Source organism: Ambystoma mexicanum, chromosome 1q (genome assembly GCF_040938575.1).
Source record: "Ambystoma mexicanum isolate Mex_15411 chromosome 1q, UKY_AmexF1_1, whole genome shotgun sequence".
NCBI classification, from domain to species: domain Eukaryota; kingdom Metazoa; phylum Chordata; class Amphibia; order Caudata; family Ambystomatidae; genus Ambystoma; species Ambystoma mexicanum.
Genome location: NC_090922.1, coordinates 548,908,285 through 550,029,467, shown reverse-complemented (window position 1 = coordinate 550,029,467; position 1,121,183 = coordinate 548,908,285). Strand labels below are relative to the sequence as shown.

Sequence of the window (1,121,183 nt, the reverse complement as noted above, 5' to 3'; positions counted from 1 at the left end):
TCAGATTGGGCAGGGTCAAGGAGGTTGTTGGCTTCAGTGAAATGGCCGAGCTGCTTGTATGCTGTGCTGGCCATGCGTTTGGCCAAGAAGCGGGTGTTGGAAATGGGTCAGTAGTCCTGGGGAAGAAGTGGGTCGAGCATAGGTTATTTGAGGAGGGGTTTGATATAGTAGGTTTTAAAGGCTTTCAGAAAGATTCCTGATGTCAGAAGTGGTTAAGGATTCAGCGTGCAATACTGGCTGTATAGGTTGAGTCTAGGATGTTTTTGAGGAGGGTGGATGGGCAATGGTCTTTAGGGGAACTTGATGGGTGGCTTTGTTCTAGGATCGAGAGGAACCCCACGTGTGAGATCGAAGAGAAAGAGGCAAAGGTTTGCATCAGGAGCGAGTTTGGACGGGGAATGGCCAGTGGGCGGGGAATGGGCAAGGGCTTTATTTCTATTTTAGAGATGATGGCAGAATGTCTGTTGATAGCGATGTTGTGGAAATGTTATGATAAGGCATCACATACACAGGGATTGGGAGTAGGGTGGAGGGGGTAGAACAACCTGGAGAATTGAATTCAGAGATGATTCTATGCAGTTCCCTGCTTGGGTTGCAAGGGTTCAAGATTCTGGGGATCTGTAAATGAGTAGGAAGCTGTGGGAAGTGGAGAGAGAGAGGTGGAGTTTTACAAGAAGGGATTCATAATCTGTGATGCTGGCTAAAGTTTCCTTGATAAGCACAGGGAATTGGTGGTTGTGTAAGATTGATAGTCTCCCACCTCTTCTTGATCTATTCCAAACAGTTAGGTTGTAGCGGGGGCGGGGGGAAGGACTCATGTGCAATGGGTTCGTAGTCGTCCCCAGGTCTCTGTGATGAAAAGGATGTCTGGGTTTTCATCTGAGATAAGGTCAAAGATGTTACATTTGTTTTTAGAGACTGGCCTGGAATTGAGGAGAATGCAAGAGATTTGATGGGGTTTGGTTGGATGTGCTGGACAGGTCAATGTGGGGATTGTTGAAGGAGATGGAGTGGAGGAGGGAATGGTGGCAGTGGGTTGAGGGAAGAGGGTGGTCTATGGAGGGCATGTGGAGGGCATGCTGGGTGGAGGGGACATGGGGAGAGGTGAGGTGGGGAATAGTGCTAAGACTGGGTTGGGTGCCTGAGGGGAGGTTTGGGTGCTATAGCGAGGGGGCAAGGATTGGGATCTGGTTGGAGCATGGGTGATGCTAAGTGCAGCCTGAGGTGGCTGAGTTCTTGGTCTTTTCTTGTCTTTTGGGTGGCCCATGTGGTGTGAGTGAGAGTGGGGGGACTCTAGAGGTTGGGGTTTGGCCAGGGCTGCCCTTGCTGCACTAAGAGAAGTGAAGTGGGAGGACCATGTTGTTCGGGAGAGGTGAGACATGCAGGTGCAGATGGGATAGTGAGGGGGTTGGAGTAGGAAGGTTGGCTCAACTGGGTAGATGGGACTTGCGGGATGCTGAGGGGTCAATTTATTCAACTCTCGCTCTCCAACGTGCCGCTCTGGCTTGTGCAGAGGTAGATCTATGTGGAGGTTGGAGCAGGTGGGAAAAGCGGGGGTTGGGCAAAAGTGGAGGTGAGGCATATACCTTGGAGTTTTGGAAGGAGAGAGAGGGGATGCAAGATGAGGTGGAATGGTTGGGAGGTTCGGCTGTGCATTGGAGAGGGTTGGGATTGGGTGTGGTGGGTACCGTTAGGCAAACTGGCGCGCCAGCATGCAGCTCTGATTTGGGCAGTGCGTGGCATGGCCTCTATCTTGTGGGTAGAATGCACCCTTAATTGGGAGATCACACACATGTGTGTAGAGAAGGAGCCAAGTACCCACTCCTTAATCATCTCACCCACAGCACCTATATGTTGGATACCAGAGTGTGAGACACGTGCGGTACCAGTGAAGATACCGATACCTAGAAGAATCTGGGAAGCATGATTCCCATTGAGAAACCATACCTGCACACAAGGCAATACAATGGCCATTTGAATGAAATCCCTGAAGAAGCAGAGCAAATGAATGACAAAGAAGAATGGTGACATCATACAGAGCTGATGTACATAGAAGAGATGCAGAGACTAGAGAATGCAGGCAATTCTATAAGGCATCAAGAAAGTATCGAAGATAAGTGACATGTTGGGATCAAGATAAAGAGGCTTATGCTAACAAGATAGGTGAAGATATCAAGCTGTTTTACACATGTACAACATGCAAAGAAACGCAAGCAGACAAAGTATTCATGAGGCTAGGTTTATACTGGATAGAGTGTGGCATGCGCCAACATATACATATATATTGGAGTCAGTAAAGAATGGATGCTTCCACTACATACAATAGCAGAGCTAAGCAAAAGAAGGAAGGCCACTTTTTCTATTATGTCGCAGTAAGAAAACAAGTGAATTACAGGCGAATCTCAGAAAGGCGAGGTTGGATGAGCCAAGAAGCCAAGGCCATATCAGACTGGGGTGAGCAGACATTGGATACAAATCGTGAGAAAGAATGAAGCTCCTTTTCAAAAGGCATGGACAAAAACAAGAAGACGTCAGAGGTCTATTAAAGAATAGTATTTTAATACACTAGGAGCTCGATTTCGTGGTCTTCAGTCACGTTGGGAGAATAAGTTGGACAAGCATGATGGTCACATCTACACATGAGGGCAAAGCGTGCCTTCACTCCCCTGAATTCTGCAGAGCAAGGAACACTCCCAAGGACAAGTTCAAAGTCCTAATTGACAGCAGACCACTAAGGTGATGATGGATGGATATGTCAATTGGTGGGAAGCTATGGTTAAGAACAAGCTCATCAGCACCTGGTTGCCTGCCTGCATGCTGCTATACGTAGGTGGGAAGGTACTGATGGAGGTTAGAAACTAACCAATAATAGAGGACCACATGATTAAGGGTCCTATAGTTGTGTAACCAATTAGACGTCATATATTTAGTGACATTCATAGTGACGTATTTTGGGGAAGGGCTTAGTTGCCCCACCGGATGTTAATAAACCTATTACATTATTCCACTGCCCTAGAGGAGTATGGATCATATACCTAGATGATCCTCCTAGACCCAATCACACTCAACATTAGGTTTTTGTAGTTTGCCACGTAGGATGACGTTAGTAGCATGTAGGTTAACGTCACCTGTGATGATTTTTCGTTGTAAGAACAAGCTTTTTTTCCAAATGCATTGAGATCATGATGAGGGACGTCTGTTGATGTCTGTTGTACTCCCTGTTTTAGATTATTGATATTAAAACAGTTATCTTTTGCCAACTACCTTGAGTTGTTTCTATTATTGATGTTTGAGTAATTTCTGAATCCACCATCCATCTCTAGGGTATTGCTATACCATCTTAAAGGGCTGGGAGAACCCCCAGTTCATATGGATGGTGAAGATGGGGTCGTGTGGGTGTAGGGGGAGGGACTGGGTAGTAAATGCAGAAATAACTAGATTTGAGTTACCTGGATAGAAGGAGAAACACCTAAAATGGGCGCACAACAGTAAATGAAAAAGATCTGGAATTGAGATACCTGGATAGAGGGAGAAATGCCTAAAATGGGGACACAACAGTAAATACAGGAACTCCAAGATTTGAGATACCTGGATACAGGGACAGACACCTAAATGGGAGCACAGCAGTAAATGCTGAGACATCTAGATTTGTGAAACCAGGACAGAGGGAGAAACGCCTAAAATGGGGGAAAAACAGTTAAAGAGACGGTACTTAAAGTTTGGTGTAAGCAGTGATAGGATTGCTACTTACTAGCTGGCAAGCCTTCGTATGCTATGCTATGTATGTGACAGGAGTGGTAGCGTTTTCCAGAATACAGTATTTGCTGTACTCCCCAAACAGACCACACTTACAATGTTAGTTGCTGCTGGTTGAAGGTGGCCACTTCACATGTGAACACGGGTAAACACAACTGGAGCTGCTTCTTTGGGAGCTGCCCTTTGCCTTGAGGCCCTTAGTCAACGGGCTGCCTGGGCAGGGGCTGCCCTGAGAGATGTGCTTGAAAAACGGATACAAGGCCCAATCACGAGTTTTGGGAGGTGGGAGCAGGGCAGGAAAACACCAAACGGGGAAGCGGGAACAACACCAAACAGGGAAGCAGCCTCAAGGAGGCAGACAGGACTTTGCTCGCACACACATCATGCAGCACACTATTAAACAAGACAGAAAATTACAGTAACATTGGGTCATAGACCCACAAACTGTACATAGGCAAGCTGTGAAGCCAAAGACCCTCATGCCTGGTCTCGAGGGGAAGGGACCATCACAGATGGAAATACCAGGCTATAAGCCCCAATCAGGAGCTGCGGGAGGCGGGAGGAGGACAGGAATAACACCAAACAGGGAAGCGGCCTCATAGAGGCAGAGGGGGCTTTGCTCGCACACACAACGTGCAGCACACTTTTAAACAAGACAAAACATTACAGTAAAATTGGGTGGCAGACCCACAAATAGTACTTAGGCAAACTGGAAAGCCAAAGATGCTCAGCCCTGGTCTCGAGGGGAAGGGATCCTCACAGATGGAAATACCAGGATACAAGGCCCAATCAGGAGCTGAGGGAGGTGGGCGGGAATAACAATAAACAGGGAAGTGGCCTGGGGGAGGCATAGGAGGCCTTGCTCCCACACACATGCAGCACACTTTTAAACAAGACAAAACATTACAGTACAATTTGGTCGCAGCCCCACAAACAGTACCTAGGTTAAAATTGAACTATAGAAGCATTTTATGGAAAAGGACAATGATTCTAGCTTAATTTTCATGATCACAAATGCAAGTATTAATTGTTATGAGCTTAAAATGTTTCAGCTGTGTTTTTTTATTGCATATGAAATCTTTTCATAAACCCGGCACACAGAATTGAGGACTGGTATTTTTGCCAAATGAACAGACCGCAAAATTTGGTCACCAGAGACCTGTGACATTTGGTCAGCTCTCTTCTGTCTAGAACCTCTTCCGCTCAAATGGTTTAGATGAAAAGAAACATGAGGCAATAGGCTAAACAACCTCACCAGTGAGCGAGAAGGCAAACCTTTTCATGGATGGAAGCACAGTACTATGCAGTGACATAAGACGATTTGTCCAGGATCACTTTATCATCTGCTGGCAAAGCCGGGATGTGAACGTTAACACTTTGGTTCCAGTGAATTGGACAACCTAGTCACCTCTCTCTACTAATGCTTTTTGCTCCTCATTGGGAGTGGATAACCCTCATTTAGAGGAAGAAATTCTACACACTAAGAATTCATTTTAAACAACAGTGAACTGGGAGCTAAAAATTGTGTTTGGAAACCATTGTTGATTTCTTTGAAACATATTTCTCCTCTTGGTCGGATACTAAAATTATGTTTTTGAATGATGCTGTACATAACCCACAAAGAAGGGAGTTTGCTCCCGAAACGTGTTGGGTTTGGCGTAACCTTGAAAAACTGAAATTAAAAGAATATGATCTTCATTCAACTAAGGCTTATGAATTGTGAATTAATGTGTCATGCATAATTCTGAAACTAAACAGAACATTAATTTGATAGATTTGTATTTCTGGAATCTTGCCTAATTTTTCATTTGTTTGGAGACCAACTTTACTATTTGTCTATTTCTTGTCCACGTGTCAGGACAGGTGCTACACCCCTGCACCCTGATATCTTTATGTATGAACCAAAAATATGATCCAAAAGAATCTAACTTGGAGTGCACTGTAAATTTGTGTTGATTGCAAAACTAATGCTATGTCACTTTTTATAGGTAATGCTAACTAGAGCAGTTACGTTGCCGTGTAGCACACAGTAAGTATAAGTTTTACTATCACAAAAGTATTTATACTTGAAAGTTCATCAACCTCAAAAATAGGAAAGGCTGACCCAGCCCTGCTGGAATTGATTACTGTAATGTGGCATATGACTACAAATCTTTGTAACGAGTGCTTAACAAACTGAGCTATCTTCTGAGCAATCATGGCACTAAAATGTATGAATATGCATTTCAACTTTCGGTATAGCGCCTGATCTATATAGTCCCCACCGAAGGGTGAAAATAGAAGAGGAGTTATGCTATTGTGAATAGACAAACTGTGCGTACTACAGTGAACCCAAAAAGCACTATACGATGAAATTATCTGAGCAAAATGTACTTGTCAGTAACAGCCTGGCAGCAGCTTTGGAGCCTCTGCAGCACATCAAAAACATCCTGGTATGTGTTATTTCAGGTTTGTAAAATCAATGGGCCCTCTCTGCTTTGAATCAGACAGCCATGTGCCCCTTTTGCCCTCCCATATAGACGTATCTGCACTGCAAGAGTCTAACTCCAGGTATCTTGCCACCGTGGTTTATTTTTCCCAAAAGAGTACTGGTGAATATTATTAGAGCTCTGAAAATTAATAAAGCTCCTGGTTCGAATTTACTGCTCTCTGATATGTTTAAGATTAATCCCGAGTTTGGGCTCCAGCATTATGTAATATTTTTAATTCAATTTTATTTGGGGGAATATTTCCTGAAACCTGCGGAAGGCTATTATAATTCCAATTTTTAAAATTGCTAGATCTCTTCTTAAAAAATGTTTAGTGAAGCTCTTTCTTGGTTGAACTTATAAAATAGGATAACAGTTCAAAACATTCATATCGAGTGAATTAGGCTTCTGCAAAGGTTAAGGAACTCATCACCAGGGTGTGAACTAATAAGAAATCACTGCAAAATCATTGTTTTTTTAAACAGCAAGCACTATATGTGACATTCATCAACATATTATCCATCCTATTCAATCTCAATCAGAACAATTTATCCTCAGTCCGATATCCTGATTAAGGTAGATTGGCAACATTATTTTCCATCACATGTGGGTGTGTCCGGGTTACATCAAGGCATCACTGGTGTTTAATGTATCAATTAATTTTCTGCATGCTGCCCTTTCTGCAACTGGTGCAGACACCGTACATTTTGGTAATTACAAACGCCCTGTCCTAGCTTATGCTGATGGTGCGTTAAAGCTTCTACTAGAGTCTGATACAAACTATAGGACAGAGGGAGGCCTATCCATTAGTGCTAGTTATTCTGAAATTCTGATTTTCTCAACTACTTTTTCTTTTATTAATTGCTATATTTTTACCAAGGCTAAAAGGACACCATTAGTCAAATAATTTGACTATCTAGGAATGAGGTTCTTCATATCCATGAGGAAAATCAAGAATATTATTAAAGAAGCTTGTTGAAAGACACAAGCAATTGCAGTATTTTTATTTTTGTCGTAGTGGCTAAGTTCTGCATATCAGTTGGATGCTAAAGGTCTACGAAGCAGAAGGCCTAACTGGGTCAATGCATGTCTCTGGAGTCTGGGGCTTTAACAATAACACAGATATGTTAAAACATGTTCAATATTGTTTCATAAAAAGGCAACTGGCTTTGCCCATTTCAACATCAAATTTTGCTAGTCATAGTGAACTCAGTTTTGCATACAGGTCTGATCAATTTCTGACTGCACTGATTGCTTTTCCTAGAGGTTCTAGCTAATTCCAAGGCTTTCCTTTCTCAACTTCTCATCATAGACCTTTGGCGTAGTGACCGGGATTCATCTGTAGTCTGGATTAGACACGTCAAATCTGAACTATCAAAAATTCTGGCTACCGTTGATTCCCTTTTGAACGCATACACCATATGATAAACTGATCATCAAAAAACATAAGCACAATGTATTGCATTCATATTGCATGGCGAGAGCTGAAGTTGAACTGTCTAAATCCATGAATAAAATACATAATGCAATTATGCACTGTTCGAGGATCCACCCTTATCTGCTTTAGACCCCTCATGCTAATCAATATGCTTTACTTACCAAACACAGCTTTAATTGCCTGCTTTATACATGGTCACTTCCAAATGGAAAGAAGAAAAGACTGGGCCAAGCTTCTGCCCTTTCTGTCCTCAGGTACCCGATTTATTGTTGCATTTTCTTTTCATTTGTCCTCTTTACTTGACTGCATGTAAACAATTCTTGTTACCTCTACTGCTGAGGTTGGGCATCCGACATTGGTGGTAAGCTCTTTGGTTCTTACTGAATGCTTTTAATGATGTCACAGCATTGTCCTCAATGCACTTTCTCTGGAGAGAGCTCGCTCAGAGAACAAAAAGGTGTAAGTCTCCTGTTTCATTATACAAATCCTTGTATTCATTTGATCATTGAAAGTTTATCTTCATTGTGTTTTATATCGCGGTTGCCTTTATCTATTTTTCATTTATGTACCTGAGCTTTCATGGGGGGTGTTAGGAAATGTCTTCCTTTAATCAACTTTTCCTCCATATTCTAAATCCCCCCAAAAACATTTTGTTTTCGTTTTTACACCTTGTCCTGAATTTTTACAGGGAAGGGAAGCCTTTAGCTTCACTCCACTGATCATTAGCTAATTTGAAATGGGGAAACTGACCAGTCCTTCAGACTGTCAGAACCTTTGTCTTTTGACTTTGTTATCTGGGTATCTTTTTCATATTGTACATAGCACCTTACAGTGAAGTGCAATGGGGTAATTTTGTATCACCCTATACCTACACTCAAAGGATTTGTGGTTTCTTTTAAATGTGCCTAAAGACAAAGTTGCAGCAGCAGTTGTAGCTAGTGTCCCTACATAGCCGTGCCACACAGTTTCCCACTTGTTTCTTGGCCAGTGTATTCTTTGGCGTTCTTCCTACCTTGCCAGCTCAAGAAATTCCTTTTTGGATCATGCATTTGCCCAGGAAAGCAGTGCTGTGTGCAAGCTAGTGCAGGCCATCTTTGCTGGAAGCCAGTAGGTGGGTTGGGGCTGGCTGGTTCCAATCCACATTCTGGTTTCGGTGTGTCGTAATCATGAGTTTTCCCTACAGTGGTCCCTGATTGAACGACTGATAGTGCATGGATGTGAGGCAGACCTTTCTATTTTGGGGCTCATTTTCTGTGCTCACCTGAATTTAGGAAAAAAATTAGGAGTCCTGCAGCCATTCAAGTAGATCTAAAGAGTTGCCAAGTATCCTGTGTAGCTGTGCAGACAACAGAGGATCTGAGGACGATCCCTAAAGAGACCTGGTGATCAGTTCTTTCTGCTGTCCTGGTAGAGCCCTGTCTGGCTACTGATCTCAAAATAATCTTGCTGGTGCTTTGACCCTTTGGACCGTTGGGACCAACCAGTCTCAACGTCTTCTCACGTTCCTGTGGCCTGGACTCTTCAGAAGTGTCCCAGGACCACCCAGTGGACTGACCAATTCCATTTTGGGCTACCACAAACAGGAGTGTCGCTGTTCCACATTTCCGCCCAGAACTTCAGCATCCCAACATCAAGGGGTCTGGAACTCGAAGGCTTTCTTTGACACAGATCTCTGAGATGCCTGCTCTCATCATGTATTGGTGACTGTCACTGCAACTGGCCTTCCCCCATCTGGTTTAATGTCTTGAAGAATTCAACATCATGGCCTGCTGCTTTTTTCTACTGGAAAGGGGGGCAATCAGTGACCGAAACTATGCTTGCACCCGCAGCTCATGGGCATCTTCGATCGGAACCAATGGCAGGGAACCGACCTCCAATGACCCCCTTTGACCTGCCAAGCCTGGTTAAAAATTGGAGAACAGGTGGTGAGTAGTAATAATACTTACTGGTGCCCCTTTCTCCTACATTCAAAAGGTTGTGAAGAGCTTTGATTTGTTTTAAAGTACTTTGTTTTTCCAACACTTGTTGCAAAAGCCCTCCAAAAGATAGAAAAGTACTTTGCTCACTAGTATACACCTTTAAAAGTCTTCTGGACTGCTCTTCACATCTACTGGAACATTTCCCTAACTTTGTCCCAACTTAAAAAGGTACTTGTGAACTTTGGGCACCAGGCCCTATTCAACTTAGGGTTGGACTAAACAAGGTAGGGTTTCTATTCCAGTGGACTGTTGGTACAATTGTTAACTACTTCCCTTCCCTTTCAGGTACTGGGGGGGTTGAACTGTATACTCTTCATTAACTAAGACTGACTGTATATGTGTTTTATATTTAGTAGAACTGTGTGATAACATTACCTGCTCCATTCATTTTGCTGGTGGGATTTTGGGTCTATAATTAATATAGTATTTGTGTACCTACTGTCCATGTTTAAACATTGGGCCTCATTATAAGGGTTGTATACAAATTGATTGTTTTACAACTGCTCGAATGACAATTGACCTTTTGACCGAATTGTGAAGGTCAATTGTACCATACATGTGGGGGGAAACCCCCCACAACCCCCCACCCAACGCCAAACCCCCAAAACACATATATATATATATATATATATATATATATATATTTACATATATATATATATTCGGTCAATTGTGAAAAGGTCAATTGTGACCCTTTAAATTCGGTCAATTGTTCATTCGAACAATTGTAAACAACCAATTTGGGTAATACCATTATAAGTTTTCTGGTCCGGGAACTACGGTACTGGTAAGCATGCCGGTACCGTAGTTCGGGGACCGGCAAACTATGAGATGTGCACGCGGGTGCCATTCTGCCCACCAAGTTGGACCTGGCGGGCAGAAAGGCACCTGTGAGCAGAGCATGTCGGATGCACGGGCACCATTATAAACCATTATAAATTTGTTCTAAATTACAGTGAACATTTTGAAACCATGAAGGGGGTGTGACCATCATTGATTGAAGATTGGTTTTCTCAATACGCCTAAACCATTTTGGTGGTTATGTTTGTTTCTCTCTACCGACCCTTTCAGTGGCGTAAGTATAGAAAGGGAGAACAAGAGGGAGTAGACACAGGGACCAGGGGACTGATAGGTTGTAAAGAGAAGAGGAGAAGGGAGTTTGAGAGTACAGTGTGAGGCAGTTAGTGCGGTAGTGGGAGGAAATAGACTTGATGGGTTTATAGACAAGCAGCAGCAATTTACAGAGAGAGCGATTTTGCATGGAGAGACTTTCAGCGTGGTGAAGGTAAATCAAGGTGTAGGAGGATCTGGGTAGGTCATAAAGGGTGTGTGTCAAAGTTAAGGTATTTAGTAAGCATGTTTTGTGACAGTATGGGAAGAGACCAGTTGTGAGAGAGAGGTTCAATAGGTTAAATAAGGCAGATGGGAGGGTGGTGGTCACAGGTGCAGGTTCCTCAACACTTTGTGGTGAAAAGGGGTTAATTGGGGCACAGGATGGGTTGGCAGAGTGAAGGATGGGTAGACATTCAGCAGTGGAAGTGAGGGAGAGCTGGGAAAGAGAGAGGGGAGAGGATTTTACAACCCTACGATAAACACATACACCTCTTCTGCAGGCAGAAATGTGGTTGCCGGCTGCTCGTGTGAATATTGATGGATGTCAGATTACTGGTGAGTTCAGCACATCATGGCTGGCTCTCATACACTTCACTGTTGACATATTTGCATAAATACTCAACTAAAGTGGACAGATTACTCTGGGATTACTTCGGTGCTCCTGCGGCAGAGATACTATAATGCTTTATATATTTCTTTCCACCAGCCTCTCAGCGCTGTGCTTCTTCTTGCTTTTAGGTGCTTTCATACTCGCATCAATATCATCACCCATTGATGAGAGTGAGACTTCTTTTATACACAGGCCCTACCAAGGCCGATGTGAAAAGACATTGGGCCTCATTACGAGGTTGGAGGAAGCCTTGACGGTAAAACCAGCAAGTCTACCTCCAAACTTGCAACCAGGTCCGGCACCCGCAAATGGGAAATTACCAGGGTATTCCGGCTCTGCTTGACCCGGTAATTGCCTTTCCGCAGGTCCCGGAACCGGTACATCCCCATTCATGGGAATGGGGACGTCGGATGCACAGGCACTGTTTACAACGGTGCCGGTGCATCCGACTTGCTGTGCTCATGGGTGCTGCTCTGCCTGCCAGGGCAGACCTGGTGGGCTGACAGGCACCTGCGAGTACAGCTCGTAGTATGGCGGTATGGTAGCAACAGTGCCGGTAGTGCTACCGGCACCGTTGTCACCTTACCGCCATACTTATAATGAGGCCCATTGTCTGTTCTCCGGGCTCGCGCTTTGGTTTGAGTTGATCGATCCACCCCAAAATCCTTTGTCAAAGTAATGCAATGATGCGCAACGCTATCTGATTACATAAAGCACTTTTCTTTAAAATCCATGTTAACGAAGAACGTATACATGTCTTTTGCACATACACCTAATATTATTTAATCGGTGTACCCTTTATCAAGCTAACAGAAAATGTGATTCCGTCTGCCGGCCCCCACTGGTTGGGACGGCACCCCCTCAAGGACGCCTTCTGCTTCTCGTTTCACAGATTTCACAGGGCTGGAAAACTGCCTACTCATTGCTTTCTCAAAAATATTGGCTCACAGGAAAGAGTGGAGGTTCAACCATACACCACAAATATGCCACAGCTGAGAATACAGCACGCAAGGGGAATTCTAAGAGGCAGGGTAGCACGCCCTCATCTCCTAGGACTGTGAAACACATATTTTGCACCTGGACCATGACTTAGGCCAGGCTTATGCTGCTTGAGTCACAAAGAATGCAGCAACCAGGTGTTGTCTTGCTAATATAGCAAATTGACCAAAAGAATTTGGAGTGATGCAAACATTGAGCAATGGGTTTTTGCACTGGGTTTGCTGCGTTTGTGGTAGGGTTTCAGGGCCGGATGATTTATAAAAGAGCAGTGAAATTGTCCTCTAGGCCCCCCTTTCCCCTATAGGGAGACCAGGCCTATGGTTTTAGGGCAACTATAGGGCATATGGTGCCCACCTGCTGCTGGCGTCTAAGGCAACTGCCTGGAATTGCTTTTTTGTAGCATTGGTTCTAGTAGAATGAACTACAGAGCAAACCAACCTATGAAAGTCTTGGAGGCTGTGGGATATGTAGCCACATGATGCACTGAGCTATCTACTTCACCAGTATATAACAACATTTAATGTTCTGTCCCATAAGGGCTCACTGTGGTACAAAGATGTGCTGACACTGAGAAGGGATGACAAACACCAGCTCTCTCACTGTTGGTGGAGTGTTAGGGTGTGCATTAGGGGTAACAGGATGGGTCACAGTACACACACAATGTAAGTGTAGCCGATCTTTGCATGGCTGTGAGTAGGAGGAGCCTGACGGTACCATCTCTTCATATGGGAAGGGTGCTGATGGGTTCTGGTAGCACAGAAGTGTTAAACATTTAGGGAGACTATGGGCATCATTCCATGTCTGGTAAAATAGTGCTGGTATTACCGGACCGGCTGACTGCTGGTTTGCCGGTGGGGCACTTGGGTTACCTGCAGCTAATTGAAGGTTAGCCAAGCACTCTACGGCCAGAAAAAGCTATCATTACTACCACAGGCATTGGCGGTGGAGGTAATGACGGCAAATCCCCTCATGGCGTCCTATGGGACTCTATGAATAGGGATGAACACTGTCCCGCCAGCGCATTGCAGCCGGACCAAGTGCCGGAAAAGGTAAGTAACAAATGCCGGTATCCTGGCAGCTCTACTGCCAGGACACCAGCAGGGTCAGAATGAGGCTGTATGTTCTGTTCATCTCTTGGAATTGTTTGGAGAGAAGAGAAACCCCCTTAGGTAGATGGGCACATATTGTGGCTGGTTGCAGCACATCACAGATGCTGTGGTGTCACCTTTGTATAACAAGTGACTTTGTTTTTAAACACACACTGATCTGCCTTTTCTCCCTTGGGCTCTCCTTTAGCAGAATGCAAAGAAATAGACACCCATCTTTAGATATCAGCCTGGTTTGAATCTTAGCTGGGACATCACTGAGCACACCTGCTGCGTTTATTTTTAAAGTTAAATACTCCAATATCATTCTGAACTCCGACTTCCTAAAGTTGGATCATGGCCCTCTCTGCTCCTGGCCTTGGTGCAATGTGCAGAAAAAGGTTTGACACTGTATTACTCCGAATCTCCAATAATCCAGATGTTGACTAATGGAAATCATGTTGAGCAATGTTACAGCTCATGATCTTCCGTCAGGGCACAACTGGTACAAAAAATAGATCTGGCTGCCAAAAGAAAACAAAAATGCACCACATTCCTCAATTCAGCTTTTCACATTAAACTGTTTGAGTAGTACCTGGAGAAGCATTATTGGGACAATAATGACAAATGGTGTGTTTTAAAGCACATCACGGATCAACTGCACAGTCACTAAATCATCAAACTGGCCCACTGTGCCCTGTTCGGCAAACTCTTCGGACAGCCGAGCCAGGCCTCTGAAGCGCCGCAAATGCCCTCCTATGGTCTACCACATCTGGAGGCAGAAGGGGCTAAGCCCACAGACACAGGCGCTGGATTTGCATGGCGAGACAAGCAGAGGCGATTTGGATTTAATTTTCTTCCTCCTAAACTCTTTGTACTGGAAGATACAGTTTCTCCTATTGCGGCCCAGGTCTCCCTCATCAGTGACCCCAGATGTCCCCATGCTGGGTGTTAGGGAGAATTCTCATTCTATGGCTAATTTCCCTTACCTAGTGAGTCCCTCAGCAGCTTTGCTGGTTTTCTGGAGTTTATTGTTTCCACCTGGTAAGAGTGTGAACTTTTCCCCCTCTCTTACCTGTGTTTTGCCATGTGTATTTCAACTGTTTTTGTGATTGTGAACTCTGGAGTACACCACTTCAGTAGCCCCACTCTTTGTGTGTTACACAGCACCCTCAGTGCAGTAACACAGGGTTGTATCTTAGACTTTCCACCGACTCCATTTTCTGGGGCTGACTACTGTCCCCCAGAAAAGGGTAAAGTTGCCATTAACTTTACATAGTCACTTTTACCAAGGATCCAGTACACCCCATCTTATATGGATTATTGGAGAGGGTTCATTCTTAGCCTTTTTTATCTGTGCCTCTTAGAGCATTGTTTCGCTCCCTTAACATTAAGACTTGGCTGGTGGCAGTGTTATCTACCCTAATTTTCCTACCGCGATTATATTACATAACGTGGTAACGTTTTAGGCTATTTTAGTAGCCTCGAACTTTAAACCCGCTTGCCCAAATACTTTTTATTTCGGCTGTGGTTGGGTTTAATTGCCATATCTTTTTGTTAACATCCTTCTTGGGTCTTTCTTTGCGTGACAAACCAGGTTTGCCTCCTTTGTTCACGGACCTTTGGCAGGCTTCTGACCAGAAGCCCTCCTTTGGCGTCTGGGTTTCTAGATGGGCTGAATGTGAGGGAGGGGTGTAGTCACCCCCTGCACAGGGTCTCCTTGGAGACCCAAGTCGCACTTTGTGTTGATTGGCTGAGGTGGTTGTCCGGGCTGGACAACCCCCCTGCTGAGTGATTGACAGCCAGGCTGTGTGAATGGGGGATTGTGGCATAAAAGGCAGGACTCTTGGGCTAGAAGGCAGAGGCGCCACTGGAACTGCAAAGAACCGAAGAGAAGCGGAGAAGAAGATGGCTGATGCAACCCCGAGTCCCGGTGAAGCCCTGCTGTAGGCTTTAACTATCAACCCTTCAACGACAAGAGAAGATCCAGTCCGGAGTCTTTTTCCTTGAGCCTGGTGGGATCAACCAGCTCACTATTTCTTCAGTCAGAGAATCCTCTCCTGGGTCGAAATCACTGCTATGCTGTAGTGGTCCGGATAGCCATCAGAAGAGCCCTCTCCTGATTTAAAGGAGTGCACCTTTAATTCACTGTGAGTCTGCAGGAACTACCAGGAACAACTGCCGTGGCACCAGCTTTTCTCCAACGGAGTAAGGTACTGTGCACATTTGGTCATTCTCTCCGTCTGACCATCCGGAATCGGGGTGATCCCTTTTCCTCCTCGAACATTTGTTCCTTCTTCCTTCCCTCTTATAACTTTTTCTTCCATCTGACAATATCTAAGTACTCTTGGCATCTCGAATCTCGAACTGTTCAACATGTGATCCTCGGCAACTGAGCATCTGCTCCATTGACACTAGCGCAGGCCTATTGACTTTAATCTGTATCTTTGAATGAGTCTTCCGATCACCTTGCCTTGAAAAAAGTATTGCCTGTGATTTTATCCACGTTTCCCTTGTTTGAAATTCTAAAGTACAAAGAGTGTTTCAACTTTGTGAGCATTTCTATTTGCGGGTACACGTTAGTATCACAACACCGGTCTGTCAAATCCTAATGTACTTAGCTTAAATTTGCTGGAACAAGTGGAATTGGTTGTGTGTAGTGTATTTTATGTGTGGTTTTGAATTTATAGAAGTGAAGTGTTTTGTGAACAGATGGTTTAAAATAAATGTACTATTTTTTACCTGAAACCTTGAGTCAGTGGTTGCTTGAGTCACAGTAATTGTGGTCCTTTGTGTAATCTGTACTACTGCTCATTTACTCTTGAGATACGTCTGGCTGCTCCGCTACTGCTACTGCTTTAACAGTGTAGTACAGGCTTGTACCAAAGGTGAACTTGTATTGCCACTTGTAGTCTTAATTGTGTGTAGTGGTCCCTAAGGGCACTGCACAGGATTCTGCCTAACACTGGTTAATGCAAGCTATGTGAGAAACGAGTGCAATGGACAGGATGGGCTACGAACTGTAGGTTCATCTATGCTGGTCTAAGTCAAATAATGAAATTCAAGAAATAATAATGATATGTCCCAGAGAATGCGACTGGGTTTGTGACATGAGCCCGAAAGGTCCAATACAATATGACAATATGAGACCCCTTGCTCACTGTTCTTAGAGAGGCAACAGTTTCACCTCACTGATGATGCCCAACAAGGCTGAAACACATGTCTGGGGTTGCTGTTGGTACTCTTGTTCAGAGGAGAATTGCCTAGCATTTCGGCGCTGGGCTGCCCCTGGGCAGGACAAAGGCTGATATGCGGGGAAATTTCTTCTCTGTGAAAGGGACAGTGAGCTAAAGACTTGGTAGAGTCTCTCCCAGGGGTTATTCACCCAAGAACAGGTCATTGGGCTGTGTTCGTGCTGGTAGAGAGATGCCCAGACCCCCCTTTTTTTTGTCGAAATACATATCAGCTGTTAGTTGTTGTTATATTGAGGTCTTGGGCAGAGATTTAATGCCTGTACTTTTCTTTAGGATTTTGATATTGTTCGATGGATTTTGTATTACACATACTACTTAGACTACCAAATGTTTTCTCCACGCACATTGCTGTCTAGGGTTACTCGCCTTATGTGTGAAACGATTCATGTGATGTGCTCAGATTACTCGTTTCTGGGCCTGCCGTGACAGCCCCCATACTTTGCTGTTTGGGTTGGGTAGCGGAGTTGCTCAGTTTATGCCTGTGTTCACTAACAAAGCGCTCTGCTCAGCCAAATGGAAAGATCAGGGTGTAAGTTGATATGCTACGTCTGCAATTTGGCACTGGTTCTTGACAATCCGCAAGTGCAAACACGCAGAGCCAAGTTTGCAGTTTAATATTGACCACCTTATTACAAGGAAAAAAACAACAAAAACAAGAATGGTTCAGTTGTCTTTTCCAGTTCCCACATGCTGACTCCATGTTTGGCGCTTCAGATGGAAGCATATTTGCTATTCGCAGATTCAGCATATATATCGTGGTCGAATTTCATGACTAAAAATGCTTGAATTTGAAGATCTCCTTTGTCCCTTGTCGGGTCCAAGTTGTTTGGCCACTTTTGGATTTTAGGATCACTTTGCATTCAGTCCTGTACGCAAAGATAAAACAAGGGTGTAGTTACAGGAATTAACTAAAAGCCAACTTTTCCAAAACGTCACTTGAGGGCTTTTGTATATGAAAAACAAGCATTGGCAATGCAAACAGTTTGGTAGTGGTATTAACTGGCGATTGATGGTGCAACATGGTGTGAATACCTGAGCATCTAATAGCAGTGCCTGACAAATGCCTAATACTTATACACAAACCACAACTGTTGGCTTTTCCAATGCCTGTTTTATCAGGACTTCAGTGAAGGACGCGCTGTTTATAGACTGGCTGACGGCAGACTTGGTTAAGACATTTTTATTAGATCAGTAGTGCATTTACTGCTTGCAACATGTTTACTGCTCCAATTATGTCATTAACTCTCAGAAGATTGCCTTAATAAAACACTATTAAGCTCTTTGGATGCAAAGTTTTATGGTAAGTCTTTATTAAAGCAAGTTCAAAAAGTTCCTGTGAGGAGGTGTTTTGGGCGGGAAGGGGCAGGAACTGGGTGGGAGTGGTAATAGGGATTAGCATGGCCATGCAAAGTCAATGGGTGGACAAATAACTGAACAACACCTACAAGTGTGTCTCGCTTCTCAAATGCCATTTCTCCCTATATGTACTCTAATACAATCGTTTTGACTTATAAGTGTTGCAAGCGCCACCACCTAATATCCCAAAATAAAAATGTGAATGGAAGGGGTTTAAGATGTGAAAAATAGGCACATTCCCAGGGTTTTTGGAAGTTTCTCTTCATCCGTTTCTTTACATGTTCATTGCTGTGCATCAGAAGAGATAACATCTAATGCCAATAAAGGGAATGTATGTCCTTTGGTCAAGGACTCTACCAGTTACAGGGCTGGCATTGCCTTGCACTATGGTTTCACATTCCAAAATATTAGTCCCTGTATTTATTTCGTTTGGACTAATCTTCCCTGATTATTTCCACATATCCTCGATGAGGAGACCTTGTGAAAGTAAGACCACATGGCTCCAGTGCATTGGTAGTTGGAGGATCCTGGTTATTGAAACATCTGGTCAAATCCTAGCACATCTCTGCTAATTATGGCGTAATGTAGCTCGTTGTAACCATTGGGTGACAGCTTGATGCTGATTTCCGCCAGGAAAGGAGACTTGATAGGATATGTCTTGAAGCACCCTGGAATAGGCTGGTATCTCCAGCAGTGTTTAGCGAGTGGTCCTGAATGTGAGTGGGGGAACATCAGGGGGAGTGGAAGACACAGGGAGCAGCAAGCATTGGGCGAAAAGTAGAGACTGTGCTACTCTAAATTCTCAATGATCAATTCTAGTTCAATTCGATGTATTCTGCCACCCTTGTGTTACCATGCAGTTGAACCCAGTGGCCTCTTTTACTCGAGGTAACATGTCTAACTATGGATAGGACAGAGAATAACCTCTCGGACTAAATAACAAAACCGACTCAGGAAGTTGGTAAATAACTCTGTTTTAATGTGAATTGTCTAAAACGGGGAGTACAACGAACATCAACGGAAGTTTATTGAATTTATATAGCGCTTTAAGCCAAAGCGCTTTTCAATATAACAACAGGTAAAAAGTGAGAGAAAGCATATACATGATGCCATACTGCACGGCAAATTAAGAAAACCTGCGTGGGATGGTGATTGGGTCTAAGGGGATGTCTAAGTATACTTTCTATATGGGATAGCATTGTGATTGGACCTCGTGGAAGTGAGGGAGAGCTGGGAAATAGAGAGGGGAGAGGATTTAACAGTCCTAAAATAAACACAGACACCTCTTCTGCAGGCAGAACTGTGGTCGCAGTCGCTCGTGTGAATGTTGATGGATGTCAGATTACTGGTGAGTTCAGTACATCATGTCTGTCTCTGATACACTTCACTGTTGACATATTTGCATGAATAATAAACTAAATGGGACAGATTACTCTGGGATTACTTCGGTGCTCCTGCGGCAGAGATACTATAATGCTTTATATATTTCTTTCCACCAGCCTCTCAGCGCTGTGCTTCTTCTGGCTTTTAGGTGCTTTCATACTCGCATCAATATCATCACCCATTGATGAGAGTGAGACTTGTTTTATGCACAGGCCCTACCAAGGCCGATGTGAAAAGACATTGGGCCTCATTACGAGGTGGAGGAAGCCTTGACGGTAAAACCAGCAAGTCTACCTCCAAACTCGCAACCAGGTCCGGCACCCGCAAATGGGAAATTACCGAGGTATTCCGGCTCTGCTTGACCCGGTAATTGCCTTTCCGCGGGTCCCGGAACCAGTACATCCCCATTCATGGGAATGGGGACGTCGGATGCACAGGCACTGTTTACAACGGTGCCGGTGCATCCGACTTGCTGTGCTCATGGGTGCTGCTCTGCCTGCCAGGGCAGACCTGGTGGGCTGACAGGCACCTGCGAGTACAGCTCGTAGTATGGCGATATGGTAGCAACAGTGCCGGTAGTGCTACCGGCACCGTTGTCACCTTACCGCCATACTTATAATGAGGCCCATTGTCTGTTCTCCGGGGTCGCGCTTTGGTTTGAGTTGATCGATCCACCCCAAAATCCGTTGTCAAAGTAATGCAATGATGCGCAACGCTATCTGATTACATAGAGCACTTTTCTTTAAAATCCATGTTAACGAAGAACGTATACATGTCTTTTGCACATACACCTAATATTATTTAATCGGTGTACCCTTTATCAAGCTAACAGAAAATGTGTTTCCGTCTGCCGGCCCCCACTGGTTGGGACGGCACCCCCTCAAGGACGCCTTCTGCTTCTCGTTTCACAGATTTCACAGGGCTGGAAAACTGCCTACTCATTGCTTTCTCAAAAATATTGGCTCACAGGAAAGAGTGGAGGTTCAACCATACACCACAAATATGTCACAGCTTAGAATACAGCACGCAAGGGGAATTCTAAAAGGCAGGGTTGCACGCCCTCATCTCCTAGGACTGTGAAACACATATTTTGCACCTGGACCATGGCTTAGGCCAGGTTTATGCTGCTTGAGCCAGCTTTAATTCTCAGCATCAATATCGTCACCCTTTGATGAGAGTGAGACTTCATTTATACACAGGCCCTACCAAAGGCCATGTGACAAGACATCCTCTGATCTCCTGGCTCCCGCTTTGGCTTGAGTTGATCGATCCACCCCAAATTCCTTTGTCAAAGTAATGTAATCAAGCGCAACACTAACTGATTACAAAAAGAACTTTCCTTCAAAATCCATGTCAACCAAGAACGTATATACTTGTGTACATACACCTAATATTTTCTTAATCGGCGCACCCAAGCTAAGAGAAAAGCTGTCTTGGTCTGCCACCCTTCCCCCGGTTGGGACGCCCTCCCTCAAGGAAGCCCCATGAGGTGGGTGACAGCAATCTCATTTCTGCTTCTCGTTTCACACATTCTGCCTACTCATTACTTTCTAAAAAAAATGTTGACTAACAGGAAAGAGTTGAGGTTCAACCATACACCACAAATATGCCACAACAAGAAGACAGCACGAAAGGGGAATTTTAAATTCTAAGAAGCAGCGTTGCACGCATTCACTTCGTAGGGCTGTGAAACACATATTTTGCACCTGGACCATGACTTAGGCCAGGTTTATGCTGCTTGAGCCACAAAGAATGCAACGACCAATTGTTGTCTTGCTAATATGGCAAATTGACCCAAAGAATTTGGAGTGATGCAAAAAATTAGCAATTTATTTTTGCACTAGGTTTGCTGCGTTTGGGGTAGAGTTTTGTGGGCCGGATGATTTATAAAAGAGCAGTCAAAGTGCCCTCTGGGACCCCCTGCTCCCTATAGTGAGAGCAGGTCTTCAGTTTTTAGGCCAACTATAGCGCATATGGTGCCCACCTGCTGCTGGCGTCGTAGGCAACTAAGCCTGGATTTGCTTTTTTGTAGCATTGGTTCTAGTAGAATGAACTACTGAGCAGACCAACCTATGAAAGGCTACGAGGCTGCGGGATATGTAGCCACATGATGCACTGAGCTATCTAGTTCACCAGTATATAACAACATTAAGGGGCCGATTCATAGAATTCAGCGCACAAGTGGCGCACGCAGCTTGCGCACAGTGTGCGCGTGTGGCAGTCTGCGCCAGCCGCGTGCGCCAAAATCCATTTCAGCGCACAGCGTATTCATGGATTACAACATCCATAACCAGCCGTGGCGCAGAGACCCTGCAGCAGCACCAGTTACTCCCCCAACCCCGCCCCCTGCGCCATGAACAGCGCACAAATCCAGTACATGGTGCAGAGGCCAGTGGACCAGCATGCAGCCCCCCAAACACGAGAACGCGTGTTTGGGGGGCTGCACGCCCCAGAATACACATACCCCGCTCGCGCCAGGACAATAGCATGTAAAACTCCACGTGCACCCCTCGGAATACACGTACCCGCACTCGCGCTAGGCCAATCGCGTGTAAAACTCCACGCGCACCCCTCGGAATACACGTACCCTGCTCGCGCTAGGCCAATCGCGTGTAAAACTCCAAGTGCACCCCTCGGAATACACGTACCCGCTCGCGCTAGGCCAATCGCGTGTAAAACTCCATGCGCACCCCTCGGAATACACGTACCCCGCTCGCGCTAGGCCAATCGCGTGTAAAACTCAATGCGCACCCCTCGGAATACACGTACCCGCTCGCGCTAGGCCAATTGTGTGTAAAACTCCATGCGCACCCCTTGGAATACACATACCCCGCTCGTGCCAGGTAATATGCGTGCAAAAAGTCCCCCTTGTGGAGTGGGCTGCCTGTGGGCCATGGGGGAGTGGATGGGCTGCTTGTGGGGCATGGGGAGGGTGGATGGGCTGCCTGTGGGCCATGGGGAGGGTGGATGGGCTGCCTGTGGGTCATGGGGAGGGTGGATGGGCTGCCTGCGTGTATTACTGGGGTTTGCGGGGAGTTTCACATGCGATTGTCCCTGTGCGAGTGGGGTGTGTGTATAACTTGGGTACACGGAAAGTTTCACTAGCTATTTCGCTGTCAGAGCGGGGTACATGTATCCATTGGGGTGCGCAGGGAGTCTCACACGTGAATTAGCAGTGTGGGTCCTCCCAGGTGTGCCCTCTACCCCCTCAATGGCCCCTGCAGGCAGCCCACACCACAGGGGACTACCCTGCACCCCTGGTCATGTCCCGCAGGCAGCCCATCCACCATAGCCATGCCCCCCAGCCAGGCCACGTGTCACCTTGCACTAGTGATCACCAACTCAAATCCCCCTGCACCCCCAACCCCCAGCAGTGAGGGGCACCTGCCAGCAGGCCCCCACTCATGTCCCACTCATGTCCCCCTGCACCTCCACCCCCCAGCAGTAAGGGGCACCTGCCAGAAGGCCCCCACTTATGTCCCCTTGCACCCCCACCCCCCAGCAGTGACGGGCACCTGCCAGCAGGCCCCAACACATGTCCCCCCCAACACGTCATCATGATCCACAATCATGGCCCTATGGCCCCCCAAATTCCACGACACCCCACCCCTGCCCAAATAACCAACCGAGTATTACATCCACCCCACATTGAAATGGCCATTACATGATACAACCCAAATGGCAAGTATGTACATCAACTCATGTCCGTCACAAACACACAATGGGTGCCAGTGAATGTGAAAACCCACATGGTGACATGCCTGAAACCAATGAAAGAATACCACACATTGAAGTAAGAATCAAAAATGTATTGAACTCCAAATGAAGTGAATCAAATCAAAACATACAGTAACGCAAATAAGAAAAATAATGCAGCATGTCCAAAAATGAAAAAAAATGAATACAGAATCCAAATGAATCCAAATGAAAATGTGTGCAAAGTCTACGTCCAACAAAGCAAATCCAAAGGGAAAGAAATAAGAAAAATCCATTGCTCCATGGTGAAAAAAATTGAAGGAAAAAAATGATGACTAATCCACTGTTCAACTATGTACAAATACGAAATCCAGGGTCCATGAGCCCAACTATAGAAATAAAACCTACAAAAAACCCTACCTAATTAAGAACTACATACAAAAAGGTGGGGCATTGTCCAAGTGCCCCAAAAAACATGAAAACAGAAATGAAACTTAACACTAAAGAACTATATACAATGGCAGCGGGAAAGTCCTGCGGCTCACTCTGTGATGTTGCAGGCCAGGGCATCATCGAACTCCATGTTGATGTCCTGGAGGCGGGACTCTGTCCTGGCCCCGAGGTCTCGCAGGGATAATGCCATGTCCACCTCCAACTCCCTGTGAGTTACCACGAGGCACTGAGGCTGCCTCAACGCCCGACGCATGGAGAACTCCGCCCTGACCATGGTGAGCCGCGCCTCTTCCACCCGCTGCTGCTCCGCATCTATACGCTGGGCCAACCGCAGCGACACGGAAGACACACCCATTCCAGGGTTCTCCTGCCCTCTGGCTGATGCCTGCCCCTCTGATGTTGATGGCCCCGAGCCCTCATTGCTCCCACCTAGAGCCTGCTGCTGCTGCTGCTCTCCATGTGCCCTGTCCGATGATGCCTGCACATCCTCCATCTGCTGGTCTCCAGTTGTTGGGGTCTCCACCCCTGCTGGACCGCCGACTCCCGACTGTGGCAGGGATGGGATCTCGACCAAGCTGGCTGTGTTGGTCGGGCCAGGTCCACAGGGGGCCCTGGTGGAATCTGGGCTGGAAGACGGCAGGGGGAACAACTGGCGCTTGTTCTCCACAGAGGAGGAGAGGTCCGCCAGAGTGCGCGACACATGTATGAAACCACCGACCATGGCCCCTCCCAACAGTGTCACATTGCCACGCAGCTCTTCGTGATGGCGTGCGTGCTCCACCCAGGAAGCACGTCATCACGAATGCCACGCGTACACAACTCGACACCAATCAGGATGGAGCCCATACGGTCAGGGGTCCCCTCGTCCGAAGGTAGTGGAGAGGCAGATGACGTGGCACTCTCCCCTACCTGCGGACGGGCCTGGGATGGGGCATCCCTGCTGGTGCATGGTGGTGCAGTCACAGGGTCAAGGACAGCGACATGCACAGGCCCCTCCGCGGTGACCTGTGCTTCCTCCTGACCCTGGCCCTGGACTGCACCACTTGCACCAGTGGAACTAATCCCACCAGGGCCCATGTGTGGCTCAGTAGCGGGCTCCTCCTCCTCTGTGGAGACCACCAACCTGGATGTTTCCGCACCATCTTCCGCCATTGCAAGCCCCTGTGGGGGCTCACCCGGCCCTTCCGCCACAGCCGTAGTGGCAGACGCGGCACCAGCCCCCTCACTCCCGGTTGATGGCAAGTCCTGGGAGGGTGGCTGTGCCTTGCGTTGCAGCCCGGTGGAGGCGTCCCCGCCGCTTGGCTCCACAGCGTCGTCTCCGCCCTCTTCTTCACTTGACGCTGCATAGAGGGAGACATTTAACACAAGCATGAGGGTACAGTACAATATTCCCCTAGACAGGAAGCAATAACACATGAGTGGCACTGTCAAACGCCACTTCTATCCTGTCCCTCCACAACACATGGGTGAATGCACGAAACACACATGCAGAAACAGGCACGGCGCCTGCAATCACATCAGCATCCATGTACAAGGGCCTCTTTTAACCAAAATGTTGCCTTCAAACTCACATGCATCATGGCTCCCACTGATCCCATGCACACACATCACCGGAGGGTCATGCATCATGGCTTGTACACCACAGACACAGTGGATAGACACAGTGGATACAACGGTGACGGCACTGCATGAGTGTATCTATACATCATCACGGACATGTGTCATGCATCCATGTCATTTCAAAGTCACAAACACACTTCTCAGACACACACACATGTGCACCATACATGTACATGACAGCAGCACCCATCCCTCAGACCCCCTCCATGTCCAAGAACAGAGACTGGCATGCTCTCATGTGTGCATTCCGCATACAGCTCCCCATGTTGCATTGGAACACATGCACCATCCATGTGGTTCACACATTACTGGTCTCACATGCATGACCATGATGTCCCTGCACACACACATACGTACATGGTCTATGTCATACATACAGGCAAGTATTAGACTACCAGCACACTGCAATATGCCCTATCTCACGCAGCCATGCTTGGCCACTTACAGCTCAACTCTGGACGGGTCTGCCTCTGAAGGATCTGGGCGTGGAGCGCTGGGCATACGCATTCCAGGACCCTCATCTGGATGTTACTAATGCTGCCCCGGCCCTCCTCCGCAAGGTGCTGGGCCTTGTAGAATGTCCTGGACCTCAAGTCCTCCCAGCACTTCTTGACGTGCTTGATGTCACGGGTTGCCACCTCCTCCGCGTTGATGGCAACCACTATGTCCTCCCAGATCCTCTCCCGTCCTTCCTTGTTGGTGCGTGATGTTCCGTAGAGGGCATCATAATGCCCCAGGACATGCCGCACCAGGACACCAACTTCCTCCTCACTGAAGCTGGTGGCCCTCTGCCTCTCTCGCTGGGGGTTGCCAGTGGTCTCAGATGGTGTTTGCCCCGACATGGCAACCCCTGAGGCAGGCGTGGGCGGGCAACTGGGTCCTGGGGCTGGGCTGTGGAGCGATGGTATCCCAGTCGGGAGTCTTCTGTTCCAGCAGGGGTGGACACAGCAACTGGACCCCTGCAGATGGCTGACGTGCAGCCACCAAATAGCAGGGCACGTGGGCAGCAGGCAGGCAGGCAGCAGCAGATAGCAGGTGGGAGCGTGCTCGGGGTTCTTGGGGGTAGGAAAATTGCCTTTTGGGCAGGAGCGTGGTCTTCCGTGTGTTTTCGCATGGCCAGCTTGATACGGAGTGATTTGGCACGTGAAAATGCAGCACGTCAGCGTGTAATTCGAGGAAAGGCCCTTAGCGCATAAGCGCGTCTGTGACGTTCCGCGTGCGGGTGTACCCCTGGCACGGGTTGAGGGTCCCACGTGGGTTTCCATCGCTCCGCATTATTCTTGTACACGCAAGGCAGGCGGTGAGTCGCACACGCTATTTTTCCCACTGCGGGTGTCCCTGTTTGTCGCGTACCCCTTTTCTTCTGGCCATACTAGCCTGCGTGTTGATCGCGTACGTATTTTTGGGGTACCTGGCTGCCACAGCATACTGTGTGTGTTTTTTTACATGCACGTGGGCTACAGGGGTTGCTTATCTGTTTTTTTTTATTTTTATGGGATGCCTATGGGGTGCGTGACACGTCACTTCTCCTAGGGGGCCACAGAATGGGACATTCATGTAGCCGTATGTACGTGTTTGTTGTTTGCGCACACTTTTTTATGCGCAGTGACGCTACCGCCTGCCTTCGTGTGGCAGATGTGTTAGGCCTGTGCGTGTATTTTGCCGTGCGCGGGTTTCCCGTTTTCTACTCCATGAATACGTGTTGTTCATGTGCGCGTGGGCGTTCCGTGTATTTCCCTGCAGTACATCCCAGTTACGCCTTCTTTTTCACGCGTTCTTCCCCATTCCGGGTGTTCCGCCCCGTGTTCCGCCCACTTTTTGGTGTGTGCGCTGAGGTTGTGCACATTCGCTGTGTGCGTCGAGCACAGCGTTCAGGATGTTGCTATGTTTTCCTTGCGTGTGCGCCATGCACTGGTTTGGCACACATCCCAAGGAAAACACGCGCAGGGACTTCCCTGAATCACACGGGTGCGCGTGCGCCTGTTTTTTCACGCTTGCGCCAGCTTGCGCCGGCTTGCGCATTTATTTTCAGCGCACAATTATTCCATGAATCGGCCCCTGAATGTTCTGTCCCATAGGGGCTCATTGTGGTACATAGATGTGCTGACACTGAGAAGGGACGACACACACCAGCTCTCTCCCTGTTTTTGGAGTGTTAGTGTGTGCATTAGGGGTAACAGGAGGGGTCACAGTATACACGCAATGCGAGTGTAGCCCACCTTTGCATGGCTGTAAGTAGGGGCAGCCTGGCGGTACATCTCTTCATATGGGAAGGGTGCTGATGGATACTGGTAGCATGGAAGTGTTAAACTTGTAGGGAGACCATGTGCATCATTCCATGTCAACTGGTCTGGTAAAATAGTGCGGGTATTACCGGACCAGCCGACTGCGGGTCTGCCGGTGGGGCACATGGGTTACCTGCAGATAGCTGAAGGTAAACCAAGCGCTCTACTGGCAAAAAAAGCCATAATTACGGCCAAGGGCATTGGTGGTGGCGGTAATGACGGCAAATTTCTCATGGCGTCCTATGGGACTCCATGAATGGGGATGAACACCATCTCGCCAGTGCATTGCTGTTAGGGAGAATTCTCTGGTTAGGCTGAATTTCCTAACTTAGTGAGTCCCCCAGCAGCTTTGCTGGATTTCTGGAGTTTGTTTTTTCCATCCTGCCAAGAGTGAGACTCTTTTTTTCCCACTCTTGGACATGTATGTGTGTAATTCCTTTGAAATGTGAATGTGTTCGATGGGCTATGAGGTCTTTTACTCCATAGGGTCTCATATGTTTTTCTATGTGTGTTACCCCGCACCCTACGGGCCGTAACACTGGGGCGTCCTAGCGGACCCCCACCATAGACTCCATACCCGGGGACTGACTACTGTCTCCCCGGACATGTAAAGTCACCATTGGCTTTACTAGAGCTAAATTTACTAACAGAACTAGTACAAACCATCTTATTGTGGACATACTAGTAGGGTAAATTCGATTACTCCTAGATCTGTTACTCGAGGGGGCACTGTCCCGTCCCCCCTCGTCGAGTTTTGGCTGGTGGCAGTGGAAACTACTTGTTATGTTCGACCCCGAACGTAACCCTATGGGATTCTTCCCATTGTTGGAGATTGACCCTTTTTCTCGTTAATCTCTAACGTACCACCGGTCTCCTTATCTTAAATAAGTTTACCGGATGGTATTTTCTGCCAGAACTCGGTTTTTAAAATGGCGTCTGTGTTCGTCTCTGTGACTCCTAAACAAAAGGTTGAGCCCTTTGTTCCACTTTTGGCGGGCCTCTGGACAGAGACCCTCCAAAGTGGTGCCATTCTGTCTGGGTTACCACAGGGGAGTGGGAGGGGGTTTAGGCACCCTGGGCCGGGTTGCCTTGCCAACTCCGGTCGCACTCTGGAGTGATTGGCCCAAGTGGTGAGCCTTCCCGCTCACCACTTAGCATGTGTTGATTGACAGCTAGGCTGAATGAATGGGGGTTTTCTGCATAAAAGCAGGGCTTTTGGAACTGGATCTTCAGAAGTCGCCACAGGACCTAAGAATCCGACGAGGGTAACGCTGAGCCGAACTGCACGACGACACCTCCGGTGGAGCCCTGCGGAACCGACTCACCACTTCCCGACGACAGAGGAGATCTCCCTGCCGGAGAGTCTCTTCCCCTGGCTGGTGGGAACAACCAGCCCCCTTTGCTTTTTATTTGCCTCAGGACGCAGTGGTCGAATTGCCCGTGCAGAGCACCTCGGCAACCGGATAGCCACTACCCCTGTACTGTGACCAAAAGGTGGTGCCTTGTGACGGAGCACTCCGCGGCTGGTCTCTTCCCTGGTGGTGCACCGGACTTCACTTTTCTTCGACGACGAGATCATCTCTACTCTTGGCAAAGACCCGACGTGCATCCACCACCAGGAACAACTGCCCCCGCCGGAGCTGCCCTCCACAACAAGGTACCGTGTCCTCCTGGCTTCCCTTTCAATCGGTTTGAGTGAGGTGTCTTAATCCTCTCCGTTCCGTTGGGTCGCCTTCAAGCTTTTCTCATTTATTGTTCTGAACTGGTTCAATCTGCCGATAACAATTTGCTACAAAGACTTGAATGCATCTCCACTAGAGACTTTTTGGGACATCGCGACTTGCCTCTCTCCTAGTGGGCCTGGCCTCTGAACTTGATGATCTATTGTGATTCTTGCCTTCCTGCCTTGCATTTTATCCGCGAAGGATTGAACTCTGCTGATTTCATAACCCGCTGATTTTTCTCTCCCGTCCTAACTAATATTAGAGTGTCATCTAGATTGAGGTATACACCTCTGTCTGAAAATAAGTGGTGCCGGTAGAACCTAGTGTTGTCGAAGTATTGTTAGGGGGATTGATCGTTTTCTTCTTTGTAGAGTAACTGTGTTTTATTTGTTTGCCGTGATATTGCCATAGTGTTTTTTATAGATGTTTTGTTATAAATAAATACCTCAATATCTTTACACTAAGCCTCGTTGCGTGTTTGCTTGTCTTGCTGTGAAGAATTGCCCTATTTTGTATACTCCACATACTGCTCAACTTTTCTTGAGAGAAGTCTGACTGCTCAGCCACAGCTACCAAGTGAATCTGTGTGGTACAGACTGCTACCAAGTGGGTTCACAGCCAAACGCCTGCAGACCTAAATCTTTTGCAGTGATCCCAGAGGGAACTGCACAGGTTTCCGCCTAACAATTGCATCCAGACCGAATGCCGGAAAAGGTAAGTAACAAATGCCAGTATCCTGGAGGCTCTACTGCCAGGACACCGGCAGGGTCAGAATGAGGCCGTATGTTCTGTTCATCTTTTGGAATTGTTTGTAGAGAAGAGAAAACCCATTAGGCAGATGGGCATATATTTTGGCTGGTTGCAGCACAGATGCCGTGTGTCACCTTTGTATAAAAAGTGACTTTGTTTTTAAACACACACTGATCTCCCTGGAGCTCTCCTTTAGCAGATTGCAAAGAAATAGACACCAACCTATTAATGTCAGGCTGGTTGGAATCTGAGCTGGTACAGCACTGAGCAATCCTGCTGCATTTTTAAGTTAAATACTCCAATATCTTTAAAGAAATAGTGTCATTTCATTCTGAACTTCCTAAAGTCGGACGTCTGAGTGGCTGACATTTACAAGACCACAGAAACCATGTCGATACATTTCCTACCACAAGCCAGAGTGAGTCTTTATTATAAAAAGGCACCTCATTTTATCTTGGGGAGGAGGGGCTCCAGAAGCAAACAAGGTGAGTTGTTTGTGTGAACATATTCCTTACCTTCCCACAATCGGTGCGAGTTGTTTGCAGGGTTGGCTCATGGCCCTCTCTGCTCCTGGCCTTGATGCAATGTGCAGAAAGAGGTTTAACACTGTATTACTCCAAATCTCCAATAATCCAGATGTTGAATAACTGGAAATAATATTGAGCAATGGTACAGCGCACGAGCTTCCAACAGGGCACAACTGGTCCAAAAAATAGATCTGGCCGCCAAAAGAAAAAAAGAAATGCACTACATTCCCTAATTCGACTTTTCACAATAAACTGTTTGAGTAGTACCTGGAGAAGCATTACTGGGCCAATAATGACAAATTATGTGTTTTAAAGCACATCACGGATCAACTGTCTGCACAGTCACTTAGTCATCAAACAGACCCACTGTTCCCTGGTCAGAAAACTCTTCGGACAGCCGAGCCAGGCCTCTGAAGCACCGCAAATGCCCTCCTATGGCCTGCCACATTTGGAGGCAGAAGGGGCTAAGCCCACAGACAGAGGCGCTGGATTTGCAGGGAGAGGCAAGCAGAGGCAATTTGGATGTACTTTTCTCCAACCTAACTCTTTGTTCTGGCAGATACAGGTGCCGATTCATGGAACAAATGTGCGGCGAAAATCTCAGCGCAAGCTTGAAAAAACAAGCGCACGCGTGCGATTCAAGGAAGGGCCTGCGTGTGTTTTCCCCAGTATGTGCGCCAAATCCGTGCGTGGCGCACACGGGCGCACACGTCATTGCAACATCCCGAACGCAGTGCACGACGTGCACAGGGAAAGCGCACAACGTCGGCGCACACACCAAAAAGGGGGCGGGACACGGGGCACAACACGCGGAATGCGGAACAACACGTGAAAAAGAAGGCGTAACTGGGGAAGTACTGCAGGGAAATACACAGAACGCCCACACGCACACGAACAACACGTATTCATGGAATCGAATACGGGAAACTCGTGCATGCCAAAAGACGCGCATAGGCGTCAACACGTCCGCCACACGAAGGCAGACGGAAGCATCGCCGCGCACAGTATAAAAGTGCGCGCAAACAACAAACACGTATATCCAGCTACGATGAATGCCCCATTTGTCGCAGCACCGATCGTGAGACACCGCAGGAGGAGGAGAATAGCCAGGGCCAGCATTTCTTTCCCCAAACTAGCCTTTTTGGGATGCCTGACAACCAGGTCTATGGCAGGTATGCGTCTCCACCCCGTATCATCCTAGACCTGGTCAGGGAGTGGGAAGATGACCTCACATCACCCACCCTGTGCTCCCAAGCATTGAGCCCCTTGGAGAAGATGCTCAATGTCCTGCATTTTTTGGCCACTGGGTCATTTCAGCAGACAACTGCCATAGTGGGAGTGGTCTCACTGGCCACGCAGTCACGCTGCCTACACCAGGTGTTGGCAATCATCACTGCACGCCCCTCAGTCCGCAAGCACATATACATGCCCAGAACCCGCAGAAAGGCAAGCCGTGGTCCAGGACTTTTACAGGGTGGCACACTTCCCCAAAGTGCTTGGTGCCATAGATTTCACCCATGTGGCCCTATGTCCACCTAGGGCCACTGAGCACATCTATCGAAACCGCAAGCACTGGCATTCCATCAACGTGCAGGTCGTATACGATGCAAAGGGAATCATCACCTCTGTCTATGCAAACTACCCTGGCTCTACCCACGACAGTTTCATATACAGAATGTCCGCCCTGAGCCGGGCCCTGGAAGCTGGGCAGCATGGCGACACATGGCTCCTAGGTGAGTACAAATGCCTGTGCACATGCATGCATGTCACACACAGCCAAATGCACTAACCCCAATAATCACAACCATTATCACCTCCCCAGGGGACAATGCCTATCCTCTGAGCAACCACATGATGACGCCAATCCGGAACCCCACCACACCACCCCAGGTAAGATACAACGCTGCCCATGTTGCAACCAGGGGCATAGGGGAGCGCACATTCGGAGTGCTCAAGTCACGCTTTCGCTCCCTTGACCGCTCTGGCGTCAGCTACTATATGCACCCCCAGTAGTGTGCAGGATCATTGTGGCAGCATTTGTCCTGCACAATGTTGCAACACAGCAGGACGTACCGGTGGACATGGTGGTGCCCCCACATCCCCAACCACAGGCACAGGTGCTGCCCATGGGAGGGGAAAGGGCACGTGGCGAGGCAGCCCGGACCCAGCTTGTGGCCACATTTTTCACCTAAACTCCCACCCCTGCGGAGTGCACACAGACCTGGCACATACCAGGTGACAATCGATGATGACAAAGAGACAGTCAACTGTCACAACCTTACCACCCTGAGAATGTTGCCACGGAAGTGCTACATTGTGTGAATCCCTAACTACTTAACCATAACCAATCCTGTGTGACCAAAAGGAACACATGCAAGGTGTGTATCACACACCCCCGCAAAACAGGCTATCACAAGCCCTGGTATGTCACCCAAACCCTCCCAACCCACATCACCCTTGTCTGCCACACCATGACATGGCATGCAATAGCAAAAGGCCAACACATGAGCAATAAGATACGAAGTGACATGTCATAAATGAAAACTGGCATGAGACAATGATGCCTGACATGGAATCAGATGAAATGACTGACCAACAACCTCCCACACATACAAAGTCAGACACAAATGCTTTCCACCAGTCGTAGCATGAACACAACACTGAATGCCTGTTCACATGCACATTGGGCATGGCAAAATCCCTACTCCTGAACCCGTGTGCTGTGTGTGTCTCCTACAACACACTGCTCATCACACAGCACATTGAGCAGCCATTGTGTTGCAGATACACCTTCAGCATCACATGAAAATGACAAATCTAATCAATAACCAAATGACGCATGTACAGGGTACCCAAATGGTAATAGATCATGTGCTGCAGGGACATAGCGGGCCGGAGAATGCAATCTGTGTGCACCTGTGGCCATGGAAGGGTGGTTGTACGTGTGGTGGATCATTGTGCAACTCTGTGTGTCATTAGGGACATGCACTCAATATATGCATGTGAAATAAAGTGACCCTCAGTGTCCTGTACATATCACATGTGAACATTGCCCATGTGAACACCCCAGCATGTCAAACCACACCAATCCCCTGACACCTGAAAAGTAAAGACAACACAGGAACAGGCATTGCCCAGATCAACACACCATGTACATAGTACCGCACAATTACAATGTCAGAGTGCCCAAAACACTGTAGCCCAAGCCAACTGTCCAACAACAAAAGGCCCTCCCTCATTTACACATCAGTGTGACCTTCTGAACAACTGTGTCTGTGGTATGTAGCCTTCTTCCTTCAAGCCTACCTGGCTACAGGATCACCCTACCCCTTGGTCTCCATGTTCCAGCTTGCGTGTAAATAGGGTCCAGCCCCCTCAGAGGTCACCTTGACTGGTAAAAATACCAAATCGCAGAGAACTCCAGGCAGCCAAACCCACAAACCAGGGAAAAAGCCTTTTGGCACCAAAAAAAACAGGAAGAGCCTCCAGTAGATGACTTGAAGTAGCAGGAAATGTCAAAGCACATGTACAAGCACAATGATAGAACAACCAAGGTAGCACAGTTGAACAATGGTCCTACAGGATGGGTACCATTTACGGTACATAACATAGATGAGGATGCAACAACTGATGGGTAGTGTCACAGCTCCGGTGTCCAGGCACAGGAGTGGCACGAACCAACCACCCCCTCCGTGGTCTGGGCACCTGCAAGGTCAAACTTACACAGGCCTCTGAGACCCCGGCAGGGGAAGGAGGGTCATGGATATGTTGTTTGAACAGGCATTGGTATGCAGGATAACCGGAAAGAGGGGCAGGAGAGGGGAGTCGGATTGGTAAAGGAAAGTAGTCAAAATACATTAAACTACTATTCACAATAACACATGTTCATCATGCACATTGTACCAAATGAGTCAAATGCAAGCCAAAGAGAGACTTATCTCTGGGGTGAGTGCTGGTCTCCTGCCTGTGCACTCTCAGGTCTGGTAACAGGAGCAGTTCAATGCTGCAAAGAGAGCGTGAGTTACTAATCTGAATGTGTGTTAACAACACACACACACAACAACATCCATGACCAAAGTAAGTGACTCCTCCACCAATAAACACTCCTGTCTGCTGCTTTGTACCCATACATTAGCTTGGCCACCTCATGGTTCATACACTGTCCATGCAGTAAGGCAGGTGCATGTGGGCGCGCGGGAAATGGAAGACCAATGCGTCAAGAATCACACATGATACAATGGTCCCTGGGTGAGCTGCTACACGCGTATAGCGAGGTGCAACTTCAGTACAAGTTGTGTTCTGGCAGCCGCGGATTTCAATAGATAGTGCAGGTGGCAATTTGCACATGCAAATGATATGCACTGCACACGGGTCTGTGCCTCGCAGGGTGTCCCTGTGCGCTGTATCAATTTCTGGCTAGGAACGCTACTGCCCTAATAACTCTGCTTCAATGGAGCAGGGGGTACTCAAGGATATGTTCGATGGCCCCTGCGTGTGCCCCTGACAACTTGTAAAGCCACTTTGCATTTGGCCCTCAATGCATATCAGCTGTACTGTGCACTTCTCAAACAATGCCTGGCAAAGCTCCCCAGAACTGGTGCTACTTAGCATGCATGTGCAAGTGGCCTTGTGGAAGGTTGGCTGCGGTGTGGGCCCTTGTGCTGCTCACCTTGCCTGGAGCTCCTGGAAACACATCTACTTCTGTCGGACGTCTGAGCACAAGCCCTGTGCTCCTGCTTGCGCACACATGCACATGTCTGCACCACCGAACATGGCCAGTCATCAGGATTACTCGTCCCTGTGTCTGCTGGCAAAGGTAGTGTGGAGGCTCATTTTCCTGCAGAAAGGGCATAAAAGATATTAATAAGGCTTGAAAGTTCCCTGTGTGTGTCTTCATGCTGGTTGTCACTGGGCCAGGTTACAGACCTACATCCAAACTCCTCCCACCATCAGTGTGACTTTGACAGGCCAAGGGTGCAGGCTACTGTCTACAGCATGAAGGGCATGAAGCACATATACAGGCAAGAAAATAACATACATCACAATCCACATCAATTAATGGAGACATCAATTACGTACTCACCCAAATTGATTACAGACATGGGGTGGATAAAACGCTACAACTCCCCACTAGGGGTGTTAACACAAGTGTTACAGTAGCAGACAGGCCACAGTTATGACGAAAGTCCAAAGCCCTTTTGTAAATGTTTGTTACACCGAGCCATTCTAGCAAGCCCATAGATAAGGGAAAGTCCAAAGCCCTTTTGTAAATGTTTGTTACACCGAGCCATCCTAGCAAGCCCATGGATAAGGGAAGCAGGAGTGGCCTATGTGAGTCAGGACCCCAAGCTGCAAACACATACACGAGACAAGCTTGAAGGGCCCAGCTGGAACAGACAGTCGATGCTTTCAAAAGCCACAAAGCACCACACCATCACATGAATGCACAATAGACAAACAATATTAAACTATATTGACTAATTAAACTAACAATGAACAACCTACATAACCTAATTAAAATAACTATCAAATAGTCAATATTAGCTAACTAAAATCAAAAATCAACAATGGCCACATACGACCCAGGGGGTGAGGCACCCAGGAGGGGGGAGGTACAGGGTGCACCTCAACACCCACATGCGATGATGTTGAGACAAAAAAAATCCTCCATGGGCTCAATGCCTGCACAGCCCGACCTGTGTGGGAGATATCTAGTCGTCCGAGTCAGCCTCTTCCTGAAAAGGTTGACGTGGCACAGAAGTCCGGCCCTGCCTAGGCGCAGCTTGCCCCTCGTTGGCAGGAAGTCTGCCGGACGGGTGAGCCTGGTTCTGTGCAGCGAATACACGTAGGTCAGCATGCAGAACCTCCCGTGATACACGTGCTTCCTCTTGCAAGGTAACATGTGTAACACGGAGTTCTTCCTGTGTGGCCTGACTGGACAAATGATGCACCTCCCGGCAAGCATGTAGCTCAGCCGAGATGGTATGCTTAAGCTGCTCAAACCTCTCCTCTGACCGCACCCTCTGGGACATCAAGAGGACACCCAGAGTCGATCTGAGAGACTCATACTCAGCCCTCAGGGCCTCCATGTGTGCCTCTGTGTGAGCATCAATTGCTTGACGCAAGGACAACATTTCAGCCTGGTGTGCCCTGTCTGAGGACGCCATGCCCAGCCTGAGAGAGTGGGCCGTCGACTGTGCCACCCGCCGCTGGAGAAGCACCTGCCTAGCAGAGGGGAGCACGGATTGGGCCACACGCTCCATGCTCACAGCGATGTTTTCCATTGCTGCCCCCTGGCGTTCTGAATTGGCAGTCATGTCTTGCTCCCACTCAGTATACCTCGGTGGCGTGCGGCCACCGTGTTGCTGGGCTTGACACCTGCGGGTCCCAAGGACCAGCCGTCCTTGTCGGGTCGGCACCGCCCTCAGCTGCAGGACTACATTCCCCCGTCGACGAGATGTCCCAGGCACATCAGTGACTGGTGTGGAGGGTGACCCTGTGTCCCGATCCACCACAGGCGGAGGTCCCACCACAGTCTGGCCACTCAGTGCAGGTGTTGCGGACAGAGGAGCGTCCACATCAGAATCACTCACCCCTGACAAATGGACCTGATGCACATCCAACTCGACATGGACGTCAGAAGTGTCATCTGGGCTGGACTCATTGCCAGCCATGGACAAGATGGTCTGTAACACATGTGGGTTCTCGTGGTCTACCACCCCAAGACCCCACTTGTGCCGGGTTGCTGTTGTGATAACAACCCTGTGCCTGGCATGACAACGCCATCCTCTGGCTCCATTGCATCATCATCTGAAAGTGGAGAAAAATAACATCAGTACACATGTCAGAAGCACATAACACACACACCCATAGACATCACACAGACAGCCAACACATCAAGCAGACATGTCAGATACAACTGAGAACCTGCCATGCATGCAAGGTCACTTTGACATGGCATCAGTGAGTAGGCATGTAGAACGGTGTAACACGGCTCAGAAGTGGGTTGATGCAGTGCAGTACATGTGTACGTTACCCACTATCTACATGAACAAGTGCATCATGATGTGCATCAATATATGTGAAGGCAGTGGCAAGGGCATGTTCAGGCATCATGTGCAATGTGCATGCAATGGGTTGCATGGCTACAAGCAAACCACCCCTCCCCCTAAGTGGAAATGCAGGGATGGCTTGCATGGTATCAAAAGGATGACCAGAGACCTGTGTATTGGGCAACAGTGTTGACTAGCATCAAATGCATCATCTGAGTCAACTGACAACACAGCAGATGATGATGGGACAGTAAGCAGGACACATGATGAACCCTCAGTAAAACACCCATGTGTGCAGAAGACACTACACCAGTTGCAAGAGTCAGTGGGCCTGAAACAGGGTGCGGCCTGTGCCCCACACAGACTGTCACACCCTAAACATGTGTGGGACGCAGGACTGAGCCAGAGTGGGCATGGGAAGGCTGATGAAATGCCATGAAATGTAGGTCACCCTGGAAACGTACTACAATGATCATCCAGTCAAGGACACATAGGAGCATGCATGGAATGCACATGGAGCATGAATGGGCATTCATGTCACTGCGGAGTATCTGCCATCTGCACAGTCCAAGTGAGACAGCCTGCATGAAGGACAGAGGATGTACCCCACTGCATGTGTCTGGCCGGTTGGCTGGTGGAAGTTTGCATGTACACAGGAGGCTTGAACAGGGCATTGCATCATGGCAAAATGATGCACACCAGTGCAATGGTGAAATTGGGGTGCAGGGGGGGTGGAGGGGCAAGGGAGCATGCCTACGTGGAGTACCCACATGCAGGCAGAGGACACATGTAGGTCAGTCATGCAATGACATAGTCCCAGTGCTGAGAGGAAGGACACCCCAGGCTACATGCAGAAGGGCCAGTGAGCTGGAACATGGACCGGAGGGGCATGCGGGTGACTAGCATGTGAGTAGGGTGCAAATGTGGTGATGAGGACAGTCCCCCTCTGCTCTACATGTCCACCATCCTGCACAGCAGGCATGCATCAGTGAAGCATTGCATGATTTGCACACGAGAACCATGTACACATGACATATAGTGCCAGTCATGCACAACACATCACACAAGTAAAACACATATAGACTCGACAAACACGCAACAACACTCACTGGACTGGACATCAAAGACCTGCATCTCTCCCACTCCTTCGAGCAATTCTGGTGGTATGAACTCATGTGGAGTGAGATCTTCCTCCTTAGGTGCCGGCCCACTGCCAGTCACCAGAGTCATGTTGTAATTTGAGGCACGCTTCACCTTAGCGCTGCGTTTGAGGTCATTCCAACGCTTTTTGCACTCTTGTGCCGTGCGCACCTCATGGCCGAATGCACTCACATGTTCTGCAACTTGCTTCCAGTGGGTATCACGATGGGCAGTCGTAGTTTGACAATTCGGCCCCACTAGCATGTCACGGTTGTGGTCCCGCACGTAGTCCACGAGGAAGTCCAGTTCCTGCTTGCAGAAAGGCTTCTTCCTCGACGTGCCACAGGCCGTAGCTCTGTCTGGGGTCCCAGCCTGTACTGCAGGTGCAACCTTCCTCCTCTTGGATGCTGGTCCGGACCCTGCCTGGCAAATGCCGCCCTGATCAGTATGGGCAGTGGCGCTGGTGGAATGAGCCGAGGGAGTGGCAGGTGGAACATGGAGTGAGGCCCTGACTTGCATCAGTGGCTACTGGGTGCCCTGGAATGGACCCTGTGCAGCAACATCCGCTGTGCCAGGGTCATTGATCGGGACTGTCCTGGTTGGTAGACTCACAACTGGGGTGTTGTCGGCTGCATCTGCCCCTGCACTTGCCAACACCCGGATGGTCGGGGCAGCAGATGACATTGCTGGCCCAGGGACACGTGCCTCGGTCAGGACAGCCCTGCGTCCACCTACGGTGTGCCTCCTGACCACCCGGGATTCTGCCATGGACTCTTCAAGTGCCAATGCAGCCTGCGCTGGCAGACCCTGAGCCTGGGTGGTGGTGTCCACAGCTGCACCTGCAGCTACCACTACCCCTGGGCCCGTGGCAGTCGATGAAACGGACTGCCGGGTCACATGGGCGCCAGTGTCAGATGCAAGGACGGCATCTCCTGGAGCCGCAGGGGGTGGTGGCATGACTGCACCAACACATGGCACAACATTTTGCCGAGCTGCTGCACCCCTGCCTCTTCCCCCTCTGCAGCCACCCTGAACACCCTGGTGTCCCCCTACTCCCTGGTCACCCGGCCACATTCCTGAACACGCCCGCCATGTGGAGTATGCCCTGTTGAGGTGCCCCTCACCTTTCGTGGCCTCCCAGCCAAGGCACAGATGGAGTAGTGCCGGCACAGACGGAGTAGTGCCAATGGGAGGTGTACATGAAAATTGTCCTGGGCAATTGAGGTGAAGGGGGTGGGATACAAGATGTTAACAGCACCCCTGAACCTGCAAGGCTATATGTGACACCTGTGATAAAGGGACGGGTCGCACAACGCTCAGGCATCCCAAAACTGCAGTAAAACTGTGCACGCAGCCCCCGGTAGCCCACGTGTGTGGAATTAACCTCCGGCAGTATGTGGTGGCACCAAGGGACACGAAAAACACGTACGCGTGGTACACGCAGGCTACTATGACCTCGAAAATGGGCACGCGATACACAGGGGCACCCGCAGTGGGAAAAATAGCGTGCGCGACTCACCGTCAGACTAGCGTGATAGTGAAAAACACGTGTAGCCAATACCCCCGCCAAAAGAAGAGATAAGTCCTTGATCCGCTGTGAAGTTGTGATGGCGCGCGAAACAACATGAAGTAGCAACACACATGTCGGTCTCCACGAAAGGCACGTACAGCGAACTGCTGACCCCGCTCACCTTTAACGCGTGCTGAGGGAAACGCCTGTGAGCATCACGTCACCTACGCGCCTAGGCCCTTTCCTCAGATTACCCGCATTAACAGGTGGATGTGCTGTTTTTTCACGTGCTGAATCACTATGCACCCGTCACGAGGGAAACGCCAGTGTGCGTAACATGACAGACAAGCTTACGCGCTAAGGGCCTTTCCTCGATTTACACGCTGACTTGCAGTTTTTTTCACGTGCCAAATCACTCCGTATCAAGCTGGCCACGCGACAACACACGGAAGACCACGCTCATGCCCAGAAGGCCATTTTCCTGCCCCCCAGAGCCCCGAGCACGCTCCCACCTGCCATCTGCTGCTGCCTGCCTGTCTGCTGCCCACGTGCCCTGCTATTTGGTGTCTGCACATCAGCCATCTGCAGGGGTCCAGTTGCTGTGTGTTAGGCAGAAACCTGTGCAGTTCCCTTGGGGAACACTGCAAAAGATTTAAGACTACAGGTATAGCAGTAAACCCACTTGGTAGCAGTCTGCACCACCCAGATTTACCTGGTAGCTGTGGCTGAGCAGTCAGACTTCCCTCAAGAAGAGTTAGGCAGTATGCAAAGTATACACAATATGTACTCAGACACAATAGCACAAGCAAACACTGACCAGAGCTTGGTTTCAAAAGTATATAGTTATTTATTTTTAAGAACACATAAGTTGAAAACACTCTAGCAAAGTATAGTAAAAACACTTCAAACACAGTTATAATGAAAGCAGTTTCAACCCTTACTCCTATCTAGCCAACTCTAAGTTATCACCACATAATTAAAACAGAGGTGCGTGCTTAACGTTAGATGACACTCTAGTAGGTTCAAGGAAGGGATAAAAAAGAAACAGAAATGGGTTAAACACACCACTCTAAGGTCCAGAACACTTGCAATAGGCTCAAAGAAGCACAAAGTCACAGGTGAGCAAAAGTCACTAGGCAGGGCCCACTCTTAGAGTAGCCGGAGCGAAAAATGTGCCCAAGATCACACTGTTATTAGGGATTCAAAGTCTTGCAAAGAGTTAGAAAGAGTTTAGAGTGGTTTAGAAAGTTTAGCCAGGGTGTCCCAGGCACTCCCAGGGTCGAAAGCCGGGGGCTAAATCTACCCCGTACAGTCGGTAGCAAGGGAAGCCAGGCGGAACACGGTACCTTAAGCGGAAAGGATCCTCCAGCGGTGGCAGTTGTTCCAGGCAGTGGCAGCAAGGCTCGACGTCGGTCAGGGGAGAAGAAGTTCTCGCTGAAGAGCAGAAGAAGAAGGTCGTTGCACTGCCCGGGAAGAAACCAGCCGCGGAGTCCTCCGGTTAAAGGGTTGTACCGACTTTCGTGGTTGGGGTAAAAGTGGTGGGGTTCCGGTTGCCGGGGTGCTTGGCACTGGCAAGGCGGCCACGAGATACCTCGAGAAGCGAAAAGAAGGCGAAAACTGGTTGTCCCCACCAGTCAAGGGAAGGAGCCACTCCGTTAAGAGTTCTCCTCGGTCGTCGGGAAAAGTGGTGAGACGGTTCAGCAGGGCTCCACCGGGTGGTGTCGTCGAAGCAGGTCGGCTCAGCTCTTCCCTCGTCGGATTCTTGGTCCTGTGGCGACTTCTGAAGTCCCAGTCCCCAAAGCCCTGCTTTTATGCAGCAAACCCCCATTCACCCAGCCTAGCTGTCACTCAAACATGCTAAGTGGTGAGCCGGCCGGCTCACCACTTGGGCCAATCAGGACGGAGTGCGACTTGAGTTACCAAGGTAACTCAGCCCAGGGTGCCTAAATCCCCCTCCACCCCTCCTAAGTACCCCAGACAGAGTGGCACCACTTTGGAGGGCTTCTGTGGAGAAGCCCGCCAAAAGTGGAACAAAGGGCTCCACTTTGGGTCAGAGTTACAGAGGCGAACGCCAACGCCATTTTAGAATCAAGTTTTGGCAAAAAGTCCCAACCGGAGTTATAATAATAAATATATAAACCGGCGGTATGTTTAAGGCTACCGTAAATAAATAATTAAATGTGTTAGCCTAAAACAATGGCAAATCCCATAGGAAAATATTCGCGGTCGAATATAAAACGTAGTTTCCACTGCCACCAGCCAAAACTCGATCAGGGGGGACGGAGACGTGCCCCCTCGACTAACAGACCCTGGGGCAATCGAATTGCCCCAGCCAGTACGTCCACAATATGATGGTTTGTACTGGTTCTGTTCAGGATTCAAGACTAGCAAAGTCTTTGGTGACTTTACATGCCCTGGGAGACAGTAGTCAGTCCCAGGGTATGGAGTCTATGTTGGGGAGTCCCTAGGACACCCCTGGGTCACGGCACAGAGGGTGCTGTGTAACCCACATCACAAAAATACATGAGGCCCTATGGAGTAAAAGACCCCATAGCCCATTCAACACAAGGTTTAACCAAGAAAACACACTTCAACATGTCCAAGAGTGAGGGTAAAAGAGTCTCACTCTTGGCAGGAGAAAAAAAGAAACCCCAGAAATCCAGCAAAGCTGCTGGGGGACTCACTAGGTAGGGAAATTCAGCCTAAACAGAGAATTCTCCCTAACACTGTGTCCACCCCTGCTGGAACAGAAGACTCCCGAATGGTATACCATCGCTACACAGCCCAGCCCCAGGACCCAGTTGCCCACCCACACCTGCCTCGGGGGTCGCCATGTCGGGGCAAACACCATCAGAGACCACTGGGGACCCCCAGCCAGAGAGGCAGAGGGCTACCAGCTTCAGCGATAAGGAAGTTGGTATCCTGGTGGAGCAAGATCTGGGGCATTATGATGCCCTGTTCACACCATTGCGCGCCGACAAGGAAGGATGGGAGAGGATCTGGGAGGACGCAGTGGTTGCCATCAATGCGGAGGGGAAGCAACCCGTGACCTCAAACACGTCCGGAAGCGCTGGGAGGACTTCAGGTCCAGGACCCTCAGCAAGGCCCGGCGCCTCTTGAAGGCAGAGGATGCAGAGGGGTGCCGGGTCAGCCTGACCAACATCCAGATGAGGGTCCTGGAACACATAAACCCAGCGCTCCACGTCCAGATCCTTCAGAGGCAGACCTGTCTGGAGTTGAGCGGTAAGTGGCCATGCATTGCTGTGTGAAACAGGGCATGTTGCAGTGTGCTGGTAGTCAGCTACTTGCCTTTATGTGTGACATAGGCCATGTATGGATGTGGGTGTGCAGGGACATCATGGTGCTGCATGTGAGACCAGTCATGTGTGAACCACATGGATGGTGCATGTGTTACAATGCAACATGGGGAGCAGCATGCAGAATGCACACATGAATGCATGCCTGTCTCTGTTCTTGGACATGGATGGGGTGTGAGAGATGGGTGCTGCTGTCAGGGACATGTATGGTGTACATGTCTGTGTGTCTGAGTAGCGTGTGTGTGACTTTGAAACACCATGGATGCATGACACATGTCCGTGACGATGTGTTGATTCACTGATGTAGTCTAGTCATCCTTGTATCCACTGTGTCTGTGGTGTACGAGGCCAGATGCATGAGACTCCGTTGATGTGTGTGCATGGGATCAGTATGACCCTTGATGCATGTGAGTTTGAAGACAACATTTATGTCAATAGAAGCCCTTATACATGGATGCTAATGTTGATTGCATGCGCCATGCCTGTTTCTGCATGTGTGTTGCCTGCATTGACCCATGTGTTGTGGAGGGACAGGATGAAAGTGACGTTTAACAGTGGCACTCATGTGCTATTGCTTCCTGTCTAGGGGACTATTTTACAGTACCCTGATGCTTGTATTCTATGTCTCCCTCTACACAGCGTCGAGTGAAGAAGAGGGCGGAGACGGCACTGTGGAGCAAAGTGGCGGGGATGCCTCCACCGGCCGGCGACGCAAGGCCCAGCCACCCTCCCAGGAATTACCATCATCCGGGAACGAGGTGACTGGTGCCACGTCTGCCACTACAGCTGCAGCGGAAGGGCCGGGTGAGCCCCCACAGGGGCTTGCGATGGCAGAAGACGGTGCAGAGCCAACCAGGTTGGTGGTCTACAAAGAGGAGGAGGAGGCCGCTACTGAGCCACACATGGGGCCTGGTGGGGGTGGTACCACTGGTGCAAGTGGTGCAGTCCAGGGGCAGGGGCAGGAGGGAGCACAGGTCGCTGCGGTTGGGCCTGTGCATGTTACTGTCCTTGACCCTGTGACTGCACCACCATGCTCCAGCAGGGATGCCCCGTCCCAGGCCCATCCGCAGGTAGGGGGGAGGCCCACGTCATCTGGCTCTCCACTATCTGCGAACGAGGAGACCCATGACTGTATAGGGTCCGTCCTGATTGGTGTCGCGTTGCGCACGCGTGATATTCGTGATGACGTGCGCGCTTCCTGGGGGGACCATGCACGCCATCACGAAGAGCTGCGTGGCAACGTGGCACAGTTGGGAGGGGCCCTGGTCGGAGGGTTCCTACATGTGTCGAGCACTCTGGCGGCCCTCTCCTCCTCTGTGGAGACTATGCACCAGTCATTCTCCCTGCCGTCTTCCGGCCCATATTCCACCAGCGCCCCCTGTGGACCTGGCCGGACCAACTCAGCCATCTTGCTGGAGATCACATCCCTGCCACAGTCGGGAGTCAGAGGTCCAGCAGGGGTGGACACCCCACCAACTGGAGACCAGCAGATGGAGGATGTGCCGGCATCATCAGGCAGGGCACATGGACAGCGGCAGCAGGCTCAAGGTGGGAGCAATGATGGCTCAGGGCCATCAACATCAGAGGGGCAGGCATCTACCGGAGGGCAGGAGGACCTGTCATGATGCCTAGCCCCGGGCATCAGGACCAAGCGCATCAGCTCCGGGAGCAGTCATCCAGATACTTATTAAAACCTCCCCAGCCCCGGCTGGGGGCTGTTTGGGTTCAGTCCTGGCACCTTAGGCGCCAGGCTCATCATAGAAATCAGTCCTGGCGCCATAGGCCCCAGGCTCATAGACTTTACTTACCTATTGCAGACCATGCTGCTAGTGAGTCCAAGCCAACGTGAGGCTTGGATGGGACTATTTTGTTACAGGAACTATTTTTTACTCAGGTGTGGTTCTTGGGAACTTCTTACCTTGAACTACTTTGGAGGCTATTTAAACCACGCCCGATCAGCAGCACACGCTTCGCGTTATTCTGCATCCAGCAGTGTAACGTTCACCGTGCCTGCAATCTGCATCCAGTCTTCTGCCACCCCCGCCTCGAATCTGGAGCTCCTAAAACAAAGAGGAAAGAAAAGGACAAGGTTAGAAAACGAGCTATTTTCGAATTCCTCACCTGATTCCGGATCCATCTCGCCTCTGGACCGGGAAAGAACATAATTTCTGTACGCGTTGCATCTCCAGCTGCATCGCCGCGCCATACTCACCAGTCCTCGCAGCATCTTTCGATTCGGCGCTGCTTCCATCATTTCTTCGCCGAACTCCGGCACCTGAGGGACAAAAGAAAACAACAAGGTGAGCCGGGAAAACCAACAAATATAACTCTCATCACCATAGACTTACCTGATTTACCATGGAGGCATTATTCTATAACTCTCCACATCTTCATGTGCCACACCTGCAAAGGGAGGGAAAACAACATGTTAAACAAGTGCAACATTTATCGGACAGCGTTGGGTAATACAGACTCTTACCTGAGCGCCACCAGCTGCCACAAGGGTATCTTCTCACGATCTCAGCTGCAAGACAAGGAAGGGGGACAAGAGTGAAATATCGGACATATTGAACTCTATGAACTTGATACTTACTGGACCTTGCCAGGAACCTCACCTCAGAGTCAATACTCTCGGGAACTCTCCCACGCCTTCAAACCAGTGAAGTAACTGGCATCAACGCGCCCCTGCTATCCATGCAGGATGGAGAGCTCATCATTTAAAAACATAAGGTGGGGTTCCTTAAAGGGGATATCGGAGGTGACAAGAAGGGAGAACGAGAACAGAGGGAGGGGGCCATCACTAAAAGCATCAAGCAGACGAGATTAGGCGGGCCAGTCCAGACAGTCATCTCGGCACTACGCATCACGCTGGTGGAGACCGCAGCTGTCCGGGTCTGATTGACGCCCCTTAGGAACCAGGTGAGCGTAATAGAATGCAAAGCCTATCTACAAATCCCCACCCGGGCGTTATGAAAACCTCAGAAACTCACCAACTAACCCTATTATTAGGGGAATTTAGGGAAGAAGTGCACTCCGCGCGCCAAGAAACTAATGCCCTCAGGAGAGAACTGATTGTGTCAAAGGAGCGCACTGATGATCTTGCTAGACAATTGCTGCAAAACCAAGCTGGGCAAACACCAATACCTGGACTCAGGGAAATCCAACTCCTGTTTCATCAAGCAATTCTGTGCAAGTGGTTCTACCAGGGAGCATTACTTTAGCTCCACCCGAACGTTTTGCTGGGGACCCAAAAAGGTTCGCCGTGTTTATGACCCAATGCCGCTTGCACTTTTTATGCAGTCTTGGAGCTTTTCCGAACGACCAAGCCAAAGTAGCCTTTGTACTATCATAGCTTAGTGGCAGCGCACGGATTGGTCAATTCCACTAGTTAACCAGGATGCCCTCTTCTTTGGGATTTTCAAGGTTTTCAATTGAGCATGGAAAGACTATTTGCCAGACATTCACAGGGACAGGCCCTGGATAACAAACTTTTATCCTTACGACAAGGTAACCAGGATCTACTAACCTATATCGCTACTTTCAATAGGTTGGTGGGGGAAACCGGATGGCCAGAGGTAAAACAAATTACATTATTTCATCGGGGACTTCGGGTTGAACTCAAAGATGTTTTGACCCAAGTTGTGAACCCACCTCAGGATTGTGCAGAATATATAGACTTAGTGGTCCAGTTAGACCACTGACTTCAGAATATAAAGGCTGATCGAGTGAAGTTTGAGAATCGGGTATTGGTCAAACCCAATGTTACCCTCAAAGGAACAGATGCATCAGAACCGATGCAGATCGGGGGGGTCAAGGAACCATTAACTCAAAAGGAAAGAGAAAAAAGACGGCAGATGCAATTGTGTCTGTACTGTGGGGCCTCAGGACATTTTCTACGGGATTGCCCTATAAAACCGTCCAAAAAAGTAGTCGGAGTTGCTGATAAAAATCAAACAGAACCTGATTCGGGAAACGACCACACTCGACAAGCGTAGAGGGCCGCCTGCCGAGCTTGAAGAAGGATACTCAGACCTCGCACTTCATCATACCAATCACCATAGTCGATGGAACTGAAATTGCCTCTAGGCCTGTATCTCATTCCACCACATAGATGACACTATTGGGTCAGGATGGGCATCGAGAGACTATTGTGTTTGATTTAATCAAAGCCCCGCAGTTCCAAATAATACTGGGGATACCGTGGTTGGAAACACATAATCCTTGTATTAATTGGCGATAGAAGAGAATAACCTTCCCGGATTGTGCACATACTTGTTACCCGAAAAAACCCTTCAACAAAGGCCTGGCCGCAGTCAAAACTCCAGTCATGCAGTTTCCTCAGGAATATCAAGAATTCCAGGATGTTTTCCAAAAAGAACAGGCAAACACCTTACCACCCCACAGATCATACCATTGTCATATCGATCTGATACTCGGTGCACAACCTCCGTGTAGTAGGATCTACGCCCTTACAGAACCCGAAAACCTTAATCTATGACAATACTTGGACCAATACTTTGCTAATGGCTTCATTCGCCAATCCAAGTCCCCTGCATCTTCAGCTTTGTTCTCCGTGCCTAAAAAGGAAGGTGACCTCAGAACATGCATAGACTACCGCGCATTAAATCAGATCACGGTTAAGAACCGATACCCATTGCCTCTGATGCCTGAATTACTAGACCAAGTAAAGGACGCTTGCATCTACACTAAATTAGATCTCCGAGGGGCATATCATCTGGTACGTGTAAAGAAAGGCGACGAATGGAAGACTGCTTTTCACACTAAGTACGGGTTATTCGAATACCAGGTGATGCCCTTCGGGTTGTGCAATGCACCAGCAGCCTTCCAGTATTTTATGAACGATGTCCTTTGTGAACTCATTGATGTCTGTGTTGTCGTATACATAGACGATATTCTAGTGTACTCCTCCTCAGAATCAGACCATGTGAAGCACGTTTGTGCAGTCCTTGGGAAACTACGCCAGCACAAGTTATATGCAAAATTGGAAAAATGTGTTTTTCATGCTACGGAAGTTGAATTCCTTGGATTTATCCTGACTCCAAGAGGAGTCCGAATGGACTCTCGAAAGGTGGACGCAATTCTCAAGTGGCCATCACCCAGTTCAGTTAAAGGGGTACAAAGCATGCTCAGATTTGCTAATTTCTACCGCAGATTCATTCCGGATTTCTCACATGTTGTACACCCTATCACAGCACTTTTGCGAAAAAACAAACGCTTCTTGTGGACCGAAGAAGCTGAAAAGGCCGTCCAAGAGCTGAAATCGAAATTCACGTCTGCACCGGTCTTAAAGCATCCACGCCCTGAACTTCCATACATAGTGGAAACTGATGCATCGAGTTTAGCCATGGGAGCTGTCCTGTCCCAGAAGGATCCTGAAACCGGTCAACTTCACCCAGTAGCATTTTGGTCCAGAAAGTTCTCAGCAACCGAGTTAAACTATGCGGTTATCGATAAAGAGTTATTAGCCATCGAATCCGCCTTCAAGGCTTGGCGGCATTATCTTCTCGGTGCCAGGCATTCTATTACTGTAATCACCGATCACCGGAACTTGCAATATTTAAAAACAGCCAAGGCCCAATCGTCACGCCAACTTCGATGGGCATTGTTCTTTGCCGAGTTCGATTTCGTGATCACTTATCGACCAGGCTGTAAAAATGGCAAGGCAGATGCCTTATCCCGAATAGGTATGGGAGAAGCATATGCGAACCGAGAACCAGTGCCTATAATTTCAGAACAAGGAATTCTAGGCATAACTATTCTACAGACACTAGAGGATATTCAGGTAAAGATCCAACAACTCTTCGATCCAACAGCCTTGCAGGACTGGGTAAAGAAAGGCCCGGACTACTCAGTCATCAATGACCTACCATATTATCAAGGGCGACTATTTCTACCACACAAGGAACTACAAGAACTAGTCATCTCCAATTATCATGACACCCTGATGGTAGGGCACCCAGGTATCACAAAAACTGAAGCTAAAATTAAGAGACAATTCTGGTGGCCCACCTGGCGAAAAGACGTAAAGTCATTTGTAATGTCTTGGGGCATTTGCGCCCAAACCAAAAGTCAGAAGAAAAAACCTGCGGGCCTTTTACAACCTTTGGATATTCCACCTTCACCTTGGCACATCTTATCTTTAGACTTTATTACAGATTTACCTCCATGTAATGGATTTAACACCATTCTAGTTATTGTGGATCTTTTTTCCAAGATGTCCCACTTTATTCCTTTAAAGGGATTACCTTCTGCTGCAATTCTGGCCAAGGAGTTCCTCGAAAACATTGTTCGAATACAAGGATTTCCTTCCGTATAAGTCTCGGACCGTGGTAGTCAATTCATTTCACATTTTTGGAAGAAGTGTTGTCAATTGGCGCAAATCGACGTAAGGTTATCAACCAGTCACCATCCCCAGACCAATGGTCAGATGGAGAGGACCAACCAGACCCTTGAACAGTACCTATGTTGCATGCTACACCAGACCGAATGTAATTGGTAAGATATTTTATGGATTTCCGAGTATGCATACAATAACTCTGTACATTCAGGAACCGGACAAAGCCCCTTTTTTACCATATATGTACATCACCCTCGAACCTCAGAACTAGATTCGCCTCAGCATTTAGAAATGCCCACAGTTAGTCATTTGCACTCAACTATTACACAAGCCTTTAAGGGGGCAACAGAACATTTGAAACAAGCAAAAGAGAAATATAAGAAAAATGCTGATCAACATAGAAGTGAAACTCCACAATACCAGATTGGGGATCAAGTTTGGCTGGCTACAAAAAACATACCTCTGAAGGGAACTCGGACTTTTAACCCTAGATATTTGGGACCTTACACCATTAAGGCCATTATCAACCCGGTGGCCGTCAAATTGGAATTACCCTCTAATATGCGCATTCATCCTGTCTTTCATGTTTCACTTTTAAAACCAGTTCAACCAGGAACAAGATTAACCAAACCATCCAACCCCATCTTGATAGATGGAGAACCTGAATTCGAGGTAAAAAATATCCTGGACTCCAAGATGGTTAAATCAAAACTTTTTTACTTAATCGATTGGAAGGGCTACGGACCACAAGAAAGGTCATGAGAGCCTAGTGACCCATCGGGAAGAGATTCGATCGGGACTTCCCAGACAAACCCGGGCCAAGGGGAAGAACAACTTTAGGAGGAGCCTTGGGGGGGAGTACTGTCATGATGCCTATCCCCGGGCATCAGGACCAAGCCCATCAGCTCTGGGAGCAGGCATCCAGATACTTATTAAAACCCCCACAGCCCCGGCTTCTTGGGAACTTCTTACCTGGAACTACTTTGGAGGCTATTTAAACCACGCCCGATCAGCAGCACACGCTTCGCGTTATTCTGCATCCAGCAGCGTAACGCTCACCGTGCCTGCAGTCTGCATCCAGTCTTCTGCCATGCCCGCCTCGAATCTGGAGCTCCTAAAACAAAGAGGAAACAAAAGGACAAGGTTAGAAAACAAACTATTTTCGAATTCCTGACCTGATTCCGGATCCATCTCGCCTCCGGACCTGGAAAGAACATAATTTCTGTACACGTCGCATCTCCAGCTGCAGCGCCGCGCCATACTCACCAGTACTCTCTGCATCTTTCGATTCAGTGCTGCCTCCATCATTTCTTCGCCGAACTCCGGCACCTGAGGGACAAAAGAAAACAACAAGGTGAGCCGGGAAAACCAACTAATATAACTCTCATCACCATAGACTTACCTGATTTACCACCGGAGGCATTATTCTATAACTCTCCACATCTTCATGTGCCGCACCTGCCAAGAGAGGGAAAACAACACGTTAAACATGTGCAACATTTATCTGACAGCGTCGGGTAATACAGACTCTTACCTGAGTGCCACCAGCTGCCACGAGGGTATCTTCTCACGATCTCAGCTGCAAGACAAGGAAGGGGGACAAGAGTGAAACATCGGACATATTGAACTCTATGAACTTGATACTTACTGGACCTTGCCAGGAACCTCAGAGTCAATACTCTACGGAACTCTCCCACGCCTTCAAACCAGTGAAGTAACTGGCATCAACGCGCCCCTGCTATCCATGCAGGATGGAGAGCTCATAATTTAAAAACATAAGGTGAGGTTTCTTAAAGGGGATATCGGAGGTGACAAGAAGGGAGAACGAGAACAGAGGGAGGGGGCCATCACTAAAATCCACGGGTGGCTAAATCCCTTTCTCCACTTGCAGGAAAATACTTCTATGGATCAAGCAGACGAGATTAGGCGGGCCAGTCCAGACAGTCATCTCGGCACTACGCATCACGCTGGTGGAGACCGCAGCTGTCCGGGTCCGATCGACGCCCCTGTGGGAACCAGGTGAGCGTAACAGGACCCTGGAATGGGAGTGTCTTCCGTGTGGCAGCAGTTGGGCCAGCGGATAGATGGCGAGCGGCGGCAGGCGGAAGGGGCACGGATCACTATGGTCAGGGTCGAGTTCTCCATGCGCAGGGTGTTGAGGCGGGCTGAGTTCCTCGAAGCAACTCGCAAGGAGTTGAACAGGCCATGACTGCATCCCTGCGAGACCTCTGGGCCAGGGGAGACGCCTGCATCCGGGACATCGACATGGAGTTCGATGATGCCCTGGCCCGGGACATCACAGAGTGGGCCGTAGGACTTGCTCGCCTCCATTGTATAGAGTTAATTAGTGTTAGGTTTCATGGATCAATGGTTTTGTCTTATTTTTTCACTTTGGATTTGTTTTGACGGACAGACACTTTGGACCCATGTGCTTTTGGATTGATTTGGATTCTGCTTTCACACATTTTTATTTTATATTTTGGACATGCAGCTTTTTCTTAATTATTTCCATTATTGTGTGTTTCATTTCATTCCTTGCTTTAGTCTTTAATACATTTTTATTTCATACTTTAATGTGTGGTATTCTCTCTTTGGTTTCATGCATGTCACGATGTGTGTTTTTTCAATCACATGCACCCATTGTGTGTGTGTGACGGAAATGTGTTGATGTGCATGCTTGCCATTTGGGATGTATCATGTGATGGGGATTTCAATGTGGGGTGGATGTAATACTTGGTTGTGTGTTTGCACTGGGGTGGCGTGGGGTGTGATTTGGGTGGCCATAAGGCCCATGATTGTGGATCGTGATGACGTGTTGGGGGGGACATGAGTCGGGGCCTGCTGGCAGGTGTCTGTCACTGCTGGGTGGATGAGTGGGCGGGGGGACATGAGTCGGGGCCTGCTGGCAGGTGCCTGTCACTGCTGGGTGGGCGAGTGGGTGGGGGGACATGAGTCGGGGCCTGCTGGCAGGTGCCTGTCACTGCTGGGTGGGTGAGTGGGTGGGGGGACATGAGTCGGGGCCTGCTGGCAGGTGCCTGTCACTGCTGGGTGGGTGAGTGGGTGGGGGAACATGAGTCGGGGCCTGCTGGCAGGTGCCTGTCACTGCTGGGTGGGTGAGTGGGTGGGAGGACATGAGTCGGGGCCTGGTGGCAGGTGCCTGTCACTGCTGGGTGGGTGGGGGTGCAGGGACATGAGTCGGGGCCTGCTGGCAAGTGCCTGTCACTGCTGGGTGGGTGGGGGTGCATGGAAATGAGTCAGGCCTGCTGGCAGGTGCCTGTCACTGCTGGGTGGGTGGAGGTGCAGGGACATGAGTCGGGGCCTGCTGGCAGGTGCCTATCACTGCTGGGTGGGTGGGGGTGCAGGGTGTCATGATGCCTACCCCCAGGGTCCCAGACCAAGTCAGGCAACCCCGGAAGCAGGCATCAAGTTACCCCAAGCAAGCCCAACAACCCGCGCTAGGGGCTATTTGGGTGCAGTCTTGGCGCCTATGGCGCCAGGCTCATATGGAGAGTCAGTCCTGGCGTCATAGGTGCCAGGCTCATAGATTAAAACTTACCTGATGCAGACCATGCTGCAAACTTACCTGATGCAGACCATGCTGCTGAGCTCCAAGCCAAACGAGGCTTGGAAGGGACTATTTTACCTAGGGACTATTCTTTTACTTGATTGGGGCTTGGGAGGAATACTTACCTGGGACTACTTTGGAGGCTATTTAAACCATGCCCAAAGAGCAGCACACGCTTCGCGTTATTCTGTATCCAGCAGCGTAACGCTCACCGTGCCTGCAAGTCTGCATCCAGTCTTCTGCCACGCCTGCCTCGAGTTTGGAGCTCCTTGAAAAAGGGAGAAAGAAGGAGAAAAGGTTAGAACAAGAGCAATACCTTTGATCCTTACCCGAATTCCCGATCCATCGTGCCTTCGAGCTGGAAGAAAGAAGTTATTTTATGCGCGCTGTCTCGCCTGCTGCAGCGCCGCACTGAACTCACCGGCCTTCGCCGCATCTTCACATTTCACCGCATCCTCCTGCATGTTCCCGCCGCACTCCGGCACCTAAGGAGAAGACAAGAACAGCAAGGTGAGCCAAGGGAATACATAGAGGAATACCCCCTATAGACTTACCTGATTTTACCACCGGGGTATTATTCTGCTTCACGGGTCGGTGCAGCTTCCACTGCATCCTAGCTGAACCCTGGCCCCTAAGGGGAAACAAAAGGACAGCAAGGTGAAACAAGGGACTAACAAGGGGAACCCTCCTCACCACAAAAGACTTACCTGATTTTACCGGCGGAGGCATTATTTCCCGAGACTTCATACTTTCTCCCAGCGCCTGAATAAGGGAAAAAGCAACAGGTTACATATGGACATTATTTTTTCGAACTGTGTTGGATAATACAAATCCTTACCAGAACATTACCGGTTGCCACGAGGAACTCTTCAGTAGGGTCAAGCTGCAACCTGCAAGGAATCGGACAAGAGCGAAAGTCAGGCATTTGAACTCTTATGAACTACATACTTACGGCGTCTTGCCGGGAATATCGGAGTCAATATTGTCCTGGAACTCACCAATTCCTTTGAGTCAGTGAAGTAACTGGTTATCTACGCACCCCTTGCGCTCAATGCTGGATGGAGAGCTCATCTTTTCAAATCATCAGGTCAGACTATAAGAGGGGACATCCACGGTGATCAGTGGGGAGAACAGCGGGGTGGGGGGATTTACGCTCAACTCCACGGGTGGTTAATTCCCTTTCTCCATTTGCAGAAGAATATTCCTACGGGCCAAGCAAACGAAACTAGGTGGGCCAGTCCAGTCCGTCATCTCGGCCCGACGCGTCACATTGGTGGACATGTGTCAGTGCTCACTTGTGCATGGTAACATGTGGGCTGGCTGGGGTTCATGGCCAGGGTGGATGGGCTGCCTGCCGGCATGGCCAGGGGTGCAGGGTAGTCCCCTGTATTGTGGGCTGCATGCAGGGCCTGGGGAGAGGGCACACCTGGGAGGACACACACTGCCAATTAGCATTGGGGCACCCCAGGAATACACGTGCCCCTCCTGCGGCAGCTAAAACGCATTTAAAACTCCCCGCGCACCCCTCAGAATACATGTACCCCGCTCGGCCAAGGCCTATCGCGTGTAAAACGTCCTGCGCACCCCCGAAATACACGTACCCCGCTCGCACAAGGACTATCGCATGTAAAACGTCCCGCACACCCCTAGAATACACGTACCCCTCCCGCGGCAACGAAAACACGTGTAAAACTCCCTGCGCACCCCTCAGAATACACGTACCCTGCTCGGCTAAGGCCTATCACGTGTTAAACGTCTCGCGCATCCCCAGAATACATGTACCCCTCCCGCGGCAGCGACAACGCGTGTGAACTCCCTGCGCACCCCTCAGAATACACGTACCCCGCTCGCACAAGGCCTATCACGTGTGATACTTCACGCGCACCCCTGAAATACACGTATCCCGCTCGAACAAGGCCTATCGTGTGTGATACTTCATGCACACTCCCGAAATACACGTACCCGCTCGCACAAGGCCTATTGCGTGTAAAACGTCCCACGCACCCCTCGGAATACACGTACCCGTCCCGCGGCAGAGAAAAAGCATGTAAAACTCCCCGCACACCCCTCAGAATACACGTACTCTGCTCGCACAAGGCCTATCGCGTGTGATACTTCACACGCACCCCTGAAATACACGTACCCCGCTCGCACAAAGCCTATCGCGTGTGATACTTCATGCGCACCCCCAAAATACACATACCCCACTCGGCCAAGGCCTATCCCGTGTGATACTTCACGTGCACCCCTGAAATACACGTACCCCGCTTGCACAAGGCCTATCGCATGTAAAACGTCCCGCGCAACCCTCGGAATGCACGTAACCCACTCGGCCAAGGCCTATCGCGTGTAAAACTCCCTGCGCACCCCTCTGAATACACGTACCTCGCTCGGCCAAGGCCTATTGCGTGTAAAACGTCCCGCGCACCCCCAGAATACACATACCCCGCTTACACAAGGCCTATCGCGTGTGATATTTCACGTGCACCCCCCAAATACACGCAGGCACCCCATCCACCCTGGGGATGCCCCACAGGCAGCCCACGCCACATGGCGGGTGCTTTTACTACCCTATTTACCTGGCGCGAGTGGGGTACATGTATTCAGAGGGGTGCGCGGGGAGTTTTACACGCGTTTTCACTGGTGCGGGAAGGGTACATGTATTCTGGGGCGTGCGCAGGAAGTTTTACATGCATTTTCATGGTTGGGGGGCTGTATGCTGGTCCACTGGCCTTTGCGCAATGTACTGGATTTGTGCGCTGGTCATGACGTACGGGGCGGGGTTGAGGGCGTAACTGGCGCTTCTGCAGGGTCGCTGCACCACTCTGCACCACGGCTGCTTATGGATGTTGAAATACGCTGTGCGCTGAAATGGGTTTTGGCGCACGCGGCTGGCGCAGACTGCCACACGCGCACACTGTGCGCCAGCCGCGTGCGCCGCTTGTGCACCAAATTCTATGAATTACCCCGACAGTTTCTCCTAATGCAGCCCAAGTCTCCCTCTTCAGTGACCCCAGATGTCCCCATTCTGGGTAATGCAAGCTATGTGAGAAACGAGTGCAATGGACAGGACGGGCTACGAACTGTAGGTTCGTCTGCGCTGGTCTAAGTCAAATAATGAAATTCAAGAAATAATAATGATATGTCCTGCAGGGTGCCTCTGGGTATGTGACATGAGCCCGAAAGGTCCAATAGAATATGACATAGATATGGTATCTTACATAGGGTTTCGCGAAAAACAGAAAAATGCCGAAAAACCAGCGATTAATTAAACTTCGGTATATACCTTACGATACTTGCTACAGTTCAGTTGCTTAGATTACAAATGGCAACCATTGCATTCTTCTATTTCTGACCATTTTTGGTTGAACAAGAATCCAATTCTGCGCAAGCTCTAAATACTTGGTTTTGCACGCTTCATATTGTTGCACTCTTATGTCCTAAAAGCTGCAACGTCACAGCTGCAGCTCCATTTTCTTGGCTTCCATAGTGTTAGGGAGAATTCTCTGTTTAGGCTGAATTTCCCTACCTAGTGAGTCCCCCAGCAGCTTTGCTGGATTTCTGGGGTTTCTTTTTTTCTCCTGCCAAGAGTGAGACTCTTTTACCCTCACTCTTGGACATGTTGAAGTGTGTTTTCTTGGTTAAACCTTGTGTTGAATGGGCTATGGGGTCTTTTACTCCATAGGGCCTCATGTATTTTTGTGATGTGGGTTACACAGCACCCTCTGTGCCGTGACCCAGGGGTGTCCTAGGGACTCCCCAACATAGACTCCATACCCTGGGACTGACTACTGTCTCCCAGGGCATGTAAAGTCACCAAAGACTTTGCTAGTCTTGAATCCTGAACAGAACCAGTACAAACCATCATATTGTGGACGTACTGGCTGGGGCAATTCGATTGCCCCAGGGTCTGTTAGTCGAGGGGGCACGTCTCCGTCCCCCCTGGTCGAGTTTTGGCTGGTGGCAGTGGAAACTACGTTTTATATTCGACCGCGAATATTTTCCTATGGGATTTCCCATTGTTTTAGGCTAACACATTTAATTATTTATTTACGGTAGCCTTAAACATACCGCCGGTTTATATATTTATTATTATAACTCCGGTTGGGACTTTTTGCCAAAACTTGATTCTAAAATGGCGTTGGCGTTCGCCTCTGTAACTCTGACCCAAAGTGGAGCCCTTTGTTCCACTTTTGGCGGGCTTCTCCACAGAAGCCCTCCAAAGTGGTGCCACTCTGTCTGGGGTACTTAGGAGGGGTGGAGGGGGATTTAGGCACCCTGGACTGAGTTACCTTGGTAACTCAAGTCGCACTCCGTCCTGATTGGCCCAAGTGGTGAGCCGGCCGGCTCACCACTTAGCATGTTTGAGTGACAGCTAGGCTGGGTGAATGGGGGTTTGCTGCATAAAAGCAGGGCTTTGGGGACTGGAACTTCAGAAGTCGCCACAGGACCAAGAATCCGACGAGGGAAGAGCTGAGCCGACCTGCTTCGACGACACCACCCGGTGGAGCCCTGCTGAACCGTCTCACCACTTTTCCCGACGACCGAGGAGAACTCTTAACGGAGTGGCTCCTTCCCTTGACTGGTGGGGACAACCAGTTTTCACCTTCTTTTTGCTTCTCGAGGTATCCCGTGGCCGCCTTGCCCGTGCCAAGCACCCCGGCAACCGGAATACCACATTTTTACCCCTAACCGCGAAAGTCGGTACAACCCTTTAACCGGAGGACTCCGCGGTTGGTTTCTTCCCGGGCAGTGCAACGACCTTCTTCTTCTGCTCTTCAGCGAGAACTTCTTCTCCCCTGACCGACGTCGAGCCTTGCTGCCACTGCCTGGAACAACTGCCACCGCTGGAGGACCCTTTCCGCTTAAGGTACCGTGTTCCGCCTGGCTTCCCTTGCCACCGACTGTACGGGGTAGATTTAGCCCCCGGCTTTCGAACCTGGGAGTGCCTGGGACAACCTGGCTAAACTTTCTGAGCCACTCTAAACTCTTTCTAACTCTTTGCAAGACTTTGAATCCCTAATAACAGTGTGATCTTGGGCACATTTTTCGCTCCGGCTACTCTAAGAGTGGGCCCTGCCTAGTGACTTTTGCTCACCTGTGACTTTGTACTTCTTTGAGTCTATTGCAAGTGTTCTGGACCTTAGAGTGGTGTGTTTAACCTAATACTGCTCCTTCTCCCTTCTTCTTACCTACTAGAGTGTCATCTAACGTTAAGCGCTCACCTCTGTTTGAATTCTGTGGTGTTAACCTAGAGTTGTCTAGATAGGAATAAGGATTGGGACTGCTTTCCATATAACTGTGTTTAGAGTGCTTTACTATATTTTTGCTAGAGTGTTTTCAACTTATAAGTTCTTGAAAATAAATAACTATATACTTTTGAAACCAAGCTCTGGTCAGTGTTTGCTTGTGCTATTGTGTCTGAGTACATATTGTGTATACTTTGCATACTGCCTAACTCTTCTTGAGGGAAGTCTGACTGCTCAGCCACAGCTACCAGGTAAATCTGGGTGGTGCAGACTGCTACCAAGTGGGTTTACTGCTATACCTGTGGTCTTAAATCTTTTGCAGTGCTCCCCAAGGGAACTGCACAGGTTTCTGCCTAACACATAGTCATGGGAGAGACGCTATTGGATTTGCTCGATTAATGGGCGTTTAGTCCCACTGTTGACTGTGTATCCAAGCTCAACCAATAGGAATTTTGCATTTTATTTAGTCACAGCCTTGAAAAATACCTGAAGCAAGGTCCAAACACGTATCAGCTGATAGTTGTTGTAATATTGAGGTCTCAGACAGAGAGTTATTGCATGGACTTTTCTTTTGGATGTTGATTTTATTCGATGTATTTTGTATTACACATACTGCTTAGACTTTCAAATATTTTCTACACGCACATTGCTGTCTAGGGTTACTCGTCGTATGTGAGAAATGATTCATGTGAAAGTTCTGAGATAACTTGTTTCTGGGCCTGCCATGACAGCCCCCATGCTTCGTTGTTTGGGTTGGGTAGCGGAGTTGCTCAGTTTATGCCTGTGTTCAGTAACTAAGCGCTCTGCTCAGCCAAATGGGAAGATCAGGGTGTAGGTTGATATGCTAGGTCTGCATTCTGGCACTAGTTCTTGACAACCTGCAAGTGAAAACATGCAAAGCCAAGTTTGCGGTTTAATATTGACCACCTGATTACAGGGAAAAAAAACAACAAAAACAAAAATGGTTCAGTTGTCTTTTCCAGTTCCCATATGCTGACTCCATGTTTGGCGCTTCAGATGGAAGTGTATTTGCTATACGCAGATTCAGCATATATATCGTGGTGGAATTTCATGACTTAAAATGCTTGAATTTGAAGATCTCCTTTGTCCCTTTTCGGGTCCAAGTTGTTCGGCCACTGTTGGATTTTAAGATCACTTTGCATTCAGTCCTGTACGCAAAGAAAAAACAAGGGTGTAGTTACACGGATTGAAAAACTTATGAACTAAAAGCCAACTTTTCCAAAACGTCACTTGAGGGCTTTTGTATATGAAAAACAAGCATTGGCAATGCAAACAGTTTGGTAGTGGTATTAACTGACGATTGATGGTGCAAAATCGTGTGATTACCTGAGCATCTAATAGCAGTGCCTGACAAATGCCTAATACTTATACACAAACCACAACTGTTGGCTTTGCCAATGCTTGTTTTATCAGGACTTCAGTGAAGGGCGCGCATACTGTTTATAGATATACTGACGGCAGACTTTGTTAAGACATTTTTATTAGATCAGTAGTGCATTTACTGCTTGCAACATGTTTACTGCTCCAATTATGTCATTAACTCCCAGAAGATTGCCTTAACAAAGCACTGTTAGGCACTTTAAATGCAAAGTTTGATGGTAAGTCTTTATTAAAGAAAGTTCAAAAAGTTCCTGTGAGGAGGTGTTTTGGGTGGAAAGTAGCAGGAAATGGGTGGGAGTGGTAATAGGGATTAACATGGCCATGGGAAGCCAATGGGTGGACAAATAACTAAACAACACCTACAAGAGTGTATCGCTTCTCATATGCCATTTTCCCTATATGTACTCTAATGCAATAGTTTTGACTTATTGGTTGTGCAAGAGCCACCACCTAATATCCCAAAATAAAAATGAGAATGCCGGGGGGGTTTTAGATGGTAAAAGTAGGCACATTCCCAGGGTTTTTGGAAGTTTCTCTTCATCCGTTTCTTTACATGTTCATTACTGTGCATCAGAAGAGATAACATCTAATGCCAATAAAGGGAATGCATCTCCTTTGGTCATGGACTCTACCAGTTACAGGGCTGGCATTACCTTGCACTATGGTTTCACATTCCAAAATATTAGTCCCTGTATTTATTGGACTAATCTGCCCTGATTATTTCCCCATATCCTCGGTGAGGAGACCTTGTGAAAGTAAGACCACATGGCTTCAGTGCATTGGTAGTTGGAGGATCCAGGTTATTGAAACATCTGGTCAAATCCTAGCACATCTCTGCTAATTATGGCGTAATGTTGCTCGGTGTAACCACTGGGTGACATTTTGATGTTGTTTTCCGTCGGGCAAGGAGGTACTTGTGAGGATATATCTTGAGGCACCCTGGAGTAGGCTGGTATCTCCAGCAGTGTGCAGCGAGTGGTCCTGAATGTGAGTGGGGGACCATGAGGAGGAGTGGAAGACACAGGGAGCAACAAGCAGTGGTAGCCAAGTAGAGTGCTACACTAAATTCTCAATGATCAATTCTAGTTCAATGCAGTGGATTCTGCCACGCTTGTGTTACCATGGAGTGGTTCAATTTATCGACTGATGTGAACAAACAAACACATAGTGGTAGGGAAAAGGGTTAAACAGAAGTGGTACAATCAAACTCTGAATGAAGAGAGTCTTGTCAAGACTAGAACCTTCTCTACACAATCTTTTTCCCCAAAAGTCAATCAAGTACTAAACAGGGAAGAAGAGGCTGATCCAGATTAATGCCTGTCTGAACCAATTGAAGGAACTCCTTCAGGGCAACAAGGGTTTGAAGGTCAGTAGTCATGTCCTTGTAATGGCAAATAATTAGGACAACTTGGAAGAGTAGTTGATTAGACACTTGTACATGATTTTGAGATCTTGCCGTGCGTTGGGCCTTTCTGTAAGACATTCCAGGTGATTTGTGACTTGTGGGAATTGTGTAATGGCATTGTTACACCCCTGTAACTAACACCAGTATTTCAATGCTATCAGAATATGTGCATGTTCATATGTGTTGATATGTGCTCATATGTTCGTGTGTATATAATCATATTTGTATAAATGGCCTCACGTTTAATATCAGTAAAACAAAATCCATGATCTTTACCAGAAGCACCAGGAAGAAGCACAAAGGGCCCAGGTTGGTGCTGGATGAAGGAGAAATCGAACAGGTTGACTTTTACGATTATCTGGGGGTCAGAGTTATGGCATCTTGTGGTTGGTCCATGCAGCTTGAAAAAGCCAGGATAACACTGGCAAGGTATGGTGGAGCCCTCACAAGATTCACAGCAGAGCACAGCAACTGGGCGGTGCATGCCTCACTGGAGGCATACAAAGCCCAGGCAAGGCAAGCCGCAATTCATGGGGTGGATGTTAGGGAGAATGTTCAATTCTGTGCTAATTCCGTTCAACCTCAGACCCCCAGCTCTTTTGCTGGATTTATGACTAAATAATTTTAACCCTGGAGTGAGAGAGACCTTTTTCTCACCCTCTCATGTGTTTCTTTACCTGCTTTGGATTTGTTTTTGGAGTCTGACAAATTCCATTGGCTTCTGTTTTTTGCATGGTGACACACAGCACCTTCAGTGCAGTGTCACTGAGAAATCCTTTAGATTTCTCTTAAGGTTTAAAATACCTTTTCTTGGGTGAACTACAGTTACCAAGAACAATAAAGTGAAATTGACTTTATTTAACTTTTCTCTTTGTAGGTTCCGCACACACCATCTTATGTTGAGTTCTGGGGGGTTACTTAGTAGCCCCTTATCCTACTTTCTCATGTAACATTTGTTTTGTTACCCTCACTACAATAAATGGTGGTGGTAGTGGTTTACTCTTTCCTACCATTGTGCTTTTCTACCACAGGCTGAACCCTCAGCTGCAGCACAGCACCCATGGGTGGCCATTTTGTCAAAATGGCCACTGTCTTCCTTTTTAGCCATTTTCTGTTTGTTAAGTGTTTCTTGTGTTTTACTCTGTGCGTTGAGATAGGTTTGATATCAATGTTTGTCTTGCCTTTGGTGGGCTTCAGCCCTGAAGCCCGCCCCTGGCTCCAGTGTGTCTGGAACTACAAGATGTGAGTGAGGGTCCCAAACTCCCCTGTCCTTTGTCTCTAGGAATGACTGAATGCAACTAGTCCTGATTGGATGGCTTTCCTTTTAGGAAAGCCACCCTGCTGTGTGATTACAGCCTAAGCTGTGCATGAATGGGAGAAACCAGCTTAAAAGGCGAGGGTTTTGGGACTACAGGCAGAGTCGACCACTGGGAGAAACACCCGATGAAGAAATCATGAATGAAGCTTGCTGCAACCTCCTGGACCTTTGATTTGCCCAGCGAGCCCTGCTGCTGTGCTGATCTCCTCTTTCACCTCGACAGAGAAGCTCCGGATGGAATTACTTCTCCCCTTGGGTTAGTGGGACCAACTAACCCTGAGCGAAACTCCACTGGACCACCATCCTTGACTTGCTGTGCTTCTCCGTTGCTGCGAGAGCCCAATGCCAGGGGTCGAGTGGCCGTAGTTGAGTGCAACGTCTGTCGCAGAACGAACCCGGATTGAAGATCCAGGAGCCTCCTAAAGACCCTCAAGAAGCAGGACCTACAGATCCAGAGTCCCCTTACCAGAGTGCAAGACCGAGGGAGTGAAGGAAGTCCAACCGGTGTACGAGATCTGCATCAGTGCTGTTTGCTAAGCACTGAAACTGTGAAGTGGCGCTGAAACGAAAAGAGCCGTACCTGCCGACGACCTCCTGAGTACTGCCGGAGGAGCACGCCAGACGTCCTCCCTCTTGTCCCCACGACTGAGACTCAGAAACCAGGGTCTGCACTGTTTTATCCAAGAAGTGTATCAGATCCATAGACTGTGTCCAAATGACTTTGGATGTCCTGGCTCCTCAAAGGCACTCTTCTAAAATACATTGACTTTTATACTGTTTGTCCCTCATAGGCGGTAGCTTGTACTGCTGGGAAAGGCTTATCTAGACTTCATTGGAGGATTCAGCTGTCCTCACAATTGCTGAGAAATTGTTCTAACCTTTTTACTTCCCATGATAGGCCCTGAAGACCCTCGTACATGGAAACAAGGCACAATCACCACACACAAACTGATACGCCAGACACGAGGTTCAATTCCCAAAATCTAGGGTTTATTACAAAGCAAATAGTCTCAATCGGCCGACTGGATCTCACGTCTCGCAATGTGTGTCACCCAGACCTTGTGAGATGCAAGAGAGCGTGCCTTCTACAACAGTGACATATATACAAAAGGACCATCATACAATCAGTTTGTGACACATCAAAACCGCCCATATTGTATCTTCCTGAGCAAGGGTTCGGTGATTGACAATTATGACGAATATGACACCTTCTAAGCTGTTTCTTTGTTAATCTATATTACTGGATTTAGCAACAGTTGCAATTTGCAAAGGCACAGACAGGATTCTTTGTTACAGAGAACATAATGCTCTTGTCCAGTGAGCAAACTGTGTTCGTAGGAGAGACACATTCCAAAGCATGCTATCTTCTAGTTTCTATTCGTGAGCTAGAGATCAGCTTGATCTAAGAGGGCCCAGAAAGGAGGCCGTGAGGAGAGTATAATTCATGCCTTTAACGGCCTATTTCTACAGTTTCTGCAGTTTCAGCGAGACCAGCTGGCACCTTGCTTGGTGATTAAATGCCTCTCTGCTCACCTTCAAGGACTCGTGAGGGAGGAAAACAATGTATTTCTGTCTGGGCTGGTCTCTCAACATGTAACTTGTGGCCTCGCTCTGTGCAGGAGCACAACAAAATTAAATTCATTTTTGTAAAGCATTTGAACAGAAAAGCAAGAGAAAGCAAAATGGCGGATTCTCTGGGCACAAAATGGACGCTCTATGGTTATGCTGGTTATGCTGACGATTCTGTAACTGGCAATGCTGTGCATAAGTTGTGATTGGTTTTCGGCCAACATAATATACCATCTATGCTATGGTAGCGTATTTTCTAGACTAACACCCAAACCCTTTCCTTTCTGCAACTCAGAGTCTAAAAAAAAATATTTTAGTGTGATATGTAAATGCAAATTATATCCTTGTGATTGAAGTCACCTAGGGTGTAGGAGTAGTGTATGAAGCATATCCAAAGATTATCCACTGGCTTTATTTCACCTTGAAAAGTAATGCTTAAGTGTATTTGAATTGTTACAACAAATTGCCTTTTTAAAAGAATGCTTATTTAAACTAACATTAAATAAATAAATAAATATTTATAACCGAAACCATGATTTATAACCGAAAAACTTGACCGAAACCTCAGCCGGTCTAGTTAGCAGTGGGTAAAGTTTGATGTGCTCTTCGTCCCCTGTTTTCATTGGTTCCCTCCATCTGCTTTTCCTCCCCCCACTACTGGGCCCGGTGCCATCTTGGACAGCGCTTTCTTGTCTGCGCTACTCACAGGGGGCGTTTCCTCGAACATCCTCCAAAGAGCTAACACTTCCTGTCTATTTTGCAGTTGCTTTCTCCGGTATTTATCCAACAAATGCGTTGTCACAAGATCTAATATTCTTTTATCAAATGATCCTCCTTCTGGCCACACTTGGGACGCTCCCTCCCCTTTTATCTCAGTGAGACACTGGTTGTGGTACCTTTGGATTTTTTCGCTATACAGGGGAGGTGCTGGCAAATATGGGCTAAGGGTGTATCTCCCCCCATAATTCCTTGCTTTACTCTCGTGTGCGTTTGTATGTGTGTCCGTGCGTGTGTCAATTGGATCAAGAAACCCTTCTGTTCACTTCACAATAGGCAATTTATAGCATCACAGTTTAAAGAATCTTGCACTTGCACCTTTTTGACTCCAGCATATTTCAGAACCATAATTTGAACAAATTCAACACAAACAATTTTACATATAGTCGTAGACGTACTTACAGGTTGGACTTAAACGACAAGTAACATAAAACACAGATCTGCTACCCTTCTTGTTACACCCCCCTCCCTTCTTTTCGTCACACTATCATATTCACTATCCGCAACCACTCTCCCCGTTCCTCTTCCCTGAGCCCCTTTTGGGCCTACCTCTAAAAGAGTTATGCACACAAGAAAAAGAATTTGCTAATATCTCCTGAGTCTTTTCATTACACAAGACTCCTACATTTGTTTATTTTATCTCCACTTATTTCCTGCACTGGTCGAGACAATGCTATGTAGCCTTCCACCCCCTTTCGGAGCTAGGTTCCCGTACTCTTCCCGTATTGCGTTACCTCTATATTCTCAACCTAATGGCCATATAAAGAAAAGAGAAGAAAAAAGCCCTATATCTTATCTGATTCCCCCACTATTTCCTCACCGTTAATCTTATACTCATGGCTTCCTTTTCAAACCCCCATGCTTTAAGGTGCTCGCAACCAATACTCACGTGTCCGGGGTGATCCGAGAGCCTCCGTTCACGGAATATCCACAATCGGGGCCACACCCCAAACAAGCGTGACCCGCCCTGGCGAGCAGTCGGGTATTTGCAATGGCCGGGAGCCTTGGAACCTCTCTGATGCATACGCTCACTCGTCAGCCACAGGTGGCGATGGTTTTGCTGGGGGTGTCCCAGATCTCGCCACACGACACAGGGGTGTCTCTCGGTGCACCCTCAATCACGTCCCAGTGGTCACCAAGTGAAGGTGGTCACTCCCCACATATAGTTAGAAACTCAGAATAAAGGACACATCCCAGTAGGGAATGAGACCAGGAGACTGGTTGTGAGAGACAAAAAGGTTTCATCTAAAATTCAGCATCCAGAGAACTCTGCTGCCTTGAGAGTGCTCTGGCAAACAATACAAAGCAATACATTTTTAAAGGGTTACAGCATTATATATGACGTTTTCCATACGGTCTACAAGTTACATTTGGATTGGTGAGGGAATGGGTCCAAGTATAGTACTATAGGGACAGGCTCCATGAGATTGGCTTGCAGCTTGGCGGGTTGGTAGGCATCACGTGGTTCAGCTGGGCCAGTCCATGCGAGGTGAAGGTCAGGTCAGTTCCGGGAGAGGCGGCTGGTACTGTTTTACTAATCTACATGCTATCACAGGACATGGAGTAAATAATAACCCATAAACTATACCTTTGGTATTAAGAGAGGCCTATAAATTGGACACACTTATTTACATTATCCCGCCTCAGATCATTGGAGAAGTGAAGGGTGTGGAGGTCTTGCCCTCCAGGTGACTTGCTGGGGGGTGAGATTAACAGTTGTTGGGTCTGGCACTTCAGAGCGAGAGGGGATGGATTGATATTGTAAGAGGATTCAATTCAACACAACAGCTAAGTCAACGCCTAGTCTAGAATACTGAATGAAAACCCTTATTGATATATCTTTACGTCCAGTTCATGCGTTCTGGATGACTACCCCTATATAACACCCCTCTCTTGGAATCCCCCTGACCCCACTGAGCCAAGAAGTAGTTCTGTTTTGCAAGATAAAAGGTTTATTTGAGAATTTAAACAATATATATATATATATATATATATATATATATATATATATATATATATATATATATATATATATCACACTTTATGATAAATTATTAATTGGATATCACACTTAATCTGAGCAGTAATCAATAATGGATAGTCTGGCACTAGCACACTTGTGAATAGGAACAGAAGAATAAGGTGGTAGAGAATGCTTTATATAAGTTCAGATGGATGTAATGTTGAATGACATGCAATACAGAAAATACTCAATATGATTTCAACAAAACAATGTAATCACTTTTCTCTGGCAATCCACTCCCCCCCTTTATGCAATGCAAGGAAATGGAAGGAAAGCACACAGTTCTCAGAAATGCAATCAAATGTAATTCAGTTCACCCCAGCAGCTTAGACTACAGAAGTTTGAAACACAGGCCCAAAATGCTTTTATATGTGCTGGCAATGAAGTGAAAAATATGCTAAAATGCTTTTAATTCCCTCTAGAGGTTCAGGGTGAGTGGTATCTAGTTAATATTAGTCCAGGCTCACTCTAACAATGATTCAGGGATGGTTATTAAGAGGCAAACGAATTTAGCAGTTCAGGCAAAACAGCTATCTTTTTACAAGTAAAGAAATCGTGCCAAACCGCAAATTTCGGCAAAATTTGCGGGTGCGAGAATCGTGATTACGGAGAAAGTATGAGGAGTAGCAAGTCGGTTCTAGGCTTGCTGGAGAGGTAAGATCTAAGCTTTCAGAGGAAAGTGAAACCAAGTTCCTAGCTCAAACGGTTCCAGAGATACGGACGATTAAATAAAGGTAGTTTTTCGGATTTTAAACTTTTAAAGTTTAAAACGACAGGTTACAGCTTGCAGCTAAAAATGACAGGTGACAGCTTTGCAAATGACAGGTGACAACTTCTAGAAGGCAGTTCTGGTTAGATTAAAATAGATTGAATTATATTATTTTAACTAAGAGATTGGTTCTGCACCGTTCTGCTAGGTACTCACAATATATTTAGAAATAGGCCTCGCCACGGATCTGGTCAGGTTTTCGGACTGTACTCCGGTCTGGTCTCGGCACTTCACAGTGATCTGGGTCAGCTCTCTGGTTCTGCTAACAGCGGTCTGGGTCAGCTCTGCTCTGCCTCTGGTTCTGAATATTGATAGATTTGAAGTCTGGATCTCTGGATGTGGTATGGTCCGGCAGCATGCTCCGCAGCAAATGGAATTGAAGGTCCCTATCTGTCCTGACTGTCTGCTTTTATGTGTTTTGAAAATGGGTGGAGAGGCTAAGCTTTCTAGGCCCAACCCCTTCAGAGTTCTGATAGGTTGGAGAATTCTTTGCGTTCTCACTGGAGAGCAGGATTGTGTGTCAGAATGATGTCATTTAATGGCTTTCAGAAAGGACACTCCCCTGTCAAATTGCACACAATCTATATTTGATCAAAAAGGCATATTTGCACAGGTACACATTTGTTTAAAATTACATGCACCCATCACATATCACAGGAGGTATACCCTGTCCAAATCTGCTCTTCCTGGGGGCTTGCATTCAGAAATGGCAACATTTGCACTTTTTAACTGGTTTCGCAATATCGGACATTACCCCAAATTTGTACACATGTACACGGCCTGTCCATACATACTCCAGTAAATTAACATGTCTCTAGCTTAAACACAGAGTCTGTAGTATACATAAATAGCAGGGTTTTGCCCCAGAACATCACACAAATTGGAGTGTGGGCTTGAATTGAAGGTACATTTTTTAAATTAAGGCTCTCAAAGTTATACATTTCTGTCATTTGATTACAAAGAGTTATCAGTGTTTCTGTAAAATATATATTTTGCTTTCAATTCAGTTCTCAGAGTGTTGGAGTCCGCCTCCAAGACTTGGGTGGGTCAGTCACATGTGTCTTCTGGCAGGCAGGCCTTTGTTGACAGGAAACAGTCAAAATCAACATATCCTATTCAATTGCAAGAGCCTATTGTGTGGTCTCCAGGAGGCTCCCAGCCAGTCTGCCTTCTATCAATCAAGAGGTCATGTGAGATTCTAACTCCTGGTGTGAATCTCTGGAGGTGAGAGGGTTTCCCAGGCTTCAGGCCTCTGGGAACAGCAGGTGGCTAATTTTTAATTAAAATGCAGCCTTTGAAGTCAGCTGAGTCAAATCCCTTTGTCAGCAACTGCACTCAGTTCCCCTGTCAGAGTTTAGACCGCTAGCGCCGCCTTGAGGATTTTGTTGGTACTGCATGCAATTTTGGGATCTTTCTTGGATTAATGCATTCTAAACAGGAATGGTTCTTACTTGGTAGTAAATCCTTGCTTAACATTGTTTTGATGGGGCTCCTTACAGTAAAATGGTTATGTGGAACCCCACAAAAGGGTTGAATCTTTAAAGTGGTCCGGTGAGCCACGATTTCAGCAACTTTTTGACATCAGTAACAGTGGATTTTGTTAACAAAGATCTTTCTTTACACTGGTGGGTGGCAAGTGAGGTAACCATTTTGGTGTGCGCACAAACTGCATGGTTCTCCTGGATTCTGGCGCACTTGTGGGCTTTTTGGCCATCTTGGATTTTCTAAGCCCACAGCACCAAACGTTGCAGCATGGTAGCTCAAACGTGGGTCAGGACACCCAACAATATGTGTTGGTTTAGGACAGAATATATAACGACAGGAGATTAGTTTTATTGTGCTCACTCTAGGGTGGTCAGCAAAGAAGGGTCACACTTCTACTACATCAAAAGAAGACTGGAGGGGCAAAGGGTTGAAGAGGCAGTAACTTTCCGACAGTGGGGTTGAGATGTGCAGGAGCAGGTTTGTGGAGACGGATGGGCCACAAGTCATGATTCAGGCCGGTCACACGCAGGGCAATGACCTCAGAGGAAGGATGAAAAGAATACACTGTTTGCAACTATTTACGCCAGAGCATCCATGAGAAATGGGCTGGGGTGGCACAAGCGCGGGAGGAAAAAGGTGGGGGCTGTGAGTGCTCGCTGTGCACAGCGCTGCTGAGGGGAGAGGCTTCACAGTTACCAGAATGCGGCCTAGTCCAAAGATGGAGTTGGGGTGCACAAAATGGAGTCCAAATGTATGAGAGGAATCGGGTTCTTTGTATCGCACCAATGTCTGAGTACTCTGCGACCAAGTATTTAAATTTCCTTTCAGAGAGGTTGTCACATTTGTAGGAGGGTTAGAGGTGAACATCCCACCTCTGAACAAAACTGAACAAACAATTGCACCCTCCTGGTGATTAATGCACCTCACTCAAAGTTTGGAAATGCTGAAAACTGTTTTTTATTGACACAAAACAGTTCAGCAAACACTGATTGCCCTATACTGATGACATGTGTTTCGGTAAAAACGACTTGCCTTTTTCTAATCAGGGCTGTTCACACACATCATGATCAATGTTTCATGGATCAAAAACACATATTAGTCAACATATATGTCCAATGCAAAGTTATTAAAGACAGAGAGATGAGGGACAGGGCATGGGGAGGGATTTGTGAGGAGTGAGAAAATGAAAAAGAGAGAAAACACTCAATGAGCAAAAAAGAAGAGCCAAACAAACCATTGGACGTTTAAAGCAAAATTAACTAGTTTATCAAACTCGACAGGTGTACACGTTCCAAGAAAAGTACAATAAATACACTAAACCTCTGTCTAAAGCCAGTACATCGAACATGTCATCCAGATCCTCAGATGGGGAAGTAAGTCCTATTGCGACCACTGATTCGGATGGAGCAACCATGTCTAGAGAAAAATACGGTTTCATCAACCAAATTCACAGATATATACGAAATAGAGATGTTCCTACCAAGCAAGTCCGTTTTCGGCTTCCCACCAACTCACTGAGTGGACAAACTTTAACAGGAGAAGAGGAAGGAGGGGGCAGGGGAGACGCAAGAAATCCCAATGACCCAGATCAATTCAGGAGACAAACACAGTGCAACACAAGAGGCCGCGAGGAACTGTCAATGACCAATCTGGTATTGAACATTTCAAACAGGCCCCTATCATCGAAGGAAATGGCAGTACTCAATAAGGGATTATCGTTTGCACCAACGTTTGGATTTAATAACATTGACCTACAGATTGATCTGTTTAAATATATTCGGAAACTGAAATTAAACATTTTTTTACAATCCAGGTGCAAAAACTTTTCGAACCCCAACCGAGCGGACACCTCAGTCATCTGAGCATAGATGAGAATGAGAACATACATTTACTTAGAACGTTGGATGAACCAGAATCTTATGAGATGATGCACACACAACATGAGCTGAGTGTGGTTCCGAGAGCAATGACGGATGTAGAACTCAAATCCTAATCCAAGTTCATACCCCAACTGGCACTCGATAATGTAATTGATGTATTCTATAAAGCAGTCACAAATTACATAGATTGACTAATAGACAAAGGCAAAGTTAGAAAAATAATTGTTTACAATTTAAGCAAGGAAGAAAAAATGGCACTGGCTAACCTGAGGCAAGACCAAAATATTGTAATTAAAGACGCTGACAAAGGTGGGAACATCGTAATAATGAGTCGCCAAGATTATCTGAAAATGGCACATCAACACATCACAACGCCTGATTGCTATGAGATATTACCTGCTAATCCAAGACAAAACATAGTGTCTGAACTAGAAAAGATGATCATCAACTGGCACAGACAAGGCTTGATAACGGACGAAGAAAGGAAGTATCTATTCATCAAACATCCAAGTATACCAACCATCTATTTCTTGCCGAAGGTTCACAAGCAGTTTCACCTAATTCCAGAAGGCATACCTATTGTTAGTGGAAATGAATGGGCAACGGAAAACATTGCAGAGTACATCGACAGCTTACTGAGACCAGAAGTACCTAAACTTAAAGCGTACCTCAAAGATACAACGCATACAATCAAAACTTTACAGAACATCATTTGGAAACCTGAACATGTCCTTGTGACTTTAGATGTGCGTGCGTTATACACGTCCATCAGACACGAACTAGCAATACAGATGATTGATTATGTGTTCAAGGATATCAGTGCTTCTCATTATCATCAAATACACATGCTCAAGGAAATGTTGCAAGCTGCATTGGACTTCAATATTTTCATGTTTGATGACAAATTTTAGCACCAATGGCAAGGGGTGGCAATGGGCACTAAGTATGCCCCTGCCCTTGCAAATCTTTTCATGGGGATGCTGGAACATCAATGGGTTTATACTGACACTCAATATATTGAGCATGTAATCTTATGTGCTCGGTATATTGACGATGTGATCGTAATTTGGAGTGGCGAGATAGATGAATTTGAACAATTTAGATGTCAGCTGAATGAGAACAATGCAGGGATTGAATTTACTTCGAACACGAGTACGTCAGCAATTGACGTTTTTTCTGATTTGAATATCTATGTTAAGGACAACAAGTTGTACACTAAGACCTTTCGAAAACCCACAGAGGTCAATTCAACATTGTTTGCAACAAGCTGTCACCAACAAAGAGTCAAGGATAATATTCCAGCTGGAGAATTCATTCGTGCCCGCAGACTCTGTCAAGAACAATCATACTTTCGGGCAGAGTGTAAGATACTCTCTTCCAGATTCAAGGAAAGGGGTTACCATACAAAGTCCATTAAGAAAGCTTGGAGACAAAGCATACAATCTGTTGCAAACCGAAACATTGATGGACAAAGAAACTAAGACTGGTCGCCAGCATCAAGACGTTTGCTTCATAACAACATACTGTGAAAATCACTCTCAGGTCAGGAAAATTCTTAAACGTAACTGCCATTTACTCCAACTCGATCCACATATAATGCAATTTGTCCAGCATGGGCAGCAGATTATTTTCAGCAAAGCACCAACACTGAGAAATCAACTCATTCCATCACTACTCCCTAAACAAACAATTAGCAAATATAGAACATGGTAGAGTAAGGACATTTTTGGGTTCAGAAAATGTGGCTCTTGTTCCATGTGTCAGTATGCACATGACAAAACTACTACATTTCAGGATAAGTACGGAAATCAAGTCAAGATACAGCAAAACATGATTTGAAAAACGGAGTGTGTGGTCTATGCCATAATCTGTGCATGCAATTTGATCTGCATTGGGAGTACGATCCGAGAACTCTGAGTTCGGATTCGTGAACACCTGGCAGGGATTGACAGCCAAAATGTAATGTTACCCTTAGCCAATCACTGGCAGCACAAGCATCAATTAGACCAGAAAAAAGACATCAGATTTGTTGGACTAAAGAGTGTCAGCCTTGGCAGACGGGCAGCAATCTCGAAGTTATGCTACGACAGGAGGAAGCATGCCTAATATGCCATTTCAAAACGCTAAAACTGGGGCTGAACACAGACAGTGAAATTTACTGTTTTTTGTAATATAAATAGTGTGTTGTATTTAACTTGTCATTCTGTGTTAAACAATAATCATTGAAACGTGTATTCAGGTGTGAGGCTTCCAAACAAGACTTTCAGAACAATTATAAGTAGCCACTGCAATCATCTGCTTAATGGGTTCTATTTACCCCCTAGTCGGGGTTAATAAATCACCACAGGTGGAGCAGAACATTAACATGAGCCCCAATATGTTCAGCAGCATCTGGAACATTGCAAAAGATATGCAAGATTGCTATAAGCAGTATGCAACTAACAGTTGCTGTCATGCAATACATGTTGCATGCATATTTTGATTTTGAGTATTAAATTAGGCACCGGAGTGAACCACGTAGTTGCAAGGTACTAGGCTGTTTAAATACAGCACAAGAATGAGACACTGTATGTACACTCTTTGGAGGTGTGTTTTATGTTAAAATGTATTACACTTTGCAACCACAAGTACAAGTGGCAGTTGTAGTGGGAAACCACAACAGAACTGCACATTTAAAAAAAATCACAAGTGTATCTTGTCGTTCCATTGAGGCTATGTACGCTTCGTCCATAGCATTCAATGCCCTGTTTCCCAAAACATGGCGACCAACAAGAGGGAGCGTAACTGATGAGGGACTAGTTGGTTACCTAGGTAACCAATCGCAACACAAGAAAACCAGGAAGCCGCGATCACTGGCGTTCCGCATTCCATAGCTGACGCGCTAGCAGGATCCAGACAGTAGGGTTTATGGATATGAACAAGAATACGCACAATATGTGGTGATCAGTTTAACTTCATTATTTGACCAACACGCGTTAAGCAGTGACCGCGTAACTCAGCAAGGTTAATTAGCACATGTCCCGTGTCTTCGCTCTTTGATTAGACTAACAACGGAACATGCATCTCCGTTGTGTTGTATAATGATGTCGAGATTTAATGATGTAGAGATTACATGTGAACGGACGCCAGGGTGTATACTAAGATATGCTTGGTAATTACTACCACGCAAATACCCGTGAGACAGTCCATTTGTATTGAATTGTGCATTTGGCAAGTAGGTAGATAACAACAAGGGCTTACGGCGGTTTCAAAACATATGTTAGTCACGCATTTCTGCTGACTATAGCCAAGTGTATATGGTGAATGATGTACATATATATACATTTTTTTACAGAAGGGATTGAACCCAGATAACTGATACGTAACCGACTTAGTAGAACTACAAATCGTTACTGAACAAGGTCAACAATTGTCTAATATGACAATGCATTGAATACAGAAGTCAAAGGTAATGAGTTTTTCTCGTTTTGAAGAATCGGTGCTTAAATTAGAAAGCTACATGTGCAATAGTAGATCACCAACCCTGATATTGAATGACACACATGTGATAGAACAGTTTATAGTTTGTGGAACAAAGCTTCAGTTTAACAACTGTTTTTAACAGCTAAAAACCTTCATTCTGAGTGCACTAGCAGACGCTGTATGGTACAGTTTAATTTGGTTGTGTTTCACTGTGTTTTATTGGTGACAAAATACCATGGCGTCAGTCCTTGGTTTGCCATGTATTCAGGGTTTGTTTTAAATCTCCCGGCTAGTTAATTTGTACAAGTTCTCGAATTTTGCTTTAAGCGTCTCATGGTTTGTTTGGCTCTTGTTTTTTGCTTATTGAGTGTTTTCTCTCTTTTTCATTTTCTCACTCCTCACAAATCCTTCCCCAGGGCCGGTCCCTCATCTCTCTGTCGTTCATAACTATGCATTGGACATATATGTTGACTAATATGCGTTTTTGATCCATGAAACATTGATCATGATGTGTGTGAACAGCCCTGATTTGAAAACACAAGGACTTTTTGCCGAAACACGTGTCGTTAGTATAAGGCAATCAGTGTTTTCTGAACTGTTTTGTGTCAATAAACAACAGTTTTCAGCATTTCCAAACTTTGAGTGTGGTGCATTAATCACCAGGAGGGTGCAATTGTTTGTGGAGTCCAAATATGTTATGGTATGTTATCTTATGTTATGTTATGTTATGTTATCTTATGTTATGTTACTTAGCATTTGTATAGCGCCTTATGTACCATTGGTATGACCTCAAAGTGCTGGTAGGTTGAACGCCCTCAGGAACCGCAGTTCAAGTCAGTAGAGAGAGAGAGAGTGTAGTATGGTGCGTGGGCGCACCGGATATGTGTGCAGCTGGTGTGGTTGTTGCATGATAGCCGCTTCTTAGCAGTAGGTATGGTGCTGAGGAAATCAGTTGGATGTGTTCAGTCTGGAGGGTGGACACAAAGACTGAGTTCTGGCTGCGTTTGGTCTGAGGAGACACCTAAACTAGCTGGTATGTGCTCAGCTAGCAGTGTTTTATTAGGAGGATGAGGTGTTCATGGGGTCATGCTAGTATGAGAACAGCTAGGCCGAATGTGTCATAGCATAGCTGTGTTCTAGTTGAATGATGGTGTATATGAGAGAATAAGCTTAGTAGTATGATATGGTGGTTATCGGTAAAGCACCTGTGACCAAGCACGAGAGCAGGACTGGGGGCGTACATAGTGGCATACGTATATCAAGCGACAGGATGGATAGGGTAAACATGTGACACAAAGTGAAACTACTCACTCAGAATGAACCAGCCCCTAAAGCTGCATCCAAACTGGTTCCCCTGCCACATCCGTCCTCATGGTAGTCCACAAAGCAAGCGGAAAATGGCTGCTGGAGCCAAAGCACAAACACACCTGACTTTTCCAACCAATTGCAAGAGGGGAGGGTGGGACTGGGAAAGGCCAGATACAAACAAAGGACTATAACCCACAGACTGCACCCTCTTGAGGCAGGCCAGCACAGAAAAACAGGGTCAAAGGCCACAAAAACACTAGACAAACCCACCAGATTAGCACACAGTGCTCACCAAAACCAATTTAAAAAACACTCACACCACTCCAATAGAGAACATAAAGCAGGCCAAAAATGGATTACAATCATTGTAAAACTACTCACTCAGCAACCGCCCCTCAGCCCCGAAAGCTGCTTCCAAACTGGTTCCCCTGCCACATCCTTCCTCATGGCAGTCCACCAAGCAAGTGGAAAATGGCTGCTGGAGTCAAAGCACAAACACACCTGACTATTCCAACCAATTGCAAGAGGGGAGGGTGGGACTGGGAAAAGGCCAGACACAAACAAAGGACTAAAACCCACGGACTGCACCCTCTAGATGCAGGCCAGCATAGAAAAACAGTCACAAGGCCACAAAAATACTAGACAAACCCACCAGATTAGCAAAGTGCTCACCAAAAACGATTGAAAAAACACTCACACCTCTCCAATAGAGTACGTAAAGCAGGCCAAAAACAGATTAAGATCACTGTGAAACTACTCACTGAGCATCAACCAGCTCCTAAAGCTGCGTTCAATCTCGTTCTCCTGCCACATCCTTCCTCATGGCAGTCACCAAAGCAAGTGGAAAATGGCTGCTGGAGCCAAAGCACAAACACACCTGACTTTTCCAAACAATTGCAAGAGGGGAGGATGGGACTCAGAAAAGGCCAGACACAAACAAAGGACTACAACCCACGGAATGCACCCTCTGGATGCAGGCCAGCACAGAAAAACAGGGTCAAAAGGCCGGAAAACACTGTACAAACCCACCAGATTAGCGCACAGTGCTCACCAAAAACAATTGAAAAAACACTCATACCACTCTAATGGAGTACTTAAAGCAGGCCAAAAACGGATTACAATCATTGTAAAACTACTCATTCAGCATCAACCAGTGCCTAAAGCTGCTTCCAAACTCGTTCTCCTGCCACATTCTTCCTCATGGCAGTTCACAAAGCAAGTGGAAATTTGCTGCTGGAGCCAAAGCACAAACACACCTGACTATTCCAACCAATTGCAAGAGGGGAGGGTGGGACTGGGAAAAGGCCAAACACAAAGAAAGAACTACAACCCACAGACTGCACCCTCTGGATGCAGGCCAGCTCAGTAAAACTGGGTCAAAGGCCACAAAAACACTAGACAAACCCACCAAATTAGCACACAGTGCTCACCAAAAACGATTGAAAAAACACTCACACCACTCCAATAGAGTATATAAAGCAGGCAAAAAACGGATTACAATCCTTGTGAAACTACTCACTCAGCAGCAACCAGCCCCTAAAGCTGCTTCCAAACCGGTTCCCCTGCCACATCCTTCCTCATGGCAGTCCACAAAGCAAGTGGAAAATGGCTGCTGGAGCCAAAGCACAAACACACCTGACTTTTCCAACCAATTGCAAGAGGGGAGGGTGCGACTTGGAAAAGGCCAGACACAAACAAAGCACTACAACCCACGGACTGCACCCTCTGGATGCAGGCCAGCACAGAAAAACAGGGTCAAAGGCCGCAAAAACACTATACAAACCCACCAGATTAGCACACAGTGCTCACCAAAAACGATTGAAAAAACACTCACACCACTCCAATAGAGTACATAAAGCAGGCCAAAAACGGATTACCATCATTGTGAAACTACTCACTCAGCATCAACCAGCCCCTAACGCTGCTTCCAAATTGGTTCAAGGACTCGTCCACTGAGGCCACAGAAGGGCAAGGAAGGCGTCCCTCTACTTATTGCAAGAGCAGGTGGTCCCTTTCGTGTCGAATGTACGGGGGGCAAACCGACCCCCTTCTTCCTTACACCTGGCTGCTCAGTCACACTACCAACTTCTCTAGTACAGACCTATAGCAAAAAGTGGGTTACCTAATACCAGGCAGATAAGTGTTGAGTAGTCTCACATGGTGCGACTGCACCAATACTTAACTCACAGTGGAGTTGTGGGGGCAGATGCAGATCTACAAGTTGGTGAGGTCTTAAAACAAGTATTTGAAGAACATATTGGGATTCGCCCCCTGTATGCCAAATTTACCACTGTTGCTGGAGACAGGCATGCAGGGGATCTAATCAATTTGCCAACTACGCTCGGTGATCTATTGGGTTTGGTTGTGGACAAATGAGATACATTTAAAGAGATGCGCTGTTGGATGTTTTATTTCAGCAGGGGTTTGGGGGTTCCTTCCTTGAAGTGGGTATCCCATGTTAAGAAATACTTGAGGGAACTGGACCTTGAAGATTTCTGGTGCAACCTGAGTGTCATTTCAACCATCATAGTGATTGTTTTTTAACCCCTCTGCAATGCTATTTAGGGGAGTTTGCGGGTGCTCCCTTTGAAATTATCCCAAAATGCTCCATTGCTGTCCCTGGCTGTGGGAGACAAAGCCTTCTCAGTTATTGTTCAGACTGCACGCAAGTTTTTACAAACTGTAATACCAATGTAATGTATGGAGCAAATGCAAAAAGGTGCTGGCACACCATGATCAAGCATGTGCTGCTTCTACATGTAATTTGAAAAATATGCAAGTTCTATGTGCAATTCTCTTTCAGCCTGTACCCTGCGAAGTGCTTTCACCTTCTGCTTTTTGGACCGGGTAGAAACTAGTTCCGAATGCCAGAAGGAACAAGCCGGGCCATTGCTTCCAAGTGCACTGCATAGCGAGGCAGTTTATAGTGTTTCCATCGGAAAAAAACCATCGACATACCAAACCATCTAATACAAAGCATCGAAAGCCAATGCATCAACAGCCCATAGAGAAAAAAAAAACAACCATTCAGTCAAAACTAAAGCATCGACAATAAACACATCATTATGTACCAAAAAAAACATTTCAATATGTAGGCAACTTGAATGTTATGGGGGGGCCCCACATCCCGCCACCTAAACCCCTCACCTTACCCACAAGCACCTCACATTCCCGACACCCTCTAAAGGATGTAAACCGCACCAGAAAGAGTTAACACAAGATGATAAACACAGGGGCAAAGGACCTTAAATTTATGGGCAAAAGCAGCTGACGGTTTGAAACAAACTGATAGTCTGTCAGATGAGCGGAAAGTGAATAGGAGCAACGAAAATATTACTAAACTGTTAGGAAAAGACCACATTACAAAAAAAAAGGTAATCTTTATTAATCGTGTCAGGGAGGGAGTATCACAAACAGATCTATAGAGAATAAAAGAATGGTGTTAAAATAACATATTTTGATTCAAATGACAGAAATAAAATGTCTGTGACATCACAGATGGTGAAAAAACAATTAGTATACAAAGGATATACGTACAACCGAGAAAGGGAAAGAAAAGACAAAAATATTGGAAATGTAGCGAATAATATGTAAAAAAATGTGTAGGAAGAGCAATAACACATGGGGATAACGTCACTAACGGAGAACATAATCACATGCCGGACAGTACTATCATAATGATTAAGAAAACTCTAATGAAAATTAGAAATAGAGCTGAAGACAACCCTGCCGAACCGAGTGGTTCAATAATTAGTAGAACGTGTGGGAAAATACCAATACATGTGGGGGTGCAAATGCCAGAAACTAAACTCATCCAAAGAAGATTAAACAGAATAAAACAAAAAAAAAGAAAACCTGCCCCTCGCACCGAATTCATATGATAAAATAGAGATACCTGAAGGATTTCAAAAAACGGAGAAAGGAGAACAATTTCAATGGAAGACATTGTATGCAAAAAAAGAAAAAAATGTAATATATGCTACAAATGAAAACATTACGCATCTAAGAAATTCAGCAATGTGGCATGGAGACGCCACGTTCAAAGTATGTCCACGACCATTCGCACAGTTTTACAGTATACATGGTATGGTACATCAGACGCTAATACCGCTAATATACATTTTGATGCCTGGTAAGACAGAGGATATTTTCAAATCGTTATCCATCCAACCAAAAAAAAACCAGAAATCATGGTGATGGACTATGAAATGTCTCAAATAAAGGCATTTGCCGAAATGTACCCAACCACTGCAGAACAAGGCTGGTTTTTCCATTTTTGGTCAGGCAATATGGAGGAAAATCCATAAACTTGGCATACAAACAAAGTACATTGAAGACACAGATTATCAACACAATGTTAAACAACTTTTTGCACTGGCCTTCATCAAACTGGAAAATGTAGAGCAGTATTATGAACAGTTAATCGATACAGATTATTATAAAAACAAATTTTACAGAATTGCTTGATTACATAGAAAGTAATTGGATTGGTGAACTCGCAAGAAGTGGGACATGCAGACGTCCCAGGTACACCAAAACTATGTGTAACTGTTACCAAGCAGTAAAAGAACAACCTGCATGCACAAACAATTTGATGGAAGGTTGGCACAATAAAATCAACAAAAGCTTTAACACCTCAAATCCCAACCTGTGGCACTTCTTAAAACAATTAAAAATCGAACAGTCAAGCCAAGAGGTGACACGTGCACAAACATTGTCCATGGAACATACACAACTCAGAAAAAAAATACAGGGAATACAAGGAATGACTACAAACATGTGTACATCAATGTGAGACCATGGATGCATTAAGCTACCTTCCAAGTATAGCATACAACTTAAAGTGTTTAATATTAAAAATATACCGACCGATTCGCCAATGTATCCTACGAACTACGATGCAAAACCATCCAATTTATCCAAGAACGATATCCAACAAATTCCAAAACAAAATCCATTAAAAATTAAACAATCCAATGCAAAAAAAAATTCCAAGGAAAAAAAAGACCCGAAAAAAAGATAAAAGAACAATTCAAAAAAATTTCAAATCTGTAAAACTGTAATCCAATTAGTGAAAAAATAAGAATCCAAAGGAAAAAAAAAATAACAATTTTGCAAAATATCCAGGAAAAACACGAACAGCCCGACAAACCAACCGCCGCATCCAGCAGGACCTTAAAAATGGAGTCCACGTATGCATTACATACACATACGTATGACGTAATTGTCAATTTGAATGCTAAAATAAAGAAATCTTGAATCCAAGTTCGCCATCAAGTGGTGAAAAAACATAACATAAAAATGTAAAAAAAATGTGATTATTTTAGGACTATATTTATATTAAGTTAAATTTAGAACATTTACAAAAATTACAGTGAAAACAATAAAATCTAAACATTAGTAGAAGTTACAGTAAAAAAACACTAACAGCCTCAGTTACTTAATTTTCATTTTGAGTCAAAGATACATTTCGATGGTTCCATCGAATTACATACAACGAAATGGCCACTCTATGTAATGGTATTTCGTTGCATATAATTCGATAGTTTGGTGTTAGATGGTTTGGTGTTCGATGGATTGACCAGCTACCGAGCGAAGCAGCAACAGGATACGCTAATTGTAGCAACTGTGCCCAGGCCCACACCATGCAGAATTACTTTCATCTCGCCCCAGTTGTTAAGTCATCATCTCTGTGTGTGCTGGAAGTGAACTTGTAGCACATACTTCAAATGTAAAAAGAGAAACGAAAGCCAGGACTGGTGAAAGGTAACTCTAAGGGCATGGGGCGGTCTGGCAAGCAAGCAAAACGATTTATAAGCATGTGTTTTGATGTGTTGTTTAAATTCTGAAGTATGCAAGCACAGTGAGCTCAGATGTTACCTTTATCTAATTTAATATTACAAATTTAATTGACATTGTAAAGATAAAAGGTTGTGTTGTTTTTATGTGCACTGATTTCTCTCTGCAACAGGTGATTATGCACACACACTCCTCACTATCAGTCCCCTGCAGGCAGGGTAGAGAGATGGGCTACCCATGAATGTGTGAAATGCTAGGATGTATTGTCTGTTCTAAGAGCCCTGGGTGTATCATTGCCATTACATGAACAATGCGTCCGAGCACGAGCAAGCAGTGTGGAAATGGCTGACATGCACTCATAAAGAGACATTGAGAGGGAAGGCAAAACATTAGAGGCTAGAAATGTACAGCTGAGTCGCATGAGTGCAACAGGCCTCCTCTTCTAGCCTACCCCATGGCAGAAGAAGGGAAGCAGCCAGGCCAGCCTAGGAGGTGATGCAGGCAGGTCATCACATTCTTTTTTTTTCTTCATTTAAAAGGTTTTTATTTAAATCAAATCATACAAGTCGTACAAGGAACATACCATGTTTTATGACCACTCTGAACATAGTGGAATAATGATATAAACTTGGCTGTTAACATATAGGGGGCCTTGCATGAATAGATACTCATTAATGATTAAAATCTCAGTTTTAGATGGAAAAGGGGGGGTATGCATACATTTAAGAACAGGAACATTCCTAGAACAGAATATACACGTGAGGAAGGATGTGTTTTAGGAGGGGGGACATTGGGGAGGATTGTGTAAGATGTATTTGATACATAACAGTTAAACCGAAGATGTACATGCTAAACATGTAATAAAAGGTTTCCATTTCAGTTCATGTTTTCGTAGTAAAGACAGAGAAGAAGCATTACACCTCTCTAGTCTATGAGTGTTACCGATTGATTTCCACCACATCTTGTAATGAGTTTTATCTAGATTTTCCCAGATGGATGAAACACATCTAATTGCAAGCATAATAAACAAGTCAAACAAAAAGTTCTCATATCTGTCAGTTATATCTTGTACAATAATACTTCTGGCGAAAAGTATTGCTTTTGAGGGTTTCCAAATGTTGAGCCAAAAGGGTGTGACAAATCTACATTCAAGGATCATATGCTTGAAAGACCCAGAAGGTTGAGAGCAGCTCCAACTATTGTCATTTGGCATAAGACCACACATTTAAAAGTATTGACAGAGTAATACAAATTCTGTGATGAAAAAAGAATGTGGTTTGTAGCAGATTTGCCGATGCAGTGATTTTAGAAATGTTGTTCTATAATTTAAGCCATTCCAGTTGACTATCCATAAGTGCACAGCTCTGCTGCCAAGCTAAGTAGCAATCATGCATTGTATGGAGAGGAGAGTTTTGCATAAGAGTTTTGTAATATGAGGAAGCACACATGTTCAGTTTGTAGAGAGAGTGAAGCCTGTCAGCATTTGGACCAATGTTTTTACAGATGAGGGACCCATAGTTTTCCACAATAGCATCAATAATATACAGGAATTGTTGTAAACCATAAGAAGATGGCATTGAATTTATCAACAGGTACATTCAATTTGACTGGGGTACCTTGAACAAATAGCTGAACAAGATATTTGATACCCAGAGAGAGGCATGACCTCCAGAAGACTGACTTCTTATTGATCTTAATAAAATGGTTAAACCAAATATACAATGCGATATGATGAAGGGATTTAGGAATTAGGGGGAACAAATACATTCTAAGGTAGCGGGCACATTAAATGGTGCTAGTGCATTTAATACATCTCTTTTTAGCTTTGATGAGATAGCAATCAGCAAGACTTAGGGGGGATACCATCACTCTCTCTAGAGATGATCAATGGTACATTATTAGAAGACTCATGGGTGAACCATAACTGAACTTGCTTTAACACGAAGGCCATCTGATAATTGTTAAAGTCAGGAAACCCTACCCCTGCAGCAGCCCATGGTTCTTTGAGTTTTTGAAGAGATAGTCTATTTGTCTTCTTCCCCCAAAGAAATTTGGCTAGTCAAGTATCAATGGACTTAAAGAAAGAGGAGGGAAGAGGGATTGGTAACATAAAAAGGAGATAAAGAATAATTGGAGAAATCATCATTTTAATGGATTCTAGTCTGCCCCACCATGACAAGTAAAGGGGACCGGGAATTTGTGAGTTCATTTATTAATAGAGAGGTAGTGTTAAGTTTGATGATTTCTTTGGCAGAGGAGGAAATGTGTATCCCAAGATATTTAATGCCATTTGGACACCGTTTCACATCTGAGGTTAGTATTTGGTGTTTGGTACAATACTGTTACGCTCACCTGGCATCCACGGGGACGCCACTCAGCCGGGTTGGTTGCTGGTATCTTATTCCCAGTTTTTTCCCAGATGTGGTCTGCGGGGAATGTTCCGCCTGAAAATACAGGAGGGCTGTGTTCAAGACTGTCCGACTGAGGTAAATATCCTGCCACCACCCCGTGTGACTTCAGCCCCTCTGGGCCCTCTCCTCACCTTGCTGTGGAATTAGGCGTGCTCTCCGTCCTGCCTTCTTGACAGGGGCGCGTTGTCATTTGTGGGCGTGTGCGGCCAAGTTACTTCACTGGCGTGGGCCCGTTTGGTGTCTCTCGGGTAGGTCTTATTGCAGCTTTTTTGTATAGCGTTGTCATTCTTGCATGCCTTTCTTTGTTTTATAATGTCTTTTTTCTCCCTTAGGTGTGCGGAGCTTCAGCTTGGCAAACTGGCTGAGTTGGGCCTCGTCGGTAAATGATGCTGCATGATGTGCGCTACGATGTGGTAAGTAAGCGCTATGCACAGAGCTGCATTGTATTGCCTTTGCTACCCTGTTTTCTTCCTTCCGTGCAGGTCGCAGTGTTTCCCCAGCGTGTGTGGAATTCCAGAGCGATGCTGGCCGGGAGGCGACCAGCCAGGTAACCTTCTTGTGCAGTTCGTGGTTTTGCAATGTCTAATATGCCTTCTTTAATATTGTCCTTTCCCTTCCTCTTTCAGGTCTTTCAGTCCGGAAGGCATGCAGATCCAGAGGAAGCTGTTCACTGGAGCTGCGAGTGGATAATAAGATGGAGATTGCATGTAAGATGCTGCTGCCGATGTTCCTTTTGTCTCTTTGCAAGTTTGCTTCTCCGAGGCTCGTGGATATCACGGTACACGGTGAGCATCACGTTGCAGACTGCAAAGTAACGTGAAGCGTGCTTTCTTGTTCAGGTGTGGTTTAAATAGCCTCAACAAAGTAGTCCAGGTAAAGTAGTCCCTAGGCCACCACACCCAAAACACTATACCGCATATCTTGGTTCCAGGAGCCAAGCTATGTGAGTGCCTTAATGTTGGCTGAAGGCCCCAAATGAAAAAAGTAGTCCCCTGCACACATGTTCTTCAAGCTGTATGAGCCTGGTGCCATAGGCGTCAGGACTGGCCCCAAGAGAGCCTTGGCAGTGGATGCCAGTCCTTCAAGGCCTTAATGGAGACCCGAGCCCTGATCCCACCTGGCAAGTGGGCTTGCCAGTGGGGGTCTGGGGTGAGGGTCGTGACAAATGCACATTAAGAGGTAGAATTTCGGACTTGTCTGTGTTCAGTTTATATCCCGACGCTACCCAGAATTGTGAAATAATGTCTAATATAAGTGGCAAGGAAATATCAGAATTTTTAAGTAGCAATAACACAACATCAGCATAAGCCGCCATTTTAATTTGTAAATCACCACACTGTACACCTTTTATATTACTGTTTTGTCTTATTCTTTCCAAGAAGGGTTCTAGAGCCAAGATAAACAAGAGAGGGGAAAGAGGACACCCTTGGCGTGTGCCTCTAAATAAGGGGGAATACAGGGATAAATGTCCATTAATGAAAATGGATGTATTCAGATTTGAATACAGAACTTTAATCATTGCTAAGAACGGAGACTCAAGACCATGCCATTCAAGGGCTTCGAACATGTAGTTCCATTCAACCCGATCAAACGCTTTCTCTGCGTCAAGGTTAACTACAGCGTGTGGATATTTGGAGCCATGAATAGAATCTAAAATGTCCAGAACCAATGTTATGTTGGAAGAAGATAGTCTAGCTTTCATATAGCCTATTTGATCTTGTTTTACTAGCTTAGGCAGTACTGATAGAAGTCTGTTGGCTAGGATTTTTGCAAAACTTTTATAATCCGTGTTGATAAGGGAGATGGGTCTATAACTCTGAGGAAGTTCAGAACCTTTGCCGGGTTTGGGAAAAACTATGAGCATGGCTTCCAGAAATTATCCCTGTGCCTCGCAGTCTCAGATTAATTGAGTAAAGAGTTCATTAAGTTTAGGTATTAGAATGTCCTTAAAGTGGCATAAAAATCGGTGGAGAAGCCATCAGGTAAAGGAGCTTTACCTTTTATGAGGTCCTCGATGGCTTTGTGAATTTCACTAATGGATATGAGGGCATTAAGTGACTGACGGTTAACCAATGGATAAGTAGAGTGAGTAGTATCATGAAGACATTTCTGAATATGTTCATTGTTAGAAGAGGTTTTGGAGGTATATAACGTCTGATAAAAATTAGATATGACTTTGATAATATCTTTATCAGAAAACCTTCTATTGCCTATGCAATCTTTAATGACTGCAATTGTGGCTTTTCCTTTTTTAAGTTTCAGGTATGAAGCCAGGGGCTTACTCGATCTATTAGAAAGTTGATATATGTTTGCTTTGTATTTTAAAACGTTATCACAAGAGTATCGTGTTACAATTTTATTATATTGAATTCTGAGTCTAATAATGGAATTTAAGATTATTTCAGAATTAGTGCGTGAGTATTGAGATTCTAGTGTTTTAAGTTGTTTCAGAATGCTTTCAGACTCCTGTTTGAGTAACTTTTTTTTGTGCCATAAAGGAGATAATGGGCCTCATTACACGGATGGCGTTAGGGATTTACCGGTACCGGTAAAATACCGGTACCGGTAAATCCCTACCGCCTTACTACGAGGTCCCTTAGCGGGTTGGGGGATTTAACGCCTGCTTTTTGCAGGCATTAAAATCCAACCCGCTAAGGGACCTCGGAGCTAATTACGGCACCGCAAAATTGCGGTGCCGTAATTAGCGCCTTATCCATTCCCATAGAGCCCTATGGGGCAGAAATGGGAATGGGGATGGGGAAGGGCAATGGCGGAAGGGGGATTTACTGCCCCTCCAACCTTGGAATGGGGCGGTAAATCCCCTTTCCGCCAAGGCGGTGCCGGTATTTTACCGGCATGAGCCATGGCACTAATAGCGCCATGGCTCACCGCCTTCCGTGTAATGAGGCCCAATGTGTCCCCTAAGGACCACTTTATAGCAGTCCCAGTTGTTAGTAATGGAAGTATCTTGTCTTATGTTTTCTGAAAAGTGATTATCATGTTGTTGGGTTATGAAGGGAGTGAATGATTCATCTTTGAGGAGGCGGAGTTAAATCTCCATCTATTGGATTTTCTACTATTTTGCAAAGAAGATCATTGAATATGAACAGGTGCATTATCTGATAGCGCTATGCAGTCAATTTTGGCATCCAAGAGGGAACTCGTTAGGGGTTTAGATATAAATATATAGTCTAATCTAGATTGAGTTTGGTGAGGACTGGAAAATAATGTGAATTCAGAGTTGTAAGGGTGAGTATTACGCCAGGTGTCTATAAGGCCTAACTCTGAAATACATTTGGTGAATTACATATGGGACTTGGTATTTTTAAAGTGTACACTGGATTTCTATCTAAGAATGGATCCATAATCCTATTGCAGTCACCACAGATGATAAGATTATTAGGATTAGAGAGAAAAATGTGCTTTTTAAGTTTCACCCAAAAGGAAGGGTCTGCCGATGTAGGTCCATAGATATTAAGAACAGTGTATTCAATGGAGTTAACTAAGAGTTTCACCATTACCCATCTGCCTATGTCATTGGATTGATTAGCCAACACTTCACAATTGAAATTCTCGTTAATTAGAGTAATAACACCATTATTCTTTCCATTAGCAGCACTCTAGAAGACCTGGCCTACCCAATGGTGTTTGAGTTTAGCCGCCCCTGCATTAGAAAAATGGGATTCCTGGATGCAGGCTATGGAAGGTTTGGTTCTATAAAGATAAGATAGTATTTTCTGCCTTTAATAGGGTTATGTAACCCTTTAACGTTCCACAATGTTACATTGAATGTAATAAGTTACAGTAAAATAGTAAAGATGTAACAGAGCTTAAAAATACATGAGGAATGGTTACTACAAGAGAGGCTATGGGAGTTATATTGAGACAGTAATTAGATAACCTTTTTGAAAAAGAGGTTAACTGCATTAGCAAAATTGACAAGGTCAAAGAAGGTAGGATACGTAAGGGAAGTGGGAGGACAAACAATAACAACATGGATAATATAAATCTAGAGAAAAAAACATCAAAATAAATTATGGCTAACAGGAAATGGCCACACCAATCCATGTTGAGCAAAAAGAAAAGGATGGGTGTAGGAGAGTCTCTGAGGAGACAGCCATCCTCGCACACCACTCCGGAGAGAAAACATTATGGCATATATCAGTCATATTTGAATGAAGCATAGGTAGTGAAGATCAAGTAGGTGGTCTCGAAGTATCCATATCGTCTCTCCTCTGACTTTGGATGAAGTGTCTTAGGTCCATTGGATTTTTAAAAGTAGAGGTGTGACCATTGAGAGTTGCTTTAAGAATAGCCAGGTGTATGATGCCATGTCTTACATTGAGCTGCTTTAGAGCAGGTCTAAATGCAAGTAATTGCTTTCTTCTGGCCACGGCAGCATTAGATACATCCTGGGTAATAAAAATCCTTTTACCATTCCATGCAAGTTGCTTTATTTCTTTGGCTTTCCCCAATATAAGAAGCACATGTGGATAGTCCAGTAATGCAAATATGATGGTTCTATATGAGTTATTGAGAACATTGTTGGAAGGCTGCATTGAGGTCTGTGGTGCCTAATGTCAACCAATGTAAACATTGTATTGAGATCTTTATCAACCTACACATATACATCCAGCAACCCTTTTGTGACAAAATGGATTGAATATGTATGCATGATTTTAAAGAAAACTGATATTAGCATTGAATTATTGGTGTCAAATCCTGATAAAGCAAAGAGGAAACTTTATAATCTAGACTGGATTAATACATGTGATACTTGTGCCCTATACAAAGAGGGTAACTCTAGTAGATTTCCTCCCCGAAAAATGGGTATATTATCACCTTATTTACTCAGATCACCAACACCACAATACAGACAGGCGATAATGAGATTACGCTTCAACTTGTGGCCAGTGAGAGATATTTTGGTGAGACAACATCCATTAGAACCACAGGATAATATATGCCGATTTTGTAAGGATGATAAAATACCTGAGACCTTGGGGCATCTAATAACTCAGTGTCTGGCACTGTTTCATCTGAGACAAATTCATTATGACAAACACTGCAAATTTCTGGGCAAAATTCAATATAGCGCCTGTTGGGCAATAATACTAAATAATGAAAATCTAGTGTTACAAATTGCAACAGTGAATTTTCTGAATAGTCTGCAATTGGTGGTTCCCTCTAAAGCAACATTGCCTGACAGATTATGAGTTCTAAGCGGGATAAAAAGGTAATTGTGACCACTAATGCCGAACAAGAGAATGTTTTGCTCAAGGGGAAATATTATTGATGAGCTGCAACGCAATGTGTAACATGAAATGTTAAATGTATGACATGTGCAGCATGAACTGAAACACAATATAATGTGCAATGGGAAAGGTTAATATATGAAATGTATGAAATGCTTGTAAGGAAATGTATGAGAGGTTTTTATGAAGCGGTGATCAGATGTGAAATTGTGTTTTATTGTTATGTACATTAGTGTTGTATAACTTGGTTTTATTTTTTGTTGTATAACAATATGTATAGATAAAAAAAATATTGAAAGGTTGATTCATTTCAACTAAAACAATAAAAAATAAAAAAAGGATAAATACATTACAATATTTTTTTTTTTACAGAGATGTTAAGAGAAACATTATCTAAGTCTTGAAAAGGGGGTATTGGCTCATATTTCTAATCTAATTTAATCTAATCTAATCGATTAGGCAGACGTAATTAGATCGTGACGTCATCACGCCAAAGCGTGATGATGTCACAGTATAAACAACGGCCATTACTAGAACCAGCACCAACACCGCGGGTGCAGTGCTGGTTCCCTGAGGATACAACTCGATACAACAGAGGTAAGATGAGAAAGGAAGGGCCATTAGGCCCACAGCCTTAGCTTAGTTTATAAGATAAGGGACCACTTGTTACATTTATATTTTCTTATCTACATTAGGGAATCAACTACCTTAATCCATCCAGGAGGGATTATACTGCACCATATATCAGCGGCTGCTGACAACACCCACATGGATGTGGGTAAGTCACATTATTGATAGCATTCTAAGTATTTACCCATAATTAAGATCCCGGGAGTTCAAGGGATTTCTAAATGAATGTACATGTCTTTTAGAGGCAGCTCCAGAGTGCTGAAAGCCAAGCAGTGAACTAAGTACCAAACTATTCAACCAGACATTTGGTGAAAACCATTAACTTGAGGAGTCAAGTGAAGCCACTACAGACTCCATGGTAACTCCACCCTAGAGATGCTCTTGGTTGCAATAAGGCAATGTACAGGCAGAACTAAAACACTCTCTTTTTTGTAAAAATAGATTCTTGCACATATCCTTTTAAAAGTTAGCTTATTTTTATTGTTTTTTAGATTGCTTACCTATTGAGAAAATGTATACATCTGGTGGCTACACATAAAAATTTGTATTAAATGGATACCCTTAGAGGAGAAAAATTGGACATCCAGATGACTATTACTGAAATAGAGGTTATGATAACATGACACATAAATATCCGTTCAGAGAATTATATCTGATTGTAATATTATGCATTATAGGTGAATGAGGTGAAAAAGTGGGTGAACAACTCTAGAAGAAAGGGATAAGTCTAAGCCCCGAAACGCGTCGAGCAAATATAATACGTTTTTGACATTTTCCAGACCAACATATGATCTTTACATTTCAGTACATATTAGAGGAATTTGTGATTAATTTATTGTTTACCCATGATGACAATTGTAACTAAGTGAAGAGTGATACAATGCACTGTGGTTTTTCTCTAGAGTACAACTAATAACACTGTTTTCAAACTACATTAATTCTAGTATGATTCCAATACAGATGTTGATGATTTGATGTACCAAAGTGATGTTAAAAATATGTGAGTTATAGCAAAAATTGAATTGAATACACATTTTCTACAAAAAACTGGTTTCCTAAAAATGTATTTCAACAATTATTGCAAATGTAACAAATGTTAATTGTATTTACAATTGAAAGGGTGTGCAGGGGACGGGAGAGTTCCACGAGTGTGTGGACATCTGTTGGTTTTGCATAGATTAATACAACCTAGTGTCAAGGTTGTTTTTCTCCCCGGCACCCTAATAATTATCTTTCAAACGTCACAAACAGCTTAATTATTAGGTGTGCAACACGGGTATTTGCATTCTGGTTACAGTATAGAACTGTGAGAAAAAAGTAGCCAAAAAATTGTCAGCCACAAGTTCTTGAAGGCGTGTTACTGCTGCATTATTCAAATAACAATTGAACCTTTATGTGAAAAATTTATATTTCACAAATTGCGTAGCAAAGAGTTAAAAGTACCCGTGTTTTAAACAAAAATAGAGGCTGCAGGACATCATCCGAGAGCTGGGCCGGTGTTGTGATAAAGTGTGCTTCCCGATCATTAGTCCAGCTGACAGGAACGTTGGCGTTGCTGTCACAGGGCTTAGCAGCTTTTAGTCCCAGCCCACTAACAAAATGCAGGACCTCAGGCAGGGCTGCAGCGGTCTATACAGGATTTACCACGGAACACCAGGGAGATTAGTCAGGTAAGAGGAGCATTTTACGCTTAAGTAGCATACACCAAAAAGCTAATACAGATGAAATATTATGTGACCGGAGCAGGAGTGCACGGATTAGGCGGCCATCACCAATGGTGCTAAGCCACGCCCCCGGTCATCACATTATTAATGCCTTTCTGACACCCATTGTTGTCATGTATTTGTTATAGCAAAGAGAAATTAATACTGAATGTGAACCTTACCTAATTTCAGTGCAGATTGCACGTGAAATAAGTATGGGGCACGCCAATCATGAAAGTCTGTCCAAAGATAGCAACAACATGTGACAAATAATCATGCCTTGAAATGACATACAATGCATGCATCCCACTTCAGGTGTATGCTAGTAGGGCTGGACGATATGTACCAAAAGTCATATCTCGATATTTTTGTGCTGAACAGCGATATAGGATAAATATCCCTATATTGTCATGTGGGTTAAATGCTCAGGTGTAAGCCAACTACATGTGAGATGCCAACAGTACTAACACTGAACCATAAATGCAAAACACAACTCTAACATTAATTGTCAGTTAACCTCATCCTAAAATTGCAATTGATCATCATCTCAACAATAATGGCAACAAAAACATGCAAGTAGGATACACATCCCTGCATGCACTGAATAGGCATTAAGTGACATTTTGTCATATTGATTTGTCATCTTAATTTAATGGGTGACAGATATCTATCTGTATATATATTTGTGAAAGTGTGTTTGTATGTTCGAGGTTGGCTCCAGCCCCATGGCAATTGGTGGGCTGGGATTTTGGCCCAAGGTCGGCATATCAGTCTGGGGTGTACTGGCGATAGTGAAATTAGTCCAACCCCACCCATTCGCCCTGCCCAGGGAGGCAATTTCGAGAGATTGACGATTTAGCAATTGTTGACTCCAGCCCCACAACAGTTGGTAGCTGAAAATTTGGCCCACGGTCGGCATACCAGTCTGGAGTGTACTGGTGATAATTAAATCTGAACAAACCCCACCCATTCACCCTGCACAGGGCGGGTTCTGGCCCTGTGCTATCAGTATAGGCTGTTTCAGGTGACTGACGATTTTGCAACTTTCATAAAAATAGGAAGTTAGAACACAAGGTCAGCTTTACAGTCTGGGGTGTATTGGCAATAGTGAAATTTGACAAACCCCACCCATTCACTCTGCACAGGTGTGGAGTAGGGACCGGCTCTGTGCTATCAGTATCATTGATTCTGTGAGATTGGCGTTTTTGTGATTTTTGAAAAATAGGAAGTTAGGACACAATATAACATACACAAGGCTATAGCAGACCCCCACGTGCATGTCAGTACATACCCGAGCAATGCTGGGTGCTGTGGCTAGTATATATATATACATATATATATATATCTGAATGTTAACAATACTGTCTAATCCTATATCGTTGCTGAAAATAAATCGATATATCTCCAAAACTCGATATATCGCCCAGCCCTATATGCTGGGCATAAAAAATAGTTCTTCCAGTCAGAACTGTAGGGGAGGCATGGTAACAGAAGTATGACACTGACACAATGGGTACAATTTTTAAAACTTTATTGAAATGGTTGGGGTTGGAGAAACTCCTAATCTGCCCTACAACTAAGATCGGATTAGTCTCGACCATAAAATAATAAATTATGCAGTCCTAGTGGAGTCTGTCAAATCAAAATGGTCTATGGTAACAAAACCTAATGCCTGCTCTATCTCTTGTACAAAAAAGTGTAAAACAGAGAAATGTATGCAAAAGGAAAAACCAGTGTTCAAATGAATAAATGTGGTTGAACCAGTTCTCCTCCCCACGTTAGACCTCACAGAGTAAGGATGTCCCTTTCAGCAGGAGGACACACTCTGGCTCAGCTTCTAACATAATAAAATAGTTCAACACATGGATCGAGGCCCATCTGACCTTCCACGTTTAAGTCTCTTTTCTTTAACTTCAAAAAAACAATGTTTCATCAAAACAGTTTACACAGGTCCCCCTCTCTCGGACTCAAACCTTGTACCACACAGTTCTCATAGGTCCCCCTCTGCCGGGCTCAGACCTCTCAAAAATGAAGTTTAACATAAACAAGCAAGGGGGCTCACTTCCCCAAGCTTATCTCACTTCGGGTATCGCTATGTTGGGCTAGATCTCCTTCAGACGTCGAAGACTTTCGAATGTGCATGGTTTTCTTCAAAGACCACAACAGGACCACTTCAACTAAATGTGCACAGTTCAACATTCACTTTCCCCCTTCTCTGGGAGTTAACTTCTTTATTTCACTTTTGCTGTTCCTATGCTTTATCTCTTTAAACAATTAACTTTTCACAGAGACTTTCGAGTGGGCTATTTCCTTTACCAGACCACTCCGTTACTTAGTATCGCTGTCTTTGCAACTGCCTTTTACTTCAAAGTTCATTCAGAGGTCAGCCTTTCCTCGCGTTTCATTCACACATGCTAGGACTCCACTTGCAAAATAATGTTGCTGCTGCAAAACTTCTAACACACACCGGTCTTTCAGATCGCTTTCCCAACTCACCGGCTGTGTGCGTCTCTTCTTGGTTTTTATGATTCACAGTTCATGAGTCAAGGTTATTACCACAGGCTTGACCTCGCCTCCCCAACTCTGCCATTCACCCGGGAGGGATGATGGCATCCTTGGAACACAATGCAATCTTCACTTGTGGGATCTGTCCTTCTCCATGTCTTTCACTGCCTGTCAGAGGCAACGACCTCCAGTAAGGAACTCTTGGGGTTTATGAACCGCTGCTCCCATCCCTTGGTCTGTCGTTCTGCTCCAGAAGGTTTGCCTTCATCCCGTAAGCCCTGCTCATACTTGTGTTCTGCCTTGCTCAGAGTGTGTCTTTGGATGCTGCCTTTTATTTATGTGAGGAGAGCTAATTGGTATCAAGTATATGCATTTAGCATAAAGTGCCTGACTTTGCTGGACCCAATTAGCTGGACAGGTCCATTACGATATGTGTAAGTGGATGTTGTTACTCTCAGTCACCCTCTTCCTTGGCCCAGTGTTTGTGTAAAAAGGGGAGGGAGGAGTTGGGGCCTCAGAGCATTCTAAAACATAGGATGGGTTGGATAAACAAAATATTTAGGAATACCACGTCTCACCATCAACGGACTCACCCCGACTTCCCGAAGAGCCCTCACCCAGATGATCCTCCCGCACTGGTCCACCCCCAGGGTCTGGATACAAATGTGATGGCCGTGCCCTGGCCACATGAGAGATCCACGGGGACTAGCAGGTGAGACACCCTCTGGTTTCTCACAGAACCCAGACAGGAAAATGCAAAAAATTACATTGCAAACCTGCAAAACAATTGCTAAACCTTCTCCCTTACTCTTCTGGCTATCTGCATGTGAAAACAATGAGAGCGTCCAATGGTAACCATGATGGACGCTGTCCGTTAAGCAGTCCTTCAGCACTAGCTCCAGCACATGGAGATTGTGCCCTTCATCCCATACTCATTAATGGCATGTTTACACTTTGAAAGTATGGAAATGAATACTCTGCGTTTTCAGATATGTATGCACAAGTGCCACATCCATGCTGAAAAGAGATTGTTGACTTCCCTCTCTGGATCAAACGGTCTGTTCCTGCTAAAGTTATAAGTCAGCAAAGACTCAAAACTATCCTAGACAAGTTCTCACAATGATGTGTTTATATGAAAGTGGAGATGCAAAATGGATAAAACACAAGGAAAAGAGAAGCGTGGTGAAAAACAAAAAAGTCTTATTTTTTTCTCTGTACGTCCCAAACCAAATAGTGATATTTCTATTCAGGATAAACCACAGTGTGAAAGCGAAAAGGCTGCAGATTATGCATCTGAGGCCATGGAAGACTCCACTGTTGAGAATACATCTGTTCTCCCACTTCATCCAGCTCCCACTTAACCTGTGGCTGAGCAGCATCCTCTGCACCTGGAGAAAAAAAAAATTTGAACCAGTATAGGAAACACCACCATTATATGTTCTTCCACAGCTCCCACCCTATGGGATCCTATTAAAAGCTAATTGTGATTCTATTGGATTCAAAAAGGTCTGACAACCTATCAAGATCTCGACAGCAATTTTTTCAAAGTCATCCCGTGTTTATCAGCTTGGTGACAAAAAACAAAAAGGTGTGTAACACAAGCGGTTTTTAAGCAACAGATGCAGAATGGTGAATTTGTAAACTGTAAATGGTTGTTATACTCACCATCACAATGTTCAGTTTACTCTTTTGTCTGCCGTTAGATTTTTAGTACCGATTCTTCATTCCATGCAACTGGTTTTAATGACTGGAAGCATGCGTCTGACCACATTTCTGAACATGAAGTTAGTCCTGAGCATCAAAAGTGCATTGTAATATATTTCAACCATCAAAAGGAAAGTGGCCATATTTACTCAGAGTTAGCTGAACAGTTAAACCATGAATAAAACTACTGGCAGGATGTTTTAAAGAGTTGTAGCAGTTGTAAAGTTCATGCCATCTAGGGGTCTAACATTCCAAGGCGATAATCAGATTATAGGATCACAACACAATGGAAATTATTTAGGGATTTTGGAGCTGGTCGGCCAATTTGATCCTGTCCTTGATGATCGCATCGAGAAATCTGGACATTCTGGAAAGGGAAATCCCACCTTTCTATCATTCTGATGAGCAAAAGGGCTTTCTCTGCAATTGTTTCAGAAGTGAGAGAAGCAAAATATATTCACTTAGCGTGGATTGTGTAGGGATGGGCCCCTAATCAGCTTAACCTATAACAGGCCCACAACTTAAGAAGCAAGTGCATTCTTTGTACGTAAAGCAAGTTTATTGTCTAATCACCCGGGAAGGGGCTAGATGACGCTGTAGATTCCAACTAACCGGAGTATCTCCGAACCACATACGGTGGCACATTATATACATTTTTGCAAACTCTAAAACACTACCATTTATTTTTTTACAATCCACCCACATGTGTAATTGGACAAGAACTATAGAAAAGAAACCCAATCTTTCTCCAATTGTCCCATTCCCATTAGTTGCAGTTATCGTACCTACAATCTTGAGATCTTGTTCATGGCACACCCCTGTTTAGGATTCATCCATTGGTTGCCTTTGGCCCTTAAGCCAATAGCTGGAACCGGGAGGCGGGAGCCGGCCACACCACCTAAGGCCCACAACGAAGGCCCTGTCTACCCCTGTCCACCACAGTACGCCAGATCGTCCCCGTGAGTGTCTGTGTGCCCCATGACCCCCCGTGAGTGTCTGTGTGCCCCCATGCTCCCCCTTGAATGTCTGTGTGCCCCCAAGCCCCCATGAGTGTCTGTGTGCCCCCATGCCCCCCCTTGAATGTGTGTGTGCCCCATGCCCCTGTGAGTGTCTGTGTGCCCCCATGCCCCCCCCTTGAAAGTCTATGTGCCCCCATGCCCCCCATGAGTGTCTGTGTGCCCCCATGCCCCCTTGAATGTCTGTGTGCCCCCATTCCCACGTGAGTATCTGTGTGCCCCCATGCCCCCCATGAGTGTCTGTGTGCCCTCTTCCCCCCTTGAATGTTTGTGTGCCCCCATACCCCCCCATGAGTGTCTGTGTGCCCCCATGCCCCCCCCTTGACTGTCTGTGTGCCCCCATACCCCCCGTGAGTGTCTGTGTGCCCCATGCCCCCCTTGAATGTCTGTGTGACCCATGCCCCCCGTGAGTGTCTGTGTGCCCCCATTCCCCCGTGATTGTCTGTGTGTCCCCATGCCCCCATGAGTGTCTTTGTGCCCCCATGCCCCCCATGAGTGTCTGTGTGCCCCCTTGCCCCCTTGAAAGTCTGTGTGCCCCCATGCCCCCCCGTGAGTGTCTGTGTGCCCCCATGCCCCCAGTGAGTGTCTTTGTGCCCCCATTCCCCCCCCTTGAATGTCTGTGTGCCCCCATGCCCCCTGTGAGTGTCTGTGTGCTCCCATGCCCACCTTGAATGTATGTGTGCCCCCATGCCCCCGTGAGTGTCTGTGTTCCCCCATGCCCCCCGTGAGTGTCTGTGTGCCCCCAATCCCCCGTGAGTGTCTGTGTGCCCCCATGCACCCCCGTGAGTGTCTGTGTGCCCCCATGCCCCCCATGATTGTCTGTGTGCCCCAATGCCCCCCGTGAATGTCTGTGTGCACCCATCTGCCTGCTCCCCCCCTTCTTCTTGGCTCTGTGTTCCCCCTCGCTCCCCTTACCTGACTTCTGCCCCCTTCCCCCTCCATAAATCCCACCTCTCTACCATCTTCCTATTCCCCTTCCCTTTCTTTCTCCCTTCTCTCAGCCTTTCTTCCCTTAGCACTTACTCCTATCATCTGTTCCCTTGACTTTTGATAGCAGCTTGTCTGTCCCCCCCTCCCTCCCTCCGTGTTCTTCTCCCTCCTCCCCCTGCCTGCTTCTTAAATTTGTCACTGACAAATTTGCACAGTAGCGTGTCTTGTTCTTCCCCTTCTCCCCACTAATATTCCCCTATCCCCTACCCCCCTCCTCTTGTTTACATCCTGCACTACATCAATTGTCGTCAGACATAGTAATGTTACTGCTTGCTTTGTTCTCCTTCTTTTCCTCTCCCTCTTGCCTTACTTGTCCTATGCACTTGCACTATCAGAAATGTTGACAGGCCTATTACGATAGTTATTTTCACATTCTGTATTGTTTGAAGGACCTTAACTGAATGTAACTGTATTTTCCTATGTTCCCTCCCTCCTTGAAGCACTTTGAAACACATTGTGTATAGGTGCTATATAAATAAACAATCAATCAAACAATCCTTGGCTGGTCATGACATCTTCAATGGTGTTATATCAATAACGGTAAACTCCCATGTTTTTGTTCTCGGGGGGCCAGTATCTCAAAAAGGGAGACGTATTAAGAAGATAAATTAGGAAAATAAGAACTGGCTACCCCTCTCTCGGTGCTACCAAAACCGGCTAAAGGAATTTACAGCATATTAATAAGCAAAGTAAGTCATTTTTCAGTTCATACACATAATGCGAATTGCACGAAAGACCAGAGTACCAGAAACAGGAACCATCTTATGTGAGAGCTAAAATATATTCACAAACTGTCATGTATGATATTAATTTATTCACAATCAAAAACAATCACCAATGATAAAAACAGATAAACATAGTGTGATACGCATATGTTACAATCTATATTGCACATTTTTGAGATTCTTCTCACTTGTATAAAATAAAACAAGTACAATTAATTTAATATGGGGTTCAACAGGTTAGTTGTGGCCACTCTCTTATTCAAAGTGGTTTTTCAGATATTAGACTATCTATTTAGGTTAGCCTATCATCATGTGTCGACATGTTTCGGCCATCTACATATATGGGACACTATCCCTAGTGTCCCTATACACAATCGAATCAAGGCCTTCTTCAGGACAGACAAATATCTTTTTAGAAGATCAAACTTCTTTCCCAAATCCCCGTTGCCAAACAAGTACAATCTAAAAGACAAACAAAAAAACAATTAACGCATGTTAAAACAAGATGGTTCGTTCTTAAAATACCAATAACTCTGATCCTTATTTCCACATTTTTTATATATAGCGGATCCCTAAATTTCATACATTCGTTTTTCCTCAACTTGCTTAAGCAATTTTTTCAATTGTAATTCATATCCATGCTGTAAATTGCAAAAGCCTTTACTTACGTCTTGGTAGCACTAGAGCTTTTTTGCAAGAGTCCCTCTTAGTGAAGACAGATTCTTGTTTCCGGTGTTAACACTAACACCACTGAGCCTGACCAATTCACGGCTTAAAAGAGCTCTGCAATAAAAGAGCCCAAACATATATTCAATACATGCTGTTCAAACTCATTGTAAAGTCAATTGCATGATAGTTCCCTTCGTATTATTTCACACTCGAAGAGAATTTATTATTTCGTTCAAAAACATCCCCCCTTTTTTTTAATTTGGGACCTCTGTGTCTAAGTCTTAAGGGCATTATGGTATCTTGCAACATTACTCTGGCTATAGTAGTGCAATCTATTCTGTGTCAAAACCAAAGTATATCACTTTCATTAATATGTTTGCAGTTGGAAAAACAAACACTGCACTTACGTAAACAAGTTGGTCTCATATCCACGGCTTTAATGTATTGTGGCGAGGCTAGTAGATCCCCGTTATCGGCCAAGCGCTTATCACTTCCGCCAAACACCACGTGATTATTGCGTCCCAATGTATTTAACACGATGGTACATCAAATCTACAAAAACAAAAACAAAAACAAAATGGAGCGGTCAAACGACATCCAATTAAAAACGTTGTTCCACGGCAGCAGCGTCTGCACCAAACCAGAGCATTTCGAGGGCAGAAACAACACCATTGTGTGTGTTCAAGGACCCGCTACCTAACATTTAGCTTAGCTGCAGCCCTCCAAGATTGTTTTTTATAGGGGAACGACAGCAAATGCACACAAGCCGTCACCTAGTAGAGATCCGGCATGGCCTGATGCTTACCTCGTATCCTCGTAATGTTCTCCTTCCACGGCCGGTGCGTTCGCGAGACCACAATGGGAATCGGATTGCGCCGGTACGTGGTTGAGATTTAAATACACGCATTTTCTTGTCACGTGGTGACTGCAGCTACTCCTTTTAAAGGGGTAGTGCGGCTACTGTGGAGCACACGGCAAATGTTTGCAATGCCTCTTTACCAAATTACCTTCAAAAGGGCAATTTGTGTTTGCAGTGTCAATTTATTAAATTACACTAGAGGGCAAATACAAAAACCTCAGCCAAGGCAAAGCCCTGTTGTGCATTACCCGAAACACAAGTTACACTACAAGGCCAAAACAAATGGTATTAAGGGGGGCATGGGGTGCAGAAGGCGCAGAAATTACCTAAGAGTGATAATAGAATTCCACTCCACTGCCAAATTTAGGCCTGAGCTAGCCGTGTTCAGAGAATATATCCATTTTTGCTCGCTCAAGCTTAATAAATCATCTCTATTGCTTCCTCTTATACTTGCTTGAATCGTTTGTAAAACAAACCACAGCATCTCAGTGTATTTGTGCATCTCTGCCTCATAGTGAGCAACTAAAGGCTTATTGGGGACTTTATTCTTAAGACATGACTTGTGTTCAGAGATGCGTTGTCTAATGCATCTGTTCGTCTTCCCAATATAAATTAGGTTGCAGGGACATTTAATGCCATAGATCACCCAAGACGACCCGCAGTTGGTAAAGGTGCGAAACTCCCAGTTTTTTCCATTTAGCTCAATTTCTTTTAAATTGTTGGTTGAGGCACAGGCGACACATTTCCTGCATTTAAAATGTCCCACTACCGGTGGCAAATGCCACAATGTGGTCTGAGTGGGCAGATAGAAAAATAGTCCCCAATAAGCCTTTAGTTGCTCACTATGAGGCAGATAAGCACAAATACACTGAGATGCTGTGGTTTGTTTTACAAATGATTCCAGCAAGTATAAGAGGAGGCAAAAGAGATGATTTATTAAGCTTGAGCGAGCAAAAATTGATATATTCTCTGAACACGGCTAGCTCGGGCCTAAATTTGGCAGTGGAGTGGAATTCTATTATCACTCTAAGGTAATTTCTGCGCCTTCTGCACCCCATGCCCCCCTTAATACCATTTGTTTTGGCCTGGTAGTGTAATTTGTGTTTCGGGTAATGCACAACAGGGCTTTGCCTTGGCTGAGGTTTTTGTATTTGCCCTCTAGTGTAATTTAATAAATTGACACCGCAAACACAAATTGCCCTTTTGAAGGTAATTTGGTAAAGAGGCCTTGCAAACATTTGCCGTGTGCTCCACAGTAGCCGCACTACCCCTTTAAAAGGAGTAGTTGCAGTCACCACGTGACAAGTAAATGCGTGTATTTAAATCTCAACCACGTACCGGCGTAATCGGATTCCCATTGTAGTCTCGCAAACGCACTGGCCGTGGAAGGAGAACATTACGAGGATACGAGGTAAGCATCAGGCCATGCCGAATCTCTACTAGGTGACGGCTTGTGTGCATTCGCTGTCGTTCCCCTATAAAAAACAATCTCGGAGGGCCGCGGCTAAGCTAAATGTTAGGTAGCGGGTCCTTGAACACACACAATGGTGTTGTTTCCGCCCTCGAAATGCTCTGGTTTGGTGCAGACGCTGCTGCCGTGGAACAACGTTTTTAATTGGATGTCGTTGGACCGCTCCATTTTGTTTTTGTTTTTGTAGATTTGATGTACCATCGTGTTAAATACATTGGGAAGCGATAATCACGTGGTGTTTGGCGGAAGTGATAAGCGCTTCGCCGATAACGCGGATCTACTAGCCTCGCCACAATATATTAAAGCCGTGGATATGAGACCAGCTTGTTTACGTAAGTGCAGTGTTTGTTTTTCCAACTGCAACCATATTAATGAAAGTGATACACTTTGGTTTTGACACAGATCCACAGAATAGATTGCACTACCATAGCCAGAGTAATGATGCAAGATACCGTAATGCCCTTAAGACTTAGACACAGAGGTCCCAAATTAAAAAAAAAGGGGGGGTGTTTTTGAACGAAATATTAAATTCACTTCGAGTGTGAAATAATACGAAGGGAACTATCATGCAATTGACTTTACAATGAGTTTGAACAGCATGTATTGAATATATGTTTGTGCTCTTTCATTGCAGAGATCTTTAAAGCCGTGAATTGGTCAGGCTTAGTGGTGTTAGTGTTAACACCGGAAACAAGAATCTGTCTTCACTAAGAGGAACTCTTGCAAAAAAGCTCTAGTGCTACCAAGACGTAAGTAAAGGCTTTTGCAACTTACAGCATGGATATGAATTACAATTGAAAAAATTGCTTTAGCAAGTTGAGGAAAAACAAATGTATGAAATTTAGACATCCACTATATATAAAAAAAGTGGAAATAAGGATCCAGAGTTATTGGTATTTTAAGAACGGAACCATCTTGTTTTAACATGCGTTAATTGTTTTTTTGTTTGTCATTTAGATTCTACTTGTTTGGCAACGGGGATTTGGGAAAGAAGTTTGATCTTCTAAAAAGAAATGTGTCTGTCCTGAAGAAGGCCTTGATTCGATTGTGTATAGGGACAATAGGGATAGTGTCCCATATATGTAGATGGCCGAAACATGTCGACACATGACGATAGACTAACCTAAATAGATAGTCTAATATCTGAAAAACCACTTTAAATAAGAGAGTGGCCACGACTAACCTGTTGAACCCCATATTAAATGAATTGTACTTGTTTTATTTCATACAAGTGAGAAGAATCTCAAAAATGTGCAATATAGATTGTAACATATGCGTATCACACTATGTTTATCTGTTTTTATCATTGGTGATTGTTTTTGATTGTGAATAAATGTATATTATATATGACAGTTTGTGAATATATTTTAGCTCTCACATAAGACGGTTCCTGTTTCTGGTACTCTGGTGTTTCGTGCAATTCGCATTATGGGCCTCATTCCGAGTATGGCGGTAAGGGATAGCGGCCACCGCTAACGAGAGCGGTGGCGGTAATCCCTTACCGCCATACTCCGAGTTCCCTTAGCGCCATGGTGCTTTTAACACCTGCTTTTAGCAGGCGTTAAATACCATGGCGCTAAGGGACCTTGATGTTAATTACGCCACCGTAATTTACGGTGGCGTAATTGACGCCTTCCCCACTCCCATTATGCCCTATGGGGCAAGAATGGGAATGGGGAAGGGTAAATGGGGATTGGGGAATTACCGCCCCGCCAACCTTGGAATGGGGCGGTAATTCCGCCAACCACCAAGGCGCTGCCGGTCCGGGTACGGCGTCAACCAAGGCGTTAATAGCGCCATTGGTTAGCGCCGTACTCGGAATGAGGCCCTATGTGTATGAACTGAAAAGTGACTTACTTTGCTTATTAATATGCTGTAAGTTTGTTTAGCCGGTTTTGGTAGCACCGAGAGAGGGGTAGCCAGTTCTTATTTTCCTATAGTATCATCTTCAAATGGTTACATATTCGTATACAAACATAATTCATTATAATTCACAGCTGGTCTGAGAACTCAGAAACCTAAATGTAATTGCACATGGTTTGTACAAATACTTCAAACAATATGAGAACGAATAAAATAAACAGGCTCCCTTTTTACTGTTGATAACTGCCACACCCACCCCAATTTACTGGCATCATTGGAATGTCCTAATTGATACGACTACAAATTCAACACTCATGGCCTCTGGCCAAATCCTGAGAAAACAATCGAAACACAGGAAGTATCAGGTCACTCTTGCCTCGAGCGTCACTCCCCGCACATTTATTGTTGTTCAAAAACAAATGGTCTGATCCTGTCAAATGGGTAGTTTTCCTCCTTGGAGCTCCCAAGATCCCCCTCCTCCTCACCTGAGCTGATGTCTTTCTCTGGAGTCTTCTTCTTCTTTTTCCAAAAGCTTTCCTTTTTTTATGAAGATATGGCCTGCAACGTGCGGAAGCCATCTTGACTGCATAGTCGAGTAGCAGTCATCTGACCCCTCTCTGGACGGCTTGGAAAAAGGGCAAAAAGCCAGAAGGCACAAAAAACCCCTAAGCAGAATGAGTAGATCTGTGAAGTCTGCTTTGCTGTAGTTCCTTAATTTTCAATGCACAAGACAAAGCAGGTACACCACTCGGCCTCCTGCCGGTCCAGTCTGGTGGAAGGTGGGTTCTGGTGGGAGGTAAGCAAGACCAAGGACTCTGGGTTGTAGAAGACTGAACACAGTCTCCTAATGACCACAAGAAGTAAGCGGTAAGTTAAGCGCCAGAGAGAGAGACAACGCTCCTATGGGAAGCGAAGACTGGAACAGAAGTTGAACAACAGCAGATGCCGGAGAGAGAAGAGACTGGCACACAAGTGAAAGCACAGAGCTGGATGACAGAGGGAACCGGGATAAACAGAGAGACAGAGTGCCAAAGAGAGAACTGGTCAGACACGAGAAGAGGGCACTGAGACCAGGGGGCAAAACAAAGAGAGCCGCTGGAGAGAAAGACAGGAGAGGCAAAAGCAAGCAGAAAGAAGCCGCGGTTAGACGCGACCGGGGGAGAAGGAGAGAGAGAAAGAAACGTGCAGTGTGCACGAAGAAGGAAAAAGTACTCACTACCGTCAGTACCTGAAAAGGACTACCACTGTATAGTGTTGCAACGCGCCAACCACCGGGAGGAAAGGAAATAAGTACCTCCCGGTAGCGGACATGCTGTGAACCATTAGACCGATAACAGAAGTGGAACAGAAACGTAACAGCACAATCGAGGGCTGTGGGCACGCCAGCAGTCCCACAGGTGCCTTCCCACCCGGCGCATGACAGCTCCATCTGTAAGCTCCCATGCACTTAAAAGAGATTACATCTGCTTTTGCGATACTGTCAAGCCATAAAAACCATGTGCCGGCCTGTTGGCTCACCATCTGCTCAGTTAATCATTACTTCTCCTTTGGCCTACAATCCTGCAAAACTAGTTGTCCCCAGATGCTCAGAATTCACCTTGCAAACTCCCGGCTGCAAAGTTGAATACATTTATAAAGAGAGCACACTACATGTAGATTTGTAAATTCCCTGTGTATTTCTATCTGTGTGCGCATACGTTTCATATATATTGTCTCTTCTTTACAGTGCATTTTTTATGACAACTCCCCTTCCTCACATGTGCATTATGAAAACTCCTTGTCACCCACCTTCTAGGCACTTCATAGCATAACATATCTGGATTGTGTTTATATTTCATTGGTGATTTAGGCATTTATCTTTCTCAGTGCCTGCAGATCTAATTTCTATCAATTTGAACACAAATTTAACCTTAAAGTAACCTCCCATTCACATTGAACTATACTGGATACATATAAAATTGCAACATTGCTCAGATTTTGCTGCACCCCCAGTCACAAATATGGAACACGCAACATGAACCCTTTTTACATCATTGGGACCTTTCCTGACTGCCCCAAGGTTCCCCCCTTTAGTCAATACTTTGATTCCTGTTCTTTAAAACCATCTTCTCAGTGTAAAAAAAAACCTACCATCATCTCTCACATTGGTCCCAATATGGGCATACTCCTCCACTGGACAAACCCAACTCATCCCCCAACCACCTCTGCAATCTACCTGCTGCTCCACACATTGATCACAACTTGGTGGAGGGTACAAGATAGCTTCAGTCTGAGTACCTATGTGAAATGTAATGTAGTGGTTTAGCTTTTGACAGGGTCACAGTCATCATTACAGCTGCTTTCTGTACCTGAGCAGAACAACATCGTAAGAGCATTTGAAAAGAGCAAAAAATTATTAGAAGAAAGACAAAAATAGGCACCAGAATTCCCATGGCTAGGCTCACCCAAGACAGTCCAACAATGGGTCATTTATGAATTCTGCCTCATTCTCCATGATTACTCTGAGCTTGTACAAGGCGTCATCAGTCTGAGTCTGGGACACATTTTCCGTATCATTGAGCAAGCATAAACGTACAGAAAGTGCTCTCTATCTTCTGGCAGACCGCTCCCTCCATAGCTGTTAGGAGGTTGAGAATATACCTAATATGTAAGGTAATAAGCCTCAGGGCCTACAGTTCTTCCTTGATAGCATTAACATCTGATTAAGACAAATTAACAAATAGCAAAGGTTCATACCGGGTCACCTGGAGCCACTTGGCATTTGCTGCGGCTTTGGGGCCAGGTGCCAGGAGGGACAAGAAAAAAGTCTCAGTACGACTAAACAGCCGATACTGTTCAGGGATGTCCATTTAAGCTTTTGATTAAGCCGGCGAGAGATATTTGGATAGATTGGTCCATCGCAGTAGTCCGTGAGTAGACAGAGTCATTGATATGTCCATGAGTGATGATAGGGAGACGGAAGGGGCAAAGGTGACAAAGGGGGCCCAGATGTGGCTTTCAGCATTGGGCAGGCGAGAATGAAGTGTTCTTCAGAAATGAGAAGGAGAGACACATGTAATATGGTGGAACTGCACACACCTCGCCAGGCTGGAGGCAACTCCCTGTAGGCGTCGGTCCGCAAGTCCAAAACATTTCCAAAAGTGCAGCTGTACCTCCAACCAGGTAGCCAATGCAATTCCCATTTGTGCCAACAGGCACTTTGCCATTGCCATTAAAACACAGAGAAAAATGGGTTAGTGTCTGTATCTTATCAGGTTTTTCTAACTCCTTGAACGATATCAAAAGTTGTAAATAGTTCTCCCACATATTTTCACATTCTTGGTTTACACGTGCCACCCCTTCTTCTGGGAATGCCCTCATACTTCCATCTCTGCAACTATTAATCCCTTGTTCCCATAGGTTATTGATGATGATAGCTCCTTTTAAACTTAATTGGAGTCTTTGCGTGCATTGAACTTTCTTCTGCTCTTTACAATCTGTAGCTGAACATTCTTTGTCAACTGGTCAGATGGATGCTGTGATTGATTGCCCTTGAAACTGCCCTCAACCTTGCACAAAGCCAGATGCGCCAGAGTGTGTATGCTAACTCTATCCCGCATGGGATAGACACTCTAGGGACACAAGAAGGATGGAGGATTATAGAGCATATGTAGCAAAATCCTACTGACTTCTCTGTCCTAACTGTCCTCATGTGGCTATACCATACATTGGGCCTCATTCCAAGTCGGGCGGTCTGGTAAACAAGTATCAGTATTTGTGGATACCGGCAATTCACCAGACTGCTCGACTATGGGTTTGCTGGTGGGACACCTGGGTTACCTCCAGAAAAGATGGAGGCAAGCCAGGTACCCTACCTGCAAAAAAGCCATCAGTACTGCCATCAGCATTTCCAGTGGAGGTAATGACGGCAAATCCCCCCATGGAGTCTTATGGGACTCCATGAATGGGGATTTACAGAATTCCGCTGACATTTGCAATCCGGCGGCAATGCAGCCAGACCGAGTGCTGATAAAGGTAGGCACCAAATGCTGGTATCCTGGTAACTCTACCGCCAGGATACCGACAAACTCAGAATGAGTCCCATTATCTGTTGCAAAACCATGTGCATCTATTATTGGGTGAACATTTTCATTGTCCTCATTGTTCAGGAAATCAGCATCAATGTTTCTTTTTGATCTTGATAATATGTCCTTAGATTCTTTGAAACTTGATGAATTTAAACCATTCACATACATACTCGTTGGCATCTTTGAACATGATGACAAAATAAACAAAAAAGACATATGAACAATCATCCTAGTATACATTATAAATTGAAAAAAAGATTTCTTCCTCTCGAAAAAATCTAAATTCCTAAATTCCTGTATTTTTATCAACACCCCACTTTTCCACTGGAGTGAACTACAAATCAGTAGGGCATACTTAACTTTGATCCTGTACCTTCTCCTGTGCCGGTGGAGGAGTACCGGAATACTTTCATACATTGCTTATGTGGACCAGCTCCTGTTACCCCGACCCTTCACAGCAGTCAGAGTCATGTATATCACACAGTGTGGCCCATGGAAACGTTGCTCTTTCCAGCATCATGTGAATTTTCAAACATTATTATAAATTCAGTTGCCGGGGAACAATGATGGCTTGTGCTGATTGTCGTTTTACTTGCCACTTTCTCCTGTAGACTGTTGGTGAGAAGACACAACCTGTGAACATATAATTCTGACACTTTTGGTTAAAGTGGTAAGGTACTCCCCAAACTCCTCACCCAACACCCCTGCAGTCTCATGTGCATCTGATGCAGTGCATGAAGGTGAGAGCTGTGTGTAATAGCACACTGTCGTGGTGTTGAGAGGGCTGAGGTGATGCTCTTTCCCTGACTGATTCCTTAAATAACACCAAATGAGGACAGTGCAGCCATGATTTCCTTAATTCATTACACACCTTAGCCAAAAAGATCTTAAGAACTCATGGTAGCCGTTCCAGCATGAGGGCAGTACACTGAATGCAACTTGTGCTTGATTCCCAAGAGTGAAGTGATTTCTGAGAACAAGGCAATCAAAATGTGGGTTTCATTGTCAGAATTCAAGACCCCACAAATTCCCCATTGTGGAAATACCTCACTCACGAGAAATGTTGCTACAGACTTTGCTTCAGGGTGCACACAGGAACCAACCTCAAGCCACTGGGAGAATGGACAAACTATGACTATAAGGTACCAGTAGTTATTACATTTCACAAGCATATAAAAAAAGTCTATATGGAGTTTCATAAATGCCCCAGAGGTCCTCAGCAAAACCTAGAAACACCATGAGGTCTGGTTGGAGGTACAGCTGCACTTTTGGACATTTTTTGGACTTGCCGACCGAAACACTGACCTCATGGTGTTTCTAGGATTGAATTCCCTACAAACTATACAGTTTCCTACAAATCTACTCAGCTGTTCCAGGCCGTTTGATATAAACCATTCCTCCTGAAGCGCTGCTTCAATTTGTCATTGAGTAGTGTGCACAGGGGAATGTAGTTGCTTTAGAGCCACAAGAAGCAGTTCTACAGACATTACTACCTTCCCCATCAGCTTCTGTCTCCACAGCAAATCCGTGGGTGTGAGGATACACCCTCTCTTTTCGCAAAGCTCCTGTTCCTCTTTAGGTTCCTACCAATTATCGCCCCATCACCACCGTACCCTTTCTGCTCAAGATCCTCGACAAAGTGGCTTATCTCCAGATCCCAACATTTCTGGAAGAGCATAAACTTCTGGGAGCTCATCAATCAGGTTTCCGGCCCCACCACGGAACAAAGACGGCCCTTATTGACCTGAAAGCACATGTAGATGAGCTGAGAGACAAAGGGAAAACAGCCCTCCTTTTACTATTAGACCTCTCAGCTGCATTGACCTGGTAGACCACAAGGTCCTTTGCAGACACCTAGACACAGCTGCCAACTTTTCTAAAGAGGCTATAATCTGGATTGAGTCCTTCTTGAGCGACAGAACCATGAGGGTCTTCTCGCCCACAGCAGCAGCAGACCCTATCCCCATCACATGCGGTGTTCCTCAAGGATCTTGCGTCTCCCCGACCATGTACAACATATTCACCAAGCCCCTCTTTAATGATCTGGATTCTCTTGGTATCACCTACACTAACTATGCAGATGATACTCAGATTCTCCTCCCACTTTCCAGGGATTACGAAGAGTATTTGGCCTTGGTGAACATGGTGTATCTCATCATCCAGGCATGGATGGCTATTCATGGTCTATGCCTGAATGATGAAAAAATGGAACTCATCATACTGGGCACACATGCTAACATAAAAAAACTAGGACCGAATTACACATCATTCATCATCGATGGTAATGTTATTAGGGTGGCCAAAGAGGGGAAAACACTCGGGTTCTACCTTGACTCCACATTATCCTTTACTAAAGAAGTTAACACCTTGGCCTCAGCCACAGCATACAAATGTAAGCTGATTAGAACGGGCAAACCCTTTATATCAGATGATAACTGCATTACCCTAGCCAGAGCCTTGATTTTATCTAGGCTCGACTACTGTAATGCACTATATATTGGCGCCAACAAAGCTATCACCCAAAAAATCCACATTCTTCAAATCAATGCCCTTAGAGCGGCAGTAGGTGTGTCTAAAAGGTCTCACATCTCTGCCATAAGGCACCAAAACAATTGGCTTTCCACTCTCAACAAAATCAACTTAAAAACAGCCTCCTTGACTCATGAAGCATTGAACAATGCTGCCCCCTGTTACCTTGTATCAGAGTCCAAAGATGAATCTCCACTAGACCCACAAGACTTACCAATGCCAACTGCATTAACATTCCTAGATTTAGACTCACCAAGATCGGGGGCAACAGCTTCCAGGTCAAAGCGGCCCAACTTTGGAACTCCCTACCACACCATCTCAGGGCAGATCAATCCTACCCTAGCTTCAGACTTAGTTATATCAACTCGCTCAAAGCAAATGATAACTAATTAAGAACATACCCATGTGTATATTTGCCATTTCTGCCTATTTTTGTATGGCACACCTATTTACCCAGTTATGCCTATTCTATGCACTACTATGTAATTATATTTTCTGTGTATAACTTTGTAACCTGTTAACTAAGCTTTGCATTGTCTGTACTGCTTGTGCCCTGATACCCCTGGGTCCGGTGCAGATCATATAAATGAATAAACTAAATTAAACTAAACTAGGTGCTTTTCCTTGCATTCCTACTATTTGAAGCACCAGGACTGCAGTATGTGGAACTGGCAACTGTAAATGCTAGGACAGTTTCCATTTTCTGGCAATCTGTAAATGGCAAATATGTGGCTTCGTTCATCAGCCTGTCTGCAGAATTGTTTCCAAGTGCTTTTGAGTTAGTATGGTTAGAGTGTGCAGTGCATTTTACAATGCCTACCTCCTTGGAAAGGGTTAACGCTTCAATTAGTCTGGATAGCAGAGTAGCATGCTGGAAAGGGGTCCCGTCAGAAACCTCTTCTCTGACACCTTGATAACCCTGAATGCACATTGGAGGTTACATTCAGATAGTCAGAATAAACAGTGACCGCCTTCTCCATACTAATTTCTAAAACCTCTACAAGTGCCACTAGATGTGCCGCTTGCACCCGGTAATGCAAAGGCAACCATTTCTTGAGTCCGACCTGGTATTTCCCATCCACAAGGCCCACAACAGCTGCCACCGTATGCCTCTCACCAGTGTCCTGATTGATTATCGAGCACCCATCAACAAAAAGTACCTCACCTCCCTCAAAAGCATCCCCTTTAACACTCCTCCTCTCTTCCTCTTCTCCCTCATATGTTGCACCATTGTAGACAAAGTCATCAGTTTTCACTAGCTCTGCTACAAATGTCATAGGGTTGACTAGGTGATACTGCACGGGATCTATTGATGCATTAGATAAAATAACCTCATACCATGAAACTCCTTGGGTCGTTAACGTCGACTTGGATTTTTCCAAGATCGCAAAGACCGCATGATCCACATACAATGTCACCAGCAACCCAAAGTAATGGTTGAAGATTTTTAAATTGCAAAAGCTGCTGCCGATAAAGCGTACTCACAAGGGAACTGTCCCTGCATCAGTGGGTCTATGAGTCCGCTATAGTATGCTAAAGGTTTACGGTCTAGCAATGTTTGCTGCGTCAAGAGTGCTACAATCACCTGCCCGTTCGAGTGAGAAAACAAATACAATTATTTCTTGTAATTCGATTTCGCCAAGACCGGAGCATTGCTGATCGCCACCTTGAGTTCCCAAAAGAAAGTTACAATTTCTTCAGACCATTTTATCGGACCCTTCAACTTTTGCACTTCCTCAAGTCCCTGCAATAGGCGCCTCATGTAACTAGAGTAGTCAAAGATCCAATATCTACAATAGTTACAGAATCCCAAAAACTGCTGCATTTCTATCACTGTGACTGGCTGAAGCATATTCTGAGCTGCCGTGGCTCTCTCTGGCATTACCTTCCTACCTCCGGGCGATATCACTTGCCCCAAATATACTACCCCACTACTGCAATTTTTCTTTGTCCACTTTGTACACCTTCTCCTTAAGCAGGGTGAGGAGCGTTATTGAATCTCCTCGAAACTGCTCTTCTGAAATGCTACAGACTAGTAAATTGTGCACATACTGGATTACTGTATTGGACACGTAAATTCCCCACATTTATTTGAACCACCCTCTTGAAAACACTCGGAGATTCTCAGTACCCCTCGGGCAAACTTGGGTGCTCGAATCTCTGACCATGATACGTAAATGCCATGAGGTATTGAGAATCGGATTGTAAGGGCACTGAGAAAAATGACATTATTTTTAAATCAATCACTGTGAAGTGGGTCGACCCAGTAGGGATATTACAGAGAGTAGTAGCAGGATTCAGTATCACCAGAAATGTTGCTTCAACAATATTATTGAGGGTGCACAAATCCTGGACCGTACTCTAACTGGACCCCTTCACTTTCTTCACAGGGTAGATGGCCGTGTTACATAGGGACACAGAAGGTTGCATTATGTCTTGGTTTAACAATGCCATAATGGTATCATGCATTTCCTTGTCTGCTGCTCTTTAGATGGGATACTGGTTAACCTTTGGTATTATCATGCCAGGTTTACATTTTATTCGCTCTGCTACAACACTCTTTAGTGGTCCCACATCATGTTGATTGCTGGTCCATAAATGGTCCGACACCTTTTCCAAATCCTCCGTCCAATGTGGTGATGGATTTCTAATGATGAGCATGGTCTGTGGTACCTCCCTTTGCTCTATTGCTATCTGAAAAGGTCCCCAATCTCAAAAACCATCTCTCCTGTGTCTTTGGTGTCTTTGTACAACTGCTTGTTGGACACGTCTCTTAGTGATAAGGTTAGATCGATGCACAAAACTGTGTGCCACTCTCCGCCTTCCTCAGCGGTGCCTGAGAGAACCACCCTGTTCTTCTTGATAACTACTGCCTCCAGGGGAATTGTAAAATAAATGCCTGGTGTTACCTCCTGCGGCACAACAGGCCAAAACAATCGGTACCTGCCATGTCTGATCTTTAATTCCCGGGACACATCTCAACAAAACCATTACTCCATAAAGAAACACAGCTGAGTGTACCCCCCTTATCGTGCTGTCACTACAGTGTGCATGCAAACGTGCTGCTTCTCGTAACAGAAACAAACAAGCATGCCATACCTTCCTCTTTGAAAGCAATCGACATATAGAACTTGCTTAGGAGATCTCTGCCCGAGAGATTTGTTCAGATATCTGTACAAAACAACAAAGGAGCAGATCAATTTTGTGTACCTACCTTAATAGGTAGATCTTCAGTTTAAGGAACCAACAGGGTAGCCCCAGATAATCCCTGTGAGTCTATCGTTGTATCTGACAAGGGGAATTCACCGTCCTCGATGCAAGATTTTGCAGCCCCTGAATCGACCATGAATGAAAATGTTTGGTCAGCTACCTGCACTCCTATCCGGGGTTCCTCTTCCAGATCGGTGGTAATGGACAGGTTTGGACACATCAGAGATCCCTGTGGACTGTCCTACTCTTGGTACATATTAGCACCTGAGAGCAAAAAAGGCTTGCCTCCTGAAATACTTGCTGCGATATAATGAGGTACAGTTCCTTGGGGTAAAGGATTTTTCTCCCATGTCAGTACCGGTGCCTGTGCTGGCATGGTCAGTTGAATCACATAGGTCTGTGCAGCCCCAGTCACTGTGTTCTGTTCAAACCGTACCTGCTGCAATTGCACAGAGCCTATGGCATATGGCATCATCACGGATTGCATTTGCTCAGCTCCCAAGTTAAAATACTGTGACCTGTCTCGACAATATCATGACACGTGTCCAATCCTAATCCACAACCAACACTGAATCCCATACAAACCTCCATAGTTATTTCCCATTGGCCTGGTAAACCGGTGCACCATTCCTCCGAACCCACCAAATGACCAACGTTCTCATGAAAATCCTCCCCTATACCTCGGAAACCCTCACATTTGCCTTGGACCGGGAGCATGCCCGTCCATCCAACCGTGTGTCACACCTGATTCACCATGTCCCTGTTGTCCCATTTGTTCCTGCTCTCCTTCCATGGAGGTGGTAATCACTGCCCCTTCCAAGCAGATTTTAACAAGATTTTTCTGAACTAGCTTGGCCTCTGCCTTCTGTTCCTGTTCTATGCTCTCATTTTCCTTTTCTTGCCTCCTTTTACAAAATGCACAATATGTGCCTGAATTTCCAGTCAACTCTTAGCCTCCATCCCTACCACTTTATCTAGATCGTTCTGGACTTCCTTTAGCATGTGGTAAAAAAGCGCACGATTCTTATCCCACGCTTCCTCCGTTTTTGCCCTCCATATCTCATGAATTAAATGGATGTGTGCGGAAGGATCATCATCCACCTTCATCGTTTTTGCTAGAATAGAATTTATATCCGGCATATCAGAATAGATAACCAACAGGGCCCCCCATACCAGCGCCCTGCAATTATTAAAAGCTGCTACATCGTGAGCATTTGTATCCAACTGAACTCCCGGATAGCCTGCTCTCCTCCAAAGCTCGTCTAAACCGTTCCCCCATTAGGGCCATGATTAAGCTTTTCATATCCCCTGTGGTCAACATGGCACTGGCAGTGTGTTTTTCTAATGCATAAATGCACTTCCACACCCCTGCAGTGAGCAAAGGGACCGTCTTCATCAAATTATTCCAGTCCCTGTGTGACCATGGAAAAGAACCCTGATGGAGCAACAGAAAACTAGTTACACCCGCTTTTACTGGGGCTTCCCCATCTCTCCCCTGCTACTTACAACAGCCATGCAAGTACCACGGCACGTCCTATGATTCCATGGTAGTCTCTCTGTCGCTGCTACTGGAGTGGGAGGTGGGGCTGCTACACCTGGCTCTCCCTTCTTGACATACGATTCCCATTCCCCTTTGTCTCCTGCTCCTATTATCCTCTCCTCTGACACTTCTACAGGCACAGAAGCATACTCAGCACTATCGTAGGGTGCCGGCTCCCGTTCTCCCTGCTCAGCAATACTACTGTTCTCTTGTTCCACATTGACCACTTTGATAATTGATTTATCCAACCTAACAAGAAATTGTCCATGCCTCCAGCTTCCTTCCTCTACATACTTTGCCTGTCTATTCACTTCTTCCCACTCTTAATATCTCTGCCGCCGTAAAAGCACTACCTCTTCCTACACTAGCCACAGCTCTTCTTCCAATCTTTTCCCGTCCTGTGTCTCTTTTGCCATTCGAAGCCTATCATCTATCCTCACGGTAAAAGGCATAGGGCCTCATTACACAGAATGCGGTAAGGGTTTACCGGTACCAGTAAGGGCACCGGTACCGGTAAACCCTTACCGCCTTACTACGAGGTCCCTTTGCGGGACCTGACCTTAACGGCTGGTTTTAACAGCCGTTAAGGAACGGGCCCGCAAAGGGACCTTGGTGCTAATTACGGTACCGCAATTTGCGGTACCGTAATTGCCTCCTTCCCCATTCCCATTGAGCCCTATGGGGGTAAAAATGGGAATGGGGAAGTGCCTTGGTGAATGGGGAATTACCGCCCCCGCTCACCTTGGAGTAGGGCGGTAATTCCGCCATGGTTACCGCATACCGTGTAATGAGGCTCATAGTCTCCTCTTTTGCACTCATTCTCAACCCTTCATTTACTCTTATGACTGCCACCCTCACTCTCTCTCATTCCTCCACCCTTAATCTCTCTGCTAACCTAGCAGTCAGGGTAGTTATTCCCCTTCTTCTCTCTGTTCTCAACCTTTCATCAGCCCTAACCACTGAAGGAGTTATCGTCCCATTTTCCTCAATATCCCATTTTCTAGGAATCATAGCTGATGGAGGCATTAACTGTGTCTGTCTCGCAACCACTGATGTGGCCGCCGGAGAAAATTGAGGTTTGAACTCAGGGTCTGTATACCCTTCTGCGTGCAATAAAGGATAGCACCCATATGGGGGCGGTGCAAAAGGAATTCCTGCACCCTCCTTTTTTGGCCCTTCCTTTGAGATTTTAACATTATGGGTCTTTTTAAATCCAAAAACAACCCTCTTGTTTCCCTATTTCCCCACTTGCTTTACCACCCAAAAGTGCACTTTCATGAACCTGAAGTGCTCCGAAGTATTGCGCCTTCAATTCATCCTGCACATTTGTACCACGGTACCATGCCGCTGGGGAACAGACATGCCTTTAACCAATATGGCACCCATAAACATCTCTTTTTCACTTTGCACAGAATACTGGTTCCTAACTGGCTCTCCAAATGTAGGGATGGGCTCCTAATGACCTTAACCCAAAGCGGGCCCACCACTTAAGAAGCGAATGCACGTTTTGTACGTAAAGCAAGTTTATTGTACAATTGTCCGGGGAAGGGCTAGATGATGCTGTAGAGTTAAACTACCCCAAAACTCTCTGAACCACATAAGGTTATGCATTCTATGCATTTTTGCAACAGTTAAAACACTCCCATATATTTTGTTACAATCCACCCCCACACGTGATTCAACATGACCTATACAAAAACCAATCTTTCTCCAATTCTCCCATTCCCATTGGTTGCAGTTGTCTTAACTACCATCTTCAGATCATAATCATAGCCCACCCCTTTTTAAGATGTGTCCATGGCAGGTTATGACATCATAACATTGTTACACATTCATATACAAACATAATTCATTACAAGTCACAACTGGTCTGAGACATATATAAACCCTAAATGGAATTGCACATGGTTTGCACGAATACTTCAAACAACATGAGGAAGAGCAGAATAAAGAGGTTCCCTTTGACCTGTCAATAACCATCTCACCCACCCTGGCTTACTGGCATCATTTGAACGTTCTAATTCATATAACTACCAATTAAACACTCATGGCCCCATGGCACATCCTGAGAAAACAATCAAAAAACAGGGATATAAATATTGTTTCTTCTTTACAGTGGGTTCTTCATGACAAGTCCCCTTCCTCGCATGCGCATTATGAAAACTCCTCAACGCCCAGTTTGCAGGCACTTCCTAGCACACCATATCAGGAGCGTGTTTATATTTCTTTTGGTGATTTTGGCATTTCTTTTTCTAGGTGCGTGCAGATATGTATCAATTTGAACACAAAGTAACACTTGAGGTAACACATCCCATTTACATTTATCTACACTGGAGACATACAAAATTGCAACATTGCTCATATTTTGCCACACCCGCAATCACAAACATGGCACGTGCAACATCAACCACTCTTCATCATTGGGAACTTTCCTGACCACCCAAACACCCCCTTTAGTCAATACATTAACTAATTCCTCTTCTCTAAAACCATCTTCACAGTGAAAAAAAAACTACCATCATCTCTCACATTGGTCCCAATATGGGCATACTCCTCCACTGGACAAACCCAATTGTCCCACAAACCCCTCGGCAATCTACCTGCTGTTCCACACAATCATCACAACTTGTTGGAGGGCACAAGATAGCTTCAGTCTGAGTACCTATGTGATATGTAATGGTAGTGGTTCTAGCTTTAGACATGGTCAGATTCACCATGGCAGCTGCTTTCGGTACCTGGGCAGAACAACATCGTAAGAGCATTTGACAAGAGCAAAACATTATTAGAAAAAAGACAAAAATAGGCACCATAATTCTCACGGCTAGCCTCATCCAAGATAGTACCCAAGAAAAACTACACTGGATACATATAAAATTGCAACATCGCTCCAATTTTCCAGAACCCCAGTCACAAATATGTTGCTCGCAACATGAGCCTCTCTTCATCAATCGGACCTTTCCGAACCACCATAACAACTCCACTCCAAATGTGTGTCACTTTGATCAGTTGACTTTTACGGTGCTATATGTAAAGGACGATGCACCAATGGAAAGGTTTCTGGAGTTTATCCCAAGTCATGGCCATGGAGCAGAGTACCTTGCAGATGTTGTCTTCCAGTTCTTGCAAATGACAGGTATTCCCATATCACATTGTCATGGCCAGTAATATGATAATGTATACAATATGGCAGGACAGCACTCTGGCTTGCAAGTGTAAGGAAGGAGAGTCGTTTTGCCCCCCGCACCCCGTACATTCAACTTGAAGGAAATCATCTGATCTTGCAATAGTGGGGGGACGCCTTCCTTGCCCTTCCCTGGTTCCAGTGGAAAGATCCCTGGCACCAATGGAAGAAGGGCTACTGTAAAATACATTTGGACTCCATCTTGAGCACCCCAGACTCCATTTTGGACTAGGCCGCATTCAGGTTACTGTGAAGCCTCCTCTCCCCTCAGCAGCGCCGCGCACAGTGAACACTGACAGCCCCCACCTCCTCCTCTCGTGTTCACACAGCCCAAGCTCATTTCTCATGGATGTTCTGGCACAAATTGTTGCAAACAAAAGTGTATCATTTTATCCTTCCTCTGAGATCATTGCCCTGTGTGTGACCGGAGTGAATCCTGCCCTGTGGCCCATTCGTCTCCACAAATCTGCTCTTGCTTCTCTCACCCCCAGCTCTGGAAGTTACTGCCTGCAGACCCATTTGCCCCTCCATTCTCCCTTTGATGTAACAGAAGTGTGAACCTTCCCCACTGACCACTCCTCAGTGCCCCCCATATTACTGGCTTCATGTCATCATATATTACACTAAAAACCAACACATATCAATCTGCCCACCTGAGCTCTGTGGCGCCTTGTTCAATAAATCCCATATAAAACCCTCTGATAACGCACCTGGGAGGCAAGAGCCACACCCCCACTACCTCTACAAAGGCCTAAAGTAGAAATGTGTTTATATGTGTTTTCAGTTTATAGGTAACCTCACATTCTCGATGTTGTTTTATGTCCTGCATTGCTCATCATGTGTCAGAAAATATTATGTAGTTTAGTTAGACAGAGTGACCCCTCTCGTGGAGCTGACCTGACCTTCACTCTGCCCAGATGAATCCGGCCGACTCAAGCAACAGTTCTGAAACAGCCTATCCTGTGGAGCCAGCCCTTACATAGATATAATGTATTTGTATTCTCGACCAATCCTGATGTAATCCTGTGTCCCTATAGGGAAATGTCAATAGTGACGTTTCTAGACCATATAATATACAATTTTTGTAATGTTTGCCAGAGCGCTCTCGAGGCAGAAGAGTTCTCTGTATGCTGAATTCTATAAACCTTTATTTCACTTACAACCAATCTCTTGGTCTCGTTCCCTACTGAGATTGTGTCCTTTATTATGAGTTTATAATTGCATTGTTGGGGATTGAGCGCCTTCACAGGCAAAGACAAAAGAGATCAACAAACTTGCTGTTTATGTTCCCTGTGCACAGCATTCCTTGAATCTTGTTGGTGTCAAGGTTGCTGAGTTCAGCATGCAGGGAGTTTCTAATTTTGACTTTGTTCAACATTTGTATACATATTTTTCTGCTTCTACTCATCGCTGGAATGTGCTGACTTCTTTTGTAGGCCCAGCTCACTTGACTGTCAAGCGCATGTCTTACACTAGTTAGTCAGCTCATTCAGATGCAGTCAATGCTCTGTGTGATGTCTATGAAAGAATTTAAGCAGCTCTTATTTCACTTAGCATTGATAACACACAAACAAAAGACACCACACGCGATGCAGTATGTCTTCTTGAAAAAATAGACAAGCTTTAAACCATTATTCTGACCATTGTTTGAAATGACCTCCTGTTACGTTTAAATGAAAAAATCAAAACTGTACAGAAAGAAGATGTCAATCTTTCTGTTGCAGTTAACAACATCCAACAGTCATTGAAGTTGCATGCACAACACATAAGAGAGACATTTGATGAATATGAAGTCAAGGCAGTGGCAAAAGCTCAAAAGGCAGATTACAGCGACCGTGGTAAACGTGTGAAACAGTGAGCCTCTCGACTAGCTAGATTTGAAGGAGTTGCTAATCACACTGTCCTTCAATGATGACAGAAGTTTCACATGGAAATATACTTGCCAATCTTCATGAATCTAAGGGACATGGATGGAAAAGAAATCAGTGAACATTGTATAAAGCTGGCTTCTTACTGCCACCAAGATAATGAAAAATCTGACCTAATTTCTGAATGTCAATAATTTGAGCATTATGCATTTGAGAAGAAAGAAACCATGAAAATTTAATTTCTTTACAATAAAGTAAAAATTGATACACTTGAGATTGCTTTTCCAAATCTCGAAATTGCATTACGAATATTCCTATATGTGATGGTGACAAATTGTAGTGAGGAGAATTAATTTTCTAAATTGAAGTTGCTACAAAAGTGATCTATGAATTCCTGGACTCTGTGAAGCAGTGAGTCTAGAATGATTCAAGAGATACAATTTTCGGACATAATAAAGGAAATATAAAGTTTAATCTTGGCAGTGTTGCAGGCATATTTGCACTGGCCAGTAGAAAGCATATGCCCATTGGGTGCTTTTCATCTAATTCTTTACTTGAATGTGTTTGCTGTCTGGGCATGAACTGGAATGCCAAGTGAATGTTGATGTTTGTTACATGCTTATTTCCCAGTGCTTTGAAACTTTTGGACACATTGATACAGAAATTAAATATTCAGGTTATACAGTTAGGTTATCATTTTGTTAAATACATACTTACTTAAAAAATCATTTCCCTATATTTTCTTTCAAAATTAATATATTATGGAAAAAAATAAAGTTAACATTTCTTTAATATAGCATGCTCTTGGGGAAACGGGTCACAGAGATGTGTAATGTTTATAATGCATTAACAGCTAGATAATCCACTTAAGAAAAGGCTGAAGACCTACCTCTTCAACCTCCCTCCTGACTGACTCTACGGCTTTGTTAAAAACTTCTGACTGATTTGTTCTCTGATGTATTCCTCCACTTGTCCCCCATATTTGTCCTGTCTGCCTCTATGTGCGCTCTAAGGTTTTTGGGCATGTAGCCCGTTATAAAAATGTAAATAAATAATAAATAAAGACTAGATGATTATCTTTTGCATTTGACTTGAAGTATGGACTCCCTTCCTTTTCCAGATAGGGAGGGGGGCATGTGTTTCAGGGGGGACATGGGTTTTGAGGGGGTGGGAGGATGTGACATAGGTTTCGTGGGGGCAAGGCTGTCCTGTACACTGGGCCTTAAAAACTGTTAAGGTGGACATGCTCTGGAGGTCTCAGCCTGGCCAGAAGGGTGAGCAGACAGCTCTTCCCTCATATGTGTTTGCAGTATGTCAGTAGCCTCCTACTTCCGATTCTCCAGTTCGCCGGTGACACGACGGTGACTGGCGAATGCGCCCTTCGCGCATGATGTGCATGTCCCTGTTGTGCTGCTTCAGTGCGGTAGCTAATTGATAGAGCCCCAGGTACTGGAGATTGGGGGAGGTTCCTCTGGCTCGCTCAGCCTTGATTTTACTTGTTAGCTGTTCACCGTAGTTCACACAGGTTCTCCTTTCCAAAAACTCACACTGGCTTCACAGTGTGGCACCGGTTCAGAGGGGTAGCTGATTGATATAGCCCCCGGTGCAGGAGATGGTCGGAGGTTCCCCTGACTTGCTGAGCCTTGATTTTACTGGTTAGCTGGTCACCGTAGTTCACACAGGTTCTCCTTTTCAAAATCTCGCACTGGCTTCACAGTGCATGACTCTTAATACATTCCAACTCAATCCTTCCAAAATCGAGTTAATCCTTTTTGGTAAAAAATCTGCAAAGTAAATCACATTGGCTGCCATCCTCTACTAGCGTAGTTAAGTTTGCAAAGTCCTTCTCACACAAGGTGAAAACCTGGGATGCATCTGGCAATCTAACCTGGTGTGTGACTCTCAGGTTGGGTAAATAGTTAAATCTATCGACTTCAGCACGGGCTTCTTTGTCCGGTCCTTTCTGTCATCCCGCTGCTGACCAACCTATAGTGGTTGTTACCTTGATTAATTCCAAATTAGAATATGGAAATTTCATGTTGACAAGTATTTCAGAAAAGCAGCTTTCATTTCTATGAGTCACACAGAATGTGGATGTGAGACTAAATGATCAAGTATAGAAATTCTCTCTGATTTCACAATTCTGTAGGTGTCTTCAGTGGCTACCTACTGGTAAAGCAGAGAATCACACATACAATTGTTCACCTAATTTTTAAGTGTAATAACAGACTAGCCCTAGTATACCTAGCGGCAAAGATTCAAATTCATCATCTGGCACAATCCTTTTGATCTGCAAATTAACGCTTCCTATTGTACCCGCATCCCATCACACTCACAGATATGACAGGTTGTTCTCGGTTTTGGGCCACACCTTTGAAACCCATTAACTACTTATCTGAGAACTATTGACTCCCTATTACTTTTCTACAAAACTCGTAAAGCAACTTGGTTTTACGCTAGCATGACATTTTTATGCTGGCATCAAACCAATGATTTCCTATGCAATATGTCTGCTTTGCAAACATGACAGGCAGTGTTTATTCTATTTAAACTGCGGAGTGCAAAGCAGAGGCTTACAGAGACTTCTGCTGTCTCTTTACACTCATCTTTTGCACTCTGCAGTGCAAATGATGAAAATTGCCGAGAGGGGTCCTGTTTACACATAAGCAATACCCTCTGGGCAATCTACACATCGGAACAAAATTAGCGCCTATGTGTTTAACTGGGGAGACATTCTCACCTTCCTAGGTTAGAATACAGCAATTTAAAGGTAAAGAGTGGGCAGGTCAATCTGAAAACAGATGGAGCTACACAAATGCCCTGCACTGTGCCTTTGTCAAAGATAAAATGATGTAGTCTGGGGGTGGGTGGAAGGTGTTAAAAAGAGAACTATAATTCCAAAGGGAAAGTTAGTGTATTATTACAAAGGCTTTAATTTGCTGTTAATAAATTATAAGATCCAATACTTTATACAATCTTAGTTGATTGTTAGCTATTCCACTCCTCCTAGTACATGAGCAGTTTTTAAAGTTTGTATATAAAAAAGAAATAATCACAAGACACTAATAGGGCCTCATCAGGAATTGGGCGGTATCCTGGCGGTGAATCTGACGGAATACCACTGAGCGCAATTAAAAGCTACTGCCACTTGTTCCTGCGGTATTACTGCCGGATTACAAGTGGCGGTGGTGGCCCCATTTTTTGGAGTCCATTGGAATCAATGGGGCATTTTCAGTGCAATTACTGCAGGGGTAATTCTGCCGCAGTAATTGCGCCAGCAATGGGCGGGAAGTCGGCAGATTTACATCCAGCTCAGAGCTGGATGTGAATTCTCCAACTTTATGTCCTACTCATAGTTGGGCAGTGCGGTAATGCGGCGGTAACGCTATTACTGCTGCATTTTTACTGCGCTGCCCAACTAGTGATGAGGCCCACCCTATCCTTAAACCTAAATCAGCTAACTACAAAAATGAAGAACTGAAAAAAAATAAAAATAGTCCTTTAAAAAAATATAAGTCCTTAAAAAAATATAAAAGAGTGCACTGTAAACTATATATAAAACACCTTACTTATGCAACATCCTGGGCAGAAAAGTTTCAATGTACTTTTGTGATGCAGTTCTTTCTCTCCCTCTGCTGTAATATTTCTCTGGCAGCCAGGACATGAGCAGCAGCATGTGGGGGGCCCCAAAGTCTTTATTGGCTGGGCTGCCTCATGTAGCCCAGAAATCATGAAGCAGCATGGTGGGAGTCCCTTTAATTATTATGGCTGGGCTAAGTAAAGCAGGAGCAGCCCAGGATTAATTGCAGCTTTGACCGCACTAGAAACTTCCTCAGACCTGGGCCGCATCTGCCAGCAGTGGCCCAGGGAGTGCAAGTATTTTCAGCCACCTTGACAGTGGACGAGCCATTCTCACAGGGAGTGAGTGTGTTTGACAGAGGCTGCCTGGGTGGGGAGCAGGTGACTGGATGCGTTCCCCACTTGGGGTGCGCCATTGAGCTGACCATGCTGTTGAGAGGAGTGCCACACGTTCAGTCCCGGTCCACTGTGGTGAAACATGATCACTGCGCTAAACTCAGCATCAGCTCAACCCTCCTTTGTGAGGGTCAGGCTCACTTCAGTTTAACAGTGCTCTGGAATGTTTACAAAGAAAGAGAAAGAAAAGAACAATCAAACAGGACTCCGCTCCCCAAGAATGGGTTGGGCAGGGAAGAAAAGAATCCAAGGAGGATTTGACAACCAACAGTTAAAATAGACAGTTGAGTTAAGTTGAGAGAACAGAGAAAGGAAAGAAAAAGATTTACCTGGGGGGTCTCTGACTTGAGCGCCTCTTCTGGGGCCACATCTATCAATGGCACCAGGCAGCTTGTGTGGGAGCCTCCCCAAAGAGTGATACACGGGGTCGAGCTGCTGATGCAATGGGCTGCTCAACTGTCCCAGGACCATGGCAACTGTCGGCCCTTCCGGGTGTCAGACCAGACCGGCCCAGTAGTATCCAGGTTCCAGGCAGTATGGCAGGTGCTACATGTGCCAACAAAGAACAGCACAGCCCAGGGCATGTGTTGGGAGTAGCCCAGGCCAGTCTACCCAACCATGCCACTGATGGCCCCCCTCGTGGCCAGCGAGGTGGGCACTTAATAAAAGTCTTCCTGGGAATGAGTATGCTAGGCATAGAGAGGAGAAAAGAGGAGAAGCCTGCTCCACCCAGAAGGGTGGAGCGGTGAAGAAAAAGGCTTGGGATGGCCTTTCCGCCCAACCCAGGTACAGAGGAGGAGAGGGGAAGTCCCAGGCTGCTCCACTGGGCAGCCCGGGTAATGGAAAGCCCAGGAAAAGAGAGTGGCCTGGCCATGTGCCTAATGCTGCATTTCTAAGGGGTCAGGCTAGGAGTAAAAGAAGGCCATGGTGCACAGTGGTGATCCGCAGAAGCAACCCCTATTATCTATTGGGTTGCTGCCACACCTCAAAATGACAGCCGGTGCAGCAGTGATCATGGTGGCATCCCCAGGACACCAGGGACACCGCCTGAATGAAAGATGGCAGCATAGGCCACACTAACAAGACCACCCCAATGATTTAAAGTATGCTGTGGGTGTGGCGGTGTACCCACCCTAATGACTGCACAAGTGAACGTGGGTGGCCCCATGTGGTAGACGGGGGCCACCCTGAAAAAAGAAGAGGGTCTAGGCCACAGTTGGCAGCAGGGGGACAGGTCCTATTGAGCCATGCACCCAGCCATGCCAACAACAAAGCAGCCAGCCAGACGACCACCAAGAACAGACCCATTAAGGTACTGTGAAGGGGTGACTGACTGCAGCAGTCACCCATTGTGACACTGTGTTTTATGTATCATATATGTTATATGTCAATGTGTATATGTTTGTATAGTTATATTTATATATTTGTTAATTAAACCTTAAGTAGGTTAAATGTTAAGTAGGGAGTACAGTTTTTTAATGGGAATGTTATGTACATTTAAAGGTTAAGTAGGGGTAGAACATTTCATATAAGTAATGATTTTAAAAAGCAAAAATGGCGGAATTGGGGAGTTAACCTTGCGTGAGGTAGTGGGATAGTTTGGTGGCCTGCCTGAGGCTGCCCAGTGAGATGGGGCCAACCACAGGGGCCATCCTCTGGCCTCATACTTCATATGGGTGGTACGGTATAGGTAAGGGTACTGTTGCATCAGACTCATCCTAAGGGTCCTGACACCCCAATGAATGGTGAGTTGAAGTAGCAGGTCTCCATTTAGATGGAGCTTACACTAGGGGAATTCTAGGGAATTGGAATGGGAAACGTATGAAAGGTTAAGTGGTTTTTATAAATAATTCACTCCTGTGTTTGTGTCCATTAGTGAGCTAAGAACTCAGGGTGTGGCCCATCTCCTGTTAATAGGGATTTTATTTTGGCACGTGCAGCGTCCCTCCCTTCCCAGCAGGCCTCGTGGGTGGGGATGGTGGTTTCCCTGGGAACTGTCTCTTCTCTGAGGAAGGGAAGAGTGCACCCTTGCATGAACCCCTGTATGCAGGCAATGAGATGCTGGGAAAACCATTAACAGGCAGGGCACCATACGGCCTGTAAGAAACAAAGCACCGAGAATGAATGGAGTATAACGAGAGAAAATATAAGATTAGGCGACAGAGTTTGTCTAATTAAAGCTAAGAAAGTGCCAGGAAACAGATACCTAATACAATTCAAAATTGTCCAATGGACATTGAGGTAAAAAAAAAATAAGGAACACATGTGCATAATACATCCATGTGGCGCCCAAACATCTTAACCAACTTCAAGATGTAGAGTGTTCCTCCTCCACCTTTGTTCTTACCAGCGCCGATGAACTACTTGTTTCCTGGAAGAAATGGAGGAAAGGTTTGAATGTTACGTCCAAACAGCCCACCGATATAAATTTGTCGAGAGAGGAAGAAATCACTGCTCATTCATTGTTTAGGAACGATTGGGCAAGAACAATTTAAAATCTGCCACCACTAAGCAAAGTGGAAGTGGGAGGACTCAAAGAATATGATAAGTTTATAAAGATGTTAGATAAACATTATGAGAAGAAGATCAGCATAATATTAGAACAATATAATTTTGAGAAGTGTCCAAACCAAAGGGGGATCTTTTGAGCAGTACATAATGGCCCAAAGAGGACTGGCAGCAACATGGGAATTCGGCCCAAATCTAGAAGAATGCCTCTGAAGCCAATTCATGCTAAAGTGCAGGGAAGGCAAAGTGAGAGATGCACTGTGAGCCAAGAGCATAGAAGAAGTTCTATGTGTGGCTTACACACAAATCAGCATGTGAAAGAATTAGGTTGTAAAGTACAGGCTCGGACTCAGACACAGGATCTCCACATATTGTCAGAAGTGAATTTTGTTCAAAACAGGGACCCAAAAGCCCCTGAGAGTAAAAGATTGCATTCCAGAAGGAGAGGAAGTAATACTCACTACTAAAAATGTTAAAGGGAAGAGAGAAAGAAACGTTACCATTGTGATAGCATATACCACCTTTACACAAGTGACCTGTGTCTGGCTATTAAAGTATTGTATAGGAAATGTAACAGAAAAGGACATCTTGCATAGTGCTGTCATGTTGTGCTTATGACTAACTGTATAGAAAAAAATGTGTGTGGAATTAGATGAGTCCGTTTTTGTAATTGAGGATAAGGATGCTGACACAGGGAAACCAAAGGCACAAATAGGTATCACAGGCAAAACAACAGACATGACAATTTATTCTAGCACAAAGAACACACATTTACCAAATTATAATAATGCATTTAGTCAAAAAGAACACCTTAATAAGATTGATATAAAGCTGTGTAGTCATGTTTTCATGTGAAGAGGGAGGTCACCTGGAGCAAGGCCCGGCAATGCGCAATATAATCTTAAAGGAACAAGATGTTTTTAGGCTTGAGCTAGGTTGCTTGCAAAGGCTTCCATCTCCACATAAGGCTAAAACCAGGGTCAATCCATGTGGTGCAAAAAGTAAGAAATCTATCCGTAATCTGAGGGATGATGTTTAAGCAGAATTACATGGAATGGAAAACAATGAGTGACTGAAAGAATGGCAATCATAGTACGCAAAAGCAATGGGAAACTGAGACTTTGCATAGATCTTAGAGCACACATTAAGTGCATAATTCCAAAACGACACCACCTACCTAATTTTATGGAACTGTTAAAGTACATTAGGCAAGATGGTTTTCAAGATTGGATCTCAAATTGGCCTACCACCAGATTCTGCTATACCCAGACTCCTGGAACACATGAAGGGATACTCCCAAGCGTAAGGGTGCATTTCAGGCTGGTGTTGGCCCCGTCCATCTTTTTTTAAGACTAATGTATCAGTTGTTTCAGAATGAAGAAGGAATTGCATGCTTTTAGAATGATGTACTCATCTATGTGGAAGATTGAGAAGAACACTAAATAAGATTACAACAAGCACTAACAATACCGTGAAAAGCAGGAATGGCACTAAGCAAGGAAGGTGCACACTTTATAAAAATGCAGATTCAGTATCTGGGATATGCAATTTCTAAAAAACAGGAATTATCTGGTATGTCCCATACAAAATGAGATATCACCGAAACACAAATAACAATCAATATTGTTTTTAGGCATGGAGGGTTATTATGCTAAATGTATGCCAATCTTTGCAGATTCCACGTAAAACATGAGGAAGTTACAGAGGAAGGAGACCATCTTTGAGTGGGTTAAGGACTGCACATCCTAATTTGAAACAGTCAAATAAGCATTAAAGGAAGCCCAGTCATTAAAGAACTACCAGCCCAAAAGAAAACGTTTTATAATGATGGATGCCAGTGACAAAGGACTTCGGTTTCTTCGGATGTAAGTTGAAAAGAGCAGAGAGCATACAATTTGCATTGCATCAAGCGTACTAACAGCAGCAGAGGATATCTATTTTACAATAGAAAAGGAACTGTTGGTCGTCAAGTGTTCTGCAGAAAAATCCAGACCTTTTGTTTGGGGAACAAGGTTGGAAATTAGATTTGCCCATTAACCTCTCAAGGACATTTTGATGGTTAAAGGTTTGGACAATTAATCATTTTGCATATGGTAGGATGCCAGCATGCAAGGCTACTTGTGGAATGCATTATAAGTAACTTGAATAAATGACAAAACAGTGAAATGCCCTTTCAGGCTCACTGACACCAAGGAGGAGGAAGTGGAAAATGAGGACTACATCCTCACTGTAGAGCAACGAATAGTGACAAAGGAGGAATGGGAAATCACCATGAACATCAAAGTCAAAGACGCTTTCAGTAAATGACAAGGTTAGTGGTGGCCTGCGTGTGATGTTCAAGAGAAGAGAGTGGTCAGTGAATGTATGATATTCAAGAGTAGTGAAAAAACATGCAAATCACACACCACACCCATGGCTTTAATTACCATAACCAGTATCCCATGGGGGTGGAACTATCAGAAATGCCTCACACAGTGGTATTGCATGGTACTGTTTGATTTGCTTCCTATATGGATAGAAGTAGCATTTATTCACAACATGTGTACAAAGGATGTGATAACATTTCTAGATGACATTCTCAAAAGGGAAGGCCATCCTAATATTTTACTCACGTAAACTGGGGTCCAATTAGTGCATTGGGAGATGCAAACCTTCCTCAGCAACAATGGCATTGAACTCTGCACCAGTGCAGTTTATCATCATGAGACCAACGGCGTGGTTGAAAGATACAACTGTGTCATAAAGAACAGTAAACATGGGGCACTCAGTTCAGGGGGAAATTCAAAGTTGGACGTTGTCAGTTACTGCCACAGTAGTAGCCCATAGGATCACTCCCCGTTCAGCAACACGTGTCTCCTGATGTGTGTTTCTAAGAGTCAGAAAACCTAACACAAAGATGTGTCATTCATGTTTAGGGAGGGCCGATCAGTCAAAGTTAATCCTAGGATGACATAAGGGCAAGTATTATGAAAAGGGAATTGAGCAACAAAATATATTATGATAAGCAAATATCTGATGTCATGAAAGAATTAAAGTAGGGCACTGAGTATGGGGCTATAAGAACATCAGATGGAATACTCTTCAACATGAGCCGAGCACGTAAGAAGAACAAGTGTAACACAGTTGACATGACTGAACAGCAAAACACTATGGGAACAACAAGAGAATGACAACAGTGCAAGACAGAGGAATTAGACCAAAGATATGAAATGTTGTCATACAAAGACAGAGACATGACTTTGAAACCAACCATATTGTGCAGTGTAGGAAACCCAACAGAAAAAACAAAACCCCAAATAATAAGAAGAGTGTGTGTAGCCTTCCAGATAGGCTCCATCTACCACAACACGCTACATCACAACAACTGACCTCACATCTCCCATTTTCGTCCCACACATGCAAGACCATGGGGCATGTTCTACTATTACTGAGAGATGGGAGAAGTGTGCCATCATTGTGTCGTAGAGAATAGAATGAAGTGAAGTTGTAGATTGTGGAGTGGTTGCTGGTTGACCGGAGGACAGATAGTGGGGGATAATATATACACTTAAGTGATCTGTAATAGTGAGACAATAAAAGAAAATCAATTAACTTTGGTGGAGGCCACCAGGGAGCGCACAGGCAATGACAGCCTGAGTGCGGAGCTCCGGTGAAGAGGGACCATTCAGGGACTTGAGCACTCCCCATGAGCATCGGAGTGAGAGGACCAGGAAAGGAACATCCCGGGCAGTCAGGGCAAAAATCCTGACGTCCCAACACCCCTGCAAGCCATCGAATGAACTGCTGTTAGCCAGAGCGTTAAAACGTCACTGGAGAGGCACAGAGAGAAAGACGGTGAGCGGGGCAAGCTGACCCGTGGGACAACACAGCTGCTCCGGGGGCTTGCCGGCCATGATCCCAGCGGGGGAGCCTCCCACACATCCAGTCCCCACCGCAGAGTGCAGGGGGAGGGCCCTCTGCCAAGGAAGAAGAGCGGAGGTCAGGGGAAACCCGCCCAATCACAGAAGAGCAGCAGAGGAGCTCCAGCACCGCACCAGACCAGGGAGCGTGTGACCCCTGATCGGGTCTCAGCCCGAGCCGAGGGCTGAGACTTCACACCAGGTGGGAACGGGAGCAGGCGTCTGGGGGCCGGATAGCAGAGCAGGAACCAGGAGGCCCGAACGGGGAGGTGTCCAGACGCCCACCCCCACGGCAATGGTGCACTCGCCCCACAAAAGTTGACAGGGGCCAGGACTCAAGAGAACCACGAAGTACTAGGAGAAGAGGACCAGCACCGTCCATGTGGGACCACCTTAAGGGCCCCTGGGGGGGACAAAGTGCAGAGTGAAGAAGGCCCCAGGAGGAGAGGGAGAAGAAATCCCTGCCAGGCAACTACGGGCCACCCAGGGCTGGGGAAGCCCCTGGCAATTTAAGAGGAACGGTGCCTGGGGGCCTGCTCCACGGGGGGGAGCAGGGTGGGAGAACATACATGGTGGGCCCATCCTCCAGTGGACAATCAAGCACCCCCAGTACAACGGGGCCACATCGGGGCTCCCACGGATCACGGGGCCTGGTTGGGCGGCACACTTACAAACGTGTGGCCCAATAAGAAGAGGGCGCAGTTCTGGGGAGCACCCGCCTCGAAGAGTCAGCTCTGGATCGGAATCCCCCCAAATCAACCGGACACACCGGGGCATAGAACATCAACCTTGTTGACTAGTAAGGCGGTGGCTCCTGGGAACACAACCGGGTGGGTGCCCGCCGAGGATCAATACGTCAGAAAACAACTTGGACTGGAAACAACCGCAGCGGAAGAGGAGATACCCCTCAGAAGGGTGGCGGGTATCAGTGGACGCGAGAGAGACTAATTGGGCTCCTTCTAGTCTGAAGCTGGGAGCAATTGGAGGGAGACCCCACAGCCAACAGCCCCACGCAGAGGTGAATACAGGTGGGCCAACTGGCCAGCGGTGGGAGAGCGAGGCACCGAGCAGCAGCCCGAGGAAAAGGGATCCCACTGACCTGAGTGCAGACCTTGGAAAACTAACTTGGGAACCCAGGGTTCGTTCTGGGAGATCGGTCTTCAGAAAGCACTCCTGACTGAGGTGTGGGCCCCTGGACCCGATACTGGAGCGTGTGCCCACCTCGAAGTGTACGGCCATACAGCTGGGCACAGTGACATGGACCGTGGGACAAAATACACAGACCCAGATTCCGCACAAAGTGATAGCAAGCCCCGTGCACCACCCGCGCAACACTTACATGCCCGCCCCCCAGGGAACCACCCCTCAACAGCTGTATGAGCTGGAGGGCCACCCTCCAGGAATTCAGATTCCGAGAGGTGAAGAAGATTGAGGGAGACCAGAAACCGCACAATAAGATGGAGCAGCGCAAGAAACCGGGAAAAGATGCCACGACCATGGAAAAAGGCTTTGCAGCAGTACTACAAGAAATAAGGGATATGCAGTTGGACATTAGCCAAAAATTCGACAAAATTGCCCAACGAGTGGATAGAGTGGAGGACAGGCTGCAACAACTGGAATCCAACCAGACGCCGACAGCAATTATGGAAACCCAAATTGACTCTAGATTGGTGGCACTTGAGAGGAAGGACGAGGAAAGAGCCTTAAAGATGGATGATTTCGAGAACAGGGAGAGGAGGAACAACCTCTGTTTTTTTGATACAGAAATTAAATATTCAGGTTATACAGTTAGGTTATCATTTTGTTAAAGACATACTTACTTAAAAAATCATTTCCCTATATTTTCTTTCAAAATTAATATATTATGGAAAAAAATAAAGTTAACATTTCTTTAATATAGCATGCTCTTGGGGAAACGGGTCACAGAGATGTGTAATGTTTATAATGCATTAACAGCTAGATAATCCACTTAAGAAAAGGCTGAAGACCTACCTCTTCAACCTCCCTCCTGACTGACTCTACGGCTTTGTTAAAAACGTCTGACTGATTGGTTCTCTGATGTATTCCTCCACTTGTCCCCCATATTTGTCCTGTCTGCCTCTATGTGCCCTCTAAGGTTTTTGGGCATGTAGCCCGTTTTAAAAATGTAAATAAATAATAAATAAAGACTAGATGATTATCTTTTGCATTTGACTTGAAGTATGGACTCCCTTCCTTTTGCAGATAGGGAGGGGGGCATGAGTTTCAGGGGGGACATGGGTTTTGAGGGGGTGGGAGGATGTGACATAGGTTTCGGGGGGGCAAGACTGTCCTGTACACTGGGCCTTAAAAACTGTTAAGGTGGACCTGCTCTGGAGGTCTCAGCCTGGCCAGAAGGGTGAGCAGACAGCTCTTCCCTCATATGTGTTTGCAGTATGTCAGTAGCCTCCTACTTCCCATTCTCCAGTTCGCCGGTGACACGACGGTGACTGGCGAATGCGCCCTTCGCGCATGATGTGCATGTCCCTGTTGTGCTGCTTCAGTGCGGTAGCTAATTGATAGAGCCCCAGGTACTGGAGATTGGGGGAGGTTCCTCTGGCTCGCTCAGCCTTGATTTTACTTGTTAGCTGTTCACCATAGTTCACACAGGTTCTCCTTTCCAAAAACTCACACTGGCTTCACAGTGTGGCACCGGTTCAGAGGGGTAGCTGATTGATATAGCCCCCGGTGCAGGAGATGGTCGGAGGTTCCCCTGACTTGCTGAGCCTTGATTTTACTGGTTAGCTGGTCACCGTAGTTCACACAGGTTCTCCTTTTCAAAATCTCGCACTGGCTTCACAGTGCATGACTCTTAATACATTCCAACTCAATCCTTCCAAAATCGAGTTAATCCTTTTTGGTAAAAAATCTGCAAAGTAAATCATATTGGCTGCCATCCTCTACTAGCGTAGTTAAGTTTGCAAAGTCCTTCTCACACAAGGTGAAAACCTGGGATGCATCTGGCAATCTAACCTGGTGTGTGACTCTCAGGTTGGGTAAATAGTTAAATCTATCGACTTCAGCACGGGCTTCTTTGTCCGGTCCTTTCTGTCATCCCGCTGCTGACCAACCTATAGTGGTTGTTACCTTGATTAATTCCAAATTAGAATATGGAAATTTCATGTTGACAGGTATTTCAGAAAAGCAGCTTTCATTTCTATGAGTCACACAGAATGTGGATGTGAGACTAAATGATCAAGTATGGAAATTCTCTCTGATTTCACAATTCTGTAGGTGTCTTCAGTGGCTACCTACTGGTAAAGCAGAGAATCACACATACAATTGTTCACCTAATTTTTAAGTGTAATAACAGACTAGCCCTAGTATACCTAGCGGCAAAGATTCAAATTCATCATCTGGCACAATCCTTTTGATCTGCAAATTAAGGCTTCCTATTGTACCCGCATCCCATCACACTCACAGATATGACAGGTTGTTCTCGGTTTTGGGCCACACCTTTGAAACCCATTAACTACATTAACTACTTATCTGAGAACTATTGACTCCCTATTACTTTTCTACAAAACTCGTAAAGGAACTTGGTTTTACGCTAGCATGACATTTTTATGCTGGCATCAAACCAATGATTTCCTATGCAATATGTCTGCTTTGCAAACATGACAGGCAGTGTTTATTCTATTTAAACTGCGGAGTGCAAAGCAGAGGCTTACAGAGACTTCTGCTGTCTCTTTACACTCATCTTTTGCACTCTGCAGTGCAAATGATGAAAATTGCCGAGAGGGGTCCTGTTTACACATAAGCAATACCCTCTGGGCAATCTACACATCGGAACAAAATTAGCTCCTATGTGTTTAACTGGGGAGACATTCTCACCTTCCTAGGTTAGAATACAGCAATTTAAAGGTAAAGAGTGGGCAGGTCAATCTGAAAACAGATGGAGCTACACAAATGCCCTGCACTGTGCCTTTGTCAAAGATAAAATGATGTAGTCTGGGGGTGGGGGGAAGGTGTTAAAAAGAGAACTATAATTCCAAAGGGAAAGTTAGTGTATTATTACAAAGGCTTTAATTTGCTGTTAATAAATTATAAGATCCAATACTTCATACAATCTTAGTTGATTGTTAGCTATTCCACTCCTCCTAGTACACGAGCAGTTTTTAAAGTTTGTATATAAAAAATAAATAATCACAAGACACTAATAGGGCCTCATCAGGAGTTGGGCGGTATCCTGGCGGTGAATCTGACGGAATACCACTGAGCGCAATTAAAAGCTACTGCCACTTGTTCCTGCGTTATTACTGCCGGATTACAAGTGGCGGTGGTGGTTTAAGTCCCCATTTTTTTGGAGTCCATTGGACTCAATGGGGCATTTTCAGTGCAATTACTGCAGGGGTAATTCTGCCACAGTAATTGCGCCAGCAATGGGCGGGAAGTCGGCAGATTTACATCCAGCTCAGAGCTGGATGTGAATTCTCCAACTTTATGTCCTACTCATAGTTGGGCAGTGCGGTAATGCGGCGGTAACGCTATAACTGCTGCATTTTTACTGCGCTGCCCAACTAGTGATGAGGCCCACACTATCCTTAAACCTAAATCAGCTAACTACAAAAATGAAGAACTGAAAAAAACTAAAAATAGTCCTTTAAAAAAATATAAGTCCTTAAAAAAATATAAAAGAGTGCACTGTAAACTATATATAAAACACCTTACTTATGCAACATCCTGGGCAGAAAAGTTTCAATGTACTTTTGTGACGCAGTTCTTTCTCTCCCTCTGCTGTAATATTTCTCTGGCAGCCAGGACATGAGCAGCAGCATGTGGGGGGCCCCAAAGTCTTTCTTGGCTGGGCTGCCTTATGTAGCCCAGAAATCATGAAGCAGCATGGTGGGCGTCCCTTTAATTATTATGGCTGGGCTAAGTAAAGCAGGAGCAGCCCAGGATTAATTGCAGCTTTGACCGCACTAGAAACTTCCTCAGACCTGGGCCGCATCTGCCAGCAGTGGCCCAGGGAGTGCAAGTATTTTCAGTCACCTTGACAGTGGACGAGCCATTCTCACAGGGAGTGAGTGTGTTTGACAGAGGCTGCCTGGGTGGGGAGCAGGTGACTGGATGCGTTCCCCACTTGGGGTGCGCCATTGAGCTGACCATGCTGTTGAGAGGAGTGCCACACGTTCAGTCCCGGTCCACTGTGGTGAAACATGATCACTGCGCTAAGCTCAGCATCAGCTCAACCCTCTTTTGTGAGGGTCAGGCTCACTTCAGTTTAACAGTGCTCTGGAATGTTTACAAAGAAAGAGAAAGAAAAGAACAATCAAACAGGACTCCGCTCCCCAAGAATGGGTTGGGCAGGGAAGAAAAGAATCCAAGGAGGATTTGACAACCAACAGTTAAAATAGACAGTTGAGTTAAGTTGAGAGAACAGAGAAAGGAAAGAAAAAGATTTACCTGGGGGGTCTCTGACTTGAGCGCCTCTTCTGGGGCCACATCTATCAATGGCACCAGGCAGCTTGTGTGGGAGCCTCCCCAGAGAGTGATACACGGGGTCGAGCTGCTGATGCAATGGGCTGCTCAACTGTCCCAGGACCATGGCAACTGTCGGCCCTTCCGGGTGTCAGACCAGACCGGCCCAGTAGTATCCAGGTCCCAGGCAGTATGGCAGGTGCTACATGTGCCAACAAAGAACAGCACAGCCCAGGGCATGTGTTGGGAGTAGCCCAGGCCAGTCTACCCAACCATGCCACTGATGGCCCCCCTCGTGGCCAGCGAGGTGGGCACTTAATAAAAGTATTCCTGGGAATGAGTATGCTAGGCATAGAGAGGAGAAAAGAGGAGAAGCCTGCTCCACCCAGAAGGGTGGAGCGGTGAAGAAAAAGGCTTGGGATGGCCTTTCCGCCCAACCCAGGTACAGAGGAGGAGAGGGGAAGTCCCAGGCTGCTCCACTGGGCAGCCCGGGTAATGGAAAGCCCAGGAAAAGAGAGTGGCCTGGCCATGTGCCTAATGCTGCATTTCTAAGGGGTCAGGCTAGGAGTAAAAGAAGGCCATGGTGCACAGTGGTGATCCGCAGAAGCAACCCCTATTATCTATTGGGTTGCTGCCACACCTCAAAATGACAGCCGGTGCAGCAGTGATCATGGTGGCATCCCCAGGACACCAGGGACACCGCCTGAATGAAAGATGGCAGCATAGGCCACACTAACAAGACCACCCCAATGATTTAAAGTATGCTGTGGGTGTGGCGGTGTACCCACCCTAATGACTGCACAAGTGAACGTGGGTGGCCCCATGTGGTAGACGGGGGCCACCCTGAAAAAAGAAGAGGGTCTAGGCCACAGTTGGCAGCAGGGGGACAGGTCCTATTGAGCCATGCACCCAGCCATGCCAACAACAAAGCAGCCAGCCAGACGACCACCAAGAACAGACCCATTAACGTACTGTGAACGGGTGACTGACTGCAGCAGTCACCCATTGTGACACTGTGTTTTATGTATCATATATGTTATATGTCAATGTGTATATGTTTGTATAGTTATATTTATATATTTGTTAATTAAACCTTAAGTAGGTTAAATGTTAAGTAGGGAGTACAGTTTTTTAATGGGAATGTTATGTACATTTAAAGGTTAAGTAGGGGTAGAACATTTCATATAAGTAATGATTTTAAAAAGCAAAAATGGCGGAATTGGGGAGTTAACCTTGTGTGAGGTAGTGGGATAGTTTGGTGGCCTGCCTGAGGCTGCCCAGTGAGATGGGGCCAACCACAGGGGCCATCCTCTGGCCTCATACTTCATATGGGTGGTACGGTATAGGTAAGGGTACTGTTGCATCAGACTCATCCTAAGGGTCCTGACACCCCAATGAATGGTGAGTTGAAGTAGCAGGTCTCCATTTAGATGGAGCTTACACTAGGGGAATTCTAGGGAATTGGAATGGGAAAAGTATGAAAGGTTAAGTGGTTTTTATAAATAATTCACTCTTGTGTTTGTGTCCATTAGTGAGCTAAGAACTCAGGGTGTGGCCCATCTCCTGTTAATAGGGATTTTATTTTGGCACGTGCAGCGTCCCTCCCTTCCCAGCAGGCCTCGTGGGTGGGGATGGTGGTTTCCCTGGGAACTGTCTCTTCTCTGAGGAAGGGAAGAGTGCACCCTTGCATGAACCCCTGTATGCAGGCAATGAGATGCTGGGAAAACCATTAACAGGCAGGGCACCATACGGCCTGTAAGAAACAAAGCACCGAGAATGAATGGAGTATAACGAGAGAAAATATAAGATTAGGCGACAGAGTTTGTCTAATTAAAGCTAAGAAAGTGCCAGGAAACAGATACCTAATACAATTCAAAATTGTCCAATGGACATTGAGGTAAAAAAAAAATAAGGAACACATGTGCATAATACATCCATGTGGCGCCCAAACATCTTAACCAACTTCAAGATGTAGAGTGTTCCTCCTCCACCTTTGTTCTTACCAGCGCCGATGAACTACTTGTTTCCTGGAAGAAATGGAGGAAAGGTTTGAATGTTACGTCCAAACAGCCCACCGATATAAATTTGTCGAGAGAGGAAGAAATCACTGCTCATTCATTGTTTAGGAACGATTGGGCAAGAACAATTTAAAATCTGCCACCACTAAGCAAAGTGGAAGTGGGAGGACTCAAAGAATATGATAAGTTTATAAAGATGTTAGATAAACATTATGAGAAGAAGATCAGCATAATATTAGAACAATATAATTTTGAGAAGTGTCCAAACCAAAGGGGGATCTTTTGAGCAGTACATAATGGCCCAAAGAGGACTGGCAGCAACATGGGAATTCGGCCCAAATCTAGAAGAATGCCTCTGAAGCCAATTCATGCTAAGGTGCAGGCAAGGCAAAGTGAGAGATGCACTGTGAGCCAAGAGCATAGAAGAAGTTCTATGTGTGGCTTACACACAAATCAGCATGTGAAAGAATTAGGTTGTAAAGTACAGGCTCAGACTCAGACACAGGATCTCCACATATTGTCAGAAGTGAATTTTGTTCAAAACAGGGACCCAAAAGCCCCTGAGAGTAAAAGATTGCATTCCAGAAGGAGAGGAAGTAATACTCACTACTAAAAATGTTAAAGGGAAGAGAGAAAGAAACGTTACCATTGTGATAGCATATACCACCTTTACACCAGTGACCTGTGTCTGGCTATTAAAGTATTGTATAGGAAATGTAACAGAAAAGGACATCTTGCATAGTGCTGTCATGTTGTGCTTATGACTAACTGTATAGAAAAAAATATGTGTGGAATTAGATTAGTCCGTTTTTGTAATTGAGGATAAGGATGCTGACACAGGGAAACCAAAGGCACAAATAGGTATCACAGGCAAAACAACAGACATGACAATTTATTCTAGCACAAAGAACACACATTTATCAAATTATAATAATGCATTTAGTCAAAAAGAACACCTTAATAAGATTGATATAAAGCTTTGGCATACAGCGGCAAACCCACTGAACGTGTAGGATGGTGTAAGGCAAAACTCAAATTAAGGACCACATAGCCAAAGGAAAGGCTTACGCTGCACACAAAAGGAGTGTACCCCTTTTAAGCTGGTCTCACCAGAAGAGATTGGGAATTCTCCTACATCCAAATGCTGTGTAGTCATGTTTTCATGTGAAGAGGGAGGTCACCTGGAGCAAGGCCCGGCAATGCGCAATATAATCTTAAAGGAACAAGATGTTTTTAGGCTTGAGCTAGGTTGCTTGCAAAGGCTTCCATCTCCACATAAGGCTAAAACCAGGGTCAATCCATGTGGTGCAAAAAAGTAAGAAATCTATCCGTAATCTGAGGGATGATGTTTAAGCAGAATTACATGGAATGGAAAACAATGAGTGACTGAAAGAATGGCAATCATAGTACGCAAAAGCAATGGGAAACTGAGACTTTGCATAGATCTTAGAGCACACATTAAGTGCATAATTCCAAAACGACACCACCTACCTAATTTTATGGAACTGTTAAAGTACATTAGGCAAGTTGGTTTTCAAGATTGGATCTCAAATTGGCCTACCACCAGATTCTGCTATACCCAGACTCCTGGAACCCATGAAGGGATACTCCCAAGCGTAAGGGTGCATTTCAGGCTGGTGTTGGCCCCGTCCATCTTTTTTTAAGACTAATGTATCAGTTGTTTCAGAATGAAGAAGGAATTGCATGCTTTTAGAATGATGTACTCATCTATGTGGAAGATTGAGAAGAACACTAAATAAGATTACAACAAGCACTAACAATATCGTGAAAAGCAGGAATGGCACTAAGCAAGGAAGGTGCACACTTTAGAAAAATGGAGATTCAGTATCTGGGATATGCAATTTCTAAAAAAACAGGAATTATCTGGTATGTCCCATACAAAATGAGATATCACCGAAACACAAATAACAATCAATATTGTTTTTAGGCATGGAGGGTTATTATGCTAAATGTATGCCAATCTTCGCAGATTCCACGTAAAACATGAGGAAGTTACAGAGGAAGGAGACCATCTTTGAGTGGGTTAAGGACTGCACATCCTAATTTGAAACAGTCAAATAAGCATTAAAGGAAGCCCAGTCATTAAAGAACTACCAGCCCAAAAGAAAACGTTTTATAATGATGGATGCCAGTGACAAAGGACTTGGGTTTTTTCGGATGTAAGTTGAAAAGAGCAGAGAGCATACAATTTGCATTGCATCAAGCGTACTAACAGCAGCAGAGGATATCTATTTTACAATAGAAAAGGAACTGTTGGTCGTCAAGTGCTCTGCAGAAAAATCCAGACCTTTTGTTTGGGGAACAAGGTTGGAAATTAGATTTGCCCATTAACCTCTCAAGGACATTTTGATGGTTAAAGGTTTGGACAATCAATCATTTTGCATATGGTAGGATGCCAGCATGCAAGGCTACTTGTGGGATGCATTATAAGTAACAGGAATAAATGACAAAACAGTGAAATGCCCTTTCAGGCTCACTGACACCAAGGAGGAGCAAGTGGAAAATGAGGACTACATCCTCACTGTAGAGCAACGAATAGTGACAAAGGAGGAATGGGAAATCACCATGAACATCAAAGTCAAAGACACTTTCAGTAAATGACAAGGTTAGTGGTGGCCTGCGTGTGATGTTCAAGAGAAGAGAGTGGTCAGTGAATGTATGATATTCAAGAGTAGTGAAAAAACATGCAAATCACACACCACACCCATGGCTTTAATTACCATAACCAGTATCCCATGGGGGTGGAACTATCAGAAATGCCTCACACAGTGGTATTGCATGGTACTGTTTGATTTGCTTCCTATATGGATAGAAGTAGCATTTATTCACAACATTTGTACAAAGGATGTGATAACATTTCTAGATGACATTCTCAAAAGGGAAGGCCAGCCTAATATTTTACTCACGTAAACTGGGGTCCAATTAGTGCATTGGGAGATGCAAACCTTCCTCAGCAACAATGGCATTGAACTCTGCACCAGTGCAGTTTATCATCATGAGACCAACAGCATGGTTGAAAGATACAACTGTGTCATAAAGAACAGTAAACATGGGGCACTCAGTTCAGGGGGAAATTCAAAGTTGGACGTTGTCAGTTACTGCCACAGTAGTAGCCCATAGGATCACTCCCCGTTCAGCAACACGTGTCTCCTGATGTGTGTTTCTAAGAGTCAGAAAACCTAACACAAAGATGTGCCATTCATGTTTAGGGAGGGCCAATCAGTCAAAGCTAATCCTAGGATGACATAAGGGCAAGTATTATAAAAAGGGAATTGAGCAACAAAATATATTATGATAAGCAAATATCTGATGTCATGAAAGAATTAAAGTAGGGCACTGTGTATGGGGCTATAAGAACATCAGATGGAATACTCTTCAACATGAGCCGAGTACGTAAGAAGAACAAGTGTAACACAGTTGACATGACTGAACAGCAAAACACTATGGGAACAACAAGAGAATGACAACAGTGCAAGACAGAGGAATTAGACCAAAGATATGAAATGTTGTCATACAAAGACAAAAACATGACTTTGAAACCAACCATATTGTGCAGTGTAGGAAACCCAACAGAAAAAACAAAACCCCAAATACTAAGAAGAGTGTGTGTAGCCTTCCAGATAGGCTCCATCTAACACAACACGCTACATCACAACAACTGACCTCACATCTCCCATTTTCGTCCCACACATGCAAGACCATGGGACATGTTCTACTATTACTGAGAGATGGGAGAAGTGTGCCATCATTGTGTCGTAGAGAATAGAATGAAGTGAAGTTGTAGATTGTGGAGTGGTTGCTGGGTGACCGGAGGACAGATAGTGGGGGATAATATATATACTTAAGTGATCTGTAATAGTGAGACAATAAAAGAAAATCAATTAACTTTGGTGGAGGCCACCAGGGAGCGCACAGGCAATGACAGCCTGAGTGCGGAGCTCCGGTGAAGAGGGACCATTCAGGGACTTGAGCACTCCCCATGAGCATCAGAGTGAGAGGACCAGGAAAGGAACATCCCGGGCAGTCAGGGCAAAAATCCTGACGTCCCAACACCCATGCAAGCCATCGAATGAACTGCTGTTAGCCAGAGCGTTAAAGCGTCACTGGAGAGGCACAGAGAGAAAGACGGTGAGCGGGGAAAGCTGACCCGTGGGACAACACAGCCGCTCCGGGGGCTTGCCGGCCATGATCCCAGCGGGGGAGCCTCCCACGCATCCAGTCCCCACCGCAGGGTGCAGGGGGAGGGCCCTCTGCCAAGGAAGAAGAGCGGAGGTCAGGGGAAACCCGCCCAATCACAGAAGAGAAGCAGAGGAGCTCCAGCACCGCACCAGACCAGGGAGCGTGTGACCCCTGATCGGGTCTCAGCCCGAGCCGAGGGCTGAGACTTCACACCAGGTGGGAACGGGAGCAGGCGTCTGGGGGCCGGATAGCAGAGCAGGAACCAGGAGGCCCGAACGGGGAGGTGTCCAGACGCCGTGGGGGCAATGGTGCACTCGGCCCACAAAAGGTGACAGGGGGCAGGACTCAAGAGAACCACGAAGTACTAGGAGAAGAGGACCAGCACCGTCCATGTGGGACCACCTTAAGGGCCCCTGGGGGGGACAAAGTGCAGAGTGAAGAAGGCCCCAGGAGGAGAGGGAGAAGAAATCCCTGCCAGGCAACTACGGGCCACCCAGGGCTGGGGAAGCCCCTGGCAATTTAAGGGGAACGGTGCCTGGGGGCCTGCTCCACGGGGGGGAGCAGGGTGGGAGAACATACATGGTGGGCCCATCCTCCAGTGGACAATCAAGCACCCCCACTACAAAGGGGCCACATCGGGGCTCCCACGGATCACGGGGCCTGGTTGGGCGGCACACTTACAAACGTGTGGCCCAATAAGAAGAGGGCGCAGTTCTGGGGAGCACCCCCCTCGAAGAGTCAGCTCTGGATCGGAATCCCCCCAAATCAACCGGACACACCGGGGCATAGAACATCAACCTTGTTAACTAGTAAGGTGGTGGCTCCTGGGAACACAACCGGGTGGGTGCCTGCCGAGGATCAATACGTCAGAAAACAACTTGGACTGGAAACAACCGCAGCGGAAGAGGAGATACCCCTCAGAAGGGTGGCGGGTATCAGTGGACGCGAGAGAGACTAATTGGGCTCCTTCTAGACTGAAGCTGGGAGCAATTGGAGGGAGACCCCACAGCCAACAGCCCCACGCAGAGGTGAATACAGGTGGGCCAACTGGCCAGCGGTGGGAGGACGAGGCACCGAGCAGCAGCCCGAGGAAAAGGGATCCCACTGACCTGAGTGCAGACCTTGGAAAACTAACTTGGGAACCCAGGGTTCGTTCTGGGAGATCGGTCTTCAGAAAGCACTCCTGACTGAGGTGTGGGCCCCTGGACCCGATACTGGAGCGTGTGCCCACCTCGAAGTGTACGGCCATACAGCTGGGCACAGTGACATGGACCGTGGGACAAAATACACAGACCCAGATTCCGCACAAAGTGATAGCAAGCCCCGTGCACCACCCGCGCAACACTTACATGCCCGCCCCCCAGGGAACCACCCCACAACAGCTGTATGAGCTGGAGGGCCACCCTCCAGGAATTCAGATTCCGAGAGGTGAAGAAGATTGAGGGAGACCAGAAACCGCACAATAAGATGGAGCAGCGCGAGAAACCGGGAAAAGATGCCACGACCATGGAAAAAGGCTTTGCAGCAGTACTACAAGAAATAAGGGATATGCAGTTGGACATTAGCCAGAAATTCGACAAAATTGCCCAACGAGTGGATAGAGTGGAGGACAGGCTGCAACAACTGGAATCCAACCAGACGCCGACAGCAATTATGGAAACCAAATTGACTCTAGATTGGTGGCACTTGAGAGGAAAGACGAGGAAAGAGCCTTAAAGATGGATGATTTCGAGAACAGGGAGAGGAGGAACAACCTCTGTTTTTTTGATACAGAAATTAAATATTCAGGTTATACAGTTAGGTTATCATTTTGTTAAATACATACTTACTTAAAAAATCATTTCCCTATATTTTCATTCAAAATTAATATATTATGGAAAAAAATAAAGTTAACATTTCTTTAATATAGCATGCTCTTGGGGAAACGAGTCACAGAGATGTGTAATGTTTATAATGCATTAACAGCTAGATAATCCACTTAAGAAAAGGCTGAAGACCTACCTCTTCAACCTCCCTCCTGACTGACTCTACGGCTTTGTTAAAAACTTCTGACTGATTGGTTCTCTGATGTATTCCTCCACTTGTCCCCCATATTTGTCCTGTCTCCCTCTATGTGCGCTCTAAGGTTTTTGGGCATGTAGCCCGTTATAAAAATGTAAATAAATAATAAATAAAGACTAGATGATTATCTTTTGCATTTGACTTGAAGTATGGACTCCCTTCCTTTTGCAGATAGGGAGGGGGGCATGTGTTTCAGGGGGGACATGGGTTTTGAGGGGGTGGGAGGATGTGACATAGGTTTCGGGGGGCAAGGCTGTCCTGTACACTGGGCCTTAAAAACTGTTAAGGTGGACCTGCTCTGGAGGTCTCAGCCTGGCCAGAAGGGTGAGCAGACAGCTCTTCCCTCATATGTGTTTGCAGTATGTCAGTAGCCTCCTACTTCCCATTCTCCAGTTCGCCGGTGACACGACGGTGACTGGCGAATGCGCCCTTCGCGCATGATGTGCATGTCCCTGTTGTGCTGCTTCAGTGCGGTAGCTAATTGATAGAGCCCCAGGTACTGGAGATTGGGGGAGGTTCCTCTGGCTCGCTCAGCCTTGATTTTACTTGTTAGCTGTTCACTGTAGTTCACACAGGTTCTCCTTTCCAAAAATTCACACTGGCTTCACAGTGTGGCACCGGTTCAGAGGGGTAGCTGATTGATATAGCCCCCGGTGCAGGAGATGGTCGGAGGTTCCCCTGACTTGCTGAGCCTTGATTTTACTGGTTAGCTGGTCACCGTAGTTCACACAGGTTCTCCTTTTCAAAATCTCGCACTGGCTTCACAGTGCATGACTCTTAATACATTCCAACTCAATCCTTCCAAAATCGAGTTAATCCTTTTTGGTAAAAAATCTGCAAAGTAAATCATATTGGCTGCCATCCTCTACTAGCGTAGTTAAGTTTGCAAAGTCCTTCTCACACAAGGTGAAAACCTGGGATGCATCTGGCAATCTAACCTGGTGTGTGACTCTCAGGTTGGGTAAATAGTTAAATCTATCGACTTCAGCACGGGCTTCTTTGTCCGGTCCTTTCTGTCATCCCGCTGCTGACCAACCTATAGTGGTCGTTACCTTGATAAATTCCAAATTAGAATATGGAAATTTCATGTTGACAGGTATTTCAGAAAAGCAGCTTTCATTTCTATGAGTCACACAGAATGTGGATGTGAGACTAAATGATCAAGTATGGAAATTCTCTCTGATTTCACAATTCTGTAGGTGTCTTCAATGGCTACCTACTGGTAAAGCAGAGAATCACACATACAATTGTTCACCTAATTTTTAAGTGTAATAACAGACTAGCCCTAGTATACCTAGCGGCAAAGATTCAAATTCATCATCTGGCACAATCCTTTTGATCTGCAAATTAACGCTTCCTATTGTACCCGCATCCCATCACACTCATAGATATGACAGGTTGTTCTCGGTTTTGGGCCACACCTTTGAAACCCATTAACTACTTATCTGAGAACTATTGACTCCCTATTACTTTTCTACAAAACTCGTAAAGGAACTTGGTTTTACGCTAGCATGACATTTTTATGCTGGCATCAAACCAATGATTTCCTATGCAATATGTCTGCTTTGCAAACATGACAGGCAGTGTTTATTCTATTTAAACTGCGGAGTGCAAAGCAGAGGCTTACAGAGACTTCTGCTGTCTCTTTACACTCATCTTTTGCACTCTGCAGTGCAAATGATGAAAATTGCTGAGAGGGGTCCTGTTTACACATAAGCAATACCCTCTGGGCAATCTACACATCGGAACAAAATAAGCGCCTATGTGTTTAACTGGGGAGACATTCTCACCTTCCTAGGTTAGAATACAGCAATTTAAAGGTAAAGAGTGGGCAGGTCAATCTGAAAACAGATGGAGCTACACAAATGCCCTGCACTGTGCCTTTGTCAAAGATAAAATGATGTAGTCTGGGGGTGGGGGGAAGGTGTTAAAAAGAGAACTATAATTCCAAAGGGAAAGTTAGTGTATTATTACAAAGGCTTTAATTTGCTGTTAATAAATTATAAGATCCAATACTTTATACAATCTTAGTTGATTGTTAGCTATTCCACTCCTCCTAGTACACAAGCAGTTTTTAAAGTTTGTATATAAAAAATAAATAATCACAAGACACTAATAGGGCCTCATCAGGAGTTGGGCGGTATCCTGGCGGTGAATCTGACGGAATACCACTGAGCGCAATTAAAAGCTACTGCCACTTGTTCCTGCGTTATTACTGCCGGATTACAAGTGGCAGTGGTGGTTTAAGTCCCCATTTTTTTGGAGTCCATTGGACTCAATGGGGCATTTTCAGTGCAATTACTGCAGGGGTAATTCTGCCACAGTAATTGCGCCAGCAATGGGCGGGAAGTCGGCAGATTTACATCCAGCTCAGAGCTGGATGTGAATTCTCCAACTTTATGTCCTACTCATAGTTGGGCAGTGCGGTAATGCGGCGGTAACGCTATTACTGCTGCATTTTTACTGCGCTGCCCAACTAGTGATGAGGCCCACACTATCCTTAAACCTAAATCAGCTAACTACAAAAATAAAGAACTGAAAAAAACTAAAAATAGTCCCTTAAAAAAATATAAAAGAGTGCACTGTAAACTATATATAAAACACCTTACTTATGCAACATCCTGGGCAGAAAAGTTTCAATGTACTTTTGTGACGCAGTTCTTTCTCTCCCTCTGCTGTAATATTTCTCTGGCAGCCAGGACATGAGCAGCAGCATGTGGGGGGCCCCAAAGTCTTTATTGGCTGGGCTGCCTTATGTAGCCCAGAAATCATGAAGCAGCATGGTGGGCGTCCCTTTAATTATTATGGCTGGGCTAAGTAAAGCAGGAGCAGCCCAGGATTAATTGCAGCTTTGACCGCACTAGAAACTTCCTCAGACCTGGGCCGCATCTGCCAGCAGTGGCCCAGGGAGTGCAAGTATTTTCAGTCACCTTGACAGTGGACGAGCCATTCTCACAGGGAGTGAGTGTGTTTGACAGAGGCTGCCTGGGTGGGGAGCAGGTGACTGGATGCGTTCCCCACTTGGGGTGCGCCATTGAGCTGACCATGCTGTTGAGAGGAGTGCCACACGTTCAGTCCCGGTCCACTGTGGTGAAACATGATCACTGCGCTAAACTCAGCATCAGCTCAACCTTTCTTTGTGAGGGTCAGGCTCACTTCAGTTTAACAGTGCTCTGGAATGTTTACAAAGAAAGAGAAAGAAAAGAACAATCAAACAGGACTCCGCTCCCCAAGAATGGGTTGGGCAGGGAAGAAAAGAATCCAAGGAGGATTTGACAACCAACAGTTAAAATAGACAGTTGAGTTAAGTTGAGAGAACAGAGAAAGGAAAGAAAAAGATTTACCTGGGGGGTCTCTGACTTGAGCGCCTCTTCTGGGGCCAAATCTATCAATGGCACCAGGCAGCTTGTGTGGGAGCCTCCCCAGGGAGTGATACACGGGGTCGAGCTGCTGATGCAATGGGCTGCTCAACTGTCCCAGGACCATGGCAACTGTCGGCCCTTCCGGGTGTCAGACCAGACCGGCCCAGTAGTATCCAGGTCCCAGGCAGTATGGCAGGTGCTACATGTGCCAACAAAGAACAGCACAGCCCAGGGCATGTGTTGGGAGTAGCCCAGGCCAGTCTACCCAACCATGCCACTGATGGCCCCCCTCGTGGCCAGCGAGGTGGGCACTTAATAAAAGTCTTCCTGGGAATGAGTATGCTAGGCATAGAGAGGAGAAAAGAGGAGAAGCCTGCTCCACCCAGAAGGGTGGAGCGGTGAAGAAAAAGGCTTGGGATGGCCTTTCCGCCCAACCCAGGTACAGAGGAGGAGAGGGGAAGTCCCAGGCTGCTCCACTGGGCAGCCCGGGTAAAGGAAAGCCCAGGAAAAGAGAGTGGCCTGGCCATGTGCCTAATGCTGCATTTCTAAGGGGTCAGGCTAGGAGTAAAAGAAGGCCATGGTGCACAGTGGTGATCCGCAGAAGCAACCCCTATTATCTATTGGGTTGCTGCCACACCTCAAAATGACAGCCGGTGCAGCAGTGATCATGGTGGCATCCCCAGGACACCAGGGACACCGCCTGAATGAAAGATGGCAGCATGGGCCACACTAACAAGACCACCCCAATGATTTAAAGTATGCTGTGGGTGTGGCGGTGTACCCACCCTAATGACTGCACAAGTGAACGTGGGTGGCCCCATGTGGTAGACGGGGGCCACCCTGAAAAAAGAAGAGGGTCTAGGCCACAGTTGGCAGCAGGGGGACAGGTCTTATTGAGCCATGCACCCAGCCATGCCAACAACAAAGCAGCCAGCCAGACGACCACCAAGAACAGACCCATTAAGGTACTGTGAAGGGGTGACTGACTGCAGCAGTCACCCATTGTGACACTGTGTTTTATGTATCATATATGTTATATGTCAATGTGTATATGTTTGTATGGTTATATGTACATATTTGTTAATTAAACCTTAAGTAGGTTAAATGTTAAGTAGGGAGTACAGTTTTTTAATGGGAATGTTATGTACATTTAAAGGTTAAGTGGGGTAGAACATTTCATATAAGTAATGATTTTAAAAAGCAAAAATGGCGGAATTGGGGAGTTAACCTTGCGTGAGGTAGTGGGATAGTTTGGTGGCCTGCCTGAGGCTGCCCAGTGAGATGGGGCCAACCACAGGGGCCATCCTCTGGCCTCATACTTCATATGGGTGGTACGGTATAGGTAAGGATACTGTTGCATCAGACTCATCCTAAGGGTCCTGACACCCCAATGAATGGTGAGTTGAAGTAGCAGGTCTCCATTTAGATGGAGCTTACACTAGGGGAATTCTAGGGAATTGGAATGGGAAAAGTATGAAAGGTTAAGTGGTTTTTATAAATAATTCACTCCTGTGTTTGTGTCCATTAGTGAGCTAAGAACTCAGGGTGTGGCCCATCTCCTGTTAATAGGGATTTTATTTTGGCACGTGCAGCGTCCCTCCCTTCCCAGCAGGCCTCGTGGCAGGGGATGGTGGTTTCCCTGGGAACTGTCTCTTCTCTGAGGAAGGGAAGAGTGCACCCTTGCATGAACCCCTGTATGCAGGCAATGAGATGCTGGGAAAACCATTAACAGGCAGGGCACCATACGACCTGTAAGAAACAAAGCACCGAGAATGAATGGAGTGTAACGAGAGAAAATATAAGATTAGGCGACAGAGTTTGTCTAATTAAAGCTAAGAAAGTGCCAGGAAACAGATATCTTATACAATTCAAAATTGTCCAATGGACATTGAGGTAAAAAAAATAAGGAACACATGTACATAATACATCCATGTGGCGCCCAAACATCTTAACCAACTTCAAGATGTAGAGTGTTCCTCCTCCACCTTTGTTCTTACCAGCGCCGATAAACTACTTGTTTCCTGGAAGAAATGGAGGAAAGGTTTGAATGTTACATACAAACAGCCCACCGATATAAATTTGTCGAGAGAGGAAGAAATCACTGCTCATTCATTATTTAGGAACGATTGGGCAAGAACAATTTAAAATCGCCACCACTAAGCAAAGTGGAAGTGGGAGGACTCAAAGAATATGATAAGTTTATAAAGATGTTAGATAAACATTATGAGAAGAAGATCAGCATAATATTAGAACAATATAATTTTGAGAAGTGTCCAAACCAAAGGGGGATCTTTTGAGCAGTACATAAAGGCACAAAGAGGACTGGCAGCAACATGGGAATTCGGCTCAAATCTAGAAGAATGCCTCTGAAGCCAATTCATGCTAAAGTGCAGGCAAGGCAAAGTGAGATATGCACTGTGAGCCAAGAGCATAGAAGAAGTTCTATGTGTGGCTTACACACAAATCAGCATGTGAAAGAATTAGGTTGTAAAGTACAGGCTCAGACTCAGACACAGGATCTCCACATATTGTCAGAAGTGAATTTTGTTCAAAACAGGGACCCAAAAGCCCCTGAGAGTAAAAGATTGCATTCCAGAAGGAGAGGAAGTAATACTCACTACTAAAAATGTTAAAGGGAAGAGAGAAAGAAACGTTACCATTGTGATAGCATATACCACCTTTACACCAGTGACCTGTGTCTGGCTATTAAAGTATTGTATAGGAAATGTAACAGAAAAGGACATCTTGCAAAGTGCTGTCATGTTGTGCTTATGACTAACTGTATAGAAAAAAATATGTGTGGAATTAGATTAGTCCGTTTTTGTAATTGAGGATAAGGATGCTGACACAGGGAAACCAAAGGCACAAATAGGTATCACAGGCAAAACAACAGACATGACAATTTATTCTAGCACAAAGAACACACATTTACCAAATTATAATAATGATTTAGTCAAAAAGAACACCTTAATAAGATTGATATAAAGCTGTGGCATACAGCGGCAAACCCACTGAACGTGTAGGATGGTGTAAGGCAAAACTCAAATTAAGGACCACATAGCCAAAGGAAAGGCTTACGCTGCACACAAAAGGAGTGTACCCCTTTTAAGCTGGTCTCACCAGAAGAGATTGGGAATTCTCCTACATCCAAATGCTGTGTAGTCATGGTTTCATGTGAAGAGGGAGGTCACCTGGAGCAAGGCCCGGCAATGCGCAATATAATCTTAAAGGAACAAGATGTTTTTAGGCTTGAGCTAGGTTGCTTGCAAAGGCTTCCATCTCCACATAAGGATAAAACCAGGGTCAATCCATGTGGTGCAAAAAGTAAGAAATCTATCCGTAATCTGAGGGATGATGTTTAAGCAGAATTACATGGAATGGAAAACAATGAGTGACTGAAAGAATGGCAATCATAGTACGCAAAAGCAATGGGAAACTGAGACTTTGCATAGATCTTAGAGCACACATTAAGTGCATAATTCCAAAACGACACCACCTACCTAATTTTATGGAACTGTTAAAGTACATTAGGCAATTTGGTTTTCAAGTTTGGATCTCAAATTGGCCTACCACCAGATTATACTATACCCAGACTCCTGGAACCCATGAAGGGATACTCCCAAGCGTAAGGGTGCATTTCAGGCTGGTGTTGGCCCCGTCCATCTTTTTTTAAGACTAATGTATCAGTTGTTTCAGAATGAAGAAGGAATTGCATGCTTTTAGAATGATGTACTCATCTACGTGGAAGATTGAGAAGAACACTAAATAAGATTACAACAAGCACTAACAATATCGTGAAAAGCAGGAATGGCACTAAGCAAGGAAGGTGCACACTTTAGAAAAATGGAGATTCAGTATCTGGGATATGCAATTTCTAAAAAAACAGGAATTATCTGGTATGTCCCATACAAAATGAGATATCACCGAAACACAAATAACAATCAATATTGTTTTTAGGCATGGAGGGTTATTATGCTAAATGTATGCCAATCTTCGCAGATTCCACGTAAAACATGAGGAAGTTACAGAGGAAGGAGACCATCTTTGAGTGGGTTAAGGACTGCACATCCTAATTTGAAACAGTCAAATAAGCATTAAAGGAAGCCCAGTCATTAAAGAACTACCAGCCCAAAAGAAAACGTTTTATAATGATGGATGCCAGTGACAAAGGACTTGGGTTTCTTCGGATGTAAGTTGAAAAGAGCAGAGAGCATACAATTTGCATTGCATCAAGCGTACTAACAGCAGCAGAGGATATCTATTTTACAATAGAAAAGGAACTGTTGGTCGTCAAGTGCTCTGCAGAAAAATCCAGACCTTTTGTTTGGGGAACAAGGTTGGAAATTAGATTTGCCCATTAACCTCTCAAGGACATTTTGATGGTTAAAGGTTTGAACAATCAATCATTTTGCATATGGTAGGATGCCAGCATGCAAGGCTACTTGTGGGATGCATTATAAGTAACAGGAATAAATGACAAAACAGTGAAATGCCCTTTCAGGCTCACTGACACCAAGGAGGAGGAAGTGGAAAATGAGGACTACATCCTCACTGTAGAGCAACGAATAGTGACAAAGGAGGAATGGGAAATCACCATGAACATCAAAGTCAAAGACACTTTCAGTAAATGACAAGGTTAGTGGTGGCCTGCGTGTGATGTTCAAGAGAAGAGAGTGGTCAGTGAATGTATGATATTCAAGAGTAGTGAAAAAACATGCAAATCACACACCACACCCATGGCTTTAATTACCATAACCAGTATCCCATGGGGGTGGAACTATCAGAAATGCCTCACACAGTTGTATTGCATGGTACTGTTTGATTTGCTTCCTATATGGATAGAAGTAGCATTTATTCACAACATTTGTACAAAGGATGTGATAACATTTCTAGATGACATTCTCAAAAGGGAAGGCCAGCCTAATATTTTACTCACGTAAACTGGGGTCCAATTAGTGCATTGGGAGATGCAAACCATCCTCAGCAACAATGGAATTGAACTCTGCACCAGTGCAGTTTATCATCATGAGACCAACGGCATGGTTGAAAGATACAACTGTGTCATAAAGAACAGTACACATGGGGCACTCAGTTCAGGGGGAAATTCAAAGTTGGACGTTGTCAGTTACTGCCACAGTAGTAGCCCATAGGATCACTCCCCGTTCAGCAACACGTGTCTCCTGATGTGTGTTTCTAAGAGTCAGAAAACCTAACACAAAGATGTGTCATTCATGTTTAGGGAGGGCCAATCAGTCAAAGCTAATCCTAGGATGACATAAGGGCAAGTATTATGAAAAGGGAATTGAGCAACAAAATATATTATGATAAGCAAATATCTGATGTCATGAAATAATTAAAGTAGGGCACTGAGTATGGGGCTATAAGAACATCAGATGGAATACTCTTCAACATGAGCCGAGCACGTAAGAAGAACAAGTGTAACACAGTTGACATGACTGAACAGCAAAACACTATGGGAACAACAAGAGAATGACAACAGTGCAAGACAGAGGAATTAGACCAAAGATATGAAATGCTGTCATACAAAGACAAAGACATGACTTTGAAACCAACCATATTGTGCAGTGTAGGAAACCCAACTTAAAAAACAAAACCCCAAATACTAAGAAGAGTGTGTGTAGCCTTCCAGATAGGCTCCATCTACCACAACACGCTACATCACAACAACTGACCTCACATCTCCCATTTTCGTCCCACACATGCAAGACCATGGGACATGTTCTACTATTACTGAGAGATGGGAGAAGTGTGCCATCATTGTGTCGTAGAGAATAGAATGAAGTGAAGTTGTAGATTGTGGAGTGGTTGCTGGTTGACCGGAGGACAGATAGTGGGGGATAATATATATACTTAAGTGATCTGTAATAGTGAGACAATAAAAGAAAATCAATTAACTTTGGTGGAGGCCACCAGGGAGCGCACAGGCAATGACAGCCTGAGTGCGGAGCTCCGGTGAAGAGGGACCATTCAGGGACTTGAGCACTCCCCATGAGCATCGGAGTAAGAGGACCAGGAAAGGAACATCCCGGGCAGTCAGGGCAAAAATCCTGACGTCCCAACACCCCTGCAAGCCATCGAATGAACTGCTGTTAGCCAGAGCGTTAAAGCGTCACTGGAGAGGCACAGAGAGAAAGACGGTGAGCGGGGCAAGCTGACCCGTGGGACAACACAGCCGCTCCGGGGGCTTGCCGGCCATGATCCCAGTGGGGGAGCCTCCCACGCATCCAGTCCCCACCGCAGGGTGCAGGGGGAGGGCCCTCTGCCAAGGAAGAAGAGCGGAGGTCAGGGGAAATTCGCCCAATCACAGAAGAGCAGCAGAGGAGCTCCAGCACCGCACCAGACCAGGGGGCGTGTGACCCCTGATCGGGTCTCAGCCCGAGCCGAGGGCTGAGACTTCACACCAGGTGGGAACGGGAGCAGGCATCTGCGGGCCGGATAGCAGAGCAGGAACCAGGAGGCCCGAACGGGAAGGTGTCCAGACGCCCACCCCCACGGCAATGGTGCACTCGGCCCACAAAAGGTGACAGGGGGCAGGACTCAAGAGAACCACGAAGTACTAGGAGAAGAGGACCAGCACCGTCCATGTGGGACCACCTTAAGGGCCCCTGGGGGGGACAAAGTGCAGAGTGAAGAAGGCCCCAGGAGGAGAGGGAGAAGAAATCCCTGCCAGGCAACTACGGGCCACCCAGGGCTGGGGAAGCCCCTGGCAATTTAAGAGGAACGTGCCTGGGGGCCTGCTCCACGGGGGGGAGCAGGGTGGGAGAACATACATGGTGGGCCCATCCTCCGGTGGACAATCAAGCACCCCCAGTACAACGGGGCCACATCGGGGCTCCCACGGATCACGGGGCCTGGTTGGGCGGCACACTTACAAACGTGTGGCCCAATAAGAAGAGGGCGCAGTTCTGGGGAGCACCCCCCTCGAAGAGTCAGCTCTGGATCGGAATCCCCCCAAATCAACTGGACACACCGGGGCATAGAACATCAACCTTGTTGACTAGTAAGGTGGTGGCTCCTGGGAACACAACCGGGTGGGTGCCCGCCGAGGATCAATACGTCAGAAAACAACTTGGACTGGAAACAACCGCAGTGGAAGAGGAGATACCCCTCAGAAGGGTGGCGGGTATCAGTGGACGCGAGAGAGATTAAGTAAGGTGGTGGCTCCTGGGAACACAACCGGGTGGGTGCCCTCCGAGGATCAATACGTCAGAAAACAACTTGGACTGGAAACAACCGCTGTGGAAGAGGAGATACCCCTCAGAAGGGTGGCTGGTATCAGTGGACGCGAGAGAGACTAATTGGGCTCCTTCTAGACTGAAGCTGGGAGCAATTGGAGGGAGACCCCACAGCCAACAGCCCCACGCAGAGGTGAATACAGGTGGGCCAACTGGCCAGCGGTGGGAGAGCGAGGCACCGAGCAGCAGCCCGAGGAAAAGGGATCCCACTGACCTGAGTGCAGACCTTGGAAAACTAACTTGGGAACCCAGGGTTATTTCTGGGAAATCGGTCTTCAGAAAGCACTCCTGACTGAGGTGTGGGCCCCTGGACCCTATACTGGAGCGTGTGCCCACCTCAAAGTGTACGGCCATGCAGCTGGGCACAGTGACATGGACCGTGGGACAAAATACACAGACCCAGATTCCGCACAAAGTGATAGCAAGCCCCGTGCACCACCCGCGCAACACTTACATGCCCGCCCCCCAGGGAACCACCCCACAACAGCTGTATGAGCTGGAGGGCCACCCTCCAGGAATTCAGATTCCGAGAGGTGAAGAAGATTGAGGGAGACCAGAACCCGCACAATAAGATGGAGCAGCGCGAGAAACCGGGAAAAGATGCCACGACCATGGAAAAAGGCTTTGCAGCAGTACTACAAGAAATAAGGGATATGCAGTTGGACATTAGCCAAAAATTCGACAAAATTGCCCAACGAGTGGATAGAGTGGAGGACAGGCTGCAACAACTGGAATCCAACCAGATGCCGACAGCAATTATGGAAACCCAAATTGACTCTAGATTGGTGGCACTTGAGAGGAAGGACGAGGAAAGAGCCTTAAAGATGGATGATTTCGAGAACGGGGAGAGGAGGAAAAACCTCTGTTTTTTTGGCATCCCAGAAATGGACAGCAAGACAGAAAGAGACACATGCCGTGTGTTCAGGGAGGTGGTCCACCTCCTGTTTGTGATTGAAGCGACAATGGAGCCCACCATAGATAGAGCACATAGAGCAGGTGGCAGGGCTGGGGGTACACGCTCTATCCTGGTGCGCTTTCACTATTCTGCAGAAAAAACAAAAGTTTTGGAGGAGGCCAGGAAAGCCAACAGCATATCCTAAAATAACACTTGCATAGTCATTTTCAGGATCTTTCTGCCTTTATGTTGGCAAGACGGAGAATCTGCCGCCCCGTAACGCAAACATTAAGTGGCAGGGTATAGGTGGGAACATCCCTTCTCCCTGTCCTTTGAGTATGAGAGGCAGAAAGTGTGTGATCACGGAGGACAACATCAGACGGGCGATCCCGGAATATGTGGAATCTGGCGAGGAGCAGAGACGGCCCACCGGGGAGGTAGCAGGAATGTAAAATGGCAAAGGGAATGGGAATGGGACAGACAGGAGAAAAGTCTCAGGCTCCCAAAAAATGTAAGAAGCTGAATACCACACCCCAGCCCGATGATGGGAGTTTGAAGGGGGCAGAAGGATGACAGGGGTCCCTGCATGGTCCAGGGAGGCAGACCAGAGTATCTAGGCCGTATGACCATGTGACCCCCTAATGAATAGCAAGTACGAAGGGGAAACAGACACAGGGGGGAAATGTCAAGAGAACAATGACAAGGGAGGGGGGAAATTGGGTGGGGGCTCAAAGTTAGAAGCTATTCCAAGGGGAGGCCACGCTGAGTCAGGCTAGATGGTGGTCCAGCCAAGTGCCACAAATGGGTGTATCACTTGGCCGGGCGCTGGGGGAAGGGGGATGCAGAGTGAATTGATGAGAAAAAGGGTTGACAGTGGGAGTCAGGCTCCACCCAGGGTTTTGGTGGGAGGGTTGGTCAAGGGGGTAGGAAGATTGAGTTTATAGTTGGTTGACGTATCGGGCAATCAGTGGTTTTCTATGGTGAAATGACGACAATGGGGTATAGGACAGGGACGGGCTCTGAGGAAGCTGAACAACGGCAACATTGAACATGAAAATGGCTGATCACCTACACAGGCTGGAGTTAGGCTCCCTGAATGTCAGGGGTCTGAGTACCCCCACCAAAAGATCCCTAGTGTGTAGGGAATTCCAAAGGGCGAAGTTAGACCTGCTCTTCCTGCAAGAAACACATGGGCAAGGGGTAAGGAACTGAACATGAGAGGGGGAGGAATAGGAGAGATTGTGTACGCATCTTACAAAACCAAAAAGAGGGGGCGGCAATCCTGCTGGCGAGGGGTGTGGGTTTTAACACAGAGGCTACGTTGAAAGACCCAGAGGGTCGATACTTGTTTCTCAGGGGTACACTCCAAGATTTCCCATTGACTGTCGCGGTGGTGTATAGGCCCAACGAAGGCCAAGCCCACTTTTGGGAGGGTTTGAGTGACAAGCTCCAATTCTTCGCTCAAGGCAACCTAATAGTGGGGGGGGATTTCAACATGGTCCTGAATCCCGCAAACGATAGAAAGAGATTGGCACCCGAGTCCACCCAGGGGCCGACGACCCCATTTCACAAAGCTTTCGCTAGGTTAACCAGGAGTTGGGCCTGGTAGACTCGCTCTCTAACACAAAAACAGGCGACCCACCATACACATACTATTCGAAGATTCATGAGTCCTTCTCTAGGATCGATTATATTCTGCTAGACATCTCCCTTCTCCCATACACAACTGACCACAGGGTAGACCCAGTGCCTTGGTCTGATCATGATCTGGTGCGGATCACCTTAATAGATGGGAGAGGACGTTGGATGTGCAATGATGCCCTATTAACAGATGAGGTACGGCGAAAATGGTACTTGATAACATTATGGAATATTTCACCCTAAATGATAAGGTGGAGGTCAGCCCACACAAGCTGTGGGATGCATTCAAGGCGACCATACGGGAGATCCTAATTAAAATAGCAGCGCAAAAAAAAAAAGGAGAGGGAAGCTCAGGAAAAAACCCTCCGAGAAAAAATGGCGGAAATTCAACCGGGCCACGCCCCGGATAAAACATTACCCCTGACCAGGTAGCAGTCCTATAACAATATAGATCCCAATTGAAGGAACTCCTGCTAAACAAAATGGAGAGGAGCCTCCAATTACTGAAACAAAAATATTACAAAAAGGGGCACAGGGCAGATAAAATATTGGCGTGGAAACTGAGGGAGGCCCAGAAAAGCAAGATGGTGAAAGCCATGAAAACCAAGGCGGGGACACTGGGCTTTGACACAGCCAGCATAGTGGATGCCTTTCAGCGGTACTACAAAAAGCTATATGTGTCTGAATTTTGGGGTGCCGACTCCCAGATTGAGGACTTCATGGGAGATGGTGGATAACTTAGAGACCCTTATATCAGAAGAGGAGATAGTGCGGGCAATCAAGGGGATGAAGGGGAGTACCTCACCAGGGGAAGATGGGTGCTCAGTGAGATTTTCTAAGATATTTCGCTCCACACTAAATTATAGTGGTCATACCTAAGGAAGGAAAGGACCCCGAATGCTCCTCCTATAGACCTATATCGTTACTTAACACAGACGTTAAAGGTACTCTGCAAAAGGATGGAGGGGATCATGCCATCGTTGGTTCACGGGTATCAGGTGGGGTTCATAGGGGGACGTCAGGGTGCAGACAACATCTGGAAGACGATAGATCTGATCCACTATGCACAAGTGTCAGACCTTGATGCAAGCTTACTTTCAAAGCATTCGGAGAAAGCTTTCGACAGGGTCGAATGGCTATACAAGACACTACTCCTCCGGAAGATGGGGTTTGGGGAACAAATGAGAAAGTGAATTGCAGCTTTCTACAGGGCCCCCACAGCAAAAGTTCAGGTGAACGGAGAGCTCTCTGCCTCGTTCACCCTCTTCCAGGGTACAAAACAGGGGTGCCCTCTCTCCCCCCTAATCTATGCCCTCACAATGGAACCCTTGCCATAGCTGTGAGATCTCATCTGGGTATTAGGGGAATTCAAAGGGGAGAGGTGAAATTCAAGCTTTCATTGTTTGCAGATGATATCTTGGCATATTTGGTGGAGCCCCGTCAGACGCTCCCATCTCTACTCTCCTTAATAGAGGCCTTCGGACAATTCTCAGGGCTGAAAATTAATAAATCAAAATTTATGTTGCTCCCTATCCGCGCTCAGGACCCGGTGCTGGACCCGATGCTGGACCCCCTAAACAAGTTTCTAGGGATTAGTGTTGAGAAAGTCTCCATCTGCTATCTGGCCATCCATCTCACTAGGGATCTCTCGAAGCTGGTTCCAGCCAACTATGACCCTACAATGGTCGAGGTCAAGACAGATATGAGGCTGTGGGGTAACACGATTCTGTCGTGGTATGGATGCATGACAGCGGTAAAGATGAACGTCTTACCGAGACTATTCTATCTTTTCACAGCCCTCCCCACAAGAGTCCCGGACCAGACCTTTAGGGAACTCCAGAAGGCAGTCCAAGTATTCATTTGGCAGGGTAAGACCCTGAGGACTAGGAGAACTAGGGAGGAAGGGGGCTTCGTCTGCCCGACTTCCGCCTCTATTATTGTGCAGCCCAGTTTAGGGTGCTCTTAAAACACATGAAAGATGGCAAGGGTACATACTGGACTTACCTAGAGGACATGGACACACACCCTCTTAAGGTGCGAGATCTCCTGTGGGCTCCACGAATGACCATTCTGAGTAGGTTACTGAATCACCCAACTCTAGGGGTACTATGGTCTATTTGGCGGGAGGGTACGCAAACCAACCACCTGATGACGTGGCCCTCCCATTTGGCCTTGCTGTTGGGCTCCATATTCAGGCTGGGAAATAGGGGGTTCAGGGATGCGCAGTCCTGGTCGGATAATGGGCTGGAAAGGGTGGGCCAACTGTTCAGGGAGCGGGAATTCCTGTCATACGAGGAAGTGGAAGAGGCCCTGGGACGTTCCCCATCTTCGAATGCCTCAGGCTGAAGGGCATTCTGTGTGAGCAGACATGGGGTCAAAAGCTCAGGAGAACTCTAACCCCTTTTGAGAAAGTGTTATACTCAACTGACTCCAGTAGGGGAATGGTGTCCAAACGGGATAAGATATTGAATACCAACAACCTCACAGAGAGGAGAGGGTTTCGTAGCTATTGGAATGAGCTGGCTGGGTAGGTTCTCACAGAGGAGGCATGGAATAAGGTCTTCAAAACAGCTTTCCATGGGAATCTGTTAACAGCGGATATGGAGCACAACCTAAAAATCCTGCATGGGTGGAACAGAAACCCACTAAAATTGTCAAAGATTTTTGCGGGGGGTTCGCCGAAATATCTGAGGGGATGTGGCCAGGTGGGATCAAGGGGGCACGTGTGGTGGCACTGTCAGCTGATTCAAAGATACTGGGAGGGCCTGAGGGGATGGATCAAAGTGGTCACCGGGGATTTACTCCCACAAGATCCATTGACAATTCTGCTAGGCCTTCCTCTAAGGGACTGTGACATATACAGATACCCCGGAATGTGAGAAACGATGCTGTGGACAGGGAGGTTAGCCCTGGCACAGAAATGGAAGAGCCCAGTGGCCCCATCCAAAGGAGACAGGCAGAATAAGTTGAAGAACATGTTCCTTATGGACAAATTGACTTCAATGGTCAATGACGACCCAGCCACCTTTTGAGCCAACTGGGACGGGGTGAGACAATCATGGGGATGGGAAGTACACTGAGGCACTGACAACTTGATGGGCCCGAGGAGGGGGGGCGCTGACGCGAGGAAGGAGGGAAGAGTCGGAGGGGGGAGCACGGGAGGGGGGAGCCATTATCTGGCACAAAGTGATCAAACTACAGGACGCTACGAGAATCAATACCTGGCAAGTAGTCAAGTAACGGCAGAGGAGTTATCCTAGAAAGTAGTGGTTTCACAGCATTTAATCTACTGTCAAGGTTCAATCTTCTAAAGTGCTAGAAAACCTCTGTTAGTGGGGACTGGGTTGGGGAGGGGTGAGGGGGGAGTGTGGGGGAGGGGAGGAAAAGTTGATTGTTAATTGAAAATCCATGAGGTGTAACAGTACTGTTCCAGAGATTATTGTTAAAGTTTTGCAAAAATGCTAATAAAGTAAAAAAAAAAGTTAAAATTAACTTCAGTGTTGGATCTGTACTTCAAAAATATGTTTGCTTCCCATTTTCTTCCTTTAGATTTTCCTTTTTGGAACCAGTTTTCTTCCTGGTTCATGTGTGTATTCATAGTTTGAATTCTTCAAATTGTCATTGCATTTTTCCATTATGATGCAGTGCCCCCTTAACCTCCATGTGTTAGGCTGAACTCTATACGCTTGAAACATCTATCTTGAAATGTGTTCCTCAACTTGAAATGGCCCAGAGAAAAGATATGCTTGCCTTACACAATAATTGACCTGAACGACCGATGCAGTCAGACAAAGAAAAGGTAATCTGTGTTATCAAAGACAACAATAGGTATAAGTAGAAGCAAGTTACAAATCAAGAGGTCAGTTTAGGAGCAGTAGAAGCAAAGTGGGTGTCACTGTCACACATTTCTCAAACACCATAAAAATATTTGGAAGTGTACAGATATATAACAGGATGTGTTCAAAAGAGATGGACAGGTAGTGTTGGGTCCTGTTGGGTCCTGTGAAAGGAAATTGAGGATTTCTCACCCCAGAAATGCTAAAGTAAACTTTTGTGGGGTATTTAGGAGATACACATAAGCAAAAAGGTACTGCTTGGAACCTGCACCTGTGCGCTTCAAAAGGGGTTGCAGGCAAAATAAAGAGGTTATTTATGGGCTCTTCTGTATTTAACAAATAATTCATACAAAATACAAAGCGGCCAGTCAGGTGAACAAGTGCTTTTAGATTTGTTTTCACAATAACATTAGTAAAACTTCTGTCCATGTCAAACAAGTGAATACAAGAAGAGTTGTTTTCAATTTACTGAGATGCATGGAAGGTGATCAGACTTGTGGTAGAGCCAGTCACTATATATGGCTTTCAGTTTCCATGATAGGTTAATGGGCAGAGGGCACTGGCTCGAAATCCTTTGAACAAACTGAAGCTCGGCATTACCACAGATTGTGGAGCAAACTGATCTCCATTATATTTCAAAATTCTCACCACTGGCACGAATATTAGCAACGAATTAATTCACATATCCCACAATTTTCTAACAAGTTACACAAAGGTACCTTGGGCAGGAGAGCAGCACTCAATTGACAGGCCAGAAGAAACTGCTGAATACCCTTTGAAAAAATAGTGCTGAGCCGCCAGTATTAACCCCCAATGTGGTCCAAATAATTCAAGGAAAGGAGTGCTCACTACACAGAGATTAGAGGAAGTAGGACACTGCAGATCCAAGAGTGTATTTGAAAGAAACAGTGAGAAGATTGATCATTAAATGAACTGCCTTTAAACGGCTCCATGACTAAGCAGCAGCAACAGGAGAGCAGCAACTCTGGGGTTAGAACACTAATGATGTCACTGTTGTAAGGTTCAGAGGTCACGAATACATTGAAGCATGCACAGAGAAGACCTCAACTACACCAGTGGAAACGAGCATTGATGAGAACGCACTTAAGTAAACAGACAGTATTTTATTCTGCTGTAATGAGGGCCTAATTATGATGAGTAAAGGTATTAGGTGTATATCCATGTATAGTTGTTGTATTCTCCCCCTCCCAGTCAGGATGCACATGCTATGGACCAAACATTTTGGATGCCACAATGGCATGGGAGAAATTCTCAACTGTGGCACGTCCCTGTTTTAAATGGATGGTCACCAAGGGTCTGCAGCACTGAAGATCAGGACCTTGATAGGGGAGGTTTACAGCTGAATCAAGAGGCAGAGGGGGGATCAGGACAAATGAACTGAAGAGAACAAGGGGTGTGGGTGCAAGGGGAAAGGCGAGTCTTTAAAAAGCATGAAACACACTAACCATTTAACTGAATTGAAGTGGATATCAAATTGAATACCAACTTGAAACTCCCTTTAACCCATCCTATGAAATGCTGATCCTCACTGAACCCTAACAATTCTCTAACCTAGACGATGCTCAGAGTCTTTTTTTCTAATACATGATTGTGTCTTCAAATTCTCACAAATTCTCACAATTCTCAGCCATTTCTAAACGCTCCTATTCTGAATGTTGCCTTTTTTCTTTCCCATTCTTACTTCAATCCTAGCCCACCACTATTTCAACTCCCTGTCAACCTTGTGCTCTCCGCCTGCAAACCCATCGTATTGTTACCCTCCACACCAAACCTTCCTGACCATTATACAATTCGTCCTCAGCTCTACTCTAACCTCTTTCCCTACCTTTCCTTCCCACCCTTCTAGCCCCCAATCCAATGCTCTTTTCCTCTAAATCCTTGCCCTCTCTAGAAAACTGCCTGTCCCTTTGCCTTTCCATATTTTGTATTGTATTTGTATTTATTAGGCTTATATAGCGCTTTATACCAAAGCGCTGCACATTAACAACAACAGGATACATTTAATATAACAATAACAGTAACAAAAGAAGCATATTACAATTTTGAATCAGTCAACAAAACAGTATGTAGAGCAATTTGAGAGAGGGAAGGGGGAGAGAAGTGGAGCAGAGCTAGGAGGGAGAGGGGGGAGGGTAGCAGGAGGAGGAGGCAAGGAAGGGGTGAGGGCGAGGATCGGGTGGGGGAAAAAGAGGGGAGAGGCTTAAGAGGCTTATATTCACCTCCTTCCTTCTTTTTTTAAAATGTATTTGGCGTTATCTGGTTTTACAACATAGAAAACCTTTTGCCCTCTCATCAATTTAAAACATTCAATTTCAGCAGTTTTTTGCATGCCCTTTTCCTCCTAACCATTACTTTCATTAAATATAATGTTCATTGGTAATGACTTTACTCAAGGGACTCCAGTCTCCTCCACTTTCTCCAATCTGCAAATCAACGTTCAGTGTTTCGTATTTGTCCAAAGGTGATCATCAGCAATGTAATCAGTGCTAGAGTGATGGGGATATTTTCTCTTGTGATTAAGACCCTCCACCAATCACCCGCAGTCTTTGCCCCATATTTAGTAATCACACCTCCCAGGAGTTTAGATCTCGCATCTTTAACAGCAGTACAGAACAATGTTAAATGTTTTAATGTTTCTTTCGACCCGTTTAATAGGCAACATCTATACGACACGTCCCTTCCCCTCCCTCTTCTTGGTCTCAGCACTTCTCTGGTTGGAAGCAGATTCATGCAGAATCGCATAAATTGTCCTGTGAAGTACCAATTCGGAAACACTTGCAGGTATTTTGGGAGTGTGTTTAGATTCCTTACTTTCTGTTTGTATTTACCATACAATTTGTATGAGTGTCTTTCTTCCTGTGTTGCTATCCATATCTTCGTATATAGTTTCCTTTTGTTATTATAGTCATTCTCGACCAAGGTGCTGTCTGATTCACCCAAGTCAGTTATGATTGCTTGGCAGATAGACCGCCACTCCATTAGTGTTCTTTCATTATTTCTTTCCATAGCTTTCTTTAGTACTACAAATCCTCCTCTTGGCTTTTCTTCAATGCATTTTCGGTACAATGAGAGAGATTTCCAGATCACCATAGCATTCATTGATGTCAAACCAAGTTCCATCCTGACTGCTTGGATTGGTGTACTCTTTGGCAGCCGGAGAACCCTTTTCCAGAAGTTTCCTTCCAGTTTTGGCCAATTCTCCGCTGGAAATGAGAAAGATGTTTCTGCACTGTATGTTTAGTATTTAGTATTTAGTATTTATTTTATTTCTAAAGCGCACCAGGCCCAGGGGCAACCGGGCGCATCACTTAGATACAACATGATGAAAGCAGAACATGGCATTATTTACAATGTTTACAGATGAGTTACATAGTTTACAATCAGAAAACTAACAATAAGAAAACAAGCATAATGTATATACAAAAGTACGTCATAAGTACAAGTTAGGCAGTGAGCCAGTGTTAGATGTCCTGGGAGGACAGCCAGACTTTGGTAAGGTGTTTGAATCTCAGAAAGGAGGGTTCTGCTCTCAGCCCATTAGGGAGTGAGTTCCATAATTTAGCTGGGGAAGCTGGTTCCACCTGATCTTTGGAGATTGAATCGTGGGATGATGAGGCAGTTGGCTTGGGCCAATCTGCGAGGTCTAGTGGAGCTATGGAGGGCAAATCTGTTCGCCAGATAACAAGGAGCTTGGTTGTGTAGGCATTTATGGGTAAGAGCCAGAGACTTCAAGGAAATTCGGTGAGGGATTGAGAGCCAGTGAAGGTTACGTCTAGTGTCAGCTATGTGTTGGCGCCTGGGAATGTTGAGGGCTGCTATGATCGCATTGTTTTGGACAATTTGTAACTTGTTTAAGTTACAGCGATTAGTGCCTAGGTAGAGGGCATTGCAGTAATTGACCTTAGAGAGTACGAGGGTCCTAGCCAAGGTCACACAATTAGCTGTAGAGAGGAACGGGCGACAGGCAGTAATAAGCTTACAAGTATAAGCCGCTGCTGATGAAACCGAGTTGGTTTGTCTAGTCAGGGATAAGGTCGAGTCAATGCAAATCCCTAGGGTTTTTGTGTCCTTAGCAGTAGGAATAGTATTCCCATCAATGGTGAAGGATTTAAAAGCAGGGTCAAGTTTAGTGAGTTTTTGTGGTGAACCAAGAATGAGGAGCTCTGTCTTTTCATCATTTAGGCAGAGTCCGTGTTGGGCCATCCATGCTTGGATGACCTGGTAGATGGCATTGATGGCGAGGGAGTCAGTAGTGTAGTCACCTGTGATAGGGATTAGTATCTGAGTGTCGTCAGTGTAATTGGTATACGTGACACCCAGATGGTCCAAAATATCAAAAAGGGGTTTAGTAAACACGTTATACAACGTGGACAAGACACAGGACCCTTGAGGCACGCCACAAGAGACAGGAGCAGGTGGGGCGGCTGCTAGTGGAGAGAACGCGCGCATTGATCTATTATCTAGGAAGGAACTGATCCAGGTTGAAGCTTTGTCTGAGAAGTGTGCAGCTGATTTGAGGTGCTGACAGAGAATTTTGTGATTGACAAGATGAAAGGCCGCCGAGAGGTCCAGGAGAAGTAACAGCGCAAGTTTGCCTTTGTCTTTTAGATCTTCGATCTGCATTTTTAAATCGATAAGGGCAGTTTCAGTGCCAGGCGTGGCCGAAAACCCGATTGCCTAAGTACCAGGAGTTTGTTTGATTCAAGGTATTCTTGAATTTGTAAATACGCAGCTCGGTCGATGATTTTTAGTAGAAATGGGAAAGTAGTGATTGGCCTGTAGTTTGTAGGTATGCTGGGATCCAAGGTAGGTTTTTTCAGGAGAGGGATGACCCACACATCCTTTAGGTTGTCAGGTACAATCCCAGAGCTAAAGGAGGAGTTGATGAGCGTAGTGATGAATGGTGCTAGGTCGTGAGCTGCTTCCTTAATAATGGGCGCAGGACAAAGGTCACCATGACAGTTGGAAGGTTTAAGGCTAGCAATGATCTTTTCCACTTCAGAAATGGAGAGTGGAGAGAAGCTAAAAGGAGTCAGAGAATCTGGGATGGAGTGGTTTATGGTAGGTATAAGGTTCGGTTGAGGGTTGGATTGAAGGCTAGTTTGTTTGTTGTTGATTTTAATTTGGAGAGTGGCAATCTTGCCTAGAAGAGCCTCTTGGATTTTGGAGCACCAGGTGCTATCTTTGGTGCAGGTGTCAGGTGCAGTAACAGGAGTTTCAAGTTCTTTTAGGATTTTGAACAATTCTTTGGTGTTGGATTTAGCTTGTTCGATACGTTTATTGTATGTGTCTTTTTTTGCCTGGAGTATGGCTTCCTTGTAATTGAGGGTAGCCAAGAGTAGACAGAAGTGGAATAACCTTCATACGATAAAAAGATACTAAGGGAATCAATGAGAACCCACAGAATCGTTTGAACAGTAGGCTCACCTGAACGGCCAGGTTTTTAGCTTTGTTTCTCAAAACCGCCACTCTTGGTGCATCACTTCTACTAGCTTTCAGGCATACATCTAGGTAAGTGAAGGAGCTTACCTCTGGAATTTTTTCACCTCGTAGGTTCCATGCATGGGTTTTCTTATGGCGTCCCCCTTTGACCTCTCCAAATGACATAATCCTCGATTTCCTCTGATTAATTTGAAGGTCATTTATATCTACATGTTTTTGCAGTGCCTCCAGTTGCTGCTGTAAACCTGTGTTTGATCCACCAACACAATGTCATCAGCGTATAACAGTCTTCCAGTCGGGATTCCTGTTACACTCACTTGGTTCCCACAGGGGTGTCGAGCGGAACTGGACAGCCATGGTCTCCACCAACGTGATGCGTAGTGCAGAGATGACTGACTGGACTGGCCCACCTAGCTTCGTCTGCTTGACCCGTAGAAGTAGTCTCCTAAAGGCGGAGAAAGGGAATTAGCCACCCATGGATTTGAGTAATAGCACCTCACTGCATCCCCATTTATCACCTCTGATATTCCCGTTCACAAAGCTCACCTTATAGTTTTGAATGATGAGCTCTCCATCCTGCGAGGAACGCAGGGGCGCGTTGATGGCTAGTTACTTCACTGGCTTGAGGATATTGGAAGAGTTCTAGACAAATCTTGGCTCCAAACCCGAAGGGCCGTAAGTATATAGTTCTTAAGAGTTCAAAAATGTCTGAATAATCACTCTAGTCCAATTCCTTTGTTTATCTTGCAGCTTAGATCCAAAAGAAGATCGTCTTGTGGCATCTGAAAGCGTTCAGGTAAGAGTCTGTGTTATCCAACACTGTCCGGAAAATGATGCCAAGGTTTAGCTCGCTGCTTTCTCTTTTCTTACAGGTGCGGCGTAAGAAGATTTGGCGTGCTGGTGAATAATACCTCCGGCGGTAAAATCAGGTAAATATATGGTGGCAAAGAGATTGTCCTTGTTTGTTCCCTCGGCTCACCTTGTTGTTTTCTTGTCCCCCTTAGGAGGTGGAATGCGGAACCATAATGATGGAGACAGCGCCGGATCGTAGAAATGCTGCGAGGAACAGTGAGTATGGCGCGGCGCTGCTGCTGGCGATGCGACACGTTTAAAATAAAGTCTGTTTCTGGTTCGAAGGTGCGATGAATCCGGAATCAGGTAAGAAATCCAATAATATTCTTGGCCTAACCTTTCTTCTTCTTTCCCTTCTTTCTAGGCGCTCTGGACTCGAGGCGGGCGTGGCAGGAGGCTGGATGCTGACTCCAGGCATGGTGAGCGTTACGCTGCAGGATACAGAATAACGCGAAGCGTGTGCTGCTCTTCGGACGTGGTTTAAATAGCTTCCCAAGTAGTCCCAGGTAAGTATTCCTCCACAACCACACCGAGTAACAAAATAGTCCCTAAGGTAAAGAAGTCCCATCCAGGCCTCTCATGGGCTTGGATCCCATGCAGCATGGTCTGCATCAGGTAAGTTTTAACATATGAGCCTGGCGCCTATGGCGCCAGGACTGATGCCCCATATGAGCCTGGCGCCACAGGCGCCAGGACTGTACCCAGATAGCTCCTAACAGGGGTTGCTGGGCTTTCTCTAGGTGACATGATGCCTGCTTCTGGGGTTGATGGACTTGGTCTGGATGCCCGGGGTTGTGGCATCATAACATTCCTGCAAGTTTTGGCAGGAAACATCTGATGTTTGCAAAGGCTTCTTTTAGGTCTGAGGTTGAATAATTCTGGTGCCAATGGACACCCTTGTTTTAGGCCTTTGTTAGTTGATATTGGGTTTGATAAGAGGCCTGATCTATCTAGCCTCACTCTTATAGTGGTGCTTGAATATAGGTCCTTGATTGTTTCCAAAATGGCATTAGGACGTTCCCAATCCTCTAGCTTGCTCCATAATTTAGGCCATTTCCTGGTGTCAAAGGCCTGAGTTAGGTCAATGAACACCATAAAAATCTTCTGCTCCTTCTTCCTCTCTGCCCAACCCTTTAAAATCTTAATTATGAAGATGTTCAAGGGAGTCCCAACTCCCTTCACAAACCCCGACAGCCATTCGTCCCTATGGCCAGTAATGATACTCAAGTTCGCAAGGGCCCTTAGGGTCAGTGATGCAAACACCTTATCAGCCACATCTAGCAGTGCAATCGTTTGGAAGTTGTCGGGATACGTGCTTTTTAAAAATGGGGATTATCACTGCTGTTTTCCATGTCGTCGGCACCCTTTGTGATCTGACGATGTATTCAAACACATTAATAGGAATATGGCCCATTGCTTCGGATCCTGCTTCATCATCTCATTATGTATCCCATCTGGACCAGGAGCTTTTGAATTACTGGACTTTACGATGATCTCCTCGATAAATGTTAAATCAATACCCAAAGAGCCCCATGTAGTGGTCATCGGTACTGTCCATAGTGTCTCCTATTTTTGTGGACTGTCCATCTCATTTATTGTTGACCATATTTCTGCTGAGTTATTTGGGCTGATCCTTCGCAGCATTTCTTTGGCATCCCATTGTAATAGGCTCTTCTTGTGCAAGCGCATCCAGTTGCAATGTTGTTGCTTCAGTTGGTGGATTAATGAGTTAGCCTCCCTTGTAGAGATCTTGTTGAGCATGCAAATACAGGAGTTAAGAATTTTCTTTTTCCTGGCAAGCTCTGGATAGTGAACGTGACGATGACACATAATCGTTTTATTTCTCCCCCTGACATTCTTGATCTCAAAGTCTTGGAAGAGGATGGAGTAGTCAATTACTTGCTCTCTGTCTTGGTCTTTCAATTGGGATATTGACATTTTTAATTTCTTCGTGAGGCCAATGATTTATCAGGCCCGATCCTCAGCCTATTTCTGCCAGTGGTTACTCCTATCGCCTCCCAATATCTATTGTCTTGTGGGTAATTTAATGGAGCACATGTCAGTCTTAACAGATTATGATTGCTTGCTGACATTTCTTCCACTACCATAGATCGCACAACCATAATAATGTTACGGAACATGCATATGTAATCAAGGATTTGACCACCCTTTTCTCGTTATGTTTCCTGGGATATCTCCCTGGGTGTTGTCATTTAAAATGTCTATGTTTCTGGAGAGCAGGATGTTCCTCCAAGATTGGCCTCTTGTTTCTGCTCAAGACATTTCTGGTAAATCGTCTTCAGTAGGCAATCTATTTTTTATCAAAAACAAATGCAATTTAGGTCTCTAGGTATGGAAAACCATAGGTCTTGTCATTTTTTCCTTTGCTGGTCGATCAATTCTACGATCTGTTCTGGCAGGTCAGGGTTACCGGGTTCCAATACATGTTCATAATAATTAATATAATTTGAGTGCTTTTTCCCCCTTTTGGTATCTTTACAGTCAGCAGCTGTATATAAGGATTTGGGTAAAGCACTTGTAGGGATGTAAATTGCATTTGATTTTTTTTATGGCAACCAAGAGTCCTGACATTGGTGTTCCTCTTAGTCCTTTCACGGCCGGGTTCTGATAGACGCTGTAACGCTCTAAAATAGGAGTCTCCCTGAGCCACGTCTCTTGTAGACATAACACATAGAAGGACTCAATCTGCAACTCTCCTTTAGCAACAGGTGGGTAAATCCCCTGTATTCCAACTGCCAAATGTGAAGTCCTTTGGTCTGGCATTTCTTGTCGTTATGTTTTGTTGATTTTCTCCACAAGTAATTCCACCAACCACTTCCAGTTTTCCTCATTGCCATCCCTTTTTGCTGTTGGATTTGCAACCTCCGGTGTTATGTTCTTCAAGGTCTTCCTGGTTGCTTTCATTCTTGAAGGTCTATTCACATTTCGAATCTCCTCTTCATCTTCTTACACTTGTGATCCCAGGGCTCTTGCTTTTTCTGGTCGACATCTTACCTGGTTTTCTGACCCCAATATTTGGGGTTCTTGTTCAGTTAGATTGAAGCCCATTGGTCTCAAACGATGAGCCTCTTCCATTATTAATTGCTAAATCAGGGCTGAAGAGGTGTACAGGATCACCCTGTCCATCCTATCTTCCTCGCAAAATTCAATGATAACCAGATCATCTGATGTTAAGAGTCTTAAGTTAGGGAAATGATGGAGGAGCCGGCCCACATTGGCCCTATTCAGGATTAGAACATCATTGCGATATAGGATCCTTTCCAATACCAGGCCATTGCTGTGAAGTGGAAGGTTTCTTTGCGTAACCTTTAGTTGATCATTTCTGTTCTAGTGGTTGGTTGGCAATACCTCCCTTGTCACCTTCTCCAACACTCTTCTTCTATCCTCCCTTATCTTGAGGGGGAAGGTACTCTCCCTGGCACCCAATCCCCCTGTGCACTAGCCAAACCATATAAACATCCTCCACTTGTTTGTGTCCCTTCACCCTTACCCCATATTCCACTCCTCTATTCCATCTGCCCTCATCTCTATCCTTACCCCTCTACGCTTGCCATCAATCCACCTGCCTTACTCTTGCCTTCTCCCCTTTCCACATTATCCTTCATCTTCATGCTGTTGCTCCTCCTTCCTGTAAGTCACTCTTTCACCCGCATCTAAGCTCCCCCGCCTGACTTGCCAAATACACCTTCTCCTCCCCTTTCCTGTCTTTCCTCATCCTTGCCATCCCTTTTCCTCCCACTCAACACTCTCCACTCACATTCCCATTTTTCTGCCCATACCACCTCCTTTGTATCTCTTCCACCACCCTTTCCTAATCATCCTTACCTCCTCTCCCTTTCTCCTACCATCTCGTTCCCCACTTCCATCTCCCCTTATCTCATCCACTCCCACATCTCTGCCCATCACCTTCTTCCCTCTTCCCCCTGCCTGTTTCCTCCTTATTTTGCTCCTTGCCTCCCACACCCTTTCTTTCCTCTCCCCTAAATCCTCATCGTACCTTAGCCCCTTTCCTCCTCTACTTCCCCCCTTTCGAATCCCTTCTGCCTTATTGATCCCTCACCTCTCCATTCCTCCTCTCTTCTCCCACCTCGAACCACCTCTCTATCCTCCTCTGTGCTCTCCTGCCCCCAACCCTGTACCTGCTTTCCTCCCTTTTCTCCTCTTAGCTTTGTTTCACTCAATGTCCTCCTCTCCTTTCCCCCTCCTATCCCCCTCCTCTGTGTCCACTCTTCCCCTGACACCATCTTCCCCATGATCGTATCCCTCCCTCCCCTCTCCGCTTTACTCTTATGTTTGTGCCCCCTTTCCTTCCTTGTGCAACTCTCCCTTTTCCTCTCCCAACTGCCTTTTTACTTCACTCTGCATGCTTCTTCCTCTCCTTCTCATTTCCCACTATCCCTCTCCCCTCTTCTTTCAAATGCCCCTCCTTTTCATTTTCCTTAGACATTCTTCCACTCTTCTCCGCTACTGCCCCCCGGACCTTTCCAATTTCCCCTTTTCCACCCCCTATTTCCAGGTAGTAGAGGAGTGAAGGAAGAGGACAGTGATGCTGGAAAGGGGAAACAAAGGATAGTAGAGGGGAACAAGAGAGGGACATGTGAAAGGGCATCAGGGAAAAATGTGGGGGTGAAGAAAGGGGGAGACGAGAGGAAAGTGTTGAGGTGACTAGACAAAGGGGAGGTAGGTGGTTGCTGAAGGATGAGAGAGGCTTGAGGAGGTCAGGGAAGAGGGCAACACATGTTGAAAAGAGGGACAAACCCTTCAACTCGTTCCTCACATTGATGCCTTCATTGCTCCTCTCGCGTACACTTGCATGTTCTCCTGTTCTTCTCTCATTACCTTCCGCTCACTTTCCCTTCCCATCTTCGCATTAGCCCTCTCTCTCTCTTTCCACCCTTTACCTCACCTACCAAGCAGACATGTAGTGCAGAGTCAATTGGAGCAGAGCAACTGCGCATCTGCTCACCTGCCTTACCCATAATCACAGACCATCCCAACCTACCATTGACAAATGTACCAGCGTGTCCCCTTATCATGGAAAAGTTTGCACATCATCCAATTAACATTTAATTTAATTTGTACACCTTTCTTTGATATTGATCTTTATTAACACGAAGGTAGAACAATTGCTATCCAACCCCTTGCTTGGACCTATCATGCTCCCCAACTTCCAGTGCAACCAGTGCAATTCCCTGCTCCCAGTTGAAGCAGATCTCCCAACTCTATGTTGTTCCTTATAATTTCACTGGACTCAGCAGGGATTCGCTCCTATATTTCAACCATAGTATGTACTATCCCACGCACTTACTGTATCCAACTCCATACTGCACTTAGACACGGACCCACTGTTTCTCCGGTACCCTCCCTGGGGGTTTTCTTCCCTGCAGTCCTCATACTTCTCTCACCCTCTCCAGCAGGATAATAGATAAGTTCAGAGTGTGGGCACCCTCAGAGTCTTCACCCTAGCAATGACAGTACATGTGTACATTACAGTGTATAGGTTATCTCTACATGTGTTGACAGTTTCCTAAGGTGGCTGCATGCTTCTAGACATTTCTCCTGTCAGGTCCCAGCAGATTATTCCTGCAGCAGCTGATGCAGCCCACATACCCTGCTGTTTGTCCTGCAGATGTTTTCATCTCAACCACAGAACCCACACTCCAGGGGGGAAATGGGAGCTGGAGAAAATAACAAACGACCAGCTTCCAAAGTGTATGTTCTCACCTGCCTCTCACTTGACCTCTTTGGAATGTCTAAAATAAATAACATTAACATGTTATCTACACTGAAAACATCTACTCTCCCTCGCCTCCCTTAAGCAACTGGTTTATACCTGGTGACCTCTGCTGAATGCTCAGAGCTGATTGGTATCTTGAATTTATGGCAGCTCTCTATCCTACTGTTCTCACTCTGGTATCACATCAAAATACTGCAGCCCATCACTGAGAAGCCCTAAATACGGAATTTTGAGAGCCCCATTTTACTGTATATATGTGTGGGGGGATGGGTTAAGTTAATAAAAAGGGTGGAGGGGTATCCGGGGAGGAGGGCAGCATGGGGTCCGTCCCCCCATACAGATGCAGTAAAATGGGGTAAAAAACACAACACATTTGGTATTTAAGGCTTCGAAATTTTATTTTTAGAAATGTTCACAAATATCCCTCTTTCTTGCTCCGGAACTCAATTTGTATTGTACTTTAAGGTTCTTAGTGTCTGCTTAAAGAGTTTTTTTAAGAGTTCAAATTCACTGTGATGTGATGATCTGTAGATTGAACTGTCCAACAATACTACATTTATTCCGGAAAATGTGAAACCTGAATTCTAAACTAGAAGTAACATAGTTGAACTCTTTGTACATCACCAGTCCTTTATTCATACTCACACGTCTGGCCCTACTCTGTGAGATACGGTGCCAAGGTATAATTCCTCCTTTAAAGATGGCAACGCAAACATTTGCCATGTGCAAGCCGTGCCTTCCTCTAATATTACTTGCCAGGCTCGTGACACTGCAACTTGCTCTCCCTCAGAGCTTAGTTAACCGCGCTTAGGTAAGTGAAAAACAGAGACATAGGTTTACCACAAAGCCCTTTAAAAGAGTAATTAAATAAAAATTAATCCCCCCCCCCCAAACGAACAAGTGCCTTGAATTCCTATCCACGTGCTAAACAGGAACGTCATTTAGGGGTAGCCAGGGGGCATGCTTGCAACCCCTGAGGTCTCCCTTGCTAACCCTGTGATCCTTGCTACCCCTAAAAAACAAATTGAACCTCCCGGGCTGTAGCCAATGCCATGGCCTTCTTTGTTTCTGGAGTGGCAGGCTTTCTTGATCAGGCTTCTTTAAAAAAACAGGGGGTTCCACAAGTGTAACACTTCGAGTAGTCACCCTAAATAAGAAACATAGGAATACAAATAATTTGTCTTTAATGGTTTATTTCAGGCCCACTTCAGGGGGTGAGTCACTGATTAGTCTGTTCTTAAACACCTAAAATTCCCAATGCAGACAAAACTCTCCAAAAAGCATTTAGAATAGAATAAGCATCCATTTCAGACTATGTATTTTGCAAGTTGCAGTTATAGCATTTTCTTTCTGTCGATACATATGGTGATCCATTCTTGTATGACATGTATACCACATTACAGTGATATGGTAACCATATTTTTCATAGTGTACTTGGAAACAATGCTATGTGATGCCACTTCCTGTTTTGTTAATGGGTAAATGGTTTTGTTCCATTGCTTCCCGTGATGTCACTTCGGGATGGGGTCAAGTAACTTCACTTGCTGTGAAGTCATCAGAGGTCAAGGGTCATATGATGTCACTTCCACTACCCCTGGCATTTTGGTGAAATAACGTCCCTGGTGCTAACCTTAACAAACTCTTGCGTCGTGCCGAGCCACGCTTACACTGACGTTGCCAAAATCAGAATCAATACTAATAAAATAATTTACAGCTTGCTTGCAGTTCAAACATTTCAGGGCAAGTCTTTGCTACTTTGATCAGTTTCATATGGTCAAATATCATACACTCAAGATCATTTTCTAATGAGACTCTGATGGTACTTATCTTCAGTTCTTGTTATCCTTTCAAGTATTATACGACCTCCTTACAGCTCTCCACTTAACTTCATCTTGTAATAAGTATGTTTCTTCTATAAAACTCAGATTCATCTTTAGCTCTCAAAAACGGTGACCTGCTCACTCTAATTCTAAGGATGAAAGGCAGTTGAGAATTTTGTGTTGAATTCCAAGCTACCTCACAGATGCTTCCTTTACAGCAATCAGCTCTGATTCCTCCCCCCCCCCCCCCGAAGACTTTTCCTTTGTGCAACCTCTGAAAGTACCTAATCCTAATGTTACTGCATTACACTGTGAAGTTCAGGATACAATTGACCTAATTCGCGCTCACAAATCTGGCCTATCACAAGTGGGTCTGGGGGTTGCTGTAAACAAAGAAGATGAGGATCCATCAATCCCTAGCACAGATAAGACCAGGAAGCTCAGTCAGACCACAATACCTAATCTTCCTACTGGCAATAAGGTACATCTGAACGACATCCAGAACACATTGAAATGGCTGGCTGACTCACTCCCTATGGTTCTTCAGAAGCAATGAACTTGTTCTCTTCTGCCATGGAATACCCGAGGTTTTACTCATCTTCTTACCTCCCATGGCTCTCTTCCGCTCATCGATACTCAAGATTTCTTTTTACTTCAGGAGACCTGGCTTATTTCACCACTTCTTATGGACGGCTATATCATATACCACTGTCCAGCCATGAAAGGACCCAGGGGGCGCCCCTATGGTGGACTATTGATTCGAGTGAAGAATACCATCCTCAGTTCAAGGATAAGCAATACCTATGAGGACTATATCTGTGCAATCGAAGCAGTAGTAGGGAAGGATGCTACATCGATAAAAGTTCTTATAATCAATGTCTATAACCCCCCTGGTGCTAAGCATCGTGAACTGATCCAAGAAGCAATTCATGACTTAATCAGCAAATGGAGAAGGGCCACTGGCTCTAACTTCATTATCTTTGCTAGTGACTTGAACTGCCATATCGTTGGGGAGGGAGGAACAGCTAACAATAATCGCCTATACCAATGCAGCAGAATGGAGACAGTAATAGAAGACATCGAGGGCGAATGCTGGCGATTATTCTTCAAATGCTGGGACTTGGAAATCATGAATGGCCGAACCCAGAGTGACAGAGCAGGAAAGAGTACCTGGCATCAGGGACTGTACCAGAATACAATCGATTATATTTATACCAGCGCTGAAGTGGTGTCTATGGTTATTGATATGGCTGTTACTCAGAGCCCAAGGAGTGATCACAATCCACTCATCTTGACCATCGAGGCTTCTCTCCCCACCCTTGAGAATATTTATACTGGAGATTTAACGGAAAATTATCCTGCTAATCGGATTAGCTGGACTGATAATAATATTCTTAAGGCTCGTAGAGTAACTGGCCAGTGGAAACTAGGTATGGAATCAAAACTAGGTTCCATGCCAGCCGAGGAAATTGAAAATTGGATAGTCTGTTTTTCGGGCAAGCACGCTATGTGCAGACGACCTTTGGCGCTGATGGATAAGTCCTCTGACCCCCCATTTGATAAGATAATTCGCAATGCAAAACGAAATCTTAGGGGAGACATACAGAAACTCAGATCTACTAATCACTCTCTGAATGTAATTGCCCTAAACATTAGGAAATGAAAAAACAAATATCACACTTGGTTAAAATCTCATTAAAAAATCTTAAATTGGGCAATTGGTGTAAAACAGTGAGTGTACTTTGCTCCAGGAATTCCCAATATCTGGGCTATCCTAGATGGAGCAAAGAGTAAAGGGAGAACCCCAATGCTGAACCCAATAGGTGCTCAGGAATGTTTTTCTTTCCTTGAAAATCGCAACAATTGTGATGTTAGATTTGAAGAGACACCTGGCCATATCTTGCTTATATCCTCCCCCTTTACACCTAGTATCAATGACCTACTAAGTAATATCAAGAACCTAAAAGCGTCCCGAGCAACGGGCCCTAACGGGCTCTCCAATGCAGTCATAAAGAGTAATCCTTTATTCTGGGCGAACCTAATAAAGATACTGTTTGAAAAAGTGATAGCAGATGGTAGAATTCCGACCACATGGCAAAGGGCCATTCTGATACCAGTTTTTAAAAAGGGTAACAGACTTGACCCCACCAATTACCGACTCCTTTTAATGCTTGACAGCACTGGAAAATTGTTCGCCTCTTTCCTACTAACAATTCTGCAAGCATGGGTGGAAGAAACAGGGATTTTCAACCACTTTCAGAGTGGCTTTAGGCCAGGCTAATCAACGGCACATAACTTGTTGGTTATGGATTAATTTAGGAATCAAGCACTGCTCCCCAATAATCCACCTCTTTACGCTCTCTATGTCGACTTTAGGGCAGCTTTCGACACAGTTAAAAGAGCCTTACTGTGGCACAAACTTAAAACTTGGTCCTGCCCTCCTTCTCTTATCTACTATCTAGAGTTACTTCACACAAACACCTCGGTACAGCTACGTCTTGATAATGCGGGCAATCTAACATCTCCAGCTATACAGCGAAGGGGTGTTAAACAGGGTTGCGTTACTGCACCCCTGCTTTACAACCTCTTCGTCTCAGATATACCCGAACATTTTCGGGGTACATGGAATTGTCCCCCCAAAGTTGGTAATACTCGGTGTACGATCCTCGCGTACGCCGATGACGTTGTGATATTCGATCATACATTCAGCGGACTTCAGAGGTCAGCTGTAAGGCGAATGAACTGACCATCAATCAAAATAAAACCAAAGTACTCTTATTTACAGTAGGTAAAGTAGCACGCCCCTCTATGTGTGTAGGTATTCTTGAAATTAATTACACACACTCCTACACATATCTAGGAGTAGAGTTTGACAGTAGGGGGAATTTATATACTCTGCATCCAGGCAAGAAAGGTAAAAGCAGCTCAGCTTACAGCTCTGATATGCAGATTTACCCAGGAGCAGAGTGGTTATTCTATTTGGGGTGCAAGACAACTTTATCTGCAGTGCTTTATACCCATGGTCATCTATGGCCTTGAATCATTGATTAACTTGAATTTAGACTGGCTTCAGATCCTGGAGGGGAAATTTTTGCGACGTATACTAGGTCTTCCCCAATGTATCCCTATGGCAATATTGAGATTAGAACTGGGGCTCCTTTCCCTTAAATCCATAGTATTATGCAAGAGAGCCAAGTTATACATCAAGTTTAAGAACAATCCTACTAACCCTCTACTGAAATGTGTAAAAGATGCCATGAGAGCCAGTAAAGAGTCTAAACTGGAGAAAGATATGTTGACGCTCAGAGAGGTAAGCGGTTGATCCCCATGCTGGGGCCAAGATAATCAAAAGATGTTTTATCATCTCCAGAAGTCTATTTCGCTTTGGGACTGGCAGGAGAACTACAGGCACTTGGCTACTTTAAGAAGCTATAGTTTTGTGACTAATGTCCTCTATACTTTCAAGAAAAGCCAACTGTACCTCAACCTCTGTCCCTCCCCTGCGCTGAGACGTTTCATTCTGTTGATGCGCATTAATTGTTTACCCACTTTATCAAACAGACCTTGGGACGAAGTGCCTCGAAACTTCAGAATATGTGGTATTGTAACTAATCCCGAAACCGCAAGACGCGTGTTAACACAGTGCCCATTAATGACCCATTATTATTCCAAATATTTTTTAATGTATGTGCACAAAATGGACCATTTGGGATCTAATGAGTTCTGGCACTATTGCATTAACACACTTAACTCTAGGCTTCATATTACACTGTTTAACATCTGGTCTATTGCAGTAAAACAAATGAGCAGCTGTGACCAGTAGGAGATATCCTATCTCTTCCTGAACCTACTGATCTCTCTTAGGCGTGGTTGGTTAATCTGGCATAATTTTTCCCTCTTGCGTACCTTCTGTTTGGGTGATCTGTTGATTAATGTGTCTTCTTCTTTATTTATCAATGCATTCATGATGTACTTTGTAGCTTTACAAGAAAGCTTGTTGAATTGATTACTTGACATCTGACCAATGTATGTATTGACTATCAAGTAAGTAGTGTAACTAATATCTGAGTTTATGTGTTAAATGTGTAAAGTTTTAATTTTTTCAAACTGTATCACATTACAATAAATAAATAAATAAATAAATTAACCAATTTTGCACAATAAAAAAAAATTGACATAGTGGTAAGGAGGACGAGACAGGTAGGGGGCAAATGGGGAGGGGTGGGTGAAAAAGGGCTTGGAGAGGGGTCGGAGAGAGGAGATGGGAAGGGTAGAAGGGAATGGGCAGCTCGACTGGCAGATGTTGAAGGAGAAAGAGAAGATGAGAAGGGAAAGACAAGTAGGGCTAGAGAGGGGTGGGGGGGCTGGAAGGCATGTGGGTCCTAAGGTGGTGAGATAGATAGGGGGAGAGGGCCGTGGCTAAAGGGATGAAAGAGAGGTATGCATGAGAGGGTAGATGGGAAAGAGGCAGAAAAAGAAAAATGCGGGGGTGGAAGGGGAAAGGTGAGATAACTTTGGAAAGTGGAAAAATAAGACTGGGGCATGGCATGAGAAGGGGTTGAGATTTGCTCAAGATCAGGGTATGGGTGAGAGATGTTAGGGGGGGCAGGTGAAGTGGAAAGAGGTGAAGGGGCGAAGAGTTGGAGGCATGGTGAGGGGACAAGTGAGGCGCAGAAGCAGGAATGGGAGAGTAGATCTGGCTTGTGGAAGAGGGTGGTAGCTGAGATCACAGGGAAGGGGAGGTATGGGGACAGAGACCAGCGGAGGAGAATGAATGAACAGTGGAGATGTGGCGAGATGAAGACATGGTACAGGTAAGACTGGGTAGTTGGAAGGTAGAGGGACACATGGATTGCAATCAACAAAAGGAGCATAGGATGCAGGAGGGAAGATGTGTTGAGGAGAGGAGGGGAACAAGGAGCAGTACACTATATGTGGCATGGGCTGGCTGTGAAGAGAATGGGATTGGTTGAGGCAAGAGGGAAATAACGGAGAGGGCAAGGGAAGAAGGGAGAGGTCAAGGGAAGAGGTAGGGGCAAGCCAGGTAGGAGGAAGAGGAGTAGGAGAGGGGGTTAGAGGGGAGAGGGTGATTGGTTGAGTTGGGGACCGCCCGGGTGATAAGAGAGAGCAAGGATGAAAGAGGAGAGGGTAATGGGGTGGGGGCTCGACTGGAGAAGGGGATATGGGAAGAGAGGAAAGAGTGAGGAGGATGGTGGTGAGGGGAAGAGTGGATGAAATAAAGTGATCTTCTGAGGCAGCAGGTAAATCCTTAAGCTTCTTTATTCATTTGCAAAGGTAATCAGGTTTAACCAGGACATCAGGACATTTACATCTGGAGCAACAATCTTCCGGGGAGCCCACTAGCTCCCACCACCCAGGCCTTAACTGCCTGGAGTGGAAGTCTCACACAAATACCAACATTCCATGCACTCACAGAACATTCACTCATGACATCACACCATGCATACACAGGAAGGGAGACAAGATATAACACCCACCCTTCCATCAACATACCACAGAGGAACACCAACACATGGAAAGGGCAAGGCACAACAGACAACGGGAGGACAAAACACAACACACCTTCACATCAGTACAACTCCAAACACAATGGCCCTCATTACGACCCTGGCGGAGTTCGTGGTGCAGAATGCACCAACGAGCACGGCGGAAAGCTGCCGATACCGCCATGGGGGTTGGCGGATTTACCGCCCCATGCCGACCTTGGCGGGGCGGTAAATCCCCAATCCCCATTTACCCTTCCCCATTCCCATTTTTGCCCCATAGGGTATAATGGGAGTGGGGAAGGCGTTAATTACGCCACCGTAGAATACGGTGGCGTAGACCCACTCCGCCAGGGTCGTAATGAGGGCCAATGTGTGTAACTGTTCTCATTGGCGTAACAACTCTAAAAAACTGAAAAAAAACAGCTAACTCCAAAAAGACACCACAAACTCCTAAACTCCGAAACTGATCAGTGAAATCTTCAACTCCCAGAAGATGTCATAAGTTTACGCTGAGGTGGGCGTCCCCATCCGAGTCAGCAGCAGCTACAAAACTGCGATGCAGGAAGCATCCTCCCTACATTACTCCCAATTCCTCATGTTTACTGTGAAAATAACATCTTGACACTGCACTCACAAATGTGATGGAGATATACTCCTTAAAAAGTAATCCACACATTTCTCATACTGACATACTCCTTTAAACATTATGGGAGAAAAATAGGACTCTGACACAAATAAGTAATTTTAACATAAAAAACAAACAGTGTCCTATGCTAATGGACACCCCTGTCCCCTGCACACCTATAGTACTGTCTGCAAGGACAGTCAAGACTCAAAACTGGTATACACCGGAATTGTTGGTATGTGTTTTCTCTAAACTAGTCATCAAAGCAAAATGTCCAAGAAGTCAACATTTTTATAAATCTAAAGAATAAAACAATTCAAGCATGACATTGGCTCTATGCATTTCGGGAGATTCCTTTCTTCTGGAGCAGAATATATTTTTTTCATGTATCTTCAGCGAGATTCCAATAATATCTAAAGGGTAAATTAAGTCAAAGTAATCATTCTTCTAATTTCCAATATTCAACTATTATTAAAATTATGACAGAACATTTATCTACTCTCTTATGAAGTCAATACATTATTCACCTGGCTAGTTTATGCCATGTGCCTGCTTCAAGTACATTTTCACAAACGGCAAAACAGTCTTTTTTCTACAGCAGAATGATAAGAGATCATGAGTATTGCACTATTTTTGTTGACTGTATTGGATATATACAGCTCAATGGTAGAGCTTACCTACCCCTTTATCTTCCTGAAATGACTGTTCTAAAAATGTGTAGGTTCCACTCTTAATATGGAATTCAATCATCACCTTAAAGGGATAAGTATAGCTATGTTCAATTTAGAATCAAGGAATATGGTCATTTCAGAATCAGACAGCTTATTTTTGTCAGAGAAACTCACCTGGATGTTGGAAAATATTAGCTGTCCCACTCTCAAAGGTATATGACCCCGTTGTCCAACTTCATGAGTATAAATCCGCTGGATTCACAGGTCCCAATGTCACCCATGTCTAAATGTCAATTTTATGTTCTGGAGGGCTGGGTTTAAAAATAAATAGGTGTGTTTATTTGTTGTGAAGAGAACTTACCCACTGGGCTGGAACAGATGATCTTCTATACCTCTAACATCTCCACGAGACAAAACACGTGATGACATCATCACGTGACCACGTCAATATGATTAAAGATATGAGTGCGAAAGCGGAGGGAGTAATAAGGGATGTGAAGGAGGAGAGAAGGAGGGAGGGAGAGAAGGGGATGGGGAGTGGTAAAGTGGAGAGCATCTAGTTAAAGAGGAAACAGAGTCCAGAGAGAGGGAGGGGTGGGTAAGGTAGAGCAAGGTGTCAAGAGGGTAGGAAGAGAGTTTGGAAAGTGGGTGGAGTAGAATGGGGAGTTTAAACATTAAAGGGGCTTTAATGGGGCTAGAAGGAAGTGAGGGGATGGGGCAAAGAGGGGGCTAGAAGAAGCAATAGATACAAGACAGAGGGCTGAAAGGGTAGAGGGGACAGGGGGAGCCTTAAATAAGATAGAGGAAAGGCAAAAGGGCAATTAAAGCGGGGTATAATGGAGCATGAGGGAAACAAGGGGAAGAGGAGGGAGAGGTGAGGTTGTGAATGACAGGAGAGTCGGAAGAGGGAGTAGAGTCTTGGTAAGGAAGTGTAGAAGGAGGAGAGATAGGAAGCAGGGACTGTGGAAAGGTACACAGGAGAAGGGGATGAGAAGTGGAGATGGAAAATGGTAAATATGAGGGTAGTGACATGAGGAGAGGGTGAGAGGGGAACATAGGTAGAGGGAGAGGTGCCGGTACATATGAGAGAGAGGGTAGAATGTGAGTAGAGTAATTGGGTTATAGACTTGAGGTGATGGGAAGAGAGGGAGAGAGAGAAAGTGCAAGGGAGAATAGGGAGTGGTTGAGAAGAGGATAGGCAGGAATAGGAGAGAAAGTGGTAAGAGAGTACATTAAGGAGTAGAGTGGACTTGGAGGAGTAGATGGTGAGGGCTCTGAGTGTGCAGGTTAAGTGGGTTAAGTCAGTGGAAGAGGTGTGCAGGTGAATAGAGGTGGTGTGTGAGGGAGAGTAGTGACAGATTGGCAGGGGTGGGGATGGGTAGAGCGGAACTTGAAAGACAGAAGTGTTAGGGCAGTCTAGTGGCTAGGGGAGGAGGTAGTGATGGGGTGGGTGTGCTGGCAAGTGAGGTGATTTGACAGAGGTGCCCATGGTATTAGGAGTGAACTGTGCCCTCGTGTGAGAAATATATATTTAGAAGGAATGGGGAAGGAATACCAGATTTGGCAATGCAAAAGGGTAATGGAGAGAAGGTTGATGGGTGGAGGGAAGTTGGTCTGGGTTGCATGAGATAGGGTGTGCATAGGAGGAGAGCAGCGGAATTGTGTTGTGTGACATAGGTACTGGGCGAAGACAGAGCAGGAGACTGCTGGATTCAAAGGAGACTGGTACGAATAGAATAGAATGGAGATTGGTATAGGGAAATGGTTTGAAAGGAAAGGAACATTGTATTGGGTGAAAGGGTGGGAATATTTGGCAGTTGAAGGGGTTTAGAAGAGCTGTGGAGTATTAGCATAGCAAAGAATAATGAGGACATATAGCTACACGGCATATAGCATACATGTGAGGATAGCTCAGGGGCAACGCACTCGCCTTGGAAGCAAGACACGGAGCAACGCAGGTTTGATCCCTGGTTCCAAGCTTAGAAACCTCTGGGTATTAAGCATGTTTTAAATAACCAATTACAAATTACATATTGCAGTGGAGGGTGAGTGTAGGAGGGGGTTGGTGGGCAGATTGGACTGTTTATTGGGGTTGAAAAAATGATTAGAACAGATTGGTTTATCGTGAGGAATGACTGAAGGAGTAGCTAAGAAGGCCTAGGGTTGGTGAGGGGAATGGAAAAAGGCAGGTATAATTAGGAATGGCAGAGGTTAAGAATTGTTGACTTATCACCATTTGAAGACTGAAAGTGGAAACAGAAAGACAATTATGAGAATGATTTAGATTTGAGGATTGTGTGGGTGGTGTGAGGACAGGGATTTCAGGGTATGTGTAAAAGGGAGTTTCAAGTTCAGGTTTCATTTTGGTATTTGCTTTGGTATTCAATCAAATTAGTTTCATTTGGTTTACTTGCTTCATGCCCTCTTAGCCCTTGCAGCCACATCCCATGCCCTTTTCAGTTATCTCTGCTTCTTGCTCCATCTGTGATCCTCCCTGAGCAAAGGTCCTGGTCTCCAATGCTGCAGGACCCTGATGACCAGCCTTTTATAGCCGTGTCTTGTCACAATGGGGAATTGAACACATGTCAACATGACAACGCAAAGGTGCGGGTGATACCATCTGCCTCTTAACTGAAAGGGGCTGGAAGGGAACACTAGAAGAGTATCTAACATTTATAAATGTAATTGACAAAAACTGCAATAATTGAACCTGGAAGGAAGTTTATCAGCTTAATTAGATTCTGCTTCATCAATGTTCCTTTCCCTCTACTTAAGGGCAAGCCTTCCCTGTGTGCATAGACATTTATTCAAGTCTTTTGAGTCTTGTGACATCATACAGCTGCAACAGTGACATCATCAGTGTTCTCCCCCAGAGTTCCTTCTTGTCTGATGCTGCTGAATAGTCATGGAGCCATTTGAATACTTTTTAATGAATATGTTCTCTTCCTAGACGTTATTAAAACACATTTGTGTATGTTCAGTGTCTTTACTCCTCTACTCACATTGGCTACCACTTTCAGCTATGCCAAATGTTTAGTAACATTATGCTACAAACTATTCCTTAAGCCCTTGTTCAGGTCTTGGCCTGGTTGCACAATAACTTTAGGAAAGGTAAAGTTATAACACACTCATAGCTAGCTTTTGCAATTAGGACCTTGCTGAAGACCTATGGCCCAATTCATAGAATCCAGCGTAGAAGTAGCGCAAGCGCTGTGTGCCGAGGAGAGTGTGCCACACGTGCACCAGCTGTGGCGCAAACCAGCAATTGCGCGGAACGCGTATTCATGGATTTCCCGAGGCACCAGTAGCGGTGGCACAATGAACATCAATCAGTGCCAGTAACACCCCCAAAACGCCCCTGTGCGCAGGAAAAAGCCAGTGAACTGCCTAAAATGGCGCAAGTCCCCGCACCATTCGTGGGCCAGCACACAGCCCCCCATCATAATTGTGTGAAAAATCTGCGTGCACCCCGGTTGCAGCAGCCAAATCGCATGGAAAGGGCTGCGTGTACCCCTTCTGCACCCCAGTGTAAATGCGTACCCCGGTCGCAGCAGCCAAATCACATGGAAAAGGCCATGCGTACCCCATCCGCAACCCAGCGTAAACACGTACCCCGGTCGCACCAGCCAAATCGCATGGAAAGGCCCGCGCGTACCCCTTCTGCACCCCAGTGTAAACGCGTACCCCGCTCGCAGCAGCGAAATCACGTGGAAAGGCCCACGCGTACCCCATCCGCACCCCAGCGTAAACGCGTACCCCAGTCACACCAGCCAAATCGCGTGGAAAGGCCAGCACGTACCCCTACCGGACCCCAGTGTAAACGCGTACCCCAGTCACACCATCCAAATCATGTGGAAAGGCCAGCGCGTACCCCTACCGCACCCCAGCGTAATCGCATCCACCGGTCGCACCATCCAAATCACGTGGAAAGGTACGCGTGTACCCCTTCTGCACCCCAGCGTAAACACGTACCCCGCTTGCAGCAGCCAAATCACGTGGAAAGGCCCACGCGTACCCCATCCGCGCCCCAGCGTAAATGCATACCCCAGTCACACCAGCCAAATCGCGTGTAAAGGCCAGCGCGTACCCCTACCCGACCCCAGTGTAAACGCGTACCCCAGTCACACCAGCCAAATCACATGGAAAGGCCAGTGCGTACCCCTACCGCACCCCAGCGTAATCGCATACACCGGTCACACCATCCAAATCGCGTGGAAAGGCCCGCACATGCAGCCTTCAGCCGTGAACACACCACACAGGTATCCCACACCACATCACCCGTGACCATACCCCACAGGCAGCCCACACCACATGGGATCCCCCCATCCCCCCTGACCATACCCTGAAGGCAACTCACACCACATGGGCCCCCATCACCCGTGACCATACCCCGCAGGCAGCCCACACCACATGGGCCCCCCCATCACCCGTGACCATACCCCACAGGCAGCCCACACCACATGGGCCTAAAACACCCGGGGATCATACCCCGCAGGCTGCCCACACCACATGGGCCCTCCATCACCTGTGACCATACCCCGCAGGCAGCCCACACCACATGGGAGCCCCCATCACCCGTGACCATACCCTGCAGGCAGCTCACACCACTTGGGCCCCCCATCACCCGTGACCATACCCCACAGGCAGCCCACACACATGGGCCCCCCATCAACCGTGACCATACCCCGCAGGCAGCCCACACCACATGGGCCCCATCACCCGTGACCATATCCCGCAGGCAGCCCACACCGCATGGGTCCCCCCAACACCCGTGACCATACCCCGCAGGCAGCCCACACTGATGGTCCACCCATCACCCGTGACATACGCCGCAGTCAGCTTTTAGGCAGAATCATATGCAGGATTCCTTGCAGATCTTCTCTATCATTGAAGTTTCGGGCGATTCAGAACTGCAGCAGGGCTTCACCGGGATGTCCAGTAGTTGCAGCAGTTGTCTTCCTTCAGCTTCTCTTTGGTTCTCTCGATCCAGTGGCGACTCTGCCTTCCAAGTCCCAGAGACCTGCTTTTAAGCTGTTTTCCCCCATTCACACAGCCTGCCTGTCAATCACACAGCAGGGTGGCTGTCCTGGCAGGACAGCCACCTAGCCAATCAAACTAGAGTGTGACTTGGGTCTCCAAGGAGACCCTGTGCAGGGGGCCTCAAACCCCTCCCTCACATCCTGTCCACCCAGACACCCAGGCGCCTAAGGAGGGCTTATGTGCAGAAGCCCGCCAAAGGACGGCGAACAAAGGAACCAAACCTGGTTTGGCGCGCAGAGTAAAACACGAGAAAGACCTTTACAAAAAGAAATGGCGAATGAACCCAACCGGAACCAAATGAAAATAAAAGGGGTCCAGCGGGTTAGAGTTTGAGGCTACCACCATAGCCTCTAACGTTACCGAGGCTATTTTCATAGTTTGCGGTAGAATAAAAATGGTAGATACCACTGCCACCAGCCAAATCTTAGAGAAAGGGGAACATAAAAATGTCCCATGAGAATCAGACAAAAGGGGATAACTATTAACCATTCCAGTACTCTATTGGAAGATAAGTTGTACTGGGTCTGAAAATTTAAAAAGACTAGTAAAGTAAATGGCAACTTTACATGTTCTGGGAGACAGTAGTCAGTCCCAGAAAAAATTAGTTTAAAGTGGGAAGTCTGAAAAGACAACCATGTGTCACTGCACTGAAGGTGCTGTGTGACACACAGTAAAAAGATGATGCCTATGGAGTGGGTGAGACTCCATAGCCCATGAGCAAAAAGGTACAACACACAGCAAAAACACATGTAAGAGTGGGAAAAAAAGGCTCACACTCATACCAGGTCAAAAGATTAAACCCTAGAAATCCAGCAAAGCTGCTGAGGGACTCAACAGGTAAGGGAAATTAGCCATTCTGGAGAATTCTCCCTAACAGCGGCCCACACCACATGGGCCCCCCCCCCCAACACCTGTGACCATACCCCGCAGGCAGCCCACACCACATGGGACCCCCCCATCACCCGTGACCTTCCCCCGCAGGCAGCTCACACCACATGGGTCCCCCCAACACCCGTGACCATACCCCGCAGGCAGCTCACACCACATGGGCCCCCCATCAAATGTGACCGTAACCCCGCAGGCAGCCCACACCACATGGGTCCCACCATCACCCATGACCATACCACGCAGGCAGCCCACACCACATGAGACCCCCCATCACCGTGACCATACCCCGCAGGCAGCCCACACAACATGGGCCCCCCCAACACCCATGACCATACCCAGCAGGCAGCCCACACCACATGGGCCCCCCATCACCCGTGACCGTACCCCACAGGCAGCCCACACCACATGGGCCCTCCCATCAACCGTGGCCATACCCTGCAGGCATCCCACACCACATGGCCCCATCACCTGTGACCATACCGTGCAGGCAGCCCACACCACATGGCACCCCCCATCACCTGTGACCATTCCCCGCAGGCAGGCCCTGACTCATGTCCCCCGACCCCACCATTGACGGCAACCTGCAGGCAGGCCCTGACTCATGTCCCCCCACCAGTAAGCGCAACCTGCAGGCAGGCTCTGCCTCATATCCCCCCACCCCACCAGTGACGGCAACCTACAGGCAGGCCTAGCCTCATGTCCCCCCACCACCACCAGTGACAGCAACCTGCAGGCAGGCCGTGACTCATGTTCCCCCGCCCCACCAGAGACAGCAACCTGCAGGCAGCCCCGTCTCAAGGGACACCCCCACCACAAAACACATTGGACCAACATACAATCATGCAGCACATGTTCAACAAAAAGCCACCACACGCTGCACACCCCCAGTGCACCTCAACACCCATCCATTGTTCATGCTCCCCAGTACATGCCCCATGGCATGGGAATCCTAAAATCACACATGCATGCATGTGTGCACACCCATGAACAACATTGGTCAACAGCAGGGACATGCAACAGAGTCAAGGAAGAGTGAAACATGCACTAAACCATTGAGACCAAACACCACTTTCATTTTAACGGATAGAAATATATTAAAAAACATGCATGGAAGTCACACTCATTAAGAAAAGCAATACAACCTGCATGAATCAAATCAAAAAACAAAAGCAAGTGAAAACGGAAATAAACGGAATGCAAAAAATGTAAAACTCCAAAAAGTTGTTAATGTCCATTAATGTATGTCCAAAATAAAACACAAATTAGAACAAAACCATTCCTCCATGGTGCAAAATAAATCTTTCCAAGAAAAAGTCAACTATATACAAACATCTAGGGTCCATGGTCCCAAAACATGTATGAACTTCCAAAAAAAAACATCAAAAAAGAACTATATACAAGATGTGGAGCAAAGTCCTGGAACTCCAAAAAAAAGGGAAACACAAATGAAACCTACTCTTAAAGAACTATGTACAATGGCAGCGGGCTAGGTCTTTGACTCACCATTTCCCCCCCAAGGTCTCGGCCAGGGCATCATCAGACTCCACGTTGATTTCCAATAGGCGGGCTTGTGCTCTCCCCTTGAGGGCTTGCAGGGACTCCAATGTGCTCCTCTCAAACTCCCTGCAAGACTCCTCGAGTAACTAGGCCCGCCTCTCTGCCCGATGCAGGGAATTCTCCGCCCTGGCCATGGTGAGTCGTGTCCTCTGTGCCCGCTGCTGCTCTGCTCCGATCTGCTGGCCAAATCGCTCCAACACGGAAGACATCCTTGTTGAAAGGTCCACGTGTGCCTCCTGCCCGATGGCCGATACCTGCCTCTCCTCCATTGGAAGCCCTGAGTCCTGTCACCTCATATGACGAGTCTGCTGCTGCTGAATAGCCCAGTGCCTGCGCCTCCGGGACATCCTCCAGGATGATGACAACCCTGTGGCTGTCGTGCATGTGCCCTGCTGCTTGGTGCCTGCTCTTCCACCATTGCCACATTTCCTGTCACAGGATGGATCTCTGTGGTGACCACCTCTGCTGATCCTTTTTCGACTCCTGATCCTGGTAGGGATGTCGTCTCCACTAGACTGGCCACCGGGGTTGGGACAGGTACACAGGGGGCCCTGGTGGTATGTGGGCCAGAAGATGGCAGGATGGATGACTGGCGCACAGAGGAGGCAGACGAGGAAGGGGTCACATAAGTGGACAGCCCATGCACCCATTGCGATACCAGGAAATGTGCTAACCAGTTCCCGAGCGGCAGATCTCCTCGTGATGATGTGCAAGCCCCTGATTGGAAGCCTGCACATCATCACGGATGGAGTCTGCCCGCCTCGTGATACCAGCTAGCACAGGTTCCACCCTGTACCGACTGGCGACATCCGCAGGCATTGGTGTTTCCATCTGGGTGGAAACATCCGCCACCTGCGGATAGGTCCGACCTCAGGCATGTCCGCAGGTGCATACTAGTGCAGTCGCAGTACCAGTGACAGGATTAGGCACAGATCCCTCCACACTGACCTGCACTGCCTCCGGCCCCTGACCCTGGACTACACCAGTCACACCTATGTCATCACCCCCGCCGGGCCGCATGGGCTGTGCTGATGTGGCCTCCACCTTCTCTCCCTCCCCCCCAATCTGGATGCCTCCCCACTTTCTTCTGCAGTGTCTTACCCCTGTGTGGGCTCACCTTTCCCTCCCACTGCTGAAGAGTCCTCCACCACCTTCACCCTCTTGGAGGTACCCTCAGCAGCTACGGCTGTTGACTTGGATGTGGCACCAGTCTCCTCGCTCCCGGAAGATGACAGTGCCAGGGAGGCAGACTGGGCCTTGCGTATACACCTGGTGGAGGCATTCCTGCTGCCGTACTCCACAGCGCCTTCTCTGCCCTCTCCTCTCATCATCGCTGTGGATAGGGAAACATAGAACACATACATCAGGGTACTGAACATACGTTTGTTTGTCACAATGCAAATGTACATCAGTGGCACTGTTAAAGGTCACACCCATCATCACCGTCCACTACACACAGAAAATGCCATTCACACACTTGTACAATCATGTCTGTCATTCACAACAGACATTCACATCCTTGGACAAGGCACTGCCTGCTAATCAGATTTGAGCATTCGGCTCACACGCATCATGGGAAATGCACATCTCATTCACACACATCACCTGACACTCATGAGGCAGGCCATGGAGCTATCACGTCAGAGTGCACTCACGGTCAAATTGGAAGTGTGAAGCAATCACACAATCAATAGCTCAAGTAACATACATCACGGAGTGTTGTTCAGTCACACACTCACTACTCAGACATATGCACATGTACACCATGCATGTCCATGATGACGGCCAAAGCTCCCATGTGTCACACCTCTGGCATGCCAGAGTCCAGACTCAGGGATGCAAACATGTGCACATCGTAACATGCTGGAGCGCATCATGCATTTCAACACAGACACCATTGATGTTGCACACACTTGAATGGACTCACATGCAGCAGTGCCTGGGACATGCACACAGACATCTGTACAGGAGGCATGCCAGACATAAGGCCAAGGTGCACACTCCAGCCACACATCAACATGCACATGCACTATGGTGGACAAGAACACATGGACACTTACCAGTCGACTCTAGATGGAGCACCAACTCCAAGACCTGGGCATACAGCGCTTGGTAGAAGCGCTCCAGGACCTGCATCTCATTGGTGGTCAACCGGTCCCAGCGCCCCCCTTCGGTCATCACCAACTCTGTGGAGGCACCGGGCTTTGTTGTGGGTCCTGGACTTGAAGTCTTCCCAGCGCTTGTCGACATGTGTGTAGTCGCAGGGTGCCACACCCTCTGCGTAGATGGCACCCACGATGTCCGCCCAGTTCTTCTTCCGTCCTTCATTGCCGACTTACGATGGTCCGGGGAAGAGGGCATCATAATGCCCCAGGACTTGCTCCACCAGGATGCCAACTTCCCTGGGTGAGAAACTGACAACCCTCTGCCTCTCTGTCGGGGGTTGCCACTTGCCTCAGATGGTGCTGTGTCAGACATGGCAACCCCCGAAGCAGATGTGGGTGGGCAAGGTGGTCCTGGGGCTGGGCTGTGGAGCGGTGGTATGGCAGTCGGGAGACTTCAGGATCAGCAGAGGTGGTCACAACGACAGGATCACTTGCAATAGCTGATAAGCAGGCACAAAAATGCAGGGCACGTGGGCAGCAGGCACACAGAGTGGGCATGCAGCAGCAGATGGCTCGTAGGAGGCAGCTTGGGCACTCAGAGGCAGGTCAATTGGCTGGTGGGCAGGAGTGTGGGTCTCCCATGCTACTCGCGTGGCCAGCCGGAAACAGAGTGACTCCGCACGTGCGGAAACAGCGCATTAGCGTGGAACCAGAGGAAAGGCCCTAAGCGCGTAAGTTACATGACACACGCTGTACGTTGGGCGTTGCCGTTCAGTATCGGGATAAAAGTGAGCGTAGGACAACAGTACGATGTACGTGCATTTCGTGGAGATGGACGCATGGACTTTGGAGTTTTTTGGGGTCACACGCAATCTGTTCACTACTGTGACAGTGCGTACTTCTTGTTTTGGCAGGGGAGTTGTCTAATGCGTGTCTAATTTTCTTAATTCTTTTCTACGAGGCAGACGGTGAGTCGCGCACACATTTTTCATACTGTGTTTGCCCCTGTGTGTCGCGTTCCCCATTTTCAAGGTCATAGTACCCTACGTGTTCGTCACATACACATTCTTTGTGTTACTGGGTGCCACAGCGTACTACGTGACGTTTTTACCTCACACGTGGGCTACCAAGGAGTCACGTACACGTTAATTTTTGTTTTTGGAGTGGATGTGCATTACGCGACCCGTTATTTTTTCACCAGGGGTTACATAGAGCCTTGCTGGAGCACAGTGGTACATATTACATCAAGTACCCTGCCCCCTCACTCCAATTGCCGAGGACAATTGATAGCTGCACCTCCCATTGCGCTAATCCATCAGTGCCATGACTGGGTGGGCAACAAGAGGGAAGGGAGGCAAAGGTGGGCGACCTGGCAGAGTTGGCCGAGGTGGCCACGTTGGCCAAGGTGGCCAATGTGGGTGAGGTCACGGAGGTGTCCAAGTTGTCCGAGGTGTCCAGGCCCGTGCAGGGAGAGCTATGCCCCCCACCCAACAGGGTCAGGGAGATGCAGCTGATGCTGGCATCCCCAGCACCCGTGGTGCCGGACCAGCATTGTCATCTGCTATCCGGAGCAGCCAGGATGGAAACTGCAGGGGCCGCTGTGGCTACCACCCCGCAGGCTCAGGGTCACACCGTCAGGACTGTAGTGGTCTCAGCCAGGCCCAGAGTGACTCTTTGGCTGATTTCCGGGTGCAAGGCCATGCTCCACAGTGTTGGCTCCTGTTCCCCGGACAGCTGTTCAAGGGAGGGATACAGTCCTGCAGCCACAGACTGCGCCAGCACATCAAGAGCTAGGTTTCCTTGGGCCCAGCAGGCATGGGGCCCGCCAATGCGGTGGCCGTGTGCCAACAGGCATTTATTTGTGGGATCAATCCATGTATTCAGTTGCACAGCAACAGGGGGCTTCATATGAAATGTTGGCTCAGGGCATGGATATGGTGGCCAATTCCAATCTCCCCCCAGAAAGACAGATTGAGCTTCAGCAGCAGGCAGTGTGGTCCACATGCCGCTCACACATGCTCCAGATGCAGGCCAGCAACAAGTGCCGATGGGCAGAACTGTAGTCTCTGCGCAAAGCCATGGCTGTAGAGGGTTGGGCCCACAGGGCTGCCCTGAAGGAAGAGGCTAGGTCACTGCGACTTACACTGACTGCACTCGAGGCAGCACGCAGTAGACGCTCAGAAGAGCAGATGCGCCAGTTGACACACACCATATCTGTGTTTTTATTCTTTTCTGAACATCAACACTTGTGGGTGTTGAGGTGCACCCTGTCCGTCCACCCTCCTGGGTGAACCCCCCAGCCCCGGGTCTACCATGGGCATTTTTCATTTTTCTTTTATCATTTTTTGTCTATTGTGTATTTATGTGACAGTGTGGTGCTTTGTGTGGCATCCGAGGGCATCCACTGTAGGTTCCAGCTGGGCCCACATGGGCTTGTCTCGTGTTGGTACACTCCTTGTTTGTGCCTTAGGGTCCAGACACATATGTGACTCCTGCTTCCCCTTTCCAGGGGCTTGCAAGGAGTGCAGCGTGTGAAAGTAACTTACACAGAGGCATTGAGGTTCTGTTCTATATCTGTTCTATATGTGGGCAGTCTCAAGTCCAACCTGTGTATATACCCCTAGTGGGATTCATGATTGTTTGTCCAGTGCATAGTTCCCATCCCTTTTTGTTTTGACATTGGGATTCATCATGTTTTCATGTTACATATGGATGTCTTCGCTTGCCTGTCTCCATTTTTGTTAGCCTTCCTGCTGTATGTGCTTCCCTGCCCCCTTTAGTTGGCAGGGACACACTACAAATAGAAGGGTGCAATGGGGTTGTTAGGGTACATTGAGGTACTTCTGGTGTTCTGATTGGTGACTATCACACAGATTCACTGTTGAGTCTGGTGTTTCTGTGATGTTATACTGCCCAATTCATGTTCCTGTTTACATGATTGTTTTGATGTGTGTGAGTGAGTTATTTCAGTACTAGTTCTGTTTTTCGTTGGACGCTTTCTGACAGTACTGTTGTGTGTTGGCCATTAATGTGTCACTTTTGACATTGCTTAGCATGGCATGTTGTGGCAACCGGGTGACATGGATTTTGGGAGGGTTTAGGTGACATACCGGCATTTGGATGGGTATTTTTTCATGGGGTTGGGTGCATACTGCATCTTCCATGTGTGCCTTTTGTGAACACAAGATTGGGTTAGTTTAAGTTCTAAGGGATGCACACAATGTAGCACTTCCAAGGACAGATTCTCAGGGTGGTAAGGTTGGGACAGATGATTGTCCCTTTGTCATCATCAATTGTCATTTGTAATGTGCCAGGGCTGTGTGCACTCTGCAGAGGTTGGATTTTAGGTGAAGAATTGTGCCACAAGCTGGGTACGGGCAGCCACGCCACATGCCCTTTCCCCTCCCATGCGCAGTGGCCGTGCATGTGGTTGGGGATGTGGGAGCACCACCATGTCCACCGGTACGCCCCGCCATGTTGCAACGTTTTGCAGGACACACGCTGCCACAATGATCCTGCACACTACTGGTGGTGCATAGAGGAGCACTCCACCAGAGTGGTCAAGGGAGCGGAAGCGTGACTTTAGCACTCCGAATGTAGTACGCTCCACTATGCCCCTAGTTGCAATATGTGCTGCGTTGTATCTTACCTGGGATGATGTGGTGGGGTTCCGTATTGGCGTCATCATGTAGGTGCTCAGTGGGTAGGCACTGTCCCCTGTGGAGGTGAGATGGTTTGTCAGTGGTGTGGTTTTGTCTGTGTGAGGCATGCATGCATTTTCAGGGCCATTTGTACTCACCAGTGAGCCATGTGTTGCCATGCCTCCCAGCTTCCAGGGCCCGGTGTAGGGGGGCCATTCTGAATATTAAACTATCATGGGTGGACCCTGTATAGTTAGCATATACAGAGGTGATGATTCCCTTGGCATCACATACAACTTTCACATTGATGGAAGGCCAGTGCTTGCGATTCTGATAGATGTGCTCCGTGGCCCTAGGTGGACATAGGGCCACATGTGTGCAATCAATGGCACCAATCACTTTAGGGAAGTGTGCCACCCCGTAAAAGTCCTGGTCCACGACCTGCCTTTCTGCGGGTGTTCTGGGCATGTATATGTGCCTGCGGACTCAGGGCCGTGCAGTCATGATTGCCAACACCTGGTGTAGGCAGCGTGACTGTGTGGCCTGTGAAACGCCCCCGACTATGGCAGTTGTCTGCTGAAATGACCCAGTGGCCAGAAAATGCAGTACATTGAGCCCCTTTTCCAAGGGGCTCAGTGCTTGGGAACACAGGGTGGGTGATGTGAGGTCATCTTCGCACTCCCTGACCAGGTCTAGGATGATATGAGGTGGGAACCTATACTTGCCATAGACCTGGTCATCAGGCATCCCAAAAAGGCTGGTCCTAGGTAGAAAAATGCATGCCCTGGCTATCCTCCTCCTCCTGCAGTGTCCATCGATCACTGCTGCGATAATTGGCACATTCATCGTAGCTGTATACGCGTGTTTGTGTTTTGATTGTATATTTATGCATTGTACTTGTGTGCGGTGACGCTTACGCCAGCTTTCGCTTGGCGGACGTGTTTCCGGATTAGCGTGTCTTTTCCCGCGCACCAGTGGGCACTGTTTGATTCCATGAATACGCGTTGTTAGCGTGCGTATGGCCGATGCAAGTATTTTACTTTGGTTCTTCCCACGCAACGCCCACATTTACACTGGTTGTTCCCCATTCCACATGTTCCGCTCCCTTTTTAGGTGACTGTGCAAGACAGTAAGACGGTACGCCCCTTCGCTGGGAGTCTCGGGCAAGGCATTCATTGTGTTGCAGTGACTTGTTCGACCTGTGCGGATTCCTCGCAAGTGTCCGGTAAGCCCCGAGCATTGTGTTCCATGAATCAGCAAATGAGCGCTTGTGCGCATTTTTGCATGCAATTCATTCTTATTACGCTCAATTTATTCCATGAATCGGGCAGTCTGGTTACAAGCGGGTTCAACATCACAAGCCTGTGTTTTATCCTCCAAAACCCCAAATGTGGATATGCTTTATCATAGGTGAAATCTTAGCAATTTGATTTCGCTGAACCCAACTGGAGAGGTACCCTGCACATGTGGGGGCACTGTAAACTACATGTGGCCTCACCATGACCTGAGAAATGGCAAACGATCCTTATCAGGACAAACCTAAGATCCTTTGGATCTCAATTTGTGACTCTCTGATTCCTACATCTTTGCACTTCCAAAATCCTTTTGTGATGAATAAGGGAACTGTGTGACAGTGACATCCATATTGCTTCGACTGCTTCTGAGTGAACCCCTTGATTTTCAGCCAGACCACTGTTTGTCTTGGATAGCACAGATTGCTTCAAAAACGACTATTTTCACTGTGTGTATTTCTCGGGCAGGTATAAATGAAGGTTACCAACTATGCTTCCTCATTCCAAAACTTTTAGGCTGGGAGTAAACCACGAGTTCAGGTGAGCTGTAGGTTTCTCTTTGCTGACTTTAAGTGGATTAATGGAGTCAATAGCAGGGTTGATGGTCTTATTGTACAAATCCACCAGGTCCGTTGGGTTAGACGGTAGGTTCACAGAGTTGGTGATAGATTGTATCAGGGGTAAAAGGTTGGGGACTGTTATGTTTTTTCTATTTCTTGTTAGGGCAGGTGGGGCCATAGGTCTAGCCAAGATAGTTTGAGGACTGTCTTGAATGGTGAATGAGATCAAGTGATGATCTGTCCACACACACTGTTCAATATTTGTTATGCAGGATATGTAATTGATGTCTGCGATCCAATGCAGAGTGCAACCTTTTGTGTGTGTAGGTCCATTGTTGCTGAGAGTGAGGCCTGCTTCTGTGATAGTATTAGCTAGGATGGTGGCATTGGTGTCACTGGAATCATTTAAGCCTAGGTTAAAGTCTACAAGTATGATAGTTTGATAGTTTGGGAGCCAGGTTTGGTTTGGGGTTGGTGTTAAGGAGGGTCGTTATGTCTTCTTCAAAGGTCCCTAGCGAGCCTGGGGAACGGTATACCAGGTTCATCGAGATGGTGCGAGAGGCAGATAGTCGTAGTTTGACTGAAAGTAGTTCAGCGGAGAGCAGAGGGGTAGATTCAGTTGCTCTCATGTCAAGGTTGGATTTGCATATGAATGCTATGCCTCCTCTTATTGAAGTTTCTCTGTCTCTTCTGATAATGGTGAAGTTTTTCCGGGACAGCTAGGGAGAGGCCAGGGCCAGATGCTTTGTGGAGCTGATTGGTTGTGATGATGTCACCGATTTCTGTGTCATGGGCTACAAGAGATCTGGCGTTGATGAGTGCTCTGCTAATTTCTTTGGATTCCGTAGACCTATTATTAGTTGGATTTTTGTGGAGGGGTGATAGATGGTAAGGTTCCTGAATTAGTTTGGATTTGTGGTTGATAGTGCATGGCATTGGCTGTAGTTGGGTGTTTTCTATTGAGTAGGAGGAGGGGTTGATAAGTCTGGAGTCTAGTCTGTGGTTTCTCCAGTTTGTAGAGCAAGGTTGGTTGGGCTTAGGCTTACTTGTGAAGTGTTGGATCCATTGAGCAGGCGACAATGGCTCTGGCATGTGTTGGGTGTCTTTGCTGATTAAGAGTGTTTGCTGCGGTGTAGGAGTGATAGGTGGCAGGAAGTAGGTTGGCCTAATCTGGTTAGATGGTGGTAAAGGGTTTTGCATAGACAAGAGCCTAGAGGTCATGCTGGCCATAGAGGTGAGAGCCACCGGGGCAGATGATGGCGAAGCGGAGGAGGCAGCTTGGGTGTTAGGAGAGTGAAGGTGTTAGTGATGTAGCTAAGCACTGAGAAGGTAATAATCTTAGTTAGGGCTAGATTCATGACTGATGTGGCAACAGTCATGCCATAAATGCCGTAAGTAGGATCAGCACAAATGCAGTAGGCAAATTAAGCCATTTATTTGGTCGGCGCACCGCCCAACAGCAGGAGTCTTGGCAAAAGAAGTTTATCACCTACATTCTTTCGATGAGGAGACATGGATTCAGAAAAGGACCTTAAGGCGAGAAGTTAGATGGCTGAAGATCTCTATTACAAATCTACTTGAACTTCATATAGAACAGAAAAAGCTCATCAGAAACTATAAGCAATGGTCACGAGCAAGAAATATCCATCAACACCAACAAGACAATGAACAGATGCTGGAGGCTCTTTGTGAAAACAGCACCCGCAATTTCTGGTCGATGATAAATAACAAAGGAAAGAAATTAGCCAGCAACATCACCCAATGTAATCTGGTTCCAGAAAAGAGATGGATAGACTATCTGACAACGAACTTTAAAAACACGTCAGCTACCCTGGGAAATCAACAGGAGGTCGTCAAGTGGGAACTTAACTTTGATGTAACATTAATAGAAGATCTTATTATGAGCGCCTCATCATCAAAGGCAGCAGGCCCAAATGGGTTAACTTATCAGGATTTGAAGACCAACGCAAATTACCTGGGCGATAATTCTTGATACCCTTTATAGGGAAATACTAGAGTCAAAATGCTTTCCTCCCTCTTGGAAACAAGCAGTCATAATACCATTCTACAAAGGGGGGGATAGATCTCAGCCCGAAAATTACAGGCCAATTGCCCTCTTGGACATAGAAAGCAAGATATTCATCCGGATACTCTTGATAGAGCTAGAGGATTGGGCCAAATCAAATAATATTGTCTCCAAATTTCAAATGGGTTTCAGGCGAGGAATGTCTACAACACTAAATGGCATCACCCTGAGTCTCTTAGCAGAACACTTGAAAAAATATGGAGATGGTCCGCTTTTTGGAGTGTGGGTAGATCTCTCCAAAGGATTTGACCTAGTAAATAGGGAGAATCTGTGGGCAAAACTGAGAAGGTGGGGTCTTCCAAACAAGCTCCTGGCAATATTAATCGAGCTTCACAAAAACACCTCGCTCATGGTATGACTAGATGAGGCTGGTCATCTCTCCAATACAATCAGCGTGGAGCAAGGAGTGCGGCAGGGGTGCATGGGAGCCCCCTTATTCTTTAACCTATACCTGTCAGATCTGGGAGACTTTCTTCAAACGTGGACTATGGCAAGTCCCAAACTTAATTCCGTCAAGGTTCATTGGCTCTCCTATGCAGACGACACCGTCCTGATCGACAGGACAGCAATAGGATTGCAGCACTTACTGAATGGATTAAGTGAATACACCAAACTTAATGGTCTACAAGTAAACCCAAAGAAGTCTAAAATGTTGGTGCTGAAACATCCAAAAAAGCAAATTAACTTTGGTAAATGGTTTTTTGAAGGAGAGGCAATTATGAGGGTAGATGAACTAGTCTACTTGGGTTACACGATGTTTGCCTCTCCATCAGTCAGGAAAGTGGAATTTGAAATAAGATCTAAAGTTGATAAAACAATACCTCAGATGAAAAAGATCTTCTTTGAGCTTTGCAAATTCTCAATTAAACCATTAACAAAGTTTTATAACGCCAAAGTAATCCCTGTGATATTGTATGGGTTGGAGGCCCAACCAAAGCTTTGGGACATAGACTGGCAAAAAATGGAGGGCCAGATTTGTAAGAGCTCTCTGGGTTTGCTTATCTGTCTTCCTATTCAGGTCTTAAGGTTTGAAGCCTGAAATCATTGCAGCAACAGGTAGCTTGGAGATTGTTATCTCTCTACAGGCTAATAATAATTCCACAAAAAGACTCTCTCTACGAAGACTTCAAACACCATCTCCGAATGGACAGCTCCAAGATTCTCCAACAGTTGGATATAAAAGTAAAAAGAAATCTGGAAGGAGCCGATTCATTGGTAGCAACCCTGAAAGGGAATCCCATGAAAGCAAAGAAAGAACTGGAAACAATGGACTGGATCAAAACAGGGTTGGAAATGAGGCTCGTTAAACCAAAGAATAGCTTTTCAGTAGTGGAAAAAAATTGGAACATCTGTCTAAATATCTGCTAAAACATCCCAGCAGTGAATCAAGATATGTATTTCTCAGGGCCCGCCTAAATTTTATTCATACAGGCGAGATCCTAAGCATTAGAGGGCAAAGTCAAAATATAGTACCGTTTTGTAAAATATGTGTAACTCAAAATAAGCAAAACCTGCATCATTTTCTCCTAGAATGTGAAGGAACTTGGGAGACCAGAGTTCTGTACTTTGGGAAATGTGTTCATAAAATGGAGTGCTTGCAATCAGAGAACTTTTGGAATCGTTTGATTTCGGGGCATAACACCGCCCTGGCGATTGCAGTGGGTCAGGTCCTTTTAAAACTTGGCTTGACCCAAAAAAAGCGTTTGGCAGATTGGGACTAATGTTCCTCTAGAAAGTGTGGCTTAACACAGCAGTAGTAATTAACAACGTAGAATGTGGTGCAGGTTTTTGGAGAAGAAATGGTTTTTCATTTTCTTCTTTTTTCCTCCTCTTTCCTTTTTATCTTTTTTCACTTTTTAAAGGCTTTCTTCTAATTTTAGGGAATTGTTTAAAAAAGACAACTGTATATTTAGTGTTGTAAATTGGCATTAAGTTGGTTTTAATATTTTGTAAAGATCTATTTGATCAAGAAAAAAAAAAAGTAGGCAAATTCAGCTGTAACTAAGATTCAGCTAAAAGCCAAGGCCAGGATTGCACAGTGGCGGTATCAGCACAGATGCAACAGGATAGGTTAACTGAAATGCAATAGATAGGAACTGCACAGATGCAACAGGCAAATTCAATTGTAATGCAGTCGGTAGGAGCTACGCAGATGCAACTTGTGTGCTAGTTCTCAGTCAATATGAAAAGCAGTAGGCGGGATCAGTGATCTGGCATTAGGTTAATAAGTCAGGCATAGTCAATGAGCGTATGTTATCCATGGTTGTGAATGCAGCAGCTTTTCAGTTGGGAGGCACAATGTGCATCAGTGGTTGTATGTTGTTTAGACTCAGAGGCAGGTAAGGGGGCTCTTAATCATACCGCAACAAAGTCAGTGAAATCTGCGAACGTGGGGAGCTGCGCCGCAGTGTGGGCCAGTGCGCAAGCAATGTACTATATGCGGTCATGAATGTTATAATTGTTAGCTATGGGAGAGCATGGTGGCATTGTATAATAATAGGATGATCGTAGCAGGATGACACAAGAAGAGCTTACCAAGACAGTGTGGATGGCCGTGGCGTACCGCGGTGAACAGAGGCAAACAGAGTGCTTTTATCCTCAGCCTTAATCCGCAGGCCGGCTTCCGCCTGTCGGTAGCGGGGATTGGGTAATGAGGCTCCCGGTTGCCTAGCAACAGGATGACGCCTCATTCTGTTGCAGCTTCAATCCAGCCATTTTGTGGTCAGGCACCGGTGCGCGCGTAGATGCTGAACAAAGACAAACGATCAGGCTGATATTGTGAGGGCACTGGGGAAGCAGCAAATCATGCTGCAGGCGCGGGCTCGGGCAAAAGGGCCCTCTCACCCTCCAGATGGGATCGGATGAGTCCTTCGGGCCAAGTAGGTTCATCAGGCAGGTGGAGGAAGGCAGGCTGCTTCAGCGAGCTGCTGTTGCAGCTGGGAGAAAGGGGGCTCCAGCCGTCTTCGTCGTCTGGGGTACCTAAAATAAAAAATAGCCTTTGAAGACCGAGGGAGGGTTATGTTGGTCTTCAATAGGGAAATTGGGATATCATGTCTAACCTGCGGGCACCTCACTCCCAATCCCAAGGACCCACCACCCAGGGGATATTCTCTTGCTTCTCCACCCCAGGATCAGGATCCAAGAGCGATGACCTTTCTCAGGCCAACTGAGTAGAGGATAAAGGGGGATTAGGAGTGAGAATACCCTCAAGTTTCTCACAGTGACCCATTTTCAAATGTATTCATCATAATGTGACAATTTTATGAAAGGGTTCAATCAGTAAATAGTTGCAACTAAGAAAAGGAAGAAAAAGGAAATTAAGTTTTGTAAAGGAAAAACACGAAAAGGAAGATAACAGGAAGTAAATATTATTTACCTGAATATTATTAAAGATTGGCATAAGCACAAATCACAGGACATGACTGAGGAATGAGTTTCCAAATGAACGGCACGGAAAACGTGAAACATGATGTTTTTAAACATCTGCAGGAAACAGAAAGATGAGGTGCACATTAATTTCCTGTAACCATGGCTGTCCAGTCCAAGTATGCATTGTCAATTCTTTTGTCATTAACATGGAGTGGTCCAGAGTCTGTCTGGCCATAGGCAATTACCTTTGAAGGAATGCACATTAGTTTGAAGTCAAATCTAAAGTAAAGAGAAAGTCAGTTGAAAGTAGATGGCAAAGGGTGGTGGAATCGAATTTCTTGATTCAAGCCACCTAACAAGCTGCTGAGTTGAACATAGATTTAATAGTTGATGGGGTTGAGTCAGGAAGGCCGTAAAGAAAAGTGTGAGTGCCCACCTGTCTGGTGAGAAAAATGGGGATTGGGCCTACTGGCTGTATCCAAACTGGAATCTAAGTTGCTATTTCATTTCCCAGCGTCCACCACACCACCAGCCACTAAACCATTTTATACATATGTCTCTGCCACACTGTCCAACATTTAGGAACAGGTAAGGGGAGATGTTGTACCTAGAAGAGGGCGAGAGGGAGATTTGTTTTTCCTGTTGAATTGCTTTGGTGGAAAGGGCATCTTGCAGCACAAAGTTGTATTATTTTCAGCACATTGTTATTTTTATTGAGGTTGCGAAGAAGTGTTTTGCTGCAGGAGAGCAAATAAAATGTAGTGGATTTAACAGCATGGAAAAAGATCAATGATTTTACAGTAATCAATCGTAATGATAGTGGCCATCGCCATCTTAGGCTACCCTTATCCACATACACCACCATGGGCCTTTGGTACAGTTCTACACAATGAACTTCATTCAGGCTGTCTGTTAAAGGCTGATGCAGAGTTTTGGTGCCGGCATTCTCAAAATGAAATTTGAAAACATTTTTAATACCATTGTTATCCCCCGTTCGTGGCTCACTTCTCTAATCATTCCCATTTATAAAAAGGTAACCCAGCGGCACCGAACAATTACCACCCCATCGCTTTGATGGATGCCTCATATAAAGTCTTCACCATTTTAATATTGTATGAGATTGAAGAATATATTAGAAAAAATTATCTATTATCCCAGAATCAAACTGGATTTCGTCAACACATGGGTACAGCACTAAATGCTACAATAAAGTCTCATGTGTTGCACGCAGTCAAGAACACAGCAGGGGGCACAGTGTATATGGCGTTGCTGGACCTAAATTCTGATTTTGATTGTGTGATTCGAAATCTTCTTTGGTCAAAAATGTACAAATGGGGATTCTCTGTCACGTTGATTCAAATTCTTGCACTGTTACATACAGACACCTGTTATAGAGTACGTCTTAACAATCAAGGGGTTCTCACAGATGACATTTTGACATATACGGGTGTGAAGCAGCGGTGCTGCCTGGCGGCAACCCTTTTCCACTTATATCTTTCCAACATTGAAACTATTTGAGAGCAAATCATTACCTTTCCAATTAGAATAGGACATCTGCTAGTCAATTGGCTCGTGTTCGCTGTTGATATTCTGTTATTCGATAGAACTCCTTACGGATTACAGAATAAGCTTCAGGCGTTTGCTAAATATGCTGTGGAATGGAACTTGCGTGCTAACGTCGAGAAATCTAAAATCTTGGTTTTTACTGGCAAAAAGAAATTATGTATGTATCATTGGTCATTAAATGGTGTAGCCTTAGAAAGGCGAACGGAACTTAGGTATTAAGGATATGATCTGTCTGATGTCTCTTTGCAAGTTAATTGGCAGAGATCATTAAATCAGAAATTAAGACCCCTGATGTCGCAGCTCAAAATCAAATTAAAAAAATACTGTACATTTTCTCTCCTACTGGCTATCGAATTTTATCTACTAATAATGTAAGCCATTCTCCTATATGGCTTGGATTTCTGTTTACATGACGTAAGCGTATGTTTAGACTTGATGCAAGCTCGGATATGGAAACGATTAGGTCTATCTAGTTTATCGGCCAGATTTCACTGGAGACAGTTAAACGCATATGCGAAAATAGTCAATCCGCCTAACAACTACTTATATCAAGAGTTTGCGACCATATTAATTAAATCCAGCCCTAATTTGGTTATGTTGTTTCAAGCTCGAATGGAAAGCATTCTATGCTTGACTAACATCACTAAGGAAGATCTTTGGACTCGCCCTGCGTATGCTAAGAAAAAAATCTATGAATTAGATTGGGTGTTAACGAGTGAGGAGATTGGAAAATATAATCTGTATAAAGAATTTGCATACTAGTCACATACAAGATCACCGAGACTGCGATATATTGAATGCTTTCCTTGTGAAAAGATTTGCAACATTTATATGAGGTTTAGAATGAATCAAATGCACATGATGGAACGTATCAAATATTGGTTCACTATTCTTAATGAAAGCTGCAGATTCTGTATGCACCAGCACCAGCCGGAAACCATCAAGCATTTAGTTGTATATTGCCCATATTATAAAAATCTAAGAATGATCTATATGGGAGTAAAGAATGTAAGAGATACGGTTGTGGCAAGGGAAGCCTGTGGGTTAAATGTATGGTGAGTCCGAACATCACATTCACGCAATCTCTGGGCAATTTCTTATTAAAAATGGAAAATGAATTGAGGAATCGTATGACAGGCTCATCTGCCTGATTAGCTGTCTAATTAGTTGCCTAAGAGCTGCAACCTCGTGGAGGTGGTCTTGGCGATGTTTTATTCTCTTCTATAGGCTAAAATGTATTGTTTCCATGTGGTTATTATCAAAATTCTTGATTGATTGCCACATAAAGTAGGGATTATTCTTGATACTGGAGGGTGAATTTGAAAAAGATTTTTGTGTCTCTACTATGCAATAGGTGTGGCCAATGGTCAAACGAAAAGGCAAGCTCTAGGCTAATCCCTAGCTAATAGAAAGCAGGGAATGCTGTACCAAAGTATTACCCAATTTATTGTACCAATTCTTAATGTCAAATTGTGTTGCTATGAGCTGAAACTATATGCTGCATCTTGTATGCATGAGTAGATACATAATTATCATTACAGGCCAATGTATTTAAATTCTTCTTTTGAAGAGATACTGCGCATTGTGTGAAGTGACTATGTCTTTGGGTGATTACATATTGTTAGGCCCTTTTCTGCCTTCTACCAAATGTAAGTCTATATAATTATGTTAATGCAAACAATATGCATTGTTTTAGCAAATGATCTCGTATGGCAGAGATAAGGGGTGAAGCTGTGCTTTCTAAAATTGGTTTATACTCAGAGATCGCTGAATTTGTTTAATTGTATATTTAGATTATTTTTATTGTGTTATTTTGTACATATATATGTATTAATATTTGTAACATTTTATTATTAATGAAGTGGTGTGAAAGGTTTTTGTAAAACTAAATCGCACCTAAAAAAAAAAAAATGAAGTCAGCATGATTCAAGATTGGAAAATGGGGTGTGAAATATCTCCTTTCTAGAGACTTATGTGTCTGGAAGTATCTGGACATATGCATTGGTAAGCCAAGAACTTCCTGGAAAACTTGGCAGAAAGCTGTAGCATGGAGACTAATGCCTATTATTAAAGGGAATACTTTGCTAGACTTTCAATTCCTTATGTTTAAGTGCAAACTGAAGACAAAAGAACTCCAACATTAGAGGGGCAAGAGCTGAATCAGGAAGGCTGTGAAGAAAAGCTCAAGTGCCCTACTCCCCCTTGAGACAAATTTGGATTGAGCTAGTTGGCTCTGCCCAAACTGCGAGTTGTGATCTGATGTCCATTTTGCCAGTAAATGCAATGTTTTCACTGTATGTTTTCACTGTATAGTGTTAAAGTGCGCAACATTTTCTTTCTACGTAAATTCCTGGATGTACATGAGCCATGGACCGAGCTGACCGCATCAATCTTTTAGAGATAATGCAGTGTACAGCATCCATCATTAGCCAAGTGGTGAGGAAAGAAAGATGATTGGTTGGCGCACACAAAAGAATTCATGATGCATTATTGTGTAAGTGTTGAAGAAAATGGGTGGATCACATCTCACAAACCCGTTTCCTATAACCCCGGTCGTCTATGCCTTACCTAAAATTCATAAGGATGCAACAAAACAACATTTTAGACCAATTGTACCTTGCACAGAAAGTGATTGTGATCCTCTTTCCATCTTTATAGACAAAGTCTTACAACCACTCGTACAGACACGTACCTGAGAGATAATAACTATCTTTTGCATTGCCTATAAGATCTGAAATCATTACAAACCTCTCACATAGTGTTCACCTTTGATGTGGGCAGTCTTTACACATCAATACCACACCAGGAAGGCCTTGAAGCAATTGAAAGGCTCATTCTCAGAGATGATAACATAAGGGCTAATAGACAATGCATCATCGGGTTACTATCCATTATTCTCCACAATAGTTATTTCAGATACAACAAGTACTATGCACAAATCTCAGGCACCTCAATGGGCTCGGCAATGGCTCATGCATATGCCATTAGTTTTATGTACTATTTTGAAAAAAGATTCATACTAGAAAACCATGAATGGGCACAATATGTAATGGTCTGGAAGGGATGTATAGATGAGATCTCTGGAATATGGGCAGGCACTAGAACTCACCCCCACATCAAATTTACAATGGAATTCGGGGACCCATACCTACATTTCTTAGATGTTCAATTAAAAATCTCTGAGAATGGCATAGACACTGAGATATACCATAAGCCTACAGATGTCAACAATGTTTGACACTATGCCAGAGCCCATCAAAGACAGATGATACAAAACCTTCCATGCAGCCAATGTTTATGTATAAAGAGAATATTCACCAACACAGACTTCATACAGAAGGAATACACAGAACATGAATGGAGATTTAAATAGAAAGGATATCTCTCTGAGATTAGAAAAGTGTCTATAGAAAAGGCAAATACCATCAACAGAAAAACACTACTTCATCCCACAACAAAAGAGAAAGAGATCCCACTTCTGTATATATCTGAATTCTCGAGACAGAGCATCCATCTATGTAGTATAATATGCAAGATTTGGAAACACCTGCATCATGACCCTTTCCTAAAGAATCTGCTCAAAGACCACCTATGAAGGCCTACAAAATACAAAGGCCCTCATTACGACCCTGGCGGAGTACCATGGCGCAAATTGCACCATGGTACATGGCGCTAAGCTGCCAATTCCGCCAGGGTGGTTGGCGGATTTACCGCCCCATTCCGACCTTGGCGGGGCGGTAAATCCCCAATCCCCATTTACCCTTCCCCATTCCCATTTTTGCCCCATAGGGTATAATGGGAGTGGGGAAGGCGTTAATTACGCCACCGTAGAATACGGTGGCGTAATTAACAACGAGTCCCGTAGCGCCATGGATTTTACCGCCTGCTAAAAGCAGGCGTAAAAGTCCTCCATGGCGCTACGGGAACTCGTAGTACGGCGGAGAGGTACGCCAGGCATTACGCCGGCGTAATACCCTCTCCGCCAGGGTCGTAATGAGGCACAAAGAAACTTTAAGGATAGATTAGCCAGAACAGATAAAGATGGTAGGGACACACAGAAAACCGTCTCGACAAGAAAGAAAGGGACTGTCCCATGCCTCAATTGCAGTAATTGCAACAACTCCATCAAGGGCAGCAACATTCTACATCCACATGCAGGGCAAAAATGGCACCAAAGATTATGCTACATGCAACAGTACACAAGTCTTTTATGCCATTAAATGCCCATTTGGCTTGTTATATGTGGGCCAAACAAACAGATCTGCATGAGAAAGATGGACAGAACACAAATCCTACATCCGTATTCAGAACCCCAAATCACCAGTGTGCAGAGACTTCAAGGAACACAGACACGATCTAGCCCAGATCAGGTTTGTGATCCTTGAGGTGGTACATGCATCGGGCAGATAAAACCAAAAAACCTCAAAGTGCACCAGATTCATTTCCTAGACACGCTCTACCCGAAAGTAATGAACGAGGAATTCAATCTTCACTGTTTTCCATAAGCAATGAAATAATCCCTTAAACAGAGAATGTGCACGCCATTTTGATACTTTGTAATCCATTGGTAATCCATGTTATAAAATGTGAAACTTTACACTTCACTTAGCATCTGAAAAACATCACACCAATTAGGTAATTAGATAATGAAAAGGACGATATATTCCTTATTCATTATATTGTGATGCTTACAACATAATGTACACTGTGCTAGGGACCACATATATGGAGAAATGTTGAATGCACTAACGTATCCAATGGAAATGGACAATTAAAGTACTGTGACTGTGAGTTCATGATGCACAGGAAGCATACACATTGATTATAGTTTGTGTATATACACCAATGGTGAATGCATTCAAGTACAAGTGATTGCGACTATTAGAAGGTAAACAACTGAATATTGAAGGTCTTTCCATTACTGAATATGTAATGTACAGAAAAACGTGTGTTCTACACAGAAGGAATAATGTTGTAATTAAGCCATATGTCCTCTCTGGTTTTGTAAATACCGAGATTGTGTGGTTACCCATAGTCAATTTTTAAACATTGTTAAATAGACATTCCAGTCAATGCCCATTACTATTAGATATCTCTCTAGTACTGTATTTCAATGTGATGTCCATTTGGTTTCATTTACGTTTTTTTTTTACCTTCAAATATTGTTTCCCCTTAAATAATTGCTAAATAGGTACATCAGATCTTGTTTATCACTACTGTCATTCTACATTATGTTTATTCTTACCCCACATACTGTCGGGCTAATTTTACACTCTCTTTTCTATTCTGGCTCCGACTACATTTCCCACACTCCCTCATGGACTATAGATTAGGCCACCATCGTAATAATTGTTAGGAAATATTTCTCTTTACTGTACCTTTCCTTCCATCTTTATGGAACCCCCAAACCTTTGCTTCTATTTTTGATACTGACCTGCTCTTTTTGCATTGCAGTGAAGCCTTATGCTTCACTGCACTGGCTTTTGCTCAGATTTTATGGGGAAACTGACATGTCCTTCAGGCTGTCAGGACTGGGAAACATTGCTTCCCTTAGTCGAGTCACTGTGTCACTACTTTTGGTTATTTTTGTATCACTTGTGGTAACTTTTATCATTGTATAAAGCAGCTTACATTGCAGTACAATGGTGTACATTTTTTGTTATGCCCTAGACTAACACTCAAAGGATTTTTGGTTACTCTAGGTGTGCTAAAAGGGTAAGCTGGTGGCAGCAGTGCCTTTTTCCCACTTTTTTGGACTTTTTGTTTTAGCCTTACCGCGTTTACTGCACTTGGCTACTAACTGTGGCTAGTGTCCAAACATAGCCGTGCCACATGGTTTTTCACTTGTCCACTTGTCCTGTGGCCATCTTGTTCTTTAGCCTTCTTCCTGGCCTTTGAGGCCAGGAAAATACTTATAAGGACTTCCAGTGCCCGGGAAAGCAGAAGCTTTCGGCGGGCTACAGGAGGGCTGTGTGTGTTTGCTGGCAGGATGTGGGCTGGGACTGTCTGGTCCCAATCTACAAACTGGTTTTGGTATGTCTGAGTGGCATGCATGAGTGTTTTTCGCCATTGGTCCTGATTGAACCACTGGAAGGGTATGTGTGTGGGCTACTTAAGTCATTGGATAGTGAAGGCAGCTGCTCTTACCTAGCTTTTAGGATAAGAAGGGGACCCCTGAACCAACACTTCAGAGATCCTGGAGAAACCTGAAGGAGCCAAGACTACTATCCAGCTGTGAGATCTGCAAAGAAACCAAAGACCCATCGGAAGGAGGCCTGGCTACTGATTTCTGCTGCTGTTCTGGAGGAGCCATGTCTTGCTGAGGATCTTTAGAAGTCCTGCGATGGAGCTGCAACCTTGGGAGGGGAGGGAACATCCATTCCTGATGTCTGCTAGGTACCCTGCAAAGGAGAACCTTCCAAAGTGTCCCAGGCAGGTCCTGTGGCTGCCTGTTAGAGACAATTCTCCAGAACAGCTAATTTCCCTTACCTGTTGAGTCCCTCAGCAGCTTTGCAGGATTTCTAGGATTTATTTTTTTCACCTGGTTAGAGTGTGAGCTTTTTTTCCCTACTCTTACATGTGCTTTGCTGTGTTTTGTACATTATTTTTAATGCTCATAGACTATGGAGTCTCACCCACCCCATAGGCAACATCTTTTTACTGTGTGTCACCCAGAACCTTCAGTGCAGTGACACAGGGTTGTCTTTTCCGACTTCCCACTTTAAACTCCATTTTCTGGTACTGACTACTGTCTCCCAGAACATGTAAAGTTACCATTGACTTTATTAGTCTTTTAAATTTACAGACCCAGTACACCTTATCTTCCAATAGAGTACTGGAGGGGTTAATAGTTATCCCCTTTTGTCTGACTCTCATGGAACATTAGTATGTTCCCCTTTCTATAAGATTTGGCTGGTGGCAGTGGTATCTAAACTTTTTATTTTACAGCAGACTATGAAAATAGCCTTTGGTACTATTGAGGCTTTGGTGATAGCCTCGAACTCAAACCCGGTAACCCACTTTTATTTTAACTTGGTTCCGGTCGAGTTTGTTCGCCATATCTTTTATAAAGGTCTTTCTAGTGTTTTACTCTGCGCGCCAAACCAGGTTTGGTTCCTTTGTTTGCCGTCCTTAGGTGGGCTTCTGCACAGAAGCCCTCCTTAGGCACTTGAGTGTCGGTGTGGTCAGGATTTGAGGGAGGGGTTGAGGCCTCCTGCACAGGGTCTCCTTGGAGACCCAAGTCGCACTCTAGTTTGATTGGCTAGGTGGCTGCCCTGCCAGGACTGCCACCTTGCTGTGTCATTGACAGCCAGGCTGTGTGAATGGGGGATTTGGTGCATAAAAAGCCAGTCTCTGGGACTGGAAGGCAGAGTCGCCACTGGAACGAGAGAACCAACGAGAAGCTGAAGGAAGACAACTGTTGCAACTACTGGACACCCGGTGAAGAGCCCTGCTGCAGGTCCGAATTGCCTGAAACTTCGATGACAGAGGAGATCTGCAAGGAATCTTCTTCCCTTTAGCTTGGTGGGAACAACCAGCTCGCCAAAATCCAGACACAAGTCCTCATCCTGGTCGAATTCACTGTGCCTCGCTGTAGTAGATCGGATAGCCAGGAGGAAAAGAACCAGTTTGGGTTTTAAGGAGCACACCTTTTATTCGTCGTTTTGCTCCACTGCTGGCTTCTTCCCTGGGCGGTGCAGGACCCTCCAGCCATCCTCCGTCTTGTCCCCACGACAGGATCTTCAGGAACTGTGAGCCTGCAGGAACTGCCAGAAACAACTGCCTCAGCTACAGCATTCTTCTTCTTTAAAGGTACCGTGCAAATCCGGTCGTTCGTTCCCACCAACCGCCGTGAAAGTGTGGGAAATATTTTGCCTCTCCGAAGGATTGTCCTTCTCTTCTCCTTTGAATAACTTTTCCTCTGACCAACTTCGATTTGAACTCTTGGCAAAGACTTTACCGCAAACTACTTTGAACTGTGTGATCCTCTGCAAAGACTCTGAACCATTAAGATTGGCCCAGGCCTATTGACTTGAATCCTAGTTGTAGTAGCCTTTTCTAGATTGCCCTGCCTATAACTTGTTGGTGTAATTGATTTTTGCTAACTTTGTCTTTTATCCCTTTTAAATTGCTGGAGTGCTATTTTGCACACACTTAATTTTGAGCTTAACTTGTCCAGAATTGATTGGGTGTTATTGGAGTATATTAAGATTGTGATGTTCTGCTGATTTATGATAGTGACTGTTTTATAACTGATGGTGTAAATAAATGTATATTCTTTTACTCAGAAACCTTGAATCAGTGTTTGTTTGAACCATAGTGATTGCTGTCCTTTGTGTAATCTCTTGTACTGCTCACTTTACTCTTGAGATAATTCTGGCTGCTCAGCCATCGCTACCACTTTACTGTGTAGTACAGGCTTGTATCAAAGGTGAAATTGTACTGACACTTGTAGTCTTAATTGTGCGTGGTGGTCCCAAAGGGTACTGCATATGATTCTGCCTAACACTGGTGTACAGCGGTGAGGATAAAGTATAGTGATTACACTTAGAGTGCTGCTATTACCTTGGCTCAACTAACCACAAGGCTAAACACCACTAAAAGCACATTTTAATTATGTCTGATATGGAAAGCTACAGTCAGGAGACCCTCCGTACTTACACTGTTGATCATTTGAAAAATCTGTCTAGAGATAAGAATCGCTCTGTAAAAGGCAAAAAGTCAGAATTAATTGAAAAGTTGAAGGAGAAACAAAGTCTTGGGAGTGGGTCTGAAATGCCTCCATCTCAAGCAAATGTGGAAAGTGATGAGGAAGATAATGTTTCCAATATTATAGATGAGTTAGATGAGGCAGATGAGTCTCACAATGTAGGCCCCATTGCTCCTCTACCTGCTAAGAACCCTCAACCTTTGTCCACTGGGACCCCAGCAGGTCCTACACTCAGTCCTGAATTCATTGCTCTAGAAAAGATGAGGCTTGAATTGGAATTCAAACGTATTAATGCTCAATCTGAACAAAAGTATCAAGAACCTAAGCTCAGAGAAATGGAATTGAATCATGCACTAGAAATGAAAAAATGGTCTATTGAAAGTGCTTCTCTTCCAGAATCTTCTCGGTCTTCCAGTCCTAAGAGACCCTGTATGCCTAAATAAATTGTGAGTATGTATGAGGCTAAGCTTGATATTTTGGATTGGTTGGCAATGTTTGAATATAATCATGGGATTCAAGATATTACAGGGAATCAGTTGCTTCCTTTGCTCTTCTCTAGGCTACCCACTGTTGCATCCGATGTTGTGATGGAGTTGGGGGAGGTGGATATGATGGATTATGAGTGTGTGAAGCTAGCTTTAATTGCTAGATTTGGGAAGACCCCTTCCCAGTACCAGTACCTTAGGAGGTTTAGGAACCACAAAAAGCATGATGGTACCCCTTGGGCTACCTGGTTGTGTGAATGTTTGAAGAACGTAGAGGGTTGGATTAAGGGTTACAGAGTTCACACTTAGGAAGGTATGAGAAATCTTGTTATGTTCGAGTCAATATATGATGCCTGCTCTCCTGAGCTCAGACAGCACTTGGCTGATTCTAAGGAGAAAGATCCAAAGAAGTTAGCTAATGCTGCTGACTTGTGGGTTGCCAACAGGGCTACTCACAAGGATTCTGGGGCAACTCAGAAGAAGGATGAGGGAAGGAAGCCAAAGAAAGATAACCAGGAGAATTCTAATACCTCCAATCCAAAAGAGGGCCACAAACATAACAAGGGTAAGCCCCAAGGAAAACCGAATCAAGCTAGTGTACCTCATGGTGCCAAACCAGAGGTGGGTCAGAACAAGCCCCCATTCATAAAACATTTGGTAAATGTTATGTTTGTGGGTCAACTGACCATGTGAAAGGAGATCCCAGATGCAAGGGTAAACCCTCAGGGGTCCACACTGTCTCCTTAGCATTCTCCCCAGAGGAAGAAGTACCTATGGCAAGTGGAAACTTTCACCGACTGCCTGATGAACCCATGAGAGTCTCAGCTAGTGTTTCTTTAGTGTCCCTGGGTTTGTGGGAACAGCAGAATTTAGATGTCTATAATTCCATCCCAGATAATACTAAAGAGTATTATAAAGATAGTGTCCTTGTAAATGGCCAGGAAACTCCTGCCATAAGAGACACTGGACCCAGCATAACTGTGGTTTACAAATCATTTTTCAAGGTAGAAGATGTTGCTAAGGCACCCAAACACCGAACCAAGTTAGCTGGAGGCCCTGTGCAGGAGAGTCCTGTTGGGTGATGACCTGAAAACTCTTGGAGTTGTGTCTAGTACCCCCAGTCCTCCCAGTAAAAGGAAACAGGAGCTCACTAGGCCTGCCAGGGAGAGGACCTTGAGAGGCTCACAAGGGGACTTGATAGAGGAAACTATCACCTCCAGTCCACAGGACTTACTAACTGCTATTTCGAAAAAGAAAGAGGCAAAGGGGAAACCTAAGACCTCCAAGTAGAAAGCAGATAGCACCCCTGTGCTACCAACTAGGACATCCCCAAGATTGTCCAAAGTCACACCTGTGACTCCTCCACCAGCTTAGGCTGAGTATGAGGTACAACCCTGTGTGGTTGATCCAGTTACTGAAGAATCAGATCTGGAAGAGGACCTTACTCTAGTTGGAGATCTGGATCCTGCTGACCATCCTGAGCTGCAGTCTTTACTGGAAGAAGGTGGACCCAACAGGGCAGACTTCAGCAGAGGACAAAGAGAGTGTCCTACTCTTGAAAGTCTTCGCCTACAGGATGCTTCTCAGCTCGATGGGCAAGAGCCTGGGAAGCACAGGTTGCATTGGGAAGATGGCCTCTTCTACAGTGAACCAACTGAGTCTATCCCTGGGGAGTGCAAAAGACTTGTAGTGCCCCTAGAAAACAGACTCCGGTTCCTGCAGTTGGCCCATGCGATACCTTTGGCTGGTCACTTGAGTTTCAAAAAGACCAAGGAAAGGCTCTCTTTATACTTCTACTGGCCTAAAATGGGTTCAGAAGTTGCCAATTTCTGTAGGAGCTGTCACACTTGCCAAAACTCAGGCAAGAGTGGAGCCAAGAATGTGGCACCATTAGTGCCTCTCCCAGTGGTGGGAGTTCCTTTTGAGAGGGTGGGAATCGACATTGTTGGTCCCCTTGACCCTCCCTAATCTTCAGGAAACAGGTGTATCCCGGTTGTAGTAGACCATGCTACTAGATATCCTGAGGCGATACCTATGAGAACTGTTACAGCTCAGGCTGTGGCTAAGGCTCTACTTGGTATTTTTACCAGAGTAGGGTTTCCTAAGGAAGTGATATCCGACAGCGGGTCCAATTTTATGTCCCACTACATGCAAGCCATGTGGAAAAACTGCGGTGTCACTTACAAGTTCTCCACAGCCTACCTTCCACAAACCAATGGACTGGTTGAAAGGTTTAATCATACTATTAACAGCATGATAGGTGCTTTAGAAGAACCCCTTAAAAGAAAGTGGAACCTTCTACTGCCATGCCTTCTCTTTGCTCATAGAGAAGTCCCTCCAGAGGGAGTTGGATATAGTCCCTTTGAACTTCTTTATGGCCATCCAGTCAGAGGTCCTTTGGCCCTGATTAAGGAGGGGTTGGAGAGTGCTCTTTCCCCCAAGCTAGTCAGCGTGACTGACTATGTGATAGGTCTCCGAAGGAGAATGTCACACATGATGGCAGAAGCTAGTGATAACTTGAAAGCAGGTCAGGCTTTGGTCAAACATTGGCATGACCAGAAGGCCAACATGGTTGAGTTCGCTCAATACCAGCTTGTGCTAGTTATGGTGCCAACAAGGCGAGGGCCTTGCAGGACAAGTCGATAGGACCCTTCAAGGTTGCGGGAAAATTTGGAGAGGTGAACTATCTGGTGAACTTAGGCAATCCTAAGGAGGCTCCCAGAGTCTTTCATACCAACCACTTAAAGGCCTATGTCTCGAGACCAGAAGTGGGAGCTTTGCTTCTAGCTTCAGCTCAAGAGGAGGAGGAGAGTGAACCGCTACCTGACCTACTCAGAGGACAGCCTTTAGATGAGAAAATAGAAGGAGTCAATGTCTCTTCTAATCTGACATCTGAACAACAGGAGGAGTGCAAGTTACTGTTAAATCAGTTTGCCTCCCTGTTTTCACTATAACCAGGCTTGACCCCTTGGGGCCAGCATGAAATTCTAACTGGTGACTGTTTACCTGTGAAAAGCAGAGGTTACAGAATGTCAGACCATGTAAGGACCCACATAAAGGAGGAGGTCAACAAGATGCTTGATCTCGGGGTTATAGAGCCATCTACAAGTCCATGGTCTAGTCCAATTGTTCTAGTACCAAAGGCAGGATCCAAGGAGTTGAGATTCTGTCTGGACTGTAGAGCTCTAAATGCAGTCACAAAGACTGATGCCCATCCTTTACCCAGGACAGATGAACTGGTGGATAGACTTGGTGCAGCCAAGTACCTCAGTACATTTGATCTTACTTCAGGCTATTGGCAAATAGCCCTTACAGACCATGCAAAGGACAAAACTGCTTTTTAAACCCCAACAGGCCTCTACCAGTTTAAGAGTATGCCTTTTAGATTAAAGAATGCACCTACTACATTCCAAAGGATGGGTAATCAAGTTGTGAATGGGATGGAGGACTTCTGCATGGCATACGTGGATGACATTGCAGTGTTCAGCCCAACGTGGAAAGAACATGTTAACCACTTAGGATATGCATTGCAGGCTCTTGAGCAGGCACATCTGACCATAAAGGCAAGCAAATGTCAAACTGGTCAGAGCAAGGTGGTCTACTTTGGTCATGAGGCAGGAGGAGGTGAAATAAGGCCATTGCCTAGCAAAGTACAAGCTGTACAAAACTGGGCCACCCCTACTACTCAAACCAAGGTGAGAGCCTTCCTAGGTCTCACTGGGTACTACAGGAACTTCATAGAGAACTATGGGACCATAGCTTCTCCCTTGAATGTGGTCTCTTCTCCAAAATTCCCTAAACAGGTCAGATGAAATGAGGAGTGCACTCAAGCCTTTGAAAACCTGAAGAAAGCCCTTTGTCAAGCTTCAGTCCTAAGAGCTCCTGATTATCACCAACCCTTCATTGTGCAGATAGATGCCTCCAATACCGGTATAGGTGCAGTCCTTAGTCAACTGGATGAGAAAGGTAGGGAGCACCCCATTTGCTTCATCAGCAGGAAGCTGAAGGAACCAGAAACAAGGTGGGTAACCATTGAGCGTGAGTGCTTTGCTATTGTGTGGTCTCTGAAGAAGTTTTGACCATACTTGTATGGATCTACTTTCGTGAATCAGACAGACCACCAACCCTTGAGATGGTTAATGCAAATGAAAGGGGAAAACCCAAAACTACTAAGATGGTCAATCTGCCTGAAAGGGTTTGATTTCACCATTGAGCACAGGTCAGGATGTCACCACCAAAATGCTGATGTCTCTCTAGGATGTTTGACCGACTAGTGTGAAGAGATTAATCCAGCAGTGGATTAAATCCTCCTGTTCCTTAGTCTGGGGGGGGGGCAAGTGTTAGGGAGAATTATCCAGAATGGCTAATTTCCCTTACCTGTTGAGTCCCTCAGCAGCTTTGCTGGATTTCTAGGATTTATTTTTTTCACCTGGTAAGAGTGTGAGCCTTTTTTCCCACTCTTACATGTGTTTTGCTGTGTGTTGTACATTCTTTTTAATGCTCATAGACTATGGAGTCTCACCCACCCCATAGGCATCATCTTTTTACTGTGTGTCACCCAGCACCTTCAGTGCAGTGTCACAGGGTTGTCTTTTCCGACTTCCCACTTTAAACTCCATTTTCTGGGCTGACTTCTGTCTCCCAACTTTGACAGGGCTTGCTTGTGCAAGACTTTTGAAAGTTGGTGCTTCTTCTGATAGCTAGTTTAACATTTACTCTGACAATTAGAACCCTTTGCTGGACCCCAGAGAGCCTACCTCAATTTTTTCCTCCCTCAAAGATTCGGTGGAACTTTACCTGAACTATTCCACAAAAGGCCCCAGACAACTTAGGGCTGGACATTTTTAGTTAGGGATCATTCTCAGTGGACCTTGAGTGCATCAATGTAACCTTGCCTTTCCTTTGCAGGAGTTTGTGAAGTATATTATGCCCTTGGATAAGTGAATATATATATATGCATATATTTTTCTAGTGTTGTGTGATAACTCTACTTGCCAGTAGTCATTTTTCTATAGTGTGTTTTGGCCAATAAATAACAATTATATTTGTATACATCCTGTCTAAGTGTAATTTGGGATTCCCATTGAGTGACCTCATGGTAGACCTTTTACAAGCTCACCACATCTGAAGAATGTAGCCTAGACTGCCTGTCACTGCTACCTGAACTGGTTTGGCTACAGCTCCCCAGAGTTGTCCCTGTCACAATATAGGTTGGCCTTCTAAACATATGTCCACCAGGCCAGATTATACAAAATCAGTCCTAACTAATTGGTTTACAGAGGTGGGATGACCCTCTCCACATAACATCTGGGTGTTTTGTGAAAAGGATCTATATAGGGTACCACAGTGTCGAGCACTTGTGGCGTGTCAAGATAATACTTAAACAGAACACTATAATTTTTGATTGCCTGTAGTAACAGTCACCTACTGTAATGGATAACATGGAAGCAATCACTTTCACCACTTTAAGTTTCTCTAACATGGATACTTTGAAAAAGTTATGTGTTAGCAGGGGCTTGACAGTCTCTGGCACTAAAGCAGAGTTCATTGTAAAACTTCTTGATTTTGAAAAGAATAAGGTTGTGCCTATCCTAGCAAATGTTCCTGATAGTGGAACTGGGGCTGGATCCAGCACCAGTAATGGAATTGCTGCCACAGCAGTGGCTAATGTTGAGGATGAGGAGGAAGAAGGTGCATCCTCTGGAGTTCTGTCTGTAACCAGCTCATAGGCTAGGGCATTTTATGATTTCAAAAAGGAAACACCAGGTTTAAGGAAAAAGAGCTTGAGTTGAAAGACAGAAAGACAGGGCTCACCAGCTGGAGCTTGCCAAGATTCAGGCTTCACAGGGTTCTTCCAGAGGATCTGGAGAGGGTTCTGGGTTCTCTTCACATCCTAGATTTCCAAAAGATCTTCTAAGTGTGTAGGAAGATAAGAATGAAGTACTGTTTACTGGCACGGCACCGTATGGCGGGTGGACATTCAACGTTCTGAAGATTCTGCATTGCTGAGCCTGCTCGGTGTAAGCACACGTCTGTCTGGAGGACGTCTTTTGCAGTGACACCGCTGTTTGCCTGGCTCGTCAAAAAGAAAGAAGGACTAGTTTCCTGCGATCCCTCCCCTTTGGTGTTCACGCCCCCCTCTGACACTTTATTTTCCCAGAAGTCTGCGCACCCGCACGCGCACCGTGTAAGTACTTGAAGTACTGTTTACTGGCACGGCACCGTATGGTGGGTGGACATTCAACGTTCTGAAGATTCTGCATTGCTGAGCCCGCTCGGTGTAAGCACACGTCCGTCTGGAGGACGTCTTTTGCAGTGACACCGCTGGTTGCCTGGCTCATCGAAAAGAAAGAACGTGACTGTCTCGGCATGTTGTGCCCGTAGTGTACGTTGTGCACGCTAGTAAATTGGACTTTGATTTCATTCTTTTTTCCAATTCCTGAAAATTAGCTTTTTCTTTTTTCAAGGACTAGTTTCCTGCAATCCCTCCCCTTTGGTGTTCACGCCCCCCTCTGACACTTTATTTCCCCAGAAGTCTGCGCACCTGCGCGCGCACCGTGTAAGTACTTGAAGTACTGTTTACTGTTCACGGTGCGCGGCATGGGGCGCAGGGACTTAGGTGCTTAAGAACTTCCTGAGTAAAATACTTTGGGGTGAATTTACTGCATTTACATAAGTGTGAAGGAGATTGCCGATATTTCTATAAAAGTAAGTAAGAAGAAGTCACGTTCACTAAGTGGGCGGAAGTTTGGAAATCTGTAATTATTTACACCCCCTGCTGCTCATTTTAGACATGATTATAAAAAGCCTCTCCTCTTTTGTCTTACTAACTATTCTTAATGGAGTCTATCCTTAGAAATGGTAAAAAGCGGAAGGACTGTTCCTCTAGAACACAGCCCACCCTTGAATCCCCAAAAAACCTAAATAAAAAAAAAAGAATAGCCCTTCTCTCTCGCTCAATGGGAAACCCTCTTTTCTGTCTATGTCACCTCATTCTGAGGAAACTATTCCCACCATTGAGAAGATTCTTGCACCTGAAAGTCAAGAAATTAATCCAGGTACAAAAGAAATATGTTCTCTAAAAAAAGGAATGAGGACATTACAAATGACCCATTTGCGGCAGATGTTAATCCAAATAGGGAACAAAAAATAACTGCAGAAATACATGAAAACAAATTCTTTCCCATAGCAGACATATCCATGCTTGCTCCGGTAATCATGGCAGATCTTGATAAAAGAGTACGCTTATTTCTTGGTCCTTCAACTCCGGCTTCCACATATGGGATCTGTAGAGAACATGTACATTTTTATAAACCCATCTCTAAGGTGTCAACGAGTCCCCGATTGGATCATGAACAAAAGAGCACCACTTTGCACAAAAGTTACAATTTCCTTCCACTATTTCGCCTACTGCGAAATATTCCCATGATTTAAAACCACAGAAACCAACTTCTGTCCAAATGAATCTGAACACGTCTGTCCCAGTATTTAATTTTTCGAATCTTCCAGAATTACCTCTTTCACAAGAAAATCTTGAAGAAGAACTACTTGATCACAACATCAAAGATCTACCGATATTTACAAGAATTCTAAACCTCTTAGATCATAGTCATGAATCTTCCCATCTCCTGTTGCAGGAGATAAAAAAGGATTTAACCACAAATAACTCACAATTGGCAAAAATTGAAGGTTACATGTTGGCGCAGGAAGCATGTCACAAATACCATCTGGATTGCCATGTAAGAGCACCAACAATTGTAAAAAATGACCTTCTAAATACCAGTGCGCAGGTTGAAAAAAAACATGTGGGTTCACAAACAATGAAGGATCCTCTTTTATTAAAGGGAATCCCAGTGACGTTTGGACAAATAATCAAGCGCAACGACGAACCAATGTTGGACAATAAGAACATTCCATCATGTGAAAAAATTGATTATCTGGAGGTGGCAAAAATACAACATGACAGACTACAGGTTGAAAAAATACTCGTACAGATGAACTCAAAAGACAAAATATTGGAGATGCTCGCGGCAGTAGAAGTAGCCAGTCCCATCACGAGCACGATAGAGGTTACTCCGGACAGTCCATCGACTCTGATCAACCTCATTGGAAAAGACAAATGTAATGAATTACAAAAAGATGCCCCGAATCTAAAAGAGTATTTTTACTTCACATCAAGAAGGGCAAAAAAGAACCATCTGAAAGCCTTAAAAAGAAGGCATAAAAATAAAGGAGGCCCCGCGCGCATGGAGAAAAAAACGATAGAACCTTCTTCCGAAACCACTAATGGTACTAAAGCGCAAATAAGCACTGGTAAAGGGTCCCTAAGTGTGGTCCCCCCTGAAGAAAACCTGAATTTGAGTGAGCTGAATGAGGAAAGCAGAAAAGCCTTGCAGCTTAACTCTGTTGTTGATCAGGAAAATACTATGAAACATCTGGTAAATTTGAAAAAAGATTCTAACTTGACGACTCCTAGTGTCGATTGGGTTGATACAGGAGCAACATTTTTAACACAAGTAGATCTGACAATAAACTTTCCCTTCATGACTCAGCCACATTTAACCTCGTTTTTCACAGACATCACAGTGAGAAAAAACTGATGGTCTTATGAGAAATGAAAAGACTAAAGTAAAAGAAGGAATAGTGGGGTTGATGTCAGTGCCACAGGGGACAGAGGAGAAACGTTCAAATTCTGAACCCTTGAAAGAAACAGTTAAAAAGACTGCCCCTCTGTTGGAATCATGCACCAAACGCGATGGTGCCATTACGGACCTTCACCCTAAGCAAGAACAGTCTGCTGAACGTAATGGGAGCTCAACTGAACCCCCTCCAACCTTGCCATTGTCTCTGGCTACAGCCTCTGAGGAGGTCATTGGATTGGCAGCGAAGTTACAAATTTCAAATAATAATCAAGAAGAGCATGAACAACGAAAATCGTCACCTAAATCTCTTGCGAACTTGACAGAACCGAAGAAAGAGGACATTAAGGATGTAAATAATCTAGAGACACCCTCTGGAGATGCCTCCAACAAACCTCCTCTTCATTTTCAGTCTATTCCTAATAAAATGAAAAATATTATTGGATGGAAGAGCGATGTTAAGATCAACGTAGCTGTGCGCATTAATCGCTCGTAACCTAATAAACGCGCTCTTCAAGATTCCGTCACTCAGAAGTCTTGTGACAAATGATATCGAGTGGATCAGACTTCCTAATGAGAATAACAACCGTATGCTGTCCAAAATGCTATCCCCTATAATTGCAAAATTGATTTGGGAACATCAGAGTGATCTAGCGATCTTGGGGCTAGAAATGGTTGGTTTTCCACAAATTAAAGAAGCAATTCCATCCACCTCCTGTGAAACCTGTTATTAATACTAACGAAAATGAAAATTCAACTTGTCACAGTGATTCCAACAAAAACATGATGGAACAACTTTCAGCGCTCACGAATGCACTGAATGGTCTCAAATGGCTCGAACCTCTGATCAAAACAGTCGCCAATACAACTTTACCTCACGCACCATCATAAATTCACAACCTTAGGTTTGCTTTGTGGAATTGCTGTGGCTTCCTGAACCTGTCAAAGTGGAGAGAAAGGACAAATGTAGAGTCCCTCCCCAACATTTTATTGGTACAGGAGACTATGGCCGTAAAGAGGGTAGAACTTGATGGTTTTGCTTCCTATTTACACCCCGCGACCAAAGGGCTAGAAGGTAGACCAACTGGTGGATTGGCTATTTTGATTGATACCAAGCTAAATTTTACAATTAACAATGTATATGAATCTGATCTTTTCATACTGGTGGATATTACATTTGTTGTAGTATTGAACGGAAACTTATTTATAATTTCATTGTATTGGAATCCTTGTCAATATCCTATTGAAAGAGCTTGCACAATTTTAAACAATGCTCTCAATGAAGCTTTCGTTAAGTCACCGTTTGCTGAAGTCCTTAGTGGAGGGGATTTTAATGCATCATCTGGATTAACAATAATGGAGCGGTTCAGAGCTCGTTATATTTTCAGTCATCTATTCAAAAGGGGAATGTATGGAGCAATTTTCTTAAATGTTGGGATATTCACTTAGCAGTACCTGCAGGTAACCATATGAATTTTACCTGGAAATGCGGGAGCGCAAACTCATGGATCGATCACGTTTGCATCTAAATGCTTATCAGGTAGGCTCTCAGTTGTCAGTACCATTGAGACCTTCTTGGGGGATCCTGTAATGATTGCAATATCGATATTACAATACTTAAAACTTTGCCCTCCTGAATTTCACCTAGCGCTAATTCAATGTGATAGACCCAGCAGTTCAATCAACTGTGCTCCAGCTACATGTAGAAAATGTACAGCTCTAGTAAAAAGAGATTTCTGGAAGTGCAATGGGAGAAAGTACTTTGACAATGATGTAATTTTAAAATGGAACTTACAGATGATTGCCTCCCATCTCCTAAATATATCCCAGATGTGTGGTGTTCACAATATAGTTAAATATGAGGCAGTCCAATTTTCCAATGAGGTAGCCTCTCTTAAAAGGAAGAAAAATGCTGAACTGCTTGAGGCGCGGAAGTCCACGTTGAGTTATATCAATTCTGGGTATATAACAATGAAAAAGAAAATCATAGCTACTAACAAATGTGCTTTAAGGCAGATCCGTGTCTTAAATAAAATAAAGCAAAATCAAAAAATAGTTAATTTACTATGTAATCATAAAACAAAACACATCTGGAAAACTATAAGATCAATAGATAAAGAAGAAGCACGTGAATTCAACTCAGGAATTGATAGCTCAACTTGGACTTCTTTCTTTCTTTCTTTCTTTCTTTCTTTCTTTCTTTCTTTCTTTCTTTCTTTCTTTCTTTCTTTCTTTCTTTCTTTCTTTCTTTCTTTCTAAATGTGCTCTTCCTGACGAATTTAGATCTTATGAACAACCCCCCGAGTGTCAACTAATTCCGAATTGTTGTCCTTGGGGACAGACCGACATACTCCATGCAATTCAGAAATTGAATGGATCCAAATGTGCAGGACCAGATGGCCTTCCGCCTTGTTTGATCAAAAATGATCCGCTTTTTTGGGCCTCTATGTTTGACACCATGTTTCAAGAAATCTTTCGATCAAAATTGATTCCAATTTCCTGGCTCACGTCAATTATCATTCCACTCCACAAAAAGGGGTCTATCTGAGATCCTAACAACTACAGACCTGTTGCTATTGTTGACGTGGCAGCAAACATTTTTGCCTCTCTTATTCTGCTAGAGCTAGAAATGTTCTCCAGTAATAACAACTGTCTTTGTCCGGCACAAGTAGGGTTTCGTAAAGGGATGGGGACCCCTCTCAATGCTTGCATTCTTGCACACATCATCTCGTACGCTACTTGTCCTGCCAATAGTCCCATCTTTGTTGCATCCCTTGACTTAAAGACAGCCTTCAACTGTGTGATAAGAGGTAAACTTTGGGAAAAATTGCGTAAAGCTAATTTTCCTCAATACCTGATTACATTAATAGAAATGCTTCACTTTAAAACTAATTTTAAGGTAAGATTTAATCGGGCAGGCTCACTTACAGAGGCTATTCCAAGTTGGACGGGGGTCAAACAGGGCTGCAATCTTGCCGCCATCCTTTTCAACCTATACTTGGCCGACATTGAAGAGATATGGAACACTGACAAATCCTTTGCAGTTCATATAGGATCTTTCTCCTTGTCCTGGTTAGCTTACGGGGATGATATCCTGCTGTTCGATCGTACACAATCAGGACTTCAAATGAAGCTAGAAAGTTTTTTACAATACTGCAACATTAATAACTTAACTGTAAATCCTCAAAAATCTAACATCATCGGATTTTGAAACAAGAAAAAAGTACGGCACTTTTCTTGGAAAATCGGTGCCACTAATACTGCAATTTCTATCAACTTACCTTGTTTAGGACTTATCCTGACAAATAACACATCATATAAAAGAATGAAAGAACTGCTAATGGTAAAATTGCTCCCTCTAAAGTGCTAAATGAAAATCTTGTTGCATAAAATCTGTAAATTTTCGATAATCCCTCTACTAGAATTCTATTTGAAAAAAGTTGAGGCAATCATGTTGTATGGAGTGGAATTATTCCTATATGATTTGGGGCCCCTATTAGATCAATTTCAAGGTCTCATCTGGAAATATACTTTGGGACTACCAGCATCTATGCCAAATGCTATTCTTAGGCATGAATTAGGCCTTAACTCTCTATCTACTAGATACAACTGGCGGTTACTTTTGAATTTTGCCAAAATGATGGTTCCGCCCAAAACATTTTTGTATATTGGGTTAAGTAAGATGTTAGTTAGTAACAACCCTCCATCTATGGTTCAATATAAAGAACGTATGTTATCGTTGTTGGAAAAAATTGACATGTCTGTTGAAGATCTAGATTTGTTTCAAGCAAAGATCAAGAAAAAATTGTTTGCATGGAATTGGGAATTGGGCGGACAGTTGTTTGCTTCTCTGGAGGGGAATCCACCAATTAGAAGCAGGCCTTTCTCCATAGACCTAACCATGATGGTTTTCTATTCTGTTGGCCCATACTTCTCTCTCTCCTGGGTCTCCCCTCTACCTGTATGCTAGGCAGTCGACGAGGCCCATAAGATCAATGTTTTCTGGGGGTCCTTCTTCCAAACTTGGAATAGGGACTCTTCCAACTCCCTCAACAGATATTAAAAGCAAGCCCCTGAACACTCACACCAGAGAAAATACAACCCGCTGGGCAAAAAATGCCCAAGTCGATCTTGTAAGGATAACAGTTTTTAATCTCATGCGCAGATGAGAGAAACAGTATAGAACTCTGCTGCCATGAACGTTCTGTCAAAAAGAGGTACAAGCAGAAACATTAAGGCAAAAACATTGTCATAATGATGCAATACATGTAGTACACATGCGCGGCTGATTGGATGGACCTTATGTAGGTGCTGCCTTTATCCAAATGGGATGGCAGTTTACTGGTCCCAGCCCAGTCCGTCCGTCTTCCATCATCTGGGCACTGCAGAGCTCATCTGCTTCTCACATCGAAGGTCAGAAAACAAATTAACTATACTCATACTATACAGCTTGTTTATCACTCATACCATGTACTTGACAGGCTTCAAAAAAGATGCAGAGGAGGTTCCAGGGCACTCTAACCTTCACCAGCACATTTCACTCACTCCCTCCATACTATCCGACTCCCAGATTTTCACCCTCGTTTGAACGATAATTTATCAGTCCAGCACCTTGCAACACAAATCACATGATTGTCGTTGCAATTATTCTTCCTGTCAATCCTCTCTGAACATTTCAGGACTTGTTACTTTGGGGTTGATGGTCAAAGGGCACCTGGTGTCATGGAATTCTGGGATCTTAGGGTTTAGTCAGTTCTATGGGCTATGACCCATGGTCACACAGTAATGGGGCTGGTCGTGCTTTGGCCAATGTGAGATAACCTGCCCACCAGGTGCCGGCCTCTAGTCGCTGCCTTGTTGGGCACATTCCTCCTGGGTGAGACACACATCGTTGCAACACTTTCAAGAACAATGGACAAACAGTATGGCGGGTGGGGGCGCAAACTGTCCTCATGGGAGCTCGGGCATGAGTGGAGATTTCAGTTGCCTCGTAGATTTGGGCCCAGTGCAAGCAATTCCGCTTTTACTGTGCTTACCGTGCAAGCCTTCGCTCCTAGCTAAGGATATTAGTATCTATGAAAAATATGTCACATCATATGAATATGCTATAATTGATGATGTTAGCACAGGGTCCTTCTGGATGGGAAAGCGCCCCTTTCACTGACACCCCTCGCCCCCTGTTTCACTACAGTGCCTCAAATGCATTTCACCTTACTTTAAAGTGCCGGGGGTGTGTGTCTGTCCCCTTCCCAACATTCCCCCCTTTCATTATTTCTACTGTAACAAATTCTGGAATTGCTCTGCGCTCCCAATCTCAAGTTTCCACATCCACACATGGCTTGTTCCTTTTTACCGGAACCCCTGCCCTACACACTGATCGCAAACTCTCCCCCCTATGTGCATACTCCTCAGGTGAACAAGTCATGTAAATGTATCTCCCCTCCCCCGTAAGGTCCACCCAAACCTCTGTGTAGTTTTCAGGATCAGGAATTTGGGAATTAACAGTGTGCTATAAAGGATCAATTTCATCTCCATACGGAGTGGGACACATTTCATACTTTGGGCCACACTGTGGGACATCGGTCTGTTGCACTTCAATGTTTTCTGTTTGCTAGGTGCTTTTAAACCCCCTATTGATACCATCGTTCTTGCGCTATCAGGTGCCACAGTGGCACAGTATCAAAGAACCAGGTGATACGTGCAGAAAAAGCCCAGGATGAATACAATGATGGCCATTAACATCTTCACGATTGCTCCTAGCCACGATGGGGCCAAGTTGAAAGTCATGCTTAGCCAATCATGTCCTGGTATTTTATCCTCCTTCTCCATGCAAATACCTAGGCCATGGACAGCTGCAATGAAGTGGGATAGTGATGTATTTTCTGTGTCTTCTGGAGGTACGAACGTGCAACAGGAATCGCCAAATCTTTGCAAAACCCACCCTCCATTGCTGTCAACATATCGAGCACATATCTATTTTGCATTGTCATACGTCTTAGTGCTCATAACTCAACCTTGCTCATGTTGAACCCATTCTCTGTATCATTTGCAGGCTGGACCAGTTCCCACTGCACTATCTGCAGCCATTTGTCATCGACCGCCACCTGTGCCCCTGGCAAGAGTAGGGAAGCGAAAAAGGACTCTGCTGAGCGAAACAGCTGATATTCTTCTGGTATTCAGCAAGCAAAGTGGAAGATTCTTTTGAAATGTAGTTCGACCATTTTATTCTCTGTGGTTGCTGGAATTGTCCTTTTCCTAGCCGATGTGAGGCTCATGCGTGGGCACCAGGCTCTTATCTTCAGGTTGTATTGTGGGATACTCTTTGGCCCCTCTGCAAGCAACACTCCCTCCTTCAGGTGCTCTTCTGAGGTTACCAATAGCGCTAGTTGCAATGTGGCCAGCCGACAACAGGCCCTGCATGATGCTGGGGGGTACAAGTAAGCTTGACCACCACAGATCCAGTATTAATCTAAGAATGCAGCCGTTCCTTTCTTAATGTCTGCGATCAAGAGAGCCTTATTACAATGTTTGTTTGTGCCAACAGAGACTGTATCCTTGCTGCAGAAACAGAGCTTGTATTTTTCTTCTTTGTGTACTTGCACCAGTTTTTCCATCATTGCAATACTTGTCAGCTTTGTTATATGCTCTGTCCAAATTTGTGCACAGAAGTTGGCCATTCGTGCTATTCTGTCCTTGCTGTATGTTACCAGTCCTTCTGCCAAGCAAAGTAGTGTGCTGTCCTGCCAGTTATTATTGACATATTTCTGTCCCTTCAATATCACATAAGGTAACTCGACACACTTGATATTTCTTTGGTCGTCAGGAAATTTTTCAAAAGATGGGCCCACCATTTGCAATACCACACTGTGTGCTTGGAACGTTCCTTTCATTCTGCATAGCGCAAGTTGAACCAGGCATTGTGGCTCTATGATTGGGACTGCTTGTGGTACTAACACCTTGGGAGCCCCTGACGTGTGCGGAATGAGTGAACACACATCACAGCTCTCATTTACAGCATTTTTCCCCACACCGCTCATATCAGAATACCAGGAATTAGAGAATTCAGGGTGATGAATATGCCCAATCACATCAAAATCCAACCCTTGATATGTATCATACTTTCGTCGTACATCTCTTTTCATTCTTCCACATACATTTTCAAGGGTGGTCGCTTAAGTAATACTGTCAAAAATACCATTATACCCTGCCAAAATGGTAGACACTCCCTTAATTGTTGTAAACAGCTTGTTCTCTGCTTCCTTCACAAACGGAACTTGCATGGTGGAGTCATTGAACCTGTTACCATTGTTATTATTCGTAATCATATTAATACTAATATATGTAAATCCACTCACATTTATATGTATCATTTCATTTGGATAATATACAATCCTATTTCCCCCACTCGCCCCCTTTTAAGGTCCTCCCCTATAAGTCCCTCCCCCAATAGTACTAACAATATCACACACAATCCTCCAGCAAGAGCTAACCCAACAAAAAAGATATTTTTCCATAGTATTTCATTTGTGTCTCTGCGCCTCGGGTCCCTACTTAACAACCTTTGTACATGAGTTGCGTCCATCTTCTTTTCACTTGTAATGCAAGCACGGACGCACAAGACATCAAAAAAGGGAGGGACATGCAAGACGTAAACTACAGAAGGCAGAAAAAGACACAAGAGGAAACACCGGGGAAGAAGGAGAGAGAGAGAGAGAGAAAGAGAGGAAGAGAGAAAGAGAGAGAGAGAGAGAGAGAGAGAGAGAGAGAGAGAGAGAAGAGAGAGAGAGAGAGAGAGAGAGAGAGAGAGAGAGAGAGAGAGAGAGAGAGTTCCTAGAAGAGAAAAAGTATGGAGCTAGCAGCTGAACTTTGGCCTGCCACTTGAGCGTGCCACCACACCAGTAATCCTTCGGGTAGGCCGGTAAGGTGCATGGGGTAGAGGTACTGTCACACCTGTTTTTAAGACAAATGACTCTGCAACTGGACTTTCTGGAGGTGCCCTACGAACGTCAAAGAGGTGGACCCAGTAACAAAGCTCCTTCACTTTAACCGTGAGGGGAGTGCAAAATACCACCAAATATGGTCCCTGGAACCGGGGATTGTTCCTGTGTATACCTTCCTGTGTATAATCTGGGATGGCCAGTACGACTGCCGAGCTGATGACTTCTTTCAAATCATCAAATTGTCTAATCATTTTTGCCGTCCACAAACCCTTGTGGTCCTTTGTCTTCTGCACTTCCATTGGGGCCTGCAAACGTGGTCTGGTGTATGCCGCTTAGTCGAGGAAAAAGGCTGTGCAGTAATTGCACAGGCTCAGGAACTTCTACATCTCCTTAACTGAGGCGGGTCTGGGGGTGGCACGCACCGATGCTGCCTTGTCAGGTAATATCCGCTTCAAATTCACTGATATAAACTGCCCTAATTAAATTACTTCCTGCTGGCAATATGGCAATTTGGCCATGTCAACCTTCCACCATTTACAAGCTAGTAATTTTAGCAATGTGACTGAGTCTTCAGCAATGCTGTTCGTTGTCACTACACACTAGCAGGTCGTCTACGTACTGGATAATCATGCTGTGTACCTGAATATTCCCTAAATTAGCATGTAGTATTCTGTTAAATATACTCAGGCTCCCACAGTAGCCTTGAGGTAATCTAGTATGCTCGAACCTCATATGAGCTTGCATTATTGCCGAAAGGTACCTCGACTCTGGATGAAGTGGAATTGAGAAAAATGCATTTTTCAAATCTACCACAGTGCAATATGTAGCCTCCTTAGGGATGCTGCATAGAATTGTTGCAGGATTGGGAACCACTGGAACCTCTTTCTGTACCACATCATTTGGGGGGCGCAAGTCATGGATCATTCTCCAATAGTCTCCTGTTGATTATTTTAACCAGCTATTTCGCTGAATTACACAGGGACATAGAAGGCACAATAATCCTTTGGTCCAGGAAAGCCTGTATTGTCTTTCAGATGCCTGCCTTTGCCTCACTTGACTGTGGATATTGTCTTACCTGGTGCAGCACTGCACCTGCTTTTAGGGTTATATGCACAAGTGTTACATCCTTCAACAACCCTACATCGTGTGGATTCATAGTCCACAACTGCGGGGGGCACGTGCCGTAAATCTTCTTCGAAAAATGAAGATGACATTACTACTGTCATTAAGGGACACTGCACTCTACGTTACTCTGCCATTATGTCACAGGGATGCACATTTCTAGAATTATTTCCCCCTCTTTGTTTTTATTCTCAAACAATTCATAATCCTTCACCTCCGTTAGCTGCACTGTTGGGTCTACACAGAGCACTGTGTGCCACCCATACCTGTCCCTATCCACCCCTGATAGGACAATTCTTCTGTCTGACACTACCAACCCCTGCAGGTCCAGCAATAGTATAATTCCTGCCTCACAGCACACATCACAGGCATAGAAAATACTACTCCATAATCTGTCAAGGATATAGTCAAGTTTAACTTACTGAGCAGGTCCCTACACAGTAGAATGACAGGGGAACTCTTGGAATATAGTAAGGGCACCCATACTACCTTCCTCCCCACCTTTACATCCAACTCCTTTGTGTATGGAACCTTGGAAATAGCCCCAAAGAACCCCTGCATGTCAAGATATCTGAATAGTGGAAAGTTGCCTTCCATTATACACAATTTAGTTGCACCAGAATCCACCACAAATATGAATTGCTTGTTTCCTATCTCCACCCCCACCAATGGTTCCTCTTCATGGTGGCTAGTCGTCGATAGGACCGGACATGCCAGTGCTCTCTGAGGGCTCTCCTTATTAGGATACGTTCACGTTCCAGGGAACAGGAAGGAGCTACCTCCTACTACTGCTGCTCCCCCAAAGGGAGCAGTAGCTCCACCTGGTGCCGTGATTACCGGGTCAACACCACCCTGCTGTTACTGCAGCGGATGTCGCGCTTGTGTGTCCAGCCCTTGCGGCTGCTGATTAAAAGTTTGGTATTGCCTGAGGATACTTCTGGTTCTGGTATCCTTGGCCCTGTTGCTGGTATCCTAATCCTTGTCCTCCTTCCGCACAAAGCACCGCAATAGTGGGACTCACATCTTGCTGGGTATTCTCTGTTCACTCCACCAGTACTGGCGTTGGCACAGGCACCTGAACTGGCACTTTTGCCAATTTATTTTTCTACCAACTTTGCTTCATCCCCCTGACACCTTTGCGCCAATACCCTCTCCCACTCCTTAATCCTCTCGCAATGATGCACTATTATGCTCTGTATCTCCGACCACCCCTTTGCCTCAATACCCACAATCTTATCCAATGCCTTCTGCACTTTCTTCGACAAACCCCTCTTTATGATAAAATAGAAGAATGGTATTGATTTATCCCACAGCCCTCCCATCTCCGCTCTCCACTTTTCCTGCATTTTAAGAATGAACCCAGCTGGGTCCACATCACCACCCATGGTATATTGCATCAGAGACTGCAGATTGGGAGTATCCAGAAAGTCCCTACATTATGTGTCCCATACCAATGCTCTAACTGCATTGAATGATGCCCCATCATGCGCATCGTCCCCCAAGGTTATACCCGGTATCCAGCCTTAACCCACACATCTCCAGCTTGATCCCCAACTACGGCACCCATTAAGCTGTTCAGATACCCTATTGCCAGGGGCAACCCTGCCGTTTGTTTTTCGAATTTGTATATCCACTTGCTGGCCCCTGCTGTAAGATGTGGGAGGGCCTTAAGCAAATTATTCCTATCCATTTTGGGCCAAGGCACGTACTGTGTCCTCCCTTCCCCCCTATGTATAAGGGGCATTTGCATCTTCGCTCTACTTCCCATACCCTTCTTCAGAATACCTCTACTTTTCACCAATCGCTTCCGGCCAGCTCTGTTCCTTAACCTGCCTCCCACCTATATACCTTCTGCTTGGGGGGTATTTTCAGCTTCCACTTCACCCTTCCCTTCGTCTTCACTCGGGTCCTCTGTGAACGTGCCAGCATCCCATCCCTCCCATTTTCCCACAGCACCGTAGTCTCCTCTCCAAGACAATCCACCCACCCGGGCGGTTTTTCTTGTCAACCCCTACACGTTTTTTACCTTCAACGTCCATTTTAAGCAATATTTTCCCTTACTTCCACTCTTCTGCCCCCATTCTTAGTGCACTTACTTCCCTTACTGTTTCTGGGGATGTATGTAACCTCTGTAGTTCCGTTAGCATACCTGTCAACCTATCATGAAACTCCCTAGACTTGTACTCCGTCGATGCTGGTGCATCAGGCGGGTGGCAGGCGGGTGGGTATATGGAGGTGGGGGAGCGGTAGCCTGTTAATTTGCTGACACTGTGGGGGACCTTACTGGCGCAGGAGGGATCCCTACTGTAGCAGGTACATAGCTCTGTACCTTTCTGATGGATATGGTGTCAAGGAATTCTTGCCAGTAGTCATTGTTCTATAGTGTGTTTTAGACAATAAATGATCATTCTATTTTTATACATCCTGTCTAAGTGTAATTTGTGATTCCCTTTTTGTGACCTCATTGTGGACACTTTACAAGCTCACCATCTCTGAAGAACTTAGCCTAGACTGCATGTCAGTGCTACCTGAAGTGGTTTGGTACAGCTCTGCAGAGTTGTCCCTGTCACAATATATCCACCAGGCCAGAGTATAGAAAATCAGTCGTAACAATAATACTTCTACTTTTACCTTTTTTTCGAAGAGCTCCATTGTTATAGCACCAATTTCAGATTTTTACACTATAGCGGCACAAGTACATTTGCATTTATTTTTGTATTATATAACAAACAATTCTGCGCTACTCTGTGCGTTAATAAAACTAATCCAATATGGTCTCCACGGCTCTCCTTAGAAACGCACATTGTGCGGTGTCAATCATTGATTTAGATTACTGTCACCATGGTGATAATACATGAACACAAAGCAGGAGCAAGCTTTGCTGCCTTGCTGCGATGACCCGCACGGTTTTACACTGTCCGTTTGAAAGCGAGTAAGTTCAAATCCCTTTCCACGCTCATACCATTACTCAGATCTCTATACATGTGTCATGTTAGAAGCATACTCCTTTACCCGTGTCTCTTTTATATTCTTTTACCCTAATGTTGTTAGCAGCTCATTGAAATCACTGTCGTGGTCTGGGTATCTTCTGCCTCTACAGAGGTATTGTACACTGCTGAACATTTTTTCGCGAGTATATACATAATTTATTATCATATAGTACATAAATGTATGTTACACATTTACCATCATGTTTTAGATATACAACTACAAGAGACCAAACTCAAAAGGAATAGTACTTGTTACAATTTCAGGTATGTCATGAGACAGATCTATACTGTTTCTCCAACACTCACGTTGGACCTGGGATTAGCATAATACATTGTTATGCGCGTTTTGCACCCCACAAGGATAGACTATGAGAGACAAATCAATTTTGTCAATTTGGTATTTACACTCATCTCTTTTCTGGTTGGGTTGCAATCCCTTACTTCTTTTGAGTAGATAGTGAATTCCACTCTGGATGTTTATGTGTAAAATGTTGACTACCAACAGGTGTTGGTGGGTAGAGTGGAGAGTATGTATTGGCTGATACGCATGAATCCTCTTGGGTAGATAATTATGTATTATTATTACTATGGTATTTGTTGAATACGGACCTAAGGTGGTGCAAGACCATGCAAACATTTAAAAAACAAAATATTTAAAAAAACACAGAATCACTTTGTGAGTCGGTTTACCTATACTTTTATTTTTCACTTTATGTTTCTGTAAAATAAACAAAAGTTCTTCTGTGGCAATAATTATTTAACATTGTAATATCTACATATTTTAGGGTGGCAGTCACCGTCCTGATAGGAAATGCAAAAACTGTATTGCTAATAACTTTTGACTTTCAGAACGTATTTGGCTGATTTTTTCCGAACAAAAAGATTGTCACAGGCTGCCCAGGTCTGCAAATTGTGGGAAAGATTTGATAAGAAATGCAAAACGATATTAAGAAAGAAAAAAACACTGTTTTCAGCCTACTCTCATAACGAAAATTGTCTAGCCGAAGCACAAAAACTGCTGGATGGAATTGGACCAAATGAGAAACAACTCAATTTCCGGGACATGATTGGGGTAAATACATCCAAGAGTTTTAAGAATATTCAATGAGGAAAGGGGTGCACTGTGCTCCCCAAAAAAATAGCTATATCTCCCATGGTGCTTTGCAGCCGAGAAGCGTTTCAGAAATGAAAAAGCAACCATTTGTTCCCACAATTCTATTGCTAATAACTTTTGACTTGTTGAATGGATTAGGATGACATTTTAAAAACACAATGTTTGAAATTCAGTGAAAAACCTTGGGTAAGAGAGAGTTAAGGTGATCAGATATAATGCAACAAAAAAAACCTGAAATTCAGCAATCACATTTCGAGCAAGTCCATCTTAACTATGCGCCCCTGTTGTGCAGCGTATGACCACAATGATGACATCACTGATACCATCACTGATAACATCACTAATTACAGCATACATGACATCACTGATGGTGTCATTAATTACATCATGCATGACCTCACTGATGTCTGTAGTTTGATTAGTTACATTTTGAAATATGACAAAAATGTTTTTTAACATGACATATGTAAATATTTCACAGGGGTTGGAGATTCTTACAGAGTCGGCGCTGTACACAAGATTCATATATTACAGAAGACTTCAATTGCGTTTGTCATATTTTAATTCCAAAAAGTCGCGACAACTTCAATCTTGCATCGTGCCATCGCGCCATGTGCAGACACATGTTTCAACCATTAGGGGGTCTTTATCAAGGCGGGTGGATAGGTGGCACTGTTAGGCAGAATCATATGCAGTACCCTTTGGGAACACCACACACAATTAAGACTAGAAGCCTGGGCCAAAGTCAATGGACCAGAGTCTATGCAGAGGAACACACAGTTCAGAGTATTTCGCGGTTAAGTCTTTGCCAAGAGTTCAGAACGAAGTTGGTCGGATGAAAAGTTACTTTAAATAATAGAGAATGACAAGCCCTCGGATTGGCAAAAGCTTTCAAGCACTTTTACCGCAGTCCGACGGAACGAGCGACTGGATTTGAACAGTACCTTAAATGGAGAAGAAGGCTGTAGCTGAGGCGGACGTTCCTGGCAGGTCCTGCAGGCTAACGGTTCATGAAGCGACTGTCGGACTGACACGAAGTAGGAAGACTGCAGGGTCCTGCACTGCCCAGGGAAGAAACCAGCAGCAGAGCAAAGCAACTAATAAAAAGTGCGCTCCTTAAAACCCAAGCAGGGTCCAACCCTCCTGGCTATCCGGTTCACTGTAGCTGTGCACAGCAAATTCGACCAGAGGAAGGAGGCCTGGCTTGTAGATTGGTGAACTGGTTGGTCCCACCAGCTCAGGGGGAGAAGATTCCCTGCAGATCTTCCCTGTCGTCGAAGTTTGAAGATTCAGACCCACAACAGGGCTTCACCAGGAGGTTCAGTCGTGGTAGAGGTCCTCTTCTGTCAGCTTCTCTTCGGATCTGTCGATCCAGTGGTGACTCTGCCTCCTCAGGCCCAGAGACCTGCTTTTTAGGCAGTTTTCCCCCATTCACACAGCCTGGCTGTCAATCACACAGCAGGGTGGCTGTCCTGGCGGGACATTTACCTCAGCCAATCATACCAGAGTGCGACATGGGTCTCCAAGGAGACCCTGTGCAGGGAGTCTCAAACCACTCCCTCACATCCTGTCCCACTCAGAAATTCAGGCGCCTAAGGAGGGATTCTGTGCAGAAGTCTGCCAAAGGACGGTGAACAAAGGAACCAAACCTGGTTTGGCGCGCAGAATAAAATAAATGTGGTCCAGCGGGTTTAAGTTCGAGGCTACTAAGATAGCCTAAAACAATATCAAGGCTATTTAAAATAACCACGGTAGAAAAAATAGGGAAGTTACCACTGCCACCAGCCAAATCTTAAGAAAAGGGAACAAAATAATGTTCCATGAGAAACATACAAAAAGGGATAATTATTAAAAAATGTGGATTTAAATAGACTAATAAAGTCAATGACAACTTTACATGTACTGGTGAGACAGTAGTCAGTCCCAGAAAATGGAGTCTGAGTTGGGAAGTCTAAAAAAGACAACCCTGTGTCACTGCACTAAAGGTGCTGTGTAACACACAGTAAAAAGATGATGCCTGTGGAGTAGGTGAAACTCAACAGTCTATGAACACAAAAATGTTAAACACGCACAGCAAAACACATGTAGAAGTGGGAAAAACAGCTCACACTCTTACCAGGTGAAAAAAATAAATCCTAGAAATCCAGCAAAGCTGCTGAGGGACTCAATAGGTAAGGGAAATTAGCCATTCTGGAGAATTCTCCCTAACAGGCACGAACACTGGTATGAGGACGCCTGAATACTTTGCAAATTAGGGCACTGTATAGTGCATCTGTAAGCAGCGGTTGCTGCAAATAGCTTCTGCTTCTCTGACCGGTCAGTGAATGTAAATATTTCATAGTTACACAGTACAACGTATTCTGCCCTTGTTTCTTCAAATGTAATGTGTGGTATGCAATTATGTAGTATAAGAAACTGATTTTGTTTGCAGATTAACCAAACTTCGAATTCTTAGGTTACATATGATCACAATGTACACGGGCACGCATCTTCTTTTGTATGTGATTATTTTTTCATAACACTTGTCATTTAGAAATTAATGTGTTCATGTAATGTTCATTACAGTAAGGAGAATTGTGCAATTAAATGTGAGTATTGACTATTTTCATAACTTTATTAAACATGTTTCTACTTCTAGCTATTCTTGTTTCTTTTTTTACTACTACATATGCTTATTATATTATGTTTGAAATACCTGAAATAGATTAATTAGAATCAGGTACTTTCCCTGCAATGAAGTATTGTATTTGTTTACTAATAATGTTACACATATTTATTTTAAAGTTTATAAGTTAAGTTCTACAAATGAACACTCCACATGTAATCATATCGTACTTCTGTATCAGTGTATTGCTCCATCTCATGTTGTTATAATTGTTAAGTATAATAAAATAAAATGTGTATCGAAAGCGGTGAACAATAAATATAATTTAATCAGTAATGCCACAATTGATGTAATTATTGATCTCATTGTTGATGTCATGTATGATGTAATTTGTGATGTCAACAGTGATGTCATCATTATGGTCATACACTGCACAACATGAGGCTCATAGTTAAGGTGGACTTGCTCGAAATGCGATTGCTGAATTTCAGAGGTTTTGTTGTGTTAAATCTGATCACCTTAACTCATTCTTAACTAAACGTTTATTCACTGAATTTCAAAAGTATTGTTGCTATGTATTTTTCATGCAAAATCTTATCACCGTAATTCTCTACTAACTAAAGTTTTTTTTTTCTGTATATATATTAATGGAAAAACTTTAGTTAAGGTGCAGTTAAGTTTGGCAGATTTAACGCTACAAAACCCTTGAAATTCAGCGGATATGGGAATTCATGGTTGATGTACATCATAGCAACCTCGTCTGTGTTGGTGGCCCTGAATCATGCTGTTCCCATATTCATCTTTTTTCCAGGCTTGCAACATTATGTGTTACTACTGACTTCTGCAATTGTATTCACTCTCCCCTCTTGCTTCTCCACTCTTTTTGACTGCTTACTCTCTGTTCTCTCCTCCTCTCCCTTTCTCCCTTTTCCTATCTCCTCCCCTCCTCCTCTTACTTTATTCTATGCACTTACTCTATCAGAATTGCCCCTGGACCCAGTATGATAGCAACCTCGCCTGCCTCCTACCCCCTCCTCTTACTTGTCCCCCCCCTTCAGCACTATCTGAAATGTCGTCAAGCCTAGTACGATAGTCACTTGTTTTGTTCCTCTCCTCCCTTTCTGCACCCCTCTCCCTCACCTCTTGTTTTCTCCAGCTATACCACAAATGTCATCAGGCCTAGTATGGTAGTCGCCTGCATGTTTCCACTTCCTTCCCACTCTCCCTCTCCCTTCCTTATCTATGTCTTAGCTCTTGCAATATCTGAAATGTCGTCAGGCTGAGTACGATAGTTAATTTCACATCCTTACTGTTTATGGCCTGTAAGAATATCATTGTATTTTCGCTTGTTCCCTCCCTTGCCTTGAAGCTCTTTGAAACACATTGAGTATAGACGCTATATAAATAAACTATCATATCATATAATATCATAATGACAAGTCCCCTATAATGCATTTTGTATGTCATTGTGAATCTTATAATATGTATGTGCTAAACTGGTTTGCATGGGGAATGCGGCAAGTTAAGTTGGTCATGACTTCCCACATCCGCTGAATATCAGGGGTCTTGGTTGCATTAAATCTGCACCTTAACTAATGTTTTTTTTCAGTGAATTTCAAGGGTTTTGTTACACCTTAGTTTTCTTTTTTTTACAGGCCACTAGCCATGGCCTTCAGCCGTGTCCACTGTACATGTTACTCCAATATGTTTCTTTTTGAACCCACTAGGTAGCACAGTCTTTGGCCGTGCCCAGAGAATATTTTGAAACACTACCGGGTCACAAGCCATAGCCTTCCGCCATGGTCTTTAGCAGTGTCCACTTTCCATAGTGCACCATTCGATTCCTTAAAGTAACCCAGTAAACATATTCTTCAGCCACACCCATAACCCCACCTCACTGTAGCTGTTAAATTTGTTAGTATTATTTCAATTTTTCTAACTTTTTAAAAACTTGTTTCCATACCTGTGGTTATATTGTACTAAAAAGATCTGCGGTTATCTGCAGGTGCCTGTAAATAACTGCAGTTATCACAGTCCTACCTCAGGAGGAAGAAAGTTTCGATTGCATTATTACAGGAGACCCATCTCACGGAGGACGCTATGTCCAAGTTAGCAGACCGATGTGAAGGGACTATGAGAGGGTCTCCATACTCCAAATATGCGAGAGGTGTACTAATATGGGTGAACCCGAATGTGCCTTTCCAGCTACAAGGATGGGATTCCGACAAGGAAGGAAGATACGTATCAATGTGGGGCACCATAGAACAGACCCCGATCTGCCTCACTAACACATACTTTCCACAGCATGGAATCCCGTCATACCTAAGTGCGTTGAGTGCTAAACTGGCACACCACCGAGGCCGAACCTTTGTATGGGGGGGAGACCTCAACTGCGTCATTGACACAAGCATGGACAGATCACGCCCTCCGCCACAACCAAGCAATCCCGCATCTACCACTTTGAAGGAAATACTCGACCAACTTAATCTGGTAGACATCTGGAGAGTACAACACCCAGCAGCCAGAATCTACTCACACTACTCAGCCCCACACAGCGTCCACACAAGAATTGATTACTTGTTTGTCGATAAGGAACAGACACCACTGGCCACATCCACTGAATACTTGGCGAGATCTATCTCCGACCATTCCCCGCTGGTCATGCAATGGCAACTAAGGGGACCCAAACCCCCGATCCCCATGTGGAGGATGCCCACCACAGCATTAGAAGACCCAGAGTTCAGAGAGGACCTCGCCGAGAGGTTAGAGGAATATGTCAAAATCAATAAGGGATCGGTGGCTACCTGGAGCACATTGTGGGAAGCCATGAAGGTGGTTACCAGGGGAGAAATCATATCAAGAGCAGGTGGAACCCGCAGACAACTACAGTCGACTCTTGAGGCTCAAGAATTAGAGATCACACGCCTAGAGTCCACCCCTGACATCTCCCCAGAGATCGAGAAGAACCTGAAAACAGCCCGTAAAAAATGTCAGGAATCATGGGACAGATTGGAGAAATTTGACTTTGCAACATACACCGCCAGATCCCACAGAGAGTCGGACAAACCGGGTAGATTGCTTGCTTGGCTCTGCAAGCGAGAACACCCCAAACACCTACCAACGGAGATAAGGGACGAAGAAGGAGTATCACACAAGACGCAAATGGAGATCAATGAAGCTTTCGCCAAATTCTACTCTAAATTGTATGCCCACGAATCCCAGTTGCCCACCGCAGATTTAATCGAAACACTGGAGGAGATAGGCCTCCCCCAAATCTCCAGAGAGCAGAGACAGGAGCTAGACTTGGAGATTACTCCTGAAGATGTGAAAGTGGCCATCAGGTCGCTCGCTAATGGCAAGGCCCCCGGCAGTGATGGTCTCCCGCCTGAGTTCTACAAAACGTACGAATCCATTCTCACCCCCATCCTGCACGAAGTTTATCAGGAAGCCTACACAAATGGTATCCTGCCCAACACCATGAAAGAGACTATAATCATCCCAATGCTTAAGCCGCACAAGTCACCCACCGATTGCGATTCTTATCGACCTTTGGCCATGCTAAATTACGACAGTAAGATTCTCACCTCTATACTGGCCAACAGACTCGCCAGAGTGGTAGGATCCATAATCCATGAAGACCAAAACGGATTCGTCCCAGGACGCAACACCACAGCCAACCTAAGGAGGCTACAACACATCATGGCCGAAACCCACGACCGAGAGGAAGACCTGGCGATACTGTCACTCGACGCCATCAAGGCCTTCGACTCCATCTACTGGGAGTGGCTTGTGGAGGTTTTAAGGAGCTTCGGTTTTGGTGGGGGCTTCATTAGATGGATCCAGGTACTTTATAATTCACCAATGGCCAGGGTTAAAACAGGCAGAATTGTCTCGGAATCCTGGGCAATACAAAGGGGCATGAGACAGGGGTGCCCACTCTCGCCCATGCTGTATATACTGGGTCTGGAGCCGGTAGCCATATATTTCCGTCAACAGTTTTTTGATGCTGGCATTAAGGTGGGCAATGCCTACAATATAATCTCATTATATGCGGACGATGTACTTCTATACTTGAGGAACCCCGAGGCCAATGCACCAACAGTACTAGGGGTACTCGACAATTATGCAAAATACTCAGGAATACAATTCAGCAGACACAAATCATCTGCATTCCCCCTAGCCAGACTAAGGGGCATTGCAGAAAACGACCTTCCGCCTACTGGAATAAAGTGGCAACTCGACAAGTTCCGGTACTTAGGAATCAATTTGGGCCGCACTCCGCAACTCACGCACGATTACAACACTGTAGTTGCAGTAACCAACCTTCGGCGATCAATCAGATTTTGGTCCAAACTACCACTGTCAATGGTGGGCAGAGCGGCGATTGCTAAGATGATAATTCTTCCCCGATTCCTGTACTTCTTTGTCAACATTTGCCACTACGTTCGCCCGCCCTTCTTCAAGACACTAGAGGCCATCATTAAGGACTTTTTGTGGGGTCCACGCAGGCACAAGCTGACACTGGCCACGCTGTCTCTCCCACATAAAGAAGGTGGAATAAAACTCCCAGACCTCCAGCTCTACTATTTGGCTGCCCAGCTCAGTCACATCACGAAGTGGCTGTCAGACGAACCATCGGCCGAATTGGGACTACTGAGGCAGTCTCCCACAAACTTAATCCCCAAAGAAACTCTATGGTTCCCTCCTCGGCTACCCTCCGAAACCCCGCTGGTTGTTAGGCTTGGCAGGCAAATATAGGCCAGGACCTGCCACATAAGGCAAGTGAAACATCCGTACTCTCCAGATAACCCCATAATGGTGGATGTGTGCAAAACGGAGGCGGAACTCCCCACTCCAAGGAGATGGGAGGAAGCAGGCATATACACATGGGGAGACTTGTTCACAGATGGGGAATTCAGGGACTTCGAGTCGCTACAAGACATTGAAGGACTATCCAAGGGCCAGTTCCTCTGGTACCATAGGATCAAACAGATCGCCAAGAAGCAGTGGAACAGCTGGCGAGAAGAACCCACCCCAGACCCGCTGCTACAGGAATTGCACGACCTTTCGGATGGATGGAGACCAGTTTCCAGACTTTACAACAAGCTTATCGACAAACCTAATCCCAAAGGACAGGCACTGAAGGCGAGATGGGAAGCAGATCTTGAATCCCCACTTACCGACAAGGAATGGGAAAGAGCATTGATATACCCCAAGAAAGTGTCTCGGATTTCCAGATTCGGACAAATACAGCTGAATGTCCTCTACCGGACATATATGACTCCCCACAGGGTTGCTTCATTCAACACAAAGGTATCCCCGGCATGCCCATGGTGCGGGAACGACAAGGCAGACATGATCCACATGTTCTGGACCTGCACTAAAGTGATGTTACTCTGGTCCAAAGCCAAACAATCCTGCATAGAAGCTGGAATGGAAAGGTACGACTGGACACCCGGAGAATGCCTACTAGGTATATACCCTAGACCAAGCAAACTCAAACACGTGGTGAAACTGATGGACATCTCATGCATATTGGTCAAAAGAACTATAGCGATGGCCTGGAAGACTCCGGCAGGCCCCAGACATGCACGGTGGTTGAACGAAATGGCGAGATGGACGACTGCTGAAACCAGGGCCTGGCAAGACGGAATCACAACCAGCGGAGATGTCACAAGCGGCACTCTGGACTCCTGAAAGGCCCTTCTGAGCGACATGCGCTTCAATGCAGACTACAAGCCTCCCTGAAGAACTATAGCGTCCTACAGAAACTGATTCCTCACACCGATACAGAGAAGGAGTTAATCGAAACTGTCCCCCCTCACTTCCTGAAACACTACAACTTTATTTTTATTTGCCACCGCATACCCCATATGCAATGCCACATGTAGACTGCCGTTGTTTTTGTTGTTCTTATGTTATTTTTTCTTTTTTTTTCTTTTTTTTTTTTCTTTTTTCTTATTATTACAGTTGCAAGTTTGTACTGTTTCGTTATTATTTTGAAAAACTAATAAAATACTTAAAAAAAAAAAATAATAACTGCAGTTATACGAAAAAACGCACACACAAAAATTGCTTCTCTGTCCTCCCAGACACTCAGCAGGTGCTCCCCGACCCCCTCAAGTCCTCTTTACCTTTCAAGCCCTCTCCCATTCCCCCCAAAATGTGCAGTTTTGTGTGACACACTTTCTTTCAAATTCGAGTTTACGTTTATAACTAATAAAATGCAAACGCAATGCCCTGAACGTAAAGGGAAATACAAACTGAGAGAATACCAAAAACGTGAGGGTTTCTGTCATTATAATGATGATACTGATGCCATGGTGCTTTAATGTTTCTGCCATTTTGAATTAGGCATCGGGTCTGCGCATCCAAGAGAACTTCTAAAGTTGTCTAGTATGTGGTTGGTTGCAGGCAGTGCAAATATCAGTAATATCAGTTATTGTTTCACTGAGCCTTTCCCAGGGAAGTTGAGCAAAAAGAGTAATAACAATTAACATCCTTAGCATTAGTCACATGGAAATACAATAGTTGCAAAAGATATGTTCTGGTGTGAGCTAGCCCTCAAGTTGAGGCACTGCCAAAATACTGAATTAGGACTGATGTGTATGTGGCCGTATGGTTCAGTAGCACAAATAATACATGAAATTACTTCTCAAAGAGTGGGGCTTCTGTTACATGTTTTCATAAGAATCTCTCTTTCCCAAGCAAGATGAACGTCCTTCACATTAACAGCTTCTGTCCTTGGCCGAGCTGAGTAATGGGGACAGCAACCTTTATCACTGTAGTAGTTGCAAAGATATGTTTGGCTGTGAGGAAGCTGCAAGATCTGGGAACGGTCAAGGGTGCCATAAAAGTCTTGTGTCATGGGAAAGGATGTCAGCGTGTCTATTATTGCTGCAACACATTACTGATTTCACTGTTGCTAATTGCCCAATTAGGTAATCTGCAGGGGGATGGATTTGGGATGTCACATGTAATGTACTAAACAATAGACTAGGGTAATGTATGTTAATCTTTAGGTTTGTAAATGGAGGGAGCCACTAGGAGAATAGGGATTTGCATTAACTTAATTTCTGGAATATTGTAACTTTGTGGTTTGTGTCTATAATAACTGCAGCCCGATGTGGGCAGGTCAAGAGTAATAGTGAAAGTCCTTTGCCTTTTGGTGAGTTCGGACTGATCAATCTCCCGACATTTAATTGCATGCATTAAAGAGCTGTCTTTCTGTAATATGTGCACCTCATTATTGTTTCCTGGATTTATTTGGAGTCAAACATAACAGCGGTTATCCCGTCAAATAACCGTGGCTTTAGGAAAATGTTTGCGCTCTGAATTTAGCCCCCATTCCCCCTCCAAAGCCCCAATTTCACATGGTATCCTCTTACCCTCCCCACCTCTAGCCTGATGCCTTTGCATCTTTGGGAGGGGGTTGGGGGGGCGGGGGGGGTGACGTGACTGATTTTCTATTTGCTAAATTTCAGCCAAATCTGTCATTCGAGTGAAAAGTTATTAGCAATAAATGTTTTGGTTTTCCTTTGTATCTCGATACTCAATAGTGCAGCAACTGCCGCACTATAATATATGTGTGTGTGTGTGTGAGTGTGTGTCTAGCACTTGAACCTCTAAAGCTTGTAATGGCATCAAAGAAACTAACCAAAGTCAGAAAATACATGTATTAATTAATTTAAAAAAACAGTCATCAATAACTCCTAATTAGTCATTACAGTGCTAAATATTACATATATATATCTTCACAATTGAATATATTTCTAGATGACAATGCACACAAAAACAGACACTATATCCTGGGAATTTAAAGAAATACATTAGGAAAACAAACAAATATATGGCTCCTTCAAACATGTGCAAGTACCCAGATATATTTTACAACACATTTCTCTATTGCACCACGGTGTTCAAAGTGCACCATTTCATATTGTAGTCGAAACACATACAACTTGACAATCACATATTTTTACCAAACAAACCTGGTCAAGTCAGTCTCATAAAAACACTCATAAAACACTTAAAGATACATAAGACAGGCAGCAAAATATGCCTACTTCCAATTTCCCAACACTCTAGATTTCCAACACACCTACTAGCACACATAAATATTAGTAGGATTGGTAATTGTGTTGCCTAAATACTTCCACTGAATAAAGTTTTTAGATGCATACTAATTTTGGTGACTGGCCACCGGCATCGTCTACATCAGTGTTGATTGATGTTGGCAAAGTTCTGAAACTAGGCAGAAACACAATACCAGTGTTCTATTACTACAAAAACTCATGAATAATTGATCAAAGTAACACTTTTATCTGAATGGTCGAGGGGTCAAAAATTCATAGAGGATGTCAGAGCACAAGTGCTTCCAGATGCAAGCTACAATATTAATGAACATGCATTCATATCTAGCAGTATGTAAGTTCCTGTGATATTTTTGGCTATCCTTTACTAAATTTAACTTTGTGGCTTTTCATCTAATGTGAAGGTCTACAAAATGGGTAGACAACCAATGACTTATGCCGACCTACAACTGAAACAAAATTCAGATCTCAGTCTGAGGATCCATGAACAAGTACGGCCTAAACACATGTGAGGTTAAAACATCTTACTGTCCATTAGTATTTATCTTGCTCCATTTTCTCTCTAGAAAGAAGTATCCTCTGGGGCTAAAACAGCATTACAACTGTGAATTTGAGGGAGCTTTTTAAGATGCTGTGATGAAGGAGGCTTCATCACCTTTATGCAGCGCAGTCAGATGACTAACATGGTTACGTTACCTGGTGACCGAAACGTGATGGAACAACTAGACCGTAACTACTAACTTCTAAGATGCTATACCATTGGATAAATCCTTGGTGGTCAGATGACCAATGTGATCTCATTTCAAACACCTAACAGTCTTCCAACAGATGCCTTGTAGTACATTGTTGAAGTACAAAGCTCAACACTTATTGATGTACACGAAATTACCTTGTCAGACACATGTTATCACACGACAGACCAATATATATGACAAACAGTGAATTACAATGTGTTAATACCTGAGAGATGTAAGACACAACAATACAGTGCTTTTAAACACAGTTACTAATTATGGATCATTATTTATTTAACCTTAGGTGCACCGGTCGTTGAGTCTTACCTATATAACACTTATTAAATGGGCACAAAATAATATAAATAATGTTTTGTGATTTACAGTTAGTGCGACCCTTAAGGTGCCATACTTTATTTGAATAAGTGAATTTAGTTATCTTCATTGTGAATTGGCAGACAGAACGATTCCCACATGAATAACGGCCTGTTATTGGTTTTAAGTCTAATTGGCTTTGTATGCCATCATTTTGTGTATCCATAAAGCATATACATAAGATTGTCTTAAAGATGGACAATGTTTTTTGTAGATCAGGTTCATGTACCTGTAAAATGTGCCAATTCCATAAAATCAGAACAATATGGTTCTAAACCATATTGCTATATGGACGGAAAGAAGTAATGCAAACAAATCTCTAGAATTCGGAATGTTGCTATTCTTGTAGAAGACATTCTCACTCATGCCATGGGGCTACTGCCATAAATTGGCAGAGCCAGCCTGCATCATTACAGACATTATGAGCAAAGCAAACATGAGTATGTGCTTCTATGGGAATACAGGCATATATTGGTCCAGCCATCATGGACATGGGCGGGCAGAGCCAGCTTAAACATGTTTTTATAATGATATATGTTGTGGGCAAAGGCATCATGAAAATGCATTGGGAAATGTGCCTGTGCATTGCTGGTGAATTTCATTTATTGGGTTTTTAGATTATAGTTACCCTACAAAATCAATTGCAATCTATCTTTTTTCACAGAAAGTGTCCTGTATAATGCACCATTTTAACCCATTATTCAAAAATATTTCTTGGGGTACCCACCCCTGACCCCCACAACCGTATTTCATTTGTTTCATTTCATTCCTTGCTATGCTCGGTCACTCTGGCATATCTATGGGAAATGTGTACACTCCTCCAATTAAATAATTCACCAGCTGCCACTGGGTGAGTAGCTGGTGGGTAAATGGATATCGATGTGTGTTTGACAGGCAAACCCTACTTGATGAATGTTATTACATGGTGGAGGGTTTGGGGTGGGTGGGTATATAGCACAGTGGGGCAGGCAGACTGCAGCATTTCTTTCTATAGAATTGTATTTTTTACTCACATAAGGGCAAAGTGCTACTTAATTTGCGTTCTTACGTGAGGAGGATGGGGACACTTGTGCAGTTAGAAAGTAAATGTTTTCTTACGCTGACATTGCATGTTTTACTGGTGGTAAGGGCAACATTAACATGATGAGTGTTCTTACATGGTGGGTCAAGTGTGAAGGCATTTCTGCAGCCAAACGAGGAATTGGATGCTTACTGTAGCATGTCATGTTCAACTGGCATTGAGGGCAAAGTGAACACAAGGAGTATTCTTACATGGTGATGCAGGGGTGGGGCAATTATTTGTGCAGCCGCAATAACAAGTTTTCTTCCTTTAGCAATACATTTCTTTCGGGCATAAAGGGCAAAACCAACAAGAGAATGTTTGTACATGGCTATACCGGCATGTGCAGGCAGAGCCAGCATGAACATGTTTTCGTATGGTATCATCACTTTGCATACTATTACTGATTATGCACAGAGTTGGCTGGTACATTTGGGTGTCAGGACTCTTGTTTGTTTGCTAGGTGAAAGATGTACACATTCTAACCTCGTTCACCTAGTGCAGTGCACAGCGTGCCCCTGCAGCAGCATGATCATCATGCACATTGGGCATGCATGGTGGGCCAGGCCAGCACGGATTGTAGCATTGCCCATGCTTTGTTGCCGAGCTTGGAGGGGGGACTTCAGCATTGCTCTCAGAAGGGCTCCCACATGTTGTGCTACACCACTGACTACAAATGAATAGTGTGCAGTGGGTATTTAAGGCAATACGGATCGTAATAGGTGAATGCTACAGAAAATGGATTTAACTCCCCTACCTGATATGCACAACCTAGATTAGTTTGCCAGTAGCAGCCAAGATTATTATCCTCTTGCACAAATCAGGTTGGGATATTAAACAGGGGAAGCAGGCATGTCAGCCTGGAAGGATTAATAAGTGCATGTTTAGCACCAAATAAGATAGTTTCTGTTTTCAATGGGTTCAGTTGTACTCTGTTAAGGGTCATCCAGTGTTTGACTCAAATGATATAATCCAGGATATTCTGTAAGGAATCTTATGAGTTGTTTACATGTTGTGTTGTCAACATATGAGTGATATTGAAGGCCATAATTGGAAAAAGGAGACCTCAAAAGCTGAATATAAATATTAAAAAGCACGAGGACAGTGATGACCCTTAGTGTACTTGGCAGGAAACAGGAAGGTGGTCAGAAAGACAGCCACCAATTTTGACTTGTTGGGTGTGGGCCTTAAAAGCAAGCAATGCCAGCCTGTGCCTGCTGGGATACACCTGCAATTGTAGGCAACCTGAGAAGTAAGATGTTATGATCTACGATGAACAAGGCTGCAGAGTTCGAACATAATAAGTAGAATGCAGGCTCCCTTATCAGCATATTTTGAGATGCCATCCCATAGAACACCTCTGTGGTTGTCTCCGCCCCTCGAAATGAACGGAAGCCAGATGGAAAGAGCATTAACCTTGATTTACTTCAACATAGTCTTGCAATTGAGTTGTGACCACCTTCTCTAAGATTTCTGCAGGCCAGGGCAATCCAGCTATTGGCTTAAAGCAGGGGTGTGTCTGTAAGGTAAGTGTGCTGGTATAGTAATATGTATAGTTAGTGGGCTTTAAGGGGTGCATTAAAATCGAGTGTGAAAACATTGGGGAACAATCATAAACAACCTTAGTCGGTTCTAAAACACAATTAGGCCAATAGAGCGTTAAGGCAGGATTTAATTTTATTTGTATGCACAAAGAAATTAGTTGGTGAAACATTTTATGTTACACAAGGAGGGTTACAATTGTATTAAGATTGTTAAATAGATCGCTCAATTTTGTTATGGCATTAATAATTTGTCAGATATTGCCATACAGATTGATTCTTTTATAACTATTTAACTGTGTTTTATCAGCAGGAAATGGTGTTTGCCTGTTTTCCCCATGTTCATGTATTGTAATTTAAAGTGTTTAAAGTGAGCCATAGGATATAGCTGGCATCATAATAGACCACATGTTATAGCCCATATTTATGGTTTCACTTTATGTACTTTGCAGCCAACAGTCCGCTCAGTCAGGAATGTTATGCTATGGTTTCCCCAGTGAGATAAATGGACTGTGCTTACTAAGTTTCTGCTCTGAGTCATAAATGACAGAGTGGTTGCTGAGATCCTTGCCTGTGTGGAGCTGTTTGCACTTGAAAGCAGGGCCCATCTTTGAGGCCCATCTTTGAGGCCTTCATATTTAGGCACTTACTACATGCAAACACCTGTTACTTACCAGTAGTAGTCTTTTTCTCGGGCGGCTTTGCACTAGTGCCGCATTGGAAGAGGAACTTGGAGCCTTGCCTGGAGCTCATGAGAGAATCATTGCTGACCTAGAGCCCAGCAGAAAGTGACTTGAGCGCCATTACTTTCTTTACTTCGGTCACTTGCCTGTGATTCACTACCAGAGAATCAGAGCTGAACATCATTACCAAGCATTAAATGCTGCATACAACAATCTGCTTTGTTCTCCAAGTTAGCTGCTAGGCCTTATTGTTTCATTGTTTGAGAGCACTGGTTCATTTTAAGCCATCTCTAACTGTATAGTACCGTTTTCCGTTATTTTATTCTTTAAGGAAGTCTTTTTCATAAGTGTAGTTGTACTAAGGAATTATTTACAACTGAAAGCACAGTACAGTTCGAAAACAGCAGTACTGTTACTAAGTTGAGGAAAAGCCCATCAGGGGGTGTCGGTGCTTCTTAACAGTGTGTTGCAAGTTAGGTTAAACAGAGTAAGAACAGGTTTTCCAGTCACAAGATTGAAATTAGCAGTTTACTGGAAATTATTGTTTAAGCCATACTAAAAAGAGTGAATCAAACACTTAGCTCATAAAACCCATTTATAATGCCCTCAAGGTAATCCAGTATTAAGCACATACTACCTTGTATATTTCCTCTGATATATTTAGAGTGTCCTTGATTAGAGATTGCCTTAAACAGTTCTCTCCCTTCCCTCTTCCTGTCCCCCGAACCCATGAAGCTATTATTGATCTCGTGATGAAGGAGGGGTCCTGTATTTCCTTGGGTAAGATGCACTGCATCATGCCAGAGAGTTCATCTGTATTTCTGTATGTACAGTCATTAATGCCATAGCCTTACAGTGCCATGCATCCAGTGATGTGTAGCTGAGCCTGAACTGCCCATCCTTCATAGTTTCCTGTGATGCCCTTTTACTCCACTGTTTGAGGAGGGGCTTCAACCTTATTTTAGGTGGGGAGACAGTTGTAGACCAGTAAGCAGAATGCAAGAGTTGAGGTGCACTCCCTCAGGAAGCCTTTCTGTATCAGGTCGCTACCATGGATTCAAGGAGGTCTGCCAGGCAGGTGCCCACACTGTGGACTACTGTGAAGATCAAGTAGTGCAAAATGAGCCCGAAACAACCCACCAGCCATACCGCCATGCATATAAGCAAGGAGACAGAGCGGAGAGGTGCCAACCCATAGTGGGCCTGCAGCCTGGTTGGGTTAGCCATTTCCCTGTGTATAGCGGTGGGCTGGCACCTGGGAACAGAGTGCCACAACAGGCACAACCAAAGAGTCTTAATGCACTGTGGTGCCTTGTAGAGTGGAACGCGGATCAGATCATCTTTTGGGTACTGCTTCAATTTAAACTGAAATCAGGAGTAAGGTATTTGTCTGCTCACACAATCTTTTTGTAAGGCACACTTTTTTTCACATACTGCAGCTGTTCTTGTTTTTGCTGTGACCTGGCCCTGTATCTGTTACTTTCCAAGGTCAGTGACTTAGACTCTAAAACTTCGCAATGTTGGGGGACAATGACTGAGAAACCAACACGTCTAATGCAAGTCTCCAACACCCAAGGGCCTCTTTACAGAAACATTCCACCGTGTTTGTGTGATTTTACATATTTTCTATTGGACAAATAATGACATAGTGCAAATAAGAATTATTTCAATGTATTGTTTAACCAGGGAACGTTTTTTCGCCCTGCTAAATGTGCAAAATTATTTTGCAGTGGTGCAAAGTTTCTGTAATGAGGCCCTTGCTTCAGGGCCAGTGCAATGATATTTGCCACCCTATGGGAACCGTCATGATGGTGCCCCTGAGCCTCCACTATTAACTCCATGGGCCTCATTCCGAGTCTGGCGGTAAGGGTTAACGGCCACCGGTAACGAGACCGGTGCCGTTAAACCCTTACCGCCCTATTCCGAGTTCCCATTGCGGGTTGGAACTTAACACCTGCTTTTTGCAGGCGTTAAAAAACCAACCCGCAAAGGGACCTTGGAGCTAATTACGGCACCGTAATTTACGGTGCCGTAATTAGCACCTTCCCCATTCCCATTGAGCCCTATGGGGCAAAAATGGGAATGGGGAAGGGCCCATGGTGAATGGGGAAGTCGGAATGATAACGGCGTCAACCAAGGCGCTAATAGCGCCTTGGTTAACGCCAGGGTCGGAATGAGGCCCCATGTGTCCTGACTACATCATCCACTCTGCTGAAATGTGTCTTCAATTCTTCACATGAACGTCATGCCCACCTCGCTGACAAGCTGACATTTCACCATCATGTTTTAAACCGTCAGTCAAAATTAACAACAATGACTAGGCCAGGTAGGATTAGAAATACAAAATTACAGACAGGATTAGAAACATCTAGGCTGTTAAATGTAATTCGAAATATTAACAATCAGGCACCGCCACCCCACACACGTTCCTACTGCATGCGTACACACGCACAAACACACACTCACACACCCAACACACACACACACACACACACACACACACACACACACACACACACACACACACACACACACACACGTGCACGTTTATTGAGCCAATGTGGGACATTTTATTGGTATTCAGTAGGTACCTGGCATCTTTCATGCTTCTTTCCACCAACACTGCTGTCCCTCCAACAGCACCATGTGATTTGGAAGTAGCACTACTTCTGACATTGCATGCAGTTTTGTTGCCCTTCCTCCGCACACATGCATTCCGCCTCTCAAATGCGAGTGGAAAGTCAATGGAAAAAGGTAGATGCTGTTGGTGCTGTTGAGAGGCAGATGAATACATCATACATAGCTTCTGCCTCTCCCCCGTTCAATATTGCACAGGAGGGAAAGATTGCTAAGAAGACTGTACCACCCTTCTCCCAGGCCGGTACAGCAGGAGATGGACACAGTCTAAAACTGAAGATGGAACAAGTAACCAAACTAACATTGTAATAATAGATTGGCAGAGTCCTGGATACCTTGCGCTTTTTGTTGTTAAAGATGGATATCTACACAATAGTTTGGATATAAACCCAAGTGGTTTTATTGTGGTAATGAAGATATAAAGGGCCTAATTCACAGAAGCATTGTATAATGGCAAACCTCCACTGGAAAACATTCTGGGAATTAGCCCCATAGTCTTGAATAGTCAGCCGACACGTGTTTCAAACTCTAGTGTCCTTTTCAAAGCTGTCATTATAGATACATGTCAAATAGTGGTTGTTGTGACAGGTGGATATTTGCTATATATTTGTGCACATGTAGGTGGGGGTGACCCCGTTTATCATAACACATTAGAATAATTAGAGTATGTCAATCATATATTGTTTGCCACATATTACAATATAGAAATTATCATATATTCATCCATGTTTGTAAGGTTCAAAAGAAAAATAAATCAGATATTGTCAAGGGGGAGAAGGAGAGAAGAGAAGAGAAGAATGTGGTGGTTAGTTGGTAATGTTGCACGTTCATACCTTCTCAAAATGACAAGAAAGGGACCTTGACAGAGGCCATAATGGCTCTGACGAACCTGCACAACAAGATGGAAAAAGAGACAGAAGACATTGCAGATTACAGTTGGTTTGCATCTATCTTCTCATGGGTTCCACAGTGCATGGCGAACATCTTCAAGTTTCTTGGAGCAGAGCGATGGGGAGAGACATGGTTGAGGGCACAGCAGAGCCTGCATGTTGGGAAGCCTTGCTACAAACCCTGTTCAATGAAGGGGGTATACGAGAAACAGAGTAATTCCCCCATCAAAGTGACTCACAGAGAAAGAAACCGCTATGCAGCACCTAGGTTTCTGGTAGGCACCAGACAGACCAAGAATGGGGTGGGGTTGAGGAAGGGGGAGGGATTAGGTAAGGGAACGTTTACAGTTATAGTTAAATAAATGTTTGCTTGGATACAGCATTGATGATACACGACAGGTACATATGATGTTATGTAATTTGAAATGCTAATATATACACAATTAAAAAATAAAAATGTTTCTTGGAGCAGTACTAGTGATGTTTGGATTCTGTGTGATCAGGATAATAATTACAAAGTGCAAGACCACAAAAAGAAGGCAGTAGGAATGAAGATTATGATCGATGTCGAATCAGGGTTGAGACCCAAGGAGAAAATATATTGAAGCTAGTATAGTAGCACCTGACAAAGTTCCTGTATCCACAAAATCACAAGAAGTACATAGGACGATCGGTCTATCGTAATCTGAATGGACAGTGCAGTTACATGACCTGGAGTGTGGATGAACATGTGAAATCAGCCGGTTCTCTGAAGGGAGTGATGAAAATCTGGACCCCGAAGAAACAGTTCTTCAAGGGGAGATACCATAATGTGGAGAAGTTGTGGTTGATGAATCAACCAAAGGGGGGAGTGTAGAGGAGCAGCCAAATGCCTCTGAAGGAGGTCCTGCCCCCTCACACCTATATGCTGGAAGCCTGAAATTGTGCCATGCTTGACACCAGCGGTTTTGACCAATCCGCAGCGAATATTCGAGAGAAGGTATCAACTAAGAAACCCCTTTCACACGTATTCCCGATGAGATAACAAGCTCATGGAGGAAGTCTCTGAAGAAATATGAAAGAACAAGAAAAGGAGCTAGTGACATCACAAGAAATGAGTGTGACACACGGAAAAGACTGGCTGAAGAGGAGAATGTATGGACCTTATAGAAACTGATGATGAAATTAAGAATCAAGTAAACTTTCATATTTGAAAAGAAGATTGCACGTGTGAAGAGCACTGCAGAAAATGCAAGTCGTTCAATAACTGTACAGATGCAGTAATGCAAGTAGACTAAGTGATCATAGAAGCTGGTTATACGTAGTGAATAGACTGAAGGCGGAGCCACCATTATATAGAATCTGGACATCGATGTCACTATATTAGTAAGTTAAAAGTCATGGAGAGAAGGGCCGAAAGCTGTGTTGCAGCAAAGAATTAGCTGGAATCGTGGAAGAAGCGAGAAGGGGTGTCTGGCCTGGTGTCAAGTCTGGAGCAGCCAAGACTGGTTATCTATTCTTGAAGGCAGTGAATTTGAGATGCTGAATCAGCCCTTGTTAAGGTGCAAAGAAAGAACACCATGAGTGCCAATTTTTAATCATTTAAGACAATTAAATGCTGCGAGATGGGCTGAATTGTGGTCTCCTGTCACATGAGCCAAGGATGGAAATTGAGTGTGGCATGCAGTTCTAGAACTATAATAGCGCATGCTCACACTCCCTCATATTCTCAGAGGCAAGGATACTTTTGTAAGGCCAAGTTCAAAGACAATCTTCATGGCAGAAGGCATGGGTGATGAGAGAGATGGGCTAATTGGGTGGGGAGGTACAGTCAAGTCCACCTCCTGACACCTGGGGTATGATCTTAAGTGCTGCCAGTGAGCCGAATGTTCCAGATTGTCACGAGCATGCCAACCAATTGTGGAGGGCCATATAACAAAGGGCCCTATAATTTGAGAGCCAATAATATATCGGGTATCTAATAATTGTTGAAAATTATTACTTGCACTATGGGTGGGCATGATTTGTCCACCTGACAGTAGATGTCCAATCACAACCCAACCCCCTATAGAAAGTGTACCTAGATGTTCCCCTTGAACGTAGGTTTTTCTTATTTCACCTAGTATGATGTCACGTATGACACAATTTTACTATACATGTGTGATTTTTTATGAAATGCTTTGAGAATGCTTGTGCAGTATCCGTTGATGCCTGTTGTAACTCTTTGTTTTAGACAATTGATATTAAAACAGACATACTTTGCCATCTTCCTGAGTTGGTTCTATTATTTTGGGCAAGAGTTACTCTGCTTTCCATCAACTGCATGTTACGCTACACAAAGGACCTTATGTTCACTACAGTTACCAGGCAGTGGCCTGGACACACTCATTTCTGCAACATAGAACCATTAGGTTGTGTAGTGGTGCAGCAGAGGCCAGCCCAGTTCCATTGCATTACGGGGTTCCACAGGGTGCGTGATTGTCACCATTCCTGTACAACATCTTTACATCCCCTCTATTCAAGGTGTTAGAGGCGAGAAAGATCTGCTTCTCTAACTACGCTGATGAAACCCAGTGACTTATTCTGCTGACCAGGAATTATCTCGAATATGACAACTTTGTTAATGAGGTACACAATCTCCTCAAGGAATGGATACAGGATAACGGGCTGGCACTGAATCAAAAGAAAACAGAACTGATGGTCATCGGCACCAGCCCTAGACTGGAAAATCTTAGCAAGATTTCAAAAAAATTCAAATTGCGGACTGCATAATTCCAGCAAAGTATAAGATTAAGATGTTGGGGGTCATCTTGGATGAAAACCTTGGTATGGAGGTGAAGGTGGGCAGCCTGGTGTCCTCATCGGCCTACTATATTAGACTCCTTGCTCATATCCTTCCATATCTATCGCAGAGAAGTTGTGAGATGGTAGCTAGAACTATCATAGGATTGAAAATAGATTATTGCGTTAGCTTATTGATTGGGATTGGGAAAGGAGAGATGGTCAGACTGCAAGATATTCAGAATAGTGCTATTGAGGCTGTAGTTCAGCTTAAGAAGTTTGGGCATGGGTCTGAAGTCAGAAGGAGCCTTCATTGGATCCATATAGAGGCTAGAATTGAGTTATTATTGCTGACAATCACCTACAAATGTCTGGAAGGTTTGTATCCTGACTATCTGGTGGAAAGGCTTACTAAGAAAAGAGAAGAAACTGAGAACTAGCAACGTCAACTTACATGAGGTGCCTAGAGCCAAACTGGCCCTTGTGAAGAAAAGTGCTTTTTGGGATGCTGCCCTGTAAAGACAGAATGCAATGCCTATGTACCTGAAGAATGTGACTCTGAAGATTTTCATAAGACATTGAAAACCATACTTTTTAAATAGAGTCTGTCTGGGCAGATTAAATGGATTGTGGACTGTTGTGGGTGTTGTCTGTTTTGTAACCTGTCGGGTAGTCCCTCCCCTCAGGCGTGTATGCCTCCACAGCTATTGGTTTGCACATTTGTAAATAATTAAAGTAAAGTAAAAAATAAACAGTGGGTTGGGCCAGAGGAATTGATAGTGAGGGAAAGAGTGTTGCAGAGGTTGCGAAAGGGAACAGTGGCCACAACGGGGGAATCGAGATAGATGTTAAAGTCCCCAAAGAAGTTAAGTTTGGGGAAGGAGGGAAGCAGAGAGGAGGACAGGTCGGCAAATTCTGAGAGGAAGAGGGATGTGGGTTGGGTGGGCCTGTAGATGGCAGCGAGAGTAAGAGAGAAGGTAGGCGAGACAGAAAGCCTCTAGACTAGGCTTTTAAAGGATGAGTAGGTTTGAGTGGGGATGATGGGGGCAGGAACCCACTCAGGGAAGATCAGAGCCATTCGACCACTATGCCAGGAGGGCCTGAGATTGGACAGGATCATGTAACCCTCAGGGATAAGAGTGTCAAAAGCAGTGACAGAGCTGGCCTTGAACCAGGTCTCAGTGAGAGCAAGGACATGAAGGTCAAGGTCTTCAAGGAGGTGGCAGATGTTAGAGGAGTGTATGATCACAGAGCAAGAATTGTGCTGGTTGCCCCCTTTAAAATATTTGTGAAGGAGGGCACAGGCGTGGGGTGCCACCACTGGTGGGAGGGCATAGGTTTGATGAGGTATGGAGGGGTAGCAGGAGAGGGGGGAAAGTTGAAAAGAGATGGAAGATACCTGTCAAGGAGGAGGAGGTTGGGCTGAGAGCCCTGTGACATTTTCGCGCCTTGAAACACTTGTGTATAGGCGCGTTACAAATACCATATCATATCATATCATATCATATCATATATCATATCATATCATTGTGATAGACACGAATGGTGTATTTGGAAGATGTGAAGTGAGCCAAGAGCACTTACCATCTGGTGCCACCAGCAATGGGTGAGGAGCAGAAAGGGGAGAGGACAGAGACCATATGGGGAGTCATAAGTGAGAGGAAGGAACAGCAACGGAAATGTCAGTGATAGTCTGCAATGATCAGACCAGGGTTGGAACTAAGGAGTGCCTTTTTAAGTTTCTTTCTTCCAGACTTCATGAGAAAGGGAGGATAGTTGATGGAGAAGCAGTTAGAAAAGTTAGGGGAGATGGAGAGCACCATGGGAGCAGAGACAGGTGGGGGGGATCGCCCTGGAAATGCACAGAATTACAGATCAATATGAAATTGGAAAGCACACCTAAATTCTGTCCAAGGAATGAGTGTGGCCCAAAGTCATCCATATTGCTCACCAGGACAGAATGAAGTCAAGTGGTCATAGTTTGCTGGTGACCAAGTCTATGTGAATCATTGGGGAGCGTTTCAGAGTAGCTGCAGGGAGGGGAGCTCCTTCCAGCTCCAGACAGGGGCCTTTGGGTGGGAATTCATGCTGGGGGCCAGCTCTCTCATTGGCCGGCTCCTGGTAAGCCTGCATTCGCCCAGTGACAACCAAACAGAGCCTTGTTAGTATGGCTCCATGGCAACCCCCAAAGGCACCACTGTGCCGAGGATGAGGGTAGCCATTATCAACAGGAGAAAAGGTAATATTGAATTTGCAGCGCCCACATGTTGCATTTGGAGAAATAAGCAGTTAGGAGCGGATACACAGCATGTTGTAGTCCAGCCGATATTCTGCTGCTGCTTCACGATGCAAAAAGTCCACAACATCTCCCAGCTTAATCTTCACACTGAATCTATTGGTTACCTCCATGACCATAAGTCTGGCATCAGAGCCGCCAGAAGCATGGAAACTGTCCTCTGAACATCCGTGAAGACCTGCTCTCCAACCTCGATTCTAATACCCCCTGTGTCCTTATCTTACTGTGAAACCTGATAGTATGGAGAAGCCTGGTTTGTTGTCATTATGGAATCATTACCCATTATTACGGAATCATTACCCATTGTTAGAGAATCATTACCCATTTAGGGATCCAGTTATCCATCATAAATACTGATTAGTAGTGACATGAAGTGGTGACATCATTAGACTATCCACATTATTCTGCCACATATATGTATGAATTCACAATTTGCTTATAGAATGAGGCCTGTTATATGTGAAGTGCCATTTAGAGACACATGGTAGAGACATGTAGACACATGTAGAGATATGTTGTTATGTATTATGTATGCATGTAGAGAGACACGTATGAGTGTGCACTTCGAATATGCATTGAGGCATTATAGATAGCGCTTGGGTTTGCGAGAGAGAGTGTTAGGCACTACATTTGAGAATAGAGAAAACATGAAGCTATTCCATTGAGAAACACAGAAGCGCAGCGGAGTGCGAAGATGTTATGAGTTACAGTGTACAAAGTATGCGTAAACAGTTGCTTGGCAGACAGATAACGTGACCCATGTCCGAGTGGGGAAGACATTGAGGCCTTATCAGGCCCTGGGTTGTGCTTCACAGACAGAGAGAAGGTGGGGGCAGGCAGCACCATGGAGAGGGAGAGCTTTTGCAGGCAGAGACATGCAGAAGGATAGAGGGATTTGAATGGAGAAATATGAGGAGATGGTAGGATGGTACCGCAGACAGAAGAAGGCCATGGTATAGATATGTAGAAAATGTCATGATGACCAGAACACGCAGTGATTGAAAAGTACAAGACATGCATCACAGACATTTAGGCACTGCTCACATTTAGAAATGCTGACAGACAGAAAGAGAGGCATTTTAGCTTAGAGAGACGAGTGTAACCATATAGATTTATGTACGTCATTGAATAGTATAACCAGAGGCGTTTTGGGTGGAGCTGCTCTCTGAGAGATTGAGAGATTGAGAGACGTTTGGATGACTCTGAGAGAGAGGAAGCATGGGGGAAGCATTCTGATGAGAGCTGATGCAGATCGATCTGCCAGGGAGACAGTTTGCAGGAAGACCAGACCATTGAGAGGCCTGTCCCTGACTGACTGGCTGGTTGCAGAGTTAGCGGGATAGGAGAGACAGAGCAACATAGAGAGAAAGAGGGGAGTATTGCTGAATAAGACACGTGCATGGGGAATTAGGGAACACTAACACAGAGCTTTGGCTGACATGATAGATGGGGTAATCAGACAGGTTTTGTCTTAGAGAGAGAGTGTGAAGTATGGTGTGGATTGGAGAAGTATGGTGTGGATTGGAGAGGAATGGTGTGGAATGGAGTTGCTATTAGATTGCTTGCATTCGAAGCCTCTAACGCTTACAGTTATTGCATTGCTAGTAGATTTGCACCAAAAGCATAAAAGGTGCACATTCGAGATTTGCATTATAGTAGTGTTTGCATTATGCTTTGCTATGTATGAATAACAGTGTTTCTATTGTTGAAGCGATTCATGTGTTTTCTTTGTGTCTTATGTTAATGTGTCCATAGGAGTAAGATAGGAGTAATCTAGGAGTAACACAGTGCACAAAGGCCCTGAGATACAAGAGCAGATGGGGCATAGTGATCCACACCCCCCTAGGAGATTTGTCTAAGGTTTGACATGGTCGCCCATGCGGGGCTAGACCAGAGGTAGATTTGTTATAGTTTCTCACATTACTTGATCTTTCTTCTGTCTTTGACATAGTCAAACATGCCATCCTGCTCAATTGTCTCCATTATAACCTGGGTATCACCGATCAGGCCTTGTCCTGGCTAACCTCTTTCCTCTCTGATCGATACTCCCAGGTCCAACTTTGGTCCTTCCTCTCCTCTATCCCTCTCTCTGCCTGTGGTGTTCCCCAGGGGTCCAATCTCTCTCCCTGGCTGTTCAACCAATACCTGGCACTTCTTGGCCACCGCATTGTCGCTCTCTGCCCCAACTTCCAGTGCTATGCGGATGACACTCAGCTCATTTTCAGGCTCCCCTCTGCCACCTGCTATGCGGATGACACTCAGCTCATTTTCAGGCTCCCCTCTGCCACCTCTTCTCCATCTCTCATTTCTGACTGTCTGTCTGCTATCCAGGAGTGGTGTTCTGCCAATGATCTCTGCCTTAATGCTAGTAAGACTGAGATTTTCCTAATCGGCACATCTACTCCCTCCTATCCTGTCACTCTCTGGCCGGCCTCTCTTGGCCCTCTTCCTGCTCCCACCTGTGAGGCTAAAAACCTCGGGCCATCAATCGACTCCACACCCTCCTTCTCTCCTCACATCTCCGACGTCTTTAAGAAGTCACACTACCAACTGCACCCCCTCAGAGGCATTCCTTTCCTCTCCTTCCCCCAGAAGTTCACTGTATCCAGAGCTCTATTTCTCTCTAGGCTGAACTTCTGCAACAGCCTCTTTCTAAATCTGCCTGTTTCTTCTCTCTGCCCTCTGCAACTCATCCAAAACAGGACTGCAAGACTTGTCCTTGGCCTCAAGCCCAGGGACTGTATCTTTCCAGGACTGAAATCACTTCACTGGCTCCCAGTGGCTGCAAGGATTAAGGTCAAAACCCTCTGCATTGTCCACAAGCCCTTAAGGGGCTGGAGCCTCAATACCTTCAACTCCCTCTTCGTAAATATCTTCCTTCTCAAGACCTTCGCTCCTCTGCCTCCAACTCCCTCAGGCCCAATCCCTTCTCCAAGCAACGAGTTGGTGGTAGATCTCTTTCCTCGGCTGGGGCCTCCCTCTGGAACAGCCTCCCTGCCTCTCTGAAACTTGAGGAGAACCATCTCTTAATCCTGAAGCACCTCCAGACTTTCCTCTTTGCTTCTGCTTTCTCTCTTCCTCTCCCCTGCTGAACTCCTGGTTGAAATTGAAACTGCACTGGTTACCTGGGTACCCTCTGATCTCCGACCCAGATCCCCTCCCTGCCAGTTGCATTCCTTCACTGGTTTCCCCCTGGCAACTTTTGCACTCAGTGTCTGTTTCTGTATACCTACAGTCCCTTACCAGCACTTGACACTATGGGCCTGATTCACAGAAGCGTTTTTATAAAAGGTGCAATCCCATAGGAAAACACTCTGTGAATTGGGCCCTTGATGTCTGCACTTACCCTTGCACTTGCCACCAGCTGGCCTCCCTTTTTATTTATTTGTATTTATTTGTTTTATTTGTTCTAATGTGTGATCCCATGTACTGCACTGCCCCCTCCCTTTTCCCCTTGCACTTGTCCCCTCCTCCCTCCCCTGCACTAGCGCAATCTCAATGTCACCTGGCCTAGTAAGATCGCTGTCTGTCTTCCCTTTGTTCCCCCTCCCTTGCCTCATCGTGCCTTGAAACACTTGTGTATAGGCGTGTTATAAATGTCATATCATATCATATCAAACACACCACTGTTCTTTTTCTCAATTCCTCCTTTCCCTTCTCTGTTCCGACCAAGACGTATAACTTCCCTTCTCTCTTTAACAGAATACAGAAAAAGTTTTGGCATGGTTCATGAAGGGTTAACTATGAAAAACTCTTCCTTACCATTCACGTGAACCTGGAGATTACTATCTTATTCACTAAGAAGCTACAATGGGAAGTTATTATGGGAAATTACACTGACTTAATTCGGACGCACCAAAGCTAAGCCAGGAGTAAGTCTGAGTTTATCATAGTAACTTCTTTGTGAAATGGATAGCACTCTCCAGGTATTGATCAAGGATAAGAGAGGTACTCCATTGTGAATAGGTATTTTTTTCTACAGTTAATGATCTCATGTATTCGACACCTTGTAAAATGGATTTTAATTTTCATTGTAGCCTGAATGACTGTCAAATAATCTGCTGACCATGGCATACTCTTAATTAAGTCATCACATGTAACTTATTGGGAGAGTGGATGAAGGTACGTCCAGCAGTAGACCCCAGTCTTCACTTCTGTTTAACGTTACCTAACATTGTTATTGTTGCTCTTCCAACTTTGTGAAGTACTACTCAAATGAAAAGATGTCTGTGTAAACTGTAGAATATTTTATTAGCCGTATTCAACCCCTTTGGAGACTTCGCAAATTGAAAAGCTGAAAAATCAACATTCACGATTTCAGTATTATTGGGCTTACATATGCACATTACAATAAGGTTACTATTTAGAAAGCATTAATGTAAAGCCTTCAGTTTTGTAACCAACCATTATGCATCAGCTAAAATATATATATCTAGTCCCTACCTTATTATATGGGCTGACAGTAATTTCTCAAACACATTCTTGTTGGCTGTATAACATTGATGGTAAAATCTTACGATTTTGTATTAACCTTCCCACTTCCACACCAGTGGAGCTTTGAGATTTGATTATGGTCGTACTTCATTAGTTGCAATGTGGTCAATACAGCGCACCCTGCACTGCATAAAGACATTCTCAGGCGTCATTAACACAAATGAGCTGCAGACTTTACTAGGTGGAAAAATTGCAATTTGCATGGTAGTAATATGTTTATCTGTGAATTGCAAGTTTGCTATAAATTACTAAACAATATTCGAAATCACCCCTGACGAGGCATTGGTAACTCCAAATATTGATGTTATACTGAAGAATCAATCTAAGACCTGGGATAAGTTCTGTAACATTGATAAACTCGCCAAAAGCGGATATGCAGAGAGTACTCAAGACAAAGGTTTGCCCTTGACTAACCTTGTTTGTATTTGACTAAATTCTGCCAAATTCTTTTGAAGGGTTTTATTTTGCAGTTGCATTTAAATCTAAGCCGACATATTCTTACTTCTTGCTCTGTTTAAAAATCACATTACATTAAGGGCTATGGGAATTATGTTGCTAATCTTGGCCACATTGTCTTAGACAAATTTTGGAATATGCTGTATGGTGCCGAATCGGTGGTTATTACCTCTTCCACCTATTATATTTGGAAAGAATTTTTAAAATTAATCTGATTCACGAGAAAGAATGTGGAAAAAATATGAATGTTTTCTTTTAATCAATCGATTGAACATGTATTTTAACATATTCTAATATGAATTTATCTTAATGTTATATATTATATGTTTATATTGTTTGTCCATTGTAATTTAAATGAGTTTAAGGCTTGATTAATAGCCAAATACACAATAAAGAAAAACGTTTAAAAAAAAGAAAAACTATAACTGAAACAAAGAGGTCCATTACCTCCCTCAAGGAAAACATTATCTAGCAATATTATACCAAAAACAGTGCAAAGGAAGTAAAGTACAGCCAAGTTACAGAGTGTCCATTCTTTCACAATAGTTTCGGGCCTACAGTGATATCTTTAAAATAAATGATACAAATATGTTTACAGATGGAATGATCTGATTGTCAATCTAGTATGAATGCATCTAAAGATAGAAACATTAAGCAGATGTTTATTCGTGTTATAAGGAACACATCTATAATAGTCAACACTTTGAACTAAAGCACTGTCCTAGAGTATGAACGTTAAGAAAATGTAGACAACTGTTAAATATAAGATGCACAAATAAATTTTCATTGACAGACACGAGACAAAAACGCAGACATTAAAGTCTATAAAGCAGAAGTGCATTTAATGTAACATGTTGATATTGTGCAGACAACTCCAAGCAGGCAGAACATATGCAATTAAATCTCAGATGCTCATCACATCCACACAAGCCAACACTTCAGTTTACAAGCATGGTAGTTGTATTAATTGGGTATGACATTCTGAAAACATTTGCTGCTAATATTAGTGGTAAAATTATCAATTATTTGTCCCTTTATTGTACTTCGATCTTCTTATACACTTCATATATCCTAATAAAACCGTTTTAATGCACCAGTTTTAATACATATTTAAGCCTAAATGAATTTACAATAAACAAATGTAGCCAAGGTCGAATTCTATTACATTTTATTTATGTTCTATAGTACAGGTACATATGAAGAACAAGACATGTTCTGTGGTATTGGCAATGATTAAAAAGTGGGGATGGCTTTGCATCATCATAAACTAGCAATAGAGTACATATTTCATGGTATCACTCTATGGTACATGGTGTGCAGTATTGAGAAGTTCATCAAATGTCCACCTGCAAAGTACACACAACCTCCTAATATCGTTGTTATTTATGGATAGGTTTAAATTGCTAAGGTCCCATTTGAATGTTATTTTCAGGCAAATAAAATTAGTCATATCAGCATTTACTCTGAAGTCAATGGGGTCCCAAAAGTACAGATATGTAATTATAACTCTAGTTTTAGACGTTCGGGTATTCCAGGTTTCAATTATTGTTTTTTATTATCTGTTTCAGGTGCAACCATTTGCCTGAATTGGTGCGATGCAGATAGATCAGCCATCATCACATAACCACAAGCGCTCAATTGATCGAGTGGTAGCGACTTTCATTTGTATTTATTGTATCAATACCAAAAAAACGAGGCGTTAGTTAAAAACTCAAAATCTACTGAAAAATGACTTGATGCTTTAATAATTTGAAATGAGTGCAAAGACCCTGATTATAAACACCTTGCAAAACACTTCAAAAATAGAATTGCAGAAGAAATAAAGCAAAAGTGGCATCTGTCCTGTTATACACACAAAGGCAAACTTGATGTTCTACGGACTAGTGACAAAAAGCTAATTGAACATGAAATGCTGGTGAGAGCTCAGTGAACAAAAATGACCTTCCTTGTACAAGATCCCAAAGAACCATTTCACAATTACAAAATATCGCCTGTTTTTTCTGCAATAGACCAGAAGCAAGGGGGCATTCATTATACACTGTTTGAACTGAAGTTGCAGGTTAGAAGGTGCATGATGCTGTTCAGCTGAGTGAAAATAGCCAATGGAACTGAAGGTGAGTGGGTGCATCAATAGAAAAAAAAATGTCATGCATATGACAAAGTACATCTTAAAGTATGGTATGGCACAAGTGAATAAAAAGCCTTACGAAGTGCAGAAAAAACCTTCTCAAACACAACTTCACAACTGAATATGAAATTCAGGTAGACTTCATTGCTATTTATCACAGGTCCACTTGGAATGTAAGGGTTTCAGAATGGCAGATGCTGATGGACACAACAAGGAAATCTGTTACTCAAATGATGTTGTAGAGGAAGATATATTGAGAAAGTCCCTAAAAATATTTTTGAAAATATTTTTTTTCTAATGAAAGTTTATGCAAATGTTAGCAAATCAAAATGTGCATAATATTAGACATAATCAAAAGTCAAGCCATTCTTTATCAGAATTAATTTCCAACAGGTGAGACAACTTCCATTACCCAGGCACATCACAACCCATTATATGGAGCTTACCAATTAGGGTATATTCAGTTTGTCAAAAGGAAGAGTATTGTCATGTTGACATCATACATAAATGCATCTTAGTGCCTCCAACCTCCTGGGCCCCCTAAGGCCCACGCAGTGCTTGCAGCATATTCCAAGACAGGCAACTGGATGGCAAACAAATATCATGTTTCATGCATACATGTGATATTTTCTGCAATACAAGCATCTCCCAAACTTTTGTTAAGCACATACATTTTGTGGGAGGATTAGCTTTCATCCATAGTCTGGTGTGATGAGCCTGCAATATTCGTCCTTTTTCCCCAAGGGCAGCCACCACTTTTGAGGCTAGCGAGGTGAGCCTGCTCCGCAAGACCCTTCCTAGGTGTCTTGACAAGTGGGACCTCACTTTGGATTCTCCAGGTAGTGACATTTCTTCAAACTTTTTGGCTTCAGGTAATGGTGGATCCTATTTTAACTCTACAGTCAAAGAGAAATGACATACCCCTTTTGTTTGTGATAATGTACATAAAGCCACAAGGAACATGGAATCAGTGTGAAAAAGTCCTATGCAGACACAAGCCTCCCACAGGAGGATGTCCAGGAGGGGCAGAGCCATGCTAGACCATGGAGCAAGAAGTAAAATGGAGAGTGAGCGAGTCGCTAGAAAGATTCAGGAAGGCTAGCGTTCTGACCAGCAAATAAGCCAATGTTGAGAACACCACAGAGACGGTAAAATGACCGTCTTGCCTGGTGGTGCGACCACACACAAGTCTTTTCAGCTTGTGTCCATTAACTGATGCCGAGACACAACTGCAATGGAGGATTGGATCCCACCCTCTGCGTGAGAAGTGTATTACCTGCTGAACCAGGCAGCAGAAGGGGAGAGAACTCCCCCAAAGAGGTAACGCATTGAGAGGCTCAAACTGGGATATTCGAGGCTGGAAAAACCCCAAAGGTTACGGGAGCCAGATAAACCTGAGTGGGTGGGCACCCTACAAACGGCAAGCTAAAGTTAGATGGTCAGAGGGCTTTGGAGAGCCCTGAGAAACCGAGAGACAGTAAAACCCAAAGCTGGGTAAGCCACCATGGTTTTGGGAGCCAGGAAACCCTGAACGGGTAGAAGCCCCACTGAGGCCTTGCTAAAGCAATCCTTTCAGATCAGAGGGCCAGAGGACTTTGGGGAGCTTAGGAAATACAAATCATAACAAGCAGCAGTGGAGAGAGAGAGAACCTGGAGGGTCCCAGCCCATAAGCATAAACAAAGAACATTGTCAAGAGCAAATACAAAATGCTGGAATTGTAGTAAGAAACAATTTTGTTGCTTGAATGAAGGAATCATATGAAATTAGGATTTGGCATACAGAACCTTCAGAGAGGTTGAGGACTGTATTGTGAGACTTTGACAAACTATTAAAACTTCCTGAGAAAGAAATTCATGGGATTGGGCCAGGCACAAGCCAAGGACAGAGGCTCTTGATCTGGTCTAATCTTTTTTGTTATATATATCCTGAGTCATAGAGACAGTTTGCTAAATAAGATTTGAACTAAGGACTATTTATTTTGGAGATTTTGATGTGCACCCTTACTTTTAGTTTGATAGGCAGGGAATTCCACTCATAGCAGTAGGGAAAGATAGGCATTTTATTATTATTTAAATAAACACCCTTGAACTTGTCACAACTAAGTCCGACTAGCACTTGTGGTCCACCACACTGGGTACACACCATCAGTAGGGACTTCATTGTATTGTCAGGATAGCTTACCTTTGCCTCTGAAGATGTTCTAGGAAATAGAGGCTAAAGTGCAGAAGAGGAATCTACAGTGAGATAGCCCTTGATATGACATGATATGATAGTTTATGATGGTTTATTTATAACGCTCTTAATATCCAAAGGGTTTCTAGGCCCAGACCCGGGGATCAAACCTGTGTTGCTCCGTGTCATCTGGCTTCCAAGGTGAGCATGTTGCCGCTGAGCTATCCTCCCAAGACTTCTTGAAGGCAAGGCAGAAATTAATCTTTGTTCATTTCTGAGGAAAGATGTCTAGGTAAGAGTGACACAGCCAAACCCTCTTCTAGAAACTTTCAGATCTGGTCTTCAGAATGAGTCTTTATTCAAGGGTTAGTCCACAGAATAAACAATTCAGAAGAGAATATTGTTACACAAATCTGTTGCACAGAGTTCCAACAGTTCATATAAAAAAAAGAGTAGCCTACAATACAACTCGATCTGAAGAAACAAAGCCTAGAGTTCAATCCGTAGTCATAAGAGAAAAATGAAATTAACATTTAGGGTAACAATGAGGCGATAGTTTGGGAGCAAACACAGGAGAAGCAGGCATTAGAAGAAATGTATCACTAGGCAGGAGAGACAGAAAACATGATCAGTGAAAACGTCAGTGGAAATACAAAAAAAGGGGTGAAGCAAACAGAAGCCGGAAAAGACTTCTGAATAGTATTCAAGTTTGCCGAGGGTCAGGAGTCCATTAGGGAGAAGTGCAGCTTCTACTTTGAGGCTTTTAACGTCACTCACGTGGTTCACATCACTGCAAAGACAGCTGGGAGGTGTAGTCTGCACAGCACGCATTGGATTAGCACTCCACTCCCCACCTTCCTGCATTTCCATGATATCAAGGGTGTCTTACACCATTAGGTGTGAGACGCAAGAGGGATTTCCTGACACTTGTCTGTAATTGGCTTGTTATGGGAGATCTTTAGTTCTTCTGAAATTGTTGGGATCTCAATCTCCCCAAAATACTGCCTTTGAGCCGATGTATCAAGTTAGTGAGTGGTGTACAGAGCAGAGTAAACGTTTGCAAATGTGGCTATTTTCTCCCCCTCAGTTTCCACAATGTGCCACCCTGTGTCTTAATCGCTGAGAGAAATAATTGTTTTTTTCATCTGTAACTATCCAGCCAGAAGAAGCTGAAACCTAACTCCCTTTCAAATAAAATGCTGCTTAGACTGCAATAAAATACTTTCATTTTGTTAGTGACAAAGTCATTAATTTGGACCCTTGTATCTTACAGTCTTCTCATAATTGCCAGGGATTGGTTGGCTTTATGCTGGGATTTCCAACAGTGAGAAACCACACAAGAAGTCTGTATGGGTAACACTTTATGAAATATACCTTGAGTTGGATATGACCTGTAAATTACGCTAACGCTAGGTGTATACATTATCAAATTACCTAGTGGTGGCCAGCCTAATCTACATATGCATTAGATTATTTATGAAACAAAAATATATTCAGTATTTTAATATTAATAAAGTGCAAGCAGAAATACATAGATATTTGCACAATACAGACATAACAAATTGTTTCCACATCAAAGAAGTCTAAATTCTCCTCATAGACTCGTGGGCAATATTAGGATGACATACAAACATAAAATGTATGCAAATACATGAATTCGATACATAATATACATACAAACACACAGATGCTTACATGCAACATCCTCACTTTGAGCAGTATTCTGGACCTATAATTCTACTGTCTCATTTCTTACAGTGTGATGTATTATCAAGCACGTACACACATTGGCACATTAAGCTAAAATGCTGCCCAGTTCTCCCTCCTATGGGACTATGGTGAATATGAAATGGCAAGTGCTGGACCTGGTACAGAAGTACCAGAGGTTTCTAAAGTGCTAAATGCTGATGAAAAAGTGCTGAGTACCTACTAACTAAACCAACTGTGACATTAATTACTGCACTCTGGCCGGACAAAATCTTGGTACTGGGTGCTGACTAGTTTCAATGAAAGTATCATCTTCTTCAGGGCTAGTCTTCCTCTGAACCGTAATATAAGATCCCGAACTATAAAAGCCAGCAGGAAGAAACAAGTCTTTACTGCAGTCTCGCCATGGTAGATGGGATGAACCAACATCTTCTAGGGAGAGAATACTCAGGGCTGTAAGGAAGAATCTGGTATAGAAAGTCTGGTTCTAATTGCTAAGCACTTCACTGTTAGTTATTTAGTGAATTAAAACACTGCAACACTATGAGACATGCCTCCTATGCATAAACATATTTCACAAGAACTGTGATACAGCTTGATAGCTTTCATGAAATACATGACGCAACTTATAACTGTTGATTAGTCTGTGTTGATTCCAATGGGCAATACGGTCCTTGGCTGTAGAAGGTGCTCTCATGTCCATGTTAAGCGTACCTCAACAACATGGCAGTTATTTAATTAAGGGTATATATTCACTGCTACTACTATACTCAAGTATGGGCTCTACCGCTTACTTACCTCTTTTGCCTGCTCTCCTAGTGCATAGTGCGCTAAAGCTGAATGCGATTGGTCTCGCCGGCAGCATTTTCTCAACTCAAACACATTCCTTACCGGTCCGCTTGTACATCATACTTGGTAGTCTGCGCACTAGAGAGTAAAACTCTGGAACTGCTGAACGGCGTATTCTGTGGCCATATTGCAGTTCCTCAAATCGTTCATCTAAATATCATGCCATAAATAAATGCTGTAGGTTGGAATATCTCAGACATTATAATCCTTGTGTTGTAAACCAATATGTTCCTACTGCATACCAGTCTAGCAGTGCAGAGTGACATGCCACAAGAATGTACCACACAACGGTACATGTTGGTGTGAGATCATTCCACCACTTCACAACCTGTTCAGCAGTGCTCATAACCACACCTAAGGCGTTGATCTGGTTTATGACCCACTGTCAATGCACCATCCATTGTGCGGGTGTATGGGTGCTCCCCGCATACTGGCACATCTCACTATAGTGATCGGTCAGGTAGTCAATGAGGATCTGGAGCTCTTCATCAGTGAAGAGCTTCTTCTTCTGCGCGTCAGTGTCCTGTGCCGTGTCTTGGGGTGGAGGCTTGTCCTGCAGTGCATGGCATCACTTCTTGGCCAGAGCGGAATGAGGAGGTGGTGCAGTCCCTGTGTGGCCAGGACCACGTTAGCATCCAGGTGCCGGGCCACCTGTGGACTGGGGACTGCCATGTTCTCCTGGCACCGGGGCAGATGGCTCCACACCATGTCCCCGACCCCCTGGGGCAGATGTATCCACACCACATCCTGACCCCATGGGGCTAGGGTAGGTTTGTCCTCACCACATCCCGACCCCAACCCTGTCTGCCCCCTTTCCCTCTTGCAGCCTTTCCACTCAAGTCACAGGTGTAAGGAAGAATGGAAGAAACACCAAGTTATTGACCTCGGCAACATGAGTAAGGGAACAGTCTACGTGGTGTGGGACATAGATGTGTGATCCAGCAATGCTCCAATGTACCATTAAAACAAAATAATTATGGCATGCAAAATGCAGAGGCCCCCAGGGACTCACAAATTGCATACTCAATACCCAGAAAGCTTCCAAAAAGTATAAAAATAGGTACACGATAGGCAGAGACACACAGAGAGTCAAATAATGCGCATGCAATACCCAGAAAGCTTCCGTAAATTAAAAAATGTGGTACGCGATACGCATAGGCACCCAAAGACTCAAGAAATGCATATGCAACACACTGTATGCCTCAAAAAGTATAAAACATGTGCATTTGCGCAGAGGAAAACCCCTGTTACCTGAAGGGAACGGATAGCGTAGCACCCCCAAATACATTTGCAAAACTCATCCGTGTTGTAACCTTCATGCGCACAACCAATGATGCATGTTGTGCGCATTATATCACTCTGTCATTGCCGTGATCCGCATAGGCATGCTGCATGGGTGCGCAGGACATCACTTACACATTAAGAGCCTATACTCTACTATCGGCTGTTGCGGATGCAAGACGAACACCACTGTTCCGCCTGCCTGTTTTTGCCTCCTTCGGCCCTGCTTTGCCTCACTCACTCCTTTACTGCTGCTGCCTGCTCGAGAGTGAGTGCCTGCCTGTAACCAGCATTGTCTTAGTGTGCCAGCTGTCCCACCTTTGATGGGACTCCTGTGTTGGGCCTACAACCACCTCTCCTGCACTTGCTGGGACTTCCACATCTGCAACATTACTAAAGCTCCACAGCACCTACCCTGGACCTAGGAAAGCCGTACCTGCATTGGGGGTGCAATGTCTGCCCGATCAATGTAATCTGAGGAGTGGAGCACCCCCACATTGTGGCAGGGGGCTGCCAACTTCACCTCCACCAAAGTTGGCATCCTGGTGGATCAGTTTCTGGGTGCCTATGATGCCCTCTTCAACTCAGCTATGCAGCTGGGCACTGACGCAAGGCAGAGAATCTGGGATGATATCACAGCTGCATCAATGCGGAGGGGGTGGCAGTCCGCACCAAGATCATGGTTCAGAAACATTGAGACGACCTCAAGACCCATAGCCATACCAAGGTGGTGGTAGCACTGAACAGGGAACCCACCATGGAGGCTTGATGGCTACCACCGGTTCTCCCAGGTAGAACTACAGGTACTTGAGATGTTCTATCTGGACTTCCACTCCCAGATCATGGCCTGAAGAAGTTATCTGAATGCTGCTGGTGAGTACACATGTGGGCCAACGCTCTACAGCATATGTGTGCCATGCATGTTTGCAGATCCAAAATCATGTTTTCATCTTGTGTGTGGTGTGAGATGCAGCAGATTGCTGCCTCATGCCAATGTTGGGCATTCATGGCATCACACATTGTATACTGGCATTAGCATGAGCATTGGCAAATTGCGCATACATGTCTTGTTCTATCTGGGCATGTGAAATGTGTGAACAAGGAGCAAGTGATGGTACATGACAGATGCGGACATGCTATGTTTTGTACATGTGAGTGACGTACATGATGTACAAATCCATGTGTGGCACACCTGACAATGCATCCATGCAGACATATCTGCTGAGAGTGGCGCATGTGCATTGATGCCTGCGCATACATGTGAAGTTGATGCATTGACGTCTCCAGCACAGGGATGTAAGCTCTCATCCCACTACATTTGTATCACAAGTGAATGTGTGAACATGCAATATATGTATGCTTGGCCAATTGACGTGCAATTTGTTCCGAGATATGTGTGGTGATACATGTTGCTTGCTTGCAGGCCATGCTGCACATGTGCACATTGGTGACTGTGTTTGTTTGGGCAGGTGCCCTGGAGCTTTCCCTGTGACCAAGGCTGCATGTCATTAATGTGTTGGTTGGTCATTTATATGATGGCGTTGCCTGTTTTAGGTGATGTGTTGTATAATGTGCTTTGTTCACATGTGCATGGGTCATAACTGTGATTGAGCCTTCACACTACACTCATGCATCATTTGCAATGCAGTTTGCCAAGGAACATACGTGTGTGTGTGTGTGCATTGTGTGTGTGTGTAAGTTAATGCTTTAACCATGATGCATGATTTGTCATGTCTATTTTGTGTATGCCATCCATTGATGATGATTACTGATGTCAATGATTTTCATCTCAAAATTTGCAGCAGTTGCAGCAGCTCGTGAAGAGGGCAAAAGCATTGCTGTGGAGCAGAAGTGCAGGGACAAATCCACCCGACCAAAGCACATACCCCGGCCATCCAGACTTGAGTCAGCATCATCCGAGTGTGAGTTGACTGGGGGAGCACAAGTTCCACTGGGGCGGAGCAGCTGGGGGTAGATCCAGGAGGTTGTTGTGGTGAGGGACTCCTCACTGGCTGTGGGCCAGGGTGCAGAAATGGAGGGCTACCCCGGGAGGAAGGCTCTCTGGAGGCACCCAGGTAGATGGAGGTTGTGGTAGATGAGGAGACAGATGAAGTCCAGTGCACGAGGTTGGGTGGAGCCATCCAGGAGTGTGTTCATGCTGCACCCCTGGGCCAGGGACTCAAGGATGTGCAGTGCACCATGGAAGGAGCTTCCCAAACTCCTGTCCCTGCTCCATCTGATGCAGCAATGACCACCATAGTGGATGCCTCCACCCAGTCCAGTCCCCCACCGAGATCACCCCTGAGATGTCGCACACCTTGCTGGTTGGGATTTCAATGTGGACGACCTTGATTTGCGATCTACTGAGAGAGATTTGTGCAGTGCTCTCACATCATCATGAATCACTATGCTTCTACCTGGGCCATCTGGCACATGAGCAGCTCTTGGGTGGTCTCTGTGCGCTGGCACATTCAGCTGTCCCCCCATCAACTGCCTCCTCTGTGCCCCAGTCGTCCTCTGGGAGGCCTTCCTTGAAAGTTTCCATCACGGCCCCCTCTATTCCAATCCTACCCACACCGTCCAGTCGGTTGGTCAGCACATCCCTGCCTCAGGTGGAAGTCCCGGCAAGTACAGTAGAGGTGGTTGCTGTGCCTGCCCAGGCACCTACACAGGAACAGGGTTCAGTGGGGCAGCTGGCACATTAAGACAGTACTGGTACTGTACACCCCTGTCTTGCAAAATCCTGATGGCAGGGGTGCATGAGCAGAGTAGGCTTGGCCAGGGAGTAGCTGTATAGGAGTGGACAGAGGCAATTGTTGCAGGGTCCTACAACAGAGCAATGTTCCGACACCTGGTGGAAGAGCGCTTCCGCTTTAGGCAATTGGTGTGTGTCCGGATGAACTTAAGGATGCAGCTGATGGCAGAGAGGCAGCGGGCCACAATGGCACAGCATGCTAGATCCAGGGAAGAGATGGTAGAGGGAAGGACACTGAGACGGCTTGTCATACTGGAGGAGGCTTGCAGGGATTCGGGGGAGGAGGAAAGGAGGATGAGGGAGAGTCTGTAAGCCATCCAGGATGGAATGGTGGCCTGCCTCCAAGTGGAGGACGAAGAATGTGACTCTGCCTGGAGGACGTCATGAAAGACTATTGAGCCTGCTGCCTATGTAAATAGTTCATTAAGTACTTTTTGATTTTGGGAATTTAGTTCATTTTTCCCCTTGGACATTTCCCCCTTTCCACTTAGTAGTTTTTCATAGTGTATATATATATTTTTTTTAAACTTTAGTTTTTATTTGCATTTTCATATAACAAACAACAAAAAGAACTGGTCAACCCACTCCCCCCCTCCCTTAATAACCCCCCCGAACCCCTCCCACCTCCCCCTCCCCATGTCCATTCCAGTGACTTATTCATGGGAGACTCCCTGTGTTGGCTCCGTCTCCTGAGCCTCGAGGGCGATGCGATTCGTGACCATGTCTTCAGCTGACTTGATGCTTCCGTTCCCCAGGTCGTGGGGACCCAGTTCGTGGTGTCCTGTCTTGCGGGGCAAAGCCCGTTCCCCTATGGATGGGCACCTTCCCTTAAGTTCAATGAAAGTCCCACCCCCAGGATTGCTGCACCCCGTACCAGTCTGTGAGGAATGAGCCAGTGTCATTGTTCACCATGGCAGTTAGTTTGTCCATCAGAAACATGTTTTTTACTTTTTTCAGCCAGTCTTCCTTGGATGGGGCCTCCGGACTCTTCCATTTCTGGCCCAGGGCAACTCTGCCCGCTCTCAGCATGGTTTCCCACATCCTTGGATATCGGTGAAGCTCCATTTCCTCCGGGGGGAGGCCCAGCAGCATCGTTAAGGGGTCTAGCGGAAGGCTGTCCTCTGTTACTTCCGCTATCCAGTCCCTCACCGACTCCCAGTAGGTCTGTGCTTTCGGGCTGAACCACCACATGTGGCTTCTAGATCCCATCTGCCCACAACCTCTCGGGCACCTTGGTGACACCCCTGAGAACATTTTGGACAGTTTTACCGGGTCTCTGTGCCACCCCTGTAATATCTTAAAGTTGTGCTCCATGTCCGAGGTGAATAGGTTCCCGTGAAATGCTATCTTGAATATTTTGGCCCAGGCGTCCTCAGAGATTTCCTCGCCTGCCAGGTCGTTCCAGAACAAGCGGAAGCTCCTTCTTCCTTGTAAGTTGTAGGTATTTAATATTTTATACATACTAGACACCGCCCCCTTCCTGGACGTCGCTGAATCAAGGAGCTTCTCAAAGGGAGTCAACTGCCTCCTCAGTTTTGGGCCCCATGATTGATCGCAGAGGATGCCCTTTAGGCGGAGGTATTCGAAGATGGAAAGTGATTCTTGTCCGAGAGCATCTTTCAGGTCCTCATGAGACAGGAATTCGCCTTCTCTGAACATCTGTCCAGCCCACTCCAGTCCCCTATCTGACCAGATCTGAGAGTGCCTGAACCCCTGCCCTCCCAGGTTGATAGGGTGGCCCCAGAGAGAGGACATCGGAGACGGCCATGTGGTAAGGTGAGCGGTGTAGGGGCCCTCTTTCTAGATGTCCCAGAGGACTCCCAGGGTCTGATGGGATCTTAGGTGTTTCGGGATCGTCTTACGTGGTGCCCATAGGAGGTCTCGGACCTTTAGAGAGTGGGCGTCCATGTCCTCTAGATAAGACCAATACGTTCCCAGCCCCTCTTTCATGTGCTCCAGGAGGACACGCAGTTGGGCCGCGCAGAAGTAAAGGTGGAAGTCCAGTAGCCCGAATCCCCCCACCTCCCTTGGCAGTGTCAGCGTGGCCCTTCCAGTTCTCGGGGTTTTCCCCTGCCATACAAAGTCTCGTACCCCATTCTGTAGATCTCTGAAGCTCTGTGCTGGGACTTTAGTCGGGAGTGCAGTGAAGAGGTACAGGAGCCATGGGAGTACGTTCATTTTAACTGCAGTCATTCGGCCGTACCAAGAAAGGATCATCTTCCCCCATCTCCTCAAGTCTGAAGTGATCACCGCAATCATTGGGTCGTAATTAGCTGCTCCAAAGTTCGTTAGGTCCCTGGTGAGAAGTACCCCCAGATACCTTATGGCGACCTTCCCCACCTTAATCCCGTGAAACCTGTCCAGAGGGTCTAGAACTGGGTCTATTGTTCTCATTGGTAGCATGACAGATTTCCCAGTGTTTATTTTTAGGCCAGAAAAGCGTCCAAATGCCGAAACCAGGGCCAGGAAGGGGGGGAGCGAGGAGCCCGGGTCCACCAGGTAGGCCAGGACATCGTCCGCAAACAGGGAGAGCTTGAATTCAACTTCACCCCTTTTAATACCCTTGATATCCGGGTGAGCTCTAACCACTATTGCCAACGCCTCCATCGTGAGGACGTATATCAGGGGAGAGAGTGGGCATCCCTGCCTCGTCCCGCGGGAGAGGGGGAATGATTCGGACAATATCCCATTCACCTGTACCCTTGCCGTTGGGGCTCTATAGAGGGCAGCTATCCAAAGCATGATGTGAGTTCCAAAGCCCATCCTGCGGAGGAGGAGTTCCATGTAGCGCCACTCCACCCTGTCGAAGGCCTTCTCCGAGTCCAAGGAAAGGACACATGTGTCCAATTCCGACGACTGAGTGAAGTGGAGCAGGTCTATTGTTTTGCGGATGTTATCTGACCCCTGCCTTCCTCTGATAAAGCCCACCTGGTCTCCGTGGACTAACTTCTGCATTATACCCTCCAGCCGCCTCCCCACCACCTTGGCCAAGATCTTAACGTCAATGTTTAATAGTGATATGGGGCGATAGGAAGAACAATCCGCTGGGTCCCTTCCCTCTTTGGGCAAGACCGCTATCACGGCACCCATCATGGATTCTGGGAGGATGTCCCCCTCTAGCACCGCATTGAAGACCCTCGCTAGGTATGGGGCCAGCGAGGAGCGAAATCTCTTGTAAAAGAGAACAGAGAAGCCGTCCTCCCCCGGGGGTAGTTCCCACCTTCATCCCGCTAATCACCTTGTCCACCTCATCCTCGGTTATCGGGCCCTCCAACCCCTCTGTCATCTCCCTGGAGAGGGATGGAATCTGTATGGAGTTCAGAAAGTTTTCTATCTGGGTGTCGTCCCCATCGTATTCGGAAGAGTAGAGGGTTCTGTAGTATTGTCGGAAAGCCTCTCCTATGTGGGGAGAGTCGCAGCCAAGGAGTCCCCGGGCGTCCCTCACCTCCTTCACCCTCCTGCTTCTCTGTACCTCCCTCAACTTCCAGGCTAGGATCCTATCCGCCTTGTCCCCTTTCTCATAATATTTTTGTTTTACCATTTGAAGGCTCCTCTCCGTTTTGTGTAGGAGGAGATCTTTTAGCTGGAGCCTATAGTCCTCCAGTGCGGCCACCCGGTCACGCTCTAGGGGTTGTGTCAGGGATCCACCCGGTTGGAGACAGGCTATTTGTTCTCGCAGGGCTTTCTCCTGGGCCTCTCTCTCCCTCTTCTTCAGAGCGCCTATTTTTATCAGGACCCCTCGTAGGGTTACCTTGAAGGCGTCCCAGAGCGTATACGTGGCCACCTCCCCGTTATCATTAAGATCAAAGAACTCTGTTATGGAGTCCAAGACCTCCTGAGCAATGACCTCATCTTTTAACAGGGCATCGTTGCATTTCCAACACCCTCTGCTTTCCCTATTCCAGCCCATTGCAATGGTGACTCGGGCCATGTCGTGGTCTGACCAGGGGACTGGGTCTATCCTGTAGCCTGCTATGTACGGACGAAGAATTTCATCCGTTAAGATGTAGTCTATCCTGGAAAACGAATTATGTATGGCTGAGTAATAAGTAAAGGAGGGGATCTCTGTTCTGGGGGTCAGGATTGTATCTATCAGGCCCAGGTCCTCATTCACTCTCCGAAAGCTCTGAGCCATGGCCTCTTCTGTGGGCCTGGGGTTGAGGGGGCCCATCCGCTTCCTATCTATGGAGGGGTCCAGGACCATGTTGAAGTCACCCCCCACCACCAGCGGGCCCTGCGTGAATAGTCTGAGCGTTTCCCTGGTTTCCTCCCAGAATTGGGCCTGGCTCTCATTCGGGCCATACACCATGGCCAGGGTAAGGGGGGACCCCTGTAGGGAGCCCCGTATCAGCAGGTAACGGCCATCGGGATCTTTCAGGATCGCCTCCTTCTCGAACCCTACGTTCCTTCCTATCAGTATGGCCACCCCCCTTTTCTTAGTCCTGTGGGATGCATGGAAGACCTCCTCGATTCCTCCCCCCCCACAGCCTGGGCTCCTTCCCCCTTGCCCAGTGTGTTTCTTGCACAAATAGTAGGTCTAGTTTCGCCCGCTTGAACTCTCTGCAAATCAGAGATCTTTTTGTGGGGGTGTTTAGCCCCCGCGCATTTAGGGTACCCACTCCCAGGGCCGGGCGGCTGTCAGCCATAATCAGTGTTTCCTGCCCTGCTGGTCAACAACTTCGCATCGATTCTCCCTTCTCGCTCCCCTTGTTTCACCGGTTGGACGCTATTGAAATGTTCCCCCAACTGCCCCCCAAACCCTTTCCCTAACAAACGAACCCCAACTAGATTGTGAACCCCCACCCCATGCCCCGGCGTCCAGCCAGATAGTTCCACCATTTCTGGTATTTTGGCCGGACCACTAGCCTGCCCCTCTTGGCCAGGTGATCATTGCAAAACCCCCTTCTTATGAGCCCCCCCCCTATTTCGTCCCCGTAACTGCCCCCATTTTACTTGCTGTTCAGCGGGATTCTGGCACCATTCTTGCCTTTCGGTGTTCCCCGGATTACCGCCCTGTAGGTAATTAGCTAACTTCGGTCATCCCGGAAGACCACTCTTTCGCACCAGTGCTGGCTGGGACCCCTTGGTGGTCATCCCTCTGAGTCATTCCGCTCTGCCTCTTTCGCGGGAGAGGGTGTGCTCATTTTCCTAAAATTCCGTGCCCCAGATTTCTTTCTTCTTTCGCTCGACGGGCCCGGGCCACTTGCTCTGCCCGTTGCCGGCCCTGATGGCCCCCTTCGGGGGGGTGGGTCCGCCACGTAGTCCTGGATGGCTCCCTTGATGTCTTCCTCCGTGATCAACGTCGTCCGTTGGCCCTGGTTTTCGAAGGTTAGGGAGAAGGGGAAGCCCCATCTATATCGTACTCCCTTCTCTTTCAGCAGCTGTGTGAGGGGGCGGCACATCCTGCGTTTGGATAACGTGTATGCGGAGAGGTCTTGAAAGATGGAGACCTGTGAGTTGTTGTACGTAATCTCTTGGGCTCTCCTGGCTGCTTCCAGTACCCGTGTCTTCTCCAAATAGTAGTGGAACCGGACCAGAATTGATCGTGGACCCCCTGCTTGTCCACCCGCTCTGTATACCCGATCAAACGTGAGTTCGGCAGTCATCTCCTCTTAAAAGAGGAGGGCGATTATGTTCCGCACCATTCGGGTGAGCTCTCGCTCCGTTTCCCCCTCCGCCTCCGGGACCCCAAAAAACCTGAGGTTGTTTCTTCGTTCCCTATTCTCAAAATCGTCCATTTGTCTCGACCTCTCTTCCTCCTTCTTCTCCAGGGCTGATAACCTCATATTAGTCTCTATCTCTAGGGTCGCTGGCGAGGATTGATTGGATTCGACCTGTAGGAGTCTGTCCTCAACTTTATCGACCCGTTGGTCCATCTTTTCGAACTTCTGGGCAATGTCGGAGCGCATGTCTCTAATTTCTTGCAAGATGGACGCAAAGCCCCTTTCCAGTGCCTCCGTTGAGGGGGCAGCGGCCCCTGAATGGGCCATCTCTCTGACTTGGGCCGGATCTTTTTCGTAGGGGCCTGGGTCTCGGTAGCAATATTTCTGCAAGTTCCTCTGCCAGTCCATTCGGTCCCCCCCTGGGATCTCCATTGGGTATGCTTTGAATGTGGGGGGCTCCTGATTTACTTTGTGGGTCACCTCGCGGGTCCACCTGTGCCCCACTGGCAGAAGGGCGGGCACACGCCCCGCCAGCCTCAGGCGGGTGCCTCACACCCGGTATTCTCGGGGCCTTCCGCGCCCTTCAAGTCCTCCTTGAAGGGGGGAGGAGTGCTTGGTTGCTGCGTTGGTGGTGGGCCGCGGACCCGGCCAGCATGATGCTTGCGCCCGAAGCCCTCTCCGGTGGTGGGGTTGGGGATCCAGGGGGCTAGGCCGCCTCTCTCTCCTCTCACGGGTCTCCGCTGCACCTGGCACCTGGGGGACCACTTCTGGCCGGGCACACGCCCCGCCAGCCCCCGGCAGGGGCCTCGCACCCAGTGTCCTCTGGGCCTTCCACGCCCTTTGTGACATCCTTGATGCGGGAGGGGCGCTCGGCTGCCGCGCCGGTCACCGCGTGGTGGCGGGCCACGGATGCGACCCGCGCTTGTTAGTTGTGGGGGCACCTCCCCACTGCCTGAGGCCCACTATGGGGGTGGGGGGGGTCGGAAGAGCTGCCGCCCACCTCGCGGGCAACCCATTATCCCCCACGGGGTGCCCCCGGGTCCGCTCCGGATCGCCGCTCTCTTCTCTCCAGTGGCCTATCTGGGCCGGCGCTCCCATCTCTGGGTCGGGCGCGTCTCTCACGCGGTCTGTGCCGTCTTTGCCTGGGGGGCACAGGCAGACCGTCTCCCAGGGCGAGTTCCCCAGGTCCCCGCTCTATGTGTCAGCGCCGTGGGGGATGGGTGTCCGCCGCGGTGTAGGAGGACGGACCCTCCCGTCCCGACCTCCTGTGTCGGCAGGCTGTGGCTCTGTCTTTCGGCTTCGCGCCGCCCGGGCCCTCTGCGGCGCTCCCGCTGCCGGGTCCGCGGCCCCGGATCTCTGCTCTCCGGGGGTCCTCCGACCCCACCGTTTCGCTCCGTGGGGGCACCAGGGGTTCACCCTGCTCTTCGGCCCACACTCTCGCCGCGGGGGGTTTCTGGGGGGGGGGGGGCTCAGTCCCGGTTAAGACCTGGCCGTTGACGGAGTACGGGAATCATGCAGCAAGTGCCTGTGCGCCCCCTGGTGGCCGCGTGTATATATTTTTAATAACATTTCTCTTCATTCATCACACAGTTGTTGTCTCTTTGTTCATGTGCTGCATCTGGTTTACTTTGATTTTGGTATTCATGTATTATGGGACTGTCACGTGGGTTGGAGACCTACCTGTGGATGTGTGTCAAACGCTCATCACAATGCATGGCCACCAACCAACACACATCAGCTGTTAACCAGTGGATGCTCTCATGTCATGCAGCACATCTACCACTATAATGCTCCATCATCACATGTGAGTTTGTTTATATGTGGCTGTACACATCATCCATCTGCTTCGCTCACACACTCTCAGACTTCCTTTGCATCACCCCAAAACATGTCTGTTTCACTTGTTTTAGTTGCAGGGGCTTTGAATGATATGCTTTCCTGCCTGAGTCCCTTCATTCATTGATTGTTGTTTATTACTTTGCATTCACAATACATGTGACTCTCTCCTATCAGTGAAGTCTCAGACTAGTGTCCCCCAGGTCATTCACCTATGGCACTTTGAGGCAATTGCAATGGCACATGGGCACAATGATATGTAACATTGCTTCACTGTGTCACATGTACATGGTGCTTTCACTGTGCAGCTGCTGCTAGATTCTGCTGCCCTGTTGCTGTGCCACTGGTGGTGATGTACCAGGAAGTCCTGTGATGAGCTACACACATGCACTCTACATCAGCGCTCCCAGTTGTTGAGTATATGGGGGTGTATGTGGCCAGTGTGTTTCATGTGGGTGGCAGGCCAGTGGAGTTGAGGTAAGTTGTTGGTCAACATTAGACTGGTTAGGGGATTATGTGTCAGGGTCAAGCTGGGTTGGTGTTGGAGGTGAGGGGGGCTGGTTGGTGGTGTCAGGACTTGAGGGGGCTGCCTGGGGTGGTGTCAGAGGTTAGGCGGGTGGTGGGTGGTCTCAGGACTTGAGGGGGCTGTCTGGGGGAGTGGCAGAGGTGAGGGGGCTGCTGGGTGGTGTCGGGGACTTAAGTGGGCTGCCTAAGATAGTGTCAGAGGTGTGCAGGGCTTGTGGGTGGTGTCAGGACATGAGGGGGCTGCCTGGAGGTGGAGTCAGATGTGAACGGGGCATCAGGACTTGAGGGGGCTGATTGGGTAGAGGCAGAGGTCAGGGGGGCTAGTGGTGGTGTCAGGACCTGAGGGGGCTGCCTGTGGTAGTGGCAGAAGTGAGTGGGGCTTTTGGATGGTGTCTGGACCCGAGGGGCTGCTTTGTGGTTGGGCTATGTGTCAGCAGTTTGTTAGTGTTTTGAGTAGGGGGGACGGTTTGCAGAGGTGCAGCCGTTGATTAGTGGGACCTTGCGCAGAGCAGCTGTGGTGCAGCCGTTACCTTCCTGTAACCTTGCACAGAGTAGCTGGGATGCAGCCGTTACTTAAGTGGGACCTTGCACAGAGTAGCTCGGGTGAATCCATTACTTATGTGGGACATAGCACAGAGTAGCTGGGGTGTAGCCATTACTTATGTGGGACCTCACGCAGAGGAGCTAGGGTGAAGCCATTACTTACGTGTGACCTTGCACAGAGTAGCTGAGGCGCATCCATTATTTACGTGGGACCTCGTGCAGTATAGCTGGGGTGCAGCCGTTACTTAAGTGGGATCTCACGCAAAGTAGCTGGGGTGCAGCCGTTACTTACGTGGGACCTCGATCCGAGTAGCTGGGGTGCAGCCATTACCTTCGTGGAACCTGATGATGAGTAGCTGGAGTGCAGTCGTTACTTACTTGTGACCTCACACAGAGTAGCTCAGATGCATCCGTTACTTACGTGGGACCTTGCGCAGAGTACCTGTGGTGCAGCCGTTATGTGGGATGCTGAGCAAAGTAGCTGGGGTGCAGCTGTTACTTACGTGGGACCTCACACAGAATAGCTGGGGTGCTGGATGTTGTATTCACAAAAACACAGGGGCACTGAATTTCAAGTGAACGGGGTAATGCCCTTACTTGACAGTTTAACACAACACGAGGGCAGAACACATCTGTGTATAGTTTTTCCTCTACAGCACAGAGGTTTTCTCAGTCTCCAAGTGGCCTAGAGAGACAAAGTTGTTGGAATAGGCAGAAAGGATAGAGCGATTTTCTTGCTAATACTGCCTAATCCATGCCTAATACTAGATTGCGCTGGTGTGCCACTTATCTAATAGGGATAGTATAAGGAAACTTTGCCCTTAGTGCTGTGCAGATTTGATCTCAACATGTAGGCTTTGCAGGGATAATGCACACAATTCCATGAATCAGGCCCTTTACCTTTCATTGTAAAATGCATTATTGATACTATTAGGGCTTCTCCTGCCTTACTGTTACTGCCCTATCACTGCTTCTCAGCATAGCATTTCTTTCAGCTTACCATGCTCTGCAGGCCTCATTGGGTTGTGGGTCTTCTTTTGGGGCCCTCATTAGGCCTGGGCACCAGGGCAATCTGCCTGCTCAGAGGGAGTCTTTCAAGGGCTCCCCCGAGCTGGTGTGGTGGATGAAGGCACAGCAGGCACCCTATTGTAATCAAATTTGCCCACTTTCCTGTTGGCATTGGGTCCGCCAGCAGGGGAGCAGGTGCTTTTTATTACAATAGAGCGGTGATGCTAACCCAGCTTGAGGCAGCCTTATTGAAGTGATTAACTCCCCACTCCACCACGGGATCGGTGAGTTAATTACAATACAGTGCCACTGCTGGTTTGGCAGCGGCAGTGTATTTAGCAGAGCAACGAGGCGAGGAAATAGCAACAAAGTCAAAATATAGTTTAATTTTGACAGATACAAAAAAAGATCAGAGTGGTCTTTCTAAATCGAACTGTCTTGCCCCTGCTGCACACAAGTGCACGCAGGATCTGACAGGCACGCCAGGATCCGGAAGCACCATCGGGGGAGAATCGGTAAGTGCATGTGTGTGTTTGTGTGTGTGTTTTTGGTTGAGGGAAATTCTTGGGTGGGGAGGGAGGTGGTGGGGGCTGAGGAAGGGGGGTTTGCAGGGTGAAACCCCCGATTTCAAGCACATCCCACCCGAGAGGTTGAGGGTGGGGGAAAGCTATGTGATGTTTTCGCTTGTTGCAGGCCGCCAGAAATCGGCTGAATACAATCCACATAGAACATAGAAAATATGAAACAGAACCAGGAAACAAAATGTGCACATTTTGTTTGCTCGCCCCAGGCGCTGCCAGAGGTAGGGCTGGCCCTGGGAACAACCCTGGTTGCTCCCCCTACTATGTTTCACATGGATTCTTCTCTTGGCTCCCTTGTGGCCCACTCGTCGTCGGTTTGTAGTGACCTATGCTAGAGAATCTGCAGGTAGGTTTGTGTGTAAGTCCTTTTTTTCTTACAACTGCACGTAGGATAATAGCACATATAGGACCCACCGATGCCCACCACCGAGGTAGCTCTGCCCAACCATCACTGGTGGAACACCAGGGTTAGGGATATTCTGCATACACTCATTGACCTCCCACACTCTGACATCACACACACAGACATCCACACATACATACAGATATAGGAGACGCCAAATACTGCAGTATGCAATGCACTGAAGATGAAGAAAACAAGCATTCTCCTGTTCTACTCCATGCTCTGTGAAAACCTTCTCTTTAAGGAACACTTCACCAACAAATGAGGATCACAGACTGACTAGACAATCCCACTGCCATTATGTCCCACTCACTTTAATTGTGCAGAATTCAGTTGCTTTCTCACTAGGTTCACACTCTCTAAGTCCCTTACATACACATGTGCATACATACATACATACCTACCTACGTACATACATTGAAGAGAAAACAGATTAATGTTCTCTCACAGCAGTCAAAAGATGCCACTATAGTGCAAAAAGACAACCCCTGAGTTGAGACAGTCTAGGATTAGCACCTTCACTCAAAGACTGGAACAATGGAAACTGAATCCGTGGTTTGGGTTGCAAGTCAAAGTGAGGCAAGAGACATGAGGGAATGCAGACAGAACAGAGGGAAGAGTTCTCACATGTTGGAACTAACACATTAATCTAATAATTTAAGGAAACAAACTGGATTTATGATTGAAGCAAATGTTATAATTAACACTAGACATTGTAGCTGAAGAAATCAAAATGACTTAAAAGACAACAATAATAAAATGGTGCTGCTACAATACCAGAATGCAGCAGCAGAGCAGATAGGGACAGTAGGAACAGCATTACACGAGGAGCCCACAAGGAAACATGCCCCAGGCTGGACTGCTGCATTTTGACAGAAACAGAAAAGTACAAAAGCAAAACAGCAAGATAGCAGAGCACTAGATACAGTGATACAGAATTAGCAAGGCAGAACAATGAGCTCTAGGGCAAATTATCATAAAGGCAGTTCCTATCAGGTACACATGTGAAAGTAGAGATGCTGGTACAGATAATCATGGATCCAACTCCTAAACACAGTTTTTCCACAGTCTGAGAAAGCAAACTCTTCATGGAAAATAATGTGAAATTCTGGATATGCTAAAAAGGGAGAGGACTATTGACTGGAATTGATTCGGAACATCATTAAGCATTGTTTTGAGATAAATGCCGAGGTAATAACACATATGAGATGGCAAAAGAGCAGGAAAACAGATCAAACAAGGCCATTGAAAGCTCTCTGCTCTTGCTGATAGTACGACAGAGTCCTGACACCAAGCATACCCTTATACAAAGAATATGATAACTCTGATATATTAATTAATGGCAATGCTTATAATGATGTAGTGGACCAAAATATTAATTTGGGAGAGATTTGCAAAATGTGTGCTTGCAATATTTAAATACCTTACGCATAACTTGAGACAGCATTTGAACACTTAACAATATCAATACAAGAATAGAATTAGTTCAAGAGTTAAGTGTTTTAATTATGTCAATGTATATTGCGAATGGTTACAAGTGCATGAAATATGAGGCAAAAATATACTGTCATATAAGAGAATACAGAATATTTTTGACCTAATTCATGAAGGGGTTATTAAGAAAAACTCTGCCTTATCTTTCACGTAAATCTGGAGAGTACTATCTGATTCACTAAGAAGCTACTACAGGAGGTTACTATGAGAAATTACCCTGACTTACTTCGGACGTAATAAAAAGCTAAGCCAGAAGTAAGTCAGAGTTTATCATACAAACTTCTTTGTGAAATGGATAGCACTCTCCGGGTATTGATGAAGGGGCAGAGAGTTACTTCATTGTTAATAGGCATTTATTCTGTAGTAAATGACTCCATGTATTGACAGACTAGAACAATTATTTTAATTTTCATATGTAGCCTGAATGACTGCCAAATCATCTTACGACCATGGCATGCACTTAATCAAATCATCAAATGCAACTTTTCGGGTGAGTGGATGAAGATACGTTCAGGAGTAGACCCGAGTCTTCACTTCTGTTTAAAGTTATCTAAGATTGTTACTGTTGCTCTTCCAACTTTGTGAAGTTCTATTCAAAGGAAAAGATGCTTTTGTAAAATGTAAACAATTTTAGTGTTCTAACACAACCCTTTTGGAGACTTCCCAAATCTAAAAGCTGAAAAATCAACATGTGTCATTATGTCAACATTAATGGGTTTAAAAATGTACATTACAAAATGTTTACGCATTAACAAAGCATAATGTAAAACCTTCAGTTTTATTACCGAGCATTATTACTGCTTCTGCTAAAAATATATATGATGACATGATATGATTAACATGCTTAATACCGAGAGGTTTCTAAGTGCGGACCCGGGGATCTAACCTGTGCTGCTCTGTGTCGTCTTGCTTCCGAAGCGAGCACGTTGCCCATAAGCTCTCCTCCCGAGACAACAATAGGTCAATTTGCTCCCTCAAGGAAAACTTTATCTATCAATAATATACCAAAAACAGTGCAAAGGAAGTGAAGAACAGCCTAGTTACAGTTCGTCAATTCTTTCATGATTCAGTTGAATAAAACAAAATCAGAATGATCTATTGAAAACATGATTTGTTGCATCTGAAGCATTCCCAGGAGGAGACATTCCAGCTATGAGCTCTTTCTATAGTCAGCCACATTCCAAGTGTCCGATGATCCAATTATTCATGGCTCTGAATTCTCTCTGCATGCAGCTACATTTCTCTCAAGCATAGTTTCAGGGCCTGCAGTGATATTTTTTAAAACAAATTATAAAAATATGTTTACGAATGGAATGATCTGATCCTCAATCTAGTATGAATGCATCTAAAGATAGAAACATTTATGAAATGTCATTTTTTTTAATAAGGAATACATCTATAATAGTCAACATTTTGAATTAAAAGATATTACTAACACATGTAAAACACTGTTCTAGAATATGAACTTGAAGAAAATGTAGCACACTTTGAAATGCTGAGGTTTACCTAAGCTTGCAAGAACAGTTGCTCACTGACAGACACGAGACAAAAAACACAGACATTACTTAAAATAAACTCAAATAATGTAATCTAACTTGTTGATATGGTGCAGACAGCTCCAAGTAGGGAGAACGCATGCATTCAAATCTCAGATGCTCATCACAATCTACTAAAGCCAGCACTTGAGTTTTCAAGACACTCAAGGTAGGTTTATTCATTGGCTATGACATTCTGAAAACATTTGCTGCTAACATTAGTTGTAAAATGAGCCATTCAAACCATATCTCATGAGCCATATCTCACTCTTAATATATCCTGATAAAACCACTGCAATGTATCAGTTGTAATGAATGTTTCAGCCTGAGTGCATCCAGAATTCCAATCAAATAAATGTTCGAATCCTGTGACATATGATTTCTACTCTATAGTACAGGTCATATGTAGAACAATACATGCTCGATGTCACTGACAATGAGTAACAAAGTTGGGCTGGCTTTGTGTCATCATAAAACAGCAATTGATTAATTATTTCATGGTATCACTCTATGGTACATGACATGTATGATTGAGAAATTCATCAAGATGGCCATCAACAAAGTGCATAAAACCTCTTAAAATCACTGTCATTTATGGGCAGGTTTATATTTCTAAGGTCCCATTTGAAAGATACTTTCAGACAAACAAATTAGTCATAATATGAAGTCAATGGGGTCTCAAAAAGATTTTGTACAGATATGTAATTACAACTCTCGTGTTAGATGTTCAGTTATTCATTTTTTTCAGAACACAACAAAATTTGAATTGCAGAAGAAATAAACCAAAGTAGCATTTGTCCTGTTACATGAACACAAATAAACCTGATACTCTACAGACTAGACACAAACAGCAACTTTAACATGAAGGTGCTGGTGAGAGCTCAATGCGCAGAAATGAGCTTCCCTGTATAAGTCCCAAAGGACCAGTTCACAATTACAAAATAAAGGCTGCTTTTTTTGCAATACACCTGAAGTGAGTAGACATCCATTAAACAGTGCTTGCAATGACGTTGCAGGATATACGATGTTTGATGCTGTGCAGTTGAGTGAAAATAGCCAATGGAACTGAAGTTGAGTGGGTGCATCAATCAAAAAGGATTTCATGCATATGACATAGTACATCTTAAATAATGGTATGCCAAAAATGAACAAAATGCATTGCGAAGTGCTGAAAAAATCTCCTCAAACACAACTGAATCTGAAATTCAGGTAGACTTCATTGCTATTTATTTATCAGAGATCCAATTGGAATGTAAGGTTGTCAGAATGGCATATGCTAATCAACACTACAAGGAAATCTGTGACTTAAAAGATGTTGAAGAGGAAGATATATCGTGAAAGTCCCTAAAAGAAATTATTGAAAAATATTATTTTTTTTCCAGTGAACATTTATTAAAATTTTAGAAAATCCAAATAGCACATCAGACATAATCAAAGGTCAGGTCATTCTTCATCAGAATTAACTTCCAACAAATAAGCCAACATTTACCAGACAAGCCCCAGCCCATTGTGTAAAGCTTAAACATTAATGTATATTTAGTTTATCAAAAGGAAGAGTATTGTCACGTTAACATCATTCATAAAGCCATTTTAGTGCCTTCAAACTCCTGGGGCTCCTTAGACCCATAGAGTGCTTGCAGCATATTCCAAGACAGGCAACCAGATGGCAAAACATGTGAATGTTTCATACATGTGCTATTTTCTGCAATACAAGCATTTCCCATTCCTTTGTTAACCACATCAATTTTGTGGGACGGTCAGCGTTCTTCCATAGTCTGGTGTGATGAATCTGGAATATTTGTCCCTTCTCCTCAGGAGGGGAGCCACCCCCTTTAGGCTTGAGAGCTGAGCCCGCTCAGCAAGATCTTCCTTCCAAGAACTCCCTTTCCAGTAACAAACTCTCTGTCCAGACTGTTGTTGCTTCTCTTTTGTATTCTCCTGGTAGTGGCAATTCTTCAAACACTTTGGCTTCAGGTAATGCCGGATCCCACCTGAACTTCACAATCAAATAGAAATGACCCCCCCCCCTTTGTTTGTGATGACGTACATAAAACCATGAGGAAAGTTGAATCATTTTGAAAAATCGTATGCAGAGGCGAGCCTCTGATGGGAGGACATCCTGAAGGGGCAGATCCATGCTATATCACATAGTCACCGGTAACATGTAGAGCGAGCAAGTTGATAGCAAGATGCCAGAATGCTGGCTTTCTGACCGACAAAGAAGCCAAGGACAGAGATGTTAAAGAAAATGTCCTTCCTGATAGTGCAACCACACAGAGGCTGTGGTGTTCCTGGGGCTTGTTTACTGATGTTAAGACTGGACCACAGTGGAGATACCAGATCCCCGACCTCTGCATGAGAAGTGCATTACCTGTCAATCTGGCCAGCAAAAGGGGAGCAAACGCTCCCAAAGAGATAACGCCAGTGAGAGAGGCAAACTGGGATATTTGAGGCTGGGAAAGCCACAAGTGTTACAGGAGCCAGATAAACCCGATCAGGCGGAGACCCTCCCAAAGCAAGGCTAAAGTAGACTGGTCGGACGGCCAGAGGGCTTTGGAGAGTCTTAAGAAAATGAGAGACAGTAACACTCAAGGCTGGGAAATCCACATGGGTTATGGGAGCCAAGAAAACCTGAACGGGCAGACACTGCAGCGAGGCCCGGCTAAAACAAGCCTGTCAGAGGGCCAGAGGACTTTGGGGAGCACAGGAAATACAAACAAAACAAGCAGAACTGGACAGAGAGAGAACCTAGAAGGTTCCAGTCAATAAGCATAAACCAAGAACATTGGCAAGAACAAATCACAAATGGTGGGATTGTACTGAGAAAAGCGTTTTTTTCCCTGAAAGAATGAAGCATATGGAATTAAGATTTGGCATACAGAAACTGCAGTTGAGGACTGTATTGTGAGACATTGACACACTTTCAACACTTTCTGAGAAAGGAATTCATGTGATTGGGCCAGGCACAAGCCAAGACAGAGGCTATTTCTTTTTTTTTTTAATGTTTTGTATTTGTTTCATAGTTATACACAGTAAAACAAAGCAAAAACCTTAATATTTAAAGCAAATTCCACCATTCCCCCACAATTATTTTCAATATCAAGAAGAATTAAAAACAAAGAGAGCAAAACGAAGGAAAAAAAGAAGAAGAAAAGGAGAGGAAAAAAGAAAAAAAAAGGAAATTCACCATCCTATCCAAATCAGGCTACCTGCGGAGCCTCCTAATAAGCAAAGGGTCCAAACCTTAACCACTCAATCAGCAGACAGGACATATTCCAACATTTTCATAGCCGCAATTACCAATAGAGTCTGGTCACCAATTTGCACCCATTTCCACCAATCCTCTAGGCTAAGAGTTTGCCCCATAGATTTAAATTCATCTAGAAAAAAACTACTGGTTTGTGTTAAGGCCGTACATACCATTACTAAGTGCATTGGGCTATTTCTTTGGCATGCTTATTTTCGTTACATTATTCCTGACTGGTAAAGCCGGTTAGCTAAATAGGATTTGAACCAGGGGCTATTTCTTTTGGACTTTTGACAAGCACCATTACTTTTAATTTGTTACTCAGGGAATTACCATCATAGCAGTAGGGCAAGATAGGCGTTTTTATTATTAGCAGAGTCCCAGCTGAGTCCTTTACGTGGCCCGAGTGCATTCAGTTACCACGAGGGGTTAATTCATTTCGAAGGAAAGGAGAAGGCGGGGCTGCATCTACAAGAGAGCCTACGAGGAGCGGAGCGCAGCAGAGTCCCAGCTGAGTCCTTTACGTGGCCCGAGTGCATTCAGTTACCACGAGGGGTTAATTCATTTCGAAGGAAAGGAGAAGGCGGGGCTGCATCTACAAGAGAGCCTACGAGGAGCGGAGCGCAGCAGAGTCCCAGCTGAGTCCTTTACGTCCTTCGCGGCAAGAGCGTCGGAGCGTTAGGACCTCGGACTACGTCTTCGAGGCGATAAACCCCCTGTTCCCAAGGCCCCCGTGTGTGTGCCCGGCTGCCGCGGGTGCTTAAGAGTGCGTGGAGCCTCGTGAAGGTCGTCTACGACGGTCCCCTTCAGCTGCGGACATTTCAGACGTAAGGTACTTCCGGCTTCAGAGTGTACCTGTGGGCTTAAGCCACCCCCTTGGCGTGCAGCTGGAGGGTGGGGGGGGGGAGAGACGGACTAAGGCAGCTCCCCTAGCTGTCGGGCGTTCCCCCGCCCTTCTGATTCAGCGGCCTTCCAACGGTGCTGGTTCTTTCTGCTTTCGGGAGGTGGGAGCACACGCCTGGTTGTGCCTTTCGTGCGGCCTTTTGGTTTTTTTTTTTTTCTGGGGAGCCACTGATCCTCAAGTCTATAGACTTCTTGTGGGCTGTATCTCTGCCTGTCTTTTTTAGCAAAGGCCCATGGGACAAAGAACTTTGGACATTGGGCTCCGGACTTCAGGTTGTAAAACCTGATTCTGATTATTTAATTCGCTTTTAAACTGTCTTTATGCATCAGCTTAAGTGTTAATTCATATTTCGGCTACCTGTTGCCGCGACTGTTTTTTATGTACCTTCACACGCTTCTCTTTCCCCTACTTTTTTTTTTTTTTTTTTTTTTATTTTTATTTCTTTTTGTTTGTACTCCGTCTGCATCTCAGGAGATTGTGTGGGGGCTGCGAGTTTTTCTCTCCCCCCCCTCTCCTGTTCCTGCTGTTTAACCCCCTTACAGAGCCTGAATCTGTTAGGGTGAGTGGTGGTTTTTCTTTTTTTTTTCACCCCCCATTCACCCAAAGTTTGTGCGGGTTTGGTGGAATTCATTACCCCAATATGGGGAAGCGCAAAGCAGGAGAAGGGGGGGCCATAGGAAATGGTGCAAAAAAAACTAAACAAAATGCAGCTATAACTAAAGCGAACAAACCCCCGAAACCTGTCAGACCCCTAACGAACAGAGTTGTTAACCCTTCCCAAAGATCGCTGGACTCATATATGGACGTTATGGCCAGCAAAATTGTGAACTGTATGCATGCAGCGGAGTGTGTCCCCAGAGTGGCAAGCCCACAGCGCAATGGGAGCGGTTTATTAGGTTCAGAGGAGATGAGAGAAGAAGTTGTAGCCGCGAGTGTAAGTTCTGGGTCGACTGGGGTCATAACTCAAGTGGTGGTAGATGGGGCAGGGATACCCCCACTGTTGTTACAACCCCAGTGTTTGAGGGAGGAGGCCCTCGGATCCATTGGTAAAGAGCCTGAGTTTCTGGACTCTGGGTCTCTGGACAGCTCTAGAGCCAGTGAAGGAGATAAAGGTTGGTTAGAGGCCCTTCTGGATGAAAAACTCAAACCTTTACAATTAGTATTGAACTCCCTGAAGGGACTTAAAGAGGGGGTATTAAACACACTGGCCATAATGGATGATACCATCAGAACTGTTTCCCTTAAGTTAGGCACCCTGGCTATTGCTGTGGAGGAGCTGAGAAAAGTGGATAGGACCTGCCAATGTACATCATTCGCCCCTCCAGCTGCTGTTACCACCTCTAAGGGTGGAAAGGGTTTAGACCCACAGGGGAGGGTTTCTGACGTTATTGTCATAGGGGATGTGGAAGTAGCCACTGAGGTAAAGAGTGGGGCAAGGGAGCCTGATTTAGGAAGTGCAAAGGGCAAACCTGATGCTAGACCAAAGCCCCATAGTTTGGGGTTAGGGCAGGAGAGTTTAACCATTTTGAATCTCCCCCCAGAAGCAACCCCTCTTGTGGGGGTTATCACAGGATTGCCTGGTCTCCCATCCGGAAACTTTGAATCAACTTTTTCTTTGATTAATAAAGCATCCCACTGGATCAACACCAACCTGATGGGGCCAAAGATTGACCCCAATCTCATTCGTATGGCTAGGCGTGTGGGCTGGGTGGGGAACAGGCCAAAGAATCTGAATGGGGACTGCGTGGTAATTACTTTATCTGATCCCCAGATTATGGATTATCTTTTGAATTCTAATCTGGCCCGTGGCCTTAAGCCCAATGGTAACCAATTGCATAGTAAATTGCTCCCTTTGGATTATTTTTATGCATGCGTAGGGGGGCAATTGGTGCATAACCAACCCACTAGAAGCCTGAGTCGAGGTGGGTCTGTTGGGATCGATAATATTCCGGGTGGGCAGCCCCCAATTAATAATCTGGAGGGCAGCTGGAGCACCGTCCAGGCGAACAAGGGACGGTGTAATGCCCCGGGTAGGAAACTTTTAGCTCCCCTGCCCCTGGAAAACCAATTCGAGGTTCTAACGTCCTGTGAGGATATAGATTGACAATTGGAGGACGCAGTGGGAATTGTAATAGTGCAACCCTTGGCTGTATCCCAGGAGGTGTGCGTTGAGGAAAGACCACTTCTCCGCATATTGTCTTGGAATATAGCAGGCTCATCTGGCAAACTGAAGTCGGTTCCGGTGATGGAGCTTCTGCAAGCTAACTCAGTAGTCCTACTCCAGGAAACATGGGCAATAGAAACCCCGCATCTAGATGGCTTTGTTTCCTTTGATATCCCAGCTAATAAGAAACCGAGAGGAAGACAATACGGGGGTTTATGTATTTTGATAAAGACATCTTTGGAATGCAAGATTAAGCAACTACAGACAGGGCTGGATTTCCTTCAGGTGATATTTCTAACTACCGGCAAGGGAGATGTCGTATGTATCATCAACTTCTACAATAGCCCCCATCTCTCCGACCTGGACAGGCTTACTAAAGTTAAAAAGTTCATGGAAGATCTACTGTCCAGGGGCGGGAATAATAGAATCTACTATATTTGGGGGGGTGATTTCAACATCAAAATGGGTGAGGGGTTAGATTTGGATATCCTTGATCCTTTGGAGGATCAGATTGAGAATATCCCGCCTAGATGCATGCGAGATGGGAGAGTTTGTCCTAAAGGCTTACAGCTAAGTTTATGGCTGCTGGAGTGGGGCTTTCGTATAGTGAATGGCCGACTGGCCCCAGATATACCGGGTGCAGTGACCTTTAATAGCCACCATGGTAGTTCTACAATTGACTATTTTTGTATCTCAATGAACCTTTGGGAATTAGCTGAAAGCTTTGAAGTATTGGCTGATCCACATAGTGACCACCTACCCATCTGCCTGAAGTTGAAAGGATTGATGGGGGAGGCGGTTTCGCAGGAAATAGCCCCTATTCATCCTACGGGTATACCCATTGGTTCTAGAAGAATTAAATGGGGGAAAATTCAAAGGGGGGAACTTCATTATAAAGCTGTCTCCGATAATGTATCCCTTGTGTTGGATATATTGGATGATCGTTCACCCCCGGGGGCCATCATAAAGTCATTTGTGGAATTGATGGCTGCCTTCACAAACAAATTTTCATTAACAACCAAACCAAAGGGCAAGGATACTAATAGAGGCTGGTTGGACGAAGCTTGTAAAGGGGCTAAAAAAACTCTGTTATTAGCCCTCAAGGATCCGTCCAGCAGTAGAACTGTCATTGCCCAAGTCAGGAAGATCTATAAACTAGAACTAAAGAGGAGGAAAAAGGAGCTGGATAGGGCAGCTTGGGAAGGTTTTTTGGACGTTGCTCGAAGGGGGGACCAGAAGGCCTTTTGGGCCTATGTAAAAAGTGGTCCAGAGGGATGCGGCTCTAAGGTAGGTAGTGGTACTTACGTGGAAGAAGGGGCTTGGTTATCCCATTTTGGGAATTTATTCGGGCTAGAGTGTACACAGGATGTTTTAGATCATGCAGACGCCTGCTTGAAATTTGAGGTGGAGGAGACGATAAAGGCTATAAAGCTTCAAGCTCATAACCGAGCCCCGGGGCCAGATATGATCCCCTCAGACCTGTTTCAGGACCCTATCGCGTTGTGGGCACCGCTCTTAACAGTGGTTTTTAATGCCTGCTTAAAGCTAGGGGAGTATCCCCCGTCCTGGAAAAAGGCCATAATCTTTCCAATTTTCAAAAAAGGTGACCTCTCCAGTCCAAGTGCATATAGGCCTATCTCTTTGCTGGATTCTTCCTTCAAAATCTTTGGGAGAATTTTGTTAGCCCGAATTGAAAATTGGATGGGGGCAAAATCGATCTTGTCAGACATCCAATTTGGATTCCGTCCGGGCGTTGGCACTATTGAACAGAGCCTCAACCTCTATATCTTGGTGGCTAACTCGGTATTTAGTCGGGGTGAGCCAGTTTATCTGGCTTTTATGGACCTAAGCACTGCCTTTGACAAAGTGGACAGAGCTAAGCTATGGGCTGTGCTTGGGTCCCTGGGTTGTCCCGGGGAGATTTTGCAGGTTCTGGTTGACCTTCACACGGATAACATGGCTTGTGTACGTAGTGGGCCGGGCGGGCACTGCACAGCTTGTTTCCAGGTGGGATGCGGCGTAAGACAGGGGTGTGTGCTTGCTCCCATTTGTTTTTGTCTCTATATCAATGGCCTCTCGCGGGACCTTAACGATGTAAGGGCAGACTATTTGGTTTTGGGGGGTAGGGGCTTTCCGGTTCTGGCTTATGCGGACGATACAGTCCTAATAGCCAGAACACCAAGGGCCCTACAGGTCCTGATTGACGCTTATGCATCCTTCATGAATAATTTGGGCCTAAAAATTAACTCCAAAAAGTCAGCGGTTATGGCTTGTGTTGGTAGGAAACGCCCTGCACCTATGAAACCAATGCTATGCGTTGGGGAAATTATCCCCAGAGTCAAGGTGTTTGACTATTTGGGGATTAGTTTCTCTGAAACCCTAAATGGAAGGGCTCATGTGGCAAAGCAATCGGCAAAGATGAGCCAACAGATAGGCGGGCTCTTTAGATTTGCGTCAAGAAGCAGAGCTCAGCCTCTTGACGTGATTCTGAAAATTTATGGTGCACAAACTTCGGCAATTACTCTGTATGGTGCAGCCATTTGGGGTTTCCAGAACGCGGCTGTAATCCAGAGTAAAGAAAATAAATTTTTTAAAAACCTGCTGGGGTTACCGACCAGCGCCCCCGGATTAGCTGTTCACAGAGAATTAGGGGCAGAGCTCTGGGAGGATCAATGGGCTATGGCACCATTACATTTCTGGATTCGGCTGTGGGCAAATGAACACGCAACGCTGTGCCATTTCATCTTACGTACAGTGTTGTGCACATCAGGCTGGAAAAAAATCCCATGGTTAGCCTATGTGTCAGCAAAATTGGGGGAAGTCAACCTTAGTGCCTTGTTCCCGCCCGAATCTCTAATTACTAAGCCAGAGGGGGCAGCTTATAAGGTTAAACTGAGCGAAATTGTAGTTAGGAGGAAAACTCTTCTGGGATATACCCAGAAATCTGACTCTTTTCACTCTAGTATTAGTAATCTCCTTGGAATTCAACCTTATTTGACTAGGAGTACTTTTAAATCAGAAAGGTGGTTGATCACGAGGGCCCGCTTTGACTGCCTCCGGCTACAGGGAAATACATGCAACTGGAAAAGTTTTCCTAGTGATGCCGGCTGTCCAGTCTGTGGTTACAAGCGCGAGGACCTTTCGCACCTATTGTTTTTTTGTATAGGATATGCGGGTATACGCAGAGTGACCTTGGTCCCCGCGCTTAAGAAAACGGAGATCCGTTTACATAAGGCAGCACTCGAGTTTCTTCTGAGGGCTGAGTCAGTTTTTACATCCTGGGCCCTGTTGTCTTTCTTAAAAAGAGCGATGCATTTTAGAAAGAATCTATTGAATCTACAAGATGGGGGTAGTTAGCGCCACCAATTTTAACAATGAATTATGTTGGGGGAAAAGTGGCTGAGTTTTATCTTATGCTTGATTATAATGTACAATTTTTAAAACATTGCCCTCTTGACTGGCAAGCAAGTGTAATTTTTGATTATTAATGCTGATTGTGTCTTGTAATACTCGGTATCTATTTCTATCCGTTTTTTTATTCAATTGGTGTTTTTGTATTATTGGAATTGTGTAAATTACATTTCTTTTTTCTGTCGTTTAATGGAAATTCTCTTATTTCCGAATAAACTTGTTTGACCTGACCTATTATTTATATAAAAACCGTTCAATATGTCAAAAATATGTCTGAGTCCTTCTTCTGGTTCGCCACACTGGGTGTATACCATCTAACTGCCAGTAAAAGTTTAAGGTCAGTCTAAGGACATCACTATATTGTTGATCAGGATAGCTTACCTTGGGCTCTGAAGGTGTTCTAGGAAATAGATACTAAAGTGGAGAAATGGAATCTACAGAGAGATAGCGCTGCTTCTTGAAGAGTAGACAGACATTAATCTCTGTTCATTTCTGGAGAAAGATGTCCAAGTTAAATTGATGCATCCAAACCCTCTACTAGAAACATTCTGATTTGGTCTTCGGAATGGGTCTTTATTCAAGGGTTAGCCCGCAGCGAAAACAGTTCAGTCCGAACATTGTTCCAAAATCTGTTGCACAGAGTTTCAACAGTTCATAAAGAGAAATGGAATTAAGGGAAAATGTAATTAACAGGTAGGGTAACAACGAGGCACTTGTTCGGGAGTAAACACAGTAGAAGCAGGCACTAGAAGAAATGTGTCACTAGGCAGGAGAGCCAGCAAACATAATCAAAGAAAACTTCAGTGGAGACAAAAAAAGGGGAGAGGCAAACAGAAGCCTGAGAAGACTTCTCAATAGCATTTAACATTGCAGTCGGTCAGGAGTCCATTAAGGAGCAGGACAGCTTCCACCTTGAGGCTTTTAGCATGACGTGGTTCACATCACTGCAAATACAGCTGGGAGGTCTAGTCTGTTCAGCACGCATTGGATTAGCGCTGCACTACCCATCTTCCTGCATTTTCATGGATATCAAGGGTGTCTTACACCATTAGGTGTGAGACGCAAGAGGGATTTCCTGACACTTGCCTGTGATAGGCTTGTTATGGGAGATCTTTTGTTCTTCTGAAATTGTTGGGATCTTAATCTCCCCAAGATATTGCCTTTGAGCACATGTGTCAAGCTGGTGAGTGGTGTAGAGCAGAGTAAAAGTTTGCAAAAGTGTCTATTTCCTCTCTCTCAGTTCCCACCAATGTGCCATCATTTGTCTTAATCGCTGAGAAAAATTATTGTTTTTTTCATCTGCAACTATCCAGCCAGTAGAAGCCGAAACATAACTCCCTTTTAAATAAAATGCACTTCGGTTGGCTTTATGCTGGGCTTTCCAACAGGACAACTGATTTTGGAGATTAGACTCAACCAACTGCTGAGATCTTTTAGTCGAAGCTGAAGACTGCTTAAATATACCTCTCAGAGATGCCATTAGAGTATCCAAGTTTGTAAAGAACGAGGTATCTTCAGGGATGTTGTCTTTGAAAAGGTTCCCTATGGCTTCTTCCACTCCTTTTGTAATTGCAGGTTTTCTCAGTTAATGGTTTCCTTGATGCGAAATCCTACTCTTTTCCCTCCTCTTACTCTGTGCTAATTCAGTCATAGCATAGCTGTGGCCAAACCAAGTTATAGGTCCAATAAAAACCTTGATAACAAAGTAGGTCAGTCTTGCAGATAGATTGAATCAGTGCTTGAGTAAGAGTGCTGTATGTAGGAGTAGGAATAGAAGTCCCATGTTTGGAAGCAACTAGGAAAATACAGGCCAGTTATAATTTCATTAGATAACTTAACTTACCCCTTTAGTATTACATTATGTAGTTGACCCAAAGGTTACTTAATTTCTGTAGAACTCAAATGCTGCTTTGACTACACCAGGTATACACAAACATTCTCATAATCAGCTACATAATTAGTGAAACACGTGTTCATGATTTCCAGTTGAGGACTTTAATAAGGCACACTCATTTCAGGATATTTAATAGAGGATATTGAAATTAAAGAAGATTTGCATTTGAGGTCATTAAGAAGACTCTATAGTGAGAATGTCAATCTGCAAGATAAGTTGAGGATTTCAATTTGCATGTGAATTCAAACGAAAACACAAAAATTAAGGTCAATTTAGCACATTTATCTGAGGATTGTCATTTGGGGATATGGCCTCAACACACAAAGAGGATATGTAAAGGTTGGTCATGAAACAGAAATCTGGGATTTCTTTTAGTCTAATTCAAACGGAGAACAATAACACAAATATTGGTGGATGTAACATTTTCCATATCAAAGGAAATATTAGCCTGTGTAATTAATAATTTCTGCATTCATTGTTTAATTTATTTTTTGGAATAATTAACCAAATAAAAAAGACATATATTTTCTTTCAAAAACAGCTTTGTCGTTCTGGCAATAAGGCACATTGATTATCCAAATGTAATGTCTTTCACCAATGTAGAGCAGATAACTTTTAGTGGGTTACATGCAGTTCAAAACTCCGACTTCTATTGTTTTTCTCAGGACAACGCTCAGGAGCAACTTACATCTGCTCAATACTAATTTTTATTGTCTGTGATAGGAGGCATTGCAAAGTACAAACGCTTGTTAAAACCCAACAAGTCGTAACTTACATTTGAATTCAAAAACATTTACACGTACCATTTCCACACCTAAATCCATACATACATTATACCTGTGTGATCTGGGTGTGAGTGTGCAATCTGTGTGTAACGCTTGCGGAATGTTTAGGATGCAACAAAATGATTTTTAGCTAGGAGGCAAAAAAATATTTAGGTTGGTTAAACATTTCAAATATTCTCTTGTACACTTTAGCAATTTAGCAAAGTTCATGCCTCTTCCATTCAGACCTAATCCAACATTTTTTTTCAGGTGCCAATTGTGTATGCAAGTTCCAAAAGGGGAAAGTAAATACGACACCCGGTATTAACTTACAAGAACAAGCATACGAATACGCTGTACAGTGTTTTTTTTTCAAATGAAGAGCATAACATAAGCAAATACAAGATGTTACCTGTTCAATTGCTCATACGTTGCTTGATCTCCATATTTCAGCTCCTAGAAATCAAATAATCAATTGTTAATAAGAAACACAAAAGGTGTAAGCCAAATGTTGTAGAAGTGCCATGCAGAAGACCCCCTATCTTTACCTCTGAACATGTGTGGCAACATGTGTGGCATAAGCCTGCTGAGCGCCCGGTGCCCAATCTTCCTCACATGGGTTTCTAATGTTTCTTGAGTCTTTATCTTTGTATTCATGTGCATCACTTTGTTTTTATAATATGCTCTCATATTTCTTTCAGCCCTTAACGTGCATCTGAATCTGGTTTGTTTTCTGCCACAAACATCGAATGAAAGGGGCAGAAAATAAATACCAACGTACCCGATTCATTCAAAAGCTAGAGGTTCAATGAGCTGAGGGAACAAACATGTCACATAATCAGTGGTACAGCACCCCTCGCACTCTATAAATAAGGGTATTAAGCCCAGGGTCGATGCACAAACAGCAGGTGAGCGTAAAAAAGCAATCACAGAGGAAAAGTCACATTAATGCTTCAGTATCTCTTATCACAGCGTCAATAAGCCCTTCAGAACGATGTTCAGAAATGACATACATTTTCTATCTACACGTGGGACCTCATTGTAAGGCTGTTGATGTGCTTTGCATAATATGCCTATTTTACCCAAATAGTGAGAAGTAATTTATGATTGTAAATTATATTATAAAGCTAATAACGTGTGTAATGACATGGGAAGCCAGCCTCTACTCACACTCTCACAGAATAATAATAATAAGTTTTCATTCATATAGCACTACAAACCCTCAGGCATCTGAGCACTGCTTATTATTACCCACGGTGTGTGGTGCTCATTTATCAACCTCAGAAGGATGAAAGGCTGAGTTTGGCACGGCCCAGATTCAACGAAAAACCTGAAAAGGGCAGGGAAACACTAGCCTCTGGACCAGAGTATTACAGTTACATAGAACAACAGAAAACGATTGTCCAGAGAAACAAATCAATTTGAAAAAATGTGTATCAAAATGTATTGAAAGTGATACCAACAATTTAAGCAATGGGGAGTCAATCACAAATAATTAAACACTGATCACTTTAATACAGCAAAACAGCAGCAACCGTATGCCTAAAGTCGGCTAAAACATTGTCACACATACTTGCCATTCATAGTGAACTCATTCAAACCCAACTCAACATACCGTGACATACATCCAAAAGCTTAAAAGACAAAAGAATCATGCTAAAAACCTGTGGGGAGAAGGAATTCATGACTGGTCCCCATCAAACAGACATAATTTTTATATTCATAATCAATAGAATTAATTAATAAATAATCTATTGTCAGGGTGGATCAGAAGGAAAAGTGCAAAAGATCACATCCCTGTAGGGTATATCTCTCGACCGGTTTCGACGTGTAGTGGTAGTAAACACAACGTCTTCCTCAGGAGGTGGCTGTTACCATTCTGTAAAATACAAAAACATGGCTATAGACTACTGCGTAGAACATATGAGTCATAGCTGACTGTCTGCCGAATACAATTAAACAGAGAGGGCAACTACAAAAGAGCAGCCCAATTTTCTTTGTGAAACAACTCAGGGATTATATATGCCGTATAACAATAAAGCAAAATAGGAATCCCAATCTAACAGCTATATATGACATAGCGAAAGGGTTAGTGACTCCCAAAAGAAGACCGTGCAGAATGGTGGGGAACCTTCAGGACCATGGTTAATCCGCGACAAGTATATAAGTGCACAATGCAGATTATATATAAACATATGATTGTTAGTCCAAAGGATACCAATACTGGACCAACCTGATGAATGCCAAATTGCTATGGTGGCCGTAACGAAGTGATATGGTCAGTCACGCTGGGGGAAGCCAGGACCAAATCCTAACCTAAAGTAAGACCGACATGCAAAAAATGAAATAAAACAAGACAAAAAGTGCTATATCAAGTGCTTGAAACTGGAGCAAAAAATGGTGGCTCACCTGAAAAGGCACCCTATTGAATTAGGGGAAGCCAAGTTGCAGATGTTGGAAGTTGGAAAAGCAGCACAGCTTAACCCGAAACACCAGTGTCACCTGTAGATCACTACAACAAACCAGATGAGAAGCCCATTATAATGATGAACTAGCAGAAAATGGCAAAAAATGCCTAGACAGAATGCAGGCGCTGCTTTGGTAAAATTACAAACAGAGCTGTGCTGTAAGGGTCCTCAGCGGACATGCCGATCCCTCAAGGAGGCCAAGAGTATTATGCCAGTACAGAATAACATGTGCAGCATTAACGTGGATGTTCAAAAAATGAATTAGCAGAAAATGGCAAAAAATGACAAAGCAGAAAGCAGACACTGCTTTGGAATGTCAAGCTGTGAGAGTCCACAGCAGACTTGCCTATCCCTCAGGGGGGCCAAGAGTGTTGTTATACACGTTTAAAATTACATGCACTGCATTCACGTGAATGCTCGAATGACTGCCCTGTTAAAGAATGTGCATGGCAGCACTGAACTGTCATCCAAAATGCAGCCCCTCTTAAAAGTGCTCAGAATTCCCACAACTAAGGTGTACAAAGCGGAAGAACTAGCCGCTCGCTTGCCTCCATCAAACAATTATTCATCTCTGTCAAGTGGATAATAGAGGTCAAAAAGGTTGACTCTGCGAGCCGAAATAGATTTCCTCACTCGAAACGCCACGCATGCGTGTAGGCAGTCTGCACAAAAGAGGCTGGCTGACGGGAACCGCAAGTCAAGCTCTATTTAAGCTAACTGTGCATGCTTATGTTGATAAGAATCAAGAATCCAGAACCCAGGTACGTATACTTGCTCGTATACTGCCGCCCGAAATGTAATTAACACAAGCAATGAAAACTTCCTCAGCTGGAAAGAGAATGTTACCTAGAATTAAATACTGATGGCTGAAGGCCGCCTAAGAAAATTGAAAGCTGCTAGTTGACGCTCAGAGGGATTCTGGGAGTGGTATTGCAGCTGAGTGAGTTATAAAGAAAAATGAAATAAAAATAAAAATAAATTAACTGACAATTCGAACTTTAAATTACGAAGATGTCAACTAAGCGCCAATTAGATGCTGTAAATAATAATGACACAAAATAAGTAAAACCTCGTAGAATAGGTAAATGCTACTATTATTGCCTAGAAGAAATAGGCAGGAAAATTAAAAAACTGCTGACCAGACGCCAGATGAACACTTGGAGATGACATCCAACTAAAGTGCGATATACGATCTACCAGTATCTAAATGGCTCAAAACTGAGCTAAAGATGTAAACGTCACCAAGTCTCTAGAAAATGCACCCAGCCTGCCACAGGATGGTCCGGAATGGGCTGGTGTGTTGTGGACAGTATCTGTAAATGTGAGACAATGACAAGAAGAAATGAATAGCATACGTGCATAGGGCGGTCCTAGAGTCAGGGAAAGCTCACAAAAACAGCGGCCAATTAAAAGCAACTAGTAAACACAGGAATAAAGAATGGGGCGATTCATAGCCCACTCGTGATGGCATAGGCCCGTAGGGACTCGTGGTAAGAAACTCATTAACGGATATTAAAGTCCCATGACTCTAGCGTGTTGAGGCCTTTGTGGAGTGTTTTTAAATTAAAAATCCACATTTGCTCCTTATCGGCAATTTATTGGCCAATTGTACTGTGTTATTGGCAAAAACTTTTTCTAAGCAGAACCAGGTTAAAGAGTCCGGATTGTGACCCATTTCTACATAGTGAATCACTAGTGGAGCCGATCAGTTGCGAGTTCTGATTTTTGATCGGTGCTCATTAGTACGTAGGTTAACTTCCCTAGAAGTTTTTCCTTCATACAAAAGCTGACACGGACACTGAATGGCATAAATAACATTCTTGCTTCTGCAGGTGGTAAAAGTACCTAGTGCCCAACACCTGCCATTGTAGGTAAAGTCTGTCGTTTTTTTTTTTAAATTTACAGGCTGCGCACGACGTGCATGGGTAGTGGCCTGTCACTTGGTTGAGGTTGACATCCCTAACCTGGTTAGTACGAAACGGGAGTCTTGTGGCCCGAGTGAGCTTCTGTCCTAAATTTTAGCTTTTTTTAAAAGCAAAAAGAGGTTTCTCTAAATTGAGATTCGTGGAATTAAGATCCTCCAGTTTTTCAGAACAATAGCTTTAATGGTCTCACTGTATTGACAAAAAGTGGACACGCAAACTAACTGTTCTTTCCCAACAGTTTTGTTTTTTGGTCTAAGGAGGGCGTCCCTGTTGGTATAGCGCGCTCTTTTTCTTGAGTGTTTTATGAGTTTGCGCGGGTAACCCCGATCTAACAGTCTAGCCTGTAAGACATCCGCATGAGTATTGAATTGTGTGAGATTGGAACAATTACGGCGCAGCCGTAGAAACATCCCATAAGGGAGATTGCGTAAAAGACTTTTGGGATGTTGACTTTTGAACTGTAACGTCATATTCCTTTCTGTGGGTGGAGCTCAGTCTGCAGGAAACCATCCTCATTATAAATGGATAGATCGAGGAAAGCAATGCGAGAGGTGGAGTATTCCAAAGTGAATTTGATGTTAATATCAACCTGATTGAGCCATCGGTCGAAAAGGTCCAATGTGGCAATGCCACCCTCCCACAGTACTAAGTACTAATATACCGGCGGTATAACTTAATGTTGGTAATATAAGGATTGCCGTCATTCAGGACAAAATTCTCTTCAAACAAGGCCATAAAAATAATAGCCAAATTCGGGGCAAACGCACAGCCCATGGCCGTCCCTTTAGTTTGCAGAAAGAACTCATCTTTGAACTTAAAGAAACTGTTGGAGAGGACTAATTCCACGCACGTAGTAAAAAAGTTAGTAGAGACCTCGTGTACAGGAGGTCGGCGATCCAACATAATTTGCAAACACTGAATAGCCTTTTCTTGGGGGATGTTTGTGTAGCGAGCTTCTATATCTAAGGCCACCAAGATCTGTTTAGAAGGGTCAAATGGGAGGCCTTCAACCAAGTTGATAACATCCCTAGAATCTAACAAGAATGTCGGGGTTCCCATCGCCAAAGGTTTAATGAACACATCTATATATTTGGATAACGGTTCTAGAATAGAGCCGCACCCCGAAACTATAGGGCGTCCAGGCGGGTTAGATGTATCTTTATGGATCTTGGGGATGATATAAAAAAGGGGAGTTCTTTCCTCTGAGAAATTGACAAACTCAAATTCTTTTTTCGACAAAATGCTCTCCTCAAGTGCTTTTTCAGAAAGGCAAAGGATCTTCTTTTTGATCGAGGCAGTTGGGTCGCTAATGATTTTACGGTAATGACCGGGAATACTAAGAAGTCGAATAACTTCTTGATCGTACAGCCCAGAATCGCAAACCACTATGCCGCCGCCTTTATCAGCACCCTTGATCACAATGGAAGGGTCTTGCGAAAGGGAATCAATAGCCTGAAATTCAACTAATTGAAGATTGGGCCTCATGGTATTCCTAGGAAGCTCAAGACATTTAGCTAGTTCTTTAAGAACAATTTTTTCAAAAACAAGAACTTCAGCTGGAAGTTCCGCTATATTGGGAGTGAAAGAGGAACGTCTGGCTAACCCTGACTTATTGGGCTGTGAGGTGTCTTCTTTGTCAGAAAAAAAGGCTCTAAGCCTAATCTTACGGAGGAATTGTTGAACCTCATTGGTAAGGTGCATAGCACTCGGGTTTGTGAGGGAACAAAAGGAAGACCTCGTTTCAGAATCGCCAGTTCGGGTTCTGTAATGGAGCGAGATGACAGATTGAAAATGGGTAGTACCTCATTTACCACCGGTACGAGCGGTTGCGAGCACAAGAGGGTACTCAAATTTATTTGAGGCGGAGGGCCTTATTGAGTCAATCTTTAAAGTTGTTGCACTCCAAGAAACTTGGTTGTGCTCTGAGATCCAACCAGATGATAGAAGTACCATACATCAGGTAGCCCTAAGGGCCCTCTTGGCAGTCCAAAAGGGGGATTGTTGATATCTGTTCAATCACCATGGACGATTGTAAAGCTCCCCTTGTCCACCCAACACGTGTTAGTTGCAAAACTAACTTGGCTATTGGAAGTCATAATAGTTATTAATGTTTACGATCCCCCCAATATGGTCCATACTATAGAAAATGTGTGTACTGTAGATGCTGTTTTAAAGATGTATCGTCATCGCCATCCAATCTGGCTACTAGGTGACCTGAATGCTAAAATTGGTGACCTTAGTAATAACCCTGAGACGAATGACGGGCTGATGAGATCAGCAACCGTCCCAGAATCTAATAGGCAAGGCCGTAAATGGGCTAATCTCACCAATAGCCATTGTCTAGTAAAACTCAATGGCCTCACTCAAGGTGATGCCACGATGAAATATACCAGGGTTGAAGGAAGATCAGCTGCCATCCTTGATTACATCTTCACTAACAACTTAGGCCTCTACTCCATAAGGGATATGGGTATCGTGGAACGTGAAGAAAGTGATCACCTTCCACTTTGCCTTTTGTTTGCATTCCCGGGTAAATGTGATGTTGGGACCGATCATGATGATAATGGGATGATCCATGTGAATGAAGGTAAAAACAGAATAGTCTGGTATAGTCGTAACCTTGAGAACGTCACCCATGTGGTCTCTGTTCTGTTACCTGAGTTTATTAAGGAAGGGGCCTCGGGTCTTATGTCTGCGAGCACTATTTTGTCCCAATTTAGTCTGCTCATGCAGAACATTCGTGAACATGTATGTGAACGTAGGACCTATAAATCTGCTGGTGAACGGACTAATATTATGATACCTCGTAGGGTGGGCAATGATAATAAAATTAGTGAAGCGAAAAAGCACCCCCGTAATGCAATTAGAATGGTACTGAAGAAAACTGATCCAACATTAACTGTCCAGGCTGTTGCATGGCACATTAAAACACTGAAAAGGGATTATAAAAGGTGGGTTAAGCTACATAAAAGGGAAACTGAAATACACTTATGTAAAAAATTGCAATGATGGCTCTGTCTAATAACAACCAAGGCATCTGGCATCTCCTTAGAAAACATAAAAAACATGACCTGTCTATTAACTTTATTTCTGAGGATACATGGGCCCTATACATTAAAGATACACTGGGTAAAACTGAATTGTCCAATAACATTCTCCCGTTGCCGGAAGCCACATGGGATTGCAATGCATCTGTATCCGATATTATTAAGATCATTGACAAACTGAAAAACTCCCGGGCGGCAGGCCCTGATGGTGTCTGCAACCTAGTAATTAAAAAACAACCTGCTCTATGGGGTGCGGCATTACTGCTGTTACTTAAACAAGTTGGTAGGTTGGGTGCGATTCCCCCATCGTGGCAAACAAGCCACATTCTAACGGTACACAAAAAAGGATCTTGGGACAATCCGGCTAATTTTAGAATGCTAGCCATGCTTGATGTTTCTTCCAAGATCCTCACCAAGATTCTGCTCCAAGAATTGAATGTATGGATTGCTGCTTCTAATATATTACCATCAAATCAAATAGGTTTCCACGATAAATCTAGTACAACTCATAACCTACTGATATTAACATCTGCAATTGAGCATGCTTGGGCCAAACAGCATCTAGACGTATACGGTGCCTATATCGATTTCTCCGCCGCATTTGATACCATCCTACACAATAAATTGTGGCAAAAACTTAATTCTTGGGGAATTCCACAAGGTCTTTTGTGGATGTTGATGTTGCTTCATTCTGATACCTCGGTAAGAATACGACTCAATGCTGCTGGCAGGCTATCGAAAAATATGGCAACTTGTTGTGGGGTGAAACAAGGGTGCATGATAGCAGCAATCCTCTTCAACCTCTGCCTGTCCGATATGATGAACGCTTTTAATTTAACCAATGTCAATCCTGTGAAAGTAAATGGTGTGATTGTTGGATGGCTCGCCTATGCGGATGACCTGTTGATACTGGATTATACCCCAGCCGGTCTCCAGCATATACTTGATTCCTTGGTGGCTTACTCTGCTGCCAATGGTTTGACCATCAATAACGATAAAAGCAAAATGATGGTCTTTTCTAAAAAACGAAGACCTAAGAGATATTTGTGGAATTTGGACTCAAAAAAATTGGAACAAGTAACATCATACAAATATCTTGCTATTATTGTGGACGAGAAGCTCACATGGGAATCCCAATGGTCAGCACTTCAGAATCGGTGTATTGTGTCCACAAATGCCTTGAGTACCTTCATTGGTTGTAACAGTGGCTACTCTGTCACCTCGGTTTGTAAACATCTACTTGGCTAAAATACGGTCAATGATCCTATATGCTGCTGAGATATGGGGTCACTCTTTTGTCAAACGCATGGTGGTATTTGAGGCCAAACTCTTGAGGAAGTTACTCCAGTTACCACACAATCTCAGTGTAGAATACCTATATTTGGAGTTTGCTATCAAAGGTATTTGGTGTACCTATGCATGCCAATGCGTATTGACCTACGAAAAGGTGGTTACCCTAACTAATGATATGATTACTGTGCCGTATGTGCAAGCGTATCTTTGCTTGGAAGGCAATATGCTTGTTGGTACTCTTGGCACCTTACAAAGATCTTATAGAAAATGGCTGCCTGGGAGTTCTCCTGGAATGTTAACTATCGCTGCTCAAAAAAGAGAAATAAAAAAGAAAGTGTTTGAGTTTGCAAAATGTAACTAATGTTGCCTCTAAGTCAAATAGTGGTCCATATCTCAAAGAGTATCTAATTAGAATCATGCCCCCAAAATATATTGTGGCATATCCTAGCACCAGCACTTTTCGTACTTATCTCCTAATGAAATTTAATATGACGGAAGCACTGGCAACCAAAGGTGATATTACTGGTATCTCTCATGAAATGAGGAAATGTCATCTATGTGGCAATAATGTTTTTGAGTCACTTTATCATTTAATCATGAATTGCGAAAGCCTGACTGCGATTAGAACCAAATCTTTTAAATCTTTTAATAATGCAATTGACATGAAGTACACCACTGAATTATAGATGTCTTTTAGGAGAGGTAACGATACTAATTTAATATATTATTTTGTTATTTTTTATGTAAAGATTGTGGCAATTTTAAAATGTATTGAATGATGTATTTTAATGTGCATTGGATGCTATATTTTAGAATTGTGTAATTTTAGCCTTTGTATTGATTACCTGTATATGTTGTATGTCTTTGTGTTATACAAAGCCTTTTTGGCTAAAAGTATATCTAATAAATAAATAAAAATAAAAAAATAAACTTAGGGCTTGTCATGGACAAAAACATTGACTGGGCAACTGAGAGAAGCTATGCCGCTCAAAGACAGAGTATATCATGTACTCTGCCATTCTTTATTCTAGTACCATTGCATAGCTTGCTGTGGCTGATGGCAGTTTACATGTAATTCTAGTAAATTCTCCCACCTAGCAGATAGATTAAGAAAGATGTAAGTCAAAACACCAATATTTTAATAATGTTTAGCTATTTTCCCGTTTTGCTACCAGATACTTCAATGCCAGAAAATCCATCATATAGCTTAATTATTTTTACATTCTGCTCCCGGGGATATCATTGTACAGCCACACTCATGTCCAGCTGCTACAAGAGTATCCATTGCCAAGCTCAATTGATTTTTATTTCACTTCCAGAGAGTCCATTGTGTATGGCCTCTCAAGATTTCTCAGAGTTGAAAGCACACAGTGCTGCCTAGCCGTGTGCCTGCATCACAAGCATTCTAATTTGCACCCATCGGTCCCCTTTCTCTTATCACTGAATAACCTGGTCTTTCTAGCTCAGAACACAGAATCAACTTGCTTGCTCAGTTTATATCTAGAAGTACCCATCACACTGGTGTAGCAAGGGCCCTCACAGCCTGTGCGGTGCAGAGGCCCCTGCTGCCACATGTCCTGTGAGGGGGCCTCTTCGGATTTAAAAAAGAAATAGTTTCTTTTTGAAGTCACTCTGCCTTCATAGATAAATTATTTCCATTACGGTTCCATCTGTAATGGAAATACTTTCTTTATGAAGACAGAGTGACTTCAAAAAGAAACTATTCCTTTTTTAAGTTTGAGGGCTCCCCCCACCCCATGACATGGAAGCTTCCAGACGGCTGGAGGCCTGCATGTCATGTAGTGGGAGGGAGGTTGGGAGGGGGGGTTATAGGGCTCTGACCTACCCCATGACATGGAAGACTCCAGATCCTCTGCAAATGATGAGAACAAGCGTTCCTGGCTGGTGCAGGGAGCTGGGGGTCTCGTTCCCTACACCAACGGATTCAAAAAGGTAAGAGCAGTTATTTTGTTTAAATATGTGTGCGTGTGTGTGTATATCACCACATTTGCAAGTTATCTGAAGGGTGGAATCTTCAGAAATCTTATAGGGTGCTGCACCGGGGTGACATATGCCCTACTTTGGAGTGCCTCACTGTAGGCTACTCCCCCCCTTTCCCCACTTATGGGATTGGGTGTGAGTTTGTTCCCTGCAAACCTGATGACTACAGCTACCAGAAGTCCTTGCAGCAGAATCATCACTGATTGTTAACACCTGCACTTGCTGTGAGCTTCAAGTTAAGACTGCCTCCCTGATGATGTGAAGAGTACAGACACCGGTAGGAGGAGAACACCAGTGGCTGAGAAGGTTTACTGTGCAGGGAACTGGAGTGCACCCCTCTCTTCCTTTTCACCACATTTGCAAGTTTTCTGAAGGGTGGAATCTTCAGAAATCTTATAGGGTGCTGCACCGGGGTGACATATGCCCTACTTTGGAGTGCCTCACTGTAGGATACTCCCCCCCCTTTCCCCACTTATGGGATTGGGTGTGAGTTTGTTCCTTGCAAACCTGATGACTACAGCTACCAGAAGTCCTTGAAGCAGAATCATCAATGATTGTTAACACCTGCACTTGCTGTGAGCTGCAAGTGAAGACTGCCTCCCTGATGATGTGAAGAGCACAGAAACCAGTAGGAGAACACCAGTGGCTGAGAAGGTTTACTGTGCAGGGAACTGGAGTGTGCCCCTCTCTTCCTTTTCACTATATATATATATATATATATATATATATATATACACAGTAAAAAGACTTTGTTAAAGGGATGTTATGGTTAGGTTGCGCTACTAAAAACCTATGAAATTGAGTAAAAAAACTTTGTTAAAGGGATGTTATGGTTCCAAGTAAAACCGAAAAACCCTTGAAATTCGCCAGTTATGTTAAGCTAAGCAACCAATTTTGTGAAAATCCGTGCAGTGGTTTGGGCTGTAGGCGCGAGCAAATATGTATTCCCATTCAGTTTATGGGAAAAAAAGAAATTTTGGGACCCCCCTATAAGTTTTCCCCCCCTAGACGAATCCTCACCAAACTTTGCAAATACATTTTTTGCAAAGTTTGGTGTGGATTCGTCTAGGGGGAGCGAAGTTATAAGCCGCCCAAAAAGTGCTCTTCCTATGGAAACACCAACTTAACCATAACTACATGACCACTACCGTGGCCATGTAATATATATGTGTAGGGGAATAGGGGAAAAAGTTTGTGCACGGCTACAGGCCAAACCGCTGGATGGATTTTCACCAAATTGCGGCAGGGGCTTGGGTCCGAAAGTGTGCTTTTGTAAATTTGGTGACCTTCCGTGTAGTACTTTTCTTTAAAATGACCAAAAAGTAGGTCTCAAAAAATAAGTGATATCTATGTCCGCTCCGCGGTCACACTTCCCTGTTCGCTCCACAGACAAGACACTGATTGCCTAAGGGGCTGGCGTCATGACCGCGGACACGCGACGTCCCCGCCGATTGGCTGCAGCGAGACGTGTTCTGCGTCAGATTGTTTGGATGCGCCCGACATCTTGGATCTGCCGACAGCGGAGCGGGTACTAGCGGCAGCAAGCAATTTCGCAAACTAGTTTGCTGTGTCAAAGTGATTTGGGAGGTTCAGACAGTAAGACATGGATGAAAAACTGCATTTGTTGTGGCGGTAGGTGCTCATGATGTATTTTCTATGGCCGCCTTGTTCGGGATGTTTGTACGTACAGAAAATGAGGGTTCTAATAAGGGTAGTATTTCAGTCCGTGCAGTGCATAGGGAACTTGAACTGTTCTAAGGACACACGTCCTGTTAGCGAACATTGAAATTGAGTACTAGCCGTATTTACATTACTTTTTCCTATGGGTATGCCATTTATTCGTATGCCGCCATGGGTGCGACATGCTGTGGTGGTTGTGGTCAGGGCCTAGAGTTTTGGATGCATGGCCGTAGGCCATAGGCCGACGGCCATACTTCTAAGACTGTAGGCCCTGGCCACAACCACTGCAGCATGTCACACCCATGGATACACCTGTAGTACTGATTATCGATTAGCTCTTTGTGGGGAGTGTGTACAGTCTTGGGTGCATGGCCAAAGGCCAAGCACCCAAGAACAAAGCTATAAGCACTGGAGGTCTAAGCCACTGCACACCCATAACTTATAATGTCTATGGACATACAGCTAGGAGTCCAGCCTCTGACCAGAAGCACTGAAGCATACCACACCTAAATATACACCCGTCCTACGGCACATCACTGAGGTGGTTGTGTGGAGGACCTGCAGTCTTCGTTGCATGGCCGAAGAACACATTTATAAGCTCTAAATGTATAAACTAACATTAATTTTACATAGTGCAGTGGTTGTGGGCAGGACGTAGCCTTTTGGGTGCATGGCTGAAGGCTGTAGGCCACACACCGAAGAGTCTAGACCCTGCCTACAAGCACTGCAGGACAACACAATCATACATCACCGCCATAAATTTGATTATGTATCTGGTAGGTGTGGCCAGGCCCTGGAGTCCTGAGTACGAATTGAGCACATGGTCCAGTTACAATATTTCATTGTATGGGTGTGACAATGATGTATAAGTGACCATGGGTGTAATATGCTGTGCTGGTTGTGGCCAGGGCCTAGAGTCTTGGGTGCATGGCCGTAGGCCGTAGGCCATACCTCCAAGACTGTAGGCCCTGGCCACAACCACCGCTGCATGTCACAGCAATGGATACACCTGTAGTATTGCTTATGGATCAGGTGGTTGTGGAGAGTGTGTAGAGACTTGGGTGCATGGCCAAAGGCCATGCACCCAACAACACATTTCTAAGCACTAGAGCTATAAGCTACTGCATACCCACACATTGCAATATCTACGGACAAACAAATAAGAGTCTATACTATGGCCTCATCCACTGCAACATACCACAACTATACATACACCTGTAGTATCGCCCATCACTCAGGTGGCTGTGGGGAAGGCCTGCAGTCATGGGTGCATGGCCGAAGGCCATGCACCCAACAGCACATTTATACGCAGTGTAGTTACAAGCCACAATGGGTGTGATATGGTGTGGTAGTGTATTACTCAGGTGGCTGTGGGGAGGGGCTGCAGTCATGGGTGCATGACCGAAGGCCATGCACCCAACAGCACATTTATACGTAGTGTAGTTACAAGCCAGAATGGGTGTAATATGGTGTGGTAGTGTATTACTCAGGTGGCTGTGGGGAGGGGCTGCAGTCATGGGTGCATGACCGAAGGCCATGCACCCAACAGCACATTTGTACGTAGTGTAGTTACACGCCCCAATGGGTGTCATATGGTGTGGTAGTTGTGGCCAGGATGTAGAGTTTTTGGTGCATGGCCGAAGGCCATGCACCGAAGAACAAAGTTATAAGCACTGCAGTTGTTAGGCACTATGGATTTTATATACTGCATACCTATACATTGAAAAATCTATGGTCTCACACCCAAGTCTGTAGCCTGTGGCCACACCTACTGCAGCATATCACAGGTATAGGTACACTCGTACTATGAAACATCATTCAGGTGGTTGTGGGGAGGGCGTAGAGTTTTGGGAGCATGGCCGACGGCCATGCTCCCAAAACCAACTTTATACGTAGTGAAATTAGAAGCCACAGTGGGTGCGATATGCAGTGGTGGTTCTGGCCAGGACCCAGAGTCTTGGGTGCATGGCCAAAGCCCATGCACCCAAGACTGAAGTCATAAGCAGTGAAGTTATAAGTGAACATGGGTGTGGTGTGGTGCAGTAGTTGTGTGCACATCCTAGCGTCTTGCGTGCATGGCTGAAGACCATGCACCCAAGAGTAAACTTATAAGTAGTCAAATTACATGCCCCATGGTTTTGATATGCAGCGATAGTTGTGGGTAGGACCTATAGTCTTGGTTGCTTGGCCGTAGGGTGTAGGTGGTAGGTTATACAACGAAGATGCTAGGGCCAGGCTACAGCCGCTGCAGCATATTAGTGCCATAGATAACACGTGTAGATTTGCATATGTATGAGATGACTGTAATATACTTACTGTTTACTTTGTTCACAATCCATATATGTCTTACATGACTTTAGTACTTGGCAGAACTATCCTTTTTTAATTTCTGTGATAAAAGAAAAAAGCATGTTAGTGTTTGCATTTTATGAAGACTTATTACATTGTATAATAGACGGTTTAGCTTTTTTTTACCCTCATATTTAGTTTACAAACCAGTGGACTGTGCATTTTGCTCAGTTTCTGTGTTTGCTTTTGAAATCCTTGGGCCTGGGGGAAAAAAATCCTTGTCGGATTAAAAAAAAACTTTATTTGCTATGCTACACACTATTTCTTTGTTTTTCGTTTCCTTCTTCTTTCTGATTAATGTTATGCCTGTTGCCTTGCTGCTGATTTTTAACAACAGTTAGATACCTGTTGGCGTATTCTAACTGTGCATTTGTGGTTACGGATCTTTGATATTCATTTATCTGTGTCGTTGTTATACAAACTTGGCAAGTTAGATGCCTGTTGGCGTATTCTAACTGTTTGTAGTCTTTCTCTTAATTTTTTTGGTAATGTTGAAGTACATATTAGTTATTACATTTTGGCTTTAAGAAGATTAAATACGCATTTTTCAGATTAGCTGGCAATCTCTGCTTCAGTGTAATGGTGCTATCATTACATTCCAACCATCCACATTTCTTTTTAATGTATGCAGTGTAGTGACCTGCATTGGTTGTAGCTCCTGCATGGTAGATTATACCTATTGTTCTAAAGGTTTTCTTTCCAAGTGACACTGTGTGTGAATCCAGTCAGCTTGCAGTTGCTTTTGGTACCATCTGCATTATAACATAGAAGCATAAGCATTATGTAGTTACTATGTGTTTGTATCAGTAAGGTGGAGCGAATGTCTGAATTACACATAGTACATAATCTGCCATGGTTTGCATTCTGTAAAAGTTGCTGAAAGGGAATGGATTCACAATTAGGTATGGATATGTACACAAATCGCTCATTTGGGATTTGTTCCTGTATCACATTGCTACAGAGAGTGCATGTATGTTTCCACATGTATGAAATCTGGAAGATTTCATTTATAGGTATTCTTTTGTTTTCCAGTACTTGTAATAAGTGCATTAGAAATTCTTGTGGATCTTCTTGTGTGTTTATAGTGAATCTCACCATTCCAGCACAGTAGTCCAATTCTTGTCTTATTTCGTGAACACTGTACGTGTTGTCAGGGTTGTTTGTTGAGTTTCTATGCAGGACTAAGTTCATTAGAAATTACCTGTCAAGTGTACATAAGCGTGATATTGCTACGTAGCTCATGCCTTCTTTAAAGACTGTGTTTCCTATATCTATCAATGCTTTGTCTAGGGTAAGACCTTGGGATTTATGAATGGTGACTGCATATGCATTAGAGAAAATTGTTCTCTACGTACATACATGTCGTTGAAGAGAAGGAATTGAGCAGTTGAGCGCCTTATCCTTTTCACTTCTGAAAGTTTGTCGAAGTGAATATTGACAAACTGAATGTTGTTGTCATGTGGGTATGATTGAAAGCCAACAACTGTACCCATTGCCCCATTAACTAGCCCTTGCTCCACGTCAAGGTTACGTTTAAGCATTACTCTACAATGTAAGGATCATTTTAATATTTTTTCCAACCCAGCTGTGTTGTAGAATTAATTTTCTAAGCTATTTAGTCTTGTTGTGGCTTGCTCACACATGGGTAGTGTCATACCATGTACGTCTAGTTTGTCTGTGGTGCTAATTTCTATTATTGGTTGCATTTCTTTATTTAACATTGTTTCATTGAATTTGAAACAGCTTGCAAGAGTTGGCATTTGTGTCCGCTAATTGTTCCATAACATCAGTAGCACATGCATTATCGCCATAAAGTGCATGAATGTGCCGGTTTTTCAATATTGCATGTGCTTCTTGCGATAGTACACCAACTCTGATACTTTTTGAGATGTTGGCATAAGTGAGATCTGCAGATTGCTGCATGTTTTCTGTTAATTCTCTGTATTGGAAATGTTGCCAAAGGTTGACATTTCCTATGCTGCCAACAGTTTTACGGCAGAGTTTGTGTCCTAAGGTTTTTAAAAATAGGTTCACCTTTAACTGGTGTCAATTGTAGAAGATCTCCGAAAACAATAATGTGTTTTCCTGCAAAGAGTTCTTTGTAGTTTGTTTTAAGTACTTCTTGCAATCGGAGGTGAATCAAGGCCAAAATTTGGTTGTAGACCATGCTCACTTCATCTATTAGTAGCATTTTCATTTGTTTTAATACTCTGCGTAGCTCCATTGCAGCTTCTGCAGAAAGTTTGTAATAGTCTCATTTGTTTTGGTGCTCTACTGGAAGGAGTAGTAATCGATGTAAAGTGACACCGCCTATGTTGTAGGCAGTTAAACCTGTGGGGGCAGTTACAACAGCTGACAGTTTGTTGTTTGTCAATTGTTGAAGGAATTTGCTGATGATTTTGATTAAGAATGTTTTTCCTGACCCAGCTTCACCACTGACGTACAGCAGTATAGGTTTGTAATTTTGGCAGGTACATTCTTTATTTTCGTGTTGCACACCATGTACAATTTTTTTGTTACGTATTCAAAAATGGTGCGCTGATCTTTGTTAAGTTTTGCTTGTTGTACAGTTAAGACTTCTATATCTTCTTGATAGTGACACATGGTGTTTTCTACTTCTGTCATAGCTAATTCTGCCTCATTTGCAATTAGTGGCTGTCCTAGTGGTTCTTGGCTTCCTGTTACAGAAGGTTGACTACTGTCGGAAGAGTCCTTATCTAGTTGGGCCTGAAGTTCTTCTTCGTGTTGCTGCTCATTGTGTAACATTGTTTTGTACTGCGTAAAGTTCACATCGGTGATAGCGCTTTCATTCGCTTTGAAAGCATCTTCATAGCAGTCATAGTTATCTAGTATATCTTCCTCTTTTCTCCACGGTTTGAAAAGTTGTAGCAGAGACATGTAATATAGTTCTTTTTGTTGAGGAGTTTTTAATGACAATTTAACATGATTAATTAAGCTTCATTTGCTAAGTTTCACTAAGCTGCCTTCACAATCGGTCACTCCATATCTACCTTTGCTTTCATCGGGTTTTACACCATTTTTGTATGCAAAGTTTTGAGCTATGTGGTATAGACACATGCTTTCCAAAGTGCTACTCCTGTTCGGAAAGTATGTGTCCAGTAAATCGTTTTTTAAAATGTCTTGGCTGTTGGGATCATTTCTGGCAATTGTTTCTATGTCGTCATATGATTTCAGAACCCTTTTTCTAGATTTAGCAGGACCAAGACTTAGCCATACTATGTTGTCTGATTTTCCATACAAAGCAGTACCGGTTAAACGATCTGCTGCCGCCACATTCTCTATAAAAGAGCATTTTTATGCCTAGGCTGTACAATTTCGGCGATAGTGTTTTGTCTGATGCTAGGTCATCCCAGAGGTCTTGAAGCTCTGTTTTTTCTGCTTTTGTTAAGTAGGCTGTAACATATCGTGCAACAGCAGTAGAATTGTCTGCAATGTATTGCACATCTATGTTTGCATTCCATAAGAGGGCAATGATTGCATTGTAATCATTGATATATTTTGATTCTTCTGTTCTTTTTATGTAATACGTGTTCTTAGGTGATTTACCTTTAACACTATGTCGAACTGAAGACATGAAGTTGTTCACTTCACATGTTTCTGTAACTGGTCTAGGGAAACCAAAGCGGCATTTGGTGTAGTATTTACCTTTGTTTTTGTATTTGCGACGACAATATTTGCCACATTTGTGTCTTTGGAATTGTAAAATCTGCCCATGCAGGTCACACTATGTGTCCGTTGTGATGGGATTTGACAAGTGACATATTTTTGGATGAACTGCAAAACAGTGGCATCACTGTCGTGACCAAATTTAGGTGCACCTTTGATCAATATAAGCATGTGAATATGTGGTGCTCCTTTTGCTTGATATTCTTTTCTTCAAAAGAAGTGTTGCACTTCTCTGAGGGGAGGAACAGTTTTATTGCAAATAAAGTGTAGCATAGCAACGAAACGATGATGGAAATATCTTGACACATTAACTGGATCTGGAAGGCAAAGTTCTCCTGGTGTTAATATATTTATGTTGGTTTTGTTGTTGTTTGCTATGCATAGGAACTCATGTAAATCTTCCCATACATATTCTGCACAACTTAGTGTCACAAACCAAGTCGGTGGTCCAAGGTTTCTGATCATACAACGTACGTCTCCATGCCGTCGGAACCAGTATTCATTTGTACCATGCATGTTTGCAAACAAATTTGTTATACTTGATTGTAAAACCTCATCTTTTTCATGTACTTTTTGTATTAATTGCGTAGCTGACTATTTTGAAAGTGGGTTCCAGATTTCAAAATGTGTGCAACTCCGTAACATAGCTTTGCTAGTTCACTTTCAAAGAGTAGGTGGAATATGTACTCCACATTTTGTCTAAGTCTGGGATCTTGCAAATTAATTCGTAATGAGCGGTTTTCTGATGCCGTAATCTGAGTGGGTCTATCATCGTATCTTCCACCTTTGCCAGTAGGAAATAGCAGTGGAAAAGCATGTGCTTCTAAACTTTTTTCCCATATACTCATTGGTGAACCTTTGGTTTGTCACATTTGGTAAGTTTCTAGTGCATTATCTATGCTTACATTGGAATGCAATGGATGCATTTTATACTGGTCCAAAAGAGTGCATACTGCAGCAGGATCCAGAAGTTCAAATTGTCCAGTTTCTGATGGCTCTTGAATTATTTCAGTTGTTTCCCTTAAGCTTTCTTCAATATTTATTTCCTTGTAGCACTCGCTATTGTCTTTCAGATATTGCAAGGCTTGTCTAACTTTATGTAAGTCCACCAGTTGTTACCAAATTTTTTTGTCTTTTGTTGGTACACCATTTACAAAGACAATTAAAGAATGCTCTATTGAACGTTGCACTCCTAGAGTGTGTACATTTTCGGTTCGATCTAATGGCAAATAAACTATTTTGCCATAAATGCCTTTCACCAATTCAGAGGGAGGTAATTTTGCTGTTTTTGGGTGAATGTCTATAATTGCTTGAAATGGGTGAACTGTTTGAATTATGATGCTCTCATACAAATTGAGTTGTTGCAGGGTTTTTGGTAGTGGGAACAATTCCAAATTATTTGTGATAGCACGTGCAGGAGTTTGGTTGTTGTTTAGTTTTGTAGTGCAGTAACTGCAACATATTAGGGGTTCACTTATTTCATATTTGTTTTCTGCTAAAAGGTAGAGAGCTAATTCAAACCATTTGGAATCTTCATTGTCTTCTATCTTGTAGTCAATGTCTACATTTTTTCTGTTCCTTTTGTAAAACGTTCTGCGGCAATACACACACGCATGGTTTGGTACTTCAGCCGATGCACTTTTAAATGTTAGTATTTCTTTTTTATATGTGTGTAATAGAAGGTTGCTACTATTGCATTTTGTAAGTGGCTTTCACTTCCAAAATATTTTCTCTGGATACGGTCAATTTCTTCTTGTAGGTATTTGGGTGTACCGTGCAGAAGAGTGTTATTTAAATTGGCTAATTCTGAAGATGGACTTTTAGCATAGTATATTTTATTCACTAGATTTCTTACATTTGAATGATGTATTGATATCCTTTTGATATCATGGAAGGTGCTTTTGCAAATAGGTGCTGAAATGCAGGCTAATGAATGTCCTTGTAGTCCTGTGTATTTGCGCACTGGACAGATATCCATATTTTGCAGCACTTTCATTTTAATTTTGTCTTTACCTTTACATACTGATCGAGGAGCTGACATAAAGATTTGAAAGATTTGTTAGGAATGGCACACATTGATGTGCACGGCCATTTGTATACTGGACGGTCTGCTTCAGTCGAATTGAGAGGTAATTCTGAGTTTTCAGGGGATACTTTTCTAAGCAGTGTTTCTTGTTCCATGATGGTATTATTGATTTTTTCATACCCTCGTCCACTGCTATGGATGGCAATTGTGTTTGTTTGATTTTGTTTGTGTGCTTCTTCATTAAAATATGGTTCTGTGGTTGTCGTGTGATTCCATTCACCTCCATAAATATGTAAGAAGTTATTTTTGTTCACATTCCGTTTATTGATAAGTTTCTTTTGTAGCTTGGTACAAATTTTCTATGGTAGGTTTTAAGGGTTGAGGATGATTTTGGTCCTCTTCTTATTAGATTCTGAAGGACTCTGTGGCGAATTTTTTTTGATAAAATACTTTTTTTACTATGGGTTCTTGCTACTATATCAGGATTAATAGGAGCATTGTTAGCAGTACTGGTAGCCGATTTTTTGTGAGGAGTTTTGTGTTTCATGCTACATTTTGATGGAGGAGGTAAAGTTTCGATCGTTGACGCTTCCTTTGTTTTCCTAAACGACTGTATTAGCTGTTTTGTTCCAACGTTCTCTACAAACTCTGCTACAGATGGATGCTTAGGTTGGACACTTTTATTTTTATTTGCTCTACTTCTGCATTCCTTTCTACGGGCTTGCTTTTTGGTAGGCATTCTTTGGGGTCTGTTGAAAAAAAGAAGGTATGGTTTGGTCTGTTGTACAATGTATGTGTGCTGTGTGCATGCGTGCATGCGTTTGATGGGGAAACTCTTTGTGGGGGTGTGTCAATGTGCATTGGCCTCTTACAATGATTTGGGAAGGCTATTTTTCTGTTTGTATACTACTACAATGTGCTTCAGATGAGAGTACAAAGTGGGATAGTGGTGAGGAGAAGCATTAACAGTAAACGTAATGGCATAAAACTGAAACAGCTATTTGTTTTCTATTACTAACATAATAAGGATATTGTATGTTATTTGCGTTCCAAACACACAAGTATTTGTGAGCCATTCTGCCTGTTATTCTTTATTTAATAAATGGGGATTTGTGGGTAGAATGGTTCAGAAATCAACGTTTGCTTTGGTGTGCAAATTAAATAAATAACCCACACAGTCTATTTGCATAATAGTTAGAATATAATGGTAGTACTGTACTTACTTTTTTTTGCGGAATGACCAGGTTTCTTCGGATATGTCATTTGCAGTGAAGATGCTGTTGATTTTCAGGAGAGTAGTTTTCACTGCCGTTGTAAAAAAAAAATTAGTAACTTTGTGTGCTTAAAGCAGTGATGTTAATATACACGTTACTTTTGCATCTTGCATCAGAGTATTCTCCTTTCTTATTTCATCACAGTGCATGTGTGCATTTCACTTCACTGTGTGCTACTTCTGTATGTTATTTGCAGTATGTTAGTTGCATGTGCTTCAGAAATGAGTACAATTTTTAGGCTATGAAAATGTCTTGTTTTTTTAAAGCTGTATTATCTATAGGAGAGAGGTTTGTAAGCGAAAGGTCATTATACTAGATGGGAAAAATTGCTCTACTTTCAAGAGAAAGCGAGGCGCAATGTGAATAAGGCTGTTTGTGCCTTTCTAAGAGATGTTGGCATGTCCTCATTCCACAATGAAAACATTTTGTTTCGCAGCTCTTTCATTTTTCGCAGAGATGGAGTCCATCTCACATATGCTGGCAATCAGATTTTTCATCTGTTAGGCGGAAACCTGTGCAGTTCCCTCTGGGACCACTGCAAAAGATTTAGGACTACAGGCGTTGGCGGTGAACCCACTTGGTAGCAGTCTGTACCACACAGATTCACTTGGTAGCTGTGGCTGAGCAGTCAGACTTCTCTCAAGAAAAGTTGGTCAGTATGTGGAGTATACAACATAGGGCAATTCTTCACAGCAAGACAAGCAAACACGCAACGAGGCTTAGTGTAAAGATAGTAAGTTATTTATTTATAACACAACATCTATGGAAAACACTAAAGCAAATCACGGCAAACAAATCAAACACAATTAATCTACGAAGTAGAAAACGATCAATCCCCCTAGCAAAATATCGACAACTCTAGGTTCTACCGGTACCACTTATTTTCAGACAGAGGTGTATACCTCAACCTAGATGACACTCGAATATTAGTTAGGACGGGAGAGAAAAAGATCGGCAGGTTATGAAATCAACACAGTTCAATCCTATGCGGAAGGCAGGAAGGCAAGAATCACAATAGATTTGTAAAGTTCAGAGGCCAGGCCCACTCGGAGAGAGGCAAGGCGCGGTGTCCCAAAAAGTCTCTAGTGGAGATGCGTTCAAGTCTTTATAGCAAATTGTTATCGGCAGATCGAACCAGTTCAGAACAAAGAATGAGCAAAGCTTGGAGGCGACCCAGCGGAACGGAGAGGATTAAGACACCTCACTCGAACCGACCGAAAGGGAAGCCAGGCGGACACGGTACCTTGTTGTGGAGGGCAGCTCCAGCGGGGGCAGTTGTTCCTGGTGGTGGATGCACGTCGGGTCTTGGCCAAGAGTAGAGATGATCTTGTCGTCGAAGGAAAGTAAAGTCCGGTGCACTACCAGGGAAGAGACCAGCCGCGGAGTGCTCCGTCACAAGGCACCACCTTTTGGTCGCGGTACAGGGGTAGTGGCTATCCGGTTGCCGAGGTGCTCTGCACGGGCAATTCGACCACTGCGTCCTGAGGCGAATAAAAAGCAAAGGGGACTGGTTGTTCCCACCAGTCAGGGGAAGAGACTCTCCGGCAGGGAGATCTCCTCTGTCGTCGGGAAGTGGTGAGTCGGTTCCGCAGGGCTCCACCGGAGGTGTCGTCGTGCAGGTCGGCTCAGCGTTACCCTCGTCGGATTCTTAGGTCCTGTGGCGACTTCTGAAGATCCAGTCCCAAAAGCCCTGCTTTTATGCAGAAGACCCCCATTCATTCAGCCTAGCTGTCAATCAACACATGCTAAGTGTTGAGCGGGAAGGCTCACCACCTGGGCCAATCACTCTAGAGTGCGACCTGAGTTGGCAAGGCAACTCGGTCCAGGGTGCCTAAACCCCCTCCCAAACCCCTGAGGTAACCCAGACAGAATGGCACCACTTTGGAGGGCTTCTGTCCAGAAGCCCGCCAAAAGTGGAACAAAGGGCTCAACCTTTGGTTTAGGAGTCACAGAGACGAACACAGACGCCATTTTAAAACCGAGTTCTGGCAGAAAATACCACTCTATAAACTTATTTAAGATAAGTAGATCGGTGGTACGTCAGAGATAAATGAGAACAAGTATCAATCTCCAACAATGGGACGAATCCCATAGGGTTATGTTCGGGATCGAACATAACAAGTAGTTTCCACTGCCACCAGCCAAAACGCGACGAGGGGGGACGGGACAGTGCCCCCTCGAGTAACAGATCCAGGAGTAATCGAATTACCCCTACTAGTACGTCCACAATAAGATGGTTGGTACTAGTTCTGTTAGTAAATTTAGGTCTAGTAAAGCCAATGGTGACTTTACATGCCCGGGGAGACAGTAGTCAGTCCCCGGGTATGGAGTCTATGGTGGGGGACCCGCTAGGGCGCCCCCGTGTTACGACACGTAGGGTGCGGTGTAACACACATAGAAAAACATATGAGACCCTATGGAGTAAAAGACCCCATAGCCCATCGAACACATTGACATTTCAAAGGAATTACACACATACATGTCCAAGAGTGGGAGAAAAGAGTCTCACTCTTGGCAGGATGGAAAAAAACAAACTCCAGAAATCCAGCAAAGCTGCTGGGGGACTCACTAGGTTAGGAAATTCAGCCTAAACAGAGAATTCTCGCTAACACTCGCCCCCCCCCAGACTAAGGGACAGGAGGATTTAATCCACTCCTGGATGAATCTCATACCTCTAGTCGATGACATACATCCTAGAGAGACCATCAGCATTTTGGTGGTGACACCCTGACCTGTGCTCAATGGTGAAATCAAACCCTTGCAGGCAGATCGACCATCTCAATAGTTTTGGGTTCTCCCCTTTCATTTGCATTAACCATCTCAAGGGTTGGTGGTCAGTCTGAATAACAAAAGTAGAACCAGACAAGTACGGCCTAAACTTCTTCAGAGCCCACACAATAGCAAAGCACTCTCTTTCGATTGTTGCCCACCTTGTTTCAGGATCCTTCAGCTTGCGGCTGATGAAGCAAATGGGGTGCTCCCTACCTTTCCCATCCAGTTGACTGAGTACGGCACCTATTCCTACATTGGAAGCGTCTGTCTGCACAATGAAGTGGTGGCGGTAATCAGGAGCTCTGAGTACTGGGGCTTGGCAAAGAGCCTGTTTCAGGTTTTCAAAAGCCTGATTGCACTCCTCATTCCATTTAACCTTTTTAGGAAATTTGTGCGAGGAGATGACATTCAGTGGAGAAGCTATGGTCCCATAGTTCTCTATGAAATTCCTGTAATACCCAGTGAGGCCTAGGAAGGCTCTCACCTGGGTTTGAGTAGTCAGTGTTGTCCAATTTTGCACAGCTTCAATCTTACTGAGCAAAGGCCTTATTTCTCCACCGCCTACCTCATGCCCAAGATAGACTACCTTATTCTGTCCAATTTGGCATTTACTTGCCTTTATGGTCAGATTGGCTCGTCCAAGAGCCTGCAAAACATCTCTCAGGTGGATTACATGTTCTTCCCAGGAATTGCTGAACACTGCAATGTCATCCAAGTATGCCATGCAGAAGTCCTCCATCCCATTCAGAACCTGGTTTACCATCCGTTGAAACGTAGCAGGTGCATTCTTCAGTCCGAAAGGCATTACCTTAAACTGGTATAAGCCAACGGGGGTAGAAAATGCAGTTTTCTCCTTGGCATGGTCTGTCAGGGCTATTTCCCAATAGCCTGACGTCAAGTCAAATGTGCTGAGGAACTTGGCGGCGCCAAGTTTATCCACCAACTCATCTGTTCTTGGCAAAGGGTGGGCATCAGTCGTGGTGACTGCATTAAGAGCTCTATAGTCCACGCAGAATCTAAGCTCTTTAGATCCGGCCTTTGGTACTAACACAACTAGGCTAGACCATGGACTAGTAGAGGGCTCTATTACCCCGAGATCCAGCATCTTGCTGACCTCACCTTTGATGTGGGTTCGTACGTTTTCTGACATGCGGTATCCTCTGCTTTTGACCGGCAGACAGTCACCAGTGAGTATGTCGTGATGGCCCCAAGGGGTCAAGCCTGGTGAAAGCAAGAACAGAGAGGCAAACTGATTCAACATAGATTTGCACTCTTCTTGTTGCTCGGGTGTCAGATTGGAGGAGAGATTCAGTCCTTCAATTTTTTCATCTAAAGGTAAGCCTCTGAGGAGATCCGGAAGAGCTTCACTCTCTTCTTCTTCCTCAGATGATGCTAGAAGCAACGCTCCTACATCAGGTCGTGAGACATACGCTTTAAGTCGGTTGGTGTGAAAGACTGTCGGAGCCTCCTTGGGATTGCCCAAGTCCACCAGATAGTTAACCTCTCTGAGTTTACTCACTACTCGGTAGGGTCCCATCCATTTATCTTGCAAGGCCCTCTGCCTTGTTGGGATCATAACGAGAACGAGCTGGTCTTGAGTGAACTCAACCATGTTAGCCTTTTGATCGTGCCAGTGCTTGACCAATGCTTGTCCAGCTTTCAAGTTATCGCTTGCTTCCGTCATCATGTGCGACATTCTCCTCCGGAGACCTATCACGTAGTCAGTCACTCTGACTGGCTTGGGGGAAGGAGCACTCTCCAACCCCTACTTAATCAGGGCCAATCGACCTCTGACGGGATGACCATAGAGTAGTTCGAAGGGAGAGTAACCTACTCCCTCCTGAGGGACTTCTCTATGAGCAAAGAGAAGGCATGGCAATATAAGGTCCCACTTACGCTTAAGGGGTTCCTCTAGAGCACCTAACATGCTCTTCATGGTTCGGTTGAACCGTTCTACCAACCCATTGGTTTGTGGGTGGTAAGCCGTTGAGAACTTGTAAGTTACTCCGCAGGTTTTCCACATGGCTTTCATGTAGTGGGACATAAAGTTTGACCCCCTGTCAGAGATTACTTCCTTAGGAAACCCGACCCTGGTAAAAATACCAAGGAGGGCCTTAGCCACAGCCGGAGCTGTAACAGTCCTCATAGGAATTGCCTCAGGATACCTAGTAGCATGGTCTACTACAACAAGTATAAACCTGTTGCCTGAGGAGGTTGGAGGATCAAGGGGACCAACGATGTCAATCCCTACTCTCTCAAATGGGACTCCCACAACCGGGAGAGGCACTAATGGTGCCACGTTCTTGGATCCAACCTTACCAGAGATCTGGCAGGTGTGGCAGCTCCTGCAGTGTTTTTCTACTTCGGCCCCCATCTTTGGCCAATAGAAGTAGAGCGAGAGCCTTTCCTTAGTCTTCTTGAAACTCAAGTGACCAGCCAAAGGAATCTCGTGGGCTAACTGCAAGAACTGTGGTCTGTTCTCTTGGGGTACTACCAGGCGTTTGTAGTCTCCAGGTGCAGACTCGGTCGGTTCACTGTAGAAGAGGCCATCTTCCCAGTGCAACCTGTATTTCCCAGGCTCTTGCCCTTCAGCCTGAGCTTCTGCCTGATGGCGAAGACCTTCCAGAGTTGAACATTCTCTCTGTCCCTTACTGAAGTCTGCCCTGCTGGGTCCACCTTCTGCCAGTAAAGACTGCAGCTCAGGATGGTCAACAGGATCCAGATCTCCAATGAGTTCCTGGCCTTCCATTAGCTCTTCCTCAGAGTCTACTTCTACCACACAGGGTTGTACCTCCCTCTCAGCCTCGGCTGGAGGTGGAGTTACGGGTGTGACGTTGGACAACCGCGGGGAAGTCCGTGTCGGCTGCACTGGAATGCTGGCTGCTGGTTTCGGGATAGAAGTCTTAGGTTTCCCCTTCGCTTCTGATTTCTTGGAGACAGCGGCCGACAATTCCAGTGGAGCAGGAGTGATTTCTTTCTTCATCATCTCCCCGAGAGTACCGCGCATGGTCCTCTCTCTTGCAGGTCTGGTTAGCTCCTGTAACCGTTTACTAGGAGGTCTGGGAGTATACCCAACAGTACGTGTCCTGGTACCTCACTCTGTATGCTGACAGGTATCTTTACAGTCATGTCGTTACACTGGATGAGAACTGGTAATTGGGGAAGCATCTGCACAGGCCCTCCAGCTAACTTGGTGAGGCGTTTGGGTGCCTTAGCAACATCCTCAGCCTGAAAAAACGATTTATCCACCACAGTTATGCTGGCCCCAGTGTCCCTAATGGCAGGAGTCTCCTGACCATTCACCTGGACACTGTCCTTATAATACTCTTTAGTATTATCGGGGATAGAATTATAGACATCTAAATTCTGTTGTTCCCACAACCCCAGAGATACTAAAGAAACGCTGGCTGAGACTCCAATGGGTTCGTCAGCTAGCAGTAGAAAGTTTCCACTTGCCATTTGGACTTCCTCCTCTGGAGCGAAGGCTAAGGAGACAAGCTGGACCCCTGAAGGTTTACCCTTACATCTGGGATCTCCTTTCACGTGGTCAGTCGAGCCACAAACAAAGCATTTACCGAATGCTTTCTGGAATGGTGGCTTGTTCTGACCTCCTTCCGGTTTGGCACCAGAAGACACACTATTCTGCTGTGTTTTTCCCGGTGGCTTACCCTTCTGGTTTTGTTTGGGGCCCTCTTTTGAATGTGAGTTATTCGAATTCTCTTTTGAGTCTTTTTTAGGCTGTTTTCCCTCATCCTTTTTCTGAGTTGCCCCAGAATCTTTATGAGTAGCCCTGTTGGCAACCCACAAGTCAGCAGCCTTAGCTAGTGCCCTGGAATCCAATTCCTTCGAATCAGCCAAGTGCTGTCTGAGCTCAGGAGAACAGGCATCATAAATAGACTCCAACATAAAAAGATTTCTCATACCCTCATAAGTGTTCACTTTGTAACCCTTAATCCATCCCTCTAAGTTTTTCAACCCTTCACTCACCCAGGTAGCCCAAGGGGTACCATCATGCTTTTTGAGGGTTCTAAACCTGTTAAGATACTGGGAAGGGGTCTTCCCGAATCTAGCTATCAAAGCTAGTTTCACACTTTCGTAATCCGTCTTATCCGCCTCCCCCAACTCCATTACCACATCAGTCGCAACAGGAGGGAGCCTAGAGAACAACCAGGGAAGCAACGCATTCCCGGTGATGTCCTGGAGCCCATGATTGTATTCAAACAGTTTCAACCAATCCAACACATCCAATCTCAGTTCATACATACCCACTAATTCCTTCGGCATCCGGGGTCTTTTGGGACTGGAGCTCCTAGAGGAACCAGAGGAGAGAGAAGCATTTTCCATAGACAACTTTTTCATTTCTAACTCGTGATTAAGTTCTATTTCTCTGAGTCTTAACTCAGCTTGCTTCTGCTCAGCCTGGGCATTCATCCGTCTGAACTCGAGCTCTTGGTTTCGTTCAGATTGAGCCAAGAACCGTTTATATTCTAATTCGAGCTTCATTTTTTCAAGTTCAAAATAAGCAGGGTTACTTGTGGGACCTGGTATGGGCCCCGTAGGCACAGCTGGTAAGGCAGGTAGAGGAGCGGGGGAGACAGTTTCGTTAGCCTCTCCGTCCTCGTCAGCCTCTTCATCGCTATCATCAGAATTACGATTCAGATCAACACCATTACTGTTATCTACAGTTGCTGGAGAGATTGGTTCCTCTGAACCAGTACCCAGACTTTGGTTCGCCAGCAATCTCTCTATTAGTTCTAACTTCTTGCCTCTTACAGAAAGATTCTCTTGCCTACAGAGAGCTCGCAAACTCTCAGTATTTTCACCTGACAAAGATTCTTGACTGTAAGTTTCCATCGTAGACATGTTTTTGAAAGTTGCTTTTTAGTGCTAAGTTTTGTGGTTAGTTATCCTACAGCGTCGAAAAGCACTCTAAACTGTATACTCAATACAAATCCCACCGCTTTACACCAGTGTTAGGCGGAAACCTGTGCAGTTCCCTCTGGGACCACTGCAAAAGATTTAGGACTACAGGCGTTGGCGGTGAACCCACTTGGTAGCAGTCTGTACCACACAGATTCACTTGGTAGCTGTGGCTGAGCAGTCAGACTTCTCTCAAGAAAAGTTGGTCAGTATGTGGAGTATACAACATAGGGCAATTCTTCACAGCAAGACAAGCAAACACGCAACGAGGCTTAGTGTAAAGATAATAAGTTATTTATTTATAACACAACATCTATGGAAAACACTAAAGCAAATCATGGCAAACAAATCAAACACAATTAATCTACGAAGTAGAAAACGATCAATCCCCCTAGCAAAATATCGACAACTCTAGGTTCTACCGGTACCACTTATTTTCAGACAGAGGTGTATACCTCAACCTAGATGACACTCGAATATTAGTTACGACGGGAGAGAAAAAGATCGGCAGGTTATGAAATCAACACAGTTCAATCCTATGCGGATACAATGCAAGGCAGGAAGGCAAGAATCACAATAGATTTGTAAAGTTTAGAGGCCAGGCCCACTCGGAGAGAGGCAAGGCGCGGTGTCCCAAAAAGTCTCTAGTGGAGATGCGTTCAAGTCTTTATAGCAAATTGTTATCGGCAGATCGAACCAGTTCAGAACAAAGAATGAGCAAAGCTTGGAGGTGACCCAGCGGAACGGAGAGGATTAAGACACCTCACTCGAACCGACCGAAAGGGAAGCCAGGCGGACACGGTACCTTGTTGTGGAGGGCAGCTCCGGCGGGGGCAGTTGTTCCTGGTGGTGGATGCACGTCGGGTCTTGGCCAAGAGTAGAGATGATCTCGTCGTCGAAGGAAAGTAAAGTCCGGTGCACCACCAGGGAAGAGACCAGCCGCGGAGTGCTCCGTCACAAGGCACCACCTTTTGGTCACGGTACAGGGGTAGTGGCTATCCGGTTGCCGAGGTGCTCTGCATGGGCAATTCGACCACTGCGTCCTGAGGCGAATAAAAAGCAAAGGGGACTGGTTGTTCCCACCAGTCAGGGGAAGAGACTCTCCGGCAGGGAGATCTCCTCTTTCATCGGGAAGTGGTGAGTCGGTTCCGCAGGGCTCCACCAGAGGTGTCGTCGTGCAGGTCGGCTCAGCGTTACCCTCGTCGGATTCTTAGGTCCTGTGGTGACTTCTGAAGATCCAGTCCCAAAAGCCCTGCTTTTATGCAGAAGACCCCCATTCATTCAGCCTAGCTGTCAATCAACACATGCTAAGTGGTGAGCGGGAAGGCTCACCACCTGGGCCAATCACTCCAGAGTGCGACCTGAGTTGGCAAGGCAACTCGGTCCAGGGTGCCTAAACCCCCTCCCACACCCCTGAGGTAACCCAGACAGAATGGCACCACTTTGGAGGGTCTCTGTACAGAGGCCCGCCAAAAGTGGAACAAAGGGCTCAACCTTTCGTTTAGGAGTCACAGAGACGAACACAGACGCCATTTTAAAACCGAGTTCTGGCAGAAAATACCACTCGATAAACTTATTTAAGATAAGTAGATCGGTGGTACGTCAGAGATAAATGAGAACAAGTATCAATCTCCAATAATGGGACGAATCCCATAGGGTTATGTTCGGGATCGAACATAACAAGTAGTTTCCACTGCCACCAGCCAAAACTCGACGAGGGGGGACGGGACAGTGCCCCCTCGAGTAACAGATCCAGGAGTAATCGAATTACCCCTACTAGTACGTCCACAATAAGATGGTTGGTACTAGTTCTGTTAGTAAATTTAGGTCTAGTAAAGCCAATGATGACTTTACATGCCCGGGGAGACAGTAGTCAGTCCCCGGGTATGGAGTCTATGGTGGGGGACCCGCTAGGGCGCCCCCGTGTTACGACACGTAGGGTGCGGTGTAACACACATAGAAAAACATATGAGACCCTATGGAGTAAAAGACCCCATAGCCCATCGAACACTTTGACATTTCAAAGGAATTACACACATACATGTCCAAGAGTGGGAGAAAAGAGTCTCACTCTTGGCAGGATGGAAAAAAACAAACTCCAGAAATCCAGCAAAGCTGCTGGGGGACTCACTAGGTTAGGAAAAATTCAGCCTAAACAGAGAATTCTCCCTAACATCATCACAATGTACAAACCGCATTGCAACCTTTTTTGGATTCACTGTAACCTATTTGACAATCCGTTTTTTTCAAATCTACAGTTTTTGACGCACACAAAACACCACCCAAAGGCTCTTTTCAGAGCCACCACCTACTCCCAGTGTAAAGTCAATTGGTTTTGCTCCGCTTGCACCCTCCATTTTTGTGTGTCCTACGACTGTCCGCTGACTTTTTCAAAAATGCACGGAGGCCTACAACGCTCACTTGATAGTTCTATTGTTAAACTGAGAAAGGCAGCTCTGAAAAGAGCCATTTTTTAAATATTTTTGTAGTTTTCCACTTTACTGCTTTTGGGCACACGATACACTAGGAGAGGAGGGCAAAGGAGGGTAAGGAAGGGACACCAAGCACAGGGATAAGAAAGGGCAGGTGGAGAAAGATATAGGGTGAGCTTTACTTAGGTAGGAGACAGTTCTTCTGGTGCTCCGTAACCGTAGTCTCAAAAGCACTTCGAAAACTCTCCCCCCTGCAGAGTACTGCGTCACAATACATACACACTATTGTCACCTTTGAAAGGTAAGGGTCAACAGCATTGTGAATGGCTTGTGAGGCAGCTGGAGGGATGCGCTCCCCCTCACGAGTGTCTCTTGTGGTCAGAGGATCGGACATGGAGGATGCTGTGGAGGAACTCAATCTACTACGTTCTTCACATGGCACCACCTTGCAAATATCCACACTGTGGAACGAAGTTAGGTGTCGCTTCATGGTTGTCGTACTAAAGCTGTACACACCAGGTCTTCCGCGACTCAGCACCAACTGGCACTGGTTACACCTGACCAGGTTCGCATGTGCTTTTGGTACGTTCCCACAAACGGAAAACAACCGCCACACCCGTGACTCCCGGCGAGTGCTTGTAGTGCGGAGTTCCTCCACCTCATTCTCTTCTTCCTCTTCTTCCTCCATCTCTACATCCTCACCCGTATATCCCTCTGCAGGCCCTTGGGGAGGTGGTGGCAGTGGAGGGTTTGGGGGTGGTGCTGAGGCTAATGAAGCAACAGTAGCCATGGATGCCATAACCATTAGTTTCCTATAGGTCGCTACAGCAGTAAAGGCAGCACACCTCAATCTGGTATAGCCAGAAGCACAATGAAGATGAGCTCGGGGATGTGGCCATTTATAGGGGTGGAGGGGTGCGGCTCATGACCATCTTGATCACTGAAAAGCGTTCAAAAAATGTAAAACAATACGTCCACAGGTACAGCTATTGTATGGGACATGTGAAATGATGATTTTATACTGTGAAATGATTTCCCTTTTGTGTATAAGTTCTTTTGTAATGTTGCGGAAGCACACAAACTGCGCAAATTAGTCCTCACGCTCAGCGTGGGTACGGTTACATAATGACATCCAGAACACATCCGCGACGAAAATGGGTGCCTGCTGGACAGCAAATGCAGACTAACAAACGTGCACATGCACGCAAGTGTCCTACGGACAGTGTTCGGGTCCTCAAACGTATTAAAAGTGCGACACAACTGAGACAGACAGTTAGGGACAGGCGCGATGTTCGCTGTACTTATGGGTGTACTGCGCATGTGCATACATGATCTCCTGACTGTACGGACAGGTCCAGTGTCCATAGGACACCTCCATTTTGTTTAAATACGAACATGCCGGCCACCGCGCCTGTTCTACGGACGGTTCCATCTTGGCTGCGGACGATACGGACAGGTATAGTGTCCTTAAGACACTCCCATTTTGCTTATTTACAGACATCCCAAACACTTGGTGTGTTCTAAGAACATGTTTTATCTCGTTTGGGAGCGGTACAGAGAGGTATAATGTCTTTAGGACGCCCCATTCTGTTTACTTACGCACAACTTCCACAGATGGAGCATTCTAAGATCAGTCCCATCTTGGTTGGCATTGGTATGGGTTGGTGTATTGCCGTAAGAACATCCATATTCTATTGCTTATGGATAGCTCGAACAGGCGCGCTGTTCGCGAACATTTGAAGTCTTTTTAAAAAAAAAATGTTCCTCAAACTCTTGAACTACAACTAATATACAAAAACTATCCAAAAACACACACACACTTCAATCCACAAAAATACACGGGGAAGCAGATACTGACACGAATATAGGGGAATTAGGATTCAACACGGGCTGGTTATGAGGGGATGATTTGTGAGGGGAAGAAGGGATGGATGTTTCATCAAAATGTCTATTGTCTCCTTGAAGGTTTGGGGATGGTTCAGTAGGGAATGGAGAAGGGGGGCAGGTACAGGTGGGATAGTGATAACGTATTTTTTCTCTCACAAACTCCTCCACAAACTGTCTTAAACTGTTAAAATTTTCATTTAGTGCGTTCATTTTCAGTTCTATTCTTTTCAGCCTGTCTTCCTCTGTGTCGTTGTTAGGGAGAATTCTCTGTAGAGGTTAATTTCCCGAACCTAGTGAGTCCCCCAGCAGCTTTGCTGGGTTTGTGGGGTTTATTTTTTTCTCCTGCCAAGAGTGAGACTCTTTTCCTCCCACTCATGGACATGATTTGAGGTGTTCCTTTGACTATCTATGTGTTTTATGGGCTATGGGGGTCTTTCACTCCATAGGGTTTCATGTGTTTTTTCTATGTGTGTTACAAAGCACCCTCCGTGCCGTAACACAGGGATGTCATAGTGACTCCCAATCATAGACTCCATACCCTGGGACTGACTACTGTGTCCCAGGGCATGTAAAGTCACCATTGGCTTTACTAGTCCCAAATTATTAACAGAACCAGTACAAACCATCCTATTGTGGACGTACTGGTAGGGGCAATTTGATTGCCCCTGGGTCTGTTGTTCGAGGGGGTCCTCCCTGATCGAGTTTTGGCTGGTGGCAGTGGCTACTACGTTTTATATTCGACCGCAAATATATTCCTATGGGATTTTCCCATTGTTCGAGGCTAATACTTTTTAACATAGCCTCAGACATACCGCCGGTTTATTAAATTAATATTAATTCACCGGTTGGATTTTTTTGCCAGAACTCGATTCTAAAATGGCGATGGTGTTCGCCTCTGTAATTCTAACCCAAGGTTGAGCCCTTTGTTCCACTTTTGGCGGGCTTCTGGACAGAAGCCCTCCAAAGTGGTGCCACTCCGTCTGGGTACCACAGGGGGTGTGGGAGGGGGTTTAGGCACCCTGGACTGAGTTGCCTCGGCAACTCATGTCGCACTCTTGTGTGATTGGCCCAAGTGGTGAGCCGGCCGGTTCACCACTTAGCATGTTTGATTGACAGCTAGGCTGTGTGAATGGGGGTGTGCTGCATAAAAGCAGGGCCTTTGGGGACTGGAACTTCAGAAGTCGCCACAGGCCCTAAGAATCCAAAGAGGGAGAAGCTGAGCCAACCTGCAACGATGACACCACCGGTGGAGCCCTGCTGAACCAACTCACCACTTCCCAACGACAGAGGAGATCTCCCTGCTGGAGAGTCTTCTTCCCTTGACTGGTGGGAACAACCAGTTTTGCCTTTGTTCAACTCTCCTGACGTTGTGTGGTCGAATTTCCCGTGCCAAGCACCCCGGCAACCGGATAGCCACACTTACCACGGAACCGCGAGCGAAAGGTGGTGCCTTATGACCGAGAACTCTGCGGCTGGTTTCTTCCCTGGCAGTGCAACGATCTTCAGCTTTCCTCCACGTCGAGATCTTCTCTCTCTTCCTCCAGGCAAAGCCCCGACTTGCAACCGCTGCCAGGAACAACTGCCCCCGATGGAGCTGGCTCACCACTTCAAAGGTACTGTGTCCGCCAGACTTCCCTTGCAACGGTTAGAGTGGGGTGTCACGTAAATCCTAACCTTTTCACTGGGTCGTCCACCAGACCATCTTAACTTTCTTTTCAAAACTGGTCCAACCTTTCTGGGACATTTTATTTTCTGCGAAGACTTGAAGTGCTTTCCACTGTGGTGTTTGGGACATTCAGCCTTGCTCTCTCCAAGAGTGGGCCTGGCCTATGACTTTGTGCTACACAGTAGATTCTGCCTGCCTGACTTGCATTTGCCTCTTAAAAGTGTTGGTACTGAGTTGGTTACATACCCTGCCTTTTTCCCTCCCTTTTTAACAAAATATTGGAGTGCCATCTAGGTTAAGCGCTCACCTCTGTCTGAAAATAAGTGGTGTTTTGAACCTAGACTTGTCGAATATTTATAAGGGGGTTGTACATACATATAGTGACTGTGTTTGAACTTGCTTGCAATATTAGTGTTAGTGTATTTTTACAAAGTGTGTTTTAAATAAATAACTCTATACTTTTTAATACCAAAGCTCTGGTCAGTGTTTGTTTATTCTACTGTGTTATTCGCCCTATTGTGTATGCTCTATATACTGCCTAACTCTTCTTGAGAGAAGTCTGACTGCTCAGCCACAGCTACCAGGTATATCTGGGTGGTGCAGACTGCTACCAATTGGGTTTACTGCCAACACCTGTAGTCTTAAACTTTTTGCAGTGGTCCCAGAGGGAACTGCACAGGTTTCGGCCTACAACTGGTGTACAGCGGTGGGATTTGTATTGAGTATACATTTTAGTGTGCTGTAAATACTTTAGGATAACTAACCACAAAGATTAACACTAAAAAGCTTATTTTCTAACCATGTCTACTATGGAAGTTTACAGTCAAGAGTCTCTGTCTGAAGAAAATACTGAGAGTTTAAGAGCTCTCTGTAGGGATAAGAATCTTTCTGTAAAAGGCAAGAAAATAGAATTGATAGCAAGATTGCTGGAAAACCAAAGTCTGGGTAGTGGTTCAGAGGAACCTGCTTCCCCAGCAAATGTAGATAACAGTAATGGTGTTGATCTAAATCAAAGTTCTGATGATAGTGATGAAGAAGCAGAAAAGGAAGGTGAGGCTAATAAAAATGTCTCCCCTGGCCCTCTGTCTGCCTTACCAGCTGTACCTACTGGACCTTTAACGGGTCCCACACTAAGTCCTCAACTCCTTGAACTGGAGAAAATGAAGCTGGACTTAGAGTTCAGGAAGATTAATGCTCAATCTGAACAGAAACACCAAGAATTGCAACAAGTACTAAGGCTCAGAGAAATGGACCTCAAGCATGAGCTAAAGATGAAAAAGTTGTCTGTTGAAACTGCTTCTCTCCCCGGATCCTCTAGGAGTTCCAGTCCCAAAAGACCCCGGATGCCTAAAGAAATCATGGGTATGTATGAACCTTAGTTGGATGTATTGGATTGGATGGCTATGTTTGAGTATATCATGGGCTCCAGGACATCACAGGGAATGATTTGCTTCCTTGGTTGTTCTCTAGGCTCCCCCCTGTTGCAACTGATGCAGTAATGGATCTGGGGGAGGTGGATAAGAAGTATTTTGAATGTGTGAAACTAGCTTTAATAGCTAGATTTGGGAAGACCCCTTCCCAGTATCTTAAGAGGTTTAAAACCCTCAAAAAGCATGATGGTACCCCTTGGGCTACCTGGGTGAGTGAAGGGTTGAAACACTTAGAGGGATGGATTAAGGGTTACAAGGTGAACACTTATGAAGGGATGAAGAATCTTGTAATGTTGGAGTCAATTTATGATGCCTGCTCTCCTGAGCTCAGACAGCACTTGGCTGATTCAAAGGAATTGGATTCCAGGAAACTAGCTAAGGCTGCTGGCTTGTGGGTTGCCAACAGGGCTACTCACAAGGATTCTGGGGCTACTCAGAAAAATGATGAGGGGAAACAGCCTAAAAAGGACTCCAAAGAGAATTCTAATACCGCACATTCCAAAGAGGGCCCCAAACAAAACCATAAGGGTAAGCCACAAGGAAAACCGAATCAGAGTAGTGTACCTTCTGGTGCCAAACCAGAAGGAGGCCAGAACAAGCCACCATTCCAGAAAGAATTTGGTAAATGCTTTGTTTGTGGCTCTACTGACCATGTGAAAGGAGATCCCAGATGCAAGGGTAAACCTTCAGGGGTCCAACTTGTCTCCTTATCCTTCGCTCCAGAGGAGGAAGTACAAATGTCAAGTGGAAACTTTCTACTACTGGCTGATGAACCCATTGGAGTCTCGGCCAGTGTTTCTTTAGTGTCTCTGGGTTTGTGGGAACAACAGAATTTAGATGTCTATAATTCTATCCCAGATAATACTAAAGAGTATTATAAGGACAGTGTCCAGGTGAATGGTCAGGAGACTCCTGCCATTAGGGACACTGGGGCCAGCATAACTGTGGTGGATAATTCATTTTTTCAGGCTGAGGATGTTGCTAAGGCACCCAAGCACCTCACCAAGTTAGCTGGAGGGCCTGTGCAGATGCTTCCCTAATTACCAGTGCTCATCCAGTGTAATGACATGACTGTGAAGATACCTGTTAGCATACAAAGTAAGGTACCAGGAAGGGTTCTATTGGGTAATGACCTGAAAACTCTTGGAGTAGTGTCACATACCCACATACCTCCTAGTAAAAGGTTACAGGAGCTCACCAGACCTGCAAGGGAGAGGACCATGAGAGGTACTCCCAAGGAGATGATGAAGAAGGATATCACTCCTGCTCCACTGGAGCTGTTATCTGCTGTATCAGAGCAACCCGAAGCCAAAGGGAAACCTAAAACTTCTAGAAAGAAACCAGCAGGCAGCACTCCAGTGCAGCCAACCAGGACTTCCCCGAGGTTGTCCAAAGTTACACCTGTAACTCCCCCTCCAGCTGAGGTTGAGAGGGTGGTACAACCCTGTGTGGTTGAACTAGACTCCGAGGAAGAGCTAGTGGAAGGCCAGGAACTCATTGGAGATCTGGATCCTGTTGACCATCCTGAGCTGCAGTCTTTACTGGCAGAAGGTGGAGCCAGCAGGGCATATTTCACTAAGGAACAGAGAGAATGTCCAACTCTGGAAGGTCTTCGCCACCAGGCAGATGCTCAGTCTGAAGGGCAAGAGCCTGGGAAATATAGGTTGCACTGGGAAGATGGCCTCTTCTACATTGAACCAACAGAGTCTGCACCTGGGGACTGCAAACGACTTGTAGTACCCCAAGAGAACAGACCACAGTTCTTGCAGCTAGCCCATGAGATTCCTTTGGCTGGTCACTTGAGTTTCAAGAAGACTAAGGAAAGGCTCTCACTCTACTTTTATTGGCCAAAGATGGGGGCTTAAGTAGATAAGTACTGCAGGAGCTGCCACACCTGCCAGACTTCTGGTAAGGTTGGCTCCAAGAATGTGGCACCTTTAGTGCCTCTCCCAGTCGTGGGAGTCCCATTTGAGAGAGTAGGGATTGACATTGTTGGTCCCCTTGATCCTCCAACCTCCTCAGGCAACAGGTTTATACTTGTTGTAGTAGACCATGCTACTAGGTACACTGAGGCAATTCCTATGAGGACTGTTACAGCTCCGGCTGTGGCTAGGGCCCTCCTTGGTATTTTTACCAGGGTTAGGTTTCCTAAGGAAGTAATCTCTGACAGAGGGTCAAATTTTATGTCCCACTACATGAAAGCATTGTGGAAAACCTGTGGAGTTACTTACAAGTTCTCAACTGCATACCACCCTCAGACAAATGGGTTGGTTGAAAGGTTCAACAGAACCATGAAGAGCATGATAGGTGCTTTAGAGGACCCCCTTAAAAGAAAGTGGGATCTTCTACTGCCATGCCTTATCTTTGCTTATAGAGAAGTCCCTCAGGAGGGAGTAGGTTATTCTCCCTTTGAACTTCTTTATGGCCATCCAGTCAGAGGTCCATTGGCCCTGATTAAGGAGGGGTTGGAGAGTGCTCCTACCCCCAAGCCAGTCAGAGTGACTGACTACGTGATAGGTCTCCGGGGGAGAATGTCACACATGATGGCAGAAGCTAGTGATAAACTGAAAGCTGGTCAAGCTTTGGTCAATTATTGGCATGATCAAAAGGCTAACATGGTTGAGTTTACTCAAGACCAGCTAGTTCTAGTTATGATTCCCACAAGGCAGAGGGCCTTGCAAGACAAATGGATGGGACCCTTCAAAGTTGTGAGTAAACTTGGAGAGGTCAACTATCTGGTGGACTTGGGCAATCCCAAGGAGGCTCCCACAGTCTTCCACACCAACCGACTAAAAGCGTATGTCTCCAGACCTGATGTAGGAGCTTTGCTTCTAGCATCATCAGAAGAGGAAGAAGAGAGTGAAGCTCTCCCTGATCTCCTCAGAGGCTTACCTTTGGACGAAAAGATTGAAGGAGTGAATCTCTCTTCAAATCTGACACCTGAGCAACAAGAAGAGTGCAAATCTATTTTGAATCAGGTTGCCTCTATATTCTCACTTTCACCAGGCTTGACCCCTTGGGGACAGCATGACATACTCACTGGTGACTGTCTGCCAGTCAAAAGCAGAGGATATCGAATGTCAGAAAATGTAAGAACCCACATCAAAGGTGAGGTCAGCAAGATGCTTGATCTCGGGGTAATAGAGCCCTCTACTAGTCCATGGTCTAGCCCAGTTGTGTTAGTACCAAAGGCAGGATCTAAAGAACTGAGATTCTGTGTGGACTATAGAGCTCTTAATGCAGTCACCAAGACTGATGCCCACCCTTTGCCAAGGACAGATGAGTTGGTGGATAGACTTGGTTCGGCCAAGTTCCTCAGCACATTTGACTTGAAGTCAGGCTATTGGCAAATAGCCCTGACAGACCATGCCAAGGAGAAAACTGCATTTTCTACCCCAGTTGGCTTATACCAGTTTAAGGTTATGCCTTTTGGATTGAAAAATGCACCTGCCACATTCCGAAGGATGGTAAATCAGGTTCTGACAGAGATGGAGGACTTCTGCATGGCATACTTGGACAACACTGCAGTCTTCAGCCAGACCTGGGAAGAACATGTGAACCACCTGAGCTATGTTTTGCAGGCTCTTGAGAAGGCCAATCTGACCATAAAGGCAAGTAAATGCCAGACTGGACAGAGTAAAGTGGTCTACCTTGGACATGAGGTAGGAGGTGGAGAAATAAGGCCTTTGCTTAGTAAGATTGAAGCTGTGCAAAATTGGACACCTACTACTCAGACTCAGGTGAGAGCCTTCTTAGGTCTCACTGGGTATTACAGGAATTTCATTGAGAACTATGGGACCATAGCTCCTCCCCTGAATGTCATCTCCTCTCCAAAATTCCCAAAAAAGGTCAGATGGAATGAGGAGTTTAATCAGGCTTTTGAAAACCTGAAAAAGGCTCTTAGCCAAGCCCCAGTACTCAGAGCTCCTGACTACCACCAAACTTTCATTGTGTAAACTGATGCTTCCAATGTAGGGATAGGTGCAGTCCTCAGTCAACTGGATGGGAAAGGTAGGGAGCACCCCGTTTCCTTCATCAGCAGGAAGCTGAAGGATCCTGAAACAAGGTGGGCAACAATTGAAAGAGAGTGTTTTGCCATTGTGTGGGCACTGAAGAAGTTTAGGCCATACTTGTATGGTTCTACTTTTGTTATTCAGACTGACCACCAACCCTTGCGATGGTTGATGCAGATGAAAGGGGAAACCCCCAAACTATTGAGATGGTCAATCTGCCTGCAAGGGTTTGATTTCACCACTGAGCACAGGTCAGGGTGTCACCAACAAAATGCTGATGGTCTCTCTAGGATGTATGTCATAGACTAGAGGTATGAGATTCATCCAGGAGTGGATTAAATCCTCCTGTCCCTTAGTCTGGGGGGGGAGGGGCGAGTGTTAGGGAGAATTCTCTCTGGAGGCTAATGTCCTGAACCTAGTGAGTCCCCCAGCAGCTTTGTTGGGTTTGTGGGGTTTATTTTTTTCTCCTGCCAAGAGTGAGACTCTTTTCCTCCCATTCTTGGACATGATTTGAGGTGTTCCTTTGACTATCTGTTTTATGGGCTATGGGGGTCTTTCACCCCATAGGGTATCGTGTGTTTTTTCTATGTGTGTTACAAAGCACCCTCCATGCCATAACACAGGGATGTCATAGTGACTCCCAATCATAGACTCCATACCCTGGGACTGATTACTGTCTCCCAGGGGATGTAAAGTCACCATTGGCTTTACTAGTCCCAAATTATTAACAGAACCAGTACAAACCATCCTATTGTGGACGTACTGGTAAGGGCAATTCGATTGCCCCTGGGTATGTTGTTCGAGTGGGCACTGTCCCGTCCCCCCTGATCGAGTTTTGGCTGGTGGCAGTGGATACTACGTTTTATATTCGACCGCAAATATATTCCTATGGGATTTTCCCATTGTTCGAGGCTAATACTTTTTAACATAGCCCCAGACATACCGCCGGTTTATTAAATTAATATTAATTCACCGGTTGGATTTTTTGGCCAGAACTCGATTCTAAAATGGCGATGGTGTTCGCCTCTGTAATTCTAACCCAAGGTTGAGCCCTTTGTTCCACTTTTGGCGGGCTTCTGCACAGAAGCCCTCCAAAGTGGTGCCACTCCGTCTGGATATCACAGGGGGTGTAGGAGGGGGTTTAGGCACCCTGGACTGAGTTGCCTCGGCAACTCATGTCGCACTCTTGTGTGATTGGCCCAAGTTGTGAGCCGGCCGGTTCACCACCTAGCATGTTTGATGGACAGCTAGGCTGTGTGAATGGGGGTGTGCTGCATTAAAGCAGGGCCTTTGGGGACTGGAACTTCAGAAGTCGCCACAGGACCTAAGAATCCAAAGAGGGAGAAGCTGAGCCGACCTGCAACGACAACACCACCGGTGGAGCCCTGCTGAACCGACTCACCACTTCCCAACGACAGAGGAGATCTCCCTGATGGAGAGTCTTCTTCCCTTGACTGGTGGGAACAACCAGTTTTGCCTTTGTTCAACTCTCCTGATGTTGTGCAGTCGAATTGCCCGTGCCAAGCACCCCGGCAACCGGATAGCCACACTTACCTCGGAACTGAGAACGAAAGGTGGTGCCTTGTGACCGAGAACTCCGCGGCTGGTTTCTTCCCTAGCAGTGCAACGATCTTCAGCTTTCCTCCAGGTCGAGATCTTCTCTTCCTCCAGGCAAAGCCCCGACGTGCAACCGCTGCCAGGAACAACTGCCCCCGTTGGAGCTGTCTCACCACTTTAAAGGTACTGTGCCCGCCAGAGTTCCCTTGTAACGGTTAGAGTGGGGTGTCCCGTAAATCCTCACCTTTCCACTGGGTCGTCCTCCAGACCGTCTTAACTTTCTTTTCAAAACTGGTCCAACCTTTCTGGGACATTTTTTTTCTGCGAAGACTAAAAGTGCTTTCCACTGTGGTGTTTGGGACATTCAGCCTTGCTCTCTCCAAGAGTGGGACTGGCCTATGACTTTGTGCTATACAGTAGATTCTGCCTGCCTGACTTGCATCTGCCTCTTAAAAGTGTTGGTACTGAGTTGGTTACATACCCTGCCTTTTTCCCTCCCTTTTTAACAAAATATTGGAGTGCCATCTAGGTTAAGCGCTCACCTCTGTCTGAAAATAAGTGGTGTTTTGAACCTAGACTTGTCAAATATTTATAAGGGGGTTCTACATACATATAGTGACTGTGTTTGAACTTGCTTGCAATATTAGTGTTAGTGTACTTTTACAAAGTGTGTTTTAAATAAATAACTATTTTAATACCAAAGCTCTGGTCAGTGTTTGCTTATTCTACTGTGTTATTCGCCCTATTGTGTATGCATGCTCTATATACTGCCTAACTCTTCTTGAGAGAAGTCTGACTGCTCAGCCGCAGCTACCAGGTATATCTGGGTGGTGCAGACTGCTACCAATTGGGTTTACTGCCAACACCTGTAGTCTTAAACTTTTTGCAGTGATCCCAGAGGGAACTGCACAGGTTTCTGACTAACAGTCGTTTGTTGGCCTTTCTTCTTTTTTTTCCTGGTCTGTTAAAAATAAATATATATATATGTTAATGCCCATAAAATACTGACCATTACTTTGCTTATGCAGAGCAGTGTATACCATTATTATCGCTATCTTCTGACATTTCCCCATGTGGAAAATTCTCCTACAGCCACTCCAAAGTACTGCACATTTCTGTGTCAAAACAAGAGAAAGAAATTATTTTTTTTTAACCCCCCATACCAAAAAAAGTACACACACATATAAGAAAAATGAAGTTCACTTACTATTTCCTTGTAATTTGCCTTCCTTGTACTGCATGCGTCCACTGTCGGTCCTGGATGCAGAGTTTCTGTGACGTACTTACATTGGAGGAATACCCTTTTTTTTGTTATGGTATAATCCATTTCATTCTACATGATTATTAAATGCATGGTTTTTATTTCACACGTTTATGTTTCCATATTCATTTATTAGTACTTATCATGTCTTTATGTGTCCTTTTTCAAAGTTGAACATTTTTTGTGTAAAACAATAGTACAATTTCAGATACCCCGTGACTGTTTGGTTACTGTTGACCTCGTCCGCGCCCGTCTGCAAACAGGCGCTCAGTCCGTGCCTTACAAATATCAATAGCAAGGGGGTTCTGTATGTTCTCTGTTACATGTATATAAAGTCAGTACATTATACTACAAATCTCCCAAGATCACATGATTGTGTATATTCATCAAAAAACTTTGTTAACGCAATGTTATGATTAAGTTCTCCTTCCAAAAACCTGTGAAATTCAGTAACAAAAAAACTTTTTCAAAGGGACGTTATGGTTAAGTTGCCCTACTAAAAACCTGTAAAATGTTCTACAAAAAAAATGTGATAAGGGTACGTTATGGTTAAGTTGCCCTTCCAAAGACCTGTGCACTTCACTAAAAAAACATTTTAAACGTGCCATTATGGTTTAAAGTAAAACCGAAAACCCCCTGAAATTCGCCAGTTATGATAGGCTAAGCAACCATACCTGCCATCACCTCTCTGCACTGCTAACACTAACACCCAGGACATGAAAGATGCCATCCCAAATGTCATTGATGACATCACTGACGCCATCACATGTTTAGCCCCTTTGATTTTCTTCACTGCTATATATATATATATCTATATTCAGTAAAAAAAACTTTGTTAAAGGGACGTTACACTTCACAGTAAAACCGAAAAACACTTGCCGTTCCCTAATTATGGTAAGCTAAGCAACCATAACTCGCGCCATCTACGTGCATTGCTAAGACTAACACCGAGGACATCAAAGATGACATAACAAATGTCATTGATGTCATCACTGATGACATCACCTGTCTAGCTCCCTCTTTTTTTGTTCACTGACATATCTAAGCCAGGTGGCTTTCTTCACTGTCAGTCACGAATGAAAAAAATTAAAAAGTACTATGGGGGGTAATTCATAGATTTCAGCGCAGAAGCAGCGCTCGCGAGCAGCGCAGAGAGGGATCGTGCGCCAGCGTGCGCCAGCCGCGTGCGCTAAACAGCATTCTGGTGCACCGCGTATTCATGGAATTCCCAAGCCAAAATGAGCGCTGGCGCAGAGAACATCCCGCAGCGCCAGTGACACCCCCAAGAACGCCCCTTGCGCAAGGAAAAGCCATCAAAATCCCCAATGCAGCGCAAAGGGCTGCGCTAACCCTGGATTAGCTTACAGGGCCGCTACACAGCAAACGCCGAGCGGGGAACGTGTATTCCTGGTGTGCGCTGGAATTATCACAAGCGATGGAGCTTGTGCGAGCGGGGTACGTGTATGTTGGGGGTGCGCGGGAATCATCACACGCGATAGGCCTTGGCCGAGCGGGGTAAATGTATGACTGGGGTTTGCGGTAAGTTCCACACGCGATAGGCCCTATGTGAGTTGGGGATGTGTATTTGGGGGGTACGCGGGCAGTATCACACACGATAGGCCTTGGCCTATCGAGGTACGTGTATTACAGGGGTGTGCAGGTCAAATCACACGCGATAGGCCTTGGCCTATCGAGGTACGTGTATTACGGGGGTGTGCAGGTCAAATCACATGCGGTAGGCCTTGTGCGAGCGGGGTACGTGTATTACAGGGGTGCGCGGGAAGTATCACACACGATAGGCGTTGGGCGAGCGGGGTACGCGTGTGACTGGGGTCCGTGTTCAGTTTCACACGCGACAGGCCCTGTGCGAGCAGGGTACATGTATTTCGGGGGTATGCGGGGAGTCTCACACGCGATAGGCCCTGTGCGAGCTGGCTACGTGTATTTGGGAGGTACGCGGGGAGTTTCACACGCGATAGGCCTTGTTCGAGCGGGGTACATGTGTGACTGGGGTTTGCGGTGAGTTTCACACGCGATAGGCCCTGTGCGAGCAGGGTACGTGTATTTTGGGGATACGCGGGGAGTCTCACACGCGATAGGCCCTGTGAGAGCTGGCTACGTGTATTTGGGGGGTATGCAGGGAGTTTCGCACGCGATAGGCGTTGGGCGAGCTGGGTACGTGTGTGACTGGGGTTCGCGGGGAGTTTCACACGTGATAGGCATTGGGGGAACTGGGTACGTGTGCGACTGGGGTTCCCGGGGAGTTTCACATGCGATAGGCCTTGGCCGAGCAAGGTACGTGTATGACTGGGATGTGGGATGGCCCAACGTGAATTGCCAGTGTGTGTCCTCCCAGGTGAGCCCTCACCTCCCTCCCCAGGGCCTGCAGGCAGCCCATCCACCCTGGCTGTGCCCCCTAGCTAGGCCACAGTCACCATGCACAAGTGAGCACCGACACATGTCCCCCTGCCCCCCCGGCCAGCTGTGACGGGCACCTGCCAGCAGGCCCCGACTGACTCATGTACCCCTGCCGCCCCCAGCACTGACGGGCACCTGCCAGCAGGCCCCGACTCATGTCCCCCCAACACGTCACAAAGATGCACAGTCATTGCCCTCATGTCCACCAAAATCCCACAGCACGCCACCCCAGTGTTGAAACGGAATGATTTTCCCAATCCACCGCACACTGACATGCCTTCATCATGACACAAGCCAAAAGTCACCTATGTACATCAACACATGTCCGTCACACACACACACTGGGTGGCATTGATTGTGTAAACCCACATTTTGACATGCATGAACCCAATGAGCAAATTCCACACATGGAAGTAAAATATAAAAATGTATTAAGAACAAAATGAATGTCATGAAATGAAATAATGAAAAAATGTCAAACATGACATTAAATGCATGTCCAAAAGAAGATGAAATGAAATGTAGAACCAATCCAAAGAAATACAAAAGATAAGTCCCCGTCCACCAAAGCAAATCCAAATGAAACGTAAAAAAAAAAAACATTGATCCATGGTGATTATCCAAAAAAGAGTTCTCCTCACTCCAATGTTCAAGCATATCCATCAAATATTTTAAGGGTCCACGAGCCCAACGAAATAAATGAAACCTATCCTAAAAAATACCTAAGAAACAACTATATACAAAAGTGTGGGGCATAGTCCAATCACCCCAAAATAAATGTTAAATGTTAAAGGTATTTGACCGCGCACCGTCACCAACGGAATTGGTCCCCAGGTGCTCAGGCGGATCTGTAAACGATAAAGGTGGGATGGGTTAGCAAGGTGAAGAAGGGAGTAGGATAGTGAGAGGAGTGGTGTTCTATTGGCAGCTTCAACTCGGTGTACACCGGGTGCTGAACTTTTGTGCGGGTATCGGATCGGAGTCAGTCCGCATGTGCTGTTGTTCCGGATAATGTGCTGTTGCAGTGTTGTGAAGTGCGTGCAGCTTCTTGTGCGAGAGATGGTTGTGTGAGTTTTTTGAGTGAGATAAGTATGCAAAGTTTGAGCTTATATTGGTTAGTGGGTTACCTGACCTTTACCATGCTAACATTCACAGTTCTGTCTGAGTGTGGCACTTGCCGGCCCTCACATTCCCATCCCGACGTGGCGCAGGCCAACGCTCAGGACTCCATCCAGGTGTGGTCATGCCAACACTCATACTCCCACCAAGATGCGGCGCAGGCTAGTGTCTGGAGACCCGTCCAGGTGTGGGCATGCTAACATTCACAACTCCATCTGAGCACCACGCAGGCTGGTGTTCACAACTCTAGGTGTGGCCCATGTTAGCATTCATGTTTTTCTAGGTGCGGGCATGTTATCCTTCAATCGATCCTATCCAGATGCGACGCAGGCCAGCGTCTATCTAGATGCGTCTGCCGGTCTGGATATGTTCGTCCGGTACGTGCGAGTTGGAGAGTCAATTGGGCTTTCATATGGGTCTAGGTATGTGGTCAGTCTCTGCAGCCTTCCTTTGTGGCTATTTTCCATGATGTCTTATGCTCTGTCAAGTGGTTGGTTCTTTGGTTTGAGTGTTTGTCCAATTTGAGAGTGGTCGAGGTTGGAGTTATTTTCGTCATTGTTTTAATGTCTGGGCATTCTAGTGCGTCTCCGTTGTGGTTATGCTTTGAAGAGCCATGATTTGAGGAGTTTCCTGAATGCTATGTGGTTTGTTGTATTCCGTATATTCTTAGGTAGGTCATTCCAGGTTTTAGGTGCCTGGTGAGAGAAAGACGATCCTCTGAGTTTTTTTCTGTTGTAGGGTTTTGGTTCCAGGCATATGTCGGTGCTTTATCTTAGTGTTCTTGTCGGTTGGTGTAGGAAGAACCATTTCTTGATTACCAAGTTTACTTGTGGCTCCAGAGTGAGGTTGTTATCCATCAGGACCCCTAGGTTTTTTACAGTTGATGATGGTTCTGGTGTGGTGACGAGCTCTCTTGGCCGGGGGATGTAGTTGATGTCTCCACCCATTTTTGAAACAATCATTATCTCTGTTTTGCCTGGGTTGATTTTGAGATGGTTGAGGTTCATCCAGTTGAACCTCAACCATCCATATGTCACAAAGGCAATTCTCTAGTGTTGTGTTTTTTTCTCGGGTGTCTTCTATGTTGAAGATTATTTGAGTATCGTCGGCGCAGTTGTAGCATGTGAGGCCGTGTTTTTTGATGAGTTTGATTAATAGGTACATGTAGATGTTGAATAGAAGCAGGGAGAAGGATGATCCTTGTGGTACTCCGCACATGGAGACTCTGGGTTTGGATTTACAAGGTTTCATCCATATTGTTTCTGTTCTGTTTGTTAGGAAGGATTTGATCCATAGTAGGGCAGTATCTGTTATCCCTAGTCCTTCTAATCTCTTTATGAGGATGGCGTGGTTGATATGTAGGAGGCTGATTGCCAGATGTGACATGGATGGCCATGATATCACTGCGACAAGTGGTGGAGATGTACAGTTGCATGTAAGTCTGGTGGCGTGTGTGCATGTGTTCTGCACTCCCCGTGTTGCATGTGATGTCAGGCTCACCTTCGGCTGCTCATGCCTGATACTCTGGGTGAAGATACTCTGGGTGAACTTGAGACTTCCTGAAATTTTAGGTCAGAACAGCAGCTGGAGCAGCTCACATGTTCACTGTCAGCAGAGCTCCAGACAACCCGTGCGCAGATCCAGGCATCACGCGAGGCCATGCAGGTAGAAATGCAGGCTACCCTTGAGGTGCTGCATGGGGATCTCCGCACCATCATCCTCCAGAATGAAACCTTCCACGCCCGCATGCTTGCTGCCTTGGAGGACCATACCAGGGCTTTGCGTGGGCTGCCTCCCATAGCACGGCCACGTCCTGATGTAGCAGCAGAGGGTGAAGAGAGCGACAGCAGTTCTCCCACAATAGCATAGCCGTGCAGGCCATGAGCCCAAGTAGTTTTTTTTTTTTTGCAACATCCACGCATGTGGGTGTTGGGGTGCACCCTGTCCTCGAACCTCCTGGGTGGCCTCCTCCCACCCCCTGGCCCACACATGGCCATTTTTGTGGGTTTTTTAATTAATTTTTTTACACTGTGTTGCCTTGTGTGGCTCCCGTGGGCATCCACTGTGTATTCCAGCTGGGCACATGCAGGCTTGTCCTGTCTTTGGGTTAGATGTTTGGGTTCCTGACACACACCCCTCTTGCTTCCCTTTTCCATGGGCTTGCAAAGGGTGTGACCAAGTGACAGTAACTTACACAGTGACATTGGGCTCCCATGAGCTGTGTGGGCAGTCTGCATTAAAAAATGTGTGTACATCCCTAGTGGGGATTGTTGTTGAATTCTACACTGCATGGTGTATTGATATGTTCTTGTGCATCCATGTCTTTCTCCTTATTCACATGTACCTTCTTCATGTCTTCACAAGGCTGTCTCCTCTGCAGATGAAGTTCATGTTGTATGCAGTACACTGACACATTTGCCAGACAGCAACACTCTGCAGTTGAAAGGGGTCGATGTGATGCCTTAGTCAGGTTGTGAGACTTGCACTACTTTAATTTTAGACTGTCATATTTTGGCACTGTTTTATCCTATGTTGCTGTTTTGTGTTGCTGGTAAGTATTTGTGCATGTGTGCTGTTTCTTATTGATTACTGGGAGCATATTGTCTGTGGCCTCTTTCCATTAGGGACAGTGCACTTTGTGTCACTTGTGCCATGTGTTGTGCATTCATTTGGTTACTTTCACATTGCATGCCATGCCATGGTGTGTTGGGTAGCTGAGATGGGGAGGGGTTGGGTGACATGCCACTCTTTTCATGTGGTATTTTGCAAGGGGGTAGTCATTCATGCTGCATGAATGTGTGTCTTTTTGTCACACAGCATTGGTTGTCTTTAAGTAGGTAGGGATGCACACAATGTAACACTTCCAGGTGACCAATCTCAGGCTGGTATGGTAGTGACAGTTGACTGTCCCTTATGTCATCATCATTGATTGTCAGCTGGTATGTGCCAGGGCTGTGTGCACTCCAAAGGGGTAGGATTTTAGGTGAAGTAATTAGCCACCAGCTGGGTACGGGCTGCCTCACCACGTGACCTTTCACCTCCGATGCGCAGCGGCCATGCATGAGGTTGGGGATGCGGGGGCACCAGCATGTCCACCCGCAGGCCCCGGTGGGTTGCAAAGTTGTGCAGGACACATGCTGCCACTATGATCCTGCACACTACTGGGGGCGCATATAGCAGCTGGCCACCAGAGCAGTCAAGGGAGCGAAAGCGTGACTTCAGCACTCCGAATGTGCGCTCCACTATGCCCTGGGTTGCAATATGGGCTGTGTTGTATCTTACCTCGGGTGGGGTGGTGGGATTCCGAATTGGCGTTATCATGTAGGTGCTCAGTATCATTAGTGGGGTTGTGACATTACTCAGTATCTGACAGGCATGCATGTGCAGAGGCATTTATACTCACCAATCAGCCATGTGTTGCCATGCCGCCCAGCTTCTAGGTCCCGGTTTAGGGGTGACATTCTGAAAATGAATCTATCATGGGTGGACCCTGGATAGTTTGCATATACTGAGGTGATGATTCCCTTGGCATCACATACTATCTGCACGTTGATGGAATGCCAGTATTTGTGGTTTCGATAGATGTGCTCAGTTGCCCTGGGAGGACGTAGAGCCACATGGGTGCAATCAATGGCACCTAGCACTTTGGGGAAGTGCGCCACCCCGTAAAAGTCCTGGACGGCAGCCTGCCTTTCTGCAGGTGTTCTGGGCATGTATATGTGCCTGCGGACGGAGGGGCGTGCAGTCATGATGGCCAACACCTGGTGTAGGCAGCGTGACTGCGTGGCCTGTGACACCACCCCACTATGGAACTGAAATGAACCAGTAGCCAAGAAGTGCAGTACATTGAGCACCTTTTCCAAGGGGCTCAGTGCTTGGGAGCACAGGGTCGGTGATGTGAGGTCATCTTCCCACTCACTCACCAGGTCGAGTATTATGTGTGGTGGAAACCTGTACCTCCCATGCACCTGGTCATCAGGCATCCCAAAAAGGCTGGTCCTGGGTAAAAAAATGCAGGCCCTGCCCAATGTTCCCTCTAATTATTTTTCTCTATGTGCGTAACTGGTTGACTGTTGTGCGCACATTATTTTCCATGTGCGCAACTGACTAATGAGGTAAGCCACTTTTTGCAAACACACAATCTAAAATAAAATACGCCATATGTGATTATACAGAAAATGCATCAACCAGTCCAAGACTTCAATATCTGCCACAGTACCTTGCAAACGTACTTCTGCACAGAGAAAAACGTCGGCCTCATTACAAGTTCGTCGGTAAGTGATAAAGTTGGTGGTAACTCCATTACCGCCAACTTTACAACGAGGCCAAATTACGATTTTGGTCCTGGAGTGGTGGATTTGCCTCATCCTCCTACTCGAACGCCGAAATAGAATTTCCACTGCAGTAATTCTGCCAAAAAAGCCACATTGAATCCAATTGAGTCCAATGGACTCAATATGAATGGGGAATTAAACCGCCACCACCAGTTGTAATCCGGCGGAAATTCCTCCGGACCAAGTGGCGCTAACAGTTATTTGTTTGGACGGTATTCTGGCAGATTTACGCCAAGATACCGCCCCAAGTCGTAATGAGGCCCATGTTTCATGCCACTGGAAAATCACTAATTTGTATTACAAAACACAAATCTCTCTTGTCATAACTGATGTGGCTGTCAAAAAACTCATACATTTGCCGATGGATTAATGGGAATTAAAAGCAAAGTGTCAAAAACATGCTGAAAGGAGTTTAAGTGCCACTTTAATGAATTAATTCAAGGGCCAGGAGAACATGCTTTTAATAATTTGTGTAAGGATGATAATTGCACCTTACACTATGATTATCCAAAATTCCTGTCCTCTGCTTACTATCCACATTACCTTCTCCTGTGGGTAGCCTTAGGGCTAAAAGACATATGCACCATGCCTTTTTGCTCCTTAAAAAGGAAAATATGCCTAATAAAAACAAGAAACAATGAACATCATTGCTTCAACCCACAAAGCTCCACTGATAATTTTTCTAATTAGTGACCAGTAGAGCAGTGGCATAGGAAGGAAGGAACTCCAATATTAATGCCCGATCTCAAAAGGAATTTTATGGGGAAAGAACATCTTTTAATAGGCAGAACGTATCCCTTTGGGCAAAGCCAATTACTTTTATACTCCCAGAAAAATCATTTTACTTCAAGTATGGAGCAAAATCTGATTAGAGGCCTGCTTGTACCCCTGATGTAGGGAGTGAAATGACAGGGAACGTAATAAAGTGTATAGTTTTGCCCACCCTTCCGCCCCACAGCCTAGAGTCGAGGTTGTCTGATAGTATCTTAATGTACTCTGGGCAGAAGTTAGAGTCGTAAGGTAAAAGTGTGGTAGAGTCAGATTTAGGAGTCATGGGTGGGGAGGGAACATTTTTGGTTAATGTGTGCATGCATATCTTGGTTAGATTCTTCTGTTCATGGAGGTAGTTTTTCACATTAGTTTTTAACCTCTTGAGTTGTATTTTGCTGTTAGGGATTTTAGGTGCATAGTAGTGTAAAGCAAATTAGCAGAATATCAAGACTAGTTGCTTATTTTAAGAGAAAGACATTTCAGTTAATTGCTGTGGCTTGTGCCTTATTAAATCGTTTTGAATAGGTGTCTGTGTGCGCTGCTAAAAATCCTCTGAGCGGCACCCAGAAGGAAGCTGGGCAAGCGCATATGCGCACAGCTTAGAGGGAACCTTGGCCCTGCCTATCCTCCGCCTCCTGCATTGTCCCACGACCACTGCTGCGAGGAACGGTATATTCATCGTAGCGTCTGAGCTTGTTTGTTGTTTGCGCGCACTTTTATACTGCGCGGGTCCGCGTACACCTGCTTCCTGCTGGCGTACGTGTTTCCGGATTAGTGCGTCTTTTTTGGCACACGCGTTTCCCCTGTTCTATTCCATGAATACGTGTTGTAGCCAAGCTTGTGGGCGTTGCGAGCATTTACCTCCTGTACCTCCCCCGTAAAGCCCACATTTTCACACGTTGTTCCCCATTCCGCGTGTAACGCCCCGTGTTACGCCCACTTTTGTTATGTGCACTGCCCTATGTGCGCTTTTGCTGTGCGCGTAGCGCACGCCATTTAATGACGTGTGCGCCCGCATGAGCCACCCACGATTTTAGTGCACATCCCGGGATTTACACGCGCACTGACTTCCATGAATCGATGTGTGTGGCTTTGGCACACTTGCGCTGTGATTTTCGCGCTTGCGCTGCGATTGGCACGCTTGCGCTGCAATTTTCGGCACACATTAATTCCATGAATCGGCCTGTAAATTTGTAGATCTTACCCTGCTCATTTGTTCTTACAATACTTAGGGTACAGTTACATCATATGATACATATACATAGAGAAGAAGGAATCCTGAAACACAAGAATCTTTTCTGTTCATGAAGTTAATTAGTTTGGTTATGAACACTTTCTGGTAATACTGCAGGTTTTTTTTGCTTACTTTACATTCCCTGTATATGCTTCTATTTGTGTACATTGTGGTCTCTTTATGTTTTGTGTAATAGTACAATTATGCAGTAAGGGAAGCATTCATAGGTACTTATGTTTCACAGTATGCAAAATTCTGTAATGGAAGCATTTATCATTTTACTATCCAACATGGGAAGATTTCGAATATTGCACCTCTATGGCGCATGCTGCAGACAATGCCTACGTTTCTTCATGAGTTCGTTCATGTACTGAAAGAACTCAGTAATGCAATGGAATGTATAGCAATGCATTGCTAAATTAACTATTTGGCATATGATAGCTCTTCAATGATCTCTGATACTTTTCTGCCAATATTATAATGACAATCCCTTGTGGAGGCTGTGCATGAAAAATAAATGCACATGTGATGTCATCAACAACATTTGTGATGTCATCTTTGATGTCCTGGGTGTTAGTCTTAGCAGTGCACAGTGGTAGCGCGAGTTATGGTTGCATAGCTTACCATAACTGGTGAATTTCAGGGGGTTTTCGGTTTTACTTGGAACCATAACGTCCCTTTAACAATGTTTTTTTACTGAATTTCATAGGTTTTTAGTAGCACAACTTAACCATAACGTCCCTTTAACAAAGTTTTTTTACTGAATTTCATAGGTTTTTAGTAGCGCAACTTAACCATACCTCCCTTTATCAAATTTTATGTTACTGAATATACATATTCATAGTGCGAATTTGATAGATGTTTACTAGGAATCCCTTACTTTATATACATTAACATAGAACATACTGAACCCCCTGCTAATGATTTTGATGTCCGCGGACTGTGCGTATGTCCGCGAACGGACGCGGACAACATCAACACTACCCAAACACAAACACTCAGGGGGTATCTTAAATTGTTCTATCATGCCATATAAACACTGCACAAGTTCAAAAAGCAGCACATAAACACATTATATGTAATAATAAATAAGAAGTGGAACATATATATCTAACACATCAACCAACCATTTAAATACCATATGTACTAAAATGGAATATACCAAAACAAAAAAGATATGCCTCCAACATAATTATCTCACAGAAACTGCACAGCTAGAAGCAACAGTAGACCTACACAACAGTAAGAATACAATTTACCAGAAACTAGTAAGTCAACTTCATTTTTGTTACACATTTCTAAACTTTTTGTATTAGGTACACTAAAAATAATACATTTTTGTTTTTTACACAGAAATTGCCAGTACTTTGGAATGGCTTGAGGAACATTTCCCATGTGAGGAAATGTCTGAAGACAGTAATACTAATGGTAGACACTTCTCTTTATAAGCAAATTAAAAATCATTACTTTATGTGCACTTAACATATATATATATTTTTTTTAACAGACCATACAAACATTGAAAATAATACACCAAAAGACTCATTGGAAAATACTCTGCAGTGCATGGAACAAAAAATGGGCATACTCATGGAAAATTTCAATGTTTTGAAACATTTTGTGGAGGACCACATAAAAGAAAAAATTAAATTCCATTGTCCCACATGTACATGTTCCCCCTCTCCATGTCCCAGCCAACTATTTACAAACCCTCAACACCAAGCTAAACGTTTTGTTGAGACTTCAATCCCTTCATCTCCTCCCATCCATCCTCTCCAAACCCCTAATTCCCCTGTATTTGTGTCAGTTTCTGCTTCCCCCTCTCTTTCATAAATTGTGTATCTGTATATAATAAAAAAAATATGATGTGTTTTTTAATTCAGTCCTTTGTGTCTTATTTTTTTTTTAAAGTCAATTGGTTTGTTCGCGGACAGCGTGCCTGTCCGGAATGTCCATAATTAGCAAAATGGGGTTGTCCTAAGAACACTATACCTGTCCGTACCATTCTCAAGCAATATGGAACTGTTCTTTGAACACACCCGGCGTCCGGGATGTCCGTAATTGAACAAAATGGAGGTATCCTAAGGACACTATACCTGTCCGTACCGTCCGCAGGCAAGTTGAAACTGACCTAAGGACACGCATGGTGTCCGTGATGTCCGTTGTTAAACTAAATGGAGGTGTCCTAAGGACACTATACCTGTCTGTACAGTCTGCAGAACTTCTATGCACATGCGCACCACACCCATAAATCCTGTGAAGATTGCGCCTGTCTGTAACTGTCCATCTCACTTGTGTCGCACTTTTAATTTGTTTAAGGACCCGAACACTCTCCGTAGAACACCTGCACGCATGTGCACAACCGTTCCCGTGCATTTGGTGTCCTGCGGACACCCGTTCCCTTCGCAGATGTGTTCCCGACGTCATCATGTGACCGCACCCACGCTGAGCGTGTGTCCTAATTTGTGGACACTGTCCGGTTCCCCAACATTTTAAAAGAACTTTTTCAGACAATCCAAATTATTTTACAGTAAAATTTCACCATTGCACATGTCCCAGACAATGACCCTGGCTTTCCACATACTTTTTGGAACTTTTTGAACCTTTTTGGGGTATTCGATCTGTCCACGAAGTGCATCCCTCCACCCCTATAAATGGCCACACCCCAGAACTTCATTGTACTTCTGGCTATTGCAGATTGACTTTTGATGCCTTTGCTGCTCTTGCTGAGATTATCTCATCAAACCTGATGGCAACCATGGCTGCTGTTGCTACATCTGCCCCAGCACCACCCACAAACCCTCCACCACCACCACCTCCCCAAGGGCCTGCAGAGGAGAACAGGCATGAGGATGTAGAGAACGAGGATGAAGAGGATGAGGTAGAGGAACTCCCTACTACCAGCACTCGCCAGGAGTCTTGGGTGTGGCAGTTGTTTACCATTCATGGTAATGTACCAAAAGCACGTGCGAACAAGGTCACCTGCAACCAGTGCAAAATGGTGCTGAGTTGTGGGAGACGTGGTTCGTACAGCTTTGGTACGACATCCATGAAGCGACACCTAACGTCGTTCCACGGTGGGGCCATTCGCAAGGTTGTACCTTGTGATCAATGTAGTAGGTTGAGTTCCTCTACCACATCCTCCGTTTCCACTCCTCTCACCACAAGAGACACTCCTGGGGGAGAGCGCATCCCTCCAGCTGCCTCACAGGCCATTCACGATGCTGTTGACCCTTACCTTTCGAGGGTCACAATATTGTGTATGTACTGCAACAAAGTACTCTGCAGGGGGAGAGTCTTCGAAGTGCTTTCGAGACTACGGTCATGGAGCACCAGAAGACCTGCTACCTACATAAGTAAGGCCCACCCTACATCTTCCTCTCTCCACCTGCCCTTTCTTATCCCCGTGGTTTGTGTCCCTTCATTACCCTCCTTTCCCCTCCTCTCTTAGTGTGTCGTGTGTAAAAAACCCAAAATAATATAAAAGAACAAAAATCAAAAACAAAAAAAGGCTCTTTTCAGAGCCGCCTTTCACAGTTTAAAAATAGAAGTGGAAAATAAACAGTGCAGGGCCCTGTGCATTTTTTGGAAGTCCGCGGACAGTATTAGGACATATAAAGTTTTAGGGTGCTGCCCTAGCAAAACCAATGCACTTTTCTCTGGGAGGAAATGGTGGCTCTGAAAAGAGCCTTTTGGTGGTGTTTGTGTGTGTTTGAAAAACTTGAAATCATCAACATCTACTGCAAAATAGATAACTGTAATTCCAAAAAAGGTCGCAATGCATTTTGTACATTTCTCAGAAAAAAATCTGATTGCCAGCATAAGTAAGATGGACTCCATCTCTGTGAAAAATGTATGTGATACGAAGCATAATATTTTCATTGTGCAAAGAGGACATGCCAACATCTCTTAGAAAGGCACAAACAGCCTTATTGACATTGCGCCACGCTTTCTCCATTTGTGGACCAAATGAAGAAGAACACAGCCACATTTGTCTTTGCGCAATACGAGAAAAAAATTACTTGGGAATTTGGAAACATGTCCATGACCTTCCCAATTTCTTCTTTCATTGCAAATTGCAAAGAAATTCCAGACACATGTCCTAAACTGTTCCCTCCACAATGAATTATAATTATGTCTGGATGATACTCTGTCTCTAAAGTAGCACAGAGAGGTACCAAGTCCAACCACTTCATTCCACGCACTCCATGCCAGTGCACTTCCACATGAGGGAATCCAAGATCTCCAGCTACTCCACAGCGTTCTGTATGCACCTCCAACCAATGTATCCATGAGTCTCCCAAAATCCAGATAATCTGTTTTCGAAACACACAGCCATAGCTATCTGTTCTTCTCTCAGGAATAAGACGTTCTGACAAAATCTCTCCTTACACAACACACCCAGTAAACTTAACTGACCAATCCCTAGCTCTGCTCATTCTCATTTGTATGCCTCTCCACCCCAAAACCCCTGTATGTAATATGCGGTGTCCGCAGACTACCGTCATGTCCGCGGACATATCGAAAAGCTGAGCTTTGTGAATGTAAATTTAAATAGTGTGCCCCATTTCCCCTTTGAGGTTGGCTCTGAAAAGAGCATTTATTTTTATTTTTTTGCAGATGCTTGACAGACACCTTGTTTTTTTTTCTTCTTACCACTAAAATCTTCACATAACCTTCTCCAAAGCAACCCTTACATTCCAAAACAGCATAGCATTTCCCCCCCAAAAAAAGGAACTGTCATCTTCTTTAAAATAAACAGCATTACTGGAATCAATATTCTCATTACTACAGAAAAACATACCAGCTCTAAGCATGAAAGCACACATGCCTCGGTTGATTGCACACCTACCAATGTTTTGCTGTGGACAAAAAACACAACTATTGTCCCATATTGCCCTAGGTAGTAATCCAGAAAATATTACTTTGGCATTTGGAAGGATGTTCATTACTACTTGAACCAAGTGTTCCAAATCTTCCAACAAAGTAGCGGCACTGACGTAGCCCAAATGGAAAGCACCATAGTGCAAAACTACCAGATGCGGACTGTTCATCCTGCCCATATCTTCACAAAATTGTACAATTACCTGTACTTTGCAATCAGGCACAGTGCTCCACACCACCTCCACTCCTTTAACATTGAAATTGTTTGCCACATGCCTGCATTGAGCATACTGCTGTAAAGCATGCACAAACATATCTCCAAGCACCAACACCCTGACTTTCTTCACCTCTGCCATCTTCACTACACACAGTCTCTTTCAACACAAATCCACAACCTCAAACTCTGATTGGCTGATCCCTACAGTCCCATTTCCATTCTGGATTTGCTAGAAAACCCCAGATGTGGCACGCCCTATCCACGGACAGCTGCGATGTCCGCGAAGCACGTAACTCTTAGCCAGCCCTTCTACCCTTTCCACATCACTCTCGGTGCCATTCCCTCATTGGATACAGCTAAGCAGTCACACAACCATCCACCAATCACATCCAAGACCTCTACATTTAACTCCATCATCAGAGTTCCGCACTTCAAATGTACTATTGATCACTCTGAGTACAAGTCTCATATCATTGGAAAGCACCTACTACAAAAACTACTCTACAAGTCTCCAAGATTTCTACTTACAGCTGCATGCATATCCACATGCATGAATACAAACTACAGGTATGCATATTTTATTCACAGTACATGTACAACTCTTATGAATGCATATGTAATGACACTAAACCTGCATAACCTATAAAATGAACTTATTGCAATTTTTCCCATCTACTATAATCAACTATCACTTCGAAACCAGTCTGCTATCTACAACACAGCTTTAAAAAACAAAGTGAATTTCAAACACTTAAAATTCTACTCATTTGCAAACCATGTTGAACTAACATATTGTAAATAAAATATAAAGGCTGCACATAGTCAAATGAAATGCATGCATACACTATGTTTAGATATCAAATAAAAATACTACTACAAAAACATAAAAATCAACGTCTAAATTAACATCAGTGCTATAAACACACAAAATTACTAACTTCTTTCTTTTACAATTGCAGTGAAGACCACGCTCCTGAAAATCAGCAGCATCTGAACTACAAACAACATATCCGAAGAAACCTGCTCATTCCACAAAGAACGAGTAAGTACATTACTACCTTAATATTCTTACTGTTACTCAAACACACTGGGCCTCATTACGGCTTTGGTGGTAGCCATGCCGCTATTGGTGGCATGGCTGCCACCAAAACCGGGTCCGGGTTCCCTGAATGGGGAATTACCGGACCATTCCGAGTTTGGAGGGCCCGGTAATTCCCCCTACAGGGAACCCAGGCCCAGACCTTCCCCATTCCCATTTGAGCCCCCACAGGGCTCAATGGGAATGGGTGCAGGGAGCTAACAACGGGCCGATTATGACCGGCCCGTTGTTAGCTCCCTGTTAGCTCCCTGGTCCCGTCGCGGGACCCGGTAAGGACGCCTGGGACCTCGTAATTTTGCGGAATGGATTTAACGGGTCCGCCTCCATTAGCGGAGCCCGTTAACCCATTCCGCAAATCTTGTAATGAGGCCCACTGTGCAGTTCATTCCTGTAATTTGCGCACCAAAAAATAGGAGATTTCTGAACTATTCTGCCCACAAATCCCCATTTATTAAACAGGGATTAGCAGGCAGAATGGAACAAATCCCCGTTTTCTCGAACACAAATAACATAACTAAACCCCTAGAATGTTAGTACTACAAAACAAAGAACTGTTTTAATTTTATACCATTAGATTTACTATTAGTGCTTCTCCTCACCACTAGCTCAGTTTCTACTTTCATCTGAACCGCAGTATAGTAACACACAAATAGTAGAATAGCCTTCCCAACTAATTGTAGCTGCCCAATGCCCAATCACACACCACCACATACATTTTTACCATCATACTCAGACACTCATGCACACAGCACACATACATTGCAGAACGGCCCAGCCCATACCTTCTTTTTTTTCAACAGACCCCAAAGAATGCCTACCAAAAAGCAAGTCCGTAGAAAGCAACGCAGAAATAGAGCAAATGAAAATATAAGTGTCCAAAATAAGCATCCATCTCTAGCAGAGTTTGTACAAAAAGTTCAAACAAAACAGCTAATACAGTCATTTAGCGTAACAAAAAAGGTACAGAAGCATTGCCTCCTCTAAAAAAATGTAAAACGAAACAAAAAATGATTAACAAGAATTCAGCTACCACTACTGCTAAAACTGCTCCTATAAATCTTGATATACTAGCAAGTAACCATACCAAAAAAAGTATTTTAGCAAAAAAGTTCCACCACAGAGTCCTTCAGAATCTTATAAAAACAGGAGACAAATCATGCACAACCCTTAAAACCTACCGTAGAAAATTAATCTTAGAAGCTTTGATAGACAGTGCAATTCTTCTCAAAAGAAAGTTATTTATTTTAGTGTTAAACAGAATGAAACCACTAACAAAACTAACTACTAAATTACAAAAAAGACTTCTCAGTAAAAGGAATGTCAACAAAAATAACTTCTTAAATATCTGTGGAGGTGAATGGAGTCACACCACGAACACAGAACCATACAAACAAAACCAAACAAACACAATTGCCATACATAGCAGTGGACGAGGTCATGAAAAACGTAATAATACCATAATGCAACAAGAAATACTGCTTACAAAAATATCCCCAGAAAACTCAGAATTACCTCTCCATTCGACTGAACCAGAACGTCCAGTATACAAATGGCCATGAACGTCAATGTTTAACATTCCCAAAAAATCTTTCAAATCTTTACGCCAAATCCTCAATCAGTATGTGAAAGCCAAAGACAAAATCAAAATGAAACTGCTGCAAAATATGGATACCTGTCCAGTGCGCAAATACACAGGACTACAAGGACATTCATTAGCCTGCATTTCAGGACCTATTTGCAAAAGCACCTTCCATCATATCAAAATGATATCAACACATCATTCAACTATAAGAAATCTAGTCTATAAACTGTACTATGCTAAAAGTCCTGCTTTAGCACTAGCCAATTTAAATAACAATCTTCTACATGTTACAGCCAAAGACCTACTCGAAGAAATCGAGCATATCCAGAAAAAATATTTTGGAAGTGAAAGCCACTTACAAAATGCAATAGCTTTACAACAGACTAGCAACAATTCTACACGTGGCAACCTTCTACTACACACATACAAAAAAGAAATACTAACATTTAAAAGTACATCCGCTGAAGTACCAAACCATGTGTGTGTGTGTGTTGCCGCAGAACTTTTTATAAAAGTAACACAAAAACTGTAGATGCAACATACAAAATAGAAGACAATGAAGATTCCAAATGGTTTGAATTAGCTCTCTACCTTATAGCAGAAAACAAATACGAAATACCTGACCCCTTAATACTTTACAGTTACTGCACTACAAAACCTGACAACAACCAAACTCCTTCACGTGCTATCACAAGTAACTTGGAATTATTCCCACTACCAAAACCCCTGCAACAACTCAATTTATATGAGAGCATCATAATTCAAACAGTGCACCCATTTCAAGCAATAATACGCCTTCAACCAAAAACAGCAAAATTACCTCCCTCTGAATTGGAGAAAGGCATTCGTGGCAAAGCAGTTTATTTACCATTAGATCTGAAAGAAAATGTGCACACTCTGGGAGTGCAACCTCCAATAGAGCAATCTTTAATTGTCTTAGTAAATGGTGTACCTACAAAAGACAAAAACATTTGGCAACAACTCGTAGACTTACATAAAGTTAGACAAGCCTTGCTATATCTAAAAGACAATAATGAATACTACAAAGAAATAAATATTGAAGAAAACTTAAGGGAAACAACTGAAATAATTCAAGAGTCATCAGAAACTGGTCAATTTGAACTTCTAGATCCTGCTTCAGTATCCAATATTTTAGACCATTATACAATTGATCCATTACACTCTAATGACACCATAGATGATGCACTAGAAACGTACCAAATGCGACAAATCAAAGGATCACCAATAAGCATATGAGAAAAAAGTATAGAACCGTGTGCTTTTCCTCTACTCTTTCCAACTGGCAAAGGAGGAAGGTACGATGATAGACCCACTCAGATAACAGCATCAGAATACCGCTTGTTAAGAATGTATTCTAAAGATCCCAGATTTAGACAAAATGTGTAATACATATTCCACCTATTCTTTGAAAGTGAACTAGCAACTCTATATTACGGAGTTGCACACACATTGAAATCAGAAACCCACTTTCAAAACGCAATTAATACAAAAAGTGCAAGAAAAAGATGAGGTTTTACAATCAAGCATTATAAATCTGTTAGCAAACATGCGTGGTACGAAAGAGTACTGGTTCCGATGTCACGGATATGTACATTGTATGATAAGAAACCTTGGCCCACCCACTTGGTTTTTTACATTAAGTTGTGCAGAATATGCATGGGAAGATTTACATGATTTCCTACGCATATCAAACAAAAACAAAACAAACATAGATATACTAACACCTGGAGAACTTTGCTCTTTAGATCCTGTTAATGTTTCAAGATATTTCCATCATTGTTTCATTGCTATGCTACCCTTTATTTGTAATAGAATGGTTCCTCCCCTCAGAGAAATGCAACACTTCTTTTGGAGAAAAGAATACCAAGCCAGAGGAGCACCACATATCCACATGGTTTTATGGATTAAAGATGCTCCTAAATTTGGTCAAGACAGTGATGCCACTGTTTTACAGTTTATCGAAAAATATGTCACTTGTGAAATTCCATCGGAAGCAACAAATAGTGATCTTCATGCACAACTTGTACAATTTCAAAGACAAAAATGTGGCAAATATTGTCATCGCAAATACAAAAACAAAGGGAAATACTACACCAAATCCCGCTTTGGTTTCCCTAGACCAGTTACAGAAACAGGGGAAGTGAACAACTTTATGTCTTCAGTTAGACATAGTATTAAAGGTAAATCACCTAAGAACACATATTACATAAAAAGAACTGAAGAAGCAAAATATATCAATGATTACAATGCAATCATTGCCCTCATATGGAATGCAAACATAGATGTGCAGTACATTGCAGACAATTCCACTGCAGTTGCCCAATATGTTACAGCCTACTTAAAAAAGCAGAAAAAACAGAGCTTCAAGACCTCTGGAATGACCTATCATCGGACAAAAAACTATCTCAGAAATTGTACAGCTTAGGCATAAAATTGCTCTCTCATAGAGAATGTGGCTCCTATGAAGCTGCAGATCGTTAAACCGGTACTGCTTTGTATGGAAAATCTGAAAATATAGTATGGCTAAGTCTTGGTCCTGCTAAATCTAGAAAAAGAGTTCTCAAATCATATGACGACATAGAAACAATAGCCAAAAATGATCCCAACAGCCAAGACATTTTGTAAAAACAATTTACTAGACACATACTACCCAAACAGGAGTACCACTTTGGAAACCATGTGTCTATACCACATAGCCCAAAACTTCACATACAAAAATAATATAAAACCAGATGAAAAAAAAGGTAGATATAGAGTGACAAATTTTGAAGGCAGCTTAGTGAAACTTACCAAAAGAAGCTTAATTAATCATATCAAATTGTCATTAAAAACTCCTGAACATAAAGAACTATATTACATGTCCCTGCTACAACTTTTTAAACCATGGAGAAAAGAAGAAGAGATACTAGAAAACTATGACTCTTATGAAGACTCTTTCAAATCAAATGAAAGCACTGTCACCGATGTAAACTTTACACAGTACAAAACAATGTTGCACAATGAACAGCAACACGAAGAAGAACTCCAGGCCCAACTAGATAAGGACACTCCCGACAGTAGTCAACCTTCTGTAACAGGAAGCCAAAAACCACTGGGACAGCCACTAATAGCAAATGAGGCAGAATTAGCTATGACAGAAGTAGAGAACACCATGTGTCACTATGAAGAAGATACAGAAGACTTAACTGTACTACAATAAAAATTGAACAAAGAGCAGCGTACAATTTTTCAAGAAGTAACAAAACAAATTGCACATGGTGTACAACATGAAAATAAAGAATGTACCTGCCAAAATTACAAACCTATACTACTATACATCAGTGGTGAAGCTGGTTCAGGCAAAACATTCTTAATCAAAATCATCAGCAAATTCCTTCAACAATTGACAAACAACAAGCTGTCAGCTGTTGTAACTGCCCCTACAGATTTAGCTGCCTACAACATAGGCGGTGTCACTTTACACCGATTACTACTCCTTCCAGTAGAACACCAAAACAAATTAGAATATTACAAACTTTCTACAGAAGCTGCAATGGAACTACGCAGAGTGGTAAAACAAATGACAATGCTACTAATAGATGAAGTGAGCATGGTCTCCAACCTAATGTTGGCTTTGATTCACCTCCGATTGCAAGACGTACTTAAAACAAACTATGAAGAGCTCTTTGGAGGAAAACACATTATTGTTTTCGGAGATCTTCTTCAATAGACACCAGTGAAAGGTGAACCTATTTTTAAAACCTTAGGACACAAACTCTGCCGTAAAACTGTTGGCAGCATAGGAAATGTCAACCTTTGGCAACATTTCCAATACAGAGAATTAACAGAAAACATGCGCCAATCTGCAGACCTCACTTACGCCAACATTTTAAAAAGTATTAGAGTTTGTGTACTATCTCAAGAAGCACAAGCAATATTAATAACCCAGCACATCCATGCACTTTATGGCCATAACTCATGTGCTACTGATGTCATGGAACAATTCGCACACAAAAATGTCAATTGTATCTCCTTAATGCCAACTCTTGCAAGCTGTTCCAAATTCAATGAAACAATGTTGAAAAAAGAAATGCAACCAGTAATTGAAATTTGCTCCACAGACAAACTGGACGTACATGGTATGACACTACCCACGTGTCAACAAGCCACAGCAAGACTAAATACCTTAGAAAATTCTATCTCCAACACAGCTGGTTCGGAGAAAATATAAAAATGACCCTTAAACTGTAGAGTAATGCTTAAACGTGTCCTTGACGTGGAGCAAGGACTAGTTAATGGAGCACTGGGTACAGTTGTTGGCTTTCAAAAATACCCACGTGACAACAACATTCAGTTTGTCAATATTCTCTTACACAAACTTTCAGAAGTAAAAAGGATAGGGCGCTCAACAGCTCGATTCCTTCTTTTCAAAGACATGTATGTACGCAGAGAACAATTTTCTCTAACTCTAGCATACGCAGTCACCATTCACAAATCACAAGGTCTTACCCTAGACAAAGCATCGATAGATATTGGGAACAAAGTCTTTAAAGAAGGCATGAGCTACACAGCACTATCACGCTTACGTACACTTGACGGTCTATTTCTAATCAACTTTGATGCAAGTAAACGCTGATATTCCTTCCATAATAGAATACAATAGACTACGTTCACTATACAACCCCCATCTAAAAACATATCCTTTTCCACAAAAAGGAAAACATTGTAAAAGAAAACTAATTCAAACAGAAATGCAACAGGATCTCACTGCAAATCCTCCAAAGAGAGTAAAAGAAGCTAATACTTTATCAATTACCACAACCAAATAAGAATCTATTACTCAAAGTAACTCAGGTACTTCTTCAAAGAAGCCACACACACTCTGAAAAAATGACTTGGACACAGAACTATCTGGTCCATTCAAATTTTCAAATATGACTGGTGTAAATAGCTACGCAAATGTAGCAATCAATATTCTATTTCAATTGCAACCAATTGTTGACAACATTTACTTACAAAGTACAGACCAATTGTGTTTGCAAACGTTAGTCCTTCATACAAATGCAATAAACAATCCTGACAACACATATAGTGTTCATGGAATAAGACAAGAATTGGACTACTGTGCTGGAATGGTGAAATTCACTATAAACTCACAAGAAGATCCACAAGAATTTCTAATGTACTTACTACAAGTACTGGAAAACAAAAACATACCTATGAATGAAATCTTTCAGATTTCATACATATGGAAACTTACATGCACTCTCTGCAACAATGTGGCACAGGAACAAATCCCTAATGAGCGTTTCTTGTATATATCCATACCTAATTGTGAATCCGTTCCATTTCAGCAGCTTGTATAAAATGCAAACAATGCTAGATTATGTACTACTTGCAATTCAGATAATCGCTCCCCCTTCCAAATACGAACACATAGTAAATACGTAATACTAATGCTTCTACGTTACAATGCAGATGGTACCAAAAACAACTGCAAGCTGACTGGATTCACACATGGTCAAGTATCACTTGGTAAGAAAACATTCACAACAATAGGTATAATCTACCACGCAGGAGCCACAACCAATGCAGGAAATGTGGATGGTTTGAATGTAATGATAGTACCATTACTCTAAAGCAGAGATTACCAGCAAATCTTACAAACGCTTATTTAATCTTCTTAAAACCCAAATTTAATAACTAATCTGTACTTAAACATTAACAAAACTTCAATTAGAAAACTATAAACAGTTAGAATACGCCAACAGGTATCTAACTGCTCCAAGATTTTTCAACATCCAAACAAATAAATCAATACCACTAATAACTAATCTGTGTATAAACATTAATACAACTTCAATTAAAAAACTATAAACCGTTAGAATACGCCAACAGGTATCTAACTGCCCCAAGATTCTATAACAACCAAACAGATAAATCAATACCACTAAATTATAACAAGAAATAAACAGTTAGAATACGCCAACAGGTATCTAACTGCCCCAAGATTCTATAACAACCAAACAGATAAATCAATACCACTAAATTATAACAAGAAATAAACAGTTAGAATACGCCAACAGGTATCTAACTGCCCCAAGATTCTATAACAAATAAACAGATAAATCGATACCACTAAATTATAACAAGAAATAAACAGTTATAATACGCCAACAGGTATCTAACTGCCCCAAGATTCTATAGCAAATAAACAGATAAATCGATACCACTAAATTATAACAAGAAATAAACAGTTATAATACGCCAGGTATCTAACTGCTCCAAAAATCTGCAACAACCCAACAGATAGATCAGCAACTTGAGAATATAAATAAAAAAACTATAACCAGTCAAAATTCAACAACAGGTATGTAACAATCTGCAACAAGCCAACAAATAGCACATTAGCCAGAAACAACAAGTGAACACTGAAAACAAACAAACAAATAGACTGTAGCATAAGAAAAAATGTTTTTTTTTAATCCAACATGGATTTTTTTTCACACAGACCCAATGATTTAAAAAACAAACACAGAAATTGAGCAAATTGCACAGTACACTGGTTTGTAAACTACTAAATATGAGGGTCGAAAAAAAGCTGAAGTGTCTATTTTGCAATGTAATAACTCTTTATAAAAGACCTACACTAACACGATCTTTTCTTTTATCACATAAATTGAAAAAGAATATCTGCTCCAGTTACCCAACTCATGAAAAAAATATATCCAATCACAAAAAATCAAACAGTAAGTATATTCTAATAGAACACATAAATACTGCTGCATAACAGAACCATTGAAGCAAACATCTAACCATACACCACAATACAAAATGTTTACTTCCATGGATATGTTATACTTCAGTGCTTCTTACCAAACTCTACAATCTTAATGAAATGACGTAGCCAAAACTTCACATACAAACTATACAAATCAAACAGTACACAAACTGTAGATTTGCAAATATTTGATACATATTCGATTCTATGGGTGTGGTCTATGGGTGTGATATGCTACGGTGGTTGTGGCCAGGGCCTTCGGCTATGCACCCAAGACGCCATGCCCATAGAATCGAACATTTTAACTGGGCCATATGGGCATTTTTTATGTCCGTGGACACCGCGCTTGTCCTTAGTACAGTTTCAACTTGCCTGCGGACAGCATGGACGGAAATAGTGTCCTTAGGACACCCCTCATTTTGACTAATTACGGACATCCCGGACAGCGCAGGCATGGCGAATACATCAGGGGCACCTGCCACCTAAACAAATACAGTATTTGACCCATCTCTTACTCCCCAAACCTCCCCAAGCACTCTTGCACACCAAAACACTCCCCAAAACGGCATTTTGCCTCTGTTCGCTGCTGCGCTGTCGGCGGATCCAAGATGGCGGGCTCATCGGAACAATCTGACGCACTTGTCGGGGGGAAATTCTGCCGGGGTCAGCTGGGCCGTCCACGGACCTCCGGGCAGGGAGGCCCCAACTCCTCCCGTGTGTGAAAACAATGAGTATGAGGCGCACACAAGAAGCAAGGTGGTTCTGCTGTTTATTACACAAACGGCAGGGATGGGTCAAGGAGCGTACGCATCCGTCCTGACACACACACAATTGTGGGGCTCGCAGGCCCTTTTTACCTTAGTATGACGCGCTACTTGCGTCACTTCGAAAGTTACAAAAAAAACCTATCGCCACTCTTAATTGGTTGCTCGAGTGGTAGGGTTAGTATAGCATACATATAGAGAAGGATGTTATTTGCTAAGGGTCAGTCAGGTGGTATACCTGGGTTGTCCCTACAATTAGATACATGAGAATTGTTACATGAAGACCCCTGAGGATTGGTTAATGGTAATGTCGTCAGTGATAAGAGCCCCATGTTCTGATTGGTGCATTCGCGAGCCTCCCAGCCTGGGACCATCGCCGTTCCCAGCTCGCGGTGCACCTGTCATTTGCAACAATGTTTCACTATGGGTACGTGCAGACAATGCGAGGACTTATTCATAGACTGGGAGGCCGACTGTTCCCATCGTTGCAAAGGTCCATCGAGTCGTTCATTAGTATCTGCTTGTGCCTTGCGACGAGAGATCCCTGCGCTTCCATTCTCCCAGTCTTGGCATCCATTCAGGTGTGGCTTGGTCACGTGAGACGAGACCGTGTTTGAGGCTGAATTCTGCACAATTAATAATGTTTTTTCCACAGGGTGCCTTGTTTAATCTTGCAGGTGCGACCTTGACGTTGGTGTGCGGCGTGCGAGATTGCAACATTGTGGCTTGACTGTTTGCCTTTCGCAGGGCTAATTCTGCAGGATCAGCAACCCGACTCTTGTTCATTTTAATGTTCATGGAAGTTTTTGCTTGCGGCCTACGTGAATCAGGCGCATAAATGGAGCCGTTGAGTGCACAGGTGCTTTAGGTTATAAGGTTTATGTGAAGCGTAAGCAAGCCATTTTGATCAAGTTCATCGTGCGTCTTGCGTTTCGGCAGCCTAGAAGCCTATGTGAAAAATAATAAAGATGTACGTCCATGGGTGTGTCCGTCTCCTAAGTCATAGCGCTGAGTATATTCTTCGTGTAGGTTGGTGTGGGAGTGTCCAGTGTGCATAGTCGTGTAAATGTGACCGTTAGCTAGGTCGTCATGGCATCTCTAACGATGTGCTGGTTTTAGTCGAGTTGATCCATGTTGCATGTGTCGGCCTGGGTAGGGCGGGCTGTTGGGCAGGTAGTGCAGGTAGGTGGGCACATCCGTAGGTTCCTGTACCAAGGTATTTGGTCGTCTGGTAGATAGGCAAACTCATCTCGTGGCGGGTGCCTAGGCCGTGATCCTCTAGGCCAAACGCGAGAGGGGATTGGCGGGAGTCGGTTGTTCCATTCTCCCACTTCAGTCCCCCCTCTGGTCGACTTGTCGACCACAAACATATCCTTTTCTCTATCTCCTCTCACTCTCCATATTTTAGTTATTCCTCACAAATGTCCGTAGTGGTTGACATGGTCTTCAAATGACCAATACATGTATGCACAGGTCCCTCCAGGAGTACAGTATACCCATTTCCCTATGTAGCTCCTTGGGTTTCTTGGGTTTTCGAGCTTCACAGATGGTGGGTCCAGGTGGTTGATAGTTATTTGGTTGCGCAGCCTCTCTCTCTCTTGTATTATAATGCCCGTGTGTTGGCCGTCCTCTGCTGGCATCAAGGGGTGCATACCGGCCATTTCAATCATTTCGTCTGTTGTGCGTGCTTTCCGGGCTTTCCAAAATTTTATTAAGATCAGTGTAGCTCCAGCCAAAATAATACATCCAACTATAACCTTCAGTCCATCTGACAGCCATGAAGGCATCCATGACCATAATGTGGAAAACCAGCTCCCATCCTTTGTTGTACCTTTACTCTCATCCATCATTTTGGCATGCATCTGGGCCAATTGTGAAACTGCTTCTGTCAGTGTACCGTTGTCAGCATCATTGGCAGGAATGTACGTGCAACATGATTGTCCTATCTTTGCACAAACTCCTCCTTCCATTGCTGTGAGGAGATCCAGTACATATCTGTTCTGAAGTGCCACCATTCTTACTGCGCGCAGTTCCTCTTTTATTGCGTTAAATCCATTCACTGTAGAGTTGATGGTCATCATTAGTTCCCATCTAGTTATCTGGAGCCATTTTGCATTTGCGTAAGCCTGTAATCCCGGATGTATTATCGAGGAGAAGAACATTGCTGCTCTGCTAAATAGTCTGTGTTCTGGCGGAATTGAGGTGAGTGCTGTTTCTGATCTACCCCATAGGTAATTTCCCGTCAGGGGTTCTCCTTGTCTTTTCTTTCTATTCAAGACAGTATTGGGACTGTTGGTTTTGTTCTCCGACTCCTTCTGAGGTTGTACAGACCTCTTCCTCCTCTCGTGCCCTTCATCCATTTTTGGGAAATTGGCCATGTTCACATGTTTTTGCGGTACCACTAGTGAAGGTACATTAACGTGCACTATCGTGCATATACCATTCCACAGAGGGGGCAATGTATGGTATGCCTTGTCTCCGCAGGCCCAGTAGTGGTCCATGATCACTGCCGTTCCTGCTCCCCCCTCAGGTAACTCTACCACGTTTGCACAGTTGATGTTATATCCCACGTCTACCTCTCCTTTATGTTGGTAGCATACCTTGGGCGTAGTTAGTGGCAGTATTATTATTGGGTCTTCATCTTTTTCTATCCACGTGAGCATTGGTACGTACTTGATCCAGGTCGTCCAACATCTGTGGTTGTGCCCCTCGATAGTTGCAGTAGTTTCTTTCGTTATCATGTTGCTGCCGACCACTCCTATGTCCCATTTATCGCCCAAGTACACCTTCCCTACGATCGTCATCAATGGCCTCTCCCAACATCCTGTTTTACCAGCAACTTCAGTGGCGTACCAATCACATGGTAGGTACTGTAGTGTTACCTTTTTTGTTTCTCCTTTTTCAGGTCCACTCGTCACATACCTGAATGCTTCACTGTGTAGACTTTTCTTATGGTAGCTTAAATAAGTCTTGAGGAAGTTGTTTTCATATGGATATGTGTCCCGTGTCTTCCACACCAGTTGCACCACTGTCCCTTGAAATCTTCCTTTCGTTTGGAACAGTGCCAGGTATAGTATGCATCGTGCTGTTTTTTCATCTATTTCTGTGGCAACAAATGTTCGAGAAGCGCTCATGGCATATGGAATTAACGAGCAGACGTAGCAGCTGTCCTTTGTTGTCTGCTTACCTATGTTGGTCATGTGTTGATACCACATGTTATTCGATATTTGTGCTGAATCTTGTATGTAGTTGTCAATACCTTTATGATCTGAGTATGTGCTGCGTTTAACTCTAGTTTCTTCGTGTGGGATTATACTAATACCACCTGACATAACACCTGTTGCAGCTGGGGGTGGGGGTATATTAGGTTTGGGCACAGCAACAATATTCATAGCATAGCTGTACTGCCATACAGAGGCAGCCAAGAACCCGGTGATTATCAAAATCCCTATCAATTTTATTACATATGCTAACTTCACCGGCATTTTGCTCTTACCTTGCTGCAGTCCGGCAGCTTATTCTTGCGACGTTAAAGTTGCCCGCCTGAAAATTCTCAATATGCTTGTTATTATGGTTAGTAGTTATTATTTTTTTTTCAAGCCCTCCCTATCAGGTAGTCATTCAGTGCCCAGGCGAAGAGCTGTTCCCATGCTACTCTGAGGGATCTATCTCTAAGGGCAGGCAAGTACGGGTGGAGGTGGGGCATTGAATATTCTATGGCCAAAAGGAATGCTGTGTAGTATACGCGTACCCTTCTTTTGTTTAGGTACGTTGGCCTTTTCACTTCATATACAAATTGGTGTGACAATTCTTCTGGGTAGTTATCGTCTGAGGGCACCATCTACTCCTGGGCAGTGAATTTGTTAGTTAACTTACTTTCTTAACAGTACAATAATACGCAGTACCTGCATGTGCGAGAGAAAAAAGAAAGAGAGAACATTTACGTGTCTACAGGTGTAAATGTGCAAAAACAATGTCCTTTAGTTCAGTTGTTACTGCAGGGGGAAGGGTAGGGGGTCAATGGGCGGAGGGGCGAAGGGTTTGGGTCTTAGCTGGCAAAAGTCTCTTTACCCTTTGATCGCGTGACCATGGGGTGGGTAGGTCCAATAATTGTCTCTGGGGGGTCTGGGGTTTGACAGGATATGGGGACACTTAAGTCATCAGAAATGGCAGAACTCTCTTCCTCCGTTGGTGACGCTGTTGTTGTTCTTCCGATGGCCCTGTCGGTGGCGCTGGGGCGGGTCTGTAGTTTGTAGACCTTTACGTCATGTAGATGGTTCCAGGCGCGTTTGTCCTGTAATTTTACTGCTCTTGTTGATACCTCCTCTACCAGATGGGGGCCAGTGAACCTTGGTTGGTTCCACCTTCTATTGAAATTGCGTAGTAGCACGTGGTCGCCTTTAGTAATCTTGCACAGTCCTTCCTTTTCCAGTTCTTTATCCGCGTCTTCTTGTTGATCGTTGTTAGACCCGCCCCGTGTGCGCTCGAGCTGTTGAGACACAAACACTACACTAGTAATCAAGGAAGACACATATTGGTACATTTCATCACCCAAAACCCTTGCAGTACTTTCATGGTCGCTAAATGCTCTTGATGTTGGCGCTAGGGGAAGGCGCATTTGGCGTCCGGTAACCACCTCATGGGGAGTGAGGTGGTGGTCGGACCCTGGCCTGTTCCTTAATTCAAATAACGCTACGGGAAGACAATATAACCAACTCTTTTTCGTTGTTTGTTGTATTTTTGCAATTGCCTCCTTTAGTAGGCCATTGAGGCGTTCACATATACCATTGGCCTGGGGATGGTATGCACATGCAAATTTATGTTTGATGCTTAGTAAGGACGTGATGTGTTGGAACATTTCGTTTGCGAAATGCGGGCCATTGTCTGACCGCAGTACCTCGCACACTCCCCACCTGGGGAAGACCTCCCGTACCAAAAATTTAGCTGCTCTGAATGCATCTGGGTGGGAACATGGCCCTGCTTCAATCCACCTCGAAAATGGGCATACTACTACAATCATATACCTGTTTCCTTGACATACGTTGATCATATCAACATAGTCAATATGGAGATGTCGAAAGGGTCCCTCTGGCCGGGGTATAGTACCTTTTATCACCTTCAGAGTGTGACCAGCCGTAAACTGTTGACATGTGAGACAGTTACTTATGAAATTTGACACATGGAAATTTAACTCGGGGCAAAACCAGTCTTCCCTAATTCGTGCTGCAATTACTTCCTTGCCTGTATGGGCTGGGTGGTGTAGTTGGTTCAGGGCGGTATTCAATAGTGCCAGTGGTATTACAATTTTCCCAGTGTTGCCCTGGCGCCATAGTGCGTCAGTTGGCGACATTGTGCATCCTCTTTTTACCCATATTTCTTTTTCTGCCATTGGTGCAGCCGCTTGTAACTCCATTATCTGTGTGGCGGGGAGATGGGTGTACCCTTCTCTTAACAACATCTCCTTAGCCAGTCCCCTCCCTCTCCCTCTCTCTGACTCTGGGGGGTTCCATATCTCACCAAAGTACGCAGCATACTTCGCATGTGCGTCTGCTGCTGCATTTCCTCTTGAGATATGATCTTCTCCATTGGTATGTGCGGTACATTTCACTAATGCTAATTCCTGGGGGTTGTTTATTACTTCAATTAGTTCAGCTAGTAATAGAGCATGTTGCACGGGAGTGCCGTCAGCTCTTCTAAATCCTCTTCTTCTCCATTTTGACAGCCCTGAGTGGACAGTGGATGTAACATATGCGCTGTCAGAATATATGGTCACTCGTTTATTAAAGCTTTCCTTCAACGCCAAGATCAGGGCAACTAGCTCTGCCGCTTGAGCAGAGTAATGCTGTGGCAATTGCACACATTTCATTGCTACACACACCGGTACCTCCATCATTTTTACCACCGCTGCCCCAGTTCTCCTAACCCCGTCTTTCTGGTCAATTGTTGATGACCCATCAATGAACAGGAGCTCACCTCCCTCTAGTGCGTTTTCTTCAACTTTTCTAGCACATGAGTACAGTTCAGTGGTTTGTGTGCAATCGTGGGCATAATCTCCTTCCTCAATTACTTCTGCCAGAAACCTTGCAGGGTTCACTATGTTACATCTAACAATTGATAGTTCAGCTCTTGATAGTATTATCTCATACCCTGATGCCCTCTGCGTTGTTAGTGTGGACTTGGGTTTATTCAAAATTGCAAATAGTGCATGTTCCACAAATAGTGTGGTTGGACATCCCATGGTTATTGTTGACGCCTTTTCTACCGCAAAAGCCGCTGCGGCGAGGCCTTGTTCGCAAGGGAAATGACCCAACATTACGGGATCTAAGTGGCCACTGTAAAATGCTACTGGTTTGTACCCCATGCTGGTTTTTTGGGCCAATACTGCTTTCATTACTGCTGAGTCACAATGTGAAAATATAAAAAACTTGCGCTCATAATCTGGGGTGGCCAATACTGGAGCAGTTGAAATCGCATCTTTCAGTTCATCAAAAACCTCTTCCATTTCCCTTGTCCACCCCAACTGTTTCTCTCCTTTGTTAGCTTCTTTTAACCCCTCAAGCAGGGGTCCTATGTATGAGCTGTAATCAAATACCCATGCTCTACAGTAGTTACACAAACCTAGGAACTGCTGTAGTTCCCTCACTGTCTGTGGCAATGGTGTTTTTGAAATGGCCTGTGCTCTTTGTGGGGCAATCCTTCTTCCATGTTGTGATATGAGCTGACCAATGTACAATACCTGTTCCTGACAGTACTGTAACTTCTCCATGTCTACCTTGTAACCTTTATCAGCCAATATTGTCAGCATTTTTAACGAGTCCTCTCTGCATCTCTGTTCGTCTGTGCTGCAAATTATTATGTCATCTACATACTGCAACACAGTGCTTCCTACCACAATGTTACCCAAATCCATCTGTATTACTCTGTTGAATATTGAGGGTGACTCGCAGTATCCTTGTGGCAATCTAGTGTGTTTCCATTTTGTGTTCCTGTATGTGAAGCTAGTCAAATCTTGTGAGTCTGGGTGCAATGGTATTGAGAAAAAAGCATTTTTAAGGTCTATTACTGTAAATCGTGATGCCTCTGCTGGAATGCCACACAATATTGTGGCCGGGTTTGCTGCTATGGGGTACTCTGCTTCCACTATGTTGTTCAAGGGCCTGAGGTCCTGTATGAAGCGCCAGGACCCCCCTTTAGCCTTACGCACTGGGTATACAGCCGTGTTACATGGTGATTCTGATGGGACCAGTATACCATTATTTATGAGGGCCGTTATTGTTTCATATATGCCCTCATCTGCCTCTTTTGATAATGGATACTGTTTAACTCTGGGGAGTATTGCACCTTTTTTCAATTTTATCCTTACACCCCCTATACTTTTTATACATCCTACGTCATAGGGGCTAGTAGTCCATAAAGATGTGGGTACCTTTGCCATATCCTCCTTAAAGAAGGGAACTGGGGTGGATGCCGGTGCCTCAAGTGCCATTGCAATTTTCTGTGCCACTTGTTTATACGCCACTCTAAGCCATATCTCCACACTCATCATAAACACCATTTCACCTTCCTCCTTTTCTTCTGAAAAGAGCTCCTCGTCTGACACCTGGGTGAGTCTACATCCTTCTGCTAGTGCTATTACTGCTCTCCATGCTTTTCCTTCGTCATCTTGGGCATGCACTGCAATGTAATCAGCTGTTGAAATAATGCTCTCTATGTTCACTGAAATCACCTTTCCTTCTGGTTCATTGGTTGGAGTTTCTGGTCTGAACAAATAGGCAGCTGGCCTTCTCCAGATCTTTCCTTCTATCCCTGGCATCCATGCAAATGCCATGTCTGTCCCGTACTGAAATAGTTCACCATCAACTGGCTCAGCCCTAATCGCTGTCTGTCCGCAGTATGCTTGCATGATTTGTCGTGCTGTGAGCATGTTGATCCCTGGGGTAGAGCATATTATGCCATTTTCCGTAAAGGAGATCGTCATATTCAACCTATTCATGATGTCTCTGCCCAATATATTTACTGGTGAGGCCCTAGAATATAAAAGTGGCACTGACATGTCGCAATCCCCTATTGATAAAGGGACGTTATCAGTAAAGGGAACCAACCCTTTAGCCCCAGAAAATCCTTGAGTGTTCATGGCTTCGCCTGACATCTTGAACTTACCTTCCCTTATGCAAGACCGAGTCGCCCCGGTATCAACAAGGAATGATAATTTTTTGTCACCTATCGTTACCTCTATGCGTGGTTCCTCCGCACTATTAGGGGTTACTGACAGGATGGGACACTCCAAGGCCCTCTGTGGGCTGTCCTATTGGGGGTACAATGATTGGCCATTTCCTGTATAAGGGTTATGTCCTAGTACTGTCACTCTTCCCAGTTGAGTTTGTTGTGTTTGGGGTTGTTGTGTGGTCGCTACTTGTTGTTGCGGTGGTGAAAATTCCTGTAGCTGTTGTCGTGTTGCTAATTGTGGTTGGTCATTACCTTGTTGCAACATTTGCTGTTGCTGTATCCCCTGCTGTTCTTGTGTAGGTCTTAGTTGTCCCTGGTCATTCCATAATGGTGTCCCTGGTCTTACCCTACACGTGCGTGACATGTGCCCCACCAAACCACAAATCCAACACACTGGTGGTTCTCTACTTTGCCATGGGAAACTACCTGAGTTGTCCTGGTATACTGGTTGGCCGGTGGGGTAGGAATTTCTCAGTCCTCCCACCTGTTGTTGTGTGTTGTATTCGTATCCCCTTCCTCTCATCATTCCTCCTCTACCCCTGTTATAGTTATAATACCCAGCACCTGGCATTGAGTATCCTCCTCCCAAGTTGGTCGTGTATGGGTGGAGTGGCGGCATCTGTTGTGTTATGCTCTGGGAAGGTTGTATTTGGGAGGTATCTTGTGCAGCCACTACTTGTGTGGGGCTTTGGGTCATTGTTGTGGGTGCAGTAATTAGTGCCCCTTCCATTGTGTATTTAGTAAGTTTTTTCTGAACCAGTTTAGCCTCTTCCGCTTTCCTGTCCTCTTCTTTTTGTTTCATTTTACTTTGCCATGTCCTACAATGATGTACTATTGTCAGTTGTATTTCTGGCCATGCTTTTGCTTCCATTCCCACCACTTTCTTTAGTTGTTTCTGAACTCCTTCAGGGAGTCCTTGCACTAATATATGATAAAATATTGCTGGTGTTTTATCCCATTGTTCTCTAGTTTCCATGCGCCACTTCTCTTGAATTTCCTGGATATAGTCAACAGGATCTTCGTTCTCACGCATCTTGCGTGAGGTAATTGCTCCTATGTCTGATGTGTCTGGGTACTGTACCCTTAGTGCCTGCCATAATGCATGTCTGCAGTTTGCGAACGGTGCCCCATCGTGTGAAGTGTTGGTTATGGTTACCCCAGTAAATCCCGCTCTTTTCCAAATGTCATCCGCTGCATCCCCTAATATTGATATAAGAAGGCCCTTTACATCCCCCACTGCCAGCTTCTGTCCTGCGGTATGTTTTTCCATTTCATATATCCATTTACCTGCACCTCCACTTAAAGATGGGAGCCTGCACTTTATGTTTTCTTTGTCTACATGCTTCCAAGGTACATATTGTGGTCTCACCCCTCCCCTCTCCAGAAGTGGCATTAAGTTGTGTCTCGTTATATCCCTTGGGTTCCATAAAATTGAGTCCCCACACCCCTCCTCTTCTTCCCTCTCTCTTATATCATCTACTCCATCCCTACTTCCCTTGCTCATAACTTTTCCTTCTCCATCTTTTCCCCGTTTTTCATCATCTCTTGTATCTAATGTGGGTGTGTGTACTCGTCCTTCCTGCCTACGTCTAGGGAGGTCTCTAAGCCTTTCTACATAAGGTGTCATTTCGTTTGTAAAAGGCGCTAGTTTAAGTGTACGTAGTGAGCGTTGGGTGGTTGACTGACGGTAGGATGGTGAGGGTGTGACAGTGGCGGGAGTGGGTGTGGCTTCATTTATCTGCCCTTTCGTTATCCATTGCTCTTCCTCCTTACTCTTCTCCAGTTCATCCTTTCTCATACATATCCATGGAGAGTCCGCATTCGCCCGGGTGGCATATAGTTTATCTAAACTTTCCCTTTCACTATTTCTTCCTTCCTTCTCCATCCCTTCGTCTTCCTCACTACAAAAGTCATTTACAAATGGCAGCCCCCAATCTGTCTTTTGCCCCTTTATCGTTACTGTTTTTAAGTCTATTAGGTCAGTCTCTCCTCTTTCTCCTTTACCACCCGTTCCCCTTTGTGCTGATGTTGTTGCCACCTCACTATCTCTATATATATACCTCTCTTCTTCAATTTCTCCTCCTCTTTCCCCTTCATTTCTCTCCTCCATCTCTCTTCCAATCTCCTCCCTTTTTCTTTTTAATTCCTCCATTACTTCTCTACTCATTTTTTTTAATACCCTTTCATCCTCTTCCTTCCTTTCCTTCCTCACCCTCTCCCTTTCTAATATACTCTCTATCACCCTCCCTTCTTCATATTTCCTTGTTGTTTCTGATAGTAATTTCTTCTTCCACATCAACATTTCTTTTTCCTTCTCTTCTTCTTCCTTTTTCCTCTCTCGCAGTACTGCTCTTGATACCCTTTCCGCTGCTCCTTTCACCCTTTCTGCTTCTTTCCTTTGCTCCTCATTTCTTTCCTTTATTCTTTCCAACTCGTTCCTTCCTTCTTGCCTTTCCCTTGCTCTCTCTTTTCCCCCCTCTCGAGCTGTTTTATTAGTTCGTTCTGTTCATCCCTTAGTTTTGCTAGCCGTTCCTCCAACACCTCTTCTTTTCGTCTTATCAACTCGTCTCCCTTTATTTCGCTCCCCCTGGTATTATCCTCTTCCATCTTCCTCACTACCCCCCTCTCTTCTCCAGTTAGTCTACCCCGTAACTTTAATAGTATCTGTGCAGCGACCCACTCGTCATGTCCTATTTCCTCACTTTGCTCTTCTCCATTCCTCCCCTCCCCTTCTGTCATTTTCCTATAAGCTAGTCCCGTCGTACTAGTCCGTTCCCCTTCCTTATTGGCGCCGGTCACCGCATATGGTGGCGGGCTGTATGTTGGGTTCGAGTACCCCTCAGCCGCCCTTAGTTGTTCTCTTCCTATTTCTTCTAGTTCCCTTAAAGGGTACAACCCCCCTCCCTCTGTTTTCACTACCCTTGCTATTGTTATATCATCGCCCTGTTCCTTTTTTACTTCATTTCCTTTTGAGTAGCTATTCTTCTCTCCTCCCTCTTGCCCGTTCCCCGTATTCTTTGATCCCTCACTCTCCTTTTCCCCACTCTCTCCTTCCTCCTTAATTTCTTTTTCTTCCAGCGTTTCCCCCATAGTGAACATTCCATTTGGTCCTGGTCTGGACCCCTGGAACATCCGCCATAAGTTAAACATTTCCACATGGTTAGTCAATTTCTTCCCCTTGTATGTATTATGCAGATGGTTTAACAGTGAATGTTGGATATACCGATCGAAGCTACCATTAGGTGGCCATGGGGTTGTCATTTTGTTGTCCGTCCCCTGTGTCCATTCAATGCTATACTTGATCAATTTCTCCCGATGGGGTGACAGTGTTTTGCATATGTGCTGTAGTGGTGTAGTGAGGGTGTTCCCCCACCCTCCCGATCCTGTTCCGTGTGACATAGCAGCGCTCCGCTTGCTATCCTTCCCCTTTTTGGTAGCTGTTATTTAAATAACACCTATAATGCACAACCTTGTACCTTTACCTGGCCCCGTGAGTTTGGGGACTTGCGATAGTCCGCTGAGGGAAATTATTAAATTATAATATTTACATTTGCATATTCTTTTCTTCCTTTTCTTCCTTGAAACAACACCGGCCCCCTGCGGCCGAGGCGTACGTAGCCCCCTACAGCTGCGTACCCTTTGTGACGTTCTTATACAGTCGTCCTATTTTCATTTGCTCCTCCTCCCTCTTCCGATTGGTCGTGGCCGGCGTTCTCCGTGTGCAGCCACGTCCCCCTCTTCGCCCTTTTCCCGATCGCCTCGCTTCCGCTTATCTCCGTCTCCACTCCCTTACCACAATTCTCTTTCCCACCACCCTCCGAAACGAGATAAATGGCTTGTGCTCGGGATATCCTATTAAAGCCCTAATGGTGACGTCACCGATCTCTTCAAACTATTATTCAGTTCTCGATACACCTACACTCTATCCCCGTCAACCCCACAGCTGTCTTCCTGTCTCGCCTGGAACAAGGTAATCAACAATATATATATAACCGGACTGCGCACGCTGCGTCGCCTCGCGTGTGATACGCCCCTCGACAGGAGGGCTTAACCAGCCAATTATCTTCCGTATTGGGCAACCAGCTAGCTACCGTCTACAGGGAAACATCATCTACCTATCGAGTTTCTTGCTCGATCAATAGGGATCCTCATCTACTCATTGATCAATAATTACCAAATCGTAGGAAACCGCGCACACACACATACACGAAGTCGCGACTAAGGCCAATCAGTGTCTACGAGCGGCCGCACGTGATATTTTCGTGCTCCGCCCCCCTCTTTCGCGTAGCGTAGCCCACTGCTCTCGCACTCGTTCGGCTACCATTCATTTCATAGCCAACACTAAATTATCAAACCTTCGCCGCGCACCTGTGCAACACCTCCCTCCTCCCTTATTTAATTCCTCCCCCCACCCTCACAATTTCACATTGCTTGTTGGGTGTGGCATACTCACCAAGTTCTCTCGATGCGGGGCCGCTCGACTGCGTGCACCCCTCCAAGCGGCTCGCCACCTCCCCTCGTCTGGACCACGTCTGGACACTCGCCAACCGCGGGCGGGATACTTCTCAATCGGCTCCCGAAGGCCTCTATCCGGATTGCGCTGTCCGGTCTTCTCGCAGTTCCGCGATGGTCCTGTAGTCTTCAGAAGGGGGCAGCGGCAGAGGGGGCTGCGCCGCCGGGCCTCCTCGCAGCAGGAGCACTCGGAAAAATAAAAATAAAATCAAGACCTTAAACAGATCTCAGCAGTGCCTCCAACTTGTCGGGGGGAAATTCTGCCGGGGTCAGCTGGGCCGTCCGCGGACCTCCGGGCAGGGAGGCCCCAACTCCTCCCGTGTGTGAAAACAATGAGTATGAGGCGCACACAAGAAGCAAGGTGGTTCTGCTGTTTATTACACAAACGGCAGGGATGGGTCAAGGAGCGTACGCGTCCGTCCTGACACACACACAATTGTGGGGCTCGCAGGCCCTTTTTACCTTAGTATGACGCGCTACTTGCGTCACTTCGAAAGTTACAAAAAAAACCTATCGCCACTCTTAATTGGTTGCTCGAGTGGTAGGGTTAGTATAGCATACATATAGAGAAGGATGTTATTTGCTAAGGGTCAGTCAGGTGGTATACCTGGGTTGTCCCTACAATTAGATACATGAGAATTGTTACATGAAGACCCCTGAGGATTGGTTAATGGTAATGTCGTCAGTGATAAGAGCCCCATGTTCTGATTGGTGCATTCGCGAGCCTCCCAGCCTGGGACCATCGCCGTTCCCAGCTCGCGGTGCACCTGTCATTTGCAACAATGTTTCACTATGGGTACGTGCAGACAATGCGAGGACTTATTCATAGACTGGGAGGCCGACTGTTCCCATCGTTGCAAAGGTCCATCGAGTCGTTCATTAGTATCTGCTTGTGCCTTGCGACGAGAGATCCCTGCGCTTCCATTCTCCCAGTCTTGGCATCCATTCAGGTGTGGCTTGGTCACGTGAGACGAGACCGTGTTTGAGGCTGAATTCTGCACAATTAATAATGTTTTTTCCACAGGGTGCCTTGTTTAATCTTGCAGGTGCGACCTTGACGTTGGTGTGCGGCGTGCGAGATTGCAACATTGTGGCTTGACTGTTTGCCTTTCGCAGGGCTAATTCTGCAGGATCAGCAACCCGACTCTTGTTCATTTTAATGTTCATGGAAGTTTTTGCTTGCGGCCTACGTGAATCAGGCGCATAAATGGAGCCGTTGAGTGCACAGGTGCTTTAGGTTATAAGGTTTATGTGAAGCGTAAGCAAGCCATTTTGATCAAGTTCATCGTGCGTCTTGCGTTTCGGCAGCCTAGAAGCCTATGTGAAAAATAATAAAGATGTACGTCCATGGGTGTGTCCGTCTCCTGAGTCATAGCGCTGAGTATATTCTTCGTGTAGGTTGGTGTGGGAGTGTCCAGTGTGCATAGTCGTGTAAATGTGACCGTTAGCTAGGTCGTCATGGCATCTCTAACGATGTGCTGGTTTTAGTCGAGTTGATCCATGTTGCATGTGTCGGCCTGGGTAGGGCGGGCTGTTGGGCAGGTAGTGCAGGTAGGTGGGCACATCCGTAGGTTCCTGTACCAAGGTATTTGGTCGTCTGGTAGATAGGCAAACTCATCTCGTGGCGGGTGCCTAGGCCGTGATCCTCTAGGCCAAACGCGAGAGGGGATTGGCGGGAGTCGGTTGTTCCATTCTCCCACTTCACACTTCACACTCTTCACCATCCAATCAGCGAACAAGTCACATGTCCGCGGACATAATGCAAGGCGATTGGCCAATCGGTGTCCTGTCCGTGGAGGGAACAGGTAAGTGTGTCCGCAGAGCGGACATAGATATCACTAATTCCTTTAGAACTACTTTTTGAGCTTTTAAAAAAAAACTACTTGACAGATTTTTACCAAATCTACAAAAGCACGCTATCGGGACCAAGCCGCAGCTCCTGCTGCAAATTTGGTGAAAATCCGTCCAGCGGTTTGGGCTGTAGACGTGCGCAAAGTTTTTTCCCCATTCAGTCTATGGGAAAAAAATTAATTTTGGGACCACCCCTATAACTTTGCCCCCCCTGAACCAAACCTCACCAAAATTCAGAGTGGGCCATATACTTTTTTTGCAAAGTTTGGTGAGGATACATCCAGGGAGAGCGAAGTTATGAGCCACCCAAAAAGTGCTCTTCCTATGGGATTAGCAATTTAACCATAACTACACAGCCACTCGCGTGGTTGTGTAATATACACATATCACATTTAATGTGTGTGAATTCATGATGTTAGGGATGCTGCCTGGGTGTGCATGTGTGAGTGTATGGTAAAAGGGTACACATGTAACTTTACGGCTGGCTGGGTGGGTGTGAGTGTATGGTGAATAGTGTGTGTGCTTGTGTTCAATGCATGGATTATTTATTGATATTCTTCATTACTCCTAGCCCTACTCTTCCTCTTCCCATAACTTGTGTATGAGGCACTGGGCATCTCTGATGAAGCAGGCCTGCTAAGTGTTATTACATGGCTAGACTGGCATTTGGCTGCTGCCAGTCTCGCTGTTTTTTACTGTGGCATTGTATATTTTTTGGGTCATCTATGATAAAATAACCATGATAAGAGTTATTCCTTCGACTGGTATTTTGGTGCAACCAGTCTAGGTATGTCTTAATGTGGCATGGCATTTTTTACTGTAATATGTTATTACGTGTTATTACATGTCTACACATCTGCATTGTGCAACCAGTTGGACATGTTTTCATTGTGGCATGGCATTTTTAATAGCAAAGTATTACATTAATTAAAGCATTAATATTCCTTTGCACCGCTGGAAACTTGAATGTATTGGATGTTTGGATTGGTGTTACCTTACAAAACAATTGCAAAAGCTCTGTCTTTTTAGACAATTTTTCACAGGAAGTGTGCAATATAATGCATTAAAATACATATTTATATCTGTCTTCTGGTGCAGTGTATGGTGTGCCCCTGCAGCAGCATGACTGTGTGTATTGTACAAGTATGGTAGTCTAGGACGGCCCAGTGTGTGGCACGACCTGTGATTTGTTGCTGGGGTGGCGTCTGGCCCTCCGCGTGGCTCACGGGGGGGGGGTGTATTTTGTGCTACACCACTGCCCCATCCAATTTATGCAATACCTATTAAAACACAGTTCCATGTCATTTCATTATGGGATGCTTTTTTTGCAGATTTTTTAACAGAAAAACAAATTGAATTTTTTATTTTTTATTTGGGGGTCCCCCACCCAAACACCCCACCCCCTTTAATTTTGTATATATCCCCGACACCCACACCACAAATATATATTTTTCTAACCCCCCTAAAAATGTTGGTGAGTTTTTGCTTTTTTTTAAATCCGTGGTAAAAAACCCAGCAAACAAACATCCCACGATGAAAGGACATCGTACCTTAAAACACTAACCTTTCAACTCATTACACATCTGTTGTGCACGAGAAGTCAGCCTTTTTGATATACATTTGCAACACACTAATAAATTAAAAATAAAGAAATTCAAAATTCAAACCTACCACCCACAGAAATGTCACTGACTCTCTAAAGTACACGAGTAGTAAAACAGTACCCTCCGAAATAGGACATGCAAGGAAAGACACCAATGCCACAAGAGAATTAACCAACAAGTTTGCGCATAGTAAAGATATCTTCCAAAAATCCACCAAAGAGCTCACCCTCACACCACTCAGCAACTGCCTCCCATGCCTCTGAGGGAAAAAGGCTTTAAGTAAGATTTAAAAATAACATGTTATGTCTCACGTTGCTTTTCCACCTACTGAGATCTCAAACACATTTGACAAATGTTACCAGGAGGAACCAGACAGCAAATTGAGCAACAGCATGAGGACACAAACAGAATCCAGCAAACCCTACGCAGCCAACTCTGAATGCGAATGACACATAACTGGCCATGGAACTTCAATTGTGTAGGTGTAGCCTACATATCAAGGCACAGAAGTTCAGGATCTCATGGGCCTAAGAGGAAAACTTATCCTAAACATGCCTTTAATCACAAAAGACAGACCAGCCGCTAAAATCTATCAGGAAACAGATGAAATAAATGGCCCAATTATCAACCTATTGTACCTGTTTTAGGAAGCAACAACGTTGGTGCAAATACCCATCCCCACAATGAACGAAGCACAAAACAAATTAAATGGGGATGTGCGCAGCATGAACAGCAACAATAGAAGGCAGCCAATGAAATTAACATGAAACTCAGTGGCAGGAAAGAAGATACATTGTAAAACACATGCTACATCTCTGAGCATAGGAGAGAGATTTAAAAAATAAGGCAATAAACTAAAGGAGGAACCAACATGCTCTTCATAACAGAAACATAGTTATCGGAAAATATAAGCTAATATCTCATGAACACAAACCCAACAACTTTAAACTCATTCAAGCCAAATGGACTGGCATAAGATTGGAGGGCACGCCACAAACAACTCAACATCTCGACTTCACAGGACACTGACATCATAGACTGTGAAGGATTCCTGATCCACTGCACACTCAATCATCAAAACTATCTCTCTATCCTTCATATTTACAGACTGTACTCTGTCAACTTAGCCTTTCCAGAAAACTTTGAAGATGTAATTGCTAACCTTGCGATAGAACACGAATGCCAAACCATCTGCTGAGATTTCAATTTGGTACAAGGAATCGCCGGCATGAGCAGCCAAAGGTTTGTTCCACCTTCTACCTTAAGCAAATGGTAAAAAGAGGGACACATAGTGAAGACCACACCAACAATGCAATCTACTACGAATAAGGCATGATAACCACCTCCCCACCATTCGGGTATTATGGAACGACCATCTAATGATACCTTTTACTATCAGCCCACCAATGTGCAAACTCTGGACACCCAAAGGCCATAGCACCACCACCAGAATGAGTTGGAAAACACTGAACCTTGAAGAATTTGGAAATCTTATGGAAGAGATTAAGTCAAATTCAACATGAATTACTATTGGAAGAATCCTTAGCGACACTACAGAATTGAATAACTGAGGCACTAGACATCCTCACTCCACTAAAGTGCATAATCATCTCAGATCAAATACAGCAGTAAGATGTTCACAACCCACTCCATGTCAAAAGGTTGCCGTCAAAGCTGGCTCGCAAAGAGAAATGTAGCAAGCCACCCTTCTTCTGCCACACCCGACCATCTGGAACTCAATCCCGGCAAAGGCTCAAATATTCTCCCACCATCCTCCAGTCCTGCAAAACACTATAAACATGGTTCTTTCAACAATAGTTCCTAGATTAATAAAAATCCCTCTCTCCCACCACCACTGCCACTGTATAAAATGCCAAGACAGATGCAGGCACCCTCCTGTTGTAAAGCGCTCCACTGCTCTTGAGCTAGGTTCGCACTATAAGCAATACAATAAAATAAAAAATAAATCTAAGAATCCTAAAGAAAGACATCAAATATTGGAAAAACATAGAGGAAACATTATAGCAATGAAGACAGGCAGTTTACCAAGGACAAATCTGGTACTACAAAGTGAAAATCCTTGAAGCAAATAAACTTTCCAACTCTGAACATGACAGCAAGGCTCCTCTCCCACAGAAAGAACTCTCCAAATTATGAATGAGATGAGAACCCCAGTATACTGCAGCAGAGCACTGACACCAATTCAAAAACCATTTAAGAGAGAAAGTGTTTAATACACAGCAGGCAATCAACACATTAGTAAAGAACGGAAGCAACAATAGCATTACCTGATACAGAAACAACACTACCACCTCTTTGATGAACACATTTAAACCCCTATCTGAACCAGATTTCTTTTTTAATCATGAAACTGAGCAACATGCCTGGCACTTCGATGGACTCCTGTCTCCCAGATATCTACGAAGACATTCTCCCCAAATAATCATTGATACTTAATTTTTACAAACTGATGAACAATTTACTGGAAAGAGGAATGTGTATGTCATACTGCTTCTAAAAAGCAGATCTGTAAACCCAGAGGAATATACTGTATAAAGCAAAATTCTAGACATGTAGAATGCAATCACCTATGCAATTATTCACAAGTCGTGTTTAGACCTATGAGAGGCACTAAAGCAGCATGAATGTTCATTTGGGATGATCACAAAATATCTGTAGATGAAAACAGCACCTCAGCACTCATTCTCCTTGGCATCTCAGCGGCCTTCGACACCGCCAGGCACAGTACGTTAAACAGACTAGTTGTAGAAACAGCACTCCATAGAACCCTTTACAATTGATGAGGTCCTTGCTACTAAACTAAACTAAACTAATGGGCAGGACAGACATTATCAGGCTTCCCCCTTTCAGGCCAAAGTAATCGGACATCACTGTTGGAGTCCCTCAAGGTTCAAGCCACACACTGCTCCTCTTTAACATCTATATGGCCCTACTGATGAAGATCATAAACACATATGGGGTCACGTGTTACAATAATGCAGATGACATCCAAGTCACACACAATATGTACAATTACTCACAAGTCGTTACTGTTCAGTTACTCACAAGTAAATTTGTAATTTATATCATGTAATGCAACTAATGTAATGTTTGAATTCTACTAATTTCTAAGCTGTCTTATAACCACGCCGTGACACCCGAGGGTCTGGGCGTGTAACAAATAAATAAAATCAATAAAATAAAATAAATATGTCCAGTGATGAAAACCCACGCACTATACTTAGCGACTGCCTCCCACAAGTATTTGAATGGATGATGGCAAATGACCTAAACCTCAATCCAGAAAAAACTGAAACAATGATAGTATTTATTTATTGTGCATTTGTAAAGGCGCTTATACAAGAAGTAAATTGTGTTTCAAAGCTCCCACATGGCAACAGGGAGAGAACATGGGAGAGAAAAGCAAATATAGCAATGAATGATAGAGACAGACCTACATGTCATTTTGAGCATTCAGAACATGCAAGTGCAGAGAGAAAGCAGGGATGAGGAAGTGGGTGGAAGTGCACCAACACTGTATAAAGACAAGTGCACACTTCAGACTTTATTGATATGTGTATACTTTTTAAAAAAATTGCAGCTGCTTAGTTAAGGGTAGTGAGACCTATATGTGATTTTAGTAAGGATGTGTGTGTTTAAATTCCCCCTTTTTATGTAAGACTTTTAAATAATGATGTACTGAGAAGGCTTTGCCCAGTTACATCCAGGGCAGAGCTGGGGAACAGATAAGAAGAGAACTCACTAAAGATCTGAATACACCAGATAAAGGGTGTGTCACCAGCTGTAGGTATCATCTTGTTATTATGTTAACAAAGTGTTTGTTTAGGTGTAGAAGGAATTGAGACCCTTTTCTTTGCACCACTTTTTCCTGCTACCCTGTGTGTGTGCACCTTTCCAACTCTGTGCAACCCTTGGGTGATTTCCCGACTAAAGGAATGGCCTGGTCACAGGGATTGAATAAAGTAATACACGTTTATCAAAAGCTAGTAAAAAGTCTTGTCTTGCCCACACACACAAACCTGTCTCTAGCCCTGAGTGCTCCCAGACAATCCTCACACCACATAAAGTTATAACTACCCGCCGCAAGACATAAGACAAATACAATATCCCACTTGAGGGGGAAATCCGTTATTCAACATTGTGACTGAATGACATATAGTGAGGGTGGGATAGTCCGAGCTTTTTTATTTTTTATTAACTAAAATTATGTAGGTAATTCTGTTTCTGAAAGATAGGTCTACAGATCAGACACCCCATTCATAAATGTTCCATGCCAAACATGTGCCTTTTCTGAAATAGTCTACTGACAACCTCAGTGCCAGCACTGCTATGGCACAGGGCAGGTTCAAAGTCACTGCTGCATTCCTGATAGCTGCCTCAGCACAAACTGACAACATAGAGAGTTGTTTTTTCAATTGTCTGCAACTCTGTTTGAAATTATAATAATTGTGTGTGGTGGCACGTTAAACTGTAAATATAAGCCATGCATGTTTGTGGCATTGTAGCTGCTAGGGTCACGCAATTGTACAGCCAGAGTAATTTGATATCATACTAGTGACAGCTCTGTATGCGTGACACATCTGAGACAGAGTAATCTGTATTTCCCATCTGACCTTGATGTTTGCTATCAGCAGGACTTTGTGTACAACATCATTCCTTGCACATCTGTCCTACCACTGCTGTATGGATTTTAGAATGTTGTGCAAGTAGGGGCAAGGAGGGGCCATTTATCCTCTGAAGGCCCGACCTTTTCACCGAGCACAATCCGGAAAAGCTGGATGCTCTATAACTTTTCATGAAACTGACTACAGATGACTCAGAGCTGTAGAATTGAAATGGGTGAAAAAGCAAATACATGATGGAAGCTAAAAAAAGGATAAGTGATGTCCAGGATATGGTGTCATGAATAAATATCCTAGAGCAGGAGCAGGCTGAGGTCAAGGCTCATGGCAAAGTACTACAATCTCCTGGCTGCTTTGTTAGCCCTAAATGGTCTTTTTGTTGGCTGGAAATCTGTAAGTTAAGTCTGTGGGAGCCTAGCATCATATGCCGTAGCTTCCTGGAATATGAAACAGAAGTGCATGTTTGGATAACATTCATTCATATAAGTGTGTTTCCAGTGTTTTATTGATTGCATGTGTTAACTGTGTGAATGTGCATGAGATATGTTGGTAGGCTGGAGTCTTACACAGGTTTCTCACCATATCTACAACAGCAAGAGCAGTTAATCTGCCTAATTATGGCTTTTCCGGCACACTCCTATATCACCGGGGGACACATCTCCTACACAAATGATGGATCTCCCATTTGACCTTCACCATAGACGATGTGGATCCATTGTTTACAGTGGACAAAGGGATGAAGCATATGTAGGGCGAGGGTTGCATTTAGAAGCATTTGAAGCTCTTCCCTGTACCTGGTACTTACTGTGTAAGTGGAATCTGCTCCCGGGTTTTCATTCTACAGGGAGAGAAAAGGAGTATTTAGTAATTGTGATGGGTTCAGAAGAGGATGAAGAGATACACTACAGCACGTCATCACCTTGGGGACTTTAAGGCTCCAGGAGTGCTCCAGATTAGGCAGATAGTTGGCTATTGAGGCCCATTCAGCCTGAAACAAGAGTCCCAAACTTCACAGTCATTCCGCCTCAATGTTGGTGACTAGTGACTATCGTTGGTTGTATCCTATTGGATCCATGCTAATTTAAATAACATTTAAATCACTGATAGCACTATCCGTTCATGTAGTGGCCAATTATTCAGAAAGGTCTATGAATAATTAGACTGAGATTGGACCCTTCTCTCACCCTCATAACATCAAAGGGGTATCTAACATGAACACAACATTTGACCCGGTGACATCATAGAAAACGGATGATGGACATGTAAAGGTTTTAAAATAAATGAAATTCTCAAACAAAATACAAATAAATAAATGACTGGTCCCTCTTAATTGATAATGCTGCCTAAAGTAATTAGCTCACAAAATGTCTGATCAACATTCCTTTCTGTTTGCTGCAAGGTGGGTAATGGTAACAAATGTTACTGTAGGGCTTAGATATCTGTAGGACTTAGATATATCTCCTTGTTTTGTCAGTTAAAAAACAAACAAAAAATACCATCATGTTTTGTAAAACTGCTCTGCTCTCAGTGCAAAGGGCTGTTCCAATCAACAATAAAGAGTTAAAAAAGAGGGACATTCAGCCACTAGAAATAAGCACTTTCCATTTAGCAATTCACATGCATTGGACTGAATCGATATATGTGTGAGAAAAAGAGTAACATGCCCCTAGCACCTGGACATGCCAGTTATAGGCATGTAAATCAGGACTTCGACACCATGAATAAATACACACGTGAGAATGTGTGTGTCTCTGTAACTAGTGGATCTTAAAGATAATTAAATAACATTTTATATCACTCTTCTACAGCAAGCATGTATTTACCAAGCAGTGGGATGGGAATGTTCTGTCTGTGCAGAACACTTATGTGTCTGAGCAGCTATCCCTCCTTGTGCCACACCCTTCTTTCAACATTTCTTCACTGCTCAGATCCCGCTCCTTAAAACAGAAGTGCAACACCACCTCCATACCTTGTGTTAGTCTGAACCCCCCTCGTCTCCTCACCTATAAAAATGTTCCTCTCTTCTTGACCACTGCACTCGTTTCAACCAAACCGCCTTACTTTACCCTTCAAATTACTACTGTATATTCTCACCCTTGCACGCTCTCTTCCACCCTGCAAGCCATGTTAGCTGTCCCTCACCCTCACATTTTTTGTTCTTCTGTTTTCACTAATGAATTTACATCCCCCTTGTCCTCTGAAATCAAAACATGTGACATCCTCACAACCCTCCTATCACTCCCCGTCCTCACTCCTTCCCCATCGCTAATCTCTATCACCCCTCTTTGTGCTCATTCCCTCAACCTCTCCCTTTGAATTGGCTTCCATCTTTCAGACTGCCAACCCCCCCTGCACCCTTGTTTACCAGTTTGCTCCAAAGACATTCAAAGACATTTCACCTCTCACTTGCTCCTACCCATGTCCCCTTAAATTTCTCTCTTTTTCTTTGGAACCTTCCAAGCCTGCTTCAAGTTAGCAGCTGCCATACCAATCCCGAAGAAGACCGCAGCTGATCCGAATAATCCTGCCAAATAGTGGCCAGGATCTCTCATTCACCACTATTCTAAAATACTGAAGCGTCTCATATTCAAGTGTATATTTTCTGATCTGAACATTAATGACCCCTGGGACTCTATCCAATCTCTATTTCACAGGTGTAAATCCACATAATCAGCCTTAACCCCTTTGTCAAACTTTCCAACCTCTTATCACCACTACAGAATATCACACATACTTTTGGAACTCTCAGCCACTGTTAGGCAGAATCATATGCAGTACCCTTTGGGAACTCCAAACACAATTAAGACTACAAGTGTAAGTACAAATTCACCTTTCATACAAGCCTGGACTACACAGTAAAGTGGTAGCGATGGCTGAGCAGCCAGACTTATCTCAAGAGTAAAGTGAGCAGTATCAGAAGTTACACAAAGGACAGCAATTGCTATGGTTCAAACAAACATTGACTCAAGGTTTCTGAGTAAAAGAATATACATTTATTTACACCATCAGTTATAAAACTGTTCACTAATATAAAGCAGACAATCCCGGTCTTAATGTACTACACACCACCCAATGAATTCTGGACAAGTTATGCTCAAAATGAAGTGTGAGCAAAATGGCACTCCAGTAATTTACAAAGGGAGGGAAAGAAAAGGTTATACAACATTAAGCAGCACCAACAAGTAATTAGGCAGGGCAATCTAGAAAAGGCTTAATACAATTAGGATTCAAGTCAGTAGGCCTGGCCCAATGTTAATGGTTCAGAGTCTTTGCAGAGGATCACTCAGTTCAGAGTAGTTCGCAGTTAAGTCTTTGCCAAGAGATCGAAACAAAGTTGGTCGGAAGAAAAGTTTTTTAAAAGAGTAGAGAAGGACAAGCCCTCGGATTGGCGAAAGATTTCAAACACTTTCACCACAGTCGGACGGGACGAACAACCGGATTTGAACAGTACCTTAGTAGAAGAAGAATTCTGTAGCTGAGGCAGACGTTCCTGGCAGGTCCTGCAGGCTCACGGTTCCTGAAGCGACTGTCGAACTGACAAGAAGGAGGAAGCCTGGAGGGTCCTGCACTGCCCAGGGAAGAAACCAGCAGCAGGGCAAAGCGATGAATAAAAGGTGCGCTCCTTAAAATCCAAACATGGTCGGGTCCTCCTGGCTATCCGGTTCACTGCAGCGATGCACAGCAAATTTGACCAAGGGAGGGAGGCCTTGCTTGGTGTTTGGCGAATGGGTTGGTCCTACCAGCTCAAGGGAAGAAGATTCCTTGCAGATCTTCTCTGTCGTCAAAGTTTAGGAGATTCGGACCCGCAGCAGGGCTTCACCTGGAGGTTCAGTAGTTGCAGTAGTCCCCCTCCTTCAGCTTCGCTTCAGGTTCTCTCGATCCAGTGGCGACTCTGCCTTCCAAGTCCCAGAGACTTGCTTTTTATGCAGTTTTTCCCCATTCACATAGCCTGGCTGTCAATCACACAGCAGGGTGGCTGTCCTGGCAGGACAGTCACCTTAGCCAATCAAACAAGAGTGTAACTTGGGTCTCCAAGGAGACCCTGTGCAGGGGGCCTAAAACCCCTCCCTCACAGCCTGTCCACCCAGACACTCAGGCGCCTAAGGAGGGCTTCTCGGCGAACAAAGGAACCAAACCTAGTTTGGCGCGCAGAGTAAAACACGAGAAATACCTTTACAAAAAGAAATGGCGAATAAACCCAGCCAGAACTGAATAAAAATAAAAGGGGGTCCAGCAAGTTCGAGGCTACCACCATTGCCTCTAACAGTACTGAGGCTATTTTCATAGCTTGCGGTAAAATTAAAATGGCAGATACCACTGCCACCAGCCAAATCTTAAAGAAAGGGGAACGAAATAAGGTTCCACGAGAAACAGACAAAAAGGGATAACTATTAACCCTTTCCCGTACCCTATGGAAGATAACTTGTACTGGGTCTGTAAATGTAAAAAGACCAATAAAAGTCAATGGCATCTTTACATACTCTGGGAGACAGTAGTCAGTCCCAGAAAATGGAGTTTAAGGTGGGAAGTCTAAAAGACAACCCTGTGCCACTGCACTAAAGGTGCTGTGTGACACACAGTAAAAAGATGATGCCTATGGGGTAGGTGAGTCTCCATAGTCCATGAACACAAACATATACAACACACAGCAAAACATGTAAGAGTGGGAAAAAAAGGCTCACACTCTAACCAGGTGAAGAAAATAAATCCTAGAAATCCAGCAAAGCTGCCGAGGGACTCAGTAGGTAAGGGAAATTAGCCATTCTGGAGAATTCTCCCTAACAGCCACCTCTGATATCATGGACAACTCTTCTCTTCTTTGTAGATTTTCCAATCTTAAAATCCAGGAAAACGCTCTGGACATGGTGGACTCTTTACTTTCTCATTGGTACTTCTCCATCTCATGGAACATGGCCACCATTGATTCAACCTCACTCCCAGACAGCATCCCTCAAGACTCCGTCCTTGGGTCCCTATTATTACCCCCCTACACCACCTCCCTTGGTAAACTAACCCCTTCATATGGGTTCCTCTATCACCTAGTTGAAGACAACATACACAACGTCTTCTTCTGCCCTGCTTTCCCTCTAACTCTCAGCTTATAACGTGTCCCATCTCTGCAATTCATCATTAAGTGACACTTCAATGTCTTATACTTATTTCCTCCAGGGCTGGAGTTATCTACCTTCCTGCATCTAAAGCCTCCCTCTCCTTACTGCATCCATGTATTTTCATTCAGATTTACTCACCGCTTCCCCTAAGGCATGGAACCTTGTGTGATAGCAACCACAACCTTCACCAATGTATTGCATATGTCTCTGCTGCAGCCAAGATCACCCTACATAATAGCAGAAATATCATACAATCTCCTCACCTACATCAGTAAAAAACTCATATTGACCTAAGTTCTTGGCCACCATATCTAGTGTGCCAGCCTCCTCATTGGTCTTCCTCTCTACTGGTTCTCACCACTTAATAAAGTACTCTACTTTGCCACCACTCTTCTTCAACCTCAACACACTTCCTCCATAATGTTTGGTATTCAATGAAAAGAAAAAACAATCACACATACCGATGCACAGACCTCACAGTACTGTGCTACTGTTAAAATATGTTTATAATTACCGCATTTTGCCAGGAGGCTTGGACTTTTACCAAGTCTAGTAACTGCATTATAAATGTTGCACAATACTGGACCCTTGATCCTTAACTCTTCTTTCTAAAGATCAGTAGGTATTTGGTCCGTCCCAGATGCATTTCCACTTTTTTGAGTCCCTATTACCCTGCACAAATCCTCTATATTAAATGATAGAGTTTTGCCCCTACAATTTATCTTTACAGGAGATTGTCCGGTCACATTCAGATTGCCATATAGGTCTGAAAAGTGCTGCCACCAAGTATTTCCCTATATGCAGCATTGAAGACTTATTTGTCATATGAATTGTATCTATTGCTTTACAACTTATTGGCGGATTTTCAGCACACAGGTGTGCAGGGGACAGGAGTGCCCGAGTCTATTCAGACACCATCTTGTATTTCCCAAAATGCAGTAATTATACCAATATATGAAAAGAGGGGCAGGGACTCCACAGCAAATTACCAACCCATATCTGCCTTTAACCTAATCCGGATCTCTGGACCCCATCCTTAAACAGGTATTCAATCTGCTATATCCGTCCAAAGCCAAAAATACTAAACCTGGTTTTCACTGGTCATCATGAGTGCTGTGTATGATGCACCCATTGTCTGACCTCCTAAGGCATGGCATCACTGTATCTATTGCATACTTGTTCCTGCATCCACTAGTTAACTAACGTGAATGTTCCCCCCCAAGGACAGAAACATTAGACTGTGAACAAGACCACCCCGCCTCTATGATCCAAAAAACCAATTTTAACAAAAGAAGTCTCACTACCCACCCCACTGAACCACCCAACAAAAGCACACAGCAGCGATTTAACTACCACAAACTATCCCCCGACCGCCCCAACACTACTCCCAGAAACACTCTGAGAGCTAACGTATCTACAGCCACACCTCACCCTAAAACCAAAAACACGAGCACCCTATTACTATCTGGGTCACTAATTAATGCCAGATCCATGGTGGCCCACGCTACCGAGATCGCTGACACACTCACTAATGAGAATCTGGACCTAATGGCCATAACAGAAACATGGCTCCATGAGGCTGCTGGACCCGCCCTCATGATAGCGGTACCAGATGGATATCAGATACTCAGAGCAGACAGACCTAACGCCAAGGGCGGCGGCATAGCCATTATCCATAAAACCAATCTAGCTCTCAGGCTTGCCAATGCTCCACCCAACCAATCCTGCGAGACCCTCACTGCCAAACTCCAACTATCCCACAACCGGACTCTAACCATACACGTGGTCTGTAGACCTCCTGGCCCATTCGGCTCTTTCGAAGATGACCTAAACTGCATCCTAGCCAATAATACCAAAGACAATTTGCAAACTTTGCTTATGGGTGACTTCAATCTTGGATTTAATGATAACAACAACAAACAGGCTCACTTGGTCACTGCTACTCTAAAGGATCACGGCTTGACACAAAATGTCACCTCCCCGACACATATCAAAGGAAGGACCCTTGACTGGGTTGCTGACTTAAACTGCAACATCACCATCACTAACACCATACCACAATCATGGACCGACCACTCCCTAGTCACCTTCTCTGCATCCCTTGACCTCATCCGCCCTAATACTATAGACATGGCACCCTCCCTCCCGACTAGGAGCAAAAAGGACATCACAGCTGAAAAGCTACTACCATATCTCCTCCCGGACCTCAATAACCCACCCAACAATTTAGACCCCACCTCACTAGTCGAAACCTATAACCGTACCATGACCAAAGCTTTAGACACTATTGCACCAATAAAAAATCGTAAAAGTAAACAGAAAGCCCACCTCAATGCATGGTTCACACCCCATCTGAAGGAACTAAGGGCAAAAAAACGCAAACTTCAATCCATTTGGAATCACTCTCCCACGGAGGAAAACAAGCTTAGACTAACCAACCTATCCAAACTGTACAAAAAAGAAATTATTAGTACAAAAAAGGACACGTTCAACAATAGAATATCGAAGGCCAAATCAGACACCAAGGAACTCTTTGCTATCCTCCGTGAAATGGAATCTCCCATAACACAGGTGGATAACACTCCCAAGGATAAGCCTTGGTGTACTGAAATTCAAAATGCCCTATCGAATAAAATTACCTCCCTCCAGGTCAAAATTGCTAAAAAGAAAGACTCCCTGCTCCTCCCAGTATTGACCATACCCCAACAACAACCGCCTCCTCTCAACCATGACTGTACCACCCCACCATTCAGCTTCAGGAAAGTCACTATTATCGAAACAATAAAAATCATTCTCTCGCTCAAACCTTTCCAATTGAAAAGGTGACAGCTGCCCACCCCAAATCATAAAGGATGCAGCCAGAGATCTAGCTCCTTTCATTACTGAGCTCATTAATGACTCGTTCTCAACTAATCTAGTGCCAAACAACCTCAAACACTCCTGGGTACTCCCACTGCTCAAAAAACAAACTCTAGACCCCTCCATCCCAACAAACTACAGACCTATCACTACAGTCCCTTTCCTACTCAAAATCCTTGACAGAGTAGCCAGGACCACCTAGAAGCCAACAACCTGTTAGGTACTCGCCAATCCCGCTTCCGCCCCCTCCACGGCACAGAAACAGCCTTGATCGACCTCAAGACCCAAATTGACGGGCTAAAGGACAAAGGGAATTCAGCTATGCTACTCCTCCTTGACCTATCGGCGGCTTTCGACCTAGTGGATCATACAGTCTTATGTGACCACCTCAGGTCAGCCGCCCATTTCTCAAGTGATGCCATAACCTGGGTTCAATCCTTCTTAGCAAATCGCACTATGAGAGTCTTCTCCCCTCTCGCAGTCGCAGACCCTATTCAAGTCCCCTGTGGGGTACCTCAGGGATCCTGCGTCGCCCCCACCATGTATAACATATTTACTAAGCTCCTGTTCAACAAGTTGTATAGATTGGGTGTCACCTACACCAATTACGCAGATGACACCCAGATCCTCATCCCCCTTTCGGTCAACTTCCTGGAGGACTCAGACTTAGTAAATAGGATATACCACTTCATTCAGGCATGGATGGCATCCCATGGCCTCTGCCTGAATGACGATAAAACTGAACTCTTAATCCTAGGCTCAGACACAGCCTTAAAAAAACTCAACCCCAACTACGCCACTTTCAATATCGACAACAACGACATTAAAGTGGTACCGGTTGTCAAAACACTTGGCTTCTATCTCGACATTGCGCTTTCCCTTAAGAAGCAAGTCAACTCACTATCATCCTCCACAGCGTATACCTGCAAACTGATCCGAGCTTGCAGACCATTCCTCTCTGAAACTAGCCGCATCACCCTAGCCAACGCACTCATACTATCAAGACTGGACTATTGCAATGCACTTTATGCGGGCTCCAATAAATACATCTTAGACAAACTCCAAAGACTCCAATGCCCTTAGAGCAGCTCTCAATATTCCTAACAGAGAGCACATTTCTCAATTCAGAAGAAATGCTCACTGGCTCAACATAAAAGACAGAGTCCTCCTCAAAACACTATCCCTGACCTCCAAATGCCTAAACAACATTGCGCCCCCGTATCTTACAGAGAGAATCAATAGGAAAACCTCCAACCGACCCATGAGATCAGCCAACGCCTTCACCCTTGAGATTCCCAGATACAAACTGAACACAGCCGGCGGCTCCAGCTTCCCTGTCACGGCTGCCCATTCCTGGAACAAACTCCCACTTGAGCTCAGAACCGACCAACCATACCACGCATTCAGGCGAAAACTCCTAGCATGGCTATGGTCCAATAATGCCTAAACCCAGCGCCAGAGGTAGCTCCCCTACCCTGACAGCACACCATACCTCCCGCCAACTGCATATATGCCATCCCACCACCAGCAGATATTCTAACCTACTTATCTCATTAACCCGTTCACCTACTACAGTCAATTGAACTGATGTCTATGCCTGTACTATAACCTGTATATAATCCTGTTTTGTATATAAATACTGTGCATGTAAATCTTGTATATTTATAACAATGTGTAACTAAGCTGATAAGTATCCTTGTAATGCTTGCGCCCAACTACCTCCGGGTCTCGGCTGCGCCATATCAAATAAACAAACAACAATAACAATGTTGTTTCTAGTGCCAATTGCACTTTGCACCCATTGCTTGACCACTGCAAATATTGTTTCTAGTGCCAATTGCACTTTGCACCCATTGCTTACCACTGCAAATACTGTTTCTAGTGCCAATTGCACTTTGTACCCATTCCTTGACCACTGCAAATACTGTTTCTAGTGCCAATTGCAATTTGCACCCATTGCTTGCCCACTGCAAATATTGTTTCTAGTGTCAATTGCACTTTGTACCCATTGCTTGACCACTGCAAATACTGTTTCTGGTGTCAATTGCACTTTGCACTCATTGCTTGACCACTACAAATATTGTTTCTAGTGCCAATTGGACTTTGTACCCATTGCTTGACCACTGCAAATATTAATTCTAGTGCCAAATGCACTTTACATCCATTGCTTTACCACTGCAAATATTGTTTCTAGTGCCAATTGCACGTTCCACCCATTGCTTGACCACTGCAAATATTGTCACTAGTGCCAATTGCACTTTGTACCCATTGCTTGACCACTGCAAATATTGTTCCCAGTGCCAATTGCACTTTGTACCCATTGCTTGACCACTACAAATATTGGTTCTAGCGCCAATTACACATACCAACCATGGTCACAAGCAGCATCATATCAATATTAATCATGGCCTCATCTATCCCAAAGGATCTGCTTTGTTCACTTGGTGCCTTTTCTTATGTTGAGAACGGCCTCGCCTGGCTATTTTGTGCACCCCACTATCCCCTTCCCTCCCCTTCCCAACCCCATTCCTTCCCACTATAAGCCCATTCCCAGCATCCACAACACACTCCCCCTCCCAGATCACCAACCATACTCACTCCAATAAGAATCCAGATCCTTCTGACCATAGCAAAGCCCACTCCACACAACCTATTACCGGACACACAAGAAACGTAGGCTATTCTCACGGACAGCACTCCTCTATACTCACAGGAGTAGGAATGGCCACATATTGACCTCCAGATGACCTACTAGGCAAACATCTCATAGACATCAGATTACGAACACATCAGTCATGGTACAGCCTATGCAAATTAACAGAACATCCCCTCCAACAAGGCTGACCCACCCGGTCCTGACACCACGACGATTGCCCAACCTATCTATAAACAAGACTCATAACCCTACAACCTATATAACCCACACCACAAAATCTGGGGACATAGACTCTGCCATATACCTAAAAAGTGCCCTCATCAATGCAAAATCTATCACAGCCCATGCTTTAGACATAGCAGACCTTATCAAAGTCGACGACCTGGACCTACTGACTATCACGAAACCTGCCTCCACCCAGCCTCAGGCCCCAACTTCTCCCTAGCTATCCCTGAGGGATATACTATATATAGGAAGTATAGCTAAAAATACCTTTAACATTAGAATAACAGGAGAACCATCCAGGAGAACCATCCATCACCTCAGCCAAAGTGATCACCTTAAAAGTTGAACTCACCAACACCTGCACTATACATATTGTGTACAAACTTCCAGGTGCACTCTCTACCTTTGATGACGACATTACCTCGTTCCTATCTCACAACATGAAACCTCAATGTAAAGTCATCATATTAGGCGACTTTAACCTTGTCCTGAACGATCTTTTTAAAATTCATGCTGGTCTTCTTGCAGATGTCATGAAAGCCCAAGGCTTAATCAACACACCCACCCACGAAAAAGGCAGCATCTTAGATTGGATAGCCGATATTAATTGCGCCACAGACTTCATATCTAATACCCCTTCACCATGATCCTACCACAACACCATAATCTTCTCCACCACCATGACTTCCAAATGCACCGAAATGCCCTCACCAACCCCTACACCACCATCTAGAAGCTTAAAAAACATCAATCGCGACAACATGCTACCCCTCCTAGCACCATTAATCAATTCCACTTACCCGGAAGATGACCCTTCACCACTAGTCAAACTCTATAATAAATCCATGCTAACAGCTATGGATATAGTCGCACCTCTGAATTCTAAGAAAACGAAACCCAAAACCCACACCAACACATGGTTTACCCCAGAACTAAAAACACTGTGAGCTATCAAAAGGTCAGCCGAATGCAACTGGTGAAAATCTCCAACATCTACAAACAAAGCCACCTTGCAAACGTCAGCTAATAACTACAAGAAATCCATTACAGAAGCAAAAAGTAATCTCTACAATACGAGAATCCAGAATGCCCAATCACGGCCCAGGGAACTATTCGCCATCCTCCGCAAGCTTGAATGACACGCCCCAGCCCCCAACCACTCCATTAAAGATCAGCTTTGGTGCACTAATGTTCAAAAAGCTCTAGCAGACAAAATCACCCTCCTGCAAAATAAACTAGAAAATCCAAACTTAACCTTGACCCGAATGGCCAACCCATATCCGTGACTCAAGAATCACCCATGTCCAATAACTTGTTTAGGCCTGTATCTATTTCTTAAACTATCAACATCATCAAAGGACTAAACAATCCAAATGCAAAGGAGATATCTGCCCTCCCACACTAATAAAAGAATGTGCACACGAATTAGCCCCTCTCATCATTGCCATCATTAACAGTTCATTCTCCGCCAGCTCTATACCCGATGACCTAACGGAAGCCTGGGTACTACCACTGCTTTAAAAACCCACCTTGGACCCCAATATCCCTACAAATTTTTGACCTATCACCACAGTACCGTTTTTACTAAAAATCCTTGCCCGTGCAGCGTACCTGCAAATCCAATAATTTCTCGAAGCTAACAAACTCCTATGTCACCACCTTGAAACAGCCGTCCATTTCTCATCTGAAGCCATCAATTGCATAAACTCCTTTCTCTGCAACCGCACAACAAGAGTATTCTCTCCCACATCAGCAGCCCCCCCTAGCCAAGTAACATGCAGTGTGCCACAAGGCTCATGCGTGTCACCTACACTGTACAACGCCTTCAATAAACTCTTATTTGACAAACTAGACAACATGGGCATCACATATACTAACTAGGCAGATGATACGCAAATACTAATTCCAATATCAGGCTGCCATGACACAGACACCCAAAACCTCAACAAAATATACCCTACCATCCAGGCCTGGATGGCCCAAAACGAATTGTGCCTCAACGGATGACAAAACGGAGTTAATCCTAATAGGAAACAAATCCAAATCAGATGATCTTCCTAAACAATATGAATCCTTCAATATTGATGGCAACACAATTAAGTTCACTAAAGAAATAAAAACATTAGGGGTCCACATCGACTCATCCCTCTCCCTTACCATACAGGTCAATGCGATTGTATCGTCTGCTGCCTACTCGTCAAAACTTATCAGATCCAGGAGACCGTTCCTATCTACTGACAATAGCATCACACTAGCAAGGGCTCTAATCCTCTCAAGGATAGATTACTGCAACTCACTGTTTGCAGGCACTAGTATTAGAAACATCAAAAAACTGCAAGTAGTACAAAACAATGCCATCAGAGCAGCATGGAACATACCCAAGTCCGAGCACATTACATCCACCAGACACCTTATACACTGGCTCCCTGTCCATGACAGAATCAAAGTCAAAATTCTCATGCTGACCCACAAATGCCTTACCAACAATGCTCCAACCTATCTCAGCAACCAAATTACCAGAACCCACTCCAACAGACCCACTTGCTCACTATATTCTAACCTTATCATCATCCCAAGATTTAAGAGAGTGAAAGCAGGAGAGTCCAATTTCCCGATAGTGGCAGCTAATCTATGGAACTCCCTACCACCTCACCTCAGAAAGAACCCTTCCCTGTGATCATTCCGAAAAAATCTGAAAACTAGACTATTCAGCCTAGACACGCAACAATGATTCACAATGCTATAGATAATCATGCCTCAGGATGAAACCATCAAGCACGTTAAACCACTCTAGCATAGAAATCTCATTGCTGTTTTACCTGTAAACCAATTCTAAATGTCTTGATGAATGCACCTGTATCTAACAACATGCATGATGTACCTACTTGCAACCTGCACTTGTAACACGCAAGATGCAACACCATGTAACCACTATCTTAAGTATTGACAATGCAACTATCATCTTAATCATTGCAGCAATGTACCTTTCTGTAACCTGTACCTATAACATGCACAATGTAATACCATGTAACCACTATCTTAAGTATCAACAATGTATCCATCACCTTAAGTATTGCTGTGCCTTGATGCCTCTGGGCTAAGTGCGCCTTATAAATGTCAATTAAATAAATAAATATCTCTCTTGGATAGTGTGGGCAAGATATTTGAAAAAGCTGTCCTGTTTCATTTACAGGCTTGGGTAGATGAGAATACCACAATCAATGACCTCCAGCCAGGCTTCTGAAAACAAAAGGTGGTTGATCCAAGTACACTGTGCTGCTGAAGATGAAGTTGTATGCTGTATTTGTGGATATCAGGATCGCCTTTGATAAGAGTCTCAATGGAAATTCTTTGGCGAATCCTGCCGGATATGGGAGCTCCCCATGCCTGATTTTATCTATCCAGTCTTTGTACTCTGAGAATAATGCAGCTGTGTGCTTTGGATTGCTGGAGAATTAACCGCCTCTTTTAGTGTGACAAAGGGAGTAAGGCAATGATGCGTCCTTGACCCTCTGCTGTTTTGCATATACATCGAAGAAATAACCAATGCATTAACCAGAGGTGCATGGATTGCCCAAAGACGGGCCAGATTAGCTAAAGACTTTGGGTAAGGCTCTTGTAACTGGGACTAATTTCTGGAAGAGGGACTCCCAGGACCCCCATTGTTTTCCGCATAATTTAAGTAACTTTGGGTCTCACCCTGAGTTACTAGAGGAATCCAGATGTGGACCCCTTGCTCACTATTCTTAGAGAAGCTCAGCTCCATCCTATTGATGAGGTCCAACGAGACCAAAACAAGTGTCTGGAGTTGCTGTTGGTACTCTTGTTCAGCGGAGAATTGCCTAGCATTTCGGTGCTGGACTGCCCCAGGACAGGACAAAGACTGATATGTTTTGGATATTTCTCCTCTGTGAAAGATAGTGAGCAAGAGACTCTGGGTAAGACTCTCGTAACCGAGACTAATGACCGGCAGACGGACTCCCAGGACCCCCCTTGTTTTCCAAGCGGGCATCTTTATGGGACTGGTTTCAATCCCCCTGATTCCGGGTGGATGATCCTGCCCAGGATTCAGAAGGGCTGAAAACCAACACCTGAAACACAGGCTTCATGAATAACGATGGAACCTTGAGGACCCTGTGCCATCGACTGAGATTGGAAAACTAATTAAAGTGATGTATAGATTTCTTAGACTATACACTGCATATTCATCCTTTGTTCCACTAGGGCATGGTGTTACTTACTGCAGGCTGCCTGATATTTCTTTGTCTCGTGTTCTCATAGTGTATTTCAGATTTCTGGATAATGTTGGGTTTCTCCCAGGTTATATGATCTGGAACAGAAAGAGATAAAATCATTAATGGTGTTGTTGCACTCCTGAATCATAAATAATAAATGACATCAGTCAGGGAAAGGGATGTTACCATTCTGTAGACGATTTCTGTACAAAAGCCTCTTGTAGTAAACAATAACTCCAGCAATAATAACTGCAGCACCGAGGATAACTCCCAAAGCCACTCCCAAGGCAACCTGCCAGCAAGAACAGGTTGTGGCTGGTGTGACTGGATAAAGCTCTGTTCCTGCAGAAGAAAGGCGACTGGTGAGTGTTTGCTTGACACATTTTCCATAATATACAATAAGAAGACACACGATCTTCAGCTCAATAAGGAAACGTCCATGGTCTAGATGCATGTTCAGGCTCTTAGATCAGGGAGGTCATGGCGTGGAGGAAGGGGAGGTTCCGATTGCTACAGGTTGGAAGTGAGGGATTCACAACGTGGTAGGTGTTATCAATGCTCTGCTGCAACTCTCTTCTGATTTCCTCCTAGTTTGCAAGTGCTGGTTTGCCAGACATTCAATCAAACCTGTTCTTAAGCTGTCATCAGACCCCTACAGCCTGTCACATGTTCCTGCTACTGCCATTATCCCTAAATCCCCATTGAAAGGGACCGATGCCACATTAAGCATGTCTTCTGCTCCACATCCTCTCTTGGTTGGACCAGACTACCCTTATGGCATTATAGCAGCCACTTCTGCCAAAATTATCAGTAGACCACATTACATTATTTCAAATCCATCCAAGCCAATCCCACCTTTATTCCTATTTCCCTCCTCCCTTTTCTCTCTAAACTATTGAAGGGCATTGTTTATACTCAATTGTCTTCCTTTGTTAACCTGCACTCACTTCTACCTGTTTTTCAACCCGGTTTTAGACCTTGCCACTCTAATGAGATGGTTCTTCTGGCTGTCTGTGAGTCACTTGTCTCCTTTCGTTATGCTAAATGATATTCTCTTCTTGTTCTTCTAGACTTGTTGTATGCTTTTGACACTCTAGATGACTCTATTCTTCTCTCTTCACTTTCACGCCTTTGCTTTCATGATTCTGTCCTGAATTGGTGTCATTCAAATTTCTCCAGCCACCCATTTTCCGTCTCATGGGCTGGTCATTCCCACCTGTTTACCCTTTCGCTCATGGTGTCCCCAAAGGCTTAGACTTGGCCCTCTTCTTTTCTCTCTCTAATATTTCCCATCATGGTTGTTTTATTACTTTGTTTGGTTTCTCCTATCACCTCTATGCTGACAACTCTCATATTTTCCTCTCTCCTCCTTCTCAAACTCTCTGCACTCTTCTCTGTGCGCCTGGCTTCTCTCCATCTAATCTTGGACGTCCTCCCACTTTTTACACCTTAATCCTTCTAAAACTAAGGTTCATCTCTTCCCTCTGACTTCATTCTTCTTCCCCTTTCTTCTGTAATCTTTCCTCCTGCTTCTCCCTCTATCTCCACAATTGCCCAAAATGTAGGTGTTAACTTCTACTCCTCCTTTTCTTTCTCCCCTAAAATGTCTTCTATCTCCTTTTCCTGTCGCTTCCAGCTATTCAACATTCTTGTAATCTTTCCCCCCGGGACTCTATTTCCACTGCTTAACATTTTCTTCATGGTCCTTCGAAGCTCGACTCATCTTCAACTTTCTATGTTTTATATTTAAATACCTTTGTGCGCTGGCTCCTCCCTATCCTACTCCTTATTCTCCTATTACTCTCATTCATGTTCTCTTCGATTGTAATTCTGTCTTCCTCCTGTTGTCCTTTGCCTGCTGTGTGCTACTTCACGCTTTTGCTATTTTTCTCTCCTGACTCCTAAGCACTGGAATGCTCTTCCTCTGTCTTTTCAATTTCCGTTTGTCTAAAAACTTTTTTTTAATCTCAACACAAAGAATATCTTCCATCACTGTGATTTATTTGCCTGAATTCTATCTACTGATTGTACTGTTTCAGACTTTTAGTAAAGCATGCACGTGTTAAGCGATACATAAATAAAATAAAATACCAACACACATATTCTCCATCCTCATTCTGGATTACCAGCCCTGGACCATACGCCAATGGTGCTGACATGCCATCATGCCTAGGGAAACTATGTTTCCATTATTCGGATTTCATTAAACAAACCAATGCAATCTGCAAGTTTTATTATTAATTTATAACTAACACAGCTGGGCCAGAGTTACCCAAATATAAAGCTGTGTAAAAGTAAAGCCAAGAACTGTAAATATACTGGAATGGAGAACTACCATATGACCACCCTACTCAAGAGCCTAGTTTTTTATTAGGAATCCTCCAATTAGCCAAATAAATCATAGTATTGGTCCAAAGACTGATTTATTAGGACCAAACACGTTTTTCCAACAAGCTTGCCATTTATTATGGTCTCAACATTTCCTCTAGTCTCTTGAATCATCAATGGTGGGAGGAGTGGCAAAGTGAGGGTGTAACAGCACTCTTAGATTTGTGGAAAGGAGCAGTGCATCATCTCTCTACTGAGACCCAGCATGGGGATGTTGTGCAGAAATATCTCAGAGCGGTTACTCAGTGTGGGTGTAAAATGAGTTACGACCGCCCTCACACACGAGGGTGTTGGCAAGTTTCTGGTTGTTTGTAGTTTGTTTGCTACTTCTAAGGCTAAGCGTGTAGACGCGGAAGTAGGCACAGATTGAGTATTTACTATATCACTTTGTTTTTTATATGGGTTTATAGGTGAAACAACCAAAGAGCTAACCTTGGTGGCTTTCATGTTCATAATAGTCGCTGTCAATTTGCAAACTTTCAGCAAAAGTTATTTAACAATTGTTAACAGAGACTCAACTTCTGGCATGACTTCTTTTATAGTAGATGACTTTTTAATATAATTGGTTTTAGAAGCACCTTGATTTGCTAGGTCCAACTACGTGGTGGCCTCACACTACATCAATGGCCCTACACTGGTATCCGGTAAGTGTCTTAAGTCTGAAAATCTATTAGGAAGATACACTTTAGATTCTGTAAATGAATCAGATTTAAAAAATGTTATCATGCCAGGATTTGCTTCATGGATTGTTTTTTATGGCATAAACCTCACCAAGTTATGCATTCTTCTTGCCTCCCAACTGATTGTCACCTTTATCAAATTTGAACTTAGCCAGCGGGTCTCTAACAGCCTGTTTCATTGTACCATTTCCCTGAGCATTTTCATGTAACACCACAGTGGTGTCTGAAACATTTGCATCAGTAATTATAAGTGCAAAAGAAAGTTCTGTCTGTATGAGCATTGCTGATTTCGACCTAGTCCATTTCTTCCCCTGGTCAGAGATCACATTGCCTCCTTTAACAATATGCAGCAGCTGTAAAGATAGAGGTTCATCTGCTTTAACAACATTGTGCTCCCTTTCTCCGAATGACGTTCATGTAATAATGTCTAAATCTCAGATATGAGGGCGTTAGCTTCCTTTAGTGGAGCCATAATGGCTGGTGTTCTCTAGTGAGCTTGTTTCACAAGTGAGGTAAACGTAGCTTTTCTCTTCCCCGTTGTGGGAGGTAAATAAATGTTGTGCTAAAATCTTAAAAACAATCTAAATCAAGCACAATTCTATAGTTAATCATAATTCGAGAAATATTTCAAAATTGTTGTATCACAGTTAACCTCTAAAACAGTAAGATGAAAATCAAAAATTTCACAATCGGTTCTCATACGTTATAATGTTTATGCGGGGGGTGAAGGTAGGGGTGAGCTGGGGCTAGCCTGACAAGCTCCTCCAATCACCTGCACCTCCTTCTAAATGTAGCAGTCTTAGTCAAAGACCAGGTCTACAGTCAAAGTGACTGATGCATTTATACTAGTGGACACACAGCATACTTTTAGCTGAGAAAAAGATTGGGCAGAAGATGTGCAAAAGTTGCATAACATGACTTAGTAACTTTTGCTGGTGCCTAAGCTGGCCTCAATTAATTTCAATTAACAGTTTTGCCCCGGTCACTTTTACATGCTCCTTGTCACTGACACTTACTGAACCTCAAAGTGAGATGGTCTGTCATAGATAATGAGCATTCTGGAGGTTGCCATGGCCAAAACCGAATATTAGGCGACAGCTAACAGCCCAATATTTAGCACTGCTGAAACCACCAGTTGCAGCCAGCTGACTGCCGACTGAACCTGCCACACTTAACTGCAGCTTCACCAGTAGCAGGGCTTCCTGTGGGTCACTCCAATGAGCCAATGGATACACCACAGGGCTGCATCACCAATCTCCTGTGCTCCAGCAGTTAGGCACTTGCAGCATTTTGCTGCAGGTTCGCTGGGAGGGGGGCTTTTGTGCTGGGCTACTCTTTCACTTCCTGTGTGCCACTCCAATAGGCCAATGGGAACACCTCACGGCTGAAGAGACAACCTCGTGGGCTCTAACAGTTAGCCAGCCTTCCATGCCGAGACTTCCGACAGCACTTGTCACACTTTGCTGCGACTTCCCCACAAGCAGGTTTTTGTGCTGGGCTTCTCCTTCACTTCCTATGGGCCACCCCAATGGACCAATGGATACACACCAGGGCTGCAGAACCAATCTCCTCGGCTCCAGCAGTTAGACAGCCTCCCACACAGCGACTGCTAACTGCCTTACTGTAAGAATTCATCTAACTCCCATTTGGGCATAGGGCACCGCCATGACGTTGAAAGTACCTGAGGGAGAGGCCAGGCCCTGGGAAGCAACAGGGAGGAGCAGGCCCCACCCTTAAGACACCAAGTCAACAACAAGAGATGGTAAGGTACCATGGTTAAAAAAATAGTACTAAAGAGCTTAAATATAAAATGTATAGTTTTTCATGTATTTACATGTATAGGTTTATTCGTTCATATGCATATAGTTACTTATTTATGGATATACGACCTAGGTCATGCGGTCCTGCTCTTCACCTGAGCCACACTGTACACACTGCCCAGGCCTTTTCTTTTGTTGGGCCCACCCAGCAGGGCTCCGGGTGGGCCGTCATGGTGACAAGTCCCTTAGGAGTCCATGTTGCACAGGGCACGGATTCCTACGGCTGCACCTGGGTTAAGCTATCCAGCTAGTTAGCACTCCCGAAGCGCCGGGGGTCTGGTTGAGGCTAGGGCTCCTTAAGAAAACATCTGACCCTGGCCCTGGCCCCTGTCCCTCTCCTTCTCCCCCACAACCGTTATTTCAACCGTTTAGTTTAGAACTCCTAGTTCTCTCTCTTGCTGAATGCACTCCTGGGGCAGGGGAGACCTGACCATTGTCCTTTCTTCAAACAACAAATCATCCAGACCCAAGGCGGGGCTGGATGGTTTAGTCAGCTGTATAGACCACGTAAGTCCTTACAGTATAACACAGCACAACAAGTATTCACCTTAAATACACTATTTTCACACTCTTATGTCTGTTATTTTATTCACTTTTCCTCCGAGTCCTACCAAAGCAGCCTCTTAGCTGGGCCCTAATTGGGCCTTGACTCATATATCCATTTCAGTGGAGTTCCTCAGATGCCAAGGTCCTCCAGAGTCTGAAGGAGAGAGTAGTGGCCAACAGTGTAAAACGCTGCAGCGAGGTCAAATAAGATAAGGATGGAAAATAATTTAAGGTGGTAATTAGAGATTAGGAAGCTAGACACATGAGTGACAGTGGTTTCAGTGGAATTTCGGCTGCAGAATCCAGAGGTCTCTAATGATGCTAGCATCTACATAGAAGGACAATACATTCAATGGGCCTCATTACACGGTAGGCGGTAACCATGGCGCTATTAGCGCCATGGTTGCCGCCGGTACCGTACCGAGTCCGCCTTGGTGGATGGCGGAATTACCGCCCTACTCCAAGGTGAGCGAGGGCGGTAATTCCCCAATCCCCATTTACCCTTCCCCATTCCCATTTTTGCCCCATAGGGCATAATGGGAATGGGGAAGGTGCTAATTACGGTACCGCAAATTGCGGTACCGTAATTAGCTCTGAGGTCCCTTTGCGGGTCCCGTCCTTAACGCCTGGAAAAACCAGGCATTAAGGGAGGAACCGCAAAGGGACCTCGTAGTAAGGCGGTAAGGGTTTACCGGTACCGGTGCCCTTACCGGTAAACCCTTACCGCCTACAGTGTAATGAGGCCAATGTCTCTAGGGTAGAAGGGAAACTGACCGATAGTTGGCTGGATTGTCAGGATCAACTGATGGCTTTGTGAGGATCTGAATGACAATGGACACCTTGAAGCAGTCTAGAAGTACAACAAAACAAAGAAACGGGCCAAAGAGAGAGAAAAGATAGGTACAAGTGAGAGGTGTTTGCTCCTTGACTGTTTGGGGGGAAATGGCTCAGTGGTAGCTAAGGAAGGGTAGGCAGTCTGGGTAATTGCATCAAGTTCTGAAGGTTCAGTAAGGGGAAATGAGGTTAGGTAGGAGGTGGTGGGGAATGAAAGACGTGAGGAGAATGAAGCTAGAAGGGGGAGAGAAAGGAGGGTGGTAAGTGTGGACTGGATTTTGTCAATTTACGAGGCGAGGTAGTCTGCAAAGTCATTAGCAGAGAAGGAGGAATAAACAAACATGGAGCAAGTAAGAGAATAGGCCTCATTACGAGGTATGCCGGTAAGGCAAAAACGATGCCGGTGTGGTAATACTGGCATCGTTGACCGTCCCGTTGCATTCAGACCCGCAAACCCGGTATTAGCGGCACTCTAAACAACGGTGCATGCGCCCCTTCAGGAAGCAAATACCGGCATGCCGGTAATAGGGGGTAATTCCAACCCACCCATACATGCAAATACCGGCATTGCGAAGCCGATAATCATGGCCTGCACGATGCTGGCCATACAGTCATCGTGGACCACCCGCAAACAGCAAGGATAAAAGGCAGCTGCCACAGGTGCACACAATCCCCACAGGTGGAGTCAATGGAGGCAGTGCCAGTATAAACTGAGCACACCCACACACCACAACCCTCCTCCCCACAGGTGTAGGCAATGTAGAGTGGCCCAGTACAAAAGGAGCACACCTACACACCACACCCCTTCCTACACCAAAATGCTACCACTAGCAGTTGCAATCATGGCACTGGAGGACATGCCTATACTGCAACAACTACAGCAACAACAGCAACAACTACAGCATCAAGAACAGGCTGCACAGAGGAGACGCAGGAGGAGAAGGAGGGTGAGGCAGGCCCACCACCAGCGCAGCCACCAGTGCCTCGTAGGCAGCCACCAATCCCTCGCACTAGACCCAGCCCATTCAAACTAACCCCTGAGCAGATCCACACCCTATCCCGGTTGGACCGTGACACCATCACCACCATAGTGGACATGATACAGAACGACATTGCCAGCCACATAGAAATATGCACTGCCATCCCCCCACTACTAAAGGTGGTGTCTGTGCTACACTTCCTGTCCACAGGCACCTACCAACACACAGTGGGCCAGCTGCATGGCATTTCACAACCACTATTCTCATGCATGCTGAACCAAGTGCTGGATGCCCTCCTGAAGCACACAAGCACCCATATATCCCTACCACGGACTGGCCAGGAGATACCCGAAACCAAAGTAGGCTTCCATGCACTGGCAGGCATGCCCAATTGTGTCTACTGCAATCGCAAGCAATACCACTCCATCAATGTGCAAATGGTATGTGACTCCAGCAAGATCATCACCCATTGCTGCGCCCGATTTCCTGGATCCACACATGATGCCATGGTACTGCGCAACTCAACGCTACCCCGTCACATGGAGCGACATGCTGGACCACGTGCCTGGCTGCTCAGTGAGTTGCACAACAAGCCCATGGCCATACTGTGGGGTACTGATGTGTGCGGATGCAGAAGGGGGGTGGGCTACTGCACCTGGGTGGGGAAGGGGGGGGGATAGTGCACCTGGGTTGCACTAGCCAGTGAGTGGAGAATGCATGAAGAGCTAAACACTCCTCCCCTAAACCAGCAAAACCGAGCACAACACATCACTGGGCCACTTATCACAAATATTGCAGATGGATGACAACAAGTAAGAAGCACAACCAGAGCACCATCCTGATGGCAAGCAATGCAGGAATGAATAGGATGGCAACTGTGGCAAAGCAGCGAGAGTGACCATGCATATTAAAGAATATACAGCATGATTTGGAGCACTAACATGTGCGCACTACCAAAGCACATCTGCCAGTGCATGCATGATTACACCCAGCATCATCTATTGAACCCCATCCAGTGTACCACAACTCATTACAGTATACATTGCATCTAGGTGACTATTTTGTACACGTACAGGGACATGTGCATGCCCACACCAAGTAGCTGCTGCCATGACTGTGCTCCCTGAAGGTGGCAGTTCTGTGTGACACACACCTATTTGTATCTGCTTGCAGGTGATGGAGGATATCCCTTGAGGCCGTGGCTACTTACCCCTGTGCGGAACCCGTAGAACAGCCATGAAGAGGAGTACAATCGTGTGCACACTCGTACCTGTGTTGTGATTGAGCAGGCCTTTGGCCTGCTGAAGGCGCGGTTCCTCTGCCTAAGCAGGTCTGGTGGGGCACTCCTATATAGGCCTGAGAAGGTGGCACAGATCACCATGGCCTGTGTCATGCTGCACAACATGTGCGTCCGAAGGAATGTACCACTGCCACCTGACATTGACATGCATGGGCTGGGTGAGGATGAAGGGGATGGAGCCGGAGGCGAAGGAGCCCCCCTGCCAGTACGTGATGCATGGGATCGCCATGCTGTACGCCAAGCAGTAATTGATGAATACTTTTGAAACGCATGGACAATGTAAGTCATGTGTCTGCGACACACTGAATCTGGACATGCACACTTTTTTGTTCGAATTGCCCCACTGTACACCATCACACAATAAATGTACATGTACGAAAAGAACGATGTCCAGCCAATGATTTGCTTGCACACAACGGTGTATTTTCAGCAGACGTGATATGGTGAACATAATCCCCTCACAACCCCAGTAAACTCCCTCTCCTACGCCACAAACCCCAGAAATACCCCAGTAAACTCCCTCTCCCACCCCACAGAACCTAAACGTCCCCATATGTCCAACCAACAGTGGTCCCTTCACCAATGTACATTTTCAAAATGTCGTTGCCTGTCCAGTTATTTCTTGGCAATTTTTGGATCCGGGGGTGCCATGGTCAAGCGCTGTGCACCTCTCCGCGTCAACCGCACAGGGCTCGATTGGGCCGAGGTGGAAGGGGTTGTTGCAGAGGAGATGTCAATGGTCAGTTCCATGGCTGGCCCAAGGTGTGGGCGCTGCATTTGTGGCAGATTTGCAAGAAGGGCCTGTGTAAGTGACCCCATACGCTCCCTAAAGGCACATGTCGATGCCTCCACAGCAGCAGTATTGGCTGCAATGGGCGTGGAAATGGCCCTCATGGCCTCATTCCCATTGTTTACTTATGCCGCATGAGTTCCAGCATGGAGTCTTGTCGGGCCTCAACCCTTGCAAGGCGAGCCTCGAAAGAGTCGTAGGTTGCAGGAGTACTGGTGGCCAGGGTGGTGGCTGGCAGGGTGGTGGCTGGCAGGGTGGTGGCTGGCAGGGTGGTGGCTGGCACCTGCGTGTGGCCCACGTCCAGGGCATTGTCCTCCTCAAACATGGCAATGTCAGAGTCTCCTAGGTCCGAGTCATGGAGGCACGGGTCATCCATGTTCTCAGAGTCTATAGGGGGGGGGCTGGTAATGTGGCTTGGGCTGGGTGTTCCGGACATGATGTCAGCCTCATTATCCACCTCTGTAGACACAACGTCTGCGGTGGCTGGCGGGGCATCAATGGAAACGCCTCCCACTGTTGTGGGTGGCTGCTGCTGTTCTGTGCTGCCGGTGTCCCCTGCAGGGTTACTGCCTTGCGTGGTACACTGGCTGTTGCTGTGGGCAGTTTCTTGGGCTGGGGGGTGGCAGTGGCCCTGGTCCCTTGGCCTGCAGTGGATGTAATTGCACCCCTGTCCTGCATTCCTTCTTCCTCATCGGTGCCTGGGGGATAGAAGAGATGCAGGTCATCAGTGATGTTGTCAAATGGCAGCTATGATGTATTGCGGTGTGATGTGTTCATACATTCAGGCATCATTTCAGGGCTGTGGCATTTGGTGTTCTGAGGGGGAATGTGGGAAATCAATGCATGGCTGGTGGCATGGCATTGTTTTGGTGTCTGTGTGGTGAGTTCCATGGGCATGGTTGGGTCATGTAGCACCTCTGTTGGGATTGGGATTGGCACTCAGCATGCGTGTGGTGCAGGGTGTGGCACACATTCTTGAATGGATATGTTGATGTAGCCTAGGGACATGCATTGCCTTGCCTAGTCTCACTTCCACATCACTTGTGCCACATCATGGTTTAGTCTACATGGATGTGATGGTTCACTCACCTTCCTCTGTGGATGATGCAGCGCCAACCTCCTGGTCTCCAATTCCCTCGATTGATTCAGGGTCGATGAAGGAACTTGCAGCCCCCTCCCATGCTGTCAACTTCACAGGTGAGTGTGGGCCCCCACCTGTCGCCATTGCGGCCCTCCTGTTCTCCGCCAGGATCTTCCTCACCCGGAGGCGGAGGTCGTCCCACCGCTTCCGGCAGTCATGCACACTCCTTGGGGTGCTCCTCACGGCCGACACCCTCTGTGCGACCTCCTGCCAGACTTCTTTTTATCTTGTTTGGGCCGCATGCTTCAGGTCAGTGCTTCTGATCGTATCTGCATGTTGTGCAAGGGTGTTGCCAAGCCTGGTGAGTTCTGCGTCTGAAAAACGCTGCTTTCTCTTCCTTTGGGTCGACTTCTTGGTAGCCTTAGGCATCCTGCTTCTGTTGTGGCACACAACAACACGAAAGAAGTGGTGGTTATGGAGGATGGCAATGGATTGTGTTTTAAAGATGGCCGCCGGCCATTTCCCGTTCCTGCGCGATGACGTAATTTCCGGGTCCTGATTTTGCGAACACAGTAATACTGTGCCGGTATTACCGTGCCGGTATATAGGGGTAGTTATGAGGCGGTTACGCAATGGGCGGCACCCGCAATGCCGGTATAGGGGGGTTGGTGGCCCTTTTCCGGCATGGCGGGTTTGCCACTACCGGCGAGGCGGGAACATGCACTCATAATCACCCGCGGGTTCATACGAGCACGGACCCGCTCATTCCGGTATGCCGGTAATGAACCCGGTTTTAACGGGCAACTCGTAATGAGGCCCAATATCTTGAAGGGAGGGAAAGGTCTCACAGTAATTGTGAAGGTAGCAATGTAAGCATGATTGGAGGATAATGAGACTTGGAAATGGAGAACCGTGATGTGCAGACAGGCAAGATATAGTGGTAAAAAGCAATTTAGAGAGTACATCTTACAAAGGAGATAATCAGGAAGCAACCTTTGGAAAGGCACAACCAGGAAATAACTTTAGGGTTCAGGGCCACTGGTGATGAAAATGAAGACAAAACAAGATGTGCTACTTACTCTTAAATGAACACTGGCTGTGATGATATTAAATAATCTGGGCCCGGAGTTGGCCCTAGGACTGATCAGGCCATAATACCTTCAAGCAAGTCATACCCTATGATTACACCACCAGGCAGTGCAATACCTATAAGCAGGCAGTAAGTGCAGGTCAGATTGGGTTGGAGCAAATAATCTTCTGCCTACCCGATTGATCCAAAGTGACAGAGTAAGGTGATGCTAGTCAAAATGTGAGGTGGGTAAGCTGTCTGATGAGTATGGGAGCACAACTCCTGGAGTAAGTGCAGTCACAGATGGTTCGCCAGTGGTTCCTCGAACTGCAATGCCCAGCACAGTCTGTGATGTAGCTCTCAGAGGTGGCAGCAGTAAGTCTATTGTCATGTGAGGTGGGGCCATCCAGCATTGGGCCTGCATGATTCCCTGATGGATCCAATGGGATATAGTTGGGCACTGTGGGTCAAGCAGACTCACAAGGCTGCTAGATGAGTGTGGGGGTCCATCTCCCGGCAGAGAGCAAGCACAACCATGGAATGTAAGTTAGGGTGTAGTGGGTCTGCATCGGCCAACACAGTATGAGGTTTTATCCTATTTGAGGTGCACTGAGATTCAGTTTCGTAGAGTACAACCTGTGCACCTTTCTCACAACTAAAGGATATCCTTTAGAGATACCTTTCTCACAATCAAATCAGTATCATTTGGAAATTAGTATTACAGTACCAACGATAGCATTTGTGTTTGAGACAGGTTTTATTAATTTCTTTGGGCATGAGGAAAAATGTGAATATGATTTAAAGCAGCAGTGCTAGCATATGTTGTTGAGACAGGTATCACTATTTTCCTTGGGCAAAAGCAGAAAGTAAATAGGTTCTATAATTGCAATGGTAGCATATATTGCTGAGACAATCATAATGTTCATGTGTTTCAATCAGCATTAAAGGGGAACTGTGCTGGCATATATTCCTGAGAGAGTCTCCTGATGTTCGTTTGGCACAATTAGCATGAAACAGCAGTCTATCCGGGAAACAAACCGAATAGTTTTGTTTGGGACAAGCAACCTGAAAATGTTTTTTATTGAAGTAATGCTGGCATATATTTCCCATCTTGTTCAGGAGATTGTGCTGCTGGTGCTTCCACACATCACCAAGTAAAATGTAATATTTTGGGGGCTTTGGTTTATCCCAACACTTATGCATTTAAAACAAAACCTGCATAAATATGCAATTCTGTCTTGAAATGGTTTACTATAAACCTTCCAAATGATGCAATGTTGCTTTGCTAATTAAGCGGCTAAATATGTTAAATAAGTGGAAAGTTTAAAATTAATCTCAATCACTGTTATTCCTATGGACAACCTTCTGCCTAACAATGTTTTTGCAAGTCTGCAACATTGCAGAAAGGGACAAGCGATATTCAAACCTATTGTTACTGCTACCAGGAGCAGTCCAGCCTAACCTGCTAGGCCACATCTAATCTGCAATGAAACAAGGAACACCAGACATGCTTCAGCCTTGTTGAACACGGTATAGCTTGGTTTCCTATGGTGCAACGGACAAGGGGCCCACATTCTAGCATACCCTCTCTCAATTAAGGAGAGAAACTATAAAAAAAACAATTTGATGGGTGGAATGTTGTCAATTAATATCAATGTACTCACTTCGTGGACCTTCTGTATTCATGTAAATTGCACTTATGAATTACAAATAATTGTTGTGAAATCAATATAAATTTTATGTTTAATGATATTTGCAATAATTGTGAAAGAGTCAAAAAGCTTACATTTTAACTCTACTTTTTAAATTAATCTGAATTGATCTCAACCACTGGAATTGCTGTGGGCAACATTAAAGACAATGAGCCTCATTATGAGTATGGCGGTACAGTAACAACGGCACCGGTACTGCAATGTATGGGGGAACTGATTGATGAGTCTCAGGTAGGTTTTACTCCAGGACAGTTTGGGTATGACAATATAAGGACTGTGTTGAACGTGATTGGGGTACATTATGGAAAGTAGTCAAATGGAATGATAGGTATTTTGACGGTGGAAAAGCCTTTGATAGGGTTAATTGGAAATGTATGGAATGCACATTGTTGAAAATGGGATTTGGACCAGTGTTTATGAAGATGATTGAGTGTATTCATCATGATGTTAAGGCTCAGGTATTGGTTAATGGTTGATCTTGATTTCCTTCATCTAAAGGTACACAACAAGGATGCCCATTGTCACTGTTTTTGTTTAATTTGGCACTGGAGCCTCTAGCTGTGTACATCAGGCAATGTGAAATGATTAAAAGAATTAGTGTTGGGAATACTGAGGTAAAAATGTTGTCTTATGCGGATGATATGCTGCTTTTACTGTCAAACCCGGAAGTATGTGGACCTATATTAAAAGAAAGTTTGAGGAGTTGGGCAAATTATCAGGACACAAAGTAAATTGGGATTTTTCCATTATCTAGGACATGTGATAAAGAAAAATGTAGAATCTTGGAATTGTAGATGGTCGCCCGGGGGTGTAACATATTTAGGTATACATATTATAGGAGATTTAAATAAAATAATGCAATGCAATCTAGACCAATTAATAACCAAAATATCATTGATAACTAAATGGTGGGAAAAATTGAATTTGAATCTGTGGACAAAAATTAATGCAATCAAAATGGTTCTGTTGCCTAAGCTGTTGTATGTTACTCAATCAGTCCCGCTACTGATCTATAAAAAGCAGTTGTTGAAGATTGATAAGCTATTTCAATCCTTTTTGTGGGGAATTGGCAAAAAAACATGTGTTCCAAAGTACATACTGATGCAAAAAACTGAAGAGGGCGGATTTTGTTATCCGGATCTAGTGAAATATTACAAAGCCTTTCTTCTTACGAAGAGTTCATATTATTTTAGAGAAGGAAGCACTAAAGAGCCAATCTGGCTAAGTATCGAAAGAGAGATGTGTGCACTGTATAATCTAGAAAATCTTTATAGTATGGAAGAACTGTCTAATAAAAGGCTGAAGTTACAACCAATAGTGACAATCAGACAGGTCTTGGGAGTATGGTTTAGGGAAAATGGCCAGAGTTACAGTTTCAGCCTAGATGCATCTATTTGGCATAATGAGACATTACAACTTAATAATAGATGTCTGAGCAGGAAGAGCTGGATTAATATACTGGATGGAACAGGCTGTTGCGTTTTGAGGAGTTACAAAGTAAATATGATTTAGGACGAAGAAAGATGAGTAAATATTTGCATTTGGTTTCCCTAATCAATCAATGGAGAGATATGGCAGATGGCTCACTTGGAATAAAACCAGAAATTAGTAAATTATTGGTTGGACAAGAGTACAGTATGCAGACTTACTTGCATTTCATGGCCATGGATGTAGGGCATCTTATAGCTTGGAATGGATTAAAGGAGGCTTGGTCAAATTATGTCAATATGGTCATTTCCGAAAATGACAGGGAAATGTACTAAGGGTGAGTATGAATTCGGGGAAAGATATGAACTTGCGTCAGATTAGACAGAAAATTATTGGAAGAATATACTGGACACCAGTTAAGATGTTTAAATTGAAGCTGGGAGTAGATGAGTTGTGCTGGAGCTGTGATACTGATAGAGGTACTCTTATACATCTATTATGGGACTACCCGAGAGTAAACGTTTTTTGGAAGGATATAGTTGATACAATTGATTTCATTTTTAGAATAAGTTTGCAAAGATCTGCGGCAAACATAATCTTGCTTTTACATAACGAAAGATGTGTGAGCACTAGGAAACACAATTTCTAGACTGACAGGGCCAGGATGGTAGGGATTAAGCTGATCCTTAGGATCTGGAAGACGAGGAAGAAACCTAATATTGAAGATTGGTTGGTGGAATTACAGGTTCTATCAAAGTATGATATGGTCTCATTGAAGAATAAGGGTAAAGAAGAAGATTACTTAGCGTTATGGGGATCGTTTGAAGCCCTTTATGATTGATATAGTAGAGAGATTGTGAAAAGCGGGTAAGGTAGATGCGGGAGAAATCAAGTATACTCCCTTTCCCCTCCCCCTTTTTCTTTTCTTTTCTTTTCTTTTTTCTTTTTTCTCTTTTTCTCTCCCCTTGTTGTCTTTTGTGGTGTTTTGTGTTCCTTTGGTAATGTTTTACTATTTTATGTTTCACATGGGGTGGTTATGTTAATGAAGTATATGTTGTGAGATGTTAGAAACTGTTGAATATTGAATGCTTATTGTACATTTTTTATTGGATTTATGTGAAGTTGTTAAGATTTGCTGAAAATCTAATAAAGAGATCTTATTAAAAAAAAGTATGGAAATAATGTTCTTATTATGTGGTAGGTGGGACATCACAATTGATTATTACAACTCAGTTGTGATGTCACAATGCCTCCTGCTTCAGCCAGCAGAGAGAATTTCAGCTGTCACTGCAGCACTTAATTAAAGCCACGAAAAACTTTTAAAATTCCTTGCTTGCAGAGTAGTTTTCTGTGACACATAGCAGCCGGTAATTGACGAGGAACTCTTTATGGTAGATTGTTTAATGTGTACACTGCTGGAGCTTGACTCATGGGAGCAAGAATCTGCATGTTATTACTTATTTTAAAGAACAAAATGAATGTTTTATTCAATATATTTTATTGAACTGATTGAACTATGTTTCTGCAACACATTGGGGGCTGCATTGGGAGCTGCATTATTGCTTTTTAAAATCCAAACAGAATCTATATTGATCAGCAAATGAAAGATCTCTTACATTATATTAAGCAAGAGACGAGGTGTTAATGGGAGTGATAGTGTGTGGCCATGTATTATTAGGAATAGAAAACCCCCTACCATACACAAAAAGGACATCGCAAGTAACCTAGGAGTTCTGTGATCTTATAAAGAATCTCGGCCTTCGGCCTCGTTCCTCTATTTGGTAAAGTAACTCTCCAGTGACTTGCAATATCCTTATAATGCATGGCAGGGGTACATTATACGATATATACCATTCCGAAAGACTTATATCCCATGAACGTGTGAGATTCCAGTTACCCCCTAAATCTAACTAAGCAATAATACAATTTTCTGAAAATGGTTGGTTCAACGCACAGCACCAGGGCACAGCTAGTCAGATGATCTGTCAGATTGTAGGGTTAGTCGCTGGTGGAACCACCAAATAACAATCTGCATACCAAAAGGAGTGGCAATTTTGCTACAGAGGCTCTGAGCCCAATCTTCGATATGTACGGCAGAATGTCTATAAACATTGAGGCGGTGTACGCCAATTGAATCGGAACGAGTTAAAATTCACAGAATTCATTAGAAGACTGTCAGTCAACTCTCGTGAAATCTCTATGCTAGATGTGATATCAGAGCAATCATTAGAACCTCCTTTGACTTGGTTTGGTGCCCACTATCTTAAATCCTGATATGTTATGTGGTATTATCCAGTGTTCTAGCACACCACAGCCATTTTCATGTCTCTCAGTGTTGATATTGCATCAATTTTTAAGAAACCCAATGCTGATTATCTGAATGCATCCAGTAAGCAGCAAACCATTTCCTCTCTGCTTTCCCCAAGTAGTACTTATCATCATCATCTGAGACGTCACAGTTCAGTCACATTTTCATGTGTCATATGGCCCTTCTTGATACGTTTCATGAATGCGTCTGCCAATGACAAAGTGCTCAGACCGCATTATTTTCAGTATATTGGACACAGTGGCTTACTGATTGTGACTAAATATTGTACGCTTACACAAGATTAATGATATTTTGACTAGGGTCCTTAGACCTTTTAATTTATTATCAGCACAACAAAAAATGTGTAAAACAGTGTCAATTGAAACATGACAAAGGATATGCCCACGTTGATCTGCAGGACCGCCTCCTTACCTACGATTGGGCATACAACAACAGCAGCTGGCTCATCTGCCCATTTCAAATATACGATGAATAGCAAACAATTTTGGAGGCTCCAGTCTGTCTGGAAGATCAACAAAGTCTACCAATGTTTTTTTTTTCCATGTTGGTGAAAGCCCTTCTGCATGTGGCATTTTCTCCAAAGATTTCATCCTCCGCTGATGACCAATCAACACTCTTGACCCTGAGAAAAGCCGTCTTCCATATCTCATAGATTATATTTGTGTGGGACATAAAATAAATGAGGGAGTTGCTATCAAAATGAGTTTCACATTGGATGACCCATGGTAGATGTATTGCAATATGAAGCGGAAGACATTTTCTCACACATCGATAGAAACCTGTATGTGTAAACCTGGATAGAATGAGTCTGAAGCTCTTTGTGTTACCCGATAATTCTATATTACACACTGCTGCTGCTTGTGCTTTAATTCTGTCAACTTCTAGAGAAACCCACATATTTGACCAGGGGATGATTGAAACGTTCTCTTGTACAAAACACTGGAGTCTACTTTGACTTTGGTTTCAGGGCATGTTATAGCAGAACACAATCACAGTCTTTATATCTTTTGACTTTTTCTTAACCATCTAAAAAAGTAGAAAATTGAATTCAGATCAGAGACTTGGAGAATGCATAATGCTGATGGACTGACGCTGGACTGAATTTCTGTTCTCCCCACATAAACCAACATGCAGTTGCATTTTCTTTCAACATGGCCTTTCAATACAAAGCAGGTCATGACAACCATCTTGCTCTTATTTTTCTTTTTTTTCTTTCTTTTTTATTAGTTTAAATTGCAATTGGCTAATTAAAACATTATACACAATAACATATAACAACTGTGCAAAATATTCAATACACAAATAACACTCTCATTGTGAAAGATACATCAATACAATAAAATAAAATGGGATAAGATGAGATGAAGCACATCATTAAAATCCAACAATAAAGCTCTCATAGGACTCATCCCCATTAGTCACCGATAAAAAGTTTTCATAATATTTCAAGGGACAGTTTACCTGAGGTGAACATTATTCCATCCGTTATACATACAGAGCATATTTACTTATGAACATAAATTACATTAAGAAATTGCTCTCTCCCATATATAAAAAGCTGCACCAACATATACGAGAGTTCCCGCCCCATATATGGTTTACCAAAACTGGTCACTCTTTATCATTCTTAGATCACTTACAAGTTTCCCATATCCTTTGTGGTACCATTCTTGTAACTTTACACACTTGTTGAGTATGTGTCTAATAGGTTCTACCTCCATGTTACAATGCCTGCACAGCCTTTCTTCCCGGGGTATCCCTGACCAGGGTCCCATATATTCTTGACAAAGTAGGAGGTTGAATCAAAGGAGCATAATGAATCTCACCAACTTTCTGTTACCAGTTTTTAATAGGTAGCATCTTGGTGTTGCAGGTTTCAGCCCTTGCATAGCATATATGCCATATTGTTTCTTACTATAGAGATATGACTGACTTTTACACAAATCCCAAACTCCTGCTTTCTTTTTGAGGTGTTTAAATGTCATAATAACTTCCTCTTTCTCAGTGGGCAATCTTATACCTAATTCATCTAAAAGAGAGGCTGCTATATCTTTTAGGCCTGGCATGAAGGTATTCAATTTTTCTTTCTCATTCATGTTCTTACCAATGAGGCTCATAAGTATCTCTTCCTCTCCTTCACACAACGCTATCTTTATGTAGAGTTTACAGCACCAAATTTTCCACAGGGTTTCAAGCAAGCTTTCAACAGCTCCTTATTACGAGAACTAATACTAGAACACTAAGATCTAATAACCAGCACTTGTTACTTGTGCCGAAATGCCGAACTGTTAAAGTGGCCAACTCAGCCTTTTTCTCCATTGGGCTTAAGGTCTGGAATGCTCGCCCACTGGATATGAGATGCATTGAGTCAGTTGAGATTTTTAAGAAAAGGTTGAAGACTCACCTTTTTAATTAACTTATTCATATCTTTTACCTGATGATTGTAATCTCTGATTTTAGCACCCAATTATGTATTTTCTGATGATCTCTGTTGTTTGTTGTCTATGTCTTGTAGCGCCCTCACGCCCTAGGGTCCATGGCTGTGCTATACAAATGTAATAAAGTAAAGTAAAAAGTGAAAGGTTTACCCCAATCCGCATCGTATAGCCTTTATCAGGGTGGATCCAGGGAGGCCTAACAAGGGTTTCCACAGTTTACCTTCGAGTTTTCCTTACTCTTATTTGTGACACAGAAAACCTTGATCTCAGCATTCCAAACCAACAGCTCAGTTCTCCAAACCGTTGGGTCACCAGACCAATGCTTTTTTCATGCATAAGAACAAGGAACACTTTGGTTGTCTCAAATCTATGCTAAACTATTCAAATACCAGCCACTCCTCATCACAAATAGGCCACTCTACACTTCGGACTTCTATATGATGAGTTCCAGTAAAAAAAAGCAAATACATGCTAAAACAGACAGTCATATTAATCACAAAAAGCATCACTGTCTCTGCTTATATGCATAAATAATCCAAGAACTATGGCTTGTTTGCAGGACCTAAGAGACTAAGCACCCTAATTCCATGTCCTCCAGACCTAGCAACATTGCATGCAATTACATCTGAGATCGAGGACTCCAGTATTCCTCACAGCTTAGTTCACCAAACTCCCAAAACGTGGCAGCTGAACTCCCAACATTATCAACATACATCATGCAATTGCTTTTAGGATGCCAGATTGTAATATTGTATGTATTTGCATTTTGCACAGAACCACATTCATGCATATCCTTCTGACACATGATCCAGCCAGCTTGATCAATTGTACGTCCAAAGTGGATGTTGCCAACGTGTTTGTCTTCCCACAGCTTAACCATTCATGTTTTCCCTTAGAAAATGCCTAAGAGAAACATAGTTCCAGTTCACTCAAGCCAGGACTTCCTTTAAACCCCTTCAGAATATCTCACTTTTCTAGAGATATTAAAAGGTCATGTTCAGCAAATCTTTCAACTTGCAAGGAACTATTCCATTAATGCTTTTACATTTAACCAGAACTATTTAACACAAGTAATTCTTTGTGAGGTCTACGTATTTATATGGGCTAAGGACTTTGACTAGTTCTGAGATCACTTTGTTTTGGTCAACATATTAACACAAGAGACCTGTTGAATGTTGCTATATGACAGAGCAAATGATCACTTTCAACATTCTCACCGATTCATACTTTAGATTTTCTATAGTAGAAATATCCAGGATAAAGCCCATCCTTAAAGAACACGTGAAGGAAAAAGACAGGAAAAGACTGAACTATTTAAATATTTAAAATGGGAAGCTGGAGAAAGAGAACCAATGGGAGCTAGAGAAGTAAGAAAGGTGTAAAAAAGGAAGGAGGGATTACGGAAGAAGATAAGGCAGGCAGTATAGCAAAAAGAAAGGAATATGTTGTGTTAAAGAAACTTACATGACAATGAATTGATAACTCCAATATCAGAAAAGTTTAGCCCTTGAATACTCACCATTCACATTTATAGAGACAGTGGCCTTTACAGACAGCTGGGAGACTGGGTTCTGAGCCTCACAGGTGTAGTTCCCTTTATCCTTAGAGGACACCTTGGCAATGGTAAAGGTGCTACCAGATTGTTTAATATCATTATCATTGAGAAGCCACTGATAAGCTGGTCCTGGGACAGACACTGCTGTGCAAGTTAAGGAAAGCTTTGCGCCCACCGGTAATAGTTGAGATCCTGCTGGATCGATCATTATATTCTCCGGCCCATCTGAAAGGGAACAGAGAAAGAAGAGCTGAGCTCTGCAGGTCAGCGACAGAGCAGGGAATACTGGGAACAAAGGTGATCTGTGATTACTTACAGGCAACTGTCAGCAGCTTTGGGTCACTCTTGCTGCGGCTGACGGGGTTAATGCCTTCACACTGATAGGTCCCGGTGTCACCTCGGGTCACATTTTTGAAGCTCAGCGTTCTGTTGTCTGCAGACAGCATGATATTACTCGGTAGAACCGGACTGTTATCAAATAACCATAGGATTGTCTCTGCATTGGAAGTCTCGCAAGTTATATTGGCCGGGCCCCGATTCTCCACCAGCTGTGCACTCACATAATTCACTCTGGGTTTAGTCACATCCTCTGCAACCAAAACAAAAGATCATTATTATTTCTGATGTGTGCTCTATGGACAGTGATTTATAAGAGAAGGGGATACATATCTATGACTATTACACAGAGCCATGTTTTCTCCTACAAGGAAGGCCTAGAGCCTGCAAACCTATGCCCGGCAGGCCTGTGGTGTCACATTTGATGAGCTTGCTGATTTGCTCCAGGTCAAATTATGCATAAAATGACCCAAACGTTATATTCAGGTGTGTGTGAGGGGGAGATGCACTATGGCAGCCCCTTGAGCCATCGGCTTGCCCCACCATGATCCTGTGAGTTGGCTACATAAGAGTAGCCAGTACCTGTGGACTGAATATCTGGTTGCGACATTGTATACTGTTTTCTCCATCCAGCATATCCCAATTATTTACCGATGCCAAGGGTGAGGTGACTGACTTGAGTGATGCCTCACTAGCCATTTGGTCAAGCCTTCGCGCAGTGTATATTTAGTTTTTCATCCAGCTGGTCTTGATCTACTGACCGGTGTTAAGGGTGGGAAGACGGACACGAGTGAAGCCTCAATAGCCACCCGGACATACCTTGGCACACTGTATATCTCCTGACACATAACATTATGTCCAAGTGAAAGCAAAACCCTGTCACGGTCTCTATACTTGTCAAGAGGGAATCAGCATCACAATATAGCGCCAAAAATGGATGCCCAACATCTAATCAATGACATTTAAGTTCTTTTATCTGACTTTAGAGACAAGGACCAATCAGAAAATGGCATTATTACTCCAGCCAATGACACTTCCTCAAACTGTACATGTATTCATTCAGCACCACATATAACAAAAATAATCTTACCTGCGGATATGCATAAGTTACCTTGCCCTCCAGGCCAAGAGGAATGTTGCAACCATCAAGTGTCAGTGATTACACATAATGATGTCCTTCTTGTAATTCATTGCAGTAATAGGATTGACATTTTACCTGATTTGAATGGAGAAACAAACCTGAGTGAATACCCCTGCCGCTACCTAACGACAAGGACAACACAGACGGAGCCAGGGGGCCTCCGGGTTTGATTTCCCCCTGTGCCTTCCTACTGGGGGTGGTGGGATTATAACATTTAACTCCTGCTATGCAAAATGTACCCAGATGGATTATCTGGATGGGAGAGCACTGTTAATCCCACAAGCTTAATTGGAGCAGTTGTAGTGATTTGAAAGAGTCAATTCTCGCCTTGATAAACTATGCATTCAGTTTAATTGATCAGATTAGGGTTGTAATTCAGACCCTGAAAGATGTGCTCAGCAATGCGAAAGGGCAGAAGGGCCTACACGAGGTGAGTAACTGCAAAATAGTGCTCCCCTTTATGTTACCCCCCCTTGATTTAATATGAGGGTTAGTTCAAGACCACACTATGCACCACCTACACCTTTAATAGGACCTCACAATGCCTGATTGGCAAAAAACAATCACGGGCCAATAAGCCTAATGTTAACCTCCAGCTGCAAGCCATATGTACTTCTGGGGGGAGAAGACCAATACATTATGAAGAAATGAGCCCTAGCATTTTCAATAATGCACGGCGAGGTGGTTCCTATGATCCATTAGACCCTCTTAGGCTATCAGAGCGATGCACTGTCTATATGACACAAATCCCTAAACTTGCAAGGAGCTATAATAGATATAATGGAAGTACTAAGTCTGATGCAATGTGGTATTATATTAAAATCACTTTGACACATGAAACCTTAGCCTAAGGTTTCCTTGCTATTGAATGCAGAAGCCTACCACCCTTAGGCTCCTCAATTCAATTCAATTACACCAACACCCTGCTATCCCTGCACCCTCCCTCCCCTTTACTGGGGTTCGGGCATTCACTCCTAATCTGCCAAAAGCTCCAATAACCTCCAGCCATCTTCACCTTCAGTCACAGCAAAAACTGACTCCAAGTGACTGTAACTGACAACGGATTCCGCTGCCTGAGCATGAGACCAGCGCAACACACCCTGTGGCTCTGAATGCACTCCGCTCCAAGCCATTAGCCACATTTCCTGTGACAAAATCTCCTCCTGATCACCCAAAAGTATTAATACAAGTTGGTATAACGTAGAGTGCATAGTGGCCAAGTAGGACCTCCTCAATGAATTTAAAAAGACAATAGGGAAGGACAAAAGCACCGTGGTTAGGCTACAGGCATCCTCTGAAAAACTGGTCTGTTGCCTGCTCCAAAGGCAATACAGACTCTCTGTCCTGTCCAAGTAGAGAGTCTACATCCAAGCCTGCGTCTCTGCAGGCTCTAAAAACACAGCTGAACTCGTCAAAAACTGCAAGGAGCTGGCCAATCCTGCTGCAGTCTCCACCTCTCCTGTTCCCTCCCAGGCCCTCTGCATGGCACTGGCTTCTCACTTCACCACTAAAACTCAGGACATCCTGTACTCTCTCTCCTCTTCTGCTCCCCCTCTACCTGTCTTGGGACCTCCCCACCGCCCCTCCCTCTCCTCCTATATTCTCATCTTTCCCTGTGTTCACTCCTGACGAAGTTTCTAGATAAGTCCAATCTATGAATATATTGTCCAAGCAGGTGCTCCCCTGCTCCTCCAGAACCATCAAGGACCACATCGACACCCTCACTCCAGCCTTGGCCGGTTTCTGCAATCACTCTTTTGCCACTGGAACTTTCCCTTCCCCCCCAAAGGACTCCCTTGTGCACCCCCTCCTAAAGAAGCCTTCTGCCGATCCTTCCTCTCTGGCAAACCTATGCCCTATCTCTATCACTCTGTTCCTGGGCAAAATCCTGGAAAAGCTAGCCATCTCCCAGCTTACTGTCCATACCAAATCATTTGGTTGTCACCATAACCATCAGTCTAGCTTTAGAGCAGCCAGAAGCACAGAATCTGCTCTCCTGAACACCTGTGTGGCATACTACAATGGGAATCTGGACCCAGTAATGAGAGGTCATTTCCCTTGCGAACAAAGTTTAGCTGCTGCAGTGTTCGCCATAGAGAAGGCTACAACCATTGTGATGGGATGCTCCATGACGCTGTACGTCGAGCACTCACTATTTGCCATTCTAGAGAAACCAAAGGGCACATTGACATCTCAGAGAGCTTCTGCTTATGAAGTGATCATATCAAATCCATCGATTAAAGTAGTTCAATATAAAATAGTGAACCCAGCTATGTTTATAGCAGAGCCAGTCATTGAAGGAGAGCCGATACATGACTGTGCAAATTATGAAGAATTCTATGATGAAATCCCCAGGGTGAGAGAAAATGCCTTGGCAGAAGGAGAGATCATCTTCATTGACGGGTCTTCGACGGACAAAGATATACAGGCGTTGCTGTGATGAAGCACACAGCAAATGGAGAATTTCAAGTAATTATTAGTGCACAAATACCACCTCATTACTCAGCACAGGCTACAGAATTATTGGTGTTGATACTCGCCATTGGGAATCACGCAGACCAGGCAGTAACGGTGTACAGTGACTCCGCCTATGTGACGTTGACATTGCACACAGGCTTAGCACGCTGGAAAAGGAGCGGCTACCTCCGAGCAGACGGCACGCCATTGCAACACGTAGCCTTATTGGATAGGTTGATTAAGGCACTACAGCTCCCAGTGGGCATAGCGGTCGTGAAATTCGCTTGCCCACATGAAGGGGACAGATTTGATCTCACGCGGAAATCAAGCAGCAGACACGGAAGCCAAGCGTATGGCATCTAAAAGTGAATCGTTCATGGAAGTGGAAGATAACCATGCAAACGAGTGAATGATGGTTACACGAACTGCACCTGAAAGTTACAGTAATTTGGGGCAAACACAGCTAATGGAACTCCAAGGGGAGGCACCACAGGAAGAAAAGAACCTTTGGAAATGTCGAGGGTGTTCTTTAAACCCCTCTGACAGCTTGTGGCAACAAGACAGCACTGGTAAACCAGTAATGCCTGTAGCCATATTAAAAATAGCACTGGAGCAGTTACATTATCCGGCACATATGACAAAAGACTATCTAGCAGCAACACTCGCAGAAGACTGGTTCACACCGAATTTAGCCGAGCACGTTGCATTCTTTTTAGTGAACTGTATAACCTGCCAGCAATTCACGGCTGGGCACACATTAATAGTAGTCATCCCAAGGCCAAATGGGCCTTTTCAGCACTTGCATGTCGATTATGTCGACATGATTCAAGTATGTAACGGGTACAGATACTTAATTGTTGTGGTGTGTCCATTTTCTAAATGGATTGAGGCAGGTCCATGTACACACCCAGACTCTACCTGTGCGGCCACATTTTTAGTGAGAGAAGTGTTCCGCAGGTGGGGGGTGTGTGAAGTCATGAGATCAGATAATGGAGCTCATTTTGTAAATGAGACATTTGAACAGATTAGTTTGCTGCTTGGTATAAAGCACAAGTTCTCATCAGCGTATCATCCGCAAGGGAATGGGATCTGTGAGAAGCTCAATGGCTTGTTAAAGGAAAGGATAGCCAAGTTGAAGCTTACTCTAATGAAGGGATGGTTGCACTGCCTTCCTCTGGCACTGTATGCACTTCGGAACCAACCCGGTTCTGACCATCATTTTACACCACACAGGAAGAAGAATGAGAACTCTCTTGACACCATGACATAGAGCTAGATGTGATGCCCAGTCAACAGGAGAAATTTTAGGGTCTGAAATGCAAAATGACTGAACTGCATGACATCTTGCCTTACTATAATTTCAGACCAGCTGCAGCGACGACGAAAGGGTTGCAGGGCAGCACGGAACACAGAAGGATATACTACTACAGACGCAGCTCAAGGACTTTGTTTACCATTCATCTTCCCTGGAGACACCGTCCTTGTGAGGAACCATACAAGGAAAAAGTGGGACGAGCCAAGATTTAACGGACCCCTCACAGTGGAGGACTGCACTCCATCCACAGTGAAATTACAAGGCAGGAGAGCTTGGATTTTTCTCAGCGATATCAAACCCTACATCGGAGAAGGCCCGCTGCCTGCACCCCAATGAGATGAATCGATGAGTGACGGTGAAGAACCACAGCACGTGCAGATGAGATCCATGACGAGGAAGAAGGACGCATGACCAGCCAGACAAAGACAAATAACTTTTTGAAAGTTGTGGCTTAAATTGGACACTTCCTCTAACCAAAAAAGGGCGATAAGGACAAAAAAACGGACACTCTGTGCATCCTAGTTGCAGGGTGAAGAAGAAAAATTGCACATATAAGCCACAACACAGTCTGTTGACTTTGAACTTTGGACTGAGGCACACTTAAGCCTTGATGAGAAAAGAATATGCCAAACTTTGACCGAGGACACTTACATTGGAAGCAAATACAGTATCCTGACTCATTCCACACCAAAATCTTACTCGGAATCACTTATGGTGTCCCGCAGTAGCGACATCGCCGAGGATGTTGTCACCTATTTTGATCTAGTGCTAAGATCATACCCGTCATTGGTAGGGAGGCTCACCAATGTCACTGACTTTCTTCAAGATCCCGAAAACGAAAAGACAATAAGAAGACTGCTTACTGTCATTGCCGAACAATTTCTCCTCCTTCCTGAGTACAGTGAGAAAGAACCAAATGTCCCAAACACATGCGGAAATAAATGAGCTTATCAACACATTGTTCTTTTGCATAATCGAAGATTGTCCAACTCCTGTCGGAAGAACAACAGACACACTCACGTTTCTTTGAGATCCAGCAAATACAGAACATTTAAGCCAACTTTTACATAAAATTGTGATCTTAGTCGCACTCCACACGACCGGACAGTGCGAAAATTGTTTGCATTAAGGAGAGAACATATAATCCTGAAACTCAGCAAGACAGGATGGATGTCCCTGTCTCCAGAAGACAGCAGGTTAGCCCACTACGTCCTCTTCGCCTAGTCATTGACTTTCCAGAGCTAGTTGGGAGACCGATTGATGTTGATGTCCTCACCTTCATCAGAGATCCAGCTAACGTTGCACAGATGGGCATGCTCTTGCACAGAATCGTGCTCCAAGTGGAACACTCTAACCATCAGCAGAGCTATCTGAGGAGATTCTAAAAGCCTTCCGTCAAGGGACAGATCGAGGGAGCAGTGTCAAAGACTTCACTTATTGTATTTGTTGTTATTTTTCCCCTATTTCTTCATACTGATCAGCACACAATATGTCTTCAGGACTGAAGCAAACCTGAGGCGTGGACTGGGAGCTTATTTACTTCGAACATGCACAGTAAAAGAACGTACTGAAGTGTTATTTAATTATATTTTTTCGATAGTCTAGCAAAAGAACTGTATCCTGAGATAAGAGACAATTCATCACCCGCAAGAGAGGGGGGACACTTGTGGAACACCTGAGAACCTTAACCACAGAGTCCGAAAGACAATATTATGTAAAGGAATACAATAAAACATTGACATTTGGTGAATGATCGAGATGGGGATCCAGAGCAGCAATCTGGTCCTCCCGCAGGAGGAGAGACAACCACGCATCTCTGGAAGTAAATGCTGCCGCCTGACATACAGGGGCATAATGTATTTGTGTATCATATTCATCATTGTTTTACTGTCCATAACGATCAGAACTGCATTTTTTATTGGTGCACAAAGCGTTCCAATTCCAGTGCACCCACCCAATGAAGCACACATGAAACCCTCAAAGCATCCAGACCTTATATAGCCTTCTCCAAGCAACGAGTAGGTGGTAGAACTCTCGCCTCGGCAGGGGCCTCCCTCTGGAACAGCCTTCCTGCCTCCTTGAAACTTGAGGAGAACCATCTCCGGTTCCGGAAGCACCTCAAAACCTTTCTCTTTGCCTCTGCTTTCTCTCCCCCTCTCCCCTGCTAAATTCCTGGCAGAAACGGCACTGGTTACTTGGCCGCCCTTTCTGATTCTCGGGCCCAGGCCCCGCCAGTTGCCCATTCACCTGCACTGCCTGCCTGGCAACCCCTGCAACTGTGGACGGTTTTCTGTATCCCTACAGTCCACCTACCGGCACTTATGTCTGCACTTACTTTGCACTTGCCACCAGTGTCCGTTTTTATTTATTTTATTTTATTCTACTATCCCATGTACTGCACTTTCCCTTCTCCCTTCCCCTCACACGTTTCCCTTTCCCCCTCCCCATGCACTTGCGCGATCTGAATGATACCTGGCCTAGTAGGATTGTTGTTTCTGTTTTTCCCTTTGTTCCCCCTCCCTTGCCTCGTCGCACCTTGAAACACTTATGTATAGGCGCGTTATAAATGCTATATCATATCATATCATTCCAGTCCCTAGAAGATCTGATGGAGGAATGAATGAACTTGAAATGGATGTGATTAGCAATGATACACACACACTTGTGGTAACTGTTAGGCAGAAACCTGTGCAGTTCGCTTAGGGACCACTGCAAAAGATCTAAGACTACAGGTGTTGGCAGTAAACCCACTTGGTAGCAGTCTGCACCACCCAGATTTACCTGGTAGCTGTGGCTGAGCAGTCAGACTTCCCTCAAGAAGAGTTAGGCAGTATGCAAAGTATACACAATAGGCACTCAGATACAATAATACAAGCAAACACTGACCAGAGCTCTTGGTATCAAAGTATATATTTATTTATTTAAAAACACACAGTTGAAACACTCCAGCACTCTTATTGTAAAATATTCTAAACACAGTTACTATTGTAATATATACACCCCTTTTTCCTTATCAGATAAGTCACAGTAAAACACCACTTATTTTCATACAGAGGTGAGCGCTTAACTAGATTGCACTCTAATAAGTTTGTGAAAAAGGGAGGGAAAAAGACAGAATATGGAAAGGTACACCACTCTAAGATTCAGGAACACTGTTAGCAAGGCAGAAGAGCAAAAGTCACTGGTGAGCCAAAGTCCAAAGGCTGGCCCACTCTTAGAGAGAGCAGAGCACAAATGCGCCCAAGATCACACAGTTACACTAGGCTTAGAAAGTCTTGCAGAGGGTTCAAAAAAAGAGTTTAAAGAGGCTTTAGGAAAGTTTAGCCAGGGTGTCCCAGACTAACCCAGGTTCGAAAGCCGGGGGCTAAATCTACCCCGTACAGTCGGTAGCAAGGGAAGCCAGGCGGGAGACGGTACCTTAAGTGGGAAGGATCCTCCAGCAGTGGCAGTTGTTCCTGGCAGTGGGTGCAAGTCACGTCGTCATCCAGGGGAAGAGAAGATCTCGACTTGGAGGAAAGATGAAGGTCGTTGCACTGCCAGGGAAGAAACCAGCCGCAGAGTTTTCCGGTTAAAGGTGGTACCTTTGTTCGCGGTCGTGGTAAAACGTGGTATCCCGGTTGCCGGGGTGCTTGGCACAGGCAAGGCGGCCACGAGGTAGGTCAGGAAAGCGAAAAGACGGTGGAACTGGTTATCCCCACCAGTCAAAGGAAGAAGACTCTCCGGCGGGAGATCTCCTCTGTCGTTGGGAAAAGTGTTGAGGCAGTCCAGCAGGGCTCCACCGGTGGTGGTGTCGTGGCAGGTCGGCTCAGCTTCTCCCTCGTCGGATTCTTAGGTCCTGTGGTGACTTCTGAAGTTCCAGTCCCCAAATCCCTGCTTTTATGTAGCAAACCCCCATTCACTCAGCCTAGCTGTCACTCAAACATGCTAAGTGGTGAGACGGCCGGCTCACCACTTGGGCCAGTCAGGATGGAGTGCGACTTGAGTTGCCTAGGCAACTCAGTCCAGGGTGCCTAAATTCCCCTCCACCCCTCCTAAGTACCCCAGACAGAGTGGCACCACTTTGGAGGGCTTCTGTGGAGAAGCCCGCCAAAAAGTGGAACAAAGGGCTCGACTTGGGTTGGAGTCATAGAAGAGAACACAAACGCCATTTTAGAAACAAGTTTTGGCAAAAAATACCAACCGGATAATTAATATTCATTAAATAAACCGGCGGTATGTTCGAGGCTACCGTAAATAATTAAATAAAGGTAGTAGCCTAAAACAATGGGAAATCCCATAGGAAAATATTCGCGGTAGAATATAAAAAGTAGTATCCACTGCCACCAGCCAAAACTCGATCAGGGGGGACGGAGACGTGCCCCCTCGACTAACAGACCCCGGGGCAATTGAATTGCCCCAGCCAGTACGTCCACAATATGATGGTTTGTACTGGTTCTGTTCAGAATTTAAGACTAGTAAAGTCAATGGTGACTTTACATGCCCTGGGAGACAGTAGTCAGTCCCAGGGTATGGAGTCTATACTGGGGGGTCACTATGACACCCCTGTGTCACTGCACTGAGGGTGCTGTGTAACACACATCACAAAAACACATGAAGCCCTATGGAGTAAAAGACCCCATAGCCCATTAAACACATCTAGATTCAAAGAAACACACTCAAATCATGCCCAAGAGTGAGGGTAAAAGAGTCTCACTCTTGGCAGGAGAAAAAAAATAAACCCCAAAAATCCAGCAAAGCTGCTGGGGGACTCACTAGGTTAGGAAATTCAGCCTAAACAGAGAATTCTCCCTAACAGTAACAAACAAGCAGAAAGGCCAGAGACAGGGTCGGCAAGGAATGAAGAAAGGTTACTGACAACTACACGCATGCAAACATTGAATGCACACAAAACAGGCCTAGTGTCAATAACTGCAGAACCACAAACCAAAACAATAGAAACAAAGAGACTGCCTGCCATAAGAAACTCCACAGCAGATGTTGTGAGAAAACAAGAAGAGTTAAGAAGAAAGCCAACAGAAGCAACCATATCAGAAACCCTTAAGAAATCAAGAGCCAACTCAGAGAAGCTCTCTACACGAACACAACTGATAGTAGACTCATTATGGCAGTCCATAGCCAGAATAAGGAAAAGACAAGAGGAGCTGAAGAACAAAACCGCAGAGACTGTATTACCAAGCACATATGTTCCAACACAAGGGACAAGTACCAGCTCTACGATACAACCATACACCGGACCAATGTCAGGGTGGTTAGTATGGGCATTTGTAACCAGCAGGAGAAAGATGTATGAGGAGAGGGAAAGAGCTGCCACACTCTTGTTCACTCAAATGGCGCAGATGAGAAGGCCTGCACCATGGACCGAGATGCCTGAGAATCCTCAAGCAAGAAAAAGCCATACAGATGCATTCGGAGATGTAGTTATAGCGAACGACAGGAAAACAATAAGAATCAAGAGAAGCATGCATGGAGATGACAATGAACTAAACGACTACCTGGACAGCACAGCACGTCTGGGGAAACAACATTTGGTACCAGCACATGAAGGAAGTTGGAAGACGAAAATTCAGAAGGGGAATGCTTTGTTTGTGCACTCCTACCTTACAGCATGGGGAAGTCCAAGATCTTCGTGGCTGTAGAAATTGATGTCCAGACAGCACACTGTCTGTCACACGTAGCCATGTGTACAACTAGAGGCCAGTTTATGGGAAGTGACGCTTCCCTAATATGGGCGACTGAAACAGCCTGAATGAAGATGATTATGTTCAAGACATTAAGACCAGAAACAGAGCTCATACTAGGAATCATGTGATCAGGTACGAGAAGTCTGGAGTTAACGGAGCAGAAATAAAATGGGAAGTGAACCCAAAACTAAATGTCGAAGGGAAAACTCCAGAAGAGGCTCGAAAGTGGAAGAATAGAGCCCAAATGCAGATTTGGGGAACAGTGCTTTCACCAGACAGATGGGAGAAAGGAGTGGTGATTTGTAGAGCATGAGTAATCACTGGACTCTACAAAGAAACTGTTGACATTGTGCAGAATGGCTGCAAGCCATTATGGCCAAAACTTGCAAAGCTGCTGACATGGGTTGAAGACAGAGGAGGACCCTTACAGATAGTGCCACTAGAAAACCCAAAACTATGTTTCAGAAATAACGGCACAAGAAAGATGGGAGAGAATCAGAACTGTTGATGAGTTTTTGATGCTCCAGGAATGGTTCACGGAACTGCAGTAATTATGGATCATTATTGGGAATGCAGATCCAAAGCATACATCAGACTGCCAAGAGACTGGGGAGGCATATGCACAATAGTGAACATCCACGTTCCAGCATTAGTGATCCCGAAAAGTGACCTGAATATTGACAGTTTCCCGAAAGCAGATGCTCACCTGAGGAAGAAGAGATCTGTGGAACTGCTGACGCGAATGAAGAGAGATCATTATTTCTCTGCTAAATCAGAAGAAGCATTTCATGCAATCCCAAATGAACACAGGCTGTTCAGCCTCACCTCATCCGTGTTCACAACGATTTTTATGCCAAGAATCCAAATTGGAGTAAATACTAAATGGTTGCAGATAACCAGATGGGAGTTACAGCAGACGATCAACGCGACCATAAAAGGATTCAATGCGATTAAGGAAGAGTTAAGAGCCATCCGACTGATGACTCTCCAGAACAAATATGTCCTTGACATCATCACAGCCATGGATGGAGGAGCTTGTGCAAAAATTGGAGAATCATGTTGCACATTCAGCCCTTCTCACGATGAGGAGAATGGAACCTTAACGGAAGCCATAAGTATGCTGACAAACCTGCAGAACCAGATGATTGACGAAACTGACAAAGTTGATGATGATAGCTGGTTTGGATCACTATTCTCGTAGGTCCCACAATGGATGGCAGACATATTCAAGTTTTTGGGAGCCCTGCTAGTTATGATATTATTAGGATTTTGTGTTATCAAGATAATAATCTCTCAGTGCCAGAAAACTGTGAAGAAAGCCATAGGGATGAAGATCATGATTGATGTCAAGCCAGGATGGAAGCCCAAAGACCTGACTGATGAAGAAATAAGACACTTTGTGAAGCCCAGTATTCACGCACCAGAAGGGACAACGTTTCTCTATCCCAGGAAGTGCAGGAATTAGGTGGGAAAATAGGTTTACTGTAGCCCAAATGGAATATGTCAACTAATGACATGGAATAAAGACGAACACGTAAGAACAGCAGGAAGCCTGAAAGGAGTAATAAAAATATGGACTGCAAAGAGACACTTCTTCAAACCATCATGTATAGATCCAGAAGATGAAGAAGGAATGAACCCAGGCAATGGAGCGAAGATAAATATAGCAGAATCGAGTGAAATGAATCCAAAGAAGGAGGTGAAAGTGGTCGATGAATCGCCCAGATGGGGGAATGTAGAGGAGGTCCCAAATAAAGCCTGCACTGCAGTCGCCCATTTTGAAGTACCAGGAACGCTCACACCAAAATATGTGACGTATGATGAGCAAATAAACCAGCAGAGAGCCGCAGTGGGGCTCTGCCATGTACCTATCAGAAGAGCAATGCCTATTGAAGTACAAATACCCAGAAAACCACGGGCAGTAAGGTATCCATTAAGAAAACCCTACCAGCAAATCAGACAGAATGAAGATTGCCTAAGTACAGTCCCAGAAGAAACCAAAAAGGTCTTAATGAAAGACGAATGGTGACATCACAAGGACCCGGACCGACTCACAGATAGAAGAAATGACGACCCGAGAATGACACAAAGAGACAAAACGCCATGAGAAAAGTAATTGTGGACCAAAGTGAAAGAATGTTATCAAAAATACAAGAGAGTTAGGCTGTAAGCAAAATGAATACAGTCGATCAGTTTACACCTGTACATATGCTTGGAACCGCAAGAAAGCTAAGAAAACAGTACGGCTTGCTATGCTAAGTAGAAGAATAGTGCGGCAAGCGCCATTATACATACATTGTCATATCTCACAGAAGGAGATGGTCTTTGTGGCACCGATGGTCCCAGTCACGGATTGCAGCCATTGTTTCTCCCAAGATGGCGGCACCGGCAGATTGTAGCATTCCAGCCTTGCAGCGGATGCTTGCAACCATGGCTCCGCCCCCTCAGCAAGGATCCGGTTATCTGTCGGTGTGCACAACGCTCGAGTGCGTTGCTACTCCTATCAGCCAGCGCTTCGTAAATTCGCCCCTAGGCTTTGTCTCCTTGCTACATTTCTTTTTGTGTTATGTTAAATACTCTCACTGTTTCTGCATTATAGAAGTTTTCAAATCGTATCCCGTGCATAGTGGCTCTGCCTCGTAACCCCTGTTCCTTTCGAGCCCAAGGAGGGCTCAGACCTGATCCCTCTCTTGCCATCGGAGATCGCTTACCACAAGACCGGCCTGAATGCTTTGTGTCTACGTATTCGGTCCAGTCTCTTCTTACATTTCCCGACAGTGTATCCCGGAAGCAATTCCCACTTGCTTCATGATTGGAACCTGCTTATCAGGCATCTTTTTCTCACTTTCATTTCTGCTCCGACGCTTCAGTTAGGACAGCTTATTCCAATCACGTATCTCCCTTTCTATTCCTGCTCACAGCAGATTCTAGAATTCTCACCTCAATATTCACACGTCTTTACTTTTCGATCGAATTCTGTCTCTCAGGTACTGTAAAACCCCTTCTCTCAATAGATTGAATATAATTACTATCTTTAGGAATTCAAGAACAATAAACCTTTATTTTCTGTAATATTGACATTTCAGACAGAAATCGTACTCTCGCAATCCTGAACACTCTAGTGTGCATTTCACCTTCTAAAGGGTAATTATTTCTTAAACAACTATCCTGATCATTCCACACCTTTTTAGCTCTCAAACTTACTATCCTATAATCTCTTCTTTTCTTATTTCCTTGTTGTATTTGCATTCAGTCACCTGGAACTGCATCGGAAACTCGCTCCATCCTGTGCAACATAGAAGTCATACATCTACTGAGGCGGTCAGGGTTTTTTACCCCAGAGGGTTTCCCTGGAGAGCTCATTCCCTCCTGATGTATTAGATCGTGGGAGAGGAAGAGGTTCCCGAGGGGGCTACTCATATTCAGCACATTCGAGCTACTGGAACAGGTCAGTGGGTGCATGTTTAGTGGGAGCTTATTATTCCTGGACCTTCTAAATTAAATGCATCAGGTATTACATACATCTACCTCAAACGAAGCACAGTATTATAAGTGCAATTCCACTTTGCAAACAAAGCAGAATCAACCTAGGTTACTAAAGGCCGAATGATCAGAGATTCATATTCTAGCAAAACGAGAAGAGACGGCTGAATCGAAACTCGGCAGATGCAACTCATGCCAAGAGAGCCAAGGTCATTCCAATAGAAGGAACGAACAGTAGCTACATATAATTGAAACTTAAGAACAGAATATCCTGTCTCTGAAAGGTCAAGATAACAAAGTGAAGGCAGGTGGCTGAGTTAAATAAGATTCAAATACACAAATTGAGAGAAACAAGACAAATTCACGGTGTGGGAATCACGTGACCAGCCGAGCGAGAAGGAGCACGTGTTCACACCTACGCTTGGCATCCGCCCAGGCAGAGATATCAGAACTTTTCCAGACAGAAGATGCAGTTTTGAGGCCAACCACAGTGAAATAATTGACACATAGTTGCTGAAGCGATGATTGATTGTAACCATAATTGGAGAAAGGCAGGGTAACTAAGGGGCACCCCGCACCTGGCCGACCATTCTGCGTGCTGCTAAGCGAAATGGAAGAATATGCATGGGGTTGGTGCCAACCCAATCACGATGGACCAAATAATCTAGGGTCCTATAGTTAGTAGAACCAATAGGATGTTGTACTTTTAGTGATATCTACAGTAGTCATTTTTGAAGGAAGGGCTTAGATGCCCACCTGACAGTTTTTATCCAATCCCCTCACTCCGTTAACATACACAGATATAGTACCTATATTAAAGTTACCTTTTCCTAACCAATAGAATTGCATATTAGCTTTTGAGTGTTACACGTCAATTATGATGAGTTTTGAGTATAAATGTTACAACTTGTATGAAGTTTGTTGGAGTTGAAGCGAGATGGACGATTGCATCACTGCTGATTTCTATGACTCCTTGTTTTTTGTACTTGTCATTAAATGGACTCCCTTTGCCAAACCATTGAGTTGTCCTTAGTGATTGGTGTTAGAGTAATAAATCTCCACCCCCATCCATCTCAAGGGTGCAGCTATCTCTTCTTAAAGTACTTCGGAGCAAACATCGGCTCTATGGGCCGGCCGGGGCTCTCCGGAGTACAGGACATTATGGTTCGAATTAAAACTGAAAAATCCCAGAAATTCGCAAGTTATGGTAAGCTAAGCAACCATAACCTCCTCATCCTCTTCATCCGTCTCCTCTGCATCCTCACGCCTGTTCCCATCTGCAGGCCCTTTGGGACGTGGTGGTGGAGGGGGTGGGACAGGATGAAGAGGAGATGAAGGTGTTAGTGGAAGTCCCTACACATCGTGAACCTTAGGAGTGGCGGTTATTTACCACCATTGATGGAAAGTCAAAAGCTCATGCAAACAAGGTAATGTGCACTCAGTGCTGCATGGTGCTGAGTCGTGGCAGGCCTGGTTCGTATAGCTATGGTACTACATCAATGAAGCGACACCTAAACTCGTTCCACGATGGGGCTATTCGTAAGGTTGTACCTTGCGATAAACGTAGTAGGTTGAGTTCCTCTACAGCATCCTCTGGTTTCGCTCCTGCCACCACAAGAGACACTCCTGTGGGACACTGCATCCCTCCAGCTGCCTCACAGGCCATTCATGATGCTGTTGACCTTTACCTTTCGAGGGTCACAATATTGTGCATGTACTGCAACGCAGTACTCTGCAGGGGGGAGAACCTTTGGACTGCTTTCAAGGCTGTGGTCAAGGAGCACCAGAAGAACTGCTACCTACCTAAGTAAGGCCCACACTACATCTTCCTCTCTCCACCTGCACGTTCTTATCCCTGTGGTTGGTGTCCCTTCCTTATGCTCCTGCCCCCTCCTTTCCTTCTGTGTCGTGTTTAATAAACCCCAAAAAATATAAAACAACAAACAAAAAAAACCAAAGGCTCTTTTCTGAGCCGACTTTCACAGTTTAAAAATCGAAGTGACAAATAAATAGTGCAGGGCCCTGTGTATTTTTAGATGTCTGCGGACATCTAAAATCCATGCAGTGCTGCCCTGTCACAACCATTGCACTTTTCTCTGGGAGGAAGTGGTGGCTCTGAACAGAGCCTTTTTTGTGGTGTTTTTTTGTGTTTTTCAAAAACTTCAAATGGTCAACACCAACTGCAAAATGGATTGCTCTAATTCCAAAAAAGGTTGCAATGCATTTTGTATATTTCGCAGAAAAATCTGATTGCCGGCATAAGTAAGATGTACTCCATCTCTGCGAAAAATGTGTGTGCTACAAAACATACAGGCCGATTCATGGAATAATTAGCGCGGCGCAAGTAGGCAAAAACGTGCGAATCGCAGTGGAATAGCGAAAATCGCAGTGCAAGTGCGAAAATCGCACGAAAAGCAGCGCACGTCGATTCAGGAAGTCCGTGCGCGAGAAAACCAGCGGATGTGCGATAAAAAGTGCGCCGCGCACGTTGGCGCACAGGCCATCTAACAGCGTGCGCCAGGTCACAGCGAAAATCGCACAGGCCACAGCGAAATTCGCACATAGCGCGGCGCACGCAACAAAAGTAGGCGGAACACGGGCGTAACACTCGGAATGGGGAACAACTTGCAAAAACGTGGGCGTCACGGGGGAAGTACAGGGCACAAGTGCGCGGAACGCCCACACGCTCGCCTACAACACGTATTCATGGAATAGAATAGGGCAAAAAAGCGCACGCTCAAACCAGCGCACAGGCACAAACACGACCGCCACAAGAAAGCAGGCGGTAGCGTCTCTGCGGCTGTAAGAAATGTGCGCCAAAAGGTGCGCCAACAAATAGCACCCATATACTGCCATGATGAATGTCCTATACTGTGGCCCTCCAGGACAAATGACGTGCAAAGGGGTACCCACAAACACGGACACGCTGACAAAAAATACGTGTGCGTGTATACCGGGGTGCGCGGGAAGTCTCACACGCGATTTGGCCGGGTACGTGTATTTCAGGGGTGCGCGGGAAGGTCCACACGCGATTCCATCAGGGTAGGTGTATTTCAGGGGTGCGCGGGAAGGTCCACACGCCATTCCATCAGGGAAGGTGTATTTCAGGGGTGCGCGGGAAGTTCCACACGCGATTACAGCAGGGTACGTGAATTTCAGGGGTGCGCGGGAAGTTCCACACGCGAATAGCCTGGCCGCGTGTATTTCAGGGGTGCGCGGTAAGTTCCACACGCGAATAGCCTGGGCGCGTGTATTTCAGGGGTGCGCGGGAAGTTCCACACGCGAATAGCCTGGCCGCGTGTATTTCAGGGGTGCGCGGTAAGTTCCACACGCGAATAGCCTGGCCGCGTGTAATTCAGGGGTGCGCGGGAAGTTCCACACGCGAATAGCCTGGGCGCGTGTATTTCAGGGGTGCGCGGGAAGTTCCACACGCGAATAGCCTGGGCGCGTGTATTTCAGGGGTGCGCGGGAAGTTCCACACGCGAATAGCCTGGGCGCGTGTATTTCAGGGGTGCGCGGGAAGTTCCACACGCGAATAGCCTGGCCGCGTGTATTTCAGGGGTGCGCGGTAAGTTCCACACGCGAATAGCCTGGGCGCGTGTATTTCAGGGGTGCGCGGGAAGTTCCACACGCGAATAGCCTGGCCGCGTGTATTTCAGGGGTGCGCGGTAAGTTCCACACGCGAATAGCCTGGGCGCGTGTAATTCAGGGGTGCGCGGGAAGTTCCACACGCGAATAGCCTGGGCGCGTGTATTTCAGGGGTGCGCGGGAAGTTCCACACGCGAATAGCCTGGGCGCGTGTATTTCAGGGGTGCGCGGGAAGTTCCACACGCGAATAGCCTGGGCGCGTGTATTTCAGGGGTGCGCGGGAAGTTCCACACGCGAATAGCCTGGGCGCGTGTATTTCAGGGGTGCGCGGGAAGTTCCACACGCGAATAGCCTGGGCGCGTGTATTGCAGGGGTGCGCGGGAAGTTCCACACGCGAATAGCCTGGGCGCGTGTATTTCAGGGGTGCGCGGGAAGTTCCACACGCGAATAGCCTGGGCGCGTGTATTTCAGGGGTGCGCGGGAATCATCACACGCGATTTGGCTTGGTACGTGTATTACAGGGGTGCGTGGGAAGTTACACACGCGATTAGGCTGGGTGGGTCCTCACAGGTGTTCCCTGTACACCCTCCACGGCCCCTGCAGGCAGCCCACAAAACAGGGGACTACCCTGCACACCTGCTCATGTCCCCTTGCACCCCCACCCCCCACCATCCAGGGGCACCCTCCACCAGGCCCCCACTCATGTCCCCTATCACCCCCACCCCCCAGCAGTGCAGGGGCAACCTCCACCAGGCCCCCACTCATGTCCCCTATCACCCCCACCCCCCACCATCCAGGGGCACCCTCCACCAGGCCCCCACTCATGTCCCCTATCACCCCCACCCCCCACCATCCAGGGGCAGCCTCCACCAGGCCCCCACTTATGTCCCCTATCACCCCCACACCCCAGCAGTGCAGGGTCAGCCTCCACCAGGCCCCCACTCATGTCTCCCACCACCCCCATCCCCCAGCAGTGCAGGGGCACCTGCCAGCAGGCCCCCACCCATGTCCAACCCATGTCTCCCACCACCCCCAGCCACCAGGGGCACCCTCCACCAGGCCCCCACCCATGTCTCCCACCACCCCACCCCCCAGCAGTGCAGGGGCACCCACCACCAGGCCCCCACTCATGTCTCCCACCACCCCCACCCCCCACCATCCAGGGTCAGCCTCCACCAGGCCCCCACTCATGTCCCCTATCAGCCCCACCCCCCCGCCACCAGGGGCACCCTCCACCAGGCCCCCACTCATGTCCCCTATCACCCCCACCCCCCACCATCCAGGGGCACCCTCCACCAGGCCCCCACTCATGTCCCCTATCACCCCCACCCCCCACCATCCAGGGTCAGCCTCCACCAGGCCCCCACCCATGTCTCCCACCACCCCCACCCCCCAGCAGTGCAGGGGCAACCTCCACCAGGCCCCCACTCATGTCCCCTATCACCCCCACCCCCCACCATCCAGGGGCACCCTCCACCAGGCCCCCACTCATGTCCCCTATCACCCCCACCCCCCACCATCCAGGGTCAGCCTCCACCAGGCCCCCACCCATGTCTCCCACCACCCCCACCCACCAGCAGTGCAGGGTCAGCCTCCACCAGGCCCCCACTCATGTCCCCTATCACCCCCACCCCCCACCATCCAGGGGCACCCTCCACCAGGCCCCCACTCATGTCCCCTATCACCCCCACCCCCCACCATCCAGGGGCACCCTCCACCAGGCCCCCACTCATGTCCCCTATCACCCCCACCCCCCACCATCCAGGGTCAGCCTCCACCAGGCCCCCACCCATGTCTCCCACCACCCCCACCCCCCAGCAGTGCAGGGTCAGCCTCCACCAGGCCCCCACTCATGTCTCCCACCACCCCCACCCACCAGCAGTGCAGGGTCAGCCTCCACCAGGCCCCCACTCATGTCTCCCACCACCCCCACCCCCCAGCAGTGCAGGGTCAGCCTCCACCAGGCCCCCACTCATGTCTCCCACCACCCCCACCCACCAGCAGTGCAGGGTCAGCCTCCACCAGGCCCCCACTCATGTCTCCCACCACCCCCACCCACCAGCAGTGCAGGGTCAGCCTCCACCAGGCCCCCACTCATGTCTCCCACCACCCCCACCCACCAGCAGTGCAGGGTCAGCCTCCACCAGGCCCCCACCCATGTCTCCCACCACCCCCACCCCCCACCATCCAGGGTCAGCCTCCACCAGGCCCCCACCCATGTCTCCCACCCCCCCCACCCCCCAGCAGTGCAGGGTCAGCCTCCACCAGGCCCCCACTCATGTCTCCCACCACCCCCACCCCCCAGCAGTGCAGGGGCACCCTCCACCAGGCCCCCACTCATGTCCCCTATCACCCCCACCCCCCACCATCCAGGGTCAGCCTCCACAAGGCCCCCACCCATGTCTCCCACCACCCCCACCCCCCAGCAGTGCAGGGTCAGCCTCCACCAGGCCCCCACTCATGTCTCCCACCACCCCCACCCCCCAGCAGTGCAGGGGCAACCTCCACCAGGCCCCCACTCATGTCCCCTATCACCCCCACCCCCCACCATCCAGGGGCACCCTCCACCAGGCCCCCACTCATGTCCCCTATCACCCCCACACCCCACCATCCAGGGTCAGCCTCCACCAGGCCCCCACTCACGTCCCCTATCACCCCCACCCCCCACCATCCAGGGTCAGGCTCCACCAGGCCCCCACTCATGTCCCCTATCACCCCCACCCCCCAGCCACCAGGGGCACCCTCCACCAGGCCCCCACTCATGTCCCCTATCACCCCCACCCCCCACCATCCAGGGGCAGCCTCCACCAGGCCCCCACCCATGTCTCCCACCACCCCCACCCCCCAGCAGTGCAGGGTCAGCCTCCACCAGGCCCCCACTCATGTCCCCCATCACCCCCACCCCCCACCATCCAGGGGCACCCTCCACCAGGCCCCCACTCATGTCCCCTATCACCCCCACCCCCCACCATCCAGGGTCAGCCTCCACCAGGCCCCCACTCATGTCTCCCACCACCCCCACCCCCCAGCATCCAGGGGCAGCCTCCACCAGGCCCCCACCCATGTCTCCCACCACCCCCACCCCCCAGCAGTGCAGGGTCAGCCTCCACCAGGCCCCCACTCATGTCCCCCATCACCCCCACCCCCCACCATCCAGGGGCACCCTCCACCAGGCCCCCACTCATGTCCCCTATCACCCCCACCCCCCACCATCCAGGGTCAGCCTCCACCAGGCCCCCACTCATGTCTCCCACCACCCCCACCCCCCAGCATCCAGGGGCAGCCTCCACCAGGCCCCCACCCATGTCCCCTATCACCCCCACCCCCCAGCAGTGCAGGGGCACCCTCCACCAGGCCCCCACTCATGTCCCCTATCACCCCCACCCCCCAGCCACCAGGGGCACCCTCCACCAGGCCCCCACTCATGTCCCCTATCACCCCCACCCCCCAGCATCCAGGGGCACCCTCCACCAGGCCCCCACTCATGTCCCCTATCACCCCCACCCCCCACCATCCAGGGTCAGCCTCCACCAGGCCCCCACCCATGTCTCCCACCACCCCCACCCACCAGCAGTGCAGGGTCAGCCTCCACCAGGCCCCCACTCATGTCCCCCATCACCCCCACCCCCCACCATCCAGGGGCACCCTCCACCAGGCCCCCACTCATGTCCCCTATCACCCCCACCCCCCACCATCCAGGGTCAGCCTCCACCAGGTCCCCACCCATGTCTCCCACCACCCCCACCCCCCAGCAGTGCAGGGTCAGCCTCCACCAGGCCCCCACTCATGTCTCCCACCACCCCCACCCCCCAGCAGTGCAGGGTCAGCCTCCACCAGACACCCACACATGTCCCCCTGGCCCCAGGTCCTGACGATACACAATCATGGCAGTAATGGGCAGCATACCCAGCACAAACACCCACATAGTGAATGCAATTACATGATACAACCCCAAAGGCAAGTATGTAAATGGACACATGTCCGACACACACACATACACAATGGGTGCAAGTGAATGTCAAAACCCATATCATGACATGTATGAAACCAATGAGAAAATGACACAAGTGAAAGTAAAAATAAAAAATGTATTATAGATAAAAAATAGTTAAACAAATCAAACATACAAGTATGTGGACAAGCAAATTAATGGTCCATGTCCGAGAACAAAAGTCATAATCAAAAAAACAAAGGAATAAAAATAAATTGTTGTCCAAAGCAATATCATGTAGTATGAAAAAAAATGAAAAACCATTCCATCATGGTGAACACAATAAGAAATGAAAATGAAGTATCTACAAAAAGCAAACTATATACAGGAATGTTCCAGGGTCCATGAGCCCAACACCATAAATGAAACCTACTACTACCTAATCTAAAAAATATATACAAAAAAGTGGCCATTGTCCGAGCGGTCCAAAATAATAAAACAAAATAAAGGAAACCTAACACTAACTAACTAAATAACTATATACAAAGGCAGCGGGCAAGTCCTGCGGCTCACTTGTTGATGTTGCTGGCCAGGGCATCATCGAACTCCATGTCGATGTCCTGGAGGCGGGACTCTGTCCTGGCCCCGAGGTCTCGCAGGGATAACCCCATGTTCAGCTCAAACTCCCTGCGAGCTTCCTCGAGGCACTCAGCCCGCCTCAATGCCCGACGCATGGAGAACTCCGCCCTGACCATGGCGAGCCGCTCCTCTTCCGCCCGCTGCCGCTCCGCACCTATCCGCTGGACCAACTCCTCCCACACGGAAGACACCACCATCCCAGGGTTGCCCTGCCCTCCGGCCGATGCCTGCCCCTCGGATCTTGATGGCCCCGAGCCATTATGCCTCCCACGTCGAGGCTGCTGCTGCCTCCGACGCCACTGCCTCTGCCAGCACGACGGCATCCAGGCTGATGGAAACCACCGACGCCGTCGTGCACGTGCCCTGCCTGATGATGCTGTCACATCTTCCATCTGCTGGGGTCCACTTGCTGTGTTGTCCACCCCTGCTGGACCTCCGACTCCCAACTGTGGCAGGGATGGGATCCCCACCGAGCTGGCTGCATTGGTCGGGGCAGGTCCACAGGGGGCCCTGGTGGCATCTGGGCCGGAAGACGGCAAGGAGAACGACTGGTGGATAGCCTGCACAGAGGAGGAGAGTGCCGCCAGATTGGCCAACACATGCAGTAAACCCCCGTACATGGCCGATCCCAATTGGGCCACGTCAGCACGGTGCACTTCGTGATGACGTGCGTGCTCCTCCCGGGAAGCACGCACGTCATCACGAATCACAGCCGTGCGCATCGCGACCCCAATCAGGACCTTCTCCACACGGCCAGGGGTTCCCACGTCCGCAGGTGGAGGGGAGTCAGGTGACATGGACATCCCCACTACCTGCGGACGGGCCTGGGACGGGGCATCCCTGCTGGTGCATGGTGGTGCACTCACAGGGTCAGGGACAGCGACATGCACAGGCCCCTCCACGGTGACCTGTGTTGCCTCCTGCCCCTGGCCCTGGACTGCACCACTTGCACCAGCAGGGATGCCCCCACCAGGCCCCATGTGTGGCCCAGTGGCGGCCTCCTCCTCCTCTGTGCAAACCACCAACCTGGATGGCTCCTCACCGTCTCCCGCCGTAGCAGGCCCCTGTGGGGGCTCACCCACCCCTTCCGCTGCAGCCGTGGGGGCATCCCCGCCGCCTTGCTCCACAGCGCCGTCTCTGCCCTCTTCTTCACTAGCCGCTGCGTAGAGGGAGACAAAGAACACAAGCATCAGGGTACTGTACAATGGTCCCCTAGACAGGAAGCAATAGCAGATGAGCAGCACTGTCAAAGTACACTTCCATCATGTCCCTCCACAACACATGGGTCACTCCAGGCAAAACACACACAGTGACAGGCATGGTGCATGCCATGGATATTTCCATGCATGTCCAATGGACTCTTGAAACATACAATGATATGTAACTCACATGCATCATGGCACATGCATATCACATGCACACACCTCACCTCAGTCACATCCATCTGGCCCCAAACACACCGAACACAGGCGAAACAAGGGTAAGTTGGGTGCGTCACTGAATCTGTGCATTGTCACACACATGTGTCATGCATCCATGGCATGCACAAGTCACAGACACGCAGGTCAGGCACACAGACATGGCTACCATATATGTACCTGGCATCAGCACCCATCCCTCACCCCCACCCATGTCCAGGTACAGAGACTGGCATGCTCTCATGTTCAAAATCTGCATAGGCCTCCACATGCCGCATTAGAACACATGCAACAACCATGTGGGTCACACATCACTTGTCGCACATGCATTACCATGATGTCCCTGCACACATACATGCATACATGGCCTATGGCACACATACAGGCAAGTATCATAGAACCAGCACACCGCAACATACCCTGTCTCACACAGTAATGCTTGGACACTTACCGCTCAACTCCAGACGGGCCTCCCTCTCAAGGATCTGGGCGTGGAGCGCTGGGCGTACGCGTTCCAGGACCCTCTTCTGGATGGAACTCATGCAGCCCCGGCCCCCCTCCACGAGGCGCCGGGCCTTCACAAGGGTCCTGGACCTCAAGTCCTCCCAGCGCTTCTTGATCTTCAGGACGTCGCGGGTTGCCACCCCCTCCGCGTTGATGGCAACCACACAGTCGGCCCAGATCCTCTGCCGTCCTTCCTTGCTGGCGCGGGACGATCCAAAGAGGGCATCATACTGCCCCAGGACATGCTCCACCAGGACACCAACTTCGGTGGCAGTGAAGCTGGTGCCCCTCTGCCCCTCTGGCCTGGGGTTGCCACTGGTGCCAGATGTGGAAGTGCCCGACATGGCAACCCCAGAGGCAGGTGTGGGTGGGCAACTGGGTCCTGGGGCTGGGCTGTGGAGCGATGTAATCCCAGTCGGGAGTCTTCAGTTCCAGCAGGGGTGGACACAGCAACTGGACCCCTGCAGATGGCTGATGTGCAGGCACCAAATGGCAGGGCACGGTGGCAGCAGGCAGGCAGGCAGGCAGCAGCAGATGGCACGTGGGAGGCTGCTCGGGGCACTGGGGGGCAGTAACTCGGCCTTCTGGGCAGGAGCGTGGTCTTCCGTGTGTTTTCGGGTGGCCAGCTTGATACGGAGTGATTTGGCACGTGAAAATCCTGCACGTCAGCGTGAAATCCGAGGAAAGGCCCTTAGCGCGTAAGCGCGTCAGCACGCATACGCGATTCTATTGGACCAGAGTCCCTCAGCGCGTAAGCGCGTCTGTGACGTGACCCGCACGGGTGTTCCCCACTCAGCACGTGATGACGGGGCACACGTGGAAATACTGCACGTCAGAGTGTCATCGCGTGTAATTGGACAAAAGTGCGCGTACACGCGATTGGCCTATGTACGTGTATTTAATGGGTGCGCGGGCACTTACACACGCAAGTACGTCAGCGAACCTGTATCCCGTGGTGCGTGTGAATTTCCACACGCTATTGGACTGGGAACTGGATTCCAGGGGTGCGCGGGTCACACGCTGTATCCCGTGGTGCGTGTGAATTTCCACACGCTATTGGACTGGGAACTGGATTCCAGGGGTGCGCGGGTCACACGCTGTATCCCGTGGTGCGTGTGAATTTCCACACGCTATTGGACTGGGAACTGGATTCCAGGGGTGCGCGGGTCACACGCTGCATCCCGTGGTGCGTGTGAATTCCCACACGCTATTGGACTGGGAACTGGATTCCAGGGGTGCGCGGGTCACACGCTCGCCTAGAACACGCACAAAGCATAAATTTGCGCACTTTAACAATAACAAGCTCAGACGCCAGGATGAACATACCGTTCCTAGCAGCAGTGGCAGTGGGCTACCAAAGGAGGAGGAGGAGGATAGTCAGGGCCAGAATATTCACACCCAGAACCAGCCTTTTCGGGATGCCTGATGACCAGGTGTATGGGAGGTACAGGTTTCCACCACACATTATACTGGACCTGGTGAGTGAGTGGGAGGATGACCTCACATCACCCACCCTGTGCTCCCAAGCACTCAGCCCCCTGGAGAAGGTCCTCAATGTACTGCACTTCTTAGCCACTGGATCATTTCAGCGGACAAGTGCCATAGTGGGTGGGGTGTCACAGGCCACCCAGTCACGCTGCCTACACCAGGTCTTGAACATCATGACTGCACGCCCATCAGTCCGCAGGCACATATACCTGCCCAGAACACCTGCAGAAAGGCATGCTGCCGCCCTGGATTTTTACGGTGTGGCACGATTCCCCAAAGTGCTAGGTGCCATCGACTGCACCCATGTGGCTCTACGTCCCCCCAGGGCATCTGAGCACATCTATAGGAACCGCAAGCACTGGCATTCCATCAACGTGCAGGTAGCATGTAATGCCAAGGGAATCATCACCTCAGTATATGCCAACTATCCCGGCTCCACCCACGACAGCTTCATTTACCGAATGTCCACCCTAAGCCGGGACCTAGAAGCTGGGCGGCATGGCGATTCATGGCTGCTTGGTGAGTATGTATGCCACTGCACATGCATGCATGTTGGATACTGAGCAAGGTCACAACCCCACCAATGATACCAATCACCACCTCCACAGGGGACAGTGCCTACCCTCTCAGCCCCCACATGATGACGCCAATTCGGAACCCCACCACGCCACCCGAGGTAAGATATAACACAGCCCACATTACGACCCGGGGCATAGTGGAGCGCACATTCGGAGTGCTAAAGTCACGCTTTCGCTCCCTTGACCGTTCTGACGGCCAGCTGTTATACGCTCCCCCAGTAGTGTGCAGGATCATAGTGGCAGCATGTGTCCTGCACAACGTTGCAACACGCCGGGGCCTGGCCGTGGACATGGTGGTGGCCCCACATCCCCAACCACATGCACAGCCGCTGCGCATGGGAGGGGAAAGGGCACGGGGGGAGGCAGCCCGTACACAGCTAGTGGCTAATTACTTCACATAGAAATCACACCCCTGTGGAGTGCACACTGCCCTGGCACATTCCATCTGACAGTCAATGATGACTCAACCTGACACTGATCCTGAATGTCTGGAGAATGAACCGTGAATACCATATCAGCCTGAGATTGTTCACCTGGAAGTGTCACAATGTGTGCATCCCTACCCACACAGACACCACCAATGCAGTTTTGTGGAGTTACACATTCAAGCAGCTAAAAAGAATACCCACTTGCAAAATGCAACAAGAGGACAGTGCCATGTCAGCCAACCCAACCCCAGCACCGCCACACGACACACCGTGCCATGTCATGCTATTTGCAGCTAAACAAAGTAATCCCCACAACATGACACTAGTGTCACTATGTACAGTGTCCCTATTAGAAACCTGCAACACCAGAAATGCTCACAGCAATGCCGGACCAACAACATACTTGAGCACGTACTACCATTAACATGACATCACAAATGTTACATATTAGTAGTCTCACCACCTGGTAATGCCTGCACTCCCACCACTACCAACTGTGCAGTGTTGGCGCCATGTAGAGTTGTAGGTGCACTGCTGCCAACATGGACCCCATCTCCAGACTAGAGGTCCTTGTGTAGACATGAGGAAGGGACCTGCAAATTGGGAGGTAGACACAGAAGATGAGTTACACATCAATGCAACATGCAGTGTACAACACAACAGCAATATGAACTAGGAATGTATACACAGTATTGACTACAGACTGCCCACACAGCTCATGGGAGTCCAACGTCACTGTGTAATTCACTGTCACTTGGGCACACCCTTTGCAAGCCCATGAAAACGGGAAGCAGGAGGGGTGTGTGTGACTCAAACCCAAGCATCTGAACCAAATACATTACAAGCCTGCATGTGCCCAGCCACAATGCAGCGTATGACCACAGGAACCACGGAAGCCAACAAATTGTCCCAAAAAAATAGGGAATAAAAGAAATAACAATAAAAATAAAAATAAGAAACAATCAAAAATGGCCATTGATGGGCCCGGGGGGGTTGGGGAGGCCACCCAGGAGGTCCGAGGACAGGATGCACACCAGAACCCACCTGCGTGGATCCTGGGAAAATAAAACACCTCCATGGGCTCATGGCCCACACGGCTACCCTATTGTGGGAGTATCACTGCTGTCGCTATTATCACCCTGTGCAGCTGCATCCGGAGGTGGTTGCACTATGGGAGGCAGCCCACGCAAGGCCCTAGTCTGCTCCTCCATGGCTGCAAGCATGCGGGTGTGGTAGGTCTGGTCCTGGAGGATGAGTGTGCGGAGGTCCCCATGCAACAACTCACGGGATGCCCGGACCTCCGCCCTCGTTGCCTGCATCTCAGCTGAGAGCGTACGGGTGAGACGCTCCAGCTGCTGTTCTGTCCTTTGGTGTGTTGAAGCCTCAAGCTCAACAAGAGTCGTCCTGAGGTGAAGGAGCTCCTGCCTCAGGGCTTCCCTGTGGCCCTGGGACTCAATGGAGATGGCCTCCTGCAGAGTCGCCAGTGCCGCCCGCCTGTCCCTGTTGGACCCCAACATGTCCTCCCTGTGTGACTGGCAGATGGAGTCGGTTGCCTGCTCTAGTCGCTCCATCAGCCTTTCAGGGGGGACAATGGAAGTGGCCACCCTATCCATGGCCTGAGCCATCATCTCGGATGATGCAGCCTGTTGGGTGGCCATACCGTAAATGGATTGCTCCCATGCGGTATTGCCAGGTGGCGTACGGCCACCACGTCGGCGGGCACCACACCTGTCTGGGGCAAGGCGAACTGCGCCTTGCTGTGCCGGCACTGCCTGAGGCTGCAGGACTGCATTCCCCCTCTGATCTGCTGGCCCAGGAACAGGATCAGATGTCGCGGAGTGTGACCCTGCATCCGTAACCACCAAAGGCGTAGCTGCCAACACTGACATCCCCATGGAGGGTTCTGACCCTGGTGCAGGTGGGTGAGACAGAACAGAATCCCTCCCTGGAACACTCACCTGCGACGGCACGTAGGTCTCATCCGAATCAACACCTGAGTACAGCTCGGGGGAGGTGCAGCCAGAGACACCCCTTGAGAGCAGGACCTGCAGCACTTGTGGGTTCTCCCCCACCACCACACCACGTCCCTCACTGGTGGTTGGTCGGCCCTCGGACCCCTCCTGGGTCTGCACCATCTCCACAACCCCAGCAGTATCAGGTGCGTCTTCCCCTGCAAAGACATGAAAACAAAGAAATGGAAACAGGCATTAGCACCATGGCACACAATGAGGGCTGAGAAGCAAGAGCACCAGTACTTGATTGACACATGTCCCACATGACTAAAACCCTCCCATGCATGCACCCTCACTGCGTATGAAGGGCAGGCTAATGGCACACACTGATGACACCAAGATGGAAGATGAACACATTTTCTGCATGCTGCCTGGCAGTGGCATCACACATTGCCCTGTGATTGCCAGGTGAAACACACATGCCATCACACAGATGGCATGTACCATTGCTATTGAGTGAAGATGGAGAGGAGGGCAGCACCTATTCATTCAGTCCAGTTCCCGCATGTAATAGCTTTTCTAATTCTAACAGGTCAGATTTTTCACCTGGAGCTGCCAGTCTGAAATGGTCCAATTGCACAGGGACATGTGTGTACAAATGATATCCAGGTAACAAAGTCACTCCACTTTACCATAGCCATGTCAGACATGTGACTAGTGGACAGCGACATGGCTAGTAAAAGTGGGGGAATGCAAACAATCTGACTGAATGAACCGTGAAAAATAAGCAACAATGTTGTGGCAAGGTGACACTTCAAGGGCAACTGGCGTGCAGTTGGGCTAGATGTCTACTGTTGGCAGAAGGGATACTGCTATGGCCAAATGCAGCTGCGCAGGAAGTATTGCATGAAGCACATGGCTGACCCATACGACTCAGGCGCACACACTCTCACCTGGCACACAAACAGAAGCCCTCACACACACACCATGCACATGGATGACACACACATGCATGTGCACTCACCGGACAATGCCTCGTAATCAGCCAGATCTCCCACGCCTTGGATCTGTTCCTCCGTGACGTAGGTCCCAGCGACTGACTCATGTGGAGTGAGTTCCATGTCTACTACTGGAGACCCACCTCCAGTCACTAGAGTTGCGGCATGACTTGAGGCCAGCTTACTCTTTGCCCTGCGCTTTAGGTCATTCCAGCGCTTATAGCAATCATTGGCTGTGCGCCTCACGATTCCAAGGGCACTTACGATGTCCGCAACGGTCTGCCAGTGTGCCTGGCGTTGTGCAGGTGTGGTCTTGGATCCTGCAACAATGACCATCTCGTTGTCATGTCCGGACACATACTCGACAAGTGCATTCAGTTCGTCATCCGTGAAGCTGGGCTTCCTGGACGGGCCGGACTGTGTAGCCTTGTCTGGGGCATCAGCCTGTGCCGGACGAGCACTCTTCCTCTTCCGCTTGGAAGGTGGTGGTGATCCTGAGTGTCCTGCGCCGCTCTGGACACTAGGGGCAGGAGCCCTGGTGGACTCTGTATCAGGAGTGTGGGATTGCACACTCAGCATGGGAGTTGGTGCAGGCATAGGCTCTAGTGTGATGGTGTCAGGGGGAATGTCAGCAGCATGGACTAGGACCGACACTGTCCTGGCTGGGTGTGTGAGGGCTGGGGTGGATGGAGCCGCAGCTGCCCCTGCAGCCTCTCCGCCCTGCCTCCTTGGTGCAGCAGATGACCTTGCTGCCCCAGATGCACGTGGCATGATGGCATCAACGTGCACCAGCGCACGTGTCGTAGCCCTGCTGACCTGGAAGTCAGCCATGGAGTCAGCCAGGTCTGGTGCCACAATGGGCTGGTCCAACAAGGGCTGAGCATGGATGGTGTCAGCCACATCAGCTTCAACGGGAGGGGGGGGGGGGGGATTATGGGTGCCCGTGACTGGTCCTCCACACATGGGGGGACAGGCTCACCCTGCAAGTTACGACCACGTCCCCTACCGGATCCACCACGGCCACCACTTGTGGCTCTTCCACCTTTGCCACCCTTACGGAATCCTCGCCTCCCAGCCATGGCACTGATGTTGATGTGCGTATGGGAGTGGATGTAGACTATTGTCCTGGGCAATTGGGGGTCAAAGGGGTTGGGTACCAGATGGTAATTGTACCCTAGTGCTCTAGCAAGGCTGAATGTAACCCCTGGGGAAAGATGACGGGTCACGCAACGCACAGGAGGCCCAAAAAAGGGAGATGACGTGCACGCAACCCCTCCTAGACCACGTGTGCAGAAAGAAAAACCTGCACTACGCTGTGGCACCCAGTAACACAAGAATGAACGTATGCGTGTCACACGCAGCCTAGAATGACCTCTGAAGGGGTAGGCTACACACGGGGCAAGCACAGATGTTAGATACGTGCGTGACTCACCGTCTGCCAGGTAAAAGAGCGTGAAAAATGAGCGCGTTTGGTTGGCAACACCCCCGCCAAAAGAAGATATGTACGCTGTCTGGGGAGACAGGACAACAGTAGAAGGGAACACTGTTTGAGGGAACAGGCCCAGGTAAACCAGTACAAGAGAAAAAATAGAAAAAGCTGTCAGAGGTAACAGGGAGTACGAACTTGAAACGCCGTGAAGTAAATCGCGTGTGAAACGACAAGAAGTACAGAATTCACCCACTCGCTCTCCACGAAAAGCAGTACAAGGAATTGGTGTTCTACACGTACCTTATATGCAGGCCCACACGTACAGCGTCACTTACGTGGCGTGTACGTACTAGGCCCATTCCCACCAATTACACGCTTTGTCACTTCTGCGTGTAGGTCCATTTGCACCAATTACACGCTTTGTCACTTCTGCGTGTAGGTCCATTTGCACCAATTACACGCTTTGTCACTTCTGCGTGTAGGGCTATTTCCACCAATAACACGCTTTGACACTCGGATGTGTCACGCAACTTTTTCCTACGCGTGCACATGACTTCATAGACGCGCATACGCGTTTACGCGTTAAGGGCCTTTCATCGATTTACACGCAGACGTGTGGGATTTTCACGTGCAAAATCACTCACTACGTATCAAGCTGTCCCGGCGTTCACACACGAAAGACCACGCTCCTGCCCAGGAGGCCAAATTACTGCCCCCCAGAGCCCTGGGCACGCTCCCACCTGCCATCTGCTGCTGCCTGACTGCCTGCTGCCCACGTGCCCTGCCATTTGCTGCCTGCACATCAGCCAGGGGTGCTGTTGCTGTGACCACCCCTGCTGGAACCAAAGGCTCCCGACTGCTTTTCCGTCGCCCCACAGCCCAGCCCCAGGACCCAGTTGCCCACCCACTCCTGCCTCTGGGGTTGCAATGTCGGGCACTACAACATCTGGCACCAGTGGCAACCCCCGGCCAAGGAGGCAGAGGGGCACCAGCTTCAGTGCCAGGGAAGTTGGTGTCCTGGTGGAGGGTGCCCCTGCACTGCTGGGGGGTGGGGGTGGTGGGAGACATGAGTGGGTGCCTGGTGGAGGGTGCCCCTGGTGACTGGGGGGGTGGGGGTGGTGGGAGACATGAGTGGGGGCCTGGTGGAGGGTGCCCCTGGATGCTGGGGGGTGGGGGTGGTGGGAGACATGAGTGGGGGCCTGGTGGAGGGTGCCCCTGGATGCTGGGGGGTGGGGGTGGTGGGAGACATGAGTGGGGGCCTGGTGGAGGGTGCCCCTGGATGCTGGGGGGTGGGGGTGGTGGGAGACATGAGTGGGGGCCTGGTGGAGGGTGCCCCTGGATGCTGGGGGGTGGGGGTGGTGGGAGACATGAGTGGGGGCCTGGTGGAGGGTGCCCCTGGTGGCTGGGGGGTGGGGGTGATAGGGGACATGAGTGGGGGCCTGGTGGAGGGTGCCCCTGCACTGCTGTGGGGTGGGGGTGATAGGGGACATGGGTGGGGGCCTGGTGGAGGCTGCCCCTGCACTTCTGGGGGGTGGGGGTGGTGGGAGACATGAGTGGGGGCCTGGTGGAGGGTGCCCCTGGTGACTGGGGGGGTGGGGGTGGTGGGAGACATGAGTGGGGGCCTGGTGGAGGGTGCCCCTGCACTGCTGGGGGGTGGGGGTGATAGGGGACATGGGTGGGGGCCTGGTGGAGGGTGCCCCTGGATGCTGGGGGGTGGGGGTGGTGGGAGACATGAGTGGGGGCCTGGTGGAGGGTGCCCCTGGATGCTGGGGGGTGGGGGTGGTGGGAGACATGAGTGGGGGCCTGGTGGCGGGTGCCCCTGGTGGCTGGGGGGTGGGGGTGATAGGGGACATGAGTGGGGGCCTGGTGGAGGGTGCCCCTGCACTGCTGGGGGGTGGGGGTGATAGGGGACATGGGTGGGGGCCTGGTGGAGGCTGCCCCTGCACTGCTGGGGGGTGGGGGTGGTGGGAGACATGAGTGGGGGCCTGGTGGAGGGTGCCCCTGGATGCTGGGGGGTGGGGGTGGTGGGAGACATGAGTGGGGGCCTGGTGGAGGGTGCCCCTGGTGGCTGGGGGGTGGGGGTGATAGGGGACATGAGTGGGGGCCTGGTGGAGGGTGCCCCTGCACTGCTGGGGGGTGGGGGTGATAGGGGACATGGGTGGGGGCCTGGTGGAGGCTGCCCCTGCACTGCTGGGGGGTGGGGGTGGTGGGAGACATGAGTGGGGGCCTGGTGGAGGGTGCCCCTGGATGCTGGGGGGTGGTGGGAGACATGAGTGGGGGCCTGGTGGAGGGTGCCCCTGGTGGCTGGGGGGTGGGGGTGATAGGGGACAAGAGTGGGGGCCTGGTGGAGGGTGCCCCTGCACTGCTGGGGGGTGGGGGTGATAGGGGACATGGGTGGGGGCCTGGTGGAGGCTGCCCCTGCACTGCTGGGGGGTGGGGGTGGTGGGAGACATGAGTGGGGGCCTGGTGGAGGGTGCCCCTGGTGACTGGGGGGGTGGGGGTGGTGGGAGACATGAGTGGGGGCCTGGTGGAGGGTGCCCCTGCACTGCTGGGGGGTGGGGGTGATAGGGGACATGGGTGGGGGCCTGGTGGAGGGTGCCCCTGGATGCTGGGGGGTGGGGGTGGTGGGAGACATGAGTGAGGGCCTGGTGGAGGGTGCCCCTGGTGACTGGGGGGTTGGGGGTGGTGGGAGACATGAGTGGGGGCCTGGTGGAGGGTGCCCCTGGATGCTGGGGGGTGGGGGTGGTGGGAGACATGAGTGGGGGCCTGGTGGAGGGTGCCCCTGGATGCTGGGGGGTGGGGGTGGTGGGAGACATGAGTGGGGGCCTGGTGGAGGGTGCCCCTGGTGGCTGGGGGGTGGGGGTGATAGGGGACATGAGTGGGGGCCTGGTGGAGGGTGCCCCTGCACTGCTGGGGGGTGGGGGTGATAGGGGACATGGGTGGGGGCCTGGTGGAGGCTGCCCCTGCACTGCTGGGGGGTGGGGGTGGTGGGAGACATGAGTGGGGGCCTGGTGGAGGGTGCCCCTGGATGCTGGGGGGTGGGGGTGGTGGGAGACATGAGTGGGGGCCTGGTGGAGGGTGCCCCTGGTGGCTGGGGCGTGGGGGTGATAGGGGACATGAGTGGGGGCCTGGTGGAGGGTGCCCCTGCACTGCTGGGGGGTGGGGGTGATAGGGGACATGGGTGGGGGCCTGGTGGAGGCTGCCCCTGCACTGCTGGGGGGTGGGGGTGGTGGGAGACATGAGTGGGGGCCTGGTGGAGGGTGCCCCTGGATGCTGGGGGGTGGGGGTGGTGGGAGACATGAGTGGGGGCCTGGTGGAGGGTGCCCCTGGTGGCTGGGGGGTGGGGGTGATAGGGGACATGAGTGGGGGCCTGGTGGAGGGTGCCCCTGCACTGCTGGGGGGTGGGGGTGATAGGGGACATGGGTGGGGGCCTGGTGGAGGCTGCCCCTGCACTGCTGGGGGGTGGGAGACATGAGTGGGGGCCTGGTGGAGGGTGCCCCTGGTGACTGGGGGGGTGGGGGTGGTGGGAGACATGAGTGGGGGCCTGGTGGAGGGTGCCCCTGCACTGCTGGGGGGTGGGGGTGATAGGGGACATGGGTGGGGGCCTGGTGGAGGGTGCCCCTGGATGCTGGGGGGTGGGGGTGGTGGGAGACATGAGTGGGGGCCTGGTGGAGGGTGCCCCTGGTGACTGGGGGGGTGGGGGTGGTGGGAGACATGAGTGGGGGCCTGGTGGAGGGTGCCCCTGGTGGCTGGGGGGTGGGGGTGATAGGGGACATGAGTGGGGGCCTGGTGGAGGGTGCCCCTGCACTGCTGGGGGGTGGGGGTGATAGGGGACATGGGTGGGGGCCTGGTGGAGGCTGCCCCTGCACTGCTGGGGGGTGGGGGTGGTGGGAGACATGAGTGGGGGCCTGGTGGAGGGTGCCCCTGGATGCTGGGGGGTGGGGGTGGTGGGAGACATGAGTGGGGGCCTGGTGGAGGGTGCCCCTGGTGGCTGGGGGGTGGGGGTGATAGGGGACATGAGTGGGGGCCTGGTGGAGGGTGCCCCTGCACTGCTGGGGGGTGGGGGTGATAGGGGACATGAGTGGGGGCCTGGTGGAGGGTGCCCCTGGATGCTGGGGGGTGGGGGTGGTGGGAGACATAAGTGGGGGCCTGGTGGAGGGTGCCCCTGGATGCTGGGGGGTGGGGGTGGTGGGAGACATGAGTGGGGGCCTGGTGGAGGGTGCCCCTGGTGGCTGGGGGGTGGGGGTGATAGGGGACATGAGTGGGGGCCTGGTGGAGGGTGCCCCTGCACTGCTGGGGGGTGGGGGTGATAGGGGACATGGGTGGGGGCCTGGTGGAGGCTGCCCCTGCACTGCTGGGGGGTGGGGGTGGTGGGAGACATGAGTGGGGGCCTGGTGGAGGGTGCCCCTGGATGCTGGGGGGTGGGGGTGGTGGGAGACATGAGTGGGGGCCTGGTGGAGGCTGCCCCTGGTGGCTAGGGGGTGGGGGTGGTGGGAGACATGAGTGGGGGCCTGGTGGAGGGTGCCCCTGGATGGTGGGGGGTGGGGGTGGTGGGAGACATGAGTGGGGGCCTGGTGGAGGGTGCCCCTGGATGCTGGGGGGTGGGGGGGGTGGGAGACATGAGTGGGGGCCTGGTGGAGGGTGCCCCTGGATGCTGGGGGGTGGGGGTGGTGGGAGACATGAGTGGGGGCCTGGTGGAGGCTGCCCCTGCACTGCTGGGGGGTGGGGGTGCAGGGGGACATGAGCAGGTGTGCAGGGTAGTCCCCTGTTTTGTGGGCTGCCTGCAGGGGCCGTGGAGGGTGTACAGGGAACACCTGTGAGGACCCACCCAGCCTAATTGCGTGTGATAATTCCCGCACACCCCTGTAATACACGTACCTGGCCAAATCGCATGTGAGAATTCCCGCGCACCCCTGTAATACACGTACCCAGCCGAATCGCGTGTAGAACTTCCCGTGTACCCCTGTAATACACGTACCCAGCCAAATCGCGTGTGATAATTCCCACGTACCCCTGTAATACACGTACCCTGGCCAATCGCGTGTAGAACTTCCCACGCACCCCTGTAATACACGTACCAAGCCAAATTGCGTGTGATTATTCCCGCGCACCCCTGTAATACACGTACCTGGCCAAATCGCATGTGAGAATTCCCGCGCACCCCTGTAATACACGTACCCAGCCGAATCGCGTGTAGAACTTCCCGTGTACCCCTGTAATACACGTACCCAGCCAAATCGCGTGTGATAATTCCTGCGTACCCCTGTGATACACGTGCCCTGACTAATCGCGTGTATAACTTCACGCGTACCCCTGTAATACACGTACCCTGGCTAATCGCGTGTATAACTTCACGCGTACCCCTGATATGCACGTTACCCGCTTTGCGTTCCTTGTTTGGCAGCCCTGTAGACTGGTCCAGGGTTAGCGCAGCCCTTTGCGATGATTTAGCGATTTTGATGGCTTTTCCTTGCGCGAGGGCGTTCTTGGGGGCGTTACTGGCGCTGCTGCAGGGTCGCTGCGATACTCTGCGCCACGGCTGGTTTGGGAGCCTTAAATCCATGAATATGCTGTGCGCGGAAATCGGTTTTGGCGCACGTGCCTGGCGCAGACAATCGCACGCGGACACTCTGCGCCAGCCGCTTGCGACACTTTTCTGCGAAATTCTATGAATTACCGTGATAATGTTTTCATTCTGAAAAGAGGGCATACCAACATCTCTCAAAAAGGCACAAACAGCCATGTTAACATTACGCCTTGCTTTCTCCATTTGTGGACCAAATGAAAAAGAACGCAGCCACATTTGTCTTTGCGCAATATGGGAAAAAATTACTCTGGAGTTTGGATACATGTCCATGACTTTCCCAAGTCCTTCTTTCAATGCAAATTGCAAAGAGATTCCAGACACATGCCCTAAACTGTACCCTCCACAAATAATAATAATAATAATGTCTGGATGACGCTGTGTCATGAAAGAAGCACAGAGAGGTACCAAATCCACCCACTTCATTCCACGCACTCCATGCCAGTGCACATCCACATGAGAGAATCCAAGATGTGCAGCCACTCCGACCTGCATGCATCTCCAACCAATTTATCCACCAATCTCCCAAAATCCAAACAATCTGCTTTCTGAAACACACAGCCATAGCTATCTGCTCTTCTATCTGGAAAAAGACCTACTGACAAACTCTCTCCTTACACAATACACCCAGTAAACGTTAATGACCAATCCCTTGCTCTGCTCTGTTTCATTTGCATGCCACTCAACCCCAAAATCCCTGTATGTAATACGCGATGTCCTCGAACAATTCGAAAAATCTGAGCGTAGGGGATGAAACATTAAATAGTGTGCCCCATTTGCCCTTTGAGGTTGGCTCTGAAAAGAGCCTTTTTTTGGGTTTTTTGCAGATGCTTCAGAAACACCTTTTATTTTCTATTATTTCTGTTTTTTTTTCTTATTTTCCTCCAAAAATCTTCACATTAGCTTCTCCAAAGCAACCCTTACGTTCCAAAACAGCATGGCATTTCCCATAATAGATAAAGAAATGCCATATTCCTTATTTAAAGTAATCAACATTACCAGAGTCAATGTTGTCATTGTTGCAAAACAACATGCCCGATCTAGTCATAAAACCAAACATGCCTCGGTTGACTAAGCACCTAGCAACATTTTGCTGAGGACAAAAAAATAGAACTATTGTCCCATATTGCCCTAGGTGTTAACCCAGAAAAAATAACCTTGCCATTTGGAAGGACTTTCATGATTTCCTGAACCAAATTTTTCAAATCTTGCAACAAAGTAGGGCCACTAACACAGCCCAAATCCACAGCACCACAGTGTAGGACAACTACATGTGGACTATGAAACCTAGCCACATCCTGACAAACTACTAGAATTGCCTGCAAATTCAAATCAGGCACAATGCTCCACACCACATCCACTCCTTTTGTGTCAAAATGGTTAGACACATTCCTAGATTTTGCATACTGCTCCAAACCATTCACAAACATATCTCCAACCATCAACACCCTGACTTTCTGCACCTCCGCCATCTTCACTACACACAGCCTCTCTCAATACGAAGCAGAACCTCAACACCTGATTGGCTAATCCTCAAAATACACTCCCACTTCATGCTCGGAAACCCCAGATGTAGCATGTCCTGTCTCCGAATAGCCGCTGTCCGCAGAGCACATAAGTAACACTGAGGGCAGCCCTTCTACCCTTTCTACGGCAATCTCTGCACCATTTCCTCATTGGCTACTGTTAAGAAGTCACACAATCATCCACCAATCACATCCAAGAACACTAGATATAACTCTGTCATCACAGATCAGCACTTTAGATGTACTATTGATCACTCTCAGTACAATTCGGCTGTCACTGCTACAGCAACAACTACTATAAAACTTCCCAAGATTTCCATTTGCAGATTGATGCACATCCACATGCATGAACACAGACTACAGGTATGAATATTTTCTGCACAGTACATGTACACCTCTTCTAGAAATACAATACATCCCGGGAGCATAGCTCAGCGCCAGTTTGCGCACCCTGAAAGCAAGACGACACGAAGCAACACAGATTCGATCCCCGGGTCCACGCTTAGAAACCTCTGGGTGATATGATATGATATGATTGGTTATTTATAACGCGCTTAACACCCAGAGGTTTCTAAGCGCGGACCCGGGGATCGGACCCGTGTTGCTGGGTGTTGTTTTTATTTGAAGGCGAGCACGTCGCCCCTGAGCTATCCTCCCGGGCTGGGTGTTAAAGCGCGTTATAAATACGCAATTAAGACAAAATAATTACGCAACTAAAAACCAAACCATTCCTGTATCAGCGCCTCGATGCCTGCGGACTATGGAAGCGCTTTAAAATGTAAAACAAAATAAATAAAAATATGAACAGAGTAAATGCCACTGACCCTGTGTAAACTGTGAAATGAGCTTACTGTAATTTCTCCCATCTGCTGTGATGAAGTGTCACTTGCAAAGCTTTCAGCGCTCCAAATTTTTGTTTACACACACACCTATCTAAAAAAATATTGTTTCATATTATAAGATGTGAAAAATAACAGTATAATTATGAAAAAGACTGTCCAGTGTGTTATAAAATTACACGCAGCCAGGATGAGTACATACATCTTCATTCAAGCACACACACAGACAATATCATTAGAAAGGCTCCCAGATCAAACAACACCACTGCCTCTGTATGAAATCCTTCTGCTTTATTACCCATACCTTCACAAAAACATACATTGAATGCTTTTATGTACAATCTCTGCCATTTACCCTGTAAAAATAGCACAAAATGCACTTGATTATTTCTTCTATCTCTTAAAATCCATTAACATAACATTAAAAAAACAAGTGTGCTCTATACATTTACTATTAGACTCATTCAAAAAACATATTCAACTAACAGATTCTAAATAAAATATACAGGATGCACATAGGCAAAGAATAGTGCAAAACAATGTCTACATTAACAAAACTGTTATAAAAACACATATGCAATAACTTCTTTCTTTTACACTTTCAGTGAACACCACTCTCCTGAAAAGCAGCAGCGTCTGAAGTACGAACAAGGACGTAGAAGAAACCTACTCTTTCCATGCAAAAAAGTAAGTACAAAACTAACATAATGTTCTAACTGTTACTCAAACACACTAGCATTTTAGTGTTGTAGAAGAAACAAATATATTAACCCTTTACCATTAGATGTAGTATTAGTACTTCCCCTTGCCAGCTACATACTTTATATTGTCATCTCAAACCCACTATAGTAACACACAAATACAAGAATGGCCTACCAACTTGATGTACCTGCCCATTGCACAATCACGCACCTCCACAATCATACTTACCATCATACTCAAACACTCATGCACAAAGCACGCAAACACTGCACAACAGCCCAACCCACACTTTATTTTTTTTCTCCAACAGACCCCAAAGAATGTCTACCAAAAAGCAACTCCGTAGAAAGCAACACAGAAGTAGAGCAAATCAAAATAAATGTGTCCAAAATAAGCCTCTCTAGCAGATTTTATACAAAAAGTTCAAACAAAACAGCGAATACAGTCATTAAGCGAAACAAAACAAGCTTCCAGTATAGAAACTTTCCCTCCACTATCAAAATGTAAAACCAAACAGAAAGTGATTAACAAGACTTCAGCTACCACTACTGCTAACACTGGATCTATAAATCTTGATGCAGTGGCATACCAAAAAAATGTTTTACAAAAAATGTTCCGCAACAGAGTCCTTCAGAACCTTTTAAAAACAGGAGAGAAATCATGCACAACCCTTAAAACCTACCGTAGAAAATGTATCCTAGAAGCTCTTGTAGACAGTGCAATCCTTCTCAAAAGGAAGTTATTTATTTTAGTTTTCAACAGGATGAAACCACTAAAAAAACTAACTACTAAACTACAAAAAAGACTTCTACTTCTCAATAAACAGAATATCACCAAAAATAGCTTCTTAAACATCTGTGGAGGTGAAAGGAGTCACACCATGACCACAAAACAATATTTTAATGAAGAAGCATATAAACAAAAGCAAACAAACCCAATTGCCATACATAGCAGTGGACAAGGATATGAAAAACTTAATAACACCATTATGGAACAAGAAACTCTGCTCACAAAAATATCCCCAGAACACTCATTATCACCTCCCCAATCTCCTGAACCAACACGTCTAGTCTACAAATGGCCGTGCACATCAATGTGTAACAGCATCAGAATATCGCTCTCTACGAATGTATTGTGACGACCCCAGATTCAGACAAAACGGGGAATACATATTCCACCTTCTCTTTGAAAGTGAACTAGCAGCTCTATGCTACGAAGTTGCACACACAATAAATTCAGGTACCCATTTTCAAAATATGTCAGCTGCGCAATTATTACAAAAAGTGCAAGAAAAAGATGAGGTTTTACAGTCAAGAATTACAAATCTTTTAGCAAACATGCGTGGTGCAAAAGAATACTGGTTCCGATGTCACAGAGATGTACGCTGTATGATGAGAAACCTTGGCCCACCCACTTGGTTTGTGACATTAAGTTGTGTAGAATATGCATGAGAAGATTAACAGGATTTCCTATGCATGACAAAGAAAAATAAAAGAAACATAGATATAAAAACACCAGGAGAACTCTGCTCTCTAGATCCTGTAAATCTATCAAGATATTTCCATCATCGCTTCCTTGCTATGCTACACTTTATTTGTAATAAGACTGTTCCTCCCCTCGGAGAAGTTCAACACTTCTTTTGGAGAAAAGAATACCAAGCCAGAGGAGCACCACATATCCAAATGCTATTATGGATTAACCCCTTAAGTGCCAAGGGCGAGCTATCTCATCCTTGACATTACCTCCGTAGTGCCAAGGACGAGATAGCTCGTCCTTTTTAGCACTCTGTTTTGAGCGATCCAACCCCAGGGCTATGTGAGGAGGAGGTCCCCCCTCACTGCCAGGGGGCTGGATTACCTTCAGTTTCACGTCGGTGTGCGTAATGCACGCCGGCGTGAAACTGAAAATAAATTCACTGCGGCAGTCATTTTCGGCTGCCACGGTGAAGAGAGAAGGTCAGTGCTCTTCTCCCTCTGCCTCGATGTCCGGCTGTATTTCAAGCCGGAGATCGAGGCAGGTGTCATTGGAAAGGGGAGATTCTCCCCTTTCCAATGACACCCTTTGTGTAGCATTGCTGCTCACGGATTGGGCGCAGGGAGCTCGATCCGTGGGCAGCAATGTCACTGGATCAACCCGGATCCGTTTGTGACGCAGGGGGAGGGCTGCCTGCTTACTAGGTAAGCAGGCCCCTTCCCCCCATGGCCCCAAAGCATGGGGCCACATGTATGGAGACACATGGGGGCAGATGGTTGACCATCTGCCCCTAGGGTTGGGTGGAGAAAAAAAAGAAATTGAAATGAAAAAATACTATGTGAAGGGGGGAGGGGGTTGGGGACCCCTAGACACCAAGGATTATTTTGGGGAGGGTGTCGTTGGAAAGGGGAGATTATCTCCTTTCCAACAACACCCTTTTTGTAAGCATTGCTGCTCATCGATCGGGCGCAGGGTGCTCGATCCGTGGGCAGCAATGTCACTGGACCACCAGGGATCTGTTTGTGAAGTGGGGGGGGGGCTGCTTACTAGGTAAGTGGCCCCCTCCCCCCCATGGCCCCAAAGCTTAGGGCCACAGGTATGGAGACCCATGGGGGCGGATGGGTGACCATCTGCCCCCAGGGGTGGGGGAGAGAAAATAAAAATAAAAAATGAAAAAATACTATGGGAAGGGGGAGGGGGTTGGGGATCCCTAGACACCAGGGTTTTTTTTGGGGAGGGTGTCGTTGGAAAGGGGAGATTCTCCCCTTTCCAACAACACTCTTTGCGTAAGCATTGCTGCTCACGTATCGGGTGCAGGGCACGCAATCCGTGGGCAGCAATGTCACTGGACCACCAGGGATCTGTTTGTGATGCAGGGGTCGGGGGGGCTGCTTACTTGGTAAGTGCCCCCCCTGTGGCCCCAAAGCATGGGGCCACATGTATGGAGACCCCTGGGGGCAGATGGGTGACCATCTGCCCCCAGGGTTGAGGGGAGAAAAAAAGAAATTGAAATGAAAAAATACTATGTGAAGGGGGAGGGGGTTGAGGACCCCTAGGCGCCAGGGATTATTTTGGGGAGGGTGTCGTTGGAAAGTGGAGATTATCTCATTTCTAACAACACCCTTTGTGTAAGCATTGCTGCTCATGGATCGGGCGTAGGGTGCTCCTGTTACGCTCACCTTGTTCCCACAGAGGCGTCGAACGGAACTGGACAGCTGCGGTCTCCACCAACGTGACTCGTAGTGCAGAGATGACTGACTGGACTGGCCCGCATAGTTTCCTCTGCTTGACCCGTAGAAGTATTCTCCTAAACGTGGAGACAGGGAATTAGCCACCCGTGGATTTGAGTGAACACTCACTCACTGTTTTCCCACTAACCACCTCCGATGTTCCCCTTCAAAAGTCTCACCTTATAGTTTTGAATGATGAGCTCTCCATCCTGCGTGGGTTGCAGGGGGGCGTAGATAACCAGTTACTTCACTGGTCCGAAGGAATTGGCAGAGTTCCAGATGAATATTAGCTCCGAGGTAAGTGGCGAGGAGCCGTAAGTATATAGTTCTTAAGAGTTCAAAATGTCTGTTATTCACTCTTGTCTGATTCCTTCCTTTGTCTTGCAGCTTGGTTCGAGAGAAGATTGTGTCGTAGCCGCTGATAGCGTTTAGGTAAGAGTCTGTATTACCCAACACTGTCTGGCAAAGAGATGCCAGTGCTTAACCTGTTGTTTTCTCTCTCCTTACAGGTGCGGCGTAAGAAGACGTGGCGTGTTGAACAATAATATCTCCGGCGGTAAACTCAGGTAAGACTATGGTGGTAAAAGAGATTGGGCCTCATTACGACCCAGGAGGTCCGGAAATAACGGTGGCGGTAAACCCGCCGCCACCGTTGTTTCCGGACCGCCTGAGTCCGACCCCTGCAGGCAGGAGGTGATGTTCCCGCCAGGTATGACCTGGCGGGTTTAACACCTCCCGCATGCAGGCGGACGAGGAAACACCGGCAGCATTACGAGATGCTGCCGGTGTTTCCATGACCCCCATTTCCATCGAGTCCCATAGGACTCAATGGGAATGGGGATTTACACCATTCCGCCTCCGTGATTCCCGGAAAACCGGCGTTGTAATGCCCCGGTAATTCCGGGAATCACAGAGGTGGAATGGTAATATGAGTCCGGCGTTAACCAGGCGGTTTTACCGCCTCGGTTAACGCCGGACTCGTAATGAGGCCCATTCTTTGTTGGCTCTCTCGGCTCACCTTGTTGTTTTCTTTGTCCCCATAGGTGCCGGGAGTTCGGCGATGAAGTGATGGAGCTGTGCCGGATCGTAAAGATGCTGTGGAGACTGGTGAGTATAGCGCAGTGCTGCAGCTGGCGATGCGACGTGTGTAAAATAAAGTCTTTTCCTTGTTCGGAGGTGCGATGGATCCGGAATCAGATGAAGAATAAAGGTAATGTTCTTGCTCTAAACTTTTCTTCTTCTTTCTCTTCTTTCTAGGAGCTCCGAACTTGAAGCGGGCGTGGCAGAAGAATGGATGCTGGACTTGCAGGCATGGTGAGCGTTACGCTGCAGGATGCAGAATAACGCAAAGCATTTGCTGCTCTTCGGGCGTTGTTTAAATAGCCTCCAAAGTAGTTCCATGTAAGAAGTTCCCCAAGACCACACCCGAGTAAAAAATAGTCCCTGAAGTAAAGTAGTTCCTTCCAGGCCTAACGTTGGCTTGGATTCTTTGCAGCATGGTCTGCATGAGGTAAGTTTAAACCTATGAGCCTGGTGCCTATGGCACCAGGACTGATCCCATATATGAGCCTGGCTCCTACGGTGCCAGGACTGAACCCAGATAGCCCCTAGCCGGGGTTGCTGGGTTCTCAATAGGTGCCTGGATGCCTGCTCCCTGGACTGATTGACTTGGTCTTGATGTCCGGGGGTAGGCATCATGACAGCTCGATCCGTGGGCAGCAATGTCACTGGACCACCAGGGATCCGTTTGTGAGGCGGGGGAGGGGTGGCTGCTTACTAGGTAAGCGGCTCCCTCCCCCTGTGGCCCCAAAACTTGGGGCCACATGTATGGAGACCCCTGGGGGTGGATGGGTGACCATCTGCCCCCAGGGGTGGGGGAGAGAAAATAAAAATAAAAAATAAAAATGAAAAAATACTATGGGAAGGGGGAGGGGGTTGGGGACCCCTAGACACCAGGGATTTTTTTGGGGAGGGTGTCCCCTTTCCAACGACACCCTTTGTGTAAGCCTTGCTGCTCACGGATCGGGTGCAGGGCACTCGATTCATGGGCAGCAATGTCACTGGACCACCAGGGATCCGTTTGTGATGCGGGGGGAGGAGGGGCTGCTTACTAGGTAAGCGGCCCACTCCCCCCCATGGCCCCAAAGCATGGGGCCACATGTATGGAGACCCCTGGGGGCAGATGGGTGACTATCTGCCCCCAGAGGTGAGGGAGGGAAAAAAATGGAAATAAAAAAATATTATGGGAAGTGGGGAGGGGGCTAGGGACCCCTAGACACCAGAGATTTTTTTGGGGAGGGTGTCGTCGGAAAGAGGAGGTTCTCCCCTTTCCCGCGACACCCTTTGTGTAAGCATTGTTGCTCACGGATCGGGCACAGGGCGCTCGATCCGTGGCCAGCAATGTCACTGAACCACCAGGGATCCGTTTGTAAGGGGGGTAGGGAGGGCTGCTTACTAGGTAAGCAGCCCCACTCCCCTCCATGGCCCCAAAGCATGGGGCCACATGTATGGAGACCCCTGGTGGTGGATGGGTGACCATTTGCCACCAGGGGTGGGGTGCAAATAATAAAATAAAAAAATAAATATCATGGTTGGTGTTGGGGGAGTGCCCCCCCACTGGACCGCGAGGGAATTTTGTTATATGGAAAGGGGTTGTCCCCCCCACCCAAAATGGACTTGGAGTCATGTCATGCAGCCCTCCCTGGGGGCGGTTATTTGCTCTTAGGCTGCATAAGAACCCCCCCTCTTATCTGCTCCCAGGGAGGGCTGAATGAGATGCCCCCCTCCTGCATTTGGTGTGGGGGGAGAGGGTCAACCCCCAGTACATTAGAAAATTACCTGGCGGTGTAGGGTGCCCCTCAGCCCCGCCTAAAGCACAGCCTGCCATTTTTAATTATGTTCTTTGTTTACTAAACTTGCCTTGGCGCAGAAGGGCACATTGGTGTGCCAATCTGGCCCCGGGGTGCCCAAACCTTACTACCCCACCCACTGGGGGGCCTGTCCCACAATTTTCGGGGGCCCTCTCCCCCCCACCCCAAATTGAGGGGGGTGTACCTCACGCAGCCGTTTGTAGGAGGCCCAGGGAGGCCTGCTTGAGGTGCCCCCGCCACCCATTTGGGGTGAGGGGAGAGAGGACCACCATAAATTGTGGGACAGGCCCCCCAGTGGGTGGGGCAGTAAGGTATGGGCACCCTGGGGCCAGATAGGCACACCAATGTGCCCCTCTGTGCCAAGGAGAGTTGGGTTACCAAAGGAAAAAAGTGAAAATGGTGGAACACATTTTAGGGGGGGCTGTGGGGCACCCCAAAGGGAGGGGGAATTTTCTAATGGGACGGGGCAGTGACCCCCCTGCCCCCCAACCGCAATGGAGTGGGTGCCATGTCATGCAGCCGTCCCTGGGCCCAGATATCTGCTCCTAGGAAAGGACACCTGAGGCCAGGGACTAGTGCAGGACAGCCCCCCCCCCATTATATGCCCCCAGGGAGGGCTACATGAGATGCGCCGCCCCTCCAATTGGGGTGGGGGTGGAGAGGTGCACGCCCCTTTACATTAGAAAAGTCTCTGGCGGTGTAGGGTGCCCCTCAGGCCCCCCTAAAGGCCAGCCTGCCATTTTCAATTTTTTTCTTTGTTTACCAAACTTGCCTTGGCGCAGAGGGGCACATTGGTGTGCCAATCTTGGTGCAGGGTGTCCAACACGTACTGGCCAATGCAATAAGGGGGGGCCAGTATGGGTGGTTTGGTATTTGGGTGGGCTGACACAGATAATTTATGTTTTGTTTTTCCCTTTACAGGTCTTGAGCAGTTCAAGCTTCTCCCTTGTTATGTACGTATGGAATTTTGGTTATTTCAACATCGTATAGTACGTGGAGGGCACATTGATATTGGGGTGGGTGGGAACTGGGCCTGTAGTGTTCATGTTGTGAAGGGGAGTGGGTGCTCTGGGGAGGTATTGGGGTGGCCAGGAACACACTTGCCGGGGTAGCGTACAAAATGCCTCCCAGTCCAGCTGAACATTGCTGTTCCCCTAGGAGGGCAGTTTGCCACTTAGCCCATTGGTCTTATTCCAATTTCCTATCATTGTGCAGTCCAGCCTTCCGTGGTGGTAGATGATGGAGAAGTGTCATGTATCTGGTGGAAGGAGCCGAAAAATGTACAGATATCTGCCAGACAGTTTGGATGTGTTATTGCTAGGCAAAGCACTGTATGTTTCCTTTGCAGTTGCGGCTACTGAAAAGCTTTCGCTGACTTAAGTAAGTACTACATATATTACTTGGTAATGTGGGGGTGGGTTACTGTTGTGGGAGGAACTGTGGCTGAAGTGTCAGTGGTATGGGTGGGAATGGGTAGTGGGGAGGTTTGGGGGCCAGTGATGGGTGTGTCTTGCATTGAGAAAGGTGCCTGCTTTGCAGAAGGAAAAGTATGGCCGACATAAGTAGCAGCAAACTTTCAAAAATGTTTCCGGTAGTTATGAAGATGGTCATTTTTTCTGAGCATGCTATGCACACTTGGAACAGAGCTCATTCCTTTCATTGCAACGGCCACCATTTCTGTGGTCCAATTCCAGCAGTGGTCCCGGTGAGCCCCGCCAGGGTCCCCATCCTTTTGCAGGGGGAAAAGCTGAAAAGCTGTAACGCAGGGTAGCTAGAGGGGCAGGACGTTGGAGGCGGGGGGGGGTGATGTCATTGGCTTTGAGCGTCCAGCTCCCAGGAGAATATTTTGTCTCCCAAATTCACCAGTGGGTGCAGGGTGCCCCGGCAGGGTCCCCATCCCTTCCTGCAGGGGAAAGCTGTAGTGCTGGCCAGGCAGCGATGTAGGGTGCTGGTGGTTGATGTCTGTGACCTTGGCCGCCTCTCTGCCTTGGAAGTCGAGTGCCCCCAAGTTCACCAGTAGTCCTGGAGCTGTGGCCGAAGCACTCACAATGAAAGTGTCTAAAGGTGCATCCATGTGTGGTAAATGGTGCACATTCTGTCAGGGTACCTATATTCAGAGAGCATACAAAGCTCACTTGCTGTGGACTTCATATCCTCTGGCAGACTAGTCACCCTGCGAAAGTATAGTGGTGTAGCATGTGCAAGTCACCTTACCACCGTTCAGTGCAGTTGGTGGCCCACACAAGTAGAAACCTTTACTGACTACAATTGCGCCAGCACAACTGTGTTATTGGCACAAGGTGACATACTGTCTTCTTCACCTCGTTCCCCTGAAAATATTGTGCCAATTATGTATCGACCTACTGTTATCTCAAATGAGAGGTGCATGTCCGAATGGGTGAAGTGTGTGTCTGGGATTGTTACAAGAGCCATGTGTTGACGCAATCGTTGTGCTATTTGGTAAACTGTATGTGTAGCCATAATCATGGGGGTTTTCATGTTTCTATTTCCTAGTGAGGATGAAGGTTGTGTGGATTTTCGGCCACTCTTTTATCCAAAGGGCTGCACGACTTTTCCGAGGGCCACCCACATCTGGGTCTGGAAGGGATGGCCTTGCGGTGCATTGGTTTGGGGTCAGGGTGATGCGCCTTCACAAGCTCAGAGGAGCCATCATCGATGCCCAGGCAAAAGGAGAGGCCCCCTCCTCCCTGACCTTATAGTGGTGCGCCTGGGAGGAAATGATTTTGCGTCTGTGGGATGGAAGGGTGTACGGGAGCAGCTCATGGCGGACCTGGAATGGATGGCACAGAGGTTTCCAAACACTGTGGTGGCCTGGTCCCAGATGATTCCCAGGAGAGATTGGAGAACTCAAGGGAATGCAAGGGCCATTAACCGCTCAGTGTGGAAACTGAATGGCAATTTCACTAGACTGACAAAGGGCAACGACAGAATACGGACCATTCACCATGGCTGTATCAAAGGTGAAGTGATGTTTCACAGAGATAGGGTGCACCTTTCGAAAACAGGCATGGAGCTCTTCATTGCAGACATAATGGAATTTACCCGGACGCTATTTTACAGGGGGGTGCCCAGTAACTGATGGACGTACTGGATTATGTGAAATGTGAATAAAAATGGTAGTAAGTATGTTGGCAGTGAGACTCCCACTTCCTAGCAATTGTTTGTGTTCATGGCATGTCAATGCATTCAGTATGTCTGTGCTGCTTATTTCTTAACTACCCATCACCACTTGCATCAGCCTAAATCAATTTGCTTGCCCTTGCATTAATTTCGTCCTTGTGACCTTTCCCCTTCCAACACACACCCCTATGTGAATGAGCAGGTCTTTTTGTCAAAACTGTGCCAGCAATTGCCTGGAAGGGCCTGCCGTGTACTTTTCTTATCTTCCCTGTCTGCGTCTTGATTGCCTCTGGCTTTTCAACTCAACCAATCACTAATCCATTGCATGGTTGCTTCTCACCTTAATTTCCCATCCACCAGCATCCCATGGAGGAGGGCATGGTGCAAAGCACGTTGGCTGTTTGTGAATAGGTAGTGTGGCTGAAATCCTCGTTCCCACACTTGTATTTGTGTAAAGTATAGCGGAAGAGGACATCGTCCTTAGATTTTTTGTTGTCTTTATTTTAGGTGCAGGTGTGTTGTAGCTGTCTAACCACTTGTAGGAAAGCAGTCAGCTGGTCCTTAGCATTTCACGTCAGTGTTTGCAAAGTAGTACTCCATTTATTGTAGTGTGCAGGGAGTACATCATATTGCCAAGGGCTGCTACAGTTTGTGAGCAAAGTCTGGACAGTTTGTGTACTTGTGTGGAGGCGGTTTATGGCACTGAATACCACTTACTCTGCTACGTTCCATACTTTGAGAAGCACACATACCTATTGTTTCAGTCTCCATCTGGTCTTTGGGCAGTGAAGGGTTCCATAGCGACAGTACTCATGGCTTTTCGTCTATCAATGTCTGGTGCGGAGGCTTTATCTGCAGTGATGGAGTCTGGCTCAGAGCAAGGCACAGAGGTGGACATGCAATCCGAAACAGATAGTGCTTCTGAGGGTCAGGAGGGAAGTGATTGGGGAAGTGAGTTGTCCATTGATGAAAGTCCCTCCTCCAGCTCATCTTCGTCATCATCTGATGACGAAGAGGAAGAAAGAGTACATCCACCTTTTCGCACACTTCCCACAGGCAGGGGACCTGTAAGGGGGAGGCGACGTGCAGGACAGCCACGCAATGTGGCAGTTCCTGATATGGCTGAAGAGTCACAGTGAGTGCCTCCAGCAATGGCTCAGCCTGTTGTGCCCCCTTTCACTGGTATATCAGGGTGCACAGTGAATACAGATGGGTTTCAGCCTATTGATTTTATCAACCTTTTTGTTGATGATGGGTTCATTGCAGATGTGGTTCAGCAAACCAATTTATACGCTGCACAGTTCTTGAGGTCAAGGGGTCCCACTCTGAAACCCCAGTCCAGAGCACAAGCATGGGTTGCCAAAACCGATGTTGAAATGAGAAAGTTTTGGGGGTCTCATTCTGCTCATAGGAATTTTCCACAAGCTGTCTGGTCTACTGTAGCTCCACTTTATTGCCAATTTTTTGCAGCTACATTGAGCAGAAATCGCTTTCAAGCACTACGCCGTATGTTGCACTTCAATGACAACTCGGCAGCATTACCCAGAACGGACCCAAACTTTCCTAGGCTCTTCAAACTCCAGCCATTTCTGGACCACTTCGCTCACCGATTTGCAGAGGTGTATGTTCCTAGCCAGAACATATCCATCGACGAATCATTGGTGTTGTATAAAGGTTGGCTACTGTTCAGGCAATACATTCCAAGCAAGAGAGCACGATATGGGATCAAAATGTACATGTTGTGTGAAAGTACCACTGGGTATGTCTGCAGCATGAGAGTGGACACTGGTAAATACTCTACCCTAAACCTTCCGGGCTGCCCAGCCCATTTAGGGACAAGTGAGAAGATAGTTTGGGATCTTCTCGCACCATGGCTCCACAGAGTCACCATTTGTATGTGGACAATTTCTACACAGGAATTCCACTGTTCAAAGAATTGTTCAATGTGGGCACACTGGCATGTGGTACAATCAGCAGTAACCGCAAAGGCTTCCCAAGACAACTTGTGTGTAAGAAGTTGGCCAAGGGAGAATGTATGGCATTGCGGCGAGATGAACTGTTGGTAGTGAAATTCTGTGACAAAAGGGATGCGTACATGCTAAGTACTATTCATGATGAAAGTACTTCAGCAGTCATTCTGCGCGGGCAGACTCGGCAAGTGTGGAAGCCCAACTGCATTCTGAAATACAACAAGTATATGGGTGGAGTAGACACAAAAAACGACCAAGTGCTTGAGTCATACCGTGCTGAACACAAGTCGCGTTTCTGGTACAAAAAGTTAGCCACACACATTGTGCATGTGGCAACGTACAATGCTTATGTGGTGTACCGTGCAGCTTCTCCACAAAACAACCTCTCCTTTTTGAACTTTGAATTAGCAATTGTTCAATCTCTGGCTATGGTTCATGTACAAATTCCCTCCTTTCTTGAGGTAGAAGATGTGTCCAGATTGCAAGAGCGACACTTTGGTGATTATGTTCCTTCCACTGTCACGAAGGCACACCCTTACCGAAAATGTAAGGTGTGTACAAAACAAGGAAAGAGGAAGGATACTCGGGTGTACTGTCCCCAATGCCCTTCCCAGCCTGCCCTCTGCTTTCAGCTTTGTTTCCTTTTGTATCATACAAAGGAAAAATTTTGGGAGATCGACTGATTTCCAAAAATGCCCATCATTCCTTGAAAGGGACCCTTAACCGCTGAATTTATGCATTTCTTATAAAGGAATGGCACTCCTGCTTCCTGCACTGGAGTTGTACCTTCAATGAAAATACAACAGGATGTCAACTCACTTCACTTGATTTAGCGTGCCTTCACAAGCATTGCTAGTCCTGCCTCCTCCACTTGAGGCCTGTCTTGGAAAGGCACACCACAGCCGTAGTTTTCCCTTGAGGCCTGCCTACAAAATAAACATCAGTTTAGATCCCTCAGCTCAAGGCGTGACTTGCAAAGAAACGCAAATCAGGCTCCTTCCATTGTTGGTGTGCCTGCGAAATAATAATCATTACGGATCCCTCCACTCGAGTTGTGCCATGCCCAAGAAAGGAACTCCGTTGCGGGTCATTCCCCTTTGGTGTGCTTTGGCAGTAAAATGCTAGTCATGCTCCCTCCACTTGAGGCCTGCCTGGGAAAGAGACATCACCCCAGTACCTTTCACTTCAGGTCTGCCTCATAAGGAAAACGCAGTCTAGCTCCCTCAGCGCGAGGTGTGCCTTGAAAAGTAACGCAACGCATGTTCCTTCCAAAGCAGGCGCATCTTGGAAAGGAATGCCACTCCAGCTCCCTCCACTTGAGGTGTGCCTTGGAGAAGATGGGGACACCACTCTGGTTCACTCCCCTTTGGCGTGCTTTGGCAAGCAATGCTAGTCCTGCTCCCTCTACTTGAGGCCTGCCTGGGAAAGAGACATCACCCCGGTACCTTTCACTTCAGGTCTGCCTCATAAGGAAAAGGCAGTCTAGCTCCCTTTGCGCGAGGTGTGCCTTGCAAAGTAACGCAATTTAGGCTCCTTCCACTTCAGGCGCACCTTGGAAAGGAATGCCACTCCACCCCCTCTAGTTGAGGCGGGCCATGGAGAAGAAGGGTAGAGCACTGTGGGTCACTCCGCTTTGGGGTGTCTTGGCAAGGCACGCTAGTGCAGCTTGCTCCTGTTCGGGATTGCCATAGAAAAAAACATCAGGGAAGCCCCATCCGCTTCCGGTGTACATTGGAAAGGAACCCAAATCCAGCTCCTTCCACCTAAGGTTTGGCATGCAAAGAAACACCAATCCCGCTCCCTCTACTCGAGGGGTGCATTGGGGAAGACCGGAACACCATTCAAGTTCCCTCCACTTAAGGGGTGTCTTTTGAAAATAATACACGCCACTTTGGCTCCCTCCCTTGAGGTCTAAGTGTCATGAAAGTGGTACTTGGACACTAACTGTATGGCGGCGGTGTCTTGCGTACCCCGTAACATCCTGCCTTGTTTATTGTTTTACTGTAATGCAATGTAATGTAATGTTATGTGTGGTGTAAGAGACATGTCTTCTGTTGGAATTAATTGGATACGATTGGTGTGTGAATGAGGCACAGATACGTAGAACATGCAGATGTCATTTCTGTGAATGCACTTTCCCAGCACTGCAGAAATGATTGCCATGTTGCAGGTTGTGTGTTTTGTGTGGGTACGGGTGAACATATTAATGTTTTCCCAGAGTTGGTATGGGCATACTTGAAGTTGGTGTGGAAGATAGCGCATGTAGGGCAGGGTAGCCAAGTGAGCCAGTATGCACTTGCTATCAGTGTCCCCATACGATTGCAGGCACATAAAGTTTGAATGCAGACACAGTTGCTATGCAATTGCTGGCAAATGATGTTTAAGATATTGCTAGAGACACGGTTACATTGTGAGCACATGTCCACGTGGTATAAGTGTGTAGATATGCTCATGTGTAGATACGCTTGCTCTGGTGCAAGTGACTTGGTAAAAGTGCGACTGCTTAAATGGATGCCAACTGACTGCAGACACGAAAGGGATACGAATGGCCAGTGATCTAGTGGGTGCCTTGTCGTGGCATCACTGCTCACCAGGACGATCCTTCTTGTGCTACACAAAGAGGTTTCTCCTTGTGCCAAATCCCACCTTGCCCATCCAACTGCATTGTGACTGGTATGTATGAGAAGTGTGAGGAAAGATGCATGTGAAATGGCTTACTGACAGTACTTTACTGTTTCCTGAGCGCACTAAAGAGAAGTTACTTTACGAATGATGTACCCATTGTCACTCAGGTACGACACCTGTGCATAAGAGGTCTGCCTCTGTCCACTCACCGAAACACGTGGCCAACAACAGATGTCATACTTTCCCGCGCTGTCACAGGTGTCCCGATGAAAACGTTACTTCACATGTGTGGGTGCACCTAACGGGCCACAAAAGAAAAAGGGTAACACACTGGTAACCCCAAGCCTTTCTGCACAGCACATTTTGTTCATGTGGGCAACCTACAGATCTAGGCCTAGGGAGTCAAAGCCAGCAAGGAAAACAGGGAACCCCATGCATTTCTGAAAAGAGGACACCCGTGAGAATCCACAGAGGTGTGACTTGCGCGAATCGGCCCAGAATCTACCAACCAGAACCCCTGGCAAAGTCCAAATTTGGAGGTAAAAACACAATTTCCAGATATTTCACCCTGCTCACCCACCGAAACAAGCCGCCAACAACAGATGTCATACCTTCCCGCAATCCGAAAGGTGTCCCAGAAGTAAGACCCCTGCAGTGTGTTCAGCTTTCGCCTTGGCGCCAAGGTAGGTGCACCCACGCATGTGAAGTACCGTTTTCATCGAGACACGTGTGGGAATGCGGGAAGGTATGACATTTTTTGTGCGTGTGTGCTTTTCATAATGTTTTGACCCATTTGCTGGTGCCCTTTGTCACACAACCCTTTCATTTCCCAAATGTGTCCTACATTTAGTCGCTGCTTTAGGCACCATACACTTTTGTAACCTGCACAAGTCACCTACCCTTGAAAAGGTCTGCCTGTGCTCTTTCAAAAAATGGATGCTTGCCATTCCTCACCACATTGGTTTTCCTGATTTACACTTGCTAAGTACGTCTGTTCAGGCCGTAAGCATAAAACTCCTGTGTACCATGGCTCTGTGTTTGGCTTGTGGTATTGCTTGTTTTGTGAAACACTACAAAAAATGTGTGCTTTCCTAACTGCAAGTTTTCCCACTTTTTCCCCAAACTATAGCATTTTCCCCTACCTAGGTGTTGCCCGACAATGCGCAAATCACCCCTTCCCAAACTTGGAATTTTGTCTACTTGTCAGAAATGTATGTCTTTCTGTCCTCCAATTCGTCTTCCTACCCTTTTCTTCCATTCCGTCCATGCATGTCCAATTGGCAAAAATGGCCAAAATCACCTACCTCTCACAAAACGGTTGATAACCACATCAAAATATTTTTTTTTTTTGTTTCCACTCAACCTTTTCTTGAAAGCCAGGAGATTGCGGAATTCAGCACAACAAACCATTTGTTCCTAGCTCTTACAAGGAAAAAAACTAAGGCTTCTTTGTACATCATTTTATTGCCATTTATTGAAAAAAACACAACATTTTTGCCCTTTTTGGTTATTTTCCCTCACCCCCCCTACAGCAACCTAGGATTCCTGGAGGCGTTACGACCGCCTACATGGGGGGAAAAAAGGAGACACATTTGGCCGAGATATCTCATGTAACAAAAAAGTTACAAGACATTGAATGGCGACATACCGAAATCACCCAAAAAGGCCTTGGCACTGGGGGGAAAAAACCCATGGCACTTAAAGGGTTAAATATGCTCCTAAATTTGGTCAGGACAGTGATGCCACTGTTTTGCAGTTCATCCAAAAATATGTCACTTGTGAAATCCCTTCACAAACAACACATAGTGACCTCCATGCACAAATTTTACAATTTCAAAGACAAAAATGTGGGAAATATTGTTGTCGCAAATATTTAAAAAAAGGGAAATACTACACCAAATGCCGCTTTGGTTTCAACTTCATGTCTTCAGTCAGACATAGTGTCAAAGGTAAATCACCTAAGAACACATATTACATAAAAAGAACAGAAGAATCAAAATACATCAATGATTACAATTCAATCATTCCCCTCCTATGGAATGCAAACATAGATGTGCAGTACATTGCAGACAATTCCACTGCAGTTGCATGATATTTCACAGCCTACTTAACCAAAGCAGAGAAAACAGAGCTTCAGGACCTCTGGGATGACATATCATCTGACAAAACACTATCACAGAAATTGTACAGTTTAGGCATAAAAATGCTCTCTCATAGAGAATGTGGCTGCTATGAAGCTGCAGACCGCTTAACCGGTACTGCCTTGTATGGAAAATCTGACAATATAGTATGGCTAAGTCTTGGTCCTGCTAAATCTAGGAAAAGAGTTCTCAAATCATATGAGGACATAGAAACAATAGCCAAAAATGATCCCGACAGCCAAGACATTTTGAAAAACAATTTACTAGACACATACTACCCAAAAAGGAGTACCACTTGGGAAACCATGTGTCTCTAACACGTAGCCCAAAACGTCACATACAAAAATAATGTTAAACCAGATGAAAAGAAAGGTAGATACAGAGTGGTAAATTGTGAAGGCAGCTTAGTGAAACTTACCAAACGCAGCTTAATAAATCATATCAAATTGTCATTAAAAACTCCTCAACAGAAAGAACTGTATTACATGTCCCTGCTACAACTTTTTAAACCATGGAGAAAAGATGAAGAGTTACTTGATACATATGACTCCTAAGAAGACGCTTTCAAAGCAAATGAAAGCACTATAACAGACGTGAACTTTACACAGTACCAAACAATGTTGCACAATGAACAGCAACACGAAGAAGAACTCCAAGCCCAACTACAAGTGGACACTCCCGACAGTAGTCAACCTTCTGTAACAAGAAGCCAAGGACCACTTGGACAGCCACTAATAGCAAATGAGGCAGAATTAGCCATGACAGAAGTAGAAAACACCATGGCCCTCATTACAAGTCAGGCGTTAAGGGTTTAACGACCCCTTAACGCCTGATTCACACTTTAACGCCTGCTTTTTGCAGGCGTTAAAGTCCAAGGCGCTAAGCGACCTTGGTGCTAATTACGACACCGTAATTTACGGTGCCGTAATTAGCGCCTTCCCCATCCCCATTATGCCCTATGGGGCAGAAATGGGAATGGGGAAGGGCAAATGGTGAATGGGGAATTACCGCCCCACTCACCTTGGAATGGGGCAGTAATTCCGCCATCCACCATGGTGGAATCCGGCATGGACCATGGTGTAGCAGCATGGTCCACCGCCTGACTTGTAATGAGGGCTCATGTGTCAGTATGAACAAGCTACAGAAGACTTTGCTCTACTGAAATCACAACTGAACAATGAACAGCGTAGCATTTTCCAAGAAATAACAAAACAAATTGAACATGGGTGGAACATGAAAATAAAAACTGTACCTGCCAAGACAACAAACCTATACTGCTATACGTGAGTGGTGAAGCTGGTTCAGGCAAAACATTCTTAATCAAAATCATCAGCAAGTTCCTTCAACAATTGACAAACAACAAACTGTCAGCTGTTGTAACTGCCCCACAGGTTTAGCTGCCTACAACATAGGCGTTGTCACTTTACACCGATTACTACTCCTTCCAGTAGAACACCAAAACAAATTAGACAATTACAAACTTTCCACAGAAGCTGCAATGAAACTACGCAGAGTTTTCAAACAAATGAAAATGCTGCTAATAGATGAGGTGAGCATGGTCTCCAACCTAATGTTGGCTTTGATTCACCTCAGATTACAAGAAAAAAACCAGACTACGACCAGCTCTTTGGAGGAAAACACATTATTGTTTTCGGAGATCTTCTTCAATTGACACCAGTGAAAGCTGAACCTATTTTTAAAACCTTAGGGCACAAACTATGCCATAAAACTCTTGGCAGCATAGGAAATGTAAACCTTTGGCAACATTTTCAATACAGAGAATTACATGAAAACATGCGCCAGTCTGCAGACCTCACATACGCCAACATTTTAAAAAGTATTAGAGTTGTTGTACTATCTCAAGAAGCACAATCAATATTAAAAACCAGGCACATCCATACACTCTATGGCCATAACTCATGTGCTACTGATGTCATGCAACAATTAGCACATACAAATGTCAATTGTATGTCCTTGATGCTACCTTTGAAAGCTGTTCCAAATTCAATTAAACAATGTTGAAAAAAGAAATGCAACCATTAATTGAAATTTGCTCCACAGATAAACTAGGCGTACATGGTATGACACTACTCATGTGTCAACAAGCCACAACAAGACTAAATACCCTAGAAAACTCTATCTCCAACACAGCTGGTTTGGAGAAAATATTAAAATTATCTTTAAACTGTAGAGTAATGCTTAAACGTAACCTTGACATGGAGCAAGGACTAGTTAATGGAGCACTTGGTACAGTTGTTGGCTTTCAACCATACCCATGTGACAACAACATTCAATTTGTCAATATTCTCTTTGACAAACTATCAGAAGTTAAAAGGATAGGACGCTCATAAGCCCTCTTCCTTCTTTTCAAAGACATGTATGTACGCAGAGAACAATTTTCAGTAACTCAAGCATACGCAGTGACCATTCACAAATCACAAGGTCTTACCCTAGGTAAAGCATTAATAGATATTGGTAGCACAGTCTTTAAAGAAGGCATGAGCTACATAGCACTATCACGCGTACGTACACTTGACAGGCTGTTTCTAATCAACTTTGATGCAAGTAAAGTAAATGCTGATATTCCTTGCAGTCTAGAATAAAATAGGCTGCGTTCACTCCACACCCCCCACTTAAAACCTATCCTGTTCCACAACAAGCAAAACATTGTAAAAGAAAACTACTTCAAACTGAAACAATACAGGATATCACTACAATTCCTCCAAAGAAAAAAAAAAAGAAACTAATACTTCATCAAGTAGCACAATCACACAAGAATCTAGTGGTCAAAGTAACTCAACTACTTCTTCAAAAAAGCAACACAAGCCCCAAACAAATGACTTCCACACAGAACTATCAGGTCCATTCAAATGTTCAAATGTAACTGCTGTAAATTGCTACGCAAATGTAGCAATAAATATTCTATTCCAATTGCCACCAATTATTGAGAACATTTACTTACACAGTACAGACCAATTATGTTTGCAAATGTTAGTCCTTCATAGAAATGCAACCAACAATCCTGACAACACGTACAGTGTTCATGGACTAAGACAAGAACTGGACTACTGTGCTGGAATTGTCAAATTCACTATAAACTGACAAGAAGATCCACAAGAATTTCTAATGTACTTACTACAAGTACTGGAAAACAAAAACATACCTATAAATGAAATCTTTCAGATTTCATACATGTGGAAATATGCATGCACTCTCTGCAACCATGTGGCACAGGAAGAAGTCCCTAATGAATGCTTTGTGTATGTATCCATACCTAACTGTGAATCCATTCCATATCAGCAACTTGTACAAAATGCAAACCATGCTAGATTATGTACTACCTGCAATTCAGATAATCGTTCCACTTTACAAATACAGACACATAGTAAATACGTAATAGTAATGCTTTTACGTTACAGTGCAGATGGTAACAAAAACAACTGTAAGTTGACTGGATTCACACATGGTCAAGTATCACTTGGTAAGAAAACCTTCACAACAATAGGTATAATCTACCATGCAGGAGCCACAACCAATGCAGGTCACTACACTGCATATATAAAAAAGAATTTTGGATGGTTCGAATTTAATGATAGTACCATTACACTAAAGCAGAGATTGCCAGCAAATCTTGTAAACGCTTACTTAATATTCTTAAAACCAAAGTTTTATACGTAATCTGTGTATGAACATAAGCAAAACTTCAACTTCAAAACTGTGCACAGTTAGAGTACATCAACATGTATCTAACTGCCCCAAGATTCTGCAACAAGCAAACAGATAAATAAATACCACTAAAATGTAACAAGGAATATACAGTTAGAATACGCCAACAGGTATCTAACTGCCCCAAAAATCTGCAACAAGCAAACAGATAGACGAATAGCATAAAAGTAAAAATAAACAATTAGAATACGCCAACAGGTATCTAACTGCCCCACAAATCTACAACAAGCCAAAGATAGAAGATTAGCAAGAAACAAGAAATAAACAGTAAAACAATGAAAAAAATGTATTGTACCACACCATGCAATAACTCATTATGAACTACCTGCTCTAACATATGACATTTTCTTTTATCACAGAGATTGAAAAAGTATTTTTGGCCCAGTTACCCATGTCATGAAAAAACTGCATACAACCACAAAAAAACTCAACCAGTAAGTATCCAATAAATGCACTCAGAAACACTGCACTCCTTGTTACAAACCCTACAATCTTACTTGCATAACCTAGCCAAAACTTCCCAAACAAACTCTACAAATGAAACAGTACACAAACATTTGGGTTGTGGATATTTGATTGGTGTTTGATTCTATGGGTGGGTGAGTGGAAGCGCCCCCAGGTTAGCACGATCCTCCCCGCAATGGGAGACAATAATGGACACTCCCGTAATGGGAATAAGGCCAAGACAGAGTGCGGGTGAGCGTAAGTGGGAGTTTATCCAAAGAATATGGCATGCAAAGAACTCTGCAACCTCCGAGAGCGCTCTGCCTGACAATAGCAAAGGCAGGCGTATTTCTAATACAAAAAACGTCATCAGAACCTACACACTATAGGGGGCACAAGTTAATTAGGATTGGGTGGCGTCGACTAACTATAGGTGTTGCTGCAGCGTGGTTGGTCTTGGTGGGAGGACGTCACTGGTCAGCCTCGTGGGTTGGGTTGGGCCTGGCAGGCCGGCTTGAGGTCATCCGGGCGGTGTTGGTACGCTGGGGCAGCCTGTGACAGAGATGAATACCTTCCCTGACTTGGGTGCCCTAGGTCATGCACATTGCAGTTACTTAAAACCCGATATCTAACTACTACAGTAAATACTTCAATAGGTTATCTTATCAATGAAATACAACACAGGAGGAATGCACCTTGTGAGGGGTCTGGTGGTCATCTATCAGAGTTAGATTTACCTGCGTCCTGGCGTCCGGTATTTTAGGTCGAGGGGCTGGGCTCTGGGGCTTGAGCCGGGTGATACATGTTTTAGGAGTTACTATGAAGGGGGCTCTGTGTCTTGTCCCAGCGTTGGGGGTCGTCTTTGTGCGGGGTCAGGCTTCTTGGGGTGGTCTGGAGGGATTGTGGGATTTACGAGAGGATGCTGGTAGATCAGTGGATTCAAACGTAAGTTTATTACCGTGCTGTAAATAACACAGGTGGCGGGCTGTGGCCTTGGATGCTGTGTCGGGGCCTCAGACTCTCTGAAGCGGCTCCAGCTTGGTTGGGGGAGGTGGGGGAGCGTGGCACAGGCCTTAGCTTTTTTGTTTGGCAGGCTTCGTAGGGTGGGAGGGAGAGCGGCCTTGCATATATTCACAAAGGTATTTTCCTCGTGTGTTGCCTACTTTTGAATGTAGAACTTTTATAGCATTTGTCATATTTTGATCTACTGTAACACACGTATATACTTCAAGTTCATTAAACATTTCGTTAATATATTCAGTCTAAGTACCTTTTTGTTACCTAACATTATATTCGCTACAGTGTTTGTTTATTCTATATACATTAGACGTTACATGAGGTAGTTCTAGGTTATGGACTCCAGAGATTGATACTCGCCGCTACGGGTGACTAAGAAAACATATATGGGTTCAGGTTTCTACATAAAACTGAAAGAACACTTTTACAGATAAGGGTTATACGTTTCGTCGACATCTTTCTCTGTGGTTATAGCAGCATTAGTCCAGACATGGTGTGACATCATATAAACGTTACACCTTTATGGTTAATTCACAGTTTATAGAATCTGTTTAAAAGGAGGTAATTCATTAATACCAATACTTGAATTATTTTCTACTTTCTTCAGATATTGATGCTACAGTCTTTTCCCCGTCGCCCCGGCCTCGCGGACCAGGTCACGCGGGGTCCAGTATTACATTGTGAACGACGAAATGTTACAGTGTTAGCATTTTGGGTTAGCTCATACCCGACTTTCTCATGGGAACGCGCTCGCAGCGGATCTACCATGGTGCTGCGGCGGCAGAGATGCTTGGAAAGCCCTCCAATGGTGGGGGCCACGCTACAGTGCGCTGAACTCACGCCATCTTTGCTGGGCAAGATGGCTTCTAGGCCTGTCTAAACTTTAGTGTATGTGGATGATAGATACGTGGGGGCAATGTCATCGGCGGGCGAACCCTCCTCCACCTGGGCCCGGGTGGCATGAGGGGCGCCCAGCGAGCCATGGTCCTCACCTGGGGAGAATGATGCAGGAGAGGGGGGCCTTAAAGGCCTGTCCTCCCCTACATTTCCCCCCTTTCGTTACTAAAGTAACGAATTCTTTAGGTCTTCTAACCTTCTACACTCTTGTTCCTCTGTTATCGCGTCATCCCATGCAGGTGTTCCTTTGATGGGCATCCATGCCCTGCACACCCCCCTTAAGCTCTCCCCTCTTCTAGCATATTCGTCTGGTGTGCATGTTAAATATATACAGTCACCACTTTCCTCCAAATCTACCCAGACCTCCGTATACCATTCTAATTCCACATCTCGGGGTTCCTTGATAGTGGTGTGCCATAGTTTGTCTACTATATACTTGTCACGGTACATAGGCACTAGCTGGTACCGGGGGGTATTATCTGTTCCTGTCTGCACATGTACTTCTTGTGTTGCCCTGATTGTACCACCAGAGTTGCCCATTGTCACCATCATCATTGCGCCGTTAGGGACCGCATTTGCACAACATCGGAGGCCCACCTGGCACAGGCAGAACGCCACGAGGAGGAACACCACAGCTGGTACCAGAAATTTCATCGTCATTCCAAGCCATGAGGGAACCCAGGAGAAGATATTGTCGAACCATGTGCTGGCTTCTGCTCCACCTTCCATCTTCATCTTCTCTCCCAGGTTGTGTACTGCTTCGATCACGTGGGACAGGGAACCATTTTCCGCGTCTTCAGAAGGTACGAAAGTGCAGCAGGCACTTCCTATTTTTCGGCAAACACCTCCGTCCATCGCTGTTAGCAGGTCCAGAACATACCTGTTCTGCATGGTCATCAGGCGTAGAGCTCGCAGTTCCACTTTTATTATGTTGAACCCTTCTTCAGTGTCGTTGGCTAACTGAATCAGTTCCCACCGTGTTATCTGGAGCCATTTTGCATTTGCCCTTGCTTGGACACTTGAAATCAGCGAGGCAAAGAATGTTTCTACAGAGCTGAACAGTCGGTACCTGTCTGGGATCTGTGCCAATAAATCGGACGAAGCTTGAGATATGTAATTTGATGCCCGTCTGCTCCGTGATAGCTCTTCTCCCTTCCCTCCGGAGGACAGGACATAGAGGTGTGATTTTGCAGTGGGAGGAACCGCACCCTGGTGCATGTTTCCTGGTGTCTTTTTATTTTCGTCGACGTGGCTTTCTGGAATCACCATTAGGGCCGAGTGCAGAGTGGCCATTGAGCAGCTGCCACTCCATGCCTGGGGAAGGTGCAAGTAGGCCTGGTTCCCGCATACCCAGTATGTGTCCATTAATGCGGCTGTTCCTTTTCTCATGTCTGGGATGGTGAGAGTTTTGTTACAGTTTTTATTCGTTCCTATTGCCACTTTTCCTTGTCCCTTAAAACATAGTTCGTTCTTTATTTCACTTTGTAACTTGAAGGGTTTCTCCATCGCTGTTACCCATGTTAGTTTGGAAATGTGTTCCTTCCATACTGATGTGCACGTTTCTTCTATCCATCGCAGCCTGTCTGGTTGGACACCTCGCAGTGCTTCCGCTTTGCACAGTACTTCTTCGTCTTTCCATTTGTTTTCAGAAAACAGTGTCCCTTGTATCGCAAAGAATGGTTCTTTGAGACATACCACTCCAGCTGTTTTTGGGTAGCACGTTTTTTCAGTCTGTATAATCTTGAAAGTGACGTCGTGTGCCTGGAAGGTGTTCTTTATTCGGCACAGCGTGAGATGAAGGAGACACTGGGCATCAACAATGGGCAATTCTCTGGGCAACAACACTTTAGGTGTGCCTGATGCATGGGGGATGAGCGAGCAGACATAACAGCTCTCATTTGTCGTTTGTTTGGCTGTGGCACTCATATCAGCATACCATTTATTTGCTTGGTGGGGGTGCCGTGGGTCTTCCATCTTGTCTAAGCCTAACCCATAGTACTCATCATACCCCCTCCTGCTCGTCTCTCGTCTCCGCCTACTATTCTTGCTTCTCCTATGTCTGCTGCTCTTAATAGATGAAAAAATGGGCCCCCCTTCCTCCTTCCCACCCCCCTTGTCAAATTTCTGATATGGTTCCTTATGTTCTGTCATTGTTATCACCTTCCCATCTTCCTCAATAAACAACAAATCACTTTCTTCCAAGGGGGTGGGAAGGGTGGTGGGGCTGTTATATATTTCAGGTGTGGACATTGTGTCGTTTTCCAATTCTGTTAGTAGATTTCTTGATTCTGACAGGGCGACAGTGGGTGGTTCAGTATAGTAACCCCATACAAAGTGTGATCCATCCCATACCAAAAAATCACCTTCTTTAATATTTACACTTGTAGTTGCATTGGTCCCAGGAGCTAGGGTGACGTTACTCCCCCCTCCCCCCTCGTTCATCTCGATAGAGATGAACGCTATAAACCAATATGTCACCAGGCAAAACATGGATATGAAAAACACAATAACACATATTGACAATCCGCATTCGTATGAATATGTCAGTCTATCTATCAAAATTTCTCTAATTCTAGTGAATCTATTAGTTGCAGGCTGCCCATTAGATGCCATGGTAATTCCTGTTTGAGATACAAAAGTGCATTAAGTACAGACATGTAAACATTTTCATCGTTGTTAACGTTGTTTTAACAAGGCATGGAAGTGGGTAGGGGAGGGGTGTATGTCCACAGACAAAGGTATTTACAATCAATACTTTTAGATCATTTTTTAATATATAAAAAAACACTTCTTCAAAAGAAAGAAAAAAGTTCAAAAAAAATGAGAGAACAAAAATATACAAAGTGAAAAAATTTTTTTTTTTTTTTTTTTTCCGTACAATTGCCATGCCGTCAGTTTCATTCACTGTCAATCGCTGCACATACATAAAATCTCCTTTACTCATTCTGCACAACTTCACTGTCCGCTGTTGCCTGTGCCTCGTCCTGTACCTCACCTTCCACGGCGCTATAAGCTCTGCGTACGTCTGTCAAATGCACCCAGTATCTCAAGCCCTTCACCTTTACCGCCGTTGGTGTGCAAAACACTACCTCATAAGGGCCATGGAAACGTGGCGCATTCCATCTTCGTACAAAGCTTCTGACATATATAAAGTCACCTGGCATTAGCTGTGACTGTTTGTCAGGCAGTGTTACTGTTTCTGTTGTATTTCCCTCCTCTCTTGTAGAGGGGGGAGCGAGTTGTTTCGCTATTATGCGCGCTGCCTGTGTCAGTTTTTTCAAGTACTCTGTGAACTCCTCTCCCAATACCGCAGCGCTTCTGTGTGCATCAGAACGTTCACGGAGAGGTGAATGTGCTGTGTGCATTCTCCTTCCTGTGACGATCTCATGTGGGGACAAATGATGGTCTTTGCTTGGCTGATTACGCAATTCGAACAGGGCCAGAGGTAGGCAGTACATCCAGGTCTTTTTTAGGGAAAAACATAGTTTTGACAGTCTGCTTTTCAACAGGCCGTTCATCTTCTCCACTACGCCATTACTTTGAGGATGATAAATCGAACATAATTTGTGCTTTATTCCCAATAACGTAGTCACTTCTTTGAACAGTTCATTAACAAAGTGTGTGCCGTTATCTGAGCGAATGACTTCGCAAATTCCCCAGCGTGGGAATACTTCCCTTACTAGGAACTTTGCGGCGCCCTTCGCGTCAGGACGCGCGCAGGGACCTGCCTCCACCCACCTTGAGAAGGGACATACAACCACAACCATGTAACGAGCCCCATTGCACCTTTCTCCCATGTCTACATAATCGATGTGGAGCTCTCTGAATGGGCCATTGGGTTTTGGTATTGTACCTCTCAGTGTGCGCAATGTCATTCCTGAGTTGTAAATTTGGCATGTCGTGCATTCCAATGCCAGCCTTGTGATGTGTTCGTGGAGGCAGGGTGCAAACCAATCTTCTTGTATCTCTGCCATTATGTGTTGTTTTGCATTATGTGCAGGGAAGTGTAGTTGTTGAAACGCTATTTCTAACAACGTAACTGGCATCACTGCTTTTCCTGAACTTTCTTGTCGCCACAATAAATCTGTCGGCGATTTACTGCATCCTCTCTTGGTCCATAGCAATTTTTCTTCTGGACTTGCTCCCTCTTGCAGCTCTATTATCTCTTGTGTAAGCATCATGTTATATCCTGTGGGGACCTCTTGGCTTATTGTGTGGTGCAACATGTACTCTCCTACCTCACCTTTCTGAAAATATGAGGCTTCTTTGGCGGCGGCGTCTGCTGCCGCGTTTCCCAAAGATACAAGATCTGTGTTTGTAGTGTGGGCTTGGCATTTCACGATGGCCACTGCCGTGGGGTCTTGCAGTGCCTCAATCAATTCTTTCAACAATTCGGCATGCTGAACCGGTGTTCCATCTGCTCGTCGAAACCCTCTCCGCCCCCACCGTGCCAGCCCTCCGTGTACTGTTGTTGTCATGTATGCTGAGTCTGTATATATTGTTACTGCGCACCCCTTGGCTGCATGTAATGCTTCTATTAGTGCTATTAGTTCTGCTGCTTGAGCTGAATAGTGTGATGGGAGGCGGTATTGCACTAGTGTCTCATATTCACCTTCCTCTAATCGCACCACTGCCATACCCACATGTTTCTCTCCTGTCTCCATGTCTATTGAGGCTGACCCGTCCACAAAATACACCTCTCCCTCGTTCAAGGCATTCTCAAAAACCACCTGATCCTGACCTTAGTTACCTGTATACGTTGCACAGTTGTGGTTCTGCATGTCTTCTATGGTGCACGCCTCTGTAATGAATGTGGCTGGGTTCACTGTTTTACATCTTACTATATGGATGTTTGCGCTGGACAATATTATCTCATATGCTGTGGCGCGTTGGGTTGTTAATGTGCTCTTTGATCGCTCTAATATTGCAAATAGTGAGTGTTCCACAAACAGTGTTACTGGACAGCCCATTACTATCGTGGCACTTTTTTCAATAGCGAACGCGGCTGCAGCTAGTGATTGCTCGCACGCGAAATGTCCTTGCATTACTGCGTCCAGAGTGCCACTATAGTAAGCCAGTGGCTTGTGGCCTAATGATGTCTTTTGTGTCAGCACTGCTGTCATCAGTGTTTCCTTGCAGTGCGAAAATAAGAAAAATTTGCGTCCATAATCTGGATTTGCCAGTACTGGAGCGCTTGATATCAGCTCTTTCAGTGAGTTAAATGACGTGTTCATTTCTTCTGTCCATTCTATGTGTTTGTTTTCCTGCTGGGCTTCTTTTAGTGCCTGTAATAGGGGCCTCGTGTATGCTGCATAATCTAATATCCATGCTCGGCAGTAGTTGCACATACCCAGAAATTTCTGCATGTCTTTTACTGTTTTGGGCTCCCCAACCGCTCTGATGGCCTCTGCTCTGTCTGGTATGATCCGCTTGCCATCCTTTGATATCAGCTGTCCCAAGTATAGGACCTCTGTCAGGCAGTATTGTAACTTACTCTTGTCCACCTTGTACCCTTTATTGGCCAGTAATGTCAGGAGTGTTATTGAATCCTTTCTACACTCTTCCTCATTTTGTGCACAAACCAATAAATCGTCAACGTACTGGATCACTGTACTTTCTACAGACAAGTTCCCCAGATCTTCATGTAGTATCCTGTTGAATATGCTTGGGCTTTCGCAATATCCTTGTGGTAATCTGCAATGTTCGAACCTCCTCCCCCCTAGTGTAAATGCTGTTAAGTACCTGCTCTCTTCTGCTAAGGGAATTGAGAAGAATGCATTTTTCAAGTCAATAACTGTGAAATGGGATGCCGTTTTTGGGATGTTGCATAGTATTGTCGCCGGGTTCGGCACTAGAGGGAACTCCTTCTGAATCACATCATTGAGTGCGCGTAAATCTTGTATCATCCTCCAGGAACCTCCCTTCGCCTTTTTGATCGGGTAAATGCATGTGTTACATGGGGAGTTTGAAGGCACTATTATTCCTTGCGCTAGCAGTGCATCTATTGTCTCTCTAATCCCTTCTTCTGCTTCGCGTGACAATGGATATTGTTTTACCCGGGGTAGAATTGCTCCCTGTTTCAGTTTTATTACCACAGGCTGAACCCCATGCAGTAACCCCACATCATGGGGGCCGTTTGTCCATATGTTAGCTGGTACTACCCTCATGTCGTCATCAAAAAATGTATGTGGTGCTCCTACTACTGCCATCAATTCAACTTCAGTTTCTCTGGCTGTAACTACAATGTCGCACGGCATTGCTAGTTCCATCACTATTTCGCCATCTCTCTCAGTGTCGGAAAATAGCTCCTCGTCTGATAGCTCCCGCGGTGGGATATTTGCATTTGTACACAGTACCGTCCGCCACTCACATCCTTCCATGTCAATACCAATCACACATATTCTGTTTGCTGATACGTGTACTGCGTGTAAATCCAACGATAGCACTGACCCGGGAGCTGTGTCGGGGCACACTATGGGGCGGAAGAGGAATTCGGCTGGGATCCTCCAATCCATTCTTTTTAGTTCTGGTACTATGAGAGCCAATGTTCTCATGCCCTCAATAAACATCTCCTCGTTTGTTGGTAATCCTCTAATCTCTTGCATGATTGTGTGGCCCTGTATTACTGCCATTATGCGGAGAGGACATATGCCAGGTGTTGAACATACTATACCACTACCTGTGAATGATATTGTCATATTTAGTTTGCTTAAGAGATCCCTCCCCAGCAAATTAATTGGAGAGCGTTCATAGTACAGTAAGGGTGCTTTCACTGTTTTACCCCCCACTGTTATATCGAATTTTTCTGTGTAAGGAACTTCAATTACAGCCCCAGAGAACCCCTGCGTCTCTAACGTCTTATTAGATAACGGGAACCGGCCCTCTTTAATGCATGATTTCTCCGCTCCTGAATCCACCATGAATATGAATTGCTTGTCTCCTATCTGCGCTCCTATCAATGGTTCCTCTGATGCATTGTGGGTCGTAGATAGTACTGGACACGCAAGTGTTCTCTGTGGGCTGTCCTATGCGGGGTGTCTCATTGCCCCCCCTTGATCGAAAATGTTCCCCGAAACTACTGACACGCCGCTATAGGGCGCGGGGGCAGGGGCTCCATTTGCTACTGTGGCGAAAGTGTTACCTGGCGTGTACTGCATATTGTCATTATTCTGTGGGTGGTTTTGTGTTCTGTACTGATGTCCGTGTAGTTGTGCGTTACCTCCTTGCCCTGCATTTCCTGGTTGTTGGTGCTGTCCCATGGGGAGGCCATATGGACTCCCCGGGTGGGGGTGACCGTACTGCTCTGTCTCCTGAAACCCGTTGTTTTGTCTGTTTCTGCACTCCCTTGAATAATGTCCCCATCTCCCACAATTCCAGCAGCTCCCCTGCGGACCTCTGGGACCCTGCCACCCATTACCTCCCATTCCTCCATACCCTTGTCCACCTCTTCGGCCCCTGTACCCACCTCTTCCCCCTCGTGGGGCCCACTCTTGCCACACTGGACCTCCGTTCTGCTCTTGTTCGTTCCACTGTCGCTGTCCTTGTCCTGCCCAATTAGCTGCTATTCTCCCTTGTATTGCTATCTGCCCCTCCTCCCCTTCGTCTCCCTCCCTCATGAGTGGGAGCCCGGCTACCGCTGCTGCAACCTTCACTAGTTTTGATTGTACCAACTTCGCCTCGTCTGCCAACCTTTTCTGCGCTACTTCTCTCTCTCTTTCTTTTATCCTTTTGCAATGGTGCACTATTATGCTTTGGATCTCTGGCCACCCCTTTGCCTCAACAACTGCTATTTTGTCAAGTGCCTTCTGCACCTCTTTTGGGAGCCCTCTCTTGATGATAAAATAAAACAGAGACGTTGACTGATGCCAGGGCGTGCCCGTTTCCGCTCTCCACATCTCCTGCACCCGGAGAATGTAATCCATAGCATCCTCCCCGTCATTCATTGTACATTGCATTACTGACTGTAAATCTGGAGTATCTGGGAACGTTTCTCGCAGTGCGTCCCACACCCTTGCTCGCACTGTGTTAAAGGAAGCCCCATCATGACGGTCACAATCTAATGTTACGCCCGGGAAACCAGCCTTAGCCCATACTCTGTCTGCTTGGTCTCCTACTGCTGATACTAGTAGGCTTTTCACATCGCCTACTGCCAATGGTATGCCGGCGGTATGTTTCTCAAATGCATATATCCACTTGCTCGCCCCTCCCGACAACGGGGGCAATAACTTCATTAAATTAGCCTTATCCATCTGGGCCCAGGGTATATAGTTTGGTCTCCCTCCCCCTCTGTGTATCAACGGAAGTTGTAACTTCCCTTTTGAAGTTGCACCCTCTCCCACCTTGGCCGTTGCTGACTCCAATGACGCCATCTTCCCCACTCTATTTCTTAGTCGTCCCATCCATTCATCATCTATAGTTCCTAGTGAGCATGCACCGTCCATCTCCTCGCTCTCCCCTCCTACTGCCATACTCAACCTGTCACTCTCATCCATGTCTCCTCTAACATCACATAGCAAGTCCTCCCTGATCCCTCTCTGCCGTGATACATCACCACTGCTCCCCTCTGCTGCTCCCACCTCTATTATTCGTGTCGGCTCTTCCTCAATTCTGAACAATATTTCACCCTTTTTCCATCCTTCCTCAATTTGTCTATTTTCGCTTGACGCTCTAGACGTGCGTCCTGATCGTGTAGGAGCGCATGCTGTGCGCTCACATATGTCCTTTATTCTTGATTGTTCATCCTTTGCTATAGAAAGCCTCGATTCTAAGTCACTCGTTAGCTTTTCTATATCCACTCTCTGCGTGCTTGCCTGGGCCCGCTCTCTAGTGCTTTCATATGGTGGGGGGGCTGTTGGTCTCTGGGGTGTAGTAGTTGTGGGGGGAGGCACATAAGTGGGATCGCTATACCCTGCTGCGGGGGCTGGTCTGTTTAATATTGGGTACAAACTAATCACCTCCGTAGGTTGTTCCGTACTTAACTGTTCCTTTTCCTCTCTTGGAATCATGAGTGGGTTGTCCGTTGTGGACGGTAGATCGATATTTGGTGCCGGATCTTTAGGTGGGGGTATTTCCTCAAACAGTCTCCAGAGATCTAATATCTCCTTCCTGTTTTGCCACTGTTTTCCCTTATACTTGATGCTAATGCATGTTCGTACCATATCTAGAACACTTTTGTCAAAAGACCCTCCCTCAGGCCAAATCTGGGGCAATCCCTCCCCTTTTAATTCTGTTACCCATTGATCGTGATATTTATTGATTCGTTCAGCGTACCCCGGTAAGCTCTTACAAATATGTGACAAGGGAGTTTCTGCCCCCATATTCTAAATTAATAGCAGCGACCGTGTCCAACTCCTTTACTTTTAGTTAGGTGTAGATATATGTATGTATACCTTTATGGCACAGACAAGAGCGGACGTCTCAGCAATATCACCCAAGTTTATGCACTACGCAAATTCTTTCTTACTCACCACAACTCATTGCCTTCCCATTCCCATACAATCTCATGTAATTTCACTCACACTTAATCAACTACTAGTTATGGCCAACACTCTCTGGCACCCCCTCGCGGTCAGTCGTTTTTCTCCAATACTCACACGATGCGCGCACCCCTCACAATGCTTTCCCACTCACACCTCGCTTTTTTTTTTCCTCCCTTTCCTCCCTGGCCAGCTGTCCCTGTTCTTCTGCTAAAGTTACTGTGTTCACGTCTGTACGTGCCACTACTTAATCCCCACTCCTCTAAATGTGCTCCCTATTTTACAGTTCTTCTACAAGTATATTTATCTTATACCCCTTTCACTTTCGACCCTTGCCCCGTGGAATGAAAAAAAAAGAATAGAAAGAGTAGCAGTTACTAAAAATATTCCTCGTGTCTCCCTTCGCCAGACACCAATAACTTATTTTTTACTTCTTCATATATTCCCAGTACTAATTTAGATAGCACTATGCGGCGCCGCCTTCCACCCCTTTTCAGAGCTAGGTTTCCATCACTTCTACTTCTTCATTTACTTCTTACTCCTAATGGCCATATGCAAAGAAAAGGTAAAGAAAGTTTTAAGACTTGTCTTTAGTAGACTCCCGTAATTCCCTCCTCTCTCTATCCACGTTCTCCTGTTCACAAGTTCCCCTCCCTCTCCCTTTATGATCGCTCGCACTCGGTACTCACGTGCCCGTCTTGAACCGATAGTCTCCGAAACTGGGTCCGTCCAGGCGGTGTTGCCTTTCTGCTCAACAGTCAGCCCCGGCTCCGGCGAGCGGTACTCAAAGGGGATTTTGCAACCGGGATCCCGTACCCCTTCTAGTTTGAGTGCGCACTTCTAAGCGTACCGGTCGCCGTTGGCGGGTGGCTTCCCGGAGCCGGCTCACCGTGCGTTTCCCTTTCTGACCGGAGATTCTCGTGCCAAAAGGGGGTCGTCAAAAGGAGTTTAGGAAAAATAATTTGGGAATATCACGCTATCGGGGTCACCACTGAGTGGAAGCGCCCCCAGGTTAGCACGATCCTCCCCGCAATGGGAGACAATAATGGACACTCCCGTAATGGGAATAAGGCCAAGACAGAGTGCGGGTGAGCGTAAGTGGGAGTTTATCCAAAGAATATGGCATGCAAAGAACTCTGCAACCTCCGAGAGCGCTCTGCCTGACAATAGCAAAGGCAGGCGTATTTCTAATACAAAAAACGTCATCAGAACCTACACACTATAGGGGGCACAAGTTAATTAGGATTGGGTGGCGTCGACTAACTATAGGTGTTGCTGCAGCGTGGTTGGTCTTGGCGGGAGGACGTCACTGGTCAGCCTCGTGGGTTGGGTTGGGCCTGGCAGGCCGGCTTGAGGTCATCCGGGCGGTGTTGGTACGCTGGGGCAGCCTGTGACAGAGATGAATACCTTCCCTGACTTGGGTGCCCTAGGTCATGCACATTGCAGTTACTTAAAACCCGATATCTAACTACTACAGTAAATACTTCAATAGGTTATCTTATCAATGAAATACAACACAGGAGGAATGCACCTTGTGAGGGGTCTGGTGGTCATCTATCAGAGTTAGATTTACCTGCGTCCTGGCGTCCGGTATTTTAGGTCGAGGGGCTGGGCTCTGGGGCTTGAGCCGGGTGATACATGTTTTAGGAGTTACTATGAAGGGGGCTCTGTGTCTTGTCCCAGCGTTGGGGGTCGTCTTTGTGCGGGGTCAGGCTTCTTGGGGTGGTCTGGAGGGATTGTGGGATTTACGAGAGGGTGCTGGTAGATCAGTGGATTCAAACGTAAGTTTATTACCGTGCTGTAAATAACACAGGTGGCGGGCTGTGGCCTTGGATGCTGTGTCGGGGCCTCAGACTCTCTGAAGCGGCTCCAGCTTGGTTGGGGGAGGTGGGGGAGCGTGGCACAGGCCTTAGCTTTTTTGTTTGGCAGGCTTCGTAGGGTGGGAGGGAGAGCGGCCTTGCATATATTCACAAAGGTATTTTCCTCGTGTGTTGCCTACTTTTGAATGTAGAACTTTTATAGCATTTGTCATATTTTGATCTACTGTAACACACGTATATACTTCAAGTTCATTAAACATTTCGTTAATATATTCAGTCTAAGTACCTTTTTGTTACCTAACATTATATTCGCTACAGTGTTTGTTTATTCTATATACATTAGACGTTACATGAGGTAGTTCTAGGTTATGGACTCCAGAGATTGATACTCGCCGCTACGGGTGACTAAGAAAACATATATGGGTTCAGGTTTCTACATAAAACTGAAAGAACACTTTTACAGATAAGGGTTATACGTTTCGTCGACATCTTTCTCTGTGGTTATAGCAGCATTAGTCCAGACATGGTGTGACATCATATAAACGTTACACCTTTATGGTTAATTCACAGTTTATAGAATCTGTTTAAAAGGAGGTAATTCATTAATACCAATACTTGAATTATTTTCTACTTTCTTCAGATATTGATGCTACAGTCTTTTCCCCGTCGCCCCGGCCTCGCGGACCAGGTCACGCGGGGTCCAGTATTACATTGTGAACGACGAAATGTTACAGTGTTAGCATTTTGGGTTAGCTCATACCCGACTTTCTCATGGGAACGCGCTCGCAGCGGATCTACCATGGTGCTGCGGCGGCAGAGATGCTTGGAAAGCCCTCCAAGGGTGGGGGCCACGCTACAGTGCGCTGAACTCACGCCATCTTTGCTGGGCAAGATGGCTTCTAGGCCTGTCTAAACTTTAGTGTATGTGGATGATAGATACGTGGGGGCAATGTCATCGGCGGGCGAACCCTCCTCCACCTGGGCCCGGGTGGCATGAGGGGCGCCCAGCGAGCCATGGTCCTCACCTGGGGAGAATGATGCAGGAGAGGGGGGCCTTAAAGGCCTGTCCTCCCCTACATGGGTTATGCTGAGGTGGTTGTGGCCAGGCCCAGAGTCTTGGGTGCATGGTCTACAGCCTATGGCCTTCGGCCATGCACCCAAGACTCTAGGCCCTGGCCACAACCACCGCAGCATAACACACCTATAATACCAAACATTTTCACTATGGTATGTGGGCTGCTTATAGATGATATTAATTATAATCAATGCTGTACTAACAACACAAAACCAACATCATACTAAAGTAAAATAGCTAGTAGTGCATTCATTATGCCCGCGGACAGCCGCTACGACCGCGGGCATGGCGAACACATCAAGGGCACATGCCACCTAAACAAATACAATATTTGACCCATCTCTTACTCCTCAACCCTGCCCAAGCACTCCTGCACACCAACACACTCCCCAAAATTGCATTTTCCCTCTGTTCGCCGCCGCGCTGTCGTCGGATCCAAGATGGCGGGCGCATCGAAACAATGTGACGCGCCTCACGCCTCACTCCAGCCAATCGGCGATAACGTTGCATGTCTGCGGACATGGCGCAAGCTGATCAACCAATCAGTGTCCTGTCCGCGGCGCGAACAAAGAAGTGTGTCTGCGGAGCGGACATAGATTTCACAAATTATTTTGCCTTACGTTTTGGCCATTTAAAAAATAACTACTGGACGGATTTACACCAAATTAACAAAACTAAGCCGCCTCATCTGCCGCAAATTTGGTGGAAATCCGTCCAGCGGTTTGAGCTGTAGCCGTGCGCAAAGTTTTTTTCCCATTATGTCTATGGGAAAAAATGAAATTTTGGGACCCCCCCTATAACTTTGCACCCCCTGAACCAAACCTCACTAAAAAAACAAATTCGGAGTGGGCCATATACTTTTTTTGCAAAGTTTGGTGAGGATTCGTCCAGGGGGAGCGAAGTTATAAGCCGCCCAAAAAGTGTTCTTCCTATCGGATTAGCAACTTAACCATAAATACACAGCCACTAAAGTGGCTGTGCAATATAAATTACAGGATTTTTGGGGATTATAAAGAAGAGAAGTAGATACCTTGATTCCCGGTTCCAAGGTAATGGAAGGGTGCACACTAAAAATACTTCATATAGGGATGTTAAGGATACCTGAGGCAAGGCCAACAAGAACAGTGTGCATCAGACTCCAAGAGGGAGTAAAAATGAGATGAGATACATTTACTAAAGGTAGTAAAGGAAGATTCGCGCAGGGGAAATGATTGAAGTGCACATGTGTGGGGTTATAAATATGTCACTATAATGCTTTTATCATGTTTAAACAAATAGATATAAAATTATAGTAAAAAATGAAGGTTCTTTTTTTATTTTTTTGACCAAGAGATTGACGTCAATCAGAAAAATACAAATTAAAGGAAGCTAATAAATAAATATAGAAGAGATTCTTAAAATATCAATGATAGAACAACGAGATATTAAAAACTGATACAAAGTGTAAACAAAGGAACAAAAAGAACATTGTTGCATAGAATTTTTAAAGCGGATAAAATAGTCGGATTTTTGAATAATTGAGCAGTACTATATGCTGCCTGCTCAAATTGATCAGTGTAATATATCTGACAAAATAAAGAAACAAATAAAAGGTCCAGTAAGTATAGACAGTCAAACATTGACTTGTCAACATGGGGGACACTCCACTTCTACATTTATGCAGGACATTGCCGAGATACACAGCGGATATAAGGAAGTATCATTCGGAATGGGTCAAAGGCATGACTAATAAAACACTCATGTTGTGGCCTCGGGAGAGTTCATTGTCAAAAACAGTATTGCGACATATGACACCATATTTGCATACCACATATAAGGGAAAGAATCTGCAGAAAAGCTTGGCTATTTGGTATCAGGTAATATTATCGCCACCAAAAATATCGCCGTACATATGGTCGTCGGGAACGGCCATAGGCGATATTTTTGGTGGGAATAATTTATGGGGTAAATGGATGGGGGTTTGCGGGGGTGTCCCCCGCTCCCTTTTAAAATATATGGGGGTTGCAGGGGTGTCCCCCGACGGTTCCATGGGGTAATAGCGCCACAAAAATATGGCGACATTTTTGAACGGCGATATTTTTGCGGCAATATTATCACATGGAACCGGCTATTTTAGAGTTATGGAAAATGTATCTGAGTGAGAAAGAAGATCAAGTGGAGAAGGAGTGGATACTTAATCAGCATAAAGGGGAGGATAAAACGCCTTCAGCTCCCTTTTCCCCTCCTAAAGACAAAAGCGCAGAGACAGAGTTGAAGGGATTTTATCCCTTAAAGGGATTGAAAGCAGTGGCGGGTATGCTAATCCGACATATGAGCCTCCCCCTTACAGCAGTGAGGACAATGTGGAGGAGATAAAAACAGAGAACGTAAACATATATCAACACACGATGAAAGTAAACAGGGTGAGGAGAGGAAGAAAAGACAAATTAGACGGAGGGAGATAGAGGAAGAAGCCAGGAAACAGAAGGGAATAGCACACACTGGCAAGAGTACCGCAGAGTAGAGACTGCAGACCTGAAGCAGTTTCTATCCTGTACTGTGATCCGCCATCTGGACTTCGTCACAACTTTAATCCCTTTCTATTGGACATTGCTACCATCAGGTTCGCCTGATTTCAAGACTGGCACTAAACATAATTTACTGGACTTCCTTCCTTCCAAATAAGCTAACGTTTGTCTATTTTTCGTATTATTTATCTAGACACGGCCACCAGCAAGTGATCAACTACAAAAGCCACCCTGCGCGCGCACCAGCAACAGTACCGCAGAGTACAGACTGCAGACCTCAGCACCACGGCACTGCGGCTCTGTACTCTGCTCGTAGGTACTTTGAAGGCTAGAGAGTGAATCTCACAACTCTTTTGAGATTCTTGGGAAACTTTGAGTTGTTTTGTTTGAGCAGTGTTATCGGCATCGCCTGTCAAGGCTCTATGGCAACTTATAAGCTGACGTTCAGGATGCCTCTCCCACAGCGCCCCCCAGCTGTACTTCAAACAAATGTAGGATCGGTTGCCACCCACCAAAAGAATTCTGCATCCGAGGTGGATACGGTGCGGATCCTCAACCACAACCACAACCCAGGTATCAGACATTTCCTCACTGCTAACGCTGACCATCTAAACACGTCAGTTAACAACTCCCTCTATCACAACTTGCATGCGCTTAAAGACGCGATGTCCGAGAGTTTTTCCCCCAAGGTGAACCCGAATTTAGTGAAAGCCTCCTCTCATATGCTATCAGACTGCACTATGCAAACTGTCCAACTCTGCAAATGGTTGGAAATTCCATGGAAGCTTTTTTCACGCTTCCCCACTCGGCACCCAATCCAGTGGGCTGCCAAATACTGGTTACAGTCCATCACACAATGGACTCCTCGGCCATTCCGCCTCTTTACTCACAGATTGTGCAACATGGCCATATGTCAACCCCTTCTTCTCTTGAGAGTCGTCCACAAGCCAACCAAAAGTCACCACAATTTAAACAAACTTTTGGGGACCTGTGATAGAGAACTGTAACGAGGACTCCTCAAGGATACTCTACTGAGAAATCTAACAATCAAGAGTCGCCGTTGAGTCTGAGTCCTCATTAGTAGACTCATTCTCTAAGCTGACTCTCCGCCCATTGTTTGGGTTTCCTTCCGTTAACTCTGCCAGTCTATACACAGCCCTTACGGCAGTCAACGTTAGAATATTCACCTAAGCAAAATTGTATGAAGGGCTCAAGCAAAAATCATCTGCACAGTCTAGGGAAGACCTTTTGGTGATGCCAGAAACCAGGACCGATAAGGTGATCGAGCTAGTGTCTCCTTCACTGGATCCTTCTATCTCACTAAACTCCTCAGTTCAACTGATAGAGGAGTTCCTCAACCCCATCTCTGTCTCTGTAGCTCCAAAAGATGAGATTGTTTCGGAAATACTGCTCTATGACGTTTTTTGCCCTGGCAGACTAAATATAAGAAAAACCATGAACAGAAACAGACAGCGCACCTCTGCGTTGGCTGGGAAGCCCAACATTACGAAAAACAAAAAAAATCTAAAAACATGCCTATGCCAGCCAAAACAACTTGCAAATCTAAAACTAAAGCTTGTATAGCCAACATTGACAACTCGAGTGGGCCGAGATCCCCTCATCAGAATGTCCTCTGGTAGCCTTTGCCCAATCACCTGATAATCCAGGGATTCCTACTTGCACGACTATCCCTCCTTTGTCAAAACTGGCCTCCCCTCAAGGCAAGCTTGATCAATTTGTTCCTAGGCCAATGGTTTTGCCCGCAAAACCCGGGAGGGTAGCTCAGCAGCAACGTGCGCGCCTTGGAAGCAAGACGACACGAAGCAACACAGGTTCGATCCCAGGGTCCACGCTTAGAAACCTCCGGGTGTTTAAGCGTGTTATAAATTCGCAACTAAGAAAAAAAAAAAACAATTATACAACAAAAAAACAATTCCTGTAACAGCGGCTCAATGCCCGCAGGCTGAGTGAGCGCTTCAAAAAAAAAAAAAAGTAAAGCCAGTTGCCAGTTTTAGCGAATAAATCTGTTGAAAACTTGCACAATTCAAATGACGATTTGATGAACATGTCTGTCTATTCCACACATTCAATAGCCATCACAGAAATCGTTCACCACAGTTTGCACAGTAACCTGTTAATTTCTGATAAACCCAAACAAACCTTCTGTGTTAATTTGAATGTGGACGTCTCGACATTTAAGACACTCAACAGAGTCTAGGCAGATCATTTCACTACAGAAGGCTAATCAACATATGGCTGGAACTCAGGGTCGGATTGGCCCCTCGGCCTTTCGGGCCGTGGCCGGGGCGAAATCGTCCCTGGGGAGTGGGGGCCGGTTTCTGGCCATGCCTGGCCTGGTTTGGAAGAAAAAAAAATAGAAATATATTTTTTTTGTTTGTTTGTTTTTTTTTTTTTCCAAAAAGCCTTTCATCCTTCTTAGGTCGATAAATGAGTACCACCACAGGTTGGGTGATATTGTATGCATATTTCTTCTATAAAAAAAAAGAGCTTAAGTGTAAGTGCTATACAATAACATTATCATTTGGCCTTGGACGTCTGCTTGGATTCACAGTAATTCTGTGTACTTAGGGACAATGCTATTTGATGCCACTTCCTGTTTTGTCAAGGGGTGAAAGGTGGTGTTTCATCGCTTCTGAGTGGAAGCGCCCCCAAGTTAGCACGATCCTCCCCGCAATGGGAGACAATAATGGACACTCCCGTAATGGGAATAAGGCCAAGACAGAGTGCGGGTGAGCGTAAGTGGGAGTTTATCCAAAGAATATGGCATGCAAAGAACTCTGCAACCTCCGAGAGCGCTCTGCCTGACAATAGCAAAGGCAGGCGTATTTCTAATACAAAAAAACGTCATCAGAACCTACACACTATAGGGGGCACAAGTTAATTGGGATTGGGTGGCGTCGACTAACTATAGGTGTTGCTGCAGCGTGGTTGGTCTTGGCGGGAGGACGTCACTGGTCAGCCTCGTGGGTTGGGTTGGGCCTGGCAGGCCGGCTTGAGGTCATCCGGGCGGTGTTGGTACGCTGGGGCAGCCTGTGACAGAGATGAATACCTTCCCTGACTTGGGTGCCCTAGGTCATGCACATTGCAGTTACTTAAAACCTGATATCTAACTTCTACAGTAAATCTTTCAATAGGTTATCTTATCAATGAAATACAACACAGGAGGAATGCACCTTGTGAGGGGTCTGGTGGTCATCTATCGGAGTTAGATTTACCTGCGTCCTGGCGTCCGGTATTTTAGGTCGAGGGGCTGGGTTCTGGGGCTTGAGCCGGGTGATACATGTTTTACTACTACATTAGAAGTTACTATGAAGGGGGCTCTGTGTCTTGTCCCAGCGTTGGGGGTCGTCTTTGTGCGGGGTCAGGCTTCTTGGGGTGGTCTGGGGGGATTGTGGGATTTACGAGAGGGTGCTGGTAGATCAGTGGATTCAAACGTAAGTTTATTACCATGCTGTAAATAACACAGGTGGCGGGCTGTGGCCTTGGATGCTGTGTCGGGGCCTCTGACTCTCTGAAGCGGCTCCAGCTTGGTTGGGGGAGGCGAGGGAGCACGGCACAGGCCTTAGCTTTTTTGTTTGGCAGGCTTCGTAGGGTGGGAGGGAGAATGGCCTTGCATATATTCACAAAGGTATTTTCCTCGTGTGTTGCCTACTTTTGAATGCAGAACTTTTATAGCATTTGTCTTATTTTGATCTACTGTAACACACATATATACTTCAAGTTCATTAAACATTTCGTTACTATATTCAGTCTGAGTACCGTTTCATTACATAACATTATATTCACTACAGTGTTTGATTATTTTATATACATTAGGCGTTACATGAGGTAGTTCTAGGTTATGGACTACAGAGATTGATACTCGCCGCTACGGGTGACTAAGAAAACATATATGGGTTCAGGTTTCTACATAAAACTGAAAGAACACTTTTACAGATAAGGGTTATACGTTTCGTCGACATCTTTCTCTGTGGTTATAGCAGCATTAGTACAGACATGGTGTGATATCATATAAACGTTACACCTTTATGGTTAATTCACAGTTTTCAGAATCTGTTTGAAAAGAGGTAATTCATTAATACCAATACTTGAATTATTTTCTACTTTCTTCAGATATTGATGCTACAGTTTTTTCCCCGTCGCCCCGGCCTCGCGGACCAGGTCACGCGGGGTGCAGTATTACATTGTGAACGGCGAAATGTTACAGTGTTAGCATTTTGGGTTAGCTCATACCCAACTTTCTCATGGGAACGCGCTCGCAGCGGATTTGCCATGGTGCTGCGGCGGCAGGGATGCTTGGAAAGCCCTCCAAGGGTGGGGGCCGCGCTACAGTGCGCTGAACTCACGCCATCTTTGCTGGGCAAGATGGCTTCTAGGCCTGTCTAAACTTTAGTGTATGTGGATGATGGATACGTGGGGGCAATGTCATCGGCGGGCGAACCCTCCTCCACCTGGGCCCGGGTGGCATGAGGGGGCGCCCAGCGAGCCATGGTCCTCACCTGGGGAGAATGATGCAGGAGAGGGGGGCCTTCAAGGCCTGTCCTCCCCTACATTTCCCCCCTTTCGTTACTAAAGTAACGAATTCTTTAGGTCTTCTAACCTTCTACACTCTTGCTCCTCTGTTACCGCGTCATCCCATGCAGGTGTTCCTTTGATGGGCATCCATGCCCTGCACACTCCCCTTAAGCTCTCCCCTCTTCTAGCATATTCGTCTGGTGTGCATGTTAAATATATACAGTCACCACTTTCCTCCAAATCTACCCAGACCTCCGTATACCATTCTAATTCCACATCTCGGGGTTCCTTGATAGTGGTGTGCCATAGTTTGTCTACTATATACTTGTCACGGTACATAGGCACTAACTGGTACCGGGGGGTGTTATCTGTTCCTGTCTGTACATGTACTTCTTGTGTTGCCCTGATTGTACCACCAGAGTTGCCCATTGTCACCATCATCATTGCACCGTTAGGGACCGTATTTGCACAACATCGGAGGCCCACCTGGCACAGGCAGAACGCCACGAGGAGGAACACCACAGCTGGTACCAGAAATTTCATTGTCATTCCAAGCCATGAGGGAACCCAGGAGAAGATATTGTCGAACCACGTGCTGGCTTCTGCTCCACCTTCCGTCTTCATCTTCTCTCCCAGGTTGTGTACTGCTTCGATCACGTGGGATAGGGAACCATTTTCCGCGTCTTCAGAAGGTACGAAAGTGCAGCAGGCACTTCCTATTTTTCGGCAAACACCTCCGTCCATCGCTGTTAGCAGGTCCAGAACATACCTGTTCTGCATGGTCATCAGGCGTAGAGCTCGCAGTTCTACTTTTATTATGTTGAACCCTTCTTCAGTGTCATTGGCTAACTGAATCAGTTCCCACCGTGTTATCTGGAGCCATTTTGCATTTGCCCTTGCTTGGACGCTTGAAATCAGCGAGGCAAAGAATGTTTCTACAGAGCTGAACAGTCGGTACCTGTCTGGGATCTGTGCCAATAAATCGGACGAAGCTTGAGATATGTAATTTGATGCCCGTCTGTTCCGTGATAGCTCTTCTCCCTTCCCTCCGGAGGACAGGACGTAGAGGTGTGATTTTGCAGTGGGAGGAACCGCACCCTGGTGCATGTTTCCTGGTGTCCTTTTATTTTCGTCGACGTGGCTTTCTGGAATCACCATTAGGGCCGAGTGCAGAGTGGCCATTGAGCAGCTGCCACTCCATGCCTGGGGAAGGTGCAAGTAGGCCTGGTTCCCGCATACCCAGTATGTGTCCATTAATGCGGCTGTTCCTTTTCTCATGTCTGGGATGGTGAGAGTTTTGTTACAGTTTTTATTCGTTCCTATTGCCACTTTTCCTTGTCCTTTAAAACATAGTTCGTTCTTTATTTCACTTTGTAGCTTGAAGGGTTTCTCCATCGCTGTTACCCATGTTAGTTTGGAAATGTGTTCCTTCCATACTGATGTGCACGTTTCTTCTATCCATCGCAGCCTGTCTGGTTGGACACCTCGCAGTGCTTCCGCTTTGCACAGTACTTCTTCGTCTTTCCATTTGTTTTCAGAAAACAGTGTCCCTTGTATCGCAAAGAATGGTTCTTTGAGACATACCACTCCAGCTGTTTTTGGGTAGCACGTTTTTTCAGTCTGTATAATCTTGAAAGTGACGTCGTGTGCCTGGAAGGTGTTCTTTATTCGGCATAGCGTGAGATGAAGGAGACACTGGGCAACAACAATGGGCAATTCTCTGGGCAACAACACTTTAGGTGTGCCTGATGCATGGGGGATGAGCGAGCAGACATAACAGCTCTCATTTGTCGTTTGTTTGGCTGTGGCACTCATATCAGCATACCATTTATTTGCTTGGTGGGGGTGCCGTGGGTCTTCCATCTTGTCTAAGCCTAACCCATAGTACTCATCATACCCCCTCCTACTTGTCTCTCTTCTCCGCCTACTATTCTTGCTTCTCCTATGTCTGCTGCTCTCGATAGATGAAAAAATGGGCCCCCCTTCCTCCTTCCCACCCCCCTTGTCAGATTTCTGATATGTTTCCTTATGTTCTGTCATAGTTATCACCTTCCCATCTTCCTCAATAAACAACAAATCACTTTCTTCCAAGGGGGTGGGGAGGGTAGTGGGGCTGCTATATATTTCAGGTATGGACATTGTGTCGTTTTCCATCTCTGTTAGTAGATTTCTTGATTCTGACAGGGCGACAGTGGGTGGTTCAGTATAGTAACCCCATACAAAGTGTGATCCATCCCATACCAAAAAATCACCTTCTTTAATATTTACACTTGTAGTTGCATTGGTCCCAGGGGCTAGGGTGATGTTACTCCCCCCTCCCCCCTCGTTCATCTCGATAGAGATGAACGCTATAAACCAATATGTCACCAGGCAAAATATGGATATGAAGAACACAATAACACATATTGACAATCCGCATTCGTATGAATATGTAAGTCTATCTATCAAAATTTCTCTAATTCTAACAAATCTATTAGTTGCAGGCTGCCCATTAGATGCCATGGTAATTCCTGTTTGAGATACAAAAGTGCATTAAGTACAGGCATGTAAACATTTCCAACGTTGTTAACGTTATTTTGACAAAGCATGGAAGTGGGTAGGGGAAGGGTGTGTGTCCACAGACAAGGGTATTTACAATCAATACTTTTAGATCATTATTTAATATAAAAAAAACTTCTTCAAAAGAAAGAAAAAATTTCAAAAAATGAGAGAACAAAAACATACAATAAATTTTTTTTTTTTTTTTTTTTTTTTTTCGTACAATTGCCATGCCGTCAGTTGCATTCACTGTCAATCGCTGCACATACACAAAATCTCCTTTACTCATTCTGCACAACTCCACTGTCCGCTGTTGCCTGTGCCTCGTCCTGCACCTCACCTTCCACGGCGCTATAAGCTCTGCGTACGTCTGTCAAATGCACCCAGTATCTCAAGCCCTTCACCTTTACCGCCGTGGGTGTGCAAAACACTACCTCATAAGGGCCATGGAAACGTGGCGCATTCCACCTTCGTACAAAACTTCTGACATATATAAAGTCACCTGGCATTAGCTGTGACTGTTTGTCAGGCAGTGTTACTGTTTCTGTTGTATTTCCCTCCTCTCTTGTAGAGGGGGGAGCGAGTTGTTTCGCTATTATGCGCGCTGCCTGTGTCAGTTTTTTCAAGTACTCTGTGAACTCCTCTCCCAATACCGCAGCGCTTCTGTGTGCATCAGAACGTTCACGGAGAGGTGAATGTGCTGTGTGCATTCTCCTTCCCGTGACGATCTCATGCGGGGACAAATGATGGTCTTTGCTTGGCTGATTACGCAATTCGAACAGGGCCAGAGGTAGGCAGTACATCCAGGTCTTTTTTAGGGAGAAACATAGTTTTGACAGTCTGCTTTTCAACAGGCCGTTCATCTTCTCCACTACGCCATTACTTTGAGGATGATAAATCGAACATAATTTGTGCTTAATTCCCAATAACGTAGTCACTTCTTTGAACAGTTCATTAACGAAGTGTGTACCGTTGTCTGAGCGAATGACTTCGCAAATTCCCCAGCGCGGGAATACTTCCCTTACTAGGAACTTTGCGGCGCCCTTCGCGTCAGGACGCGCGCAGGGACCTGCCTCCACCCACCTTGAGAAGGGACATACAACCACAATCATGTAACGAGCCCCATTGCACCTTTCTCCCATGTCTACATAATCGATGTGGAGCTCTCTGAATGGGCCATTGGGTTTTGGTATTGTACCTCTCAGTGTGCGCAATGTCATTCCTGAGTTGTAAATTTGACATGTCGTGCATTCCAATGCCAGCCTTGTGATGTGTTCGTGGAGGCAGGGTGCAAACCAATCTTCTTGTATCTCTGCCATTATGTGTTGTTTTGCATTATGTGCAGGGAAGTGTAGTTGTTGAAACGCTATTTCTAACAACGTAACCGGCATCACTGCTTTTCCTGAACTTTCTTGTCGCCACAATAAATCTGTCGGCGATTTACTGCATCCTCTCTTAGTCCATAGTAATTTTTCTTCTGCACTTGCTCCCTCTTGCAGCTCTATTATCTCTTGTGTAAGCATCATGTTATATCCTGTGGGGACCTCTTGGCTTGTTGTGTGGTGCAACATGTACTCTCCTACCTCACCTTTCTGAAAATATGAGGCTTCTTTGGCGGCGGCGTCTGCTGCCGCGTTTCCCAAAGATACAAGATCTGTGTTTGTAGTGTGGGCTTGGCATTTCACGATGGCCACTGCCGTGGGGTCTTGCAGTGCCTCAATCAATTCTTTCAACAATTCTGCATGCTGGACCGGTGTTCCATCTGCTCGTCGAAACCCTCTCCGCCCCCACCGTGCCAGCCCTCCGTGTACTGTTGTTGTCATGTATGCTGAGTCTGTATATATTGTTACTGCGCACCCCTTAGCTGCATGTAATGCTTCTATTAGTGCTATTAGTTCTGCTGCTTGAGCTGAATAGTGTGATGGGAGGCGGTATTGCACTAATGTCTCATATTCACCTTCCTCTAATCGTACCACTGCCATACCCACATGTTTCTCTCCTGTCTCCATGTCTATTGAGGCTGACCCGTCCACAAAATACACCTCTCCCTCGTTCAGGGCATTCTCAAAAACCACCTGATCCTGACCTTCGTCACCTGTATACGTTGCACAGTTGTGGTTCTGCATGTCTTCTATGGTGCACGCCTCTGTGATGAATGTGGCTGGGTTCACTGTTTTACATCTTACTATATGGATGTTTGCACTGGACAATATTATCTCATATGCTGTGGCGCGTTGGGTTGTCAATGTGCTCTTTGATCGCTCTAATATTGCAAAGAGTGAGTGTTCCACAAACAGTGTCACTGGACAGCCCATTACTATCGTGGCACTTTTTTCAATAGCGAACGCGGCTGCAGCTAGTGATTGCTCGCACGCGAAATGTCCTTGCATTACTGCGTCCAGAGTGCCACTATAGTAAGCCAGTGGCTTGTGGCCTAACGATGTCTTTTGTGTCAGCACTGCTGTCATCAGTGTTTCCTTGCAGTGCGAAAATAAGAAGAATTCGCGTCCATAATCTGGATTTGCCAGTACTGGAGCGCTTGATATCAGCTCTTTCAGTGAGTTAAATGACGTGTTCATTTCTTCTGTCCATTCTATGTGTTTGTTTTCCTGCTTGGCTTCTTTTAGTGCCTGTAATAGGGGCCGTGTGTATGCTGCATAATCTAATATCCATGCTCGGCAGTAGTTGCACATACCCAGAAATTTCTGCATGTCTTTTACTGTTTTGGGTTCCCCAACTGCTCTAATTGCCTCTGCTCTGTCTGGTATGATCCGCTTGCCATCCTTTGATATCAGCTGTCCCAAGTATAGGACCTCTGTCAGGCAGTATTGTAGCTTACCCTTGTCCACCTTGTACCCTTTATTGGCCAGTAATGTCAGGAGTGTTATTGAATCCTTTCTACACTCTTCCTCATTTTGTGCACAAACCAATAAATCGTCAACGTACTGGATCACTGTACTTTCTACAGACAAGTTCCCCAGATCTTCATGTAGTATCCTGTTGAATATGCTTGGGCTTTCGCAATATCCTTGTGGTAATCTGCAATGTTCGAACCTCCTCCCCCCTAGTGTAAATGCTGTTAAGTACCTGCTCTCTTCTGCTAAGGGAATTGAGAAGAATGCATTTTTCAAGTCAATAACTGTGAAATGGGATGCCGTTTTTGGGATGTTGCATAGTATTGTCGCCGGGTTCGGCACTAGAGGGAACTCCTTCTGAATCACATCATTGAGTGGGCGTAAATCTTGTATCATCCTCCAGGAACCTCCCTTCGCCTTTTTGATCGGGTAAATGCATGTGTTACATGGGGAGTTTGAAGGCACTATTATTCCTTGCGCTAGCAGTGCATCTATTGTCTCTCTGATCCCTTCTTCTGCTTCGCGTGACAATGGATATTGTTTTACCCGGGGTAGAATTGCTCCCTGTTTCAGTTTTATTACCACAGGCTGAACCCCATGCAGTAACCCCACATCATGGGGGCCGTTTGTCCATATGTTAGTTGGTACTACCCTCATGTCGTCATCAAAAAATGTATGTGGTGCTCCTACTACTGCCATCAATTCAACTTCAGTTTCTCTGGCTGTAACTACAATGTCGCACGGCATTGCTAGTTCCATCACTATTTCGCCATCTGTCTCAGTGTCGGAAAATAGCTCCTCGTCTGATAGCTCCCGCAGTGGGATATTTGCATTTGTACACAGTACTGTCCGCCACTCACATCCTTCCATGTCAATACCAATCACACATATTCTGTTTGCTGATACGTGTACTGCGTGTAAATCCAACGATAGCACTGACCCGGGAGCTGTGTCGGGGCACACTATGGGGCGGAAGAGGAATTCGGCTGGGATCCTCCAATCCATTCTTTTTAGTTCTGGTACTATGAGAGCCAATGTTCTCATGCCCTCAATAAACATCTCCTCGTTTGTTGGTAATCCTCTAATCTCTTGCATGATTGTGTGGCCCTGTATTACTGCCATTATGCGGAGAGGACATATGCCAGGTGTTGAACATACTATACCACTTCCTGTAAATGATATTGTCATATTTAGTTTGCTTAAGAGATCCCTCCCCAGCAAATTAATGGGAGAGCGTTCATAGTACAGTAAGGGTGCTTTCACTGTTTTACCCCCCACTGTTACATCCAAATCTTCTGTGTAAGGAACTTCAATTACAGCCCCAGAGAACCCCTGCGTCTCTAACGTTTTATTAGATAACGGGAACCGGCCCTCTTTAATGCATGATTTCTCCGCTCCCGAATCCACCATGAATATGAATTGCTTGTCTCCTATCTGCGCTCCTATCAATGGTTCCTCTGATGCATTGTGGGTCGTAGATAGTACTGGACACGCAAGTGTTCTCTGTGGGCTGTCCTATGCGGGGTGTCTCATTGCCCCCCCTTGATCGAAAATGTTCCCCGAAACTACTGACACGCCGCTATAGGGCGCGGGGGCAGGGGCTCCATTTGCTACTGTGGCGAAAGTGTTACCTGGCGTGTACTGTATATTGTCATTATTCTGTGGGTGGTTTTGTGTTCTGTACTGATGTCCGTGTAGTTGTGCGTTACCTCCTTGCCCTGCATTTCCTGGTTGTTGGTGCTGTCCCATGGGGAGGCCGTATGGGCTCCCCGGGTGGGGGTGACCGTACTGCTCTGTCTCCTGAAACCCGTTGTTTTGTCTGTTTCTGCACTCCCTTGAGTAATGTCCCCATCTCCCACAATTCCAGCAGCTCCCCTGCGGACCTCTGGGACCCTGCCACCCATTACCTCCCATTCCTCCATACCCTTGTCCGCCTCTTCGGCCCCTGTACCCACCTCTTCCCCCTCGTGGGGCCCACTCTTGCCACATTGGACCTCCGTTCTGCTCTTGTTCGTTCCACTGTCGCTGTCCTTGTCCTGCCCAATTAGCTGCTATTCTTCCTTGTATTGCTATCTGCCCCTCCTCCCCTTCGTCTCCCTCCCTCATGAGTGGGAGCCCTGCTACCGCTGCTGCAACCTTCACTAGTTTTGATTGTACCAACTTCGCCTCGTCTGCCAACCTTTTCTGTGCTACTTCCCTCTCTCTTTCTTTTATCCTTTTGCAATGGTGCACTATTATGCTTTGGATCTCTGGCCACCCCTTTGCCTCAACACCTGCTATTTTGTCAAGTGCCTTCTGCACCTCTTTTGGGAGCCCTCTCTTGATGATAAAATAAAACAGAGACGTTGACTGGTGCCAGGGCGTGCCCGTTTCCGCTCTCCACATCTCCTGCACCCGGAGAATGTAATCCATAGCATCCTCCCCGTCATTCATTGTACATTGCATTACTGACTGTAAATCTGGAGTATCTGGGAACGTCTCCCGCAGTGCGTCCCACACCCTTGCTCGCACTGTATTAAAGGAAGCCCCATCATGACGGTCACAATCTAATGTCACGCCCGGGAAACCAGCCTTAGCCCATACTCTGTCTGCTTGGTCTCCTACTGCTGATACTAGTAGGCTTTTCACATCGCCTACTGCCAACGGTATGCCGGCGGTATGTTTCTCAAATGCATATATCCACTTGCTCGCCCCTCCTGACAACGGGGGCAATAACTTCATTAAATTAGCCTTATCCATCTGGGCCCAGGGTATATAGTTTGGTCTCCCTCCCCCTCTGTGTATCAACGGAAGTTGTAACTTCCCTTTTGAAGTTGCACCCTCTCCCACCTTGGCCGTTGCTGACTCCAATGACGCCATCTTCCCCACTCTATTTCTTAGTCGTCCCATCCATTCATCATCTATAGTTCCTAGCGAGCATGCACCGTCCATCTCCTCGCTTTCCCCTCCTACTGCCATACTCAACCTATCACTCTCATCCATGTCTCCTCTAACATCACATAGCAAGTCCTCCCTGATCCCTCTCTGCCGTGATACGTCACCAATGCTCCCCTCTGCTGCTCCCACCTCTATTATTCGTGTCGGCTCTTCCTCAATTCTGAACAATATTTCACCCTTTTTCCATCCTTCCTCAATTTGTCTATTTTCGCTTGACGCTCTAGACGTGCGTCCGGATCGTGTAGGAGCGCATGCTGTGCGCTCACATATGTCCTTTATTCTCGAAAGTTCATCCTTTGCTATAGAAAGCCTCGATTCTAAGTCACTCGTTAGCTTTTCTATATCCACTCTCTGCGTGCTTGCCTGGGCACGCTCTCTAGTGCTTTCATATGGTGGGGGGGCTGTTGGTCTTTGGGGTGTAGTAGTTGTAGGGGGAGGCACATAAGTAGGATCACTATACCCTGCTGCGGGGGCTGGTTTGTTCAATATTGGATACAAACTAATCACCTCCGTAGGTTGTTCCGTATTTAACTGTTCCTTTTCCTCTCTTGTAATCATGAGTGGGTTGTCCGTTGTGGACGGTAGATCGATATTTGGTGCCGGATCTTTGGGTGGGGGTATTTCCTCAAACAGTCTCCAGAGATCTAATATCTCCTTCCTGTTTTGCCACTGTTTTCCCTTATACTTGATGCTAATGCATGTTCGTACCATATCTAGAACACTTTTGTCAAAAGACCCTCCCTCGGGCCAAATCTGGGGCAATCCCTCCCCTTTTAATTCTGTTACCCATTGATCGTGATATTTATTGATTCGTTCAGCGTACCCCGGTAAGCTCTTACAAATATGTGACAAGGGAGTTTCTGTCCCCATATTCTAAATTAATAGCAACGACCGTGTCCAACTCCTTTACTTTTAGTTAGGTGTAGATATATGTATGTATACCTTTATGGCACAGACAAGAGCGGACGTCTCAGCGATATCACCCAAGTTGATTCACTACGCAAATTCTTTCTTACTCACCACAACTCATTGCCTTCCCATTACCATACAATCTCATGTAATTTCACTCACAATCAATCAACTACTAGTTATGGCCAACACTCTCTGGCACCCCCTCGCGGTCAGTCGTTCTTCTCCAATACTCACACGATGCGCGCACCCCTCACAATGCTTTCCCACTCACACCTCGCTTTTTTTCCCTTCCTTTCCTCCCTGGCCAGCTGTCCCTGTTCTTCTGCTAAGGTTACTGTGTTCACGTCTGTACGTGCCACTACTTAATCCCCACTCCTATAAATGTGCTCCCTATTTTATAGTTCTTCTACAAGTATATTTATCTTATACCCCTTTCACTTTCGACCCTTGCCCCGTGGAATGAAAAAAAGAATAGAAAGAGTAGCAGTTACTAAAAATATTCCTCGTGTCTCCCTTTGCCAGACACCAATAACTTATTTTTTACTTCTTCATATATTCCCAGTACTAGTTTAGATAGCACTATGCGGCGCCGCCTTCCACCCCCTTTCGGAGCTAGGTTTCCGTCACTTCTACTTCTCCATTTACTTCTTACTCCTAATGGCCATATGCAAAGGAAAGATAAAGAAAGTTTTAAGACTTGTCTTTAGTAGACTCCCGTAATTCCCTCCTCTATCTATCCACGTTCTCCTGTTCACAAGTTCCCCTCCCTCTCCCTTTATGATCGCTCGCACTCGGTACTCACGTGCCCGTCTTGAACCGATAGTCTCCGAAACTGGGTCCGTCCAGGCGGTGTTGCCTTTCTGCTCAACAGTCAGCCCCGGCTCCGGCGAGCGGTACTCAAAGGGGATTTTGCAACCGGGATCCCGTACCCCTTCTAGTTTGAGTGCGCACTTCTAAGCGTACCGGTCGCCGTTGGCGGGTGGCTTCCCGGAGCCGGCTCACCGTGCGTTTCCCTTTTTGACCGGAGATTCTCGTGCCAAAAGGGGGTCGTCAAAAGGAGTTTAGGAAAAATAATTTGGGAATATCACGCTATCGGGGTCACCACTGAGTGGAAGCGCCCCCAAGTTAGCACGATCCTCCCCGCAATGGGAGACAATAATGGACACTCCCGTAATGGGAATAAGGCCAAGACAGAGTGCGGGTGAGCGTAAGTGGGAGTTTATCCAAAGAATATGGCATGCAAAGAACTCTGCAACCTCCGAGAGCGCTCTGCCTGACAATAGCAAAGGCAGGCGTATTTCTAATACAAAAAAACGTCTTCAGAACCTACACACTATAGGGGGCACAAGTTAATTGGGATTGGGTGGCGTCGACTAACTATAGGTGTTGCTGCAGCGTGGTTGGTCTTGGCGGGAGGACGTTACTGGTCAGCCTCGTGGGTTGGGTTGGGCCTGGCAGGCCGGCTTGAGGTCATCCGGGCGGTGTTGGTACGCTGGGGCAGCCTGTGACAGAGATGAATACCTTCCCTGACTTGGGTGCCCTAGGTCATGCACATTGCAGTTACTTAAAACCTGATATCTAACTTCTACAGTAAATCTTTCAATAGGTTATCTTATCAATGAAATACAACACAGGAGGAATGCACCTTGTGAGGGGTCTGGTGGTCATCTATCGGAGTTAGATTTACCTGCGTCCTGGCGTCCGGTATTTTAGGTCGAGGGGCTGGGCTCTGGGGCTTGAGCCGGGTGATACATGTTTTACTACTACATTAGAAGTTACTATGAAGGGGGCTCTGTGTCTTGTCCCAGCGTTGGGGGGCGTCTTTGTGCGGGGTCAGGCTTCTTGGGGTGGTCTGGGGGGATTGTGGGATTTACGAGAGGGTGCTGGTAGATCAGTGGATTCAAACGTAAGTTTATTACCGTGCTGTAAATAACACAGGTGGCGGGCTGTGGCCTTGGATGCTGTGTCGGGGCCTCTGACTCTCTGAAGCGGCTCCAGCTTGGTTGGGGAAGGCGAGGGAGCACGGCACAGGCCTTAGCTTTTTTGTTTGGCAGGCTTCGTAGGGTGGGAGGGAGAATGGCCTTGCATATATTCACAAAGGTATTTTCCTCGTGTGTTGCCTACTTTTGAATGCAGAACTTTTATAGCATTTGTCTTATTTTGATCTACTGTAACACACATATATACTTCAAGTTCATTAAACATTTCGTTACTATATTCAGTCTGAGTACCGTTTCATTACATAACATTATATTCACTACAGTGTTTGATTATTTTATATACATTAGGCGTTACATGAGGTAGTTCTAGGTTATGGACTACAGAGATTGATACTCGCCGCTACGGGTGACTAAGAAAACATATATGGGTTCAGGTTTCTACATAAAACTGAAAGAACACTTTTACAGATAAGGGTTATACGTTTCGTCGACATCTTTCTCTGTGGTTATAGCAGCATTAGTACAGACATGGTGTGATATCATATAAACGTTACACCTTTATGGTTAATTCACAGTTTTCAGAATCTGTTTGAAAAGAGGTAATTCATTAATACCAATACTTGAATTATTTTCTACTTTCTTCAGATATTGATGCTACAGTTTTTTCCCCGTCGCCCCGGCCTCGCGGACCAGGTCACGCGGGGTGCAGTATTACATTGTGAACGGCGAAATGTTACAGTGTAAGCATTTTGGGTTAGCTCATACCCAACTTTCTCATGGGAACGCGCTCGCAGCGGATTTGCCATGGTGCTGCGGCGGCAGGGATGCTTGGAAAGCCCTCCAAGGGTGGGGGCCGCGCTACAGTGCGCTGAACTCACGCCATCTTTGCTGGGCAAGATGGCTTCTAGGCCTGTCTAAACTTTAGTGTATGTGGATGATGGATACGTGGGGGCAATGTCATCGGCGGGCGAACCCTCCTCCACCTGGGCCCGGGTGGCATGAGGGGGCGCCCAGCGAGCCATGGTCCTCACCTGGGGAGAATGATGCAGGAGAGGGGGGCCTTCAAGGCCTGTCCTCCCCTACACTTCCCAGGATGTCACTGTGGGGTCAAAGGACATCACTTCTGGTAATGTCATCAGAGGTCAAGAGTCGTGAGGCGAAGGGTGGGCCACTTTTTTGAGGCGAGGGGTGGGCCACTTTTTTGAGGCGAGGGGTGGGCCACTTTTTTTGGGTGACCGAGCCTATTTCTTGTCCCAGTCCGACCCTGCTGGACCTACGAGTTCGCACAGTGGAATTGGACCCGACTCTGTCATCAGTTCTACCCCTGCACATCAGTCCCATGATGTATGTCCCTCCCATTTGTTAGGGCAGCTCTTTCCTATAGGTACTGATCCCATCAGGTGTCAGCAAGATACGACCCCTAGCGCATCAGGCCTTTTGGACACCAAACTATTAACTGCAACAATGCTTGACAGAGTATACGCTGACCTGTGTCCTAACAGAGAAACACTTTTAACTATACTCCATGCCATCCCAGCACTCCAACACATTTAATCAAGCCATATTGACTTGATAAGATATCCTATAGCATCCAATCAAGATACTGTGGAAGTCATAATTCCTTTGAGGGTTGTGAAGAACTTAATTTGGCGTGAGAGGGTCACCCTACATGCCAAGGGCCTTCTTCTTGCAGCAACTCAACCCCCGGTCCCACTTGTACATTTTATTCAACAACCTAATAGACATCAATGGCCACTAAATATGAACAATCAGCTGCAGATCAACCGAAGCGGCCATACCTGTTGTAGATGCAATAGAGGAGCCCAACCAGCAATGCAATAAATGACACAACCACAAATCAAGTCTAAATGGTCATGGATTTCCAAAGCCAGTAGTAGCCTTGACAGACCTTTACAATAGCATGAACCCCCAGTAGCGACTCATGCATGCTCGATGGCATGTTGGAATATAAGGAGATTGTCTCACCTTTTAAATAAGATGACTCAAGACATGCATGATTTCGATGTAGTTCTATTTAAAAAAACGTGGATGACAACAGCTCCAACATGGGCCGATCACCAAATTGCCACAACCTTAGCGTTAAAACCAACTGCAGGGGGCCCGACATCAAGGCTGCTGGTAGGAGTGAGAATTTATTTTCAACTACAACTTACCCCCTGGCTCTCACCAGATCCATGTATACAAGCTGTCAAAATCTCCACCACTAATGCACATCACCCACTTTTTCCAGCTTCAGCAATACTCAACATCTATTGGAACCCCTTAGCTACAAGCGAATCACTGTTCCTCTCCAAAATTGAAGCAATTATTGATCTTATTTCTTTACATTCACAAATACAAACCACCATCATTACGGGAGATTTTAAAATGAACTGCTTGCCAACCGCTTCTAAACAATCCAAGCCTCCATGGATTGAGTGGTCAGCATTGATGGAAATCAGAAACTTTTTTATGCTAAACAGGTCTTCAATAGAAGACTAACCACCAGTGGCAACATGGACTAAAGGCTCAACCTCATCCATCTTAGATTATGTCTATATTTCATCCAGTGCAAACAAGTACATTGCCTTCTTTAGGATGGTATCAACCACAGCTAGCGACCACAATGTACTTGTAACACAATGGATTCATCACGTTGTGCAGAAGACTTGACATTACACCCATGCTGCAGCGCTTAACAACAGTAGAAATCACCTGAGATGGAATCCACCCATAATAACCTCGCTAAAAAAACATATTATAAAATCTAAATTACCAAATGAAACAAAGGTACAAAGGTATTATACTAATCATATACAGTTGATTACTCAATCAAAAACACTGAATTCGTGGCCTGTGATGAGTCACAAGTACATCTGCAATCCTTCAATCTTTGAGCTCAGGAACACATTTTGCAAAACAATGAGATCCCTTTGCCCCCTAGCCCAATCGGTCCAAAGCAGCAAAATAAAAACTGAATGTAGGAATAGAATTAGGGCTATATTAGCACGTCAAAAACAGGTTGATGCAGAAAAAATGCTAAATGCCCTCATGACCAAACCTGTAGGTGAAATTTGGTGTTTAATCGATGGTCTTCCAAGGAACGCACACAAAACTTTGGAGCTCAATTCAACTAGTGAAATGAATTGGACTTCTCATTTCCAAAACCTTCTTAACATCACAGAAATAGTATCACAACTGCTCTTTACCTCAATGCCTGACCTCACGCAATTTGAATTTGACATTGTAGACATTGTTTTGATAATAAAAAAACGTAACCGGTCCAGACCCCCGGGGCCAGACAATCTAACTAATTCCATCCTAAAAGCACATCCAGAGGCTTGGGCCGCCACTCTAGAATTAATTTGTAAACAAATTATTCTCTCAACGCGTATTCCGCCATCCTGGCAAGAAGCAATAATCATACCAATGTTTAAAAAAGGTGATTGGAATGATCCTAATAATTATAGGCCAATTGCTTTGCTAGATGCGCCGGGCAAAATTATGGCAAAGTTGATCTTGCGTGATTTCATAAAATGGACCTCCAACAAAAACTTATTAGACAAACACCAGTCGGGTTTTCTACCAGACATTGAAATGGTCTTAAACCTGATGATAATGTCGGCTATCAAAAAACAAGCCTGTTCAAACAAATAACCTGAATTTTTAGCGCTAATTGATTTTAAACAGGCTTTCGATTAGGTGCCTGGGGAGACTTTATGGTCAAAACTTTTAGCCAGTTCATGTCCTTTATATATTATTTATCTGATACATCAATTTTACTCTAACACCTCGATCAAGGTCAAGCTCACGACAGAAGGATTATTAACGAAACCCATAACAACAAATTACCAGGTTACTCACCGTAGTGACCACCTTACTCCTAGTCCATAGTCCCCTTTCCTCCATACTTATGGGACATCTCTCCGTCCTGTGGGACGGGACCGGAGCAGTTTTGTAAAAAGCATCCACATGTTTTTTTCAAAAATGTGTCCCTCCTCTTTTTCCTGCGCGGGGCCCGGCACACGGCCGTAACCCCGCCCACCTTGGCTCCGCCCCATGCATCGCCCATCAGTCCTTTTCTATCGCAGGGTCCAAGACCCATTAGCAATAACAGAGGAACCTTATTAGAAGGGGCGGCGGGCGGGCGTATGGAGGAAAGGGGACTATGGACTAGGAGTAAGGTGGTCACTACGGTGAGTAACCTGGTAATACTCCTACGTCCCATCCCCTTTCCTCCATACTTATGGGAGATTCCCACGCACTCCTTACAGGAACTATGGGTGGATGGAAATACCCCTTACTGAAACAGGTTCTTCAGCACAGCCTAGCCGAACTGAGCGTCGGCCCTAGAGCTCATATGGAGGCAGTAATGCTTACAGAAAGAAGATGGGGAGGCCCAGGTAGCCGCTCTAGCGATGGACTCCCAGGGAACATATTTCTGAAAAGCAACCGCAGCTGCCTTGCCTCGCACCTGATGTGCATGGATACCCTTAGGTGGTTTCAGCTTTTGGACGGTGAAAGATTCCGTGATACAGGCAGCAATCCATCTGGAAATGGATGCATTAGATGCCGGCCTGCCCTGGGGTTTACCGAAGGTCACAAACAGTTGGGAAGAGCTCCGAAGCTCGGCAGTCCTGTCCAGGTAGAACTTAAGAGCTCTTCGGACATCCAGGCAGTGTAGAACCCTTTCCGCCTCCGAGGCAGGGTTCGGAAAAAAGACCGGAAGGGAAATCGACTGATTCAGATGGAATTCGGTCACTACCTTTGGTAGGAAAGCTGGGTTCGTCCAAAGGACTACCTTGTCCTTGTGAAAGACCAAGAAAGGATGCTCCACCGACAATGCCTGGAGCTCACTCACTCTCCTCGCTGACGTAACGGCAACCAGAAAGGACACTTTCCAGGACACGTACTTGAGGTCAACCGTAGCCATTGGCTCGAAAGGTTTATGGCACAGCGCCGTCAGGACTACGTTTAAGTCCCAGGGCGGGTGCAGACTACGAACCGGAGGGTAGATGCGTGTCAAACCAGCAAAATGTCTCTTCACCACCGGGTTAGTTAACGAATGAGAACACCAGTTTGTAGAGAGGTAGGCGGAAATCGCCGAGAGATAAGTCGTGCAGGACAAGACATGAACTCCTGACTCTGCTAGGGAGGAGACAAAGGACAGCACCGTGTCAATCGTCGCCACCCTCGGGTCCAATTCTTTCTTCAAACACCAATGACAGAACCTGAGCCATTTACTCTTGTATTGGGATCTGGTCGAGGGTTTCCTGGCTGCCTGGATCATGCGCATGTTATCCGCAGACAAACCCAAAGGCTCTAGAGCCGTGAACTCAGGCACCATGCCGCCAAGTTGAGCGATTGTGGGGAGGGGTGCCACATCTGCTGTTCCCCTTGGTGAAGAAGATTGGGAGTTACTGGTAACCTGATCGGCGGACACACCGACAGGTGTTGAAGTTCTGAGAACCAAAACCTGGCCGGCCACCACAGAGCTATCAGTAGAAGAGAACAGTTGACAGAACTCTTCAACTTCCAAATTGCTCGATGAACCAGAGGAAGAGGCGGGAAGGCATAAGCTCTCATGTTGTGCCATGGGATCTCGAGTGCATCCCCCAGAGAGGAGGCTCCCAGCCCCCCTCTGGAGGCGTACTGAGGAAGCTTCTTGTTTACCGCCGTGGCGAAGAGGTCCACCTCCGGTGTGCCCCAACGCAAGAAAATCCATGATAGGATCTCCACCTTCAACTCCCACTCGTAGCTGACCACTGTCCGCCAGCTGAGGGCATCTGCGGTGACATTCAGCCGGCCCTGGATGTGCACTGCAAGCAGCCAGACCCCATGAAGCACGGCCCACTCCCAAATCTGAATGGCCAGATCCACGAGAGGGGGAGACTTCGTTCCCCCTTGCTTGTTTATGTAGTACATTGACACCGCATTGTCCGTTCTTATGCGGACCACCTTGTTGACAATGAGAGGTCTGAACGCCTTAAGTGCCAGAAAAATCGCCAGAAGCTCCAATTGATTTATCTGCAGGAGCTTGTCCTGAGGTGACCAGAGGTCCAAGACCTGAAGAAGATCTAACGTCGCACCCCACCCAAAAAGGGAGGAGTCTGTCGTGATCGTCACCATGGGGCTTGGGTCCTGGAACCCGACGCCCACTGACAGGTTGCTGAGAGAAAAATATCATTATCCATTTGGAATCCGGGTCCACAGCCTGACGCCAGGAACTCCAAAGAGCCATCTAGGTCCGCCTCATTTTGAGACGAGCAAGAGGAAGAGCCAGCACATACGAGGCCATGAGGCCCAGAAGCCTCTGGAACCACAAGGCCGACATGCTCTCCGACTGCGTAAACATCTGACAGGTGACCAACAGATACGCCATTCTGTCCCCGGTCAGATACACACGGCAGTCTATCGTGTTCCAACGAAAACCCAGGAAAGTTAGGTCCTGTGAGACCGTCATGGAGGATTTCCGCCAGTTCACCGACAGCCCAAGATGGAACAGGAGCTGAAGGAGAGAATGGAGGTTACCTGCTGCTGCCAACGGGCAAGGGCTGCGTAGGAGCCAGTCGTCCAAATAGGGATACACATGGATACCCTGGAGACAAAGATGGGCCGTGGTCACCAACATCATCTTCATGAAGACATCCAGCGCCGAACTGAGGCCAAAAGGAAGCACCCGAAACTGGAAGTGCTCCTCTCCCAGAGAGAAACGGAGGTATCTCCTGTGTGGGTTCCAAATCAGGATATGCATGTCTGCATCCTGAAGATCCACCACGCTGAGCCAATCGCTCGTCTGCAATGAGAAGCAAATTTGTCATCTTGAATTTCTCTTGGGGTAGGGAAAGATTGAACTGAGAAAGATCTAGGATGGTGCGCAGGCCAGCCTGGTTGTGTTTGGGCACCGTAAACAGCTGGGAGTAGAAGCCCTCCCCTCACTCCCCAAGGGGAACGGGTTCCACAGCTCTGAGGAGCAGAAGTTTCTGAACCTCGGCCTTGAGGGAGGGTGAGCCCGACAGCTGAAAGGGAGGGTTGAGGGATGGGGTAGGGGGTAAAGGTAAGCGGAAGCCCGCTCGAGCGACTGACAAGACCCATCTGTCTTCTGTGATGGTCTGCCACACCTCCCAATGAGATGCAATGGTTCTCCCACCGGGGTCTCGTGCGAGCGCGGAAAACCCTCATTTGGCAGGTTTATCGGTGGCGGTGCCACCTGAACCTGATGAGGAGGCTGAGGAGCGGGAGAAATACCGCGTACACTGTTGTTATTCCCCGCAGGAGTATCCACTCTGTGATTTTTGCGGTCGAGGAAGCCCCTAAAACCAGAGGAAGGTCGACCTTGCAACAACAGCCTTTGAGTCTTGAAGGGAGGTTTAACCAGAACAGACAAAGATTTGGCCGTCTGAGTGCTGTCTTTAGTTTTGGTGAGCTCTACATCAGTAGAAGAGTGAAAAAGCTCCTTACCATCAAATGGAAGGTCCAGGGCCTTGTCTTGCACCTCCTTCGAGAACTTAGTGGCATGCAGCCATGCTTGCCGCGAGGTATCAACCTCTAACATCAGACCCCGAGCCGAGGTGTCTACGTGATGAGCCGCAGCCTCCAGGAGATCCTGGGCCAAGACCTTGGCATCGGAAAGGCCTCCTCTGAAATCCTCCAGCTTCTCGACCAGGATATGCTCCTCAAACTCCGACAGACCTCTCCACATCCGCATGTTAGCTCCCGCCAAAATCAATTCTGCATTGGCCTGCCTGAGCTGCAAGGCCGAATTGGCAAAGATTTTCCTCCCTAAGGAGTCCAGGAGCTTGTCCTCCTTTCCCAAGACCTGAGTCGCTGTCGCGGAGGAGGAAGCTGCAGGTCTGGATTGCAACGTGGCCGCAGCCACCACTGTGGAGGAGGGAGGCGGAAAAGACGACAAGGCCACTTCTTCCGAGGAATGTAGCCTGTACCTCGCGTCAATCTTTTTATTTACAAAAAGTCCAGAGTGTGGCTTTTCCCAAACTCTTAGGACCTCAGCCAGAACGTCCTTCTGCAAGAACAGGCCGGTACGCACCAAAGGAGACAAGGTGAATGCCCCAGAAAGCACACCCTCCTGCGGAGCAGGTGCCTCGGGCACCGGAACATCTAAGAAGCTCATCATGTCCAGTACCCGGTCATGGAAAGCTCTGGTAGAGCGGGGCAGGTCCTCGTTGTCCTGATCGCCTTGAGGGTCATCTGACAGGTCCGGCTCCTGCTGAGCCGAGTCAGGCACTGCCTTGTCCACTGGGGACAATGGCGGCACAGGTGGAAGCGCAGGGGTAGGCAAGACGGGCAAGGGAGGCGCCGGCGGAACCACTGATGGGACGGGTGGAGCCGGAGGCGCGGGTGGACATATCTCCTTGAAAAGCCCCTTGAAATATTCCCTCATGGGGTCGGTGTGCATAAGCGCTTGAAATTTACCGAAAAAGGCATCCTCAAGAGATTGTTTCGGAACCTGAGGAGGCCTATCATGAGGTGGACAAATCCAGGGACGCAATGGGGAAGGGTGCCACACAGTCCCCTCCACCGACGTATCCAAATAAATCAAGGGAGCCGCCCCCGCGGCCAATTAAACATTGTGCGGAAGAGGCATTCGGGCGTTCCAATCAAAAACTGGCCGGTAAGGATGCGCACAAGGGACCTTAGGTTCACCTGAAGGACCGAACCCTACACCAGGGGCCGATGGCGTAGGTGTAGGGGTAGTACCTAAAATGGCCGCCGTGGTCATGGCGGGAACGGGCGCCATTTTGTCCTCATCTGAGGGGAACTGCGGCATGTGAGGAAGTGAGGCAGGGGTTCCCGTCGATGGATCAGGGGTCTTAATTTTAGCCTTAACGTAAGGAACCTTGGCAGAGCCGGTACTATGAGGCCTGGAATGTTTCTGCAACATACCAACCGCCAACTGAGCCTTCGAAGGAAGAGCCTCGGCACTGCCGGTAAAAGAAGAAACCTTCTTCTTTGCCCCCTCAACAGATCTGGTGTCACCACAAGAGCGGGAATGGTGCGCTGTCACCGACAGGGCCTTGCCCGGCCCCTCAGAACTGTTGGTAGCCTTAGCCTCGGACCTAGGCCCAGTAGAAGCCTTATCGGCACGGGCCTCGAGCATGCTTTCGGTAACCTCAAGCCCAGCCAAGACCTCAGGGTTAACCCCGGTTTTGTTTTTGAGGGAAGCCGAAAGAATGGCCTCAGAGCAATCTCCGGTACCCCACGACTCAGTAAAACTGGGTCTACACATAGCCCCCAAAGGAGGGGCCTCGGAGTGTACTCCGGTGATCATAGGCCCCTTATGGAGACCCTCGGAGAAAACTCTGGTAGAATTATTAGGCCCGACAGGCACCTCAGGGCGAACCCCGGTAACAGAGCGTTCAACGCCCCTCCCGGTTCGAGAGGAACCTGGGAAGATATCCCCCGGCCGGGGTGCTCTGAAAATCAAAGAACTTACCGGGCGTTTTTTCTTCTCGTCGATGAACGCCTGAAAATGCAAAGGAGGAGTCCGTCTGAACACCTCCTCCCACCCCTCCAACCGATGTTGAAGAGCCCGGACCGAAAGGGAGTCACAGTAAAAACAGGTGTCCCAACGGTGTTCTGGACCCAAACACTCTAAACAAAGAGGATGGGGATCCTCCCTCGCGAAGCGACGGTGACACGATGAACAGTCTGGAAAATCTAGTTTAAAAGACATAGACAGACTAGTAAACGAACGCTAGCGAGAGCCAGAGAGGGAAAAACGGAAGAAAATCTTCCGAGGATGCAAGTGCGTCCAGCCCCGATCGTGCAGAGAAAAGGACTGATGGGCGATTCGCGGGGCAGAGCCAAGGTGGACTGGGTTAAGGCCATGTGCCGGGCCCCGCGCAGGAAAGAGAGGAGGGACACATTTTTTTTTTAAAAATGTGGATGCTTTTTACAAAAGTGCTCCGGTGCCGTCCCACAGGACGGAGAGATGTCCCATAAGTATGGAGGAAAGGGGACGGGACGTAGGAGTATATAGGATGAAAAAAAGGGTGCCCTTTTGCATCGTTTTTAATCAACTTTTATATTAGTGACATATATAAAGCTTTTAGTACCGTCCGTTCGTTCCCTCCGAGCATAGGTAAGATCGAGATTCCTTATTTAGTGTATGCTGATGACTTAGTCCTTTTGGATAGGACCACTATTGTACTGCAGAGGAAATTAACAGCACTAGGCTGTTATGCAGAGGCTAACCATCTCGTCATTAACATTGCTAAGTCCAACATTCTCATTTTTCATCATCGTTTACCTAAGACAGGCTATTGCTTTAATTGGACGCTCTCAAAGATCTCTGTCACACAATCCTTCCAATATAAATATCTCGGAGTGAATATTAACTCAAACCAAATGGAAAAGCCATATAAATCACAACTTAGAAGTACAATGAAGCTTTTAGCAATTCAAGGGAAAGCATTACAACGAACGTACGGGAAATTCTCTATCAAACCATCCATAATCTTTTATAACCAGAAAGTGATCCCCATCATCACCTATGGCAGTCAATCTAAATCTCTCAGTGATTTACAAAGATGGGATAGTCTTGAGGGAAGTTATTGGAAAACAATTCTCCTCCTTCCCCTAAACACGCCCATTCATTTTATACGATTTGAGCTAGGACTCATCTCCCTCTCTGCAGGGGCAGCTGGCATATGCTGGCGGCCTATAGGAAATGCATTTTAACGTCAGACGGAATAAACAATCTGTTTCCAGTACTTAAGCTCTTACTGGAATCAACTTCAACAGGCCCTTTGAAGGCATGGAAAAATGCTTGTTTAACAACATAACAAAATGCTGATATCCCACTTGAGCTTCTACTACAAAATCCAGAAAAAGCTTGAAACTCTTCTTGTGAGATTGAATTAACACCTGGGAGAGCTTTCATGTTTGGAGCGTTTATGCAAAAAGCTATGAAAGAACTTCCTCCTTACTTGACAAAATTTCTTGTCTAGGCCTATGCCAACCCAATTCTCAGGATGCGTTTTAATTTGTGTGCCACAAAGGTGAAATTAGCTTCTTTTTCCAAATTAGACAATCTAGATATCGTCTGTCGATTTCGTAAAACTGAAGCCACTCCAGAAACGCTCCAATATTTATTAACAGAATGTCCGGCTTTAGACGATGCAAGGTAGCAGTTCTTTCGTAAACACTTTATCAATACTAAGTTGCTGACTAATGATCAACTATGGGTGGAAATGTTCAATGCCACCAATGTTTCACTAAATATAGTGACGTGCAATTTCTAATCTCTTTAAATCTATCTGGCGAGACCCAAATAGTTGAGAATTCATAATGAGCAAGCCACATATTGAATGCAGATATCATTTAAATAACCATCATTAGATATAACACAACCTATGGTATTTTATTGGGGTCTTGGATGCTATGAAGTTGTATGGACAGAGAATTTCATGGTGTAGCATTGTTTCTAAAATCAGGTCTGGCGCCTAATGATTTTTATGCCAATTCGCTGCTAATTTAATGTTTTTTGTACTGATTTGCTGCTAGTTTACATACGTCCTTCCCATAAATCAATTGGAATTATGATTTTAGATAACTTTTTGTTTTTTTAGAGGAATCTTATCTATTTACGTAATTGTAAGATTTTAAGAATGAGACTGTTGCTTTTTGTTTTTTAGAATAAGAGATTTTAGGTTACACCAAAATAGAAGTGATATATATGCACATTCATCAGGATTGCAAGCCATGCGCTTAGGCAACCTCATGGACACAAACGCTAATGCAAGTGCTTACGCATTTGGTGTCAATACAAATCCTAAGATAATCATGTGTGCAATAGGGACTTATCCACATATTCAAACATGAGAGATGAATGCCAGGTTTGAAGGCATACTGTAGCTACACTATTTCTAGATTCCCATTCCAATGTAATCTCATAATTAAAGTTCTGGTTCTAATCTTTCAAATGAGCAAGACCTGATGAATCTTATCTTAATTGTATATCACTGACAAAAAACGTTGTTAAAGGGATGTTATGGTTAAGTTTGATGTTATGGGTGTTAATCTTAGCAGTGCACAGTGGTGGAGCGAGTTATGGTTGGTTAGCTTACCATAATTGGCAAATTTCTGAGGTGTTTCGGTTTGACCTGTAACCATTACGTCGCTGTAACAACGTTTTTACATGGAATTTTATAGGTTTTTACTGGTGCAACTTAACCATAACGTCCCTTTAACAATGTTTTTTGTCAGTGAATTTCATTGGTTTTTAGCAGGATACCCTTAGTTTTTAAAGAAGAACTGTGCAACATAGTGCAACTGCTGGCAACATGTTAATGCGGACAGCAGTCGGAGACTATGCGTCTGTTTGCAGAGATCGTGTGGCATCCAACCGGCTGAGGAAGGCATGTGCTCTCTTAAATAGTGGTACCAATCACCAAACGCAAATTACATAGACAAACAACACCATGTGCAGAAATTGGCAGGTAAAATAGAGTAGATTTGCAAATTGTGCACTTATGAAGCAAACAGGACAAAGGCATAGGGAGTACACCATAACGGAATGCATCAACAACAGAACGGGATGTCTGCCTTCACCAATCTTACCGCACTGCTACTTTACAGGGGAACAAAGAACGAAATGCCAGAGTAACTACTGAAAAATGCAAAGACCTGAACATCAGTACAATGTAGTAAGGACCCTAAACTTTGTAAAATAATTGCAAAGTTGCTGCAGTATGCAATAGTACGGAAGCATAACGTGTCTTGGGGTAATGCAGCAATGGCAAGCACTTTACAGTGGCAGGAAAAGAAATGCCCTCACGACACAAGTACTACTATAGAAACCCCATTGGTAAAATATGTAATATATATTGTTGCATGTACATCAAACACATTTTCTTTTCGGTAAGACAACATATTGGAAAGGAAAGCAAGGCAGTACAAGCGGCAACCCTTCTACAACAGCATACAGGCATAGGAAAGGAAAGAAACTCTGTGCATATGGAAATGGACAGCGTGGAAGTGAAAGTGGAGAAATTGGTGAACAATTGTGCCGCTTTAAAGGTTGCGTACAAGGATATCATTTGGACAAAATAACACAGCACTGGCACACCTGCATGTGTACTCCTTCCCCATGTCGGAGCCCGCCATTCCCTCAAAAACCGTTACGGAAATACATCAATCTCTTCCTCCCCTCACAACCAAATTGTGCAAATCCCCATTTCCCCACAATAACTACTTCTGCAACCCCTTCCTTTCCAAATGGGGTGTATGCATGTGCACCAGGAAACGATAATAATGAGAATGTTTCTGACTGTTTGAGTGGTCATTTTATTATACCTGAAATTGGATTCTGACTCAACGGCACACAGTCCTTGTTGCAATGACCGCAAGTAAGAAAAAGGTAGGTGTTCTACGTACACTGCAGCTGTCTGGCCTATCCGCAATGACAGTGGAGGTATCCATACGCCGCCAGCATGCTCCTCAGGTCTACATGTTGTCCACCACCAATCAATGCATGTAGGCCTAGACGTTTATGCGCAGTGCAAGTACACGCATGTGTATCTGTTGCTCTGTGTCCTGCGGACATCACCACTGTGCAGCATATGCAAAGGAACGTTAATTAGGTTGGGGCGTCCACCCACGTCCTACAGGTAGCTATGCAGATAAAGATCCCACCTGATGTACCCTATAAATACCCAGGGTCTCCCTAAATTGTTGGCGCACGTGCGGCATACTTTTAGTTAGTAGAGAAAAGGCTACAGTGTGCATAGGACACCCATGCACGTGCGCACAAAGTATTCCACCCAAACGCGTTCAGCGGACAGCCGTCCCAAAGGAGAACAGTTGCGACGTCACCATGCGACCCCACCCACTCTGGGCGTGGGCCCTTATTTCGGGGACAGGAGCCAGACCCTCGAACAGCAGGAAAGTGTAGGGTTGAGCAAACTACAGAGTGTTTTTTTCAAAAAGTACACGCTTACACACACACACCACAATGTGACCTTGCACATGTATGTATGGTTTGGAACAATGTAGGCCTGCATTCCGGGTGAAAGCTATCCAGAGCAACCCTACAAAAGGGCACACCCCAGAGGTGCTGTGCAATCTGTTTGCAGCTTTGCTGAACAAAGTAGCGGGCCACATAGGTTTGCCTTGTAAGTAATGGTGCACCAAATCTGGTGTGCTACAGTGCGCCTGCAACTAATAGCAACCATGTTAGTCAGGCTGAGTACACACAGTAATGGACAAAATTATGAACGGACCTTGCTGTGACACACGCAACCGCAGCTGCGATATTCCCCATTGTCCCAATCGCATGGGTAGCTAGCGGAAAAGGAGAGTAAGCGCACATGCATTTCCCCAATGAAGCAGAAACATTTCTTCTTCCATTTCCAGTTCCTTCTTTGTAGCACACCGTCATTACGTACTGTTAAAAAGTTCCACATGCTTCCAAAAATGACATTGAAGAGCTCTCCATGTAACAATATCAGTTCTGTCCAACAGTCCTCTGCGTACACAACCTGCCCAGAAACGTTATTGCGCAATCCTATGGCCCCACAGTCCCATTTCCATTGCCACCATCCTGAGAATCCCTGGATGTGGCTTTTGTGCTGTGTGCAGAACGTGCAACCAGGGTAGGGGAAGTTTGTTATAAGGGTCGGCCCTTAAAAGAGCCTTTTCTTTTAGATGCTCCTAGAGGAACACCTTTTTTCATTTTTTATTTGATTTTGTGTTTTCTTGTGGGGACATTGTTACAGTAAAGTCTTCACTGCATCTTGTAGACAGGCAAACAAATCAGCATTACCAATGGGCGACAATGAAATGCCATCTGGTTCAAACAATTCTGCATTTCCACAACTAATGAGGTAATTGTTGCAGAAGAACATCCCAGCAGCGGACAAAAAAGTATTCATGCTTCTGTTGATGAGACACCTTCCTGCGTCTGGCTCAGAACAACATCCATGAGCAGTGGGCCACGCTCTCCGTGGTGTTATCGATTGAGAACAGCACTTTGGCAGTGGGAAAAAGCCTCTTCACTAGCTTTAGCAACCTCTTTAGTCGACGGAACAAGCCTAAACAAGACATGTAAACCATATGCATGCCACCGTAGTAGATGACGATAGCATCGCCTCTACCGAAAGTGGCCAGGTCTTTGCAAAGTGCATCCATGTCGGCGAAACTGCGCTCATAGACACCATTCCACAATGCGACTACTCCTTCCAACCCAAAATTGCCATCAAAGTTTCTTTCCAGGGTATACTTGTGCAGATCTAGTAGAAAGGCATCATCTATAGGCAACACAATGGGTTTTGCCATGTCAGCCAGCCTCACTATGCAGAGAATAATGTACAGCAGTTTCAGTGCCCCTTCCTGTGAACCACACCCAAAGAACCTGATTGGATAATCCCGAAAGTCCCATGTGCATTGGACAGTAACGTAAAAAGCGCTGATTGTGGCACGTGCCGTGCCCAAAGTATTGCGAGGGCCGCACCCCAGGAAAGCAGGAGCAGTCCTTCTTCCCTTTCCACTACCTTTTCTCCAGCACCACCTCATTGGGTACAGGTAAATAGGCACACACGATTCCACCACTGCCATCCAAGACGTTACAGTCTAACACTGTGCTACACAACACTTCAGAGGTACCGTTAGAAAATCAGCCTGCTAGTGTACTGTCACTTGCCAGCCTGTCCAGTACAAATTTCAGTAATACATTGCAAAATTTGTGCATCCACATTCCTCCACTTGCGCACCACTATCACAAATTTTAGGTACAGAAACTTTTTCTGCACTATGCGTATTACTGTGTTATAAGTGCTTCTGCACACAGTATCTGCACTGAGTGGCCATTACATTCTATAAAAGCATACTACCTTGAAGTGGCATGCTAGTGATATGTGCTTGCAACGATCTCATTGACTCATATCATACAGTGTAATATCTACACAGGAACTCCCTGCTTTGCTTCCGACAATGCTACGAAATGTTTTCCCCACTAACTCACCTCCTACATAAATTGTGAAAAAAATGCATCAATAGAAGCATTAAATGTGTCGTACCAAGGGAAAGCAACTTTCCAAAAGATCATTGTCTGCACAGCTGTACTTCTGTGTAGGCTGCACTATTACAGCAGGCTCTTTTTAAATCTGCCCCCTTGTACTCTCCGCCCTCTGGAATGTATCCAGAAGAGGAGTGCGCGACTTGGGATGGCATCTCTCCTGCACTGAAATGTCTCCAATAGCTCCCAGTGGCTGCGAGGAATAAAGTGAGAAAACTCTGCTTTATGCATAAGGCCTTCTGGCCCCTGGGATCACAATACCTTCAAATGTAATTTCCTATATATCTGAGTGCGCAAGCTCTTCCCTCATCCGTCTCCAACTCCCTCAGGGTCACACGCTTCTGCAAAAAAACAGTTGTTGGTAGATTTGCTTTTTCGCCTGGGGCCTCCCTCTGCAACAGGCTCCCTGCCTCCCTGACACTTCAAGGGAACCATCGCCGGTTCCGGAAGCACCTTAAAGTCTTTCTCTTAGCGTCTACTGTTTCTGCTCATCTCACCGGCTAACTGTATGACGTAAACTGAATCTGCACTTCTTACCTGACGACTCTTTGATGTCGGACCCATGTCACCTCCCCCTGCGAGGCAAACCCCTACACTGGCTTTCTAGAAAACCCTGCAATTGAAGACTGTTTCCTGTATGCCTAACAGTGCATCCACCACCTTGTGTGTGCACTTATCCGTACACTTGGCACAATTGGCCCGTATTTTTACTTATTGTCATTTATTCTTCTTCCCATGTACTGTACCTTCCCCTCCGTCCTCCCATGCACTTAGGCGATCTAAGTCACACCTGGCCTAGTGGGTTCTTTGTCTCTGACTCCCCTCTGTTTGCCCTCCTTTGCCTCGTTGTGCTTTGCTAGACTTGTGTGTAGACGCATTACAAATGCCGTAGCATACAATCGCACATCATATGATATCATACACACAATGTATGCACAACAGTAGGATGCCTGCCACTTACCCTGTACACTGCAAAGTTGTTTTTTGTTTTCCGCACTACCCCACTCATTGCACACTTTTCAAAAATATTGGGCACACGCAGCACACCTTGCATGTTACTAACTGCAAAGAAATACATACAGTTGATGCATACACCCAGGGTGCCTGCTCCTTACATTGCTCACTTCTACCATAGCCTTCTGCACTTCTTTGTGCACTTCTTTGTGCAAAGAGACCTTCTGGCACACCTGACCCACCAACCTTATAAACAGTGTCTTTGGCTCCACTGTTTCCTTTCAGTGGCTCACATACAGAAAATGGCTGAATGTGGCACTTGGAAGTGTAAAAGTACAGCATACACGGCTGAGTTTTCGTGCTAGGAATTGGGGGTTTGGGGTGGGGGAGTGGCTTATAAATATAAAACCGGATAAGGAGTTGGGTCTATAGTACTGTCTCAGAAAAGAAAAGAAAATGTTTTTTTTTTCAGGGGGGTTTCATTTTTTTTCGGGTTTCTTTTGTCCTGTTTTGTTATGTACATGTTTGCTTACACATTTTTCAGTTTTGTATGTCTTGTGATGCATTTCTGTTCCCTTCTCCTACTCACATTTGTACAGACTGAACGTCAACATTTCTCGTATAGTTCTACAGGACTGTATGCAATGCTGCATGCAGAGTGGCAAACAAAACAGGATTGCCAATGGATGTCAAAAAAATTCCATTTCCTTGGACCCACTGCAAATCTTGATCCTTAATGCTGTCATAGTCGGTGCTGAACATCCCAGCACTGCACATAAAGGCACACATGCTTCTGTTTATAAAACACCTCCCGACCTCTGGCTGTGGGCAAATTACACCCTAATGTGCAACACATGCAATTACCTACACCATGAGCTTGCAAACGCATAGCACTTCACTTTGGTTGTTCCACCAAGTGTAAAGTGCTCTCCGCACCCATTATTCAAAGGTCACCATCCTCGGAGAGAAACAGAGGCAACTCTGCATGGCTGCAGTATGGTGATCTGGCTGTCGTCAAGGGGTAGGCTATTGGGTGAATAAACAACAGCCTATGGACCTTGGCCATGTACCCAATACTGTAGGCCTTACCTACACCGAGCACAACATAATGGCCTCATGAAAGGGAACATTTCCCACATAGCACAAACGTAACATATGATGGGTGGTGCAAAGGGCAACTTGTGGCAACCGCAAATAGCGCCATGCGGCTCCCTAATGTCCAAGGTGGTGGCATACTGGGAACCATAATGTACCGGACGCATATCAGGTCACTTGTGATGTTCAACCACGTCTACAAGATCCTGCATACCAATTTTGCGTTATGGTGGCATGCTATGGAGCAGGCCTAGCCTCTTCGATGACTGGGCTACAGGCTTTTGCCATACACCCAACAGTGTAGTCCTTGGCCACACACAGCTCAACATAACAGAGTTATGCAGGTGAACAAGTGGCCAGGTACATGCAGGTCACCCCTAGCCACTTCTAAGAATCCTCTACTTCGCCACTTCTCACACAGGACTCACTAAAGGAGTCGTCACTCCATCAGGTCCAGGCATATACTACACAGTGTAAGAATTACAACCAATCCCCACAACCATAAAAGCAACATTTTATGCAATGATCACAAACCGCACACCAAAGTCCACATTGCAAAACCTACTTCACCCCACGGCACATAATTGGCAGTGCAAGGTGGCCACCCATTCCTCAAAGGGCCTACATGCTTAGCACACGCAACACACTGTACTGCAGTGTACGTTGCAAGTTTCATGTGTTCTCCATTGTTCTCCCCTTCTGCCATTGCTCTACCATCACTGACCGCTGGGCCTCACCACACCATGCACACTCTACTATAACCTATCTTTTAATTCTCATGTCATGTGTAATGTAGGCCCCACCTGAAAATGTGCCTGCCAACTTTCACCCTGGCCACATCTTTACATACATGGCTCAATTACATTGCGTTGCCTGTGTAGAACAGTATGTGAGTGGCTGTGTACATTGTCCATATTGCAACTTTCCGATGCTGATAACTCCCTTTCATGGCGCAATGTGGAAAACACTTCCTCAAGCAAGGGTCTTATAAGGGCCTCACCATAGCAAACGCACATGGTGATATGTGGCTCCCTATTGTGCAACAGGGGCAATGATGTACACCATATGGTAATGTACGCATAGCACCTCACTTCTGCTGTTCCACCAAGTGCACAATACCCTCCGCAACCATTGCGTGCTACTCAATAACTCCAAATGCATGCACAGTAACAATGGCATTGCTGCATTATATTGTGGAGGCTGTGATGAAGGCCTAGGCCACACTCACCACAACATAACAGAGCCATGCAAGCGACCAGGTACGCATGTGCCATGACTCACAAAGACAACATACGCACCAGCACTTCCACCCAACCACCACACCATAAAGCAGGGACGCAAGGACACGTGTTCCACTTACTGTAATGCAGAAACATATCACTGTGTTTGGCACCTCTACCCTCTTCCAATCACAATGCATTATAAGCATGCCAACCAAACAAGACAATCTTCACAACATTGAGCCTGCTCCCACCACTCTAGCATGTGAATAGAACCAATGGTGCATACTGCACTGCAACACTTACTAATCTGCACAATGGACACTACGCAAGCACATAGAAGAAACATTTGCACTGGGACTTCTTCCATATGTACACTATTCCATTAATACACCTAGTGGACACACTGCACGACTGGTCACTGCACCATCTCCGCCCATACACCGACAACTGTAGGTTGTTCTACCAATCACCACACACATGCAACAAACATTGTGTACACTGCAGCCAAACTGCACACAATAAGCAAAAATGTGGCACTTACTTTCAACCAGTGGACATACCTTTTCAACCAGTGGACATAATATTCTGTGCTAGGGCTGCAGCCATGCATCCAAGCGGCTTCAGACTTACCTCACAAAGCACACCATAGTATACGCTATGTTTAAATCTTCATGTGTCATGGAATGCACTCCCCTTCTGCAAATGTGCCTGCCACCACTCATGACAGAAAGACATCGCCGCTGTAGCACGCATGCAATAACGAAGGCTGCCTACAATGACCACACAAGATAGTTGCCTGTTGAGGAATCCCCGCATTGGCAGAGCAAGCACGGATAGCGCCGGCAGACCACAGTCTTCTTGTATAATAATATATATCAAGTGAAGCTCTTCTCACTCCCGCACCCTTTCCATCCCTTCTTCCCACCACCAGAAGCCATACTATGTTTTTAAGATCCTTTTGCCGCTGCATTGTCCTCCGATAAAACATACCGCCATCATGGAACACTTTTCACACATCCCGTCACTGCACACTGCAGTGCAATTAATGTTTTGACGGTGCTCCGAACAGGGAAATGGGACGCTGGAGCAGAGCCAGATATGACTAATTTTAGATATCGCTAATTTTTTCGGGAAGTATATTTCAGTATTTTGCAAAATAATTAGTGATCTGATTTCCACCAAACACACAAAAGCAGGCTTTCTGACCCAAGCCCCCGTTCCTGCCGCAAATTTGGTGAAATTCCGTCCAGCCGTTCGGGCTGTAGCCATGCGCAAAGTTTTCCCCATTCAGTCTATGGAAGAAAAAAAAAGAATTGGGACCCCCCTATAACTTTGCCCCCCCTGCATGAAACCTCAACCAACTTGGTGAAAAAATTCAGAGCCAGACATATACTTTTTTTGCAAAGTTTGTTGAGGATTCCTCCAGGGGGAGCAAAGTTATAAGCCGCCGAAAAAGTGCTCTTCCTATGAGTTTAGCAACTTAACCATAACTACATAACTACACGGTTGCTACCGCGGGCCGTGTAAGTAGCGCAAAGTTATTTATATGTGAATTTTTACTTGTTTTAAGTATCCTGTATTGAAAAAGTTGTAATCACAACTAAATCAACTTCTAATAAAAAAAATATATATATTTTTTTAAAAATAGCGATAGTACAGAATGAGTGGATGGGAGGACAAATATTACTTAAGCTGGATGATAAAGGTATTGATGGGGTTTGAAAATGAGAAGAGAGGGAAAAGAAAGAAAAGGAGGAAGAGAGAGCATATGAAGAAGAGAAAGAAAGAGTATTCAAGCAAAGGGAAGAATGAAGAAGATACGAGGCAAAGAAGGAAAAGCAAACGCTCAAATAGAAGATATGAGAGGAGATAGAAGCGCACAGAATGAAAGAACAAAGGTTGCAAAGAAGGCGAGTGGAAGATGAATTACGGGAGATGAGGAAAAGGGAAGAAGAATTTTACAGAAGTAGGGAACTAAAAGATGACGAGATATAATATCTATGTCATAAAAGCATATTGTGCTGATTGAAGCACAAGAGCGACATGAGGAAGAGAGAGGGTCACAGCAGCCTTGCAGGAAGTTACTGCAAGGAGTACCAAGAGTACCAACATAGCCTGATGTACAGAACACAGAAGGTATAGAGAAAAGACTTGGGGATTTATATAGAGCAATGTGGGATAAAGAAGGGTGTAAAACCCAAGATAACGTAAAAGGGTCTCTTTCGAGAGAAACGGGAGGAAGATCAGATGACGTCATAACAGACGAGCATAGAATGCTGTCTTTAAGTAGACTCGATCTTGATGATGCGGAAAAGGATAATAGTCATACAAGCTGGGGCATAATAATGTCAGACGAAGAAAGGGAAGAAAACGAGAGAGTGCAGAGGGAGGGCTCATGCATGTTTTCAAAAGAATCAAGTATAGAGAAGGAGGTACAATGGTCAGATTTAGAGGACCCCAAAGAAAGAACACCAACATCGACACCATATACCGAGCGACCACAAGAAGGATCTCACAGTACAGGGGATGTATCTCCAGGACAGAGGCAAACGGGCGATACTAGCCCCACCTGGAAAACAAGGAGTGTAGGCAGGTAGGATTATGTACTGGGATTTTCACAATTTCCAGTAACAGATACAAGGGGAGGACAAGAATATATACTGTGGTCACAAATGGGTCAGATTGCAATATCCTGATACATCAGATATGGGTGCGATTATGACAAGGAACATTTGGTCGAGGATGAGTACCATGTAGCTTATATTCAAGATATTCAAGAGCGATGGCGCCTTGAGAAACGTGAATCATGGGGTAAAACAGTGACATTATTTTAGCACCTTTAACCGAGCCAGTGCAACAGCAGCTGAAGAATCAGGTGGGAATGCAAGCAAAACCATGGGCAGAAATACAATTGATGATCGTGCATCACTGCCCATTAATGCAGGAGAAAAACAAGAAGAAATCTGAGCGTAGAAAACAGGAGGTAGCAAAGTTGGTTCAGAAGAAATTGTAAAAAATAGCCATTGAGGGAGTGGTATGGACGAGTAATGAAGGTGGGGTGACACAGGAGATGGAACCAGTACAGCAAGGTAATGCAATGTATCTTTCAGATCAGAGTGGGTATAAGTATTGGCCAAGAGAAAGAGGGAATGGGACTAGAGGAGGAAGAAGAGGTGGATTTCAAAATCCTCAGAGAAGGGGTGGATTTAATGGTGGACAACCACAACAATGTTGCAATTGTGGGAGAATAGACACATAGCTAGAACATGTAGAAGCAGAGGAGGCATGCAGAAAAATTGGCAAGCACCATGAGGGTGGATGGGCTATGCTCTGCAATACAATACAGAACCACAGGCATATTATGCACAAGATCACGCGCAGGCTCTGGCATATGCGCTGCAACCACAGAAAATTCAGCAAGTGCCTTTACAAATGCAAACAAACAAAACCTAAGCAAGTGCAGACACAACAGGTTATGGTACCACTATGGAATATGAACACAGCAATTCAGCAAGCACATCGACCCAAATTGGGGAGTGTGACTGTGGTAGGAGGAAATCCTTTCACATGTACAGGGATGAATTTATACCCACAATAGGACAGCCCACAGAGCGACATGATGTGTTTAGTGCTATCTGTGACACCAGACCCCCAAGAGGAACCAAGGGTCAAGGTGATGATAGGAGTCAAGACTTTCTGATTTCTTGTAGACACTGGAGCAACTCGTTCCTGTGTCCGTGAGGTAAAATATCCAATGTCAGGTATCGCCATGAATCCACAGGGATTCTTTGGGGCGACAAATTTAGTTCCTTTTACAGACAAATTGCCAATCTCTACAGGCGAACACAAAGTATTGATGCCATTTTTGTATTCTAGGTAGACACCAGTTAATATATTAGGGCGTGACTTGATGACGAAACCCAACATGATGATATCTTTTACTGATGTAGGGGTACCATTGTATCGGCACACACCAAAAGAAGGTAAATCTTAAGAAAGATTCTATAAACTTTTAGAAAAGAGTTTGATTGCAGAGGAGGAATACCAACCCTGGCATGAAGCCGTAACATAACATACATCAAAATAGTCTCCAAAACTTTAGACACTCCCGTCTCCTGCACACCACAGATACTGAATAACAGCCAAATGTTTCAACATATAATGCTAAATGCAATGAGACAAAACATTCAACTAAAAGGGTCACAAGCATATATTCTGCCTATACAATAATCTCATAGGCTCCTTTTGCAGTGATTCAATTCTTTCAAATGCAGTCCTTTAAACTCAATGCGTTTCGGGGTACTTAACCCCTTCTTCAGGAGTGGACTTCAGTAAATGTACACAGAAAAAAGAAACTAAAATCCAGTTTTCATATGTAATAATTCTTATAAACCACAATGTTCAACAATATCATGAATCCACAAACCACCTTTACTGCAAGTGTGCAGTTCCTACAAACAGTTCAAAATGAGTGACTGCCCCATGTTTATACAGTACAACAAAAGCCAACTAGGTAGGAAATGCAGAGTAAGATAGTACTTCAAAGAGATTGACAATCCACACCCTATCCATTCTGGTGTTCACAAACTGCTATTGATAACATGCAAACCATGTTGTATCCAATTAGAACCACGTGATAGGTGAAACAAAACAAGATGGAAAAGAATACTAGTTTCCTATATGTGGAAACACACAAAAAGATATCATAAATTTATGTAAATGAGAACTGGCACTTTATGGATAAAAGGAACCCAATCTTCTACAGGTGAATGGTATTTGTGAACAATTAAATGGATTGTTGAAGGAGAGGATAGTACAAGTTAAAATGACTCTGAAGAAGGGATGGATACAATGTGTATCCATTGACCAATATGTCTTAAGAAACCAGCCTGGCTCAGATCACCATTTAACTCCTCATGAGTTGGTGACTGGACGGTATTACCCGAATTGTTTGAGTACAATTAACCGAATGACACAATTGACCATGTAACAGAGGTCCTAATAGACCTTCTGTACAATTGACAGTATGGTTATTTTTATATATATAATGGGTTGGGTTGGGGTAGTAATGATATAAGAGGATTGGTTGGGGAGTTGGGGGGGTTTGGATTGGGTGTGGGGCTGCAGGGGGTTTCCCCCATCATATAAATCCTAATTGACCTTTTAAATTCAGTTAATTGTGCAGAAGGTCAATTGTAATTCGGTCAGTAGTCATTCGAACAATTCATATACAACCGACTGGACGCTGTATGAGAACTCCCCTTGCTCTTCCAACTAGCTAAAAAACTGATGCCCACAGTGTAGCTGTAAAGACTGGAGGGGGGTAGCTGTACTCCTACCCTCTGTAAGGCAGAGTAGAAGCACAGAGCAACCAAGGCTCTCTATGTGGTAGCAATGGACGAGTGAGGCTTAAGCTCTCAGGAGGTGATGTGGGCTGGTTCTTAAGTACAGTGAGTCCCAAAGCCCACCCACAAAGGAATATCCACATGCTATGTTATGTGGTAACACAGTTCTTTATATAAAAAATAAGGTTCAAGATGTATACACAATCCAATAACACACTTTGTACTTTGGTAATTCTAATATGGGAAATATATACAGATTCTATGTGGTACCACACTTAGCTTCAGACTCCTTTAAAAAGCATCAACTACTGGCAGTTATCATAGAGCACACAAATCATGCAGCAATGTTTATCAACATAGATCTTAAGGAAGGAAGGCAGGTTAGGGTTAAACAATGGAAGAATGCTTTCTTTACTACTAAGACACAATTCTGAGTGAGGATCCCGCCACCTGGGCAACCTGTAATAAAAGCATTAATAAGCCCACTCCATAAATGTTTAATCAGTCTTGCTTCCTGGTCAAAAGGTTCAACTACCCGAATGAACCTGAGATAGATCATTTTCTTCGATGGGTCGCCGATGATGCCCTCGAGGGTGGACTCCCTTTAAAGCAGGAGCCACAGGGCGTTGCGATCCTCGAATAAAAGTGGAACACTGGTGTCAATGGTGCAGCTTCGACCTTTGCGGTGCTCTTCAATGATTGATCGTGGAAGTCCTGTGAAGATGAGGCGTGCGGTAATCTTGATGCAAAGTGTTTGGAACCGCAAAGAAGACTCAATGATGGGTGCAAACCCAGCAGTGGGCGCCGGGTGTCGGGTGTCGCATACGGCAGTTCTCTGGCCTGTTGGTGCTGCAGCCGCAGCACGTACCTCGGTATAGCTTCAGCGATCGGGACTTGCCCGCCACCCGGGACTTGACGGCTCCGGGTGGCGGGCAACCCTCCAGAGAACTTTCCTATGTAACCAGCGACCTCGACTTTCTCCAGCAGGACAAAGTGTTTGACGGTGAAGGCAAGGGAGCCCTTTGTTAAAATGTTTGTAGGCGATGCAGAGCGTTTCGGCTCCAGGTGTCGAGAAGCACAGCGTCAATGTCCCCACTTCTGGGCAACATGACTCGACTGGCTTCCAGCGGTCACGGAACTCTTCCGAACCCTGGTCAACATCAATGGCCTCGATGTCGCTGCGCTTTCCTCAAGATTCTTGGCAGACCCCTTCTATGGACATCAGACTCACAGAACTGGCTTCCAGGGTGCCTCAATGAAGAACAGCACTTTTTTGCATGATGATCCCTCGTAGCTCGGGAAGAGGTCTCCTAGCCAGGTCCTTTCTCTCGGATCAGTCCTCAACAGCCTCGACAGCTTTTAGATTTCTTCAAAGGAAATGAAGCAGCAATCTTCTTCTTCCAGCTGGGCTTCAAGTTTGAGCTTCTAGATTCAACTTCAGCTTATGAACAAATAGTAAGTGAGAGGGCCGCAGATATACACATCCGTCCCTTATTCACTCTGGCTGAGCCAGGCTCAGTCAGTCAATCACATAGAAGGGCATTCATGCAGGCAGGCAGCTAATCAGGCTAACAAGGAATGTGGATTAGGGCAAGCAGCCAGACTTTCAGCACACCACACTGCATTCATGTCAGTTTCAGGCAGGGCTGGCTCATTCATTGTGTCACACACACAGAAACCAGACACCCTTAACATAGAATGCATATTGGTCACACACTCTATTTACACAGGTCCCACCCCAAGGGTGTACCCACAACATACACTCACTGGGAATGCCCCAGCCAGTTTGGACCGGACCGACCCACAATACCATATATGGTTCTTCCACCCAACATGCAGTCAGGGGACGGGACAGAGTCAGGGCTTCCCAGGATCTCGGGAAAACGAGATAACAGGCAATAGAAACCAACAGGCCCCAGGGGCCATCTTGCTTCTATCAGGAATCCACTGATTCCTATGGCAGGGTTTGGGCATCCCAAAATGGAGGATACTCAGAGCTCTTGTCATATCAGCATGAAGCTGCCACCAGCCCATACCCTGCTCTGTGGGCAACACACAGGTGCCCAAATATATACACTAGGGGTACAGGGTTGTACCCTCAGCCATGGGTGCCATAAGGGTATCCCAAGGGTCTCTGTTCACCATGACCAAAAAGAGGAAGAGCTGCACTGCCAGGGGTCCCACTGGACTCCAGTGCAGAAAATAACACAGAACACACATGTTAAGGGATTATAGGACAAGGACAGGGAGGCCCTGTCCCTGCAATCCATTTCCGACATCACAGTCGCCCTCCACCGCAGACTGAGGTTAGGGTGGTCTAATCTCCCACAAGACGCTCAACATACCTTCTGGAAAGACAATTTGCATTATCCTGAATCTTCCCTGGTCTATGCTCAATAGTGAAGCATTATCTTGTGAGGCGACCCTCCTTCCCACACCAGGGGCTATTGACACCCCCCTGCAGCAGCACACACAATGTGAAAGTGGCACCATTCATGCTGGTGGAAGCCTGATTTCAAGTGTGAGACAGTATCCAGTCCCGTCGCAGTGAAGTCCAGTGGCTCCTGCCCCCAGGTTGGCCCCCTCGCAGCTCCATTATTTTAACACATCAGATTACGTCTGATTTCGTTGGTATTACAGTATCAATATCTTTTACTTAGATTGCATGCCAGGCAGCAATACTCTTTTGTTTTAGCATGTGTGCTTTTTATCAGGTTTTGAGGCCCTACTTACTTAAAGATCTCATTCCTCTCTTTTTTGCTTCTCTTTTCTCTCCCTCCTTCTTTTTTCATCCCACAGAGATTTCCAAACCGGAGGCCCAGACGAAGGTGTTCCATTCTCCAGCCAAAACGCCCCAAGGCCAAGCACTTCACGTGCCCCACTGACCTTTACAACTTGAGAGGGGGCCCCTCCCCCTGGCGTAGACCGATGGTTTTGGTCCTCTGTTTGTGTAATTCTATTGTCACCCTGATTACATTTTTCTGTCCCTCTTAGTATAGCTGGGCTATTTGAGCACCTGGCCTTATCTGTGGACTAACAAATCAGGTTCCCCTTTTCAATACTTTCCCTTTTTTCCTTGTGTTATATTCACTAATTTTGGTTTTGGATATACCAATTTGGTTCTGCCCTGACTGAATTTACTCTAACCCGTGAAACTTTACCCCTTGGGCATTCAACTAGAAGCCTTTGCTACAACATGGGGACCAAACAATTGGCCAGCATATTTATTCTAACGGTGGTATAGAATAGCTGATCAACTTGTTGATACAATTGCAATAACCTTGTCACTTTCCGTTCACTGTGCATAAATATATTTTCTTGCACCACCAGATGATACTAACCCACTCACTGTGTGATTATTGAACAGCGAGAGTATCCATTGTGAAACTATTGTACCTTTCTTTTTTCTCTGTGTTTTTAAAAAAAAAATAGCCAGCTATGGTTTATGATCTCTAGGTTAACTTGAAAAAATCAATAAATTGAATTTAATTACAATTAAGAATGAGGGATTTGTGCCTTCTTCTATCACGTTTGATGACCTAAAAATGCATGTAAAGGATATTTGGCTTACTACTAGGAGCACTACCCTGAAGTTCTCATAACAGAATCATGCAGACACCCCAACATTAGGACAGTGTCTTGAGGTTTACCGGTGGTTGGAGCCCTTCTCGTTCTCCAATAGTGAAGTCTAGCCCTTGCAGGCTAATGGACCACTTGAGCAATTTAGGGTGTTCACCCTTCATCTGCATAAGCCACTTTAAGGGCTTATGATCAGTTTGGACATTGAAGGTAGACTCCGTAAGGTAAGACCGTAAATGCCTAAGCCTCCAAACTATTCTGAAACATTTCTTTTCAACAGTAGCCCACCTAAGTTCTCTACCCTTGAGTTGCCTACTGATGAAAAATAATGGGATATTCCCTCCCTTTGTCATCTAAATGGGACAAGAAAGCTCCAATTCCGGTGTCACAGGCATTAGTCTGAGAGATAAAGGGCTTGCTGTAATCAGGCGCACAAAACAAAGGTGCCCTGCACAGACTTTCCTTCAAGCCAACAAAGGCCCCCTGACAGTCTTCCGTCCAGTTAACCGTTCTAGGCTTGGGGGATGTCAGAGCTGTCAGAGGGGTAGCTATGGTGCCATAGTCTGCCATGAAGTTTTGGTATTACCCAGTGAGGTGCAAGAAAGGTCTCACCTGGGTTTGCGTAATGTACATCATGTACTTTACTGGGGAGAGGTTGGATTCAACACCCTCTAACCTCATGACCAAGGTAAGTGACTTCCCCTGAGCTATCTGGCACTTGGTGGCCTTGATATTGAGGTTAGCCCTTTTCAAGGCCTCCAACACCTTATCCAAATGAGTCAAATGCTCATCCCAGGTGGAACTGTAGACAGCAATGTCATCTAGATAGGCCACACAAAAGGCCTCCATCCCACAGTGTGCCTGATCGTCCAACCTTTGGAAGGTGGCAGGTGCATTCTTCAACGGAAAAGGCATGACTCTAAACTGGTAGAGACCCTCAGGTGTTCAGAATGCAGTTCTTTCCTTGGCCTGGTCCATCAGAACTATTTTCCAATAGCCTGAGGTGAGGTCAAAGATGCTTACAAACTTGGCAGCACCTATGGTGTCCACGAGCTCATCAGCCCTGGGAAATGGGTGAGCGTCAGTCTTGGTGACGGCATGGACTTCTCTGTAGTCCACACAGAACCTCCAATCATTGGTACCTGCCTGTGAACTTGCCTTGTGGACAAGGCCCATGGGACTGGACCAGGGACTGGTTGAGGGTCCAATTACACCCAGATCCAACATCTTGGCGACCTCGGCCTGGATGTGGTTCCTAAACGTGTCTGACATTCGATAGCATCTGCTTTTGACAGGTGCACTGTCACCAGTGTCAATTTCATTCCTGCACCATGGGGTGAGGCCTGGTGTCAGTGAGAACAGAGGGGCACACTGCTAGAGCAAAGCCCTGCAGGTCCTCTACTGCTCTGGTGTCAGATCTGGAGAGAGATGTACTCCCTCCACTTGTAAGAACGAGAAAATATCGAGGCTGAGTACCACAAAGGAAATACATCAATCACGGGATGAAAAGATTCACAGATCTATTAATACTGTACAGTTTACAAAGTAACACAGATAGCTATCTCGCTCCCAACACCCCGCAATGCATACCAGCCTGACAGAGAGAGGTGAGAGAGTGCTGGACGTCTAAACATTTGTGCTTTTATACAATTTCGAGTAATATTGTCCAGCCCCTCTTCACGTTAATAATTTGTGCTCTAGAGTCCGTGGCTAGTTCACATACGGTTCATACAATATTTTACAAAGGATTACATAAGTTTGTATTTCCGCTGAGGCACAATGACGATGTATGTTCTCAAATCCTACAGCAAGCACTATTTATGATTCTCTTACAGTTGAGTTCGGCCTGCGTCCACGCTCGAGGTTTGCTTTACATTGTCCCCAGTGTGTATTCAAGGATGAGTCTTGTGAGCGTAGACAACACTTAAACAACAGTTCATATGCAGTGAAAGGCCTCGTTACCTAGTCTAAACAGTTGGCTCTTGGACAGTCTAAACATTAACAGAACTCAGAGGTCGGGAGGCTTGGTTGCAAGTTGAAAACATAGTCCACCATTTTAGAACAGAGAACGCACAAGTAGAAATCAAAACGGCGGATAAATCTTAAAATGGCGGCGAAGTCAATCCAAAATCGGAACTTTGCAATGCGGTTTTCCTCGTGGAGCGACTAGGCTTAGGCCAATATAAATATAAAGGAGGCACTATACAATTACCGTTTAACACACTGAGCCATCCTGAGTGTTGCTATGCAGAAAATCAGGAAGGGGCTAACTTTCATCCTTCTCTTCCTCTGAAGCTAGCATAAGACATGAAACTTATCTGCTAGAACTCTAGGCTTGGTAGGGTCCATCACAAGGATATCCGAGCCCGGAGTCCAATCCACTTGGGAGGTCTTAAGGTCATGCCAGTACTTGTTTAATTCTTGGCTTGACTTAAGATTCGCTGATGTCTGGCCCATCATCTGTGCCATCCCCCGCCTGAGGCCTAACACATAGTTCTCCATTTTCTTGGCAGGACCTGTAAGGGTGGCTTCCAAACCTTCTTTGATTATGGCAAGGGGCCCCCTCACGGGATGTCAAAAGAGAAGCTCAAAGGGGCTGAAACCAACACCCTCTTGAGGCACTTCTCTGTAGGCAAATAGCAGGCATGGTAGGAGAAGATCCCACTTCCTCTTTGGGGGCTCTTCCAAAGCACCCAGCATGCCTTATTAAACCTCTCAAACAGACCATTGGTCTGGCATGGAAGGAGGTGGAGAACATATAGGTTACCCCACATTCCTTCTACATCACTTGCATGTACCTGGACATGAAGTTGGATCCTCTGTCGGAGACCACCTCTTTAGGGAAACAAACTCTGGTGGAAATGCCCAGGAGAGCCCTGGCAACCACCTTGGCAGTAATGGTCCAAAGGAGTATAGCCTCACGGTACCTGGTGGCATGATCAACCACTACCAGGATGAACCAGTGTCCACCTGATGCGGGAGGGTCCAAACGACCGATGATGTTGATGCCAACCCTCTCAAATGGTGTGCCAACCACTGGCAAATGCTGCAGTGGGGCAATGACACTGCCTCCAGTCTTGCCAGACAACTGACAAGTGGGACAATTCCGGCAGTGGGACCTCACTTCTACTCTCATCCGGGGCCAATAGAAATGGGCAGAGAGCCTTTGCTCGGTCTTCTTGGTCCCAAGATGACCAGCCAAGGGCACCTCATGCGCCAACTGCAGTAGGAAGGGCCGGTAAACCTGGGGTACTACCAACCTCTTGAGGGCACCAGGTTCAGGTTTAGTGGGCTCACTAACAAGGAGCTGACCCTCCCAATATATCCGGAATGACCTAGGCACCTCTCCTTGTGCCTGCGCCAGGGCCTGTTTCCTCAGACCCTCGAGAGAGTGGCACTCTCTCTGACCCTTACAAAAGTCGCCCCTTGAGGGCCCCCCTTCAGCCAGCAGGCATTGAAGGTCAGGGTGATCCTCTGGGTTGAGCACCTCTCCCTGAGAAGGGTCTTCTGGCTCTTCTCCCTCAGGAGTTGAGTCTCGGGTTACCACTGGACCCAGCCCATCCAGAGCTTGGATCCCAGTGGGTGTTGCTTAAACAGCAGGAAGAGAAGGAGCCTCCTTCACAGAGTTAGTCATCATTCTCTTCCGTTTTACCTTAGGTTTCCACTGTGGTGTGGGTAACTGACTCTCAGTCAGACCCAGTTTGGCCTGAGACCTAGTGACTGCAGCAGCAGTCAGGGTAGTCCATCCGAGATCAACCCCAACTTTACTAGATTATTACCCAACAATATGTGTGCAGGCACGTTTTCCTGAACCAGGACAGGAAGCTTTGCTGTCTTGTCCGCAATCTGGATGATGAAAAGTGGAACACTGGCAACAATGGTACAGGAGATAATTTGGGAGGCCCACCAGCTAACCTGGAGGTTCTCAGAGGAGCACCTACATAGTCCTCTGGCAGGAGCAGGGTCCTGTCCACCACTGTCATACTTGCCCCTGTGTCTCTCAAGCCATTGGAACGCTGGCCATTGAAGAGGACACTCTGCAGGTATTTTGTGGGATAGTAGCCAGTACTTCTGCTTACTGGTCCCAGGCCCCAAGGGACATGTAAAGCTCTGGGTTCCCAGTGATGACTCTGACATCTCTTGATGTTCTAGTTGTTCCTTTAATGAGTTTCCAGTACATCTTTTATGTTTCTTATGTCAAGTTCATCAGAGCTCAAGGCAAACATGCACTGGCATCCTCCCAGGTAGGCTACATCTCACCAACTCTCTCACTAAGAACTCTCAACCATACAACAACATTCTCACCAGCAAGATTCCATGTCACTCACTCAGCATTCTACTCATTCTGCAAAGACAACATGGAAACCTAAATCACTACAGGACACTAGGGAAATCTCTGCAGGAGCACCAAAGGTGATTCCTGGAGAGGAGAGGAGGACAGTGGCCTACACCTCAGGCATGAATCAAGGGTACATCAGGAGGACAGCCTGGACTCCAAGTGCCTTAGCTTTACATTTGGGGTCACCCTTCTTGAGGCCCAGAGCACCACAGTCCCAACAAGTGCCAGGAATGCGGGGTACTGTACTGGATCCACTGGGAGCCTGCCTTGCAGCAGGAGAACCGCAACTCTTGCTGCCAGCCCCATGAGGCTTATCGCCACTAGATTTCTGGTTCTTAGGAGAGGGACGTTTAGGGATACTTGACTGTGATTTCTTATAGGCCCCTTTCTCTTTCTCCTTGTCCTTCCCACTGGGTTCCTTAGGGGACACCCGGTGGGAGACCCACTTTCAGCCAGCCTGACCAGCTTAAAGGGATCCAAAATGTTCTGGTCAGCAATGTACTGACACATCTCAGGTGAACAGGCTTCATAAAAATGGTCAAAAAACAAAAGGTAGGACATTTGTACACATGTTTTCACCTTGTATCCATCAATCCACCCCATCATGTTCATATTCGCAGCACTCACCCAGTCAACCCAAGACACATTCTCTCTTTTCTTATATTCCCTGAACCCTTTAAGGTATTGGGTAGGTGCCTTGCCAAACTTGGCAATCAAAGCAGCTTTCATGCACTCATACTGGACTCTTTTTTCCACACTCAGTGTTAGACTACAGTCATACCCAGTCTGATGTACTCTACTTAACAAACACTTAGCCCAATCTCTTTTATCAACATCATAGATACCACAAGCCATCTCAAATGCTTCTATCCATTGGAAGATATCCGAACCCTCCACATACACACCAACCAAATCTTTCATAAACTTGGTGGCAGAGGACCTGACACTCTCAATTGGTTTGGCTGAAGTCTCCACTATAGCATTCTCTAGCTGGATTCTCTGAAATTCAGTGTCTTTGTTGTTGAGTTCAAGATCCCTATCTTTGAGTATCACTTGCTGTGCCAACACCTCTTTTTTAAATTCAGCTTTAGTTTCCATCCGTTTGCATTTAAAGGCCAATTTCATCCTTAATAACTCAAGTTCCAGTGCGTTCCCTGAAGAAACAATCCTGGGTTTCGGATTAAACAGGATAGGAGATGTGGAAATCCCAGCAACAGATTCAGTAATAACCCAAGGTGTAGGGTCCTCAGTGGTTTCACCCACCGCCTCCCTCCTTCATCAAGAGCATCACAATCAATCTGGTAGTCCACTAAGGCAGCTATAAACTCAGCCCTAGACGTATCCTCAAAGTATACCTCCCTGGCTTCACAAGCACTCTGGAGAGCCCCTAAGAACATCGGGTCAATTTGCCATTTGCAATGGACTCCATTGCTTGTAATGTAGTTACCCTAGTATACACCACTAAACCTCAAATCAACAAAGTGTGGATATCTTGTAGGTGACAATGTTACACACTGATTCTTAAAACCGTTAGCATCCCACCACTGCCACCAGTGTAAAGACTGGAGGGGGTATCTGTACTCCTGCCCTCTATATGGCAGAGTAGAAGCACAGAGCACCGCAGGCAAAGTTCTCTATGTGTTAGCATTGGACCAGCAACCAGGGCTTAAGCTCTTAGGAGGTGATGCAGGCTGGTTCTTAAGTATAGTGAGTCCCCAAGCCCCCCACAAATGAATGTCAACACACTATGTTATGTGCTAACATAGTTCTTTATATAAAAATAAGGTTCAAGATATATACACAATCCAATAACACACTTTTTAGTTTCGTAATTCTAATATGGAAAATATATACAGTTTCTATGTGGTAACACACTTAACTTCAGACTCCTTTAAAATGCATCAGCTGCTCGCAGTTATCATAGAGCATACACATCATGCAGCAAGGTGTATCAACATAGATCATAAGGAAGGAAGGCAGGTTAGGGTTAAACAACGGCAGAATGCTTTCTTTGCTACTAACACACAATTCAGAATGAGTATGCCCACACCTGGGCAAACTGTAATAAAAGTATTAACAAACCCAGTCCATAAATCTTTAATCAGTCTTGCTTCTGGGTCAAAAAGTTCAACCATCCCAATCTACCTGAGATAGAAGAGTTTCTTCGACGGGTCGTCGATGATACCCTCAAAGGTCGATTCCCTTTAAAGCAGGTGCCACAGGTCATTGAGATCCATGAAGAAAAGTGGAACACTGGCATTGATGGTGCAGCTTTGACCTTCGCAGTGCTCTCCAACGATTGATTATGGAAGTCATGTGAAGATGAGGTGTGCGGTACCTTCGATGCAAAGTGTTCGGAACCGCAAAGAAGAATCGTGATGGGTGCAGCCCAGCAGCGGGCGTCGGGTGTCGTGTTCAGTAGTCCTACAGCCTGTCGGTGCTGCAGCCGCATCACGTACCTCAGAATAGCTTTGGTGATCGGGACTCGACCATGGGCTGGACCTCGGGTCTTCACTCTGTCAGTGTCCTCAGGACGTCTTTGTCGGCCCACCAGCAGACTTTCCTCGGTAGCCGGCAACCTCGACTTTCTCTGGTGGTAAAAAGTGGTCGATGGTAATGGCAAAGGATCTCTTAGTTAAAATGTTCTTAGGTGATTCAAAGCATTTCGTTTCCAGGTGTCGAGCAGGATGGTGTCAAGTTGGCCCTGCTTCTGGGTGACCCGACTATAATGCTGGAAATGCTTTGGAGGGACAAGGCCTCCATGTCCTTGTCCTGTACTCCTTTTTCATGTGTGTTCTGTGTTGTGTTCTGCACATGAGTCCATGTGGGACTCCTTGCAGTGTAACACTTCCTCTTTTTGGTTATGGGGAACAGACCCTTGGGATACCCTTATGGCACCCATGGGTTGGGGGTACAACCCTGTACCCCTAGTGTAGGTTTATGTGCACCTTTGTGTGGTGCACAAAGCAGGGAATGGGCTGGTGGTAGCTCCATGCTCCATTTTGGTATACCCAGGCCCTCCCATAGGTATCAGTGGATTCCTGATAGGAGACAAGATGGCCCCTGTGGCCTCTTGCTTTCTATTACATGTTACCTGGTTTTCCCAATGTCCTGGGAAGCCCTGACTCTGTCCCTTCCCCTGACTGGCTGTTGAGTGGAATTTCCATATATGATACTGTGGGGAAGTCCATGCCAGACTGGCTGGAGCCTTCCCAGTGACTGTATATTGTGGGTACACCCATTTGGTGGGGGTCCTGGGTGAATGGAGTGTGTGACCAATATGCACTTCATGTTGTGGGTATCTGGTATCTGTGTGTGTGACACAAAGAATGAGACAGCCCTGCCCGAAACTGACATGAATGCAGTGTGGTGTGCTGAAAGGCTGGGTGCTTGTCTCAATCCACATTCCTTGTTTTGAGTGTCTGGATGGAAGTGAATGGCCTGAATGCACTGTGAGCCTGATTGGCGGCCTGCCTGCATGAATGCCCTTCTGAATCATTGGCTGCCTGAGTGTGACTCAGCAGTGTGAATGAGAGACAGAACAGTATATCTGGGGTCCTCTCTTTTGCTGGAATTGTTCAGAAGCTGAAGTCAAAACTTGATGCTTAACCTGGAAGCCCATCTGAAGAAGAAGAATTGCTGCTTGTGTCCTTCACCAATCTGCAAGCTGCTGTGTCTATCAGGAACTGATCCCTTCCCGATCTCTTCCCTTCCCGACCTCTTCCGATTTATGAGGTAACATCGTGCACCAGCTCCTCTTCATCAAGACACCCCTGGAAGCCAGTCCCAAACATCTGTCAACCGGAGACGGGGTCCACCGAAAATCACTGAAGTGAAGCACCAGGACCTCGACGACCATCACCGTCGGCGAAAGTCTGCTAAACCAGGTACATTGAGGTAGTAGACATTTTTTTGCAGGAAAAAAGACTATTTTAAACGCATATGTACTGGGCTTGTTGATATTCTTTATTTACAGGTTGCCCAGGTGGGAGGATCCTCACACAGAACTGCCTCTAGGTAGCAGGAGTCAGTATTCTACCAGTTGTTTAATCCAACTTGTTTCTCTCCTATATCTATTGTTGATTCACTTTACTATTAGACTTATATGTCGTTGCAACTGTCAGCAGTTGGTGCATTTTAATGAAGTCAACAGTTAACTGTGATACCACATAGACATTGTACATATTTACCATATTATAATTTCCATAGCATAAGGTGTGTTATTGCGTGTGTATATATTCTGAACCTTATTTATATAAAGAACTGTGTTATCACTAACATAGTGTGTGGACATTCCTTTGTGGGGCATCGGGGACTACATTGTACTTATGATTCAGCCTGCATCACCTCCTGAGAGCTTAAGCCTTGATTGCTAATCCATTCTACTCTATAGAGAATCTTGGCTGGGGTGCTCGGTGCTTCTACTCTGGCATATAGAGGGCAGGAGTATAAATACCCCCTCCAGTCTTTACACTGCTGGCAGCAGTGGGATGCTAATGGTTTTAAGAATCAGTGTGTAACCTTGCCACCTACAAAATATTCACACTTTGTTAATATGAGGTTTAGTTGTGTACTAGGATAACAACAGTACAAGCAATGGAATCTATTGCAAATGGTAAATTGCTTAGAAGCTCTCCAGAGTGCTTGTGACGATAAGTCTAGGGCTGAGCTGATAGCTCGCCTGGTGGACTACCAGACTGATTTTGATGCTCTTGATCAAGGGGGCTATGCAACCATTGAGGACCCTCCCAATGGGGTTGTTATTGAATCTGTTTCTGGGAGTGCCACCACTCCTGCTGCCTCTATTCCAAAACCCAGCAATGTTTCTTCAGGGGATTATTTGGAACTTGAATTATTGAGGATGAAATTGGCCTTTGAATATAAAAGTTGGAAACTGTAGCTGAACAAAAGAAGGAGGAGTTGGCACAGAAAGTTGTACTCGAAAATAGGGATCTTGAACTCAATGACAAGGACACTGAATGTAAGAGAATCCAGCTAGAGAAAGATAGAGTGTAGACTTCAGCCAAACCGGTTGAGTGTGTCAGGCCCCCTGCCAGCAAGTTTATGAAAGATTTGGTTGGTGTGTATGTAGTGGGTTCTGATATACTCCAATGGATTGAAGCATTTGGAATGGCTTGTGGAATCCATAATGTAGATAAAAGATATTGGGCTAAGTGTTTGTTAAGTAGAGGGCCTCAGACTGGTTATGACTGTATTCTGAAACTGAGTGTGGAAGAAAGGGGTCAGTATGAGTGCATGAAAGCTGCTTTGATTGCCGAGTTTGGCAAGACACATAACCAATACCTTAAGAGGTTCAGAGAATACTAGAAAAAAGAGAATGTGTCTTGGGTTGACTGGATGAGTGCTGCGCATATGAACGTGATGGGGTGGATTGATGGATACAAGGTGAACACTTTTGTTCAATTGTCCCAGCTTTTGTTTTTTGAGCATTTTTCAGAAGCCTGTTAACCAGGGCTGGGACAGTATGTTGCTGGCCAGAACATTTTGGATTCCATTAAGCTGGCATGCTGGCTGACACGTGGATCTCTCACCCAGTGTCTCCTAAGGAACACAGAAGGAAGGACAAGGACATAGACAACGAGGCTTCTCAGAATTCTGAGGAGTCCCAAAAGCATTCAGTCGGCTAAACCTAAACCTTCCTTTCCTAAGCACCAACAATCTAGTGGGGATAGGTCCTATGGGGGTTTAAGTAAGAGTAGTGGTCCTCCTGCTGCAAAGCAGGCTCCCATTGGCTCCAGTACTGTAACCCACATTCCTGGCACCTGTTTGGACTGTGGGGCTCTGGACCACAAGAAGGGTGACCCCAAGTGTCAAGGTAAGGCACTTGGATTCCAGGCTGCCAGCCTGACCTACCCTTGATTCATGCCTGAGGTAGAGGCCACTGTCCTCCCCTGTTCTACAGGAATCACATTTGGTGCTTCTGCAGAGATTTCCCTAGTGTCCCTTGGGATCTGGGACAAGTACGCAGAAGTACTGGCTACTATCCCACAGAACACTGACTGATTTCTGAGAAGTGTCCTCCTGAATGACCAGCCTTCTACTGGTTTGAGAGACACTGGGGCAAGCATGACAGTGGTGGACAGGACCCTGCTCATGCCAGAGGACTATGTAGGTGCTCCTCTGAGAACCACCAGGTAAGCTGGTGGTCCTCCCAAATTATCTCCTGTTTCCTTACTCACCATCATGATTGCAGACAAGACAGCAAAGCTTCCTTTACTGGTTCTGGACAATGTACCTGCTAACATTTTGTTTGCTAATGATTTAGTTGAGTTGGGGTTGATCTCAGATGGATTATTCCTGACTGCTCCTGCAGTCACTAGATCACAGGTCGCACGGGGTCCGACTGTGAGTCAGGTGGTCAAAGCAAAGGAGAGACCCAAGGCAAGAAGGAAGAGCCAGAAGACACCTCTGTGAAGGGGGCTCCTTCTCTTCCTGCTGTTTCAACAGCAACCACTGGGATTCATGCTCCGGACGGGCTTGGTCCAGTAGTGAACCGAGACTCAACTCCTGAGGGGGAAGAGCCAGAAGACCCTCCTGCGGGAGAGAGTTTCTATAACCAGACGATCACCCTGACCTTCAATGCCTTCTGGCTGAAGCGGAGCCCTCTAGGGGAGACTTCTGTAAGGGTCAGAGAGAGTGCTACTCTCTCGAGGGCCTAAGAAAACAGGCACAGGCACAGGGTGAAGTGCCTAGGTCTTTCAAGACATATTGGGAGGGTGAGCTGCTTTGTAGTGAGCCCACTAAGCCTGAATCTGGTGCACCGATCATTTGCGGCCCCCTCCACCTTTTGACACGGCACCCCATGAGAGTGAGCGTCTTTTTTGCGCCCAGGCACCTACTATCACTCTGCACTCTATTGCCCCGGCCTATTTGTTTACTGCCCACTTGGAGTCCACTTTTCTAGCCTGGACTTACCAGCCCTTGTTTTGGGCACTGGCCTTGCCATTTCCCTGCTTGCACCAGCCTGCCCGGAGACACCCTTCTTCCATTCTGGCCCACACTCTTGCCCAGCTGACGAGGTGTGCTCCTTCATTCATTCATTTTCGAGCCTCCTTTAATATCTCCCACATCTGCCTTGGTTCACTAGCCATTTTTGCACTGTTCCACCATTTGCCTGCTTATTCCTGAGGTCTTGATCAACCGTTTATACAGGTGATGTTGAGGCTTGAACCTCCACTAGGAATTCTCACATCTTAACATACCACGCGGCCGCTCCGCTCCACGAGCCACTCCCCCTTCTGTTTTATTCACCATCATAGGTACTGCTGGTATCTCCGCATATGAGCGTATGCTTCAACTCCCTGGATCGCTTCTGGAGGGAAGCAGAGTGTTACTAAGCCTCTTTTCATATTGCTGTTTACATCACGCCGCTCCAGTCCATAGGCTCCCATCCCCTTGTACCTACCTGAGCACTGGTGACAGACAGGGAGGCACATGGATCTCGGGCCCAGGAATTATGCCTCACTTCCACAGATTTGGCTACCACCCACACCCTTTGGTACCCCACTCCTCCCCCCCCCACTCTCTCCCCTCCATGAGACCCTGACACACCCCCCTACCTTGGTGTTCAGGCACTTTAATAACCTGCACCCATTAAAGAACTATTCCCACTAATCTTTTGAGAAATAGGATGCCAACCCCCACCCATCATGTAGAGAAATTCAGGTTTGGTTTCTTTTCCAACCCCCAGTGTCTCTCTTTCCTTTTTGTCTCCTCACAGGAGACGCATGTACCCACGGGCGTTTCCCAGTACATCAACGCTGTATAAGTACAATTCGCTTTTTTCTCTTTAAATCTTGGTCCTGAAGAAGATGGTTTATTTGTCTACTGCCATCGAAACCGGTCGACCCTTGAGGTCATGAGGGCTCTCATGACCAGCCAGATATCTCCCATGAACATTAAGAGATAATGACCGCATTAACTAGATTGCACACTCACATACTTGGAGTGAGTGTTCTTTTATAAGAGCCATTTTTAGCTTTGTTCTTGGAGTGGACAGTCCGACTGTACCCTTTGCATTCCATTAAATAAGACCCACGGGCACAATTAAAAGTGTTTGCACTTAGTTTGGAATCCACTGAGTAAACCTGGTCTCCAGGTTGCCAACACGTAGAACTGGCTGTGACAGAATCTAATACATAGTCCTGTCTTTTGCTGCAATAGCCAGTCGGAATTGTTCTTAATCAATGTTACAGTGTTTGAAAAGGTTCATGCCACCATTATAGAAGGTTAGGGACAGCTCTCTCCTCTATCCCTTTTAGATAGGTGTTGCACCACACGCCAGCTAGAGTGAGTCACCCGCCAAAGGGCCAGGGTGTCCTTCCCCAGGGCTAGCTTTTAGCTTGGTTGTCTCCCCTGTTTGCATACTGTGTTATTATGTAAGTTTATTTAATACACTGTATTTTTTGAATAAACATTGTCCTACTGAACCGTCATCAAAAAATGTACAATGGCTTATTGCCAAAACTGATGCTGTTTTACCATACTTTTGGTATATGTTTGGTATAGGGGCTGAGATCTAATGACAACTGTTCCTACCTTTGACAGAGAGCTCATGACAGCATAAACAATATTATCTTAATGCTGAAGTTTCATTTAAACATGTCCGCTCCAGTTGGAGTCCCTTGCCTGCTACACATAAATGAATGCTACACATGAGGTGCACAACAACTATCCTGTGAATACCAGATTGACTGTAGGATGGTCAGACCCACATCAAATTTGTTGCTAAAATGTATTGTCATATATCTGTAGAAACTGATGTTGTATATAACCAGGCTGTACTGTGATTTGTTCGGTATATGTGTTGAGATTAAAGGCAAACAGTCTCTAGAGCTCAGAGAGGATCCAATCTGGCAAAACCTACGTTCATTTAAACATGTCCGCACAGCTTTTAGTTTTGCCTGAGTCCCTTCTCTATGTCACACGACTAAATGCTGCACTGGGGCAGGATCGGACTGGGCCATAAGATTGTCTCAGGGACTAATGAAAAAGTGGCCCACAGTTGCAAATGGCTATTCATTCCTTTTGGGACACTGTTTGACTGGTACCCAAGGGGGACTTTTTTGTTAAAATGTGAAGCAAATTCTGCATTTTAAAGAATATCTATTCAACAACACGGGTAAAAACTACTAGCTGCATAGTGAGGTAACTCAAACTGGTCTACATTGGCCAAAAAAGTGGCCCACTTTAACCCAGAAAAACTGCCCACACCAGCATTTTGCGTTTTTGGTTCGGCCATGGGCCTATTGCCGTATGGGCCAGTCCGAGCCTGCACATGGGTCGCCTAGCAACTGCTATTAATACTGAAATGTGGTGCCGGGATTCTCATAAAGCGATCGCAATCGAGGACATAATTCGGAGCTCCTACGGTGAGTGTTTGACGCTGAACCACAACTATGCCACTGGGGTTCACCATGCCATAAGCAGTATGTGGAGATATGCATGTGTAACCACTGCTCCCGGGCGAAGAGAAGTCTCAGATGCGTGCACATTGAAAATTACTCATTCAATGCCTCTGTTTGTAATAATGCAGGCTCACCAACAGGGAAATTGGGTGATAAAGTCCAGAGGCTCAGCTTAGAGGTGAATGGGGTTGGAACCACAGCATCCTGCACTATGTAGATACTATTGCACTGAACACCATGCTGCATGTAGTTTCAAAATACATTTGCATTGGGACCCACAACACATTACAGAGTCTCCCTGAGTCCATCAATTTAAATGACTAACAAAGTGTATTTGACAGATAGATGTGCTGTACAATGCAGGGTATGGGGACCTAACTGTACTTTATATTGGTGGTTTGCACCATTGTACCACATAATGAGATGACACAGGGAGACCACCCCCGCTCACTTTAAAAGGATTCCATAACAGTCCAACTGGTCGAGATAGGATTTAATCCAACCTGGCAGAAGAGCATCCTTGTCTCCTGGATTCTCGAAGTGAGTATAAAGAGGCTTCGCCCAGAGAGATTCTCCTTTCAGGTAGGAAGTGTCCCACATGTTGAGGATACCGCAGACTTTTCATAATAGAGCTACACTGATAGTATGCCCTTCATTCACAGATATCAGCATATTTGGTATCACGCTGGAATGAAGAAGTGGGAGATTGAAGCCCCTCTGTATTGGCTCTGTCACCATCTGATAGGTAGGTGACCGAGTAGTATAAGTTTGACAAAATGAATCACCCCAGACGCAATAAGACTTCCTTTTTCGAACTAGATGTGATACCTTCCCAATTCTAATGTGTACATATATACATTAGAAACAAATCACATTTGGTGGGATTCTAAATATACTATGTCCTGACGAAGGCCAGAAGAGATACGAGTGACAAGTTAAACAGTTGAGCGGCTGAAACACACTGTGTCGACTTGTTTTGAAGCAATCACCACACTGCAAAGAAAGGGCAGGTTTAACGTAAACGAGAAATACAATAACTTTTTGTTGTTGTCCCTGAAGTGATATGGGACCTTTTTAGAATATACACATGTATGTTGGACCCAAGTTTTGCAAGGGTCAAAGGGTGAAAAAGGTTGTTGTTTTTTTCTCTGTAAAGGTGAACATTACAGAGAGTGGTGTCACAGTAAATATACCCAACTGTTAATATGTTGTCTGTGCAAATGTAAATATGTCCTACTTTTAAAGTTCAATGATATGAATAAAGAAATACATTCTTTGAAGTAACAAATGATATACGTATATATATATGTATGACATGATGGCTTTGATCAATATGTTGTTTAGATGTTGGAAATAGCCTGGAAGATTGAAGCCTACCAGGTACCCTGAGTTTATAAATAATTAACTTTATTTTGGAAACTGGTTAATGCTCCGGAAGGTTCTCTGCAAAATGTAATTCTTGAGGTGTTCAGGTCGAGAGCTAGTTTGATGCTGAGTAGTAACCTTGTTAAAGTGTGCCACATGGCAAACAAATGGTTAACACTAGCTCCTGCAAAAATACTGGGTTCATCCCTTTGATGCTTTAAGCAAACTATCAAGGCTATTTTACTTGCCTACGGTTTAGTCAACCTTGGCACTAAGAAACAGGCTGCAGAGTTTGTGGCCTACGTTCAGTGAAGGATTTGTACTCCTACTTACATTCAACAATTTTTGGGTAGTTACTGTTGGGAAGGAGATGGTCCTATGCCACCCCCCCTCACAGTAAATGAGGTAGACAAACCATGTGCAAGCCAAGGGGAGAGATACACCCACCCCAATCATACCGATACACACGATATAACATAAACAATCACACTCATAACATAGCCTGTGTCCCTGCCAGAAGACACCATCTTGCAATATATCAGACACCATCTTTTTCTAGGCCCGAAAATCAGTCCTGTGAAAAATCGCAACTCTCCCATCCCCAGCATCCCACTTGGAGGGCCCAAGCCATTACCACCCCAGGCCAGCCCAGCACAAACCTTGTTCTCACGGAAGTCCAGCCGTTTCATGTTGCAAATGTTTAGTATTGTTTCAAAAGAATGTGCTCTCCAGAGACTGTGGTACAGAAACTGGCTGCAGCGCAAATGTCCATCCATCTCCACAAACCTGCCCGTGCCCTCCCAACCCTGGCCCTACCAGGCCAGGACTGACCAGCTCAGACCCCCCCAGTCCCTTTCATGATGAAACACATCTGAGCTCCTCGCACTGACCATTCCAGAATACCCACCACAGATGTAATCCTGTGCAGCAGTCTATCCTCTCTAAAGCAACACATGGCTGTCCGTATCATGGGGCACCAGGGAAGGTGGACGGTGGATCAAAGCCCCCAGGGGGAGGCACCTGGGAGCGGGATCTGCGGTATTAAAAAAACCTTGAAGGTGGAGGTTGGAATTCCAATATATTATTCTCTCGTTTGTTTGTACCCCATGTTGATGTAATGCTCTGGCTGCCAATTGTTCATAATTTGTTGGTTCCTGTTGTTTAGCTTAGCTAGTTAGAAATGTAACACCCGTATGAACTGACCTTCACAGCGGAGATGAGCCCAGCTGACCCACGTGCAACAAGACCAACTGGAAAGAAGCAGCCAAATAGGGCCTGGCATCCAATATAGAGCAGGTCAAGTTATAGGTCACCCACCAACCAGCCCCCCGGCAGTTGTCTTAGTCTAAGGCTTCACCGATGATGCAATTGTCTCTTATATGTGCTGCCCGTGTGAGTTTTGGCAGAGCGCGCTTGGGCAGCAGAGTTCTTTGCTGTCATTTTTCTATATTATGTAAACTTGGCTATCCTTGCAAAACTATCTCTTGGTCTCATTCCCTGATGGGGCGTGTTATTTTGTATTATTCTTGGGACACGTGTATGAGTGGGTGCCTTCATTTGGTGACCTCTTAGCATGATTTCCCTGAGACCCCCGTACCTGCGGCGAGATCTGGGGCCTCTCCGGTTAGGCCGTACCCACCTACAGCTGTCCAGTCCCCCAAAAAACGCGTACGCAGAAGAAAAGGTTCTAGTGGGTTCCGACTTTGCGAATACCCCGCTGCAAGTTGGAGCCGGGTGCGGTCCCAGGGTGAGGCCCAGGCATTGTGGATTAACCGCGAATGGAGGCTCTTGGAAGAACACAGGCACGTATGTATACAATTGCAAGGATAAACAAATAGTGGGGCTTTGGGGTAGATAGAGCAGAGTGATAGAGGGGAACATGCAGTATTTTAAGTGAAAGAATTGGGGGGTTGTTTGAAGTAAAGCGCTTTAGTTTTTATATGGACATTTTGTATTATTAAGTGAAGAGACTATAAAGAGGAGATACAGGAATCCTACCCCGAAAGGGTCTACAGGGTGGCGCCACGGTGCACTGTCTCGACCAGTGCAAAGGATAACATAAGGAGAACAAAGTAGGAGCCCCATAAAATTAGAGGGCTTGTGAAAAAGTAGTGATTATTATTTTAACTTGTTATTTTAGCTTATTATTTTCAGCATTTTATTTTTGTGGAGGAAGGCCCAGGAGGGGCAAGGGTGATGTCAATGGGGAAGGAGTGGATGAGGGAACAATTGTTGCTCTAAGGGGAGAAAAATAGGTGGTTATTAAATATATGTTTTGTGTTCTGTGTGTTATTGTTTGTTGGTTAAAACTGTTTTATGTTTATGTATGTTTTGACTGTTTGACAAACGAGACTAAAGTATATGGACAGTAATTGATAACTGTTTAGACATGCACCCCAAAGGTATAGAACAAAAAGAACAAGGGGGGCATTGACACCTGAAACAAATGAACTAGCCATGGGATAGACACCCCACTGTCCCACATTTGCAAGCACCTCCCCCTGTACAGTGAGCGGGTTAAAAAGTACCACAGTCAATGGGTAACAGAAACAAAGGGGGAGGGGCTTTCTCATTCTTGGCCAGAGGTAATAATGGAACGTTAGATCATCTGTCTACTTGACCGCAAAGTATAAGGGGAAAAAGTTACAAAACAGAAGGGAGATATTAGATCTGTGGCAGATGTTTGAGGAAACCCCTGCCACAGATAAAAGAGAGGAGGGACAGGAAAACTTAGCACTGATGGCAGGTGATATGGCTGAGCAAGAGAAAGGGGAGGAGGATCCCATGAAAATGTACCCATTGCTCACAAGGCCAGCCGAAGGATCCTCTAATCCAATTTAGGCATCAGGAGGGAGTGCACAGACTATGCCAAGAACAGCCCCACCACCACCTTACGACCCAGTGGCTACCACCACAGCCCCGAGTGGAAGGGAGGATGAGGTGGCATTAGCGTCCACCCAGACAGAACTGGCTCGGTTACAAGCAGCATGTGAAGGAGTGAGAGGATCAGAAGGAGGGCCCGACCACCAAGTGCAACACCCCCAATACTGGAAGATGAATGAAAATCAAGAGACTTCTTGTTTAGAATTGACAGTGCACCCATAAGAGCGGTACGAGTAGAGAGATAAGGGGAAACTGACAGCTTAGGATATGAGAATGTGAGATCAGTGAGGGACGAGGGCAACCCCATTATGTCCCTTGGGCACAGATGGATAACAACAATCTTCTCAAGTCCCTCCCCCCAGTTACTACGGGCACGGGAAAAGGGATCTATGCTTTTGAGGAAAACACAGCAGGGGTGACCCTTGCCATCAGATATATTAAAAGCCTATTGGTATCCGCAGTGGGAGACCACGCAGAGTCAGTGTGAGTGAAAGCGGGGTACCCGGGTGTAACTATAAGTAATGACACCCATGATGGGGCATCATTTAACAACATCTGAGCACAAGTATGGGATGCACTGCGGAGGACCTTCCCTGACACCCCTGACTTGCACTCGATATTGCAATGCACGATGGAGGATGAGGAAGATGCTGCTCAGTTCATTCTCAGGGTCCAAGAGATGTGGCGCGTGGAGACGGGCACCACGTGGGACCAATCCACCTCCCTATTTTACTTCATTAAAAAACAAGGACTCCCAAATGAAGTACAGATGGCTCTTGACAAGATAGCGGGGGTGGAAGCAAAGGGATGGCCAGAGATCCAGAGTATCATAGTGCATCATTGTAGGAGGATCAAAGAAAGAGAAAAGGAAACTATTCAGAGGTGGTAAGCTGAGGAGGAAAAACTAGTACAGACAAAATGAGTGAAGGTTGCAGCGGCAACAGCTGCACCGCCCACAGAACACATGGGAGAAGAGGGAGGTGTCTCGGTAGCAACACAGGCGAGAATGGCAGCAGTGTGGACAGACAATGGACAGGAACAGTGGGGAGGAGAGCAGCAGTATATGGGATCCGAGTGGCAAGGAAGACTTGCAAGAGGACGAGGTGGGTTCTGGGGGCAGAGGGGTGGGGGATTCTGGGGACAGGGTCCCAGAGGAGGGACCCAAGTGCAATGTTGGTCAAGTGGAAGGTGGGGCCACTTGTCATGGGAATGCCTCAGCAGGCAAGGAGGAAACTATCAATACAATCAACCATATTATAATACACCCTAACTCGGGCACCCCCACCTGGGAAGTCCACATAGGCTCCCACAAGGAACATACGAAGCACCCCCACAGTAGCCACAATCAGCACCCCCACCCCCTGTCTATAACACCGTTCGCCACCCCTCTCATATGTTGCAGACACCCCGACATCGTCCTAGTCAGCCGACCTAAAGAAACAACCCTTTCGCCACGGCCCTTGATGGCACACCAGCACCCTACCGGGGGCATGTGTGCTTACGTGTCCAGTCCTATCCACTACCTAACATCCAGAAGAGGAACCACTGGTGGGGGCAGAGATAGGGAACAAACAGTTCATTGTTATGGTGGACTCAGGGGTGGAGAAGTCATGCATCTGTGAAGGTGATTTCCCGTTGTCTGGCCAAACACTCAAAATGCAAGGATTCTTTGGGGCTGTAGAAACGGTTCCTTACCCAGAAGATTTGAATGTTAAGATAGGGGGAAAAACTGTGCGAGCACCCCTACTTTACTACGAAAGTTCCCCTGTCAATTTGTTGGGACAAGATTTTCTCAACAAACTGAACATGACAAAAGGATTCACTGAAAGAGGGATTGTTTGTTCCACCCTCGGCATGTGCTCCTTAAGAGCAATGTTGTTGATACACACAATGGCCAATGAAATAAAAGTGAGGGGAATACCAGTGAATCCAGATATGTTTGTATATGGGATTAGGGTATTGGCGAGAGCCGTTCCTGAACTCACGAGGAAGGAGTGGAGGGTGCCCTCTGATTTTGTCTTTCGTCCTGTAGCTACCCCAGAGATGGTTGCTGGAACCATCTTGTCCGTAGACCTGGAAGGGTTGCAAGTATCTGCTAAGACAATTGTCGCTATTGGAAGTGATATTCATGGATGTGAGTGGCACACAGTGCTGTGAATTGACCCCAATATACCCTTGCAAGAGTTAATTGATGAGGATCTGTTCCATGACAGCAACAATGATGGGGACATTGTGTTAGAAATAAGCATCCCTTGTGAAATAATGGTACAGTACAGGAAAGTAGCAAGCCCCCTCATGGCTATCGTTAGCGGACCACTGCTGTTTTGTGAAACAGACAAGTAGAAAGTGCTGCCCCATCTATGGACCGCCAACCCCCGTGATGTGGGCTTTTTAAGAGAAGTGACAGCTGTAAAAATAAAAATAAAACCAGAAGCGATATTGCCCAGGGTCAAACAATACCCCCTGTCCAGAGAGGCAGAGGAAGGTATTCAAGAGACACTGCTCACACTACTAGAACAAGGGATCATTGTCCCCTCAAACTCCATATGCAATACGGCTGTGTACCCCATTAAAAAAGCGACAGGGGAGGAGTTGGGGTATGATCCAGGACCTGTGCGCCCTTAACGATATTGTCCAAAAGGAGATTCCTCTTGTTCCAAATCCTGCCTCCATTTTGTGTAGCATTCCAAATCAAGTAACTCATTTCACTGTAGTGGATTTGAAGAATGCCTTTTTCTCACTGCCCCTTGACCCTGGCTCACAGTATCTCACAGCGTTTACACTGGTTGGGAGGAGGTATGAACACCGTTGTTTGCCCCAGTGGTATTGTGAAAGTCTGAGCATTTTTAACAGGATATTGCATGAAGACCTTGGCAATATCCAAGTCCCGAGCACCATTATTTAATATGTAGATGACCTGCTGGACTGCAGTGAAGATGAGGAAAGCTGCCAAAGAGACTCTATTGTCCTGCTGCAACTCCTAGCACACAAGGAGTACAAGGTGGACAAGAAATAACTGCAGTACTGTTTGGCAGAAGTCCTGTATATAAGGCAGTTGATTTCAAAAGACGGCAAAAGGATAATTCCTAACAGAGCGGCAGCAGTACGTGCCACTGCCAAACCAATCACTGTAAAACAAATGCCACAGTTTCTAGGAATGTGCAATTACTGTAGAGCTTGGATTTCAGAATATGCTGAATTCACAGTGCCCCTCTTGCAGGGGTTGAAAGAAGCACAAAACGAGAAAATAAATATCACATGGACAACAGAAATGCAAACAGCATTCAGCAACCTGAAGTAGTTGACCTCCACAGCCCCAGTTCTAGCAACACCTGATTATGTGCATAAACTTTATATTTTTTCACACTCAAATGGAACTCTAATGACAGCCGTACTGACACAGAAAAGTTCAATGGTACACAACCCACTTGCTTATTAAAGTGGCATGCTCGATTCAGTGATGCAAGGTCCGTTCACCTGCGAACAATCTCTTGCTGCAGCAGCCTTTGCCATTGAGAAAAGCTCTACAATTGTGATGGGATGTTCTGTCACTATGTACGTTGATCACTCCCTGTTTGAAATACTTGAAAGATCAAAATCCACCCTCACCACCCAAAGAGAGTGAGATTACGAGATAATACTGTTACGCCCCAATATTCATGTGGTTAGGTGCGAAACTGTAAACCCTGCCACGTTTCTCACAGAGCCATGCACTGTTCAAGATATGCAAGATCATGATTGTGCCACATACGAAGGAGAGGGGGATTACATTCCAAAATGAGGGAAAATGCCTTACAGGAAGGAGAAGTGTTCTTCGTTGATGGGTCAGCATCCATCAGCCAAGAAACGGGGGAAAACCATGTAGAAGCAGCAGTAGAGAGGATGGAAGATGGGGAAGATGGGGAATAAGAGACACTGAATAAAAGACGCCTGCCCATGCACTACTCTGCCCACGCAGCAGAGCTTGTAGCGTTGATTGAAGCCCTCCATGCAGCAAAAGGATGTGCAGTGACAATTTATTCAGACACAGCATATGTAACCGCAATAGTACATGCTGGGCTATCTAGGTGGAAAAGGAGGGGATTCAGAAGGGCTGATGGGTCCCCGGTACAGCATGCTGAGCTACTGAATAAACTTATCGAAGCACTTGCAGAACCCTCTGTAGTGGCAATAGTGAAATGCCAAGCACACACACACAACGAGGACGAAATATCCCTGGGAAAGACGGCCGCAGACATAGCAGCCAAGGAAGCAGCATATCTCCCCATTCCTATGAGTACATAATGCATCTTGATCAATAGAATATCGTGGTACCAACCCAATCACAGTGTACCAAGTTATCTAGGATCCTATAGTTTGTAGAACAGATGGGGCGTCGTACTTTTAGTGATGTTCACAGTAGTTATTCTGAAGGAAGGGCTTAGATGCCCCACCTGACACTAGTTATCCAATTCTCACACGCTACTATCATATATATATATAGTACCTAACGTAAAGTTACCTTTCTATAACCAATAGAATTGCATGCAACATTTTTGCCTTTTACGTCAGCGATGACGAGGTTTTAGTATAAAGGATGTGATTTTTGTGAAGTTCATCGGAGTGTTGAAGTGAGAAGGAAGATCACACAACCGTGGATATTCATAACACCCCGTTTTTTGTACTTGTCATTAAACGGACTCCCTTTGCCAAACCATTGAGTTGTCATTATTGATTTGATTCTTGAGTGGTAATCTGCATCCCCATCCATATAAAGGGTGTTGCTATTCCATCTTAAAGTGTGGTTTGGAAAAAACGCAGTTTTATGGGCCGGCTGTGGTCCCTCCTGCACAATATCTCAACAAAATGGTGGTTGAGTGCACAAAGTGCCAAGTGTTCAACTCGGAATGACTCTAAGAACACTTTGAGGCACCCTACCCCGCCCTGTGGGCCCCTTCTCTGAGCTGCACATTGATTATGCAGACATGGGAGAGAGATGCAAAAGGGCAAGATATCTCATCGTGGTGTCTTTTCCCGATGGGTGGAGGCAGGGCCCTGCGCCCACCCAGGCGTGAAGTGCATGGCCAAGTTCCTTGTCAGAGAGGTGTTCCCCCGCTGGGGGATATGTGAAGTTATACGATCAGACAATGGGACTCATTTTGTGAACGATCTGCTCAAAGAAGTAACGTCATTACTGGGAATAAAAGACAAATGTTCAATTTATCACCCACAAGCGCACAGGGTAGTGGAGAAAAGAAACAGCCTCCTTAAGAGTAGGTTATCCAAACTATGCCATTCCCTAAAGAAAAAAATGTGTATACTGCCTGCTATTGGCACTGTTTCAGCTGTGCACTCAGCCCAGTAAGGACCACCACCTGTCCCCCCACAAAATAATAACTGGTTGATGCATGCAAACACCATTGTCACCAGTAAGAACGGTTACTGATGCACACTGAACTGCCACTGTACTGGGCAAATTCAAGGAATATCTCACACTGCTTACACGGGCACTAAGGTGCATTGCTAAACAAATTGCAACACCATTTACTGCAGAAAATGAAACAGACACAAGATCTGCAGCACAAGACAACCATGCACAGCCTCGAATGCAAGGGGAGTTAGTGTACGTGAGGAGCTTCGTCTGGAAGTGGAATTCACCAAGATGCCACGGTCCATATGAAGTAATTTACTGCACCCCTCTGGCTGTAAAAATGAAAGGATTACATTACTGGATACACCTCTCAGATGTACGAAAACACACGACAGTGTTGCACCAGTGAGTGCAGATACCACCCAAACAAACACTCAGTGCCTTAAAAGGTGATGGTGGAAGGACAGTTAAAAAAAGAAAAAAAAGTAATATATGAGAGAGAAACATAATGTAAAACGTATGATAATTTAAAATGATGCAGATCTCTCTCTCTCTAGCCCCATCTCCCTCTCGTCCCGTCTAAAACTTTATTAATGCCCACCACGTTTTTTTTCCTTTTCTATAGGTGCAACGATGCTGGAGTTGACACCACTTAATGCTAATGCTCAGTTAGATAGTAATAGGAATAAGTTAAGTGTAACCCGAGCCTACAGTTATCACTGTGGGATGCACTTTGTTGCCATATTTTTTACTATAACAATGTTCATTTTAGGGATTTATTGGGGGGCTTCTTTTATCTGGGGAGCCAATATAAAAGGAGGGAGCATGTGGTGAAATGGAGGGGAAGTAGCAAAATGTCTTTAAACATAACCAGCCTACATAATAATGAAAAAACAAAAATAACCTCAGAAAGTATATTATTTTAGAATGTATCTCATGCATTGAATATTACGCTGCCACCCCTACCATGTTTCCAGTCCAGCAAACTACCTCACAACCTGACATAATATCTACCTCAACGCTTGATAGAATGTTTGATGTGTTATTCACCCCAGTACCCAACACAATACCAGCGTCCTTATCCCCCACTATGATCTTACAGCAAGAAGATGTAAATACTGATGTCAATGCAAACATTAATGTTTCCGCAACCTATAGCGGACTACCTACAATACCGGCTACCACAAATACCATATGCAGTAGCTCCCAATCCACGCTATGCAGTAGCTTAATGGTCCTGTTGTTACCCTGAAATGTACAAAGATCACTATGCAACGGTGATAGACTGTGTAAATGTTTAACCGGGAAGCGACAATCTCTTTTTTGTAATAGAAGGAAGAAAAGGTAGACACGTCTGTATAAATAAGATGCTTACCATGGCTTGGAGTTAGATAAAGTGTAGGCCCTTCGCCATCCTGGCAGTCTAACAGTTGGTACTCCAATATGAGTGCCACAGGAAGACAAACGACCAATGGGAACTGCTTCGTGTGTTCCTTGATACCGCATGCATCTGGGGCCTCAATATTTTAGTACCTCAAGTGGTACCCCTAGGAGAATCACAATGTCTCATCCACATTGCACTATGTAGGATAAAGGGCACCTTTCAGGCACGCACAGTTAAAATGAAACTTCTTCGAACAGTTGAAAGAAAATGCAAAAAGGGATTGAAAGACACTCAATGTTTCAAAGAACCATTCCTTGCTATAGAGGGCACGAGTTTTGCAGAAAACAAGTGGCAAGAATCAACATTCATGTGCAAGGCAGAAGGGATAAAACTGATGATAAACTGGACTTTGTTGAGAAGACATGTGTACAGATAAACAACAAACCTCATAACGAAACTAACATGTGTCACTGCTCTTGAAAAGCCAATCAAGGTGCAGCAAGAAGAAAGACATGAACTGTGTTTCTATGGTGAAGGGAAGGTGTCCATGGGCTCTAACAAAAAGTGCAACAGAACAATCCTCATTCCAGACCTCGGAAAGGCACTGCAGCACTAATGGACTATAACTTGGTTTGCGCCAAACAAGCGTATCTGCACCTCCCAACATCCTGGAGGGGCTATTGCGCTCTTACAACTCTACATTCTGCACTGCTGGTTGTACCCGAGGAGCACCTAAAAGGCAGAGCTGTGCCAGCAGATGGACAAACTGCACAGAAACCAACATAGGTGCCACCCACAGCCTCACCCCCCATCATCCAAAAAACTGTCCGCAAAAGAGCAGCACGATCACCAGTTCCGGAAAAAACACTCCTCGAACTATGTGTCTCAAAGCTCATCTGACTTACTTGCAAAAATCCCAGATGAATACAAACTTTTCAACTCAGCAGAGACATTCTTTGCATCACTTGTACCCAGTGTCCAGGCCCGTGCAAATGCCAAATGGCTACAAATCGTCAGGTGAGAGCTCATCCAGCTGGCAAAGACACTGAAGAAGGATACAACGTCATCAAGGTGGAACTGCGAGCACTTCGGCTCATGACGATGCAGAACCGCTATGTCCTCAACCTCCTCACTGATATGGAAGGCGGGGTGTGCAAAAAGGTCGTAAGTTCATGTCACACATTGTACCTTCTGCAGACGCTGAAAATGGGACATTGTCACATGTGATCACAGCAGTACATGAACTTGGTGTAAGAATGAAAAAAGAAGCAGAAGTGCAAGAAAGTGACTAGTTCACAATGGCATTCAACTGAGTACCCTCCTGGTTTAGAACAATCATGAAGATGCTGATACCTGTCATCATGTTCATCTTGCTGATTTTCTGTGCTTGCCAGTTAGGTCTCAGATGTTGTGCAAAGGCGGTACCTAATAGTGCAATGATGATGGTGACGATGGGGAATAGAGGAGATAAAAAGGTGCCTCATGAGACTCGGGAAGCACAAATACAAACAGGGGAAAGCAACATGCCTAAATATCACATGGTTGCCATGTACCACACTGGGGAGGAGGATGATAATTATTACCATACAACCATTAAACAACCCCCATACCTTGAGAATTATAAGGAGGTATGGGTAGATCTGGCGCTGATGTGGGATGGATATACATGACTTGTACCACAGAGTAATACGCACAACGTGGGTAAAGTTTAAGAAGTGTGTGTAGAGCATGGATGCCTATAAAAGGTAGCCTTGCATGGGAGGAAGCAGAAAGAAGGGTGAATGAACATAGAAATACTGGGGGAGGGTATTTGGTACTTTAGGAGGGGAATGTTGGGATAATGAGATGGTCCTATCCCACCCCCCCTCACAGTAAACGAGGTAGACAAACCATGTGCAAACGGGGAGAGACACACCCACCCCACCATACCGATGCGCACAATATATCATAAAGAATCACATGCATAACATAGCCTGTGTCCCTGCCAGAAGACACCATCTTGCATTAGATCAGATGCCATCTTTTCCTAGGCCCGAAAACCAGTCCTCTGAAAAATCACAACCCTCCCATCCCCAGCATCCTACACAGAGGGCCCAAGCCATTGACACCCCGGGCCAAATCTGCACGAGCCATGTTCTCACAGAAGTCCAGCCGTTTAATGTTGCGAATGTTTAATATTGTTTCAAAAGAATGTGCTCTTTCGATACTGTGGTATAGAAACTGGCCGCAGCGCAAATGTTCATCCATCTCCACAAACCTGCCCATGTCCTCTCAACCCCCGCCGTGCCAGGCTAGGGCCTACCCGCTCAGTCCCCCCAGTCCCTTTCATGATGAAACACATCTGACCCTCTCGCACTGACCATTCCAGAACACCCACCACAGATGTAATCCTGTGCAGCAGTATATCCTCTCTAAAGCAACACATGCCTGTCCGTATCATGGGGCATCAGAGAAGGTGGACGGTGGATCAAAGCCCCTGCGGGGAGTCACCTGGGAGCGGGATCTGCGGTATCAAAGAAACCCTGAAGGTGGAGGTTGGAATGCCAATATAATATTCCCTTGTTTGTTTGAACCCCATGTTGATGTAATGCTCTGGTTGCCAATTGTCCATAATGTGTTGTTTCCTGTTGTTTAGCTTAGCTAGTTAGAAATGCAACACCCATATGAACTGACCTTCACCACAGAGATGAGCCCAGCTGACCCATGTGCAACAAGACCGACGGGGAAGAAGCAGCCAATTAGGGCCTAGCATCCCATATAGAGCAGGACAAGATATAGGTCTCCCATCAACCAGCACCCCAGCAGTTGTCTTAGTCTAACTCGTCATCGATGATGCAATTGTCTCTTATGATGTGCTGCCCGTATAAACTTTGGCAGAGCGCTCTCGGGCAGCAGAGTTGTTTGCTGGCATGTTTCTATATTATATAAACTTGGTTATCTTTGCAAAACTATCTCTTGGTCTCATTCCCTGATGGGGCGTGTTATTTTGTATTATTCTTAGGACACGTGTATGAGTGGGTGTCTTCATTACCTAGTGTTGGATTACCTCAAATTAACATTTAATACAGTAAGAACATGTGAAATTGAGGGGGCCTGGTATCAGGTGCCTAGAGTAAATAGGGAATGTCGCATTTGTGGTGAGGGGGACTGAAATCTGTAAGGCATCTTTTGTGTGAATGTGTGGGCCTATGTGAGCTAAGGGCAGTGCACTCTCTGCAGTGGGTCTAGGGAGGGGATTTTCTGTGGATTTGGATTGGGATGAATTTATGAATGGAAATAAGCATGCTTGTGTTGTTTTTTTTAGCATTTCATGGAGGAAAATTGTAAATATTTTGGAAATGTTATCATGACGTGAGTGGGATGATTGTTTGGAATATTGTTTGTATTGTTAGGAGTGGTGATTTTACTGTCTTGTTTTATAACTGGAATGTTTGGTAATAGGTTGTGAAAAGTGTATCAAACTATATCACAATAAAAAAAAGAAACAAATGCGATGTCTGGAAGATTATAAACACACTTTAATCTCATTATGCACTGGCAGTGTTCTAGGAAACCTTTCACACCACCGTTCCTAACCTGTCTGCTTCAGAAGAGGACACTTTATATACTAATCAGTCTGGTACAACAGCCACCAGGGGCAGTTCAGACCAAACTGATAATGTGTGCAACTTCCACAGAACCACACACAGCCCTCTGCATGTTTCAACTCTTTGTGGACTTCAACATTGAAGATTGGCTTTTTATGACATAGACAGTCATGTCTGGGATTGCATACCCTATTTCAGATACGGAAACAAACTACAGCCGAATAGTGTGAAGGGTGGAATGTTAGGAATTAATTTCAATCACTGACAGTGCTGTGGGCAACTGTTTATTAGCGAGTCTGTGCCACCACTGCAGAAGGGGACAGCAGATATGCAGAGAAGTCTGGTATTGCCACCATTGGGAACAATTCGAGCAGAACTGCTTTGCACCATCCCTTTGTACAGAAAAACAAGAAACTACAGGCACATTCCCAGGCCTTGGTGAGCCTTATCAGTGAGGTGCATCTTGGTAAAGTGGGCACCATCCCATTGAACAGGTTATTTGGCTTTGTTCAATATCAGCAGAGGGTCTCTCTCATATTTGGCAAATGTTTGAACGCTTGGTGTTTTACACTTAGCAAAGGAAATCCATAAATGGGCCTCCTTGGCCTCTATGCCTCTCTGTGTGCACCTCATTGAAAATGCCCAAAAAAGGCAGCAATATGTGTTTGGGGTTACAGGAGGTACCTTTGTCCTAGGCATGTCAGTAGTGGGGTGTCTTTGTGTGTGGGAACAAACTGATATACAAATTCATATTTCGAATCCACTATACACGGCACCATAGCGAGGCTGAGCCTCGATCTGCCCCATATTTTGCATTCCGCATACGCCGGCAGGCGGATGAGCCGGCGACCTGTATGAAGGCCGTATAAAGGCCCTGTTTGCACCTGGGACCCCTTCTCACGACGACCACCGAGGGTAGAGGGCAGGAGCCCCCCTCCTCTCCTGCAGCCACGGACACCAGGCAGCAATCAGAAGTAAGCGCAGACCGGCGTTCTGCACATTACACGGCCTGCCTGACCGTGTCACAATCCTTTGCCTGACTCGCTCATGTTGTGCGTGACGCGGCAACATAGCGAGGCTGAGCCTCGATCTGCCCCATATTTTGCATTCCGCATATGCCGGTAGGCGGAATGCGCCGGCGACCTGTATGAAGGGCGTATAAAGGCCCTGTTTGCGCCTGTTCGCATCTTGGAGCGGTAAGGAGCGCTCTAACACAAGTTTTATAACTTGAGCTTGCACCGGAGCAGGAGCTCCACTCGCGAATCCTCTGCCTGCTCTTGCCGCCCCTGTCGTCCCGTCTACCAGACCCTCCGGCCCCACGTCTACCACCACCAAGGTAACTTCATGCCTCACCGCCATTCCGACACCCCTGCTACCTTCATTGACTCCTTACCAAACTCGTATGAACACCAAGACATTGCCTAAGTGTGCACACATGCTTTCGCTTTAACCGACTTGTGCACCAAGACAACCCTTGTGTAACTGTAACATATTGCATGCATACTTTCGTTTACTAATTAACCTAGCCTTTCACACTTGTCTCGCATGTGCCCCTCTAGACTAGGCCTTGACTGGTGGGATGCAACCCACTTTACCTGCTAAATCTCGAACCTAGTTGGTGTTCTATGCATCCCAGCCTAATTGCCATATTTGAATCTAGATGTTGTCCTATGCATTTCAGCCTCATTGCCATATTTCGCATTTAGATGTTGTCCTATGCATTTTGCCTCATTGCCATATGTGAATTTAGATGGTGTTCTATGCATTTCAGCCTCATTGCCATATGTGAATTTAGATGGTGTTCTATGCATTTCAGCCTCATTGCCATATGTGAATTTAGATGGTGTTCTATGTAGTGCAGCCTCATTGCCATATTTGATTTTAGATGTTGTCCCATGAATTTTATTATCACCGCCATATTTCGAATTTAGATGATGTTCTATGCTTCTTAGCCTCATTGCCATATTACAATCTAGACGGTGCTCTACTGTCCAGGTCCATAATATAAATGCACACTGGTATAACTGGCGTTACTAAGCCGATTCCCTAGCCTACCAATATTATCACCACTACTTAGTATGTTTCCATCGATTACTAGTTTGTTTCCCTGCGTCCTCATCGTCCCAAACATTGTAACTCAGTTTAAGATAGCTCCCCATTCACCCTACATGCCTTATCCAACCATGCTAATCAACCAGGCACCATACTCAGACATAAACAACCCTCAACAACTACCCACCAGTCCCCCTCGTACTACCATAGATAGGAACCCAGGACTTAGAGATAGACTAGCCAAAATCTATGAGCCTCTCGCCCGCTCGCTGGCCACTTTACAGAAGTCCAAAGAGCAGCCTCCTCGATCTAGTTCTTCCACTAAAACTTCTAATCTACCCTACAATCTCACCCCCAGACCCCATCACAACCTCCCCAGTCAGGGCACTCTCGAATCAACACAGGACAAACGTCATATAACTATTACTAAAAACACAGCCAGCCCTAAAATCAAGGGAGCCCTGATCAACGCCAGATCGTTAGTAGCTCACGCCACAGAAATCGCAGATTTGATCCTCAAAGAAGATCTTGATTTCCTTGCTATTACCGAGACTTGGCTACACCCTGCAGCAGGCCCCATGCTCATGTTAGAAGTCCCAGACAACTATTCCATCCTGAGGCAAGATCTCCCCAACTCCAGAGGAGGGGGTGTCGCCATTATACACAAATGCAGTTTGTCCATGAGACCAGCAACCTCCACCAATGTCCTCTCCTGTGAAACACTATCAGTTAAAGTCCCACTCACTAATACCCAAACCCTTAATATCCATTTGATTTACCGCCCGCCAGGCCCCATCGGCACCTTTGATGAAGACCTCAACGCCATCCTATCCAGCAATCTCAAAAGCTCCTCTCAAATTCTTACCCTGGGGGACTTTAACATGGGCTACAACGACCCGGCAGACCAAACAGCCAGCTCTATAGCTAACACTCTTGCTGAACTAGGCTTTGCACAAAGAAGTATGCCACCCACTCATTCGAAAGGTAGAATACTTGACTGGGTGGCCGACCACAACTGCCTAGCGAACATCACAAATATCTCACCACTAGTCTGGACAGACCACCACCTGGTATCGTTCTTGTTGTCCACTGACAGACCCCCACCTCCGCCTATCACCACGGCCCCTCCCACTCTCACCAGAAACAAGAAGAACATTACACCAGAAAGACTCATCCCGAATCTACTCCCCACACTCAACACACTCCCCGACAACCTGGATCCAGAGATCCTGGTTGAAGAATACAACAAGGTCATGGCTACCTCGTTGGACCTCATTGCCCCACTCAAACTCATACCAAGTAAGCCGAAAACGCACCTTAACAAATGGTACACTCCATTCCTCAAAAACCTAAAACAGCAAAAAAGAAATTGCGAGGCTACCTGGAAAAAATCCCCTTCAGCCGCAAACAAACTCAAACTCTCCAAACTAGCCACACTCTATAAAAAAGAAATCTACCTGGCTAAACGTACCTCCTTTGACTCTCGCATATCCCAAGCTAAATCTAATATGAAAGAACTCTTCTCTATACTTAAAGAAGTAGAAACCCCCATACTACCCCCTGACACCTGCACCAAAGATAAAAACTGGTGCTCAGAAATTCAAAATGCCTTGGCAAATAAGATCGTGACCCTCCAAAGTAAAATTTCTAGCAAAAGAGCTGCCCTAAAAGACACTCTCCCTTCCAAAATTCAGGACAAGCGCACGACCACAGATCCTACCCGTTTCAAGTTCTCTTAAGTCAACACTCTTGACGTAGAAAAAATTATCCTGTCTTTGAAACCATCTAATTGCCAGGGAGATCTGTGCCCAGCACAGCTCATCAAAGATGCCGCCCGTTACCTCTCACCCTTCATCACTAAACTGATCAATGCCTCCTTCAACACTGGCTCCATCCCCACCAATCTAAAACAATCCTGGGTACTTCCATTACTAAAAAAACCTACTCTGGACCCAGCCATACCCACAAATTACTGACCCATAACGACTGTTCCCTTCCTACTAAAAATCCTAGACAAGGTCGCCTACGTACAAATACAGAAGCACCTGGAAGAACACCACCTCTTAGGATCCAGACAATCAGGGTTCCGTCCTCAACACGGGATTGAAACTGCACTTATTGACCTGAAAGCTCAGATTGATACTCTCAGGGACAAGGGGCAAGTTGCCTTGCTCCTCCTCCTTAACTTATCTGCAGCTTTCGATTTGGTCAACCATTCTGTCCTATGCTCACACCTCTATACAGCAGCACACTTCTCTCCTGAGGCCATCACATGGATCACCTCATTCCTCAACGGAAGAACTATGAGGGTCTTCTCTCCCACTGCTGCAGCAGACCCAATACCTATCACTTGTGGTGTCCCACAGGGCTCCTGCGTCTCCCCCACACTGTACAACATATTTACCAAGCCCCTTTTCGATGATTTGGATCATCTCAGTATCACTTACACTAATTACGCAGATGATACCCAGATCCTCCTTCCGCTTTCTGGAGATTATGGAAAGGATTTGGCCTTGCTAAATAGGGTGTACATCATCATTCAGGCATGCCTATGCCTGAATGATGAGAAAACGGAGCTTATCATCCTGGGTACTACGTCCAGTTTAATGAAACTCAGCCCTGCCTACAACTCCTTCATGATAGATGGGAACAATATCAAAGTTGGACAGGAGGTCAAAACTTTGGGATTCTACTTGGATTCTAACTTTTCCTTCAAAAGACAACTGAGTTCCCTGGCTTCCTCATCTGCATACACGTGCAAACTAATCCGCTCAGCCAAACCATTTCTGTCAGGCACTAGCTGCCTCACACTCGCTAGAGCCCTTATACTATCCCGCCTTGACTATTGTAACGCCCTTTACCTGGGATCCTCCAAGGCTACCACCAGCAAGATACAAACCCTCCAGAATAACACCCTGAGAGCAGCCCTAGGCATCCCCAGAAGAGAGCACATTTCAGGACTCAGCCAACAGAACAACAGGCTCTCCACTAGAGACACAATTCTCCTAAAAACAGCATCACTTACCTACAAATCTCTTAACAATGCCACCCCGATCTACTTGATCAACAGATTCCATAGACAAGCCTCCTCGAGACCCCTCAGAACTGCATATAAAGACTGCCTCTCTGTCCCAAATTTCAAACTTGCCACTATTGGAGGTAACAGTTTCCCGGTAAAAGCAGCCAAACTGTGGAACTCTTTGCCTCCCAACCTTAGAGTAGACATGCCCTACCCGAATTTCCGATCCAAGGTAGTTTCATGGCTGGAAATGAAGGACCACCTAGATAGCTAAGTGCCAAGGCCATCACTTCATGCTATCCGCACTATGTGTAACCACGTGTGCCCACTTTGTACTTTGTTTATACTGTATATATTGCCTGTTCTCCTCTTCATGCTTTGTATATACTTCCATTGTCAACATGTACATTTTATATCTTGCAACTAAGCTTCGCATATTCTTGTAAATGCTGCGCCCTGATACCCCTGGGTATATCTGCACATTATAAATAATAAAATAAAACAAACAAAAACAAACTATAAGGCAGAGTGTGAAACTGATTGTAGATCCTTGTGAGTGGGCAGCATCTCATTGACCTTCGCAGTAGAGGGCTGCTCATTTATTTAGCAAATACAACATTTACTCTGATCATCTTAGGCACAAGTGGCAAGGCCACTGTTAATTAACTATCCCTGACGAAGTGCCTTTATTTAAGTTGAACCATGAATATATATCCTGTAGTGGAAATGTATTTCTCAGTAAAAATAAAAATAGAATAATTTCACACAAATCTTTGTGTTTCAGCTTCTTTCCATGTGTGATTGTAAAGGAAGTAATGCCCAAAACATACTTAAGCAGACGTTTATGCCATAATCTACTTAATTCACTGGAAGTATAATCACTCTCGTCAAATCTGCATCAAATCTTCACTACAAGTTAGTATAAAAGGGTTTTTACACTCCTACTAAAATATCCAGGAACCATTCTTAGTCATCGCTTCCTTCAAAGGAATTTACAACTACCCAAATGTTCTATTCTCCTTTCCACTTAAGAATATTCTTAAATTCAATACATAAGCTACAAGGATTAAACCTCATGCAAATGTTTACAGTTCAAAAGTCACTTGCAAATTTGACCTGGGATAAAACTGACCAAAACAGAACTATGGAGAAAAGCTTCAGAAAAATAAAATGAATGCCTAGGACAGTCAGATCACTGAAACAAAGAGATTAGGCCTCATAACAATGTTCCGCCGCCTGATATTCTTGTGCCACCGGGACATTACAAGTCACAGCGGTCTGTGATTTCAGTTGTAATGGGGAAACGGAAGCACCGGCACCGTTGCTAACATCGCTGGTGCTTCTGTGAAAAACATGCTTGTAGGGGCTGATGCTCCTGGCAGGTCAGACATGCCGAGAGCACTGGCCCCTGCAGGCATTGTCATAGTCTGGCAGCCCAGAAAGGGTGCCGGTACGTTGCTACCAGCACCCTTATTTTTGGACCACAAGACTTGTAATGAGGCCCGTTGGGCCTCATCAGGACCCTGGCAGTGACAGTATGAACGGTGCCGGTAAGGCACCGGCACCGTTCATACCATCCCGTCACATTACGAGTTCTGCTCGCGGGTTCCTGACAGCCCACCATTTCTTACCTGGCGAGCTTTGCGGCACCCGCGAGCATCCATGCCTCCCACCCCCATTCTGCCCTATGAGGCAGAATGGGGATCGGGAGCCCGGCAATACCGCCACCCGCGAATCAGCAATTACCGGCCCATTCATCTCATAATGGGCCGGTTATTGCCCAATCGCGGGAGGCGGTGCCAGTAGCGAGCATGGCGGTAGCCATGCCTGCCATACACGCATGGCTACCGCCATGCTCGTAATGAGGCCCATTGTCTTGCATGTGTGATGGGAAAATACAAAAATACTAAGAGAAATGACAAACACATCATGACCATATCTGATAAAAACTCATCACATAAGCTAAAATCCTGAAATGCCTTCTTGGGAAGTTTACAAATATGGTACACTTAATGGGTTATATTGAGCACATTTCATTATTTCAGTAGGATACCTCGCAGATATTGCTGTTCATATATTGCCTTCTCTTGTGCCAAATCTGATATTTCCTAAGTCATGATTCGAAGAGAATACAAATCTTCGCCATCTCGATTCACATACAGTTTAGTAATTACTTATCTCACATTCTTTTAACAGACCTGTGAGCAAATGGAGAGACATGGTTGAATGCTTCTTTACACACCTGTGTGTAAAAGTATTTGTATGGTGGGCAACATCGAAATACATAAATCAACTGTCTAAAATCTCTTAGGGCTGACTTAAATCAAATAATTGTTTTGGTGGAAATGTGCCACATTTTCTATGTTTTCTAATAAGTACATTCATGGTTTGTATTTAACAGAACATAAATGACCCATATTTTCGTATACATATTCAGCTATTTTCTTTCCAGTCTTGAGAAGCTTTGGTGGGGACAAATCTGGGGTTTCATTATTGTCTATTGCAAAGGTTCCACTTTAACTCCAACGGAATTCATTCAGGTCAGCCGAGGGTTACTCTGGCTCTAAACATGCTTCCATCTGCTGCCCTACATTAAGATGACAGCGCACTTCAAACACACTTGAAAGCAAATACATGACCACTACCATGTAAAATATGTATATTTGTACTGGAAACCTTAATTGTCAACATTTTTCAAATGCTCCATGGTCCTCACTGAAACAACTGAGATTAAAAATATGTCCTTGATTGCTTCATAGAAATGATAAAAACAACTATAAAAAGGATGCACTATTTTCAAATTCTCCTCTTCAGAATCCTTTGGGATACTAAACAAAATATGCTGTTGTATTTAACTTTAACAGTTACAAGATCTTTGGTCTCTTTCCTTCGACAGAGGAACATTTTAAGATCTTTGATTAATTGTTTAACAAACAATCATTGGTTAGAATAAGCAGAAGGGATTTTAAAAGTCAAGTCTCATGTGCAGGTTTTCCTACTAATCAATTGTAATCAATCTGATGCAGGGTCACATGTTAATAAATGAATGCATGAATCATGGATCTTAAGCACATGGAATTCTTCTTCATAATTATTTCCATTCTGATTTGGTTCACAACCAAAAAGCTTCCTATTGGTCTCTTCTGATAATGAAGGTGCTTTCAAAAATGATGTTAGCACTACCAATTGTTCATGTCCATCTTGTAACCCAAATTCTGAGTCAATGTAATCATTTTGTGAGAAAAGATCAATAGAGAATGCCAGATAAAGGTATTTTAAGTCAGCAAGTTATAATTATTATGCATATTCTATGCATGCTCCAGCAACCCAATATTTGGTTCTCAATCTCATCAGTGCACTGCAATGGAATATTCTGTTCGGGGCATATTACTTGTTTAGTGTATAGACACCTTGCATAACCATTTTTAGTGAGTCTCTAATAAACCAGCCTAATGTAGGGTATAGTCTGTTTGAGAAGCATATTTTACATTTTACATTTGATTCATTGTAAACAATGATCTCTCAAATAATTGTGATTGATGATTATATGATCAAGGAATTAAACCATGAATTAGCCGGGAAAAAAAAATACAACTACTCATTTATCCTTTAGTCAGAGTATTATACGTGCAACATTCTATGTTGGTTCACAGCAGTTCTGGGCATATCAATATTGTAACACTGTGTTTTAAAATCCAGGGTGTTGGCAGTGATCTCTATTTTGTTTTTATTTTTGAAAAAAATGGTGCTGGTTTTAGTTTGGGCACTCAAGCATTGTCAGCATTTACCTGAGAGAATATCTTACCTCAGGCAGTTGCTTCCCAATTGCCTTTAAACATTTGACATTTACCAAACAGGTCAAATAAAAGGCATCAATTGGAGAGCCCAAAAGAGCAAAGAAGGAGGCAACATCCCAAACAAAAGTAAAATAGCCAAATAAACCACCACCAACATCTGGTGAATAGGAGAGGGTTTACCAACTCTCCCAGAAATTAAAGAGTGTGATTACTCACCCAGGACGTGGATTCCCCTGGTTGCATATTTAGAGAGGTGTGTGACATTGTTGGAGGTGTTATAGGTATAGATTCCAGAGTCCCTCAGAGTTAGTGAGCTAATGAGCAGCTCGTGTTCCGTTTTCTGTAAGGATTGTCCATTGAGGAGCCATGTGTACAGTGCAGGAGGGTAAATGCAGCCGTGCAAGAGAGAGTGAGAGCCGAGCCGACTGCATGAAATGGTTGGTCGGTGCTGACAGAGATCACCCGAGTGTCAGGTCCATCTGAAGCAAATAAATTACATTAATATTTTATAAGAATTAAACAGACTTATTAAAGATCCTATATTCGAATTGGTGTACATGTTCAGCACGAAGCACGAAAGGAATTTCCTCTAATTCTTACTAAGATTTGCCAATAATCCTGCCTTTGGCAGATAAACACAGGCTATTGAGGAAATACTTTTGACCACGAATGTAAATTCCAGGTTTCAAGCTACTAGCCAGGGATCAAAGCAATTTGCCCCTCAATTCTCAACATGAACTCAGAACACCATGTCGTATTTGCCAGGAATCAATTATCGCTCGCCAATGGCTAGTGACAAGTGACATTTTTTAAGCCTGATTTGACCGTGTATTCCTATTCATGAGTGGCAGTTTTCACTGTATGGATCTAACAGACACATGGGCTGAAAGTACTACACCAAATTAGAGCATTCAGTAATAAACATGAAATAGAAAAGCAATGTCTAGACTTTGTGATAGCGATGCAGTTCTAATCAGGCCAGTGCAAGAACATATGCCACTTCAGAAGAAGTGCCATCCAGGTGCCCCCGCTTGCAATGGGTCAGATATTCCATGAGCAATGCCAATCACGTGCTTCTGATGCTCCTCTACTTGTGGCATGATAGTTGCACCTGGTGGGAGGCCTTCCTGGTCCCCTTCCACTCCTCCAATGCCATCATTAATGTCTAATTAAATGGCACTGGGCCTCATTACACGTTGTGCGGTAAAAATAGGAAATTACCAGCATGGCGCTATTAACGTATCTGCCCTCGCAAGAGGGCGCTAATAGCGTACCATTACGAGTATGCGGACACGAGCAAAGCGCCATTCCGTTAATGACCCTAGCGCCATGCCGCTAAATTCCCCAAAAAGTCCCTTACCGGCTTCGACGAAAGTGCAGATAGCACCTCCGCCCTCGCGCTACATGCAAATAGCGGTCACCGCTATTAGCGGTGACTGTTGAATTGCGGAACTGGAAATAGCATCATCGCACAGGAACAGGAAAGAGCACGGCGGCCATCTCTAAAAACACAATCCATTGCCATCCTGTGCCCCCTGGACCTGTTCTGAGTAGTTTGCGGTTGGATGATCTCCGAGTACGGGTCAGAAGCATCCTGTCAACAAACCACAACATTGCCACATCAGGTGGATCGGAATTGCGTATGAAATTGAAGGAATGGGAACAGACCTGCGCCAACCTCATTGGAGTGGAATCCATAGAGGGAGTAGGGACAATGGAGCATGGCATGGCAACCACTTCAGATGGAGGTGAGTGTACACATGAAAGTATGCAATGCGAATCTACTGGTCCCCCCAAATGTGAGCCCAGAATCACCTCATGGATGGCCAAACATCCACAGATGCATCCAACCCTGGCCATGTCAGTGTCAGACCCAAACACACACACACATGCACACATCACCAGAGACAAGTGCCACACACAACCATGCATGGATGAGCCACTGAACTGACACATCACCTGCATCCTTACCAATGAAGTCCAAATGCCCACAACTGCATTATTGATGTATACTGCATTAAGTACATAGAACCGTAACCAATGCCATCCCCCTCTTTGTCCCCGACAGGCTCACATACAGACAGTGAGGATGCTGGCACTGCATCTCAGGCACCCCCTGCGAGTAAAAAATCAAGGGCACAGGACACTGAGGACACCCCCACGACATCAAGGGGCAAAGGTAGAAGGGTCCACATGCAGAGTGGCAAACATCGGAGGAGTGCCACTGCCAAGATGCAACTGTCCACACCACCAACAACTGCCCCACCTCCGGATGTGAACCCACTACCACCGATCCCAGCCATGGAGGGCCCATCCTCAGCTGCAACTAGTTCCGCAAGAGAGGTGGCAGCCACTGCACCACTCTCAGATGTGGAGGATACGACCAATTTCCACATGGAGATGCACACCCCAACCCCCCATGCAATCCCTGAGGCATCACCACAGCAGACACCTGGGTCTAGTGTCACTGGCGAGGACAACATGGGAGGTTTTAGTAGCCCTCCGGTGGCTTCACCTGTTGACCTGGTTGCATCAGAGGGCACAGCAGCCTCACCACCAGAACTCAACACTGCCCTCGACGTGGCCAGCATCAGCCAGCGGCAACAGGAAATGACTGTGCTGGTTGGCTAGCATGTGGAGGAGGCTGCCCGTCTCAGGGCGGATATTACAGAGACAGCAAGGCACTCCAGGGAGGGGATGGAGGCCTGTACAGACAGGCTGTGTGGGGAGATTGTCCGACTTAGGGAGGTCCTCACACAGATAGCGGACGCAATTGACCGCCACTTCCCACCACCACCACCAGGACAGTCAGCCACTTCCTCATCCACCAGTTCGAGGCAGACAAGCCCCCTCCGCCGCTCCTCACGCACCACCAGGCACACGTCTAGGCAGCCTCCCAATGCTGGTGTTGGCAATGGCCAATAGGGAGTGCATGGTCAAGCTTCCGCGTGTATGGCTGGACGAAAACATTGTTGCAGACACATGAGGGGGTGGGGGGAAGGGTGTATTTGGAGTGTTTTGGGGCAGTGGGGGGAAGGGTGTATTTGGAGTGTTGTGGGGGGTGGGGGGAAGGGTGTATTTGGACTGTTGTGGGGGGTGGGGTGAAGGGTGTATTTGGACTGTTGTGGGGGGTGGGGGACGGGTGTATTTGGACTGTTTGGGGGGTGGGGGGAAATGTATATGGACTGTTGTGGGGGGTGGGGGGAAGGGTGTTAGGAAGTTTGGGGACATGCACTTTTACATCTTTACATTTCTCAATACACTGGTGTTTGATCCATACATAGGCTTGGACTTCTTCATTGTGTATGTGTGTTTTATTGGCGACAGGGTACATTGTGCGCTTCCAAACAGACACCAGTGCATTACTACACATATCCCCTCCCACAAAAAGAAAAATTGTAACCCAGAATATTTGGTTGATCAGATGCTGGGCCTCATTACATGGATGGCGGTAAGGATTTACCGGTACCGGTAAAATACCGGTACCGGTAAATCCTTACCGCCTTACTACGAGGTCCCTTTGCGGGTTGGGGGATTTAACGCCTGCTTTTTGCAGGCGTTAAAAACCAACCCGCAAAGGGACCCAGGGAGCTAATTACAGTACCGCAATTTGCGGTACCGCAATTAGCGCCTTCCCCATTGCCATTATGCACTATGGGCCAAAAATGGGAATGGGGAAGGGCAATGGTGGAAGGGGGAATTACCGCCCCGCCAACCTTGGAATGGGGCGGTAATTCCCCTTTCCGCCAAGGCGGTGCCGGTATTTTACCGGCATGAACCATGGCGCTAATAGCGCCATGGTTCTCCGCCATCCGTGTAATGAGGCCCGCTGTCTCACAGCACGTCCCTCCTGGCCATCCTCTCTTGCATGACCTGCATCTCCGTCACCTCCCGTCCTCATCACTATCATCATCCTCATCAGGTGCTTCTATTTCAACGTCAGGGGCAGTGGCACATTCCGTCTGATACACATATTGTGCAGCATGACACATGCCATGGTGATCTTGGCCACCTTGTCATGGCCGTACAGGAGAGTGCCACCAGACCTGCTAATGCACTTAAACCGTGTCTTCAAAAGGCCAAAAGTCTGCTCAATCACGATGCGGGTAAGGGTATGTGCACGATTGTATTCCTCTGCGTGCCTGTTCTGTGGGTTCCGTACAGGGGTAAGGAGCCACCTCTTCAGGGGATAGCCGGCATCACCTGTATGGGGGGACGAATGGGGTCCTGTTACTGTTCACCTCAAGACCGGCCTGTTCATATCACACAAATTGACTTTGCATTGTGATTGAAGTCCACAATTAACAGCATACATGCAGACGGTCTGTGTGACTGCAATGTGCAAAGGTGAGCTCGACCCTGCAAGTAGACAGGCCCCATTAATGCCTCCAACAGTAATTGACATGTCCTGGGTGAGGCCAGGTCTTAGGTGTCCCTGGGCCCAGGCACATTTGGTACCACACTGCTGGTGTACTGCCATTCCAACATTGATGTTGCCATGCTGAGATGCATCACTTCAGCTCGTGCTCCTGTGCTCCTGTGTCCCCGTGCTGGACTTGTGTTGGACTTTGGCGCTGGACGCTCTCCTGGGGAGTTTACTTTGGCGTTCTTTGCGCCGGAACTGTGTGTCCGAGCCCTGTCGGCTCCACCCCTTACCGCGGCGATTGGCTGCGTGGTGACTCTGCCCAATCAACAAATATCCTGCGCACGCGCACAGGCACACGGGCGAGTACCGGATTGAGTACCGCTTAGCCGCGTTGTTTGCTGCTCGTGCTCCTGTGCTCCTGTGTCCCCGTGCTGGACTTGTGTTGGACTTTGGCGCTGGACGCTCTCCTGGGGAGGTGATGCAAAGACTTTTCGTCATTGGAAAAAAAACTTTATTGACACGTTTGCAAACGCAGGGAAAGTGATACAGTGTTGTTTGTTTTGTTTTCTAGTTTACTTTGGCGTTCTTTGCGCCGGAACTGTGTGTTCGAGCCCTGTCGGCTCCACCCCTTACCGCGGCGATTGGCTGCGTGGTGACTCTGCCCAATCAACAAATATCCTGCGCGCGCGCACACGGGCGAGTACCGGATTGAGTACCGCTTAGCCGCTTTGCCGTATTGACGGTGGAGGTGGCCTAAACTATATCTTCTCTTACGTGTAAGTGTTTACCAAGTCCCTTTAAAGAGTATTACAAACCACTTTGAGTGCTCGATAGTGCTGAAACTTAGCGACTTAACGCCCGTTTGTAAAATTGAAATGCTTAAACGTAGCCGACCTTATTCTCTGAAAACCGACATGCCACCTATGACAAATGTTTGTAATAGCTTTGATGGTAATCATAACAAGATGCAACAAAAAAAGACTTCCTGTAAGTCTATTGTTTTGACTCCATGCCCATCGACACCAAGGGGCCCTAGTTTAACAGTAATGCAACCATTATGCTTGTCGACGCCTAAACAAGGAGGGCAGTCGATAGAAAAATTCCATCAGTCATTTAATTTAACTAAGCGAAGCAACCACCCTGTTTTACCTACACAGCGCCCTACCTACAGAATTGTTGCTGGTTTAAGGGTGCCTTGTGAACTCTCTGACAACACAATGCTAAATTCGCCTGGTCAGATGTCTCCAGTAGTAGATATCCAAAGCACTCACTCATCTATTTCTACTGACTACACTCCCTACGCAAATGATGATCAAGAGGTGTCCCTTCATGCGCGTCAGCATGAATCTCCTATAACGATCTGTAACTCCCAGCACTCACAAGCAAAATCTGAATCCCCAATATCAGTTCATTCTTTGTCTGCAATCTCATATGTTCACCCAACACCACGCCGCCCTAGGGCTGATCCACCAGGCGACTCTGTTGAAAGTCAGTCATTGCTGCTACAAACCACACTGACGGCAATTAACACTACTTTAGTGGCTTTGTTTAAACTCTTCGAAGTATTGGATGGAAAAATAACAAAACAAGAATCCAAGTTGGATGATCTATTGTTATGGACACAGAATATGAAATTGGTATCTCAGCCTGAATCTCATTTAACGGTCGGCATGCCGAGCGGTACATTAATTGGCAATCGGCTAGTACCGGCCTTTGTCTCTCCAACACCCCCTCTAGATTTTGTCCCAGCCCTTTCAACCGCCCCTATATATCCAATGGTGCCTAACATCTCTCATATTATTACCTCTAGTCCGACAAAATCATCTGTCACCACGGTTACTGAGAATAAATCATGGGTCAGTGTACAAGACTCAATCATACCGGATTTGATGTCTGAAAATGACCTGCCCATTGTGAATAACAATGCTTTCATATCTGAGAGTAACTCTGTTATGACTAACACAGTGTCTATTGGGGATAATACCCCTTTAACATCTGAAAGTACTGCTGCTGTATCATTGCAATCTAGGCAGATTGTCAAGACATCTACCAAAAAACAAAAAAACAAAAATAAGAAAATGTCTGTGGCTCGAGTGCCAAAAGCGTCCATACGCGCCTTTTTTAAAAAGATCACTGCGTCTTGCCCTATGCCTCATGATTCTGTATCCATACGCCCAGTTACCTCGGCAAATGTTACAACTACCTCTGTTGTGCAGGTGTTGCCTGCACCCCTTGTGGTACATGATTTATTGGACGCACCCCCTGTGATACATGCCCCGCTGGATGCCTTGGTTGAAGTCCTTGAAACTGCCCATACTAATATCAACTATGACCCGTCCCCGACAAGGCCTTTGGCCATTCCCTCAGATAAACAGTCATTAACATCTAAAAACCATGAAAATGATTTACGAAAGGCTGATATTCTGAGGGAAATGCGAAAGGCGCTGGATTCTTATTTAGATGAACGTGGACTGGCATATATGGATTCAATAACGAAATTAGCTCCTGATACTCATGCAAAAACGGTTTCATGGTCATCGCCGGTTGTTCAACCAATAACACCGTTGAATCTAACAAAAAACGGGATCTCGAATGTATCTAATCGAGCTCCCTGTTTGACTCCAGGAACTCCACAATATAACTTAGAACGAAGTAACAACTCGTTCAACAATCAGGAACCGAGCAATTGTAATCGTAAACTGACTCGTCATTCGACTTTGCCTACCTCAGCTTGTCACACGTTAATTTTGAAATGCTGTGAAGGTCCTTATCCTAAATTCAATTTAAACAGACAAAGTGTCTTGAATATTTTTGGCGATGTATACGAACTAGAGGATCTAACATCTCTAGATATCGCCCAAGTGGAATACCTCACGGATGACTCAACAGCGATTGTGAGATTATGGATTCCTTCAGGTTTAGTTCTAAATACTATATGGCTGGCAAAATTGTCCCTATTTAATATGGGATTTTTGCTAGCTCAAGACCCAGATCGCACTACAAAATGTAACAATGCTCCCAGTGCCCAGCGGCTTAAAACTTATTCGAGTTCTCGTGATGACATGCAGGCTGCGAGTTATTAACCATCAATCACTTTACAACCTCATGCCATTAGGATCGCTTCCTGGAATACTCGTGGTCATGTCCATTTACTGACTTCCTTAAAAACATTAGCAGGTTATGCGATAATTGCTCTCCAAGAGACTTGGTATCTGGAACCCCCTACCTGGGACAATTTTGATGTCATTCTTTTACCTGCAAAGATGGGACCTCGTGGTCGGCCTTCGTCAGGTTTACTGGTGGCTGTAAATAAAAAATTGGGATTCCAAATTGAAGCCTGGAGCCAAGTGAACATCTATATGCAATTGGTGAAAATTAACTGTAAAAATCACACAATAGCCCTGATTAATATCTACCGTAATCCGGTAGGGATATCCGAATCAATTTTTTTTGCGGGGTTAAGAGGGTTCATAGACCTCATATCAGTTACTGCTGGTATTACAGAAACCTTTATTATGGGTGACATAAACATGGATTGTTTATCCTCTCCTCTTAAAATTATGACGAAGGCCGTTACCACCTGGTCAAGGATTATGTCTGATTGTAATATGCGAATGGTGAATGGCTCGGTAGCCAATGATATTCCACCGAATTCCACATGGCAGAGAGACTCCAGCCATAGCATCATTGACTATATGTATGTTGCAGATGCTATGTTTTCTGAGGTTATCTCGTTCGAGATACTCCAGCAGTCGTCAAGTGATCATCATCTGCTCTCGTTACATTATGTCTGGTCATCTAATAGTACACCTAGACAATGGATGTACCAACCTTTAATGGTAAATAACTCCAAGACCCGTTTAAAATGGTCTTATGGAAACTTAATGAAGTTTACCCACGCATTACATACATCAGATAACTCGTATAATTTGATCGAATATATTGATTTTCTTGAACCTTTTTGGAACACTATTGTCCCAAATGCTTATGCTAAAAACCATAGCCACACATTTGACCTAGCAATTAAAATCCGCAAGGCGGAATATCGTAAGGAAAAGAGATCAATTCTCAGGTCAAATACGATAAATACCAATTCTGCATTAAAAACAGCTAAATGCAAATATCGGAATTGGATTCGTGGACGCCGAGCTCGTATCTACCAACAAGATGGTGAAGCAATGCTTTCTGCAATCTGGTCTAAAAACTCTGCAGAGATATGGCGTCACCTTAATCAGAAATCAAATCAAACCCAAGCGTATGTACAAACAGGAACTGTTAAAGAGGATGTTTGGATATCTCATTTTACAGAGTTATATAGAGACTCAGGCTTTGATCCAAAGGATTATCAGCCTCGATCCTCTACATCTTGGTCCATCGATTGCTCTCCGTCCTTACTCGAAGAGCTGATTCAGAAGCTAAATTCATCTCGTGCTGCTGGCCCAGATGGCCTCCACAATGCCATCTTGAAAGATAATCCAAGTCTTTGGGCTCTAAACCTTAATGCAATCTTTTCCCAAATAATGATCCATCGTAGATTGCCAACTTCTTGGCTATCTTCAGTAATTGTCCCCATCTACAAGAAGGGTGACCGCGCTGACCCTCGAAATTATCGTCCAATTGCATTGTTAGACGCCCCAGGTAAACTCTTTGCAAAGCTAGTATTGACAGAATTTAATCAATGGACTGAAAGCAGTGGTAAGCGTGATTGGCATCAAACAGGGTTTGTTGCAGGAATGGGGACCGGTATTAATCTATTAACCCTCCATGCAATTAAAGCTCTTAGCCAATCACAAAAACAATCAGTTTACTTTGCGTTCATTGACTTACATACTGCTTTTGATTCTGTTTCCCGCCCCTTACTAATGGCAAAACTTGTAAGAGATAGTTGCCCACCAGTCCTTCTTGATATCATCCATGCGTTTCATGGTGCAACGTCGATTCGGGTTAGACTTACCCTGGAGGGCCTGCTGTCAGCTCCAATCAAGACAGCTAGAGGCCTAAAACAAGGATGTTTATTAGCTGCTGCAATTTTCAATTACTTTATTCATGATTTAAGCATTAACTTTTCGCAGACATCCTCTGATGCCCCCATTTTAAAAGGTAAAAAAATAACAAATTTGAACTATGCTGATGACATAGTTCTCATTTCGAAAACCCCGAAGGGCCTCCAGAACCTGATTGATACTTTTAGTAAGTACTTACATGAGAATCAGCTTATTGTCAATACCAAAAAAACACAGATTGTAGTTTACCATGCAAATCGTCTCCATAGATATAAGTTAAAGTGGTCAATAAATAATATACCACTAGAGACTGTCCCAACTTATACCTATTTAGGTGTTGACTTTGATGGTTCCATAAAATCTTGTAGACAGGTTGAGCGCCTAGAGGCTAAGCTGCATACGGCCATTTCCCAAACTAAAAAAAATAATATTACATAAATTTGGTAAATTTACCATTAAACCGGCCATAACTTTCTGGACCATGAAAGCGATCCCTTGTATTTTATATGGAACTGAAACGCTTTTGAACTGTAAAAATCTAACTTTAATTTTTGACACACTTGAAGGTAAATATTGGCGGGCTGTGCTTGCTTTACCTAACTGTGTTCCTGGTTGTTGGCTGCGATACGAACTTGGTCTCATTTCAATGCAGGTAGTTTATACGTGGCGCTGCTGTATGCTCCTGCGTAAATGTGTCATAGCTTCTCCCAAAACAACCATCCTTTCGATAATTGCTGATTATATGTTATCATCTAACAAGTACTTTGTAAAACAATGGACTGATTTTTGTTTGGCAGCCTTAGCGGATGCAAATATATCAATTGATCTATTGACTACTAATCCAGAGAAGTCAAGAAACCTCTTATTCCAACTTGATTGGCTTAAGACTCTCGAAAAATGCCAAAAGTACCGTCAACCATGTCGGTTTCCGTTCTGGCCTAAACCAGTTAAAAGCCCAGAGGCTTATCTTTTGAAATCTCCATCAGCATCATTTAGAGCAGGTCTTTTAAGGGCTCGTTTTGATTTATGGCCGACTTACCTAGTTCAAGCAAGACGTAATTTGAGACCGCGAGCACTTACAATATGTAGATTCTGTAAGGATGCAACTACAACTGAGTCTCTTAAACATCTGGTTTGTCACTGTGTCCAACTTGTAACTCTTAGAACACGGTACTTTTCAAAAGAGATTAGTACCTTAGTAACTATCGACCCCGATATGCGATGGTCGTTTTTATTGTGTTTTAACAATCATGCTGTTCAGATAGCTTTATTTAATTTCCTATCTGCGGTAAATTGGGATATTGATAAATGAGAAGAAGTTGCAATCTCAAGCAGCATATACTTGATGCATTGGCAACTAATTGCTATTGAATTTTTGGAAAATCTAGTTTTATGAACTGTCTAGCTGTAGATGGACAATAGTCTAAGGCATACGGATAATCTGTTTGTGGTCTGTTGTATGCTTTGGTCTTGGTCTTGGTCTTTTGCCTAGATATGACAACTTGACTGCTTGAGTTTGTACATCGCCTATGAATGTAAAAAATGAATTGTGTATATTTTTCGTTTTTAAATTGTTTAATTTTGTATATTGAAAAGTTGTTTATAACAGCTAACTCAATAAAAAAAAAAAAAATAGGTGCGTGGTGCAATGCTATTGCTAGGGGTGATCCCTTTGCATGCATTCAAGGGCACATTGCATTATTGATGTTGTGCTGCGCTAATTCTGTATGACTATATTGACAGCATGTATGAGATTTGTGTATTTTGTGGTGTGGAATGTTGTGCAATGTGGATGTGGATGGATGTTTAATGTTTCTAGACCTGGATTGTTATCTTAGGGCCTCATTACACGGATGGCTTAGTCTCCAGCAAACTACTGCTCGATCTCCATCACTCCTTTCCTGGGCAAACTCCTGGAAAAACTGGCCATCTCCCAGCTTATTCAACATACTGTATCAGTTGTTTGTCCCCACAGCCACCAGTCTGACATCAGAGCAGCCAAAAGCACGGAAACTGATCTCCTGAATGCTCTAATCTAGACTCTAACCTTCCTGCTGTCCTCATTCTCCTTGATCTATCCTCTGCCTTCGACACGGTTAACCACAACCTCCTGCTCAACCATCTCTGTGACAGCCTGGGTATCACTGGTCAGGCCCTATCCTGGTTGACCTTCTTTCTCTCCGATCGACCCTCCCAGGTCCAACTTGGCTCCTTCCTCTTTTGTATCTCACTCTCTCTACATGTGGTGTTCCCCAGGGGTCTAACCTCTCTCCTTGGCTCTTTAACCACTACCTGGCACCTCTGGCCCATTGCATCTCTTCCTTCTGTTCTAACTTTCAGTGTTATGCGGATGACACTCAGCTCTCCTTCAGCTACCCTAAGCCTTGTCTGCTCCTTCTCTCATACCTGACTGTCTGTCCCCAATTCAGGAATGGTCTCCCTCCAATGATCTCTGCCTTAATGCCAATAAAACTGAGATCCTCCTCATTGGGACACTTTCCAGATATCCCTCTCTCACTTTGGCCAGAAGTTCACTGCCTCCATAGCCTTGGTTCTCTCTAGGCTGGACCACTGAAACAGCCTCTTTCCCAATCTGCCTACCTCCATTCTTTGCCCTTTACAACTAATCCAGAACAGGATTGCAAGACTTGTCCTTGGCCTCAAGCCCAGGCATTGTATCTCTCTGGCACTGAAATCTCTACACTGGCTACCTGTGGCTACAAGGATCAAATTCAAGACCCTCTGCATCATCCATAAGGATGTCTGGGGCCAGGGATAACACTACATCCAACTTTCTCTTTCTAAGCATCTTCCTTCTTGAGCCCTCCGCTCATCCACCTCCAACTCTGTGAGGGTCAGACGCTTCTCTAGGCATAGAGTGGCATAGATCTCTGTCCTTGGCTGGGGCATCCCTCTGGAACAGCCTCCCTGCCTCTCTCAATCTTGAGCAGGACCACCTAATTTTCTGGAAGCAACTCAAGACTCTCATTTTCGCTCCTTTCACTTTTCGCTTCCGCTGTCTCTCTCCCTATCCCTTGCTGATGCACCTGTCTGCTGGGAAAACTGGTTACCTGGCCACCAACTGAATTTATGAGACCAGACTCCTGTACGACCAAAAGAAAGAAGATTGGACTTCAGCCTATTTAGCAACTTGGAGCGATGAGGTACATAGTTATTTTTGATACAGTTAGGATTCAAGGCTGCACTCTTATGTCCTGGTACTTAGGCTGACCAGTATCATGTACAAGAAAATAAAACACGGAGAACGGTGGAATTGCGCCAAATGAGAATTTATTGTAGTGATGTTAACTGTTAATGAAATATTTTTAATCTTGAAGTACTTCTATTAAACCTCATAGAAGATGTAGGGCCTTATTACAACCCAGGCGCTAAGGGATTACCGGTACCGGTAAGGGTACCGGTACCGGTAATCCCTTAGCACCCAATTCCCATAACGGCGGCTGAAACCAGCCGTTATTGCAGGGACCCGCAAAGGGACCTTGGCGGTAATTGCAGTACCGTAATTACCGCCTTTCCCCATTCCCATTGAGCCCTATGGCGCAGAAATGGGAATGGGGAAGGGCAAATGGTGAATGGGGAATTACCGCCCCGCCAACCTTGGAATGGGGTGGTAATTCCCCCATTCACCATGCCGGATTCCGGCATCAACCATGGTGCTAATAGCACCATGGTTTTACACCAGGTTTGTAATGAGGCCTGTAGTCTTTTGTAGGTTAATTGAGCTTGATACGTCTATTAGTTATTCATAGAAGGATATGGTTTTCCCAAATGTTCCAATAGGGTATGTTTGTTCAAAGTTAAATTTGCTAATTAGTATAAAGTCCTTGAATTTATTTTGCAAATCAATGCTTTATATAGAGTCCTCAAATCCTCAACACGTGTTTCCCCGCTGCATTATTTAACAGCGGTTTTTCAGGAGGAATTACACAATTAATGTTTGCATTCTGCAAGTAGAACAAAACAAAGATAAGCTACTTTTGATGCTTGTGTTAGAAAAAGTCGGCATTCTTAGCTTATGGACAGTTGTTAAATAAGAGAAAGGCAAAAAGGCAGTTGAAATTACACATTTTCTGTAGTGTTTTCAACTAAGTAAAGTCTTCAGTTTTGTCTTCACTCTCCCATCGGTATGATTAGCATGTGAAGATGTTGCGGTTGTAAACCTGCCAACAGATTAAATATTAAGTATTATAGTAAGTGCTAAACTTATAGCGTTAGAGTTTATCAGCATGTTTGTTCGAGTAGGTCTAAATATTTCTAATAGCCAGATTAGAGTATTTTACCAGCAGGATTTTCTTAGAGATCCATGTCTTGATGTGAGAGTTTTCACTGCTCAGCATGATAATCCGAGTGAGATTCAAAGGTGGCAGCTACGTATTTAATTACGTAATGGCGTGATCACATGCTAATACCACGTTGGCGTCAATGTGGCAGCCATATTGAATTGGGCTAATTTCACTGAACACATTTTTAATTGCGCATTTATTTGAATATTATTGTAGGTACTAATGCAATTAACTCAGTATTGTCACATGATTTGATAGTTAATCTGGACTAAGCAAATGGTCGTCCATAAATCAAGAGTGCCAACTTTACACACTATTATTTCGATAACATAGGGGGCAGAATATGTAAAAGTCTTTGTTTGAGACATTTTTGAAAAGATGAATAAATGAAGTGTACGCTATTGCAGTAGTAAACATTTGAGTGGTTAGACATTTCACTTGTTTTGAAAGTAAGGCAAAGAGAAAATTAATGATGAAAATGTCTGTGAAGTATACAGTCTACGATAACATTGTTTGATGACTAATGATTCAATTACAATAAGTTAATTAGCTCTGTGTCCACAATGAGGCCAGTGTGGCAGCAGTCTAGAAGACAAATCCATTTTGCCTCTCGCATTCTTAGCAATTTAGCCATGTTGCTGCCACGTGGTGGCGGGAAAAGTTTCTCAATACCAAAGAATGTTATATTGTCCTTAGATACTCCTTGATGGTATTGTTGGGCGTGAAACCCTAGTGGGAATCTGATATCTTCCTGTTTGATGTTACGTATATGTTCTTGTATACGTATTTTAAGTGGTCTTTTAGTGCTTCCTATGTACAGTTTGAGAAAAATACATTAGATAGCGTACACAATGTTTCTTGGGTTACAGTTGATAAAGTCCAAAATGGGTCTGGTTTTGCCATTTGGTAGTAAACATTATTTTTTGCCATTAATTGAATGTTGACAGATCGAGCATTTTCCACGTCTATAGTTGCCTTTGGGTTTTGGAAAGTTCCAAAGTTGAGAAAGACTTGGTTCTCTATTGTTTCTTTGAAAATGTGAATGACAAAGTTGGTCATTTAGGTTTCTTGCTTTTCGAAAGGTTAGATTTGCTGTGTTGTAAAGATGGGGGATAAGGTCATCATCCGATAGGAGAATATGCCAGTCCTTGGTTAGAATTGTTCTCACAATTTTGATGTTTGAGCTATAGTTCGTGATAAAGCGTATTTTGAAAGTATCTTGAGTTTCATTTTATATAGGTTTATTTTGTTAATAATTCTATTCTGGGTGTCTATAATGATTTCTGATATATTCTGGTCAGATGTTTTTCGGAGTATACTCTTTGTCTGAATTTTTCAATTGAAATTTTACATGCTTATTGAATTCTTCCAGCTCAGTGCAGTTTCTTTTGATGCACAAAAATTCTCTGTGAGGAATATTCTGAATCACGTGTGCAGGATGATTGCTATTACCATGTAAGATTGGATTGAATGCAGTGGGTTTAACATGTAAGGTTGTGTGAATAGTATTGTTTTTGATATATAGTTGTAGATCCAAAAAGTTTATAGATGAGGTACTTTCTCTGATTGTAAATTGTAGATTGTAGTCATTTTGGTTAAGATAATTGAAGTATTCTTCCAAATGTTGTTTGTCACCTCTCCATATGATCAGTATATTGTCGATATACCTCCCCCAGTATAAAATTCTGTTTTCAGTTGTAAAGGCTGCATGTCTCCATGCGTATTCCAGTTCTAGATGTCCTACGTATAAGTTGGCATACGAAGGGGCATATTTTGCCCCCATTGCCGTACCTTGGTTCTGTCTATATATTTGTTTGTCAAAGGTAAAGATGTTATTTTGTAGCGTAAAATGTAACATTTCCAGTAACATGTCATTGTGTTGTAAAAAGGAAACAAACCTAGTTTTAAGAAAGCATTGAGTAGTCTCCAGACCCTTGTGGTGTAAAATGCTAGTATATAATGATGTGACATCAAGTGTCACTAATCTGAATTCATCTTCCCAAGTGACTGATTCAAGTTGTTTGATGACATGAGTAGTATCTTTAATGTACAATGCCAGACCTGTGACGAGTGGCTGAAAATGGGTGTCAATGAATTGTTATATAGATTCTGTTAATGAGCCAATACTGTTATTAATTGGTCTGCAGGAGGGAAACTTGTCAAAAGATTTATGAATTTTTGGAATGAAGTAGATTGTTCCAAGGATTGGATACAGATTATAAAGATAATTATGTTCATATTCTGATATTAGACCTTTTTCTAACTAATAGTCTGTCATTGATTTCCATTCTTGGACTAGTGTTTTGAGTGGATTTGAAGAAAGTTTTTCATAGCATCCTGATTGTTGGAGATGAGCATTTGCTGATTCTAGATAATCTGTAGTTTTCATTAGGACAATGTTGCCTCCCTTGTCAGCTTTTTCATGGTAATGTTGTTGTTCTAACTTAAGAGTGTCAATGCAGATTTCTCATTCTTCAAGTTCTGACTCATTTTAACTTGATTTTTGGATAGATCTTAACCTACAAAAGACTACATCTTCTATGAGGTCTAAAAGAAGATCTTCAAGATTCAAAATATTTCATTAATAGTTAACATCACTACAATAAATTCTCATTTGGCGCAACTCCACTGTTCATTTTCTTTTCTCCTGCACGACCAGTTGCCCTTGCACTGCCCCATGGCCTCCCAACAACTTAGGGACTGTATCTGCAACCCTACAGTACCCAGACTCCCAGCACTATGAGCCATCTCCCTGGTTGCACCTACGCGTTCCATTGCACTCTCCCCTCCACCATGGCCTTTCTCACCCTCCCCCCTGCACTTGCACGATATGAATGATACAAGGCCTAGTAACATCACTGTTTTGTCCTCCTTCTGTCTTCCCTTCCGTGTCTTGCTGCGCCTAGAAACACTTGTGTACAGGCACTTTATAAATGACTTATCATACCATATCATATCATACCTCTTCCCCCTACTTGCCCACCCCACTGAACTGGCCTGCACCAAGTTCAATGAAACATTTGTCGCTGTCTTTGACTATCACTGTCTTGCTCGCTTCGTCATCCCTCTCACCCTCACCCCGAGCAATGGTCACACGTTTATTTTAACAACTGAGGAAATCCATGTGTCTCTACCTATGCCACTTACATGACAATCTCTCCACCACGCTCCCGATGATTAGAGAGGTTTTCTCCTTAACCTCAATGCTGCTTTTGAGGCTGCTAAATCATCTTCTATACTTAACGTATATCTTCTCTTTGTTCACAACTTTGCAGATGTTCCTTAACCTGCCAGACTATTCCCCCTCCCCAGAAATGCTCCCTATCATCCACACTCTCAGCCAACAACTTTGTCTCTACCTCCTGCACCTTCTCCCTACTTGCCGCCCTTTCACTGGATTGTCTTCCCTCGGACATGAAAGGCATCCCATTATCTGAACAGTTCAAGACCATAAACAAGATGCACAACAACATCACGGGAAAAACATATTTAAAAACATAGATTTGCACTTGTCAAACTCATCAAACAATCTATGGGGAGGTGAGGGGTGATGAGGATGGGATGGGATATGGCCGTAAGAAGCCAAAAAATGGGCGTGTTTCATCCCTGAAGCCTGTGAACAGTCTAAATGTTTGGCTTCAGTCCTGTGATGTTTGCGAACACTTCAGATGTTCTGGGACATCTATGCCTATTTCTGCATTACAGGGTTGGTGAAAAGCAGTTTTTGGATGGCTTATAACTTTGGTGCCACTCAATGAAACTGCATGACATTTTGGAATGTAATTCTAGACCTGATTCTGAATGGTAGAGCTGTTTTGTCAAGAGGGAATACAACTACAGGGGGGTCCCAAAATATTGTAAAGGCTTATAAATGTGGTGCCATTTGACAAATCTGCACAAAAGTTAGCCAAACGATTTTGAATCTAGACATACATGTTTTTGCAAAGTTTGGTGGTATTCTTTCAAGAAGGGGCAAAATTAGAGGTGGGGGCAAAATAATGTAAAGGCTTATAAATGTGGTGCCATTTGACGAATCTACACAAGAGTTTGCAAAAATATTTTAGATCTAAATATAAATGTTTTTTTTTTAAAGTTTGGTGGGATTTTGTCAAGAGGGGGCTCAATTAGAGGGCAGGTCTCAACATTTTTAGATGTCTCATAACTTTGTTGCCTTTTGACGAATGTGGAGAAAAGTTTTCAGAAAGATTATAGACCCAACCTTGAATGTTTGTGTTAAGTCTGAATGGAATTCGTCAAGTGGGGCCTAAGTTATAAGATTATTATATGTAGATACATTTTGACACTTTTGAAAAATAAAACATGGGCGGATTTCCAGCAAACTCGTGTAAGAAGCATTGGCAAGGACCTTAAAGCATGGTTTTGCAAATGTGCCTGTGTTTAATTTTTTGATAAGTGCCATAATGTAGGTACAAAAAATACTGATATACCTTTGGTGACTGAGGTATAGCCTGGGGCCATGGGCAGTAGCCAGATTGTTAGTGTCATAGCAATGGTCATGACTCAGACAATCTGGATACTGGCAATGACCACGAGGGACGACAAATGGGGTTAAAGTGGCTATGGCCACCTTGAACCGGCTATGTGGTAAAGTTATTCGATAGTGGGATAGGTTTGAAAGGGAAAAAACAAATGCGCTTGTGGTAATATGGGCATAGGGTTCTCGCTTCGCCTTCTGCAGGCTGCCATGGAAAGGGAAGAGGGGCGCTGTACTGAACCCCACCTTCCCTTTCCATGGTGGCCATCTTGGAAAAGGATTTTTCTTCCTACAGCGGGACACCACCGGCGTCCCGTGTCGGAAGAAAAATCTTTTTTTTTAGCACCCCTGTTTCCCGCTTTGGGAACCCAGGGAGCTAATGGCCTTCATCCCCCATTGCAAGAGCTGGAATGGGGGATAACGGTCCAGAGCTTTGCTTGGGCTGATAACTTGGGCTGCCATCATCAATGGCATTTGTGATGTCATCTTTGATGTCATGGGTCTTAGTCTATCGAGTGCGCAGTGGTAGCGTGTGTTATGGTTGCATAGCGTTCCATAACTTGTGAATTTGTGGGTTTTTTAGGTTTTACCTGTAACCATAACGTCCCAGTAGCAACGTTTTTCCATTGAAATTAATAGTGGTGACACTTAACCATAACGTCCCTTTAACAATGTTTTTTTGATAGTGAATTTCATAGGTTTTTAATAGTGCACTGTAACCATAACAATGCTTTAGGCTAGTTTTGTAAATAAAGTGGAAATGGTTGTAGTAGCACAACCTAACCATAACGTCCCTTTCACAATGTTTTTTCATAGGTTTTGAGTAGGGCTCTTTAATCATACCGTTGGGATGTTATAGTTTTTGCAGGACAGATGATAGGGTTTAAGGTGCACAAGTGAACCATAGTGTCCCTGTAATAATGTGTCTTTCACTGAATTGCATTAGATGTGTAAAGGATACACATACTGGCCCATTCATGGAATAATTAGCGCGGCGCAAGTGGCCAAAAACGTGCGAATCGCAGTGGAATAGCGAAAATCGCAGTGGAATAGCGAAAATCGCACGAAAAGCAGCGCACATCGATTCATGGAAGGCCGTGCGCGAGAAAACCATCGGACTTGCGATAAGAAAGTGCGCGGCGCACGTAGGCGCACAGGCCATCTAACGGCATGCGCCAGGTCACAGCGAAAATCGCACAGTCCACAGCGAAAATCGCACATAGCGCGGCGCACGCAACAAAAGTAGGCGGAACACGGGGCGTAACACTCGGAATGGGGAACAACTTGCCAAAATGTGGGCGTCACGGGGGAAGCACAGGGTAAAAGTGCGCAGAACGCCCACACGCTCGCCTACAACACGTATTCATGGAATAGAATAGGTCAAAAAAGCGCACGCTCAAACCAGCGCACAGGCACAAACACGACCGCCACAAGAAAGCAGGCGGTAGCGTCTCAGCGGCTGTAAGAAATGTGCGCCAAAAGGTGCGCCAACAAATAGCACCCATATACTGCCATGATGAATGTCCAATACTGTGGCCCTCCAGGACAAATGAGGTGCAAAGGGGTACCCACAAACACGGACACGCTGACAAAAAATACGTGTGCGCGGGAAGTCTCACACGCGAATTGGCCGGGTACGTGTATTACAGGGGTGCGCGGGAATTTCCACACGCGAATAGCCTGGCCGCGTGTATTTCAGGGGTGCGCGGGAAGTTCCACACGCGATTACAGCAGGGTACGTGTATTTCAGGGGTGCGCGGGAAGTTCCACACGCGATTACAGCAGGGTACGTGTATTTCAGGGGTGCGCGGGAAGTTCCACACGCGAATAGCCTGGCCGCGTGTATTTCAGGGGTGCGCGGGAAGTTCCACACGCGATTACAGCAGGGTACATGTATTTCAGGGGTGCGCGGGAAGTTCCACACGCGAATAGCCTGGGCGCGTGTATTTCAGGGGTGCGCGGGAAGTTCCACACGCGAATAGCCTGGCCGCGTGTATTTCAGGGGTGCGCGGGAAGTTCCACACGCGATTACAGCAGGGTACGTGTATTTCAGGGGTGCGCGGGAAGTTCCACACGCGATTACAGCAGGGTACGTGTATTTCAGGGGTGCGCGGGAAGTTCCACACACGAATAGCCTGGCCGCGTGTATTTCACGGGTGCGCGGGAAGTTCCACACGCGATTCCAGCAGGTTACGTGTATTTCAGGGGTGCGCGGGAAGTTCCACACGCAAATAGCCTGGGCGCGTGTATTTCAGGGGTGCGCGGGAAGTTCCACACGCGAATAGCCTGGCCGCGTGTATTTCAGGGGTGCGCGGGAAGTTCCACACGCGATTCCAGCAGGGTACGTGTATTTCAGGGGTGCGCGGGAAGTTCCACACGCGAATAGCCTGGGCGCGTGTATTTCAGGGGTGCGCGGGAAGTTCCACACGCGAATAGCCTGGCCGCGTGTATTTCAGGGGTGCGCGGGAATTTCCACACGCGAATAGCCTGGCCGCGTGTATTTCAGGGGTGCGCGGGAAGTCCCACACGCGATTACAGCAGGGTACGTGTATTTCAGGGGTGCGCGGGAAGTTCCACACGCGAATAGCCTGGCCGCGTGTATTTCAGGGGTGCGCGGGAAGTTCCACACGCGAATAGCCTGGGTGGGTCCTGTCACCCTCGACGGCCCCTGCAGGCAGCCCACAAAACAGGGGACTACCCTGCACACCTGCTCATGTCTCCCACCACCCCCACCCCCCCAGTCACCAGGGGTATCCTCCACCAGGCCCCCACTCATGTCTCCCACCACCCCCACCCCCCCAGTCACCAGGGGCACCCTCCACCAGGCCCCCAACCATGTCTCCCACCACCCCCACCCCCCACCATCCAGGGGCAGCCTCCACCAGGCCCCCACTCATGTCTCCCACCACCCCCACCCCCCAGCAGTGCAGGGGCAGCCTCCACCAGGCCCCCACTCATGTCTCCCACCACCCCCACCCCCCACCATCCAGGGGCACCCTCCACCAGGCCCCCACTCATGTCTCCCACCACCCCCACCCCCCACCATCCAGGGGCACCCTCCACCAGGCCCCCACTCATGTCTCCCACCACCCCCACCCTCCCGCCACCAGGGGCAGCCTCCACCAGGCCCCCACCCATGCCTCCCACCACCCCCACCCCCCCGCCACCAGGGGCAGCCTCCACCAGGCCCCCACTCATGTCTCCCACAACCCCCACCCTCCCGCCACCAGGGGCAGCCTCCACCAGGCCCCCACTCATGTCCCCTATCACCCCCACCCCCCAGCAGTGCAGGGGCAGCCTCCACCAGGCCCCCACCCATGTCTCCCACCACCCCCACCCTCCCGCCACCAGGGGCAGCCTCCACCAGGCCAACACCCATGTCTCCCACCACCCCCACCCTCCCGCCACCAGGGGCAGCCTCCACCAGGCCCCCACCCATGTCTCCCACCACCCCCACCCCCCCGCCACCAGGGGCAGCCTCCACCAGGCCCCCACTCATGTCTCCCACCACCCCCACCCCCCACCATCCAGGGGCAGCCTCCACCAGGCCCCCACCCATGTCTCCCACCACCCCCACCCTCCCGCCACCAGGGGCAGCCTCCACCAGGCCCCCACCCATGTCTCCCACCACCCCCACCCTCCCGCCACCAGGGGCAGCCTCCACCAGGCCCCCACCCATGCCTCCCACCACCCCCACCCCCCCGCCACCAGGGGCAGCCTCCACCAGGCCCCCACTCATGTCTCCCACCACCCCCACCCCCCACCATCCAGGGGCAGCCTCCACCAGGCCCCCACCCATGTCTCCCACCACCCCCACCCTCCCGCCACCAGGGGCAGCCTCCACCAGGCCCCCACCCATGTCTCCCACCACCCCCACCCTCCCGCCACCAGGGGCAGCCTCCACCAGGCCCCCACTCATGTCCCCTATCACCCCCACCCCCCCGCCACCAGGGGCAGCCTCCACCAGGCCCCCACTCATGTCCCCTATCACCCCCACCCCCCAGCAGTGCAGGGGCAGCCTCCACCAGGCCCCCACCCATGTCTCCCACCACCCCCACCCCCCACCATCCAGGGGCAGCCTCCACCAGGCCCCCACTCATGTCTCCCACCACCCCCACCCCCCACCATCCAGGGGCACCCTCCACCAGGCCCCCACTCATGTCTCCCACCACCCCCACCCCCCACCATCCAGGGGCACCCTCCACCAGGCCCCCACTCATGTCTCCCACCACCCCCACCCCCCAGCAGTGCAGGGGCAGCCTCCACCAGGCCCCCACTCATGTCTCCCACCACCCCCACCCCCCACCATCCAGGGGCACCCTCCACCAGGCCCCCACTCATGTCACCCACCACCCCCACCCCCCAGCACTGTGGGGAACCTGCCAGCAGGCCCCCACACATGTCCCCCTGGCCCCAGGACCTGACGATACACAATCATGGCAGTAATGGCCAGCATACCCAGCACAAACACCCAGGCAAGGATTGCATCCACCCACATAGTGAATGCAATCACATGACACAACCCCAATTCCAAGTATGCAAAAGAACACATGTCCGTCACACACACATACACAATGGGTGCAAGTGAATGTCAAAACCCATATCATGACATGTAACAAACCAATGAGAAAATAACACAAGTGTAAGAAAATATAAAAAATGTATTAAATACCAAAAATAAGTGAACTTTTCATACATACAACGATGTGGCTAAGTAAATAAATGGTCCATGTCCGAGAACAAAAGTGATAAACAAAAAAACAAAGGAATAAAAAATAAAAATGAATTTGTCCAAAGCAATATCATGTCATAGGAAATTAATGAAAAACCATTACGTCATGGTGAAAACAATAAGAAATTAAAAAAATGCATCTCCCAAAAAAACAAACTATATACAGGAATGTTCCAGGGTCCATGAGCCCAACACCAAAAATGAAACCTACCACTAACTAATGAAAAATATATGTACAAACAAGTGGCCATTGTCCGAGCGGTCCAAAATAATAAAAATAAATAAAGGAAACCTAGCACTAACTAACTAAATAACTATATACAAAGGAGCGGGCAAGTCCTGCGGCTCACTCGGTGATGTTGCTGGCCAGGGCATCATCGAACTCCATGTCGATGTCCTGAAGGCGGGACTCTGTCCTGGCCCCGAGGTCTCGCAGGGACAACCCCATGTCCACCTCAAACTCCCTGCGAGCTTCCTCGAGGCACTCAGCCCGCCTCAATGCCCGACGCATGGAGAACTCCGCCCTGACCATGGCGAGCCGCTCCTCTTCCGCCCGCTGCCGCTCCGCACCTATCCGCTGGCCAAACTCCTCCCACACGGAACACACCACCATCCCAGGGTTGCCCTGCCCTCCGGCCGATGCCTGCCCCTCTGATCTTGATGGCCCCGAGCCATGATGCCTCCCACGTCGAGCCCGCTGCTGCCTCCGACGCCACTGCCTCTGCCAGCACGACGGCATCCAGGCTGATGGAAACCACCGACGCCGTCGTGCACGTGCCCTGCCCGATGATGCCGTCGCATCTTCCATCTGCTGGGGTCCACTTGCTGTGTTGTCCACCCCTGCTGGACCTCCGACTCCCAACTGTGGCAGGGATGGGATCCCCACCGAGCTGGCTGCATTGGTCGGGGCAGGTCCACAGGGGGCCCTGGTGGCATCTGGGCCGGAAGACGGCAAGGAGAACGACCGGTGGATAGCCTGCACAGAGGAGGAGAGGGCCGTCAGATTGGCCAACACATGCAGGAAACCCCCGAACATGGCCGATCCCAATTGGGCCACGTCGGCACGGTGCACTTCGTGATGACGTGCATGCTCCTCCCAGGAAGCACGCACGTCATCACGAATCACAGCCGTGCGCATCGCGACCCCAATCAGGACCTTCTCCACGCGGCCAGGGGTTACCACGTCCGCAGGTGGAGGGGAGTCAGGTGACATGGACATCCCCTCTACCTGCGGACGGGCCTGGGACGGGGCATCCCTGCTGGTGCATGGTGGTGCACTCACAGGGTCAGGGACAGTGACATGCACAGGCCCCTCCACGGTGACCTGTGCTGCCTCCTGCCCCTGGCCCTGGACTGCACCACTTGCACCAGCAGGGATGCTCCCACCAGGCCCCATGTGTGCACCAGTGTCGGCCTCCTCCTCCTCTGTGCAAACCACCAACCTGGATGGCTCCTCACCGTCTCCCGCCGTAGCAGGCCCCTGTGGGGGCTCACCCACCCCTTCCGCTGCAGCCGTGGGGGCATCCCCGCCGCCTTGCTCCACAGCGCCGTCTCCGCCCTCTTCTTCACTAGCCGCTGCGTAGAGGGAGACAAAGGACACAAGCATCAGGCTACTGTACAATGGTCCCCTAGACAGGAAGCAATAGCAGATGAGCACCACTGTCAAAGTACACTTCCATCATGTCCCTCCACAACACATGGGTCAGTCCAGGCAAAACACACACAGTAACAGGCATGGTGCATGCCATGGACATTTCCATGCATGTCCAATGGACTCTTGAAACATTCAATGATATGTAACTCACATGCATCATGGCTCATGCATATCACATGCACACACTTCACCTCAGTCACATCCATCTGGCCCCAAACACACCGAACACAGGCGAAACAAGGGTAAGTTGGGTGCGTCACTGAATCTGTGCATTGTCACACACATGTGTCATGCATCCATGGCATGCACAAGTCACAGACACGCAGGTCAGGCACACAGACATGGCTACCATATATGTACCTGGCATCAGCACCCATCCTTCACCCCCATCCATGTCCAGGTACAGAGACTGGCATGCTCTCATGTCCAAAATCTGCATAGGGCTCCCCATGCCGCATTTCAACACATGCAACAACCATGTGGGTCACACATCACTGGTCGCACATGCATTACCATGATGTCCCTGCACACATACATGCATACATGGCCCATGGCACACATACAGGCAAGTATCATAGAACCAGCACACCGCAACATGCCCTGTCTCACACAGTAATGCTTGGACACATACCGCTCAACTCCAGACGGGCCTCCCTCTCAAGGACCTGGGCGTGGAGCGCTGGGCGTACGCGTTCCAGGACCCTCTTCTGGATGGAACTCATGCGGCCCCGGCCCCCCTCCACGAGGCGCCGGGCCTTCACAAGGGTCCTGGACCTCAAGTCCTCCCAGCGCTTCTTGATCTTCTGGACGTTGCGGGTTGCCACCCCCTCCGCGTTGATGGCAACCACACAGTCGGCCCAGATCCTCTCCCGTCCTTCCTTGCTGGCGCGGGACGATCCAAAGAGGGCATCATACTGCCCCAGGACATGCTCCACCAGGACACCAACTTCGGTGGCAGTGAAGCTGGTGCCCCTCTGCCCCTCTGGCCTGGGGTTGCCACTGGTGCCAGATGTGGAAGTGCCCGACATGGCAACCCCAGAGGCAGGTGTGGGTGGGCAACTGGGTCCTGGGGCTGGGCTGTGGAGCGATGTAATCCCAGTTGGGAGTCTTCAGTTCCAGCAGGGGTGGACACAGCAACTGGACCCCTGCAGATGGCTGATGTGCAGGCACCAAATGGCAGGGCACGGTGGCAGCAGGCAGGCAGGCAGGCAGGCAGCAGCAGATAGCACGTGGGAGGCTGCTCGGGGCACTGGGGGCAGTAACTCGGCCTTCTGGGCAGGAGCGTGGTGTTCCGTGTGTTTTCGGGTGGCCAGCTTGATACGGAGTGATTTGGCACGTGAAAATCCTGCACGTCAGCGTGAAATCCGAGGAAAGGCCCTTAGCGCGTAAGCGCGTCAGCACGCATACGCGATTCTATTGGACCAGAGTCCCTCAGCGCGTAAGCGCGTCTGACGTGACCCGCACGGGCGTTCCCCACTCAGCACGTGATGACGGAACACATGTGGAAATACTGCACGTCAGAGTGTCATCGCGTGATTGGCCTATGTACGTGTATTTCATTGCGTGTAATTGGACAAAAGTGCGCGTACACGCGATTGGCCTATGTACGTGTATTTCATTGCGTGTAATTGGACAAAAGTGCGCGTACGCGCGATTGGCCTATGTACGTGTATTTCAGGGGTGCGCGGGCACTTACACACGCAAGTACGTCAGCGCACCTGTATGCCTGTTGCGTGGGAATTTCCACACGCTATTGGAGTGGGAACTAGATTCCAGGGGTGCGCGGGTCACACGCTCGCCTAGAACACGCGCAAAGCATTAATTTGCGCACTTTTCAAATAACAAGCCAGATGCCAGGATGAACATACCGTTCCTAGCAGCAGTGGCAGTGGGCTACCAAAGGAGGAGGAGGAGGAGAGTCAGGGCCAGAATATTCACACCCAGAACCAGCCTTTTCGGGATGCCTGATGACCAGGTGTATGGAAGGTACAGGTTTCCACCACACATGATACTGGACCTGGTGAGTGAGTGGGAGGATGACCTCACATCACCCACCCTGTGCTCTCAAGCACTCAGCCCCCTGGAGAAGGTCCTCAATGTACTGCACTTCTTAGCCACTGGATCATTTCAGCGGACAAGTGCCATAGTGGGTGGGGTGTCACAGGCCACCCAGTCACGCTGCCTACACCAGGTCTTGGATATCATCACTGCACGCCCATCAGTCCGCAGGCACATATACCTGCCCAGAACACCTGCTGAAAGGCATGCTGCCGCCCTGGATTTTTACGGAGTGGCACGATTCCCCAAAGTGCTAGGTGCCATCGACTGCACCCATGTGGCTCTACGTCCCCCCAGGGCATCTGAGCACATCTATAGGAACCGCAAGCACTGGCATTCCATCAACGTGCAGGTAGTATGTAATGCCAAGGGAATCATCACCTCAGTATATGCCAACTATCCCGGGTCCACCCACGACAGCTTCATCTACCGAATGTCCACCCTATGCCGGGACATAGATGCTGGGCGGCATGGCGATACATGGCTTCTCGGTGAGTATGTATGCCACTGCACATGCATGCATGTTGGATACTGAGCAAGGTCACAACCCCACCAATGATACCAATCATCACCTCCACAGGGGACAGTGCCTACCCTCTCAGCCCCCACATGATGACGCCAATTCGGAACCCCACCACGCCACCCGAGGTAAGATATAACACAGCCCACATTACAACCCGGGGCATAGTGGAGCGCACATTCGGAGTGCTAAAGTCACGCTTTCGCTCCCTTGACCGTTCTGGCGGGCAGCTGTTATACGCTCCCCCAGTAGTGTGCAGGATCATAGTGGCAGCATGTGTCCTGCACAACGTTGCAACACGCCGGGGCCTGCCCGTGGACATGGTGGTGGCCCCACATCCCCAACCACATGCACAGCCGCTGCGCATGGGAGGGGAAAGGGCACGAGGGGAGGCAGCCCGTACACAGCTAGTGGCTAATTACTTCACATAGTATTCACTCCCCTGTGGAGTGCACACTGGCCTGGCACATTCCATCTGACAATCAATGATGACTCAACCTGACACTGATCCTGAATGTCTGGAGATTCAACCGTGAAAAGCATATCAGCCTGAGATTGTTCACCTGGAAGTGTTACAATGTGTGCATCCCTACCCACACACAACACCAATGCAGTTTTGTGAAGGAACACATTCAAGCAGCCAAAATTAATACCCACTTGCTAAATGCAACAAGAGGACAGTGCCATGTCACCCAACCCATCCCCAGCACCGCCACACAACACACCGTGCTATGTCATGCTATGTGCAGGTAAACAAAGTAATCCCCACAACGTGACAAGTGTTGCGATGTACAGTGTCCCCAATTGAAACTTCCTACACCTGAAATGCTCACTGTAATGCAGGAAAAACAACAAACTTGAGCACGTACTACCATAAACATGACTTCAGTAATGTAATAAATCAGTTGTCTCACCACCTGGATATGCCTGCACTCCCACCACTTCCAACTGAACAGTGTTGGTGCCATGTAGAGTTGTAGGTGCACTGCTGCCAACAAGGACCCCATCTCCAGACTAGAGGGCCTTGTGTAGACATGAGGAAGGGACCTGCAAATTGGGAGGCAGACACAGATGATGAGTTACACATCAATGCAACATGCAGTGTACAACACAACAGCAATATGCACTAGGAATGTATACACAGTATTGACTAGAGTACCCACACATGTAGTGGGAGTCCAATGTCACCATGTACTTCAATGTCACTTGGGCACACCCTTTGCAAGCCCATGGAAACGGGAAGCAGGAGGGGTGTGTGTGACTCAAACCCAGGCATCTGAACCTAATACGTGACAAGCCTGCATGTGCCCAGCCACAATGCAGCGTATGTCCACAGGAACCACGGAAGCCAACAATTTGTCCCAAAAAAATTGGGAAAAATATAATAATAAAAATAAAAATTAAAAAAAAATAAAAATAAAAATAAAATCAAAAATGGCCATTAAAGGGCCCGGGGGGGTTGGGGAGGCCACCCAGGAGGTCCGAGGTCAGGGTGCACACCAGAAACCACCTGTGTGGATCCTGGGAAAAAAAAACACCTCCATGGGCTCATGGCCCACACGGCTACCCTATTGTGGGAGTATCACTGCTGTCGCTATTATCACCCTGTGCAGCTGCATCCGGAGGTGGTTGCACTATGGGAGGCAGCCCATGCAAGGCCCTACTCTGTTCCTCCATGGCTGCAAGCATGCGGGTGTGGTAGGTCTCGTTCTGGAGGATGAGGGTGCGGAGGTCCCCATGCAACAACTCACGGGATGCCCGGACCTCCGCCCTCGTTGCTTGCATCTCAGCTGAGAGCGTACGGGTGAGACGCTCCAGCTGCTGTTCTGTCCTTTGGTGTGTTGAAGCCTCTAGCTCAACAAGAGTCGTCCTGAGTTGATGTAGCTCCTGCCTCAGGGCTTCCCTGTGGCCCTGGGACTCAATGGAGATGGCCTCCTGCAGAGTCGCCAGTGCCGCCCGCCTGTCCCTGTTGGACGCCAACATGTCCTCCCTGTGTGACTGGCAGATGGAGTCGGTTGCCTGCTCTAGTCGCTCCATCAGCCTTTCAGGGGGGACAATGGAAGTGGCCACCCTATCCATGGCCTGAGCCATCATCTCGGATGATGCTGCCTGTTGGGTAGCCATACCGTAAATGGATTGCTCCCATACGGTATTGCCAGGTGGCGTACGGCCACCACGTCGGCGGGCACCACACCTGTCTGGGGCAAGGCGGACTGCGCCTTGCTGTGCCGGCACTGCCTGAGGCTGCAGGACTGCATTCCCCCTCTGATCTGCTGGCCCAGGAACAGGATCAGATGTCGCGGAGTGTGACCCTGCATCCGTAACCACCAAAGGCCTAGCTGCCAACACTGACATCCCCATTGAGGGTTCTGACCCTGGTGCAGGTGGGTGGGACAGAACAGATTCCCTCCCTGGAACACTCACCTGCGACGGCACGTAGGTCTCATCATCCGAGTCAACAGCTGAGTACAGCTCGGGGGAGGTGCAGCCAGAGACACCCCTTGAGAGCACGACCTGCAGCACTTGTGGGTTTTCACCCACCAGCACACCACGTCCCTCACTGGTGGTTGGTCGGCCCTCGGACCCCTCCTGGCTCTGCACCATCTCCACAACCCCAGCAGTATCAGGTGCGTCTTCCCCTGCAATGACATAATGACAAAGAAATGGAAACCCGCATTAGCACCATGGCACACAATGAGGGCTGTGAAACAAGAGAACCAGTACTTGATTGACACATGTCCCACATGACTAAGACCCTCCCATGCATGCACCCTCACTGCGTATGAAGGGCAGGCAAATGGCACACACTCATTACACAAAGATGGAAGATGAACACATTTCATGCATGCTGCCTGGCAGTGGCATCACACATTGCCCTGTGATTGCCAGGTGACACACACATGCCATCACACAGATGGCATGTGCCATTGCTATTGAGTGTAGATGGAGAGGAGGGCATCACTTATTCATTCTGTCCAGTTCCCACATGCAATAGCTTTTCTAATTCTGACAGGTCTGCTTTATCACCTGGAGCTGCCAGTCCAATATGGTCCAATTGCACAGGGACATGTGTGAACATATGATATCCAGGTAACAAAGTAACTCCACTTTACCATGGCCATGCCATACATGTGACTAGAGGACTGAGGAATGCCTGGTATAAGTGGTGGAATGCATACAATCTGTCTGATTGAACATAGGAAAATAATCAACAATGTAGTGGCAAGGTGACACTTCAAGGCCAACTTGGGTGCTGTTGGGCTAGATGTCTACTGTTGGCAGAAGGGATACTGCAATGGCGAAATGCAGCTGCGCAGGATGTGTTGCATGAAGCACATGGCTGACCCATTCGACTCAGGCGCACACACTCTCACCTGGCACACAAACAGATGCCCTCACACACACACCATGCACATGGATGACACACACATGCATGTGCACTCACCGGACAATGCCTCATAATCAGGCAGATCTCCCACGCCTTGGATCTGTTCCTCCGTGACGTAGGTCCCAGCGACTGACTCATGTGGAGTGAGTTCCATGTCTTCTACTGGAGACCCACCTCCAGTCACTAGAGTTGCGGCATGACTTGAGGCCAGCTTCTTCTTTGCCCTGCGCTTTAGGTCATTCCAGCGCTTGTAGCAATCATTGGCTGTGCGCCTCACGATTCCAAGGGCACTTACGATGTCCGCAATGGTCTGCCAGTGTGCCTGGCGTTGTGCAGGTGTGGTCTTGGATCCTGCAACAATGACCATCTCGTTATCATGTCCGGACACATACTCGACAAGTGCATTCAGTTCCACATCCGTGAAGCTGGGCTTCCTCGACGGACCGGACTGTGTAGCCGTGTCGGGGGCATCAGCCTGTGCCGGACGAGCACTCTTCCTCTTCCGCTTGGAAGGTGGTGGTGATCCTGAGTGTCCTGCGCCGCTCTGGACACTAGGGGCAGGAGCCCTGGTGGGCTCTGTATCAGGTGTGTGGGATTGCACACTCAGCATGGGAGTTGGTGTAGGCATTGGCTCAAGTGTAATGGTGTCATGGGGAATGTCAGCAGAATGGACTAGGACGGACACTGTCCTGGCTGGGTGTGTGAGAGCTGGGGTGGATGGAGCTGCAGCTGCCCCTGCAGCCTCTCCGCCCTGCCTACTTGGGGCAGCAGATGACCTTGCTGCCCCAGATCCACGTGGCATGATAGCATCAACGTGCACCAGCGCACGTGTCGTAGCCCTGCTGACCTGGAAGTCAGCCATGGAGTCAGCCAGGTCTGGTGCCACAATGGGCTGGTCCAACAAGGGCTGAGCATGGATGGTGTCAGCCACTTCAGCCTCAACGGGAGGGTGGGAGGGGGGGGAGGGGGGGGATGATGGGTGCCCTTGAGTGGTCCTCCACACATGGGGGGACAGGCTCACCCTGCAAGTTACGACCACGTCCCCTACCGGATCCACCACGGCCACCACTTGTGGCTCTTCCACCTTTGCCACCCTTACGGAATCCTCGCCTCCCAGCCATGGCACTGATATTAATGTGCGTATGGGAGTGGCTGTAGACAATTGTCCTGGGCAATTGGGGGTCAAAGGGGTTGGGTACCAGATGGTAATTGTACCCTAGTGCTCTAGCACGGCTGATTGTAACCCCTGGGGAAAGATGACGGGTCACGCAACGCACAGGAGGCCCAAAAAAGGGAGATGACGTGCACGCAACCCCTCCTAGACCACGTGTGCAGAAAGAAAAACCTGCACTACGCTGTGGCACCCAGTAACACAAGAATGAACGTATGCGTGTCACACGCAGCCTAGAATGACCTCTGAAGGGGTAGGCTACACACGGGGCAAGCACAGAAGTTGGATACGTGCGTGACTCACCGTCTGCCAGGTAAAAGAGCGTGAAAAATGAGCGCGTTTGGCTGGCAATACCCCCGCCAAAAGAAGATGTGTACGCTGTCTGAGAAGACAGGACAACAGTAGAAGGGGACACTGTTTGAGGGAACAGGCCCAGGTAAACCAGTACAAGAGAAAAAAGAGAAAAAGCTGTCAGAGGTAACAGGGAGTACGAACTGGAAACGCCGTGAAGTAAATCGCGTGTGAAACGACAAGAAGTACAGAATTCACCCACTCGCTCTCCATGAAAAGCACGTACAAGGAAATGGTGTTCTACATGTACCTTATATACAGGCCCACATGTACAGCGTCACTTACGTGGCGTGTACGTTCACCAATCACACGCTTTGTCACTCCTGCGTGTAGATCCATTTTCACCAATCACACGCTTTGACACTTCTGCGTGTAGATCCATTTTCACCAATCACACGCTTTGTCACTCCTGCGTGTAGATCCATTTTCACCAATCACACGCTTTGTCACTTCTGCGTGTAGATCCATTTTCACCAATCACACGCTTTGACACTGGGACGTGTCACGCAACAATTTCCTGCACGTGCAGGTGACTATAGGCGCGCATATGCTGTTGACGGGTTTACGCGCTAAGGGCCTTTCCTCGATTCACACGCTGACGTGTGGGATTTCACTCCCTATCAGGCTGTCCACGCGTTCACACACGAAAGACCACGCTCCTGGCCAGGAGGCCAAATTACTGCCCCCCAGAGCCCTGAGCACGCTCCCACCTGCCATCTGCTGCTGCCTGACTGCCTGCTGGCCACGTGCCCCACAGTGCTGGTGGGTGGGGGTGTTGGGAGACATGGGTGGGGGCCTGGTGGAGGCTGCCATGGTGGCGGGGGGGTGGGGGTGGTGGGAGGCATGGGTGGGGGCCTGGTGGAGGCTGCCCCTGGTGGCGGGAGGGTGGGGGTGGTGGGAGACATGGGTGGGGGCCTGGTGGAGGCTGCCCCTGCACTGCTGGGGGGTGGGGGTGATAGGGGACATGAGTGGGGGCCTGGTGGAGGCTGCCCCTGGTGGCGGGAGGGTGGGGGTGGTGGGAGACATGAGTGGGGGCCTGGTGGAGGCTGCCCCTGGTGGCGGGGGGGTGGGGGTGATAGGGGACATGAGTGGGGGCCTGGTGGAGGGTGCCCCTGGATGGTGGGGGGTGGGGGTGGTGGGAGACATGGGTGGGGGCCTGGTGGAGGCTGCCCCTGCACTGCTGGGGGGTGGGGGTGATAGGGGACATGAGTGGGGGCCTGGTGGAGGCTGCCCCTGGTGGCGGGGGGGTGGGGGTGATAGGGGACATGAGTGGGGGCCTGGTGGAGGCTGCCCCTGGTGGCGGGAGGGTGGGGGTGGTGGGAGACATGGGTGGGGGCCTGGTGGAGGCTGCCCCTGGATGGTGGGGGGTGGGGGTGGTGGGAGACATGAGTGGGGGCCTGGTGGAGGCTGCCCCTGGTGGCGGGGGGGTGGGGGTGGTGGGAGGTATGGGTGGGGGCCTGGTGGAGGCTGCCCCTGGTGGCGGGAGGGTGGGGGTGGTGGGAGACATGGGTGGGGGCCTGGTGGAGGGTGCCCCTGCACTGCTGGGGGGTGGGGGTGGTGGGAGACATGGGTGGGGGCCTGGTGGAGGCTGCCCCTGGTGGCGGGAGGGTGGGGGTGGTGGGAGACATGGGTGGGGGCCTGGTGGAGGCTGCCCCTGGTGGCGGGAGGGTGGGGGTGGTGGGAGACATGGGTGGGGGCCTGGTGGAGGCTGCCCCTGGTGGCGGGAGGGTGGGGGTGGTGGGAGACATGGGTGGGGGCCTGGTGCGCTGCCCCTGCACTGCTGGGGGGTGGGGGTGATAGGGGACATGAGTGGGGGCCTGGTGGAGGCTGCCCCTGGTGGCGGGAGGGTGGGGGTGGTGGGAGACATGGGTGGGGGCCTGGTGGAGGCTGCCCCTGGTGGCGGGAGGGTGGTGGTGGTGGGAGACATGGGTGGGGGCCTGGTGTAGGCTGCCCCTGCACTGCTGGGGGGTGGGGGTGATAGGGGACATGAGTGGGGGCCTGGTGGAGGCTGCCCCTGGTGGCGGGAGGGTGGGGGTGGTGGGAGACATGGGTGGGGGCCTGGTGGAAGCTGCCCCTGCACTGCTGGGGGGTGGGGGTGATAGGGGACATGAGTGGGGGCCTGGTGGAGGCTGCCCCTGGTGGCCGGAGGGTGGGGGTGGTGGGAGACATGAGTGGGGGCCTGGTGGAGGCTGCCCCTTGTGGCGGGGGGGTGGGGGTGATAGGGGACATGAGTGGGGGCCTGGTGGAGGCTGCCCCTGCACTGCTGGGGGGTGGGGGTGGTGGGAGACATGGGTGGGGGCCTGGTGGAGGCTGCCCCTGCACTGCTGGGGGGTGGGGGTGATAGGGGACATGAGTGGGGGCCTGGTGGAGGCTGCCCCTGGTGGCGGGGGGGTGGGGGTGATAGGGGACATGAGTGGGGGCCTGGTGGAGGCTGCCCCTGGTGGCGGGGGGGTGGGGGTGATAGGGGACATGAGTGGGGGCCTGGTGGAGGCTGCCCCTGGTGGGGGGAGGGTGGGGGTGGTGGGAGACATGGGTGGGGGCCTGGTGGAGGCTGCCCCTGGATGGTGGGGGGTGGGGGTGGTGGGAGACATGAGTGGGGGCCTGGTGGAGGCTGCCCCTGGTGGCGGGGGGGTGGGGGTGGTGGGAGGCATGGGTGGGGGCCTGGTGGAGGCTGCCCCTGGTGGCGGGAGGGTGGGGGTGGTGGGAGACATGGGTGGGGGCCTGGTGGAGGCTGCCCCTGCACTGCTGGGGGGTGGGGGTGATAGGGGACATGAGTGGGGGCCTGGTGGAGGCTGCCCCTGGTGGCGGGAGGGTGGGGGTGTTGGGAGACATGGGTGGGGGCCTGGTGGAGGCTGCCCCTGGTGGCGGGAGGGTGGTGGTGGTGGGAGACATGGGTGGGGGCCTGGTGTAGGCTGCCCCTGCACTGCTGGGGGGTGGGGGTGATAGGGGACATGAGTGGGGGCCTGGTGGAGGCTGCCCCTGGTGGCGGGAGGGTGGGGGTGGTGGGAGACATGGGTGGGGGCCTGGTGGAGGCTGCCCCTGCACTGCTGGGGGGTGGGGGTGATAGGGGACATGAGTGGGGGCCTGGTGGAGGCTGCCCCTGGTGGCGGGAGGGTGGGGGTGGTGGGAGACATGAGTGGGGGCCTGGTGGAGGCTGCCCCTGGTGGCGGGGGGGTGGGGGTGATAGGGGACATGAGTGGGGGCCTGGTGGAGGCTGCCCCTGCACTGCTGGGGGGTGGGGGTGGTGGGAGACATGGGTGGGGGCCTGGTGGAGGCTGCCCCTGCACTGCTGGGGGGTGGGGGTGATAGGGGACATGAGTGGGGGCCTGGTGGAGGCTGCCCCTGGTGGCGGGGGGGTGGGGGTGATAGGGGACATGAGTGGGGGCCTGGTGGAGGCTGCCCCTGGTGGCGGGGGGGTGGGGGTGATAGGGGACATGAGTGGGGGCCTGGTGGAGGCTGCCCCTGGTGGCGGGGGGGTGGGAGTGATAGGGGACATGAGTGGGGGCCTGGTGGAGGCTGCCCCTGGTGGCGGGAGGGTGGGGGTGGTGGGAGACATGGGTGGGGGCCTGGTGGAGGCTGCCCCTGGATGGTGGGGGGTGGGGGTGGTGGGAGACATGAGTGGGGGCCTGGTGGAGGCTGCCCCTGGTGGCGGGGGGGTGGGGGTGGTGGGAGGCATGGGTGGGGGCCTGGTGGAGGCTGCCCCTGGTGGCGGGAGGGTGGGGGTGGTGGGAGACATGGGTGGGGGCCTGGTGGAGGGTGCCCCTGCACTGCTGGGGGGTGGGGGTGGTGGGAGACATGGGTGGGGGCCTGGTGGAGGCTGCCCCTGGTGGCGGGAGGGTGGGGGTGGTGGGAGACATGGGTGGGGGCCTGGTGGAGGCTGCCCCTGGTGGCGGGAGGGTGGGGGTGGTGGGAGACATGGGTGGGGGCCTGGTGGAGGCTGCCCCTGGTGGCGGGAGGGTGGGGGTGGTGGGAGACATGGGTGGGGGTCTGGTGGAGGCTGCCCCTGCACTGCTGGGGGGTGGGGGTGATAGGGGACATGAGTGGGGGCCTGGTGGAGGCTGCCCCTGGTGGCGGGAGGGTGGGGGTGGTGGGAGACATGGGTGGGGGCCTGGTGGAGGCTGCCCCTGGTGGCGGGAGGGTGGTGGTGGTGGGAGACATGGGTGGGGGCCTGGTGTAGGCTGCCCCTGCACTGCTGGGGGGTGGGGGTGATAGGGGACATGAGTGGGGGCCTGGTGGAGGCTGCCCCTGGTGGCGGGAGGGTGGGGGTGGTGGGAGACATGGGTGGGGGCCTGGTGGAGGCTGCCCCTGGTGGCGGGAGGGTGGTGGTGGTGGGAGACATGGGTGGGGGCCTGGTGTAGGCTGCCCCTGCACTGCTGGGGGGTGGGGGTGATAGGGGACATGAGTGGGGGCCTGGTGGAGGCTGCCCCTGGTGGCGGGAGGGTGGGGGTGGTGGGAGACATGAGTGGGGGCCTGGTGGAGGCTGCCCCTGGTGGCGGGGGGGTGGGGGTGATAGGGGACATGAGTGGGGGCCTGGTGGAGGGTGCCCCTGGATGGTGGGGGGTGGGGGTGGTGGGAGACATGGGTGGGGGCCTGGTGGAGGCTGCCCCTGCACTGCTGGGGGGTGGGGGTGATAGGGGACATGAGTGGGGGCCTGGTGGAGGCTGCCCCTGGTGGCGGGGGGGTGGGGGTGATAGGGGACATGAGTGGGGGCCTGGTGGAGGCTGCCCCTGGTGGCGGGAGGGTGGGGGTGGTGGGAGACATGGGTGGGGGCCTGGTGGAGGCTGCCCCTGGATGGTGGGGGGTGGGGGTGGTGGGAGACATGAGTGGGGGCCTGGTGGAGGGTGCCCCTGCACTGCTGGGGGGTGGGGGTGGTGGGAGACATGAGCAGGTGTGCAGGGTAGTCCCCTGTTTTGTGGGCTGCCTGCAGGGGCCGTCGAGGGTGACAGGACCCACCCAGGCTATTCGCGTGTGGAACTTCCCGCGCACCCCTGAAATACACGCGGCCAGGCTATTCGCGTGTGGAACTTCCCGCGCACCCCTGAAATACACTTACCCTGCTGTGATCGCGTGTGGAACTTCCCGCGCACCCCTGAAATACACGCGGCCAGGCCAATCGCGTGTTAAACTTCCCGCGTACCCCTGTAATACACGTACCCTGGCTAATCGCATGTAAAACTTCCCGCATACCCCTGTAATACACGTACCCTGGCCAATCGCGTGTTAAACTTCCCGCGTACCCCTGTAATACACGTACCCTGGCTAATCGCGTGTAAAACTTCCCGCCTACCCCTGTAATACACGTACCCTGGCCAATCGCGTGTTACACTTCCCGCGTACCCCTGTAATACGCGTACCCTGGCTAATCGCGTGTATAACTTCACGCGTACCCCTGATATGCACGTTACCCGCTTTGCGTTCCTTGTTTGGCAGCCCTGTAAACTGGTCCAGGGTTAGCGCAGCCCTTTGCGATGATTTTGCGATTTTGATGGCTTTTCCTTGCGCGAGGGCGTTCTTGGGGGCGTTACTGGCGCTGCTGCAGGGTCGCTGCGATACTCTGCGCCACGGCTGGTTTGGGAGCCTAAAACCCATGAATACGCTGTGCGCGGAAATCGGTTTTAGCGCACATGCCTGGCGCAGACAATCGCACGCGGACACTCTGCGCCAGCCGCTTGCGACACTTTTCTGTGAATTTCTATGAATTACCCTGTTAGTGTGTAAAGATGTACTGTGCAACATACTGAAGCTGGAGGCTGTATAGCGAAAAAACACAAAGTTTGGGAACTCTACGTCCATTTGCAGAGATTGGGTTGAGTCCAATGTGCCCAGAAAAGGAGGGGGGGTCATAAAAAGATGTAACATTCAGCAAAGACAAAAATCATACGCAAACAGCTTCAAGCGTGCCAATTAGAAGGGAACATGCCATACTTATACAAAATGTGTACTTTCACAACAAAGTGCACAAACACATAAAGTTTGTAGCATAAAGGAAAGCACCAACATGAAAAGTCACGTTTGCCTTCATTAATCTTACCGCACACCTGCTGCACAATCAATCAAAGAAGGAAGAGGCAGAGTAGCAAACGGCATCTACCGAGAACTGAACGTCAGAGCAACGTGGTAAGGAGACAAAGGTTTTTGTTGTAATTGCACAGTTCTGTTAGTGTACAATAGTAGATAAGCATTATGTTTTCTGTTTGTGCGCAGCAATGGCTGCCACCCTAGAGTGGCTTTAGGAGAATTTTCTGCATGAAGAAATGAGTGATGATGATAAGCACATTGTTATCGGCCACACTGTAACAAAAGAAAGAGTTAATGGAAGGGCAAGCACCCTGGAAGGGCTGGAGGAAAATTTTGCGAATGACCAAATGAGTGAGCATAGTAACCCCTCAGGTAGGGAACGAGCTGGCAAAAAGAACACAATCGCAATGTAAAACTTCAAGTAACCACATTTGTTGTCTTTTAACAGAACATACTGGAATGCAAAGCTGTATGCCAGAAGCGGCACCTTTTGCACAAGAACATACGGCCACCGAAACAGAACTGAATGCTGGGCATATCAAAGTTGACGGCCTGGATGCAAAAATCGAGCAGTTACTCCTCCAATTTCCTTCCTTGAGAATGTTTGTTGAAGAACATATAAGGGGCAAAATAAGATATCACTGCCCAACTTGCACATGTCTACCTTCCCCAATTCCAAGCCCCCCTTCCCTGCAAAATCAGTGGCATGAAAGACACTTCAATGAGAGCGCATTCCCTTCTTCCCCTCAGCAGTAGCTTGTTGAAATGGAAACATCCCAATACATGTATCTGTTTCTTGTCCCCCTTCCCTTTCCGAATAGTCGCTATAAATGTGCGCTAATAAATATTGCAATGTTAATTTGTACAGATTGTGTATGTCCCTTTTCTTTTCATTTATCAAGGCCATTGTAAGTGAGAAGGGAACAGCAGTAGTGGGGGAGGAAAAAGTGAGAAAAATGGAGGAGGCGGACGACCGCCGCACCTGGCTGCCCTATGCACAATCACAATACAATCATCCGTAGGACGCCAGTATGGGCCGCATGTTTTAATGCACAAATCTGTCTGGAAATAGTAACAGCAACATCCGTTTATCTGTGGCACAACTGTGCACATATGTATATCTTGCTGTGACGCCTGGTAACACTTTCCCTGGTGAACATAACCAAATAAACATATGGTATAGTCGTAGTAGCTGGAAGCGTACACCCTCGTTGTGCTCGTATTTTTCCACCTAAACATTCCACCCACTCTATAGTGCTCACAGCAAGCATAGGTAGAAATGTGCAATGTACATGAACCATATGCTTAAGTAGGCCGGGGGTGGGAAACGTATAGGTAGTACAACTATGCACATGCAACAAAGTGTAATGACGAGCAATATACATCCGGCAGACAAGCTTGCAAATGGAGAACAATGGCAACGTCACCAAAGTAACGTACCAATGTTGCACGTCGTCCCTTATTTGCCGGACATGAGCCAGATCCGTACACATTGAAAGAGAACCTTTCTCTGCAATGTACGGAGTGTTACAGTGATAGTGCACCCTCACAGCGATCCTCCAGTCTTCCTTCTACATGAAGATATTGTAGGGAATGAGTTAATGGCACTTTGCGATGTCACATGCTCCACATGAGCTCTATAAAAGAGCACACTCTACAATTGCTCTGTTTGGCTTTCTATACAAGAGCACCAGTGCGCAGTGCTTGGGGCAGAAATAGCTTTCTCACCAAATATGTGCCTGCAAACAACTTCTCCAAGTAATGGTCACCAGAGCTTCTGCTACTACCTCTGACTCAGAAGCACCCACACCCTCACCACCAAAGTAGAAGGAATCCCCATTGCCTACGGCCAGCAGCAATCCTGGGTGTGGAAACTATTTAGGCCCATTGGAAATGTGCCTAAATCTCGTGCTAGCTAGGTGCAGTGCGCTGAGTACTCAGTCGCGGGAAACCTGGCTGGTACAGCTATGGCACCACTTCCATGCGGCGGCACCTTAAAGTGTACCACCAGGAAGCTATTTGGAGAGTTGTCCCCTTCCATGCAGGGAGTACGTTATTGTCCACTACAGCATCCTCCGCATCTGCTCCTACCACCACTAGAGAGACTCCAGTGGGCCACCGTGCCCCGCAAGCAACCTTGGAGGACATACACAATACAACAGAACCCTACCTTTCAAAGGTCACTGTATTGTGCATATACTGTGACGCGGTACTGTGTAGGGGAGAACATTTATTTTCAAAGTGTTTTGAGTCAGTGGTCTGGGTCCATGGCAAACACTGCCCCCTACCCAAGTAAGGTGCACCTTACATCTTCTGCACTCCACTTACCATTTCTTATCCCTGTAGTTGGTACGCTTTGTGAAATCTCCCTTCCACTGCTGTCTTTTCTGGCGTCTCTTATAACAACAGGAAAAATGCTGCACAGCCAGAAAGCGGGGTGAACAAAAAGGCTCTTTTCAGAGCCACCTTCCAGTGTTCAAAAATAGAACTTCAAATGAAGCATGCAGGCGGTGATGCAACCTTTAAGTGCCGCGTACAGAAATGACAAAAATTAGCAGCGAGACGCTGTCAAAAGCATTGTATGCATTTTCACCAAAAATGGAGTGGCTCTGAAAACAGCCTTTTTGGTATATTTGTATTTTAAATGTTGCAATTGGGTAAGGACCACTGGGAAAATGCATCCTACACTTGCAGGAAGGCTGTATGGCATTTTGGATATTACGCAGAAATATCTCATTGCCAGCATCATTCAGATGAACTCTCTGAACAAAAAATGTTACTACTACGAAAGGTTATGTTTTCATTGTGGAAGGAGAACATGCCAACGTCGCGCAGAAAAGCACACAAACCTTGTTTACATTGCGCCGCGCTTTCTCCCTTTGTGGACCACAGAAGGAAGAACGCAGCCACATATGCTCTGGGCAATGCGAGAAAAGATTATGTGTGAATTTGTTAACATTTGCATTAGTTGGCAAAAAGTCTCCTTCATTGTAAACTGCAGTGAAATGCCGGTAACACGCCCTAAACTGTTCCCTCCTCAATGAACAATAATAGTGTCTGGATGAGTTAGCATCACCAAACTAGCACAAAAAGGACCCACATGGACCCACTGTATGCCACGTATTCCGTACCAGTGCACAGCAACATTATCGAAACCAAGGTCTGCTGCTAGTGCACAATGTTCTGTGTAGCGTTGTACAACGTGTATCCACGAGTCGCCCAACAGCCATATAGCCCGCCTACTTAACGGCACACCCATCCCCGCAGCCATGTCCACTCCTATTGGCAAAGAAACGTTATGCCACAATCTCTTCCTATACATCACACCCACAAATTCATATTGATCAATCCAAACCCCTATTACCGCGGGGGCCGCGGCCCAGTAGAGCAGGGTCAGTCCTTCTTCCCTTTCAAGTAGTCTTTCAGCAGCACTTCCTGATTGGCTACTGTTAAAATATTAAATACGCATAAACCAATTACAACCAAGAAGTGTGCATTTAATTCTATCACATCTAATAAACAGTGCACAACAGCTGTTACTCATGCAGAGGTGACATGTCTTCTAAATGAAAAGCACCTCCATGAGAAATTACAGGTGAACGAGCTACGCATTCTGCACCCAGAAACATCAGCATCACTACCCATCAGCACACCCAGTAGGTATTACTATTTTCTCTACAGTACAGTACCAACTGTGTTATACGTCCACATACCTCTAAAATCACACGCTTTTGGCGGCTGTCACCCGCCACTTATGCAGCTGTCTCACCCGCCAAGCTCCCTAAACGCCCATAACAATCAATGGGCTTTTACACGCCAATTACAACATCAGTTGTTTTCACCCGCCCAACAGCCATGAAAGGTTGAGAACTATACACCATGCAACAGAGTACCTAGGTCTAAATCTCCATCCCGTACTCAAAATTTGTACTATTGTGCCTCCCATCACATACCATGAAATTGCTCCTACAGTGGTAGGTGGTGGCAAAGGTCCCATTTGGCCGCAACACGCATTGGTAGACAAAAAAGGTTACTGTGTTCTTTTGTTACGTCTTTTTTACAATTGTTTCCCCCATTACACCACCTCCTAGCACTTTTGTGCAAATCACAAACACAACTATCAGGCATCCTTTCCGACCAAACCATGCAAACTGCTTACATTTCAAGCCTAACAAGAGTTTCCACCCGTACGTTATACATAACAACAGCAGTTAAGCAATAAAAAACATTGCCACGTTCAAAACAGTAACATAAGTAAATGTGCATGTTCAAATTAAAACCCCTAAGCAATCCCTGCACTCAGGTTCTGAGCATACATATGCACAAACCTGCATGCAAATAGACCCCCAAAAACATTGTACTTTTCACTCTGTACATCTTTCCGCACCTTTGTCTCATCCTCCCACACTGCACAGTACTGCATTTGTCCAGTAAATAGGCCTACACTAATACACACAAGTTTTTCATAACTTGTGACACACTAAACTCCCAAGTAGGCCACCTCCTCCCTTAACAAACATGATTTTACTCCCAACCGCCCTTCATATTGTAGAACTTCCATTTATACAACACACTTCGTCTTCCTGCCAAGACATCCCCCTAAAGTTCTCAAGAATGTAATTTGCAAATATAAGCAGTATGTCATTAGCCAACGTATTTGCTTACCGTCTTCTTATACAGGAGAAGTACCCACCAGTCTCTGGAAAGCTACTGGAGTCTACACTTAAAAATACAGCCTAGAAGATACCTGTTCTCTGCAATCAACAAAGTAAGTACAATACCAGCATACTCTTGTATGTCTTACTAAACCAGTGCACTAACATTCTATTGTAGCATATACATGTGTGCCCATCCAGCAGTATGTACTTCATTGTTACTAATCACACCTCTACAGGTGCTAAGTGTTTCTTATGTCGCCACCATTACAATAATACCCACATACTAACAGAGTGCCCCAACCTAACCTTACACATCACTACACAGCCAGACACTTGCACTTAAACACGTGACTACCCTCCCATTGACCCATTGACGCACATTGTACACATATGCACACTTTCCTTTCATCGCCAACAGCTATTACACAATGCCTACCAAATGGCAGTTCTGTAGAAAGCTACGCAGAAAGATAGCCACGCAACCTACAAACACAGAAAGTACCCATCCACTGCAATCTTAACATAAACAGTAAGGTTCAGGAGAAGAGTTTATTCAGTCATTAAGGAAAACCAATACATCTACCAGTAAAGACAGTGTAGGGGATCTGGCAAAATGTGAGAAAGTACAGGAAACCACAAAATACAGTCCAATGCAGACTACTCCTAAAATAGCACGTACAAATAGTAGTGTAATCACAAGCAAGCATTCAAAAAAATGAATTTTGCAAAAAATGTTCCACCACAGAGTCCTTCACAACCTTACAAGTAGAGGACAGAAATCACGCTCATCCCTCAAAACCTACTGCAGAAAAGTCAGCGTAGAAGCTCTTGTAGACAGCTATAAGTGTGAAGCGGAAAATGTTTATAGTAACTTTAAAGAGAATGAAACCACTAACAAGATTAATTGGTAAATTACAAGCAGTACTACGAAACAAACGCAAGGTAACCATAGAGACCTTTGGCCTCATATGTGCAGGTGAGTGGAGTCACACCACCAACACAGAGGCATACTTCTATGAAGAATCTTACAAACAACAACTAACTGACTAAATTGCCTTACATCAGAGTGGACAATGATATGAAAGGATAGGCAATACCATAATGGAAGAAGAAACACGTCTTTCACAAATATCCCCATCAAACTTAGATGGCACTCTCCAATCCACCAAACCAACACGCCTCATCTACAAGTGGCCTTGCATATATATGTGCAACGTTCGCCCATGCCTAATCAAACGTTTTCAGCAATTCCTCAATCAGTATGTCAAAGGCACCAACAAAAGGAAAATGAAAATACTACAAAGTTTGGACTCTTGCCCAGTGCGCAAGTACACTGGAATACGTGGACATTCCTTAGCCTGCATTTGTGGAGCATCTTGCAAAATCACCTTCCACCGTATTAAAATGTTAGCAACCCACCATTGAACAATCAGAAATCTAGTCAACAAATTGTACTATGTAAAAACTTCAGCTTTCGCACTCCAACATTTAAATGATATTCTCCTACACGGTACAGCCAAACAAGTGCACAATGAAATTGAGCACATCCTAAGGAAATACTGTGAAACTGAAGAGCACATACCCACTGCAACATTGTCAGCCCACAATACTGACAACAGTGCAGCTATCAACATTTTACATCACACATACACAAAAGAAATACCAAAGTTCAAAAGCACTTCTGCTGAAATGCCAAACCAAGTATGTGTGTGTTGTCATAGAACTTTCTATAAAAAGAGCACCAAAACTGTTGATATCATTCAGAAAATAGAAGGCAATGAGGAATCCCAATGGTTTCAATGAGCACTGTACCTTCTAGCAGAAAACAAGTACGACATTACTAACACCTCCATACTGTGCACATACTACACTTCAAAACTTGACAATAACCAAAGTACTTCACGTGCAATTAGTAATAATTTGGAACTGTTTCCAGTGCCAAACGTACTGCAGCAGCTTAATTTGTATGAGAGCATTATAATACAAACAGTGCACCCATTTCAAGCAATTATACGACTTCAACCAAAAACTGCAAAATTACCTCCCACCAAATTACTCAAAGGCATTCGTGGTAAAGTAGATTATTTACCGTTAGATCTGAAAGAAAATGTAGACACTCTACGAGTGCAAAGGCCAATACACAAATCTTTGATTATCCTGGTAAATGGTGTACCTGCAAAAGTCAAAAAAATTGTCAAGATCTATTGGACTTAACCAAAGTTAGAGAGGCGTTCCAGTTCATTAAAGAGAACAATGAATACTACAAGGAAACAAACATTGAAGAAAACCTGAGAAAAACAAACCGAAATAATGCAGAACTCCTTAACAAGTGGGCAATTTGAATGCCTAGATCCTAGTGCAGCCTCCAGTATTTTGGACCACTATACAATTCACCCACTGCACTCCAGAGACACCATAGACGATGCACTAGAAACATATCAAATGCGGCAAGCCAAAGGAGTCCCAATCAATATATGGGAAGAAAGTGTGGAAGCACGAGCCTTTCCTCTACTCTTCCTCACTGGAAAAGGTGGAAGATATGATGAAAGAAGCACACAAATAACAACATCCGAATACCTCTGTTTACAAATGTATGCTGAAGACCCAAAATTTAGACAGAACGTGGAGTACATATTCCACCTGCTCTTTGAAAGTGTACTAGCAACCCTATGTTATGGAGTTGCCCACACATTAAAAACAGGTTCTCATTTCCAAAACATGTCTGCTACACAACTACTTCAAAAGGTGCAACAAAAGGACGAAGTTTTACAAAGTAGTGTTACAAATGTCTTGGCAAACATACATGGCACCAAAGAGTACTGGGTCCGACGGCACGCAGATGTACAGTGTATGCTACGCAACCTTGGCCCACACACATGGTTTGTCACTTTAAGTTGTGCTGAGTATGCATGGGAAGACTTGCACACTTTCCTACGCATAGCAAATGAAAACAAAACAGGTATAGACATGAAAACACCAGGAGAGCTGTTCTCTCTCGATCCAGTAAATGTTTCACGCTACTTTCTTCATCGCTTCCTTGCAATGCTGCACTTCATTTGCAATAAAAGACTTCCTCCCCTCGGAGAAGTACAACACTTCTTTTGGAGAAAAGAATATCAAGCCAAAGGAGCACCACACATCCACATGCTTTTGTGGATTATAAATGCTCCTAAATTTGGTGAGGAGAGTGATGAAAATGTTTTGGAGTTCATTCACAAATATGTCACTTGCGAAATCCCTCCGGAAAGTACCCATAGTGACCTACGAGCACAAATTTTGCAATTCCAACGTGTGGCAAGTATTGTTGACGCAAATATAAGAACAGAGGCAAATACTACACCAAATGCCGCTTTGGTTTCCCTAGACCAGTTTCAACAACAGGCCAAGTAAACAGCTTCATGTCTTCAATTCGACACAGTGTCAAAGGAAAATCTCCTAAAAACACATACTACATAAAAAAGAGCGAATCTTCTAAGTACATCAATGATTACAATACAATTATTGCCCTCTTATGGAATGCCAATGTTTATGTACAGTACATTGCCGATAATTCCACTTCTGTTGCACATTATGTCACCGCCTACTTAACCAAATCAGAGAAAGCAGAGCTCAAAGACCTCTGGGATGACATATCCTCTGAGAAAACACTAGCACAAAAATTGTACAGCTTTGGCATTAAAATGCTCTCCCATAGAGAATGTGGGAACTACAAAGTCGCTGACCGCTTAACCGGCACAGCCTTATATTAGAAATCTGACAGCATAGTATGGCTAAGCCTTGGTCCTGCTGCATCCAGAAATAGAGTACTTAAATCGTACGAAGACATACAAAGAATAGCCAAAAGCGATCCCCGCAGCGAGGACATTTCAAAGAACAACTTATTGGACACATTCCCAAACAGGAGTACTACTTTGAAAGCCTTGTCCTTGTAGCAGGTAGCCCAAAACTTCTTATACAAAAACAACATTACAGCAAATGAGGAGAAAGGTAGATACAGAATGGAAAGTTGTTAAGGCAGCCTTGTGACACTAACCAAACGAAGCCTAATTAATCATATGAAGTTGTCCTTAAAAACTCCTCAACACAAAGAACTGTACTACATGGCTCTATTGCAACTTGTTAAACCATGGAGAAAAGAAGAAGATTTATTAGCCACCTACACGTGCTATGAAGATGCTTTCAAAGCCACTGAAAGTGCAACTACTGACGAAAACCTTTCACGGTACAAAACCATATTGGACAGTGAACGTCAACAAGAAGAAGAACTTCAAGTACAACTAAATGTAGACACTTCTGAAAGCAGTGAACCTTTGCAAACAGGCAGCCAAGGACCACTTGGAGAGCCACTCATAGCAAATGAGGCAGAATTAGCCATGACGGATGTAACCACCACTATGCTTCAGTATGAGCACTCTGAAGAAGAGTTTGCAGTACTGAAATCCAACTAAACAATGAACAGCGTACCATTTTTGAAGAAGTAAATAAAACCATTGAGCATGGTATACAGCACGAAAGTACAACTTGCACCTGTAAGAACTACACACTTATATACTGTATGTAAGTGGTGATGCTGGATCAGGTAAAACATTCTTAATAAAAATGATCAGTAAATATGTCCAACAAATAACAAACATCAACCTTTCTGTGTTTATAACTGCCCCTACAGGTTTGGCTGCGTACAACATAGGTGCAGTCACTCAACACTGATTGCTACTCCTTCCAGTGGAACACCAAAACAAATTAGAGTACTACAAACTTTCAGCACAATCTGATATGGAGCTACGCAGAGTTTGGAAACAAATGAAAATTCTCCTAATCGATGAGGTCAGCATGGTCTCCAACCTAATGTTGGCTTTGATTCACCTCAGATTGCAAGAGGTACTCAAAACAGACCACAAAGAACTCTTTGGAGGAAAACATGTCATTGTTTTCGGAGATCTCCTTTAATTTACACCAGTCAAAGGTGAACATATCTTCAAAACCTTAGGACACAAACAGTGCTGTAAAAGTCTTGGAAGCATAAGCAATGTAAATCTTTGGCAACATTTCCAATACCGAGAACTAACTCAAAACATGTGCCAGTCCGCAGACCTCACATATGCCAACATTTAAAAAAACATACGGATTGATGTACTATCAAAGGAGGCACAGTCTACCCTCCATCGTACACACATCCATGAGCTATACGGGCGTAACACATGTGCTACTGATGTCATGGAACAATTAGCTCACAAAAATGTCAGCTGTAGGGCCTTAATGCCAACTCTAGCAAGCTGCGCAGAATTTAATGAACAAATGCTGCAAAAAGAGAAACAACCACTAATAGAAATACATAGCACAGACAAACTGGACGTACATGGTATGACAATACCTGTGTGTCAGCAAGGCATAGCACGACTACAAGCCTTAGATAACTCCATCTTCAACACAGCTGGTTTGGAAAATATTTTAACATTATGTGTCAACTGTAGAGTTATGCTAATGTGTAACATTGACATAGAGCAAGGTTTAGTTAAAGGAGCACTTGGTACAGTTGTTGCCTTCCACACATTCAGTTTGTAAGCATCAAGTTTGAAAAACTTGCAGAAGTCAAAAATGTAAGACGCACAACAGAGCAATTTCTTCTTTTCAAAGATATGTATGTACGCAGAGAACATTTTTCTCTGTTGCTAGCTTATGCAGTAATTATTCATAAATCGCAAGGTCTCACCTTAGATCAAGCATTGATTGATATTGGCAACACAGTCTTCAAAGAAGGCATGAGTTACATAGCACTGTCATGACTACGTACACTGGAAGGAGTGTATCTAGTTAATATTGATGCAACTGCAGTCAGTGCAGACATTCCTTGCATTATAGATACAATAGACTATGTGCACTGTACAAACCCCATCTAAAAATGTACCCTATTCCTCAAAAACCAAAAGCTTTGAAAAGAAGGCTCATTCCATCAGAAGTACTAAATGATTGGGCCACAGTACCATCAATGAAATTCAAAAAAAGTCATACTACAGCAATTACCAAAAGCACGTACAAAAGGAGTAAAATAGACAAACCAAACCCAACTCCACCCACACAAAAAAAGCCTCTGCTAAGAAACCACATACCTTTCCATCAAAGGGCTCAGACACAGAAGGACCGGTCCCATTCAAATTTTCCAATACAACAGGTGTAAATTGCTATGCAAATGTGATAATAAATGTTCTATTCCAAATACCAGCAGTTGTTGAACACATTTATTTAAATGGCGCAGACCAATTGTGTTGGCAAATGCTCATCCTTCACAGAAATGCAGTAAGCAATCCTGACACCATTTATAGTGTCTCAGGAATAAGGCAAGAATTGGACTACAGTGATGGAATGGTGAAATTCACTTGAAACCGACAAGAAGATCCCCAAGAATTTCTAATGTACATACTACAAATACTGGAAAGAAAAAAAAAATTATAATAGAAATCTTTCACATTTCCTACATGTGGAGAAATACATGCACTCTTTGCAACCATGTAATTGAGCAGCATGTCCCTAACAAATCCTTCGTAGATATACCAATACTCAACTGTGACTCCATTCCATTTCAGCAACTGGTGCAAAATGCTAACCATAGCAGGTTCTGTACGTCATGCAATTATGATAATCATTTGACGTTACATATATACTCACATAGTTAATATGTGATATTAATGCTCTTAAGATACAATGGCGACGGATCCAAAAACAACTGCAAACGTACTGCCTTCACACACGGACAGATACCACTTGGCACGAAAACCTTCACAACTTAGCCATAATCTACCACACTGGAGACTCCACCAATGCAGGCCACTATACTTCATACATTAGAAAGCAATCTTCATGGTGGGAATGCAATGATGCTTCCATCAGTCCAAAGCACAGACTACCTGCAAATCTTGCAAATGCCTACATAATATGCTTGTTGCCAAAATGTACTCATTAATGTACAAACCTAGTATACCTTACTCCCCAGCACCAACCAGTACCTTTGAAAGTTGACAAAAAAATGTTTTCCTTCCACACTATCGACCTAAAGCAACGTACCATACATGAAGCATTGCGAAATGAACTACAGTGTATATTTGCCAATTTCATCCCCAATGACTCCAAAGAGTACAGTTACACAAACAGTACATGTCCACAAAACATATTACCAGTATTTTCCACTGTATACATGGAAGGGAGGGTTAAAAAATATCCTCTGTAACCTCTAAAATCACCACTAATGCAAATCAGTCACCAGCTCTCCAAGAATAGTCCTACAACTACCAACACATATTTACGTATCACCACATAAATCCACAAATGGACAGTACCACTTCAAAATGTACACAGATGTCCAACTAACCACAGGAATGCACAAACTTCTCTACGTACCCTTTACAAACGGGACACTGCAAACAGATAGAATATGCCACCTGGTATCTAACTGCAAACTGAATACGACAATGTTATTTGCAGCATCACAACTACCCCACTCAACCTTCAACAACTACTGTGCTACAAACATAGCATGAAACACTTCCAAAGCATCAGCAGTTACAGTACGCCAACAGGTACATAACTACTGTGCAAATTCTGCACTAGCAGGGACTCCACCAATGGAGTCCACTATACTGCGTACATTAGAAAATAGTGGCCATGGTAGGAATGCAATGAAACTTCCATCAGTCCAAAGAACATACTACCTACAAATCTTGGAAATGCCTACTTAATAATCTGGAAGCCAAACTTTACTCATTGATATACAATCTTACTATATCTTACTCCCCAGCACCAATCACTACCTTAATAAGGGGACAAAAATGATTTTTCCTTCCACACTATCTAAAGCAATGTACCATACTGGAAACATAGAAGAAATGCACTACAGTGTGTGTTGGATAATTGTATCCACAATAAACCCAAGGACTACAGTCATGCAAACAGTATGTCTACACAAAGCACTGCACCAGTATTTTCCACTGCATACGTGGAAGGAAAAGTGCTAAGTATAAGGGTTCAAAACTTTCCTCAGTAACCTACGAAATCACGGCTTACACAAATAAGTCACCAGCTCTCCAACAATACTCATACAACTCCAACACATATGGACGTAGCACCACCATAATTCGGCAGTACCAGTTCCAAATGTACACAGATGTCCAAATAACCACAAGAATGCACAAGCTTCTCTATGTACCCTTCGCAAACCGTACACTGTAAACAGTTAGAATACGCCACCTGGTATCTAACTGCAACCTGAATACGACAATGTTATTTCCAGCATCACAACTACCCAACTCAACTTTCAACAACTACTGTGCTAAGCATTTACAATACACCAACAGCTACGTAACTACGGTGATAATACTGCATTAGCACTGACCAATATTATAATACTTGCAAACGACCAGCAGAAACCAAACACATAAAGAAACACTGGTACAAAAAGGAAGCAGTAAAACATTTACAAATCAGCACCTGCTATAGAACGCCACCCATCCTACCAACATGTATAGTGCACATATCGTACATCATTACATTTCCTCTTACTTCAACAGTACACCTTAAAAAGCGTGTAACCACTCCAAACGTCACTATCATTCATTGTGCACTATATTAGCAACTAAATTTCGAAGGTTTTTTTTCAAAGCTATTTAAGGTAATACTGCCGTCCGCAATAGCGCCAAACATTCCCCATTGGGCCCAATGGGGAATGAGGAATTCCTGAATGGGCCCAATGGGGAATGAGGACTTACCGTTCCGCCAAACCTGTGATCTGGCGCTAATAGCGCCGGGGGGTTTGACTGTAACGCTAATAGCCGCCCAACTCGTGAAGAGGCTGTCTGTGTTCTCTTTTCCCACAGATAATACAGCAACCAGTACGACAACATTTTACACTCCATAGCCAAAACACAGTGCAGGGCTTCCTCAATGCAAACAGTAAGTCTTCAACGATTGCTATTATACTTCTGTACAATATCCACAGTGCAATAAATGCACTTATTTCTGCTATACACATGCCAATAGCACCACTGACAATGCACACCTATATTACACTATGCAGCTTGTGGCCACGCCCTACACGCTTCACTACACCATTGTAGGATCACCAGCCATACACTAAACATTATACTCCTTGCCCACTATTGCCGCTGCACTGCAGAACTACACATACAAACATCTATGCATGTACGACTAACCCCACACATAACACAGACACCTAACCCTTAGCCACTGCAGTTTACATTGCCTACTACTTCTTCCACAGAATACATAACCTGTTTCCTACGTACACTGGTCACCTAACCCTATCATAAGTGCACACACTGAATTAACAACACTACAGTAACCTACCCTACAATCTGCACAATTACAACAATACCACTTCATGCATGCATCAATACATCTTACGTAACTCTCCTAACTTCTGCAACATTTTCCTCCTTGCTTTATACTGCCACCATGTACGCCATTAGGTCACTTTCATTGTTATGTACACCATTTCCAAAAAACATAGCCAACCCATATTTCAGTACAGCACATACATCATAGCTCCCCAGCCACATTGCAACCACTACCGTATTTCTTTACTTTTTCAACTTTTGTTACCCATTTTTTCTTCTGTAAAGAAAACACCATTTACAGCCCATAACCGCCTTACAATGTTAAACGTTCACACTAACTGCTTTCCTTTCCTAAACAGTAGCCCCAAAAAAGATTATGCAGTACAACACCAAACTGCGTACTATGGACCACCTACCCACGTGTTCTCAAACAGCAAACACAGTGTCACATTACCCACCATTGCCTCGTAACACAGTGCACATCTAACTTTTCCTTACACACTGTAAAAACACATTTTATATCTTTTGTCATCTATGCATTCACGTGACCATTTGTACAGCACCATCATATCTACTTGTACGTTGCACTACCTTCACCGTAATGACACTACCAACATTCGTAAATAGATGCTACACTTGAAACACGTTCCCGGCGAATTCCTTCCTTTTTTTCCTGCCTCATCTCCGGAAATCGAAACCTAACATACCTCTCCTTGAACAGAACACACGCTTATTGTAAAACAGCCTTGAGGGGGAAGCATGTTTAGCTCCAAGGTCATATATTGTATAGAAGTCTACCAAAAAAAGATACACAACTTGCAATGGAGTTCCTCTGTCCATGTGCCCCAAAGGTACTCTGCAACCATCTCATATGCCGTACACTGCCATTTCACAGCCTCTCAATAGAAGGATGGAAGTTGCTGAAATTATGTAAGTACACCTTTACATCACATGTGTATTACGATTAACAGTTTTTTACGTGCTACTCACTATTCATATTTACAAACTTGCTCTACCGCTCACTTTCTCTCCATACATTACAGAGACCTTTGTGATGGCAGTAAAAAAACACTGTCACACTGCCATGTCTCCACCATTCCCAGTAACTTGCAACTGTAATTGTACTTTCTTTTGCTTCCATTCTTTCGCACCCCCTCCAAATGCAGACATGCAAGGCTCCACGAACATGGAACGCAAGTCGTACACTAATGCACCTCACCTTCTACGCACTCGTACACTGTTACATTCCCTGTTCTGTCCTTTGTATGCCCTTTCACACACACAATTACTACGTCTATGCACCCTCAGTGTAGTATACGTTATAACCGACACAGGTGCACGCAGCGGTGAACCGGTACACAAATATGTACAACTCACATTTCTTTCACGTGCTTCTTACCAAAGCAGCTGCACCATTCTCCAGCAATCCAAGGTAACCCCCATTACATTTCTTATTGTATTACTTTTGTTGTAAACACACTGCACATTGCCGTGGGTCCAACTACACTTGCTACCACTGTCAACTTTTGTAAAACATCCTCTTGTCCCAACGGTTCCAACACATTTTCTTCTGTGCACCAGTACAATCACTGTATTACCTACAAACCAGACACCAAGGCAGTGAATTCAGATATGGTGCTATGCACGAACACACACATCATTGTTCCTCAGCCATTTAGCTATTACCACATTATCCTTCCCGCAAAGTTTTGTCCTGTACGCTACAACTAATACCTGCTACTTACATGTACTTTTATTCCTCTTTTTACTCAGATATGTTGCACCCTACTGCGCATGCCACTCCTTCCACATTCCAATAGACGGCTGGTGGACCAACCATTGGAAGCAATGTCTTTTCCATCGTTATTATCTGGGCCGACCACTATGGGGCGGTATGTCCACTTGCGGTTCCTGCTATACGAACCAACCAGCAAACCTTCATCCTATAAGCCCTACCAGAAGCACTGCATGCTACCTTCGCTGTCTTCTTCCACATGGACCACCAAGCAGCACTACCTACTCCTTTTCCCACTGTGCTACACAAGAACATAAGAACATAATTGCACAGACGGGACTGGCCACTGTATTTTGTTTGTGAAATAAAAGAGCAGTGCATCCACCAACTGCGTTTACATTCTGTGGCAAAATAAAGCACTTCCAACCACTCACTGTATTATTAGTGAAGTATGGAAGGATCTGGAAACGTACAGTCTGTCTGCGCAAGTCCGCTTTTTCTTTTGTTTATGTTGTTCCTTTCCAGAGCTAGGTGCTCACATGACAGAGTGTGTTACTCTTAGCTAGCACATAAAATAAATACCTGCAGTGCACGCCATGAGGAACGACTGTCCACAAGTAAATTCACTGATGCCGGTGACTGCTGCGATGGCAGGCATAGCTAATGGAAGCGATGCACACATTACAATTGCACACACTTCAAGCTCCACCGGCTTCCTTTCGCCATCTGAACAAGTACGCAAAACAAAGGTAACAGTCAGATGGCCTGCCATCCTGTATATAGCTCCATGTAACGGCGGTCATCATGTTGCCGGATGCAAATGTAGGTGTTTTCGAAAATTTACATTCTCCATAGTGTTCATATGTAATACTTATTAACTTGTGTCATGTCGCACTGCCTTCCTTTTCTCTCAACGTACCATACTGTCATTAATTGTTTCATCTCAGTATGTGAATGACAACAAGGCCAATAACGGTCACCATATTCACGTGCTGTTAATTCACACCACCTCTACTGGTATGGCACCTGCAAAATTTCCTCCACAACCATGATGTGACAGTGAGCACCCACAGTAGGCATGCATATTTCCAGTCCTGTACGCTGGGCTTACAAATCAGTGTAAGAACTCACCCAAAGAAGGGAAAATTTTTAAACCTACTTCCGAACAATGCCCACATTGTTAAGTGAAACGCCTGTAGCCATTCATACACGGCAGTACGCGCTTGCCACTCCCAACACAACATGGTAGACCAATTAGAACAATCCCTATACCATCTGCAATACACTCCCCAACCCCAATAGTCTCTCAAGGTTGTCACCTGCACACCTAACCCACAACTGTTTATGTGTTAGTATCTGCGTACATGTGCCATGTCGCAAACTTTACGTACTAAAACAAGCATTGCCTTTCCCACTTTCTAATAGCACTCCCTGAACAGAACCTCTTTTCACGTCCACTCCCCTCCTAACACAAATTATGTCTTATCTCTGCAATTCCCCGTTACGACCTGCACCATGTCTACCACATTAATTCTGCAAAGGCGCGGATTTTACGGCACTTATATATTTACAAGTGTTTTGTTCAGAACAAGGTAAACCTATAATTTACTGCCTAAAAATACCTTAAGATAAAACAACATACTCAAACAAGGCAACATTCTCACACCTACTTCCAACCAGTGCCCACACTGTTACTGCCAAGGATGTACCCATGCACACATGCCAGTATCGGTTTTACAGACACAAGACAACATGGCACTCCGACTGCAGATATCCTCATAGTGTCTCAAATGCACTCCACATCCCCAATAGTGTCTGCCTGCACACACCAAAAAATCATAGTCACCTCCAAAACTGCCCACCAATTAACTATCTGTGAGTACCTGCATACAAATCCTTTCCATCTGCCAATGTCTACCTGCCCTCCCTAAAGCAAGGCTCTTGGGTACGTAGGCAAATACACCCATGCATGGAAGCATGTCAGCACTTACCCTTTCTGTCCACAGGTACATATCGGTTCAGTAATACACCCAATGAAGTCAACTTTCTGTTACCTATTTCCAACCATTGCCCACCCTCCTAGGTGCAATGGCCCCACCCATGTACACCAGTCAGTATAGGTTTTGCAAGCACAATACAACATACCACTAATGCTGCAAATATGCTCTAATTCTGCCCAGTGCACTCCCCATCCTCAATGGAGTCTGCCTGCACTCACCAAAAAATAATATTCATTCCCACAACTGCCCACCAATTAACTATCTGTGAGTATCTCCATACAAATTCCTTCCATCTGCTAATGTCTACCTGCCCTCCCTAAAGGAAGGCTGTGGCAAATCCCTAGGCTCTTGGGTACATAGGCGGAGGCCTACAGCCTTCGGACATGCACCCAATCATCAAGACCTACTACACACCCACTAGAAACTAATAAAGTCATGCATGGTAACATTTCCCACGTTGCTTTACTGTCTACAACTGCGTATCGATACAACAGACTCAAACAATGCAACTTTCTCACACCTACTTCCAACCATTGCCCACACTGTGTTGGCCAAGAGCCGTACCCATGCACACAAGCCAGTAAGGGTGTTACAGGCACAAGACAACATGGCACTCCGACTACAAACATCCTCGTATTGTCTCCAATGCACTCCCCATCCCCAATAGAGTCTGCCTGCACTCACCAAAAAATGATAGTCGCCTCCACAATTGCCCACCAACTAACTATGTGTGAGTAACTCCATACAAATTCCTTCCATCTGCCAATGTCAAGCCCTCCCTAAAGCAAGGCTGTGACCAAGCCCTAGGCTCTTGGGTACATAGGCGGAGGCCTAAGGCCTCCGCCCATGCACCCAAATCCCTAGTCCTAGTACATACCCACTGGAAGGCAATACAGGCATGCATGCTAACATTTCCAACTGTGCTTGCTTGCCTACACATACGTATACCTACGTATATACGAGCGAACCAAAACAGCATTTGCACACCTACTTGCAACAGTGGCCACACTGATATAACATATGATATGATATGATATGATATGATATTATATGGCATTTGTAACGTGCCTATACACAAGTGTTTCAAGGCGCGAAACCACTGTTACGGCCAGAGGCCATTGCCATGCACACAAGGCAGTAGGGCCTTTGGAGCCACAACACAACATAGTACACCGAATGCTAATATCCTCATATTATCTCCAAGGCACTCCCCATCCCCTATACAGTCTGCCTACAGTGACCAACATATCTTACTTCCCTGTACAATGACCCACCAATCCAGTGTATGTGAATAGCTGCGGGATTGGTGCATATCGCGACAGTGTTCTGCAAAACAATCCTTCTTTTTCTCTGTGTCGTTATGCAGTCCCTTGCAGCAACGGTATAAGGAAACTCGCCCGCCTACCTAATTGCTCAGTGCCTCATTGCTCTCCCATGCATTCAGCCCTTACAATAGGGGGGTTATACCCAAGCTGTACCCTCTTTCTACATGGCATGGCCATGCAGTGAAAAGCCTACACCTTACCCACACCCACAGCGAGCCAATTGAAAGTAGCAGGCTAATATTTCCTCACAAACCCTCCGCAACAAAACAACTAAAATGCACGACCTCAACACAACCACCGGCAGCCGTAGCCTACAGCACAAAATATTGGCAATATCTTTGCTTCCACCTCTTTCACCAAGCCAATCCTGCAAAGCAATCTTTCCAATGCCTTTTGGCGCACCACTATCCTCCGATACACCATGGCGGCGTCTCCCAAAACCTATGACGGACAGCACGCTTCCCTTCAGCCAACCACCGGCCGCGTCCACTGTTCGCCGACAGCACGGCATACCGCGACCCAATCACACATCCATCCGTGCAGCGAACAGGGAAACGGGTCCACTGAGCGGACCCAGATATCACTCATTTCTTGGGAGATACATTTCAGTGTTTTGCAAAGAATACACACAAAAGTACGCTTTCTGGCCCAAACCACGCTCCTGGCGCAAATCTGGTGAAAATTCATCCAGCCGTTTGATAAGTAGCCCTGCGCAAAGTTTTTCCCCATTCAGTCTATGGGGGAAAACACATTTTTGGGACCCCCGTATAACTTCCCCCCAACACAAAACCTTGCCCAACTTGGTGAAAAAAATCAGAGCCGCCCATATACTTTTTTTGCAAAATTTGTTGAGGATTCGTTCAGGAGGAGCGAAGTTATAATCTGCCGAAAAAGTGCTCTTCCTATGAGTTTAGCAACTTAACCATAACTTCACACCGCTATCGTGGGCCGTGTGATATATATATTTATACACACACACACACATATGTCCTAATTGTCAAATGAAATTGTGTTTTCAGACATCTCCAAATGTTCCGAGGGCACTTAGAGGATTAAGTTTCATGTTGTGAAATGATTAAGAAGACATTTTATTTTATTTGACCTTGGGTTTACAAACTACGGTTGTTCTTGACAAAGGTGCAAATCAATGCCTTTGAATGACAGCTCACAGTCTCGTAGTTCTGTCTACCCTCTGTTATGACTGGCTCTTGGTCATAGGGTTCACTCCAAGGGACACTCAGGATACACAGGCCAGGTGCGCATAGTGGTTACTTTATTAGGGTTCTTCTGTTACAAGGATCAGATGTCATCATAGTTATTGGGAGATAAAGAGGAAAGGGACAGGAGCCCACTGGCTCCCACCACCCAGGCTCACTTAATCTAACTGCCTGGGTTAGAACCCATTCAACTCCAAACATTCTAATCTCACACTCCAGACTCACAGCCTACATTCTGATGGTGACATCAATCCTGGCTCAGCACACATGCAAGTATAAGAGCCAACCCTAACACCTCCTTTCCTACAACAAACAAACACGTCTCAAACACACACTTAGAGAAAGCAACCCTAACACCTCCTCCTCTTGCATAAAGAACAACACACGCTTTCACAACAGCAAGACACACCTCACTCTCAGCAGAGTTCTGCTAACCCCAGAGATTGAACAAACAGGCATAACTAACATCCTACGACAGTCCCAGCCGTCACAACTAACAGTCCTAACCAATCAAAACATCACAAATCACCTTCGGTTCCCCCCTTCCACAAAGGAACCTCGAACTGCCACTTTCAAGCACTAACTCCCAAAACCGGGAAAAACCAGGTACTGTCGTAACTGTGCAAGATACTTACTAACAACCCAACAATCTACCCGGGTCACCAAGAAACCATAGTCACAACTCATGCCACTGTCAAATCCAATCCAAAATTCAAGCAACACAGACACACCTTATCACCAGTCACTCACCTCATCATACCAATAAAGAAACACAACCAGCTGTCACTAAACAACCAGCACCAGCATAACGCTACAAATGTTGGCCAGACAAATGAGCCCTTCAAAACCAAATAAACACCCCAATGTGAACACAGCGGCAGATGAAACGTTGCCAGGCTTCTGAAATGAATCAGGAGCGGACTCAAGAACAATTCCAAAAGTCACCTAAAGGTAAAAGAAAACACTAAATGCAATGTCACTTGCATCTTCAGAATTCCAAGAAATCCCTGGACCTTAACGACTCCAAGGTCACCAAAAACATCAAAGCTTCACACAGCTTCAAGTAAACTCCGCAGAGCTACACACCATCAAAAACAACATAGAAGCTTCACACAGCTTCAGGCACTTGTCCCCTCCTAGCTGCCTCTGAACTGCTCCGCAGAGCCACAACCCAAAACAACATAAAAGCTTCACTAAGCTTCACGTGAACTCCTCAGAGCCACCAATCATCACAACAACACAGCTTCGCAAAGCTTATGGTACTAGTCTCCTACTAGATACCTCTGGACCCCACAGAGTCACTAACCAATTCATCAAAGCTCCAACAAGCTTCTATACTAGCCTACCACTAGTAACATCACTGACCCCGCAAGGCCTCAAAACACCAAACACCTCCAACTCCGCAGAGTCCCCTGACCAACCCTGGTCATGTACATCAATTAAAACACATTCCAAAAAGCCCCAAAAGATTTCAAATCCAAACACTGGTCATGCACCAACACTAAAACATTCACATACTACTCCAACACACACATGAAACACAGGATGTTCAAAATACAGACAACCCCCACATAGAATGTTAACTGCTAAGGAGCGCTGCAGTCACTCTAGCAGTCATCATGGGTTGCACATCCATACACGCACAAACAAAACATCACGCCTACAATGCCTCAAAAATGGTTATAGTAAGCATTGCAATGACATATCAATAATCACATTATAAATTGCAGATCTCATTTCCTAAAAGTCCATGTTGCCAAAGCATGGGCAACTCTAAATGCTGAAATGCCTCAAAGATTGTTGTAACCATTAATGACCAACATCACTCTTATTGTGCTTTAAGATCACAAATCTCACACCACACACACAGAAAAAACATAGTGATAGGATGATCAGAACATTGAAACATAGTACATCCAAGTCACATTTTCTAAAAGTCCATATCACCATTAAACAGGCAACCTAATATGCTAAAATGCCTCAAAACGTTATACTAAGCATAATAGGATCAACACCCTTTGATTGTCCATCTCAATCAACCTCATATGTGCCACTCACACACAACCCCTGTCACAACACAAATGTGGAAACCAACTTTAAATGAGACCTAAACATCCATGTTGCCAACTGGGGCCAACTCTAAAACCAACCTGCAATGCCTTAAAATGGTTACATCTAAAACAAAATGCATCTCCTATTCTCAGTGCAACATCAGGGAGTAGTTTCTTACCTTAACTCCATTTCTCCAGCATTGGTATCTTTCATGGATTCACATGCTTAGAATATTCCCCGTCGTCAGACTGGGAACCCTCGGTACACATATATATAGTCATTTCCAATAGGAAAAACTTTTGCCCTATCCCCGTCTGCGTCCTCTACGGGGCCGCCCACGTACGCCCCGTTGGACGTGATGGTATATAAGCCCCGCCCCCGCGGGTCCCTTCAGATTTCGACCCCTCCAAGATAACGGGGGAAAAAAATTTGCTTACATATCAATCTTCCACATTGCAGTCCGGGGAGGCCGGAGGGCGCATGTGAATCCATGAAAGATACCAATGCTGGAGAAATGGAGTTAAGGTAAGAAACTACTCCCTTCTCCAGCATTGGATCTTTCATGGATTCACATGCTTAGAATAGATTGTAAAGCCGTAACATCAAGAAGGAGGTGAGAGTGCAATGTAACTTACATGCGTAGAGACACCCCCAAACGCTACCGTTTACACCATGTATGTAAGCAACAACTTATTGTACTGATACGAAACGGATTTCCGCCATACAATGCTATGTCATATGACTCAGTATGCACCCCTTGTGCACATATCTACCCAACCACTTATGTATAGGTCAATAAACGATGCACATTCATGTATACATTCTGAAAAAAACCAGCTGAGGCCAAATAATAATAAGCAGCATTATTCTTGAAACTTTGGCTTACCTCATTGAAAAAGGTGGCGAAGCACTGCCCTTCCCATTTGTACCTCATCCGCGTGCTGCTTTTCCAGGCAGTAGTGGCGCGTAAACGTGTGCGGAACAGACCATGCCGCCGCCTGGCAGATGTCCGTCAGCGGAATTCCCGCCCATAGAGCCACGGAGGAAGATGTCGATCTCGTGGAATGGGCTCTGGGACGATGTAGTAGAGGTCTCCCGGCCTTGGAATGACACAGGGTAATCGCCGAGGAGACCCAGCGAGCCAGACCTTGTTTGGAGATAGCCTTACCCCTAGCCGAGGGGCCGTAGGCGACGAATAGCTGTCTGGTGGCTCTGATATCTTGCGTTTTTTGCAGGTAGAATTTTAGCGCCCTTTTGACGTCCAGAGTGTGAAGAGCCTTCTCCGCCTTCGACGAAGGAGATGCAAAGAAAGTAGGGAGTACCAGGGTCGAGTGCTTATGATAGACCGACGGTACTTTTGGGATGAATGAAGGGTTAGTTGATAAAATAACTTTGTCCTTAAAGAACCGCAGATATGGAGGGTCTATGACCAGTGCCTGTAGTTCCGACATTCTTCTAGCCGAAGTGATGGCAACTAGGAACGCGAGTTTCCAAGAAAGAAATTGTAGAGATGAAGAGGACATTGGCTCAAAGGGAGGCTTCATTAAGGCAGCTAGAACCGTGTTCAGACTCCACGACGGTGGGAACCGTTTTTCCGGAGGGAAGGTTCTAAACAGACCCTTCATGAAGTGCTTCACTAGCCTGTCACTGAATAATGGAGGGGACTGTCTTCTTCTGGTAAATCTCGAAACAGCCGCCAGGTGTACTTTGATTGACGATGATGACAGACCGCTCTCCGCAAGATGAAGAAGATACGGGAGGATTTGCTCCGGAGTTACTTCCAAAGGTTGTATATTTTGTTGTGTTTTACACCATACACAGAACCTTTTCCATTTGCTTACATATGATTTGTTAGTGGACGGGGCTCTGGCCGCCTGCAGAATCCTTCGGCAATCAGTCGAGACTTTTAGGTTCCCGAACTCCGAGAAGTCAGGAGCCATGCAGTTAAGTTCAGGCTGTCCGGATTGTGGTGCCACACGGTCCCCTCGTCCCTGGACAGGAGGTTCGGTACTTTCCTGAATGGTATCGGCTGATCCAGCGACAGATGAAGGAGGTCTGAGAACCATGGTTGCCTCGGCCAGCGCGGGGACACAAGGATGACCCGGCAATTGTACCTGTGGATCCCCTGGATCGTCCTCCGTATGAGGGGAAATGGAGGGAAGGCGTAGAGGAACTTGCCCGTCCACGGAAACGAGAACGCTTCCCCCAGGGAACCTGTTTGGGGCCATCTGCTCGCGAACTGAACACATTTTCGGTTTCTTTCCGTGGCGAAGAGATCGATCGACGGGGTCCCCCATCTTTCGAAGATTTCCCTGAGTTGAGCGGAGTCCAGTTCCCACTCGTGTATTTGTGACATAGTCCTGCTCAGGGAATCCGCCTGTACATTCTTCGCTCCCGGTAGGTGGTATGCCACTAGGGAGATGTGGTGTTTTAAAGCCCAATGCCAGATCTTTTGAGCTTCCTTCGAGAGGGTCCTGGATCTGGTGCCACCCTGTTTTATCAGGTAGAACATAGCTGTCGTATTGTCCGTGAGCACTCTTACTTTTGACCCCTTGATGTGTGGGAGGAAAGATTTCAGGGCCCATCTCACCGCCCTTAGCTCCAGGACGTTGATATGTAGGCGAGAGTCGGTCGACGACCACCTGCCTTGGGTTTGGTGACGTGACATGTGTGCTCCCCAGCCCGACAGAGAGGCGTCTGTAATGATGGTGTTCTGACATTCCGGCTCCTGCAGGGGGACCCCTCTGTCCAGGTTGTGCGCCACTTTCCACCATCGGAGAGCTTTGATAACTCGTTCGTCGTCGACTATTATCTTGTCCGACCAGCGGCCTGTGGCTTGCTTCCATCTGTCTGAGAGGAACTCCTGTAGAGGTCTCATGAACAACCGGCAGTTCGCGACCAGGTGGATGCACGATGCCATGGAGCCGAGGAGAGCCGCATATTTTCTTACTGAGAACCTGCTCTGTAAACGAAGTTGGCTTGTCAGGTGTTTGATCTTCAACAACCTTTCCAGGGATGGTTTCACTAGTCCCGTGTGGGTGTCGAATTGAGCACCTAGGAACTTCAAGCTCTTCGAGGGCTCTAGTGAAGACTTTTCGTAGTTCACTGCAAATCCCAGACGCTATAGCAGTCGCAAGGTGGTCAATAGGCTGTCGTTGGTCGACGCTGGGGAGGATCCCCTCACGAGCCAGTCGTCGAGGTAAGGGTAAACGTGATGCCCTTCCTTCCGCAGCCAGGCTGCTACGGGTGCTAGGCACTTTGTAAAGGTTCTTGGGGAGGACTTCAGGCCGAAAGGGAGCACAGTAAATTGGTAGTGTGTTTGGCCGACTAGGAACCTCAGGAACCTCCTGTGGTGAGTGCGCACCGGAATGTGAAAATACGCATCTTGGAGGTCCAGAGACGCCAGGAAATCGTTCTTTTGGACCGATCTGATTACCTCCTGTAGAGTAAGCATCTTGAACTTTTGACTCAGCAGGGTTCTGTTGAGGTCCCGTAGGTCGAGGATTGGGCGCCACTTCCCGTTTGGTTTCTTTACTACGAAGCAGCGTGAGTAAACTCCTAAGCCTCTCTGCGAAGCAGGGACTAGCTCGATGGCGCCTTTTTGTAGCATGAGCGCAACCTCTCGACGCAAGACACTTAGGTGTGGTTGAGACAGGCGTATCGGTGGACGTCTTGGAGGTCTGGATTTGAATCTTAGGGAATGTCCCAGTCTCACCGTGTCCAGAACCCACCGATCTGTCGTAATTGACTCCCATTCCTCGACGCAACTTGACACTCTCCCTCCTAGAACGTCATTGTTGATCTTTTTGTTTTCCCGTCGACGACGAGTAAGTGGGGCGTCTCTTAGAGGCCTGGAAATTTCTGCGTCGGGTCGAGGACTGTGAGGCGCGTCTATAGCCTTGGGACGGATATGAAGACCTCCCGAATGCTCTATCTCTGGATCCCGCAAATCGTGCGTTTCCCGTAGCTCCTCTAAAGGGGCGAAAGGAACGAAAGGGCTTACCGCTTTGGAGAGAGCCCAGCGAGCGCGCCGTCTCAGAGTCCTCCTTCATTCCTTTCAAGGCCTCGTCCACCTTTTCGCCAAACAGGTGGTCACCCTCGAAAGGCATGTCGACGACCTTATATTGCACCTCGGGTCTAAAGCTGGTGCACTTGAGCCAGGCCTGGCGTCGTAGAACCACTCCGTTGTTAATTTGCTTGAACCCCGAGTCTGCCAGGTCCACCGCTATATTGATAGCATGGTTCGAGGCTTCTTCTCCTTCACGAACCAGGGACATAGCTGATTTTCTGTGTTCTTCTGGGAGGTGGTCCAAAATGGGTGCCAGTCTGTGCCACATCTCCCTGTCATATCTGGCCATGATTGCCAGGGAGTTCGCTGCTTTCACTGTTGACGCTCCCACTGACAGGATCTTTTTACCGAAAGCGTCTTGGCGTCTAGCTTCGGAATCCGGCGGGGTAGAGCACTTATGCTGGGCCTTTGCCTTTCTCGTCGCCGCCGCCGATACCACCGAGTCAGGCGTGGGTTGTGCAGAGAGGCATTTTGGTGTCGAATCTGGAACTTTAAATTTTTTCTCTACGCGGCCCTTGACCGCAGGTTCCGAGAATGGATGCCGCATGGTTTGGACGCCCTCTTTCCATACGTGGTCCAGTATCGTTATCGAAAAAACGGAACGCCTATTTTTTCCCATGTGGTCAAAGAGGAAGCAGTCCTTCTTTTCCTCTTGTTGGGTCAAACCGAACTCCTTGCAGGCCTTTTCCATCATGGAATGGAAGGCCCCTATGTCATCCGGTGGAGATGGGTGAATGGGACTTTTCGGAGGATCCACCTCCACATCCGAAACCCATGACGGGTCTCTCGACGGCGAGAGGGAGATATCAGAGGCTGACCCCTGTTCGGAGAGGGAGTCCGAGAGCTCACCTTCTTCCTGGACTGTTGGAGCAGTTGGGCCCACGACCGATCTAGTCGGGCGGTGTGAAGGTCCGGGCTCGTCGACGGGGGGAGTCGTCGGAGCAGGTGGGAGCCTTTCGTCCAGGGACTTCAAGAGCGAGTGCAAGGAGGAAAGTACCTCCATGGAGAGAGTAGCCTGGGCGTTTGGAGGCTGGGTGAAAACTTGAGAGCAGGTTGCACCAGAAGGAAATCTGGGCCGTAGTCCCAGGTCTTCCGGGCTCACTATTCTGAAGGCGTCGTCTTCCTTGGAGGCGATCGAAACTGCCTGTTCTTGTAGCAGTGTGTCGGGTAGCCCCATGTCGAACGCTTCTGGCCTCCAGGCCTGGAACTCCGTCGACGAGGGAATCGTCGTCGACGATGAGCCCGCTTGAAAGGCGGGGGACTGTGACGGAGTGGGCACTTGGATCGTCGCCGTCGTCGTCGTCGACGGAGGGCCAGCAGGTGGCTTAGGCAGTCCCGCCTTCGCGGAGCTCTCCCTGCGTTTATCCGCCTCTCTACTCGTAGCTGATCTTTTCTGATCGCTCGAGGAGGATTTTTGCCTGTCCTTCTCTTTCTTCGACGAGGAAGAAGAGGAAGATGATTTCTTCGTCGATTCTTTCGATGAGGCCTTAGAAGAATGACTTCGAGGCACGTCCTTCTCCGTAGGCCGTGATTTTTTGGCCGGAGGTTCCGACGGATGTGAGCGTCGGGGGGCTTCTGATGTTTTCGCTGAGGCGATACTGCGCACCGATCCTACCTCCGACTGAGGGTACGCTCCAGCGCCGTCGTTCAGCCACGAGATCAGTCGCCGATTCCGGTCCTTCAGGGTTTTTTGGGAAAAACCTTTGCAAATATCACATTGGTCCGCCGAGTGGTGGGGGTGAAGGCAGTAGATGCAGTCAAGATGGCCATCCCCTTCATAAACCTTCTTTAGACCGCACGTGGCACACGGGCGGAAAAGAGGCTTACCCGACATTATTGCCAGACCAACAAACAAAACTCGTAGGAGTTAGAAGCGGACCAAACAGACAAACTCGCAGAGTTAGAACCAATCGATAGGTATTTGAAGAAAAGACACGAGGAGATCCCACTATCTTTGGAGACGGTTGAAATCTGAAGGGACCCGCGGGGGCGGGGCTTATATACCATCACGTCCAACGGGGCGTACGTGGGCGGCCCCATAGAGGACGCAGACGGGGATAGGGCAAAAGTTTTTCCTATTGGAAATGACTATATATATGTGTACCGAGGGTTCCCAGTCTGACGACGGGGAATATTCTAAGCATGTGAATCCATGAAAGATCCAATGCTGGAGAATTCCCACTAATGTTAATTCACTACTAATGCACAACAGTACTCTTCAGTCACTACTTGCCACATCGTTGCTCAATCCATTATGACATTTTACTTTTAAATGAAACTCCAAAATTTCTTCTGCAAGCATAAACTAATCATCCCCAAAAACTACTATCATACCCAAACCCAAACAGTAACCGTTTTCTCATTGCGTGGTCCCCACCTCAGACCAAATCAGCATAGCGTCTATTCTCATTAAAACCTTTAGCCTCCAGGTGCATAAAAGGCACAATTATGCTTACTTGGCGTGGAAATTACACTTCCCCTTTTTAAATAATGCTGGCATAGTATCTCGTCTGTTAATAAAACATTAAAGCAGAACTGCATATAAGCGTTTCGCCATTTGGGATCGGGAAATCTAATCAAGTATGATTCGGATTAGCCATAGGTTTCCAATTAGATACCAGATGATAATATATTGGTGAATTAAGCACAGCTTCCATAGTATTTGTCCAGTCTTGATTTTGTAGCAAGCGTTTTACTCGCAGAGGATTAACCAAAAGATCTTCTAACGAAAGTCCTATATTTCTCAAGGCCTCCGAACAAATGTCCTGCAAGGAGGACAACCAGAGAGAATCTGGGTTTCCAGTTTTTAATCTGACTACCAAATGGGTGTATAAACCATTCTCTCTTGCCAAAATTTAATTTCTGTACAGGGAGATTCTCTTCCATTCTACCAGGCTCCCCAAAGATTGTAAACCCAATTTGTATCTCAAAGCTACCAGTGGTATGCATTTTGGTAAACAGAAGAGCAATGATCTCAAATGTTTGCCTCAATCTTCTGCAGATCTAATTGCATATGATATCGGGACAGTTCTAAACCATAGCATAACTTGGGGATTACTTTTTGTTTGTAGAAGCGCATCATGGGGATATAGAATATTTGCAGTACTTCTGGGTAACCTTTTGCATTTGTAATATCAAAAGGCCTGTCCGCTCCATGATGCAGTTCCAATACAAATACCTTTTCCGGGTATCGAATACAGGAAAGCCAAGATAGCGCAGCGATCTCATTTTTGCAAGTTTATGCTTCTTCAAAAACCAATTGAATGAGGAGAGTTTTTTTCAATTACTCAGGCACAAAACTACAGATTTCCTCTCATTTATCTCGAGGCTATTCCTGGTGATATAATCAGACAAAGCTTTTATTTGATGGTGAAGGCCTATAGGAGTGCTGTCTATCAAGAGCCAATCGTCAGCGTATGCACACCAATTGATTTTCCCACCCTCAATGTTAAGCAAGATCAATGAGGCGATATCCAGGCCCTGTCCAGCATCTGACACATACAGGTTAAAAAGTATTGGAGCAAAAATACACCCCTTGCGTAAGACGTGCAGAGTTTTTATCTGGGAAGTTGCCCATCTGCATTTAATCTCACCTGCACTACGGAGTCTGAAGATCGATCAATATGGAAAGAATGCCTTATGGGATCCCCATGGATAGCAGTTTTGACCATAATAAAGAGCTGTAAACAAGGTCTAAAGCAAGTGACAAGTCAATGGTGGCTACATATATTGATGCGGCCTCCTTCCTACAAGCTTTTTCCTGAAGTAAGGTGACAGCAGCCCCCCGATCTCCGTTCCCATGGCCTTGCGGAAGCCAAACTGTCTATACGAGAGAATTTTATTGGATTCTAGTCACTCGACCAATTAGTTTAGCGCTAGCCCCGCAAAAATCTTAGACTCAACATCCATCAAATCGATGGGACGGTAATTTTTGCGTAAACTCCTGTCCCCTTTTTTGTAAATCGGAATAATATAAGAGATTTGCCAAGAATTTTGGATTTGCATATTCATCATGATGTCAGAGAACAGCATAAATAGTGATTTGGCCCATACCTCGGGATTGGCCTGCAAAATAACGTTTGCCAAGCCATTCGAGCCACATGCTCTAGACAAACTAATTGTTTTTATTTGATTTTCGATATTTAATACCGTGAACTAAAATCCCATGTTTGTGCCTTTAATGTAGTTATTTTATCAAACTTATGAAGTTTCTCGGAGTATAAATGGCCGAAATGGCCAGCCCATACTCTCTCCGGTATACAATTAGATTGGGTCGACCTTAGCGAGGACTCTATTAAGTTAATCAGACACCAGATTTCCCTGGCAGAACCATCATTAAGGGCTATTAACATGGCTTTGTTGTCAGCATGAAGCACCCGTGCCCTGTGGCTCTTGAGTCAGTTTTCAGTGACTGCTTAAGTCTACGTATTCTTGGGATATTTACTTCCAGGGAAATGAGCTATTCATGACCCTGCAAATCTCTTTTGTATTTAGGTTTTTATGTTGAGTGACTAAGGGTTCAAAGACATGCAAATGTACATGTTTCCAGGGGGGGAACCCCTTACTTTGATAGAATTGTTAATCAGCATATACATATAAGCGGGGAAAACAGCAGACGTGAATAACTGACGTCTGCTATCTAAAGAGCTTTTGTGAAAGTCTGATAAAAACACAGCATTCTGCTTTCCAACATTTCCATCCTGCCATTTGATCCTATTCCTAGAGGAGTTTACAACCAGCTTGGGAGTGTATCTACTGGTCACGCTGTTGCTCAGTTCCATCCTGATAGTAACCTCCAGAATCGAATGGTCACTAAAGTTTGTAGATATAATATTGAATTTATGGCAAGCGTCAAAAAGTATTTGGGATAAGAATATGTGGTCAATAGTGGAAGCCCTTATGCCATCTGACCAAGTGTAAGAATCCAATTTGTGATTCTGAATTTTGTTTGCGTGTAGAAGACCCCAATTTATGAGTATGAAAGACCAGTCTAACGTGGTCATAGCATGTGGGATGTATAAAGTCTATTAGCTTTAGGTCGGCAGATGAGATTAATCTGAGGGAAGGAACCTCATTGAATAGGGCTAGCACTCATTCACGGTTCAGTGAGGCGACCCTCCATAATCAAACAAGTAGTAGAGAAGAATACTGGGTTTATCAGTGAATGCTTTTTGACGCAACTGAACATGTTGCAGATCACTCTGGAATGCAGTATTAGGACACTTGTCTGCTGATTCATCCAGGAATGCAGGTGAGGGATCTTGTTAGTTTATTGTGATATCTCGGGGCTTACCGCTCAACTGGGCAGTCCTCGCTTTCTCGTTCTGTAAATCTAGGTCTTTCGTATCAGGAGTTATTGGGTTAGCTGGATTGCTCTCGATATCTGTAATTTCCACCACCTGCAGAGCTTGGGTATTAAGAATGGCATAGAAGTTGCATGATGTTTCAAGTATGGTTGTAATATTTCTGTAATGGTAGATTGAATCAGAGTCGTCAATGCACCATTAATCACTGAAGATGTATCTGTTTGCGACTCATCATTCTTAGAAGTAGTAACTAGTTCCTGTGCCGTATGTGGGACACCAGGAGGGATTACAATGGTTGTCCCCTTTGGAGTCTGGGAGTCTTCCAAAGTAATGGCAATACATGAGGATTTGACTGTAGTTGGCCGCTTGTGGGAATGGGAATCTTGCCAAATTTGGGCAGCCTCTATCTGTTATCTAAATACCTCGAAAGTGGAAGGGTCAATTTTCATATCATTTATCAAATCATCTCTGTCGTTCATTTGGTGTTTAGGTGTTTGAGGGCCCAATATTTTGCCCTGCGTCTTAACAAATTATTTGTATATTTCTTTTTCGGTTACCTGGGTTTCCCTCATCACAGATAAGGGTATAACCTTGTACTTTACAGCATTCACCAATGAAAAAGAATGGCTCTTCTTATTAATCACTTTTTCCTTGTTATTGCTCTTGCAGCCTTTTTTGTTTGCCAAACCTGTATGATTAATTTCATCTATAAGAGTTTTACTTGCCAGAGACCTCTCCCCCTGGTCAATTTTCAGATAGGCTTCAGAATCGAGATCCAAACCCACCCCAAATGATGCAGTGTCCTCCACTTCTTCTGTGACAAATTATCTCCAGTTTTTCATTGAAGTTTTCCTCCCTCCTTTGTATAAAGAAGGAAGCTGATTTTGGGATAGTTGTTTTTTAAAAATTATTTTTCTTTTAGTTTTTTATAAAAGGATCTGGAGCTAAAATGGCTGGGACATTAAGCTCAGCATCAATAATGGGGGGAACTTCATGTTTGGGAATTCCAGGGGGAGGACTTTGATGGATTTCAATAACCAATGGCTCCCAAATACCCCCTTCGTGAGTTGGTAACAAACCAGGACCTGTAAATCTTTTGTCTATTGCATGAACTACTACTGAGAGGTCACCCATACAGGTTGCAAGATTTTGCAAACAGGAGGTGTGAAGTCTCAGTTCAGTGAGAATCGACATTAACAGTATTGGATCTTCAATTACTCCAGGACCTCTGAGAGAATTTGCATGTGATTGTGCCTAGGAAAGATCCTCACCTATGTCTTCGGCCCTAAATGGGTATTGGGAGAGAGCCAATAAAGAAATCTCCCTTTCCTGGAATACTGGTGAGGTGTCAAGAAAGGAGCGGTCCATAAGATCGAGATTAGAGACCTTACTCTGTTCATCGCGCACCTCCCAGAGTAGGGGAGCCTCTGCATCATTCATTGTTACCCCAGACTCAATCAGAATGGGAGAGCCATCCCCTCCCCATATTCTAACATCAATGAGACAGTAATTGGTGGCGAGGAGGGAGGAAGAGGCCTAGTCAGAGCCATGTGCATGGTATTTTTATAGGTGTGAAGGCAAGGGGCGTGGATAAGATGTCATCGTACATCTGCGCCCCCCTGCAACTTCACACTCTGTGTCCGTGGGCCTGGCTTATTCTACGTGTTGTAGTAATAAGGATGGCAGTGTTAAAAGAGAAGCGCTATACCAGATGACAGTTCAGGTGTCATGCATCACGTCCCTACACCTACAACTGTCCCTACTACACTGTCCCTACTGCACGCACACCCACCTCCACACCACATGCAGGACGGCAGCAGCTTGGGGTCCATTTACCTCATGCATGGACTGGTGCCAATCATAGTATGGGCATACCATTTTCTCATCATTTGGGACGACTATATCCATTTCTATACTGGCAGCTTCCTTGGCTATGGATTTTATTACTGCTAATACTTGTTATTGCTGGGCATAGATATTCATATGTTGTACAGTGTGCTTCCTACAATACGGCCACCGCATCACTGCACACACGAACAGCCAAACAGCTTACACTTGCGGTCACTTCAGGTGCGCATGCAGCTGCGCGTGCCCGCAGCAGATGTAGGCTTGCTGGGAGAGGGAGGGCGGGGCCAATAAAGCAATAGAGACGCTGCAAATTCAAAAAAGCAGAGAAGGTGTAAGCGTGGGGTAAGACTATAACAAAGTCCCAGCAAAGTCCCAGAACCACGTCACAATAAAGTCAGATAATTACTTAGTGCCAATACCCATCAGTTTCACCGTGTTTTGACGTGGTAGTACTTCCTCTTGGGGACGGAGGTCCAATGAGGAATCCGCAGCTCCAGGGGAGACAGCCAAACAGCTTACACTTGCGGTCACTTCGGGTGCGCGTGCCCGCAACAGATTTAGGCTTGTTGGGAGAGGGAGGGCGGGGCCAATAGAGCAACTGAGATGTTAGTGCCAATTCCCATCAGTTTCGCCGCATTTTAATGCGGTAGCAATTCCTCTTGGGGACGGAGTCCATTGAGAAATCTGCAGCTCCAGGGGAGACAGCCAAACAGCTTACACTTGCGGTCACTTCGGGTGCGCGCATGGTTGTGCTTGCCCGCAGCAGATGTAGGCTTGCTGGGAGAGGGAGGGCGGGGGCCAATAGAGCTATAGAGACGTTAGTGCCAGTTCCCATCAGTTTCGCCGCATTTTAACGCTGTAGTACATCCTTTTTGGGACGGAGGTCCAACAAGGAATCTGCAGCTACAGGGGAGACAGCCAAACAGCTTACACTTGCGATCACTTCAGGTTCACAAATCTATCCACAGTAAGGCACCATTGTATCTATCCTCCACTATCCAACTCTACAAGCTTTCTTAATCTCCGCTCTGCCTCCTCGACTACTCTTGTGGCTCCTCAGCCTCCCTGTGCTTTCTCTTCCCCCGGACATCCGAGAAACCGTCCACACGGATTTGTTCAATACCAAACTAAAAGCCTACCTCCTCACCTCCAAGTTACCCTCTTAACCGACCTCTCATCTACCTACTAGATAAAAAATGTCATTGCCTCTAACCTGCCTCTGTCCCTCACTTCCTCTGCCTCAACTCTAGCACTTTACCCATCATCGTCACATCCCGAGCACAGCTGGCTGTACCACCTACCTGCACTTAAAAATGTCAGACATTGGTTGTCTTTCATCTGTGTATGTACACTTATTTATTGTCCCGATGACTATTCCATTAAATCCCCTTCACAACCTGGTCAGTATGTCCCTCTAACTCACCCCATTGTAAGAAGTTCACTGCTTCCTGTCAAATCTGATTTCTTATCTATTGTACTTTAGTTTGTGATCTAAAGAGCATTGTCTTCCTGTATATAATAAATAAATTGAACAAAATAAATACAATTTCTGAGTGACGGAAATACATGTTAACAATGAGTGAACATGAATTGTCAGCCGGAGAGGAGCAGGTATGAGGCATGGTAAGGACCTAGTAGGGCTGGTTTTGGTAAGAATGTTGGTATTAGGTTTTACCCAAAGGTTCTTCTGGGTACAATTGCGCTATAAGTATTACAAACAGTTAAAGGATGAATCCTTAAAGAGGCCATATACCACCTTTAGTAACACATTAAAACTAAAGGGGTTAGTTGAGACAACTCATCATCGAGGTGGGCAATATCTGAAAAACACTTCCACAGACAGGCTTCTATCACACTAGGCTAAACAGATTATTGTCATCTTCTGTCACTGGAAAGGCTGATTTGGGAAGCAATGGCTTAAATGTGGTCAGAAATTGCCTAAATTCTCATGCATTTGCCACTAGGTGCCTGTATGAGAAAAAAAAAGAATGGTACAGAAAGCATATGTTGGCTTTGCACTTTTTTCTAGAATTTGTTGAGGGATGAAAATATTCCATTAGCATAACCAGTGGCACATTCACTTTGTTATCTAATATTATTGTCACATGAATGTGATTTAAAATAGTCATTTTTGTATTTTCATGGATTCGCCAGCAGTTCAGCATCCCAGTCCACCACCCTGAATTAAAGTTTTAACATTCTTTTTTTCTTTTATACTAGCCTGCGTGATTATAAAAATATGCACGCAGCGCGTATTCATGGAATTGTAACTGTATTTGCAAGTCACGGCTCGAACGCCCCAGACACGCCCACACACACCCACACACAAAGCAGGAAACTGCCAGATCAGCTACCTTTCCCTGGGCTCAAACAGTCCGTGGGGTCCCCTGTAAGAAGGCCTGCGACTTGGGGAGTCTGCGCGGGTCCCCGGAACTGTATCTGGCACCCCGACAACACGCGTATGAAAAATCGTAACTGCAATAACTCGGGACTAAGGTCCATAGGTCAGCAAAATCCCCACCAAAGGGTCACGACTGATGAGACATGTGCAGTTCCAACACATCCCTCATTCAGATAAAGGCTATGAGGCTTCTGCAATTTCAAGACCTTTTATTATGTCTTTTTTAACCACCTGAGCATAAACAAATCATTTGAACATCTCGAAATGAAAGTGTCATTCAATTATGTCCACGGATGCCCCAATCTTCTATGAATTTAGAATGCTTCTTACAATGCCAATGGGTACATTTTGTTATGGTTTTTCATGCTTTCGATTTTGTTTAATCCTCTGAGCATGATCTGATGAGTAAACCATCCCTCAACCATCACAATGTCTACCGTCACAAACTTTGGGTACATCGGGTGCTCGGATGATCTCCTGAAAAGCAATCCTGCAAGAGAAATGCATTGGCAACATTACAAGCCCTGTCTTGTCTCACAAGCATCATGCGGTCCTGAGCACAACTATATCATGGACATGTATCTAGGCCCTCGAATCCCCTAGTTACTTGTTACAGGTCACCTCAAAGTTACCCTATGGGAACATAATTGACGAAACACTCATACATTCGCACCTCAAACCATGAAATAGGTTGCCTTATCACCAGTCTGCCTTTTGCACACTCCGCTGATGGCAGACTGGCACATGCATTCAGATGACAGATATCCTATTTGGGAAAGCTGCTTCAGTTGAGAGCAAAGCCTTTTGGTTAGTGAGAGTCAGTCTGTCTTCATTTTCTCAATCATATGTTCTAACATAGATACAGCTATGGAACTACTTGACTTTGTTGGATTGATCCACATTTCTCTCTGAAAGGGGTACATTACGTGCTTGCAACAGACATACATGTTTACTCTTCATATGTTGACTGAACCAACATCTTCACATTGCAATGCCGCATCACCATAATCTTCAGTACACGAGCTTCAAGAATCACGAGTTTTGCATTATTGCACCAGCTGAATAGTTAGCAGTACACCTATTTTAACTTGTGAACTATCTGTAGCACATTGTTCACCAGCAAACGCAGAAACAAGCATCCACACTTAACCAACTAATTAGAACAACCAACGCCTCTGTTAGGGCACCCATAATATCTGGATTGGCATAGCAGCAAGACAGCCACAAACCCAAAAGGTACTCCACGTGAAGTTGGTGAGGTTGTGTGAATCTACTGACACCCACCTCGAATATTATAAAACACCAAACAAAAACAGTTGACGAAGACAAGGAGAACAACAAAAAGAACGTAGGGAACGCCACCAACATAGACTAAAACCAACACATAACAGCTTGGGGCAGTCCAAATCTGTGGCACAGATATGTGGGCAATAAACACTGATTACCTATGGTGCAAATTATTTGCACATTGTTAAATTAGGTAATTAGCAACAGGTGTTTTTTCTCTCTGCCTGTTGAACTTTCGGACCTGCCTGCATTTCTATGCAACAAGAACGCATAAAGAAGCCTCCAACGGGAAGGAGGATGAACCAGACAGGCGTGGAAGCAGAGAGAGCGGTGTAGAAAGGCTAGCAAAGCTGAGGACAATTAAACCATGTCCAATCCTCCAACCACCAGGTTCTCAACTTGCACCACATTGATGATCCCCAAATATGGAGAAATAAGTATGTGCTGCATCCTTCAGAGCTGTCAGTCTTGGGCTGATAAAGCTATATACATATATACTAAATAACACTGCCCTATAAGACTGACACTCACCTCACATGAAACTAAAAATGCTAGCTTTTTGGGGAATTTGCATACCCATAATGCACCAGTCTGTGGCTCTGATATGGAGGTAAACTTCCAGTGGTGGTAACTAAGTTGAACTGAGACATGTGCGGCTTGTTAACTGAAATGGCCTATTTTACTCTCACACTGCAGCTATACAGGATTTTTTCTTGGATTCTAAACCGACCATAATTTCCATGGTACTTTTGTATTGTAAAGCCAACTCATTTGGTGGGCAGGCCGGAAGTGAGCAGTGGGCATTCTATTTAAAATGATCAACCTGAGGTAAAAAGTCGCACAGTGAAGGTTCGGCAAGTGAAAGAGAAAGTGAAAGCGTCTTCCAAACACAGGACGAAGAAGGATCTGATGCTGGGATGAGCCAGTCGGACAGTCTGAAACCACACCAATGTAAGGAAATGCAACAAAGCAACCTTTGCTTCCTCTCCCCAGGAAAAAATGAGTAAAAATAAATCAGATATGCCTAACCCTCAGAGGAAAACAACGACAAATAAAAAAAATGGGGAGCCCTACCCCAATGAATACAACTTTAAAATATCCAACTCAATCAGAAAAGTGGAAGAGGGGAAATAAAATTAATCCAGCAAGAAAATCTTCCCAAAACCATTGTTCACCAATGCACTAAAACAATTCTTCAAGAAACAATGCAAGCAAAAACTTGATACAACAGCGGAATTGTCAGATGCTGAAAGTTTGGAGGCTGTGCAGGAGCCCAGTCAACTGCAAAATTCCGGAAAATTGAAGAAAGATCAATTGCTAAAACAAGCAAGTCAGCACCTATGCCTGTAATTTCGGAAAAGGGACCTGCTATTAAAACAACACCTCTTTTGTCCGATAACCCATACATCAGATACAGCTTCTCTGAGCCCTATTGGATGCAGAAATGCCCATCGAAAGGAGGAAAAAAGAGGGTGTTTTAACCAATTCGGGGCCACTCCATAATTCACTATGATGGACCCCCCCTCAAGAACCTTTGCCCGTTAACGGGCCAATGTTTTCAAAAGTATCTCCCTTGAGGCAGAACCTGTCTACACCTGAACAGGAACTATTGAAATTGACACCTCACCTTGTATCAGAGAACTGGATCCCAGTCTCCTGAAAGGAGCAACAATGGATTGTCCATGAAAAGCAAAAGAAAACAAAAATCTGAAGCCAGTGCTGGGTCAAAACAATACATACAAAAACACAAACAGCCTTTTGGCTCGGAGTGACTCACCTGGCAATGCCCTTGTTTTCGCCCCCCAGAAACAGAAGGTTGAGTGTTCTTCCAAGAAACCACACCTCCTAACAATAATGACTGCAGTGACAATTGCATTGGCACCTTTTAGCAAATTGTATGAGTCGCTGAGTGATATGTTAAAAGACCATACAAAAATTTCAGCGATGATGCACAGCTTATATTCCTCGAAGGGTAGATCACTGCCGTGGAGCAAAGATTTAAAGATCAGATAGCGGCAGCGCAGTTAAAAAGCGCTGCCATCCTAAATGAAGGCAGAAACCTGAAGGTCTCCAGTCACTGACTCCAAGAAAAACTGAGGCGGGAACACAAACCACACTGAGAAAGAATTCTCTGAAATCTTCAGAAGTTCAGAACGAACGAACAACCCATAAAGACGAAAAAAAGAGCAGTACGCCAGTAGGTCTTCGAGTGGTGTCCCCATCCACCCTAAAGTCAGCAAAGGGAACTTTAAAACACCATCAGACCCCAAGACACACAATGCAATAGGTGCCCAAGAAAGCCGACCAACTTCACAACTAAAGAACAATTGCATAATCATGGATTATACAATATCATTTACTGTGGAGATGGGGTGCAACGATACTCAAGTAAACCCCGTCCACAACGACCCTAATAAAGATTTCCCGATCTTTGAATATTTGAAAACTAAACCTAAAGAAGCTGTGGATGACAGATGACAAATCGCACTCTGTTTATCAGCGTCGGAGGACTTAAGACCGGTAGTGAGAAGAAATGTAAATAATGGCCCCCCTGACCTCTTCTTTGAGAAAACACAACTTCTCCCGAGCAAGACTAAACAACCCAAAGAAACATACACCCCACCAAAAAATGGGGCCAGACAAGATAGCCTTGGCAAATCACCAGTAACCGTGGAAGACTTCTTAGCGGACAAGGCTGCAATGAATATAAGTCAACATCTTTTGCATGTGGTTGAAACATCACAAGAGGAAAACATAATAGAAGATCTAAGGGAGCCTTGTAACCCATCAGAGAGCCCAGAGGATGAAACCCCCCCAACTGGACTACTTCAGTCAGAAATCCTGGAATTACATTCCTGACTTTGGAAGAAAGGAGGAAAAATCCAGTGACAGCAACAAATTGGGTCTGCCCCACACCACTTCTGTCAAACGAAGACAAGAGGAAGATACTTCTAGGTACAGAAAATATCACGCCAAGTCAAACGATACGCCGAGATCAAAAGACTCACTCAAACGGAAAAGATCCACATTAAATGAGAAAAATAACATTACATCAAACTCCCGAATACATAGATCAAAAACTCCAAAAAAGCACAATCATTACTCTGATTTTCGGGTTTTTCTCGAACTCGGTAGAGACTAGAAAAAGAAACAAATCAGAGAAGTAAAAAACTGCAAGACAGCACAGCCAGGAGAATGGAAGCTACACAAACCTTTAAACTGGAGCAAACAAGAGACAATCATCATGAACTAGTTCTGAACAGGAGTGCTGTCGTAAACCTTTTGCACCAGATTCAAAAACTTAGACCACTGAGGTCAGAAGATCTAACACTAGTAGAGCCACACCACGAGGGACGTAAAGCAATTTCCTACTTGCACATAGTTGCCACCCTGGTAAAATCAATGTTAAAAGACGCAGAGGAAGACCTATTGAGTTTGGGCTACATCCTAACAGAGGTGAGAGGAAAATCCCCCTGTTAGGAATATCGTGACCATGAAAGAAAACAGGAAATGAAGTCCGGCAACCCCAAACCTAAACCTCGTTACGTATCAAGAACTGAGGAACAGTACAGAAACAGCAGACATGGAAACAAAGACTGCAATCATTTTAGTCCTAAGAACAGAAGAAACAAGCACAAAACACAAAGTGAACATACCGTAAGCAAACAACAAGGGGATCAGGAAAAGAGGTCCAAAAAAAGCGCCAGCACAGTTTAGGGTGGGGGAAACTCTAGTCTCGGAAGAGGCACCCGATCTGGGGAGATTTCCCAGAGGCCCATTGCCAAAAATAGAAAAAACTGTCATACAAGATATACAAGCTACACTTTCCGAACCTACGGAGAAGGGCTTAGCACCTGCTCAGCTGAAACAACTGTGTGCATGGATGCCAAAGGCACTTACATCTCACCTAAAAAAATTGCAAAACACCTATCCAAGAAAACCACAACAAAATACAGATCACCCAGACGTCCACAAAGCCACGTAAACAGTACTGAGGATGGGATCTTGGAATACTAGAGGTCACCAGCACCTGACGGCAACTGGCAGCCTAGACCTGGGAGCGTTTGATAGTCGTTGTCTCCAGGAAACCTGGCTGGTCAAAAAACCAACAGTAGACGGATATGCCCTTGAAATTTCACCGGCCCTGAAGGGTTAAAAGGGTGTGCCTCGTCGGGACTTATATCCGCCGTCCGCTCAGGAAGTGGCATTAAAATCCAAGAGACTCTCATCGCGAACAGTTCCCAGCTTGCAATACTTGTAAATTGGGAACACATCAATAGGCAAACAGGAAAACATTTTTATATTCTGGTAGTCATCATCAACACCTACTGGAACCCCCAAGCTATCACGAATAAAAATTACATATCGTTGATGGAACAAACAATCGACGATGCATATGTTGACCATCAAGTGTCACATATAATCATCTGTGGCGACTTAAATGTGACGTGCAAAACGAAAGACTCAGCTATTTATGGAAATAAAATCAAGTCCCCATCCGAGGACCGAGTCGATCTCTGGTTAGAACTAAAAGACTCTAGGGATATCCTTTACATAAACCAGTCATTCCACCAGCCAAATCGTATCCCAACTTGGGAAAGAGAGGATGCATCAGCAACAATCGATTACATTTTTGTATCACAAGCTATGTTGTGGCTAATAACCTCGTTGAGGTGATAAAGACAAAATCAAGTGACCACAACCGCTTGACAATAACATGGAGGTGTGTCCACGATCTTTCAGAAACCAACACCAAGCGCTGAAATCAAAAGTAATAACCAAGGAAATCAAATTAGGCTGAGTGCAAGGAACATTGAAGAACTAACGAGAAGCTACAGAACCTTGCCCGACGCTAAGGAAGGGACTGAAAACCCTCTAGCAATTGACTACCAACCACTGCTCACACTATATAAGTCTGCCGCGAAAAAGCTCAATCGACCATCAAATTTGAAAAAACACAATTTCGATACAATTTTGGTGCAGAAAAGGCGCACACTATGACAAATCAAAAGAATGGCGCCTAAACACAAGTCAAAGATCTACAGAAACATGCTGTATGAAGAAACGAAGAAATACAAGTCTTGGGTCAAAGGTTACCGCATAATACTGTACCAGCAAGACTCAGAAGCAATTTCTTGGGTCATCTGTGTTGCCCATTTTCAAGAAGGGCAACACAGATGACCCAAGAAATTACCGCACAATTGCATTACTCGATGTAATCGGGAAGGTCTTCGGCTCCCTACTACTATGAAGGTTCCAAACGTGGACAAAGTCTTCGGCCAGCTCTGACCCGTTCCAAGTGGGTTTTAAGAAAAACACTGGCACCTCGGTTAACATCATGCTCTTGAGCATTATAAAAAGCAACATCATAGAGGGAAGCCCAAGGGTTTTCCTTGCTTTTATCAACCTGGCTCAAGCGTTTGACCAGGTTGACCGATAGAAACTATGGGCCAAACTTTCAGCTTGGAACTGCCCGCAGGCGATCCTAGACCCGATAATAGCGCTACACTCCGAAACCAAAATGAGAGTCTGACTAAACCAACAGGGCTGGCTATCGGAAGAAATACCCACCACAATGGGGATCAAACAAGGCTGCCGCCTAGCTCAGGCACTTTTCATTGCATATCTTGGAGACTTTAAAGAAACCGAAAAAAGTGTGAGGTCATTTAGGCCAAAAATCGGGCAAACAACAGTATCCCAATTGCTGTATGCAGATGATATGATCCTCTTAGACCACATGGCAATTGGTCTGCAGAGAGAACTTGACAACCTCTAAGTACATCTGTTCAAACAACTTGGAAATAAACAAGGGGAAAACAAAAGTCATGTTGTTGGAAAAATCAGGAAAGAGAAAAGAAAATCTAAAATGGTACCTTTAGGGCTTGCAGATTGGGAAAGTACACAAATTCAAGTACCTATGAGTTATGCTAGACAGTTTAAGAGCCGAAAACACAATGTAGCATACCTTATTGGACAAACCACGGAAATTTACGTCGCAAACCCGAGCGGTGGACAAAAAATGCACCCGTTTTTCCCTTCTATCAGCTATTAACTTCTACAGAGCAAAGGTGGTCCCATCTTTAACATACGGGGCAGAGGCAATGCCAAACATCCCCAAGGACATATGGCAGAAACTGGAGAGATACTTCTGGAGAACAGTCTTAAACCTACCAAAGTCAACTCCCATGCCCTCGATCAGACGTGAGCTGAGCCTGCTCTCGTTGAAAGCTACGATCGAGTCGAGTACAACAGTATGATGCTGTTCAGGAAATCTCTGATCCCGGACAGCCCCATGATGTATAACCTGATAAATAAAGAGATCGAAGGAGGCCGCTGCAAAATGTTGAACAAATGGGTAAACGAAAAGAAGGTAAAGTTGTCATTGATTCAATGCACAGAAGAAGACTTGATCCATAACACGCAAAGGGTAAAAAGGAAGATGGAAGAGCTGGACTGGATCTGCACACTAGAACAAAAAACAAAAAACGACAAAAATCAAACTGACAACCCACCTCCTTCAGAATACAAAAAAGTTAAATCAGACTCAAGAATTCATCACAAAATTTCCAAATAAATAAAGCTCTAAGACATGTGTTTCTGAGAGCACGTCTAAACATCCTGGACACTAACGAAATCAGGGCGGTCAGAGATCGCTCCAATTCTAACATATGCAGACTTTGTAAAGATCAAACGCAGATCGAAACAATAAGACACCTGCTCATTTCATGCCCAGAAACACAATCGTTTAGAAGAGTAGACTTAAAATCGCTACGTTCGCCATCTCTTCTGTGTGAGGAAGACTCCTGGTGGGCCTGCCTGATAAGTGGAGAGAAGACCTCATGGATAATAGCGACAACAAAAATCCTTCTGAACGCACTGGGCTGGGAAAAATTGAAAAATGTAATACTTCAACATAAACCATGACTCCTCCCTACATACATTGATAATTATTGACGTAATACATCTATCTACCGTCCTATTGTCAACCCTTTGTGAATTCAGGAGATGTAAAGACTGTACAATGTCTACCTTATAAAAATCATAAATTGATTCAAACAAGTAATTAAAAACAAAAAACGTAATAGGTGCTCAGAAAAAGCTTGTTTATGTCTGTATGTGTGTGGTAAAACATGGAGTGTTTGGAGCTGGGAGGAATACTGGGGAGTGGCAAGCTTCTGGGGTGTACAGGAGTTCCTGAAGGGACAGTTGGAGGACGTGGCAGATGAGGGAGGATGTCCAAGGGGCTTTACACCCCCTATGTTATTCTTAGTCAAATGAACACACTTTGCTCTACTCACCAGTGCCATGATTGACTAAGCCAAAAGTGGTGATGAGGATGGGAAAGGAAGAAAAAAGACCGGGAGGATCGACACCATGGACCAGGTGAGTGGTGCAGTGGATGCGACTTAATCATCTGAGGTGCTAAAGATAAAGATCAAACCCCACTGTGATGGGGAGACAGGCCAAGGAGGGGCACAGGCAGGCTGAGCAGTGACTGCTGCGAACGATGCTCACTCAGTCAACATCTTCCAGTTAGTCACTGTGATGGTTGCCATCTGTTAAACAGAACATCATATATTACCACCCGCTACGGCCTGGAACTCATCATTATGGCCATTACAACCTCAGGTTATGTCCTGTGGTGCTAATAGGCCCTTTGAAAGTACCTGACGGAGAGAGATAAGGCTACAGCTGTTTGCCCTCCAGCAAGTAGGGTAAGCTGAGACCAGGAATGTCATTTAGGGGTCGCCAGGAGTTGCACTTGCGACCCCTGAGCTCTACCTTGCTACCCACATGGTCTGCCTTGCTAACCCTAAAAAATATATATATATTCACTAAAATAAACTTTGTTAGGGTGACGTTATGGTTAAGTTGAGCTACTAAAAGCTTGTGAAATTCACCAAAAAAAAATGTTATAAACGTGTCATTATGGTTCGAAGTAAACCGAAAGCCCCCTGAAATTCACCAGTTATGGTAGGCTAAGCAACCATAACTGGCTGCACCACTGTGCAGTGTGCACTGTTTACACTAACACCCAGGACATCAAAGATGACATCACTGTATCACTTTATAACAGTGCTTATAACTTTGTTCTCGGGTGCATTTGGCCATGCACCCAAGACTCTACGTACTGGCCACAACTACCACAGCATATCGCACCCATAGTGGCTTATAAATTCTGTACGCATAAATTTGATCTTGGCCATGCACCCAAGACCCTAGGCCCTCCCCACAACCACCTGATCGATATGCGATACTACGGGTGTACCTATAGCTGTGATATGCTGCAGTGCTTGTGGCCAGGCCCTAGCGTCTTGGGAGTATGGCCTACGGCCTATGGCCATGCACCCAAGACTCTAGGCCCTGGCCACAACCACTGCAGCATATCACACCCATGGCGGCGTATAAATCAGGAGGACACCCATAGAAACAAAAATGTTAACTACAGCATGTACTCAATTGTAATGTTCGCTAACACCACCCGTGTCCTTAGAACAGTTTCAAGTTGCCTGCGCACAGCACGGACTGAAGTACTATCCTTATGAGACCCCTCATTTTCAGTACTTACAAACATCCCGGACAAGGCGGGCATAGGGAATGCATCATTAACACCTGCCACCTAAACAAATACAGTATTTCACCCATCTCTTACTCTCTGAACCTCCCCAAGCACTCTAACACACCAAAACAGTTTCCGAAACAGCATTTCGCCTCTGGTTGCCGCCGCGCTGTCGGCAGATCCAGGATGTCGGGCACATCCAAACAATCTGACGCACATCACGGATCACTGCAGCCAATCGGCAGAGATGACGCGTGTCCACGGCCATGACGCCACCCCCTAGCCAATCATTATCTCTTCCGTGGAGCGAACAGGGAAGTGTGACCGCGGAGCGGACATAGATATCACTAATTTTTTGACACATATTTTTTGGTCGTTTCACCAAATTTACAAAAGCACGCTTTCGGGACCAAGCCACTGCCCCTGCCGCAAATTTGGTGAAAATCAGTCCAGCGGTTTGACCTGTAGGCGTGCACAAAGTTTTTCCCCCATCCAGTCTATGGGAAAAAAAAGATGGTTTGGGACCCCCCCTATAACTTTTGCCCCCCTGGACCAAACATCACTGAACTTTGCAAAACAATTCAGAGTGGCCCATATACTTTTTTTTGCAAAGATTGGGGACAAATCATCCAGGGGGAGCAGAGTTATAAGCCGCCCAAAAAGTGTTCTTCCTATGGAAACAGCAACTTAACCCTAAATACACAGCCACTACCGTGGCTGTGTAATATATATATATATATATTCAGTAAAACAACTTTGTTAAAGGGACGTTATGGTGAAGTTGCGCTACTAAAAACCTATGAAATTCAGTGAAAAAACGTTGTTAAAGGGACGTTATGGTTCAAAGTAAAACCGAAAACCCCCTGAAATTCAGCAGTTATGGTAAGATAAGCTACCACAGCATATCGCACCCATAGTGGCTTATAAATTCTGTACGCATAAATTTGATCTTGGCCATGCACCCAAGACCCTAGGCCCTCCCCACAACCACCTGATCGATATGCGATACTATGGGTGTACCTATAGCTGTGATATGCTGCAGTGCTTGTGGCCAGGCCCTAGCGTCTTGGGAGTATGGCCTACGGCCTATGGCCATGCACCCAAGACTCTAGGCCCTGGCCACAACCACTGCAGCATATCGCACCCATGGCGGCGTATAAATCAGGAGGACACCCATAGAAACAAAAATGTTAACTACAGCATGTACTCAATTGTAATGTTCGCTAACACCACCCGTGTCCTTAGAACAGTTTCAAGTTGCCTGCGCACAGCACGGACTGAAGTAATATCCTTATGAGACCCCTCATTTTCAGTACTTACAAACATCCCGGACAAGGCGGGCATAGGGAATGCATCATTAACACCTGCCACCTAAACAAATACAGTATTTCACCCATCTCTTACTCTCTGAACCTCCCCAAGCACTCTAACACACCAAAACAGTTTCCGAAACAGCATTTCGCCTCTGGTTGCCGCCGCGCTGTCGGCAGATCCAAGATGTCGGGCGCATCCAAACAATCTGACGCACATCACGGATCACTGCAGCCAATCGGCGGAGATGACGCGTGTCCACGGCCATGACGCCACCCCCTAGCCAATCATTATCTCTTCCGTGGAGCGAACAGGGAAGTGTGACCGCGGAGCGGACATAGATATCACTGATTTTTTGACACATATTTTTTGGTCGTTTCACCAAATTTACAAAAGCACGCTTTCGGGACCAAGCCACTGCCCCTGCCGCAAATTTGGTGAAAATCAGTCCAGCGGTTTGACCTGTAGGCGTGCACAAAGTTTTTCCCCCATTCAGTCTATGGGAAAAAAAAGATGTTTTGGGACCCCCCCTATAACTTTTGCCCCCCTGGACCAAACATCACTGACCTTTGCAAAACAATTCAGAGTGGCCCATATACTTTTTTTGCAAAGATTGGGGACAAATCATCCAGGGGGAGCAGAGTTATAAACCGCCCAAAAAGTGTTCTTCCTATGGAAACAGCAACTTAACCATAAATACACAGCCACTTCCGTGGCTGTGTAATATATATATATATGTATTCAGTAAAAGAACTTTGTTAAAGGGACGTTATGGTGAAGTTGCGCTACTAAAAACCTATGAAATTCAGTGAAAAAACGTTGTTAAAGGGACGTTATGGTTCAAAGTAAAACCGAAAACCCCCTGAAATTCGGCAGTTATGGTAAGATAAGCAACCATAACTCGCGCCGCCACTGTGCACTGCTAACACTAACACCCAGGACATCAAAGATGACATCACAAATGTCATTGATGACATCACTGATGACATCACATGTCTGACTCCCCCTTTTTTCCTTTCCTGACATATCTAGGCCACATGATTTTCTTCAGTAACAGTCAGGAACTAAAAATTGTAAATTACTATATTCGTAGACTTATCCTTCAAGTATGTTCTTAGAATAATTCCCTTATGGTCCAGTCATATCATATGAAACATATACATAGGAGAAGTCACAACCTTGAAAGACAGCAATCCTTTTTGTGCATTAAAATTATCAGTCGATTTATCAGCACTTTCTGATACTTTTGATGTTTTTTTATTACTGTACTTTCCCTGTATATGCTCATATTTTTATATGTTGTACTCACACTATTTCCCTTAGGGTCCAGACATATCATGTGATATATATAGATAGGGTAAGTAACAACTTTGAAACAGAGCAATCATTTCTCTGCATAAAGGTAATTAGTTAGGTTATGAACACTTTCTGCTACTATTGCTGTTTCTTTTTCCTACTTCAATTCCCTTGTATATATTCATATTTGTATGTGGTGTTGTCTCTTTGTGATTTGTGTATAATAATGCAATTATGTAGTAAGTGGGTTTTATTACCTACTTATCACAAGTTTCACTGTACGCAAAACTCTAATATGAAAACAGTTATCATTTCAATATTCAACATGGCACGCTTATGAATATTGCACCTCCATCATGTATGCTGCACACAATGCCTATGTTTCTACATGAGTACCTTAGTATACTGGATTGAAGTTAATAATAGAATGCTATTTATATCAATGCATAGCTTAATGCACTGATTCGCACTTGATGTTTATTCCAATAATCTTTGACACTTTTTTTTATTAACATTACACGAAGAATCCCTTGTACAGACTTTTCATGAAAGGTAAATGCACATGTGATGTCATCAGTGATGTCATCAATGACATTTGTGATGTCATCTTTGATGTCCTGGGTGTTAGTGTTAGCAGTGCACGGTGGCGGCGCGAGTTATGGTTGCTTATCTTACCATACTGCTGAATTTCAGGGGTTTTTCGGTTTTACTTTGAACCATAACGTCCCTTTAACAACGTTTTTTCACTGAATTTCATAGGTTTTTAGTAGCGCAACTTAACCATAACGTCCCTTTAAAAAAGTTTTTTTACTGAATTTCATAGGTTTTTAGTAGCGCAACTTAATCATAATGTCCCTTTAACAAAGTTTTTATACTGAATTTCATAGTTTTTTAGTAGCACAACTTAACAATAATAACTTTGACTTTATGTACATATAATATGGAACATACTGAACCCTTTCTACTGAATTTGACGGTCCGCAGACATGTTTGGACAACAGTACCACCACCTAAAAACTCTGTGGGGGTATGTGTAATAGTTATATCATAACATAGGAACATTTAACAAATTCACAAAGCAGCACACATACAAAGTATATGTAGTAATACTTAAAAAAGGTTACCCATATATGTAACACACTAACCATTCATGTAAATACAATATGTTTTAAAATGGAATATAACAAAAGAAGATAAAGTGGCTTCCACCATAATTACCTCACAGACGCTCCACAACCAACAGCAAGACCAGACGTATACACTACTGATTACATATCTCACCAGACATAGTAAGTGCACTTCTTTTTACTCATATATTTATAAACTTTCTATATTAGAAAAAAAAAAACATATTACTTTTTTGTTTTCTCACAGAAATGTGTAGTACTCTCGACTGGCTAGAGGAGCATTTCCCACGAGAGGAAATGTTAGAAAATAGTCCACCTAATGGTACACACTTTACTATATAAACCAATTAATAAATATTATTCTGTATACATTTAACATATACATTTTTTTTATTACAGACCATACAAAAATTCCAAGCATCTCACAACAACAATCAGAGGATATCACTCTACAGCAGATTAATCAAAAAATGGACGACCTTACGCAAAATTTTATGGATTTGAAAAACTTTGTGGAAAATTATGTGAAACCCCCAACAGCACACCATTGTCCAACCTGTACTTGTCCCCCCTCACCCTATCCCACGCAGTTAACCCCAAACCCTGTCTATGGACCAAAGCGTTTCGATGAGCTTTCCTTCCCTTCTTCACCTGATCCCAGTTAATTCTCCTGTTTTTGTTTCCGTTTCTGCCCCACCTTCCCAGTCATAATTGTATATATATATGAAATAAAGTTACTTTTCTTATATTGTGTTGTAATTACTTTCAGTTCCTTGTGATAAAACCAATTTAGGTGTCCACGGACACCGCGGTTGTTCGGAAATGTTCGTAAAGAAACGAAAATGTGACTGTCCTGAGGACACTACATCTGTCCGTAATGTTCTCATGCAAGTTGAAAATGTTCTAAGAACACTCGTAGTGTCCTGAAATGTTCGTAAATAAACGAAAATGGAGGTGTCCTTAAGAACACTATGCCTATTTGTAGTGTCTGATAGCAAACAGAAACTGTTCTAAGAACACTCGTGGTGTCCTGAATTGTTCGTAAATAAACGAAAATGGAGGTGTGCTTGAAACGATATGTTTGTCCGTATTGTTAGCAAATAAATTAAACTGTGCTAAGAACAAACGGCTGTCCGTAACTGTTCGTTTTACATCTGAAGCACTTTTAATTAGTTCAGGACCCGAACACTGTCCGCAGAACATCAAAACGCATGCGCAAACAATGTCCGTACATTGGGTGTCCTGCGGACGACCGCTACCTTAGCGAACATGCTCACAAAACAATCATGTGACCGCACCCACGCTCATCTCGTGCTCTAAATGCGGACACTGTTCAAGTCCCCGACCAGTTTAAAAGTACATTGCCAAGTAATCCACAATATTTCTCATGAAAAAATCACCATACCACACATCCCACATACTAATCCTAACTTTCCACATAGTTTTTGTGACTTTTTGAACCTTTTTTGATATTCGATCTGTCTTGCGGACGGCGCGCATGTCCACGACCCGCGCATAAGCACCCCGATATAAAACCACGCCCTAGAGCGCATTCTCATTGTGTTTATGACTATTCCACAGAGCACACTGCATTTTGCTGCATACTTTGCAGATTTTGAGATTTCCATCTCCAAGCCTATGACATCCATGGCTCGACTATTACCACATGGTGCTACATCTGCCTCAGCACCACCCCCACCCCCTCCGCCACCGCCATTTTCCCAAGGGCCTGAAGAGGGGAACAGGAGTGAGAATACAGAGGAGGAAGAAGAGGATGATGAGAATGAGGTAGAGGAAATCCCTACTACCCACCCTCGGCGTGAATCTTGGGTGTGGCGATTGTTTACTGTTCATGGAAACGGTCCTAAGTCTCATGCGAACCGTGTCACCTGTAATGAGTGCAAAATGGTACTCAGTCGCGGGAAGCATGGTTCGTATTGCTTTGGGACCACTACCATGAAGCGACACCTCAACTCATTCCACACTGGGGCCATTCACCAGGTTGTACCTTGCGAAGAGCGTAGTGGGTTGATTGCCTCTACTTCATCCTCTGTTTCTGATCCTGTCACCACAAGGAACACCTCTGTGGGACAGCGTCTTCCTCAAGCTGCCTCACAGGCCATACAGAATTCTGATGACCCTTACCTTTCGAGGGTCACAGTTGTATGTATGTACTGTGACACAGTACTCTGCAGGGGAGAGCGACTTCGGAGTGCTTTTGAGACTATTGTCTCACAGCACGAGAAGACCTGCTCACTACCCAAATAAAACCCACTCTACATCTTCCTCTCTCAGCTCGCCCTTTCTTTACTAACCGAACACATTTACTAACCGACTTTTACCTTGTATAATCTGTAAAATGAATCTACAATCATTTTTTCATTGTCCTAAAATGAACTGTAACTTACAAACCTTTATACCATTTAATTTCTTCATACCCACACACACGACAATAATGTTAAACTAACATTTTTTAAATAAAATATATAGACTACATATAATCAAACAAAATTACATGCACACTCTATGATCAAATCTCAAACAATAATATTTGTAAAAACACATAATTGGTTTTAATTTTTTTAATTTATATAATTACTTACATTTATATAGGACAAGCAGGCTATGACATTGACTCACTATTACGTGGAAAAGCAGGCTATGACATTGGCTCACTATTACGTGGAAAAGCTTAGTTACAGGAATAGTGGTATACAGTGGTACATTATGAATTTCACAAGCCATAGTAAAGATATTTTCTTTCCTACAGTTAGTCATAAGATAGTTTTAATGGTTTTGAGGAAGGCGGTGAGCATTTCAATTTAAAAAATCTATGTCTAAATTAAAAACAGTGCTCTATACAAACCAAATTACTAATTTCTTTCTTTTACAATTGCAGTGAAGACCATTCTCCTGAAAAGAAGCAGCCAAATTTGAAGTACAAAGAACAACTAAGAAGCAAATTGCTCATTTTAAAAAAAAAGTAAGTAGAATGTTACCATAATATTTGAATTATTACTCAAACACACTGTAAGGTTAATTCATGCTAATTCTGTGCCTAAAAATAGAGATTCTGCACCATTCTGACCAAAAATCCCCCGTCTTAAACAGTGATTTACTGGCAGAATGGCCCACAAAATCCTATTTTTCGACACACAAATTACCCAACTCAACCGCTTGAATTTAGATGTTGTAGAACTAACAACTGTTTTAATTGTATAGCTTTAGATATACTATGTATGCTTCTCCACACCACTGGCTTACTTTTTTCTGTCATCTGAACCCCAGTTTAGTAACACATTAATTCAAGAATACCCATCCCTAGTAGTTGTACTTCCCAATGCACAATCACATACCATTACATACATCTTTATCATCTTACTCAAACACTCATGCACACAACACACATGCATTGCAGAACACCCCAACCCATACTTTCTGTATTTTTTTTAACAGACCCTAAAGAATGCCTACCAAAAAGCAACTCCGTAGAAAGGAACGCAGAAGTAGAGCAAATGAAAAGAAAAGTCGCCAACATAAACATCCATCTATAGCAGAATTTGTAAAAGAAAGTTGAAACACAACAGCTAATACAGTCATGTAGTGAAACAGAAGAAGTTTCTAGTACAAAAACTTTGCCTCCTCTATCAAAAAGTAAAACAACCCAAAAAACAATTAACAGAAAATCAACTATCACTACAAATAAAACTTCTTCTATAAATCTTCATATAGTACAAAATAAGCATACCAAGAAAAGTATTTTAGCCAAAATGTTCCGTCACAAAGTCCTTCAAAATCTTATAAAAACAGGAGAGAAACCAGGTTCAACACTTCAAACCTATCGTAGGAAAGTAATCTTAGATGCGTTGATAGGCAGTGCAATTCTTCTCAAAAGAAGGTTATTTATTTTAGTGTCAAACAGAATGAAACCACTAACAAAACTAATAACTAAATTACAAAAAAGACTTCTCAATAAACGAAATATCAACAGAAGTAACTTCTTAAATATCTGTGGAGGTGAATGGAGTCACACTACAAGCACAGAACCATCCTTTAATGAAGAAGCGTACAAACAAAAGCAAACAAATACAATTGCCATACATAGCAGTGGTCGAGGTTATGAAAAAGTTAATAATACTATAATGGAACAAGAAGTACTCCTTACAAAAATATGCCCTGAAAACGTAGATTTACCCCTCCATTCAACTGAATCAGAACATCTAGTGTACAAATGGCCGTGCACGTCAATGTGTAACATTCCCAAAAAAATGTTCAAGTCTTTACGCCAATTCCTCAATCAATATGTGAAAAGCAAAGACAAAATCAAAATTAAACTACTGCAAAATATGGATGCTTGTCCAGTACGCAAGTACACAGGACTACAAGGACATTCATTGGCCTGCATTACAGGACCTACTTGCAAAACAACCTTCCATGATATCAAAAGGATATCAACACATCATGCAAGTATAAGAAATCTACTTTATAATCTGTACTATGCTAAAAGCCCTGCTTTAGCACTAGCCAATTTAAATAACATTCTTCTACATGGTACAGCAAAAGACCTACTAGAAGAAATCGACTATATCCAGACAAAATATTTTGGAAGTGAAACCCACTTACAGGATGAATTAGCTGTAAACCAACTTCGTAACAATTCTGCACATGGCAACCTTTCACTACACACATACAAACAAGAAATACTAAAATTTGAAGGTACTTCAGCTGAAATACCAAACCACGTGTGTGTATGTTGCCGCAGAACTTTTTATAAAAGTAACACAAAAACTGTAGACCTATAATACAAAATAGAAGACAATGAAGATTCTAAATGGTTTGAATTAGCTCTCTACCTTATAGCAGAAAACAAATACGAAATAACTGACCCCATAATACTTTGCAGTTACTGCACTACAAAACTTGACAACAACCAAACTCCTTCACGTGCTATCACAAATAACTTGGAATTATATCCACTACCAAAACCCCTTCAACAACTTAATTTATATGAGAGCATCATAATTCAAACAGTGTACCCATTTCAAGCAATATTACGCCTTCAACCAAAAACTGCAAAATTACCTCCCTCTGAATTAGTGAAAGGTATTTGTGGAAAAGTAGTGTATTTACCATAAGATCTAAAAGAAAATGTGCACACTCTAGGAGTGCAATGTCCAATGCAACTATCTTTAATTAGCTTGGTAAATGGAGTACCTACAAAAGACAAAAGAATTTGGCAACAACTGGTAGATTTACATAAAGTTAGAGAAGTCCTGCAATATCTTAAAGAGAATAATGAATATTACAAAGAAATTAATAGTGAGGAAAACTTGAAAGATACAACTGAAATAATTCAAGAGACACAAGAAGCTGGTCAATTTGAGCTCCTAGATCCTGCTATCTCCATATCATCCATTGCACTCTAATGACACCATAGAAGATGCACTGGAAACGTACCAAATGCGTCAAACAAAAGGATCACCAATCAGCATATGGGAAAAAAGTATAGAAGCACGTGCTTTTCCTCTACTCTTTCCTACTGGCAAAGGAAGAAGATACGATGATAGACCTATTCAAATATCAGCATCAGAATATTGCTCATTACGAATGTATTCTGAAGATCCTCGATTTTGACAAAATGTGGAATACATATTCCACCTACTCTTTGAAAGTGAACTAACAACTTTATGTTACGGAGTTGCACACATATTAAAATCAGGATCACACTTTCAAAATATGACAGCTACACAATTATTACAAAAAGTTCAACAAAAAGATGAGGTTTTACAATCAAATCTTACAAATCTATTAGCAAATATGCGTTGTACGAAAGAGTACTGGTTTAGACGTCATGGAGATGTACGTTGTATGATCAGAAACCTTGGCCTACCCACTTGGTTTGTTACATTAAGTTGTGCAGAATATGCATGGGAAGATTTACATGCTTTCCTATGCATATCAAACGAAAACAAAACAAACATAGATATACTAACACCTGGAGAACTTTGTTCTCAGGATCCTGTTAATGTTTCAAGATATTTTCACCATCGCTTCATTGCTATGCTACATTTTATTTGTAATAAAACTGTTCCTCCCCTTGGAGAAGTGCAACACTTCTTTTGGAGAAAAGAATACTAAGCCAGAGGAGCACCACATGTCCACATGCTTTTATGGATTAAAGATGCTCCTAAATTTGGTCAAGACAGTGATGCCACTGTTTTACAGTTTATTGAAAAATAAGTCACTTGTGAAATTCCATCAGAATCCACAAATAGTGATCTTTATGCAAAAATGTTACAATTCCAAAGACACAAATGTGGCAAACACTGTTGTCGCAAATACAAAAACAAAGGGAAATACTACACCAAATGCCGATTTGGTTTCCCTGGACCAGTTACAAATATAGGTCAAGTGAACAACCTCATGTCTTCAGTTAGACATAGTGTTAAAGGTAAGTCACCTAAAAATACATATTGCATAAAAAGAAAAGAAGAAGAAAAATATATCAATGATTACAATGCAATCATTGCCCACTTATGGAATGCAAACATAGATGTGCAGTACATTGCAGACAATTCTACTGAAGTTGCTCGATATGTCACAGCATACTTAACCAAATCAGAAAAGACAGAGCTCCAAGACCTCTGGAATGACCTGTCATCAGATAAAACAGTGTCTCAGAAATTATACAGCTTGGGCATAAAAATGCTGTCCCATAGAGAATGTGGATCCTATGAAGCAGCTGATCGATTAACTGGTACTTCATTGTATGGTAAATCTGAAAATATAGTATGGCTAAGTCTTGGTCCAGCTAAATCTAGAAAAAGAGTTCTAAAATCATACAAGATATAGAAACAATAGCCAAACATGATCCAAACAGTCAAGACATTTTTAAAAACAATTTATTGGACACATACTACCCAAACAGGAGTACCACTTTGGAAACCATGTGTCTATACCACATAGCCCAAAACTACACATACAAAAATAATATAAAACCTGATGAACAAAACCGTAAATACAAAGTGACAAACTGTGAAGGCAGCTTAGTAAAACTCACCAAACCAAATTTAATTAATCATATCAAATTGTCATTAAAGACTCCTAAACATAAAGAAGTATATTACATGTCCCTGCTACAACTCTTTAAACCATGGAGAAAAGAAGAACTACTAGATAACTATGACTTGTATGAAGACGCTTTCAAAGCAAATGAAAGCAGTATAACTGATGTAAACTTTGCACAGTACAAAACAATGTTGGACAATGAACAGCAACACGAAGAAGAACTCCAGGCCCACCTAGATAAGGACGCTCCTGACAGTAGTCAACCTTCTGTCACAGGAAGCCAAGAACCACTGGGAGACCCACTAATAACAAATGAGGCAGAATTAGCTATGATAGAAGTAGAAAACACCATGTGTCAGTATGAAGATAAAGAAGACTTAACTATACTACAATCAAAGATAAAACAATGAGCAACGTAGCATTTTTCAAGAAGTAACAAAAAAAATTGCACATGGTGTACAACATGAAAACAAAGAATGCACCTGTCAAAATTACAAACCTATACTATTGTATGTCAGTGGTGAAGCTGGTTTTGGCAAAACATTCCTAATCAAAATCATCAGTAAGTTCCTTCAAAAATTGACAAACAACAAACTGTCAGCTGTTGTCACTGCCCCCACAGGTTTAGCTGCCTACAACATAGGTGGTGTCACTGTACACCGATTACTACTCCTGCCAGTAGAACACCAAAACAAATTAGATTATTACAAACTTTCAGCAGAAGCTGCAATGGAACTACGCAGAGTATTGAAACAAATGAAAATGCTACTAATAGATGAAGTGAGCATGGTGTCCAACCTAATGTTAGCTTTGATTCACCTCAGATTACAAGAAGTACTTAAAACAAACTATGAAGAGCTCTTTGCAGGAAAACACATTGTTTTCTGAGATCTTCTTCTATTGACACCAGTAAAAGGTGAGCCTATTTTTAAAACATTAGGACACAAACTCTGCCGTAAAACTGTTGGCAGCATTGGAAATGTTAACCTTTGGCAACATTTCCAATACAGAGAATTAACAGAAAACATGCGCCAATCTGTAGATCTCACTTATGCCAACATCTTAAAAAATATTAGAGTTGGTATACTTTCTAAAGAAGTAGAAGCAAATTGAAAACCCGGCACATTCATGCACTTTATGGTGATAATGCATGTGCTACAGATGTTATGGAACAATTAGCCCACAAAAATGACAATTGTATGGCCTTAATGCCAACTCTTGCAAGCTGTTTCAAATTCAATGAAATAATGTTAAGTAAGGAAATGCAACCAATAATGGAAATTAGCGCCACAGACAAACTAGATGTACATGGAATGACACTACCCATTTATGACCAAGCCACAACAAGACTAAATAGTTTAGAAAAATCTATCACAAACACAGCAGGCTTGGAAAAGATATTAAAATTATCCTTAAATTGCAGAGTAATGCTGAAACGTAACCTTGATGTGGACCAAGGACTAGTTAATGGAGCACTGGGTACAGTTGTTGGCTTTCAAACATACCCACGTGACAACAGAATTCAGTTTGTCAATATCCTCTTTGACAAACTTTCAGAAGTAAAAAGAATAGGACGCTCAACAGCTTGATTCCTTCTCTTCAAAGACATGTATGTACGCAGAGAACAATTTTCTCCAACCCTTGCATACGCAGTTTCTCCATTCACAAATCTCAAGGTCTTACCCTAAACAAAGCAATGATAGACATTGGTAACACAGTCTTTAAAGAAGGCATGAGCTACGTAGCACTATCACGCTTACGTACACTTGACGGTCTATTTCTAATCAACTTTGATGCAAATAAAATAAACGCTGATATTCCTTGCATTTTAGAATACAATAGACTTCGTTCACTATACACTCCCCATCTAAACACATATTTTGTTCCACAAAAAGTAAAACATTATAAAAGAAAAATAAATCAAACAATAAAGCAGCAGGATGTCACATGCACCCAACAGTCTATACCCTGGCCACAACCACCGCAGCATATCACAACCATAGATTCAAGCATTGCAACCATTTTAATGTCCGCGGACACAAGGAAGTTCCTAGAAAACATTCAATTTGCCAGAGGACGATACGGACAGCGTCCTTGGGACACCCCCATTTTCTTTATGTACGAACATTTCAGGACACCGCGAGTGTTCTTAGAACACTTTCAGCTTGCCAACGAACAATACAGACAACGTCTTCAGGACACCCCATGCGAACATTCCAGGACCCCATGAGTGTTCTTAGAACACGTTCAACTTGACAACAAATCCATTCTGTTTATTTAGGAACATTTCAGAACAGCCGTGTTGTCCGCAGACAAATCGAACACAACAAAAGCGTCTAGCACATTACAAAAATACAACATTGCACCTATCTCATACTCCCCCACCCTCCCCAAACACTCTTACACACCAACACACTCCACTAAATACAATTTTTAAACCAAGTTTCACCTCGCTGTCCGCGGTTGTCCGCGAATGCAAGATGTCGGGCCCCACCAAAAATCTGACGTGCTCCACGCCCTACGCCGTCCAATCAGCGAACACATCGGATGTCCGCGGACATCGCGCAAGCCGCTCGTCCAATCAGGGCACTGTCTGCGGAGCGAACCGGGAAGTCCGTCCGCGGAGTGAACAGAGATATCACTAATTTTTTTGCCTTACATTTTGGTCATTTTAAAAAAAACTACTGGACGGATTTACACCAAATTTGCAAAAGCACGCTTTCGGGACCAAGCCCCCTGCTCCTGCCGCAAATTTGGTGTAAATCTGTCAGGCGGTTTGGGCTGTAGGTGTGCTCAAAGTTTTTTCCATTATGTCTATGGGAAAAAACAAAAGTTTTGGGACCCCCCCTATAACTTTGCCCCCCCTGGACCAAACCTCTCCAAACTTTGCAAAATAATTCAGAGTGGTCCATATACTTTTTTTTTGCAAAGTTTGGTGAGGATTCGTCCAGAGGGAGCGAAGTTATAAGCCACCCAAAAAATGCTCTTCCTATGGAAACACCAATTTAACCATAACTACATGGACGCTCCGCGTCCATGTAATATATATATATATATATATATATATATATATATATTTATTTTACAAATTGAAGTTCCTTTTTTGTTTCTAGAGTGGCTGGCTTTCTTGTTCATGCTTCTTAAAAAAACAGGGGTTTCCTCAAGTATAACATTTTGAGCAGTGACCCTAAATAAGAAAGACTAGGAATAACAACTAAGTTGTCTTTCTGTAATTCTATGCAATAATTGGTAGTCTCATTAAAGGTTTATTTCAGGCACACTTCGGGGGGTGATTAATGATTTTAATGCAGACAAAATCCTCCTAAAAGCATTCAGAGTAGAATAAGCATCCATTTTCGGACTGTGTATTTTGTGCTTTTCGCAAGTTGCAGTTATAGCATGTTTTTTTCTGCCGATACATATGGTGATCCAGTCTTGAATGAAATGTATATCACGTTACTGTGATATTGTAACCATATTTCGAATGGATTGTGTCCTCCCACATATTCCTCATTTTATGAAATTATATCTCTCCAGCTTTGCTGCTTTGGAAAAAAATTATCGACAGTTAATGACTCAAAGCGTAAGCTCGGAAAAATGGAACTGAAGCCAGTAAGCAGTGTTGTTGCGTCGATGTCCTTCGAGGGCTTCTGTCCATCGCCGATGTCATCATCAACATAAATATCGCATGCACCACTCACTGGCTTCAGTTCAATTTTTCCGAGCTTACGCTTTGAGTCATTAACGGCGCAATTCAGTTTTTTGCAAGAAAAATGTCTTCTTCTTCGACTCCTTTGACACCGAAGTCCAGTTTTAAAAAATGCCATGACTGCTGATCGAAGATGTCAATTACAGATCCTCACTGGGTCTGCCTCTGGTGTCTGGGCTCTGGGCACCATATGGACGACTGTGGGTCATCTCAGGCCATGATAGAGAAAGCTCTCAGGGAGCGTAGAGGTAAACTGGCGGTGGGGAGGTTAGCTTCGAAGTCTTCTTCGAAGCAGGAAAAGTCTGGAGAGTCTAGGGACTCATCCCGGCATAATAAATCAAAGAGGTCCCGATCGAGGGGTCAATCATGACATCTTTGTCTTCCTCAAAGAAGGCGAAGATGAGACGTCATAGGTCTCCCTCTTCATCATCTGATTCCTCTACCGAAGTAATCAGATGCCCGACAAAATCCGATTCCCCGGCAAAGTGGGACGCATTTCGGTCGGAGATGTTGCATATTTTTGAGAATGCGGCCTCAACCCCCTTGAAAGAAATGCACAAGAGCCATGCCCCGGTCGCTCCCAAGGATGACAAAGTGAAATCGAAGATTACAACTTCGAAGTCGTGCACTAACCCGGCTTCGCGTCGAGAAATTTCTCGACCTGACGAGAAGTCGTTGAGAGTGTCGACTCGGGAACCCAAGTCCCTCTTTGGTACCACCAAAGAAACATAAAGCGTCAAAGACCTTGACGACTTTGTCGACCCTGTCGGAGTCAGATCTGTTGACACCAAAGTCAGCGCTGAGTAAACTGATGCCATTTTCAAAGCCGTCTTCGACACCGTCGACGGTTACTTCGACTTTGTCAAAGCCTTTTTGCATACAGGAAAAGATTTACAAACCTGTCCCAAAAAAATACTTTTTTAAGTCTGTGTCTTTGATCTATGAGGAGGAACAGTCCTCTGAAGAGGTTTCCTGTCCTTTTGGGTTGCAATTTGGCACCCAGAATGTGCCAGAAGAGCCCATTCCTGAAGAGTTGAAAATTAGAGACTTGTATGATAATCTCTCGTCGGCTAGTGGCCTTGATACCTCGCCTGAACTGGAATCTGGCAGAAGTGACCCCTCTGAGCATGCAGATTCGTCCTACAGAAAGCTCATGTCTAGGTCACGGAGTATATGGGTTGGAGCAGAGCTTCTCCTACATATGAACAGGATGACATGATGGATATCCTGGACAAGGGTCCTCAGAAGGACCAAATTTTGCCTTTCCACATGGCCCTGCAGAGGAAAGTCACTGCCAATTGGCAGGCCCCAGAACTTGGATCTGCAGTTAATAAAAACTTTGCAAGGAAGTACAGGCCTTCCAGCAGTGATCCAGAATACCTCACCAAGCACCCCACACCTGAAAGCTTGGTAGTTCAGGCTGCCACATCAACCAGGCAATCAGCTTACCCATCTATCCCCACAGATAGAGATGACAAGAGGGTGGCTGCCTGGGCACGTAAGGTTTTCACGGCAGGGAGTATGGCCTTGAAATCTACCAATGTGACTTGTACTCTTTTCAGATTCACTTATACCCTATGGGACTGTGTTGCCATTGCGGCATGATCACATCCTGGAAGGCGAAGAAATAGACGGCTTCCTGGCGATAGTTAAGGATTGTAAGGAGGCAATGGGAGAATGTCTCCAGTCAGGTTTGGATACTGCTGACAGCATCAGGGCAGATGAGAGTTTGGAGAAGCTGCAGACCTCGAAGGCGGCGGCTAAATCCCTTAGCGCCTCCATTCGACAACCTCAACAACCCTATTCAGGCTCATCTTCCTGGAGGGGTCGGTCCTTTCGTTTCTATTCGTCAATTGGAATATGAAGAGGACAAGCTGGACAAAGAGGCCAAAGAAGATTCCCTTGTGGTGGACAAGGAAGGGGTGCTAAATCAGCCCCAGCAGGGGAAACTTTACCCTCAGCCGCTGCTGCAGCCACCTTTAAGCCACTCTGAGGCCTTGACCCACAAGACCCCTGTGGGAGGCAGAATTTCTCAGCATATGAACAAATGGCGGGGCATTACTTCAGATGCTTGGGTACTGGTAATGGTAGCCCAAGGTTTCTGCCTTCCTTTTAAAAAAAGGCCTCAAGTTCATCCACCGGGATACAACCCTGTCAAAAATCTGGATCCGCGCAGGAAGTTTTAACCCTGCTAGAGAAAGGTGTAATAAAAAATGTACCTGTAGCGGAGAGGAACAAGGGCTGACATTCCCCCTTCTTTCTGATTCCCAAGAAGGATGGAGGATTGAACCCCACTTGGACTTAAGTAAATTGAACAAACTCCTCAGGAAGGACAAGTTCAAGATGGTTACCCTATCCTAGATCATTCAGGCTCTCTGCCTCCCAGACTGGTTGGTATCATTGGACTTTCAGGATGCTTACTTTCATGTGCCAATTTATCTCAAGCAAAGAAAGTACCTGAGGTTCGCGGTTGCCAGTTCTCATTTTCAATTTTAAGTTCTGCCATTTGGGCTGACCTCCGCCCCAAGGGTTTTCACCAAGTTAATGGCGATAGAGGCAGCAAGTCTGAGGAGACGGGGGATTCATGTCTACCCCCTAGACAATAGACGATTTTCTGATCAGGGCTTGTTCACCCGAACAAGCCCAGGAACATCTCAGTATCACCACCCACTCCCTTCACAGACTGGGCTTCTCCCTCAATTACAAGAAGTCCCATATGATTCCATTCCAAAGACTCCAATTCACTGGAGCAGTCCTGGAAACTTCCTCAGGGAAAGCATCGCCTCCCGAGGTGAGAGCTCAACACATTCAGCAGATGGTAAAAAAATTACAGAATGCCCAGCATCTTCCAGCCTTCGATTTTCTGAGGTTGCTCGGTTTTATGGCATCCTGCATTTTTCTGGTGCCGGAGGCCCAATTGAGAATGAGATCCATTCAATGGGCTCTCAGGACTCAGTGGTCCCAATTCTCAGGGAATATGTCAGACCAACTGCAAGTTCTGAGGAGAGTTGGTCAGGACCTTATATGGTGAGCTTGCAAGGACAACATTCTCAAGGGAGAATCTTTTTGGCAACCATGGAAAAAACGGTAGTGACGGATGCCTCACTCACGGGGTGGGGAGCCCACACCAACAAACTGGCATCGGAGTCCAAGCTACACATCAACCTTTTGGAGCTGAGTGCAATCAGACTAGCGCTGAAGGCCTTCCTGCCCTCTGTACGGGGAAATAATGTCCTGATAATGACAGACAACACAGTGGCCATGTACTAACTAAACAAGAGAGGAGGTGTAGGGTCACTACCACTGTGCAGAGAGGCAATGCAGCTCTGGTTCTGGCCAATACAAGAAGGAATCTCTGTGTCGGCAGTTCACCTAGCCGGAGAGCAGAACACGGCGGCGGATGCTCTGAGCAAGCAGAGAACAGTCTCCCATGGCTGGGAACTAGCTCAGGAAGTCCTTCAAGAGATCTTCACCCTTTGGGGAACCCCTCAAGTGGATCTGTTCGCAACCGGTGTCAATCGGAAGTGCGAACAGTACTGCTCCAGGGAATTTCCTCCAAGAGGAGCTCTAGGAGACACATGTGTGGTCCACTGGGAATGTCCACTCCTGTATGCGTTTCCTCCGGTCCCCGTCATTCCTCGTGTAATAAGGAGGTTGAGAAAGTTTGAGAAACACATGATCCTAATTGGCCCAGATTGAGCCAGGAGGATGTGGTACCAGGACCTACTGGTCATGTCCATCTGCCCTCCAATATGTCTTCCACTAAGAGAGGATCTTCTCTTGCAAGAGGAAGGTTGGGTTCTCCATCCAGAGGTCAAGACACTCAGCCTTCACGCATGGTTTCTGAAAGGCTGAGATACAAGGATTTGGACCTCCAGGATGACGTAATGGAGATTTTGCTTTCGGCCAGAAGGCCAGCAAAGAAATCATTGTACCGTTGCCATTGCAATAATTTCAGCAGCTGGTGCAGGGATAGGAATGTGGACCCTTTCCAATGTAACACACCTATGATGCTTTCTTTTCTATTACACTTAGCCAATCTGGAGATCCAGTTTGGAACCATAAAGGGATGTCGGGCAGCGCTTTCCATTTTTAAGCGCTCTTCAGAAGAGGATACCTATTTTAAAATCCCATTGATTGTAGAATTTCTGAAGGGACTTACTAATGTATACCCTCCAGTTCCATTTAATGTACCTGTTTGGGACCCAAACCTTGTTTTAAAATTCTTGACATGAATCCCATGTGAGCCTTTACATTCATGCCCTTTAAGGCTCTTGACATTGAAAACAGTTTAACATCAGCCCGAAGCATAAGTGAGTTGTAGGCTCTTTCTTGCAAGCCTACTCATACTACTTTCTATAAAGCTAAAGTTATCCTCAGGGTAAAACCATCTTTTCTACCAAAGGTAGTCTCTGACTTCAATTTGTCGCAAAAGATAACGTTGCCAACTATCTATCCTCCTCCTCATTCAGGTAAAGAAGAGGAGAGATTACATAGATTACACACGAAAAGGGCTCTACGTTTTTACATTTCAAGAATGGCTAAATTTCGCCAGGTTGATCAACATTTTATTGGGTATACCGGCCCCAAATTGGGCTTTGCAGTCACCAAACAAACAATATCCAGATGGATTATCCTGGCCACTGGCGAATGTTATAGACTTGTGGGTAAGGACTCATTCCACAAGGGGCATGTCAACCTCTGTGGCTCTACAAAGCGGTGTCCCAATAAATGACATTTGTTCAGCGGCCACTTGGTTGTCCATTCATACATTTGTCAAACACTACTGCCTCGATTCTTTCTCCAGTCAGGGAGGACTTTTTTTGCTAAAGCCGTCCTCCATTCGGTCCATGACTAAATTGATTGATACTCCCACCTCCAAATTGTTACTGCTTTGGGAGTCTATCATAAGATGAGGAATACGTGGGAGGACACAATCCATTCGAAGAACAAGTAACCCCTGGTAACGTTCTTTCGATTGGGTGTTCTCCCACGTATTCATCATCGACCCTCGCAGCCTACCCCGCCATACAATTTACGTGTATTACACTCTATGCTTTCTGAGAGCCTACGGTCTTAGCCATGCCTCGTTAATTCCTCTAAGAAGGGGACGGGAAAAACCGAACTGAAGCCAACGGGCTCTGCATGAGATGATATGATATGATAGTTTATTTATATAGCGCTTATGCACAATGGGCCTCATTAGGACCCTGGCGGAGAGGGTTTTACGCCAGCGTAGTGCATGGCGTACCTCTCCGCCAGACTACGAGATTTCTTACCGCCATGGAGAGTTTTACGCCTGCTTTTTGCAGGCGGTAAAATCCATGGCGGTAAGGAACCTTGTTGTTAATTACGCCACCGTAATCTACGGTGGCGTAATTAACGCCTTCCCCACTCCCATTATACCCTATGGGGCAAGAATGGGAATGGGGAAGGGTAAAATGGGGATTGGGGATTTACCGCTCCGCCTGGGTCGGAATGGGGAGGTAAATCCGCCAACCTCGATGGCGGAGTTGGCAGCTTAGCGCCATGGACCATGGTGCAAAATGCACCATGGTCCTCCGCCAAGGTCGTAATGAGGCCCAATGTGTTTCAAAGCGCTTCAAGGCAAGTGAGGGAACAAGGGAACATACAACGACATTCTTACAGGCCATGAACAGTAAGGATGTGAAATTAACTATCGTACTCGGCCTGATGACATTTCAGATAGTGCAAGAGCTAAGACATAGATAAGGAAGGGAGTGTGAGAGTGGGAAGGAAATGGAAACAGACAGGCGACTACCGCCTGACGAAATTTCTGGTAGAGCCGGAGAAAACAAAAGTTGAGGGAGAGGGGTGCAGAAAGGGAGGGGAGGAACAAAACAAGCGACTATCTTACTAGGCCTGACGACATTTCAGATAGTGCTGGAGAGGGGTGGGGACAGTAAGGGGATGGTGGAGCGACAGACGAGGTTGCTATCATACTATGCCCAGGGACCATTCTGATAGAGTAAGTGCATAGTGCATGCACTATTTATGCTGACGATGACGTGTACGATCGACGGAGGCCCTCGAGGAATATCGACGCGACTACACTGCATACAGCGACCTCTGTCATGAAAAACATTTCCGAAGCAGCAAAGCTGGAGAGATATAATATCATAAAATGAGGAATACGTGGGAGGAACATCCAATCAAAAGTGGTAAGTAACTTGTTATTTTCAAAGTGTACTTAGAAACATTGCTATGTGATACCACTTACTGTTTTCTCAAGGGGTAAATGGTTGTGTTCCATTGCTTCTCGTGATGTCCCTTCAGGGTGGGGTCAAATGACATCACTTCCTGTGATGTCATCAGAGTTCAAGGGTCATGTGATGTCACTTCCGCTACCCCTGGCATTTTGGTGACATTACTTTCCTGGCTGAGACAATAGAAGGCTTCTGTCCATAGTGAACTAATGAAACAATACATTTTTTGGGAGAAGGGAGCCTAGGTTAGGGATGTGGGAGACCCATTCAAGTTGAGGGCAAGCATTCAGGTACCACTCCTAAACTCAGTTCCCCAATTGTCACATTGGCCATAGACAGTCTTGCCAACTTGCTTGAAATATGTTTTGCAACAAATTACACAGGGGGCAAAAATAAAACTTGCAAGCTACTAGTCAGCCATAAAAAGTCACTTGTCACCTCAATTCTATACATACATGCAGCACACCATTTCCTACTCACCAATGGCAAAATATCAACAGTCAATGGCTAGTGTCAAGTGCAAAAAAGAACATTCTTCCAAATATATTGTACATTTTCAAAATGATCTGTAAACCATGTTAATATGTCAGTTACTTTAGGAGCAAAAGCAACACTTCATATCGAATTTGCAATGATAGTAAAGGAATCATGATAGGTCCATTTGGGAGCATCCTGAGGAGGACAAATTGGTGTTGGAGGGCAGCGAGAAGAGGGGATGGTACACATACATGTATATATATTTTTAATTATAATTCAGCTATAACAATGACTTTCTATAAGCATTAAAATACATGTGATAACCCATATATACCAACACTTCACAATACCAATTTATTGAACAATGCATTAATACTAGAATACTTCTACTGTCCTCTTTCTTCCTTACGCTACACACACTCTAGCAGAGCTTTTTCACCTTATAACTCCTTCAAGATCTTTTTAATAGAGATCCACAGGTTTGTTAAATGATAAATGAGTGGAATATGACTGCCCCGCAAATAGAGACTCCAAATACCATGGACCTCCCTGCTTAATAAAGTTCGCAATCCCATTGCTCTAAGAACATTTACTCTAACTTCTTGTGCGTTCTTGCAATGTCACAGCAAATGTTTGGTGGTCTCGATCTCACTCGTTCCACACAAACTAAACTTTTGGTTGAAGACACCTGGCCCTAATGACTTGTAGGGTGTCCACCAGATTACATTTCACTCTCATATTTTACATGCGGATGTAGGTGTTGGGAAGCCCATTTAAGTATAACTCTAGTTCTCCTGGAGCTGAACTGTGTTCAATATCATTTTAACTACTAGATTTAGAGGATAAATTGACCCAGTTTTGGTCCTTCTACAGGGACTGAGTGCCCGCCTTCAATATCCTTTTGAATTTATCTCTAGTGATTCAGCGTGCACCAATATTTGACCGTTGGCACCAGATTTCCCCAACAGCCACAATATAACCACCTATTGACATTATGGAAAGATTCCTCAATGTTTTACATTCTACATAAAGGAGGGTCAATAATTGTTGTCCCTCAGCGTTTGTTAGCTTCCACTAATATATTGCTCTCTGATTCTGAAGTTGTGTTGTGACTTCATTGTGACTGGTAAGCTCAACATAGCCTTGATACAGCAGGACTCCAGGTTTCACAGTTCCCTTTCATTCTTTACACCCCAAATATCTGCCCCGTATGACAATTTGGGAATTATTTTGGCCTTATAAATCACTATTAGAGATGTTCTGGAATTGCCTGATGTTTCGCAAATAGTTTGATGCCACTGTAGAGGAGGTCCCAAAAATGGCCTGCACCCCTGCCCCTCACTTCGAGGTGCCAGTAAAGTACTCGCCAAGGTATGTGACGTACGAGGAGCAGCTGAACCAACAAAGGGCTGCAATGGGCCTCTGCCCTGTGTACATTAGAAGATCAGTACCTGTTCAAATGCCCATAACCAGGCAACTCTGGGCAGCACGGTGCCCGATCAGACAACCATACCAGCAGCTGATACGGAACAATGAGGAATGCCTACACACGATCCATGAAGAGACTCCAAAAGCCATAATGGAAGGCCAGTGGAGATGAGATAAGGACCACAGCAGCTTCCAGAACGAACTGAAAGGGCTACTGAAAGCGAGCATGCCAGTACTGGTAACTGCGAGGATAATTGTAATATAGACAGGGGAGAGACGCTGTCAAAATATAAGGGAATGGTGCCACGAGAAGAGGTGGAAGCAACCGCCCTGTTGAATGTGTGTAAATAAGCTTGAAACGCAAGATGCTAAGAAATCGATTCTGCTTGCAATGCTTAGTAGATGATAGAGAGGCAAGCGCCAACTGTATACATCTACCGCAATACAGCACAATGTACACGTGCAACTCCATTTTGTAAAAGCAGAAGTACTCCCAGGCGGCTAAGGCCTGACTGGCCAGGTTTCATATCCAGGCCCAAGCTGAAGAAAGGAGTTGAATCGAAACCTAACAAAGGATGGCTCAAGACTGGGGAGTCGAGGTCAACCCAAGAGGGGGAGGTAAACTGAGCTACAGAGAGCCGAAACTTCAGAGCATACCAGCCCGCCCTGTGAAGGTCAATATAAGAGAGGCCCATGCAGGTGGCCGAGTGAACACAGAATTAAATGCATAAAAGGTTGGAAGCTGAAGCAGATTCACGGTGAACCAACACGTGACCAACCAGGCGCGAAGATGTACCACCGTCTGATGTCACCCAGATCCGAGGGTGCCATAACTTTTCCTGATAAGAAACTAGAGCTTTGAGGCCTTCCTTAGCCAACTAATTGACACATCGCCCTAAACCCACTGATTGATGGAAGGGAGGCAGGATGAATCCTGGGACACTAGGCACCTGGGTGTCTATTCTGCATGCTGCTAATTAAAGTGGAGATTTATGTTTAGGGGTGTAACTAGCCCAATCACAATGGACCATGTAATATAGGGTCCTAAATAGACTGTAACCAATAGGACGCCGTACTTGTAGTGACGGCAATCACGTGTGTTGTAAAGGGATGGGCATAGACGCCCACCCGATAAGAATTAACCAATCTGCATGCTTTATTTCCATATACAGATATAACACCTATACTTAAGTTACCTTTCCCAACCAATTGTATAGCGTGATGATTTTTGTAGAATTAGACGTCAATGATGACAAGTTTTGCCCATAAAAGAGGCTGTTTGACTGAAGTTCGAGGAAGTCGGGGTGAGGCAGGTGCTCGCGGTGCTGATGATTTCCATATGCTGATGTATTTATCATTAAAAGGACTTCACTTTGCCAATTTAGTGAGTCCTGATTATTGAATCTTGCTGGAGTATGTGAATCGTGCACTCTGTCCTCACATGGTGCATTTATCTTGTATTACTAGTTTTCGAGGGTGAGTGCTGACCAATGGGCCCATCAGTAATTTCCTCTCCTCGTCAACACTTGGTAGCGTAAGGATGGTTTCGGCCATCGATTATAAATTATCGATTGATATAGTATAAGACACCTTTGGACTGACGGCACCAAGTAACTCTGGGCCTTCGGTTACATCACAAGTCCTTTCGCCATTCTGGCTGAGTAGGCTGAGAAGCTCCCCGTGGACAATGATAGTGTAAATATTCAAAAAAATTTGCAGTGGGTCTGAAGGAACCCGCCTTTCCAATCATAACCCTTCTCATTCCCACGGGCAGCAGATCGGACGAAAACCACAAAAGCAGGAAGAGGAAGGGGCGGTGATCCTGAAGTTCCAGAGAGGAAAAGAGTCGATTGGTGAGTGAAACAACGAAACTCGTTATCCTGGCAAAGGTCTTATAGAGTAAGAAGGGGAAAGGTAACGGTGGGTGGCGGAGAAAAATAATACAGCGAGAAGTAGAAAAGACTGTATATATATAGGGGGTAAAGATCTGGTCACCTGAAGTAACTGGGAAAGATATCATGGGGGGCACCTGAAATTAAAAACGGTTAGGAATACCAGGGGGGCACCCGAGAGAAAAACTGTAAGGAATACCGGGGGGGCCCTCGAGAGAAAAACTGTAAGGAATACCGGGGGGGGGCACCCGAGAGAAAACTGTAAAATTCGCCTTGTTCCTGCACCTTAAAGAGTGGTCAGAAGGAATGTGAACCCAGAGCCCACAGAGTAGGGACATTAGGCTACGGTGACGTTTAAAGACGTCACAATGGGGTTCGTTCAGATCACATGACGGGGTAATAATTAGAAGGCAGGTATACGTATGACCAGCTGGTGTCTGTCTAGTCTGTGAAGCGTCTGTCCTATATGTCCTGTGTATGCTGAATGTGGAATTGTTGTGTTATTAATTGATGGCAATGCATTTTTGCTTTACGCGATTCTGTAAATGAGAGGGAATCGCCACTGAATTGATGTGTTTTGAGTTAAACTGTTGGTATAAAATTTTGCGGAAAAGTTGGATTGGAGCTTGTGTATGTGGTGCTTGCTCATAATAGCGGAAAGTTGAAAATCTGTGTGAATACTGTTGGTGACAAAATTAAGAATGGAGGAGGTTACCCCACTTGAACATTTGTGCAAACAATTGCCAAAACATGCAGCAAAAATGAAGAAATACAGTCAGGAGTGGGTTAAGGGCACCGCAAATAAAATGTTTATGCCATGGCCCCAGAAGGGGTCATTGTCTAAGGCTGTCTTACAGCACATGACCACCTTCTTACATGCCATATATAGCGGGAAGAAGCTCGAGAAACGCCTTGCTGCTCTCGAGCTTTGGAAAATGTTTGAACAAGTAAAGGAAGAAGAACCCCCCGCAGACTGGATATTAAATGTATGTACGGAGGGGACGGAGGGGGGTGAGACGCCTACCGCGCCCCGCCGGAACCAATTGTTGAGGGAAGTAAGTCAGAGGGTCTTTACCCACTAAGAGAACTTAAGGCAGCCACCGGGTATAGCAACCCTGCATATGAGTCACCTGCATGTAGCAGTGACAAGGCGAAAGAAAAGAATCAGGAAATTGACTCAGCCTCCACAATCCCGTGGGACAAAGAGAGGCGAGGTGAAGAAAGAAAGTGCCAGGCACAAACGAGTGCACCTCGAGATAGAGAGAGACAGGGAAAGAAGCGGAAAGGAACTGATGAGTTAACATTTGCAAAGGACGAATGGATGGGAGGGCAGATACTGTTGAAGTTAGATGGAAAAGGAAGTGATGGTGCAAGGCCGAGTGAATGGTCTGACGAGGCGTAAAGAAAGGAAAGGGAGAAAGAAGTGGACATAAGAAACGAGAGGGCAAGAAAGAAGGATAGGTTGAGGCGAGAACAAATATATTGCAAAGAGCAAGGTATACCACTCAGTCGCACGCAATATGCAGCCTATGAGAAGTACAGGCAGAACATGCTAAGGTTGGAGGAAGAAAGGAGGGTGCACGAAAGGAAAGTGAAGAAGAAAGAAGAGGAGGAAAGTAGAAGGGCAAAGGAACGTAGGAATGAACGGATGAGGGAAGTAGATGAGGAAAGAGAGGAAGCGAAGAAGCGAAGAGAAATGGATGAGGAAGCAGAGCATAAACGCAGGCAAAGGGCGCAGGATTTAGAATATTTGCAATGGGAGGTGAAAAAATCCAATCCTGTTGTTGACTGGGAATATATAGAAGAGTTCTTTCCTGCAAACAATGCGGTACCAGTGGGAGAGTTATTGATGATGACTTCGACACCAGAAGCATCGGGGAAGCGATTGATAAAATATATGATGAAATGGGCCTGGAGCGAATCTCCCAAGAGGAAAGGGAAGATGAGCGCTTAGAGAGCACTCAGCTATAGGACACTGAGGATGTCACCCAAAGTAGTGGGAGTAGAGGATAGACTAGAAGTTGGGCAGAACGAAGATGATGCAAGAAGTTGTGCAAACTGGGAGTAGTCAGAGTCAGACTCAGATGGGGAAGCGGAGAAGTGATGTATGACGAAGGAAGACGGTACGAAAGGCGGCTCCCAGGGAACCGAGAGGTACAATGGTCAGATGCTGGCGGGTCCATAAATAGGACACCGAAGTCCGCTGGACAGTCCATCCGATATGAAGAAACATGCCACGGTCAGAGGGGGGCGTTGGCACCTGCCTATACTGATAGATTAAGGGCATTGCCAGGTAGACGGCAAGGCGGGAACGCCACCCCGGCGAGAGACCAAGGGGGTATAGAGAAGAGAAAGGAGGATTGTGCATTCCAATTCCCACTGTTAGAAAAGGGGGGAGCAAGACCGCAATATATTTCATGGCCACACATGGACCGAGAGAATCTTAAAAATAAGCTTCCAATGTTGACATCGGGAGCCAGGAAGTGGATACATGAGCTAGAAAAAATGACGGGGGGTGTCACCCTAGCCATAGGGGACATCAAGGGTCTCCTAATTGCCATGCTCGGAGAAAGAGCAGACGACGTATGGAAAAGGGCAGGCTACCCTAGGGTAACCATAACTAACACCTCTCATGACAGAGCGCCATTTAATAACTGTACAGCAGCAATATGGAAAGCGCTACGTACGCTATATCGAGACACATCTCATATGGGAGCTATAATGACTCGAAAAATGAAGGAGTCAGAGAATCCGTTGCTTTATATCCAGAATTTTCAAGACGCGTGGGTGCTTGAAAGGCATGAGTCTTGGACGAAATCAATCCCTGTATTCTATCATATATTGTGCCAAGGGTTACAAGAATTGGTGCAAAAACAGCTCAAATAAATTGGTAGGAATAGAAGCTAAGCCGTGGGCCGAGAGCCAGTTGACAATTGCACATTACTGTAGGCTGTTGAAAGAAAAGAATCGAAAGAAAGAGGCAACACGTAAGGGAGAAGAGGCGAAGCTAGTGCAAAGGAAGCTCTCAAAGTATGCTCTCGAGGGAGCCATGCTAACAAGTCCAGCCGAATCGAGTGCACAACATGCAACTAACCTGCCACAAAACAATCAGGGTAGCTCGGGATATTACCCGAGAGGAAGGGGATTTGGAGGAAGAGGATGACAGAGTAATCAGGGAGGATTTAGAGGTAACCAAGGAGGGTTACAGAATGTCCCAAACAGTACCCAGAACGCACCGATGGGCAGTCCGACTATGCCAGATGGACAGATGGCCCGACCACCGCCAGTGTGTTGGATATGTGGAGTGACAGGACATGTGGCGCGCATGTTCAGAAGCCAAAGCATCTGACAGAACAACCAAGGGATGGGGGCAGGCATGGTGAATCAACCTGCTACCCCACAACAGGGCAATGCACAAAACTATACCCTGCAGCAGCAGGCGGTTGGCGTGCAGCAAGGTGCACAGCAAGTGGTCCAGCCACAGAACATGGGGAATGTACCACAGGGACAACTCCAGGAGACATTGCCGCAAGTGGCTCAGGGCACTAATTCCGGTGGGGGAAACCCACAGGTATACAGTGGACCAAACCTATATATGAAATAGGACGGCTCACAGGGAACTCTGATGTGTTCTATCCTATCTGTGACACCAGACCCTAAAAGGGAACCTAGGGTAAATGTCACCATAAGGGGTAAAGAATATTCCTTCTTAGTTGACACGGGTGCAACGCGCTCGTGCATACGAGAAGGCACGTTCTCCTTGTCCGGCGAGGCCATAGATACCCAGAGTTTTACTGGAGCTCATAGCAGAGTTCCCTTTACTGATGCACTCCCAGTCTCAGTGGGAGAGTGTTACATGAATGCACCTTTGTTGTATTCTCGTCAGTCCCCGGTGAATATCATGGGTCGGGACTTGATGACAAAGTTTAATATGACCATCTCGTTCACTGAGGATGGCATAATGTGCTCCAACCCAGGAATGCATTATGCAAACGTGTGCGAAATGATCAGAGCGTACTCTGGACGTGCAGCTATGAGGGCTGTACCACTGGAGCCAGAAGTGTTTGCATACGGTGTACGAGTACTTATGGCGGGATTGCCAGGCCTCGGAGATAACCCGATGAGAGCCCCTGAGTTTCTATTCAGGCCAAGAATACCCATGCACGAAGAAGAGGGACAAGTATTTCCCTTAGTGATACACTCTGCCGCGGTGTGAGGTAAAGTAGTATTAGTTGAAGGATATGACGACGAGGGCAGACCATGGTGTGCGATTGTCACCATCGAAGAAGGGTATCGAGTGACTGACGTCACCGATGATGATCTGTTCGAAGAACACCCTGACCTAGAAGAGACACGGGTGGAAGTGAATCTCATGTTTTGGGTCAAAATGATCAAGCAGGAGGTACCACAGAGATGTTGGCATTGGTACGCCCAGAATACTTTGATAACGACATGGCCCTAGTGCCAGCCAAAATATGGACTACAGGGCCCTATGATGTAGGTCTCCTGAAGGGGGCTGGCGAAGTAAAAATTAAATTGAAACCAAGAGCCATTCTTCCACGAGCACAACAGTATCCCATGTCCAGAGAGTAGATGAAGGGATCGCAAAGACAATCTCTGCCATGATGGAGCAGGGCATCCTAGTGACGTCAGAATCACCCTGCAACACAGTGATTTATCCTGTCAAGAAATCAAAGGGAGGGTCCTGGCATTTAATCCAGGATTTACGAGCATTGAACGACATAGTTGAAGCTGAGTTCCCTCTTGCCCCGAATCCATCCACAATTTATGCAAAATACCAACTGAGGCAAAATACTTCACGGTGATCGATTTGAAAAATGTGTTATTCTTGATTCCATTGCACCGTGACTTACAAGACCTGATGTCATTTACTTTCTGACAAATGCGCCTGAAATGTACAAGGTTGCCACAGGGGTATTGCGAATCTCCGTCCATCTTCAACCGAGTCCTCCAAATGGACCTAAGCAATATTGCGGTGGACAGTGTTGTTTTGCAGTATGTAGATGACATTCTAATCTGCAGCATTACTGAAGAGCAATGCCGGCATGACTCTGACCAGCTATTGACTATATTAGCTGAGAAGGGATACAAAGTGGATAAGGACAAGTTGCAGTACTGCCAACAGGAGGTGCTGTACATAGGGCAACTGATCTCACATGAGGGGAAAAAGGTAACCCCAGAAAGGGCTGAGGGTATTATGAACACGGCCAAGCCGCGCACAGTGAAGCAAATGCCAAGCTTCCTAGGCCTGTGCAACTATGTCAGAGCATGGATCTTTGACTACAGCTCGTATGCCAAGCCCTTGTTGCAGGCCCTTAATAAGGCCCAGGCAACGAGAGAAGAAATCGAGTGGAATAAAGAAATGGAGAAAGGGTTCACAGAACTCAAGTGGGCAATTTGCAGTCCTAGGGATTCCTAATTTTGCTGATGAATTCTATCTGTTCTCTCATACTGATGGCGATTTTATGACGGCAGTACTCGCGCAGCGAACCTCACTGGGATATAAACCTTTGCATATTATAGCAGGAGTTTGGACCAGGTTATGAAAGGCCACTTCTCATGCGAACAAAATCTAGCTGCTGCCGCGTTCGCCATTGAGAAGGCGTCATCCATTGTGATGGGGTGCTCCATGACATTGTATGTTGAGCACTCATTATTCGCCATACTAGAGAAGCCAAAGGGCACGCTGACTTCTCAGAGAGCATCAGCCTACGAGGTGATTATCTCAAATCCATTGATCAAGATAGTGCGATGCAAAACTGTAAACCCTGCTATGTTTATTGCTGAGCCAGTCACAGAGGGAGAACCTATGCATGACTGTGCAAACTATGAGGAATTCTATGATGAGATCCCCAGGGTAAAGGAAAATGCCCTGGCGAGTGGAGACATTGTCTTTATTGACGGGTCATCGAGAATTGACCAAGAAGACTGACAAAGGTATATAGGCGTGGCCGTGATCAAACACATGGCAAATGGAGAGTTCCAAGTACTTGTCAGTGCACGAATACCATCTCATTATTCGGCACAGGCTGCAGAACTAGTGGCATTGATACTCGCCATTGAGAATCATGCAGACCAGGAAGTAACAGTGTACAGTGACTCTGCCTATGTGACGTCAACAGTACACGCAGGACTAGCATGCTGGAAAAGGAGTGGCTACCTCCGAGCAGACGGCATGCCAGTGCAGCATGCAGCCTTGTTGGACAGGCTGATAAAAGCACTACAGCTCCCAGTGGGCATAGCAGTCGTGAAATGTGCTGCTCATACCAAGGGGACAGATTTTGTGTCACGTGGAAACCATGAAGCAGACACAGAAACCAAACGTGTGGCATCCAAAGCTGAAACAATCATAGACATGGATGTGGCACGTACCCATGAGCGTATGATGGTAGCACAAGCCACACCAGAACCCTATAGCAATATGGGGCAGTCTCAACTAATGGAGCTCCAGGGGGAGGCACCTCAGGAGGAAAAAGAATTTGTGGAAGCGTTGAGGGTGTTCTTTAAACCCCTCAGACGGGTTGTGGAGGCAAGACAGCACTGGTAAACCAGTAATGCCTGTCGCCCTTCTAAAGGTAGCGCTAGAACAGCTCCAATACCCTTTACACCTATCAAGAGAAAATCTTGCTGCAATGCTTGCCGAAGACTGGTTTACGCCGAATTTAGCAGAGCATGTTGCATTCTTTATGGTAAATTGCATTATCTGCCAACAATTCACCTCTGGGCACACATTAAAAGTAGTGAGAGGAGTCATTCCCAGACCAAATGGACCTTTCCAGCACCTGCACATCGATTATGTCGATATGATTCAGGTGTGTAATGGGTACAGGTATTTACTTGTGGTGGCGTGTCCCTTCTCCAGGTGGGTAGAAGCAGGTCCCTGTACACACCCCGATGCTGCCTGTGCTGCTAAATTTCTGGTGAGGGAGGTTTTCCCTAGATTGGGGGTATGTGAGGTCATGAGATCAGACAATGGGCCTCATTTTGTAAACACAGTGTTCGAACAGATTAGCTTGTTGCTTGGTATAAAGCACAAGATCTCGTCGGCGTATCATCCAGAGGGAAATGGGATATGTGAACGAATCAACGGCTTGCTTAAGGAAAGGATAGCCAAGTTGAAACTCACATTAAGAAACGGATGGATGCACTGCCTACCACTGGCATTGTACGCTCTTCGGAACCAACCAGGCTCCGACCATCATCTCACGCCGCACGAAGTAGTCACTGGGAGAAGGATGAGAACCCCTCTTACCCCCCGAGATAGAGCCAGATGTGATGCCCAATCTACTAGGCAGGTTCTGGGAGCAGAAATGAAGGCTTATCTTGACTGTCTCATAGCCAGCACCTCTATCATTTCAGGCCAGCTGCAGCGACGGTGGAAAGGGGACACCACAGCACGAACCACAACAGATAGTGCTGATGCAGGTGCAGCTCTCAGCCTTGACGCACCCCTTGTCTTCCCTGGAGACAGAGTTCTTGTGAAAAACTTTACAAGAAAGAAAAGGGACGAGCCGAGATTTAACGGCCCCTTCATCGTAGAGGACAGCACCCCGTCCGCTGTCAAGCTTGTGGACAGAAGAGCCTTTATCTTCATGAACAATATCAAGCCCTTTATAGGAGATAGCACTCCTGCTGCATCTACTACCGAGGAAGCCACAGACAACGGGGAAGAACCACAGCACGTGCAGACAAGGTCTATGATGAGGAAGAAGGACGCATGAGCAAACATGAGAAAGCGAAAGAATTTATCGTGGAAAACCGTGCCTATACAGTGAACATTTTTCACTAAGCACTAAACCAGATACAAGAATTGCTAATGAACTCACTGTACCGCTGAACTTGCAGGGAAAAGGAAAAAACACACTCTGAACCTGCACTGCCACCGGTAACTTGAACACGTGAGCCACGGAGTATCAAGCAAAACCTAAGACTCTGATATGCAGTAGACTAAGACATTTCTGAAAACCCAAAAAGCATTCAGTATCAAGACTTTGTTCATGGACATATGGTTCATCCCATCAGAAGTCTCAAGTGGGATGTGCTCACCTATTTTCAGCTAGTAGTACTGTCCTATCCATCACTTATAGGGAGAGAAACAAGTGTTACAGAATACATCCAAAATCCAGAAAATAAGAAGGTAATCAGGCAACTGCTGACTGTCATTGCAAAGGTCTTTTTCCGAGTTGCCTGAGCACAGTGAACAAAAGACTAATGCTGCCGCCTCAAGCAGTCATTGACGAAATTACCTACACTGTGTTCTTTCCAATCATTGAGGAGTGCCCAGAACTTGTCGGGAGGACCACAGACACACTGACTTTTATTAGAGATCCCCGAAATAATCACTTCCTGAATCGGATATGGAGTAAACTGAGCCTTGTGGTAGCAGACCACGCAGCAGGAAAGTGCAAGACGTGTTCAAAACAACAAAAAGACTTGTGTTCGGGACCCAACAAAACAAGCAAATGTCCCTGTCCCCCGTAGACGCGCAGCTAGCTCACAACGTCCTAATTAGACTAGTTGCAGACTATCCAGAGATGGTGGGAAGGCCTGCTGAGGTCGATGTTGCAACCTTCCTTAGAGATCCAGTCAATTTCCTACACATGAAAACTCTTCTGCATGGCGTCATGCTCCAAGTAGAATTGTCCAACTTTCAGCGAGAATTCCTAAGGAGATTCCTGTGAGACTATTCGGCGAGGGACACATCGAGGAGACAAAGACTGATCACACTGTAAGAAAGGCTCGTGACCTAAGAGCCAAAGGGTCAGAGCAAATGTCATTAACACCTGAAGACAGTCAATATGCGTTTCTGGTCTTCTTTCATCTCATTGAACAATTTCCACAACTAGTGGGCAGACCCTGCAACATTGATGTGCCCCCTTTTCTTAATGATCCAGCAAAGAATGCTCAATTGAACAGACTCCTGAGAGCTATAGCATCGCAACTGGGAAGCAACTATGGACATCTGCTGCTAAGAAAAGCCTTAGAAGGGTGAGGTAAAAGATAAAACATTGTCAACATCCTTCCGCCGGGGGCAGAGCAAGGAAACAAAGACACAGTTCTTCATGCTTCTAACATAGGACAGATCAAGGAAAGTAGAAACAAGGATACCAACATTGTGTTTTTATTTTTCCTGCTTTTTCTATTTTTCATCATCGTCCCGCAGTGGAGTTAATGGGGGGGAGAGAGACTGTTCAGCAGCTCGACCGCGAGGAACCAAGCAAAAGGAACAGAGACACGAACCTCACTGCCGTGTTTACCTTTTTCAACCTTTTTCTTATTTTTTCCTACCTTCTCATATGTTCACTTTTATTTTTATTTTTTCAATATTTTATTTTTGCGTGATTTGTAACAAATCCATCCTGTCATGGTGTCACTGTGAACATTTTCCTGCATATCCTCAGGGCCAAGGCAAGGTGGAAGAGTGCCCTGGGAATGCGGCTCCCACAACAATGCAGAATGAATATGACGTGCTGAAAATGATAGTCTAACCTTTTTCCATAGTCTAAGCAAAGGAACTGTACTCCATACTCGGAGACTATCTTCATCACTTGCAAGAAGGGGGACATTGGATAGCACTTGTCACTTTAGTGTGCACTGAATTGTTGAGCAACAAGATTAGAGTAAGAAGAAAAATAAACTATTGACTATGGACTTGTTTGAAATGGGGGCCCAAAACAGTAATTTAGTCGTGCCACCAGAAGAAGGGCGCCCCCGGTTTCCTGGAAGGAGATGCTGTAAGCTGTCTGCCATAATATGTATATGCATAGTGATTATTGTAGTATTTTTGTCTCTAACTATCAGAACTGCATTTTTTATTGGAGCACGGAGCGTCCCAATATCTGTGCATCCACCAGGTAATGAACGTCTGGGCCCCACAAAAGCACCCAGACCTTATATTGTCATCCCTGTCCAAAGAAAACCTGATGATAAAGCCAACGATTTACAGTTGAATGTAATTAGCAGTAATACGTATACACTTGAAGTAATAAATGGTGAGAAAAGCCGGAGACAGGGTCAGCACAGTATGAATGATAATGCAGCACTGTCCACGGCACGCACCCATACACTGAATGCACACGAACAAGGGCAAGTGTCAATGGCTACGCAACCACAGGCCAAAACAACTGAAAGAGAAAAGTCACCCATGGAACAGACAGCTCCAGAAAACAGGGAACCATGCGAGAAACCGAACAGAAGTGGCATAGCAAAATCCCTCTATAAAACGGAGGAAGCTACAAAAGAAATCGCTGAGAAAACACATGCGGTAGTCGAGTACGTGTTTCCACTCATACTAAGAACAAAGAAGCTACATGAGGAGCTGGGCAAGAAAACCACTGAGACAGTAACAAAGTGCATGCCAGCTCCAACCCCACTAGCAACTACCGAGCCTACGACGCTGCCACGTGTTGGGACGATGACAAGCCACATGTGGTGGGAGGAGTTCTACAAAAGTGCATGAGGGAAAGAAAAGAAATGCAAGCTCTTCCTCCACTACTGCATTGCAGAAAGTGAGACCTGCATTACCAAGGATAATACTTGAGAAACTACCTGAACGAAAAAGCAGTACAGACGCATTCAGAGACATAGTAATAGCCAATTACAGAAAAACGTTGAGAATCAAGAGAAGCCCATATGAAACTGACAACGAACTAAACGATTACATGGACGGAACAGCCCATCTTGGAAACAACATTTGGTACCAGCACATGAAAGAAGTGGGACAAAGGCAATCAGAAGGAGAATGTTACGTCTGTGCACTCCTGCCGTACAGCATGGGCAAGTCCAAAATCTTCGTGGCTATAGAAATCGATGTCCCCACAGCACACTGTATGTCACACGTTGCGATGTGCAACACCAGATTCAATTTATGGGTAGAGACGCCTCCCTAATATGGGCCAACGAAAAGGACTACCCTGACGAAGACGGGTATGTCCAGGACATTAAAACAAGGAACATGGCGCACACCAAGAATCATGTGTTTACATATGAAAACCCTGACGTCAAAGGATCAGGAATAAGGTGGGAAATAAACGCAAGACTGAATGTCCAAGGGAAAACGGCAGAAGAAGCTCAAATCTGGAAGAACCGAGGCCAAATGCAGATCTGGGGAACAGTAGTTTCCCCAGATGGTTGGGAAGAAGGAGTCGTAATCTGCCGAGCTTGGATGGTCCTTGGAGCCTGCCAGGAAGCGATAGAAAATTCACAAAGACTTTGTAAACCACTATGGCCAAAATTGGTTAATCTGTTAACGGGGGTCGAAGACAGAGGAGGCCTCCTGCAGATAGTACCGCTGGAAAACCCGAAACTGTGCTTTAGAAGTAATGGCACGAGGAAAATGGGGGAGAATCAAAACTGCGGACGAATATATGAAGCCCCAGCGATGTCGCAAGGGACCGCAGTCCTGATGGACCACTATTGGGCATATGGATCCAAAGCCTACAGAAGACTACCGAGGAACTGGGGAGACATATGCACATTGGTGAACGTCCACGTTCCTGCACTAGTGATTCCAAAAAATGAACTGAATTTGGACAGTTTCCCGAAAGCAGATGCTCACCTAAGGAAAAGGAGGTCTGTGGAACTAATGTCAAGGATGAAGAGAGAGAATTACTTCTCTGCCAAATCAGAGGACGCATTTTATGCCATTCCCTATGAACACAGGCTGTTTAGCCTAACCTCATCCGTATTTACAAGAATACTTTTCCCACACATCCAGGTTGGTGCAAACACCAAGTGGTTTCAGATAACGAGATGGGAATTACTGCAGACCATCAATACCACCATAAAAGGGTTCAATGCAATCAAGGAAGAACTGAGAGCAGTCAGACTGATGACCCTCCAGAACAGATGTGTGCTGGACATGATCACTGCAATGGATGGTGGTGATTGCGCAAAGATTGGAGAATCATGTTGCACGTTTATACCATCACACGACGAAGAAAATGGAACCCTCACAGAGGCCATAGGCATGTTGACAACCCTAAAAAACCAGATGACCGATGAAACAGATGAAGCGGATGACGACAGCTGGTTCGGAAACCTATTCTCATGGGTCGCACAATGGATGGCTGATATATTCAAGTTTTTGGGAGCCTTGCTAGCAATGGTGCTGCTAGGGTTCTGTGTTATCAAGATAATCATCACACAGTGCCAGAAAACTGCAAAGAAGGCCATTGGGATGAAAATGATGGTCGAGGTTGAGCCAGGTTGGAAGCCCAGAGACCTGACAGATGAGGAGATAAAGGACTTTGTGAAGGCCAGTAAATTTGCACCAGAGGGAACAAAATTCACTTATCCCAAGAAACTAAGAAGGTTTGAAGGCAAATGGATCTACTGCAGTCCAAATGGACAATGCCAATTGATGACCTGGAACAAAGATGAGCATGTAAGGACAGCTGGAAGCTTGAAATTAGTGATAAAGATATGGACACCAAAAGTGCGTACATTCACGCTATCTTGTGTAAACCCAGAAGACGATGAACAGGACACTGAAGAAGCCTTGGTCCAGCTGCATCCAGAAAAAGAGTGCTGAAATCCTACCAAGACATAGAAACATTAGCCACAAATGATCCCAACAGCCAGGACATTTTGAAAAACAATGTATTAGACACATACCACCCAAACAGGAGTACTGCTTTAGAAAACATGTGCCTGTACCACATGGCCCAACATTTCTACTACAAGAAAAATGTTAAACCGGATGAAAAATGTGGAAAATACATATTTAAAACTTTTGAAGACAGCCTTGTCAAACTTACCAAATCCAGCCTAATGAATCATATGAAGTTATCATTTAAAACTCTTCAAGATAGAGAACATTACTACATGGCCCTACTGCAACTTTTTAAACCATGGAGAAAAGAAGAAGATTTATTAGGCACCCATGACTCATTTGAAGCTGCCTTCAATGCAAATGAAAGCAGTATAACGAATGTTTTTTTGTATTTATTTGTTGTGAAACTTTAGTTTTACAATGTATAAAAAACTTCTGTCACAATTCATTCCATGTTATCTTATGGTAGATAAGAAAATAGCAACAAGCTTAAAAAAAGGAGAGAGAGAAAGATGGCAAAAGTGAAGGCAGGAAAAAACCTCTCTATCTGAAATGATATTTTCATTAAGTTCAATAACCATTTACATATGTGCAGGAGCCTTTTTGTCCATAACCAAATTCAAATCTTTGAGTAGATTATCTAAAAGGTTTATCCAGCGCATGTGAATCAATGTTTTTTTCCCAAAGCAAAATACTCCCACCACTCCTCTACACTTTTTCTTTTAAAAGGCTCTGTGTAACTGGAGATTTTGGTACCTTATGTCTTCAACTGCCTCACAATCCATTAGAAAATGGAAGGTCGATTCCATCTGATTCTCTCTCTGACAAAATCTACAAGTACCTCCGTTGATTCCTCTTTTTCCTATAAATGTTAATTTCATACAATACAAAAACATGTTGGACAATGAACGCCAATAAGACGAAGAAGTTCAAGCACAACTAAATGAAGACACTCCAGTCAACCTTCTGCTACAGAAAGCCAAGAACCACTTGCAGAGCCACTCATAATAAATGAAGCAGAATTATCCATGACAGAAGCCGAGAACACTATGTATCAATATGAGCAATCAGAAGAAAACTTGGCACTGCTGAAATCGCAACTAAATGGTGAGCAACTTAGCATTTTCCTGGAAGTGACTAAAGAAATTGAACATGGTTTGCAGCATGACAGTAAAACTTGTTGCTGTCAAAATTATAAACCTGTTCTCCTCTGTGTAAGTGGTGAAGCTGGTTCTGGAACAACATTCTTAATACAAATCATCAGAACATTCCTACAAAAGTTAATAAACAACAACCTTTCACCTGTTGTAACAGCCCCCACAGGTGCAGCTGCCTACAACATAGGAGGTGTCACTTTACACTGACTACTGCTCCTTCCAGTAGAACACCAAAACAAATTAGAGTACTGCAAACTATCAACAGAAGCTGCTACTGAAGTACGCAGAATTCTGAAACAAATGAAAATGCTCCTAATAGATGAGGTAAGCATGGTCTACATCCTAATGTTGACTCTAAAGTCCTTAAAACGGACTACGAAGAACTCTTTGGAAGAAAACACAATATTGTTTTTGGAGATCTCCTACAATTAACACCAATGAAAGGTGAACCTATTTTTAAAACCTTAGGACACAAACAGTACCGCAACGTACTTGGCAGCATTGGAAATGTAAATCTCTGGCAACATTTCCAAAACAGAGAACTAACTCAAAACATGCGTCAGCCTGCAGAACTCACCTATGATAACATTTTAAAAAGCATTGGGACTGGTCTTCTTTCTAAAGATGCACAATCTATCTTAAATAGTAGACTCATCCATGAGCTAGATGGGCATAAAACATCTGCTACTGATGTCATGAACAATTAGCACAAAAAAATTAAAATGTATGTCCTTAATGCCAACCCTAGCAAACTGTATGCAATTCAATGAGACAATGTTAAAAAAAAGAAATGCAACAATAGTGCATATTAGCTCCACATACAAACTGGAAGTGCATGGCATGACACTCCATATGTGTCAACAAGCAACAGCACGACTAAAAAGCTTAGAAAAATGTATCTCCAACACAGCTGTTTTGGAGAAAATGTTAAAGTTGTGTTTAAACCGCAGAGTGATTCTGAAACGTAACCTTGACATGGAGCAAGATTTAGTTAATGGAGCAATTGGTACAGTTGTTGGCTTCCAGATGTATCCACATGACAACAACATTAAGTTTGTCAATATCCACTTTGACAAACTTTCAGAAGTTAAAAGGATAGGACACACAAAAGCATGATTCCTTCTTTTCAAAGACATGTATATACGCAGAGAATAATTCACTCTGTCTCTTGCATATGCACTCACTATTCACAAATCACAAGGTCTAACCCTAGATCAGGCATTGTTTGACATTGGCAGCACAGTATTTAAAGAAGGTATGAGTTAGGTAGCACTGTCACATCTACGTACACCTGAAGGACTATACCTAGTCAATTTTGATGCAAACAAAGTCAAGGCTGACATTCCTTGCATCGTAGAGTACAACAGACTACGTGCACTCTAAACACCCCATCTCAATATTTACCCTGTTCCTGAAAAAGATACACTTTTGTAAAAGAAAATGAATGCAAACAGAACTTATAAGAGATCTCCCAACAATACCACCAAAGAAACTAAAAACAACTGCTACTACATCAAGTAGTACAACCACAAAACTATCTCGTACAAATGCAAGTGCATATCCATCAGCAGAAAAAAAGAGAAATATGTCTTCTATAAAAACAAGTGGAGGTCCAGCAAATGACACAGAGACAGAACTCTATGCAAATGTGGCAATCAATCTTCTGTTCCAATTGCCACCAATTGTTCGAAACATTTACTTGAATGGCTCAGACTAGTTGTGTTTGCAAAATGCACGTCCTACATAGAAATGTGACAAATAATCCTGACAACACTTACAGTGTCTCAGGAATAAGGCAAGAACTGGACTACTGTGCAGGAATGGTAAAGTCACCATAAACACACAGGAAGATCCACAAGAATTTCAAATGTACTTACTGCAAGTACTGAAAAGCAAAAATATACCTATAAATGAAATCTTCAAACATGTTGCACAAGAGCTCATCCCTAATGAATAATTTGTGTATGTATGTATACCTAATTGTGAATCTATTCCATTTCATCAGCTGGTGAAAAATGCCAATCATGCACTATTTGCAATTCAGACAATAGTTCCACCTTACACATAAATGCACATAGCCAAAATGTAATAGTAATGCTTTTAAGATACAACATAGATGGTACCAAAAACAACTACAAGCTTACTAGATTCACACACGGGCAAGTATCTCTTGGCAAGAAAACCTTCACAACAGTACGCATAATATACCACACTGGTGCCACAACCACCGCAGGTCACTATACTGCATACATTTAAAAAAAAGCTGTGTTTGGTTTGAATGCAATGACACTTTCATTACTCTAAAACATAGATAACCAGCAAATCTAACAAATGCCTACTTAGTTTTCCTTAAACCTAAATGTAGTCACTGACCTGTGACACTATCATGAGTTAGTGCACTTTAGACATTCCCTTAAGTACTGCACAATTCAAACAAACATAGTGTGAAAGTTAAATTCACATACATGTACCACATATTTTCTAATGCTCTATAGTTTTTTTCCCCAATGACCCAATAATTATGCAAAATGAAACAACAACTCTGCAAAACACACAGGATAGACTGCCTTTGCAATCTACGTGGCTATGCTTCCTTTCTATCCCTCACCCCTCTCTTTTATTTCTTCATAAGGCCATTCCACTGCCTTAGGAAGTGTAGTCATGCAGGTGACTTTTAGGTGAGGTTGAGATTTATTGTATACACTGTACCTGAATCAGCTGTTGCACTTACATCTCAACTTCTTTTTTTTACTTTACTTTATTGCATTTATATTGCGCAACCATAAACCCATAGGTGTAAGGGCGCCGACAAGACAAATAAAGAAGAAGACCGGTAGCACCGGGAGCAGAAAAGGAGAAGCTAAGGATTGTGTGCTACTACTTGAAAAGGAAGGTTTTTAAGTCCTTTTTGAAGTTGCTCAGGGCTACAGAGTGTCTCAACTGAACTGGTAGGGTGTTCCAGATAGCTGGTGCCACAAAGGCGAATGCACCCGATTGTGCTTTCTTGGTTTTTACTTTGGGCTGGTGAAGCTGGTTCTGATTATTGGAGCGAAGATTTCTGAGATTAGATTTTATTCCTATGTACCTTTGAAGGTAAGTGAGCATGATGCCCTTGAGACATTTGAAAGTGATAACCATGAGTCTGAAGGTAATCCGCGCATCCACGGGCAACCAGTGCAAAGCGCGACGTGCTTCAGAAACATGTGCTCCATGGGCCAGACCAGAAATATCTCTGACCGCTCCATTCTGCATCACCTGAAGGCGCCTGATGGTCTTTTTGCTAGCACCAGCTAGGAGACTGCAGCAATAGTCCAATTTCGATCCTATGATGGCACGAGCAATGGACTCTGCGTTAGGTTGCGAGATAAGTGGTCGCATGTGGGAAAGCAATTTAATATAATAGGTGGCCGAGGACACCGTACTGGCCACATAAGAGTTCATGGTAAGTGATTGGTCCAGAACCACCCCCAGAATCTTTACTTTGGGAAGAGAGGGAATGAGAGCATCTCCCAGCTGAAAATGTTTATAAGCTGGGTCTAATTTAGTCAAAATGCTGTCAGAACCCACAACCATGAGTTCCGTCTTTCCACGGTTTAAAGCAAGATTATTCAACATCATCCAGTGTTCGATGATTGTGAATATGCAATTAAGTTCTCTTTCATCTTGATTGTGTTGGCCGGTGAGGGGGATGACAAACTGTGTGTCATCTGCGTAATTAAAGAATAGTATGCCCTCCTGGGCAAGGTGGGAAAAGAAAGGAGTCATGAAGATGTTATATATACAAGGAGACATGCTGGCTCCTTGAGGTACACCAAAGTGTATCTTAATTGCGGGAGCTTTGGCCTCATGAGCGCATACTCTGCTAGATCTATTAGATAGAAAAGAGAGTAGCCAATTAGTGGCGGACCGCGAGCAGTTGGCTACTGACAGAAGCCTTTCTGCCAATATGACATGATCGACGAGGTCGAACGCTGCTGATTGGTCTAATGAGATGAGAAGGGAGGCCTTCTGATTATCCATTCTTTGGAGCAGTTGTGACTTAAGATCTAATAACGAGGTCTCAGTGCCGAAACCTTGTCTGAACCCTGACTGGAAAGAGTTGAGAATAGGGTGTGAACTCAGGTGTTGAGCCAACTTAGTATAAGCAACCCGATCCAATATCTTTAATAAGAACAGGGTATTAGTTATTGGCCTGTAGTTCGTGGGTACACCTTGATCTAAATTGAGTTTTTTCAGTAATGGATTGACCCAGGCTTGTTTCAGGTCACCTGGAACCGTACAAGTCCAAAGTGAAGCATTAACAAATTTACATATGGCCTGTACCAAAGTAGGGGGGCATGTTTTAATGACAGTAGAGGCACATGGATCACCCGTGCAGTTAGTTGCTTTGAGTTTGTCGATAATGGAGGCTAGCTCCACCTCTGATATGGGTTCAAAGTCAAAGATGGGAATGTCTGGATCCCTAATGAAGGTATTATTGACTATGTGGGTGCCCTGTGTGTCGAGTACACTTTTTTTTTGGTGGCTATGGATTCTCGAATACCATTCAGTTTCTTAGCCATGGCGTTCTGAATATCCAAGCACCAGTCATCATTTTTTATGATCGTCGATGCTACAGGATCTGAGACAATCTCTTGTTCTTTCAGAATTTTGAATAATTCATTAGAGTTCGAGGTAGCCTGAAGGATTCTGGAATCCAAATAAGATTTCTTGGCTTCAGTGATAGCTCTTTTGTAATTATGAGCGGATGCTTTATAGTTAGATAATGCTGTAGGGGATTGATTAGTTTTCCAGATGTAGAATAACTTCAGGGAAGCTGCTTTCAAAGATTGAAGTTCAGGGGAAAACCATGGGTTGGCAGGTTTCCTTTCAGATGATATTTTTTTGACTTTCATAGGTGCGAGAGAGTCCGCTACCAATTTGAGATTAGAGCTAATTTTCTTAGAGAGTACGTCAATGTCATCTGTCTCAAGAACATGTAAAGTCTGAGAAGCAAGTGCTTCTATTTTATCCAGGGTAAGAGGTTTAGTGTTGCGATGTGAAATCGCTTCCAAGTGGATGGGCTGGACTTTAGTGGCGAAGGGTACATGGATCGCGAAATGCAGAGCATTGTGATCCGACCATGGGCAGGGAGATACCAGTACAACATGTTACGGGATATTGATAACTGCTACCCAATCCAAAGTGTGTCCCAGGTTGTGGGTGGGGGCTTAAACTATTTGAGTGAAGCCCAGATCTGTAAATGATTGTGCTAGTTCAAGTGCATTCTGGTCTTCTGCAGCATCTGCACCCCTACTTGCCTTTATTTACAGCTGAAACACTTTTATTTCTTTGTCCTAATCTTTTGAAAGGGCTAGAGAATAGTCATTCCTGACACCGCTTTATTTTGCTTAATTGGGACACTGCAAGGATATGCATTTCATGCCTTCCACTTATATGCAGGATTTCATGGTCACATGCCTGCTGCCTCTCACATCTCCAACTCTCCTGAGCAGACTCTGCTCATTGTCCTCCTGTTTCCACATCTCATCCTGTGCCCGGCCTCTCCTTCTCCAATGATCTACAGCTGCTGCAGTGCTTGACTTCCCTCTCCTCCCCTGCTCCCAGGCAAGCCCAGCAGGCTTCAGCAGCAGGACAGACTCACATGGCACTCAATTGTGCACCTCCTGATGTGCCCAGCCCCTGCCACCATAGCTCCGGAGTACATACAGACGCTGCAGTTCACCGGCTTCACACCATGACACCTGCACTGCCTTTCTTGAATCCATCCTGTCCATCCACAGCTCCGCTCATTGACAGGTGAGCTTGCGCCGATGGCTTGCTGCCATTTTCACTGCCAGCCTCGCGTCCGTACACCAGCCTTCCTACTCGCCATCCTACTGCTCCTCGGCTTCCAAGAATATGAGGGGAATGCAAGGGTTGAGCCTAAGTGGCCATTTCTTTAGGCAGTTGGCCATGCCCCACCATGGGGCTGATTAAAGATCAGACTTGACTAATGTGATCTTCATAAATGCTTGTGTTTACTCACCTACTCAACATGAAACATTTAAAAATGATGGCATGATGCAGTTTTTACTCACTCATCAACGATCTACATCCAAAAGACAATGGAAGAAGGACAAGATAATGGCATAAAGAGTATGTGAGAAGGAAATGTATAATATTGATGTGTAAAAAAGGAATATGCATAACTCAAAGAACATGTAATTGCTGCTTGTTGATAGCAATAGACATCACTAATCATATGTTCAATTACAATTATACTAAAAAAATTAGCAAGATTTATTGATGGGCATCAAAATCAGTCCAGCACCACCTCAAAACAATAGGCTAATTCTCCACTCTACCTTGCGTTTTTTTCAAAATTAAATTAGTCTATAAGGGGCTGAGAAATTAGTTGATTGCGCAAAGGCTACCAAATGGAATTATGTGCAGAAGGTTCAAGTCATCATTTACCAACAATATGCAAGGAGAACAGCAGGGGAACCAGAAGAAAAAACAGTTTAGCAAATAATCTGATTAAAAAAGAATTAGCACTGAGAGACCAGCATTTTGCAAACCATAGTCTGTGCGTGATTAGGTGTACGAGCATATTGAACACAGCCAGTCTATCGACTTTGTTTCGTGCCTATGATCCATACCGAGTGGAAACACATACCTCATTGTTTCTATTTATTATCTTTCTACAACATAGACATTTCATTCAGCGCACAAGACAGGACCATCGACAAGCATCTTTACAGTTCCAGAGTACTATAATTCTGAGAGAAATTTGTATCCAGCAACAGCATGGTTCTAACTGAACCATATCTGTATTGACATAAATGTCCATTTGTTTTTCTTTGTATGGTGTTCACTGATCAAACGTATTACTAACAACACTTAAAGCGTATGATATTATCACTACTGATTATTTGTTGATTTCTTGAGCCCTGAAGAAGAGATTGCATCTTGAAACACGTGTTGGCTCACGTTTAATTATCAGGAAAGTTTTTTGTGTCAACACTGTATTGTTGAATTTACCTATTCATCATGCAGGGACCTGCATCAAATTCTATTTACAATCATCAGCATCATTATGTGGGTGTTCATTTTCATATTGAACCACACCACAAGTGATACATGAGGTTGAGTGCATTTGAAAGCCGAAATAATTTGCTTTCCGATTAAAAAAGAGGAATGGGAAATTAAGCGTGATCAATGGAGGATATGGAAAGCCAGGCTAGAATATTATTTAAAAATGTACAGAAAAGAAATATATATCATTAAAGTAAAGTAAGAGAACGTTTTGCATGTTTGTCTGATGCAGTAGGTTTGCCTGACAGCATACGGCTGTGGCGGCCTTAGGTCCTTTATTCTAATTTCCAGAACCGCTCTTCGCCGGAACGGCTGGTCACCCAGAGCGAGGTGCGATTCAGCGTGCTGCAGTATCTGGGGTGTGAGCTGAGAGAATAGTGGTCCCTGTATCAACATCCCCCGGGGACTCCTGAGAACTGAGTTGGTGTCTAGTAAGCTCTAATCCCAATTGTTAGCTCCATCATACCTCCACTCGGTACTGTGTTTCTTGGGTTTGTTGACCTCTTTGCGGTCTATACTACTGTTTCGCTGCCCCATGCAATACTGCCTGTTGTATCCTTCATGCTCATTGTGTGTTTGTTTTACAATAGGCGGTCTCTGGGTATATTTAGAGAATAATCCTGAGTAGCTGATGACTGGAAATGCCCTCTAGCCCCTAGTGGCCTGTTTTGAAAGGTGTTTGTCCTGCCTTTACTGATTGTGAATCTTATATGCCTACTTGTGTTTCTGTACAACTTGTCTTTGGGGATCGCAGCCTGGCTAATAGTCAGAGGTGCCTAGAGGCTGGTTGTGGTCCTTTCAGGCAGTTGAAAAGACACCTGTAGGTTATGGCGGCCTTAAAAGGGGGGATGTATTGGAAATGTCCACTCGCAACAGGAATAGGCTATCTGAGGTCTTGGCCGTCAGTGTTCGTAGAAGAATGCGCATTAAAGTGAAAAAGATATTCCCTTGTGCCAATGATGTTGTGGACATTAAGTTAAGCAAGTTAAACCTGGAGTTTACAGTCCAATTTGTAAGGGGGGCAGTGCTTTGGAGATTGATAGTCATGATGATGTGGTACCGCTGCCGCAGTGTCCCATTCTGACTCAACAATTGTGTGGGGAAAAGAAAGAGAAACTCTCTCAAAGCTCTCCTCAAATTCCTTGGTGGACCCAAGGGGGATGTATAATGTGGACCCAGAGAACATTTAACCAATGTGGCAGTTAGTTAAAGATAGAATTATTGCTGACCTTCAGAAATACAGTAATTGTCATGGCTTTGGTATATGGATGGACATTTGGGAAATATCTTCACAATATGCAATGCCTGCCAAGATAGACAATTCATGTCAAACCAATTTGTTTTGGATGCTAAAAGGGATGATAAAAGTTGCCAAACCCGTCAGTTGGGTGGTGGTGGAGTGGCAGGGATACCTAATACTGAACTCTAGATAGTGGACTCAATTAAGGAATGTAAAGGGGCGGAGGATAACATTTGTCAGAGTTGGATGTGTTAGACATGGCTAAACCAGTGAACTGGCAAAGATGCTCAGTCGCACCTCAATCCTAAGGCACCTGCCACAATCACTTTAGTTGAAGAGCACACTCAATCATCCATAGTTGGGGCTCATATCTCAGTGTAATGACTCACATCAGACACTGTTACTAGGTGCTTATTGTGGTGTCAAAAGAACTAAAGAGGCGTCTAGTATGAGGTCACGAATTATTACATTACAGATGCCCCTCATACTGGATAACTCCCTAAGAGAATTTGTGTTTGACCTGAGACATGTTGTTATCTCTAATGTCATTACGCAGGCAAGGCCTGAATCCAAGGAAGCCTTGAGTAATAAGGTTATGGCGTGGCTTAGGTTAAGGACTGACCCGGGGGTTGCAGGATCTTTGGATTTTAAGGTTCTTTGAAGAATCAAGATCGACCAATGGTGCTCAGATGTTGGCAGAGACTGCACATGGGTCGGCTGTGGTCGCAGTAACCTTCCATTGTTTCTAGCAAAGTGCAACAACTTCATTAGTGTGCCTACAGAGCTGAAGTTGGTTGTAAATTAATAATTTTGCATACATGCATTGCTGCTATTATGGACTGCCCTTTGTGTATTTCCTTGATGTAGATAGTTTCATATTTGTAGGCCAGGTCTTTTTTATGTACTTAATCTTTTTTTCTTGTGTCTTGTCTATGTTCTAGTCTTTACATTCTTGGATCATTTTTCTTTCTTTTTTTGTCTATGCACGTATGCCTCTAGGACAATTGTTGTGCAGTATAATTATAATAAAGTAAATGTAAAGTAAAGAAAAAGGAGTCATACAAGGTAAATATAAAGAATGGAGAACACTGCCCAATGTTGGTATTGTATAAGTGAATGAAAGGAACAGAACGATCAAGAGAAAACAGTGCATAGACCAGATAAACATTGTACAATATACTGAGGGAAACCCGGGATCTACCAAGTCTAGAGGCATGTGACAAGCAGAAACAAAGCTAAAGAATGAGGTCATAAAAGAAGAGCAGTCAAAAAAGAGAAATATCTAACACAACAATAGATTGGATGAACCTGACTTTAGAAGGCATACACACCTTCCAATATCAGACTATGACTACTATTTAGTCCATTATAATGCATATTAATTTAAAATTACAAAAAGATATTGCTCATTTGGAGAATGAAGGTGAACCTCTACCACAGTCAAGTGGTGGTCCAATGATTTTATTATTGATGCTTGTTGGAAGAGGCACTCAAGGGCAGCACAGCAGAAATGTGTACTATACACTAGAGACCCAAGCTACTTCTCACTGATGACGCCCAACAAGGCTCGGGATGCTTGTGGTCTTGTGCAGAAGGGATGTGACCTAGCAGTTCGGGCTGGACTGCCCCTTTTGGGGTAGGACCAAGCCTGATTTGCATATGGTTTTTCCCCTTCTGTAATGGCTTGGCAGGCTGAAAAACGATGGTCTGGAGGGTTGCCCAGAGCTTTGCCCGTGGTTATGATTAATTCAATACCTTCCAGCCATCACCTTTCTGTTTTGCTAAAGTCACCCCGAGTGGGACGGGTATGCCCAGACGTGGGTCCCGAGTCTGCCGGGCCTAGAGACCCAAGCTACTTCTCACTGATGACGCCCAACAAGGCTGAAACATGTCTCGGGATGCTTGTAGTCTTGTGCAGAAGGGATGTGACCTATCAGTTCGGGCTGGACTGCCCCTTTTGGGGTAGGACCAAGCCTGATTTGCATATGGTTTTTCCCCTTCTGTAATGGCTTGGCAGGCTGAAAAACGATGGTCTGGAGGGTTGCCCAGAGCTTTGCCCGTGGTTATGATTAATTCAATACCTTCCAGCCATCACCTTTCTGTTTTGCTAAAGTCACCCCGAGTGGGACGGGTATGCCCAGACGTGGGTCCCGAGTCTGCCGGGCCTAGAGACCCAAGCTACTTCTCACTGATGACGCCCAACAAGGCTGAAACATGTCTCGGGATGCTTGTGGTCTTGTGCAGAAGGGATGTGACCTAGCACTTCGGGCTGGACTGCCCCTTTTGGGGTAGGACCAAGCCTGATTTGCATATGGTTTTTCCCCTTCTGTAATGGCTTGGCAGGCTGAAAAACGATGGTCTGGAGGGTTGCCCAGAGCTTTGCCCGTGGTTATGATTAATTCAATACCTTCCAGCCATCACCTTTCTGTTTTGCTAAAGTCACCCCGAGTGGGACGGGTATGCCCAGACGTGGGTCCCGAGTCTGCCGGGCCTAGAGACCCAAGCTACTTCTCACTGATGACGCCCAACAAGGCTGAAACATGTCTCGGGATGCTTGTGGTCTTGTGCAGAAGGGATGTGACCTAGCAGTTCGGGCTGGACTGCCCCTTTTGGGGGTAGGACCAAGCCTGATTTGCATATGGTTTTTCCCCTTCTGTAAAGGCTTGGCAGGCTTAAAAACGATGGTCTGGAGGGTTGCCCAGAGCTTTGCCCGTGGTTATGATTAATTCAATACCTTCCAGCCATCACCTTTCTGTTTTGCTAAAGTCACCCCGAGTGGGACGGGTATGCCCAGACGTGGGCCCCGAGTCTGCCGGGCCTAGAGACCCAAGCTACTTCTCACTGATGACGCCCAACAAGGCTGAAACATGTCTCGGGATGCTTGTGGTCTTGTGCAGAAGGGATGTGACCTAGCAGTTCGGGCTGGACTGCCCCTTTTGGGGTAGGACCAAGCCTGATTTGCATATGGTTTTTCCCCTTCTGCAATGGCTTGGCAGGCTGAAAAACGATGGTCTGGAGGGTTGCCCAGAGCTTTTCCCGTGGTTATGATTAATTCAATACCTTCCAGCCATCACCTTTCTGTTTTGCTAAAGTCACCCCGAGTGGGACGGGTATGCCCAGACGTGGGTCCCGAGTCTGCTGGGCCTAGAGACCCAAGCTACTTCTCACTGATGACGCCCAACAAGGCTGAAACATGTCTCGGGATGCTTGTGGTCTTGTGCAGAAGGGATGTGACCTAGCAGTTCGGGCTGGACTGCCCCTTTTGGGGTAGGACCAAGCCTGATTTGCATATGGTTTTTCCCCTTCTGTAATGGCTTGGCAGGCTGAAAAACGATGGTCTGGAGGGTTGCCCAGAGCTTTTCCCGTGGTTATGATTAATTCAATACCTTCCAGCCATCACCTTTCTGTTTTGCTAAAGTCACCCCGAGTGGGACGGGTATGCCCAGACGTGGGTCCCGAGTCTGCCGGGCCTAGAGACCCAAGCTACTTCTCACTGATGACGCCCAACAAGGCTGAAACATGTCTCGGGATGCTTGTGGTCTTGTGCAGAAGGGATGTGACCTAGCACTTCGGGCTGGACTGCCCCTTTTGGGGTAGGACCAAGCCTGATTTGCATATGGTTTTTCCCCTTCTGTAATGGCTTGGCAGGCTGAAAAACGATGGTCTGGAGGGTTGCCCAGAGCTTTGCCCGTGGTTATGATTAATTCAATACCTTCCAGCCATCACCTTTCTGTTTTGCTAAAGTCACCCCGAGTGGGACGGGTATGCCCAGACGTGGGTCCCGAGTCTGCCGGGCCTAGAGACCCAAGCTACTTCTCACTGATGACGCCCAACAAGGCTGAAACATGTCTCGGGATGCTTGTGGTCTTGTGCAGAAGGGATGTGACCTAGCAGTTCGGGCTGGACTGCCCCTTTTGGGGTAGGACCAAGCCTGATTTGCATATGGTTTTTCCCCTTCTGTAATGGCTTGGCAGGCTTAAAAACGATGGTCTGGAGGGTTGCCCAGAGCTTTGCCCGTGGTTATGATTAATTCAATACCTTCCAGCCATCACCTTTCTGTTTTGCTAAAGTCACCCCGAGTGGGACGGGTATGCCCAGACGTGGGCCCCGAGTCTGCCGGGCCTAGAGACCCAAGCTACTTCTCACTGATGACGCCCAACAAGGCTGAAACATGTCTCGGGATGCTTGTGGTCTTGTGCAGAAGGGATGTGACCTAGCAGTTCGGGCTGGACTGCCCCTTTTGGGGTAGGACCAAGCCTGATTTGCATATGGTTTTTCCCCTTCTGTAATGGCTTGGCAGGCTGAAAAACGATGGTCTGGAGGGTTGCCCAGAGCTTTGCCCGTGGTTATGATTAATTCAATACCTTCCAGCCATCACCTTTCTGTTTTGCTAAAGTCACCCCGAGTGGGACGGGTATGCCCAGACGTGGGTCCCGAGTCTGCCGGGCCTAGAGACCCAAGCTACTTCTCACTGATGACGCCCAACAAGGCTGAAACATGTCTCGGGATGCTTGTGGTCTTGTGCAGAAGGGATGTGACCTAGCAGTTCGGGCTGGACTGCCCCTTTTGGGGTAGGACCAAGCCTGATTTGCATATGGTTTTTCCCCTTCTGTAATGGCTTGGCAGGCTGAAAAACGATGGTCTGGAGGGTTGCCCAGAGCTTTGCCCGTGGTTATGATTAATTCAATACCTTCCAGCCATCACCTTTCTGTTTTGCTAAAGTCACCCCGAGTGGGACGGGTATGCCCAGACGTGGGTCCCGAGTCTGCCGGGCCTAGAGACCCAAGCTACTTCTCACTGATGACGCCCAACAAGGCTGAAACATGTCTCGGGATGCTTGTGGTCTTGTGCAGAAGGGATGTGACCTATCAGTTCGGGCTGGACTGCCCCTTTTGGGGTAGGACCAAGCCTGATTTGCATATGGTTTTTCCCCTTCTGTAATGGCTTGGCAGGCTGAAAAACGATGGTCTGGAGGGTTGCCCAGAGCTTTGCCCGTGGTTATGATTAATTCAATACCTTCCAGCCATCACCTTTCTGTTTTGCTAAAGTCACCCCGAGTGGGACGGGTGTGCCCAGACGTGGGTCCTGAGTCTGCCGGGCCTAGAGACCCAAGCTACTTCTCACTGATGACGCCCAACAAGGCTGAAACATGTCTCGGGATGCTTGTGGTCTTGTGCAGAAGGGATGTGACCTAGCAGTTCGGGCTGGACTGCCCCTTTTGGGGTAGGACCAAGCCTGATTTGCATATGGTTTTTCCCCTTCTGTAATGGCTTGGCAGGCTGAAAAACGATGGTCTGGAGGGTTGCCCAGAGCTTTGCCCGTGGTTATGATTAATCCAATACCTTCCAGCCATCACTTTTCTGTTTTGCTAAAGTCACCCCGAGTGTGACGGGTATGCCCAGACGTGGGTCCCGAGTCTGCCGGGCCTAGAGACCCAAGCTACTTCTCACTGATGACGCCCAACAAGGCTGAAACATGTCTCGGGATGCTTGTGGTCTTGTGCAGAAGGGATGTAACCTAGCAGTTCGGGCTGGACTGCCCCTTTTGGGGTAGGACCAAGCCTGATTTGCATATGGTTTTTCCCCTTCTGTAATGGCTTGGCAGGCTGAAAAACGATGGTCTGGAGGGTTGCCCAGAGCTTTGCCCGTGGTTATGATTAATTCAATACCTTCCAGCCATCACCTTTCTGTTTTGCTATACATCGAATTATACTCCCCCCACCAGAGAGGAAGAGCTAATTCTAAAAATTCCCAAAGCTTTAATGAAACACTATCATAGTCAATGGTGCAAGCGATCAATTAATAGCCCAAGACAAACAAATATCTCTGCGGCCCTGATGAAAGACCCACAAGACACACTGGAAACAAACATAGCAAGGGCGCAACAAAAGGCTGGGACCAAGGAAGACCTGAATGAGTGGGAGACAGATCACATTATGCTTTAGAAGCATCAATTCAAGAGATTATTGAAAGTTAACCCCAATAGGTCAAGGGAAATAGAACATTCCATAAAGAACCTCGCTGATGAAGCCAGACCTTCTAAATGAAAAGGAAGTTGAAAAGGTAAATATTTCTAAAATGTAAAAGAAGGTACAATCTGACATGGGAAAGAGGCTGAAGAACTGATCAAAGTTGGACCTATAGCAAACAAAAGGGAAGCATCCATACAAACCGACATCCACACCCATCAGGATTTGGCTGCAGTGTCAAAAAGGGGCAAAATTAGGGGCAAAAAGGGTGATAGTACAATAGTAATGTGCAAAGTAAGAAACAGATATTCATGGAAGAGGGACATAGTTTTCATTAGAAAAGGGAGTAATGCACTGGGAAGAATCTACATGAAATATCAGATTCTTAAAAAAGGAGCTGGTCATGCTTATTTCAATTTCAATTAATGCAAACATCCCAAAAAATAATTCTCCATGAAATGGGCCCACTCTAATAGCAAAGACAAACACATGACAGTGTAATTCAAAGCACAGCTAATTCAAGACAAGACTCAAATGACATTGAGAAATAGGAACTAAGCTGAAAGCCTTATCCATGAGGAAAGCTTAAGCACTAAAAAAAGAAAATTGAAAGAATTCTCAGGAACAGCAATGAAGAAGGAGAGAAAAATATGTGTTGTCTTTCTTTGGGGAAATGTAAGAAATACTACCAATTCAAAATTACAGAACAGCCGTGGAAAGATCACTGTGAGACCATGAAAGAGAGGACCAAGACACAAATATTCAGACCCTAAAAGAACAGCCATAAGTGAAAACTGAACAAAATTGTGGCCTTATTGTCTGAACCAGCTGTTGAGAGAGTGTTACAGGGGCTGTCAGATACAGCATCACACCTAAAGAGTACTGTGACTGACTCCAAAAGGATTTCTCATATTCAACGTTTACTCTAGAGTTTGTTATAAAAATAAACATCATCATGCCTTGCTAATTAAAGTTTTCATTGCACTGGAGAGCAAAACGAGGGACATGATCATGACTAACAAAAAAGTCAAGCAAAGATGCCTTTTCTAACAGTTTGTTTCAATCTGAAAACTGATGATATGTTTCACATCTTGACACACATCACTGTAGATGATTCACCTATAGATGTTTCAAGAACAGAAAAGCTTACAAGCCAGTGAGCCAGTGATTCAGAATGATTGACCCGGACCTATTTGCAAAGCATACTCTACTCGAACCAAGAGTGGCCCAATGCAAGAAACATGAATTGAGAATGAATACAAGCAAAATCAAAGTTGTGATCTCGGGCTATATGTGAACCATAACACCCATGCATGTTAGGGCTATGTGTTTATTTGCATGTTTTTATATCATTAGATAATCCCAGGAAAAAGTGACATATTTAACCTACATGAAACTGAAATTCTAATTATAAGATCTTACTGCTAGATCCACATTAAGCAGGACTTAAACATTGAAAAGATCCCCATAAACTTGACGAAGGCCATCTCAAGTTTTGAAGCATATTCATTATTTGGCATTCGGTTACAATAAATACTAAAACCTAACTTTATACAGCCAATAAAAGGGCAATTATTATGAAGCGTGACTGTGAAAAATATACATTGAGAAATAAATGAAAACAGCTAAACTCGCTTGGAAAAATAAATCCATGCCCTTAACGAACACTGTCCCTCTGGAGTGGAATCCACATTTATAACTGTAACAGAATTGTAAGATTATAGAAGTCTGTAGTGGATGCCAGATGCATCATGTAAAGAACAAAAAAAAAAAGAGGTTAAGTAGAAGACGCTTCTTTTCCATATGAAAAAAAATAATTACTGCTAGATCTTATGCTTATTTGCTATAGTATATAAAAAATAGGAAAATAGACAGTTGAGAAACAAGACCATTAAAACAAATATGAATTTATCAAATTATTAATCACCATCCTGATGTCTCAGTCAAGTTAGCAGAACACCTCAGCAAAAGAGAAGATATACATGAAGACCAGTATTTAAATATATAAATAAAATAAAGGGCAACAGGGAATTCAACTACATATGGTCTCAGAGAAAGATTATGAGTAATGAGTAGAGAATACAGTACAAATACGTCCTATCCAATAGGAGGGTTGTATGTATCACAAATGAAGTTAAGAATGGATTAGAGGCCCTGTGCCTGTGACCATGTTTGTATGTATGTATTTAATCCATAAATCACAAACCTAGCTGTGAAGCAACCCAGTTCTGTACAAAGGGTTACAAGTCAGGTGCTGGGGTAGCAGAGGAGCTGAGAAGAGTAGGGGAGACAGGGATGGTTGAGCTCCAGAGTGGAGAAAGCATTGAGGGGAGCGATCTGTGATTGATGAGATGTTCTTTGAAGAGTACGATCTTGAGGTACTTCCAGAAGTGTAGGATGGACCAATCCAATTGTATCTGCGTTGGTAACTTGCTCCACAGACAACACGTAATGCAGGAAAAGGATTGATTCATGCTTTTCCCTCTTGACGTTCTTAGTTTCCAGCCTGGTGATTTTGGAGCTTCTGGTAGCCCACTGGCTTCTGCTTGAGATGGTAAGTGTTTCAGCAAAGTAGAGTGGAGTTTTGGTTGTGACTGCTTTGTTGGTGATGCAGACATTCTTGATTATGATGTGTGATTGAAGGCAAAGCCATTTCAGCTCTGTGAGGTTGGGGGTGATGTAATAACATTTTCTGTGTCCTTTGTTGATGTGTGCATGTTGGATTGCTTTCAGAAGGGCCAAGGTGCCATCTGGGACTCCTGCCAGTAGGGCACTGCAACCATCCAGATGGGAGTTGACCAGGACTTGGACAACTGTTCTGAAACTCAGTGCAGGCTGACATTCTATACTGTTGTGATGACTGTGACAAGATGGTGAACAGAAGGGTCTCAGAGTTTGGGTCTTTTCAAAGAAAACTCTTTATTAAGCAAGCGTAAGACAAAAGAGATTTTGAGGAATGAAGCTTCGCTTCAGCTATGGACTCAAAAGGTGACCGAAGTACAAAAAACAATAAAGTAAATTTGTGTTTCACAACTACTCCTCAACTTAATACAAAGGTTTCCTGAATCAAATGTTCCTAAAATAGGCTGTTGTTGGAATGGCTACATCAAATGGTGAAATGAGGAAAATAACTTGAAGTCCTTCCCTTAAGTGTAAAAGTATTGGTTGGGGGATCTCTAACTTAAAGTCTTTGCTTAAAGTAACAGTGTCCATCAATTCAATCCATCAATTCAGCGAGGCCTTCTCTCTGGTCTCCTCAGACACACAAGCCACAGACAAACAAGCAACAGGGCCTCTAATGCCAAAACTCAAACTGGGACCAGTAGTTTCCTTACAGATGCAAGACCACTTAGATGAGGGATCGGCTGGGTCCTGTGCTTGTGTTCTTTATCTTAATCTCTTGGTAGATTAATCTCTCTCAACATCTTTCACTCTCTCTTGGTTGTTAGTATGTTGCCCCAAACTCTGGTTGGGCTTCTGGGTTTCTCTCTCTAACACCCTCCATGGGGTATTCTCACCTCTTGGCGGCCCTTTTCTCGTTCTCTTTGCATTGTCCTCAATTTTTCAGGGGACTTACTTTTTCCCCCTTTTCTCTTCAGGGGACTTGCTCTTGTCTACGTCGCTCTACCAGGTTTTTATTGTAGGGTTTGCACCTCTCCTCTTCAGGGGACTTGGCTTTTACCTGTCTTCTCTTCAGGGGACTGTCTTCTGTCCTTGTCTCTCTACCACGGTCTTATTGAAGGGTTGCATTAGCCTATTCCCAGGCTTCTTAGACAGGTCAGTTCTCCCACCTTTTAGGCTCAGTTTAGCTGCAGGGGTACTCTCCTTCTGCCTCTTGGGTCAATCAGTTTCCTCCATGATCGGCAGGCCACTTCCAGGCAGGCAGTGCTCCATGGCAGTCCAGGCTCCTTCACCCAGGCAGAATCACCTCCTTCAGGCTACAGCTCCTCTTCCATTCACCAGCGTCTGGAGAGAAATACAGGGAACCGGTCCCTGACTGAGACAAGTTCAAAATTACCTAGCTCTGCTTTTATAGCCAGACTCCTCCTCATCCTGATGGCTGCTGATTGGTGGAAAGCCCTGCCTACCGGATTGGCTGGCAGGGTGTTTCCAATCTGGCCCCCCTGTGTTAATCCCTCTCTCCTGATTGGCCAATTGAACCTCTGTTGTGTTGTTTTAATCATGATTTTACTTTCTTTATTTCCTGTTATTTATTCTTCTATTATCCTCGGTTCCTTTTAAATATTATTTGTCTGATCCTTCGGGCTCAGGTTTTTATTGTATTCATTTAAATACCCCTTATATTTAACACGGTTCCTCTATGGAGATTTGAAACTGGGTACTCCCATAGGCTCTATGGTATTCCAAACATCAAGGACTTCTGCTAGGGATGCTGAAGGAAAAGGCTAGGGCCAATTCTCGGAGGTCCTGCAGTGCCTCTCTGCCAAAGACTCTAATCCAGTCGCATTCCTCAGAGCAGAGCACGCCACCATCCCGGCTCCCTGTGTTCCAGCACAGACATGCTGAGAGGTGAATGCCTCGTTGTTCCTCAAAGTGTAGTGAGCTGTGCCACTGCTGTCACTGTCCTGCTCCAGCAGACAGTGCCACTACCGCCGTAGGGCAGTCCTGGGTAACTCTCTTGTGGGGATCGCAGCAGCGTGATTCATCACACTTTGCCGAGGAACACATGACCCTGGATGCATACCCTGTATATACTTTACCTACCACTAGTTATCCCACCCGTTCCTTCTCTCCTCCCTTTGGATGCTCCCTAGTCAGTTGTAATTTTGGGCCAGATTTTCTACATGAAGGGATATGGGTCTGAAAAGAGTTGTCCATTTTGACAGGGATGTTGTCTTTTTTGTTCATGCTTCCATGGCTGGCTTGATCCCCCGGAGCATGATACAATACATCTGCTTAAGTAAACTTTCTTTTTAATGAACATTGACACGTCCTGCATATTACAGAGTAAGGATTTACGGTCATGACCCCATGATTATGCACTTTAAAATGGTTTAATTCACCTTCAGCAATCTCATGTCAACATTACATATGCACTGCTAAGAGTGTGCATCCAGACGTGGGCTTATATATTTCCATTGTAAGGCATAACCACCATGTGCTAACAGCCATCCACGCAAACTCTTAGTTTTGTCATATAACATCGCTTTGAGAGCCAGGAAGGTTTAGTAAACTTGATTGATGGAGTACTACTCATGATGACACCACTGGTGTAACAGAGGTCCCCTGCAGCCCCTGTCATGTAAGATGGCTCAGGAAATGGGGTGCCCCCATGCTGGCCATTGACACTGTTGGGGGGGGTTTGCAGGGCCCCTGCGGGATGCCAATGAGGTTGTTGTTTATTTGCTTTTGTTTTAGGCCTATTACTCAGGGAATTTGGGCATTCTTCCCCAAAAAGGAAGAAGCAAGCCTTAACTTCCTTAAAAGCAAAACCAAAATTAGTGGAAACACACAATTATGTTGTAAGAAACCCAGCCCGAGAGATTGTATTCAAAGGAGTAGCATGTGAACATTCAAGCAAGTAAAAAAGGGTATGTGTGCATATTTGAATGTGTAGGCTTGGACCTTTAGCTCTACCCCTTTAACCAAATTTGGCCTACCTCTAATAGTAGAAAGTGCGCCTTTGTCCAGAAAGCAAGTTTATTGTACGAACGGCCGGGAGGGGGCTCAGGTGACATCTAACAGTCACCCTACTGTAGAGGAGCAGCCAACTGCCCTGCAGGAAGTCCCGCCTCCCTCCCACCTATATGCTGGAAGCCAGAAATCGTGCCATGCTTGACACCAGCGATTGTGACTATTCTGCGTCAAATATTTGAGAAATGTATCCATTAAGAAAACCTTATCAGATGTATGCCTGAAGAGATGATAATCTCTTGGAAGAGATCCCTGAAGGAAAATGAAAATTGGAGAAAGTGAAGTTGGTGACGTCACAAGAAACGAGCGTCATGCACTAAGAAGACTGGTTAAAGAAGAGAATGTATGGACCTTATAGAAACTGATGACAAAGTAAAGAATCAAGCAAACTTTCATATGCGAGACCAAGATTGCACGTGTGATGAGCACTGCAGAAAATGCAAATCATTCAATACCTGTACAGATGCAGTAATGCAAGTAGACTAAGTGATCATAGAAGCTAGCTATACGTAGTGAATAAGTTAGCAAGTTTTACAATCACACTGCCCAAGTCATTGTAGAGTTTACTGCATAGGTGCAGAGAAATTTAATCATTCAAAGGTCAGCCCAGGCTGCGGCTGTGTTGCAGCAGAGAATTAGCTGGGAACATGGAAGAATCGAGCAGAGCTGTCTGGCCTGGTGTCAACGCTGACGATACTGAAGGCCTTGAGTCAAATAACGATCGAATGGTGAGTAGAATAAGGGGAATGGAAAATTAAGGGGACATGGTTATGGTATTTTAAAAGTAACAGCAAATATTGTGTGGAGATAGAGATAGAAGTGTCTAGAAGCCTGACTCAAGGGGGTCTAGAAGAATGGATAACACTGCATTGGGAGTCATTTGGCTACGTGTGAACAGGTTCACAAAAGGAGATGATTTAAATCCTGTGACAGGAAATTTTAAAAGAGACATGGAGAAAAAGGGTGATCACAGAGTATTTTTAGTAAATGTGTAAAGTCGACTAGTCTGCCTGTGTTATATGTTGAGCTAAAGTGTTGAAGAGTAACAAAAAGTGTTAAAGGAATTGAAACGAGGTTAAGGAGCTAATAAACTATCTATCGAAGTGGTTGGTACCAATCCAGAGATAGACAGAGATAATTGAAAAGGTAGAGGCTTGAGCGGCGATTGTTGGAGCGTGCACACATTTGTTGTTTTACGAATATTGAAAAGCAGTAATAGTATTTCATCAAACCTGGTAAGTATTGACAGCCAATTGAGACTCGTCACAATGGGAGACACCCCTCTGATGCATTTATGTAAGAAATTGCCAAAACCCATGCCCAAGTCCAAACAGTATAGTGCCGAATGGGTGAAAGGGACAGCAGATAAAATGTTCATGCCATGGCCACAAGGGGGATCACTGTCAAAAGCAGTATTGCAACACATGAGTACATACTTGCATGCTGTATACACAGGGAAGAAATTGGAGAAAATATTAGCAATCCTAGCTTTGGAAGATGTACCAGAGAGAAAGGGAAGATCTGTTGCCTGAAGAGCCGGATGCTTAACCAGTGTAAGGAGGAATGGGTGGAGCCCTCAACTCCCCTTACCTCGCCTGAAGAAAAAGGCGCTTGTACGGAAGAAGTAGGATTGCACCCTTTAAATTAACTAAAAGCGGCAACGGGGTATCTTTAAGATTATACAAGGTAAAGAGAAGAGTGAGCGATCGAACACCGACAGAATTAGAAAGAGAGATTAAGAGATGGAAAGGGCAGAAGAAAAAAGCTGACGAGGTAATGCTTGTGCAGAAAGAATGGATGGGAGGAAAGATGTTACTCAAGCTAGATGGGAAAAGCATCAAGAAAGTAAGGCAAAGGGAAGATAAGGACGAACAGGATAGAAAAGACAGAGAGCGAGAAAAGAGGTTGAAGGAAGATGAGCATAAAAGAAAGAGCAAGGAGCGACGAGAACAGATGTATCAGGAGGAGCAAGAGAAAAAAGAAGAACAGGCAGAAGAACAAAGAAAGTGCAACAATAGGCAGATAGCAATAGAAGATAGGGATAGGAAAGAAAGAAAGAGAGAGGTGGAGGAAGCACAGAAATGAAGGGACAAAAGGATACAGAGACAAAAAGAACAGCAATATAGGAGAGCAGGAGAGAGGAGCGAAGAGCAAAGACAAGAGGAGGAGAGAATTAAAAGGGAGGCGAGAAAATGAAGAGAATTAGATGATGAATTAGAACACAGGAGGAGACAGCAGGATATTAACATTAGCCTTATTCGAAAGGAGCCAGTAGGGCCAATCCCAGCAATACGATGGGACAGAATAGAAGAGTTCCTTTCGTGAAAGGGAGCAACGTCAGGGCCATCCAGAGTAGCATTAGAAGAAGAAATATTTGATTTAGGAAGTATCGGAGACAGGATCGATAAGGCCTATCAAGAATTAAAGGAAGGTAGCAAATCTGGAAGCCGAAAGAAGGGGGATCAATCCATAGTATTTAAATCACAAGGCGAAGGAGAAAATCAATTTAGTCTTGAGCACAGAGCATTATCCTTAAGCAGACTGAAATTACATAAGGTTGAAGGGGACGAAAGTCACACTAGTTGGGGAATAGACATGTCAGATGAGGAAAGAGAATCCTTCCTTGCGAAAGAGTGAGGGAAGGCATGTGCCCACGAGGGAAGCCTGCAGACGGACAAAGAAGTAAGATGGTCCAATCTAGAGCAACCTAAGGATAGGATGCCAGATCACATAGCATATCCAGAACGTCCCAGAGGACAATCGTATAGTCAGAAGGTAGAATCAACGGTGTATGTGAGCAGGTTAAGATTGCTAGCAGTACAAAGATGGACAGGGCCAATTGTCCCTGCCATGAATAGGCAGACGATGGGAGCCGATTGCGGATTAGGCTTCACGCAGTTTCCCTTATTGGAAAAAGGGGGAGCAGGAACCACAGTATATACCATGGCCGCAGACGGATAAAGATATTTTAAGGTGCAAACTCTTGAGTTTGACGTCAGTTGCTGGGAAATGGATATACAAGTTAGAGAACATGACAGGAGGAAACACATTGGCCAGAGGGGACATTAAGAGTCTCTTGGCAGCTATTCTGGGGGAGAGAGCTGATGACATATGGAGGAGAGCAGGCTATTCGAGTGTGATAGCACAAAACACAGCGCATGACGCAGCGCTGTTTAATAATTGCAGAGCAGATGTTTGGAGGGATTTCAGGGTGCAGTATCCTGACACATCAGATATGGGTGCAATCATGACACATAAGATGAAGGAAGATGAAGACCCTATTCCTTACAATCAGGATATTCAAGAGCGTTGGCAACTTGAAACACGTGAACCGTGGGAAAAAACGGTGGCATTATTTTAGCACATTTTATGTCAGGGGTTGCCTGAACAAGTACAGAGGCAAATGAAGAAACAAGTGGGAATGGAGGCGAAGCCATGGGCTGAAATACAGTTGACGATAGTGCATCACTGTCGGCTATTGCAGGAGAAAAACAAGAAGAAAGATGAGGCTAGGAAAATTGAGAAAGCCAAATTAGTTCAGAAATAATTGTCAAAATTGGCCATGGATGGGGCAGTATTGACAAGTGGAGAAAGATTGGGAATGCAGCAAGCAGTGGGTGCATCACAGGCAAATAATCAGTACCCGATGGACCAAAGAGGGAATGGGTTAATGCCACAAGGCAGAGGTATGGGCTATAGAGGAAGGGGCAGATTGCAAAATAATCAAGGTGGGTTTCAAAATGCACAGAATGAGAATCAGAACACACAGGGAGGATTTCACAAAGGGGGACTAGTTAGGTGACCTCCCCCTGTATGATGGTCTTGTGGGATGACAGGACACATTGCATGTGTATGTGCGAGCCAAGGGAATGTACAGAATGGCCACTTCTCAAGAGGGGGGACAGCTTATCCTCCATCATATAACACACAAACTAGGGAAGGGTTTGCCCAAGATCAGACAGGGTTTCAGGCACAAGCACCACGACTGCTACAGACACAGCAACCAGAGTGCAAATGAATCCACTGCAAGGGCAGTCGCAACACGCCCCCATGCAGACACAACAGTATGCAAACACAGGACAATTACTGACACCTAGAAAAGGAGATGCCACTGTGGTAGGAGGAAATCATTTCACAGGTACAGGGGTATGCATGTACCCACAATAGGACAGCTCACAGGGCGACTTGATGTGTTCAGTACTATTAGTGACACCAGACCCCCAATAGGAACCAAGGGTTGATGTGACGATAGGAGACACATTTTTTTCTTCTTTTCTAGTAGACACTGGGGCTACTCGTTCATGTATATGAGAGGGAAAATATCCAATGTCCGGAATTGCCATGAATGCTCAAGGGTTCTCTCGAGGTACGAGTCGAGTTCATTTTACTGTTGAAATACCAGTCTCTAATGGAGAGAATGACATATCTGCTCCATTGTTATTTTCGTGACAGGCACCAGTTAACATATTAGGAAGAGATTTGATGACAAAACTTACCATGATGATTTCATTTACGGATAAAGGAATAGTGTGTTTCACTCCCAGAATACACTACTTAAATGTGGGTGAATTCAGACTGGCGTTCACATGGCAAATCGCTCAGCAAGGTGTTCCTGTGGAGCCTCAGGGTTTTCTTTATGCAGTGATCATTCTACTAACATGGCTAACTGGCTTACTGGGAAAAACTGTGAGGATACCTGACAAATTCTTGTTTAGACCACAGATACCTATGGATGAAGAGGGGGGACAGATTATCCTTCTAGAGTTAGAAGCAGCTGTAGTACGAAGAGAAATGGCGATGGCTGAAGGAACGGATGATGAGGGTAGAACACGGAGGACAGTAATAGCTCTCGAAGAAGGGTACCGGTTTACTGACATTACTGATGATGATATGTTTAGAGAAGACCCAACAGATGATGAAGTAGTATTCTTTATGAGCATCACATATTGGATAAGAATAGAGAAAAGGGAAATCCCACCGCGAATGGCAATAATACGGCAGCATCCAGCATTTTTTGAGGAAGACTTGGAGAAGTTGCCCAGCGTCCTATGGCCCACAGGCCCTTATGACGTAGGACTGTTAAAGGGAATAGGGGAAGTCAAAGTAAAGCTGGAGCCAGTGGCAATTTTACCTCAAGCAAGACAGTACCCCATGTCTCGAAAGGCAGATGAGGGTATATTAAAGGCTAGTGGGCACAATGTCAAATGCAATTGGGATCGCTTCTAAATGCAGTTTTCCTTAGAGAGGCTAATGGGCGCAACTCTCATATCAAACACCAGGTTCCTCGCCAAACTCATTGACCGAACCGCCTACTCTCAACTTAACGCCTATGTTGAAGCCAACAAACTCCTAGACCCCGCCCAATCATGCTTCAGAACTTGTCACGGAACTGAAACCGCCCTAACCTCTATCTGGGACGACCTTAAAATGACTGCTGACTCCGCGGGATGCGCCGCACTAATCCTTCTCGACCTATCAGCCGCCTTTGACACGATCAATCACTCAATACTCCTTGATCGCCTCCACTCCCTAGGAATACGTGGAACCGCCCTCAAATGGATAGCCTCATTCCTCAAGGACAGGCACCAAATAACGACACTCTCCAACTTTACCTCCCAAGCCCGACCAGTTGACACAGGAGTCCCACAAGGAGCGTGTCTATCTGCCCTCCTCTTCAATCTCTACCTGATCACCCTCCCACCGATAATCCGTGCACACAACATCCTATGTTACAATTACGCCGATGACACACAACTAATTCTAAAATTCTTGAAGACGAATCCTAACTCACAACCTGACCTGGCATCCTGCCTCCTTAACATTGAACGCTGGATGACCCAAAACCACCTTCTGTTAAACCCCTCCAAAACAGAAATCATGGTATGCGGCAACCCAGATCTTCTCCCGCACCCTCTACCCTGGCCAACCGCCATGGGCAACTCACCGATACCCTCCAACACTGTGAAAAATCTTGGATGCACCCTAGACTCTGACCTAACACTCTCGCGCCAAGTCAACAATGTCTCAAAGTCCTGCCACTACCACCTCAAAAACCTTAGGCGCATCTTTCCATATCTATCATTTCTTAACAGAGTCTCTGCGGTACAATCAATAGTCATCTCACGGCTGGACTACGGCAACCCCCTATACCTCGGAATCCATGCCTACCAAATGAACAAACTTCAAAGAGCACAAAACGCGGCGGCCAAAGTGCTACTTGCGCTTGGTCCAAGAGATCACGTATCCCCAGCCCTCAAGACACTCCACTGGCTACCAGTAGCCCGTAGGGTAGCTTTCAAAACCTTATGCCTCACCCATCGAGCAGTACATAAAACTGGGCCACAATATCTTCAAGAAAAACTAATAGCTTATCACCCCAGTCGCACCCTCAGATCAAGCACAGCCGGCCTCCTAGTAATTCCTAAGACAAACTCAGTCAGGTTAGGCGGAGCATCATTCTCAGCCCTAGCCCCAACCCTGTGGAACTCTCTCCCACCCCACATCAGGCTAACCGAGGAGCTAACAGCTTTCCGCAAACTACTGAAAACCTGGCTCTTTCCCTAAAACCAACCGGTTCCGTTCTAGCATCATCAAAATAACACCGACCCAGCGAAGCACCCAAAGCAAAACCAAATGCAAAAAAAAAATAATAATAATAAAAATAAAAATAAAAATAATAATAATACAGATTTATCAAATATTCAGACAAGAAATTAAAGCGAGTAATGTAGATGTAAACAGGGAAGTCAATAACACGAATTGACCACTGATAAAAGAAAAATAGAGCATGGACAGGCTTGGAAAGACGATGAGTGTAATGAACGGATGATTGAGAAGGGCGAATAAATAACTATGATTCTAGACAAGTATAAATGAATGTGGAGGATGAAAGCGGTTGACTGGTGCGTCTGGCAGACGGTTAGGTCTGGAGACCCGATAAATAATACGAACAAAACCGATGGGGATGACGGATGAGGATGTAAATCAATTGACTGTAGAAAGCGGTCCAAGTACGAAGAGCGGCTAGGTGTAGAAAGTCGAGGAAGGTGGAGAATTGGAACAGCATAAAGAGCGAAGGAGCTTGTTGATCAAAGAGAGCATACAGAGCAGAATGAACGTCTAGAGCAGATGCGCATAATGAATAGAAAAAAGTATCAGCGACTGAATGGGGAGCAATCAGGGTGTGGAAGAGCGGAAGAATGTCGAAAGCAGAGGAATGAGTAGGGTGAGAGGCCGGAAGTGGGTGACCGACTGAGCACCGACGAGTGGAATGCGGGTGGAAGATGAACGCTGCTGACAGATGATTACGGAGGGCGGATGACTGAGGAATGGCGGATGACTGAGGAAGGCAGATGACTGTGGAAGGCGGATGACTGTGGAAGGCGGATAACGGTGGAGGGCGGATAACGGTGGAGGGCGGATAACTGTGGAGGGCGAATGACTGTGGAGGGCGAATGACTGTGGAGGGCGAATGACTGTGGAGTGCGAATGACTGTGGAGTGCGAATGACTGTGGAGTGCGGATGATTGCGGAATGCGGATGATTGCGGAATGCGGATGATTGCGGAGTGCGGATGATTGCGGGGTGCGGATGAATACGGAGGGCGGATGAATACGGAGGGCGGATGACTGTGGAGGGCGGATGACTGTGGAGGGCGGATGACTGTGGAGGGCGGATGACTGTGGAGGGCGGATGACTGGGTAGGGCGGACGACTGGGCAGGGCGGATGACTGCGGGGGATGTATGCCTGTGGAAGATGACTGTGAAGGGCGGATGTCCGTTGGAAAGCAGTAATCTGTGGAGAGCGGATGACGGTGGAAAACGGATGCCGGTGGAAAACGGATGACGGTGGAGGGCGGACGACGGTGGAGGGCGGACGACGGTGGAGGGCGGACGACGGTGGAGGGCGGACGACTGTGGAGGGCGGATGACTGTAGAGGGCGGATGACTGGGCAGGGAGGACGACTGGGCAGGGCGGATGACTGCGGGGGGTGTATGCCTGTGGAAGATGACTGTGGAGGGCGGATGTCCGTTGGAAAGCGGTAATCTGTGGAGAGCGGATGACGGTGGAAAACGGATGACGGTGGAGGGCGGATGACTGTGGAGGGCGGATGACTGTGGAGGGCGGATGACTGTGGAGGGCGGATGACTGTGGAGGGCGGATGACTGTGAAGGGCGGATGACTGTGGAGGGCGGATGACTGTGGAGGGCGGACGACTGTGGAGGGCGGACGACTGTGGAGGGCGGACGCCTGTGGAGGGCGGACGCCTGACGCCTGTGGAGGGCGGACGCCTGTGGAGGGCGGACACCTGTGGAGGGCGGACGACTGTGGAGGGCGGACGACTGTGGAGGGCGGACGACTGTGGAGGGCGGACGACTGTGGAGGGCGGATGACTGTGGAGGGCGGATGCCTTTGGAGAGCGGTTGCCTGGGAAAGATGTGCGTGGAGGGCGGATGCCTGTGGAAGATGAGTGTGGAAGGCGGATGACCATAGAGAGCGGATGACTGTGCGAGGGCGGATGACTGTGGAGGGCGTTTGTCTGTGGAGGGCGTTTGTCTGTGGAGGGCGTTTGTCTGTGGAGGGCGTTTGTCTGTGGAGGGCGTTTGTCTGTGGAGGGCGCTTGTCTGTGGAGGGCGTTTGTCTGTGGAGGGCGGATGAATGTGGAGGTCGGATAACTGTGGAAGGCGGACGACTGTGGAGGGCAGATACCTTTGGAAGATGAATGTGGATGGCGGATGACTATGGAGGGCGGATGACTATGGAGGGCGGATGACTGCGGAGGGCGGATGAATGTGGAGGGCGGATGACTGCGGAGGGCGGATGACTGCGGATACGAGCCCAATACCTTCCCTGATGAAATGAATTTAGAAGTGTTCCCAAAAGACTCGGTATGGAAAACTGTACTTAGAAGTTCGCCCAGTTCCCTCTCTGGGAAAATTGCATTCAGAAGTTTGCACACTGAAAGAGCATATAACCCATCACACCACACCCCACGCTTACTCTCTCCTTACATCACCACTCAACTAGAACACAGAGATACTATGACACCATTCGGTATAACTGTCCTCATACGAACATCCACCGCTTACTCCACATCATTCTATGTAAACACTGCTGGTCCCACACCCCCAGCCAGGCGTTTTCCTCAGGCCTAACGCAGCCACCTCCGTTCCGGATAAAGCCTGCCAGAACGAACACATTCTCCTGATCTCTCAACCACGACACCTACCGATAAGAAGCAGCTATTACACGTGTACCGCACAAGCTGCACACATATCCGGTGCTCACACGCACCTTTTGACTCTCCCTACTCTCTCTACTGATCTGAACTTCGGTTCCCAAGGGCGTTCAACCTACCAGTGCCTTCAGACCATACCAATGGTATATAAGGCGCTATATAAGTGCAAAATAACAATAACAATAACAATAACCAATTCAGCACTGATGAAACAAGGTATTCTGGTGCCATCAGAATCATCGTACAACACCATAGTGTATCCTATCATAAAAACAAAGGGAGGGTTGTGGAGATTCATACAAGACATTAAACCGATTAACCAGATTGTAGAGGCAGTGTTTGCTTTAGATCCTAACCTGGTGATGATGCAGTATCCCAGTAGAAGCACGATATGTCATGGTAATTGATTTGAAAAATGTGTTTTTCTCAATCCCGTTGCACAAGGACTCACAGGACTTGCCTTCCTTTCCGTTTCGCCAAACTCAACTGAAACACAGTAGGCTGCCTCAAGGGTACTGTAAGTCTCCATCAATCTTTAACAGAGTCCTCCAGATGGTCTTAGGCAATGTTGATTTGAAAAGTGTGGTGATGCAGTGGGTAGATAACATTTTAATTTATTGCACTACAGAAGATGAGTGCAGACAGGTCTCGATTCAGTTGATGCCTATCTTAGCAGACACAGGATACAAGGTAGACAAGGAGAAACTACAGTATTGTCAAGATGAGGTGTTATACATAGAACAGTTGATTTCACATGAGGGGAAAAAGGTGACACCTGAAAGAGCTGAGGTGATTATGAAAACTGCAAAACCGCACACAGTGAAACAGATGCAACCATTTTTGGGATTATGCAATTATGTTACAGCCTGAGTATTTGACTACAGTTCGTACACAAGACCTCTTTTGCAGGCTTTAAAAAAAGCACAAGTGAATGAGATTACAATGGAATGGACTGAGGAGATGGAGGAAGGTTTTGAGGAGTTGAAAAAAGTGATTTGCACAGCCCCTGTTTTGGAAATCCCCAATTATCAGAGGAATTGTATTTGTTTTCACATACAAATGGGACAGTCATGACAGCACTACTTACACAGAGGACTAAATTGGGGTACAAACCTCGTATTACAGTGGGATTTTAGACCCAGTTACGAAACAACACTTTCCTTGTGAACAGTCAGCTGCTGTGTTCACAACTGAGAAGTCCACAAGTATTGTTATGGGCTGCTCTATGACTCTCTTCGCGGAGCATGTTTTGTTTGCCATTTTAGAGGAACCCAAAGGTACATTGACAGAGCTTCCGCCTATGAGGTAATGATTTCAAATCCAGCGATCAAAATTGTCAAATGCAAAATAGTGAATCCTGCCACATTTGTAGTTGAGCCAGTAACAGAAGGTGATCATGTGCATGACTGTGCTAATTATGTTGAGTTTTATGATGATATACCATGTGTGAAACAAAATGTGTTGACAGGAGGGGAATTTATTTTTATTGATTGTTTTTCGAAAATGTATCATACAAGTGGGGAAAGAAATCCTGGCGCAGCTGTCGAGAGGCATAAATCAAATTGGGAATTTGAATTTGTAGCAAGTGTAGCTTATCGTCTACTTTTTTCAGCGCAAGTAGCAGAATTAGTGTACAGTGACCCCGCCTATGTGACGTCAACCATACACGCAGGGCTAGCACATTGAAAAAAGAGGGGCTACCTCCGACCAGACAGCACTCTAGTGCAGCACGCATCCCTATTGGACAGGCTTATTAAAGCACTACAACTCCCAGTAGCCACAGCAGTCGTTAAATGTGTGTGCCGCTCACAATAAGCAAACAGATTGTATTTCTTGCAGGAATGAAGCCGCAAACACAGAAGCCAAAAGGGTTGCATATTTCCCAAATATCAAATGTTTTGACACTCCAAATGTCATGGAGAGAGTAGTCACGATTATGGTAATGCAAGAAGGATTTACTCATTTGCCAAAGACCCAATAATGGAGATTCAAGGCAGTGCAATGCAGGAAGAGCAGGAATTATGGAAGTGAAGGGGGTGTTCCTTATCCCCCACAGAAACGTTATGGCAACAGGATAGCACTGGAATACCAGTAATGACAGTAGCATTGTTATAAATAGTTCTTGAACAGCTGCATTACCCCGTGCATGTAACTAGGGAGAGTCTTGTTACAACAATTGCAGAAGACTGGTTTGTTCCGAATTTGTTAGAGCACGTTGCATTCTTTGTAGTGAATTGCATCGTTTGTCAGAAGTTCACAGCTGGGCATACACTGAGAACTTTTAGAGGAGTAATACCTCGACCGAATGGTCCTTTTCATTATTTACATATTGATTATGTTGATATGCTGCAAGTGTGTAAAGAATATAGATGCCTGATAGTGGTGGTGTGTCCCTTCTTTAGGTGGATCGAGGCAGGTCTGTGTACACACGCTGATGCCACTTGCACAGCAAAGTTTTAGTACGTGAAGTCTTTCCAAGATGGGGTGTGTGTGAAATGCTGAGATCCAATAATGGGCCACATTTTGTTAATGAAGTGTTTGAACAGATAGGACTATTATTGAGTATTAAACACAAGTTTTCTCTGCTTATAACCCACACGTGAACAGGATATGTGAGAGACTCAACAGCCTCCTTAAAAAAAGGATTGCAAAAATCAAACTGACTTTGAAGAAGGGATGGCTATATTGCCTGCCCTTAGCTTTATATACCCTAAGGAATCAGCCTGGTTTGGATCATCCCCTCACCCCCCCCATGAACTAGTAACAGGGAGGCAAATGAGAACGCCTCTTACACCTCCATCGAGGAGTTGAGGTGATGCCCAGAGTACAACAAAACTGTTAGGTGATGAGCTGCATAATTATTTGACATGTATGACCTCTATATCTCTCATTTCAGATCAACTCAAGCGTGAGGGGGTCAGTCTCAGAACACAGATGAAGATCATTCAGCAACCGGTTCAAGTGAACTATTATCGGCACCTAATTTGTTTGTTGGTGACACCGTTCTGATAGAAAATGGCACTCAAAAGTGGCACGAGCTACGATTCAATGGCCCGTTTTGTGTTGAAAAATATAACCCCCTCAGCAGTAAAAGTCCAAGGCAGGCGAGTTGGCTTCGATTGAACGACGTGAAAATGTACAATGGTGAGACCGCCCCTCCTACTGTTGCCGTTAAGAAAGATAAGAAGAAGATTTTCAGCGTGTGCAGACTCGATCAATGACGAAGAAGAAGGACGATAAAGCAACCAACTATTAATGCAGATTTTGAATTTGAACTAGGGCTCAGTCAGACACTCCTTATAGATATTATAGCGGGAGTGCAAACCCTTGCTGCAAGCCTTAGGAATCTTTTGGAAATTAACTTTAGAAAAATATTGATGTATCAAAAATATGCCTGAAAGTGATTTTGAGTTCTACGATTGGAAACGAGAGCAATATCCAGATTCATTACTCACTAAGGGCCTAATTACAACAATTACGGAATGCGTTTAACGGCGCCGGTAATGGTGCCGGTGCCGTTAAATGCATTCCGCATTATTACATGGCTGCCTCCAAAGTCGTAATGAGGCCCTAAGTATTTATTTGGTTATTTCCATGGTCCTAACCAACGAGGATGTACACAGGCTTATATTTGCTGTTTTTGTATGTATCCTTCAAGCTCATCCTGCTCTTGTCAGAAGAGACGTTGATGTTCACACTTTTTTACAGGATCCTAAGAATGGCCCTGTAATCAGAAGACTGCTCATAGTGATAATAGAGAAGATATTGCAGTTGCAGGAATAAAAGTGTTTTTTTTCCTTAAATGATCATAGTGAAAATGAAGAATGTTGAAATCAGTACGATTTTAGGGAATGAACGAGCATGGTCCATGTTATTGTGCATAGTATATGCCTGTACAATTGCTCTTTTTGTCTTTTTCCGTTTCTCCTGTTTCACACTCTTTATCATATTAGTCCTAATAAAGCAGATGTCCCTTTGGTTCTCCCCACAATGCAAACCACTTTTGATTCACTTTGTGGTCAGTTCACACACCTTGCATATGGGAGAATTAGGAAAAGTGCAAAGGAAGATAATGAAGGGGTAAACACATATCTAGATAATGCAGCACACTGGGGTAATAACACGTGCTATCAGAACATGAGAACGGTGGGAGAAGAACATCTAGGAGAGGTGCTATGTGTGTTCCCTGATACCTTATGCTTTGGGACCCTCTAAAATATTCATAGCCACAGAAGTTTCAGTGAAAAAAAGCACATTTCCTGACACATCTGGCACATTGCCTGACAAGAAGACAGTTCTAAGGCAGAACAGCATCCATAGTGTGGATGAATAAAGCGACATCTCAAAGAGAAGACAGTTATGTGCAAGATTTAAAGACAAGAGAGAAGCCATAATCAAAGCATCAAATAATACAAATATGAACAGCTTGGAATAAATGGAGTAAAAATATAAAATGGTAACCCTAGGTCTCCTGGGGGCAACCAGACATGGTCTCCCTCTCACTGTGCTTAGAGAGGCATCAGCTTCACCTCACTGATGATTCCCAACAAGGGTGAAACACGTGTATGGGGTTGCTGGTGGTACTCTCGTTCAGGTTGGAATTGCGATTGCATTTTGGTGCTGGACTGCCCCTGGGCAGGACAAAGACTGATATGCAAATGGATATTTCCCATCTGTGAAAGGCACAGTGAGAAAAAGCAGTGGCTGCGAATTCTCAAGTGGTTAATAACCACTGAACAGGTTATCACGCCTTGTTCTATCGAGAGAGGGGCGCCCGCTACCTTTGCAAACCAAATTTAAAGGAACCTGGGATTGGTAACCCTAGGTCTCCTGGGGGCAACCAGACGTGGTCTCCCTCTCACTGTGCTTAGAGAGGCATCAGCTTCACCTCACTGATGATCCCCAACAAGGGTGAAACACGTGTATGGGGTTGCTGGTGGTACTCTTGTTCAGGTTGGAATTACCATTGCATTTCGGTGCTGGACTGCCCCTGGGCAGGACAAAGACTGATATGCAAATGGATATTTCTCATCTGTGAAAGGCACAGTGAGAAAAAGCAGTGGCTGCGAACTCTCAAGTGGTTAATAACCACTGAACAGGTTATCACGCCTTGTTCTATCGAGAGAGGGGCGCCCGCTACCTTTTCAAACCAAATTTCAAGGAACCTGGGATTGGTAACCCTAGGTCTCCTGGGGGCAACCAGACGTGGTCTCCCTCTCACTGTGCTTAGAGAGGCATCAGCTTCACCTCACTGATGATCCCCAACAAGGGTGAAACACGTGTATGGGGTTGCTGGTGGTACTCTCATTCAGGTTGGAATTGCCATTGCATTTCAGTGCTGGACTGCCCCTGGCAGGACAAAGACTGATATGCAAATGGATATTTCCCATCTGTGAAAGGCACAGTGAGAAAAAGCAGTGGCTGCGAACTCTCAAGTGGTTAATAACCACTGAACAAGTTATCACGCCTTGTTCTATCGAGAGAGGGGCGCCCCCTACCTTTGCAAACTAAAAATATAAACAGCTTGGAATAAATGGAGCAGGAATCAAGACTGAAGAAAACAAGATTCTGCAATGCAAAGATAAGAATGGGAAGGAAATATGAGAATGCTGGGAAAGAGGTCAACTACAAATCAAAGGAACAGTGCTTACTCATGAAGGATGGGCTGATGGAATGGTTGTGTGCAAAGCAGCAGCATTGACTGGACAGTGGGAATTAGTTGTGGCAAATGCAGAAAACAAATAAAAAGAACAATGGCCAAAGATTGCAAGATTGTTGACATGGGTGACGATGAGGGAGGACCATTGCAGATACTACCCCTGTAGAATGCGTCCTTATGTTTTAGAAATAATGATATGGGGAAAGTTGGAGAGAATCACCAGTGTGGCCATATATTTGATGTACCTGGCATGAATGAAGGAACAGCAGTCCTCATGGATCATTATTGGGTTTTTGGCCCAGAGCCTACATGAAGCTGTCCAAGGACTGGGGAGGGACGTGTTCCTTGGTGCTGATCCATGTTCCAGTGTAAGTAATTCCTCAGAGTGACCTGAACATTGGAGAATTTCCAAAAGCAGATGCCCATTTAAGAAGGGGAAGATCGCCTGAATTTCTCAATCGAACCGAGAGAGAGAATTATTTCTCGGCAAAATCAATAGAAGCCTTTGATGCTATATATATTAGGTTGTTTCGTCAGACTGCTGCAATATTCATGACTATCTTTATGCCTGGGATCCAGAACATTGGCCAATGCCAGATGGCCAATGCCAGATGGTCAATGCCAGATGGTTATAGATTACTGGATGGGAGCTTCTGCAGACCATCAACACCACCATAAAGGGATTCAATGCGATCAGGGAAGAATTGAGGGTCATAAAACTGATGACCCTCCAGAACAGATATGTCCTTGATATGATCACAGCAATGAAAGGAGGAGTTTGCACCAAAATCGGGCCATCATGTTGCCGTTCATACCTTCTCACGATCACGAGAATGGGACCTTGACAGAGGCCATAACGTTGCTGACAAACCTGCATAACAAAATGGAAGACGAGACAGAAGATATTACAGGTGACGGTTGGTTTGCATCTATCTTTTCATAGGTTCCACAATGGATGGTGAACATCTTTAAGTTTCTTGGAGCAGTATTAGTGATGATGGTGTTTAGATTCTGTGTGATCAGGATAATAATTACATAGTACATAAAGACAGCGAAGAAGGCAGTATGAATGAAGATCATGATCAATGTTAAATCAGGGTTTGGACCCAAGGAGTTGACAGATGAAGATATCAGAAAATATTTAGAGGCCAGAATCATAGCACCTGAGTGAGCAAAGTTTCTGTATCCAAGAAATGACAACAAATATGTAGGATGATGGGTCTATTGTAATCCAAATGAACAGTGCAGCTACATGACTTGGAGTGTGGATGAACATGTAAAGGAACCCTGAAGGGAGTAATAAAGATCTGGACCCCAAAGAAGCCCTACTTCAAAAGAAGATACCCAAATTAGGAGATTTGTGAAGGTGTGGTCAATGAATAAACCAGAGGGGGGAGTGTAGAGAAGCAGCCAACTGCCCTTGCCGGACGTCCCGCCCCCTCCCACCTTTATGCTGGAAGCCAGAAATCATGCCATGCTTGACACCAGCTATGGTGGCTATTCCCCGTCAAATCTTTGAGAAAAGGTATCCATTAAGAAAACCATATCAGATGTATTACCGAAGAGAGATAATCTCTTGGAGGAGATCCCTAAGGGAAATTAAAATGAGAGAAAGAGAAGTTGGTGACATCACAAGAAACAAGCGTGTTGCACTAAGAAGACTGGCTGAAGAAGAGAATGTATGGACCTTATAGAAACTGATGACAAAGTAAAGAATTGAGTAAACTTTCATATGCGAGACCAAGATTGCACATGTAAAGAGCACTGCAGAAAATGCAAATCGTTCAATAAATGTACATATGCAGTAACACAAGTAAACTAAGTGATCATAGAAGCTAGCTATACGCAGTGAATAGACTGCAGACGGAGCCGCCATTATATAGAAGCTGGACATCGGTGTGACAACTTTAGTAAGTTCAAACCCAGAAGAGAAGGGCTGAAGGCTGTGTCGCAGCAGGGAATTAGCTGGGAGCATGGAAGAATCGAGAAGGGCTGTCTGGCCTGGTGTGAAGGCTGGAGCTGCCAAGAACTGGTTATCTATCCTTGAAGAACAGTGAACATGAGACATTAATCATACCTTGTTAAGGTGCAAAGAAAGAACACCATGAGTGTCAAGTTTATTAATTTAATACAATTAAATGCTGCAAAATGGGCCGAATTCCGGTCTCCTGTCACATGAGCAAAGGATGGAAACAGAAGTTGGCCATGCAGTCCAGAACTATGCTAGCGTGTGTTCACACTCCCGTGTATTCTCAGAAGCAAGGAAGGCCAAGTTCAAAGACAATCTTCATGGCAGATGGCATTGGTGATGAGAGATGGTGGGCTAATTGGGTGGGGAGTCACAGTCAAGTCCACATCCTGACACCTGGGGTATGAACTTACATGCTGCTAGTGAGCCGAATGGTTCAGAAGGGAGCAGGCATGCCAACCGATTGTAGAGGATGTAAACAAGAGGGGGTTTGTCCTGCATGTGTTAGTTAGGTAATTGCAGTGTAATTCAATGCAACTTAAGTCAATTGTGGTCAAAAACATTAGTAGGCAATTGTTACTTTTACTGTGTAATATGTTATCGTGCAAAATACCAACATACACTAAATTTTGGTGATGTAGATCAGCTTTGAAGTATGCTGAACTTCATTTCATTTTTCAGAAATTCTTTAGATTGTTGATTAATCAGAGTTACTTTGTACAACAAGAAAGTTTTTGTGAACAACATAAGCAAGAAGAGGAGTTCACAAAAAGCATTGCTTCATGCAGGAAAACAAATTAGTGCAAAACAAGGCAATATAAAAGCAACACTGTGGACCATGTAAACAGAGAAAGAAGTCCACAGTAGGCATTACTTCATGCAAGAAGGCAAATCAGTGCAAAGCAATGTGACATGTATCAAAAAGTGCTCACATATATTAACCAACTTGAAGCACTTAATCCTGTGATGTTGGTGACCTATGCGAACACTTATACTTTGCTTATTTGCAGTGTCGTAGAGAAGGCATAACTAATATGGCTAATCCAGGAAAGGAAATACCTTGATAGGGTCTACCAGAGCCAGTGACCAATGAGAGGGGCCATTTAATGAAGGGCCTTATAGATTGAGAGTGAATGATGGTCCGTGTATCTAATAACTGTTGAAGATGGCTTGCACTAGGGGTGGGCATGAGTTGTCCACCTGACAGTAGAGACCCAATCACAACCTGAACCCTTATACAAAGTATACTTAGATGTTAGCATATCACAACTTCCCGCAGGTTTCGCCTATTTGCCACGTACTATGACATCACATATGACACATTTTTACTATATAAGTGTAATTTTTTATGAAATGCTTTGAGGGACAGCTGTGCGATGTGTGTTGATGTCTCTTGTAACTCCCTGTTTTAGACAATTGATAATAAAGCAGTAAACAAACGTTGCCATCTTGAGTTGGTTTGCTAGTTGGTGCAAGAGTTACTCTGCATCCCATCCAGTTCATGACACGCTACCCACCAGGGACATAAGTTCACTAACCCTGCTCTCCCTGAACCATACAAAGAACATACATTATATACAGTTTGCAACAGTTAATACACTCCAAAGTTATTGTCACAAAGGCATCCCCCAAACATGATTGGTTGCCCTGTACAGAGAAATATAAATCCCCCACAGTTCATTGGATACAGACATTATAACACAATCCTTTAAAAACCTATAAATACAAAGTTTACATTTCCAACACACCCCTTTCCAAAAACCTCTCCATATTTGGTGGCAGCCTTGCCTCTTACTTACACAAACAACAGTATTCCTATTAATGACGCACACAGACCTGCCCCAAAAATACCTAAGCACATGAAGACGAGAGAAAGACATGTTTTAAAGCACTTTGAAACACATTGTGTATAGGCGCTATATAAATAAACAATCAATCAATCAATCAATTACCTTTTGACCTATTCGTGTTTGCTAATCATATTGCCCAAATCTGTCCGGTGTCCGATTTGTATGACTTCTACATGACTGTCCTTTCCTATTCACATGAGTTCCACCCACTCTCTGACAACAGAATCGTTCTCCTCAAATATAACACTACTGATCTCCGCAAGTGCCCTGGGAGAGGCCACCTGTTCCAAACAACCCTGTGAGTTTCACAAATGCTTATCCCTTAGAACAATGAGCTCTCCTGTTTACCAGAGATCAAATCTTCCCTTCGCCCTTCAGCACTTGAGCCATCTGCAAACTGACCGGAGCCACCCTGTTGACCAACTTACAAAGCTTGTACCCTGACTGCTGACGGGGCCTTTGCATGCCTTTACCACAATTGTGAAAACACCCTTCTAATTAATTCACAATATCAAAACCCATGATACACAGAGCAATCACACCTCATATATTTCATATCTTTCACTAAATTCGAAAAAATACTTCCCATACATGTATACCATTATGTGTGCATTTTATACCTATTATGATCTCCTCTCATGACTGCCATTCATACAGCTAAATTCCATGTGCACATATTGATTGCCTGCTTCACCTGACTGGGGAGGGGCCCTCCGTGTGACAATGTTTCATTGTTATGTTTCTGTGCGCATGCAAATCTACAACTGTATTGCCTCTACAAAAAAATAACACAAAGTAACCTAAATGTAACTCTTATCCAATTTACCATAATTATTGTAATATTTGTAGCAATTTGCAAAAGTGACAGAACTGATGATGATGATGACGTGTCCACCCCCCAGTCAGTGGTATGGAGCGTGAAGTTCAAACTTTTCCAATTTCCCAACATTCCCCCTTTAGTTAATACATTAATTAACAAACCAATTTCCAAATGGTCAATCTCACTATCTTTATGGAACAAATCTTCAGAATCATTTTCCCATACTCCTCTGCTAGACAACCCCAATTTGTCTCATTATTTCCACAATCTACCCATTGTTCTACACATTCACTGCAACCTAGGGAAGGATGGAAACCCTGCTTTCAATTTTTCCAAAATCAGTTTGAGTGCCGATGTGAAGAGAATTGGACCCGTACCTAGCCTTAGGCAGGGTTACAATAAACATGTCAGTACTCCTAGGCATCTGAGTCGAGCAGCATTGAAGAAATAACTGACAAGAACTAAAAAGTACTAGAGAAAAAATCAAAACAGGTCAAAGTACTTTTAAGATTATGTTAATCCACAATGGTATCCAAGAGAAAAGAGATTCCAAAAAAGTATTGTCAGTAATTCCTGCCTCACTCTCCATGGCCCCCTTCAGATTTTGCAATTCAGTAATTGTTTGAGACGAAGTTCCGTTATCCGAGTCGTTAGGAGGCCCATATGTGCAGCAGGTTTTGCCCAATATATGGCACACCCCACGCTCCATAGCTGTTAGGAGGTCCAAAATGCAATCATTCTGCAGGGCTACAAGACACAAAGCTCTAAGTTCATGTCATTTGAAGCCATTTTGTATTGACAGAGGATTGCATGCCTGGGACCAATAGAGAGGATAAAAACTTTTCAGTATGGCTACTTAATAGTCAAAAACGATCAGGAATGTTCCTTAGAGCCTCAGAAGATGCTGCTGACAAATAGTTGGATATTTTGGATCTCCTCAGAAAGTCTGTTTCTCCAGAGTCCGGCAAAGTTTGTAGATTGTCCATGTCCGATGACACAAGGATGCAAGGTGCACAGGGGACAAAGGGGCACAAATGTGGACTCAGGCAGTGTCAGGTGGCTCTGCGGAACCACGAGGATGGGCACGTTGTCAATTTCATTCCGTATGTTTGTCTTGAAAAACAAAAAAGTCCTAAATAATCCTTATACAACCAATTACCACTAAAACAATTGTACATTTTAAGATAATCTTTTAAAACAATTCTCTGGTTTCGTGCGCTCTCCTCCTTGCTGTCAGCTGGAACAAGCCATGATTCCTTAGATTCCACTTAACTTAATTATTAGTGGACTGCTGTTCCTCAGGCATCAGTGGGGGCGTACCGTTGTACCTCCGAACATCATGGAGATGCACCCACTCTTCAATGCCCTAAACTTTTACTGCCGCAGGAGTAGAGAAGATGACCATATGGGGTCTGTGGAATCGACGGTCATTCCAGTGACGGACAAAAGAGCGGATGAAGACCCTCTTGCTGGGGACTAACAATAGATGGTGATTGTTGTTTGGTCCCATGCCGCCTTAGATCTTGTTTTGCTGATGAGATTCAGTAACCTGTGAAGAAACAATTCTAACACTCTTGCTTAAAGCCTTAAAATAGTCCCCAAATTAGTTTCCCAGAAATTCTGCTGACTTATGTGCATCAGTACCTATGCATGCGGGTGAGAGAGGTGTAAACATTCTATGACCAGTCACCATCTCATGGGGACTAAGGTGGTAATCCTTTCCAGGCTTATTCCACAGACAAACATCAATGGAAGGCAATAAAGCCATGACTTGTGCAAAACAGAACACATTTTTGACAATTGGGTTTTCAACAAGCAATTGAGATGCTCCACAATCCCGTTGGCCTGACCGTGGTACACCGAGCAAAACCTGTGACGTATCCCCAAATGTGAAGTCATTTTATTGAACAAAGATTTAAAGAAATTAGTCCCATTATCAGGCCTTAAGTCTTTACAAATGCCCCACTGTGGAAATACCTCCCTCGCCAAGAATCTGGCTGCTGATTTGGCATCAGGGTGTACGCAGAGTCCAGCCTCAAGCCATCGGGAAAATAGACACACAACCACAATTAAATAGCGATAGGTGCCGTGCCTCTGTACCATGTCAACAAAGTCAACATGCAATTCCCTAAACGTACCTGAAGGTCAGGGTATAACCCCTCTTACTGCCCTCATAGAATTTCCTGGATTGAATTCCTTACAGAGTGTGCAATTATCAATAAACCTACTCACCTGCTCAAAGAGATTGGGCACAAACTGATCCTCCTGAAGTTCTGCTGCAATTTGTCGCAGAGGAGTAAGTGCCGGGAAATGCAGTTGCTCCAAAGCCACAAGAAGCAACTCTACAGGCATCACTACCTTCCCTGTCAGGTCCTGCCTCCCCAATAAATATGTGGGCGAGAGCGTATACCCCCCTTCGCCCAAAGTCTCTTTTCCTCCTGTGGTGCTTTCCCCTGCAGTTCAACAATTTGTAACAAGGGGATTGCAGTATACAGGACTGGCAACTGTGCCTGTTGTGACATCATTTCAATTTTTGGGATAGCTAGGAGGAGCAAATATGCTGCAGCCTTAGCCGATCAGTCTGTAGCATCATTACAAAGTGCTACAAAGTCAGTTGTGCTAGTATGCGCAGTGCATTTAACAATCCCTATATCCACAGACAATGTTAACGCATCGAATAATCGTGAAAACTGCACAGTATGCTGGACAGGGGTCCCATCAGATCTTCTAAACTCTCTTCTCTGCCATCCAGATAACCCAGAATGTATTGTTGCCGTGACATATGCAGAGGCGGAGTGGATAGTGACTACCTTCCCCTTAATCATTTCCAGCACCTCAACAAACACCACCAATTCGGTTTCTTGTACAGAGTAATGTGATGGCAATCACTTCTCCACCTCTTTCCAGTATTTTACCACCCACGAGCTTACAACTGCTACTCCTGTATGTCTCTCACCAGTGTCCTGATCAATTGATGATCCATCAACAAAAATGGTTCCTCCTGTCTCCAAAGCATCTTCTTTAACACTTGTATTAGGTCACACAATCATAAACATTATCACCAGGCTGCACTGGGTCAGCCAAAAAAAGTCACTGGGTTTACTACGTTACACCTCGCTGGTCGTACGGAAGCATTTAACAAATCACCTCGTACCCTGAAAAGTAGTCAAAGTTGATTTTGATTTTTCCAAAATTGTAAAAACTACATGCTCCATGCACAGTGTTACTGGGCAGCCCATATTGATGGCTGAGGACTTTTGTATTGCAAAAGCTGCTGCCACAAGAGATTGCTCACATGGAAAATGACCCTGCATAACTGAGTCTAACAACCCACTATAATAGGGCAAGGGTTTGTGACCTAACAATGTTGTCTGTGTTAGGACCACTATCATTACCTTCCCATCTTTATGCAAAAAAAGAAAAAATCGCTTTGGGTAATCCTGAGTCGGCAAAACTGGAGCATAACTGATTGCAGTCTTGAGATCCTGAAAACAAGTTCCGATTTCATCTGACCACTCTATCAGACTCTTCTCTTTCTGTGCTTCCTGGAGAACTTGCAGCAGGGGCCTTGTGTAACTAGAGTAGATGAAAGTCCAAGACCTTCAATAGCTACAGAGCCCCAAAAACTGTTGCATCTGTTTTCCCGTAGTTGGTTGAAGCGTGTTCTGAACTGTGGTGGCTCTCTCAGGGTTTACCTGATAGTACCTGTCCCAAATACACTACATCTATTAGACAATATTGCAGTTTTTCTTTGTCCACTTTGTACCCCGTCCCCGCGAGCAGGGTGAGGAGCCTGACTGAGTCTCCTTGGCACGCTTCCTCTGAAGCACTACAAACAAGTAAATTATCCACGTACTGAATTACAGTGCTGGACATTTGTAAGTTCCCCAAATCCATCTGAATAACTGGATAAAACACTTGGAGATTCACAGTACCCGTGGGGTAACCTTTTGTGTTCAAACCTCTGTCCCTGATACGTAAACGATGTGAGGTACTGGGAATCAGGGTGCAAAGGAACCATGAAAAAGGCCTTTTTCACATCAATAACTGTAAAGTGAGTCGACCCAGTTGGGATTTTACAGAGAATGGTAGCAGGATTTGATACCACGGGAAATTCAGCTTCAACAATGTTGTTCAGAGGCCGTAAATCCTGCACCATCCTCCAACTAGACCCCTTTGCCTTCTTCACAGGGTAAATGGCTGTGTTACATGGGGACACAGAAGGTTGTATAATGCCTTGCTTCAACAACGCCATAATGGTCTCAAAAATTCATTTGTCTGCCTCCTTAGACATGGGGTATTGCTTAACCCTTGGTAAAATTGCTCCTGTTTTAATTTTATTTGCACTGCCCCTACACTTTTCAATAACGCCACATCATGGGGATTGCTGGTCCATAAGTGGTACGGCACATTCTCAAAATCCTCCTTCAAATATGGCGATGTTTTTCTCATGATGAGCGTGGTCTGTGGTACCTCCCTTTGTTCCACAAAGAAAACTGAATGAAGCACTCAGCTAATCAGTCACTCACATGTTGTACTCCAGTCGAGGTTACTATAAACTTCACAAAAGTCCAAAAAACTTAGAGAAGGTTCCAATAGTTTTAAGCTGAATTAATATTGTAAATAGAATCAAATACTCCAGCATTCATAATGAAGCAGGTAATTTAATTATGCTTCAACAGAAGGGGAGACCAGCCGTAGCCTAAATATTTAAAGAGCTCCTCTGCCAATGCATTTTGGAGTAATATACTCCTTTGTCAGGGCTGAGCCCTCTATATAACAGTAAATCATAACCATGAATACCCAAACTGTAATGAATCAAAATATTCAATGAACAATAATTTAATGTACATACCCCAATATGCAGCCCAATGTACACAATTGCAGGGTTAATTGGAAAAAAAGAAGAAAAGAGAATAACAGAATCATTTAGCAGTGTGCCACATGTCACTCTTTTGTGACAGATCACTATCAGATTAATGCCAGAAAAGTGTTTGTTGATTCATGGTTATGATTTACTGGTATATAATACCTGCTTGATTATGAACGCTGGAGTATTTGATTCTATTTCAAATATTAATTCAGCTTAAAACTATTGAACCTTCTCTAAGTTTTCTGGACTTTTGCAAAGTTTATAGTAACCCTGACTGCAGTACAACGTGTGAGCGACTGATTAGCTGAGTGTTTCATTCAGTTTTCTTCATGTGGCAGTTACTGGGTCCAGGTTTCTCAGGACTTTTCATCAGTCAGGTCCTCTGAATGTGATCTACTAGATTGTGATCACAATTTTTCATGCAAGTGGTGCCCACCTTTCCAATTTTGATATACCTCCCTTTGTTCCACCATTACCTGACAAGGCACCCCGATCTCAAAAACCTTTTCTCCTGCTTCTTCCGCATCCTCAAACAATTGCTCATCGGACACATCTCTTAACGATGAGGTAGGATCAATACACAACACTGTGTGCCATTTGCCTCCTTCCTCATCGGTGCCTGAAAGAACCACCTTGTCCTTCGTCACAACCACTGCTTCTAGAAAAATGGTAACAATAGTCCCTGGCGTTATATCCTGTGACTTGGCATACCGGGAAAAGAATTCTAGGGATATTTGCCATGTCCAATCTCTTATTTCAGGTACATAACCTAACACTATCATTACCCCATTCAAGAATAATGCAGAATGTACTGGCACCGCCCAATCATGCTGTTGCTGCAATACATGGGGAAAAGTGATGCTTCTCTTAATGGGTACAATCCTGGAGTTCAGCACACTATGCCGTTCTTTGATAAAGTCATCGACATATTAAGCTTGCCCAGGAGGACCCTTCCCAAAATGTTCACAGGAGTATCTTTGCAGTATAACACGGTAGCAGATAAAGTTTGATTACCCACCTTTGTATGCAAATCTTCAGTGTATGGAACCGATAGGACAGCCCTAGAAAATCCTTGCGTGTCCATTGCTTTGCCTGTTAGGGGATATCCACCTTCCTTAATACAGGATTTCGTGGCCCCTCTGTCGACCATGAAAAAGAATGGCTGTATACCTACCTGCACACCTATCCAGGCTTCCTCTTCCAGATCTGTAGTAACCAATAGAATTGGACACATCAGAGATACCTGTGGACTGGCCTATTGCTGATACATTTGAGCACCAGGATGCAAAAAAAGGTTTTTTTCCGAGTACACTTACTCCAGTATAATGGGTAACTGTACCATTTGGTAGATGATTCTTCTCCCAAGCCTGTACTGGTGCCTGGGCTGACATGGTCAGTGCATGAGTCTGTGTCATTCCAGTTCCCAAGTTCTGATCAACCTGGACTTGCTGCAAGGGTGCCGAGTTCGAGGCATAGGGCAATATTTGGGTGTTCAAACACTAGACAATGATTTTTTGTAAAACAATAAAGATTCTCATCTTCTATTTTATTTCTAAGGCACAGGCAATCCCTGATTTATCAGTGCCAAAAATGCATTTCGGACTGGACCCCATTACGAGGTTGCCGGTAAGCGAAAATCAATGCCGGTAAACGATTACCGGCATCGCTTACCGCTCCGGTGTATTCTGACCCGGCAACCCTTATTAGCGGCACCCTAAATAACGGTGCCGCTAATAGCGGCATGGGCGCGTACACGCGCCCCTTTGTGGAGCAAATACCGGCATGCCGGTTATAGGGGGACATCCCAACCCACACGAACATGCAAATACCGGCATCGCGAAGCCGGTAATCACGGGCTGCACGATTCCAGCTATACAGGCACCGCGGACCACCCGTAAACAGCAATCAGGAAACTAGCCAACTGCCACAGGTGCACACAATCCCCACAGGTGGAGTCAATGGAGGCTGGGCCAGTATAAAATCAGCACACCCACACACCACAATGCCACCACTAGCTGTTGCAATCATGGCGCTGGAGGACATGCCAATACTGCTACAACTACAGCAACAACACCAACTACAACAACAACTACAGCAGCAACAACAGGCAGCACAGAGGAGACGCAGGAGGAGAAGGAGGGTGAGACAGGCACAGCAAATACCACCAGCGCAGCCAGCAGTGCCTCATAGGCAGCCACCAATCCCTTGCACCAGACCCAGCCCATTCAACCTAACCCCTGAGCAGATCCACACCCTGTACCAGTTGGACCAGGACACCATCACCACCATAGTGGACATGATACACAACGACATAGGCAGCCTCATAGAAATACGCACTGCCATCCCCCCGCTACTAAAGGTGGTGTCTGTGCTCCACTTCCTGGCCACAGGCCCCTATCAACACACAGTGGGGCAGCTGCATGGCATTTCACAACCACTTTTTTCACGCATGTTCAACCAAGTGCTGGATGCCCTCCTGAAGCATGCAAGCACCCACATATCCCTACCACAGACTGCCCAGGAGATAGCCAACACCAAAGTAGGCTTCCATGCACTGGCAGGCATGCCCAATTATGTTGGTGCCCTGGACTGCACCCATGTTGAATTGGTAGACCCCCATGCCATAGAGGCGGTGTACCGCAATCGCAAGCAATACCACTCCATCAATGTGCAGATGGTATGTGACTCCAGCAAGATCATCACACATTGCTGCGCCCAATATCCCGGTTCGAAATATGATATCATGGTACTGCGCAACTCCACCCTACCCCGTCACATGGAGCGACATGCTGGACCACGTGGCTGGCTGCTTGGTGAGTTGCACAACTGGGCCATGGCAGTGCTTTGGGGTACTGATGTGTAGGGATGCATACTCCACCTGGTTGGGAAAGGTGGGGGGAGTGCATACTCCACCTGGTTGGGAAAGGGGGGGATGCATACTCCACCTTGTTGGGAAAGGGGGGGACATACTCCACCTGGGTGGCAATTGTCGGTGATTGGAGAATGCATGCAGAGCTAAACACTCCAGACCTGAACCTCCCAAACGGAACATGACACATCACTGGCACAAATTAAACAAATAATGCATATCGATGACAACAAGTAAGAGGTACAACCAGGCCACCATGGTGATGGCAAGCAATGCATGACTGTACAGGAAGGCAACTGTGCCAATGTGGCTAGTGTGACCATGCATAGTGTAGAATTAACTGCTTGAATGGGAGGCTAAACATTGTCGTACTACCACAGTACATCCGCCTCAGCATGCCTGATTACACCCTGCATCACCTATTGAGCGCCATCCAGACTACCACACCTCATAGCAGTATAGTATGCATCGTGGTAACATCCTTGCATATGTACAGGGACATGTGCATGTCCACACGATATAGGTTCGGCCATCACTGTGCTTCCTGAAGGGGGCAGCTCTGAGTGACACACCCCCATTCGTATCCACCTGCAGGTGATGGAGGACCTCCCTTGACGCCATGGCTACCTGCCCCTGTGCGGAACCCGCAGAACAGCCATGAAAAGGAGTACATTAGTGAACACACCCGTACGCGTGTTGTGATTGAGCAGACCTTTGGCCTGTTGAATGTGCATTTCCACTGCCTATTCAGGTCTTGTGGGGCACTCCTTTATGGGCCTGAGTAGGCGGCAAAGAACACCATGACCTGTGCCATGCTGCACAACATGTGCGCCCGGGGAAATTTCCCACTGCCACCTGACATTTACATGCATGCACTGGGTGAGGATGATGAGGATGTAGACGGAGGTGAAGTAGCCCCCCTGCCAGTACGTGATGCATTGGATGGCCATGCAGTACGCCAAGCACAGATCCACAAATACTCCCGACCCACAGGGACTATGAAAGACATGTGTCAGTCAGACACTGGGCCAATGTGGACATGCATACTGGGAATGTTGGGAGTTGGGCACTGAACACCGTAACACATTAAATGGATGCACACGAAAATAACAATGTCCAGCCATGGATTTTTCTTATCACAACATGTGTATTATTTCCAACAGCAAAAATGTGCCCACTCCCCCCTCCCTAACCCCCCCAACAAACTCCCAGACCCCCCCAACAAACTCCCAAACCCCCCCAAACAACACCGATACCCCCAATAGACTCCACCAGATGCACCCCTTCACCCTCAACCATGTGTCCCACTCCCATTGTCTGCCCACACTACTTCCGGGAATTCTTTCTGTCTGGAGGTGGCATCTCACTGTGCCTTGCACTCCTATGTGTCTGGCCCACTGGGCTGGTGGGGACAGATGAAGCTGGTGTGGAGGTTGAAGGTGAGTTGGTGGCAGGTTCCACACCTCCTGCAAGACGTGGCCGCTGCATATGGAGCAGCATGGAAGTCAGCACCTGTGTCACCGCCCCCAGGCAGTCCCTCATGAGCACAGCCGATGCATTAACAGCGGCTGTGTTGGCTGTGATGGCCGCTGAGGTCCCTGCAATTGCTGTGGCAATACCCGGCCTGGTTTCCTCCCCGTCCGCTATGTACTGGCGGAATAAATCTAACATGGCCTCCTGTCGGGCCTCCACCATCGCCAGTCGTGTCTCCAGGGTGTTGGAGGGAGCTGGAGTGGGTTGTGCAGTCACGGGGACAGCATTTTCGGGACTGTACTCCTCAGAGGTGGGTAGGTCACAGTCACAGAGGCAGGGATCAGCTTCGCTGCAGGTGGGTGAGTGCAGGTTTTGGGGCGAGGGGCTGGGCACGGGGCTCGGGGTGGGTGGACATGTCACCACAGTGACTCCCTCTGGCTCCACATTGGCATCCAGTTCATCCACAGTGGAGGCATGTGCTTCCAGGGACTCCCCTTTGACAGGTGTGGGTGTGGCCTGCTGGGTCTGTAGTGTGTCAGGCACACTGGCAGCAGGTGTTGCTGGCTGTGTCCCAGCTGGCACAGGCACACTGGCAGTGGCTGTGGCCTGCTTGCCTCCAGCGGAGGTGGTGGTGGCAGCCCTCTTCTTAGGGTGTGAGGTGGATGCCCTCGCGGTGGTCTCCTGGCTCGCATCTTCCTCATCAGTGCCTGGGGGGTAGAAGAGATGCAGGGCATCAGTGATGGTGTGACATGGCAGAGGCATACAATGGTGCTGTTCATTATTCATTTGATCATGCATTCATGTCTTACAGCTGTGTCACGCAGGGCATTCAGAGGGGGCATGTTAGCATTCGCTGCATGGCAGGTGGCATGCCGTTGATTTGGGGTTTGTATGATGTATTACATGGGCAAGGTCTAGGTGTGTTGGCTGTGTGTTGGTTATGGGATTGGCACTCAGCATGCATTTCAGTGTGGCAGCGTTTGGCCCGCCATCTGGACTTGGCACATCACTTGTGCTACGTCATGGTTTCCCCTACAGGCATCTGCAGGGTCACTCACCTCCTTCCGCGGTGGATGCTGCACCCGTCTCCATCTCGCCAAATCCCTCGATGGACTCAGGACTGATGAAACTGCTAGCCGTCTCCTCCCAGGGCATCAAATTGGCAGGGGAGTGGGCACCCCCGCCTGTGGCCATGACCTCCCTCCGATTGCTGGACATGTTATTGCGTACCCTCAACCGGAGGTCATCCCACTGCTTCCTGCAGTCCTTCACACTGCGTGGGGTGGTACCTACGGCTGATACCTTGTGGGCTACCTCCTGCCAGATTTGCCTCTTTTGTTGCTGCACCTCCCGCTTCTTGTTGTGGAATTGGATTATGTCTGCATGTGCAGCTAGAGTGTCCGCTAATATGGTCAGCTCTGCGTCTCAGTAACGCTGTTTCAACAGCCGGGGGGTGGTCTTCCTGGTAGCCTTTGACATTCTCTGTAGATTTCGACTGTGCTCTCCAAGTATCGACTGGTGGTTCGGGAGGATTGTAATGGATTGTGTTTTTAGCGCGATGACGTTATTTCCAGGTCCGGTTTTGCGAACCCGGTATTAGCATGCTGGTATTACCGGGCAGGTATTTAGGGGTTGCTCCTAGGCGGTGCCGGTATCAGCGGGTCCCGTGATGCCGCTATCGGGGGGTTGGAGGGCCTTTAGCGGCATGCTGGTATTTCCTTTACCAGCATGGGGGTTTGCGCGTGCTCGCGCACTCGTAATCACCTGCTATTAGCGGGTTCATATGAGCACGGACCCGCTCTTACCGGCATGCCGGTAATGAACCCGTTTTTAGCGGGCTACTCGTAATGAGGCAGACTGTCCTCAGGGCTTTAAGGCACTCTATTTAATTTATACCATCATGGTCAAAAAATGGTGAAAAAATGTTATCCGCCAAATGGCCATAAAGTAAGTTAACAACATATTGTTTGCATATGTTACATCATGATAGCCATATCATATATTGAATTCACCCACATTTTTGTGTGAAGAAAACAGATATTAAATGTGGTATCCCCATTCAGTATTGTAAACCACAATATATACATGCCATCCATTTCAAAAGTACATTCAAAAACATGCCGCATTGAATTCAGCACCCGGATCAGCCTGATTCAAAAGAAAACAGAAAGGGGAAAATTGTGTCAGCGTGCTGCATCATAGGTCCAGCTACACAGTTTGCTACATTACAGGCATGTGTTGCCCAGCTCCTGCACCTGTGCGTCAAGGGGTATTACTTGTAACCTGCACCATTCTTCGTGGTAAACACTTTAAGCCTCCTACCACGCTCGTGCACCAGAACAATCTGTTATCAGTCAAACAGACAAAGCAAACACTTTCCATCAGTCTCAATGACAGCTGATCTCACATTTCTTAATGTTCGTTGTACATAACCATTCCAATACCTTACCTGTATCATGAATCTTGAGCTCTGGACGTGTCGTGGATGTTATCTCAAAGAACCAGCATCTACGGCAGACGCTGCTAAAATACATGTTGTGGTCCGTCACCTAGTAACCCGCGCTTGCGCATTCGGCACGTGCGAGGTTACTTGCACTTTCTTCCCGCATTACGTGTATTGCAAAGCGAAACACATATGCGTTCTGTCCACGGTGTAACTGCTGATTAGATAATAAAACAACGTGCCTAATCATGGTATTGTGTGGTTCATCTATATCAATCGGAGGTAATCAGGCATATCTCCATGCTGTACAATATGCACCTGCCTAAAGTTGTTTGAAGTGGTATAATGGTACTTTTGTGCACCCAATTCTAGTCCATGAGCTGTTCTAATATATTAATCACTATGTGTACTGATGTAACAGGCTGTTATATGGCTTATCTCTTAATGTACATAAATATGTGAGGCTGACTGTAGTGTGATCTTACTCTGAACGTGATCATGCTCTGCATAATCTACCATTGACCTATGTAACATACAGCATGCAAGGTGTGTTATAGCAAATGGTATTAATTGAGTGAGGTTGACATTGCATGTCCCTCTTATGATGATGGTTATCATTGCCCCTCTAAACAAATCTTTGCTAGCTTTTTCTGGACCACCTTGGCCTCTGCCTTTTGTACCTGGTCCGTACTCTCCTTTTCCTTTTCCTGTCGCCTCTTATAAAAATGCACAATGTGCCCCTATATCTCCTGCCAACTCTTTGCCTCTATCCCTATGACCTTGTATCGGTCATGCTTTACTTCTTTAGGAAGTACATTTTTCAACATATGATAAAAAAATAGCACATTTTTTTGTCCCATACTTCTCCCATCTCTGCCCTCCACATATCCTGAATCAACAGAATGTGGGCAGTGAGATCCTCGTCTAACTTCATTGTTTTTGCCAAAATGGAATTTATGTCCTGCGTATCAGGATACATTATCCTCAGTGCTCCACAAACTTTTCACTATAGTGAAAGCCGCTCCATCATGGGTGTTCGTGTATAATAGAATTTTTGGATATCGCGCTTTCTTCCACAACTCATCTGCCCGTTTCCCCGTCAAGGCCATGAAAAGGTTTTTCATGTTTAGATCTGCCATTTTGAGAAACATAGGCCTCTTTCCCACTATCTAGTAGTCTCAAATGTGAATGTGTTTAGATCTGCCATTTTGTGAAACATAGGCCTCTCTCCCACTATCTAGGAGTCTCAAATGTGAATGTGTTTAGATCTGCCATTTTGTGAAACATAGGCCTCTCTCCCACTATCTAGGAGTCTCACAACCAGGTGTGGTTAGATCTGCACCCAAACTACATAAAAGCATACAGTACGTATACCCTATACCACATCTGTGGACACAGACCGCCGGCACGGCCAAACATCCATGCACTGTACAATGCAGCTATGGCTTTGCCATTCCAGTCTAGCAGCGTAAATAACCATCCACAATGAAACACCTGACGTACCTCAACACCTCTGCCACTAGCAGACGGTGACTAACAACTAAAAAAAAAGTGGTATAGCTGGGAACACATTGAATCTTCAACATTAGCACTCTATCCCAAACCACCAACAGCGCCCACCCACATGCCTGACATCTGGGCTCCTTAGTGGAGCCTCGCCAGCCACCTACGTCCTAAGCTGGCAAAAATACACACAAGCATCTCTTAATCTAAACTCTCAGAACCTCCACCACATGGACTGCGGGCACCGAGGCTGTTCCAACCACAAAGCGCATTGAGGCCATACAAATGGGGAAAGAGCGCTATATAAATAACCAAATATAATACAATACAATACAATGGGCCTCATTAAGACCCAGGTGGTCGGGGGTTAATGGCACCGGTAGAGCTGCTGGCGCCGTTAACCCCCTACCGCCTCATTACGAGGTCTGCTCGCAGGGCACGCTAAGGACGCCTGGTAAAACCAGGCATCCTTAGCAGGTCCCGCGAGCAGACCAGGATGCTAACAACGGGCCTGTCATTAACAGGCCCCATTGTTACCATCCTCCCCATTCCCATGGGGGCTCAAATGGGAATGGGGATGTACCGGGTCCGGGTTCCTTGAATGGGGAAATACCTGGCCCTGCAAAGTCGGAATGGCCCTGTATTTCCCCATTCAAGGAACCCGGACCCAGTAACTGGTATGGGGTTAGCCATGCCGCTAAAAGTGGCATGGCTACCTCCATACTTGTAATGAGGCCCAATGTCCCCAATTGCCAACATGGCACCAGCAGTTTGTTTTTCTAAAGCATAAATCCACTTCCCCACCCCTGCAGTGAGCGAAGGAAGTGTCTTCATTGATATGATATGATATATGATATGATAGTTCATTTATATAGTGCCTATTCACAATGTGTTTCAAAGCGCAGGCACGGGCGGGAACAAGGGAAAATACAATGACATTGTTACAGGCCATGAACAATAAGAATGTGAAATTTACTATCATACTCAGTCTGGCAGGAAGGAAGGGCGGGGTGGGAAGGAATGGGAACAGACAGGCGACTACCGTACTAGGCCTGACGATATTGCTGGTAGATCCGGAGAAGTACAAGAGGTGAGGGAGAAGGGGGCAAAGGAAAGAGAGGAACAAAACAAGCAACTATCATACTAGGCCTGCGGGAATGGGGGGGAGAAAACAAGTAAGGGAAGGGTGGAGACAAAACATTGTAGGTATCATACTAGGTCCCAGGACAATTATGATAGAGTAAGTGCAGAGGAAAAATAGTAAACATGGGGTGAGGAGAGAGGAAGAAGGGAGAAATGGGGAGGAGGAGAGAGAAAATGATGGAGAAGAAGGAGAGGAGGGTGAAAACCGTTGCAGAAGTCAATAATAACACATAATGTTGCAAGAAAAGAGCAATACAGACCTGGCTTCAAGATGCAGATGGGCACAACATTATTCAGTGCCATCCTGAGCACGAGATGCAAAGGATGTCCAGCATGAGAATTGAGAGGGGTGAGCACCATGAGTCAATGAGTTCAAGAAAGTCAAATGCAAGCAATGACAACAAGACGGCAATGGTAGACCAAAATGTAGAAGACAGACTCTTGCAGTGGTTAGATGTAGGGTGGGAAGAAGGGGTGGGGTGGAGTGGGCACATGGAAAACACAGGTGTCAGAGGGGGCAAACAAAACATCATGGGGGGCAGTGGAGGGGGTGGGGGCAACCAAACATCACGGGCGACAGCGGATGGGGTGGGGGCAGCCAAAACATCACAGGGGACAGCGGAAGGGGTGGGGGGCAACCAACACATCACAGGGGATAACAGAGGGTGTGGGGGGAAGCCAAAACATCACAGGGGAGGTGATAGGGGGCAACCAAACATCATAGGGAACATCGGAGGGGTGGGGGCAACCAAACATCACAATGGACAGTGGAGGGGGTCGGGGAAACCAAACATCACAGGGGACAGCCGAGGGGGTGGGGGGCAGCCAAACATCACAGGGGACAGAAGAGGAGGTAGGGGGCAACCAAACATCACAGGGGACAGCGGAGGGGTGGGGGCAACCAAACATCACAATGGACAGTGGAGGGGGTCGGGGAAACCAAACATCACAGGGGACAGCCGAGGGGGTGGGGGGCAGCCAAACATCACAGGGGACAGTGGAGGGGATGGGGGGCAACCAAACATCACAGGGGCAGTGGAGGGGGTAAACAAACATCACAGGGACAGCAAAGGGCATAGGGGGCAAACAAACATCATGGGGGACAGCGGAGGGGGTGAAGGGCAGCGAGCAGCATTCCAGTGGCAGACAGGGGCAGACAGGGACCTCGTTGGGGCCATAGGTGACTGGGCCAGCCCCCACCTCCCGGTTGCTGCTATTGGTTTACTATGGCCAAGGCAAGTGTAACAAAGAAGCACAACGAAGCGCTGAACAGCCATCTTGTAGTGCCTGGGTACAATGAGGCACACATTGCACATTTGCCATCTGGTGGAAACCCATGTAGTAGGTGAAGCACAGAGCGCAGCAATGCAGGCCAAGTAAGGCAAACATGCCTGGATCAGGTCCGGCAGTTTCGTAGGCAAATTTTCAATGTCGCACACTGACATACTTAAAGTCCACAAAGATCATCAAGCTTACCCCAGATCAGCGCAAGCATGAGAAGGCAGATCAGGCAGGGTGAGGGCAGCAGAGGCGCAGGCAGAAGGGATCTATCCAGTGAAGAGTAGAGAAGTGAAGCGTGGAGAGATGTGGGGCCTTGTTGGGGCCTTACGTGACTGGGCCGGCCCCCACCTACTGGTTGCTGCTATTCCTTTACTATGACCATGGCAACCAATGGGAGGGGGAGCAAGGACTGGCCAAAGCAAGTGTAACAAATAAGCACACCGAAGCGTCGAACAGCCATCTTGGAGTGCCTGGGTACAATGAGGCACGCATTGAACATTTGCCAACTGGTCAAAAACCCAAGTAGTGGGTGAAACGCAGAGCGCAGCAATGCAGGCCAAGTAAGGCAAACATGCCTGGATCAGCTCCGGCAATTTCGTAGGCAAATATTCAATGTCATGCACCGACGTGCGTAAAGTCCACAAAGCACATCAAGCTTACCCCAGATCAGCGCAAGCAGGAGAAGGCAGATCAGGCAGGATGAGGACAGCAGAAGCATAGGCAGAAGGGATACATCCAGTAAATAGTAGAGAAGAGAGTTAAATTATTCCAGTCCAATATGCCCTCCCCTGACCCTTCTGGAGTAGTGGGTATTAAGTCACTTTTGCCTTTACTAGGGCCTCCCTTATCTGTCCTCGCCCTCTCCCTACAGTAATGAGGGCTCCACGGCACGTCCGAAGTACCCATGGCGTACTTTGCAGAGTCCTTACTAGAGCGGGAGGTGTAGCCACTGCTTCCTGTCCTCTTTGCTCGTTGTCTGTCTCCCGGTCATCCTCCTTTTCCGCCTCTGTCCCTTCTATCACATTCCCTGATCCTTCTGTGGGGACGAACACACCCTAGGTGCTGTCGTAGCAGGCTGTCTCTCATCTGCTTCGTTCTAATTCCGCATCTGTACCGGTGCTTTCCTTTTCCATGTCCACACTTACTCTCTATATGACAGATTTATCTAGCCGTACTAGAATCTGAAAATGTATCCATCTTCCTTTCCCTGTTCTCGTCTTCCCGCTTTTTATTCCTATCCTGTTGTGCCCATGCCACTTCGTTCTCTACTAACCTTGCAGCTTATTCCTGATTCTGCCGTCCTTGCCTTTCCACTACTCTCTGTAATCTGTCCTCTATCCTGGAACCGGGGGCAATTCTCCCCTCGCTGACTCTCCTTCACACCTACTCCTAACTACCCTCTCGCTCTTCTAGTCCCAAGGTGAATGCTGATTTATCCTTAAAATAGACTTTTCTTCTTTCCTCTTCCATTTGGGACCTGCCAACAACCTACTGAAGAAGGTGTTAGCCTTCTTCTTCGCTCATATTCCTTGGGTCTCATTACGAGTATGGAGGCAGCCATACCTTAATAAGGGCATGGCTGCCTCCATACCGGGTTCCAGCTCCGGGTTCCTTCAATGAGGAATTACCGGGCCATTCCAACATTGGAGGACCTGGTAATTCCTCATTGAAAAAACCCATCCCCATTCCCATTTGAGCCCCCATAGTTATCAACGGGCCCGTTATTAGCTCCCTGGTCCCCTTGCGCGACCCGCTAAGGACGTCTGGTCTGACCGCAAGGGGACCTCATAATAGGGCATCCCGTAATGAACGGTGCCGGTCCCGTACCGGTAGCCTTCATTACGGGAGCACCAGAGTCGTAATGAGGCCCCTTGTCTCTCCGAAATTGGTGCTGATGGAGGTGTTACCCCTGACCATCTCGTAACCACTGGAATAGTTACTGGAGAATATGGAGGTTCAAACTCTGTATTTGTATATAATTCTGCGCGCGACAAAGGATAGTACCCATACGGTGGAGAACAAATTCCTACACCTTCCTTCCTCGTCCCTTCTTTCATAGCCACGATCTTCTGGGCCTATCCGCCCTTCTCATATAACCTCCATAGCTCCAAGATATTCAGTCTATTGTCCAATTTCAACCCCTTATATTTGGTCCCTAAGAAAGTAGATTTTCCAATATATTCTTATCTTAGGAACCCTTACTAGGCCACGGTTTAGACATCTTGCCCTATGTTTTCCTCAACCATTCCCTATGATATTTCAACATTTGTATTTAATGTCCAGGGGGCACTTGACATAAATGATTCAATGGAGTTTCCATGTTTCAACTAAAATCCCCCCAAAAAACGATATTATTAAGGAAAACCCCAACCTGTCAATGCAAAAATTACTACCCAAAAGATTCTGCTTCTGTCCCTTGAAAGATTTTCCCCACACTCACTGTCCGCAATCACTTCTTTATCATAACTGCCTCAATAACTATGTTTAGAGGAGCAGCCTAATGCCTCTGCTGGATGTCTCACCCCCCACCCACCTATATGCTGAAGTCAGAAATCGTGCCATGCTTGACACTAGTGACTGTGACTATTCCGCAGAGAATCTTTGAGAATAGGTATCCCCAAATGATTATGAAGGATGAGAGAAAGAGAAGTTGGTGACGTCACAAGAGTTGAGCATGACAAAAGTAAAAAATATAAGAAAATAACGGATTCAACAGCCAAATAATAAATGCTGTATGAACTCAAACCAGTCTGAGTGTTCTTCTGTAATAGACATAGAGATTTCCCTGTCTAGTGAAACATGAAGAATTTAATATATGTGCATGAATAAAGTGTGAATAACCAAATGTAGAGGGTAGGATGCCCTCCTTTTGTTTCAATTCTATTAAGCCCATCGGTCCTGCCATCAATCGAGCTGTATCTTCTGTTACCAGCACTGAGAAGACTGGCTGGAGAAGAGAATATATGAACCGTATAGAATCTGATGACGAAGTAAAGAATCGAGTAAACTTTCATATGCGAAATGAAGACTGTATGAGTGAAGAGCACTGCAGAAAATACAAGCTGTTTAATAGCTGTACAGATGCACCAACGCAAGTAGATTAAGTGATCATAGAAGCTAGATATATACGTAGTGAATAGACTGCAGGCGGTGCCGCCATTATATAGAAGCTGGACATCAGTGTCATAACTTTAGTAAGCTCAAGCCTATGAACAAGAAGGCTGAAGCTGTGTCGCAAGAAACAAGTAGCTGAAATCATGGAAGACTCGAGAAGGGCTGTCTGGCCTAGTTTCAAGGATGGAGCTGCCAAAAACTGGTTATCTATCATTGTAGAACAGTGAGTGTGAGACGCTGAATCATCCCTTGTTAAGGTGCAAGGAAAGAACGCCATGAGTGCCATGTTTATTCATTTAATACAATTAAATTCTAGAAAATGGGCCGAATTGTGGTCTCCTGTCACGTGGGCTATGGATGGAAATTGAAGTTGGGCACGCAGTCCAGAACCAAGTAAGCCTGTGCTCACACTCCCATACATTCTCAGGGATGAGAATACACTGCAAGGCTACGTTCAAAGACAATCTGAATGGCAGAAGGCATGGGTGATGACAGATGTTCTGCTAATTGGGTGGGGAGACACAGTCAAGTCCACCTCCTGACACCTGGTATATGAGTTTACGTGCTTCTAGTGAGCTGAATGTTCCAGAAGGGCACAAGCGTGCCAACCAATTGTAGAAGGCCTTATAGTTTGAGAGCCAATGATGTACTATGTATTGAATAAGTGTTGAAAATGACTTGCACTAGGGGTGGGCATGAGTTGTCCACCTAACTGTAGAGACCCAATCACAACCCGTTTCCATACAGAAAGTATACTTAGATGATCCCCTTGAGCCTATCACAAACCCCCGTAGGTTTTTGCTTATTTGCCACATAGTATGACATCACGTATGATGAGTTTTTGCTATAAAAGTATTGTTTTTTATGAAATGCTTTGAGAGATAATACTGTGCGACCTCCGTTGATGTCCGTTGTAACTCCATGTTTTAGACAAATGATAATAAAATAGTAAACACACTTTGCCATCTTCCTGAATGGTTTGATTATTTGGTGTAAGAGTGATGCATCCCATCTATTGCACGACACGCTACCTATTAAGGGCCATAAACTCATATGTATTCCTCAACCACGCAAAAAAGACAATTGGGGGTCATCACGACCCTGCCGGTTCGGTATCAATGGTACTGGCAAGCTTGCCGGTACTGTTGTTACCGGACCAGCAAACTACGAGTTCTGCTTGCGGGTGACTTTCCGCCCACCAGGTCTCACCTGGTGGGTGTACCGGCACCCGTGAGCAGACCCTGCAGGTAGCACCGGCACCATTCAGAATGGTGCCGGTGCTACCGGCCTCCCCATTCCCATTGAGTCCAATAGGACTCAAATGCGAATGGGGAGTAAAATATTCCGGCCCCTGGCAATGGGGAAATACAGGGTCTGCCAGGGCTGTAATGGCCCTGTATTTCCCTATTGCCAGGGGCCAGAACAATTTGCCAGTTCCGCGGCAGCCTGCCAGTTTTACCGGCATGGCTACCGCCGAACTTGTAATGAGGCCCAACGGCCCTCATAACAAGTTTGCTGGTCCGGAAACAACAGTGCCGGTAAGCTTACTGACACCGTTGTTTCTGGATCGGCAAACTACGTGTTTGCAGGCGGGTTGCTGTCCCGCCCCCCAGGTCTGCCCTGGCGGGCGGACTGGCACCCGCCCGCAGATTTTCACTGAAACACTGCCACCGTTATTAACGGTGCCTTTGTTTCAGTGGTCCCCACTCTCATATGGGACTCTATGGGAATGGGGAACAACACAGTTAGCAATGCCTGTCTTAACGGCAGCCGGGGATGTAATACACCGGTGTTACCGGCAAGCCAGGCGCTGGTAACTGGTTACGTGTCTGGCGTCAGCCTTCCGGATTTACCGGCACGGCTACCGCTGGACTCGTAATGAGGAACTATATCTTATTAAAACACGCTGGTCCAAATCCTTTCCATTCCTTTGATATTATACCTTCACTCGATCAAAGAAGGAACACAATGTTTTCCACTACGACACCTCTGTGTCTCTTCCTCATTTCACTAGTATGGCCCTTCCTACTACAGAGCCATCTTCCCAGAAACTACCAAAGGGGACCCACACTACGTTAAACTAACCAAGAAACTTGAGATGCAGGGTCTGCCTGCGCAATTAGTACAAGTAAGGCCTTACCAGGATATGCCTCAGAAAGGTATCTATGGGTGGTCTTACCATAAGATGCCATCTCACTCTAAAGTGAGGGCTCCAGCCAACCAGACAAGCAACCTAAAGGATATCGAGTCTATCCCCACGAGTAACACAATGCTCTGAAGGACTACACTTCTAAAATACAAAACTAGATCATAATAAAAATGTAACAACATAAAACGATTCATACACTTCCTAAACACATTCACTCTTCACCATGCTTAGTCCCTTCTAATTCTACAAACACATCTCCTGCCCTACCTAAAAACAAAAATATAAAACCCTGTTTCCTTTTTCTCCTACTGTGCCCCACTTGGTTTACCTGACAAAGATGCACTTATGTGGACATGGAAACCTTGAAGCGCTCCGAACTGGTGCTCCCACAATTTGTTCTGCTTCACAGCTGGGATGCGGAAGTTAGGCCTCTGGGACCAGAGAGGCCTCTTGGTGCCTGTAAACCACTTATTTGTCATGCACGAGCTGGTCCCTGCAGAGAAGAACCACAGTCGAGCTGAATGAACAGGAGACCCCAAATATTTTCAAGGAGCCTAAGGCTCCTACGTGGCTCACCAAATTGTAGGCGTGGACCTTTAGCTCTGCCCCTTTACCCAAATTAGGCCCACCTCTAGAATTAGTAAGTGTGCCTTTTGGCAATAAATCAAGTTTATTGTACAGAGGACAGGAGGGAGCTTAGGTGACATCTAACAGTCACACTAATCCTGGTCTCCCTGAACCACACAAAGAACATACATTATATACAGTTTGCAAAAGTTAATAAACTCCCCCAGACACCGTTACAAAGGCATCCCCCCAAAAATGATTGGTTGCTCTGTACAGAGAAATCTAAAACCCACATAGTTGATTGGACACTCACATTATAACACAATCCCCTAAAAACCTATAATAACAAGGTTTACATTTCCAACACACCCTTTCCCAAAAACCTTTCCATATTTGGTGGCAGCCTTGGCTCTTAGTTACAAAACAACAGAATTCCTAATAATGACGCACACAGACCTGCCTAAAAAATACCTAAGCACATGAATATGAGAGAAGGACAAAGAGATTCCCCTTTGACCTATTTGTGTTTGCTAATCGCATTGCCAAAATCTGTCCGGTGTCCGATTTGTATGACTTCTACATGGCTGACCTTTCCTATTCACATGAGTTTCACCCACTCTCTGACAACACAATCGCTCCCCTGAAATGTATTACTTCTGATCTCTGCAAGTGCCCTGGGAGAGGCCACCTGTTCCAAACAACCCTCTGAGTTTCACAAATGCCTATCCCTTACAACAATGAGCTCTCCTGTTTACCAGAGATCATATCTTCCCTTCGCCCTCCAGCACATGAGCCAACTGCAAACTGACCGCGGCCCCCCCATTGACCAACTTACAAAACCTGTTCCCTGACTGCTGATGGCGCCTTTAGAAGCCTTTACCACAATTGCAAAAACACCCTTATAATTAATCCACAATACGTAAACCCATGATACACAGAGCAACCACACCTCATATATTTCTCATCATTTACTAAATTCGAAAAATACTTCCATATATGTATGCCATTATGTGTGTATTTTATACCTATTATCATCTTCTCTCATGACTGCCATTCATACAGCTAAATTCCACATGCACATATTGATCGCCTGCTTCACCTGAGTGGGGAGGGGCCCTATGTTGGACAATGTTTCATCATTATGTTTCTGCGTAAATGCAAATCTACAAATGTATCACTTCTAAACAAAATAACACAAAGTAACCTAAATGTAACACTTATCCCACTTACGGTAAATATTGTAATATTTGTAGCAATTTGCGAAAGTGAAAGAAATGACGATGATGACCTGTCCACCCCCCAGTCAGTGGTATGGCGCACGAAGTTCGAACTTTTCCAATTTCCCAACAAATGTATTGCAGTGTGTGTGTGTGTGTGTATGTGGGTGTGTGTGTGTGTAAGCCTGTGCATGCATATGGGTTTTTCAGGTGTGATTTGAAAATGTGTGTGCATTTATGTGTGTATGTGTGTGTTGTGTGTGCTAGGAGTCGCTACAGCAGGAAGCAATCAGACCAAACATTTCCAAATCACAAATGTGAAGGGGATGACAGAGGGAAATGCCTGGTCTGATTTGTGTTTCAGATAATTGTCTGCATGCCCTTGTGACAAACAATGCATTGTGATAGTCAACAAAGAAATGGAGGAGGTCGGTAGCATTTCAAATCTAAGAACATGAAATCAAGTTGTCAACTTTTGCCAAGCAAAGTGTGATATGCAAAAAGATGCAAAGTTCGAGGAACAAGAGACAATGTATTATAAGAAGGAGAACAGCCAGGGCCGTCTGAAGATGGGGAGTAGGATCCCAATGACATGATGTCTAGGCAACCACATTTATGAGGCCTAGCTATAGAGTACTGTAACTAGTTGTCAACCCATCCACTCATATTTAACCATTCACCCATCCACACACATATGTGTTGATTAGTGTATGATGGAGTGAGTGTATGTATGGGAGATGGTGATGCATTATACTTAGAGTGACAATGCATGCTTATTGTGTTTGTGCAATGCCATCAAAGATTTTTACTTACGCTTCGTGAAAGTGATTTACTTTGACCATACTGACATAGATTATGGATGCAGCTTCATTAATGATTCACAGTTACCACACTGACACAGATCATTGCCACGCTTAATAAAATGTATTTAGAGGGATTATACTGGCATAGATTGAAGACATAGTTTTGTGAAAGTGATTTACATTGACCATTTTACTTTGCCCATGTACCAAGTAAAGTACTTAGGAAATGGCAAGTGCTTAAAAAGTATATTAACAGCAAGGGAGGACAAAATACTGAGGGACTGATTACAATATATAAAACCAGCATTGTGCTGGGCATATTATATGGCACCTATTCCTTAAACACAACTAATATGATATGGTTAGAGCGTTTGTAGGGTAAATTACTTCTTTCAATTATTGGTGTACCCTCATTTGTGCCGGTGCAGGTGCAGAGGCTGGAGTTTGGGCTCCCATCACTAAGATCATTATGGGTATTACAGCAAGGCAAATGTGTTCTTTCTTTCTATCTGGCTATTAACCATCACAATAGATTGTTAGGCCTTATAGCCAAACATTATTTGAAATTCCCTACTTGTCCACTTTTTTTAAAAATGCAGGCATCTATGCATAATTATTTCTCTGAAGTGGGACTTTCCTTGCAAGACTTGGTCACCTCACCTACAGCAGGTTGCTTACAACTAAAACGATTTATTATATAACTAAGATTTAACATCTTGCCTATTAACGAGTATATTGGAGGTTGGACTGGAATTTCTTCTAAAGAAAGGCTTTGCAGATTATGTAAAGCCGATATAGAAACATCTTGACATATACTTACAGCCTGTGGACCCTTGTCCAAATTATACGACAAATGGTATGGACATTTGCTATTGAATATGGACTCTATTACCTCTGACCAATATAGGAGTTCGATATATTGTGCAGAATCGATTGTGACCACTGTGTCTGCTTTTTATGTGTTGCGCCTTGAAACACTTGTGTATAGGCGTGTTACAAATGCCATATCATATCATATCAAAAAAGCCTTGATGGTTATATTGTAGTGTTCTTTTCATTATAATGAACTGTATTTTCTTTTATGTATATGGTATACTATGGAGATTTTAAATATATGAATTCAGAATGTATTTATTTATCTTTTAAAAATGTTGATACATTTTATATCAAATGTTCTTATTGGGTGTGTTTAAGGTTTTTGTTAAACAAATGCACAATAAAGAAAGAAAAAAGAAATTTACCTTTCTAACATAGATCATGTCCTCGGCTTCATGAATGAATTTCAGTGACGTAATGGTATATGTTGCAGCCACAGCTGCATGAAAGTGTTGTAGAGTAACATTATTACATACATTGTTCCCACAGCTTCATACAAACTATACAAACTATTTACAAATGGATTATGTCCAGACAAGTTTTTTGGCTGCAAACATTGAAGACTGTTTGTCAAACTGGCAGCAAAGGGTGTACACTTTTGGGATAAATTACCAGTTTAGAACTCTGAAGGCTTTTTGAGGTTGTTTTAAGGGCCATTGCTCTTACTCTCTCACTTTGGGGTTGTACTAAGCCATTGCCCAAAAAGTACCCTATGTTTTTCACAGTACTGTAGAAGAGCAGGTAGATGCACTTGCCCTAGCTCCCACCCACTCACCAACATCATACTGGAATCATTGTAGAAGAGCAGTAAATTGAACCCCATGTATTGTCGCCGTACCACATTGAGTGTACGAGAGATGTTATGCACTCAGAAAGCCATAAAGAATGTACCCTTGCACTGAAAGTGTGGAACAATGCTACATGGAAGGATGTTGCTTGCCAAGATGTCAGAATGCATTCATGGGTGTTATGGACTAACAGTAAAGGAAATCTGACAAGGACAGAGTGATAAAGAAGATATACAAACCTATACTGAAACGATATGAAAAAACGTAAGAAGTAATGATGTAACAGAAGCACTAAAAGAAACATGTACCAAAAGTTAAATTAATCATGAATGTAAAGACGATGAAGTATCTTACTGACCTATAACCATAAATATGCAGTAACACAAAGTAGAAGGAAACATAGAAGCTTGCTGCAGGGGAATATTTAACGTGGCAAAGACGGCCATAATAGGAAAATGGACACTGGCTCACGTTCAACTTAACCAAGCTACCTCAGAGACAGGCCAAGGCTGTAGAATCAGGAGATGCTGAAAACAGCTCAATGTGCAGAGCCGACAATGAGTCAAGGTTGGCCCAGAATTAAGGATGCTATTTTGAGAGGATAAGCACAGAGCACAAAGGTAGTTACATGGATACGCTCTGACTGTGGGACATTCTTTATAGATTGAATAAGAAGAAAACATCTGCAAGAGCCAAAAGAGCCAAAAAAAGGTCAATTCAAAGTATATAAAGTTCATATGAGATAGAGTGAGCAAGTCTTTAGAGGTCAGGAGGAGCAACAGCAATCTGCATAATTGAATCATATAGCAGTAAATACAAAGCTGAAATGTACACATTTGTGGTCTCTCCGCGTGTGAATTAGAAGGTGAAAACAAAGACTATTCATTAGAGTTGTAAGCCAAGATAGTGATGTGCTCACACTCCCTTGAATGTTCTAGGACAGTGAGCAGGCAACAAGGTCAGCTACAAATGGAAGACTATGGGCCTCATTACACGGATGATGGTAGTGATTTACCGGTATGGGTAAAATACCGGTACCGGTAAATCCTTACCGCCTTACTACGAGGTCCCTTTGCGGGTTGGGGGATTTAACGCCTGCTTTTGGCAGGCGTTAAAATCCAACCCGCTAAGGGACCTCGGAGCTAATTACGGCACCGCAAAATTGCGGTGCCGTAATTAGCGCCTTCCCCATTCCCATAGAGCCCTATGGGGCAGAAATGGGAATGGGGAAGGGCAATGGCGGAAGGGGGATTTACCGCCCCTCCAACCTTGGAATGGGGCGGTAAATCCCCTTTCCGCCAAGGCGGTGCCGGTATTTTACCGGCATGAGCCATGGCGCTAATAGCGCCATGGCTCACCGCCTACCGTGTAATGAGGCCCTGTGGCTAATGGCCTGCCGATGAGAGATGATGGACTAATTGGGAAATGGGGAGTAGTCTGGCGGGATTCAAACACCTATGTTTTCTTTCATGTAGGTGCTGCTAAAGAGCCAGAAGTCAAAGGTTGGGATAGTATGCCAAACAATCAGTGGGGTTGTGGGACAACCTAACATACAATGTTGCAGAGACCAATCCACTGTTGTTTTGTCTGATATAATCAGTACTTTACATATTTATTTATGAATTTATAGCAGCACACCAAACCCTCATGCATCAGGGCACTAGTTACAGTAAGTGTGACTTAACAATCTTCAAAGTGCAGGCCAACACATACATTACAACATACTGGTGGTTCTTAGAAGTAGTCTTGTGAAGCCATGCCTCATGGTACGGGGCTACATTAGGTATACCGATTTATATGAGTATCAAGTTAGGGTAAATGCATAGTCTAGCAAAGCCACATCTCATGGTACGGGGGGCTAAATTAGGCATACAGATACATGAGTGTCAGGTTAGGGTAAATGCATAGTCTAGCAAAGCCATGCCTCATGATACAGGGGTTACATTAGGCATACAGATATATGAGTGTTAGGTTAGGGTACATGCATAGTCTAGCAAAGCAACACCTCATGGTTCGGGGGCTACATTAGGCATACAGATACATGAGGGTTACGTAAGGGTAAATACATAGGGCCTCATTACATGGTAGGCGGTGAACCATGGTGCATTTAGCGCCATGGTTCATGTGGTAAAATACCGGCACCGCCTTGGTGGAAAGGGGAATTACCGCCCCATTCCAAGGTTGGACGGGCGGTAATTCCCCCTTCCACCATTGCCCTTCCCCATTCTCATTTTTGCCCCATAGGGCATAATGGGAATGGGGAAGGCGCTAATTACGGCACTGCAAATTGCGGTACTGTAATTAGCTCCCTGGGTCCCTTTGCGGGTTGTTTTTTAACGCCTGCAAAAAGCAGGCGTTAAAATCCCCAACCCGCAAAGGGACCTCGAAGTAAGGCGGTAAGGATTTACCGGTACCGGTAAAATACCGGTACCGGTAAACCATTACCGCCTACCATGTATTGAAGCCCATAGTCTAGCAAAGTCACGCCTCATGCTACTGGGCTACATTAGGCATACAGATATGTAAGTGGCAGGATAGGGTAGATGTATAGTCTAGAAAAGCCACACCTCATGGTATGTGGGCTACATCTAGACAGGCAGGATTGGTGAGACATACAAGGATGTTGAGCAGCCTTGGAGTGCACAGATGATGAAGCATGCCTAAATTTGAGTTTCACAGTAAGCACTGAAAACAGTGCAAATGTAGGAATGCACAGATAGAAAAACATGGCTAAATTCGAGTTTACCAGATAAAAGAAGGGCATTAGAGGGAGGGCTACAGTGAGGCGTACATGGCAGAGTAGCAAAGGCACACCTAGGCTCACCACTATAGTGAGTTAGTGGAAAGGCATACAGTGTCCAGAACATGACTCGTAGTACGAGTTCTTATGTGTAGTTGGCTGCATGCAGTGTGGCAATTCCATGAGGCAGAGAAGAGAGGAGCGTAAGCCGCTGCAGGTGGGGCCCTCTGAGCCCTTCCAGGCCCTGACAGGCATGGACAGGGGCCTTGGGAAAAAAGGGCCTTAGAAGAGGAAGGACCGGCTCACGCCTGCTGGCAAACTCGATTGGCTAAACAGGGAACGAAGGAGCCAATCAGAATCCGTGTTGATGTGCTTTCTCCACGGCAACACTCCGAGGCCCTCCGGTGCCTCGGAGCAAAGGCGACTGCCATTTGTATACAATAAAGTATGCCGCAGACAACAAGGCCAGTGTGCACACGCTGATGGTGTGTGTGTTTTCTCCAGATGATCATGGCACATGAGCACTGCAATAGGAATGCCCGCGTGGGCTCACCTGCGATATCAGACTGCAGCAGTAGATGGTTGCGTCGGCTCGCCACGAGGTTGGGTCCAGGGTTACACTGCAGGGTGGGGACTGGAGGCAGGGGAGCGCAGGAGGCCAGCAAGGCACGGGAACGCAGAGTAGAGTGGCGAGGCATGGACTGGGGCCTTGGATAAAGGGCCCTAGATTAAGGGCCGGCTCACGCCTGCCGGCAAACTCGATTGGCTAAACAAGGAACGAAGTAGTCAATCAGAATCCTTGTTGACGTGCTGTCTCCATGGCAACATATTAAGAGGTACTTCAAGGCATGCCCTACAAATACGGGGTAGCCAACTATGCACTAATCTTTATGTGTTCTATAAGTAGATATGTTCCAGGGACGTCAAACTTTTTCTTTTATTTTTAAATTAAGGCACCTGGGCTGTGGACAGCAGCATGTGGATATTTGTTTCTGGAGTGGCTGTTTTTTTATAGATATAGCCGGTAAGATAGCTCAGTGGGTTGAGTGCTCACAGCTGCAATGTGTGTGTGATCTGCAGTTTGCAGGTTCGACTCCCGGAAAGGTCAACACAGCCTTTCATCAGGCTGAGGTTGATAAATGAGTACCAACACAGGTGATATTGTATGTACAGTTGTTCTATGTGAAGTACTTAAGCGTAAGTGCTATATACTAACACGTCATTATAGTTTGGCTATGGATGTCTGCTTGCATTCACAGTAATTTGGTAGTATGGGCATATACACGCTGATATTAACGATACATATGGTGATCCATTCTTGTATGAAATGTTTATCACTTTACAGTAATATCGTAACCATATTTTTCTTAGTGTTCTTAGAAACAATGCTATGTGATGCCAGTTTCTGTCTTGTCAAGGAGTGAAACGTTGTGTTACATCGCTTCCCATGATGTCAATTTAGGGTGTGGTTAAATTACATCACTTCCTGTGATGTCATCAGAGGTCAAGGATCCTGTGATGTCACTTTCGCTACCCCTGGCATTTTGGTGAAATGACGTCTCTGATATGTTCCCTTAACTAATCCCTTCCCTCGATAGGTTTTGTATTTTGCCATGTAGAATGACATCATAAATGGCGCATATTGGGGTATAAGACCTCCATGTAATCAAGTTTAGTCCTGAGTGTGCATGCAACAGTCCGATGTCTGTGAACTCTCTCTACTTTATCATATGACAATAAAGTCGTACTTTGCCGTATTCCTGGAGTCTGTCCGATTATTTGGTTTGAGATCATTATTGTAATTCCATCCAGCAAAACCAGATGCTTCAAGGTGCTAGAGCACAGCACTTTGGGCCAAATTACATGTTTTGGGTTAGCTATGAGTCCTGCCCTTTTCAAAGCCCTAGTAATCTCATATAAGTGGCATAGATGTTCCTGCCAGCTCCAATTATGGGTTACTATATAGTCTAAGTATGCTGCTGCAAAGGAAGAGTAAGGTCTTAAGACTCTATCCATTAGCCTTTGGAATGTGGTGGGGACTCCATGCAGCCCAAACAGGAGAACTGTACATTGGTAAAAACCAGAAGGGGTGCTATAGGCTGTCTTTTCCCTGTCTACTGGGTTCAAGGAAACTTGCCAGTAACCTTTTGTCAAGTCCAATTTGTTGATGATCTGGACATTCCCAAGGCACTCTATAAACTCATTGATTCTTGGCATAGAATAATGATCAAAAACTGAGATAGAGTTTGGTTTTTGAAAATCTATACAGAATCATCATAAGCCTGTCTGGTTTTACCATTAGAACAATAGAGAAAGACCAGGGACATTCACTCCAAGTGTTAGCATGTTTTCTACCTCCTTTGCTATGATTGGTCTGCTAATCTCTGGAATCTGATAGGGTTTCAAATGGATCCTTAGGAAACTGGTGGAGACCAATGGAAATAACTGGGACCTAATCATACCAAAGGCCCCGTTCGCTGTAAAGCAAACTTCTCAGTGCTCACTATGATACTCTCCCTTTCAATATACTGTAGGGAACCTCATAATGGGCTAGACATGCTTTGGGAAACTTGGGAAGAGAAGGAAGTCCTTATCCAATATCTCAGGCTGCTGCCAAACGTAAGTCCCACATGAAAGTGATGAGAGAAATTATCAGTACTCACATGTCCAAGGTCCAGGAACAACAAAAAGGGCACTACGACCAAAAAGGAGGTTGCTCATTCTTTTTCTGTTTGGTGACAAAGCTTTAGAACTACTGTCCACCTCTGAAAATAGGATGGTGTCTAGGTGGTATGGGCCCATGTAAAATCATACAATGCAAGGATCCCATTAACTACTTGATCTCAGAGCCTGACAGAGGATAGAAAACACAGAATTATCATGTCAATGTGTTGAAACACTAGAAAACCGACCCATTAGAGCAGAACACTGTAACCATGCCTATGCTCCTGGTGGAGGAAGGGAAAAACCACAGCTTAAATCCTGATAATCTTAGTAGGGAACAACAGGCTAACAGGACTTATAAGTACAATGCCCTAATGTCGTTTCAGTGGAACCTGCAAGAGTTAGGAATTTCTTCCAATATATTAGAACCGTTCCTGGGCAACTAGTCTAGCTGAAGCCCTATCATATTCATAAATAAGTTGTCTTGAGCTGCAGTGCCAGGTCAGGCTGACTTTTGCCAAGAACAGAAGGACTGTCCAACTATAGCAGGCATGGGGAAGCAAACAGGAGCAAGTGCATGGCAGGGTCTCTGAGCTACTCCAACAAGGGAAACAGATGTAGAACGAAAGTGCTGTCCTATTCCAAAACAAGGAGCAGGTGCAGGGTGGAGATCCTGATCCACTCTACAAAGGGAAACAGGCAGAGAGTGAGAGACCTGGCCTATTCCAAAACAGGGAATAGGTGATAGGGAAGTTGACTGACCTGATCACAGAGAAGGAGACTAAGAATTGTGAGGAAATGTCCTGCCAGAATTTGGTTGTGCACACAGGCATCATGAGCTTCCTACCAAACTTGGCTCCTGACACACTTGATGGTAACTTGGGTGTTCTTGGGACATCTGACAGCTTGTCTGATCATTTTTACAGTCTCTGAGTCGATTTACAGATTGAAGAAACAGTGGATTCTGCCCAGTATCACATATATACTAATGACGCAGTAGAGGCCCCCCAGAACCCCTTGAATCTATACCTGTGGTTGCTTGGTCTTGTGAGAGGAAAAGTTACTTCTCTCAAGTGGGATCCCCCCAAGAAGTCATAGCTGATAGGGGACCCCGTTTAATGTGTGTGGCTATGTAGAAAGCACAGAAAAGTCAGCAGGCCTATGCCTGCTAAATACCTTTCTAGCGCTGGAAAGCTGGTTTCAGCAGGGCCCCTGTTCTAGAGCTCCCAGACTGTGGGCTGGGTACTAAACACCAGTCAGTTACCTGTAAATCTGGAATTCGAGTAGAGTCAGTGCGGCTGAACTCAGTGGTTTTTTATAAGCCCATTTCCTACCTTCACAGGTAGCTGATGGGGAAAGAGAAAAACTGGGCCATAGTTGAGAAGAATTCAGAGCTTGAGCATTTGGCCTTTTCTCTACAGGGATTGCAAAATGGACATGCTGCCTCAGTCTGGATCTCAGCATTCTACTGCAGATGCACCAGTATATTTTCTTGCCTTAACGATGAGGCTGCCCCTTAGAAGGGTAGCTCTCAAACGTTTGGTCTGTGGGGCGTTTGAGGAAATGCCATTAGGCCATGGTGTAGAAGCACTAGCTTTTTTATTTTTATTAATACAATGATGCAGGTAATCTCATTGCAGAAAGGGTGTTCAAATAATTATACCCTCTTTCATTAACCTCCATGCCAAAATCATAGTGACACATGCCCTTCTGCATCAGTCTCCAGATCTGCTGCATTTGCTCTCGAGTGGCACAGAGTATGGTTTAAGGCCACAGGTGCCTCTGGGACAGCTGCCGTGACAGCCAGTTCATTGATGTGCAGAGGATGTGTGTAACTCTTATCCTCTGTTCCAAAACTATATAATAATGAGGAATTTATACCGTTGTGGCAGTTTAATATTTAAAAATAATCCAAACCTGAGTTAGGTATGTGGTCTGGTAATCAACATACATTTTAAAGTCGCACCTGATCAGTATCATACATATTTCAGCACTGTGAGCCCATGCCAGCAATGGACAAGTTGTGTGTACTCTCTATAAGCTGGCTGTCTCTGCTGTATCCAACAGGACAATAACCAGTGTGGGCTGCCCCTCTTTTGATCCTTTGTGATATTGGATAGCACCTCCCTCCAGCAGGACAGCCCCAAAGCTGGAGCTGTCCTTGAAAACTGGAATCAAAGGGGACACTCTAAACAAAAGCACTAGCCTCTACACACCAGGGTGCTGCATACCAAAGGGCATTAGATGCTATGGGACTGAGAAGTCAGAGGATTAGTTTAGTCTGGGCGAGCTGAGCACAGTTGGGGAACATTTCCGCCATATTCTTTTTCTCTGTACCTCTCTTTCCTTCCTGTTTCCTTCACTTCCTTTAACACAAAGACCTTTGGCTGAGATGCAACCAGGTGAAGATCACTTGTCACAAGGATCAGTATTGGACCCCTTACAGCAGGCTTGTTTTTATCTGATTGTGCATGATCTTCTGCAAATAAAAGGGGGTGTCTACAACCCTTTCTTTATGTCACTTCTGGACCATCCAGGCCCAAAGGAAGAATTAATTTGGACCTCTTTTGAGAGAGCAGTCCTCTCCAAAGCCTTCCTCCGGTTAGGTGAAGGTTGAGAGTTCGAATTCAGAGGTAAACTCTGCTTCCTACCATTTCCAAGTGAATTAAGAACTGCAGCTCGAGCAAGACCTGCCTCTCTACCTGCTACTGCTGTACCCAAAACCTGAATGCAGAGGAGGGACTGTTAGGCAGAATCATATCCAGTACCCTTTGGGAACACGCCACACAATTAAGACTACAAGTGCAAGTACACATTCACCTTTGGTACAAGCCTGTACTACACAGTAAAGTGGTAGCGATGGCTGAGCAGCCAGACTTATCTCAAGAGCAAAGTGAGCAGTATCAGAAGTTACACAAAGGACAGCAATTACTATGGTTCAAACAAACACTGACTCAAGGTTTCTGAGTAAAAGAACATACATTTATTTACACCATCAGTTGTAAAACAATTCACTATTATAAAGTAGCAGAAAATCACAATCTTAATATACTACACAACCCCCAAACAATTCTGGACAAGTTCAGCTCAAACTGAAGTGTGAGCAAAATGGCACTCCAGCAATTTAAAAAGGGAGGGAAAGACAAGGTTATAAAAAATCAAACAGCACCAACAAGTAAGTAGGCAGGGCAATCTAGAAAAGGCTTACTACAACTAGGATTCAAATCAATAGGCCTAGGCCAATGTTCATGGTTCAGAGTCTTTGCAGAGGATCACACAGTTCAGAGTAGTTTGCGGTTAAGTCTTTGCCAAGAGTTCGAAACGAAGTTGGTCGAAGGAAAAGTTATTTAAAAGGGTAGAGAAGGACAAGCCCCCGGATTGGCGAAAGATTTAAAACACTTTCGCCGCGGTTGGACGGAACGAACAACCGGGTTTGAACAGTACCTTAGAAGAAGAAGAGTGCTGTAGCTGAGGCAGAAGTTCCTGGCAGATCCTGCAGGCTCACGGTTCCTGAAGCGACTGTCGGACTGACACGAAGTAGGAAGACTGGAGGGTCCTGCACTGCCCAGGGAAGAAACCAGCAGCAGAGCAAAGCAACAAATAAAAGTTGCGCACCTTAAAACCCAAACAGGGTCCGGTCCTGCTGGCTATCCGGTTCACTGAAGCGGTGCACAGCAAATACGACCAGGGGAGGGAGCTCAACCAGCTCAAGGGAAGAAGATTCCTTGCAAATCTTCTCTGTCGTCGAAGTTTAGGTTATTCGGACGCGCAGTAGGGCTTCACCGGGAGGTTCAGTAGTTGCAGCAGTCCTCTTCCTTGAGCTTCTCTTCATTTTTCTCTCGATCCAGTGGCGACTCTGACTTCCAAGTCCCAGAGACCTGCTTTTTATGCAGTTTTCCACCATTCACACAGCCTGGCTGTCAGTCACACAGCAGGGTGGTTGTCCTGGCAGGACAGTCACCTAGCCAATCAAACAAGTGTGCGACTTGGGTCTCCAAGGAGACCCTGTGCAGGGGGCCTAAAACTCCTCCCTCACATCCTGTCTACCTAGACTCTCAGGCGCCTAAGCAGGGCTTCTGTGCAGAAGCCCGCCAAAGGACGGCGAACAAAGGAACCAAACCTGGTTTGGCGCGCAGATTAAAACACGAGAAAGACCTTAACAAAAAGAAATGGCGAATAAACCCACACAGAACCAAATAAAAGTAAATGGGGTGCAGCGGATTTAAGTTTGAGGCTACTAACATAGCCTAAAACAGTACCAACGCTATTTTCATAGACCGCGATAGGAAAGATATGGTAGATACCACTGCCACCAGCCAAATCTTAAAGAAAGGGGAACTAAATAATATTCCATGAGAGACAGACAAAAAGGGATAACTATAAACCCTTTCCAGTACTCTATGGAAGATAGTTTGTACTGGGTCTGTGAATTTAAAAAGACTAATAGTCAATGGTAACTTTACAAGTTCTGGGAGACAGTAGTCAGCCCCAGAAAATTGAGTTTAAAGTGGGAAGTCTGAAAAAGACAACCCTGTGTGACTGCACTAAAGGTGCTGTGTGATACACAGTAAAAAGATGATGCCTATGGAGTAGGTGAAGCTCCACAGTCTATGAACCCAAAAATGTAAAACACACAGCAAAACACATGTAAGAGTGGGAAAAAATGCTCATACTCTTACCAGGTGAAAAAAACAAATCCTAGAAATCCAGCAAAGCTGCTGGGGGACTCAGTAGATAAAAGAAATTAGCCATTCTGGAGAATTCCCCCTAACAGGGACCCCTGCAGGTGTTTGCCAACCTCCCATTTTGAGAGAACAAGGAAACCTCTGGATTGGGACTCATAGCATCATCAGAGCCAGAAGAGCCAAGAGCCCTGTTTAATGCCATCAGATCACTTCAAGACATGTTCAAACAATGTCCAACACCCTTTTAGCCAAAGATAACCCTGGTACTGACTTCGGCACTCACTCGATTTTCGAAACACTGTGGTCGCATCATTCGCCTGAGTTGATGCTGCATCACCCTAGCAGAGCCATGTCAACTTTCGGCTCAAGCACCAGCTCCCTGTGCAGATGACTTTGAACCGCTGAATTGAACCAAGCATCAAACCACCGGGGCTTTGCATGGCAGCTCGACTCAATCGGTGGGACCATCGAGTCACTTGTCGACCCAAACCAATGGTAATCATTGTCTCGAATCACACTCCATCAATGAACCGCTCATTGTGATCCATCTGACCTGCATTGCTTGATGGCACCTCACACCGCATGGAGCACCTGCTCGAACACGACTTGATTGTGACTCACCGCATCTGAACCTGTTTCAACCCACAAGCAGAACAGCTCGAAGCCTGCTTCGATGGCTTCTAACCATGTAGAATAATTTAATAATAAATTATTAAATTATTATTATTATTTATTAGAACTTAAGAGGGTCCAAGCCCCCCTGGTTCACTTCTTGGGAGCACTAGAGACTGGTTAAGCCCCATTTACCCTTTCTCCACCAAAAAGCATATCCTTTTTTAAGATTGTGGTACTTTAGTGCCTTTTCCACCATGCTAAGTATCGAGAGTTCTTGCCACTTTACATTCTTCATTACTTTGCCTTCCTTTACAGGGGTGGGTTTTTGATAGTGTTTTTGCTAGTTATACATTGGTGGGTTTAATTTAATTATATATTTGTTATAGCACCTTGATTCTGCATTGCTTTCTTTTTATTGTTGGGCTATTGTTGCTTGGCTTGCTACTGGATTACATTTACACCCCTCCTAAGACTATAGCTGCTCTGCCCTCTCCCCACAAAAGGTGAAGGAGGTAGGTCTCTTATCTGTGCCTGTATCACCATTTTGATTAGGATCACTCTAGTTTGTAAAGTGTGAGGTATGAGTAGGTGGTTTAGCCACTAATCATCCATGTACTCCTGCAGGGCAGAAGTCATTTCATCACACCTAGTTCAATTAACGATACATGCTGCAAAATGTAGAATGCAATGCCACTATATCCTGCTGATAAGGTTAAAGGGCATTATTCACTGCTTAACCAGAGAATCAATTAATAGAGGTTTAACTCTAACTGATGCTGCAGACGAAGCACACGCCCACCCGCACATCAGCAACCTGTGCTCTGCTACCTTTTTTCCCTATAACCTACCTAGATCCCCACCACTTTACTTTCAGAACTCCATACAACCAAGACACCGTGCAAATAGCAAATGCTGAGCTCTGCTATAACCCAGTAACGCAATATAACAAAACACTATATTGATATGCTTCAGGCAGAGCCATCCCTATGCACACAAGCACCGTCCTTTAAATATATTGTGCAGCACCGGTTTGTTCTACATTTCAATCATTCAATTTACATATAATGTATCACCATTATAATTTTTCATATTTATCATAAAATAGTACAATTATTTACTTGAAGTTGGATAGTATCAGTGTCAACAGGAAGTAATTTGAAGGCGGGCACACGTGTTGTCTTATGTATAGGTACCAATGTTTACAGCGTGATGGGCATAAAACCAATGTGGCATCTTGAAAAGCAATTGGAATAAACCTCATCAACAATGTTAGTATGACGTGTGCTTCATTTGCACAGTTAGTGAATATACCAAAACGCTTTAGCGGCCTGTCACTCTCTAGCTGCACAGTGTACACTCAATGTAAATATTAAACTGTGGAATTGGGCGACCCTCACACGGTACAGGCTTCTCTTTCGTTTAGCAAACGATTATTTTAAACTTTTTTATATCTTGATGTCTTGGCTGAAAAGAAAACTGACGCCTTATGGCAACATTAAAGATACATTTGACAATTGGCAATATATAAAGCGCAAACATCATCTAAATGGAACTGGCTTCTAGTATGCAGCTTTTATTTTTATTTTTTTTTAATTAAAATTTTTGTTTTTGATGCAAACGCATCTTTACAAAAAAATACAGATCAAATCTTCCAGTAATTCATTCACTTATGACAATATATCCAAGATTAAACAGAGATAAAAAGCTATTCTTATAGTATAATTCAAAATTACATAATTCTTATAAGAGAACAAAAACACAAGTAACATAACATAATAAGCAATACATTGCACCGGCAAGGCTGATAAAGATGATACATTGGACATAGCATATTGTTACATAGAAATGCCCTCTAATGTATAAATTACTGCTATCATACGTTTTCAGAGCGTGTTAAGCAATCGCAATGCAGATTCAATAGTTTTCACTAGGCGAACAGTTGCGATAACAATAGAGTTGCAAGAGCCCCTCATACAACAAGACCATATAAGTTCTCTCCCAACTTCTGAATGAGTAGAAGCAAAAGCCTTAAGATTCAGTATTCTTTCGGTTTCGAATAACGGACAAGACAAAAACAGGTGTTTTAAAGTTTCAGGGATGTCCGTTTTTTTACAGAATCTGCAAGATGTCTTTACAATAGCATTTGCATCTTCTCCCCAGTGTTTTATGCGTGTACTTGTATGTACAAGATCTAAACGAAAACGCATATACTCTGTCCTAATTTCAGCACTAGGGCAGAGCAAAAGATATGGTTGACGTGGAATTTGTGCGTGTCTAAAGGACGCATATTCTGAAAAGGAGGAGTAAGTTGCAATCTGATCACATGTAATTGCCCAGTCATTCCAGAAGAGACGTTTATGTGCAGTAAGTAATTTATAATCGAGTTCTTGAGAGGTAATATTTATACCAGATAAGATAGTACATATTCGCTTTTGGAAAAGCTTAATTGACTTGGGCTGCAGCGAGTGTAACATTTGGTAGAGATCTTCATAAAGAGAGTTTGTCATCGGAAACTGCATCTTTGCAAAGATTTTAAGAATGCGCCAATTGTGTCGCGCTCCAAGAGAATTTAAGCCCAGTTCATGTCTCAGTATAGCATTAGGGAGCTATGCCGGCAATCCTAAAGTGGTCTTCCATAGTCTAGCTTGCAGTTTATTCAAAAAGGTAGTTAAGTCTAAGAGGCAAATGTCAAGGCCATATAAAATGATTGCTTCCACCTTTTTGGTGTAAAATTCAAGTAATGGTACCATCGAAAACATACAGTATTTCCTATATATGATTTTCATTTGATTTTGTATAGGGATTATTTTTTCACAAAGCGCTTTGTGCCAAAAGGTTGCAGAGGAATTGTTGGCAAGATTGTATCCTAAATATATAGTGTGTGTTGTCAATTGGAGACGATTTAGGTTGATGTGCCAACAAAATTTAAGCACCTTTTTCCACGAGGATAAAACTAGGATGTTTGATTTTACCAAGTTTATCGACAGGTTGTTTGATACACAAAAATGGCTGAAAATTTTGAGTTTTTTCTGCAGGCCAGAGTGAGTGCTGTCTAGTATGATATGATATGATATGATATGGTATTTGTAACGCGCCTATACACAGGTGTTTCAAGGCGCGACGAAGCAGGGAGGGGAGGAACAAGGGGAGACAGACAACGATCCTACTAGGCCAGGTGTCATTCAGATCGCGCAAGTGCAGGGGTGGGGGAGGGGGAAAAGTGCAAGGGGAAGGGGAGGGGGGAAGTGCAGTACAAGGTAAGTGGCGTAAAGTAATAAATAAATAGGGCCAGCTGGTGGCAAGTGCAAGGTAAGTGCAGAACAAGTGCTGGGGAAGGGGGGGGGCTGTAGGGATACAGAGACAGTCCCGCAGTGCAGAGGGGTTCCAGGGCATCAGTGCAAGTGGAGAGTGGCTGGGCCCAGGACCGAGGCCGTTTAGAGTGGTCCAGTTGCAGGATCAGTGCAGTTTCAGTGAAGAATATTAGCTGTTCAGCAGGGGAGAGGGAGAGAGAAAGCAGAAGTAAAGAGGAAGGTTTTGAGGTGCTTCCGGAACCGGAGATGGTTCTCCTCAAGTTTCAGGGAGGCAGGAAGGCTGTTCCAGAGGGAGGCCCCTGCCGCGGAGAGAGATCTACCCCCAGCTCGTTGCTTCGAGAAGCGGCTGACCCTGAGGGAGTTGGAGGCGGATGAGCGAAGGGCTCGGGAAGGAAGATGTTTGGGAAGAGAGAGTTGAAGGTATTTAGGACCCAGGCCCCAGAAGGCCTTGTGGACAATGCAGAGGGTTTTGAACTTTATCCTCGCAGCCACTGGGAGCCAGTGTAGAGATTTCATTCCTGGAGAGATACGGTCCCTGGGCTTGAGGCCAAGGACAAGTCTCGCAGTTCTGTTCTGGATGAGTTGCAGAGGGCGGAGAGTGGAGGCAGGCAGATTAAGATAGAGGCTGTTACAGTAATCCAGCTTCGAGAGAACCAGGGCTCGGGAGACAGTGAGCTTCTGGGGGAAGGAGAGGAAGGGAAGAATACCTCTGAGGAGGTGCAGCTGGTAGTGTGACCTCTTGGCGACGTCAGAAATATGAGGAGAGAAGGAGAGTGTGGAGTTGAAGATGACCCCAAGGTTTTTTGCCTTGCAGGTAGGAGCAGGGAGGGGGCCAAGGGAGGCAGGCCAGAGAGCTGCAGGGAAGGAGGGAGTGGGAGTACCGATGAGTAGAATCTCAGTCTTACTGGCATTAAGGCAGAGGTCATTGGCACGTCGTCGGCGTATGCTAGCCATGAAAATTTAAGCCTACCCAACCAAACTGGGTTAATTTGTAGCGAGTCCCATAGATCTTCTATATCAGATAGATAAAGATTGAAGAGGACAGCTGCAAGATTGCAGCCTTGTTTCACTCCGATTGCTGTGGGAATAGCGTCCGTCAGCAGTCCACTACTGGAAATACAAACTCTGACAGAGGTTTGATGGTGTAACAATGCAATAAGAGCAACTAGGCCCGGAGGAAATTTTAGCCTCAGCATCTTTTCCCAGAGGATACTACGGATCACGCAATCAAATGCAGATGAAAGATCCAATGAGGCGATGAAAACAGGACCGGTAGCGGAGGTGTGTGTCCCCGCCGTTAGATGAGCTAATATTGTGGCATTTAGTTGTGTGCCTAGATTCTTCCTAAAGCCAGTCTGTGCCTTATTTAGCGTGCCATTTACAGTGATGTGTTTTTCAACCTCATCTAATAGAAGCAGTGCGAACACCTTGGCCGCAACATCCAGTAGTGCAATAGGTCTGAAGTTTAATGGTTCTTTTAGTGATCCCTTCTTGTGTAAGAGAATGATAACAGAGGATGTCCATGACGGAGGAAGCCTCTTAGAGACAAAGATAGTTTGATAGATCTTCAAGAAAATTGATGCCCAAAAGAGTGGGTCATCTTTGATGACACAAGGAGGAAGTCCGTCAGGGCCTGCACATTTAGAACTTTTTAATTTGAAAATCGCATAAAGAACATCTTCCGTTGACCAGGGACAAAGATCTGGAATTTGAAGAATTAAGGTCTTAATATCAACCTCTTTAAATCGTGTGGGTAAGAGATACTTTTGGGTGAAAAATGCAACCCAAGAGTTACCATCTAAGGCAGATTCAAAGAGAGACAAGGAGTTGTTATTGATTCCTCTGAGCAATTTCCATATATCTCGGACATTCTTGTTACAAATAAGTTTCACCATATTTTGATTGCCAGTTAAGTAGAAAGCATGACGTGATGCCTTTAGTTTGTGTTTGTGATTCCTTATTAAGGCCTTTTTGGCATTCGCATAGCTAAAAGTGTCCATAGAAAAAAGTTGCTTTTTCAAAGTTCTTAAGGCACTATTTCTTTCAGATTTTAGTTTAGCTAATCTCTTAGCTAGAAGAATTTCTGCATTAGATATGTTATGTTGTGTTGTTGATGAGTTCGCAATGTAGACAAGATGTGAGTGTATCACACATAGATTCCATGTTAGAAGAGTTTGATAATTACTAACGTCGTTCACAGAGAAGGACCACCAATCACGATTTACGAGAAATGTTATTTGTCGGCAAGTATGCGAATTCCATCTGATTGACAGGAGATGACGCTCGCTGTGAATTAAAGCTAAAGGTTGAGACCTATCAAAGGTCACTACTTCAGCGGACAGCGTGGAAAGCAAAATGGCGTGGTCTCTGAGACCAGGGAAGATCATAATCGTTGGAGAGATCAACCCTATAAGATCTAGTATGCAGCTCTTCTTTTAGTGTTAGCTCGATTAGGTGGTGCTTTAGCAGCACACTAGTGCTACATGTGTAGAGATGATGGCATGTCATATCGGAGGTATAGATCTTGTGTGCTATTTAGCTTCCCTGCCTTGTGTCTTGGTTGGCAGCCAATTTAATTTCAAGCATTTAGCATCATTTTTATTGGCATAGGATTTTTATGGTGAGGCAGTAAGCATGCAATTTGGCCTGCTCCACAGCTGACCATCACCAATAATGGTCGACCATTGCCGACCACAATTGATCATTGACATGCATAGTAGCATATCACCTTCCATAGTCGAGCCTGCATGAACACATTACATCATTTGTCAAGGTTCTCCAAGCATAGTTGACCATTAGCAACCATATATGAAAAAGTAAGGAAGGCAAGCCGCGCACACCAGTTCCCAGTCAATATATTACCTGATACAAAACTAACTGGGTTAAATCCCAAGAATGTTCATATATCAACAAGGTTGAATCCCAACTGCTGACAAGTATTAACAGGGTTGAATCCCTCAGCTACAGTTGCTCTGCTGTTCTACTCCTCCAAGCACTTTCTTGTCACAAACAATCATCAGGGAGGCTGTGTTTCTTTTCAGGTGTTACCAATATAATTGGTCTTTTAGTTTCCAAGGATTCTGGTAGCTGTAGTGAAACCATTTTTTCAATTCAGGTGACCAGGAATCGACCCCCCTCCAGGAGCACACATCTTTCCCATAGTGGGGGAGGGAGGAAAACCATTATTATGGCTCTCCAAAGTAGGGCCTATTAACCCCGGTGCTGCTGCCTCTGGAGCCCGGAACTCCACAAAATTGTATGAAAAAGTAAGGAAGGCGAGGCGCGCACACCAGTTCCCAGTCAATATATACCCTGATACAAAAATAACTGTGTTCAATCCCAAGAATGTCCAAATATTAACAAGGTTGAATCCCAACTGCTGACAAGTATTAACAGGGTTGACTCCCTTCAGCTACGTTGCTCTGCTGTTCTACTCCTCCAAACTCTTTCTTGTCACAAACAATCATCAGGGAGGCTGTGTTTTTTTCAGGCGTTACCAATATAATTGCTCTTTCAGTCTCTAAGGATTCTGGTAGCTGTAGTCAAACCATTTTTTCAAAAGACGTTAAAAGACGAAAATAACGAGAGAGAAAAATTTAGAAATTGATTGAAGAATATCCCATCATTCTTCTTTTTCCTTGTTTTAACATTTTACACCCGCTTAATAGAGAAAATCCATTAAAATTCGGTTTCTGTTCATCTAGAAAGAGGCAAACACATGATCCATTGTGGTCCAACATGTGTTTTTTAGCACGGGAAAGTGCATTCACATACGCTTGTAAGTTCAATTGGAGACACGTTGCTCTTTCAAAACTTTTACCCTAACAAAGAAACTGTGTGTTTCTTAAGTGTGAACATTGAACTGGGTAACCCACAGTAGGCAATCGCAAAATGGTCCTCGTTGTTATATATACACGAAGAAAGCATGAACATGTTACTTCTGCCTTTGCTGGAGAAATGTCTGCATTCAGTGCCATGTGACCCAGTGACCTCTAATAATAGGCAGGTCTGTCCTCGAGAACGTGAACAAATCCAAAAGGGGTGTTAAACTGAACTTTCTTCACTTCAAATAGAATGTGTATTCATTCTAGCAGATGCACAGCGCGCTCTTGAACTAATGCAGATGGACGGTGTATTCAAAATAACCCAGATCACCATGAAGTGAATTTAAAAGAATAAATGGCTCCTTCTAAGAATGGTTTTACACAAAGTGCTCTTTACAGTGGGCCGATCGGCTGTCTCATGCGAGGAACACAGGGATTTGCACGCCGCATTTCTTACTGAAAGTACAATTCTAGCTGCATATCATATAGATGCTTACACTGGCGACATGCACTTTTCTCTCTGGCACCTATAGAAAGGTTTGTTGGGACCTCACCTCGCTGTGCGCCTATGCAAATGCTTAATAATCTTGCAAATGAACACTTCAGTCCGAGCCCCAAACACGGTTATGTGGATCAATCCTTTATATCTGGTTTATCTATTATACTACATCTTCACTATGTGCATCTGGGAAGGGCAGGGTCCTTCCATCCGTTCTTTCTAGCGAGCAATAGAAAGACATTATATGAGCTCTGGGATGACGAGGAAACCATCTAAATGCCATTTAAAATACTGTTCTCCTCTACTATGTAATAAGTTCACCCCATGCCCCTGCCCCATCCTTCTATTTGAAAGACCTGTTTCATGCTTAAATGTAGTGGGGTGCCCTCACTCTATTAAACCTAATCACATTACAGGGAGGATCCAGATGATTGACTGGAATACTGCCACTTACCATACACTCTGAGCTGGGTGGTTCTCTGAGGTGTCGATCCATCACTTATAGTCAGGATCACAGTGTAATTCCCAGTGTCACTCCTCCGGACGCCTCTGATCTGTAAGGATCCGTCTGCAAATCCCACCTCCCGGCCCGTGAACTGGTCGCCGTTGGCCTGTTCAGGCGGTGACGTGAAGTAAATGAAGATCCTCTGGGTGTTATCCGGTGTTGCCCCTCGGTACCAGATGACGGAATGGATATTTGAAGTGACCGGGGCTGGCAGAGTGCCCGTCTCCCCTACATGTGCGATCACTTCAGGGCTGGATCCCTGACTCCATGTCCGCTGGATGCATACAAGGAACAAAACTGAAAGGGGGAATTGGAAAAGTGAGTATTAGAGCAGGTAAAGCGAATGCTAAGATTTTGTGATCTCTCTCTGCACACCACCACATGTACTGCACCCGATGAAACGGCAGGACATAGCATCACAGGACATGATGTCACATGAAGTGTCACCTTAAGACATCACAAGAAATTACCTCAGTTGGCATATGGCCTTCAAAACATCACAGGAGTGTACTGCCTGATATGCTCCATCCCATATACTGCCATCCATCATAATGAAGAAATGTAGCAAATGAATGACGTGTGCATACTGTCACCACTTTCTTCATCACCACAATACAATTTTCTCGTCAAACATATCAAGAACAATAATGTAATTCACAAGTCACTTTAGATTTGTAAAAGTGGATGAAACCTAGTGAACAATGTATGAGAGGGCGACACAAGTACTACTTGTGGAGCAATGAACCATTACAATAGGTCTTGGTAAAACAAACAACATGTCAGTGAGTAAAGACGAGCAAGTAAAGAAAGTTTTAATAGTGTACTCAGTAGGTAAAGGAGTTAACTTTTTAAAATAGAAAAGTGTACCTTGACCTCAAACAGATTTTGTTATGCAGGGGCCTAAGACACCCTAATTCTTTTTAAAAAAAACATGTATACTTGGTGTTACCAACTGTAATGTTACATTGTATTAAGTAAGCATCACAAAAATATGCCCAAAGTATACGCAAACATACAATGCAGGGTTCCAAAATCAGGGCAGCTGACAGCAGTGTAGATGCTACTTGTAGCAGAGAAGGGCCTGCCTACCTTAACACCCAAAAGGTAGCAGCAGCGACATTAGACCCCCAGACCAACTACTGCCAAACAAGCACAACTATTTCAATGTGGGTCAATCTGTAATTAAACAGTAAGAGACATCTGCATCAAAATCATTCCACAAAAGAATCCTTAGTTAGTCAACCAAAAGTCCTTAACGCATGTTTTATGACAAAATATGGAGCTTCAGGAGGTGAAAAGTACTCTTATGTTGATTTATACTGTTTATGATGTGGAAGTGTGTTTCATAATTTCACCACACAATTTAGCAAAGCTTTTTGTACTGGTTGAATCGAATGGGTTTCATAATGTAATCTTTCTTTCATGGAGAGGAATAAGGAGATACTTCTTTCCTTGATGGCCATAAGCAGGAGTTTCTGTGTTAGGACAGGTTATGCTTTTAATTTGCTTTTCTATTTTACATTGATTGTATTCTTGTGTGTTCCGATTGGTTAAAGGATTGGATTGTGTATAAGGTCTTTATAAGATTATATCACTGTAACCATGACTCAAGTATCCCTATGTAACTAAGACAAGTCCATGTCACAAAGACAATGTCATGCAACAGTGCCTCAATGCCCTTTGGCTGGTAGGGCACTTTACAAATCCAAATACATAAATAAATAAAACATAAAATATTGCTCAGTTTCCTTCACATGCAATCTCATCTCACAAGGAACAGATACAGTATTGGGGGTTTGTGAAAGGTGCACAGAGGCTCAAAGAACACATCACTAACTTTCCTACACACTCACTGAGACCTCACAAGATACACATACAATGGTGGGGGTTTGGGCAAAGTGCATTGGTGACTTTCATAAGACATCACTCAGTGTCCTACACAATCTGTCAGACTGCACACGGTACATAAACCCTGCGGGAGTCCTCTGAATGTTCATCAGCAGTGTGTGACAAATACATGTGACAGGCCTGGGTAGGCTGGGTTAAGAGAGTGTCTCTTCAAACCATTTGTATAAGAAATAGGGTGTATTTCACATGTTGCAATGGTGGAATGGCTAAAAGTGGTGTTGTACAGTGCGTCTGCAACTACCAGCAACCATTTCACTCTGGCTGAGTACGCGCAGTAGAGGAGAAAATCATGAACCTCCCTTCCTCTCACCCACACCCGGAGCAGCGACACTCCCCATTGTCCCAATGCCATAGGTAGCTTGCAGAAAAAGGGAGTATACACACAGGCGTTTACCCAAGGACGGCAACGGCCTTGTTCGGATGAAGGTGAAACAGTACTTCTTCCCTTTGCAGTGTCTTCTTTGCAGCATAGGGACATTGCATACTCGTAAAAAGTTGCACCCACTTCCACCAATAACATTGAAGAGATCTCCATGTCACAGTATTAGTTGTTTACAACAGGGCTCTGTGTACACACTGCGGACACAAACGTAGTTGCACAATCTCTGTGCCTGTACAGTCCCATGTCCATAACCGCCATCCTGAAAGTCCCCAGATGTGGCTTTTGAGCTGCGTGACGACAGCAGTGTCAACGTGACCAGCCGACCACACCTACAGTGCGCGTGGACCCTCATTTCGGGGACATGAGCCAGACTCTCCGACAGCGGCAAAGCATAGGGTAGAGCAATGTTCGCAGTATTTTTTTAAAAGGGCTGCCTTACAAACACATTGCTTTGTCCCATTGCACAGGTAAGCATGTTTGCGAACAATGTACGGCTGCTCGCCGGGTGAAAAATGTCCACAACAATCCGGCCAAAAACACTGTTGAAGTGCTGTGTAATGTGCTTACGCCTTTTTCAAGCAGCGGAGTACTGCACATCTGCAACTAGTACCAGCCATGTCACTGTGCCTAGGTACGCACACTAGTTGTGAAAATTATGAACGGGCCTTGGTGGCACCCACACCTGCAGCAGCCATAGTCCCCATTGTTGCATTGTCATTGGTAACTTCCAGAAAAAGGGAGTTTACTCACGTGCGTGTACCCAAGAACGGGACGGTCTCGTCCAAATGAAGGACACACATTCCTTCTTCCCTTTCCATTGTGTTCTTTACAGCACGGCATCATTGGGTAGTGGTGAAAAGTTGCACTTGCTTCCACCAATGACAATGAAGACCTCTCCATTTAACAGTATTAGTTGTGTACAACAGGCCTCTGCATAGATACCACAACCACAAAAGCTGTTGCACAATCCCTGTGGCGGTACAGTCCCATTTCCATGACCACCATCCTCAAAGTCCCTGTATGTGGCTTTGAAACTGCGTGCGGCAGGGTACAGGAAGTTAGTTGTAGCAGGCGGCTCTCAAGAAACAATTTTTTTTGTTTGCAATCTTGCAGCAATACTCCTTCTCCTTCAGATAGTATTTGCTTTTCTCTTTTATTGTGCGGACATTCTTATAGTTCATTCTTCACTGCGTCTTCTAGACGGGCAAAGAACAGTGCATTACCAATGGGCGACAAAGAAATGCCATTGTCTTCAAAAAGTCAGCATTTCCTCAACTAATGATGTCATTGTTGGAGAAGAACATTCCAGCACCAGACGCAAAAGTGTGCATGCTTCTGTTAGTGAGAAACCTTCCTGCCTCGGGCTCCAAACAACATCCAGTAGCAGTGCCCCATACTCTACGTGGAGTTATAGATGAGAAAAGCACCTTCGCAGTGGGAAAACGCGACTTCACTAGATTCAGCAACCTCCTCAGTCGATGAAATAAACCTTCACAACGCACGTAACCCATATGCATGTTGCCGTGGTGGATGACCACATCATCTGCTGTACCAAAATTGGCCAAGTCTTTGCAAAATGCATGCATGTTGGAAAAACGGCGCTCCTACACAGCGTTCCACAATCGTCCACTCCTTCCAAGCCGAAATTGGCACTAAACTTTCTTTCCAAGGCATACTTGCGCAGATCTATCACGAAGGCATCACCAAAAGTCCACACTATGCGTTTCACCATGTCAGCCATCCTCACTGCGCACTGTACAATGTAGGACATTTTCACCGCCCCTTCCTGTAAACCACACCCACAGAACCTGATTGGATAATCCTCACAGTCCCATGGCATTGGCCAGCACGGTAAGAAGGGCACATAGTGGCACATTCGGTGCTCAAAACATGGCGAGGGCCGCACCCCAGTAAACCAGGAGCAGTCCAATTTCCCTTTGTACTACCTTTTCTCCGCCACTACCACATTGCATACTAGTAGATGCGCACACACAATCCCATGGAAGACGATAGCATGTAACACAGTTTGTTGTAGACAACACTTCGCAGGTACCGTTACAAAATCAGCCTGCTACTGTGCTGTTACTGCACAGCATGTGCAGTATAAAAGTTAGTAAAAAATTGCAACAGTAGTACATCCACATTCATTCACATGAGCACCCACCACCACAAAAAGAAGGTACAAAACCTTTTTGTGCACTATATTCACTACAACCATGTCACTGTGCCTGGCTATGCACACTAGTGGAGAAAATTATGAACGGCCCTTGATGGCACCCACACCCACATTAGCGGTAGTCCCCTTTGTCCCAATTTCTTTCGTAGCTTGCACAGAAAGGTAGTAGACGCACGTGCATGTACCCAAGGACAGTGACGGCCTCATACGAATGAAACACACACATTCCTTCTTCCCTTTCCAGTGTGTTCTTTACAGCACGGCGTCATTGCGTACTGGTAAAACGTTGTACACGCTTCCATCAATGCTAATGAAGAGCTGTCTATTGAACAGTATTACTTCTGTACAACAGGCCTCTGCGTACGCACCACGGCCACAAACGCTTTTGCTCAATCCCTGTGCCTGTACAGTTCCATTTTCATCGGTGCCATCCTCAAAGTCCACGGATGTGGCTTTCCAACTACGTGCGGCCATGGCAAAATAACCTGCAAGCAGGGTAGGGGAAGGCAGTTCTAGGAGGCGCCTCTGAAGAAAGCTTTCCCTTTTTTTATTGCTTGTAGACAAACACCTTGTCTTTCGGATACTATTTACTTGTTTGTTTCCTTCTGCGGACATTGGTACAGTACTTTCTTCAGTGCATCTTGTAGATGGACAAACGACACAGCGTTACCAATGGGCGACAGAGAAATGCCATTTTCTTGAGAGAACTCTGGTTTTCCGCAACTAATGAGGTCATCGTTCCAGAACAACATTGCAGCACCTGATGCAAAAGTGTACATGGTTCTGTTAATGAGACACCTTCCTGCCTCAGGCTCCGACCAAAATCCAGCAGCAGGGTCCCATACTGTTCGTAGTTTCAAGGATGTGAAAAGCACCTTCGCAGTGGGAAAAGCCACTTCACTGGATTTGCAAAGATCCTCAGTCGACGAAACAAACCTTTGCAACCCACGTAACACATATGCATGCCGCCATAGTGGGTGCCGACAACATCTGCTGTACGAAAAGTGGGCAAGTCTTTGCAAAGAGCGTTCATATAGGCAAAACTGTGCTACTACACAGCGTTCCACAATACGTCCACTCCTTCCAAGGAGAAATTGGCAGCAAGGTTTCTTTCCAGGGTATACTTGTGCTGATCTATCACAAAGGCATCACCGAAAGTCCAGACAATGCCATCCTCACTATGCATTCTATAATGTACAACATTATCTCCGCCCCTTCCTGTGAATCACTCTCACAGTACCTGACTGGATAATCCCAACAGTCCCATGGCCATTGGCCAGCATGCTGAGAAGGGCAGATAGTGGCACGTGCAGTGCTCAAAACACTCCGAGGGCTGTACTGCAGTAAAGTAGGACCAGTCCATCTTCTCTGTCCACTACCTTTTCTCCGCCGCTACCTCATTGGATACACGTAAATAGGTACACACAAGTGCACCAATGCCATGCAACACGTTAGCATGCTGTAGTGTTTGCTGTACACAACACTTTCATAGGTACCGTAACAAAATCAGCCTGCTACTGTACTGTCACTGCACACCATCTGCAGTACAAAAGTTGCTGCAAAATTGCACGCTTACTCCATCCACTTTCCTCCACATGAGCACCCACCGCCACCAAATTGCAGTATGAACACCTTTTCTACAGTATAGTTACTACTGAGCTAAAAGTGCCTGTGCGCACAATATGTGACACGCACCCGCCTTTACGTTCTTTACAAGCATGCCTCTTTGCTCTCCATCCCCAACCCTCAAGTGGCACTTCAGTTCCATGTGCGTTGAACCTTCTTTTTTATCCATATCGTACCTTCTAATAGCGAACCAGGATCTCTCTGCTTTCTGTCCACAATGCAACAAAATGTTATCCCCACTACCCCATCACCCACAAACATTGTCTAAAGTTTGCCACCAACAGTACCATGCAATTTATGGGTCCAAGCAACTGCAACTGCACAAAAGATCATTATCTAGACAACTGTACTTATGTGTAGGCTGCACTATTGCAACAGTCCCTTTTCAAATCTACCACCTTCTACTCTCCACCCTCTGTCACACATCTACAACAGTAGGGTGTGACTTCCGATACTATGTCTCCTGCACTGAAATATCACACATAGCTCCCAGTGCCTATGAGGCTCCTTCTGCCATTGCTCTACCCTCCCTGCCCGCTAGCCCAGCACCACACACAGCACACGCTAGCACAACCCATGTTGCACTCCTCCTATCATGTCTAATGCATCGCCATGTACAATGAGCCCTGGCAACTTTCACCCTGATCCCATCTGCACATGCATCACTCCATGACGTTGTGCTGCCTGTGCGAAACGGTACTTGAGTAGCTATATACATTGTCCATATTGCAACTGTCTGCTGCTGATCACTTCCACATTGCAGTGGACATACTTTCCTATCCTACGCCTGCAGCCATCAAAGGCACTACTGACTTACCTCTCACAGCATAGTGCACCCTATCTTTAAATTGTATTGTCTTGTGCAATGCACTCCCCTTTTCCGATTGTGCCTCCCACCACTGTTCGCATAAAGACATCTCCCCTGCAGCTCCCAAGCCATACCTAAGTCTCCCTGCAATCTCCACACAAGTTTCTTGCCTACTCAGATAACCACCCATTTCCATACTGTGCGTCACTTCTTCTGGCACACCACCATCCTCTTCTTGTAACATTTCTCACACAAAGCGCTGCTCACTGACGCCCCTTTCAATCCCTTCTTGCACCCACCTCATGGCATGCACTATGATCTTCAGGCCCTTTTGCTGCCACATTGTCCTCCCACACAACATCCTGCCGTCATAGCTTTCTTTTCTGACAAATACTGTCACCACCCACTGCAGTACAATCACAATTTTGCCAACGCAGCGACCAGCAAAATGGGATGCCGGAACTGAGCCACATATAACTACTAATTTCAGTGCGCACAATCCTATGTATAAGAGAGCCAGCCGTGCACACTATCTCTTACAGCCTTGCCACACACAGCACAACACTATCCTCTGATACACCATGGTGCCATTTTCCAAAAACATTGACGCACAGCATGCTTCTAATTTCAGTGGGCACAATTCTACGTTCAAGAGGCACAGCTGTGTACACTACTCTTACAACCTTTCCACACACAACACACTATCCTCTGACACACCATGGCAGTGTTTCCCAACAACTTTCACGCACAGCATGCTTCCCTCCAGCCAACCACCAGCCGCATCCACTCTTTGACGACATCACGCTGTACCGCGCACCAATGGCAATTCAGTACGCGGAGCGAACAGGGAAATGGGTCCACAGAGCAGACCCAGATATCACTAATTTTTTCAGACGTACATTTAAGTAGTTTGCAACAGAAGTACTGGTCCAATTTTCACCAAACACACAAAAGCACGATTTCTGGCCCAAGCCGCCGCACCTGCTGCAAATTTGGTGAAAATCCATCCAGCTGTTCAGCCTGTAGCCATGCACAAAATGTTTCCCCATTCACTCTATTGGGAAAAAAAAATTTTGGGACCCCCCTATAACTTTGCCCTCCCCCACACGAAACCTCACCCAACATGGCGAAAAGATTCAGAGCCAGCCATATACTATTTTTTGCAAAGTTTGGTGTGGATTCGTGCAGGGCGAGCAAAGTTATAAGCCGCCAAAAAACTGCTCTCCTGGTGTCCTGCCTTGTTGTGGGGTTTTTGGTGTTTTTTTCATACATGGTGCACTTCGTGTATCTTTAAATACATTTGTGAGCTAATCACTTCAAGTTTCTAGCTCACATTTTTTTCCCGTACGTTTTGGACCTTGCTGTTCATGCCCTTGACTTGGAGTGCAGGTTTGACTGGCCAGTTTTCTGTTTGGACTTCTCCATGTTTGCCTCCGATTCATTTCAGAAAAAAAATCTTCGCAGCCGGAAACAGTTCCATTAGGCTTTTCGAGAAATCCTTCAGGGCATCCTGCAAATACATTGGAGTCACATATCCCAAACTGTCCCCTCCACAATGCAAAATTACGTCTGGACATTTAAAGTGAGCCATACTCTGACAGACAAAGAACAATCTTACCCTGTAAGCCACAAACTGCATGCCACAAAACTTTCACTTCGGCCAATCCAGTGCTTCCAAAGATGCCATGATTAACAGCATACGCCTTTAATGACCAAATTGAAAAATCTCCCAAAATCCAACATTCTGCTTCCTCAAAGCCATAGCCATAGCCATCTTCACTGCACACAACAATACAAAAAAAAACTTCCCTCTCTTCCTTTAAACCACAACCAGAACACCTCATGGGATAATCCCCACAGTCCCCTTTCCATTCCAGGCATGTTTTAAGAACCTGGATGTGGCATGTGCCGTCCCCAGACTATGGCGCAGTCCCACGGATCCCATAACACATTCTACCTTTCCACTTTCATGTTCTCAACTCTCCCTCATTGGCTGCTTTCAAAGAGTCACATATCCATCCACCAATCACACCCAAACAACTCTACATCTAACCATGTCATCTCAGTTCAACACTTCAGATGTACACTTGACCTCTGAGAGTACATATCTCCTTTTAATCAAGCCATCTGCATCACAAACTACTGTGAACCTCTCCAACATTTCTATTTCTAGATTCTGCATCTAACAATACGTAGTACAGGTATGCTTATATTTTTCTTTTAAGTATTTTCTGCAACTCTTTTACAAATATATATTTAGAGGGTTCCTGCTAATTACCCTGTAATAAGCTTCTCAATAAGCATATCCTTTTTTTAACCGCTCAAGCAATATCTGTTCATTACAGCATTCAGCACCTGCTCACATCAAGCAGCACATACTTGCAAAGCTCTGCATTTAAAATGTTTCTTTTTAAAAGCAATTTCATTAAAGTTAAATAATTAATATGTACATTTATAGCAGCACTGTCTGTCACATTTTTCTAACATAAAGAAAAAGAAGATGCAAAACATCTGTTAAACATTTTAAAGTAGCACTAGGTGTGTGAAAGTTGAATATGTTGGCAGCACATGCATACCTGCTAACATGACACACTCCAATCTGTAGGCGCTTATGAAGTCTTCATTTTTTTTTTCTTTGAATTCTATAACTTGTAATTCCACTTCTCCCATTATACAACTCAGTCCCATAATGCAAAGAAAAAAACAGCAATGGAATGGAATATTCAAAAATGTGACATTTATATTGAATGAAAAATATAAAATGCTAAGAGTTTACAAATGTTTCTTTTTCTGAGCATTTTCATGAAAGTAAAAAAATGCATATGCACATTTATAGCAGCACTGTGTGTAACTTTTTCCTAAAAGAAAAATTACAGAGGCAAAACATTTCTACAACATTTATAAGTTCCACTTGGTATGTGGAAGTATAATGTGTGGACAGTACATGCATACTTGCTAATATAACCCATTATCCACTCCTGTTTTTTTATGCAATCTGGATCTTGTAGTCCAAGTCTTATACTGGGAAAGTGAAACTACAAGTCCCATAAGGCAAACAAAACAACTAGGACTACATAACCACCTGCAGATTAGAATGGATTATGTTGGCAAGTAAGCATGTACTGTCAACACATTAAACGTACACACACCAAGTGCTGCAACTTCTTTCCAACTGCTTTTATTAACTTGTATAAAGAAGTTGTGCTCAGCATTTCCCATTTTCGATTCCGTAAACATGTCACACTTTCCAACCTTACTCATTACATCCCTTACACTGCCACCATTGTCCATCTGCTCACAGATATGTGTATACCGCCAAAGTATATATATATAGAGCACTTCACCTTACATATGAAGTACTCTTCTTTACCAACCTCTACTATAATACACCAAACAATGCTGCAACAACAATCTGCCACTGCATTACCACTAGGACACACTTTCCCTATTCTTAAAAAAACACTAAACCTCATTACAAATACATTGCCCAACAAACACAGCACTTCTTTGATTAAACTCAGCAGCACTAAAGTAACCTACACATGCACCTTTTTTATACCCATTTCTGCCCTGTTCCTTCTAATCCCCCAAACACAACTACTCATACTCAAATTGTTCTAACAACACACTTAACATACTTTAGTTCACCATCCATAACACAACTTTATTTACTCTTTTCCCCCAACAACTCCTCCTACCTTCATGAACAACAAACTATCTTATTAAAAGTACTTGACCATTAGCATATATACCTACTAACTTTCTTTTACAATCACGAAACGCAGCTTCAGAGAAAAGAACACTCTGCACATTTTAAAAAGTAAGTACATTAATACCGTATTCATCTCTCTACTATTGTAACAATGTAATGTCACTATATATTAGCCTAGAGTATTATTTTCAAACCAACAACATTTATTTCATTCTTACTCATTATATTGTAACATGGACACTCTTTCTATTCCCATCTCAATACCACCGGTATAACACCCTCTGTTTTCCTCGAAACATCGCAATGTCCCTACTTATTCATTTGCACCACCACTCTCTTAACTCACTAACCCAAACCCATCATATCTGTGCACACTCTTGTTCGTACTACCTTCGCAAGCACAACTATCATCCCACTACAGAATCACACAACACACTATTCATCTCTATAATCACACCCACACACCGATGCGTAATACATCCATATACATTCCACAACTTTTAAACCCAAACTTTCTTTTTTCCAACAGACACAACTCAATGCCTACTTTAAAGCAACTCTGTGGAAAAGAAAGAAAAATAGACATCCATATACATTCCACAACTTTTAAACCCAAACTTTCTTTTTTCCAACAGACACAACTCAATGCCTACTTTAAAGCAACTCTGTGGAAAAGAAAGAAAAATAAAAGCAAGCCATATACTCATCCACCTCTAAAACAATTTATAGAAAACATTAAAACAAAAGAGCAAGTAACCTCACTCAAACAAAACTAAACCAGCCACAACTAAAAAAGATGAAGCCCCTCTTGCAAAAAGTAAGAGTAAAAAAATATCTAGAAAGAGAAGCAAACCTACTAAACTAAAACTATATGTACAAGTCTTAACATAACCACTATAAAGCAATCCAAAAAAATAACGTTACCAAAATGTTCCACCGTAGAGTTCTTCATATTCTTATCACAAAAGCTAAAAAGTCACGATCTACAGTAGGAATCTAATCCTTCAAGCTCTAATTGGCAGCACATTTCTACCGAAGAGAAAATTGTTTATATTGATTTTAAACAGAATTAAACCACTAACTAGACTTCCTCAAGGGTACTGCGAAACACCTTCCATATTCAACAGGGTTCTTCTAATGGATTTAGGAAATGTACAGTTATAGAGCGTCATTATACAGTATGTAGACAACACATGCTGACTTTGCTCGCAGTAAAAGGGTACATGGTAGACAAGGCCAAGCTACAGTATTGCCCAAAGAGGTTTTCTACATTGGACAACTGATATCACAAGATGTGTGAAGAGTGACACCAGAAAGAGCACAGGCCATATGCAAAACTCCAAAAAATCACAACCATAAGACAAATGCAGCAGGACTATGTACTTACTGCAGAGCATGGGTATTTGACTACAGCACTTATACTAGGCCCCTGTTAAGAGCACTTAAAGAATCACAGAAATGGGAGGGCACCTTACAGTGGACAGAAGAAATGACTGAGGCATTCGAGGAGCTGAAGGAAGCAATATGCACAGCTCCTGTGTTGTGGATCCTAGATTATCAAGATGCATTCTTCTTATTCTCACACTCCAATGTAGTAGGTATGTCTGTAATACTAACACAAAAGACAAGCATGGGGCTCAAACCCCTAGCATATTACAGTGGTTAGTTAGACCCAGTGATGAGAGGTCACTACGTGTGCGAATAGGCACTGGTTGCTGCCCCAATCGTGCTAGACAAGTCAGCAAGTATTACCATGGGATGCAGCACCACTCTTTTTGTGGAGCAGGCTCTCTTCGCAATACTGAAAAGACCCAAAAGTACATGGACAACACATAAAGCTTAGCTTTGGGGTATGAGGTGTTACTTTCAAACCCAGCCCTCAAGATAGTGAGGTGCAAACTTGTCAACCCGGTGACGTTTGTCGCTGAACCCATAGAGGATGAGGACTATGTGTAAGACTCCACCTGCCAACATAGAAAACCATGATGACATCCCAAAGGTACAGGAGAGCGCACTTGAGGGGGGAGACGTACCTTATATTGACGGGTCATCAATTATTGCTAGCCAACAGGGGAAAGACATACTGGGACTAGACTAATGAGATTAAAGGAGGATGGGACTAGTGAGGTGGTGACAAGTGCACTTTACCGTCACATTTCTGAGCACAGGCTGCGGAGCTAGTAGCTTTAACATTGTCACTGCAACATAGCAAAAAACTAGGAAGTGGTGGTATATTCAGATTAAGCCTACGTGACATCCACGGCGCATTCGAGGAAGTAACGTTGGCTGAGGAGGGGCTTCAGGCATGCTGAAGGGTCACCAGTGCAGCATGCACTCCTACTGAGCAGACTGATAGAGGCACTCAAATTCCCACTGCGCATGGCAGTGGCGAAGCGCAAGGCCCACAAAGGGGGGAGGAACCCATCTCCAGGGGCAATGAGGCAGCGGATGCAGAAGCAAAACATGCTGCTCATTTTGGGAACATTTTATAAATGGATGCTTCATCCCCAGTGTGCAACTATGTACAAAATATGATATTAAAAGAAGGATATAACAAATTACCAGTGACACATATTATGGAATTGCAGGGAGCTGCACCCAGCAAGAAAGGGAATTGTGGATAAGAAGGGGATGTACAGTATCTTCAACAGACACCTTATTGTCAAACTCTGCTGTGATAGGTGGGTTGTCAGCAATATCAATGTCCACCTCCCCTTCCTCCTCACCTGTTTCTTCTGATGAGGACTCTCGCCAGGTGAGCTTCTTCTTTGACTTCTTTTTTGAGAAGAGAAACGGTCTTCGGTAAGAAACGGTAAGAAGCCACCCTGATCCCCTGTTAGACAGGGAAGCAGCGGACCCCTTCCCGCAGTGACCAATTGGAGAGGAAAAAAGCAGCCGCTTAAAAAAACCTCTCCGTGTATGTTGCTGCAGTAGACTGCTCAGTAGATTTGAGCTGTCCAGAACGTGATGGATGATATGAACTGTCCAGGACTTGATGGCTGGTGATCCGAAGCAGAAATGGAGCCGGCGCCCACATAGGATGATGGGCGAGAAGCAGGAGCGGAGGGCAGGTAAATCTTGCGGACCATCGTTCTGAAACACCTCTTGATACTGAAGGTACTCCTTGGGGATACTGTTCACCTTCAAGACATCTGATCTAAGGGATAGATCAGGAAGAGTGTGGACAGTGGCATGCTGGGTTTGTGAAGAACAGGACTGTCTACAATACTTAGAAGTGAAGGACAGTAGATTCTTCGTCCAATCTATGGTAGGGTTGTGTTTCCATAGCCAAGAAACACCCAGGATCACCGGAAAGTGTGCGGCTCTGATCAAGTCAAATTGGATAGTCTCGGTGTGATGGAGTACTTTCATCACCATTGGGGAAGTGGTGTGTGTGATGAGACCGGAACTTAAGGGTTTGCCATCAACATCCTCCACCTTTTGGTCCTCCTCTTTCTCTAACTGGCCAATGCCGGTCTTGTCAGCCCAGACAACATCCATAAAGCATCCTGCCGCCCCGCAATCCAGTAATGCTAGAACTTCAAAGGTCGGTTGGGAAAGACACAATTGGACTTCGACCACCATGAGACGGTTGTCCTCGGTGGAGTTAACTGGAGTAACTGATAATGGCACAAAGGAACCAGGAAATCCCCCTTGGTAACTTGTCCCTACTAGTTCCGAGGTGTGGCGTTTCCCGATCGTCGTGGTGGCACATCAGGGCAGTCCCTCAAAATGTGTTGGTTGGATCCGCAGTACATACACAGGTTGTTGTCCCTGCGTCATTTTCGTTCTTCAGACGTAGGTGGTCCTCGAGTAGTCCCAATCTGCATGGGTTTTTCTTTATTCAAACAGGTGGGAGTGGGAGAGGATGAACTAGGATCAGCCAGGACAGGGAACCCACAATGCTTCCGACGCTCCGAATGCCTTTCTGATAAGTGGAAATTCAGCTGAATCACCGTAGACCAAAGATCAGTAAGTGTGGCCGGCCTGGTAACCCTTGCTAACTCGTCCTTAAGGTCTTCTCTCAGGCCCCGATGAAAGATGGTGTATTGGGTATTCTCCTGTCAGCCTGCATCAGCAGCCACCCGCTTAAAGCGGGATATGTATGACAATAGATCAGAGTTTCCCTGGCGAATGTCCACCAATTGTTCACTGGCTACCAAGGCGGTCTCTTGCCTTTCGAAGGCCAACTTGAACTGGGCTGTGAACCCGGAATAGTCTTGTAGTAAAGGACTGGCACTGGTCACCAGCGGAGTAGCCCAAGATAGGGCGTTACCCGTTAAGTTGGATACCAGAAACCCTATGCAGGCTTGATCCGAAGCATAGGTCTGGGGTCTGAAAGTGTAATGGATGATAGAAGCTTCCATAAACTCCTTGAATTTGTTAGGCGAGCCATCATATTTGCCACAGGATAAGGGCATAGGAGGAAGGTTGCTTCGGGACTGCTCAAAGCGGTCGACCCTCTGCCTAAGAGCCGCATTTTCAGCTTTTACAGCCTGTAATTCCTGTGTCATATTCTGAACAGCTGTAAGAAGCTCCTACGCCTGTTCAGGGGTAGCCATTGATCTATCCTTTTGGCGTAGCAAACGGTCAAACTCTGCCGTGATAGGTGGGTTGTCAGCAATATCAATGTCCACCTCCCCTTCCTCCTCACCTGTTTCTTCTGATGAGGACTCTCGCCGGGTGAGCTTCTTCTTTGACTTCTTTTGAGGAAAAAAGCAGCCGCTTAAAAAAACCTCTCCGTGTATGTTGCTGCAGTAGACTGCCGAGTAGATTTGAACTGTCCAGAACGTGATGGATGATATGAACTGTCCAGGACTTGATGGCTGGTGATCCGAAGCAGAAATGGAGCCAGCGCCCAGATAGGATGATGGGCGAGAAGCAGGAGCAGAGGGCAGCACACCGGTAAGGAGTACGTTAACAATAACGTACTGAGGAGAGAGACCGGATACAGGAACGAAGGAGCACCTGGAGCTGGAAAGCAAATGAGGCAATCCAAGGGGCTGAAAAAAACAGCAGTCCGGGAAACAAAAGGTAAGGGGGAAAACAAGGAAGGAAACAAAACAGAAAGAGGAAGGGCAGCAACAAAGTGCAACGGAGCTGCGAGTGAGACTAGCAAGAGAGAGAGCGCAGAGGGAGGCAGGACCAGCCACGAGTAGTGAAATACTCGAGCACTCGAAAGGCAAAAAGGCGAAAGCAAGGTAGGCAAGGCAAGAAGCGGAGCGAAAACACAGGAGCAAAGCAACAGAGCGGAAGAGAAAAAGTTGCAACACACAGGACCCAGAGAGGGGCGGGGCTAAATACGGAAATGGAGCGACAGAACAAAAAAGACTAGACCGGAAAGCCAGGAAGTGTGAAAGCAAACCTGGAACAACCTAATGACGCCGCCAACGCCAAGCGATCAAAAGCCGCCAGTGGCAACCGGAAGTCGGCGGCGTGACACTTATGGCAGCAAAACAAAACAGGGAAAGTGGTAATACCAATCTCATTATTGCACACTGCACTGACAGTTACACCATCCTACCCATATGGGGAACGAGGTGCTTGCTGCTCATATTGGAGAAGATTGGTTGTGCCCTAATTTGGCAGAACATGTGGAATAATTCATGACAAAATGCCTTGTGTGTAAACAATTTACGGCAGGTTACACTCTAAGGGTAGTGAGAGGAGCCATACCTTGCCCAATGGGTCCATTCCAATACCTTAATTTCAACTATGTTGACATGCTCCAAGTATGCAAGGGCTACCGCTACAAGGTAGTGGTTATATGCTCATTTTCCCAATGGATCAGAGACGGTCCCTATTCCCATCCTGATGCCATTAGAGTGGCAAAATTCCATTGGGGCATGTTTGAGGTCCTGTGATCTGACAATGTTCCTCACTTCACCAATGAGATGTTTCATCACATTACAACCTTGTTGGGAATACAACACAAATTCTCTTGTGCCTATCACCTGCAAGCAAACAAGCTGTGTGAGCGCCTCAACGGGCTGCTCAAGGAAGGCATTGCCAAAATAAAAAAGATGCTCAAAAAGGGTCGGTTTCATTGTCTACCTTTAACCTTATTTGCATTGCACAATAAACCAGAGTCCAACCACCATTTAACCCCACATGAGGTGGTAACCGGAGGGCACATGATACTTCCCCTGGCTCCTATCACTAGGGCATTACTAGATGCAGAAAAAATGTGTGATCTATTGGGACAAGAAATGTACGAATACACTGCTTCCTTGATGGCTATTGCCTCTTTTATTTCTCGCCAACTGCAGGGACAACTGGAGAGGCCCGAAGCAAACACAGAAAACAAAAACCCAGAGACAAACAAAGAACGTCTGAAACCTCCACAACTTTATCCCAAAGAAATTTGACACACCGGTTGTACAAGCCCCGGTTTACAGGACCATATACATTAGAGCAGGTAACAGATTGTGCAGTAAAGTTACAAGATAAGAAGGCTTGGAATTACCTTGGGGACATCAAGTCCTGTCAAGTGGCGGCCTCTCCTAGCACCAACAATGAAAGGGCCAATGATCCACAAACAGAAGAACACAACGATCACCTTGGAAATTCTCAGCTCAGCAGAGGCCAACCTATGATTCCTGGCTCCAGAGCAAGAGAGATAGGGAAAGGACTTCCTACACATCCAGCTTGAGGGCATATTATCTGTTTATTATTTTTCTTTTTGCACACTAAAAACATTCATCATGCAAGTTGTGATGTTATTATTGCATTGTCTGATGCTTTCCCATGATCCACATCCCATGACCTTCCAAGGTCACTTTGTCCAATTTGTTAGGAGATCCAACAGCAATAGAAGACACCATTGTAATATATTTTTTTGTGTTTTCCGGGTCTATCTAGCCCAAACATACCCACAATTGAATAGAGGAAACCCTTCTGTGCTTGCAGTACTTCATAATCCTAGAATACGCATAGTTGTGAACAATTATTCTCCCTTGCAATGACCCAACATCAAGATTGCGGGGTGTGAATTAATAAAATACTAATAACAATAACATATTTTCAAGCATGTTGCAGGCGGTCATCAAACATCTTCAAAAATACACAAGGTACCGAAGAGGAGTAAGTATTGGGTGAGATTATTAAAAGAATGCTCATTGTGTGCTGTGTCTTATTTTCATTTGGTATTTTCACTCTTTTTTTTTGGCGAATGTCTTTTCTTATAAAGTATACAGCTGTAACCCCTACTAACACAACCCCAATGTCGGCAGGAGGAACTACCATGTCAGGTGGAGAGGTAAGCACTGTAAGTACAGTAAGAAGAAGTAGATGAAGTGCTGATGTAGACATGGGAGGGGTGGATCTCTATCTCAATGATACTGTCTGAGTATCTAATAACATGTGGTACAAGGACATAACTAAAGTAGGCAAACAAGCCACAGGGGAAAGCTGCTATTTCCTCTCTCTTATTCCTTATGCTATGAGTGCCTCTAGAAAATGTGTGGCAACTGAAATATCAGCAGCAACAGCACAATTCCTTATGTACCTGTCGATGTGTAGTACCTGAGGAAGATTCCAAGGAAGAACGGCAACATTGAGATGGCTGTCCAAACAACATTCCTATACGAAGATAGCTACATCAAAACTCTTGCCATGATGGACAATTATTGGAAGAAAGACCAGGCTATGCAGTAATTAATTGATGGCCCACAAAAAGAAGAGACAAAAACAATAACACTGAAGGAATGACCATGTCCTAAAAAGGGACCCAAGGAAATAGGAGAACGCTGGGAATGACCACAGATGCTTGCGTACGGCCAGGTATACATAGCTGAAGGGCGGAAAGAAGATGTAGTAGGGAGCAAAGCACACACGCTCCTAACGGTTCCAGTAAACACATTACATGTAGAGAATGAAAAATACCTAAAAGAATGGGATGCAAATGCGAAGTTACTGACGTGGGTGGAAAATGAAGCTGGACCAATGCCCATAATACCACTGAAGAAAGCAGCATTATGTTGAATGATGGAGCAGTAAAGGTTGGAGAAAACAAAGACTACAAGCAGACAGTGAAGCGTCCAGGCATGAAGGTTGGGACGGCAGTATGGATGGATTTTAACGTATAGTTCTTTAGTATCGTGCATACAATGGATGGGGTTCACAGAATAACTCCAAATTATCAAAGCAACTCAGGAAGATGGCAAAGGTTGCTGTTTTATCAACCATGATCTAAAACAGGGACATCAAAAGACGTTCGGACACTTCTCGACAAATTTCCCATAAAAAACATCCTTATATGCAAAAATAAAAGTCATACTAAGTAGAAAATAAGAAAAACCTACAACTGATTATATAATTGGTTCAAGGGGAACATCTAAGTATACTTTCAATAAGGACTGGGATTGTGATTGGCTGTATACTGTAAGGTGGACTACTTATGCCCACTTCTAAAACATGTAATCTTTAACACTATTAAGTACACGGTTTATCATTGGTTCTCAAACTATAAGGCCCTTTGTTTTGCATCCCTTTACAATTGGTTGGCACGCTCGTGCCATGTCTGGAAGATTCAGTTCACTTAGCAGCAAGTAAGCTCATACCCAGGTGCCAGGAGGTGGACTTGACTTTACTTCCCCACCCAATTAGCCTCTACATCTCTCATCACCCATGCCTTCTGCCATGCAGATTGTCTTTGAACTTGGCCTGGCAAAGTATCCTTGCCTGTGAGAATATATGGGAGTACAGGCTTTCACTATCGTTGTTCTAGGACTCCAAGCTCAACTCTATTTCCATTCTCAGCTCACTTGACAGGAGACCACAATTTGGTCTATTCTGCAGCATTTAAATGTCTTAAATGAATCAAATCTGGCTCTCTTGGGGTTCTTTCTTTGCCCCTTAATAAGGGATGATTCTTCCTTCTAACGTTTATTGCTTTCAAGAATAGATAACCGACCTTAGCTGCTTCTGTTTTGATGCCAGGCCAGACAGCCTCACCAGGATCTTCCACGATCTCAGCTTTTTCTTGCTGTGACACAATTCTCGGTATTTCCTCTCCATGGATTCTGGCGTAATAAAATTAATGACACTGATGTCCAGCTTCTATACAATGGTGGCTTTGCCTGCAGTCTATTCACTACGTATAGCCAGCTTCTATGATCACTTAGTCTACTTGCATTTCAGTGTCTGTACAATTATTGAACAATTGCATTCCTGTAGCACTTTGCATGCGTGCAATCTTCTCCTCGCACATGAAAGTTTACTCGATTCTCAACTTCGTCATCAGTTTCTGTAAGATCCATGCATTCTCTTCAGTCAGTAGTTTCAGGGCGTCATGCTTATCTCTTATGATGTCACTAGCTTCTCTTTTTCACCTTTTCATATTCCTTCAGCGAGTTCCTCCCTCAGATTACTGTTTCTCTTCTGGGATACATACAATAGGGTTTCTCAGTGGATACCTTTTCTCAAATACTCGCTGCGGTATTGGCACAACTGCTGGTGTCAAACATGGCACAGTCTCCGACATCCAACACATAGGAGGTAGGGGGGTGGGATTTCCTACAGAAGCATGCTTCTGCTCCTCTACAGATTATTATTGGGCGTGCAGATCTAAGGCATATGGAAAGCTGCCACCCAACTGGGGAGGATTATGCTCACTAGTGCACATAAATACGCCAGCACTAGTGGTCCCACAAAAGGACATTAAAACAGAAGACTTCCCTAAAGTGGACAATTCCAGAACAAAGAAGAGATCAGTAGAAGTGAGTAGAGTGAAGAGGGAGAGCTACTTGTCGTCAGCATAGGAAGCTTCTCTGGACGACATACCACATGAGTGCAGACTGTTCAGTAGGACAGGAATGTTCTTCACGTCACTAGTTCCAGCTGTACAGACATACACAAATGCAAAATGGCTCGAGATTCTGAGGTGGGAGCTAATACAGACAATAAATTCAACTGTCAATGACTTCAACGCCATAAAAGAAGATCTCCAAGCAGTAAGGTTGATGGCCCTCCCGAACAGATATGTTCTAGACTTGCTCACAGCAATGGAAGGAGGCGTTTGCACCATGATCGGGTCTTCTTGATGCACGTTCGTGCCAGCAAAGGACGAAGCAAACGGAACACTAACTGAAGCTGTTACCAGATTATCGAAAATTCACGCCAAGATGGAGGAGGAAGCCAAAGGTGCAGGAAAATATGAAAGCTGGCTGTCATATATATTCTCATCGCTACCCACACGGATGGAGGATGCACTATTAGCAGCACTGATACTAATATTATTGACATTATGGGCCTCATTATGAGTATGGAGGTAGCCATGCCATTAATAAGGGCATGGCTGCCTCCATGCCGGGCTCCAATGCCGGGTTCCTTCAATGAGGAATAACCGGGTCATTCCGACTTTGGAGGACCCGGTTATTCCTCCTTGAAGGAACCATTCCTCATTCCCATTTGAGCCCACATAGGGCTCAAATGGGAATGGGGAGGGAGCTAATAACGGGCACGTTACTAACGGCCCATTATTAGCTCCCTCTTCCCCTCGCGGGACCCGGAAAGGACGTCTGGTTTTACCAGACGTCTGTTCCGGGTCCCGCAAAGGGAACCTCATAATAGGCACTCCCGTAATGAAGGGTGCCGGGCGCGTACCGGCACCCTTCATTACGGGACTGCCAGTGTCATAATGAGACCCTATGTGTGATAAGGAAATGCAGAACACAATGAAAGCTGACGACAGAGAAAACGGTAGGGATGAAAATATTAGTAGACAATAACGGTGAGGAGGACAAGATAGTAGAAGCTTGAAATACAATAAGGAAGAAGATAAAGGAGTGCCCACTGTTCCCGACTGAAAGGATAGTATGCAATGGTCTCAACAACTACCAGAAATATTGGGCTAAATGCGTGTGGTGCAACCCAGAAGGAGACTGCTGTTACATGATATGGAGTTTTGATGACCATGCAATTTACTATGGACATCTTAGAGGAGTAACAAAGATATAGCTGCCAAGAGCTATGGTGAATAGATGTGGTGATGTGGTTGACAGGTCGACCCGAGGGGGGACTGAAGAGGGGGTCCCTGTAATGTCCTTTATGACCCTTATACGCATGACAGCCCGAAGACTGAGGAAGAAGAGATGCCAGTCACTGTTGGGCCAGCCCCCAGGAGGGCCAATAAATTCTACATATGTGAGCAGATATTCTCTTAGACAACCATTCAAACCCTATCTAGCTGACATCTTTGCAGACACAGGTGCCTCAACACTGGACCAGGTTGACTAATGATAAATATCCAGCTGTGTTGACATAATTAGAGAGACCACAACATAGTAACGTTAGCCACAAAGCAAACTCGCATCCCTGCACAAAGTTACATGGACACACACGTGCACACACGAAGAACATGCATACACAGTTCAATAGCCCAGAGGACAGGTACATGCACATACTGTTAAAAGTCTTTCTTACTTTCTTTCATTAGCCAAATGCAGAAATGCAAGAGAGCAAAAGTCACAAAAAACAACCTTGCAGCCGCTTATTGCAACTAACCATATGGAACTTCCAGGACAGTTAATGATTCTAAACGAGCGTCACACACCAGACCAGGACTCTTGCCCTTAGCCTAGGATGTAGCGCAAAATCAAAATACTTTTGCTTTATTTCCTAGAATTCAGATTGAGCTGGCACACAACCCGTCTCACACCCCCTTTTACAAATACCCGGGTCACAATGGACCATGAACCAGGCCGGAGGGTGATAATACAATTTTTATTTATTATAAATTCAAAGAAAATCACCCAAATTTAATATTGGGCAGCAATCAGCAATGGCGTGATAATTACAAGGTAAAATGATGAAATACACTTAGTTTGACCTTCTACTATAACATATCCAAAACACAAATGAATGGGAGCAATTTTACTGTTCGGGTAGATAGCACCCGAGTTAAGATTTCCCGCTGCAATGCTCCCACAAACCCCTATTAATCGAATTTTGAGTGGATAGAAAGGAGCAGCAAGGAGTCAGGTATCCTAGGCAGAAAACAGAATTAAAATCCAGATGTTAAAGCCTTTGCAATTGCATAAAATAGCACTCATAATTACTAAATATTTAATTTAAATGTGCGGTTGAATGAATGAGGGAAAGCTGAGTTATAACAGTATCAGGAATCTAAGAACACTTGCAACTACAAGGCAAGTTACCAACAAAGGGCATACAGTTCAGAAAATCCACTTTGAAGTGACAACACATTGCAGTAAAATCACACGCGTAGAAATTGCACTTTCTTACTTTTACAAGTTTAAATGTCAAAATGGCTTGAAAAACAGGTGAAATAGACAGAATTGGAATGCGGTTTTTATGCTGAATGACAGATGCACATCACAGGGATAATATGCGGTTGAAAGAGTGACTCTAAATCAATGACAGGATGAGATTCTCACTGGGAAAGTAAATTTGGTTTTAAAAATAAAAGCAATTGACAGAGAAAATCGGTTTGGAAAGGAAAGGGCAAGTTTCACTTAAACTAGATTTTAGTGGCTAGAAAAGAGAAACGCCACCCGTGAATAGAAAAGTTACGCTGCAGTTGTTACCCTTCACGCAGTGTGCCTCTTTTTATGGAGAATTAATTTATTTAATCAAAACATAGTACTAAGGACTTACAAATGAAAGAAATGAGTGGAAGAATGGCACTAACACTAGGAAATCAATGATAGGATGCACAGAGAATTAAGACAGTTTTAAACAAGTTATCAGGGTATTGATGGGATTCTTTAGAAGGTGGAACCACAACAAGGTATCAGGATGGGCTATGTGTTGCTATGGGTTGTTTTGGGATGGGGTGATACTCACAATCAGCACTTGAGTTTGGGATTTGGGACAGCCAACCGGGTTTCTGGACACAAAGGATCTGGCCCCGGCACAACGGTGGGCTCTCTTAAAAGAAAACAACTGGGCCTGTCTGGTCACTGGATAGCAAGGGTATAGCTGGCATGCAGGTAGTGGGGCAAGAAGCATTATTGGAATTTTTTTGTGTTTTTTTTCTGGATCAATGGTCCTGTCTCGATAGGGTCAGCTATGCTCTGGCCTGGCAGTGGAATCTGGAATCTGTCAGGATGAATAAGGAATGTCTGGATACACAGGAGCTGGAAAATTCAGACAAGTGTGTCCTTTCTCTCTGTGAGCCTCTACCTTTTATAAGGCGAGTGACATCGCAGGATTTATTGTGGGGCAGAACTAAGCTAGACCTACCCCTAGGAATTGGATAGGTCAGCCTATGTTATGTCGCCTCCTCCCTAGAAGCATATTGGACTGAAGGAGGGGACTCAGTTTTATGGGGTTGTGTTTTTATGAGGTACAGAGCTATCCCACAATCATTTTTGCCAATAATCAGTTGTGACATAATTCACACATTTTTACAGTTGTGGCACTTTTGCAAATCACAAAGGCAAATTACATATTCCACACAGAGCATAACTTTCCAACTGCCAGGTCTGTACGACATTGTTTCGTCCTTCTAATAATCTTTCACAGTTTTTGGTGGGAAATATCTCACCTACAATTCTACAACGTTATACATGTGTACATATTATCATAGAGCATGTTTTCATTGATTTCCAAAGTTGCACCATGGATAGTTTTCTCATGATTTACCCTTTTCTGCCGTTTGCATGCCCCGCATGCAAGGGGAATCAACAATGTCTTGTTTTAATGCCACCAAAATTACATTTAAACTGTTAAACTGTCACATTTCTGCGTCTTCCGGTTGCAGAGATAAAAGTCTTAAAGTTTATTAATTCTGAACAGTCTTTTGCCCCAGATGGGCTAGCTTTTGTCTCCCATATAAGGACATACTTCCAACCCCCAGCAAATGTCAGGCTTTAGCCAGCCTGAATCCAATGTGGCTCTGGAGTTGCCTTTGAAGCCCCCAGTTTAAGTTGAGGAGAGGTGTTGCTAACAAAGTCACACCAATGTGTCCCAGAATCTATTGTATCTGGCAGGATCACTGCCACAGAGTCTTATGAGCGTGTTACATTATCCCCCTTGGCCCATTCATAGTTTCCAGATGTTGGTCCCCTTAGTGGGAGGCAGGTCCTGTTTCCAGGAAGCAAATGTCCTTTGAAGCCACAGCCTGGAAAAACCTATCCTGCTGGTTTCACAGTAAATGTATTTATATATTTATGTATTTGTCCTTCCTGAACCAGAAACAAGTCTGTTGGAATTAAACATCCTATATATGTTTTAAAACAAACCCCCCTCCCCTTTCTATGCAAGGACAGGGCCTTCATTCAACAATTTACTTTTAAACAGACATTTTCTTGTTGCAAATAGCAACAATTTTTACACATGGCAAATTTTCCTTTGCTGTCAATTTCAAATGCGGTTTTTCCAGGTATCTTTATTTTGAGCATTTCCGTGGCCATAGTCAATTTCTCATACACAGATAAAGGTCCACTGACACTAACATAAACACAGAGAAATAGGGCTTCTTGTGAAGAGTTCAGCTGTGATATTTTGTTGCAAAGTAAAGCATTTTTGTCTATGGCTTGGAATGGAGTTCTTTGTTATTTCATAGATCTTGCCTGGCACAGCCTGTCATTCAGTGAGAAATGCCCCCTTTTCCTGAAGCACAACCTGAATATGGCTGGGCATAGCTGGGTCTCACTGGAACCAACTATGTACTGTTGAAAACGGTGTAATAGAGCATCAGGGCGCAGTCATTTTAAATGTAAAATATTTCCTTTTTTCAAGGGGAAATTTTGAGCTAGCTGCAAAGCAGCGCTGCTTCTCAATTCTTTTCTTTGGTGCACATAAGGAAAACACTAGCAGCCATTCTCGGGGTATTCCATGTTCCCTCTTGCCCCATATGTGCTTGGCAAAGACAGCGCAGCCATCATTTTTGTAGCTGCAAAACACAGTTTTGATGCGAGGCAATGGTGCTCAAAGGAGCCAGCACAGCCATTCTGCTGGTACTGCTGAATTGCAGCTTGGTGATGGAGGGGAATTCTGCTGGGTTGGGAAATGTACCCCACAGTAAATATAAGGAACTTGGAAGAACCGAATAATACTAACCTCAAGAGAAAGCAATACAATAGTACATATATAGGCATAGAGAAACCATAGAACAATTGTAATGAAAGTGCACAAAGCCACAGGCCTCAGAACAAGGAACAAAGACATGCAGACTCTGCAGCACGAAGCAAAGGGCCAGTGCTCACAGCCAAAGACAAAGGCGGGCGGAACATTACTGGCTCTAGGTGGAAGGAGCCACCTGCAAATAGCAGACCAAAAGCTCAGTTTTGCTGTCTTCACCCATGTGATGTGGCCGAGCCGAACAATAGCCATTTAACCATGGTGGGAAAGGAAGCTGTTCCCAGCGAAGAAGACAACAACTGATACATGTGTTGCCCAAAAAACTTGGAAATTCGCAGGCATTCTCTCAGGCTAGGTGGCTATACCAGTGAAAACAATTGGGACACACAGTCTTTCGCATCATCTTGAGAAGGTACACGGAGCACTGAGAACAGAGCAGGGTTCCAGGCTGAGGAGACCTGCTCCAGAAATCAGGGAACACAAATTCTAGGGTGGAGCGTAATGGGCAAGGGCCAATTGTAGTCTTGCCACCCTGCAACAATGTAACAGATTGTTTTTGGGGAAGTCTCAGGCGAGACCACCTGACATAGAAGGGCCAGTTAGCTAACACCTATAGGTGCCTTCTATAGGCACTACCATGCCAGCCACCCAATAGAATGGGCTCGTAGGTTTTTGGAGAATGGTTCTAAATTGCGACAGGCTCAGGAGCTGTGATTGCTGGAGATTTTTTGGTTTCCTACATGATCCCTGTCTGTTATGGAAAATAAGGGACAGTTCTAACTTGCCCTTGGCTGAGTCCTCCGTCATTGTCAGAGGGGGGTTTGTTGGGTCAGGGCACTCTGCTGAACAGTGAATGTGTAGCACGAACCTCGGTCCTCCGGCATACCTGTTTACAGTGGCGCTTTACTGCCACCTACAAAGCAAAACAATTACATTAGAGTACAGATAGGGTGAAATGGCATCTGAGGATGAATACAAAGCTAATTAATGTTGTTTGCTTATTTACCCACTGATTGACTGCCCAAGGCCATGCTAATCCCAATTTCCATACCCACCAATTTCCTGCCACTGCCCACCCAAAACACCTCCTAGTGTGAACTCTTTGAGCTTGCTTTCATCAGTCTTACGATCAAACTTTGCACTCGAAGTGCAAGCCAGTGTTCTTTCAACGCTGTCTTCTGAGAGTTAATGATTTATTTGAAGTTGTATACGTGCTACTGGTGTAATAAAAGTTACTTAACTATGGCTTCAGCCACTCTATTTATAAGCACTATGCGTGTCCTTCACTGATGTTCTGTTAAAAACAAGCATTGGCAAAGCCAGCAGTCACCATTTTGCAATTGCTACCACCAATAGCCAGTTACTACCACTAAAGCTGTGCCTGGCAAACCTTTCCCATGCCTACACAAAAGTCTAAACTCTGTTGGCATTGCCAATGCTTGTTCAGTTTATGGGAGGGAAGTGTGATATACCCTTTTTATATTGCTATGAATGGAATGTTACATGAATGATGGTTTAAATTATGGTGTGGTTTCTTGGCCTGTGTTCTTTATGTGCTCTTCATTTGTCATTTAGGAAATCTGAGCTGACCATCCAAAGAGTGAGATGCCCCGCGTTCTGTGTCTACCTCCTAAACGATGCACTTCTCTACTGTGATGTAACCCTTCTGAAATAAACCTACCCCTTTAGAAGGTGCCTAAACATCATGTGTCCACCTCCAGAATAGTTCATATTATGCTCACAAGAAACAGAACCAGATAAACGATGCACCTTGATAGTGAAAATCTTCGGGACGCTCAGGACAGCATACTTAACATTGTCCTCCCCACATGAGGGCGTAGAATAGAACTCGTCAGGATAAAAGTTGAATCGTTAGGGATGGAAAATGCAAAAATCACAAGGGCACCTTTCATGAGTTGCAGTTTAGGACTTTCACTCACACAGCAACCATGACAACGTTAACATGTGAGGTAGTGTATTTGTAGTCTTGGAAGGGTGGGTAGATCCCCATGGCAGAACCTGCCATCGGTTTGGTGTTGTGCTTGTGCATCAGACCACCTTATAAGGCCAATGTAAAACTGCCTAGGGGGAATTTTCTTCAAGCAATGTACAACTGATGTCATCATTTTCTGGGGACAATGTGAAACTGACATTATCATTTTCTGAAGGCGATGTGGATTGATGCTGTGCTCAACTTTATCAATGTGAAATCTGCATATTACTGTTGAAACTGGGGATATTTTTGGGAGAATTGTAACATTGCCATGACCATTTTCTGGGGCTATGTTAAACGGCATAGAATATTTGAGAGGAAATTGCAATATGCAACTGACAATGGCAATGTTCTGTGGGTATTTTGTTACCAGCATTTTCAATTTCCTGAGACAAAGTAAAAATTGGCTTATTGTAATTTTCGGGGCAGGCAATGTGTACCCGGCAGTGCAATTTCCTGAGGGCAATGTGAAACTGGCATTTGAATTAGCTAACTAGGCCATCTGAAAATGACAATATTTGTCTGTGTGCGGTCATAGAACGGCGTCAAATATTCTGGGGCAATCACATGGCAAGACAGTATTCTCAAGTGAGCAACATTGTGGTCCAGTTACATGGCATACCAATGTGCTTAACTGAGTCAAAGTGAAGGTGGAATGGCATTGGTATAACTGGCATGACATCCTTTGGAGCCTATGTGAAACTGCCAAGGAACAGTTGCCAGGGGAGGGGAAAATGACATGTTCATTTTGGGAGACATCTCATGGCATGACGACGTGCTTATGATGACGTGCTTTATAATGTTAATATAAAACTGGCAGAGCAATGTGGATATTAGCATGGAAATGTGGAAATTGAATGACTCACACATTTAAACGAAGTCTGGAAAATAATAGGCACCCCTTGCCGGTTAGCGTTTTGGGCATCAGGTCATTTGCCTCGAATATTTCTCAAAGTTCTGCTCTATTTTGGAAATGACCTGCCGTGTTGCAGAAGACCCCTAGCAATGTTGATGCTATTGTTATTTCCTGCTAATTCCAATAGCATTTTATGGTCTAGATCCGAAAAAATGGGCAGCCCTGTAGATCCTGGCATATACATAAAGAATGATTTCTTCTGGTACCGCATTTACAACTGCTGTGATTTCTAAAAACACATGATTCACTAGTAGCAATTATTCTTTGGAGGGGTGGTAACACACTGCATCAGCACTGCGTCATTGATGCTCAACACATATGTGTCTATTGTGCATCCAGTGCTGTTATTAGGTACATAAATGGCGTATATGTACATATGTGATTTTATTTTGCAGAGTGTACTGTGGCAGAGAAGGCCTCTGGTGTAGTCAGCGTTGAAGTGAGGTAAACCAAACTTAAATCTCAAGCTTAACTTCTCAAGCTTTCTTTGAGGGTTCTGTAAAGGGAATTCGAGTGAGTGTGACAATCAGGCAACTTTGCAATGAGTTTGAAGATAGAGCAGGGTGTGTTTAGTGTGTAGGTTACAGTAAGGAAAGACCTTGTTCTAGAAAATTGGAGATTAGGGTTAGAATAGCAATTGGTTGGAGAAGAATTGAATTCAGACTAGCGCTCCATATATGAACTAAGAAATTAAGGTCAGTGGGAGGATAAACTGTTTGCTTTCCTGGGAGAACAGGAAATCAGAAAGGGACACTTGATTTTCTTCCAAAAGGAACATCAAATCACAGAGCGGGGTTGGGGGGGGGGGTACTTGATTGTTTTCTTTAGGGATGTATACCTGATTTTTTCCCGAGAGATAGTAACACCACACTGAGTGTTCACTTGATGTTTTTACTGAGTGATGGGTATTTTCTTTTTGGAGCGAATAGAGCAAACAGAGAGGGCCACATGACTTCTTCCATAGAAAACAAAACATCACAATGTATATGTATTTATGTTTCTATGTATGTATGCATGTAAGTATGTCCAAGAAAGAAGGACACGTGATGTTTTTATGAGAGAACAGAACATCGCAGACAGTTACACCTGAGGATACAGCAAATTGCTGAGATTGGCAAGTAATGTTTTCCATGAGAAGGCAGAGGAAAAAGTGACTACGTTATTTTTTTGAGGTAGCCTAAAATCGCAGAGAAAGACAATCAATTTTTCAGTGCAGAAGCAGAAAAAAAACGATTGTAACAAGATGTGCAAAGCAACACACAAGCTGTCAATTTAGAGAAGAGGCTCATTTACTTGGAGAAGGCAAGAGAGAAATCCGACCCAAACATGTCCTGAGATGCCAGACATAGGGGCTGAGAGAGGGCGGGAACTAGAAGATGTTTCACATCAGCTACCGTGGCTGTGGTATGCACTGGCGATGTCCAAATTGTGCATGGCACTATGCAGCTGTGGCAGCAAATCAGAATGAGTAGTACCTGTCACAAGATCAGGACAGTCTGCCATAGATGGCTCTGTTTCCCAATGAGTTGATGTCATGCAGAGGTGTTGCAGTATGGTCACGGGACAAGGTTGAGTCCCCTTTATCTGGCACGTGCAGAGAGCAGACCTCGTTAAGTGATGGAAAGGGAAGAGAATCATCAAATGAAGTAGAGGAATGTCATGTTGGAAATTCCCAGGCCCCTTGCTCCACTGAGCCTGCAACATGATGGCAACGATTGAGATTCCTGGTCAAACCCTATGGAAAGACTGCAGAGGTCACTACAGACAAGGAAGAGGCAACTGCCACAGGCAGAGAACATGGAGGAATGGACAAAACAATGTAAGAGACTGATCGAAGTACAATGCTCAGGCAGAAAATACGTATAAGTCAATCACTTGTGCACAGCAAAAAACGAACTCTCAGATTTCATGGTGTGAGTGGACATTGTCAGCTGGTGGCAACTACACCAACATTTAACACCAAACCCAATATCTTTAAGTAACCCCCACCTCATAAATAGGCAGTTGATAATAAGCACCTATGTATAATAATTGGGATGGCCGTCAAACAGGTATTTATTTTTACTTGGTACGGCTCAGGCCCAATAAAGCTCCTCCACATAGAATGGCCCAACATTACTATTAGGAAAGATGTCCATGTATGTGTAATTTTCCCTCCAGTTGTGAACGCTCCAACTGTTTGCTGTTGTCTGACTATCCTAGCCTGACTGTTTCCAGTGGACGCCAGCCTTATGCTGTACTCCACTGAGTTTTTCGCTCACTTTGTTATGGGAGACTTTGTTTTCCTTAGTCTTTCCCTTTCTTGCTAGTTTTTTGCAACATGTTAACAGTGCACAAAGTACCTTAGAGTACAGTGCGCTTGGGTCTTCCTTTCATTTTTAAGGCCCTAGACACCCTCACAGGATTTTTCGTTAAAAGTACAGATGTGCCTTGGACAGAGATGGTGGCAGCTGTTAATTTTCACATATTTTTAACCCTTTTGTGTGGTCCACACCATGTTTACCGTGTTTGGCCCCGGACAGTAGATTGGCCCAAAATGGCCATTCCACAAGGTCCTTTGTTTTGTCCTTTGGCCATCTTGTCCCTTTGCCTCCCCAGGTTGAGCAGACCCTGAAAAACCCTTATTTGGTCATGCAGATCCCCAGGCAAACTGAAGCTTTCGTAGGCTTCTGCATGCCTTGTGTGTGTGCCCCCAGGATGTGGGCTGGATTGTCTAGTTCCAATACACACCCTGCGTGCCAGGATGTCTGGTGTGCTGGGAATGACTAGGACCACTGCGGTCTGTGATTGGTCCACGTCTGGGATGGCTGTACATGAGCAGGTCTCTCATTGGGTCCTCTTCATTTTAGCGCAAAGGAGATTCTGGATAAGAGAGGCCCCTTACACCCATACCAGGTTGATCTCTTGAGTTCTTTTCGAACTTAGGTTTGGAGCCAAGTATCCTGAAACCAAGAAGCAGAGCCGAGCAACCGCCAGTGACGCGCTGGAAGGTTTGGCACCCTGAGCCCACTGTCGTCCCGTTGGACCCCCAATTTCTGATTGAACTTAGAAGTTCTGCAAAGGCACTTTGACCCATTGGAATAGTGCGATTAACTATTCTCGGCACCTCCACCTTAACCTGTAACCGAGCCTTTTCGGAAGTGTTCCTGGACTGCCCAGTAAACTGACCAGCTTGTACAGGACCTTTGCCCTCGAACTGCAGCCGTCTTGAGTTGACACTTGAGACGTTGGAGACTGGCAGCTCTGGGTATAAGGCACTCTCCTGCCGAGCTTCGTACACCTAGCATTCCTAGGTCTGGAATTAGGAGAGTACGCCTGAACCCAAGCATACACCGTCCCCAGGTCGCCCACCTGTGGTGGTGAACTTTGAGGGTGCATTGCTGCTGTGCCCCCTGTGTCCTCAGACCTGCTGCAGTGGAATTGGCCTTATTCCTTCATCAGGAGCAGAGAAATAGCCGATGTTCTGTCACAGAATCATCCCTGGAACCCAGCCTCTGAAAGCCGCACAACTGCAGGATTTGAACCTGCAATCGAAGTGGACTCGACTGCTGAAGCTTGGTCTGGAGTGCGCCTAGGGTCGGTGAGTACTTGCCACCCTTACCGGTGGCCCCCTGGCATGTCCATCCATTTTTAATCACAAGTGTCCCCCGAGGGCCACTCTCCTTTATCGATGTAGCCTGTGCTACCAAGCTATTCGCAACTCTTGGATACTGTTCTCCTCTCTTGCGGAGACCCTCCTCGAATAGTGGGAAATTATTCTTCCCTGCATCACCCACCTTCCTGAGCTGTTACAGTCCCTGTAAGAGACCCCATTTTTGCCCAACTGCACGATCGCGTGCACGTGCATCCGAAAGTACTGTTGAGCACAAGGCTCCACTCATCATAGGGATTGGACTGCCTCTCAGTTAGGGTTTGATAATTGAAGGACTGCCTAAATGTTATTTACACTGTTTGCTCCCTTTCTTCACAGCCTGTGGACCCTTACAATGCACTATTCCTTTAGGCCATTGGTAACTGTATACATGTTTAATAGTAGGGTTTAGTTATTGCTGCTGATATTTGCTTGGTGTTTGATTTAAAAGGCCTTTAATAAATGTGTATGTATTTTTTATATATACCTTGACTGAGAGTAATTTGTAGTGTCATTTACTGTGTGTGCTCATTGTGGGTTTTCGATCCCCCTCACCCCTCCTGAGGCCTAGCGTTGACCGCCGCCAATGCTACCTTGATTGGTTGGCTTGTCCAGAAGATAACCCTGTTCCAAGAAACTAGCCTGGCCTACTGAACATCTGCCCACCAGGTCAGAGTACAGCAATCCATCTCTACAATTACAAATAGGTAATGCTTAAAGTAGGCGCTGTAGCAGAGCACCTTTAAACCAGTTGTCCGAGTACGATACATGAATCAAGAGCAAAGGAAATACCAGGGGAAAACATTAAAAATGTATCAGATGCCAAGAGTGGGCTAAATATGAAAAAAATAACTAAACACACACAAGAAATAGATACCTCTTTGGAATCACATGAGGGCTATTGGAAATGGCTTCTTGTTGCTTTTAAAGCACAACTTAATAAGCAGTCTCGATAACACTAATGTAGTAATATCCTGGAATACAAGAGGGAATTCCCATTATGCAGCAGATGAAGGGATTCTAGCAAATATGCACTTATTTGTGGTAGTTGCAATGCAAGAAACATGGATGTGCAATGACTGTAATATAGATGGGTGCGGTACTATTCAAAGATATGCAACGAAAGGCACCTTGGGCCGGCCTAAGGGAGTGCTTATAATATCAGTAGGCCATCCGTGGACAGGAGTGGATACCAGATGGTCTACATATATGGTACTAGTGGTACTCATTCAATGTCAGAACCTTATATCTGTACCTATTCATGTTATAAATATGTATAACCCTCCTAATGGTATTTCTAATAAGGCTAACATTCAAACAGTGTGGAAAATCCTACAAAAACCAGATAATAAATATCCAATTATCCTATTAAGAGACTTTAATGCTGTACTCACAGAATTCTCAAGTTATCAGGAGATTGACTATAAATCAGGACCATATATACCTCAAATTGCTAATAGATATGGAAAGGGCTGGGATGAGCTGATTCGTACCTTTAATTTAAAGGTGCAGAATGATAACAGTCTTAGTGATCAAAGGAAAAAACCTACTAGAATAGACAGATTAAGCATGTCTACTATTGATTATATTCTAACTAATAAATTGGTAGAAGACATAGGGCCTCATTACAAGTTGTGCGGAATGCGTTTAGCGGCGCCGGTAATGGTGCCGGCACCGTTAAACACATTCCGCACTATTACGAGGTCCCCTGGCAGGACCCGCTCTGGACGTCTGGTTTATCCAGACGTCCATAGTGGTCCCGTGAGGGGAACAGGGAGCTTATAACGGGCCCTCTTGTAATGGGCTCGTTGTTAGCTCCCTCCCCATTCCCATTGAGCCCTATGGGGGCTCGAATGGGAATGGGGAAGGTCCGGGTCCGGGTTCCCTGAATGGGGAAATACCGGGCCCTCCATACTTGGAATGGCCCGAGTATTTCCCCATTCAGGGAACCCGGACACGGTTTTGGAGGCAGCCATGGCGCCAATAGCACCATGGCTACCTCCAAAGTCGTAATGAGGCCCATAGTCTGTGATATGAGTGTAGGCAACTAGGAAGAAAGTGACCATCTCCCCTGTATTTGATGCAAACAAATAGTGTGTCAGATAAAAATGAACATGATATGGTTGGAAATATTATGTTAAATGATGCTGGAAACCATATAATAAGGAACCCTACCTATTTAACTAAAGGCAACCAAATAGCTGAAGCTGTACTCTCCAAGTTTATTAATACGCATCAAGAAATATTGGAAATCAGAGTGGAAATGATGCTAGAGGACTTTGAAGATGTAACAACTGCAAAAAAAGAAGTAACTGCGCTTAAACACAAATATACCTCTACTAGTGAAAGATGGAATAGGAATCATGAGAATAAACCCAAATTTGATAATGATATTCACAATGCCAAAAAATTGCTACGGAAAACCATAAGTGCAATAAATATCAAGCAGGATGAGATACATGAGAACATTAAAGCTGTTAAAAATGAACACAGGAAATGGCTCCAGGGGCATAAAACTGAGAAGGCCAATGAAATATGGCGAACATTGGCCCCATTATCTAGATAAAACTCAAGGCATATGGACAATAGTTAACCAATCTAAAAAGAAAGCATTTCCAGTTAATGGTGTGGGAGAGTATGAATGGGCTGCTCAAATTGGCAAAACACTTGGAACAATAAATCCTGTTAATGAAGAATCACAAAATGAGGCAAATGAATGGAAATGTATTCTGTGTATTGGAGAGATAAAAGAGATGATCTCATCTCTATCTTCGTCACTTGCAATGGAACCTGACTGTACGTGCGATGCTCTGTTAAAATTATCCCCAGACAAATGGGCTAATGCTCTATATCTACTATATGAGTGCATAGGTAAAAACAACAAGGTACCTAAAACATGGCAGGAAGGTTCAATATTAATGGTCTATAAAAAAGGTGGTGTGAAAGATTCAGGAAACTACAGAATGTTAGCGATGCTTAAACTTTCGCTAAAATTCTTCACATGGAACGTATTCAATGGATTGATGAATTCCAAGTTCTTCCGCCAAATCAATCAGGATTTCGAGCTAAATCATCCACTCTCCACAACATTACAATAGTGACATCTTCCATAGAATACACATGGGCGCAAAGACAATTACCAGTATATGGGGTTTTTATAGACTTTTCTGCTGCGTTCGACACAACCCTGAGAAATTAACTTTGGAACAAGTTGAAGCACTGGAATATCCCACCTGGGCTGTTGTCAATGATTAGGCTCTTGTATTTGAATACATTGGTACAAGTGAGGTTGGATGGTGAAGGTAAGGTGTCTGACCTAATTCCAGCATGTTGGGGACATAAGCAGGGGTGCAACGTAGCTGCAACCCTGTTTAACTTATATCTGGCAGATTTGGTTGAGGAATTTAGTACTGTGAGGTCTAATGATCTTAAGATCGGTCCTTTTAAGATCGGATGGCTAGGCTATGCGGACAATCTCCTATTGTTGGACTTATCACCGGGTGGTCTTCAATGCAAATGATTGGCGCTGGAAACATTTGCCGCCAAAAATGGGCTTAGAATAGATCTTAGTAAGGCAAAGGTGATCGTCTTCTCAGGTAAATCAAACTGTGTAGCGAGAAACACTAGGAAATGGACAATTAATGGCCAGATGATTTTGGTCGTAGAAAGTTAGAGATACCTAGGAGTAATCATCGACCAGAACCTATCCTGACACCAACAATGGACTGATATAAAATCCAAATGTATGAACACCACTGTGGTGCTAAGTCATTTTATAGGAAAAGAAGCTGGGATGTCTATAAAAACAGTAATGCTTCTCTATGAGGCAAAAATAATATCATCTCTTTTGCATGCAGCAGAGATCTGGGGGATACAACTAAAGAGTAAATAAATAGATTTGAAGGGAAAATATAAAAAATCTTACTTCAAATGCCCAGTAGACTTCCCAATTAATTCATTCTGTTAGAATGCTAACAGATGCGGATTGGTGATGTGGTGAAATATCGAACTGCTATGTTATATTCAAAATTAGTACCCGGCTTGGGAGAATCAGAAAGAAAGAACCATTCTGATTGGCCCTCACCAGGCCATTACCCAGCCAGGAATCCCTCGGATTCCACGCCTTTGTCCCCGGGGGGGGGGGCCTGGTAGCCCCTCAGCCAATGAGGAGGCTCGAAGCGGGGCCATCCCTGATCGAGCCTCTACACGGCTGGAGGCTGCCATCATCCCCTGCCGCAGACTCAGGTACCTTTTCATTTTTTTTTTCTTTTTTCCTCCCTTCCTCCTCCCAACCCCACTTACCTTCGGAGCTTTATTTTTTCGGGAGCAGACGCGCTGGGAACAGAAGGGTTCCCAGCACGTCTGCTCCCGATGGGTGCCATGAAAAGGGAAAACGGACTTTGTTTTCCCTTCCCCGGTGGCCATTTTCTCTGTCATTTATTTTTTTCTGTTCCAAAACGCCACAGCGTTTCGGGACAGAAAATAATGCTTTTAGTACCCCGGTCTTGCAGGTCTTGCAGGCCGGGGTACTAATAGCAATATGCCCCTCATGGCGGAGCATTACCGAGTCAGGTACTGCCCCAAGGCCTTCGGTATATATATATCAAGGAGCGAAATAAGGATTCAATTAGCTGGCACTAAAGGTAGCTCCTGGGTATTTGGCTTCTTCCTGTAAGTAGGAGCTACATCTGGGCAAACAGGAGCTATTTTATTGTATGTAAAACATGTATGTCCAACGTGAGATGCAAATTATACCTTATTGTCCATTTTAAGAGACCCATTATGTTTTAAATGTCTTCCAAATGTGTCCAAAGGCTCATTTATACACATTCCTAAACACACATTGTTGATCTCACAAAGGTATGTGCGGTAATGTCCTGGCCCAGCATTTCTCAACCGTAGTACACACTGGGATGGTAGGGTCCACTGAAGACAAGACATAAGGAGGAAATACACCGGGCTTGCCCCACAGCCATACACAGCTGCTCTCACTCTGATATCCAATGGTCTCCTACAAAACACTCAGACCCTCCGATTCCACACCAACCCATGACATCACAACACTTCAAGCACACATTACAACACCTCTTCCTCCCTAGGGAAAACACAACAGGCCGAGGAGGGCATCCTGACACCACAGCTTCTAAATCCACATTACAACACCTCTGCCTCTCTCAGGAAGACACACTCAACGGGAAGACACACCCAAAAATTGAAGAGAGGCATGTGACCTGCACTAACCCACACTCCTAAAAGACAAAACATTATGGGCACCAGACTCCCTAATACACAGCGGCCGTCCATGTCTAGAAACTCCAGCACCAATGAAACACTGTGTTGCCTTCACATGCCAAATGGACCCATACAAAATGCCTAAAGCCCTGCTAACCAAATATCAAAGACTTCTTACCTCCAGCGATACACCAAGTACGCTACATACACACTCACCATTAAGAACACACCTTACCCTAGTTACACCGCTCGGCAGAATACCCTCAAGGACCAAAAACAACAAAACCGCACCTCCACCAGTTCCGAGCTGCCCCTCGAAACATAGGCCTGCTATGCCTATGACCACTATTTGTTTGGAGAACAAACCCTTACTAACACTCCTCACCAACTGTGCGCCAAATCCTCCAGCTCTGGGCTGCCCCCCAGAGCCTCAGCACTGCCACCACTGAGCACTACCCTGTTCTACCAAGAGCGTCAACAATTAGCCAACTCCACCGAGGAAACCCATTAATAATTAGCCAGATCTAGTAATGGAAGACAACACTCATCGTACTTCAACAACGTGATACTGCTCACCTACACCACTCACTGGCATACCGCTTTCACCCTGAACCTTGGCAATTTGCACCACCATACATCCCAGCCAACAACGCCCACCTCCAAAACAGGAAACAGGCTCCTGGGAACTTGAATACAACACAGTAGCTCTTGTAAACACAAATGAGCGCACCCTGGCTCTCACAACACCTCTGCAGAAAAAATGCACACTCACGAGCATCCCTACAGTAAATAACCAATCCCTCATAACCCGAGGGACCACTAGTAGGGGCACACCCTTGTTCTCGCACTACACACTTTGATACCCAACAGAGCACACCCTTGCTCTAGAACATGCCACCGCTAAAAGCAACTCTTAACTGGACAGCCCTATTCACTCCACGGACCCTTCCCACGGAATCCTACATTCCCAATTGAAAAGCACTACCACCGTACATTCGTACATCCATGGCTAAACCCTTGAATGGAAAGCTCATTCATACCACCAAAGCCCTTTTCACTCGCTCTCTGACAAAGACAACATACATTATGTTGAATAACATACGAGAGACTGCATTAACGATAAGTACCGGGTGTCCGACGGAAGAAAGAAAACAACGCATCTCGTGTGGAACAGCATCCTCCAGCACCATTACGAATGCCCCAAGTTCAAAGTCCACAACCAACCCTCCAGTTCAGAAATTGTTAGACATGACCCCAAAATGCAAGGAATGGTACAGCAAATCAAAGTGAAAAACTACCCTGGGTCCATAACCCCCTACCACATGTCCAAACCCGAGGGGAAAAAATACGCAAAAAAAAAACACTGTACCCCAGGATACCTACAACCACAGAGGCCACCACATACCATGCTACAGAAAACAGACAACAGCCGGGGGCGCTGTTGAGCAGCCTGCAAAATGGCTGCTTAGCTCGGAAGCTCCGTGCCTAGCCGCTGATTATCCGACTACATCGGCGGTTCCGGTCATAATCCATCATTTTCATCTGGCCCCCTGTGTTGCTGACTGCCTGGGCTACCTGCACGCCTGATCCCGAAGCGAATCGGACCCCCCAAGGCCCCCAACCGACCACTACGCTGCGCCTCGCTGGAGGCCGACTCTGGGCCTGCGGGGTGCCGCGGTGACCGCTGCGAGCCGGCTGAGTGCCGCCCTCTGGAGCTTCCGCCTGCTGCCTCGGACCTGGCGCCTCCGGAAACTGGTCCGCTCCACAAGCGCAGCCTTCCCAACCGGACCCGGGCCGCCGGAGACTCCCGGCCCCGGCGTGTGGCGTGCGGCTGCTGCTCGCCCTGGCGGTGGGGTGCTCCGGTCCTGCGCCGATTGGAGGGGGCTGGCGGGGCCGCTGCGGTGACCTGCACTTCCTTCCTTGCTCTCTGGACCTGCGGCGAGGATTCCGCTCTGACCGCCTGCGGGGACCCGCGCCCGGCGCCCTACGGCGGGAGCTCATCCCGCCACTACGAGCTGGCGTTCCGACCCTGCTGAGCCGCTGGGGTGCGCGGCGGCGCTCCTGTCCTGGGTCCTCTGCCCACCGCTGGAGCTCTGGGCTCCCTGCTGATTTCTTCCCGCTTGGGACTGCGGCCTACAGGTGAGGAGCTTTGCGGTGGGTCCATCTGCCAGCCCTGTCCCCGCGGCGGCTGCTTCCCGCCCCCCCCCCCCCCCGGACTGCCTAATAACAACCTCAGTGACCCATTGGAGCTGCTCACGTTAAAGAGGGCCCCCCGCCCCCCCCGGTGACTGCGCGACTGGGTTCCCCGAGATTGGGACCCCCCCATAATTCGACCAACTGGATGGTCGGTTGACTGCATACCCACAGTAGCTGGTTGCCCTCACTACACCTAGTGCAATCTGCCGACGCTGTCACACCCGCTGCAGACCCTCCACTCCACAGTGGCCCGCTGCCTCCTCACCACCATCTTCCCCCACGGTGCGACCACACCGCACCCATACTCCTACTTTCTGCAATGTCGAGCTGCTCCAAAGGAACTGCCAAAGGGGGTACCATGGACAGGTTCGCTAAGGCGATTCCTCGAGCTGAAGCGGCCCACATGTCGCCCCCACACGAGGAGCTCGATAATGAAACCATTCCCGGGGCTGTGGCGCCAGATCTTACCACACTAATGGAATCGATGGCCAAAAACATCGCCTCATTCCACGAAAAGCTTGATGACATCAACGCAAACGTTGCCTCACTTAAAACTCGTGTAGATCAGGCGGGATCTAGAATCACGGAGGCCGAAAATAGAATCTCCACTAATGAAGATGCTATACACACACTCCAAGACACTGTGGCCTCCTTGTCGTGGGACATGAAGAGCGTAAGGGCGAAATGCGACGACTTGGAATCTCGTTCCCGCAGGAATAATCTGCACATCATCGGGGTCCCCGAGAACGCCCTCAAAGGGCGGATGGAAGACGCTGTGGAGAAACTGCTTAAAGACCTGCTTGACAATCCGGCCCTCTCCCTATACTTCACGGTGGAGCGCGCCCACCGGGCCCTATCACCACGACCTAAACCGGGCGACAGCCCTAGGCCCATAATCGCTAAAATTCTCAACTACCGCGACAGGGACCTCATCCTCCGCCTGTCACGGGAGAAGGGTGACCTACGTCTGGAGGCCCACACCATTAGAATCTTCCCGGATTTCTCGGTGGCGGTGCAGCAGGAGAGACGTCAATTTCTCGGCGTTAAGAAACTGCTCAGGGAGCGCAACGTCCCATATGCCATCCTGTTCCCCGCACGGCTCAAGATCACCCATAATGGCAAATTGTACTTTTTCACCGTCCCAGATGAGGCGGTAAAATTCATCGAGATGCAAATACCGCTCCACAATCCGGGGGACGGCCACGCTGGCGGCATCTGAACACGCACTGTGTGGCCCAACGGAACTTACTGAATCTGCTGATCCCTGACTTGTGATATGCTATTGGCAACATCGTTTTGTTTACTATGATGTTGTGGTTCGCTACTGCATGCATTTGTGTCGTGGCCTGGCTCCTGAAGAGTAGGTGCTGGTCACTCATTCCTGCCGGAGTTGGGGGCTGACCAACCGCCCCAGCCTTTGGCCTTGGCTGACATGGGGGGTGCTCTCGGGCTCCCGGGTCCGACCCTATAATCCGCCCGTTGCAGTAACATGTCCCGATCTGCACATGCTGCCTTTAGTATGCTTACATTTTCGGCTGCGTAGTGTCAACTCATCCCACTAATGCTAAACCATGGCCCGTGCCTTTTAGGGGCTTTGCCTACACGAGACCCAGGAATCTTACTAGGCAATGCTGGCACCCCCTATCAACCTCGTCTCTGCACTCACCAGGATACATAGCTCTGGTACGCACACTTCATTTGTCATCTCGGAGATACACTCCATGGGGCCAACGCATCATTGATCCGGCCTGCCCTTTAATAATTACTGTCACTTGTTGTTTGAATTGCAATGCTCCGATGCCTCTGCGGCAGCCCTTATTCCCCACTTGAGATGAGGGGGCATCCGCCACGTGACTGCTGTAAATGTTTGTATTGTAACCAAATTGCTACGACGCATATGCTGGTCCCTGTTTCCCACTCAGACAGGCGGGGCCATACATTGTGCGACCGCCAACACTGCTCGTCTTGTAACGGAACCACCTGGTTCCAAGCATGCTAGTGCACGGCAACGGCGCACCCCACTGCGATTGCACTGTTCTTGGATACACCTTTGTTGTGGGTTAGCCCCTGTTGGGCTTTTGGACAGTCTGAGCCAAGTTGGGGACGGCTCAGCTGCGTACAGCTCGGGGAGGGGGATGTTCACACTACTAATCTTGGGTTGGTGGTGAGGGTGGCGGGCGGGAATGGGGTGTTATTCCAAAAAGGCACACGAGGTTTCGCGGCGCGTGTACTGAAGGGCAGCAAGCGCACTCTCAACCCCAACTATCACTGGACATGGGATGTTCACTGAGTCGTGCATTGTGCGATTAAATATTCACCAATGAAATGTCTACTGTCATAATGTCCTGGAACATCCGGGGTTTAAGCAACCACACCAAGGCCCGTAAAATCATGGCCTATGCTAATAGGTATAGCTGTAGGGTACTATTTCTACAGGAGACACACTCCAATGGTCACATCCCAAGGACCATAGCCCCATCATGGGGCCCCGCCAGACTCTTCACCTCTTATTCCTCCCAGTCTAGGGGCGTACTCACGATGATCCATAAATCCATCAAATTCATATTGCATAAAAGCTACATAGATCCGGAGGGACGTTATGTTATATTACATTGCACTCTGATCAATAAAGAATATCTTCTGGTCAACACATACTGCCCCAACATGAACTCTCCCGAATTCTTTGGCGCTGTAGCCACCATACTGCTGGGCTTCGTGGGTGTACCAATTATATGGGGAGGTGACCTGAACCTTATTCTGGACACTGTCCTGGACAGAACTGGAACTGCTACCAGAGCTCTGTCCGGTGCTGCACGTCAGTTACGTAACCATATAAAGATACTGAACATCTGCGACGTCTGGAGGACACTGCACCCCCAGCGACGGGAGTACACTTATTACTCGTCTGTGCATGACAGCTCATCTAAGATAGACCTGTTCCTGGTGTCAAGGGAAATTATGGGCAGGGTGGAGGGCTCCTGAATCCTACCCCGCACACTATCAGACCATGCCCCAATTACAGTCTCGGTGGAACTGGGGATGCCCATCCCGACGTTCAGCACTTGGCGCTTTAAATCCGAGGCCCTCAGAGACATTCTCTTCAAGGCTGAAATATTGGCTGACATCGAATCTTTCTTTGAGTGCAACTCTCTTCAAGATTCATCAGCCGCGGTGAGGTGGGACGCCTTCAAAGTGTATATTAGGGGAATGTCTATCTCCAGAGAGGCTGGAGTACTGAAAGCGATAAGAGCTGCCCTTGGGCGCTCCGAAGCCAAACTGAAACAACTAGAGCTCCAATGCCCCACGGCTGCTGACCCCGGTACACTCGCCCAAATCAGTGATGAACTCCAGATATATAATGCACTTGCTATCAACGAAATCCAATACTTCAGCCACCCACAGGCCGCCAGGAAGTATGGGGAGGGGGACAGACACGGGAGAACGCTAGCAACACTAGTTAAAAGGGAATCTGGCCGGACGCAGATTACCTCCATCAAAGATCAACATGGCAACCCACAATGGGCGGACCAACGTATCTTAGACATATTTACCGAATTCTATAGATCCCTCTACTCCCAACCTACCAAACACACCGAACAACACATGCGCGAGCTCCTTGACCAGATCCCCACCACTGAGATATCCCCTCACACCCGGGACCAACTGGACTCCCTGATTACACTGGACGAGATAGTGACGGCCATTTCAGACCTACCCAAAGGAAAAGCACCGGGCCCCGACGGGCTTACCACTGAATTTTTCCAAGAGCACGTCGCTATCTTGGCCCCTAGGCTGCTCGAGATCTGGGACGAAGCATTACACGTCTCCGTCCTTCCCCCTTCCATGCGCGAAGCTGTCATCACGGTGCTGCTCAAACCTGGTAAACCTGACGACGAATGTGGGTCTTACAGACCTCTTTCCCTTATGAACCTCGACACAAAGATCTTTGCTAAGATCATAGCGAACCGCTTTCTACCCATTATGACAGACTTGGTTCACGAGGACCAGGCAGGCTTCGTCCCCGGTAGGTCCACCTCCCACAATATCAGAAGGTTGTTCAACGTTATGTCCCGTATGGACCAGGACGTCCAGGCTGTAGCAGTCACTCTGGACGCTCAAAAGGCCTTTGAAATGGTCTCCTGGAACTATATGTGGCTGGTACTTGAAACAATGGGTGTTGGCCCGAACATGATTGGGTTCATCAAATTACTATACACTTCCCCTGTTGCAAGAGTAAGAGCTAACTCACTGACATCTGACCTCTTCACACTTTCCAGGGGTACCAGACAGGGTTGCCCCTTCTCCCCGATCCTTTTTGCACTGGCGATAGAGCCGATGGCGGACTATGTCCGTTCACGCCATGCCCGCAAAGGAATACGACTGTTTGATGATCCCGAAATCATTTCCCTATACGCCGACGATGTCCTACTGTATATCAGGGAACCCACTGCCCATCTTGACCCTATACTAAGAGATATCACTCGCATCAGCACCCACTCCGGGTTCACAATTAACTACTCGAAATCTGAGATCTTCCCTCTTACTAAATCTACCACACAACCCACCACCGAATACCCCCTTCGTTGGTCTCCGGATGGTGTCAAATATCTGGGTGTGCAAATATCCCTAACCAAATCCACCTTGCTCGCCGATAATTACTCAGCTGTAGCACAGTTAGTTGAAACCAAGCTCTCACGGTGGCGCACCCTCCCATTATCCATGACAGGTCGTCTCTCCCTCATTAAAATGATTCTGCTGCCTAAGCTTCTCTATACTTTCAACAACATACCCGTATGGCCTGGGGTGGAATACTTCTCCAAACTACATGCACTATGTGCACAGTTCCTATGGCACTCCGGTGCGGTACGCAAGAAGTGGACTGATATGGTGCTTCCATACAAACGAGGGGGAATCTCTGCTCCGGACCTGATGCTGTACTGGACTGCGGCCCAGGCCCAACACGCCACTCATTGGTACCCCGGTTCTCCTGCTCGCCCACATGTTAAATTGGAACGACTGGCAGCCGCCGGCACTAACATAATGTCCCTCATACTGCATCAGCATTATATATCTGACTCCCCTATCGATCCAATCAGTGCAACCCTGCGTGCCTGGGCACGCCTGTTATGTCTGTCATCCGACTCCTTCCCTTACTATAAATGGCTCCCGGTATGGGCGTTCCCGGGCCTAGAACCCACGCATGACACTGCTCTTGCCCGTCACTGGGGCGCACTGGGATACCAGGCATTATCGGATTTCTATCCGGAAGGCCGGTTCATTAACCCCCAAACATAGAAACCGGGGCACACCAGATCCGCTCTAGAGACCCTCCAATACTATAGGCTCCGAGCAGCGTTCCGCACTAAATGGCCCTCATTTCCAGATGACCCCCTGATAACCCGGCGATCGCATATATCACCAACTCGGGCGGCGCCCGCGGCGTCGTCTCCTCATTATATAAGATCTTACAAGACATCACCCCGATCCCAGCGCTCAGAGCACGCGACGATTGGGCAGCTGAACTGGGCCTAGAAATATCCGACAGGGTCTGGGAAAAAATGTGCCTACACACCCAAAAGGTCTCTCTCAATTTCCGCCACCGGGCCATGCAATACAAACTCCTAAATAGGCTTTACTATACTCCGCACAAGACTTCGAAGTTCACCCACACCACGGTGCACCCCTGCCCTCACTGTGGAGCAGAGCGAGCTGACCATCTACATATGTTTTGGTCCTGTAATAGACTATCTGAATTCTGGGAAAGCATTCTAAATACACTCACCGAGATTATCGAAACTGAGGTCGACTCTGATCCCTTAGCAGTCCTTTTCGGGGCCTGGAGAACGGAGGACACTAGACGTCTGGCTAAATTTTTAAACATAGGCTGTATGATAGCCAAGAAATGCATACTCCAGAGTTGGAAAAGTTCCTCCCCTCCGGCCTTTAAGAAATGGCTGAATTTGCTCACCTGGTCACGAAACTGCGAGGAGGAATACCTGACCATGCTCCCCGCCCACTCTCGCCCCAAGAACACCTGGGTTGAATTTAACACCTATCTTAACAACCAAAGTGAAAGTACACCCACAACTGACTTGTCCCCTGCCCCACAAGGGACATTCCCCACATCATGAGGCCTTATATCCTCTGCTTAGGGTCCGCCCTGATGCTGTTGCTATGACTGCTGTACTGTGATTACTGTGTTGCTCGAGAATAATATGTTATACACATGTGTTGCCTTGATGTATGTGCCTTGTGAACCTCTGCCTGCAAAAAGAAAAGTAAAAAAAAAAAAAAAGAAAACAGACAACAGCCTTAGACGACATCCCCCCATGCTACACCACTGAGAACCTAAACAATCCTGAACCCCTGACATGGGCCACAACATGAACACAACAAAGAACAGGCCCTTGACAACTCACCTAAATACAACAGGGACACTACCCTGGATCACGTCCTGCTGGCTCACGAAATCTTCCCAAGCATGTCATCCAAAAATGCAAACACTCCAGCCGCATCTAAACGCTGCGAAGAGTCAAACAGTCTCCCACGACTTCCCAATTCACGTGAACCACTCCACGTAGTCGTAAGACGCATCGCTCTTCCTTGAACACAGGCCTTTACTCCATCCCGCTCCAATCCAAACACTTGAAAGTCCCAGGCGTCACTTTCCACTTCAGACATCCTTCCCTTAGACTTTCCATAGAAATGTCCCACACGACATGTGACCTCTACGGTGACGTGGGCTGGACACTTCCCGCCGGCGCACCAACGGCCACTCACGCGACCCGACTCTGGTGCCTCGCACAAGCAAGGCGTCATCACTTCATCTGAACTATTCCTGCAGGCGCACCAACGGCCGCTCACGCAACCCGACTCAGGTGCCCCGCACAAGCATCCCGTCATCACTTCACCTGAAGACGTGGCCTCCGCTGGATCTGTTGGAGACACTACCGCAGTATGTCCCACCACACCGACGACGGACCCATTAGTTTTCTCCGCCCAGCACTTGAGACGAGACCTAGGCACCCATTTGAGTCGGCCCACTGTCCTCTGGCCAACATGATGGTGCGCACGTATGCTCTCCGAACTCCCAACAGCTGGGATACTGGGACATCGCCTCCAGCTCTGAACCTCGGCATCCGCGCATGTAAAGGGCACCCAATGCCCTCCGGAGCTGCTATGTTCCACACCTCGCCAGAGGGGCACGCCAACCGCCTCTGATATGACCAGGCAAAGTCACTGCAAGAACTGTCCCTGAGGTGCTTGCACCGTCTGTTAGGAGTCCCCCCCCCCCCGCAAACGCTGCGCCGGACCAAACATAGAAGCCAGGTCTCCCCTTGCAGCGACACCAGAATACAGCGGGGGCTCTCTTGGGTGTGGGGCAGGTCAGCGGGGGTGGTGTCCTCAACTTGCTGCACCCCCCCTAGCAGTGCCGGATGACTCAGGACTGGACCTACCTACTATCCCATCCTCGTAGCCAGTGCGGTAATGAGAAGTTGGGACCACCAAGGTAAGTTCACCATGCTTTAATGTCCTGGCCTATCACTTCAAAACCATAGTTCACACAGGGATGGTAGGGTCCACTGAAGACAAGACCCATACAAAACTGCTCTCACTCTGATATCCAACTGTCTCCTGCAGAGCACTCCGACCCTCGCATTCCACACCAACCCATGACATCACAACACTCCAAGCAAACATTACAACAGTATGTTTTTATGGCACCAGTTGGTCTGCGGAGCCAGATGGGGCTCCTGGTGGCTGTTGGTGTCAAACTAATCAGGCTCTCCTGGTGGTATCAGGTAATAATATCGCCACATATATGGTCGCCGTAAATAATATCACCGGGAAAATGTTGTGGCGATATTATTTGGGTGACCATGTATATGGCGACAGGGGCAAAAAAAAAAAAAACATTTAAAAAAAAAAATAATAATTTGGGGGTTGCGGAGGTGTCCCCCGCATGTTCCATGCAATAATGTCGCCACAAAAAACGACAATTTTTCGGCGATATTTCTGCATGGCGATATTTTTGTGGTGACATTATTACATGGAACCCTCCGGGGCTATAACCAGAAGCTGAAAAGCTCACAGCCATGATAATGAGTTATATGTACATATAGACGGTTTGACATGATGCTATTCGATGAGAAACACAATGATGAACTCAATGAAGAAATGTCTACCATGAAGAACATTTGTTGCCCATGATTAAACATTTATTTCTGATTTACAATTACTGCACTAAGAAGAAAAACAAACATATTGTGAGTTGTGATTTTAAGCACAAGAAGGAGGGAACTATGGATATTGAGTAAATATGTTATGATGTTTTCCATGAGCACTGAGTGTGCAGCTAGTCCCCGACAGTGCAGAACCGCAGCCACGGTCATTGACATGAGGCAGCCGAGGCTCAAGATGCCATGATTGGTTGGCACAAATTGTATAAGACCAGGAGGCTGTGCTGTGTGGCTATGACATGTACCCCTGTTCAGATCATAATGACACCCAGAGATGTAGAAAAGTGACATGTCACTTATGAAAAGGAGGCTCAGATTCAACTGAGAAGTAGAGGGGATGTTGCCAATGTCAAGGGATGTTCTGCTAAGGAAGTGTACTCGGTAAATGCTGCTTTCTAAATGTAACTTACCATCTAATGTATGGTTCTCATTGTGTAAAACACCATAACAACCCCAACAAATCTAGGCTCAGCGGCCAAATTCTCAGGACAAGCATACTCTGCGGGTTTCCTTGTCTTTTTCGCTACATCTGTACTGAAATAAATCAGGCTCTGCGTTTTGCTACCATTTTATATGTACTTGGATTGAAATTCTGAGATACACACAAGGTGGTGCAAAGGTATAGGAGTATAAAACATGTCTGGTGCTTACTTTGCCCACCTATGCCTGTCTCTGGCTTAACACAGAGTAGGCCATCTCCCCCTGAAACATTCACACAGTACACCCTGAACGCCAGAACATCCAGATGAGTCCAGGCTCATCTAAGCCCCCAACTGCAATGCAAATGCAAGGTTTTGAATTAGTCCTGACACACTATGCTTGAACCCTGCACACTCCATTTTTTGCAAGCAGAGTGTTTGCCAAGGGAAGGCAGGTACTTACTTGGTATCACATCTTTGAGGGTAAAATGAGACAATGTACGTGTTTCGAAAAACGTTCTGCAACATCACCAGCAACCACTTACCCGCAAACCACAGTTCCATGCCAGCTTAGACCCATCATCTTTTATCATCTTTGCTGAAAAATCAGCTGTTTTCAATCACTGATGAGCTATTTAAATATCACAATGGTCCCTACCAAAAGCACACACAATTCTCAGTTTCCATTAATGTGCCAGACCAGTGTCTCTGAGGCCTTTGCGCATGTTCAAAAATATCACAAATAACATGAAAAACCATGCTCTTTCAATGCCAGCCTATCAGAAACGTGTTTGTTAAAAGATCTGGTTTTAATTGGATGCTGGGAATAACAGATTTCTACTGGAAATGTGCCCTTCATCAATATTTCCCAGGACTGCTCTATCACAACTGTATGGCCAGGCTGTGGGTACTGTCAGGAGGGGTCTAGAGCACGGTGAGGGGAGAAAAGACTACATAACTGTAGACCTCTGGACTAGTAGGCAAAGCACAGGTTACATGGTCATAACTGTGTACTGAACCACCTTCCCTTCTACTGGCAGTCAAAAGGAATCCATGTGTCAGCAACCGGACTATGCCCTTCAGCCAAAGGCTACTTTGTGCATGGAAGATTTTGACAGCAAAGTCCACTGAAAGTTGATCTCTAAGAGAATGTGAAGGAAATGGTGGCGTAATGGCATACTCCCTGACAACACTGAGCTTTATGGTTGATGGAAACGTGTGTGACATCCTTCTTGCCTTACGATTAGTCAGACCATGCATGCATCTTGCTTCACCCTTGTATACCATTTGTGGGCCACACTGTGTCAGCCTTTGCCATCCTCTAGATGTGATGATACGTGTGTCCTGCAAAATCTGGTTATAGTAACGACTATAAGTGCCAGATGTCTGTAGCACACATGTCAGGCATACCACATCTTGTCATGAATTCAGAAAAAAGACATCCGTGTCAACCCACTGTAGGTTTGCACTACACATGCTACACGTGCTCACTTTCAGGTTTGATGATCAGAGAAATGCAGTGAGTGACTGGTGTGGTAGTTTTAGCAAAACGATGGAAGGAGCATCCTCATGCCAAACGAATGGTTTATGAATAATATCCGTTTTCTACTGCAGCTATTGTGAGAGGGCCCCAGCATGTTTGTTTTTTGTGTGCTTCATCAATCAGTGAGGTGCTGCTATTGGTGCACTTGAACATGACTTGGCTGGCAAAGCCAAGCCCACATAGTGCAGCTGACAAGACAACTGTTGTCAAACATGTGTGGGAATGCATATGTTGTAGCAATGAAGGGGAACACTGAATGCATCCTTCTACACCAATGTATTAAATTCAAGTGGGTCACATATCTGAAGCATGCGGGTGAAGTGGATTCACTCTCAAAAAGAGAGACACATTCATCATATGTGACAAGGGGTTGCTCTAAATTGTCTCTGAGTGCAAAACCTTCAAGGACTGACAGTAGCATGGTTTAAAAAAAGGAAATAATTCAGATTCCCATTATTTCACCCATTTCATGCAGTAACCAAGACTGACCCTGCTTAGCTTCAAAGTGGGACTGACCCTGCTTAGCTTCAAAGCAAGAAAAGGGCGGCCCATTCCTCTAAGTGGTCTTGTAAGTTTGGCTCATTTATTAGGCAACATGGCTTGAGGAGGCTGGCCCCTTCCTCCCTTTGGAATTAAGCAGAGGATGTTCTGGTTACTGCATGAATGGGAGACCTGAATGGCAATTGAGTCGTTGGCAATGGCCTTCGTCCAAAGCTAGTGATTTTTCACTCCAGACGTCAGTTATCTGTAATGTAACCTTGCAATATCGGCGGGAAAATAAAATGCTCCCCTGCCCCCATGCCAACACAAATGCCCCCAACGGCCACCTCCCTTGCCCTCTCCCTTTCACCCCAGAGCACATGCTGCTTCTGTGAAGCAGTTTGCTTTCAGATGTTGGCTATTCGCAGCTATGCTTTGTGTTGCAGTCTGGTCCCTGGACCTGCTCCAACTCCCAAATTTCACTCAGTGCTTAATAGCCATCCCCTGACCTCTAACCTGATTGCATTTGTATGTTTTATGACCTGCAAATAGCTTTTTACTGCGTTTCATTTTCCCATAACCACGGCTATAGCCGTGAATATCTCTCGCATCGAGAGAAAAACAAGATGGCGGTCATTTCATTTCTGAAAACCATGATCCTGCAATGTACCATGGGAGAGATAAATATATTTTTTTGGGGACGGGGACACCCCCTTCTCAGTCAAATTCTAAAGTAACTATGGCATGGAATAATCCCAAGCCATGCATGGATCGCGAGTCAACGCTTTGTGCCCAAGTTGTTTCAGACCTGGTCCAAATCCGTCCAGCGGTTTAGGCTGTGGGCTTTGGCAAAAATCAACCTTTTTTTCTACGGGAAAATGAATGGGAAGTAGGCCGTACTTTTGGTAGAAAAAAAAATAGTTGACGATTGATAACTTTTTTTATTTTTAACAAATCTTTACGTAACTTTTCAGTCTGGATGGGCCGACACACTTTTAATCAGTTTTGAAATTTAGGCCAAATCCGTTACTCGAATCAAAATGTATTAACAATAGAATCTTGAGGGGTTCCTATGTGTCTCCAACTCACCTTAATTATAGGGCGGCTATTGCCGCCATGTAATAAATAAATATATATATATATATATATATATATATATATATATATATATATATATATATATTACACGGCCCGCAGTAGCAGCTGTGTAGTTATGGTTAAGTTGCTAAACCCACAGGAACAGCACTTTTTCGGCGGCTTATAACTTCGCTCCCCCTGGACGAATTCTCACCAAATTTTGAAAAAAAAGTATTTTGCCCACTCTGACTTTTTCGCCAACTTTGGTGAGGTCTCGTGCAGGAGGGGGAAAGTTACAGGGCGGGTCCCAAATTTTTTTTTTCCCATAGACTGAATTTCCGGCAGGAGCGGGGGCTTTGGTCAGAAAGCGTGCTTTTGTGTGTTTGGTGGAAATCCGACCAGTACTTTTGTTGCAAAGAACTGAAATGTACGTCTCAAAACATTTGTGATATCTGGGTCCGCTCGGTGGACCCATTTCCCTGTTCGCATCGCGGACAGAAGTGTCATTGGCTTGCGGTATGGCGTGCCGTGGGAGAACTTTGGACGCAGCCGGTGGTTGGCTGGAGGGAAGCGTGCTGTGCGTCAACATTTTTTGGCAAACGTCGCCATGGTGTATCGGATGACAATGCGCTGGCGGAAGGGTCTGTAAGATATACCGTACGGCATGTGTTGGCGGCAAGAAGGGAAGAAAGGGTGGGGGAGTGAGAGGTGGTTCATGTGACATATGTAAATAGGTGGAAGAAGAGGGAGGAGTGCCTTCAGTATTTGTGCGTATTGTGCCAATTTGCGGGTGCCTAGACAGGCGACAACTTTGTGTGGTGATTGGAGGCAGCTGTCGTAATGGCCCGATAGCTTCTGCCGCGACCTGTTTGCGGCGACCTCTTTCCGTGGTGAGTGGTGGCAGATGAATTTCAAAAGGGGAGTGAATTGCACATGACATAGGTTGGGTGGGAGTGCGGGTCGCTGTGGTCTGCGGATGGATAGCGGTGGTTGGGCACATGCTTGCATGCATGGGTGCGTGAAGTTGCATTGGGTCTGTTGAAGGATTAGACTACTGGGTGCATGGCCAAAGGCCATAGGTCATGTACTCAACAGCCTAGGGCTTCAGCACACCCACCGTAGCAACGCATTTCTGACTCTGCATCCGGTAGAGGGTGGTGCTTGCATAGTATGGTGTGTGCAGATTGGTTGGAGTAGGGCCAATGTTGGGAACAGTATGTGGGTTGGTTGGCAGTGACATAATACTTTGTAAATGGAAGTGGGTACGCCTATAGCATGTGAATGAAAGTGCACGGGTTGCCGGAGACAGTGTTTTCTTTCTACATTATGGTTATTGTTGACATTTTTTGCTGCATAACTCCATGGCGGCGCGCAGGTTGGGTAGCAGTGCTCGTGGCAGTGGTGTGTACATGGATTGTCGTAGTTGGTGACATGGTGACATGCATGGTGGCATTATGTTGCAGTGGGTGTGTTGAAGGCCTAGACTATTGGGTGCATGGCTGAAGGCTGTAGGCCGTAGGCCATGGACACAAGAGCCTAGGACTGGAGCAAACCAACTGCAGTAATGCATTTTTGACTCTGCATCAATTAGAGGGTGGTGACCTGTAACGAATGGTTGTGGCGCACATTTCAGACTCCATAGAGCGGTAGAAGTGAGGTGCCATGCGTGTATGGTTGGTTTCGCAGGTGAGGTAACTGTTTGAACATGGTAAAGTTTTTGATGTGTGGTTGGAGATGGTGCAGTGAAACGTCACGCAGTGTGGCCACTGGGTGCAGTGTTTGCATACTGTCGGTATGGAAGAGGGTATGGTTGAAGTGCAGCTTATATGTCCTTGGATAGTGTGCTGTGTGTAGATTGGTTGGAGTAGGGGCAATGTTGTAAACATTTTGTGGTTAGGTTGGCAGTGACACAATACTTTGTGAATTGAAGTCGGTAAGAGCATAGTATGTGAATGAAAGTGGATAGGGGTGCCAGAGACAGTGTTATGTTTGCAGATTATGGTAACTGTTGCATTTCACGCTGTACAGCTCCATTGCGGTGCGGAGGTTGGGTAGGAGTGCTGCTGCCAGTGGTTCATATGTGCATTGTGGTAGTTGGTAACATGCTGACATGCATGGTTGCATGATGGTGCGGTGAATGTGTGCAAGGAGCACACCCACTGCAGCAATGCAGGTTTGACAGTGCATCAGGCACAGGGTGGTGATCTTTGCACAATGGGTGTGGAGCACATTGTAGACGTGCTACAGCAGCACAAGTGAGTTAAAAAGCGTGTATTATGCGTTCCATGGTTGTGGTCATAGTTCGAACATGTTACACTAATTGGTGTATGGCAAGAGAGGATGCAGTGAGAAGTTGTGCAGTGTGGCCACAGGGTGCAGTGTTTCTATACTGCGAGTAGGGAAGAGGGTATGGTTGAAGTGAAGCTTATATGTGCTAGGTTACTCTGTTATGCGCAGATTTGGTGAAGTAGGCCCAATGTTGTGAAAATATTGTGGTTAGGTTGCCAGTGACACAATACTTTGTGAATGGGTGTGGGTAGGGGTGGTTGAGGCTGTGGTATGTTTGTGGATTCTGCTAATTGTGACACGTTTTTGAGAATGGATGTTTTATGGTGTGGGGGAGTTGGGTAGAAGTACCGCTACATATGTTACGTTTCTGCATAATTTTAGCTGCCCACATGGTCGCATGTATGGATCCATAGTGTCGTGCTGGGTGTGGGCAAGGGCTGCACTGTTGAGTGCATGCCCAAAGGTGTGCTGGGTGCCGCTCAGGATGTTTGTGGATGCTGAAATAGTGCATTCTTTAGCAGAAGTTTCTGGTGGAGGGGCTTTGGAAGTAAACGGAACATGTACTGAGAGTGTTTAATGGTAAATATGGAGTGGTGTACAGAAATGATAGTGTGCAATGCAGAGGGTTTGTATGTGATTGGTGCATGCATGTTTGAAAGTTTCACAGAAGCCAATGAGGGAGTGTTGCAAAAATGCCAGTGCAAAGAGAAGTATTGTGTCGGCTTTATTGGGGCGTGGCCCTCACTGTAGCTGGGAAAGCGCACGTGCCACATGCTGCACTTCTGAGCATGGTGCCTTTGCAAATGGAACAGTGGGGATTATCCAAACAGGTGTCGAGGGTGTGCTATACAGGAAGGGGCGGTGACATATTTACCCACACTTCGATGCAGTGAGGTTGGCAGAGATAAACAGATGCTGAGTGCTGATAGTGGGTGATACCTTTGTACAAGATCTGCACAGGTATTCCGTGGAAAGAGGCTTTGATACTAACTTTCAGTTGGAAGGAGGCTTTTTGAGGCACAGTCTATGAGTGGGGTTTTGGTGCCATGGTTTTCCTTTGTACATGTGTGGCCTCTGTCGGTACTGTGCATATTGTGCTCATGCATTATGGAGGACTAAATTTGGGGTACATGTCTTGCTCACATTTGTTCTGTCACCTCAAGAAGTTGATGACAGCAGATTTTTCCCACTGGCAAGGTCATTTTCTCATCCATACCACAAGAGGTGGTTGGCACCATGCCTGTGTAATTTGTCCACAGCCAGAGGTCAGGAGGTGTTTCATAAACAGAAGCATGTGGGACTTTATCTGCAATGCTGGGATGTTGTTCACCGACTATGACAGTAGTAACGAGGAAGATGCGCAGTGGTTCCAAGGAAATGGCATTATTTTAACATCCATTGTGAATGCTGTTGTGTTTGCCACTCTGCACGAATCATTGGAGAGAATCATGTAGCAATGTAAGAGAAGCGTTAACGTTAAGTGCATACAAATGTCAGGATGACAAGCAAACAGAAAGTGATGGAAAGACATAACAAAGAAAATTGTATTCAAGCACGTACATAACAAAAACAGGACAACAAAAATACATATATTTTGTGAGACAGTAATACATCCCCAAACCCCTACCCTGCTTTACACTCATCCCCCTCTCTCCCTAGCATGAAAACTCAGTGGATACCGCTGCACTTTCACGCTCGCACATGCTACATCCTGCCATTATGAGCATGATGCCCATGGAAATGGAATTGTGGGAAATAGGCAATTAGTTGTTTAGGGTGTGGTGCACAGGAAAGGGCTTTACCAGTTTTTCCCAATACTGTGTCGTGAGGTTGGTCGAGATGGAGAGAAGCCCAGTGCTTATCGTCAGTGATACCTTTGTGCGCCATCTGCACAGGTGTTGTGTGCAAAGAGGTGTTGCTGGTAATTTCGGGTTGGAAGGAGTGGACACTTTCTGGGGCTGTCAGTATGACTGCAGTTTTGGTGGAATGGTTCGCCTTTGCAGATATGTGGCCTCTGGCACAAACATTGACTTTGTCGTGGTGCACTATGGAAGTCTACATTTGGGTTACATGTCGTGTGGACGTTTAATCCGTCACCTGAAGAGGTTGCTGAATGCAGTGATGCAGATTGTTCCTACTGCCAAGGTCATTTTCTCATGCACAACACGGAGAGGAGTATGGGCCCATGCTGGTGTAATTTGTCCCCAGCCAGAGGTCGGCAGGTGTATTATAAACAGAAGCATGTGTGAATTTATTCAGACTGCTGGCATGTTCTCCACCAACTATGAGATCATGAGGTCGCAAAATATGCAGTGGTTCCATAGAAATGGCATAGATTTGAGTGCCATTGGCAATTCCGTTTTCTTTTACACTGTGCAAGAAGCATTGAGCAGAATGTGGTGAAAATGTGAGGAGAGCCAAACAGAAACGCTTATAAAGAGAAAAAACAAAATAAATTGCTCGCACGCACGTAACAAAAATAAAACAAAAAAAAACAAACCCTTTCTACATATATGATGGAAGACCCAATCCCCTACCCTGCTTGATATTGCTTCCTCCGGCCCCCCCCCGACCATCAGTAAAAGGTAGCGGATTCCATGCTACTTTCAGTATTACACGTGCCACATCCTGGGTGGGCATGTGGATGTATGTGGATGCAAAAATCGTGCATACTTTTACTGAACTTTGCAGTGGACGTGCTTTGCAATGGCACGACACTTGTCCTGTGAATGTCGGTACATTTGAAGTGTTGTACAGGAGTGACAGTGTTGAATGATGGCAGCTTGGATGCGATTGGTGGATGCGTGTGTGCCTATTTACGCGTAACCCAATGAGGTAGTGCTGCAGAGAAGAGAGTGCAAAGGGAAGAAGGAGCTTTAAAGAGGTGCGGCCCTTGCGGTACTTTGGGAAGCGCACGTGCCACAATCTGCCCTTCTCACCATGTTGCCCAATTGACATGGCACTGTGGGGATTATCCAATCAGGTATTGTGGGTGTGGGTCACAGGAAGAGGCGGGCAAACTTTTGTACATTGTACTCTGCGTACTGAGGGTGGCTGACATGGCGAAGCGCATTGTGTTGACTTTAGGTGATCCTTTTGTCATAGATCTGCAAAACTATGCCCTGGAAAGACACTTTGACAGCAATTTCGGTTTGGAAGGACTGGACACATTGTGGAATGCTGTGTATAAATGCCGTTTCACCGATATGCATGCACTTTGCGAAGACCTGGCCACTTTTTCTAGAGTCGAAGTTATCGTCATCCATTACGGCAGCATGCATATGGGTTACGTGGATTGCTTACATTTGTTCCGTCGACTGAGGAGATTGCTGGATGACATGAAGACTCTTTTTCCAACTGCCAAGGTGCTTTTCTCATCCATAATACCACAAAGAGTATGGGCCACTGCTCATGGATGTTGTTCTGAGCCCGACGCAGGAAGGTGTCTCATCAATAGAAGCATTTACACTTTTTTGTCCGCTCGTGGAATGCTCTTCTGCAACAATGACCTCATTAGTGGAAATGCAGATTTTTTCCAAGAAAATGGCATTTTGTTGTCACCCATTGGCAATGCACGTTTGTTTGCCCGCCTACAGGATGCAGTGAAGAGTTTACTGTAATAATGTGAGCACAAGAAAACACAAAAGCAAATCAAATTTGAAAAAAGGTGTTTCTGTAGAAGCATCTAAAAAATGTTTTTTAAAAAGGCACTTTTAAGAGCCGCCCCTTACCACGAATTCCCCCTACCCTGGTTGCAAGTTATTCCCCCATGCGCGTGTGCAGCACAAAAGTCAAATCTGGGGATTTTGAGGATGGCGGCCATGAAAATGGGACTGTGGGGATTGTCCAATAAGGTGATTAGGGTGTGCGGCAATAGGAAGAAGGACTCCTGCTTCACTCGGCCCTGCGGTATTTGGGGAGGCGCAAGTGCCACATTCTGCACTTCTCACCATCCTGGCCTATGGAGATGGGACTGTAGGGATTGTCCAATCAGGTGCTTAGTGTGTGCATCACAGGAAAGTGCGCCAATAGGAAGGACGACTCCTGCTTTACTGGGGCGTGGCCCTCACGGTACTTGGGAAAGTGCATGTGCCACAATCTGAGCTTCTCACCAAGCCGGACAATGCAAATGGGACGGTGGGCATTGTCCAATCAGGTGGTCAGGGTGTGTGCTTACAGGAAAGGGCGGCAATATATTTTCCCATTACTCTGTGTACTGACGGTAGCAGGCAAAGAAGGAGAAACGCGGGCCTCATTACGAGGTATGCCGGTAGCCATGCCGCTATTGGCGGCATGGCTGCCGGCAAAACCGCATCCGTGTCCTCGGAATGAGGACTTACCGGACCATTCCGAGTTCGGATGACCCGGTAATTCCTCACTCGAGGACACGGACATGGTTCATCCCCATTCCCATTTCAGCCCCCAGAGGGCTGAATGGGAATGGGAGAGGGAGTAAACAACGGGCCATTACGAGATGGCCCATTGTTTGCTCCCTCTTCCCCTCGTGGGACCCGGTATGCACGCCTGGTTTTCCCAGGTGTGCTTAACGTGTCCCGCGAGGGGACCTCGTAATGTGGCGGAACGGGTTGAACGGCGCCGCAGCCTTTTACAGTGCCGTTTAACCCGTTCCGCCAGGGTCGTAATGAGGCCCACTGTCTTGATAGTCGGTGATGCCTTTGTGGAAGATCTGATCCAGTATGCCGTCGAAAAGGCTTTCATGGAAATTTCGATTTGGAGGGAGTGGAAGCTTTGTGGTGCTGTGGCAATGTGTGCACCTTTGGCGCTTTGCTTGGAGTATGTCGATGGGTGGCCACTTTAGCTACTGTACATTGTGTGGTTGTGCATTATGGAGCGTTGCATTTGGGTTCCATGCCTTGTTCTCGTCTGTACCATCAACTGAAGAAGGTGATGGAAGTAGTGCAGCGTATTCTTCCCACTGCCAAGGTGCTTTTCTCATGTATACCACCAAGATTACTAAGCACCTATTACAATCATTGCTGTCACCAGCTAGAGGTCGGAAGGGGTCTCATCAACAGAAGGATGTATACCTTTTTGTCCATTCGTGGGATGTTCTTCTGCAACAATTACTCCGTTAGTTGTGGAAATGCAGAGTTGTTCCAAGGAAATGGCATTTTGTTGTCGTCCATTGATAAGGCAGTTTTCTTTGCTCTTCTACAGGATGTGCTGAAGAGTTTACTGTAATAATGTGAGCACAACAAACTCAAAATGAAATCAAATAAAAACCAAAAAAAAGATGTTTCTCTAGAAGCATCTACAACAAAAAAAAGCTCTTTTCAGAGCTGGCCTTTACAACGAACTCCCCCTACCCTGGTTGCAAGTCACTCCCCATGCCCGCACGCAGCACGAAAGCCACATCCGGGGATTTTCACGATGGCGGTAATGGAAATGGGACTGTGTAGGCAGAGGGATTGCACAATACTGTTTCTGGCCGCAGTGTGTACGCAGAGGACTGTTGTACAGAACTGATACTGTTGCATGGGGAGCTCTTCAATGTTATGGGTGGATGTGTGTGGAACTTTTTAACAGTACACAATGACGGCGTGCTGGAAAGCGGACAGTAGAAAGGGAAGAAAGATTGTTTGTGCTGTATTGGGGCAGGGCCTTCACCGTCCTTGGGGAAACGCATGTGCACATATGGCCGTTTACTGCATGCAACCCATGACATTGGGACAGTGGGGACTATCACACCTGCTGGTGTGGGTCACAGGAAGGGCTGTTCATACTGTTCTACATTACTGTGCGCACTGAGCCGGACTGACATGGTTGCAATTGCTTGCAAACACAATGTTGCACAGGCCATTTGGTCCAACATCACTTACACGCCAAACCTATCTGGCCTGCTACTCTGTTCTGAAAAGGTGCAAACAGATTACGGAGCACCTCTGGGGTATGGCCTTTTGTAGGGCTGCTGTGGGGAACATGCAACCAGAAAACAGGCCTACAGTGTTCAAAAACCTACACACGTAATCGTAGGTGGAGGACAACATGCCGACATGCAGAGCATGCTGGCGTCGTACAGATGCCTCCATTGTCATTGTGGATAGGCAGGGCAGATGCGGTGTCCATAGAACACCTACCTTTTCCTTAATTCCGTTCATTCCAAGGAGGACTGTGTGCCGCTGAGTGAGACCGGCATTTCTACAAAAAAACAATACCACATATACACTGAAGTACTGTTCACTTATTGACATTTACTTGTACACATTCATACACACCATTAGGAAAGGGAAGGGGTAGCATAAGTGGATACTTATTGTGGGGAATTGGGGATTTCCTCAAGTTGTTTGTGAGGGGAGGAAGACATTGAGGTATCACCTTAACGTCTCCCATCACACAGATTTTGAGGGGATGGTGCCTTTTCACATGGGGAAGGGGTACACGTGCAGGTCTGCTAGTCCTGTTTCCTTTTGTCATTAATACACCCTTTTACGCAACCTTTCGGGCGGCACAATTGTTCACCAATTTTCCCACTTTGGCTTTCAGCCTATCCTTTTTGCTATGCACAGAGTTTCTTTCCTTTGCTATTGCCGTATGCTGTTGTGGAAGGGTTGCCGCTTGTGCTGCCTTGCTTTCCTTTCCTATATGTTCTCTCACAGAAAAGAAAATGTGTTTGGTGTACATATAGCAATATATAGTACATAATGTAAGCTTCACAGTACTGTGTGTACCAATGGGGTTTGTACTGCAAGTCATTGCGTCATGAGGCTTGCCCTTGCTGCGTAACAAATGAAACATTATGCTTCTCTTCTATTGTTTACTGCAGCACCTATGCAATTAGTACACACACTTCAGTGTGCTTACTACACTGTAGTGACGTTCTGGTCTTGGTACTTTGCAGTCCGTACTCTGTGAAAACACGTTGCTAAAGGGACATTATGGTTAAGTTACGCTACTAAAAAACTATCACCTTTATTGAAAACACTACGCTAAAGCAACGTTCTGGTTACAGTGCCCTACTAAAAACCTATCAAATTCACTAACAAAAAACATTGTTAAAGGGACGTTATGGTTAAGTTGCAAAAAAAAAAACAGAAATTCAATGGAAAAACATTGTTACAGGGACGTTATGGTTACAGGTAAAAGGACTAACACCCATGACATCAAAAATGGCATCACACATCTTATTCATGACATGACTGATGACATCACATGTGTGGCTCCCTCTTTTTTCATCATTGACATAAGTAGGCCAGCTGCTTTTCTTCACTAACAGTCAGGAACTAACAATTCAAAAGGTTCTATCTTTGTGTATAAATATACATTTATATAATGAGAATAAGGTTGATAATTTGAGAAAGGTTGAGTTTACAAATTTTGTTATTGATATGGTTTGTACCTTAACTATTAAGAATCCCACCAGTTAAGCAACTGTCTGACACTGTGCCTCTGAGCTTGCCCTGACCCTGTGCAACATATTTCAAATTATCAGCAGTTGTGCTTCACATGACTCGTGCAAATGAGAAATCGTGCAAACAACCTTTGGCAACGTGTGCTTGTTTACAGTGATATAGGTCAATGAAAAGAGCATGGTTACAATATAAGTGGACAATCCACTTTGAAATTAAGGGCAAAATTAAACTGCTTCAAATATGTATTTCATAGAAACTATTCCTTGTGATATGCGGGCTACATATGTTACAGCTACAGTATGGAAATTGCAGTTTAGCAGGAACTAAGTATATAAAACACTCATTCATGTTATGACTGCTATTAGTAACAATATTCACCCTGTCTCCCTTACCTGTGATCATCAAACCCTGGAGTCTTCCATTGCTTCTAGGAGAGCGCTGGCTGGAAAGCAGACTCAGCATCGTAGATCAGATGCTGCTCTCCTTGCTTGACCGTGGCTGTGTTGTTGGTGTGCGAATGTAGTGCTCTGCTCAGCATGAACACCTGTATGGCAAGAGAAAGATGATCTGCATGTTGTTGTTCAGTGACATATCATAAAGTCCAATGCAGATATGGAAAATGTATCAGCAAAATCGCTAGTGCTTCTGTGGCGTATCAGGTAATATTTTCACCACCAAAAATATCGCCGTACATATGGTCGTCGGGAACGGCCATAGGCGATATTTTTGGTGGCGAAAATATTAGGTGCGGGGGTTGCAGGGTTGTCCCCCGCACATAAAAAAATGATGCGGGAGTTGCGGGGGTGTCCCCCGCAGGGTTCATGTGTTATTTTCGCCGCAAAAATATGGCGAAATTTTTGCATCGCAATATTTTTGCGCGTAAATATCACATGGAACCTTCTGTTGATGGTAAACTGCAGTCTTTGATCTCCATTTATCGCTTGTGGGCATATCTTTCTATGCAGTATAATTGAGCCTCATTACGATTTGGTTGATACAGTAAAAATGTTGCAGTATTACCATGTAGCCCCTTTCTACCGCACCACACAACTACCAGTTTGGTCACATTAAAGCCCACAGAAGTTCTCACCATGAATACCATTGAGACCAAAAGATACAGTTAAATGGTGACTAAAGTCCCACAACCCCCCATTCCATATGGTTTAGGACTTTCTTAGGGGCTCCTTATATGTTTTTAGGTATCCTGGTGGTAAATCCACCAGGATACTGGCAAACTGTATTCCTGTTACCGCTGCTTGGTCTGGCAGAATTACTGCTGAATTACAAATGGTGGTGGTGGAGTAAATCCCAATTTTGTCCGAGTCCATTGGACTCTATGGAGCATTTTTGATGAAATTACTGCACTGGTTATTCCACCTCAGTAATTCTGACAACATTTGGTGAAAAACTGGCTGATGCTGGAGGTGAATCCTCCAAATTTCCACCGCAGCCTTTAATCTCCATTTAAATCTTGTGAGCATATGCTACCTTCTCTGCAGGAGTAACATCACAGTAAGGACTTTCAAAAATGTTGCTACTGCTGCACTTCTATTCAGCAGAGACAGAAAGACAGCACTGGATGCAAGGGCTCGGGAGAGCCTCTGTTACCCATTAAACATACACAGTACAGAGCCCAAGAGAAGAGCTATAAAGTGGAGGGAGAGTCATTGTTCCATACTATTTCTGAAGCTCAGACTCATTCAATGCTGTTATCACCTAGCAGTACATCCTGGAGGTGCAACTACAACTCACAGTAAAACATTAAGAAGGCTCGAGAACACTGAGAGAGGCCTGACATGCTGATTCCGCAGAGAAGCGCAGATCAGGCGGTCCGTGCAGCCAGCAAGTATATTCTCACCAAGGACACTAAGGCACAAAGAATTTCACTTTTGCAGAAGAGATAGGGCACCTGCTTGTGAAGCTGAAAATCCTCATAAATGGGAGCAGGAATATTAAGTTTGTGGTCACTGCACACATGATCTGAACTTGAGAGACAAAGTCTATTCATTTGAATCAGACGAAGACCACTTTTCCCAATCAACTGAAGACAGACAATAAAAAAGTAATACTAGTATAAAAGGTAAAATGTCCTGTCTCAAGGCCTCGAGGATCGGAGATGGTAACTTATTGGGTACAGACAGCACCTTTGGTGCCGTTCTCACCACCTTGAATTGTTGATCATGGCTGGTAACTTTCCAAAGAGCCAAGGCTGAGAAGACACTCACTAACCAATCCCTGCCCACCTTTAGCGCTAGTCAACACTTTGTTGCAAGACCCAATTGAAATGCGCTAACCTGACATGCCTGTAGTTGCAAAATTTAGGAGGTGGTCACAGGAGAAGCCACCAGATATCATTTATCCAATTACATTTCTAACCCTATACATTTTACATTATGTAGCCTACCGCACTATCCAATCCCATACCACCTTAGTTTCTGCAATGTATCATTTATTTGTGACGTCACTTGCTACTAAAACTCCATGACAAGCCTGTAACCAGTGAGAGAGTATTGGAAATCGTGAGGTGTCCACAACTTAACCCCAGTTTTTTAGACCTCTTAATTAACAGTGAGTTTTGTCACATTTTCGGACTCCTCCATTCTTGAGTGCAGGGACTTTCCCCTCAACCAGTTCCTCTTGCTTGTATTTGGGGAAGTTAACAGACCCCGCTATACTTCAAATGGTAGCACGGGATGGTTCAGTAAGACCCCCAGAGAATAAAATGTTTTCCTGCCGCATGCCCAAAGGGATCCGTCAGGACCGCATGGACTGGATTGGCAAACCACACCTGGAAACTGAGACGGTCATCAGGAGCTCCCTGGGTGACAATGAACGCAGAGTTGCAGATTGTGGGATTGACGGTGTCCGAGGGCTTAAGCAGATCCACAGAGTGTGAGTGTGGGGGTATTCACCTATTTGACCTAAAACATTTGACCTAATGACCCATTTGATTGTTTTTTGCATGGATGATTTGGCCTGCAGAGCAGGTGTCCCCCTCTCCCCATGTTTGATATTTTGCAGTTTCGGGGGTGCATGGGTGTTCCCTGCTTCCTTAAAATTGGAGGCAGGGACAAAAAAAAATGCATGTGAGTTTAAATTGGGCCCGACCAGATAAATTGCGGTCAGTTTGTCGCAAACAAAAATAATTTGGTCAAATACACCCAAACCAGTATGGGTCCAACAATCTGACAAATATTGGTGGGATGGAACTGTTGTGTTATGATTTGTCTTTTATGTTATTTGTGAGAGTATCCCTGTTCTCTAGGTGTTAGCTTAGTTTACGCATGACGAAGCATCCCTGTACTCTAAGCGTTAGCTTAGTTTATGGATGAAGATGTATCCCTCTTTCCAGGCATTTGCTTAGTTTACGGATGACGAGAAGAATTCCTGTGTCGAGGTGCTAGCCTATGTCACGGAAGGTGGCACCTAATTTAATTTTACAGAAAAAATAAAAATAATAAAATAACAGATTGAAAAATGATCCTATGCTACGGTGTAGAAGAAGGGCCACGTGTAATAATGTCGGCACAAAAATCTCGCCATGCAAAAATATCGCCGAAAAATGGGCGTTTTTTGTGGCGACATTATTGCATGGAACATGCGGGGGACACCCCCGCAACCCCCAAACTTTTTTTTTTCTTTTCTTTTCTTTTTTTAAAATTTTATTTTGTTTTTTGTTGCCCCTGTCCCCATATATATGTTCACCCATATAATATTGCTGCAACCTTTCCCGGCGATATTATTTACGGCGACCATATATATGGGGATAATAGTACCTGATACCCTCGAAGTGGGCATTTGTATGAGATGTATCCCCTGTGATTGAAAAGCAGGATGAATGCCATGAGGTATTTGTACTGAGATGTCTTTTGTGTATTGTGGGGATTTGAGAGTGCACTTGAATTGATTTACATGCATAGTGGTTGGTCACATCACAAGGAAGTTGTGAATAGATAGCACAACAATGGAAGATTGGCCCACAGTGGAGCACAGAGTTGTTGGTGAAGGAATACATGGAGAACACATTGTTTTGGAGCAAGGAAAGGAGGTGTTGAGGTTTTGGAGAACCAACGGATTGTTGTACCATTGGGTTGGGCTTGGAGAGCACATGAAAGGTTTTCACTTTGGCCTTTAAAGGCAGATATCAAAGTGTGCAGTGTGGGGAACACATCCTTGTTAGTGCTGGTGAGTCGGAGAGGCTAGTGGAACAAAGTGATGGTTGTATTATTTTGGAGAAGTTGCTTTACTGGTCACAAGAATTGAAAATCAAGATTGATATTGTTGAAGTGTACAAACATCCCAATTTGAGGTCAAGTAAGTATCAGCAGTCAGAAAAATGATGTGCCTTCATGAGGCACACTCCCCTCAAACATTTGTGCAAGTCCCTTCTGCGGCTTCAGGACAAACATTTGAAGTATATTGCAGAATGGACTCATGATACAGAGGGCAAAATGGCAAAGTCATGTTCCTCAGAGGGCAGTATTTTGCAATCTGTGCTGCAACACATGACCACATATTTACATGCTGCATATAAAGGAAAGAAATGAAGCAATAGATTAGCAATATTGGAGTTATGAAAGATGCTTAAAGACAACCAACAGGACCCACCCAAGAGGGAATGGATTATCAGTAAGCATTATGCAGGGGGTGATGCACCCACATCTACTCCTCCTCGACCAGCTGACCCACCAACAGCAGGCCAAGGACGTACACTAATCCCGTATATGCACCTCCTACGTATAGTAGCGAAGATGCACTTGGTGGCCCTAAGCTGGAGAATAAGAAGATAAGGACTATGACTGATGAGCGCAAAGAATGCTCAGCAAGCTGCAAGCAAAGCTGACCAGGGGTGATAGGTAATTCAGGGATGTAACGGGGACGACAAGGCGACAGTCCCAACCAAATGAGTAGGTGGGTGGACAGATATTTCTTAAATTAGATGGAAGGAATGTAACGGAGTACAGCGATCCACTAAGAAACGCAAGGAAAAGGAGAAAGAGGAAGAGGACAGACAAGGGGCAGAGCTAATGGAAGAAGTCAAGAGAAGGACAAGAGAGGAGGAGAAACAACATGAACAGTTGAGGATGGAATAGGCTAAAGAGGAAAAAGAGAGGTAGGTGCAATTGAGGAGGGAGAAGAGGAACATGAAAATTGAGAGAATTGTTAAAGAATGTCAGCGCAGAGAGGAGGAAGAGACAAAAGGCAGGAGCGGGGGAGAGAGAGAGGAGTAAGGAGAGGCACCTTAAGGAGGTGGAGAATATAATGACGGTTTCTAGGCTTTCAGATGATGACGAGGAAGCAGGAATATGGAGGAGGATTGGGACAATATATACAAGCAGGATGGATAGCGCTGCTGCCACTAAGGCAAGCAGGAGTGTAGCAGGATCCCCATTGAGGGGAGAAAGGAAACCACTGCACAGTGTAGTAAGAAGACAACAGGGGAAATATATGCTGAGATGACTTTGTTTTGAGGACAAAGGGGATGAAGACAGTGATGACAGTTTTGGGACCATGGGGTCAGACAAGGAGCTAGGGGAGAGAGATGACTAGGAAGCAAGGAGGCTGCATCGCCCCTCCTAGGGGGTGAGCCCAGAGCAGGAGATACTGTGAGAAAAAGAAGAGGACATACAAAGAGGAAGGCTGAAGTCGGAAGGGCACATTCAGCGCTCCAAAGGCAGATTGCATAGCGCAGACGAAATCACTCCATATGCGCAGAGTTTGAGGACATTAACAAGACGGAAGGGAACTAGTATGAAGTGGGCGTTTACAGTCACAAAGGATTTAGGGAAGTATGACAAAGGTGTCAGGCTGACACAATTTCCGCTGCTAGAAAAGGGTGGAGGGCGACCACAATATGATATGATATGGTATTTGTAACGCGCCTATACACAAGTGTTTCAAGGCGCGACGAGGCAGGGAGGGAGGGAAACAAGGGGAAGACAGACAAACGATCCTACTAGGCCAGGTGTCATTCAGATCGCGCAAGTGCAGAGGTAAGGGGAAAAGGAGGAAGTGCAGGGGGAGGAGGTGGGGGGGAAAGTGCAGTACAAGGTAAGTAGCGTAAAAAAATAATAAATAATAAATAATAAATAAAAAGGGCCAGCTGGTGGCAAGTGTGAGGTAAGTGCAGGGCAAGTGCTGGGAAGGGGGCTGTAGGGATACAGTGACAGTCCCACAGTGCAGGGGGAGCCAGGGAGGCAGTGCAAGTGGAGAGTGGCTGGGCCCTGGACCGAGGTTGCTGAGAGTGGCCCAGATGCAGGTTTAGTGCTGAATTCAGTGGGGAGTTAAGCAGGTTTAGCAGGGGAGAGGGAGAGAGAAGGCAGAAGCGAAGAGGAAGGTTTTGAGGTGCTTCCGGAACCGGAGATGGTTCTCCTCAAGTTTCAGGGAGGCAGGAAGGCTGTTCCAGAGGGAGGCCCCTGCTGCGGAGAGAGATCTACCCCCAGCTCGTTGCTTCGAGAAGCGGCTGACCATGAGGGAGTTGGAGACGGATGAGCGAAGGGCTCGTGAAGGAAGATATTTAGGAAGAGAGAGTTGAAGGTATTTAGGTCCCAGGCCCCAGAAGGCCTTGTGGACAATGCAGAGGGTTTTGAACTTAATCCTCGCAGCCACTGGGAGCCAGTGAAGAGATTTCAGTCCTGGAGAGATACGGTCCCTGGGCTTGAGGCCAAGGACAAGTCTCGCAGTTCAATACATACCAGGGCAACAGATGGACAAGGATAATTTGAGGTGTGAACTGCCATCTCTGACTGTGGGAGTGGGGAATTTGATTCATGAATTGGAAAGTTTGACAGCAGGGACAACGCTAGTGGTGGGCAACATGAAGAGCTTGCTCTCAGCCATTTTTTGGGAGGTAGCTGACGATGTTTGGAAACAGGCAAGGTATTCCGGAGTGACAGCGCATAACACAGCGCATGACGGATCACCATTTAATAACTGTAGGGCGGCCATATGGCAGTCATGAGAGTACAGTACCCAGACACATCTGACATAAGCGCGACTATGGCACACAAAATGTGTGAGAATGAAGACCCACTTCAATATATTCAAGAAGGTTGGTGTATCGAAACGCACGAGCCATGGAACAAAACTGTGGGAATATTTTACCACATGTTAAGTCAGGCATTACCAGCACAAGTGCAGAAGCAGTTGAAACTATTAGTGGGGATGGGGCAAAGCATTAGTCAGAAATTCTGTTGACTATAGTACACTACTGTCGGCTGATGCAAGAGAACATGAGAAGGAAATGAGAGGAAAGGAAACAAGAAGAAGCAAATCTAGTTTAGAAAACATTGTCAAACTATTTAATGGAAGGGGCGATGTTGACAAGCAGAGAGAGAGTAGTTACACAGAACATGCACTATCATCAGCAAATGGCAGGGGCAAGTTATGCAGGAAGGGGGAACAATAACTATTGGCCACAGGGAAGGCGGTGCATGCCAAGAGGGTGATGAGCAGGATATTCGATGCAACAAGGAGGAGACAGACTTAACGGGGGACAGCCCAGACCCATGGGACCCCCACTACAATGGTGCACATGCAGAAAGACTGCCCACATATCTTGAGTGTGTAGAAGTAGAGAAGGAATGCCACAGAATGGGGGGAACAAAACCTCCAACATACAATACTGAGAAACCTGACTATTAAGCCCAAGATAACAAACAGACGCAGACATATGCGCTGCAAATGGCACCAGCACCGCAGAGATGGGGTTGGGGAGTTAGGAGAGCCACAGTCCCTGAATCTCAGTTGCTTTTTGCCCATAGCAATAGAACGCCTTTGCATCTCATGTCACCTCCCTCCTTGGCTAGGGGGTTAGGTGAGTCATGTCCCAGCAATAGTGGAGAAGGAGGCTTCTCTTTACTGGAAAGTTAAACAACAGTTATCTGTAGCAGGCGGAATATGGATACGTGAGCAGCAACTCATAGCCCCAAAAACACTCAAAGACAGAAAAATCAATATGGCACATTAGGCACACCTTCAGCTTATAGGGATGAAAAGTAAGGTACAAGAAATGTATTGGTGGCCAGTGGTCGATTTACCTGTGGAACAGTTAGATAGGCAATGCATGTCCCCTATTGTGCCACCAGAAGGACACAATGGGGGACATAGACATTGTAAGCCCCTATCACATTTTACGGAAGGAGTGTCAGTTTATGATTGGTATGAAAGATCCATTATCCAAATGGCCAGAATAAAAATTGGTGAGGCGTACTTCTAGTTCAAAAATTACTAAATTGTTTGAGCAGACCTTTCACAGAGAAGGGTATCCCTGTGAGATAGGAAGGGACAATGGAGCACAGTTTAGAAGTATTGACATGATGAAGCAAGCTAAAGACACAGGGTTCAAGTGGAAATTCACTCTAATTACCTCCCAGAATTTTATGGAACAGTTGAAAGAATTAATAGGGTTGACAAAGGAGCAATAAAGAAGGCCATTACAAATAACCTGCAAGTCAAGGGAGAAATCCAAATATTTATCTGGAACATGAAGTCAAGCGCCAATGTGTGTAGTCACCAGAATGACTATGCATAGAGAAATCCACAGTTTATTGAGAATAACATAAGACTGCGTGATTCACCCCCTGCTTCTTCCAACCACCTCACTCAACATTCCAGAACCTCCCCATGGAATCCCATGACACAAGCATACAATACACCTTACCCCTTAAAATAAAAACAGTAAGGGCAGTAAAAGGAAAGGCGCTAAAGTGGGAAATAGTGTAAGGCAAGAATAAACAATAACAACATTAGATAGAATTAAAATAATTGCAATATAGAACTGCAATCCTAATCATTTAATTTAATAATGTTGTAATCTGGTCGGCAAACTCCTTAACAGCCTCAGCCTGATCGCAGTCATAGTAACTGCTTCACTGATTGTAACCAATGCTTTGTATGGAACAAAACGTACACTGGTTGATGTCTCGACATATGGTTCTATCCCTGAGTTGCTATCTACTACCAACCTTAAACGTAATATTCTTTATAACCTGGTAATGTTGGTTTCCGTCAATACCCCTTCATCCCATATACAATTATTTCTCGATAATAGGTTGCTTCTCCTTTCTGGATCACAACGAGCTTGCACTTTGACTTTGGTACTCCACGTAAATTCAATATGGATCCAGCCTCCAGTCCTACAGCTTTGGACCAAAGATCTATCACCTTCTTAGGAATAGAGCATGTGTTACTCCCCCTTGCCAACACTGTGCCCCTTCATGACTCATATAGTTCTCCTGGAACACATTTTTGTTCACTAAAACGGTTCCCTGTATTCGTTATAGTTGTTTTGGGATTTACAGAGTAACATTCTAATTTCATAGTTTGGTATCTCTCATTTCGCGAGCAAGGAACTCACCTAATTAGGATTAAGGTTGGAATTGACATGCCTGTCCCGCATAAGTTATGTTATGTTATACACACTTATAAAATGCACATTCGCCCAAAGGCATCTTGGTGCTAGGACCACAACAACCACAGCTGAAAACAACACACTAACATCTAAAATAACAACATTTTCAATGAGCATCTAAACTCATAATGATTCTCAGTGCTACTAAGAGTCAATGGCAACACAATCCATAACTTGACCACTGCAACATAAACATCCCCAGCCTCCCATATAGCCGCAATCGAGAAATGGTAATCAAACAAGCATTGCATGACTGAAGAGTCCGCCCAGGGATATAAGGAACAAAATGTGGCCCTGTGGCGGTAGTATGCTCGATGTACCAAACATAGGGACTTGAATTCCACCATTTTAGCAACAGCAAGCCAGTGAAGAGAGTGAAGCACTGGGGAAATATGAGCACCATAAGGAGGACCAGTAGGAATGATTTGATTTGGATTTGATTTTGATTGTTTGTAACACGCACTAGAAAACCTGATTGAAAACAATCTAGCAGACCTTCCTTTTCTATATTAGCTTGTAGTTGGGCAGTGACCACTTTTTCCAAGATTTTGCTCGGCCACGGAAGACCTGCTACCGTCCTGTAGTTTTGCAGACTGGTGGGATCCAGATTTAGTTTCTTTAGCAATGGTGTACTAATTGAGTTCTTTAACTTCTGAAGCACCATCCCCTGATCTAAGGATTTATTCATAAAATATGTCATAAAATTGGAATCTCTTTCGCCAGCCGTCTCGCTGAATCCGAGTATGCCAGATTTTATGGTAGCTACAGCCAGTTCAGAAGGTATAGGGGCTGGGCTATAAACAGTGAGTTGCAGTATTCAATGCAACTTAGAATAAGCAAGGCAACAACCAAAGGCCAAAGATGAGATGGCAAAAAAGCCAAATTTCTACAGAGAATATTTAGATTAAAATGGCAGATTGACATAAAAAACTGTGGTGAGCAGCCATACAGAGCGACGAAGAAAGCTTAACTCCCCAATGTTCGACTACTGTAACTGGTGCTGTAAAGGCGCACAGAGCAGATGATCACTAAAACACATGACTCGTTTGAATTTCAAAGTGAGCTCTTCAAGTCCATGAGAAAGATCCATATTAAAGAATGTTTTACTAAAAGTGAGTATCCCTCCTCCACAAACCGTAGAGGTCTGCGTGAACCTTCTACTTTCTGCCCTCTGGTTAACACACACTCACCGGAATCGCTGGTGTTTGCACATAAAGTGTTGGCCGAGATTGACAAACTTGAATCTACTGATACTTGGGTGTTTCAAAATATTAGTCATGAGGAAAAGGCAGCGATTGAGTCTTCGACCACGAATGATGCTATCATCATCAAAAAAGAAGATAAGGGTGGGGGGATAGTAGTCCTGAACAAAAACGACTGCATTGAAGAATGCTTACGCCAACTCCAGAATATTGAGTGCTATAAAACCCTCCCGGAAGATCAGACGAAGGCGCTACTTCAAATCATTGACCTTAAAGTGACAAAAGCTGAACGAAGGGGATGGATAAGCAAACGGGAAGCAGGATTTTTGGTTAACGAGAAGTCCACTGTTCCTACTTTTTATTGTTTGCCCAAAATACACAGAACCCTTATTAATCCTCCTGAAAAGCCCATAGTGGCAGGGAATAATTAAGTTCTTGAACTGTTGTCAAAGTTTGCCGATCACTATTTAAAGGGTTTTGTGTGCAACATGTCCTCTTATCTTAAAAGATACGACCAATGCCATCAAAAAGTTTGAACATTGGGATGTTGACCCTGAACACAACCTACTTATTGGACTGGACATTGTATCACACTATACTAATATCCCACAACAAGCTACATTAGAGGTCATAGAGGAAGTACTGTTGAACAGAACAGATGATGACCCAGTTCCAAATTCCTTTAACATGTGGTGTGTATAGATGGCTCTCACAAAAAAGCTACTTTGATTTTTTGGGCTGCTTCTATTAACACACTGAGGGTACTGCTATGGCTCGCTGTGCCTCTTGACTAGCTGGTCAAGTGGCACAGCGAGTAGAGCGCTCGCTTTGACATCTGCACAGAGCCTGCTAACGCAGGTTCGAATCCCGGCAGGGCCAAACTCAGCCTTTCATCCTTCCGAGGTCGATAAATGAGCCCCACACACCGTGGGTAATAAGCAGTGCTCAGATACCTTAGGGTTCGTAGCGCTATATAAATGCCAAATTATTATGGGGGCCACCATAGCCCCAGGTCTGGCTAACTTGTATGTCGAGAACTTTGAAAAAGGGCATTATATATGCCCCCTCTAATCCTTTTTGTCACCACATTAAATTGTGGACCCACTATATCGACAACATTTTGATCATTTGGGAAGGCGCAGTAGAGACAGCCAAAAGATTTTTAGAATTTGCTCAATAACCAGAATCGCGATCTCAAATTTACTAAGAACATGAGCAATCGCTTTTCTAATGTTTTGTATATTCCCATCTTCCATGACAATGGCCAGTTGTTGGTTAAATCGTATCCCAAACCTAGGGATCGTAATTCACTTTTGAATTATGTGAGCCACCAAATCAAGCACCTTAGGGATAATATGACATTTTGACAATTCCTTTGACTAAAAAGAGAAAGCAATCAGAAGGTGGCATTTCAGAATGAGGCGAGTACGTTATCCATGAAACTACGCAAATGAGGTTACTCGAAGAAATTGGTGAAGAAAGCTGCCAAAAGGGCATTTAACAATAATATAGAGGCCCTTGTAGAGCCTAAAATGACAAAAACTACAGAAGATCATCTGGTGTGTGTCGCAACTTTTACAAACCATAGTTTGGCTATAAGAAACATTATTAACAAACATTGGAAAGTGTTTGCTTCATCAGAGCATTGGTTGGAACAACTCATTTTTGCCTATAAAAAGAGCACTACTATAGTTAATTGTGTGAGTAGAAGCATACTCCAGATTAAGACCCCCCACCCAGCATCAACTATCGCCTTCACTTGGGGTATGGACCTGATTTTAGGACACTACCCGTGCGGCAGTTATATAGTATGAAAGCTTACTAAAAGAGGTCAACATCGGCACTGAGAGATCTTGGAAACAGAATTGTTTTTGTAACTGTGGCAGAGTTCACGTAATCTACTTGATAACATGTCCTTGTGGCCTTAAGTATATCAGGAAACCAAAAGGAATATCACGACAAGGATAATAGAACACAGTAGTTGTTTAAAAAATATAGATCGAACAAGCAGCGATGGAATAACATTTTATGGCCCAAAATCATGGATGGGAAGAGTTTGAGTGGACTATCTGACAAATGATTAAGGGATCCAATCCACAAATGAGAGATGACAAGTTGTTTAAACATGAACAAGAACTGATTTTTCTGACCAAAAGTGATACAAGGGGGCTCAATGACGGTTTGGAATGGCATACAATCAGATGACGAGCCTCCCGCCACCAACACAATGTTTTGGGCACCCACTAGACGTCTTTCAGTGGCATTTTACCTTGGGTGCTTCTTCCCTGTTTTTGCTGTCAGCTAGAGCCTTGTACGACTCTCAGGTAATTTGCATTTATTGAGAGGACCACTTTCTCATTCCTTCACCTAGAAGAGGGGCCTTCCTCCGGCCTTGGGGGCCAGGAGTCGCTGATGGTGTCCACTTTATGCTGGATACCTCTGTAAGTGTGTGAACAAGTGTGAATATCTTTAATTAAACTGATGTTGCTACACTGTAACAAAGAATTTTTTTCTGATTAATGTTTGCCCTTCCATTTTACTAATATCTGAAACTATAGGTTTACATTACCTCTAGATAAGAGTATATAGACTGTTAGACACGTTCCTGGCAACATTGATCCATAGACTGTGGGACTTCGATTCCACTCCAAGATGGCAGCCCTAAAGCGACCCTGTGAATCTATTTATTCTATTACGGGGTTACCATGGTGATCCTAGTACACACAGAGGAGACACAGTGATTGATCCTGCTCGAAGCACTTAGGTTTGCCTATGCGGTAAGTAGAATGTATTAAACAGAGAGATTCTGCAACTGTTTATGCTTTAATACCTGCTTGGGTGACTCTTGCCCCCAGTATTAGTGTGCGCATACTATTGCTTGAAATTCTATTAGCTGGGCGCTAGGCAACACCCATGAGGTAAGCGCTTCGCATGCAGTTACAGAGAGACGGTCTATAATTCTGAATATTCGATACATTTTTTTACGCAGTGGGGTGATTCTAGCACCCAGCAAGAGTTTGTGCTGGATATTGATTTAGAACCTGCCACCTAGGCACCATATACTAATAAAGTGCATGGCAAATTGTTATGTAGCGCCTGACATTCAGGTACGGAGAGATGGTCTAAAAGCCTGAATAGTCGATACACTACTTAATGTTTTGGGGTGATTCTAGCCCTCAGTGAAAGTCCGCGCATGAGATTGAATTATTTATTTTTATTTATTTGCATTTATAAAGCACACAAAGCGGGCCGGGGGCATCATGGAGCTGTTACAGCAGTCCTTACTTAGTTATAATGAAAATGACAGGAACACCTTTCTGTGGTTCTTGGTTACATTAAACCATAGCCAGACAGGTGAAAAATACAGTGACATAAGACGGAAAATACAAAGACATGGGATGGTGAGAGGTGCAGGGATTCAGTCAGTGATAAAGCGGTAACAGGCAGAGAGCTTGCGAGGTCAGGAGACCTCCTATGTATGCAAAGTGAGTGACAAAACTAAGACAGGCATAACAACATTTGCTGCATTAATTTCCTCCTGTGAGGGCAGAGCGTCCTGGGGGTGTGAGGAAGAGAGAATCGGGTGAGCTAGTTGAAGAGTACAGTTTTAAGCAATTGGCGGAAGGAAAGATATGATGTCTCGTTTCAAAGGGTTGTGGGGAGGGCGTTCCAATACATAGGCGCAAGGATCATGAAGCAGGCCCCTCCTGCTTTGCCCCTTTTGAAGGTTGGTACTTTTAACTGGTTGGCGTGGTGTGATTTTATGGGTCTGGGTGAAGTTGCTCTGGTGATTTTCTCTGTCAGATACGGGGGGCTGTGAGTGAAAGACATTTGTGTGTTAAGGACATCGTCTTGAAGAGTATTCTTTCTTTGACTGATAGCCAGTGTGCTTTTTGTCTGGCTCTTGTAATGTGCTCTCTTGTGGGGATACTGAGAGTAGCCCTGAGCGCATTATTTTGAATCACTTGGAGTCGGTTCAGATTTTTGGTGGACATGCCGACAAATAAGATGTTACTGTTAGAGAGAATTCTCTCTTTAGGCCGAATTTCCTAACCTAGTGAGTCCCCCAGCAGCTTTGCTGGATTTCTGGAGTTTGTTTTTTTCTCCTGCCAAGAGTGAGACACTTTTTCTCCCACTCTTGGACATGATTTATGGTGTTCCTTTGACTGCTAATGTGTTTTATGGGCTATGGGGTCCTTTACTCCATAGGGTCTCATGTGTTTTTTTCTATGTGTGTTACACAACACCCTCCGTTCAGTAACACAGGGGTGTTATAGTGACACCCCACCATAGACTCCATACCCTGGGACTGACTACTGTCTCCCAGGGCATGTAAAGTCACCATTGGCTTTACTAGTCCCAAATTATTAACAGAAACCAGTACAAACCATCATATTGTGGACGTACTGGTCAGGGCAATTCGATTGCCCCGGGGTCTGTTAGTCGAGGGGGCACGTCTCCGCCCCCCCTGATCGAGATTTGGCTGGTGGCAGTGGATACTACTTTTTATATTCGACCGCAAATATATTCCCATGGGATTTTCCCATTGTTCGAGGCTACCAACTTTAATAATAATAATAATAATAATTTATTGTGATTTAGTTTTCATAAAACTTTACACATAAAATATCTTAAATAAGAACATGATTATAGCAAAAATAGGTAATTAACAGAAACATTCGATAAAAAAAAGAAAAATTTCCAGAGAAAAGGAACCACATTGAATTCTCTCAATATACATATCATTAAGAAAAACCCATATAGAACATCTTCATTTTAAATTCAGATTTACAGTAGTCTCTGTTTAGACATTGGATCAGAGACCGGAACTTGCCACGTACTGCCATCTATTCTCCAATAAGACTTTTCTATCTAGATGACATATCAATCTAGTTTCAGCGTTGTTACAATTCCTATAGACATGGGGACCTATGATGGCCAACAACAACTCTTAGATTTCACCGATGACTATTTAGCAGCTCTTCTTAATATCTACCTATATGTTTATATTAAGGCTAGTTTCCACCTTCAGCCAAATATTATACAGTGCCATCAGGAGCCTTATGCTGTTGGAGTTAATACAGTGATGCCAAAATAACTCCTCTTTAATATAATCTAGGTTATGCACAAAATTACCCAAACCAAGGTTTATGGCGCTTAACATTTGATGGCATTCAGTGAGCAGATGTCTGGCCGTCTCTAGTTGATTAGTTCCTTTACATAACCGGCACAGCCGTAGTTCTGGGGGGATCATGTCTATTCTGCCAGTAATCGTTAGAGTAGGTAGATGTTCAAGCCTTAGTAGTAAGATAAAACGTCTAAGTCTCCTATCCGGGCATAAATTAAGGTAACTCTGAGGATTTTTATAGCTGTACAGTCTATACTGGACAAACTGATAGCTTTTCAGCTTCTGGAGATGCGTGTAGTTCTCCAGCCAGTCCCAGAGCTCTATGCGTTTGGTCAGGGCCCTTTGCATTTCCTCAGTGACACTACCCATCCTTAATTGCCACCCAATGGTCATCAAAAATTTTGACATTTGCTCCTTCAAGGGGCACAAGGATTGATCCTTCAAAATCTCTAGGTAGACCGCATTAAGTAGCCCGTTCTTAGTCTCACCACTCATTCTCAAGTAGAGTAGGGCACGCTTTTTTAATACCACGACTTTCAATGAGGTCAACCCCAGTTCCAATCTAATTATTGCCATGGGGATTCCTGGTGGTAAGCCCAAGATAGAGCACCAGAAATTCCCCTCAATCACCTGCAACCATTTCAGGTCAGAGTTGAGGAGAGCTTCCAGGCCGTAGGTGATCATGGGGGACAATACTTGTACGTAAAGTTGTTGCGTGCCCCAGATAGTAAATCCACCTTGATTTACTGTGAATCTGTGGAACAATGCAGACAGTTGGGTTGCCTTTACCTTACGTAACTGCTTACACATTCCATAGTCACCAATGCTCTCAAATTCTATCCCTAGGTAACGATAATGAGGCGAATATGCAATGATATCTGAACCAACTCTAAGATGCACACGAGTGGTGTTCTTGTTGTTGAATCTCATTGCTTTAGTTTTTTCCAGATTAATTTTAAGGCCGTTCCTCTCGGCGTATTCCCACAGAGCAACGGCCGACCTTTGTAGCCCACTAATAGTGTGGCCCAGTATAACCAGGTCGTCCACATAAGCAAGGACAGGACAGATGGAGTCTTCTATTTTCGGTGGGCAATTTATTGCAGCCCTAATGGCCTCAGGGATGTCGAATACGTACATATTATAGATCAGAGGGGCCGTAACACAACCTTGTTTGACCCCCCTGTTTTGAAACACACTTCTAGTAGTGTGTCCTTCCTGATCTAATTTTACTTTGACAGATGTATTCTGATGGAGCAATCTGAGATAATAGGTCAGGTCCTCAGGGCATCCCATTGCTTTTAACTTCCGCTAGAGAGACTCTCGGGGAATAGAGTGGAATGCCGCCAAAAAGTCTATATAGAGGGCATATAATGGTGGTTGCCCTCCTGATCTGGCTCGTGTCCTCAGGAGGTCCAGAACCATGATGTTATGCACCGTGGAATACCCTTGCCTGAAACCACTCTGGAATTTACAAAGTATGTCAGATTGCTCTACCCAGAGCTGTAACTCCTTTAGAAGGAGATAGGCAAATATTTTGCCCGTGACATCCAGCATTGAGAGCAGTCTATAGTTGCTAGGGTCCGTTTGGTTACCCTTCTTATAAACTGGTATAAGCACCGCTGTTTGCCAAGATCGGGGTATTTTCCCCTCATTTAGGATCTTTTTAAACATTATAACTAGCAAGGATGCCCAAAATTCAAGGTGCGACTACATTACAATATTTGCTAGACCATTGGGGCCCGGAGCTCGGGAGGATTTTAATTCTATGATTGTATTCAACACCATTTGGTAAAATGCATTAATAGGAGGATTTAACGGCCTATTAATCAATGTATAAGATTCCTCTATGTCTACCTTGGAATTCCTATTTTCAAGAAAAGCTACCCATGTTTCAGCACTAATGGGATTGACTAATGTGCCTTGTACAGTGCCTCGCGCTTCACCCAGCAAAGACCAGATATTACGAGTTTTGCCTGTACAGATCGTATTTACTAATCTTTGCCAGGACATGATTTTATCTATTTTCCGTTTGGCTTTGATCATAGCTCTATATCTGTTTTTAATGCTCCTTACTTTGATAAAATAAAGATCTGACGGATAAGCTTGTCTCTTGGCCAGCCGGAGTTCCGCTCTACATTCTCTCTTCAGATTTCTAATTATTTTGTCAAAGGGAAGCTTTTTCCCCCCACAGCTAATCATGGCCCCCATGCGACAGACCGCATGTTTCTCAACAAAAGTACAGATCCAGTTTTCAATGGCATTACTCGTCATCTCCCCGAGGTTCAATAGCAGGTTTAGATTATCATTGGCCAAAGCTGCCACAGCAAAAGCAACATTTTTATCTGACCAACTGATCCTAGTGCCAGCTTTATTTGGCAAAATATTGCCCATGTTGGTACTAGGAGGAGCATTTGTTCCGATATTCAATTTGCATATGAGTGTAGCATGATCACTCCACTCATTAGGGGTTATTTGCATATCCTCCACTATCTCATACAATCTAGGGGAAACAAAAATGTAGTCTAAGGTACTACACGAGATGCCATTGGACCAGGTGTGATTGCTAGAAGAGTCGCTCACGGCTTTGCCATTGAGCATTTCAATGTCCCATAATTCAAATATATGTTCCCATCCCTGTCCTTCAGGATCATTTTTCTTGGTGTGTTGCATATCATTTCTAGCTTTTAACTTTGGGTTATGAGACTTCCCTATGTTACCGCTCATCTGGCAGTTGAAGTCTCCCACCACTATTACCCCAGTGTTACCAAATTTTAACAACCAGGTAGCCAATAGATTATGTAAGGCCTCCTGAAGTTGTTCTCTTATTAGTGCACCAGGGGGTTATATAGACTGACTAATAGGAAGTGATCCTTTCCTATCTGGTTTTTATACTCGACCTCTACTGCCATCATATTACTGGGACAATCGGTTTTCACTAATTTAGAGCCAAACGTGTTGGCTACCCCTATAATAAGTCCGCCATGGGGTCTTCCCTTTGTGCCTTTATTTGCTGCCATTTGGTAGATGACAAAGCCATCCAAAATCAATGGCTCCATTGCCCAAGTTTCTTGTAGGCAGAAACAGCTATGTTTATCTAGGATCTTAATAGAGCCCTCAGTTGACAGCAGATGAGCAAAACCCCTACAGTTCCAAGACAGAATATTAATATCTCATTGCTTTGGCAACACACCAGGAAGCGAATCCTCTAGCCATTTTAGTACTTGTTGAATATCTGAAATGTCCACATTTTTTCCTTCAGGAAGATTGGGGCGGAGGTTAGTCTCAACTGTCAGATCTAACTTTGCCGGCAATTGTCTTAAGTCTACTGTATTTAGATCGGCGTCAACCTCCACATCAACCGCTTTCAGTTCGGTCTTATAGTTCCTTAGCAATGACGCAGTAGATAGGAACTTACAATGTAATGCTGAGACCTGAGGATTCAGGCCTTTTAATGGTTCCACGAATTGGAAATCGTCTGACTTAAGGACCCTCAGTTGCGGTACATAACTCAGTCTAGTTAACAATTCTGAGCGAGAGAGCCATTTTGAATTTTCGCTTAAATATAAGTTCTTTATTAGACATATACGATTTCCTTCCGTGGCAGAGGTAGGTTCGGTGGGACGAGTTATGATAGGTGTTGATGGTATCACTAATGAGCTTCCAGGGCTCTCTTCGTCCACATTCACTGATCCCTCACTCAGATTCTCCCCCTCGCATACAACCTCCACCTCCTCAGGCTCATTCATCTTATCTCTTTCAGGTATTAACCAACTAGTCAAACAGCCCTCACCACTGTTCTTCCTTTTCTTTGCTCTGGCTGCCCGTTTTTTGGCTTTCTTTGAGGGATGTCCAGAAGATTCTTTAGCCGGCTTAGATAGGGCCATTTCTTTGGATCTCTTAATCACAGCCGCCCTCCTAGCCAGTCTGCGTTGCTTACGCGAAAAAAATGGTTCTTTGTTTTCTTTGTCCGCCTCCAACCCCGGGCTTTGTGGTTCCTCTGAATGAGGTTCTCCAATTTCCTCAGCCAGTATTATGGCTTCCGAGAGATTGGACTCTGCTGACTGATCAACTTCAGCAGTTCCCTCTACTTTCTCTCTCATGACCATATCTGAGGCTAGGGCATTTGAATTGTCCAGTATTTTCCCCGTCATTTTCAGTAAAACTTTAAGGGCAAATTGCAATGATGCAACTGAGGCCTGGATCTCAGCGATCTCCGTCGCCCCCGGATAGGTGTCAGCCAAACATTCACTTTCAGCTTCGGGGCTATCTTCCATAGAAGCCATCGCGAGGTTCGGTGATTCTGATAGTCTGCCCGTGGATTCAACTAGAGTAGGGGAAGCAAATGGAATATTTCTCTGCTTTTTTGCATTGGAGCAGTCCATGTTGATAGGTATCGATCCTGAAGCAGGAGTCATTTTCCTTTGAATATTAAGACATAACTCCAGTAGTGAGTTATTGTCAATGTCATCGTAATTAGAGGCATATATAGACCCTAGATTAGAGAGCACGGGAGCCGAAGCTTCCTCAATAGTGGTGGAATTAGTTTCAGGAAGTGGGTTTTGTGGAAAAAACTCAGTGATCATTCCCTGATCCGCGGGTATGTCGTTCTTAGCTTTCTTCCTGGGTTTTGCCCGTGCAGTAGCATTGTTCAAGGGACTATTAAGTGTCTCCATTCCCTTAATTCCTCTAAGATTGTACTTCGACTGTGTAGTTCTCTTCTTTGGAGGCATACAGGTTTTCACCAAGTAGCGCCCTCCGCACTTAAGTATAGCGAGGTACAATATCAGGAAATAAGTATAGAGGTTGCTGGAAGAAAATTGTCGATCCCTTCACCCCTAAGAAGATGGAGAGGGATAGGCCACAGTTATCCAGGTAATCCCTCTCTCCTAGTGCCCGAGGAGTTGCTCGGCTCTCACATTAACCCAAAACGCACAGGATCAAAGGCCTAAGCCCGCAGTCTCCTGTGCGTATGAGCTTGAGGCCCGATTTGGTGTAACAAGCAGCACTGGCCCCTCTCCTCAAGTTCAGCAGGATGGTCTCGTGGTACGAGTATGGAGTCCAACACTTCACCCACGAATGCCCCACAAGCCAAGGTAGATGGAGATTTGCACGCAGCCGGGGGTTAGTGGGGAGCAATGGCTCTCAACCTATTTATAGTGTTATCAAACTTAACACTATAGTTATACTGTGCTAACAAATGCATGCACAGTAGCCAATAATCCTCAATGGGCACTATATGGGGATCAATATACAGAGCACAGAGCATAAAATGTAGCCCAAGTGATGTGGCTCACACCTCTCCACTCACCTCCAATATTTGCAGCAAAAAGGCCCCGTGGAAATGTGCCAACCGACCCCGTATGGATAGGAGTCTGCAGGAGAGAGCACGGTACCCCACCTCACTGTTCAGCCGCTGCACCCCGAACCCAAATCCGTAATTACGGTCCCGCGCCTGGCTCCAATCCGCCAGTGCAGTGACTCCCATGGGTGAAGGGGGAGAAAGGGCCACGCTGTATCGCGGTTGCTGCCAAAGAAACAAACAAACTCAGCCGCTTCGTCCAGCCGTTCCTCGGTCCTCACTCCTCACTCGATCCGTTAGAGGAAAGGACCCTGTGGCGTGGATACGGCGTGAGTACGCCACCGAAGAGAGCCGTGTCAAGCCGCACCTCGATTCAGCGTACACAGCGTACCCAGAACAACGCTGTAAGAGGCCGTCTCCGACACAGTCCCCGATAAAGTTGGGTAATGACCAACTTTAATTAGTTAATTCTCATAGCCTCGAACATACCGCTGGTTTATTTATTTAATATTAATTCACCGGTTGGTATTTTTTGCCAGGACTCGATTTTAAAATGGCGTTTGTGTTCTCTTCTGTGACTCCAACCCAAGTTGAGCCCTTTGTTCCACTTTTTGGCGGGCTTCTCCACAGAAGCCTCCAAAAGGGGTGCCACTCTGTCTGGGTACCACAGGGGGTGTGGGAGGGGGTTTAAGCACCATGGACTGATTTACTTTGGTAACTCAAGTCGCACTCTTGTGTGATTGGCCCAAGTGGTGAGCCGGCCGGCTCACCACTTAGCATGTTTGATTGACAGCTAGGCTGAGTGAATGGGGGTGTGCTGAATAAAAGCAGGGCTTTGGGGACTGGAACTTCAGAAGTCACCACAGGACCTGAGAATCCGATGAAGGAGAAGCTGAGCTGACCTACCACGACGACATCACCGGTGGAGCCCTGCGGAACCGACTCACCACTTCCCGGTGACAGAGAAGATCTCCCAGCTGGAGAGGCTTCTTCCCCTGACTGGTGGGCACAACCAGTTTACCTTCTTCTCTTTGCACCCCAGACCGGCTTGGTCTTTTAACTGAGAACTCTGCGGTTGGTTTCTTCCCTGGCAGTGCAACGGACTCCTATCTTCCTCCCCGACGAGATCCTCTCTTCCCCCGGATGAAGCACTGACTTGCATCCGCTGCCAGGAACAACTGCCCCCGCTGGAGTATTCTCACCACTTTAAGGTACCGTGTCTGCCAGGCCCCCCTTTCTAAAGATTGCTACAAGGTAATAATAACCCCTTAACCTTCTGGACTGGGCTGGCCGCCTTGACCTTCTAACTGGTCCCTTTCTTTGGTCCAACTCCTTTTTGAACGTTACAAGACTTTTGTGCACTGCAACCGTGTGACCTTGGACACATTTTGTTTTGATCCTCTTAAAGTGGATCCGGCCTACTGAACTCTAACTTCACGGTTTTACTTTGCCTTCCTCTCTTGTTGTGTTCTTGTAAAAGTGTTGGGACCTGTTGCAATTTATTCTCTGCTTTTCTCTCCCTTTTAAAAACGAATTATTAGAGTGCCATCTGCGTTAAGCGCTCACCACTGTCTGAAAATAAGTGGGGCTTTACTTAAGACCTGTCTAATATTCTTCTAAGGAAGTGTATATCTTTTAGTGATCGTGTTTTTGAATTGCTTACTATTAGTGCCTGTGTGCTTTTCTAGATGTGGTTTTAAATAAATAATTATATCTCTTTTACACCAAGACCTGGTCAGTGTTCTTTTGACCTATTGTGAATACTCTGTATACTGCCTAACTCTTCTTGAGGGAAGTCTGACTGCTCAGCCACAGCTACCAAGTGAATCTGTGTGGTGCAGACTGCTACCAAGTGGGTTTACTGCCAAACACCTGCAGTCTTAAATCTTTTGCAGTGGTCCCAGAGGGAACTGCACAGGTTTCTGCCTAACAGTTGCAATAGTCTAATTTGGCTCCAATGGTGACTCTGGTGATGAAGAGGCAGTTTGAAGAGGATAAGTATGGTTTGACCGCATTTATTAGTTTTGTTGTGGAGGCTGCTGAGGTCACAATGGCACTGACTTGGCGCGTCATTGAGAGCATCGAGTCAATGTACACCCCAAGGGTTTTCACTGCTGCTGAGAGCGTAATTTGGGAATTGCCAATGCTGAAGGAATTGTACTGACTGTCTAGCTTGTTAAGCGTTTCCTTGGTGTATACTATGAGGAGCTCTGTTTTATCCCCATTGAGGCATAACCCATTGGCTGCCATCCATGCTTGTATGGTGGAGTAGATTTTACATAATGCTTCTGCATCTGTTTCAAAAGAGCTAGTGAGGGGGATGAGCTCTTGGGTATCATCGGCATAGTTAGTGTAAGCTATGCCGAGATTGTCAAAATGTTGAAGAGCGGTAGGGTGAAGAGATTGTATAATGTCGGAGATGTGCAAGAGCCCTGTGGAACTCTGCAGTGTATTATAGTGGGATTTGCACAGGCCTGCTCTGAGAAAACTTTCATGGCTCTCCCTTCGAGGAAGTTGGTAACCCAAGCAGTTGCTTCTTGGTAGAATTGGGCTGTATTAATGAGTTGTCTGCAGAGGGTCGAATGGTCCACCAAGTCAAATGCTGCAGACATGTCCAGAAGGAGGAGGACAGGCTTTCTTTCATCCATTATTTCACCTACTTAGTTTTTAAGGTCCAAAGGTGAAAGTTCCGGTGCCGTGACCAGGGCGTAAACCTGACTGTCTCATCCCTAAGATATTGTTAGATTCTAGGAAGTGTTGGATCTGATTGTATGCAGCTTTGTCCAGGATTTCTAACAGAAAGGGTACAGTGGTAATGGGTCTATGGTTGTTTGGCGACGGCAGGTCTAGGGATGGATTCTTCAAGAGCGGGCAAACCCAAGCCTCCTTAAGGCCTGCTGGAACAGTGCTGGAGGCGAAAGCGGCATTTATGAATGCGGTTAGGAAGGGCGTTCGAGTGTCTGCGCAATCTTTGATGAGAATGGCTGAGCAGATATCACCCTTACAATTGGATGGTTTTATGTTTTTCAGGATGGCACATACCTCTGCTTCAGACACATTTCTGAATGTGAAAAGTGTTTTTTATCTTCTGTTGAGTTAGATCCTACTAGCTGGTCGCTAGGCATCATAGAATAGGGAAGCGCAAGCAAATCGTAATGGAGAGACGGTGCAGCAAACATTAACTATTACGGAGGCTGCATTGTAAAATGGCTGTTTTGCTTTACCTCTGTAGAGTACTCATCCAGAAGAGACCCGGTGTTTGCAAGGTCATGATTCGGATTTTGGACCATCATCCTAATAACACAGCAGAGCAAAGTTTTTGTTCCACGCTATGTAAGTGGCACCCTGCCCTAGTGGGATGCTGATAGTGTGGATTGTGTCTTTATAACCTTGTCACACTAATTAGTGTTTGCGTTTGGGTTTGTATTCTAGCTACCCCTGATCAGTATTCATCACTGGATGTTATGGGACTTCTAGGCATACATTTCCTTTGAGTGTCTCACAGATCGAGGCAAGTTTAGTGAATCTTAATTTTGTGCTTGGTGTACTGTATTGAGCTTTGTGAAAGAATTGGAGGTGGAACAGTCTTAAGTTGACTGGTAGTTTGTACATTTTTGTGTGTTTCCACAGAGTACTCATGGATATGGCATTAGAACGGAGGCCCCCCTTGAGCAATTCGGCTACCTCACTTTTCACCAAGGTACATTTTGGGGGATTTTCCTGCTTCCTCTGGTTTGAAAAAGGGTTTTATTTATTAATTCCCTACATTTATAATAGTATTAATGGCTATTTTTAGTTTTTCTTTTTGGCAGCCTATAACGTGGAAGAGGTTGAGTGTCCATACGAGACACATCCTTTTGAAGTTGATTCAAGAGTGATGAGAGGGGAAATCATGTTTAGATTCCCAGCATTATAAGTGATCTTAAATAGTTTGCTCCTGATGAATGTTCGCCACACTTAGGATTACGAACTGAAACATCTTGAGTGTTGGTCGATGCTGGTGTGCAGAGGATTTTTCTGTATACATATTTCATTACAACAAGTTATCCTAGCCTCTCTGGAGATAGTACATTATATAATTCAGCTACATTTGTTAGGCTTTATGTTTTAGAGCCTCCCTACTTTACGAGGGTACGAGTCACTGTTTTGCATATTTGTTGCATATTTTGTTATTTGTTACACTGTAATTTGTGTGTGGGTGTTTTGTTTATATTACTACTTGAGCCATTTTTATGTAATACTATGTTTTATTATGAACCCCGGATAGAGTTCTTGGCTGCCATTTTCCATACCCCTTTATTCTGACTTACCGCCCAGAGCAGATGGCCAGAAGGAAGGAGTCCACAAGGCGAAGGTAGTAGGGGAACCAACTTCCAGAACATCCTTCTTGTCCCAGTTAAGCTTGAGCCAATTACTGTTCAACCAGCAACCCACGGCCATCAAGCACTCACTGAAGCGTGACGACTTCTTTGGATTGTTAACATCGAGCCAAACAATAATCTCAGTGTCGTTGACAAGCAGTAGCAACGGATGCTGCAGGAGCGTATGAGACAAACAGGAGGCTGCATGTCAACATTAATTTGCATGGGGGACAAGGCGCAGCCATTAGGTACTCCACAAGGCAAGGAGTGATAATGAGAGCAAAATGCAGGAAGAGAGAGAGAGATTAACCCATATCAGTCAGGAAAGATTCAATCCAAAATAATGCAGGACCAGAGAGACCTGACACAGCCAGGCGAAACAACAGGAGGGAGTGGTCGACAGTGTTGAACGCAGCAGAAAGATGTAAAAAAAACAGAGCACCCATTCCCCCCTGGTCCGCTAGTTGGAAAGTTGGAAAGGAGAAACAGAAAGCACAAGACCAGAATTACAACTCTTGAAATTATAATATTCAATTTACTGTAAAATGACTTTAAGACAATGTGGTCAGACCCTTCCATTCAGTTGCTCCGCCCACCTCCAGTTGTCTTGCCTTCCAAGCCTCTACTTAAGGACTGTAGGTCAGTTCCAGGCAGTAAATCAAGCGTTTCGAGCTAGAAAAGTCCTCTTTTTTAGGGGGCTGTGCGGCTGAGGACCAAATGCAAACGTGTATAAACAGGAATGCCACTGAATACAGCTACCCGCCTACACACATGCTAGGTGTGACTAGTTGCACCAAGTGTTAACAAATCATGTTGGTCTATAGATCCAAACAGGAAAAAAGGATAGAGAAAAACATATTTTAATTAGTACATAAGAAAACCCGACATGTTAAAAAACAACAGTGCATTTCGTTTACACAAAACATAAAAACATATTGTGAGAATCAGCCTTTTTCCTAACCAGGAAGACAACAACTGCAAACATCATTTTTAAACAGTGTTGTGGGTTTAGTACAAGTGTGATATTGACAATTCGTATATCCTCAATTGTTATTATTATTTGTCCTTGACTCTGTCGACACAGAGAAATGTGTTTCTGGGTACCAGCGGGTGTTATTGGAAAGAAACACTCTCTAGCTGACGTTAGACTGCTATGAGACGTGTGCTGAACCCGTCTTCAGGACAATAAATTGTGAGGCCACAGGATGAGTGTCAGGGGCACAGTGATTATTCTAAAAACCAAAACACAAAAAAACGTGTTAGTGGCACCTTAAAAGCTGGGTGAAAATCTCTATGGGTATGCACGTGCAACTATTAGCACTAACCTTGAAATTGCTTTGTAGCTGTGTGTGGCATCGGATTTGGTGACCATGTAGACCGAATTCGATAGTGGTAACTGTGGGATCTCACAGTTAGGAAGACTAAAATGAAGAAATATATTTTAGCTATTAGTTGAACAACATTTTTTATATATTTTGTTTGTTGAATTATATTTTCATTAATATGCGAAAGGATGCAAAATCCCTAAGTGGGAGGGTCTCAGGGTCAGCTGTGAATGGAGGCCTGAAGGCTGGTTCTTGTAGGTATGGTGGTGTAGCCATGAGGTAAGGCAAGGGATAGAGCAGATCCTGAGATTTCATGTAGCCATGATTCAGTTATCATAAGGATGTCAAAGTTATGGGTGATTATGAGATCGTATATGTCTAGGGCATGGGCGTTAATGGCAAGGGCATTGATCAGTGTGCATCTCAAGTTTGAGATGTCTGTGTTGCTGATAGTGGTAGTGGTTTTCGCAGGAGACGGTATACAAGAGGCATTCTTGTCGTTTGGTATGACCTTGGTTGGGTGGGGTGACATACCAGTGACAACAGTAACATTTACATTCTTAGCACATGGTAGGTCAATGGGTAAGTGGGGCACACTATTGGCAGAGGTTACATTTACATTCTTTGCACATGGTGAGTCATTGGGTAAGTGTCATGATGCCTACCTCCAAGGAGCCAGGCCCAGCCCAGCAACCCCAGAGGCAGACATCATTTTCCACAAGGACGTCTCAGCGGGCCCAAGTTGGGGCCTTTTGGACGCAGTCCTGGCGCCTTTGGCGCCAGGCTCATTCTGGACCCCAGTCCTGGCGCCTTAGGCGCCAGGCTCATAAAGCAAGACATGTGTGTAAGTGTTTTAATGTGCACTTACCTGAAGCAGATCGTGCTGCTACATCCAGGCCCTCTTGAGGACTGAATGGGACTACTTTATCTTTTGGACTACTTTATCACTCGGGTGTGGCCTGAGGAAGAATACATACCTGAGTGGAAGGATACATACCGGGAACTACTTTACAGGCTATTTAAACCACACCCGAAGAGCAGCACATGCTTCGCGTTGTTCTGCATCTAGCAGCTGGACGCTCACCGTGTTTGCTCCTGCATTCGGACTTCTGCCACGCCTGCCAGCATCCTGATCACCTACAAAGGAAGAGAAAGAGAGAATAGGAGAAGGAAAAGACTTTACCTGCAAGATCTGCATTCCGGAGTCAGCTCGCCGACGATCCTGCAAAGGAAGACACTTAATTTAAAAGCACATCGCATCGACCGCCGCAGCGCCGCATTCCACTCACCTTCACAGGGCGCCTCCATGTTCAGCAGCGATCACCCGGATTCGCAGCCACGCTTCCACGCCTAGGGAGAAAAAGACAAGAGCAAAGGTGAGAGAGAGAAGGGAATGAGGAAACCTAAACCTCCATGTTAAGACTTACCTGTTGGGTCATTCCCTCTTCATTTCGGGTCCGCGCCGCATCCAGGTGTTTCCGGACCCCGGCCCCTATGGGGAAAAAGACATTAGCGTCAATGAGCGAATGAAAAGACATTACCCAAAAACGCTCATCAAGACTTACCTGATTTCTACAGGGATTGCATCTCGGGTCGGTGCTTTTCCCCGGCATTCCGTACCCCGGCCCCTATGGGGAAAAAGACATTGATATTAGCATATTGATGCAAGGACAAAAGGGGAACCTTTCAAGGAACTTACCTGGAAACCAAGCAAGTTTGGTTCTCATAAAACCAAGAATCCAGTGAAGTAACTGGATACCAACGCGCCCCTGCATCAGAAGCAGGAAGGAGAGCTCGCCCTTCAAGACCCTAAGGTGAGACGCCACAGGAAGCACTGAAGGGTTTCGAGGAGGGTGAGAGGGGAAAGGGGGAGGCTGGTAGCATTCCCCGCAGACAGTTAATCCCTTATTCTCGCCTACAGAAGGATACTTTTGCAAGCCGGACAAGCAGGAGTTGGGAGTCCGGTCCAGTCCATCTTCTGAGCCCTGCGCAACACCTTAGAAGAGGTCACAGCAGCACGATCCTGGCCAGCGCCTCCGTGGGAGTCAGGTGAGCGTAACAGAACGCGAAGCCTACCCACAATTTCCCACCCGGGCGCTATGGAGACTTCTGAGACAGACCAGCTGGCCCAGCTGTTGGGGGAATTAAGGGCAGAGGTACACTCAGCTCGCCAAGAGACTAATGCCCTCAAAAGAGAACTCATTCTCTCCAAGGAACTAACTGATGACCTGGCCAAACGATTGCTACAGAGTCAGGCTGGACAAATTCCTTTACCTAGTCCCGGGGGAATTTCCACTTCGTTGGGTTCGAGTAACCCTGTTCAGATCAATCTGCCGGGATCCATGCCTTTAGCACCGCCTGAACGTTTTGCGGGGGACCCAAAGAAATATGCAATTTTTATGAACCAATGTCGCTTACATTTTATATGCAGACCAGGAGCCTTCCCTGATGATGGGACCAAAGTGGCCTTTGTGTTATCGTACCTAAGTGGCTGTGCTGCCGATTGGTCTGTTCCCTTGGTGAACCAGAACGATCCAATTCTCCAGGATTTTCACGGCTTTCAGGCCAGCATGGAAAGGTTGTTCGCTCGACACTCGCAGGGACAGGCCCTTGACAACGAACTGCTATCTCTACGACAAGGTAGTCAAGATCTTTTGTCTTATATAGCCTCCTTAAAAAGACTGGTGGTGGAAACCGGATGGCCTGAAAATAAAAGGATCACTTTATTTCACCGGGGTCTGCGCGGAGAGCTAAAAGACATTCTGGCCCAAGTAGTGAATCCACCCCAAGGCTGCGCAGAATATATTGACTTTGTGGTACAACTGGATCACAGACTTCAGAATAGGAAAGCAGATCGGTCCAAGTTTGAAACCCGAGTACCGATCAGAACCCTCGTAAACCCCAGGAATACCGAAGCTTTGGAACCTATGCAAATAGGGGGAGTTAAGGGGCCGTTAACTCAGAAGGAACGTGAGAGAAGGCGACAAAAGCAACTATGCCTCTATTGCGGGGCTTCCGGTCACTTTCTTCGTGATTGTCCAGTAAAACCACCTAGGAAGGTGGTTGGTGCCTCTGACAACAACTTAATGGAACCTGTTTCGGGAAACGACCTGGCTCGACAAGCGTAGAGGTCCGCTTGCCGAGCTTGAAAACAAACTCTATGACCTCGCATTTTGTCTTGCCAATGGTGCTCGTGGATCCAAAAAAGCCCCAGCGGTTGCATGCCATCAAAGCATACGTCGACAGCGGAGCTATCGGAAACTACGTGGACCGCGAATTGGCCTCCAGGATGAACCTTCCTCTCCATCCAAAAATAAACCAGGATGTCATTACTACGGTTGATGGTACCGAAATAGCCTCTGGGCCGGTAACGCATTCCAACACAGAAGTGACACTTGTGAGTCAGGATGGACATCAGGAAGCAATAGTGTTTGATATAATCAAGGCTCCACAATTTCAAGTAATCCTCGGAATTCCTTGGTTAGAAACACACAATCCTCGAATAGACTGGCGAGCAAAGAGAATAACTTTTCCAGATTGTGGTCCCACTTGTTATCCTAGAAATCCAGCTATTGGTTTAGCCACAGTAACCCCCGCCACTGTTCAACTACCGGCAGAATACCTTGAATACCAGGACGTTTTTCAGAAAGAACAGGCTAACACGCTACCCCCTCATCGTTCTTACGATTGCCAGATCGATCTAGTTCCCAATGCTCAACCGCCGTGTAGTAGGATTTACGCTCTCACTGAACCTGAAAACCAGCATTTGCGTCAGTATTTGGATCAGTACCTTGCCAATGGCTTTATTCGCCCATCAAAGTCCCCGGTCTCTTCCGCTTTGTTCTTCGTGCCTAAAAAAGAAGGAGACCTTAGAACTTGTATTGACTACCGCGCTTTAAATCAGATAACGATAAAGAATCGTTATCCCCTCCCTCTGATCCCTGAACTTCTTGATCAAGTAAAAGATGCTCGTATATACACCAAGTTAGATCTCCGGGGAGCTTATCACCTAGTGCGAATAAAAGAAGGTGACGAGTGGAAGACAGCTTTCCGCACCAAATACAGGCTCTTCGAATATCAGGTTATGCCCTTCGGTTTGTGCAACGCGCCTGCAGCTTTTCAATTCTTCATGAATGATGTTCTGCGAGAACTTATCGATGTTTGTGTCATCGTTTACATCGACGACATCCTGGTGTACTCATCTTCTGAGTCAGATCATCGAAAACATGTTCGAGCAGTTCTAGAGAAATTGCGCCAGCACAAACTATTTGCCAAGTTGGAAAAGTGTGTCTTTCATACCACTGAGGTTGAATTCCTCGGATTTGTTCTGACTCCTAAAGGAATTCGAATGGATTCACGAAAGGTGGACGCCATCCTCAAATGGCCATCTCCCGGTTCAGTGAAAGGGGTTCAGAGTATGCTTGGCTTTGCCAACTTCTATCGAAGATTCATCCCGGAGTTTTCACGAATAGTCCAACCCATTACTGCTCTTTTACGTAAGAATAAACATTTTGAATGGACTCCAGAGGCCGAACAAGCCTTTCAAGACCTAAAGACCAAATTCACTTCCGCACCTGTGTTGAAGCACCCGTGTCCTGATCTCCCGTATATTGTTGAAACTGACGCATCCAGTTTAGCCATGGGAGCTGTCCTGTCGCAAAGGGATCCGAAAACTAACCAGCTACACCCTGTAGCCTTTTGGTCCAGGAAATTCTCAGCTCCTGAAATTAATTACGCAATTACCGACGAAGAGTTACTGGCCATTAAATCTGCTTTTAAAGCTTGGCGTCATTACCTCCTCGGTGCAAGACACACCATCACTGTAATTACGGATCACAGAAATTTGCAGTATTTAAAGACGGCCAAAGCCCAATCTTCACGACAACTCCGATGGGCTTTATTCTTTGCAGAATTTGATTTTGTAATTACCTATCGCCCTGGCTGCAAGAATGGCAAAGCGGACGCCTTATCCCGAATTGGCATGGAAGAACCCAATTCGTGTTTAGAACCTGTGCCGATAATACCTGAACAAAGAATCTTAGGTTTGACTTCATTGCAAACCATTGAGGACGTTGAAACTCGAGTCAAACTACTTTTTGACCCTTCATCCTTACTGGAATGGACTCAAAAGGGTCCCCACTTCACCGTTAAGGATAACTTACCGTACTTCCAAGAGCGGTTATTTCTGCCAAGTAAGGAATTGCAAGAACTAGTTATTGCTCATTATCATGAATCGTTAATGGAAGGACACCCTGGTATCGCTAAAACGGAAGAAAAGATCAAACGCCAATTCTGGTGGCCTTCTTGGAGAAAAGCCATAAAGTCTTTTGTGATGTCTTGCGGAGTTTGCGCCCAAAATAAAGGTCAAAGGAACAGGCCAGCCGGCCTACTTCAACCCTTGGAGATTCCACCGGCACCTTGGCACACCATGTCTATGGACTTCATTACGGACCTGCCTCCGTGTGCTGGTTGCAACACTATCCTAGTAATCGTGGATCTGTTCTCCAAAATGGCCCACTTTATCCCTCTAAAAGGATTGCCTTCAGCTTCCATCCTGGCCAAGGAATTTCTGGAGAATATAGTTCGAATACATGGTTTCCCTTCCGTACTAGTCTCAGATCGTGGAAGTCAATTAATTTCCCATTTTTGGAGGAAGTGTTGCCAACTAGCACAAATAGATGTGCGATTACCCACCAGCCACCACCCCCAGACTGACGGACAAACCGAGAGGACAAATCAGACTCTCGAGCAATATCTTCGGTGCATGTTGCACCAATCCGAGTACAATTGGAAAGACATTCTTTGGATCGCAGAATATGCATACAACAATTCTATGCATTCTGGAACCGGTCAAACTCCTTTTTATACTTTGTATGGTCACCATCCTCGAACCTCTGACCTAGATCCACCTCTGACCCTGGAAATGCCCGCAGTAAATCATCTGCATTCCACAATAACCCGAGCCTTCAAAGAAGCTACAACTCATTTACAGCAAGCCAAGAAAAAGTACAAAGAAAACGCTGATTTGCACCGAAGTAAAACACCTCTTTACCAAGTAGGAGACCAGGTTTGGCTAGCAACTAGACATTTATCTCTCAAGGGCCCATGAACTTTCAATCCCAGATTCATTGGGCCTTACCCCATCAAAGCCATAATCAACCCAGTGGCCTTTAAACTGGATTTGCCTTCCAACATGCGTATTCATCCCGTTTTTCACGCATCACTTTTGAAACCGGTACAACCAGGAACCCGACTGTCCAAGCCTCCAGATCCTATTCAAATTGATGGGGAATTAGAATTCGAAGTGAAAGACATTTTAGACTCCAAAATGTTAAAGTCAAAACTCTTCTATCTTGTTGACTGGAAGGGTTATGGACCTCATGAGAGATCGTGGGAGCCTAGTAACCATATTCACGCACCTCGATTAATACGAAGGTTCCACCGTAGATTCCCGAACAAGCCAAAACCCCCGGAGGAAACAACCTTGGGAGGGGCCTTGTGGGGGGGTACTGTCATGATGCCTACCTCCAAGGAGCTAGGCCCAGCCCAGCAACCCCAGAGGCAGACATCATTTTCCACAAGGACGTCTCAGCGGGCCCAAGTTGGGGCCTTTTAGACGCAGTCCTGGCGCCTTTGGCGCCAGGCTCATTCTGGACCCCAGTCCTGGCGCCTTAGGCGCCAGGCTCATAAAGCAAGACATGTGTGTAAGTGTTTTAATGTGCACTTACCTGAAGCAGACCGTGCTGCTACATCCAGGCCCTCTTGAGGACTGAATGGGACTACTTTATCTTTTGGAATACTTTATCACTCGGGTGTGGCCTGAGGAAGAATACATACCTGAGTGGAAGGATACATACCTGGAACTACTTTACAGGCTATTTAAACCACACCCGAAGAGCAGCACATGCTTCGCATTGTTCTGCATCTAGCAGCTGGACGCTCACCGTGTTTGCTCCTGCATTCGGACTTCTGCCACGCCTGCCAGCATCCTGATCCCCTACAAAGGAAGAGAAAGAGAGAATAGGAGAAGGAAAAGACTTTACCTGCAAGATCTGCATCCGGAGTCAGCTCGCCGACGATCCTGCAAAGGAAGACACTTAATTTAAAAGCACATCGCATCGGCCGCCGCAGCGCCGCATTCCACTCACCTTCACAGGGCGCCTCCATGTTCAGCAGCGATCACCCGGATTCGCAGCCACGCTTCCACGCCTAGGGAGAAAAAGACAAGAGCAAAGGTGAGAGAGAGAAGGGAATGAGGAAACCTAAACCTCCATGTTAAGACTTACCTGTTGGGTCATTCCCTCTTCATTTCGGGTCCGCGCCGCATCCAGGTGTTTCCGGACCCCGGCCCCTATGGGGAAAAAGACATTAGCGTCAATGAGCGAATGAAAAGACATTACCCAAAAACGCTCATCAAGACTTACCTGATTTCTACAGGGATTGCATCTCGGGTCGGTGCCTTTTCCCCGGCATTCCGTACCCCGGCTCCTATGGGGAAAAAGACATTGACATTAGCATATTGATGCAAGGACAAAAGGGGAACCTTTCAAGGAACTTACCTGGAAACCAAGCAAGTTTGGTTCTCATAAAACCAAGAATCCAGTGAAGTAACTGGATACCAACGCGCCCCTGCATCAGAAGCAGGAAGGAGAGCTCGCCCTTCAAGACCCTAAGGTGAGACGCCACGGGAAGCACTGAAGGGTTTCGAGGAGGGTGAGAGGGGAAAGGGGGAGGCTGGTAGCATTCCCCGCAGACAGTTAATCCCTTATTCTCACCTACAGAAGGATACTTTTGCAAGCCGGACACGCAGGAGTTGGGAGTCCGGTCCAGTCCATCTTCTGAGCCCCGCGCAACACCTTAGAAGAGGTCACAGCAGCACGATCCTGGCCAGCGCCTCCGTGGGAGTCAGGTGAGCGCAACAGTAAGTGGGGCAGTCTATTGGCAACAGTTACATTTACATTCTTTGAGCATGGTGAGTCATTGGGTAAGTGGAGCACACTATTGGCAACAGTTAAATGTACATTATTTGCGCATGGTGAGTCATTTGGTAAGTGCGGCACACTATTGGCAACAGTTACATTTACATTCTTTGTGCATGATGAGTCAATGGGTAAGTGGGGCACACTATTGGCAGCAGTTGCATTTACATCCATTGTGCATGGTCAGTCATTGGATAAGTGGGGCACACTATTGGCAGCAGTTACATTTCCATTTTTTGCGCATGGTGAGTCAATGGGTGAGTGGGGAACACTATTGGCAGCAGCAACATTTACATTCTTTGCGCATGGTAAGGTATTTGCTCGGTGTGGCATACACGTAGCAATGGCAGCAGTTACAGTCTTAGCACGTAGCAAGTTATAGGCTGGGTTATGCAAACATGTAACATCCATACTGGCATTTACCTTGTTAAAGGATGATCTGTTATCAGCTGTGGCAGGCATACAAGTGTCATCAGCAGCTTGAATTAAAAGTTCTATTGCACGATGATCAGATGGTCGAGTTTCGTGCAGAGGGTTGCTTCCTGTTGTGCCGTTCAAATGGGCTAAAGTGTTTTGGCGGGCGGGATGGGGCTCAGAGACAGTTCAGGCTTGAAGGAAGGCTTGAAGGTGGGCATGTCTGGAGTGGAGGGAGGGGGGTTAGAATGACCTAAGGGTTTGGGTATGTGTAAGGAGGTGCTGCAGGGGGAATGATATGAGGGTGTGGGCTCACCTTCTTCGCGAAGGGCGGGAGCAAGTGGGGCAACAGCAGTGGCATGGCAAAGTGGCATTGTGGAGCAGCAAAGAGCTGCTGAGAGCTTAGGAGGCCTTTCCCTCCGGCCTCCTCCGCACGGCTTTGCCTGCCGGTGCACTCCCTATCCCTTTAAGGCGGGAGGGGAGGCGCTGGCAGGTCGAGGCAGCCAATCGGACAACAGGCTAGCGGTGGTTGTATATTCGGCGGCATTTGTGTTGATCTGGGTTGCTGAGGCAGCTGTTTTTCCGTCTGAGGATAACGCGCTCCGCGTGGCAGATCCTGAAGAGGTCCTGGAACACAATGGTGTTCCCTGAATCTGGATAACAGGAACAGCTGATTCTTTGTCGCTGACGAGGCAGTTAAGTCCGCCCCCTCACTCAACACCGCTCTGAGCCTAGAGCCCTTTGTGTAATGTACATGCAATGGATGGGATGCAGAATAACTCTGACACCAAATAATCAAACCAACTCAGGAAGATGGCAAAGGTCTCTGTTTTATTGACAACTATCTAAAACAGGGAGTTACAACAGACATCAACAGACATTTGTTCAAGTTCTCGGCGTATCTTACAAAAAATCACAGTTATATAGTAAACATTTGTCATACGAGACGTCATACTACGTGGCAAATAAGAAATACCTACGAGGGGTTGTGATAGGCTCAAGGGGATCATCTAAGTATACTTTCTACACCAGGTGGGATTGTGACTGGGTGTCTACTGTCAGGTGGACAACTCATGCCCACCTCTACTGCAAGTCATCTTCAAGTACACAGTATATCATTGACTCTCAAACTACAAGGCCCTTTGTTAAATGGCCCTCTACAATTGGTTGGCACGATCATGCCATGTCTGGAACATACAGTTCACTTAGCAGCACGTAAGGTCAGACCCAGGTGCCAGGAGGTGGACATGACTTTCCTTCCCACCCAATTAGCCCAGCGTCTCCCATCACCCATGCCTTCTGCTATGAAGATTGTCTTTGAACTTTGCAGAGTATTTTTGTCTCTGGGAATATAAGGGAGTGCAAGCATGCACTATTGTTATTCTCAAACTCCAAGCTCCACTCTCTTTTCATCCTTGGCTCACATGACAGGAGACCACGATTTGGTCCATTTTGAAATAATTAAATGTCTTAACTGAATAATGCTTGGCAAGCTTGGTGTTCTTTCTTTGCACCTTAACAAGGCATGATTCAGCATCTCACGTCCACCGGATAGAAAACCGGCCTTAGCTGCTGCAAATTTGACACCAGGCCAGACAGCCCTTCCAGACTCTTTCACAATCCCAGCTAATACTTGCTGCAACACAGTTCTCGCCCATTCCTCTTCATGGGTCCAGGCTTACTAAAGTCGTGACACCGATGTCCAGCTTCTATACAATGGCGGCGACGCTTGCAGTCTATTCACTACTTATAGCCAGCTTCTGAGATTTCTTGATCTACTTGCATTACAGCATCTGTACAGTTATTGAACGGCTTGCATTCTCTGCAGTGCTTCTCAGACTTGCAATCTTCTTTTTGCATATGAAAGTTTGCTCGATTCTTTACTTCGTCATCAGTTTCTATAAGGTCCATATATTTTCTTCTTCACCCACTCTTCAGGACTTCACATTCCTCTCTCGTGATGTCACCAGCTCCTCTTTCATTTTTTTTTCATATTTTTCAGGGAGTTCCTCTCTCAGATTGTCATCTCTCCTGGAATACTTCTGATAGGGCTTTCTTAATGGATACCTTTTCTCAAATATTCGCAGCGGAATGGTCACAAATGCTGGTATCAAGCATGTCCCAATTTCAGGCTTCCAGCATACAGGTGGTAAGGGGGTGGGACTTCCTGCAGAACCATGTAACTGCTCCTATACATCTCATTTAAAACCTTTCCGGTCAATGATCTAGAAGCACACTTTGCAGGCTTCCCCACCACAGGGAATGCCTCGGGCCTCCTGTTACTCTGCTATGAAACTAGTTAAAACTCATGCTTCTCTAAAATCCATCCAGAGTAAGATCAAACCATCCACCCCATGGAACACTCCAAGCTAGCCTCTAACACATGCTCAATAAGAGCACAAAAAAAACGGTGGCACAAAAAACATAACTCGAGACACCTCTCCAGCCTCAAATCTCTGCATGCAAACTAGAGGGTTCTGATTACTGAGTCCAAAGCTGCTTACTACTCCAACACCACTGCGGCAGCCCCTAACAGGAGCAAAGCCCTTTTTGAAGTAGTAAAGCTTTGTACCAAACCCTCACTGCCCCTCTGGACCAAATTCTTTCCTCTCTATCCCCAGATCTCCTAAAAATGATTGCCTTTCTAAAACCTACTTTTTACTCTGATGATATAATTCTGGCATCCATTATTAAACAATTGATATTGCCTGGCACTCAATGAGATCTTCAGCATCATAAATGCCTCCCTCACAGAAGGATCATTCCCGGACACCCCCAAGACTGGCCTCATACGACCTCTATTAAAAAAACAAACCCTAGATCCAGAGGACCTGGCCAACTAAAGGCACATTATAAACCTCCTGTTTATTGGCAAAATGTTGGAAAAAGTTGATGCTACACAGCTACTTGCCAGAATCTAACAACTCCACCTTCTAAATGAGTATCAGTCAGGGTTCCACCAAAAGTGTAACATCAAGACAGCCAGCATTCAGGTGGTGGATGATGCTCTCCAAATAATGGATAAGGGTGACTAATGCCTAATCATCCTCCTTGACCGCCTGGCTGAATTCAACGCTGTTGCCCACCACATCCGTCTCTCCCTCCTTGCTGACAAGATGGGATTTTTTGTCTCTGTCCTGAATTGGTTTACCTCCTACCACTCAGGCAAACACCAGGCTATCCAGGTGAACCTGTTAGGATATGATATGGCATTTTTAACGTGCCTATACACTAGTGTTTCAAGGCGCGTTACAACTGACTACAGGTCTCCTGTGGAGTCCCCCTAGGCTCCATCCTCTCACCAATCCTTTTTAACCATTAAATGGTGCCTCTGGGCACTTTCCTCAAAGATCCCAATATAGCCATTTACCAATATGCAGATGATACTCAGTTGAACATGAGAGTAAATAGCACACAGGATATCTTTTGTCTCTGTGATTACCTAGCCAACATCCAGTCCTGGATGTCGACTGCCTACCTCAAAGTAAACCCATCCAAGACTTAATTCATCCTCATTGGCCCGCCCAATAAAAACAGCTTGTCCAACAATGGTTCGGTGACATGTGCCTAGAAGTATATGATCCACTTGTGCTTCATCATTGACAGCAATCTGTCCTTCCAGAAATACACAGCCAAGAAGGCCCAAAAAGCCTGGTTATGAATCTCTACCCTTTGACAAAATTCTAACTCTTTATCCCACCGCAGGATTTTCCGGACCGCAGTGCAGATCCTTGTTCTTTCGCACATCGATGGCGGAAATGCTCTCCTGACAGGGCTCCCATCTGCTCACTTGGCTCCCCTAAAAGCAGTCCATCATGCTGCAGCACGTCTTCTTAGGGGAGCATTGAAATGTAACCGAATTACCCCGATCCTATGCAAACTACACTGGCTTCCACTCGAAGCCAGGATACTGTTCAAGACTGCATGTATCATTTGCAAAGCAGTCATGAGTAGCAAACCAGCTTACCTGGTGGCTAACCTCCACATATCTGGTGGTATCTGCTCCTCAGGCAGCAAATTGACCAATCATCTTGAATCACAACTTGTCTGCAAAGAGAGGACATGCAAACAAATCTTCTTTTGTCATGTGCCTACCCTCTGGTACTCGATCCCGGTGTTGGTTCAGAATGCCCCCACAATTACTCCAATTTCGCCAGTCTCTAAAAACATGGCTCTTTCAACAACACTTGACCAAGGACTAATTCCAATGGCCGCATATACCGATGCACAGACCTCACAGTACTGCACTATAGTTAAAAGATGCCAGCCCAATTGTTGGCTACCCACAATCTGTACATCGCTCATCTGCTCACTTGCTAGGTCCGTGCTTTAAACAATGAAATAAAATAAAATAAAAGTGAACGCATAGATACATCAATAAGTAATTATTTGAACCGGAAATGCCGCAGATGCTTACAACGCATTAACAAAGTATCGCTTTAAATTCATATCACTGAATACAGGAAAAAAAACACCATTGAAGAAGCACATACTCCTGATAAAGTTAATAAACCAGAACATTGGCCACATCTTATTTGCAAGAAAAAAAACATTCTAAAACATTGCTCAAAACAAGTATTCTCATGCGACTGAAGGATGATATGTTAGCGTTTGGATGGGTAGCACCTTTCTTGTGAAGAAACTGTGCAATGGACACGTTATTTTTGTTTGAAAAATGACAACACACAATAACTACATGCAAACCCTAAGCCCACAGAGATGTCCCTAGTATATCATTATATATGTAATGTGCAGACCATAATTCCGACGAGCCACCTGTAATTGTTCAATTTATAATTAAATCCTGATCAGTCTTTGCCAATAATACAGGGTTGTCTGCATACATCAGAAGTGGAACTGCAACTGTACTTAGAACAGGAACACCTTGTTTTCAAAAGCTTAAGATAAGCGTCAAGATTAATTAAAAACAAATTGAAAAGCAATTTGACCTGGGCATGGCATTGGGGTACTCCTGCCTCTACAGAAAACCATACTGTTCTCTGACCCGCCGCTCCACAGTGTATCTCGGCATGGGTTTTCTTTTGCAATTTCTGCAAAAAATGTATAACTACCTTTTCTACCCCTTCTGGTTCCAAAGTGGTTAAACCTGCTTGAAGTCAACAAAAACAGATGTTGTTTTAAAAAGAAAAAAAATCGATGATAAATTCAACGCTTTCACAGTTACAATATCATTAAAAGTTGAAAACCCTGCTTAATTGTATCAATGCCCTGTATATCACCTGTTTGGCCATGTGTGATAATATAATTTTTTCGACCATGATCAAATCTGAGATATGAACAACTTTCCAAAAGTTTACTTGTGCCTTCTAAAAGAGGGATGGGGCCATTTATTGGCCAGCCCACCATTGCAAGCTTTTTATAAATAAGAACTATTTTTGAAGAACTCTATGACTGACAACTGCAGTAGCTAACACTTCCATAAACACATTAAGCAAGGAAGGTACCCAACTACCATGTTCTGCTTATGCATATCCAATGGAATCTAGTTAAGGAATGGAGCTATGATTTTCTTTTGATAGGGGCTACAACTTCACTCAGAAGCGTTGAAGACTCTACAGTTGTTCTGGAGTACTTGCCTGGTGTTATAGCAACTGCCTGAGGCTGTTATCCACAACAAAGAAAAAACAGATCGACTTCCCCTCTCTATTGTCCTTTGTTGAACATCAGGCAGTCAAATCGTGAATCTACTTCATCATTTAGTAGATAATGCAACTCTTTAAAAAAAAAAAAACACCTCTTCTCCGAACCATTCAATTCTATTCAATTAATCTGGTTTAAAAACACATATAAAAAACAACATGTGATTAATTACAACATATTCATAGATCATACAATCTTAAGCCATTTACATCCATAATTCATTGAGGTGGGTTACCTCATTAGATAAACATTATCCACTCGTGTACAGCAGTTTTTCAAAATGTTTTTTTTTGTAAAACCTGTTATGGGGTATCTAGATAGACCATTAAGCTTAACACACTGGGGCCGATTCATAGAACAAACGTGTGCTGAAAATTCCAGCGCAAGCAGGCGCAAGGTGGCGCAAGCGTGAGAAAGCAAGCGCACGCGCACGCGTGCGATTCAATGAAGGTGCTGCGCTTGTTTTCCACTGGTTGTCCGCCAAATCGGTGCATGTCGCACGCGGGCACACACGTCATCAAACGGCGTGCGCTACGCGCACAGCAAAAGCACACATAGCGCAGCGCACACAACAAAAATGGGCGGAACAGTGGCCGTAACACGCGGAATGGGGAATAATGCATGAAAAAGAAGGCGTAACTGGGGAAGTACTGCAGGGAACTACACGGAACGCCCACACGCACGCGAACAACCCATATTCATGGATTCGAATACGGGAAACCCGCGCACGGCAAAAGACGCACACAGGCGTGAATGCGTCCACCACACGAAGGCAGGCGGAAGCATCCCCGCGCACACTATAAAAGTGCGTGCAAACAACAAACACGTATAAACAGCTACGATGAATGCCCCATTTGTCGCAGCACTGATCGTGGGACACCGCAGGAGGAGGAGAATAGCCATGGCACACATTTTTTCACCACGGACAAGCCAGGTCTACGGCAGGTATAGGTTTCCAACCCGTATCATCCTAGACCTGGTCAGGGAGTGGGAAGATGACCTTACATCCCCCACCCTTTGCTCCCAAGCTTTGAGCCCCTTGGAGAAGGTGCTCAATGTCCTGCATTTTTCGGCCACTGGGTCATTTCAGCTGACTACTGCCATAGTGGGGGGGGGGGTCTCACAGGCCACGCAGTCACGCTACCTACACCAGGTCTTGGCAATCATGACGGCACGCCCCTCAGTCCGCAGGCACATATACATGCCCAGAACACCCGCAGAAAGGCAGGCCGTTGTCCTGGACTTTTACAGGGTGGCACACTTCCCCAAAGTGCTCGGTGCCATAGATTGCACCCATGTGGCCCTACGTCCACCTAGGGCCACTGAGCACATCTACCGAAACCGCAAGCACTGGCATTCCATCAATGTACAGGTGGTATACGATGCAAAGGGAATCATCACCTCTGTCTATGCAAACTACCCTGGCTCCACCCATGACAGTTTCATATATAGAACGTCCGCCCTGAGCCGGGCCCTGGAAGCTGGGCAGCATGGCGACACATGGCTCCTAGGTGAGTACAAATGCCCTTGCATATGCATGCATTTCACACACACACACACACAAATACACAAACCCCAATAATCACAACCATTATCACCTCTCCAGGGGACAGTGCCTACCCTCTGAGCAACCACATGATGACGTCAATCCGGAACCCCACCACACCACCCCAGGTAAGATACAACGCGGCCCATATTGCAACCAGGGCCATAGTGGAGCGCACATTCGGAGTGCTCAAGTCACGCTTCCGCTCCCTTGACCGCTCTGGCAGGCTCATTGTAGCAGCATGTGTCCTGCACAATGTTGCAACACGGCAGGGCATACCGGTGGACATGGTGGTATCCCCACATCCCCAACCACAGGCACAGGCGCTGCCCATGGGTGGGGATAGGGCACGTGGAGAGGAAGCCAGACCCAGCTTGTGGCCACATTTTTCACCTAAACTCCCACCCCTGCGGAGTGCACACAGGCCTGGCACATACCAGGTGACAATCGATGATGACAAAGAGACAGTCAACTGTCACAACCTTACCACCCTGGGATTGTTGCCATGGAAGTGCCACATTGTGTGCATCCCTAGCTACTTAAACACAAGCAGTCCTGTGTGACCAAAAGGCACACATGCAAGGTGTGAATCACACACGCCTGCAAAACAGGTCATGACTATCACTGGTATGTCACTCAAACCCTCCCAAACCACAACATGACATGGCAAGCAATAGCCATACACCAACACAGTACCAATAAGGTACACATTGCCATGTGAAAAATGTAAATTGGCATCAGACAATGATGCCTGACATGGAATCAGATGAAATGACTGACCAACAACCTCCCACCCAAAATAAGTCATCCCAAATGCATTCCAAAAGTCGTAGTTGTAACATAAAAATGAATGCCTATCTACATGCACATTGTGCATTGCAAAATCAACACTGCAGCTTCTGTGTGCCGTGTCCACCTCCTGCAACACACTGCTCAGTGCACAGGACAGTTAACAGCCATTGCGTGTGATGCACACCCTGAGCATCACATCTAAGCGACAAACCACATCAAAAAGCAAATTAGGCATGTACAGGATCCACAATTGGTCATAGGACATGTGCTGCAGGGACACAGTGGGCACCAGAAGGCAAACAGAGTGTACATGTGGACATGGAAGGGTGGTTGTACATGTAGTGCATTATAGTGCAAGTGTGTGGGTCAGTAGGGACATGCACTCAACATATGCATGTGCAATCAAGTGACCATCAGTGTCCTCTACACATCACATGTGAACATTCACCATGTGTACACCCCAGCATTTCAAACCACAACTATCCCCTCACACCTGAAAGGTAAGCACAACACATGAACAGGCATTGATCAGCAGAACACATCATGTACATAGGATACCACAATTACAATGTCAGGGTGCCCATCACACTGCAGGGCAAGGCAACTATCACCAACAAAGCATCCCCCTCCCTCACAAATCACCATGACCCACTGAACAACTGCACCGGGGTTATGGAGCCTTCATCCTTGAATTTCACCTGGCCACAGGATCACGCTTCCCCTTTGTCACCATCTCCCACCTTGTGTGTAAAAAGTTGCCAGACCCATGAGAGTCCACCTTGATTTGCAAAAACACTACATCCATGAGAACTCAAAGCAGGCCAACACAGAAGCCAAGCAAAAAGCCTGCAGGCAGAAAAACTAACCAGAACAGCCTCCAGTAGATGACTTGAAGTAGCAGTACCTCACAAAGGCCAAGTACTACCACAATGACGTAACAACCAAGGTAGCACAGTAAAACAATGTCACAACAGGATGTGTACCGTGTGTGGTACATAACATAGAATGATGCACCACAAACGGATGTGTACTGTCACAGCTCCCATGTACAGGCGCAGGAGTGGCACGAACCAACCACCCCACCGTGGTCTGGGTGCCTGCAAGGTCAAATTGACACAGGCCTCTGAGACCCTGGTGGGGAAGGAGGGTTAGGTATATGCAGTCGGGACAGGTGTTGGCATACTGGATAACCGGAATGAGGGGCAGGAGAGGGGAGTAGGATTGACACGGGAAAGTAGGGAATGCACAAAAATGTAGTACTCACATTAACACATACACAATCATACTAAACTTGTTCATCATGCACATAGCAGCAATTCACTGAAATGGAAGTCAAAGAGAAACTTCTCTGGGGTGAGTGCTGGCCTCCTGCCTGCGCACGCTCAGGTCTGGTACCAGGAGCACTTCAATGCTGCAAAGAGAGCCACAGTTAATAATCTGTGCGTGCCCATAACACACAAACACATCACCAAATATGCCCCAAAGTAACAAACTACTCTACAAACAGACAATCTGGTGTGGATGCTTCGTACCCATACGTAACATTACCCCTGTGATGGTTCATACACAGTCAATGCAGTAAGTCAGGCGCCGGTGGGTGCGTGGCAAATGGAACACCAATGTGTCACGATTCACACAGCATGCAATGTTCCCTGGGTAAGCAGACAGACGCATATAGCAAGGTATGACTTCAGAACAAGTCGTGTTCCACCATGACCGAAATAAAGTAGGCAGTGCATGTTTCAAATTCTACATGGAAATGAAATGCACTGCACCCGAGTCTGTCCCTTGCTGTCTGTCCCTGTGAGCTGCTTCTTTCCATGTCTCGGAACGCTACATGGGTGATACAAGTGCCTCAATGGACCATGGTGGACCGGAGGGTATGTGCCACTGCCCCTGCAGGTGCCCCAGACAACCTTACAATCAAATAGCCATGCGTCCACCAACACATCTGAGCTGTATTGTGCGCTTCAACACCAATATTCGTCCAAGCTTACCCTCACTGCTGCTACTAAGCATGCATGTGCAACTGGCCTGGTGGAAGGTTTGCTGTGTTGTGGCCCCCCTGTGCTGCTCACTTTGCCTGGAGTCACTTGAAACACATCAGCAGTTTTAGGATGTATGATTGCAATCCCTGTGCCTCTGCTTGCGCACACATGTGCATGTGGGTACCACCAAACGTGTCCAGATTCCAGACATCCAATGGCCCATGTCTGCTGGCAAAGGTGGTCTGGAGGCTCATCCCCCTGCAGAAAGGGCATGAAACACATGATTAATGCTTTAGATTCATCTGTGTGTGTCTCTTCAGGCATCTCATCACTGGACCATGTCAGAGACGTACATCAGAAATCACACCATCAGTCCGTCTTTCACAGCCAAAGTGTGAAACACAATATCTACGGCATGAATTGCAACAAGCACATGTACAGTAAAGATAAGAAACATACTACACAATGCATAGCAATGAATGTACACATGAATCATGAAACACCCCATCTAGCAAAAGCAGAACAGTGGTCAATAACACCCCAATCATCCCCACTAGGGGTGTTAACACAAGTTCCACAGCAGCAGACATGCCACAGATATGACAGTCCAAAGCCCTTGTGTGATAGGCTGTTACACCGAACCATCCTGCTGCTGGAGAAGCACCTGCCTAGCAGGGGGGAGCACGGATCAGGCCACACGCTCCATGCTCTCAGCGATGTTCTCCATTGCTGCCCCCTGCTGTTCTGAATTGGTAGTCATGTCTTGCTCCGACTCATTGTACTGCGGTTGCGCACGGCGACCGCATTGCTGGGCTTGACCCCTGCGGGACCCAAGGACCGGGTGTCCTCGTCGTGTTGGTACCGCCCGCGGCTGAACGACTATATGCCCCCGTCGACGTGATGTCCCAGGCACATCAGTGACTGGTGTGGAGGGTGACCCTGCGTCCCGATCCACCACGGGCAGAGGTTCCAAGACTGTCTGACCCCTCAGTGCAGGTGTCGCGGACAGAGGAGTGTCCACATCAGAATCACTCACCCCTGACACATGGACTTGATGCTCATACAACTCGACATGGACGTCAGAGTCGTCATCAGGGCTGGACTCATAGGCAGACAGAAACAAGATTGACTGTAGCACATGGGGGTTTTCGTGGCCTACCACCCCACGACCCCCACTTGTGCCGGGTTGATGTAGTGATAACAACTCTGTGCCTGGCGTGACAACACCATCCTCCGGCTCCATTGCGTCATCATCTGAAAAATAGAGAGAAAAAAGGTCACTACACATGTCAGAAGCACACAACACACACACAAACCAACAGCAAACACATCAGGCAGACATGTGACACACAAAATAGAACCTGGCATGCACGCTGGGTCAACTTGGAATTGCTTCTGTGATCAGACCTGTTGAAAGGTGGCTGTTTGCATTGAAGTGGGTCTATGCAGTGCAGCAAATGTGTATGTTACTCACTACCTACATGTACAAGTACTTCATGGTGTGTGTCAGAAAATGTGAAGGCAGTGCAAGGTCAACTTCAGGCATCACTTGCAATGTTCATTCAATGGGTAGCATATCTACAAGCAAAGCACCCCTCCACCCAAGTGCAAAAGCAGGGATGCCTAGCATGGTATCAAAAGGCAGACCATAGACCTGTGTTTTGACAGGCAGTGTTGACTAGCATCAACAGCTTCATGTGAGTCAAGTGACAACACTGCAATTGATGATGGGACAGTAAGCAGGACACATGATGAAACGTCTGGAGGCCACCCACGTGTGAAGAAGATAATACACCAGCTGGACAGAGTCATTGGCCATTAAACAGGCTGAGGCCTGGGACCCACACAGATTGTCAGACTCTAAACATGTGTGCAACGCAGTACTGAGCCACAGTTGACATGGGAAGGCTGATGAATTGCCATGCAATGTATGTCACCCAGGACTTGTATTACAGTGATCATCCAGTCAAGGACACATAGGGGCATGCGTGCAATGCACATGGAGCATGAATGGGCACTCATGTCACTGCGGGGCATCTGACCTCTGCACAGTACAAGTGAGATACCCTGCATCAAGTACTAAGGCTGTACCACACAGCATATGTCTGGCAGAATGGTCGCTGGAAGTTAGCATGTACACAGGACGCATGAACAGGGAAGTACCCAACGGCAATATTGAAGTAGAACAGTGCAAAGGTGGAATTGGGGTGCAGAGCGGGGTTGGAGGGGCAAGGGAGCATGCCTACATGGAGTACCCGCATGCAGGCAGAGGACACATGCACGTCAGTCATGCTATGACATTGTGCCTGGGCTGAGAGGAAGGTCACCCCACGCTACATGCAGAAGGGCCAGTGAGCTGGAACATGGACCGGAGGGGCATACTGGTAACCAGCATGTGAGTAGGGTGCAATAGTGGTGATGAGGACAGTCCCCGTCTGCTCCACATGTCCACCATCCAGCAGAGCAGACATGCATCATGGAAGCATTGCATTACTTGCACATCAGAACCATGTACATGTCACATGTAGTGGCAATCATGCACAACACATCCCACAAGTAAAACACACACGCCCTCAACAAACACGCATCAACACTCACTGGACTGGGCATCAAAGTCCGGCATCTCTCCCACTCCTTCGACCGATTCAGATGGTATGAACTCCGCAACGAGTGACTCATGCAGAGTGAGGACTTCCTCCTCTGGTGCAGGCCCACCGCCAGTCACCAGAGTCAAATTGTAATTTGAGGCACGCTTAGCCTTAGCGCTGCGTTTGATGTCATTCCAACGCTTTTTGCACTCTTGCGCCGTGTGCACCTCATGGCCGAATGCACTGACATGTTCTGCAACATTCTTCCAGTGGGTATCGCGTTTAGCAGCCGTAGTCTGACTATTGGCACCCACTAGCATGTCACGGCTGTGGCCCTGCACGTAGCCCACGAGGAAGTCCAGTTCCTGGTTGCAGAAAGGCTTCTTCCTCGACGTGCAGGAGGTCGTGGCTGTGTGTGGGGTTTTCCAGCCTGTGCTGCAGGTGCAACCTTCCTCCTCTTGGATTGTGGCTCAGACCCTGGCTGGCTAATGCCGCCCTGACCAGTCTGGCCAGTGGGTTTGGTAGATTGAGCCAAGGGAGTGGCGGTGGAGGGACGACCAAAGGCCTGACTTCTGTCAGTGCCAGCTGGGTCCCCTGTAATGGACCCTGCGCAGCAACATCCGCTGTGGCAGGGTCATTGACCGCAACTGTCCTGGTTGGCAGACTCACAACCGGGGTGTTGTTGGGTGCATCTGCCCCTGCACTTGCCAACACCCGGCTGTTCGGTGCAGCAGATGACATAACTGCCCCAGGGACACGTGTCTTGGTCAGGGCAGCCCTGCGTGCCCCTACGGTTTCCCTCCTGGCCTGTTGGAAATCTTCCAAGGGCTCCTCAAGTGCCAACACAGCCTGCGCTGGCAGACCCTGAGCCTGGGTGGCGGTGTCCACAGCTGCACCTGCAGCTACCACTACCCTTGGGCCTGTGGCAGTCGATGGAACGGACTGCCGCGTCACACGGGTGCCAGTGCCAGATGCAGAAGCTGCATCTCCCAGAACCACTGGGGGTGGTGGCATGACTGCACCGACACATGGCACAACATCGTGCTCAAGTGGCGCACCCCTGCCTCTTCCCCCTTTGCGGCCGCCCTGGACACCCTGGTGTCCCCCTACTCCCTGGTCACCCCGGCCACGTCCCTGACCACGCCCGCCACGAGGAGTACGCCCAGCTGAGGCGCCCCTCACCTTTGGTGGCCTCCCAACCATGGCACAGATGTAGTAGTGCCGGCACAGATGGAATAGTGCCAATGGGAGATGTACACCACAATTGACCTGGGCAATTGGGGTAAAGGGGGTGGGAAGCAAGATGTTAACAGCCCCCCTGCACTTGCAAAGGCTGTATGATACCCCTGTGATGTAGTGACGGGTCACGCAACGCTCAGGCACCCCAAAACTGCAGTAAAACCGTGCACGCAACCCTGCAGCCTACGTGCGTGAAATGAACCTCCCACAGTACGCGGTGGCACCCAGTAACACGAAAAACGTGTACGCGTGGGACATGCAGGCTACTATGACATCAAAAATGGTGCGATACACAGGGGCACCCGCAGTGGGAAAAATAGCATGCGCGACTCACCGTCTGACTAGCGCGATGCAGAAAAACACGCATAGCCAATACCCCCACCAAAAGAAGAGATACTTCCTTGATAGCTGTGAAGTTGTGATGGCGCGCGAAACAACACGAAGCAGCAACACACCTCGGTCTCCACGAAAGGCACGTACAGCGAACTGCTGGCCCCGCTCACCTTTAACCCGTGCTGAGGGAATCACCCACGCGCGTCACGTCACTTACACGCGTAGGCCCTTTCCTCGGATTACACACATTCACATGGGGACGTGCATTTTTTTCGCACGCGCGCTAATCCACTATGTCCACGTCACGGGGGAAACGCCCAGGCACACCAGCGCACCTCACGTCACAGAAGCGCTTACGCGCGAAGGGCCTTTGGTCCAATGAAATCGCTGACATGCTTACGGGCTAAGGGCCTTTCCTCGAATTACACGCTGACGTGCAATTTTTTCACGTGCCAAATCACTCCGTATCAAGCTGGCCACGCGAAAACACACAGAAGACCATGCTCCTGCCCAAAAGGCCGAATAACTGCCCCCCAGAGCCCTGAGCGTGCTCCCACCTGCCATCTGCTGCTGCCTGACTGCCTGCTGCCCACGTGCCCTGCCATTTGCTGCCTGCACGTCAGCCAGGGGTGTAGTTGCTGTGACCACCCCTGCTGGAACCGAAGACTCCCGACTGAGATTCCATTGCTCCACAGCCCAGCCCCAGGACCCAGTTGCCCACCCACTCCTGCCTCTGGGGTTGCCATGTCCAGCACAACACCATCTGGCAGCACTGGCAACCCCCAGCCAGAGAGGCAGAGGGCCACCAGCTTCACTGCCACCGAAGTTGGTGTCCTGGTGGATCAAGTCTAGGGCACTATGATGCCCTCTTTGGAAGTCTGCGCGCCGACAATTAAGGACGGACCAGGATCTGGATGAACATTGTGACTGCCATCAACGTGGAGGGGGTGGCAGTCCGCGACTTACATCATGTCAAGAAGCGCTGGGAGGACTTCAGGTCCAGGACCCTCATCAAGGCCCGGCGCCTCGCTAAGGCATCGGATGCCAAGGGGCGCCGGGGCCAGTTGTCGAACCATTAAATGAGGGTCCTGGAACGCATATGCCCAGCGCTCTGCGTCCAGATCCTTGAGAGGCAGACCTGTCAGGATTCGAGCAGTAAGAGTACATGCATGTTGATAGTACGCTGTGCGTGTCGTGGTGTGACACTAGTGTGCAGGTTGCACATGTGTTTATGTAGGGCCATGTAGGGATGTGTATGAACATGGGCGTGAGGCTGCCACATTTGAGTCCTCTCAGTTGTGAGACACATTGATGGTGTATGTGTTGGTAAGCATGCTGGGCAAATGCAGGTGTGGGACCACACATGTTTGCATTTCTGTGTATGTACATTGGCATGGTAGTGGCATGGATGGTGGTTCATAATGCATGTATCTGCACTGTGTACATGTATGTGTATCTGACAAGTGTGCAACTGTGATGCAACATGGATGCACGTGACACTGATATGTAGAAGGATGAATGGCAGATGTGACATGTATGGTGATCTCATCACTGCAACAGTTGGAGGAGATGTAGACATGCATGTAAGTGTGGTGGCGTGTGTGCATGTCTAGTGCACTCCTTGTGTTTCATGTGATGTCAGGCTCACCTTTGGCTGTTCATGCCAAAGTTGTATGTGTATGGATGGTGCTGCCTGGTGCAATATTGCTGTTGAAATGTTCATGTGTGTGAGTTAAAATGACATGTGTGTCGTGGAGTGTGATGCCGTGTCTGTAGTTAAACGATGCCCCTCATGTGCAACTGTCATGTGTGTATCAGTACATTGTACAGTGCCCTGATGCCTGTCTCCTATCTCCCCTGTCTGCAGCGTCAACTGATGAAGAGGGCGGAGAGCGTGCTGTGGAGCACAGCGGCAGGGATCGCACCGCCAGCCAGAGACGCAAGGCCCGGGTCCCCTCCCAGGTTGTGATCTCATCAGGGAGTGAGGAGTCCGGTGCCGCATCCCAGGCCGCAGCTGCTGAGGGTAGGTCCAAGAGGCGGAGGTCGGAGTTGGACTCCTCGGCAGCAGAAGGGGCAGCTGAGACCCCACAGGGTCCGACGGAGGAAGATGGCACAGAGTCATCCAGGTTGGTGGGGGGTTTGGTGGAGGAGGAGGCCGTGCAAGGGACAGAGATGGGGTCTGGAGGTGGGGATTCCACTGGTGCTAGTGGTGCAGTGCAGGGGGAGGGACAGGAGGCAGCACAGGTGCCTGCGTGTAATCCTGTCCCCGATCCTGTGACTGCATCATCCTGCACCAGCAGGGATGACCACGTCCAGACTCGTTTTCAGGGAGGGAATCCGCTTACAACAACTGGCCTTCCTCTCCCTGCGGACGTGGCTATCAGGGACCTGGTTGAGCCTGTCCTGGGTGGGGTGGTGTTGCGTCAACGGGCCATGCGAGCTGACCTGCAGTCTTTTCATGAGCAGACTGCACGTCTTCTCGGATGGCTCGTTGACCGCGTTGACCTACTGGGGCAGCTCACCAGGGCAGGATTCCTCCGTTTTCTGGACCTTGTTCTGACCCCCTCCTCAAGTGAACCCCCTATGCCCCAGTCGTCCTCCATGCCATCTTCCCACCCATGTATCACCTGGGTACCCTGTGGAGCTGCCTCTGACACTGCGGCCAGGCTGGTGGAGGACATATCCCTGCCACAGTCGAGAGTCGGACATCCAGCAGGGGTGGCCACCTCAACAACTGCACCTCAGCCAGAGGAGGATGTGCAGGCAGCAAGAGCCAGGGCACAGGCAGAGGCACAGCAGCAGCAGCAACAAGTTGGGAGCCATCATGGCTCGGGGCCTTCGACATCGGAGGGGCAGGCATCGGCCAGAGGGCAGGAGGACCCAGGACTGGAAGTGTCTTCCATGTGGCGGCGGTTAGGCCATGCTATAGATGCGGAGCGGCAGCAGGCAGAAGAGGCACGGCTCACGATGGTCAGGGCGGAGAACTCCATGCGGAGGGCCCTGAGTCGGGCCGAGTGCCTCGAGGCAATTTGCAGGGAGTTGGAGGAGAACATGTCGTTGTCCCTGCAAACCCTCGGGGCCATGGAAGAGGACCGCCTCCAGGACATTGAGCAGGAGTTCGATGATGCCCTGGCCCAGGACATCCAAAAGTGAGCCGTCGGACTAGCCCGCTGCCCTTGTAAATGGTTTTTAGAGTTAGGTTTCCTTTTCGTTTTCCTTTTATTTGTGGTCAATGGACAATGCCACCCAAATTTGTATATTGTTATATTTTTAGGTAGTTAGTTAGGTAGGTTTCATTTGTTTGGTTGGGATCATGGACCCTTTACATCCTTGGACAATGGATTGTATATAGTTTCATCATGTATTCATTTTTGGGTTTTTTTGGCATTATGGACATGGAGCAATGGATTTATTTTTTCCGGACAATGGATTGTAAATAGTTGGCCTATGGATTGATTTCTCTTTTTTTAATTATGAACATGAAGCAATGGATTTATTTTTTTTAACATTTCCTTTGGATTTGCATTGTTGGAGGGTGACTTTGGACTGTTTTTCTTTCAAATGTATATGGATTGGTTATCATTTTCATTCAATCATCTTTTTCACATGCTTTTCATTTCATGTTTCATATTTTGGTATGCTTTCATTTCATTTTTGATTTTATGTACATATTATATTTTCATTTTTTAATTCCATGTGTGGGATTCGCTCATTGGGTTGATGCATGTGAAAATGTGGGTTTACACAAGCAATGCCAACCAGTGTATGTGTGTGACGGACATGTGTTGATGTACATAGTTGACTTTTGATTTGTGTCATGAGATCAGCATTTCACTGCTGGGGGGTGGGGTTTCAAGGGGACATGAGTGGGACATGAGTGGGGGCCTGCTGGCAGGTGCCCTGAACTGCTGGGGGTGGGGGTGCAAGGGGAAATGAGTGGGACATGAGTGGGGGCCTGCTGGCAGGTGCTCTGCAATGCTGGGGTGTGGGGGTGCAGGGGAAAGGAGTGGGACATGAGTGGGGGCCTACTGGCAGGTGCCCCTCAGTGCTGTGGGGTGGGGGTGCAAGGGGACATGAGTGGGGGCCTGCTGGCAGGTGCCCTGCACTGCTGGGGGGTGGGGGTGCAAGGGGACATGAGTGGGGGCCTGCTGGCAGGTGCCCTGCACTGCTGGGGGGTGGGGGTGCAAGAGGACATGAGTGAGACATGAGTGGGGGCCTGCTGGCAGGTGCCCCTTAGTGCTGGGGGGTGGGGTTCAAGCAGACATGAGTGGGACATGAGTGGGGGCCTGCTGGCAGGTGCCCTGCACTGCTGGGGGTGGGGGTGCAAGGGGACATGAGTGGGACATGAGTGGGGGGCTGCTGGCAGGTGCCCTGCACTGCTGGAGGGTGGGGGTGCAAGGGGACATGAGTAGGACATGAGTGGGGGCCTGCTGGCAGGTGCTCTGCACTGCTGGGGTGTGGGGGTGCAAGGGGACATGAGTGGGACATGAGTGGGGGCCTGTTGGCAGGTGCCCCTCAGTGGTGGGGGGTGGGGGTACAAGGGGAAATGAGTGGGGGCCTGCTGTCAGGTGCCCTGCACTGCTGGAGGGTGGGTGTGCAAGGGGACATGAGTGGGGCCTGCTGGCAGGTGGCCTGCACTGCTGGGGGGTGGGGGTGCAAGGGGACATGAGTGGGACATGAGTGGGGGCCTGCTGGCAGGTGCCCTGCACTGCTGGGGGGTGGGGGTGCAAGGGGACATGAGTGGGACATGAGTGGGGGCCTGCTGGCAGGTGCCCTGCACTGCTGGGGGGTGGGGGTGCAAGGGGACATGAGTGGGGGCCTGCTGGCAGGTGCTCTGCACTGCTGGGGTGTGGGGGTGCAAGGGGACATGAGTGGGACATGAGTGGGGGCCTGCTGGCAGGTGCCCCTCAGTGCTGTGGGATGGGGGTGCAAGGGGACATGAGTGGGGGGCCTGCTGGCAGGTGCCCTGCACTGCTGGGGGTGCAAGGGGACATGAGTGGGGGCCTGCTGGCAGGTGCCCTGCACTGCTGGGGGGTGGGGGTGCAAGGGTACATGAGTTGGACATGAGTGGGGGCCTGCTGGCAGGTGCCCTGCACTGCTGGGGGGTGGGGGTGCAAGGGGACATGAGTGGGACATGAGTGGGGGCCTGCTGGCAGGTGCCCTGCACTGCTGGGGGGTGAGGGTGCAAGGGGACATGAGTGGGACATGAGTGGGGGCCTGTTGGCAGGTGCCCCTCAGTGGTGGGGGGTGGGGGTACAAGGGGAAATGAGTGGGGGCCTGCTGTCAGGTGCCCTGCACTGCTGGGGGGTGGGTGTGCAAGGGGACATGAGTGGGGCCTACTGGCAGGTGGCCTGCACTGCTGGGGGGTGGGGGTGCAAGGGGACATGAGTGGGGGCCTCTTGGCAGGTGCCCCTCAGTGCTGGGGGGTGGGTGTGCAAGGGGACATGAGTGCGACATGAGTGGGGGCCTGCTGGCAGGTGCCCTGCACTGCTGGGGGGTGGGGGTGCAATGGGACATGAGTGGGGGCCTGCTGGCAGGTGCCCCTCAGTTCTGGGGGTGGGGTGCAAGGGGACATGAGTGGGACATGAGTGGGGGCCTGCTGGCAGGTGCCCTGCACTGCTGGGGGGTGGGGGTGCAAGGGGACATGAGTGGGACATGAGTGGGGGCCTGCTGGCAGGTGCCCTGCACTGCTGGGGGGTGGGGGTGCAAGGGGACATGAGTGGGACATGAGTGGGGGCCTGCTGGCAGGTGCTCTGCACTGCTGGGGTGTGGGGGTGCAAGGGGACATGAGTGGGACATGAGTGGGGGCCTGCTGGCAGGTGCCCCTCAGTGCTTTGGGGTGGGGGTGCAAGGGGACATGAGTGGGGGCCTGCTGGCAGGTGCCCTGCACTGCTGGGGGTTGGGGGGCAAGGGGACATGAGTGGGGGCCTGCTGGCAGGTGCCCCTCAGTGCTGGGGGGTGGGGGTGCAGGGGGTCATTTGTTGGTGATCAGTAGTGCAAGGTGACATGTGGCCTGGGTGGGGGGCATGCCCATGGTGGATGTGCTGCCTGCGGGACATGACCAGGGGTGCAGGGTAGTCCCCTGTGGTGTGGGCTGCCTGCAGGGCCGTGGAGGGTGTAGAGGGAACACCTGGGAGGACCCACACTGCCAATTCACGTGTAGGACTCCCCTGCACCCCCGAAATACACGTACCCTGCTGAAATCGCGGGTGAGACTTCCCGCGAACCCCCGTAATCCACATACCCTACTGAAATCGCGGGTGAAACTTCATGTCCCCTTGCACCCCTAGCAGTGCAGGGCACATGCCAGCAGGCTCCCACTCATGTCCCACTCATGTCCCCTTGCACCCCCACCCCCCAGCAGTGCAGGGCACCTGCCAGCAGGCCCCCACTCATGTCCCACTCATGTCCCCTAGCACCCCCACCCCCCAGAAGTGCAGGACATCTGCCAGCAGGCCCCCACTCGTATCCCCTTGCACTCCCACGCCCCAGCAGTGCAGGGCACCTGCCAGCAGGCCCCCACTCATGTCCCACTCATGTCCCCTTGCACCCCCACCCCCCAGCAGTGCAGGGCACCTGCCAGCAGGCCCTCACTCATGTCCCCTTGCACCCCCACCCCCCAGCAGTGAAGGGCACCTGCCATCAGGCCCCCACTCATGTCCCACGCATGTCCCCTTGCACCCCACCCCCCAGCACTGAGGGGCACCTGCCTGCAGGCGGCCCCCACTCATGTCCCACTCATGTCCCCTTGCACCCCCACCCCCCAGAAGTGCAGGGCATCTGCCAGCGGACCCCCACTCATGTCCCCTTGGACCCCCACCCCCCAGCAGTGCAGGGCACCTGCCAGCAGGCCCCCACTCATGTCCCCTTGCACCCCCACCCCCCAGCAGTGAAATGCCGATCTCATGACACAAACCATTAGTCAACTATGTACATCAACACATGTCCGTCACACACATACACTGGTTGACATTGCTTGTGTAAACCCACATTTTCACATGCATCAACCCAATGAGCGAATCCCACACATGGAACTAAAAAATGAAAATGTATTGTGTACATGAAATCAAAAATGAAATGAAAGCACACCAAAATATGAAACATGAAATGAAAAGCATGTGAAAAAGATGATTGAATGAAAATGATAACCAATCCAAAAAATTAGATAGAAAAACAGTCCAAAGTCACCCTTCAACAACACAAATCCAAAGGAAATGTAATAAAAAATCTCCATTGCTTCATGTTCATAATAAAAAAAATAAGATAAATCTTTTCATAGTCCAACTATTTACAATCCATTGTCTGGAAAAAATAAGTCCACTGATCCATGTCCATAAAGCAAAAAAAAAGACAAAAATGAATACATGATGAAACTATATAAAATCCATTGTCCAAGGAAGTAAAGGTTCCATGATCCCAACCAAACAAATGAAACCTACCTAACAAACTACCTAAAAATATAACTATATACAAATTTGTGTGGCATTGTCCATTGACCACAAATAAAAGGAAAACGAAAAGGAAACCTAACTCTAAAAACTATTTACAAGGGCAGCGGGCTAGTCCGACGGCTCACTTTTGGATGTCCCGGGCCAGGGCATCATCGAACTCCTGCGCAATGTCCTGGAGGCGGTCCTCTTCCATGGCCCTGAGGGTTCGCAGGGACGATGACATGTTCTCCTCCACTCCCTGCGAATTGCCTCGAGGTACTTGGCCCGCCTCAGGGCCCTCCGCATGGAGTTCTCCGCCCTGACCATCGTGAATCGTGCCTCTTCTGCCCGCTGCCGCTCCTCATCTATAGCATGGCCTAACCGCTGCCACACGGAAGACACTTCCAGTCCGGGTCCTCCTGCCCTCTGGCCGATGCCTGCCCCTCCGATGTTGATGGCCCCGAGCCATGATGGCTCCCACCTAGAGCCTGCTCCTGCTGTTGCTGTCCATGAGCCATGTCTGATGGTGCCTGCACATCCTCCATCAGCTGGTCTCCAGTTGTGGTGTCCACCCCTGCTGGGCTGCCGACTCCCGACTGTGGCAGGGATGTGAGCTCCACCAAGCTGGCTGTGTTGGTTGGGCCAGGTCCACAGGGGGCCCTGGTAGAATCTGGGCCAGAAGACGGTGTGGAGAACGACTGGCGCATAGTCTCCACAGAGGAGGAGAGGTCCGCCAGAGTCTACGACTGTAACGCTCACCTGGTTCCCACGGAGGCGCGGGCGTGGTCTGGACGGCAGTGGCTTCTTCGAAGGAGATGTTCAGCACCCTGAAGATGGAGTGGGCGGGGTTCCCAAATCCGGCTTGTCTGGCTCGGATGAATACCCTTCTGCGAGCGAAAAGGAAGGGTTAATACGTCACTGGATAGTAAGTTCGAGTTCGCTTGTCTGTTCCGGTAAGTACCGTAAAAGTTTATGGCAAGCTTGAGTCTAAACTGTTCCTCTTCTCTTTTGCAGGTAATGGAAGACTCCGGGCTGAGGGCGGTTTCCGTCGAAAACCTGATTTCAGGTGAGTTTTGGTGTAGGCCCACTACTGTCTTTTCCTGTCTCTTTTTCCTTAGGGGCCGGAGTTCGAGAATGCCGAAGAAATGGAGCCGGTACGAGGCAGAAGCTGAGTCCGACCTGTAAGCAGGTAAGTTTTAAAATAGTGCGTTTGCTACGGTTCTTGCATTCACTAATGTGATGTTTGCTTTTTCCCCATAGGGGCCGGGGTGCTGAAATGCCCAAGGAATGGCATTGACCCGAAGGTAAGAAGAATTAGCTTGGCGGGTAAGTGCTTCTTGGTTATTTTCCCCTTCTCACCTTGCTTTCTTCTCTTCGTCTCCCCGTAGGTGCTGGAATGCTGCAGGAGATTCGGGGGGGCGTCGCAGAGCCGAAGGCGCCACGTGCAGGTAAGAGAAGTGCGCTGAGATGTATGCGACGCGGTGAGTATTTAAAATGATGTCTTTTTGCGGAACGTTGGCGCGCTGAATCCAGAATGCAGCTTTAACAGGTAAGGTTTGTTTTCACCTGTTTCTTCTTCCCTTTTCTATCCTTAGGTGTTTCCAGGATGCTGGCAGGCGTGGTCGAGGACTGGAGCAGGAGCAGGCACGGTGAGTGTCCAGCTGCTATGAGCAGAACAACGCGAAGCGTGGTTTGCTGTCTGGGCGTGGCTTAAATAGCCTTTCAAGTAGTCCCAGGTATGTATCCTTCCACTGAAGGTATGTATCCTGCCACCAGCCACACCCGTGTGGTTAAGTAGTTCCTTTTTCATCTGGAAGTTGTAGAATGATCTGCCAGGTAAGGAAATTGCAGCATGGTCTGCCAGGTAAGTTTGCACCAAACACTATTCCTTTCATATCTTGTATGAGCCTGCCGCCGATGGTGCCAGGACTGTTATCCCTTATGAGCCTGACGCCAACGGCGCCAGGACTGAGTCCAAAGAGCCCCTATCTGGGGTGGCTGGGACTTCCCTAGTATACATGTTGCCTGCCTCTGAGGGTGCCGGGCCCTGTCTGGCTCCTTGGAGGTAGGCATCATGACAGTACCTCCCCCCAAGGCCCCTCCCAAGGATGTACTGTCCGGAGGCTTTGGTTTGTGTGGAAACTTACGATGAAATTTTTGTATTAGACGAGGTGCATGTATATGATCGCTTGGTTCCCAAGATCTCTCCTGAGGTCCATATCCTTTCCAATCAATTAGGTAAAAAACCTTTGACTTGGATATCTTAGAATCTAATATGTCTTTAACTTCGAATTCCAGTTCCCCATCTACTGGGATTGGTTCTGGTGGCTTGAGTAGCCTGGTTCCGGGTTGTACAGGTTTCAACAGTGATACGTGGAAAACCGGATGGATTTGCATGTTGGGGGGCAGATCGAGTTTGAAGGCTACCGGGTTGATTACAGCCTTGATTGGATAAGGCCCTATATATCTTGGGTTAAAAGTTTGCGGGCCTTTAAGTGGTAGATGTCTAGTCGCCAGCCACACTTGATCTCCAACTTGGTAAGGAGGTGCTTCGCTCCGATGTAAGTCAGCATTTTCCTTATATTTGTCCTTGGCCTGCTGTAAATGAGTCTTGGCTTCTTTGAAGGCTCGGGTTATGGTGGAATATAAGTTATCCACGGCGGGCATTTCAAGGCCTTGAGGTGGTTCAAGATCCGAAGTTCTGGGATGGTGGCCAAATAAGGTATAAAAAGGAGTCTGGACAATTCCTGAATGCACAGAATTGTTGTACGCGTATTCAGCAATCCATAAAATGTCTTTCCAATTATGTTCTGATTGATGCAACATGCACCGTAAGTACTGTTCCAATGTCTGGTTTGTTCTCTCGGTTTGGCCGTCGGTCTGAGGATGGTGGCTGGTAGATAAACGCACATCAACTTGTGCCATTTGGCAACATCTCTTCCAGAACTGAGAAATAAACTGGCTTCCCCGATCAGAGATTAATATGGATGGAAAACCATGTAGACGAACGACGTTCTCAAGAAATTCCTTGGCTAGAGTGGAGGCTGAAGGCAGCCCTTTCAAGGGAATAAAATGGGCCATCTTGGAGAAGAGGTCTACAATTACCAGTATAGTATTAAATCCATGACAAGGAGGTAGGTCAGTTATAAAATCCAGCGATAAAGTGTGCCAAGGTGCCGGTGGAATGTCCAGAGGTCGTAACGGACCGGCTGGTTTTTGCTTTTGACTTTTATTTTGGGCGCACACTGCGCATGTCATCACGAAAGATTTTATATCCTTTTGCCAGGAGGGCCACCAGAAATGCCTTTTAATTTTTTCTTCAGTCTTAGCGATGCCCGGGTGTCCTTCCATTAGTGTCTCATGATGATGGGCAATAACGAGATCTTGCAAATCCTTCTGAGGCAAGAACAGTCGTCCCTGGAAATAAGCTAAATCGTTATTAATTGAAAATCTGGGATCTTTCAGGCTCCATTCTTGCAAGGCTGCAGCGTCGAAAAGCAATTTAACTCTAGTTTGAATATCCTCTAGAGTTTGTGAGGAGATCACCCCCAAAATTCTCTGTTCGGGAATAATCGGAACTGGATCTAGAGTTGGGGTAGAATCGCCCATTCCTATTCGAGATAGTGCGTCCGCCTTGCCATTCTTGCAGCCGGGGCGATAGGTGATCACAAAGTCAAATTCTGCAAAGAACAGGGCCCAACGGAGTTGGCGTGAGGATTGAGCTTTGGCCGTTTTTAAGTATTGCAAATTCCTGTGGTCCGTAATTACGGTAACAGTATGTGTTGCGCCGAGAAGGTAATGACGCCAAGCCTTGAAAGCTGACTTGATAGCTAATAGTTCTTTATCTGTGATTGCGTAGTTAACTTCTGGAGCTGAGAATTTTCTGGACCAAAAGGCCACAGGATGCAGTTGGTTCGAGACTGGGTCCCTCTGTGATAGAACCGCTCCCATGGCTAAACTAGATGCGTCAGTTTCCACAACGTAAGGGAGATCTGGACGGGGATGTTTTAACACAGGTGCGGAGGTGAATTTAGTTTTTAGTTCCTGAAATGCTTGTTCTGCTTCCGTAGTCCATTCGAAGCGTTTGTTTTTCCGTAAGAGGGCTGTGATGGGTTGAACCACTCGAGAAAACTCCGGGATAAACCTTCGATAGAAATTGGCAAAACCAAGCATGCTCTGAACCCCTTTCACAGAACTAGGGGATGGCCATTTGAGGATCGCGTCCACTTTCCGTGAGTCCATTCGAACTCCCTTTGGCGTTAGGACAAAACCAAGAAACTCAACCTCCGTGACGTGAGAAATGCACTTTTCGAGCTTTGCAAATATTTTGTGCTGGCGTAGTTTCTCCAGGACGGCCTTAACATGTTTTCGGTGATCAGATTCCGAGGAAGAGTACACTAGGATGTCATCAATATATATGATGACACAAACATCTATGAGTTCTCGAAAGATGTCATTCATAAAATACTGGAAGGCAGCAGGTGCGTTGCACAACCCGAAGGGCATCACTTGGTATTCAAAGAGTCCGTATTTGGTGCGGAAGGCCGTTTTCCATTCATCGCCTTCTCTGACGCGCACCAGATGGTAAGCCCCTCTTAAATCCAGCTTCGTAAAGATGCAGGCATCTTTCACCTGGTCGAGGAGTTCAGAGATCAGAGGCAGGGGGTAACGATTCTTAACCGTTATCTGATTTAAGGCACGATAGTTAATACATGTTCTAAGGTCGCATTCCTTTTTCGGCACGAAGAACAAAGCTGAAGAAGCCGGTGACTTTGACGGGCGAATAAACCCATTGGCAAGATACTGATCCAAATACTGGCGTAAATGAAGATTCTCTGGTTCGGTAAGGGCATAAATCCTACTACAAGGCGGTTGAGCATTGGGAACCAGATCAATTTGACAATCGTATGGCTGGTGAGGTGGTAAGGTGTTGGCCTGTTCTTTTTGAAAAATGTCCTGAAAGTCCTGATACTCAAGTGGTAGTTGTGCTGACACAGAGGTTACTGAGGCTAGACCCACTTGTGGATTTCCGCAATAACAAGTTTGTCTGCAGTTAGGAAAGGTGATACTCTTTGCTCGCCAGTCAATTCGAGGATTATGTGCTTCTAACCAAGGGATCCCCAAGATTACCTGAAATTGTGGAGTCTTGATTACGTCAAACACTATGGTTTCCCTATGACCATCTTGGCCAACCAGTGTCATTTCTGTGGTAGAATGTGTTACCGGCCCAGAGGCAATTTCGGTCCCATCAACCGTGGTAATGACATCTTTGGTGATTTTTGGTCGGAGAGGGAGACCAATCCTGGAAGCCAATTCAAGATCAACATAGTTCCCAATAGCCCCACTGTCGAGATAGGCCTTTATGCCATGTAATCGTTGAGGCTGCTTTGGATCCACGAGGGTCATTGGCATGATGAAATGCGAGGTCAAAGAGTTTGTCTTCACGCTCGGCAAGCGGACCTCTACGCTTGTCGGGCTTGATCGTTTCCCGAATCAGATTTTAGAAGGTTTTGGTCTGTGGCTCCAACCACCTTCTTGGGTGGTTTTACCGGGCAATTTCGTAGAAAGTGTCCAGACTCTCCGCAATAGAGACATAACTGGTTTTGCCGTCTTCTTTCTCGTTCTTTCTGCGTTAGGGGTCCTTTTACTCCCTCAATTTGCATTGGCTCCGAAGTGTCGGTACTCTTGGGGTTTGCGTTGGTTTTTACCAAAGCCCGAGTTTCAAATCTAGTCTGATCAGTCTTTCTATTCTGGAGTCTATGATCAAGTTGGATCACTAAATCAATGTATTCCTCACAGAGTTGGGGTGGATTCACAATTTGAGCCAGAACGTCTTTTAGCTCTCCACAAAGTCCTCGATGAAACAAGGTGATTCTTTTATTCTCAGGCCACCCAGTTTCCACGATCAGTCTGTTAAATGTGGCGATATAAGATAGGAGGTCTTGGTTCCCTTGACGCAAAGACAGAAGTTTGTTATCCAAGGCCTCACCCTGGGCGTGCCGGGCAAATAATCTCTCCATACTAGCCTGGAAGAGTTGAAAGTCACGAAGGATAGGATCGTCTTTATTTACCAACGGAATAGACCAATCGGCTGCACAGCCGCTGAGATACGATAAAACAAAAGCCACCTTAGTTTGGTCATTAGGGAAGGCCCCAGGTCTACATAAAAAGTGTAAACGACATTGGTTCATGAAAACAGCGTATTTCTTGGGGTCCCCCGCAAAACGTTCAGGTGGGGCCAAAGGCATGTTTCCCGGCAGGTTAATTTGCACCGGGTTAGTGGAAGCGATAGGAGTGGACTCTCTCCCGGAAGCAGGTAATGGCGTTTGTCCAGCCTGATTCTGCAAAAGCTGTTTAGCCAGGTCATTGGTTCGTTCTTTGGACAAGATCAGTTCTCTTCGAAGAACGTTGGTTTCTTGGCGGGCGGCGTGAACTTCCGCCCGTAATTCCCCCAATAGTTGGGCCAGTTGGTCTGTTTCGGAAGTCTCCATGGCACCTGGGTGGGTAATTGTGGGTAGGCTTCGCGTTCTGTAACGCTCACCTGGTTCCCACGGAGGCGCGGGCGTGGTCTGGACGGCAGTGGCTTCTTCGAAGGAGATGTTCAGCACCCTGAAGATGGAGTGGGCTGGGTTCCCAAATCCGGCTTGTCTGGCTCGGATGAATACCCTTCTGTGAGCGAAAAGGAAGGGGTAATACTCTGCGGGTTTTGTGTTGATCTCCCGTTCCCCTTCTCACCCTCCTGGCAACCCTTCTGTAATTCCCTGTGGAGACTCACCTTAGGGATTGAAAAGGCGAGCTCTCCATCCTGCTTCTGATGCAGGGGCGCGTTGGGATCCAGTTACGTCACTGGATAGTAAGTTCGAGTTCGCTTGTCTGTTCCGGTAAGTACCGTAAAAGTTTATGGCAAGCTTGAGTCTAAACTGTTCCTCTTCTCTTTTGCAGGTAATGGAAGACTCCGGGCTGAGGGCGGTTTCCGTCGAAAACCTGATTTCAGGTGAGTTTTGGTGTAGGCCCACTACTGTCTTTTCCTGTCTCTTTTTCCTTAGGGGCCGGAGTTCGAGAATGCCGAAGAAATCGAGCCGGTACGAGGCAGAAGCTGAGTCTGACCTGTAAGCAGGTAAGTTTTAAAATAGTTCGTTTGCTACGGTTGTTGCATTCACTAATGTGATGTTTGCTTTTTCCCCATAGGGGCCGGAGTGCTGAAATGCCCAAGGAATGGCATCGACCCGAAGGTAAGAAGAATTAGCTTGGCGGGTAAGTGCTTCTTGGTTATTTTCCCCTTCTCACCTTGCTTTCTTCTCTTCGTCTCCCCGTAGGTGCTGGAATGCTGCAGGAGATTCGGATGGCCGTCGCAGAGCCGATGGCGCCACGTGCAGGTAAGAGAAGTGCGCTGAGATGTATGCGACGCAGTGAGTATTTAAAATGATGTCTTTTTGCAGGAACGTTGGCGCGCTGAATCCGGAATGCAGCTTTAACAGGTAAGGTTTGTTTTCACCTGTTTCTTCTTCCCTTTTCTATCCGTAGGTGTTTCCAGGATGCTGGCAGGCGTGGTCGAGGACTGGAGCAGGAGCAGGCACGGTGAGCGTCCAGCTGCTATGAGCATAACAACGCGAAGCGTGGTTTGCTGTCTGGGCGTGGCTTAAATAGCCTTTCAAGTAGTCCCAGGTATGTATCCTTCCACTGAAGGTATGTATCCTGCCACCAGCCACACCCGTGTGGTTAAGTAGTTCCTTTTTCATCTGGAAGTTGTAGAATGATCTGCCAGGTAAGGAAATTGCAGCATGGTCTGCCAGGTAAGTTTGCACCAAACACTATTCCTTTCATATCTTGTATGAGCCTGGCGCCGATGGTGCCAGGACTGTTATCCCTTATGAGCCTGACGCCAACGGCGCCAGGACTGAGCCCAAAGAGCCCCTATCTGGGGTGGCTGGGACTTCCCTAGTGTACATGTTGCCTGCCTCTGAGGGTGCCGGGCCCTGTCTGGCTCCTTGGAGGTAGGCATCATGACAACGACACATGAAGGAACCCACCAACCAGGACGGAGCCCATACCTTCGTGGGACCCCTCGTCAGCAGGTAGTGGAGGGGCAGATGACATGGCACTCTCCCCTACCTGCGGACGGGCCTGGGACGGGGCCTCCCTGCTGGTGCATGGTGGTGCAGTCACAGGGACAGGGATAGCGACATGCACAGGCCCCTCCGCGGTGACCTGTGCTGCCTCCTGGCCCTGGACTGCACCACTTGCACCAGTGGTACTACCCCCACCAGGTCCCATGTGCGGCTCAGTAGCGGGCTCCTCCTCCTCTGTGGAGACCACCAACCTGGATGTCTCCACACCGTCTTCTGCCATTGGAAGCCCCTGTGGGGGCTCACCCGGCCCTTCCGCCACAGCCGTTGTGGCAGACGCAGCACCAGCCCCCTCGTTCCCGGATGATGGTAATTCCTGGGACGGTGGCTGGGCCTTGCGTCGCCGCCCAGTGGAGGCATCCCCGCCACTTGGCTCCACAGCACCGTCTCCGCCCTCTTCTTCACTTGACGCTGCGTAGAGGGAGACATAGAACACAAGCATCAGGGTACAGTACAAAATACCCTAGACAGGAAGCAATAACACAGGAGTGGCACTGTCAAATGTCACTTCCATCCTGTCATTCCACAACACATGGGTGAATGCATACAACACATATGCAGGAACAGTCCTGGTGCCTGCAATCAACATCAACATTCATGTAGAAGGGCCCCTGTAAACAAAGATGTTGCCTTCAAAGTCACATGCATCCATGGCATTTCAAAGTCACACACACACTTCTCAGGCACACACACACACATGTGCACCAAACATGTACATGACATCAGCACCCATTCCTCACCCCTCCTTCATGTCCAGGAACAGAGACAGCCATGCTTTCATGTGTGCATTCCGCATAGAGCTCCCCATGTTGCATTTAAACACATGCACCAACCATGTGGTTCACACATAACTGGTCTCACATGCATGACCATGATGTCCCTGCACACACACATCCATACATAGCCTATGTCACACATACAGGCAAGCATCAGACTACCAGCACACTGCAACATGCCCTGTCTCACACAGCAATGCTTGGCCAATTACTGCTCAACTCCGGACGGGTCTGCCTCTGAAGGATCTGGGCATGGAGCGCTGGGCCTACGCGTTCCAGGACCCTCATCTGGATGTTTCTCATGCATGCCCGGCCCCCCTATGCGAGGCGCCTGGCCTTGTGCAGGGTCCTGGACCTGAAGTCCTCCCAGCGCTTCTTGACGTGCTTCATGTCCCGGGTTGCCACCCCCTCCGCGTTGATAGCAACCACTACGTCGTCCCAGATCCTCTCCCGTCCTTCCTTGTTGGCGCGTGATGTTCCGAAGAGGGCATCATAATGTCCGAGGACATGCTCCACCAGGACACCAACTTCGGTGGCAGAGAAGCTGGTGGCCCTCTGCCTCTCTGGCTGGGGGTTGCCAGTGGTGCCAGATGGAGATGTGCCTGACATGGCAACCCCAGAGGCAGGTGTGGGTGGGCAACTGGGTCCTGGGGCTGGGCTGTGGAGCAATGGTATCCCAGTTGGGAGTCTTCTGTTCAAGCAGGGGTGGACACAGCAACTGGACCCCTGCAGATGGCTGATGTGCAGGCACCAAATAGCAGGGTACGTGGGCAGCAGACAGTCAGGCAGCAGCAGATGGCAGGTGGGAGCAAGCTCGGGGCTCTGGGGGGCAGGAAAATGGCCTTCAGGGCAGGAGCGTGGTCTTCCGTGTGTGTATGCGTGGCCAGCTTGATATGGAGTGATTTGGCACGTGAAAAAAGTGAACGTCAGCGTGTAATTCGAGGAAAGACCCTTAGCGCGTAAGTACGTCAGCACACGTATGTGATTTCATTGGACCAAAGGCCCTTAGCGCGTAAGCGTGTCTGTGACGTATTGTGCACGGGCGTTGCCCTTTCGCGTGTAAAACTTCACGCGAACCCCAGGAATACACGTACCCCACTCGCACAGGCCCTTTCGCGTGTGAGACTTCCCGCGAACCACAGTAATACACGTACCCTGCTGAAATCGCATGTGAAACTTCCCACGAACCCCTTAATACATGTACCCAGCTCCAATTCACGTGTGAAACTTCACGCGAACCCCAGTTATACATGTACCCCACTCGCACAGGCCCTTTCGCGTGTGAAACTTCCCGCGAACCCCGTAATACACGTACCCTGCTCAATCGCATGTGAAACTTCACGCAAACCCCAGTTATACATGTACCCCACTCGCACAGGCCCTTTCGCGTGTGAAACTTCCCGCAACTCCGTAAAACACGTACCCTGCTCCAATCGGATGCCAAAGGATGAATGGCAGATGTGACATGTATGGTGATCTCATCACTGCAACAGTTGGAGGAGATGTAGACATGCATGTAAGTGTGGTGGCGTGTGTGCATGTCTAGTGCGCTCCTTGTGTTTCATGTGATGTCAGGCTCTCCTTTGGCTGTTCATGCCAAAGTTGTATGTGTATGGATGGTGCTGCCTTGTGCAATATTGCTGTTGAAATGTTCATGTGTGTGAGTTAAAATGACATGTGTGTCGTGGAGTGTGATGCCGGGTCTGTAGTTAAACGATGCCCCTCATGTGCAACTGTCATGTGTGTATCAGTACATTGTACAGTGCCCTGATGCCTGTCTCCTATCTCTCCCTGTCTGCAGCGTCAACTGATGAAGAGGGCGGAGAGGGTGCTGTGGAGCACAGTGGCAGGGATTGCACCGCCAGCCAGAGATGCAAGGCCCGGCTCCCCCCCAGTTTGTGATCTCATCAGGGAGTGAGGAGTCCGGTGCTGTGTCCCATGCCGCAGCTGCTGAGGGTAGGTCCAAGAGGCGGAGGTCGGAGTTGGACTCCTCGGCAGCAGAAGGGGCAGCTGAGACCCCACAGGGTCCGACGGAGGAAGATGGCACAGAGTCATCCATGTTGGTGGGGGGTTTGGTGGAGGAGGAGGCTGTGCAAGGGACAGAGATGGGGTCTGGAAGTGGGGATTCCACTGGTGCTAGTGGTGCAGTGCAGGGGCAGGGACAGGAGGCAGCACAGGTGCCTGTGTGTAATCCTGTCCCCGATCCTGTGACTGCATCATCCCGCACCAGCAGGGATGCCCACGTCCTGACCCATTTTCAGGGAGGGGATCCGCATACAACAACTGGCCTTCCTCTCCCTGCGGACGTGGCTTTCCGGGACCGGGTTGAGCCTGTCCTGGGTGGGGTGGCGTTGCATCAACGGGCCATGCGAGCTGACCTGCAGTCTTTTCATGAGGAGACTGCACGTCTTCTCGGATGGCTCGTTGACCGCGTTGACCTACTGGGACAGCTCACCAGGGCAGGATTCCTCCGTTTTCTGGACCTTGTTCTGACCGCCTCCTCAACTGAACCCCCTATGCCCCAGTCGTCCTCCATGCCATCTTCCCACCCATGTATTACCTGGGTACCCTGTGGAGCTGCCTCTGACACTGCGGCCAGGCTGGTGGAGGACATATCCCTGCCACAGTTGGGAGTCGGCCATCCAGCAGGGGTGGCCACCTCAACAACTGCACCCCAGCCGGAGGAGGATGTGCAGGCAGCAAGAGCCAGGGCACAGGCAGAGGAACAGCAGCAGCAGCAACAAGGTGGAAGCCATCATGGCTCGGGGCCTTTAACATCGGAGGGGCAGGCATCGGCCAGAGGGCAGGAGGACCCAGGACTGGAAGTGTCTTCCATGTGGCAGCGGCTAGGCCATGCTATAGATGCGGAGCGGCAGCGGGCAGAAGATGCACGGCTCATGATGGTCAGTGCGGAGAACTCCATGCGGAGGGCCCTGAGGTGGGCCGAGTGACTCAAGGCAATTCGCAGGGAGTTGGAGGAGAACATGTCATCATCCCTGCGAACCCTCGTGCCATGGAAGAGGACCGCCTCCAGGACATTGAGCCGGAGTTCGATGATGCCCTGGCCCAGGACATCCAAAAATGAGCCGTCGGACTAGCCCGCTGCCCTTGTAAATAGTTTTTAGAGTTAGGTTTCCTTTTCGTTTTCCTTTTATTTATGGTCAATGGACAATGCCAACCAAATTTGTATATAGTTTCATCATGTATTCATTTTTGTCTTTTTTTTTGCATTATGGACATGGAGAAGTGGACTTATTTTTTTCGGACAATGGATTGTAAATAGTTGGACTATGGATAGATTTATCTTATTTTTTATATTATGAACATGAAGCAATGGAGATTTTTTATTACATTTCCTTTGGATTTGTGTTGTCCTCCTGCCCTCTGGCCGATGCCTGCCCCTCCGATGTTGATGGCCCCGAGCCATCATTGCTCCCACCTAGAGCCTGCTCCTGCTGCTGCTATCCATATGCCGTGTCTGATGATGCCTGCACATCCTCCATCAGCTGGTCTCCAGTTGTGGTGTCCACCCCTGCTGGACCGCCGACTCCCGACTGTGGCAGGGATGTGAGCGCCACCAAGCTGGCTGTGTTGGTCGGGCCAGGTCCACAGGGGGCTCTGGTGGAATCTGGGCCAGAAGACGGTGTGGAGAACGACTGGCGCATAGTCTCCACAGAGGAGGAGAGGTCCGCCAGAGTGTGCGACACATGTAGGAACCCACCAACCAGGACGGAGCCCATACCTTCGTGGGACCCCTCGTCCGCAGGGAGTGGAGAGGCAGATGACATGGCACTCTCCCCTACCTGCGGACGGGCCTGGGACGGGGCCTCCCTGCTGGTGCATGTTGGTGCAGTCACAGGGTCAGGGACAGCGACATGCACAGGCCACTCCGCGGTGACCTGTGTTGCCTCCTGACCCTGGCCCTGGACTGCACCACTTGCACCAGTGGTACTACCCCCACCAGGCCCCATGTGCGGCTCAGTAGCGGGCTCCCCCTCCTCTGTGGAGAACACCAACCTGGATTTCTCCACACCGTCTTCCGCCATTGGAAGCCCCTGTGAGGGCTCACCCGGCACATCCACCACAGCCGTTGTGGCAGACGCAGCACCAGCCCCCTCTGTCCCGGATGATGGTAATTCCTGGGAGGGTGGCTGGGCCTTGCGTCACGGCCCAATGGAGGCATCCCCGCCGCTTGGCTCCACATTGCCGTCTCCGCCCTCTTCTTCACTTGACGCTGCTCCAATCGCGTGTGGAACTTCATGCGAACCCCAGTTATACACGTACCCCACTCGCATTTCGTGTGTGAAACTTCCCGCGAACCCCGTAATACACGTACCCTGCTCCAATCGTGTGTGAAACTTCATGCGAACCCCAGTTACACATGTACCCCACTCACACAGGCCCTTTCGCATGTGAAACTTCCCACAAACCCCCATAATACACGTACCCTGCTGAAATCGCGGGTGAAACTTCCCGCGAACCCCAGTTATACACGTACCCCACTCGCACAGGCCCATTCGCGTGTGAAACTTCCCGCAAACCCCGTAATACACGTACCCTGCTGAAATTGCGGGTGAAACTTCACGCGAACCCCAGTTATACACGTACCCCACTCGCACAGGCCCTTTCGCGTGTGAATCTTCCCGCGAACCCCCGTAATACATGTACCCTGCTCCAATTGCCTGTGAAACTTCACGCGAACCCCGGTTATTCACGTACCCCACTCACACAGGCCCTTTCGCGTGTGAAACTTCCCGCGCACCCCCGAAATACACGTACCCCACTCGCACAGGGCCAATCGCGTGTGAAACTTCCCGCGAACCCCAGTAATACACGTTCCCCGCTTGCCGTGCTGGTACAGGGTCAGCGCAGCCCTTTGCGCTGGATTGGGGATTTTAATGGCTTTTCCCTGCGCGAGGGGCGTTCTTGGGGGCGTAACTGGCGCTGCTGCAGGGTTGCTGCGCCACTGTGCGCCACGGCTGGTTTTGGTAGCTAAAATCCATGAATACGCTGTGCGTGGAAATGAATTTTAGCGCACGTGGCTGGCGCAGAGATTCACACGCGCACACTGTGCACCAGCCGCGTGCGCCACTTGTGCGCTGAATTCTATGAATTACCCCCTACCTCTTTTATTAGGTATAGTGTCTGAGGGATATATTAGTTTTCAATCTTATCTATCTTCCTTTTGCTTTCTACTTTTATTTTATAGTAATGGTCAGTTGACATTGTATTCCTAGCAAACCATCTTTTATAGTTGCACTCGAGATAAGGAAATAACAAGTGAGTATTTTGTTGCCAGTCAGGCTGTTATTCTACATTTTTAAGTGTCAGATAAATAATGAGATGACACATTCCGTCTTTTGTTCTGGTGGTACTAACCGCCTGTCAGCCAACACTTTATTTAATCGTTCACTTCCTAAGGGGATGTCACTGCACGTCACCACTGTCTCTTACCCAGATCAGGTCACATGACCTGGTTAGATAAAATCCCTTCTTTAGCATAACCAACACAAGCGGCAATAAACACCAACATCACTCAGCTATTTTCTTATAAAAGCAGTACTACAATATCAGTATATTACATAGACCCCCAGTCTCCTAGGTGTTGAGTGGCTAGCTCTCTTGGGATATGAAGAAATATTAGTGTTCAAAGGAGTTACCGGTCCATCACTGAGGTTAGCTTTGTCCCTTAGACCATCTCCCTTATACCCCAGCACTATGTCACTAGAAACAGTTGTCCATCACTGGGTTCAAAACTTGATTTCAGTGTGAGGTTAATTTCCCCTTGAACACAGTGGTGGTCATCTTTTGGTTCTAAGGAAGACATCCTAATCTTTGGCTATGCCATTGATACGTTTGAAGAAACTTGAATTTCTCGTGATTGTCCGTGACTGGTTTCTGGCCATCACCATAGAACTTCACACATCTGTCGCTTGCCACAGATGTGGTTTGAACGGTAAGCTCAGTCCCCCCCAAGTTTCTGGTTCTGCTGAGGATCATGTCATCTTCCACAATCTTCAGGTATTTTGTGTTTCTCCTGCTGCTTTCTTTTGTGTTGATCTGTCAGCGTTTCTCTGCCACCAGTTCATCATCCATTGTGCCACATAGTCGAGTCGGATGTGAGGAATGGTGCATTTAAGAGAGCTTCTCTTCGGAGCCTCTACAGGTGACATTCCCATCGAGGTTTGTGGGATAGACCTGTATTTCCTGAGGAATTGATAGACGGTCCTCTGCCAATCCCCCCCTTGTACCTCTATGATTCAGAATACTTTTGTTATGGTGCATCACTGTTTGCTCTTGGTCATACTAACGTTATCATTGGTGAAAATTGTACAATTTTACAAGATACCCATGAATTTCTTACCCTTAAAAAGGCAGAACATTGTCACTCTTGTTCACATCAGGTAGTTCATGAGTTGCAAACATTGTTCTATATTGGAAATTACATCCTTCAGAGAGGAACATCCCAGCAATTCCACTTCAGTATATTGTGCTCATTGTTAGATGACCACAATGAAGTGCTGGTCCCCTTGAATGGTAGCAAAGTCTACAAAGTGTACATTCAAGTGTGCCCATGGCTTGCCGCTTCTCAATGAAGACTGAGTGGGAGGTGGTCTGCTCTGCCGGGTGGCTGCTTTACGCTAGATACAGTTCTGTAATATTAAGAGACTACAGCGTGTAACAGCTAGGAATGCGCAAGTCTCCTGTATTCAAACTGGTGGTCAAGTGCAGTAATTACAACATGTGTGGCCCCCTAAGCCTACTACATAGAAGTGATGAGATCTATGTTGCTAGTCTGCACAATGACAATAATGCAATCCTTCTATTCATGAGCAATAATGCATGCGTTCTTATTATTAGTAATTCCAAAATAGTGTTGTGTAGATGTTTTGATGTATTGGCAAATCCAACAAATCAACAGCCGACACATGTTTCGACCAGACGGTCGTCCTCAAGGCTGTTGTTATCACAGAATAACAGGCAACAAAATTGTGGATAATTCATGCATTGCAATTCACATTACATTGGACATGTGTCATATAAAAAGCAATTATATAATATACAGCAATGGTAATTTACATACCATGATGTCAATTAGTATCAGGAAGGGTGAACAGGTACAAAGGGATAAAATAAAAAATTAAAATAAAAAGCAGTGGGCAGTTACTTCAGTAATTTGGGTCTTATATTTAAAAGCCCCAGGCATTTGAAGTGCTTCACATATGAATGGTTAAAACCAAACCCCCGACTTTGTATATACTCGGCTTACTGCCATGCAGAATATAAGATTAGGTTTCTGATTATTGTAATTATTTCAGGTATAGAGCCCTTTCATACATTGTAAGTGGGGCCACCATCATTTAGAGCGCTGCACCCCGCTGATATTATAAACTTCATACTGACCGCAGGTCAAGAACAGATTAAGATTTGACATAAGGATTCTTACATGAATTAGAAAAAACTCTCTCTCTGCCATAGAGGTAAGAAGAACTTCATGAGAATATGCTAATACATTTACATTCGCCATAACTGGCTGTCGTTTTATGGATGATTTGAAATTTAATTTTCAGGGACACAGAGTTGAACATACAGAGGATTAGCTTCAGAACTGACCTTACTGACATGTAATATAATGTGGGATTGCGCCTTACAAGGACGCATCTTCAACTTTTAACAACGCTTAGCCCATGCTACACCAGGGGTAAGGGTCCTTATATAATTACTATAACGACTGTCCAGCTCATCTGATTTACAGCATCACTATGAGATTTAATCTTATGCTACTCATATTGTTTTTCATTCTAGAATGCAGTTAATGACCAAGTTGGTGAGTGGCCAGCTTATTCGGTATTTTATGGGTTTTGCATGTGGTCTGACACTGGGATAGGGACCGGCACAGGTTTGCCAGGCATTCCCTTGACCTTTACTAGACAATATTATCACTTAGATTCTACATAGAACCAGCCCACAGGATGGCATGGGACGCATTCTGGTGATCTTGTTAGCAATTCAGTAATACAACAGTTACTGCATGACCTCATCAAGCTTGAAACTGGTATCTCACGTTTGCTTGACTTTGAATAGATTAACTAACTCAATATTACTTTGTACCCTAATTCAGGGGTTTGTTTTTAACCAATCACATGTTAAGCACTTCAAATGGAGGGGGCTTTTAAATATAAGCCCCAAATGACCGAAGTAACCGACCACTGCTTTATATTTTTTATTTTATCCTGTTGTACCTGTTCACCCTTCCTGATAGTGATTGACATCATGGTATGTAAATTACTATTGCTGTGTATTATATAATTGCTATTTATATGACACATGTTCAATGTAATGGGAATTGCAATGTATGAAATATCCATCATTTCGTTGCTTGTTATTCTGTGATAACAACAGTCTTGAGGACGACCGTCTGGTCGAAACACGTGTCGGCTGTTGATTTTTGGATTTGCCAATAAATCAAAACATCTACACAAGACTATTTTGGAATGACTAATTAAGAAGGACACTTGCATTATTGCTCATGAATAGAAGGATTGAATTAGGGTCATTACACAGACTAACAACATACAATATCATCACTTACATACAGTTCTGGACTCGATCCTAACCTTGCTCCTTCAGATGAGGGTGCGCTTATGGCCCTTGGAACATGCATCTGTAATAGATGGGATTACACCAGAGCATTTCTGAATCGAAATGACTGGACAAACTCAAGAAGATGGCGAGTGAGTGTTTTATTAACAATGATCTAAAACAGGGAGGTTACAACGAACATCAACGGACGTACGTTCAGTCTCTCAATGATTTCCACAGAAAAATACAATTCACATACTTCATTATGCGTCAGAGGTACGTCATACTATGAGTCAATATTGAAAAACCTATCAAGGATCAGGATTGGTTATGGGAAACATCTAGAAATGCAATCATATAGGAGTCAGGATTGTTATTTGATGTCCTGTATCAGGTGGACAACGTATGCCTACCACTTTACTAACATGTCAACTAAGAAAAAAATTGTTACACTGTGTTTCATTGGTCTTGTAAGCTATAAGGTCCTTCCTTATACAGACTAATACAATTGGTTGGCACGCTTGTGACATGTCTGGAACATTTTATACAAGAAGATGGATGAGCTCATCCAGCTAAGTCTGGCGCTCTCGACATGAGCTCTTGTGGAGCTTATTCATTTGGTTAAATATTTTTTTGATACAAAACTTTATAGAGAGTTTAATCCAACTGTTAGTTCATTTGCACCTAAGGGTTGATGTCCAAAGTAGAATTGGAAAAAACGTTCAGACCTGGTCCCTAAATTAGTACTTGAGTCATTAGTTTCGAAGACTGCTAGGTATTCATCAAATAAGAAGCTGGTTTGTTCAATATTTGTATGGTTGTTTTTAATGCCAATGCATTTCGGAGCGAATCTCCTTTTTCAGGGCGTTAACAACACTTTTATATTCAACTGATCATTTATCAGCCAAAATCACTTGACACAGTAAATAAACAAATCAAAAAGGTAACAACAAAGAGTACATCCCATGTGAAGGAAATCATAAATCAAATGTTGTTAGGCGGAAACCTCTGCAGTTCCCTCTGGGACCACTGCAAAAGATTTAGGACTACAGGTGTTTGGCAGTAAACCCACTTGGTAGCAGTCTGTACCACACAGATTCACTTGGTAGCTGTGGCTGAACAGTCAGACTTCCCTCAAGAAGAGTTAAGCAGTATGTGGAGTATACAATATAGGGCAATTCTTCACAGTAAGACAAACAAACACGCAACGAGGCTCAGTGTAAAGATATTAAGGTATTTATTTATAACGGAGCATCTATGGAAAACACTATGGCACTATCACGGCAAACACTTCAATCACAATTACTCCACGCAGAAGAAACGATCAATCCCCCAACAATATTTCGACAAGTCTAGGTTCTACCAGCATCACTTATTTGCAGACAGAGGTGTATGCCTCAACCTAGATGGCACTCTGATATTAGTTAGGACGGGAGAGAAAAATAGGCAGGTTACGAAATCAACACAGTTCAATACGGCACGGGAAAAATGCAAGGAAAGAAGGCAAGAACCACGATAGATCATAAAGTTCAGAGGCCAGGCCCACTCGGAGAGAGGCAAGGCGATATGTCCCAAAAGTCTCTTAGTGGAAATGCGTTCGAGTCTTTGTAGCAAATTGTTATCGGCAGATTGAACCAGCTCAGAAAAATACGTGAGAAAAAGCTTGGAGGCGACCCAACGGAAAGGAGAGGATTAAGACACCTCACTCGAACCGATCGAAAGGGAAGCCAGGCGGACACGGTACCTTGTTTGTGGAGAGACAGCTCCGGCGGGGGCAGTTGTTCCTGGTGGTGGATGCACGTCGGGTCTTTGCCAAGAGTAGAGATGATCTCGTCATCAAAGAAAAGTGAAGTCCGGTGCACCACCAGGGAAGAGACCAGCTGCGGAGTGCTCCGTCACAAGGCACCACCTTTTGGTCGCGGTACAGGGGTAGTGGCTATCCGGTTGCCGAGGTGCTCTGCACGGGCAATTCGACCACTGCGTCCTGAGGCGAAGAAAAAGCAAAGGGGACTGGTTGTTCCCACTAGTCAGGGGAAGAGACTCTCCGGCAGTGAGATCTCCTCTGTCGTCGGGAAGTGGTGAGTCGGTTCCGCAGGGCTCCACCGGAGGTGTCGTCGTGCAGGTCGGCTCAGCGTTACCCTCGTCGGATTCTTAGGTCCTGTGGCGACTTCTGAAGATCCAGTCCCAAAAGCCCTGCTTTTATGCAGAAAACCCCCATTCATTCAGCCTAGCTGTCAATCAACACATGCTAAGTGGTGAGCGGGGAGGCTCACCACTTGGGCCAATCACACCAGAGTGCGACCGGAGTTGGCAAGGCAACTCGGTCCAGGGTGCCTAAACCCCCTCCCACACCCCTGTGGTAACCCAGACAGAATGGCACCACTTTGGAGGGTCTCTGTACAGAGGCCCGCCAAAAGTGGAACAAAGGGCTCAACCTTTGGTTTAGGAGTCAAAGAGACGAACACAGACGCCATTTTAAAAACCGAGTTCTGGCAGAAAATACCATTCGATAAACTTATTTAAGATAAGTAGACCGGTGGTACGTTAGAGATTAACGAGAAAAAGTATCAATCTCCAACAATGGGACGAATCCCATAGGGTTATATTCGGGGTCGAACATAACAAGTAGTTTCCACTGCCACCAGCCAAAACTCGACAAGGGGGGACGGGACAGTGCCCCCTCGAGTAACAGATCTAGGAGTAATCGAATTACCCCTACTAGCACGTCCACAATAAGATGGTTTGTACTAGTTCTGTTAGTACATTTAGGTCTAGTAAAGCCAATGGTGACTTTACATGCCCGGGGAGACAGTAGTCAGTCCCCGGGTATTGGAGTCTATGGTGGTGGTCCGCTAGGACCCCCCAGTGTTACGGCACGTAGGGTGTGGTGCAACACACATAGAAAAACATATGAGACCCAATGGAGAAAAAGACCCCATAGCCCATAGAACACATTGACATTCGAAGGAATTACACACATTCATGTCCAAGAGTGGGAGGAAAAGAGTCTCACTCTTGGCAGGATGGAAAAAAAACAAACTCCAGAAATCCAGCAAAGCCGCTGGGGGACTCACTAGGTTAGGAAATTCAGCCTAAACAGAGACTTCTCCCTAACACTCGCCCCCCCCAGACTAAGGGACAGGAGGATTTAATCCACTCCTGGATGAATCTCATACCTCTAGTCGATGACATACATCCTAGAGAGACCATCAGCATTTTGGTGGTGACATCCTGACCTGTGCTCAATGGTGAAATCAAACCCTTGCAGGAAGATCGACCATCTCAATAGTTTTGGGTTTTCCCCCTTTCATTTGCATTAACCATCTCAAGGGTTGGTGGTCAGTCTGAATGACGAAAGTAGAACCATACAAGTACGGCCTAAACTTCTTCAGAGCCCACACGATAGCAAAGCACTCTCTTTCGATTGTTGCACACCTTGTTTCAGGATCCTTCAGCTTGCGGCTGATGAAGCAAACGGGGTGCTCCCTACCTTTCCCATCCAGTTGACTGAGTATGGCACCTATCCCTACATGTGAAGCATCTGTCTGCACAATGAAGTGTTGGCGGTAATCAGGAGCTCTGAGTACTGGGGATTGGCAAAGAGCCTTTTTCAGGTTTTCAAAAGCCTGTTTGCACTCCTCGTTCCATTTAACCTTTTTAGGAAATTTGGGCGAGGAGATGACATTCAGTGGAGAAGCTATGGTCCCATAGTTCTCTATGAAATTCCTGTAATACCCAGTGAGGCCTAGGAAGGCTCTCACTTGGGTTTGAGTAGTAGGTGTTGTCCAATTTTGCACAGCTTCAATCTTACTGAGCAAAGGCCTTATTTCTCCACCTCCTACCTCATGTCCAAGATAGACTACCTTACTCTGTCCAATTTGGCATTTACTCGCCTTTAAGGTCAGATTGGCTCGTCCAAGAGCCTGCAAAACATCTCTCAGGTGGGTTACATGTTCTTCCCAGGAATTGCTGAACACTGCGATGTCATCCAAGTATGCTATGCAGAAGTCCTCCATCCCATTCAGAATCTGGTTTACCATCCGTTGAAATGTAGCAGGTGCATTCTTCAAAGGCATTACCTTAAACTGGTATAAGCCAACTGGGGTAGAAAATGCAGTTTTCTCCTTGGCATGGTCTGTCAGGGCTATTTGCCAATAGCCTGACGTCAAGTCAAATGTGCTGAGGAACTTGGCGGCGCCAAGTTTATCCACCAACTCATCTGTTCTTGGCAAAGGGTGGGCATCAGTCTTGGTGACTGCATTAAGAGCTCTATAATCCACGCAGAATCTAAGCTCTTTAGATCCAGCCTTTGGCACTAACACAACTGGGCTAGACCATGGACTAGTAGAGGGCTCTATTACCCCGAGATCAAGCATCTTGCTGACCTCACCTTTGATGTGGGTTCGTACGTTTTCTGACATTCGGTATCCTCTGCTTTTGACTGGCAGACAGTCACCAGTGAGTATGTCATGCTGGCCCCAAGGGGTGAAGCCTGGTGAAAGCGAGAACAGAGAGGCAAACTGATTCAACATAGATTTGCACTCTTCTTGTTGCTCGGGTGTCAGATTGGAGGAGAGATTTACTCCTTCAATTTTTCGTCTAAAGGTAAGCCTCTGAGGAGATCCGGAAGAGCTTCACTCTCTTCTTCTTCCTCGGATGATGCTAGCAGCAACGCTCCTACATCAGGTTGTGAGACATACGCTTTAAGGCGGTTGGTGTGGAAGACTGTCGGGGCCTCCTTGGGATTGCCCAAGTCCACCAGATAGTTAACCTCTCCGAGTTTACCCACAACTCTGAAGGGTCCCATCCACTTATCTTTCAAGGCCCTCTGCCTTGTTGGGATAATAACAAGAACGAGCTGGTCTTGAGCGAACTCAACCATGTTAGCCTTTTGATCGTGCCAGTGCTTGACCAATGCTTGTCCAGCTTTCAAGTTATCGCTTGCTTCCGTCATCATGTGCGACATTCTCCTCCGGAGACCTATCACGTAGTCAGTCACTCTGACTGGCTTGGGGGAAGGAGCACTCTCCAACCCCTCCTTAATCAGGGCCAATGGACCTCTGACGGGATGACCATAGAGTAGTTCGAAGGGAGAGTAACCTACTCCCTCCTGAGGGACTTCTCTATAAGCAAAGAGAAGGCATGGCAGTAGAAGGTCCCACTTACGCTTAAGGGGTTCTTCTAAAGCACCTATCATGCTCTTCATGGTTCGGTTGAACCGTTCTACCAACCCATTGGTTTGTGGGTGGTAAGCTGTTGAGAACTTGTAAGTAACTCTGCAGGTTTTCCACATGGCTTTCATGTAGTGGGACATAAAGTTTGACCCCCTGTCAGAGATTACTTCCTTAGGAAACCCGACCCTAGTAAAAATACCAAGGAGGGCCTTAGCCACAACCGGAGCCATAACAGTCCTCATAGGAATTGCCTCAGGATACCTAGTAGCATGGTCTACTACAACAAGTATAAACCTGTTGCCTGAGGAGGTTGGAGGATCAAGGGGACCAACGATGTCAATCCCTACTCTCTCAAACGGGACTCCCACAACTGGGAGAGGCACTAAAAGTGCCACATTCTTGGAGCCAACCTTACCAGAGGTCTGGCAGGTGTGGCAGCTCCTGCAGTGTTTTTCTACTTCGGCCCCCATCTTTGGCCAATAGAAGTAGAGAGAGAGCCTTTCCTTAGTCTTCTTGAAACTCAAGTGACCAGCCAAAGGAATCTCGTGGGCTAACTGCAAGAACTGTGGTCTGTTCTCTTGGGGTACTACAAGTCGTTTGTAGTCTCCAGGTGCAGACTCGGTCGGTTCACTGTAGAAGAGGCCATCTTCCAGTGCAACCTGTATTTCCCAGGCTCTTGCCCTTCAGCCTGAGCTTCTGCCTGGTGGCGAAGACCTTCCAGAGTTGGACATTCCCTCTGTCCCTTACTGAAGTCTGCCCTGCTGGGTCCACCTTCTGCCAGTAAAGACTGCAGCTCAGGATGGTCAACAGGATCCAGATCTCCAATGAGTTCCTGGCCTTCCATTAGCTCTTCCTCAGAGTCTAATTCTACCACACAGGGTTGTATCTCCCTCTCAGCCTCAGCTGGAGGTGGAGTTACGGGTGTAACTTTGGACAACCGCGGGGAAGTCCGTGTTGGCTGCACTGAAATGCTGGCTGCTGGTTTCAGGATAGAAGTCTTAGGTTCCCCTTTCGCTTATGATTTCTTGGAGACAGCTGCCGACAATTCCAGTCGAGCAGGAGTGATTTCCTTCTTCATCATCTCCTGGAGAGTACCGCGCATGGTCCTCTCTCTTGCGGGTCTGGTTAGCTCCTGTAACCGTTTACTAGGAGGTCTGGGAGTATGCGATACAACTCCGAGAGTTTTCAAATCGTTACCCAACAGTACGCGTCCTGGTACCTCACTCTGTATGCTGACAGGTATCTTTACAGTCATGTCGTTACACTGGATGAGAACTGGTAATTGGGGAAGCATCTGCACAGGCCCTCCAGCTAACTTGGTGAGGCGTTTGGGTGCCTTAGCAACATCCTCAGCCTGAAAAAACGATTCATCCACCACAGTTATGCTGGCCCCAGGTTTCCTAATGGCAGGAGTCTCCTGACCATTCACCTGGACACTGTCCTTATAATACTCTTTAGTATTATCGGGGATAGAATTATAGACATCTAAATTCTGTTGTTCCCACAACCCCAGAGATACTAAAGAAACGCTGGCTGAGATTCCAATGGGTTCGTCAGCTAGCAGTAGAAAGTTTCCACTTGCCATTTGGACTTCCTCCTCTGGAGCGAAGGCTAAGGAGACAAGCTGGACCCCTTAAGGTTTACCCTTACATCTGGGATCTCCTTTCACGTGGTCAGTCGAGCCACAAACAAAGCATTTACCGAACGCTTTTTGGAATGGTGGATTGTTCTGACCTCCTTCCGGTTTGGCACCAGAAGACACACTATTCTGCTGTGGTTTTCCCGGTGGCTTACCCTTCAGGTTTTGTTTGGGGCCCTCTTTGGAATTTGAGTTATTCGAATTCTCTTTTGAGTCTTTTTTAGGCTGTTTCCCCTCATCCTTTTTCTGAGTTGCCCCAGAATCCTTATGAGTAGCCCTGTTGGCAACCCATAAATCAGCGGCCCTAGCTAGCGTCCGGGAATCCAATTCCTTCGAATCAGCCAAGTGCTGTCTGAGCTCAGGAGAACAGGCATCATAAATCGACTCCAACATAAAAAGATTCTTCATACCCTCATAAGTGTTCACTTTGTAACCCTTAATCCATCCCTCTAAGTTTTTCAACCCTTCACTCACCCAGGTAGCCCAAGGGGTACCATCATGCTTTTTGAGGGTTCTAAACCTCTTAAGATACTGGGAAGGGGTCTTCCCGATTCTAGCTATTAAAGCTAGTTTCACACTTTCGTAATCCGTCTTATCCGCCTCCCCCAATTCCATTACCACATCAGTCGCAACAGGAGGGAGCCTAGTGAACAACCAGGGAAGTAACTCATTCCCGGTGATGTCCTGGAGCCCATGATTGGACTCAAACAGTTTTAACCAATCCAACACATCCAATCTCGGTTCATACATACGCACTAATTCCTTCGGCATCCGGGGTCTTTTGGGACTGGAGCTCCTAGAGGAACCAGAGGAGAGAGAAGCATTTTCGATAGGCAACTTTTTCATCTCTAACTCGTGATTAAGTTCTATTTCCCTGAGTCTTAACTCAGCTTGCTTCTGCTCAGCCTGGGCATTCATCCGTCTGAACTCGAGCTCTTGGTTTCGTTCAGATTGAGCCAAGAACCGTTTGTATTCTAATTCGAGCTTCATTTTTTCAAGTTCAAAATAAGCAGGGTTACATGTGGGACCTGGTATGGGCCCCGTAGGCACAGCTGGTAAGGCAGGTAGAGGAGCAGGGGAGACAGTTTTGTTGGCCTTTCCGTCCTCGTCAGCCTCTTCATCGCTATCATCAGAATTACGATTCAGATCAACACCATCACTGTTATCTACATTTGCTGGAGAAATTGGCTCCTCTGAACCAGTACCCAGACTTTGGTTCGCCAGCAATCTCTCTATTAATTCTAACTTCTTGCCTCTTACAGAAAGATTCTCTTGCCTACAGAGAGCTCGCAAACTCTCAGTATTTTCACCTGACAAGGATTCTTGACTGTAAGTTTCCATCGTAGACATGTTTTTGAAAGTTGCTTTTTAGTGCTAAGTTTTGTGGTTAGTTATCCCAAAGTGTCGAAAAGCACTCTAAACTGTATACTCGATACAAATCCCACCGCTGTACACCAGTGTTAGGCGGAAACCTGTGCAGTTCCCTCTGGGACCACTGCAAAAGATTTAGGACTACAGGTGTTTGGCAGTAAACCCACTTGGTAGCAGTCTGTACCACACAGATTCACTTGGTAGCTGTGGCTGAGCAGTCAGACTTCCCTCAAGAAGAGTTAAGCAGTATGTGGAGTATACAATATAGGGCAGTTCTTCACAGTAAGACAAGCAAACATGCAACGAGGCTCAGTGTAAAGATATTAAGGTATTTATTTATAACGGAACATCTATGGAGAACACTATGGCACTATCACGGCAAACACTTCAATCACAATTACTCCACGAAGAAGAAACAATCTATCCCCCTAACAATATTTCGACAAGTCTAGGTTCTACCAGCATCACTTATTTGCAGACAGAGGTGTATGCCTCAACCTAGATGGCACTCTAATATTAGTTAGGACGGGAGAGAAAAATAGGCAGGTTACGAAATCAACACAGTTCAATACGGCAAGGGAAAAATGCAAGGAAAGAAGGCAAGAACCACAATAGATCATAAAGTTCAGAGGCCAGGCCCACTCGGAGAGAGGCAAGGCGATATGTCCCAAAAGTCTCTTAGTGGAAATGCGTTCGAGTCTTTGTAGCAAATTGTTATCGGCAGATTGAACCAGCTCAGAACAATACGTGAGAAAAAGCTTGGAGGCGACCCAACGGAAAGGAGAGGATTAAGGCACCTCACTCGGACCGATCGAAAGGGAAGCCAGGCGGACACGGTACATTGTTTGTGGAGAGACAGCTCCGGCGGGGGCAGTTGTTCCTGGTGGTGGATGCATGTCGGGTCTTTGCCAAGAGTAGAGATGATCTCTTCGTCGAAGAAAAGTGAAGTCCGGTGCACCACCAGGGAAGAGACCAGCTGCGGAGTGCTCCGTCACAAGGCACCACCTTTTGGTCGCGGTACAGGGGTAGTGGCTATCCGGTTGCCAAGGTGCTCTGCACGGGCAATTTCGACCACTGCGTCCTGAGGCGAAGAAAAAGCAAAGGGGACTGGTTGTTCCCACCAGTCAGGGGAAGAGACTCTCCGGCAGGGAGATCTCCTCTGTCGTCGGGAAGTGGTGAGTCGGTTCCGCAGGGCTCCACCGGAGGTGTCGTCGTGCAGGTCGGCTCAGCGTTACCCTCGTCGGATTCTTAGGTCCTGTGGCGACTTCTGAAGATCCAGTCCCAAAAGCCCTGCTTTTATGCAGAAAACCCCCATTCATTCAGCCTAGCTGTCAATCAACACATGCTAAGTGGTGAGCGGGGAGGCTCACCACTTGGGCCAATCACACCAGAGTGCGACCGGAGTTGGCAAGGCAACTCGGTCCAGGGTGCCTAAACCCCCTCCCACACCCCTGTGGTAACCCAGACAGAATGGCAACACTTTGGAGGGTCTCTGTACAGAGGCCCGCCAAAAGTGGAACAAAGGGCTCAACCTTTGGTTTAGGAGTCACAGAGACGAACACAGACGCCATTTTAAAAACCGAGTTCTGGCAGAAAATACCATCCGATAAACTTATTTAAGATAAGTAGACCGGTGGTACGTTAGAGATTAACGAGAAAAAGTATCAATCTCCAACAATGGGACGAATCCCATAGGGTTATATTCGGGGTCGAACATAACAAGTAGTTTCCACTGCCACCAGCCAAAACTCGACGAGGGGGGACGGGACAGTGCCCCCTCGAGTAACAGATCTAGGAGTAATCGAATTACCCCTACTAGCACGTCCACAATAAGATGGTTTGTACTAGTTCTGTTAGTAAATTTAGGTCTAGTAAAGCCAATGGTGACTTTACATGCCCAGGGAGACAGTAGTCAGTCCCCGGGTATTGGAGTCTATGGTGGAGGTCCGCTAGGACGCCCCAGTGTTACAGCACGTAGGGTGCGGTGTAACACACATAGAAAAACATATGAGACCCTATGGAGTAAAAGACCCCATAGCCCATAGAACACATTGACATTCAAAGGAATTACACACATTCATGTCCAAGAGTGGGAGGAAAATTGTCTCACTCTTGGCAGGATGGAAAAAAACAAACTCCAGAAATCCAGCAAAGCCGCTGGGGGACTCACTAGGTTAGGAAATTCAGCCTAAACAGAGAATTCTCCCTAACAAATGTGGTTTCAGAAAGAAAGAAAATTTAGGCAATACATCAATCCATGTATGTCAAATGTTACAGTCTGTCATTTTAAAGAACATCAGTCAACGTATGATTGGTAATTTAAAATATACATACCCAATGAAGATCATTCCCATTAGACAGAAGGTTAAGGTTATGAGGGGAAAACAACAAAATGGCATTTTCATTAGATTAATGTTACTAGACAGTTGTACAAATGCACTAGCGACTTTGTAGTGTTGTGCATGTCTGAAATGCACTAAGATTACCTTCGTGATGTCCTCTGGTGCCTGACACCATTGTGGGGTAGATAACCCTCTGTTCTCAACGTTACAATCGTCTGTGAAAAAATGACGAAACCTTAATAATTCACTATTCTTCATTGTACGAGTCTCGTGCGTACCTATACATTACTTTAAATGTGGGTCTAATGCTTACCCCTCAGAGTGTGTGCTTCTGTGTCCTCTCACTCTGTAGCCGTATCTACTCCGCTAGCGTTCTGCAATGTAGGGAAAGTTGCAGCAAGCTCGCGCCGCGTTGGGACCAATTGTATACCAGTTTCCATGGGAACCCCGTTTTGCGTGCGCTGTCACGTGGCGGGAGGCCTATGTGGCAACGCTTTGCGTCCCGCGTCCCCAAGGAGACGGGGAAACGGGATGAACGCGGGGCCGGAGTCTGTGGAGTTTAATAGTACTTACTCTGTTGTTTTCGATCGTCAATCTGTACTCGTTGAGATAAGGAATTGCACATTAATTCAGATTGTGTAACCAATGTGTAAGTAGTGATCCGGTTAACGTACATATTCCTATGGCAACCCAGATCTGCGTGTGCTATTGCTAGGCACGTGGCCCGTATAGCAACGCCTTGCGTCCCGTGTCCCCATGGAAACGGGGAGACAGGACGGAAGGGGTGCACATATGAGGGGAATTAAGTGAGCTCTCTCACCTTTGTTAGTAATCACTTCTCTGTTATCCTGGACACTATATTGAGCGTTAGACTCGGAATATGCTCGAAAGTGTTGTAACTTACATTAACATTACTAAACTCGCAATCATAGTGCATTCAACATACTGAATATCAACCTCATTGCAGTATCCATACTCGGAAAGTAGTAAACAATCATAATGAGTAATTAATGCATTAGACACATACAACAATAATCTACTTTGTAAGTCCTGTGTACTGGTAAACATCTCTTTCATTGTACCCATACTTCGCCCACTTATTACATTTTAATAAAGTAAAGCTAATCCTCGGACAAAATGCCCATGTTGGTGTTAACCTCAAAACCATGCGATCACGAGCGTGCTTATAAAAAGCATGCCCAGTTGATCTCTTCATTCATTCCTCGTGGGGTTAGACACCCCAAGTTCTCAATCCAATAACATTCCCTTCTGTCGAGTTTGGTCTGTATGTTCTCATGAGGATCATTGCTTAGAACTACTTCCAACACCATAAACCGAATCTGGAACATTTAGCAGTATGTAAGCCAAGACCCACGGGCAGGGAGATAGGACATGAAGCTACCTCACCACCCAATGAGCCCAACATATCTCACCACCCATGCCCTCTGCCATGAAATTGTCTTTGTACTTGACCTTGCAGAGTATTCTCATCCTGGGAATGTACGGGAGTGAGGGCACTCGCTATCGTGTCTGGAACTCCAAGTGTAGAAGTCAATCAAAACTTTGATTAAACCGTTCAAAAAGGGAGGAGATTGTTGCATGGAAGACCATTTAGAAACAGTCCATGATATATTTGAAGCTCTGCAGATACCTAGGCAACAGTATAGAAAGTACTTTCACCTAACGCTGGATCTAGCAGCTGCTAGTGTCATTCGTGGCCTCAATGAACAGGAAAACTTGTCATGGGCAGACTTTGAAAAAGAGGTTATACATAATTTTTCACCATACAAGATGCAAAAAAAAAACAGCATATACAATGACTGAAAAGCCAGATATGTCCCCTCGCCAGTTCCTCCAAGATTTAAAAGAGCTTTTCCACGATTTGATGTGCACTTTAATCGTAAATCTGTAGAATTTAAGACTGCATACTTTTAGGGACTCCAAAATGAAATTGTATCCCAGTTGATTTGTGAATTTGACAGGGAAAAATCACTAGAATGGATAATAGAGCAGGGGACCAAACTATATGAGGTAATCTATGGTCAGGGAGAGGAAGGGCCTAAGAATAAAGAAACAAAATCTAAATCTAAAAAATCCACACCACCAATAATGGAGATAAAATCTGCAAAAAGGCCACTTGAATCAGCCCAAACGCGAGCAAGAAACAACATGACACCTAACCAAAGGGGCATGTCACAACAGAGGACACCACCCCAAACTCCTATGTTCCAATCAGTTGATCCAAGCAATAGAGAGTCTTACATTAGCCCTACATGTATGGGCAATGCCCCAAGGGTGGGATTTTGCCCTGATATATCAGGTATGAATAACAATCAAAATCAAATGTACAATGGCCCGTACCAGATGCTGGGGGCACAGAGTATATTTGACCCTAATACAGTGGTGTATGGTCACTAGGAAAGACCAAGGTATGTGGATAGGTTCATTGAAAATTGAAATCATCATAGGGGACAATTGCCACCAAATGAAAGACAAAATATGAACTATGTCCCTCGCCATAATAACCAATCGCCATCACCAGTCAATCATGGTCAAAGGATGGTCATTCCTCGTTCCCCACCTCCTATGGCCCATGAGTTGAGCGGTAACACAAATAGAAATCAATCTCCTGAGAGGTACCAGAATAGGCCCAATCAGGGTGAGTTTAACCAATGCCGGCCCAGGCCGTAAAGAGAAGAATCCAGAGAAATTGACAGGTTGCAATGCCTAGGGGCCCAAGCTAAAATGTTGTTTGAACAAATAGGAAAACGGTGTGCAGTTCAAAAACAGTGGCCAAGTGAAGGTGCAGAATGCCATAGGAGTGATCTTGCGCATTCTGACAACAAGTGACTATTTAATAGCCCCTGCACTGATAAAAACACTGAAGCTCATGAATAACCTTTGTACAACGGTCTTGAATTGTCTGCTTTATTCAAAAATAAGAATACAAATGAATGAAAGTGAGACAGGGAATGCCAACACACACAAAAAGAATTGAATCGGACTATTGAAGTTTGTGAAGATGAAGAACAAAAAGGGGAAAATTAACAAGAAAAAGCTAAAGAACAGAGAGACAGATTGAAAATAAAAAATCGAGTGTGAAAATAAAACACAAGATAAAGAGGTAGGATTTGTATTTAGAATATTCTCCCTTAATAGTCAGAATACTATTGAGCTTCAGACAAAAAAAATGGTGGCTCAAAAAGAGGGTGCAGGTCAGTCACCTGAGGAGTATTTTGAAACACTAATATTCCAAGAGACACAAAGGACAGGCACCATGCAAAACACAGGTAAGTGTCATGCGCCAGAAAATGACACGTTGCCATGTGACACTTGTGAAAATGTTCAGTCAAAAAGTTGCAGTGTGAACACTGGTAGTCCCAGGTCAGAGAGGCAGTCCGTGGCTACACTCCAAATGGGTTCTGAGCAAAGAGAAATAGACAAAAAAATCCAACATGAAGTGGGCAAAATGGAGGGAAAAGTATAATTTCACATGCCCATGTGTTTAGCAAGGAGTGAACAGGGGTTAAGGAAGGAGAGTCCTAAAATTAGCAAAATCTCACACCTTGTGTGTGTGCTAGAGGAGGTTGAAGATGGGTATTTTGCTCCTATCACTGTGGAAGAAAAATGAAATGCATTTGCAAAGATTGATACAGGGGCCCAGGCCACGATAATGTCAAAAGAACTGGTAACATGTATCAATGAAGGGAGATCCCCACAACATCATGTAAAGGCGATACAAAATGAAGGCCCAGTGCATAACTTCAATGGTGAGGAAATACCTATCAAAGGTGTCACTGAGGTTGACATAAAGATTGGGAAGCATAGGATGAGACAGAAAGTATTGGTCCCATCCATCAGTGAAATACATTTCCTCATTGGGACGAATTGCCTGAAGAGGTTGTCGCCCCTCATTGATGGGGTAAATGGGGTCTTATGGTCCCTAGCCAAGATACCATTGAGGCCTAAAAAAGTAATGAAACAAAACAACAATGTAATGATGTGGCTAACTCAGGAAGTGCAGTAGAAGTACATCTTCAGAATGGCTGTGTTCCTAGTGTCACTGTCATTCTCATGTGTCAGGGTGAAGTGTGGGGTGAAAAAGAGAAGCAATCTCTGGAGATTTATTTGGACCCAAAGAAAAAATGGCAAACAGAAATAGATGAAAACACATTGTGCTTTTATTTAAAAGCAGAGAAATGCAAGTAAAATGTCACTCCAGAGATAAACACAGAAAAACACATTTCAATCCTTTCTAAAATACACATGGGAGAAGGGCAGCCATGGATCCCTATTCATATAAATGGGCATTCTGAAATGATAGAAGCCACTTTAGCACTTGAGCATGAAAGAAGTTTCATAATAAGAAAGTACTCGAGCAGATAATTGACATGGAGGAGATCCCAAAATTCAGAATAAAGAACCAATACAAAGGGTTGTAGGAAGATGCATGTTAAAGATTACGATTGGTCCTAAGAGTATCCATCACAATGTGTGGTTCGTAAACTGGACACAAAATAAATTTTCCTTGCTAAATGATATCATGCACAGAATGTGTATGGTGTTAGACTTCTTTAATCAAAAGGTTTGGTCCTCATTGGGAGGGGCTGCACCTGAATTTGAGGACAAAAGACACGCTTATCATTGCGCGCAGATGGCCCCATATGCAGTTGAATTGCAGGTGAGAAAGGATATTACCATCCCTGCATTCACCTGAAAAGTTACAATAGCATTAAAATACAGAAAGGGACAACAGTTAAAAGATTCTGATGCATTTGTACGCCTAACTGAATCCATGAGGCAGCAAGAGCTAGAATGTGAATATACACCACTGATAGAGATTGTGGATGAACCCTTTAAAATTCTGGTAGACAATAAAGGATGCCAGGACATTCATTTAGAAGAGAATTCAGCTATAGGAATGGCAATACAAACATCTTATTTTACTGCAGATTTCAGTAATTCAGTGATTGGGAACATCCCTGAAAGGCATGTTACTTTGCAGGTTGAGTTACCAGAATTCTTGGATTCTCAACCTAAAGAAATTGTTAAAGTTCAGTCTGTGTATCCTTATGAGTCAAGTGAAACAGTGTGCTGTCATCAAGACGATTGTATCCTATTTGATTTAAATGAAGATAAATCAGAAAAGCAGCATATTGAAATGGAAGTCAATATTCCAAAATATTTAAATGCGTTGACTCTCCAAAGAGATACAGCCACACGTTTAGAGGAGAGTACAGAAAGAAGTTCCTCAGTTGGAGGACTTCGCTGAATTCTCTAAGATGATAGAGGAGCAGATTCAGGCTGCAGATGTGTGCACAAATGAAGAAGAAAAGGACCAATTGAGAAAAATATTTGTAGAATTCAAAGAGGTTTTGGCCAAAGATGCATATGATTGTGGATTAACAGATTTGCATGTTGCCACATTACCAGAAGGACATGGAAGGGAACCAGTATTTGTGCAACAATATCAGTGGCCCCTGGCATGTTTGGAATCACTAGCTGAAATAATTACAAATTTAAAATCCAGAGGAATCATAAGACCCAATAATAGCACACCAAACAATGCCGTATTAGGTGTGTTAAAACCTAATGGCCAATGGCGTTTGTGCGCAGGTCTATGAGAATTAAACAAAAGGGTACCTGTCTCAAGGTGGCCACTTCCATTTATTGATCAGGGTCTTGCACAGGTTCACGGATCATAGGTGTTTACCATGTTAGATCTTGCAGCTGGATACTGGTGTGTACCACTGGATGGGGGTATCCAAATCTTGTTTGCATTTTCTTTTGACAAATCAGAATATGCGTGGTCCCAGATACCTTTTGGAAATGTCAATAGTGGGAGTGAATTTGGGATATTCCTGAGCAATACGCTCCCAGATGCAGCAGAATGGAGGACAATAGTTTATGTGGATGATGTGCTAATTAAAAATGAGAATCTGAAAACTCATTTCAATGCGATTAGACATGTGCTTAGCAAGTTACAGAAGGCTGGAGCCAAAGTATATTTACAGAAGGCACAATGGTGTAAAAAGAAAGTGAACTTCTTAGGTCATGAGGTGACCGAGAATGGGTTAAGCCCTCAAAAGAAGAAAGTGGAGGCAATTCATGAATTGAAAAATCCTACAAATCTAAAATGATTAAAAAATGTATTATGGACGACCGGTTATAACAAGAAATGTATTGCGAATTATGCAGAGATTACACAACCTTTAACGAGATTACTAAAGCAGGGTGTACCTGCAAGTGGGAAAAGGAACAATGTGAAGCTATGGCCAGGCTAAAAGAATGTATTATGAAGGCGCCATTTTTGGCATATCCCAAAAAGAACCAGGATTTCTTTGTAGAGATATGGTTCACTCATCAATGCATGTCAGCAGTATTATATCAAAAGCATGATGTGAATAACAAAACTATTGCATATGCTAGCAAGGCCTTGTCACAGGATGAAACTAAGTTCAGTGAATGTGAAAAAGCACTCCTGACCACTGATTGGGCAGTACAACATTTCCATTCCATAATTCAAGGGGAAAGAGTAATTATTGAAACAAATCATCAGCCTCTGCAGTTTCTGCAAAGTAAGAGAATTAGGTCAGGGAATTTGGCCCACTCCAGAATTACGTCCTGGACATTGGCACTTCAGGGATTTCCTGTGGAAATAAGATATGGACAAAATAAGAAGGACCCGGTCACACAGGGGATAGCAGATTTCCATGATTGTGCAGCAGAATGTGCATCTGAGGCCCCAGATATAGAATCAAGTTTGAATGAATTTGAACAATCCCCACACAAGGCATTCAATGAAGAGGTATGTAGGGATTTACCAATTGTGTATGGAGATGGTTGTGCATACCATGCGGAAAATAACACAGAAAAAGAGCTTGTGGCAGGAATTGGAAATATCTGGTTAAAATGTGACAACATTCCAAGAGTAAGCCTGAGGATTGGGCCTAGAAGTAGTCAGGTAACAGAATTGGCCGCTATTTACAAAGCAGTTGCTTCCACAGTAGAAAACACACTCAAAGACATTGTGTTAGTAACTGATTCTGATTATGCACAAAATAGTTTTGTGGAATATTTACCTGGCTGGAAGGTAAAAGGTGTGCTAACCTATAACAAAAAAACACTCAAACATGGCGAGATGATTCAAACCATAGACAAACATGTGTCAGAAAATGATTTGGTAATACATTGGAGAGAAATCTGTGGCCATTTAAAAACACCAGGTGGGGACAAAGGGAAATGACAAGGCAGATCAATTAGCCAAAATTGGAGGGGAGAGTTGTTTCCTATTGAACACCTACTAGGTGAAATACAGATAGATGTAATAACACGCTCCAAAACTCCAAAGGCAGTGGAGCAGCCTGTGGTGCAAAGGAGTTTTGATACTCCAGACCAGGACCTGGTCAAAGCGCAAAAGAAAGATCTGATTTTAGGCATATTCTATAATCATCTGTTAGATGTTGAGCAAAATCCTCTGACTGAAGAAGATTGTAAAGAGAAAGAGGAATTGAGGATGTTGCTTAAAAATAAAAAGAGAATTAGATTACAAGATGGACTGATGATTAGGGAGTCTCTGATCGGTCAAATACAAATGTAGTGCCCTTGTCATTTTGGGGATTGATGTTACATCATGCCCATGATGCTATAACTGCAGGACACAGGGGTTCACAGAAAACTTTGGACATGTTAAAAGATTATGCTTATTGGCCACACATGTCCCAAGATGTTGAACTATACACCAGAGGGTGTCTAGTGTGTGCACAATTCCAACATGCTTCACCTATGCATAGAGCACCATTAATGAAAAGGGGTTTGGCCCTCCAATGGTCTGATTTGCAAAGTGACTATATTGAGCCTATAGAAAGATCTGCAAGAGGAAATCAGTATATGTTAACAGTAACTTTTTTAATGTTCAAGCGGGTGGAGTGCATTCCAGCACCGGATTGCAGTGCACAGACGGCAGCCACATTGCTTGTAAATCACATTTTTCAAGATTTGGTTTACCTCAAATGATAGAGTCAGATCGGGGAAGTCATTTCACTAGTGCATTGATGACAAAGATGTGGCAGATTTTAGGTGTGCAGAGAAAAATACACATTTCTTACCGGCCTTCCTTTTCGGGTGGAGTGGTACGGTGCAACAGGTCAATAGTGGATATGTAGAAGAAATTTGTGGCTGAAGCAGGTTCTAGTTGGGACCTTCGGCTTCCATTGGCATGAATGGACATTAGGTCGACCACCGCTAAATCAACAAATCTTAGCCCTCATGAAATATTGACAGCGAGAAAAATGGTGCTGCCACACATTTACTTTACAAGACCAATGAACAAACCCTTGTAAATGCCTCCACAATTCACGAATATGTGGAAGAATTGAGGAAGAGTTGAGGAAGCACTTAAAACATGCCTTTGCATTTGTGCAGCAGAATTTTGAAACATATTATGATAGGAAGACATCTGCAAAAGAGTATGAGGTAGGAGATCAGGTGTACAAGTTTAACTTTGGAAAGGGAACACATAAAAACTCTAACAGTGTAATTCATAGAATTTCGCACAAAAGTGGCGCACGCGGCTGGCGCACAGTGTGCACGTGCGAATGTCTGCGCCAGCCGCGTGCGCTAAAATCGATTTCCGTGCACAGCGCATTCATGGATTTTAGCCTCCAAAACCAGCCGTGGCGCAGAGTGGCGCAGTGACCCTGCAGCAGCGCCAGTTACGCCCCCAAGAACGCCCTCGCGCAGGGAAAAGCCATCAAAATTCCCAATTCAGCGCAAAGGGCTGCGCTAACCCTGGACCAGTATACAGGGCTGCCAAACAGCAAACGCCAAGCGGGTAACGTGTATTACTGGGGTGCGCGGGAAGTTCCACACGCGATTTCAGCAGGGTACATGTATTTCTAGGGTGCGGGGAAGTTTAACACGCAATTTCAGCAGGGTACGTGTATTACTGGGGTGCGCGGGAAGTTCCACATGTGATTTCAGCAGGGTACGTGTATTTCTGGGGTGCGGGGAAGTTTAACACGCGATTTCAGCAGGGTACGTGTATTACTGGGGTGCGCGGGAAGTTCCACAAGCGATTTCAGCAGGGTACGTGTATTTCTTGGGTGCGGAGAAGTTTAACACGCGATTTCAGCAGGGTACGTGTATTACTGGGGTGCGCGGGAAGTTCCACACGCGGTTTCAGCAGGGTACGTGTATTTCTGGGGTGCGGGGAATTTTAACACGCAATTTCAGCAGGGTACGTATATTACTGGGGTGCGCGGGAAGTTCCACACGCGATTACAGCAGGGTACGTGTATTTCTAGGGAGTGGGGAAGTTTAACACGCAATTTCAGCAGGGTACGTGTATTACTGGGGTGAGCAGGAAGTTCCACACGCGATTTTAGCAGGGTACGTGTATTTCTGGGGTGCGGGGAAGTTTAACACACGATTTCAGCAGGGTACGTGTATCACTTGGGTGCGTGGGAAGTTCCACATGTGATTACAGCAGGGTACGTGTATTTCTAGGGAACGGGGAAGTTTAACACGCAATTTCAGCAGGGTATGTGTATTACTGGGGTGCGCAGGAAGTTCCACACGCGATTTCAGCAGGGTACGTGTATTTCTGGGGTGCGGGGAAGTTTAACACACGATTTCAGCAGGGTACGTGTATCACTTGGGTGCGTGGGAAGTTCCACATGTGATTACAGCAGGGTACGTGTATTTCTAGGGAATGGGGAAGTTTAACACGCAATTTCAGCAGGGTATGTGTATTACTGGGGTGCGCAGGAAGTTCCACACCCGATTTCAGAAGGGTATGTGTATTTCTGGTGTGCTGGGAAGTTTAACACGCGATCTCAGCAAGGTCTGTGTATTACTGGGGTGCGTGGGAAGTTCCACACGCGATTTCAGCAGGGTACGTGTATTTCTAGGGTGCAGGGAAGTTTAACACGCAATTTCAGCAGGGTACGTGTATTATTGGGGTGCGCGGGAAGTTCCACATGCGATTTCAGCAGGATACGTGTATTTCTGGGGTGCGGGGAAGTTTAACACGCAATTTCAGCAGGGTATGTGTATTACTGGGATGCGCGGGAAGTTCCACACACGATTTCAGCAGGATACGTGTATTTCTGGAGTGCGGGGAAGTTTAACACGCAATTTCAGCAGGGTACGTGTATTACTGGGGTGCGCGGGAAGTTCCACACGCGATTTCAGCAGGGTACGTGTATTTCTGGGGAGCGGGGAAGTTTAACACGCAATTTCAGCAAGGTACGTGTATTACTGGGCTGCGCAGGAAGTTCCACACGCGATTTCAGCAGGGTACGTGTATTTCGGGGGTGCAGGATTGTCCTACACGTGAATTGCCAGTGTGGGTCCCCCCAGGTGTTCCCTCTACACCCTCCACAGCCCCTGCAGGCACCCCACACCACTGGGGACTACCCTGCACCCCTGGTCATGTCCTGCAGGCAGCCCATCTACCATGGGCATGCCCCCCAGGCCAAGCCACATGTCACCTTGCACTAGTGATCACCAACAAATTACCCCCTTGTACCCCCACCCCCCAGCAGTGCAGGGAACCTGCCAGCAGGCCCCCACTCATGTCCCACTCATGTCCCCTTGCACCCCCACCCCCCAAGCAGTGCAGGGCACCTGCCAGCAGGCCCCCACTCATGTCCCCCAGCACCACCACCCCCCAGCAGTCAGGGGCACCTGCCAGCAGGCCCCCACTCATGTCCCACTCATGTCCCCTTGCACCCCCAGCAGTGCAGGGCACCTGCCAGCAGGCCCCCACTCAGGCCCCACTCATGTCCCCTTGCACCCCCACCCACCAGCAGTACAGGGCACCTGCCAGCAGGCCCCCACTCATGTCCCACTCATGTCCCCTTGCACCCCCACCACCAGCACTGAAGGGCACCTGCCAGCAGGCCCCCACTCATGTCCCCTGCACCCCCACCCCCAAGCAGTGCAGGGTACCTGCCAGCAGGCCCCCACTCATGTCCCACTCATGTCCCCTTGCACCCCCACCCCCAAGCAGTGCAGGGCACCTGCCAGCAGGCCCCCACTCATGTCCCACTCATGTCCCCTTACACCCCACCCCCAAGCAGTGCAGGGCACCTGCCAGCAGACCCCCACTCATGTCCCCTTGCACCCCCACCCCCCAGGCAGTGCAGGGCACCTGCCAGCAGGCCCCCACTCATGTCCTCTTGCACCCCCACCCCCAAGCAGTGCAGGGCACCTGCCAGCAGGCCCCACTCATGTCCCACTCATGTCCCCTTGCACCCCCACCCCCCAGCAGTGCAGGGTACCTGCAAGCAGGCCCCCACACATGTCCCCTGCACCCCCACCCCCAAGCAGTGCAGGGCACCTGCCAGCAGGCCCCGACACATGTCCCCCAGCCAACACGTCATCACAATCTAGGTCCCTGGCCCTTATGGCCAGCCTCCACAGGCCAAAGACCCACCCAAGTATTGCATCCACCCACATAGAAATGCCAATAACATGATACAACCCCAATGGCAAGTATGTAAATGAACACATGTCCGTCACACACACACAATGGGTGCAAGTGAATGTCAAAACCCATATCATGACATGCATGAAACCAATGAGATAATACCACAAATGCAAGTATAAAAAAAATATATTAAAGATAACATGAACGTAAATCAAATTAAACACACAACAATGGGAATAACAAAGAAATGGGCCCTCATTACGACCTTGGCGGAGGACCATGGTGCTAATAGCACCATGGTCCATGCCGCTAAGGTCAGGATTCCGCCATGGTGGATGGCGGAATTACCGCCCCATTCCAAGGTGAGTGGGGCGGTAATTCCCCATTCACCAATGGCCCCCTCCCCATTCCCATTTTTGCCCCATAGGGCATAATGGGAATGGGGAAAGGCGCTAATTACGGCACCGTAAATTACGGTGCCGTAATTACCACCAAGGTCCCTTTGCGGCATGGGTTTTAACGCCTGCAAAAAGCAGGCGTTAAAATCACCATCCCGCATAGGGACCTTGGAATCAGGCGTTAAGGGTCGGCGCCGTTTACAGCGCCGTAAACCCCTTAACGCCTGGGTCCTAATGAGGGCCATGGTCCATGTCCGATAAATAATGAAAAATAAGAAAACATAAGCAAAAGAAATCCAAAAAGAAATGTTGTCCAAAGTCACAGTCCAAAAAAGCAAATCCAAGGGAAAATAAAAAGTAAAAACAATTGCTCCATGGTGAACACAAAAAAAAAGATGAATCCAATGTAGAACGATGTACAATTGAAGAATCCAGGGTCCATGAGCCCAACTTAAGAAATGAAACCTACCAAAAACTACTATCTAATAAAAAAAACTCTATACAAAAATGTGGTACATTGTCCAATCGGTCCAAAATAAAGAAAAAACGAAAGGAAACCTAATACTAACTAACTATTTACAAGGGCAGCGGGCAAGTCCAACGGTTCACTTGTTGATATCCCGGGCCAGGGCATCATCGAACTCCTGCTCAATGTCCCGGAGGTGGTCCTCTTCCATGGCCCGAGGGTTCGCAGGGACGATGACATCTGGATCTCCAGGTCCCTGCGAATGGCCTTGAGGCACTCGGCCTGCCTCAGGGCCCTACGCTTGGAGTTCTCCGCCCTGACCATCGTGAGCCGTGCCTCTTCTGCCCGCCGCCGCTCCGCACTTATCTGCTGGCCCAACCGCAGCCACACGGAAGACACTCCCATTCCTGGGTCCTCCTGCCCTATGGCCGATGCCTGCCCCTCCGATGTTGATGGCCCCGAGCCATCATTGCTCCCACCTACAGCCTGCTCCTGCTGCTGCTGCTGCTGTCCATGTGCCCTGTCTGATGGTGCCTGCACATCCTCCATCTGCTGGTCTCCAGTTGTGGTGTCCACCCCTGCTGGACCGCCAACTCCTGACTGTGGCAGGGATGGGATCTCCACCAAGCTGACTGTGTTGCTCAGGCCAGGTCCACAGGGGGCCATGGTGGAATCTGGGCCGGAAGACGATGTGGAGAACGACCGGCGCATAGCCTCCACAGAGGAAGAGAGGTCCGCCAGAGTGCGCGTCACATGTAGGAACCCACCGACCAAGGGCCCTCCCAGCAGTGCCACGTCACAACGCTGCTCTTCGTGATGGCGTGTGTTCTCTGCCCAGGAACAACGCACGTCATCACGAATGTCACGCGTGCGCAACGCGACACCCACCAGGACGGATCCCATACGGTCGCGGGACCCCAGGTGATATGTGTTAGGGAGAATTATCTGTTTAGGCTGAATTTCCTAACCTAGTGAGTCCCCCAGCAGCTTTGCTGGATTTCTGGAGTTTGTTTTTTTCCATCCTGCCAAGAGTGAGACTCTTTTCTCCCACTCTTGGACATGAATGTGGTTAATTCCTTTGAATGTCAATGTGTTCTATGGGCTATGGGGTCTTTTACTCCATAGGGTCTCATGTGTTTCGCTATGTGTGTTACAATGCACCCTCCGTGCCGTAACACCGGGGTGCCCTAGAGGACCCCCACCATAGACTCCATACCCGGGGACTGACTACTGTCTCCCCGGGCATGTAAAGTCACCATTGGCTTTACTAGACCTAAATTTACTAACAGAACTAGTACAAACCATCCTATTGTGGACGTACTGGTAGGGGTAATTCGATTACCCCTGGGTCTGTTATTCGAGGGGCACTGTCCCGTCCCCCCTCGTCGAGTTTTGGCTGGTGGCAGTGGAAACTACTTGTTATATTCGACCCCTAATATAACTCTATGGGATTCTTCCCATTGTTGGAGGTTAATACTTTTCCTCGTTAATCTCTAACATACCACCGGTTTATTTGTCTTAAACAAATCTATCGGTTGGTATTTCCTGCCAGAACTCGGTTTTTAAAATGGCGTCTGTGTTCGTCTCTGTAACTCCGAACCAAAGGTTGAGCCCTTTGTTCCACTTTTGGCGGGCTTCTACGCAGAAGCCCTCCAAAGTGGTGCCATTCTGTCTGGGTACCACAGGCGGTGTGGGAGGGGGTTTAGGCACCCTGGACTGAGTTGCCTTGCCAACTCAAGTCGCACTCTGGTGTGATTGGCCCAAGTGGTGAGCCACCCCGCTCACCACTTAGCGTGTTTTGATTGACAGCTAGGCTGAATGAATGGGGGTTTTCTGCATAAAAGCAGGGCTTTTGGGACTGGATCTTCAGAAGTCACCACAGGACCTAAGAATCCGACGAGGGTAACGCTGAGCCGACCTGCAACAACGACACCTCCGGTGGAGCCCTGCTGAACTGACTCACCACTTCCCGACGACAGAGGAGATCTCCCGCCGGAGAGTCTCCTTCCCCTGACTGGTGGGAACAACCAGTCCCCTTTGCTTTTTCTTCGTTCCAGGACGTAGTGGTCGAATTGCCCATGCTGAGCACCCCGGCAACCGGATAGCCACTACCCACTGTACCGCGACCAAAAGGTGGGGCCTTGTGACGGAGCACTCCGCGGCTGGTCTCTTCCCTGGTGGTGCAACGATCTTCAACTTTCCTTCGACGACGAGATCATCTCTTCTCTTGGCAAAGCCCCGACTTGCATCCACCACCAGGAACAACTGCCCCCGTCGGTGCTGTCTCTCCACATACAGGTACCGTGTCCGCCTGGCTTCCCTCGGGATGGTTAGCGTGAGGTGTCTTAATTCTCGCAGCTCCATTGGGTCGCCTCCAAGCTTTCTTAACTTTCTGTTCTGAACTGGTCCAATCTTTCTATAACAATTTGTGACAAAGACTCGAAGTGCATTTCCACTGTGATACTTTTTGGAACATATCGCCTTGCCTCTCTCCGAGTGGGCCTGGCCTCTGAACTTTGCGATCTACAGTAGACCCTGCCTTACTTGCCTTGCATTTGTTCGTAAAAGTGTTGGTACCGAGTTGATTTCATACCCTGCCTTTTCTCTCCCATCCTAACGAATACTAGAGTTCCATCTAGGTTAAAGCATTCACCTCTGTCTGCAAATAAGTGGTGCCGTTGAACCTAGACTTGCCAAACTATTGTTAGGGGGATTGATTTACTTATAGTAATTGTGATTGAAGGTGTTTGCCGTATTAGTGCCAGAGTGTTTTTCATAGATGTGTTGTTATAAATAAATACCTATATATCTTTACACCCAAGCTCTGTTCCGTGTTTGCTTGTTCTACTGTGTAAATTGCCCTATTTTGTATACACAACATACTGCCTAACTTTTCTTGAGAGAAGTCTGACTGCTCAGCCACAGCTACCAGGTGAATCTGTGTGGTACAGACAGCTACCAAGTGGGTTTACTGCCAACACCTGTAAGCCTAAATCTTTTGCAGTGGTCCCAGAGGGAACTGCACAGGTTTTCCGCTTAACACTGGTGGCAGCGGTGGGATGTGTATCGAGTATACAGTTTAGAGTGCTTTTCAACACTTTAGGATAACTAACCACAAAGCTTAGCACTAGAAAGCAACTTTCAAAAACATGTCTACTATGGAAGTTTACAGTCAAGAGTCCTTGCCAGGTGAAAATACTGAGAGTTTGAGAGCTCTCTGTAGACAAGAGAATCTTTCTGTAAGAGGTAAGAAAGTAGAATTGATCGCGAGATTGCTGGAAAACCAAAGTCTGGGTACTGGTTCAGAGGAACCAACTTCTCCAGCGAATGTAGAAAACAGTGATGGTATTGATCTGAATCAAAGTCTTGTTAATGAGTCAGAAGAGGAAAGTGAACCTAATGAAGTTAGCCACTCTGAGCCTCTGTCTGCCTTACCTACTGTACCTACGGGGCCCATACCAGGTCCCATATGTAACCCTGCTTATTTTGAACTTGAAAAAATGAAGCTCGACTTAGAATACAAACGGTTTTTAGCTCAATCTTAAAGAAACCAAGAGCTAGAGTTCAGACGGATGAATGCCCAGGCTGAGCAGAAGCAAGCTGAGTTAAGGCTCAGAGAAATAGAACTTAATCACGAGTTAGAGATGAAAAAGTTGTCTGTGGAAAATGCTTATCTCTCCTCTGGTTCCTCTAGAAGCTCCAGTCCAAAAAGACCCCGGATGCCTAAGGAATTTGTGGGTATGTATGAACCGAGATTGGGTTTGTTGGATTGGTAAAAACTGTTTGAATATAATCATGGGCTCCAGGACATCACCGGGAATGAGTTAATTCCCTGGTTGTTCTCTAGGCTCCCCCCTGTTGCGACTGATGTGGTAATGGAGTTGGGGGAGGCGGATAAGAAGGATTACGAAAGTGTGAAACTAGCTTTGATAGCTAGATTCAGGAAGACCCCTTCCCAGTATCTTAAGAGGTTTAGAACCCTCAAAAGCATGACGGTACCCCTTGGGCTACCTGGGTGAGTGAAGGGATGAAAAACTTAGAGGGATGGATTAAGGGTTACAAAGTGAACACTTATGAGGGTATGAAGAATCTTTTTATGTTGGAGTCTATTTATGATGCCTGTTCTCCTGAGCTCAGACAGCACTTGGCTGATTCGAAGGAATTGGATTCCAGGAAGCTAGCTAAGTCTGCTGACTTGTGGGTTGCCAACAGGGCTACTCATAAGGATTCTGGGGCAACTCAGAAAAAGGATGAGGGAAAACAGCCTAAAAAAGACTTAAAAGAGAATTCTAATAACTCAAATTCCAAAGAGGGCCCCAAACAAAACCAGAAGGGTAAGCCACAAGGAAAACCGCAGCAGAATAGTGTGCCTTCTGGTGCCAAACCGGAAGGAGGCCAGAACAAGCCACCATTCCAGAAAGCATTCGGTAAATGCTTTGTTTGTGGCTCGACTGACCACGTGAAAGGAGATCCCAGATGTAAGGCTAAACCTTCAGGGGTCCAGCTTGTCTCTTTAGCCTTCGCTCCTGAGGAGGAAGTCCAAATGGCAAGTGGAAACTTTCTACTGCTGGCTGATGAACCCATTGGAGTCTCAGCCAGTGTTTCTTTAGTGTCTCTGGGGTTGTGGGAACAACAGAATTTAGAAGTCTATAATTCTATCCCCGATAATACTAAAGAGTATTATAAGGACAGTGTCCAGGTGAATGGTCAGGAGACTCCTGCCATTAGTGACACTGGGGCCAGCATAACTGTGGTGGATAAATCATTTTTTCAGGCTGAGGATGTTGCTAAGGCACCCAAACACCTCACCAAGTTAGCTGGAGGGCCTGTGCAGATGCTTCCCCAATTACCAGTTCTCATCCAGTGTAACAACATGACTGTGAAGATACCTGTCAGCATAAAGAGTGAGGTACCAGGACGCGTTCTGTTGGGTAACGATTTGAAAACTCTCGGAGTTGTGTCGCATACCCTCAGACCTCCTAGTAAACGGTTACAGGAGCTAACCAGACCTGCAAGGCAGAGAACCATGCGCGGTACTCTCCAGGAGATGATGAAGACAGAAATCACTCCTGCTCCACTGGAATTGTCGGCCGCTGTCTCCAAGAAATCAGAAGCGAAAGGGAAACCTAAGACTTCTATCCCGAAACCAGCTGCCAGCATTTCAGTGCAGCCAACAAGGACTTCCCTGCGTTTGTTGTCCAAAGTTACCCCGTAACTCTACCTCCAGCTGCGACTGAGAGGGAGGTACAACCCTGTGTGGTAGAGTTAGACTCTGAAGAAGAGCTAATGGAAGGCCAGGAACTCATTGGAGATCTGGATCCTGTTGACCATCCTGAGCTGCAGTCGTTACTGGCAGAAGGTGGACCCAACAGGGCAGACTTCAGTAAGGGACAGAGGGAATGTCCAACTCCGGAAGGTCTTCGCCATCAGGCAGAAGCTCAGGCTGAAGGGCAAGAGCCTGGGAAATACAGGTTGCACTGGGAAGATGGCCTCTTCTACAGTGAACCGACTGAGTCTGCACCTGGAGACTACAAACGACTTGTAGTACCCCAAGAGAACAGACCACAGTTCTTGCAGTTAGCCCACGAGATTCCTTTGGCTGGTCACTTGATTTTCAAGAAGACTAAGGATAGGCTATCTCTCTACTTTTATTGGCCAAAGATGGGGGTCGAAGTAGAAAAACACTGCAGGAGCTGCCACACCTGCCAGACCTCTGGTAAGGTTGGCGCAAAGAATGTGGCACCTTTAGTGCCTCTCCCAGTTGTGGGAGTCCCATTTGAGAGATTAGGGATTGACATTGTTGGTCCCCTTGATCCTCCAACTTCCTCAGGCAACAGGTTTATACTTGTTGTAGTAGACCATGCTACTAGGTATCCTGAGGCAATTCCTATGAGGACTGTTACAGCTCCGGCTGTGGCTAAGGCCCTCCTTGGTATTTTTACCAGGGTCGGGTTTCCTAAGGAAGTAATCTCTGACAGGGGGTCAAACTTTATGTCCCACTACATGAAAGCCATGTGGAAAACCTGTGGAGTTACTTACAAGTTCTCAACAGCCTACCACCCACAAACCAATGGATTGGTAGAACGGTTCAACCAAACCATGAGGAGCATGATAGGTGCTTTAGAAGAACCTCTTAAACGAAAGTGGGACCTTCTACTGCCATGCCTTCTCTTTGCTTATAGAGAAGTCCCTCAGGAGGGAGTAGGTTATTCTCCCTTTGAGCTCCTCTATGGTCATCCCGTCAGAGGTTTGTTGGCCCTGATTAAGGAGGGGTTGGAGAGTGCTCCTTCCCCCAAGCCAGTCAGAGTGAATGACTACGTGATAGGTCTCCGGAGGAGAATGTCACACATGATGACAGAAGCAAGCGATAACTTGAAAGCTGGACAAGCATTGGTCAAGCACTGGCATGATCAAAAGGCTAACATGCTTGAGTTCACTCAAGACCAGCTCGTTCTCGTTATGATCCCAACAAGGCAGAGGGCCTTGCAAGACAAATGGATGGGACCCTTCAGAGATGTGGGTAAACTCGGAGAGGTCAACTATCTGGTGGACTTGGGCAATCCCAAGGAGGCTCCGACAGTCTTCCACACCAACCGACTCAAAGCGTATGTCTCGAGACCTGATGTAGCAGCGTTGCTTCTAGCATCATCCGAGGAAGAAGAAGAGAGTGAAGCTCTTCCGGATCTCCTCAGAGGCTTACCTTTAGACGAAAAAATTGAAGGAGTAAATCTCTCTTCAAATCTGACACCTGAGCAACAAGAAGAGTGAAAATCTATGTTGAATCAGTTTGCCTCTCTGAACTCACTTTCAACAGGCTTGACCCCTTGGGGCCAGCATGACATACTCACTGGTGACTGTCTGCCAGTCAAAAGCAGAGGATATCGAATGTCAGAAAATGTACGAACCCACATCAAAGGTGAGGTCAGCAAGATGCTTGATCTCGGGGTAATAGAGCCCTCTACTAGTCCATGGTCTGGCCCAGTTGTGTTAGTACCAAAGGCCGCATCTAAAGAACTTAGATTCTGTTTGGATTATAGAGCTCTTAATGCCGTCACCAAGACTGATGCCCACCCTTTGCCAAGAACAGATGAGTTGGTGGATAAACTTGGCGCCGCAAAGTTCCTCAGCACATTTGACTTGACGTCAGGCTATTGGCAAATAGCCCTGACAGACCATGCCAAGGAGAAAACTGCATTTTCTACCCCCGTTGGCTTATACCAGTTTAAGGTAATGCCTTTCGGATTGAAGAATGCATCTGCTACATTTCAACGGATGATAAACCAGGTTCTGAATGGGATGGAGGACTTCTGCATGGCATACTTGGATGACATAGCAGTGTTCAGCAATTCCTGGGAAGAACATGTAACCCACCTAAGAGATGTTTTGCAGGCCAATCTGACCATAAAGGCTAGTAAATGCCAAATTGGACAGAGTAAGGTAGTCTATCTTGGACATGAGGTAGGAGGTGGAGAAATAAGGCCTTTGCTCAGTAAGATTGAAGCTGTGCAAAATTGGACAATACCTACTACTCAGACCCAGGTGAGAGCCTTCTTAGGCCTCACTGGTTATTACAGGAATTTCATTGAGAACTATGGGACCCTAGCTTCTCCACTGAATGTCATCTCCTCGCCCAAATTTCCTAAAAAGGTTAGATGGAACGAGGAGTGCAATCAGGCTTTTGAAAACCTGATAAAGGCTCTTTGCCAAGCCCCAGTACTCAGAGCTCCTGATTACCGCCAAACTTTCATTGTGCAGACAGATGCTTCAAATGTAGGAATAGGTGCCATACTCAGTCAACTGGATGGGAAAGGTAGGGAGCACCCCGTTTGCTTCATCAACCGCAAGCTGAAGGATCCTGAAACAAGGTGGGCAACAATCGAAAGAGAGTGCTTTGCTATCGTGTGAGCTGTGAAGAAGTTTAGGCCATACTTGTATGGTTCTACTTTTGTCATTCAGACTGACCACCAACCCTTGAGATGGTTAATGCAAATGAAAGGGGAAAACCCAAAACTACTGAGATGGTCGATCTGCCTGCAAGGGTTTGATTTTACCATTGAGCACATGTCAGGGCATCACCACCAAAATGCTGATGATCTCTCTAGGATGTATGTCATCGACTAGAGGTATGAGATTCATCCAGGAGTGGATTCAATCCTCCTGTCCCTTAGTCTGGGGGGGCGAGTGTTAGGGAGAATTCTCTGTTTAGGCTGAATTTCCTAACCTAGTGAGTCCCCCAGCAGCTTTGCTGGATTTCTGGAGTTTGTTTTTTTCCATCCTGCCAAGAGTGAGACTCTTTTCTCCCACGCTTGGACATGAATGTGGTTAATTCCATTGAATATCAATGTGTTCTATGGGCTATGGGGTCTTTTACTCCATAGGGTCTCATGTGTTTTGCTATGTGTGTTACAACGCACCCTCTGTGCCATAACGCCGGGGCGCCCTAGAGGACCCCCACCATAGACTCCATACCCGGGGACTGACTACTGTCTCCCCGGGCATGTAAAGTCACCATTGGCTTTACCAGACCTAAATTTACTAACAGAACTAGTGCAAACCATCCTATTGTGGACGTACTGGTAGGGGTAATTCGATTACCCCGGGTCTGTTATTCGAGGGGGCACTGTCCCGTCCCCCCTCATCGAGTTTTGGCTGGTGGCAGTGGAAACTACTCATTATATTCGACCCCGAATATAACTCTATGGGATTCTTCCCATTGTTGGAGGTTAATACTTTTCCTCGTTAATCTCTAACATACCACCGGTTTATTTGTCTTAAACAAATCTATCGGTTGGTATTTTCTGCCAGAACTCGGTTTTTAAAATGGCGTCTGTGTTCGTCTCTGTGACTCCTAAACCAAAGGTTGAGCCCTTTGTTCCACTTTTGGCAGGCTTCTGTACAGAGACCCTCCAAAGTGGTGGCATTCTGTCTGGGTTACCACAGGGGTGTGGGAGGGGGTTTAGGCACCCTGGACTGAGTTGCCTTGCCAACTCCAGTCGCACTCTGGTGTGATTGGCCCAAGTGGTGAGCCACCCCGCTCACCACTTAGCGTGTTTTGATTGACAGCTAGGCTGAATGAATGGGGGTTTTCTGCATAAAAGCAGGGCTTTTGGGACTGGATCTTCAGAAGTCGCCACAGGACCTAAGAATCCGACGAGGGTAAAGCTGAGCCGACCTGCAACGACGACACCTCCGGTGGAGCCCTGCGGAACCGACTCACCACTTCCCGACGACAGAGGAGATCTCCCTGCCGGAGAGTCTCTTCCCCTGACTGGTGGGAACAACCAGTCCCCTTTGCTTTTTCTTCGCTCCAGGACGCAGTGGTCGAATTGCCCGTGCAGAGCACCTCGGCAACCGGATAGCCACTACCTCTGTACCGCGACCAAAAGGTGGTGCCTTGTGACGGAGCACTCCGCGGCTGGTCTCTTCCCTGGTGGTGCACCGGACTTCACTTTTCTTCAACGACGAGATCATCTCTACTCTTGGCAAAGACCCGATGTGCATCCACCACCAGGAACAACTGCCCCCGCCGGAGCTGTCTCTCCACAAACAAGGTACCGTGTCGGCCTGGCTTCCCTTTCTGCCGGATCGAGTGAGGTGTCTTAATCCTCGCCTTTCCATTGGGTCGACTCCAAGCTTTCTTTAACGTGTTGTTCTGAACTGGTCCAATCTTTCCATAACAATTTTGCGATAAAGACTCGAAGCGCATTTCCACTGAGACACTTTTTGGGACATATCGCCTTGCCTCTCTCCGAGTGGGCCTGGCCTCTGAACTTTGTGATCTGCAGTAGACCCTGCCGTACTTGCCTTGCATTTGTCCGAAAAGTATTGGTACCGAGTTGACTTCATAACCTGCCTTATTTTTCTCTCCCGTCCTAACGAATACTAGAGTACCATCTAGGTTAAAGCATACACCTCTGTCTGCAAATAATTGATGCCGGTGAACCTAGACTTGTCAAACTATTGTTAGGGGGATTGATCTTTTTTCTTCGTATAGTAATTGTGATTGAAGTTGTTTGCCGTATTAGTGCCACAGTGTTTTCCATAGATGTGTTGTTATAAATAAATACCTTTATATCTTTACACCGAAGCCTTTTTCCGTGTTTGCTTGTTCTACTGTGTAGATTGACCTATATTGTATACTCCACATACTGCCTAACTCTTCTTGAGGGAAGTCTGACTGCTCAGCCACAGCTACCAAGTGAATCTGTGTGGTACAGACTGCTACCAAGTGGGTTTACTGCCAAACACCTGTAGTCCTAAATCGTTTACAGTGGTCCCAGAGGGAACTGCACAGGTTTCCGCCTAACAGTCATAATGTTAATTGTGAAATTCGCAGGTGCCATTGTTGCAAAGGCACAAGTCTTGAGAGAGCCGGTCCGGCATCTGAAATTGTAGTAGAAGAATCACCAGATTTTATCTTAAGGGATAGAAGATTGATATATCAGAACATGTACATTAGCATAAATCCTGATTTATCATCGACATTTTCTTTAATTAAACAGAGGTAAAGTCATATCAGGTAAAGGAATGGGTGCAACCCTGCAAGGAAGACGCTCAGAGAACAACCAAAGAAATGATGCTGCAATTAGAGAAAACGTTTGTGAGTTCATCAGGTATAAAGAAAAGGAGAGTGAAGAGGGTGGCTGGGTTACTAGTGGCATCTATTGTGATGACAGTAATTGGTGCCGTGGTGGGCATGACAATGTCCAGTGCCAATGCCGTATCTGTGGGTGCTTTAAGTGCTAAGGCACAAGAGTTAACATATGATTTGAAAGAACTGCAACAAACATTGGATGGGATCAGAAGTGGACAAAATTAAGCAATTCGCTATGTAAATGAAACTATTTTGGTGTTCAATGAACAAGCCAAAATTGTAGAGCATAGTACCAATGTCATTGTTAAACATGATAAACTGCTACATGATATTTTAAATGTAGTAATCCCAATTGAGAGGAAGATAGAGAAATATGTACATGAAATTCAAAGTGCAGTGTCTCAATTGATTCAAGGCCATACACCTCTGTATTTTGTGTCATCTGATATTATCCGTCAAATGGTACGGATCACACAAAGAGAGGTGGAATTGATACAGGAAAATATTGCGTTTGAGATGGGAAGTGCAATGCCATTATACATAAATATGGAGAGAATGGAAATAAGTTTCCTGTTATCCATCCCATTCATTGCTCCAGAGTTGATTTATCAAACCAAGTTAGTAGATAATGTAGGTTTTTGGCAGGGTCATAAGTATATACAGATTAGGACTACGGAAATGATAGTGTTTCAATCCTGGGAACCTGATGTCTCTCTGATTCCGAAATTGAATGTGAAATTCAAAGAGCAAAATTATATATGTCCGGGCAAGCCATTTATTCCTGATGCAGCAGATGCTATTTGTGCGCTGAAATCAGATCCTGGAGTATTTGGGGGATATGAGGTGCTCATTAGTAATACCAAGTTTGAGGAACTGGCCCATGCTAGGTTAATTAAGGATAGGTGGTTGGTAAGTACCTCAATGAAAAATTATATGGCTACTCACCTTAACTATGGATCTTTTATTGTGAAACAGTTGCTGCACAGTGTATTATGCATGTCTGTCCCAAAGGATAAAGTGGTATCAGTGGGTGGGCTGACCCTATGTCATGCTGATGGGGATTTGTGGGAGGGGAAGGTAGAAATTATCGGGTTTTTTCAGAAGAATACGTTTCCCATTGATCCAAATGTGGAGTTCTTGCTGAAGCATAAAATGTACATACAATGAGAATGAATCTGAAGAAGGATAATAGTACTTTGAGCAGTCTAGGCTTGATAGAGGCAGATAGGTTCAATTCGGGGACATGGGTTGAAAGAGATTTAGTGATTTTGGCAGCTCCAATGATACTGATTTTGATATGGTTAATTGTGCTCACCATTAAGATGAAGATGTTGATCCTGGTTTTGATGGCGATGGGAAATGTGAACATTTAATTCAGGAGCAACACATACATTTTAAAAAGATTGATGTTGTTTTCTCCTGCATTGATGTCCAGTGGATCCCAGCAGTAAAACAAATTAGGGAGTATGTAGGAAAAACTGGGGGCTGTGAGTTATATGGATTCATGCACATGTAGTGTTAGTGTGGGCTTTGCACAGAAAAACAGCAAGCAATGGTAATTGCAGCCATTTTGTGCACCTGATGGAAATGCATACATTCTCAAAAGGAGCACATGTTTAAAAATGTTTATATTTCGGGATAATATGTTATGTGACTGCCTTGCATTACATCTAAATAATAATATAACAACCCCTTCCCTTCCCAGTAACCTTTAACATGTCATTAACTGTTAGGGAGAATTCTCTGTTTAGGCTGAATTTCCTAACCTAGTGAGTCCCGCAGCAGCTTTGCTGGATTTCTGGAGTTTTTTTCTTTCCATCCTGCTAAGAGGGAGACTCTTTTTCTCCCACTCTTGGACATGAATGTGGTTAATTCCTTTGAATTGTACAATGTGTTCTATGGGCTATGGGGTCTTTTACTCCATAGGGTCTCATATGTTTTACTATGTGTGTTACCCCGCACCCTCCGTGCCGTAACACTGGGGCTTCCTAGAGGATCCCCACCATAGACTCCATACCCTGGTACTGACTACTGTCTCCCAGATCATGTAAAGTCACCATTGGCTTTACTAGACCTAAATTTACTAACAGAACTAGTACAAACCATCCTATTGTGGACGTACTAGTAGGGGTAATTCTATTGCCCCTGGGTCTGTTATTCGAGGGGGCACTGTCCCGTCCCCCCTCGTCGAGTTTTGGCTGGTGGCAGTGGAAACTACTTGTTATATTCGACCCCAAATATAATTCTATGGGATTCTTCCCATTGTTGGAGGCTAATACTTTTTTCCCTTTAGTCTCTAACATACCGCCGGTTTATTTGTCTTAAATAAATCTATCGGTTGGTATTTTCTGCCAGGACTTGGTTTTTAAAATGGCGTCTGTGTTCGTCTCTGTAACTCCGAACCAAAGGTTGAGCCCTTTGTTCCACTTTTGGCGGGCTTCTACGCAGAAGCCCTCCAAAGTGGTGCCATTCTGTCTGGGTACCACAGGGGGTGTGGGAGGGGGTTTAGGCACCCTGGACTGAGTTGCCTTGCCAACTCAAGTCGCACTCTGGTGTGATTGGCCCAAGTGGTGAGCCACCCCGCTCACCACTTAGCGTGTTTTGATTGACAGCTAGGCTGAATGAATGGGGGTTTCCTGCATAAAAGCAGGGCTTTTGGGACTTGATCTTCAGAAGTCGGCACAGGACCTAAGAATCCGACGAGGGTAAAGCTGAGTCGACCTGCAACGACGACACCTCCGTTGGAGCCCTGCTGAACCGTCTCACCACTTCCCAACGACAGAGGAGATCTCCCGGCTGGAGAGTCTTCTTCCCCTGACCGGTGGGAACAACCAGTCTCTTTGCTTTTTCTTCGCTTCCAGGGCATAGTGGTCGAATTGCCCGTGCTGAGCACCCCGGCAACCGGATAGCCACTAGCACGTACCGTGACCAAAAGGTGGTGCCTTGTGACGGAGCACTCCGTGGCTGGTCTCTTGCCTGGTGGTGCAACGATCTTCAACTTTCCTTCGACGACGTGATCATCTCATCTCTTGGCAAAGCCCCGACCTGCAACCACCACCAGGAACAACTGCCCCCGCCGGAGCTGTCTCTCCACATACAAGGTACCGTGTCCGTCCGCCTGGCTTCCCTTGTGACGGTTAGCGTGAGGTGTCTTAATCCTTGCCTCTCCATTGGGTCGCCTCCAAGCCTTCTTAACTTTCTGTTCTGAACTGGTCCAAGCTTTCTGTGACAATTTGCAACAAAGACTCGAATTGCATTTCCACTGTGATACTTTTGGGACATAAAGCCTTGCCTCTCTCCGAGTGGGCCTGGCCTCTGAACTTTGTGATCTACGGAAGATCCTGCCTTACTTGCCTTGCATTGTTTCGTAAAAGTGTTGGTACCGAGTTGGTTTCATACCCTGCCTTTTCTCTCCCCTCCTAACGAATACTAGAGTGCCATCTAGGTTAAAGCATTCACCTCTGTCTGCAAATAAGTGGTGCCGTTGAACCTAGACTTGTCGAACTATTGTTAGAGAAGTGAGATACTTATAGTAATTGTAATTGAAGTTGTTTGCCGTATTAGTGCCAGTGTGTTTTTCATAGATGTGTTTTTATAAATAAATACCTATATATCTTTACACCCAAGCTCTGTTCCGTGTCTGCTTGTTCTACTGTGTAAATGGCCCTATTTTGTATACTCCACATACTGCCTAACTCTTCTTGAGGGAAGTCTGACTGCTCAGCCACAGCTACCAAGTGAATCTGTGTGGTACAGACTGCTACCAAGTGGGTTTACTGCCAAACACCTGTAGGCCTAAATCTTTTGCAGTGGTCCCAGAGGGAACTGCACAGGTTTCCGCTTAACACTGGTGTACAGCAGTGGGATTTGTATCGAGTATACAGTTTAGAGAGCTTTTCAAGACTTTAGGATAACTAACCACAAAGCTTAGCACTAAAAAGCAACTTTCAAGAACATGTCTACTATGGAAGTTTACAGTCAAGAGTCCTTGTCAGGTGAAAATACTGAGAGTTTGAGATCTCTCTGTAGACAAGAGAATCTTTCTGTAAGAGGCAAGAAAGTAGAACTGATAGCGAGATTGCTGGAAAACCAAAGTCTGGGTACTGGTTCAGAGGAACTAACTTCTCCAGCGAATGTAGAAAACAGTGATGGTATTGATCTGAATCAAAGTCTTGATAATGAGTCAGAAGAGGAAAGTGAACCTAATGAAGTTAGCCACTCTGAGCCTCTGTCTGCCTTACCTACTGTACCTACGGGGTCCATACCAGGTCCCACATGTAACCCTTCTTATTTTGAACTTGAAAAAATGAAGCTCGAATTAGAATACAAGCGTTTTTTAGCTCAATCTGAAAGAAACCAAGAGCTAGAGTTCAGACGGATGAATGCCCAGGCTGAGCAGAAACAAGCTGAATTAAGGCTCAGAGAAATAGAACTTAATCATGAGTTAGAGATGAAAAAGTTATCTGTGGAAAATGCTTCTCTCTCCTCTGGTTCCTCTAGAAGTTCCAGTCCCAAAAGACCCCGGATGCCTAAGGAATTAGTGGGTATGTATGAACCTAGATTGGATGTGTTGGATTGGTTAAAACTGTTTGAATATAATCATGGGCTCCAGGACATCACAGGGAATGAGTTACCCCCCTGGTTGTTCTCTAGGCTTCCCCCTGTTGCGACTGATGTGGTAATGGAGTTGGGGGAGGTGGATAAGAAGGATTACGAAAGTGTGAAAATAGATTTGATAGCTAGGTTCGGGAAGACCCCTTCCCAGTATCTTAAGAGGTTTAGAACCCTCAAAAAGCATGATGGTACACCTTGGGCTACCTGGGTGAGTGAAGGGTTGAAAAACTTAGAGGGATGGATTAAGGGTTACAAGGTGAACACTTATGGGGGTATGAAGAATCTTTTTATGTTGGAGTCTATTTATGATGCCTGTTCTCTTGAGCTCAGACAGCACTTGGCTGATTCGAAGGAATTGGATTCCAGGAAGCTAGCTAAGGCTGCTGACTTGTGGGTTGCCAACAGGGCTACTCATAAGGATTCTGGGGCAACTCAGAAAAAGGATGAGGGAAAACAGCCTAAAAAAGACTCAAAAGAGAATTCTAATAACCCAAATTCCAAAGAGGGCCCCAAACAAAACCAGAAGGGTAAGCCACAAGGAAAACTGCAACAGAATAGTGTACCTTCTGGTGCCAAACTGGAAGGAGGCCAGAACAAGCCACCATTCCAGAAAGCATTCGGTAAATGCTTTGTTTGTGGCTCTACTGACCATGTGAAAGGAGATCCCAGATGCAAGGGTAAACCTTCAGGGGTCCAGCTTGTGTCCTTAGCCTTCGCTCCAGAGGAGGAAGTCCAAATGGCAAGTGGAAACTTTCTACTGCTGGCTGATGAACCCATTGGAGTCTCAGCCAGTGTTTCTTTAGTGTCTCTGGGTTTGTGGGAACAACAGAATTTAGATGTCTATAACTCCATCCCCGATAATACTAAAGAGTATTATAAGGACAGTGTCCAGGTGAATGGTCAGGAGACTCCTGCCATTAGGGACACTGGGGCCAGCATAACTGTGGTGGATAAATCTTTTTTCCAGGCTGAGGATGTTGCTAAGGCACCCAAAAGCCTCACCAAGTTAGCTGGAGGGCCTGTGCAGATGCTTCCCCAATTACCAGTTCTCATCTAGTGTAACGACATGACTGTGAAGATACCTGTCAGCATACAGAGTGAGGTACCAGGACGTGTTCTGTTGGGTAACGATTGGAAAACTCTCGGAGTTGTGTCGCACACCCCCAGACCTCCTAGTAAATGGTTACAGGAGCTAACCAGACCTGCAAGCGAGAGAACCATGAGATGTACTCTCCAGGAGATGATGAAGAAAGATATCACTCCTGCTCCACTGGAATCGTCAGCTGTTGTCTCAAAGAAATCAGAAGCGAAAGTGAAACCTTAGACTTCTATACCAAAATCAGCAGCCAGCATTTCAGTACAGCCAACACAGACTTCCCTGCGGTTGTCCAAAGTTACACCCGTAGCTCCCCCTCCAGCTGAGGCTGTGAGGGAGGTACAACCCTGTGTGGTAGAATTAGACTCTGAAGAAGAGCTAATGGAAGGCCAGGAACTCATTGGAGATCTGGATCCTGTTGACCATCCTGAGCTGCAGTCTTTACTGGCAGAAGGTGGACCCAACCGGGCAGACTTCAGTAAGGGACAGAGAGAATGTCCAACTCTGGAAGGTCTTCGCCACCAGGCAGAAGCTCAGGCTGAAGGGCAAGAGCCTGGGAAATACAGGTTGCACTGGGAAGATGGCCTCTTCTACAGTGAACCGACCGAGTCTGCATCTGGAGACCACAAACGACTTGTAGAACCCCAAGAGAACAGACCACAGTTCTTGCAGTTAGCCCACGAGATTCCTTTGGCTGGTCACTTGAGTTTCAAGAAGACTAAGGAAAGGCTCTCTCTCTACTTTTATTGGCCGAAGATGGGGGCCGACGTAGAGAAACACTGCAGGAGCTGCCACACCTGCCAGACCTCTGGTAAGGTTGGCGCCAAGAATGTGACACCTTTAGTGCCTCTCCCAATTGTGGGAGTCCCATTTGAGAGAGTAAGGATTGACATTGTTGGTCCCCTTGATCCTCCAACCTCCTCAGGCAACAGGTTTATACTTGTTGTAGTAGACCATGCTACTAGGTATCCTGAGGCAATTCCTATGAGGACTGTTACAGCTCCGGCTGTGGCTTAGGCCCTCCTTGGTATTTTTACCAGGGTCGGGTTTCCTAAGGAAGTAATCTCTGACAGGGGGTCAAACTTTATGTCCCACTACATGAAAGCCATGTGGAAAACCTGTGGAGTTACTTACAAGTTCTCAACAGCTTACCACCCACAAACTCTTGGGTTGGTAGAAAGGTTCAACCGAACCATGAAGAGCATGATAGGTGCTTTAGAAGAACCCCTTAAACGAAAGTGGGACCTTTTACTGCCATGCCTTCTCTTTGCTTATGGAGAAGTCCCTCGGGAGGGAGTAGGTTATTCTCCCTTTGAGCTTCTCTATGGTCATCCCGTCAGAGGTCCATTGGCCCTGATTAAGGAGGGGTTGGAGAGTGCTCCTTCCCCCAAGCCAGTCAGAGTGACTGACTACGTGATAGAAGCAAGTGATAACTTGAAAGCTGGACAAGCATTGGTCAAGCACTGGCATGATAAAAAGGCTAACATGGTTGAGTTTGCTCAAGACCAGCTAGTTCTCGTTATGATCCCAACAAGGCAGAGGGCCTTGCAAGACTAATGGATGGGATCCTTAAGAGTTGTGGGTAAACTGGAGAGGTCAACTATCTGGTGGACTTGGGCAATCCCAAGGAGGTTCCGACAGTCTTCCACACCAACCGACTCAAAGCGTATGTCTCAAGACCTGATATAGGAGCGTTGCTTCTAGCATCATCAGAGGAAGAAGAGAGTGAAGCTCTTCTTGATCTCCTCAGAGGCTTACCTTTAGACGAAAAAATTGAAGGAGTCAATCTCTCTTCAAATCTGACACCTGAGCAACAAGAAGAGTGCAAATCGATGTTAAATCAGTTTGCCTCTCTGTTCTCACTTTCACCAGGCTTGACCCCTTGGGGCCAGCATGACATACTCACTGGTGACTGTCTGCCAGTCAAAAGCAGAGGATATCGAATGTCAGAAAACGTACGAACCCACATCAAAGGTGAGGTCAGCAAGATGCTTGATCTCGGGGTAATAGAGCCCTCTACTAGTCCATGGTCTAGCCCAGTTGTGTTAGTACCAAAGGCCGGATCTAAAGAACTTAGATTCTGCGTGGATTATAGAGCTCTTCATGCAGTCACCAAGACTAATGCCCACCCTTTGCCAAGAACAGATGAGTTGGTGGATAAACTTGGTGCAGCCAAGTTCCTCAGCACATTTGACTTGACGTCAGGCTATTGGCATATAGCCCTGACAGACCATGCCAAGGAGAAAACTGCATTTTCTACCCCCCGTTGGCTTATACCAGTTTAAGGTAATGCCTTTCGGATTGAAAAATGCACCTGCTACATTTCAACGGATGGTAAACTAGGTTCTGAATGGGATGGAGGACTTCTGCATGGCATACTTGGATGACATAGCAGTGTTCAGCAATTCCTGGGAAGAACATGTAACCCACCTAAGAGATGTTTTGCAGGCTCTTGGACGAGCCAATCTGACCATAAAGGCGAGTAAATGCCAAATTGGACAGAGCAAGGTAGTCTATCTTGGACATGAGGTAGGAGGTGGAGAAATAAGGCCTTTGCTCAGTAACATTGAAGCTGTGCAAAATTGGACAATACCTACTACTCAGACCCAGGTGAGAGCCTTCTTAGGTCTCACTGGGTATTACAGGAATTTCATTGAGAACTTTGGGACCATAGCTTCTCCTCTGAATGTCATCTCCTCTCCCAAATTTCCTAAAAAGGTTAGATGGAACGAAGAGTGCGCTCAGGCTTTTGAAAACCTGAAAAAGGCTCTTTGCCAAGCCCCAGTACTCAGAGCTCCTGATTACCACCAAACTTTCATTGTGCAGACAGATGCTTCGAATGTAGGAATAGGTGCCGTACTCAGTCAACTGGATGGGAAAGGTAGGGAGCACCCCGTTTGCTTCATCAGCCGCAAGCTGAAGGATCCTGAAACAAGGTGGGCAACAATCGAAAGAGAATGCTTTGCTATCGTGTGGGCTCTGAAGAAGTTTACGCCATACTTGTATGATTCTACTTTTGTCATTCAGACTGACCACCAACCCTTGAAAGGGGAAAACCCAAAACTACTGAGATGGTCGATCTGCCTGCAAGGGTTTGATTTTACCATTGAGCACAGGTCAGGGTGTCACCACCAAAATGCTGATGGTCGCTCTAGGATGTATGTCATCGACTAGAGGTATGAGATTCATCCAGGAGTGGATTAAATCCTCCTGTCCCTTAGTCTGGGGGGGGCGGCGAGTGTTAGGGAGAAATCTCTGTTTAGGCTGAATTTCCTAACCTAGTGAGTCCCCCAGCAGCTTTGCTGGATTTCTGGAGTTTGTTTTTTTCCATCCTGCCAAGAGTGAGACTCTTTTTCTCCCACTCTTGGACATGAATGTGGTTAATTCCTTTGAATTGTACAATGTGTTCTATGGACTATGGGGTCTTTTACTCCATAGGGTCTCATATGTTTTACTATGTGTGTTACCCCGCACCCTCCGTGTCGTAACACTGGGGCGTCCTAGAGGATCCCCACCATAGACTCCATACCCTGGGACTGACTACTGTCTCCCAGGGCATGTAAAGTCACCATTGGCTTTACTAGACCTACATTTACTAACAGAACTAGTACAAACCATCCTATTGTGGACGTACTAGTAGGGGTAATTCGATTGCCCCTGGGTCTGTTATTCGAGGGGGCACTGTCCCGTCCCCCCTCGTCGAGTTTTGGCTGGCGGCAGTGGAAACTACTTGTTATATACGACCCCGAATATAATTCTATGGGATTCTTCCCATTTTTGGAGGCTAATACTTTTTTCCCTTTAGTCTCTAACATACCGCCGGTTTATTTGTCCTAAATAATTCTATCGGTTTGTATTTTCTGCCAGAACTCGGTTTTTAAAATGGCATCTGTGTTCGTCTCTGTAACTCCGAACCAAAGGTTGAGCCCTTTGTTCCACTTTTGGCTGGCTTCTACGCAGAAGCCCTCCAAAGTGGTGCCATTCTGTCTGGGTACCACAGGGGGTGTGGGAGGGGGTTTAGGCTCCCTGGACTGAGTTGCTTTGCCAACTCAAGTCACACTCTGGTGTGATTTGCCCAAGTGGTGAGCCACCCCGCTCACCACTTAGCGTGTTTTGATTGACAGCTAGGCTGAATGAATGGGGGCTTCCTGCTTAAAAGCAGGGCTTTTGGGACTGGATCTTCAGAAGTCGCCACAGGACCTAAGAATCCGACGAGGGTAAAGCTGAGCCGACCTGCAACGACGACACCTCCGCTGGAGCCCTGCTGAACCGTCTCACCACTTCCCAACGACAGAGGAGATCTCCCGGCTGGAGAGTCTTCTTCCCCTGACTGGTGGGAACAACCAGTCCCTTTGCTTTTTCTTTGCTTCCAGGGTGTAGTGGTCGAATTGCCCGTGCTGAGCACCCCGGCAACCGGATAGCCACTAGCCCGTACCGCGACCAAAAGGTGGTGCCTTGTGACGGAGCACTCCGCGGCGGGTCTTTTGCCTGGTGGTGCAACGATCTTCAACTTTCCTTCGACGACGAGATCATCTCACCTCTTGGCAAAGCCCCGACCTGCATCCACCACCAGGAACAACTGCCTCCCCCGGAGCAGTCTCTCCACATACAAGGTACCGTGTCCGCCTGGCTTCCCTTGTGATGGTTAGCGTGAGGTGTCTTAATCCTTGCCTCTCCATTGGGTCGCCTCCAAGCCTTCTTAACTTTCTGTTCTGAACTGGTCCAAGCTTTCTGTGACAATTTGCAACAAAGACTCGAATTGCATTTCCACTGTGATACTTTTGGGACATAGCGCCTTGCCTCTCTCCCAGTGGGCCTGGCCTCTGAACTTTGTGATCTACGGTAGATCCTGCCTTACTTGCCTTGCATTGTTTCGTAAAAGTGTTGGTACTGAGTTGGTTTCATACCCTGCCTTTTCTCTCCCCTCCTAACGAATACTAGAGTGCCATCTAGGTTAAAGCATTCACCTCTGTCTGCAAATAAGTGGTGTCGTTGAACCTAGACTTGTCAAACTATTGTTAGAGGAGTGAGATACTTATAGTAATTGTAATTGAAGTTGTTTGCCGTATTAGTGCCAGTGTGTTTTTCATAGATGTGTTTTTATAAATAAATACCTATATATCTTTACACCCAAGCTCTGTTCCGTGTCTGCTTGTTCTACTGTGTAAATTGCCCTATTTTGTATCCTCCACATACTGCCTAACTCTTCTTGAGGGAAGTCTGACTGCTCAGCCACAGCTACCAAGTGAATCTGTGTGGTACAGACTGCTACCAAGTGGGTTTACTGCCAAACACCTGTAGGCCTAAATCTTTTGCAGTGGTCCCAGAGGGAACTGCACAGGTTTCCGCTTAACATTAACAAATTAGTGCAAGTTGGTCCAGATGAAATAACCTGAAAACGATTTGGGGAAAATGCTCTTCTGCAATGGAGTTTTAAACGTGCAGGCAGTTTTGAGCTGCGTGGTTGGAATGTGCACTCTTTGAGACACCATTGTTAAGTCAGGAAGCAGGATGAGAAATGTATCTCATTGCTGTCCAACAGTAATACCACGTGGGGTTCGGTGGTATGACCTAGTCGAGGAGAAGGATTTCTGTTGACTGACAGGGGAAGATTATAAGTAGAACTGGGAATGGGTGTGCAGTTCAGATGTTCAGAAACTTCCTGGGAGACGTGCAGGAGTCATTTAGGAGACAGACATCCACTGACATCCAGGTTGTGACATTCTTGAGGACTTTCCAAGATCTGGGCTGAGGCAGTGCTGGCAGCTGCTGGGGTCGTGACATTCCTTATCAGTGGCAAACCAAGTGAGAAGGTTTTACACAGTCAGCTGTGTCAAGAATCTCGCCAATTTCTAGGTAAATATGGTCCATAAGTGAGGATTTCCCGCATGAATGCATGATAAGTATAGCCAGATAGGGTTAGCAGACTGTTTTGAAATATAATGTTTATTGATATTAGAACAATACATCTTCAAATGATTATATAAAAAAAGTAGCATTGCTGCTGTGATTTTTTTTTTCTCTCTCTTAAACTGCATTTCCTGCCAATTTCTCCTTGTACAAGGACATTGGGTGAGATAATGCTGGGGGAAGCTTTTTGATGGGTGCGAATTTTGTAATGTAAAATATAATCTCCTATTTTATGTTGTGCACATGACTTATACCGCAAGATGTATTTCATGTGAAAAATTCTGAACAGCATTAGTATTTAAAAGCGGAAACTTAAAACACATGGACTTGGGTTTTCTTTCCATGACTACACTCATAAGCCCAGTTCCTGAGAGTTCACAGGGACTAGGCATATTGTACCAGAGGTGGTAATTCATTTTACCACAGGCGGTAACGTCTCAAGTAGGTTTGTAACTTTGCTAGTAAGTGAGTTTAGGCGTGTATGGTGTGTGTGTATACAGTCACTTGCGGATGATATCATATGTTTTGCACTTTGGCTGATAGAGCATAACTCAGCATCGTTTTTTAGGTCGGGATAAGAATTAGAGGCAGTGATACTTGTGTCCAGCTGGTGTCTGTCTAGTCTGTCAAGTGTCTGTTGTACATGTTCTGTTGTATGTCACATGTAAGGAATTTTGTCTCTTTTTTATTTGAAACTGAGTAGGGTTTTTACGCGATTCTATAGTTGAGAGGGAATCACACACAAATTGATGTTCTTGAGTAAATTGGTGATATAAACGTTTTCACGGGAATAAATTGGATTGGAGCTTGCGGTATTTGGTGCTCGCTCATATTGTTGGGAGTGTTGAAGTTGCATGAAAGTATTGCTAGAAACAGATTTAGGCATGGTAGACGTGACTCCACTAGCACACTTATGTAAACAACTGCCGAAACATGCACCCAAGTTTTAGAAATACAGCACTGAGTAGGTTAAGGGTACCGCCCACAAGATGTTTATGCCATGGCCACAAAATGGGTCTTTATCAAAAACCGTCTTACAGCATGTGACAACTTACTTGCATGCCACATATACAGGCAAGAAACAAGAGAAATGCCTTGCTGTTCTAGAACCACCTGCAGACTGGATATTAAACGTATGCACGGAGGGGGGGTGAGACGCCTACCACGCCACCTGCCCCGCCTGAAACAGAAACCGAGGGAAGTAAGCCTGAGGGACTCTACCCATTAAGAGAGCTTAAGGCAGCCACAGGGTATAGCAACCCCGCATATGAGTCGCCTACGTACAGTAGTGATGAAAATAAAGGGAAGGATCAAGGCAAGAATCTTACCTCTGCAGTCACGAGGGACAAGGAGAGATGTGATGATGAGAGGAAGGATCAGGCACAGATTAGTGCATCTCTCGATAAAGAGAGAGAGGGAAAGAAATGGAAAGGAAGTGAAAGCAGAACTGACGAGATAGCATTCGCAAAAGACGAATGGATGGGAGGACAGATGGGAGGACAGATATTGTTGAAACTCGATGGAAAAGGAAGTGATGATGTGAGACCTAAAGAGAAGTCAGATGAGGCACAGAGAAGGGAGAAGGAGAAGGAAAAGGAGTTAAGAGACGAAACGATAAGAAGGAAAGATAGGCTGAGGTGAGAACAGCTATATCGCGAGGAGCAAGAAAAGCAGCTCGATCGCAAACAGAAACAGCCCACGACCAATACAGACAGAAACAGCTTAGGTTGGAAGAAGAGCAAAGGATACGTGAAAAAAGGATAAGGAGACAAAAAGATGAGGAAGTTCGAAAGGCAGATGAATGTAGAAATGAAAGGAGAAGGGAAGAAGATAAGGCCAGAGAAGAGGCGAGGAAGCGCAAAGAATTTTATGATGATATTGAATGTAAGCATAGACAGAGGGCACGCGATCTTGAATACCTGGAGCGAGAAGTTAAAAAACCTGATCCTGTTGAAGACATTGAAGAATTCTTTCCTGCGTACGACTCAGTACCAGGCACAACTGGGCCAAACATTGAAGACGACTTCGACACCAGAAGCATTGGGGAAACGATCGATAAAATATATGATGAAATGGGGCTAGAACAGATATCCCAAGGGGAAAGGGAAAACGAGCGCTTAGAAAGCACACAGCTGTATGACACTGAGGAGGTCACCCGAAGTATTGGGAGCAGGAGTCTTTCCCTGGACAGGCTAGAAATCAGTAAAAACGAGGATGACACAAGGAGTTGCGTGAATTGGGAACAATCAATGGCTGACTCCGGAGAAGTGACAGAGTGCGAGACACATGAAGAAGGGAGATGGCGCAAAACGCAGCTCCCAAGGGACAAAGGGGTATGATGGTCAGACGCTAGCGAGTCTGCACTGAGGGCATCAGAGTCTGCCGCGCAGTCTGACCGGCATGAAGGAACACCCCATGGTCAGAGGGGGGTGTCAGCACCCGCCTATGTAGACAGGTTGAGGACATTGCCAGGGAGACGGCGATGCAGGAATGTTACCCCAGCGACAGACAGGAGAGCTATGTCAGAAGAGAAAGAAGGCTGCGCATTCCAATTTCTGTTATTAGAAAAGGGGGGAGCAAGACCGCAATATATTCCATGGTCACAGATGGATCGAGAAAACCTGAAAAATAAGCTTCCAATGCTGACATCGGGAGCCGGGAAGTGGATACACGAGTTAAAACAAATGACAGGGGGTGTCACATTAGCTATAGGGGACATTAAAGGTCTCCTGATTGTCATACTGGGTGAGATAGAAGACGATGTGTCGACACGGGCAGGGTACCCTGGTGTAACCATAATTAAAACTGCACACGACGGAGCGCCATTTAATAATTGCAGAGCAGCAGTATGGAAAGCGCTACGAGTGCTTTACCCAGACACTTCTGATATGGGAGCTATAATGACTCAAAAAATGAAGGAGTCAGAAGATCAGTTGATTTATATCCAGAATTTCCAAGACGTGTGGGTGCTCAAAACACATGAATCTTGAACAAAATCAATACCGGTGTTTTACCACATATTGTGCCATGGGTTGCTTGAAAAAGTGCAGAAACAGCTCAAGAAATTGGAAGGGGTTGAGGCTAAACCTTGGGCTGAAATACAGTTAACCATCGCACATTACTGTAGATTGTAGCAAGAAAAGAATCGAAAAAAGGAGGCATCTCGAAAGGGTGAGGAAGCGAAAATGGTGCAAAAGAAATTATCAAAGTATGCTCTTGAAGGAGCCATGCTAACTACCCCAGCTGAACAGAACATACAACAGGTGGCTAACCCACAGCAGAACAACCAGGGTAACGTAGGACAGTACCCAAGGAGAAGAGGATTTAGAGGAAGAGGATGGCAGAGTAATCAAGGAGGTTTCCAAAGCAATCAAGGAGGCTTTCAAAATGTGCAAACGGGCATCCCAGATATGTCAAACGGACAAATAATCCGACCACCGCCAGTATGTTGGCTGTGTGAAATGACAGTGACAGGGCATTTAGCGTGCACATGCAGAAGTCAAGGCGCATGTCAAAACGGCCAAGGAATGGGAGTAGGCACGGCAAATCCACCTGCAATCTCACAACAGGGCGGTGCAAACAATCACAGAGTGCAGCAGCAAGAACCAGGCAAGGTGCGCAACAAGGGGTTCAAACCCCGAACATGGGGAATTTGCCACAAGGGCAATTTCAACAGGCACCACCGCAAACTTCTCAGGGCACAAACTCCGGAAGGGGAGGCAACCCAGGGAATGGAGAGAATCCACAAGTGTAGAGTGGACCAAACTTATACATGAACTAGGACAGCTCACTGGGAACCCTGATGTGTTCTATCCTATCAGTGACACCAGACCCTAATAGGGAACCGAGGGAGAATGTCATCATAGGGGGTAAAGAATATTCCTTCTTAGTTGACACAGGTGCAACATGCTCGTGCATATGAGAAGGCAAGTTTTTCTTGTCCGGCGAGGCCATAGATACTCAGAGTTTTACAGGAGCTCACAGTCGAGTTCCCTTTACAGATGCACTCCCAGTCTCCGTAGGAGAGTGCGAGATGAATGTACCTTTATTATATTCACGTCAGACCCCAGTAAACATTTTGGTTAGAGAATTAATGACAAAATTGAACATGATGATCTCGTTCACGGAGGAGGGCATAGTATGCTCCACTCCAGGAATGCATTATTCAAACGTGTGCGAAATGATCAGGGCATACTCAGGACACATAGCTATGAGAGCCAGAAGTTTTCGCATATGGCATGCGTATGCTTATGGCAGGATTACCAGGCCACGCAGATAGAACTATGAGAACCCCTGATGAGTTTCTATTCAGACCGAGAATACCGATGCATGAAGAGGAGGGACAAGTATTTCCCTTGATGATACATGCTGCTGCAGTGCGAGGGAAAGTAGCAGTGGTCGAAGGATACGATGATGAAGGTAGACAACGGTGCGTGATTATCGCCATTGAAGAAGGGTATCGAGTGACTGACGTCACCGATGATGATCTGTTTGAAGAACAACCAGACTTAGAAGAGACAAGGGTAGAAGTGAGTCTCATCTTTTGGGTAAAAATGATCAAAAGAGAAGTGCCTCAGAGAATGATTTTGGCGCTGATATGTCCGGAATACTTTGACGATGACATGGCCCAGGTGCCTGTCTCATTATGGACTACAGGATCCTATGACGTAGGCCTCCTGAAGGGGGTGGCAGAAGTGAAAATTAAGCTGAAACCAGGAGAAATTTTACAGAGAGCGCGACAATATCCCATGTCCAGAGAGGCGGATGAAGGGATTGCGAAGACAATTTCCGCCATGATGGACCAGGGCATGTTAGAGATGTCAGAGTCACCCTGTAATACGGTGATTTATCCCGTCAAGTAATCAAAGGGAGGGTCTTGGCATTTAATCCAAGATTTAAGAGCATTAAACGCTATTGTTGAAGCCGAGTTCCCTCTAGTCCCTAATCCATCTACAATCCTATGTAACATACCCACTGAGGCAAAATATTTCACGGTGATTGACTTGAAAAATTCCTTTTTCTCAATCCCGTTGCACCGTGACTCACAAGATCTGATATCGTTCATAATCGGACAAATGCATCTGAAAAGCACAAGGTTGCCACAGGGGTACTATGAGACCCCGTCCATTTTCAACAGAGTCCTACAGATGGACCTAAGCAATATTGAATTAGAAAGTGTCGTCTTGCAATATGTGGACAACAACTTAATCTGCAGCACCACAGAGGAACAATGCAGGAGCGATTCTGTTCAGCTACTGACTATACTGGCTGAGAAAGGATATAAGGTTGACAAGGAAAAGCTACAATACTATCAACAGCAGGTGCTGTACATAGGCCAGCTAATTACACATGAAGGTAAAAAGGTGACCTCAGAAAGGGCTGAAGCCATCATGAACACGGCTAAGCAAATGCAGAGCTTTTTTATGCCTGTGCGACTATGTTAGAGCATAGGTATTTGATTACAGCTCGTATACCAAACCCTTGCTCCAGGCACTAAAGAAGGCCCAGGTGACAAAGGAAAAGATAGTATGAAATAAGGCAATGGAAAAGGGATTTGCAGAACTCAAGAGAGCGATTTGCACGGCTCCATTTCTCGGGATTCCTAATTATGCAGAGGAATTCTACCTGTTCTCGCACACAGATGGCAGCGTTATGACGGCAGTGCTCGCTCAAAGAACCTCGTTGGGGTACAAGCCCCTGGCATACTACAGTGGGAACCTGGACCCAGTAATGACAGGCCACTTCCCATGCGAACAAAGCTTAGCTGCCGCAGCGTTCACCATAGAGAAGGCGACAACCATTGTAATGGGATGTTCCATGACGTTATACGTCGAGCACTCATTATTTGCCATTTTAGAGAACCCAAAAGGCACATTGACATCTCAGAGAGCTTCTGCTTATGAGGTGATCATATCTAATTAATCAATCAAAATAGTTTGATGTAAAACAGTGAACCCAGCTACATTCAGAGCAGAGTCAGTCACTGAAGGAGAGCTAATACATGACTGTGCAAACTATGAAGAATTCTATGATGAAATCCCCAGGGTGAAGGAAAATGCCCTGGTGGGAGGAGAGATTGTTTTTATTGATGGATCTTCGAGAATCGACCAGGAAGACGGACAAAGATATACAGGCGTTGCTGTTATGAAACACATAGCAAACTGAGAATTTCGAGTACTCGTCAGTGCACAAATACCATCTCATTATTCAGCACAGGCTGCAGAATTATTGGCGTTGATACTCGCCATTGAGAATCACGCAGACCAGGAAGTTACGGTGTACAGTGACTCCGCCTATGTGACCTCCACAGTGCACACAAGTTTAGCACGCTGGAAAAGGAGGGGCTACCTCCGAGCAGACGGCACACCAGTGCAACATGCAGCCTTATTGGACTGGCTGATAAAGGCACTACAGCTCCCAGCGGGCCTAGCGGTCGTGAAATGCGCTGCCCACACCAAAGGGACAGATTTTGTGTCACGTGAAAACCACACAGCAGACACGGAAGCCAAGCGTATGGCCTCCAAAAGTGAGAGGATCATGAAAGTGGAAGTGGCGTTCACCCATGAGAGAATGATGGTGGCACGTACCACACCCGAAGCCTATAGTAATCTGGGGCTGACACAACTAATGGAGCTTCAAGGGGAGGCACCACAGGATGAGAAGAACCTGTGGAAACGTCGAGGGTGTTCTTTAAACCCCTCCGACGGATTGTGGCGGCAAGTCAGCATTGGTAAACCATAATACCTGTAGCCCTACTAAAGATAGCATTGGAGCAATTACATTACCCATTACACATGTCAAAGGAGAATCTAGCAGCAACGCTTGCGGAAGACTGGTTTATACCGAATTTAGCAGAGCATGTTGCATTCTTTATGGTGAACTGCATAATCTGCCAGCAATTCACTGCTGGGCACACATTAAAAGTAGTAGGAGGAGTCATCCCCTGGCCAAATGGGCCTTTTCAGCACTTACATATCCACTATGTTGACATGATTCAAGTGTGTAACGGGTACAGATACTTAATTGCAGTAGTGTGTCCATTCTCTAGATGGATAGAAGCAGGTCCATGTACACACCCAGACTCTACCTGTGCAGCCAAATTCCTAGTGAGGGAAGTGTTCCCTAGATGGGGGGTGTGTGAAGTGATGAGATCAGATAATGGGGCTCATTTTGTAAATGCAGTCTTTGAACAGATTAACTTGTTGCTTGGTATAAAGCACAAGTTCTCGTCTGTGTATCATCCAGAAGGCAATGGTATTTGTGAGAGGCTCAATGGCTTGTTAAAGGAAAGGATATCCAAGTTGAAGCTTACACTAAAGAGGGGATGGTTGCACTGCCTTCCATTGGCATTGTATGTTCTTCTGAACCAACCAGGCTCCGACCATCATCTTATGCCACAATAGATAGTCACAGGAAAGAGAATGAACACTCCCCTAACCCGTCGAGACAGAGCTAGATGTGATGCCCAGTCAACACAAGAGGTCCTGGGAACCGAAATGCAAAAATACCTGAACTGCATGACATCCAGCCTTACTGTAATTTCAGACCAACTACAGCGACAACGAAAAGGGTGCAGCGCAGCGCAAAATACAGCAGGAGACACTGAAACAGACTCAGTTCAAGGTCTACGTGTTCCACTCATCTTCCCTGGAGATGCAGTGTTAGTGAAAAATCATACAAGGAAAAAGTGGGACGAGCCAAGATTCAACAGTCCTTTCATCGTGGAGGACTGCACTCCATCAGCTATGAAACTGCAGGGTAGGAGAGCATGGATTTTTCTCAATGACATTAAGCCCTATATCAGAGAAAGCCCTCTATCTGCACCCCACCGTGAAGAAACTACAGACAACGGGGAAGAACCACAGCACGTGCAGACGAGATCCATGACAAGGAATAAGGACGCATGAGCAGCAAAGCCAAGACAAAAAGAACCCTTTTGCAAGTTGTGGCTTAAATTGGACATTTCCTCTAAGCAAAAAAGGGGATACGGACATAAAACAGACACTCTGTGCATCCTAGTTGCAGGGTGAAGAAGAAAATTGCGCACATAAGCCACAACACGTTTTGTTGATTTTGAACTCTCTGAACCCAGCCACACTTAATCATTGTTGAGAAAGAAGACTTTAACAGACAGTGATCAAGGACTTTTACTTTAAGAGCAAAATACAGTATCCTGAATCATCCAATACCAAGACTTTGTTTGGCAGCACTTATGGTGTCCCCAAGTAGAGACATCACAAAGGACGTGCTTAACTGCTTCCATTTAGTGTTGGTATCGTATCTGTCGCTGGTAGGGAGGGTCATCATTGTCACAGACTTTATCCAAGATCCTGCCAACAAGAAAGTAATATGGCAACTACTTACAGTCATCGCGAAAGCCTTCATTGTACTACCTGAATACAGTGATAAGGACACAAATGCTTCCACCACAGGCGATTACAGATGAACTCATCAACACGCTTTTCCTTCGTATAATCAAGGATTGCGCAGCTATTGTCGGAAGAACCACAGACATGCTGACTTTTATTCGAGATCCAGCAAACTCTGAACATTTAAGCCAGCTGTGGAACAAACTTAGCTACTTAGTCGCAATCCACGCGTCAGGAAAGTGCAAGCATTGTTCACACCAAGAGAAGAGCCTGTAATCCTGAACCCAGCAAGACAGGGAAAAAATCCCTGTCAGCCGAAGACAGCAGACTGGCACATTACATCCTGTTTCACCTAGTCACTGACTTTCCAGAGATGGTGGGGAAACCTATCAAGGTTGACATCCTCACCTTCATCAGAGATCCAGCTAATGTCGCACAGATGGCAACGCTCCTCCATGGCATAATGTTGCAGGTGGAGCTGTCTAACTTTCAGAGAGATTATATGAGGAGATTCCAGTGAAACTTTCCGCTGAGGGACAGATCGAGGAAGCAGAGTCAAGAGCTTCATCTTTCTGCCAAGGGACAGATCGAGGGAGCAGAGACAAGAACTTCACCTTTTATTTGTTTGATGCCATTTTTTCCATTTCTTCACATTGACCAGTGTCCAGCATGTCCTCAGGACGGAAGCAGATTCAGGGGGTGTACTGGGATCTCACCTACTTTGAGCATGCACAGTAAAAGTGACTCACCGAAGTATTAGTCTAATGTATTTTTCCATAGTCTAGCAAGAGAACTGTATTCTGTATCAAGAGACAATCATCACCCGCAAAGAGGGGGACACTTGTGAAGCACCAGACACTTTATGACACAAACTGTTCTAGAACTATACTGAATTGGGGAGAACAATAACATTGACATTTAGTAAATGATTGAGATGGGGCCCAGAACAGTAACCTGGTCCTCCCACAAGAAGAGGGGCGCCCTCGCTTCTCTGGAAGGAAATGCTGCCGTCTGACCTACCGCACTATCATGTATTTATGCGTTGTGTTTATCATTATTTTGCTATCTTTGACGATCAGAACTGCATTTTTTATTGGTGCACGAAGCGTTCCAATTTCAGTGCACCCACTGGATGGTGTACGCATAAGTCCCACAAAAGCACCCAGACCCTATGTAGTTATTCCAGTCCTGAGGAAATCTGATGGTAAGGTAAATAAACTGAAAATGAACGTAATTAGCAGTGATATATACACACTTGAGGTAGCGAATGAAGAGAAAAGCTGGAGACAGGGTCAGCACGGAATTAATGAAAACATAGCACTGACATCTACATGCACACACACACTGAATGCACTTGAACCAGTGCAAGTGTCAATGGCCACAGAATCTCAAGCGAAGGCAATAGAAAGCACAAGACAGCCTACCAAACAACCAGCCCCAGTAAATAATGAGGAGACCGAAAAGATTCGAGAGAAGGGCCAACCAAAACAGACATAGCAAAAGCCCTCAAGAAGACAGAAGCGGCTGCGGGAGAATTCACTGCAAGGACACAAATGTTGATAGATCATTTATTCCCATTTTTCGCTAGAGCAAATAAACGGCAGGAGGAACTGAAAAATAAAACCGCAGAGACTGTATTGATAAAGCACACAAGTTCCAACACAAGGAACAAGTACCAGGCCCACGATGCAGCCATACACTGGGCCAGTGACAGGCTGGTGGTTGATAAAGGCACTTATAGAGGGCAGGAAAAGAATGCAATAAGAGAAGGAGAGAATTGCAAGACCTCCACCTACCTCATCGATGCAGATAAAGAGACCTGCACCATGGACCAGAATGCCCGAGAGTCATCCAGCAAGGAAAAGTCACACAGACGTGTTTAGAGATGTAGTTATAGCTAACTACAGGAAGACACTAAGGGGGCAATTCATGGATTATTTGCGCCACAAAAAACGGGATGTGTGTGCCATTCTGCCTGCAAATCCCCATTTGTTGAACAGGGATTTGCGGGCAGAATGGCGCACAAATCTCGTTTTTTTCGGCGCAAATAATCCATGAATTACCCCCTAAGAATCAAGAGAAGCCCACATGAATATAACAATGAACTGAACGACTACCTGGACAGCACAGCACATCTAGGAAACAACATCTGGTACCAACACATGAAAGAAGTCGGAAGAAGTAATCAGAAGGAGAATGCTTTGTTTGCGCACTTCTACCATACAGCATGGGGAAATCCAAGATCTTTGTGGCTGTGGAAATTGATGTCCTGACAACACACTGTTTGTCACACGTAGCAATGTGCAACTCCAGAGGACAGTTTATGGGGGGGATGCCTAATTGATATGGGAAACTGAAACGGACTACCCCGATGAAGATGGCTACCTTCAGGACATTAAAATGAGAGCTAGAGCTCATACTAGGAATCACGTGATCAAGTATGAAAAGCCTGAAGTAAAATGAGCAGGAATAAGATGGGAAATAAATCTGAGACTGAACGTCCAAGGGAAAACTCCAGAAGAAGCACAAATTTGGAAGAACAGAGGCCAAATGCAGATTTGGAGAACAGTGGTTTCACCAAACGGATGGGAAGAAGGAGTGGTGATCTGCCGAGCATGGATGGTCCTTGGAGCCTGCAAAGAAGCAATAGAAACCTCACAGATTACTGACATGGGTCAACGATAGGGGAGGACCCTTACAGGTAGTACCACTGGAAAGGCCAAAATTGTGCTTCAGGAACAATGGCACGAGGAAGATGGGAGAGAATCAGAACTGCAGACACATTTTTGAAGCTCCAGGAATGACTCACAGAACCTCAGTAATTATGGACAATTATCGGGCGTGTGTGTCACGGCTATTCGCTTTACCCACAGTGCGATGCCTGACTTCAACATGGCGGTTTGCACTGACATGCCTGACTCCAACATGGCGGGCCTCGCGGACCGCTACAGTGTGTGTAGCGGTCTAGTCGTTGCGCCCCATCATGCTTTGCGATGTTTCCGGGATGGAACGCCGACGGCTTATCAACCTGCACATCCCGGACAAGGACGCGTTGCTACTCTCCAAGGAGCTGGCGAACGCTACGTGAGTTCGTGTTAGGGAATCTCCCTCTCTTCAGACTTGCCTTTGTTCATTTCTAATAATTGTGACTTTGCTCCTTTGATCCTTACAGAACTTTGTTGTTGATGTGTGTTTGTTGTTTTAGGACGTCTCGGTGCCTTTCAGTCTCGTGGGTTCTCTGAGCTTTTCTAAGCTACTCGCCTTTGAAGAATTTGTTTCCTGCGACCGTCTCCTACCGGCTTGGTTCCCTAGTGGTAGGCATTTGTTTAGTTTGGAGCTTTGAGAGGGGTTTTAGTTCTTTACCTGTGGATTCTTAGTTTAGTTTTTATTTATAACACAGATCCACCACCCTTTGCCTTCATTCCTTCTGGACATCTGTTATCCCTAAATATTGAGAGGGTTTCTGGTCATTCTCGGTAAGATTGCCTTCAGTTCTTCTCCTTGATTATAGGTGGTTCCTAGTTTTCATTTCATTTGTTTGTTTACCATTCTTGTGCCTTGCTCTGCTTTGTCTAGTGTGCCCAGTCCCTTAGTCCATCCCTGGTCTTCTACTATTCTCATTTCAAGACCGTGTTACCAACTGATCCTTTGGTAAGATTCCTGCTTCAGGGGTTGTCTATCTTATTTCTAGGCAACTTTAAGACTAATCACTCTGTCTCTCTATCTTTCATCAGCCGGCCTGGCATTACTGCTCTGGCCCCGATCCTCTAAAGACACGACCAGTCATCTCCAGAACTCCCGGGATAGCGTAACCTACATCCACGGGACTTCTCAAGGAGTCTACGTTCCCTAGCAGCTCCACAGGGTTTTATTCCCCAAGAGGGTTTCCCTGGGAACCTTCCTCTGCCCTGGCCTTTGTGCCGGTTCACTGGGAGTTTCTCGGGGGGAATTCTAATTGTCATCTGAAGATCGAAAGAGACATCAATCTCCACCTGGATATTCGTTGTCTTCTAATCCTGATCAATCCTTGTTCCATTTCCCAGGTGAGAGACCTTTTTGTTTCTATGTAATCCTCACACGGGGTCTCTCTGATTGTGATACAGTGAAGTTTTGTTTAAAGTCATAACAGTTAGCAACGCCCGAAAGAAGAAGAGTCTCTGTTTCACTTTCAGTTGCCGTTGGTGGGGAATACATTTTGATTATAAGGCTAGGATGGATCCACAGCAGCAACAGATTCAACAATTGATTGCTGCAGTGCAATCTCTAACTAATGAAGTTCAGCAATTGAAACAAGATAACACCTCCTTGAGACAGCAGCAGCAGCATGCGTCTCAACAGATTGCACAACAAACTAATATATCTCGCATTCCCCATTGTTCCGAGGTCCCTCCTGGACCTCTTCCGGGTGGGCAATTTGATGAGAACCCACATAGGGTGAAGGAGTTTCTTGAGGCATGTGCTGTGCAATTCGCATTTAAAGCACATTTTTTTCATACGGACCGGGATCGGGTTGGCTATATGGTATCTCAGATGGTAGGACCCGCATTGGCTTATGTTACTCCTTTAGTTACAAATAACAACCCATTATTGGACTCCTACACAGCCTTCTGCAATAGCATTCGTACTATGTTTGGTCGACAGGAGATTAAGGTTGCTTCACAAGAACATCTCTTGGATCTCAAGCAGGGCAATCTAGACATACTGGCATATATCACAAAATTTAAACAAATGGCCAGTGAGACCACATGGTCGGATAATGCGCAGGTCACAATATTTAGGAGGGGTTTATCAGAAGATCTCAAGGATGAGGTCTCCAGAGTTCCACATCCCACCACTCTCACAGAGTTCATCGCCCTAGTGATGCAGATCGACTATCGTTTGAAGGAGAGGATGGCTGAAAGGAGGAAGGGTAGGATCACAAGAACATCCTTTGGCCCTTCAACCTCTAAACCCCCGCCAACAGATGAACCTATGCAACTGGGATCTGCATCTCGAGGACCTTTGAGTCCCGAGGAGAGAAATCACAGACGAAGCCTGGGACTGTGTATGTACTGTGGCGCCAACTCCCACTCTGTCCAAGAATGTCCTATTGCTCCAGTTCGGCGGGCGGGAAACGCCAACGCCCGGTCGTAAGAGGAACCACGATCCGGGAACCAAAGTCTGATCAAGGTTCCTCACATACTTCACATTCTTTCTATTGCACCAACCTTTCAACCACCAATATGTTGGTATTAAAGGTTTCCTTCACCATAGGAAGTCTCATCTTACAAGATGTTCCGGCCCTAATTGATAGTGGGGCTGCGGGAAATTTCATGGACGACCACTGGGCTGCTTCTTTAAAGATTCCACGTTCCCCTAAAGAGGAACCGATTCCTGTTGAAAGTGTGGATGGAAGCCCTCTGATCTCGGGTCCCATCAAAGATCAGACCGCAGCAATCCGAATGTCCATTTCTACCCATCAGGAGATTCTGACTCTAGATATAATACGAGCAGCTCACCATCCGGTAATCTTAGGGTTACCTTGGCTCAGGAAACATAATCCGTTTATCAACTGGACCGCCGGGTCCTTCTTTCTTGGTTCGGAGTTCTGTTTGACACACTGCATAGGAAATCACCAAAGGGTCGCCATAGAATCATCTCCTTCCTCAAGTAATACTAAAGGGGTACATTCTCTCAATCAGATCGCGGGCCTCCCTGAAGTTTACGAGAGGTTTCAGGACGTATTTTCGTCCTCGGAGTTTAACCAGTTGCCTCCCCACAGGAGAGACGACTGTGCTATCGATTTGATACCTGATCAACCGCTTCCCTTTGGACGTATGTATATTCTGTCCAACATAGAAAAAGAGGTGCTGCGTGAATATCTTCGCTCCAATTTGATGAACGGGCTGATAACAGAATCTACATCCCCAGCTACCGCCTCTTTGTTCTTTGTAGCCAAGAAGAATTCTAAGGAATTACGTCCCTGTATAGACTTCCGCGGTTTGAACAAGATCACTGTGCCCGACAAATACCCCATGCCACTTATCCCTGACATTCTTGAAGCAGTAAAACGGGCTACTATATATACAAAGTTGGACTTAAACGGAGCATACCACCTGATACGGATAAAGCCCGGGGACGAATGGAAGACGGCTTTTAGAACGCCGTTTGGGCATTATCAGTACAGGGTCATGCCTTTTGGGCTATCTAACGCCCCTGCTATATTCCAACGCTTTATGGACCATCTTTTTTCTGACCTTCTCTTACACAGTATGGTGGTGTACTTAGATGACATTTTGATTTTTTCCTCCTCCATACAAGACCACATACCACATGTTCAAGAGGTGCTTCGAAGTCTACAACAAAATCATTTGTTCTGCAACCCCGAGAAGTGTACATTTCATCAATCCAAAGTTACTTACTTGGGATACGTTTTATCCGCCAAGGGGATAGCAATGGACCCAGAAAAGGTCTCGGCTGTACGAGACTGGCCTACACCCACGTCTGTTAAAGAAATTCAACGCTTTATAGGGTTCGCAAATTTCTATCGGAGATTCATACCTGAATTCTCAAAACTTACTCAGCCACTTACCAATCTTCTTAAGAAAGGAGTCATGTTTGTCTGGTCGGCAGCTACTGATCAAGCCTTTGACAGACTTAAGAAGTTATTTACATCAGCACCGATTCTTCTAACGCCAAATCAGAACCGAAGATTCATCGTGGAGACTGATGCCTCCCAACATGCTTTAGGCGCCGTCCTACTACAACCGGACGACCTTGATCAGGAGAGGCCTGTTGCATTTCTTTCCAAAACTCTATTGCCCTCTGAGACCAACTACACGGTCCTGGAGAAGGAACTTCTCGCCATCAAGCGTGCGTTTGAGGAATGGCAGCATTTACTTTTAGGAGCCAAATTCCCGGTCGAAGTAAGGACAGACCATCATAATCTCCAAATTCTTCAATATGCTCAAACTTGTAACAGCCGTCAGGCAAGATGGGCTCACTTTTTCTCTCCCTTCAAGATTACGTTTTCATTTATTCCTGGAAGGGAGAATCTAAGAGCAGATGCCCTGTCTCGCAAGGACCATCCTATTGACAATCCTTTCAGATCAGAACCTATATTTCCACCATTAACCATGGGATTGGTGTCAGCTCCAGATTTTCTGTCTCGCCTTACAGCTCAATCTGATTCCATCGCAAAGAAGTCACTTTCATTATCTAACCAATCAGTTCTGGTAGAGGAGGATGGATGTTATTTCATGGGACAAAGGGCATACATTCCGACTCGTCCTCTTCAGAAGGAGGTTTTGGATATGTGCCATAAATCCAAGATAGCAGGACATCGAGGCTTCACCTCCACGTTGGATCTTGTTTCACGTTTCTTTTGGTGGCCTGCTGTTCGACGAGACATCCAGGCAAGCCGGGAGGTGCCAACCCTAAGGGGGGGCATACTGTCACGGCTATTCGCTTTACCCACAGTGCGATGCCTGACTTCAACATGGCGGTTTGCACTGACATGCCTGACTCCAACATGGTGGGCCTCGCGGACCGCTACAGTGTGTGTAGCGGTCTAGTCGTTGCGCCCCATCATGCTTTGCGATGTTTCCGGGATGGAACGCCGACGGCTTATCAGCCTGCACATCCCGGACAAGGACGCGTTGCTACTCTCCAAGGAGCTGGCGAACGCTACGTGAGTTCGTGTTAGGGAATCTCTTACTCCCTCTCTTCAGACTTGCCTTTGTTCATTTCTAATAATTGTGACTTTGCTCCTTTGATCCTTACAGAACTTTGTTGTTGATGTGTGTTTGTTGTTTTAGGACGTCTCGTGCCTTTCAGTCTCGTGGGTTCTCTGAGCTTTTCTAAGCTACTCGCCTTTGAAGAATTTGTTTCCTGCTACCGTCTCCTACCGGCTTGGTTCCCTAGTGGTAGGCATTTGTTTAGTTTGGAGCTTTGAGAGGGGTTTTGGTTCTTTACCTGTGGATTCTTAGTTTAGTTTTTATTTATAACACAGATCCACCACCCTTTGCCTTCATTCCTTCTGGACATCTGTTATCCCTAAATATTGAGAGGGTTTCTGGTCATTCTCGGTAAGATTGCCTTCAGTTCTTCTCCTTGATTATAGGTGGTTCCTAGTTTTCATTTCATTTGTTTGTTTACCATTCTTGTGCCTTGCTCTGCTTTGTCTAGTGTGCCCAGTCCCTTAGTCCATCCCTGGTCTTCTACTATTCTCATTTCAAGACCGTGTTACCAACTGATCCTTTGGTAAGATTCCTGCTTCAGGGGTTGTCTATCTTATTTCTAGGCAACTTTAAGACTAATCACTCTGTCTCTCTATCTTTCATCAGCCGGCCTGGCATTACTGCTCTGGCCCCGATCCTCTAAAGACACGACCAGTCATCTCCAGAACTCCCGGGATAGCGTAACCTACATCCACGGGACTTCTCAAGGAGTCTACGTTCCCTAGCAGCTCCACAGGGTTTTATTCCCCAAGAGGGTTTCCCTGGGAACCTTCCTCTGCCCTGGCCTTTGTGCCGGTTCACTGGGAGTTTCTCGGGGGGAATTCTAATTGTCATCTGAAGATCGAAAGAGACATCAATCTCCACCTGGATATTCGTTGTCTTCTAATCCTCATCAATCCTTGTTCCATTTCCCAGGTGAGAGACCTTTTTGTTTCTATGTAATCCTCACACGGGGTCTCTCTGATTGTGATACAGTGAAGTTTTGTTTAAAGTCATAACAGTGTGGATCCAAAGCATACATAAGACTGCTGAAAAACTGGGGAGGCATATGCACAATAGTGAACGTTCACGTTTCAGCACTAGTGATCCCAAAAAGTGACCTGAATATAGACAGTTTCCCGAAAGCAGATGCCCACCTGAGGAAAAGGAGATCTGTGGAGCTGGTATCCCGAATGAAGAGAGAAAATTACTTTTCTGCCAAATCAGAAGAAGCATTCCATGCAATCCCATATGAACACAGGCTGTTCAGCCTCACCTCATCAGTGTTCACAACGATCTTCATGCCAAGAATCCAAGTTGGAGTAAATACCAAATGGTTGCAGATAACCAGATGGGAGCTATTGCAGACCATTAACACTACCATAAAAGGATTCAATGCAATCAAGGAAGAGCTAAGAACAATCAGACTAATGACTCTCCAGAACAGATATGTACCTGACATGATCACAGCGATGGATGCAGGTGTTTGTGCAAAAATCAGAGAATCATGTTGCACATTTATACCTTCGCATGACGAAGAAAATGGAACTTTAACAGAAGCCATAAGCATGCAAACAACCCTACAGAACCAGATGATCAATGAAACTGACGAAGTGGATGATTACAGCTGGTTTGGAACACTATTCTCATGGGTCCCACAATAGTTGGCAGACATATTCAAGTTTGTGGGAGCCCTGCTATTGATACTACTAGGATTTTGTGTCATTAAGATAATAATATCACAATGCCAGAAAACTGCAAAGAAAGCCAAAGGGATGAAGATCATGATCGATGTCAAACCAGGATGGAAGCCCAGAGACCAGACTGATGAAGAAATAAGAGTCTTTGTGAAGGCCAGCGAATATGCGCCAGAAGGAACAAAGTTTGTGCATCCCAGAAAATGAAGAAAGTATGAAGGAAAATGCATCTATTGCAGCCCAAATGGACAGTTCCAGCTAATGACCTGGAATAAAGATGAACATGTAAAAACAGCAGGAAGTTTGAAAGGAGTGATAAAAATTTGGACTCCAAAGAGACACTCCTTCACACCATCATGTACAAACCCAGATAACGAAGAAATGGATACAGAAGAACCAAGCAAGACGAATCCAAAGGAGGAAGCAGAAGTGGATAATGAACCGACCAGAGGCGGGAGTGTAGAGGAGGTCCCAGATATGGCCTGCACTAAAGCCACCCATTTTGAAATACCAGGAACATACTCACCGAGATATGTGACGTATGAGGAGCAAATAAACCAACAGAGAGCAGCGCTAGGGCTCTGTCCAGTGCCCATCAGAAGAGCAATACCTGTTGAAGTGCCAATAACCAGACAACCATGGTCAGTACGGTACCCATTGAGACAACCGTACCAGCAGCTGACACAAAATGAAGACTACTTACAAACTGTCCCAAAAGAGACCCAAAGGGCCTTAAGTGAAGGCGAATGGCGACGACACAGGGGCCCGTACAGACGTACAGATAAATGAATCGACAACCAAAAGATGACACGCAAAGACGAAATGTAAGGAATAATGATGTAATGGACTTAGAAGAAGAAACTATGTTGAAATATAAAGAAATGTAACCATGAAGTAGGATAAAATATGCAACTGTAAATAGGCTTGGAATGCAAGAAGCTAAGAAAACAGTATGGCTTGCTTTGCTTAGTAGAAGAATAGAGCGGCAAGCGACAACTATATATCTACCTCAATGAAGCACATTATATAAGTGCAAATCCATTTTACAAAAAGCAGAATTAAGCCCAGGATAGTAGGGGTCAAACAGCCCAAGATTCATAGTACAGCAAAGCTAGAAGAAACAGCGGAATAGAAACTTAGCAAGAAGCAGCTCATGCCTGGGAATTCGAGGTCAACCCAAGGAGGGGAGGAGAGTGGCAACTTCAAAGATTCGAAACTTAAGAGCATAGCAGCCTGCCCCGTGAAGGTCGAGATAAGGAGGCCCAGGCAGGTGGCGAGGCCGAAGGAACAATAAAATATGCAAATAGCAGGAAAATTAGCAGATTCACGGTGTACTAACACGTGACCAGCCAGACGCGAAGATGTACCAACGTCTGATGTCACCCAAACCATAGGATGCCATAACTTTTCCTAATACAGTTTCGAGGCCAACCTCAGCCAACTAATTGACACATAGCCCTAAAGTACTAATTGATGGAAGGGAGGCAGGGTGAATCGTGGGGCACTGGAGACAGTGCGCTTCTGGGGGAAGGAGAGGAAAGGAAGAATACCTTTGAGGAAGTGCAGCTGGTAGTGTGACTTCTTAGAGACATCAGAGATGAGAGGGGAGAAGGAGAGTGAAGAGTCGAAGAGGACCCTGAGGTTTTTAGCCTTGCATGTGGGCGCAGGAAGAAGGCCAAGAGAGACCGGCCAGAGAGTGACAGGAAAGGAGGGAGCGGGTGTGCAGATGAGGAGAATCTCAGTCTTACTGGCATTAAGGCAGATTTCATTGGCGGTACACCACTCCTGGATAGTAGACAGACAGTCAGAGATGAGGGAAGGAGAAGAGGTGGCCGAAGGTAGCCTGAAAATGAGATGAGTGTCATCCGCATAGCACTGAAAGTTGGGGCAGAGAGCGGCAATGCGTTGGGCAAGGAGTGCCAGGTGTTGGTTGAACAGCCAGGGAGACAGGTTAGACCCTTAGGGGACACCACGGGTAGAGAAAAAGATAGTGGGGAGGAAGGACCCAAGTAGGGCCAGGGAGGGTCAGTCAGAGAGGAAAGAAATCAGCCATGCCAGGGTCTGACTGCTGAAACCCAGGTTATCACGGTGACGATTGAGCAGGATGCCATGCTTGACAGTGTCAAAGGCAGAAGAGAGATCAAGCAAGATGAAGACAAGGGGGGTGTTAGAGTCAAGGTTGGAGAACAGGTCTTCACGGATGTTCAGGGAAGCAATTTCCGTGCTTCTGGCAGCTCTGAAGCCAGACTGATGGTAATGAAGACAACCAACAGATTCAGTGTGGAACTCAAGCTGGGAGATGGCCAGTTCCTCCAGGAGCTTGCCCAGGAAGGGGGTGATCGAGATTGGGTGATGGTTAGCCGGGGAGGAAGGGTCGGCAGAGAGTTTCTTGAGAAGAGGGTGCACAAGGAAGTGCGTCAGGGGGGATGGAAAGACTCCAGTGGTGAAGGAGTGGTTGCAGAAGTCAGCCCAGGCAGCAGCCTGATAGTCGATGTGGTCCTTGATGGTTTTGGAGAAACAGTGGTGAGCCTGTTTTGATGAGACTTTCATAGATCGGACTTGTCTAGAAATCTCATCTGCGGAGAACAGGGGAAAGGCAGAGAAGGAGGGAGGAGAGGTGGCTGCAGAAGGGCTAGAGGAAGAGCAGGGAGTAGAGGGAGGGAGGGGAGAGGAGGAGAGTGAGGACAAGATGACCTGAGTTTTAGAGATGAAATGAGAAGCCAGTGCCATGCAGAGGGCCAGGGAGGGGACAGGAGAGGTAGAGACTGCAGCAGGATTGGCCAGTTCCTTGCAGATTTTGAAGAGTTCAGCAGAGTTGTTAGATGCCGCAGAGACACAGGCTTGGACATGTTCTCTCTTCTTGGTGAGGAGAGAGAGCCGGTATTGCCTTTGGAGCAGACAGCAGGCCAGTTTGTCAGAGGATGTACATGAAGCACCCCATTTCCTCTCAGCACCCCTGCACTTGCGTTTAAGGATTACAAGGTCTGAGTTGTACTAGGAGTTGCACTTGGCTTTGGGCTTCAGGCGGATTCTCATGACAGTGGCAAGGATATCAAGCGTATCAGATATAGCAAAGCGGAACGTAGAGAGGGCTGTGTCAGGGTCAGAGTCAGCCAATGGGGGAGGAGGGAGTGAGAAAGTGGCAGCGATAGCCTCAACTGATACGCGTTTCATGGGTCGGATGACCGAGAAGGTTGGTGGCAGTGATGGAAGTGGCTTGGCCTGTGGGGTAGAGAGGGTGAGATGGGAGGAAAGGAGAAAGTGATCACTCCAGGAGAGAGGAGTGGTGAGAGGGACAGAAAGGGGAAGGTCTGAGGAGATCAGAACACCCAGAGTGTGCGCTGCAGAGTGAGTTGGGCCAGAGGGGAGAATAGTGAGTGAGAGAGAGTCGCAGAGGTCGCAAAACAGTCCAGAGGGAGGACAGGAGGCATACAGGTGGATGTTGAAGTCTCCAAGAAGGAGGAGTTGAGTGGTCGAGGCCAAGAGTGAAGAGGAGAGGTCCGCCACTCAGGGAGGAAGGAGGAGATCTGACCAGTTGGCTGATAGATGGTAGCCACAGTAAGGTAATGGCTAGGGGAGAGAGAGAGCCTGCAGACGAGGCATTCAAAAGAGGAGTAGGCCTGCGTAGGGATGACAGAGGCAGGAATCCACTCGGGGAAAATCAGGGATACACCCCCTGCGGAGCAGTTAGGCCTGGTCACAGAGAGGATTTTGTAGCCGTCAGGGAGTAGCGTGTCAAAACTTGTAACAGAGCTGGCCATGATCTATGTCTCAGTGAGACCTAGGACATCGAGATAAAGTTCTTCCAGAAGGCGGCAGATGTCGGAGGAGTGTTTGACAGCTGAGCGAGAGTCCTTGAGGGACTTCCGGGGCGGGGTACAGATCAGAGGTATGCCCTGCAGAGGTGTAGAAGGAGCACGAGGGAGGGCAGAGAGGGATTGAGAGGACAAGGTAGTATGGCTTCTGATCTGTTATAACTGATATGGATTTATCTATAAGCTAAAGATGATGGTGTCTGCACACTGACAGTACTGCAAGAGCCTCCCTCTTGCTTTGAGAGTAGTTTTGCTCAACCCATGATAGAGGCCTGATGGCACATGCAAATGGAAAGACATCACCTTTTTCTGCCTTCTTATAAGTAAGGACAGCCCCCAATCCAAAGGTGATACATACTCTGTTAGCTCAGACTTGCAAGCCAGTTCAGAGAATGCCATTGTCTCTGTGCAAATTATTGCATCCTTTATTTGTTGGAAGGACCTCTATTCAAGTGGTGTGCTCTACCAGATTTTATCTTTTTATTGTAATTTTACTCAATAGTTCCAATAGTGTTGCTGGATATTTTATAATGTGCCCACAATACGTTGCCATTCCTAGGAAGCTCCTTACTTCCAATGGGTTAAAGGGTGCTGGGTGCATGTATGTCTTACCTTCTGAGGGTCAGCAGACAATCCTGCTGCTTGAAAGACATACCCACAACATTCCAGCATGTTCTTTAAGAATTCACACATTACCCTGTGGAGAGTTAATCCTTGCTCTTGCAATCTGGCCTGGACTTGCTCAAGGAGACCTAGATGTTCTGCTTCGGATGAGGCATACACCAGATAATCGTCACTGATGCTTGGCACTCATGCAAGACCAGCTAACATGCTTCATATTGTGTGGTGGAAGAATTTTGCAGACGACACTCTGCAGCAAAGCCACTTATTTCTATACATCACTTGGTGGGTGGTGAAGGTCATTAGGTAGCGGTATTTGGGATGCAATACCACCTGATGGTATCAGCACATAGGACTCATTTGAAAAGTCCACTGCCCCTTGGAGATGCGCTAACAAATCATTAATTGTCAATGTAAATGTTGTTCACTCGTGACTTCTTTATTAGCTAGGTGCATTTCTACACACAAACACAAGCTCAACCAAGTTGCTTAGTCTTTGTTGCGATTAAGCTTGGTGTTGATCCTGTGACTACCATGTGGCTCTTTACTTCTGGAGTGGCTGGCTTTCTTGTTCAGGCCCCTTAAAAAAAATAAGAAAAATAAGAACAGGAGTGCCACAAGTCGAACACTTTCAGCACTGATAAATAAGAAAGAATTGGAACACCAAATAATGTGTCTTAATTCTATACAATAATTGCTAGACTCAGTAAAGGTTTATTTCAGGCACACTTCAGGGGGTGAGTCACTGATTTAGTCTGTTTTTAAACGTCTCAACTCAGCCTTTCATCCTTCTGAGGTCGATAAATGAGTACCAACACAGGTTGGGTGATATTGGGTGTATATTTTTTCTATATAAAGCGCTGAAGCATAAGTGCTATATAATAACACAACATTATCATTTGGTCATGGACGTCTGCTTGCATTCACAGTAATTTGGTAATATGGGCCTATACACCCTGATCTTAACGATACATATGGCAATCCATTCTTGTATGAAATGTACATCACATTATAGTGATATCCTAACCATATTTTTCATAGTGTACAATTCTATATGATGCCACTTCCTGATTTGTCAAAGGGTGAAAGGTTGTGTTCCATCGCTTCCTGAGATATCACTTTGGGGTGGGGTCAAATGACATCACTTCCTGTGAGGCCATCAGGGAGTCAAGGGTCGTGTGATGTCACTTATGCTACCCCTAGCATTTTGGTGAAATGACTTCCCTGGTGACTATCTCAGTTATGTAGGCCTTCACAGGTTTCTCCAGCTCAACTTTTTTTCTCAGTTGGAATGGGATTCAACATTGCTCTAGGGCCACAGGATGATCAGTAGCCTATGTGCAGCCTTACATGGCGACCTTTTGGGCATCAGACCCTTAGAAACCCTATCTGTATCTGTCTGCATCTTAGTAGATGCCCGAAGCAAAATTCAATAAATGAAGAGCCTGGGCTGAATAACACCCTAACAGGTGTTTCACACTCCTCAATTTTGTGACATAAAATCAAGTGACGATCTTTTGCTGTTCATGTTTCACTTCAGCTGTGAACGTATCTTCCAAGGGAATGGGCTTAGATCCACAAAATGTATATATTTTGAAATATGTAGGATGTAGTCATGAATTGGCAAAAATTAGACTGATGCTCCGGTGTCAGTTGGTACACTTGAATACATACCATGCACGGCATTGCTTCGTACATTTTTGCCTGTCTCCCAATACACGAGATGAAGAATACAGCCTCGCCCCTTTGTGGGCTTTCTTTATCATTTGTTCTTCAGAGGCCTCGATCTTGTGTTTTGCTCATTTGGTCATGTTTTAGTCCATTGATGCAAAAATTGGGAGAGACACACTCTTGTATTGTAATTGTAGTTGGTTATTTATAACGCGCTTTATACTCAGCGGTTTCTAAGTGATAACCTGTGTTGCTCCGCGTCATCTTGCTTTCAAATTGAGAACGTTGCCACTGAGCTATCCTCCTGAGTTGCACAGTGGTTAATCCTTTAATCCTGCCATAGCCATGCCCTTTGACATGGCATTTTCCAGTGTACGGCAAGGTTCCACCACAATATCTGAAACCATCCATCTGATTAGCTCCACTTTCAGATTTCTATTGACTCTGCGCTGGCTTTTTTCATGGTTTTCCAATGGTACATATTCTCGTTTAACAGATTTCAAAGGGTTTGTCCATGTATAGCACTCTTTCCTCTTCCAACTCATGGGCTCTGCCAAGCTTCAGGATTCTTGCTAATTATATTATTAGTTCACACAGGATCTGTTTGCACAGTTTTATAGAACACCATCCTCGAATAACGTGGACTCTTACGTTGTCCTCTTCATTAATCAGGGTACATGTGAATGCTATCTCTCTTAACCTGGCAAATAATGCATCTAGGGTTTTGTCCTCTAGTCCCATGGCATTTCTCAAGATGAAATGCCGGTAATCTGCATTGATAATTGGTTGAAAGTATTGTTATAATCTTGACTCTGCAGTCTAATACAGTGCATTTGTTAGGTTTAATGTTTTAAATATTGTGTGCACTCTAGGACCAGCCATTTATAGTAGTGCCAACCACTTGGCCTCATCATCATCTCTTGTGGCTGTGAACTACATATCTAGCCTTTCAACCCATACATTCCATCACCAGCATTGTGTGGATGGAGCTACTAGAACATTGAATTCTGTCATTGGTGCAATACCCTCTTCGAATCATGGCTGTACAAGCACTCTGTTGGCTGCACTAGTATCATTTGCCACATTAAAATGGTGCTATTTCAAGTAAGGTCTCAAAAGGGACACATGTGGAGAAAAGGTATTTTGGAAGGGAGTTCCTGACTTACCACTTCACTTCAACTGAGGATGGGTAATAGTCTTATTTCTTTGTTCATGAGCAGCACCACCACACCAGGCAGAGTGTAACGCTCACCTGATTCCCGTAGAGGCGCCGGTCTTGACTGGGCGTATACCGTGTCTTCTAAGGTGATGTGTAACACACGGCTGGCTCTTTGGGCTGGACCCCTGTGCACTGTATGTCTGACTCGAAGGGTAAGGTGTCTGCAGATAGAAAATATGGGATTAATGAACTGGGTTATTGAATGTCTCTCTCTTCTTCCCTTTCTCTTCTCCTGTAGAACCCCAAAGGTTAACGCGCTCACCTTAGGTAAGTGAACGCCGTGCTCTCCATCTGCTTCGGAGCAGGGTGCTGAAACCAGTTTCTTCACTGGATAAGGGGAGCAGGCCTCTTGACTTCAGAGGACTGCTGTCCGTCGTTTACTTCACGAACGGTAAGTTTCGAGTAATTCTAATGTCTTTAAAAGTCTTTAGTAATGTTGTATCTTGTTTTGCAGGGTTCCGGCGATGGCGAATGACGGGCTGAAGTGAGTTTAAGATGGAGCCCGTGTGATGAATAGAAGCGCCTGGAAGCACGTAAGTAAGCGCTTGTTGCCTGCTTCACGATGCGCTCTAACTGTCTTTTTCCTTTGCAGGTACAAGTTCGGAGCGGCTGCAGGGTGCCGGAATACCCACTGGGTTAGATGTGAAAGGAGTAATGGCACGTGAGTATTAAAGTTCCCCAAAGTCTTTAAACGCACCTTGTTTTATCTTTCAGATGCGGGATGCAGCGCCGAAGGCCTCCGGAGCGTGCGAAGAGTTGGTAAGCTTTTGTCTTTCAGATGCCGGAATGCAGTGCGAAGACCTCCGGAGCGCACGAAGAGTAGGTAAGCCTTTGTCTTTCAGATGCCGGAATGCAGCGCGAGGCGTTGATGACAGCCGATGGATCAGGTAAGCGGAGCGCTGTCACTGAAGACCGTAATGCTAACCTGTTCTTTCTTGTCTTTATAGGTGTTGCTGAAGACTGGATTCAGGATGGTAAGCCTTTTTCCTTAGGCCCAGGATCAGATGCAGAAGACTCGATGAGCGTTCTGCTGCAGAGGATGCAGAATAACGCAAAGCAAGATTCATCCATCGGGTGTGGTTTAAATAGCCTCCTGTAGTGCTTAGGTGTCTCCTTCCACAGCCACGCCTAGGAAAGAAAAGAGTTCCTGCTTTCCAGAAGAGTTCCAGTGTTCTGAACCTAGGGAGTGGCTCCTGCCCCACCCATTAGGAAAAGTAGTCCCAAACAGAAGAGGATCAGAGGCTCAACTGGCAGGTAAGTAAGCAGCATGGTCTGCCACAGGTAAGTCCACCCAAGCATTATGAGCCCGGCGCTTCCAGCACTGGGACTGGGCACATTTATGAGCCTGGCGCCACCGGCGCCAGGACAGGGTCCAAAAGGTCCCAATTGGGACCGGCTGGCGCTTGGAACCTGGGTTATGGGTCTGCTTCCAAGGGAGTTGGGTAAGTCCTGACCTCTTGGAAGCAGAGATCATGACAGTACCCCCCCTCAAGGCCCCTCCCAAACCGGGCTTCTCCGGGGGTTTGGGTTTGTCAGGAAATGTTCGATGAAATTTTTTGATTAGGCGAGGAGCGTGGACATATTCAGCAGGTTCCCAGGATCTCTCTTGGGGGCCGTAGCCTTTCCAGTCAATTAGGTAAAATAGTTTAGATTTGGAGATCTTGGAGTCCAGAATGCTTTTGACTTCAAACTCGAGTTCTCCATCAACTAGGATAGGTTTTGGAGATTTAGTTAGTCGGGTTTGAGGTTGCACGGGTTTTAATAGAGAGACGTGGAAGACCGGATGTATCTTCATGTGCGGGGGCAAGTCCAACTTGACCGCTACTGGGTTTACTATGGTAGTGATGGAATAGGGACCAAGGTATCTTGGGTTGAATGTACGTGGCCCTTTTAGAGGTAGATATTTGGTGGATAACCAGACTTGATCCCCTACTTGATATTGAGGGGCTTTCTTCCGATGTTGATCTGCTCCTTTCTTGTATTGTTCTTTAGCCCTTTGAAGGTGAGAAACAGCTTCCTTAAAGGCTTGGGTGATTGTAGCATGCAGGTAGTCTACTGCTGGTGTTTCAAGATCTTGGAGGGGATCCAACTCCGAGGTTCGAGGGTGACTGCCGTATAAAAGAAAAAACGGGGTTTTCCCAGTTCCCGAATGGACAGAGTTATTGTAGGCATATTCGGCTATCCAAAGGATGTCTTTCCAAGTTTTTTCAGTTTGTTGCAGCATGCAGCGTAAATACTGTTCCAGAGTTTGATTGGTCCTCTCGGTTTGTCCGTCGGTCTGAGGGTGGTGACTGGTCGATAGTCTCACATCAATTTGAGCCGACCGACCGCAACTTCGCCAAAAATGAGAAATAAATTGACTACCCCGATCCGATATTAGAACCGAAGGAAAACCGTGCAGTCGGACGATGTTTTCCAGAAATTCTCGGGCCAGAGTTGCTGCTGTTGGCAAGCCTTTGAGCGGAATGAAATGCGCCATCTTGGAGAATAAGTCCACGATTACTAGAATCGTATTGTATCCGGAGCATGGAGGTAGATCGGTGATAAAGTCCATAGAAAGCGTATGCCAAGGGCGAGGTGGGATGTCAATAGGGCGTAAGAGGCCTGCTGGTCTTTCCTTTTGACTCTTGTTTTGGGCGCATACTCCACAGGACATTATAAAGTCTCTGATATCTTTTTTCCAAGACGGCCACCAGAAGTAGCGCTTGATCTTTTCTGAGGTCTTGGTCATACCGGGATGTCCTTCCATTAAAGAATCGTGATAACAAGAGATTACTTTTTTCTGTAAATCTGTGCTGGGCAGGTATAATCGTTCTTGGAAATACAATAAGTTGTCCTTTACTGCAAAGTCCTTTCCCTGCAAATGCCAATTCTGTATGTCTGCTGGAGTTACAAGTTGCCTGGCTTTATCCTTAACTTCCTCTATGGATTGTGTGGCGATTACACCCAGAATTCTTTGTTCGGGAATGATTGGTACAGGTTTAGGGTTGATCAAGTGTTCTTCCACTCCCATCCGAGAAAGGGCATCGGCTTTACCGTTTTTTGTACCAGGTCGATAGGTAATTATGAAGTCAAATTCGGCAAAGAATAATGCCCAACGGAGTTGTCTAGAGGATTGGGCTTTTGCAGTTTTCAAATATTGCAGGTTTCGGTGATCCGTAATCACAGTAACGGTGTGTCGGGCCCCCAGCAGATAATGCCGCCAAGCCTTAAAAGCAGACTTGATAGCCAGAAGTTCCTTGTCAGTAATCGTGTAATTGATTTCAGGAGGCGAGAATTTGCGGGACGAAAATGCCACAGGATGCAACTGATTGGTTACCGGGTCCTTTTGTGATAGAACTGCCCCCATGGCAAGGCTTGAAGCATCAGTTTCCACGATGTAGGGGAGTTCGGGGCGAGGGTGTTTTAAGATTGGTGCAGAGATAAATTTAGTCTTCAAATCCTGGAAAGCTTGTTCCGCCTCGGTAGACCATTCAAAACGTTTGTTTTTCTTTAACAAGGCAGTGATGGGCTGGACTATTCGAGAAAATTCGGGGATAAACCTGCGGTAAAAGTTAGCGAAGCCTAAAATGCTTTGCACACCTTTTACGGAGGATGGTGATGGCCATTTGAGAACTGCATCAACCTTCTTTGAATCCATACGCACTCCGCTAGGTGATAATATGAATCCCAAGAATTCAACTTCAGTCACGTTGAAAACACATTTTTCCAACTTAGCGAAAAGTTTGTGTTGACGCAATCTTTCGAGGACCATTTTTACGTGTTTCCGATGTTCAGATTCCGATGAAGAATAAACGAGGATGTCGTCAATGTAAACAACAACACACACATCTATGAGCTCTCTGAGGACATCGTTCATAAAATATTGAAAGGCGGCCGGGGCATTGCAAAGTCCGAAGGGCATGACCTGATATTCAAATAGCCCATATTTGGTGCGGAAGGCCGTCTTCCATTCATCGCCCTCTTTTATTCGAACCAAATGGTAGGCTCCTCTAAGGTCCAACTTTGCATATATGCATGCTTTTCTGACCTGGTCCAGGAGTTCAGGGATCAAAGGTAACAGATATCTATTCTTGACAGTGATCTGGTTCAGGGAGCGATAATCTATACAAGTTCTAAGGTCTCCTTCCTTTTTTGGAACGAAGAACAAAGCTGAAGAAGCAGGGGACTTGGAAGGACGAATAAACCCATTTGCCAGGTATTGATCCAGGTATTGACGAAGGTGAAGGTTCTCAGGCTCGGTGAGGGCATAAATTCTACTACAAGGAGGAGTAGATCCAGGTATCAGGTCTATCTGGCAGTCATAAGACCTATGAGGAGGTAGAGAGTTAGCCTGATCCTTCCGGAAAACATCTTGGTATTCTTGGTATTCGGGAGGTAACTGAGGAGTCTCTGAAGAAGTTGCTGCCAGTGCAACACCAGGTGGAGGGTGACAAGTAGAGACACATTCTGGAAACTGGACCGTTCTTGCTCGCCAATCGATCAGAGGATTGTGTTTCTCTAACCAAGGAATTCCTAGAATAATCTGAAACTGAGGGGCCTTGATCACATCGAACACGATCTTCTCATGGTGTCCATCTTGACTTACGAGCGTCACTTCTTGAGTGGTATGCGTTACTGGTCCGGAGGCTATCTCCGTCCCATCCACCGTAGTAATGACGTCCTTTACAGCCTTGGGACAAAGAGTTAGATTCATCCTCAAAACCATTTCATGATCCACATAATTGCCGATGGCACCGCTGTCGACGTAAGCTTCAATTGCATGTAATCGATCCGGATTATCAGGGCTAATGAGGACCATAGGTATCACGAAATGCGAGGTCACGGAACTGGTTTTCACGCTCGGCAAGAGGACCTCTATTCTTGTCGGGCGAGGTCGTTTCCCTGCTCAGAGTTTGTAACTTTGGTAACTGCAGCTCCTACTGCCTTCTTGGCAGGTTTCACCGAACAGTCTCGAAGAAAGTGCCCTGAGTTTCCGCAATAGAGGCATAATTGCAACTGTTTTCTCCTTTCCCGCTCCTTTTGTGTTAGAGGACCTTTCAGGCCCCCTATTTGCATGGGTTCCCCGGAGTCTACTCCTTTGGAAGGAGTTGGCGGTTTGGAAAATACTCGAGCATCAAACTTGGAACGATCGGCCTTTCTGTTCTGCAGTCTGTGATCTATTTGAACGACTAAATCTATATAGTCCGAACAATCTTGTGGGGGATTCACTACTTGGGCTAACACATCTTTGAGCTCTCCACGTAGACCTCTATAAAACAGCGTAATCCTTTTGTCCTCAGGCCATTGAGTTTCCACTATCAGTCTGTTGAAAGATGCAATATAAGCCAAAAGGTCTTGATTACCTTGTCGCAACGAAAGAAGCTCATTGTCCAAGGCCTGCCCCTGTGAATGTCTTGCGAAAAGTTTTTCCATACTGAGCTGAAAAGCTTGAAAATCATGGAGGACCGGATCATCTTGATTTACTAGAGGGATCGACCAGTCTGCCGCATTTCCACTAAGGTACGAAAGCACGAAAGCTACTTTAGCTTGATCAGTTGGAAATGCTGCTGGCCGGCATAAGAAATGCAACCGGCACTGATTGATAAATAATGCAAACCTCTTTGGGTCACCAGAAAATCATTCGGGCGGAGCCAGAGGTACATTCCCAGGTAGGTTGATCTGCACTGGATTCATAGAGGATGTAGAAGGAAGATTTCCCCCAGATGCGGGTAACGGGGTCTGTCCGGCTTGTGACTGTAGCAATTGTCTAGCGAGATCATCTGTTCGCTCCTTGGAAATAATCAGTTCCCTTCTTAGAGCGTTCGTTTCCTGACGGGCTGCATGCACTTCTGCCCTTAGTTCCCCAAGTAACTGGGCTAGCTGGTCGGTATCCGAGGTTTCCATAGCGCCTGGACGGGAGTTTTGCGGTAGGCTTTGCGTTCTGTAACGCTCACCTGATTCCCGTAGAGGCGCCGGTCTTGACTGGGCGTATACCGTGTCTTCTAAGGTGATGTGTAACACACGGCTGGCTCTTTGGGCTGGACCCCTGTGCACTGTATGTCTGACTCGAAGGGTAAGGTGTCTGCAGATAGAAAATATGGGATTAATGAACTGGGTTATTGAATGTCTCTCTCTTCTTCCCTTTCTCTTCTCCTGTAGAACCCCAAAGGTTAACGCGCTCACCTTAGGTAAGTGAACGCCGTGCTCTCCATCTGCTTCGGAGCAGGGTGCTGAAACCAGTTTCTTCACTGGATAAGGGGAGCAGGCCTCTTGACTTCAGAGGACTGCTGTCCGTCGTTTACTTCACGAACGGTAAGTTTCGAGTAATTCTAATGTCTTTAAAAGTCTTTAGTAATGTTGTATCTTGTTTTGCAGGGTTCCGGCGATGGCGAATGACGGGCTGAAGTGAGTTTAAGATGGAGCCCGTGTGATGAATAGAAGCGCCTGGAAGCACGTAAGTAAGCGCTTGTTGCCTGCTTCACGATGCGCTCTAACTGTCTTTTTCCTTTGCAGGTACAAGTTCGGAGCGGCTGCAGGGTGCCGGAATACCCACTGGGTTAGATGTGAAAGGAGTAATGGCACGTGAGTATTAAAGTTCCCCAAAGTCTTTAAACGCACCTTGTTTTATCTTTCAGATGCGGGATGCAGCGCCGAAGGCCTCCGGAGCGTGCGAAGAGTTGGTAAGCTTTTGTCTTTCAGATGCCGGAATGCAGTGCGAAGACCTCCGGAGCGCACGAAGAGTAGGTAAGCCTTTGTCTTTCAGATGCCGGAATGCAGCGCGAGGCATTGATGACAGCCGATGGATCAGGTAAGCGGAGCGCTGTCACTGAAGACCGTAATGCTAACCTGTTCTTTCTTGTCTTTATAGGTGTTGCTGAAGACTGGATTCAGGATGGTAAGCCTTTTTCCTTAGGCCCAGGATCAGATGCAGAAGACTCGATGAGCGTTCTGCTGCAGAGGATGCAGAATAACGCAAAGCAAGATTCATCCATCGGGTGTGGTTTAAATAGCCTCCTGTAGTGCTTAGGTGTCTCCTTCCACAGCCACGCCTAGGAAAGAAAAGAGTTCCTGCTTTCCAGAAGAGTTCCAGTGTTCTGAACCTAGGGAGTGGCTCCTGCCCCACCCATTAGGAAAAGTAGTCCCAAACAGAAGAGGATCAGAGGCTCAACTGGCAGGTAAGTAAGCAGCATGGTCTGCCGCAGGTAAGTCCAACCAAGCATTATGAGCCCGGCGCTTCCAGCGCTGGGACTGGGCACATTTATGAGCCTGGCGCCAGCGGCGCCAGGACAGGGTCCAAAAGGTCCCAATTGGGACCGGCTGGCGCTCGGAACCTGGGTTATGGGTCTGCTTCCAAGGGAGTTGGGTAAGTCCTGACCTCTTGGAAGCAGAGATCATGACACAGAGACGCTACCTCTGTCCACTCATTGTGTTCTGTAGTTCTGCTGCAGTGTGCACAATATGTTCCCGTCGACTTGCACTGTAGATTGATTACCATGAAGGGGCCCTCATTCACGTCATGCTTTAGCTGCAGAGGCTGCCTACCTCAGTCTCTATGGAACTCAGAGACAGAGAAGTGTTTCTCCCACCAACAATATTGCAGGATCAAACCTTTTGATACAAGTGTTTGGGGCCCTTCTCTCCCGTTGTTATAGCGGCTGCCTGGGCTGCTATCCTATACTTTTGTATCAGATAGATAATGGGACAGCATACTCTCTCTTGGGTTTGCAGTGGTACTGGCTGCCTGTCAGACCATGCCTTTATTCATCCATCATTTCCCGTGGTGACGTAGGTTTACGTATCCAGAGGTGCTACCCAACATGAGGTCACATGGCCTGATATAACACCTGTCTCAAGACACCCCAAACAACTATTGGAAACAAAGGAATGCATCTTCAGAGGGGAGAATTAAATTTAATTTTTACCATTTCTTATAGCAGGAATCAGCATTAATATTCAGTTAAAAAAAGGGGACAGAGTCCCTTTTCCCCATGTGACCAAGCACCAGAAAACCTGAGAGTTATAAAGCTACATCTATCAATTCTTTCCAAGTCAGTTCTTGCACTATATTTTTGATTTGATTTGGAATTTGTATTGCGCACATCCTTCCGGAACCAAGCAGGGGACCTGCATCTAGGCACAGCTGTTTTATTCCCACACGACCAGTTTGAGCCTTATCAACACAAAAGATTATTGAAACGAGTGAGTCTTCTGTTTTTTATGGAAAAGGAAAATGGAGGATGTTTTCCGGAGATCGACAGACAGTGCATTCCAAAGACGGGGGCCCCTGATTGAAAAAGAAATTGGCCACCCCGAAAGACAAAATGGGATGGTGGCACAACCAACTGATTTTGCCCCATCCAGCTAAGGAAATAAGACGGATGATAAAGCCTGCTTCTGGAGACCAGGTAACTAGGTGCCACACCCTGAATGCATTTATGTATTAAGCATAGAGATATCAATTCAATTAGCTTCTGAAGAGGCATTCAGTGTAGCTTTCTCGGATGTACAGAGGCAGATACTGTTTTAGAAATATTGTAAACAAGTCTAACTGCGGCAATCTGAGCTACTTGAAGACGATGCAGCTGGCTCACTGGTCCTCCTAAGAGAAGAGTGCCACAATAGTCATGCCTAGAATTAACCACTGTCCCCACAACCACAGCAAGTCTGGTTCAGTGATAAATGGCTCAACACGTTTTAAAAGCCTAAATTGGTAATAAACAGATCTGATAACTTCAGTAACATGAGAATTGCAGCCCAAAGATTCCTGCCATATACAGCCCAAATGCTTTATCTTACAGGAGATGGTAACATAAAAAATTGCATGATTGGATGGTGTGGCATGGAAGTCTGTTAGTGTTTTGTTAGACCAAATACAATAACCTCGGTTTTAGAGGGATTAAGTTGGACTTTGCTTTCAAGCACCCAAATTGTATTGCATTGGCACAGGCCAGGATACGTTTAATGGTTTCAGTGTTACGCTTACCTGGTATCAACAGGGACGCCACCCAGCCGGGTTACTCGCTGGTATGCTTCTCAGCTTTGCCCTGATGTGGTCTGCGGGGAAGGTTCTGCCTGAAAATACAGGAGGACTGTGTTCAAGACTGACCGACTGGGGTAAGTATCCTCCCTCCACCCCCATATGTTTTCAGTCCCTCTGGCGCCCTCTCCTCACCTTGTGGTAGAATTAGACGTGCTCTCCATCCTGCCTTCTTTGCAGGGGCGCGTTGTCTTTCATGGGCGAGTGCGGCCCAGTTACTTTACTGACGCTGGCCCGTTTGATATTGTTCAGGTAGGTCTTATGGCTTTTCTTTTAGTTTTGTTGCTCTCCTGCATGCCTTTCTTTGTTAAAATGTCTCTTTTTTCTCCCTTAGGTATGCAGAGCTTCAGCGCAGCGAACTGGCTTGGTTGAGCCCCGCTGGTAAATGATGGCGCATTAAGAGCGCTATGATGCGGTAAGTAAGCGATATGCGCAGCGCTGCAAAGTCTTGCCTTTGCTAACGGTTTAAGTTTCTGAATCAGGGTGACATCCAAGCATCAGTTTGTTTTAGCCAAATTAATTCAGAGGCTTTCTTGATTTGTCAGGCTTTTGTCTTTGACTTACGTGGTTCTTAATTGTTGGAAGTATTTTCTCGTGGGTTTCCACTGATACAGGTTTCCTCGCGGCATGGTATCAGACACATAACGTGTACAAAGTCAGAATTATGACAAAAAAACGAATGAAACACCAACACTAATAGGTGTAGAAACACGTGTGAAGGGGCTGGCTTTCTTTTTCTCATTTGGTGTAGTGCCCACATGTAATAAGGGCTTTTGTGTGCTACAATTGGATTAAAATTAAGTTTGGCGCAAACTACTGGATTTCTTTCTTCATTTTGCTTAGTACTTCATGGATACTGGTCAGCCTCAGCATCCAGAATCCGATTGCGCCAACTTTATGCTGACAAATGCATACTTGCCAACCCTACCGATTTAGGCGGTAGGATACCGCTTTTTAAGCAGTCCTACCGCCTACCGATTTTTTTACACCAAATAACGATTTTGTAAAAAAAAAAAAAAAAAATCATTTTTTTTTTTACATTTCTTTTTTTGCCTACGCCAGCTCGGGGTAGTCTTTCAAGGGCTCCCCCGAGCTGGCGTACCGAGAGAATGCGCAGCATGCAGGCTTTTAATGTCAAAGGCACCCACGGCAGTGGGCTAAAGCGCCCCTCCGCCGCAGGTGCCTTTGGCAAAAGGCACCATTAGCCCCCACCACGCCAGCTCGGGGGAGTCTTTCAAGGACTTCCCCGAGCTGGCGTAGCGGGAGAAGGCGTGGCATGCAGGCTGTTAATGTCAAAGGCACCCACGGCGGTGGGCTAAAACCGCCCCTCCGCCGCGGGTGCCTTTGGCAAAAGGTGCCATTAGCCCCCCACCACGCCAACTCGGGGGAGTCTTTCAAGGACTTCCCCGAGCTGGCGTAGCGGGAGAAGGCACGGCATGCAGGCTGTTAATGTCAAAGGCACCCACGGCGGTGGGCTAAAAGCGCCCCTCCACCGCGGGTGCCTTTGGCCAAAGGCGCCATTAGCCCCCCACCACGCCAGCTCGGGGGAGTCTTTCAAGGACTTCCCCGAGCTGGCGTAGCGGGAGAAGGCGGGGCATGCAGGCCTTTGATGTAAAAGGCGCCCACGGCAGTGGGCTAAGGGCGCCCCTCCGCCGCGAGTGCCTTTCACAAAAGGCGCCATTAGCCCCCCACTACGTCAACTCCGCCGAGTCTTTCAAGGGCTCCCCCGAGATGGCGTGATGGCAGAAGGCGTGGCAGGCGCCTCATTGTCATTGAATGCACCCGCAGCGGCGGGCTCATTCAATGACAATGGGCTGCTGACGCGCCCTATTCCTATCATTACCTCCTCGCCTGACTACAGATTTTTGGTCACAGAATGTTGTCATGTATGCAAATGATAAATTTAAGAATCAACAATGAATCGCCATTAGTTGCTGTAAGGCTGAAAAAACGAAAAACTGATATGACTAAGTGGTCAGACCATGCCACTATCATATTTTCCTGATCAATTACACTCAAACATCTAGACAAAACTAAATCCATGCAATGTGCCAGGTTGTGAGAGGGTAGTAGTGTTGTTAATAATGATAGGTTGTGTGACACAAGAATTTAATTCAACTCGAGTTAGTCAGGATTGTCAGGGACATTACACAAAACATTGATGCACATGAAATGCACTCCCCCTTACCATAAGAACTGAGCCATCATTCACGATCTTTAGGAATAAGGTCAAATCAGGTCTTTGGAACCAAAATACTATCTAACTATCCTACGGCTATTACTTATCATTTTATATTTATACCTGCATAAATGTATTTGATTACCTTGTAATGTTCGCCCCACTGCTTATGATACTGTAAATTGTTGATATCCACTGATGTACAATGTGAATTTATAAAATGTAAGATATGCGCTCAGCTGCCTCAGGGCGCCGATGCGCAATACAAATATATAAAATACAAATACAAATATAAATACAAATTAAAGTCACCAAGAATCACCAGTTTGGGACACTGTAAGGTTTCTGAGCCAAGATACATCTCTAGGTTGTCCAAGAAAGACCCACTAAGGCCCTGGTGGTCGATTACAAAGAATTTGGTGAGATTGATATGGTACAAGCAAAGACTTGGGACAACTTTTCCCAGTTCAGACAGTTAAAATTAGATAGTGTAAGTACAGATTAAATGAAAATACCCCCCCTTTCCGCCCCCCCCATTTGATGCTCAAGATTGTGCCAGTTCATGAACAAATTTAAAGGAACAAGCAAGTGAAACTGTGAGAGTTAGTGGAAAACAAGTTTTCGTTATAAAAAGGCAATCCAAGTTTAGTTCAGTAATAGGGTCTTTAAGTGCCACTGTATGGCAGACCTAGCAGTGATTTTGTTAAAGGTATGAAGGTTAATGGAGCCCGAAGAGCCACTGATCCTCAGCAAGAAATCACAGGTATACATAGTCCTGCAAATATTAAACTATCTGATAATATAAAACTTAAAACCCCACAGTATGAAAAAAGAAATAGCAGGGGAAGCTGACAAATAAGCTTTAATACTAATTGTTTCTTACTATAGTTCAGAGCAAGAGATAGTCACCTTTCCCTCCTCAAATTGTTATTTTTGTTATTTTGTTTTTTTTTCAATTGATAAATCCCCAACTCATAAAAATTAGGACTAAATCTTGCTGATACTCACAACAGTCTGGATTGCCTTCTCTCTCCTACAAGCATCAATCGAGCCCCAACCATCAGTCTATAGGGGTCTATATAGTTTGTCAGTGTGAAATAAGTTTAATAGATTTGCCAGTAGTGCCACAAACTATCATATAATAACTAGAGGTAAAGGGACATCCTATGATTAAATCACTGAGGGGCCAAGGACTGCCGATTTACCTATGCTACCTTAAGCAGACTAAGCTATATAACTTAAATTCAATGTGAGCTCTGGGCCTGCAGTTATCGAGAATGTATCTGCACAAAGCGGAAGCCGAGTTTTACCAGTCAAAAGAGAAGAGGATACTAAAAACACAATAGAGTTGTGATCGCTTTCAATTCCACTTTTTATCTTGAAATCAAAAAAACTTTCTATAATCAAATGTGCTGGTGACAGGCAACCCTAATGATCTACCCACACTTAATGATGATTGCCTAGAGGGCCTGTAATATGGGGGACTCGCCATACCATTCAATACAAGTGTTATACACATTTATAAGGTGCAGAACTGATATAATGCAATATAATTACTAACCTGTGCCTTTTTACCTGTGCCACATACCGTGCTTAACATGCAACCAGTCTTCCTTTAGATCTGAAAATCTATATGGTACACTTCTCAATAATTTATTTTGCACATAATGTATTTTCGAAATCCTCTGCCTATTCCAATGTGTTTCATGCTCATCACGTCCTGGTAGAGGCATATAGTTTCAGGAAGACATTATGGGGTGAATAAAATATTGATGAGAGTATTCCAATGATTTTCCGATCTAAAGGAAGACTGATTGTAAGGTATGCATAGTGGAAGGTGCAGTTAATGTGATTATAAGAGTGTTTGTGAGAGTGAGTGGTAGTGAAGAAGGGTGCAAAAGGTAGCAGTTTCTTGCTCCAACTATTTGCCACATTGTGATGCCCACCAGAGAGTGAGAGATTCCTGATTGTCGTTCCACTGGCCAGCCCTTGTTTTGCTGCTTTCTGAGGGGACTGGCTACTCCCCAGGGTTCACGAACAGGAAATATGACATTGAATCGTTTAGCTTTTCTTGTTTTTAGTTATGATGATGGCACTGCAGCAGGATACTTGCTTACGCACTGTTAATAAAAGTGCAAGAAAAAGATGTTCTACGAGATGGTTTGGTGGACTCTTTCTGTGCTCAATTGCTCTGCTGCCTTACTCTGACTTTAGCTAACATTAAAGAAAAACATGTGGCACTCATTTTGCTCCGGGCTGTAATTTGGCAGCAGGTGACCCTTACATGTAGACATACACAAAGGTGACTCCCCGCTGCCGAATTTGCATTGCAAAAGGCGAAGTACATGCTTGATTGCCACCTTTTGCCCTGCATGTGAGTGAGAGAATGAAGCTGTGATTGTGAGAGTTTATTTGAGAGTGAGTGGTAGTGAACAAGGGTGCAAACGGTAGCAGAGGGGTATTGTAAGAGTGTAGAAAGTGAAGAGGCAAGAGGGAGGGAGATAGAGAGAGAAAGAGAAGACAGGGAGAGGAAGGAGTTGTAAAAGGGCAGGTTGGAGATAAGAGGGAATAGTCACCAGCAGAGGGTGCTGCTAGCGATAGAGAGGATAGGGGTGTGTAAAGACTTTAGGGACAGAAGAGGAGAGAGGTGGGTGGCGAGAGAAAGAGAGTGTAGAGGAGAGAGAAGAGGAAGGGAGAGGAGACGGAGTGGGAAGACTGGAGGGAGCCAGAGGTGAGAGGAGATTGGGGAGAGGAGGTAAGAGGATTAAGGAGGTAGGAAGTAAGGAGGTGAAGGATTAGTATGAGGGATGAAATGGAGTGAGAATAAGAGCAAAGGGAGCGTGTTTGAGAAGATACAGGCACCATTTTAAACATCCATGATACAATCGTGTTGTGAATACTAGAGTAGTATCCCTTAGGAAGCTGTGGAGGGAGCAAGATGGCCTTTAGACTCTCTCGTCATAGCCAGACTCTATTAGACAGTGCGGTTTACCTTGTTGCCGATTTCTCGATTCCACACTAACTTTGGGTTGTAGAGGAGGTCCGGGATATGGCCTGCAATCCAGCAACCCATTTTGAGTTACCAGGAACATACTCGCCAAGATATGTGATGTATGAGGAGCAAATAAACCAACAGAGAGAAGCGCTAGGGCTCTGCCCAGTGCCCATCAGAAGAGCAATACCTGTTGACATACCTATAACCAAACAACCGCGGGCAGCACGGTACCCGTTGAGACAACCGTACCAGCAGTTGACACGAAATGAAGACTACTTACAAACTGAAGCCAGATTAATCTGTTTGTTTAATATAACTGTGTTAGGCTTACATTTTGATACGGAAATGGCGTTGTTCCTGTAGGGCTACACAAGTAGGCTCCAGCATATGTACTGCAGTTTCGGATTGATTATTGTGGCTTAATTTCACAGAATAATATGCAAAAATAATGGATGAGGAAAAAAATTAATAATTTTTTCCTCCCTATGAAATGTTTATAATCTGTCTAAGAATGTGGCAGCTATGTCGCTTTGCTATTGGTTTCTTATAATTACAGATTGGGTGCAATGTCCCCCATTATGCAACAAGAATGAGATAGCTCTGGATTGTTAAGTATAACGTAGTATCTTTTTTATGGTCAACACCAGATTGTTTTGATAATTACCCATGAATGAAGAATACTTTATGAAGTACCGTAGTATTAGTAACACACATTATCTCCTTCTGATTTCTGAAGGAAGTCTCAGCACTCCTTGCGAGGATGGCCGTGTGTATGCCTTTAATGAGGTTTTCTCACACTACTGTTGCCATGACAACCGTACGAGTGTGGACAACAGAGCTTGTAATACATGCTCGTTGAGCTGGAAGAAGCGACTGCTGTCCCCTAAATGCGCTATTCCCACATATATTGTATTATGAAACCGGAGCAGATAGACCCAAATGGTCAGGATTATTTTTGTATGCCTTCCAATAATAGCGGATGTGGTGACACGTCGCCATGACAACAGATAAATAGTCCCAAAATGGCGGCGGCCATTGCAGGACACAGTAGCAAGCCAACATGGATGACCGGAGCATAAGTAAGCTTACACACTCGTCTTAACCATGGTGTGCGTTTGTAGAATAAATTACTTTAATCACTTAAGCTGCATAACACGCGGCAGAGATACAATCACAGATTAGTTTTCTCTTGTGTCTTGAACATGAACCAGACTAGCATTGCGGTCTACGATATTGTGGGGTTTCAATTTATTAATAGGTATATACATAACTTTAGGAACATTAAGACAGGGTCTAATGGCATTTTCATTAACTAATACCCCACCAGAATCATGAACATGGGAACTTACCAGTAATTCAAGTGCAACAGTGAAAGACTAAGAATTAACAAACTGACTCCCACAGAGGGTAAGTCATTGCAACATTGCGACATAGCAATGAATACTATCCTTTAATTTGAATATTAAGGACTAATGACATTATACTTACCTCTCTTTTTCTTGTCTTTGTCCTTTTGTTTGATCCCCCCATTTTTCTTTCATTTTACATTGACGTGTTTAATGCATTATGCATCATGTTACTTTGTTGTCTCTTTGCATACCCTATGCATCCACTCCCAACGCCAACCCTTATCTCTCTGTCTTTGGTTTTGCAAACCCGATGTTATGATTTAGCCTCCATGTGTACTTTGTATGACTTCACTGTGATGTTTTACTGACCATGTCAATGGATGCTTATGTTTTTGGGTTGGGGGCTTATTGTTGGCAAAATGATACTTAATTTATCAATTGACTCACATAGAGGGTTATCGATTTGAATTAATTGAGAATATAACAGCCCTGATTTGAGAAAGGCAGAGGAAGGCCGAAACACGTGTTATCAACCTAAAGGGCAACTCATTAAAACACGTACTCACAAAACTAGGCGTAGAGTCCTGGATCTTTTTTCTAGTGTTTTTCATGGTTTATGACGGGTTTCCATTGGCTTACCGTCAATCCAGTGAACTGCGACTACAACAAAGCATCAATCTAAGGGGGAGTAGAGGTCTCCTACTCCCCTCTAACTGTTTGAATATACTCTATTAGCGTGGAAGAACAACACTACCACAATAATTGAATCAAGAGTCGCCAAACAGACCAGCTGTACCCATAAGCCTGACATTGTGTATACTTACAAACTGTCCCCGAAGAGACCCAAAGGGCCTTAATGGAAGGCTAATGGTGACAACACAAGGGCCTTCGCCGGCGTACTAATGAACGAAACGACAAGCAAAGAACGACACGTGAAGACAAAATATAAGGAATAATGGTGCGATAGACTTAAAAGAAGAAACGATGTTGCAACACAAAGAACGTAACCATGAAAGAAGGATGAAAATATACAACTGGCTAAATGCCTGTAAATAGGCTTGGAACGCATGAAGCTAAGGAAACGGTACTGCTTGCAATGCTTAGTAGAAGGATAGAGAGGTAAGCGCCAACTATATATCTACCTCTAAAAGAACATTATACAAGTGCGACTCCATTTTATAAAAGCAGAATCAAGCCATGGATGGTGGAGGACAATCAGGCCAAGATTCATATACTAGCTCAAAGCCAGACGAAAGAGCAGAATCGAAACTTACTATGAGGCAGCTCATACCTGGGAATTCGAGGTCAACTCCAGGAAGGGAGGAGAGCGGCAACTTCGAAGAAATGAAACTTAAGAGCATAGAAACAAGCCAGTGAAGGTCAAGATAAGGAGGCTACAGGCAGGTGGCAAGGCTAAAGGAAGAATCAAATACAGGAAAAGAAGGAAAATGAAGCAGATTCACGGTGAACTAACACGTGACCAGCCAGGCGCAAAGAGGTACCAACGTCTGATGTCATCCAGAACCCGAGGATGCTATAACTTTTCCTGATAAGAAGCTACGGTTTCGAGGCCATCCTCAGCCAACTAATTGACACATAGCCCTAAAGTACTGATTGATGGAAGGGAGGCAGGGGGAATCTTGGGGCACACCGCATCTAGGTGTCCATTCTGCATGCTGCTAATTAAAGTGGAGATTTATGTCTAGCGGTGTAACCTAGCCAATCACAACGGACCAAATAATCTAGGGTCCTATAGCTAGTAGAACCAATGAGACGTCGTACTTGTAGTGACAACTATCACGAGTGATGTAGAGGGATGGGCGTAGACGCCCACCCTATAAGAATTATCCAATCCTCACAGTCTGTTACCATATAGAGATATAGCACCTATACTTAAGTTAACGTTCCCAACCAATAGAATTGCATGACAAACTTTGAGTTTTACACATCAATGATGACGAATTTTGCCTATAAGAATTGCTGTCTGAATGAAGATTTTGGAAGTTGAAGCGAGATGGGTGATTGCATCACTGTTGATTTCCATTTGTTTCCCAGTTTTTTGTACTTGTCATTAAACAGACTTCCCTTTTCCAAACCATTGAGTTGTCCTTTTTGATTGGTGTTGGAGTAAGAGAATCCTGCAGCCCATCCTCCTCAAGGTGCAGCTATCTCGTCTTAAAGTACTTGAGGGCGAGCTCTGATCCAATGGGCCCTTCAAAGGTCGCTCCGCCCTCCTGTACACTTGGTAGCAGTGAGGATGGTTTTGACCATCAACTATTGAATATTGATTATTGATAAGACACCTATTGACTGTCAACACGAAGTAACTCTAGGTCTTCGGCAATATCACAAGTACTTCACCATTTTGGCCGAGTAGACTGTGAAGCTTCCCGTGGACAATGATAGTATAAATGTGTCCAAAAAACTGCAGTGGGTTTGAAGGCACCCGTTTTACAAACATAAACCCTTCCATTCCTACGGGCAGGGGATCAGACGAAAGACCAAAAAAGGCGGTAACGGAGGCAGTGATCCCGAGGGTCCAGAGAGGAACGATGCGAGCAGTGAGTGAAACAAAAAATGGATGCTTTGGCAAATGTCTTTAGGCAATAGAACAAGTAAGGGAAAAGGTAGCGGTGGGAGGTGGAGAAAAACAAAATAGTCAGAAGTAGAGAAGACTGAAAATATATAAGCGGATAATGACTCTAGAATAACTGAATAAAATAGTGAATACCGGGGTGGACACCCGAGAAGAGAGAGGATACCAGGGTGAACACCTGAAATAAAGAGAGAGGATACCGGGGTAGACACCAGAGAAGAGAGAGGATACGCCTTGTTCCTGCGCTTTAATATAGTGGCCAGAAGAAACGTGAACTTATAGTCCCACATAATAGGGAAAGACTAGGCTACTACGACGATTAAAGACGTCATAAAAGGAGTTTGTTGAAACTCCATGTCGGGGTATTGATTAGAAGGCAGAGATATCTGTGTCCAGCTGGTGTCTGTCTAGTCTTTTTCATGTTTGTCATACATGTTATATTGATGTGTCACACGTAAGGAAATTTGTCTCGTTGTTTGAAATTGATCAAGGGATTTTACGCGATTCTATAGTTGAGAGGGAATCGCAAATGAATTGATGTTCTTCAGTAAATTGGTGATATAAAATTTTGCTGGGAAAAGATTGGATTGGAGCTTGCAGTATTGGTGCTTGCTCATATTATAAGGAGTGGTGAAGTTGCATGAAAGTCTTGTTAGAAACAGAATTTAAGTATGGAAGATATTACTCCACTAGCACACTTATGTAAGCAACTGCCTGAACATGCACCCAAGATTAAGAAATACAGTACTGAGTGGGTTAAGGGTACCGCCCACAAGATGTTTATGCCATGGCCACAGAACGGGTCCTTATCTAAAGCCGTCTTACAACACATGACAACTTATTTGCATGCCACATATACAGGCAAGAAACTAGAGAAACGCCTCGCTGTTCTAGAACTTTGCAAAATGTTTGAACAGTCGAAGGATGAAGAGCCACCTACTGACTAGATATTAAACATATGCATGGAGGGGGGTGAGACGCCTACAGCGCCACCTGCCCCACCCGAATTAGAAACCGAGGGAAGTAAGTCAGAGGGACTCTACCCATTAAGAGAGCTTAAGGCAGCCACGGGGTATAGCAACCCCGCATATGAGTCACCTATGTACAGTAGTGATGACAATAAAAGGAAGGATCAGGAAAATAATCTTACCTCTGCAGTCCCGAGGGACAAGGAGAGACGCGATGCTGATCGGAGGGACCAGGCACAGATTAGTGCATCTCTCGATAAAGAGAGAGAGGGAAAGAAGTGGAAAGGAAGTGAAGACAGAACGGATGAGATAGCATTCGCAAAAGACAAATGGCTGGGAGGACAGATATTGTTGAAACTCGATGGTAAAGGAAGTGATGATGTGAGACTGAGAGAGAAGTCAGATGAGACACAGAGAAGGGAAAAGGAGAAGGAAAAGGAAGTAAGGGACAAAAGAATAAAAAGGAAAGATAGGCTGAGGCGAGAACAGCTATTTCGCAAAGATCCAGGAAAGCAGCTCAGTCGCAAACAGAGCACAACCTATGACCAGTACAGGCAGAACCTGCAAAGGTTGGAAGAATAGCAAAGAGTACGTGAAAAAAGAATAAAGAGACGAGAAGATGAGGAAGTTAGAAGGGCAAATGAATGTATAAACGAAAGGAGAAGGGAAGAAGATAAGGTCAGAGAAGAAGCAAGGAAGCGCAAGGAATTCGTTGATGATGAAATTGAACGTAAGCGTAGACAGAGGGCACGTGATCTCAAGTATCTGGAGCGGGAAGTTAAAAAGCCCAATCCTGTTGTAGAATGGGAAGACATTGAAGAGTTATTTCCTGCATACGACTCAGTACCAGGCACGAGTGGGGCAAATATTGAAGATGACTTCGACACCAGAAGCATCGGGGAAACGATCAATAAAATATATGATGAAATGGGGTTGGAACCAATATCCCAAAAGGTAAGGGAAGACGAGCGCTTGGAAAGCACTCAGCTGTATGACACTGAGGATGTCACCCGAAGTAGTGGGAGCAGGAGACTGTCCCTGGATAGGCTACAAATCAGTAAGAACGACGATGATGCAAGGAGTTGTGTGAATTGGGAACAATCAGTGTCCGACTCCGGAGAGGAGACGGAATGTGAGACAAATGAAGAAGGAAGACGGCTCGAAAAGCAGCTCCCACGGACAAAGGGGTATGATCGTCAGATGCTAGCGAGTCTGCACTGAGGGCATCAGAGTCTGCCACACAGCCTGACCGGCATGAAGGAACACCCCATGGTCAGAGGGGGGGGTCAGCACCTGCCTACGCAGACAGGCTGAGGACATTGCCAAGCAGACGGCGATGCGGGAATATTACCCCAGCGATAGACAGGTGAGGTATGGGGAAAGAGAAGGAAGACTGCGCATTCCAATTTCCACTGCTAGAAAAGGGGGGAGTAAGACCACAATATATTCCGTGGCCACACATGGATCGAGAGAACTTGAAAAACAAGCTTCCAATGCTGACATCGGTAGCCGGGAAGTGGATACACGAGTTAGAAAAGATGACAGGGGGTGTCACATTAGCTATAGGGGACATTAAAGGTCTCCTGATCGCCATACTTGGTGAGAGAGCAGACGATGTGTGGATAGCGGGCTGGGTACCCCGGTGTAACCATAATTAACACTACCCACGACAGAGCGCCATTTATTAATTGCAGAACAGCAGTATGGAAAGTGCTACAAGTGCTTTACCCAGACACCTCCAATATGGGAGCTATAATGACTTGAAAAATTAAGGAGTCAGAAGATCTGTTGATTTATATCCAGAATTTCCAAGACGCGTGGGTGCTCGAAACACATGAATCTTGGATGAAATCTATACCTGTATTTTATCACATATTGTGCCAGGGATTGCCAGAGCCAGTGCAAAAACAGCTTAAGAAATTGGAAGGAGTTGAGGCTAAAGCTTGGGCCGAAATACAGTTGACTATTGCACATTACTGTAGATTGTTGCAAGAAAAGAATCAGAAAAAGGAGGCAACTCGAAAAGGTGAGGAAACAACACTGGTGCATAAGAATTTATCAAAGTATGCTCTTGAAGGAGCCATGCTGACCAGCCCAGCCTAACAGAGCGTACAACAGGTGGCTAACCCACAGCAGAACAACCAGGGTATCGTAGGACAATACCCAAGGGGAAGGGGATTTAGAGGAAGAGGATGGCAGAGTAATCAGGGAGGTTTCCAGAGTAATCAAGGAGGCTTTCAAAACGTGCAGATGGACAATCCAGATATGTCAAATGGACAAATGGTCAGACCACCGCCAGTGTGTTGGCTGTGTGGAATGACAAGGAATTTGGCGCGCTCGTGCAGAAGCCAAGGCGCATGACAAAATGGCCAAGGAATGGGAGCAGGCACGGTGAATCCGCCTGCAATCTCCCAACAGGGCAGTGCACAGAATCACACAGTGCAGCAGCAAGCACCAGGCATGCAGCAGGGGGTTCAACCCCCGAGCATGGGGAATTTGCCACAAGGGCAATTTCAACAGGCAACACTGCAAATGTCTCAGGGCACAAACTCCGGAAGGGAAGGCAACCCTGAAATGGAGAGAATCCACAAGTGTACAGTGGGCCGAACTTATATATGAACTAGGACAGCTCACTGGGAACCCTGATGTGCTCAATCCTATCAGTGACACCAGACCCTAACAGGGAACCAAGGGTGAATGTCGTTATAGGTGGAAAACAATATTCCTTCCTAGTTGACACGGGTGCGACAAGCCCGTGCATATGTGAAGGCAAGTTTTCCTTGTCCGGTGAGGCCATAGATGCTCAGGATTTTACAGGAGCTCACAGTCGAGTTCCCTTTACAGACGCACTCCCAGTCTCCGTAGGAGAGTGCGAAATGAATGTACCTTTATTAAATTCACGTCAGACCCCAGTAAACATTTTGGTTTGAGACTTAATGACAAAATTGAACATAACAATCTCGGTCACAGAGGAGGGCAGAGTATGCTCCACTCCAGGAATGCATTATTCAATGGTATGCGGAATGATCAGAGCATACTCAGGATGCATAGCCATGAGAGCTATACCATTAGAATCAGAAGTCTTCGCATATGGCATGCGTGTGCTTATGGCAGGATTACCACGCCTCACAGATAGAACTATGAGAACCCCTCATGAGTTTCTATTCAGACCAAGAATACCTATGCATGAAGAGGAGGGACAAGTATTTCCCTTGATGATACATACTGCAGCAGTGCGAGGGAAAGTAGTATTGGGCGAAGGATACGATGATGAAGGCAGACAATGGTGCGCAATGATCGCCATTGAAGAAGGGTATCGAGTGACTGACGTCACCAATGATGATCTGTTTGAAGAACAACCTGACTCAGAGGAGACAAGGGTGGAAGTGAGTCTCATATTTTGGGTGAAAATTATAAAAAGAGAAGTGCCTCAGAGAATGATGTTGGCACTGATACGTCCTGAATACTTTGATGACGACATGGCCCAGGTGCCTGTCTCAGTATGGACTATAGGACCTTATGACGTGGGCCTCCTGAAGGGGGTGGGAGAAGTGAAAATTAAACTGAAACCAGGAGCAATTTTACCAAGAGCGCGACAATATCCCATGTCCAAAGAAGCGGATGAAGGGATTGCGAAGACAATTTCTGCCATGATGGATCAGGGCATCCTAGTGACGTCAGAGTCACCCTGTAAAACAGTGATCTATCCTGTCAAGAAATCAAAGGGAGGATCTTGGTGTTTAATCCAAGATTTAAGAGCATTAAACGATATTGTTGAAGCCGAGTCCCTAATCCATCTACAATCCTATGTAACATACCTATCGAGGCAAAATATTTCATGGTGATTGACTTGAAAAATGCCTTTTTCTCAATCCCATTGCACCGTGACTCCTAAGATCGGATGTCATTTACATTCAGACAAATGCGTCTGAAAAGTACGAGGTTGCCACAGGGGTACTGTGAGTCCCCGTCCATATTTATCTTAGTCCTACAGATGGACCTAAGCAATATTGTAGTGGATAGTGTTGTCTTGCAGTATGTGGATGACATCCTAATCTTCAGCACCACTGAAGAGCAATGCAGCCACGATTCTGTTAAACTACTGACCATACTGGCTGAGAAAGGATATAAGGTTGACAAGGAAAAGCTACAGTATTGTCAAAAGGAAGTGCTGTACATAGGCCAACTCATATTGCATGAAGGGAAAAAGGTGACCCCAGAAAGGGCTAAAGCTATCATGAACACAGCAAAACCACTCACGATAAAGCAAATGCAGAGCTTTTTAGGCCTGTGCAATTATGTTAGAGCATGGGCCTTCGACTACAGCTCGTATACCAAGCCCTTGCTCCAGGCGTTAAAGAAGGTCCAGGTGACAAAGGGAGAGATTGAATGGACCGAGGCAATGGAAAAGGGGTTTACAGAACTCAAGAGAGCGATTTGTACGGCTTCAGCTCTCGGGATTCCTTATTATGCAGAGGAATTCTACCTATTCTCACTCACAGATGGCAGCGTTATGACGCAAGTGCTCGCTCAAAGAACCTCATTGGGGTACAAGCCCCTGGCGTATTACAGTGGGAGCCTGAACCAGTCATGAGAGGCCACTTCCCATGCCAACAAAGCTTAGCTGCCACAGCGTTTGCCATAGAGAAGGCGACAACCATTGTAAAGGGATGTTTCATGACGTTATACGTCGAGCACTCATTGTTTGCCATCTTAGAGAAACCAAAGGGTACGTTGACATCCCAATGAGCTTCCGCCTATGAAGTGATCATATCTAATCTATCGATCAAAATAGTTCGATGTAAAACAGTGAATCCAGCTACGTTCATAGCTGAGCCAATCACTGAAGGAGAGCCGATACATGACTGTCGCAAACTATGAAGAATTCTATGATGAAATCCCCAGGTTGAAAGAAAATGCCCTGGCGGGAGGTGAGATCATTTTTATTGACGGTTCTTCAAGAATCGACCAAGAAGACGGACAAAGATATACAGGCGTTGCTGTAATGAAACACATAGAAAGCAGAGAATTTCAAGTACTTGTCAGTGCACGAATACCATCTCATTATTCAGCACAGGCTGCAGAATTATTGGCGTTGATACTCGCCATTGAGAATCACGCAGACCAGGAAGTCACGGTGTACAGTGACTCCGCCTATGTGACATCTACAGTGCACGCAGGCCTAGCACCCTGGAAAAGGAGGGGCTACCTCTGAGCAGACGGCACGCCAGTGCAGCATGCAGCCTTATTGGACAGGCTGATGAAGGCAGTACAGCTCCCAGTGGGCATAGTGGTCATGAAATGTGCCGCCCACACCAAAGGTACAGATTTCGTGTCATGCGGAAATCATGCAGCAGACACAGAAGACTGGTTTATACTGAATTTAGCTGAGCATGCTCCATTCTTTATGGTGAACTGCATAATCTGCCAGCAATTCACCACTGGGCACACATTAAAAGTAATGAGAGGAATCATCCCCCGGCCAAATGGGCCTTTTCAGCACTTACATATTGACTATGTCGACATGATTCAAGTGTGAACGGGTACAGGTACTTAATTGTAGTGATGTGTGTATTCTCTAGATGGATAGAAGCAGGTCCCTGTACACACCCAGACTCAACCTGAGCTGCCAAATTCCTGGTGAGGGAAGTGTTCCCTAGATGGGGGGTGTGTGAGGTGATGAGATCAGACAACGGGGCTCATTTTGTTAACGCAGTCTTTGAGCAGATCAGCTTGCTGCTTGGTATAAAGCACAAGTTCTCATCGGCATATCATCCGGAAGGTAATGGTTTTTGTGAGAGGCTCAACGGCTTGCTAAAGGAAAGGATAGCCAAGTTGAAGCTTACTCTAAAGAGGGGATGGTTGCACTGCCTTCCACTGGCATTGTTGGTGAAAAACCACACGAGGAAAAGGTGGGACGAGCCAAGATTCAATGGCCCCTTCTTCGTAGAGGACTGCACTCCTTCCGCTGTAAAACTGCAAGGCAGAAGAGCATGGATCTTTCTCAATGACATTAAGCCCTATATCGGAGAAAGCCTCCAAGCTGCACCCCAGCATGAAGAAATTACAGACAACGGGGAAGAACCTCAGCACGTGCAGACAAGATCCATGACAAGGAAGAAGGACGCATGAGCAGCAAAGCAAGACAAAAGAACCCTTTTGCAAGTTGTGGTTTAAACTGGACATTTCCTCTAAGCAAAAAAGGGGATAAGGACATAACGGACACTCTGTGCATCCTAGTTGCAGGGTGAAGAAGAAATGTGTGCATCTAAACCACAACACGTATGTTGACACGAACTTGTAGATCAAATAACACTAAAGCATTGTTGAAAAAAAAGGACTCTAATAGACTGAGATCGAGGACTTTTGCCCTAAGGAGCCAGCACAGTATCCTGAAGCAACCAACAGCAAGACCTTGTTTTACAGAACTTATGGTATCTCTCAGTAGAAATCTCACAAGGGATGTGCGCACCTATTTCCAGTTAGTATTAATATCATATATGTCATTTGTAGGGAGAGTAACCTGTGTCACAGACTTTATTCAAGATCCTGCCAACAAGAAAGAAATCCGGCAACTGCTTACTGTCATCACAGAAGCCTTCATTGTGTTACCAGAATGCAGTGATAAGGAGACAAATGCTTCCACCACAGGCGACAGTAGATGAACTCACAAATACGCTTTTCTTTCGCATCATAGAGGAGTGCCCAGCTATTGTTGGAAGAACCACAGACACACTTACTTTCATTAGAGATCCAGCAAACTCTGAACATTTGAGCCAACTGTGGACTAAACTAAACTATTTAGTCACAATCCACGCAGCAGGAAAGTGCAAGGACTGTTCACGTCAAAGGAAGGGCCTGTGATCCAGAACCCAGCAAGGCAAGACAAATGTCCCTGTCACCTGAGGACAGCCGACTGGCTCACAACGTACTCTTCCGCCTAGTAACTGACTTTCCGGAAATGGTGGGGAGACCTGTCGAGGTTGACATCCTCACCTTCTTCAGAGACCCAGCTAACGTTGCACAGATGGGATAACTCCTCCATGGCATAATGCTGCAAGTGGAGCTGTCTAACTTTCAGAGAGTTGGACAGATCGAGGAAGCCAAGGCAGCTCTTCATCTTTCCGCCGAGGGACAGATCCAAGAGACAGAGCCAAAACACTCCAACTTTCTGCCGTGGGACACACCGAGGGAGCAGAGACGAGAACTTCACCCTTTATTTTTTGATTTTAATAAATTGACATTTTTCCATTTTTCATATCGAACTGGTTCAAGCATGTCCTCAGGACTGAAGCAGATTCGGGGGGTGGACTGGGATCTCACCTATTTTGAATATGCACAATGAATGTGACTCACCAAAAGTGTTAGTCTAATCTATTTTCCATAGTCTAGCAAGGGAACTGTATCCCGCATCCAGAGACAATCGTCACTCGCAAGAGGGGGGACACTTGTAAAGCACCAGGCACTTTATGATACAAACTTTCTGAGAAACAATAATGGAGTAAGTGAAAAGAATAAAACATTGACATTGGTTATGATTAAGATGGGGGCCCAGAACAGTAACCTGGTCCTCCCACAAACAGAGGGGCGTCCCCGCTTCCCTGGAAGGAAATGCTGCCAATATTCATACCACACAATTATGTGTATATGTATAGTGATTATCATTGTCTTTCTTTCATTAACAATCAGAACTGTATTCGTTATTGGTGCACGAAGCGTTCCAATTTCAGTGCACCCACCGGATAATGTATACATAGGTCCCACAAAAGCACCCAGACCCTATATAGTTATTCCAGTCCCGAGAAAATCTGATGGTAAGGTGAACGAACTAAAATTGAATGTAACTAGCAGTGACACATACACACTTGAGATAACGAATGAAGAGAAAAGCTGGAGACAGGGTCAGCGTGGAATGAATGAAAACGTAGCACTGACCACTACACGCACACACTCAGTGAATGCACACGAACTAGGGCAAGTGTCAATGGCCACAGAACCTCAAGCGAAGACGACAGAGAGCACAAGACTGCCTACTGAACAACCAGTCCCTGTAAATAATGTAAGAGACCAGGAAGAATCCAGTGAAAGACCAACTAAAGCAGACATAGCAAAAGCCCCAAAGAAGACAGAAACGGCTATGGGAGAATTCACTGCAATGACACAAATGTTGATAGATCATTTATTCCCGTTCATAGCTAGAGCGAAGAAACTACATGAGGAACTGAAAAATAAACCCGCAGAGACTGTACTGACAAGCGCACCAGTTCCAACACAGGGAACAAGTACCAAGCCCACGATGCAGCCTTAAATTGGGCTGATGATAGACAGGTGGTGGTTAAAGGCACTTATAGAGGGCAGGAAAAGAATGCAAGGGGAGAGGAAGAGATTTGCAAAACCTCCACCTATCACATCGATGCAGATAAAGAAACCTGCTCCACCGACCAGCATGCCCGAGAGATCCCCAGCAAGGAAAAGTCACACAGGTGCGTTTAGAGATGTAGTTATAGCTAACTACAGAAAGACACTAAGAATCAAGAGAAGCCCACATGAAGATAACAATGAACTAAATGATTACCTGGAAAGCACAGCACATCTAGGAAACAACATTTGGTACAAACACATGAAAGAAGTGGGGAGAAGGAAATCAGAAGGAGACGGCTTTGTTTGTGCACTCCTACTGTACAGCATGGGAAAATCCAAAATCTTTGTGGCAGTAGATATTGATGTCCCGACAGCACACTGTCTTTCACACGTAGCAATGTGCAACACCAGAGGACAGTTTATGGGGAGGGACGCCTAATTGATATGGGCAACTGAAATGGATAACCCTGATGAAGATGGATATGTTCAGGACATTAAGACAAGAAATAGAGCCCATACCAGGAATCACGTGATCAGGTATGAAAACCCTGAATGGGAAGAAGGAGTGGTGATCTGCTGAGCTTGGATGGTCCTTGGAGCCTGCAAAGAAGCAATAGAAAACTCACAAAGACTTTGCAAACCTCTATGGCCGAAGTTGGTAAAGTTACTAACCTGGGTCAGAGACAGAGGAGGACCCTTGCAGATAGTGCCACTGGAAAGCCCAAAATTGTGCTTCAGAAACAACGGCACTAGGAAGATGGGAGAGAATCAGAACTGCAGACGAATCTTCGAGGCCCCAGGAATGACGCACGGAACTGCAGTGATTATGGATCATTATTGGGCGTGTGGATCCAAAGCATACATCAGACTGCCAAGAGACTGGGGAGGCATTTGCACAATAGTGAATGTCCACGTTCCTGTGCTGGTGATCCCAAAAAGTGAGCTGAAAATTGACAGTTTCCCGAAAGCAGATGCTCACCTGAGGAAAAGGAGATCAGTGGGGCTGGTATCCCGAATGAAGAGAGAAAATTACTTTTCTGCCAAATCAGAAGAAGCATTCCTTGCGATCCCATATGAACACATCCTGTTCAGCCCCACCTCATCAGTGTTCACAACAATCATCATGCCAAGATTCCAGGTTGGAGCAAACACTAAGTGGTTGCAAATAACCAGATGGGAATTATTACAAACCATCAACAACACCATAAAAGGATTCAATGTGATTAAAGAAGAACTAAGAGCAATCCGATTGATGACTCTAAAGAACAGATATGAACTTGACATGATCACAGCGATGGATGGAGGTGTTTGCGCAAAAATCGGAGAATCATGTTGCACATTTATACCTTCGCATGATGAAGAAAATGGAGCCTTAACAGAAGCCATAAGTATGCTGAAAAACCTACAGAACCAGATGATCGATGAAACTGACGAAGTTGATGATGACAGCTGGTTTGGAACTCTATTCTCATGGGTCCCACAATGGATGGCAGACATATTCAAGTTTCGGGGAGCCCTGCTATTGATGATACTACTAGGATTTTTTGTTATCAAGATAATCATCACACAATGCCAGAAAACTGCAAAGAAAGCCATTGGGATGAAGATCATGATCGATGTCAAACCAGGATGGAAGCCCAGAGACCTAACTGATGAAGAAATAAGAGACTTTGTGAAGGCCAGCGAATTTCCTCCAGAAGGAACAACGTTTGTGTATTCCAGAAAATGAAGAAAGTATGAAGGAAAATGGATCTATTGCACCCCAAATGGACAGTGCCAGCTTATGACCTGGAACAAGGACGAACATGTAAAAGCAGCAGGAAGTCTGAAAGAAGTGATAAAAATATGGACTCCAAAGAAACACACGTTCACACCATCATGTACAAACCCAGAAGAGGATGAACAAGATACAGAAGAACCAAGTAAGACGAATTTGAAGGAGGAAGCAGAAGCGGTCGATGAACCGACCAGAGGGGGGAGTGTAGAGCAGGTTCTGGATATGGCCTGCACTCCAGCCACCCATTTTGAGATACCAGGAACATACTCGCCAAGATATGTGATGTATGAGGAGCAAATAAACCAACAGAGAGCAGCACTAGGGCTCTGCCAGTGCCCATCAGAAGAGCAATGCCTGTTGACGTACCTATAACCAGACAACTGTGGGAAGCACGGTACCCGTTGAGACAACCGTACCAGCAGTTGACACGAAATGAAGACTAATTACAAACTGTCCCCAAAGAGACCCAAAGGGGCTTAATGGAAGGCAAATGGTGATGACACAAGGGCCTTGTCTGGCGTACTAATGAACGAAACGACAAACAAAGAACGACACGTGAAGACGAAATATAAGGAATAATGGTGTGATAGACTTAAAAGAAGAAACGATGTTGCAACACAAAGAACGTAACCATGCAAGAAGGATGAAAATATGCAACTGGCTAAATGCCTGTAAATAGGCTTGGAACGCAGGAAGCTAAGGAAACGGTACTGCTTGCAATGCTTAGTAGAAGGAAAGAGCGGCAAGCGCCAACTATATATCTACCTCAAAAAGCACATTATACAAGTGCGACTCCATTTTATAAAAGCAGAATCAAGCCATGGATGGTGGAGGACAAACAGGCCAAGATTCATATACTAGCTTAAAGCCAGACAAAAGAGCAGAATCGAAACTTAGTATGAGGCAGCTCATACCTGGGAATTCGAGGTCAACTCCAGGAAGGGAGGAGAGCGGCAACTTCGAAGAAACAAAACTTAAGCGCATAGCAGCCAGCCAGTGAAGGTCAAGATAAGGAGGCCCCAGGCAGGTGGCAAGGCTAAAGGAAGAATCAAATACACAAAAAGAAGGAAAATGAAGCAGATTCACGGTGAACTAACAAGTGACCAGCCAGGCACGAAGAGGTACCAACGTCTGATGTCACCCAGAACCCGAAGATGCCATAACTTTTCCTGATAAGAAGCTACGGTTTCGAGGCAATCCTCAGCCATCTAATTGACACATAGCCCTAAAGTACTGATTGATGGAAGGGAGGCTGGGTGAATCATGGGGCACACCGCATCTAAATCACTTTCACTGCCTGATTACCTACAAGGGTTTCCCTTACAGCCACCAGCTGCAGGATATATGGAGATGGGGAGCTGATTGGTCCCCTAAGAGGAAAGCCTCTAGTTAGGACCAGCCTCTGTGAGGAAGCCCCAGGAGACACTTATGGTACAATCGCCTCGAAGTCCAGTCTAACACATATACATTTGCTAAATCCAAGGGCAGGATTCATAGACAGAAACTATTGGGGACATTTAGTTTAGTTTAGTTTAGTTTTTTTATTTGTATAGCGCCGCCTGGCCCTGGGGCATCCAGGCACTTGACAAGGTTACAACGTAGCTGTCATGATTCCTGCCTCTCATGTCCCCAGCCCTCCAAGATGTCAGGCTGGAGCCAGGCAACGATCACCTACATGGCCCTCAAGGGCCTCTCCATCCCTCCAAAGACCCACTTGGAGTCAGACTTGGCGCTTGTGGCACCAGACTCACTCACTCCCATAGGATAACATTGGGGATTGGACTTGTAGTGCATTGATGGGGACAAGATGGATGCCCCCACATATTTCGGTTCCCAGAACTGCATGTGCGGTCTAGTCTTTTGGGTGTGGTTCAGCCCAGAGAGACCTGTGATACCCAGAGACTATTTAAGCCACGCCCAGGCTGAGAAACACACACATGCTTTGTGTTTTCTGCACCTGCAGCGTGACACTCACCTTGTTCGGATCAGTGTCCAGTAGGCCTGCATCTTTCTTCTGTGCTCAGCTCCTGCAAGAACAAGAACACTGTTAGGAACAGCCTTACCTTGTGGCGCTTCTGCCCATCATTCATCGCTTCTTCTGTTCTGCGGGCATCTTCGGCAGTGTCATTCCCATCCCGGCCCGCTGCTTCCTAAGGAAAAGGGAAAAGAACAGAAAAAAGGCACTAGTAAGCATTCAGCAAATATTTGCTTATTTTTAAAGACTGTACGAGCTTCAAATGCTTACCTGAATCCCAGCCGCTCTGGAGGAACTCTGTCTCCGGAACTTCTCATCCATCTGCAAGAGGGAAAAGACATTCCAGGTTATCGTGGAAACATCTAGAGGCGCCGCATACCGTGCTTATTCACCACATTTTTTTCTTCATAACCGGCATCCACACTGAAAACGTCGCGGCACCTAAAGACACAGAAAAAGAACTCAGTTCAATACAAATACGAAAGGGTCTCATTGCGCATCGCGCTCTCACTCACCTTCAGCGCTACTCACCTCAGCAGCACGTCACCATCCCCGGACGCCGGCCATCATCTAAGGAAGGAAAGGAACGAAGTTAGAGTACTGTTCAAAAGACTCATTATACTTACCTGTCGGACTCTTGCCAGTGAAGTAACTAGGCAGCAACGAGCCTGCATCAATCAACGCACCCCTGCGCTGAAAGCAGGATGGAGAGCACACTTTCCAAGAAAACAAGGTGAGCTGTGGATCAAAGGGAAGGGTTGGACCCCGGGGAAGAAGAGGTTCAAGCACACAGAGAAAAATGGGAGTTAAACTCTACCAATCCTGTGTTTCAGGCCCAGTCGCCAGTCGAGTAGACTCCAGGGAAGGGTTCAAGGTCGTAAGAGGTCAGAACAGGCTGAGTGACATCCCCGTGGATACCAGATTAGCGTTACAGAACACAAAGCCTCACATCAAAATCCAACTGGGCGTCAAAGAAATGTCAGAAACTGACCAGTTAGCCCACATGTTGGGGCAGCTACGTTCCGAAGTACAGGCAGCCAGGCAGGAGACCAACACCCTGAGTAGAGAGCTGATAGTAGTTAAAGAACGCACTGATGCTTTAAGCTGACAACTTCTCCAGTCACAAGCAGGGCATGCACCATTGCCGGGAAGCGTGCCCTCGATGCCAGCACCATCAGCCAATCCCGTTCAGATAACCCTTCCTGAGGCAGTTCCCTTGGCCCCGCCCGAACGATTTACGGGGGATCCTAAGAGGTTTGCAATGTTCATGAACCAGTGCCACCTGCACTTCCTTTGTAGACCAGGGGCCTTTCCAAATCACCAATCACGGGTCGCTTTTGTGCTATCCTACCTGAGTGGTAGTGCCGCATGCTGTTCTGTACCCTTTGTGGCCCAAGATGATCCTTTGCTGCATGACTTCAGGGGCTTTCAGCAGGAGATGGAAAAGCTGTTCGCCCGTCGTACTCATGGGCAGGCATTAGACAACAAACTTCTGTCCCAACGCCAAGGGAATCAAGACCTATTAACATACATAGCCACGTTCAATAGACTCGTAGTTGAAGCAGAATGGCCAGTGGAGAAGAGAACCACGTTATTTCATCAGAGATTGTGGGGGGAGCTCAAGGATGTTCTCGCACAAGTAGTGAACCCCACGAAAGACTGTTCAGAATTCATTGACCTTGTTGTTCAACTGGATCATAGGTTGCAGGACCGAAGAGCAGATCGAACCAGACCGGACCCTCGCCCTATTTATGTGTGTTCAAAGGACAATATTGCCCGCACAACAGAAGGTTCAGGAGAATCAATTCAAATCGGGGGGGGGTCAGATCCCCCTTGACTAAAGCAGAAAGAGATAAAAGGAGACAGCAGCAGTTATGTCTGTACTGTGGAAGGTCAGGTCATTTCCTTAAAGAGTGCCCTGTGAAGCCACCGAGGAGGACGGTAGGGGCCACGGACAAGGAAGATACCATCAAGGAATCGGAAAACTCCCCAGCCCGGCAAGTATAGAGGTCCACTTGTCGAGCGAAGAAAGTGAACTACAGAACTCCCATTTTGCACTATCTGTGGTCTTGATCAATCACCAACAACCATGTCGGATGCACGCAGTAAGAGCGTACATTGATAGTGGAGCCGTTGGGAATAACATCGACCAGGATCTAGCGGCAAAGATGGGGCTTCCGTTACGCCCTAAATCAACCACCGACACTGTTACCACTGTCGACGGCACGGAAATAGCTTTTGGTCCAGTATCCCAATGCACTGCAGCTTTAACCCTTCTGTGCCAGGATGGACACCAAGAATCTATCGTTTTTGACCTCATTAAGGCACCACAGTTCCGGTTGATTTTGGGAATGCCATGGTTGGTAGCTCACAATCCTCGAATCGATTGCCGAGCAAAAGAATTGGCCTTTCCCGAGACTTGCGCGCACACATGTTATCGCCAAGAGAAATAACCAGAATAGACACCAGAACCTCCATGCTTGTGACTGTGGCAATCGACACCCTACCAAGTGAATAGCAGGACTTTCAAGATGTCTTTCAGAGAGAACAGGCTAATACCCTGCCACCGCATAGACCATACGATTGCCAAATTGACCTGATACCCGGCGCACAAATCCCTTGTGGGTGAATTTATGCACTCACGGAACCAGAAAACCAGCACCTGAAGGCCTATCTTGACCAATACCTGGCCAACGAGTTCATCCGTCCCTCGAAGTCTCCAGCAGCCAGTCCTCTATTCTTCGTACCAAAAAAGAAGGGGGACTTGAAAACGTGCATTGACTATCGCGCACTGAACCAGATTACCGTAAAAAAACGATACCCCCTGCCACTGATCCCTGAATTGCTTGATCAAGTCAAAGATGCCCAAATCTACACAAAACTAGACCTGAGGGGGCATATCACCTTGTTTGCGTAAAACAGGGATGAATGGAAAACCGCTTTTCGCACCAAATACGGCTTGTACGAATATCAAGTAATGCCCTTTGGCCTCTGCAACGTGCCTGCAGCATTTCAATACTTCATGAACGATGTCCTACGGGAATTGATTGATGTCTGTGCTTTAGTGTACATCGACGATATTCTAGTATATTCCGCATCAAAGCAGGACCACGTTAAACACGTCCAATCTGTATTGGAGAAACTCTGTCAACACCAGCTCTACACCAAGCTCGAAAAAAGTGCTCATTCCACGTCCCCGAGGTGGAATTCCTGGGCTTTGTTCTCAGCCCGAATGAAATCCGAATGGATGTACACAAGGTTGATGCTATCCTGAACTGGCCATCCCCAAAATTATTCAAGGGGGTTCAAAGTATGCTGCGTTTTGCAAACTTCTACCGCCGGTTCATCCCAGGATTTTCGCAAATTGTGCATCCCATCACGTCATTGCTAAGGAAAAGCAACAAAAATTTCAAGAAGCCGAGGAATCTTTCCAGGAACTCAAAGCAAGATTCACATCCGCCCAATCTTACGCCACCCTCGCCCTGATCTCCCATACCTAGTGGAAACGGATGCCTCAAGCATGGCTATGGGAGCCGTCCTCTCACAAAAGGACCCCGAAATGGGCCAGTTACACCCTGTTGCCTTCTGGTCGTGTAAATTCACACCCCTGAACTCAATTACGCTATCAGAGACAAAGAACTCCTGGCCATTAAGTCAGCCTTTAAGGCATGGCGGCACTACCTCTTGGGCGCCAGACACACAATCACCGTAATAACTGACCACCGGAACCTCCAGTACCTAAAAACGGCAAAGGCCCAATCCTCACGACAACTACTTTGGGCTCTTTTTTTTTGCTGAATATGACTACGTGATTACATTTCGACCAGGGGTGAAAAACGGGAAGGCCGATGCCCTTTCCCGAATGGGGGTGGAAGAGCAAGGGTATCAGACCCCTGACCCAATAGCAATCATCCCGAGTGACAAGCTCCTAGGAATCACAGCAACCATAACTCAGAAAGAATTACATGAAGAAATCCAAAACCTGATGAGTCCGGAGCAATTACAAGCATGGAGTGCACAAGGAGAACATTACATGATAAAAGATCAGTTGCCCTACTTCAGGAATCGTTTATTCTTACCAAACCAAGAACTACGAGAACAAGTCATATCCGGTTATCATGATTCCTTGATCGAGGGCCAACCCGCAATCGCTAAAACCCTAGCCAAGGTAAAACGAAATTATTGGTGGCCCACGTGGCGTAAAGACATTATCCAATTCATCCTATCTTGTGGAGTGTGTGCTCAAAACAAGTCATCCAAGCAGAAACCGGCTGGGCTATTACAACCATTGGAAATCCCACCAGCACCCTGGCACACGTTGTCCCTCGATTTTATTACTGATTTACCACCCAGTCAAGGGTTTAACACTATTCTTGTGGTCATGGACCTATTTTCAAAAATGGCACATTTCATTCCTCTTAAGGGGCTCCCAAATGCTTCCACTCTGGCAAAGGTATTTCTTGAAAGCATCGTACGGCTCCATGGGTTTCCTTAAGTTTTAGTCTCAGACCGAGGTACTCAATTCGTATCTAACTTCTGGAGAAAATGCTGGCCCAGATCGACATCCGGCTATCCACCAGTCACCATCCCCAAACGGATGGTCAAACTGAGAGGACAAATCAGACGCTCAAGCAGTATCTGCGTTGCATGTTACACCAAGCTGAAGGAAGCTGGTTCAACCTATTATGGATAGCTGAATATGCTTATAATGATTCCCTACACAGCAGCACTGGGCAGACACCCTTTTATACCATGTATGGCAGGCACCCACGTACTTCTGAGTTGGACGTTCCTACAACCCTGGAAATGCCAGCAGTCAAAACCTTGCACACAAGCATTTCTCAAACCTTTAGAAGGGCAGCTGAACACCTACTTCAAGCTAAGAATCGCCAAAAAAAGTTTGCTGATCAACACTGAGCAAAGGCCCCCAACTACCAAGTGGGAGACGAAGTCTGGCTGGCGTCTAAACACGTGTCCATTAAAGAAACCCAAACTTTCCGTCCAAGATACCTGGGTCCATTCACCGTCACATCCATGATAAATCCTGTGGTGGTCAGACTAGCTTTGCCGTCAAACATGCAGATTCATCCTGTGTTCCACGTGTCTCCCCTTAAACCTGTTCAACCTGGGACCCGGGTAGCAACGCCACCGCAGCCAGTAGTAGTCACCGGGGAGCCAGAATTCGAGGTCAAGGACATCCTGGATTCAAGTACGTCAGATCCAAATTATACTACTTAGTAGACTGGAAGGGGTATGGTCCACAAGACAGGACATGGGAGCATTGTGAGTACATTCATGCACCTCGCTTGCTTAGACGATTTCATCAAAACAATCAAAACAAACCAGGACCAGACAGAAGAGCCACCTTGAGAGGGGCCTTGAGGGGGAGTGCTGTCATGATTCCTGCCCCTCATGTCCCCAGCCCTCCAAGATGTCAGTCTGGAGCCAGGCCACAATCACCTACATGGCCCTCATGGGCCTCTCCATCCCTCCAAAGACCCACTTGGAGTCAGACTTGGCGCTTGTGGCACCAGACTCACTCACTCCCATAGGATAACATTGGGGATTGGACTTGTAGTGCATTGATGGGGACAAGACGGATGCCCCCACATATTTCGGTTCCCAGAACTGCATGTGCGTTCTAGTCTTTTGTGTGTGGTTCAGCCCAGAGACACCTGGGATACCCAGAGACTATTTAAGCCACGCCCAGGCTGAGAAACATGCTTTGTGTTTTCTGCACCTGCAGCGTGACACTCACCGTGTTCGGACCGGTCTCCAGTAGGCCTGCATCTTTCTTCTGCGCTCAGCTCCTGCAAGAACAAGAACACTGTTAGGAACAGCCTTACCTTCCGGCGCTTCTGCCCATCATTCATCGCTTCTTCAGTACTGCGGGCATCTTCGGCGGTGTCATTCCCTTCCTGGCACGCTGCTTCCTATGAAAAAGGTAAAAGAACAGAAAAAAGGCATTAGTAAGCATTCAACAAATCTTCGCTTATTTTTAAAGACTGTACGAGCTTGAAACGCTTACCTGAATCCCAGCCGCTCTGGTTGAACTCTGTCTCCGGAACTTCTCATCCATCTGCAAGAGGGAAAAGACATTCCAGGTTAGCGTGGAAACATCTAGAGGCGCCGCATACCGCGCTTACTCACCACATTTCTTCTTCATAACCGGCATCCATGCTGAAAACGTCACGGCACCTAAAGACACAGAAAAATAACTCAGTTCAATACAAATACGAAAGGGTTGCATCGTGCATCGCGCTCTCACTCACCTTCAGCGCTACTCATCTCAGCAGCACGTCGCCATCCACGGATGCCAGCCATCATCTAAGGAAGAAAAGGAACAAAGTTAGAGAACTGTTCAAAAGACTCATTATACTTACCTGTCGTACTCTTGCCAGTGAAGTAACTAGGCAGCAACGAGCATGCATCAATAAACGCGCCCCTGCACTGAAAGCAGGACGGAGAGCACACTTTCCAAGAAAACAAGGTGAGCTGTGGATCAAAGGGAAGGGTTGGACCCCAGGGAAGAAGGGGTTCAAGCACACAGAGACAATAGGGAGTTAAACTCTACCAATCATGTGTTTCAGGCCTAGTCTCCAGTCGAGTAGACTCCAGGGAAGGGTTCGAGGTCGTAAGAGGTTAGAACAGGCTGAGTGACGTCCCTGTGGATACCAGGTGAGCGTTAACAATACAGGTAGAATAGACATTATGAATCAGTTACAGGTAATGTACTTGAAGTTCACCCTCTTTGACCCCTGGCACAATGAGTTTGTAATGGGGCCAGGTCAACTGATGGCCAAGCTGGTGTGCAAGAATAGAGTTTGGTGATCTAGAAGATATGAGAGGTTTAAGGCTGAAATTGGGGAGATGATTGAGACCAAAGAGAAGAGCCATAATCCAGTGGGGCTGCCTGGTCCATCATCATTGGAGTGTGCACAAGCCCAAAGGGTGGCTCTATTACTGGAGCAGGCTCAGAAAGCATTACTGGCAGAGAAGGAATGCAAGACACTAAAGACCCTGAACTTCATAGAGGAAAGGAAACTCCTTTACAGAACTGATATAAATATGAAGAGGGATGGTATCAATTACCAACAACTGTTATTTACAAAACCTCTCTAGAGAACCATATTCGAGCTGGCACATAAAAACCTCAGAACTGGACATATGGGACTGGAAAAGACTTAAGTAAATGGACTGAGTCGATTTTACTGACCAATGATCTATGCAGACATTAAGCAGTTTTGTGCAGTTTGTCCCATAGGTCAGAAGACCTCTCCTGACAATATACCAAAGGCTCTGCTTCAGCCCTTACCGATTATGAGAATACCCTACCATCTGATTGGTCTGGACAGCATAGGCCCTTTGGAAACCTTCGAGAGCTGCAATTAAGTATATTCTGACAATTATGGATTTTGCGACCACATACCCAGAGGCCTTCCTATTAAGAAGCAATACCACGAAGGAAATTCTAAAAGTATTAATACCCTTCTTCATTGAAGTGGGCGTTACTCAGGATATTTTGACTGAGCAGGGCAGCTTCTTTATGTCTAAACTAATGGGGGAGATGAAGGAGCTAACAAAGATAAAAATGTTGCGCACATTACTATACCATTCCCAAATTGATGGGCTTGTCAAAAGGTTTAATGAGACACTATATCGAAACATTTGAAGACTAGTGTGTATTGCAGGAAGATATTGGAGAGATGTAATTCCTTAGGCTCTCTTTACCTTATGGAAGACCCCGCCAAGCCTCAACTGGATTCTCCCCACATTTAGACTAGTCTATGTGCAAATCCACAAGATGCACTTGAAATAATGCGAGAGGAATGGTTGCAATAATGCAAGAGGAATGAGTGAATGCTGAAAATCGGCAAACCAGTGATCATTCCCTGCTGCAGAAGACCTGAGGACATAGAGAGAAAGTGATAGCCCTGATAAAACCTTTGTCCTTGCAGTCCAGGCCCATCAGAAGATGGTGTAGAATCAGAAGGCTGAATCTATGAACCTTTAAGGTAGTAGATAAAGTAAGGGGTCTCCTCCCCAAAATAAACGTTTGGCAAGATGGCATGGATCTTACATCATTAGAGTGTTGGTATCCAGCCTTACCTTCAAAGTCCAACAGGTCGATTGGAGGAAACCCTCCCAATTATGCCACATCAAAAAACCCAAATCTTGGAATGAAAACAGCAATCCCTTCCTGCAAGCATTATATGAAAACAAATGTGAAACCCCCCTACCTATAATAGTACATAGACTGATGATTCCCAGGGCCTTCCGGTTTAAATCCACAATGGTCTAGTGAAACTCCTAGAAAAATTCCCAGGTGTCTTCTCTGAGAAACCAGGAAGAGTACAATGAATCTTCCACAAAATCACACCACCATATGGAAGAGTGATTCAGGTTACCAGAGGCCCGCAAAAAGATTGTACAAGGAGAGATTAAAACTGGGAATGATTGCTAGATCCAATAGTGAGTGGTCCTTTCAGATAGAGCTTGTTCTGAATCTGAACAAACTAGTCCGTTTTGCACTGCCTTTAGAAGATTCAACCAAGTGCTACAGTCTGATGGCTATCTAATGCCACCCATCGATGAACTTGCAGAGAGACATTGAACAGCAGCAAATGTACATCCACCCTCGATTTACCAAAGGATATTGGCAAGTGTCTCTAGATCAGGAAGTAAAAAAAACGGTGTTCTCTATTACAGGCAGATTCTTTCATTAATGGTACTGTGCCAAAGTTTTGATGGGGCCTACTTAGATGACATTGTCATTCATAGTGACACCTGGTAAGGTCATTGTTGGTAGCTCAATGCAATCTTCTACAATCTAAGGTTATCTGGCTCACAGGCTGTTAGGGAGAATTCTCATAAATGTGCTAATTCCCTTCACCTTAGAGATCCCCAGCAACTTTGCTGGATTTTTGAGGACTTGATTTTGTTACCTGGAAGGAGTGTGAGCCTTTTTTTCCCACTCTTTAATGAATGTATTTTGATGTGTGTTTTACATTTGTGTTCTTTGATTATGGAATTTTAGATAACTCCATAGGCATCATCGTTTCGTGTGTGTCACAAAGCACCCTCAGTGCAGTGACAGAGATATGTCTTTTAGACTTCCCACAGGTTTAAATAACTTCTTTGGACAAATTACTGTTTCCCAGAGAATGTAAAGTGCAATTGACTTTACTAGTCTTTCCAAATTACGAGACCCAGCACACACCATCTTACAATGGAGTGCTGGAGGGATTACATAGTATCCCCTGTTTCTAAATACTCATGTAGCAGTCAAATGCTGCCCTTTCCTATTAGAAAAAAGGCTGGTGTCAGTGGTTTTACAATGAACTACCATGAATTTTCCCGACCGTGAACACCGGTAGCTAAAAATCAGGGCAGCAATGTATTTCAAGATGGCGCCTTAAGCCCCTATGTTTAAACAGGCACCGGTCTTCTTTTTTCACTGTTTCTTTTTGGAAAAGTCCTTCTAGTCTTTGTCTCTGTGCGCCAAACCAGGTTTGGTCCCTTTGTTTGTGCGCCTTTGGCATGCTTCAGGACTGAAGACCGCCTCTGGCGTCTGAGTGTCTGGGGAGGGCAGGAAGTCAGGGAGGTGCCCGAAACTCCCTGTGCTTAGTCTCTTTGGAGACCCAAATGCACTCTGGCGTGATTAGCTGGCTGACTGTCCAGCAAGTACAGCCACCCTGCTAGGTGAGTGACAGCTAGGCTGGAATTAAAGGGAGAAAACTGTTTAAAAGGCGAGTCTCTAGGACTGGAAAGCAGAGTCGACCACTGGAACGAAAGAACCGGAGACGAGCTGGAAGAGGACGTCTGCTGCAATTCTGTGACCATTGGTTTGCCCGATGAAGCCCTGCTGCAGGTCCGAATTGCAAACTCCATTCGACAGAGAAGCTCCTTCAAGGACGGCTTCTTCCTTTGAGTTGGTGGGACCAATCAACTCATAAGACACCTGGATACCATTCTCAAGGCTGGTTAGGATTAACCAGGAAGAGGGACACCAGTTTGTGTTCTTGAATCTACATCTACTGGAAACTGAAGTGACTCCATCTTGTTTGCTTTCTTCAATGATTCCGTGCAGTGCAGGAGTCTCCCGACGTCCTCCCTCTTGTCCCCAGGACTGAGGCTCAGGAAAAGTGAGATCTGCAGGACCTGCCAGGAACTACGACTTCAGCAGCATTTGTTTCTTCATACAGAGGTACTGTGCCAACCCGATTGAGAGAACGCCACTTTCGCGGTGAAAATTTGTGAAACTTTCCCAACTTGCAGGCCTAATCAGCTTGTGACCCGACATATGATTCTTTTTCGCCTAAACTACTTCTAAGAGCTTTCGCAAAGACTTTACCGTTTGATACCAGAACTGCTCTGTCCTATCCAGAACACTAGCCCATTGACTTTGGCCTGGTCTATTAAATTGAATGGAAGTCTTCTGGTGAAGTGAAACTTTTTGCACTGTCTAAAAAGTATATATGATCTATTTTACTTACCTTGTGCCTTTTGCTCCTTTCTAAGTAACTGAACTGCCATTTGGGCAGGGGAGCTCACACTGTCTCAAAACCTTAGGATTTTGTATTGAAGTGTATAGGTTTATAATAGTAAGTTGTCTTCTGCTAGTGAAATGTTTTCTAAATGATTGTGTAATAAATTACTAAGTGTTTTTACCTAGAAACCTAGAAACCTTGAGTATAAGTGTCTACTTGAACCACTGTGATTGAAAGTACTCTGTCTAACTACTTGTACTGCTTACATTTACTCTTGAGCTAAGCCTGGCTGCTCAGCTCGCTACCAGAAACTGTGTGGTACAGACTTATACCAAAGGTTGGTTTGGCTAACACCTGTAGTCCTAATTGTGTGTAGTGGTCCCAGAAGGTACTGCCTGCAATTCTGCCTAACACAGGCCATCCCTGCAAAATCCCACCTAGTGCAAAAAGCAGTAAACTATCTATGATTTCAGGTGGGGAAGGGCCCAGTACTCCACTACAAAAGCAAACTGGAAGCAATCAAGAGTGCCTCCTCCCATCCAAGGCCTAGGAAAGTCATCAGAGATTTCCTTACTTTTTGTTGGGTACTATCAACACTTAATTCCAAGTGTTTCCACTCTTGCAGCACACATTGCAGTCTTCCACTAGCTAAGATGAGCTAGGCTCACAGGCATGCCTGCAAAATGCAACCTGGTCCAAAAAGCAGCAACATATCTAGGATTTCGAGTGGGGAAAGACCTGGTACTCCATCACAACAGCAAAGTGTAAGCAGTCAAAAGAGCCCCTCTCCCATCCAAGGCCTAAGAAAGTCATAAGAGATGTCCTTGTTTTTGTGGGTTAATATCGACACTTTATTCCAAACTGTTCCACTCTCGCAGCACCCCACCCCATCTCTTGAGTCTGTGAAGCAAAGAAAGCAGCATACTTCTACATAGACCCATCTTAGCTATGCCCGCTTTTCACACAACTAAATAATTGCTCCCATTTGTTGTACTCTGCATGTATTTCTGGGGTTTTCTGGGGTTACTGCACCATGTACCTCTCTGTTCCTACATGCCCCAGAGGTTGCCAGTTCTCCCCTGTCTTATACCCATTACTAAAGTGTTGGCAGGAATGCACAATAAGATAATATTGGACCTGCTGAATGTCTGAATAACACATAGTCGTATCATCCCACATTAACTGCATAGCATATTTTCATGGAATGTACACATGTATATTAGACACTCAGCTGGAAAGAGCGATACTTCTCATGCTCTTTGGTAGTCCTCTACCTTGAGAGGGGCAGGGTATATTTAAAAATTGGGGCTGGTCAGGTGGATGTGTTAGAGGAACCATTGAAAAACTCATTTCTTATCTTTGCCCAAAGTCACTCCACTTTTCTTGATACTCCCTAGACCATTTACCTTATAGTTTTTAGGAGGGGGAAATTCTGCAGACCCGACAACAGCAATTAGAGCTGTGGCAGTACTTGGCAAGATCAATATGTGGTACGGATGGTTACTTTATGAAAAATGGTTTATATCAACTGCATGGGCTTGTTTTACCAACATTGAGTCGGACTATGCTCTATTTTCCACCTCCACTTCCAGCTTTGTCCATGAAAAAGAACTGTAGAATACAATGCAGCAGCTGATCCATAGTAGAGCCAAGTTGTGACAAATCAACTTCTGGGGTATGAGGGGTACGAGTGGTCCAGGGGTGAATATCGATTTTTAAACTATCAATCAGCCCCACATCCCTAATACACCAGAAGGGATCCTAACAGATTGGAATAACAAGCAAATTATGAACCTTCTTGTCCAATTTTGGTAACATGGACAAAACGGCAGGCTTATCTGAGAAATGTCATGGGTCAATGTTTAGTTGCAACACGGCTAAAATACAATTATTACCCAATGATAAAAGGGACTGGACAGTCTAACAACACTACAAAATACAACCCACCCTGTAAGGGAACGCAGGGGACATACAGTTTCAAACAGACAGACAGGATGGTAGTCTGTATGGTTATTAACCACAACAGTTTAAGGTTTCTTGGCGTCAGCACAAAGGGAGCAATGGGTCTTAATGTGTCTCTAGGGACCCTCTGGGAAGGACCAGGGGGGCAGAACCACAATGTACCTTGTGCTGCAGGTGTTCTTAGTGCTCAACAGGGTCAAATCGGCTTCAGGGCAATTTGCAGGCTCTGTGACAGAGTTTGAGATGGGAGACAGCTGCAGGTATCAGGCGGCAGGACGGTTCAGCAAGCAAAGCTGGATGAACGGCTGCACGCTGGCCTACAGGGAGGCTCGTGGTCAGGGATCATTGTCTCATTACTGATTGGCAGTTCTGAAGCACTGGTCGAGACGTCCCAGATGTCTTAAAATGACAGCGGCTGAACAATGGTCAGAATTGCAGACGGGTGTGGATCAAGGAACTTGACTGACTTGAAAATCTCCTTTAAGGTGGACGTAGGTAGATATGATATGATATCATATGGCATTTATAATGCACCTATACACAAGTGTTTCAGTGTGATGCTCGTCAAGGCACTTCTTCCAGATTCTTCAATGGGCTTGTGTTGTCCTTTAAGGTAGATGGCTCACAGCTGTGGAGTGTGATGCAGGCAGGTGCCTTGTCCTTGGTTGTAGGTTCAGAGATCTCTGGCACCTGCTAGCACTTCCTAGCTAGGAAACTTGCTACAGAGCCTAGAAGGGCATGCTTTGTGCTTGTTGGGTACCAATTCTGGAGTGGCTGGAGGGTTCTCTGAGTTCTGTATCTCCCTCTGACCCCAGGAAATGTTTAGGGGAGGGATCTTGTTTCCCTCTTTGGATATCCTGGGCTTCCTTCACTGCCGGAAGATGTAAAGCAGACTGTTCCTTCAGCCAGAGTTCAAGGTTGAGTTCTTCTTACAGACACCTTGTGAAGTCTTCAGGTGATCTGCCAAAAGAGGGGCTCAACTCTCTTTTAAAGCCAAGTGGGCCACAGTGATTGGTGTAGGCCAGGTCTACCTTAATGAACCAATCCTGAGGTCCCTACCAGCAATCTCCTGTATGCGTAAGGTCACAACCAGCGTTCTTTGTGACAGGCAAGGTAAATGGGTTAAAACAGGAACAAGGTGTGCCACAGAACTAAAATGGCGGAACCCTTCTCTCAATAGAAAGAGCTCACACCCTGTTTATGTTTATGTTTATTATTTGATAATGCGCACAAAACCCAGGGGTAGCCGGGTGCAGCTGGTACAAGGTTACTTAAGCTTAGGTTGCATACAGAGTATATAAAAAAACATAGCAATGCGGTACATGCATGTCAAAGCAAGCAGTTGGAATGAAAAGCTAACATGCTACAGTATTAAGAGAAAGTACTACAAGGTAAAGGTGTGAGAGCAGAATCATCTTAGATTAGGTTGCAAGGGTATCGTGGCCGTTGGGAGCCATGAGAGTTAGTTGTCGTTGGACCAGAGCCAGTTTTTTACCTTGCATCTGAAGTTAGAATAGGGTATGTTAGCTCTCAGTGCAATGGGCAATGCGTTCCAGGCCTGGGCAGCTCTGACAAGGAAGCTTGCTCCGCCCGCTTTAGATCGTCTGAATCTAGGAGTTTCGAGCAGGTCATGGTTGGAAGCCCTAGTGTGGTGACTGGATGATTTTCTGGTCAGTCTGGCCGAGATGTAAGGGGGTGCTGTGTTGTTGAGCCCTTTGTGGGTGAGCGATAATGTCTTCAGCAGGACTCTATCGCTGATTTTAAGCCAGTGGTGGTCTTTCCTAATGTTAGAAATATGTGCCCTGCGTGGTATGTCAAGGGCTGCTCTAAGAGCGTTATTTTGGAGGATTTGCAATTTCTTTATAATGGATTTGTTGGCACCTGCAAAGAGGGCATTGCAATAGTCCAATTTGGACATTACTAATGCGTTAGCTAGCATGATGCAGTTTGTTTTAGAAAGGTAAGGTCTACAGGTCCTGATTAATATACAGGTGTACGCTGTAGATGATGCCAGGGTGTTAATTTGTTTTTTAAGAGATAAACCTTGAGTATAAGTGTCTACTTGAACCACTGTGATTGAAAGTACTCTGTCTAACTACTTGTACTGCTTACATTTACTCTTGAGCTAAGCCTGGCTGCTCAGCTCGCTACCAGAAACTGTGTGGTACAGACTTATACCAAAGGTTGGTTTGGCTAACACCTGTAGTCCTAATTGTGTGTAGTGGTCCCAGAAGGTACTGCCTGCAATTCTGCCTAACACAGGCCATCCCTGCAAAATCCCACCTAGTGCAAAAAGCAGTAAACTATCTATGATTTCAGGTGGGGAAGGGCCCAGTACTCCACTACAAAAGCAAACTGGAAGCAATCAAGAGTGCCTCCTCCCATCCAAGGCCTAGGAAAGTCATCAGAGATTTCCTTACTTTTTGTTGGGTACTATCAACACTTAATTCCAAGTGTTTCCACTCTTGCAGCACACATTGCAGTCTTCCACTAGCTAAGATGAGCTAGGCTCACAGGCATGCCTGCAAAATGCAACCTGGTCCAAAAAGCAGCAACATATCTAGGATTTCGAGTGGGGAAAGACCTGGTACTCCATCACAACAGCAAAGTGTAAGCAGTCAAAAGAGCCCCTCTCCCATCCAAGGCCTAAAAAAGTCATAAGAGATGTCCTTGTTTTTGTGGGTTAATATCGACACTTTATTCCAAACTGTTCCACTCTCGCAGCACCCCACCCCATCTCTTGAGTGTGTGAAACAAAGAAAGCAGCATACTTCTACATAGACCCATCTTAGCTATGCCCGCTTTTCACACAACTAAATAATTGCTCCCATTTGTTGTACTCTGCATGTATTTCTGGGGTTTTCTGGGGTTACTGCACCATGTACCTCTCTGTTCCTACATGCCCCAGAGGTTGCCAGTTCTCCCCTGTCTTATACCCATTACTAAAGTGTTGGCAGGAATGCACAATAAGATAATATTGGACCTGCTGAATGTCTGAATAAGACATAGTCGTATCATCCCACATTAACTGCATAGCATATTTTCATGGAATGTACACATGCATATTAGACACTCAGCTGGAAAGAGCGATACTTCTCATGCTCTTTGGTAGTCCTCTACCTTGGGAGGGGCAGGGTATATTTAAAAATTGGGGCTGGTCAGGTGGATGTGTTAGAGGAACCATTGAAAAACTCATTTCTTATCTTTGCCCAAAGTCACTCCACTTTTCTTGATACTCCCTAGACCATTTACCTTATAGTTTTTAGGAGGGGGAAATTCTGCAGACCCGACAACAGCAATTAGAGCTGTGGCAGTACTTGGCAAGATCAATATGTGGTACGGATGGTTACTTTATGAAAAATGGTTTATATCAACTGCATGGGCTTGTTTTACCAACATTGAGTCGGACTATGCTCTATTTTCCACCTCCACTTCCAGCTTTGTCCATGAAAAAGAACTGTAGAATACAATGCAGCAGCTGATCCATAGTAGAGCCAAGTTGTGACAAATCAACTTCTGGGGTATGAGGGGTACGAGTGGTCCAGGGGTGAATATCGATTTTTAAACTATCAATCAGCCCCACATCCCTAATACACCAGAAGGGATCCTAACAGATTGGAATAACAAGCAAATTATGAACCTTCTTGTCCAATTTTGGTAACATGGACAAAACGGCAGGCTTATCTGAGAAATGTCATGGGTCAATGTTTAGTTGCAACACGGCTAAAATACAATTATTACCCAATGATAAAAGGGACTGGACAGTCTAACAACACTACAAAATACAACCCACCCTGTAAGGGAACGCAGGGGACATACAGTTTCAAACAGACAGACAGGATGGTAGTCTGTATGGTTATTAACCACAACAGTTTAAGGTTTCTTGGCGTCAGCACAAAGGGAGCAATGGGTCTTAATGTGTCTCTAGGGACCCTCTGGGAAGGACCAGGGGGGCAGAACCACAATGTACCTTGTGCTGCAGGTGTTCTTAGTGCTCAACAGGGTCAAATCGGCTTCAGGGCAATTTGCAGGCTCTGTGACAGAGTTTGAGATGGGAGACAGCTGCAGGTATCAGGCGGCAGGACGGTTCAGCAAGCAAAGCTGGATGAACGGCTGCACGCTGGCCTACAGGGAGGCTCGTGGTCAGGGATCATTGTCTCATTACTGATTGGCAGTTCTGAAGCACTGGTCGAGACGTCCCAGATGTCTTAAAATGACAGCGGCTGAACAATGGTCAGAATTGCAGACGGGTGTGGATCAAGGAACTTGACTGACTTGAAAATCTCCTTTAAGGTGGACGTAGGTAGATATGATATGATATCATATGGCATTTATAATGCACCTATACACAAGTGTTTCAGTGTGATGCTCGTCAAGGCACTTCTTCCAGATTCTTCAATGGGCTTGTGTTGTCCTTTAAGGTAGATGGCTCACAGCTGTGGAGTGTGATGCAGGCAGGTGCCTTGTCCTTGGTTGTAGGTTCAGAGATCTCTGGCACCTGCTAGCACTTCCTAGCTAGGAAACTTGCTACAGAGCCTAGAAGGGCATGCTTTGTGCTTGTTGGGTACCAATTCTGGAGTGGCTGGAGGGTTCTCTGAGTTCTGTATCTCCCTCTGACCCCAGGAAATGTTTAGGGGAGGGATCTTGTTTCCCTCTTTGGATATCCTGGGCTTCCTTCACTGCCGGAAGATGTAAAGCAGACTGTTCCTTCAGCCAGAGTTCAAGGTTGAGTTCTTCTTACAGACACCTTGTGAAGTCTTCAGGTGATCTGCCAAAAGAGGGGCTCAACTCTCTTTTAAAGCCAAGTGGGCCACAGTGATTGGTGTAGGCCAGGTCTACCTTAATGAACCAATCCTGAGGTCCCTACCAGCAATCTCCTGTATGCGTAAGGTCACAACCAGCGTTCTTTGTGACAGGCAAGGTAAATGGGTTAAAACAGGAACAAGGTGTGCCACAGAACTAAAATGGCGGAACCCTTCTCTCAATAGAAAGAGCTCACACCCTGTTTATGTTTATGTTTATTATTTGATAATGCGCACAAAACCCAGGGGTAGCCGGGTGCAGCTGGTACAAGGTTACTTAAGCTTAGGTTGCATACAGAGTATATAAAAAAACATAGCAATGCGGTACATGCATGTCAAAGCAAGCAGTTGGAATGAAAAGCTAACATGCTACAGTATTAAGAGAAAGTACTACAAGGTAAAGGTGTGAGAGCAGAATCATCTTAGATTAGGTTGCAAGGGTATCGTGGCCGTTGGGTGCCATGAGAGTTAGTTGTCGTTGGACCAGAGCCAGTTTTTTACCTTGCATCTGAAGTTAGAATAGGGTATGTTAGCTCTCAGTGCAATGGGCAATGCGTTCCAGGCCTGGGCAGCTCTGACAAGGAAGCTTGCTCCGCCCGCTTTAGATCGTCTGAATCTAGGAGTTTCGAGCAGGTCATGGTTGGAAGCCCTAGTGTGGTGACTGGATGATTTTCTGGTCAGTCTGGCCGAGATGTAAGGGGGTGCTGTGTTGTTGAGCCCTTTGTGGGTGAGCGATAATGTCTTCAGCAGGACTCTATCGCTGATTTTAAGCCAGTGGTGGTCTTTCCTAATGTTAGAAATATGTGCCCTGCGTGGTATGTCAAGGGCTGCTCTAAGAGCGTTATTTTGGAGGATTTGCAATTTCTTTATAATGGATTTGTTGGCACCTGCAAAGAGGGCATTGCAATAGTCCAATTTGGACATTACTAATGCGTTAGCTAGCATGATGCAGTTTGTTTTAGAAAGGTAAGGTCTACAGGTCCTGATTAATATACAGGTGTACGCTGTAGATGATGCCAGGGTGTTAATTTGTTTTTTAAGAGATAAACCTTGAGTATAAGTGTCTACTTGAACCACTGTGATTGAAAGTACTCTGTCTAACTACTTGTACTGCTTACATTTACTCTTGAGCTAAGCCTGGCTGCTCAGCTCGCTACCAGAAACTGTGTGGTACAGACTTATACCAAAGGTTGGTTTGGCTAACACCTGTAGTCCTAATTGTGTGTAGTGGTCCCAGAAGGTACTGCCTGCAATTCTGCCTAACACAGGCCATCCCTGCAAAATCCCACCTAGTGCAAAAAGCAGTAAACTATCTATGATTTCAGGTGGGGAAGGGCCCAGTACTCCACTACAAAAGCAAACTGGAAGCAATCAAGAGTGCCTCCTCCCATCCAAGGCCTAGGAAAGTCATCAGAGATTTCCTTACTTTTTGTTGGGTACTATCAACACTTAATTCCAAGTGTTTCCACTCTTGCAGCACACATTGCAGTCTTCCACTAGCTAAGATGAGCTAGGCTCACAGGCATGCCTGCAAAATGCAACCTGGTCCAAAAAGCAGCAACATATCTAGGATTTCGAGTGGGGAAAGACCTGGTACTCCATCACAACAGCAAAGTGTAAGCAGTCAAAAGAGCCCCTCTCCCATCCAAGGCCTAAAAAAGTCATAAGAGATGTCCTTGTTTTTGTGGGTTAATATCGACACTTTATTCCAAACTGTTCCACTCTCGCAGCACCCCACCCCATCTCTTGAGTGTGTGAAACAAAGAAAGCAGCATACTTCTACATAGACCCATCTTAGCTATGCCCGCTTTTCACACAACTAAATAATTGCTCCCATTTGTTGTACTCTGCATGTATTTCTGGGGTTTTCTGGGGTTACTGCACCATGTACCTCTCTGTTCCTACATGCCCCAGAGGTTGCCAGTTCTCCCCTGTCTTATACCCATTACTAAAGTGTTGGCAGGAATGCACAATAAGATAATATTGGACCTGCTGAATGTCTGAATAACACATAGTCGTATCATCCCACATTAACTGCATAGCATATTTTCATGGAATGTACACATGCATATTAGACACTCAGCTGGAAAGAGCGATACTTCTCATGCTCTTTGGTAGTCCTCTACCTTGGGAGGGGCAGGGTATATTTAAAAATTGGGGCTGGTCAGGTGGATGTGTTAGAGGAACCATTGAAAAACTCATTTCTTATCTTTGCCCAAAGTCACTCCACTTTTCTTGATACTCCCTAGACCATTTACCTTATAGTTTTTAGGAGGGGGAAATTCTGCAGACCCGACAACAGCAATTAGAGCTGTGGCAGTACTTGGCAAGATCAATATGTGGTACGGATGGTTACTTTATGAAAAATGGTTTATATCAACTGCATGGGCTTGTTTTACCAACATTGAGCAGGACTATGCTCTATTTTCCACCTCCACTTCCAGCTTTGTCCATGAAAAAGAACTGTAGAATACAATGCAGCAGCTGATCCACAGTAGAGCCAAGTTGTGACAAATCAACTTCTGGGGTATGAGGGGTACGAGTGGTCCAGGGGTGAATATCGATTTTTAAACTATCAATCAGCCCCACATCCCTAATACACCAGAAGGGATCCTAACAGATTGGAATAACAAGCAAATTATGAACCTTCTTGTCCAATTTTGGTAACATGGACAAAACGGCAGGCTTATCTCAGAAATGTCATGGGTCAATGTTTAGTTGCAACACGGCTAAAATACAATTATTACCCAATGATAAAAGGGACTGGACAGTCTAACAACACTACAAAATACAACCCACCCTGTAAGGGAACGCAGGGGACATACAGTTTCAAACAGACAGACAGGATGGTAGTCTGTATGGTTATTAACCACAACAGTTTAAGGTTTCTTGGCGTCAGCACAAAGGGAGCAATGGGTCTTAATGTGTCTCTAGGGGCCCTCTGGGAAGGACCAGGGGGGCAGAACCACAATGTACCTTGTGCTGCAGGTGTTCTTAGTGCTCAACAGGGTCAAATCGGCTTCAGGGCAATTTGCAGGCTCTGTGACAGAGTTTGAGATGGGAGACAGCTGCAGGTATCAGGCGGCAGGACGGTTCAGCAAGCAAAGCTGGATGAACGGCTGCACGCTGGCCTACAGGGAGGCTCGTGGTCAGGGATCATTGTCTCATTACTGATTGGCAGTTCTGCAGCACTGGTCGAGACGTCCCAGATGTCTTTAAATGACAGCGGCTGAACAATGGTCAGCATTGCAGACGGGTGTGGATCAAGGAACTTGACTGACTTGAAAATCTCCTTTAAGGTGGACGTAGGTAGATATGATATGATATCATATGGCATTTATAATGCACCTATACACAAGTGTTTCAGTGTGATGCTCGTCAAGGCACTTCTTCCAGATTCTTCAATGGGCTTGTGTTGTCCTTTAAGGTAGATGGCTCACAGCTGTGGAGTGTGATGCAGGCAGGTGCCTTGTCCTTGGTTGTAGGTTCAGAGATCTCTGGCACCTGCTAGCACTTCCTAGCTAGGAAACTTGCTACAGAACCTAGAAGGGCATGCTTTGTGCTTGTTGGGTACCAATTCTGGAGTGGCTGGAGGGTTCTCTGAGTTCTGTATCTCCCTCTGACCCCAGGAAATGTTTAGGGGAGGGATCTTGTTTCCCTCTTTGGATATCCTGGGCTTCCTTCACTGCCGGAAGATGTAAAGCAGACTGTTCCTTCAGCCAGAGTTCAAGGTTGAGTTCTTCTTACTGACACCTTGTGAAGTCTTCAGGTGATCTGCCAAAAGAGGGGCTCAACTCTCTTTTAAAGCCAAGTGGGCCACAGTGATTGGTGTAGGCCAGGTCTACCTTAATGAACCAATCCTGAGGTCCCTACCAGCAATCTCCTGTATGCGTAAGGTCACAACCAGCGTTCTTTGTGACAGGCAAGGTAAATGGGTTAAAACAGGAACAAGGTGTGCCACAGAACTAAAATGGCGGAACCCTTCTCTCAATAGAAAGAGCTCACACCCTGTTTATGTTTATGTTTATTATTTGATAATGCGCACAAAACCCAGGGGTAGCCGGGCGCAGCTGGTACAAGGTTACTTAAGCTTAGGTTGCATACAGAGTATATAAAAAAACATAGCAATGCGGTACATGCATGTCAAAGCAAGCAGTTGGAATGAAAAGCTAACATGCTACAGTATTGAGAGAAAGTACTACAAGGTAAAGGTGTGAGAGCAGAATCATCTTAGATTAGGTTGCAAGGGTATCGTGGCCGTTGGGAGCCATGAGAGTTAGTTGTCGTTGGACCAGAGCCAGTTTTTTACCTTGCATCTGAAGTTAGAATAGGGTATGTTAGCTCTCAGTGCAATGGGCAATGCGTTCCAGGCCTGGGCAGCTCTGACAAGGAAGCTTGCTCCGCCCGCTTTAGATCGTCTGAATCTAGGAGTTTCGAGCAGGTCGTGGTTGGAAGCCCTAGTGTGGTGACTGGATGATTTTCTGGTCAGTCTGGCCGAGATGTAAGGGGGTGCTGTGTTGTTGAGCCCTTTGTGGGTGAGCGATAATGTCTTCAGCAGGACTCTATCGCTGATTTTAAGCCAGTGGTGGTCTTTCCTAATGTTAGAAATATGTGCCCTGCGTGGTATGTCAAGGGCTGCTCTAAGAGCGTTATTTTGGAGGATTTGCAATTTCTTTATAATGGATTTGTTGGCACCTGCAAAGAGGGCATTGCAATAGTCCAATTTGGACATTACTAATGCGTTAGCTAGCATGATGCAGTTTGTTTTAGAAAGGTAAGGTCTACAGGTCCTGATTAATTTACAGGTGTACGCTGTAGATGATGCCAGGGTGTTAATTTGTTTTTTAAGAGATAAACCTTGAGTATAAGTGTCTACTTGAACCACTGTGATTGAAAGTACTCTGTCTAACTACTTGTACTGCTTACATTTACTCTTGAGCTAAGCCTGGCTGCTCAGCTCGCTATCAGAAACTGTGTGGTACAGACTTATACCAAAGGTTGGTTTGGCTAACACCTGTAGTCCTAATTGTGTGTAGTGGTCCCAGAAGGTACTGCCTGCAATTCTGCCTAACACAGGCCATCCCTGCAAAATCCCACCTAGTGCAAAAAGCAGTAAACTATCTATGATTTCAGGTGGGGAAGGGCCCAGTACTCCACTACAAAAGCAAACTGGAAGCAATCAAGAGTGCCTCTTCCCATCCAAGGCCTAGGAAAGTCATCAGAGATTTCCTTACTTTTTGTTGGGTACTATCAACACTTAATTCCAAGTGTTTCCACTCTTGCAGCACACATTGCAGTCTTCCACTAGCTAAGATGAGCTAGGCTCACAGGCATGCCTGCAAAATGCAACCTGGTCCAAAAAGCAGCAACATATCTAGGATTTCGAGTGGGGAAAGACCTGGTACTCCATCACAACAGCAAAGTGTAAGCAGTCAAAAGAGCCCCTCTCCCATCCAAGGCCTAAGAAAGTCATAAGAGATGTCCTTGTTTTTGTGGGTTAATATCGACACTTTATTCCAAACTGTTCCACTCTCGCAGCACCCCACCCCATCTCTTGAGTCTGTGAAGCAAAGAAAGCAGCATACTTCTACATAGACCCCTCTTAGCTATGCCCGCTTTTCACACAACTAAATAATTGCTCCCATTTGTTGTACTCTGCATGTATTTCTGGGGTTTTCTGGGGTTACTGCACCATGTACCTCTCTGTTCCTACATGCCCCAGAGGTTGCCAGTTCTCCCCTGTCTTATACCCATTACTAAAGTGTTGGCAGGAATGCACAATAAGATAATATTGGACCTGCTGAATGTCTGAATAACACATAGTCGTATCATCCCACATTAACTGCATAGCATATTTTCATGGAATGTACACATGCATATTAGACACTCAGCTGGAAAGAGCGATACTTCTCATGCTCTTTGGTAGTCCTCTACCTTGAGAGGGGCAGGGTATATTTAAAAATTGGGGCTGGTCGGGTGGATGTGTTAGAGGAACCATTGAAAAACTCATTTCTTATCTTTGCCCAAAGTCACTCCACTTTTCTTGATACTCCCTAGACCATTTACCTTATAGTTTTTAGGAGGGGGAAATTCTGCAGACCCGACAACAGCAATTAGAGCTGTGGCAGTACTTGGCAAGATCAATATGTGGTACGGATGGTTACTTTATGAAAAATGGTTTATATCAACTGCATGGGCTTGTTTTACCAACATTGAGCAGGACTATGCTCTATTTTCCACCTCCACTTCCAGCTTTGTCCATGAAAAAGAACTGTAGAATACAATGCAGCAGCTGATCCATAGTAGAGCCAAGTTGTGACAAATCAACTTCTGGGGTATGAGGGGTACGAGTGGTCCAGGGGTGAATATCGATTTTTAAACTATCAATCAGCCCCACATCCCTAATACACCAGAAGGGATCCTAACAGATTGGAATAACAAGCAAATTATAAACCTTCTTGTCCAATTTTGGTAACATGGACAAAACGGCAGGCTTATCTCAGAAATGTCATGGGTCAATGTTTAGTTGCAACAAGGCTAAAATACAATTATTACCCAATGATAAAAGGGACTGGACAGTCTAACAACACTACAAAATACAACCCACCCTGTAAGGGAACGCAGGGGAAATACAGTTTCAAACAGACAGACAGGATGGTAGTCTGTATGGTTATTAACCACAACAGTTTAAGGTTTCTTGGCGTCAGCACAAAGGGAGCAATGGGTCTTAATGTGTCTCTAGGGGCCCTCTGGGAAGGACCAGGGGGGCAGAACCACAATGTACCTTGTGCTGCAGGTGTTCTTAGTGCTCAACAGGGTCAAATCGGCTTCAGGGCACTTTGCAGGCTCTGTGACAGAGTTTGAGATGGGAGACAGCTGCAGGTATCAGGCGGCAGGACGGTTCAGCAAGCAAAGCTGGATGAACGGCTGCACGCTGGCCTACAGGGAGGCTCGTGGTCAGAGATCATTGTCTCATTACTGATTGGCAGTTCTGAAGCACTGGTCGAGACGTCCCAGATGTCTTTAAATGACAGCGGCTGAACAATGGTCAGCATTGCAGACGGGTGTGGATTAAGGAACTTGACTGACTTGAAAATCTCCTTTAAGGTGGACGTAGGTAGATATGATATGGTATCATATGGCATTTATAATGCACCTATACACAAGTGTTTCAGTGTGATGCTCGTCAAGGCACTTCTTCCAGATTCTTCAATGGGCTTGTGTTGTCCTTTAAGGTAGATGGCTCACAGCTGTGGAGTGTGATGCAGGCAGGTGCCTTGTCCTTGGTTGTAGGTTCAGAGATCTCTGGCACCTGCTAGCACTTCCTAGCTAGGAAACTTGCTACAGAGCCTAGAAGGGCATGCTTTGTGCTTGTTGGGTACCAATTCTGGAGTGGCTGGAGGGTTCTCTGAGTTCTGTATCTCCCTCTGACCCCAGGAAATGTTTAGGGGAGGGATCTTGTTTCCCTCTTTGGATATCCTGGGCTTCCTTCACTGCCGGAAGATGTAAAGCAGACTGTTCCTTCAGCCAGAGTTCAAGGTTGAGTTCTTCTTACTGACACCTTGTGAAGTCTTCAGGTGATCTGCCAAAAGAGGGGCTCAACTCTCTTTTAAAGCCAAGTGGGCCACAGTGATTGGTGTAGGCCAGGTCTACCTTAATGAACCAATCCTGAGGTCCCTACCAGCAATCTCCTGTATGCGTAAGGTCACAACCAGCGTTCTTTGTGACAGGCAAGGTAAATGGGTTAAAACAGGAACAAGGTGTGCCACAGAACTAAAATGGCGGAACCCTTCTCTCAATAGAAAGAGCTCACACCCTGTTTATGTTTATGTTTATTATTTGATAATGCGCACAAAACCCAGGGGTAGCCGGGCGCAGCTGGTACAAGGTTACTTAAGCTTAGGTTGCATACAGAGTATATAAAAAAACATAGCAATGCGGTACATGCATGTCAAAGCAAGCAGTTGGAATGAAAAGCTAACATGCTACAGTATTGAGAGAAAGTACTACAAGGTAAAGGTGTGAGAGCAGAATCATCTTAGATTAGGTTGCAAGGGTATCGTGGCCGTTGGGAGCCATGAGAGTTAGTTGTCGTTGGACCAGAGCCAGTTTTTTACCTTGCATCTGAAGTTAGAATAGGGTATGTTAGCTCTCAGTGCAATGGGCAATGCGTTCCAGGCCTGGGCAGCTCTGACAAGGAAGCTTGCTCCGCCCGCTTTAGATCGTCTGAATCTAGGAGTTTCGAGCAGGTCGTGGTTGGAAGCCCTAGTGTGGTGACTGGATGATTTTCTGGTCAGTCTGGCCGAGATGTAAGGGGGTGCTGTGTTGTTGAGCCCTTTGTGGGTGAGTGATAATGTCTTCAGCAGGACTCTATCGCTGATTTTAAGCCAGTGGTGGTCTTTCCTAATGTTAGAAATATGTGCCCTGCGTGGTATGTCAAGGGCTGCTCTAAGAGCGTTATTTTGGAGGATTTGCAATTTCTTTATAATGGATTTGTTGGCACCTGCATAGAGGGCATTGCAATAGTCCAATTTGGACATTACTAATGCGTTAGCTAGCATGATGCAGTTTGTTTTAGAAAGGTAAGGTCTACAGGTCCGGATTAATTTACAGGTGTACGCTGTAGATGATGCCAGGGTGTTAATTTGTTTTTTAAGAGATAAAGTGGAATCAAGGTAAAAGCCTAGGGTTTTTACCTCAGTAGCCACCTTGATAGTGTTACCATCTATATTGAAATTGCGATAGTTGGGACTCCATTTTTTTAGATTGGAGTCGGAACCCAAGATCAATATCTCAGTTTTGTCGTCATTTAGGCAGAGGCCATGGGAGGCCATCCCTTGTGCTACTATGTCGCACCTATTTTCCTGTCTGTTGTGTTCAAAGAGTCTCGCCGGCAAATGGTTCTCACTATGATGTCCCTGCTAAAGCAACAGGTCTTGCTTGAATCTGCAGTGAGACCACACTCTCTGGCTCCTGTAAACCACATCATCATACCTTATGAATGGGGTCCCCCTAGCGGGGTGGCCTACTGTAAAGGACATACATGACTGTCCTCTGCCCTTGATACTGAGAGGCGGGAGTTGTCTTCAGGTTGATACAGCTGCATGTGAAATGTTGTTGGGTTTCCTGTCTCCTTTGTTATCCTCTGCAGCCAGGCCTCCTTGGGGCCTATTTGAATTACCCTCTGCTGGTATGTTAATCACTGCCACCAGCTGCATCACCCAACAAATGAGCAGGGCGGGTCCATGGAGTGTTTCCAGTTATTAAGGCTGAACATGGCAGGGTGAAGTTTGGTCCTCGGCCTTAATGAAGATGACATTCCAACTAAATATGTCAGGGGAGGACGGTGCCTCTAGGCAGTCACAAGCCCGGAATACACAAGTCTATGCTTTTGTCATGGTGTGAGTATAGGAACATGTGTGTGGATCAGCCCACATATTTTCCTGAGGTTTCTCTACCATCAGTCCATTTAATAAAACATTTTTAAAAAAGCCAAGGTGAGCTTAAACCCACCGTGTGGTTGGTCAAATACTGCACATGCATCCCTGTCTCAACATGTGAACCACCACCTTACTGAGGGTCTGGTTCATCATATAGGTGAAAGAACCGGCTGAGGCCATCTGCATTTCCATGCTGGGAGGATGGCTTCTGCCGGATGTCCATATCTAATCCCTGTAGGGATATGGCCCAAGGAAAAAGCTTAGGGTTCTCTCCTTGCATGGCCATTAACCCTCTCATAGGCCACTGGACTGTTTGAATGGTGTAGTGCGACCTAAAGATGTAGTCTTTCAACTTTTACACGGCCAACGTGACAGCGTAAGCCTCTATATCAATGATGGCCAAGTTCCTGTCCATTTTGTTAATCACCTGCTAATGTAGGTGATAAGTTGTTCTACCACTATAGTGTACAGCTGCACTAACACTGCTCCAATCGCAAAATAACGTCTGTCTGGCTAACGAACTCCCGACCATAATTTGCACTTCCAGAACTGAGGCCTTGCACATCATCCATCCTTCAAATCCTGAAAGAAGGTTTGACAGGCAGGGATTCAAGTTATTTTCTTCAGGGGAATGACAATGGTCTCTTACCCCTTGATGAATGATCATCACCTGTGCCTGTGTGGTGAGGTTGCCCCCATCCTTCACAGCCTCTACTTTATTTTCCAGAGGTTGTTTTTACCTTTGTTGAACAGGTGGCCTAAGTAGGTCACTGTGCCCTGAGCTATCTGGCACTTTGTGGCCTTGATAGTCAGACCTGTGTACTGCAGCACCTGAAGTCCCTGTTTCAGGTCTGATAGTTGATCATCCAAGGTGTGACTGTACACTGCAATGTCGTCTAAATAGGTGACACCGATGTTTTCAACTCCAGACAAAACCTGGTTAACCATCCTCTGAAAAGTGGAAGTGGCATTCTTCAATCGGAAGGGCATTACAGTGAACTGATAATCTCCTTCTGGGGTTGGAAATGCTGACCACTTTCTCGCTCAAACTCTCAAGCCGAACTGCCAGTAGCCTGCCATGAAGTCAAAGGTACACATGAACTTGGGATCACCAAGCTTGTCAATAAGCACATCTGCCTGAGGAATGGGGTGAGCATGAACATCTGTCTTTGTGACAGAATTGAGCTCTTTGTAGTCCACACAAAGTGAATTTCAATCTTCCCAACACTGGTCTGTTTAGGGACCAGTATGACTGGGATAGCTGTGGGATATATAGACCCACTCAACAGTATTCACCACATCACCAAGCTGCATTTGCGCAAGAAACAGCAATATGGATCTGCTGGCTACTGTGCACACCAGGACCTCGAAACTGCATTTTTGCAGCAACAAATAGATGTCTGCACTGTCCTGCCAAACACACTCCAGGCAGGATGGAACAAGGAGACACAATGAAGGAGTGTGCCAGTGTTTTCTGAAACAGATAAATGGAATAAAGTGAAAAGGCAGCACTGCTTTGCTGAAAACCCAAAATTCCCCTTCAAAATGAAACTTTTTCACCCTTTGCTGCTTTGACGCTAATTCCATCTGTTCTGCCTTAAACTACTGTGATTAAAAAGGCCCTGCCATGCCCAATATATTTCATTTTGCCTCAGCAAAACCAGGCATAATTCCTGAATGACAGGCCCTTTCAAATCAACTCTGAGAGAAATCAACAAGGAACTCCACTTTCACTCGCACGGGAACTCACGTTTATTTCTTTCCAAAAGTATCCAGGCTCAGCAGTTCAAAGAGACTCCAACTCTCTGAGCCAGGTCAGTTTCAAGGTATCTATGCTTCAGATAAAACTCCTGCATTCAAGAAAATGACTATAGCTGTAAAGACAGTGTGTTGGAGCTGCCAAATGAATTTAAAGAAAGAAATGCTAGCAGTTTTCAACATGTGTAAAAATTGCCTTTTGCAAAACTGAGGGAGAAAAATGGCTATTTAAAAGGGAAACTTTTGAAGGAAAGCCTGCCATTACCTAGCAATGTGAAGAGGTCTGTGGCTGGTGAAAATACACACAGGGGCTATTTTATTCCACAGGTTTGCTTTAATTCAGGCACCCTAAATGAGAAAATAAAGGTTTTACAACCGATGGGCTGAATTTGCAAGCTCCCAAAAGCCAGTTATTCCAGTTGGCAGCCTTGAAACTACCCCCAAGGAAGGGAGTCACATCATAAACTCGCAGCAGAGACTAATACCCCACTGATAATTACAGAGTGGGAAAGAATCTTGGCTGGGCTGAACCCACTGACAATGGAGCTCCCAGGGCCAGGAAGTTTGAAGTGTGAAGGGGCAATAAAACCTTCAATCAAGCTGAGAAACCCCCACCTTGCTTTGAAGGAAATGACAGTTGGCAGCAGTTGAAGGAAGGAAAGAAAATGATCACGTGACAAGGACTGCCTTTTGTTTCCAAAGATTATTTCATAAATAAACTTTAAAGACTTTTATCTCTGCAGCAAGATTTTGTAAAAATGTAAAATTTTTGCAGCGTAACATTGAATTTTTGGGCTTTCTTTTAAGACTTGGTAGAAATAATTGACACCTTGGGGAGAGAAATGGCAAAATATGGCAGATTACAAGAAAAGCATCTATGTTGCAAATGCACATTTTTTACATACATCCCTTATGATAATCCACACCCATGTATAAAGTTATAGAATTGTGAGTAATATAAATACCATTGAAAAGCACGAAAAACTGGTGGAAGGGCGAAACAAGGTCTCACAGACTGAAGGATTGGACTGCAATGTACTGCACAACATATCTAACCTGTGTATATAGTTTGCTAAGAGATTGCAATTGTATACATGTATGTTTGTGGCAAAATCAGATTTTAGTTAAAGTAACTGTGGGAGGTTTTTGGACATTGTAAAACTCACCTCATGAATCTGACATAATTTTCCTGAAATCCAATCAGCTGAGAGCGAGGCAGAGACTATCATCCTTGTCCAATCCCGTTGTCAGAGGCATGTTTAGTTAAGCTTGCCCCAGTCATATACTTTGATGCTATCACTAGGCATTATAAATAAGAGTCCCTGACAAGACTCGAGACACATGTTCCTGTGCCAGCGTCCTGTTCCTGTCCCATCCATCCATATTCCTGATCCCAACTGCAAGGCCAAAACATTGCTGACCCTACTCCAAGGCCCACTGCAAAACCTAAGCATTGCTGATCTTATCCCAGCAAGGCCTCAAATCTGAAATCCCACTAAAATTCCCAAATAACCAAAAGGGAAAGCTGTGGTGGTTTTGAGAAGCATCCTGATACCACTAACTGCATGCTTGCTGCACACCTGCCATCCAGCTGATTTTTAGTATTCAGTGACCAGAATTGCCAGTCCAGAAGAGCCATCCGGTGATCAGAACTGCCTGCTGTTTGCCAGGCACCCAGCCGTGTAGTGACCAGAACCCTTGATGGTCCAAAATCCCAAACTAAAAGGGGACTGTAAGTATTGCCACCCCATCTAAACCCATAGCATATGTTGTATTTATCCTTATCCCACTCTCTAAGTCATCCTATCCTTATCCTGATAACTTGTTCAAACTGTCAGAATCATTCTTGCAAACCTGCCCTAGATTTCTAGTGCTAGCGCCATCTCTTTAGTAATTTTGTCTTGTGTAATCCTAAACCATTAGTCCTATTTCGAGTGATCGGACTGGTTCCGCCAGGTTCAGCACTGGGGTGAGAGGGTTGAACTCGTGAATCAACCCTGGAGCTTACTGTGTACCTCTTTGGTGGCCTAGCCTGAATACTCTAGTGTAAAGTAAAACTGTTCTTGTCACAATTGATTTCCTTTCCTATTTCCGCACCTTCATTTTAATCAATGTGCACCTTCCTAGATCTTGCATAACTCATTCAATTTACCAGCTAGAGACTTACTTTCACTTCCATAGTGTACCTGTGATCTATATAGCTATTCCCCAATCACAAATGCACTAAAAAACAGTGTATTTCACCCAGTTTTATTAAATAACGTTTGGTTAATTTTAGGCGGGAATGGAAAAAATGCAACATTTACACATGTCATTTTGCTGCAATCTTTTTTTAAACTTGCCACTCAATTTCAAATGATATGCTCTTGGTAATCCATTCTTTGTGATTGTTGATGTCTTTGCATAGTTGCTCTATTGAGGAATTATATTTGCTTCAAGGTTTTTAACACACATTCATTATTTATCTTTCCATTTCTGAGTGTCATTTCATAACATTGCAAGGGGTTTACAATCCGTTTTTCTTTCTTATTTGGGGAGGGAAGATCAGATTTGTATTCTGTTTCCTGTTTCTTATTCCTGATTACCTGTGGCTTCTGTTTCTCCATTCAGAATTGATTATTTGTGGATTGAAGGACATTGCAGGGGGAAATTTTAACTTGGGTGCTATCTTCCCTAAATCAAAAAGTGATCCTACTACGATGTTCTCTGTATATGTTCCACTACAAGGTTAAACTCAGTGCATTGCTCACATTCTCATTGTAATTATATCCCCATTGGTGATTGCTGCCCCATATTAAAAATGTATGATTTCTTTGGAATTTTAAAATAAATAAATAAATATTGTATTTTACCAACCAGCCTGGTTCATGGTCCATTGTGACCCGAGGTATTTGAAAAGGGGGTGTGATATGAGTGGTGTACCATCTCAATATTGAATCAATATAAAAACATAATCATTTCAGTCGTGCACTGCATGCTAGGCCGAGACCAAGGTCTGTGTCACCTGATTGAAATCCCTAACAAATTTGGGGGCTCGAGTCTGGGATTGAGTTTGGTTACCAGACGTGACAGTCTAACATAGCATACTAGCCTGCAAGGTAGTAATACTTTGTGGGGTGGGAATACTGGGTTGCACTGTACAAGCGCCTCCCCAAAACAAATACTCTAAGTACCAGGCCTGTGTCTAGAAAACTAAAACTAAAATCAACCCCAAAATAGACAGAAAAGCAGTAGAATACAGGTTACCCTTACATAAATAAATAAATTAATAAAGAAACAACATGTCCAAAATGACCATAGTAGAAATCAATATGGCTAGGGAGCACCGACTGCACACGCTATTTGTCAGAGGTCAGTGGCCAGAACAGGATGAAAATGTCTGGCTACAAGAAATAACACACCAGGTCACTGCCATGAACCTGGATACGTGGCAGGACGGGGGCCTATTACACCAAGCTTTGAGTGAGCTATATATGACACCAAAAATTAAAGAGGAGCAAATCAGAATTGCCAGAATCACGGCCTACATGTATCTCCACGTGGGAGTGATGCGGGAAAGGCATGAGGAAAACACCACTCTAGCGCAGAATCAATCTGAACTATTAAATAAAATTGAGACTGATCTAGATTAAGCAGAACAAACATTACAGAAGAACCAAGAGTTGGAGGTAGAGTCTGGAAATTATATCATAAAATTAAAAGAAGATTTGGCTCGCCAACAGCAAAATAATGCAGATTAAGAGGCCCAATTAGGCGCAGTAAGACAGAGTGTCAAAAAAAGGTTGACTCCTTAGAAGAGAGTCAATAGGAGCTGACTCGACAATTAACAAATAACAGGGGCTGCTCAGGACAAATAACGATGTTGCAAGACTAGGTCGAAAAATTGAAAGACGAGCATAAATTAATTATGAGAGACCTCCACTCTCAAGCAGAATTTGATGAAGAGCGCCAGAAATTCAATACCATTAGGAAACAAAGGGATGAACTGGCTGAACAGAGAAGCACCCTAAATCAGGAGAAAGACGCCTGATGCCAGGAAGTAAGCAAATTGAAAATAGAGTTACAGGAAAGTGAGTTAGCCCTCCAGAAACTAAATGAACTCAAAACAGAGTATGGGAATCTACTGGAGCACGCCAGATGGGTAGAAGGTACTCTGGAAGAGAATACCCAAACCAAAGATGCACAAACACAGGAGTTGAGTCTCCTGCAACAGAAATTGTCTAATTATTCCCAAACCATGCACAAATCCCAAAGGGACAATGAGGCTCTCTGTCAAAAGAATGATGAGCTCCACAACAAGTGGCAGCGCAAGAGCGGGTCACAGAGGCCAGTAAAGCCTTGATAGCTGAGCAAAAGGCTTAGATCTTTGCTTACTATCAAGAAGGAGGGGCTGAGAAGGAGAAACTAGCAAGATTGGATAAAGAGGGTGCTAGATTTAATCCTAACTGGAGGCACCCTGAACAGGTAGAGAGGGACAGGGCAACCCCTGATCATAGCATAAGGACCTCTGTACTAAAGGACTCAAACCCATTTAACACGTTGTGCATTGCTGACTTTATGGCTGCCGGTTCACATGAGTCGGAAACCATGAGGTCCTCAGAATTTAACAGACCAAGCATGATGGAACTGACAGGTCAGCGCCCCACAGAAAGTGATGGATGAGCGTCCCTGTATAGATACCCAAATATTAAGGCTGATGTCTCTGACAAGGAAGTCTCCTATGAAGGGAGGGTCAGGGAATTAGATTCACAGAAATATGACTTTCCAAGGGACCAGTTGGTCCAATTTGATGAAAACCCCAATGAAATGAGGCCCAAAAAGAGCATCCTGAAGACATTTACCCAAGAAGGGCAGTGGGGGGAATACTCTGCCAACCGTGGGAGTAGGGAGGAGTCAGAAGACTACTCTCCTGTGCACCACAGGAGTGGAGAAACTAGGCCCCACCATTCTTCAAGCCCCTCTGAAGCTCACAGAATCGGGAGAGCCTAGATGATCATAAGGGGACCTCAAGTAGTACCGCCTCTGAGTCTGAGGACGAGTGGACTCGGGTGACTAAGCCAAAGAAGGCAAACAAACTCAAGCAAGTTATTGCCAAAGACCCAATTAGGCAGATTAGGTCCTTAGGAGTGTCATAACCCCATACCATAAAAATGCAAAATATTCAGTTTGGGAACACTATGAGCAGAGGATGGACACTTTTCAAATGAAAGACAACCAGAACTGCATTGAGAATGTAAAATGGACATTCTCCCCTTAGTACTCCAGTTTCTTTGCTGGACTGGAGGACCAGATCCATTCAAGATGGTCCACCTACAGGGCAGCCATCTTGAAACACTTTTCCACCCACAGAAACCCCAAGGAGGCTCGCAAAGCTTCCTACAATCTGCAGTGCGGGGAAGATCAGGCCCCATGAGAATTTGTGCAGGAGCTCAAACGCGCCTTTGCACAAACCACTAGGAGGCTGTGCACAGATGGTAGGGAGTTTGTAACCACCTTCTTTCATGCACTCCTCAAGTATATTATGACCCAGCTGGTGAGGGACTTCCACGAGAAAAGATCTCTGGACTGGGTCATAGAGCGGGCAACAAACATTTATGAGGTCCAAAAACCTGCTGAAAATTAAAATCTGAACAAAACCCCAAACCAGCCAAAACCCCTGCTGCTGCTAAGGTGGCAGAGGTGAAGTTTACCCCCAGTTTAGACTTAGAGATGGGGAGCCTAAAAATATCCCTGCACAAAATCAGCAAAATCCAAGACCCAGAAGGCCTTCAGGCCAATCACAAACAGGTGGCAGTCAGGGAGGTAATCCCACCAATGGGACCCCTAACTCCCCTGATTATATCAGCCCCTGATACAAGGGCAACCGACCAATCCTGGGGTATGTATGGACTCCCCCAGCCCAAGGGGGGGTGGGCAATCAGGTAAGGGCAGGGCAGTCATTCCCCAAATTCGGGGTTAAGTTTCTTCCCCCGATACTCACAAAACCCCAACCTGCAGGACAACCCTCCTTTCATTCCCCGATTTCAGGAACCCAGACAACCCAATCCGGGAGAGGGGAGGCAAAGGGTGGAGGGTTACCAAAATTCACCATATCCAGGGTACTACTTGAGAAGGGATAGTTACCCTTCCCGTGATCCACCTAGAGTTCACCAGAGACCCCCGTACCAGCCGTAACTAGTGTCCCAACTGGAGCACCAGGTCCATAACCTTACCCAGGATCTGTGTCGCATGTTGAGGGCTCAAAAAAAGCCTCAGATGAACATGAGGGCTCAGAACCCCATAAACCAAGGGTCTGGTACCCCAGAACAATGACGGGGCGAGAACCCTGACAACTCACCGGTGGGTAGGAGAAATAAGAACTCAAGAAACCCATTTTGTGGAGGAAGTTAATGTCCTCCAACTTTAAGGGGAAGTATACTTAGAGGATTCTGGGGAAAAGATCTTCTCCTTCGGGGACGGGGGGACTTCTCACAAAGAAAAATGGGTCCCGAGAGATTTAAATGAAGACTGGGTGGATGTGGGGACTGTGTCAGAATCGCCCATCCTTGAACCCCAGAATGAGCATCCAGGAAACCCAATAGTAACAGAGGAATCCCAAACCTCACAAACCCATTCTGTTGTCTGCCTCCAAAAGGGTGGGGGACAGCCCAGAATCAGAAAAAGAGATTTACCCAAACTTCCCAAATCAATTCTGGGGACTGCCTCCGGGAAGGGGATGGGGCAGCCCAGAACCAGCACAAGAGGAATCCCAAACCTCCCAAACCAATTCTGTTGACTGCCTCCAAAAAGGGGGTGTGGGGCAGCCCAGAATCAGAAAAAAAGGATTCCCAAACTTACCAAATCAATTCTTGGGACTGCCTCCAAAAAGGGGGGTGGGGGGGGCAGCCCAGAATCAGAAAAAGGGGAGCCCGAAACTCCCCAAATATCCGAATGTCAAATTTTTCTTTCAGATCCTCACACTCCCACACAGAATTATACCCAAACTACCGCTGGTCGGAGTCAAAAATAATGTAATTGGCTATCCATCTTGCCCAGAATGCCCATTGCCTTTGCCCATTGGAGGAGAAAGAAGGTAGATTCTACGCCTCCGTCCAAGTGCAGGGGCAATGTGCAATTCCAACACTGGTGGACACTGGATCCCAAGCCACTCTTCTGTCAAAAAGGGCCTTTGATCACCTAAATTCAGGAAGGGGGGGAGAGATACCAGATCCCTCTTACCCCTCTTCCTGGACAACTCCAGAACTTCGATGGGAATGAAATTCAGGTTGAGGGGACTGCAGAGCTGGAAAATAAAATAGGGCGACACAAGATAAAGCACCCGGTCATAGTCATGGCTCCAGAGGGAACCCTCTGTCTATTAGGGAATGACATCCTTTGTAGGTTGTCTCCCCTAATAGACTGTGTGAACAAGGTACTCTGGACCCAGACTCACAGGCCCATAAAATTAAAACATAGTGTCAACCATGTTAGTCTAAATGGCACATGCCACATGGTTGAACAAAAACCAGATCACATTAAGTTTCTCTTCAAAACAATGAAATACCCGACGTCACAATAATTACTGTAGGACAACAAACTGGTGATGGAAACTCCTCTCCATTCCGGAAAATAAACCTTCCTTCCAGTCTCAAGTGGCATTACACACTGGAAGGAAATACTTTGAAATGCTATACCAATTCACAATCTGAAAATCCCAATTCTATAGCCAAAATTTGTTAACAAACCAGCGCAAAGTGTAGCTGGCATTCAGAAGAAGGGGCGAACAGCTCTTCTTCCAGATTTAGTTAAATGACAGGAAGAAGTCTGTCCTCGCCCGAGTTGACTTGAATAATGAAGAAAGCTTCATCAGCAAAATATTATTCAGGAAACTCCCAAAAGACCAGACCCTACCCGCTGTTGAGTCAGTTTATCAATGGGTATGGGGCCTGGAAATTCCCCGTTCCAAACATCTTCTGCTTAGCAGTTGTATGATAAACATTTCTAGAGGTGACAAAAGCATAGAACACAATTGTTGGGTCGTGCGAGGTGTTCCTTCTGCCTTTTACATGGGCAGTCACATCCTCAACTGACTCGAGATTAATTTGGTTCCCAGTTATTGCCAAGCCCGGTCCCAACTGGAGAGTAAATCTCAGGGCCCTGGCAGTCCTAAAGAAAGCCTTCCGGTCAGCCCCAGTACTACCATAGGAAATTGAAGTTAAAAAATGGAGAAGAGGTCACCATCCCAGGCCTAGCGTACAGAATCCGCATCCCCAAAGGCGAATTGACAGAAGAGAAATGGGTCCATATTAATCATCTAAAGAATTGTCACCCTAGGCACACTTTGCAACAAATTGAGGAGCCCAGAGAGAATCAAGTAGAGGAGACATCTGAAACATGAGAATTAGAAAAAGAAGAACCAGAAGGGATCAGATAGAGTTTTTGATATAATTATGTAATAGGGAGTATGTTTTCTTCATTATCAATTGTTATTATTGAAACTGTGTATCCCACTGCTGTCAACCCGATTGGATGGCAGTTAGTGGGAAATGGTAGTAACCGGTTTGTGTTCTCTTTCATAGATTGGTACCGGTTGCACCGTCACTACCAAGGAGAACCTCCTCGAGGACCTGGAAAAAATAAACCCAAGGAAATCTGGGGTTGTTGCTCAACACCATAAAGGAAGATCCAAGATAAAGCTGGGGGTGTCGTTCCACATTCCAACCAGAGGCAGCGAGAGGAGCGTGACGCACCGCTCTCTGATGGAGGAAGGACTCATACCTGACTGATCCTGCTTTGTCTCATGAAGAAATCCCACTTGCCCGATTCTCCCTCGGATTGAAATCTCAGAAGAGTTGGGAGGGGAGGGGATATGTGGGATATATTGATCCACTCAAAAGTATTCACCACATCACCAAGCTGCATTTGTGCAAGAAACAGCAATATGGCTATTCTGGCTCCTGTGCGCACCAGGACCTCAAAACTGTGTTTTTGCATCAACAAAAATATGGCTGCACTGTCCTGCCAAGCAAACTTCTGGCAGGATGGAACAAGTGGACACACTGAAGGAGCGTGCCAGTGTGTTCTGAAACATATAAATGGAATAAAGTGAAAAGGCAGCACTGCTTTGCCGAAAACCCAAAATTCCCCTTCAAAATGAAACTTTTTCACCCTTTAAAAATGCTGCTTTGACGCTAATTCCATATGTTCTGCCTTAAACTACTGTGATTAAAAAGGCCCTGCCATGCCCAATATATTTCTTTGTGCCTCAGCAAAACCAGGCATAATTCCTGAATGACAGGCGCTGTCAAATCAACTCTGAGAGAAATCAACAAAGAACTCCACTTTCACTCGCACGGGAACACACGTTTATTTATTTCCAAAAGTATCCAGGCTCAGCAGTTCAAAGAGACTCCAACTCTCTGAGCCAGGTCAGTTTCAATGTATCTATGCTTCAGATAAAACCCCTGCATTCAAGAAAATGACTATAGCTGCAAAGACTGTGTGGGAAACTGATGGAGCTGCCAAACCAAATTTAAAGAAAGAAATGCTAGCAGTTTTCAACACGTGTAAAAATGGGCTTTTGCAAAACTGAAGTAGAAAAATGCCCATTTAAAAAGGAAACGTTTGAAGGAAAGCCTGCCATTACCTAGCAATGTGAAGACGTTTGTGGCTGGTGAAAATACACACAGGGGCTATTTTATTCCACAGGTTTGTTTTAATTCAGGCACCCAAAATAAGAAAATAAAGGTTTTAAAACCCATGGGCTGAATTTGCAAGCTCCCAAAAACCAGTTATTCCAGTTGGCAGCCCTGAAACTACCCCCTAGGAAGGGAGTCACATCATAAACTCTCAGCAGAGCCTAACACCCCACTGATAATTACAGGGTGGGAAAGAATCTTGGCTGGGCTGAACCCACTGACAATGGAGCTCCCAGGGCCAGGAAGTTTGAAGTGTGAAGGGGCAATAAAACCTTCAATCAAGCTGAGAAGCCCCCACCTTGCTTTGAAGGAAATGACAGTTGGCAGCAGTTGAAGGAAGGAAAAAAAATGATCACGTGACAAGGACTGCCATTTGTTTCCAAAGATTATTTCATAAATAAACTTTAAAGACTTTTATCTCTGCAGCACGATTTTGTAAAAATGTAAGATTTTCGTAGCGCAAAAGTGAATTTTTGAGCTTTCTTTTAAGACTTGGTAGAATTCATTGACACCTTGGGGACAGAAATGGCAAAATATGGCAGATTACAAGAAAAGCATCTATGTTGCAAATATAAATGTTTGTACATACATCCCTTATGATAATCCACACACATGTATAAAGTTATAGAATTTTGAGTAATATAAATCCCATTGAAAAGTGTGAAAAACTGGTAGAAGGGCGAAACAATGTCTAACGGACTGGAGGATTGGACTACAAAGTGCTGCACAAAATATGTAACCTGTGTATATAGTTTGCTAAGAGATTTCAATTGTATAAATGTATGTTTGTGGCAAAATCAGATTTTAGTTAAAGTAACTGTGGGAGGTGTTTGGACATTGTAAAACTCACCTCATAAATCTGACATCATTTTCCTGAAATGCAATCTGCTGAGAGTGAGGCTCAGACTATCACCCTTGTCCAATCCCGTTGTTAGAGGCTCGTTTAGTTAAGCCTGCCCCAGTCATATACTTTGATGATGTCACTAGGCATTATAAATACGAGTCCCTGACAAGACTCGAGACACACTCTCTTCCTGATTTTCCTGCGCCGGCATCCTGTTCCTGTTCCATCCATCCAGATTCCTGATCCCAACTGCAAGGCCAAAACATTGCTGACCTTACTCCAGGGCCCACTGCAAAACCCAAGCATTGCTGATCCTATCCCAGCAAGGCCTCAAATATGAAATCCCACTAAACTTCCCAAATAACCAAAGGGAAAGCTGTGGTGTTTTTGGGAAGCATTCTGATACCACCAACTGCATGCTTGCTGCAAACTTGCCATCCAGCTGATCTTTAGTATCCAGTGACCAGAATTGCCAGTCCAGAAGTGCCATCCGGTGACCAGAACTGCCTGCTTTTTGCCAGGTGCCCTGCCATGTAGTGACCAGAACCCTTGACGGTCCAAAATCCCAAACTAAAAGTGGACTGTAAGTATTGCCACCCCATCTAAACCCATAGCATATCTTGTACTTGTCCTTATCCCACTCTCTAAGTCATCCTATCCTTATCCTGATAACTGGTTCAAACTGTCAGAATCATTCTTGCAACCCTGCCCTTGATTTCTAGTGGTAGCACCATCTTTTTAGTAATTTTGTCTTGTGTAATCCTTAGCCATTAGTCCTATTTCGAGTGATTGGACTGGTTACGCCATGGTCGGACGCTGGGGTGAGAGGGTTGAACTCTTAAATCAACCCTAGTGCTTAATGTATTTCTCTTTGGTGCCCTAGCCTGAATACTCTAGTGTAAAGTAAAACTGTTCTTGTCGCAACTGATTTCCTTTCCTATTTTCGCGCCTTCATTTTACTCAAACTGCACCTTACTAGATCTTCTATAACTCATTCAATTTACAAGCTAGAGACTTATTTCACCCGTTTTTGTTAAAAACCATTTGGTAAATTTTAGGCGGGAATGGAAAAAATGCAACTTTCACACATGTCATTTTGCTGCAATATGTTTTAAACTTGACACTCATTTTCGAATGATATGCTCTTGGTAATCCATTATTTGTTATTGTTGATGTCTTTGCCTTGTTGCTCTAGTGAGGAATTATATTTGCTTCAAGGTTTGTAACACACAGTCATTATTTATCTGTCCATTTCCGAGTATCATTTCATAACATTGCAAGAGGTTTAAATCCGTTTTTCATTCTTATTTGGGGAGGGAAGATAAGATTTGGATTCTGTCTCCTGTTTCTTATTCCTGATTACCTGTGGCTTCTGTTTATCCACTCAGAATTGATTATTTGTGGATTGAGAGACATTTCAGGGGGAAATTCTAACTTGGGTGCAATCTTCCCTAAATCAAAAAGTGTTCCTATTACGCTGTGCTGTGTATATGTTCCACTAGAAGGTTAAACCCAGTGCATTGCTCACATTCTCATTGTAATTATCACCCCATTGGTGATTGCTGCCCCATACTAAAAGTGTATGATTTCTTTTGAATTTTAAAATAAATAAATAAATATTTTATTTTACCAACCAGCCTGGTTCATGGTCCATTGTGACCCAGGGTATTTGAAAGGGGTTGTGATATAAATGGTGTACCATCTCAATATTGAATCAATATAAAAAGATAAGCTTTTCAGTCATGCGCTGCATACTAGGTCGAGACCAAGGTATGTGTCGCCTGATTGAAATCCTTAACATAGCCCAGGGGTTGTGGGATGGTTCTTTCATTCCTAGGGACAACATCTTGGAAATGTACTCCTTGATGGTGCCCCTGAACTTATTGGACATCTGTTGAATCCTGCTCTTCACCCGGTTACTGTCTCCAGTGTCCACATGATGGGTGCACCATTCTGCGCGACCTGGAGTCAGCAAACACAGGCCAGATAATTGTCCCAGTTAATGGAGACAGTCTGCCAGTTGCTTTTCTGACAGGTCTGTTGGAAGGAAGACACCTCAACTGACCCATCTGTGTCTTCAGTGTGCAGGAGGTCTGGGAAGGGATCAGTCTCCTTCTGAGCCTCTCAATCTGTCACTAACGCCATGACCAAGTCATTGTGGCTAGAATGAGGTTTTAGCCAGTTGACGTGAAAGAATTGCACATCAGTTTAGGTCTTTCCATGTTAGCGAGAATATTTACCTCACTGACTTTTTTAAATTAAGTTTTATTCTGATTTGGTCTACATGAAACCTTCCACAAATTAACACAATTACATCCTTGAATTACATACAATACATTCATATGAACATACATAAAATGTAACAATTAAAATCAATTCCATTTAAAAAACAAACAAGTGCAATAACTAAAGATATGTTCACTCTCTACATGACACGAAACCAAAACAATTCTTTGTAGTGAACGGATAAAAAACTGTCCAATTCCTTAAAAAACACAACAGATCTACCAGAACTCAGAGCTTTATAGTTTAGAATCCAATGTCTTAAACTGTCACATGTGGTAGGACACTTACAAAAACGGCATACCAAAGAAGAAACATCTTCCCGACATGGCACTGACCAATATTTATTCCTTTCTTTCGTGTGAAATTGGTTCAGCTTGGAACGCAAGAATACCTGACACATCTTACTACAGGGAAAACACTTAAGATAGATAGACAAGTCCCCCCTCTTCCGGGGAAACATAGCTTCTGATGTTTGTTAATCTGCTTAGAATCACATGCTGTGCATAGGTCCGACATCCAGTGGTCACTGCAGAGTATTGCATTTTGTTTTTCGTAGTCGAAAAGGGGACGTCGACAAGGCGTGTCTGTAACACTATCCCTATAGTGACGTGCGTTGTACCCACAATCCCTCACGCGTCGAGGTCCCTCAGATTGTTTTTTTCCGCCCAGCTACTGGTCGCCTTTATGCGGAGCTCCTCGAGAGACATTGCCAAATAGTTTCTTCGACCTTTGGTAGTTTGTTATTAATATCAATAACGTAGATCCCTCCCTCGACGCAGAGCCATTTCTCCGCCGAGCAAGATCTTCGACGGAAGGACGAGCGGAGGGGATCCTTCGGCGCTGCCGAACACGTGGCCTGGCCTCGCCGGCCATACACAGTAGGGAGAGTGGGGTTTTGTGGTCTTTCTTTCTTTTCTTTAAGAATGCCTTTCTCTTTCCCCTCCCTCTCTTTCGAGGTCGTAGTCACACCTATTACCCTCAGCTATGGAGAGGACGCCATTTAGGTTTTGCCCGCTTTGCAAGGGTAAATATACCTGGAAGGATAAGCACAAACGGTGCAACCGTTGCTTACCCCTCGATCACCAGGAGGACGGCTGTGCGGCCTGTAAATTACTAAAGCCCAAAACTCTAAAAGACTGCAGGGTCAAAAGGTGGGCGGCCTATGCCATGCCTAGGCCTGACTCCTCGCCCGCTGCCGCCGCCGCCGAGTGTGACGAGGACAGTGACTACAGGGCCCCCGTAACGGAGGCTGTAGACCTCTCAAAGGAGCGTTCACGCTCCTCGTCGTCCGTCCCCGGCCCCGACAAGCCCAGCTCACGCCCAGTTTATGGGGATGAACACCCCGGCAACAAGGACGCACACAGAAAAACACCAAAGCACATACCCCCCGGCACACCATAGCGCCAATGGGGACGCCGGGCCCACCGGCGTCTTCCGCTGACCATAAGGGTCGTCAGCCCTCCCCGCCACCGCTTCCGCGACAGGCGACTGGGCACTCTAAAAATAAGGGCGCTAACACCAAAATTTCCGGCGACACGCATCGCAAGAGCGCTCACGTTGCCAACAAGGACTCGACGACCAAGGACTCGACGAGCAAGGACTCAACGAGCAAGGACTCGACGAGCAAAGGCTCGACGTTCCATAGCGTGACGGCAACTGATCCCTCGGAAGAGAGAATGATCGCCGAAAGCCTCGCGCGCATAGCATCTAAGGACAGCCAGAGACGTACGAAACTCCGAAAACCGCGCACAAGGCCAAAGATACGCCGAAAGCGCCGGAAAACAGATCAGGCCAGTTCCCGACGCCGACAGAAGGCGCTAGCCAGCAAGAAGGCTACTCAGAAGGCGAAGGCTCTCTTTCTTCGACGTTATGGGACAGAACCAGACAATTACAGGAGGAAGAAACCCCCTTTTCTTTCCCAGACCGTCCTGGCCGACCTCAGTGGACCTTTGAAAGGTTCCAGACCTTTATGGACAAACTAGACAGGTTCATGTCCATCCCAGAAGACAGGGCACCCAAGAGACCAAGGGAGGCACCCCTGGAGAGTCCAAGGGCTAAATACCAAAAGTTTTATAACCCCATACAGGAGGACATATACTCTTACAATCCCACTGAGGAAGACACCTTCTTCCAAGAGGAAGATTAGTTCACCTATGTTGAGGACTAACAAGAAGAGGAAGGTTTTCACGAGGAAACTAACCTATGTGAGGAAGGATTCCAGGAAGACACAGGCGAGGGCGACCCAAATCCCTGGCAGTCACCGGCTAGGTCGACTGACACAGGCAGTAGCAGTATAGTCATCAGGTCTACTGAAACTACACCAGTCAGGAACCCTTCGCCTGTCGATGATCAACCCACCTTCAATGCACTGCTGAAGAAGGCAGCAGCACATTTCGAAATCGAAACTGGGGAGGTCACCCCAGACACCGATTTTGTGGAGAAGATTATCAAAGAAAACCCCCCCACTCGCCAAATTATACCCATCCTCGCCTCAGTTAAGAGACGAATTACACCTTCTCTTTCCACTCCTGCATTGGTGAGAGGGGTCAATCCGAGGATTGAGAAACTGTTCTCTCCCTCTCAATCAGACCCATTATTTATTAAGGGTCACTCAATCCCGGACTCCCTGGTCGTGACCAACACCAGGAAAAGGGCAGGAGTCCCACTATCTACTAGCGAGGCACCCCCGGATAAAGAGGGGAAGAAGCTGTATGCCCTAGCCAAGAGAATCACCACCTCTGCAGCATTCTCTACCAGAATCGCCAATAATAATACCCTATTGGCAAGCTACACCGATGCTCAATGGGCTAAGTTCAAACAGGACATCGAAGAAGTTCCCGAACCCCTAAGGACTTGTTTACTGGCTACAGTTAACGAGGGCTCTCTGGTCAATCAAAGCATCGTCAAGAATACCCTCGATGTAGCAGAGACGGCCGGCCGCACTTTGGTACAAGGAATTCTGCTGAAGCGTCACGTCTGGCTTCGCAATTCCGGATTTAAGGCGGAAACACAAGCGTCCCTTATTAATAAACCCATAGAGGAGTCCAACCTCTTTGGGAGAGCAGTGGATGACGCGCTGGAGAATGCGAAGAAAGAATTTGATACAATAAAGACCTTAGACCAAATTTCAAAACCCCCTAACAGGCTGGGATTTGGTAGTAAGTGCTTTTTTCGTGGACAACACCAGCAACAAAACCAACAACAACAGTAATCTGCCAGCAACTACCAGGGTAATAGCGGCCAGTACAATCAGAGGGGTCAACGTCGTGGCAAGGGAAGAGGCCGGGGTTCCACCCCCAGAGGCTCCCAAGCCAACAACACCACCAAGTGACGCGAAGATTCGCGTCCCCTCTCATGCAACGCCGGTCCGGGGCCGGTTAACATCCTTTCTTCCAGCATGGGAGGGAATAACATCAGACCGCTGGGTACTTTCCACCGTAGCCCGCGGCTACTGTATAGAGTTCAACAGTTCCCCAACATACAGACCCCAGAGGGGACGCCGCATGACACCAGAACACCTCGCCATCCTTCTCCAAGAAGTGGACCAACTGCTGGAAAAAGGAGCCATAGAGGTCGTGCCTCTATCTCAAGTAATGAAAGGTATTTATTCAGTGTACTTCCTTGTACCCAAAAAGGATCTAACCATGCACCCTGTATTAGATCTGCGCCCAGCGAACAAGTTTGTCATACCCCAAAAGTTTCGTATGGTGACCTTACAGGAAGTTATCCCACTGCTATCACAGGGAGATTACATGACAACACTGGACATGAAAGATGCATACTTTCATATTTTAATGTTGCCAGCGCACAGAAAATACCTCAGGTTCATGATAGAGGGCAAACACTACCAGTTCAGAGTGCTACCCTTCGGCATAGCATCTGCACCAAGGGTATTCACGAAAGTACTGGCAGTGGCAGCGGCCCACCTGCGCAGGTTATCCATCCCAGTATACCCTTACCTCGACGACTGGCTCATAACAGGGGATTCTTACGAGACATGCTTCTCAAACACCCAAAAGACTGTAGACCTTTTGTTCCAACTGGGCTTCTCCATCAACGAGAAGAAGTCCAGCTTAGACCCCAGCCAAGTCAAACAATTCCTAGGGGCTCTAATTCGAACAAAGGACGGCCTCGTCTTCCCCTCCAATGAGAGGGTCCAAAACATGCTGTTTCAGATCCCCCAACATGTGGCAGGTCGAGAGGTGACGGTGCGCAAAGCGATGCGATTGCTAGGAATGATGGCGTCATGTATTTATTTGGTACCTCACGCGCGCCTGCGCATGCGCCCAATGCAAGAGTGGCTCAACAGCCAGTGGTGTTAGGCCAGCGGACAATGGGACGATCTAGTGGTGGTCTCGCAAGCCTTGGTTCTCTCGCTACAGTGGTGGACAAAGGAAAACCTGATAATAGGGAAACCCTTTGCCACACCCGCGGTGGAGGCCACTCTAACCACGGACGCATCCCTCACAGGATGGGGGGCTCACCTATCCCATCAGACTGCTCACGGAGTGTGGACTCCGAACGTAGCATCCAAGCACATAAACCTACTGGAGCTACTGGCGGTGTTCAAAGCACTAAAAGCCTTCCAGGAACACCTACAAAGGAAGACAGTGATGGTCCTTACAGACTGCACCACAGCCATGTACTACATCAACCAGCAGGGGGGCACCCACTCTCCAGGACTGTCCAAGCTGTCCCAGAATATATGGAAGTGGGCTCTCAAACACAACATGTTCCTACTGTCACAACATGTACCAGGGGAACTCAACCTGCTAGCAGACGAACTCAGCAGAGACTTCCCCCTGCCCGAAGAGTACGAATGGCAATTGCACGAAGACATCGTCTTATACGTCTTCACGCAATGGGGATTCCCGGAAATAGACCTGTTCGCAACTCTGGAGAACTCACAATGCCAAAGTTATGCCTCCAGGTACCCCCAGAACCAGTCCAAGGGGAACGGTCTGTTGATTCAATGGTCAGGGAAATTTGTCTACGCCTTTACCCCGACTCCCCTTCTCAACAAAGTGGTGCACAAGATGCACCAGGAGCAGGTTACCATGATACTAGTGGCCCCAATGTGGGCCCGGCAGCCATGGTTCGCTCACTTGATGGAGATGTCCCTATCTCCCCCAGTGAAACTTCCCTGCACGTACAACATGCTGTCACAGGACAAGGGCAGGACACTGCATCCATGCCCTCAGACCTTGAATTTAGCAGCCTGGCTCCTGAGATCATAGAATTTGGACATCTACAACTCCCGCAGAGATGTATGGACATCCTCAGGGAAGCCAGAAAACCTAATACTCGCCACTGCTATTCTAGCAAGTGGAAAAGATTTGTCATCTGGTGTAGAGGTAAGAGCATCAACCCGGTTGACTGCTCTCCCACACACATTGTTCTGTACTTGACCCATTTACTGGATTCAGGTCTAGTGTTCAATTCCATTAAAGTCCACCTGGTGGCACTTTCTGCATACACCACTTCCCAACTTAAAGTGTCGTGGTGGAAGATACCAGTTATCAAGGCCTTCATGGAGGGGGTAAAGAGAATACACCCTCCGATAGCTAACCCAGCTCCCGGATGGGACTTAAATGTGGTACTTTCTAGACTCATGGGCCCGCCTTTTGAACCCATGCACAAGGCAACTCTTAAAGACCTCACTCTTAAGACTGCTTTCCTAATAGCTATCACCTCCATTAGGAGAGTAAGTGAACTACAGGCTCTTTCTGTGCTAGACCCCTTCATAACAGTTCACAAGGATAAGGTGGTTCTACGCACACACCCAAGGTTTGCACCAAAATTCATCTCGAAATTCCATGTAAACCAGTCAATAGAACTACCAACGTTCTTTCAAAACCCTTCCAGCTTGGGAGAAAAAAAGTCTGCATACACTAGATGTACGCAGAGCTGTCATGTTCTACATGGAAAGAACCAGACCACTGAGAAAGACTAATCAGTTCTTTGTCTCGGTGGCAGCAGGAAGAGAAGGAGATGCAGTCTCAAAGTCCACTATATCTAGATGGATTGTTCAATGCATCACTCTCTGTTACACTCTTGCTAAGAGAGAACTACCCTTCAAGCCAAGAGCACATTCTACTCGAGGCACTGGGGCTTCCATAGCGTTCATTGCAAATGTTCCGCTTGAGTCCATCTGCAAAGCGGCTACCTGGAGTTCTGTGCACACCTTTACAAATCACTACTGTCTAGATGCACACTCTAGATCTGACTCCCAGGTGGGACAGGCAGTATTAAGACATCTTTTCTCTACTGTTCCTTCTCATAACCCACCGCCAACTCTGGGTACTGCTCACTAGTCTATGCACAGCATGTGATTCTAAGCAGATTAACAAACATCAGAAGACAATGCATTACTTACCGTAAAGGCATTTCTGATGGTTGTATCTGCTTAGATTCACATGCGCCCACCCTTCCTCCCCGCTCGGATGGAAGGAACATAGACACCTTTCTACATCTCTCTCTCTTTTCTGTACTCACTCACGTATAGAAGGCTCCCTCAGGGCAGAAAAAATACAAACAGAGGGACCTTGACGCGTGAGGGATTGTGGGTACAACGCACGTCACTATAGGGATAGTGTTACAGACACGCCTTGTCGACGTCCCCTTTTCGACTACAAAAAATAAAATGCAATACTCCGCAGTGACCACTGGATGTCAGACCTATGCACAGCAAGTGAATCTAAGCAGATACAACCATCAGAAATGCCTTTACGGTAATTAATGCATTGTCATATTGCCTATAGGAAGAAAATAAGGACAGAGATGCAATCTTTTTCCTCCATTCATCCCTAAACAGTTTGAATTTCACTGTGTCCGGGTTGCCCAAACATTCCATATCGGAGGACCCAAATAACAGAAAACACTGAGCCATGTTCCATAATCTGCTGTCTGGCCCCTCCTTTCTGACTGCCCACTGACACCTCAAAGCTACTTTAACTGTGTCTGTCACTCCTTCTTACCTGGGAAAATGAAGATGGAATTGAACAATGAACTAGCAATTGCCAAAGCCAGCATTTTAGGTTTTAAGTGTACAACACGACCCCCGAATTTGCAGTGTAGCTGCACCCCTTGTAGTAGACATGGCAAACAATGCAGTGATGGCCCTCTCCTCTCAAAAGTCTCACCTTCCCCAAGTGTTGCAGAAGGTTGGTAATTGTGCACATTTTGAATATATGATGCATACCGTTGTAAAATAATGACTACAGAGAGAAGGGTTTCTTACAGATAATAATCTGGTGGGGTCTTTCTTGGACTTGCCATGCCCAATATATTTCTTTGTGCCTCAGCAAAACCAGGCATAATTCCTGAATGACAGGCGCTGTCAAATCAACTCTGAGAGAAATCAACAAAGAACTCCACTTTCACTCGCACGGGAACACACGTTTATTTATTTCCAAAAGTATCCAGGCTCAGCAGTTCAAAGAGACTCCAACTCTCTGAGCCAGGTCAGTTTCAATGTATCTATGCTTCAGATAAAACCCCTGCATTCAAGAAAATGACTATAGCTGCAAAGACTGTGTGGGAAACTGATGGAGCTGCCAAACCAAATTTAAAGAAAGAAATGCTAGCAGTTTTCAACACGTGTAAAAATGGGCTTTTGCAAAACTGAAGTAGAAAAATGCCCATTTAAAAAGGAAACGTTTGAAGGAAAGCCTGCCATTACCTAGCAATGTGAAGACGTTTGTGGCTGGTGAAAATACACACAGGGGCTATTTTATTCCACAGGTTTGTTTTAATTCAGGCACCCAAAATAAGAAAATAAAGGTTTTAAAACCCATGGGCTGAATTTGCAAGCTCCCAAAAACCAGTTATTCCAGTTGGCAGCCCTGAAACTACCCCCTAGGAAGGGAGTCACATCATAAACTCTCAGCAGAGCCTAACACCCCACTGATAATTACAGGGTGGGAAAGAATCTTGGCTGGGCTGAACCCACTGACAATGGAGCTCCCAGGGCCAGGAAGTTTGAAGTGTGAAGGGGCAATAAAACCTTCAATCAAGCTGAGAAGCCCCCACCTTGCTTTGAAGGAAATGACAGTTGGCAGCAGTTGAAGGAAGGAAAAAAAATGATCACGTGACAAGGACTGCCATTTGTTTCCAAAGATTATTTCATAAATAAACTTTAAAGACTTTTATCTCTGCAGCACGATTTTGTAAAAATGTAAGATTTTCGTAGCGCAAAAGTGAATTTTTGAGCTTTCTTTTAAGACTTGGTAGAATTCATTGACACCTTGGGGACAGAAATGGCAAAATATGGCAGATTCCAAGAAAAGCATCTATGTTGCAAATATAAATGTTTGTACATACATCCCTTATGATAATCCACACACATGTATAAAGTTATAGAATTTTGAGTAATATAAATCCCATTGAAAAGTGTGAAAAACTGGTAGAAGGGCGAAACAATGTCTAACGGACTGGAGGATTGGACTACAAAGTGCTGCACAAAATATGTAACCTGTGTATATAGTTTGCTAAGAGATTTCAATTGTATAAATGTATGTTTGTGGCAAAATCAGATTTTAGTTAAAGTAACTGTGGGAGGTGTTTGGACATTGTAAAACTCACCTCATAAATCTGACATCATTTTCCTGAAATGCAATCTGCTGAGAGTGAGGCTCAGACTATCACCCTTGTCCAATCCCGTTGTTAGAGGCTCGTTTAGTTAAGCCTGCCCCAGTCATATACTTTGATGATGTCACTAGGCATTATAAATACGAGTCCCTGACAAGACTCGAGACACACTCTCTTCCTGATTTTCCTGCGCCGGCATCCTGTTCCTGTTCCATCCATCCAGATTCCTGATCCCAACTGCAAGGCCAAAACATTGCTGACCTTACTCCAGGGCCCACTGCAAAACCCAAGCATTGCTGATCCTATCCCAGCAAGGCCTCAAATATGAAATCCCACTAAACTTCCCAAATAACCAAAAGGGAAAGCTGTGGTGTTTTTGGGAAGCATTCTGATACCACCAACTGCATGCTTGCTGCAAACTTGCCATCCAGCTGATCTTTAGTATCCAGTGACCAGAATTGCCAGTCCAGAAGTGCCATCCGGTGACCAGAACTGCCTGCTTTTTGCCAGGTGCCCTGCCATGTAGTGACCAGAACCCTTGACGGTCCAAAATCCCAAACTAAAAGTGGACTGTAAGTATTGCCACCCCATCTAAACCCATAGCATATCTTGTACTTGTCCTTATCACACTCTCTAAGTCATCCTATCCTTATCCTGATAACTGGTTCAAACTGTCAGAATCATTCTTGCAACCCTGCCCTTGATTTCTAGTGCTAGCACCATCTTTTTAGTAATTTTGTCTTGTGTAATCCTTAGCCATTAGTCCTATTTCGAGTGATTGGACTGGTTACGCCATGGTCGGACGCTGGGGTGAGAGGGTTGAACTCTTAAATCAACCCTGGTGCTTAATGTATTTCTCTTTGGTGCCCTTGCCTGAATACTCTAGTGTAAAGTAAAACTGTTCTTGTCGCAACTGATTTCCTTTCCTATTTTCGCGCCTTCATTTTACTCAAACTGCACCTCACTAGATCTTCTATAACTCATTCAATTTACAAGCTAGAGACTTATTTCACCCGTTTTTGTTAAAAACCATTTGGTAAATTTTAGGCGGGAATGGAAAAAATGCAACTTTCACACATGTCATTTTGCTGCAATATGTTTTAAACTTGACACTCATTTTCGAATGATATGCTCTTGGTAATCCATTATTTGTGATTGTTGATGTCTTTGCCTTGTTGCTCTAGTGAGGAATTATATTTGCTTCAAGGTTTGTAACACACAGTCATTATTTATCTGTCCATTTCCGAGTATCATTTCATAACATTGCAAGAGGTTTAAATCCGTTTTTCATTCTTATTTGGGGAGGGAAGATAAGATTCGGATTCTGTCTCCTGTTTCTTATTCCTGATTACCTGTGGCTTCTGTTTATCCACTCAGAATTGATTATTTGTGGATTGAGAGACATTTCAGGGGGAAATTCTAACTTGGGTGCAATCTTCCCTAAATCAAAAAGTGTTCCTATTACGCTGTGCTGTGTATATGTTCCACTAGAAGGTTAAACCCAGTGCATTGCTCACATTCTCATTGTAATTATCACCCCATTGGTGATTGCTGCCCCATACTAAAAGTGTATGATTTCTTTTGAATTTTAAAATAAATAAATAAATATTTTATTTTACCAACCAGCCTGGTTCATGGTCCATTGTGACCCAGGGTATTTGAAAGGGGTTGTGATATAAATGGTGTACCATCTCAATATTGAATCAATATAAAAAGATAAGCTTTTCAGTCATGCGCTGCATACTAGGTCGAGACCAAGGTATGTGTCGCCTGATTGAAATCCTTAACATAGCCCAGGGGTTGTGGGATGGTTCTTTCATTCCTAGGGACAACATCTTGGAAATGTACTCCTTGATGGTGCCCCTGAACTTATTGGACATCTGTTGAATCCTGCTCTTCACCCGGTTACTGTCTCCAGTGTCCACATGATGGGTGCACCATTCTGCGCGACCTGGAGTCAGCAAACACAGGCCAGATAATTGTCCCAGTTAATGGAGACAGTCTGCCAGTTGCTTTTCTGACAGGTCTGTTGGAAGGAAGACACCTCAACTGACCCATCTGTGTCTTCAGTGTGCAGGAGGTCTGGGAAGGGATCAGTCTCCTTCTGAGCCTCTCAATCTGTCACTAACGCCATGACCAAGTCATTGTGGCTAGAATGAGGTTTTAGCCAGTTGACGTGAAAGAATTGCACATCAGTTTAGGTCTTTCCATGTTAGCGAGAATATTTACCTCACTGACTTTTTTAAATTAAGTTTTATTCTGATTTGGTCTACATGAAACCTTCCACAAATTAACACAATTACATCCTTGAATTACATACAATACATTCATATGAACATACATAAAATGTAACAATTAAAATCAATTCCATTTAAAAAACAAACAAGTGCAATAACTAAAGATATGTTCACTCTCTACATGACACGAAACCAAAACAATTCTTTGTAGTGAACGGATAAAAAACTGTCCAATTCCTTAAAAAACACAACAGATCTACCAGAACTCAGAGCTTTATAGTTTAGAATCCAATGTCTTAAACTGTCACATGTGGTAGGACACTTACAAAAACGGCATACCAAAGAAGAAACATCTTCCCGACATGGCACTGACCAATATTTATTCCTTTCTTTCGTGTGAAATTGGTTCAGCTTGGAACGCAAGAATACCTGACACATCTTACTACAGGGAAAACACTTAAGATAGATAGACAAGTCCCCCCTCTTCCGGGGAAACATAGCTTCTGATGTTTGTTAATCTGCTTAGAATCACATGCTGTGCATAGGTCCGACATCCAGTGGTCACTGCAGAGTATTGCATTTTGTTTTTCGTAGTCGAAAAGGGGACGTCGACAAGGCGTGTCTGTAACACTATCCCTATAGTGACGTGCGTTGTACCCACAATCCCTCACGCGTCGAGGTCCCTCAGATTGTTTTTTTCCGCCCAGCTACTGGTCGCCTTTATGCGGAGCTCCTCGAGAGACATTGCCAAATAGTTTCTTCGACCTTTGGTAGTTTGTTATTAATATCAATAACGTAGATCCCTCCCTCGACGCAGAGCCATTTCTCCGCCGAGCAAGATCTTCGACGGAAGGACGAGCGGAGGGGATCCTTCGGCGCTGCCAAACACGTGGCCTGGCCTCGCCGGCCATACACAGTAGGGAGAGTGGGGTTTTGTGGTCTTTCTTTCTTTTCTTTAAGAATGCCTTTCTCTTTCCCCTCCCTCTCTTTCGAGGTCGTAGTCACACTTATTACCCTCAGCTATGGAGAGGACGCCATTTAGGTTTTGCCCGCTTTGCAAGGGTAAATATACCTGGAAGGATAAGCACAAACGGTGCAACCGTTGCTTACCCCTCGATCACCAGGAGGACGGCTGTGCGGCCTGTAAATTACTAAAGCCCAAAACTCTAAAAGACTGCAGGGTCAAAAGGTGGGCGGCCTATGCCATGCCTAGGCCTGACTCCTCGCCCGCTGCCGCCGCCGCCGAGTGTGACGAGGACAGTGACTACACGGCCCCCGTAACGGAGGCTGTAGACCTCTCAAAGGAGCGTTCACGCTCCTCGTCGTCCGTCCCCGGCCCCGACAAGCCCAGCTCACGCCCAGTTTATGGGGATGAACACCCCGGCGACAAGGACGCACACAGAAAAACACCAAAGCACATACCCCCCGGCACACATTCGTCGAAGACGAAGGCAGCCATAGCGCCAATGGGGACGCCGGGCCCACCGGCGTCTTCCGCTGACCATAAGGGTCGTCAGCCCTCCCCGCCACCGCTTCCGCGACAGGCGACTGGGCACTCTAAAAATAAGGGCGCTAACACCAAAATTTCCGGCGACACGCATCTCAAGAGCGCTCACGTTGCCAACAAGGACTCGACGAGCAAGGACTCAACGAGCAAGGACTCAACGAGCAAGGACTCGACGAGCAAAGGCTCGACGTTCCATAGCGCGACGGCAACTGATCCCTCGGAAGAGAGAATGATCGCCGAAAGCCTCGCGCGCATAGCATCTAAGGACAGCCAGAGACGTACGGCGAGTGAAACTCCGAAAACCGCGCACAAGGCCAAAGATACGCTGAAAGCGCCGGAAAACAGATCAGGCCAGTTCCCGACGCCGACAGAAGGCGCTAGCCAGCAAGAAGGCTACTCAGAAGGCGAAGGCTCTCTTTCTTTGACGTTATGGGACAGAACCAGACAATTACAGGAGGAAGAAACCCCCTTTTCTTTCCCAGACCGTCCTGGCCGACCTCAGTGGACCTTTGAAAGGTTCCAGACCTTTATGGACAAACTAGACAGGTTCATGTCCATCCCAGAAGACAGGGCACCCAAGAGACCAAGGGAGGCACCCCTGGAGAGTCCAAGGGCTAAATACCAAAAGTTTTATAACCCCATACAGGAGGACATATACTCTTACAATCCCACTGAGGAAGACACCTTCTTCCAAGAGGAAGATTAGTTCACCTATGTTGAGGACTAACAAGAAGAGGAAGGTTTTCACGAGGAAACTAACCTATGTGAGGAAGGATTCCAGGAAGACACAGGCGAGGGCGACCCAAATCCCTGGCAGTCACCGGCTAGGTCGACTGACACAGGCAGTAGCAGTATAGTCATCAGGTCTACTGAAACTACACCAGTCAGGAACCCTTCGCCTGTCGATGATCAACCCACCTTCAATGCACTGCTGAAGAAGGCAGCAGCACATTTCGAAATCGAAACTGGGGAGGTCACCCCAGACACCGATTTTGTGGAGAGGATTATCAAAGAAAACCCCCCCACTCGCCAAATTATACCCATCCTCGCCTCAGTTAAGAGACGAATTACACCTTCTCTTTCCACTCCTGCATTGGTGAGAGGGGTCAATCCGAGGATTGAGAAACTGTTCTCTCCCTCTCAATCAGACCCATTATATATTAAGGGTCACTCAATCCCGGACTCCCTGGTCGTGACCAACACCAGGAAAAGGGCAGGAGTCCCACTATCTACTAGCGAGGCACCCCCGGATAAAGAGGGGAAGAAGCTGTATGCCCTAGCCAAGAGAATCACCACCTCTGCAGCATTCTCTACCAGAATCGCCAATAATAATACCCTATTGGCAAGCTACACCGATGCTCAATGGGCTAAGTTCAAACAGGACATCGAAGAAGTTCCCGAACCCCTAAGGACTTGTTTACTGGCTACAGTTAACGAGGGCTCTCTGGTCAATCAAAGCATCGTCAAGAATACCCTCGATGTAGCAGAGACGGCCGGCCGCACTTTGGTACAAGGAATTCTGCTGAAGCGTCACGTCTGGCTTCGCAATTCCGGATTTAAGGCGGAAACACAAGCGTCCCTTATTAATAAACCCATAGAGGAGTCCAACCTCTTTGGGAGAGCAGTGGATGACGCGCTGGAGAATGCGAAGAAAGAATTTGATACAATAAAGACCTTAGACCAAATTTCAAAACCCCCTAACAGGCTGGGATTTGGTAGTAAGCGCTTTTTTCATGGACAACACCAGCAACAAAACCAACAACAACAGTAATCTGCCAGCAACTACCAGGATAATAGCGGCCAGTACAATCAGAGGGGTCAACGTCGTGGCAAGGGAAGAGGCCGGGGTTCCACCCCCAGAGGCTCCCAAGCCAACAACACCACCAAGTGACGCGAAGATTCGCGTCCCCTCCCATGCAACGCCGGTCCGGGGCCGGTTAACATCCTTTCTTCCAGCATGTGAGGGAATAACATCAGACCGCTGGGTACTTTCCACCGTAGCCCGCGGCTACTGTATAGAGTTCAACAGTTCCCCAACATACAGACCCCAGAGGGGACGCCGCATGACACCAGAACACCTCGCCATCCTTCTCCAAGAAGTGGACCAACTGCTGGAAAAAGGAGCCATAGAGGTCGTGCCTCTATCTCAAGTAATGAAAGGTATTTATTCAGTGTACTTCCTTGTACCCAAAAAGGATCTAACCATGCACCCTGTATTAGATCTGCGCCCAGCGAACAAGTTTGTCAAACCCCAAAAGTTTCGTATGGTGACCTTACAGGAAGTTATCCCACTGCTATCACAGGGAGATTACATGACAACACTGGACATGAAAGATGCATACTTTCATATTTTAATGTTGCCAGCGCACAGAAAATACCTCAGGTTCATGATAGAGGGCAAACACTACCAGTTCAGAGTGCTACCCTTCGGCATAGCATCTGCACCAAGGGTATTCACGAAAGTACTGGCAGTGGCAGCGGCCCACCTGCGCAGGTTATCCATCCCAGTATACCCTTACCTCGACGACTGGCTCATAACAGGCGATTCTTACGAGACATGCTTCTCAAACACCCAAAAGACTGTAGACCTTTTGTTCCAACTGGGCTTCTCCATCAACGAGAAGAAGTCCAGCTTAGACCCCAGCCAAGTCAAACAATTCCTAGGGGCTCTAATTCGAACAAAGGACGGCCTCGTCTTCCCCTCCAATGAGAGGGTCCAAAACATGCTGTTTCAGATCCCCCAATATGTGGCAGGTCGAGAGGTGAAGGTGCGCAAAGCGATGCGATTGCTAGGAATGATGGCGTCATGTATTTATTTGGTACCTCACGCGCGCCTGCGCATGCGCCCAATGCAAGAGTGGCTCAACAGCCAGTGGTGTTAGGCCAGCGGACAATGGGACGATCTAGTGGTGGTCTCGCAAGCCTTGGTTCTCTCGCTACAGTGGTGGACAAAGGAAAACCTGATAATAGGGAAACCCTTTGCCACACCCGCGGTGGAGGCCACTCTAACCACGGACGCATCCCTCACAGGATGGGGGGCTCACCTATCCCATCAGACTGCTCACGGAGTGTGGACTCCGAACGTAGCATCCAAGCACATAAACCTACTGGAGCTACTGGCGGTGTTCAAAGCACTAAAAGCCTTCCAGGAACACCTACAAGGGAAGACAGTGATGGTCCTTACAGACTGCACCACAGCCATGTACTACATCAACCAGCAGGGGGGCACCCACTCTCCAGGACTGTCCAAGCTGTCCCAGAATATATGGAAGTGGGCTCTCAAACACAACATGTTCCTACTGTCACAACATGTACCAGGGGAACTCAACCTGCTAGCAGACGAACTCAGCAGAGACTTCCCCCTGCCCGAAGAGTACGAATGGCAATTGCACGAAGACATCGTCTTATACGTCTTCACGCAATGGGGATTCCCGGAAATAGACCTGTTCGCAACTCTGGAGAACTCACAATGCCAAAGTTATGCCTCCAGGTACCCCCAGAACCAGTCCAAGGGGAACGGTCTGTTGATTCAATGGTCAGGGAAATTTGTCTACGCCTTTACCCCGACTCCCCTTCTCAACAAAGTGGTGCACAAGATGCACCAGGAGCAGGTTACCATGATACTAGTGGCCCCAATGTGGGCCCGGCAGCCATGGTTCGCTCACTTGATGGAGATGTCCCTATCTCCCCCAGTGAAACTTCCCTGCACGTACAACATGCTGTCACAGGACAAGGGCAGGACACTGCATCCATGCCCTCAGACCTTGAATTTAGCAGCCTGGCTCCTGAGATCATAGAATTTGGACATCTACAACTCCCGCAGAGATGTATGGACATCCTCAGGGAAGCCAGAAAACCTAATACTCGCCACTGCTATTCTAGCAAGTGGAAAAGATTTGTCATCTGGTGTAGAGGTAAGAGCATCAACCCGGTTGACTGCTCTCCCACACACATTGTTCTGTACTTGACCCATTTACTGGATTCAGGTCTAGTGTTCAATTCCATTAAAGTCCACCTGGTGGCACTTTCTGCATACACCACTTCCCAACTTAAAGTGTCGTGGTGGAAGATACCAGTTATCAAGGCCTTCATGGAGGGGGTAAAGAGAATACACCCTCCGATAGCTAACCCAGCTCCCGGATGGGACTTAAATGTGGTACTTTTTAGACTCATGGGCCCGCCTTTTGAACCCATGCACAAGGCAACTCTTAAAGACCTCACTCTTAAGACTGCTTTCCTAATAGCTATCACCTCCATTAGGAGAGTAAGTGAACTACAGGCTCTTTCTGTGCTAGACCCCTTCATAACAGTTCACAAGGATAAGGTGGTTCTACGCACACACCCAAGGTTTGCACCAAAATTCATCTCGAAATTCCATGTAAACCAGTCAATAGAACTACCAACGTTCTTTCAAAACCCTTCCAGCTTGGGAGAAAAAAAGTCTGCATACACTAGATGTACGCAGAGCTGTCATGTTCTACATGGAAAGAACCAGACCACTGAGAAAGACTAATCAGTTCTTTGTCTCGGTGGCAGCAGGAAGAGAAGGAGATGCAGTCTCAAAGTCCACTATATCTAGATGGATTGTTCAATGCATCACTCTCTGTTACACTCTTGCTAAGAGAGAACTACCCTTCAAGCCAAGAGCACATTCTACTCGAGGCACTGGGGCTTCCATAGCGTTCATTGCAAATGTTCCGCTTGAGTCCATCTGCAAAGCGGCTACCTGGAGTTCTGTGCACACCTTTACAAAACACTACTGTCTAGATGCACACTCTAGATCTGACTCCCAGGTGGGACAGGCAGTATTAAGACATCTTTTCTCTACTGTTCCTTCTCATAACCCACCGCCAACTCTGGGTACTGCTCACTAGTCTATGCACAGCATGTGATTCTAAGCAGATTAACAAACATCAGAAGACAATGCATTACTTACCGTAAAGGCATTTCTGATGGTTGTATCTGCTTAGATTCACATGCGCCCACCCTTCCTCCCCGCTCGGATGGAAGGAACATAGACACCTTTCTACATCTCTCTCTCTTTTCTGTACTCACTCACGTATAGAAGGCTCCCTCAGGGCAGAAAAAATACAAACAGAGGGACCTTGACGCGTGAGGGATTGTGGGTACAACGCACGTCACTATAGGGATAGTGTTACAGACACGCCTTGTCGACGTCCCCTTTTCGACTACAAAAAACAAAATGCAATACTCCGCAGTGACCACTGGATGTCAGACCTATGCACAGCAAGTGAATCTAAGCAGATACAACCATCAGAAATGCCTTTACGGTAAGTAATGCATTGTCATATTGCCTATAGGAAGAAAATAAGGACAGAGATGCAATCTTTTTCCTCCATTCATCCCTAAACAGTTTGAATTTCACTGTGTCCGGGTTGCCCAAACATTCCATATCGGAGGACCCAAATAACAGAAAACACTGAGCCATGTTCCATAATCTGCTGTCTGGCCCCTCCTTTCTGACTGCCCACTGACACCTCAAAGCTACTTTAACTGTGTCTGTCACTCCTTCTTACCTGGGAAAATGAAGATGGAATTGAACAATGAACTAGCAATTGCCAAAGCCAGCATTTTAGGTTTTAAGTGTACAACACGACCCCCGAATTTGCAGTGTAGCTGCACCCCTTGTAGTAGACATGGCAAACAATGCAGTGATGGCCCTCTCCTCTCAAAAGTCTCACCTTCCCTAAGTGTTGCAGAAGGTTGGTAATTGTGCACATTTTGAATATATGATGCATACCGTTGTCAAATAATGACTACAGAGAGAAGGGTTTCTTACAGATAATAATCTGGTGGGGTCTTTCTTGGACTTGTTAAGGTATGTAGGGCAATGTAAGGAGATTTTAAGGTTTCCCATGCCATTTGTAAAATAATTAACAATTCCTGGCTTTTAGGCTCATAACAAAGACACAGATACATTATAAAAAGTGTGTTTGCATGCATATTTATTTAAATGTTGTTTGTATAAACATATGCGTATGTGTGTGTTTGGGGGGCACAGTCTGGGAAGCCTAAGAGTAAAACATTGCAGAGCTGGGGACAGTGAGAGCATATCTTGGCACTGGCGTAACAGGGGCCCGCGCACCCCCCGCGGTGCGGGGGGTCCCGCGCCCACATGTTCTGGAAGGGGCCCCACTTGGAGTAAAAAAAAAGTTTTTTACATTTTCTTTTGGGATTTACTCTGCATTTCTAAAGAAATGATTTCTGTAACAGAAATAATTTCTTTATGAAGGCAGAGTGAATACAAAAAGTCTGGTGGCTACGCCCACCCCATGACATGAAGACCATAGGCTGGAGGCCTCCATGTCATGGGGTGGGGGAAGCCCTATGACTTCAAAAATAAATAGTTTATTTTTGAAGTCACTCTGCCTTCATAAAGAAATAATTTCCATTATGGTTCAGTCCTTAACAGAAATAATTTCTTTATGAAGTCAGAGTGATTTCAAAAAGAAACAATGGGCCTCATTACGAGCATGGCGGTAGCCGTGCCTGTATGGAAGGCACGGCTACTGCCATGCTCGCTACCGGCACCGCCTCCCGCGATTGGGCAATGACTGTCCCATTACAAGATGAATGGGCCAGTAATTGCCCATTCGCAGGTGGCGGTATTGCCGGGCTCCCGATCTCCATTCTGCCCAATAGTGGCAGAATGGGGGTGGGGAGCATGGTTGCGCCAGCACCGTTGATAACGGTGTCGGCGCAATTACAAGTTATGCTCGCGGGTGCCGCACAGCCCGCCAGGTAAGACCTGGCGGGCTGTCAGGAACCCGCGAGCAGAACTCGTAATGCAGCGGGACGGTATGAACGGTGCCGGTGCCTTACCGGAACCGTTCATACCTTCACCGCCAGAGTCCTAATGAGGCCCAATGTATTTTTGAATTATTATGGCTTCCCTCAACCCATGACGCGTGTGTGAGTGTATGGTGAAAGAGTGCACACAAATGTATGGGTGGCTGGGTATGCGTGTGTGCGTGTACGGTGAAAGGATGCACACTGAAATGTATGGGTGGCTGCCTGGGTGTGCCTGTATGGTGAAAGTGTACACACTTAAATGTATAGGTGACTTTCTGTGTGAGGGTTGGTGAAAGGGTGCACACAAATGTATGGGTGGCTGGGTGTGCATGTACGGTGAAAGGATGCACACTGTGTGGGTGGCTGCCTGGGTGTGCCTGTATGGTGAAAGGGTGCACAATTAAATGTATGAATAGGCGCCTGGGTGTGTGTGCCTGTGTGGTGAAAGGTTGCACACTTAAATGTACAGGTGGCTGCCTGGCTGTGCCTGTATGGTGAAAGGGTGCACACTTATATATATGGATGGCTGGGTGTGCGTGTGTATATATGGTTAATGGTGTGTGTGCTTGTGTTCAGGAGCGCAACAAAACCTACATTTCAGGGAGGCGAACTTTTCAGATGTTGGGAGAGTGCTAACTTCACGTGTGGTGGGGTGGTGCAAACTTATTTGTGTGGAGGCATCTAACTTCTTTACACATTTTAATGAGACTATTCTAGTGCAGCCTCAATGTTACAAGCAGTTAACTCTCTCCTTTAGGTCTGAAAGCACCCACTTATGGGCTGCTGTGAGAATGACTGGTCTCCTGTTTCCGCTCTACCCTTCCAATCACTCCCCTGGCATGCAAGTACTAAACCCACATCAAAATTTCAATTGCTTAAAAAGTTGGCATTTGAATGCAGGTAAAACAGTGAAATGATGTACATTAGTAATTGCTGGGCTGGGCCCTTCTTAATGGCAAAACCCAGGTGCCGTTTAACGTCTGTCTTCTATTCTGTCGGCAACTGCTCTGAATGTCAGCCAGGTCAAGTCAACATAGCCCACAATTTCAGTGGGGGGGGGAGTGCTGAAGCCCAGTCAGCTCAATGGTGTTGCATCACTACTTGTGTTTAATGCCTTGATTAATTATTGGTAATCTTCTTTACACCTATCCCTATTTTTCCTCATCCCAGTACTGTATGAGGCAGTACTTGTGTATGAGGCACTATGCCACATACACAAGTACTGGTATAGGGTAGTGGTACATGAAGGTAATGCCTGATTAAGCTACCTGTAATCTTCATTACTCCTAGTCCCACTCTTCCTACAGTACTTACCAGTGAGGCAAGGAGCCTCATAAGTAAGCACTGGGACAAGGAAGAGGGACGTGGAGGTAATTCTGAGCCATTGAGCTGAATTTGGAGGTTAGGGTAGGGGATGGGAGGGAGAAGGGATGTGTGAGGGGGTGGGGTTGTGCAATAAATCATAATGGTCATCCATGTCCATGATAAGCAGGCATGATATGTGGTATTAGTGCTAGAGAGGCATTTTGGTGCAGCCAGTCTAGTCATTCCTCAGTTTGGTATGAATTTTTTTAACTGGGCATTTCTGATAAAGCAGTCCTGCTTAGTGTAATTAGCTGGCTAGGCTGGCATTTGGGTTCTGCCAGTCTAGTCGTTTCTTACTGCAGCACTGTATATTTTTCTGGGCATCTGTGATAAAATGATATGTTATGATATGATAACTCATATATAACGCACATGTACACAAGTGTTTTTAGACATGACAAGACAAGAGAAGGAAAACTGAGGAGGAAAACTGAGGGAGGACAAGACAAAGGATCTTACTAAGCCTTGTGTCATTCAGATCGTGCAAGTGTGAGAACGAGAAGTGCAAGTTGAAAGGGAGGGGGGAAGTGCAAGGGAGAAGGGAGGGGTAAACAGGGCAGCAATGCTCTGAGTAAGTGCCGCCAGGACAGCGCGGCTCTGGGTAGTGCAAGGAGAATAAGGGACTGTAGGGTTACAGTTACAGCCCCTAAATGCGTGGTAGGCCTGGAGGCAGTGCAAGGGTGACTGATCAAGAAAGAGCCTGGACTCAATGAGACAGAGGGTAGCCAAGCAACCAGTTGGTACAGCGGACAGGTAGGTCAGCAGGGGAGGGAGAGAGAGAAAGCAGAGGAGAAGAGGAAAGTTTTGAGCTGCTTCCGGAACTTCAGGTGGTCTGGCTCAAGTTTGGGAGGGTCAGGGAGGCCATTTCAGAGGGAGGCGCCTGCAGGGTAGAAGGATCTACCTCCCTCCACTCTCTGCCTGGAGAAGTATCTAAGCCCCTAGGGCTCGAGAAGGAAGGTATTTTGGAAGATAGTGTTGGATGTAGTGCAGATACCAGCCCCAGAAAGCCTTGTGGACAATGAAAAGGGTCTTGAACTTGATCCTTGCAGCCACCGAGAGCCAGTGGAGAGATTTCATGGCTGAGAGATACAGTCCCTGGGCTTGAGGCCAAGTATAATTCTCGCAGTCCTGTTCTGGATTAGTTGCAGAGCGTGGAGAGTAGAGGAAGGCCGATTGAGAAAGTGGATGTTGCAGTAGTCCAGCCTAGAGAGAACCAGAGCTCTGGAGACAGTGAGCTTCTGGGGGAAAGTGAGAAATTGAAGAGTCCCTTTGAGGCAGTGCAGTTGGTAGTGGGATTTCTTGGTGACGTCCGAGATGTGAGGAGAGAAAGAGAGAGTGGAGTTGAAGATCACACCAGGAATGAGCAAGAGAGGAGAGTAGGTTGAGGGGAGCCTGAAGGAAAGCAGAGTGTCATCCGCATAACACTGTAAATTAGAGGAGAAGGTAGAGATCAGGTGGGCCGAAGGGGCCAAGTAGAGGTTGAAAAAACAGGGTGAGAGGATAGAGCCCTGGAGAACGCCACATGTAGAGAGAGGTGGCAGAGTGAAAGAGACAAAGTTGGACCTTGGAGGGTCAGTCCAAGAAGAAGGAGGTCAGCCACTCCAGGGCCTGATCCATGATGCCCAGGTTCTCACAGAGTCAATTGATCAGGATGGCGTGGTTGACCGTGTCGAAAGCAGAGGAAAGTTCCAGGATGATGAGGACAGAAGGAATGCTGGAATCAAGGTTAGAGATCAGATCTTCACAGGTGTTCAGGAGAGCAATTGCCGTGCCTCTGGCAGCTCTTAAACCAGACTGATGGTTATGGAGACAACCAACAGATTCAGTGTGGAGTGTAATCTAGCAGTTGGCCAGCTTTTCCAAGGATTGGGAGAGGGCAAAGTTCCAGTGGCAAAAGAATGATTACAAAAATCGGCCAAGGCTGGAACGTATCAATGTGGTCCTTGATGGTTCTGGAGGAGCAGGCGAGCACCTGTTTCGACAACACTTCCATAGATGGGACTTTGTCAGGTGTTAGACAGAAAGAGGAGAAAGGAGGAGGAGAAGGAGAGATGGCCAAAGGGCGCCGAGAGTGGAAGAGGGAGAAGAAGAGGAGATAGTGGACAGGATGTCCTGAGTTTTAGCGGAGAAGCGAGAGGCCAAAGCCTTACAGAGGGCCTGTTGAGGGAACAGGAGAGGTAGAAACCGCAACAGGATTGGCCAGTTCCTTGCAGATTTTAAAGAGTTTGGCTGTGTTGTTAGAAGCCGTAGAGACACAGGCTTGAATGTGTGCTCTCTTCTTGATGAGTCTTATTGCTTCAACTGGCATTTTGGTGCAACCAGTCTAGGTATGTCTTAATGTTACTGTAATGGTATTATGTGTCTACACTGGTCTACATTGTGCAGCCAGTTGGACATGTTTTTATTGTGGCATGGCATTTTTAATAGCAAAGCATTCATGTTCATGTGCTCTGTTGGTGACTTGCATGTTTTGGATTGCTGTTACCGTACACAACAATAGCAAACACTGTGGCTTTTTAGTCAATTTTTCTCAGAAAGTGTGCTGTATATTGCATTAAAACACATATTTATATCTTTCTCCTAGTGCAGTGTGTGGCATACCCCTTCAGCAACACGTTTGTGCGTATTGCGCAAGCGTGATAATCTAGGGCGGCCCAGAGTGTGGCGCGGCTTGTGATTTGTTGCTGAGTTGGGGGGGGGCCCTCAGCATGGCTTGCAGGGGGGCCCCCAGAGCTTGTGTTACGCCACTGTATCTTGGGGGAGGCTGCATGATTTTATTTTGCCACTAACAGTAAGGAAGGTGGGTAGCACAGGCATATTTTGAGCACTAGCACCATGAAGGTTGTTTTTATAGGAGTAATGCTGGCATGCATTGTCGAGATCAGCCTTATTACTTTCTTTGGTCACAATAAATGAAAGGGGGGTAGACCTCATGATCTGGTTTGGGCAGAATCTGCTTGAACGTAGAGCAATGCTAGCATACATAGTTCAGCGAGTTCCCCTGCGGGGCAGCCAGCATCAACCCCAGTCACACGATGCTCCTGTGCACTGTTAGTAACCTGCATCTATTGGAGTGTTTATGTGTTGTTCTGCAGAGCAGACTGTGCATTCCACAGTGTTACCCATGTTTCCTGAGACTTTGGCTGCAACATGCAAAATTTCAAACCATTATTTTAAACATTTTCTAAGGAGACTTACAGGCCAAACCCTTATTGGATTAGGTCAGGCAGACTCACTCATTTCAAATCAGCACAAACCTTTACACAACTCCATTTTACAAATGCACCTGTTGCAACCATTGTGGTGTGCAGTGGTGGAGCAGGGGTGACTCGTTAGTTCTGGCGATGCTGCCTTCTTTGAATGCACATTCGTGTCACGCTGGATACTCTCCTGCCTGTCCTCTGTTTTGCCTGGGAGTGACTGTGCCATTTACTGTGTCCCCTGACGCTTCTACCTGAGAGTGGCTCTGTCACTTACCAGGGTTTCTCCACGCTGAGAGTGGCTCGGTCACTTGTCCAGTTCCCTGGCTCTCCTCATTGGGAGGGCAGCTGTGACTCTGGAGAAGCTGAGAGGCGCGGGTGCTCAAGGGATTGAACAGGTTTAGAGGAGCTGCAGCAACAAGGATGAATCCCCCGCGATGAAGTGAAGGCGATTATTCTCACTCAGAGCCATTCCCAGGTTCGAAGTCTATGTGAACGCTGTGTGCATAACAGCGCTGCAAACGTTTTTAATAAAACACTTCCTGGTACTCGAAGTGCCCGTCACGAGGGGGAAGTTACTGAGCAGAGATCATCATGGCAAGCTGTCTGAAAGAGGGCAGGGATGGTTCCTGCTTCGGGGACTGACTTTGTTTCCTATATTGTAATTGTGCGCTCCGCCCTGTCTCCTGCCGGTCTTCTCCTACTTTTCTCTACGAGACTCCAGCTTCATCCTTGCGTGGCAGGAGGTGGCAGAGTGCCAGCATGCAGTGTGATGTGCACAAGGTTGCTTTAATAAGATTTGTCTGAAATGTTAGGTTATCCGGGGCTGGCAATGGAAATTATTAATCTGGGATTAACTGGGGATTAACTGGGGATTCCACCAGCCACGCGGCAAAGGGGTGGGCAACAGGGATGTAATTTGCGGGTCGCCAGAGGTCTTTATTGGTACCCCTTTGATCTCCCGTGATACCCCCCAAAAAATAAAATGTAAATGTAGGCTCCTGGGCTGGCAGTGGCCAGTGCCACGTGGCTCTTTGTTTCTGGAGTCACTGGCTTTCTTGTTCATAAAAAAAAAAAAAACAGGCGGTTGCATAAGTGTAATACTTTGAGCAGTGACACTAAATAAGAAAGAAAAGGAATAACAAACAATTTGTCCTTCTGGAATTCTATACAATAATTGCTAGACTCATTAAAGGTTTATTTCAGGCACACTTCAGGGGGTGAGTCACTGGTCTGTTCTTAAACACCACAACTCAGCCTTTCATCCTTCTGAGGTCGATAAAACTTGCACATTTTTATAGTGCCCTGGAATGGGCAATTTCCGGGGCGCCGCAAAATATTCTTCCCCATTCCCATTTGAGACCCGTAGAGCTCAATGGGAATGTGCAAACAGTACCGGCAAACTCGTAATGATGCCCATTGTATGTATATTTGTTCTATGTAAAGCGCTTAACCGTAAGTGCTTCATAATAACACCATTATCATTTGGCTTTGGACGTCTGCTTGCAGTCACAGTAATTTTGTAATATGGGCCTATACACACTGATACGAACAGTACATATGGGGATCCATTCTTGCATGACATGTATATCACATTATAGTGGTATAGTAACCATATTTTTCGTTGTGTACTTAGGAACAATGCTATATGATGCCTCTTCCTGTTTTTTCAAGGGTTGAAAGGCCGTATTTCATGGCTTCCCATGATGTCATTTTCGGGGTTGGGTCAAATTACATCACTTCCTGTGATGTCATCAGAGGTCAAGGGTCATGCGATGTCACTTCCGCTACCCCTGGCATTTTGGTGAAACAACATCCCTGCTTTGAATGCGTGATAAAAGCATTCAATTTGGGCACAGCAAGGGTCAGGGTTTGAAGCAGACTGGGCCTGATCCATCCAAGCACTATGCACTAGTGAGGTTGGTGCTACATTACTTCTACTACTATCACCAACACTACTTACTCATCACAAAGTGCACACTACCAACAGACAATCCCTAATCTCTTATTACGCCTTGTAGATTCAGGGACGGGTGATTATTGTTATTGCCAGAGGCGTCCCTAGAAATCAGTATTAGTGGGGGTGGGGGGCAAACCAGGGGGCAAACATACATGAGTGGTGGCACAGAAAAGGAGGGTCAACAGGCCACACTGGTTTACATATATCTATATTTTACCAAACTGTTTAATAAAAGTGACGTTAAGCTTGTTCAGAGTAGGCAGTGTAGTGAGGGACGATGCAATGTGATGCCACTTCCTGCAATGTCAAGTGTGGAAAGGCAGTGTGCTACCACTCCCTGTGATGTCATTTAGGGCCAAAGTTAAATTACATGTGATGTCATGTTGGGGCGGGGTCAATTGACATCACTTTCTTTGATGTCATCGGGGAGGTCAAGGGACGTCAAGGGGAGGTCAAGGGTCGTGTGATGTCATTTCTGTAACCCCCGGCATTTTGGTGAAATGACGTCCCTGGTGGGCAGAGCAAACACAGAAGGGTATTCTAAGCCCCCCTAAGCCCATAAATAAACATGTCAATTTCAGGGGATCAATTAATGATTAACACCTGGAAAACAATCCAAAAGTAGATGCTATGATGCTGCAAGTGTGTGCACCTTTTAAACCTGCAAAGAGTGCTTTAATATTGTCTGCAGAGTGCACTCCTAAAAGAGTTATTCACATCTATCCTGGCAAGAGGTCTTAGTGGTCTAGTGAGGAAGCCTCTCGACTTTTATCCTGAGGATCTTTGTGCGAGTCCAGGCTTTGGCAACCACAAAAGCAAGGTAATAGCTTTGAATGGCAAACATGGGTTCCTCCCCGATACAGGTAGACGCATGGCTGAGGTCATCAGAATCAAATACCCCTGGCCACATCAACACATGAAGGGCCTGATTCACGGATTTTGTTGTATGGTGAAAAGTGACTTTGAACTGCATGAATACACTTTGCACTTTTCCATGAATCAGGGTGTTTGTTAGCAGTGAAAAGTCACATTGCACCATGCATGAAATTCCATGAATCAGGCTCTGAGTGCATCTGTTACACTAGTAGATTAGGTCCCTAGCACCCCCATCTTCTCAAGCCTATTGGCTGCCCCTGTCAGGGCAGGGGCAGGCTGCTGCCATGCCCCACATGGCCTATAACACGCCTCACAGGCAGGGCAGTGGCATATTCTGCCAGGGTGTTGGCGCCGAGGGAGGCCATGTAGAGCAGTGGGGGGAGTGGCATAAGATTGCTTTAGATGGGAAGCACAAGGTCTGTTTCTAAGCCCCAAAAGTGACATGTGCATATTGGCGGGTAACTTTAGCGTCCGCTATGTCGCTTTTGAGGGTGTTGGCCCAGCTTTACTTACGTCTGAACATGGTGTCGTGTGTGTGGCTCTTGCTGTAGCGTAATGGCGCTGATGTTCAGATTCTTACTTCGGCCACTAATGCCCACTTATTGATTATCAATGTCAGCTGCTATTTTTCTCCTCGGGATATGAAAAATAAACCTTGTTTTCATTTCGTGAGTCAGGCGTATTTGAAGGACACTCGTCCATGTTTGAGCAGCTCATTTTAATTCTATAATAGACTCTTTACTGGATGGTGGTACTTTTGATTTAGTTAAATAAGTGAGTCCTATGACATACCCATCCCGGAGAACAGCCATTCATTTCTATGCAGGAGTGGGGGCTATGTGTAATCAGTGGTTGTGCACTATCTGATACCCCAGCTGATAATACACTATGGATATCTGTCTGCGACCTTACCAACAATCGGAGTCCCGCCAGTGACCATGCCGCACTGTCCCTCCAACTTGACGTAAGCATAATACAAGGCAAATAGTGCCACCACCACGATGCATGAGACTGACATTGAAGTGCCTAATATCCTCTGTAGTCTATGATGGTATTCTATAGTGTCTGGATTCCATGTAGCTGACCTTCCTGGCTACAGACAGCTCACTGGAAGTGTGTCTATCAGTCAGCGCAGTGCCTTTGGCCCACATGTCCTGTTTGATGCAATCATTAGTAGTCTAGGACTTGCCTCACCTAGAACCCAGAAGATCATCACATCTGGACCAAAGAAGTCCTGGCTTCACAAAGGGGCAAAATGAGCTAAGAAAGAGCTACTTGCAGTTCTAGAAAATCTCCATAGCACTAGATCTGCACTAAAGAACTTTAAAAGCCTATTTAAGAAAATACTGGCCATTGTTTTACTCATACAGTTACCTGTGTGCAGAACCTTATTTGCCTGTTGTGGCTGTGCATTAAAGGTACAGAAGCTGAAACTAAGGTGTCTCCCCTCAATAGGTCAGTAATTTGAATACATGGAACCCATACCACCTATGTATTTAGATGTATTCAAAACCCGGTTCAATTCTGTAAAGACATAAATTACAAAGTTGGCAAACATATGGAGTGAAGGCATTCCTAGTGTAATGTGCCTTTATAAGATATGTTTGATTAAGTGATGCATAGTGGCTGGTAAAGTGGCAAGAGTGGGTGCATACACCAAGGACCGGGAATGGAGAACATAACAATATTTGTTAGCATGGGAAGATGTAGGCCAGTATTTACACATTGACATAATGACATTGAGTGGTCCTGAGGGCAAATGCAGGAGAGGTTGATTGGTGGTTAATTTGTATGGGAGGGTGGAAGAATTTGAGGGGGCCCGACCCATCCCAAGCAAGCAATATTTGAGGCGTGTTTTTCAGAGTTTCACTTAAGAGATTGCTATGACGGCCATGGGAGAATGTTCTGGTGTAGTGACCTAAGCATGGAAAAGGAGCAAAAGAGGGAGGGGACACAGGGAACAGGGCACTGATAGGTCGTAAAGAGGGGGGAGCACAAAGTGTGAGAGTACAGTGTGAGGCAGTTAGTGAGGAAGTGGGAGCAAAGAGATTTGATGCATTTATAGACGAGCAGCAGCAATTTACAGAGTGAGGGATTTGCATGGAGAGACTGAAGTGGAGTATCATAAAAGCGAGAGGTCTGGTTCAGGGGAAATCCCCACTCTAAAGAAACACAGACGCCCACAAATGCGACAAAACCACTGCTTTAATAATGAGATCTCAGAAAAACAGGGACACACATAGAGATCTTAGGTTTTCCAATGCTCTCAACTGGTTACAGTCTTGTCCACATGTTTCAAGGGACTGTGATGTCACAAAAAAAAGACACATTTCTGAAACCTCAAACGAAATGGAGTGGGTAAATGGTACGGCTGGATATGTGTTCTATATAGGATATATGGAATGGACTCGTAAGTACCACTTGGCCGTGTGCTCTGGACCTGCTCCTATCCTCGTTTGTCTGTTTTACTGAGGACTTCACAAGCTACAACACCCGTCAATCAACACAATGTTCCCTGTGAATTCACCATGATTTTGATTGACATTGTTCAAAAAACACCCTCTTTGTGGGGATTGGCTACTGGGATTGTCCCAGGCTGCTCAGCCACATTAGCGAGTTTACCCGCGCACAGCGCGTGCGCACACAAGCATGTACTCGTAAGTACCGCTTGGCCGTGTGCTCTGGACCTGCTCCTATCCTCGTTTGTCTGTTTTACTGAGGACTTCACAAGCTACAACACCCGTCAATCAATACAGGTGATTGTCACTTTGCAGCTGGACTTTACTAGTATTGCTGCCACCTTAACACTATTTTGACGTTTGTTTTATGTTTTCCGCAGCGTTCCCTGTGAATTCACCGTGATTTTGATGGACATTGTTCAAAAAACGCCCTCTTTGTGGGGATTGGCTACTGGGATTGTCCCAGGCTGCTCAGCATAGTGCGTGTGCCCACGAGCAAGTATTCGTAAGTACCGCTTGGCCGCTTGCCGCGCAGACACGGTGCCTTGGTAGAGTCTAATTTATATACCATTTGAACCATTGTAAACAGACAATAATTCTATACTTTCTTTTCAAGTGAGCCAGGTTGCGAACACGTATATTTGCCTTGGTTGTTTGTTGTTGGTTGTTTGTATACGTTTTTGTTATTGTTTTGCTTTAATGGGGGAGTACATTGTTGTGTCTCACACTGTTACTTGTTTTTGTAATTATTTTTTTTGGTCTTTTTCATTAATGATTGCATATACCTCATACAAGCTAACAACTAACATGCCTCCAATAGCGCCATTGTCGCTAGCAACCCAATTTGACCCATTAACACTCCCACCCTCACTTGGTTCTGTCCTACTACCCCAAACCTTTTTCTCCGCCACTTCTGTGACACCACGGTCTGCCAATCAGCAAACTAGATTTCCATTTAACCTACCAAACAATAGATCTGGCATGTCACCTTTGTCTCCTGCTACCATCTCATCATGTGAAGTACATACACCCTCCCCTTTTACCATCGGGAAACTTAATGTATCCCAATGTACTCCTTTGAGGCGAGTTAACACTCAACCAATCTCTGACATGACGATGATGGAATCTACAAAAAATTGTCACATTTTGCATACTTCAAAGTTGTCAATTTCCCCAATTTCATTTCCACAACTACTATTTGATTCAGTTGCGCTTTCAATTCATGCAAGTACACGTGTGTCTGATCCCTCCTCTCGAGGGGTAGATTACATACCTAGTGTTATGTTGTCAACTTGAGACTCTCCCCACGCAAATTAATTGCCTATGCTCAAGTCCTTTGTAATGCCGACTCCTCGTCCTAGTTACCTTATCCAACTGATACCTTGGCGCAAACCATTTTAATGATTCCACCAGCGCTTTCAGCACTTAACACCGCTGTATATAGTCTGTGCAAACTCTTTGAATCGTTGGATTCCAAAGTCAGCCGTCAAGCCTTACAATTTGAAGACTTGATGAAATAGTTGTCCTCACAACAGTTGTCAAAAATGTCTCAAAGTCAGGACTGCCCTGAAGAGTCTGTTATCTTGATTTCTAAACACATGGCTGATGGTGACCTAAATAGATCCAACGCACAAACACCGACTCAAACTCCATTGGTGGTGACTCTTGCTGTCTTGGCTCCTTGCCCTCTTCCGCCAATCCCGGGCTAATAGGACCGGTAGCGTCTCACGTGGCTATTCTGATAAAAAAAACAAAAAATATGATCGGAACCAAGAATCCAAAAAGTGTCCTTAATACCTTTTTCAAAACTCTTGGCAAGCCGGCAATCTTACCTGCATCAATTCAACCTATCGTATTGCCCCTGGTGAATTAGAGCAACCCAGGACAGCGGGAGTGATCCACCAGTGATCACTTGCAACTTTCAATTCCAGTGCAAACCCAAGGTCTACTGTGATTCTTTCTCCTTTATCACAACTAGTCCACACCTTGCGTGAGCCGCAGGAAACCTCCTCCCAAAAAACAAATTCAATTGCCAGTACCTTTGCTTGTGACGCCAGGTATTGACCAACAAATATCAGCTAAACCTGGGTCCCAGAAACCGCAAGTGCCATTACAACTGCCAAAGGCTCCTTTGACTCAGCCAAAATCAGTATCCTTTGCACCTTTACCACAACAGCTTCAGCTAGCGGACTCCTCTGTGTCCCAGACTATAACCGACGAACTTAGGAAAAGAGTAGACGACTATCTAGCCACTAATCTTGCAAAAACTTTTGCTCAAGTAGTTGGTCAGCCCCATTGTCCATCTGAAGTGGCACAAGGTGCTAGTAATTTGCCTGGCCCTACTTCTTCTCTTCACTCCGCCAATTCCAGGGATGCGCAGTTGCAAAAGAATGCATGGCCATTCGATTGCCCTAATACCCCTACTACTCCGAAATGGTCTTCCCGTAAGTCTGAAATCCGGCTCCCCTCACGGCATTTACATCCACAACGCACTAAGTTTCACACGCTGATTCTAAAATGCAGAGAGGCAGACCACCCTGTGTACGACTTAAATCGGCAAAGTGTGCTGAATATATTTGGCGAAATAGAAGATCTGTCTAACATCTCCACGTCAGACATAGACCAGATTGAATTTCTAACTGACTCACCACTTTCTATAGTCAGACCTTGGATTCCTTCAGGCGTGGTTTGGCACTCAATATGGCGCAGTAAAATACTCCTATTTGATATGGGATTCCTGCTAGCTGAGGATCTGGAATATGCCATACCGAAATCCAAATCATATACTACAATGTCCAAGATCTATCAAGGAACGCGTCGAGAAACCAGAGAGAATTGGGTGTCTGAGAGTGCACATCAATAACAATTAAAATGTACAATTCTAACAAAAATAAGTGTTTTCAGCTGGAATTCCAGAGATCATAGCCACTTGTCCACCTCATTTAGAGAGAATTGTGACTCTTATCACATCATAGCGTTGCAAGAGACTTGGCTAACTAAAACCCCACTCTGGGACAACTATGAATTGTCACTAATTCCAGCAATTCCAACGGGAGGTAGACCATCATCAGGATTATTGGTTGCCGTAAACATCAAAGCTGTTTTTTTCAATTTTGCCATGGGCTTCCGTAGGACCACACATACAGTTAGTTGAGATCATTCATGGTGCACAAATTCTAGCTGTGATTAACATATATAGAGATGTTGTTAGCATGCCCGATGAAACCTTTTTTTCTGGTCCTAGTGACATCCTACAGCTTATTACACTGGACAACTCGATAACATAAACCATCTTATTGTGTGATCTAAATCTAAATTGCTGAAAGCATAGGCCACATAGCCAAGCAGCAAAAAAGTGGATGGCACTTAAGAGTGAGCGAAATTACTACATGGTGAACGGTTCAGTGCAGGGTGATGTTCAAGCCCACTATAAATGGCATCGCGGTTCATCTACTATTATAATTGATTACACGCGGTTCATCTACTATTATAATTGATTACATCTTTGTTTACTCCAAACTATTCCAAAAGATTGAATCATTAACCATAAAAGATCACCCTAAGAGTGATCATAGCTTGTTGTCTCTTTATATTAATCTAGTTATGATGCCAAAATGCAGCAATGCTTTTTATAGTGGTATTATGGAATTGAACAGTTTGCGTTCACGTCTCTAATGGAACGCGAATAAACTGAATGAGTTACTGCCAATTGACCATCTGGTTACTGCCAATTTCAACGCATTCGATAGAAATGAATATACAGATTTGCTACGCTCCTTTTCCCAAACAGTTACAATTCCCCAGCGTAACATCATCAGACATCCACATGCCTTTGACCCCACCATTACAAAAAGAAGAGTGGAATTCAGGTTGACCAAAAAACAAATTCTAATGTCAACATCAGCACTTAAATTGGTGAAACTTAAATCTGCTAAATGCAAATATAAGAACTGGTTGCATGCCCGAAAGTCAATTCTATTCCAGCAAGATAGCGAAGCCATGGCGCTCGAAATGTGCAACAAGAATTCTTCTGGCATGTGGTATTTGCTAAACAATCATACTTTCCATCAGCAGGCAGATGCCCAACTCAATGGAGTATCGGAGCAAGCATGGGTCAAACATTTTTCAAATGCTTTATGCTGACCCAAAGTTTGCTGAATGCGTTTATGAATCAGCATCTATATCTTCGGGGCACGTGGAAGCTTCCCATGAAACGATCTATAACATCATACAAAAGATCAGTTCCTCGAGGGCAGAAGGTCCAGATGGGTTATCAAATCAAATGTTTAAAACACATCCACAGATATGGGCACATATATTGTCATCAATTTTCAAAGACATATTATACACACGTACCATCCCGTTGTCTTGGAAGTGCTCTATAATAATTCCTATTTTCAAAAAAGGTGATCGAATTGTCCCAGCGAACTACCGCCATATTGCGTTATTAGACGCCCCTGGTAAGATCTTTGCAAGGCTTGTACTTCGTGAATTTAACATCTGGACAAAGACCCGTCTTCTTCGTGATGCTAACCAAACGGGGTTTATGGCAGGCATGGGTACGAACATCAACCTATTGACCCTTAATCCCATAAAAACCCAAAGTCAGGAAAATAAACAACAGGTCTTCTTTGCATGTATCGATCTCAGTGCAGCTTTCAATTCAGTCAGCCGCCTCTTACTAGTGAATAAACTAAAAAGAGACAATTGTCCGATTGCATTGCAAGACATTATTTATTCATTGCACTATGCAACATCTGTCAGAATTTGAATTACCCTAGATGAACTTATGTAAAAAATAAATCCTACATTTCGGGGATTAAAGCAGGGGTGCTCCTTGGCCTCTGCTGTCTTTAACTATTACATACATGATTTTAAAGAGCCACTGTCAAAGGTAATTTCGGATTCCCCCAAGCTGAACAACCATCAAATACAATCACTCATGTATGCCGATGACTTGGTCCTAATTTCTAGGACTCTAGTCGGATTACAGAGTTTACTTGATGCGTATCAGCAGTATGTAAAACTGAATGAACTTTCGATTAATTCCACAAAAACACAGATTGTACAATATTCCCCTAGACACGCAGGACCATTGTCGTTTGTTTGGACCATTGGCTCTACTCTGATTGGGATAGTATCTAACTACTGTTACTTGGGCATGATTTTTGATGGGAATTTGAAAGCACATGGCCAGTTGGAGCGGGAGGAGACTAAGTTAATTTCAGCTATATCCTAAGCCTGCATTATCATGCATAAATATGGCAAATTCTCTATCTTGCCAGCATGGCATTTTTGGACAAAGAAAATCGTTCCAATACTACTTTATGGCCTTGAATCCTTGTCAACTGAGTCCACCTTTAAATTCAATCAATGGGAAGCTAAATTCTGGCGTTCAGTGCTCCACCTGTCCCAATGCACACTGATACCCTGGCTGAGATATGAGCTGGGGTTGCTCTCTCTCTACAGGCGCACTACAGCTGGCACCTGTGTTCCTTATTTAGGAAATGTCTGCTATCCATAAATGAAAATGTATTGTTAAAAATTCTTTCGAATTATGTCTTTACAGCTAAATATGCATTTGTGAATACCTGGTTGAACAAAGTCTACCACATTCTTGCAAAAGCTGACATAACTATCGATCTGTTGTTATCCAACCCCGAAAAAGCAAAACTAAAGATCCATCAGACCGATTGGATACATACTTGCAAACTTTGTCTAACCTTTTGTGATGGTGACATGGCCCGCTTTCCACCAAAAAAGTGGGCTTTTTGCCACCATACCTAATATGATGTCCTTCCCCTAAATATCATAACGGCATACTACGCCTTCGCTTTAACCTGTGGGTGACGGGTGACATAAAAGCAAGGCGCTGGCTCGCGCGTGCGGACCAAAACTTATGTCGGTTTTGTAAATTTGGCTGAGTTCCCGAAACTCTCGTTCACCTGATTACAGAGTGTCCAATGTCAAGACCTAAGTGAGAACTTATATTCACCAGACATTGTGAATATTTGGGGAATTTATCCCAATCTGAATGTTGGGGGGTCTTAGTGGGATGTAATAATATGGCAATCCAACTTGCTGCTATTAATTTCCTTGACAGCCTGAATCTAGAAGAGAATATTTGACAATGGCAGATTTGATGGAAAAAAAACCTAACCTGATTATTTATTCTACTTAGATATTTAGCTCATATTACATATGTATGCATGTGAACTCATTCTCTTTTCACCTTCTTATAGGTGTTGCTTGTTGGTTTGGTGCTCTTTTTTTATTTTATTTCCATGTTTTTTACTTACTGCTTAAATATCGTTATAAATGTAACAATGAATCAAAGTAACTTTTAAGAAATATTTTATGAATTTTGTATTATGAAATTTAAAACGAAATCTTTTGTTGTACTTTTTGAAAGGTTGATTAAATTCAGCCAAATCAAATAAAAAAACTTAAAAAAAAAAAAGAAATAGGATGGATGATCTAATAGGTCCGTCCTTTTTAAATAGCTCTGCCTTGGACCACCTACAGAATGTTGCAAATTAAAATATACAATGCTAGTGTGTTGTGACTGGCTGCTGTAACAAAGTGTGAGTGAGCATTAAAGGTGGGTAGGGATTGCTCAGTGTGGGCGTTCTCAACCTTGGAAAGATTCCAGCACATGAGCACAGTAGGTGGTGGTGAGAAGGGCTCCAGGGGCCACCTTTTCCCAAAAAGGTTACCACAATCTGACTCTCCTGACCACAAGCAAGAACATTCTAGCTTTCAACTTCATAGTGTTGTGCTCTAGCAACTTGAAGCCTCTCTTGTGCTAGATGGGATTACCAATAAAGATCTCAGACCAGACTGAAAAACTATGGCAAAGTACTACTTGTTTCCCAAAGTAGGGCAAACTGGCAGACATCAGACTGATGCTTGAACACTCACACACAAACTTGATTACACAGAGGATATATACCACAATATTTGTCATTTATGGCATCATCCATTGTGGCAAACTGTAAAACCTATTGACAGGAGGGATTGGTTAGGGGAACATGTCTACTTATATAATACATAGGAGTTAGTACACCATTGACTGCCTATCATCTGTAAGGCACGCCTCTAACTACCTCTAATTACGTATAATACTAATTAGAGCAGACAAGATGGCAGCAAATTGGTCTATGCAACATTGTATAGCAGGTTACTCCATAGACCCACTGATTGGTTGGCATTCTCACCCAACCTTGGACTTTCATCTCGGTTCGCAGCAGTTAAGCTAAACGAAATCCACGTGCTTGATTCACGTCAGATTACTCTACACTTTCCCAATTAATCCATCATCTCTCATCAGTTGAACCATGAGCCAAAGTTTCCAGTTTGCAGTTGACCTTGTAGCTTGCTCTCTGTTCTCATACATTCAAGGAAGTGTAAGCACATCCCTATCTTCATCGACAGCTAAATTAATAGTGCTTGCTTTTGACTTCTGAATCACGTGTGAAGAGACCACACATTGTCCATTTTGACATCTTATTTAATGCTGTTTGATTCAATTATACTCGTGTCGTTGCTCCTCTTGGCCTCTAGAAACTTGCTCACTCTATCTTGTATAGACTTTATACACTTTTAATTGTCCAATACTTGGCTCTTGCAAAAGTTTTCTTCTTCTTTAATCTAAGATAAGATATGTTTTATGTACATGGTTTATCTGTCTGCCTCCCTTTGTGCATTACAGCTATTCCTTAAAAATAGCATCCTTGATCCCAGGCCAACATAGACTCCTCTTTGTTTTGCACGCAAAGCTGTTTTACAGCATCTGCTGAATTTGCAAACCTGGTCTGTCTCTGAGGTAGCTAGATTGAATCTATCACAAGCCGGCATCCATTTTCCAATTATGGCCACCCAAGCCACACTATATATTCCTCTTTAGAAAGCTTCTATATGTATTATCTACCTTGCGTTACTGCGTATTTACACTTATTGGTCAGCAAGTTACTGTATGTTCTTTTGCATACATTTTACTCTTTTTATTTTGTACATGTTTCTCTTGTTGCTCCAGTTATTGTCACTCTTAAGTATTTTCATACCATTTCAGTATGTCTTCGCACATCTTCTTCATGACATCCCCCTGCCCTGATCAGATTTCACTCAGCACCCCACGATGTCAATGGTGCATGCTGACATCCTTCCACGCAATATCCTTCCACTCTTTCAGTGAAAGAATACATTTGATCAGGGGTGTTGCTGGGTCTGGAAAAGATCAGGGGGCTAAGCTAATGTCGGGACTGGCGGGACTCGGGGACAGGTAGCTTTTTGGTTGTAGCATCTGATCTTCTATCCGGGGCTACAACCAAAAGACCCGGGGCTATAGCCCCCTCATGCTACCCTAGCAACGCCTCTGCATTTGATACAGTTGCCTGAGTGCTTATCGTCTCTCTTACACTCAATGCGCTATAGGGACAACACATGGAGTCCCATATATTGCTCTTCTCCTAATTTTCCAATATGAAGGCGGTGAGGGGAGGGGAGTTAGGGAAAATGCGTCCACCTGCTCCTCTACATTGTATTGTATCTTTTGTCCCACTGAAAGGGATGGGAACGAGAGTCTCTGAAGACTGTGTCACGTGTGTAGGGACCGCATTTTAGATTATCCTGCTCAGTAATTTGTGAAAATTTTAGCTGGTGGGGACTTGTTCAGGCTGTTCAGGCTGTTTCCTGCTCTGTGTCAGGTACAACCTGATGAGAACCTGATATTTCTGCAACATTTGTTTCCTTGTTTATTCAGGTAGAGTTATGTCTCTCACCTGGGATTTGCTTATTGTCTGTACTTTTCCAATGCTGACTCAAACGTGCCTTCTCATAATGACCATTGCGCTGTGCACCTATATGGGCTTTTCTTTTTGGCTCAGCAAGAGTTAATCTTTCTCTCCACCGTGTTAAGGCATCTCGATGGCACCCATTCACCTAACATGGCTGCATCTTCCATCTTGGTTTATATGGCCACTCAATTTAGTTGTGTTATCCATCAAGCCAGCAGCTATATGTATACTTGTGTGACTGAAATTTCCGCATGAGAGAGATAGGGTGTTTGTGATCTCTATTTTAGTGATTGTAAGCATGTTCGTTGTGTCTAAGAGCAGTTTTTGACTAAGTGTCTGTGTAGCTTTGTGCAAAGATGCATGTACTTCATGTCTAACGCATCTGCGTGTGTATGTGTTCAGCCGTGTTGCCTCTTCTTGATTACAACTCATTCAATTGCCCCATGGACTGCAGGTTCATTGCATTTGGTGATGTCATGTAGTTATGGTCTATAGGGTGGTTTTAGTGAGTGGCGTCTGTTACCTTGGCAGTATACTGGTGGAGGGTAGACGCCAGTAGCAACATTCACCATTCATGTCTATCACACTGGAACTCGGGGGCGGGGGGTTGTACACTCCACCTCTCTACAGTGCTCCATCTGGTCAACACATGAACCACACACACCGATGGGTGTCTTGTGGTTCCACACCTTTGCCACCCCCCCTCAGGTCGCTTGAGTTCCTTATGTGTTGATGCACGCTCCAGGTCACGTAGCAGCACTCCCTGTCTCGTCTGTACCATTCACCTGTGCTCACCGAATAACAGCAACATCTTCTTTCTGCTGAATAGCTTATGCTCCTCTTGCATTTCTTCAAGTGCCTCCTCTCATGCCATGTACCTTCAAAATGCGTCTGCAGACTCTGTTTTCTCAAATCTTTACTGAACCATTATCCTGGTGGTGGTGTTATTCTTGAGGTCCATTATGGGCAGAGGACCTTCCCTATTTCCTACCCATGTGAGCAACTTGGAACACCTTTATCACTCCTTGAGGCACTCATCATTCTCTCTCTGCACCACCTCCACTGGAACTGTCTGGAGCACTTGTGCTTTGCATCCCGGCAGCCCTTCAACCCATTCTTCTCCTGCAAACACCTGTCCATGTACTAGTAGTTGGTGTCTCTTGAAGCATTTAGGCATTTCCCCAACCTCTCTACTTCCTATCTTAAGCCAAGCAATTCGCCCTGTGTTACTGTTCTCACTTTGTTTGGGCCTTCCAGTGTAAAATTATATCACGTCCTATGCACGCCAGCAATCCTCTATCATTGTCCGTGTTTTCATATAACTGTCCTCATGTGGGAATATCTTCTGTGACATTCATTGTAGTGTAGCCTGCTTCCTCTGGAACTGCCGTGATAGTCTTGGAGGCACTTATGGCATGGGAAATGAGAGTGCATAATGGCAGCCTTCCCCTGAAACCTCCCTCCCACAGGGGTCAGGTGCTGGTACTATATATTTTTAGTGGCGTGGGCCAAATTGGTAATATAAGCTCTTATGTGTTTAGAATTGGTAATCACGCTCCGTTGGAGCTGTTTCATCTCTGTTGTGATTCTATCATGGGCTAGGTTTTTACTTCAGTAACTATGGGAACATATACCCCACAATATATACGTGTTCAGGTGCATAATACATGCATAATACAGTGTTGATTTTCATAATACTAGGAGGTTCAAGATTTAGAAACAACATAATGCAAAAACAAACATAGCTACAATTGTTTCAGCAGGGTAATCCATTTGTTTCAAGTGTGCATGCTCATTACCTTGTTTGTAAGTTAAACCTTAATACCTTGCAAAACCTACACCACTGTGTAGCATCAACATAATTTCCTATTTATTTATTTCCTCGTTAATGCACATTGGGTGACTCCTGCCACCATGAGCTTTGCGGTTGTCTCTTATGTGACACTGAAATACCTTTTGTGGGGACCCAACATCCATTGGTAGTTATTTTTTTCATGTCACTGTCTTTCTCTTTTTCTTTTGGAAAAGTTGTCACCCCAAAAGTATCTTCTCCTCAGCCACAAAAGCCATTCTCTTGTCCCTGTCCACTTTGTCATCTGCCTGAATACCATGTATTTTTTTGTAAGACACTCCCAATGTACCCTTGCAAAGAGCTCTGTGTTTAAACACCTGCAGGATGCTTCAAGTCTAGGAATCTTTCATCAGTCCAAAGCTCCTACAATGAGTCCAGAGACTTCCTTATTTGTACAAGGGCCCTACTTCGGGAGCTGTATGCTCGGTAGTAGAATGTTATGAAACAAAAGGGGTTGCTCCTACCACATAGTAAATTTGTGACAATACAATGCTACTTGTATGTCTACTGTAATTTACAACCAAGTTGCACATATTGCTTCAAAATTAAGCTAGACATCCCTTGACGTAGTGGTGAGTGTGTGAACTCAATCGATACATATAACATAGAGCAGTAGTTTGACTCATAGGTCTGCTTCATTAGTTTAGCAGATCTTTGTGTCTGTTTAGTAGACAGGCATCTTTAGTATTTTTCAGTTCATACTTTTTGACAAGAAGAGTATACAACATGGTCTTGGCACAGATGAGGTATTGAACAAGACAAGCATTGCTCCAATCACAGGTGTGTAATTGTGAAATCAGACAAATATTACATCATATTTGACAGTCACATATATATTAAAACAGAGCTATGGTTCTGAAAAAGAAACTAAAAACTCCAATGTTTCCTTAGTGCGTTAGAACAAATTTGTGCTTAAGTCCTATGTGATCTAAAAGTAGATTGATGTCCGCTAACCCAGTCAGACATATTGTCTGATTCCTAGCTAGGGGGTCCAGACTATGAGTCAGCTGAATGCTGAATCATAGGACCAAACCGAAGGTCTACCCCAGGGGGCAAAACCCCCTAAAGAAGTGGTGGACTTGCAAGCTTGCTGTTGGCTGTGTTCACTGGTGTTTTGGCTCCTAGTTGTTAAGCCTTCTTCTGGGCCTCTGGGATAGTCTCTAGATGTAAAGAAAGAGTTCACTCCCGGCCTTAGACCACTTAGTCTAGCTAGGACATATGTACCAGCTATGATTTACCATACATGAAGATTGCAGTGACCCCCATAGAGTGCTATCTAGACACTGGAGCATCAAACACATACATACATACATTTACCTCTATCTCATACCTATACAGACCACTACATATGAATGTAAATGTAAAATATGTTGTTTGCTTATACGTAAAAAACACTAAAGATTTGACAATGTATGTGTTTTCACACAAATGTAATGCGCCAACACTGCCAGATAGGCTGGTTTTCCAGCGGTTATTTATTGAATAGCACAGTTTGAATTACTGTCTCTATGCACGTTTCATCCTGGATGTAACTTATTATGGTATCAGATGTACAACTGGGTAGTAAAGGATTTGACAATATATGTGTTTTCATATAACTGTAAAGCGCCAACTGTGTCTGATAGAAAAGTTTTCCAGCAATTGAACAGCATAGCCTGAATTATTGCCTCCATGCATATTCCGGCATGGCTCCCAACCTTTAGCGTAATAGATGTACTTAAGGGTGGTTTACTGACACTCCCCTACATGACACGGCTCTCTATATGCATGTAACTTCCATATATTTGGAGCGCTATAATCCAATCCAGCTGCAAAATGCCATGCCTTCCCTTAAACCATGGTTGCACATCGCAGCGGTCAGCACACTCAAATACCTTAGTTGTCTCCTGGGACACACCTGGCGAGCTCTTCAGTTGCTCTATATGACTGTATGCTGTTTTGCAAGCGGCGTAGATCACATACACTTCACCTAGAATGCCCGATCCTTGTTCCGCAACCACCTCAACAACAGCGGATAGACCTTGCTGTGTTGCCATGTCAACCGGCACACACCTTGTCTGGGCGCATGTGCACACACCGGTAACACTACTGCCTAGCGCATGTGCACCAGAAGTCCAAGAGAACAGCTCCTTCAAACCGCAAACGTCGACACCCACGGCACTGATGAACACAGTTTCCTTCCTTCAACGTAGGATCTCCAGCCTTCGCACAAGGTAACCACTTATACCTTTGGTGACACTGCCCCATTACGAGTGGGCCCCCACTTGCCATCACCTCTCTGCCCCTGACACAGAGCAGAATGATTTCTGCATCTGCAGTAGATCTTATCTCCCTGTGTGCTTTCTTGTTACCGCATCTGCACAGAGGTGTTCCCATACACGGAGCAAGATTTGCCCACACGCCATATTCTTTGGCTCTTTTGAGGAATCTCAACAGATCTTCCAACAGCAAGCCACTTCCTCCAGATACGCTGGCTCTTTTGAGGAATCTCAACAGATCTTCCAACAGTGAGCCACTTCCTCCAGATACCAAGGTATGCCAATCTGGACACGCTGTTTTGGTAACCCATATGACTCAAAGACTACCTTTAGTTGCAATGCAGCATTTTTGCCCCAACAATATATACAATACATCTATATATTTTCTTTTCCTTACAGACCGGCGTCAGGTGCCTACCCGGCAAACGCAAATTTGATGATTGTCCATTACAAAAGCACCCATGATTACATCAATCAGGGACAATACCGTCCATATAAAGTACAAGACTGCCCCCTGCCTTCCCAACATGATCGCCAACAGGTTAGTACCTGCTCTGCCCTAACTCCAACAAAACAAATTAATTATGGTTTGTTACAACTACATGACCCTCCCTTGGCTTGCAAAGTTTCTTTACTCGCAGCATTTTTCAGGGTAATTCATGGAATAAATGTGCGCCAAAAAGGGGAGCGCAAGTGTGAAAATCGCAGCGCACTCGTGCTAAAGCCGCGAACGCAGCCGTTCGCCGATTCATGGAATGCTCTGCGCGTGTAAACCCTGGGATGTGCGCCAAATCCGTGGGTGGCACACGCGGGCGCACACGTCACCAAACACTGTGCGCGACGCACACAGGGAAAGCGCACGACGTGTAGTGCACACAAGAAAAGTGGGCAGAACACGGGGTGTAACACGCGCAGTGGGGAACAACGCGTGAAAATGTGGGTGTTACGGGGAAGTACGGGAGGTAAATGCTCGCAACGCCCACACGCACGCTAACAACACATATTCATGGAATGGAACAGGGGAAACCCGTGCGCCAAAAAAAACGCGCTAATCCAGAAACACATGCCAGAAGGAAGCAGGCAGAAGCGGCCCCGCTCAGCATAAAAGTGTGCGCAAACAACAAACAAGCTCATACACTACGATGAATATACCGTTCCTCGCAGCAGTGGTCATAGGAAACCGCAGGAGGAGGAGGATACACAGGACCAGCCTTTTTGGGATGCCTGACGACCAGGTCTATGGGAGGTACAGGTTTCCACTACTAATAATCCTAGAACTGGTCAGGGAGTGGGTGGATGACCTCACATCACCCCCCCTGTTCTCCCAAGCACTGAGCCCCTTGGAAAAGGTGCTCAATGTACTGCACTTCTTGGCAACTGGGTCATTTCAGGGACAAGTGCCATAGTTGGGGGTGTCTCACAGGCCACGCAGACACGCTGCCTACACCAGGTGTTGGCGATCATGACTGCACGCCCCTCAGTCCGCAGGCAAATATACATGCCCAGAACACCTGCAGAAAGGCAGGCCGTTGTCCAGGACTTTTATGGGATGGCACACTTCCCCAAAGTGCTTGGTGCCATTGATTGCACCCATGTGGCTCTCCGTCCTCCCAGGGCCACTAAGCACATCTATCGAAACTGCAAGCATTGGCATTCCATCAACATGCAGGTTGTATGTGATGCCAAGGGAATCATCACCTCAGTATATGCCAACTATCCGGGGTCCAGCATGATAGTTTCATATTTCGAATGTCACCCCTAAACCGGGACCTGGAAGCTGGGAGGCATGGCGACACATGGCTAATTGGTGAGTATTAATGCCTCTGCACATGCATGCATGTCAGACACTGAGAAATGGGAAAACCCTACTAATGACAAACATTATAACCTCCCCAGGGGACAGTGCCTATCCTCTGAGCACCTACATGATGACGCCAATACGGAACCCCACCACACCACCGGAGGTAAGATACAACACAGCTCATATTGCAACCCGGGGCATAGTGGAGCGCACATTCAGAGTGCTGAAGTCACGCTTTCGCTCCCTTCACTGCTCCATTGGGTAGCTGCTATATGCGCCCCCAGTAGTGTGCAGGATCATAGTGGCAGCATGTATCCTGCACAACATTGCAACCCAGCGGGCGTGCCAGTGGACATGGTGGTGCCTCCACATGCCCAACCACATGCACGCCCACTGCGCATGGGAGGTGAAAGGGCACGTGGTGAGGCAGCCCGTACCCAGCTTGTGGCAAAATACTTCGCCTAAAATCCCACCTCTGCCGAGTGCACACAGGCCTCGCACATACCAGCTGACAACTTATGATGATGACAAAAGGGACAGTCAACTGTCACAACCATACCACCCTGAGATTGTTTACCTGGAAGTGCTACATTGTGTGCATCCCTATCTACTTAAACACACCCAATGCTGTGTCAGTAAAAGGCACACATTCATGCAGCATGAAGGACTACCCCCTTGCAAAATAATACATCCAAATAGTGTCATGTCACCCAACCCCTTCCTAACCCCATTTCAGCTACCCAACAGACCATGGCATGGCATGCAATGTGCAAGTAACCAAATAAATACACAACACATGACACAAGTGTCACAAAGTGCACGTCCCAATGGAAACAGGCCAGAGACAATTTGCTCTCACTAATGAAAAAAAAAACAGCACACATGAACAAATACTTACCAGCAAGACAAAACATCAGTACAGGATCCAACAGTGGCACCATATGACAGTAAAACATGAAAGTAGTGCAAGTGTCAAAACCTGACAAAGGCAGCACATCAACCCCTTCCAACTGCAGTGTGTTGCTGGTAGCCAAATGTGGCAGTGTACTGCATGCAACATGAACTGCATCTGCAATGTAGAGGGGCTTGTTAAGACATGAAGAAGTTTCATGTATACATGCAAAAAGTTCTGTATGTAAAACCATATACAAATCCACCATGCAGTGGAGAAATGAACACCAATCACCACTAGGGTTGTATACACAGTTTGGACTACAGACTGCCCACACAACGTATGGGAGCCCAATGCCTCTGTGTAAGTTACTGTCACTTGGTCACACCCTTTGCGAGCTCATGGAACGGGGAAGCAGAAGGGGTGTGTGTGTTAGGAACCCAAGTTTCTAACCCAAAGACAGGACAAGCCTGCATGTGCCCAGCTGGAATACACAGTGGATGCCTACGGGAGCCACACAAAGCAACACACTGTAACATGAATTCACAATTTGAAGGAAAATGGTTATGAACAAAAAAGTAAAAGCAAATTAAATAAAGGAAAAGAAAAAGTTAATGTAAAGTAAAACAAATAAATACAATAATAAACGTAAAAATCAGAATACAATTTAGCAAATAAAAATTAACAAAATTAAAATAACAAATTACAAATTAAAATAAAATTAAAATAATAAATAGAAAAAAGAAGATGAAAAAAACATAATAAATTACTTAAATACTAATTTTATGTTGCAATTCGGAATCAAATTTGAAAAAACAAAATAAAATACATTTGAAAAAAATCATCAAAAATGGCCATGGGTCGACCTGGGGGGGGGGCACCCAGGAGCGAGGCGGTACAGGGTGCACCCCAACACCCACATGCGTGGATGTTCAGAAAAAAAAATAAAACCTCCATGGGCTCATGGCCTGCACGGCTACCCTACAGTGGGAGAACTGCCGTTGCTGTAATCACCCTCTGGTGGTACAATAGAAGGTGGGCGTGATATGGGAGGCAGACCACGCAAAGCACTGCATGCTCCTCCATTACAGCAAGCATGCGGGTCTGAAAGGTTTGGTTCTGCAGGATGATGGTACAGAGATCCCCATGCAGCACCTCACGGGTAGCATGCATTTCTGCCTGCAAGGCCTTGCGTGATGCCCGGATCTCCTCACGGATTGCCTGGAGCTCAGCTGAGAGTGTGCGTATTAGCTGCTCCAGCTGCTGTTCTGACCTTGTACACTGGGTCACCTCAAGTGCACCCACAGTATCCCTGAGGGTCCTGTGTTCTAACCTCAGGGCATCCCTGTGGGCCTGTGACTCTGCAGATATGGCTGTGCGCAGAGTCTCCAGTCCAGCCTGTCGGTCCCTGCTGGACGCCAACATGCCCTCCCTGTGTGAGCAGCACATGGACTCTGTTGCCTGCTGCTGGAGCTCCACCTGCCTTTCAGGGGTGAGAATGGAAGTGGCCACCCTATCCATGGCTTGAGCCATCATCTCACATGATGCCCCCTGTTGTGCTGCAATAGTATATATGGAGTTCTCCCACACAGTATTGCCTGGTGGCGCACGGCCACCGCGTTGGCGGGCACTACACCGGTTTGGGGCAAGGTGATGTGCACCTTGCTGTGCTGGCACTGCCTTAGGCTGCAGGACTGCATTCCTCCTTTGATTTGCTAGCCCAGGAAAAGGAGCAAATATAGTGGCGTGTGATCCTGCATCCGTAACTGCCACAGGCAGACTTTCCAACACTGAATGGCCCATTGCGGTCTCTACCCCCAGTGCAGGTGGGTTGGACAGAACAGCATCCCTGCCAGAAACACTGACCTGCGACGGGACATTTGTCTCAATATCAAATTCAGCACCTGAGCTATAGAGGTCTGTGGGGTGTACTCAGTGACACCCGTGGACAGGATGGTCTGGAGGAGAAATTGATTTTCACCCACCACCATCCCACGTCCTCCACTGGTGCCTGGTTGTGTCTGTGAGTACTCCTGCCTCTGCGCCATCTCCTCCTCCTCAACAGCATCTAGTGCCTCATCATCTGCAAAAACAAAAGAAATGTAATGAAGACAGGCATGAGCAGCATAGCTCACACACATAGGCATCATGAGGTACACATTGAATACATAAATGACACATGTCACACATGACAATAACTCTGGCATGCATGCACTGGCAATGAAGTGGAAGGGGAGCCTAAAAGCAGCCACTGAGGACTTCAAGATGAGAAAGCAACACATGTGCTGCATGCTGCATAGCACCGGCATCATACATTAGCCTGTGAGTGGCATGGACAATCCACATACATGACATATGCCAGTACACAGATGGCACGTAGCATAGCCATGGCAGATTTCACAAGGACACCCATATGGTAGCAAATCAGTACTGTCACCCATCCATGTGAGATGGACATCATGAAATAGAACATGCAAAAGTGTGTGACAAAACACGCATGTGCCACACGCTGCAACAAAGCCAGTGTTCACTAATGCAGTGATGGCAGGCACATGGATACATCAATGGCTGATCACTTCGACATGACAGAAAACAATTGTCATGTTGAACATTCAACCAGGGCCCCGAAGTGATTGTGTGCAGGCCATGTGTAGGTGCACATTACTCAATCAGCCTGATTGATGAAATCATTCCCATAATAAGTAAACAAATGTGGGGCATTTTGGGGTGTAATCTATGTCTGAAGTATGTTACATGTGGGGCAGACTGCACAAAATTGTGTGGTAAACATGGAAAGGATTTCATCAATCAGGCAGAATGAACAGGAAAACAGTATTAACAATGTTGTGGCATGATGGCAGTTGAAGGGAAAGTGCAGTATTCAGGTGCAAATTATAAACTGCGGTCAGAAGGGATACTGTAAAACCCAAACCCAAGGCCGGGAAATGGTTTTGATGCACCACATGGGTGACCCATAGCAGTCATGACTACACAGCCTCACCTGGCACACAGAACACATCACCCAAGCAACATACACATGGTTTTCACACACATGCATGGCCACTCCCCGGACATTGCCTCAAGATCTGGTAGGTCTCCCACGCCTTGGATCTGATCCTCTGTAATGAAGCCTCCAGTGATAGACTCATGTTCAGTGAGTACTTCCTCCTCTGGTGGAGACCCACTGCCAGTCACCAGAGTAGAGGCATGATTGGAAGCTAGCTTGTTCTTTGCTCTGCGTTTGAGGTCATTCCACCCTTAGAGCAATCATCAGCTGTGCGCCTCACAAATCCAAGGGAACTAATCTGGTCCGCGATGCACTTCCAGTGGGCCCTACGTTGAGCAGTTGTAGTCTTGCACCCTGCAGTCACCAGCATTTCACGGCCATGGGCCGACACGTAGACCACAAGTGTCACTAGTTTCACATCATTGAAACTATTCTTCCTTGACGTGCCGGAGGGGGGAGCCATGTCTGGGGTCCCAGCCTGTACTGCAAGAGCACCCTCCTTCCTCTTGGGAGGTGGTGCGGACCCTGAGTGGCTTACGCCGCTCTGGTTGGTAGGGGCTGAAGCGCAGGGGGACTGGGCACTGGAAGTAGCCAAAGGCACGATGACCAAAGCTCTCACTGCAGGCATTGGCTGCTGGGTGATGTTGGCAGGACCAACTTCGGTGTGATGGACTTGGACCAACACTGTCCCGGCTGGGTGACTAGGAGCAGGGATGGATTGAGCTGCAGCTGCCCCTCCAGCCTCCTCAGCCTGGCTACTTGGTGCAGCAGATGACATTGCTGCCCCAGATCCACATGGCCTGGTGACAGCAACTTTCACCGCTACACGTGGCTTTGACTTGGTGACACGGAAGTCGGCCTGGGAGTCACCCTGTGCCGGTTCGGTTGACAATATGGGCTGGGTTAACAAGGCCTGAGCTGGGATGGTGTCAGCTGCATCCCCCCGACCCATTTGGGGGGGGGCATAGGTGTCCCTAATTGGTCCTCCACACACTGTCCTCTTGGGCCACCCTGCACATCCTGGCCACGTCCCCTACCACAGCCACCTCTTTGAGGTCAGCCACCTTTGTCTCCCTTACCACTTGGTCGCCTCCCAACCATGGCACTGATGTTCTTATGCGAATGGGAGGTGCAGTAAACAATTGTCCTGGGCAATTGGGGTGAAAGGGGCAGAGTACTAGATGGAATACGTACCCTAGTGCTCTAGCAAGGCTGTCTGTGGCCCCTGGGGGATGATGACGGGTCACGCAATGCTCAGGCACCCCAAAAACAAAATTTAACGTGCACGCGACCCCTGGTAGCCCACGTGCGTGGAATAAAGAACCTGCACTATGCTGTGGCACCCAGGAACACAAAAATAAGCGTACGCGTGGTACACACAGGCTACAATGACCTCTGAATGGGTACGCGACACACGGGGACAACCACAGTTGAAAAATACATGCGCGACTCACCGTCTGCCTGGAAAAATAACGTGAAAAAGACGCACGTGTGCGCATTGGCAAAACCCCACCGGAAGAAGAATTGAACGCTGTCTGAGTATACAAGGAGTATGAACTGGAACCGTTGTGAAGTAATCTCATGTGAACTGACAAGAAGTACAAGATACACCCGTTCGCTCTCCACAAAAAGCATGTACAAGAAAATGGCGTCCTACGTGTACCTTTTAACCCAGCCCACACGTGCAACATCACTTACGCGCGTACACGCTAAGGGCCTTTCCTTGAATTACACACACTAACACGCGGACATGCTGTTTTTTCACGTGCTGATTCACTATGCACCCGTCACGAGGGAAACGCCCGCGTGTGTAACGTCACAGATGCGTTTACGCGCTAAGGGCCTATCTTCGACGTGCAATTTTTTCACATGCCAATTCACTCCATATCAAGCTGGCCACACGACAACACACGGAAGACCACGCTTCTGCCCACAAGGCCATTCTCCTGCCCCCCAGAGCCCCGATCCCGCTCCCACCAGCCATCTGCTGCTGCCTGCCTGCTGGCCACGTGCCCTGCTATTTGGTGCCTGCATGGCAGCCATCTGCAGGGGTCCAGTTGCTGTGACCACCCCTGCTGGAACAGAAGACTCCCGACTGAAGTTCCATCGCTCCACAGCCCAGCACCAGGACCCAGTTGCCCACCCACATCTGGCTCGGGGGTTGCCGTGTCGGGGGATACACCACCGGAGACCACTGGCAACCCCCAGCCAGAGAGGCAGAGGGCTACCAGCTTCAGTGCCGCAGAAGTTGGTATCCTGGTGGAGCAAGTCCTGGTGCATTATGATGCCCTCTTTGGAAGTTCACGCGCCGACAATGAAGGACGGAAGAGGATCTCGAAGGACATTGTGGCTGCCATCAACGTGGAGGGAGTGGCAGCCTGCGACATGGCACATGTCCGGAAGCGCTGGGAGGAAGCGCGCATCAGGAAGTGCGTGGGAAGTGCTGAGGCTGTTTGGCTGGGGCCGCTGCGTGGACACAGCTACCCCTGATTGTTTTCCATTCCTCGTTTCGTGCCGCGAGTGAAGCCGTCGGCAAGTGGAAGCGCGAGCTCCGCCCATCGACCCGCCCATCTGCAGCTCGCGCCTTCCCTACATCTTCTCCGGTGCCCGCGCATCTCGCGCGCGCATCCGGAAGTGCATGGGAAGTGCTGAGGCTGTTTGGCTGGGACCGCTGCGTGGACACAGCTACCCCTGATTGTTTTCCATTCCTCGTTTCGTGCCGCGAGTGAAGCCGTCGGCAAGTGGAAGCGCGAGGTGTGTGGAAACACCCAAGTAAATATTGTACAGATCTTTAGTAAGATCTGCTGGACTTGTGCTGGACTTGTGCACGCAACTTCTGTGTATACCTTTGCTTACTTGAACTACGCGCCAATTCTTGTTTCTCTTTTTCCCCTAGCTCCGCCCATCGACCCGCCCATCTGCTGCTCGCGCCTTCCCTACATCTTCTCCGGTGCCCGCGCATCATCCTCGCGCATCCGGAAGTGCGTGGGAAGTGCTGAGGCTGTTTGGCTGGGACCGCTGCGTGGACACAGCTACCCCTGATTGTTTTCCATTCCTCGTTTCGTGCCGCGAGTGAAGCCGTCGGCAAGTGGAAGCGCGAGGTGTGTGGAAACACCCAAGTAAATATTGTACAGATCTTTAGTAAGATCTGCTGGACTTGTGCTGGACTTTTGCACGCAACTTCTGTGTATACCTTTGCTTACTTGAACTACGCGCCAATTCTTGTTTCTCTTTTTCCCCTAGCTCCGCCCATCGACCCGCCCATCTGCAGCTCGCGCCTTCCCTACATCTTCTCCGGTGCCCGCGCATCTCACGCGCGCATCCGGAAGTGCGTGGGAAGTGCTGAGGCTGTTTGGCTGTTCAGTGGTGCGGTGATGAGGGGAGCTTTTACTCCTTACTTGAAATCTAGGGAGGTATTAATTTACACGACTCGTTCTATCTACTGAATGTGTATGCGTTCTTCTCTCTTGGCATCAACTGGTTTTTAGGGTGTGTTAGCACAATTGTACAATTGCCAAATTAGTTTCTACAATTGACGGTAGAGGGTGTGAATGCTGGTACGAATCTGGATACCCGGCATTGATAATCTCCAATAATAATTGAAAATTTAAACAGTGCACTCTTTACCACTCTCCACTATGGCAACGGGGCTAAGGAGTTTGAAGAAACTTCAGGACCCACAAGGCATTATGGTGATAAGTCATGTGAATGGTGCGTGCATGTCCTCTACTATGGATAACGATATGCTGCCTCCAGATCTGCATAATGGGGTGGTTGATGAAGTTGATAATAATCACCCAGACTTATTAGATGTACACAAAGAGAGAATCTTGGAAGATATGGGAATAATACCTAAAAACCTGGCAACGGCACAGGTACACCACTCTTCTACTAGCCCTGTTAAATATGACACCACACTTAAATATGCCGTGAAAGACCTTAATAACATCTTACTTGCTGAGGAGTCATATGACGATCTTGAGGCTGAACATAAGATACAGGTGAATAATGAAACAGCTAATTTGGCAATGAAAGGACCTAATGACAATATTATGGATTGTTCTATGATGGGCCCAACAATTGAGGCCGAACAAGGGAGAAGGGTGCGACTAACGCATGGCCCTTCTACCCCAGTGAATTCTCGAATGATGGGCCGCGAAGATGTTTTTATGCTTAGCAATCGACCATCTAAAAAAGCTAAAACAAGACTTCCTCATTTGAAAGCACAGGAGGTTGTTAATACAATGATACAATGGGAACCCGACCTGGCGTCAGACTTCATTTCCGAAAAACTTGAAATGAGTTCCTCACAAAAGACTAGTCCTAAATCGGTCATTGATGCTCGTATGAACCGTGACTTACAGGAGTTCCAATCGACATTAAATGACAAAGATAAGGATTTTTCGTCCCCTGTGGTGCGATTAGATATATTGGAAGAACGATCACTAACTACGGATTTTCCCGTAATAGCAAGAATCCTGGACCTCCTCGATAAAGGCCACAAACGTTCACATTGTGAGATAGGCTTGCTGAGAAGTACGATTGAAGAACTTGTGAATAAAACCAACCGAATTGAGGGATTATTATTCACATGTGATGCAGTTGCCAACCTAACAGGGAAATCTTGCTCGGGAACCATCTGGGTGGATAAAGCAACTCAATTTGATTATGAACCTGATTTATCAGTCAGTGACAAGAGAACCTTTGCTGAGGTGACCACTGCAAAAACAATGCTATCTATACATTGCCAGACGGACTTCCTATCCCAGAATGAGATAGGAGTCTCAAATATGGCTATCTCAATGCAAAAAATAGAATGTGATCTGAATGAGCTAAAAGATCTGTTTGGGTCCATTAAACCTATGGGTACCAATGTCTGTCTTGCTCAAGTACCACCTATTGTTGAGAGTCCTGATAGTCCCTCTCCCCTGACGGACCTAATTGATCTTACCGAGGACTGTGCCGAGGGTGAGGGCCTACCTGCACCGGATGTAAGTGTGGTCGATGATCAAGAGAAACCTATAGTTGTACTTACAAGAAGAGAAAAAAGAATAGCTATGAGAGCCCAAAAACGAAGAGCTAAAGCTAATGCCACAAAAAAAAAACTAATATTGAAGGAAAACATAAAACCTAACTCAGTCCAAACCTCGCCGGATGCAATTGGAATCCATAATGAGGAGGGGAACATTGATCTTTCTCAATTAAATGAGGAATCGAGAGTCCATTTGAACCATAATTCTGATGGTACGGTTGTGGTTGCAAAGAACCAAAACAACCCCAATCTAACCTTTAAAGAGGAAAAGATACCTGATATATGTATCAATGACAAAAACTTAAAAAAAAAAAAACTTTTGCAGGATTCTGATATGTTGACTGCCACCTTGCAATCCTCACTCTCTCAATTCTATCCTGTAACTCACAAAACTACTTCTGTGAACAAAAAAAAGATGACATCTCATGAGAATCTACCCAATAAGCAATCCCTAAATTCAAAGTATGATTCAATTGAACCGTGGATGATGGGGGTCCTGGGTAAAGATGTCCAATATGCGGAACAGGGTTCTAATGTAATTCTGCCCTGCTGGAATAATAATGTGGCCCAAAGTTTTATCGAAACTAAAAAAATTGGTACTTCATCCGTAGTGGTAGGGGATGTGCCACATAAATCATCAACCGATCCGGTACCCTCAGAAAGGAGGATTCCCGATATTCAAAATGTTGATTTAAATATAAGAGAAAATAGGAAAGCTATAATCAGTCCTGAAAGGCCACTTATTCTGGGATGGGAAAGTGATCCGAAAATTACTGGCAAAATCAATCTAAACTGTTCCTCATTGCTAAAAGCATTTAATTCAATACCATCGTTGAGAACGCTTTGTTTGTATGAT

The 1,121,183-nt window shown here is 45.8% G+C and overlaps 1 protein-coding gene across 1 annotated transcript; it reads right to left on the bottom strand.

The window, feature by feature from the left end:
* Positions 1 to 287,298: 287,298 nt before the first annotated feature.
* LOC138531359 (carcinoembryonic antigen-related cell adhesion molecule 6-like) lies at positions 287,299 to 1,092,003 on the bottom strand. Its single transcript, XM_069640985.1, has 10 exons — positions 1,091,673 to 1,092,003; positions 851,290 to 851,441; positions 789,801 to 790,148; positions 426,538 to 426,810; positions 426,186 to 426,446; positions 405,458 to 405,613; positions 405,278 to 405,366; positions 390,991 to 391,023; positions 300,871 to 300,914; positions 287,299 to 287,802 (listed from the first exon to the last, which is right to left on the bottom strand). Exons 2-10 carry the CDS (start codon positions 851,357 to 851,359, stop codon positions 287,796 to 287,798), a joined length of 1,281 nt encoding a protein of 426 aa, XP_069497086.1. The 5' UTR covers positions 851,360 to 851,441; positions 1,091,673 to 1,092,003; the 3' UTR covers positions 287,299 to 287,795.
* Between the last annotated feature and the right edge of the window lie 29,180 nt (positions 1,092,004 to 1,121,183).

Coding starts and splice junctions, on each gene's coding strand:
- LOC138531359 (XM_069640985.1), bottom strand. CDS start 851,359: ATGCTGAGTCTGCTTTCCAGCCAGCGCTCTCCTAGAAGCAATGGAAGA. Junction 790,149..851,289: donor CCAGGGTTTGATGATCACAG/GTAAGGGAGACA, acceptor TCCCCCTTTCAG/TTTTGTTCCTTGTATGCATC. Junction 426,811..789,800: donor CACCCAGCTCAGAGTGTATG/GTAAGTGGCAGT, acceptor TTTTGGTTGCAG/AGGATGTGACTAAACCCAGA.